The 1,153,433-nt window shown below is 45.2% G+C and overlaps 33 protein-coding genes, 8 non-coding genes, 2 pseudogenes and 3 gene segments (V, D, J or C); 23 read left to right on the forward strand and 23 right to left on the reverse strand.

The window, feature by feature from the left end:
- Positions 1-23,230: 23,230 nt before the first annotated feature.
- Positions 23,231-61,644, reverse strand: LOC144482722 (uncharacterized). Its single transcript, XM_078201562.1, has 2 exons — positions 60,478-61,644; positions 23,231-25,105 (listed from the first exon to the last, which is right to left on the reverse strand). The coding sequence occupies exons 1-2, from the start codon at positions 61,642-61,644 to the stop codon at positions 24,419-24,421; spliced, it is 1,854 nt and encodes a 617-aa protein (XP_078057688.1). The 3' UTR covers positions 23,231-24,418.
- Positions 36,234-48,835, forward strand: LOC144482768 (uncharacterized). Its single transcript, XM_078201616.1, has 2 exons — positions 36,234-36,336; positions 44,644-48,835. Exon 2 carries the CDS (start codon positions 44,917-44,919, stop codon positions 46,177-46,179), a length of 1,263 nt encoding a protein of 420 aa, XP_078057742.1. The 5' UTR covers positions 36,234-36,336; positions 44,644-44,916; the 3' UTR covers positions 46,180-48,835.
- A 10,304-nt stretch (positions 61,645-71,948) lies between the features above and the next one.
- Positions 71,949-73,144, reverse strand: LOC144482723 (uncharacterized). Its single transcript, XM_078201563.1, has 2 exons — positions 73,133-73,144; positions 71,949-72,680 (listed from the first exon to the last, which is right to left on the reverse strand). Exons 1-2 carry the CDS (start codon positions 73,142-73,144, stop codon positions 71,949-71,951), a joined length of 744 nt encoding a protein of 247 aa, XP_078057689.1.
- A 4,209-nt stretch (positions 73,145-77,353) lies between these two features.
- LOC144482790 (uncharacterized) lies at positions 77,354-82,729 on the reverse strand. 2 transcript variants are annotated; one of them, XM_078201653.1, is made up of 2 exons: positions 82,610-82,729; positions 77,354-78,520 (listed from the first exon to the last, which is right to left on the reverse strand). In XM_078201653.1, exon 2 carries the CDS (start codon positions 78,398-78,400, stop codon positions 77,591-77,593), a length of 810 nt encoding a protein of 269 aa, XP_078057779.1. In that variant the 5' UTR covers positions 78,401-78,520; positions 82,610-82,729; the 3' UTR covers positions 77,354-77,590. The 2 variants fall into 2 exon arrangements, with proteins under 2 accessions (XP_078057779.1, XP_078057778.1); XM_078201652.1 differs by having other exon boundaries at positions 82,579-82,682.
- LOC144482724 (uncharacterized) lies at positions 82,479-84,123 on the forward strand. Its single transcript, XM_078201564.1, has 2 exons — positions 82,479-82,513; positions 82,897-84,123. The coding sequence occupies exon 2, from the start codon at positions 83,305-83,307 to the stop codon at positions 84,121-84,123; it is 819 nt and encodes a 272-aa protein (XP_078057690.1). The 5' UTR covers positions 82,479-82,513; positions 82,897-83,304.
- A 2,202-nt stretch (positions 84,124-86,325) lies between these two features.
- Positions 86,326-151,871, reverse strand: LOC144482725 (uncharacterized). The gene is given in 13 exon segments (XM_078201565.1): positions 86,326-88,379; positions 88,548-88,942; positions 90,897-90,912; positions 92,894-93,590; positions 98,778-99,507; positions 120,882-120,993; positions 121,081-121,810; positions 121,892-122,267; positions 123,756-123,923; positions 139,402-140,337; positions 145,221-145,227; positions 145,569-146,252; positions 151,828-151,871. Coding segments are annotated over 12 exon segments (4,953 nt in total). The 5' UTR covers positions 146,138-146,252; positions 151,828-151,871; the 3' UTR covers positions 86,326-88,162.
- A 1,415-nt stretch (positions 151,872-153,286) lies between these two features.
- On the forward strand, positions 153,287-172,338 carry LOC144482726 (uncharacterized). Its single transcript, XM_078201566.1, has 4 exons — positions 153,287-154,377; positions 168,796-169,264; positions 171,743-172,186; positions 172,273-172,338. Exons 1-4 carry the CDS (start codon positions 153,287-153,289, stop codon positions 172,336-172,338), a joined length of 2,070 nt encoding a protein of 689 aa, XP_078057692.1.
- A 5,290-nt stretch (positions 172,339-177,628) lies between these two features.
- LOC144482727 (uncharacterized) lies at positions 177,629-199,664 on the reverse strand. Its single transcript, XM_078201567.1, has 3 exons — positions 199,398-199,664; positions 193,905-194,085; positions 177,629-178,257 (listed from the first exon to the last, which is right to left on the reverse strand). The coding sequence occupies exons 1-3, from the start codon at positions 199,662-199,664 to the stop codon at positions 177,629-177,631; spliced, it is 1,077 nt and encodes a 358-aa protein (XP_078057693.1).
- A 7,309-nt stretch (positions 199,665-206,973) lies between these two features.
- LOC144482794 (uncharacterized) lies at positions 206,974-649,893 on the reverse strand. 3 transcript variants are annotated; one of them, XM_078201657.1, is made up of 2 exons: positions 649,811-649,893; positions 206,974-209,303 (listed from the first exon to the last, which is right to left on the reverse strand). In XM_078201657.1, exon 2 carries the CDS (start codon positions 208,968-208,970, stop codon positions 208,269-208,271), a length of 702 nt encoding a protein of 233 aa, XP_078057783.1. In that variant the 5' UTR covers positions 208,971-209,303; positions 649,811-649,893; the 3' UTR covers positions 206,974-208,268. The 3 variants fall into 3 exon arrangements, with proteins under 3 accessions (XP_078057783.1, XP_078057782.1, XP_078057784.1); XM_078201656.1 differs by lacking the exon at positions 649,811-649,893 and adding an exon at positions 211,289-211,467; XM_078201658.1 differs by lacking the exon at positions 649,811-649,893 and adding an exon at positions 210,385-210,488.
- On the forward strand, positions 211,699-217,233 carry LOC144482771 (uncharacterized). Of its 5 annotated transcripts, none has more exons than XR_013495957.1 (3): positions 211,699-211,832; positions 213,424-215,379; positions 216,626-217,233. XR_013495957.1 is itself a non-coding variant. In XM_078201619.1 (2 exons), exon 2 carries the CDS (start codon positions 213,892-213,894, stop codon positions 215,038-215,040), a length of 1,149 nt encoding a protein of 382 aa, XP_078057745.1. In that variant the 5' UTR covers positions 211,699-211,832; positions 213,424-213,891; the 3' UTR covers positions 215,041-217,233. The 5 variants fall into 5 exon arrangements, 1 of the variants encoding a protein (XP_078057745.1); XR_013495955.1 differs by having other exon boundaries at positions 216,833-217,233; XR_013495956.1 differs by having other exon boundaries at positions 211,710-211,772; positions 216,833-217,233.
- LOC144482728 (uncharacterized) lies at positions 221,210-280,310 on the reverse strand. The gene is made up of 5 exons (XM_078201568.1): positions 280,266-280,310; positions 274,374-274,655; positions 235,554-236,509; positions 225,881-227,641; positions 221,210-222,260 (listed from the first exon to the last, which is right to left on the reverse strand). The coding sequence occupies exons 1-4, from the start codon at positions 280,308-280,310 to the stop codon at positions 226,696-226,698; spliced, it is 2,229 nt and encodes a 742-aa protein (XP_078057694.1). The 3' UTR covers positions 221,210-222,260; positions 225,881-226,695.
- Positions 250,375-253,628, reverse strand: LOC144482797 (uncharacterized). Of its 2 annotated transcripts, none has more exons than XM_078201663.1 (2): positions 253,410-253,628; positions 250,375-251,412 (listed from the first exon to the last, which is right to left on the reverse strand). In XM_078201663.1, exon 2 carries the CDS (start codon positions 251,309-251,311, stop codon positions 250,727-250,729), a length of 585 nt encoding a protein of 194 aa, XP_078057789.1. In that variant the 5' UTR covers positions 251,312-251,412; positions 253,410-253,628; the 3' UTR covers positions 250,375-250,726. The 2 variants fall into 2 exon arrangements, with proteins under 2 accessions (XP_078057789.1, XP_078057788.1); XM_078201662.1 differs by having other exon boundaries at positions 250,375-251,530.
- On the reverse strand, positions 287,780-356,335 carry LOC144482730 (uncharacterized). Its single transcript, XM_078201569.1, is given in 8 exon segments — positions 287,780-290,086; positions 293,515-294,186; positions 307,168-308,042; positions 308,646-308,650; positions 335,730-336,436; positions 341,925-342,260; positions 346,529-346,632; positions 355,757-356,335. Coding segments are annotated over 8 exon segments (4,209 nt in total). The 3' UTR covers positions 287,780-289,155.
- LOC144482702 (uncharacterized) lies at positions 312,100-330,734 on the forward strand. Its single transcript, XM_078201543.1, has 2 exons — positions 312,100-313,056; positions 330,068-330,734. Exons 1-2 carry the CDS (start codon positions 312,110-312,112, stop codon positions 330,732-330,734), a joined length of 1,614 nt encoding a protein of 537 aa, XP_078057669.1. The 5' UTR covers positions 312,100-312,109.
- Positions 365,497-385,351, reverse strand: LOC144482731 (uncharacterized; annotated as a pseudogene).
- Positions 367,986-375,038, forward strand: LOC144482796 (uncharacterized). Of its 2 annotated transcripts, none has more exons than XM_078201661.1 (3): positions 367,986-368,080; positions 369,519-370,334; positions 371,310-372,397. In XM_078201661.1, exon 3 carries the CDS (start codon positions 371,650-371,652, stop codon positions 372,238-372,240), a length of 591 nt encoding a protein of 196 aa, XP_078057787.1. In that variant the 5' UTR covers positions 367,986-368,080; positions 369,519-370,334; positions 371,310-371,649; the 3' UTR covers positions 372,241-372,397. The 2 variants fall into 2 exon arrangements, 1 of the variants encoding a protein (XP_078057787.1); XR_013495959.1 differs by lacking the exon at positions 371,310-372,397 and adding an exon at positions 374,809-375,038 and having other exon boundaries at positions 368,044-368,080; positions 369,519-369,598.
- LOC144482732 (uncharacterized) lies at positions 395,676-617,301 on the forward strand. The gene is made up of 8 exons (XM_078201570.1): positions 395,676-395,770; positions 396,144-396,231; positions 398,952-399,188; positions 402,284-403,066; positions 458,976-458,987; positions 467,247-467,591; positions 543,222-543,237; positions 616,876-617,301. Exons 4-8 carry the CDS (start codon positions 402,621-402,623, stop codon positions 617,299-617,301), a joined length of 1,245 nt encoding a protein of 414 aa, XP_078057696.1. The 5' UTR covers positions 395,676-395,770; positions 396,144-396,231; positions 398,952-399,188; positions 402,284-402,620.
- trnar-acg (transfer RNA arginine (anticodon ACG)) lies at positions 410,614-410,686 on the forward strand. Its single transcript has one exon. It is a non-coding gene; the product is annotated as a tRNA-Arg (tRNA).
- Positions 425,089-438,293, reverse strand: LOC144482703 (uncharacterized). The gene is made up of 3 exons (XM_078201544.1): positions 437,733-438,293; positions 433,586-433,718; positions 425,089-426,234 (listed from the first exon to the last, which is right to left on the reverse strand). The coding sequence occupies exon 3, from the start codon at positions 425,905-425,907 to the stop codon at positions 425,089-425,091; it is 819 nt and encodes a 272-aa protein (XP_078057670.1). The 5' UTR covers positions 425,908-426,234; positions 433,586-433,718; positions 437,733-438,293.
- LOC144482810 (uncharacterized) lies at positions 435,591-460,056 on the reverse strand. The gene is made up of 4 exons (XM_078201684.1): positions 460,028-460,056; positions 455,583-456,729; position 454,976; positions 435,591-436,472 (listed from the first exon to the last, which is right to left on the reverse strand). The coding sequence occupies exons 2-4, from the start codon at positions 456,381-456,383 to the stop codon at positions 435,592-435,594; spliced, it is 1,683 nt and encodes a 560-aa protein (XP_078057810.1). The 5' UTR covers positions 456,384-456,729; positions 460,028-460,056; the 3' UTR covers position 435,591.
- On the forward strand, positions 525,741-525,813 carry trnav-cac (transfer RNA valine (anticodon CAC)). The gene has a single exon. It is a non-coding gene; the product is annotated as a tRNA-Val (tRNA).
- LOC144482809 (Ig heavy chain C region, membrane-bound form-like) lies at positions 581,087-600,500 on the forward strand. The segment is given in 8 exon segments: positions 581,087-581,201; positions 581,322-581,648; positions 582,856-582,897; positions 593,545-593,844; positions 594,804-595,115; positions 596,029-596,337; positions 596,839-597,168; positions 600,364-600,500. Coding segments are annotated over 8 exon segments (1,803 nt in total).
- Positions 640,334-659,642, reverse strand: LOC144482733 (uncharacterized). The gene is made up of 3 exons (XM_078201572.1): positions 658,448-659,642; positions 648,530-648,534; positions 640,334-641,535 (listed from the first exon to the last, which is right to left on the reverse strand). The coding sequence occupies exons 1-3, from the start codon at positions 659,088-659,090 to the stop codon at positions 640,480-640,482; spliced, it is 1,704 nt and encodes a 567-aa protein (XP_078057698.1). The 5' UTR covers positions 659,091-659,642; the 3' UTR covers positions 640,334-640,479.
- On the forward strand, positions 649,653-656,432 carry LOC144482760 (uncharacterized). 2 transcript variants are annotated; one of them, XM_078201599.1, is made up of 2 exons: positions 649,653-649,744; positions 652,959-656,432. In XM_078201599.1, exon 2 carries the CDS (start codon positions 653,142-653,144, stop codon positions 655,017-655,019), a length of 1,878 nt encoding a protein of 625 aa, XP_078057725.1. In that variant the 5' UTR covers positions 649,653-649,744; positions 652,959-653,141; the 3' UTR covers positions 655,020-656,432. The 2 variants fall into 2 exon arrangements, with proteins under 2 accessions (XP_078057725.1, XP_078057726.1); XM_078201600.1 differs by lacking the exon at positions 649,653-649,744 and adding an exon at positions 652,643-652,859 and having other exon boundaries at positions 652,959-656,387.
- Positions 659,643-661,092: 1,450 nt separating the features above from the next.
- LOC144482734 (uncharacterized) lies at positions 661,093-666,883 on the forward strand. Its single transcript, XM_078201573.1, has 3 exons — positions 661,093-661,350; positions 662,577-663,109; positions 666,877-666,883. The coding sequence occupies exons 1-3, from the start codon at positions 661,093-661,095 to the stop codon at positions 666,881-666,883; spliced, it is 798 nt and encodes a 265-aa protein (XP_078057699.1).
- Positions 666,884-667,353: 470 nt separating this feature from the next.
- On the forward strand, positions 667,354-726,313 carry LOC144482735 (uncharacterized). The gene is made up of 5 exons (XM_078201574.1): positions 667,354-667,944; positions 696,980-697,794; positions 697,861-698,011; positions 707,199-707,653; positions 726,277-726,313. The coding sequence occupies exons 1-5, from the start codon at positions 667,354-667,356 to the stop codon at positions 726,311-726,313; spliced, it is 2,049 nt and encodes a 682-aa protein (XP_078057700.1).
- LOC144482773 (uncharacterized) lies at positions 681,449-687,712 on the reverse strand. Of its 2 annotated transcripts, none has more exons than XM_078201624.1 (2): positions 687,498-687,712; positions 681,449-684,026 (listed from the first exon to the last, which is right to left on the reverse strand). In XM_078201624.1, exon 2 carries the CDS (start codon positions 683,842-683,844, stop codon positions 682,726-682,728), a length of 1,119 nt encoding a protein of 372 aa, XP_078057750.1. In that variant the 5' UTR covers positions 683,845-684,026; positions 687,498-687,712; the 3' UTR covers positions 681,449-682,725. The 2 variants fall into 2 exon arrangements, with proteins under 2 accessions (XP_078057750.1, XP_078057749.1); XM_078201623.1 differs by having other exon boundaries at positions 687,449-687,547.
- Positions 726,314-733,513: 7,200 nt separating the features above from the next.
- Positions 733,514-734,384, reverse strand: LOC144482736 (uncharacterized). The gene has a single exon (XM_078201575.1). It carries the CDS (start codon positions 734,183-734,185, stop codon positions 733,514-733,516), a length of 672 nt encoding a protein of 223 aa, XP_078057701.1. The 5' UTR covers positions 734,186-734,384.
- Positions 734,385-746,009: 11,625 nt separating this feature from the next.
- Positions 746,010-759,332, reverse strand: LOC144482762 (Ig heavy chain C region-like). The segment is given in 6 exon segments: positions 746,010-746,462; positions 746,965-747,273; positions 748,194-748,505; positions 749,477-749,776; positions 758,798-759,106; positions 759,239-759,332. Coding segments are annotated over 6 exon segments (1,668 nt in total).
- A 166,647-nt stretch (positions 759,333-925,979) lies between these two features.
- trnap-agg (transfer RNA proline (anticodon AGG)) lies at positions 925,980-926,061 on the reverse strand. Its single transcript has one exon. It is a non-coding gene; the product is annotated as a tRNA-Pro (tRNA).
- A 15,166-nt stretch (positions 926,062-941,227) lies between these two features.
- On the forward strand, positions 941,228-941,299 carry trnaq-cug (transfer RNA glutamine (anticodon CUG)). The gene has a single exon. It is a non-coding gene; the product is annotated as a tRNA-Gln (tRNA).
- A 10,271-nt stretch (positions 941,300-951,570) lies between these two features.
- Positions 951,571-952,033, forward strand: LOC144482737 (T cell receptor alpha variable 38-1-like). The segment is given in 2 exon segments: positions 951,571-951,616; positions 951,717-952,033. Coding segments are annotated over 2 exon segments (363 nt in total).
- Positions 952,034-956,178: 4,145 nt separating this feature from the next.
- Positions 956,179-956,250, forward strand: trnae-uuc (transfer RNA glutamic acid (anticodon UUC)). Its single transcript has one exon. It is a non-coding gene; the product is annotated as a tRNA-Glu (tRNA).
- A 3,960-nt stretch (positions 956,251-960,210) lies between these two features.
- Positions 960,211-960,305, reverse strand: trnai-uau (transfer RNA isoleucine (anticodon UAU)). Its single transcript has 2 exons — positions 960,268-960,305; positions 960,211-960,246 (listed from the first exon to the last, which is right to left on the reverse strand). It is a non-coding gene; the product is annotated as a tRNA-Ile (tRNA).
- Positions 960,306-968,826: 8,521 nt separating this feature from the next.
- trnal-aag (transfer RNA leucine (anticodon AAG)) lies at positions 968,827-968,908 on the forward strand. Its single transcript has one exon. It is a non-coding gene; the product is annotated as a tRNA-Leu (tRNA).
- A 1,586-nt stretch (positions 968,909-970,494) lies between these two features.
- trnae-uuc (transfer RNA glutamic acid (anticodon UUC)) lies at positions 970,495-970,566 on the forward strand. The gene has a single exon. It is a non-coding gene; the product is annotated as a tRNA-Glu (tRNA).
- Positions 970,567-975,046: 4,480 nt separating this feature from the next.
- Positions 975,047-982,310, reverse strand: LOC144482738 (uncharacterized; annotated as a pseudogene).
- A 5,566-nt stretch (positions 982,311-987,876) lies between these two features.
- LOC144482739 (uncharacterized) lies at positions 987,877-1,001,581 on the forward strand. Its single transcript, XM_078201577.1, has 2 exons — positions 987,877-987,935; positions 1,000,984-1,001,581. The coding sequence occupies exons 1-2, from the start codon at positions 987,877-987,879 to the stop codon at positions 1,001,579-1,001,581; spliced, it is 657 nt and encodes a 218-aa protein (XP_078057703.1).
- Positions 1,001,582-1,012,586: 11,005 nt separating this feature from the next.
- Positions 1,012,587-1,048,698, reverse strand: LOC144482740 (uncharacterized). Its single transcript, XM_078201578.1, has 8 exons — positions 1,048,645-1,048,698; positions 1,039,595-1,040,496; positions 1,032,705-1,033,151; positions 1,027,761-1,027,908; positions 1,020,715-1,020,724; positions 1,013,637-1,013,841; positions 1,012,962-1,013,468; positions 1,012,587-1,012,664 (listed from the first exon to the last, which is right to left on the reverse strand). Exons 2-8 carry the CDS (start codon positions 1,040,171-1,040,173, stop codon positions 1,012,587-1,012,589), a joined length of 1,974 nt encoding a protein of 657 aa, XP_078057704.1. The 5' UTR covers positions 1,040,174-1,040,496; positions 1,048,645-1,048,698.
- On the forward strand, positions 1,024,663-1,026,177 carry LOC144482795 (uncharacterized). The gene has a single exon (XM_078201660.1). The coding sequence runs from the start codon at positions 1,024,785-1,024,787 to the stop codon at positions 1,025,436-1,025,438; it is 654 nt and encodes a 217-aa protein (XP_078057786.1). The 5' UTR covers positions 1,024,663-1,024,784; the 3' UTR covers positions 1,025,439-1,026,177.
- Positions 1,048,699-1,083,992: 35,294 nt separating the features above from the next.
- On the forward strand, positions 1,083,993-1,087,554 carry LOC144482748 (uncharacterized). Its single transcript, XM_078201584.1, has 2 exons — positions 1,083,993-1,084,044; positions 1,085,358-1,087,554. The coding sequence occupies exon 2, from the start codon at positions 1,085,770-1,085,772 to the stop codon at positions 1,086,694-1,086,696; it is 927 nt and encodes a 308-aa protein (XP_078057710.1). The 5' UTR covers positions 1,083,993-1,084,044; positions 1,085,358-1,085,769; the 3' UTR covers positions 1,086,697-1,087,554.
- A 3,328-nt stretch (positions 1,087,555-1,090,882) lies between these two features.
- On the reverse strand, positions 1,090,883-1,094,952 carry LOC144482747 (uncharacterized). Its single transcript, XM_078201583.1, has 2 exons — positions 1,094,826-1,094,952; positions 1,090,883-1,092,671 (listed from the first exon to the last, which is right to left on the reverse strand). The coding sequence occupies exon 2, from the start codon at positions 1,092,311-1,092,313 to the stop codon at positions 1,091,699-1,091,701; it is 615 nt and encodes a 204-aa protein (XP_078057709.1). The 5' UTR covers positions 1,092,314-1,092,671; positions 1,094,826-1,094,952; the 3' UTR covers positions 1,090,883-1,091,698.
- Positions 1,094,953-1,119,145: 24,193 nt separating this feature from the next.
- LOC144482782 (uncharacterized) lies at positions 1,119,146-1,148,719 on the reverse strand. Of its 3 annotated transcripts, none has more exons than XM_078201641.1 (2): positions 1,148,657-1,148,719; positions 1,119,146-1,121,215 (listed from the first exon to the last, which is right to left on the reverse strand). In XM_078201641.1, the coding sequence occupies exon 2, from the start codon at positions 1,120,861-1,120,863 to the stop codon at positions 1,120,021-1,120,023; it is 843 nt and encodes a 280-aa protein (XP_078057767.1). In that variant the 5' UTR covers positions 1,120,864-1,121,215; positions 1,148,657-1,148,719; the 3' UTR covers positions 1,119,146-1,120,020. The 3 variants fall into 3 exon arrangements, with proteins under 3 accessions (XP_078057767.1, XP_078057768.1, XP_078057769.1); XM_078201642.1 differs by lacking the exon at positions 1,148,657-1,148,719 and adding an exon at positions 1,121,677-1,121,799; XM_078201643.1 differs by lacking the exon at positions 1,148,657-1,148,719 and adding an exon at positions 1,121,547-1,121,585.
- Positions 1,122,062-1,153,433, forward strand: part of LOC144482743 (uncharacterized) — a 101,496-nt gene continuing 70,124 nt past the window's right edge. The window contains exon 1 of the mRNA XM_078201581.1: positions 1,122,062-1,122,146. The gene's annotated coding sequence lies outside the window, so the exon portion shown is untranslated. The remainder of the gene's footprint in view (positions 1,122,147-1,153,433) is intronic.
- LOC144482692 (uncharacterized) lies at positions 1,135,807-1,138,855 on the reverse strand. The gene is made up of 2 exons (XM_078201534.1): positions 1,138,773-1,138,855; positions 1,135,807-1,138,133 (listed from the first exon to the last, which is right to left on the reverse strand). Exon 2 carries the CDS (start codon positions 1,137,797-1,137,799, stop codon positions 1,136,705-1,136,707), a length of 1,095 nt encoding a protein of 364 aa, XP_078057660.1. The 5' UTR covers positions 1,137,800-1,138,133; positions 1,138,773-1,138,855; the 3' UTR covers positions 1,135,807-1,136,704.
- LOC144482741 (uncharacterized) lies at positions 1,139,028-1,152,673 on the forward strand. Its single transcript, XM_078201579.1, has 5 exons — positions 1,139,028-1,139,102; positions 1,140,481-1,140,573; positions 1,140,994-1,141,076; positions 1,142,483-1,142,488; positions 1,151,572-1,152,673. Exons 1-5 carry the CDS (start codon positions 1,139,028-1,139,030, stop codon positions 1,152,671-1,152,673), a joined length of 1,359 nt encoding a protein of 452 aa, XP_078057705.1.

Genomic DNA, 1,153,433 nt, shown 5'->3' on the forward strand with positions numbered 1-1,153,433 from the left:
GACACAAAAGTTGGAGGTGTTGTGGATAGTGTAGAGGGATGTCAACAGTTGCAACGAGACATAGATAAGATGCAAGACTGGGCAGAGAAATGGCAGATGGACTTCAACCCAGATAAGTGAGTGGTAGGTCATTTTGGTCGGTTGAATAGGATGGAAGAATATAATATTAAGGGTAAGACGCTTGGCAGTGTGGAAGAACAGAGGGATCTTGGGGTCCGGGTTCATAGGACGCTCAAAGCAGCGTCACAGGTAGAGGCTGTGGTTAAGAAGGCGTATGGAATACTGGCCTTCATCAATAGAGGAATTGAGTTTAGAAATCGGGAGATAATGCTGCAGCTGTATAGGATCCTGGTCAGACCCCAACTGGAGTACTGTGCCCAGTTCTGGTCGCCTCATTACAGAAAGGATGTGGAAGCCATAGAACGGGTGCAGAGGAGATTTACGAGGATGTTGCCAGGATTAAGTGGTATGCCTTTTGAGGATAGGTTGAGAGAGCTAGGTCTTTTCTCCTTGGAGAGGCGAAGGATGAGAGGTGACCTGATAGAGGTGTATAAGATGTTGAGGGGTATTGATAGAATGGATTCTCAGATGCTTTTACCCAGGGCTGAAATGGTTGTCACGAGAGGCCACAGGTTTAGGGTGCTGGGGAGTAGGTACAGAGGAGATGTTCGGGGTAAGTGTTTCACTCAGAGGGTGGCGGGTGCGTGGAATCGGCTGCTGGTAGTGGTGGTGGAAGCGGATTCAATTGAGTCTTTTAAGAAACTTTTGGATAGGTTCATGGAGGATAGTAAGAAAGAGGGTTATAGATGAGCCTAGAAGGTAAGGAAATTGTTCGGCACAACTTGTGGGCCGAAGGGCCTGTTTGTGCTGTAGCTTTTCTATGTTCTATGTTCACTTTGGATCCTTTTGAAGGGCTCTCCCTCTCCTTTGTCTTCTCCATCCTTACCTCCAACAACAAGTGTGAGGAGCGCATGGAGCTTCTTTGTCACTGTTGTAGGTAAAAAACCTCTGACACTATTAGTGGTTCAAAATGCAGTGTTTATTTTCACAATTGTGGGAGAAGTGAGGTTCCTAACAGTGGACCCCCAGCCTTCTCATCGAACACAAGTAAGAACAGAATTTATATATGTCCCGGGCCCCGCCCTCATTATATTGCAATTCTCTAAGATGTCTGTCATTGTTCATGGTGAGATTCTTGTTGTATTAGCAGTATCTTCCTCTGCGTCGTTTGTTCGATCTCCAAGGCCACGATTGTTCGTCATTTATATCCTTGAAACAACATCACAGGTTTTGCACAAACAAGTTAACTAATCTACATCCAAGTTTGTATAATACTTTATATCAGGATAAGATGAATAACGTATGATGAATATATATATGAATCTATGGTGATTCAAAGACAGACGGCATACATGTCAACTCCATCGTGTTAAACAAAGGTACATAAAAATGGAGACTGTTTTTCGAGCTGGGTTAATCGCATTTCTTAATAACAAGAATAGCTGTTCCTCTTATCTGGTACAGACATGAAAAACACCGAACTCTGACGAAAACATGAACTCTGCAGTCTTCTCAACAAAATCACAGAGTTTGGGTCTTAATCCTTAAGTGTGACAAAGTTCATTAACCCATTCCTGACTTCAATCACTAAGATTGAGGGGAGGTGATGGCCTAGTGGTATTAACACTAGACGATTAATCCAGAAACTCAGCTAATGTTCTGGGTACCAGGTTTCAATCCCACCAGGGCAGATGGTGAAATTTGAATTCAATAAAACATATCTGGAATTAAGAATTTACTGATGACCGTGAAACAATTGTCGTAAAAACCCATCTGGTTTAATGATGTCCTTTAGGGAAGGAAATCTGCCATCCTTGCCTGGTCTGGCCTACAGGGAATCCAGAGCCACAGCAATGTGGTTGACTCTAAAATGGCCGAGCAAGCCACTCAGTTGTTCAAGGAGGCAGCTCATCACCACCTTCTCAAGGGCAACTTGCAATAAATGCTGGCCATGCAACAACATCCATGCCCCACAGATGAAATAAAAAAAGCTGCCTCTGTTGCTTCCCTTCCTCCCACGAGCCCACCCTTGACCCCAGTGTCTTTGTTCCCCTCCTGCCCATCTCTCATTACAACTTCCAAAATCCCTGTCGTCTCCCAAATCTCTGCCCAAAAGTCCTGAAATTCCCTGTGTGAATCCCTCCGATTACATTTGTCTTTCGCACAGTATTAAACCAGCTCTTACCAAAGTCTCAAATTACTGTGTGAATATGACTGAGGTAAGCTATCTGTCACTGTGCTTCTCAGCCAGTCTGCAGTTATTGACACCATTGACCAAACCATCTTCCTCCAGTGCCTCTCCATTGTTGTCCAGCTGGGTGGAACTGCACACTTCGGATTAATTTCTGATCTGATTGTAGTCAGAGAATCACCGGCAGCCACTGTGATTATTACAGACAGAGAGCAAGTGAATAGAGGGAGCAAAGTAAATGGGGAAAAGAGACGGTGAGAGTGAATGGGATGGAAGTTCGTAAACTGAGACAAAGAGAAACAGATTGAGACAGAAAATGGGGTCAACATTGTTCCAAAGAGAAGAGATTAATGCTTTTCAAACCTTCCTGATCATTATAACTTATCAATTTCTGTAAAATATTTTGAGTGAATGGAACAAGGCCTGGATATGAGATTCTGAAACTCCCTCCCTAACTGTCCAGATTAAAGGTGTTTGTTCAGGTCTGTCTCTCCAAACAAGGTTTTGGCCATCCATCCTAATATTGTGCTCTGTGACACAGTAATTCTAGTTGCTGATCTATCAGTAATGGACTTGCTGCCGTCTGGAACAAAATTGTTTTCACCACTAAGGCTCCGCTGTGATGTAATAGTCTCTATGACATCATCACAGCAGGACTGGATGACATCATCAGAGACCATTGTTTCTGAATGATCCACATCAATAACAACAGGAAATACTCATCAAGCTGAGCACATTATCTAGGCTGACACTGCAGTCTGACATTGAGGGACTGCTGCACTCTGACACACACTGTCCTTCACATGGAGCTTGTGGAGGCTCTGGCCACAATCTTCCAATCCTTCTCATAGAGTTGTGGTGCCAAATGGCTGAGAGATTGGAAATGTTACATCCCTGTTCAAAAAATTACAGAACAATCATCTTAACATCAGCGGTGGAGAAAAATGAAACCAATAATCTGGGGCACAATCAACTGGTACTTGGAAAAGTGTGGATTCTTATTGTCAGCATTTTCTGTTTTAATGCTGAAAACTTCCCTGGATCTCAAGGCTGAGAAAGACATTCTGGAATGTCATCCCCCCCATTCCTCTCTCTATCCCTCCTCCCATCCCTCCCTACAACAAGAACCATTCACTCTGCACCGCAGTTTCACCCTCATTCCCCCAGTTTGTATTCCAGCCTTTACCACACCCATTCTGCTCCCAGATACTTCACACCATTAGATATTACAATTCAAACTTTATAATCTCTACAATTTAATATTTGTTCAGACAGCAGACAAATCATCAATTCCACTCCCACCCTGAGCTATGGGGATATATTTATACATTATCTCATTTCACAATAAAACTCACACACTGAATTTCAGATTTGCTTCTGTTGTTTTAATTTGCCCAGCAGATTATTTGGAGTGAGACTGACATCAACCCTTCATGGTCTCAGTCTGTCTCTGTGTTTGTGAGAGTGTCTGAGATAGTGTGTGTCTGAGCGTGTGTATGTATGAGTGTGTATCTGTGCGTGCTGTGTGTGTGTTTGTGTGAGATTATAGAAAGATAGAAACTAGAAGCAGGAGTAAGCCATTCGGCCCTTCGAGCCTGCTCCGCCATTCATTTTGATCATGGCTGATCATCGAATTCAATATTCTGATCCCCCTTCTTCCCATACCTTTAGCCCCAAGAGCTATATCTAATTTATTCTTGGAATCATATGTATGTGTCTGCATTTTTCTGAGTATTTGTGTGTCTATGAGTTTGTCTGTATTTGTTTCCGAGATTGATATCAGTTATGAGAATAGATTCGTCTGCATTAAAATATATTAAAATAAGAATAATAGGAATAAGAAAAATACAGCAGCACAGTCCTCCAACAGGATCCTTCAGTAATCTGAGAATTCAGTGATTTCCCAGGCAGAGGCCGTTTACCTCACATCGCCACAAGAGGGAGCTCCCTGGCTGTATTTGTGTGTTCACTGCAACAGGAGCGGGTTCCGTTACACAGTGAAATGTAACAGAGCAGAAATCCAGGAGAACTGGATTAATTGTTGGATTACACAGTGAAATGTAACAGAGCAGAAATCCAGGGGAACTGGATTAATTGTTGGATTACACAGTGATATGTTACAGAGCAGAAATCCAGGGAACTGGATTAATTGTTGGATTACACAGTGATATGTAACAGAGCAGAAATCCAGGGGAACTGGATTAATTGTTGGATTACACAGTGATATGTAACAGAGCAGAAATCCAGGGGAACTGGATTAATTGTTGGATTACACAGTGATATGTAACAGAGCAGAAATCCAGGGGAACTAGATTAATTGTTGGATTACACAGTGAAATGTAACAGAGCAGAAATCCAGGGGAACTGGATTAATTGTTGGATTACACAGTGATATGTAACAGAGCAGAAATCCAGGGGAACTGGATTAATTGTTGGATTACACAGTGATGTGTTACAGAGCAGAAATCCAGGGAACTGGATTAATTGTTGGATTACACAGTGATATGTAACAGAGCAGAAATCCAGGGGAACTGGATTAATTGTTGGATTACACAGTGAAATGTAACAGAGCAGAAATCCAGGGGAACTGGATTAATTGTTGGATTACACAGTGAAATGTAACAGAGCAGAAATCCAGGGGAACTGGATTAATTGTTGGATTACACAGTGATGTGTTACAGAGCAGAAATCCAGGGAACTGGATTAATTGTTGGATTACACAGTGATATGTAACAGAGCAGAAATCCAGGGGAACTGGATTAATTGTTGGATTACACAGTGAAATGTAACAGAGCAGAAATCCAGGAGAACTGGATTAATTGTTGGATTACACAGTGATATGTTACAGAGCAGAAATCCAGGGAACTGGATTAATTGTTGGATTACACAGTGATATGTAACAGAGCAGAAATCCAGGGGAACTGGATTAATTGTTGGATTACACAGTGAAATGTAACAGAGCAGAAATCCAGGGGAACTGGATTAATTGTTGGATTACACAGTGATATGTAACAGAGCAGAAATCCAGGAGAACTGGATTAATTGTGTGTGTGTGTGTGTGTGTGTGTCCCTGGGCACAGTTCCCAGAGAGTTTAAAATCTTCTTACAGCTAGCCAATTCCTGATCCAAACCGCTAAATCACCCTCAATCACATGCCTCCGTATCTTCTGCAATAGTTTACCGTGAGGTTGGAGTGTTAAAATCTGAAATAAAACAGTCAACGCCACAAAGAGTCAACAGGCCCGGCAGTTTGTGTGGAGGCAGAAACAGAGTAAAACACACAGTTAAACATCCATATGAATCAAGAGCAGCAGTAGACCTTTGGGCTGCTCTGCTCCAGATAAGATCCCGGCTGATCTGACTGTGGCCAAAACTCCACTTTCCTCTCAAGAATCCAATGAATCAACCTTAAAAATATTCAATGACTCTGTCTCCACTGCTCTCTGGGAAAGAGAATTCCACAGACCAAAGACCCTCTGAGAGAGAAAAAACATCTCATTCTCTCTCTTTCAGACGTCTTAAATCCAGCTCGCTCCCCAGAGCCACACAGGGAAAGCCAGACCCGTGAAGAAAGGAGAGAGGGAGGTGGAGAAGAACAAAATAAAAAATCTGCAAACTGATAACATGATTCACAGCCCAAGACCAAAACGAGTGTTAATGGGACAAGTAAAGACACAAAAGATGTTCTGGATGAGGTGTGAATAGCCGGTTAGCAATAGTCTGAATGTAAAGTAAAGAAAACAAGAGGGAAATGAGGTGAAAAAAGCAACAACGAAACACAGAACAAAATGGGGGCAGAGATTGTGGTGTAAAATTGTTGAGCTCAGTTTTGTTCTGAAGGCTGTAAAGTGTCTCTTTTAGTTGCGGGAAATAATATTATATTTCCCAGTTCCGATGACAGGTCACATTCAGTTTGTTTCTCTCTCCACAGAGGCTGCCTGACTTGTTGAGTATTTCCAGCGTTTCCTGCTTTATGTCACAGAGAATGTCGAAGAATTGTCACACCCGGAACAGATGTCTCTTCCTCGGGACACTCCAGCTCGGGTCAGGGTGGGGGGATCATGTTCACTGTTTTATATTTGTGTCTGGTGCGAGTAATATCTTAAATTAAATGGAGAAGTTTTTTAAACTGAAGAGAGTAACTGAAACTGACTTTAAACAACATTAACAAGCCCGGGCTGCTGGAGAAACATTTTGGGATTTGTGAGCAGTCAGTTCCGGCTGGTTTGAAGTGAAATCCTGTCGGTGCTGCGGCAAATCTGAACTCAAACCAGACAAACTGGAACCGCTGGGTTAGAGATTCCGGGTGTTGGGATGTGGAGGCTGGGGGAGGGGGAGATGGCGCTAAAACTCTGAGCCTGACTTCAGACAGGGTGAGCGGGGTAAAGGGGAGGAATGACAGAGTTAATGTGGGAGTCAGGGACAATAGCAGAAGGTGGGAAGCTCTGGAAAGGAGCAATGGGGGTAAAGGCCATCAAAGAATGCTTGTTTAAATGAAGATAAAAGCAAAAATACTGCGGATGCTGGAATCTGAAACAGGAAATGCTGGAAATCTCAGCGGATCTGACTGCATCTGTGGAGAGAGAACAGAATTAATGTTTCCAGTCTGGATGGTCATAGGTGCAGCCAGAAATGCTGAGGTTCTCCAGCATTTTCTGTTTGTGTTTAACTGAAGGTTCAGCAGGGAAACAAGCAGCGATTTCACACACACTAAACCCAGGGAGAGGGGGTGACCCAGGATAAGGGACAGGCGCAGCTCAGTGAGGCTCTGCAAAGTCCAGCAATCTGTCCACATTGAGAGCTTAGAGCGCCAAGGGGGAGGGGAAGGACAAACTATTTGGGACACAGCAGGAGGTCACCCCTCCCCCCACTCTGTGGTTCCACAAACCCTCCCACACCTGGGCAAGGTTGGCTCAAGGTGCAGGAAGCTGCAAGCTGAGAGGCTGAGCTGTGAACTGGGCCGGGTTGGGGGTTTGAGTGACAGTCCTGGGGCTATTTCAGGACAGGAACTGCCACAGATTCCCTCTTTTTCCTGGGACGTTTCACTGGAGCTGTGTTGGTGAGTGTTTGTAATCTCTGTCTCACTGTCTCGGTAATGGGGGTGGGTTGTAGATTGCTGTGAGTGTTAGACTAAAATAACCTCTCCTCATGCTGCCAGTTCCAGTCTGCAGACTCCATTTCTCAGTCCAGTTTGCTGCTCTGTCTCTGTCTCTCTGTACTTTGCTGCAGTGCTCCACATTCTGAGCAACATCCAGCCCATTGTTGTCACCCGAAATTTGCGGCAAACTACCTTCACTGTGACACTGTGGTTAGCACTGCTGCCTCACTGAGTCTGGGTTCGATTCCAGCGGTGGGTGACTGTCTGTGTGGAGGTTGCTCAGGAAGAAGTCTCATAACACCAAGTTAAAGTCCAATAAGTTTATTTGGAATCAAAGCAAATTACTGCGGATGCTGAAATTTGAAACCAAAAGAGAAATTGCTGGAAAATCTCAGCCGATATGGCAGGATCTGTAAGGAGAGAAAAGAACTGATGCTTCGAGTCCACATGACTCTTTATCAAAGCTTTGACAAAGAGTCATCTGGACTCGAAATGTCAGCTCTTTTCTGTCCTTACAGATGTTGCCAAACCTGCTGAGATTTTCCAGCATTCTCTCTTTTGGTTATTTGGAATCACGAGCTTTCAGAGCACTGCTCCTTCATCAGCGCTCTGAAAGCTTGTGGTTCCAAATAAACCTGTTGGTCTTTAACCTTGTGTTGTGAGGCTTCTTACTGTGCTCACCCCAGTTCAGCACTGGCATCTCCACCTCATGTGTGGAGTTTGCACAATCTCCCTCTGTCTGTGTGCATTTCCTCTGGGTGCTCCGGTTTTTTCTCATAGCCCAAAGATGTGCAGGTTTGGTAAATTTGTCCCTTGGTGTCCAAGATATGTAGTGTCTAATTTGATTTATTATTGTCGCATGTTCTGGGATACAGTGAAAAGTATTATTTCTTGCGTGCTATTCAGAAAAAAAATAAATTGATAGAGTACAGAGGGGGAAAGGAAAAGAGTAGGGTGCAGAATATATTGTTGCCGTTGCAGTACAGACTCGATGGATCGAATGGCCTCTTTCTGCACTGTATGGATTCGATGATTCGTGAATTCCGGCGAACAACTTTTGAATGGAGGGGTTTCTGAGGCGCCGAGCATTGTGGGAATTGTGACCACCATTAGTCAGTGACTGACTATAAATATTTAATTGCAGACTGAGGGCAGGTCAGCAACCTGAATCCTCAATTCTGTTTGTGACTCTCACAGGCTGCCTGGCCTGATGAATATCTCCAGTATTTATTTTCTTTGTCCCAGAAACAGTCTCTACAGAGTTTTGTTTCTGTGTTATTGTTTTATAGTTTCGAGCTTAGAAACACAGTTAGGAGCTGGCATGATTCAGGCTGTCTGTTGGATGCAGAACTCAGTTCCTGGCCCCCCGTGTGCGTTTTTTTATTGTTGCTTCAGTCTGAACTCTATTCATAACTTGCCTCTGTGGGTTCTCTCTCAATCCTGCTGCGTTTTATCAGCATCTTTTCTTTTAATTTTAAATGGAACCTTAATATCTGCTTAGTACACAGGCCAATTCATCACAAATTCAGAGGAATGTATTTTTAAAAATTAATTAATCTCAATTGCACAAGATAGTTTTCTATTATGTCTTTGATTGACAATGGCGCCGTTAATTCCCAGGTGCCCCTGCAGGTGTCAAAGTGTCCTGTTCATTCCACAGCAGCCTATTGCGCAGGTGCAGTGCTGTATCTGGAGCATGCGTACTGCCACTTTGCTCGGAGCCCTGCGAGGGCGGCGGACGTTTTTTTCAGCGGGTGAGAGTCAGTGTGGCGGGGGGAGGAATGGAGTCGGGGTGGGGAGGGAGCGGAGGCTTCACAAATACCCGCTCCAGGTCGCAAGGCCCGAATAAGACCATGCGGGTTCCTGGTTTGCAGCTCCCCGGTTTTCGGCCGCCATCTTGTTCCAGCGGGGAAGGAGAGCGCATGCTCTCGGGCTGGTCATAATGGGCGTGGTTTCAGGGGGCTGGTTCAGAACCACGATCTTCAGAGGGACAATATGTTGCAGGGCGCATGCGCAACTATCCAAGACCATCGGAACAAGAACAGAAGAATTCGGAACGGGAGCCAGTCATTCGGCCCATCGAGCCTGCTGCATCATTCAATAAGATCATGTCTACTTTGGAGAGGCTGGATAGACTGGGACTTTTTTTCTCTGGAGCATAGGAGACTGAGGGGTGACCTTATAGAGGTCTATAAAATACTGAGGGGCACAGATCAGCTCGATAGTAAATATATTTTCCCAAAGGTAGGTTTAAGGTGAGAGGGGAGAGATACAAAAGTGTCCAGAGGTGCAATTTGTTCACACAGAGGGTCATAGAGTCAGAGAGGTTTACAGCATGGAAACAGGCCCTTCGGCCCAACTTGTCCATGCCGCACATTTGTAAAAATCCCAATTGCCCGCATTTGGCCCATATCCCTCTCTACCCATCATACCCATGTAACTATCAAAATGCTTTTAAAAGACAAAATTGAACACGCCTCGACTCCTACCTCTGGCAGCTTGTTCCAGACACTCACCACCCTCTGTGTGAAAACATTGCCCCTCTGGACACTTTGTATCTCTCCCCTCTCAATTTAAACCTATGCCCTCTAATTTTAGACTCCCCTACCTTTGGGAAAATATATTGACTATCCAGCTGATCTATGCCCCTCATTATTTTATAGACCTCTCCAAGATCACCCCTCAGCTTCCTACGCTCCAGAGAAAAAAGTCCCAGTCTATCCAACCTCTCCTTATAACTCAATCCATCAAGTCCCAGTAGCATCCTAGTAAATCTTTGCTGCACTCGTTTTAGTTTAATAATATCCTTTCTATAATAGGGTGACCAGAATTGCACACAGTATTCCAAGTGTGGTTTTCCCAATGTTTTGTACAACTTCAACAAGACATTCCAACACCTGTATTCAATGTTCTGACCGATGAAACCAAGTATGCCGAATGCTTTCTTCACCACTCTGTCCACCTGTGGCTCCACTTTCAAGGAGCTATGAACATGTACCCCTAGATCTCTTTGTTCTGTAACTCTCCCCAACACCCTACCATTAACTAAATAAGTCCTGCCCTGGTTCAATCTACCAAAATGCATCACCTCGCATTTGTCTAAATTAAACTCCATCTGCCATTCGTCAGCCCACTGGCCCAATTGATCAAGATCCCGTTGCAATTAGATAGGGTGGTGAGTATTTGGAACAAGCTGCCAGAGGTAGTAGTAGAGGCGGGTACAATTTAGTCTTTTAAATAGCATTTAGATAGTTACATGGGTATAGAGGGATATGGACCAAATGTGGGCAATTGGGATGAGCTTAAGGGTTTAAAAAAAAAGGGCAGCATGGACAAGTTGGGCCGAAGGGTCGTTTTCCATGCTGCAAATCTCTATGAATCTATGACGTTGCTACCCCCACCCCGTCCATACCCATGACTTTCTTGTGGATCAGAATCATAGAATAGAATCCTAGAATCCCTACAGTGCAGAAGGAGGCCATTCGGCCCATCGAGTCTGCACCGACCACAATCCCACCCAGGCCCTACCCCCACATATTTTACCCGCTAATCCCTCTAACCTACGCATCCCAGGACTCTAAGGGGCAATTTTTTTAACCTGGCCAATCAACCTAACCCGCACATCTTTGGACTGTGGGAGGAAACCGGAGCACCCGGAGGAAACCCACGTAGACACGAGGAGAATGTGCAAACTCCACACAGACAGTGACCCGAGCCGGGAATCGAACCCAGGACCCTGGAGCTGTGAAGCAGCAGTGCTAACCACTGTGCTACCGTGCCGCCCAGAACCTCAGCTTTGAATATATTCAATGACCTGCCTCCAATCCTCACTGGTGAAGACAGAGTTCCAAAGATCAACAACCCGCTGAGAGAAAAGATCTCTCTTCATCTTAATCTTAAATCCTTTATTTTTACTTGATTCCCACACCAAAGGAAACATCCTCAGCATCTACATTGTCAAGCACCTTATATCATATGAATCATAGAATCCCAACAGTGCAGAAGGAGGCCATTCGGCCCATCAAGTTTGTACCAACCACAATCCCACCCAGCCCCATCCCCACAACCCCCTGCATTTACCCTGCTAACCCCCCTGACACTTGGGTCAATTTAGCATGGTTCATCCACCTAATCCATACATCTTTGGACTGTGGGAGGAAACTGGAGCACCCTGAGGAAACTCACAGACAAGGGGAAAATGTGCAAACTCCACACAGACAGTGACCCAACGCTGGAATTGAACTTGGGATCCTGGTGCTGTGAGGCAGCAGTGCGAACCATTATGCCACCCTGAAATTCCCAGATGCTTCAATAAGATTACTTCTCAGTCTTCTTAACTCCAAAGAGTACAGGCCCCAGCTGCTCAACCTGGAAGATAAAACTCCTCATTTCAGGAATCAACCAACTGGATCTTCTCTGAACTGCCTCCACTGCAATTTTGTCCCACTAAAGTAATTCTGTGCAAGCAATAGGAGAGAATGTTTTGAATTTCTGTTCTGGACAAATGCTGATGGACTTTGGAAACTCCTTTTACAGGGGATTAGAAGGGGAGGATTTACTCACAGCAAACTCCGATCAAAAGAAATGTTTGTCTGTCCTGAATTTCTAACCTTGAATTACACCGATAACTTTCCTCATTTACAGGGACAAGATTTGAAGATTGCAACATTTTCCCCAGACACCAATCTCTCTCAGATCTTTGCAGACGTAGACTCCAGCGGATTTAAAACGTTGAAAACAGTGAAATTGTTTTGGGGTGAGTGTGAGTGAGCATTAATTTAAATTTAGAGCATGCTCTGATTCCATGGATCTCAGGCTATTGTGACTCCTTTACCATGGATGGGGAGGCAATGGTGCAGTGACAGTGTCATTGGATTAGTAATACAGGGATCCAGGGCAATGCACTGTGAACCCTGGGTTTGAATCTGACAGTGGCAAATGTTGAAATTTGAATTCAACTGATTGTCCACCAAAGAGAGAGGCAAGGACACTGCACCATGGAGAAACCATGGAAATGTGGGGCCTGTGGGAAGAGATACAGATACCCATCAGAACTGGAAGTTCATTGGCGCAGTCACACTGGAGAGAGGCCATTCACCTGCTCTCAATGTGGGAAGGGATTCAGTCAGTTATCCGAGCTGCGGACACACCAGCGAGTTCACACTGGGGAGAGGCCGTTCACCTGCTCTCAGTGTGGGAAGGGATTCACTCATTCACCCAACCTGCGGGCACACCAGCGAGTTCACACTGGGGAGAGACCATTCACCTGCTCTCAGTGTGGGAAGGGATTCACTCATTCATCCAACCTGCGGGCACACCAGCGAGTTCACACTGGGGAGAGGCCGTTCACCTGCTCTCAGTGTGGGAAGGGATTCACTCAATTATCCCACCTGCGGACACACCAGCGAGTTCACACTGGGGAGAAGCCTTTAACATGCTCTCAGTGTGGGAAGGGATTCAGTCAGTTGTCCACCCTGCAGACACACCAGCGAGTTCACACTGGGGAGAGACCATTCATCTGCTCTCAGTGTGGGAAGCGATTCAGTCAGTTGTCCAACCTGCGGAAGCACCAGCGAGTTCACACTGGGGAGAGGCCGTTCCCCTGCTCTCAGTGTGGGAAGGGATTCATAGTTTCATCCCAGCTGCTGAAACACCAACAAGTTCATGAGTGATTCGAGGGGTTGGATTCTGCTGTTATTGTTTCTGCTCTCAATTACATCCAGGACTGCATTTTGTTCATTCTCACAGTTGGTCAATGGGGAGGGTCGGAGGGTTTCTTTCTGCTGGACTGGCCGGTCTCATGACTTTGTCTCCAGTGGGCTGATGCTCTTTGAGTCTTGTTGCAAATACATGGTTTCAAATTTCACAAGGATCACCGAGTGACAGGGTGTTAGGAAGTTCAGAGATAATTAGTAAGGATTTCTGTTTGGAACCCCCCCAGATGCCCATCCAATTTCCTTTGAAATTGTTTATTATCTCTACTTCCACCACCCTCGTCGGCAGCGAGTTCCAGGTCATCACCATTCGCTGCATCAAATTATTCTTCCTCACATCCCCCCCTGTATCTCTGACTCAAAACTTTAAATCTGTGTCCCCCTCATCCTTGTCCCATCAGCCAATGGGAACAGCTTTTCTTTGTCCACCTTATCTAAACCTATCAGAATCTTGTCAGGAATGTGTAGCTGGAAATCCCTCCCTAACAGCACTGTGGGTGTACTTACACCTCAGGCATTGTAGCAGTTCAGGAAGGCAGTGTTGGGGTTGATCGTGGCCGAGGCAGCTACATACAGCCACATATTCTGTTATAATTGAAGGACTGCAGATTGAATGTGAGGCATTATGGGACTGGACTATCTTAACCACATTCCTGTGACTGCTCAATTTCTGCAATCACGGACCATTAAAGCTGCTTAGCAAAACTCCGAAAGAGGACCTTGTGAGAATATTTACACAGAATGAGTGAGGATTAAACTTATTCCATAAGTTTGGGCAGCATGGTCGCACAGTGGTTAGCACTGCTGCCTCACAGCGCCAGGGACCCGGGTTCGATTCCTGGCTTGGGTCACTGTCTGTGTGGAGTTTGCACATTCTCCCCGTGTCCCCGTTTCCTCCGAGTGCCCCGGTTTCCTCCCAAAGCCCAAAGATGTGCGGGTTAGGTGGATTGGCCTCGGGAGTCAGGGGGACTAGCTAGGACAAATGCATGGGGGATAGGGCCTGTGTGTGAATGTGGTCGGTGCAGACTCGATGGGCCAAATGGCCTCCTTCTGCACAATAGGATTCTATGAATCTATGAATAACCAGCTGATATTCAGTGGCTGAGATATCCGAATCTGTAAAAAGGGGGTCTGACCAATCAACAAACGGTGGTAAGTAGATTAAGAAGCATTCTCAGGCATTGCTTAAATTATTTTATCATACATTTGTGATAAGAACTGTGAAGGTCTTGTGACCCGTAGTCGGAGAAGTGACGGTACACTCCAAGTAGCACTGGACTGAAAAGTGGATCTCTAAGAGTGGATTCTAATGGTTATAATCCAACCCAAGCATGGCCAATGAAAAATCCAGAGCTCGAGTGAGCACCAGACAGATTTCTTACCTGTCTTTTGGAAACTAAGAACAAGAAACTTATCGATAAAATGATTTGAGAATAGAGCCAACATTTTGAGTCGAGATGACACTTCATAGGAGCTCTCATGAAGGGTCGTCCAGACTCGAAACGTTGGCTCTATTCTCTCTCTACAGATGCTGTCAGATCTGCTGGGATTTTCCAGCATTTTCTGTTTTTGTTTTACTTTTATAATGAATGATTAGTCTGATTGGAATCCCCACGATCCTCCTGCAAAACAGAGAGAAAGTGGTGGCAAAAGGAGAAAAAGGATAAGGATGATAAAGTCTGGGTTCTGATTCTCCGAGCCCATGTAGAATTAACAAAATGAGTGAACCAGTTTATAAAGAATAGAAATTACCCATCCCTAACAAAAACTGATCAAATTAAAATAGGTTGAGAACATGACAAAAAAATTAATAGATGAAGTTTAAAATCAAGTTTCTTTTGTTGTTAGAGAGGGGATTTTTCACAGTAACTTCATTGCAGTGTCAATGTAAGCTTACTTGAGACGAATTATAAACTTTAAGTTTTTTAAAGTTATTTTGTTTGAGGGGTTCAGAATAGGCTATTGAAACAGGGTGGACTGACTTAGACTAACGTAGAATAAGGACCACAACATGCCTTATTTATATTATACAAAGGTACTGTCTGCATAGAGACACATATAACCCACTGGTAGAGAATTTAAACATGTATTTCAAATTTAAATATGTACTTTTTGTACTAAAATGTATACCTTGGCCAAACTGCAGACTGCCCTAAAGCATAATGGGATAAAAGCTGAGTGAGACAGGCCACATTCTGTCAGAAGAGTGAAGCCACAGAGCACAGTTTTTATCAGTATGAGTTATAAAAGTAAACGCTTCCCAGACACTAGAATGAATGGAATTATTCATTTTTTACTGATAAGGGATGGCTCAGCAGACAGTGGAAAGGAACTTTTGAACCATATAACCTATGTAATAGAAGTTGCTGAGAGTCAGTTAGAAAGCACCCTATGGACCTATGTAAGTGAAAGTTGCAAAGTAACAGTGGGCAGGAACTTTCAGATTCTACAGACCAATGAATTTCCATTCTTCCAGAAGATAGGATGTTATTGGCCAAGGTAAATATTGTACACGAACACGATTGGAGCATCCAGTTAGGATGACAGAGTGGGCGGGTGAAATGAACTTTCAAAATAGTATAACTAAAGGGCCAATGTATTGTAACTTTAGAAAGGAGTTGGACTGCCCAGCTGCCTTTCTCAATAAGTAATGCCTTTAACCAGTATACTGTCTTTTGCAAATCTTTGTATTAACTGGGTTCAGCTCAATACTTAGCCTCCGAGAAAAACCCCCATCATATGTAAAGTGAAGTAATTGTGGGCCAAGTTTTTTCTGCTCACTCCCGACCCCTTTAGGTTCTGTAGAAAAGTTAACCCTTTCAGCAGACAGTTCATTTCTTTGTAAATCACCTGGAAACTCATGTGTCTATTTTAGTTTTTGATTGAGGATTTATGGGAACCAGTTAAATGTGGAAATTTTAAGCGGAGCCTGGAGGAATTTGGAAGAACTGTGAGGATTTTATCGTGTTGTCACCTCAACCCCAGATAAAGAACAAAGATTTTGCAGCTGGCAACATGTTTGGGATTTTAAATCAACAAAGACTTGATGTTTCCTATAAAATCAGGCCTTGGAAGTTGGCTAAAAAAAAGTTTAAGTTGTAATGAAGGGGAATGAAGGATCTTGTATCTTATTTTAATCAAGGAGTTGTGAGCTTAGACCATAAGACATTGGAGCAGAAATAGGCCACTCAGCCCATCGAGTCTTCTCTGCTATTCAATCATGGCTGATATTTTTCTCATCCCCATTCTCCTGCCTTTTCCCCATAACCCCTGATCCCCTTATTAATCAAGAACCTATCTATCTCTGTCTTATAGACACTCAATGAACTGACCTTCACAGCCTTCTGCGGCAAAGAGTTCGAAAGATTCACCACTCTCTGACTGAAGAAATTCCTCCTCATCTCTGTTTTAAAGGATCATCCCTTTAGCCTCAGGTTGTGCACTCTGGTTCTAGTTTTTCCTACTAAGTTTCAATAAGATCCCAACTCATCCTTCTAAACTCCAATGAGTACAGACCCAGAGTCCTCAACCATTCTTCATACGACAAGCTCTTCATTCCAGAGATCATTCTTGTGAAGCTCCTCCAGACCCTTTCCAAGAGCAGCATATCCTTCCTTAGATGTGGGGCTCAAAACTGCTCACAACACTCCAAGTGGGGTCTGACCAGAGCCTTATACAGTCTAAGAAGTACATTGTTGCTCTTGTATTCTAACCCTCTTGACATGAATGCTAACATTGCATCTGCCTTCCGAACTGCCAACTAAACCTGCACGTTAACTTTAAGAGAATCTTGAACAATGACTCCCAAGTCCCTTTGTGCTTCTGATTGCCGAAGCATTTCCCCATTTAGAAAATAGTCTATGCCTCCATTCCGCCTCCCCAAGTGCTTAATCTCACACTTTTCCACATTGTATTCCATCTGCCACTTCTTTGCCACTTCATGTTGTTTTGTTTCTTAAAGACTTGATTAGTTGTAAGTATTCGCATTCCAACCATTATTCATGTAAATTGAGTTTGTGTCTTTATATGCTCTGTTTGTGAACAGAATTCCCACTCACCTGAAGAAGGGGCTTGCAGCTCTGAAAGCTTGTGTGGCTTTTGCTACCAAATAAACCTGTTGGACTTTAACCTGGTGTTGTTAAACTTCTTACTGTGTTAACCTATCTAACCCACACAGCTTGGGAGACAAAGAGGGAATTCAACATTGCAAATCCACTGAACCTGGGCATCTTTGGTCTGTGGGTGGAAACTGGAGCACCTGGAGGAAGCCCACGCAGACACAGGGAGAACATGCGAACTCCACACAGACATTCACCCAAGGCTGGAATTAAATGGGTCCCTGGCGCTGTGAGGCAGCAGTGCTAACCACTGTGCCACCATGTCACCCTATAGTTGAGGCCAAAACATTGTCTGATTTCAAGAAGATATGAGATATACTCTTGGGGCTAACGGGATCAAGGGATATGGGAGGCAGGCGGGTGGGGGTGGTGGGGGGGGGGGGGGGGGGGCGGGCGGCTGGAATCAGGAAATTGAATTTGATGATCAGCCATGATCAAGGTGAATGGTGGAACAGGCTCAAAGGGCCGAATGGCCTACTCCTGCTTCTAGTTTCTATGTATCTCTCCACTGGGCCAGCATTCCATCCAGTGGCACAGTGGTCAGCACTGCTGCCTCAAAAAAGCAAATACAACAATGGCTTTGGCATCTGCTACAATGTGACTGACAGTTTGACAACAGAGTCAAGGGCATCAGGAGCAAAAGATACCCTGGGAGGTGGAGAAGAATGCGACAGAGATTACAAGCGGGTCCTTGATAGGTTTTCTAAAGAGATTCAGAAAGGAAATAGTGAGTTGGAAAAAGTCCAGAATAAATTAATTTCCAGTTACATTGGAAACCTGTTGCCTCACAGCTGAGTACAAAATATAAAGAGTTGAGGGAACTGGTGGATAAGCTGCAGAATGGAGCTGATTGCTGGCAGGAGAGCACGTCTGACCTGGACAATCAGTTACATTGGGAACAGGGGGCAGATGATAGGGTGAGTGGAGCTCAGAAAAATCTACTGCTGTTCGGCCAAACCCTGGAACAAGATATTGATTTACAGTCAGAAAATATCAGATCAAGTGAAGAGTGAGAAAATGCCATGGGGACTTTGAGGAAGTTAATTCAGCCACAAAGTGACACCTCCCTGAAGCAGACCACTCCCCGTGTTTAGCTAAAATCAAACAACCTGAGACACAAATCAGTCACCAGCGAGCAGATGTAGTTGTTTTCTCCAAAAAAAAATCACTGAAAGCACTCCCCCCTCTCCTCTGCCTCTCCTGTGTGATAAGGGAATGCAGGTGTGTGAGGTTAGCCATGACCTTTGCACCGTCATGATCCACAACGCTTACTCCAAGTTGGTTTGCCCAGTTGAAGGAATACCGTACATTTGAGTCATAATTGTTGAGGCAGGGCGTTGTTTGAAAGCATCATCGATTCGAAGAATTAGTTTGGAAAGGGAATAAAAATTAATTTAATTTGAACAGCCGTGAGTTTCTGTTTGAAATAAATTCAGACTGTACTAAAATGTGAAAGGAATGTATTTGGGTTTGAAATGAACTTGTTCAAGGTTAGAATTGTGAAGGACAATTTGCTCCCAAAACACAAAGATAAGGCTGCAGTTTGGCAGCAAACCAGTTCCAACTTTCCAAAACATTTGAGTTAAAATTGTTGAGATTCAGTTAACAACACATTTCACAAAGTATTTCTTTCAACTTTGATTAAGTAGCAAATATTGAAAATTGAAATTGGTGTTCAAAAAAGGAGAGATAAAAGAGATGAAATTTGAACAAAATTGAAGAAAATAACATGAGAGAAGTTTTTTAAATTATGTAAGTTGATGGAATTGCCAAGTTTCCTCTGCCCACTCCCCGCCTCTCTCGGTTCCACAGAGAAGTTAACCCTTTCAGCAGACAGCTGATTTTTATAAATCTCCACACAGCCTTTGTTTTTTAATGTAACCTGTGATTGGACACATTAACTCACTGGGATCTTGGCCAGAGCCAGATGGATTGTTTATGGGGTTTTTTTAAACAGGTGATGACGGTTTCACTCACAAACAATCCGAGTGAAGGCAGCAGTTTTGAGAATTAAAGCAGAGAATAAAAGACTTTACTTTTCAGAAAGCCAACAAGCCTGCTTTTGAGATTGGAATTGATAAATATCTGATGTGAGTTGCTATTTCAAGCATTTAAAATGGAAATTACCTGGTGTTTAAGGGAAAGAACAAAGTTGATAATGCCTGGAATCAAACAGAAATGTTTGGTTTCTGTTAAAAGATATTATGAGAATATTTAATGATTTATTTAACTCTAAAGATTCTCGAGAACTCCTGAAAGTGTAGTTTAAAGGAATCCATACATTTGGGTGTTTATGAAGATTTGAGTGAAAGGGAAGTCGAGATGAGATGAATGAGGTGACAGTTTTCTCTTGGAGATACTTGTTTCTTTGTCTATGAATTATTTGAGAGAACTGAATTTGATAATCTGGCCACCATCTGAGACATTATTCCCAGAAATCCTCAATTTTAAACTAAAATAGACACATGAGTTTCCGGGCAGTCACAGGAATATGGTCAAGATAGTCCAGTCCCACAATGCCTCACATTCAATCTGCAGTTCTTCAATTATAACAGAATATGTGGCTGTATGTAGCTGCCTTGGCCATGGTCAACCCCAAGGGTGCCTTCTTGAACTGCTGCAATGCCTGAGGTGTACGTACACCCACAGTGCTGTTAGGGAGGGACTTCCAGTTACTGAGAGAGACAAGAGATGAAATTGCTGGGCCTCTAACAGAAATCTTTGTTTCTTCATTGGACACAGGTGAGGTCCCAGAGGATTGGAGAATAGCAAATGTGGTCCCGTTATTTAAGAAGGGTAGCAAGGATAACCCGGGTAATCATAGGCCAGTGAGCTTGACGTCCGTGGTAGGGAAATTGTTGGAGAAGATTCTTAGAGATAGGATCTGTACACATTTAGAACTGAATAATCTCATGAGCGATAGACAACATGGTTTTGTGCGAGGGAGGTCATGCCTCACAAATTTGGTTGAGTTTTTTGAGGCGGTGACAAAAATGACTGACGAGGGAAGGGCCGTGGATGTCGTCTACATGGAGTTTAGTAAAGCATTTGACAAGGTCCCTCATGGCAGGCTGGTGCAAAAGGTTAAATCTCACAGGATCAAAGGTGAGCTCGCTAGATGGGTACAGAACTGGTTTGGCCATAGAAGACAGAGGGTAGCAGCGGAGGGGTCTTTTTCTGATTGGAGGTCTGTGACTAGTGGTGTTCCGCAGGGCTCTGTATTGGGACCTCTGCTGTTTGTGATATATATAAATGATTTGGAAGAAGATGTAGCAAGTCTGATTAGTAAGTTTGCGGACGACACAATGATTGCTGGAGTTGTGGATTGTGATGAACATTGTCAGAGAATACAGCAGGACATAGATAGGCTGGAAAATTGGGCGGAGAAATGGCAGATGGAACTTAATCCAGATAAATGCGAAGTGATGCATTTTAGTAGATCTAATGCAGGGGGAGCTATACAATAAATGGCAGAACCATCAGGAGTATAGACACGCAGAGGGATCTGGATGTGCAAGTCCACAGAACCTTAAAGGTGGCAACACAGGTGGAAAGGGTGGTGAAGAAGGCATATGGCATGCTTGCTTTTATTGGACGGGGCATAGAGTATAAAAGTTGGGGTCTGATGGTGCAGATGTATAGAACGTTGGTTCGGCCGCATTTGGAATACTGCGTCCAGTTCTGGTCGCCACACTACCAGAAGGACGTGGAGGCTTTGGAGAGAGTGCAGAAAAGGTTAACCAGGATGTTGCCTGGTATGGAGGGTATTAGCTATGAGGAGAGATTGAGTAAACTAGGGTTGTTCTCCCTGGAAAAACAGAGGTGGAGGGGCGGCCTAATAGAAGTTTATAAAATTATGAAGGGCATAGATAGGGTGAACAGTTGGAAGCTTTTTCCCAGGTCAGAAACGACAAACAGAAGGGGTCACAAGTTCAAGGTAAGGGGGGGCAAGGTTCAATACAGATATGCAGGGGACGTATTTTAATGATAACCATATGAACAGACTGGGAATAGAGGGATACAAACGGATGGTCTCGTTAGGAACACATGATCGGTGCAGGCTTGGAGGGCCGAAGGGCCTGTTCCTGTGCTGTATTGTTCTTTGTTCTTTAAAATAGACACGTGTTTCCGGGCAGTCACAGGAATATGGTCAAGATAGTCCAGTCCCACAATGCCTCACATTCAATCTGCAGTCCTTCAATTATAACAGAATATGTGGCTGTATGTAGCTGCCTTGGCCATGGTCAACCCCAACCCCAAGGGTGCCTTCTTGAACTGCTGCAATGCCTGAGGTGTACGTACACCCACAGTGCTGTTAGGAAGGGAGTTCCAGCTACATATTCCAGACTTTCACTAGACTGTAGGTGGATATCAGATTGACATATTCCATTCAACCACACCCAAGGTGAGTTATTACAATTCCTTTATTGTCCAGGACAATATATTCACAATATCTTTAAAACAGAAATTAAACATTACCATTTGATTTCAGACAGTAACATATTCTGTTAGTTTGTTCTTTATTGTCAATGTCAGGCTGGTGTTGTTTTCCTTGGAGCAAAGGAGGTTGAGGGGAGATTTGATAGAGGTGGACAAGGTTCTGACAGGTTTAGATAAGGTGGACAAAGAAAAGCTGTTCCCATTAGCTGATGGGACAAGGACGAGGGGGGACACAGATTTCTTGTTTTGGGTCAGAGATGCAAGAGAGGGGGAGTGGGGGGCGGGGGGGGGGGGGGGGGCGGTGGAGATGTGAGGAAGAATATTCTGATGCAGTGAATGGTGATGACCTGGAACTCGCTGCCTACGAGGGTGGAGGAAGTAGCGACAATAAACAATTAAAAAGGAAATTGGATGGGCATTTGGGATGTTCCAAACAGAATGAAGAACAAAGAAAATTACAGCACAGGAACAAGCCCTTTGGCCCTCCAAGCCTGGAGCAACCATGCTGCCCGTCTGAACTAAAACCCCCTACCTTTCCGGGGACCATATCCCTCTGTTCCTATGCTATTCATATATTTGTCAAGACACATCTTAAAAGTCACTGCCGTATCTGCTTCCACTACCTTCCCCGGCAACGGGTTCCAGGCACCCACCACGCTCTGTGTAAAAAACCTGCCTTGTACATCTCCTTTAAGACCATAAGACCATAAGACATAGGAGCGGAAGTAAGGCCATTCGGCCCATCGAGTCCACTCCACCATTCAATCATGGTTGATTTCAACTCCATTTACCCGCTCTCTCCCCATAGCCCTTAATTCCTCGAGAAATCAAGAATTTATCAATTTCTGTCTTGAAGACGCTCAACGTCTCGGCCTCCACAGCCCTCTGTGGCAATGAATTCCACAGACCCACCACTCTCTGGCTGAAGAAATTTATCCTCATCTCTGTTCTAAAGTGACTCCCTTTTATTCTAAGGCTGTGCCCCCGCGTCCTAGTCTCCCCTGTTAATGGAAACAACTTCCCTACGTCCATCCTATCTAAGCCGTTCATTATCTTGTAAGTTTCTATCAGATCTCCCCTCAACCTCCTAAACTCCAATGAATATAATCCCACGATCCTCAGACGTTCATCGTATGTCAGGCCTACCATTCCTGGGATCATCCGTGTGAATCTCCGCTGGACCCGCTCCAGTGCCAGTATGTCCTTCCTGAGGTGTGGGGCCCAAAATTGCTCACAGTACTCCAAATGGGGCCTAACCAGTGCTTTATAAAGCCTCAGAAGTACATCCCTGCTTTTGTATTCCAAGCCTCTTGAGATAAATGACAACATTACATTTGCTTTCCTAATTACGGACTCAACCTGCAAGTTTACCTTTAGAGAATCCTGGACTAGGACTCCCAAGTCCCTTTGCACTTTAGCATTATGAATTTTGTCACCGTTTAGAAAATAGTCCATGCCTCTATTCTTTTTTCCAAAGTGTACGACCTCGCACTTGCCCACGTTGAATTTCATCAGCCACTTCTTGGACCACTCTCCTAAACTGTCTAAATCTTTCTGCAGCCTCCCCACCTCCTCAATACTACCTGCCCCTCCACCTATCTTTGTATCATCGGCAAACTTGGCCAGAATGCTCCCAGTCCCGTCATCTAGATCGTTAATATATAAAGAGAACAGCTGTGGCCCCAACACTGAACCCTGCGGGACACCACTTGTCACCGGTTGCCATTCTGAGAAAGAACCTTTTATCCCAACTCTCTGCCTTCTGTCTGAAACCTTGCCCCTCGCACCTTAAACCTATGCCTCTCGTAATTGACTCTTCCACCCTGGGAAAAAGCGTCTGATTATCCACTCTGTCCATGACCCTCATAATCTTGTAGACTTCTATCAGGTCGCCCCCCTCAACCTCCGTTGTTCCAGTGAGAACAAACCAAGTTTCTCCAACCTCTCCTCATAGCTAATGCTACCAGGCAACATCCTGGTAAATATTTTCCATACCCTCTCCAAAGCCCCCACTTCCTTCTGATAGTGTGGTGACCAGAAATGAACACTAGATTCCACGTGCGGTCTAACTAAGGTTCTATAAAGCTGCAACATGACTTACCAATTTTTAAACTCAATGCCCCGGCCGAAGAAGGCAAGCATGCCGTATGCCTTCTTGATTATCTTCTCCACCTCATTGCCACTTTCAATAACCTGTGCACCTGTACACCCAGATCCCTCTGCCTATGAATACTCTGAAGGGTTCTCCATTGACTGTATATTTCCCATCTGTATTAGACCTTCCAAAATGCATTACCTCACATTTGTCCGGATTAAACTTCATCTGCCATCTCTCTGCCCATGTCTCCAACTGATCTATATCCTGCTGTATCCTCTGCCAGTCCCCATCGCTATCCGCAATTCCACCAACCTTTGTGTCGTCCACAAACTTACCAATCAAACCAGTTACATTTTCCTCCAAATCATTTATATATATTACAAACAGCAAAAGTCCCAGCACTGATCCCTGAGGAACGTCACTTGTCACAGCCCTCCATTCAGAAATGTACCTTTGCACTGCCAACCTCTGTTTTCTTCTGACTCAATATCTCTAAACTTCCTAACACCCTGTCACTCTGTGATCCTTGTGACATTTGAAACCAGGTATTCACAAAAAGGTTCAAAGAGCATCAGCCCACTGGAGGCTGAGACCGGCCAGTCCAGCACAAAGAAACCCTCTGACCCTTCCCATTGACCAACTGCAATCCTGGATGCAACTGAGAGCAGAAACAATAACAGCAGAATCCAACCCCTGTCATCACTCGTGAACTCGCTGGTGTCTCAGCAGCCGGGATGAAACGCTGAAACCCTTCCCACACTGAGAGCAGGTGAATGGCCTCTCCCCAGTGTGAACTGGCTGATGTGTCCGCAGGGTGGATGACCGAGTGAAGCCCTTCCCACACTGAGAGCAGGTGAATGGTTTCTCCCCTGTGTGAACTCGCTGGTGTGTCCGCAGGTCGGGTAACCGAGTGAATCCCTTCCCACACTGAGAGCAGGTGAACGGCCTCTCCCCAGTGTGAACTCGCTGGTGTGTCTGCAGGCTGGATAACTGAGTGAATCCCTTCCCACACTGAGAGCAGGTGAATGGCCTCTCCCCAGTGTGAACTCGCTGGTGCGTCTGCAGGCTGGATAACTGAGTGAATCCCTTCCCACACTGAGAGCAGGTGAATGGCCTCTCCCCAGTGTGAACTCGCTGGTGTGTCCGCAGGTGGGATGACTGAATGAATCCCTTCCCACATTGAGAGCAGGTGAATGGTCTCTCCCCAGTGTGAACTCGTTGGTGTGTCCGTAAGCTGGAGAACTGATTAAATCCCTTCTCACACTGAGGGCAGATGAACAGCCTCTCCCCAGTGTGGCTGCGCCGATGAGCTTCCAGCAGACATGGGGCTCTGTATCCCTTCCCACAGTCCCCACATTTCCATGGTTTCTCCATGGTGCAGGTTTCCTTGCCTCACTCTTGGGTGGACAATCAGTTGAAACTTCGTCCACACACAGGACAAGATTACAGTCTCTACCCGCTGTGAATGGTGTGATATTTATTCAGACTGTGTAACTGGTTAAAGCTCTTTAGTCAGTGCATTGGAACACCCTCACTCAAGTGTGGCAGTGTGTTGATGCTTTTTCACTCACACTGACATTTCAAATCTTTTCAAATCGACAGACTGGACAATCATTTCTCCTTCTGGATTCAAAGTCCGATGATATTGAGGTCCCAAGGAACACGATTCTGTCACGCCGAGACATGACGTTTGAGATTTCGGCCTGTGATTCCTCTTTCAATATCCTGAAAATGAGTTTCCAAAAGTCATCAGTGTCAGTACAGGATAGAAATTCAGAACAATTTCTATGGAACATTCTTTCCTCTCTCATTCCCCAAAAGCTGTAAATCTCCATCCCACACACTCTCTCCCCATTCTCAGCAGGTCTGGCAGCACCTGGATGGAGAGAAAAGAACTGATGTTTCAGAGCTTTGACAAAGGGTCGTCTAGACAAGAAACATCAGCTCTTTTCTCTCCTTACAGATGCTGCTAGACCTGCTGAGATTTTCCAGCATTTTCTCCCTTGGCTTCAGACGCCAGCATCCGCAGTAATTTGCTTTTATAAGGCTACAGATACCTCCTCCCAAGTAACATGTGTGTGCCCAAGACATCACCACTTGTTTCCCTTATTTCTTTAGCCCCCATGGTGCTCTCCGCAGTAAACACAGAGGAGAAGTATTCATTAAAAATCTCACCCATCTCCTGTAGCTCCACACACAGATGGCCATACTGATTTTTAAGGGGATCTATTCTCTCTCTAGCCACCGTCTTACTCTTAATATAGCTATAGAACCTCTTGGAATTTTCTTTAATCTTACCTGCCAGATCCATATCATACCCTCTTTTTGTCCTCCTGATTTCCCTCCTCAGTATTTTCTTACACTTTTTATAGTCAGAGTGATTCACTTGTCCCCGATTGCCTAAACCCAATGTATGCTTCCTTCTTTTACCTGACCAGAGCCTCAATGTCCCTTGTCTGCCAGAGATCCTTAAATTTACCATTCTTTCCCTTCATCTTAACAGGAATATACTGCCCCTGGATTCTTGATATCACACTTTTAAAACCTCCCATTTGCCAGTCATTCCTTTCCCTTCAAACAAACTCACCTAATCGACATCTGCTCGATCCTGCCTAATGCCCACAAAAGTGGCCCTGCTCCAGTTTAGGGCCTTGACCTGTGGACCTGTCCTATCTTTTTCCTGAACTATTTTGAAACTATTGGTGCTCCCAATAGTGCTCCCTGACTGACACTTCAGTCACTTGCTCCACCTCATTTCTTAACTGTCTAATAGAAAGTGAGTCCAGGAATTGATAATGAAAAATAAGGAGCTGGGAGATGAATTGAACAAGTATTTTGCCTCGGTGTTCACAATAGAGGATACAGTTAAAACTCAGAAACAGCTGGAAATCAGAAAACAGAAGTGTGGGATGAACTCTGAAAAAGCACAATTCCCAGGGAAGTGGTCCTCAGCAAACTGTTGGAGCTGTGGGCTGATGAGTCCTCGGGTCCTGCTGGGCTTCATTCTCGGGTCTTAACAGAGTGAGATCGTTGATGTGTTGTTCAATTTTCTAAAATTCCCCATCGGGCATTGGATAAAGGGAAACCGGTGGATGTGCTGTACTCAGATTTCCAGAAGACATTTGATGAGGTGCCACATCAAAGGTTATTGCAGCAAATAAAAGTTCATGCTGTGGGGATAACATATTGGCGTGGATAGAAGATTGGCTAACAGCAAACAGTGGGCAGAAATGGATCATTTTCTGGTTCGAGAGAGCGAGAAACCTGGACCAACCTTTCCAGAGTCTGCACCCTCACTGGATTCACTTCCTTTCTCTTCAGTTGCTGCAAGTCCCCAATTTCCCCCAGAATGAGAAAAGAAATGGAAAGGGGGTTGAAGGGAAAGTGTTTTACTCACAGATGTTTGAGACAGGAGGAAGTTTGAGTCTGTCTGAAGATCAATCTTCATTCACACAAAGCCCACACTCTGATTGGCTGGAAGACCAGAGTCCTTCCGGTCCTCCAACTCTTCCCATTGGTCAACACCTCAGCATGAAGATCAGAGGGTGGGTTCTCCCCCGCACATGCGCAGCTTCCCCTCTCCCTCGCACATGTGTAGTCCTGGGCCGGGGGGAGGGAGAGCTCACTGAGCGGCTTCTCGCTCTTGCTGGAGCCGTCAGCCGGTTGCCTGGAAACCTTGGTTCAAGGAGGTGTAGGGGGAGGGGAACAATGGGTGGGGGCGGGGCTCCTGGGTCCGCGCGCCCGGGCCTGAGAACTGGAACCCGGAGACGTCACCGCGAAGCAGAGTGATTCCTATTGGCTGATTCAGGCAGGACACTATTGTGACGTCACAATGCGGAAGTTGTCCAATGAGCTTCAGAGTGAAACTCCCTCCTCTGTTCAACATCTGGGAGGAAATCAATGTTTCTCCCTTTCCATTTCTTTTCTCATTCTGGGGGAAGTTGGGGACTTGCAGCAACTGAAGGAAATGAAGTGAATTCGGTCTGTATATTCCACACATTTTTACTCCAGTAATGTAGACATTTATCTGTCTGGCATCCTGCATGGAAATTTTCAGCTCTCTGCATCCAGGGCAAGAAGCAGTGAGCATGGATCTGTCAATCACACATGAGGACGGCCTCAACCGGGATCTTGGGTTCATGTCACACTATCTGTAACCCCCACGACTTGCCTGGGCTTGCAAAATCTCACTAACTGTCCTGGCTGGATACAATACACATCTCTTTAACCTGTGCTTAACCCTCTCTCCACTCACATTGTCTGTACCTTTAAGACTTGATTACGTTTAAAGACTCGTATTCCAACCATTATCTTGTAAATTGAGTTTGTGTCTTTATATGCCCTGTTTGTGAACAGAACTCCCACTCACCTGATGAAGGGGCAGTGCTCTGAAAGCTTGTGGCTTGTGCTACCAAATAAACCTGTTGGATTTTAACCTGGTGTTGTGAGATTACTTACTGTGCTTACCCCAGTCCAACGCCGGCACATCTTTGGACTGTGGAAGGAAAACCGGAACATCCGGAAGAAACCCACACAGACACGGGGAGAATGTAGAAACTCTGCACAGACAGTGACCCGAGGCTGGAATTGAACCCGGGTCCCTGGCGCTGTTAGGCAGCTGCACTAACCACTGTGCCACCGGGACACATGTCAGTGCCATCGCCCGACTCCAGCCCAGTCTCAGCTCATCAGGAATCCTCACCCATTCCATTGTGACGTCACACACTCACCCATTCCATTGTGATGTCACACCCTCACCCATTCCATGGTGACGTCGGGGCTTCACTCTCCGATCACAATCCCTGCCGGCCTCCCACATGCTGCCTCAATGGCGGCAGTCAGCCCGGGTCTAACACTACAAGCTGCCGCTCCATTTGGTACAAAGGGGGGGAACCGGGAAGTTCATTTCCGGGGTTTGGGTTTGAACAACATGTTTACAAAGCCTCTCGACCCACCCGCCACATTTATCATTCCCCGCACGCCGCCCTCTACCTCGTATTGATCTCGCTTCCAAACTAAAACCGGCCGTCCGTCGCCATTACCCGCAGTGATGTGGAGATGCCGGCGTTGGACTGGGGTAAACACAGCAACAAGTCAAACAACACCAGGTTAAAGTCCAACAGGTTTATCTGGTTCACCCGCACTGCGCATGCTTCAGGTCCCGCCCCTCATTCATTCCGATTGGTTGGAGGACCAGCCGCTCCCATTCGGTCCTCCAGTCCCGCCCCTCATTCACTCCGATTGGTTGGAGGACCAGCCGCTCCCGTTCGGTCCCCCAGCCCCGCCCCCTCTTCCACTGGTCCGGAGCTGCCGTCAATCAGTCCCCGGGCATTGTGATGTGGAGCATGCGCAGTGTCATTGCTGTCCTTGGCGCTTGTTTGTCCCGGAGAAGCGGAGTCAGCGTTAGGCGGTGGCTGGGAGGATTTGGAAACACTTTGTGGATCCGCAAACCCTTCAGAATCATTGTCAGCTCCCTGGTTTGCAGCTGCGGGGCTTCTCCCTCCCTCCCTCCCGGGAACAGGCCCAGGTTAACGGCCCCATCCTGGCTCAGCCACTGGAGGATGGTTCACATCAGAGGATGGGGGAGGGGGACAATAAATAAGAGGTTACACTTTGGCCTCAAATCAATGAGGACTCTGATCTCTGGGAAGGAAGGAAACCCTGGGAGGTGGGCGGGGAGGATTCACAAACACCCGCTGGAGGCCCCAACACCCCCAGTAAGACCCATTGGTTTTATTGTCAGTCTGCAGACAGGAGCTGGAGAACTGAATCCAGATAGAGGAGAGGGAGGGAGAAAACTGGGAGTGGAGGAAAGAAATGGTGAGATGGGTTTGGATTTCAGCCCAGGGAGGAGGGAGAGTGTGTGGGACGGGGATTTACTGATTTGGGGGAACAAGAAAGGAAAAAATGTTCCAGAGAAACTAGAATTGTCTGTTCAGAGTTTGTATCGTGTTCTGACAGTGATGACTTTTCTAAACTGTTTTTACAGGATATTGGAAGTGAAAGATTGGCAGACAGAAAACTCAAACCGGACATCACATCTGACAAAGTCATTCAGTTCCTTCGGAGCTGAATATCATCGGTCTTTGAATATAGAAAGAGAAATATTTGTCTGTTCTGCCTGTGGGCAAATAAATTAAACATCAGTATGACCGGAAAAGCATCGAGACAAACACACACCCGAGTGAGAGTGTTCCAGTGAACTGAATGTGGAAAGAGCTTTAACCAGTTACACAGCCTGAAAAAACATCACAGTTCACAGCAGGGTGAAACTACGTGTATGTTGTGTGTGTGGATGTGGCTTGAACTGATCATCCAACCTGGAGAAACACAAGGGCACCATGGAGAAACCGTGGAAATGTGTGGAGTGCGGGAAAGGATTCGGTTTCCCATCACAACTGGAAGTTCATCGGCGCAGTCACACTGGGGAGAGACCGTTCACCTGCTCTGTTTGTGGGAAGGGATTCACCCATTCATACAACCTTCTGACTCACCGACGGGTTCACACTGGGGAGAGGCCGTTCACCTGCCCTGTGTGTGGGAAGGGATTCACTCGCTCATCCCACATTGTGACACACCAACTTGTTCACACAGATGAGAGAATGTTTACATGTTCTGACTGTGAGAAGAGTTTTAAATGCAAAAAAGATCTGCTGACACACCAACGTATTCACACTGGGGAGAGACCATTCACCTGCTCTGTGTGGGAAAGGATTCATTCAGTCATCCCACCTGCAGACACATCAACTTGTTCACTCTGATAACAAACTTTTTAATTGTTCCCACTGTGCGAAGAACTTTAAAAACAAAAAGGATCTGCTGACGCACCAATATACTCACACTGGGGAGAGGCCATTCACCTGCTGTGTGTGTGGGAAGGGATTCAGCCGTCCACCTGCCCTATTGAACCACCAGAGAATTCACACTGGGGAGAGGCCCTTCACCTGCTCAGACTGTGGGAAGGGATTCATTAATTCATCCAACCTTCTGATACACCAGCAGCTCCATACAGGGGATCGACCGTTCACCTGCTCTGAATGTGGGAAGAGATTCACCCGTTCATACAACCTTCTGACACACCAGCAGGTTCACAGTGAGGAGAGGCCATTCACTTGCTCCGTGTGTGGGAAGGGATTCACTCGTTCATCCAACCTATTGAATCACCAGCGAGTTCACACTGGGGAGAGGCCGTTCACCTGCTCCATGTGTGGGAAGGGATTCAGTCAGTCATCCAACCTGCTGACACATCAGAGAGTTCACAGTGGGGAGAGGCCATTTACCTGCTCTGTCTGTGGGAAGGGATTTTCTCATTTATCTTATCTTCTGAAACACCAGCGAGTTCACACTGGGGAGAGGCCATTCACCTGTAATGTCTGTGGAAAGGGATTTATTCAGTCATCCCACCTGCTAACACACCGGCGAGTTCACAAACGACTGCAAGGTTTGGATTCTACACTTATTGATGCTGTTAATCATATCCAGGTCTGAATCATGTTCTCTCTGACTTTTTTCTTCTGTTGAGGTTTGATATTCTGAATAAATGTGAAATAGACATTTGATTGAACCATTGTTGTAGATTTTTGTCTTTTCCATTTGAGTGTTTAACGTCACCAGGCTGGAGCTCAGAAAGGGCAATCTGAGGGAGGATCATACAGGAGGAACAGAACTTCATTCTTGACCCAGTCCTTCAGGGTCTCGCTGAGAGGGTCACACAGCACTTTGGTCTTTTTCGTCACTTTTCACTGACAGCAAAGTCCCCGCGTGGGTGAATCCTGAGGTGTGTAAGAAATGTGTCCCAGTCGTTCTTTTCCATGGTTCAGAGCTCCCAGACACAGAACAGAAGCTCCTTTACAACTGTGTTTAGAGTCAGGAAGAACAACGGTGAATGCGGGAAACGTGCTGTCAAAGATTGGTGTAAAACTGGGATCTATTCCTGACTGAGAGTGAAACGGCAGGTTTAGGTTTCCAGACTTAGAATGAAAAAAAGTGTAAAACATTTTAATGTGTGTGTGTCAGTCCTGGTTTATTGAACAGAAACTGGCTTCAAGTAAATTGGTTGAAGTCTGCATTAAAGGAGGAGCTGGAGAAGTTCAAAGGAGCCTGTTAACTGCTGGGACAATGAGACAACAATTTGATTCCCAGATAGAGAAGGAGCTGCAGTGTGTGTCCAAGAATTCTCAGTTTTGTTGATGTGTGCTTCCCATACACTATCCTATTAAATAAACCTCACTCCTATCAGCCTTTAACCATTATAAACAGAACAGAGAGAAGCTGAGCAGCACCAGAGCCCTGACTGACCATTTAAGAATGAGTGATGTGTTCAGCTGAAGTTTCCTGTTGGTAGTTTTCTGGGTGATCTCCTTATTTTGATCATTCTCAGTGACCCCTGGGTGTGAACCTGCTCTCCTCTCTTTCAGACATTCACTCACTCAACATCTCCTCTCTTTCAGAAACTCAATCACTTAACCTCTCTCATCTCTCTAACACTCACTGAACATCTCTCTCTCTCTCTCTCTCCAGGCATTCACTCACACGTTACCTTCCATCTCTCTTACATTCTAACCTCGCTCCTCTCTCATTCACTTAACCTCTTCCCTCTCAGATACTGTGTTCATCACTTAATGTCTCTCTATCTTTCTTTCAAACACTCACTCATTTAACCTTCCTATTTCAGATCTGCTTAAACTTATTCATTGTTTTCTCTCTCTCGTTACCTCTCTCTGAAAAGGCACAAACAAACTTCATCTCTCTTCGCTGTCTGAGAAAACATCTAATTGATGGAGATTCAATCCTCTCTGTTTCTCTCTCCCACTTCCTCTGACAGGCCCTGACTCACTTTAAATCTCCTCTTTTCTAATAACCCTCTTTGGGAAAACTCATTTGTTCTCTAATTCCTCCTCATTTCTCCCAGTGATGACCCTCAGTCCATCTCCCAATTCAGTGAATGTGTTAAAAATCCAAATAATCTCCTTTCTTTATTGTTTAAAATGGGAATGGAGGTGAATGTAATGCTGAGAGCGGCAGCAATCTGTGTGGTTGTTCTTGATGCTGTCAGAGTGAGTTCACCCTCACAGGCAGGAAGACTGTTCACGGTGATAACATCAAACTGACGCCGGCTGTTTCATTCTCAGGTAACACAACTTCCTGTTTCTCTGCTGCCGGTTCAAAAACGCACATCTCACTTCTGAGCAGAAAATAAATCCAGGGACCACAATCTGGTGAGAACATCTGTCAATGCGGCCTATATCTGTCCACAGAGTCAGGGCAGAGGCACACAGGTCACATTGTGGTGACATTTACAAATGAGCCAGTTATTTCTGTTCAGAGTTTCCATTCGCAGATATAACCAGCTGTGTCTGTGGATCAGTTACTGAGTTCCCTGTGCTCCCCACAGCTGGGAACTGATAGCCTGCTCCCTTACATACAGAGCATTCTCTCTGTATTGCTTGTTTCCTCTGTTTCTCAGCTTTTATCTTTGACCACCTCATCTTTCTGCTTTTTAAAATCTCTCAATTTTTCTTTCTGTCTCTCCCTCTGTATCTTTCTCAGGGTCTGATTGTTCCTATTTGATCAAGATGTTCAAAATCATGAAGAGTTTCTGATTGATTATGGAAGGAATGACAGGGAGAAAAGCAGAAAAACCCGGCAGGTCCAGCGGCATCTGTTCAGAGTTAACATTTTGAGTCCATATAATTCTTCAGGGCAGGAGAAACATGGGTTATCCATCTTAGGTTGGGGAATGTGCTGGGAGATTTAATAGAGGTGTTTAAAATGACAAATAATTTATGATAGTGTCAATGGAGAGAAATTATCTCCCAGGAGCACGAGGGTTTGTCGATGGAGAGAATCGATTTCCTCCGTGCAGGAAGGTCTGTAAGCAGAGGACACAGAGATTTAATTTAATTGACAACAGAACTGGAGGGGGTGATAAGGAGAATTTGTTACACAATAATTTCATATGATCTGGAATGCACTAACTGACAGGTGCTAGAAGCAAGTTTGATAGTAGCTTTCAAAGGGAATTGGATAAATACTTGCAGAGGATAAATTGGCAAAGTTATGGTGAATGGGATTAATTAGACAGTTCACTCATCCTTGTGACATTCTGAATGTTTCTCTCCTCAGGTTTTAATATTTGATCTTTTCGATTATAATGTGTCTCAAACAGAAGATTAAAATATTGGGTTTGATGAGCTGTCAGATCTCTTTCCTGTGTGTCTGTGTAACTTGAGAACTGGAGATAACCATGAGGAAGAACTGATTATTTTCAGTTCCTCTAACAGATACACCTCAGATATCAGAAATCCCTGGAGTTCCCCATGTCCTCATTATTCTCGCCTCGAGTATAACAGCTCTCAGTCAGGCCGAGTCAGTCACATGTCTCTGTCATGATGTTTCCACTTGTATTTTATCACTCACCTCCCAGTGACACTCACCACAACACAGACACCTTAAAATATCATTGTTCCCTTACACTTTGTCCTCCTATTATAATCAAATGTTTGTTGGGCCTCTTGTCTCCATTAATGTCAGATTACCTGCAGTTAAAATGACCTCAGAGACACTGAAACTGCAGTTGTAGAATACAGCAGAATTGGAATAACAGACAGGCTATTGTCTTATAATGACAGTGGCAGAGTAACACACACCGGAATCTAAATACATTATATCAATAGACCATGACTCACTCACACTATCAAATGAAACCGAAACTTTGGTTATGGTGCACGAGATACTGACTGTATTACCATTACATTGGATCCAATGCTGTGTTCGCTAACATACTGCAACGTGACTCTTATTATTTGAACAAACATTGTATTTGTTACACTCAGAGTAAGTCAGTGCTTTGCTGTGTTGTCTCTGTGCCCCATCTCCACTCTGATTGTATTGGAGCCTGTGTGTGTCATTGTTACACTGAGACTCTGTTATTGCTAATGTGGAGATGCCGGCGTTGGACTGGGGTAAACACAGTAAGAAGTTTAACAACACCAGGTTAAAGTCCAACAGGTTTATTTGGTAGAAAAAGCCACAAGCTTTCGGAGCCTTAAGCTCCTTCTTCAGGTGAGTGGGAATTCTGTTCACAAACAGGGCATATAAAGACACAAACTCAATTTACAGAATAGTGGTTGGAATGCGAATACTTACAGCTAATCAAGTCTTAAAGGTACAAACAATGCGAGTGGAGAGAGCATCAAGACAGGCTAAAGAGATGTGTATTGTCTCCAGACAGGACAGCCAGTGAGACTCTGCAAGTCCAGGCAAGCTGTGGGGAGTACAGATAGTGTGTCATGAACCCAATATCCCGGTTGAGGCCGTCCTCGTGTGCGGAACTTGGCTATCAGTTTCTGCTCAGCGACTCTGCGCTGTCATGTGTCGTGAAGGCAGCCTTGGAGAACGCTTACCCGAAGATCAGAGGCTGAATGCCCGTGACCGCTCAAGTGCTCCCCAACAGGAAGAGAACAGTCTTGCCTGGTGATTGTCGAGCGATGTTCATTCATCCGTTGTCGCAGTGTCTGCATGGTTTCCCCAATGTACCATGCCTCGGGACATACTTTCCTGCAGCGTATCAGGTAGACAACGTTGGCCGAGTTGCAAGAGTATGTACCGTGTACCTGGTGGATGGTGTTCTCACGTGAGATGATGGCATCTGTGTCGATGATCCGGCACGTGTTGCAGAGGTTGCTGTGGCAGGGTTGTGTGGTGTCTTGGTCACTGTTCTCCTGAAGGCTGGGTAGTTTGCTGCGGACAATGGTCTGTTTGAGGTTGTGTGGTTGTTTGAAGGCAAGAAGTGGGGGTGTGGGGATGGCCTTGGCGAGATGTTCGTCTTCATCAATGACATGTTGAAGGCTCCAGAGGAGATGCCGTAGCTTCTCCGCTCCGATGAAGTACTGGACGACGAAGGGTACTCTGTCCACCGTGTCCCGTGTTTGTCTTCTGAGGAGGTCGGTGCGGTTTTTCGCTGTGGCGCGTCGGAACTGTCGATCGATGAGTTGAGCGCTATATCCTGTTCTTATGAGGGCATCTTTCAGCATCTGGAGGTGTCTGTTGCGATCCTCCTCATCCGAGCAGATCCTGTGTATACGGAGGGCCTGTCCGCAGGGGATGGCTTCTTTAACGTGTTTAGAGTGGAAGCTCTCCACTCACATTGTTTGTACCTTTAAGACTTGATTAGCTGCAAGGATTCGCATTCCAACCATTATTCTGTAAATTGAGTCTGTGTCTTTATAAGCCCTGTTTGTGAACAGAATTCCCACTCACCTGAAGAAGGGGCTTGAGGCTCCGAAAGCTTGTGTGACGTTTGCTACCAAATAAACCTGTTGGACTTTAACCTGGTGTTGTTAAACTTCTTCCTGTTATTATTGGACAAGCAGCAAATCACCGTCACAATGCCCGGCTGATTGACGGCAGCGCGGACCAATGGGAAGAGGGGACAGTGCTGGAGGACCGACATGGAGCGGTCGGTCCTCCAACCAATGGGAGCGAAAGAGGGGCGGGGCCAGCTTTGACTGGAGCATGCGCAGTGTGAGTAATGGCGATGGGAAACGGCTTTTGTTCTGGGCTCGGAAATCTGTTCGAGGTGATTGGAGGTACGGAGAGAGCAATGGATCGTCCAGGTGGGTGGAAACGCTGCGTAAGCATGTTGTGTCAGCCGCAAACCGCGGAAGAGAACTTCCCGGACCCAGTTTGTACCGAGCAGGGCTGCAGCTCCTCATGTTCGTCCCGGGTTAACGTTCGCCATCTTTATTGGGGGCAATATGCAGCAGTGCGCACGTGCGCCCGCCATGTTTGTAGAGGGCAATGTTGTCAATCAGTGGGAGGGGCTTGTTCCCCAGTGTTCAGAATGGAGACAACTTGTCCATCAAACTGCATCAACCCTGAGTCCCAATGTCTTATTGATGAGGCAGAGCGGTAGCAGAGAAGGAAAAAGAAAGGAAAATAAAAACAGTAAATGCTGGAAAATCTCAGCAGATCTGACAGCATCTGTGGAGAGAGAATACAACCAACGTTTTGAGACTGGATGACCCATAGACAGAGCTTGTACACGTGTAAACAGAGCATGTAAACTTTGACACCTCCACGTACCCTTGTACACCTCTATCAATCTACTTTGCTCCAAGGAGAACAACCCCAAGTTATCCAGCCTAACTGATGCGCGTCAATGAGCACATGGAATCAAGGCTTTAGTATTGAAGGCTTTAATACAGTAACAATGAAACTACTAACACGAATACACCAGTTCAGACTGAAGGGGTCCTGCCGGAGCAGGGGGTCTTATACCCTGCCACCGGAGGCGGGACCCCACTGGAATGTGCCATGGTAACACTTATAACAGGTAAACACCCTAACCCAACAACATAGTACAACCCCCACAGTAATAACACCCTAGCCCAACAGTAACATGGTAACAAACCCCAGTGGTGAACCAACGATGGTTCACCACATTCACCCCTCCTTTAAGACAAAAGGTGGCGGGGTGGACGAAAACAGACAATAACAAAAAAAAATCACAGGATTCACAAGTCCAGACGGTCTGGAGGACCGCACCGACGCTGCGATCTCCTCAACACCGGTTGCGAAACCGGATCAGGTGCTTGTAGTGGTTCTCTCCAAGTAACGTGTGGCTGTCCCTTCAAGGACTCCCGGGCCGGCCGGCCCTGGTGAGGCGATGGTGCAGGAGATCCTGGAACGTTTGGTGGTAGTGGTGGTGGTGGTGATGATGGTGGCGCCGATCTCCGAGTCTCAGGCAAGCTGTACATGGGAGTAAAAGTGTTATGCACTGGTCCCGGTGCTGACCGCGCCACGTCTGGGGAAGTAATGAGGAGTAGTGGATTTGTGACTGGGGGAATAGGAGCGACAGGGGTTGCTACGTCCCCTGCGGGCGCCAGGTCTCTAATGGAGACAGTGTCCTCTCGCCCGTCAGGATATGCCACATAGGCATACTGAGGGTTGGCGTGGAGGAGTTGGACCGGTTCGACCAAGGGGTCGGACTTGCGAGCCCTCACATGGCGCCGCAGAAGGACGGGTCCTGGGTACGTCAACCAGGCTGGCAATGAGGTCCCCGAGGACGACTTCCGAGGGAATGAGAACATCCTCTCGTGGGGAGTAGCATTGGTTGCCGTACACAGGAGGGAGCGGATAGAATGGAGCGCATTTGGAAGGACCTCCTGCCAACGGGAGACTGGAAGGCCCCTGGATTTCAATGCCAGTAGGACAGCCTTCCAGACTGTAGCATTCTCCCTTTCCACCTGTCCGTTACCCCTAGGGTTGTAGCTCGTGGTTCTACTAGAGGCAATCCCGAATGAGAGCAGGAATTGCCTCAAGTCGTTGCTCATGAACGACGAGCCCCTGTCGCTATGAATATAGCAGGGGTACCCGAACAGGGTAAAAAGTTCACTGAAAACCTTGATGACGGTGGCAGTTGACGTGTCCGCACAGGGGAAAACAAACGGAAACCGGGAATATTCGTCTATTATATTGAGAAAATAGACATTCCGGTCCGTTGAGGGAAGGGGGCCCTTAAAATCCACACTCAGCCTCTCAAAAGGGCGAGTGGCCTTGACCAAATGTGCCCGGTCTGGTCGATAAAAGTGTGGTTTGCATTCTGCGCAAATCCGACAGCTTCTAGTTACTGACCTGACCTCCTCCACCGAGTAGGGCAGGTTGCGGGCTTTGATGAAGTGGTAGAGTCTGGTGACTCCAGGATGACACAGATCATTGTGGAGAGCCTTCAAGCGGTCCTCCTGCATGATGGCGCATGTTCCGCGCGAGAGGGCATCCGAGGGCTCATTGAGCTTCCCTGGACGATACATAATATCGTAATTATAGGTGGAGAGCTCAATTCTCCACCGCAAGATCTTATCGTTCTTGATCTTGCCCCTCTGCGTGTTATTGAACATAAACGCCACGGATCGTTGATCCGTGATCAGGGTGAACCGCTTACCTGCCAGGTAATGGCGCCAGTGTCTGACTGCCTCCACAATGGCCTGAGCCTCCTTTTCCACCGCTGAGTGCCGAATCTCTGGGCCTTGAAGGGTGCGGGAAAAAAACGCGACGGGCCTGCCTGCCTGGTTTAGTGTGGCGGCTAGGGCGAAGTCAGATGCATCACTCTCCACCTGGAAAGGGATGGATTCATCCACCGCGTGCATCGTGGCTTTCGAGATGTCGCTTTTCAAAACCTTGAAGGCCAATTGGGCCTCCGGCGTAAGTGGGAAGGTCGTGGACTTAATGAGCGGACGAGCTTTGTCCGCGTAGTTGGGGACCCACTGTGCATAATACGAAAAGAACCCGAGGCATCTCCTCAGTGCTTTCGTGCTAGCGGGCAAGGGAAGTTCAGTGAGTGGGCGCATACGGTCTGGATCAGGGCCAATGACCCCGTTTTCCACCACGTATCCGAGGATGGCTAACTTACGCGTACGGAATACGCACTTCTCCCTGTTATAGGTCAGATTCAGGCGAGATGCAGCGCGCAGAAAGTGTTGGAGATTCGTGTCGTGGTCCTGCTGGTCATGGCCGCAGATGGTGACGTTATCCAGGTACGGGAAGGTAGCCCGCAACCCATTCTGGTCCGCCATTCGGTCCATAGCACGCTGGAAGACCGAGACCCCATTGGTGACACCAAATGGAACCCTGAGGAATTGGTATAGACGACCATCCGCCTCAAAGGCCGTATATTGTCGGTCCTCTGGGCGGATGGGGAGTTGATGGTAGGCGGACTTAAGGTCTATGGTAGAAAACACTCGGTACTGCGCAATCTGATTGACCATATCAGAAATGCGCGGGAGAGGATACGCATCCAGCTGCGTGTATCTATTAATGGTCTGACTATAGTCGATGACCATCCGAGGTTTGTTCCCGCTTTTGACTACCACGACCTGCGCTCTCCACGGACTAGCACTGGCCTGTATGATCCCTTCCTTGAGGAGCCGCTGAACCTCAGATCTAATAAAGATCCGGTCCTCAGCGCTGTAACGCCTACTTTTAGTAGCGATGGGCTTGCAGCCAGGTACCAGATTTTTAAAAAGGGATGGTGTCGTGATCTTCAGGATGGATAGATTGCACGCGGGGCGCTTTGGGCAATTTGGAGGCTGCGGCTGGTTCCCTACTGCCAGTGAAGGGAGTGGCCCACCGTACTGTAGGATCACACTCTTCATGTGGACCATAAAGTTTAGTCCGAGGATAATTGGCGCGCAAAGGTGAGGTAGCACAAGGAGCCTGAATTGCTCGTAAACTGTGCCCTGTACCTCAAGAGTTACCATACATCGTCCTTGGATCGGTACAGACCGGGACTGTGATGCCATGGAAATTGTCTGTTTGGCAGGGAGAATCCGGAGTCCACACCTTTTAGCAGTTTCAGGGTGTATGAAACTTTCGGTGCTCCCACTGTCAAACAGACAATTCACAGTTCTGCCACTAACCTTTACCTCCATCATAGAATGTTCCAGTCTGTAATGCCTGGTCTGGTCCAGAGAGATCGACGCCACCGTTGGCCCCTGGGCGTCACTGCATGCTGCCGATGTGGATGCTGAGGACCCCTGCTGGTCGCTCCTAGTCGTCGTGGACCATGATGGCCGCCCCCATGAATCGCACGTGGGCGAGGGCGCCAAGCGCAGCGACTCCTGGTGGTCTTCCTCCTCCTCTGTTTGCCACGATGGCGCCGTCCTGAGATCGCACGTGGTCGGACCTCGTGGGTACTGCAACGCCGAAAGAGATGGTCTCCGTTCTGGAGGGTTACAAACTGCACTGCCGTTTTTAGGTCTGGACCTACAGACTTTGCCGTAGTGGCCTTTTTTACCGCACTGGCTGCAGATTGCCGTTCTTGCCGGACACTGTTTCCGTGGATGCTTGGCCCCACCGCAAAAATAGCATCGCTGGCCACCTGGAGCTGCCGCCGTCGTCGAATCGATCTGGGAGCGCGGGTTCGCGGGGCGAGGTGGGAGCAGAGCTTGCTCCAACCACGTTGACTGCACGTGGTCCTCGGGGTACAGCGCCAAGCTCTTCGACGCCGCCTCCAACCTCGCGGCCATCCCCATTGCCTGGGTCAAGTTGAGTTTCCCCTTTTCTAGTAATTTAAGCCTGATGTACGAGGACCCTACCCCTGCTACGAACGCGTCTCGGGCGAGGTCGTACATGTACTGCTCGGCGGAGACGTCCTTACAGTCGCAACCCCTGGCAAGCTGCAGGAGCTCATTGGCATAATCCTCTATGGTTTCGCCTGACTGCCGACGTCGTGTAGCGAGGAGGTAACGAGCATGTATCTCGTTGGGTGGCGTAATGTACCTATTCTTTAGGAGCTCGACGGCACCCTGGTAAGTGGGAGCTGCACGAATGGCTAGGTAAATCGTGTCGCTTACCCTCGCGTGGAGGACCTGGAGTCTATCACTGTCCGTAGTGATAGCTACCGAGGCTGCCAGGTAGTCCTCAAAGCACTTCCACCAATGGTCGAATGTGTTAGCTGCACCGACCGCACGTGGGTCCAGTGTCAGACGATCCGGTTTTAGAATCTGTTCCATACTCTCTGTTTACTGTATTAAATTGATGCGCGTCAATGAGCACATGGAATCAAGGCTTTAGTATTGAAGGCTTTAATACAGTAACAATGAAACTACTAACACGAATACACCAGTTCAGACTGAAGGGGTCCTGCCGGAGCAGGGGGTCTTATACCCTGCCACCGGAGGCGGGACCCCACTGGAATGTGCCATGGTAACACTTATAACAGGTAAACACCCTAACCCAACAACATAGTACAACCCCCACAGTAATAACACCCTAGCCCAACAGTAACATGGTAACAAACCCCAGTGGTGAACCAACGATGGTTCACCACACTAACATTGTAACTATAATTCCTCATCCCTGAAACCATTTTGATAAATCTCCTCTGCACCCTGTCAAGGAGCCTCACATCCTCCATAATGTGTGTGGTGATCACTGGTTTGCACAGACCCAGGTATTCTGTGTTCCTGTCTGTGATCTCATTACATACTTAAAATTGCACAGTGACATCACCCCCGCTCCCCGGGGATTTCCTCAACTGGGAGATTTTTCTCTGATGCCAATGCTTCTGATATCTTTCCAGCTGCAGGCTCCAGCAGGAGATTTTAATATTAAAATCAGTTAAATTGTTTCAGAGGTGAGTGTTTGTGACCATTCACGGGCACGAGTTCTCGTCATAAACCAGTTGCTCGCCTCCATGCTGTGGTACCGGCTGGTCCCTTTGACCCCTCCCCCTGGCTTTGTTGCCAGTACAGTAAGAAGTCTCACAACACCAGGTTAAAGTCCAACAGGTTTATTTGGTAGCATGTTGCCAATATCCAGAGAACCCTCCTGCGGTTCTTCTGGGACAATCGACTGCACTGGGTCCCTGCCGTGGTTCTGCATCTACCGCTTGAGGAGGGCGAACAAGGTCTGGTGTGCCTCCGCATTCAGATAGCGACCTTCCGCCTCCAGGCCCTGCAGAGGTACCTTTACGTTGAGCCCCCTCCACAGTGGTGTGCCATGGCGACGTATTTCTTCCGCCAGTGGCACGGCCTGAGTTATGACTTGCAGCCCCTGCATATCGAACTGGGGCGTGCTTCGACCACCCTGCAGGAGTTGCCCGTCTTTTACCAGGACCTCCTCACTGTCTGGAACAAGGTCGCCTCGCGACGCAGCTCTCCCCCGTCAGGAGTAGCGGCTCTCGTGCGAGAGCCGCTGCTCAGGAATCCGCTCCTCCAGCCGTATGACTTCAGGTGGCTGGCGGAGAGGGGGGCTGTGGACGCCGGGGTGACCAGAATCGGGGACGTGCTCGATGGCGGAGGAGCGGGCTGGATGAGTCCCCGCGTGCTGGCTGAGCGCGTTGGGACATCCGTCTGGCGCGCGGCCAAAGCCATCCTAGACCTTAGGACGGTCGTGCTCGGCCCCGAAACTGCACGCAAACTCGAGACGGCGCAGGCGTGCGGTGGGATCCCGCCCGAGCGTTCCCCTGTTCGGGCGGAATTCCACATTGGCCCAAAGCCTCAGCCCCCTCCCCTGGGTGAGGTGCCCCACAGCCTGAGCCGCCTCACGGAAATGTCCTCCGTGCCTTTTTCTACCGCGCGGAGGTGTTTCCTGTGCGGGCTGCTGCTGCACACCTTCCACTACCGCGTCCTCACCTGTCGCCCGGATACACCTTGGCGGGCCTTGTTGCCGCCGGGCGGCGGAGGTCCCTCTACGGAGGGATCTCCCCCAATTACGTCGGGGACCTGGGGTGGAGGGTGATGCATGCAGCAGTTCCGCACAACCGTAGGATTCACTGGTTCACGGGCTCCGAAGACTGCCCTTTCTGTGGCCTTGTGGAGTCCGTGGACCATGTCTTTCTTTTGTGTCTTAGGTTGCACTCCCTTTTTGTTTTCCGAAAGAACCGTTTATTAATGTTTTGCTTGCACTTCAGTCCCACTCTCCTGATCTACGGACACCCGGTGTGGAGAGGGGATGGTCGGGATGGCGACCTCCTCGTGAACCTGCTCCTGGCGAAACGCGCCATTTACCGGTCCAGGCAGCGGGCGATCGAGGGGGCCGTCCATCCTGACTGTCTTCCCCTCTACCGCGGCTACGTTCGCGGCCAGGTGTCCCTGGAGAGGGAGCATGCGGTGTCCATGGGCGCGGTTGACGCCTTCCGCGCCCGCTGGGCACCGCAGGGGTTGGGGTGCGTTATCGACCCTAATAATCACATTTTAATTTGATGTTTTTAAGTTTCCTTTGTACTTTGATTTTTGTTCGGGCTGTTCCCCCCCTCCTTTTGGGGAGCTGCCCCTTTTACTTTGTCCTGACTTAACTTGAGTTTGTTTCTTTGGTTTGACCTAAAAAGAGGCCAACATCTGTGAGTAAAAGACTTCCTTTTCTCCCCTTTCCATTTCTTTTCTCATTCTGAGGGAAATTGGGAATTTGCAGCAACTGAAGGGAAAGGAAGTGAATCCAGTCTATACATTCCACACATTGTTCGTCCTGTCACATCGACATAGATCTGTCTGGCAGCCTGAATGGAGATTTTCAGCTCTCTGTGTCCAGGACAGGAAGCAGTGAGCATGGATCTGTCAATCAGCCTCAATCAGCACCTTCAGGAGAATTGGGAGGGTGAATATTAGATACAGCAGAGTGAGAATGGAGGGAGAGTGTGTGGGATGGAGATTCACAGCTTTTGGGGAATTATGTCATACCTTGAATGATACCTTGAAAAAAATTTTTTTTTAAATCATGCCGCTTATAGCTTGAGCAATGTCATTACGGGGTGGAGCTGAGCTGTGGCAGTCAGGTGATGGGGCTTTCAGATTCGTTTGTGGCAGTCAGGTGATCGGAGTTTTTTCCTTTCGGCTTTTAGTTTCGTTTTGGAAAGCAGTTTCGCAGCAAGCTAAGAAGCAGTCTCTTTGTCTGTATTTTCTCTTTGTTTGGTTCTGCCTTAAAGAAACTGTGTTTTAGGGGAACAGATTCGACTACAATCACTTCTGAGTTTCTTCCCAAGGGATTTTCAGCATTCAACCCAGGATGCTGGATACCTGTAACAAGTGGGCATTAACCTATGCTGTAGTGTGCTTATTAGGAGTGTTTTGTGTATTGGATGTTGGCTTTGGTTAGAACACGTTAGAGATATTCCTTAAGCGTTGTACCTTATCGTGGTTGTTGTGTTTCTTGTTTGCAATTACTAAAAGTTCTCGCTAATTGTCTTGCTGTGCATGTCAACAATATTCTTAATTAAACTTTGTTTTCGATAAAAGCTCCTCAAGGGTCAGTTGAATCACACCTGGAGTAAAATGTTACAGGTCAGGCGAGCTTCATAGAACACCTCGAAGTATCCGACCTGACTTTCAACAATGAAAAAAGAATTTTCCATAGAAACTAAAATAGTCTGTTCTGAATTTCTCTCCTGCACTGACAATGATGACTTTTGTAAATTCCTTTTACAGGATATCAGAGGGTGAGGATTTACAGATAGAAATCTCAAACTTCTCCTGAAGATCACCTGAAGATCTGACAGTCACTCAATTCACTGGGACATGTATATAATCGACCTTTGAATCCAAAAGTAGAAAACTTCTCTGTTCTGTCTGCTTCAGAAGATTTTAAACATCAGTGTGACCAGAAAAGCACCGAGACACACTCACACCGGAGTGAGAGTGTTCCAGTGCACTGAGTGTGGAAAGAGCTTTAACCAGGAGAGTCACAAGGACACCCGCACCATGGAGAAACCATGGAAATGTGGGGACTGTGGGAAGGGATTCAGGTTTCCATCTGAGCTGGAAACTCATCAACGCAGTCACACTGGGGAGAAACCATTCACCTGTTCTGTGTGTGGGAAGGGATTCACTCAGTTACCCGGTCTGCTGAGTCACAATCTCACTCACACCAGTGAGAGACCCTTTAAATGCTCTGACTGTGGGAGTGACTTCAAAAGCTCACAGGATCTGATGTCCCACCAGCGCATTCACACTGAGGAGAGACCGTTCAGCTGCTCTCACTGCACAAAGAGATTTAAATGGTCATCCAGCCTGCGGAGACACCAGCGAGTTCACACTGGGGAGAAGCCGTTCACCTGCTCTGACTGTGGGAAAGGATTCACTCAGTTATCTGACCTGTGGACACATCAACGGGTTCACACTGGGGAGAGGCCGTACACTTGCTCTGACTGTGGGAAAGGATTCACTCACTCAACCATTCTGCGGAGACACCAGCGAGTTCACACCGGGGAGAAACCGTTCACCTGCTGTGTGTGTGGGAAGGGATTCACTACTTCATCCAACCTGCTGACACACAAAGTCACTCACAGCAATGAGAGACCCTTTAAATGTTCTGACTGTGGAAGTGGCTTCAAAAGTGCTGCAGATCTGATGATTCACCAGCGCATTCACACTGAGGAGAGACCCTTCAGCTGCTCTCACTGCACAAAGAGATTTAAATGGTCATCCACCCTGAGGACACACCAGCGGGTTCACACTGGGGAGAAGCCAATCACCTGCTCTGTGTGTGAGAAGAGATTCACTCAGTTATCTGACCTGCGGATACACCAGCGAGTTCACACTGGAGAGAGGCCGTACAACTGCTCTGTGTGTGGGAAGGGATTCACTCAGTTATCCAACCTGCAGAGACACCAGCGAGGTCACACTGGAGAGAGGCCATTCACTTGCTCTGACTGTGGGAAAAGATTCACTCACTCAACCATTCTGCTGACACACCAGCGAGTTCACACCAGGGAGAGACTGTTCACCTGCTCTGACTGTGGGAAAGGATTCACTCAGTTATGCAGCCTGAAGAGACACCAGCGAATTCACACTGGGGAGAGGCCGTTCATCTGCACTGTGTGTGACAAGGGATTCAGACATTCAAATGCCCTGAAGAGACACCAGCGAATTCACACTGGGGAGAGACCCTTCACCTGCCCTCAGTGTGGGAAGGGATTCAGTACATCATCCAGCCTGCGGAGACACCAGCGAGTTCACAAGTGATGACCAGGGTTGGGTTCTGCTGTTATTGCTGCTGTTAATCACATCCAGGACTGAACCATGTTCATTCTGACAGTTGGTGAAGTGGGAGGGTGTTGGGGAAAGGAAAAAAATCCAAGTGTGTTCGAGAAGATTTTAAACCATTAGGCATTTAAGACACTGACTGAACGACCAGCATTGAGTTAAATGACTCTAAATCAGACTCAGAAGCTAACAAGGGAATAGTTCACACACGTGTGAATGCAGTAAGAGATTTAAAACAAGTGATTATGATTTAAACGCATCTTTTGATATTTTAAATGTATTGACTGTATTTTTATAGAGTGATTGAGTGCTTTAGCCAAGAGCAAGTTGCCGCCGGGCCTGATGGTCTGGGGACTTTCAGACAGAGCCTCATTCTTAGGAAACAATGAAACCTCAGAATGTGCAAGTTCTTATTAACGGGAATTGTGAGCAGTCAGGTTCTCAGGGCTGCTTATGAACAGAGTTATTCTCTGTCTGGATAAGACAATGCCTTCTCAGACATGAGAACGTGCATCAGTCTGATATGGCCGGTGACATGGAGGAAAATAGTGGGAAGATTAACTTTGACCTTAACGTCTGGCGTTGCTAAGCAGTAGAGGAAGTTGAGTCACCAATAGGGGAGGAAGCATCTGGATTCCACGGACCAATGAAATCCCATCATGTCAGAGGGTAAAATGCAATTGTCTAAAGTATGTGACAGATGTTATTCATGATTTAAGTATATGGAAGATTGATTCAAAGCTGATGAAAGGCAGGAGAATTTGATATGAAAAATGTAGAATTGATCGATCCGAAACTGTATTCATTGGAGTTTATTGGAGATGTCAGGCTGCTCTACGTCTGGAGGGGCCGAGGGCTCTTCAATAATCTCTCCCTGTGACGCACTCTTCAAATAAATGTTACATCTTTAAACTTGGACACTGGCTTTCGTGAGTCCTTGTATTGGCTGAAGTTTTGGTGATATCCGGCCACCTCACAAACCCTGCTAACAGAGGGTTGGGTTTCTTTCTGTTGCATTAACCCATCACATGACTTTGCTTCCAAGGCTAATGCTCTTTGCGCCTGGGAGAGCACATTTCCAGTGAAATGATCCACAAAAGCTGATGAAGGACATTTATTTATCTTGGATAGTAAATAGTGTTTTTCTAAAATAAATAAATTTTTCTCTGTTCCATTGAGTCTACAGCACAGGGCCAGGCCAGTCGTGTAACTAAGTCTGTGCACTAGATTTTAGTGAAACCCAACCATTTTCAGGTTAATTTCAGTTACATTCACAGCAATGAAAGGTTAAAATGTCATTTTGTTCTCGCACAGAGATAAGAAGCCGTTTAATGTTCAGTATCATCACTCACATGTATTCATGAAGGGTTATTACATCAATAGGAATCAGCCAGAAACAGATGACTGACCAAATAGTGAACCTCAGTGAAGTTTCAATTGAAGGATAAGTTATTAATAATCAGCAGTTAATGAGAAGCCACTTTAGGATATTTCTGTATTTCTCCATCAACTTTGCTTATGAGGACATTAAGGTGGTGTCAGAGCTGGGAAAGAAATGGGATGAGCCTTGGACTCTCAGGTCCACTCCATCCTATCCTCATAACCCCGCATATTTACCATAGCTAATTCACCAAACCTGCTCATCTTTGGAATGTGGGAGGAAACCAGAGCACCCGGAGGAAACCCATGCAGACATGGCGATAATGTGCAAACACAACGTCCTCACCTTCAACAATCAGTTTTTCATCTAGACACACGGAACAGCCATGGGGACCAAATTCGCACCTCAATATGCCAACATCTTCATGCACAGGTTCGAACAAGACCTCTTCACCGCACAGGACCTTTAACCGATGCTATGCACTAGATACATCAATGACATTTTCTTCCTTTGGATTTCTGGCGAACTATCACTGAGACAACTATATGATGACATCAACAAGTCCCATCCCACCATCAGACTCACCACAGACTACTCTCCAGAATCAGTTGCATCCTTGGACTCTCTCCCTATCAGGAACACACACACTGTCCTTGACTGTTGAGTCTGTCTGAATGAATGGGACTCCGGTAAAGACATCAAGATAACAGGCAGAGCTGAAAGGAAGGCATTGTCCTAAGTTGAAGACCTTGTGCGTGATTAAATGGAACCAATGGAGTTGACTCTATTGACAAATTATAGACCAATTCGCCGTTTCCAAACATTTGCCTGAGGTGGACTCACAACGTCTTTTGAGTCTAAAAAGAGGGGTTTCTGGGATTCACCTTTGTGAACATGGAGTGTAGGAGAAGCGGTTTGAATCTTCAGGGATAGTCAAGCTTCCTCCTATCAACGTGAAGGTCGTTTCCAATAAAGCTCAGGGGCAGATGAGTAGTTCATCCTGGGACTGGTTCAGTGATGGATTCCCTGCCCATCGATACCCCAGGAAGGTGCCGCCTGTGCTTCTCGGAGGCAGTGACTGTTTCTCTGTCAGCCCCAGGAGTTCACGTTGTCGTCCCTTGGAATGATCACTGATTTGAAAGTGTGGAGTTGGTGGAGTTTCATTGATGAGTAAACTTTACCCTACATCCCATCTCTGTTAGTTAGGTGATCAGTTTCTAAAAGTTGCTTATAATCAATAAACTTTGATACAATTGACTGATTTGGTGTCTGAGTCTTTGCTTGATGGTTATATCTCTGCCAAATTCAAACCCTTTAAAAGAACAATTTGGGATCCAGAATTGGGCAGTGTACAGCCAAATTGGAACAGTGTAAAAGATCAAAAATAAATATTTTTTAAGCTGACAATGTCTTTGTAACAATCAGCAGCCCCAGCCTTTCCTGAGGGTTAAATGCTCTCAGTTCTGAGATTATTCTTGTGAATATTTCTTGCTCCTTCTCCAGTGCCCCTATTTTTACAGTGGTTAGCACTGCTGCCTCAGTGCCAGGGACTGGGTTTGATTCTGGCCTTGGGTCACTGTCTGTGTGAAGTTTGCACATTATCACCATGTCTGCATGGGTTTCCTCCGGGTGCTCTGGTTTCCTCCCACATTCCAAAGATGAGCAGGTTTGGTGGATTAGCTGTGGTAAATATGCGGGGTTATGAAAATAGGATGGAGTGGACCTGGCTGGGATGAACCTTCGGAGAGTCGGTGAAGACTCAACGGGCTGAATGGCCTCCTTCCGCGCTGGAGGGATTCTATGATCACAAATGTTGACAGTATTCCCAGTGTAGTATAATCACGCTTCCAATCAAGTCGAACATAACCTCCCTGCTGTTCAATTCTATCCCTCGAGAATGGAACCCTATATATGTCCCAGACCTTAGGGAAGATGTGAAGTTCTTAGAGAGGGTGCAGAGGAGATTTGCACGAATGGCATCTCACATCATTAAAAAGTACCTGGATCAGCATCTGGCAAATCAGAACATTGAAGGCTATGGGCCAGTTGCTGGTAAATGGGATTTGGTGGGAGGTCGGGTGTTTCTTGCGTGTCGGTGCAGACTCGATGTGCCGAAGGGCCTCTTCTGCACTGTACAATTCTAAGATGAGGTAATTCAGTTAGTTGGCGGCACCGTGGCACACTGGTTAGCACTGCTGACTCACAGCACCAGGAACCCAGGTTCAATTCCGGCCTCAGGTCACTGGCTGTGTGGAGTTTGCACTTTCTCTTCATGTCTGCATGGGTTTCCTCCGGGTGCTCTGGTTTCCTCCCACAGTCCAAAGATGTGCATGTTAGGTTGATTGGCCATGTTAAATTGACACTAGCGTCAGGGGGATTAACAAGCTAAATGTGTAGGGTTACGGGAATAGAGCCTGGGTGGGATCGTGATTTGTACAGACTCAATGGGCCGAATGGCCTCCTCCTATACTGCAGGGATTCTCTGAGAGACTGGAGCAGCTTAAATTTCTCTCTTCAGATCAGTCAGACAGTAGGGTCTAGAATGGGGCCATTCAGTCCACTGATTCAATGCTGGCTCTCTGTAGATCAAACCCCTGCCCTGTTCTATATATTGACAGATCAATGCTCACTGCTTCCTGTCCAGATTGCACCCTCCGTGCTCTCATCCCATGTACTCCCCGCATTGGAGATCTCTACTGCCTCCCGAAGTTACACAAGGCCAACACACCCGGCCATCCCATCGTATCAGACAATGGGACCCTGTGCGAGAACCTCTCCGGCTACGTCGAGGGCATCCTGAAACCCATTGTACAAAGAACCCCCAGCTTTTGTCGCAACACTATGGACTTCCTACAGAAACTCAGCACACATGGAGCAGTTGAACCAGGAGCGCTCCTCGTCACAATGGATGTCTTGGCACTCGACACCAGCATCCGCCACGATGATGGCATTGCTGCAACGGCCTCAGTACTCAACGCTGACAACTGCCAGTTTCCAGATGCAATTTTACAACTCATCCGCTTCATCCTGGACACAATGTCTTCACCTTCAACGACCAGTTCTTCATCCAGACACATGGAACAGCCATGGGGACCAAATTCGCACCTCAATATGCCAACATCTTCATGCACAGGTTCGAACAAGACTTCTTCACCGCACAGGACCTTCAACCAATGCTATACACTAGATACATCAATGATATTTTCTTCCTTTGGACTCGTGGTGAACAATCACTGAAACAACTATATGATGACATCAACAAGTTCCATCCCACCATCAGACTCACCATGGACTACTCTCCGGAATTGGTTGCATTCTTGGACACACGCATCTCCATTAAGGATGGTCACCTCAGCACCTCACTGTACCAAAGTCCACGGAAAACCTCACGATGCTCCACTTCTCCAGCTTCCACCCTAAACACGTTGAAGAAGCCATCCCCTACGGACAAGCCCTCCGTACACACAGGATCTGCTCGGATGAGGAGGATCGCAACAGACACCTCTAGACGCTGAAAGATGCCCTCATAAGAACAGGATATGGCGCTCGACTCATTGATTGACAGTTCCGACGCGCCACAGCGAAAAATAGCACCAACCTCCTCAGAAGACTAACACGGGACACGGTGGACAGGGTACCCTTCGTCGTCCAGTACTTCCCCGGAGTGGAGAAGATACGACATCTCCTCTGGAGCCTTCAACATGTCATTGATGAAGATGAACATCTCGCCAAGGCCATCCCCACATCTTGCCTTCAAACATCCGCACAACCTCAAACAGACCATTGTCCGCAGCAAACTACCCAGCCTTCAGGAGAACAGTGACCAATACACCACACAACCCTGCCACAGCAACCTCTGCAAGACGTTTTGGTCGTGGGCCGTGAAACATTTTGTCAGTTTGCAGATCTTTCATTTTGTTCTTCTCCACCTCCCTCGCTCAATTCTTCAGAGGTCAGTCTTTGACAAAGGGTCATCTGGACTCAAAATGTAAGCACTTTTCTCTCCTGACAAATGCCCGTGACCGCTGAAGTGCGTCATGGGCATTCAGCCTCTGATCTTTGGGTAAGCATTCTCCAAGGCGGCCTTCATGACACACAACAGCGCAGAGTCGCTGAGCAGATGTTGGATTTATGTCACATTATCAGTAACCCCCACAGCTTGCCTCCTGGACTTGCGGGCTGTCCTGTCTGGAGACAATACACATCTCTTTAACCTGTGCTTAATGCTCCCTCCACCCACATTGTCTGTATCTTTAAGATCTGGTTGGCTGGAGGGATTCGCATTCTAATCAGTATTCTGTAACTTGATTTTGTGTCTCTGTGCCCTGTTTGAGAGCACATTTCCACTCCATCTGACGAAGGAGCAGCGCTCCGAAAGCTAATGGTATTTGCTACCAAATAAACCTGTTGGACTTTAACCTGGTGTTGTTAAAACTCTGACTGGGTTTTCTCCCACAGACCGAAGGACTTGCTGGTTAGGTACATTGAGCATGCTAAATTCTCCCTCAGTTTACCCGAACAGGTGCCAGAGTGTGGTGACTGGGGGATTTTCAGAGTAACTTCATTGCAGTGTGAATGTGTGACACTTATAAATAAACTTTAAAAAACCTTGAACTTTTAAAAACTACTACCAAATTGGTTTCTTGAATCCCCTTTTTTATATTTTCAAAATGTAGAAAGCCCACCTCAGCCAATTGTTGGGAATTAGCCAATTGGTCTATAACTTGTCAATAATGAAACTGGTTTGGTTTTTAGCTAGTTGCACACATTGTCTGAATTTTAAGACAATTCTTTCTCTCAAACGATATCTCTTAGCTTGGGGTTGCCTGAGTGTTGACCAATAATTGGTTAACATCAGTCATTCAATGTTGAGACATCTTGAACAGGAACTGATTCATCCCCTCCAGTCAAGGTTAACAAAGTATTAGTTTATTTATTAGTGTCACCAATCAGCTTACGTTAACACTGCAATGAAGTTACTATGAAAATCCCTTAGTTGCCACACTCTGGCGACTGATCGGATAAACTGATTGAGAATTTAACATGGCTAATGCACCTAACCAGCACGTCTTTCGGACTGTGGGAGGAAACTGGAGCACCCGGAGGAAACCCATGCAGACACGGGGAGAACGTGCAGACTCCGCACAGTCACCCAAGCCGGGAATCGAACCCAGGTCCCTGGCACTGTGAGACAGCACTGCTAACCACTGTGGCACCGCGCCACGCTAACAAGTCTTGTTATTTTTTTTATTCTGTTGGCCTCAGAACGTAACATTTTATAATTCCCACAGCATTTTAAACATTCTTTATATCTTTATAATTCTAAACGTTATAAACTTTTGTGTTCAAATTTACATTTCCAGCCTAACAACTGTATTAATGATTCATTTATTATTTAATTGTCTCTCAATTCAGGCTGTCCATTTAACTAATCTCCTGCTTTACAATTGTGGGAACTTCAGTCACAAATAAGGTAGTCAAATGCATTGTTAAAAGCAGGATGTTCTTTATATAAATAAATAACAAAGTTTAAAAATCATTGGCAAACAAAAGGAAACAGGAGCATTGGAACCAGCCTGGACTTGCAGACTGAAACCCCGCCCAAAGCCCGCACGTGCTCAGAAGGGAGAGAGGTTGAGAAGAACACTCTGTAACACTTCTTCTCCCCTTAAATTTCAATCCCCCATCAGGACAGAAATACAACAAAGTAATGTCTTTAATAATACGGAAATCTGTCAGGAGCTTTGTGGTTGCATTGCGACCTGTACAATACCACTGGTAAATCTTGTAATGGTGTTTCTGGAATGGGAGGTGCAGAGGTAGTTTGAGAATCTGTACATGAACATTCCTCTTCCACTCCCACAGCAGAGTCAACTGGCAAAGCTGGAACCATTTCCTGGTGAACATCCACAGCAGCATGACCCTCTGCCATGTTCTCAGTAATGGTTGCTGACTCTGAAACTGTTCCTGACACGGGGTCACACCGCAAGCGAATATGGTCTTGGTGTCTGCGAACAACTCTTCCATTTTACAGTCTCACCACCCAAGATACTGGACCACTTTGGTTTAAAATTATTCCCGGTAACCACCTTTGGTTCCTCCCAAAGTTTCTGATGTAAACCTGATCACCCGGTTTGAACTGCCCCTCTTTGGTGCGGTAGTCGTGTCCCTCCTTCTTCTCTTGTCTCCTGCTCACTTTTGCTCTGAGATCTGGGTGAAGCAGATCCAGATGAGACTTCAACCTTTCCCCGAAAAATTCCGCAGGAGAGAGTCCGGTTGTGGATTGTGGTGTGATGCGAAACTGGAACAAAAATCTTGAGAGCTTGTTCTTAAAGTATCGCTTGCCATTCTCTTCAATCCCTCCTTCAGTGTTTGAACAGCTCTTTCTGCGAGACCATTTGTAGCCAGATGAAATGGTGCAGTACGCACATGGCGTAGACCATTCCTTTACAGGAATTCCTGAAACACCTCACTTGTAAACAGAGTGTCGTTATCTGAAACAAGCCAATCTGGTAACCCAGGGCTTGTGAAAATTTGACAGAGCTTCTCTATTGTCACAGGAGCTGGAATATTACTCATGGTCTGTGCTTCCAACCATTTTGAATGCACATTTACAACGACCAAACACACGTGATTCATGAAAGGCCCCCAAAGGCCACATTTAGTCTGGACCACGGCCTATCAGGCCACTCCCAAGGATGAAGTGGTAATGTACCCAGTGTGTTGTGCCTGATTCAATCGACAAACAGTTTATTGAGTTACGCCAGCGGGGAGAAGCCACAGGGCTGATCATGTGTAACTCCACCCAACAAAGAATATCATCAATTCTTATCCAGTTACTCAGCCCATCCCGGCTGGACACAATCCAATCAGAATGGTGATAGATTACACACATTATAGGTTCAATAAAATTAGTATCTGGGCATTATGGGGCTTTGTGATCATCTCATGGACAAGTTCCCCTATCATGATGCTTTCCAGACCCCCCATTGGGGGGGTCTTTCTTTGTACATAGACTCCCTTAGTTAGAAATGGGGTGGATTAAAAGTTCTCAAATGGACGTCAGCACTCTTCCTTTGTTTTAATCTAATGACCACATGGTCTGGGAACATTTCTATTTAATACTCTTTCTTTGTAAACTCTTTTCTTCAGTATCCAATTCCAGAATTTTCCTTTTCTTTGTGTTACTTGCGTCAGGAATAAATCTTTGGACCTGACAGGAAGTTTAACCCAAGATCAATCCAACACAGGATTGGTCAGAATCATTTCACATGTGTCAAATTTTAAATAACCATTACAAATTAAAACTCTCATTCTCACATGGGTGAATTGTATCCGGATTAAAGTTTCCACATGTTTAGTAAAATACCCTGGAATCCTGTCTCTGGCCAGTAAATATGGCTCCAAGTTCATAACTTCTGAACAAAAAAAGTTTTATTGATCACACTTTCTTTGTTAAAAATCTGTTTGATTTAAATCACAGACAGAAAACCTCAAAGCTTGAAGCGTTCAACCCACAAATATCATCCATACACAAACAGAGAAACTTAGCATGTGCTTTACAACAACAATAACCAAAATTAATTACTTAAGCGTTCTTGTGATCCTGTTTTTAAACTTCCAAAAATGCCTTTAATTAAAGATTCAAGATCAGGTTAATCCACCAGAAAGATAAACCGTAACAAATGTAGCCCAAAACAATGATAAAACACATCTACAAACATCCACATAAAACAAACAAAACACACAGATTCTCACAGCTCATAAATTTCAAACAATGAATCCTCAGCATTCTCTCTCGCAGCTATAGCTTCTTAAAGCGACAGAGCACTACAAGCTCACAACTTCTTGATTAAAATAAGATGCAAGATCCTTCATTATAACTTAACCTTTTTTAAGCCAACTTACAAGGACTGATTTTAGAGGCAACATCTTTTGTTGATTTAAAACCCCAAACACGTTCCACCCAAACACTGGCAAAATCTTTGTTCTTTATCTGGGGATAAAATTCTCAGTTATTCCAAATTCCTCCAGGCTATGGTTAATATTTCCGCATTTAACTTATTCCCAGAAATCCTCAATTATAAACTAAAATAGACACGTGTTTCCGGGCAGTCACAGGAATATGGTCAAGATAGTCCAGTCCCACAATGCCTCACATTCAATCTGCAGTCCTTCAATTATAACAGAATATGTGGCTGTATGTCGCTGCCTTGGCCATGGTCAACCCCAAGGGTGCCTTCTTGAACTGCTGCAATGCCTGAGGTGTACGCACATCCACAGTGCTGCGAGGAAGGGACTTCCAGTTACTGAGAGAGACAAGAGATGAAATTGCTGGGCCTCTGACAGAAATCTTTGTTTCTTCATTGGACACAGGTGAGGTCCCAGAGGATTGGAGGATAGCAAATGTGATCCCGTTATTTAAGAAGGGTAGCAAGGATAACCCGGGCAATTATAGGCCAGTGAGCTTGACGTCCGTGGTCGGGAAATTGTTGGAGAAGATTCTTAGAGATAGGATCTGTACACATTTAGAACTGAATAATCTCATTAGCGATAGACAACATGGTTTTGTACGAGGGAAATTTGGTTGAGTTTTTTGAGGAGGTGACAAAAATGATTGACGAGGGAAGGGCCATGGATGTCGTCTACATGGATTTTAGTAAAGCATTTGACAAGGTCCCTCATGGCAGGCTGGTGCAAAAGGTTAAATCTCACGGGATCAAAGGTGAACTAGCTAGATGGGTACAGAACTGGCTTCGCCACAGAAGACAGAGGGTAGCAGTGGAGGGGTCTTTTTCTGATTGGAGGGCTGTGACTAGGGTGTTCACAGTAAGAGTTTTAACAACACCAGGTTAAAGTCCAACAGGTTTATTTGGTAGCAAATGGCATTAGCTTTCGGAGCGCAGATAGTGAGGAACATTGTCAGAGGCTACAGAAGGATATAGATGGGCTGGAAATTTGGGCAAAGAAATGGCAGATGGAGTTCAATCCTGATCAATGCGAAGTGATGCATTTTGGGAGAACTAACGTAGGGGGGAGCTATACGATAAATGGCAGAACTATAAAAGGTGTAGATACGCAGAGGGACCTGGGTGTGCAAGTCCACAGATCCTTGAAGGTGATGTCACAGGTGGAGAAGGTTGAGAATAAGGCATATGGCATGCTTGCCTTAATAGGACGGGGCATAGAGTATAAAAGTTGGGGTCTGATGTTACGGTTGTATAGAACGTTGGTTCGGCCGCATTTGGAATACTGCGTCCAGTTCTGGTCGCCACACTACCGGAAGGACGTGGAGGCTTTAGAGAGAGTACAGAGGAGGTTTACCAGGATGCTGTCTGGGATGGAAGGGCTTAGTTATGAGAAGAGATTGGGTAAACTGGGGTTGTTCTCCCTGGAAAGACGGAGGATGAGGGGTGACCTAATAGAGGTGTATAAAATTATGAAAGGCAGAGATAGGGCGAACAGTGGGAAGCTTTTCCCCAGGTCGGTGGTGACATTCATGAGGGGTCATAGGTTCAAGGTGAAGAGGAGGAGGTTTAACACAGATATCAGAGGGACGTATTTTACACAGAGGGTGGTGGGGGCCTGGAATGCGCTGCCGGGCAAGGTGGTGGAGGCAGACACACTGGGAATGTTTAAGACTTATCTTGATCGCCACATGAACGGAGTGGGAATGGAGAAGTACAAAAGAATGGTCTAGTTTGGACCAGGGAGCGGCGCGGGCTTGGAGAGCTGAAGGGCCTGTTCCTGTGCTGTATTGTTCTTTGTTTGTTCGCTGCTCCTTCGTCAGATGGAGCAGGTGGTCGAAAGGAGCAGCGCTCCGAAAGCTAATGGCATTTGCTACCAAATAAACCTGTTGGACTTTAACCTGGTGTTGTTAAAACTCTTACTGTGTTTACCCCAGTCCAACGCCGGCATCTCCACCTCATGACTCAGGTGTTCTGCAGGGCTCTGTACTGGGACCTCTGCTGTTTGTGATATATATAAATGATTTGGAAGAAGATGTCGCTGGGCTGATTAGTAAGTTTGCGGACGACACAAAGATTGCTGGAGTTGCAGATAGTGATGAACATTGTCAGAGAATACAGCAGGATATAGATAGGCTGGAAAATTGGGCGGAGAAATGGCAGATGGAATTTAAGATGTGGAGATGCCGGTGTTGGACTGGGGGAAACACAGTAAGAAGTCTAACAACACCAGGTTAAAGTCCAACAGGTTTATTTGGTAGCAAAAGCCACTCGCTTTTGGAACAGGCTGTCACTTCATCAGGTAGGTGGGAGTTCCAGATAAATGCGAAGTGATGCATTTTGGTAGATCTAATGCAGGGGGAACTATACAATAAATGGCAGAACCATCAGGAGTATATACACACAGAGGGATCTGGGTGTGCAAGTCCACATATCCTTAAAGGTGGCAGCACAGGTGGAAAAGGTGGTGAAGAAGACATATGGCATGCTTGTCTTTATTGGACGGGGCATAGAGTATAAAAGTTGGCATATGATGTGGCAGTTACATAGAACGTTGGTTAGGCCACATTTGGAATACTGTGTCCAGTTCTGGTCGCCACACTACCAGAAGGATGTGGAGGCTTTGGAGAGAGTGCAGAAAAGGTTTACCAGGATGTTGCCTGGTATGGAGGGTATTAGCTATGAGGAGAGATTGAGTAAACTAGGGTTGTTCTCCCTGGAAAGACGGAGGTTGAGGGGGCGACCTTATAGAAGTTTATAAAATTATGAAGGGAATAGATAGGGTGAACAGTTGGAAGCTTTTTCCCAGGTCAGAAATGACAAACACAAGGGGTCACAAGTTCAAAGTAAGGGGGGCAAGGTTCAATACAGATATGTGGGGGACGTACTTTACACAGAGGGTGGTGGAGGCCTGGAATGCACTACCAAGCAAGGTGGTTGAGGCAGACATGCTAGGATCATTTAAGACTTATTGAGATAGCCACATGAACAGACTGGGAATAGAGGGATACAAACGGATTGTCCAGTTAGGAAGACGTGATCAGTGCAGGCTTGGAGGGCCGAAGGGCCTGTTCCTGTGCTGTATTGTTCTTTGTACATTTTTCAGACTTTCACTGGACTGTTGGTGGATATCAGATTGATATTTTCCATTCAACCACACCCAAGGTGAGTTATTCCAATTCCTTTATTGTCCAGGACAATATATCCACAATATCTTTAAAACAGAAATTAAACATTCCCATTTGATTTCAGACAGTAACATATTCTGTTAGTTTGTTCTTTATTGTCAATGTCAGGCTGGGGTTGTTCTCCTTGGAGCAAAGGAGGTTGAGGGGAGATTTGATAGAAGTGGACAAGATTCTGACAGGTTGAGATAAGGTGGACAAAGAAAAGCTGTTCCCATTAGCTGAAGGGACAAGGACGAGGGGGGACACAGATTTCTTGTTTTGGGTCAAAGATGCAAGGGGACCGGGCCGGGGGCGGGGGGGGGGGAGTGGGGGAGATGTGAGGAAGAATATTCTGATGCAGCGAATGGTAATGACCTGAAACTCGCTGCCTACGAGGGTGGAGGAAGTGGAGACAATAAACAATTAAAAAGGAAATTGGATGGATATTTGGGGTGTTCCAAACAGAATGAAGAACAAAGAAAATTACAGCACAGAAACAAGCCCTTTGGCCCTCCAAGCCTGCAGCAACCATGCTGCCCGTCTGAACTAAAATCCCCGACCTTTCCGGGAACATATCCCTCTGTTCCTATGCTATTCATATATTTGTCAAGACACATCTTAAAAGTCACTGTCGTATCTTCTTCAACTACCGTCCCCGGCAACGAGTTCCAGGCACCCACCACCCTCTGTGTAAAAAACCTGCCTTGTACATCTCCTTTAAACCTTGCCCCTCGCACCTTAAACCTATGCCCCTAGTAACTGACTCTTCCACCCTGGGAAAAAGCTTCTGACTATCCACTCTGTCCATGACCCTCAAAATCTTGTAGACTTCTATCAGGTCGCCCCCCTCAACCTCCTTCGTTCCACTGGGAACCAAGCAAGTTTCTTCAACCTCTCCTCATAGCTAATGCCCTCCATACCAGGCAACATCCTGATACATATTTTCTGTACCCTCTCCAAAGCCTCCACATCCTTCTGGTACAGTGGTGACCAGAATTGAACACGAGATTCCAAGTGCGGTTTAACTAAGGTTCTATAAAGCTGCAACATGACTTGCCAATTTTTAAACTCAGTGTCCCGGCTGATGAAGGCAAGCATGCCGTGTGCCTTCTTGACTACCTTCTCCACCTGCGTTGCCACTTTCAATGACCTGTGTACCTGTACACCCACATCCCTCTGCCTATGAATACTCTTAAGGGTTCTGCCATTTACTGGATATTTCCCATCATTATCTCACAATTGTCTGGATTCAACTTCATCTGCCATCTCTCCGCCCAAGTCTCCAACTGATCTATATCCTGCTGTATCCTCTGTCGGACCCCATCGCTATCCGCAATTCCACCAACCTTTGTGTTGTCCACAAATTTACCAATCAAACCAGTTACATTTTCCTCCAAATCATTTATATATATTACAAACAGCAAAAGTCCCAGCACTGATCCCTGAGGAATGTCACTTGTCACAGCCCTCCATTCAGAAATGTACCTTTGCACTGCCAACCTCTGTTTTCTTCTGACTAAATATCTCGAAACCTCCTAACACCCTGTCACTCTGTGATCCTTGTGACATTTGAAACCAGGTATTCGCAACAAGACTCAAAGAGCATCAGCCCACTGGAGGCTGAGACCAGCCAGTCCAGCACAAAGAAACCCTCTGACCCTCCCCATTGACCAACTGTGAGAATGAACAAAATGCAGTCCTGGATGTAACTGAGAGCAGAAACAATAACAGCAGAATCCAACCCCTGGAATCACTCGTGAACTTGTTGGTGTCTCAGCAGGTGGGATGAAACTCTGAATCCCTTCCCACATACAGAGCAGGTGAATGGTCTCTCGCCAGTGTGAACTCGCTGGTGTATCCGCAGGTCAGATGACTGAGTGAATCCCTTCCCACACTGAGGGCAGGTGAATGGCCTCTCCCCAGTGTGAACTCGCTGGTGTGTCCGCAGGTGGGTTGACCGAGTGAATCCCTTCCCACACTGAGAGCAGGTGAACGGCCTCTCCCCTGTGTGAACTCGCTGGTGTGTCAGCAGATCAGATGAGTTTGTGAATCCCTTCCCACACTGAGAGCAGATGAATGGTTTCTCCGCAGTGTGAACTTGCTGGTGTGTCTGCAGGTGGGTTGACCGAGTGAATCCCTCCCCACACTGAGAGCAGGTGAACGGCCTCTCTCCTGAGTGAACTCGCTGGTGTGTCCGCAGGTCAGATGACTGAGTGAATCCCTTCCCACACTGAGAGCAGGTGAATGGTTTCTCCCCAGTGTGAACTCGCTGGTGTATCCGCAGGTGGGATGACTGAGTGAATCCCTTCCCACACTGAGAGCAGGTGAATGGCCTCTCCCCTGTGTGACGTAGCTGGTGTCTCTGCAGGTCGGCTAACTGAGTGAATTCTTGCCCACACTGAGAGCAGGTGAACGGTCTCTCTCCAGTGTGAACTCGTTCGTGTGTCCGCAGGTTGGATGACTGAGTGAATCCCTTCCCACACTGAAAACAGGTGAATGGCCTCTCCCCAGTGTGAACTCGCTGGTGTCTCTGCAGGTGGGATGACCGAGTGAATCTCTTCCCACACTGAGAGCAGGTGAATGGCCTCTCCCCAGTGTGAACTCGCTGGTGTCTCTGCAGGTGGAATGACCGAGTGAATCCCTTCCCACACTGAGAGCAGGTGAACGGCCTCTCTCCAGTGTGAACTTGCTGGTGTGTCTGCAGGCTGGATAACTGTATGAATCCCTTCCCACACTGCGAGCAGGTGAATGGCCTCTCCTCAGTGTGAACGCGCTGGTGTGACTGCAGGTGGGATAACTGATTAAATCCCTCCCGACAGTGAGAGCAGATGAATGGTCTCTCCCCAGTGTGGCTGCGCCGATGAGTTTCCAGCTCTGATGGGGCTCTGTATCCCTTCCCACAGTCTGCACATTTCCATGGTTTCTCCATGGTGCAGGTGTCCTTACCTGTCTCTTGAGTGGACAATTAGTTGAAACTTCGTCCACACACAGAACAAGATTACAGTCTCGACCCGCTGTGAATGTTGTGATATTTATTCAGGCTGTGTAACTGGTTAAAGCTCTTTAGTCCATGCACTAGAACACTCTCACTCGAGTGTGGCAGTGTGTTGATGCTTTTTCACTCACACTGACATTTCAAATCCTTTCAAATCGACAGACTGGACAATCATTTCTCCTTCTGGATTCAAAGTCCGATGATATTGAGGTCCCAAGGAATATGACTCTGTCACGTCTCGACGTGACGTTTGAGATTTCAGCCTGTGATTCCTCTTTCAATATCCTGGAAAATGAGTTTCCAAAAGTCATCAGTGTCAGTACAGGATAGAAATTCAGAACAGACAATTTCTATGGAACATTCTTTCCTCTCTCATTCCCCAAAAGCTGTAAATCTCCATCCCACACACTCTCTCCCCATTCTCAGCAGGTCTGGCAGCATCTGCATGGAGAGAAAAGAACTGATGTTTCAGAGCTTTGACAAAGGGTCATCTAGACAAGAAACATCAGCTCTTTTCTCTCCTTACAGATGCTGCCAGACCTACTGAGATTTTCCAGCATTTTCTCTCTTGGTTTCAGATTCCAGCATCCGCAGTAATTTGCTTTTATAAGGCTGCAGATACCTCCTCCCAAGTAACATGCGTGTGCCCAAGACATCACCACTTGTTTCCCTTATTTCTTTCGCACCCATGGTGCTCTCCGCAGTAAACACAGAGGAGAAGTATTCATTAAAAATCTCACCCATCTCCTGCGGCTACCCACACAGATGGCCATACTGATTTTTAAGGGGATCTATTCTCTCTCTAGCCACCCTTTTACTCTTAATATAGCTATAGAACCTCTTGGAATTTTCTTTAATCTTACCTGCCAGATCCATATCAGACCCTCTTTTTGTCCTCCTGATTTCCCTCTTCAGTATTTTCTTACACTTTTTATAGTCAGAGTGATTCACTTGTCCCCAAAGAACAATACAGCACAGGAACAGACCCTTCGGCCCTCCAGGCCCACGCCGCTCCCTGGTCCAAACTAGACCATTCTTTTGTATCCCTCCATTCCCACTCCATTCATTTGGCTATCTAGATAAGTCTTAAACGTTCCCAGTGTGTCCGCTCCACCACCTTGCCTGGCAGCGCATTCCAGGCCCCCACCACCCTCTGTGTAAAATACGTCCTTCTGGTATCCGTGTTAAACCTCCCCCCCTCACCTTGAACCTATGAGCCCTCGTGAATGTCACCACCGACGTGGGAAAACCCTCACCCATTCCATTGTGACATCACACCCTCACCCATTCCATTGTGACATCACACCCTCACCCATTCCATTGTGATGTCACGCTCTCACCCATTCCATTGTGACGTCACACTCTCACCCATTCCATTGTGACGTCAGGGCTTCACTCTCCGATCACAATCCCTGCCGGCCTCCCACATGCAGCCTCAATGGCGGCAGTCAGCCCGGGTCTAACACTACAAGCTGCCGCTCCATTTGGTACAAAGGGGGGGACCGGGAAGTTCATTTCCGGGGTTTGGGTTTGAACAACATGTTTACAAAGTCTTTCCACCCACCCGCCACATTTATCATTCCCCGCGCGCCGCCCTCTACCTCGTATTGATCTCGCTTCCAGGTTAAAACCATCCGCCTTTCCGTCGCCATTACCCGCACTGCGCATGCTTCAGATCCCGCCCCTCATTCACTCCGATTGCTTGGAGGACCAGCCGCTCCCGCTCGGTCCTCCAGCCCCGCCCCCTCCTCCTATTGGTCCGGAGCTGCCGTCAATCAGTGCCCGGGCATTGTGATGTGGAGCATGCGCAGTGTCATTGCTGTCCTTGGCGCTTGTTTGTCCCGGAGAAGCGGAGTCAGCGTTAGGCGGTGGCTGGGAGGATTTGGAAACACTTTGTGGATCCGCAAACCCTTCAGAATCATTGTCAGCTCCCTGGTTTGCAGCTGCGGGGCTTCTCCCTCCCTCCCGGGAACAGGCCCAGGTTAACGGCCCCATCCTGGCTCAGCCACTGGAGGATGGTTCACATCAGAGGATGGGGGAGGGAGACAATAAATAAGAGGTTACACTTTGGCCTCAAATCAATGAGGACTCTGATCTCTGGGAAGGAAGGAAACCCTGGGAGGTGGGCGGGGAGGATTCACAAACACCCGCTGGAGGCCCCAACACCCCCAATAAGACCCATTGGTTTTATTGTCAGTCTGCAGACAGCAGCTGGAGAACTGAACCCAGTAAGAAGACTCACAACACCAGGTTAAAGTCCAACAGGTTTATTTGGTAGCAAAAGGCACTCGCTTTCGGATCACTGCTCCTTCATCAGGTGAGTGGGACTTGTGTTCATAAACAGGGCATATATATTGACACAAACTCAATTTACAAGATAATGGTTGGAATGCGAGTCTTTACAGGCAATCAAGTCTTAAAGGTACAGAAAATGTGAGTGGAGAGAGGGTTAAGCACAGGTTAAAGAGATGTGTATTGTCTCCAGCCAGGACAGTTAGTGAGATTTCCACATCAAGAACTGAACCCAGACAGAGGAGAGGGAGGGAGAAAACTGGGAGTGGAGGGAAGAAATGGTGGAGATGTTGAGATGGGTTTGGATTTCAGCCCAGGGAGGGGGGAGAGTGTGTGGGACGGGGATTTATCGATTTGGGGGAACAAGAGAGGAAAATATGTTCCAGAGAAATTTCAGAATTTCTATCCTGCACTGACAGTGATGGTATTTGTAAACTGTTTTTGCAGGGTATTATGAAGCAAGATTTACAGATATGAAACTCAAACCAAACTTCACATCAAGATCTGTTTCAGTGATTTGATTAATCAGAAACTGAATATAATCAGCCTTTGTCTACAGAAGGAGAAATGTTTATTCTGTCTGCGGGCAAAGATTTCAAACATCAGTGTGACTGAAAAAGCACATTGACACACACACACCTGAGAGTTTCCAATGTGCTGAATGTGGAAAGTGGTTTAACAAGTCTGAAAAACAATCACATCATTGTCAGTGAGTAGTGACCCGACGCATATTCTGTGTAAACGAGGCTTCAACTCATCATCCAACCTGGAGTCACACGAGGACACCGGCAGCTCAGAGAAACCATTGAAATGTATGGACTGTGGGAGGGGCTTCAATTACCCGTCCGAATTGGATATTCATCGTCGCATTCACACTGGAGAGAGGCCGTTCACCTGCTCTGAGTGTGGGAAAGGATTTGCTTACTCATCCAGCCTCTATACACACCGGCGTGTTCACACTGGAGAGAGGCCATTCACCTGCCTCGAATGTGGGAGGGGATGTCATGCTTTATCAAGCCTCCTGATTCACCGGCAGGTTCACTCCGATCAGAGACTGTTTCAGTGTTCTGATTGTGAGAAAAGCTTTAAAAGCACAAAGGACCTCCTGAGACACCAGCGCACTCACATGGCGGTGAGACCGTTCACCTGCTCAGTGTGTGGGAAGGGATTCACTCAGTCATCCCACCTTCTGACACACCAACTTGTTCACACTGATCAGAGACCATTTCAATGTTCTGACTGTGAGAAGAGATTTAAAAGTAAATATGATTTACAAGTCCATCAGCGCACTCACACTGGGGAGAAGCCATTCACCTGCTCCGTGTGTGAGAGGAGATTCGGACGTTTATCCCAGCTGCAAACACACCAGCGAGTTCACTCTGATAAGAGACCATTTCAGTGTTCTGACTGTGAGAAGAGCTTTAAAAGTAAACAGGATTTGGTGACACACCAGCGAGTTCACACTGGGGAGAAACCGTTCACCTGCTCGGTGTGTGGGATGGGATTCACCCATTCATCCCACTGTCTGAGACACCAGCGAGTTCACACCGGGGAGAAACCATTCATTTGCTGTGTGTGTGGGAAGGGATTCACTGATTCACCTCACCTCCTGATACACGAGCGGATTCACACTGGGGAGAAACCCTTCACTTGCTCCACATGTGGGAAACGATTCACTCAGCCACCCCAGCTCATTGCACATCAACTAGTCCACACTGATCAGAGACCTTTTAAGTGTTCTGACTGTGAGAAAAGCTTTAAAAGCTCTAAGGACCTGCTGAGACACCAGCAAATTCACACTGGAGAGAGATCATTCACCTGCTCCATGTGTGGGAAAAGGTTCACTCAGTCATCCCACCTGCTGAGACACCAGCAGGTTCACACAGGAGAGAGATCGTTCACCTGCTCCGTATGTGGGAAGAGATTTGCTTGGTCAGCCAATCTACTGAGACACCAGCAAGTTCACAAGTCACTGCAGGGGTTGGATTCTGCTGTTGCTGCTCACCCCATGCAGGACTGAATCATGTTCATTTATTTATTTATCTATCTGTTATTGAAGTAATTAATAAGTAATCCCATGCAGGACTGAATCATGTTCATTTATTTATCTATCTATTATTTAAGTAATTAGTAAATAAGTAATCCCATGCAGGACTGAATCATGTTCATTCTGTTATTAAGGAGACTGGGGTGGGACACAGATAATCTCTGTGCAATCAGGCAGAGTCAACATGGTTTTGTGCAAGGGAAATCATGTTAATTGATTTATTGGATTTCTTTGAGGAAGTAACAAGCAATGTGGATAAAGTGGAACCTGTGGATGTGGTGTATTTAGATTTCCAGAAGGCATTTGACAAGGTGCCACATCAAAGTTCACCACACTAAATAAGAATTTGTAGCATAAGGCATAACATATTAGCATCCCATCCACTTTGATTCTTTATATTAGCATGGATAGAGGATTGATGAGCTAATAGGAAACAGGAGGGAGAAATGAGTCATTTTTGGGATGGCAAAATGTAGCCTGTGGAGTGCCACAGGGACCAGTGCTGGGCCCTCAACTATTGACAAACTATTTTCATGATGTGGATGACAGGATCAAAATTTGTTGATAACACAAAGGTAGGTAGGAAAGTGAGATGTGAATGACCATAACAAGCCTGTAAAGTAATATAGATAGGGTCAGTGAGTGGGTAAAAGGTTGGCAGCTGGAACAAGATTTTTGGATAATGTGAACTTGTCCATTTGGACAGGAAGGATGGAAAAGCAGTTGATTATTTAAAGCGAGCGATTGCAGAACTTTGAGGTACAGAGGGATCTGGGTGTCCTGGTACTGTAATCAGGAAACGTTAGTGTGTGGACACAGCAAATGATTAGAAAGGTAAATGAATTGTTGTTTATTGCAGGGATGTTTTGCTATATTTGTTCAGGGTATTGGTGAGACCACATCTAGAGCATGGTGTACAGTTTTGGTCTCCTTACTTAAGAGAGGACTTGTGTGAGAAGTAGTTCAGAGAAGGTTTACTTGACTGATTCCTGGGATGAGGGAGTTATCATACGAGGAAAAGTTGGACATGTTCGGCCTGTATCTATTGGGGTTTAGAAGAATGAGAGAGGATCTGATTGAAACATAAAATTCAGAGGGGACTTGACAGAGTGGATGTTGATTGTCGAGAGAGGAGAACTAGAGGCACAGTTTAAAAATAAGGGGTCTCCCATTTAAGACTTCTCTCAGAGGGTTGTTACAGTGTGGAATTCTCTTCCACAGAGAGTGGTGGAGGCTGGCTCACTGAATATTCTGAAGTCTGAATTTAATAGATTCTTGATTGACAAGAGAGTCAAAGGGTGTGAGGGGTAAGAAGGAAAGTGGAGTTGAAGCTACAATCACATCAGCCGGGATCCTATTGAATGGTGGAGCAGGCTCGAGGGGCCGAGTGGCCTTCTCCTGCTCCTAATTCACATGTTCCCATTGTGATAGTTGGAGTTTGTTTCTGCTGATGTTAATTTCCCATAAAACTGAGCTGCAGCTTAATCTACAGAATAGAATCAAATAAATCTTGATGATAAACTAATTGACCAGCCAGGGTCTAACTGAATGACAGAGCAGACTGGAAGGGCTGAACAACCTGCTCCAGTTCCTGTGTAGTTTCTCCCCAGGATTCTCCCACTCTCTAACTCTGCTCCAGTGCTGGTTTCTGATGAAGTCTCTTCTCCCCAGGTCTCCCATCACTTTCCATTCATCAGCTGGTGTCTGAGTCCAAGTTTACCAGGAACAGGAGGAGGTCATTTATCCCCTCAAGCCTGTTCTCTCATTCACTGAGGTCATGGCTGATCTGTGACCTAACTCCATTTACCCAGATATTGTTTTAATCCTGACTTCCTCAGTCTGTTACAATGAGATTTTTAAAATAACTTTTGTTTACATCAGACCTTCAATGTAGGAGAGTGTCCCAAGGTGAATCTCAGAAACATCAATTGATAAATCAGACAACTGGCACTGAGGGGATGTTAGGAGGCTGACTGAAGACTTGGTGCAGTGTAAAGGGTTAATGTTAAATTTGTAAATATTCTACCCAGTGATGTAAGATCAGATGATAAGAGTCTGCTGAGAGATGGTTGTCTGCTGAGCCTTGTGCTGTACATATTTAGAAGAAGGTGCAATAAAAAGTTATATTAACCAATAGCCTTGCCTCCAGCAGTCTCTGTCAATCGTGGCCAATTTCTGTATCCACTTGATCTAAACCTGTCATAATAGTGTTCACCTCTATCAGATCTTCCCTTAGCCTCCTTCATTCCAGGGAGAATAACTCCAACTTCTCAAACCTGACCTTGGAGTTAAAATCCTTCATTGCTGGAACCATTCTGGTGAACCTCCGCACCTTCTCAAGGACCATCCCATCATTCCTAAAGCGTGCTGTCTGGATATGAACACAATATTCCCATTGTGGTTTAAACAGTGCTTCATAAAGCCTCAGCATAACTTCATTGGCTTTTATTACAATGGCTCTATTGGAAACCAATGTATTATGGACCTTTTTAATGTGCAGTCAGTTTGTAACTTTATTTATTTTATATTAATCAGTGTTCACGGGTTGTGGTGTAACGCTGTGTGTGGAGTCTCTCATGGTGGTAACAGGAAATATCGAGGGTGATAGAAGAACCCAGACTGAGCATATCTGAAGAACTGCACTGAACTGCATTGTGGGTTCAATGTGCAAAGCATGCTGGTCAATGTAGTCAAGTCGCAGCCTTGCTGGAATTAGCAATGTCTGCAAAATGAATTAAATTGTGCAGGAAACTGGCCTCACACTGTGAGAAAGATGTGTTTGTTTGAGCTAATGAACTAGTCTGTAGCAGCTTAGGGAATGATAACAGTGTCAGAGATAACACAGTGGAGTCAGGCTGGCTCTATTCCTTCAAGTATAACCGTGTAATAGGCCCAGGACATAAGAACAAGGGAGAAGACAATGCTGTCATTGAAAACCAATTCAATGGGCTAAAAACAGGTATTACCTTATTTTTTATTCGTTTACAGAGGTCAAAGCCCACAGCCTGCCCTGAATAATAAAAGGTGGGCCTCACTGGCTAGGTCAGCATTTATTGCCCATTTCTAAATGGCCTTGAGAAGGTGGTGTTGAGCTGCCTTCTAGAACCACAGCAATCCCTGTGGTGTAGGGACACCCACACTTGTTTGGGAGGAAGCTCCAGGATTCTGGTCCAGTGACAGCAAAGGAACAGCGATATATTTTGAAGTCAAGATGTGAGTGTTACGATCCCAGTTGATGTTATAATTGGACAGGATGATTCCAGGATGGAACACTGGCTCAAAAGACTGCAACTTTTACTTTTTGTAGAAAACATAAAGGAACAGAATCTCAGGACTGCCAATTAGCTTTTAATAAAATATTTATTAAACACGAAGAGTTTGACGATAACAAAATACTCCTTGACTCACACTTACCTTCACAAATGTATCCAGATTTCAAGGATAACATAGATTTAAAATTCCTTATGCTATAATGTTCTCAGTAAACACATGGTTCCTTTAAACCCACAGGTTAGCTGTGATCAGACAACCCCCACTCTGAAACCAAGTGGCAGATGCAACTCAATCGATCCTCTGTGGATTTCTCCTCAAATTTCCCCCCCAGATGATTGTCTCGAGTGTTTTCAAACTCCGCTCTCAGAAAGACACGTGTTAATATCTCCTTCCAAACCAAGTTTCTCTCCATTGCTTTCAACAAAGATCCACTTCCAGGTCTTCCAATTATCCTTTCAAACAAGCCTTTCTCTCCACTCTTTTAGCAAGAAGCTGCCTCTAGGTTTTTAACTCTCAGAATTCCTTTGCCTTGAATTGCAACATGCTTCCAAAATTCTGCATAAACTCAGATCATCAGTCTGTAACAGAATACAATTGCTTCAAAATCTGGATTTAAGGACATCAAACCTTCCCACTATTCAGATATGCGGCTTGTCTGTCACCAACCTCATCAGTTCTTTTCTTCCCAGGTCTGAGTTTAACTTCCATGAATAGTATCCTGTTCAAAAGACAATGCTGTTCCTTTTTTTCTTCAATATTCCTGGAGCTTCTTTTCCATTCCCGGGTTTCTCAAACTAACTGTCCTTTAGTTCCTCTGGAGCTTGCTTTCGCACACATTACTCCATTGTATGGCTTTCCTGCTTCTAGTAGAGCTGAGAGCTGCTCACTCTCTCGTTTCCTCATCCCAACTGCTATAGAACAAAGAACAAAGAAAATTACAGCACAGGAACAGGCCCTTCAGCCCTCCAAGCCTGCACCGGCCATGCTGCCCGACTGAACTAAAACCCCCTACCCTTCCAGGGACCATATCCCTCTATTCCCATCCTATTCATGTATTTGTCAAGACGCCCCTTAAAAGTCACGACCAAAGACTATAAATTCAACTAATACTACACTCAAAAACCTTCTCACCCTAAAGGTGCCCCTGGTTGCTATGCAACAATGCATTACTTCTCCAACTTCACGTTTATTTTTCACGCCATAAACTCTCTCAGCACAACAGGAATACAATTTCAATTGAAACCTATCCCCCACACATGCAAACACCTTTGTTCAACATTAATCCAACCAAAGTTCTCCTCTTCCTACACAGAAACACTAAATCAAACTTACTTAAATCTATACTTTATTTCTAATATTTAACAATAGAAACATAGATCACTTAAAACTATCTCTGTTTTCCTGACATGAGTGACTTAGAGAGGAACTTCCAGGTGGTGATATTCTCATGTATCTGCTGCTCTTGTCCTTCTAGATGGTAATGTTTCTGGGTCTGTAAGATGCTGCCTAAGGAGTCTTGGTGAGTTCCTGCAGTGCATTTTGTAGATGGTACACACTGTTGCTACTGTCCGTCGGTGGTAGAGGGAGTGAATGTTTGTGGTTAGTGTGTTGATCAAGTGGGGCTGCTTTGTCCTGGATGGTTTTGAGCTTCTTGAGTGTTGTTGGGAGCTGCACTCATTCAGGCAAGTGGAGAGTATTCCATCACATTCCTGACTTGTGTCATGTAGATGGTGGACGGGCTTTGGGTGGGGGAGTCAGAAGGTGAGTTACTCTCCTCAGGGCTGCCAGTCTCTGACCTGCTCTGGTAGCCACAGTATCTATGGGTTTCTGGTCAATGTAACCCCCCAGGATGTTGATAGTGGAAGGGGGATTCAGTGATGGTAATGCCCTTGAATCTCAAGGGGTGATGGTTAGATCTTCTCCTGTTAGAGATGGTCATTGCCTCGGACTTATGTGGCATGAATGTTACTTGCCACTTGTCAGCCCAAGCCTGGATATTGTTGTATTTGGACATGGACTGCTTCAGTATCTGAGGAATCACAAATGGTGCTGAACATTGTGTATTCATTGGCGGACATCCCCACTTCTGACCTTATGACGGAGGGAAGGTTATTGATGAAGCAGCTGAAGATGGTTGGGCCTCGGACACTACCCTGAGAGATCCCTGCATTGATGTCCTGGAGCTGAGATGACTGACCCTCCACAACCACAACCATCTTCCTAATTGCCAGGTATAAGTCCAACCAGCAGAGAGTTTGCCCCTTGATATCCATTGATTCCAGTTTTGCTCGGGGTCCATGATATGGTGGCACAGTGGTTAGACCAGTTGGCTCACAGCCCCAGGGACCCAGGTTTGATTCCGGCCTTGGGTGGCTGTGTCGAGTTGGCACATTCATCAGCTTTTTTTTTGTGGATCATTTCAGTGGAAATGTGCTCTCCCAAACTCAAAGAGCATCAGTCCACTGAAAACAAAGTTGTGAGACCGGCCAGTCCAGCAGAAAGAAACCCTCCAACCCTCCCACTTCACCAATTGTCAAAATGAACATAGTTCAGTCCCGGATGTGATTAACAGCAGCAATAACAGCAGAATCCAACCACTGTCATCACTTGTGAACTTACTGGTGTCTCAGCAGGTGGGATGACTGAGTGAATCCCTTTGTGAATCCTTGTGAACTCGCTGGTGTGTCAGCAGGTGGGATGACTGCATGAATCCCTTTCCACACTCAGAGCAGATAAACGGCCTCTCTCCGGTGTGAACTTGCTGGTGACTCTGCAGATAAGATGAAAGAGCGAATCCTTTCCCACACTCAGAGCAGGTGAATGGTCTCTCCCTGGTGTGAACACGTCGGTGTGCCTGCAGGTTAGCTGAACGAGTGAATCCCTTCCCACACTCAGAGCAGGTGAACGGCCTCTCCCCGGTGTGAACTTGCTGGTGATTCTGCAGGTCGGATAACTGAATGAATCCCCTGCCACACTCGGAACAGGTGAATGGCCTCTCCCTGGTGTGAACCTCCTGGTGTGACACTAGGTGGGATGATTGAATAAAACGCCTCCCACACTCGGAGCAGACGAATGGCCTCTCCCTGCTGTGAACTCCCTGGTGTGACATTAGGTGTGACGATTGGATAAAACGTTTCCCACATTCGGGGCAGCTGAATGGCCTCTCCCTTGTGTGGGTTCCTTGGTGTGTCACTAGGTGTGATAACTGAATAAAACGCTTCCCACACTCGGAGCAGGGGAACGGCCTCTCCCTCCTGTGGACTCCCTGGTGAGTCACTAGGTGTGATAACTGAATAAAACACTTCCTGCACTCAGAGCAGTTGAAAGGCCTCTCCTTAGTGTGGGCTCGCTGGTGTATCTGCAGGTGAGATGACTGAGTGAAACCCTTTCCACAGTCGGAGCAGGTGAATGGTCGCTTTCCGGTGTGGATTTGTTGGTGATTCAAAAGTTCAGATGAATGATTGAATTGCTTCCCACACTCAGAGCAGTTGAACGGTTTTTCCCCAGTGTGAACTTGCTGGTGTGTCAGCAGGTGGGATAACTGAGTGAATCCCTTCCCACAATCAGAGCAGGTGTACAGCCTCTCCCTACTGTGAACTGCTTGGTGATTCCACAGGTCGGCTGCCTGGAGAAAACCCTTCCCACACTCGGAGCAGATGAAGGGCCTCTCCCCAGTGTGGCTGCATTGATGAATCTTCAGGGCAGATGGGGAGCAGTCTCCTTCCCCACACTTGGAGCAGGGGAACAGTCTCTCCCCAGTGTGAATATGTTGATGAGTTTGCAGTGCAGACGGGATACGGAATTCCTTACCACAATCCTCATCTTTCCCCGGTTTCTCCATGGTGTGGATGTCCTTGTGTCTTTCCAGGTTTAACAATCAGTTAAATCCTCATCCATTCATAGAGCATGTGTACTGTCTGTCCCCGCTGTAAATGATGTGATATTTTTGCAGTCTGTGTAACTGGTCTTTTGACAGTCAGTGTACTGGACACTCTCACTCAGCTCTGTGTTCCTTGGTGCCTTTCCAGTCACACTGATGTGACAGAAAAAACAGATAAATATTTCTTCTTCTCGATTCAAAGTCTGATGATATTCAGGTTCTGATAATTTGAGTGACTCTATTAAGCCTTAACATGTTTTGAGATTGCTGGCAGCAAATCTTCCCCTTATAACTTCCTGTAAAATGAGTTTACAAAAGTCATCACTGTCAGTATCAAACAGAAATTCAGAATAGACAATTCTAGTTTCTGTGGAACATTTCTTCCTTTCTCGTTCCTCTGGATCTGTACATCTCCATCCCACACCCTATCCCTGTATCCTCACTCTGCTGTCTGTATAATACACCCTTCCAATTCTCCTGAAGGTGTTGATTCATGCTGATCAACAAATCCATGCTCAGTCCTTCTTCTCCAGCACTGAGATATCTTCATGCAGGTTGCTCGTCTAAATACCTAAATATACTTAGCGAAGTAAAATGTATGTAACATAGGGGACCAGTTTAATAATTAGAAGTACAGCAAGGCTATGAGATAGAACATTTCAACAGTGAACGTTCTTGAATATCAATTTTTTGGCTATGAGGGTGGTGCATTTTGATACATTCAATATTTCAAAATGAAATTAGATGGGCAGTCAAAATAGACTGGCAGGGGAACAGGGATACAGACGGGATGAGGAGCATATCAGCCATGATTGAATGGCGGAGTGGACTCGATGGGCCAAATAGCCTAATTATACTCCTATATCTTATGAACTTAAGGGGGAATGGGACTGACTGGATTGCTCTACAGAGAGTTAGCATGGACTTGAGTTGCTGAATCGACTCCTTGTGTGATACAATAACCCGATTACTGAAAATAAACTACTTAGTTACAGTATTAACAAAACTAAAAATAATAAAAAATGAACTTTATTACTGGACCATGCATAATATATCTAATTTGTACCATATTACAAGACTGCACACATCTCTGTCCTATATTAATTTACTGCCCCTTAAATTTCAGCTATTTCCTCGGGAAATCATCCCTTTAAATTGTGAACATTAGGAAAGAGACCATCCTCTTAACCAGACAAATAAATGTGACAAGTTGAGGAAGCAAAGGATGGCAATGTCTTTAAGAGGGAGAGAGATACCTGGGCCAACCTTTCCAGAGTCTGCAGCCTCCCTGAATTCACTTCCTTTCCCTTCAGTTGCTGCAAGTCCCCAATTTAACCCCAGAATGAGAAGAAAAAGGAGAGAAGAAAACAAAGAGTTTTACTGACAGATGTTGACGACAGGAGGAGGTTTCAGTCTGTCTGAAATCCAATCTGCATTGTCACAAAGCCCGCACTCTGATTGGCTGGAGGACCAGTGTCCTTCCGGTCCTCCAATTCCTCCCATTGGTCAATGCCCTCATGAAGACAGTGGTGCAGCGGAAGTGAGTGGGAGACACTTTGACCCCGGATCGCTCGAAGTTGTTGGCCAATGGGAAACGCTATCCTCCGCACATGCGCAGAACTTCTCTGGGTTAATCATGCGCAGTCCCACCCGGCGAAGAGAGCGATTTTCTCAGCGCGGGGGATTGTGGGAGCTGCGGCTGCCATTACTCGGCCGGAGCCCAGTCTCCAAACACCTGGGACTGCGATGGATGGGATGGGATGGGGAGGAGGCGAAGTGACTCCATCCGGATATAATGTACATCTGGGTAGTCACTGGAATTGATAGCGAAGCCGCCTTCGCAAAATTCAGGTGTAAAAATTTAGACACCTGGGTGACATATTGGGGAGTGGAATAGCTCAATGTGAAACTGAACCCCAGAGTCAGCAGCGTCCTTGGGGGAGAACTGGGGAAAAATAAGGAGGATGGTCAAAAGAATTAGGCTTACAATTGATAGGGAGGAGGCAGATGTTTAAAGTTTGAAATTTGATTAGATTTGATTTATTATTGTCACATGTATTAGTAGACAGTGAGAAGTTTTGTTTCTTGTACGTTTTACTGACAAAGAGAAGGAAAGAGGAGGGTGCAGAATGGAGTATTACAGTCATAGCTAGGATATAGAGAAAGATCAAATTAATGTGAGGTAGTTCCATTCAAAAGTTTGATGGCCTCAGGGAAGAAGCTGTTCTCGATTTGGTTATACATGTTCTCAGACCTTTATATCTTTTTCCCGATGGAAGGAGGTGGAAGAAAGAATGTCCAGGGTGCGTGGGGTCCTTGATTACGCTGGCTGCTTTTCTAAGACAGTGGGAAATGTAGACAGAGTCAATGGATAGGAGGCTGGTTTGCATGATGGATTAGGTCATTCATGACCCTTTGTAGTTTCTTGTGGTCTTGGACAGAGCAGGAGCAATATCAAGTTGTGATACAACCAGAAAGAATGCTTTCCAGAAAGGGAGGAGAATGTTACGTGACAACCAGAATATCAGTTTCAAATTTCTATCCTGTGCTTACATTCATTGCTTTGATAGATGTTTTTATTTACAAGGGATTAGAATGGAAGGATTTTCAGTCAGAAACATCTTGATTCATTTGGACACGACTATCATCAGCGATCAAATGTCAGAGGAACACTGATGCCCTGTTCAAAAAGATTTCAATCATCAGTGCGAATGGAAAAGTTGTGTGATGCACATTCCCAAGAGAGAGAGAGAGATTTCCAGGAAAAGAGACATAAGAATATATGAACAAATGAACTATGAGCAGGCCACTCAGGCCGTTTCAGTGCTCAGCGCCGACAACTGCCAGTTTCCAGATGCAATTTTACAACTCATCCGCTTCATCCTGGACCACAATGTCTTCACCTTCAACAACCAGTTCTTCATCCAGACACACGGAACAGCTATAGGGACCAAATTCGCACCTCAATATGCCAACATCTTCATGCACAGGTTCAAACAAGACATCTTCACCGCACAGGACCTTCAACCGATGCTATACACTAGATACATTGATGACATTTTCTTCCTTTGGACTCATGGTGAACAATCACTGAGACAACTATATGATGACATCAACAAGTTCCACCCCACCATCAGACTCACCATGGACTACTCTCCGGAATCAGTTGCATTCTTGGACACACACATCTCCATTAAGGATGGTCACCTCAGCACCTCACTATACCGCAAGCCCATGGATAACCTCACGATGCTCCACTTCTCCAGCTTCCACCCTAAACACGTTAAAGAAGCCACCCCCTATGGACAAGCCCTCCGTATACACAGGATCTGCTCAGATGATCGCAACAGACACCTCCACGCGCTGAAAGATGCCCTCATAAAGAACAGGATATGGCGCTCAACTCATCGATCGACAGTTCCGACGTGCCACAGCGATAAACCGCACCGACCTCCTCAGAAGACAAACACGGGACATGGTGGACAGAATACCCTTTGTCGTCCAGTACTTCCCCGGAGCGGAGAAGCTACGGCATCTCCTCTGGAGCCTTCAACATGTCATTGATGAAGACGAAGGTTTGTGACAAATCCCCACATTAACATGGTCAATTCCCCTATATTTCTGTGCTTGTGTCTCCAATTGGGCCCCCAGACTGCCATCATTTCCATCCACTAATGGAAATGTTCATATATTTGGCATGGTGTGACACCCCTATGGCTGTAAAATGGTAGATCCTCTGGCTCAGTATGAGCTGTGACTTGGTGGACGGGCTATGAATGTGATATAAATACAGCCTTACAGATGATGCATTTCGTCCAAGTCAACTTGACAGTCAAATGATGAGGGCTGAATGGACTCCCCGAACTCTCTCGTTGCATATTGTTCTTATTGAATGGGATCATACCTATCCAAGCAGTGTAAAAAAAAGGAAACAACAGGAAACAAGTAGCCAGAGTAAATCTTGGTCCAGAGAAAGCTCACTTCAAAAGCAACTAACTTGTGTTAATATTAAAAACATTTGCCACATATTGTTTGACACAAAACTGATTCAGTTTAATTTTATCCAGAACATTAACACCTATTACCGAGCTGCAGTTTATGAACACCAGCAGAATCGGACCCTAATGAATGTTGTTCAGTCCTGGGTGTGATTAACAGCAAACTCTAACTCCTGCCTTCACTTATGAATTCGCTGATGCGTCAGCAGGTTGGATTTCCGAGTGAATCCCTTCCCACACTTGGAGCAGGTGAACGGTCTCTCCCCAGTGTGAATTCGCTGGTGTTCAGTGAGATGGGATGATTGTCTGAATCCAATTGCACAGTGAGAGCATCTGAACGGTCTCTTGTCAGTGTGAACATGCTGATGGGATTTCAGTTCTCCAGAACTTTTATAGTAATTCCCAGTCTGGGCACTTGAAAGGTCTCTCTCCAGAGTGAACCCGCTGGTGCACCATGAGTTGGGATGACCGACTAAATCCCTTCCCACACTCCGTGCAGGTGAATGGCCTTTTCCCAGTGTGAATTCGCTGGTGTTCAGTGAGTTGAGATGATTGCCTGAACCCAGTCCCGCAGTGAGAGCACCTGAACGGTCTCTCCTCAGTGTGAACACGTTGGTGGTACGTCAGTTCCCAGGAGCTTTTATAGCCCTTTCCACATTCTGCACAGTAAAAAGGTCTTTCCTCAGTGTGAACTTGCTGATGGCGTGTCAGTTCCCGGGAACTTTTAAAGCACTTCCCACATGCAGGACATTTAAAAGGTCTCTTGTCAGTGTGAACTCGCTGGTGTGATAGCAGGTTGCTTGTGTGAATGAATCCCTTCCCACACAGGGAGCAGGTGAATGGCCTCTCCCCGGTGTGAACTCTCTGGTGTACCAGCAGATTGGAGGACTGAGTGAATCCCTTCCCACATTTGGAGCAGGTGAATGGTCTCTCTCCAGTGTGAACTTGCCGGTGTCTCAGCAGGTTGAACGACTGAGTGAATCCTTTCCCACACACAGAGCAGGTGAACGGCCTCTCCCCAGCATGAACTCGCTGGTGAATTTCCAGTTCAGATGGGGAATAGAATCCTTCCTCGCAGTCCCCACATTTCAACGGCTTCTCTTCAGTGTGACTGCACTTGTGGTTCGTGGGGTCAGATGATTCATACACAGAACACGTGTACAGATTCTCCCCACTGCAATCGATGCTTTTTTCTTCCATGTTCAAAATCCAATAATGATACAATGGTTACAATAAATTGGGCGACTCCATCAGATCCTGATGTGATGTTCGCTTTGTAATTCCCGACTGAAAATCCTCCTCTTCTAAAACCCTGTGAAACTGATTTAAATGGAAAAAAGGCAGTGAGAGAGAACCCACAGAAACTCAAAGGCAGGTTGTGAAATTGAGCTGAATGGATCTGGTCATTTGTGGGGCCGGCAGTAGGAAAAAGTGACCATGGAAACTGCCGGATTGTCATTGGGCGGCACGGTGGCACAGTGATCAGCACTGCTACCTCACAGTGCCAGGGACCCAGGTTCAATTCGCGGCTTGGGTCACTGTCTGTGTGGAGTTTGCACGTTCTCCCGGAGTTTGTGTGGGTTTCCTCCGGGTGTTCCGGTTTCCTCCCACAGTCTGAAAGACATGCTGGTTAGGTGCATTGACCCAAACAGGTGCTGGATTGTGGCAACTAGGGGAATTTCACAGCAACTTCATTGATGTGTTAATGTAAGCCTACTTGTGACTAATAAATTTTTAACTTTAAAAAAACTCAACTGATTCACTAATGTCCTTCAGGGAAGGAAACCTGCTCCCTGGTCAGGGGCGACACAAGACTCTGGACAATCTGGGAGAAGAGATCGAGGGGGAAGAGGCAGTGAGACAGAAGTAGGAGAGGGTGAGACAGAATTGGGCAGCACAGGAAAAAAGGAATTTCAAATATTTCAAACTCCCACAACCTCCACCACCTCGATGGAGCAATGAAGCAGGCGTATGGGAACACCATCATCTCCAAGTTCCTTTTCAACTCACACACCATCCTGACATGTCTGACATCCAGTACTGGATGAACAGAAACTTCCCCCAATTGAATATTAAGAACAAAGCCGTTGTCTTCAGTCCTCACAACAGACTCCACTCTCTCTCCGTGGCAACTGTCTGAGGCTGAACCAGACTTCTCACAACCTCAGTGTCCTGGCTCATCCCAAACTGAGCTTCCAGCCACATATCCTCATCATCACCCAGAATGCCTATTTCCACCTCAGTAACATCGCCCGAGTCTCAAATCATCTTGTTCAGAAACTCTCATCCATTCCTTTGTTACCTCTGGACTTAACTCTCCCAGAGCACTCTTTGCTGGCCTCCCACATTCAGCCTCCCTGCAATCCTGAGGTCATCCAAAACTCTGCTGTCTGTGTAATTATTCAAGACTTGTTCACCCATCACCCCTGTGCTCACTGACCTATAAAGGTTCCTGTTTAAGAACCACTAACATTTTAAAACTCCCGTTCTTGTTTCCAAATTTCTCCATGACTGCGACCACTCCTCCCTCTGTAATATCCTTCAGTCACACAATTCTCCATCATCGATGCTCTCCCCTAATTCCAGCCTCTCTTCAGTGTGAACATATTGATGGGATGTCAGTTCTTGGGAACTTTTATAGCACTTCCCACAGTCTGGGCATTTAAAAGGTCTCTCGTCAGTGTGAACTCGCTGTTGTGTCACGGATAATGATGACTGAGTGAATCGTTTCCCATATACAGAGCAGGTGAATGACCTCTCCCCGGAGTGAACCTGCTGGTGTTTCAACAGATTGTTTGACTCATTGAATCCCAACCCACACTCAGAGCCGGTTCACAGCCTCTCTGAGTCTCCAGTTTAGATGGGTAACTGAAGGCCTTCTCACAGTCCTCATGTTTCCACAGTTTTCCCCGGTGTGATAGTGTCTCGATAGGTTAGATGATTGGTTGAAGCCTCATCCACACATAGAACATATGTACGGTTTTTCCCCACTGTGAACAGTGCTTTTTCCTTCAATGTTCAAAATCCCATAATTTGGACACTCCATCAGATCCTGATGTGAATGTTTGGTTTGAGTTTCCTGACTACATATCCTCCTCTTTCAATATCCCATGAAATTAATTTAAAACAGAGAAAAGGGAGTGAGAGAGTGCCCACAAAAACACAAAGGCAGGTTATGAAATTGAGCTGAATGAATCTGGTCATCTGTGGGGCCGACCTGAGGAAAAAGTAACCATGGAAGCTCCTGGATTGTCACAAAAACCCAACTGGTTCACTAATGTCCTTCAGGGAAGGGGACTTACCACCCAGTCTGGGCCTACACAAGACTCTGGCCTCTATGGGAGGGGAGAGAGGTGAAAGATGCAGGAACAAAGGAGGTGATTTTCTACTTTGAATTCTAGAACTCTGACAAAATTCTCCAAACCTTCAACTTCCGCACCAAGGAGGACCAGGTGTATGCGAACACCATAATCTCCAAATTCCCCTCCAACTCGCACCGTCCTGCCCTGTCGGATATCCAGTACTGAATGAACAGCAATGTGCTCCATTTAACTACTGGGAAGAAGAAAACCATTGTTTCTCTTCAGTCCCCGCTACAAACTCCACTCCCAAACTACTGACTCCATCCTTCTCCCTGATAACTGTCTGAGACTGAACCGGACTGTTCCCAGCCTCAATAACAGCTTTCACTCTAAACTGAGCTCCTGACCTCATATCTGCATCATCACCAAGACTGCCAATTTCCATCTCAGTAACATCATCTGTCTCTTTCCTTGATTCTGCTCATCTGCAGCTGGAACTCTCATCCATTCCTTCAATAACTCCAGACTTAACTATCCGAATGCATTCCCGGCCTCCTACATTCAATCGCCCTGAAGTCTTAAAGTCATCCAAATCTCTGCTGGCCATGTGCTTCCTCACACCAAGTCTTGTTCACTCATCACCCCCGACCTCACTGACCTGCAAAGGCACTTAGTGTATAACACTTCTTTGAAATGCCGTGGGAAAGTCTATGACATGGAAGACATATAAATACAGATTGTTATTATTGACATGTATCAGCGTTCCTTCATCATTACTGGGTGAATAACCTGTAACTCTTACTGAACGAATTGTGGGAGCACCTTCACCACATGGACTGCAACGGTTCAAGAAGGTCAAACATCATCTTGCCCACAGGTACCTGGGGATGGGGAATGTTTGCTGCTGGTCTTGTTAGTGAAAGGACACAGTCTATTTATTTATTAGCATCATAAGTAGGCTTACATTCACATTGCAATGAAGTTACTGTGAAAACTCCATAGTCGCCACACTCCGGCACCTGTTCGGGTTTACTGAGGGAGCATTTAGCATGGCCAATGCACCTAACCAGCACGTCTTTCGGACTGTGGGAGGAAACCAGAGCACCCAGAGGAAACCCACGCAGACACGGAGAGAATGTGCAAACTCGACACAGACTCCACAAGGCTGGGAATCGAATCCGGGTCCCTGGCGCTGTGACGCAGCAGTGCTAACCACCGTGCCACCTTAATTTTCACATCAAAGCAAAAACAGTGACTTAACTATTTGGGACTTTCAAAGGTGGTGATTTTAACCAACATTCCCCACGGTGGTGAATGTTGAGTTTAAAAGTTGGCAAATTATGTTACAGTCATATAAAATATTGGTTAGGTCACATTTGGAATACTGTGTCCAATTCTGGTCGGCATTCTACCAGAAGGACGTGGTAGCTTTGGAGGGAGTACAGAAAATGTTTACCAGGATGTTGCATGGTATGGAGGGTATTAGCTATGAGGAAAGATTGAATAAACTGGAAAGATGGAGGCCATGGGGCAACCTGATAGAAGTTTATAAAATTATGAGGGGCGTAGGTAAGGTAACAGTTGGAAGCTTTCTTCCTGGCAGAAATGACAATCACAAGGGGGCACAATTCAAAGTAAGGGGGGGGGGGGAAAGTTCAGTGGAGACACGGGGGGAAGTTTTTTTACACAGTGGGTGGTGGGGCCTGGAATGCACTGCCAAGTGAGGTGGTCGAGGCAGATACATTAGCAACATTTAAAACTTATCTGGATAGAAACATGAACAGACGGTGTATAGAGGGATATAAGCGGTTGGTTTAGATAGGATAACGTGATGGGCGCAGGCTTGTGGGCCGAAGGGCCTGTTCCTGTGCTGTACTGTTCTTTGTTCTTTATCCCCTATCCACACCATAGGGGAACAGTGCGCAGGCGCAGTACCGAACATGGTAGGGAGCATGCGCGATGTCAGTGATGGCGAAGGGGAGAGAGGATCCTTTTGTCTGATCCGCAGCCGGTAAAGATGTGGAAACGCGCAGGGCCGATGGAGTCGGCGGGTGAACGGGGAGGGTTTCTAAATACCTGCTGAAAGCCTCAAACCGCGAATACGGACCTGCAGGTTCCGCGTTTGCAGCTCCGGTTTGTCCTCCCGGGGCGAAGACCCCGGTTACCAGCCGCCATCTTAGTTCAGCGGAGGGCAGAGCGCATGCGCTGGCGTCTTGGTGACGCGCATTGTGACACAACAGAGAGTGGATGGGATTCAGGATTTCTGTTTTTAACTGGGTCCTAGTGCCCGAGGCCACATAAAAGGTTCAGAGACACTGGTCAGAACTTTCTGGTTCAGTGAGGAAGGTTCCCTTTGGTTTTGTTGATGCTTGGTTGTTGATTTTTGTCTTTCAGTTCGTTTGGACCATATGATTGGAGGGAATAAGAAAGGAAAGAATGTTCCATCCAAACTAGAATTGTCTGTTTTGAATTTCTATCCTGTATTTACACTGATAACTTCTGTAAACTCCTTTTACAGGGGATTAGGATGGGAGGATTGACAGGTGGGAAACTTAAATCAAACATCACATTGAGATCTGACAGTCATTCGATTCATCAGGACCTGAATATCAATGTGGAAGGAGAAATGTTTATTTGTTCTGTCTGTGGGAAAAGATTTCAGACATCAGTGTGATTGGAAAAGCACCGAGACACACACACACCCGAGTGAAGGTGTTCCAGTGAACTGACTGTGGAAAGAGCTTGAACCAGTTACACAGCCTGAAAAAACATCACACCATTCACAGCAGGGAGGAACCGTACATGTGCAGTGTGTGTAGTCAACTGATCATCAACCTGGAGAGACACAAGGATACCGGCACCATGGAGAAACCATGGAAATGTGAGGATTGTGGGAAGGGATTCAAATGGCCATCCCAGCTGGAAATCCATCAGCGCACTCACACTGGGGAGAGGCCATTCACCTGCTCCATGTGTGGGAAGGGATTCAGAGAGTCATCCAACCTGCTGCAACACCAGCGAGTTCACACTGACCTGAGACCTTTTAAATGTCCAGACTGCGGGAAGGGCTATAAAAGTTCTGGGGACCTGATGTCCCATCAACGTGTTCACACTGACCAGAGGCCATTTAGGTGCTCTCACTGCGGGACTGGGTTCAGGAAATCATCTGAATTCACTGTACACCAGCGCACTCACACTGGGGAGAGGCCATTCACCTGCTCCATGTGTGGGAAGGGGTTCATTAATTCATCCAACCTGTCGAGACACCAGCGCACTCACTCTGATGCAAGAACTTTTAAATGTCCTGACTGTGAGGAGAGCTTTAAAAACAGTGATAATCTGCTGAGACATCGACGCACTCACACTGGAGAGAGGCCATTCGCCTGCTCTGAGTGTGGGAAGGGATTCACTCGATCAGCCGCACTGCTGACACACCGGCGAGTTCACAGCGGAGAGAGGCCGTTCACCTGCTCCGAGTGTGGGAAAAGATTTACTTGTTCATCTCATCTATTGAAACACCAGCGCACTCACACTGTGGAGAGACCATTCACCTGCTCTGAGTGTGGGAAGGGATTCACTCAATCTTCTAACCTGCTGACACACCAGCAAATTCACAAGTGAGTGCAGAGGTTGGAGTTCTCTGTTATTGCTGCTGTTGATCACATTGAGGACTAAATGTGTGGATTAAACCTGAGGTGTGTAAGGAATGTGTCCCAGCTGCTCTCTTCCATGGTTCAGAGCTCCTCGGCACGGAACAGAGGCTCCTTTACAACTGTGTTTAGAGTCAGGAAGAACAACAGTGAATGCTGGAAACATGCTGTCAAATCAGAGATTGTTGTAAAACTGGGATCTGTTCCTGAGTGAGAGTGAAACAGCAGGTTTAAGTTTCCTGTCTGGAACTGATTGTGGTAATTATGGTAATCATAGAATCCCTACAATGCAGAAGGAGGCCATTTGGCCCATCGAGTCTGTACCGACTCTCTGTCAGAGCATCTTAGAACATAGAACATAGAACATTACAGCGCAGAACAGGCCCTTCGGCCCACGATGTTGCACCGACCAGTTAAAAAAAAAACTGTGACCCTCCAACCTAAACCAATTTCTTTTCGTCCATGAACCTATCTACGGATCTCTTAAACGCCCCTTCCCCAGACACACCCCTCCCACGCTAGCCCCATTACCCCACGCATTTACCCCACTAATCCCCCTAACCATAACATCTTGGGACATCTATGGGGCAATTTAGCATTGGTCAATCTGTCTAACCTGTACATCTTTGCACTGTGGGAGGCAACCAGGGAGCATTTCCGTGGAGATGCTGCTTCTACCCAGAGTGTAATGGTAATGCTGCTGCACTTTGATACGACTGCTCAGACATCAGACTGTGTCAGCTCTTATTGATACTGAATAAAATCTAACCACTGTCACCAATAAGGGCTATTACTGGGAATCATTTCAGAGTTTGGGAAAAGAGAATAAAGGGCTAATGGACACCCCGAATCCCAATTCTATAGATTAAAAGGATGTTCACAATGCTCTGGGTCCAAATGGTTTCTCTTCAGCTCCTCTGCACCTGTTACTGTGACTCCACACTTTGGGCACATGGACTGAACCCCAGGGGTTCCGTCACCACCTGCCCCAATCGCCCAGTCTCCTGCCCCGATTGGCTGGAGGCCCATTTCCCAGTCAGTCTTCCAGCACCTTCCTGTCTCTCTATCAGTGCGACGTCCAGGGCAGTTTCCCAACTGGGGCACAGGCCCCATTATTCTCAGCTAAATTCAGCTCTTAGCTCCGTTGCCTGGCTGGCATTGACACAAGCAATAGAGACAGAAAGGTGCCCCAGGGTCAAGTGGGAACCTGAAACTTGTAGCTTTCAACAAACTCTTCAACATTTGTGCATTCAATACCTGTTTTTGTATGAGGTTGTTATTTTTCCATTGAGGCACTGGAGGCAAAGAATAACTTTCCCTTTCTAACTTTGTATTGTCTGTTGTATCAGCCACGGCGCAGTGGATCACAGTCTTCCACAAGAAACTACCAAGGGTCATGAACAAAGCCCAGTCCATCTCACAAACCAGCCTCCCATCCATTGACTCTGTCTACACTTCCCGCTGCCTTGGAAAAGCAACCAGCATAATTAAGGACCCCACACAACCTGGACATTCGCTCTTCCATCTTCTTCTGTTGGGAAAAAGATACAAAAGTCTGAGGACACGTACCAACCGACTCAAGAACAGCTTCTTCCCTGCTGCCATCAGACTTTTGAATGGACTTACCTTGCATTAAGTTAATCTTTCTCCACATCCTAGCTATGACTGTAACACTACATTCTGCACTCTCTCGTTTCCTTCTCTATAAACGGTATGCTTTGTATAGCGTGCAAGAAACAATACTTTTCACTGTATGTTAATACATGTGACGATAATAAATCAAATCTTCACTCTGAATCTGAAGATTGTTCTTTCCAATCCAAGTCCATTGACCTGAGGCCAACATTCAAAGTGCCAGCACTGAGGGAGTGCTGCATTATTAGAGCTGCTGCCTTTAGGATGAGATGTCAACCCAAGTACCCCATCTGCCCCTTTTATCCCCAAAGTGACCATTACCTGACATCAGAGTTGGGCTGATTGTGACGTGACACTTGGTCAATTTGGTGACCAGATTAATTTAACCGGATCCCCAATTACTGACACCACCTTCTCTCATTATCTTAGACAGGAATACAATTGCACAGTTTCACACTAACCCTTTATCTGATTCTATACAATCAGGTACTCAGACAATTTCAAATTCTGAGACAAATCAGAGCTTGAAGTTCTCTCTTGAAAATACATTTATCATCATTGCACATTCTTCACATACACAGCAATTCAGATTATAATTTTTACAGCAAATAAAACTCAGCTTTTACGATAAGCCGACATGTGACACTAATAGATAAATTTAAAAACAGTGACTGATTCTTGATTGATTTATTAATTGTAACTCAATTAAATCTCACGACTTCTCCAATCATCTATTGCTGATCGCCAGCTAATTAATACAGTAATCTTTAATTAATATACTTGGCTACTACAAGATAGACTAGTTCAGAAAATGTGTGCCACGGAAATGTATACAGCAACATCATGCTGAGCAGAGCATATAAAAACTGCATTCATCGTGGACCCAAATGTATGGATTTCATTTTTGATGAGACTTTGTAGAAATGGAATTGTTATTTTTAAAAGACAGTTTGTAGAAAGACAACAGCTTTCTTCCTTACTAATCCTGACCAGACTGAACCTTATTCTTCAGCTGGACTTTGGAAGAATATGATATCCTGTAGCTTATCAAAATTAGAGAATAATTTCTTCCTTTAAACAATTTCTGCTGGCTCTGCGGTTTCTGGAAACATTTCAGGTGATTCAGTGTTAATATTTTAAAATAAAGATCTAGCCTTTATGATGTAATTGTCTATTACACTGAGTCACGAACGATATCTTAATCAAGGTTCATTACTGAATCTGTTTCATGACTGGGTTTTAATATAAAATCAATTTGTAGCAAATAAAGACAACTGACAGAAGGTGAACAGACTGTTAGAAGCCACATGTTTTGAGTTTAAAATGGCTTCCTTGACCTTGTTACTTATAGCAATGAACATGGTATGAAAATGATTGAATTTTAAAACTAAATTTGATTACCCAGGCCTGCAGTTTCCTCCATTAGCACAGTCACTACAATTCACAGAACTTCATTCACTGTATAATGCTTCAGGACAAAGGCAGAGTTCGATAGATTCCAGAGAAACAAGGTGGTGAAAGGTTATCAGGGGGAGGTGGGAATGTGGAGTTGAGGTTTCAATTAGATCAGCCATGATCGTGTTGAATGGCAGAACAGGCTCCTGATTCACATGTTCATCTGACACCCGGTGGTTGTGAGAGGTGCTACAGAAATGCAATTTTTTCTTGTTCTCCACAATATTGTATATATTACACTCAGTCCCTGCATCAAAATCATTGTTAAAGGTTGAGTCTAAATTTGACACATTTTGAATGATGGGCTGCTTTTCTCTAGAAAAGAGAAGACTGAAGGGTGACCTGATGGAAGTCTTTAAGGTTATGAAGGGGTTCAATAATCCAATAGGGATTTCAGTGAGAAACCTCTTTACCAGCGAGTGGTGAGAATGTGGAACTCACTACCACAGCGAGTGGTTGAGGTGAACAGCATGAATACATTGAAGGGGAAGCTGGATGAGGGAGGGAGAAAGAAATAGAAGGATATGCTGATGGGGGGAGATGAAGAGGGGTGGGTGGAGGCTCATGTGGAGCATAAATACTGACACAGACCAATTGAGCCGACTGGCCTGGCCCTGTGCTGTAGACTCAATGGAACAGAGACTAATGTATTTATTTTAGATCTACCTGTAGTGGTAGGAAAAACACTATTTACTGTCCAGGATAAAATAAATATCCTTCATCAGTTTTTGTGGATCATTTCAGTGGAAATGTGCCCTCGCTCAAAGAGCATCAGCCCACTGGAGGTAAAGTTGTGAGACCAGCCAGTCCAGCAGAAAGAAACCCTCCGACCCTCTCACTTCACCAACTGTCAGAATGAACATGCTTCAGTCCTGGATGTGATTAATAGCAGCAATAACAGCAGAATTCAGCACCTGTCATCACTTGTGAACTCGCCGGTGTCTCAGCAGCTTTGATGACTGAGTGAATCCTTTCCCACAGTCAGAGCAGGTAAACAGTCTCTCCCCAGTGTGAACTCGCTGGTGTGCCCGCAGGTTGGATGAATTACTGAATCCTTTCTCACACTGAGAGCAGGTGAATGGTCTCTCTCCGGTGTGAACCCGCTGATGTGTCTGCAGGTGGGATGACTGAGTGAATGTTTTCCCACAATTTGGGCAGGTGAATGGTCTCTCCCCAGTGTGCAATCGTCGATGTTTCTGCAGATTTGATGCATAAGGGAAACGCTTCCCACACTCAGGGCAGATGAACGGCCTCTCCCCAGTGTGAACTCGCTGATGTATCAGCAGATAGGATGAATCAGTGAATCCCTTCCCACACTCGGAGCAGCTGAACGGTCTCTCCCTGGTGTGAATTCGCTGGTGTCTCTGCAGGTTGGATGAATTACTGAATCCTTTCCCACACTCAGAGCAGATGAATGGCCTCTCCCCGGTGTGAACTCGCTCGTGTGTCTGCAGGTGGGATAACTGAGTGAATCCCTTCCCACACTCTGAACACGTGAACCATTTCTCCCCGGTGTGACCTCGCTGGTGCATCAGCAAGTTGGATGATTCACTGAATCCCTTCCCACAATCGGAACAGGTGAATGGCTTCTCCCCGCTGTGAACTCGCTTGTGTGTCTGCAGGTGGGATGAACTTGTGAATCCTTTCCCGCACTCAGGGCAGGTGAATGGCCACTCCCCTGTGTGAACTCGTTTGTGTGTCTGCAGGGAGGATGAATGAGCAAATACCTTCCCACACTCCAAGCAAATGAACGGCCTCTCCCCAGTGTGATTACATCGATGAGTTTCCAGTTGGTGTGAGAAATTGAATCCTTTACCACAGTCTCCACATTTCCACGGCTTCTCCATGGTGCTGGTGTCCATGTGTCTCTCCCAGTTTGATAGTCAGCTGAAGCCTCATCCACAACAAAACACCCGAACGGTCTCACCCCAATGTGACTGGTGCTGTCTTTTCAAGCTGTGTTGGAGTTTTTTTCCACAGTCAGTTCACTGGAACGCTCTCACTCCGATCTATGTGCGTCCATGCTTTTCCAATCACATTTATGGTTGAAATCTCTTGAAGCAGAAGAACAGACAAATATTTCTCTTTGTAGATGCCAAAGGCGGATGTTGTCCAGGTCCCGATGAATGGAGTTAATCTGTCAGATCACCATGAGTATTTGTTTTGAGATTTCTGTCTGGAAATCCTCTTCTGATATCCTGTAACACGAATTTCCAAAATTCATCACTGTCAGTGCAACTTAGAAATTCAGAAAAGACAATTCCAATTTTTATAGAAAATTCTTTACTTTTTCCCACTATACACCCTCCCAATTCTCCTAAAGGTGCCAATTCATGTTGGTTAACCAATCTATGCTCATCACTTCCTGTTCAAATGTGTGTAATATGCAGCACTCATTACTTGGTTGGAGATATGGTGGGTGCAGCGAGTGATCATGATCTGGAACTGGGTGCCCACGGATCTGGTGGCATTGAAAGCAATTAAAGATTTCAAACTGAAATTGGAGGCACACTTGAAGGAAATAATCTTGCAGGAGAATGAGTAGATGGAGGGGCAATGGGTCTGACTGGATTGCTCTATAAGGAGTTGACATGGACTCCTTCTCTATTGGAATAACGATGCCTGGAAATATATTAACATAGTTACAATGTTCTCATAGAAACCCTACAGTGCAGAAAGAGGCCATTCGGCCCATCGAGTCTGCACCGACCACAATCCCACCCAGGCCCTACCCCCATATCCCTACATATTTTACCCACTAATCCCTCTAACCTACACATCTCAGGACACTAAGGGGCAATTTTAGCATGGCCAATCAACCTAACCCGCACACCTTTGGACTGTGGGAGGAAACCGGAGCACCCGGAGGAAACCCATGCAGACACGAGGAGAATGTGCAAACTCCACACAGACAGTGACTCGAGGCCAGAATTGAACCCAGGTCCCTGGAGCTGTGAAGCAGCAGTGCTAACCACTGTGCTACCGTGCTGCCCCATTCTATTACAAGACTAGAATTATAGAATCCCTACAGTGCAGAAGGAGGCTATGCATCTCATCCAGTCTGCACTGACCACAATCCCACCCAGACCCTATTCCCATAACCCCACTTAATGACCCTGCTATTCCCACAGACACTCGGGTCAATTTTACCACGGCCAATCAACCTAACCCGCACATCATTGGACGAACCTGTGTTGAAGATATTAAAAAGGCCATGTGTTTAACATAAAGTCAATTTATTTGACTATTATCCACAATATTAACATCTATAAATGGACTGTTGTTTATTAACAGCAATGGAAACAGACCCATTCGAACATAATAATTAGGAACAGAAGGAGGCCACTTGGCCCCTCGAGCCTGTTCCACCATTCAATAAGATCGTGGCTGATCTGATTGTAACCTCAACCCCACATTCCTGCCCACTACCCTCACCAATAATCTTCCATCTCCTTGTTAATCAGGAGACCATCTTGCTCTGTCTTCAAAATATTCCAAGATTCTGCTTCCTCTGCCTTTTGAGGAAGAGAGTTCCAAAGATCCATGATCCTCTGAGAGAAAACACTTCTCCCTATCTCTGTCTGAAACACATTTTTAAACAGTGTCTCCTTGTTCAAAATTCTCCTGCAAGAGAAAAAACATCCTTTCCACAACAACCCAGTCAATAGCCCTCAGAAACGTAAAAGGTTTCAATCAAGGCCCCTCTTGTTCTTCTAAACTCCAGTGAACAAGCCCAGATTCTCCAATCTTTCCTCATAAGACAACCTGCCAATTTCTGGTATTAGTCTGGTAGACATTCTCTGAACTGCTTCCAATGCATTTACATTTTCCTTAAATAAGGAGTTCAATACTTTAACAACACTCCAGATGTGGTCTCACCAGTGTCCTGTATGACTGAAACATAAACTCACTCCTTTTGTAACCACTTTCCTCACAATAAACAATGACATTCTATTAACTTTCCTGATTACTTGCTGTACCTGCATTCCAGCCTTTTGTGATTCATGCACTAGGACACCTCTGAATCTCAGAGCTCTGCAACCTCTCACTATTTAATGTTTTTTGAAATATTTGGCAGGAATTCCTGCCAAAATTGATAATTCCACATTTGCCCATGTTATGCTCCATTTGCCAAATATTTGCCCACTAGCTGAACTTTATCTACATCCCTTTGTAGCCTCCTTACATCCTCTTCACAACTTACTTTTCTACCTTTGTGTCCTCAGCAAATTTAGCGACCATGCTTGCATCCAAGTCATTTACATAAATTGTTAAAAGTAGAGGTCCCAGTTCTGATCGCTTTGGCACACCACTCGTCACATCCTGTCAACCAGATAAAGATCCATGTGTGCCAACTCTGTTTCCCGTTAGCTCGCCAATCGTCTTTCCATGCCATATTACCCCCACACTGTGAGATTCTATTTTCCACATTAAGCTTTGATGTGGCAGCTTATCAAATGCATTTTGGAAATCTAAGTACAGTACATTCACCTTTGCTGCCCCATTATCCAATATATAAAGGCACCATCTCCCAGATGTCCCCTTGAGAGGGAGAGCTGACTGGTGGTCACTTAACCTGAGGATCATAAATTCATAAGATATAGGAGCAGAATTAGACCTTCGGCCAATCGCGTCTGTTCCACCATTCTATCATGGCTGATAACCTCCTCATCCCCATTTTCCTGCCTTCTCCCCATAACCCTTCAACCCATTACCAATTAAAAATCTGTCCAACTCCTCTTTAAATTTACTCACTGTCCCAGCATCCACCACCCTTTGGGACAGCGAATTCCACAGATTCACAACCCTTTGGGAGAAGCAGTTTCTCCTCAACTCTGTTTTAACTTTGCTGCCCCTTATCCTAAGGCTATGACCTCTCATCCTAGAATGCCCCAGAAGAGGAAGCATCCGTTCCACGTCTGCTTTATCCATACCTTTCATCATCTTGGATCACCACACCTCACGTGAGGGGCAAGATTGAGGAGACGGCACCTTCATGAATAACCTTGGTTGGCACGAGAATTGAAACTGTGCTGTTGGTGTCGCTGTGCATCACAAACCAGCCACCCGGCCAACTGAGCGAACCGACCCCCTTTATCCAAAGTATATGTGACTCCTTCAAAGAACTCCAATAAATAGGTCGAATATGATTTCCCTTTCTCAAACCATGCTGACTCTCTCTGGTTGTCTGAATTTTTCTCATTCTCATGATATCTTTAATAAAGATATTTTCCCTACATCAGGTTTTATATTAAGTGGTCTTTAGTTTCCTTTTTGCCTCCCTCCTTTTTTTGAATAAAGGAGTTACATTTGCTACTTTGCAATCTACTGGAATCTTCCTCAAATCTCGCGACTGTTAGATAATTAAAACGGTGCTATTTCCTTCCCTGTTCAAAATTCTCTGCTGTTCAGGTTACGATACATTGTGCAATTCCATCCAATCCTGATCTGATGTTTTGTGCAAGTTTCCTGACCCCAAATCCTCCCCTTCGAAGACCAATTATATCAACACCTATAACAGAGCTGGAGTCACTTTTCAATTCAGCAGAAACAGACCCAAAGGTACATGATTCAGTCTGAACACGAAAACAGCAAAATCCAATCACAACAGTTACTTGTGAACTCGCTGGTGTCTCAGCAGATTGGATGACTGACTGAATCCCTTTCCACACTTGGAACAAGTGAACGGCTTCTCCCCGGTGTGAATTCGCTGGTGTGTCAGCAGAGTGGATGAGTGAGCAAATCCATTCCCACACTGGGAGCAGGTGAACGGTCTCTCCCCAGTGTGAGTGCGCTGGTGTACAGTGAGTTGAGATGATTGCTTGAACCCAGTCCCACAGTGAGAGCACCTGAATGGTTTCTCATCAGTGTGAACACGTTGATGGTAGTGCAGATTTACAGAATTTTTAAAGCATTTCCCACAGTCTGGACATTTAAAAGGTCTCTCATCAGTGTGAATCCGCTGGTGTGTGGAGAGGGTGGCTGACTGAGCAAATCTCTTCCCACACTGGGAGCAAGTGAATGGCCTCTCCCCAGTGTGAATTCGCTGGTGTAATGCGAGGTTGGAAGACTGAGCGAATCCCTTCCCACACTGGGAGCAGGTGAACGGCCTTTCCCCAGTGTGGATTCGCCGATGTTTCAGCAGATGGGATGAGGCAGTGAATCCTTTCCCACACTGGGAGCAGTTGAATGGTCTCTCGTCAGTGTGAGTTCTCTGGTGTATGTGTAAGCTGTTTGACTGAGTGAATCCCCTCCCACACTGGGAGCAGGTGAATGGTCTCTCCCCACTGTGACTGCGCCGATGAATCTCCAGCTGGGAAGGGTAATCGAATCCCTTCCCACAGTCCCCACATTTCCACAGCTTCTCCCTGTTGCGACTGCAATTATGTTCCGAAAGGCTGGATGATTGGTTAAAGTCTTGTCCACACACAGAACACGTGTACAGTTTCTCTTCACTGTGAACGGTGCTATTTCCTTCCATGTTCAAAACACAATGATATTCAGGTTACAATAAATTGGCTAACTCCATCAGGTTTTGATATAATATTTGGTTTCAGTTTCCCAACTGCAAATCCTCTTCTTCTAAAACCCTGTGAAATTGATTTAAAACAGAAAAAAGGAAGTGAGAGAGAACCCACAAAAACACAAAGGCAGTTTGTGAAATTGAGCTGAATGAATCTGGTCATTTGTGGGGCTGGCACTCGGAAAAAGTGATCATGAAAACTGCTGGATTGTCATAAAAACCCAGCGGGTTCACTGATATCCTTCAGGGCAGGAAATCTGCCACACGGTCTGGACACAAGACTCTGGACACTGAGAGAAGACAGAAAGAAGTAGGAGAAGTCGGGGTGAAGGAGAGGGATTTTGTACATTGACAACTCAATGAGAACTTTGACAGAAAGTTTCCCAAACCCTCAACCTCCACCCACCTAGAAGGACCAGGGTAGCAAATAGATGGGAACACCATCACCTTCAAGTTCCTCTCCAACTCACACACCATCCTGACTTATCTGACATCCAGTACTAAAAGAACAGAAATTTCTTTCATATAAACACTGGGAAGACAACCCATTGTCTTCAGTGTCAAAGTGAGGGAGCGAAAGGATGTCAATGTCTTTGAGCGAGAAAGAAAAAGAGACCTGGGCCGAGTCTTGCTCCTAATTCCGATGTTGTCTGTTTCCTTTCCAGAGTCTGCACCCTCCCTGGATTCACTTCCTTTCCCTTCAGTTGTTGCAAGTCCCCAATTTCCCCCAGAATGAGAAAAGAAACATTGATTTCCTCCCAGATGTTGTCCAGAAGAGGAAGTTTCAATCTGAACATCGTTGGCCAACTTCCGCATTGAGACGTCACAATGGAACCGAGCCTGAATTAGCCAATAGGAATAAGTCTGTACCGATGTGACGTCCTGGAGTTCCAGTGTGCAGGCCCGGGCGTGCAGACATGGGAGCCCCGCCCCCTCCCATTGATTCCCCCGCCCCCTGCCATCTCCTCGAGCCAAGGTTTCCAGGCAACCGGCTGGCGGCTCCGGCCAGAGCGAGAAGCCGCTCGGTGATCTCCCCCTCCCCCCTCTCTCTCCGGCGGCTGCTCCAAAAAGAGATCGAGAGCGACCGCTGGCGCCAGCCGCACTGCGCCTGCTCCGGACAGCTCGGCTCAGCAGCGCTCTCTGCGCCTGCTCCGGACAACTCGGCTCAGCAGCGCTCTCTGCGCCTGCTCCGGACAGCTCGGCTCAGCAGCGCTCTCTGCGCCTGCTCCGGACAGCTCGGCTCAGCAGCGCTCTCTGCGCCTGCTCCGGACAGCTCGGCTCAGCAGCGCTCTCTGCGCCTGCTCCGGACAACTCGGCTCAGCAGCGCTCTCTGCGCCTGCGTGCTGGGCTGCCAGCTGAGGGAGTGGGGGAGGGGACTTTGCAAAATCTTCCCACCATTTTCTTCCAAGTCCCGCAGTTTGATTTGAAACAGAACAGCTTCTGTTTGTAGCTTCACCACAGACTCAAACTTCACCACAGACTCAAACTTCACCACAGACTCAAACTTCACCACAGACTCAAACTTCACCACAGACTCAAACTTCACCACAGACTCAAACTTCACCACAGACTCAAACTTCACCACAGACTCAAACTTCACACACAGACTCAAACTTCACCACAGACTCAAACTTCACACACAGACTCAAACTTCACCACAGACTCAAACTTCACACACAGACTCAAACTTCACACACAGACTCAAACTTCACCACAGACTCAAACTTCACACACAGACTCAAACTTCACCACAGACTCAAACTTCACACACAGACTCAAACTTCACACAGACTCCAACTTCACCACAGACTCAAACTTCATCCTCTGGACAACATCTGTGAGGAAAACACTTTCTTTCTGCCCCTGGGAAATACAGAGACAGAGAAATTCTCTGGAACTGGAATTAGAGTCAAATATACTGAGGGAGAAATGTTTGTGATTTTGTGGAACCTGTTTTTATTGTCTGAGCTTTTTAAAGTGTAATTTATCCTGTCTATTCAAATACTGTTTCTTAATGCATGATTCAGTGATGTTAATTTTAGATTAATTTTTAAAGTAAAATTGTTTTAAAATGAAACATTGTCTTTGTTTATTCGATTGGGATTTGTGAGAATTTGTTTATTATAAGGTGACCATGAGGATCGTAACAACATTGATATGTCTGGTGTTGTTATATGGTGTGGAGATGCCGGCGTTGGACTGGGGGAAACACAGTAAGAAGTTTAACAACACCAGGTTAAAGTCCAACAGGTTTATTTGGTAGCAAAAGCCACACAAGCTTTCGGAGCTCTAAGCCCCTTCTTCAGGTGAGTGGGAATTCTGTTCACAAACAGAGCACATAAAGACACAGACTCAATTTACATGAATAATGGTTGGAATGCGAATACTTACAACTAATCAAGTCTTTAAGAAACAAAACAATGTGAGTGGAGAGAGCATCAAGACAGGCTAAAGAGATGTGTATTGTCTCCAGACAAGACAGCCAGTGAAACTCTGCAGGTCCACGCAACTGTGGGAGTTACAAATAGTGTGACATGAACCCAATATCCCGGTTGAGGCCATCGTCGTGTGTGCAGAACTTGGCTATCAGTTTCTGCTCAGCGACTCTGCGCTGTCGTGTGTCGCGAAGGCCGCCTTGGAGAACGCTTACCCGAATATCAGAGGCCGAATGCCCGTGACCGCTGAAGTGCTCCCCAACAGGAAGAGAACAGTCTCGACAATCACCAGGCAAGACTGTTCTCTTCCTGTTGGGGAACACTTCAGCGGTCACGGGCATTCGGCCTCTGATATTCGGGTAAGCGTTCTCCAAGGCGGCCTTCGCGACACACGACAGCGCAGAGTCGCTGAGCAGAAACTGATAGCCAAGTTCCGCACACACGAGGACAGCCTCAACCGGGATATTGGGTTCATGTCACACGATTTGTAACTCCCACAGTTGCGTGGACCTGCAGAGTTTCACTGGCTGTCTTGTCTGGAGACAATACACATCTTTTTAGCCTGTCTTGATGCTCTCTCCACTCACATTGTTTTGTTTCTTAAAGACTTGATTAGTTGTAAGTATTCGCATTCCAACCATTATTCATGTAAATTGAGTCTGTGTCTTTATATGCTCTGTTTGTGAACAGAATTCCCACTCACCTGAAGAAGGGGCTTAGAGCTCCGAAAGCTTGTGTGGCTTTTGCTACCAAATAAACCTGTTGGACTTTAACCTGGTGTTGTTAAACTTCTTACGTTGTTATATGGTGCACATGATGTAGAGATGCCGGTGTTGGACTGGGGTGGGCACAGTAAGAAGTCTCACAACACCTGGTTAAAGTCCAATGGGTTTATTTGGAATCACGAGCTTTCAGAGCGCTGCTCCTTCTCACCTGATGAAGGAGCAGCGCTCTGAAAGCTTGTGATTCCAAATAAACCTGTTGGACTTTAACCTGGTGTTGTGAGACTTCTTACTATGTGGTGCATAATGGGTATATTATTTATGGATTTGTATTACAGTTGATGTTGTTTAATTCCAGAATAGTATTGTAACTACTCTGTATATTTTCCAGTCAAAGAGTCATCAGAGCACAAGATAAATCAATTCAGCAGCTTGAGTCCGTGCCAAGTCTCTGTCGGGGAATCCACTCAGTGCCATTTTTCCTCGATATCCCTGTTCCCCAGTACGTTTCATTCCTTCAAGTGCCCGACCAATTTTATTTTGAAATCACTGGTCGTCTCCACTTCCACCACTCTCATCGTCAGCGAGTTCCAGAACATGATTGCTTGCTCCCTAAGTCAAGTTCTTCCGCACCCACCTGTATCTCTAATCATGTAATAGAGTTCTGAATATTGCATACATTTTTAGTTCACTAAATATGCAAATTTTTTATATGCTTAGACACGAGCCTGTGTGAAGATTTCAGGAATATGTGTCCTGTACATGAAACAGTCAGCACGGATCTGTCGATTAGGATGAATCAGCACCCTCAGGACAATGTCTCTTTCAGGTCCAGCAAAGTGAGAATGGAGGGAGAGTGTTTGGGATGGAGATTTACAAATTTTCAAGAATGAGACGAAAGAATGTTCCACAGAAACGAGAATTGTCTGTTCTGAGTTTTTATCCTGTACTGACAGCAATGATTTTTGTGAATTTCTTTCACAGTCTATTAGAAGGGGAGAATTTACAGACACAAATCTCTGACGTTAGAATCTGACAGAGTCACACAATTATTCAGGATCTGAATACCATCGGCATTTGAAACTAGAATGGGAAATGTTTGTCTGTTCCTTCAAAGTGTTTAAACATCAGTGTGACTGGAAAATCACTGAGACACATCCACTCGAGTGAGAGTATTCCAGTGAACTGACTGTGGAAAGAGCTTTAACCAGTTACACAGTCTGGAAAAGATCGAAGGATTCACAGTGAGGAGAGTGGCCATGTATGTGTTACCTGTTATTATGTTTGAGATATTAAAAAGAGTCAACACAATGTGTGAGTTTGACGCAAAGCTGATTTATTTGACTTTTAGTGAGAATATTAGCCCCTAAAGTGGCTGGGGTTTATTACCAGTGTAAACGGACCCTAATGAAGATGGTTCAATCCTGAATGTGAAGAACAGCAACATCCAATCACTGTCGTTACTTGTGAACTCACTGGAGTCTCAGCAGGTGGATGAAGTCGTACATTCCTTCCCACACTCAGAGCAGGTGAATGGTCTTTCCCCAGTGTGAATTCGTTGGTGTACAGAGAGTTGAGAAGATCACACAAGATCGCACCAGTCCCACAGTGAGAGCACCTGAATCAGTGTGAACACGTTGATGTCGCGTCAGTTCCCCAGAACGTTTATAGCACTTCTCACAGTCTGGGCATTTAAAAGGTCTCTCGTCAGTGTGAACTCGCTGGTGTGCAGTTAGTTGAGTTGATTGTCTGAACCCAGTCCCACAGTGAGAGCATCTGAAAGGTCTCTCGTCAGTGTGAACACGTTGATGGGACATCAGTTTCTCAGAGGTTTTGTAGCATTTCTCACAGTTTGGACATTTAAAAGGTTTCTTGTCTGTGTGAACTCGCTGGTGTGTCAGCAGGATCGATGAGGTAGTGAATCCCTTCCCACATTCAGAGCAGATAAATGGCCTCTCCCCAGTGTGAACTCGCTGGTGTTTCAGCAGGTCAGATGACTGAATGAATCCCTTCCCACAGTCGGAGCAGGTGAACGGCCTCTCCCCAGAGTGAACTCGCTGGTGAACAGTGAGGTCAGACGATCGTCTGAACCCAGTCCCACAGTGAGAGCACCTGAATGGCCTCTCCTCAGTGTGAACACGTTGATGGCGCATCAGTTCCCCAGAACTTTTATAGCACTTCCCACAGTCTGGACATTTGAAAGGTCTCTCGTCAGTGTGAACTCGCTGGTGACTCAGCAGGTGGGCTGAAATAGTGAATCCCTTCCCACACTCGGAGCAGGTGAATGGTCTCTCGCTGGAGTGAACTCGCTGGTGTGTGAACAGAGAGGATGACTGAGTGAATCCCTTCCCACATGTGGGGCAGGTGAATGGCCTCTCCCCAGTGTGACTGCGCCAATGCATTTCCAGCTTCGACGGGGAAATGAATCCCTTCCCACAGTCCCCACATTTCCACAGTTTCTCCTCAGTGTGACTGCGATTGTGTCTCCACAGGTCAGATGATTGTCTGAAGCCGTGTCCACACACACAACACGTGTACGGATTCTTCCCACTGTGAAATGTGCTTTTTCCTTCCATGTTCCAAATCTGATGATATCAAAGTTACGATAAATTGAGCCACTCCGTCAGCTTCCCAACGGCAAACTCTCCCCTTCTAACACCCTGTAAAACTGATTTAAAACAGGAGACACGGAGTGAGAGAGAGAGAGCCCACAGAAACACACAGGCAGCTTGTCAAACTCTCCCCTTCTAACACCCTGTAAAACTGATTTAAAACAGGAGACACGGAGTGAGAGAGAGAGAGCCCACACAAACACACAGGCAGCTTGTCAAACTCTCCCATTCTAACACCCTGTAAAACTGATTTAAAACAGGAGACACGGAGTGAGAGAGAGAGAGCCCACAGAAACACACAGGCAGCTTGTCAAACTCTCCCCTTCTAACACCCTGTAAAACTGATTGAAAACAGGAGACACAGAGTGAGAGAGAGAGAGCCCACACAAACACACAGGCAGCTTGTCAAACTCTCCCATTCTAACACCCTGTAAAACTGATTTAAAACAGGAGACACGGAGTGAGAGAGAGAGAGCCCACAGAAACACACAGGCAGCTTGTCAAACTCTCCCCTTCTAACACCCTGTAAAACTGATTTAAAACAGGAGACACGGAGTGAGAGAGAGAGAGCCCACAGAAACACACAGGCAGCTTGTCAAACTCTCCCCTTCTAACACCCTGTAAAACTGATTTAAAACAGGAGACACGGAGTGAGAGAGAGAGAGCCCACAGAAACACACAGGTAGCTTGTCAAACTCTCCCCTTCTAACACCCTGTAAAACTGATTTAAAACAGGAGACTCGGAGTGAGAGAGAGAGAGCCCACACAAACACACAGGCAGCTTGTCAAACTGATCTGAATGAATCTGGGAATTTGTGGGGCCGGCGCTGAGAAACATTGACCATGAAAACTGCCGGATTGTCACAAAAACCCAACTGGCCTCAATGGGAGGAGAGAGAAGGAGGTGAAGGAGAGGGATTTTGTATTTCTACAAGACATATTAAGAGAGTAATTAGCAAAGCAAATTTGACCCCGAGCTTCATAAAGTGTGATATTGGTCTATAAACAGGGAAGTTATTCTGAATATTTATAAAGCTCTGGTCACCGCTCTTCAGGAAGGATATAAAGATCCTTGAGAAGGTGCAGAGGAGATTTACCAGTGAAGGAGGAAATTTTCCAGAAAACCATATTTGTATCATCAAATATATTTTTATTGGACTAATTGGCACCACTCATAACGGGCCAACAATGCAGAGGGGCACCCCCGGATGGATATTCGATCGGGTCTCCCCCTGCACAGCTGAGAGACTCACGAATTTCAGAAACTACGGAAGATCCCTAATCTGCCTAGCAACAGCGCATAGCTGCATTTTAAACTGGCCAAGGAAGATCAAGATCCCTATGAAACGAGACAGAGAGTGGGTTATCAAAACCAAGCTATCACTGAAATATTACCAATTCGGCCAAGGCAGACATAAAAATCTGATAAACTAAGAGATAAGGATAAAAGGTTAAGAATGAAATACCCCAGACATCCAACAGGACAGGATGACATTAACACTCAATCTCACAAGCAGGAAACACAGACACGGAACAATAGGACCAATTTAAATAAGAGGACACATAGAGATAGTAATGGGAAACGCATTTAGACACCGGGGCAGGACCAAGTAATCCCATTAACACGAACACACACCATACAAATGCTAATCCATGAAACTTCCTAGGGACTTTTGAAACTGACAGACCACTTTATACATTGTGTAAAAAAAGGCATAATCAAATGTTCCCGCGCGAATTTTGGATCCCTATAAAGATCCAGAGCTGATGTGATTTAATTGAGATCAACGTGGCCAAGCCACTGTTTCTGAGCTGGCTACGGGGGTCTCCCTGGGATCCCAGTAATTGTACAATAAAGACACGCTTTGAACCTTGATTTGCGACTCAACTTCTATTCTGCACTGGTAAGGGATATTTCCCTACAACAAAATGGCGTAGTCACGGCAGGATTTGATATCTGACTTCTGACTGATGGCCACAGTTTGAAAGTCGGGATCAAATTTAAACGAATCTGATACAAATCCAGAGCAGTCAAAGGCGAGTGCAGGTCTCCGTTCAAAGTGAGGTACCTTTAAGGGTTAGGGTTTGTCTGTTTTAAGTATTGTTGTCTTGTAGAACTGTATAATCTTGCCTAAGTTTTTAAATTGAAACAGAAGTCCGCACTAAAGAGGTACAGGTCAGAACGACCGCGTGGAAAAAGGTAAGTAACTTTTAACTTTAATAGGAGTAAAGGACCAGAGGTAAAGATAACAGGTTTTGGGCTATTTGATAACAGGAATTAAGACTAATATAAAGATAAGTACCGCATGCAGAACTAATTGGTGTAACTAACCCAGGATTGTAAATGAAACCACTGTCTGTGCCAAGGCAATAGGACAAGGGAGTGCTTGACTCAAGGTGCCCTACCCTAAACTGGACGTTAAGAGGAGAAATCTCCCACGCTAAGGTTGGGTTTTGAAGCGGGCGCTAAGAGGCACAGGCACTCAGGGTGCAAGGCACGGACAGTGTAAATCGGGTAACAACACTGACTCTGAAGGGACGAACAACCTCAGAGTCGATACAGTTACTAACTATAACAGGGGCTTTGATAACAGAATACATGTGTGTAAGTGTTGAGGAAAAGGGGACCCGATCCATCCTGACCAAGAGACACGACGACGGAGGATCCATTAGGGACCCGGGCGGAGTTTGATAACCTTGTTCGTCTGTAGGGAACACCACAGCCCATAGCAGGATACCCGGTTTTGGGGTAACGGATCAACCCTGCTAGTGGGGGTGGTGGCCGAGCGGGAGGCGTTGTACTTAGAGGGGCTGGGAACAGGGGCGGACAAACCCACTAAACAACCAGCACACATCCCAATAAGACAACACAAAATAGTCCAAGCGTGAGGTGTCAGGAATAGTTGGGGGAGCCCAGGGGAAAGAGACCCACTGGAACCTCACTACGAGAACCTACAGCAATACAGACGGTGCTGGGGCAGTATCAGTGACAGGAGATAAGGGAGAGAGTTGAGGCACTTTTACTGTAGCAGCCAGCATACGGGGGTTGCAGGACTGCTAGACAGAAAAATGGCAGACCACGTTGTTAAGGGAGAAACTGCAGTAGCTCTCATTTTGAAGTATCTGTTAGCCAGAGAAGCGATTGTTGCAAAGATGAAACGGAATGGGTGGAACGCATCACAAACTTTAGAAGATCAAAGAAAGTGGGTAGACGGAGTTAAACGGGACAAAACAAAAGTAATGGGAGTAATATTAGTGACCCAGTTAGCTGGACTAATTGAGGAAGTAAATGCCTCTATGGAGGAGAGACACAAAGAGACAGAGCAAATTAAAGTATTACAGGAGAGAGTGAGGGAATTAGAATACAGAAACCACACTGCGGAGATAACGCAGAGATCAGAGGAAACGGACCCTCGGCGCCCATACGAGTCAGTGCAGAAACATACAGCCACTCCAGCATCAAAAGAAAACATAGACAATTATAATCTAGCGCCAGTCACGAGAGGAGGGACGTTAGCACAACCAAAGGCAACCTATAAGCCTTTTACGCCAGGGGAAAGGCAGCAGATGGATAGGAGAGATCTTAGTTTTTGTATTTCAGTGTGTTTGTGAGATCTGGTAGCTTGTCGAATGTAGGTGGTTGTTGTTGTAATTAGATTGAGAGCAGGGAGCTCTTTGTTCCTGTGGAATGTTTGCTACAGGCAGTGGGTGCAGTACATTGCACCTTGGTTTAGCCTCAGGGGGGCTGGGAGAGTGTTAAAACTGTAAAGATTCAAGTGATAGGATTTCTTGAATTTACTTCTGCTTTGAGTCAATTACAGTTTGGAAGAAAGAAGAATAAAAGCGATTGTCTTAATCAATGTTCAGTATTCTCTTTGAATGTTTTACACTCATCCCAGTCTGAAATGATAAGTTTGAATGAAAAAGGATGTACTGTGGAATGACTTTTGGAAGCTTCCATGTGTGTGTGTGTGTGTTTAAACAAAGTGGTTGCGTGGATGCTTTGTTGTTGTTTGTTTTAATGTTAAGAAAGGATTTAAACCTTGGAAGGAAGCATGTGCTCTTTCCTTTGTCTTGAAGTAGAAATTATAAGAGTTAGTTGAGGAGTTAAGAGAAGAAAATAAGTTATTTTGTGGAAAGGTAGAAAAGCAGGAACAAAAGACTGAGGTCTATGAATCAGTTTAAAGTATATCAAGTCAGTGAAATACAGTATTAATCGCAGAATATCGCGATTTGCGAACGTCAGATAGTTTAGTATTCTGAACTAGTTAAAATTATGTACTGCCGTCGGAATTTCATGAGCCATCAAGGTTCAAGGTTTGCCAAATATAAAAGCATTGCAAAGCTTAAAATCTAGCCAGTTAAGAAACCAAAATGTTCCTAATCAAATAACTGGTATGTATTGTACCTGCTTTGATTTTGATTCGGCGCCTGTTACTTTTCCTAGAGTGCGGGGGTTTCGATCTGGAGCTCAGTTTAAAAATAGAAACGGCTTGAATTAAAAGGGTTTGGATATCACGGGTACGATGTGTAAAGTGGTATGATACAACTGCCGCTTGATTATTTTTATTATACAGTATAGCACTGCCATATAGACACAAGAATAACATCAAATCCTGAAAAGCCTTAACCAACTTTGTATGATATATTCATATACTATATTGGGCATTGATAAAGACATAATTATTTTGTGAAGTACTGTGGTGTAGCGCTTGCACGCAAACAAATGATCAAATTAGAGATAGTGTAAGAGTACTCATATAAAGATCGGAACTGTATGGCATGTGATTTTAATGGGGAAAGCGATGTCTTTTGATAAGACTACATACAAATGAATGGATGTATCCGACAATACATCCGAGACCTTAGCACCCAATTGAAGGGGATGCGCCAGTCCGTAATTTCTAATCAGGCACAGGTCGACGCAGAGGGGGACTCAGAAATATTACCAGAAGTCCCAAAAGCCGGGAGCCGGGTATTAACAAAAGTGCTTCCTGCAAAACCAGGATTTGCCCCAAGATGGCACGGACCTTACGAGGTCATTGTTAGCGGAGATACCTGTGCCTGTATAGATATAAGGGGACAGGGGGTCTGGAAACACTGGACCCAATTAAAACTATATGAGGACAAATGAACTAAAAAATACCGTTTTGCTCATTCAACTTCCACAGGAACCAGGACTAGATCTACTATCAAGACGTCGGAACCAACTACTTTTAATTTAATTGCCTGTTTATTTTCTGTATATACTGTAATTGTAAAATACTGTTGAAAAAAAAAAGAGCGATATGGGAACAGGGACATATCTGATAATAACCCTGACCATTGTAAATACACTCCAACATATGGGGGTTAGGGGAGCAGAACCACCAATCATGGAAGGAAACCTATTCCTGAAAACACACATCCAGATCTATGGGAATAGGACCGCTTGTTACCCCTCAGCGCGATCAGTAAACTCCCTATTCATCGCAACACCAGGGTGGCTCCCACAAGAGTTATTCACTATTGACACATCGGGGGCACCCTGCAAAGAACATATTGGGTACTTTAAGCAAGGGATACAAGGAAGGTGTGTAGAGCTCACTGAGCCGGGAATTCTAAGGGGGACGGGACCCCAACCGGAGGAGACACATGGGAACTACCCACAATGTTTTAAGGGAGAGGGATGGGGGTGCGTGCATGCCTTTGTCCCTAAAAACGATTCGTGCGCTGAGGCACATTGTGCTCTCCAGGAGTGCCGGGTCCGGGAAGGACACTTCACTTGTGACTGCAAGCAACAAAAATGCATTGCAGTCACCGCGGGTAGGCAGCTTATGTGTGGCAAGTGCAACAGCACCCACGTAAGCTCAGCCTCAGGGACATATCCATTTGATTCTCACCAAGAGGTACAATCAAGTGGACAGTCCAGGGGGAGGGAAGGTTCCACAAGATGGGGCCATGCGGTCAAACGACCCCGGGGTAATGCATGTTATCGGGTTAAAGACGGGTACGTGTTTTTATTTAAAAATGTATATATGACGGCCACAGACAGGCCTCCAAGGTTCTTTTCCGTAGGGACAATCAGACCTCTCACGGTTCCATGCCCAAGTGAAGGGCATGTCCAGAAACGCATAGTGACCAGGGCCATCAGCGCAGAATTTTGCTCCGACTGGCAGGCCCCTGTCACACTAGGGTCTTCTTTAGGATATGGATTTCTGGGGACACTATCCCTGGGAGGCGCCGCAGGGGTGATCAGTGCCAGTAATAGGAACTTCTTCATATGTGGACTGACCATTTTAGGAAACAACACCCTACAAGCATTAGGCGCAATTGACCAAGAACTCGCAGAACTCAGACTATACACACAACAAACGAGATATGCGGTGGACTATCAGCTAGCCAGACAAGGGGGGGTATGCACCATCATCAAGGAAAAATGCATCACATACGTACACGACAAGACACTAAACATAACAGCAGCCATGTCCGGGATACAAAAGCAATTGGATAACTTTAAACAGGGGTTAACAGGGACTGATGGGTGGTTAGGATGGCTGTTTAACACAGTTTGGGGAGCATATATTATGAAGGGATTAATCCTAGTAGTAGCCATCCTGTTCACACTCTGCCTTGGCCTAACCTGTATTAAAGTGATATGTGCAAATATTACATCAAGAATGCTACCCACTGCCAGTATCCAGATGCAAGAACTTAACAACGACCCAGAAGAGGAGGAACAACGGCAAGGACAACAGCTGTACAAATCACAGTTCCTCTGAAGGTCGTCCATGGGGGGTCAGCCATGAATGGCACCCCCTGGACGAGAGGAGGGACTGAAGGAGGAAATTTTCCAGAAAACCATATTTGTATCATCAAATATATTTTTATTGGACTAATTGGCACCACTCATAACGGGCCAACAATGCAGAGGGGCACCCCCGGATGGATATTCGATCGGGTCTCCCCCTGCACAGCTGAGAGACTCACGAATTTCAGAAACTACGGAAGATCCCTAATCTGCCTAGCAACAGCGCATAGCTGCATTTTAAACTGGCCAAGGAAGATCAAGATCCCTATGAAACGAGACAGAGAGTGGGTTATCAAAACCAAGCTATCACTGAAATATTACCAATTCGGCCAAGGCAGACATAAAAATCTGATAAACTAAGAGATAAGGATAAAAGGTTAAGAATGAAATACCCCAGACATCCAACAGGACAGGATGACATTAACACTCAATCTCACAAGCAGGAAACACAGACACGGAACAATAGGACCAATTTAAATAAGAGGACACATAGAGATAGTAATGGGAAACGCATTTAGACACCGGGGCAGGACCAAGTAATCCCATTAACACGAACACACACCATACAAATGCTAATCCATGAAACTTCCTAGGGACTTTTGAAACTGACAGACCACTTTATACATTGTGTAAAAAAAGGCATAATCAAATGTTCCCGCGCGAATTTTGGATCCCTATAAAGATCCAGAGCTGATGTGATTTAATTGAGATCAACGTGGCCAAGCCACTGTTTCTGAGCTGGCTACGGGGGTCTCCCTGGGATCCCAGTAATTGTACAATAAAGACACGCTTTGAACCTTGATTTGCGACTCAACTTCTATTCTGCACTGGTAAGGGATATTTCCCTACAACACCAGAATGGTTCCAGTAAAGGAGGTTGAGGGGAGATTTGATTCAGGTACACAAGATTCTGACAGGTTTCGATCAGGTGGATAAAGAAAATCTGTTTCCATTTGCTGATCGTACAAGGGCCAGGGGGACAGATTTAAGGTTTTGGGTAAAACCTTGATTGAACATAAGAACATAAGAAATAGGAGCAGGAGTAGGCCATCTCGCCCCTCGAGCCTGCCCCGCCATTCAATAAGATCATGGCTGATCTGACGTGGATCAGTTCCACTTACCCGCCTGATCCCCATAACCCTTAATTCCCTTACCGATCAGGAATCCATCCATCCGCGCTTTAAACATATTCAGCGAGGTAGCCTCCACCACCTCAGTGGGCAGAGAATTCCAGAGATTCACCACCCTCTGGGAGAAGAAGTTCCTCCTCAACTCTGTCTTAAACCGACCCCCCTTTATTTTGAGGCTGTGTCCTCTAGTTTTAACTTCCTTACTAAGTGGAAAGAATCTCTCCGCCTCCACCCTATCCAGCCCCCGCATTATCTTATAAGTCTCCATAAGATCCCCCCTCATCCTTCTAAACTCCAACGAGTACAAACCCAATCTCCTCAGCCTCTCCTCATAATCCAAACCCCTCATCTCCGGTATCAACCTGGTGAACCTTCTCTGCACTCCCTCCAATGCCAATATATCCTTCCTCATATAAGGGGACCAATACTGCACACAGTATTCCAGCTGCGGCCTCACCAATGCCCTGTACAGGTGCATCAAGACATCCCTGCTTTTATATTCTATCGTAAGAAGTTTAACAACACCAGGTTAAAGTCCAACAGGTTTATTTGGTAGCAAAAGCCACACAAGCTTTCGAGGCTCTGAGCCCCTTCTTCAGGTGAGTGGGAATTCTGTTCACAAACAGAACTTATAAGACACAGACTCAATTTACATGAATAATGGTTGGAATTGCGTCTCATTTTGCGTTTTCCAATCAACCGGCACTACCCCAGAATGCAACGAGTTTTGATAAATAATCACTAACGCATCCACTATTACCTCTGACATTTCTTTCAATACCTTGGGATGCATTCCATCCGGACCCGGGGACTTGTCTACCCAGCACTGCCTCTCTGGTAACATTATATTCTATCCCCCTCGCAATATAGGCCAACATCCCATTTGCCTTCTTGATCACCTGTTGTACCTGCAGACTGGGCTTTTGCGTCTCATGCACAAGCACCCCCAGGTCCCTTTGCACGGTAGCATGTTTTAATTTGTATCCATTGAGATAGTAATCCCATTTGTTATTATTTCCTCCAAAGTGTATAACCTCGCATTTATCAACGTTATACTCCATTTGCCATATCCTCGCCCACTCACTCAGCCTGTCCAAATCTCTCTGCAGATCTTCTCCGTCCTCCACACGATTCACTTTTCCACTTATCTTTGTGTCGTCTGCAAACTTTGTTACCCTACACTCCGTCCCCTCCTCCAGATCATCTATATAAATGGGAAATAGTTGCGGCCCGAGTACCGATCCCTGCGGCACGCCACTAGTTACCTTCCTCCAACCGGAAAAACACCCATTTATTCCGACTCTTTGCTTCCTGTCGGATAGCCAGTCCCCAATCCACTTTAACACACTATCCCCAACTCCGTGTGCCCTAATCGTCTTCAGCAGCCTTTTATGGGGCACCCTATCAAACGCCTTTTGGAAATCCAAAAACACCGCATCCACCGGTTCTCCTCCATCAACCGCCCTAGTCACATCTTCATAAAAATCCAACATGTTCGTCAAGCACGACTTTCCCCTCATGAATCCATGCTGCGTCTGATTGATCGAACCATTTCTATCCAGATGCCCTGCTATCTCCTCTTTAATAATGGATTCCAGCATTTTCCCTACTACAGACGTTAAGCTGACCGGCCTATAGTTACCCGCCTTTTGTCTCCTTCCTTTTTTAAACAGCGGCATAACATTAGCCGTTTTCCAATCAACCGGCACTACCCCAGAATGCAACGAGTTTTGATAAATAATCACTAACGCATCCACTATTACCTCTGACATTTCTTTCAATACCTTGGGATGCATTCCATCCGGACCCGGGGACTTGTCTACCCAGCACTGCCTCTCTGGTAACATTAATTGTATTAAGTATTTCTCCTGCTGCCAACCCTCTATCGTTAATATTTGGCAAACTATTTGTGTCCTCCACCGTGAAGACCGACACAAAAAATTTATTTAAAGACTCAGCCATATCCTCATTTCCCACTATTAACTCCCCCCTCTCGTCCTCCAAGGGTCCAACATTCACTCTACCATTCACCATACAAGATCCTGAGGGGACTTGACAGGGTGGATGTGGAAAGGACATTTCCTCTTGTGGGAGAATTTTAAACTCGGCACCACAAACTAAGGGGTCACCCGTCTAAATTAGAGATGAGGATTTTTTTTCTCAAAGGATTGTGAGACTTTGGAATATTCTTCCTGCAAAGGTGGTTGAGGCAGAGTCCTGAATATCTTACAGCAGAGGTGGATAGGTTCTTGATAAGCAAGGAGGTGGAAGGTTATCGGGAGTAGGCAGGAACGTGAAGTTGAGATTAAAATGAGATCAGCCACAATCTTACTGAATGGGAGAGCGGGGCCGAGTGGCCGACTGCTGCTCCTAATTTGTATGTAAACAGTTGTTTCTGTCGTGTTATCACGTTCGCTTCACACGCGAAATGTGCCCGGTTCGAAATCGGGCCGAAACACTGTTGGATCTTTCTCATTAAACATGAGCAAAGTCTACATGATTGCTCAACATTTTGCGAATCTCAATGTTACATCAACTCAAATGCTTCTTTACAGTAAATGGCAGAACCCTTAAGGGTATTGATAGGCAGAGGGATCTGGGTGTACAGGCACACAGGTTACTGAAAGTGGCAACGCAGGTGGAGAAGGTAGTCAAGAAGGCAAATAGCGTGCTTGTCTTCATCGGCTGGGGCATTGAGATTAAAAATTGGCAAGTAATATTGCAGCTATATAGAACCTTGGTTAGGCCACACTTGGAATATAGTGTTAAATTCTGGTCGCCACACTACCAGAAGGATGTGGAGGCTTTGGAGAAGGTACAGAAAAGATTTATCAGGATGTTGCCTGGTATGGAGGGCATTAGCTATGAGGAGGGGTTGAAGAAACTTGGTTTATTCTCACTGGAACGACGGAGGTTGAGGGATGACCCGATACAAGTCTACAAGATTATGAGGGGCATGGATAGAGTGGATAATCAGAAGCTTTTTCCCAGGGTGGAAGAGTCAATTATTAGGGGTCACAGGTTTAGGTGCGAGGGGCAAGTTTTAAAGGAAATGTACGAGGCAAGTTTTTTTACACAGAGGGTGGTGGGTGCTTGGAACTCACTGCCGGGTGAGGTAGTGGAAGCAGATCTGATAGTGACTTTTAAGGGGTGTCTTGACAAATACATGAATAGGATGGGAATAGCGGGATATGGTCCCTGGAAGGGTAGGGGGTTTTAGTTCAGTCAGGCAGCAAGGTGATGCAGGCTTGGAGGGCCAAAGGGCCTGTTCCTGCACTATAATTTTCTTTGTTCTTTGTTTTGTTCTTTAGTACAGGAGATGTGAGGAAGAGTGTTTTTAGACAGTGAGTGCGAATGACCCAAAACTTGCTGCCCATGATTGGGGTGGAAATGGACATGATGAATAATTTCAAAAGGAAATTGGATAGACATTGGAGGAAAAGAAATCTGCAAAGATATGAGGATAGAGCAGGGGAATGGGACTGGATTGCTCTAGGCAGATGACATGGACTCAATGGGCCAAATGGCCTCCTCTGTGCTATAATGACTTCCTGTAATCTCACCTTGTGATTTAACCTGGGGAGTTCAAATATCACTCAGGCAAATCTGTGCTACACTCCCTCCAAAGCCATTCTGTCCTTCCTAAGGTATGTTGCTCAGAACCAAGCACAGTTCTCCAGGATTTGTGAATCTCAGGGCTTTTCCAGTCACACTGAGACCTGAAATCTTCTCTCTCAGACAGAATCGACAAACCTGTTACCTTCCACATTCAGAAGCTGCTGATATCCAGGTCCTGATTTTTTCGAGTGACTCCGTCAGATCACGATGTGATGTTTGATTTGTGTTTCGCGTCTGTCAAGTCTCCACTTCCAGCACCCTGTAAATTTACAGAAACCATCACTGTCTGTCCAGGATAGAAATTCACAACATTCTCTACTCCATAATCGCCAACTGTGATTAAATGTATTCCTGGAGGTTTTATCACATCTTTTATGTTGCCCCCATCCTCCAACCTCATTCCACACTGCCTTCCTAGGCCAATTGGAAAGCAAAAAGACTCATCACGTTACAGGACGATTGATGGTCAACCAAACAACTTTTATCTTTTGTCAATATTTTAATACCCAGTGAAGAGAAATATTCAAACGAAATTACAAAAAAGTATATTTTTTAATGTCCAGACAATTTTCCAGAGATGCAGGTTTGAATCCCACAGTTCAAAGATGTGTAGATTAGGTGGATTAGCTATGCTAAATGTACAGGGTTACAGGGATAGGGCTGGATGGTGGGCCAAATGGCTTCCTTCTGCACTGTGGGGATTCTATGATCCTATGGTACGGTGAATTTTGAATATAATTAAAATCTGGAACTAAAAGCCTACTGATAACCATGAAACCATTGTTCGTTGTTGTAAAAACCCATCTAGTTCACTAATGTCTTTGAGGGAAGGTAATCTGCTCTCCTTACCTGGTCTGGCTTATATGTGACTCCAGATCCACAGCAATGTGGTTGACTCTTAAAACGTCCTCTGAAACTTAGTTCAAGGACAAATAGGAATGGGTGATGAATGCTGGCCCAGCCAGGGACACCCACAGTGTGAATGAATTAGGAAAAATATCTGCCATCCTTACCCGGTCTGGTCTAACTATATATCAAGAGCAATGTGGTTGACTCTTAAAATGCCCTGAGATGGCCAAGCAAACCACTCAGTTCAAGGACAATTAGGGATAGACAATAAATGTTGGCCTAGTCAGCAATTTCCACATTCCCTGGACAAATAAAAAATTCCTGGAGACTTCAGTCCAATCCGGGAGAGTTGGTAACTGGTCCAGGCTCATAGCGCATGCGCCCTGCTGCACATTGTTCCTGTAAAGATGGCGGCCGCTAACCCGGGCCTGGAGTCGCTCAGCTCCGACTCTATTCGGTACCGATTGAAGCGATACCGGGAACATGTTATCTGAATTAAGGCATCCACTAGGTATTTATGAAGCCTCCCAGCCCACTCCGCTGCTTCTGTCCCTCCCCGGTCACCCAGCGGCTCCATTACTGAACCTCACTCCATTGTTTCTTTCCGGCTCCTCGCAGCTCCAGTCACAGTCCGGACTGCGCATGCTCCGGTCAGAGCCAGGTCCTGCGCTTGCGCAATAATTGCAGTAATGTGGATAGGGCACAGTCTCACCCGCAGAGAATGTTGGGTAATCACCTCACCATTCAAACCCATATTGTTCAATAGAAAATACGATTTGCGATCTGATTATGATTGGTACCATTGGGCCAAGGTTCAAATGTGTTACTTCAATTCATTTGGCAACTAAGCAGCATAGGCCTTCCAGCACATTTCTGTCCTGGGTGTGATTGACAACATAACAATCACCTGCATTTAGATGTGAACTCGCTGGGGTGAACAAGTGATTTGTGCCCTCTTGGACAGAACAGTTAAACTATCCCTCGCCAATAAGAGGGGTAGTTAAAATGCTTTGAGCTTTTAAAGTTATAGATTGTTAACCACTGAGGAAATCCCTTTGCGAACGTTAAGTGTTTGAGTGGTCTTCCTCTGGTGTAATTGTGCTGTTCTATCGGTAAATGGGATGACTGAGTCAATTTTCACATTCAGCTGGGAAATAATTTGTTGATGGTGGGATTTAATCCAAAGGTTTACAGCTTGGACGGGAATCTCAAAAATTGGGCAAAAAATGCTGGTCTTGCCAGCAATGCCCACACCCCACGAATTATTATTATTTTTAAACAGTTCCTTTTGAAGTGCTCTCCATCTCCCTGTCTCCTTCTTCCTCAAAGCATCAAACTTAAGGGAAAAGCATATAGCTACACAGAGGTGAGTGACAGGTCAGATGATTGGCTGGAATATAAAGAACAGTAGAGAATTACTAAAAGGTTAATTGGAAGAAAAATATTAGAGTATGAGAGGAAGTTAGCTGTTAAAGTAAAAATGAATAGCAAGAGTTTCTAGAGGTATTCGAAAAGGAAAAGAGGAATAAGGTGAGTGTTGGCTCTCTGGAGAATGAGAATGGGGAGTAATAATAGATAATAAATGGCCAATGAAATAAACAAATCTTTCATAGAAATCATAGAAACCCTACAGTACAGAAAGAGGCCATTCGGCCCATCGAGTCTGCACCGACCACAATCCCACCCAGGCCCTACCCCCATATCCCTGTTTCTGTCTTCACTATAGAAAATACAAAACCAGCCAGTCCTCGCTGTAAATCAGGAGGTGGAAGGGGGAGAGGAACTAGGAGAAATTACAATGACGTGGGAAGCTGTACTGAGCAAACTGATGGAGCTGCGGCTGACAAGTCTCTGGGTCACGATGGAATTCATCCTAGCATCTTAAGAAGGTGGTTAATGAGATAGTGACAGTAGATTTGTTGGTGTTAATTTTCCAAAGTTCCCTAGATTCTGGAGAGGTTCCATCAGACTGGAAAGTAGCAAATATAAGCCCTCCAATTCAAGAACGGATGGTGGCATAAGACAGGAAATCTAGGCCAGTTCGTTAGACATTTGTTGTGGGGAAGATGTTAGAATCAATCATTAAGAACCTAAGAACATAAGAAATAGGAGCAGGAGTAGGCCATCTAGCCCCTCGAGCCTGCCCCGCCATTCAATAAGATCATGGCTGATCTGAAGTGGATCAGTTCCACTTACCCCCCTGATCCCTATAACCCCTAATTCCCTTACCGATCAGGAATTCACACAGGTGAGAGGCCATTTCAATGTTCTGACTGTAAGAAGAGCTTTAAAACCAGGACAAATTTGAGAAAACACCAGCGAGTCCATTCTGGGGAGAAGCCGTTCACCTGCCCTGTGTGTGGCAAAGGATTCAATCGTCCATCCAGCCGTCTGTCACACCAGAGAGTTCACATGTGATTACCGAGGTTGGATTCTGCTGTTATTGCACCCAGGACTGAACCATGTTCATTCTGACAGTTCAGGTTTATTTCAGTTGATATTAAACTCCAGTCCAGTTAAAGAGATGAATAGAATGAATATGATTGCGTTAAATACAGTGTATGTGTCCTTGATTTTTCCATGATAAGAGGAGACTGACTGATGTCCTGTTATCGACTGTCCCATTGTTGGGTATTTTCTCCTTTGTTAATGGAAAACTTGTATTAATATAGCGCCTTTTGCAACTTCAGGGTGTCCCGAAGTGCTTTACAGCCAATGAAGTTCTTTTGAAGTGGAGTGCCTGCTGTAATGTCGGAAATGTAGCAGCCAGATTGTATACAACAGGCTCCAACAAACACAACTAAGATGCTGGAAACACTCAGCAGGTCAGGCAAACATCTGTGGGGAGAGAGAGAGAGAAATTTCAAAACAGAACTATGATTCTGACCAGATAGTCTGAGTGCTGATCACTGAGGGCTACGTATTGAGCAGTTCACCCGAAAGAACTTCCCTCTTCAAAATATCATAATGGGAACTTTTACCTCCTGCAGGAGCAGATGGGTTATAATTGAAGGTTTCCTCTGAAGGACAGCAGAGTATTCCCTCAGGAATGCACCAAAATACCAGCTGCATTTTATGATCAGGTTTTTGGAGGTGAAGTTGAATCCACATCCTCCTGACTCAGAATGGGAATGTAACACTAACACCTCATCATTAACTTCTGGATTATTTCAGCTCTCACATCTTTGGTTGGTCTCCTGAACACATTAACCCACTGGGCTCTTTGACAAAGCTAAGTGGATTCTTTGAGTTTTTATTAAGCAAATGGTGATGGTTTCCACGGTCACTTTGGTGGTGATATCACAGCAAGAGACCGAGAATTGTTTTAATGAATTCAAGAACTGACATCAAACGTCACAACATGGTGACAATTTGAATTAAAGGCTTTGCTTTTCAAAGACTGAGTCTTAACCATTCAGGCCACTTGTTGTCTTTCAAGGTAAAGTGCTTGAGATCAGGAGACATGGAAGTTACCTCCAAAATGATTGCAAACACTTCTCACTCTGATACAAAAGCACAATTTTAAAACCAACAAATCTGGGCATAATTGTGATTGAAATTGATGAAATAAAGTGAAGGGGAGGAGATAGTATCGTGGTATTATAGCTAGACTATTAATCCAGACACTCAGCTAATGCTCTGGGGACCCGGGTTCGAATCCCGCCACTGCAGGTGGTGGAATTTGAATTCAATATAAAAAAATCAGGAATTAAGAGTCTGCTGATGATTGTGAAACCATTGTCGATTGTCAGAAAAACCCATGTGGTTCACTAATGTCCTTTAGGGAAGGAAATCTGCCATCATTACCTGGTCTGGCCTACATGTGACTCCAGAGCCACAGCAACTGCTCTCGGGCAACTAGGGATGGACAATAAATGCTGGCCATCCAGCGACACCCGTGTCCCACCAATAAATAAAAACAAGTTGCTATTTCACACATCCAAAGGGAGATTTCACTGAAGTTTGGGGGATTGTCAAATTTTCAAAACACAAACTGGCAACAAACAAGCTTGGATATTGGAAAAAAAGGTTTCCATTGGGGAAATAAATTGCAGATTAAGGAAACCTGTCATAACACTGGGAGTCCAAAGATGTGCGGGTTAGGTTGATTGGCCATGCTAAAATTGCCCCTTCGTGTCCTGGAATGCGTAGATTAGAGGGATTAGCGGGTAAAATATGTAGGGATATGGGAGCAGGGCCTGGGTGGGATTGTGGTCGGTGCAGACTCGATGGGCCGAATGGCCTCTTTCTGTGCTGTAGGGTTTCTATGATTCTATGAGTTGAATTTGAGCTAATATTGAAATTTACAAAAAAAGTGGGTGACTTTTATATAAAACTATCTAAAATAACAAACAAATTGTGTTGCCACCTGGAATCAAATTGGCATGTTTGATTCCTGTTTTAAAGATATTACGAGAGTTGGACAGAAAAGTTTCTCCAGGCCACATGAATGAGATGGGATGGTAACTAATGGGATGTTCAAATGAGAGCAAGTGATTGAGGGTGAGAAATAGAGTGACGGGAAAATAACACACCACTGATTGGGAATTGAAATAACCCAATGTGGGTGCTGTTCAATGGAATATGGCAATGAGGTATTGATGTATATTTTAGTAAAGGGAAAGTCTAGATGCGACTAATAAAATGATGGCTCTCTTGGGGATGTTTATATCCTTGTGCATGAACTTTCACAGAGAATTGCATTTGATAAACTGGCCACTGCCAAAGATGTTGAAGAATGCATGGGAAGACAAGCAAAGATCCTTACAGACATCTAGTGTGACTAGGTAGTAAGTTTCAGAAGAAATTATTCATATTCAGACCAGTTACATTTTATGTTTACTTAAGTAAACTTTACTTTTGGGGTGGTACGGTGGCACAGTGGTTATCATTGCTGCCTCATAGCGCCAGGGATCCATGTTCGATTCTGGCCTTGGGTGACTGTGTAGAGTTTGCACATTCTCCCCGTGTCTGTGTGGGTTTGCGGTTTCCTCCCACAATCCAAAGATGTGCGGGTTAGGTTGATTGGCTATGCTAAATTGCCCCTTAGTGTCAGGGGGATTAGCAGAGTAAATATGTGGAGTTACAGGGATAGGGCTCAGGTGTGATTGTTGTCAGCGCAGGCTCGATGGGCCAGATGGCCTCCTTCTGCCCTGTAGGAATTCAGTGATCCTGAAAAAGACATTTAGTGTCCAGTGATTAACCATTTGTATTAATCAGTGAACTGTATTAATTAGTCACCAGTCAGAAACAAATTATCAAAAAAAAGTGAGCCTCAATTAATTATCATTGAAAACTTAATGATCTATTAATAGTTTTTCAGTTAAATGTTAGTTTCAAAATGGCTTCATTGATCTTGTTAGCTTACTTCATAGAATAGAATCATAGAAGCCCTACATGCAGGAGGCCATTCAGCCCATCGAGGTTGCACTGACAACAATCCCACCTGTGCCCTATCCCCATAGCCCTATCCCTGTAACCACAATATTAATAGTTATATTAAAAGCCTGGTATATTCTTATAATTCTGTAAGCCAGTTTTAAATTGCATACCACAATTTCTGTAAGAAGGAATGTGTGATCTGATGAGATGATTAACAACGAGTCCTTTGCGGCCTGGGTTAAACTGATTTGGAGCCGAAAGGTTACACAATGAATAGAAGGCTTGCCCAGGATCAGATAGGAGGGATGCACTGAACAGTCCCATTCTATCTCTATCTGAGACAGTTAACCAAATCATTCAAAATCACTTGAATCGATTCAATAATGAAATCAACCAACCATTGCATTCTACCCAGTTTATTCGAGTTGAGGTAAGAGCCATTGAAGGATTTAAATCTTGAGGATTCGAATTTTTAAATCCCTCGAGTTGCTGGCCAAGGACTGGAAGCCCCAAAGCACGATTCTCATCAGAATTGTTGTCAATCAAGGGGTACACAAGGAATTATGCTTTTACAGTCTGATCAACCAAGAGAAATGGTAAAAGTCTGTTCTGTATTGATAAATGTATCTTTTTCCTTCTGTATTGATAAGTATTTGCCTTTTAAATAAATTTATTTCAATTTACCATCTGAGATTCTTGTCTTACCCAGTGGTTAAGTCTTGTTCAAACTAAAACAATTGAATGAACAATTGACAAGCTCTGATGGATTGGGTTGATTGTCACTCGCCTTAAATAAATTATAAGCTGGACACCATCCAGGACAAAGCAGCCCCGCTGGCATCCCATCCACAAACATTCACCCCCTTCACCATCGATGAACAGTGGTAGCAGTGTGTACCATCCGTAAGATGCACTGCAGTAACTCATCAAGGTTCCTTAGGCAGCACCTTCCAACCCACTACCATTTAGAAGGACAAGAGCAGCAGAAACATGAGAACACCACCACCTAGAAGTTCCCCTCCAAGTCACTCACCATCCTGACTTGGAAATATATCACTATTCCTTCACTGTCGCTGGGTCAAAATCCTGCAATTCCCTCCCTAACAGCACTGTGGGGGTACCTACACCTCAGGGACTGCAGCAATTCAACAAGGTAGCTCACTATTACCTTCTAAACGGCATCTAAGGATGGACAATAAATGCTGGCCGAGCCACATCACATGAATAAAAAAAAAAGAAATTGTTAACGTGAAAAGTAATTTTTTTTAAAAATCATCAATGTGTTGACACTTACTCCACAGAGAAACTGACTTTAAAACACCCAGGACGGAACTAAAATCATTGGTTCTGGTCAACAGGAGTAAAATTGAAATAAAGGAATTGAGTTTGGACAACTGGAGACTAGGAATAAATAATCCTGAATGAGAATTATCCTCAAGATAGATACAGGTGAAGGGAGAGCTGGTGAATTTTTAAAGTCCAAGCATGATCTGTCACTTTAATGGTATGTATTTATTTGCTAATAATTTAGAATTAACGGCACTCCTGAGGATAAGGAAAATCAGAGAGTGTTGTGCGGAGTGCCAATCTCCACACAAAATGACCATCTTTGAAAAAGTTAAAAACAGGCTCCTGAGAGGGAAAAAAATACTCTGGAATTTTTTTTTAAGTGATCCACACTGCGTGGCCTCTGTCAGGCAGGAGACAACCTGGGAAGAATTTCCTAACACTTCAATTCAGAAGGAGCTGGCTCTGCCAACCATCAACAACAGAAACAATCACTCATCCTGTCGGATCAGGAAACCAGAGTAGAAATGTCAGTTACCAGGGGACATAGGTTTAAGGTAAAGGGGGGAAAGTTTAAAGGAGATGTGAGAGGCAAGTGTTTCACACAGAGGATGTAAATGCCTGGAATGCGCTACCAGAGGAGGTGGTAGACGCAGAATGTTTAATAGGCATCTTGACAGATTCATGAATAGGCAGGGAATAGAAGGGTATGGACCACATAGAGGCAAAGGGTCTTTAGTTCAGGAAGGCATCATGTGTCAGCATAGGCTAAGTGGGCCAAAGGCCTGTTCCTGTGCTGTAATGTTCTTTGCTCTCCTTTCACAGCTCGTATGTTTCTGCTGATCTATTTTGTTCATACATGATATTTAAACGGCTGCCTCTTCATAAACTACTTTAAAATTATGTCAGCGTAATCTCCCTTATCCCCCACCTCACTTTGTGGATAACCTGTGACTCCCAAAACCAAACCTTAACAGTTCCAGCTCTTGATAACTTCCAGAGTGTCTCTTTGAGCCTTGGTATTCAGGGATGGTATTAGTAACAATGGCCTTGGGAGTGTTTGATGGGGTCATATATGTATAGAAGAGGATTTATTCTGTATCTAACTCCGTGCTGTATATTTCCTGGGGATATTTGGGGAAGAGAGTGTAAGGGGAGCTTTACTCTGTATCTAACCTTGTGCTGTATCTGTCCTGGGAGTGTTTGATGGGGACAGTACAACGGGAGCTTTATTCTGCAACCCCGTGCTGTACCTATCTGGGAGTGTTTCATGGGGACAGTGTAGCGGGAGCTTTACTCTGTATCTAACCCCATGCTGTACCTGTCCTGTGAGTGTTTGATGGAAACAGTGTAGAGGGAACTTTTCTCTGTATCTTACTCCATGCTGTCCTGGGAATGTTTGATGGGGACAGTGTAAAAGGAGCTTTATTCTGTATCTAACCCCATGCTGTACGTGCCCTGGCAGTTTTGATGGAGTCAGTGTAGAAAGGGATTTAATCAGTATCTAACCCCGTGCTGTATGTTTCCTGGGATTGTTTGATGGCCCCGCAAAATGACACTGCGCATGCTTCTGATCGAATCCAGTTCTGCGCATGTTCACTGCTCTCTTGTAGCATGAATAGGGCATATTCATATCCGCACGGCATGGTGGGTAACAGCAGCGCCATTGTGACTTGAAACTGGGAATAGGAATCCCAAAAGAACAGGGAGCAGTGATTATAAAAACCAGGGAATTAACAGAAAAGTCCCAGGAAGACTGAAGTCAAAGAGACAAAAGGAACTGGAAACTGAGCAATGTACTTACTGTTCCCTGAAGTTAAAGACAAAGAGAAAGGCTCCCAGTTAAAGTCAGAGCTGACAGGTGCAGACTTGGTGAAGTTGACTCGGGAGAAGCCAGATATCTGAAGCAATCCTAAGGTTGATGATATCTTAATACAGCCTGTGAAGCAGTGATCTTCCGTTAGCATGGCTGAATGATTGTGTGGAAGCTTGATTGCACGTGGCAATCCAAGGCATGTCTTTTCGAGTGTTGAGTTTGCAAACATTTGTTTGGAAGCTGCAGTTCCAATGAAACCAGTTGGCTCACAATGTGATCATCATCTGGGGGAAATTCAATGAGAAATCCACAGAAGATGTATTTGGTGGTGTCTGCCACTTGGTATGAGAGTGTGATGTATCTGACCACAGTCAGAGCTCACAGGTGCAGACTTGGTGAAGTCTATCCAAGCTTTGTAAAAAAAGGAAACAAGTAGCCAGAGTAAATCTTGGTCCCTTAGCCAGAGGAAGCTCACTTCAAAAGCAACTAACTTGTGTGAAGAAATATTAAAAACATTTGCCACATTTTGTTTCACACAAAACGGATTTAGTTTAATTTTATCCAGAACAGTAACACCTATTTCCGAGCTGCAGTTTATGAACACCAGCAGAATGGAACCCCAATGAATGTTGTTCTGGGTGTGATTAACAGCAAACTTTAACTCCTGCCTTCACTTATGAATTCGCTGATGCGTCAGCAGGTTGGATTTCCGAGTAAATCCCTTCCCACACTTGGAGCAGGTGAATGGTTTCTCCCCAGTGTGAACTCGCTGGTGTTCAATTAGTATCGACGATCGACTGAACCCAGTCCCACATTGAGAGCACATGAATGGCCTCTCGTCAGTGTGAACACGTTGGTGGGACCTCAGATCTCCAGATCGTTTGTAGCACTTCCCACAGTCTGGGCATTTGAAAGGTCTCTCCTCAGTGTGAACCCGCTGGTGAGCCATGAGTTGGGAGGACTGAGTGAATCCCTTCCCACAATTGGAGCAGGTGAACGGTCTCTCCCCAGTGTGAATTCGCTGGTGTTCAGTGAGATGGGATGATTGCCTGAATCCAATTGCACAGTGAGAGCACCTGAACGGTCTCTTGTCAGTGTGAACATGCTGATGGGATTTCAGTTCTCCAGAACTTTTATAGTAATTCCCACAGTCTGGGCACTTGAAAGGTCTCTCTCCAGAGTGAACCCGCTGGTGCACCATGAGTTGGGATGACCGACTAAATCCCTTCCCACACTCCGTGCAGGTGAATGGCCTTTTCCCAGTGTGAATTCGCTGGTGTACAGTGAGTTGAGATGATTGCCTGAACCCAGTCCCGCAGTGAGAGCACCTGAACGGTCTCTCCTCAGTGTGAACGCGTTGGTGGTACGTCAGTTCCCAGGAGCTTTTATAGCCCTTTCCACATTCTGAACAGTAAAAAGGTCGTTCCTCAGTGTGAACTTGCTGATGGCGTGTCAGTTCCCGGGAACTTTTAAAGCACTTCCCACATGCTGGACATTTAAAAGGTCTCTTGTCAGTGTGAACTCGCTGGTGTGATAGCAGGTTGCTTGTGTGAATGAATCCCTTCCCACACTGGGAGCAGGTGAATGGCCTCTCCCCGGTGTGAACTCTCTGGTGTACCAGCAGATTGGATGACTGAGTGAATCCCTTCCCACATTTGGAGCAGGTGAATGGTCTCTCTCCAGTGTGAACTTGCCGGTGTCTCAGCAGGTTGAACGACTGAGTGAATCCTTTCCCACACACAGAGCAGGTGAACGGCCTCTCCCCAGCATGAACTCGCTGGTGAATTTCCAGTTCAGATGGGGAATAGAATCCTTCCTCGCAGTCCCCACATTTCAACGGCTTCTCTTCAGTGTGACGGCACTTGTGGTTCGTGGGGTCAGATGATTCATACACAGAACACGCGTACAGATTCTCCCCACTGCAATCGATGCTTTTTTCTTCCATGTTCAAAATCCAATCATGATACAATGGTCACAATAAATTGGGCGACTCCATCAGATCCTGATGTGATGTTCGCTTTGTGTTTCCCGACTGAAAATCCTCCTCTTCTAAAACCCTGTGAAACTGATTTAAATGGAAAAAAGGCAGTGAGCGCGAACCCACAGAAACACAAAGGCAGGTTGTGAAATTGAGCTGAATGAATCTGGTCATTTGTGGGGCCGGCACTGGGAAAAAGTTACCATGGAAACTGCCGGATTGTCATTGGGCGGCACGGGGGCACAGTGATCAGCTCTGCTGCCTCACAGCGCCAGGGACCCGTGTTTGATTCCCAGCTTGGGTCACTGTCTGTGTGGAGTTTGTACGCTCTCCCTGTGTCTGCGTGGGTTTCCTCCGGGTGCTCTGGTTTCCTCCCACAGTCCGAAAGACATGCTGCTTAGTTGCATTGACCCGAACAGGTGCTGGATTGTGGCAACTAGGGGAATTTCACAGCAACTTCATTGATGTGTTAATGTAAGCCTACTTGTGACTAATAAATTTTTAACTTTAAAAAAACCCACCTGATTCACTAATGTCCTTCAGGGAAGGAAACCTGCTCCCTGGTCAGGGGCGACACAAGACTCTGGACAATCTGGGAGAAGAGATCGAGGGGGAAGAGGCAGAGAGACAGAAGTAGGAGAGGGTGAGACAGAATTGGGCAGCACAGGAAAAAAGGAATTTCAAATATTTCAAACTCCCACAACCTCCACCACCTCGATGGAGCAATGAAGCAGGCGTATGGGAACACCATCATCTCCAAGTTCCTTTTCAACTCACACACCATCCTGACGTGTCTGACATCCAGTACTGGATGAACAGAAACTTCCTCCAATTGAATATTAAGAACAAAGCCGTTGTCTTCAGTCCTCACAACAGACTCCACTCTCTCTCCCTGGCAACTGTCTGAGGCTGAACCAGACTTCTCACAACCTCAGTGTCCTGTCTCACCCCAAACTGAGCTTCCAGCCACATATCCTCACCATCACCCAGAATGTCTATTTCCACCTCAGTAACATCGCCCGAGTCTCAAATCATCTTGTTCAGAAACTCTCATCCATTCCTTTGTTACCTCTGGACTTAACTATCCCAGAGCACTCTTTGCTGGCCTCCCACATTCAGCCTCCCTGCAATCCTGAGGTCATCCAAAACTCTGCTGTCTGTGTAATTATTCAAGACTTGTTCACCCATCACCCCTGTGCTCACTGACCTATAAAGGTTCCTGTTTAAGAACCACTAACATTTTAAAACTCCCGTTCTTGTTTCCAAATTTCTCCATGACTGCGACCACTCCTCTCTCTGTAATATCCTTCAGTCACACAATTCTCCATCATCGATGCTCTCCCCTAATTCCAGCCTCTCTTCAGTGTGAACATATTGATGGGATGTCAGTTCCTGGGAACTTTTATAGCACTTCCCACAGTCTGGGCATTTAAAAGGTCTCTCGTCAGTGTGAACTCGCTGTTGTGTCATGGGTAATGATGACTGAGTGAATTGTTTCCCACATACAGAGCAGGTGAATGGCCTCTCCCCCAGGTGAAGCTGCTGGTGTTTCAACAGGTTGTTTGACTTATTGAATCACAACCCACACTCAGAGCCAGTTCACAGCCTCTCCCTTGTGTGACTGCGTTGCTGAGTTTCCAGTTTAGACGGTAACTGAAGGCCTTCTCACAGTCCTCATGTTTCCACAGTTTTCCCCGGTGTGATAGTGTCTCGACAGGTTAGATGATTGGTTGAAGCCTCATCCACACATAGAACATATGTACGGTTTTTCCCCACTGTGAACAGTGCTTTTTCCTTCAATGTTCAAAATCCCATAATTTGGACAACTCCATCTGATGTGAATGTTTGGTTTGAGTTTCCTGACTACATATCCTCCTCTTTCAATACCTCATGAAATTAATTTAAAACAGAGAAAAGGGAGTGAGAGAGTGCCCACAAAAACACAAAGGCAGGTTATGAAATTGAGCTGAATGAATCTGGTAATCTGTGGGGTCGACACGAGGAAAAAGTGACCATGGAAGCTCCTGGATTGTCACAAAAACCCAACTGGTTCACTAATGTCCTTTAGGGAAGGGAACTTACCACCCAGTCTGGGCCTACACAAGACTCTGGCCTCTATAGGAGGGGAGAGAGGTGAAAGAGGCAGGAACAAAGGAGGTGATTTTCTACTTTGAATTCTAAAACTTTGACAAAATTCTCCAAACCTTCAACTTCCACACCAAGGAGGACCAGGTGTATGCGAACAGCATAATCTCCAAATTCCCCTCCAACTCGCACACTGTCCTGCCCTGTCCGATATCCAGTACTGAATGAACAGCAATGTGCTCCATTTAACTACTGGGAAGAAGAAAACCATTGTTTCTCTTCAGTCCCCGCTACAAACTCCACTCCCAAACTACTGACTCCATCCTTTTCCCTGACAACTGTCTGAGACTGAACCGGACTGTTCCCAGCCTCAATAACAGCTTTCACTCTAAACTGAGCTCCTGACCTCATATCTGAATAATCACCAAGACTGCCAATTTCCATCTCAGTACAAAGATCAAAGAACAAAGAACATTACAACACAGGGACAGGCCCTTCGGCCCTCCAAGCCTGCACCAACCATGCTGCCCGACTGAACTAAAACCCCCTACCCTTCTGGGGACCATATCCCTCTATTCCCATCCTATTCATGTACTTGTCAAGATGCCCCTTAAAAGTCACTACCGCTTCCACTACCTCCCCTGGCAACGAGTTCCAGGCACCCACTACTCTCTGTGTAAAAAGTCTGCCTCGTACATCTCCCTTAAACCTCGCCCCTCGCACCTTAAACCTATGCCCCCCAGTAATTGACTCTTCCATCCTGGGAAAAAGCTTCTGACTATCCACTCTGTCCATGCTTCTCATAATCTTGTGGACTTCTATCAGGTCTCCCCTCAACCTCCTTCGCTCCAGTGAGAACAAACCAAGTTTCTCCAACCTCTCCTCATAGCTAATGCCCTCCATACCAGGCAACATCCTGGTAAATCTTTTCTGTACCCTCTCCAAAGCCTCCACATCCTTCTGGTAATGTGGCGATCAGAATTGAACACTATATTCCAAGTGCGGCCTAACTAAGGTTCTATAAAGCATCAACATGAGTTGCCAATTTTTAAACTCAATGCCCCGGCCGATGAAGGCAAGCATGTCATATGCCTTCTTGACTAGTTTCTCCACCTCCATTGCCACTTTCAGTGACCTGTGTACCTGACCTGAGTAACATCACCTGACTCTGTCCTTAGACATGATGTGTAGTTGCCGGCGTTGGACTGGGGTGAACACAGTAAGAAGTCTCACAACACCAGGTTAAAGTCCAACAGGTTTATTTGGTAGCAAATACCTTTAGCTTTCGGAGCGCTGCTCCTTCGTCAGATGGAGTGGAAATGTGCTCTCAAACAGGGCACAGAGACACAAAAAACAAGTTACAGAATACTGATTAGAATGCGAATCCCTACAACCAGCCAGATCTTAAAGATACAGACAATGTGGGTGGAGGGAGCATTAAGCACAGGTTAAAGAGATGTGTATTGTCTCCAGACAGGACAGCCTGCAAGTCCAGGAGGCAAGCTGTGGGGGTTACTGATAATGTGACATAAATCCAACGTCCCGGTTTAGGCCGTCCTCATGTGTGCGGAACTTGGCTATCAGTTTCTGCTCAGCGATTCTGCGCTGTCATGGATTCATGAGGGGAAAGTCGTGCTTGACGAACATGTTGGATTTTTATGAAGATGTGACTAGGGCGGTTGATGGAGGAGAACCGGTGGATGCGGTGTTTTTGGATTTCCAAAAGGCGTTTGATAAGGTGCCCCATAAAAGGCTGCTGAAGAAGATTAGGGCACACGGAGTTGGGGGTAATGTGTTAAAGTGGATTGGGGACTGGCTATCCGACAGGAAGCAAAGAGTCGGAATAAATGGGTGTTTTTCCGGTTGGAGGAAGGTAACTAGTGGCGTGCCGCAGGGATCGGTACTCGGGCCGCAACTGTTTACCATTTATATAGATGATCTGGAGGAGGGGACGGAGTGTAGGGTAACGAAGTTTGCAGACGACACAAAGATAAGTGGAAAAGTGAATCGTGTGGAGGACGGAGAAGATCTGCAGAGAGATTTGGACAGGCTGAGTGAGTGGGCGAGGATATGGCAAATGGAGTATAACGTTGAGAAATGCGAGGTTATACACTTTGGAGGAAATAATAACAAATGGGATTACTATCTCAATGGAAACAAATTAAAACATGCTACCGTGCAAAGGGACCTGGGGGTCCTTGTGCATGAGACGCAAAAGCCCAGTCTGCAGGTACAACAGGTGATCAAGAAGGCAAATGGGATGTTGGCCTATATTGCGAAGGGGATAGAATATAAAAGCAGGGATGTCTTGATGCACCTGTACAGGGCATTGGTGAGGCCGCAGCTGGAATACTGTGTGCAGTATTGGTCCCCTTATATGAGGAAGGATATATTGGCATTGGAGGGAGTGCAGAGAAGGTTCACCAGGTTGATACCGGAGATGAGGGGTTTGGATTATGAGGAGAGGCTGAGGAGATTGGGTTTGTACTCGTTGGAGTTTAGAAGGATGAGGGGGGATCTTATGGAGACTTATAAGATAATGCGGGGGCTGGATAGGGTGGAGGCGGAGAGATTCTTTCCACTTAGTAAGGAAGTTAAAACTAGAGGACACAGCCTCAAAATAAAGGGGGGTCGGTTTAAGACAGAGTTGAGGAGGAACTTCTTCTCCCAGAGGGTGGTGAATCTCTGGAATTCTCTGTCCACTGAGGTGGTGGAGGCTACCTCGCTGAATATGTTTAAAGCGCGGATGGATGGATTCCTGATCGGTAAGGGAATTAAGGGTTATGGGGATCAGGCGGGTAAGTGGTACTGATCCACGTCAGATCAGCCATGATCTTATTGAATGGCGGGGCAGGCTCGAGGGGCTAGATGGCCTACTCCTGCTCCTATTTCTTATGTTCTTATGTCGTGTGTCGTGAAGGCCGCCTTGGAGAACGCTTACCTGAAGATCCAAGGCTGAATGCCCACGACTGCTGAAGTGCTCCCCCACAGGAAGAGAACAGTCTTGCCTGGTGATTGTCGAGCGGTGTTCATTCATCCGTTGTCGTAGCATCTGCATGGTTTCCCCAATGTACCATGCTTCGGGACATCCTTTCCTGCAGCGTATCAGGTAGACAACGTTGGCCGAGTTGCAAGAGTAGGTACCGTGTACCTAGTAGGCGGTGTTCTCACGTGAGATGATGGCATCCGCGTCGATGATCCGGCACGTCTTGCAGAGGTTGCTGTGGCAGGGTTGTGTGGTGTCGTGGTCACTGTTCTCCTGAAGGCTGGGTAGTTTGCTGCGGACAATGGTCTGTTTGAGGTTGCGCAGTTGTTTGAAGACAAGAAGTGGGTGTGTGGGGATGGCCTTGGCGAGATGTTCGTCTTCATCAATGACACCGCTCGACAATCACCAGGCAAGACTGTTCTCTTCCTGTGGGGGAGCATTTCAGCAGTCACGGGCATTCAGCCTCTGATCTTCAGGTAAGCGTTCTCCAAGACGGCCTTCACGACACACCACAACGCAGAGTCGCTGAGCAGAAACTGATAGCCAAGTTCCGCACACATGAGGATGGCCTAAACCGGGATGTTGGATTTACGTCACATTATCAGTAACCCCCACAGCTTGCCTCCTGGACTTGCAGGCCGTTCTGTCTGGAGACAATACACATCTCTTTAACCTGTGCTTAATGCTCCCTCCACCCACATTGTCTGTATCTTTAAGATCTGGCTGGCTGTCGGGATTCGCATTCTAATCAGTATTCTGTAACTTGATTTGTGTGTTTCTGTGCCCTGTTTGAGAGCACATTTCCACTCCATCTGACGAAGGAGAAGCGCTCCGAAAGCTAATGGTATTTGCTACCAAATAAACCTATTGGACTTTAACCTGGTGTTGTTAAAACTCTTACTCTGTCCTTAGAAACATAGAAATCCTACAGTGCAGAAAGAGGCCATTCGGCTCATCGAGTCTGCACCGACCACAATCCCACCCAGGCCCTATCACCATATCCCTACATATTTTACCCGCTAATCCCTCTAACCTACGCTTGATTCTGTTCGTCTGCAGCTGGAACTCTCGTCCATTCCTTCAATAACTCCAGACTTAACTATCCGAATGCATTCCCGGCCTCCTACATTCAATCTCCCTGAAGTCTTGAAGTCATCCAAATCTCTGCTGGCCATGTGCTTACTCACATCAAGTCTTGTTCATCATCACCCCCGAGCTCACTGACCTGCAAAGGCATTTAGTGTGAAAAACACTTCTTTGAAATGCCCTGGGAAAGTCTATGACATGGAAGACACATAAATACAGATTGTTATTATTGACATGTATCATTGTTCCTTCATCATCACTGGGTGAATAACCTGTAACTCTTACCTAATGCATTGTGGGAGCACCTTCACCACATGGACTGCAACGGTTCAAGAAGGTCAAACATCATCTTGCCCACAGGTACCCGAGGATGGGGAATGTTTGCTGCTGGTCTTGTTAGTGAAAGGACACAGTCTATTTATTTATTAGCATCATAAGTAGGCTTACATTCACATTGCAATGAAGTTACTGTGAAAACCCCATAGTCGCCACACTCCGGCGCCTGTTCGGGTTCACTGAGGGAGAATTCAGCATGGCCAATGTACCTAACCAGCACGTCTTTCGGACTGTGGGAGGAAACCAGAGCACCCAGAGGGAACTCACGCAGATACGAAGAGAACGTGCAAACTCCACACAGACTCCACAAGGCTGGGAATCGAATCCAGTGTCCCTGGCGCTGTGAGGCAGCAGTGCTAACCACCGTGCCACCTTAATGTTCACATCAAAGCAAAAACAGTGACTTAACTATTTGGGACTTTCAAAGGTGGTGATTTTAACCAACATCCCCCACGGTGGTGAATGTTGAGTATAAAAGTTGGCAAATTATGTTACAGTCATATCAAATATTGGTTAGGTCACATTTGGAATACTGTGTCCAATTCTGGTCGGCATTCTACCAGAAGGACGTGGTGGCTTTGGAGGGAGTACAGAAAATGTTTACCAGGATGTTGCATGGTATGGAGGGTATTAGCTATGAGGAAAGATTGAATAAACTGGAAAGATGGAGACCATGGGACAACCTGATAGAAGTTTATAAAATTATGAGGGGCGTAGGTAAGGTAACAGTTGGAAGCTTTCTTCCTGGACAGAAATGACAATCACAAGGGGGCACAATTCAAAGTAAGGGGGGGAAAAGTTCAGTGGAGACACGGGGGGGGACGTTTTTTTTACACAGTGGGTGGTGGGGCCTGGAATGCACTGCCAAGTGAGGTGGTCGAGGCAGATACATTAGCAACATTTAAAACTTATCTGGATAGAAACATGAACAGACGGTGTATAGAGGGATATAAGCGGTTGGTTTAGATAGGACAACGTGATGGGCGCAGGCTTGTGGGCTGAAGGGCCTGTTCTTGTGCTGTACTGTTCTTTGTTCTTTATCCCCTATCCACACCATAGGGGAACAGTGCGCAGGCGCAGTACCGAACATGGTCGGGAGCATGCGCGATGTCAGTGATGGCGAAGGGGAGAGAGGATCCTTTTGTCTGATCCGCAGCCGGTGAAGGTGTGGAAACGCGCAGGGCCGATGGAGTCGGCGGGTGAACGGGGAGGGTTTCTAAATACCTGCTGAAAGCCTCAAACCGCGAATACGGACCTGCAGGTTCCGCGTTTGCAGCTCCGGTTTGTCCTCCTGGGGCGAAGACCCCGGTTACCAGCCGCCATCTTAGTTCAGCGGAGGGCAGAGCGCATGCGCTGACGTCTTGGTGACGCCCATTGTCACACAACAGAGAGTGGACGGGATTCAGGATTTCTGTTTTTAACTGGGTCCTAGTGCCCGAGTCACATAAAAGGATCAGTCACACTGGTCAGAACTTTCTGGTTCAGTTCGGAAGGTTCCCTTTGGTTTTGTTGATGCTTGGTTGTTGATTTTTGTCTTTCAGTTCGTTTGGACCATATGATTGGAGGGAATAAGAAAGGAAAGAATGTTCCATCCGAACTAGAATTGTCTGTTCTGAATTTCTATCCTGTATTTACACTGATAACTTCTGTAAACTCCTTTTACAGGGGATTAGGATGGGAGGATTGACAGGTGGGAAACTTAAATCAAACATCACATTGAGATCTGACAGTCATTCGATTCATCAGGACCTGAATATCAATGTGGAAGGAGAAATGTTTGTTTGTTCTGTCTGTGGGAAAAGATTTCAAACATCAGTGTGACTGGAAAAGCAGCGAGACACACACACCCGAGTGACAGCGTTCCAGTGAACTGACTGTGAAAAGAGCTTGAACCAGTTACACAGCCTGAAAAAACATCACACCATTCACAGCAGGGAGGAACCGTACATGTGCAGTGTGTGTAGTCAACTGATCATCAACCTGGAGAGACACAAGGATACTGGCACCATGGAGAAACCATGGAAATGTGAGGAACATAGAACAGTACAGCACAGAACAGGCCCTTCGGCCCACGATGTTGTGCCGAGCTTTATCTGGAACCAAGATCAAGCTGTCCCACTCCCTATCATCCTGGTGTGCTCCATGTGCCTATCCAATAACTTCTTAAATGTTTCTAAAGTGTCTGACTCCACTATCACTGCAGGCAGTCCATTCCACACCCCAACCACTCTCTGCATGAAGAACCTACCTCTGATATCCGTCCTGTATCTCCCACCACGAACCCTATAGTTATGCCCCCTTGTAATAGCTCCATCCACCCGAGGAAATAGTCTTTGAACGTTCACTCTATCTATCCCCTTCATCATTTTATACACCTCTATTAAGTCTCCCCTCAGCCTCCTCCGCTCCAGAGAGAACAGCCCTAGCTCCCTCAACCTTTCCTCATATGACCTACCCTCCAAACCAGGCAGCATCCTGGTAAATCTCCTCTGCACTCTTTCCAGCGCTTCCACATCCTTCTTATAGTGAGGTGACCAGAACTGCACACAATATTCCAAATGTGGTCTCACCGAGGTCCTGTACAGTTGCAGCATAACCCCACGGCTCTTAAACTCCAACCCCCTGTTAATAAAAGCTAACACACTATAGGCCTTCTTCACAGCTCTATCCACTTGACTGGCCATCCCAGCTGGAAATCCATCAGCGCACTCACACTGGGGAGAGGCCATTCACCTGCTCCATGTGTGGGAAGGGATTCAGAGAGTCATCCAACCTGCTGCAACACCAGCGAGTTCACACTGACCTGAGACCTTTTAAATGCCCAGACTGCGGGAAGGGCTATAAAAGTTCTGGGGACCTGATGTCCCATCAACGTGTTCACACTGACCAGAGGCCATTCAGGTGCTTTCACTGCGGGACTGGGTTCAGGAAATCATCTGAATTCACTGTACATCAGCGCACTCACACTGGGGAGAGGCCGTTCACCTGCTCCATGTGTGGGAAGGGGTTCATTAATTCATCCAACCTGCTGAGACACCAGCGCACTCACTCTGATGCAAGAACTTTCAAATGTCCTGACTGTGAGGAGAGCTTTAAAAACAGTGATAATCTGCTGAGACATCGACGCACTCACACTGGAGAGAGGCCGTTCACCTGCTCTGAGTGTGGGAAGGGATTCACTCGATCAGCCGCACTGCTGACACACCGGCGAGTTCACAGCGGAGAGCGGCCATTCGCCTGCTCGGAGTGTGGGAAGAGATTTACTTATTCATCTCATCTATTGAAACACCAGCGCACTCACACTGTGGAGAGACCATTCACCTGCTCCATGTGTGGGAAGGGATTCACTCAATCTTCTAACCTGCTGACACACCAGCAAATTCACAAGTGAGTGCAGAGGTTGGAGTTCTCTGTATTGCTGCTGTTGATCACATTGAGGACTAAATGTGTGGATTAAACCTGAGGTGTGTAAGAAATGTGTCCCAGCTGCTCTTCCATGGTTCAGAGCTCCTCGGCACGGAACAGAGGCTCCTTTACAACTGTGTTTAGAGTCAGGAAGAACAACAGTGAATGCTGGAAACATGCCGTCAAATCAGAGATTGGTGTAAAACTGGGATCTGTTCCTGAGTGAGAGTGAAACAGCAGGTTTAAGTTTCCTGTCTGGAACTGATTGTGGTAATTATGGTAATCATAGAATCCCAACAGTGCAGAAGGAGGTCATTTGGCCCATCGAGTCTGCACCGACTCTCTGTCAGAGCATCTTCCCCAGACACACCCCTCCCACGCTAGCCCCATTACCCCACGCATTTACCCCACTAATTCCCCGAACCATAACATCTTGGGACATCTATGGGGCAATTTAGCATTGGTCAATCTGCCTAACCTGTACATCTTTGGACTGTGGCAGGCAACCAGGGAGCATTTCCATGGAGATGCTGCTTCGACCCAGAGTGTAATGGTAATGCTGCTGCACTTTGATACGACTGCTCAGACATTAGACTGTGTCAGCTCTTATTGATACTGAATAAAATCTAACCACTGTCACCAATAAGGGTTATCACTGGCAATCATTTCAGAGTTTGGGGAAAGAGAATAAAGGGCTAATGGACACCCCGAATCCCAATTCTATAGAATAAAAGGATGTTCACAATACTCTGGGCCCAAATGGTTTCTCTTCAGCTCCTCTGCACCCTGTTACTGTGACTCCACACTTTGGGCACATGGACTGAACCCCAGGGGTTCCATCACCATCTGCCCCAATCGCCCCGTCTCCTGCCCCAATTGGCTGGAGGCCCATTTCCCAGTCAGTCCTCCAGCACCTTCCTGTCTCTCTATCAGTGCAACGCCCAGGGCAGCTTCCCAATTGAGGCTCAGGCCCTGTTATTCTCAGCGAAATTCAGCTCTCAACTCCGTCACCTGGCTGTCACTAACATGAGCAACAGAGAGAGAAAGGTGCCCCAGGCTGAAATGGGAACTTGAAACTTGTGGCTCCAAACAAACTCTTCAACATTTGTGCATTCAATACCTGTTTTTGTATGAGGTTGTTATTTTGACATTGAGGCACTGGAGGCGAAGAATAACTTTCCCTTTCCAACTTTGAATTAGAACCATAGAACCATAGAAAATTACAGCTCAGAAACAGGCCTTTTGGCCCTTCTTGTCTGTGCCGAACCATTTTTTGCCTAGTCCCACTGATCTGCACTTGGACCATATCCCTCCACACCCCTCTCATCCATGAACCCGTTCCAAGTTTTTCTTAAATGTTAAAAGTGACCCTGCATTTACCACTTTATCCGGCAGCTCATTCCACACTCCCACCGCTCTCTGCGTGAAGAAGCCCCCCCTAATATTCCCTTTAAACTTTTCTCCTTTCACCCTTAACCCATGCCCTCTGGTTTTTTTCTCCCCGAGCCTCAGCGGAAAAATCCTGCTTGCCTTCACTCTATCTATACCCATCAAAATCTTATACACCTCTATCAAATCTCCCCTCAATCTTCTACGCTCCAGGGAATAAAGTCCCAACTGAATCAATCTCTCTCTGTAACTCAGTTTCTCAAGTCCCGGCAACATCCTTGTGAACCTGTCTATTGTCTATTGTATCAGCCACAGCGCAGTGGATCCACACGCTTCCACAAGAAACTGCAAAGGGTGGTGAACGTACCCAGTCCATCACACAAACCAGCCTCCCATCCATTGCCTCTGTCTACACTTCCAGCTGCTTTGGAAAAACAGCCAGCATAATCACGGACCCTACACAGCCCAGACATTCTCCCTTCCACCTTCTTCCGTTGGGAAAAAGATACAAAAGTCTGAGGACACGTACCAACTGACTTCCCTGCTGCCATCAGACTTTTGAATGGACCTACCTCGTATTAAGTTGATCTTTCTCTACATTCTAGCTGTGACTGTAGCACTACATTCTGCACTCTCTCCTTTCCTTCTCTATGAACGGCATGCTTTGTATCGCGTGCAAGAAACAATATTTTTCACTGTACACTAATACATGTGATGATAATAAATCAAATCTTCACTCCGAATCTGAAGATTGTTCTTTCCAATCCCAGTCCATTGACCTGAGGCCAACATTCAAAGTGCCAGCACTGAGGGAGTGCTGCATTATTAGAGCTGCTGCCTTTAGGATGAGATGCCAACCCAAGTACCCCATCTGCCCCTTCAAGGACATAGATGTTACCATGGATATGATTTTGAAGAAGAGCAGGGGGGGGCTATCCCCAGAGTCCTGACCAATATTTATCAATCAACATCACTACAGATCATCTGCTCGTGATCATGTTGCTGCTTTTGGGATCTTGCTGTGTACACATTAGCTGCCACATTTCCTGCATTACAACAATGACCACACTTCAAAGCTGCTTCATTGGTTGGAAAGTGCATTGGGACATCCTGTGGTCCTGAACGATGCTAAATGCAAGTTTTTAATTTCAGATTTGTGTTCCCTGATCTTGATATCTGAATTTTAATTGATTTCAGCCACCCCCCAACTTGCCATTTAACAAATTCACCTTGGATCGAAGAATATTTTAACCAATTAAGGCAACAGCAGGAATCTACGGTGGGTAAATTTTAAAAATAAGTTTATTCGACAAGAAATGTTTACTTCAAACATTGGCTTTTACAGCTTGATGTGGGTGATCAGTCTGTCGAAGGTTAACCCTCTCTGGCTCCTTCTTTGACAGGAATTCTTGTGGATTTCAACCTCAGAAGTCTGGTTCCTTCTTTGACAATAATTTACCTGGAACTCGACCCTGTGAATATTCAGTACTTGGCTGGCAGGGAAGATGTTGGGAATCTCTACTTTTATCCCCAAAGTGACCATTACCTGACATCAGAGTTGGGCTGATTGTGACGTGACACTTGGTCAATTTGGTTACCAGATTAATTTAACCGGATCCCCAATTACTGACACCACCTTCTCTCATTATCTTAGACAGGAAAACAATTGCACAGTTTCATACTAACCCTTTATCTGATTCTATACAATCAGGTATTCAGACAATTTCAAATTCTGAGACAAATCAGAGCTTGAAGGTCTCTCTTACCAGTACATTTATCATCATTGCACATTCTTCACATACACAGCAATTCAGATGATATGTTTTTACAGCAAATAAAACTCAGCCTTTTACTATAAGCCGACTTGTGACACTAATAGATAAACAAAAAAATGACATTCTTTATCGATTTATTAACTGTAACTCAATTAAATCTCACTACTTCTCCAGTTATTTGTTACTGACTGCGAGCTAATTAATACAGTAATCTTTAGTTAATAAACTTGGTTCCTACAAGATAGACTGGTTCAAAAAGACAGTTTGTCGAAAGACAACAGCTTTCTTCCTTACTAATCCTGACCAGACTGAACAATTAACCTTATTCTTCAGCTGGACTTTGGAAGAATATGATATCCTGTAGCTTATCAAAATTATAAAATAATTTCTTTCTTTAAACAACTTCTGCCGGCTCTGCAGTTTCTGGAAACATTTCAGGTTATTCAGTGTTAATATTTTAAAATAAAGATCTACCCTTTATATAATTGTCTATTACACTGAGTCACTGATGATAGCTTATTCAAGGTTCATTACTGAATAACCATATGTTACATATAAAATCAATTTGTAGCTAATAAAGCCAGTGACAGAAGGTGAACAGACTGTTAGAAGCCACATGTTCGATTTTAAAATGGTTTCCTTGACCTTGTTACTTATAGCAATGAATATGGTATGAAAGTGATTGAATTTTAAAACTAAATTTGATGACTCAGGCCTGCAATTTCCTCCATTACAACAGTCACTACAATTCACAGAACTTCATTCACTGTATAATGTTTCAGGACAATGGCAAAGATAGATAGAGAAACAAGGTGGTGAAAGGTTATCAGGGGGAGGTGGGAATGTGGAGTTGAGGTTTCAATTAGATCAGCCATGATTATGTTGAATGGCAGAACAGGCTCCTGATTCACATGTTCATCTGACACCCTGTGGTTGTGAGAGGTGCTATAGAAATGCAATTTTTTTTTGTTTCCCCACAATGTTGGATAATTACACTCAGTCCCTGCATCAAAATCATTGTTAAAGGTTGAGTCTAAATTTGACACATTTTGAATGCTGGGGTGGTTTTCTCCAAAGAGAAGACGAAGAAGTGATCTGATGGAAGTCTTTAAGATTATGAAGGGGTTCAATAATCCAACGGGGATTTAATGAGAAACCTCTTTACCCAGCGAGTGGTGAGACTGTGGAACTCACTATCACAGCGAGTGGTGAGACTGTGGAACTCACTATCACAGCGAGTAGTGAGACTGTGGAACTCACTATCACAGCGAGTGGTGAGACTGTGGAACTCACTATCACAGCGAGTGGTGAGACTGTGGAACTCACTATCACAGCGAGTGGTGAGACTGTGGAACTCACTATCACAGCGAGTGGTGAAACTGTAGAACTCATGACCACAGCGAGTGGTGAGAATGTGGAACTCACCATCACAGCGAGTGGTGAGAATGTGGAACTCACCATCACAGCGAGTGGTGAGAATGTGGAACTCACCATCACAGCGAGTGGTGAGAATGTGGAACTCACTGTCACAGCGAGTGATGAGAATGTGGAACTCACCATCACAGCGAGTGGTGAGACTGTGGAACTCACTATCACAGCGAGTGGTGAGAATGTGGAACTCACTATCACAGCGAGTGGTGAGAATGTGGAACTCACTATCACAGCGAGTGGTGAGACTGTAGAACTCATGACCACAGCGAGTGGTGAGAATGTGGAACTCACCATCACAGCGAGTGGTGAGAATGTGGAACTCACTATCACAGCGAGTGGTGAGACTGTAGAACTCATGACCACAGCGAGTGGTGAGACTGTGGAACTCACTATCACAGTGAGTGGTGAGACTGTGGAACTCACTATCACAGCGAGTGGTGAGACTGTGGAACTCACTATCACAGCGAGTGGTGAGACTGTGGAACTCACTATCACAGCGAGTAGTGAGACTGTGGAACTCACTATCACAGTGAGTGGTGAGACTGTGGAACTCACTATCACAGCGAGTGGTGAGACTGTGGAACTCACTATCACAGCGAGTGGTGAGACTGTGGAACTCACTATCACAGCGAGTGGTGAGACTGTAGAACTCATGACCACAGCGAGTGGTGAGAATGTGGAACTCACCATCACAGCGAGTGGTGGGAATGTGGAACTCACCATCACAGCGAGTGGTGAGAATGTGGAACTCACCATCACAGCGAGTGGTGAGAATGTGGAACTCACTATCACAGCGAGTGGTGAGACTGTAGAACTCATGACCACAGCGAGTGGTGAGAATGTGGAACTCACCATCACAGCGAGTGGTGAGAATGTGGAACTCACTATCACAGCGAGTGGTGAGACTGTAGAACTCATGACCACAGCGAGTGGTGAGAATGTGGAACTCACTGTCACAGCGAGTGATGAGAATGTGGAACTCACCATCACAGCGAGTGGTGAGACTGTGGAACTCACTATCACAGCGAGTGGTGAGAATGTGGAACTCACTATCACAGTGAGTGGTGAGACTGTGGAACTCACTATCACAGCGAGTGGTGAGACTGTGGAACTCATGACCACAGCGAGTGGTGAGAATGTGGAACTCACCATCACAGCGAGTGGTGAGAATGTGGAACTCACTATCACAGCGAGTGATGAGACTGTAGAACTCATGACCACAGCGAGTGGTGAGACTGTGGAACTCACTATCACAGTGAGTGGTGAGACTGTGGAACTCACTATCACAGCGAGTGGTGAGACTGTGGAACTCACTATCACAGCGAGTAGTGAGACTGTGGAACTCACTATCACAGCGAGTAGTGAGACTGTGGAACTCACTATCACAGCGAGTGGTGAGACTGTGGAACTCACTATCACAGCGAGTGGTGAGAATGTGGAACTCACTATCACAGCGAGTGGTGAGACTGTGGAACTCATGACCACAGCGAGTGGTGAGACTGTAGAACTCATGACCACAGCGAGTGGTGAGAATGTGGAACTCACTATCACAGCGAGTGGTGAGACTGTGGAACTCACTATCACAGCGAGTGGTGAGACTGTGGAACTCATGACCACAGCGAGTGGTGAGACTGTAGAACTCATGACCACAGCGAGTGGTGAGAATGTGGAACTCACCATCACAGCGAGTGGTGAGAATGTGGAACTCACCATCACAGCGAGTGGTGAGAATGTGGAACTCACCATCACAGCGAGTGGTGAGACTGTGGAACTCACCATCACAGCGAGTGGTGAGAATGTGGAACTCACCATCACAGCGAGTGGTGAGACTGTGGAACTCACCATCACAGCGAGTGGTGAGAATGTGGAACTCACCATCACAGCGAGTGGTGAGAATGTGGAACTCACCATCACAGCGAGTGGTGAGACTGTGGAACTCACTATCACAGCGAGTGGTGAGAATGTGGAACTCACTGTCACAGCGAGTGGTTGAGGTGAACAGCGTGAATACATTGAAGGGGAAGCGAGATACATACATGAGGGAGAAAGGAATAGAAGGATACGCTGATGGGGGGAGATGAAGAGGGGTGGGTGGAAACTTATGTGGAGTATAAATAGTGACACAGACTGATTGAGCCGACTGGCCTGGCCCTGTGCTGTCGACTCAATGGAACAGAGACAAATGTATTTTAGATCTACCTGGAGTGCTATTAAAAGCACTATTTACTATCCAAGATAAAATAAATGTCCTTCATCAGCTTTTGTGGGTCATTTCAGTAGAAATGTGCTCTCCCAGGCTCAAAGTGCATCAACCCACTGGAATCAACATCGAGAGACCAGCCAGTCCAACAGAAAGAAACTTCACCAAAATGATTCAGTCCTGGACATGATGAACAGCAGCAATAACAGCAGAATCCAACCCCTGTCATCATTTGTGAACTTGCTGATGTCTCAGCAGCTGTGATGACTGAGTGAATACCTTCCCGCACACAGAGCAGGTAAACTGTTTCTTCCCAGTGTGAACCCGTTGGTGTGCCCACAGGTTGGATGAATTACTGAATCCCTTCCCACACTGAGAGCAGGTGAATGGTCTCTCTCCAGTGTGAACTCGCTGGTGTGTCTGCAGGTGGGATGACTGAGTAAATGCTTTCCCACAATCAGAGCAAGTGAATGGTCTCTCCCCAGTGTGCACTCGTCGGTGTTTCTGCAGATTGGATGCATCTGGGAATCCCTTCCCACAATCGGGGCAGGTGAACGGTCTCTCCCCAGTGTGAACTCGCTGGTGTATCAACAGATGCGATGAATCAGTGAATCCCCTCCCACATTCGGGGCAGGTGAATGGCCTCTCCCCAGTGTGAATTCGCTGGTGCATCAACAGATGGGATGAGCGACTAAATCCCTTCCCACAGGTAGAGCAGGTGAATGGTTTCTCTCCAGTGTGAACTCGTTGGTGCATCAGCAGACTGAATGAATCACTGAATCTCATCCCACACATTGAGCAGGGGAATGGTCTCTCTCTGGTATGAACCCTCTGGTGCATCAGCAGGTTGGATGAATCAGTAAATCCCTTCCCACACTCGGAGCAGGCGAACGGCCTCTCCCCAGTGTGAACTCGCTGGTGCCTCAACAGGTTGGATGAATCACTGAATGCCTTCCCACACTCAGAGCAGCTGAATGGTCTCTCCCCGGTGTGAATGCGCTCGTGTGACTGGAGGTGGGATAACTGAGTGAATTCCTTCCCGCACTCCGAGCAGGTGAACCGCCTCTCCCTGGTGTGAACTCGCTGGTGCATCAACAGGTTGGATGAATCACTGAATCCCTTTCCACAATCGGAGCAGGTGAATGGCCTCTCCCCAGTGTGAACTCGCTTGTGTGTCTGCAGGTGGGATGAACTTGTGAATCCTTTCCCACACTCAGGGCAGGTGAATCGCCTCTCCCCTGTGTGAACTCGTTTGTGTGTCTGCAGGGAGGATGAATGAGCGAATCCCTTCCCACACTCCAAGCAAGTGAACGGCCTCTCCCCAGTGTGACTGCGTCGATGAGTTTCCAGCTGATATGGGAAATTGAATCCTTTACCACAGTCTCCACATTTCCATGGTTTCTCCATGGTGTAGGTGTCCATGTGTCTCTCCCAGTTTGACAGTCAGTTGAAGCCTTGTCCATACATAAAAAACCTGAATAGTGACTAGTGATGTCTTTTCAAGCTGTGTAACTGGTTGAAGCTTTATTCCACAGTCAGTGCACAGGAACACCCACTCATGTCTGTGTCTCCACGTTTTCCAATCACACTTATGGTTGAAATCTCTTGAAGCAGACAGAACAGAGAAATATTTCTCTTTATAGATTCCAAAGGCTGATGTTGTTCAGGTCCCGATTTATCAAGTTAATCTGGCAGATCACCACGAGTATTTGTTTTGAGAAGTCCAATTCTGATATTCTGTAAAATGAGTTCCAAAATTCATCACTGTCAGTGCAACTTAGAAATTCAGAAAAGACAATTCTAGTTTTTATAGAAAATTCTTTACTTTCTCCCGCCATTCTTACCCTGCATCTAATACACATCATAGAACAACACTCGACATATCCCTGTCCTGTATTAATTTACTGTCTCCTTAATATCAGCTATCTCCTGGGGATCCACCCCTTTAATTGTGACCATTACGAATATAGACCATCCTTTTAGCCAGACAAATAAATGTATTAAGCTGAGGGAGCTAAAGAATGTTAATGTCTTTAAAAGAGAAAGACTTGGGGCAACCTTTCCAGAGTCTGCAGCCTCCCTGGATTCACTTCCTTTCCCTTCAGTTGCTGCAAGTCCCCAATTTCCCCCAGAATGAGAAAAGAAATGGAAAGGGGGAGAAAAGAAAGTGTTTTACTCACAGAGGTTGGAGAGACAGAAGAACGTTTCTGTCTGCATGAAGCTCAATCTGCATTGTCACAAAGACAGCATTCTGATTGGCTGGAGGACCAGAGGGCTTCCGGTCCTCCAACTATTCTCATTGGTGAATGTCTCACGCGACATAATGGTGGGTGGGACCTCCTCCGTACATGCGCACCTTCCCTCTCCCCTGGACATGCGCATTCGGGGTCGCCTGCTTGCGTGGCGAATAGAGCGGTTTCCCCAGCGCCGTGGATTGTGGGTATGCGGCTGCCATTATTCAGCCGTCTCCAAACTCCTGGGACTGGGGTGAAAATTCGTGGGTTTGGGTTTGGTACCTGTGGGTTATAACTGGATTTGATTGTGACGCCCCTTTCGCAAAAGAGCTTGTTAAATACAGCTGTAAAGATTTGGACAGTGGCACAGTGGTTAGCACTGCTGCCTCACAGCGCCAGGGACCCAGGTTCAATTCCAGCCTTGGGTGACTGTCTGTGGGGAGTTTGTACATTCTCTCTGTATCTGTGTGAGTGGCTGGGCTTCCCCGTCTTGCCAGCGGTTGACATGAGCTGGCCATGTCAATGATGAACCTCATGCAGGAGGACACCAAGGCAGCCTCATGCAGGAGGACACCAAGGGCAGCCTCAAGGCTGGTTTGGCCCTTCTGGTTCCCCTCTCCCCCTGCTCCAATGGCACAGACATTTGGAAATATGTAACCAATGTCCAACTCCTCAGTGCCAAAAGATATTGCTGATTTTTAAAATTACTGCCTCTGAAAACTGGCATGGTTTGCAGAGATTAACAATTTAATGCACTTAACTGGACAGACTGGAAAATGCCCACATCTTTTCTCTGTCGAGTTAATCCACTCGAATGATCATCTGATGAGTCAGCTGACACTGTCCCATGCAGGGAGCCTTTTAAAGTGCTGGCCGTGACCTTGTTCTGGGTCACTGCCTGCAGTCTACAACACTAGACATCCCACTCTCCAACACTCATTGAGCAAAATGAAGGTCTACAACCCGCCCTTGCTGCTAATTGGTGACAATGAATGTATTATCAGACACGCAGTGATGGCGACCCAGAAGTCGGAATGCTGCTGAATTCCGGATGTGGAATGTGCTGTCATAGAAGCGAGAAGCAGGAGTAGGCCATTTGGCCCTTCAAACCTGCTCCACCATTCATTATAATCATGGCTAATCATCGAATTCAATGGGCTGATCATCGAATTCAATATCCTGATCCCACATGACTGCATTGTTCAGCTGTTGGAAGTTACCTCAAAACTGATTGCAAACGTTTATGTCTCTGATGTAAATCACCATTTAAAGTCAATAAGGCTGAGTGTAATTATTGAGCTCTGATGGAGGGTCATCTAGACTCAAAATGTTGGCTCTATTCTCTCTCCACAGATGCTGTCAGACCTGCTGAGATCCCAGCATTTTCTGTTTTTGTTTCAGATTCCAGCAGCCACAGTAATTTGCTTTTATCTTAAGAGATTATTCCTCAAATTGAAATTGACAAAATAAATTGATATGAATGGCTGATTTGAACATCCAAAGGGAAAGTTTAAGGGAATAATCACATTGTCAGAACAAAAAGAAACTAACAACTAACAGCCAGGTGGTTCCTCAGTGTCAAAAACGATTTCTTTTTCACAATAATATTTCTACTTGAATTTGGGTTAATTTCGGAAAAAAAGTCAGAGAAAATTTGTGTTATCTTTAGGAAATAAAAGACCATCTAAAACAAAGATCTTGATAATGCCTGAAATCAAATATGATTATAATATATGAAATATGATATGGGGAAGTTTAGGAGTGAGAGGAGGAGAAATTTCTTCATGCAGAGAGTGGTGAACTTGTGGAATTCGCCAGCACAGAAGGCTGTGGAGGCCAAAACATTAAAAATATATCTGTTTACCTTCTGAGATATATTCAGACTCTAAAAGCCTCAAGGAGTTTGGGGGGATCAGTGGAGAATGGTGTTGAGATAAGGGATCAGTCATGATCATATTGAATTGCAGAACAGGATCGAAGGGCCAAATGACCTACTCCTGCTTCTATTTTCTATGTTTCTGGAAGTCAACAAAACAAGAATCTCATCAGGACTGTTGTTAAAAATGGAAACGAGGAATTACACATCTTCAGCCTGATCAACCAACATAAATTATAAAAGTCTGTTTTCTTAAGTATATTTTTCCATTCTATATTGACAAGTATTTTTCTTTTAAATAAGCTTCCTTCAATTGATTATCTAAGATTCCTGTCATAGAATCCCTACAGTGCTGAAGGAGGCCATTCGGCCCAGGGAACCTGCACCAACAACAATCCCACCCAGGCCTAACCCCATAACCCATTTACCCTGCTAATCCCTCTGACACTAAAGGTCAATTTAGAATAGCCAATCAACCTAACCCACACATCTTTGGAGTGTGAGGAAATCAGAGCATCTGGAGGAAACCCACGCAGACATGGGGAGAATGTCTTATCCAGTGGTTAAAAGTCTTGTTTAAAGTAAAATAACTGAGGGAGTTGTTTACAGGCATCGGTGAATTGGGCTGATTGCAGACAGAATGAGCAGGACAGTGAGAGAGAGCTGTGTCTGCACTGGCGCAGAGACAGAAATCCGATTGGAGGGTTGAAACATGGAGTTACAGGATTTGGGAGGTGACAAGGACGTTACAGGGGAAAAGACGATTAGAGATTGGGGCGGGAGTTTACAAGGATATTGGGAGTTAAGGGTTGGTTTCATTGGGGGAGGGTGCTGGTGATGATGGCAGAACTGAAGGACATAGGAATACCTGAAGGGAGAGAACCATGAACGATATCAGTGAAAATAGGGAAGTTGGGTGAGGAGCAGTTTAGTGGGAATAAGGTCGAGGGAGGAGGTGGGATTGCTGGAAAGATATACTCTGAGAGGATACAAGGAGAGATAGGAGAGAATTGAAACAAAGGATCAAATTCAGGGCTACAGCAAAGGGGGGTCATTAGAAAGAGTTTGGCTCGGTGGGCTAGGGGAAGGGAGGGAAGCAGTAGAGGCAGCTGATTACATTGTCTAAATCTTAATGACAAAGAAGCTCCATGAGCTCCTCACACTGGAGGTGAAGATGGAGGAGACAGAGGAAAGAGACCTTCAAAGGATCCAAATTGTGTTTGAGATATTAAAAAAGCTCAACACTCTTCATGTCGAACACAAACTGAATTTATTTTACATAACAATGTATAACTTAACATTTATAACTATGCTTTGTTTATTAACAGCAATACTGTGATAACTTTCCACACAAATATGAACATACAAATTAGGAGCAGGAGAAGGCCACTCGGCCCCTCTAGCCTGCTCCACCACTCAATAAGACCCTGGTTGATCTGATTGTAACCTCAAATCCACATTCCTTTTACCCCCTGTTAATCAAGAATCTATCCAGCTCTGCCTTCAAAATATTCAAAGACACTGCTTCCAATGCTTTTTGAGGAAGACCCAGAGACTCGCTGCCCTCTAAGAGAAAACATTTATTTCTCATCTTTGTGTCAACTGAGCAACATTTTATTTTTCAATAATGTATTCAATAATAAGTATTAGATTCGCTCACATGAGAAATCATCCTCTTTAAATCGATCCTGTCAAAATACCTCAGGAACTGAAAAAGATTTCAATCAAATTGCCTCTTACTCTTTTAAGCTCCAGCAGATACAAGCTCAGGCTACTCAGTCTTTCCTCATAAGACAACCTCCCATTTCTGGTATAGTCTAGTAGACCTTCTCTGAACTGCTTCTAACACATTTACATTCTTCTTTAAATAAGGAGACAAATACTTTAATCATATTCCAAATCGCCAGTGTTCTGTAAAGCAGAAGCATAAGCTCTGTTTTGTATTCAATTCCCCTCACAATGAACAATAACATTATGTTAACTTTCCCAATTACTTGCTGTACCCTTCTACTAGCCTTTTGTGACTCATGAACCAGGACACTCAGAATCCTCTGACGGGGAACTGAATTTCTCCTCACAGTCTCCACATTTACACGGTTTCTCCCTAATGTGACTGTGGATGTGAATGGTGCTGTTTCCTTCCATGTTCAAAATTCTCTGCTGTTAAGGTTACGATAAATTGTGCAGCTCCATCCAATCCTGATCTGATATTCTGTGTGAGTATCCTGACCCCAAATCCTCCTTCTAAGCCAATTATATTAACACCTATAACAGAGCTGGAGTTATTTTTCAATTCAGCAGAAACAGACCCAAATGAACATGGTTCAGTCTGAATATGATTAACTGCAAAATCCAATCACAATAGTTACTTGTGAATTTGCTGGTGTTTTCGCAGCCTGGATGAAGTAATGTATCCCTTCCCACACTGGGAGCAAGTGAATGGCCTCTCCCCAGTGTGAGTTCGCTGGTGATTTAGCAGTGTGCATGAGGTAATAAATCCCTTTCCACACACAGAGCAGGTGAATGGCCTCTCCCCAGTATGAATTCGCTGGTGTTTCAGCAGCATGGCTGAGGTAGTGAATCCCTTCCCACACTGGGAGCAGGTGAATGGCCTCTCCCCAGTGTGAACTCGTTGATGATTTAGCAGCGTGGATGACTGAGTGAATCCCTTCCCACACTGAGAGCAGATGAATGGCCTTTCCTCAGTATGAATTCGCTCGTGTATCGCTAGGTTGGATGACTGATTGAATTCCTTCCTACACACAGAACATGTGAACGGTCTCTCCCCTGTGTGAATTCGCTGGTGTTTCAGCAGATGGGATGAGGTAGTGAATCCCTTCCCACATTGAGAGCAGGTGAACGGTCTCTCCCCTGTGTGAATGCGTCGATGAGTTTCCAGGTGGGATGGGTAATCAAATCCCTTCCCACAATCCTCACATTTCCAAGCCATCTCCCTGTTGCGATTGCAATTATGTTCCGAAAGGCCAGATGATTGGGTGAAGTCTTGTCCACACACACAGAACACGTGTACAGTTTCTCTCCACTGTGAATGGTGCTTTTTCCTTCTATATTCAAAATACAATGATATTCAGGTTACAATAAATTGGTCGACTCAATCAGGTCTGAGATCACATTTGATTTCTGTTTACCAACTGCAAATCCCCCTCTCCTAAAATGCTGTGAAATTGATTTAGAACAGAAAAAAACTCATTTTCTTCTCATGCAACTGGCAAACATTATTTTATCTATGGAAAGAGACATAAAGTTAAAAGGCAAAAGCGATCGAAGGATATGGGGGTTTGGGCTATTATCATAATGAATAGAAGAGCAGGCTTGAAGGGCCAAATGGCCTACTCCTGATCCTATTTTCTATGTTTCGATGGAACTCAATGTCTATGAGGATGGTGGAACAGGAGACAAATGGTTTCAAAATGAGATTGGATCGGCACACAAAGGAAATGAACATGCTGCATTAATGGAGATATAGAGGGGAATGGGGCTGAGTGATCGCTCTGCAGAAAGTTGACATGGACTCAAGTTCCTTCTGAAGTGTGGAGTCTATGACTGGAAATGTATAACATCGCTGCAGTACCAGATTACAAGAATGGAAATAATAAATACATTATTTTACTGAAATATAAATATTAGACCTAATACGTACTATAAAACAACACTGGATATATCTCTTCTTGTGGCGTCCCAAGCCAACTGATAACTCTAAAATAAACACATTTCCAGACAATTCCAAGGATAAAATGAGTGAGGTTTCACTTTTTAAAATGTTTCATTGTAAAAGTCAAAATAAAAGCAACATAAATGAATCAGGCATTGACAGACAAATAGCATTTGAATAGATGGGATACTTTTTACTTCAATAAAACCAGTCTCCACAAAATCACCAGCAATTCCTCCCTTAGAATTCATGGCACTAATTTAATTTACTACAACTCTCTGTATTTCCCAGAGAGAAAAAACACAGGAGAATGGCACTCAGTCAAAATGCTCATTTGAAGAGTCGGGTACAGATATAATGTTCTAAATGGCCCGTATATATTTATACATTTGCATATTTAATGGATAATAAATGTGTGTAATATACAGCTCTCTGTTATGTGATTGGCGAGATAGGGATCAGTGAGGAAGAACTTTGTTTAGGCCCTGGAACTTGCTGCTGATGAGAGTGGTGCAACAAGAGATGATCAGTGATTTCAAAATGAAATTTGATGAACACTTGAAGGAAATAAACTTTCAGGGAAATGGGGATATCGAGGGGGTATGGAATTGACTGACTTTTTGTACAGAGGGTTGGTATTGACTTGAGTTGCCAAATAGATTCATTTTGTGCCACAGTGACTCTGTGGCTGGAAATATAAAACAGCAACGCTGCTATATATTTCAAGACAAGAAATAATTATAATGAACTTCAGAGAATCATAAATGATTTTGTGTGTGCCATATGACCATACTATCTCTGTCCTCAGTTGATTTACTGTTCCTTTAAACGTCATCCATCTCTTGGGAAAACGTTATAATTGTGAACATTAGATAGGAGGCCATCCTATTAACCAGACAAATAAATGTGTCAAACTGAGAGCTAAAGGATGTCTTTGAGAGAAAAAGGAAAACTTCCCCCTCTGGCCAACATCTGTGAGGAAAACACTTTCTTTCTCCCCCTGGGAAATACAGAGAGTTGTGGGACTCTGTAACTGGAATTAGAGCCAAATATACTGAGGGGGAAATGTTTGTGATTTTGTGGAATCTGTTTTTATTGTTTGAGCTATTTAATGACAAAGTTATCATGCGCATTCAAATACAATTTGAATGTCATTGCATGATTCAGCAATGTTCAAAGAATCCCTAAAGTACAGGAGGTCATTTGGCCCATCGAGCCTGCACTGACATCAATCCCACCCAGGCCCTAATCCTTCAACTCCACGTACTACCCTGCTAATCCTCCTGATACTAAGGGCAATTTAGCATGGCCAATCCACCTAACCCTCAGATCTTTGGAGTGTGGGAGGAAACCAGAACACCCTGAGGAAACCCACACAGACACAGGGAGAATGTGCAAACTCTACACAAGGCCAAATTTGTACCCGGGTCCCTGGTGCTGTGAGGCAGCAGTGCTAAACACTGTGCCACTATGTTGCCCGTTTGATAATTTTAATTAGATTGTTACAGAAAAAGTTTTTAAAATGTGAAATGTTGTCCTTCGGTTTATTCCATTGAGTTTCTCTGGGAATTTATTTGCTTTAAGGTAATTGGTCTCCACAAAGATCATACCAACAGGGATACATCTAGTGTTATCCTTTGGTACATTAGTATAATATTTCTGTCATTTGTTCTTATTTCTGGTCTGGTACTTTGGAACTATAGCTATATTCTATATTTCCAGCATTAGATCCATGATGGCAGATGAGTCAATTAGTCAACTGGAATCCATGCTAACTCATTATAGGACAATCCAGTTAATCCCATTCCCACTATGTATCTCCGTAGCCCTGCAAATTTATTTCCTTCAAGTTCCATCCAATCTTGTTTTGAAATAATTAATTATCTCTGCTTCCACCACCCTCATTGGCAGCCAGTGCCAGGTCGAGATCGCTCACTGCCTGAGGAGTGGTCTTCCTCATAACCCTGTATCTGGAAATTACACTGACATTTAGTCCAATAAATATATATACATGTGAGCAGCTGGCATGAAGACGGTGTGTGTGTCCTGGACAGGAAGCAGTGAGCAGGGATCTGTTGATCAACATGAATTAGCACCTTCAGGAGAATTGGGAGGATATATATTAGAAATAGCAGAATGAGAAAGGAGAGAGTGTGTGGGATGGAGATTTACAACTTTGGGAGAAGGAGCGAGGAAAGAATATTCCATAGAAACTAGAATTGTCTGTTTTGAACTTCTATCCTGCACTGATAGTGATGCTTTTTGTCAAGCCTTTTAAAGTATATCAGAAAAGGGAGGATTTACAGAGTGAAATCCCAACAAACATCACATCCAAGATCTGATAGTCACTCAATTATTGGTGCCTCAATTTCGTCTGCATTTGAAACTTCTTCAAATAGTTTAAACATCAGTGTGACTGGAGAGAACACACGCGCGCACGCACACACACTTTCTATGTCATCCTTGATGAAGACCGACACACATTTGTTTAATAATAAATAAGAACAGGAAATGCTGGAGAAATTCAGCAGGTCTGGCAGCATGTGTGGAGAGAGGAGTACGGTTAATATTTTGAGGCCATACGAACTTCTACAGAACTGTTTCTTTTCTCAGCCATTTCCTCATTCGCCATTATCAATTCTGTGGTAACAAACACACATTTTTTCTTTCTTTTTCATGCATCATGTTTTTACAGTCAGTTTTTATGCTTTTTACCAGTTCTTTCTCATTGTTTTCTTTTTCTTTATCAGTTCCTTTGTGCCAAATTCTAAAAAGATCCAAATCCTCTGGCTTAATACTTTTCTGATCACTTTGTGAGCCTCTTCCTTTGATTAATGCAAATATTTACTTCTCTCGATAACCACAGTTGCAATCACTATTCCTGCAGGACTTTTGTCTTTAAAGGAATGCACACTTGTTATAAATCATGTATTAATTCCTGAAATGTTAGGTATTGCCTATCTTCTATCATATCTTTTAATGTAGCTTCCCATCTACCTAAGCTAACTTTCCCCTCAAATCTTTGAACTTTCCTTCTATGAGGAACACTCAGCTGAATTAAACAAAAGAACCTATTAAACACCACAGCCCATCTCCATGGCAACATGGCATGCTTTGGGGTGTTCCAAATAGAAATGCAAAGTAAATATCTTTGACCTCCCAAACATCCTTTCATTCTATGATTCAGATGAAATATCAAACTAGAATTTTGCAACAAGGCTCTAAGAGTATCAAACCATTGGAAGCAAAGTTCCGAGACCAGCCAGTCCACCAGAAAGAAACATTCTGACACTCCCACTTTGCCACCTGTCAGAATGAACATGGCTGAGTCCCAGAAGTGATTAATAGCAGGAACAATGGCAGAATCCATTCTCTGTAATCACTTGTGAACTCGCTGGTGTGTCTGCAGATGGGATAACTGAATGAATCCCTTTCCACACAAGGAGCAGATGAATGGCCTCTCCCCAGTGTGAACCCGTTGATGTGTCAGCAAGTTAGATGATTGAGTGAATCCCTTCCCACACTCAGTGCAGGTGAACGGCCTCTCCCCAGTGTGAACTCGCTGGTGCATCTGCAGGGTGAACGATTCAATGAATCCCTTCCCACATTCAGAGCAGGTGAATGGCCTCTCTCCACTGTGAACTCGCTGGTCTGCCAGCAGATGGGACAACGGAATGAATCTCCTGCCACACTCAGAGCAGTTGAATGGTCTCTCCCCAGCGTTAACACGCTGATGTGTCTGCAGGCTGCATAAGCGACTGAATCCCTTCCCACACTCAAAGCAGGCGAATGGCCTCTCTCCAGTGTGAAGTCGCTGGTGTGTCAACAGATTCCATGAGTGAGTGAATCCCTTCCCACACACAAAGCAGGTGAACAGCTTCTCTCCACTGTGAACTCGCTGGTGCATCCGCAGGTTGTTTAAATGCAAAGCAGCCAGCATAATCAAGGACCCCACACACCCTGGACCTAAGGTCATGCACCAACTGACTCAAAAACAGCTTCTTCCCTACTGCCATCTGACTCTTGAATGGACTTACCTTGCATTAAGGTCATTCTCCGCACCCTAGCTATGACTGTAACATTACATTCTGCACTCCTTTCCTACGTATGGTATGCTTTGCCTGTATAGTGCGCAAGAAACAATACTTTTCACTTTATAGTAACACACGTGACAAGAATAAATAAAAAATCAACAGTCTCCAGACTCTCCACTCTTCATCCACAGTTTCAGCCACTCTCCCCTTGTGTTCACCTGCATTTTTCCAGACTCTGCGTTTCATCATGTTTTCCAGATATCTCCCCCACCCCAGATTGTTCACCTGCAGTTTCCAGGCTCCCCAGGCATGTGCTCACTTACAGTTTCCTGCCACCCCACCCCACCCACATTCACCCAGTGTTTAGGCCCCCTTCTGAACCTGTGTTCACCCACAGTTTCCAGCTCCCCACGCCGGCTTACCCACAGTTAGCAGGCCCCACACAATGCTCAATTTGTCAGCAACAGCACCACACTATGCATGCTCAGAGCACAGGCCGATTCCATACCTGTGCACTGGGTACCTAGAATCATGCATAGGGACTTTATGGGGTGCTCTGGGTAACTAATGCAGCATTGACAGAGTGAATTTCAGATAGATCATTAATGTTTTAGCATTCCAATTGAGATCAGGAAGAGAGCAGACAGAGACTCAATATGAAAAATCATCACGATCTGTTCAGGATAGAATTCAGATGAGAGACATTTCTCTTGGTTTGAGTTTTGCAGATAGAAATTCATTCCTTTCCTCTGCTGGCAGGGAGCACTGCGCATGCGCACTGTTGCAATCTCATGCGATCAAGAGGCAGCCTTGACCCCAGGTCTGTCATCAAAAAACTCGCAGCTTCTCTTCCTGAAAACACGGAACCGATAGCTTCTTATTCGGATCGTGAATCCTCCAGAAGGTGTTAATGGAACCTCCCAGTCCACTCACCGGCTCTGTTCCTCTCCTGTCCGGGCCTCATGTCTCCCTGCGGATTCCACACCACTGTCTGCATCCGCACTGCGCATGCTCCAGTCACAGCCCCGCACAGAGCCTGCGCAGCGGGCTCCGGCAGAGGTTAGGGCCCCGCCCCTCATTCACTCCTATTGGTTGGAAGACCAGCCGCTCCAGCTCGGTCCTCCAGCCCCGCCCCTCATTCACTCCGATTGGTTGGAGGACCAGCCGCTCCAGCTCGGTCCTCCAGCCCCGCCTCTCATTCACTCCGATTGGTTGGAGGACCAGCCGCTCCTGCTCGGTCCTCCAGCCCCGCCCCCTCACATTGTTCCGGAATCTCACTCTGCCGCTTCCGCCTTCACCCCCAGCAGCAACTTCAACCAAAGACCCAACTGGGAAAAGGTGAATATTTCCGCATGTTTAAAATCAGTCATAAAATCATTAAATATGATTTGTTGTTGTGAGCTGCATTATTTGTGAGAATGAGAGTGACGGAGTGGGATTGATCCACAGCCTGAGTCACCAGTTTAAGTAAGAAGTTTAACAACACCAGGTTAAAGTCCAACAGGTTTATTTGGTAGCAAAAGCCACACAAGCTTTCGAGGCTCTGAGCCCCTTCTTCAGGTGAGTGGGAATTCTGTTCACAAACAGAACTTATAAGACACAGACTCAATTTACATGAATAATGGTTGGAATAATGGTTCCCACTCACCTGAAGAAGGGGCTCAGAGCCTCGAAAGCTTGTGTGGCTTTTGCTACCAAATAAACCTGTTGGACTTTAACCTGGTGTTGTTAAACTTCTTACTGTGTTTACCCCAGTCCAACGCCGGCATCTCCACATCATGACCACCAGTTTAAGGACAGGAGGAGAGAGAATCTGGAGAGGACAAAAGAATCAGGAGAGTGCAGTGAGCATGGATCTGTCAATCAGCCTCAATCAGCACCTTCAGGAGAATTGGGAGGGTGAATATTAGATACAGCAGAGTGAGAATGGAGGGAGAGTGTGTGGGATGGAGATTCACAGCTTTTGGGGAATGAGAGAGAAAGAATGTTCCATAGAAACGAGAATTGTCTGTTCTGAATTTCTGTCCTGTACTGACACTGATGACTTTTGTAAACTCATTTTACAGGATATTGAAAGAGGAATCACAGACCGAAATCTCAAACGTCACATCAGATCTGACAGAGTCATATTCCTTGGGAGCTGAATATCATCGGCCTTTGAATCCAGAAGGACAAATGATTGTCCGGTCTGTCGATTTGAAAGGATTTCAAATGTCAGTGTGACTGGAAAAGGACCAACTCGGGTGAGGGTGTTAAAGAGCTTTAACCAGTTACACAGCCTGAATAAAGATCACACCATTAACAGCGGGGAGAGACTGCACTCGTGTTGGGTGTGTGTTAACGAGGCTTCAACTGATTGTCCACCAAAGAGAGAGGCAAGGACACATGCACCATGGAGAAACCATGGAAATGCGGGGACTGTGGGAAGAGATACAGATCCCCATCAGAGCTGGAAGCTCATCGGCGCAGCCACACTGGAGCGAGGCCATTCACCTGTTCTCAGTGTGGGAAGGGATTCAGTGAAATATCCCACCTGCGGACACACCAGCGAGTTCACACTGGGGAGAGGCCGTTCACCTGCTCTCAGTGTGGGAAGGGATTCAGTCAGTTATCCAGCCTGCAGACACACCAGCGAGTTCACACTGGGGAGAGGCCGTTCACTTGCTCTCAGTGTGGGAAAGGATTCAGTCAATTATCCAACTTGCAGACACACCAACGAGTTCACACTGGGGAGAGACCGTTCACTTGCTCTCAGTGTGGGAAGGGATTCAGTCAGTTATCCAACCTGCGCAAACACCAGCGAGTTTGCACTGGGGAAAGGCCATTCACCTGCTCTCAGTGTGAGAAGGAATTCACTCATTTATCCAACCTGCAGACACACCAGCGAGTTCACACTGGGGAGAGGCCGTTCACCTGCCCTCAGTATGGGGAGGGATTCACTCAATCATCCAACCTGCAGACACACCAGCGAGTTCACACTGGGGAGAAACCATTCACTTGCTCTCAGTGTGGGAAGGGAGTCACTCAGTTATCGAGTCTGCGGACACACCTGCGAGTTCACACTGGGGAGAGACCATTCACCTGCTCTCAGTGTGGGAAGGGATTCAGTGATTCATCCAGCCTGCGGAGACATGAGCGAGTTCACACTGGGGAGAGGCCGTTCACCTGCTCTCAGTGTGGGAAGGAATTCACTCAGTTATCCAGTCTGCGGACCCATGAGCGAGTTCACACTGGGGAGAGGCCGTTCACCTGCTCTCAGTGTGGGAAGGGATTCAGTCAGTTATCCAATCTGCGGACACACGAGCGTATTCACACTGGGGAGAAACCGTTCACCTGCTCTCAGTGTGGGAAGGGATTCACTGACTTATCCAACCTGTGCACACACCAGCGAGTTCACACTGGGGAGAGGCCGTTCACCTGCTCTCAGTGTGGAAAGGGTTTCAGAGTTTCAGCCCAGCTGCTGAGACACCAACAAGTTCACGAGTGATTCCAGGGGTTGGATTCTGCTGTTATTGTTTCTGCTCTCAATTACATCCAGGACTGCATTTTATTCATTCTCACAGTTAGTCAATGGGGAGGGTCGGAGGGTTTCTTTCTGCTGGACTGGCCGGTCTCACGACATTGCCTCCAGTGGGCTGATGCTCTTTGAGTCTTGTTGCAAATACCTGGTTTCAAATTTCACAAGGATCACAGAGTGACAGGGTGTGAGGAAGTTCAGAGATATTTAGTCAGCATTTCTGTTTGAAACCTCCCCAAATTCCCATCCAATTTCCTTTGTAATTGTTTATTGTCTCCACTTCCTCCACCCTCGTAGGCAGCGAGTTCCAGGTCATCACCATTCGCTGCATCAAATTGTTCTTCCTCACATCCCCCCCCCGCATCTCTGACCCAAAATCATAAATCTGTGATCTCCCTCATCCTTGTCCCATCAGCTAATGGGAACGGATTTTCTTTGTCCACCTTATCTAATCCTGTCAGAATCTTGTCAGGAATGTGTCGCTGGAAAGCACTGTGGGTGTACCGACACCTCAGGCATTGTAGCAGTTCAGGAAGGCAGTGTTGGGGTTGACCATGGCCGAGGCAGCTACATACAGCCACATATTCTGTTATAATTGAAGGACTGCAGATTGAATGAGGCATTATGGGACTGGACTATCTTGACCACATTCCTGTGACTGCTCAGTTTCTGCAATCACGAACCATTAAAGCTGCTTAGCAGGGCCCCGACAGAGGACCTTGTGAGAATATTTACACAGAACGAGTTAGAATGAAACTTATTCCATAGGTTTGGGCGGCATGGTGGCACAGTGGTTAGCACTGCTGCCTCACAGCGCCAGGGACCCGGGTTCGATTCCTGGCTCGGGTCACTGTCTGTGTGGAGTCTGCACATTCTCCCCGTGTCCCTGTTTCCTCCGGGTGCCCCGGTTTCCTCCCAAAGTCCAAAGATGTGTGGGTTAGGTGGATTGGCCATGCTAAATTGCCCCTTAGTGTCAGGGGGACTAGCTAGGGTAAATGCATGGGGGATAGGGCCTGGGTGTGATTGTGATCGGTGCAGACTCGATGGGCCAAATGGCCTCCTCTGCACTGTAGGATTCTATGAATCTATGAATAACCAGCTGATATTCAGTGGCTGAGATATCCAAATCTGTAAAAAGGGGGTCTGACCAATCAACAAACGGTGGTAGGTAGTAGATTAAGAAGCGTTCTCAGGCATTAAATTATTTTATCATAAATTTGTGATAAGAACTGTGAAGGTCTTGTGACCGGTAGTCGGTGAGGTGACGGTACACTCCAAGTAGCACTGGACTGAAAAGTGGATCTCTAAGAGTGGATTCTAATGGTTATAATCTTACCCAAGCATGGCCAGTGAAAAATTCAGAGCTCGAGTGGGGACTGGACAGATTTCTTACCTGTCTTTTGGAAACTAAGAACAAGAAACTTATCGATAAAATGATTTGAGAATAGAGCCAACATTTTGAGTCGAGATGACACTTCATAGGAGCTCTGATAAAGGGTCATCCAGACTCGAAACGTTGGCTCTATTCTCTCCCTACAGATGCTGTCAGATCTGCTGGGATTTTCCAGCATTTTCTGTTTTTGTTTTACTTTTATAATAAATGATTTGGTCTGATTGGAATCCCCACGATCCTCCTGCAAAACAGAGAGAAAGTGGTGACAAAAGGAGAAAAAGGATATGGATGATAGAGTCTAGGTTCTGATTCTCCGAGCCCGTGTAGAATTAACAAAATGAGTGAACCAGTTTATAAAGAACAGAAATTACCCATCCCTAACAAAAACTGATCAAATTAAAATAGGTTGAGGAATATAACAAAAAAATTAATAGATGAAGTTTAAAATCAAGTTTCTTTTGTTGTTAGAGAGGGGATTTTTTACAGTAACTTCATTGCAGTGTTAATGTAAGCTTACTTGAGATTAATTATAAACTTTAAGTTTTTTAAAGTTATTTTGTCAGAGGGGTTCAGAATACCTTGAGATTAAAAACTAATAAAAGCTATTGAAACAGGGTGGACTGACTTAGACTAACATAGAATAAGGACCACAACGTGCCTTATTTATATTATACAAAGGTACTGTCTGCATAGAGATACATATAACCACTGGTAGAGAATTTAAATATGTACTTTTTGGACTAAAATGTACACCTTGGCCAAACTGCAGACTGCCCGAAAGCATAATGGGATAAAAGCTGAGTGAGACAGGCCACATTCTGTCAGAACAGTGAAGCCACAGAGCACAGTTTTTATCAGCATGAGTTATAAAAGTAAACGCTTCCCAGACACTAGAATGAATAGAATTATTCATTTTTTACTGATAAGGGATGGCTCAGCAGACAGTGGAAAGGAACTTTTGAACCCTCTAAGCTATGTAATAGAAGTTGCTGAGAGTCAGTTAGAAAGCAACCTTTGAACCCTATGGACCTACGTAAGTGAAAGTTTGCTAGTAACAGTGGGCAGGAACTTTCAGATTCTACAGACCAATGAATTCCCATTCTTCCAGAAGATAGGATGTTATTGGCCAAGGTAAATATTGTGCACGAACATGATTGGAGCATCCAGTTAGAATGACAGAGTGGGCGGGTGAAACGAACTTTCAAAATAGTATAACTAAAGGGCCAATGTATTGTAACTTTAGAAAGGAGTTGGACTGCCCAGCTGCCTTTCTCCCAGCGCGTGTTGGTCAATAAATAATGTCTTTAACCCGTATACTGTCTTTTGCAAATCATTGTATTAGCCGAGTTCAGCTCAATACTTCCCCTCTGAGAAAAACCCCCATCATATGTAAAGTGAAGTAATTGTGGGCCAAGTCAGAGGGTAAAATGCAATTGGCTGAAGTATATGACGTGTTGAAAATGATTGGTTTACACCTGATGAAAGGCAGGAGAATTGATATGAAGAATGTATTATTGAGCCATCCTAAGCATTGTATGTCTGTTATTGGAGAGATCAGGATGCTTCTCTTCTCGAGAGGGATTAACACCGTCCAATAATTTCTCCCTTCAATCAAATAAAAGATAAGTCTTTAAACTGGGACACTGGCTTTCATGAGTCTTTGTATTGTCTGAAGATTTTGGCAATACCTGGTCTCCAGCGGTAATGTACCCAGTGTGTTGGGGGGAATGAACTCAGAAGAATCATTCAATACTCAAGCCTGATTCAATCAACAAACAGTTTATTGAGCTGGGCCAGTGGGGAGAAGCCACAGGGGCTGACCATGTGCAACTCCACCCAACACAGAATATCATCAATTCTTATCCAGTTACTCAGCCCATCCCGGCTGGACACAATCCAATCAGAATGGTGATAGATTACATATATTATATATGTGTCCAATGAAATTAGTATCTGGGCATTCGGGGCTTTGTGATCATGCAAAACAGATTATGGATAGGTGTGGAGGTCACAGGGTAGTTGTCATGGGTGACTTTAACTTTCCAAATACTGATTGGAACTTTTTAGGTTGAATAGTTCAGATGGGGCAGTTTTTGTACAGTGTGTGCAAGAGAGTTTCCTGACACAATATGTGGATAGGCCGACAAGACGTGGGGCCACATTGGATTTGGGTCTGGGAAATGAACCGGGCCAAGTGTTTAGATTTGGTTGTGGGAGAGCACTTTGGAGATAGCGACCACAATTCGGTGTCTTTCGTTATTGCAATGGAGAGGGATAGGGCCATACGGCAGGGCAAGGTTTACAATTGGGGGAGGGGTAATTATGATGCGATTAGGGAGCATGAGATGGGAACAGAAACTGTCAGGGAAAGGCTCAAATGAAAAGTGGAGCTTGTTCAAGGAACAAATTCTGCGTGTCCTTGATAGGTATGTCCCTGCCAGGCAGAGAGGAAATGGCCGAGTGAGGGAACCATGGTTCACAAAAGAGGTTGAATGCCTTGTCAAGAGGAAGAAGGAAGTGTATGTTAGGATGAGAAAACAAGGTTCAGTTGGGTCCATTGAGGGTTACAAGTTAGCAAGGAATGAGCTGAAAAAAGGGCTTAGGAGAGTTGGAGGGTGCATGAGAAGTCCTTGGCGGGTCGGATCAAGGAAAACCCCCAAGGCTTTTTACTCTTATGTGAGGAATAAAAGGGTGAGGTTAGGGCCGGTCAAGGACAGTAGTAGGAACTTATGCATGGAGTCAGTAGAGATAGGAGAGGCGATGAATGAATACTTTTCTTCAGTGTTCATCAAGGAGAGGGGCCTTTTTGAGGATGAGAGTGTGATACAGGCTGATAGGTTGGAGGAGGCAGATGTTCTGAGGGAATATGTATTAGCAATTTTGAAAAAACCTGAAGGTTGATAAGTCCCCTGGGCTTGATGAGATATATCCTAGGATTCTTTGGGAGGCAAGGGATGAGATTGCAGAGCCTTTGGCTTTGATCTTTGGGTCCTCGCTGTCCACAGGGATAGTGCCAGAGGACTAGAGAGTGGCGAATGTTGTTCCTCTGTTCAAGAAAGGAAATAGGAATGATCTTGGTAATTATAGGCCAGTTAGTCTTACTTCGGTGGTTGATAAGTTAATGGAAAAGGTCCTGAGGGATAGGATTTACGACCATTTAGAAAGATGCAGCTCAATCCGGGATAGTCAACACGGATTTGTGAAGGGCAAGTCTTGCCTCACAAATTTGATTGAATTTTTTGAGGAGGTAACTAAGTGTGTAGATGAAGGTAGAGCAGTTGATGTCATATACATGGATTTTAGTAAGACGTTTGATAAGGTCCCCCATGGTCGGCTCATGAAGAAAGTAAGGAGATGTGGGATAGAGGGAAATTTTGCCGATTGGATAAGTAACTGGCTATCTCATAGAAGACAGAGGGTGGTGGTGGATGGAAAATTTTCAGACTGGAGACCAGTTACCAGCAGTGTACCACAAGGATCAGTGCTGGGTCTTCTACTATTTGTGATTTTTATAAATGACTTAGAGGAGGGGGCTGAAGGGTGGATCAGTAAATTTGCGGATGACACCAAGATTGGTGGAGTAGTGGATGAGTAGGAGGGCTGTTGTGGGCTGCAAAGAGACATTGATAGGATGCAGAGGTGGGCCGAAAAATGGCAGATGGAGTTTAACCCTGATAAGTGCGAGGTGATTCATTTTGGTAGGACAAATTTGAATGCGGATTACAGGGTCAAAGGTAGGGTTCTGAGGAATGTCGAGGAACAGAGAGATCTTGGGGTTCATATCCACAGATGTCTAAAGGTTGCCACTCAAGTGGATAGAGCCGTGAAGAAGGCCTATAGTGTGTTAGCGTTTATTAACAGGGGGTTTGAGTTTAAGAGCCGTGAGGTTATGCTGCAACTGTATAGGACCTTGGTGAGACCACATTTGGAATATTGTGTGCCGTTCTGGTCACCTCACTGTAAGAAGGATGTGGAAGCACTGGAAAGAGTGCAAAGGAGATTTACCAGGATGCTGCCTGGTTTGGAGGGTAGGTCTTATGAGGAAAGGTTGAGGGAGCTAGGGCTTTTCTCTTTAGAGCGGAGGAGGTTGAGAGGTGACTTAATAGGGGTTTATAAGATGATGAGGGGGATAGATAGAGTGGACGTTTAGAGACTATTTCCTCGGGTGGATGTAGCTGTTACGAGGGGGCATAACTATAAGGTTCGTGGTGGAAGATATCGGAGGGATGAACGAGGTAGGTTCTTTACTCAGAGAGTGGTTGGGGTGTGGAATGGACTGCCTGCTGTGATAGTGGAGTCAGACACTTTAGGAACTTTCAAGCGGTTATTGGATAGGCACATGGCGCACACTAGAATGATAGGGAGTGGGATAGCTTGATCTTGGTTTTGGAAAAGGTTCGGCACAACATCGTGGGCCGAAGGGCCTGTTCTGTGCTGTACTGTTCTATGTTCTATGTTCTATCTCATGAACAGATAGTTGCCCCCATCATGGTGCTTTTCAAAACTCCTTATCTACCATCCTTGGGCTTTCTTTGTACTGAGATTCCCTTCGTTTGAAAAGGGGTGGATTAAAAGTTCTCAAAATTAGTTTTTTTAAAAAGTTTATTTATTTGTCACAAGTAAGGCTTGCATTAACACTGCAATGAAGTTACTGTGAAATTCCCCCAGTCGCCACACTCCGATGCCTGTTCAGGTCAATGCACCCGAACCAGCACGTCTTTCAGACAGAGAGGAAACCAGAGCACCCGAAGGAAACCCAAGCAGACACGGGGAGAATATGCAAACTCCACACAGACAGTGACCCAAGCCGGGAATCGAACCCGGGTCCCTGGCGCTGTGAGGCAGCAGTGCTAAAAACTGTGCCACCGTGCCGTCACCGTCACTGTGCCACCATGGATGTCAGCGCCCTTTCTTGGTTTTAATCAAATGACCACATGGTCTGGGAATCATTTCTATTTCATAATCTCTCCTTTTAAACTCTTTCCTTCAGTATCCAATTCCAGAATTTTCCTTTTCATTGTGTTAATTGCGTCAGGAATAAATCTTTGGATCCGACAGGAAGTTTAACTCAAGATCAATCCAACACAGGATTGATCAGAATCATTTCACATGTGTCAAATTTTAAATAACCATTACAAATTAAAACTCTCATTCTCACATGTGAATTGTATCTGGATTGAAATTCCTGCATGTTTAGTAAAATATCCTGGAATCATATCTCTGGCCAGTAAATATGGTTCCAGGTTCATAACTTATGAAAAAAAGCTTTATTAATTACACTTACTTATTTAAAATCTGTTTGATTTAAATCACAGACAGAAAACCTGAAAGCTTGAAGCATTCAACCCACAAATATCATCCATATACAAGCAGAGAAACTTAGCATGTGCTTTACAACAACAATAACCAAAATTAGTTCCTTAAGCGTTCTTGTGGTTCTGCTTTTAAACTTCCAAAAATGCCTTTAATTAAAGACTCAAGATAAGGTTAATTCCCCAGAAAGATAAACCTTAACAAATGTAGCCCAAAACAATGATAAAACACATCTACAAACATCCACATAAAACAAATGAAACACACAGGTTCTCCCAGCTCGTAAATTTCAAACAATGAATCGTCAGCGTTCTCTCTCTCTCTCTCAGCTATAGCTTCTTAAAGTGACAGAGCACTGCAAGCTCACAACTCCTTGAATAAGATACAAGATCCTCCATTCTAACTTAACCTTTTCAAGCTAACTTCCAAGACCTGGTTTATAGGCAAAATCGCAAACAAGTTACCAGCGGAAAAATCTTTGTTCTTTACCTGGGGTTGAGGTGACAACACGATAAAATTCTCAGTTATTCCAAATTCCTCCAGGCTATGCGTAAATTTCCACATTTAACTGGATCCTATAAATCCTCAATTATAAACTAAAATAGACAGATGAGTTTCTGGGTGATTTAAAAACAAATCAAATGTCTGCTGAAAGGATTAACTTTTCAACAGAACCTAAAGGTGTGGGGAGTGAGCGGGAAAAACTTGGCACACAATTACGTCACTTTATACAAGTTTAAAAAACTTCTCTATCAACCAAACAAACTTGATTTTAAACTTCATCTATTAATTTTTTATTATTTTCCTCAACAGTGTCGTGTGTCGTGGTCACGGTCAGTCACGGGCATTCAGCCTTGGATCTTCAGGCAAGCGTTCTCCAAGGCGGCCTTCACGACACACGATAGCGCAGAGTCGCTGAGCAGAAACTGATAGCCAAGTTCCGCACACATGAGGACGGCCTAAACCGGGATGTTGGATTTATGTCACATTATCAGTAACCCCCACAGCTTGCCTCCTGATCTTGCAGAATCTTACTAGCTGTTCTGTCTGGAGACAATACACATCTCTTTAACCTGTGTTTAATGTTCCCTCCACCCACATTATCTGTACCTTTAAGACCTGGCTGGCTGTAGAGATTTGCATTCTAATTAGTATTCTGTAACTTGATGTTGTGTCTCTGTGCACTGTTGGAGAACAGGTTTTCATTCCATCTGACGAAGGGGCAGCGCTCCGAAAGCTTATGGTATTTGCTACCAAATAAACCTGTTGGACTTTAATCTGGTGTTGTGAGACCTCTTACGTTTCATAATTTTATACACCTCTATTAAGTCTCCCCTCATCCTCCGTCTTTCCAGGGAGAACAACCCCAGTTTACCCAATCTCTCCTCATAACTAAGCCCCTCCATACCAGGCAACATCCTGGTAAACCTCCACTGTACTCTCTCCAAAGCCTCCACGTCCTTCTGGTAGTGAGGCGACCAGAACTGGACGCAGTATTACAAATGCAGCCGAACCAACATTCTATACATCTGCAACATCAGACCCCAACTTTTATACTCTATGCCCCGTCCTATAAAGGCAAGCATGCCATATGCCTTCTTCACCACCTTCTCCACTTGTGACGTCACCTTCAAGGATCTGTGGACTTGCACACCCAGGTCCCTCTGCGTATCTACACCCTTTATGGTTCTGCCATTTATCATATAGCTCCTCCCTACATTATTTCTACCAAAATGCATCACTTCGCATTTATCAGGATTGAACTCCATCTGCCATTTCTTTGCCCAAATTTCCAGCCTATCTATATCCTTCTGTAGCTTCTGACAATGCTCCTCACTATCTGCAAGTCCTGCCAATTTTGTGTCGTCCGCAAACTTACTGATCACCCCAGTTACACCTTCTCCCAGATCGTTTATATAAATCACAAACAGCAGAGGTCCCAATTCAGAGCCCTGCAGAACACCACTAGTCTCAGACCTCCAGCTAGAAAAAGACCCTTCCACTACCACCCTCTGTCTTCTGTGACCAAGTCAGTTCTCCACCCATCTAGCCACCTCCCCCTTTATCCCATGAGATCCAACCTTTTTCACCAGCCTATCATGAGGGACTTTGTCACACGCTTTACTAAAGTCCATATAGACGACATCCACGGCCCTTCCCTCGTCAACCATTCTGGTCACTTCTTCAGAAAACTCCACCAGGTTAGTGAGGCATGACCTCCCTCTCACAAAACCATGCTGACTATCGTTAATGAGTTTATTCCTTTCTAAATGCGCATACATCCTATCTCTAAGTCATCAAGTTCCATTTTTGTGTGTTGATGTTCATTAAAGATACGGATCGACTTCCCCCTTATTATGAATCAATTTCAGATATTTCAGTTGAGAATTTCCATTCCCTTACTTTTTGGTGGATAATGAATGCCTTGAGTACTTAGATTACAGTATAATTTGATTCCTAATGACTGCACCACTATCCCTAATTTTCACATCGCAGCAGAAAAAGTTCACTGTTCACAAATGAGGAGGCTCGATGGCGTGCGCTTTACCCACCATTCCTCGCGGTAGTGAATGTCCCCTATCCACAGCACGGGAGAGAGCTGCGCATCCGCAGTCAGGCAGTGTGTGGCGCATGCGCAGCGTGAATGATGGCAATGGGGAGAGACATTCCTTTGTCTCATCAGCAACCGGTAAGGATGCGGAAACATGGAGGGAGGATTGGAACCGGCAGATGGACGGAGAGGATTTCTAAATATCTGCTGAAGGTCTCAAACCTCTAATAGGAATCCGCAGGTCCCGTGTTTGCAGCTTCAGGTCTTTTTCCCGGGACGAGGCGAGGTTAACAGCCGCCATCTTGATTCAGCAGGGAGCGGAGCGAATGCGCTGGTGTCTTGGTGACGCAACAGAGAGTGGGTGGGGCTTAGGCATTTTCTGCTCCCAGCCGGGTCCTAGTGACCGGAATGCTCAGCAAACTGAGCAACAGGTTTTAAACACCCACTCCCAGGCTGCAGCTAATGTTTGCAGCCTCGAGGTATCCATGGGCCATGTACATACTCCAGAAGTTGTTTATTCCTGTTTGGCGCAAGAGTGGTAAGGGAATTGTGGCCAAGCCATGGCTTACAAGGGAAATTAGAGATAGTATCAGATTCAAGGAAGAAGCATACAAATCGGCAAGAAAAAGCAATAGGCCCGAGGATTGGGAGCAGTTTAAAATTCAGCAAAGGAGGACCAAGGGATTGATTAAGAAGGGAAAAATGGAGTATGGAAGTAAGCGAGCAGGGAACACAAAAACTGACTGTAAAAGTTTCTATAGATATGTAAAGAGAAGAAGATTGACAAAGACAAATGTTAGAAATGGGAGAATTCGTAACGGGGAATAAAGAAATGGCTGAGGGATTAAATTGGTACTTTGCTTCAGTCTTCACAAAGGAAGACATGAATAATATACCAGAAGTGCTGAGAGAAACATGTTTTAGTCAGGGGCTGAAGGAAATCAGCATCAGTTGAGAAGGTTTTGGGGAAATTGATGGGATTGAAGTTGGATAAATCTCCAGGTCCAGATAAGCTTCATCCCAGAGTACTTAAGGAAGTGGTCCTGGAAATAGTAGATACATTGGTGGTTATTTTCCCAAATTCTTTGGAATCGGTAATAGTTCCTACAGATTGGAGGGTAGCTAATGTAAACCCACTATTCAAAAAGGGAGGGAGAGAGAAAACAGGGAACTATAGACCAGTGAGCCTAACATTGGTACTGGGGAAGTTGCTGGTGTCTATTATCAAGGATTTCACAACTCGGCATTTGGAAGGCAGTGGTATAATCAGACAAAGACAGCATGGATTTACAAAAGGGAAATCATGCTTGACGAATCTATTGGAATTTTGTAAGGATGTAAGTAGTAGAGTTGACCGAGGAGAACCAGTGGATGTGGTTTATTTAGACTTTCAGAAGGCTTTCGACAAGGTCTCACATAACAGACTGCTAAGTAACGTTAAAGGACATGGTATTGCAGGGAATGTCTTGAGATGGATAGAAAGCTGGTTCGCAGATAAGAAGCGAAGAGTTGGCATAAATGAGTCTTTTTTCTGATTGGCAGTGAGTGACTAGTGGGGTTTGGCAGGGATCTGTGCTAGAACCCCAACTCTTCACATTATATATTAATGATTTGGAAGAGGGAACGGAATGTATTATCTCCAAGTTTGCAGATAATACAAAGTTGGGTGGGAGAGTGAGCTGTGAGGAGGCTGCAGAGATGCTTTAGCGTGATTTGGACAGGCTGAGTGTGTGGGCGTCAGCATTGCAGATGCAGTATAATGTGGATAAATGTGAGATTATCCACTTTGGTAGCAATAATAGGAAGACAGATTATTACTTGAATAGGTGTAAATTGAGGGAGGTATATACTCAACAAGATGTTTGATTCCTCGTGCATCAGTCGCTGAAAGTAAGCATGCAGGTACAGTAGGCAGTAAAGAACGCAAATGATATGTAGGCCTTCATAGCAAGAGGATTTGAGTATAGGGATAGGGATGTTTTGCTGCAGTTCTATAGGGCGTTGGTGAGGCCACACCTGGAGTATTGTGTACAGTTTTGGTGTCCTTATCTGAGGAAGGATGTCCTTGTTATAGAGGGAGTGCAGCGAAGGTTTACCAGGCTGATTCCTGGGATGGCAAGTCAGTCATATGAGGAGAAACTAAATCGGTTAGGATTATATTCACTGGAGTTTGGAAGAGTGGGGTCTCATAGAAACTTAAAAATTCTAACAGGGTTCGACAGGGTAGATACAGGAAGAATGTTCCCAATGGTGGGGGGAGTCCAGAACCTGGGGCATAGCTTGAGGATAAGGGGTAAACCTTTTAGAACTGAGGTGAGGAGAAATTTCTTCATCTAGAGGGTGATGAATGTGTGGAATTCACTGCCACAGAATATAGATCAAGGGATATGGGGGAACGGGAGTGGAGTGGGGGGGATTAGGATATTGAATTTGATGATCAACCATGACCATAATGAATGGCGGAGCAAGCTCGAAGGGCTGAATGACCTACCCCCACTTCTAGATTCTATGTTTCAGTGAGAGAAGTTGCCTGAAGCGGTGGCAAAGAATTTGGTTACACTTCAGCCCCAGGCTCCTCATGTTTACATAGAAACATACTAGAAAGTAGAAGTGGGGAGGACGCCATTCGGCCCTTCGAGCCTGCTCCGCCGTTCATTCTGGTCGTGGCTGATCATCAATATTGTAATCCCGCCTCCCCCCCCACCCCATCCCCCGTATCCCTTGATCCCCAAGAAATGTATCTAATTCCTTATTGAAATCAGACTCTACTTCTACTTTTGAGGAAGGGGCTTCCAAAGATTCAAGACTCTGAATGAAATAAAACCTTCGCAGCTCTGTCTTCAATGGGCAACACTGCTTTTTAAACAGTGACCCCCAGATTCTCCCATAAGAGTAAACATCCTCTCCACATCCAAGACCTTTCAGAATCTTGAAGGTTTAAATTAAGTTGCCACTTACTCTTTTAAAGTCGAGCAGAAGCTAAACTTGAGCAGAGAATGTCTCTGGTGTTATTATGTGGTCATGATGTGGAGATGCCAGCGTTGGACTGGGATAAACACAGTAACAGTTTTAACAACACCAGGTTAAAGTCCAACAGGTTTATTTGGTAGCAAATACCATTAGCTTTCGGAGCGCTGCTCCTTCGTCAGATGGAGTGGAAATCAGATTTTCCAGTCATAGAGTCATTACAGCACAGAAGGAGTCCATTGGATAACTCGAGTCCATACTGACTCTCACTGTAACTTCATAGTTTTTCACAGTTTTTTTGTGATTTTCACAGTGAGTTCATGCAGTGTTAATGTCAGCATCCTTGTGACACGAACTAATAAATTATCAAAAGTAAACTATAAATCCTCTGTCGCGCAATTCTGTCAGTCTGGAGTGGGTCCCATTCTGTAACCCTGCAGCACCCATCTAATCTCATTTAGAAATTATTGATCATCTCTGCTTGACTACCCCCACGGCACAAGTTCAAGATCATAATTAATCACAACCCCCTGTATCTTAACCAACTGAAGCCATCCTATCCATTAAATATATTTTTAGTTCAATCATAGCAATTTGTATCATCGATAGTCACAGGTGAGGTGCCTGAAGATTGGAGGGTGGCAAATGTTGTGCCTTCATTTAAAAAGGGCTGCAGGGAAAAGCCTGGGAACTGCAGGCCAGTGAGCCTCACATCTGTGGTGGGTAAGTTGTTGGAAGGTATTTTGAGAGACAGGATCTACAGGCATTTAGAGACGCAAGTACTGATTAGGGATAGTCAGCATGGCTTTGTGAGTGGTGAAGAAGGCATTCAGCGTGCTTGGTTTCATTGGTCAGAACATTGAATACAGGAGTTGGGATGTCTTGTTGAAGTTGTACAAAACATTGGTAAGGCCACACTTGGAATGCTGTGTACAGTTCTGGTCACCCTATTATAGAAAGGATATTATTAAACCAGAAAGAGTGCAGAAAATAATTATTAGGATGCTACTGGGACTTGATGGTTTGAGTTATAAGGAGAGGCTGGATAGACTGGAACTTTTTTGTCTGGAGTGTCGGAGGCTTAGGGGTGATCTTATAGAGGTCTATAAAATAATGAGGGGAATAGATCAGCTAGATAGTCAATATCTTTTCCCAAAGTAGGGGAGTCTAAAACTAGAGGGCATAGGTTTAAGGTGAGAGGGGCAATTTTTTCATACAGAGAATGGTGAGTGTCTTGAACAAGCTGCCAGAGGTAGTAGTAGAGGCGGGTACAATTTTGATTTTTAAAAAGCATTTAGAGAGTTACATGGGTAAGATGGGTATAGAAGGATATGGGCCAAATGCGGGCAATTGGGACTAGCTTAGGGGTTAAAAAAAAAGGCGGCATGGACAAATTGGGCCGAAGGGCCTGTTTCCATGCTGTAAACCTCTATGACTCTCGAGACTGTCTGGCAGTCTGCATGGAGATTTTCAGCTGTGTGTGTCCAGGACAGGAAGCAGTGAGCATGGATCTGTCAATCAGCCTCAATCAGCGCCTTCAGGAGAATATGGAGGGTGAATATTAGATACAGCAGAGTGAGAATGGAGGGAGAGTGTGTGGGATGGAGATTTACAGCTTTTGGGGAACGAGAGAGGAAAGAATGTTCCATAGAAACGAGAATTGTCTGTTCTGAATTTCGATCCTGTATTGACAGTGATGACTTTTGTAAACTCCTTTTACAGGCTATCAGAAGGTGAGGATTTACAGACAGAAATCTTAAACCAAACGTCACATCAACATCTGACAGAGTCACTCAATTCAACGGGACCTGAATATCATCGGCCTTTGAATCTAGAAGGAGAAATGTTTTTCTGTTCTGTCTGCTTCAGGAGATTTTAAACATCAGTGTGACTGGAAAGCACCGAATCTGACACACACCCGGGTGAGAGTGTTCCAGTGCACTGCGTGTGGAAAACGCTTCAGTTGCACAGCCTGAAAAAACATCGCAGCATTCACAGCGGGGAGAGACTGTACCCGTGTTCTGTGTATGGATGAGGTTTCAACTGATTGTCCGACCTGGAGAGTCACAAGGACACCTGCACCATGGAGAAACGGTGGAAATGTGGGGACTGTGGGAAGGGATTTAGATACCCTTCTCACCTGGAAACTCATCGACGCAGTCACACTGGGGAGAGACCGTTCACCTGTTCTCAGTGTGGGAATGGATTCAGTCGATTATCCACCCTGCAGACACACCAGAGAGTTCACAATGAGGAAAAGCCATTCATCTGCTTTCATTGTGGGAAGAGATTCACTCAGTCATCCGCCCTGCAGACACACCAGCGAGTTCACAATGAGGAGAGACCATTCATCTGCTCTCAGTGTGGGAAGGGATTCAGTCAGTCATCCAGCCTGCAGACACACCAGCGAGTTCACACTCGGGAGAGGCCGTTTATCTGCTCTCAGTGTGGGAATGGGTTCACTCAGTTATCCCATCTGAAGACACACCAACGGTTTCACACTGGGGAGAGGCCGTTCACCTGCCCTCAGTGCGAGAAGGGATTTGCTCAGTTATCCACTCTTCAGACACACCAGCGAGTTCACACCAAGGAGAGACCGTTCACCTGCTCTCAGTGTGGGAAGGGATTCACTCAGTTATCCAACCTGCAGAGACACCAGCGAGTTCACATGTGATTCCAGGGGTTGGATTCTGCTGTTATTGTTTCTGCTCTCAATTACATCCAGGACTGCATTTTGTTCATTCTCACAGTTGGTCACTGGGGAGAATTGGAGGCTCTCTGTCTGCTGGACTGGCCGGTCTCACCACTTTGCCTCCAGTGGGCTGATAATCTTTTAACCTTGTTTTGAATATCTGGCTTTGGATTTCTCAAGGATCACAGAGTGAAAGGGTGTTCGGAAGTTCAAAGATATTTTGTTCACAATACTGTTTGGAAGGCTCGCAAAGCACGCAGAGGGAGTAGTGAGCATGAGGAACTGAAAGAGATTAGTATTCGTGAAAAAGTAGCACTGGAGAAATTAATGGGGTTGGAAGTGAATAAATCCCCAAAAAGCTGCTGATCTACATCCCAGAGGTGGAAGAGGTGGCTGTGGAGATAGTGGATACATTGGTGGTCATCTTTCCAAATTCTATAGATTGTGGAATGGTTGCTGCAGATTGGAAGGTGGTAAATGTAACCCCACTGTTTAAGGAGGGAGAGAGAAAACGGGGAACCACAGACCCATCAGCCTGACATCAGCCGGAGGGAAAATGCTACAATCTATTGTACAGGATGTGATAACAGATGAATATGCACATTCAGAACAGGGGTACGTCCCTCACACCTGCTCCACCATTCAATACATACACAGCTGATCTGATTGTAACCTCAACTTCACATTCCCGTTGACCCACCAATGAGCTTCAGTCTAAAACTCCCTCCTCTGTGTAACATCTGGGAGGAAATCAATGTTTCTCCCTTTCCATTTCTTTTCTCATTCTGGGGGAAATTGGGGCCTTGCAGCAACTGAAGGGAAAGGAAGTGAATCCAGGGAGGCTGCAGACTCAGGAAAGGTTTGCCCCAGGTCTCTCTCGACTCTGGAAAGGTTGGCCCAGGTCTCCTTCTCTACCTCTTAAAGACACTGACATAATTTCCTCTCTCAACTTGACACATTTATTTGTCTGGCTAAAAGGATGGTCTCTTTTCGAATGTTCATGGGCTGGTTTCCCCAGGAGATAGAAACCTGCTCGACCATCCATTATGATCATGGCCGATCATCAAATTCAATATTCTGATCCCTCCCGCCCTCCCAATATCCCTTCAGCGCCGAGAACTCTATCTAATTTCTTCTTGAAATCACACAATGTCTTGGCTTCAGCTACTTTCTGTGGGAGTGAATTCCACACATTCACCATTCTCTGGGTGAAGAAATTTCTCACTTCAGTCCTGAAAGGTTGACCCCTTATCCTCAACTCCCCCACCGTCAGGAACATCGAGAGATGGCTGACATTTAAGGGGACAGTAAATATAGGACAGACATCTGTCTAATGTTGTTACATGGTACATAATTGGTTCTGTAACAAAATACATTTATTATTTCTAGTTTTGTAATATAGTACTTTAGCGACATTATATATTTCCATTATACATTCACAGCACAGGTGTCCATTCAGTAACTCGAGTCCATGCCGACTTTCTGTCGGACAATACAGTCAGTCCCACTACCCCTCTATAGCCCTGTTCCCCTGCAAGTTTATTTCCTTCAGATGCCCAACCCAATTTATTTTAAATTATTCTTCTCCACTTCCACCACTGGTGTGATTTTCTGATTATACCCACTCGCTGTCTAAATAATGTTCTTCCTCACACACCCCCTACTCTATCTCAAATTAAAAGATACAGCACTCTCGATCAAACATTTTCTGGACAGTTAATTGTGCATCTGAAGAGATATATGTACATTTACTGAATTAAAATGTTTGGGTGTCTGACTCCAGGACCTTGTATCGATCGATCAACATGACTCACTGATTCAGGAGAATTGGGAGGGTGAATATTAGACACATCAGAGTGAGAATGGAGTGTGTGGGACGGAGATTTACAGCTTTTGGGATCTTTTTAATGTATTAGTGTCACAAGCCGGCTAACATTAACACTGCAATGAAGTTACTGCGAAAATCCCCAAGTCGCCACACTGTTTGGGTACACCAAGGGAGAATTTAGCATGGCCAATCCACCTAACCCGTGGATTGTGGGAGGAAACTGGAGCACCTGAAGGAAACCCATGCAGTCACGGGGAGAATGTGCAGACTCCACACATCACATCAACATCTGACAGAGTCACTCAATTCACCGGGACCTGAATATCATCAGCCTTTGAATGTAGGAGAAATGTTTGTCTATTTTGTCTGCAACAGAAAATTTTAAACTGGAAAAGCACCTGGACGCACAGAGATCCGAGTGAGAATGTTTCAGCTTTAACTAGTTACACAGTTTTTCAAAACATTACCCTTTGGAGTCGGGAAAGACGCTCTCCGTGTTCTGTGTTTGTGGACACCTCAGTTGGTTCTTGAACGTGGAGAGTCACAAGGACACCTGCACCATGGAGAAACCTTGGGAATGTGGGAAGGGATTCATTACCCCATCAAGACTGGAAAGTCACCGACGCGTTCACACTGGGGAAAGGCCATTTACTTGCTCTGATTGTGGGAAGGGAGTCACTCAGTTATCCCACCTGTGGACACACCAGCGAGTTCACACTGGGGAAAGGCCATTTACTTGCTCTCAGTGTGGGAAGGGAGTCACTCAGTTATCCCACCTGTGGACACACCAGCGAGTTCACACTGGGGAAAGGCCATTTACTTGCTCTGATTGTGGGAAGGGAGTCACTCAGTCATTCAACCTGCTCGGACACCAGCGAGTTCACACTGGAGAGAGGCCATTCACCTGCACTGAGTGTGAAAAGGGATTCAGAGATTCATCCACTCTGCAGAAACACCCGAGAGTTCACACTGGGGAAAGACCATTCACTTGCTTTGATTATGGGAAGCAATTCCAAGATTCCTCCACCCAGGTGAGACACCATCAATTTTATACGGGGAGAGGCCGCTCACCTGCTCTGACTGTGGGAAGGGATTCACTCAGTTATCTACCCTGCAGACACACCAGCGAGTTCACAATTGCTTACATGAGGTGGATTCTTCTGTTAATCACATCCAGGACTGAACCATGTTCATTCTGACAGTTGGTGACGTGGGAGGGTCGGAGGGTTTCTTTGAGCCTGGGAGAGCACATTTCCACTGAATGATCCACAAAAACTGATGAAGGACATTTATTTACTCCAGGAGAGTAAATAGTGTTTTCCCCCGACTACATGCAGTTCTACAATAAACGCAGAAAGAACTGGAAAAATGCAGCCGGTCTGGCAGCATCTGTGGAGAAGAATTTTGTAGAACAGAAGCAAAAGGCGAGGTAATGGTTGTTGTAAAGAAGTGAGTGTTCAGGACAGAATAATGAACATCTCTGTCTGAAACAAAAAAACCATGAAAACAAGTTCAGGGGGTGAAGTTGTTGAACTCAATGTTGAGTCCAGAAGGCTGTAAAGTGCCTCATCGGAAGATGAGGGGCTGTTTGTCCAGCTTGTGTTGGGCTTCTCCGGAACATTGCAGCAGGCCGAGGACAGAAATGTGAGCGTGAGAGCAAGGTGGTGAATTCTAATGGCAAGCAAGCGGAAGGTCAGGGTCATGCTTGTGGACTGAGCGGAGGTGTTCCACAAAGAGGGCAGGGAACAGGCTGCAGGTGAATTAAAGAGAAACCATTTGTGTCCAGAACATTGTGAACATCCTTTTACTCTGGTTGTCTTTGATCCTCAAGTCATTTTCTGTTTATTTTAACCATGTTCTGTTTCATTGATAAACTTTTATCAGTAAAAATATTTGATTGTTCTGGACTTTTCCTGGTGAGATTGATGCACTTTAGGGAAAGTGGGTGAGAGGGGTTGGCAGGCTCTTTAACAGAAAGTGAGTCCCTCTCAGGTAATTGGCAAAGGAGCCAGAGGGGGAGAGATTTTATTTTTTTGACAAAGCGAGTTGTTCTGATCTGCCTGAAAGCAGATTCAATAGAATCTTTCCAAAGGGCAAAGACTTGAAAGGGAAGAATTTGCAGGACTGTGGGGACAGATCAGTGTGGTAGGATGAATCAGACAGTCCTTTCAAAGAGATAGCAGGGGCACGATGGGCTGAATGGACTCCTGCATCCTGTCAATCTCAGCCTCCTGCTTCTGTGCAGGTTAAAAGGGACAGATTTCAGTGCAACCTCTTCCCTGTATATGTATTTAAAGAGACAGGTTTCTCTTTAGCTCTGAGTGACTGATATAACAATTGTTTGGAGGCCCATTTCCCACTCAGTCCTCCAGCACCTTCCTGTCTCTCTATTATTGCGACGCCCATGGCAGTTTCCCAACTGGAGTGCAGGCCCCATTATTCTCAGCTAAATTCAGCCCTCAGCTCCGTCGCCTGGCTGTCATTGACACGAGCAATAGAGAGACAGAAAGGTGTCCCAGGCTCAAATGGGAAATTGAAACGTGTGGCTTTAAATGAAATGTTAGGATCTCTGTAACGATCAACAATTTAATAAAAATGAATTCTGAACCCAGTAAACAAATTAAAGAATCACATGATAAAACTTCAAGTTTTCTGATGTTTATTCCAACAAACTGGAAGCAACAATGATTAAACACTTTTTCATCGGGAACATAGCCCTTAAACTGTAAAATTAAACTTTGTCCTTTTACTCTTAACACCATTAAATATCCACTCAATGGATATATTTTACCCTGCCTTGGAATGTTGACACTCTTTCTCCAAAAACCAGCCCAAAGTGATTCTTTACTCCCCAAAGGGTTTATTTCCATTGTTTTCCTTTTCCAGTCTGGCAACCTTTAATTCCAGAACTGTCCTTCACAGTGATGGTTCTCCTGGACATTTTCCCGCTAACACAAGCAAGGCGAATCTTCCAGCCTTGTTTCACAATCCTCAGAAATCTGTGACCAACATTCGACATCGGAGCAGAAGTCGGCCATTTGGCCCTTTGAGTCTGCTCCACCGTTTATTTAGATCACGGCTGATCTACTTGTGTAGAGTTCCACATTCCCGTTCTACACCTGATACTTTTGACGCCCTTATCCAACAAGAATTGGTATAAAGGCAAAATTCTGCTGTTGTTGGAATCTGAAACAAAAACTGAAAATGCTGGACAATCTCAGCAAGTCTGACAGCATCTGTAAAGAGAGAATAGAGACAACATTTTGAGTCAGGATTACTCTTTATCAGAGGTGAAGACAAGGAAAATCTGACAACATTTATCCTGTCAGGGTCAAGAATTGGGAAGCAATCTATTAAACCTCCTCTGAACCACTTTCAATGCATTTGTATCATTTCTTAAATAGGAAACAAAGCTGCACCGAGTGTTCAAGATGCAGTCTCAGCAACGCCCTGTATAACTGAAGTACAACATCTTTACTTCTTTGTTCAATTTCTCTCGTAATAGAACAAAGAACAAAGAAAATTACAGCACAGGAACAGACCCTTCGGCCCTCCAAGCCTGCACCGAACATGCTGCCCGACTTAGCTAAAAACCCCTCCCCTTCCGGGGACCATATCCCTCTATTCCCATCCTATTCATGTACTTGTCAAGATGCCCCTTAAAAGTCACTGCCATATCCGCTTCCACTACCTCCTCCGCCAACGAGTTCCAGGCACCCACTACTCTCTGTGTAAAAAATCTGCCTCATACATCTCCTTTAAACCTTGCACCTCGCACCTTAAACCTACGCCCCCTAGTAATTGACTCTTCCACCCTGGGAAAAAGCTTCTGAATACCCACTCTGTCCATTCCTCTCATAACCGTGTAGTCTTCTATCAGGTCTCCCCTCAATCCCCGTCGCTCCAGTGAGAACAAACCAAGTTTTTTCAACCTCTCCTCATAGCTAACGCGCTCCATACCAGGCAACATCCTGGTAAATATTTTCTGTACCCTCTCCAAAGCCTCCACATCCTTCTGGTAGTGTGATGACCAGAATTGAACACTGTATTCTAAGTGTGGCCTAACTAAGGTTCTATAAAGCTGCAACATGACTTGACAATTTTTAAACTCAATGCCCTGCAAGCATGCCATATGCCTTCTTGACTACCTTCTCCACCTGCGTTGCCACTTTCAGTGACCTGTGTACCTGTAGGTCACTATTAATACTCCTAAGGGTTCTGCCATTTACTGTATATTTCCGATCTGTATTAGACCTTCCAAAATACATTACCTCACATTTGTCCGGAATAATAAAGGATAACATTCCATTTGTCAGAACTTTGATTTATTTGAACTAAGATTTATGGGGGTTCTCTTGTTTACAACAACCTCCCCAATCGTAAATCACACCAGGTTCCAGTGACTGAACCATATGGCAAGAAAGAACACTTTAAATGGTGAATTCAGGAAGTTTATTAATCATTAAAAACGTAACAAGTCAGAAACATAATAAACAGAGTGTTGATTAACAGTTAATGGAGAAAGTTTAACATTAACAATTGAACGGACTTCTCTCCATCCCTCTCAGACCAGGACATGAAGTGACCGCTCCAAAAACATGGATAACTTGTGAAACCAACAGCTCTCAACACCTCTCTGTAAACATATCTCTCTCCACCTCTCTCCCAAATTGCCTTCTCAAGACCACTTTTTTATACTTTAAAAATGTCAAAAGACCATCTTAGCCAATTCCCATAAATCTTCAATTATGAACTAAAATAGACACGAGCTTTCAGGCGATTTAAAAATGAACTGTCTGCTGAAAGGGTTAACTTTTCTACAGAACCTAAAGGGGTGGGAAGTGAGCAGCAAAAACTTGGCACACAATTACATCACTTTACACAAGTTTAAAACAAAACAAATGATTTTAAACTTCATCTACTAATTTTTTTGTTATATTCCTCAACCTATTTAATTTGATCAGTTTTTGTTAGGGATGGGTAACTTCTGTTCTTTATAAACTGGTTCACTCATTTTGTTAATTCTACATGGGCTCAGAGAATCAGAACCCAGACTTTATCATCCTTATCCTTTTTCTCCCTTTGCCACCACTCCCTCTGTGTTGCGGGAGGGTCATGGGGATTCCAATCAGACCGAATCATTTTATCATAAAAGTAAAATACTGCGGATGCTGGAATCTGAAACAAAAACAGAAAATGCTGCAAGATCTCAACAGGTCTGGCAGCATCTGTGGAGCGAGAATAGAGCCAATATTTCGAGTCTGGATGTCCCTTTATAAGAGCTCTTACGAAGTGTCATCCAGACCCGAAAGATTGGCTCTATTCTCTAATCATTTTAATCGATAAGTTTCTTGTTCTTAGTTCCCGGGTTCCTGGCGCTGTGAGGCAGCAGTGCTAACCACTGTACCACCGTGCCGCCCCAGTTTAATTCTAACTCATTCTGAGTAAATATTCTCACCAAGTGCTCTGTTGGGGCCCTGCTAAGCAACTTTAATGGTCCGTGATTGCAGAAACTGAGCAGTCACAGGAATGTGGTCAAGATAGTCCAGTCCCATAATGCCTCACATTCAATCTGCAGTCCTTCAATTATAACAGGATATGTGGCTGTCTGTAGCTGCCTCGGCCATGGTCAACCCCAACACTGCCTTCCTGAACTGCTACAATGCCTGAGGTGTAAGTACACCCACAGTGCTGTTAGGGAAGGATTTCCAGCTACACATTCCAAAACTTTCACTGGACTGTAGGTGGATATCAGATTGATATGTTCCATTCAACCACACACCCCGCAAGGTGAGTTATTCCAATTCCTTTATTGTCCAGGACAAGATATTTACAATATCTTTAAAACAGAAATTAAACATTCCCATTTGATTTCAGGTATTAACATATTCTGTTAGTTTGTTCTTTATTGTCAATGTCAGGCTGAGGTTTTTCCTCTTGGAGGAAAGGAGGTTGAGGGGAGATTTGATAGAGGTGTACAAGACTCTGACAGATCTAGATAAGGTGGACAAAGAAAAGCTGTTCCCATTAGCTGACGGGACAAGGATGAGGGGGACACAGATTTAAAGTTTTGAATCAGAGATGCGGGGGGGGCGGGATGTGAGGAAGAATATTCTGATGCAGCGAATGGTAATGACCTGGAACTCGCTGCCGACGAGGGTGGAGGAAGTGGAGACAATAAACAATTACAAAGGAAATTGGATGGGCATCTGGGGGAGTTTTAAACAGAAATAGTGACTATTTCTTAACTTCCCAACACCCGGTCACTCTGTGATCCTTGTGAAATTTGAAACCAGGTATTCGCAACAAGACTCAAAGAGCATCAGCCCACTGGAGGCAAAGTCATGAGACCGGCCAGTCCAGCAGAAAGAAACCCCCTGACCCTCCCCATTGACCAACTGTGAGAATGAACAAAATGCAGTCCTGGATGTAACTGAGAGCAGAAACAATAACAGCAGAATCCAACCCTGGAATCACTCATGAACTCGCTGGTGTTTCTGCAGGTGGGATAACCGAGTGAATCCCTTCCCACACTGAGAGCAGGTGAATGGCCTCTCCCCAGTGTGAACTCGCTGGTGTGTCTGCAGGTGGGATGACCGAGTGAATCCCTTCCCACACTGAGAGCAGCTGAATGGCCTCTCCCCAGTGTGAACTCGCTGGTGTGTCAGCAGGCTGGATGAATCACAGAATCCCTTCTCACACTGAGAGCAGGTGAACGGTCTCTCTCCAGTGTGAACTCGCTGGTGTATCCGCAGGTGGGTCGACTGAGTGAATCCCTTCCCACACTGAGGGCAGGTGAATGGCCTCTCCCCAGTATGAATGCGCTCATGTGCCCGCAGATCGGATGACCAAGTGAATCCCTTCCCACACTGAGAGCAGGTGAATGGCCTCTCCCCAGAGTGAACTCGCTGGTGTGTCAGCAGGCGGGATGACAGAGTGAATCCCTTCCCACACTGAGAGCAGGTGAATGGCCTCTCTCCAGTGTGAACTCGCTGGTGTCTCTGCAGGCTGGATGACTGAGTGAATCCCTTCCCACACTGAGAGCAGGTGAATGGTCTCTCCCCAGTGTGACTGCGCCGATGAGCTTCCAGCTCTGATGGGACTCTGTATCTCTTCCCACAGTCCACACATTTCCATGGTTTCTCCATGGTGCAGGTGTCCTTGCCTCTCTCTTGGGTGGACAATCAATTGAAGCCTCGTCCACACACAGAACACGAGTACCGTCTCCCCCTGCTGTGAATGGTGTGATATTTATTCAGACTGTGTAACTGGTTAAAGCTCTTTAGTCCGTGCGCTGGAACACACTCACTCGAGTGTGGCAGTGTGTTGGTGCTTTTCCAGTCACACTGATGTTTGAAATCTTTTCAAATCAACAGACCGGACAATCATTTTTCCTTCTAGATTCAAAGTCCAATGATATTCAGCTCCCAAGGAATATGACTCTGTCAGATCTGACATGACGTTTGAGATTTCGGGCTGTGATTCCTCTTTCAATATCCTGTGAAATGAGTTTACACATATCATCAGTGTCAGTACAGGATAGAAATTCAGAACAGGATTCTATTTAAAAATGAAAGTGGATGGGCACTTGAAGGAAATAAACTTTCAGGAAAATGGGGATATAGAGTGGGAATGGGACTGGAATGTTATACAGAGAGTCAGCATGGACTCGAGTTACCAAATGGATTCCTTCTGTGCTGTAATGACTTTATGATTGGAAATGTATAACATTGCTACAGTATTATATTACAATGCAAGAAATAATAATAAATGTATTTTATTACAGAAACATAAATAATATATCTAATCTGGGTACCATATAATAACACTAGACATATCTCTGTTCTATATTAATTTACTGTGCCCTGAAGTGTCAGCCATCTCCTGCCCTTTAATTGTGAACATGAGGAAAGAGACCATCCTTTTAGACAGAAAGAAGATTAACGTTTCAGGGTGGGCAGAATGAATTACAGGGAATAAAAATGTATCAGATTTTGTTGGTCAATATAAGCTCAGAATGGGGGAGGTGGCTAGATGGGTGGAGAACTGCCTTGGTCACAGAAGACAGAGGGTGGTAGTGGAAGGCTCTTTTTCCGGCTGGAGGCCTGTGACTAGTGGTGTTCCGCCAGGCTCTGTATTGGGACCTCTGCTGTTTGTGATTTATATAAACGATCTGGAAGAAGGTGTAACTGGGGTGATCAGTAAGTTTGCGGACGACACAAAATTGGCAGGACTTGCAGATAGTGAGGAGCATTGTCAGAAGCTACAGAAGGATATAGATAGGCTGGAAATTTGGGCAAGGAAATGGCAGATGGAGTTCAATCCTGATAAATGCGAAGTGATGCATTTTGGTAGAAATAATGTAGGGAGGAGCTATACGATAAATGGCAGAACCATAAAGGGTGTAGATACGCAGAGGGACCTGGGTGTGCAAGTCCACAAATCCTTGAAGGTGACGTCACAGGTGGAGAAGGTGGTGAAGAAAGCATATGGCATGCTTGCCTTTATAGGATGGGGCATAGAGTACAAAAGTTGGGGTCTGATGTTGCAGATGTATAGAACATTGGTTCGGCCGCATTTGGATGAATTTGGTCGCCACACTACCAGAAGGACGTGGAAGCTTTGGAGAGAGTACAGAGGAGGTTTACCAGGATGTTGCCTGGTATGGAGGGGCTTAGTTATGAGGAGAGATTGGGTAAACTGGGGTTGTTTTCCCTGGTAAGACGGAGGATGAGGGGAGACTTAATAGGTGTATAAAATTATGAAAGGCATAGATAGGGTGAACGGTGGGAAGCTTTTCCCCAGGTCGGTGGTGACGTTCACGAGGGGTCATAGGTTCAAGGTGAAGGGGGGGGAGGTTTAACACAGATATCAGAAGGACATATTTTACACAGAGGGTGGTGGGGGCCTGGAATACGCTGCCAGGCAAGGTGGTGGAGGCGGACACACTGGAAACGTTTAAGACTTATCTAGATAGCCATATGAACGGAGTGGGAATGGAGGGATACAAAAGAATGGTCTAGTTGGGCCAGGGAGCGGCATGGGCTTGGAGGGCCGAAGGGCCTGACCCTGTGCTGTATTTTTCTTTGTTGTTAGAAGTGGAAGGGAAATGATCTCCAGTGGAAGAGAAACAATTCCTGAACATTGTAAGACTAAACTGGTAAATCAGCAGTGAATAGAGTTGTGAAGTGGTAAAGACCTCATCAAGACATAGCTTGCGGAAATAATAGTTAAAATACACCCATTATTAGAGGCAGAGGAAGGTAGACAATGGCAGAGAGCTGATCAGGGAGGGCAGAGGTCAAACAGAGAAATGGATGGCCGTTTAAAAATTCATAAAAAGCATGGTTAGCAAGTTTGCAGACAATACTAAATTAGGAGGTATCGCTGATAGTGACGAAGGTTATCAAATATTACAGGGGGATCTTGATCAGTTGATCAGTTAGGGAAGTGGGCCAATGATTGGCAAATGGATTTCAGTACAGATAATACAGAGTACAGAGGCACAACCTCAGGCTAAAGGGACGATCCTTTAAAACAGAGATAAGGAGGAATTTCTTCAGCCAGAGAGTGGTGAATTTGTGGAACTCTTTGCCGCAGAAGGCTGTGAAGGCCAGGTCATTGACTGTCTTTAAGACAGAGATAGATAGGTTCTTGATTAATAAGGGGATCAGGGGTTATGGGAAAAAGGCAGGAGAATGAGGATGAGAAAAATATCTGCCATGATTGAATGGCGGAGCAGACTCGATGGGCCGAGTGGCCTAATTCTGCTCCTATGTCTTATGGTCTTAAGTGTGAGTGTTGCATTTTGGAAAGTCAAATCAGGGTAGAACTTATACAGTGAATGGTAAGGCCCTGGGGAGTGTTGGGGAACAGAGGAACCGAGGAGTACAAGTATATAGTTTGTTGAAAGTGGCATCACAGGTAGACAAAGTGGTGAAGAAGGCATTTAGCACACTGGCCTTCATCGTCAGGGCACTGAGTATAGGAGTTGGGACATTATGTTATAGTTGTATGAGTCGTTGGTGAGGCTGCACTTGGAGTATTGTGTACAGTTTTTGTAACCCTGTTGTAGGAAAGACATTGATAAACTGGAAAGAGTGCAAAGAAGATTTATGAGGATGTTGCCGGGACTAATGGGCCTGAGTGATCGCGAGAGGTTGGACAGGCTCGGGTTTATTCCTTCGAACGTAGGAGAATGTGGGGTGACTATAATGAAGTGTATTAAATAATGAGGGGCATAGATTGGATGAACCCACATTGTCTTTTTGCCAGGGTTGGGGAATTGAAAACTCGAGGGCATAGGTTTAAGGTGAGAGGGGAAAGATTAAAAGGGACCTGAGGGGCAACGTCTTCATGCAGAGGGTGGTGCGTACATGGAATGAGCTGCCAGAGAAAGTGGTTGAGGCAGGTTCAAACAGCAGGTTTAAACATTTAAAAGGCATTTGGATAAGTACATGAATTGGAAAGGATTAGAGGGATATGAGCCAAACATGGGCAATTGGGACTAGCTGGGAGGGCACCATGGTTGGCATGGATCAGTTGGGCCCAAGGGCCTGTTTCCGTGCTGTATTGCTCTATGACTCTATGTGTTGGCTGCGTCAGCATCTATTGCCCATAACTCATTGCCCTTGAACTGAGTGGCTTGCATTGCTGGGGGATGTGGTAATTTCCTTCTTTAAAGGACATTATTAAATTGGATGAATTTTTACAACAATTGTCATCAATGGGCTTCTAATTCTAGATTTTTACTGAATTCAAATTTCAACATCTGGCCATTGTGGGATTCGAACCCAGGGTTCACAGTGTATTGCCCTGGATCCCTGTATTACTAGTCCAATGATACTATCACTGCACCATTGGCAAAGGAGCCACAATAGCCCGAGATCCATGGAATCAGAGCATGCTCTAAATTTAATTTAATGCTCAGTAACACTCACCCCAAAACAATTTCACTGTTTTCAACATTTTAAATCTGCTGGAGTCTACATCTGCAAAGATCTCAGAGAGATTGGTGTCCGGGCAAAATGTTGCAATCTTCAAATCTTCTCCCTGTAAATGAGGAAAGTTATCGGTGTAATTCAAGGTTTGTAATTCAGGACAGACAAACATTTCTTTTGGTCTGAGTTTGCTGTGAGTAAATCCTCCCCTTCTAACCCCCTGTAAAAGGAGTTTCCAAAATCCATCAGCATCTGTCCAGAACAGAAATTCAAAACATCCTCTCCTGTTACCTGCACAGAATTACTTTAGCTGGGACAAAATTGCAGTGGAGGCAGTTCAGAGAAGATCCAGTTGGTTGATTCCTTTCAGGTTGAGCAGCTGGGGCCTGTACTCTTTGGAGTTTAGAAGACTGAGAAATAATCTTAATGAAACATCTGGGAATTTAAGGGTGGCACAGGAGTTAGCACTGCTGCCTCACAGCACCAGGGTCCCAGGTTCAATTCCGGCCTTGGGTCACTGTCTTTGTGGAGTTTGCACATTTTCCCCATGTCTGTGTGAGTTTCCTCCGGGTGCTCCGGTTTCCTCCCACAGTCCAAAGATGTACGGGTTAGGTTGATTGACTGTGCTAAATTGACCCTCGTGTCAGGGGGATTAGCAGTGTAAAAGCAGGGGGTTGTGGGGATGGGGCCTGGGTGGGATTGTGGTCGATACAGACTTGATGGGCTGAATGGCCTCCTTCTGCACTGTAGGGATTCTATGATTCATATGATATAAGGTGCTTGACAACGTAGATGCTGAGAGGATGCTTCCTTTGGTGTGGGAATCAAGGAAAAATAAAGGATTTAAGGTTAAGATGGAGAGATCTTTTTTCTCAGTGGCTTGTTGATCTTTGGAACTCTGTTTTCACCAGAGAGGATTGGAGGCAGGTCATTGAATATATTCAAAGCTGAGGTTCTGAACCACAAGAAACTCATGGGTATGGATGGGGTGGGGGTAGCAAAGTCATAGAGATTTACAGCATGGAAAATGGCCCTTTGGCCCAACTTGTCCATGCCGCCTTTTTTTAAAACCCCTAAACTGGTCCCAATTGCCCGCATTTGGCCCATATCCCTCTCTACCCATCATACGCATGTAACTATCTAAATGCTTTTTAAAAGACAAAATTGTACCTACTTCTACTACTACCTCTGGCAGCTTGTTCCAGACACTCACTACCCTATCCAATTACAACGGGATCTTGATCAATTGGACCAGTGGGCTGACGAATGGCAAATGGAGTTTAATTTAGACAAATGCGAGGTGATGCATTTTGGTAGATTGAACCAGGGCAGGACTTACTCAGTTAATGATAGGGAGTTGGGTAGAGTTACAGAACAAAGAGACCTAGGGGTACATGTTCATAGCTCCTTGAAAGTGGAGTCACACGTGGACAGACTGGTGAAGGCGGCATTCAGCATGCTTGGTTTCATCGGTCAGAACATTGAATACAGGTGTTGGGACGTCTTGTTGAAGTTGTACAAGACATTGGTAAGGCCACACTTGGAATACTGTGTGCAATTCTGGTCACCCTAGTATAGAAAGGATATTATTAAACTAGAAAGAGTGCAGAAAACATTTACGAGGATGCTACCGGGACTTGATGGATTGAATTATAAGGAGAGGCTGGATAGACTGGGACTTTTCTCTGGAGCATAGGAAGCTGAGGGGTGATCTTTTAGAGGTCTATAAAATAATGAGGGACATAGATCAGCTGGTCAATATCTTTTCCCAAAGGTAGGGGAGTCTAAAACTAGAGGGCATAGGTTTAAGTTGAGAGGGGAGAGATACAAAAGTGTCCAGAGGGACATTTTTTTCACACAGAGGGTGATGAGTGTCTGGAACAAGCTGCCAGAGGTAGTAGTAGAGGTGTGTACAATTTTGTCTTTTAAAAAGCATTTAGACAGTTACTTGGGTACGATGGGTATAGAGGGATATGGGACAAATGCGGGCAATTGGGATTTTAATATAAAGACGGCATGGACAAGGAGGGCCGAAGGGCCTGTTTCTATGCTGTAGACTTCACTGACTCTATGACTCTCTGTGTGAACAAATTGCTCCTCTGGGCACTTTCGTATCGCTCCCCTCTCACCTTAAACCCTTGCCCTCTAGTTTTAGACTGCCCCACCTTTGGGAAAAGCTATTGACTATCGAGCTGATCTGTGCCCCTCATTATTTTATAGACCTCTATAAGATCACCCCTCAGCCTCCTACGCTCCAGAGAAAAGTCCCTGTCTATCCTACCTCTCCTTATAACTCAAACCATCAAATCCCGGTAGCATCCTAGTAAATCTTTTCTGCACTCTTTCTAGTTTAATAATATCCTTTCTCTAATAGGGTGACCAAAGAACAATACAGCACAGGAACAGGCCCTTCGGCCCTCCAAGCCCGTGCCACTCCCTGGTCCAAACTAGACCATTCTTTTGTATCCCTCCATTCCCACTCCGTTCATGTGGCTATCTAGATAAGTCTGAAATGTTCCCAGTGTGTCCGCCTCCACCACCTTGCCCGGCATTGCTCCTCTGGGCACTTTCGTATCGCTCCCCTCTCACCTTAAACCCTTGCCCTCTAGTTTTAGACTGCCCCACCTTTGGGAAAAGCTATTGACTATCGAGCTGATCTGTGCCCCTCATTATTTTATAGACCTCTATAAGATCACCCCTCAGCCTCCTACGCTCCAGAGAAAAGTCCCTGTCTATCCTACCTCTCCTTATAACTCAAACCATCAAATCCCGGTAGCATCCTAGTAAATCTTTTCTGCACTCTTTCTAGTTTAATAATATCCTTTCTCTAATAGGGTGACCAAAGAACAATACAGCACAGGAACAGGCCCTTCGGCCCTCCAAGCCCGTGCCACTCCCTGGTCCAAACTAGACCATTCTTTTGTATCCCTCCATTCCCACTCCGTTCATGTGGCTATCTAGATAAGTCTGAAATGTTCCCAGTGTGTCCGCCTCCACCACCTTGCCCGGCATTGCTCCTCTGGGCACTTTCGTATCGCTCCCCTCTCACCTTAAACCCTTGCCCTCTAGTTTTAGACTCCCCTACCTTTGGGAAAAGATATTGACCATCTTGCTGATCTGTGCCCCTCATTATTTTATAAACCTCTCTAAGATCACCCCTCAGCCTCCTATGCTCCAGAGAAAAAAGTCCCAGTCTATCCAGCCTCTCCAAAGTAGACATGATCTTATTGAGTGATGCAGCAGGCTCGATGGGCCGAATGACGGGCTCCTGTTTCGAATTCTTGTGTTCTTATTCCGATGTTCTTGGATAGCTGCGCATGCGCCCTGCTCCCTATTGTCCCTCTGAAGATAGAGGTTCTGAACCAGCCCCTGAAACCACGCCCATTGTGACCCCCGACGGCAGCGCATGCGCTCTCCTTCCCCGCTGAAACAAGATGGCGACCGAAAACCGGAGCCTGTTCGCGGGAAAAAACACCGGGAGCTGCAAACCCGGAACCGGCATGGTCTTATTCAGGCCTTGCAACCTGGAGCGGGCATTTGTGAAGCCTCCGCTCCCTCCCCACCCCGACTCCATTCCTCCCTCCGCCACACTGACTCTCACCCGCTGGAAAAAGCGTCCCCCGCACTCGCAGGGCTCCGAGCAAAGTGGCACTGCGCACACTCCAGATTCAGCACTGCGCCTGCGCAATAGGCTCCTGTGGAATGAAGAGGACACTTTCCCACCCGCAGGCGTACTTGGGAATTAACGGCGCCATTGTCAAAGACATAATAGAAAACTATCTGGTGCAATTGAGATGAATTAATTTTTTTAATACATTCCTCTGAATTTGTGATTAATTGGCCTGTGCACTAAGCAGATATTAATGTTCCACTTAAAATTAAAAGAGAAGGTGCAGGAAAAACGCAGCAGGATTGAGAGAGAACCCACAGAGGCAAGTTATGAATAGAGTTCAGACTGAAACAACAGTAAAAAAACCCACACGGGGGGCCATGAACTGAGTTCTGCATCCAACAGACAGCCTGATTTAAGCCAGCTCCTAACTGTGTTTCTAAACTCGAACCTATAAAACAGTAACACAGAAACAAAACTCTGTAGAGATTGTTTCTGGGACAAAGAAAATAAATACTGGAGATAGTCATCAGGCCAGACAGCCTGTGAGAGTCACAAACAGAATCGAGGGTTCAGGTTGCTGACCTGCCCTCAGTCTGCAATTAAACATTTAGAGTTAGTCACTGACTAATGGCGGTCACAATTCCCACAATGCTCGGCGCCTCAGAAACCCCTCCATTCAAAAGTTGTTCGCCAGAATTCACTAATCATAGAATCCTTACAGTGCAGAAAGAGGCCATTCGATCCATCGAGTCTGTACTGCAACGGCAACAATATATTCTGCACCCTACTCTTTTCCTTTCCCCCTATGTACTCTATCAATTTACTTTTTTTCTGTATAGCACGCAGGAAATAATACTTTTCACTGTATCCCAGAACATGCGACAATAATAAATCAAAGTAGACACTACATATCTTGGACACCAAGGGACAAATTTACCTAACCTGCACATCTTTGGGCTATGAGAAAAAACCGGAGCAGCCAGAGGAAATGCACACAGACAGAGGAAGATTGTGCAAACTCCACACATGAGGTGGAGATGCCAACGCTGAACTGGGGTAAGCACAATAAGAAGCCTCACAACACAAGGTTAAAGACCAACAGGTTTATTTGGAACCACAAGCTTTCAGAGCGCTGATGAAGGAGCAGTGCTCTGAAAGCTCGTGATTCCAAATAACCAAAAGAGAAAATGCTGGAAAATCTCAGCATGTTTGGCAACATCTGTAAGGACAGAAAAGAGCTGACATTTCGAGACCAGATGACTCTTTGTCAAAGCTTTGACAAAGGGTCATGTGGATTCGAAGCATCAGCTCTTTTCTCTCCTGACAGATCCTGCCATATCTGCTGAGATTTTCCAGCAATTTCTCTTTTGGTCTCAAATTCCAGCATCCGCAGTAATTTGCTTTGATTCCAAATAAACTTATTGGACTTTAACCTGGTGTTCTGAGGCTTCTTACCGTGCAAACTCCACAGAGACAGTCACCCACCGGTGGAATCGAACCCAGACTCAGTGAGGCAGCAGTGCTAACCACTGTGCCACAGTGAAGGTAGTTTGCCGCAAATTTCGGGTGATAACAATGGGCTGGATGTTGCTCAGAATGTGGAGCACTGCAGCAAAGTACAGACAGACAGAGCAGCAGACTGGACTGAGAAATGGAGTCTGCAGACTGGAACTGGCAGCATGAGGAGAGGTTATTTAGTCTAACACTCACAGCAATCTACAACCCACCCCCATTACCGAGACAGTGAGACAGAGATTATAAACACTCACCAACACAGCTCCACTGAAACGTCCCAGGAAAAAGAGGGAATCTGTGGCAGTTCCTGTCCTGATATAGCCCCAGGACTGTCACTCATACCCCCAACCCGGCCCAGTTCACAGCTCAGCCTCTCAGTTTGCAGCTTCCTGCACCTTGAGCCAACCCTAACCAGGTGTGGGAGGGATGTGGAACCCCAGAGTGGGGGGAGGGGTGACCTCCTGCTGTGCCCCAAATAGTTTCTCCTTCCCCTCCCCCTTGGCGCTCTAAGGTCTCAATGTGGATGTGTTGATGGACATTGCAGAGCCTCACTGAGCTGCGCCTGTCCCTTATCCTGGGTCACCCCCTCCCCCTGGGTTCAGTGTGTTCAGTTCGCTGCTTCTTTCCCTGCTGAACCTTCAGTTAATCAAAAACAGAAAGTGCTGGAAAACCTCAGCAGGCCTGATCATCCAGACTGGAAGTATTAACTCTATTCTCTCCACAGACGCTGAGATTTCCAGCATTTTCTGTTTCTGTTTCAGATTCCAGCATCCGCAGTATTTTGCTTTTATCTTAAACAAGCATTCTTTGATGGCCTTTACCCTCCGTGCTCCTTTCCAGAGCTTCCCACCTTCTGCTATTGTCCCTGACTCCCACATTAACTCTGTCATTCCTCCCCTTTACCCCGCTCACCCTGTCTAAAGTCAGGCTCAGAGTTTTACCGCCATCTCCCCCTCCCCCAGCCTCCACATCCCAACACCCGGAATCTCTAACCCAGCGGTTCCAGTTTGTCTGGTTTGAGTTCAGATTTGCCGCAGCACCGACAGGATTTCACTTCAAACCAGCCGGAACTGACTGCTCACAAATCCCTAAATGTTTCTCCAGCAGCCCGGGCTTGTTAATGTTGTTTAAAGTCAGCGCCCAAATGCAGTTACTCTCCTCAGTTTAAAAAACTTCTCCGTTTAATCTAAGGTATTATTCACACCACACACAAATATAAAATTGTGACCGTTACCCCCCCCCCCCCCCTCCCCCCGGCCACCCAGACCCGAGCTGGGGTGTCCTGAGTAAGAGACATCTGTTCCAGGTGTGACAATTCTTACACATTCTCTGGTTGACATCAAACGGAAAACGCTGGAAATATTCATGAATGAAAGCAAATTGCTGCTTTTGTCAAAGGGGTCACCTGGACTCGAAACCTCAGCTCTTTCTGTCTCCTGCCAGACCTGCTGAGATTTTCCAGCGTTTTCTCTTTTGGCTGGAAATACTCAACAAGTCAGGCAGCCTCTGTGGAGAGAGAAACAGACTGAATGTGACCTGTCATCGGAACTGGGAAATATAATATTATTTCTCGCAACTGAAAGAGACACTTTACAGCCTTCAGAACAAAACTGAGTCCAACAATTTTACACCACAATCTCTGCCCCCATTGTGTTCTGTGTTTCGTTGCTGCTTTTTTCACCTAATTTCCCTCTTGTTTACTTTACTTTACATTCAGACTATCGCTCACCGGCTATTCACACCTCATCCAGAACATCTTTTGTGTCTTTACTTGTCCCATTGCCACTCGCTTTGGTCTTGGGCCGTGAAACATTTTGTCAGTTTGCAGATCTTTCATTTTGCCTCCTCCACCTCCCTCTCTCAATTCTTCAGAGGTCAGTCTTTGACAAAGGGTCATCTGGACTCGAAACGTCAGCACTTCTCTCTCCTGACAGATGCTGCCAGACCTGCTGAGATTTTCCAGCATTTTCTCTTTTGGTTTCAGATTCCACCATTCACTGTAATTTGTTTTTATCCTGATTTTCCCTGTGTGGCTCTGGAGAGCGCTTGAGACGTTAGGGACAGAGAAAACGAGATTTTTCACTCTCTCTCAGAGGGTCTTTGGTCTGTGGAATTCTCTTCCCCAGAGAGCAGTGGAGACAGAGTCATTGAATATTTTTCAGGCTGAATAAATGGATTCCTGATTGACAAGAGAGTCAGATGGTTGGGGGGGGGGGCATTCGGGGGGGCGGGGGGGGGTGAGGGGGGAGACAGAAAAATGGAGCTCTGGCCACAATCAGATCAGTGGGGATCTTGTCAAATGCTGGAGCAGAGGGGCCCAATGGTCCACTGCTGCTCCTCATTCATATGGATGTTTGGCTGCATGTTTCACTCTGTTTCTGCCTCCATAGAAGCTGCTGGGCCTGTTGACAATTTGTGGCATTGACTGTTTTATTTCAAAATTTAAGACTCTGTAACATATCACTGTGTAATCCAACAATTAATCCAGTTCCCCTGGATTTCTGCTCTGTAACATATCACTGTGTAATCCAATAATTAATCCAGTTCCCCTGGATTTCTATTCTGTAACATATCACTGTGTAATCCATCAATTAATCCAGTTCCCCTGGATTACTGCACTGTGGCATAGTGGTTAGCACCGCTGCCTCACAGCACCAGGGACCTGGGTTCGATTCAAGTTTCGGGTCACTGTCTGTGTGGAGTTTGCACATTCTCCCCGCGTCTGTGTGGGTTCCCTCTGGATGCTCCAGTTTCCTCCCACAGATCAAAGATGGGCGGGTTAGGTGGATTGGCCGTACTAAATTGCCCCTTAGTGTCAGGGGGACTAGCTAGGTGCATGGCGTTAAGGGGATAGGGCCTGGATAGGATTGTGGTCATGCAGACTCGATGGGCCGAATGGCCACCTTCTCCACTGTTGGATTCTATGATTCTAGTTAGAAATCTCACATCACCAGGTTAAAATCCAACAGGTTTATTTGGTATCATGAGCTTTTGGAGCGCTGCTCCTTCATCAGGTGAGTCAATCGTCTATGATTCTAGATACAGACAAACTCACAGATTCATAAATACATTCACAGACACGCATATATGATTTCAAGAAGTAATTAGATATAGATCATGGGATTAAAGGGATCAAGGGATATGGGAGGAAGGGGGGAATCAGGATATTGAATTCGATGGTCAGCCATGAACAAAATGAATGGTGGGGCAGGCTCGGAGGGCCGAATGGCCTACTCCTGCTTCTTGTTTCTATCTTTCTGCACTCACGCGCACACGCACACACACACACTGAGACCACCTGCTGGGCACCAAAATAATGATGTGGAGATGCCGGCGTTGGACTGGGGTAAGCACAGTAAGAAGTCTCACAACACCAGGTTAAAGTCCAACAGGTTTATTTGGCAGCAAATACCATAAGCTTTCGGGGCAATGCTCCTTCGTCAGATGGAGTGGTCTCTGTTCTCAAACAGGGCACAGACACAGAAATCAAATTACAGAATACTGATTAGAATGCAAATCTCTACAGCCAGCCAGGTCTTAAATGCACAGACAATGTGGGTGGAGGGAGCATTCAACACAGGTTAAAGAGATGTGTATTGTCTCCAGACAGTACAGCTTGTGAAATTGTGCAAGTCCAGGAGTCAAGCTGTGGGGGTTACTGATAATGTGACATAAATCCAACATCCCGGTTTAGACCGTCCTCATGTGTGCGAAACTTGGCTATCAGTTTCTGCTCAGTGACTCTGCGCTGTCGTGTGTCGTGAAGGCCGCCTTGGAGAACGCTTACCTGAACTCCTGGACTTGCACAATTTCACAAGCTGTACTGTCTGGAGACAATACACATCTCTTTAACCTGTGTTGAATGCTCCCTCCACCCACATTGTCTGTGTATTTAAGACCTGGCTGGCTGTAGAGATTTGCATTCTAATCAGTATTCTGTAATTTGATTTCTGTGTCTGTGCCCTGTTTGAGAACAGAGACCACTCCATCTGACGAAGGAGCATTGCTCCGAAAGCTTATGGTATTTGCTACCAAATAAACCTGTTGGACTTTAACCTGGTGTTGTGAGACTTCTTACTGCACCAAAATAATAACAGACGCAAATCTGAAACTCAGTGTGTGGGTTTTATTGTGAAATGAGATAATGTATAAATATATCCCCATAGCTCCGGGTGGGAGTGGAATTGATGATTTCTTGACTGTCTGTCTGTACTGCTGCCTCACAGTGCCAGGAACTCGGTTCAATTCCTGGCTTGGGTCACTGTCTGTGTGGAGTCTGCACGTTCTCCCCGTGTCTGTGTGGGTTTCCTCCGGGTGCTCTGGTTTCCTCCCACAGTCTGAAAGATGCGCTGTTTAGGTGCATTTACCTGAACAGGTGCCGGACTGTGGCGACTCGGGGAATTTCACAGTAACTTCATTGCAGTGTTAATGTAAGCCTTACTTGCGACTAATAAATAAATTTAACTTTTAACTTTAATTTTGTGAACTCATAGAATCATAGAATCTTACAGAGCAGAAGAAGGCCATTCAGCCCATCGAGTCTGCACCAACCACAATCCCACCCAGGCCCTACCCCGGTAACTCAACATATTTAACCTGATAATCCTCCCGACACTAGGGTCAATTTTGCAAAGCCAGCCAACCTCAGCAGCACATCTTTGGACTGTGGGAGGAAACCGGAGCACCCGGAGGAAATCCACACAGAATGTGCAAACTCCACACAGTGACCCAAGCTGGGAATCAAATCCAAATCCTTGGCGCTGTGAGGCAGCAGTGCTAACCACTGTGCCACTGTACCGCCCAGTGCTCTGAGGTTGAGTTTCTTCTTCAAACCTAAGAAGATTCAGTATCACATCAGGGCGAGGAAAAAGGAGTCCATTGGCTTCAGATGGATAATGGTAAAAGTTAATATCCCAATGTATTCACTTTATTCCTTCAAGCTGAGGTTTACAAAGTGAGAATTCCGCTGTTTATAGCAGTGACTAAATAAGCAATGATACTCATCCTATATTTAAATTAGTCTGTAATTCACCTCAATTTCACACAGGTTAACATTTTTCAAGCATTTGGAACCCCAAATGTCTGCTGATGTGTCATCCAGAGCTGTTTTCCTGGCAGTTTGTGTCAGTAGTAGGCTGCCGTTACCATCCACTCTTGGGCAGGGTGAGGAGACAGCTCCGACACCGACCTCAGCTGGAATGGGGATTGAACCATACATTAGTCCGCAGGCCAGCAATGCTGCAGGAATTGCAAAGGGGCTGCACAGAGGTCCAGAATTGGAAGAGGGGGTTGTGGAGATGGAGGAAGCGTCTGCAAGACATGAGGACATTTTGGATTATCTCAAAATTACAGAATGTGGGAGACCAGTCAGGAATGTGTTGAAATTGTCAAGTCTGGCAGTAATGTGTGGATGTGGGATTCAGCAGCAGATGAAGGGCTGCACGGTGGAACAGTGGTTGGCACTGCTGCCTGACAGCAGTGGGTTTCTGTGTACGTTCTCCCTGTGTCTGAGTTTCCTCTGGGTGCTTCCGTTTCCTCCTACATTCCAAAGATGTGCAGGTTAGGTGGATTGGCCATGTCAAATTATCCGTTAGCGTCCAAAGATGTGTAGGTTAGGGGGGGTTAGCAGGGTAAATGCACAAGGGTACAGGGCCCATCGAGTCTGCACCGACTCTCCAACAGAGCATCTTACCCAGGCCCTATCCCCGTAACCCCACATATTTACCCCGCTGTTCCACTGTGTTACTTATTCATTACAATAGGGACCAGAGTCTGAGGTTATAAATGGGTGAGTTTACTCCAATAGTAATTCTTTCGACATCTGACAAGTTTACAGCTATTAACATCCTGCCTATCAAATAGCTCCAGTCTACATATGAGATTACCAACATTGAGAGCTTTCAAATCCTTATCCTGAAGTTACAAAACAGACTTTAGTCCTCGGCCTGCTGATACATCGGCACATTCACACAGGGGTGGATTGGACTGTGATCTGTTTATTGTTCATCTTTAGTTCAATACAGTTTCTGAGTGATTTAAATTTAAAACAAGGTCTGCAGGCGTGAAGATTTATTGACACATGAATGAGAGATGCTGTGGGGTATTCTACGAGTCCAACAGGGTTGATTTACATCAGAAAAACTCCAACTATCAGTATAAACATAATTCAGTCTGGGATGCAATTAACAGCAGCAATAACAGCAGAATCACACCCCTGTGATCACTGGTGAACTCGCTGGTGTCTCACCAGGTTGTATGACTGGGTGAATCTCTTTCCACACATTGAACAAGTGAACAGCTTCTCCTCACTGTGAACTTGTTGGTGTCTCAGCAGAGTGGATGACCGGGTGAATCCTTTTCCACACTCAGTGCAAGTGAACGATCTCTCCTCAGAGTGATTTCGCTGGTGTGCGAGCAGAAGTTTTCTGCTTTTAAAGCTCTTCTCACAGTCAGAACATCTGAACAGTCTCTCATTTGTGTGAACAAGTTGGTGTGAAGTGAGAGAGGATAAACAAGTGAATCCCTTCCCACACACAGGGCAGGTGAACGGCCTCTCCCCACTGTGAATGCGCTGGTGTACAGTGAGGTCGCCTGATCGCCTGAGGCCAGTCCCTCAGTGAGAGCTCGTGATTGGTCTCTCATCAGAGTGAACATGTTGATGGAGACGCAGTTCCTCAGAACTTTTATAGCCCTTCCCGCAGTCTGGACATTTAACCGGTCTCTCTTCACTGTGAACTCGTTGGTGTTTCTGCAGGTTGGATGATCGGTTAAGTTCCTTCCCACACTCAGAGCAGGTGAATGGCCTCTCTCCAGTGTGAATGCGCTCATGTGCCACAAGGTGGAATGATGTCCTGAACCCCTTCTGGCAGTGGGAGCAGTTGAACGGTGTGGAACCGGTGTGAATGTACTGGTGCTCCCGCAGTGTGCGTGGAGTTTTAAAACTCCTTCCACACTCAGTGCATTTAAACTCTCTCCTGTCTGTGTGAACTCGCTGGTGTCTCTGCAGGGCAGAGAAATCTGTGAATCCCTTCCCACGCACGGAGCAGGTGAATGGCCTCTCCCCTGTGTGAATGTGCCGATGTATCAGCAGGGCCGATGACTGAGTAAATCCTTTTCCACATTCGGAGCAGGTGAACTGCCTCTCCCTGCTGTGAATGCACTGGTGAATCAACAGGCCAGCTGTCTGAGTGAATCCCTTCCCACACACAGGGCAGCTAAAAGGTCTCTCTCCAGTGTGAGTGCGTCGGTGATTTTCCAGGTGAACTGGGTAATTGAATCCTTTCCCACAGTCTCCACATTTATACGGTCTCTCCCTGATGTGACTGCGCTTGTGTCTTGACAGGCCAGACGATCGTTTGAAGCCTTGTCCACACACAGAACATGTGTATGGTTTCTCCCCACTGTGAATGGTGCTTTTTTCTTCAATGTTTAATGGCCTATGATATTTAGATCCTGATGCAGGGTTTCCAATTCTTGGATCATTGGGACCTCTTCTGGGGCAGGTGGGACCTGTACAAGAGAGACGGGTTACACCTAAACTACAAGGGGACCAATATACTTGCAGGGAGATTTGCTAGTGTTATTGGGGAGCGTTTAAACTAGATTTGCAGGGGCGTGGGAACCAGAGTGCCAGAGCAGATAGTGGAGCAGGGGTAAAAAGACAGGTTAGTTCAAGCAAAATCACAAATGGAAGGGTAGAGTGTGGTGGAAATAATTTTTTGAGGTGTGTCTATTTCAATGCCAGGAGTATTGTAGGGAAGGCAGATGAGCTGAAGGCGTGGATAGACACGTGGAAATATGACATTATAGCCATTAATGAAACTTGGCTACAGGAGGGGCAGGACTGGCAGCTCAATGTTCCAGGGTTCCAATGTTTCAGGCGGGATAGAGGCAGAGGGATAAAAGGTGGGGGGGGTGGCATTGTTGGTCAGGGAAAATGTTACAGCGGTACTCAGGCAGGATAGATTAGGGAGCTTGTCCACAGAGGCCCTATGGGTGGAGCTGAGAAACAGGAAAGGTATGACCACATTAATGGGCTTGTATTATAGACCACCCAATAGTCAGCGAGAACTGGAGGAGCAAATCAGCGGAGAGATAGCTGACAACTGCAAGAAACACAAAGTTGTAATAGATGGGGATTTTAATTTTCCACATATAGATTGGGACTCGCATACTGTTAAAGGTTTAGACGGGGTAGAGTTTGTAAAATGTGTTCAGGAGAATTTTCTACATCAGTATATAGAGGTGCCAACTAGAGAGGATGCGATATTGGATCTCCTATTGGGAAATGAGTTAGGGCAGGTGATGGATGTGAGTGTGAGGGAACACTTTGGATCCAGTGATCATAATGCCATTAGTTTCAACCTGATCGTGGATAAGGATAGATCTGGTCCTCGGGTTGAAGTTCTGAACTGGGAAAAGGCCAAATTTGATGAAATGAGAAGGGATCTGGGAAGTGTGGATTGGCACAAGCTGTTCTCTGGTAAGGATGTAAATGGAAAGTGGGAGGCCTTCAAAGGAGAAATTTTGAGAGTGCAGAGTTTGTATGTTCCTGTCAGGATTAAAGGCAAAGTAAATAGGAATAAGGAAACTTGGTTCTCGAGGGAGATTGTCACACTGATTAAGAGGAAGAGAGAGTTGTATGAAATGTACAGGCAGCAAGGAACACATCAGATGCTCGAGGAGTATAAAAAGTGCAAGAAGCTACTTAAGAGGGAAATCAGGAGGGCTAAAAGAAGACATGAGGTTGCTTTGGCAGACAGAGTGAAGGAAAATCCAAAGAGCTTCTATAGGTATGTTAGGAGCAAAAGGATAGTGAGGGATAAAATTGGTCCTCTTGAAGACCAGAGTGGTAGACTGTGTATGGAACCAAAAGAGATGGGGGAGATACTAAGTGGTTTTTTTGCATCCGTATTTACTGAGGAAACGGGCATGGAGTCTATGGAAATAGGGCAAACTGGTAGGGAGGCCATGGAACCTTTACAGATTAAAGGGGAGGAGGTGCTCGCTGTCTTGAGGTAAATCAGAGTGGATAAATCCCCAGGACCGGACAGGGTATTCCCACGGACCTTGAGGGAAGCTCGTGTTGAACTTGCAGGGGCCCTGGCAGACATATTTAAAATGTCAGTATTCACGGGGGAGGTGCCGGATGATTGGAGGGTGGCTCATGTTGTTCCGTTGTTTAAAAAAGGTTCCAAAAGAAATCCGGGAAATTATCGGCCAGTAAGTTTGACGTCGGTGGTGGGCAAGTTATTGGAAGGTGTGATAAGGGATAGGATCTACAAATATTTGGATAGACAGGGACTTATTAGGGAGAGTCAACATGGCTTTGTGCGTGGTAGGTCATGTTTGACCAATCTATTAGAGTTTTTCGAGGAGGTTACCAGGAAAGTGGATGAAGGGAAGGCAGTGGATGTTGTCTACCTGGATTTCAGCAAGGCCTTTGACAAGGTCCCTCATGGGAGGTTAGTTAGGAAGGTTCAGTCGCTGGGTATACATGGGGAGGTAGTAAATTGGATAAGACACTGGCTCAATGGAAGAAGCCAGAGAGTGGTTGTGGAGGATTGCTTCTCTGAGTGGAGGCCTGTGACTAGTGGTGTGCCGCAGGGATCGGTGTTGGGTCCATTGTTGTTTGTCATCTATATCAATGATCTGGATGATAATGTGGTCAATTGGATCAGTAAGTTTGCTGATGATACAAAGATTGGAGGTGTAGTGGACAGTGAGGAAGGTTTTCAAAGCTTGCAGAGGGATTTGGACCAACTAGAAAAATGGGCTGAAAAATGGCAAATGGAATTTAACGCAGACAAGTGTGAGATATTGCACTTTGGAAGGACAAACCAAAGAAGAACGTACAGGGTAAATGGTAGGACTCTGAAGAATGCAGTTGAACAGAGGGATCTGGGAATACAGGTACAGAGTTCCCTAAAAGTGATGTCACAGGTGGATAGGGTCGTAAAGAGTGCCTTTGGTACATTGGCCTTTATAAATCGGAGTATCGAGTATAAAAGTTGGAGTGTTATGGTAAGGTTATATAAGGCATTGGTGAGGCCGAATTTGGAGTATTGTGTACAGTTTTGGTCACCTAGTTACAGGAAGGATGTAAATAAGATTGAAAGAGTGCAGAGAAGGTTCACAAGGATGTTGCCGGGACTTGAGAAGCTGAGTTACAGAGAGAGATTGAATAGGTTGGGACTTTATTCCCTGGAGCGTAGAAGATTGAGGGGAGATTTGATAGAGGTGTATAAGATTTTGATGGGTATAGATAGAGTGAATGCAAGCAGGCTTTTTCCGCTGAGGCTAGGGGAGAAAAAAACCAGAGGGCATGGGTTAAGGGTGAAAGGAGAAAAGTTTAAAGGGAATATTAGGGGGGGCTTCTTCACGCAGAGAGTGGTGGGAGTGTGGAATGAGCTGCCGGATAAAGTGGTAAACGCGGGGTCACTTTTAACATTTAAGAAAAACTTGGACGGGTTCATGGATGAGAGGGGTGTGGAGGGATATGGTCCAAGTGCAGGTCAGTGGGACTAGGCATAAAATGGTTCGGCACAGACAAGAAGGGCCAAAAGGCCTGTTTCTGAGCTGTAATTTTCTATGGTTCTATGAATCGAGGCACTCAGTCAGATCTTGATGTGATCCTTGATTTACAATTGTCTGTAATTCCTCACCTTCTAATCCCCTGAAAAATGAATTGAAAACAGAAAGAGGGAAACATAAGAGACAAGCCATTAAAACACAAAGGCTTTTTGTGAAATTGAGCTGAATGAATCTGGTAAATTGTGGGATTGGGAATAGGAAAAAGGATATGAAAGCTGCTGGATTGTCATAAAGCTTCAAACTGTTCACCAGTGCACTGAGGGAAAGGAACCCTTCACCCCTTCAGAGCCCACAACAAGAATCCAGCCTTTATGCGTGAAGAGGGAGAGGTCAGGGAGGAGGGTGATGGAAAGAGATTTTATACATCAGCAACTCAACCAGCATTTTGGCAGAATCTCCCAAACCCACAATCTTTCCCACCTGGAAGTACCAGAGCAGCTGGGACATGGGAAAACCACACAACTCCCTGACTTGGACAAATATCATTATCCCTTCAATGTGACTGGGTTAAAATCCTAATACTGTTGCATTGTGGGAGCACCTTTACTCTATGGACTGCAGAGGTTTAAGAAAAAGGCCAACTATCACCATCACAAAGGATAACTGGTGATTGGTAACATATCACTGTCAGTGCAGGATAGTAATTCAGGACAGTAACCTGGGCCTTGTGAGTAATGTCCACATCCTAAGAAGTTTTATTTTTTTGCAAATCTATATGAAACTTGCAATGAAACAAAACCCACGACCACTACAATCTACAAGGACAAGGACAGTGGACAGATGGGAAACCACCATTTGGAATTCCCCCTCCAAGCCACTCACCATCCTGATTTGGAAATATGTCGCTTTCCTTCACTGTCATTGGATCAAAATCTTGGAATTCCCTCCCTAACAGCACTGAGGGTGTACCTACCACATGGATTGCAGCGATTCAAGAAGGCAGCTTACCAACAACTTTTCAAGGGCAATTAGGGATGGGAAATAAGTGCTGGTCTAATCAATGACACCCACCTCCATTGAATGATTTTGAGAAATGACCTGGAATATCCATGAGAATACAATCCTACAATTATTCAGTGAAATACTTCACTCAGTCACACCATTTTCTGAGTTTACATTTGACTGGAGCTCTTGGATTCCGCTGTAATTGCTGCTGCTTGTGGAAGACTTTGGGACATTTACAATTCTGCACCTATTACCACTCCCTTTCTTTCTGATGGATAATGAAAGATCTATGCATAGATTTCAGTATAACTTGGTTCCTCTTTTAATTAATTTATCGAACGCGCCCCCGTCCCCCAATCTACACACAATAGTAAAAACATCACGAGCTACTAACAATGACTTTCAATGGCAGAGTCCTGACCCAGCATTCCCCGCGGTGCTGAATGTCCCCTATTCACACCAGAGGCAGGCACCGCACAGGCGCATTAACCCCCCATATTGGAGCGTGCGCACTGTCAGTAATGGCGATGAGGTTGGGCTGTTTTTGCCTCTTTGCAGCGGGAAAGAAAGAGAAAACTCTGATGGAGCGGGCTCTGGATAGGGAAAGTTTCTAAACAATTGGTGAGTGCCTCAAACCGCGATTAAGACTCTGCCGCTCCCGTGTTTGCAGCTCTGGGTCTTTTCCTCTCCGAGGCCCAAGCCCAGGCTGACGGCCGCCATCTTGGTTCCACGAGGAGCGCATGCGGCAGGGTATTCTTGACGCAACAGTATGGGGGCGGGGCTAAGGTTATTCTCTTCCCACCGGGTCCTCGTGTCCGATACAGCCACCAGAGTATGAGTTTGTTCAACATTTTCACCCACTCTCAAGCTGCAGCTGATGTTTTGCAGCCGCGAGGAGTCCATGAACCATGTTTATATTCAGTGTGAGAGGTTGCAGACCTTGAAGGAGCTGCCTCTCCACTTTTAATTTTAAGGGTGGCACGGTGGCACAATGGTTAGCACTGCTGCTTCACAGCTCCAGGGGCCTGGGTTCGATTCCCGGCTTGGGTCACTGTCTGTGCGGAGTTTGCACATTCTCCTCGTGTCTGTGTGGGTTTCCTCCGGGTGCTCCGGTTTCCTCCCACAGTCCAAAGATGTGCGGGTTAGGTTGATTGGCCGTGCTAAAATTGCCCCTTAGTGTCCTGAGATGCGTAGGTTAGAGGGATTAGCGGGTAAATATGTAGGGATATGGGGTGGGATTGTGGTCGGTGCAGACTCGATGGGCCAGATGGCCTCTTTCTGCACTGTAGGGTTTCTATGATTCTATGATTCTTCTTTAATTACACTTCTTTTCTGCCCCACACTCCTATTCGTTGGCTGCCCAGTGTGGAGCAGGCTAGGGAGGTCAGAGGATCTTTTCCTGGACCTGCTCTTGGGGCTAGTTAAAACAGTAATTTGTAGATCAGCAGGAGGTAACTTGGCTGTCGGCTGCTCTTCCGTGGTCTTGTCCATGCTCGAATGGTCCTGGAGAGGGAGTGTGCGGTGTCAACTGGAACACTCGATACCTTCCACAACTCAGGGTACAGAGTGTCTCATAGACACTGGAAACAAATTTCTGGTTTAGTTGAGATGGAAGTTTGATTGGACCACAAGATTGGAGAAACAAGAGAGAAAATAATGTTCTGTGGAAACTAGAAATGCTTGTTCTGAATTTCTATCCTGTACTGACAGTGATACTGACTCTGCCAATGTCTTTTACAAGGTACACAGGCGGGAAACTGAAACCAAACATCACATCAAAATCTGAAAAAGTCACTCCATTCATCACAACACGAATACCATCGACCTTTAAATGTGAAAGATTTCAAACATCAGTGTGACTGGAAAAGCACCGAACAAACGTACACCCAAGTTCCAGTGACCTGACTGTGGAAACAGCTTTAACCAGTTACACAGCCTGAAAAAACATCACACTATTCACAGCAGCGAGCCAAAGGATGGGAAGACCTAGGATCAGAGTTAGGCCATTGGGCCCATCGAGTCTGCTCCACCATTCAATGAGATCATGGTTGATCTGATATAATCCTCAACTCCACTTTCCTGCCTTATCCCCATGACCCTTGATTCCCTTACTGAGAAAGAATACACAAGTTCTTTGTGTGGACAAGGCTTGAACAGATCATTTAACCAAGAGAGACACAAGGATACTGGCACCATGGAGAAACCATGGAACAAAGAACAAAGAAAACTACAGCACAGGAACAGGCCCTTCGGCCCTCCAAGCCTGCACCAACAATGCTGCCCAACTAATCTAAAACCCCCTACCCTTCCGGGGACCATATCCCTCTATTCCCATCCTATTCATGTATTTGTCCAGATGCCCCTTAAAACTCACTATCATATCTGCTTCCACTACCTCCCCCGGCATCGAGTTCCAGGCACCCACCACCCTCTGTGTAAAAAAACTTGAAAATGTGGTGACTGTGGGAAGGGATTCAATTATCCATCTCTGCTGGAAATGCATCGCCGCGGTCACATTGGGGAGAGACCATTCACCTGCTCTGTGTGCAGGAAGGGATTCATTCAATCATCCCACCTGCTGACCCACCAGCAAGTTCACATTGAAGAGAGGTGTTGACAGTGATAACAATTCTAAAAGCTCTGAGGACCTGTGAAGCACCAGGTCATTCACATTGTGAGACAGTTCAGTTGCTCGCATTGTGGGAAGCTATTTAAACAATCACAGAACCTCACTGAACACGAACACACTCACACTGGGGAGAGGCTGTTCACCTGCTCTGTGTGAGGGAACGGATTCACATGATCATCCCACCTCGCTACACACCGACTGGTTCGCATTTATAACAGACCTTTCAAATGTACGGAATGTGAGAAGCGTTATAAAACCACAAGTGATCTGCTGATACACCAGTGAGTTCACAATGAGGAGAGGCCATTCAGATGTAAAGTGTGTGGGAAGGAATTCACTCTGTTATCCAGCCTCCAGAAACATCAGCGAGTTCACACTGGGGAGAGGTCGTTCACCTGCTCCTTGTGTGGAAAAGGATTCATTTATTTAACCAGCCTCAGATCACACCAACTCGTTCACTTGGATAAGAAACCTTTCAAATGTTCCGAATGTGAGAAGAGTTATAAAACCACAAGTGATCTGCTGATACACCAGCGAGTTCACAATGAGGAGAGGCCATTCAGATGTACAGTGTGTGGGAAGGGATTCACTCTGTTATCCAGCCTCCAGAAACACCGTGAGTTCACACTGGGCAGAGGTCATTCACCTGTTCCTTGTGTGGAAAAGGATTCATTTATTTAACCAGCCTCAGATCACACCAACTCGTTCACTTGGATAAGAAACCTTTCAAATGTTCTGAATGTGAGAAGAGCTTTAAGACCTCCAGTATTCTGCTGAGACACCAACAAGTTCAGACCAGGGAGAGACTGTTCACCTGCTCCAACTGTGCAAAGGGATTCACTCGCTCATCCAACCTGCGAACACACCAGCACATTCACACCGGGGAGAAATAGTACACTTGCTCTGAATACGGGAAGGGATTTTCTCACTCATTCCACCTGCTGAGACACCAACACACTCATAATGGAGAGAGACCGTTCACCTTCTCTGAGTATGAGATGGATTCACTCAGTCAACCCACCATCTTACCCACCAGAAAGTTGACAAGTGTCTGCAGGGATTGGATTCTGCTGTTATTGCTGCTGGTAATGACATCCAGGACTGAACCATGTTCATTCTGAACATCGCTATAACTGGGCTGGAGATTAATACTCTGGATAAATGTCAGATTAACTAATATTGTTTCAGATGCAAAGCGGGGATCTTCATTTCTTCAGGATAAGAACAGATTAATCAATGTCTTGTTACCAATTGCTGCTTTTTTGTGGCCTTTGTCTTTTCTAACTCTCAATTATTTCAAGTTCTCATACCTTCAGTTACTCTCATGGACAAGTTCCAGCTCTCATCCCTTCCAGAGTGTCTTTCCTGGTCTTGGAATCCAAGGAACATATCAATAACATATCTGTGATCACTAAAGACAAAACAGATATTTGCACTGATCCGCTTCTTTCCCCAGTCACTGAGGATGGGGATATCTGTGGAGCTTTCTCTCTCTGTGATTTGTTTAATTGTCCCTCACCATTCACGACTGGATGTGGGGGGACTGCAGCTCTGATCTGATCCGTTGTTTGTGGATTGTTTGGTCCTGCCTAGAACTTGCCGCTTCTGTTGCTTAGTGTGCTTATAGTCCCGTGTTACCAGTCACCAGATTGGAATCTCAGCTTTAGGGTGCCTGGTGCTGACACGTCCTCCTACACTCCATGTTGAACCAGAATGATCCCTTGGCTTGATGGTAATGGTAGAGTGAGGGATATACCGGGCCATGAGTTTACAGATTGTGGTTGAATATTGAGCTGCTGATGACCCACAGCACCTCATGGATGTGCAGTTTTGATCTATGTCTATTCTGAATCTATCCCGTGCCACACGAGATGATGGAGGATATCAGATCACAAGAATTAGGAGCAGGTGTCGGCCATTTGGCCCCTCAAACTTGCTCCACAATTCAATAAGAATCATGACTGATCTGACTGTGGCCTTCACTCCACTTCCTGCTGCTCCAGAGTCCTTGACTCCTTGTTGATTAATACTCTGTCTAACTCAGCCTTGAATATGTTCAATGAACCACAGCCTCCATTGCTCTCTGGGGAAGAAAATTCCACAAACTAATGACCCTCAGAAAAGAAATTTCCCCTGATATCTGCCTGAAATGGGAGAGTCCTTATCTTTAAAGTGTGACTCCTGCTTCTAGATTCCTCACAAAAACAAAACATTCTCTCAGCATCCACCCTGACAAGATCCCTCAGAATCTCATGTTTCAGTCAGGTCACCTCTCATTCTTCTAAATTCCATTGAGTATAGACCCAACTTGCTCAACTTTCCCCAGAAGACAAACTCCTTCATCCAAGCAATCAGTCTAGTGAATCTCCCCTGAACTGTCTCCGATGCACCCGTATCACTGTTCAAGCAAGGAGACCAAATCTGTACACAGTACTCTCGGTGCAGTTTCACCAATTCTTTGTATGATTGTAGCAAGACTTTATTACTTATATATTCCATCTCCCTTACAGAAAACCTTCCTAACAACTTGCTGTTCCTGCTTGTTACTTTTCTGTGATTCTTTTAGAAGTTCACCCAGATCCCTCAGTCCTGCAGCATTCTACACTATATTTAGATTATATTGTTTTTTCCTATTCTTCCTGCTAAAGTCAATATCCTTATATTTTCCCATATCATACTCCATCTGCTAAGATTTTTCCTACTCACTTACCTATTTATATACCTTTGCAGATTCTTTGTATCCTCCTCACAACATGCTTTCCTATCTATCTCCGTGTCAACCTGTTGCTTGATTGGACTGTGAGACTGTAGGAAAGGTCAGTTTGTAGTTTAGTGATGTGTAATGATCAAATAATTGAATTATATTAATCATTTAACCTGATGTGATATTCAGCTTAATTGTAATCAGTGTAAGATATGAGAATCTTGTGACTGGCTCTTTGTCTGTAGCTGCATCCTTATTTGACAAGTGAAATACATCACATACCCTTGGATAATTACAGAGCAAGTACTGTGAAACCCATCAAGTCTTGGTGAGTTAAGGTCTGGAGCCATTAGCATCCCAGCCATTGACAACTGACAGTTATATTTGAGTTAGAGGCCCTGTTACATTGAAACATACATAGAAACTAGACGCAGGAATAGACCATTCAGCCCTTCAAGCCTGCTCCGCCATTTATTATGATCATGGCTGATCATCACATTCAATATCCCGGTCCCCCCCACAAATATGCCTTTAGGCCCAAGAGCTATATCTAATTCCTTCTTCAAATCACAAAATATTTTAGCCTCAATTATTTTCTGTGGTAGTGAATTCTACAGATGCACCACCCTCTGGGTGAAGAAATTTCTCAACTCAGTCCTAAAAGGTTTACCCCTTATCCTCAAACTATGACCCCTAATTCTGGACTCACCCACCATTGGGAACATTCTTTCTGAATCTACCCTGTTTAACCCTGTTAGATTTTTATAAGTTTCTATGAGATCCCCTGTCAATAAACCATCACACCTGCAATACTTTGTTTTAAATTTATATCATTTAGAAACTCTGCTGAAATAAAGATGAACAATAAACAGATCACAGTCCAATGCTGCAGCTCTACATTGACAGGAGAAAGTCTGTTCTGTAACTCCAGGATCAGACAGTGTCAGCTCTGAATGTTGGGAATCACAGGCAGGCTTGAGCTGTTTGATAGATGAGTTGTTCATAGCTGTTAACTTGCAGATATTGAAGGAATTACTCTGAAAGTAAACTCGATAATTTATAAGCTCAGACTCTGCTCCTTGCTGTAATGAATACTCAGCATCCATTAGTGCTAATTTACAGTGAATCACTGAGTATCCTGGGATCTTTGTTACTTGTTTTGTGAAATATCTCTCCCCATTAGTGTTGAACTGCTGGATAACTCTGATTGCATTTAGACATGTCTAGAAAGAGACAATTTGCCCAGATTTAACTGCAATTTATAACCAATAAACAATGTTTATATTCTGACTTGTAGATTGGTGTCTTGGTGATTTGTGAAGAAAGATTTAATTCACTCACTCAGCAGTTTGAGGGGAACCAGACAGAGGTTTAATGTAATAAGAAATAGGAGCAGGAAGAGGCCATTCAGCCCTTTGAGTTTGTTCAGCTATTCACTGAGATCAAGGTTGATAATCTACCTCAACCCCACCTCCCCGCACTGTCCCCATATCGCTTAACTTCTCTTTATACCCAAATATTTATCAATCTTTGTCTTAATTACACCCAATGCCGAGCATCCACTGCTCCCTGGGGTAGAGAATTCCAGACATTCACAACTGAGTGAAGAATTTTCTCCTCAATTCAATCTAAATAATTGACCCCTTATTCTGAGACTGTGATCCAGTGTTCCAGGTTCCGCAGTCAGGGGAAACATTTTCACACCATCGAACCTCTCAGGCCCATGAAGAATCATATACTCTGATTAGATCACCTCTCATTTTTCTCACCACCATTAATTAGATCCTAATCTGATTTTATCGGTAAAAGCAAAATACTGCGGATGCTGGAATCTGAAACAAAAATAGAAAATGCTGGAAAATCTCAGCAGATCTGACAGCATCTGTGGGGAGTGAACAGAGCCAATATGTCGAGTCTGGATGACTGTCTGTCAGAGCTGACGAAGGGTCATCCAGACTTGAAACGTTGGCTCTATTCTCTCTCCACAGGTGCTATCAGACCTGCTGAGATTTTCCAGCATTTTCTGTTTTTGATTTTATAAGTACCCTGTTACCAAGTCCCAAACAATAAGATTTCTAATATTTCACCTACAACTGATGTTAACTGGTCTATATTCCCCATTTTCTCTCCTACTTTCTGGACTAGTTAATGTTTGCTGACTTCCGATCCTTGGGAACGGTTCGAGGGTTTAAGGAATTCTGGAAGATCAAACTAATGCATCCACTATTTCTGAAGCTCCCTCTTTTAAACCCCCAAGATGCAGGTTGTCTGGTCCGGGGAATTTGTCACCATTTAGTCCCATTAATTTCTCAAGTCTCTATTTCTATAAGACCCTCATTCTTATTGGACAAGGGACTGTGTAACCGGTCTCCAAAGCCACCACAGCTTTGGACTTGTGCAGCTCCCACCATTGATCAATCAAACCCATTTTGATGGGAATTAAATGGCTAGTTTCATTTTTTTAAACTTTTATTCACATTGCACTTGTCAGAAAGGATCATTTAATTAACAACTTTTCTGTAAAGTTCCATAAAATGAGGTTGGAACATGTCTGTCTAGTTTTTCATTATTATTGACATTTGATGAACAGCATTACAACTCAAACGATATTGTATTGGTGACTAATGTTTAAAAATGGCTCTTCCTTGTATTAAAGTTCCCGCCCCCTTGCACTAACCCCTTGGTTCCCCAATATTATAATTTTTCTTTTGTCTTCTACCATGAAGACAGATAGATACAAAGTATTTGTTGCATTTCTCTGCCATTTCCTTGTTCCCCATTATATGTTGACTTTTATCTGCCTCTCATAGAGAATGTTTACTTTCACTCGCTTCTTCCTATCCACATACCTACAGAAACATTTAAAAATCTACTTTCTAAACTCTTACTGGTCTGCACCCAAAAAGGGAATTGAGCTCAGAAGCGATTTTAAAACAGTTTATTGAGAAGCAACAGTTAAAACAAGATGTGTGAGTTAAATAGATAGGAAAAGCACCTGACCTGTGACAGGTGAGAGTGGTTTACAGATCCCAGAGGACAAGCAGACGGATGAAGCCAAGTGAATGTTGATGTCCATAACTGGTGCCTATGGAAGGTTCACTTCAATGAGCCTGATTGTGGGTGTTGGGGAGAAGACAGTCAATTTGAAATCTCCTTGCTCTTGAGGGCCTGTTTTAACCTTTACATGGAGTTAGTTACCATAAGAGCCAATGGTATCAGGATTAAAAATGTCTTGCTTCAGGGCCTGTGCGAGAGACAGGTCCTTGGCAGGGAGAAAGGCTTGTCCTGTGTTTCTCAGCCAGCAAGCTTTCTTCAGAAGACAGAGGGAAAGCTCTTTCTATAATATTCCATCAGTATCCAAAGATTTTATAAGGCTATTAGATGGTGATTTCTTACAATCTGTTACTTGGATTTGACTTTTCTCCATTCCTGTGCTGAGGGAATTTCTGTTCCAGACGGGATGGGTGACATTTGGGAACTCTCGATTCTCCACCAATTCCCATTCCCCTTCTTTCTGGGGGATACTGGAGGTGTCACTGTGTGTAGGTCAGTAAGAATTCTCAGCAAGGATTAATCAGCACTTTCTAATTGGAGATGTTCATCAGTGGAACCTCTCAGACACTGAATTGTAGAATTCCGGCCAAAGATCAATAGGACGGCACAGTGGTTCGCACTGCTGCCTCACAGCACCAGGACCCGGGTTCGATTCCTGATTTAGGTCACTATCTGTGCGGACTCTGCACGTTCTCCCCGTGTCTGCATGGGTTTCCTCCAGGTGCTCTGGTTTCCTCACAGTTCGAAAGATGTGCTGGTTAGGTGCATTGGCCATGCTGAATTCTCCCTCAGTGTACCCGAACAGGCGACTAGTGTGGCGACTGGGGGATTTTCACAGTAACTTCATTGCAGTGTTAATGTAAGCCTGCTTGTGACACTAATAAATAAACTTAACTTGAACAATTTGAGATTGAAGTAAAAGTTCCGAATCTTGTTGTAAACTAATTTCAGATGGACCGCGGTAACTGCAGCCCCAGGAACACAATCACCTCTAGATCCAGAATATTAAACTCCAGCCCAGTTACCGGCTGTATTAACATCAGCAGAAACAAACTCCAGCTGTCAGAATGAAAGGGCCCGGTTGTCATTAACAGCAGCCATAACAGCAGAATCCAATCCCTCACTTGTGAACTCGCTGGTGTTTCAGCAGCTGAGATGAATCAATGAATCCCTTCCCACACTCGGAGCAGGTGAACGGCCTCTCCCCAGTGTGAACTCGTTCATGTCTCAGCAGTTGACATGAATCAGTGAATCCCTTCCCACACTCGGAGCAGGTGAATGGCCTCTCCCCAGTGTGAGCTCGCTGGTGGACAGTGAGACTGCCTGAGTGTCTGAAGCTCTTTCCACAGTCAGTGCAGCTGAATGGCCTCTCCCCAGTGTGAACTCGCTGGTGTTTCAGCAGGGTAGATGAAAGCCTAAAGCTCATTCCACAGTCAGTGCAGCTGAATGGTTTCTCCCCCGAGTGAACTCGCTGGTGTGCCACTAGGTTAGAGGAATTAATGAATCCCTTCCCACACACGGAGCAGGTGAATGGCCTCTCCCCAGTGTGAACCCGCCGGTGTAACGCTAGATTGTATGACTGAATGAATCTTTTCCCACACAGAGGGCAGCTGAACGGCCTCTCCCCAGTGTGAACACGCTGATGTAATGCTAGGTTGGATGACTGAGTGAAATCCTTCCCACACATGGAGCAGGTGAAGGGTCTCTCCCCAGTGTGGGTGCGTCGATGAGTTTCCAGTTTGGATGGGCAAGTGAATGCTTTCCCACAGTCCCCACATATCCACGGTTTCTCTGTGGTGTCGGTGTCATCATGTCTCTCCATGTTGATGATCAGTTGAAGCTTCGTCCACACACACAACACGTGTACAGTTTCTCCTCACTGTGAATGGTGATGTTTTTTCAGGCTGTGTAACTGGTTAAAACTCTTTCCACAGTCAGTTCACTGGAACACTCTCACTCGGGTGTGCGTGTGTCTCGGTGCTTTTCCAGTCACACTGATGTTTGAAATCTTTTCCCACAGACAAAACAAACAAACATTTCTCCTTCCACTTTCCAAGTACGATGATATCCAGGTCCTATGAATCGAGTGATTCTGTCAGATCTTCATGTGATGTCTGGTTTGAGATTCCCGTCTGCAATCCTCAACTTCTAATAGCTGTAAAAACCATCAATAAAAGTCATCACTGACAGTCCAGGATAGAAGTTCTGAACAGACAATTCTAGTTTCTCTGGAACTTTTTCCTCTCGAACCCCCAAAGTTGCAGATCCCCATCCCACACACTCTCCCTCCTCCCTGAACTGAAATCCAAATAAATTGACAGATAATTATTTCAGTTTCCTCTTAAAAAATGTGTACAACTAGAGATGGTATTTTTGATGATTCACTTCATTCATAACACGAGAAAACATTAATCTGAATCACCCTGACCCGATGAGTCAGAATAGCAGATGTTAACTTTGTGTCCAGAACTGACTGTTTCGAGATTTGATGAGAAATTGTGAAGGGGGTTTCTCTAAACCGCCCTCTCTAACTAAGTTAAACCTGGTTTCAGTCTCAGGGCCCATTCTGCTTTCTGGTTCTCTTCCTGCTGACTAATTAACCTCAATTAAATATCAAGAGTACTGAAGCCACTGTTTTCGGTCCCCCTTCCAAGTCTTGTTCCTTTGCAATCCACTCACTCCCTCTTCCTGGCAAATATCTGAAATTAAGCCGGTTTGTTCATAACCTCGGTGTCCCATTTGATCCCAAGTTTCTGGGACGACCTATTTCCACCTCGGTAACATCACATGACCTCAGCTCTACCTCAGTGCATCTGCTGCTCAAACCCTCATTCAGGCCATTGTTACCGCCAACCTCAACTATTCTATTGCACTTGATGTTTTACCTGTGGAAATGTGAAGTCATCCAAAAGTCTGCTACTCCTTTCCTAATTAACAGCAAGTCCCTGATCACCCCTGTCCTCCGTGACTTGCCTTGGCTCCCAGTCATGCAATACCTTGATTGTAAAATTCTCATCTTTGTTTTCAAATCGTTCCATGGCTTCAGCCCTCCTGATCTCTGTAATCTTCCCACAAACATCTGAGATATCAGTGCTGCTCTTGTACATTCCCTACTGTAATTGCTCCATGACTGGTGGTTGTGTCTTCAGTTCTTCAGCCCCAGGATCTGAATTCCCTTCCTACACCTCTCTGTCTCTACCTCACTTTCCTCCTTTAAGCCTCTCTTTAAAACTCACCTCTTTGTCCAAGTTTTTGGTTATCTGTCCTAATATCTCCTGATGTATCTGGGAATCTCACTTTGTTTTATAATGTTCCTTAAAGTTTATTTATCAGTCACAAGTAAGACTTACATTAACACTGCAATGAAGTTACTGTGAAATTCCCCTAGTCGTCACACTCCAGCACCTGTTTGGGTCAATGCACCTAACCAGCACATCTTTCCGACTGTGGGAGGAAACCATAGTACCCGAAGGAAACCCACACACACACGGGGGAGAATGTGCAAACTCCACACAGTGACCCAAGCCGGGAATTGAATCCTGGCGCTGTGAGGCAGCAGTGTTAACCACTGTGCCGCCTGTGTGAAGTGCACTGGGATGATTTATGATATTATAAATAGAAGTTGCTGTTGGCTATAATTCTGACCTCCTGTTTTACAACAACCCACTGATTTCACAACAAACTTTATCTCTGATGTTTTGTTTGCTGAGGATTATCCATTTGGTTTTGCCCTTAATAAAGATGGCCGATGTTAACGTCTGAGGATTTTGCCTCGCAAATTGAGGGATTAAAGTTTAATTATTAGTGTCACAAGTCGGCTTACATTAACACTGCAATGAAGTTACTGTGAAAATCCCCTAGTCGCCACACTCCGGCGCCTGTTCGGGTTACACTGAGGGAGAATTTAGCATGGCCGATTCACCCTAACCAGCACATCTTTCAGACTGTGGGAGGAAACCGGAGCACCCGGAGGAAACCCACGCCGACATGGGGAGAACGTGCAGACTCCGCACAGACAGTGACCCAGGCCGGGGATTGAACCCGGGACCCTGGCGCTGTGAAGCAGCAGTGTTAACCACTGTGTCACCCTGACCCCGAGATCCGGCACCTGACCGACACCGGGTGTTTATGAAGCCTCACCGCCCGGATCCATTTATGTTTCCGGTTTTCCTTCGGGCTCTGGATCCGCGCCAGTTAAAATTCCCATTGAAAACCCGCCGGCTCGAGCTCCTTCCCGCCTGCGGATCCACAAAGTGTTTCCAAATCCTCCCAGCCACCGCCTAACGCTGACTCCGCTTCTCCGGGACAAACAAGCGCCAAGGACAGCAATGACACTGCGCATGCTCCACATCACAATGACCGGGGACTGATTGACGGCAGCTCCAGACCAATAGGAAGAGGGGGCGGGGCTGAAGGACCGAGCGGCTGGTCCTCCAACCAATCGGAGTGACTGAGGGGCGCGGCTGGAGGACCGAGCGGGAGCGGCTGGTCCTCCAACCAATCGGAGTAAATGAGGGGCGGGTCCAGGCTGGGAGTGGAGCATGCGCAAAGATGATCAGGCGCTGGGGAGCCTGGGAACGCACTGCGCAGGTGTGGTGAGCACAGTAAGAAGTCACAACACCAGGTGAAAGTCCGACAGGTTTATTTGGAATCAGGAGCTTTCGGAGCGCCGCCCCTTCATCAGGTGACTCACCCAGTCCAACACCGGCACCTCCACATCAGGTGGTGTGGGTGCACGCTCTGAGCATGCTCAGTGTCAGTCATGGTGTTGGGGAGGGTTCGGGAGGAGATTGTGAGCACAGGGTGGGAATGGAAACCACGGCTGCACTGGAAACAGCACCAACTTCTGGCCTAGGCCGCAGGCCCCGGCTTTACCATGGGAACAGGCCCGGGGAGCACTAAGCTGGCAGCTGGACATTAGGGAGGATTTGAAACACTTTGTGGATCCGCAAACCCTTCAGAATCATTGTCAGCTCCCTGGTTTGCAGCTGCGGGGCTTCTCCCTCCCTCCCTCCCGGGAACAGGCCCAGGTTAACGGCCCCATCCTGGCTCAGCCACTGGAGGATGGTTCACATCAGAGGATGGGGGAGGGGGACAATAAATAAGAGGTTACACTTTGGCCTCAAATCAATGAGGACTCTGATCTCTGGGAAGGAAGGAAACCCTGGGAGGTGGGCGGGGAGGATTCACAAACACCCGTTGGAGGCCCCAACACCCCCATTAAAACCCATTGGTTTTATTGTCAGTCTGCAGACAGCAGCTGGAGAACTGAACCCAGACAGAGGAGAGGGAGGGAGAAAATTGGGAGTGGAGGAAAGAAAATTGTCTGTTCAGCGTTTCTATTGTGGATTGACAGCTGCTTTGTAGATGCAAGATGGGGCAGCACGGTTGCACAGTGATTAACACTGCTGCCTCACAGCGCCAGGGACCTGGGTTCAATTCTGGCCTTGAGTGACTGTCTGTGTGGAGTTTCCACATTCTCCCCATGCCTGCGTGTGTTTCCTCTGGGTGCTCCGGTTTCCTCCCACAGTCCAAAGATGTGCAGGTTAGGTGGATTGGCCATGCTCAATTGCCCCTTCGTGTCAGAAGGATTAACAAGGTAAATATTACGGGAAATGGTGGGATAGTTGTCGGTGCAGACTCGATGGGCTAAATGGCCTCCTCCTGTACCTTGAGGATTCTCCGATTCTATGATAGATGTTTGAAAACTGCTTTTACACATTGTTACAAGTTGTCAATTTACACACAGAAAACTCAACCCCAAGAGGAATGTTTGTCTCTCTGTGATTTCTGTTCTGCATTGACTGCGATGATTTTTGTAAACAGAGATTACAGCTTTCAGGAAAGGTTAAATGGATTGAAGTTTTTTCCTATAGAGCAGTGACCTGATAAAAGTCTTTCAAATTATTAGTGGCTTGGACAGGGGAAACGTGGAGAGAATGTTCCACTTGTGACAGAGTCCAAAAGAAGGAATGATCAATAAACAAAGAGTCATAAATACAAGATAGTTACCAATAAATCCAAGAAGCAATAAGGACAAATTTCTTCACTCACAGGTTTAGAATGACCATAGAAATGAGTTGAGGAAAGTGCTGAGATTGTTTCAAAAGGAAATGTGCGAAACACACAAGAGAAAAAGAAATAGAAAAATCAACTGAAAGGCTGAGATGAGGTCTGTGGGACAGGAGAAGATGTGTCAAGTATAAAGAATTAAACTGAACGGCTTGTTTGTGTCTTGTGTATTCAAAGTAATTCAATGTAAACTCCTTTTCCAGAATATCTGCAGACGGGCGATTCAAACCAAACGTCTCGGGATCTGACAGTGTCACATGATTCTTCAGGATCTGAATATCAAAGGCCTAGGAATGTGGAAGGAGAAACGTTTGCCTATTTTGTCTTTGGGAAATTATTCAACATCAGTGTGACTGGAAAAGCCCCGAGACACAGACATCTCAGTTACTTTTCCACAGTCAGCTGGAACAGAGCTTTAACCAGTCACACAGCGTGAAAAGAAATAGCACATTTTCATCAGGTAGACACCGTACTCGTGTTCTTTGTGTGGACCTGGTTTCAACTGATTAAATAACCTGGAGAGACAGGAGGACACCGGCACCATGTGAACAAGGAGCAGCAATAGGCCATTCGGCCCCACAGGCCAGTTCCGCCATTTAATAACATCATGGCTGATCTGATAGTGAGCTCAAATCTGCATCCCGCCTACACCCGATAGCCTGTCAATAATCATGGAGAAACCGTGGAAATGTGCGGACTGTGGGACGGGATTCAATTACCCGTCTGAATTGGAAACCCATCGACGTATTCACACTGGGGAGAGACCATTCACCTGCTGTGTGTGTGGGAAGGGATTCACTCAGTCATCCAGCCTGTACACACACCAGCATGTCCATACTGGTGAGAGGCCATTCACCTGTCTTCAATGTGGGAAGGGATTTAATGCTTTATCAAACCTCCGGACTCACCACCAGGTTCACTCTGATCAGAGACCGTTTAAATGTTGTGAGTGTGAGAAGAGCTTTAAAAGCAGAAAGGATTTGTTGATTCACCAACGCACTCACACTGGGGAGAGGCCATTCATCTGCAACATGTGTGGTAAGGGATTCACTCAGTCATCCCACCTCCTGACACACCAAAGTGTTCACACTGATCAGAGACCATTTAAATGTTCTGATTGTGAGAAGAACTTTAAAAGTAAAAAGGATTTACTGATTCACCAACGCACTCACACTGGGGAGAGGCCGTTCATCTGCTCCGTGTGTGGGAAGGGATTCACTTGTTCATCCCAGCTCCTGAAACACCGATTTGTTCACACTGATCAGAGACCTTTCAATTGTTCTGAATGTGATAAAACATTTAAAAGCAAAAAGGATCTTCTGAAACACCAGCACACTCACACTGGGGAGAGGCCATTCACCTGCTCTCTCTGTGAGAAGGGATTCACTCGCTTAGCTAACCTTCTGAGACACCATCGAGTTCACACTGGGGAGAGGCCGTTCACCTGCCCTGTGTGTTGTCAGGAATTCATTGATACATCTGACCTTCTGATACACCGGCGAGTTCACACTGGAGAGAGACCGTACACTTGCCTCCTGTGCGGCAAGAGATTCACTCAGTCATCCCACCTGACTACACACCAACTTGTTCACACTGATCAGAGACCTTTTGAATGTTCTGATTGTGAGAAGAGATTTAAAAGTAAACAGAATCTGCTGAAACACCAGCGAGTTCACACTGGGGAAAGGCCGTTCAACTGCTCCATGTGTGGGAAGGGATTCGCTCAGTCAAGCAACCTGCTGAAACACCAGCAAGTTCACAGGCGACAGCAGGGGTTGGATTCTGCTGTTATTGCTGCTGTTAATCACACCCAGGACTGAATAGTGTCTGGTTACCAGTGAGGTTCCACAGTTTTGTGGTATATCTCAATGACTTAGACTTAAATGTAAGGCTCATGATTCAGTTTGCAGATGAAACAACAATTGTGTTTGTGTTTAACAATCCAGAAGAAAGCCGTGGACTGCAGGAAGATATCAGTGGGCTGGTCAGATGGGCAGAAAAATGGCACATGGAATTCGATCTGGAGCAGTGAGAGAGAATGAATTTGGGACATTAGACAAGACAAGGGAGTGAACAATAAAGGGATGATGCTGAGAATTATAGAGGATCAGAGAGAACCTGGAGTCAACATCCAGGCATCTGTGAAGGAGGCTGGACAGGTAGATCATAAGACCAGAAGATGTAGGAGCGGAATTAGGCCATTCAGCCCATTGAGTCTGCTCTGCCATTCAATCAAGGCTGATCAGTTTCTCAATCAGGTGGTCAAGAAGACATTTGGCCCAAGCCTAGTGTATAAGAGGAGGGAGATTTTGCTCAAACTGAAGCAGAGAGTGGGAATAAGTGGATCCTTTTCAGAGTGGGAAGCAGTGACTAGTGGGTCCGGCAGGTTCAGTGCTGCAACCCCAGCTGTTCATAATATACATTAATGATTTGGATGAAGGAATTGAATGCAATATCTCCAATTTTCAGCCGACACTAAGCTGGGTGGCAGTGTGTGCTGTGAGGAGGATCCCGAGAGGCTACAGGGGGGCTTGGACAGGCTGAGTGGGCAGATACTTGGCAAATGCAATATAATGTGGATAAATGTGAGGTTATCAACTTTGGTGGCAAAAACAGGAAGAAAGATTATTATCTGAATGGTGGCAGTTTAGGAAAAGGGGAAGTGCATCGTGACCTGGATGTCATGGTGGGACAGTTGCTGAAGGTTGGCATGCAGGTACAGCAGGCGGTGAGGAAAGCTAATGGCATGCTGGCCTTCATAGCGAGAGGATTTGAGTACAGGAGTAAAGATGTTTTTCTCAGTTGTACAGGGCCTTGGTGAAGCCACACCTTGAGTATTGTGTGCATTTTTCCTCCTAGTCTGAGGAAGGACATTCTTGCTATTGAGGGAGTCCAGCTAAGGTTCACCAGACTGATTTCTGGAATGGCAGGACTGACATATGAAGAGAGACTGGATCGACTGGGCTTTTACTCACTGGAATTTAGAATGAGAGGGGATCTCATAGAAACATTTAAAATCCTGATGGGACTGGACAGGCTCGATGCAGTCCCAACATGTTCCCAATGTTGGGGAAGTCCAGAACTAGGGGTTACAATCTTAGACTGAGATGAGGAAGAACTTCTTGTTGTGAACCTGTGGAATTCTCTACCACAGAAAGCTGTTGGGGCCAGTTTGTTAAATATGTTCAAGAGGGAGTTGGATGTGACTAAAGGGACCAAGGGCTATGGAGAGAAAGTGGGACTGTGATACTGAAAGTGCATGATCTGCCATGATCATATTGAATGGTGGTGAAGGGCCGAATAGCCGACTCCTGCACCTATTTTCTATGTTTATAAAACGCTTCATAAAACGTTCTGTCGAAGGATCATTTAGATCCAAAAGATTAACTCTGTTTCTCCCCACAGATGCTGCCAGACCTGCTGAGGTTACCCAGCATCGTCTGTTTATATTTATAAAATGCTAGTTGGAGCAAGCTGGAGTACTGAGCTCTGTTCTGGTTACCAGATTAATCAGTTATAAAAGTATATGTCAAGTCAAGCTGTGTGGCAGAAAGCTGAAGACAGTTGGTGATTTTTAAATATAATTCCAATCTGTTCAATTTTCAAATCTAGTGAATAAAGGATTGAAGAATTAGGAGGGTTCGTGGAGGAATCATTTCACCCGGAGAGTCACGGGGATCTGGAACTCACTGCCTGAAAGGACGGGAGAGGCAGAAACCCTCATCACATTAAACAGGAACTCAGATACGCAGTTGAGATTCTGTTACACACAGAGGGACAGATCAAGAGCTGGAAAGTAGGGTGAAACTGGACAGTACTTTTCCAGCCAGCACAGACCTGATGGGTTGAATGGCCTCCTGCTGTTCAGTGAATTTTCTATATTTCAGTTCTGACAGTTGGAGTTTGTTTCTGCTGATGTTAATAACTCCTCGAACTGGGCTGCAGTGTATAATTCTGGATAAATGTGAAATCAGCTTGATTAAAACACATCAGAATAGATTTTTTGTCTTTCCCACCTGTGTTATCTGATTGTATTCTGATTTTCTTATCAGTAACACAACTAACCTCAGCCGCCCCAATCTGTGAATGACTTAGTAAATTCCTTCCCTAACAGCACTGCGAGTGTCCCTCAAACCACAGGGACTGCAGCGGTTCAGGAAGGGCAGCTCACCACCACCTCAAGGGCAATTAGGAACAGGCAATAAAAATACTGGTCTGGCCAGTGACACCCACACCCCATGAAAAGAAAATGTCTGTTCAAACAAGACTTAATTAAGGCAGGACAGGATTCTTTGAATAATAAATTTTCCATTAAATTAACATTAAAATTATTATTAAAGGAAAGAGATTTGCATATCAATTCAGGAAAATTTCCAAGATGGTGCTGGAGTGAGGCGACTTCTTGCAAGCTGTGCCCAGCATACCCTCTAATTCTATCTTCTACTCGTTCGATGCTTCTAAAACTTTATTCTGACTCTTATGACTGTAACACTACATTCAGCATCCTCTCCTTCTCTATGTACGGTACTCTTTGTCTGTATAGCACCCAAGAAACAATACTTTTCACTGTATGCTAATACACGTGACAATAATAAATCAAATCAAATCAGACAATGATTTTTACAACTTTATCTAAGTGTTGATCCATCACAGTGCTCCCCTCTCAAGACTCTGTCTCAGACACAATCCCACTTGCTGAGATGGACATGTGATTCTTGCCTCGAGTGAGTGTCTTCAGTAATCAGCCAGCAACAAATCATTACAGAGCCCTGGCTTTTCACCCCTGAGTGGCCAGCGCCCTGTGTCAGAGTCAACCTTTTCCTCAGTGAATAATTACCTCAAGCTGCTGCTCGGGTTAATCCAATTAATTCTTAGGCACGGTAGCCACCCAGCCTCAGTACATCAGACAAGAATACAAGAGAGTTAAAATCTCTTGACTTTCAAGTACTTCGCTATCCACTATTTAAGGTGAGAGAGGGGAAATGCTAAAGTGTCCAGAGGGGCAATTTTTTCACACACAGGGTGGTGAGTATCTGGAACAAGCTGCCAGAGGTAGTAGTAGAGGCGGGTTCAATTTTAGCTTTTAAAAAGCGTTTAGAAAGCTACATGGGTACGATGGGTATAAAGGGATATGGGCCAAATGTGGGCAATTGGGATTAGTTTAGGGGTTTTAAAAGAAAAGGTCGGCATGGACAAGTTGGGCCGAAGGGCCTGTTTCCATGCTGTAAACCTCTATGACTCTATGACACTGGATCAAACTAAACATTATAATGTACCATTCCTCAGGACCTTTATCAGGGATCCTTCATTATTAGAACCGTTTGTCTGAAATTACTGTTTCTCACACAAACAGAGAGACATGCAATAATTCAACTTAACGAGTTTTAAATGAAAATCCAGTCTTTCCAATATGATGATTGATTCATTATTTATAACTTAATCAAGGTTCAACAATTGTACAATCATCTGTTTCATGACTGGTTACTCCCTTCAGAATTTGATTAATATATGTGGTTAATACAGAAAATACAATGAGCTCTTTCATCACATTGAGTCATAGAGTCAGAGAGGTTTACAGCATGGAAACAGGCCCTTCGGCCCAACTTGTCCATGCCACCTTTTTTTTTAAAACCCCTAAGCTAATCCCAATTGCCCACATTTGGCCCAGATCCGTCTATACCCATCGTACCCATGTAACTATCTAAATGTTTTTTAAAAGACAAAATTGTACCCGCCTCTACTACTACCTCTGGCAGCTTGTTCCAGACACTCACCACCCTCTGTGTGAAAAAATTGCCCCTCTGGACACTTTTGTATCTCTCCCCTCTCACCTTAAACCTATGCCCTCTAGTTTTAGACTCCCCTACCTTTGGGAAAAGATATTTACTATCTAGCTGATCTGTGTTCCTCATTATTTTATAGACCTCGATAAGATCACCCCTCAGCCTCCAGAGGAAAAAGTCCCAGTCTATCCAGCCTCTCCTTATAACTCAATTCATCAAGTCCCGGTAGAATCGTAGTAAATCATTTCTGCACTCTTTCTAGTTTAATAATATCCTTTCTATAATAGGGTGACCAGAACTGCACACAGTATTCCAAGTGTGGCCTCACCAATGTCTTGTACAACTTCAACAAGACGTCCCAACTCCTGTATTCAATGTTCTGATGAAACCAAGTATGCCGAATGCCTTCTTCACCACTCTATCCACCTGTGACTCCACTTGCGAGGAGCTATGAACATGTACCCCTAGATACATGTTAGTATCAAAATTACTTCCTTGACCTTGTTAGTTATTACAGCAGGTACAATATAAAAATGATCAAGTTAAATTCAGGTCTAACCAATCAGACCTACTTACAGTGAGAAACATGATTGAATGCAGCAGCAGTGAGAAAGGGTCAATTGTAAAGTTAAAACTGAGATGTGTCTGGTGCAGTTTTAACAGAATATCCAGTCTGATGTAAGCCGATGCAGAATCTAATGTAACAGTAACTAAGAGAGATGTGAAGTGTAAACATGAAGTATAAACCGAGACTTGATCTTGAGTGGTAATAAAACCAGGGCCTCCTATGGTCTAAACAGAGAGATGTTTTGTCTAATTATTAATAAGGGTAGTTAAATGTAGAATAGAGCAATTGTCTAGTGTAACATAAACTGAGACACAACCTGGTTTAACATAAATATCGGTAGCAGTGGTTAGCACTGCTGTCTCACAGCACCAGAGATTTAGGCTTGATTCCTGGCTTGGGTCACTGTCTGTGCGGAGTCTGCACATTCTCCCCATATCTGCTTAGGTTTCCTCCGGGTGCTCCGGTTTCCTCGCACACTCCAAAGATATGTGGGTTAGGTTGATTGGCCATGCTAAATTGCCCCTTAGTGTCAGGGGCATTAGCAGGGTAAATATGTGGGGTTATGGGGCTTGGGCCAGTGCGGGATCGTCGGTGCAGGCTTGATCAGCTGAATGGCTTCTTTCTGCACAGTAGGGATTCTATGCTTTGAAATATGAACATTGTCTAGAAGCAGTCTTAACAAAGGCAGGGTCTGCAGTAATCTAAATAGGGGCAGGGCTGGCACAGTAACTGAGACAGAGCTGTGAACAATGTGAACTCAGACAGGGTCTGGAGTAGTTCAAAAAGGCTCAGGTGTAATAATAATAAGATAGTCATAACTGACACAGGGCCCAGATTAAAATAGTCAGAGATGGGAACCAGGATTTTTCGGCCATTCGCGTCCAGCAGCACATTATTGTCCCGTTAAACTAAATGGAGATTTAAATGGTTGATCGCCTCTGCAGAGGACGACAGGCTGTGGTAGGGCCATAAAATGCTGGCCAGAGTTTACTTAATGTAAACAGAGACATGATCTAGTGTAAAATAAACAAAGAAATGTCGAGTTAATATAAATTTAGAAAGATCCAAGTGCATAATCAGCAGAGACCTGGCGTAGGGCTGCAATCTCTGAGATATGGCCTTGTTTAATGTAAACTGAATCCCTACAGTACAGAAAGAGGCCATTCGGCCCATCGAGTCTGCACCGACCATAATCCCACCCAGGCCCTACCCCCATATCCACCCGCTAATCCCTCGAGTCTACGCATCTCAGGACACTAAGGGGCAATCTTAGCATGGCCAATCAACCTAACCTGCACATCTTTGGACTGTGGGAGGAAACCGGAGCACCTGGAGGAAACCCACGCAGACACGAGGAGAATGTGCAAACTCCACACAGACAGTGACCCAAGCCGGGAATCAAACCCAAGTCCCTGGAGCTGTGAAGCAGCAGTGATAACCATGTGCTACCGTGCTGCCCAAATGTTTTAATGTGTGTTCGATAAAATTCATTAATTCAATCACCTGAGCTCGCAATTCATGAATGGGCTCACATTTAACGATAGGGATAGTTTCTAATGTAGCTGCTGCTGTTGATGATATGATGTGGAGATGCCAGCGTTGGGGTAAACACAGTAAGAAGTTTCACAACACCAGGTTAAAGTCCAACAGGTTTATTTGGTAGCAAAAGCCACACAAGCTTTCGGAGCCCCAAGCCCCTTCTTCAGGTGAGTGGGAATTCTGTTCACAAACAGGGCATATAAAGACACAGACTCAATTTACATGAATAATGGTTGGAATGCGAATACTTACAGCTAATCAAGTCTTTAAGATACAAACAATGTGAGTGGAAAGAGCATCAAGACAGGCTAAAACGATGTGTATTGTCTCCAGACAAGACAGCCAGTGAGACTCTGCAGGTCCAGGCAGGCTGTGGGGATTACAAATAGTGTGACATGAACCCAATATCCCGGTTGAGGCCGTCCTCATGTGTGCGGAACTTGGCTATCAGTTTCTGCTCAGCGACTCTGCGCCGTTGTGTGTCGTGAAGGCCGCCTTGGAGAACGCTTACCCGAATATCAGAGGCTGAATGCCCGTGACTGCTGAAGTGCTCCCCAACAGGAAGAGAACAGTCTTGCCTCGTGATTTTCGAGCGGTGTTCATTCATCCCTTGTCGCAGTGTCTGCATGGTTTCCCCAATGTACCATGCCTCGGGACATCCTTTCCTGCAGCGTATCAGGTAGACAACGTTGGCCGAGTTGCAAGAGTATGCACCGTGTACCTGGTGGATGGTGTTCTCACGTGAGATGATGGCATCTGTGTCGATGATCCAGCACGTCTTGCAGAGGTTGCTGTGGCAGGGTTGTGTGGTGTCGTGGTCACTGTTCTCCTGAAGGCTGGGTAGTTTGCTGAGGACAATGGTCTGTTTGAGGTTGCGCAGTTGTTTGAAGGCAAGAAGTGGGGGTGTGGGGATGGCCTTGGCGAGATGTTCGTCTTCATCAATTACATGTTGAAGGCTCCGGAGGAGATGCCGTAGCTTCTCCACTCCATTTGCTACCAAATAAACCTGTTGGACTTTAACCTGGTGTTGTGAGACTTCTTACTGGATATCATCAACAGCGTAAGAGGTTTAACAACACCAGGTTAAATTCCAACAGGCAGCAAAAGCCACACAAGCTTTCGGAGCCCCTTCTTCATGTGAGTGGGAATTCTGTTCACAAACGGGGCATATAAAGACACAGACTCAATTTACATGAATAATGGTTGGAATGCGAATACTTACAGCTAATCAAGTCTTTAAGATACAAACAATGTGAGTGGAGAGAGCATCAAGACAGGCTAAAAAGATGTGTATTGTCTCCAGACAGGATAGCCAGTGAAACTCTGCAGGTCCAGACAGGTTGTGGGGATTACAAATAGTGTGATATGAACCTTCAACCGATGCTATACACTAGATACATCGATGACATTTTCTTCCTTTGGACTCATGGTGACCAATCACTGAAACAACTATATGATGACATCAACAAGTTCCATCCCACCATCAGACTCACCATGGACTACTCTCCGGAATCAGTTGCATTCTTGGACATACGCATCTCCATTAAGGAATAGTAATAATAGTAATAATTCATCTCTCCCCTCTCACCTTAAACCTATGGCCTCTATTTTTAGACTTCCCTACCTTTGGGAAAAGATATTGGCTATCTAGCTGATCTATGCCCCTCATTATTTTATAGACTTCTATAAGATCACCCGTAAGCTTCCTACGCTCCAGAGAAAAAAGTCCCAGTCTATCCAGCCTCTCCTTATAACTCAAACCATCAAGTCCTGGGAACATCCTAATAAATCTTTCCTGCATTCTTTCTAGCTTAGTAATATCCTTTCTATAATAGGGTGACCAGAACTGTATACGGTATTACAAGTGTGGCCTTACCAATGTCTTGTGCAACTTCAACAAGACGTCCCAACTCCTGTATTCAATGTTCTGACCAATGAAACCAAGCCTTCTTCACCACCCTGTCCATCTGTGACTCCACTTTCAAGGAGCTATGAACATGTACCCCTAGATCTCTTTGTTCTATAGCTCTCCCCGATGCCCTACCATTAACTAAGTCCTGCCCTGGTTCAATCTACAAAAATGCATCACCTCGCACTTATCTAAATTAAACTCCAGCTGCCATTCGTCAGCCCACTGGCTCAATTGATCAAGAACCCATTACAATCCGAGCTAACCTTCTTCACTATCAATTACGTCACCCACCTTGGTGTCATCTGCAAACTTACTAATCATGCCTCCTAAATTCTCATCCAAATCATTAATATAAATGACAAATAACAGTGGACCCAGCACCGATTCCTGAGGCACACCGCTGGTCACAGGCTCCAGTTTGAAAAACAACCACCTACAATCACCCTGTCTTCTGTCACCAAGCAATTTTGTATCCATTTAGCTCCCTCACCCTGGATCCCGTGAGATTTAATCTTATGCAACAACCTATCATGCGGTACCTTGTCAAAGGCCTTGCTAAAGTCCATGTAGACAACATCAACTGCACTGCCCTCATCTACCTTCTTGGTTACCCCTTCAAAAAACTCAATCAAACTTCTGAGACATGATTTTCCACTCACAAAGCCATGCTGACTGTCCCTGATCAGTCCTTGCCTCTCTAAATGCCTGTACATCCTGTCTCCCAGAATACCTTCGACCAGCGTACCCACTACAGATGTGAGGCTCACCAGCCTGTAGTTCCCAGGCTTTTTCCTGCAGCCCTTTCTAAACAAAGGCACAACATTTGCCACCCTCCAATCTTCAGGCACCTCACCTGTGGATGTCAATTCAAATATCTCTGCTAGGGGACTCGCAATTTCCTCCCTAGCCTCCCACAACGTCCTGGGACACACTTCATCAGGTCCCGGGGATTTATCTACCTTGATGCGCTTTAAAACTTCGAGCACATCCTTCTCTGTTATGTGCACACTTCTCAAGACATCACTATTTATTTTCCCAAGTTCCCCAACATCCATGCCTCAACAGTAAATACTGATGAGAAATATTCATTTAGGATCTCACACACCTCTTGTGGGTCCGCACATAGATGACCTTGTTGATCCTTTAAAGACCCTACTCTCTATACTCTGCATTTGTAGAATCTCTGGATTATCCTTTGCCTTATCTGGTGGAGTGGACTCGATGGGCCGAATGGCCTTACTTCCGCTCCTATGTCTTATGGTCTTATGGTCTTATCTGCCCAAGCAATCTCATGTCTCCTTTTTGCCTTCCTGATTTCTCTCTTAACTCTACTCCTACACCGTCTATACTCTTCAAGGGATCCACTTGATCCCAGCTGCCTATGCATGTCATGTGCCTCCTCCTTCTTCTTGACCAGGGCCTCAATATCCCAAGTCATCCAGGGTTCCCTACTTCTACCAGCCTTACCCTTCACTCTAAGAGGAATGTGCTTATCCTGAACACTGGTTAACACACTTTTGAAAGAGTGCCACTTACCAGACGTCCCTTTGCCTTCCCACAGACTCCCCCAATTAACTTTTGAAAGTTCCTGCCTGATACCATCAAAATTGGCCTTGCCCCAATTTAGAATTTTAACCTTTGGGCCTGACCTACCGTTCTCTATAGCTATCTTAAAACTAATGGTCACTGGTCCCAAAGTGATCCCTCACTAACACTTCTGCCACCTGCCCTTCCTTATTTCCCAAAAGGAGGTCAGGTTTTGCCCCTCTCTAGTCAGACCATCCACATACTGAATGAGAAATTCCTCCTGAATACACTCAACAAATTTCTCTCCATCCAACCCTCTAATACAATGGCTGTCCCAGTCAATGTTGGGAAAGTTAAAAACTCCGACTATTACCATCCTATTTTTTGGAGCTATCTGTAATCTCCTTACATATTTGCTCCTCAATTTCCCACCGACTATTTGGGGGCCTATAGTACAATCCTATCAAAGTGATTTCCCCCTTCTTATTACTCAATTCTCCCCATACAGACTCAGTGGGTGAACCCTCGGATATATCCCCTCTCAATACTGCTGTGGTGTTTTCCCTCATCAAAAGTGCAGCTCCCCCTCCTCTTTCACCTCCTGATCTATCTTTCCTCTAGCATCTGTACCCTGAAACATTGAGCTGCCAGTCCTGTCCCTCCCTCAGCCATGTTTCAGTAATAGCTATAATATCCCAGTCCCATGTACCCATCCATGTCCTGAGTTCATCTGCCTTGCCTGTCAGGCCTCTTGCATTGAAATAAGTCCAGTTTAATCTGGACCTCCCTTGCTCTCTGCTCTGCTTTTGCCAGACCTGTCCAGTACTAGGATTACTGACACTGTCTTTACTATTTAATGTGCTCTCTTTAACTTCTGTCCTCAACCTTCTCTTCTGTCTTCCTATTGCTTTGGGTCCCACAGCAGCCCCCCCCCCCCCCCCCCCCCCCCCCCCCCGCCAAACTAGTTTAAACCCTCCAGAGTGGCTCTTGCAAATCTCCGCGCCAGGATGTTAGTCCCCCTCCAGGTTCAGGTGTAACCCGTCCCTCTTGAACAGGTCACCCCTTCCCCAGAAGAGATCCCAATGATCCACAAATCTAAATCCCTGCCCACCTGCACCAGCTCTCAAGCCACACATTCATCAGCCTCATCTTCCTATTCCTACTCTCACTAACACGTGGCACCGACAGTAGTCCAGAAATTACTACCTTTGAGGTCCTGCACTTTAGTCTGCTGCCTAACTCTCTAAATTCACTCTTCAGGACCTCATCCCTTTTCAAAATGTATGTGAAAACTTTCCCCACATGTTTCCCCGAACCTTATCACCTCTCACCTTGTGCCCACTTGTAGTCGACCCTTCTCCTCTGGGGAAAAGCCTCTGACAATCCACCCTACATTTGCTTCTCATAGTTTTGTGGAGGTCACTCCTCAGCATCCGTCTTTCCAGTGAAAACAATCTGAACTTGTCCAACCTCTTCTTGTACCTTAAATCCTCCAGACCAGCAACATACCCTTTGACCCTCAGGAAAGGCTAGGGCTGTTTTTCTCGAGGACAGAGAAGACTGAAGGGTGACCTGATGCAACTCTTTAAGCTTATGAAGGGGTTCAATAATCCAATAGGTATTTCAGGAGAAACCTCTTTACCCAGCGAGTGGTGAGAATGTGGAACTCACTATCACAGCGAGTGGTTGAGGTGAACAGCATGAACACATTGAAGGGGAAGCTAGACACATACATGAGGGAGAGAGGAATAGAAGGATATGCTGATGGGGGGAGATGAAGAGGGGTGGGTGGAGGCTCATGTGGAGCATAAATACTGACATAGACCAATTGAGCCGACTGGCCTGGCCCTGTGCTGTAGACTCAATGGAACAGAGACAAATGTATCTACCTGTAGTATAGAAAAAACACTATTTACTACCCAGGATAAAATAAATGTCCTTCATCAACTTTTGTGGATCGTTTCAGTGGAGATGTGCTCTCCCAGGCTCAAACAGCATCAGCCCACTGGAAGCAAAGTTGTGAGACCGGCCAGTTCAGCAGAAAGAAACCCTCCGATCCTCCCACTTCACAAACAGTCAGAGTGAACATGGTTCTGTCCTGGGTGTGATTAACAGCAGCAATAACAGTAGAATCCAACCACTGTCATCAATTATGAACTCGCTGGTGTCTCACCAGGGTAGATAACTGAGTGAATTCTTTCCCACAGTCAGAGCAGGCGAATGGTCTTTCCCCAGTGTGGACTCGCTGGTGTCTTCTCAGGTTGGACAAATCTCGGAACTGCTTCCCACAATCAGAGCAGGGAAATGGTCTCTCCCCAGTGTGAACTCGCTGGTGTTTTTGCAGAGTGGATGAATCTTTGAATTTCTTCGCACACACTGTGCAGATGAACGGCCTCTCCTCAGTGTGAATTCGGTGGTGTGTCAGCAGATGGGTTGAATTTTTGAATCCCTTCCCACAGTCAGAACAGATGAATGACCTCTCCTCGGTGTGAACCTGTCGGTGTCGTATCAGGTTGGATAACCATCTGAACCTTCTTGCGCAGTGAGAGCAGCTGAATTGTTTCTGCTCAGTATGAACTCGCTGGTGTGTCTGCAGGTTGGATGACTGAGTGAATCCCTTCCCACACTGAGAGCAGGTAAACGGCCTCTCCCCAGTGTGAGCTCGCTGGTGTGTCAGCAGATCGGAGAACTGATTGAATCTCTTCCCACACTCAGAGCAGCTGAATGGCCTCTCCCCAGTGTGAATTCGCTGGTGTGTCTGCAGGTTGGATAACTGAGTGAATCCCTTCCCACACTCAGAGCAAACAAATGGCCTCTCCCCAGAGTGAACGCGCTGATGTATCTTCAGGGTGGATGAATGTTTGAAACCTTTCCCACATGCAGTGCAGGTGAATGGCCTTTCCTTAGTGTGAATTCGCTGGTGTGTCAGCAGGTGAGATGAATTTGTGAATCCCTGCCCACAGTCAGAGCAGGTAAACGGCCGCTCCCCAGTGTGAATGCGCCGATGAGTTTCTAGTTTTGAGGGGGTTATGAATCTCTTTCCGCAGTCCTCACATTTCCATGGTTTCTCCGTGGTGCAGGTGTCCTTGTGTCTCTCCATGTTCAACAATCAAATTAGGTTTCTGCACACAGGACACCCGGCTCCAAATGGGAATGTTTTTTCAAGCTGTGTAACTGGTTAAAACTGGAACACTCAGTTCAGAGTGTGTGTGTTGATGCTTTTCTCGTCACACTGATAGTTAATAACTGCTGAAGCTGATAGAGCAGACAATTATTTCTCCATCTAGATTCAGAGGCCACTGATGTTCACTTTGCAATGAATCAACTGAATCTTTCAGATCCTGATGCGACGTTTGATTTGAGATTTCTGGCTTAAATCCCCACTTCTAACACCTGTAAAAGAAGTTGACAAAAGTAATCAGCGTTAGTACAGGATAGAAATTCAGAACAGACTATTCTAGTTTCTCTGGAGCATTTTTTCCTCTCTCATTCCCCAAAATCTGTAAATTTCATTCGCACACATTGGGAGGCAATGCCCGAGTGGTATTATTGCTAGATTATTCATCCAAAACTCAGCTAATGTTCTGGGGACCCAGGTTCGAATCCCACCACAGCAGACGGTAGAATTTGAATTCAATAAAAAAAATGTGGAATTAAGAATCTATTGATGATTGTGAAACCATTGTCGATTGTCGGAAAACCCCATCTGGTTCACTAATGCCCTTTAGGGAAGGAAATCTGCCACCCTCACCTGGCCTGGCCTACATGTGACACCAAAGCCACAGAAATGTGTTGGTTCGCAACTGCCCTCTGAAACAGCCCAGTGAACCAATCAGTTCAAGGGCAATGAAGGATGGGCAATAAATGCTGGCCAGCCAGTGATGCCCATGTCTCACGAATGAAGAAAAAAGAACTCTCCCTCCATTCTCATTCTGCTGGATCTAAGATTCACCCTCCCAGTTTTCCTGAAGAGGCTGATTGACAGACCTGGGCCAATCTTTCCAGAGTCTGCAGCCTCCCTGGATTCACTTCCTTTCCCTTCAGTTGCTGCAAGTCCCCAATTTTCCCCAGAATGAGAAAAGAAATGGAAAGGGGAAGAAAAGAAAGTATTTTACTCACAGATTTTGGCCTCTTTTAAGGAGACAGGAGGAAATTTCAGTCTGTGTGAAGTTCAACCTGCATTGTCACAAAGCCCGCGCCCTGGATTGTCTGGAGGGCCACAGTCCTTCCGGTCCTCCAACTCTTCCCATGGGTCAACAATTCAGCATGAACGTCAGAGGGTGGGCTCTCCCCCGGAACATTCGCAACTTCCCCTCTCCATTAGACATGCGCAGTCCCGGGCCGGGGGGAGGGGGAGATCACAGAGCGGCTTCTCGCTCTGGCCGGAGCCGTCAGCCGGTTGCCTGGAAACCTTGGCTCGATGTGTGTCGGGGGAGGGAACAATGGGTGGGGGCGGGGCTCCCGGGTCCGCGCGCCCGGGCCTGCGCACTGGAACCCGGAGACGTCACCGCGTAGCAGTGTGATTCTTATTGGCTATTCAGGCACGCCTCCATTGTGACGTCAGAATACGGAAATTGTCCAATGAGCTTCCGACTGAAACTCCCTCCTCTGGACAACATCTGGGAGGTAATCAATGTTTCCCCCTTTCCATTTCTTTCCTCATTCTGGGGGAAATTGGGGACTTGCAGCAACTGAAGGGAAAGGAAGTGAATCCAGGAAGGCTGCAGACTCTGGAAAGCTTACAGACGAACATCGGAATTAGGAGCAGGACTCGGCCCAGGTATCTTTTTCTTTCTCTCTCAAAGATATTGACATCCTTTAGCCCCCTCAGTTTGACACATTTATTTATGTGGCTAATAGGATGGCCTCTTACCCAATGTTCACAATTAAAGAGGGAGTTTTCCCAGGAGAAAGCTAACATTTAAATGAACAGAAAATTTATATGGTACAGAGATATGTATAATGTAGTTATATTGCATCTACTACGTTATTTATGATCCCTTATTTCTTGTCTTGAAATATATAGCAATGTGGCTACTTTATTTATTTCCAGTGATGGAGACATTACAACATAGAATGGATCAGTTTGGCAATACAGATCCATGCCAACTCTCTGTAGAGCAATTCAGTCAGTCCCATCCCCTCTCTATATTCCCATTCCCCTGAGTTTCACGTCACAATGGAATGGGGTGAGAGTGCCAGATAATCTGAGACTGGGGTGGAGTTGTGCAATGTCACTGAGGAGGAACAAAGCGGTCTTGACGATGATGTGGATATGTGGCTGGAAGCTCATCTTGGGGTGAAATATTTCACCATGGTTGTGAACAGCCTTGTTCAGCCTCAGACAGTTCCCAGGAAGAGGGAGAGAGTTTTTAAAAAAAGATTATTTATTAGTCGCAAGTAAGGCTTACATTAACATTGCAATGAAGTTCCTGTGAAATTCCCCTAGTCGCCACACTCCGACGCCTGTTCGGGTCAATGCACTTTTTTAACCAGCACATCTTTCAGTTGCTGGTGAGGGAGTGGAGTTTGTATTCAGACTGAAGACAATGGGTTCAGTTTTCCCAGTATTTATACAAAAGAAATTTCTGTTCTTTTAGTACTGGAAGTCAGATAAGTCAGGATGGTGTGTGAGTTGGAGGAACTTGGAGGTGATGGTGTTTATATCCACCTGCTACCTTGGTCCTTCTAGATGCTGGAGGTTGAGGGTTTAGGAGATTCTGTCAAAGTTCTTGTCAAGATGCAGATGTTTAAATCCCTCTTTTTCACCCCAGCCACTCCTACTTCTCTCTGTCTCCTCCCACAGTGCCACAGTGGGTCTTGTGTAGACCCAGACTGTGTGGCAGGGTCCCTTCCCTGAAGGACATCAATAAACCAGTTGTGTTTTTATGACAATTCAGCAGCTTTCATGGTTACCTTTTCCTCACGCTGACCCCACAAATTACCAGATTACCAGATTCATTCAACTCAAATTCACAACCCACCTTTGCGTTTTTGTGGGTTCTTTTTCACTCTGTTTTCTGTTTTAAATCAATTTTGCACTGTTTTAGAAGAGGGGGATTTGCAGTTGAGAAACTGAAACCAAACATGACATCAGAACCTGATGGAGTCGGCCAATTTATTGTAACCTGAATATCATTGTATTTTGAACATGGAAGAAAAAAGCGCCATTCACAGTGGAGAGAAAATGTACACGTGTTCTTTGTGTGGAGAATCATCTGGCCTTGAGGAACATAGTTGCAGTCACAACAGGAAAATAGCATGTGAGGATTGTGGGAAGGAATTCAATTACCCATCCCTGCTGGAAATTCATCGACGTAGTCACACTGGGGAGAGGCCATTCACCTGTTCCCAGTGTGGGAAGGGATTCACTCAGTTATCCAGCTTTCATATACACCAGAGGACTCATGCTGAGGAGAGGCCATTCACCTGCTCCCAATGTGGGAAAGGATTCAATTAGTCATCCAACCTCGCAACACACCAGCAAGTTCAACACTGGGGAGAAACCGTTCACCTGCTCTGAATGTGGGATGAGATTCGCTCACTCATCCACTCTGTTGATACAGTACAAACTCACACTCAGGAGAAGCCATTCACTTGCTCCCTGTGTGGGAAGGGATTTGCTGACTTAACCAATTTGTTGAAACACCAGCAAGTTCACACTGGGGAGAGGCCATTCACCTGTTCCCAGTGTGGAAAGGGATTTGTTCAGTCAGCCACTTTGTTCACACACCAGTGAATTCACACTGGGGAAAGGCCATTCACCTGCTCTGTGTGTGGGAAAGGATTCAGTCGGTTATCAACTCTCCTGACACACCAGCGAGTTCACACTGGGAGAAGTCATTCATCTGCTCTGTGTGTGGGAAAGGATTCAATCACTCATCCAACCTAGCAATACACCAGCGAATCCACACAGAGGACAGGCCATTCATCTGTTATGTGTTTAGGAAGCGATTCAATCAGTCATCTAAACTAGCAATACATCAGTGGGTTCACAGTGGGGAGAGACCATTCACCTGTTTGTAGTGTGGGAAGGGATATGCTACCTCATTGAATCTTCTGACACACCAGCGAACTCACAAGTAACTGTTGTGACTGGATTTCAAATTAGGGAGAAACCGTGAAAATGTGGAGACTGTGAGGAGAGTTTCAGTTATCCGTCAGAGCTGGAAGCTCAACGAGGATTCTTTGTTGATAGAGGTTTTCTACAAGCTACTCTGAGACTTGTCATCTCTCTGGAAGTTTCAAGGCAGTCTATACTCATTATAGCAAGTATATTTATAGTTGCTAACTATTTAAAGTGGGATTTACATTGGTAAGAGGAATGTTGCTTATTTGGAACTGAAATTGTGATAAGTTAGAAATTAAAGTTCTTTCCTTTCACTTTTAAATATTATTCAACTGTTAATAGTCAAACTGTTTCATTTGTTGGAATTATATTTGAACTTTTATTTAAAAACGTTTATTTTACCATGAAAAATCCCTAATTTGTCAGTGGAATCATTCCTGGAGTGAAGCATTCTATCCTCACACTTATGCCAAAATAGAAAAATTGTTGGGGTCTACTCTAATTTTCTAATGTAATTTAGAGGTTCTGGTCCAGGACTCTAACCGAAGGGATTCACTCAATCATCCACACTGCAAACACTCTGGTTTCACACTGGGGAGAGACCTTACAAATGCCCAGACTGCGGGAACTGCTATAAAAGTAGTGAAGAACTGATGTCTCACCAGCGTATTCACACTGATGAGAGACATTCAGATGCTTTTACTGTGAGCCTGGGTTCAGGGGATCATCTCAACTCACTGTACCCCAGTGAGTTCACACTGGGGAGAGACCGGGTCCCGATGGACTTAATCCTGGGATCTTAAGTGCGGCTATTGAGATAATAGCAAAATTTTGCAGATGCTGATAATCTGAAATAAAAACAGAAAATTGGAAAAACTCAGCAGGCCTGGCAGTTTCTGTGGAGAGAGAAACAGAGTTAATGTTCGAGTCCGAATGTCTGTTCTTTAGTTGAAGAGGGGTAGAAATGGTGAGTGAGATAGTGACACTGACATCAACTATCAGCGCAGGATACAAATTCAGAACAGACAATTCCACTTTCTCGGAACATTCTTTCCTCTCCTTCACCCAAACATGTGGTTCAATCAAACAAAAAGACCAAAATCGGCAACAAAGTACCAATAGAATCCCCCTCCCCAGGGCCACCTGGGCACAGACAAGGTCACAGAAGATCAGTCGGCAGCCAGAGTGACCCCTGCCTCCCCATTCAGCCCCTCCGATCCTGGATCTACAGATTACTGTTTTAACCAGGGTCTAGAGCAGGTCCAGGAGAAGATCCTTCCACTCACCCACCCCCTCCACACTTTACAGCCTTCTGGACTCAACATTCAGTCCAGCAGTTTCAGAGAGTGAACTCTCAGCCCGTTCTGTTTCTTTGTCTTCGATTGTTTCATTTTTCTTTCTTTCAGTCAGCAGCCCCCCTGCTCCAGGCACAGCTTCTGTTTCTTTTCTCGCTCCATCTCCATTCCCTTTGGCTCTGGGGGGATTCACTTTTCTCTCATTCGATCTCTCCTGTCTTCCACCCGCCCCTTTCTCCAAACCTGTTACATTTCTAACTTTTCCCAGTTCTGGTGAAAGGTCACAGACTTGAAATGTTAACTGTGTTTCTCTCTCTGCACAGATGCTGCCTGACCTGTTGAGTTTTTTTTCCAACATACCATTTGCCTTTTTTACTGTCTTTTACACCTGCATGCTTACCTTCAGTGATGAGTGTACGAGGACACCCAGGTCTTGTTGCATATTTCCTCCTCCTACTTCTTGGCTATTCAGATAGTAATCTGTCTTCCCGTTTTTGCTCCCAAAGTGGATGACCTCACATTTATCCAAATTATACTGCATCTGCCAATCATTTGCCCACTCACTCAACTTGTCAAATTACACTGAAGGATTGCTGCATCCTCCTCACAGCTCACCCTCCCACCTTGCTTTGTGTCATTAGCAAATATGGAGATATTGCCTTTAGTTCCCTCATTTAAATCAATAATATATATGTAGTAAATAGCTGGGGTCTCAGCTCTGATCCCTTCAGTACCCTATTAGTCACTTCCTGCCATTTGGAAAAAGACCCATTTATCCCTACTCTTTGTTTCCTGTCTGCCAACTAGTTTTCTATCCATCTCAACATACTGCCCCAATCCCATGTGCTTTAATTTTACACGTTAATCTTTTTTGACTTTGTCGGAATTCTTCTGAAAGTCGAAATAAACCACATCCACTGGCTCCCCCTCATCAACTCGACTAGTGATATCCTCAAAGAATTCTAATAGTTTTGTCAAGCACAATTTCCCTTTCTGTGCGATCCTGCCACTGTTTTTCAAGTGTTTTGCTATAAAATCCTTGAAAATTGATTCTTGAATATTCCCCACTAACAGTGTCAGGCTTACTGGTCTATAATTCCTTACTTTCTCCCTACCCTCCCTTTTTAAATAGTGGGGCTACATTAGCTATCCTCCAACCTGTAGGAACTGTTCCAGAGTTTATAGAATCTTGGAAGTTGACCACCAATTAATCCACTATTTCTCAGGCATCTTCCTCATGTACTCTGGGATGCAAATGATCAAGTCCTGAGGATTTATAGGCCTTTAATCCCATCAGTTTCCCCAACACTAATCCTCGACTAATACTGATCTCCTTCAATTCCTTCCTCTCACTAAACCCTGTGTTCCCCAACATTTTTGTGTCCTCCTTTGTGAAGACAGAACCAAAGTATGTAGTCAGTTGGTCAGCCATTTCTTTGTTCTCCATTATAAATTCTCCTGTTTCTGACTGTAAATGACATTTGTCTTCATCAATCTTTCTCTCTTCATACACCAGTAGAAATTTTTACAGTCAGTTTTTATGTTCCCTGCAAGCTTACTCTCATATTCCATTTTCCTCTTCTTAATCAATTCCTTGGTCCTCTGTTGCTGAATTCTAAACTGCTCCCAATCATCAGGTCTGTTGTTTTCCTTGGCCAAATTGTATGTCTCTATCTTGGATCTAATGCTATCTCTAATTTCTCAGAATTCTCTGTGTTGTGTCTCACTGCAAAATCCCTAATTTTCCACTTTGGGAAGTTCATCACATGATGATATTTTGAGTCAGACCTGAAGCACTTGCTAATTGTTCCCCAGTCATTCCCGGGGTTCATTTGTTTATTAATGCTGTTCCAATCTGTCTTTTGTTGTGATATCCAGATCTGCTATAGCTGCTTTCACCCCCTACAAAAGCTGTCAAAGTCTAACCATGTTTCATAACCATTCAGTAGATCATCTATCTTGTCAATCTCATCATTGAACCCAAACAGAAGATCCAAATCTTTATCAGTGTCCAAATCTTTATCAGTGTCTAACTGACGGACATCCAGCTCACAAAATACTTTGCTTCTGATTTTCCTTTTGCTGGGAAGTGACAATGCCAAGGCCAGACCTTGTTTCCCCCTTGGTAGGGATGTAACCAGTATCCACATCTCCACTTTCACATGGTTCAGACTCTGAGAGCAGCAGCGGGTAATCAGACCCTGACAATTCCCACTCACTTTCAGCCATTTCTCACAAAAGCTGTTGGGATTGCAAAACTTCTGTCTGAAAAATATTTCCCTTTAGCTTCCAATCTCCACCATTAGAAAATATTCCCTCTGACCATGTTACAATCCTGACAGCTTATGGTGAAGGAAGAAGTTGGAGCCAATCTTTATTTGGTACAGATTTATTTAGAGTGAAACTTCACAGGTATTTCTCTCTGAACTTCACACTATGTCAGTACATGTCTCTTTATTTGCATTCATAATCATCCAATCAATGCCCTCAATTTGTATGTACTTAATCTCAAATGATTTGGTTATCCCCAAGAGTCGGAGCAGATAATAAATCTAATCGGAGTGACTGCTGCGATGTCTCAGCAGAGGTTGAATCATTCAACGAATATGATTAACAGAAAAATCCCATCACAATAGTTACTTGTGAACTCGCTGGTGTGTCTGCAGAGTGGATGACTGAGTGAATCCCTTCCCACATGTGGAGCAGATGAAAGGTCTCTCCCCAGTGTGAACTCGCTGGTGTAACCGCAGGTTGGATGAGCGAGCAAAACCTTTCCCACAAACGGAGCAAATGAATGGCCTCTCCCCAGTGTGAACTCTCTGGTGTTTCAGCAGATTGGCTGAATGAGCAAATCCCTTCCCACACTGCGAGCAGGTGAATGGTCTCTCCCCGGTGTGCCCTTCCTTGTGTATTGCTAGGTTGGATGACTGATTGAATCCCTTCCCACATACAGAGCAGGTGTATGGTCTTTCCCCAGTGTGAATTCGCTGGTGCGTCCGCAGTGTGTGTGAGTGAGCAAATCCCTTCCCACACTGGGAACAGGTGAACGGCCTCTCCCCAGTGTGAACAGTCTGGTGTGTCAGCAAATTTGATGACCGACTGAATCCCTTCCCACATTGGGAGCAGGTGAACGGCTTCTCCTCAGTGTGAATTTGCTTGTGTAATGCAAGGTTGGATGACTGAGTGAATCCCTTCCCACACACAGAGCAGGTGAAAGGTCTCTCTCCAGTGTGCATTCGCTGATGTTTCAGCAGATTGGATGAGTAAGCAAATCGCTTCCCGCACTGGGAGCAGGTGAATGGTCTCTCCCCAGTGTGAATTCGCTGGTGTTTTACTAGGGTGGATGGGTGAGCAAAACCCTTCCCACACTGGGAGCAGGTGAATGGTCTCTCCCCAGTGTGACTGCGCCGATGAGTTTCCAGCAGGGATGGGTAATTGAATTCCTTCCCACAGTCTCTACATTTCCATGCCATCTCCCTGTTGTGACTGCAATTGTGTTCCGAAAGGCCAGATGATTGGTTGAAGTCTTGTCCACACAGAGAACATATGTATAGTTTCTCTCCACTGTGAACGGTGCTATTTTCTTCCACGTTCAAAATACAATGATATTCAGGTTACAATAAATCGGCCGATTCCATCAGGTTCTGATATATTGTTTGAATCCTCATCTTCTAAAACCCTGTGAAATTGATTAAAACAGAAAGAAGAGAGTAAGGGAACCCACAAAAATACAATGGTTGTGAAATTGAGCTGAATGAATCTGGGGCCAGCACTAGGGAAAAGTGACCATGAAAGCTGTTGGATTGTCATGAAAAACCCAACTGATTCACGAAGATAAAAGCAAAATACTGCGGATGCTGGAATCTGAAACAAAAACAGAAAATGCTGGAGAAACTCAGCAGGTGCATCCAGCTGCAGCTGCTAGCAAAGAATGTTAGGGAACTGGAGAAGGAGCTTGATGACCTCCATCTAATTCGGGAGAATGAGGAGTTTATAGACAGTAGCTTTAGGGAGGTAGTTACACCTAAGCAGCAGAGCACAGGAAATTGGGTTACTGTAAGGAGAGGAAATGGAAATGTGAAAGGACAGGCAGAGCAGGGTTCCCCAGTGGACATACCCCTCCACAACAGGTGTACTGAATAGGATACTGTTGTGAGAGATGCTTTACCTGGGACAAGCTGCAACAGCCGGAACTCTGATACTGAGTCTGGTTCTACAGCGCAAAAGGATGGGATGAAGAAGAGGAGAGCAGTAGTGATAGGGGACTCAATGGTCAGAGGTACAGACAGGAGGTTCTGTGGTCGGGACAGAGACTCCCGCATGGTTTGTTGCCTCCCAGGTGCAAAGGTCAGCGATGTCTCTGATCGCGTGCACAGCGTTCTAAAGTGGGAAGGTGATCAGCCAGATGTCGTGGTACATGTCGGTACCAATGACGTGGGAAGGAAGAGTGAGGAGGTCCTAAAGAGTGAGTACAAAGAGATTGGAAGGAAGTTAAAAAGCAGGACCCCGAGGGTAGTAATCTCAGGATTGCTACCTGAGCCACATGCCAGTGAGGGTAGGAGTAGGATGCTTGGGCGGATGAACACGTGGCTGAGGAACTGGTGCAGGGGGCAGGGTTTCCAATTCTTGGATCATTGGGACCTCTTCTGGGGCAGGTGGGACCTGTACAAGAGAGACGGGTTACACCTAAACTACAAGGGGACCAATATACTTGCAGGGAGATTTGCTAGTGTTATTGGGGAGCATTTAAACTAGATTTGCAGGGGGATGGGAACCAGAGTGCCAGAGCAGATAGTGGAGCAGGGGTAAAAAGACAGGTTAGTTCAAGCAAAATCACAAATGGAAGGGTAGAGTGTGGTGGAAATAATCTTTTGAGGTGTGTCTATTTCAATGCCAGGAGTATTGTGGGGCAGGCAGATGAGCTGAAGGCGTGGATAGACACATGGAAATATGACATTATAGCCATTAGTGAAACTTGGCTACAGGAGGGGCAGGACTGGCAGCTCAATGTTCCAGGGTTCCAATGTTTCAGGCGGGATAGAGGCGGAGGGATAAAAGGTGGGGGGTGGCATTGTTGGTCAGAGAAAATGTTACAGCGGTTCTCAGGCAGGATAGATTAGGGAGCTTGTCTACAGAGGCCCTACGGGTGGAGCTGAGAAACAAGAAAGATATGACCACATTAATGGGGTTGTATTATAGACCACCCAATAGTCAGCGAGAATTGGAGGAGCAAATCAGCGGAGAGATAGCTGACAACTGCAAGAAACACAAAGTTGTGATAGTAGGGGATTTTAATTTTCCACATATAGATTGGGACTCGCATACTGTTAAAGGTTTAGACGGGGTAGAGTTTGTAAAATGTGTTCAGGAGAATTTTCTACATCAGTATATAGAGATGCCAACTACAGAGGATGCGATATTGGATCTCCTATTGGAAAATGAGTTAGGGCAGGTGATGGATGGAAGTGTGAGGGAACACTTTGGATCCAGTGATCATAATGCCATTAGTTTCAACCTGATCGTGGATAAGGATAGATCTGGTCCTCGGGTTGAAGTTCTGAACTGGAAAAAGGCCAAATTTGATGAAATGAGAAGGGATCTGGGAAGTGTGGATTGGCACAGGCTGTTCTCTGGTAAGGATGTAAATGGAAAGTGGGAGGCCTTCAAAGGAGAAATTTTGAGAGTGCAGAGTTTGTATATTCCTGTCAGGATTAAAGGCAAAATAAATAGGAATAAGGAACCTTGGTTCTCGAGGGAGATTGTAACACTGATTAAGAGGAAGAGAGAGTTGTATGAAATGTACAGGCAGCAAGGAACAGGTCAGATGCTTGAGGAGTATAAAAAGTGCAAGAAGCTACTTAAGAGAGAAATCAGGAGGGCTAAAAGAAGACATGAGGTTGCTTTGGCAGACAGAGTGAAGGAAAATCCAAAGAGCTTCTATAGGTATGTTCGGAGCAAAAGGATAGTGAGGGATAAAATTGGTCCTCTTGAAGACCAGAGTGGTAGACTGTGTATGGAACCAAAAGAGATGGGGGAGATACGAAATGGTTTTTTTGCATCCGTATTTACTGAGGAAACGGGCATGGAGTCTACGGAAATAGGGCAAACTGGTAGGAAGGTCATGGAACCTTTACAGGTTAAAGGGGAGGAGGTGCTCGCTGTCTTGAGGCAAATCAGAGTGGATAAATCCCCAGGACCGGACAGGGTATTCCGACGGACCTTGAGGGAAGCTAGTGTTGAACTTGCAGGGGCCCTGGCAGACATATTTAAAATGTCAGTATTCACGGGGGAGGTGCCGGATGATTGGAGGGTGGCTCATGTTGTTCCGTTGTTTAAAAAAGGTTCCAAAAGAAATCCGGGAAATTATAGGCCAGTAAGTTTGACGTCGGTGGTGGGCAAGTTATTGGAAGGTGTGATAAGGGATAGGATCTACAAATATTTGGATAGACAGGGACTTATTAGGGAGAGTCAACATGGCTTTGTGCGTGGTAGGTCATATTTGACCAATCTATTAGAGTTTTTCGAGGAGGTTACCAGGAAAGTGGATGAAGGGAAGGCGATGGATGTTGTCTACCTGGATTTCAGCAAGGCCTTTGACAAGGTCCCTCATGGGAGGTTAGTTAGGAAGGTTCAGACGCTAGGTATACATGGGGCGGTAGTAAATTGGATTAGACACTGGCTCAATGGAAGAAGCCAGAGAGTGGTTGTGGAGAATTGCTTCTCTGAGTGGAGGCCTGTGCCGCAGGGATCGGTGTTGGGTCCATTGTTGTTTGTCATCTACATCAATGATCTGGATGATAATGTGGTAAATTGGATCAGCAAGTTTGCTGATGATACAAAGATTGGAGGTGTAGTGGACAGTGAGGAAGATTTTCAAAGCTTGCAGAGGGATTTGGACCAACTAGAAAAATGGGCTGAAAAATGGCAAATGGAATTTAACGCAGACAAGTGTGAGATATTGCACTTTGGAAGGACACAGGTTTAAGGTGCTGGGGGGTAGGTACAGAGGAGATGTCAGGGGTAAGTTTTTCACTCAGAGGGTGGTGGGTGAGTGGAATCGGCTGACGTCGGTGGTGGTGGAGGCAAACTCGTTGGGGTCTTTTAAGAGACTTCTGGATGAGTACATGGGATTTAATGGGATTGAGGGCTATAGATAGGCCTAGAGGTAGGGATATGATCAGCGCAACTTGTGGGCCGAAGGGCCTGTTTGTGCTGTGGCTTTCTATGTTCTATGTAAATGGTAGGACTCTGAAGAGTGCAGTTGAACAGAGGGATCTGGGAATACAGGTACAGAATTCCCTAAAAGTGACGTCACAGGTGGACAGGGTAGTAAAGAGTGCCTTTGGTACATTGGCCTTTATAAATCGGAGTATCGAGTATAAAAGTTGGAGTGTTATGGTAAGGTTATATAAGGCATTGGTGAGGCCGAATTTGGAGTATTGTGTACAGTTTTGGTCACCCAGTTCCAGGAAGGATGTAAATAAGGTTGAAAGAGTGCAGAGAAGGTTCACAAGGATGTTGCCGGGACTTGAGAAGCTGAGTTACAGAGAGAGATTGAATCGGTTGGGACTTTATTCCCTGGAGCGTAGAAGATTGAGGGGAGATTTGATAGAGGTGTATAAGATTTTGATGGGTATAGATAGAGTGAATGCAAGCAGGCTTTTTCCGCTGAGGCTGGGGGAGAAAAAAACCAGAGGGCATGGGCGAAGGGTGAAAGGAGAAAAGTTTAAAGGGAATATTAGGGGGGGCTTCTTCACGCAGAGAGTGGTGGGAGTGTGGAATGAGCTGCCGGATAAAGTGGTAAATGCGGGGTCACTTTTAACATTTAAGAAAAACTTGGACGGGTTCATGGATGAGAGGGGTGTGGAGGGATATGGTCCAAGTGCAGGTCAGTGGGACTAGGCAAAAAATGGTTCGGCACAGACAAGAAGGGCCACAAGGCCTGTTTCTGAGCTGTAATTTTTTTGGTTCTATGGTTCTAGGTCTGACAGCATCTGTAGAGAGAGAATGGGGCCAACGTTCTGAGTCTGGAAGACCCATTGTCGACAAGTGTCATCCAGACTCAAAACATTGGCTCTATTCTCTCTCCACAGACACTGTCAGACCTGCTGAGTTTCTCCAGCATTTTCTGTTTTTGTTCCAACTGATTCACTAATGTCCTTCACGAAAAGAAACTTGTCATCCAGGCTGGGTCTACACAAGACTCTGGGCACTGTGGGAGGAGACAGAGAGAAGTCGGAGAGGTCAGGGGTGAAGGAGAGGGATTTTATACATCAACAACTCAATGAGAACTTTGACAGAATCTCCCAAACCCTCAACCTCCATCATTAAGAAGGACTAAGATAGCAGGTAGACGTGAACACCATCACCTCCAAGTTCCCCTCCAGCTCACACACCATCCTGACTTGTCTGACGTCCAGGACTAAGAGAATTTTTTTCCATATCAATACTGGGAATTCTGAACCCATTGTCTTCAGTCCCCACTGCAAACTCCACTCCCTCACCAGCAACTCTATCCCTCTTCCTGGGAACTGTCTGAGGCTGAACCAGGCTGTTCACAATCCTGGTGAAATATTTCACCCCAAGATGAGGTTCCAGCCACATATCATATGGGCGGCACGGTAGCACAGTGGTTAGCACTGCTGCTTCACAGCTCCAGGGTCCCGGGTTCGATTCCCGGCTCGGGTCACTGTCTGTGTGGAGTTTGCACATTCTCCTCGTGTCTGCGTGGGTTTCCTCCGGGTGCTCCGGTTTCCTCCCACAGTCCAAAGATGTGCGGGTTAGGTTGATTGGCCAGGTTAAAAATTGCCCCTTAGAGTCCTGAGATGCATAGGTTAGAGGGATTAGTGGGTAAATATGTGGGGGTAGGGCCTGGGTGGGATTGTGGTCGGTGCAGACTCGATGGGCCGAATGACCTCCATCTGCACTGTAGTGATTCTATGATTCTATGATATCCACATCATCATCAAGACCGCCTCCTTCCACCTCAGTGACATCGCCCGACTCCGCCCCAGTCTCAGCTCATCTGGCACCCTTATCCATTCTGTTGTGACGTCACACTCACTCTCCATTGTAACGTCACACTCACTCTCCATTGTGACGCGAAACTGTCATGAATTCTTTTGAGACGTTCGGACTTCACTCCCTGCCGGCTTCCACACTCAGCCTCAATGGCGGCAGTCAGCCCAGGCCCAACACGACAAGTTGCGGCTCCATTTGGCACAAACGGGGGGAACCGGGAAGTTCATTTCCGGGGTTTGCCTTTGAACGTTTAGGAAGGTCTCCACCCACCCGCCATGTTCATCGCTCCCCGCGCGCCGCCCTCTACCTGGTATTGATCTTGGTTCCGACTTAAAACCGTCCGTCCATCGCCATTACCCGCACTGCGCATGCTTCAGGTCCCGCCCCTCATTCATCCTGATTGGTTGGAGGACCAGCCGCTCCCGCTCGGTCCTCCAGCCCCGCCCCCTCTTCCTATTGGTCCGGAGCTGCCGTCAATCAGTGCCCGGGCATTGTGATGTGGAGCATGCGCAGTGTCATTGCTGTCCTTGGCGCTTGTTTGTCCCGGAGAAGCGGAGTCAGCGTCAGGCGGTGGCTGCGAGGATTTGGAAACACTTTGTGGATCCGCAAACCCTTCAGAATCATTGTCAGCTCCCTGGTTTGCAGCTGCGGGGCTTCTCCCTCCCTCCCTCCCTCCCGGGAACAGGCCCAGGTTAACGGCCCCATCCTGGCTCAGCCACTGGAGGATGGTTCACATCAGAGGATGGGGGAGGGGGACAATAAATAAGAGGTTACACTTTGGCCTCAAATCAATGAGGACTCTGATCTCTGGGAAGGAAGGAAACCCTGGGAGGTGGGCGGGGAGGATTCACAAACACCCGCTGGAGGCCCCAACACCCCCAATAAGACCCATTGGTTTTATTGTCAGTCTGCAGACAGGAGCTAGAGAACTGAACCCATGATGTGGAGATGCCGGCGTTGGACTGGGGTAAACACAGTAAGAGTTTTAACAACACCAGGTTAAAGTCCAACAGGTTTATTTGGTAGCAAATGCCATTAGCTTTCGGAGCGCTGCTCCTTCATCAGATGGAGTGGATATCTGTACCCAGACAGAGGAGAGGAGGGAGAAAACTGGGAGTGTAGGAAAGAAATGGTGGAGCTGGTGAGATGGGTTTGGATTTCAGCCCAGGGAGGAGGGAGAGTGTGTGGGACGGGGATTTATAGATTTGGGGGAACAAAAGAGGAAAAAATGTTCCAGAAAAACTAGAATTATCTTTTCAGAACTTCTAATCCAGACTTAGTTATAATTTTCCTAAATTTCTTTTGCAGGGTGTTAGAAGGGGAGAATTTGCAGATAAAAAGTACAAAAGCAAACATCACATCAAGATTTAACAGAATCACCCGATTCGTCAGGATTTGAATATCATCAACCGTACACTGTGGAAGGAGGAGAATGTCTGTTCTGTCTGTGGGAAAAGATTTCAAACATCACTGTGACTGGAAAAGCACCGAGACACACACACCCGAATGAGAGTGTTCCAGTGAACTGACTGTGGAAAGAGCTTCAACCAGTTACACAGCCTGATAAAACATCACACCATCCACAGCGAGGAGAAACTGTACATGTGTTCTGTGTGTGGATGAAGCTTCAACTGATCGTGCAACCTGGAGAGACACAAGGACACCAGCACCATGGAGAAACCATGGAAATGTGGGGACTGTGGGAAGGGATTTAATTATCCATCCCGGCTGGAATATCATCGATGCACTCACACTGGAGCCAACATCACACACAGGCCACTGAAATGTGGGGACTGTGGTAAAGTGATCAGATCCCCATCAGATCTGGAAACTCATCGACGTGGTCACAGTGGGGAGAGACCATTCACCTGCTTCAAGTGTGGGAAAGGATTTGCTCGGACATCCACCCTGCTGAGACACCAGCGAGTTCACACTGGGGTGAGGCCGTTCATCTGCTCCCAATGTGGCATGGGATTCACTCAGTTATCTCACCTCACTGTACATCAGCAAGTTCACACTGGGGAGAGACCATTTAGCTGCTCTGTGTGTGGGAAGGGATTCACCAGTTTAACTAATCTCACTTCTCATCAGCTTGTTCACACTGATAAGAGACTTTTTAAATGTTCGGACTGTGGTAAGAGCTTCAAAAGTACAAGGAATCTACAGAGACACCAATACATTCACTGTAGTCAGAGCCCATTCTCCTGTTCTGTGTGCGGTAAGGGATTCACTCGGTCATTCAGTCTCCTGCGACACCAGCGAGTTCACACTGGGGCGAGGCCGTTCTCTTGCACTAAATGTGGAAAGCGATTCAGTCGGTCGTGCAGCTTGCAGAGACATCAACAAATTCACTCTGCGGAGAACCCATTCATCTGTTTCATCTGTGGTAAGGGATTCACTCAGTCAGCTCTCCTCCTGAGACACCAGCGTGTTCACTCTACAGAGAAGCCTTTCATCTGCTCTGAGTGTGAGATAGGATTCATTCAGTCATTCCAACTGCTGAGACACCAGCGAATTCACACTGGAGAGAGGCCATTCATCTGCTCCCAGTGTGGGAAGGGATTTACTCAGTCCTACCACCTACTGAGACACCAGCGAGTTCACGAGTGATTGCAGGGTTGGATTCTGCTATTATTGCTCCTGTTAATCACATCCGGGACTGGACTATGTTCATTCTGACAGGGCTCATTCTTTTCATGATGTTAATAATTCCTGTGACTGCACTGGAGTTAATATTTTCTTATAGTATTAAGTCTAACAGCGTTTTGACTGTGTGTTGGGTAAAAGTTTAAAGTTTCAAAGTTTATTTATTGTTGATTTCCCCAAGATAAGACACAAATTGATGTCCTTGTTGTGATATGAAGTTGAGGAAATATACATACGAACAAGTAACCAGGATGTGAAGCAGCATGTGACTGAAGTGTTACTGGGGAGCACTTTGGGATCAATGGCCATAATTCGATTAGTTTTAATATAGTTTTGGAAAAGGATAGGTCTGGTCCACAAGTTAAAGTTCTAAATTGGGGCTTGGCCAATTTTGATGGTATTGTACAGGAACTTTCACAAGCTGATTGGGGAAGGCTGTTCACAGGTCAAGGAACGTCTGGAATGTGGGATGCTTTCAGAAGCGAGATAGCGAGAGTTCAGGGCCAGCACCTTCCTGTTACTGTAAAGGACAAAGCTGGCAGGAGGAGGAAACACTCAATGACGAGAGATACTGAGATTCTGGTCAATAAAAAGAAGGAAGCATATGTCAGGTTCAGACAGCTGGGGCCAAGTGAATCCCTTGAGGAGTATCGGGAGTGCAGAAGTCCACTTAAAATGGAAATCAGGACGGCAAAAAGGGAACATGAGATAGCTTTGGCAGATAAGGTAAAAGAAAATCCAAAGAGATTCTACAAGTATATTAAGGGCAAAAGAGTAACTAGGGAGAGAATCGGCCCCTTAAAGATCAACAAGGTCATTTATGTGTGAAGCCACAGGAGATGGGTGAGATCCTAATGGAATATTTCTCATCAGTATTTACCCTGGAGAAAGACATGAAAACTTGGGAATTCAGGGATGTAAATAGTGATGTCTTCAATGGCGCCCACATTACAGAAGACAAGGTGCTGGAAGTTTTAAAACACATAAAGGTAGATAAATCTCAAGGACCTGATCAAGCGCATCCCAGGACATTGTGGGAAGCTCGGGAAAACATTGTGGCGCCCCCTAGTGTATATATTTGTATCATCAACAACCACGGGTGAGGTGCCAGAAGACTGGAGAGAGGCAAATGTTACAGCTATTTGAGAAAGGCAGCAGAGAAAAGCCAGGGAACTACAGACCGGTGAACCTAACATCAGTGGTGGGTAAGTTGTTGGTTGGTAGTCTGAGAGACAGGATCTACATGCATTTGGAAAGGCAAAGGCTGATTACAGATTGTCAGCATAGCTTTGTGCATGGGAAATTGTGTCTTAAAAATTTAACAGAGCTTTTTGAAAGGGTGACCAAAAAAAAATAGATGAGGACGGTGCAGTAGATGTTGTCTACATGGACTCCAGCAAGGCCTTCGACAAGGTATCTATGGTAGACTGGCCAGTTAAGGTTAGATCACAATGGATCCATGGAGAACTAGCCAGACTTATAAATGGTCCTACCTTGCACTAAGTTGATCTTTCTCGACACCCTAGCTATGACTAACGCTACATTCTGCACTCTCTCGTTTCCTTCTCTATGAATGGTATACTTTGTACAGCGTGCAAGAAACAATACTTTTCACTGTATATTAATACATGTGATAATAAATCAAATCAAAAATTGAATACAGAATTGGTTTGCTGGAAGGAGACAGAGGGTGGTGGTCGAGGGTTGCTTTTCAAACTGGAATTAGAGCAAGAGATGGATGGTCAGTTCCCCTCTGTCCGGGGCTGGGGGATTCACACTCATTTCCCCAGGGCACTCATTCTCACTGCAACTTTACAGGAGAAAGTCCCCGCTTCAATCCTGCCTGCAAACTTTGTGTTTAAAATTGTTACTGAGGAGGAATTAACAGTGAGTTTAGTTTCATGTTGAACAGGATGAGAGTTACTGTTGTCTCCTTCTTAAAACTCCTTCTTCATCTTTAAACAGATAACGGTAAGTCAGAGAAAACTATCCACAGTGACCCCAAAACTAGATACTGCAAATCCGACCTCAAAACAGTGAATATCTTCCCAAACTCAAAGCAGGTGAACAGCCCCTCCCCAATGTGAACTTGGTATACAGTGAGTTGAAATGATCCCCTGAACCCAGTCTCTCATCAGTGTGAAAACATTGATGAGACATTAGTAATCCACAATTTTGGGGTGGCACGGTGACACAATGGTTAGCACTGCTGCCACATAGTGCCAGGGATCTGGGTTCAATTCTGCCTTCGGGTCAGTGTCTGTGTGGAGTTTGCACATTCTCCCCATGTCTGCATGGGTTTCCTCCGGGTGCTCTGATTTCCTCCCACAGTCCAAAGATGTGCAGGTTTGTTTGATTAGCCATGCTAAATTGGCCCGAGTGTCAGGAGAATTAGTAGGGTAAATATGTGGGGTTTGGGGAATAGGGCCTGGGCGGGATTGTGGTCAGACTCAATGGGCCAAATGGCCTCCTTCTGAATGTAAGGATTCTATAAAACTTTTATAGCAGCTCCCACAGTCTGGGCAAATTTAAGGTCTCTCCTCAGTATGAAACTGGGGTGTTTGCAGGATGGGTGAGTGAATCCCTTCTGTTAGGGTCCTGGACCAGAACCCCTAAATTACATTCGGAAGTCAAGCTAGATCCCATCAATTTTTCTATTTTGGCATAAATGTGAGGATCGGATGCTTCTGACGAGGAGAAATTCCACTGACAAATTAGGGATCTTTCATAGTAAAGCTAACTTTATTTAATATCACAGTTTAAATATAACTCTAACAAATGAATCAGCTTAATCATTAACAGTTGAACAACATTTAAAAATGCAAAGGAACAATCTTAATTTCTAACTTATCACTATTTCAGTTCCAAATAAGCAACATTACTCTTATAGTTGTAAGTGCCACTTTAAATATAGTTAGTAACCATAAATATACTTGAGTGTAGACAGTCTTAAAGCTTTCAGAACGACAACAAGTCTCAGAGCAGCTTGTAGAAACCCTCTATCTTCAAACGATCAGAACTGCAAAAGCTTCTTTCTCCCTGCAAAGACCCACTATCACATGACCTGTCAATCAAATCTAGAAATCCCAGAGGAATGTCTTGTTTAAACAAAAGCCCATCAGCTCTATCAAAGTAACTGATTCCCAGCTTTCACAACCCTTGAGAGACACAGACACACCAGATACCTGCAGAATAAAGCTGGATTTTTAAACATTCCCCCTCAGCAGAAAAACATACACCCACTGCAACACGACCATCACGCTTCCCACACTTGAAGCAGATAAATGGCATCTCCCCAGTTTAAACCCACTGGTGTCGCTAACAAGCTGAGAAGACTGAATGACCCCTTGCCGTACTCAGAGCAGGTAAAGGGCATTTCCCCAGTGTGGTTTCCGGCTCTGACGGTTAATTGAATGTCTCTTTATAGTCTCCACATTTCCATGGTTTCTGCCAAATGTGACTGGTTATCAATGATGCTGATTTCTTCCATGTTCAAAACTTTCTACTTTTCAGGTTATGATAAATTCTGTGGCTACATCCAATCCTGATCTGATGTTTTGTGAGAGTTTCCTGGCCACAAATCCTCTAAGACCGACTATATTAACATTATCTCAGGATTACTACCAGTGCCATGTGCTATTCAGAGTCGAAACAGCAGGATATATTGGGTGAATACCTGGCTGAAAAGATGATGTGAGAGGCAGGGTTTCAGATTCCTGGGACATTGCGACTGGTTCTGGGGAAGGTGGGACCAGTACAAACTGGACAGGGCCAGGACTGATGTCCCTGGGGGGGTTGGGAGTGTACTTGTTGAGTCATTGGGAAGGTTTAAACTAAAATGGCAGGGAGATGGAAACCTATGTAAGGATTCAGAGCAGAGGGTACCAAGAACAAGAGAAAAAGACAGCAAGAAGAATAAGAAAAGTGATAGGCAGAGAATTGAGAGCCAGAATCAGATACGGACACAGTAAAAAATGGTAGGAACTGGACAACAAATGTTAAAAGGACTAGCCTGAAGGTTTTGTACATGAACGCTTGGAGCATTCAAAATAAAATGGATGAATTTGTTGCACAGTTAGATGTAAAGGGGTATAATACAGTTGGGACTACAGAGACATAGCTCCAAGGTGACCAAGGATGGGAACTAAACATTGAGGGCTATTCAGTGTTTAGGAAGGACAGACATAAACAAAAACATGGTGGAGTTGCATTGTTAATTAAGGATGATATGTGGAATATGTATGGGTCAAGTTAAGCCACACCAAGGGGCAAAAAACATTTGTGGGTGTGGTATACAGACTACCAAATTAATGGTAATGTTAGGAAAAGCATTAGACAGGAAATCAGAGATGCATGTGTTAAATAAATATCTGTGATTATAGGTGACTTTAATCTGCATACAGATTGGGTGATCAAATTAATCACATTACAATAGAGGAGGAATTTTTGGAGTGGTCTTCTGGCCCAATACTTTTGAGGAGCTAAGGGAGCATGCCATCTTGAACTGGGTATTGTGCAATGAGAAAGGATTGACAATCTAGTTGTGAGAGAACCCTTGGGGATGAGCGACCATAATATGATAGAATTCTTTGTCAAAGTGGATAATGATGTAGTTGATTCTGACACCAGAGTCCTGAATTTCAGTAAAGGTAACTATAATGGATTGAGGCATGAATTGGCTATGATGGACTGGGAAACATGACTGAAAGGAAGGACAGTGGACAGACAATGTTAAAGTTTATTAGTCACAAGTAAGGCTGACATTAACACTGCAATGAAGTTACTGTGAAATTCCCCTCGTCGCCACAGTCCGGCGCCTGTTCGGGTCAATGCATCTAACAACACGTCTTTCAGAATTTGGGAGGAAACCGGAGCACCCGGAGGAAACCCACGCGGACACGGGGAGAACATGCAAACTCCACAGAGACAGTGACCCAAGCCAGGAATCGAACCCGGCAGCATTGCGAACCACTATGCCACTGTGCCACCCACGGTAGGCATTTAAGGAACAAGTAGGTGAACTTAAAGTTGTTTACTCCTATTTGGCACAAGAGTGGAAAAGGAACTGTAGCCAAACCATTGCTTCCAAGGGAAATTAGAGAGAGCATTAGATTCCAAGAAGAAGCATAAAAATTGGCAAGAAAAAGCAAAAGACCTGAGGATTGGGAGCAGTTTAAAATACAGCAAAGGAGGACCAAGGAATTGATTCAGAAGGAGAAATGAGAATATGAAAGTAAGCTAGTGGGGAACATAAAAACTTGAGTGTAAAAGGTTCTACAGGTACGGAAAGAGAAAAAGGTTGACAAAACGAATGTAGGCCCTTTACAGTCAGAAACAGGAGAATTCATAACGGGGAATAAAGAAGTGGCTGAGGAACTAAATTCGTACTTTGCTTCTGAATTCACAAAAGAATATCCCATGATTCAAAAAGGGAGGAAGCGAGAAAATGGGGAACTATAGACTACTGAGCCTAATGTAGGTAGTAGGGAAGTTGCTAGGGTCAGCATAACCAAAGTCTTATACAGCTGCAACATGTTTTCCCAATTCTTATACTCAGCGTCTCGACCGATTTAAGGCCAGCATGCGATTCGCCCTTTTGACCACTTTGTCCACCTGAGTTGCCACGTTCAGGGTACTGTGGATCTGCACACTTAGATCCCTCTGTGCGCCAACATTTCTAAGGACTCTAGCATTTACTGTATACTTTCCTTCTGCAGTAGACCTTCCAAATTACATCACCTCACGTTTGTCTGTGTTAAATTCCATCTAGTAAGAAGTCTCACAACACCAGGTTAAAGTCCAACAGGTTTATTTGGTAGCAAAAGCCATAAGCTTTCGGAGCACTGCTCCTCAAAGGATTTCAGGAAGGAAGTAGATTTGGCTCTTGGGGCTAAAGGTATCAACGGATATGGATGAGGAGGGGTGGGGGAGAAGAGGCAGGATCAGGACATTGATTTTGATGATCAGCCATGATAATAATGAATGGTGGAGCAGGCTTGAAGGGCCGAATGGCCTATTCCTGATTCTATTTTCTATGCATGTTTCTATGTAACAGAGCTGGGGTTATTTTTCAATTCAGCAGAAATAGACTCAAATGAATGTGGTTCAGTCTGAATATTAAAAACAGCAAAATCCAATCACAATAATTACTTATGAATTCGCTGATGTGTCAGCAGAGTGGACGACTGACTGAATCCCTTCCCACACACACAGCAGATGAATGGCTTCTCCCCAGTGTGAACTCGCTGGTGTCTCAGCAGATTGGCTGAGTGAGTAAATCCCTTCCCACACTGGGAACAGACGAATGGCCTGTCCCCAGTGTGAACTCGCTGGTGTTTTGCTCGGTTGGATGACTCCTTGAATTTCTTCCCACACACAGAGCAGGTGAATGGTCTGGCCTCAGTGTGAATTCGCCGGTGTTTTGCTAGGTTGGCTGACTGACTGAATCTCTTCCCACACTGGGAGCAAGTGAACGGCCTCTCCCCAGTGTGAACTCGCTTGTGTAATGCTAGGTTGAATGACTGATTGAATCCCTTCCCGCACACACAGCAGCTGAATGGTCTCTCCTTAGTGTGAATCCTTTGGTGTATACGCAAGCTGGATGATTGAATGAATCCCCTCCCGCATCGGGAGCAGGTGAATGGCCTCTCCCCAGTGTGACTGCGTCGATGAGTTTCCAGCTGCGATGGGTATTTGAATCCCTTCCCACAGTCCTCACATTTCCATGCCATCTCCTTGTTGTGACTGTAATTATATTCCGAAAGGCTGGATGATTGGTTGAAGTCTTGTCCAGTGTACAGTTTCTCTCCACTGCGAATGGTGCTGTTTTCTTCTATATTCAAAACACAATGATATTCAGGTTACAATAACTTGGCCGACTCCATCAGGTTCCGATATCACGTTTGGTTTTCGTTTCCCCACTGCAAATCCTCCTCTAACACCCTGTCAAACTGATTTAAAACAGAAAAAAGGGAGTGAGAGAGAACCCACAAAAACACAAAGGCAAGTTGTGAAATTGAGCTGAATGAATCTGGTATTTTGTGGGACCGGAGTGAGGAAAAGATAAACATGAAAGCTGCTGAATTGTCATAAAAACCCAACTGAGTCACTAATGTCCTTCAGGGAAGGGTATGTGCCACCTGGTCTGGGTCTACACAAGAATCTGGGCACTGTGTGAGGTGACAGAGAGAAGTGGGAGAGGCAGTGGTGAAGAAGAAGGATTTCAAACATCTACAACTCGATGGGAACTTTTACAGAATCTCCCAAACTCTCAATCTCCATCACCTATAAGGACCAAGGTAGCAGGTAGATGTGAACACCATCACCTCCAAGTTCGCTTCTAACTCACACACCATTCTGGCTTGTCTGACATCCAGTACTAAAAGAACAGAAATTTCTTCCATATAAATACTGGGAAGACTGAACCCATTGAGTTCAGTTCCCACTACAAATTTCACTCTCTCACCAGCAAATCTACCCCTCTTCCTAGCAACTGTCTTGGGGTGAAATATTTCACCCCAAGATGAGCTTCCAGCCACATATCATCATCAAGACTGCCTATTTGTGACATGAAACTCAGGAGAATGAGGATATAGAGGGAGAATGGAACTGACTGAATTGCTCTACAGAGAGTTGCCATGGATTTGAGTTGCCAAATGGATTCCTTCTATGCTGTAATGTTTGCATGACTGTAACACTACATACTCTACCTCTCCTTTCCTTTTCTATGTACAGTATGCTTTGCCTGTATAGCACGCAAAAAACAATACTTTTTATTGTACACTAATCCAAGAATAGAATCCCTACAGTGCAGAAGGAGGCCATTCGGCCACCGAGTCTGTACCAACCACAATCCCACCCAGGCCCTATTTCCACAACCCCACACATTTACCCTGCTAATCCCCCGACACGATGGTCAATTTATTATGGTAAATCAACCTAACCCACACATCTTTGGAACCAAAAGAGAAAATGCTGGAAAATCTCGGCAGGTCTGGCAGCATCTGTAAGGAGAGAAAAGAGCTGACATTTCGAGTCCAGATGACCCTTTGTCAAAGCTAAAAAGCATAGAAAGTGGGAGATATTTATACGCAGGGTGAGGGAATGAAAGCTGAGTCATAGCCACAGAAACTCCTTGGCTTCCCCTTTCCTTGAATATTACCTCTCTCCCACCCATTCTTCCCCCCCCCCCCCCCCCCCGCCCCCCACATCTTCATCTGTCACAGCTTACCCTCTGATTTCAGCTTCTCTGCCATTAGGCCAGTCACACCCTTTATTCTCTCTATGGACTGCCATTAGCAGCCTTTTCTCCTGGTTTCTGTGGCTATGACTCATCTTTCAGTCCCTCACCCTGCAGCATAAATATCTCCCACTTTCTATGCCTTTTAGCTTTGACAAAGGGTCATCTGGACTCGAACCATCAGCTCTTTTCTCTCCTTACAGATGCTGCCAGACCTGCTGAGATTTTCCAGCATTTTCTCTTTTGGTTTCAGATTCCAGCATCTGCAGTAATTTGCTTTTATCCGCACATTTTTGGACAAGGGACAATAATAAATCGAATCAAATAGGTAACATTGACAAAGTGCTATATATTCCAATACAAGAAATAGGGAATCATAAATAACATAGTATATAACATATAACTACATTAAACATATCTCTGTCCCATACTAATTTACTGTTCATTTAAATATTAGCCCTCTCCTGGGAAACTCCCCCTTTAATTGTGAACATTGGGTAAGAGGCTATCCTATTATCTAGATGAATAAATCTGTCAAACTTAGGGAGTTAAAGGTTGTTTATGTCTTTGAGAGAGAAAGAAAAAGATACCTGGGCCTAGTCCTGCTCCTAATTCTGGTGTCCGTCTGTAACCTTTCCAGAGTCTGCAGCCTCCCTGGATTCACTTCCTTTCCCTTCAGTTGCTGCAAGTCCCCAATTTCCCCCAGAATGAGAAAAGAAATGGAAAGGGGGAAACATTGATTTCCTCCCAGGTGTTGGTCCAGAGGAGGAAGTTTCACTCTGAAGCTTGTTGGCCAACTTCCGTGTTGTGACGTCACAATAGAGCCCTGCCTGAAGCAGCCAATAGGAATCAATCTGCTCCATGGTGACGTCCTGATGTTCCAGTGCGCAGGCTCGGACGCTGTCGCCTCTCCCCCCCTCTCCCGGAATAGAGATCCATTGATGCCCCTCCTCCGAGTTCTGGCCAATCGGGAGCCCTGGCAGACCGGAAGGACTTTTGTACTCCAGCCAATCAGTGGGTGGGCTTTGTGACATAGGAGGTTGAGCTTCACACAGACTGAACCTTCTTCCTGTGTCCTACATCTGTGAGTAAAACAGTTTGTTTGTGTTGCAGATAAAGAACAGGCAGGGTGTGAGAGGTGTTCAGGAGGGAAGGGAAGAGTTCAGTGAACAGTGAAGCTGTGAGTGGGAGATGGGGAGGGAGTCTGAGCAGCTGGAAAAAGCAGAACAAAAAGGCTGATTGGGAGAATCTACCAGTGAGAGATCCAGAGGCTGTGACTCCTGGGGCTGCCTGTGGAAATGGGCTGTCGGGAAAGAGTCCAGTCCAACCTCCTGTAAAGGGAAAGGAGCTGAACTTATACCTGGGAAATTCAGAGAGTTGTGGGACTCTGTTACTGGAATTAGAGCCAAATATGTGGAGGGGGGAAATGTTTGATTTTATTTGATTTGATTTATTATTGTCACATGTATTAACATACAGTGAAAAGTATTGTTTCTTGCACGTTATACAGACAAAGCATACCGTTCATAGAGAAGGAAACGAGAGAGTGCAGAATGTAGTGTTACAGTTATAGCTAGGGTATAGAGAAAGATCAACTTCATGCAAGGTAGGTCCATTCAAAAGTCTGACAGCAGCAGGGACAAAGCTGTTCTTGTGTCGGTTGGTACGCGACCTCAGACTTTTGTATCTTTTTCCCTATGGAAGAAGGTGGAAGAGAGAATGTCCGGGATGCGTGGGGTCCTTAATTATGCTGGCTGCTTTGCCAAGGCAGCGAGCAGTGTAATCAGAGTCAATGGATGGGAGGCTGGTTTGTGATGCTTGTAAATATTTGTAAACATTTGTAAATCTTTGTGATTTTGTGGAACCTGTTGTTATTGTCTGAACTATTTAAAGTCAAATTTATCCTGTCTGCTCAAGTACCATTGTCTGTGAATGCATGCTTCATTTATGTTGATTTTAGTTTGATTATTGCAGTAAAAGTCTGAAATGAATGAAACCTTATTCTTTGGTTTATTCCATTGGGATTGTCTGGGAAATTGTTTATTTGAAGATTATCAGTCTCTATGGAGATCATAACAGAGGTATTTCTAGTTTTGTTATTGTACATGTTAGATGTATTATTTTTGGTGCTGCAGTAAAGTACATTTATTTTTTATTTCTATTCTTGGAATATAGTAATATAGTTGTGTTTTCTATTTCCAGTCAGTGAGACATTGCAGCACAAAAAGAGTCCATTTGGCAACTCGAGTCCATGTCAACTCTCCATAGAACAATCCAGTGGGTCCCATTCCCCCTCTGTATCACTGTCCTACAGGTTTATTTCTTTTGAATGACCAACATCATTTGAAATCATGGGTTCTCTCTGCTTCCACCATCCACATGTGGGGTGAATTCCAGTTTATGACCACTTGAAGTCCAAACAAACTTTCTACACATATTCCCGACCTCTCTCTAATAACGTAATATAGCACTTTTACACAAATTATAGTCCAGTTCTATATGAATATAAGGGATATATTGGTGAACAGCTTGCCTGAAGATTTTCAGGTCTTTGTGCCCTGGAGTGTGAACCAGCAGCTTCAGCAGAATCGGGAGGGTGAAGATTCGGTGCAGAATGTGTGGGACAGAAATTTACAACTTTTCAGGAATAAAAGAATAGAAAATAGTTTAAATGAATCGAGAATTGTCCATTCTGAATTTATTTTCTATGTGCATGGTGTTGACTTTTGAAAACTTCTTTCACAGGGATATTAGAAGGGGAGGATTTGCAGGACAGAAATATCAAAACAAAACATTACGTTCAGATCTGACAGTCACTCGATTAATCACAACGTGAATATCATTGGCCTTTGACTCGAGAAGAATTGTTTATTGTTTGGTTTTTTTTCTGTGGAAAAAGATTGAACATTAGTGTGACTGGAAAAGCACTGAGAAGTACAAACCTGAGTGTGTGTTCAGGTTACACAGCCTGAAAAGCATTGCCCCATTTACATTGAGAGGGAGTGTACATCTGTTCTCGGTGAGGACGAGGCTTCAACTGATTGTCAAACCTGGAGGGACAGAAGGCCTCCCGCATCAGGGAGAAACAGTGGAAATGTGGGGACTGTGGAAAAAGATTCAAAGCACCGTGTGAGCTGGAGATTCATCGACGCAGTCACACTGGGGAGAAGCCATTCACCTGCCCTGATTGTGGGAAAGGGTTCTCTCAGTTATCCAACCTGGTGACACATCAGAAAATTCACACTGGGGAGAGGCCATTCACCTGCTCTGAATGTGGGAAGGGTTTCACTGATTCATCCCGTCTTCTGACACACGGACGCATTCACACGGGGGAGAGGCCTTTCACCTGCATTGAGTGTGGGAAGAGGTTCGGGGATTCATCCAGCCTCCGGAGACACCAGCGAATACACACTGGGCAGAGGCCGTACACCTGCTCTGACTGTGGGAAGGGATTCACTCGGTCATCTCACCTGCTGATACATCAGCGAGTCCACACCGGGGAGAGGCCGTTCACCTGCACCGTGTGTGGGAAAGGATTCAGTGCATCATTTACCCTACAGAACCACCAGGCAGTTCACACTGGGGAGAGGTCATTCACCTGCTCCGTGTGTGGGAAGGGATTCACTCAGTTATCAACCTTGCTGCGACATCAAGCAGTTCACACTGGAGTGAGGCCATTCCCCTGCTCTGTGTGTGGGAAGGGATTTACTCGGTCCACCAGTCTGCTGACACACCAGCGAATTCACTCTGGAGAGAGACCGTTCAGTTGCACTGAGTGTGGGAAGGGATTCACTGATTCCTCCAGCCTCTGGAAACACCGGCGAGTTCACACCGGGGAGAGGCCATTCACCTGCTGTGTGTGTGGGAAAGGATTCACTGAGTCATCCAGTCTGCGGACACACCGTCGAGTTCACACTGGGGAGAAGCCTTTCACCTGCTCTGAATGTGGGAAGGGATTTGCTGATCCTTCCAGCCTGCGGAAACACAAGCAAGTTCACACGGAGGAGAGAGGCTGTTCACCTGCTCGGAGTGTAGGAAAGGATTCACTGAGTCATCCAACCTGCTGAGACATTATGGCAGTCACACCGATTAGAGACCTTTTAAATACTCTGACTGTGGGTGTTAATTGTATAATTTGGGGTTAAATATATACAAGCAGTGGACATTGATTGGATGTTTACATGAGCACATAGAGACACTTACTGACAGAGCATGGAATGTTATTAGGAGTTATATACCTGTAATGTTTCACTCTGTGAATAAATCTATACCAAGTAAAGATTGGAACCAGTTTCCTCCTCCACCATAAGGCGGTCAGGATTATAACGTGGTAACAGAGAATGCTTAAAAATACCTGACGTTTCCAATCTGAATGTTTGAGAAGGAATAATGAAAGCTTTGATAAAAATCAGAAGGGGAAAGATGCAAATTATATTAAAACTACACAGACAATTTGTTCACACTCCTTGCCAAAGATTAAAAGTCCTGCTTCAAGATGCAGGAGCAGTTGATGAAGAGTATCTGAGACTCATACAAGAGACCAGTGCAAAGTGTACAATGTATAAAAATTATTGGAGGATGCCATCATATCCCAACAGTGAACCTTCCCTTGGCACTTGGGGCTGGAGCTGTGGCACCAGCTCAGTTTCTGAATGATGAGTTTTGAGACGTGTGTGAAAACATGAACATTCTGGTCAGGAACACGGCAGCTGAAATTCGTTTCAGTGATGGACTCTGTGAAAGGAATCACTCGGTGATCGCTGAAATGCTGCAGAAAATCTTAGCTGATCAGCCAAACTGCAAGTTGGTAACTGCACTGGCCTGGACAATTCATGTAAAGAGTTCACTTCAGATGGTTTGAGAGTATAATCCCTGTTAATTGGTCTGTGGGAAAAATTCCAAATGACCCTCTGTGCTGGGGATAGTCCTCCTGATTTAGAAGGGATGACAATTAGTACAATTTTTATTCATTTATTATCTGATTGTTTCACTGGTGCTCAAGCTAAGAAATTATTGTAGATCCTCGATGAGGGGTGTCTTATAATGTAATACTTTGTACAAATAAAGACCATATTGTGTGTGTTATAATTCGGGTCGAGAACATTAACGTTCAGTGAGAAATCCAAACACCCATCACAAGATTCCAGGTTTTTAAACAAAATCAAACTTTACTGAATATAAAAGGAATATTAAAAACCAGCTCGATGAATTATATTTTGTAAAGATTTATTCTGTAAACTCAGTTCTGACTCAAAACATGAACTCTGTTTTCACTCTCTACAGATGCTGCCAGACCTGCTGAGATTTTGCAGCATTTTTCAGTTTTTTGTACTTTTTAAACCCTTACTCCTGGACAAGAATGCCCTTATACTTAATATCTTGAATGTACATTCACTTCTGTTCCTGGGACAATCCCAAAGGTATGTCAAAGCTCCCAGCATTCACTTTAATTCTCCTCAGTATTCCAGCTATTCTCCAGGCTCCAAGATTTCATGAGGATCCTTCTATTAGCTTTCGGCAAAACAACTCTCCAACTTTCCTTTGAGATTTCAAAATTGACTCAAAACATGGACTCCTCAATCCAAGCATGGGCTTCACTGCCTTCTTGCTGAGGGATTTAAACATTGGAAACACCCATGGTTCCTAATGACCTCCTCGGCTCCTGTTCCCACAGCTGGTTCACAGCTCCCGCAGCTGGTTCACAGCTCCCAGTCCCACAGCTGGTTCACAGCTCCCGGTCCCACAGCTGGTTCACAGCTCCCGGTCCCACAGCTGGTTCACAGCTCCCGGTCCCACAGCTGGTTCACAGCTCCCGGTCCCACAGCTGGTTAACAGCTCCCGCTCCCACAGCTGGTTCACAGCTCCCGGTCCCACAGCTGGTTCACAGCTCCCGGTCCCACAGCTGGTTCAGAGCTCCCGGTCCCACAGCTGGTTCACAGCCCCCGCTCCCACAGCTGGTTCACAGCTCCCGGTCCCACAGCTCCCAAGCTAACTGCAGATTGCCTGCTTTCTGTGAAAAACACCCAGAATTCCAACCAAGACCACCCTGAATCACTTATCCTTACGGTAACAGACCAGTAGGGATGTCCAAAAGATGTTTAAATTAATTAACTTTTAGTTTCAGAACCAAACCTTTTTTCTTGAGGTCTGCGTGAAAAATTCCCCTCTCTAACAAAGACAGGAAAAAAATTGTCAGACCCAATGTCTCCAGCTAAAAGAGCCCAGCTGCCGTGTTATCCTTCTCGCTTTGACTTCTCAAACCAACATGGGCCACACCTTGTGACTGCAAATTCCCTTCGGGTGTTTTTATCAGATTCTCAACCCAGGTTTTCCAGTTGTTACATTTTTTATAAAAATCCAAAATTAATATTTCTGAAACACATGACTTATTAAACTAGATCTTCACAACATATTCCCTGGAAGAAATGGAAATGTATCACTCTATAATATCCCATTTAGAATATTACAATATACAACATGCTGTATATCTTAACAACAGCCATGATCTAATCGAATTGTGGAGCAGGCTCGAAGGGCCAAATGGCCAACTCCTGTTCCTAAGTCCAATGTTTTCCTGTGTTTAACTATCTTATAACCTGCAATAGACGTAATAATCCCTCCATTGTCCACTTCACATTCACAAGTCCAGCTTGGTAACAGCACACTGCTGGGTTCCATGTCCAGGAATCTCAGTCCACTGAAGATGGAAATTACTGTTTGGAGTGTTTTCTGAAAGTTTTCTTCTTTCAATAATTATCGTACTTTTTAATAATTATAGTTTCTTCTGCAAGAGGACAGTCCTCATTGCTGTTCAGTTGTGGATTTCCAATTCTGAAAACAGTCTGTTCAGAGTTCACATTTTGAACTTCACTTTCTTCCATATTTGTAGCTCCTCCATTGTTTAAATCCAGAGAGAATATTCCAGTCAATTCCACATTGAAATGTCTTCTTCTTGCTCTGTTGTAGCTGCAGCTTCATTTTTAACTCCACTTCCCAGACTCAAACATTCTGGATTCTCTTTTGGAGAGAGCAAGTTCAAAATGGCTTCTTTTTGTGCCAACAACTCCTTCCTTCATTGGACAAAATCTTATTTAGCCATTTTAAGAATGTTGTTAAAATGCTTTTTATGTTAAGCAAAAAGGTCTGATATTCTTGTTTGGAGCATTTTGGATCTTGGGTTTCAGAAATCGGGGAATTGAGAACAAAAGCAGGGAAGTTATTCTGATAGTTTCTAAAGCTCTGGTGAGGCCACAACAGAATACTGAGCCCAGTTCTGGTCACCACACTTTAGGAAGGATGTGAGGGTCCTTGAGAGAGTCGAGAGGAGATTTACCACAATGGTTCCAGAGATGAGGAAGGTGACGCGAATGTGGAACTTGCTACCAGTGAGTGGTTGAGGTGAACAGCATGAATACATTGAAGAGGAAGATAGATACATACATGAGGGAGAAAGGAATAGAAGGATATGCTGATGGGGGGAGATGAAGAGGGGTGGGTGGAGGCTCATGTGGAGCATAAATACTGACACAGACCAATTGAGCCGACTGGCCTGGCCCTGTGCTGTAGACTCAATGGAACAGAGACAATTGTATTTATTTTAGATCTACCTCGTGTTTGTGGATCATCTCAGTAAAACGTGCACTCCCAAATTCAAAGAGCATCGACCCACTGGCAGCAAAGCCGTGAGGTCGGTCAGTCCAGCAGAAAGAAACCCTCCGACCCTCTCACTTCAGCAACTGTCAGAATGAACAAGGTTTAGTCCTGGGTGTGATTAACAGCAGCAATAACAACAGAATCCAACTCCTGTCATCACTTGTGAATTCGCTGGTGTCTCAGCAAGTGGGACGACCGTTTAAATCTATTCCCACACTCGGAGCAGCTGAACGACCTCTCCCCAGTGTGAACTCGCTGGTGTGTGAGCAGATTGGAGATCTGAGTGAATCCCTTCCCACAGTCAGAGCAAGTGAATGGCCTCTCCCCAGTGTGAACTCGCTGGTGTGCCAACAGGGTGGATGAATGACTGAAACCCTTCCCGCACACAGAGCAGGTGAAGGGTGTCTCCCCAGTGTGAACTCACTGGTGTGTTAGCAGTTGGGATGATGTTCTAAATCTCTTCACGCAGTAAGAGCAGCTGAACGGTCTGTCCTCAGTGTGAATGCGCTGGTGGCCCATCAGAGTCTGAGAGCTTTTGAAGCTACGCCCACAGTCTGAGCATTTAAACGGTCTCTCATTCGTGTGAGTGACACGGTGTGTCTGCAGGGTGGATGAATGACTGAATCTCTTCCCACACACACAGCAAGGGAATGGCCTCTCTCCAGAGTGAACTCGCTGGTGCCTCCACAGGGTGGAACGATCACTGAATCCTTTCCCACAGTCTGAGCAGGTGAAAGGTCTCTCCCCGGTGTGAACTCGCTGATGTGTCAGCAGGCTGGATAACTGAGTGAATCCTTTCCCACACACGGAGCAGGTGAACGGCCTCTCCCCAGAGTGAACTCGCTGGTGTCTCAGCAGGGTGGTTGATATACTGAATCCCTTCCCACACACAGAGCAGGTGAACGGCCTCTCCCCAGAATGAACTCGTCGATGTGTGTCCAGTGCAGATGGGCACTGGAATCCCTTCCCACAGTCCCCACACTTCCATGGTTTCTCCATGGTGCCAGTGTCCTTTTGATAATCAGCCGATTCCACATCCAAGTACAGAACACATGTACAGTTTCTCCTCGCTGTGAATGGGGTGATGTTTTTCAGGCTGTGTTACTGGTTAAAGCTCTTTCCACAGTCAGTTCACTGGAACACTCTCACTCAGGTGTGTGGGGTCTCCATTCTTGTCCAATCACACTGATGTTTGAAATCTTTTCCCACAGACAGAATAAACAAACATTTCTTCTCATACATTCAAACGGCAATTATATTCAGGTCCTGATGAATCCAGTGACTTTGTAACATCTTGTTGTGACGTTTGGTGTGAGATTTCAGTCTGTAAATTCTCTCCTTCTAATATCCTGTTTATAGAAGTTATCAGTGTAAGTATCGGACTGAAATTCAAAACAGACAATTCTAGTTTCCATGGAATATTTTTGCTTTCTCATTCCCTAAAGTTGTAAATCTCCATCCCACACACTCTCCCCCCATTGTCATACTGCTGTACCTAATACACACCCTCCCAATTCTCCTGAAGGTGCTGATTCAGGCTGATTGACAGACCCATGCTCCTGTCCAGTACAAAGAGACCTGAAAATCTTCATGCAGGCTGCTAGCCAATGTCCACAATACTAAATATATTATTTGATCAGCAACAGAAAGGAGATGTGAGGAACAATTTTATTCACGAGTGGTCACGACCTGATCTCACTGCTTCTGTGCATGGTGGAATCAGAAATAATCAATGATTTGAAAAATGAATCAGACAGGTGTGAAGGAATTAAAAAAGGAACAGAGTTATGGAGAGGAAATGGGACTGAGTGGATTGATGTACAGAGAGTCAGCATGGACTTCTTCCAACTATCACTGGAATATATACAAAATTTCAGGCAATGTAGTGGAAGACATGCCCTGTCTACATCAACAGTGATGAAGTGGAAATGGTTGAGAGCTTCAAGTTTCTAGGTGTTCAGATCACAACAACCTGTCCTGGTCCCTCGAAACTGCTGCTTTAGTTAAGAAAGCCCACCAACGCCTCTACTTTCTCAAGAGGCGAAGGAAATTCGACATGTCGACATGTCAGCTCCAACTCTCACCAATCTTTACAGGGACACCACAGAAAGCATCCCATCCAATTGTATCACAATTTGGTGTTGCTGCTGCTCTGACCAAGAGTGCAAAAAACTACAAGGGGTGTGAATGTGGCCCAGTCCATCACGCAAATCAGCCTCTTATCCATTGGCACTGTCTACATTTCCTATTGCCTCAGAAAAGCAGCCAGCATAATCAAGGACCCCACGTATCCTGGATATTCTCTTTTCTATCTTCTTCCATCGGGAAAAAGAGACAAAAGTCTGAGGTCACAAACCAACCGACTCAAGAACAGCTTCTTCCCTGCTGCTGCCATCGGACTTTGACAAACAAAGAACAAAGAAAACTACAGCACAGAAACAGGCCCTTCGACCTTTCAAGCCTGCAGCGACCATGCTGCCCGACTGAACTAAAACCCCCTACCCTTCCGGGGATCATATCCCTCCATTCCCATCCAATTCATGTATTTGTCAAGATGCCCCTTAAAAGTCACTATCGTATCTGCTTCCACTATCTCCCCCGGCAGCAAGTTCCAGGCACCCACCGCCCTCTGTGTAAAAAACTTGCCTCTCCTTTAAACCTTGCCCCTCACACCTTAAACCTGTGCCCTCCCCAGTAATTGACTCTTCCATCCTGGAAAAAAGCTTCTGACTATCCACTCTGTCCATGCCCCTCATAATCTTGTAAACTTCTGTCAGGTCTCCCCTCAACCTCCGTCGTTCCAGTGAGAACAAACCAAGTTTCTCCAACCTCTCCTCATAACTAATGCCCTCCATACCAGGCAACATCCTGGTACATCTATTCTGTACCCTCTCCAAAGCCTCCTCCTTTTGAATGGACCTACCTCATATTAAGCTGATTTTTCTCTTCACCCTTTCTATAACTGTAACACTATATTCTGCACTCTCTCCTTTCCTACTCCCCTATGTACTCTATGAACAGTATGATTTGTCTGTATACCGCGCAAGAAACAATACTTTTCACTGTATCCCAGTACATGTGACAATAAATCAAATCAAACCCATTGCTGCATTTCCTTCCTGAAGCCACATTTGTCCAGTGGGGCCAGGCCCCGGGAGAAAGCGCTGCAGCTGCCGTTGTGTTGGGTGTTGAGGCGGTGCCGCTAGTTCCTTATTGGGGGTGTTGAAGCCTCCACTGGGTGTGTGGAGCCTCCCCTCCCACCCACTGCCCCTAACGCTGCCTCCGCTTATCCGCCTCCTTCCCGCCTGAAGATCAGACAAACAAGCGCCTGTCCCTGGACATGAGCCGCACTGCGCATGCTCCCCGTCACAATGCCCGGGGACTGATTGACGGCAGCTCCGGACCAATAGGAAAAGGGGGCGGGGCTGGAGGACCGAGCGGGAGCGGCTGGTCTTCCAACCAGAGTGAATAGGGGAGGGGTCTGACGCATGCGCAGTGTGAGTAATGGCGGCGGACGGATGGTTTTAACTCGGAGCCGAGATCACGTCAAGGTAGAGAGCGGCGCGCGGAGAGAGGTGAATGTGGCGGGTGGGTGGAGAGGTTTCGTAAACATGTTGTTCAAACTCAAACCCCGGAAAATATCTTCCCGGGCGCCCTGTTGGTACCAAATTGGAGGCGCAACTTGTCGCGTTGGGCCTGGGCTGACGGCCGCCAATCTGTCGGTGGCAATGTCTATCAGTGCGCATGTGCGGCTGGCATCTTTGGAAGGCATGATGTGGAGATGCCGGCGTTGGACTGGGGTAAACACAGTAAGAAGTTTAACAACACCAGGTTAAAGTCCAACAGGTTTATTTGGTAGCAAAAGCCACACAAGCTTTCGAGGCTCTAAGCCCCTTCTTCAGGTGAGTGGGAATTCTGTTCACAAACAGAACTTATAAAGACACAGACTCAATTTACATGAATAATGGTTGGAATGCGAATACTTACAACTAATCCAGTCTTTAAGAAACAAAACGATGGGAGTGGAGAGAGCATCAAGACAGGCTAAAAAGATGTGTATTGTCTCCAGACAAGACAGCCAGTGAAACTCTGCAGGTCCACGCAACTGTGGGAGTTACAAATAGTGTGACATAAACCCAATATCCCGGTTGAGGCCGTCCTTGTGTGTGCGGAACTTGGCTATCAGTTTCTGCTCAGCGACTCTGCGCTGTCGTGTGTCACGAAGGCCGCCTTGGAGAACGCTTACCCGAATATCAGAGGCCGAATGCCCGTGACCGCTGAAGTGCTCCCCAACAGGAAGAGAACAGTCTTGCCTGGTGATTGTCGAGCGGTGTTCATTCATCCGTTGTCGCAGCGTCTGCATAGTTTCCCCAATGTACCATGCCTCGGGACATCCTTTCTTGCAGCGTACCAGGTAGACAACGTTGGCCGAGTTGCAAGAGTATGTACCGTGTACCTGGTGGATGGTGTTCTCACGTGAGATGATGGCATCTGTGTCGATGATCCGGCACGTCTTGCAGAGGTTGCTATGGCAGGGTTGTGTGGTTTGGAAGGGGCAATGTGCAGCAGCGCGATCGCCATGTTTGTTGGGGGCAGCAGGGCGCAGGAGCGGCTGCTTTTATGACGTATGGGACCTGAACCCACTGCAGTCCATGTGGTGCAGGTACATCCACCCTGCTGGTAGGGAGGGAATTCCAGCATTTTGTCCCAGCAACTGCGAAGGAACGGCGATATATTTCCAAGTCAGGATGGTGAGTGACTTGGAGGGGAGTTTGCAGCTGGTGGTGTTCCCATGCCTCTGTTGCCTTTGTCCTTTTAGATGGAAGTGGTTGTGTGTTTGGAAGGTGCTGTCTAAGGACCTTTGGTGAATTCTTGCAGTACATCTTGTAGATAATACACACGGCTGCTCCTGAGCTTCGGTGAGAGGAGCTTGTTCCCCATTGTTCAGAATGGAGACAACTTGTCCATCAAACTGCATAAACCCTGTAAGGATGAAGGATAAATATGGCAAGTTTTGGGACCCTTGGATAACGAGCGATATTGTGAGCCCAGTCAAAGAGAAAAAGGAAGCATTTGTCAAGGCTAGGAAGCTGGGAACACACGAAGCAAGTGTGGAATACAAGGAAATTAGAAAGAAACTTAAGCAAGGAGTAAGGAGGGATAAAAGGGGTCATGAAAAATCATTGGCCAGCAGGATTAAGGAAAATTCCAAGCCTTTTTATACATATATAAAGAGCAAGAGGGTCGCCAGGGAGAGGGTTGGCCCACTCAAGGACATGGGAGGGAATCTATGTGTGGAGCCAGAGGAAATGGGCGAGGTATTAAATGAGTACTTTGTGTCAGTATTCACCAAAGAGAAGGACTTGGTGGATGATGAATCCGGAAAGGGTGTGTAGATAGTTTGAGATAGCCAAGTTCCGCACACATGAGGACGGCCTAAACCAGGATGTTGGATTTATGTCACATTATCAGTAACCCCCACAGCTTGCCTCCTGGACTTGCAGAATTTCACAAGCCGTTCTGTCTGGAGACAATACACATCTCTTTAACCTGTGTTGAATGCTCCCTCCACCCACATTGTCTGTACATTTAAGACCTGGCTGGCTGTAGAGATTTGCATTCTAATCAGTATTCTGTAATTTGATTTCTGTGTCTGTGCCCTGTTTGAGAACAGATATCCACTCCATCTGACGAAGGAGCTCTGCTCCGAAAGCTTATGGTATTTGCTACCAAATAAACCTGTTGGACTTTAACCTGGTGTTGTGAGACTTCTTACTCGGTCATAGATGACAGAGGGTAGCAGTGGAAGGGTGCGTTTCTGAATGGAGGGCTGTGACAAGTGGCGTTCCTCAGGGATCAGTGCTGGGACCTTTTGCTGTTCGTAATATATATATATATATAATATGATTTCGAAGAAAATGTGACTGGTTTGATTAGTAAGTTTGCAGATGACACAAAGGTTAGTGGATTTGCGGATAGCGATGAGGACCATCAGAGGATACAGCAGGATATAGATCAGTTGGAGACTTGGGCGGACAGATGGCAGAAGGAGTTTAATCCGGACAAATGTGAGGCAATGCATTTTGGAAAGTTTAATAAAGATAGGAAATATACAGCAAATGGCAGAACCCTTAAGAGTATTGATAGGCAGAGGGATCTGGGTGTACAGGTACACAGGTCACTGAAAGTGGCAACACAGGTGGAGAAGGTAGTCAAGAAGACATGCGGCATGCGTATGTCTTCATCAGCCGGGGCATTGAGTTTAAAAATTGGCAAGTCATGTTGCAGCTTTACAGAACCTTAGTTAGGCCACACTTGGAATATAGTGTTCAATTCTGGCCACCACACTACCAGAAGGATGTGGAGGTTTTGGAGAGGGTACAGAAAAGATTTACCAGGATGTTGCCTGGTGTGGAGGGCATTAGCTATGAGGAGAGGTTGGAGAAACTTGGTTTTGTTCTCAATGGAATGACAGAGGTTGAGGAGCGACCTGATAGAAGTCTGCAAGATTGAGGGGCATGGACAGAGTGGATAGTCAGAAGCTTTTACTCAGGGTGGAAGAGTCAAATACTGGGGGGCACAGGTTTAAGGTGTGAGGGGCAAAGTTTAAAGGAGATGTACGATGCAAGGTTTTTACAGAGGGTGGTGGGTGCCTGGAACCTGCTGCCGGGGGAGGTAATGGAAGCAGATACGATAGTGAGTTTTAAGGGGCATCTGGATAAATACATGAATAGGATGGGAATAGAGGGATATGATCCCCAGAAGGATAAGGGGTTTTACTTCAGTTGGGCAGCATGGTTGGTGCAGGCTTGGAGGGCCAAAGGGCCTGTTTCTGTGCTGTAATTTTCTTTGTTCTTTGTTCTCTGAGTCCCACTGTCTTCTTGATCAGACAGAGCGGTGGCAGAGCCGGAAAGAAAAGGAAGCAAATCCTGCTCTCCGAATCCCACTCCCTCATGGAACGTCCTGGCATCATAGAATTCCCACAGAGCAGAAGGAGGCCATTTGGCCATCGAGTCTGCACCAACTACAATCCCATCAAGGACCTATCCCCATAATCCCATACATTTACCCTGGCTAGTCCCCCTGACAGTAAGGGACAATTTAGCATGGCTAATCCACCTAATCCGGACATCATTGGATTGTAGGAAGAAACCGGAGCACCCGGAGGAAACCCACACAGACACCGGGAGAATGTACAAACTCCACTCAGTGACCCAAGCTGGGAATCGAACCCGGGTCCCTGGCACTGTGAGCCAGCAGTGCTAACCAACTGTGCCACTCTCTCTCCAACAGAGCATTTTACGCCCGCTCTATCCCCGTAACCCCACCAATCCCCCTAACCTCCACATCTTTGGACGCTAAGGGGAAATTTAGAATGGCGAATCCAGTTAACCTAGACATCTTTTTGGCTAAGTATTTATAGATCTGTGGGTTTGTTCAGTCACATGAAGAGCCATGGTGAAACTCACAACCCTAAGTAGACACGATCGACATGGTGGCACAGTGGTTAGCACTTCTGCCTCACAGTGCCAGGCTTGGGTGCCTTAAGTTAATTTATTTATTAGTGTCACAAGTAAGCTTACTTTAACACTGTAATTAAGTTACTGTGAAATTCTGTGGAGTTTATATGTTCTCCTCGCATCTGCGTGGGTTTCCTCCGGGTGCTCCAGTTTCCCCCCCACAGTCCAAAGATGTGCAGGTTAGGTGGATTGACCATGATAAATTTCCCCTTAGTTTCCCAAGATGTGGAGATAAGGGGACTTGGCTAAGATAAATCTGTGAGGCTACGGGGATAGGTCATAGAGGTTTACAGCATGGAAACAGGCCCTTCGGCCCAATTTGTCCATGCCGCCCTTTTTTTTTAAACCCCTAAGCTAGTCCCAATTGCCTGCATTTATTTGGCCCATATCCCTCTATACCCATCTTACCCATGTAACTGTCTAAACGCTTTTTAAAAAACAAAATTGTACCCGCCTCTACTACTACCTCTGGCAGCTAGTTCCAGACACTCACCACCCTCAACGTGAAAAAATTGCAATTGCACCGTCCAAAGATGTGCGGGTTAGGTTGATTGGCCATGCTAAAATTGCCCCTTCGTGTCCTGAAATGCATAGGTTAGAGGGATTAGCGGGTAAATATGTAGGGATATGGGGGGTAGGGCCTGGGTGGGATTGTGGTCGGTGCAGACTCGATGGGCCAAATGGCCTCTTTCTGCAATGTAGGGTTTCTATAAGTTGGACCCTTTTGCATCTCTCCCCTCTCACCTTTAGCCTGTGCCCTCTCGTTTTAGATTCCCCTACCTTCAGGAAAAGATATTATCGATCTAGCTGATCTATGCCCCTCATTATTTTATAGACCTCTATAAGATCGCTCTTCAGCTTCCTACGGTCCAGAGAAAAAAGTCCCAGTCTACCCAGCTTCTCCTTATAACTTAAACCACCAAGTCCCGTTAGCATCCGAGTAAATCTCTTCTGCATTCTTCCTAGTTTAATAATATCCTTTCTATAATAGGATGACCAGAACTGTACACAGTATTCCAAGTGTGGGCCTTACCAATGTCTTGGGTGGGCAAGAGGGCCTGGGTAAAGTACTCTGTCAGAGAGTCAGTGTCGACTCAATGGGTCGAATGGCCTCCTCCTGCACTGTGGGGATTCTATGATGATAAATATCATCCTCAAATCGAGGGACTGTTGACAATGACGAAAATCAAGGCGCAACAGGGAGTTAGTGTGGATATCCTGGTCTTAGGAGAATCTGTTAAAATCCTGATTTATTTGTACAAATATAAAATCCCTCTCCTCTGTTCTGCTCCCAAATCCTCTCTCACTTTCCTCGCCTCAAAGAGGACAGAGTCTTGTGAAGACCCAGACCGTGTGGCAGCTTCCCTTCCCTGAAGAACATCAGTGAGTCAGTTGTGTTTTATATGACAATCCAGCAGTTTTTATGGTCACTCTTTCCCAGTGCCGGCCCCACAAATTACTGCATTCATTCAGCTCCATTTCACAACCTGTTTTTGTGGGTTCTCTCTCACTCACTCTTTTCTGTTTTAAATCAGTTTTATAGGGTCTTCAAAGGGGAAGGTTTGTATTCGGGAGACGGGAAACCAAACATCACATCAGGATCTGACAAAGTTGCCCAAGTTATTGTAACTGAATATCATCGAGTATTGAACATGGAAGGAAAAAGCACCGTTCAGAGTGGGGAGAAACCATACACCTGTTCTGTGTGTGGACGAGGCTTCAGTCGATCATCAGGCTTGTCGCAACATAAATGTCTTCACACTTGGAAGGAGTCATTTTGTTCCCCATCTGAGCTGGAAATTCATCAACGCACTAACGCTGAGAAACCTTTCACTTGCTCCGAGTGTGGGAAGGGATTCAGTGATTTATCCAGCCTGCTGAGACACCGGCGAGTTCACACTGGGGAGAGGCCATTCAGCTGTACTGTGTGTGGGAAAGGATTCAATGATTTATCCAACCAGTTGAAGCACCAGCGAGTTCACGCTTTGGAGAAACCATTCACCTGCCCCAAGTGTGGGAAAGGATTCACTGATTCATCCAACATGTTGAGACATCAGCGAGTTCACGCAGACAAGAGACCATTTAAATGTCAGGAATGTGGGAAGGGCTTTAAAGGTTCTGAGGATCTGATGTGCCATCAGCGAGTTCACTCTGACGAGAGACCTTTCCAATGTCTGGACTGTGGGAAATGTTATAAAAGACGCTGGGATCTGATTTGCCATCAGCGATGTCACTCTGACGAGAGACCGTTCAGGTGCTCCAGCTGTGGGACTGGGTTCAGGCAGTCATCTGAACTCACTGTACACCAGCGCACTCACACCAAGAAAAGACCATTCACCTGCTCCGAATGTGGAAAGGGATTCACTCGGTCATCCTACCTGCTGAGACACCAGCAACTTCATGTGTAACTACAGTGACTGGATTTTGCTGTTAATCACATCCAGGACTGAACCGTGTTCATTGGGGTCTGTTTCTGCTCCTATTTCTAAACTCCAGCCCAGTTACAGGGGCTAATATTTTTGCATTGAAAAAATAGTTTGTGTAAAGTACACTGTGCTGAATCTTTTTAATAGCTGTTACAAGTTAGTTCCTTTTAAAATTCTCACCCTCTCCCTGTCTTCTCCATCCTCACCTCCAACAACAAGTGTGAGGAGCCAAAGAGCTTTTTGTCACTAAGATTGAGGCAATCTGATCAGCTGCCTCTGCTGCTTCTCTCTCACACTCGGCCAAACTGTCCTCCACTAAGTCTGGAACTCGCATCTTTTTCCAGTTTCCCTCCCATCTCTCCCTTATGTCCTGTCAGACTCAGCTTGTCCATGACATTCCCCCTCCCCATCCCCCACTATGTTCCATTGACCTTATTCCTACGAAGCTGTTGACCATTCACCTCCTCCATATTAATCAATACTCTTTACAGTTCTCATTCTCTTCTAGTCCTCGCCTTCTCACCTTTAAATCCATTGTCACCACACACTCTGAAAAAACAATCTTTGACCTCCTCTCCAACCTCCTTTTCCTCTCCAAAGCCCCTGAACTCGCTGTCCCCCGAGGATCTACCCTTGGCCCCTCCTATTTCCCATCTCCATGCTGCCACTAGGTGACATCATCCAAAAGCACTGTGTTGGTTTTCACCTGTACACTGACACCACCCAGCTCGACCTCACCCCCATCCCCCTCCATTCCTCCACTGTTACTAAATTAACAAACTGCTTATCCCACATACACTACTGGATGAGCAGAAATTCCTTCCAGTTAAAAATTGGGAAGACCAGTCACCACTACAATTCCCTAACTACTGAGTCCATCCCTCTCCCTGGGAACTGTCTGAGGCTGAACCACATTCTTCACAATCTCCGTGCCAGATTTGATGTCAAGATGAGTTTCTGACCACATTTCCACCCCATCACTGATCCCAGATATTTCAATCTCCATAATGTCGCCTGTCTCCACCCCACCTGCTGCTGAAACCCTCATCCATACCCGTGTTACCCTTAAACTGGATGATTCCAATCCATTCCTGACCAGCCTCTCTCACTCACCCCACCCCCACATTAAACATGTCTTTTTTATTCATTTGTGGACCGTGGGCATCACTGGCTGCCCAGCAATAATTCTCCATCCCTAATTGGCCCTGGAGGGCAGTTGAGGGTCAGCCAACATTGCTGTGGGTCTGGAGTCACATGTAGGCCAGACCAGGTAAGGACAGCAGATTTCCTTTCCTAAAGGACTTTAGTGAACCAGATGGGTTTTTCCAACAATCGACAATAGTTTCATGGTCATCAGTAGATTCTTAATTCCAGATTTTTTTTATTGAATTCAATTTCCACCACCTGCAGTGGCAGGATTCGAACCCGGGTCCCCAGAACATTGACAATAGTCTAGCGACAATACCACGAGCCCATCGCCTCCCCACACTTGTGATTATCCAAAACTCTGCTGCCCGTGTGCTGTTCACCATCACATCCTGTGCTCACTGAACTACATCGGGTCCACATGAGGTAATGCATTGATTTTAACATTTGCATCCTTGTTTTCAAATCCCACCATGGCCTGTCCTTCCCAATCTCTAATCTCCAATAACACACCCTCTGAGATATCTGTGCTCTTCTCATTCTGGCCTCTTGAACATCTCTGATTTTAATTACTCCATCATTAATGTCTGTGTCCTGGTGTGAAGTTCTGAGATTCCCTCCCTAAACCTCTCTGTCCCTCCATTCCCTCCCTCCTGATTAAAGATTCTCATTAAAATCTCCCACTCCTGTCAAGCTTTGGACAGTATGTGGGGTTGTCGAGCTCTCCTGAGCTGAGACTAGAGCTGATTGAGCTGTTGGGCCTGTAGTGGACCTCGAAGAACCGCTGTCTGGAATCTTTCCTCTCAATTCACTGACTCCCAGTATGACTCAGTATTTTGTTACAAAATTCCTCTGAAGCACCTTGGGATGTTTTATTACATTAAACGTGTTCTATAAATACAAGTTGTTGTTGATCCCAGCAGTCAGTTTGCACACAGTAGGATTCCACAAACAGCAATCAGTCCAACTGATCAATCCATGGTGATGTTAGTTAAAACACGAATGTTGGTCCCACTGCATGGTGGCACAGTGGTTAGCACTGCTGCCTCGCAGCCCCAGGGACCCGGGTTCAATTCTGGCCTCGGGTCACTGTCTGTGTGGAGTTTGCACATTCTCCCCGTGTCTGTGTGGGTTTCCTCTGGGTGCTCTGGTTTCCTTCCACAGTCCATAGATGTGCGGGTTAGGTTGATTGGCCATGCTAAATTGACCCTAGTGTCAGGGGATTTGCAGAGGGTTTAATATCCTTTCTAGAATAGGGTGACCAGAATTGCACACAGTATTCCAAGTGTGGCCTCACCAATGTCTTGTACAACTTGTACACGGCGGCACGGTAGCACAGTGGTTAGCAGTGGGTGGACTCTCAGAGGCTTTTTCCCAGGGTGGAAATGGCTGCTACGAGAGGACACAGGTTTAAGGTGCTGGGGGGTAGGTACAGGGGAAATGTTAGGGGGAAGTTTTTCACACAGAGGGTGGTGGGCGAGTGGAATCGGCTGCCGTCAGTGGTGGTGGAGGCAAACTCAATAGGGTCTTTTAAGAGACTCCTGGATGAGTACATGGGACTTAATAGGATGGAGGGTTATAGGTCGGCCGAAAAGGTAGGGATATGTTCGGCACAACTTGTGGGGCCGAAGGGCCTGTTTTGTGCTGTAGTTTTTCTATGTTTCTATAAATCACAGATTACCCAAAAAGGGTGTTGAGTTCAGAAGTGATTTGAAGTATTTCATTGAGAAGCAACACTTTGAATATGATGCAGAAGCCAAATAAACAGGAAAAACCCACAAACTGGCAGATGAGAATGGTTTACCAGTCCCAGAGGACAAACAGACAGATGACACAGAGAGAGTGCTGGTCTCTGTAGCTGGTGGCTGCAGTCTCCTCTGAATGGTTTACTGGTGTGAGCCAGAGTGCGGGTGTTGGGCTGAAGTCAGTACGGATCACTACAAAATCTCTTTGCTCTCAAGAGCCTGTTTTAAACAGGCAGCTGGTTTATGTACGGGTCATGAGAGCCGATCGTATCAGGGTTAGAAATCTCTTGTTTCAGGGTCTAGAGACATTGTCCTTGGCAGAGATAACAGGCCTGTCCTGTGTTTCAAAAACAGAAAATGCTGGAAAATTTCAGCTGGTCTGACAGTATCTGTGGAGAGAAAATAGAGCCGATGTTTCGAGTCTGGATGACCCTTTATCAGAGCTGCGATGGAAGCTTTCTTCATAAGACAGAGAGTGAGCTACTTCTATAATCCAGAAATTTGTGAAAATTTTATAAAGTTATTAGATAGCAATTTCTTACAATCCGTTACTTGGATTGAACTTGTCTCCACTCCCGGGCTGAGGGGAATTCTGTACTAGATGGGAGAGGTAACATTTGGGAACTCTCGATTCTCCACCAATTTCCATTCCCCTTCTTTCTGGTGGATAATGGAGGTGTCACTGGGTGTAATGTGCAGATCAGTAAGAATTGTCAGCAAGGATTAATCAGCATTTTAATTGGAGATGTTAATCAGTGGAACCTCTCAGACACTGAATTGTAAAGTTTGTACCAAAGATCAATTTGGGATTGAAGTAAGAAGTTCAGAATCTTGTTGTAAATTAATTTCTGATGCGAGTTGCTGAATTATGGGGAAAGGTCGCAGACAGAGGTTGTTAAAGGGACACTGCAGCCCCGGGAGCACAATCAGCTCTAGATCCAGAATATTAAACTCCAGCCCAGTTACTGGGTATAAACAAACTCCAGCTGTCAGAATGAAAGGGCCTGGTTATCATTAACAGCAGCAATAACAGCAGAATCCAATCCCTGCCCTCACTTGTGAACTCGCTGGTGTTTCAGCAGCTGAGATGAATCAGTTAATCCCTTCCCACACTCGGAGCAGGTGAACGGCCTCTCCCCGGTGTGAACTCGTTCATGTCTCAGCAGTTGGCATGAATCAGTGAATCCCTTCCCACACTCGGAGCAGGTGAACGGCCTCTCCCCGGTGTGAACTCGCTGGTGTACAGTGAGACTGCCTGAGTGTCTGAAACTCGTTCCACAGTCAGTGCAGCTGAATGGCCTCTCCCCAGTGTGAACTCGCTGGTGTTTCAGCAGGTGGATGAAAGCCTAAAGCTCATTCCACAGTCAGTGCAGCTGAATGGTTTCTCCCCGGAGTGAACTCGCTGGTGTGCCACTAGGTTAGAGGAATTAATGAATCCCTTCCCACACACGGAGCAGGTGAATGGCCTCTCCCCAGTGTGAACCCGCCGGTTTAACGCTAGATTGTATGACTGAATGAACCTTTTACCACACACAGAGCAGCTGAACGGCCTCTCCCCAGTGTGAACACGCTGATGTAATGCCAGGTTGGATGACTGAGTGAAATCCTTCCCACACATGGAGCAGGTGAAGGGTCTCTCCCCAGTGTGGGTGCGTCGATGTGTTTCCAGTTTGGATGGGCAAGTGAATGCTTTCCCACAGTCCCCACATATCCACGGTTTCTCTGTGGTGTCGGTGTCACCATGTCTCTCCAGGTTGGATGATCAGTTAAATCCTCGTCCACACACACAACATGTTGTATAGTTTCTTCCCTCTGTGAATGTGATGTAGTTTCAGGCTGTGTAACTGTTTAAAGCTCTTTCCACACTCAGTGCACTGGAACACTCTCCCTCGGGTGTGTGTGTGTGTGTGGCTCGGTGCTTTCCCAGTCTCACAGATTTATGAAATCTTTTCCCACAGACAGAAGAGACAAACATTTTTCCTTCCACATTCAAAGATCAATGATATTCAGCTCCTGATGAATCGAGTGACTCTCAGATTTTGACATGATGTTTGTTCTGACTTTTCTGTCTGTAACTCCTCTCCCTCTCACCCCCTGTAAAAGGAGTTTACAGAAGTTATCAGTATAAATACAGGACAGAAATTCAGAGCAGACAATTCTAGTTTCTGTGGAAGCTTTCAAGGGAACAAAGGAATTAGGAGCAGAAGTCGGCAAATTCAGTTCTTCGAGCCTGCTCCGCCATTCAATCAGATCATGGCTGATCTCTCCCTGGTCTCAAATCCACCTCCCCACCTGTTTATACTCCAGATTCTTTACAATAAATACCAACATCCCATTTGCCTTTTTTATTACTTGCTGCACCTGCAGACCGACTTTCTGTGATTCATGAAAATAGACACCCAGATCCCTCTACCTGGACACATAGTGAAGCTGCTTTCCACTTAGATAATTTGCCTTTCCATTTTTTTCTGTCAGTGGATAACCTCACACCTGTCCACACTAAACTTCATCTGCCAAACTTTCACCCATTCTCCTAATCTATCTATATCCATCTGTGGAATCTTTACATCCTCTTCACTGACTGCTTTCCCACCTATTTTAGTGTCATCTGCAAATTTTGCTATGTTACACTCTGTCCCTGCTTGCAGATCATTTATATAGATTGTAAAGAGTTGAGGTCCGAGGACTGACCCCTGCAGCACCCCATTAGTTACATTTTGCCAGCCAGAGAAGGACCCATTTATCCCGACCCTCTGCTTTCTGTCAGTTAGCCAATCCTCAATCCAATCTAGTACAATACCCCCAATCCCCTGCGATCTCAACTTCTGGATCAGTCTTTTATGTGGCACCTTGTCAAACGACTTCTGGAAGTCTATATATACCACATCCACAGGTTCCCCACTATCCACCTTGCTGGTTCTGTCCTCAAAGAATTTAAGCAAGTTTGTTAAACATGACTTACCCTGCATAAAACCAGACTGACAATAATGGATTGAGCTTTGCCATTCCAAATGCTCATTCATCTCCTCCTTAACGATTGATTCCAGCAACTTCCTCATTACAGAGGTCAAGCGAACTGGCCTTTGCTTTCCTACTTTGTTTCCCTTTTCACCTTTTTGAATATGGGCATCACATTAGCATGTTTCCAATCCACCGAGACCTTACCAGAAACCAAGGAATTTTGAAATATCACAACTAATGCATCCACTATTTCTGCTGCCGCCTCCTTTAATACCCTAGGGTGCAGGCCATCAGGTCCCAGAGACTTATCTGCCTTTAATCCTTTTAGTTTATTCAACACTGTCTCCCTAGCGATGGTTATTGTACCAAGTTCCTCTACATTAACGATAGTTTTTGGAAATTCTTCATGATTCTCTACCATGAAGACAGAGGCAAAATATTGGTTTAGTGTCTCTGCCATCTCTGTGTTCCCCATCATCAGTATCGTCCTCTAAAGGACCAACATTTACTTTAGCTATTCTCTTCCTCTTTATATACTTATAGTTCCCCCATATATACTTCCCCCGATCTGTAACTGTGTCCCACACACTCCTGTCCCTCTCTGCTCATTGCTCCAGATTCAGTCTGACTCTCTCTCCTCCTGACCTTAAACTGGTGACTCAGGCTGTTGGTCCATTCCTTCACTCTCATCCCAACAAATTATGCAGCTCACAACAACAAATCAACTTTAATGACTTTATTACTGATTTTAAATATCCAGAAATAATCACCTTTTCCCAGTTGGGCCTTTGCTCCAGGTTATGATTCCACAACAATGAAAAGAGAGGATTCGCTGGTTGGCTGGAGAGCCGAGAGGGAGCAGCTGGAGGACCAAGTGGGAGCGGCTGGTCCTCCAACCAACTAGAGTGAATGAGGGGCGGGGCTGGAGGACCGAGAGGGAGCGGAGTGCCCCCTCCAATCCTGCTCCAGAATCTGTGGAATCTTGTGCCTTTATTCACATGTTAGACTCATAGAATCCCTAGAGGAGACCATTCGGCCCATCGAGTCTGCACCGACCACAATCCCACCCAGGCTCTATACCCATAACCCCATGCATTTACCCTAGCTAGTCCCCCTGACACTAAGGGGCAATTTAGCACAGCCAATCCACCTAACCAGCACACTTTCGGCTGTGGGAGAAAACCGGAGCACCCGGGGGAAACCCACACAGACACAGGGAGAATATGCGAACTCCACATAGACAGTCACCCACGCCGGGAATCGAACCTGGACCCCTGGTGCTGAGGCAGCAGTGCTAACCACTGTGCCACCGTGCCACTTGTCAAGTGTCTTGAATCGCAACCATTATTTCAATCAAAGTGTTTATTGTCCCTAACTGGATCTCCCCTCACATCCCAGGGTCTGGTCAAGGATCGTAACAATAAATAAGGGGGTGAAAATTTATCGGGATAGGTGGGTATATGGAGTTGAGGTTACAATCAGATCAGACATTATCTTATTGAATGGTAGGCCGGACTCAAGGGGCCAAGTGGCCGACTCCTCCTAATTCCTATATCTGCATGTATGTTCACTAATGTCCTTTAGGGAAGGAAATCTGCCGTCCTTACCTGGTCTGGCCTACATGTGACACCAAAGCCACAGCAATGTTGTTGTTTCTTAAATGCCCACCAAGGGCAACTCGGGATGGGCAATAAATGCTGGCCAGCCAACGATGACCATGTCCCACAAATGAATAAAAGAATGTTGCAATGAGAGCCATGCACTTGATATCAATGTATTTATATTGTTTTTTTTCTTGTTGGTGGAGGGGGGGGGGGTGATGTTTAAAATTTCAGATTTATTCTGTAGGCAGCCAGTGTGTCTGGAAAACATTTAGCTGCAGGGTGTAAAAGCAAGTTAGAACAAAAGGTCCAGTGGTTAGTTCAAAACTTCCTTCTCCCTCAGTCTGTTCTAACAAACTGTGTCCACCTGAGTTACATTTATACAGATACACTCACTCAGTAAGTGATCAGATCTCACTGAACTACAACAACAACTAATATTTATGCGGAGCTTTTCACTTAATAAAATGTCCTAAGCAGTTCCACAAGAACATAAGGATATATTGGGTCAGATGATCCAAAGAGATTGGTTATAAGGAGAGTGTTTAAGCAGGAAAGTGAAGTGGAAAGGTGGAGAGGCTTAGGGAGGAAATTCCAGAGCTTAGGGTCCAGGCAGCTGAAGGCACGGCCACCAATGGTGGGGTGATTTATATCAGGGGTGAAGGACATCCGGGAAAGGACATCTGGGAACGGTGCTCCATGTGTGTGGCCCCATAGCACAGGCTCACGGCTCTAATCTGAACTTTGGGACAGTGTTTGACCGTCCCTGGTCTCAGAGAAAAACAATTCCCCCAATAAACATCTTGTAAGATCTGTGTTTATTGATACCATAAAAAGTTGGGGCCAGTCCAGTCCTCCTGTGGACAGGATGGGATTGATTTTAACAGATTTAAACTCCTCTGGATTTCAGTGTTACAACTTGAATATGTTTTGGTTAAAAATGAAAATAAATAAATATTGGAAAAGTGAACAGAACAAAAATGGGGAAACAGACACAACCCCCTTCATGTTCACTGAACATTCCTTCACCCACTCATCCACCCAGTGGCTCCCAGCCGGATCGACAATCAGCACAAAGCCAGAGAGAGGGGGAGCCGGTCCTCGGGATGTAACAATGGACAAGGGCTGGAAGTTTACAGTTTATGGTCATGACCTGCTTGGAGGCAAGTCAGAGCCGTGCTTGAAGCTCCATGGAGGCAGCCACTTTCTCCATGATAGACAGTCTCTGGAACCTCCACCAGCCCCACAACCCTCCGAGCTCCCTGCCCTCCTCCAATTAGGGAAGAAGGTGACACAGTGGTAATGTCTTTGATTGGGTTTATTACTGTCATCTGTATTGGGATACTGTGAAAAGTATTGTTTCTTGCACAACATACAGACAAAAAACATACTGTTCATAGAGTACATCAGGGAGAAGGAAAGGAGATAGTGCAGAAAATAGTGTTAAAGTCATAGCTAGGGTGTAGAGAAAAGCTTAATGCAAGGTAGGTCCATTCAAGAGTCTGATAGCAGCAGAGAAGAAGGTGTTCTTGAGTCGGTTGGTCGGTGATCTCAGACTTGAGTGCTTTCTATGGTGCATCTGTAAAAGCTAATGAGAGTCGTAGCAGACATAGAACAAAGAACAATACAGCACAGGAACAGGCCCTTCGGCCCTCCAAGCCCGTGCTGCTCCCTGGTCCAAACTAGACCATTCTTTTGTATCCCTCCATTCCCACTCCGTTCATGTGGCTATCTAGATAAGTCTTAAACATTCCCAGTGTGTCCGCCTCCACCACCTTGCCTGGCAGCACATTCCAGGCCCCCACCACCCTCTGTGTAAAATACATGCCAAATTTTCTTAGCCTCCTGAGAAAGCAGAGGTGTTGGTGGCCTTTCTTAACTATAGTGTTGGCGTGGAGGGACCAGGACAGGTTGTTGGTGATCTGGACACCTCAAATCATGAAGCTCTCAACCATTTCCACTTCTGGAACAGACATTCAGAAGTCCAGCCTAATGCTCTGGGGACATGGGTTCAAATCCCCAATTCAATTAATGAATCTGGAATTCTAAAGCTAGTCTCAGTAATGATGTCCATGTTAGTTATCATCGATTGTTGTAAAACTTTACCAATGTCCTTTAGGGAAGGAAATCTGCCATCCTTATCTGGTCTGGCCTACGTGTGACTCTGGACTCACAGCAATGTGGTTGGGTCTAGGGCCGAGCAAGTCACTCAGTTCAGGGACAATAAGGGATGGGTAACAAGTTCTGGCCTTTCCAGTGATGCCCACATCCCAGGAGACAATAAAATAAAATGTTCTGACCCTCTTCAGCTCCCCCAACCGGCTTCACTCCACCTGTACTTTCACCTGCTGAGGTCCGAAAGGATGGAAATCCCTCACTAAACCTGCTCCTTACCTTTTCAACCCAGCTTCTGACCGTCTGTGAAGGGTCTCGGTACATTTTAACCTGTTACTGGGTAAATACCAATTGTTGTCACCGCTTTTCATCTGAAAACTCAGGAATGCCACAAAAACATTTGGAAACTTCAGATCAGAGACATTTTCAGACTGGAATAGTCACTTGTGGTCAGGAACAGCTCGCAGTTTTATATCAATCTGATTTCAGAGCATGCTTTGTAAACAATCACTATCTAATAATCTTCATCAAATGTAAAAAAGTTCCTTGAAAATTAACAGAACAGCACTCTCTGTCCCTCCCTCTCTCCCTCTTATGAAGAAAGCTTCCACAGCAGCTTGCTGGATGCCAAACCCAGAATGGACCTGTTTTCTCTCCCCAGATAAGGAGCTCTGATCCATGGAAGAGAGCGGTGAAAACATTTCTTTCACACCTCAGGATTAACCCACACATTCAGTCCTCAATGTGATTAACAGCAGCAAAAGCAGTTGAATCCAACCCCTGCAGACACTCATGAAGTTGCTGGTGTCTGAGCATTTGCTGTAAGTCAGTGAATACATTCCCACACTCGGAACAGGTGAACAGTCTCTCTCCAGTGTGAACTTGCTGGGGTATCATTAGATCATTGCTACTTTTAATGTTCTGTTCAGAATCAAAATATTTATAATGTTTTATATTAGAGTGAATCCGCTGATGTTTCAACAGGTTGTATGACTGAGTGAATCCCTTCCCACACACAGAGCAGGTGAACGGTCTCTCCCCAGTGTGAACTCGCTGGTGCATCACGAGACTTTTGCTGCTTTTGAAGCTCTGCTCACAGTCAAAACATTTAAAAGGTTTTACATTGATGTGAATTTGCTGGTGTTTCAGCAGGTGGTATGATTGAATGAAGTTCTTCTCACACACAGAGCAGGTGTATGGTCTCTCTCCAGTGTGAATTCGCTGGTGTACAGCGAGTTCAGATGATCGTCTGAACCCAGTCCCACAGTGAGAACATCTAAATGGTCTCTCGTCAGTGTGAACACGTTGATGACACGTCACTTCACCGGAGGTTTTGAAGCACTTCCCGCAGTCCGGACATTTAAACGGTCTCTTGTCAGTGTGAACTCGCTGGTGTTTCTGCAGGTTGGATGTAGCAGTGAATCGCTTCCCACACAAGGGGCAGGTGAACGGCTTCTCCTCACTGTGAATGTGTTGGTGCCTCAGCAGATACTTTTTGCTTTTAAATGTTTTCTCACAGTCAGAACATTTGAAAGGTGTCTGATCAGTGTGAACATACTGGTGTGTCAGCAGGCTGGATGACTGAGTGAATCCCTTCCCACAGGTGGAGCAGGTGAACGGCCTCTCCCCAGTGTGAGCGCGTCGATGCATTTCCAGTTCAGAAGGGTAACTGTAACCCTTTCCACAATCCCCACATTTCCATGGTTTCTCCAGGGTGCCGGTGTTCTTGTGTCTCTCCAGGTTGGACACTCAGTTGAATCCTCGTCCACACACAGAACATGTGAACAGTTTCTCCTTGCTGTGAATGGTGTGCTATTTTTTCAGGCTGTGTAATTGGTTAAAGCTCTTTCCATAGTCAGTTCACAGAAATACTCTCTCAGGTATTTGTGTGTGTCTCAGTGCTTTTCCAGTCACACTGATGTTTGAAATCTTTTCCCACAGACAGAACAAACCTTTCTCCTTCCACATTCAAAGGCCAATGATATTCAGACCCTGATGAATCGAGTGACTCTGTCAGATCTCAATGTGATATCTATTTCTGTCTGTAATTCCTCCTTTCCAATATTCTGTAAAACAGTTTACAAAAGTCATCAGTCAGTCCAGGATAGAAATTTTGAACAATTTTAGTTTCTCTGGAACATTCTTTCCTCTCTTGTTTGCCTTCATTGGCCGGGGCATCAAGTATAAATGTTGGCAAGATGTGTTACAGCTGTATAAAACTTTAGTTAGGCCACATTTGGAGTATTACATGCAGTTCTGGTTGCCACACTACCAGGACGTGAATGCTTTGGAGAGAGTATAAAGAAGGTTTACCAGATGTTGCCCAGTCTGGAGGGTTTAAAATATGAAAAGAGGTTGGATAAACCTGGATTGTTTTCACTGGAAAGATGGAGACTGAGGGTGACCTGATAGAAATCTACAAAATTATGAGTTGCATAGCTAGGGTGGATAGTCAGAGGCTTTTTCCCAGGGCGGAAGGGTTGACTATGAGAGGGCACAGGTTCAAGGTGAGGTGGGGAAAGTTTTTCACACAGAGGGTTGTGGGTGCCTGGAACATGCTGCCAATGGAGGTTGTGGAAGCAGGCACGTTAGCAACGTTCAAGGCATATGTTGATAGACACACAAACGGGAGACAAACAGAGGGATAGAATCCATATAGGGACAATAAGTAGTGGGTGTAAATTAGGAATCAGCGCAGGCTCGGTGGGCCAAAGGGCCTGTTGCTGTGCTGCATTGTTCTTTGTTCTCCTGAATCTGTAAATCCCCGTCCCACACACTCTCCCTCCTCCCTGGGCTGAAATCCAAACCCTTCTCCACCATTTCTTTCCTCCACTCCCAGTTTTCTCCCTCCCTCTCCTCTGTCTGGGTTCAGTTCTCCAGCTCCTGTCTGCAGACTGACAATAAAACAAATGGGTTTTATTGGGGGGTTTGGAACCTCCTGCACTCACCCGCCTGAGTCCAGATTCACAGCCACACCGCGCATGCTCCAGCTCACAATGGGCCGGGGAGTGATTGACGGGTAGTTCCAGACCAATAGGAAGAGGGTCATCCGGGTCCCGGATTGAACCAGGTCACCGGCCGCCACCTTGGGAGAGGAAGGCGTTGTCTTTTGTTCAGGGAGCGGTGCGCGGGGACGGCCATCTTGTTAAGGGAGGGGGGGAGTGGGCGGGGCTGCTCCCTGTTGCCTGGGCCCGGGTTACCCGGGCAACATGCGGGCGCCGCCATCTTGAGGTGGTGATTGTCCATCCGGGTGTTTAGTGAAGGGCTGGACAATGAGCTGGAGCTGAGTTTGGAAAGTGTTCAGAGGAAGGTGTGAAATCAGATTGACATCCAGATCTGTGTGAGAACTAGAAACTCACATTCAGTATGTTTCTCAAAGCTCACCACAATGCTGCAAACACTCAGCTCATCAACAACAAGCCTCTGGCATTGCAAATGTTAACTCTGTTTCTCTCTCTTCACAGAAGCTGCCAAAACCTGCTGAGGATTTCCACAACTTCCTGTTTTCAGTTCCCATTTCCAGAACTTTCTGTTTTTGGTTCCCATTTCCAGCTTCTCCAGTCTTTCACTGCGATTATTAAAGAATTCCTACAGTGCAGAGGAGGCCATTTGGCCCATCGAGCCTGCACCGAACAACAATCCCACCCAGGCCCTATCACTGCAACCTCACCTATTTACCCTGTTAATCCCCCTGAGGATACTAAGTAGGTCAATTTAGCATGGCCAATCCACCTAGCCTGCGCCTCTTTGGACTGTGGGAGGAAACCGGAGCATCCGGAGGAAACCCACGCAGACACGGGGAGAACGTGCAAACTCCACACAGATAGTGACCCAAGCCGGGAATCGAACCCGGGTCCCTGGAGCTGTCAGGCAGCATTGATAACCACTGTGCCTTTTTTTGTTTTTAAAGTTAAAGTTTATTTATTAATATCAAGTAAGGCTTACAGTAACACTGCAATGAAGTTACTGTGAAATTCCCCGAGTCGCCACACTCCGGCACCTGTTTGTGTCAATGCACCTAACCAGCACGTCTTTCAGACTGAGAGGGGAAACCGGAGCACACAGGAAACCCACACAGACATGGGGAGAACATGCAAACTCCACACAGACCCAAGGCTGGAATTGAACCCAGGTCCCTGGCGCTGAGGCAGCAGTGCTAACCACTGTGCCGCCATGTCGTGTTTTTTTTAAAGTTCAGAGTAAAATAATTGTCACAATTTAAATATACAAATCAGCGATATTTATTTGTTTAACTGAGACTGGGCTGTTCAGGAGCAATGTCAGGAATCACTTCACGGGAAATAGAAATCTGGAATTCTGATCAGATTCAGTCAACAGAAAATTTAAAAACAGATTGTAAGAAGGTTGTGAGATGAGAGTGTTAAGGATTATGGAATCAAGGGAGATGGATGGATTTAACAAACAGATCAGGCAAGTCATCCTCAAACCCAAGAGACTACCAATGAAATAGGAAGTCAGGGCAGATCGGGAAGGTGGGGCTCTTTTGGTGTCATGCCCAAGGTACTCAGGTGACTAGGTGCCACTTGAGGGAGGAAGCTGGCGAGTCTTGTCCAACCAACAGTGTACATGTGTGGCCGTGTTAGTGAAGGGGCATTGGGTTGGCGGGGCATCAGGGAGCAGTGACCAGGAGAGAAAATGATTGATTTTATTCTTATTCTGCAAACAGCAGCTGGAGATCTGAACACAGCCAGAGAAATGGGGGAGGGAAAACTGGGAGTGAAGGAAAGACACTTCACTGGATTCTGCGCAGGGGGATTGTGTGGGATGGGGAACAAAAATGTTCCACAGAAACTGGAATTGCCTGTTCTGAATTTCTATCCTGGATTTACCGTGATGACATTTGTAAACTTCTTTTCCAGGATATTGGAAGGAGAGGAAACTCAAACCTAACATCACGTCAAGATCTGACGGAGCTATTTGAGGCATCGGGATGTGAATGTGGAAGGAGAAAGGATTTCTGTTCTGTCTGTGGGAAAAGATTTCAAACATCAGTGTGATTGGGAAAGCACCGAGACACACACACATACACCCGAGTGAAGGTGTTCTGGCTGGAAAGAGCTTTAACCAGTTACACACCCTGAAAAAACATCACGCCATTTACATTGGGGAGAAACTGTACACGTGTTGTGTGTGTGTGGAGCCTTCAACTGATCAACAACCTGGAGAGACACATCGGCACCATGGAGAAACCGTGGAAATGTGAGGATTGTGGGAAGGGATTCAAATGGCCGTCCCAGCTGGAAATCCATCAGCGCACTCACACTAGGGAGAGGCCATTCACCTGCTCCATATGTGGGAAGGGATTCAGAGAGTCATCCAACCTGCTGCAACACCAGCGAGTTCACACTGACCTGAGACCTTTTAAATGCCCAGACTGCGGGAAGGGCTATAAAAGTTCTGGGGACCTGATGTCCCATCAACGTGTTCACACTGACCAGAGGCCATTCAGGTGCTCTCACTGCGGGACTGGGTTCAGGAAATCATCTGAATTCACTGTACACCAGCGCACTCACACTGGGGAGAGGCCGTTCACCTGCTCCATGTGTGGGAAGGGGTTCATTAATTCATCCAACCTGCTGAGACACCAGCGCACTCACTCTGATGCAAGAACTTTTAAATGTCCTGACTGTGAGGAGAGCTTTAAAAACCGTGATAATCTGCTGAGACATCGACGCACTCACACTGGAGAGAGACCATTCACCTGCTCCGAGTGTGGGAAAGGATTCACTCGATCAGCCGCACTGCTGACTCACCGGCGAGTTCACAGCGGAGAGAGGCCATTCACCTGCTCCGAGTGTGGAAAAAGATTTACTTGTTCATCTCATCTATTGAAACACCAGCGCACTCACACTGTGGAGAGACCATTCACCTGCTCCATGTGTGGGAAGGGATTCACTCAATCTTCTAACCTGCTGACACACCAGCAAATTCACAAGTGAGTGCAGAGGTTGGAGTTCTCTGTATTGCTGCTGTTGATCACATTGAGGACTAAATGTGTGGGTTAAACCTGAGGTGTGTAAGAAATGTGTCCCAGCTGCTCTTCCATGGTTCAGAGCTCCTCGGCACGGAACAGAGGCTCCTTTACAACTGTGTTTAGAGTCAGTAAGAACAACAGTGAATGCTGGAAACATGCTGTCAAATCAGAGATTGGTGTAAAACTGGGATCTGTTCCTGAGTGAGAGTGAAACAGCAGGTTTAAGTTTCCTGTCTGGAACTGATTGTGGTAATTATGGTAATCATAGAATCCCTACTATGCAAAAGGAGGCCATTTGGCCCATCGAGTCTGCACCGACTCTCTGTCAGAGCATCTTACCCAGACACACCCCTCCCCGCCCTGGCCCCATAACCCCACGCATTTACCCCACTAATCCCCCGAACCATAACATCCTGGGACATTTACGGGGCAATTTAGCATTGGTCAATCTGCCTAACCTGTACATCTTTGCACTGTGGGAGGCAACCAGGGAGCATTTACATGGAGATGCTGCTTCTACCCAGAGTGTAATGGTAATGCTGCTGCACTTTGATACGACTGCTCAGACATTAACCTGTGTCAGCTCTTATTGATACTGAATAAAATCTAACCACTGTCACCAATAAGGGTTATCACTGGGAATCATTTCAGAGTTTGGGAAAAGAGAATAAAGGGTTAATGGACTCCCCGAATCCCAATTCTATAGATTAAAAGGATGTTCACAATGCTCTGGGCCCAAATGGTTTCTCTCCAGCTCCTCTGCACCCTGTTACTGTGACTCCACACTTTGGGCACATGGACTGAACCCCAGGGGTTCCGTCACCATCTGCCCCAATCGCCCCGTCTCCTGCCCCAATTGGCTGGAGGCCCATTTCCCAGTCAGTCCTCCAGCACCTACCTGTCTCTCTATCAGTGCGACGTCCAGGGCAGTTTCCCAACTGGGGCACAGGCCCCATTATTCTCAGTTAAATTCAGCTCTTAGCTCCGTTGCCTGGCTGGCATTGACACAAGCAGTAGAGACAGAAAGGTGCCCCAGGCTCAAGTGGGAACCTGAAAATTGTAGCTTTCAATAAACTCTTTGACATTTGTGCATTCAATACCTGTTTTTGTATGAGGTTGTTATTTTTACATTGAGGCACTGGAGGTGAAGAATAACTTTCCCTTTCTAACTTTGTATTGTCTACTGTATCAGCCACGGCACAGTGGATCACACTCTTGCACAAGAAACTAACAAGGGTCATGAACAAAGCCCAGTCCATCACACAAACCAGCCTCCCATGCATTGACTCTGTCTACTTTTCCCGCTGCCTTGGAAAAGCAGCCAGCATAATTAAGGACCCCACACAACCTGGACATTTGCTCTTCCACCTTCTTCTGTTGGTAAAAAGATACAAAAGTCTGAGGTCACATACCAACTGACTCAAGAACAGCTTCTTCCCTGCTGCCATCAGACTTTTGAATGGACTTGCCCTGCATAAAGTTGATCTTTCTCCACACCCTAGCTGTGACTGTAACACTACATTCTGCACTCTCTCATTTCCTTCTCTATGAACGGTATGCTTTGTCTGTATAGCGTGCAAGAAACAAGACTTTTGATTGTATGTTCATACATGTGACGATAATAAATCAAATCTACACTCTGAATCAGAAGATTGTTCTTTCAAATCCCAGTCCATTGACCTGAGGCCAACATTCAAAGTGCCAGCACTGAGGGAGTGCTGCATTATTAGAGCTGCTGCCTTTAGGATGAGATGCCAACCCAAGTACCCCATCTGCCCCTTTTATCCCCAAAGTGACCATTACCTGACATCAGAGTTGGGCTGATTGTGACATGACACTTGGTCAATTTGGTTACCAGATTAATTTAACCGGATCCCCAATTACTGACACCACCTTCTCTCATTATCTTAGACAGGAATACAATTGCACAGTTTCATACTAACCCTTTATCTGATTCTATACAATCAGGTATTCAGACAATTTCAAATTCTGAGACAAATCAGAGCTTGAAGGTCTCTCTTACCAGTACATTTATCATCAGTGCACATTCTTCACATCCACAGCAATTCAGATTATACACTTTTACAGCAAATAAAACTCAGTTTTTACTATAAGCCGACATGTGATACTAATATATAAACTTAAAAATAGCGACTGATTCTTGATTGATTTATTAATTGTAACTCAATTAAATCTCACTACTTCTCCAATCATCTATTGCTGACTGCTAGCTAATTAATACAGTAATCTTTAAATAATAAACTTGGTTACTACAAGATAGACGAGTTCAAAAAGACAGTTTGTAGAAAGACAACAGCTTTCTTCCTTACTAATCCTGACCAGACTGAACAATGAACCTTATTCTTCAGCTGGACTTTGGAAGAATATGATTTCCTGTAGTTTATCAAAATTAGAGAATAATTTCTTCCTTTAAACAATTTCTGCCGGCTCTGCGGTTTCTGGAAACATTTCAGGTGATTCAGTGTTAATATTTTAAAATAAAGATCTAGCCTTTATGATATAGTTGTCTATTGCACTGAGTCACGAACGATATCTTAATCAAGGTTCATTACTGAATAATCATATGTTTCATGACTGGCTGTTAATATAAAATCAATTTATAGCGAATAACGCCAACTGACAGAAGGTGAATAGACTGTTAGAAGCCACATGTTTTGAGTTTAAAATGGCTTCCTTGACCTTGCTACTTATAGCAATGAATATGGTATAAAAATGATTGAATTTTAAAACTAAATTTGATTACCCAGGTCCGCAGTTTCCTCCATTTTACAACAGTCACCACAAACTGGACGCAGTATTCCAAATGTGGCCGAACCAACGTTCTATACAACTGCAACATCAGACCCCAACTGTTATACTCTATGCCCCATCCTATAAAGGCAAGCATGCCATATGCCTTCTTCACCACCTTCTCCACCTGTGACGTCACCTTCAAGGATCTGTGGACTTGCACACCCAGGTCCCTCTGCGTATCTACACCCTTTATGGTTCTGCCATTTATCGTATAGCTCCCCCCTACGTTAGTCCTACCAAAATGCATCACTTCGCATTTATCCGGATTGAACTCCATCTGCCATTTCTTTGCCCAAATTTCCAGCCTATCTATATCCTTCTGTAGCCTCTGACAATAACAGCAGAATCCAACCCCTGTCATCACTTGTGAACTCGCTGGTGTCTCAGCAGTTGCGATGACTTAGTGAATCCTTTCCCACAGTCAGAGCAGGTGAACGGTCTCTCCCCAGTGTGAACTCGCTGGTGTGTCCGCAGGTTGGATGAATTACTGAATCCTTTCTCACACTGAGAGCAGGTGAATGGTCTCTCTCCAGTGTGAACTCGCTGATGTGTCTGCAGGTGGGATGACTGAGTGAATGTTTTCCCACAATTTGGGCAGGTGAATGGTCTCTCCCCAGTGTGCAATCGTCGATGTTTCTGCAGATTTGATGCATAAGGGAAACGCTTCCCACACTCAGGGCAGATGAACGGCCTCTCCCCAGTGTGAACTCGCTGATGTATCAGCAGATAGGATGAATCAGTGAATCCCTTCCCACACTCGGAGCAGCTGAACGGTCTCTCCCTGGTGTGAATTCGCTGGTGCCTCTGCAGGTTGGATGAATTACTGAATCCTTTCCCACACTCAGGGCAGATGAATGGCCTCTCCCCGGTGTGAACTCGCTCGTGTGTCTGCAGGTGGGATAACTGAGTGAATCCCTTCCCACACTCTGAACACGTGAACCATTTCTCCCCGGTGTGACCTCGCTGGTGCATCAGCAAGTTGGATGATTCACTGAATCCCTTCCCACAATCGGAGCAGGTGAATGGCTTCTCCCCGCTGTGAACTCGCTTGTGTGTCTCCAGGTGGGATGAACTTGTGAATCCTTTCCCGCACTCGGGGCAGGTGAATGGCCACTCCCCTGTGTGAACTCGTTTGTGTGTCTGCAGGGAGGATGAATGAGCAAATCCCTTCCCACACTCCAAGCAAATGAACGGCCTCTCCCCAGTGTGATTACATCGATGAGTTTCCAGTTGGTGTGAGAAATTGAATCCTTTACCACAGTCTCCACATTTCCACGGCTTCTCCATGGTGCTGGTGTCCATGTGTCTCTCCCAGTTTGACAGTCAGCTGAAGCCTCATCCACAACAAAACACCCGAACGGTCTCACCCCAATGTGACTGGTGCTGTCTTTTCAAGATGTGTTGGAGTTTTTTTCCACAGTCAGTTCACTGGAACGCTCTCACTCCGATCTATGTGCGTCCACACTTTTCCAATCACATTTATGGTTGAAATCTCTTGAAGCAGAAGAACAGACAAATATTTCTCTTTGTAGATTCCAAAGGCTGATGTTTTCCAGGTTCCGATGAATGGAGTTAATCTGTCAGATCACCATGAGTGTTTGTTTTGAGATTTCTGTCTGGAAATCCTCTTCTGATATCCTGTAACACGAATTTCCAAAATTCATCACTGTCAGTGCAACTTAGAAATTCAGAAAAGACAATTCCAGTTTTTACAGAAAATTCTTTACTTTTCCCCACTATTCTTACCCTGCTGTATCCCACTATACACCCTCCCAATTCTCCTAAAGGTGCCAATTCATGTTGGTTAACCAATCCATGCGCATCACTTCCTGTTCAAATGTGTGTAATATGCAGCACTCATTACTTGGTTGGAGATATAGTGGGTGCAGCGAGTGATCATGATCTGGAACTGGGTGCCCACGGATCTGGTGGCATTGAAAGCAATTAAAGATTTCAAAATGAAATTGGATGCGCACTTGAAGAAAATAATCTTGCAGGAGAATGAGTAGACGGAGGGGCAATGGGTCTGACTGGATTGCTCTACAGAGAGTTGACATGGACTCCTTCTCTATTGGAATAACGATGCCTGGAAATATATTAACATAGTTACAATATTCTATTACAAGACTAGAATCATAGAATCCCTACAGTGCAGAAGGAGGCCATTCAGCCCATCCAGTCTGCACCGACCACAATCCCACCCGGGCCCTATTCCCGTAACCCCATTTAATGACCCTGCTATTACCACTGACACTAAGGTCAATTTTACCACGGCCAATCATTGGACGAACCTGTGTTACAGATATTAAAAAGGCCGTGTGTTTAAAACAAAGTCAATTTATTTGACTATTATCCACAATATTAACATCTATAAATGGACTGTTGTTTATTAACAGCAATGGAAACAGACTCATTCGAACTTAATAATTAGGAACAGAAAGAGGCCACTCGGCCCCTCGAGCCTGTTCCACCATTCAATAAGATCGTGGCTGATCTGATTGTAACCTCAACCCCACATTCCTGCCCACTACCCTCACCAATAATCTTCCATCTCCTTGTTAATCAGGAGACCATCTTGCTCTTCTTCAAAATATTCCAAGATTCTGCTTCCTCTGCCTTTTGAGGAAGAGAGTTCCAAAGATCCATGATCCTCTGAGAGACAACACTTCTCCCCACCTCTGTCTGAAACACATTTTTAAACAGTGTCTCCTTGTTCAAAATTCTCCTGCAAGAAAAAAAAACATCCTTTCCACATCAACCCAGTCAATAGCCCTCAGAAACTTAAAAGGTTTCAATCAAGGCCCCTCTTACTCTTCTAAACTCCAGTGGATACAAGCCCAGATTCTCAATCTTTCCTCATAAGACAACCTGCCAATTTCTGGTATTAGTCTGGTAGACATTCTCTGAACTGCTGCCAATACATTTACATCTTTCCTTAAATAAGGAGTTCAATACTTTAACAACACTCCAGATGTGGTCTCACCAGTGTCCTGTCTGACTGAAACATAAACTCACTCCTTTTGTAACCAATTTCCTCACAATAAACAATGACATTCTATTAACTTTCCTCATTACTTCCTGTACCTGCATTCCAGCCTTTTGTGATTCATGCACCCAGATCCCTCCGAATCTCAGAGCTCTGCAACCTCTCACGATTTAATGTGTTTTTTAAATTTGGCAGGAATTCCTGCCAAAATTGATAATTCCACATTTGCCCATGTTATACTCCATTTGCCAAATCTTTGCCCACTAGCTGAACTTATCTACATCCCTTTGTAGCCTCCTTACATCCTCTTCACAACTTACTTTTCTACCTTTGTGTCCTCAGCAAATTTAGCGACCATGCTTGCATCCAAGTCATTTATATAAATTGTTAAAAGTAGAGGTCCCAGTTCTGATCGCTTTGGCACATCACTCGTCACATCCTGTCAACCAGATAAAGATCCATGTGTGCCAACTCTGTTTCCCGTTAGCTCGCCAATCTTCTTTCCATGCCATATTACCCCCACACAGAGATTCTATTTTCCACATTAAGCTTTGATGTGGCAGATTATGAAATGCATTTTGGAAATCTAAGTACAGTACATTCACCTTTGCTGCCCCATTATCCAATAATATAAAGTCACCATCTCCCAGATGTCCCCTTGAGAGGGAGAGCTGACTGGTGGTCACTTAACCTGAGGATCATAAATTAATAAGATATAGGAGCAGAATTAGACCATTCGGCCAATCGAGTCTGTTCCACCATTCGATCATGGCTGATAACCTCCTCATCCCCATTTTCCTGCCTTCTCCCCATAACCCTTCAACCCATTACCAATTAAAAATCTGTCTAACTCCTCAAATTTACTCACTGTCCCAGCATCCACCACCCTTTGGGACAGCGAATTCCACAGATTCATAACCCTTTGGGAGAAGCAGTTTCTCCTCAACTCTGTTTTAACTTTGCTGCCCCTTATCCTAAGGCTATGACCTCTCATCCTAGAATGCCCCAGAAGAGGAAGCATCCGTTCCACGTCTGCTTTATCCACGCCTTTCATCATCTTGGATCACCACACCTCAGGTGAGGGGCAAGATTGAGGAGACGGCACCTTCATGAATAATCTTGGTTGGCACGAGAATTGAAACTGTGCTGTTGGTGTTGCTGTGCATCACAAACCAGCCACCCGGCCAACTGAGCGAACCGACCCCCTTTATCCAAAGTATATGTGACTCCTTCAAAGAACTCCAATAAATAGGTTGAATATGATTTCCCTTTCTCAAACCGTGCTGACTCTCTCTGGTTGTCTGAATTTTTCTCATGCTCATGATATCTTTAATAAAGCTTTAATATTTTCCCTACATCAGGTTTTAGATTAAGTGGTCTTTAGTGTCCGTTTTGCCTCCCTCCTTTTTTTGAATATAGGAGTTACATTTGCTACTTTGCAATCTACTGGAATCTTCCTCAAATCTCGCGACTGTTTGATAATTAAAACGGTGCTATTTCCTTCCATGTTCAAAATTCTCTGCTGTTCAGGTTACAATACATTGTGCAATTCCATCCAATCCTGATCTGATGTTTTGTGCAAGTTTCCTGACCCCAAATCCTCCCCTTCTAAGACCAATTATATCAACACCTATAACAGAGCTGGAGTCACTTTTCAATTCAGCAGAAACAGACCCAAAGGTACATGATTCAGTCTGAACACGAAAACAGCAAAATCCAATCACAATAGTTACTTGTGAACTCGCTGGTGTCTCAGCAGATTGGATGACTGACTGAATCCCTTTCCACACTTGGAACAAGTGAACGGCTTCTCCCCGGTGTGAATTCGCTGGTGTGTCAGCAAAGTGGATGAGTGAGCAAATCCATTCCCACGCTGGGAGCAGGTGAAGGGTCTCTCCCCAGTGTGAGTGCGCTGGTGTACAGTGAGTTGAGATGATTGCTTGAACCCAGTCCCACAGTGAGAGCACCTGAATGGTTTCTCATCAGTGTGAACACGTTGATGGTAGTGCAGATTTACAGAATTTTTAAAGCATTTCCCACAGTCTGGACATTTAAAAGGTCTCTCATCAGTGTGAATCCGCTGGTGTGTGAAGAGGGTGGCTGACTGAGCAAATCTCTTCCCACACTGGGAGCAAGTGAATGGCCTCTCCCCAGTGTGAATTCGCTGGTGTAATGCGAGGTTGGAAGACTGAGTGAATCCCTTCCCACACTGGGAGCAGGTGAACGGCCTTTCCCCAGTGTGGATTCGCCGATGTTTCAGCAGATGGGATGAGGCAGTGAATCCTTTCCCACACTGGGAGCAGTTGAATGGTCTCTCGTCAGTGTGAGTTCTCTGGTGTATATGTAAGCTGTTTGACTGAGTGAATCCCCTCCCACACTGGGAGCAGGTGAATGGTCTCTCCCCACTGTGACTGCGCCGATGAATCTCCAGCTGGGAATCCCTTCCCACAGTCCCCACATTTCCACAGCTTCTCCCTGTTGCGACTGCAATTATGTTCCGAAAGGCTGGATGATTGGTTAAAGTCTTGTCCACACACAGAACACGTGTACAGTTTCTCTTCACTGTGAATGGTGCTATTTCCTTCCATGTTCAAAACACAATGATATTCAGGTTACAATAAATTGGCTAACTCCATCAGGTTTTGATATAATATTTGGTTTCAGTTTCCCAACTGCAAATCCTCTTCTTCTAAAACCCTGTGAAATTGATTTAAAACAGAAAAAAGGAAGTGAGAGAGAACCCACAAAAACACAAAGGCAGTTTGTGAAATTGAGCTGAATGAATCTGGTCATTTGTGGGGCTGGCACTCGGAAAAAGTGATCATGAAAACTGCTGGATTGTCATAAAAACCCAGCGGGTTCACTGATATCCTTCAGGGCAGGAAATCTGCCACACGGTCTGGAGACAAGACTCTGGACACTGAGAGAAGACAGAGAGAAGTAGGAGAAGTCGGGGTGAAGGAGAGGGATTTTGTACATTGACAACTCAATTAGAACTTTGACAGAAAGTTTCCCAAACCTTCAACCTCCACCCACCTAGAAGGACCAGGGTAGCAAATAGATGGGAACACCATCACCTTCAAGTTCCTCTCCAACTCACACACCATCCTGGCTTATCTGACATCCAGTACTAAAAGAACAGAAATTTCTTTCATATAAACACTGGGAAGACTGAACCCATTGTCTTCAGTGTCAAAGTGAGGGAGCTAAAGGATGTCAATGTCTTTGAGCGAGAAAGAAAAAGATACCTGGGCCGAGTCTTGCTCCAAATTCCGATGTTCGTCTGTAACGTTTTCAGAGTCTGCACCCTCCCTGGATTCACTTCCTTTCCCTTCAGTTGCTGCAAGTCCCCAATTTCCCCCAGAATGAGAAAAGAAATGGAAAGGGAGAAACATTGATTTCCTCCCAGATGTTGTCCAGAGGCGGAAGTTTCACTCTGAACATCGTTGGCCAACTTCCGCATTGAGACGTCACAATGGAACCGAGCCTGAATTAGCCAATAGGAATAAGTCTGTACCGATGTGACGTCCTGGAGTTCCAGTGCGCAGGCCCGGGCGCGCAGACATGGGAGCCCCGCCCCCTCCCATTGATTCCCCCGCCCCCTGCCATCTCCTCGAGCCAAGGTTTCCAGGCAACCGGCTGGCGGTTCCGGCCAGAGCGCGAAGCCGCGCGGTGATCTCCCCCTCCCCCCTCTCTCGACGGCAGCGGCTGCTCCAAAAAGAGATCGAGTGCGACCGCTGGCGGCAGCCGCAGTGCGCCTGCTCCGGACAGCTCGGCTCAGCAGCGCTCTCTGCGCCTGCTCCGGACAACTCGGCTCAGCAGCGCTCTCTGCGCCTGCTCCGGACAGCTCGGCTCAGCAGCGTTCTCTGCGCCTGCTCCGAACAGCTCGGCTCAGCAGCGCTCTCTGCGCCTGCGTGCTGGGCTGCCAGCTGAGGGAGTGGGGGAGGGGACTTTGCAAAATCTCTTCCCATCATTTTCTTCCAAGTCCCGCAGTTTGATTTGAAACAGAACAGCTTCTGTTTGTAGCTTCACCACAGACTCAAACTTCACACACAGACTCAAACTTCACACACAGACTCAAACTTCACACACAGACTCAAACTTCACCACAGACTCAAACTTCACCACAGACTCCAAGTTCACCACAGACTCCAAGTTCACCACAGACTCAAACTTCACCACAGACTCAAACTTCACCACAGACTCAAACTTCACCACAGACTCCAACTTCACACACAGACTCAAACTTCACACACAGACTCAAACTTCACCACAGACTCAAACTTCACACACAGACTCAAACTTCACCACAGACTCAAACTTCACACACAGACTCAAACTTCATCCTCTGGACAACATCTGTGAGGAAAACACTTTCTTTCTCCCCCTGGGAAATACTGAGACAGAGAAATTCTCTGGAACTGGAATTAGAGCCAAAGATACTGAGGGGGAAATGTTTGTGATTTTGTGGAACCTGTTTTTATTGTCTGAGCTTTTTAAAGTGTAATTTATCCTGTCTATTCAAATACTGTTTCTTAATGCATGATTCAGTGATGTTAATTTTAGATTAATTTTTAAAGTAAAATTTTTAAAAAATGAAACATTGTCTTTGTTTATTCGATTGGGATTTGTGGGAATTTGTTCATTATAAGGTGACCATGAGGATCGTAACAACATTGATATGTCTGGTGTTGTTATATGGTGTGGAGATGCTGGCGTTGGACTGGGGTAAACACAGTAAGAAGTTTAACAACACCTGGTTAAAGTCCAACAGGTTTATTTGGTAGCAAAAGCCACACAAGCTTTCGGAGCTCGAAGCCCCTTCTTCAGGTGAGTGGGAATTCTGTTCACAAACAGAGCATATAAAGACACAAACTCAATTTACATGAATAATGGTTGGAATGCGAATACTTACAACTAATCAAGTCTTTAAGAAACAAAACAATGTGAGTGGAGAGAGCATCAAGACAGGCTAAAAAGATGTGTATTGTCTCCAGACAAGACAGCCAGTGAAACTCTGCAGGTCCACGCAACTGTGGGAGTTACAAATAGTGTGACATGAACCCAATATCCCGGTTGAGGCCGTCCTCGTGTGTGCAGAACTTGGCTATCAGTTTCTGCTCAGCGACTCTGCGCCGTCGTGTGTCGCGAAGGCCGCCTTGGAGAACGCTTACCCGAATATCAGAGGCCGAATGCCCGTGACCGCTGAAGTGCTCCCCAACAGGAAGAGAACAGTCTCGACAATCACCAGTCTCACAACACCTGGTTAAAGTCCAATGGGTTTATTTGGAATTACGAGCTTTCAGAGCGCTGCTCCTTCTCACCTGATGAAGGGGCAGTGCTCTGAAAGCTTGTGATTCCAAATAAACCTGTTGGACTTTAACCTGGTGTTGTCAGACTTCTTACTACATGGTGCATAATGGGTATGTTATTTATGGATTTGTATTACAGTTGATTTTGTTTAATTCCAGAATAGTATTGTAACTACACTGTATATTTTCCAGTCAAAGAGTCATCAGAGCACAAGATAAATCAATTCAGCAACTTGAGTCCGTGCCAAGTCTCTGTCGGGGAATCCACTCAGTGCCATTTTTCCTCGATATCCCTGTTCCCCAGTACGTTTCATTCCTTCAAGTGCCCGACCAATTTTATTTTGAAATCACTGGTCGTCTCCACTTCCACCACTCTCATCGTCAGTGAGTTCCAGAACATGATTGCTTGCTCCCTAAGTCACGTTCTTCCGCACCCATCTGTATCTCTAATCATGTAATAGAGTTCTGAATATTGCATACATTTTTAGTCCACTAAATATGCAAATTTTTTATATGCTTAGACACAAGCCTGTGTGAAGATTTCGGGAATATGTGTCCTGTACATGAAACAGTCAGCACGGATCTGTCGATTAGGATGAATCAGCACCCTCAGGACAATGTCTATTTCAGGTCCAGCAAAGTGAGAATGGAGGGAGAGTGTTTGGAATGGAGATTTACACATTTTCAAGAATGAGAGGAAAGAATGTTCCACATAAACTAGAATTGTCTGTTCTGAGTTTTTATCCTGTACTGACAGCACTGATTTTTGTGAATTTCTTTCACAGGCTATTAGAAGGGGAGAATTTACAGACACAAATCTCAACAAACATGACGTTAGGATCTGACAGAGTCACCCAATTATTCAGGATCTGAATACCATCGGCATTTGAAACTAGAATGGGAAATGTTTGTCTGTCCCTTCAAACTGTTTAAACATCAGTGTGACTGGAAAATCACTGAGACACATCCACTCGAGTGAGAGTATTCCAGTGAACTGACTGTGGAAAGAGCTTTAACCAGTTACACAGCCTGGAAAAGATCGAAGGATTCACAGTGAGGAGAGACCATGTCTGTGTTATCTGTGGCGTCAAACCTTCATCTGAACCTGGAGATGTACAAAGACACTCAGACCATGGAAATGTAGGGACTGTGGGAAGGGATTCAATTGTCCCTCGAAGCTGGAAACCCTTCGATGCAGCCTCACTGTGGAGACACCGTTCACCCGCTCTGAGTTTGGAAGGGGATTTCGTGATTCATCCACCCTGAGGAATCACCAGCGACTTCACATCAGGGAGAGGCCATTCACCTGCTCTGAGTGTGGGAAGAAATTCAGCGATTTGTCTGCCCTGCTGACACACCAGCGGGTTCACAATGGGGAGAGACCATTCACCTGTTGTGTGTGTGGAAAGGGATTCACTCAGTCATCTACCCTGCAGAACCACCAGCGATTTCACACGGGTGAGGGACTGTTCCCCTGCTCAGAGCGTGGGAAGGGCTTCATTCACTCATCCCTCCCGCTGACAAACCAACGCATTCACACTGGGCCGAGGCCATTCATCTGCTCCGAGTGTGGGAAGGGATTCACTCAATTATCTAGTCTGCTGAGACACAAAGGATTACACACTGGGGAAAGGCCATTCATCTGATGTGTGTGTGGGAAGTGACTCAGTCAATCATCCAGTCTGCTGGAATACTGAGGCACCTCCCCCAATAAGAAACCTGTTCAATGCTCTGACTGTGGGAGCTGCTTTAAAACCTGAGCCGACCTCAGGGTCGACCAGCGCATTCACACTGAGGAGACCCCGTTCAGGCACTCTCACTGTGCAAAGAGGTTTAGAACATCATCTGACCTCCTGAAACATCAGGGAATTCACACTGGGGAGAGACCCTGATAATTCCCACTCACTTTCAGCGATTAATCATAAAACCTACCAGATTGGAAGCTTCTGCCTGAAATTTTATTTTCCCTCAGTTTCCAAACTGAGACCATTCACCTGCTCAGTGTGTGGGAAAGGATTCACTTGTTCATCCAAGCTGCTGAAACACCAGGGCAGTCACACCCATTAGTGATCTTTTAGATGGTCTGACTGTGGCTGTTAATTATATCAATAGAGGTTAAGTTTATTCAGATGGAGGGCACTGATTAGATAGTTATAATGAGCAGGTAAAAAGTGGGACTCACTAATATAACTTGGAGTCAGAGTTGAACCTGTAATGTTTGATTCTGTGAACAAATCTATACCAAATAAAGATTGACTCCACCCCAAGGCTGTCAGGATTATAACATGGTAACAGAAAATGCTTGTCTAATGGTGAAGGTTGGAAACTAAAAGAAAGTATATTTCAGACAGAAGCTTCCAATCCCAGCAGCTTTTGTGAGAAATGACTGAAAGGCAGTGGGAATTGTCAGGGTCTGATTACCTGCTGATGCTCTCGGAGTCTGAACCATACAACCAGTGGAAGAATGAAGTGGCGATGTGGACACGGGTTACATCCCGATCAAGGAGGAAACAAGGTCTGGCCTTGGCATTGTCACTTCCTAACACAAGGAAAATCAGCAACAAAGCATTTTCTGATCAGCCAAACTGCAAGTTGATAACTGCACTGGCACGGATGATTCATGTAAAGAATTCACTTCAGGTGGTTGGAGGGTAGAATCCCTGTCAATTGGTCTATGGGAGAAATCCCTACCTAATTCCCCTCTGTGCCGGGCGATCGCCCTCCTGCTTTAAAGGGATACAATTAGTTCCATTTTTAGTCATCAATTATCTGATTGTTCCATGAAAAGAATTGCTGAAAGCAACAAATTATTGGAGAGACCAGAAGAGGGTTTCTTCATGTGTAACGTTTGGACTGAAGGAGAAAAAACATCTTTTTCTTCGATTTGTTTTGAAACACTGTTTGTGTGAATTTTTGCGATCCCGGTCAGGACTGTTAACGTTTGCAGAGAAATTCAAACACCCAGTGATTAACTGAAAGAATTACATCACAAGATTCCACATTTTTAAACAAAAACAAACTTTACTGTATGTTTAAATAAAATTTAAAAAGACACACTACAAATTGAATACTAGTCAATAAAGATTTATGATATAAACCTAGTTATATTTTTTTACCTCCCCCCAAGAGTTTCTTTATACTTAATGATATCTTGAAGGTTCATTCACTTCTGTTCCTAGGACCATCCCAAAGGTATGTCAAAGCTCTCCACAATTCACTTTAATTCTCCCCAGTACTCCAGATATTCTCCAAGCTCCAAGAGTTTATGGGAGTCCATCCATTATCTTTTCACTAAACAAGCCTCCAATTTTCCTTTAAGCTCTCAAACTGTGGACTCCTCAGTCCAAACATGGGCTTCACTGCATTCTTGCTGACGGATTTAAATGTTGGAAACACCCCTGGTTTCTAATGGTCCTCTCGGCTTCTGGTCCCACAGCTGGTTCACAGCTCCTGGTCCCACAACTGGTGGCTTCCAAGCTAACTGCAGACTGTCCGCTGGAACCAGGTCATTGATTGGAAAGGACTCAAAAGGTTCCGGGGAAAAGGCAGGAGAATGGGATTGAGATTTATCAGCCATGATCAAATGGCACAGCAGATTTGATGGGCCAAATAGCCTAATTCTGCTCCTATATCTTATGGTCTAATTCTAACCAAGGCTCCACCCTGAATCACATATCCCCATGGTAACAGAGACCAGGTGGAATATCTGACAGATATCTAGCTTCAAAACGAAACCTTTTTTCCCTGAGGTCTGCATGAAGAATTCACCTAACAAAAACAGTACAATAATTGTCAGACCCAATGTCTCCAGCTAAAAGACCCAGCTGACCTTTTACAGTTCTTACCTCTCGAGTTTTGACTTCTTAAACCAACATGGGCCATGCTTTGTGACTGCAAATTCCCTGAGGGTATTTTTGTCAGATTCTCCATCCAGGTTTTCCATTTTTTAAAAGCAATTCTTGCAACTAATTCTTATTTCTAAAACATAGGAATTATGAAATTAGATTTTTGGAACAAAAACAGGAAGAAATGAAAATGTATCACCTTCATAATATCCCATTTCGAATATTACAATATACAACATGCTGTATATCTTAACAACAGCCATGATCTTATTGAATGGTGGAGCAGGCTCGAAGGGCCAAATGGCCTCCTCCTGTTCCTAAATCCACTGTTTTCCTGTGTTGATCTATCTTATAACCTGCAACAGACACAATAATCCCTCCATTGTCCACTTCACATTCACAAGTCCAGCTTGGTAACAGCACACTGCTGGGTTCCATGTCCAGGAATTCAGTCCACTGAAGATGGAAATTACTGCTTGCAGTCTTTTCTGAAACTTTTCTTTTTACAATAATTATAGTCCAAAGTTCCTCCTGCAAAAGGAGAGTCTTCATTGCTGTTCAGTTGCGAATTTTCAAGTTCTATTTTGAAAACAGTCTGTTCAGAGTTCACATTTTGAAATTTATTTTCTTCCATGTTTGCAGTTTCTCCATTGTTTAAATCCAGAGAGAATATTCCAGTCAATTCCACCTTGAAACCGACTTCTTCTTGCTCAGTTATAGCTGATTCCTTTATTGTCCAGGACAATATATTCACAATATCTTTAAAACAGAAATTAAACATTCCCATTTGATTTCAGACAGGAACATATTATGTTAGTTTGTTCTTTATTGTCGATGTCAGGCTGGGGTTGTTCTCCTTGGAGCAAAGGAGGTTGAGGGGAGATTTGATAGGGGTGGACAAGATTCTGACAGGTTTAGATAAGGTGGACAAAGAAAAGCTGTTCCCATTAGCTGAAGGGACAAGGACGAGGGGGACACAGATTTCTTGTTTTGGGTCAGAGATGCAAGGGCGGGGGGGGGGGGGGGGGAGATGTGAGGAAGAATATTCTGATGCAGCGAATGGTAATGACCTGAAACTCGCTGCCTACGAGGGTGGAGGAAGTGGAGACAATAAACAATTACAAAGGAAATTGGATGAGCATTTGGGATGTTCCAAACAGAATGACGAACAAAGAAAATTTTGTTTTCTCAAAGAAAACAAAAAAAAAAAAACAAAGAAAATCCATCAAGACTTAATTTGACTGAGTGTGGCAGAAAGGGACCTACACAGGGTTGGAGTCAGTGGGATTTGGCGGGGGGAACTCTCCACCGGTTGGGGATATACCAGGTACAGACGAGGATGGCTGTGGTTGTTGGAGGTCAGTCATCACTGCAAGGGTCACTGCAGGGTTCATCTAAAACTCTGCTGGCCATGTTTAAACTCACATTAAGTGTTATTCCACTATCACCCTTGTGCACGATGATCCACCCAGTAAAGCAACAACTTAATATTAAAATTCTCATCCTTGGTTTCAAATCACTCCATGACCTTGCCTGTCCCAATATCTATAATCTCCGATAAGCCCCACAACCCTCAATATATTACACTGCTCTAATTCTGGTCTTTAGTTTGTCCCTGCCCTTGCTTCACCATTGCAAGCTCTACCTTTAGTTGCTTAGGCTCCAACCTCTGGAATACCATCCCTACACTCTCCAACTCTCCACCTCGCTTTTCTCCTTTAACACACCACTTAAAATCGACCACTTTGACCAAACTTTTGGTCATCTAACCTAATATCTTCTTTGTGGCTCAATATCATACTTTATTTTACAATGCTCCCTGGATGTTTTATTATTTCAAGGCGCTATATAAATATATTTTGTTGTTCCTCATGTCTCCTGGGCCTAATCATTTTCAGCGGCTTCATTAATTACCGTCTCCCCACCGTAGGGTCGGAAACGGGGATGTTCACTGATGATTGCAGTGTATATTACCATTCACAACTCTGAATACTGAAGCTGCCCGCATGCAGCGCAGGACCAGGACAACATTCAGGTTGGAGCTGATTGTCAATTCATACTGACACCACATAATTATCAGGAAATATCTATTTCCAGCAAGAAAATCTAACCATCTTCCCTTGATATTCAATGGCATTACCATCAGTGAATGTCCCACCAGCAATAACTTTGGGGTTACCATTGACCAGTCATTTAAATACTGTGGTTACAGGAGCAGATCAGAGGTTGGGAGTTTTGTGGCAGGTTACTCACTTAATGACTCCCCAAAGGCTTGCCATGATTCACAAGGTATAAATCAGGAGTAAGGTGGAATATTCCCTACCTGGATGAGTGTATCTGCAACAATTTTGTAGATCCTATCCAGGACAAAGTAGCTCGCCTGATCAGCATCTCAAATACCACCTTAAACATCCACCATTAGCCCATAATGGTGGCAGTGTATCCCACAGATTAGATGCACTGCAAGAAATCACCAAGGCTGTTTTCACAGCATGTTCCAAACCCTAACTTCTACCACTTGAAAAACAAGTGCAGCCAGCGTATGGGAATGCCACCATCTGCAAATTGTACTCCACATCACATACCATTCTGACTTGAAAATCAATCACCATTCCTTCTCTGTCACTGCATCAAATTCCTGGAACTCCCTAACAGCGTTGTGGGTATACCTACACCAGATGGATTGCAGCGATTCAAGAAAGTGGCTCACTTTCTTCACAAGGGCAATTAATGATGCGCAATGAATGTTGGCCTTGCCAGCCACATTCACATCCCCTGAAAGAATAAAACAAAATCCTCATCCCTGGTATCATTCTCAGCCATGAGGACTGCAGTTATCAATGAACAGCTCCGCTTTCGACTTTATGATGGGGGGGAGGGTCATTGGTGGAGCAACTGAGGGTGGATGGGCCTCGGACACTACCCTGGGGCTGAGATGATTGGCCTCCAACAACGGCGATCATCCTCCTCTGTGCGGGATGTGGCTCTCGCCGGTGGAGAGTTTCCCCCTGATTCCCATTGACTTCAATGTTAATCGGGTTGCTTGATGCCACGCACAGTCAAACGCTGCCTTGATGTCAATGGCAATCACTCCAACATCACCCAGTTCAACTCTTTTGTCCATGTTTGGACAAAGGCTGTAAATGAGGCAGGAGGTGAGTGGTCCTCGGTGGAACCCAAAATGAGCATCAGTGAGCAGGTTATTGCTGTATAAATGCTGCTTGATCGCACCGTTGGCAACAACATCTTCCATCATTTTGCTGATGATCGAGACGAGAGACATTGGAGGGCAGTTGGCCAGTTTGGATTTTTCCTTATCCATCGCCTTCAGCTGTTTATTGATATCCCTTGAAGTGAATCGAATTGTCTGAAGATGGGCATCTGTGATACGAGGGACCTCAGGATGGATAATCCATATGGAGAGATTAGAGAAGCTGGAATTGCACTCTATAGAGCAGGAAAGGTTAAGGAAAGATTTAATCGTGATATTCAAACTTTTGAGAGGTTTTGATAAAATGCATGTCTGTTTCCATTGGTTTAGAACCAAAAGACATCGGGTGGAATTTCATGAAAAAAATTCGAAGTGCTGAATGAGTGAGAAAAGTTTCAAACTCATTTCTTGGGCAAATTTTAAAAATCAATCTTGTGGCACTTAGTCAAAAACAGTCACAATATAATCCTCACTGCAGGAGGAAGGGGAGGAACCTAAACTTGCTGGGGAAGCCAGCTGCTGATCTGGAGGGGTGTCATTGTGCAGGCGCTCCATTCTCCCAGTTTCCATCTTCAGTGGACATCCCCCCCTCCCCACAGAAATCGCCCCGCCAATCTCCTCATCTGTAGCGTTTCCCCCAAATCACCAACCCCTCCCCCCAATCAGCATCCCTGCAGAGTTCCCCCTCTCGCCCCCCCCTGCAGAGTTTCTCCGACAACCAGCTCCCTCCCCCTTCAGGACTCCTGCAGAGCTCCCCCCACTAACCCTCTCCTCAATCACCACCCCTGCAGAGTTCCCCCTCTCGCCCCCTCCCCGATCACCACCCCTGCAGAGTTTCCCCGATCACCAGCTCTCTCCCCCATCAGGACTCCTGCAGAGCTCCACCCCCTAACCCTCTCCTCAATCACCACCCCTGCAGAGTTTCCCCGATCACCAGCTCTCTCCCCCATCAGGACTCCTGCAGAGCTCCACCCAACCCCCTCCTCAATCACCACCCCTGCAGAATTTCCCAATCACCACTCCCTCCCCCGAGTCAGCTTCACTGTCCCATGGAGTGACCCAGGGGTCCATTGGCGCCTCGAGGGAGGAGGGGGGCCTGGGGACAGTGCTGGGTCCTTCCACCCGGGGGATTCTGGCCGATGGGATGCAGGACTTTCCGACTCCCCCTTTCCTGACACCGGTGCATCTCAAGAGCAGCAGGGTGAACAGCAAGGCAAGGATACATCCAGATCACCAGGAAGACGGCTGTACCCCTCTCGGTCCCAGCTCTCCAGCAGACGCCTGCCAGGGGCATCACAGGAAAATGGGTGCGGAGTGCAGCTGGCTGCCTCCAGTTCTGATGTGCATCCTGGGGGGACGTGTTGATGTGGCGCTGGACCACGGGAGATGGAGATGTTGTGGGGTCGCCAGGAGGGCACGGGTGAAAGTCTATATGAGAAAGGTTTAGGGAATTGGGCTCTGTTGATGATCACATCCACCTGTTTTATCGCACTGTTAACTATCGCCCCTTCGTGTTATTGCATTGTTAGTTTCACCAATAAATGTCCAAAGATGTGCAGGTAAGGTTGATTGGCCATACTAAACTGATCCTAGTGTCAGGGGGATTAGCAGGGTAAATGTGTGAGGTTGCGGGAGTAGGGCCTGGGTGGGATTGTGGTCAGTACAGACTCGATGGGCTGAATGGCCTCCTTCTGTACTGTAGGGATTCTATTCTATTCTCTATAAAATTACAGCACAGAAACAAGCCCTTTGGCCCTCCAAGCCTGTAGCAACCATGCTGCCCGTCTGAACTAAAACCCCCTACCTTTCCGGGGACCATATCCCTCTATTCCTATGCTATTCATATATTTGTCAAGACACATCTTAACGTCACTATCATATCTGCTTCCACTACCTTCCCCGGCAACGAGTTCCAGGCACCCACCAACCTCTGTGTAAAGAACCTGCCTCGTACATCTCCTTTAAACCTTGCCCTTCACACCTGAAACCTATGCCCCTAGTAATTGACTCTTCCACCCTGGGAAAAAGCTTCTGACTATCCACTCTGTCCATGCCCCTCATAATCTTGTAGACTTCTATCAGGTTGCCCTCCTCAACCTCCGTTGTTCCAGTGAGAACAAACCAAGTTTCTCCAACCTCTCCTCATAGCTAATGCCCTCCACACCAGGCAACATCCTGATAAATATTTTCCGTACCCTCTCCAAAGCCTCCACATCCTTCTGGTAGTGTGGTGACCAGAATTGAACACTAGATTCCAAGTGCCGTCTAACTAAGGTTCTATAAAGCTGCAACATGACTTACCAATTTTTAAACTCAATGCCCCGGCCGATGAAGGCAAGCATGCCATATGCCTTCTTGATTAACTTCTCCACCTGCATTGCCACTTTCAATGACCTGTGTACCTGTACACCCAGATCCCTCTGCCTATGAATACTCTGAAGGGTTCTGCCGATAACTGTATATTTCCCATCTGTATTAGACCTTCCAAAATGCATTAACTCACATTTGTCTGAATTAAACTCCATCTGCCATCTCTACGCCCAAGTCTCCAACTGATCTATATCCTGCTGTATCCTCCGCCGGTCCCCATCGCTATCCGCAATTCCACCAACCTTTGTGTCATCCGCAAACTGACCAATCAAACCAGTTACATTTTCCTCCAAATCATTTATATATATATTACAAACAGCAAAAGTCCCAGCACTGATCCCTGAGGAATGTCACTTGTCACAGCCCTCCATTCAGAAATGTACCTTTGCAATGCCAACCTCTGTTTTCCTCTAAATATCTCGAAACCTCCTAACACCCTGTCACTCTGTGATCCTTGTGACATTTGAAACCAGGTATTTGCAAAAAGACTCAAAGAGCATCAGCCCACTGGAGGCTGAGACCAGCCAGTCCAGCACAAAGAAACCCTCTGACCCTTCCCATTGACCAACTGTGAGAATGAACAAAATGCAATCCTGGATGCAACTGAGAGCAGAAACAATAACAGCAGAATCCAACCCCTGGAATCACTCGTGAACTCGCTGGTGTCTCAGCAGCCGGGATGAAACTCTGAATCCCTTCCCACACTGAGAGCAGGTAAACGGCCTCTCCCCAGTGTGAACTCGCTGGTGTGCCCGCAGGCTGGATGACTGAGTGAATCCCTCCCCACACTGAGAGCAGGTGAATGGTCTCTCCCCAGTGTGAACTCGCTGGTGTGCCTGCAGGTGGAATAACCGAGTGAATCCCTTCCCACACTGAGAGCAGGTGAACGGTCTCTCCCCAGTGTGAACTTGCTGGTGTCTCTGCAGGTGGGATAACTGAGTGAATCCCTTCCCACACTGAGAGCAGGTGAACGGTCTCTCCCCAGTGTGAACTCGCTGGTGTGCCTGCAAGTTGGATAACCAAGTGAATCCCTTCCCACACTGAGAGCAGGTGAATGGTTTCTCCCCAGTGTGAACTCGCTGGTGTGTCTGCAGGTTGGATAACCGAGTGAATCCCTTCCCACACTGAGAGCAGGTGAATGGTCTCTCCCCAGTGTGAACTTGCTGGTGTGTCCGCAGGGTGGATAAACAAGTGAATCCCTTCCCACATTGAGAGCAGGTGAACGGCCTCTCCCCAGTGTGAACTCGCTGGTGTGTCCGCAGGTTGGATGAACAAGTGAATCCCTTCCCACACTGAGAGCAGGTGAATGGCCTCTCCCCAGTGTGAACTCGCTGGTGTGTCCGCAGGGTGGATAAACAAGTGAATCCCTTCCCACACTGAGAGCAGTTGAATGGCCTCTCTCCAGTGTAAACTCGCTGGTGTGTCCGCAGGTTGGATGAACAAGTGAATCCCTCCCCACACTGAGAGCAGGTGAATGGCCTCTCCCCAGTGTGAACTCGCTCGTGTGTCCGCAGGGTAGATAACTGAATGAATCCCTTCTCACACTGAGAGCAGGTGAATGGTCTCTCCCCAGTGTGGCTGCGCCGATGAGCTTCCAGCAGAGATGGGGCTCTGTATCTCTTCCCACAGTCCCCACATTTCCATGGTTTCTCCATGGTGCAGGTGTCCTTACCTCTCTCTTGGGTGAACAATTAGTTGAAACTTCGTCCACACACAGAACAAGATTACAGTCTCTACCCGCTGTGAATGGTGTGATATTTATTCAGACTGTGTAACTGGTTAAAGCTCTTTAGTCAGTGCATTGGAACACACTCACTCAAGTGTGGCAGTGTGTTGATGCTTTTTCACTCACACTGACATTTCAAATCTTTTCAAATCGACAGGCTGCACAATCATTTCTCCTTCTGGATTCAAAGTCCGATGATATTGAGGTCCCAAGGAATATGACTCTGTCAGATCGAGACGTGACGTCTGAGATTTCGGCCTGTGATTCCTCTTTCAATATCCTGTAAAATGAGTTTACAAAAGTCATCAGTGTCAGTACAGGATAGAAATTCAGAACAGACAATTTCTATGGAACATTCTTTCCTCTCTCATTCCCCAAAAGCTGTAAATCTCCATCCCACACACTCTCTCCCCATTCTCAGCAGGTCTGGCAGCATCTGCATGGAGAGAAAAGAACTGATGTTTCAGAGCTTTGACAAAGGGTCATCGAGACAAGAAACATCAGCTCTTTTCTCTCCTTACAGATGCTGCCAGACCTGCTGAAATTTTCCAGCATTTTCTCTCTTGGTTTCAGATTCCAGCATCCGCAGTAATTTGCTTTTATAAGGCTGCAGATACCTCCTCCCAAGTAACATGCGTGTGCCCACTTGTTTCCCTTATTTCTTTCGCACCCATGGTGCTCTCCGCAGTAAACACAGAGGAGAAGTATTCATTAAAAATCTCACCCATCTCCTGTGGCTCCACACACAGATGGCCATACTGATTTTTAAGGGGATCTATTCTCTCTCTAGCCACCCTTTTACTCTTAATATAGCTATAGAACCTCTTGGAATTTTCTTTAATCTTACCTGCCAGATCCATATCATACCCTCTTTCTGTCCTCCTGATTTCTCTCTTCAGTATTTTCTTACACTTTTTATCGTCAGAGTGATTCACTTGTCCCCGATTGCCGAAACCCAATGTATGCTTCCTTCTTTTACCTGACCAGAGCCTCAATGTCCCTTGTCTGCCAGAGATCCCTAAATTCACCATTCTTTCCCTGCATCTTAACAGGAATATACTGCCCCTGGATTCTTGATATCACACTTTTTTAAAACCTCCTATTTCCCAGTCATTCCTTTCCCTTCAAACAAACTCACCTAATCGACATCTGCTCGATTCTGCCTAATGCACATAAAAGTGGCCCTGCTCCAGTTTAGGGCCTTGACCTGTGGACCTGTCCTATCTTTTTCCAGAACTATTTTGAAACTATTGGTGCTCCCAATAGTGCTCCCTGACTGACACTTCAGTCACTTGCTCGACCTCATTTCTTAACTGTCTAATAGAAAGTGAGTCCAGGAATTGATGATGAAAAATAAGGAGCTGGGAGATGAATTGAACAAGTATTTTGCCTCGGTGTTCACAATAGAGGATACAGTTAAAACTCAGAAACAGCTGGAAATCAGAAAACAGAAGTGTGGGATGAACTCTGAAAAAGCACAATTCCCAGGGAAGTGGTCCTCAGCAAACTGTTGGAGCTGTGGGCTGATGAGTCCTCGGGTCCTGCTGGGCTTCATTCTCGGGTCCTGCTGGGCTTCATTCTCAGGTCCTGCTGGGCTTCATTCTCGGGTCCTGCTGGGCTTCATTCTCGGGTCCTGCTGGGCTTCATTCTCGGGTCCTGCTGGGCTGATGGGTCCTCGGGTCCTGCTGGGCTTCATTCTCGGGTCTTAACAGAGGGAGATAGTTGGTGTTGTTCAATTTTCTAAACCGTCTGTCGCCATTCCCCGCACTGCGCATGCCTCAGGTCCCGCCCCTCATTCACTCCGATTGGTTGGAGGACCAGCCGCTCCCGCTCGGTCCTCCAGCCCCGCCCCCCTCTTCCTATTGGTCCGGAGTTGCCGTCAATCAGCCCCCGGGCATTGTGATGTGGAGCATGCGCAGTGTCATTGCTGTCCTTGGCGCTTGTTTGTCCCGGAGAAGCGGAGTCAGCGTTAGGCGGTGGCTGGGAGGATTTGGAAACACTTTGTGGATCCGCAAACCCTTCAGAATCATTGTCAGCTCCCTGGTTTGCAGCTGCGGGGCTTCTCCCTCCCTCCCTCGCGGGAACAGGCCCAGGTTAACGGCCCCATCCTGGCTCAGCCACTGGAGGATGGTTCACATCAGAGGATGGGGGAGGGGGACAATAAATAAGAGGTTACACTTTGGCCTCAAATCAATGAGGACTCTGATCTCTGGGAAGGAAGGAAACCCTGGGAGGTGGGCGGGGAGGATTCACAAACACCCGCTGGAGGCTCCAACACCCCCAGTAAAAAGCTGCAGCTCCCGGGTTTGCAGCTTTTTCCCGGGAGGGAGTTGGGGAAGTTTTGTGGAGACAATTCCAGGCTGGTTCAGTTAGTTCTTCCTGGAGCTCAGAAACCCTGAGTTAGAATCCTGAACCCCACACTGGGTGGTTGTTTTATGAAATACTTTTTATTTATTAATCATTAAAATATTAATTTGTTTTGAAAAATCATTTTATAGCATTTGTGAAAATGCCCATTGAAATAGCAATTCTCCCAATGTATTTCATAGAATCCCTACAGTGCTGAAGGAGGTTATTCGGCCCATTGAGACTGCACCAACAACAATCCCACCTAAGCCCTATTCCCATAACCCCACATATGTAACCTGCTAATCCCTCGAACCTACTCATCCCAGGACACTAAGGGGCAATTTAGCATGGCCAATGCACCTAACTGGCATATCTTTGGACGATGGGAGGAAACTGGAGCATCTGGAGAAAACCCACGCAGGCATGGGGAGAACAGGCAGACTCCACACGGACAGCGACCCAAGTTGGGAATCGAACCCAGGTCCCTGGAGCTGTGAGGCAGCAGTGCTAACCACTGTGCTGCCGACATTGCTGATGAGAATTTTAATTTACTGACTTAGGAATTAATTCTTGGGAATAGTCATTCTGAAAATGACCATTAAAATGTGTTTAATTTACCCCACTTTGCCAGATTTCAGTTTGCATTTCAAAATTGAATTGAGAATGTCTGGGAGCAAATGGTAAAATGAGATTTGAGACACCAGCTGCAATTATTTTCTGTGACTGATGATACCTTTGTGCCTGTGCAGGAGGTAATTCCGCTGCTGTTGTGGCACAAATAAAATGGAGCTTTTCCAAGGAACAGGCCCATGTTAATGGCCATCGTGGTGTTTCATTGTTGAACAGAGCACGTGTGCCCATTGTGGTAACAACAGAGTCAGTGGGGCTGCACATCCCCTGACTTGGAAGGAAAATAATTGACTCCTTGATTGTACTCTCAATCTGCACATGGCCTGGAGGACTGAATCCAGCTGGAGGGAGAGGGAGCTGGGCTCAGAGTGGAGATGGGGCAATGAGTTTGATTTCAGCTCAGGGACGAGAGAGAGTGTGTGGGATGGGGATTACAGCTCAAGATAAGTGAGATAGAGAAATGTTTCGTGGAAACTGAAATTGTCTGTTAAGTAATTTTTTAAAACTCTTTTTGCAGGGAACTAGAAGAGGAGGATTCACAGACAGGAAACTCAAACTAAACTTCAGATCAAAGTCTGACAGAGCCATTCGATTCATCATGACCTGAATATGATTACTTTTGACAGTGGAGGGAGAAATCATTCCCTGTTTTGTCAGTGGGAGAAAATTTCAAAATTCAATGTGACAGAAAAAGAACTGAGACACACACACACACACCCAAGTGAGAGTGCTCCAGTGAACTGACTGTGGATAGAGTTTTAACCAGTTACACAGCCTGAAAAACACCACACCATTCACAGTGGGGAGAAACTATACACGTGGTCTGTATGTGGATGAGGCTTCAACTAATCATCCAACCTGGAGAGACAGAAGGACACCAGCACCATGGACAAACCGTGGAAATGTGAGGATTGTGGTCAAGGATTCAATTATCCATCCCGGTTGGAAACCCATCGACACGGTCACATTGGGGCTGGGAAAATGGAGAAACCATGGAAATGTGATGATTGTGGTAAAGGATTCAATTATCCATACTTGCTGGAAAACCATAGACACAGTCACACTGGAGAGAGGCCATTCATCTGTTCTGTGTGTGGGAAAGGATTCACTACCTCATCCCACCTGCTGTTACACCAGCGAACTCACACTGAGGAGAGGCCGTTCAGCTGCTCCACCTGTGGAAAGGGGTTCTCATGTTCATCCAACCTCAGTGCACATCAGCGAGTTCACACTGGGGAGAGGTCGTTCACCTGCTCCTTGTGTGGGAAGAATTTTGCTGGGCCATCCGGTCTTTGGTCACACCAGCGAATTCACACAGGAGAGAAGCCATTCACCTGTTCTGTGTGTGGTAAGAGATTCACTCTGTCATCTAACCTGCTGTCACACCAGCGGGTTCACACAGAGGAGAGACCGTTCAGCTGCACTTCCTGTGGAAAGAGGTTCAGGTCTTCATCCAACCTCAGTGCACACAAGCGAGTTCACACTGGGGAAAGGCCGTTCACCTGTTCCACGTGTGGGAGGGAATTCACCAATTCATCCGGCCTCCTGTCACATCAGCGAATTCACACGGAGGAGAAGCCATTTATTTGCACATACTGTGGAAAGAGTTTCAGGCAGTTATCAATCCTCACTGCTCATCAACGCACTCACACTGGGGAGAGACCATTCACCTGCTCTGTGTGTGGGAAGGGATTCACTCAGTCTGGCAGCCTGCATTTACACGAGCTCACCCACACTGGGGAGAGGCCATTCACCTGCTCTGTGTGTGGGAAGGGATACACTCGGTCATCCCACTTGCTGACACATCTGCAAGTTCACAATTGTCAGCAGGAGTTGGATTTTGCAGTTACTGCAGCTGTTAGTCACATCCAGGATTGATAGTCTGACAATATTTGGTTTGTTTCTGCTGACATTAACAATCGCTACAACTGGCTGAAGTTTAATATTCTGAGATGTCACTGATTTTCAGGGCCGCTGTGTCCCTTTTTAAAAGCACCATCTGTGATTGTTTTTAAATTCAGGAACTCTCAACAGGAACTTGTTTCTCATAAGTTTATGAACTTTTCCTGCAATCTTAAATTGATGTTTGGTGCAAACTGTACAATTCAGTGTCTGAAAGGTTCCACTGCTTAAGATTTCCAATTAGAAGATGCTGACAATTCTTACTGACTTGCACATTATTCACAGTGACACTTCCACGATCATATTTAATTATCAAGGAACATAAAACAATGCACAGATACTTGTTAGAACTGAACTTGAATATTGCTGAAAAGAGAGACCTGTTGCTGAATCTCTTCATCATGCACTCATCAGGACAAACAGAAGAATGCCAAATTTCAAATGATCACAATAGGTGGACTCTCATTGACTTGAAGCATCACCATGGAGAAATCAATAGAAGACTGTAGGTTTCTCAAGCTTCTGGGAAATTCAAAAAAGGTGCAAGGCTTGAAAATTCTTTTTTTGTTTGGAGGGAAAGGATCGCTGTGTATAAATGTAAGTTGCTTCTCACAACTATAACTGAGCCGTATTATGAACTCGACTGATTATCTTCAATTGATTATGAGTGTAGCTATTGGCACACTCAGGATTGTTCAGCAAGTGCTGCCCAATCTGTAATCACAGGAAACATTGTATTTTTGCTTTTGTGAGTGTGGGCTGCTGAAAAAAATCACGACCTATTCTGACAAATCAAAGAACATGTTGTTTTATTCTATCAGCCACTCACTGGGAAGTACAGCCCAGTACCCGGCACTGCACTGGCAAAGATATTCAAAGTAAGAAGTCTAACAACACCAGGTTAAAGTCCAACAGGTTTATTTGGTAGCAAAAGCCACTCGCTTTCGGAACGCTGTTCCTTCGTCAGGCTCCCACCCACCTGACGAAAGCTAGTGGCTTTTGCTTCCAAATAAACCTGTTGGACTTTAACCTGGTGTTGTTAGACTTCTTACAGTGTTTACCCCAGTCCAACGCCGGCATCTCCACATCAAAGATATTCATACCCAGCCTTGCTCATTTGTGTGGGAGGCTGAATGCCTTTTTGGTGCTGGCATCTAATTAGTGGAAAGTATCACTCGTGTAACCACGACATAGTCGCAGAATGAAACAGATTAGTGTTCCCTCTGTATTGTGCAGCCTTGTGATTGTGCTAAAGGCCATCACTTTCAGATCTGAAAAGTGCCTGGATCAAGGTCAAATTACCCCAGAAAGGGACATTTTCTCTCAAATCTGAAGCAACAGGTTAAACAAATCATTTCACACTGAAACACATCTTCAACGTTGCGGTAGTTTGTTCAGTTACACACTTGTGGTCACTTGACTCTGGTTGCTGCATTCCTGAGCCTCATTGGAGGGATTCCTCACATGAGCCGAGTTTGAGGAGAGTATCTCTGGCCTCCAGTGATGCAGCCGCTGAATCTATTCCTGGAAAAAACACATTTGGAATATTGTGATAATGCTGTCTGAATCCATCAGGACAATTTTGTATTCAAGTGTGGGGGGGAATAATGTTCACTGTTTTATATTCGGGTCTGGGGGGGGATAATGTTCATTATTTTATATTCGGGTCTGGGGGGGATAATGTTCACTGTTTTATATTCGGGTCTGGGGGATAATGTTCACTATTTTATATTCGGGTCTGGTGGGATAATGTTCACTGTTTTATATTCAGGTCTGGGGGATAATGTTCACTGTTTTATATTCGGGTCTGGGAGATAATGTTCACTGTTTTATATTCGGGTCTGGGGGGGATAATGTTCATTGTTTTATATTCGGGTCTGGTTGATAATGTTCACTGTTTTATATTCGGGTCTGGTTGATAATGTTCACTGTTTTATATTCGGGTCTGTGGGGGATAATGTTCACTGTTTTATATTTGGGACTGGGGCGGATAATGTTCACTGTTTTATATTCGGGTCTGGGGGGGATAATGTTCACTGTTTTATATTGGGGTCTGGGGGATAATGTTCACTGTTTTATATTTGGGTCTGGGGGATAATGTTCACTGTTTTATATTGGGGTCTGGGGGGATAATGTTCATTGTTTTATATTCGGGTCTGGGGGGGATAATGTTCACTTTTATATTCGGGTCTGGGGGGGATAATGTTCACTGTTTTATATTCGGGTCTCGGGGGGGATAATGTTCACTGTTTTATATTCGGGTCTCGGGGGGGATAATGTTCACTGTTTTATATTGGGGTCTGGGGGGATAATGTTCACTGTTTTATATTCGGGTCTCGGGGGGGATAATGTTCACTGTTTTATATTCGGGTCTCGGGGGGGATAATGTTCACTGTTTTATATTCGGGTCTCGGGGGGGATAATGTTCATTGTTTTATATTCGGGTCTGGGGGGGGATAATGTTCATTGTTTTATATTCGGGTCTGGGGGATAATGTTCACTGTTTTATATTTGGGTCTGGGGGGGATAATGTTCACTGTTTTATATTCGGGTCTGGGGGGATAATGTTCACTGTTTTATATTCGGGTCTGGGGGGGATAATGTTCACTATTTTATATTCGGGTCTGGGGGGGATAATGTTCACTATTTTATATTCGGGTCTGGGGGGGATAATGTTCACTGTTTTATATTCGGGTCTGGGGGATAATGTCCACCGTTTTATATTCGGGTCTGGGGGATAATGTTCACTGTTTTATATTCGGGTCTGGGGGGGATAATGTTCACTGTTTTATATTCGGGTCTGGGGGGGATAATGTTCACTGTTTTATATTCGGGTCTGGCGGATAATGTTCACTGTTTTATATTCGGGTCTGGGGGATAATGTTCACTGTTTTATATTTGGGTCTGGGGGATAATGTTCACTGTTTTATATTTGGGTCTGGGGGGGATAATGTTCACTGTTTTATATTCGAGTCTGGGGGATAATGTTCACTGTTTTATATTCGGGTCTGGGGGGGGATAATGTTCACTGTTTTATATTCAGGTCTGGGGGGGATAATGTTCACTGTTTTATATTTGGGTCTGGGGATAATGTTCATTGTTTTATATTCGGGTCTGGGGGGGATAATGTTCACTGTTTTATATTCGGGTCTGGGGGATAATGTTCACTGTTTTATATTCGGGTCTGGGGGGGATAATGTTCACTGTTTTATATTCGGGTCTGGGGGATAATGTTCACTGTTTTATATTGGGGTCTGGGGGATAATGTTCACTGTTTTATATTCGGGTCTGGGGGATAATGTTCACTGTTTTATATTCGGGTCTGGGGGGATAATGTTCACTGTTTTATATTGGGGTCTGGGGGGATAATGTTCAATGTTTTATATTCAGGTATGGGGGATAATGTTCACTGTTGTATATTCAGGTCTTGGGGATAATGTTCACTGTTTTATATTTGGGTCTGAGGGGATAATGTTCATTGTTTTATATTCGGGTCTGGGGGGGATAATGTTCACTGTTTTATATTCGGGTCTGGGGGATAATGTTCACTGTTTTATATTCGGGTCTGGGGGGGATAATGTTCACTGTTTTATATTCGGGTCTGGGGGAGAATGTTCACTGTTTTACATTCGGGTCTGGGGATAATATTCACTGTTTTATATTCAGGTCGGGGGGAATAACGTTCACTGTTTTATATTCGGGTCTGGGGGATAATGTTCACTGTTTTATATTGGGGTCTGGGGGGGATAATGTTCACTGCTTTACATTCGGATCTGGGGATAATATTCACTGTTTTATATTCAGGTCTGGGGGGGATCATGTTCACTGTTTTATATTGGGGTCTGGGGGATAATGTTCACTGTTTTATATTCGGGTCTGGGGGATAATGTTCACTGTTTTATATTCAGGTCTGGGGGGATAATGTTCACTGTTTTATATTCGGGTCTGGGGGATAATGTTCACTGTTGTATATTCGGGTCGGGGGGGATAATGTTCACTGTTTTATATTCAGGTCTGGGGGGGATAATGTTCACTGTTTTATATTCAGGTCTGGGGGATAATGTTCACTGTTTTATATTCAGGTCTGGGGGGGATAATGTTCACTGTTTTATATTCAGGTCTGGGGGATAATGTTCACTGTTTTATATTCAGGTCTCGGGGGGATAATGTTCACTGTTGTATATTCGGGTCTGGGGGACAATGTTCACTTTTGTATATTCAGGTCTGGGGGATAATGTTCACTGTTTTATATTCGGGTCTGGGGGACAATGTTCACTGTTGTATATTCAGGTCTGGGGGATAATGTTCACTGTTTTATATTCGGGTCTGGGGAATAATGTTCACTGTTTTATATTCGGGTCTGGGGGGGATAATGTTCACTGTTTTATATTCGGGTCTGGGGGGGATAATGTTCATTGTTTTATATTCGGGTCTGGGGGATAATGTTCACTGTTTTATATTCGGGTCTGGGGAATAATGTTCACTGTTTTATATTCGGGTCTGGGGGATAATGTTCACTGTTTTATATTCGGGTCTGGGGGGGATAATGTTCACTGTTTTATATTCAGGTCTGGGGGGGGGATAATGTTCACTGTTTTATATTCGGGTCTGGGGGGGGGATAATGTTCACTGTTTTATATTCAGGTCTGGGGGATAATGTTCACTGTTTTATATTCGGGTCTGGGGGGGGGATAATGTTCACTGTTTTATATTCAGGTCTGGGGGATAATGTTCACTGTTTTATATTCAGGTCTGGGGGATAATGTTCACTGTTTTATATTCGGGTCTGGGGGGGGGATAATGTTCACTGTTTTATATTTGGGTCTGGGGGGGGATAATGTTCACTGTTTTATATTCGGGTCTGGGGGATAATGTTCACTGTTTTATATTCGGGTCTGGGGGATAATGTTCACTGTTTTATATTCGGGTCTGGGGGATAATGTTCACTGTTTTATATTCGGGTCTGGGGGATAATGTTCACTGTTTTATATTCGGGTCTGGGGGGGATAATGTTCACTGTTTTATATTTCGGTCTGAGGGGGATAATGTTCACTGTTTTATATTCGGGTCTGGGTGATAATGTTCACTGTTTTATATTCGGGTCTGGGGGATAATGTTCACTGTTTTATATTCAGGTCTGGGGGATAATGTTCACTGTTTTATATTCGGGTCTGGGGGATAATGTTCACTGTTTTATATTCGGGTCTGGGGGGGATAATGTTCACTGTTTTATATTCGGGTCTGGGGGGGATAATGTTCACTGTTTTATATTCGGGTCTGGGCGATAATGTTCACTGTTTTATATTCGGTTCTCGGGGGGGACCATGTTCACTGTTTTATATTCGATTCTGGGGGATAATGTTCACTGTTTTATATTCGGGTCTGGGGGGGATAATATTCACTGTTTTATATTCGGGTCTGGGGGACAATGTTCACTGTTTTATATTCGGGTCTGGGGGGGGGATAATGTTCACTGTTTTATATTCAGGTCTGGGGGATAATGTTCACTGTTTTATATTCGGGTCTGGGGGGGGATAATGTTCACTGTTTTATATTCAGGTCTGGGGGATAATGTTCACTGTTTTATATTCAGGTCTGGGGGATAATGTTCACTGTTTTATATTCGGGTCTGGGGGGGGGATAATGTTCACTGTTTTATATTCGGGTCTGGGGGATAATGTTCACTGTTTTATATTCGGGTCTGGGGGGGGATAATGTTCACTGTTTTATATTCGGGTCTGGGCGATAATGTTCACTGTTTTATATTCGGTTCTCGGGGGGGACCATGTTCACTGTTTTATATTCGGGTCTGGGGGATAATGTTCACTGTTTTATATTCGATTCTGGGGGATAATGTTCACTGTTTTATATTCGGGTCTGGGGGGGATAATGTTCACTGTTTTATATTCGGGTCTGGGGGGGATAATGTTCACTGTTGTATATTGGGGTCTGGGGGGATAATGTTCATTGTTTTATATTCGGGTCTGGGGGGGAAATTGTTCACTGTTTTATATTCGGGTCTGGGGGATAATGTTCATTGTTTTATATTCGGGTCTGGGGGATAATGTTCATTGTTTTATATTCGGGTCTGGGGGATAATGTTCACTGTTTTATATTCGGGTCTGGGGGATAATGTTCACTGTTTTATATTCGGGTCTGGGGGATAATGTTCACTGTTTTCTATTCGGGTCTGGGGGGATAATGTTCACTGTTTTATATTCGGGTCTGGGGGATAATGTTAACTGTTTTATATTCGGGTCTCGGGGGGGACAATGTTCACTGTTTTATATTCGGGTCTGGGGGGGGATAATGTTCACTGTTTTATATTCTGGTCTGGGGGGGGATAATGTTCACTGTTTTATATTCGGGTCTGGGGGATAATGTTCACTGCTTTATATTCGGGTCTGGGGATAATATTCACTGTTTTATATTCAGGTCTGGGGGGGAATAATGTTCACTGTTTTATATTCGGGTCTGGGGGATAATGTTCACTGTTTTATATTCGGGTCTGGGGGGGATAATATTCACTGTTTTATATTCAGGTCTGGGGGGAATAATGTTCACTGTTTTATATTGGGGTCTGGGGGGGATAATGTTCACTGTTTTATATTCAGGTCTGGGGATAATATTCACTGTTTTATATTCAGGTCTGGGGGGGATAATGTTCACTGTTTTATATTCGGGTCTGGGGGGGGATAATGTTCACTGTTTTATATTCGGGTCTGGGGGGGATAATATTCACTGTTTTATATTCAGGTCTGGGGATAATATTCACTGTTTTATATTCGGGTCTGGGGGATAATGTTCACTGTTTTATATTCAGGTCTGGGGGATAATGTTCACTGTTTTATACTTGGGTCTGGGGGGGATAATGTTCACTGTTTTATATTCGGGTCTGGGGGGGGATAATGTTCACTGCTTTATATTCAGGTCTGGGGGGGATAATGTTCACTGTTTTATATTCGGGTCTGGGGGATAATGTTCACTGCTTTATATTCAGGTCTGGGGAGGATAATGTTCACTGTTTTATATTCGGGTCTGGGGGATAATGTTCACTGTTTTATATTCGGGTCTGGGGGGGATAATGTTCACTGTCTGGGGTTTGTGAGCTCGGGTTGATTCTGCCGACGGTGCATTCTCGGTTATCAGAGCTCTCATTAAAAGCCCTAATTTCCAGTCAGTGACTGAGTTGTCTCTGATGGGATGGAGAATCAGAGTGGGGGTAATGTGCTCATGGACAGTGATGGGTTGGAATGGGTATAAAATAAACCCGGACTACACCAGGTAATTGTGAGAACCATTAAAATCATCACAAAAAATCATAGCACCATGTTGGAAAACAGAATACTTTGGCTCAATCTTTGAACAATTTTGTTTGATTCAATATTTTGAGTGACTTGTTGGATTGCTGGTTATTTTCTAACGGCAGCTCAGCACCATCATTTTGACCATAAACTCGGCCCCGGTGACTGCTGCATTTTTCCACCACCTTCCGTTTTAATTTTAAGTGGAACCTTAATATCTGCTTAGTTTGCGGATGGCACAAAGGTTGGTGGATTTGCGGATAGCAATGAGGACCATCAGAGGATACAGCACGATATAGATCAGTTTGAGACTTGGGCGGAGGGATGGCAGATGGAGTTTAATCCGGACAAGTGTGAGGTAATACATTTTGGAAGGTCTAATACTGATAGGAAATATACAGTAAATGGCAGAACCCTTAGGAATATTGATAGGCAAAGGGATCTGGGTGTACAGGTACACAGGTCACTGAAAGTGGCAATGCTGGTGGAGAAGGTAGTCAAGAAGGCATATGGCATGCTTGCCTTCATTGGCCAGGGTATTGAGTTTAAAAATTGGCAAGTCATGTTGCAGCTTTATAGAACATAGAACATAGAACAGTACAGCACAGAACAGGCCCTTCGGCCCACGATGTTGTGCCGAGCTTTATCTGAAACCAAGATCAAGCTATCCCACTCCCTATCATCCTGGTGTGCTCCATGTGCCTATCCAATAACCGCTTAAATGTTTCTAAAGTGTCTGACTCCACTATCACTGCAGGCAGTCCATTCCACACCCCAACCACTCTCTGCGTAAAGAACCTACCTCTGATATCCGTCCTGTATCTCCCACCACGAACCCTATAGTTATGCCCCCTTGTAATAGCTCCATCCACCCAAGGAAATAGTCTTTGAACGTTCACTCTATCTATCCCCTTCATCATTTTATACACCTCTATTAAGTCTCCCCTCAGCCTCCTCCGCTCCAGAGAGAATAGCCCTAGCTCCCTCAACCTTTCCTCAGATGACCTACCCTCCAAACCAGGCAGCATCCTGGTAAATCTCCTCTGCACTCCTTCCAGCGCTTCCACATCCTTCCTATAGTGAGGTGACCAGAACTGCACACAATATTCCAAATGTGGTCTCACCAAGGTCCTGTACAGTTGCAGCATAACCCCACGGCTCTTAAACTCCAACCCCCTGTTAATAAAAGCTAACACACTACAGGCCTTCTTCACAGCTCTATCCACTTGAGTGGCAACCTTTAGAGATCTGTGGATATGGACCCCAAGATCTCTCTGTTCCTCCACAGTCTTCAGAACCCTACCTTTGACCCTGTAATCCACATTTAAATTTGTCCTACCAAAATGAATCACCTCACATTTATCAGGGTTAAACTCCATTTGCCATTTTTCAGCCCAGCTTTGCATCCTATCTATGTCTCTTTGCAGCCTACAACAGCCCTCCACCTCATCCACTACTCCACCAATCTTGGTGTCATCAGCAAATTTACTGATCCACCCTTCAGCCCCCTCCTCTAAGTCATTAATAAAAATCACAAAGAGCAGAGGACCAAGCACTGATCCCTGCGGCACACCGCTAGCAACCTGCCTCCAATCCGAAAATTTTCCATCGACCACCACCCTCTGTCTTCGGTCAGACAGCCAGTTGCCTATCCAATCGGCCAACTTTCCCTCTATCCCACACCTCCTCACTTTCATCATAAGCCGACCATGGGGGACCTTATCAAACGCCTTACTAAAATCCATGTATATGACATCAACTGCCCTACCTTCATCAACACACTTAGTTACCTCCTCAAAAAATTCTATCAAATTTGTGAGGCACGACTTGCCCTTCACGAATCCGTGCTGACTATCTCGGATTAATCCGCATCTTTCTAAATGGTCGTAAATCCCATCCCTAAGGACCCTTCCCATCAATTTACCAACCACCGAAGTAAGACTAACCGGTCTATAATTACCAGGGTCATTTCTATTCCCTTTCTTAAACAGAGGAACAACATTCGCCATTCTCCAGTCCTCTGGCACCATCCCCGTGGACAGCGAGGACCCAAAGATCAACGCCAAAGGCTCTGCAATCTCATCCCTTGCCTCCCAAAGAATCCTAGGATACATTTCATCAGGCCCAGGGGACTTATCGACCTTCAGTTTATTCAAAACTGCCAAGACATCCTCCCTCCGAACATCTATTTCCTCCAGCCTATTAGCCTGTAACACCTTCTCTTCCTCAAAAACATGGCCCCTCTCCTTGGTGAACACTGAAGAAAAGTATTCATTCATCACCTCGCCTATCTCTACTGACTCCATACACAAGTTCCCACTACTGTCCTTGACCGGCCCTAACCTCACCCTGGTCATTCTTTTATTCCTCACATAAGAGTAAAAAGCCTTGGGGTTTTCCTTGATCCGACCCGCCAAGGACTTCTCATGTCCCCTCCTAGCTCTCCTAAGCCCCTTTTTCAGCTCATTCCTTGCTAACTTGTAACCCTCAATCGAGCCATCTGAACCTTGTTTCCTCATCCCTACATAAGCTTCCCTCTTCCTTTTCACAAGACATTCCACCTCTTTTGTGAACGATGGTTCCCTCACTCGGCCATTTCCTCCCTGCCTGACAGGAACATACCTATCAAGGACATCCAGTATTTGTTCCTTGAAAAAATTCCACTTTTCATTAGTTCCTTTCTCTGACAGTTTCTGTTCCCAACTTATGCCCCCTAATTCTTGCCTAATCGCATCATAATTACCCCTCCCCCAATTGTAAACCTTGCCCTGCCGTACGGCCCTATCCCTCTCCATTGCAATAACAAAAGACACCGAATTGTGGTCACTATCTCCAAATTGCTCTCCCACAACCAAATCTAACACTTGGCCCGGTTCATTTCCCAGTACCAAATCCAATGTGGCCTCACCTCTAGTCGGCCCATCCACATATTGTGTCAGGAAACCCTCCCGCACACACTGCACAAAAACTGCCCCATCCAAACTATTTGACCTACAAAGGTTCCAATCAATATTTGGAAAGTTAAAGTCCCCCATGACAACTACCCTGTGACCCCCACACATATCCATAATCTGCTTAGCAATTTCTTCCTCCACATCTCTATTACTATTTGGGGGCCTATAGTAAACTCCTAGCAACGTGACCGCTCCTTTCCTATTTCTAACTTCAGCCCATATTACCTCAGTGTGCAGATCCCCCACGAAGTGCCTTTCCGCAGCCGTTAAACTATCCTTGATTAACAATGCCACTCCTCCACCTCTTTTACCAGCTTCCCTACACTTAGTGAAACATCTATACCCCGGAACGTCCAACAACCATTCCTGTCCTTGTTCTACCCACGTCTCCGTAATGGCCACAACATCGTAGTCCCAAGTACCAATCCACGCCCCAAGTTCATCTACCTTGTTCCGGATGCTCCTTGCATTGAAGTAGACACACTTCAACCCACCTTCCTGTCTACCAGTACCCACCCTTGACCCTGATACCTTCCCCAATACCTCACCACCCTCACTGACTTCTGGACTACAACTCCCTTTCCCACTCCCCTGACAAATTAGTTTAAACCCCCCTGAAGAGCCGTAACAAATTTCCCTCCGAGGATATTGGTGCCCCTCTGGTTCAGGTGCACCCCGTCCTGTTTGTACAGGTCCCACCTTCCCCAGAACGTGTTCCAATTATCCACGTATCTGAAACCCTCCCTCCTACACCATCCCTGCAACCACATATTTAACTGCACTCTCTCCCTGTTCCTCAACTCGCTATCACGTGGTACCGGCAACGTACCAGAGATGACCACATGTTTCGTCTTGGCTCTCAGCTTCCAGCCCAGCTCCAGAAATTCCTGCTTTAAATCCCCGTCCCTTCTCTTACCTATGTCATTGGTACCAATGTGCACCACGACTTGTGACTGTTTCCCCTCCCCCTTCAGAATCTGGAAAACACGGTCTGAGACATCACGGACCTTGGCATCCGGTAGGCAACATACCATCCGTTATAGAACCTTAGTTAGGCCGTACTTGGAATATAGTGTTCAATTCTGGTCGCCACACTACCAGAAGGATGTGGAGGCTTTGGAGAGGGTACAGAAAAGATTTCCCAGGATGTTGCCTGGTATGGAGGGCATTAGCTATGAGGAGAGGTTGGAGAAACTTGGTTTGTTTTCACTGGAGCGACGGAAGTTGAGGGGAGACCTGATAGAAGTCTACAAAATTATGAGAGGCATGGACAGAGTGGATAGTCAGAAGCATTTTCCCAGGGTGGAAGAGTCAATTACTGGGGAATAGGTTTAAGGTGCGAGGGGTAAGGTTTCAAAGAGATGTATGAGGCAGATTTTTTACACAGAGAGTGGTGGGTGCCTGGAACTCGTTGTCGGGGGAGGTAGTGGAAGCAGATACGGTCGTGATTTTTAAGTGGCGTCTTGACAAGTACATGAATACGATGGGAATAGAGGGATATAGTCCCCGGAAGCGTAGGGGGTTTTAGTTAAATTCGGCAGCATGGTCGGTGCAGGCTTGGAGGGCCGAAGGGCCTGTTCCTGTACTGTAATTTTCTTTGTTCTTTGTTCTTAAGGCCAATTTATCTTTCTTGGGGTGAGTGTGTCTGAGAGGTATGCAACTGGAAAACATTTTCCATTCACCTCCTGCATTGCTGCAGGATATAGATATTGTTCTCACTCTGCCAGCAGGGCTGTGGGATTAATTGGATAGATCTTAAAGACAGCCCGACTGGGCAGGATGAGCCAAATGGTTTCCATCTGTGATGGGTCATTCCATAAAACAGAATATTCTGCATCAGGAGAAAGAAAGTGAAAGAATCCAGTCTCTGTGGGATTTACCCAACCATTCTGAGCACTTTCAGGAGAGCAGAGGGGAGGAAACCAGTGGGAAAAGTTTTAAAAACTCGGGGTATTCCCACAGGAGAGCACTGGTTTCAATGGATTTTAGAAATGGAGAATGGCAGTGCACAAATTCCGAGGAATGCATGTTTAAAAATTATTTGATCTTAACTGCACAAGATAATTTTCTATTATCGTCATTGACAATGACGCCGTTAATTCCCAGGTGCCCCTGCGGGTGTGAAAGTGTCCTATTCATCCAACAGGAGCATATTGCGCAGGCGCAGTGCTATATCTGGAACGTGCTCGGAGTCTTGCGAGTGCGGGAGTTGGCACATTTTTCTGCGGGTGAGTCGGTTGAGCTGTTGGAGAAATGGAGCCGGGAGTCGGGAGGGAGCTATGGCTTCCAAACACCCGCTGTCGGCTGCAAGGCCCGAATAGGACCCTGCAGGTCCCGGGTTTGCAGCTCCGAGGCTTTTATCCCGGGAACAGGCCCCATTTGTCGGCCGCCATCTTGTTTCAGCGGAGACGGAGGGCGCAGGCGCTGCTGTCTGACGGGTCATAATGGGCGTGGTTTCAGGGGCTGGTTCAGAACCTCTATCTTCAGAGGGACAATAATAGGCTGGGCACCGCAGGGGTTGGGGTGCATTATTGACCCCAATAATCACATTTTAATTTGATGTTTTTAAGTTTCCTTTGTACTTTGATTTCTGTTCGGGCTGTTCCCCCTCCTTTTTGGGGAGCTGCCCCTTTTACTTTGTCCTGATTTAATCTGAGTTTGTTTACTTGTTTTGGTTTGACCTAAAAAGAGGGGGGATAATAGGTAACAGGGCGCATGCGCAGCTATCCAAGAACATCGGAATAAGAATTCGGAACAGGAGCCAGTCATTCGGCCCATCGAGCCTGCTGCATCATTCAATAAGATCATGTCTACTTTGCTCCCCCACCCCGTCCATACCCATGACTTTCTTGTGGATCAAAACCTCAGCTTTGAATATATTCAATGACCTGCCTCCAATCCTCACTGGTGAAGACAGAGTTCCAAAGATCAACAACTCGCTGAGAGAAAAGATCTCTCTTCATCTTAAATTTGAGATCCTTTATTTTTACTTGATTTCCACACCAGAGGAAACATCCTCTCAGCATCTACCTTGTCAAGCGCCTTATATCATATGAATCATAGAATCCCGACAGTGCAGAAGGAGGCCATTCGGCCCACCGAGACTGTACCGATCACAATCCCACCCAGGCCCCATCCCCACAACCCCATGCATTTACCCTGCTAATCCCCCTGACACTAGGGTCAATTTAGCATGGCCAATCCACCACACCTGCACATCTTTGGACTGTGGGAGGAAACCAGAGCACCCGGAGGAAACCCACGCAGACATGGGGAGAATGTGCAAACTCCATCCAGACAGTGACCCAAGGCCAGAATTGAACCTGGGACCCTGTCGCTGTGAGGCAGCAGTGCTAGCCACCGTGCCGCCCTTAAATTCCCAGATGTTTCATTAAGATTACTTCTCAGTCTTCTAAACTCCAAAGAGTACAGGCCCAAGCTGCTCAACCTGAAAGATAAAACTCCTCATTTCAGGAATCAACCAACTGGATCTTCTCTGAACTGCCTCCACTGCAATTTTGTCCCATTAAAGTAATTCTGTGCCAGGTTAAAGGAGGAGTGAATGTTTTGAATTTCTGTTCTGGACAGATGCTAATGGATTTTGGAAACTCCTTTTACAGGGGGTTAGAAGGGAAAGATTTACACACAGCAAACTCAGACCAAAAGAAATGTTTGTCTGTCTTGAATTTCTAACCTTGAATTACACCTATAACTTTCCTCATTTACAGGGAGAAGATTTGAAGATTGCAACATTTTTCCCAGACACCAATCTCTCTGAGATCTTTGCAGCTGCAGCAGATTTTAAAATATGAAAACAGTGAAATGGTTTTGGGGTGAGTGTGAGTGAGCATTAATTTAAATTCAGAGCATGCTCTGATTCCATGGATCTCGGGCTATTATGACTCCTTTACCATGGATGGGGAGGCAATGGTGCAGTGATAGTGTTATTGGATTAGTAATACAGGGATCCAGGGCAATGCACTGTGAACCCTGGGTTCGAATCTCACAATGGCAGATGTTGAAATTTGAATTCAGTAAAAATCTAGAATTAGAAGTCCATTGATGACAATTGTTGTAAAAATCCAACCGATTTAATAATGTCCTTTAATGAAGGAAATTACCACATCCCCCAGCAATGCAAGCCACTCAGTTCAAGGGCAATGAGTTATGGGCAATAGATGCTGATGCAGCCAACACATAGAGCCATAGAGCAATACAGCACGGAAACAGGCCCTTGGGCCCAACTAATCCATGCCACCCATGGTGACCTCCCAGCTAGTCCCAATTGCCCGTGTTTGGCTCATATCCCTCTAATCCTTTCCTATTCTTGTACTTATCCAAATGCTTTTTAAATGTTTAAACCTGCTGTCTGAACCTGCCTCAACCACTTTCTCTGGCAGTTCATTCCATGTACACACCACCCTCTGCATGAAGAAGTTGCCCCTCGGGTCCCTTTTAATCTTTCCCCTCTCACCTTAAACCTATGCCCTCTCGTTTTCAATTCCCCTACCCTGGCAAAAAGACAATGTGGGTTCATCCTATCTATGCCCCTCATTATTTAATACACCTCAATATGGTCACCCTACGTTCGAAGGAATACAACCCTAGCCTGTCCAACCTCACGCGATCACTCAGGCCCATTAGTCCCGGCAACATCCTCATGAATCTTCTTTACACTTTTTCCAGTTTATGAATGTCTTTCCTATAACAGGGTGACAAAAACTGTACACAATACTCCAAATGCGGCCTCACCAATGACTTATACAACTATAACATAATGTCCCAACTCCTATACCCAGTGTGCTCAATGCCTTCTTCACCATTCTGTCTACCTGTGACATCACTTTCAACAAACTATGTACTTCTCCGAGGTTCCTCTGTTCCTCAACACTCCCCAGGGCCTTACCATTCATTGTATAAGTCCTACCCTGGTTTGACTTTCCAAAATGCAACACTCACACTTAAGACCATAAGACATAGGAGCAGAATTAGGCCACTTGTCCCGTCAAGTCTGCTCCGCCATTCAATTATGGCTGATATTTTTCTCATCCCCATTCTCCTGCCTTTTTCCCATGACCCCTAATCCCCTTATTAATCAAGAACCTATCTATCTCTGTCTTACAGACAGTCAATGACCCGGCCTCCACAGCCTTCTGCAGCAAAGAGTTCCACAAATTCACCACTCTCTGGCTGAAGAAATTCCTCCTTATCTCTGTTTTAAAGGATCGTCCCTTTAGCCTGAGGTTGTGCCTCTGTGCTCTGTATTATCTGTACTGAAATCCATTTGCCAATCATCAGCGGCCCACTTCCCTAACCGATCAACTGATCAAGATCCCCCTGTAATTTTTGATAACCGTCTTCACTATCAGCGATATCTCCTAATTTAGTATCGTCTGCAAACTTGCTAACCATGCTTTTTATGGATTTTTAAACGGCCATCCATTTCTCTGTTTCACCTCTGCCCTCCCTGATCAGCTCTCTGCCATTGTCTACCTTCCTCTGCCTCTAATAATGGGTGTATTTTAACTATTATTTCCGCAAGCTATGTCTTGATGAGGTTTTTCCCACTTCACAACTCTCTTCACTGCTGATTTACCAGCTTAGTCTCACAATGTTCAGGAATTGTTTTTCTTCCACTGGAGATCATTTCCCTTCCACTTCTGAGCTTATATTGACCAACAAAATCTGAGACATTTTTATTCCCTGTAATTCATTCTGCCCACCCTGAAACATTAATCTTCTTTCTGTCTAAAAGGATGGTCTCTTTCCAAATGTTCACAATTAAAGGGCAGGAGATGGCTGACATTTAAGGGGACAGTAAATTAATAGAGGACCGAGATATGTCTAGTGTTATTATATGGTACCCAGATTAGATAAATTATTTATGTTTCTGTAATAAAATACATTTATTATTATTTCTTGCATTGTAATATAATACTGGAGCGATGTTATACATTTCCAGTCATAAAGTCATTACAGCACAGAAGGAATCCATTTGGTAACTCGAGTCCATGCTGACTCTCTGTATAACATTCCAGCCCCATTCCCACTCTATATCCCTGTTCTCCCGAAAGTTTATTTCCTTCAAGTGTCCATCCACTTTCATTTTTAAATAGAATCCATAGATCTGGATGGAGATTTACAACTTTTAGGGAATGAAATAGGAAAGAATGTTCCATAGAAACTAGAATTGTCTGCTCTGAATTTCTATCCTGCACTGACACTGATGACTTTTGTAAACTCATTTTACAGGATATTGAAAGAGGAATCACAGACCGAAATCTCATACATCACGTCAGATCTGACAGAGTCATATTCCTTGGGAGCTGAATATCATCGGCCATTGAATCCAGAAGGAGAAATTATTGTCCAGTCTGTTGATTTGAAAAGATTTCAAATGTCAGTGTGACTGGAAAAGCACCAACACACTGCCACACTCGAGTGAGAGTCTTCCAGCGCACTGACTAAAGAGCTTTAACCAGTTACACAGCCTGAATAACTATCACACCATTCACAGCAGGGAGAGACTGTACTCGTGTTCTGTGTGTGGACGAGGCTTCAACTGATTTTCCACCCAAGGACACCTGCACCATGGAGAAACCATGGAAATGTGCGGACTGTGGGAAGAGATACAGAGTCCCATCTCAGCTGGAAGCTCATCGGCACAGCCACACTGGGGAGAGACCATTCACCTGCTCTCAGTGTGGGGAGGGATTCACTCAGTCATTCAGCCTGCAGTCACACCAGCGAGTTCACACTGGGGAGAGACCGTTCACCTGCTCTCAGTGTGGGAAGGGATTCAGTCATTTATCCAGCCTGCAGACACACAAGCGAGCTCACACTGGGGAGAGGCCATTCACCTGCTCTCAGTGTGGGAAGAGATTCACTCAGTCATCCCACCTGCGGAGGCACCAGCGAGTTCACACGGTGGAGAGACCATTTACATGTCCTCAGTGTGGGAAGGGATTCACTTGTTCATCCCACCTGCAGACACACCAGCGAGTTCACACTGGGGAGAGGCCATTCAGCTGCTCTCATTGTGGGAAGGGATTCACTCAGTTATCCAGTCTGCAGAAACACCAGCGAGTTCACACTGGGGAGAAACCATTCAGCTGCTCTCAGTGTGGGGAGGGATTCACTTGTTCATCCAGCCTGCGGAGGCACCAGCGAGTTCACACTGGGGAGAGGCCATTCACCTGCTCTGATTGTGGCAAGGGATTCAGTCAATCATCCAACCTGGTAAAGCACCAGCGAATTCACACTGGGGACAGGCCATTCACCTGCTCCGTGTGTGGGAAGGGATTCACGCAGTCACCTCACCTGCTGAAACACCATCATGTTCACGAGTGACTGCAAGGACTGAATTTTGCTGTTAATCACATCGAGGTCCGAACCATTTTCATTGGTGTCTGTTTCTGCTGATGTTAATAAACCCTGGCCCAGTTGTAAGATTTGTATTGTGGATTGTCTTGTCTGAGTCCTGAACTCGTAAAACAAACAAGAAGTGCTGTAAAAACTCAGCAGGTCTGACAGCATCTCTGGAGAGAGAAACAGAGCTAATGTTTTGACACTGAAGAAGAGTCACATTCAACTGGAAACATTAACTGTTCCTGTCTTTACAGATTCTGTCAGACTTACTGAGATTTTGCAGCAACTTCTGCTTTTAGAATGACGGTGAATGCTGGATACATGAATCAGAGATTGGTGTAAAACTGGGATCTGCTCCTAAATCAAAGTGAAACAGCAGGTTAAAGTTTCCAGTCTGAAAATTACTATGGTTATTATACTGTATCTACCATTTTAAGGCTGGTTTTAACTCTTTTAAAATAAACCTATTTAAAATATATTTGTTAAAGTCAGTATTAAAATACGAGTTGGATGAGTTCACAGGAGCCTGTTTACCGCTGGGACAATTATTCAACAAACATTGGATCTCCAGATAGAGAAGAAGCTGCAGTTTGTTTGCAGGAATTCCCTGTTTTATTGATGTGTGTGTGTTAGACATCAGGATAACTAAAAATACACAAACCTGGACATCAATGGTGATATGATTGACAGTTACTCTGGGAATCACTCCCACTGTGAAACTTCAGCACTGACACTGCTGAATGTTGTCGGCTCAGGGAGTGGGACCTCCAGGAGTGGACTGTAAAAAAGCTGGGTTTCAGTATCCTGACTAATATATGGTGAGGAACCAGAAAAATCCTTACTGAGGAACTGTCTGGGGTTTTACCAGTGTAGGTTCAGGGGCGAATGATTCCTGACTCCCTGAAATGTCTGATATTGAACCCAGTTTGGAACAAGATTCATTCAGTTTCCAGGAGAATAGGGACAAATATCACCCACAACTGAGGGAGAGGATTTACTCAGTCATACTCAGTCACCCACAACATGGAGAAGGTGCTTCTACCCAGAGTGTAATGGTAATGCTGCTGCACTTTGATACGACTGCTCAGACATTAGCCTGTGTCAGCTCTTATTGATACTGAATAAAATCTAACCACTGTCACCAATAAGGGTTATCACTGGGAATCATTTCAGAGTTTGGGAAAAGAGAATAAAGGGTTAATGGACACCCCGAATCCCAATTCTATAGAATAAAAGGATGTTCACAATGCTCTGGGCCCAAATGGTTTCTCTTCAGCTCCTCTGCACTCTGTTACTGTGACTCCACACTTTGGGCACATGGACTGAACCCCAGGGGTTCCGTCACCATCTGCCCCAATCGCCCCGTCTCCTGCCCCGATTGGCTGGAGGCCCATTTCCCAGTCAGTCCTCCAGCACCTTCCTGTCTCTCTATCAGTGCGATGCCCAGGTCAGCTTCCCAACTGGGGCTCAGGCCCTGTTATTCTCAGCTAAACTTAGCTCTCAGCTCCGTCACCTGGTTGTCACTAACATGAGCAACAGAGAGAGAAAGCTGCCGCAGGCTCAAATGGGAACTCAAAACTCCAAACAAACTCTTCAACGTTTGTGCGTTCAATATTTGTTTTTGTTTCAGGTTGTTATTTTTACATTGAGGCACCGGAGGTGAAGAATAACTTTCCCTTTCTAACTTTGTATTGTCTATTGTATCAGCTATGGCGCAGTGGATCACACTCTTCCACAAGAAACTACAAAAGGTCGAGAATGAAGCCCAGTCCATCATGCAAACCAGCCTCCCATCCATTGCTTCTGTACACTTCCCATTGCCTCGGAAAAGCAGCCAGCATAATCAAGCACCCCACACAGCCCAGACATTCTCCCTTCCACCTTCTTCCGTCAGGAAAAAGATACAAAAGTCTGAGGTCACGTACCAACTGACTCAAGAACAGCTTCTTCTTTGCTGCCATCAGATCTTCAAATGGACCTACCTCGCACTAAGTTGATCTTTCTCTGCACCCTACCAGTGACTGTAGCACTACATTCTGCACTCTCTCCTTTCCTTCCCTATGTACGGTATGCTTTGTATAGCGTGCAAGAAACAATATTTTTCACTGTATACTCATACATATGATGATAATAAATCAAATCTTCACTCTGAATCTGACGATTGTTCTTTCCAATCCCAGTCCATTTACCTGAAGCCAATATTCAAAATGCCAGCACTGAGGGAGTGCTGTACTATTGGAGCTGTTGTCTTCAGTATGAGATGCGAACCCAAGCATCCCATCTGCCCCTTCAGGTGGACATAGACATTGCCATGGATATGATTTTGAAGAAGAGTAGGGGGGGCTGGCCCTGGAGTCCTGACCAATATTTATCAATCAACGTTACTAAAAACAGATCATCTGCTCATTATCATGTTGCTGCTTTTGGGATCTTGCTGTGTACACATTAGCTGCCACATTTCCTGCATTACAACAATGACCACACTTCAAAACTGCTTCATTGGTTTGAAAATGCATTGGGACACCCTGTGGTCCTGAACGATGCTAAATGCAAGTTTTTAAATTTCAGATTTGTGTTCCCTGATCTTGATATCTGAATTTTAATTGGCTTCAACCACCCCCAACTTGCCATTTAATAAATTCACTTTGGATCAAAGAATATTTTAACCAATTAAGGCAACAGCAGGAATCTCCGGTGAGTAAATTTTTAAAATAAGTTTATTTGAAAAGAAACGTTTACTTCAAACATTGGCTTTTACAGCTTGATGTGGGTGATCAGTCTGTCGAAGGTTAACCCTCTCTGGCTCCTTCTTTGACAGGAATTCTTGTGGATTTCAACCTCAGAAGTCTGGTTCCTTCTTTGACAATAATTTACCTGGAACTCGACCCTGTGAATATTCAGTACTTGGCTGGCAGGGAAGATGTTGGGAATCTCTACTTTTATCCCCAAAGTGACCATTACCTGACATCAGAGTTGGGCTGATTGTGACATGACACTTGGTCAATTTGGTTACCAGATTAATTTAACCGGATCCCCAATTACTGACACCACCTTCTCTCATTATCTTAGACAGGAATACAATTGCACAGTTTCATACTAACCCTTTATCTGATTCTATACAATCAGGTATTCAGACAATTTCAAATTCTGAGACAAATCAGAGCTTGAAGGTCTCTCTTACCAGTACATTTATCATCATTGCACATTCTTTACTTACACAGCAATTCAAATGATATGTTTTTACAGCAAATAAAACTCAGCCTTTTACTATAAGACTACTTGTGACACTAATAGATAAACAAAAAAATGACATTCTTTATTGATTTATTAACCGTAACTCAATTAAATCTCACTACTTCTCCAGTTATTTGTTACTGAATGCTTGCTAATTAATACAGTAATCTTTATTTAATAAACTTGGTTACTACAAGATAGACCGGTGCAAACCAACAGTTTGTGGAAAGTCAACAGCTTTCTTCCTTACTAATCCTGACCAGACTGAACAGTGAACCTTATTCTTCAGCTGGACTTTGGAAGAATATGATATCCTGTAGCTTATCAAAATTATAAAATAATTTCTTTCTTTAAACAATTTCTGTTGGCTCTGCAGTTTCTGGAAACATTTCAGGTTATTCAGTGTTAATATTTTAAAATAAAGATCTAGCCTTTATATAATTGTCTATTACACTGAGTCACTGACGATAGCTTATTCAAGGTTCATTCCTGAATAATCATATGTTACATGACTGGCTTTTCATATAAAATCAATTTGTAGCTAATAAAGCCAGTGACAGAAGGTGAATAGACTGTTAGAAGCCACATGTTCGATTTTAAAATGGTTTCCTTGACCTTGTTACTTATAGCAATGAATATGGTATGAAAGCGATTGATTTTTAAAACTAAATTTGGTTACCCAGGCCTGCAATTTCTTCCATTACAACAGTCACTACAATTCACAGAACTTCATTCACTGTATAATGTTTCAGGACAAAGGCAAAGATCGATAGAGAAACAAGGTGGTGAAAGGTTATCAGGGGGAGGTGGGAATGTGGAGTTGAGGTTTCAATTAGATCAGCCATGATTGTGTTGAATGGCAGAACAGGCTCCTGATTCACATGTTCATCTGACACCCTGTGGTTGTGAGAGGTGCGATAGAAATGCAATTTTTTTTTGTTTTCCCCACAATGTTGGATAATTACACTCAGTCCCTGCATCAAAATCATTGTTAAAGGTTGAGTCTAAATATGACACATTTTTAATTCTGGGGTGGTTTTCTCCAAAGAGAAGACGAAGAAGTGATCTGATGGAAGTCTTTAAGATTATGAAGGGGTTCAATAATCCAATAGGTATTTCAGTGAGAAACCTCTTTACCCAGCGAGTGGTGAGAATGTGGAACTCACTACCACAGCGAGTGGTTGAGGTGAACAGATGAATACATTGAAGGGGAAGCTAGATACATACATGAGGGAGAAAGAAATAGAAGGATATGCTGATGGGGGGAGGTGAAGAGGGGTGGGTGGAAACTTATGTTGCGTATAAATAGTGACGCAGACTGATTGGGCCGACTGGCCTGGCCCTGTGCTGCAGACACAATGGAACAGAGACAAACGTATTTTAGATCTACCTGGAGTGCTATTAAAAGCACTATTTACTATCCAAGATAAAATAAATGTCCTTCATCAGCTTTTGTGGATCATTTCAGTAGAAATGTGCTCTCCCAGGCTCAAAGTGCATCAACTGGAATCAACATTGAGAGACCAGCCAGTCCAGCAGAAAGAAACTTCACCAAAATGGTTCAGTCCTGGACATGACGAACAGCAGCAATAACAGCAGAATCCAACCCCTGTAATCATTTGTGAACTTGCTGGTGTCTCAGCAGCTGTGATGACTGAGTGAATCCCTTCCCGCACACAGAGCAGGTAAACTGTTTCGTCCCAGTGTGAACACGCTGGTGTGCCCACAGGTTGGATGAATTACTGAATCCCTTCCCACACTGAGAGCAGGTGAATGGTCTCTCTCCGGTGTGAACTCGCTGGTGTGTCTGCAGGTGGGATGACTGAGTAAATGCTTTCCCACAATCAGAGCAAGTGAATGGTCTCTCCCCAGTGTGCACTCGTCGGTGTTTCTGCAGATTGGATGCATCTGGGAATCCCTTCCCACAATCGGGGCAGGTGAACGGTCTCTCCCCAGTGTGAACTCGCTGGTGTATCAACAGATGCGATGAATCAGTGAATCCCCTCCCACATTCGGAGCAGGTGAATGGTCTCTCCCCAGTGTGAATTCGCTGGTGCATCAACAGATGAGATGAGCGACTAAATCCCTTCCCACAGGTAGAGCAGGTGAATGGTTTCTCTCCAGTGTGAACTCGTTGGTGCATCAGCAGACTGAATGAATCACTGAATCTCATCCCACACATTGAGCAGGGGAATGGTCTCTCTCTGGTATGAACCCTCTGGTGCATCAGCAGGTTGGATGAATCAGTAAATCCCATCCCACACTCGGAGCAGGCGAACGGCCTCTCCCCAGTGTGAACTCGCTGGTGCCTCAGCAGGTTGGATGAATCACTGAATGCCTTCCCACACTCGGAGCAGCTGAATGGTCTCTCCCCGGTGTGAATGCGCTTGTGTGACTGTAGGTGGGATAACTGAGTGAATTCCTTCCCGCACTCCGAGCAGGTGAACCGCCTCTCCCTGGTGTGAACTTGCTGGTGCATCAACAGGTTGGATGAATCACTGAATCCCTTTCCACAATCGGAGCAGGTGAATGGCCTCTCACCAGTGTGAACTCGCTTGTGTGTCTGCAGGTGGGATGAATGAGCGAATCCCTTCCCACACTCCAAGCAAGTGAACGGCCTCTCCCCAGTGTGACTGCGTCGATGAGTTTCCAGCTGATATGGGAAATTGAATCCTTTACCACAGTCTCCACATTTCCATGGTTTCTCCATGGTGTAGGTGTCCATGTGTCTCTACCAGTTCGACAGTCAGTTGAAGCCTTGTCCATACATAAAAAACCTGAATAGTGACTAGTGATGTCTTTTCAAGCTGTGTAACTGGTTGAAGCTTTATTCCACAGTCAGTGCACAGGAACACCCACTCATATCTGTGTCTCCACGTTTTCCAATCACACTTATGGTTGAAATCTCTTGAAGCAGACAGAACAGAGAAATATTTCTCTTTATAGATTCCAAAGGCTGATGTTGTTCAGGTCCCGATTTATCAAGTTAATCTGGCAGATCACCACGAATATTTGTTTTGAGAAGTCCAATTCTGATATTCTGTAAAAGGAGTTCCAAAATTCATCACTGTCAGTGCAACTCAAATTCAGAAAAGACAATTCTAGTTTTTATAGAAAATTCTTTACTTTCTCCCGCCATTCTTACCCTGCATCTAATACACATCATAGAACAACACCAGTCATATCCCTGTCCTATATTAATTTACTGTCTCCTTAATATCAGCTATCTCCTGGGGATCCACCCCTTTAATTGTGACCATTACGAATATAGACCATCCTTTTAGCCAGACAAATAAATGTATTAAGCTGAGGGAGCTAAAGAATGTTAATGTCTTTAAAAGAGAAAGACTTGGGGCAACCTTTCCAGAGTCTGCAGCCTCCCTGGATTCACTTCCTTTCCCTTCAGTTGCTGCAAGTCCCCAAAATCCCCCAGAATGAGAAAAGAAATGGAAAGGGGGTTGAAAAGAAAGTGTTTCACTCACAGATGTCAGAGACAGGAGAACGTTTCTGTCTGCATGAAGCTCAATCTGCATTGTCACAAAGACAGCATTCTGATTGGCTGGAGGACCAGAGAGCTTCCGGTCCTCCAAATATTCTCATTGGTGAACGTCTCACGCGACATAATGGTGGGTGAGACCTCCTCCGTCCATGCGCACCTTCCCTCTCCCCTGGACATGCGCATTCGAGGTCGCCTGCTTGCGTGGCGAATAGAGCGTATTCCCCAGCGCCATGGATTGTGGGTATGCGGCTGCCATTATTCAGCCGGTCTCCAAACTCCTGGGACTGGGGTGAAAATTCGTGGGTTTGGGTTTGGTACCTGTGGGTTATAACTGGATTTGATTGTGACGCCCCTTTCACAAAAGAGTTTGTTAAATACAGCTGTAAAGATTTGGACAGTGGCACAGTGGTTAGCACCGCTGCCTCACAGCGCCAGGGACCCAGGTTCAATTCCGGCCTTGGGTGACTGTCTGTGGGGGGTTTGTACATTCTCTCTGTATCTGTGTGAGTGGCTGGGCTTACCCGTCTTGCCAGCGGTTGACATGAGCTGGCCATGTCAATGATGAACCTCATGCAGGAGGACACCAAGGCAGCCTCATGCAGGAGGACACCAAGGGCAGCCTCAAGGCTGGTTTGGCCCTTCTGGTTCCCCTCTCCCCCTGCTCCAATGGCACAGACATTTGGAAATATGTAACCAATGTCCAACTCCTCAGTGCCAAAAGATATTGCTGATTTTTAAAATTACTGCCTCTGAAAACTGGCATGGTTTGCAGAGATTAACAATTTAATGCACTTAACTGGACAGACTGGAAAATGCCCACATCTTTTCTCTGTCTAGTTAATCCACTCGAATGATCATCTGATGAGTCAGCTGACACTGTCCCATGCAGGGAGCCTTTTAAAGTGCTGGCCGTGACCTTGTTCTGGGTCACTGCCTGCAGTCTACAACACTAGACATCCCACTCTCCAACACTCATTGAGCAAAATGAAGGTCTACAACCCGCCCTTGCTGCTAATTGGTGACAATGAATGTATTATCAGGCACGAAGTGATGGCGGCACAGAAGTCAGAATGCTGCTGAATTCCGGATGTGGAATGCGCTGTCATAGAAACGAGAAGCAGGAGTAGGCCATTTGGCCCTTCAAACCTGCTCCACCATTCATTATAATCATGGCTAATCATCAAATTCAATGGGCTGATCATCGAATTCAATATCCTGATCCCACATGACTGCATTGTTCAGCTGTTGGAAGTTACCTCAAAACTGATTGCAAACGTTTATGTCTCTGATGTAAATCACCATTTAAAGTCAATAAGGCTGAGTGTAATTATTGAGCTCTGATGGGGGGTCATCTAGACTCAAAATGTTGGCTCTATTCTCTCTCCACAGATGCTGTCAGACCTGCTGAGATCCCAGCATTTTCTGTTTTTGTTTCAGATTCCAGCAGCCGCAGTAATTTGCTTTTATCTTAAGAGATTATTCCTCAAATTGAAATTGACAAAATAAATTGACATGAGTGGCTGATTTGAACATCCAAAGGGAAAGTTTAAGGGAATAATCACATTGTCAGAACAAAAAGAAACTAACAACTAACAGCCAGGTGGTTCCCCAGTGTCAAAAACGATTTCTTTTTCACAATAATATTTCTACTTGAATTTGGGTTAATTTCGGAAAAAAAGTCAGAGAAAATTTGTGTTATTTTTAGGAAATAAAAGACCATCTAAAACAAAGATCTTGATAATGCCTGAAATCAAATATGATTATAATATATGAAATATGATATGGGGAAGTTTAGGAGTGAGAGGAGGAGAAATTTCTTCATGCAGAGAGTGGTGAACTTGTGGAATTCGCCAGCACAGAAGGCTGTGGAGGCCAAAACATTAGAAATATATCTGTTTACCTTCTGAGATATATTCAGACTCTAAAAGCCTCAAGGAGTTTGGGGAGATCAGTGGAGAATAATGTTGAGATAGGGGATCAGTCATGATCATCTTGAATTGCAGAACAGGATCGAAGGGCCAAATGACCTATCCTGCTCCTATTTTCTATGTTTCTGGAAGTCAACAAAATAAGATTCTCATCAGGACTGTTGTTAAAAATGGAAACGAGGAATTACACATCTTCAGCCTGATCAACCAACATAAATTATAAAAGTCTGTCCTGTTAAGTATATTTTTCCATTCTATATTGATAAATATTTTTCTTTTAAATAAGCTTCCTTCAATTGATTATATAAGATTCCTGAGATAGAATCCCTACAGTGCTGAAGGAGGCCATTTGGCCCATGGAACCTGCACCAACAACAATCCAACCCAGGCCTAACCCCATAACCCATTTACTCTGCTAATCCCCCTGACACTAAAGGTCAATGTAGAATAGCCAATCAACCTAACCCACACATCTTTGGAGTGTGAGGAAACCAGAGCACCTGGAGGAAACCCACACAGACATGGGGAGAACGTCTTATCCAGTGGTTAAAAGTCTTGTTTAAAGTAAAATAACTGAGGGAGTTGTTTACAGGCATCGGTGAATTGGGCTGATTGCAGACAGAATGAGCAGGACAGTGAGAGAGAGCTGTGTCTGCACTGGCGCAGAGACAGAAATCCGATTGGAGGGTTGAAACATGGAGTTACAGGATTTGGGAGGTGACAAGGACGTTCCAGGGGAAAAGACGATTAGAGATTGGGGCGGGAGTTTACAAGGATATTGGGAGTTAAGGGTTGGTTTCATTGGGGGAGGGTGCTGGTGATGATGGCAGAACTGAAGGACATAGGAATACCTGAAGGGAGAGAACCATGAACGATATCAGTGAAAATAGGGAAGTTGGGTGAGGAGCAGTTTAGTGGGAATAAGGTCGAGGGAGGAGGTGGGATTGCTGGAAAGATATACTCTGAGAGGATACAAGGAGAGATAGGAGAGAATTGAAACAAAGGATCAAATTCAGGGCTACAGCAAAGGGGGGTCATTAGAAAGAGTTTGGCTCGGTGGGCTAGGGGAAGGGAGGGAAGCAGTAGAGGCAGCTGATTACATTGTCTAAATCTTAATGACAAAGAAGCTCCATGAGCTCCTCACACTGGAGGTGAAGATGGAGGAGACAGAGGAAAGAGACCTTCAAAGGATCCAAATTGTGTTTGAGATATTAAAAAAGCTCAACACTCTTCATGTCGAACACAAACTGAATTTATTTTACATAACAATGTATAACTTAACATTTATAACTATGCTTTGTTTATTAACAGCAATACTGTGATAACTTTCCACACAAATATGAACATACAAATTAGGAGCAGGAGTAGGCCACTCGGCCCCTCTAGCCTGCTCCACCACTCAATAAGACCCTGGTTGATCTGATTGTAACCTCAAATCCACATTCCTTTTACCCCCTGTTAATCAAGAATCTATCCAGCTCTGCCTTCAAAATATTCAAAGACACTGCTTCCAATGCTTTTTGAGGAAGACCCAGAGACTCGCTGCCCTCTAAGAGAAAACATTTATTTCTCATCTTTGTGTCAACTGAGCAACATTTTATTTTTCAATAATGTATTCAATAATAAGTATTAGATTCGCTCACATGAGAAATCATCCTCTTTAAATCGATCCTGTCAAAATACCTCAGGAACTGAAAAAGATTTCAATCAAATTGCCTCTTACTCTTTTAAGCTCCAGCAGATACAAGCTCAGGCTACTCAGTCTTTCCTCATAAGACAATCTCCCATTTCTGGTATAGTCTAGTAGACCTTCTCTGAACTGCTTCTAACACATTTACATTCTTCTTTAAATAAGGAGACAAATACTTTAATCATATTCCAAATCGCCAGTGTTCTGTAAAGCAGAAGCATAAGCTCTGTTTTGTATTCAATTCCCCTCACAATGAACAATAACATTATGTTAACTTTCCCAATTACTTGCTGTACCCTTCTACTAGCTTTTTGTGACTCATGAACCAGGACACTCAGAATCCTCTGACGGGGAACTGAATTTCTCCTCACAGTCTCCACATTTACACGGTTTCTCCCTAATGTGACTGTGGATGTGAATGGTGCTGTTTCCTTCCATGTTCAAAATTCTCTGCTGTTAAGGTTACGATAAATTGTGCAGCTCCATCCAATCCTGATCTGATATTCTGTGTGAGTATCCTGACCCCAAATCCTCCTTCTAAGCCAATTATATTAACACCTATAACAGAGCTGGAGTTATTTTTCAATTCAGCAGAAACGGACCCAAATGAACATGGTTCAGTCTGAATATGATTAACTGCAAAATCCAATCACAATAGTTACTTGTGAATTTGCTGGTGTTTTCGCAGCCTGGATGAAGTAATGTATCCCTTCCCACACTGGGAGCAAGTGAATGGCCTCTCCCCAGTGTGAGTTCGCTGGTGATTTAGCAGTGTGCATGAGGTAATAAATCCCTTTCCACACACAGAGCAGGTGAATGGCCTCTCCCCAGTATGAATTCGCTGGTGTTTCAGCAGCATGGCTGAGGTAGTGAATCCCTTCCCACACTGGGAGCAGGTGAATGGCCTCTCCCCAGTGTGAACTCGTTGATGATTTAGCAGCGTGGATGACTGAGTGAATCCCTTCCCACACTGAGAGCAGATGAATGGCCTTTCCTCAGTATGAATTCGCTCGTGTATCGCTAGGTTGGATGACTGATTGAATTCCTTCCTACACACAGAACATGTGAACGGTCTCTCCCCTGTGTGAATTCGCTGGTGTTTCAGCAGATGGGATGAGGTAGTGAATCCCTTCCCACATTGAGAGCAGGTGAACGGTCTCTCCCCTGTGTGAATGCGTCGATGAGTTTCCAGGTGGGATGGGTAATCAAATCCCTTCCCACAATCCTCACATTTCCAAGCCATCTCCCTGTTGCGATTGCAATTATGTTCCGAAAGGCCAGATGATTGGGTGAAGTCTTGTCCACACACACAGAACACGTGTACAGTTTCTCTCCACTGTGAATGGTGCTTTTTCCTTCTATATTCAAAATACAATGATATTCAGGTTACAATAAATTGGTCGACTCAATCAGGTCTGAGATCACATTTGATTTCTGTTTACCAACTGCAAATCCCCCTCTCCTAAAATGCTGTGAAATTGATTTAGAACAGAAAAAAACTCATTTTCTTCTCATGCAACTGGCAAACATTATTTTATCTATGGAAAGAGACATAAAGTTAAAAGGCAAAAGCGATCGAAGGATATGGGGGTTTGGGCTATTATCATAATGAATAGAAGAGCAGGCTTGAAGGGCCAAATGGCCTACTCCTGATCCTATTTTCTATGTTTCGATGGAACTCAATGTCTATGAGGATGGTGGAACAGGAGACAAATGGTTTCAAAATGAGATTGGATCGGCACACAAAGGAAATGAACATGCTGCACTAATGGAGATATAGAGGGGAATGGGACTGAGTGGATCACTCTGCAGAAAGTTGACATGGACTCAAGTTCCTTCTGAAGTGTGGAGTCTATGACTGGAAATGTATAACATCGCTGCAGTACCAGATTACAAGAATGGAAATAATAAATACATTATTTTACTGAAATATAAATATTAGACCTAATACGTACTATAAAACAACACTGGATATATCTCTTCTTGTGGCGTCCCAAGCCAACTGATAACTCTAAAATAAACACATTTCCAGACAATTCCAAGGATAAAATGAGTGAGGTTTCACTTTTTAAAATGTTTCATTGTAAAAGTCAAAATAAAAGCAACATAAATGAATCAGGCATTGACAGACAAATAGCATTTGAATAGATGGGATACTTTTTACTTCAATAAAACCAGTCTCCACAAAATCACCAGCAATTCCTCCCTTAGAATTCATGGCACTAATTTAATTTACCACAACTCTCTGTATTTCCCAGAGAGAAAAAACACAGGAGAATGGCACTCAGTCAAAATGCTCATTTGAAGAGTCGGGTACAGATATAATGTTCTAAATGGCCCGTATATATTTATACATTTGCATATTTAATGGATAATAAATGTGTGTAATATACAGCTCTCTGTTATGTGATTGGCGAGATAGGGATCAGTGAGGAAGAACTTTGTTTAGGCCCTGGAACTTGCTGCTGATGAGAGTGGTGCAACAAGAGATGATCAGTGATTTCAAAATGAAATTTGATGAACACTTGAAGGAAATAAACTTTCAGGGAAATGGGGATATCGAGGGGGTATGGAATTGACTGACTTTCTGTACAGAGGGTTGGTATTGACTTGAGTTGCCAAATAGATTCATTTTGTGCCACAATGACTCTGTGGCTGGAAATATAAAACAGCAACGCTGCTATATATTTCAAGACAAGAAATAATTATAATGAACTTCAGAGAATCATAAATGATTTTGTGTGTGCCATATGACCACACTATCTCTGTCCTCAGTTGATTTACTATTCCTTTAAACGTCATCCATCTCTTGGGAAAACGTTATAATTGTGAACATTAGATAGGAGGCCATCCTATTAACCAGACAAATAAATGTGTCAAACTGAGAGCTAAAGGATGTCTTTGAGAGAAAAAGGAAAACTTCCCCCTCTGGCCAACATCTGTGAGTAAAACACTTTCTTTCTCCCCCTGGGAAATACAGAGAGTTGTGGGACTCTGTAACTGGAATTAGAGCCAAATATACTGAGGGGGAAATGTTTGTGATTTTGTGGAATCTGTTTTTATTGTTTGAGCTATTTAATGACAAAGTTATCATGCGCATTCAAATACAATTTGAATGTCATTGCATGATTCAGCAATGTTCAAAGAATCCCTAAAGTACAGGAGGTCATTTGGCCCATCGAGCCTGCACTGACATCAATCCCACCCAGGCCCTAATCCTTCAACTCCACGTACTACCCTGCTAATCCTCCTGATACTAAGGGCAATTTAGCATGGCCAATCCACCTAACCCTCAGATCTTTGGAGTGTGGGAGGAAACCAGAACACCCTGAGGAAACCCACACAGACACAGGGAGAATGTGCAAACTCTACACAAGGCCAAATTTGTACCCGGGTCCCTGGTGCTGTGAGGCAGCAGTGCTAAACACTGTGCCACTATGTTGCCCGTTTGATAATTTTAATTAGATTGTTACAGAAAAAGTTTTTAAAATGTGAAATGTTGTCCTTCGGTTTATTCCATTGAGTTTCTCTGGGAATTTATTTGCTTTAAGGTAATTGGTCTCCACAAAGATCATACCAACAGGGATACATCTAGTGTTATCCTTTGGTACATTAGTATAATATTTCTGTCATTTGTTCTTATTTCTGGTCTGGTACTTTGGAACTATAGCTATATTCTATATTTCCAGCATTAGATCCATGATGGCAGATGAGTCAATTAGTCAACTGGAATCCATGCTAACTCATTATAGGACAATCCAGTTAATCCCATTCCCACTATGTATCTCCGTAGCCCTGCAAATTTATTTCCTTCAAGTTCCATCCAATCTTGTTTTGAAATAATTAATTATCTCTGCTTCCACCACCCTCATTGGCAGCCAGTGCCAGGTCGAGATCGCTCACTGCCTGAGGAGTGGTCTTCCTCATAACCCTGTATCTGGAAATTACACTGACATTTAGTCCAATAAATATATATACATGTGAGCAGCTGGCATGAAGACGGTGTGTGTGTCCTGGACAGGAAGCAGTGAGCAGGGATCTGTTGATCAACATGAATTAGCACCTTCAGGAGAATTGGGAGGATATATATTAGAAATAGCAGAATGAGAAAGGAGAGAGTGTGTGGGATGGAGATTTACAACTTTGGGAGAAGGAGCGAGGAAAGAATATTCCATAGAAACTAGAACTGTCTGTTTTGAACTTCTATCCTGCACTGATAGTGATGCTTTTTGTCAAGCCTTTTAAAGTATATCAGAAAAGGGAGGATTTACAGAGTGAAATCCCAACAAACATCACATCCAAGATCTGATAGTCACTCAATTATTGGTGCCTCAATTTCGTCTGCATCTGAAACTTCTTCAAATAGTTTAAACATCAGTGTGACTGGAGAGAACACATGCGTGCACGCACACACACTTTCTATGTCATCCTTGATGAAGACCGACACACATTTGTTTAATAATAAATAAGAACAGGAAATGCTGGAGAAATTCAGCAGGTCTGGCAGCATGTGTGGAGAGAGGAGTACGGTTAATATTTTGAGGCCATACGAACTTCTACAGAACTGTTTCTTTTCTCAGCCATTTCCTCATTCGCCATTATCAATTCTGTGGTAACAAACACACATTTTTTCTTTCTTTTTCATGCATCATGTTTTTACAGTCAGTTTTTATGCTTTTTACCAGTTCTTTCTCATTGTTTTCTTTTTCTTTATCAGTTCCTTTGTGCCAAATTCTAAAAAGATCCAAATCCTCTGGCTTAATACTTTTCTGATCACTTTGTGAGCCTCTTCCTTTGATTAATGCAAATATTTACTTCTCTCGATAACCACAGTTGCAATCACTATTCCTGCAGGACTTTTGTCTTTAAAGGAATGCACACTTGTTATAAATCATGTATTAATTCCTGAAATGTTAGGTATTGCCTATCTTCTATCATATCTTTTAATGTAGCTTCCCATCTACCTAAGCTAACTTTCCCCTCAAATCTTTGAACTTTCCTTCTATGAGGAACACTCAGCTGAATTAAACAAAAGAACCTATTAAACACCACAGCCCATCTCCATGGCAACATGGCATGCTTTGGGGTGTTCCAAATAGAAATGCAAAGTAAATATCTTTGACCTCCCAAACATCCTTTCATTCTATGATTCAGATGAAATATCAAACTAGAATTTTGCAACAAGGCTCTAAGAGTATCAAACCATTGGAAGCAAAGTTCCGAGACCAGCCAGTCCACCAGAAAGAAACATTCTGACACTCCCACTTTGCCACCTGTCAGAATGAACATGGCTGAGTCCCAGAAGTGATTAATAGCAGGAACAATGGCAGAATCCATTCTCTGTAATCACTTGTGAACTCGCTGGTGTGTCTGCAGATGGGATAACTGAATGAATCCCTTTCCACACAAGGAGCAGATGAATGGCCTCTCCCCAGTGTGAACCCGTTGATGTGTCAGCAAGTTAGATGATTGAGTGAATCCCTTCCCACACTCAGTGCAGGTGAACGGCCTCTCCCCAGTGTGAACTCGCTGGTGTGTCCGCAGGGTGAACGATTCAATGAATCCCTTCCCACATTCAGAGCAGGTGAATGGCCTCTCTCCACTGTGAACTCGCTGGTCTGCCAGCAGATGGGACAACGGAATGAATCTCCTGCCACACTCAGAGCAGTTGAATGGTCTCTCCCCAGCGTTAACACGCTGATGTGTCTGCAGGCTGCATAAGCAACTGAATCCCTTCCCACACTCAGAACAGGTGAATGGCCTCTCTCCAGTGTGAAGTCGCTGGTGTGTCAACAGATTCCATGAGTGAGTGAATCCCTTCCCACACACAAAGCAGGTGAACAGCTTTTCTCCACTGTGAACTCGCTGGTGCATCCGCAGGTTGTTTAAATGCAAAGCAGCCAGCATAATCAAGGACCCCACACACCCTGGACCTAAGGTCATGCACCAACTGACTCAAAAACAGCTTCTTCCCTACTGCCATCTGACTCTTGAATGGACTTACCTTGCATTAAGGTCATTCTCCGCACCCTAGCTATGACTGTAACATTACATTCTGCACTCCTTTCCTATGTATGGTATGCTTTGCCTGTATAGTGCGCAAGAAACAATACTTTTCACTTTATAGTAACACACGTGACAAGAATAAATAAATAAATAATCAACAGCCTCCAGACTCTCCACTCTTCATCCACAGTTTCAGCCACTCTCCCTTTGTGTTGACCTGCATTTTTCCAGACTCTGCGTTTCATCATGTTTTCCAGATATCTCCCCCACCCCAGATTGTTCACCTGCAGTTTCCAGGCTCCCCAGGCATGTGCTCACTTACAGTTTCCTGCCACCCCACCCCACCCACATTCACCCAGTGTTTAGACCCCCTTCTGAACCTGTGTTCACCCACAGTTTCCAGCTCCCCACGCCGGCTTACCCACAGTTAGCAGGCCCCACACAATGCTCAATTTGTCAGCAACAGCACCAGACTATGCATGCTCAGAGCACAGGCCGATTCCATACCTGTGCACTGGGTACCTAGAATCATGCATAGGGACTTTATGGGGTGCTCTGGGTAACTAATGCAGCATTGACAGAGTGAATTTCAGACAGATCATTAATGTTTTAGCATTCTAATTGAGATCAGGAAGAGAGCAGACAGAGACTCAATATGAAAAATCATCACGATCTGTTCAGGATAGAATTCAGATGAGAGACATTTCTCTTGGTTTGAGTTTTGTCGATAGAAATTCATTACTTTCCTCTGCTGGCAGGGAGCACTGCGCACGCGCACTGTTGCAACCTCATGCGATCAAGAGGGAGCCTTGACCCCAGGTCTGTCATCAAAAAACTCGCAGCTTCTCTTCCTGAAAACACGGAACCGATAGCTTCTTATTCGGATCGTGAATCCTCCAGAATGTGTTTGTGGAACCTCCCAGTCCACTCACCGGCTCTGTTCCTCTCCTGTCCGGGGATCATGTCTCCCCCCGGATTCCGAAACACTGTCTCCATCCGCACTGCGCATGCTCCAGTCACAGCCCCCGCACTGAGCCTGCGCAGCGGGCCTCCAGCAGAGGTTAGGGCCCCGCCCCTCGTTCACTCCGATTGGTTGGAGGACCAGCCGCTCCCGCTCGGTCCTCCAGCTCCGCCCCTCATTCACTCCTATTGGTTGGAGGACCAGCTGCTCCCGCTCGGTCCTCCAGCCCCGCCCCCTCACATTGTTCCGGAATCTCACTCTGCCGCTTCCGCCTTCACCCCAGCAGCAACTTCAACCAAAGACCCAACTGGGAAAAGGTGAATATTTCCGCATGTTTAAAATCAGTCATAAAATCATTAAATATGATTTGTTGTTGTGAGCTGCATTATTTGTGAGAATGAGAGTGACGGAGTGGGATTGATCCACAGCCTGAGTCACCAGATTAAGGACAGGGGGAGAGAGAATCTGGAGAAGAGAAAAGAATCAGGAGGAGACTGGAGACTGAATCTGGAGCAATGAGCAGAGAGGGAGAGGAGAGTGTGGGACACAGAGTTATAGATCTGGGGGAAATGTCCCACAGAAACTAGAATGGTCTGTTCTGAATTTCTGTCCTGTGTTTACACTAAGTTCTGTAAAACTCTTTTTACAGGGAGTTAGAAACATAGAAACCCTACAGTACAGAAAGAGGCCATTCAGCCCATCGAGTCTGCACCGACCACAATCCCACCCAGGCCCTACCCCCATATCCCTACATATTTTACCCGCTAATCCCTCTAATCCACGCATCCCAGGACACTAAGGGGCAATTTTAGCATGGCCAATCAACCTAACCCGCACATCTTTCAACTGTGGGAGGAAACCGGAGCACCCGGAGGAAACCCACGTAGACACGAGGAGAATGTGCAAACTCCACACAGACAGTGACCCGAGCTGGGAATCGAACCCAGATCCCTGGAGCTGTGAAGCAGCAGTGCTAACCACTGTGCTACCATGCCGTTAGAGGGAGAGGAGTTCCAGATGGGAAAATCAGAACAAACATCATGTCAAAATCTGACAGAATCACTCGATTCATCAGGGACTGAATATTATCGGTCTTTGAATGTGGAAGGAGAAATGTTTGTTCTGTCTGCGGGAAAAGATTTCAAACATCAGTGTGACTGGAAAAGCATCAAGACACACACACTCACCTGAGTGAGTGTTCCAGTGACCAGACTGTGGGAAGACCAGTTACACAGCCTGAAAAAAAATCATACCTTTCACAATGCGGAGAAATGTACAGGTGTTCTGTGTGAGGCTCCAACTGAACATCCAACCTGGAGAGACAAATGAATAACTGAATTATGGAGAAAGCATGGACATATGCTGATTGTGGGATGGGATTAATATTCCCATTTGAACTGGGAAATGGTCAATGCAGTCACACTGTGGAGGGACCGTTCACCTTCTCCATGTGTGGAGATGGATTTACTCAGTTATCCAGTCTGTCAACACACCAGCCAGTTCGTTCCGGGGAGAGGCCGTTCAGATGCTCCATGTGTGGGAAGGAATTTGCTGACTCAGGTGACCTGCTGGCGCATGAGCAAGTTCACACTGAGGAGAGCGCATTCACCAGGCTTGTGTGTGGCAACGGATTCACTCAGTCATGCCAGCTCACTGAACATCAACATGTACACAGTGATCAGAGACTTTTTAAATGTTCTGACTGCGAGAAGAGCTTTAAGAGCAAAAAGTATCTGCAAATACACCAACGACTTCACACTGGGGAGAGACTGTTCATCTGCTCTGAGTGTGGGAAGAGATTTGTTCAGTCATCTGACTTGCTCACACACCAGCGAAGTCACACTGGGGTGAGGCCATTCACCTGCTCTGTGGGTGGAAAGGGATTCACTCAACCACACAACCTTCAGACACACCAGCGAGTTCACACTGGGGAGAGGCCATTCATTTGCTCTGAGTGTGGAAAGGGATTCACTCAGTCATCCCACCTTGTGACACACCAGCAAGTTCACACTGGGGAGAGGCCATTCATCTGCTTTGAGTGTGGGAAGGGATTCACTCAGTCATATCAGCTTTTGTTGCACCAGCGAGTTCACAATGGGGAGAGACCATTCACCTGCTCCGTGTGCGCTAAGGGATTCATTCAGTCATCAGACCTACTGGTGCACCAGCAAGTTCACACTGGGGAGAGGCCGTTCACCTGCTCAATGTGTGGGAAGGGATTCACTCAGTCATCACACCTTGTGACACACCAGCGAGTTCACAAATGACTGCAAGAATTAGATTCTGCTTTTATTGCTGCTGTTAATCATATTGAAGACTGAATGTGTGGGTTAATCCTGATGTGTGTAAGGGAGCCACTCTCTTCCATGTTTTAGAGCTCCTAGATATGGAACAGAAGCTCCTTTACAACTATGTTTAGAGTCAGGAAGAATGCTGGAAACATGATGTCAAATCAGAGATTGGTGTAAAACTGGGATCTGTTCCCGACTGAAAGGAAAACAGCAGGTTTAACTTTACAGTCTGAAAATAGTACGAAGATTGAAAATGTTTGTGTGACATTCCTGAATCTACCAATGTAAGGTCATGATAACATCAAGTTACATTTCTATCTGGAACCTTTAACCGTCTCTCACCTTCCATTGACTTCACTATAATGGAAACTGACTGTTGAAATGTCAACATTAGAACATATTGACAAATAATTTGAGGGTTTTTTACAGTTGGGATCTTTCTCTGTTTGCTCCACTCAAGGTATTAGATGACAGACTTTCTCCTGTGAATATCCAGCTGGAGTATTGGGCCCTGATGTGTTTCTTTGTTCATCTTATTGACTCTAAATATTGAACCTTGTGGTTTCAGCCGCTGATAATCAAATTCCCAACAACAGATTGTCTTTTACTGACTTTATTAAAAGCACTGCAATAATACAGACAGAGTAATTCCTCACATGGTTCCAGTACTCAGTGAAGTACTTTTTTTAAATTCATTCATGGGATGTGGATGTCACTGGCTTGGCCAGCATTTAGTACCCACCCTAATTACCCTTGAACTGAGGAGTTTGCTAGGCCATTGCAGAGGGCATTTAAGAGTCAACCACATTGCTGGGATCTGGAGTCAAAGATGTGCCAGACCAGGTAAGGACGGCAGATTTCCTTCCCTAAACACATTCGTGAACCAGATGTTTTTCTTTTACAACAATCGACAACAGTTTCATGGTCATTAGACTTTTAACTCCAGATTTTTATTGAATTCAGATTTCACCACCTGCCGTGGTGGGATTCGAACCCTGGTCCCTGAAGTATTACCTGGGACTCTTGATTACTAGTCCAGCGACAATATCACTACGCCACTGCCTGCCTTTTATATGAAATTTATATGCATCTCCGAGCCTGTAATGGTGTATTGGTCTGTAATTTTAACATAATCTAATTCAGTATTCCTTCTGTAATATTCTGTCTACCACTTTCCTGTTACCTGATGAATTTGTTAATTGTTATTATCACTGGATTGTCACGGTTTCCATGTGTTTAACATGATTAGTTAGTCTGTACCTGAATTTTATGATTTTTTAATGCAAGTTACACAGCAATTCAGCCTATTGGCTGTGAGCCTGTTCCTTGAATGAAATATCATTTGACTTAAAATTTACCCAGTCTGGAGAACAGAGATAATACAGTGGATTCAGAACTCTCTCCTCCCCAGCTCTGATCTAACAAGCTGCAGCTATACTGGAGATATTTATGTTTAAATTGTTCACTACAGTTGTGATCTGACCCTGTTCAAACTGTAACCAGAATGATATCTGTGCATTGTTCTGAGTGTGAGCACAAGAACGTGTCACTGTCACAAACAGATACCATTTCCTTCGTTCACATCTCCACACAAATACCAGCCCTTTACACACTCCTTTTCTACACAACCACAGCAACATGAGCAAGGATGTGAGGCTCATTACTCTTCATCCACATTTCATAACAGCAAAGGCTCCACAGTACAGGAGCACACTGACCGGAGAAGAGCCTCATCAGCCTGCAAGCTCCTGTTGGGGAGCAGCGTCACAAGGCGACCGTGTTCCAGACAGTGAATCCGCACGAGGGACGACTCGGTGGGAGGCACGAGGGAGACCCCGCCTCGCTCTGGGCAGACTCCAAAAGTGCCCTCGTGCCCACCACCGAGCCGCTGACCTCCTCAGGGCAGTCACCCCTCGACTCTGAGTCCCCCGCCGCATGACGTACGGCGGGCGGCACGGAGCCGCCAACTCGCCCCAACCCCTCCCCGATCCCACCCCCAGGATCGGCGGAGGAGGGGTTCCCCCCGGGCTCACCTTCCCCGGTTTGCAGGCCCGCGTGCAGCGCCGACTCAGTCGCCCCCTCCGCCCCAGACGCTTGGACACCCACCGGTACAACCTCCGGATTAAGGTCGGGGATGTCCAGCGTCCAAGGCTGGGACGGAGAGGACGAGTGGACCATTTCCTCGCCACCGCCACACGGGGACACGAACATTGGGGTGTTGCCCCAGTCCCCCGGCATACTGAAAAAGAACTCCGGGTTGTAATCGGCTGGGTGGAACGGATACTAAACCCTCCCTCCAGGACCTCCTCCCGGGTCAGGCAGACAAATGGGGAAATCAAAAAGGAGTAGACATGGTGGGGGGAGGGGTCCCAAAGGTCAAGCGGGATCGGTACCACCCCGGACCTGACCTCCCCCAGTGGATGGAGGTGGGGGAGGAGGAGCTCACCGGGTAGAAAGGGCGGTACGTTCGAGATGATGATCTTATGGGCGGTGGCCTCCAATGGGTCCACCGCCAGGAACGTCCCGCCCACCGTGAGCCCCCTCTCCAGGGCGAGGTGGACCGTCCGCTCGGCCTTCAAAAAGAATACGGCCCGGCCGTACATCTTTGAGGCCGCGACAATGGCTCAGGGGCTGACAACCCCAGCCATTGCCTTGACACAGGCCTCGATGGACATGTTGGGGTGGGCGTAGCACTTAACCCCGAGCTGCCGCGTGAGCAACGAAAAAGGTGGCAGGGCCTTGGGAGCGGCGGGGGCTCTGGTAGCCGCCAGAGAAGGCTCTGCCACCGGCGACGCTGGCGATGCCTCCATAGTAATCAAGGGAGTGCTACGCCCACCCCGAGACTGCCCAGATGTACGGCAGGGTGTATAAGGGGAGGGAAAAATAAGGGAGGGTAGGGTAGGTGGATGGGGGTCTAGGTGCTCTCTCCCCGGAGCGAGAGAGGAGAGAGGAGGTCGGAGGAGCAGGAGGGAGGACGAGGGACGAGGCACGGAGGGGGGCCGGTGCCCCAGTCAGGGGGAAAGAGGGGAGGGGGTGTCAGTGTTGGGGGCAGCAGCAGTGGGTGGGGGACTTTACTCCTCCAGCCCTTTCGGGCGCAAACAGTTCAAGTCCGGGGTGTCTTCACCGCCCCACCCCCCTCCCCCCCCCTCCCCCCACTGCAGATGGAAAAAACAGTCTGAATTTACTTCACCCCCCCCCTCCCTTTCAGGCACCGACCTTCTGATGATGAGGGCACCAGCCCAACCACTCAGTCCCTAGATGTTGAAACGTGTAGTCCTCCCTCCCATAGATGGAAAGAAAAAAGAAAGTCACTCCATGTCCTCTCTCCCTCTCTCCTTCCAGGGAGAGAGCACCCTCCAGTGGGCGGACGGACGGCAGGCAGGTAGGCCAGACAACAGGCAGGCAGGCAGGCCAGACGGCAGGCAGGCCGGCCAGAAAACAGGCAGGCAGGCCAGACAACAGGCAGGCAGGCCAGACGACAGGCAGGCCAGACGACAGGTAGGCAGGCCAGACGACAGCAGGCAGGCAGGCAACAGCTCACCTTCCTCCCCCTTCCCACTTTCAGATGCTGGAATGACCAAATTAACATTTCTGCCCGGTTCTGACCCGGGGACCTTTCGCGTGTCAGGCAAACGTGACAACCACTTCACTACAGAAACAACCTCTCAGATGTTGGAGACAGGAGGAAGTTTCAGTCTGTCTGAAGCTCAATCTTCATTCACGCAAAGCCCGCGCTCTGATTGGCTGGAGGACCAGAGTCCTTCCGGTCCTCCAACTCTTCCTATTAATCAACACCTCAGAAGGTCAGGGGGCAGGATCTGCCCTGCAATGCGCAGCTTCCCCCTCCCTTGGACATGCGCAGTCCCGGGCCGGGGGGAGGGGGAGATCACCGAGCAGCTTCTCGCTCTGTCCGGAGCCGCCAGCCGGTTGCCTGGAAACCTTGGCTCGATGTGGTGCAGGGGGAGGGGAACAATGGGTGGGGGCGGGGCTCCCGGGTCCGCGCGCCCGGGCCTGCGCACTGCGGAGCACAGTGATTCCTATTGGCTGATTCAGGCAGGACTCCATTGTGACATCACAAAGGGGAAGTTGGCCAATGATGATGTAATTTAAACAATGCCTGAGATCACTTCACTTCTTGGTCAGACCCCCTTTTCAGTCCAGTGCTACTTGGAGTTTACCGTCAATTCAACAACTATTGGGTTACAAGTCCCTCACAGTTCTGATCACAAATTTATGATAAAATAATTTAAACAATGGATGAGAACGCTTCTTACCGGACTACCTACCACTGGTCAGACCCCCTTTTTACAGATTCAGGAATCTCAGCCACTGAACACCAGCCGGTCCTGGAATAAGTTTAATTCTAACTCATTCTGAGTAAATATTCTCACCAGGTCCTCTGTTGGGGCCCTGCTAAGCAGCTTTAATGGTTCATGATTGCAGAAACTGAGCAGTCACAGGAATGTGGTCAAGATAGTCATGTCCCACAATGCCTCACATTCAATCTGCAGTCCGTCAATTCTAACAGAATATGTGGCTGTATGTAGCTGCCTCGGACATGGTCAACCCCAACACTGCCTTCCTGAACTGCTATCATGCCTCAGGTACACCCACAGTGCTGTTAGGGAGGGATTTCCAGCGACACATTCCACACTTCCTCTCGACTGTGGGTGGATACGAGATTGGTACATTTCATTCAACTGCACTCAAGCTGAGTTATTCAAATCCCTTTATTCTACGTGACAATATATTCATGATTTCTTTAAAACAGAAATTAAACATTCCCATTTGATTTCAGGTATTAACATATTCTGCTGGTTTGTTCTTTATTGTCAATGTCAGGCTGGGGTTGTTCCCCTTGGAGCAACGGAGGTTAAGGGGAGATTTGATAGAGGTGGACAAGATTCTGACAGGTTTAGATAAGGTGGACAAAGAAAAGCTGTTCCCATTAGCTGATGGGACAAGGACGAGGGGGACACAGATTTATGGTTTTGGGTCAGAGATGCAGGAGGGATGTGAGGAAGAATATTTTGATGCAGCGAATGGTAATGACCTGGAACTCGCTGCCTACGAGGGTGGAGGAAGTGGAGACAATAAACAATTACAAAGGAAATTGGATGGGCATTGGGAGGTTTCAAACAGAAATAGTGACTCTGAACTTCCTCACACCCTGTCACTCTGTGATCCGTGTGAAATCTGAAACCAGGTATTCGCAACAAGACTCAAAGAGCATCAGCCACTGGAGACAAAGTCGTGAGACCGGCCAGTCCAGCAGAAAGAAACCCTCTGACCCTCCCCATTGACCAACTGTGAGAATGAACAAAATGCAGTCCTGGATGTAATTGAGAGCAGAAACAATAACAGCAGAATCCAACCCCTGGAATCACTCGTGAACTTTTTGGTGTCTCAACAGATGGGATGAAAGACTGAATATCTTCTCACACGCAGAGCAGGAGAACGGTCTCTCCCCAGTGTGAACTCGCTGGTGTCTCAGCAGCCGGGATGAAACTTTGAATCCCTTCCCACACTGAGAGCAGGTGAACGGCCTCTCCCCAGTGTGAACTCGCTGGTGTATCTGCAGGTCAGATAATTGACTGAACCCCTTCCCACACTGAGAGCAGGTGAACGGCCTCTCCCCAGTGTGAACTCACTGGTGTCTACGCAGGGTGGATAAATGAGTGAATCCCTTCCCACACTGAGAGCAGGTGAAAGGCCTCTCCCCAGTGTGAACTCGCTGGTGTGCCTGCAGGCCAGATAACTGACTGAATCCCTTCTCACACTGAGAGCAGGTGAACAGTCTCTCCCCAGTGTGAACTCGCTGGTGTCTCTGCAGGTTGGATAACTGACTGAATCCCTTCTCACACTGAGAGCAGGTGAATGGCTTCTCCCCAGTGTGGCTGCGCTGATGAACTTCCAGCTCTGAAGGGGCTCCGTGTCCCTTCCCACAGTCCGCACATTTCCATGGTTTCTCCATGGTGCAGGTGTCCTTGCCTCTCTCTTGGGTGGACAATCAGCTGAAGCCTCGTCCACACACAGAACACGTGTCCAGTCTCTCCCTGCTGTGAATGGTGTGATATTTATTCAGTCTGTGTAACTGGTTAAAGCTCTTGAGTCTGTGAACTGGAACACTCTCACTCGAGTGTGGCAGTGTGTTGGTGCTTTTCCAGTCACACTGATGTTTGAAATCTTTTCAAACTGACAGACCAGACAACAATTTCTCCTTCAAGATACAAAGGCCGATGATATTCATGTCCCAAGGAACATGACTCTGTCAGATCTAGATGTGACGTTTGAGATTTCGGCCTGTGATTCCTCTTTCAGTATCCTGTAAAACAAGTTTACAGAGGTCATCAGTGTCAGTGCAGGATAGAAATTCAGAACAGACAATTCTAGTTTCTACGGAACATTCTTTCCTCTCTCCAGACTCGAAACATTGGGTCTATTCTCTCTCTATCTGGGGGATAAGCGTGGGAAATGATGCTGTGGTAGATCAGCCAATTCTCAATGAATGGTTGAGGCAGTTCGATGGGCTGAATGGCCAACTGCAGCTCCTGTTATGATTTCTGAGTCGTGGACATGAAGCAGTGAGCGTGGATCTGTCAATCAGCCTCAATCAGCACCTTCAGGAGAATTGGGAGGGTGAATATTAGATACAGCAGAGTGAGAATGGAGGGAGAGTGTGTGGGATGGAGATTTACAGCTTTTGGGAATGAGAGGGGAAAAAATGTTCATGAGAATCATAGAATTCCTACATCTTATCAACCGTCCCTGAGCTTTCACAATGAATCTCTCTTCTCAGGACACTCTTATCTCTGACTTGTCTGTGCTGCTCGCAGTCTCACAAAGCAGCTGCCTGTGTGCTGATACAAGGGGCCCTGCGAGGCAAGTTTAATGCTCCATGGCTGTGTCTTTAATGACTGAATAACTATAGGAATATGGTCAAGTCAGCTAAATCACATGATGCTTTATATTTCGGTTAGTAACTGCCCATTTTGTTAACATAGCACATTTGGATATATAAATACAGATAAAAGCAAAATATTGCGGGTGCTGGAATCTGAAACAAAAACAGAAAATGCTGGAAAATGTCAGCAGGTCTGACAGCATCTGTGGAGAGAGAATAGAGCCAATGTTTAAAGTCTGGATGACCCTTCATCAGAGTTCTGACAAAGGGTCATCCAGACTCGAAATGTTTGTCTATTCTCTCTCTATATATATATATAGGACAGCTGCCTCAGGCTTGGCCCACTCTAACACATGCACGAAGCAGGGCTGACTATGTGGAAATGCTCAGATTAAAGTTTCCTGCCTTCTCTTTACCAGCGAGTGAAAATGTTTTTCGGCTTGCAGACCTTCAAAGGAGTCAGTGTCTGCTATTTCAGCATGAACAGGCTAATCTTCACCTACGTAGGCCCCAGAACATTCTGCTTTTCGGCCTTCACCAGAGGGTGAGCAAGGCCAGATTTCTCCATAGCAAATACCAAAGGTGAGATATGGGGATATGCTATGCAAATAAAGGATTAGCAGAAGTCAATTTTTCATCGAATGCGAGAGGGTGAAAAGCTAGGATTTAATTGGCGAATATGTCCGTCAATGAAGGATTAGAAACATTCCTGGTTTCTGATTTGCTGTAATTGACTATTATTGCCAAGTTATTTTTCTGTAACATCAGAACCACTTGCGGGTGGAGTTTAATTTAGACAAATGCGAGGTGATGCATTTTGGTAGATTGAACCAGGGCAGGACTTACTCAGTTAATGGTAGGGCGTTGGGGAGAGTTACAGAACAAAGAGATCTTGGGGTACATGTTCATAGGTCCTTGAAAATGGAGTCACAGGTGGACAGAATGGTGAAGAAGGCATTCGGCATGCTTGGTTTCATCGGTCAGAACACTGAATACAGGAGTTGGAATGTCTTGTTGAAGTGGGACAAGACATTGGTAAGGCCACACTTGGAATACTGTGTGTAATTCTGGTCACCCTATTATAGAAAGGATATTATTAAACTAGAAAGAGTGCAGAAAAGATTTACTAGGATGCGACCAGGACTTGATGGATTGAGTTATAAGGAGAGACTGGATAGACTGGGACTATTTTCTCTGGAGCTTCGGAGGCTGAGGGTTGATCTTGTAGAGGTCTATAAAATAATGAGGGGCACAGATCAGCGAGATAGTCAATATATTTTCCCAAAGGTAGGGGAATCTAAAACTAGAGGGCATAGGTTTAAGGTGAGAGGGGAGAGATACAAAAGTGTCCAGAGGGGCAATTTTTTCACACAGAGGGTTGTGAGTGTCTGGAACAAGCTGCCAGACGTAGGAGTAGAGGCGGGTACAATTTTGTCTTTTAAAAAGCATTTAGATAGTTACATGGGTACAATGGGCATAGAGGGATATGGGCCAAATGCGGGCAATTGGGATTAGCTTAGAAGTTTTTTTTAAAAAGGGTGGCATGGACAAGTTGGCCAAAGGACCTGTTTCCATGCTGTAAACCTCTATGACTATGTGTAAAAAACTTGCCTCAAACATCTCCATTAAACCTCGCCCCTCACACCTTAAACCTGTGCCTCCTAGTATTGACTCTTCCATCCTGGGAAAAAGCTTCTGACTATCCACTCTGTCCATGCCCCTCATAATCTTGTAGAATTCTATCAGTTCACCCCTCAACCTCCGTTGTTCCAGTGAGAACAAACCAAGTTTCTCCAACCTCTTCTCATAACTAATGCCCTCCATACCAGGCAACATCCTGGTAAATCTCATATTAAGCTGATCTTTCTCTTCACCCTTTCTGTAACTGTAACACTATATTCTGCACTCTCTCCTTTCCTACTCCCCTATGTACTCTATGAACAGTATGCTTTGTCTGTACACCGCGCAAGAAACAATACTTTTCACTGTATCCCAGTACATGTGACAATAATAAATCAAATCAAACCCATTGCTGCATTTCCTTCCTGAAGCCACATTTGTCCAGTGGGGCCTGGCCCCGGGAGAAAGCGCTGCAGCTGCCGTTGTGTTGGGTGTTGAGGCGGTGCCGCTAGTTCCTTATTGGGGGTGTTGAAGCCTCCACTGGGTGTGTGGAGCCTCCCCTCCCACCCACTGCCCCTAACGCTGCCTCCGCTTATCCGCCTCCTTCCCGCCTGAAGATCAGACAAACAAGCGCCTGTCCCTGGGGATGAGCCGCACTGCGCATGCTCAACGTCACAATGCCCGGGAATGAATGACGGCAGCTCTGGACCAATAGGACAAGGGGGCGGGGCTGGGGGACCGAGCAGGAGCAGCTGGTCCTCCAACCAGAGTGAATAGGGGAGGGGTCTGAAGCATGCGCAGTGTGGGTAATGGCGGTGGACGGACGGTTTTAACTCGGATCCAAGATCAGTTCAAGGTAGAGAGCGATGAATGTGGCGGGTGGGTGGAGAGGCTTCGTAAGCATGTTGTTCAAATCCAAACCCCGGTAAATAACTTCCCGGGCACCCTGTTGGTACCAAATTGGAGGCGCAATTTGTCGTGTTGGGCTGGGCTGACGGCCGCCAATCTGTTGGTGGCAATGTCTATCAGTGCGCATGTGCGGCCGGCATCTTTGTAAGGGGCAATGTGCAACAGGGTGCAGGTGCGATCGCCATGTTTGTAGGGGGCGCAGGAGTGTCTAACTTTGAGATGTATGGGACCTGAACCCACTGCCGTCCATGTGGTGCGGGTACATCCACCCTGCTGGTAGGGAGGAAATTCCAGCATTTTGACCCAGCGACTGTGAAGGAATGGTGATATATTTCCAAGATGTGGAGATGCCGGTGTTGGATTGGGGTAAACACAGTAAGAAGTGTCACAACACCAGGTTAAAGTCCAACAGGTTTATTTGATAGCAAAAGCCACGAGCTTTCGGAGCCCCAAGCCCCTTCTTCAGGTGAGTGGGAGTTCTGTTCACAAACAGGGCATATAAAGATACAAACTCAATTTACAAAATAATGGTTAGAATGCGAGTCTTTACAGGTAATCAAGTCTTAAAGGTACAGACAATGTGAGTGGAGGGTTAAGCACAGGTTAAAGAGATGTGTATTGTCTCCAGCCAGGACAATTAGTGAGATTTTGCAAGTCGTTGGGGTTACAGATAGTGTGACATGAACCCAAGATCCCGGTTGAGGCCGTCCTCGTGCGCGGAAATTGGCTATCAGTCTCTGCTCAGCGACTCTGCGTTGTCGTGAAGGCCGCCTTGGAGAATGCAGAGACTGATGGCCAAGTTCCGCACACATGAGGACGGCCTCGACCAGGATCTTGGGTTCAGGTCACACCATCTGTAACCCCCTGGGCTTGCAAAATCTCACTAACTGTCCTGGCTGGAGACAATACACATCACTTTAACCTGTGCTTGGCCCTCTCTCCACTCACATTGTCTGTACCTTTAAGACTTGATTACCTGTAAAGACTCGCATTCCAACCATTATTTTGTAAATTGAGTTTGTGTCTTTATATGCCCTGTTTGTGAACTGAAATCCCACTCACCTGACGAAGAAGCAGTGCTCCGAAAGCTCGTGGCTTTTGCTACCAAATAAACCTGTTGGACTTTAACCTGGTGTTGTGAGATTTCTTGCTGTGTTTACCCCAGTCCAATGCCGGCATCTCCACATTATTCTCGGTGTGAACAGGAGGGGATGTGTTTGGAGACAGAATGTCCCAGTTTTCACCCTGACATTCCCAGTATGAACAAGATGCTTGATCGAATGGGGATGTTTTAAGACATAATTCCATTGCCTGGTAACTAACCTCCTTGAGCTCAGCTCATTCTGGGCTGGGAGTTTATGAAAACTGTGCCTACTCTCTGGCGCTGTTTGGGGACCGGATGTCCCAATTCTCCATTTTTAAAAGGTCAAAGAGAGGACCAGCTGGATTAAATGGTGTTGCTTTATGACATAATTTAATCGCCTGGTAACTAACCTTCTGGAACCCAGCTCATTTTGGGCTGGGAGTGTTTGGTGGGGCAATGCAGATGGAGTTTTTCTTATCCAAAGTGTTCCTCCTCTCTGGCACTGTTTGATGTGGCATGTAATGGGAGTTTTCCTTTGTACCTAGCTTGGGCAGTGCTTCCCCTGGGAGCTTTTCACAGGATGATTTGGAGAGAACTTTCCTCTGTACCTTAGATGGGTTGTACATACCTCAGGAGTGTTTGATGGGAAAGTGTAGAGGGAGCCTTGCACTGTCCCTCACAAGTGTTGCAATTGCCCTGCATAATTTCTACTTCACAACATGTGCATTACATTTTGATTTGATTTATTATTATCAAATGTATTGGGATACAGTGAAAAGTATTGTTTCTTGCACACTATACAGACAAAGCATGCCTTTCATGGAGTACATGGGGAGAAGGAAAGGATAGGGTGCAGGTACAGGTAGGGTGAAGAGAAAGATCAGCTTAATATATGATAGGACCATTCAAACATGACAGTCAGGAAGAAGTTGTTCTGGAGTCGTTTGGTACATGTTTTCAGACTTTTGCAAAAATTTACTGAGAAGGTGGTGGTGAGCTGCCTTCCTTCAGTCCATGTGTTGTAGGTACACCCATAGTGCTGTTAGGGAGGGAATTACAGGATTTTGATCCAGTGACAATGAAGGAACGGTGATGTATTTCCAAGTTAGGAAGGTGTGTGGCTCGGAGGGGAATTTCCAGCAGGTGGTGTTCCCATGTGTCTGCTGTCCTTGTCCTTCTAGATGATGGTGGTTGTGTGTGTGGGAAGAGATTGACTCAGTCATTTATCTGCTTTGTTTGTGGGAATAGATTTCTTGATAACGGATCCACTGCTTTTCGGTATTTTCCTAATCCACCACAATCCAGTTGCATCCTCATAACTTCACGGTTACTTCTGTTAGGATTTAAGACTCTTGTTTCAGATTGAGTAACATTGTTTTCAAACTTAGTGTAAAATTCTATTATAAATTTATTATATATTTCACTCTCAGCCAACCTGTACGGTAGCACAGTGGTTAGCACTGCTGCTTCACAGCTCCAGGGTCCCGGGTTCGATTCCCGGCTCGGGTCACTGTCTGTGTGGAGTTTGCACATTCTCCTCGTGTCTGCGTGGGTTTCCCCCGGGGCTCCGGTTTCCTCCCACAGTCCAAAGATGTGCGGGTTAGGTTGATTGGCCAGGTTAAAAAAAATTGCCCCTTAGAGTCCTGGGATGTGTAGGTTAGAGGGATTAGCGGGTAAAATATGTGGGGGTAGGGCCTGGGTGGGATTGTGGTCGGTGCAGACTCGATGGGCCGAATGGCCTCCTTCTGCACTGTAGGGTTTCTATGATTTCTTTCTATGATTTCTAACCTCACTAAAAACAGATCACCTCTGATCAGCATCACATTTCTGTCTGCGCATCGAGGGATCCTGAGGTTGTGAAAGGCACTATATAAATGAAAATTCTTCCAACTGCAGCCCAGTTGCTGTGGTTATCAGCAACAGCATCAGCACTCCCCCGTTTTATAATGAACAAGGTTCACCCCTGAATCTGATTAACAGCAGTAATAACTGCAGAATCAGAACAGTGCAGTTGCTTGTGAACCCGCTGGTGTCTCACAAGGTTGGATGATTGAGTGAATCCCTTCCCACACACTGAGCAGCTGAATGGCCTCTCCCCGGTGTGAACTTGCTGGTGTCGCAGCAGGATTGATGATTCAGCAAATCCCTTCCCACACACACAGCAGGGGAATGGTCTCTCCCCGGTGTGAACTCGCTTGTGTCTCAGCAGGGCCGATGACTCAGTGAATCTCTTTCCACACACCCAGCAGGTGAACGGTCTCTCTCCAGTGTGAACTCGCTGGTGTGTCAGCAGGTGGGATGACTGAGTGAATCCCTTTCCGCATTGGGAGCAGGTGAAGGGTTTCTCCCCGGTGTGAACCTGCTGGTGTCGCAACATGTTTGAAAATCGAGTGAATCGCTTTTCACACAAGGGGCAGGTGAATGGACTCATTCCAGTGTGACTGCATTGATGAATTTCCTGATCAGAGGGATAACAGAATCCCTTCCCGGTATCCCCACATTGTCCACATAGACTCTCCCCAGTGTGACCAAATCGATTCGTTTCCTGATCAGACGGATAATGGAATCTGTTCCCAGTATTCCCACATTGTCCACATGGACTCTCCCTGTTTCGGTTACACTTGTGCCTTCCCATATCAGTCGATTGGTTGAATCCAGATCCACACATGGAACACGTGTACAGTTTGTCTTCGCTGTGACTGCTGCTCTCCCCTTCCATGATGCCAATGATATTCAGTCCTGATGAATCGAGCGACTCGGTGAGATTGATGTGATGTCTGGTCTGAGCTTCCTGTTCATTTAACTATTTATATTAGTAATTACTGTAAAGAAAAAAGGACCATTTCAGGGTGGACAGTTTTATAACTTTACATTATTTTTATTCCCTTGAATCCCACTCTCCCTCCTCTTTGTTGAAATGAGTCTCTCTCACAATACTTTTGTCCTGTTCAAATGACAACAGCACAGAGGGACAGTGTCCCTTTAAATATGCAGATCACCTGCCAGCACCACACATGCTCAGTTGGCTCAGGCCAATGGGACCAGCACAGTGCCTCCACAGTGGGCTGCTGGGTAAGGAGCTACAGCAGATGAGCTGGGGTGGGGTCAGGTGACGTTACGGGGATTGAAATATCTGGTATTGGTGATGGTGTGGATATGTGGTCAGAAACTCATCTTGGGGTCAAATCTGACATGGAGATTGTGAAGAGTGTGATTCAGCTTCAGACAGCTCCCAGGGAGAGGGATGGACTTGGCAGTTAGGGAACAGAATTTGTAACGGTGACTGAAGACAATGACTTTGGTCTTCCCAATTTTTAATTGGAGGAAATTTCTGTTGATCCAGTACTGAATGTGGGATAAGCAGTTTGATAATTTAGTAACAGTGGAGGAATGGAGAGGGATGGGTAGAGCTGGGTGTTGTCAGTGTAGATGGGAAAACTAACACGGTGCTTTTGGATGATGTCATTCAGTGGCAGCATGTGGATGAGAAATAGGAGGGGCCAAGGATAGATCCTTGGGGCTCACCGAGTTCAGGGGGTTTGGAGAGGAAAGGGAGATTGGAGATGGGGCAATAGTTGGCAAAGACTGTGGGATTGAGTGTTTTTTTCAGGGTGGGTGATTTCAGAGGATTCAAAAGTGAGGGGGACAGTACCAGGGAAAAGAGAGAACCATTAACAATATCACCAAATGTGGGGAAGTTGGATGATCAGCAATTTAGTGAGAATAGGGTCGATGGAGCACGGGGTGGGTCTCATGGACAAGATAAACATGGAGCGGGCACGAGGGGAGATAGGAGAGAAACTGGAGAAAGATGTCTGTTCTGGGCTTGGTCAAGAGGGAACTTGAGACATGGTTTGTCCCAGTAGGCGAGTGGAAGGGAGAGATACAGCAGCGGCAGCTGATCGAATTATCTCAATCTTAGTAACAAAGAAGCTTCATGAACTCCTCACACTTGTTGGAGGTGAGAATGGAGGAGATGGGCGAGAAAGAGACCTTCAGAAGGAACTAACTAATGTTTGAGGTGTTAAAGATTCAACATAATGTGCGAACACAATGTTGACTTATTTAACTTTTATCCAGAGTATTAGCCCATGTAACTGGGTTGAAGTTTACCAACTAAGCTTTGACAAAGGGTCATCTGGACTTGAAACGTCAGCTCTTTTCTCTCTTTAAAGATGCTGCCAGACCTGCTGAGATTTTCCAGCATTTTCTCTTTTGGTTTGAAGTTTACCAACATGAACAGAAACAGACCCCAATGAACATGGATCAGTCCTGATCTTATTAACAGTAAAATCTAATCACCTTAGTTACCTATGAACTCGCTGGTGTGTCAGCAGGGGGGATGACTGAGTGAATCCCTTCCCACACTGGGAGCAGGTGAATGGTCTCTCCCCAGTGTGAACTCGCTGATGTACAGTGAGGTTCAGATGATGTCTTCAACCCAGTGTCACAGTGAGAGCACCTGAATGGTTTCTCATCGGTGTGGACACGGCGATGGCGCATCAGTTCCCTGGAACTTTTAAAACACTTCTCACAAGTCTGGGCATTTAAAAGGTCTCTCCTCAGTGTGAACTCGTTGATGGTGGAGCAGTTGCCGGGAACTTTTGTAGCACTTCCTTCAGTCTGGACATTGAAATGGTCTCTTCTCATTGTGAACACTCTGGTGATTCAGCAGAGTGGATAACTGAGTGAATCCCTTCCCACACTCAGAACAGGTGAAAGGTCTCTCCCCAGTGTGAATTCGCTGGTGTGTCCGCAGGTTAGATGACCGACTGAACCCATTCCCACACACTGAGCAGGTGAATGGCCTCTCCCCGGTGTGACTATGCTGGTGCTGTGGGTTGAGATGATTGTTTGAACCCAGTCCCACAATGAGAGCATCTGAATGGCCTCTAGTCACTGTGAGCACGTTGATGGAGTATCTGGTCCCGGGAACTTTTATAGCACTTCCCACAGTCTGGACATTTAAATGGTCTCTCATCAGTGTGAACTCGCTGGTGTGCCATCAAGTCAGAGGACCGAGCGAATCCTTTCCCACACTCTGAGCAAGTGAATGGTCTCTTCCCAGTGTGAACTCGCTGGTGTCTCAGCAGGTTGCCTGACTGAGCGAATCCCTTCCCACAGTTGGAACAATTGAAAGGTCTCTCTCCAGTGTGAACTCGCTGGTGTTGCAGCAGGCTGGATGAGCGAGAGAATCCCTTCCCACACTTGGAGCAAGTGAATGACCTCTCCCCGGTGTGTCTGGGCCAATGAGTTTCCAGTTCACATGGAGATCTGAATCCCTCCCCACATTCCCATCATTTCTCCCCACTGTGAATGACGCTTTATCCTTCTATTTTCACGATTCACAAATATTCAGGTTACGATAAATTAGGTGACTTCATTTGAATCTGATGGGATGTTTGGTTTGAGTTTTCTGACTGCAAATCCTCCCCTTCTGATACCCCGTGGAATTGATCTCAGACAGTAAAATGGGAGCGAGAGAGAACTCACAAAAACAGGTTGTGAAATTGAGGTGAATGAATTTGGTGTTATATGGGGCTGACCCGGAGGGAAAGGTGACCATGAAAGCTGTTGGATCTTTTGTGAAAAGTGATCAGGTTCAATCAGCTCCTTCAGGGAAGGGAGCCTGCCACCCGGTCTGAGTCTACACATAGATCTGCACGAACACAAGCAATAGGAGCAGGAGTAGAACATTTGGCCTGTTGAGCCGGCTCCAGCCATTCATCATGATCATGGCTGGTGTTGGTCTTCAATTCCACTTTCCCGCCAGCTCCCCATATCTTTCACCTCCACCTCCACCGCCCCCCCCTCTCCCCACCCTGCCCCGCCCAAGAAACCAAAAATCTCTCCATCCCATCCTTAAACTTAACCAACGATGGAACATCTACCACCCTGGGCTAGAGAATTCAATGTGACAAGAGAGACAGAAAGAGTAAGAATGAGAGAAGTGGGTGGGAGAGACATGGGCAATGGAGAGGCATTTTATAGACCTAGAACAGAGCCACAATTTGATAGAATCTCCGAAACCCTCAACCTCCACCACCTGGATGGACAAGGGCAGCAGGAGTATTTGGACACCATCACCTGCAAGCTCCCCTCTGAGCCACGCACCATCCAAATTCGTCTGACATTCTGAGAAGAGTGGACCCATTGCACTCAGTTCCTCACCAGCAGCTCTATCCCTGTCCCTGCCAAATGAATGAGGCTGAACCAGACTTTTTTTTTAAAGGTTATGTGCTTACTCGCATCAAATCTTGTTCGGCCATCACCGTAGAGCTTACCAGTCTACAAACACTTCCTTTTAAGAAGCACCAAATTTTTAAATTTCTCATTCCTGTTTACCTACATAGTTGCAATCATCCAAATTTATGTAATATTTCTCAGCCACACAGGCTCTTAAGCATTTCCGATTTTAATCACTCTCCCAGTAATGACCTTTTTCATTTGTCCAAGTCACAAGCTCTGGAATTTCCTCCTTAAGCCGCTCTGATTCTCTACCTCACTCTCCTTCGTTAAGACTACTCAAAACTGATGGCACAGTGGTTAGCACTGCTGTCTCATAGCACCAGGGACTCAGGTTCAATTCCAGCCTCTGTGCAGAGTTTGCACATTTCCCCGATGTCTGCATGAGTTTCCTCCGGGTGCCCCAGTTTCCTCTCTCACTCCAAAGATGTGCAGGTTGGGATGAATGGCTATGCTGCATTGCCCCTTCATGTCAGCAGGGTAAATACGTGGGGTTACAGGAATAGGGTCTGGGTGGGATTGTTGTTGATGCAGTCTCGATGGGCCCAATGGTTTGCACGACAGGGATTCTGTGATCTCGTCATTTGGCTCAGTGTCAATTGTTATTTTGTAACATTTCTCCGAATTGCCTTAAAACTTTTATTTTGTTGAAGACACAACATAAATAGAAATGATTGTCACTGCCCTGGCCATTTATCGTTGTTCTGCCTCAATAATAAGAAACTGGAAGTGGAAGCGTGAAGCAGGTTGATTTCTCGTGGAAAAAATAATCAAAATTATTGCCCCCAACAAAGATGGCGGTTGCGCATGCGCTCTACCTGGTACCCGAATAAAACTGGCGGCTGCGCATGCGCTCTATCTACTGCGAGTGCCCGGATAAGGATGGCGGCTGCTCACCCAGCTCTGTGAGAAAAGCGGCCCCCTCTCCAGGGCGGGGGAACGGTCCCCGGGAACCGGTGAGTTATTCTTTCTCATTTGCAATCTATATAACATGCTTACGAAGCGTATCCAATCACTGACCTGATCCATCGCTCCCTGCATTCCGCCATTCCCTCCTGGACCGATTGCAGATCGGAAAAAAAACTTCCCCATTGCCCTTAATCACACTGCGCATGCCTCACTCAGCCTCGCCTCTCATTCATTCCGATTGGTCCTCCAGCCCCGCCCCCTCCTCCTATTGGTCGGAGCTGCTGTCAATCAGTCCCCGGGCATTGTGAGCTGTCGGGTGAGAGGTCAGTGCCCGGGGGGATTACAATGAACATTCTCCACTCTCACTATCCACCGCTTCCGTTTTCTCCCCACAAGCCACCTCCAATAAAGAGAGCAGGGGGGACACACTGATCTAGTGACAATGTCGCTGCATTAGTAATCCAGAGAGACAGCACAATGTTCTGGGGAGAGGGCTTCAAATCCATTCAATTAATACAATCTGCAATTTAAAGTTAGATTCAGTGATGGTAATCATAGGATCCCTGCAGTACAGAAGACTATTCGGCCCATTGAATCTGCACCGACCTCAATCCCACCCAGGCCCTATTCCCGTAACCCCACACATTTACCCTGCTAATCCCCCCTGACACTAGGGTCAATTTAGCATAGCCAATCAACCTAACCTGCATACCTTTGGACTGTGAGGAAACTGGAGTATCCGGAGGAAACCCACGCAAACATGGGGAGAAAATGCAAACTCCACACAGACAGTGATCCAAGCCGGGAATTGAACCCGGGTCCCTGATGCTGTGAGGCAAACCCATTGTAAACCCCTGGTGACTGAGGCTCCTCTGAGAAAATCTCCACACACACAGTTCTGGACGCAAGGTTAGAGTCATAGAGGTTTACGGCATGGAAACAGGCCCTTCGGCCCAACTTGTCCATGCCGCCCTTTTTGTTTAAACCCCTAAACTACTCCCAATCGCTTGCATTTGGTCCATATCCCTCTATACCATGTAACTGTTAACGTCTGTTATTCTGTCTGGCCAGTCAGAGTGATTCAGATTCATGTTTGTCACAAGTAATGAATGAAATTATGCTCAATTTGTTATTTTTGTTAAAATTGTTTTTTTTTGTTAAATTTGTTAAAAGGATCTCGAAAGAATTATCCAAAACTTAATTTGGATTTCCAGGGAGGAGGGAGAGTGTGTGGGATGGGGATATACAGATTTGAATTGTCTGTTGAGAATTTATATCCTGGACTGACATTGGTTACATTTGTAAATTCCATTGACAACATATTAGAAGCTGAGGATTTGTGGAGAAGATATTCAATTTAGGATCAATTCAGGACCAAATGAATTTGGGGGAATGAAAGTGGAAAATATTCCACCAAATGAGAACTGTCTGTTCAGAATTTCTATCTTGTACTGACAGTGATGACTTTTCAAACTCCTTTATCAGGTTATTAGAAGCAGAGGATTTGGAGGTGGGAAACGCAAACCAAACATCGCATCAATATCTGATACTCAATGAATCGGAGTGTGAGTATTATTGCCCTTTGAATATGGAGGGAAGATTGTTTTAACAGTTGCATCGTGTATAAAACATTGCAATTGAAGCAGAGAGAATCCGTACACGTGTACTGTGTACGAGGCTTGAGCTGATCATCCAACCTGGAGAGAAATAAGGACACCAGCATCACGGAGAAACTGTGTAAATGTGGAGATTGCGGAAAGGGATTCAAATACCCATCCTTGCTGGAAATTCAGTCACACTGGAGAGAAGCTGTTCACTTGTTCCGTATGTGGGAAGGGATTCACTCAGTCATCTGAGCTTCTGATACATCAGAGAGTTCATACTGGACAAAAGCCATTCACCTGTTCTGTTTGTGGGAGGGGATTCATTCAGTTATCCCAGCTGCTGACACACCAGTGAGTTCACACTGGGGAGAGGCCATTCACCTGCTCTGTGTTTGAGAAGAGATACACTAATTCATCAAAAATTCTGACACACCAGCGAGTTCACACTGGTGAGAGACCATTCGTTTGTTCCATGTGTGAGAAAGGATTCAAAACTTCATCAAACCTTCTGACACACCAGCGAGTTGACACCCGGGAGAAGCCATTCACCTGTTCAGTGTGTGCAAGGGGATTCAGTCAGCTAGCCCACCTGATGACACACCAGCAAGTTCACAAGTGACTGAAGGGTTTGGATTCCACTGATGTTGCTGGCGTTCATCATACCCAGGACTGAACCATGTTCATTCTGACAATTCAGGTTTGTTTCTCTGATGTTACCAACCATAATACTGGCTGGAGTTTAAGATTCTAGTTAATTAGCTGATTATGTTCTTGGACCTGCAGTCTCCCTTTAAGAATATGTGCCTGTGATCATTCCCCTGAATTCAGAGACTGAACTTGTGGCAATGTCGCTGCATTAATAATCCAGAGAGGCAGCACAATGTTCTGGGGACAGGGCTTCAAATCCATTCCATTCATACAATCTGCAATTTAAAGTTAGTCCCAGTGGTGGTGACCAAGGCTCCTCTGAAAATATCTCCACACACCCAGCCCTGAACACAAGATTCAGATCCATGTTTTTCACAAGGCATGAATGAAATTATGTTCTGTTTGTTATTTTTGTTAAAATTGGTTATTCTTTTGTTAAATTTGTTAAAAATTTGGGAGCTTTTGGAACACTGCTCCTTCATCAGGTGAACACGCTCACCTAATGAAGGAGCAGTGCTCTGAAAGCTCGTGATACCAAATAAACCTGTTGGACTTTAACCTGGTGTTGTGAGACTTTGTACTTCTCCCTTATATACTCTATGAATGGTATGTTTTGTCTGTATCGGTTGCCAGAAACATTACTTTTCACATGTCACAATAAATCAAATCAATGTGTCATCATCCTGGGCTCGGAACCAGGAGGAGGGAATGTTGTGACTTTCTCTGAATCGTTACAGCACAGAAAGAGGCCATTTGGCCCATTGCATCTGTGCTGGCTCTCAGAATGAGCAATTCACTGAGTGGTATTCCCCTGCCTTTTCCGTCTAACCCGGTTCATTCATCCCCTTCAGATAACCAAATTCAGAGTTTGTATCCTCTGACAGTGATGGATTTTGGAAACTCCTTTTCTAAGGGGTTAAAAGGGGAGGATTAATACACAGCAAACTCAAACCAAGAGAAACGTTTGTTCTGAATGTTATCCTGTCCTTACATTGACAGCTTTTCTAAACATTTTTTTCCACAGGGAGTTACAATCGGGAAACACTTGTCAATATCTGACATTCACTCGATTCATCAGGAGCTGAATATCATCAACCTCTGAATGTGGAAGGAGAAACGTTTGCCTGTTCTGTTTGTGGGAAAAGAATTTCAAACATCAGTGTGACTAGAAAAGCACCAAGACACACACACACACCTGAGTGAGAGTGTTCCAGTGAACTGACTGTGGAAAGAGCTTGAACCAGTTACAAAGCCTGAAAAATCATCACACCATTCACAGCGAGGAGAAACTGTACACGTGTTCTGTGTGTGGATGAGGCTTCAACTGATCATCCAACCTGGAGAGACACAAGGACACTGGCACCATGGAGAAACCATGGAAATGTGGGGACTGTGGGAAGGGATTCAGTTGTCCTTCCCATCTGGAGGCTCATCGACGCAGTCACACCGGGGAACGGCCATTCACCTGCTCTGTGTGTGGGAAAGGATTTACTCGGTTATCCTGTCTTCAGACACACGATCTTGTTCATTCTGATAACAAACCTTTCACTTGCTCTGACTGTGCGAAGAGCTTTAAAAGGAAACCGGATTTGCTGACTCACCAACGCATTCACACTGGGCAGAGACCGTTCACCTGCTCTGTATGTGGGAAGGGATTCACTCAGTCATCCAACCTGCAGACACACCAGCAAGTTCACACTGGGGAGAGGCCATTCACCTGCTCCGAGTGTGGGAAGGGATTCATTCACTCATCAATTCTGCTAAAACACCAGCGAGTTCACACGCGGGAGAGACTGTTCACCTGCTTTGTGTGTGGGAAGGGATTTATTCAGTCATCCCACCTACTGAGACACAAAAGAGTTCACACAGGGGAGAGGCCATTCACCTGCTCCCAGTGTGGGAAGAGATTCACTAATTCATTCCACCTACTGAGACACCAGCGAGTTCACAAGTGACAGCAGGGATTGGATTCTGCTGTTATTGCTGCTGTTAATCACATCCTGGACTGAACCATGTTCATTCTAACTTGTGGAGTTTGTTTCTGATGATAATCCCAAGAACTGGGATGGAGTTTAATATTCTGAATACATGTGAAATAAATCAGCTCAGTGTCAAACACCCTTTTGTTAAGTATTTGTTTTCTCCAGGATAAGAGGGGGCTAATTGAAATCCTGTTCTCGACTGTTCCATTTCTGGTCTTTTCTCATTTAAAAAAAGATTTATATTTCTGTCGAGCCTTTCATGACATCAGGTTGTCCCAAAGCTTTTTCAGCCAATGAATTTCTTTTGAAGTTCAGACGATGTTGAAAATGCAGCAGCTCATGTGCACAGCAAGATCCCATGAACAATACTCCAGATAATGTCATAGAAACCCTACAGTGCAGAATGAGGCCATTTGGCCCATCGAGTGTGCACCGACAACAATCCGCCCCCCAGGCCCTATTGTCACAATCCCACATATTTACCCCGCTATTCCCTCTAACCTACACATCCCGGGACACTATGGGCAACTTAGCATAGCCAATGCACATAACCCGCACATCTTTGGACTGTGGGAGGAAACCGGAGCACCCGGAGGAAACCCACGCAGACACGGGGTGAATATGCAAACTCCACACAGACAGTGACCCAAACCAGGAATTGGACCCAGGTCGCTGGAGCTGTGAGGCAGCAGTGCTAACCACTGTGCGCTCGTGTATTTGAGTGATGTTGATTGAGGAATAAAGATTGACCAAGACTCTGGGGGGAAATCCCCAGCTCTTTGAAATAGCATCAATGGATCTCTTGCACTGTCTGTTCAGTCTCACCTCAAACACGGGACCTCTGACAGTGCGGGGCTCCCTCAGTACTGCAATGGAGTGTCAGTTCGGAATTTCTGTTCAATTGTCTGGATCTGGATTTGAACCTGCAACCTCCTGACTCAGATATGAGAAAGCAACCACTGAGCCAAGACCTCATTACTTGGATTATTTCAGTTCTTAGCCCTCTGGTTACTCTCATGAACCCACTTCCCATCCCTTCCAAAGAGTCTCTCTTAGCCTTGGTATCCCTCCGAGGTATCAGTAACACAGGCATGTACTTCCCTTCGGAGTGTTTGATGGGACAGTATGAACACAAATCCACAGGGACAGTGGGAGTCCCATTCAATGCTTAGCACTGCTGCCTCACAGCGCCAGGGACCTCGGTTCGATTCCCGGCTTAGGTCACTGTCTGTGTGGGATTTGCACGTTATTCCCGTGTCTGCATAGGTTTCCTCTGGTGCTCTGGTTTCCTCCCACAGTCAGAAAGACATGCTGGTTCGGTGCAATAAACATGCTAAATTCTCCCTCATGTTTACCTGAACAGGCGCCGGGATATGGTGACTAGGGGATTTTCACAGTAACTTTATTAGAGTGGCAATGTGAGCCTACTTGTGACACCAATAAATAAACTTTCAATTAATTGTTGCCTGCTCAATATTTCATTCCTGGCTCTGAGACTTTTGTTGATGATTTGAATTTGATGTCCTTTAGTTCCTGACTCACCGACTGGGGGAAATAGTTTTTCTTCATTTACCTGATGAAATTTTAAACCTCTTCCTCAGATATTCAATCAGATTTTGTTCCAATTAAAAGAGCCTCAGTTTCTCTAATCTTTCCTGATAACTAAAGCCTCTGTTCCCTGTGACCATCTCAGTGAATCTCTTCTGCATCCTCATGATTTTGAATACTTCTATCAAACCTCCTCTTAGCCTTCTTTTCTCCAAGTGCAAGAGTCGCAGCTTCTCCAATCTATCTTCATATCTGAAGTTTCTCACCCCTGGAATCATTCTTCTCAACCCCATTTTCCAGCATTTGTTGTTTTTTATTCCCATTTGGAAAGAATTGCTACAAGAACAGAGGACGCCGGAAAAACTCAGCAGGTCGACCAGCATCTATTCGGAGAGAAAACAGAGCTAACATTTCAGGTCCTTTTGACTTTTCGTCACAATTGAAGAATTGCTGCCTGATTTCACTCCAGACTGTCTGAGCTCAAATCTTTCACACAATGCACCCTTGTTCTTGATTCCCTCACCAGAGGAAATAGTTTCTCTCTGTCTACCTAATCGATACATCAGTTCACTTTAATCGAGATCGGCACAAATTTCCCTTTTACATTCCAGAACCAGCAGCTTTTCAGAAATGGTTTATAACAAAAAATTCACAATTTCCTGTCTATCCCATAAATTACAGCTGTTTCCTTTTCTTTAACACAGGAGGTGGATTGATTATTGTTGAATCTGTACATGTAAAGCCAGGTGAAATAATGTACCAACTGATGCAAGTACAGCTTCTTCCCTGCTGCCATCAGACCTTTGAATGGACCTACCATATATTAAGCTGATGCTTCTCCACACCCTCGCTATAACTGTAACATTACATTCTGCACCCTCTCCTTTCCTTCTCCCCCATGTACTCTATGAATGGTATGCTTTGTTTGTATAGCATGCAAGAAATAATGTTTGTCACTGTATCCCAATATATATAAATAATTTCTCAAATCAGAGAATTGTAGCAATGATTAACCAGGGAGAATTGAGGTCACAGAGGATAAGACAAACTTTGAAAGATTGAATATCATACGAGGAGAGAGATATGGGAAAGAATCATTGATGACATGAAAATACAAGCTGGACTGCAGTGAATGAACCTGAGTGAAGTGGTTCTGATCATATTGAGGGTTTGTTGGAATGTTCACTGTCTCTGTTCAAACACGATGTGGAGATGCTGGCGTTGGACTGGGGGTAAACACAGTAAGAAGTCTCACAACACCAGGTTAAAGTCCAACAGGTTAATTTGGTAGCACAAGCCACCAGCTATCGGAGCGCTGCCCCTTCATCAGGTAAGTGGGAGTTCTGTTCACAAACAGGGCATATAAAGACACAAACTCAATTTACAAAATAATGATTGGAATGCGAGTCTTTACAGGTAATCAAGTCTTAAAGGTACAGACAATGTGAGTGGAGAGAGGGTTAAGCACAGGTTAAAGAGGTGTGTATTGTCTCCAGACAGGACAGTTAGTGGGATTTTGCAAGTCCAGACAAGTCGTGGGGGTTACAGATAGTGTGACATGAACCCAAGATCCCGGTTGAAGCCGTCCTCATGTGTGCGGAACTTGGCAATCAGTCTCTGCTCAGCGACTCTGCGTTGTTGTGTCGTGAAGGCCGCCTTGGAGAACGATTACCAAGCGTTGGAGAACGCTTGGTAAGTTTTTCTCCCTGGTTAATCCAGCCCATTGTTATCACCCAAAAATTGCAGCAAACTCCCTTCACTGTGGCACAGTGGTTCGCACTGCTGCCTCACTGCGCCAGGGTTCGATTCCAGCCGTGGGTGTGTGACTGTGTGGAGTTTGCACAGTATGAACTCTCACAATATCAGGTTAAAGTCAAATAAGTTTATTTGAAATCAATGCAAATTACTGCGGATGCTGGAATCTGAAACCAAAAGAGAAAATACTGGAAAATCTCAGCAGGTCTGGCAGCACCTGTAAGGAGAGAAAAGAGCTGACATTTTGAGTCCAGATGAACCTTTTTCAAAGCTACTCCTTCATCAGTGCTCCGAAAGCTCGTGGTTCCAAATAAACCTGTTGGTCTTTAACCTTGTATTTTGAGGCTTCTTACTGTGCTTACCCCAGTTCAGTGCTGGCATCTCCACCTCATGTGTGGAGTTTGCACAATCTCCCTCTGTCTGTGTGCATTTCCTCCAGGTGCTCCGGTTTCCTCTCACTGCCCAAAGACGTGCAGGTTAGGTGGATTGACCGTGCTAAATTTGTCCCTTGGTTTCCCAAGATATGTCTGGTCTAATTTGATTTATTGTCGCATGTTCTGGGATACAGTGAAAATTGTTACTTCTTGCGTGTTATAGAGAAAACAACATAAATTGATAATGTACATGGGGAAAGGAAATGAGTCGGGTCTCTTTTCCTTTCCCCCGTGTACTTTATCAAGTTATGTTTTTTTCTGTATATATTGTTGCAGTTACAGGCAGGGTGAAGAAAAAGGTCAGCAGGGGGATTAGCAGAATGGGGTTACAGGGATAGGGGTACGCCTGAGAAAGAGGCTCTGTCACAGGGTCAGTACACACTGGGTCAAATAGCCTCCTCCTGCACTGTAAGGATTCTATGATTAGTGAATAACATAAGAATTAGGAGCAGGAATAGGCCATCTGGCCCCTCGAGCCATGATTGATCATGGCTGATCTTTTTGTGGACTCAGCTCCATTTACCCGCCCGCTCACCATAACCCTTAATTCCTTTACTGTTCAAAAATCTATCTATCCTTGCCTTAAAAACATTCAGTGAGGTAGCCTCAACTGCTTCACAGGGCAGGGAATTCCACAGATTCACAACCCTTTGTGTGAAGAAGTTCCTCCTCAACTCAGTCCTAAATCTGCTTCCCCTTATTTTGAGGCTATGCCCCCAAGTTCTAGTTTCACCCACCAGTGGAAACAACCTCCCTGCTTCTTTCTTTATTGGACAAAGCTAATTTATTTGATTTTTATTCAGAATGTTAAACCGTATAACTGGCTGGAGTTCATTAACATCAGCAAAAAACAAACACAATGAACACTTTACAATCATGGATAGGATTAACAGCAGATTCCAATCACTGTTGTTACTTGTGAATTCTCCCCTCATTCTTCTGAAATCCAATGAGTATAGCCCCAGTCTACTCAGTCTCTCCTCATAAGCCAACCTTCTCAACTCCGGAATCAACCTAGTGAATCTCCTCTGCACCCCCTCCAGTGTCAGTATATCCTTTCTCAAGTAAGGATATCCTTTCTCAAGTAAGGTGAACAACTTTTGAATAGATGGGTTTCTGGGGCACAGAGCATTGTGGGAATTGTGACCGCCATTAGTCTGTGCCTGACTCTGAATATTTCATTGTAGACTGAGGGCAAGTCGGCAACCTGAGCCCTTAATTCTGTTTGTCACTCCACAGAGGCTGAATATCTCCAGTATTATTCTCTTTGTCCCAGATGCAGTGTCTACAGAGTTTTGTTTCTGTTTTATTGCTTTATAAGTTTGAGTTTAGAAACACAGTTCAGAGCTGGTTTGAATCAGGCTACGTGTTGGACGCAGAAATCAGTCCCTGGCCTCCTGTGTGAGCTTTTGTTTTATTGTTGCTTCAGTTTGAACTCTATTTATAACCTGTCTCTGGGTTCTCTTTCAATCCCCTTTTTTCTGTTTTAAATCAGTTTCACAGGGACGAGAAGGAGACGATTTGCAGTCCAGGACTGACAGTAAATATCATACCAGGATCTGCCAAAGTTGCCCAATTTGTCATAACTGAGTATCAGTGGACTTTGAACATGGAAGGAAAAAGCACTATTCACAGTGGAGAGAAAGTGTACATGGGTTCTGGGTGTGGACAAGGCTTCAGCCGATCATCTGGTCTGGCAAAACATAAGTGTGGTCATTCCATGAAAAAACTGCAGAAATGTGTGGAATGTGGGAAGAAATTCAATTCCCCATCCCAGCTGGAAATGCATCGGCGCAGTCACACTGGGGAGAGACCGTTCACCTGCTCTGAGTGTGGGAAGGGATTCACTCAGTCATCCCACCTACTTACTCATCAGCGGGTTCACACTGGGGAGAGGCCATTCATCTGCTCTGAGTGCGGGAAGGAATTCACTCAGTCATCCAGCCTGGTGTCACACCAATGTGTTCACACTGACGAGAGACCTTTTAAATGCTCAGATTGTGGGAAATGCTTTAAAAGTTCTAATGAACTGATGTCCCATCAACGTGTTCACACTGATGAGAGACCGTTCAGATGCTCTCACTGTGGGATTGGGTTCAGGCGATCAGAAGACCTAATTCTACACCAGCGCACCCACACTGGGGAAAGGCCATTCATCTGCTCTGAATGTGGGAAGGGATTCATTCATTCACCCAACCTGCTTAGACACCAAAGAATTCACAAGTAACCACAGTGATTGGAATCTGCTGTTAATCCTATCCATGATTGTAAGGTGTTCATTGTGTTTGTTTTTTGTTGATGTTAATGAACTCCAGCCAGTTATACGGTTTAATATTCTGAATAAAAATCAAATAAATTAGCTTTGTGTTTAATACTGTGTTAGATCTTTTCAATATCATCAGCACAACTGAATTTCTTTTGAAGTGTTCTCTCTTTTTCCCTCCTCCATCTTCACCTCCCCACAAGCGCTCATGGTGGAGAAACTCATGATCTTCTTTGTCACTAAGTTTGAGACAATCCAATCAGCTGCCTCTGCTGCTTCCCTCCCTTCCCCTAACCCACTGGACCCAAACCTCCTCGAACGCTCCCCTTTGAACTCTGAACTCATCTTTCTGCAGTTTCACTCCCGCCTCCCCCCGTGTCATTTTAGAGCTCATCTTGTCCATGAGACCCACGACCTGATCCCTCAATCCTATTCCACTGATCTATTGTAAGAAGTCTCACAACACCATGTTAAAGTCCAACAGGTTTATTTGGAATCCTGAGCTTTTGGAGCACTGCTCCTTCATCAGGTGAATGGAGAGGTAGGTTCACAAACATGGCATATATTGACAGAGACACAATTGCAAGATAATGGTTGGAATGCGAGTGACCTGATGGAGTAGCGCTCCGAAAGCTTGTGATTCCAAATAAACCTGTTGGACTTTAACCTGGCGTTGTGACTTTTTACTGTGCCCAACCCAGTCCAATGCTGGCATCTCCACATCATTGAACTACTGACATAACTTCTTCATATCAGCTGATATTGTTAATATCTCCCTTTCTCCTTCAAATCCAATGTCACCATCCACTTCTCAAACTAATCCGTGACACATACCCTTTTAAACTACCATCCCATCTCCCTTTCCTCTCTAAAGTCCTTGAATGTTTTACCTTCCACATATGGTAATTTGTTTTACCTTTCTGACCTTGTATAGGAAAGTTTATTTTTATTCAGAATCTGTGGAATCTTGTGCCTTTATTCACTTGTTACGTATCTTGAATTTCCAACTTTATCTATTTTATACAAACTCACTCAGATCTAAAAGCAGTTTATTGGGGGAACAGAACAGAAGGTGGGTCTCCTGGACAAGAAGAGCTGTAAGAAGTTTAACAACACCAGGTTAAAGTCCAACAGGTTTATTTGGTAGCAAAAGCCACACAAGCTTTCGGAGCTGCAAGCCCCTTCTTCAGGTGAGTGGGAATTCTGTTCACAAACAGAGCTTATAAAGACACAAACTCAATTTACATGAATAATGGTTGGAATGCGAATACTTACAACTAATCAAGTCTTTAAGAAACAAAACAACGTTTTGATTTAAAGACTTGATTAGTTGTAAGTATTCGCATTCCAACCATTATTCATGTAAATTGAGTCTGTGTCTTTATAAGCTCTGTTTGTGAACAGAATTCCCACTCACCTGAAGAAGGGGCTTGGAGCTCCGAAAGCATGTGTGGCTTTTGCTACCAAATAAACCTGTTGGACTTTAACCTGGTGTTGTTAAACTTCTTACTGTGTTTACCCCAGTCCAACGCCGGCATCTCCACATCAAGAAGAGCTGCTCAGAGGAAATGGAGAGTGTTACAATCCCAGCTAATGTTCCTACTGGACACGACAGTCCCAAAATGAAACCCTGGCTCAATTGATTGTAACTTTTGCCGTTTTGCTTTAGAAATGTGGATGAACAGAGTCACTGGACGGACAATTAGCTTTTAACAAAAACAACTTTTAAACATGAAAAGATTGACAGTAACACAAGGTTCCTTCATTCCACACATCTCCCGCTGCAGTGAACAATGAGAAGTCTCACAACACCAGGTTAAAGTCGAACAGGTTTATTTGGTAGCAAAAGCCACTAGCTTTCGGAGCGCTGCCCCTTCGTCAGGTGAGTGGGAGTTCTGATCACAAACGGCATATAAAGACACAAACTCAATTTACAAAATAATGGTTGGAATGTGAGTCTTTACAGGTAATCAAGTCTTAAAGGTACAGACAATGTGAGTGGAGAGAGCGTTAAGCACAGGTTAAAGAGGTGTGTATTGTCTCCAGACAGGACAGTTAGTGAGATTTTGCAAGCCCAGGCAAGTCGTGGGGGTTTCAGGTAGTGTGACATGAACCCATGTAAGCGTTCTGCAAGGCGGCCTTCACGACACACGACAACGCAGAGTCGCTGAGCAGAGACTGATAGCCAAGTTCCGCACACATGAGGACGGCCTCAACTGGGATCTTGGGTTCATGTCACACTATCTGTAATCCCCACGACTTGCCTGGGCTTGCAAAATCTCACGAACTATCCTGGCTGGAGACAATACACATCTCTTTAACCTGTGCTTAACCCTCTCTCCACTCACATTGTCTGTACCTTTAAGACTTGATTACCTGTAAAGACTCGCATTCCAACCATTAATTTGTAAATTGAGTTTGTGTCTTTATATGCCCTGTTTATGAATAGAACTCCCACTCACCTGACGAAGTGCTCCGAAAGCTAGTGGCTTTTGCTCCCAGATAAACCTGTTGGACCTTAACCTGGTGTTGTGAGACTTCTTACTGTGTTTACCCCAGTGGAACGCCAGCATCTCCACATCGTGAACACACAATCACAGCGAGAGAGCTCCGTCTAGTGGCATCTAAATGGCATCTGCCTGGGAAATCACAGAATCCAATAAGAAGTCTCACAACACCAGGTTAAAGTCCAATAGGTTTATTTGGTAGCACAAGCCACAAGCTTTCGGTAGCTTTTTTGTGCTACCAAATAAACCTGTTGGACTTTAACCTGGTGTTGTGAGACTTCTTACTGTGTTTACCCCAGTCCAACGCCGGCATCTCCACATAATCACTGAATCCTCAGGCGACTGAAGGATCTTATTCAAACATAGAAACGTTGGAGGATTGTGCTGCTGTATTTTTCTTGTTCCTATTATTTTTATGCTAATACAGACAAACCTATTCAGAGAATTGAAACCAACCTCAGAACAGCAAGAGGCGAACTCGCAGACAAACACATGAGGACGGCCTCAACCGGGATATTGGGTTCATGTCACGCTATTTGTAATCCCCACAACCTGCCTGGACCTGCAGAGTCTCACTGGCTGTCCTGTCTGGAGACAATACACATCTCTTTAGCCTGTCTTGATGCTCTCTCCACTCACATTGTTTGTATCTTAAAGACTTGATTAGTTGTAAGTATTCGCATTCCAACCATTGTTCATGTAAATTGAGTCTGTGTCTTTATAAGCTCTGTTTGTGAACAGAATTCCCACTCACCTGAAGAAGGGGCTTGGGGCTCCGAAAGCTTGTGTGGCTTTTGCTACCAAATAAACCTGTTGGACTTTAACCTGGTGTTGTTAAACTTCTTACTGTATAAATATATCCCCATAGCTCCCGGTGGGAGTGGAATTGATGATTTGTCTGCTGTCTGTAAACTGCCTGAACAAATATTAAATTGTAAAGATTATAAAGTTTGAATTGTAATATCTAATGGTGTAAAGTATCTGGGAGCAGAGTGGATGTGATAAAGGCTGGAATACACACTGGGGCCATGAGGGAGAAACTACTGTGCAGAGAGAATGGTTCTGGTTGTAGGGAGGGATGGATGGGGGTGAATGTGAGAAGCTGAAGTTTATATTTGAAGAGGTTCCCAGAATCTCTGAGCAGCTGAACTGCAGAAGCCTTTGGGCAGAGACTGTGCTGCTGCCCCTCCAGTCCAGCAGGGCCCGCGGTAACCATCTCGGCTGCTGCTCCCCATGGTCTCTTGGCCGCTGTTCTTTGGTGGGACATCTGGGGCCCGTAGAGAGATGGGACCGACCACCATATTGCCATGACATTTGCACGAGCCCCAGCAGGAACAGGCGACATGTTGGCACAGTGGTTAGCACTGCTGCCTCACAGTGTCAGGGACATGGGTTTGATTCCCGGCTTGGGTCACTGTGTTGAATTTGCACTTTCTCCCCGTGTCTGCGTGGGTTTCCTCCGGGGCGCTCCGGTTTTCTCCCACAGTCCAAAGATGTGCAGGTTAGATGGATTGGCCATGATGAATTGACCCTTAGTGTCAGGGGGACTAGCGAGGGTAAATGTAAGGTGTTATGGGGATAGGGCGGGTGGGATTGTGGTCGGTGCAGACTCCATGAGCCGAACGGCCTTCTTCTGCACTGTCGGGTTCTGTGATTGCCCCCAATAAAGATGGTGGCCGGCAAGCCCGGCCCGATACCGAGAGAACAACCAAATCTATCGGTCTCCAAATGCGGGACCGTTAGATTTTTACTTGAACTTTGCGACTTGAATCTGGTGTTAATGAAACCTGCCCACGTACAGGCTCTGTTCCCCATCCACACTCGGTGTTTTATTTCACCTGTTGTGAAAGCGACAAGACCTCCTCACGCTTCCATCCGCAATGCATATGCTCCCAGAACAGCCGGACAGTGCGCCTGCACGTTCCCGCAGGAAATGCTGGGTAATTGTATGTCCCTTTGTGAACACAGATTGGAGCCACAGGGACAAGACCAGCAATTCACACACTGGTCATCTCTGCCATGTCCCTGGTTATGGGTGGCACAGTGGTTGGCACTGCTGCCTCACAGCACCAGTAACCCGGGTTCAGTTCCAGCTTCGGACTACTGTCCGTACAGAGTATGAATGTTCTCCCCATGTCTGTGTGGGTTTCCTCCAGGTGCTCTGGTTTCCTCCAACAGTCTAAAGATTTGCAAGTTAGGTGGATTGGCCATGGGAACTTGCCTCATTAGTGTCAGGAGGTAAATACATGAGGTTATGGGGATCGGGTGTCGGTGTAGGCCGGATGAACCAAATGGCCTCCTTCTGTAGTGATTCTATGAGTCAAATTTAGTGCTCTGAACGTTGCTATAATTAAAAAGCAATATATTTTGCCAACAGAAACCACTACCTTCGATTAATACTTTGGTACATTGTGAAACAACCCAACGTAACATGTAAAACACCTGGCTCAGTATGAGCCATGCCTTTGAAAACCTGCTGTTATATAACCTGAATAGTAATTGTTTGTGTATTGTTTCACACACATTTAATCCATTTCATTGTATTATGTCAGGGTGACAAACCTTTGTGGATGTAACTGGTGGTGCCAAACCTTAGGGAGGACATGAAGGCTTAGGGAAGACATGGAGAGGGAATTGATGAAATTTAGTGGAATGATTTAGGGTTGATGGATCACAGGTCTATAGATAGACTGGAGAAGCTGCTGTTGTTCTCCTTGTAACAAAGATGCCGAAGAGGAGGTTTGATCAATGGGTTGGAGAGGGCCTGACTGCGAAGATGAGCCCTCAAGGTACTTGGGGAGAGAAACTGGAGAAAGATGTGAGTTCAGGGCTCAGACGAGGAGGAAGTTTACAGGACTTGTGGCTCAATGGCTAGTGGAAAGGAGGGAATCTCGAACCATAGAAACATAGAATTCATAGGGTGCCATTCAGCCCGTCAAATATGTACCAACTCTTCAAAAGAGCATCCCACCCAGGCACTCACTTGTACCCAATCCCCATAACTCCGTGCAGTTTCCAATTGTCAATCCACCAACCTGCAAATCTTTGGGAGCAATTTTGCATGACTAATCCACATAACCTTATCGGATTGTCTCAATCTTACTGACAAATAAGCTCCATGAGCTCCTCACACTTGTTGGAGGTGAGGATGGAGGAGACAGCGGAGATGGTCCTTCAAAGGAACTAACTTGTGTTTGCGATATTAAAAAGATTCAACACACAGAGTTTGACACAAAGCTGATTTATTTTATCTCTATCCAGCATATTAACACCTCTAACTGGCCTGTAGCATATTACCACCAGCAGAAAACAGATCCCAAGGAACATGGTGTCTGGATGTGACTAACAGCAAAATCCAACTCCTGGAGTCACTTGTGAACTTGGTAGTGTCTCAGTAGGTTGGATGACTGAGTGAATTCCTTCCCACACATGATGCAAGTGGAGGGTCTCTCCCCAGTGTGAACTCGCTGGTTTGAAATGAGGTGGGATGTTCCAGAAATTTTATGGCACTTCCTGTAGTCTGTGCATTTATTTTTTTCCTCACTGTGAACTCGCTGGTGTGTCAGCAGACTGGATGACTGAGTGAACCCCTTCCCACATTCAGTGCAGATGAATGGCCTCTCCCCAGTGTGAATCCTCTGGTGTTTAGAGAGTTGAGATGATTGCTTGAACCCAGTCCCGCAGTAAGAGCACCTGAACGGTCTCTCATCAGTGTGAACACGTTGATGGAGCATCAGTTCCCCAGAACTTTTATAGCATTTCCCACAGTCTGTACATTTAAAAGGTCTCTCTTCAGTGTGAACTAGCTGGTGTCTTAGCAAGGTTGATGACTGCGTGAATCCCTTACCACATTTAATGCAAATGAACGGTCTCTCCCCAGTGTGAATCCGCTGGTGTTCAGTGAGGCCTGATGATTTCCTGAACCCAGTCCCACAGTGAGAGCACCTGAATGGTCTCTCATCAGTGTGAACACGTTGATGGTGCATCAGTTCCCCAGAACTTTTATAGCATTTCCCACAGTCTGGACATTTAAAAGGTCTCTCATCAGTGTGAACACGTTGATGGGACATCAGTTCCCCAGAACCTTTATAGCACTTCCCACAGTCCAGGCACTTAAAAGGTTTCTCCTCAGTATGGACACGTTGGTGACGCATTAGTTCCCCAGAACTTTTATAGCACTTTACACAATCTGAGCATTTAAAAGGTCTCCCGTCAGTGTGAACACGTTGATGGGACATCAGATCGCCAAAACCTTTACAGCACTTCCCACAGTTTGAGCATTTAAAAGGTCTCTCGTCAGTGTGAACTCGCTGGTGTCTCAGCAGGTGGGATGACTGGGTGAATCCTTTCCTACACACAGAGCATGTGAATGGTCTCTCTCCGGTGTGACTGCGTCGATGAGTTTCCAGGTCAGATGGGTGATTGAATCCCTTCTCACAGTCTCCACATTTCCACGGTTTCTCCCTGTCGTGACTGCATTTATGTTTTAACAGGCCGGATGATTGGCTGAAGCCTTGTCCACACACAGAACATGTGTACAGTTTCTCCCCACTGTGAACAGTGCTTTTTCTTTCCATATTCAAAATTCTATGCTAGTCAGGTTGAGATGAAGTGGGAGCGGACATCAGATCCTAATGTGATCTTTGGTTTAAGTTTCTTGACCACAATCCTCCCCTTCTAATTTTAAATTTTGAGCAATATCTACAAGGGAATGGCAGGGCTGGTACGATGGCACAGTGGTGAGCACTGCTGCCTCACAGGGCCAGGGACGCAGGTTCAATTCCAGCCTCACGTCACTGTATGTGTGGAGTTTGCACATTCTCCCCGTGTCTGCGTGGGTTTCCTGTGGGTTCTCCGATTTCCTCCCACAGTCCGAAGATGTGCGGGTTAGCTGGATTGGCCATGCTAAATTGACCCTAGTGACAGGGGATTAGCAGGGTAAATATGTGGGGGTATGGGGATAGGGTCTGGGGTGAGATTGTGGTCGGTGCAGGCTCAATGGGCTGAATGGCCTCCTTCTGCACTGTAGGATTCTATGATTCTGGGAAGAAAGTTTACACAGTGAGTGGTTATGACATAGAGCTCAATGTTCACACTCAAAGATGATAATATCAAGCGACAATGTATGATTTTTATGTGATACTTGTTTCAAATCTTCTGCAAATCTTCTTCGAAGCTCCTGTGAAAGTTTTGTAAAAGTCAACAGTATTAGTCAAGGATAGAAATGAAGAGACAAACATTTCTCTTGTTTTAGTTTGCCGAATCCATCGGCAAACTAAAGTTTGCCGAATCCATCACTGTCAGTCTAGGATAGAAAATCGTCACGTTTTCTCCTCCTGTTACTGGGTTCAGGATGGTTGCTCGTCGGAAAATGGGGATGAGGAGCATATCAGCCATGATTGAATGGCGGAGCGGACTCGATGGGCCGAATGGCCTAATTCTGCTCCTATATCTTATAAACTCATGCTCCCTACAGCACGGTGGCAGTTGTCATTGTCAGCAGCCCCACAATTCGAGGATGACGTTGACTCAGGGTTGTGAGTTTCTGCCAACTGAGCCGCAGATCTTTGGACACATGGCACAAGAAGTCCCATGAGGTAGTAGGATCTGGAAAACAGGATTTATTTCCCTTTCTTTCCTTCTCTGCCACCGCTCTGCCTCATCAATAAGACATTGGGACTCAGAGGGTTGATGCAGTTTGATGGACAAGTTGTCTCCATTCTGAACAATGGGGAACAAGCCCCTCCCACTCATTGACAACATTGCCCCCTACAAACATGGCGGCCGTGCCTCCCTGTGACTGCACATTGCCCCCAATAAAGAGGACGGCCGTTAACACAAGCCGATCACGAGGAGCTGTTCTCGCTCTCGATGTGAATGGAAACAGATTGGGTTTGTTTTGGGGTTTGGCGGTGACACAGTTTGTTTAAGAAACCTCTCCACCTCCGGCCCGATCTCTCGCTCCCTCCATTCCGCCATCATCCGTTTTACCAATTCTGCAGCCTAAAATTAATCCGCTCTCCATCGCCATTACCCTCAGTGCGCATGCTTCAGTCACAGCCCGGCCCCGCCCCTCATTCACTCCGATTGGTTGGAGGACCCGCCGCTCCCGCTCGGTCCTCCAGCCCCGCCCCTCTTTCGATTGGTCCGGAGCTGCTGTCAATCAGTGCCCGGGTATTGTGATGTGGAGCATGCGCAGTGTCATTGCTGGCCTTGGCGCTTGTTTGTCCCGGAGAAGCGGAGTCAGCGTTAGGCGGTGGCTGGGAGGATTTGGAAACACTTTGTGGATCCGCAAACCCTTCAGAATCATTGTCAGCTCCCTGGTTTGCAGCTGCGGGGCTTCTCCCTCCCTCCCTCCCGGGAACAGGCCCAGGTTAACGGCCCCATCCTGGCTCAGCCACTGGAGGATGGTTCACATCAGAGGATGGGGGAGGGGGACAATAAATAAGAGGTTACACTTTGGCCTCAAATCAATGAGGACTCTGATCTCTGGGAAGGAAGGAAACCCTGGGAGGTGGGCGGGGAGGATTCACAAACACCCGCTGGAGGCCCCAACACCCCCAATAAGACCCATTGGTTTTATTGTCAGTCTGCAGACAGGAGCTGCAGAACTGAACCCAGACAGAGGAGAGGGAGGGAGAAAACTGGGAGTGGAGGAAATAAATGGTGCAGATGGGTTTGGATTTCAGCCCAGGGAGGAGGGAGAGTGTGTGGGACAGGGATTCACAGATTTGGGGGAACGAGAGAGGAAGAAATGTTCCAGAGAAACTAGAATTGTCTGTTCAGAATTTCTATCTGGATTGACAGTGATGACTTTTGTAAATTTCTTTTACAGGTGAGGTGAGGAAACATTACATCAAAATCAGACAGAGTCTCGCTTCATTAGGACCTGAATATCCTCAAACTTTGAACGTGGAAGGAGAAATGTTTGTTTGTTCTGCCTGGAGGAGAAGATTTCAAACATCAGTGTGACTGGAAAAGCCAAGACATACACACACGCACCCAAGTGAGAGTGTTCCAGTGAACTAACTGTGGAAAGAGCTTTATCCAGTTACGAAGCCTGAAAAAACATCACACCATTCACAGCGAGGAGAAACTATACGCGTGTTCTGTGTGTGGACGAGGCATCAACTGATCATCCAACCTGGAGAGACACAAGGACACTGGCACCATGGAAATGTGGGGACTGTGGGAAAGGATTCAGTTACCCTTCCCTGCTGGAAAACCATTGGCGCAGTCACACTGGGGAGAGACCGTTCACCTGTTCTGTCTGTGGGGAGGGATTCATTCAGTCATCTGGCCTTTGGTCTCACCAGAGAATTCACACTGAGGAAAAGCCATTCATCTGCACTTCCTGTGGGAAGAGGTTCAGGCATTCTTCAGCACTCACTGTGCACCAACGCACTCACACCGGGGAGAGACCATTCATCTGCTCCGTGTGTGGGAAGGGATTCACTCAGTCATTCCACCTGCTGTCACACCAGCGAGTTCATACTGGGGAGAGGCCGTTCACCTGCTCCGACTGTGGAAAGGGATTCCATAGAACCATAGAAACCCTACAGTGCAGAAAGAGGCCATTTGGCCCATCGAGTCTGCACCGACCACAATTCCACCCAGGCCCTACCCCCATATCCCTATATATTTACCCACTAATCCCTCTAACCAACGCATCTCAGGACACTAAGGGGCAATTTTAGCATAGCCAATCAACCTAACCTGCACATCTTTGGAGTGTGGGAGGAAACCGGAGCACCTGGAGGAAACCCACGCAGACACGAGGAGAATGTGCAAATTCCACACAGACAGTGACCCAAGCTGGGAATCGAACCCAGGTCCCTGGAGCTGTGAAGCAGCAGTGCTAACCACTACCGCTACCGTGCCGCCGTGATTCACTCGGTCATCCCACTTACTGTCTTACCAGCAAGTTCACATTGAGGAGAAGCCATTCAGCTGCACTGACTGTGGACGGAGTTTCAGACAGGCATCCTCCCTCATTGCACACCAGCGAATTCACACTGGGGAGAGACCGTTTACTTGCTTTGTGTTTGGAAAGGGATTCACAGCTTTACCCACGCTGCTGAGACACCAGAAAATTCACACTGAAGAGAAGCCGTTCAGCTGCACTGACTGTGGAAAGAATTTCAGGCAGTCATCCAACCTCACTGCTCACCGACGCACTCACACTGCAGAAAGACCATTCATGTGCTCCGTGTGTGGGAAGGGATTCAATCGGTCATCCAACCTCTCTGCTCACCAGCGAGTTCACACAGGGGACAGGCCATTCGCTTGCTCCGTGTGTGGGAAGGGATTCGCAAAGTCTTTCAACCTGCTGGCTCACCAATGCACTCACACTAAGAGGCCATGCAACTGCTCTGTGTGTGGGAAGGGATTCACTCAGTCGCAATGACTATTGAGACTTCAAGTTCACAAGTGACTGCAGGGGTTGGATTTTGCTGTTTTTGCTGCTGTTCAGTATTGACAGTCTGACAATATTTTATTTCTGCTGATGTTAACAAATCACATAACTGGCTGGAATTTATTATTCTGGAGATGTCACTGATTTTCAGGGTTGCAATGTCACTTTTTAAAAGCACCATCTTAATTCCCCCTTAATTGAAGAACTTTCAACAGGAACCTGTTTGGAATAAAATTATGAACTTTTGCTTCAATTCTAAATTGATTCTTGGTTCAAAATCTACAATTCAGTATCTGAAAGATCCATCGGTAGGGTTCAAAGTATTTCTTTTCAATGCTTTTGTTGGGATTTTCTCGAGAGCTACTCTTTGATTTTAAGGGCTATTTTTTGGTTTCCAGGGGATCCTTTTCCATTCTCAGTAACTCCTTTATTTAGTGATGTAGTCACGTAGTAACATTACCTTCTGTGTGTGTGTTGAATATCTTTTGAGTTCGCTTCTTTAGGTAAGCTAGCACAAATACCAAAGACTGTGTGTATATTAAATCTTTTCAATTGTAATCTATAAATAAGATTTTTTTGTTAATTTATTTTAAAAATAAATGAGATTTTGGAAATCGACTATAGGACTATTTGACACAAGGTAACTGAATCGGGGCAGACTGTTTATTGGATCAGACCGTGGAGCAGGAAAAAAACTCACCCGATTCTCAACTTCATTGTGTGTGGATTTACATTAATAACCCATCAATAACCTCACTCCACCAGCTGAGATCAGCTCTGACCGGGGATTCTGTATGTTGTCTGTGAGCGGTAAACTGCAAATAAAAGCAGTTTACAATATGAACCTGGATGAATGTATCTCAATTTCTATGTGATGACCCAAGTGATTGGTAGGTAAGTTCAGAATACCTGATTACTCAAATTCCTGAGCTGTACACCCCACCTACTGAGATATATAAAAATAATGTTCAGCAGAATGGGGAAAGCTCTGTGTTGTCAATGGTTGGATCATTCCTTTTGAGGTTCACATTGCTATGAAACTAGTTTTATAGCAGGAAGACACAACTCCTCCACACATCACAGACGGGCTGCTGAGTCAGTGACCTTCCTTTCTCAAAATAGGTGGCAAAGCTGTTCCTCCAATTTGAGACTCCGTCTCTGCAGATGTAGCAACATCCGGAGAGACAGAATCTGCGATTGGAGGAGATGGTCCTCGCAGTTTCTGTCTCTCCCATGTACAGGGTGATTTTTCTTCCAGTAGTTCCTCCTATGACAGAATTTCCACGGCCGTTTTGAGGGTGAATTAACCCTCCACAGCCATGTATTTTGAATCCTGGTTCTGAAATATTCTCACTCTGGGCTTCAGGCTTCCAGGCGTAATACACAGATTTAGATCTTACCACCGAACACCAATTCATATCCTCATCTGAGTCCCAGATTTAAATGTGGTTGTCCAAACCAGAAAACATATATAATTTGACTCTTTTTAAACCTGATTCACCATACCTGCCACACTAACTACAAGAGATTGTTTTTGGGATCAGTTGTTCCATTGAAGTCTGGGTTGTTCTCAATGATGACAGTTTTAACCTTCTCCATAACCTGTCCTAACCCTTCTGCCCTCCAGGGGCTCTGTTTTTCTGATGGTGACATTCCCTGCTTACCCAGTCAGCCCTTGAATTGTTTGTGAATCCAGTCACATGTCGGTTAGACTGGATCAGGGCGGCAGATTTCCTTCCTTAAAGGGCATTAGAGAACCAGATGTGTTTTTACAACAATTGATTCATGTTGCATCAATATTTTTATTGAAACGTGGTGGGATTCAAACCCAGGTCCCAAAATCATTATAATAAAAACAGAAAATACTGGATAAACTCAGCAGGTCTGTTTTATTCAGAATTCCAGCATCTGCAGGACTTTGCTTTATCTCAAAATCATTACCCTGGATTATCCTCCAGCTCCAGAATCCCACAACTCTCTGTATTTCCCAGGAGGGGGGTGGGGGAAAGAAAGTGTTTTTCTCATAAATGTTGGCCAGAGGAGGAAGTTTGAGTCTGTGTGTGAAGTTTGAGTCTGTGTGTGAAGCTAAAAACAAAAGCTGTGCTGTTTCAAATCAAACTGCGGGACTTGGAGGAAAATATTGGAATCTATCATTCAGGAAGTGATAACAATACAATTAGAAAATTAGAACATGATTGGACAAAGTCAACATTGGTTTATGAAAGAATTTGACAAATCGAGTAGAATTTGTTGAGGATGTAACTAACAGGTTAGATAAAGGGGAACGAGAGAATATTGTATGATTGAATTTCTAAAAGCCATTTGATAAGGTGCCATACACAAGGTTGTTGCACAGGATAAGGGCTCAGGTCATTGGGGGTGAAATATTAGCATTGGTAAAGGAGTTGTTAAAGGACAAAGAGAAGGGATTGATGTGTCATTTTCAGGTCGGCAGGTTCTTATAATGGGGACAGCACAAGAAGCAGGACAGGAGTTTATTAACAATCCATATTCATGACTTATTTCAAGAGACCAAGTCCAATGTATTCAAGTTTCCCGATGGGAGATTGTCTCAGGGCAAACAACATCAAGGTGGTCAATACAAACGACACACGGACCCCGTAAAATATATCCTCACAAACTTCTGCACTGCGGACCACCTCTCTGGGGAAAACACTGTGGTGACCGGCACATGTGGGGGCAGCACTGAAATTTGGTTCAGTTTCAAGGACCATCATCACCAAACTCTCAACATCCGAGTTATCCAGAGGAAGATCAGAAGTGGAGCAGCAGCAGAGGAAGACCAGAGGTGGAGCGGAGCCACAGAGCTCCCCCCATCCCCCTTGAGCACTAACAACAACATCATGAACTGCCAGTTCTGTGGATGTCCATGTCGATCCCACATCGGACTCTCCCATCAGGAGAGGATCCACAGAAAACAACAAAATCACTGACAGCTTGGACACACTTGAACCATGAGGAGTCTACCCCAACGTTTTCCCTGTTCTCTGGATGGGGTCACTATACTCTGTCTGTATTATTGCAGTGCTATTAATACAGTCAGTAAAAGACAATCTGTTGTTGGGAATTTGATTATCTGATGTCTGAAACCATAAGATTCAATATTTAGAGTCAACAAGATGAACAAGGAAACACATCAGGGACCAATACTCCAGCGAGATATTCACAGGAGAAAGTCATCGAGTAGACAGAACAGAGAAAAATCCCAACTTAGTTAGGCCGCACTTGGAATATAGTGTTCAATTCTGGTCGCCACGCTACCAGAAGGATGTGGAGGCTTTGGAGAGGGTACAGAAAAGAGTCACCAGGATGTTGCCTGGTATGGAGGGCATTAGCTATGAGGAGAGGATGGAGAAACTTGGTTTGTTCTTACTAGAGTGACGGAGATTGAGGGCAGACCTGATAGAAGTCTACAAGATTATGAGATGCATGGACAGCGTGGATAGTCAGAAGCTTTTTCCCAGGGTGGAAGAGTCAATTACTCAGGGGCATAGGTTTAAGGTGTGAGGGGCAAGGTTTAAAAGAGATGTACGAGGCAGATTTTTTACACAGAGAGTGGTAGCTTCCTGGAACTCGTTGCCGGGGGAGGTAGTGGAAGCGGATACAGTAGTGACTGTTAAGGGGCATTTTGACAAGTACATGAATGAGATGGGAATAGGGGGATATGGTCCCCGGAAGGGTCGGGAGTTTTAGTTAAGTCGGGTAGCATGGTCGGTGCAGCCTTGGAGGGCCGAAGGGCCTGTTCCTGTGCTGTAATTTTCTTTGTTCTTTGTTGTTTGTAAGAAACCCTCCAATCATTTGTGAATATCTTTCAAATGCTAACAGGTTGCAACTCCCAGTTTCCATTATACTGAACCAATGGAAGGTGAGAGAGCGGTTATCCTGGAACTATTAAAAACACTAGCTAGATCACAGCTAGAGTACTCAGCACCATTCTAGTTAGGGGGTGGTTAGCCAGAGAGTGTGGCTCAGAAGATCCTAGTTCCTTAACAGAGATGTCAAGAACTAAGGGGCAGAGAGGTAAAGCAATTGGCAGAAGGATTAGAGAAGTGTGGAGATGTTTTCACCCAGAGGGTGGCAGGGAATCAAACTCACTCTCTGAAAGGGTGGTGGAGACAGAAATGTTCACATGCAAGAGGTATTCAGATATGGACTTGACATGCTGTGTCCTATAGGGTCATAACCTATACCTGGAAAGTGGGACTAAACTGGACAGCTCATTTTCATCTGGTACAGACATGATGGGCTGAATGGCAACCTGTGCAGTAAATTTCTCAGATTCTGTGATGACCATGATTTTATCCAAGCCAGGTCTCAGCCCAGTCATTTACTCCAAGTATTGATGTGATGGTTCAGTCACATTGTGCAAACGAGCTGCTGTGAAACAGTAATAACTAGAGGATTTTCGCAGTAATTTCACTGATTATTAACGTTAGCCTACTTGTGACCAATAAACTCTAACTTAACTTGTATTTATAGGAACAGAAGTAGGTAAATTTCAGCCCTTAGAGCCTGCTCCGCGATTCAATCAGATCATGGCTGATCTCTCCCTGGTCTCAAATCGACCTCCCCACTTGTTCCCCATATCTCCCATCCCTTTTTGTGTCAGAAATATATCTATCTCCTCCTTGAAACTATTCAACCATTCAGACTCCACCACGCTATGGGGCAGCAAGTTCCACAAATTTACCACTCTTGGAAAACTTCCCCCTTACATCTCGTTTAAACTTTCCCCCTCTCACTTTCAGCTGGGGATCTTTCATCGTGTGAGGTGAATGATAATCAGTACACTACAGACACACGTCACGGTCAGCATCTCAAAGGGACTGCAGACTATTCCAAACTGTGTCGTCATGCTGTAGTTCGTGACCTTGATTTGCAGAGATAGAATTCGGACTGGATATTTTGGAATGTTGGAGAGACATTGATCTAACAATAGAATCGTGAAATAACAGCTCATGAGGAGACACATCATGTCTGTGCTAGCTTATTTTCAAACAGTTATACAATTAGTCCTAATATCATTCCCTTTCATAAAAACGTGCATTATTTCTCCTTTCAAACGATTGTTCAATTCTCTTTCTGAAAAATCTGAGTTAACAAACAACAACATCGGAAGAGTTGCAGAAGCCTCTGCAGTATTCATGGACATTTTTAAAATTAACAAAGTTTCCTTGAATCAATAGAGTCAGGTGGGAATTCTCATACAGTTTTGGAAATAAAACTATTTGCAGTTATGCAGTTGATTTCGTACCTTTTCAAGGATCATAGAATCCTACAGTGCAGAAGAAGGCCATTCAGCCCAACGAGTCTGGACCAACCACAATCCCACCCACGCCCTATCTCCATAACCCCATGCATTAACCCTAGCTAGTCCCCCTGACAATTTTTAGCATGGCCAATCCACTTAACCCGCATATCTTTGAAGTGTGGGAGTAAACCAGAGCACCCAGAGGAAACCCACGCAGACACAGGGAGAATGTGCAAACTCTACACAGACAGTGACCCAAGCTGGGAATAGAACCCGGGTCCCAGGCGCTGTAAGACAGCAGTGCTAACCACTGTGCTGCCCCTCAATGTTGGTCTTGGAAATAGGGCAGTGCTGACTCAGTCAGTTCTGGAATGTAAGTGGTCAGTTATCCTATTGACAGCAGCACAGCCACACCAGAAAGAGACCATCTGGGTGGCACGGTAGCGCAGTGGTTAGCACTGCTGCTTCACAGCTCCAGGGTCCCGGGTTCGATTCCTGGCTCGGGTCACTGTCTGTGTGGAGTTTGCACATTCTCCTCGTGTCTGTGTGGGTTTCCTCCGGGTGCTCCGGTTTCCTCCCACAGTCCAAAGATGTGCGGGCTAGGTTGATTGGCCAGGTTAAAAAAAAAAAATTGCCCCTTAGAGTCCTGGGATGCGTAGGTTAGAGGGATTAGCGGGTAAAAATATGTGGGGGTAGGGCCTGGGTGGGATTGCGGTCGGTGCAGACTCGTTGGGCCGAATGGCCTCCTTCTGCACTGTAGGGTTTCTATGATTTCTATGAGATATGTTATGTGTGTAAATGGATTTATTCATTTTCCCCTTCTGTTAACATATTTAAAAGTTCAAAGGATTTGATCAACCATGAGTTCATTCTTATTGTCAAGTCCGTGTGTGTGTGTGTGTGTGTGTGTGTGTGGAGAGGGGGTGGATGGTAAATCAATCAGTTCGTTACACCAGCTGACACTCCAAGGAGTTCATCTTTAGGTGTAGACGTTTGTTCCGCTATTAAACTCAGGACAGAGCTGTTGACATTAGCTGCTGTATTAGTTATTTTCATTTTATACCTTGGTGCTTTGGCTTCAGTTGTAATTGAATCACAAAACATATTTTTTTAATGCAATAACATACTTCAATGGTGGCTATCTTACCCAGCATTCACAGTGAATCAGAATATGATCTATCCTTACAGCAAACTTTGCGCATGCGTACTGTAGATCCAAAGTGCATGCGCAGTGGATGTTGCTGCCGCAGTCGCGGGAAGGCGGTTATATCGGCTCCGGGTTTCCTGGGAAACGGCTTATTCTGGAGGGTAATGCAGGCGGCGGGGTGGATGGAGAGGCTTCATAAGCATCCAGTGGAGACAGGAGAACCTGAATAATAACTGCTCAGTGCCGCGTTCCTACCATTCGGGGCCGCGACCGCAGATGCCTGAGTTTAGAGGCCCCGAGTTGATGGAGGCCATCTTTCTCGGGGCGATGGGCAATAGTGCGCATGCGCGGTTCTCCCTGTCAGCAGGAGGAGAGAAGTTGTGAATTTCTCTCCTGGACTGGCAGGGATGGACTTTCGAAACTCCTTTTACAGGGAGTTAGAAGGGGAGGATTTACACACAGAAAACTCAACCCAAGAGAAATGTTTCTCGCTTAATTTCTATTCTTGACTGACAGTGATGATCTTTTTTACAGGAAATTTGACGACAAAATTTGAAGGGAAACTCAAACCAGACATCAGACCAAAACCTGCCAGAGTCACTCCATTCATCAGATCCTGATTGTAAGTGTGTCTGTAGAAAAAGATTCAAACATCTTTTGGGGAATAGGGATAGCCCAGGTAATTACCGACCGGTGAGTCTAACCTCAGTGGTTGGTAAGCTGATGGAGAAGATCCTGAGGGACAGGATATATGAGCATTGAGAGAGGTTTAGTATGCTCAAGAATACTCAGCATGGCTTTGTCAAGGGCAGATCGTGCCTTACGAGCCTGGTGGAGTTCTTCGAAAATGTGACTAAACACATTGACGAAGGGAAGGCGGTAGATGTGGTTTATATGGATTTTAGCAAGGCGTTCGATAAGGTCCCCCATGCAAGGCTTCTAGAAAAAGTGAGAGGGCATGGGATCCAAGGGGCTGCTGCCCGGTGGATCCAGAACTGGTTTTCCCAAAGGAGGCAGAGAGTGGGTATAGATGGGTCTTTTTCTAAATGGAGGTCGGTCACCTGTGGTGTGCCCCAGGGATCTGTTCTGGGAACCTTGCTGTTTGTCATTTTCATAAATGACCCGGATGAGGAAGCGGAGGGATGGGTTGGTAAGTTTGCCGACGACACAAAGGTTGGTGGGGTTGTGGATACTCTGGAGGGATGTCTGGAGGAAGTTACAGAGGGACATAGATAGGATGCAAGACTGGGCGGATAAGTGGCAGATGGACTTCAACCCAGATAAATGCGTCGTGGTCCATTTTGGTAGGTCAAATGGTGATGAAGGAGTACAATATAAAGGGAAAGACTCTTAGTACTGGAGAGGATCAGAAGGACCTTGGGGTCCGGGTCCATAGGACTCTGAAATCGGCCCCGCAGGTGGAGGAGGTGGTTAAGAAGGCGTATGGTGTGCTGGCCTTTATCAATCGAGGGATTGAGTTTAGGAGTCCGGGGATAATGATGCAGTTATATAAGACCCTCGTCAGACCACACTTGGAGTACTGTGCTCAGTTCTGGTCGCCTCACTATAGGAAGGATGTGGAAAAGATTGAAAGGGTGCAGAGGAGATTTACAAGGATGTTGCCTGGATTGAGTGGCATGCCTTATGAGGATAGGCTGAGGGAGCTCGGTCTTTTCTGCTTGGAGAGACGAAGGATGAGAGGAGACCTAATAGAGGTGTATAAGATGTTGAGAGGGATAGATCGGGTGGACTCTCAGAGGCTTTTTCCCAGGGTGGAAATGTCTGCTATGAGAGGACACAGGTTTAGGGTGCTGGGGGGTAGGTACAGGGGAGATGTTAGGGGTAAGTTTTTCACACAGAGGGTGGTGGGCGAGTGGAATCGGCTGCGGTCAGTGGTGGTGGAGGCAAACTCGATAGGGTCCTTTAAGAGACTCCTGGATGAGTACATGGAGCGTAATAGGATGGAGGGTTATAGGTAGGTGTAGAAGGTAGGGATGTGTTCGTCACAACTTGTGGGCTGAAGGGCCTGTTTGTGCTGTAGTTTTTCTATGTTTCTATGAGGTTGAGGGGAGATTTGACAGAAGTGGACAAGATTCGGACTGGTTTAGATAAGGTGGAAAAAGAAAAGCTGTTCCCATTAACTGATGGGACAAGGACGAAGGGGATGCAGATTTAAGGTTTTGGTTGAGAGAGGCAGGAGAGGATGCGAGGAAGAATATTTTTCCACAGCTAGTGGGAATAACCTTGAAAAGGGTAGAGGAAGCGGAGACAATAAACAATTTCAACAGGAAATTTAATGGGCACTTGGATGAATTTGATGAATTAAAGGGATGGAATTGGGCAATGGGATTTGTTGGATTCCTCTGCAGAGAGGTGACACTGAATCGATGGGCTGAATGGCCTCCTTCTCTGTACGAATCACTCCATGATCAAAACTGAACAATTCCAGTTTGTCCAATCTCTCTGAAGTCCCTCATCCCTGGTGCCATTCTCCTCAATCTGAGTGTATTTGATTGAACTCCTGCTGTTGTGTCCTGTATTGTTCCAGCTCTGACAGGCACACTCCATTCAATGGTTGGTGTTATTAACCCTTCAGGGTCACTTTGAGTTCTTAGTCCTTCCTGTTGAGAATGTTGAATTTGTGTCTCTGCAGATAGTTTTGCTGCCTCTGTTCTGTCCATCGCTGGGTGGGTACTTCAGTATTTCTACTTAAATCAGTTCTTTGTTTAACTGGATTACAAATAGGTGAGGAGGTTTTACTCACAGGGATAATCTCCGAACTGTGGCCCACTTTCCCAGGTTGTGGAAACACGATACTGCCCGCTCTGTCATTACCCAATATGAAATCTACATTACTAATGGGTAATTGGGGTTATTTTGACCTGTCAGAATTTCGTTCAGACCCCATGACTGTGAGATCCTCAGCTCCAGCCTGAGCCTCACTGCCTTCCAGCCCTGACTTTGGATAGGCCGACTGCATTTCCCCAGCCTGCTCCCGCAGCTTCACCTCAGCTCCTTCCAAGCTGACTGCTTCCTGCCACAAGGATAACTGCCTCTCACTCTGAGGTTCACTGGAGATTTCTCCCTCTGGCTTTGAGCCAGGTAAATCAACCCGCATTCTTCCCCCCTCACCAACTGCGAAAGAGAGACCGACTACACAAGACCAAATCTGTAACTGCCTTCAGTGAGAAACAGCCAGATACATTCAACAAATGAAATCTCTGATGGCCACAGCCCATCACTATGGCAACTTAGCCTGCAGATTCCACATTAAAACGTAAACTAAATGTCTTTTACCCTCTAAACAACCCTTTGATTCTGTGATCCATGTGAAATATATAGGTTTTCACAACCAACACTCAAAGACCATCAACTGGAGGCAAGTTGTGAGACCGCACAGTCCAGCAGAAAGAAACACTCCAATCCTCCCACTCCACTGTCAGAATGAACATGGTTCAGTCCTGGACGTGTTTAACTGCAGCAATAACAGCAGAATCCAACCCCTGTCATCACTTGTGAACTCGTTGGTGTCTCAGCAGCTGGGATGACTGAGTGAATCCCTTCCCACACATACAGCAGGTGAATGGTCTCTCCCCAGTGTGAACTCGTTGATGTACCCGCAGGTTGAATGACGTTCTAAATCTTTTTGTGCAGTGAGAGTAGCTGAACGGTCTCTCCTCAGTGTGAATGCGCTGGTGGACCCTAAGTACCTGAGAGCTTTTGAATCCGCTCCCACAGTCAGAACATTTAAACGGTCTCTCCGGGGTGTGAGCAAGATTGTGACTCAGCAGGTTGGGTAACTGAGTGAATCCCTTCCCACACACAGAGCAGGTGAATGGTCTCTCCCCAGTGTGACTGCGTCGATGAGTTTCCAGGTGAGATGGGAAACTGAATCCTTTCCCACAGTCCCCACATTTCCACGGTTTCTCCGTGGTGCGGGTGTCCTTGTGACTCCCCACGTTAGACCATCAATTAAGTCTGACACAGAACACAGGAATGATGTTCTCCCTGCTGAGAATGTTGAGATGCTTTTTTCAGTTGTGTCACTGGTTAAAGCTCTTTCTTCAGTCTGTGCACTGGAACACTCTCAGTCAGGTGTGTGTGTGTCTGTCCAGTCACACTGATGTTCAAAACCTTCTGAAGCAGACAGGACAGAGAAACATTTCTCCTTCTAGATTCAAAGGCCAATAGCATTCAGGTCCCAATGAATAGAGTGACGTTTAGTTTGAGATTTCTGCCTGTAAATCCTCACCTTCTCATATGCTGCAAAAAGAATTTACAAAATTCATCACTGTCAGCACAGGTTAGAAATTCAGAACAGCCAATTCCAGTTTCTATGGAACATTCTTTCCCCTCTCATTGCCCAAAAGCTGTAAATCTCCATCCCACACACTCTCCCTCCATTCTCACTCTGCTGTATCTAATATTCACCCTCCCAATTCTCCTGAAGGTGCTGATTGAGGCTGATTGACAGATCCATGCTCACTGCTTCCTGTCCTAGACACAGAGAGCTGAAAATCTCCATGCAGGCTGCCAGACAGATGTCTAAATTACTGGGCTAAAAATGTGTGGAATATACAGACTGGATTCACTTCCTTTCCCTTCAGTTGCTGCAAGTCTCCAATTTCCCCCAGAATGAGAAAAGAAATGGAAAGGGGGAAACATTGATTTCCTCCCAGATGTTGTCCAGAGGAGGGAGTTTCACTCTGAAGCTCATTGGACAACTTCCGCATTGTGATGTCACAATGGAGCTTTGCCTGAATCAACCAATAGGAATCACTGCGCTCCGCGGTGACGTCTCCGGGTTCCAGTGCGCAGGCCCGGGCGCGCGGACCCGGGAGCCCCGCCCCCACCCATTGTTCCCCTCCCCCTAAACCACATCGAGCCAAGCTTTCCAGCCAACCGGCTGACGGCTCCGGCCAGAGCGAGAAGCCGCTCGGTGATCTCCCCCTCCCACAGGCCCAGGACTGCGCATGTCCAAAGGAGAGGAGCAACTGCGCATGTGCGGGGTGCGCCTAACCTCCTGGCCTTCTTGCTGACGTGTTGACCAATGGGAAGAGTTGGAGGACCGGAAGGACCCTGGTCCTCCAGCCAATCAGAGGGCTTTATGTGAATGAAGATTGAGCTTCAGACAGACTGAAACTTCCTCCAGTATCTGTGAGTAAAACACTTTATTTTCTCATTCTTTCCATTTCTTTTCTCATTCTGGGTAAATTGGGAACTTCAAATTTTTAAAGTTTATTTATTAGTCACAAGTAAGGCTTACATTAACAGTGCAATGAAGTTATTGTGAAATTCCCCTATTTGCCACACTCTGGCGCCTGTTCGGGTCAATGACCAAACCAGCACATCTTTGGACTGTGGGAGAAATCCGGAACACCCGGAGGAAACCCATGCAAACACAGGGAGAACGTGCAGACTCCACACAGACAGTGGCCCAAGCCGCGAATCGAACCCGGGTCCCTTGCGCTGTGAGACAGCAGTGCTAACCACTGTACCACCGTGCCCACTTACAGCAAGTGAAGGGAAAGGAAGTGAATCCAGGGAGGCTGCAGACTCTGGAAAGGTTGGCCCAGGTTTCTCTCTCTGAAAGACATTGACATCCTTTGCTCCCTCAGCTTGACACGTTTATTTGTCTGGCTAAAAGGATGGTCTCTTTCCTGATGTTCACAATTAAAGGACTGGTTCAGCCAGTAGATGGCTGACATTTAAGTGGAAAGTAAATTAATATAGGACGAGATATATCTACTGTTGTTATATGGTACAGATTAGATATATTATTTGTGGTCCTGTAACAAAATACATTTATTATTTCTAGTCTTGTAATATAATGCTGTTGCTGTTATGTATTTCCAGTCATAGAGTCATTACAGCACAGAAGGAATCCATTTGGTAACTTGAGTCCATGCCGACTCTCTGTAGAACAATCCAGTCCCATTCCCCTCTATATTCCGTTCCCCTGCAAATTTATTTCCTTCAAGTACCCATCCAGGTTCATTTTTAAATAGAATCCATAGACTTGTAAGATGGAACTGTAGCTATGTTATATATTTTCGACTTCCCTCAGAGGGTTGTTATATTCCAGGTTGAATATATTCCAGGATGAGTTAGCCAGATTTGTGATTGACAATGGTGTCAAGGGTTATGGGCGACAGGTAGAAAGATGGAGAGAAAGCTAAAATGAGGAGAGATTTCTTCACTCAAGGATGTTGGGAAGCTTTGGAATTCTCAACCCCTGAGGACTGTGGAGCCTCAGTCATCAACTATTTTCAGGGGAGAGATTGATTGGTTTCTAGATATTGAAGATATCAGCGGACATGGGTTTAGTGTGGGGAGAATGATGCTGAGGTAGATGAACAAATTATCTCATTGAATAGTTTAAAAGGCTCGATGGGCCAAATGGCCGACTGCAGCTCCTATTTGTTATGGTCTCTGTGTCCAGGACAGGAAGTAGTGAGCATAGATCTGTCAATCAGCCTCAATCAGCACCTTCAGGAGAATTGGGAGGGTGAATATTAGATACAGCAGAGTGAGAATGGAGGGAGAGTGTGTGGGATGGAGATTTACCTTTGGGGGAATGAGAGAGGAAAGAATGTTTCATAGAAACTTTTAATAACTGTTCTGAATTTCTATCCTGCACTGACACTGCTGAATTTTGTAAATTCTTTTCACAGGATATTGAAAGAGGAATCACAGGCCGAAATCTCAAACGTCACGTCAGATCTGACAGAGTCATATTCCTTGGGAGCTGAATATCATCGGCCTTTGAATCTAGAAGGAGAAATGATTGTCCAGTCTGTCAATTTGAAAATATTTCAAACATCAGTGTGACTGGAAAAGCAGCAACACACTGCCACACTGGAGTGAGAGTGTTCCAGTGCACTGACTAAAGAGCTTTAACCAGTTACACAGCCTGAATAAATGTAACACCATTCCCAGCCCATAGAGACTGTACCCGTGTTCTGCTTCAACTGATTGTCCACCCAAGACAGAGGCAAGGACACCTGCACCATGGAGAAACCATGGAAATGTGGGGACTGTGGGAAGAGGTACAGATACCCATCAGAGCTGGAAGCTCATCGGCGCAGCCACACTGGGGAGAGACCGTTCACCTGCTCCCAGTGTGCGGAGGGATTCACTCAGTTATACTGCCTGCAGACACACGAACGAGTTCACACTGGGGAGAGACCGTTCACCTGCTCTCAGTGTGGGAAGGGATTCAGTCAGTCATCTCACCTGCAGTTACACCAGCGAGTTCACACTGGGGAGAGACCACACACCTGCTCTCAGTGTGGGAAGGGATTTCCTCAGTTATCTGACCTGCGTAGACACCAGCGTGTTCACACTGGGGAGAGACCACACACCTGCTCTCAGTGTGGGAAGGGATTTATTCAGTTATCTGACCTACGGAGACACCAGCGAGTTCACACTGGGGAGAGGCCGTTCACCTGCTCTCAGTGTGGGAAGGGATTCAGAGTTTCATCCCACCTGCTGAGACACCAGCAAGTTCACAAGTGATTCCAGGGGTTGGATTCTGCTGTCATTGTTTCTGCTCTCAGTTACATCCAGGACTGCATTTTGTTCATTCTCACAGTTGGTCAATGGGGAGGGTCAGAGGGTTTCTTTCTGCAGGACTGGCCGGTCTCATGACTTTGCCTCCAGTGGGCTGATGCTCTGAGTCTTGTTGCGATACCCGGTTTCAGATTTAGCAAGGATCACAGAGTGATAGAGTGTGAGGAAGTTCAGAGATATTTAGTCAGCATTTCTGTTTGAAATGCCCCAAATGCCCATCCAATTTCCTTTGTAATTGTTTATTGTCTCCACTTCCTCCACCCTCGTAGGCAGCGAGTTCCAGGTCATTACCATTCGCTGCATATTCTTCTTCCTCACATTCCCCCCACCCCCTCCGCGCCTCTGATCCAGAACCTTAAATCTGCGGCCCCCTCTTCCTTGTCCCATCAGCTAATGGGAACAGCTTTTCTTTGTCCACCTTAACTAAACCTGTCAGAATCTTGTCCACCTCTATCAAATCTCCCCTCAACCTCCTTTGCTCCAAGAGGAACAACCCCAGCCTGACATTGACAATAAAGAACAAACTAACAGAATATGTTAATACCTGAAATCAAATGGGAATGTTTAATTTCTGTTTTAAAGATATTGTGGATATATTGTCCTGGACAATAAAGGAATTGGAATAACTCACCTTGGGTGTGGTTGAATGGAATATATCAATCTGATATCCACCTACAGTCCAGTGAATGTCTGGAATGTGTTGATGGGATGAATAAGTTGATCACTTTCTCTGGGAGATATTTACAACTTTGTCCATGAACTTTGTTTTAGAAAAATCCACATTTGAAAGCCCGGCCACTACATGAAATATCAGCACCGTAACAGGGGGAGATAAGAAAGACAGACACTCACTTTGATCTTTTCATCAGCACATCTGAGAGTTAAGAATGTGTGACATGATTTTGGGATACTGGAGTGAGTGTACAGATGTGATTTGTTACATGTGAAAAATAGCAAGCCTAAATTCATGGTGAGATGGAGTGAAGAGCGGGTCCCAAACACACACAGCTACTTGAGACACAGCAGGAGATGAAATGGTTCATGTGGCCAGGGCATTGAGACAACATTGTGACATCATCAAGGCACTGACACACACTCCAGAGAGAAACTGAGTTCAAAACAATCAGGGTCCAATTAAACACACTGCACATGCTCACAAAGTGAGGAAAATTACAGTAAAATGGATAATCTATTCATCGAGAAGGAAAGAAGCTGGTGCAGAATGTAGTGTTACAGTCATAGCGAGGTTGCAGAGAAAGATCAACTGAATGCGAGGTAGGTCCATCCAAAGGTCTGATGGCAGCAGGGAGGAAGCTGCTCTTGAGTCAGTTGGTACGTGACCTCAGACTTTTGTGTCTTTTTCCCGACGGAAGAAGGTGGAAGAGAGAATGTCCGGGGTGGGCAGGGTCCTTAATTATGCTGGCTGCTTTGCCGAGGCAGAGTCAGTGGATGGGAGGAGAGAGTGCAGAATGTAGTATTACAGTCATAGCAAGGGTGCAAAGAAAGATCAACTGAATGTGAGGTAGGTCCATTCAAAGGTCTGATGGCAGCAGTGAAGAAGCTGCTCTTGAGTCCATTAATATGTGTCCTGACCCTTTGTAGTTTATTGTGGTCTTGAGCAGAGCAGAATCATAGAAATCATAGAAACCCTACAGCACAGAAAGAGGCCATTCGGCCCATCGAGTCTGCACCGACCACAATCCCACCCAGGCCCTACCCCCATACCCCTACATATTTTACCCACTAATCCCTCTAACCTACGCATCTCAGGACACTAAGGGCAATTTTAGCATAGCCAATCAACCTAACCCGCACATCTTTTGGACTGTGGGAGGAAACCGGAGCACCCGGAGGAAACCCACGCAGACACGAGGAGAATGTGCAAACTCCACACAGACAGTGACCCAAGCCGGGAATCAAACCCAGGTCGCTGGAGCTGTGAAGCCATACCAAGCTGTGATACAACCAGAGAGAATGCTTTCTATGGTGCATCTGTAAACGTTGGTGAGAGTTGTAGCTGATGTGCCAAATTTCCTTAGTCTTCTGAGAAAGTAGAGGCGTTGGTGGGCTTTCTTAACTATAGTGTCAGCATGGAGGAACCAGGACAGGTTGTTGGTGATCTGGACACCTAAAAACATGAAGTTCTCGACCATTTCTGTATCGTCCCTGTTGACGTAGACAGGGGCATGTTCTCCACTATGCTTCTTGAAATCGATGACAATCTCCTTCATTTTGTTGACATTGAGGGAGAGATTATTGTTGTCGCACCAATTCAGCAGGTTCTTTATCTCTTTCCTGCACTCCATCTTGTCATTGTCTGAGATCCGACCCACTACAGTGGTGCCATCAGCAAATTTGAAAATTGAGTTGGAGGAGAATTTGGCCACACTGTCATAGGTGTATAAGGAATATAGGAGGGGCTGAGGACACGGCCTTGTGGGGCACCGGTGTTGAGGATGATCATGGTAGGAGGTGTTGCCTATCCTTACTGACTGTGGTCTGTGGTTAGGAAGACTCGGATTCACGGTGACTTGGCCACTTGGATTCAGAATTGACTTGCCCATAGAAGTCAGAGAATAGTGATGCAAGGATGTTTTCTGGCTGGAGGTCCGTGGCCAGTCGTGTTCCACAGGGATCTGTTCTGGGACTTCTGCTATTTGTGGTATATATATCAATGACTTGGCTGAAAATGTGGGTGTGTGGGTTACTAAGTTTGCAGACGACACAAAGCTAGATGAAGTTGTAGATAGTGTAGAAGGTTGTCAAAGGATACAGTGGGATGTAGATCAGCTGCAGATATGAGCGGAGAAATGGCAGATGGATTTTAATCCGGACAAGTGTGAGGTGCTGCATTTTGGGAGATCAAATGTTCAGGGTAAGTATCCAGTTAATGGCAGACCCCTGAACAGCATTGATGTACAGTGGGATCTTGCGGTTCAAGTCCATAGCTCCCAAAGGCATGCTTACCTTTATTGAGTACAAGAGTCAGGATGTCATATTGCAGCTCTATAAAAGTTAGGTTAGGCCACACTTAGAATATTACATTCAGTTCTGTTCGCTGCATTACAGGAAGGATGTGGAGAATTTGGAGAGGATGCAGAAGAGGTTTACCAGGACGCTGCCTGAATTAGAGGGTGTGAGCTATAAGGACAGGCTGGACAAACTAGGGTTATTTACTCTGACGCGGTGGAGGCTGAGGGGAAACCTGATAGAAGTCTATAAAATGATAAGAGACATAGATTGGGTTGACAGTCAGAATCTTTTTCACAGAGTTGAAATGTCTATTACTAGGGGGCATGCACTTCAGGAGAGACGGGGAAAGTTCAAAGGAGATGTGAGGGGTAAGTTTTTTACACACAGAGTGGTAGGTGTCTGGAACACGCTGTCAGGGGCGGTGGTGGAGGCAGATGTGGTAGGGGTGTTTAATGGGCTTTTAGATAAGCACATGAATTTGTAAGGAATAGAGGAATATGGACCAAGGGCAGGCTGAAGGGATTAGTTTAATTTGGCATCATGTTCGACACAACATTGTGGGCTGAAGGGTCTGTTCCTGTGCTGTACTGTTCTATTTGTGATCTCCATTTAGAAAAAGGAGTGAGGCAGCAGTGCTAACCACTGGCACTGTGGCACGGTGGTCAGCACTGCTGCCTCACAGCGCCAGGGACCCAGGTTCAATTCCGCCCTCGGTTCTCTGTCTGCGCGGAGTCTGCACGTTCTCTCTGTGTCTGCGTGGGTTTCCTCCGGGTGCTCCGGTTTTCTCCCGCAGTCCAAAGATGTGTGAGTTAGGTTGATTGGCCATGCTAAATTAACACTAATGTTTGTGGGGATTAACAGGGTAAATATGTGGGGTTGTGGGAATAGGGCCTGGGTGGGATTGTGGTCGATGTAGACTCGATGGGCCGAATGGCCTTCTATGATTCTATGAAACAGAGGCACTGGAGAAAGGGCAAGAAAGATTCACAAGAATAATCCCAGAACTGTAATCACTTGTGAAAGCGCTGGTGTTTCACCAAGTTTGCTGACTGAGTGAATCCCTTCCCACAGTCAGAGCAGGTGAACAGCCTCTGCCCAGTGTGAACTCGCTGTGTACCTGCAGGTTGGATGACTGAGTGAATCCCTTCCCACGTACAGAGCAGCTGAATGGCCTCTCTCCAGTGTGAATGCGCTGGTGGATCATCATTTCCCGAGAGCTTTTAAAGCCGCTCCCACAGTTGGAGAATTTAAAGGCTCTCTCCAGGGTGTGAGTGATGATCTGTCTGTGCAGTCTGGATAACCGAGTAAATCCTTTCACACTCACCGAGCAGGTAAATGGTCTCTCCCCGGTGTGAACTCACTGGTGTTCCTGCAGGTTGGATGACCATTTAAATCTCTTTGTGCAGTGAGAGTGTGCTGGTGGGACACCAGTTAGCCAGAGCTTTTGAAGCCACGCCCACACACACAGCAGCTGAACTGTCTCTCCCCTGTGTAAATGCACTGGTTGATCATCAGTTCCTGAGAGGTTTTGAGTCCGGCCTCTCAGTCAGAGCATTTAAAGCGTCTCTCCTTGGTGTGAGTAACATTGTGTCTCAGCAAGCTGGATGACTGAGTGAATCCCTTCCCACACACAGAGCAGGGGAATGGTTTCTCCCCAGTGTGAACTCGCTGGTGTATCCGCAGTGTGGATAACCTTTTAAATCTCTTTGTGCAGTGAGAGCAGCTGAACGGTCTCTCCCCAGTGTGAACTCGCTGGTGAATCAACAGTTCATGAGAGCTTTCAAAACCAGTCCCACAGTCAGTGCATTGAAAGGCTCTCTCCTGGGTGTGAGTGCTTTTGTGCTTCAGCAGGCTGGACAACTGAGTGAATCCTTTCCCACACACAGAGCAGGGGAATGGTTTCTCCCTAGTGTGAACTCGCTGGTGTTTCCGCAGATTGGATGAACTTTTAAATCTCTGTGCAGTGAGAGCAGCTGGAGGGTCTCTCCTCAGTGTGAGTGCGCTGGTGAATCATCAGATCCGCAGCACTTTTGAAGCCACGCCCACAGTCAGAGCATTTAAAAGGTCTCTCATTGCTGTGAGTGACTTTGTGTGTTGTCAGACCAGATGACTGAGTGAATCCCTTCCCACACACAGAGCAAGTGAATGGCCTCTTCCCAGTGTGAACTCGCTGGTGTACCTGCAGATTGGATGAGATTTTGAACCTCTTTGTGCAGTGAGAGCAGCTGAACGGTCTCTCCTCACTGTGAATGCGCTGGTGGATATTCAGATCCGCAGCACTTTTGAAGCCGCTCCCACAGTCAGAGCATTTAAAGGGTCTCTCATTGCTGTGAGTGACTTTGTGATTCTGTAGGTGGGATGGCTGAGTGAATCCCTTTCCACACACAGAGCAGGTGAATGGTCTCTCCCCAGTATGAACTCGCTGGTGTGTCTGCAGGTGGGATGACCGATTGAATCCCTTCCCACACACAGAGCAGGTGAACAGTCCCTCTGCAGTGTGAAAGCGTTTGTGGGACATCAGTTCACCAGAGCTTTTGAAGCCTCTCCCACAGTCAGAGCATTTAAAGGGTCTCTCCTGGGTGTGAGTGACTTTGTGTTTCAGCAGGCTGGATAACTGAGTGAATCCCTTCCCACACACAGAGCAGGTGAACGGTCTCTCCCCAGTGTGAACTCGCTGGTGTTGCCGCAGGTTGGATGATGTTCTGAATGTCTTTGTGCAGTGAGAGCAGCTGAACGGTCTCTCCTCAGTGTGAATGCGCTCGTGCTCTCTCAGATCCGCAGCACGTTTGAAATCGCTTCCACAGTCAGAGCATTTAAAGGGTCTCTCATTGCTGTGAGTGACTTTGTGTCTGAGCAGGTGGGATAACTGAATGTATCCCTTCCCACACACAGAGCAGGTGAATGGCCTCTCCCCGGTGTGACTGCGTCGATGGATTTCCAGGTCACAGGGGGCTCTGTATCTCTTCCCACAGTCCCCACATTTCCACGGTTTCTCCATGGTTCGGGTGTCCTTGTGACTCTCCAGGTTAAACAGTCAGTTAAATCTCACACAGAACACGGGTACAGTCTCTCCCCGCTGTGAATGCTGCGATGTATTTTCAGGCTGTGTAACTGGTTAAAGCTCTTTCCACACTCAGTTCACTGGAACACTCTCACTCGGGTGTATCTGTGCCTTGGTGCTTTTCCAGTCACATTGATATTAAAGACCTGTTTTCGCAGACGGAACAGAGAAACATTTCTCCTTCCAGATTCAAAGGCCGATAATATTCAGGTCCGATGAATTGAGTGAGGGTGTCAGATGCTGGTGTGATGTTTGTTTCAAGATTTTGGTCTGTTAATCCTCACCTTCTCATATCCTGTAAACGAGTTTGAAAAATTCATCAATGTCAGTGCAGGATAGAAATTCAGAACAGACAATTCTAGTTTCTATGGAGCATTCTTTCCTCTCTCATTCCCCAAAAGCTGTAAATCTCCATCCCACACACTCTCCCTCCATTCTCACTCTGCTGTATCTAATATTCACCCTCCCAATTCTCCTGAAGGTGCTGATTGAGGCTGATTGACAGATCCATGCTCACTGCTTCCTGTCCTGGGTAGTTTAACAAAACCAGGTTAAAGTCCAACAGGTTTATTTGGTAGCAAAAGCCACAAGCTTTCGGAGCCTTAAGGGAATTCCCACTCACCTGAAGAAGGAGCTTAAGGCTCCGAAAGCTTGTGGCTTTTGCTACCAAATAAACCTGTTGGACTTTAACCTGGTTTTGTTAAACCTCTTACTGTGTTTACCCCAGTTCAACTCCGGCATCTCCACATCCTGTCCTGGGCACAGAGAGCTGGAAATCTCCATGCAGGCTGCCAGACAGATATATGTCTGTCTGACTGGACTAACAATGTGTGGAATGTACAGACTGGATTCACTTCCTTTCCCTTCAGTTGCTGCAAGTCCCCAATTTCCCCCAGAATGAGAAAAGAAATGGAAATGGGGAGAAAAGAAAGTGTTTTACTCACAGATGTTGGCCTCTTTTAAGGACTGTTTAACTGTGTCCATTGCAGTACTGAACCCTTTAAAATCACAGAAAGAGTTTAACAAAAGCAGTCCAACAGTTACTAACCCACAGGAGGAATGCTGAGGACAGGAGGAAGATTGAATCTGTCCACTCCCCCAAGGCCCGGGGCTGTGCATGTCCAAGGGAGAGGGGAAGCTGCGCATGTGCGGTGGAGAGCTCCGCCCCCCGCCCACATTCTGAGGTGTTGACCAATGAGAACTCTGGAGGACCGGAAGGACTCTGGTCCTCCAGCCAATCAGAGCTTCCCCATTGTCTGAATGCGGAAGTTGTACAATGAGCTTGTTCAGCTGCTCATTCCTGCCCAGCAAAGCTGCTGCTGCTTCTCTCTCTGAATGAAGATTGAGCTTCAGACAGACTCAACCTTCCTCCTGTCTCTCCAACAGCTGTGAGAGTGTGGGCCAGTGGCGCAATGGATAACGCGTCTGACTACGGATCAGAAGATTCCAGGTTCGACTCCTGGCTGGCTCGATGTCAATTTGAAAAATAGTTTGTGAGCTCCTTTTGACCTAAAAGAGGCCAACATCTGTGAGTAAAACACTTTCTTTGCTCCCCTTTTGCGTTTCTTTGGCATTCTGGGGGAAATTGAGGACTTGTTGAATTTTTAACTTCCAGGTCACCACTCGCTGTCTAAATAGAATTCCTCCTCACATTCTTCATGTATCTGTAACCAGGTAATACAGTGCATTACACACAGCATCAGTCAGCTCATTTATGTCCAAATGTAAAACTTTAACGTGGCTGTCAGCTTGAAGATTAATCATGGATCATTTGCACTTCCACAACCCTCTGAGGCAGCGGGTTCCAGGTAATGACCTTTCTGCACCAAAATAAAATTCTTCCCCACATCCTTCCCTTTCTCCCAATCCAGTTATCCAGTCCCACATATGGCACAGATTTTAGTTTCTGGTGTGTAGGCCGGCCGTTACACGTAGATTTTCAGATCTCTGTGTCCAATATAGAAAGTGGTCAGCATGGATCTGTTAATCAGTCTGAATCAGCACCTTCAATAGACTTGGGAGGTCTACCTCTGTGGAGGTAGGCGGGAGTCTCGCATGGTGGTCTGCCTCCCTGGGGCCGGGATCCAGGATGTCGCTAGTCGCGTCCCGGAAATCCTGAGGTGGGAGGGAGAGGAGCCTGAGGTAGCGGTACATATTGGTACCGCTGATGTGGGTAGGAAGGGAGAAGGGGTCATGAAAAGGGAGTACAGGGAATTAGGGAGACAGCTGAGAAAGAGGAAAGCAAAGGTAGTAATCTCAGGATTACTGCCTGTGCCACGGGAAGGTGAGGGCAGGAATGGAGTGAGGTGGAAGATGAATGTGTGGCTGAGGGACTGGTGCAGGGGGCAGGGATTCAGGTTCCTGGACCATTGGGACCTCTTTAGGGGCAGGGGTGATCTGTATACAAAAAACGGGTGGAACTTGAATCACAGGGGGACCAATATCCTGGCCGGTAGGTTGGCTAAGGCTACTGGGGAGAATTTAAACTAGATAGGTTGGGGGGAGGGGAGCTAGAAGAGTTAACTAGGATCAAGGAACTAATTGATGGGGGGGAGGATGCAGGGGTAAGGGGAATTACAAAATTAATGGTAGAGGAGAGGGTGCAAGTGAATGAAGGCGGTAATTTAGATAAGGGAGTAGAGGGAGAGGGTGTTTGCGACTCATCAAAGCGGCTCCAGATAAAAGCTGGAATAAGGACACTTTGCCTGAATGCACGAAGCATTCGGAACAAGGTAAATGAGTTGATGGTGCAAATCAGCACAAGTGGGTACGATCTAGTGGCCATTACAGAAACGTGGCTGAAAGGTGACCAGGACTGGGAGATGAATATCCAGGGGTATCAGGCGTTTAGGAAGAATAGACAGGAAGGAAAAGGTGGTGGGGTCGCGCTATTAATAAGAGATAATATCAGGGTAGTACTGAGGGATGACATAGGCTCTGAGGAACAAAACGTGGAATCATTATGGGTAGAGATGAGGAATAGTAGAGGGAGAAAGACACTAGTAGGTGTGGTATATAGGCCCCGAAATAATAATGTTGAGGTAGGGAGGGCTATAAACAAGCAGATAAGGGATGCGTGTAAAAACGGAACGGCAATAATCATGGGGGACTTCAACATGCACATTGACTGGCAGACTCAAGTCGGTAAGGGTGGAATGGAGGAAGAGTTCTTAGAATGCTGTCGGGATAGTTTCCTTGAACAGCATGTTACGGAACCGACGAGGGAACGAGCTATTTTGGATCTGGTATTGTGTAACGAGGTAGGTAGAATTAAGGATCTTATTGTGAAGGACCCTCTTAGGTCTAGTGACCACAATATGGTCGAATTTCTGATTCAGATGGAAGAGGAGAAAGTTTGGTCCCAAACCAGTGTCCTCTGTTTGAACAGAGGGAAATATGATAGGATGAGGGATGAATTGGCTAAGGTAGCCTGGGAGAGCAGGCTGGCAGGTAGGATAGCTGAGGAACAGTGGAGGATTTTTAAGGAGATCCTTTTCAGTTCTCAGCAAAAATATATTCCAGCAAAAAACAAGGATTGTAAGAAAAGGGAGAACCAGCCGTGGATAACGAAGGAAATAAAGGAGAGTATTAAAATAAAAACAGCTGCGTACAGAGTGGCCAAAAATAGTGGAGAAACAAGTGATTGGGAAAAATTTAAGAAACAACAAAGAGAGACTAAGAAAGCGATAAAGAAAGGAAGGATAGACTATGAAGCTAGGCTAGCAATTAATATAAAAAATGATAGTAAAAGTTTTTATAAATATATAAAAAGGAATAGAGTGGCTAGAGTGAATGTTGGACCCTTGGAGGACGAGAGGGGGGAGTTAATAGTGGGAAATGAGGATATGGCTGAGTCTTTAAATAAGTTTTTTGTGTCGGTCTTCACGGTGGAGGACACAAATAGTTTGCCAAATATTAACGATAGAGGGTTGGCAGCAGGAGAAATACTTAATACAATTAATGTTACCAGAGAGGCAGTGCTGGGTAGACTAATGGGACTGAAGGTGGACAAGTCCCCGGGTCCGGATGGAATGCATCCCAGGGTATTGAAAGAAATGTCAGAGGTAATAGTGGATGCGTTAGTGATTATTTATCAAAACTCGTTGCATTCTGGGGTAGTGCCGGTTGATTGGAAAACGGCTAATGTTACGCCGCTGTTTAAAAAAGGAAGGAGACAAAAGGCGGGTAACTATAGGCCGGTCAGCTTAACGTCTGTAGTAGGGAAAATGCTGGAATCCATTATTAAAGAGGAGATAGCAGGGCATCTGGATAGAAATGGTTCGATCAATCAGACGCAGCATGGATTCATGAGGGGAAAGTCGTGCTTGACGAACATGTTGGATTTTTATGAAGATGTGACTAGGGCGGTTGATGGAGGAGAACCGGTGGATGCGGTGTTTTTGGATTTCCAAAAGGCGTTTGATAAGGTGCCCCATAAAAGGCTGCTGAAGAAGATTAGGGCACACGGAGTTGGGGGTAGTGTGTTAAAGTGGATTGGGGACTGGCTATCCGACAGGAAGCAAAGAGTCGGAATAAATGGGTGTTTTTCCGGTTGGAGGAAGGTAACTAGTGGCGTGCCGCAGGGATCGGTACTCGGGCTGCAACTGTTTACCATTTCTATAGATGATCTGGAGGAGGGGACGGAGTGTAGGGTAACGAAGTTTGCAGACGACACAAAGATAAGTGGAAAAGTGAATCGTGTGGAGGACGGAGAAGATCTGCAGAGAGATTTGGACAGGCTGAGTGAGTGGGCGAGGATATGGCAAATGGAGTATAACGTTGATAAATGCGAGGTTATACACTTTGGAGGAAATAATAACAAATGGGATTACTATCTCAATGGAAACAAATTAAAACATGCTACCGTGCAAAGGGACCTGGGGGTCCTTGTGCATGAGACGCAAAAGCCCAGTCTGCAGGTACAACAGGTGATCAAGAAGGCAAATGGGATGTTGGCCTATATCGCGAGGGGGATAGAATATAAAAGCAGGGATGTCTTGATGCACCTGTACAGGGCATTGGTGAGGCCGCAGCTGGAATACTGTGTGCAGTATTGGTCCCCTTATATGAGGAAGGATATATTGGCATTGGAGGGAGTGCAGAGAAGGTTCACCAGGTTGATACCGGAGATGAGGGGTTTGGATTATGAGGAGAGGCTGAGGAGATTGGGTTTGTACTCGTTGGAGTTTAGAAGGATGAGGGGGGATCTTATGGAGACTTATAAGATAATGCGGGGGGGGGGGGGGGGGGGGGGGGCTGGATAGGGTGGAGGCGGAGAGATTCTTTCCACTTAGTAAGGAAGTTAAAACTAGAGGACACAGCCTCAAAATAAAGGGGGGTCGGTTTAAGACAGAGTTGAGGAGGAACTTCTTCTCCCAGAGGGTGGTGAATCTCTGGAATTCTCTGCCCACTGAGGTGGTGGAGGCTATCTCGCTGAATATGTTTAAAGCGCGGATGGATGGATTCCTGATCGGTAAGGGAATTAAGGGTTATGGGGATCAGGCGGGTAAGTGGTACTGATCCACGTCAGATCAGCCATGATCTTATTGAATGGCGGGGCAGGCTCGAGGGGCTAGATGGCCTACTCCTGCTCCTATTTCTTATGTTCTTATGTATACTCAGGAGAGCACAGTGAGAATTGAGGGAGAGTGTGTGGGATGGAGATTGACAGCTTTTGGAGAATGAGAGAGGAAAGAATGTTCCATAGAAACTAGAATTGTCTGTTCTGAATTTCTATCCTGTACTGACAATGATGTCTATTGTAAATTCCTTTCATAGATATCAGGAGATGAGGATTTATAGACAGAAATTTCAAACTAAACATCACATCAAGATTTGACAGAGCCATTCGATTTATTGGGACCTGAATATCATCGACCTTTGAATCTAGAAAAGCAATGTTTGTCTGATCTGTTTGCTTCAGGAGATTTTAAACATCAGTGTGACTGGAACACACCCGAGTGAGAGTGTTCCAGTCCACTGATAGTGGAAAGAGTTTTAACCAGTTACACAGGCTGAAACAACATTGCACCGTTTACAGTGAAGAGAGATCGTACACGTGTTCTGTGTGGACAAGGATTCAACTGATCATCAAACCTGGAGAGTCACAAGGACACCCGCATCATGGAGAAACTGTGGAAATGTGACGATTGTGGACAAGGATTCATGTTGCCCTGTGATTTGGAAATTCATCAACGCAGTCACACTCGGGAGAGACCCTTCACTTGCTCAGTGTGTGGGAAGGGATACATTAAGTTCTCCCACCTGCTGAGTCACAATCTCACTCACACCAATGAGAGACCCTTTAAATGCTCTGACTGTGGGAGTGGATTCAAAAGCTCTGGAGAACTGGTGTCCCACCAGCGCATTCACAGTGAGGAGAGACTGTTCAGCTGCTCTCACTGCACAATGAAATTTAAATGGTCATCCACACTGCGGAGACATCAGCGAGTTCACACCGGGGAGAGACCGTTCAGCTGCTCCATGTGTGGGAAGGGATTCTCTCGGTCCTCCGAACTGCGGGCACACCAACGAATTCACACTGGGGAGAGACCGTTCACCTGCAGTGTGTGTGGGAAGGGATTCTTTCGGTCATCCACCCTGCTGACGCACAAAGCCACTCACACCAATGAGAGACCCTTTAAATGCTCTGACTGTGAGAGTTGCTTCAAAAGTTCTCGGGATCTGATGTCCCACCAGCGCATTCACACTGAGGACAGACCGTTCAGCTGCTCTCTCAGCACAATGAGATTTAGATCATCATCAAACCTGCGGAACCACCAGCGAGTTCACTCCGGGGAGAGACCATTCACTTGCTCTGACTGTGGGAAGGGATTCACGCAGTTATCCGCCCTGCTGACACACCAGCGAGTTCACACCGGAGAGAGGCCATTCACCTGCTCTGTGTGTGGGAAGGGATTCACTAATTTACCCAACCTGCTGAGTCATAAAGTCACTCACACCAGTGAGAGGCCCTTTAAATGCTCGGACTGTGGGAGTGAATTCAAAATTTCTGGGGAACTGGTGTCCCACCAGCGCATTCACACTGAGGACAGACCGTTCAGCTGCTCTCTCTGCACAAAGAGATTTAAGAGGTCATCCACACTGCAGAGACACCAGCGAGTTCACACCAGGGAGAGACCGTTCATCTGCTCTGTGTGTGGGAAGGGATTCAGTCAATCATTCACCCTGCTGACACACCAGCGTCTTCACACCGAGGAGAGACCATTTACCTGCACCGAGTGTGGGAAGGGATTCACTCAGTCATCCACCCTGCTGACTCACCAGCAAGTTCACAGCGGGGAGAGACCGTTCACCTGCTCCGAGTGTGGGAACAGATTCACTCGGTTATCCAGCCTGCAGAGACACAAAGTCACTCACTCCCAGGAAAGACCCTTTAAATGCTCTGACTGTGGGAGTGGCTTCAAAATTTCTGAGCATCTGATAGATCACCAGCGCATTCACACTGGGGAGAGACCGTTCAGCTGCTCTCACTGCACAAAGAGGTTTGGAAGGACATGCACACTGAGGAGACACCAGCGAGTTCACACTGGGAGAGACCATTCACCTGCTCTGTGTGTGCGGAAGGATTCACTCGATACCCCAGCTGCTGACGCACAATGTCCCTCACACCCAGGAGAGACCCTTTAAATGCTCTGACTGTGGGAATGGTTTCAAAAGCTCTCAGGAACTGATGATCCACCAGTCCAATCACAGCTGCTGTGTGTGCGAAGAAATTCACCAGTTCATCCCTCCTGCTGAGACACCAGCGAGTTCACAAGTGATGACAGGGGTTGGATTCTGCTGTTATTGCTGCTGTTAATCACATCCAGGACTGAACCATGTCCATTCTGACAGTAGGTGAAGTGGAGGGTCGGAGGGTTTCTTTCTGCTGGACTGGCCGGTCTCACAATTCTGCTTCCAGTGGGCTGATGCTCTTTGAGCCTGGGAGAGCACATTTCCACTGAAATGACCCACACAAACTGACGAAGAACATTTATTTTATCCTGGACAGTAAATAATTTTTTTCCTAACGCTGCAGGTAGATCTACAGTAAGTACATTTGTCTCTGTTCCATTGAGTCTACAGCACAGGGCCAGGCCAGTCGGCCCAATTGGTCTGTGTCAGTATTTATGCTCCACATGAGCCTCCACCCACCCCCCTCTTCATCTCCCCCCATCAGCATATCCTTCTATTCCTCTCTCCCTCATGTATGTATCCAGCTTCCCCTTCAATGTATCCATGCTGTTCACCTCAACCACTCACTCGCTGGGCAAAGAGGTTTCTCACTGAAATCCCTGTTGGATTATTGAACCCCTTCATAACCTTAAAGACTTCCATCAGGTCACCCTTCAGTCTTCTCTTTTCTAGAGAAAAGCAGCCCCAGCCTTTCCTGAGGGTTAAATGCTCTCAGTTCTGGGATTATTCTTGTGAATCTTTGTTGCCGCTTCTCCAGTGCCTCTATTTCCTTTTTCTAAATGGAGATCACAAATGTTGACAGTGCTCCCAGTGTAGCCGAACCCTGGTTCTAAACAAGTTGAACTGAACCTCCCTGCTGTTCAATTCTATTCCTCGAGAATGGAACCCTGTATATGGGCCCCACACTTTAGGAAAGATGTGAAGTTCTTAGAGAGGGTGCAGAGGAGATTTACGAGAATGACTCCAGGGATGAGGGACTTCAGTGAGTTGGAGGGAGTGGAACAGCTGAAATTTCTCTCTTTAGATCAGACAGGCATTAGGATTGGGAATGGGGCCATTCAGCCCATTGAGTCCATGCTGGCTCTCTGTAGATCAAACTGTTGCCCTGTTCTCTCTCCGTGTCCCTGCGGATTTATTTCCCTGAAGTTCCCATCCAATTTCCTTTTGGAAACATTCCATTATCTCTGCTTCAGCCGCTCGTAAGAAGTGAGTCCCAGATATTTACCACTTCAAATGCAAACGAGGAGCAGAGAGCACAAAAGGAGGCCGTGTGACCCATTGTGCCCCTGCTGCCTCTTCAAACATTCTCAGCAACAAGGTCAAGGAAGACATGTTAAATTCTAACATGTGACTGGAGCTTTATTTTAAAAATTAATGTTGGATTCACCTGCATGCTTGTGGAAGATGCATTGCTGGCAGGAATTGTCTGAACTAAGAATTTCTTCTATTAATTTGATCAGTTGGAGGACATTATATTCTGTCAAATCTGGCTCAAGAGTAAGGTTGATTGCTCAGTTCAAGTAAGAAGGAAAGCTATTGGCTTGCAGCAAGTGTCTTTTCAAACCAGTTTATCTTGTATTAACCTTATTCAGTTGTGGGACATGGACGTCGCTGGCTGGCCAACATTTATTGCCCATCCCTAGATGCCCTTGTTCAGAGGGCAGTTGAGAGTCAACCACATTGTATGAACCAAATGTGTTCATTAAATATTACTGTATTTAGAACAAAGAACAAAGAAAATTACAGCACAGGAACAGGCCCTTCGGCCCTCCAAGCCTGCACCGACCATGCTGCCTGACTTAACGAAAACCCCCTACCCTTCCGGGGACCATATCCCTCTATTCCCATCCTATTCATGTATTTGTCACGATGCCCCTTAAAAGTCACTACCGTATCGCTTCCACTACCTCCCCCAGCAACGCGTTCCAGGCACCCACTACTCTGTGTAAAAAATCTGCCTTGTACATCTCCTTTAAACCTTGCGCCTCGCACCTTAAACCTGTGCCCCCCAGTAATTGACTCTTCCACCCTGGGAAAAGGCTTCTGACTATCCACTCTGTCCATGTCCCTCATAATCTTGTAGACTTCTATCAGGCCGCCCCTCAATCTCCGTCGCTCCAGTGAGAACAAACCAAGTTTCTCCAACCTCTCCTCATAGCTAATGCCCTCCATACCAGGCAACATCCTGGGGGCGGCACGGTAGCACAAGGGGCGGCACGGTAGCACAGTGGTTAGCACTGCTGCTTCACAGCTCCAGGGTCCCGGGTTCGATTCCCGGCTCGGGTCACTGTCTGTGTGGAGTTTGCACATTCTCCTCGTGTCTGCGTGGGTTTCCTCCGGGTGCTCCGGTTTCCTCCCACAGTCCAAAGATGTGCGGGTTAGGTTGATTGGCCAGGTTAAAAATTGCCCCTTAGAGTCCTGAGATGCATAGGTTAGAGGGATTAGCGGGTAAAATATGTGGGGGTAGGGCCTGGGTGGGATTGTGGTCGGTGCAGACTCAATGGGCCGAATGGCCTCCTTCTGCACTGTAGGGTTTCTATGATTTCTATGATTAAATCTTTTCTGTACCCTCTCCAAAGCCTCCACCTCTTTCTGGTAGCGTGGCGACCAGAATTGAACACTATGTTTCAAGTGCGGCCTAACTAAGGTTCTATAAAGCTGCAACATGACTTGCCAATTTTTAAACTCAGTGCACTGGCCGATAAAGGCAAGCATGCTGTATGCCTTCTTGACTACCTTCTCCACCTGCATTGCCACCTTCAGTGACCTGTGTACCTGTACACCCAGATCCCTTTGCCTATCAATACTCATAAGGGTTCTGCCATTTACTGTATATTTCCTATCTGTATGAGACCTTCCAAAATGCATTACCTCACATTTGTCTGGATTAAACTCCATCTGCCATCTCTCCGCCCAAGTCTCCAACCGATCTATATCCTGCTGTATCCTCTGCTGGTCCTCATCGCTATCCGCAAATCCTCCAACCTTTGTGTCGCCCGCAAACTTACTGATCAAACCAGTTACATTTTCCTCCAAATCATTTGTGCATATTATAAACAGCAAAGATCCCAGCACTGATCCCTGGGGAATGCCACTTGTCACAGCCCTCCATTCAGAAATGCATTCTTCCACTGATACCCTCTGTCTTCTTTGACCACGCCAGTTTTGTATCCACCTTGCCAGCTCACCTCTGATCCCATACGACTTCACCTTCTGCACCAGTCTGCCACGAGGTACCTTGTCAAAGGCCTTACTGAAGTCCATGTAGACAACATCCACTGCCCTACCCTCATCAATCATCTTCGTCACTTCCTCGAAAAACTCGACCAAGTTTGTGAGACACGACCTCCCCTTCACAAAACCATGTTGCCTCTCACTAATACGTCCACTTATTTCCAAGTGGGAATAAATCCTGTCTCGAAGAATCCTCTCCAATAATTTCCCGACCACTGATGTAAGGCTCACCGGCCGGTAATTACCTGGATTATTCTTGCTACCCTTCTTAAACAAAGGAACAACATTGGCTATTCTCCAATCCTCTGGGACCTCCCCTGTCGCCAGTAAGGATACAAATATTTCTCTCAAGGCCCCAACAATTTCCTCCCTTGCCTCCCTCAGTATTCTGGAGTATATCCCATCAGGCCCTCGGGACTTGTCTACCTTAATGTTTCTCACGAACCCCAATACCTCCTCCTTTTTGATCTCAACATGACTCAAACTATCTACACATCCTTTCCCAGACTCATCATCCACCAAGTCCTTTTCTTTGGTGAATACTGACGCAAAGTACTCATTTAATATCTCGCCCATTTCCTCTGGCTCCGCGCATAGATTCCCTCCCTTGTCCTGGAGTGGGCCAACCCTCTCCCTGGCTACCCTCTTGCTCTTTATATATGTATAAAAAGCCTTGGGATTTTCCTTAATCCTGCTGGCCAATGCTTTTTCGTGACCCCTTTTAGCCCGCCTTACTCCTTGCTTAAGTTTCTTTCTACTTTCCTTGTATTCCACACTTGCTTCATGTGTTCCCAGCCTCCTAGCTTTGACAAATGTTTCGTTTTTCTCTTTGACGAGGCTCACAATATCTCTCATTATCCAAGGTTCCCAAAACTTGCCATACTTATCCTTCACCCTTACAGGAATGTGCTGGTCCTGAATCCCTATCAACTTACACTTGAAAGCCTCCCACACGCCAGATGTTGATTTGCCCTCAAACATCTGCCCCATCTGGTAGCTATTTATTAGCTACCAGTCATGAACAGATGAGAAATTAATGAGCCTTAATTGAGTTATAGTTAATCAATGAATCAGTCGTTATAGTAAAAGATTGAGTTTAATTGCTGTGTATGTAAAGAATGTGCAATGAGGATAAATGTCCTGGCGAGAGAGACCTTCAAGCTCTGATTCGCCTCAACATTTGAAACTGTGAGAATAAGGGATTGTATAGAATCAGCTAAAGGGATAGTATGAACCAGTTCTCTTGTATTCCTGTCTAAGATAATAAGAGGTGGTGGTGTTAGTAATTGAGGATCCAGTTAAATTAATCTAGTGGTCAAATTGACCAATTGTCATGATACAACAGGCCCAACTCTGACGTGAAGTAATCGTCACTTTGTGGATAAAAGTAGAGGTTCTGAACGTCTTCCTTGTGAGCCAAATACTGAAAACTCCCGAGGCTGAGTTCCAAGGAAATTACTGTCAGAGAAGGAACCAGAGAGGGTTACTCTTCTACAGACTGATCACCCGCATGAAGCTGTAAAAGTCAATGTCTTAAAGTTTATTTATTAGTCTCTCTATTAGTGCGATGCCCATGGCAGTTTCCCAACTGGGGCGCAGGCCCTGTTATTCTCAGCTAATATTAGCCTCAACTCCATCGCCTGGCTGTCATTGACACGAGCAATAGAGACAGAAAGGTGCCCAGGCTCAAATGGGAAGTCGAAATGTGTGCCTTTAAATGAACTGTTAGGATCTCTGATGATCAACAATTTTTAAAAAAATTCTAAACCCAGTGAGTAAATTAAAGAATGACATGACAAAACTTCAAGTTTATGGCGTTTACTCCAACAAACTGGAAGCAACAATGATTAAACACTTTTTTATAGGGAACATCGCCCTTAAACTGTAAAATTAAACTTTGCCCTTTTACTCTTAACACCATTAAATATCCACTCAATGGATATATTTTACCCTGCCTTGGAATGTTGACACTCTTTCTCCAAAAACCAGCCCAAAGTGATTCTTTCCTCCTCAACAGTTTATTTCCATTGTTTTCCTTTTCCAGTCTGGCAACCTTTAATCCCAGAACTGTCCTTCACAGTGATGGTTCTCCTGGACATTTTCCCACGAACACAAGCAAGGCGAATCTTCCAGCCTTGGTTCAGAATTCTCAGGAATTTGTGACCAACATTCGACATCGGAGCAGAAGTCGGCCATTTGGCCCTTTGAGTCGGCTCCACCGTTTATTTACATCATGGCTGATCTTTTTGTGTTGCGTTCTCGTGCTATACCCGATACTTTTGATGCCCTTATCCAACAAGAATTAGTATAAAGGCAAAATTCTGCTGTTGTTGGAATCTGAAACAAAAACAGAAAATGCTGGACAATCTCAGCAAGTCTGACAGCATCTGTAGAGAGAGAATGGAGGCAACATTTTGAGTCAGGATTACTCTTTGTCAGAGGTGAAGACAAGGAAAATCGGACAAAATTGGGAAGCAATCTATTAAACCTCCTCTGAACCACTTTCAATGCATTTGTATCATTTCTTAAATAGGAGACAAAGCTGCACCGAGTGTTCAAGATGCAGTCTCAGCAACGCCCTGTATAACTGAAGCAGAACATCTTTACTTCTATGTTCACTTTCTCTCATAATAAAGGATAACATTCCATTTGTCAGAACTTTGATTTATTTGAACTAAGATTTATGGGGTTCTCTTGTTTACAATAACCTCCCTAATCGTAAATCACACCAGGTTCCAGTGTCTTAACCATGTGGTAAGAAAGAACACATTAAATGGTGAATTCAGAAAGTTTATTTATCATTAAAAATGTAACAAGTCAGAAAGATAAAAACGGAGTGTCGATTAACAGTTAATAGAGAAAGTTTAACATTAACAATTGAACAGACTTCTCTCCATCCCTCTCAGACCAGGACATGAAGTGACCGCTCCAAAAACATGGATAACTTGTAAAACCAACAGCTCTCAACACCTCTCTGTAAACATCTCTCCCTCCACCTCTCTCTACCAAATTGCCTTCTCAACACCACTTTTTTATACTTTAAAAATGCCGAAAGCCCATCTTAGCCAATTCCCATAAATCTTCAATTATAAACTAAAATAGACATGAGTTTTCAGATGATTTGAAAAGAAATGAACTGTCTGCTGAAAGGGTTAACTTTTCTACAGAACCTAAAGGGATGGGGAGTGAGCAGCAAACACTTGGCCCTCAATAATACCACTTTACACAAGTATAAAAATCAAAACAAACTCGATTGTAAACTTCATCTCTTAATTTTTTTGTTATATTCCAGAACCTAATTATTTTCATTTGATCAGTTTTTGTTAGGGATGGACAACTTCTGTTCTTTATAAACTGATTCACTCATTTTGTTTATTCTACATGGGCTCGGAGAATCAGAACCCAGACTTTATCATCCTTATCCTTTTTCTCCCTTTGCCACCACTCCCTCTGTTTTGCGGGAGGGTCGTGGGGATTCCAATCAGAACTAATCATTTTATCAGAAAAGTTAAATACTGCGGATGCTGGAATCTGAAACAACAACAGAAAATGCTGGAAAAGCTCAGCAGGTCTGGCAGCATCTGTGGAGACAGAATAGAGCCAATGTTTCAAGTATGGATGACCCTTCATAAGAGCTGTTATGAAATGTCTTCCAGACTTGAAACGTTGGCTGTATTCTCTAATAATTTTATCGATAAGTTTCTTGTTCTTAGTTTCCAAACAGCAGGTAAGAGACCTGTCCAGTCCTCACTCGAGCTCTGATTTTTCACTGGCCATGCTTGGGTCAGTTTATAACCATTAGAATCTACTCTGAGGTCTGCTTTTCAGTCCAGTGCTACTTGGAGTATACCGTCACTTCACTGACTATTGGGTCACATGTCCCTCACAGTTCTTATCACAAATTTGGGATAAAATAATTTAAACAATGCCTGAGAACGCTTTTTAACTTCTTAACCAACTACCTACCACTGTTTGTTGATTGGTCAGACCCCCTTTTTACAGATTCGGGTATCTCAGCCGCTGAACACCAGCCGGTCCTGGAATAAGTTTAATTCTAACCCATTCTGAGTAAATATTCTCACCAGGTCCTCTGTCGGGGCCCTGCTAAGCAGCTTTAATGGTCCGTGATTGCAGAAACTGAGCAGTCACAGGAATGTGGTCAAGATAGTCCAGTCCCACAATGCCTCACATTCAATCTGCAGTCCTTCAATTATAACAGAATATGTGGCTGTATGTAGCTGCCTCGGCCGTGGTCAACCCCAACACTGCCTTCCTGAACTGCTACAATGCCTGAGGTATAAGTGCACCCACAGTGCTGTTAGGGAGGGATTTCCAGCTACACATTCCATACTTCCTCTAGACTGTAGGTGGATACCAGATTGATATATTCCATTCACCCACACCCAAGGTGAGTTATTCCAATTTCTTTATTGTCCAGGACAATATATTCACAATATCTTTCAAACAGAAATTAAAGAATATTTTGATGCAGTGCATGGTACTGACCTGGAACTCGCTGCCTACGAGGGTGGAGGAAGTGGAGACAATAAACAATTACAAAGGAAATTGGATGGGCTTCTGGGGGCGTTTCAAACAGAAATGCTGACTAAATATCTCTGAACTTCCTAACACCCGGTCACTCTGTGATCCTTGTGAAATTTGAAACCAGGTATTCGCAACAAGACTCAAAGAGCATCAGCCACTGGAGGCAAAGTTGTGAGACCGGCCAGTCCAGCAGAAAGAAACCCTCCGACCCTCCCCATTGACCAACTGTGAGAATGAACAGAATGCAGTCCTGGTGTAATTGAGAGCAGAAACAATAACAGCAGAATCCAACCCCTGTGAACTTGTTGGTGCCTCAGCAGCTGTGATGAAATTCTGAACCCTTTTTATACACTGAGCAGGTGGACGGTTTCTCCCCAGTGGAACCTCGCTGATGTCTCAACAGGTGGGATAACTGAGTGAATTCCTACCCACACTGAGAGCAGGTGAATGGCCACTCCCCATGTGAACTCGCTGGTGTCTCTGCAGGTTTGATGAACGAGCGAAACCCTTCCCACACTGAGAGCAGGTAAACGGCCTCTCCCCAGTGTGAATGCGCTGATGTGTCTGCAGGACAGATGACTGAGCGAAACCCTTCCCACACTGAGAGCAGGTAAACGGCCTCTCCCCAGCGTGAATGCGCTGATGTGTCTGCAGGTGGGATAACTGAGTGAATCCCTTTCCACACTGAGAGCAGGTGAACGGCCTCTCCCCAGTGTGAATTCGCTGGTGTCTCTGCAAAGTGGATGACATGGTGAATCCCTTTCCACACTGAGAGCAGGTGTACGGCCTCTCCCCAGTATGAACGCGCTGATGTGTCTGCAGGTCGGATAACCGAGTGAATCCCTTTCCACACTGAGAGCAGGTGAATGGCCTCTCCCCAGTGTGAATTCGCTGGTGTGTCCACAGGTTGGATAACTGGTTGAACCCCTTCCCACATTGAGAGCAGGTGAATGGCCTCTCCCCAGTGTGAATTCGCTGGTGTCTCTGCAAAGTGGATGACACAGTGAATCCCTTTCCACACTGAGAGCAGGTGAACGGTCTCTCTCCAGTGTGAACTCGCTTGTGTGTCTGCAGGTGGGGGAACCGAATGAATCCCTCCCCACACTCAAAGCAGATGAATGGCCTCTCCCCAGTGTGGTTGCGCCGATGAGCATCCAGCAGAGAGGGGTATCTGTATCTCTTTCCACAGTCTGCACATTTCCATGGTTTCTCCATGGTGCAGGTGTCCTTGCCTCTCCCTTGGGTGGCCAATCAGTTGAAGCCTTGTCCACACACAGAACACGGGTACAGTCTCTCCCCGCTGTGAATGGTGTGATATTTATTCAGGCTGTGTAACTGGTTAAAGCTCTTCAGTCAGTGCACTGGAACACTCTCACTTGAATGTGGAAGTGTGTTGATGCTTTTCCAGTCACATTAATGTTTGAAATCTTTTCAAATCTTCCAGATTCAATGGCCGATGATATTCAGGTCCCAAGGAATATGACTCTGCCAGATCTAGATGTGACGTTTGAGATTTTAGCCTGTGATTCCTCTTTCAATATCCTGCAAAACAAGTTGACACAAGTCATCAGTGTCAGTACAGGATAGAAATTCAGAACAGACAATTCCAGTTTCTATGGAACATTCTTTCTCTCTCAATCCCCAAAAGCTGTGAATCTCCATCCCACACACTCTCCCTCCATTCTCACTCTGCTGTATCTAATATTTACCCTTCCAATTCTCCTGAAGGTGCTGATTGAGGCTGATTGACAGATCCATGCTCACTCCTTCCTGTCCTTAACACAGAGAGCTGAAAATCTCCACGCAGGCTGCCAAACAGGTACATGTCTATCTGACCGGCCGAACAATGTGTGGAATATACCGACTGGATTCACTTCCTTACCATTCAGTTGCTGCAAGTCCCCAATTTCCTCCAGAATGAGAAAAGAAATGGAAAGGAGGAAACATTGATTTCCTCCCAGATGTTGTACAGAGGCGGAAGTTTCAATCATTGGCCAACTTCCGCATTGTGATGGCACAATATAACCGAGCCTGAATTAGCCAATAGGAATAAGTCTGTTCCCATGTGACGTCCTGTGGTTCCAGTGCGCAGGCCCGGGCGCGCGCCCACGGGAGCCCCGCCCCCACCCATTGTTCCCCTCCCTCTGCACCTCCTCGAGCCAAGGTTTCTAGGCAACCGGCTGGCGGCTCCGGCCAGAGCGAGAAGCCGCGCGGTGATCTCCCCCTCCCCCCTCTCTCTACGGCGGCTGCTCCAAAAAGAGATCGAGAGCGACCGCTGGCGGCAGCCGCACTGCGCCTGCTCCGGACAGCTCGGCTCAGCAGCACTCTCTGCGCCTGCTCCGGACAGCTCGGCTCAGCAGCGCTCTCTGCGGCTGCTCCGGACAGCTCGGCTCAGCAGCACTCTCTGCGCCTGCTCCGGACAGCTCGGCTCAGCAGCGCTCTCTGCGCCTGCTCCGGACAGCTCGGCTCAGCAGCGCTCTCTGCGCCTGCTCCGGACAGCTCGGCTCAGCAGCGCTCTCTGCGCCTGCTCCGGACAGCTCGGCTCAGCAGCGCTCTCTGCGCCTGCGTGCTGGGCTGCCAGCTGAGGGAGTGGGGGAGGGGACTTTGCAAAATCTCTTCCCATCATTTTCTTCCAAGTCCCGCAGTTTGATTTGAAACAGAACAGCTTCTGTTTGTAGCTTCACCACAGACTCCAACTTCACACACAGACTCCAACTTCACACACAGACTCCAACTTCACACACAGACTCCAACTTCACACACAGACTCCAACTTCACACACAGACTCAAACTTCACACAGACTCAAACTTCACCACAGACTCAAACTTCACCACAGACTCAAACTTCACCACAGACTCAAACTTCACCACAGACTCAAACTTCACCACAGACTCAAACTTCACACACAGACTCAAACTTCACCACAGACTCAAACTTCACCACAGACTCAAACTTCACACACAGACTCAAACTTCACCACAGACTCAAACTTCACCACAGACTCAAACTTCACCACAGACTCCAACTTCACCACAGACTCAAACTTCACACACAGACTCAAACTTCACCACAGACTCAAACTTCACACACAGACTCAAACTTCACACACAGACTCAAACTTCACCACAGACTCAAACTTCACCACAGACTCCAACTTCACCACAGACTCAAACTTCACACACAGACTCAAACTTCACACACAGACTCCAACTTCCTCCTCTGGACAACATCTGTGAGGAAAACACTTTCTTTCTCCCCCTGGGAAATACAGAGACAGAGAAATTCTCTGGAACTGGAATTAGAGCCAAATATACTGAGGGGGAAATGTTTGTGATTTTGTGGAACCTGTTTTTATTGTCCGAGCTTTTTAAAGTGTAATTTATCCTGTCTATTCAAATACTGTTTCTTAATGCATGATTCAGTGATGTTAATTTTAGATTAATTTTTAAAGTAAAATTTTTTTTAAAATGAAACATTGTCTTTTAGTTTATTCCATTGGGATTTGTGGGAATTTGTTTATTATAAGGTGACCATGAGGATCGTAACAACATTGATATGTCTGGTGTTGTTATATGGTGCATACGATGTGGAGATGCCGGTGTTGGACTGAGGTGGGCACAGTAAGAAGTCTCACAACACCTGGTTAAAGTCCAACGGGTTTATTTGGAATCACGAGCTTTCAGAGCGCTGCTCCTTCTCACCTGATGAAGGGGCAGCGCTGTGAAAGCTTGTGATTCCAAATAAACCTGTTGGACTTTAACCTGGTGTTGTGAGACTTCTTACTATATGGTGCATATTAGGTATATTATTTATGGATTTGTATTACAGTTGATGTTGTTTAATTCCAGAATAGTATTGTAACTACTCTGTATATTTTCCAGTCAAAGAGTCAGCAGAGCACAAGATAAATCAATTCAGCAGCTTGAGTCCGTGCCCAGTCTCTGTCGGGGAATCCACTCAGTGCCATTTTTCCTCCATATCCCTGTTCCCCAGTACGTTTAATTCCTTCAAGTGCCCGACAAATTTTATTTTGAAATCACTGGTCGTCTCCACTTCCACCACTCTCATCGTCAGTGAGTTCCAGAACATGATTGCTTGCTCCCTAAGTCAAGTTCTTCCGCATCCATCTGTCATAGAATCATAGAAACCCTACAGTACAGAAAGAGGCCATTCGGCCCATCGAGTCTGCACCGACCACAATCCCACCCAGGCTCTACCCCCATATCCCTACATATTTTACCCACTAATCCCTCTAATCTATGCATCCCAGGACACTAAGGGGCAATTTTAACATGGCCAATCAACCTAACCCACACATCTTTGGACTTTAATCTCTAATCTCTAATCATGTATCTCTAATCATGTAATAGAGTTCTGAATATTGCTTACATTTTTAGTCCACTAAATATGCAAATTTTTTATATGCTTAGACACAAGCCTGTGTGAAGATTTCGGGAATATGTGTCCTGTACATGAAACAGTCAGCACGGATCTGTCGATTAGGATGAATCAGCACCCTCAGGACAATGTCTATTTCAGGTCCAGCAAAGTGAGAATGGAGGGATGAAGGTTTACAAATTTTCAAGAATGAGAGGAAAGAATGTTCCACAGAAACTAGAATTGTCTGTTCTGAGTTTTTATCCTGGACTGACAGCAATGATTTTTGTGAATTTCTTTCACAGGCTATTAGAAGGGGAGAATTTACAGACACAAATCTCAACAAACATGACGTTAGGATCTGACAGAGTCACCCAATTATTCAGGATCTGAATACCATCGGCATTTGAAACTAGAATGGGAAATGTTTGTCTGTCCCTTCAAACTGTTTAAACATCAGTGTGACTGGAAAATCACTGAGACACATTCACTCGAGTGAGAGTATTCCAGTGAACTGACTGTGGAAAGAGCTTTAACCAGTTACACAGCCTGGAAAAGATTGAAGGATTCACAGTGAGGAGAGGGACCATGTACGTGTTATCTGTGGGGTCAAACCTTCATCTGAACCTGGAGATGTACAAAGACACTCAGACCATGGAAATGTAGGGACTGTGGGAAGGGATTCAATTGTCCCTCGAAGCTGGAAACCCTTCGATGCAGCCACACTGTGGAGACACCGTTCACCTGCTCTGAGTTTGGAAGGGGATTTCGTGATTCATCCACCCTGAGGAATCACCAGCGACTTCACATCAGGGAGAGGCCATTCACCTGCTCTGAGTGTGGGAAGAAATTCAGCGATTCGTCTGCCCTGCTGACACACCAGCGGGTTCACAATGGGAAGAGACCATTCACCTGTTGTGTGTGTGGAAAGGGATTCACTCAGTCATCTACCCTGCAGAACCACCAGCGATTTCACACGGGTGAGGGACTGTTCCCCTGCTCAGAGCGTGGGAAGGGATTCACTCACTCATCGCTCCCGCTGACAAACCAACGCATTCACACTGGGCCGAGGCCATTCATCTGCTCCGAGTGTGGGAAGGGATTCACTCAATTATCTAGTCTGCTGAGACCCAAACGATTACATACTGGGGAAAGGCCATTCATCTGATGTGTGTGTGGGAAGTGACTCAGTGAATCATCCAGTCTGCTGGAATACTGAGGCTCCTCCCCCAATAAGGAACCTGTTCAATGCTCTGACTGTGGGAGCTGCTTTAAAACCTGAGCCTACCTGAGGGTCGACCAGCGCATTCACACTGAGGAGACCCCGTTCAGGCGCTCTCACTGTGCAAAGAGGTTTAGAACATCATCTGACCTACTGAAACATCAGGGAATTCACATTGAAGAGAGACCCTGATAATTCCACTCACTACCAGGTTGGAAGCTTCTGCCTGAAATTTTATTTTCCCTCAGTTTCCAAACTGAGACCATTCACCTGCTCAGTGTGTGGGAAAGGATTCACTTGTTCATCCAAGCTGCTGAGACACCATGGCAGTCACACCTATTAGTGTTCTTTCGGATGCTCTGACTGTGGCTGTTAATTATATCAATAGAGGTTAAGTTTATTCAGATGGAGGGCACTGATTAGATAGTTATAATGAGCAGGTACAAAGTGGGACTCACTAATATCAGAACATAAGAACATAAGAAATAGGAGCAGGAGTAGGCCATCTAGCCCCTCGAGCCTGCCCCGCCATTCAATAAGATCATGGCTGATCTGACGTGGATCAGTACCACTTACCCGCCTGATCCCCATAACCCTTAATTCCCTTACCGATCAGGAATCCATCCATCCGCGCTTTAAACATATTCAGCGAGGTAGCCTCCACCACCTCAGTGGGCAGAGAATTCCAGAGATTCACCACCCTCTGGGAGAAGAAGTTCCTCCTCAACTCTGTCTTAAACCGACCCCCCTTTATTTTGAGGCTGTGTCCTCTAGTTTTAACTTCCTTACTAAGTGGAAAGAATCTCTCCGCCTCCACCCTATCCAGCCCCCGCATTATCTTATAAGTCTCCATAAGATCCCCCCTCATCCTTCTAAACTCCAACGAGTACAAACCCAATCTCCTCAGCCTCTCCTCATAATCCAAACCCCTCATCTCCGGTATCAACCTGGTGAACCTTCTCTGCACTCCCTCCAATGCCAATATATCCTTCCTCATATAAGGGGACCAATACTGCACACAGTATTCCAGCTGCGGCCTCACCAATGCCCTGTACAGGTGCATCAAGACATCCCTGCTTTTATATTCTATCCCCCTCGCAATATAGGCCAACATCCCATTTGCCTTCTTGATCACCTGTTGTACCTGCAGACTGGGCTTTTGCGTCTCATGCACAAGGACCCCCAGGTCCCTTTGCACGGTAGCATGTTTTAATTTGTTTCCATTGAGATAGTAATCCCATTTGTTATTATTTCCTCCAAAGTGTATAACCTCGCATTTATCAACGTTATACTCCATTTGCCATATCCTCGCCCACTCACTCAGCCTGTCCAAATCTCTCTGCAGATCTTCTCCGTCCTCCACACGATTCACTTTTCCACTTATCTTTGTGTCGTCTGCAAACTTCGTTACCCTACACTCCGTCCCCTCCTCCAGATCATCTATATAAATGGTAAACAGTTGCGGCCCGAGTACCGATCCCTGCGGCACGCCACTAGTTACCTTCCTCCAACCGGAAAAACACCCATTTATTCCGACTCTTTGCTTCCTGTCGGATAGCCAGTCCCCAATCCACTTTAACACACTACCCCCAACTCCGTGTGCCCTAATCTTCTTCAGCAGCCTTTTATGGGGCACCTTATCAAACGATAAATATAACTTGGAGTCAGAGTTGAACCTGTAATGTTTGATTCTGTGAACAAATCTAGACCAAATAAAGATTGACTCCGCCCCAAGGCTGTCAGGATTATAACATGGTAACAGAAAATGCTTGTCTTATGGTGAAGGTTGGAAACTAAAAGAAAGTATATTTCAGACGGAAGCTGACAATCCCAGCAGCTTTTGTGAGAAATGACTGAAAGGCAGTGGGAATTGTCAGGGTCTGATTACCTGCTGATGCTCTCGGAGTCTGAACCATACAACCAGTGGAAGAATGAAGTGGCGATGTGGACACGGGTTACATCCCGATCAAGGAGGAAACAAGATCTGGCCTTGGCATTGTCACTTCCTAACACAAGGAAAATCAGCAACAAAGCATTTTCTGATCAGCCAAACTGCAAGTTGATACCTGCACTGGCACGGATGATTCATGTAAAGAATTCACTTCAGGTGGTTGGAGGGTAGAATCCCTGTCAATTGGTCTACGGGAGAAATCCCAGATTCCCCTCTGTGCCGGGCGATCGCCCTCCTGCTTTAAAGGGATACAATTAGTTCCATTTTCAGTCATCAATTATCTGATTGTTCCATGAAAAGAATTGCTCGAAGCAACAAATTATTGGAGAAACCAGAAGAGGGTTCCTTCATGTGTAACGTTTGGACTGAAGGAGAAAAAACATCTTTTTCTTCGATTTGTTTTGAAACACTGTTTGTGTGAATTTTTGCGATCCCGGTCAGGACTGTTAACGTTTGCAGAGAAATTCGAACACCCAGTGATTAACTGAAAGAATTACATCACAAGATTCCACATTTTTAAACAAAAACAAACTTTACTAAAATTTAAAAAGACAACACTACAAATTGAATACTAGTCAATAAAGATTTATGATATAAACCGAGTTCTATTTTTTTACCTCACCCCAAGAGTTTCTTTATACTTAATGATATCTTGAAGGTTCATTCACTTCTGTTCCTAGGACCATCCCAAAGGCATGTCAAAGCTCTCCACAATTCACTTTAATTCTCCCCAGTACTCCAGATATTCTCCAAGCTCCAAGAGTTAATGGGAATCCATCCATTATCTTTTCACTAAACAAGCCTCCAATTTTCCTTTAAGCTCTCAAACTGTGGACTCCTCAGTCCAAACATGGGCTTCACTGCATTCTTGCTGAGGCATTTAAATGTGAGAAGCACCCCTGGTTCCAACGGACCTCTAGGCTTCTAGTCCCACAGCTGGTTCACAGCTCCTGGTCCCACAACTGGTAGTTTCCAAGCTAACTGCAGACTGTCCATTGGAACCAGGTCATTGATTGGAAAGGACTCAAAAGGTTACGGGGAAAAGGCAGGAGAATGGGATTGAGATTTATCAGCCATGATCGAATGGCACAGCAGATTCGATGGGCCGAATAGCCTAATTCTGCTCCTATATCTTATGGTCTAATTCTAACCAAGGCTCCACCCTGAATCACATATCCCCATGGTAACAGAGACCAGGTGGAATATCTGACAGATTTAGCTTCAAAACTAAACCTTTTTTCCCGAGGTCTGCATGAAGAATTCACCGAACAAAAACAGTACAATAATTGTCAGTCCCAATGTCTCCAGCTAAAAGATCCAGCTGACCTTTTACAGTTCTTACCTCTCGAGTTTTGACTTCTTAAACCAACATGGGCCATGCTTTGTGACTGCGAATTCCCTGAGGGTGTTTTCATCAGATTCTCAATCCAGGTTTTCCATTTTTTAAAAGCAATTCTTGCAACTAATTCATATTTCTAAAACATAGGAATTATAAAATTAGATTTTTGTAACAAAAACAGGAAGAAATGAAAACGTATCACCTTCATAATATCCCATTTAGAATATTACAATATACAACATGCTGTATATCTTAACAACAGCCATGATCTTATTGAATGGTGGAGCAGGCTCGAAGGGCCAAATGGCCAACTCCTGTTCCGAAGTCCACTGTTTTCCTATGTTGATCTATCTTATAACCTGCAACAGACATAATAATCCCTCCATTGTCCACTTCACATTCACAAGTCCAGCTTGGTAACAGCACACTGCTGGGTTCCATGTCCAGGAATCTCAGTCCGCTGAAGATGGAAATTACTGTTTGCAGTCTTTTCTGAAAGTTTTCTTCTTTCAGTAATTATAGTCCAAAGTTCCTCCTGCAAAAGGAGAGTCTTCACTGCTGTTCATTTGTGAATTTTCAAGTTCTATTTTGAAAACAGTCTGTACAGAGTTCACATTTTGAAATTTATTTTCTTCCATGTTTGTAGTTCCTCCATTGTTTAAATCCAGAGAGAATATTCCACTCAATTCCACATTGAAACTGTCTTCTCCTTGCTCAGTTATAGCTGATTCCTTTATTGTCCAGGACAATATATTCACAATATCTTTAAAACAGAAATTAAACATTCCCATTTGATTTCAGACAGTAACATATTCTGTTCATTTGTTCTTTATTGTCAATGTCAGGCTGGTGTTGTTCTCCTTGGAGCAAAGGAGGTTGAGGGGAGATTTGATAGAGGTGGACAAGATTCTGACAGGTTTAGATAAGGTGGACAAAGAAAAGCTGTTCCCATTAGCTGAAGGGACAAGGACGAGGGGGACACAGATTTCTTGTTTTGGGTCAGAGATGCAAGCGGGGAGGGGAGATGTGAGGAAGAATATTCTGATGCAGCGAATGGTAATGACCTGAAACTCGCTGCCTACGAGGGTGGAGGAAGTGGAGACAATAAACAATTACAAAGGAAATTGGATGAGCATTTGGGCTAATGCCCTCCACACCAGGCAACATCCTGGTAAATATTTTCCGTACCCTCTCCAAAGCCTCCACATCCTTCTGGTAGTGTGGTGACCAGAATTGAACACTAGATTCCAAGTGCGGTTTAACTCAGGTTCTATAAAGCTGCAACATGACTTGCCAATTTTTAAACTCAATGCCCCGGCCGATGAAGGCAAGCATGCCGTATGCCTTCTTGACTATCTTCCCCACCTGCATTGCCACTTTCAATGACCTGTGTACCTGTACACCCAGATCCCTCTGCCTATCAATACTCTGAAGGGTTCTGCCATTTACTGTATATTTCCCATCTGTATTAGACCTTCCAAAATGCATTACCTCACATTTATCCAGATTAAACTTCATCTGCCATCTCTTCGCCCAAGTCTCCAACTGATCTATATCCTGCTGTATCCTCTGCCGGTCCCCATCGCTATCCGCAATTCCACCAACCTTTGTGCCGCCCACAAACTTACCAATCAAACCAGTTACATTTTCCTCCAAATCATTTATATATATTACAAACATCAAAAGTCCCAGCACTGATCCCTGAGGAACGTCACTTGTCACAGCCCTCCATTCAGAAATGTACCTTTGCACTGCCAACCTCTGTTTTCTTCTGACTAAATATCTCGAAACTTCCTAACACCTTGTCACTCTGTGATCCTTGTGACATTTGAAACCAGGTATTCACAAAAAGACTCAAAGAGCATCAGCCCACTGGAGGCTGAGACCAGCCAGTCCAGCACAAAGAAACCCTCTGACCCTTCCCATTGACCAACTGTGAGAATGAACAAAATGCAGTCCTGGATGCAACTGAGAGCAGAAACAATAACAGCAGAATCCTACCCCGGGAATCACTCGTGAACTTGTTGATGTCTCAGCAGCTGGGATGAAACTCTGAATCCCTTCCCACACTGAGAGCAGGTGAACGGCCTCTCCCCAGTGTGAACTCGCTGGTGTGTCTGTAGGTCAGATGAGTTTGTGAATCCCTTCCCACACTGAGAGCAGATGAATGGTCTCTCCCCAGTGTGGACTCGCTGGTGTATCCTCAGGTGGGATGACCGAATGAATCCCTTCCCACACTGAGAGCAGGTGAACGGTCTCTCCCCAGTGTGAACTCGCTGGTGTCTCTGCAGGTGGGATGATCGAGTGAATCCCTCCCCACATTGAGAGCAGGTAAATGGTCTCTCCCCAGTGTGAACTCGCTGGTGTGACTGCAGGTTGGATGACCAAGTGAATCCCTCCCCACACTGAGAGCAGGTGAATGGCCTCTCCCCAGTGTGAACTCGCTGGTGTGTCTGCAGGCTGGATAACTGAGTGAATCCCTTCCCACACTGAGAGCAGATGAACGGCCTCTCTCCAGTGTGAACTCGCTGGTGTCTCTGCAGGCTGGATAACTCAATGAATCCCTTCCCACACTGAGAGCAGGTGAACGGCCTCTCCCCAGTGTGAACTCGCTGGTGTGTCTGCAGACTGGATAACTGAGTGAATCCCTTCCCACACTGAGAGCAGGTGAATGGCCTCTCCCCAGTGTGAACTCGCTGGTGTGTCCGCAGGTGGGATAACCGAGTAAATCCCTTCCCACACTGAGAGCAGGTGTATGGCCTCTCCCCAGTGTGAACTCGCTGGTGTGTCCGTAAGCTGGATAACTGATTAAATCCCTTCTCACACTGAGAGCAGGTGAATGGCCTCTCCCCAGTGTGGCTGCGCCGATGAACTTCCAGCTCTGATGGGGCTCTGTATCTCTTCCCACAGTCCACACATTTCCATGGTTTCTCCATGATGCAGGTGTCCTTGCCTCTCTCTTGGGTGGACAATTAGTTGAAACTTCGTCCACACACAGAACAAGATTACAGTCTCGACCCGCTGTGAATGGTGTGATATTTATTCAGACTGTGTAACTGGTTAAAGCTCTTTAGTCAGTGCAGTGGAACACACTCACTCAAGTGTGGCAGAGTGTTGATGCTTTTTCACTCACACTGACATTTCAAATCTTTTCAAATCGACAGACTGGACAATCATTTCTCCTCCTGGATTCAAAGTTCGATGATATTGAGATCCCAAGGGATATGACTCTGTCACGTCTAGACGTGATGTTTGAGATTTCGGCCTGTGATTCCTCAAGATCCTGTAAAATGAGTTTCCAAAAGTCATCAGTGTCAGTGCAGGATAGAAATTCAGAACAGACAATTTCTATGGAACATTCTTTCCTCTCTCATTCCCCAAAAGCTGTAAATCTCCATCCCACACACTCTCTCCCCATTCTCAGCAGGTCTGGCAGCATCTGTATGGAGAGAAAAGAACTGATGTTTCAGAGCTTTGACAAAGGGTCATCTTGACAAGAAACATCAGCTCTTTTCTCTCCTTACAAATGCTGCTAGAACTGCTGAGATTTTCCAGCATTTTCTCTCTTGGTTTCAGATTCCAGCATCCGCAGTAATTTGCTTTTATAAGGCTGCAGATACCTCCTCCCAAGTAACATGCGTGTGCCCAAGACATCATCACTTGTTTCCCTTATTTCTTTAGCACCCATGGTGCTCTCCGCAGTAAACACAGAGGAGAAGTATTCATTAAAAATCTTACCCATCTCCTGTGGCTCCACACACAGATGGCCATACTGATTTTTAAGGGGATCTATTCTCTCTCTAGCCACCCTTTTACTCTTAATATAGCTATAGAACCTCTTGGAATTTTCTTTAATCTTACCTGCCAGATCCATATCATACCCTCTTTTTGTCCTCCTGATTTCCCTCCTCAGTATTTTCTTACACTTTTTATAGTCAGAGTGATTCACTTGTCCCCGATTGCCGAAACCCAATGTATGCTTCCTTCTTTTACCTGACCAGAGCCTCAATGTCCCTTGTCTGCCAGAGATCCTTAAATTTACCATTATTTCCCTTCACCTTAACAGGAATATACTGCCCCTGGACTCTTGATATCACACTTTTAAAACCTCCCATTTGCCAGTCATTCCTTTCCCTTCAAACAAACTCACCGAATCGACATCTGCTCGATCCTGCCTAATGCCCACAAAAGTGGCCCTGCTCCAGTTTAGGGCCTTGACCTGTGGACCTGTCCTATTTTTTTCCAGAACTATTTTGAAACTATTGGTGCTCCCAATAGTGCTCCCTGACTGACACTTCAGTCACTTGCTCCACCTCGTTTCTTAACTGTCTAATAGAAAGTGAGTCCAGGAATTGATGATGAAAAATAAGGAGCTGGGAGATGAATTGAACAAGTATTTTGCCTCGGTCTTCACAATAGAGGATACAGTTAAAACTCAGAAACAGCTGGAAATCAGAAAACAGAAGTGTGGGATGAACTCTGAAAAAGCACAATTCCCAGGGAAGTGGTCCTCAGCAAACTGTTGGAGCTGTGGGCTGATGAGTCCTCGGGTCCTGCTGGGCTTCATTCTCGGGTCCTGCTGGGCTTCATTCTCGGGTCCTGCTGGGCTTCATTCTCGGGTCCTGCTGGGCTTCATTCTCGGGTCTGAACAGAGGGAGATAGTTGATGTTGTTCAATTTTCTTAACCGTCCGTCGCCATTACCCTCACTGCGCATGCTTCAGGTCCCGCCCCTCATTCACTCCGATTGGTTGGAGGACCAGCCGCTCCCGCTCGGTCATCCAGCCCCGCCCCCTCTTCCTATTGGCCTGGAGCTGCCGTCAATCAGTCCCGGGGCATTGTGACGTGGAGCATGCGCAGTGTCATTGCTGTCCTTGGCGCTTGTTTGTCCCGGAGAAGCGGAGTCAGCGTTAGGCGGTGGCTGGGAGGATTTGGAAACACTTTGTGGATCCGCAAACCCTTCAGAATCATTGTCAGCTCCCTGGTTTGCAGCTGCGGGGCTTCTCCCTCCCTCCCTCCCGGGAACAGGCCCAGGTTAACGGCCCCATCCTGGCTCAGCCACTGGAGGATGGTTCACATCAGAGGATGGGGGAGGGGGACAATAAATAAGAGGTTACACTTTGGCCTCAAATCAATGAGGACTCTGATCTCTGGGAAGGAAGGAAACCCTGGGAGGTGGGCGGGGAGGATTCACAAACACCCGCTGGAGGTCCCAACACACCCAATAAGAAGCTGCAGCTCCCTGCAGTGACCGGGAAAGAAAATAATTGATTTTATTTTCACTCTGTACAAAAGAGAATTGAACCCATCCAGAATAGAGGGTGGGAGAAAAGATTTGTGAAGATATTTCACACTGGGTTTGCCAGGCTGACCAACTCTCTGAGAAAATGAAAGGACATCCTTCATGAGTCTGTCGAAGCAGGTGAGCAGTATTGTGTGCGGTGCTGCTGGAACTGTGTGGGTGGACAGGGGCTGGTTGGCAGCCAGAACAGTTGGAAGAGGGTGCTGCACAGATCCATCTTATGGGTGAAACAGCGCCCATACGCCATGCAGCCTGGCACACTGGAGTCATGGGACAATCCATTGAAATATGAGCTGGTTGGTCAGTGTGGGAGTTGGTTGCAGGACAGGGAGGAGGGAAAGTGTTCAGGATGAGGATTTACTGCTGCACAGGAACAAGTGAGGAAACGATGTTCCACAGAACATAGTTTCAAATTCCAGCATCCGCAGTAATTTGCTTTGATTCCAAATAAACTTATTGGACTTTAACCTGGTGTTCTGAGACTTCTTACTGTGCAAACTCCAGAGAGACAGTCACCCACCGCTGGAATCGAACCCAGACTCAGTGAGGCAGCAGTGCTAACCACTGTGCCACAGTGAAGGGAGTTTGCCGCAAATTTCGGGTGATAACAATGGGCTGGATGTTGCTCAGAATGTGGAGCACTGCAGCAAAGTACAGAGAGACAGAGCAGCAAACTGGACTGAGAAATGGAGTCTGCAGACTGGAACTGGCAGCATGAGGAGAGGTTATTTAGTCTAACACTCACAGCAATCTACAACCCACCCCCATTACCGAGACAGTGAGACAGAGATTACAAACACTCACCAACACAGCTCCACTGAAACGTCCCAGGAAAAAGGGGGAATCTGTGGCAGTTCCTGTCCTGAAATAGCCCCAGGACTGTCACTCAAATCCCCAACCCGGCCCAGTTCACAGCTCAGCCTCTCAGCTTGCAGCTTCCTGCACCTTGAGCCAACCCTGTCCAGGTGTGGGAGGGATGTGGAACCCCAGAGTGGGGGGAGGGGTGACCTCCTGCTGTGTCCCAAATAGTTTCTCCTTCCCCTCCCCCTTGGCGCTCGAAGGTCTCAATGTGGATGTGTTGATGGACATTGCAGAGCCTAACTGAGCTGCGCCTGTCCCTTATCCTGGGTCAACCCCTCCCCTTGGGTTCAGTGTGTTCAGTTCGCTGCTTCTTTCCCTGCTGAACCTTCAGTTAATCAAAAACAGAAAGTGCTGGAAAACCTCAGCAGGTCTGGTCGCATCTGTGATCATCCAGACTGGAAGCATGAACTCCATTCTCTCTCCACAGATGCTGTCAGACCTGCTTTGATTTTCCAGCATTTTCTGTTTAAGATTCCAGCATCCGCAGTGTTTTGCTTTTATCTTCATTTAAACAAGCTATTGTCCCTGACTCCCACATTAACTGTCATTCCTTCCCTTTATCCCGCTCACATCCCGCTCGAAACTCATACTCAGAGTTTTACCGCCATCTCCCCCTCCCCCAGCTCCCACATCCCAACACCCGGAATCTCTAACCCAGCGGTTCCAGTTTGTCTGGTTTGAGTTCAGATTTGCCGCAGCACCGACAGGATTTCACTTCAAACCAGCCGGAACTGACTGCTCACAAATCCCAAAATGTTTCTCCAGCAGCCCGGGCTTGTTAATGTTGTTTAAAGTCAGCGCCCAAATGCAGTTACTCTCCTCAGTTTAAAAAACTTCTCCGTTTAATCCAAAGTATTATTCGCACCAGACATAAACACAAAATTGTGAACGTTACCCCCCGCCCCCCCAACCAGACCCGAGCTGGGGTGTCCTGAGTAAGAGACATCTGTTTCGGGTGTGACAATTCTTACACATTCTCTGGTTGACATAAAACGGAAAACGCTGGAAATTGCCCCCATTACCGAGACAGTGAGACAGAGATTACAAACACTCTTTTTTTTATTTCAAAAATATACTTTATTCACAAAAAAAACTCTCCAATAAAACATTGCAAAATGACAGATCCAAAAGTCATAAACAGTGCAAAAAAGAATCATTTTTACAGTACAATACAGTGCTTATTGACAAAACATTACATTCATTACATTTCATTACTTAAAACTATGTACATACATCAGAGTTTACTGTGTGCCGTTATTTATCAGGTTGGCACACAGTTACGCAGGCCGAGGGTATTCTGCAGTTACCCGGCCCTCGGTCTGCCTCGGTTGAGACGCTTTACACGGTGGCCTTTCCCCATTGTGCCTTGGCGGCGGCTGCCCCAAGCTTGAGCGCGTCCCTGAGCACAGAGTCCTGGACCTTGGAATGTGCCAGTCTGCAACACTCGGTCGAGGACAATTCTTTCAGCTGGAAGATCAGCAAGTTTCGGGCGCACCAAAGCACGTCCTCCACCGAGTTGATGACCCTCCAGCAGCAGTTGATATTTGTCTCGGTGTGCGTCCCCGGAAACAGCCCGTAGAGCACAGAGTCCTGCGTCACCGAGCTGCCCGGGACGAACCGCGACAAATACCACTGCACCTCACTCCAGACCTTCTTTGCAAAGGCACATTCCACAAGGAGGTGTGCGACCGTCTCATCACCCCCGCAGCCGCTTCGAGAGCAGAGTGCGGTGAGGTTGAGACCCCGGGCGTGCATAAAGGATCTGACGGGGAGTGCCCTTCTCACCACCAGCCAAGCCAGGTCTTGGTGCTTGTTTGTGAGTTCTGGTGATGAGGCATTCTGCCAAATGACATTGACAGTCCGCTCAGGGAACCATCCGACAGGATCTGCCATCTCCTTTTCTCTCAGGGCCTCAAGGACATTACGTGCTGACCACTGCTTGATAGCCATGTGATCAAAGGTGTGTTTCCGGAAGAATTTCTCCACGAAGGACAGGTGCTGCGGTACGGTCCAACTACTTGGAGCGTTCCGCGGCAATGTGGCCAGACCCATCCTCCGCAACACTTGGGACAGGTAGAACCTCAAAAAATAGTAGCACTTGCTGTTACTGTACCGAGGATCTACACACAGCTTGATGCAGCCGCACACAAAGGTGGCCATCAGGATGAGGGCGGCGTTGGGAACGTTTTTCCCTTCATTCTCTGGAGATTTGTGCATCGCCTCCCTCCGGACACGATCCATCTTTGATCTCCAGATGAACTTAAAGATGGCCCGGGTCACTGCTGCTGCGCAGGACTTGGGGAGAGGCCACACCTGCGCCACGTACAACAACACGGACAGAACCTCGCATTGGATCACAAGGTTCTTCCCAGTGATGGAGAGGGAGCGTTGCTCCCACAATCCCAATTTTTGTCTGGCTTTGGCGATGCGCTCCTCCCAGTTTCTGGCGCATGCCCCTGCCGCTCTGAACCATATCCCCAGCACCTTGAGGTAGTCTGCCCTAATGGTGAAGGGGATAAAGGATGTGTCAGGCCAGTTCCCAAAGAACATGGCCTCACTCTTACCCTGGTTGACTTTGGCCCCCGAGGCCAGCTCGAACTGCTCACAGACTCGGAGGAGCCTGCGAACAGACGAGGGGTCCGAGCAGAAAACAGCCAAGTCATCCATGTAGAGGGAGGCTTTAACTTGCGTCCCTCCGCTGCCTGGGATTGTAACCCCTTTGATGCCTGGGTCGCTTCTGAGGGCCTCGGCAAAGGGTTCAATGCAACACACAAAAAGGACGGAGGAGAGAGGGCAGCCCTGCCTGACTCCAGACCTGATTTGAAACATATCTGATTCCCACCCATTGATTGAAACTGCGCTACTGATGTCTGTGTAGAGCAGTTGGATCCAAATGCGGATTCCCTCCCCAAAGCCCATTTTGGAGAGCACATCCATCATGTAGCTGTGCGATATTCTGTCAAACGCCTTCTCCTGGTCTAGACTGATGAGGCAGGTGTCCACCTGCCTGTCCTGCACGTTCGGCGATCGTATCCCTGAGTAGCGCGAGGCTATCAGAGATCTTCCTGCCGGGTACAGCACAGGTTTGATCAGGATGGATCACTGACCCCAGAGCAGACTTGACCCGGTTGGTGATGACCTTGGCCAGAATCTTGTAATCCACATTCAATAGTGAAATAGGTCTCCAATTTCTAATTTCTTCCCATTCCCCCTTCTGCTTGTAGATGAGGGTAATGATGCCTTTCCTCATGGATTCTGACATGCTGCCTTCCAGAAGCATACTCTCGTATACTTCCAGGAGGTCCGGGCCCGTCAAGTCCCACAACGCCGAGTAAAGCTCAGCCGGTAAGCCGTCGCTACCGGGAGTTTTACCCTTCTGAAGGGACTCGACTGCCTTTGTCAGCTCATCCAGAGCTACCGGTCTGTCCAGGCTCTCCCGCTCGCCGTCGTCCAAGACTTGCGTGATAGACGACAGGAAAGACTGGGAGGCCGTGCTGTCTGTTGGCTTCAGGTCATACAGTCCGGCATAGAAGGATTTGCAAATCCTCAGGATGTCAGACTGCGATGACCTTACAGAGCCATCTTCTTCCTTCAGGCTTGTGATCACAGAGGTTTCTCTGTGCACCTCCTGGAAGAAGAAACGCGAGCACGTTTCGTCCTGCTCCACAGAGCGGACCCTGGACCGGAAGATAACCTTGGAGGCCTCCGAGGCAAAGAGCGAGGCTTGCTGGCTCTTCACCTCCCGGAGGTCCTCCTTGACATCCACCCCCATCGACTGCAGTTGGAGTAGCTCCTGCATGCTTTTCTGGAGTCGGGACATTTCCCTCCGTCTCTCCCTGGCCTTCTGAACCCCTTTTCGGATAAAGAATCTCTTGATGTTGCCCTTGATGGTTTCCCACCAGAGCGATGGAGACTCAAAGAAGGGTTTCACGGTTCTCCAACCGTGGTAAACCCTCTTGAGTTCCTCGAGGTTCTCTGGGGTCAACAGTTCTACATTAAGCTTCCAGGACCCCCTGCCCACTTTCTGGTTTTCCTCCAGCTGACAGTCTGCCAGCAGGAGGCAGTGGTCAGAGAAGAACACCGGCTTGACGTCGGTGGACCTGACCGTGAGCGCGCGGGATGCAAACATGAAGTCGATCCTGGAGCGGACAGACCCGTCTGGCCGCGACCCCTTTGGTAGCAAATACCATAAGCTTTCGGAGCACAGCTCCTTCGTCAGATGGAGTGGAACCTGAGTAAACCTGTTGGACTTTAACCTGGTGTTGTGAGACTTCTTACTGTGCTTACCCCAGTCCAACGCCGGCATCTCCACATCAGAGCAATAACCAGGGTCAGGAACATTTTCACCCCCATGGTTCCAATCTGAGCTCCAGAATTAGGGAGGGTGATCTCTGTCTGAACGGGACCTGGAATGTGAGAAATTGAAAGAATTAGCAAGGTGTGATGCGATTGGCTGGGATTTATTTTCCTCGCCCATTTTTATATCTGCAAAAAGTCACTCTGCAGAAGGCGACTGTGATGTTTGATAAGTGATCAGAGCGCGCCCTCCCGTGGACAGTACCAGCGCATTGGAAACAGATGCAGAACGAAGAGCCCAGATATGTACAGTCTGAGAAATATAAAAACCCAGAAATATCTAGTACAGGTACAACACGGACAAGAGGAAATATCCGCTCCACATGCACACCATTAATACCCCTTCGGGTTTTAAGGCTTTAAGAAAGTTATCTCTCAATCTCCGAAACTCAGTGGATACAAATCCAGCATCAGTACCCTTCTGCTTATCCAGAAAACCCGCTCATACCTGGTAATACATTCTCTGGACGTTTGCTAACGCATTACCATCTTTCTATAGATAAGGAATCAAGTATTGTACACAATACTCCAGATGTGATTTCTCCAATGCCCTACACAACAGAAACATACTAGAATTTAGAAGAATGGGTGGAGATCAAATTGAGGAATACAAGATGACAAAAGATATGGATAAAGTAGACGTGGAGCGGATGTTCCTCTTGTGGGGCATTCTTCGAGGAGAGGGCACAGACTTTGGATAAGGGGTAGCAAATTTAAAACAGTTGAGGAGAAACTACTTCTCCCAAAGGGTTGTGAATCTGTGAATTCCCTACCCCAAAGTGCGGTGGATGCTTGAGTAAACGTAAGGAGGTGTTAGACAGATTTTTTAATTGGGAAAGGATTGAAGGGTTATGAGAGAAAGTAGGAAAATGGGGATGAGGATCTTATCAGCCATGATCGAATGGTGGAGCGGACTCGATGGGCCGAATGTCCCAATTCTGTTCCTATATCTTATGAACTTATGACCCTTCCTATTTAATGATACATTCCCCAGCAATAAATGGTAACATTTTATGACGTTTCTAATTAATTGCTGTACCTGTATATTAGCCCTTCTTGATTCACGGCCTTGGACAGCCCAACCCCTCTGTACCTCAGAATTTTGTGATCTCTCACCATTTAGATATTAAGCATATTTAATGTTCATCATGCCAAAATGGACATTTTCACATTTGCCTATATTACACTAAATTTGACGGAGGTTTGCCAATTCTTTTAACCTATTTATGTCCCTTGATCGTCTCCTTACATCCTCTTCACCACTTATTTTCCTATCTACCTTTTTGTCGTCATCAAACTTTGCATCCATATCTGCTCTATAAAATATTACTGTGTATTCTGATAATTTAATCCGTTCTCCTGGATGACTGCTCTGTGAATATCACTGTATAATCCAACAATTAATCCGGTTCTGCTGGATTCCTGCTCTGTAACATATCACTGTGTAATCCAATAATTAATCCAGTTCTCCTGGATTCCTGCTCTGTAACATATCAGTTGTAACCCAGCAATTAATCCAATTCTCCCGGATTCCTGCTCTACAATATACCGAGTAGAGGGCAACTAAATAACAATAAGGGAGGAGAAGATGAAATATGAGTGTAAGCTAGCCAGTAATATAAAAGTACATAGAAAGAATTTTTTTTTCAAGATATAAAAGGTAAGAGAGAGGCAAAGAGTAGTCATTGGACCACTGGAAAATAAGGCTGGAGAAGTAATAATAGGAAACAAAGCAATGACAGAGGAACTGAATATTTACTTTGCATCAGTCTTCACGGTGGAAGACACCAGTGGAAATAGTAGGTGTGAATGGCCAAACGGCAGAGAAGCTGAAATCAGAGGGTAAGCTGTGACAGATGAAGATAAGGGGGGAGGAGGGAGATTGGTGGGAGAGAGGTAAAATTGGTGGGAGAGAGGTGAAAACGGGGAGAAAGGGAAGCAAAGGTGGAGAAAAGATAAGGAAAGGGGAAAGAATAGGAGGCGGATAAGAAAGACAATACAGGAATAAAAGGAAGAGAACAGTTAAAAAATTAATAAAATTAACCGACTTCCTGTTCTCACTCCGCCTTACAGGTTGAAGCGATTAAATGGACAAGTTTGGGTCTCATCCCTTTCCAGGTCCCCGAGGGGGGAACAAACTCCTTAGTTTATTTCTCCCGACGCTGAGAGCCAAGGGAGCCGTGCGCTGATTGGGTCATTTGAAGACAATGGAATTCTAAGGTTGGATGTCAGTGAATGATGGTGTCAGGAATGAACCAATCAACAACGGCCCGGATGTAACTCAACTTCTCACCCGCTCTTGACAATTAAAATGTTAACTTCAACCCTCTCTGCTCACATCCCGCTCGACCTCTCTGCAAACATGTCTCCTGTGACTCTGAGCTTATTCCTCACAGCTGCAGCTCTACTAACCGGTAGGTTCACAAGTTACAAACTCTGCGTTTCACATATTTACCATTCACTGCATTCAATTGAGCAGTTCGATTAACGCACTGGTAAAAATATATATTGATTCTAATATCAATTAGAATCATCTTTGTCTCACCAAGGGAGGAGGCAAAATACCTCAGCTGAATGAGAGTGAAGAGTTAAGGTGGGATTGCAGGCCCCGCCGGAGCCGCTGAGGGACTTTGACAAACTTGATAAAATCTGGATGAAAGCGTTGACAAACCCGAGATCTATAAACCCACGGACAGTTTAGTTTCCCCATCAAATAACGTGAAACGAAGGCGAGGATCTGATCTCCTCAGGAGGTGTTCATTTAACGGAGTGTCATTTAACCGCGACAAACACGTTCCCGTTACAACCTGCGTGTTGCGGGATTTATATTCCTGTTTAGATCCTGTGATTCGTTTTTCAGATTATTGGCCAGGGTGACGGGCCGAATCCGGCCATTAAACAAAGTGAACTGACATCGTTTAATTTAGCATTACTCTTGGCTCTTACAGGACAATGTGGAGGAGATCCAGTTTCACAGATACCGGCTGCAGTCACAGTGAGTGAAGGAGATGATGTTCAGTTATTCTGTAATTATACAACTGCAAGCTTTGACAATTATTACCTATTCAGGTACCGTCAGTATCCCAGCGGATCCATGGAGTACCTGCTGAGGGGAAGCAAATATACCGGGAACAAAGAGAGATTCCCAGGGGACCGTTTATCAGCAGAGCTCAATGATACAACCCGTACCGTCCCGCTGAAAATGTGTAAAACAGAGCTGGCAGACGCCGGGGTTTATTACTGCGCACTGAGACCCACAGAGACACAGAGCTGGGCTGAACCTGTACAAAAACTCTCAAAACCTCACTCAACATGAACAGGATAAACAGGAGTCCCAAGATAAACAGGAGTTGGGACGGTGAGAATAGTGGTTCCACCGAGATTCGGACTCAGACTGCTGGATTGAAAGTCCAACGTGCTCACCGTTACATCATGAAACCAACAGGCGCCGGTATAAGGCAGGAGGTCTTTCACTCAGATCTCACACATACACATTCTTGGTCAATAAGGGCTGTTGCTGTTTGACACCAACTGCTCCTTTCTATCGACAGAGCGTTAAAGAGGAGCGAAAATGAAAAAGAGAAACACTGATGTTGCAGGCATCTGTCGACAGAGGCCCAGCAATGTGCATTGTAATAGCAGTGGAATAGGCTGGCAAATTGTCCTCTCGATTCGCACTTGGTGAAAACTTTAAGCGGAATGTCCTTCAGCAAAGCAATCATCGGCATTGACAAAGAAAGGCAAGGTCCTGCGGAGATTTGAACTCAGATCGCTGGATTCAAAGTCAAGAGTAATACCCATTACACCACAGAACCCAGAAAATCGCAAACAGATGCAAATGACTTATGAAACACAACTACTTCTGCTGATATCTCCCGGTACGGCTTGCGAAGGAAATGATTTGCTATAGATTTGGAGGGCTGTGTTGTTCACTGGATTTACTACAATAAAGTTTATAAAATGTCTATCTCTTTGATGAAGCACAGGCGACAAACTGTCAGGACTGCTCCTCTATAGGTTTTTGTACGACTCGTATTGATCTTTACAACACTGTGCCTCGACTGCACAGAAATAGGTAGCAGTGTCTGTCACCCGAGTGCCACCAACATTCAGAACGCTTCGTTTCTCTGCAACAATGTTCCGAGCCCTGATCCTGCCCTGATCGCTGGTACCGCTCACCAGGTGCTGCACGGTTCGGTCCGGGTATTGTCTGTACCATTGTAGGACCAGTCCAGCTGCAGTAGTGGAACAGTTCAACGATGCCAGGTCTATCTCAGTAACCACCACAGACTCTGGAGACTGTGATACCTCTTCACTACCAGCGGCATCTGGGAAGGATATGTAGATACGCAATAATATCATAAAATTAAAATCTCATAGTGCAATACAATGTTGCACAATGAAGTACAATTGAATGCATAATACAAGATAACACAACAAAACAGAATACTATTTAACAGAACGTAGCATTGCTAATGTGTGAAATATCGCTGTCAGAAAAAGCGACCACACTTACACTGAGGGAAGAGTAAGAAATCCAGGGAGATGATCACTGAAGCGAAGCTGAGCTTCATGTCGGAACCTATCGACACTTGTAAAACAGTTGTAGGAAGATCTCAGGACAGGAAAAGCTCCTGGGAAAGCAAAGCTATTGGACATGAATCTGAGCCCAACACCAGTTATACTCTCGCGACCAGAGCTGGATCTCTGAGACTTTTGATCAGGGAGTGAAATAGTGAGGGAGCTCCAGCATCGATAGGGTGTGGGGGAGGAGCGTGCGCAAGAGTCAGAGCATCCCGCATTGTGACATCAGAGCAACAGACATTGTGACATCAGAGTATCCGCCTCTGTGACGTCAGAATGCGGGCATGTGCGGCGTCACCATGCAGCCCTTTGACGTCAGTGGGTCTGGTCTGAGGGACAGAAACATCTCTCCCGGAGCTGATCTGAATATCCAGCCCTGAGTTTGTGGGAATTTACAACTGATCAGAAACTGGTTTAACCTGTAAACTGATTTGATGACGGATCTGCCGGTCTGATCGGAATCTGCAGTTAATTTTCTCGGTCATGACTGGAAAAAAAATGGGTGAATGTTTAGTCCGAGGTTAATGTGTTTTCCGCTGGGTGTGTGTGTTTTGATGCGGCTGAGAACAGCACTGCTCACAGTGGCTGTATCTATCCAGATTCTATCCTTTGTCTAACATCAAGTGTAATTTGCTAACCCTGCACTTGATAGAAATCAATAAGGTTACATCGAGGTTTCTTTTGAATCAATTTTTGAAAAATGCCATCTGGGCCTTTTGCTAAGATGAAGCTCAGGTCAAGCGCTGGAAGGAATATAATACCTGCTCCAATCAGCTAGGATGTTGTTAATCAAGCCCAAGACTGGAGGAATGGGCCCTGTGTTGTCGGCTTCGATCTGCAACGTCTCTCTTGCAGCGACTTTTGAGTGGACCAATTCGGTTTTTGATTGGATATAACTAAAACAAAAAGCCGGCATCTCGGTCTTTGGACTCGGATCAAGCATCAAATGGAGCCCAAGATCAGGTGCGATGCTCTTTCATGTCAGCTTGGATCTTTTGCGAGGACCATGAATTAGATTCAATTTAAATTGGTTTTGGGGGCGATTAGGAGATGGATTCTGGCTTGGCCAGTCCACTCTGCGCATTGGCTTTGCAACGTTAAGCAATTACTATTTTACAATGCGACAGACAGGAGCTCCCGAAGACAATGCAAAGTGCGGGGTTGGATTGGTTTCCATCATAAATTCCGTCAGTGAGTCCTTATTCTGATCAACTGTTCAGAGTCCAATTTCTCCAGCTGGAGATGGAGAGAGGTTTGGCTGCCTGACCGGTGCTGTTGCTGTTGTTTGTTTCACGATTGGCTGCAAACATGAGTAAGACTTCCTGCGAGCGCAGTTCAATATCATCCACATTGGATTTGGTACTGGGAAATGAACCGGACCAAGTGTTAGATTTGGTTGTGGGAGAGCACTTTGGAGATAGTGACCACAATTTGGTGTCTTTCTTTATTGCAATGGAGAGGGATAGGGCTGTACGGCAGGGCAAGGTTTATAATTGGGGGAGGGGTAATTATGATGGGATTAGGCAAGAATTAGGGAGCATAAGACGGGAACAGAAACTGTCAGGGAAAGGCACAAATGAAAAATGGAGCTTGTTCAAGGAACAAATACTGCATGTCCTTGATAGGTATGTCCCTGTCAGGCAGGGAGGAAATGGCCGAGTGAGGGAACCATGGTTCACAAAAGAGGTTGAATGTCTTGTCAAGAGGAAGAAGGAAGCGTATGTAAGGATGAGAAAGCAAGGTTCAGTTGGGTCCATTGAGGGTTACAAGTTAGCAAGGAATGAGCTGAAAAAAGGGCTCAGGAGAGCTAGGAGGGAGCATGAGATGTCCTTGTGGGTCGGATCAAGGAAAACCCCAAGGCTTTTTACTCTTATGTGAGGAATAAAAGAATGACCAGGGTGAGGTTAGGGCCGGTCAAGGACAGTAGTGGGAACTTGTGCATGGAGTCAGAAGAGATAGGAGAGGCGATGAATGAATACTTTTCTTCAGTGTTCACCAAGGAGAAGGGCCATGTTTTTGAGGATGAGAGTGTGATACAGGCTGATAGGCTGGAGGAGGCAGATGTTCTGAGGGAAGATGTATTAGCAATTTTGAAAAACCTGAAGGTCGATAAATCCCCTGGGCCAGATGAGATATTTCCTAGGATTCTTTGGGAGGCAAGGGATGAGATTGCAGAGCCTTTGGCTTTGATCTTTGGGTCCTCACTGTCCACGGGGATAGTGCCAGAGGACTGGAGAGTGGCGAATGTTCAAGAAAGGAAATAGGAATGACCCTGGTAATTATAGACCGGTTTGTCTTACTTCGGTGGTTGGTAAGTTAATGGAAAAGGTCCTGAGGGATAGGATTTACGACCATTTAGAAAGATGCAGCTTAATCCGGGATAGTCAACACGGATTCGTGAAGGGTAAGTCTTGCCTCACAAATTTGATTGAATTTTTTGAGGAGGTAACTAAGTGTGTCAATGAAGGTGGAGCAGTTGATGTCATATACATGGATTTTAGTAAGGCGTTTGATAAGGTCCCCCATGGTCAGCTCATGAAGAAAGTAAGGAGGTGTGGGATAGAGGGAAATTTGGCACTGGAAAGAGTGCAAAGGAGATTTACCAGGATGCTGCCTGGTTTGGAGGGTAGGTCTTATGAGGAAAGGTTGAGGGAGCTAGGGCTTTTCTCTTTAGAGTGGAGGAGATTGAGAGGCGACTTCATGGAGCTTTATAAGATGATGAGGGGGGAGAGATAGAGTGGATGTTCAGAGACTATTTCCTCGGGTGGATGTAGCTGTTACTAGGAGGCATAACTATAAGGTTCATGGTGGGAGATATAGGAGGGATGTATGAGGTAGGTTCTTTACTCAGAGAGTGGTTGGGGTGTGGAATGGACTGCCTGCTGTGATAGTGGAGTCAGACACTTTAGGAACATTTAAGTGGTTATTGGATAGGCACATGGAGCACACCAGGATGATAGGGAGTGGGATAGCTTGATTTTGGTTTCGGAAAAGGTTTGGCACAACATCGTGGGCTGAAGGGCCTGTTCTGTGCTGTACTGTTCTATGTTCTATCTCATGTACAGATAGTTGCCCCCATCATGATGCTTTCCAAAACTCCTTACCTACCATCCTTGGGCTTTCTTTGTACTGAGATTCCCTTCGTTTGAAAAGGGGTGGATTAAAAGTTCTCAAAATTAGTTTTTTTTAAAGTTTATTTATTTGTCACAAGTAAGGCTTGCATTAACACTGCAATGAAGCTACTGTGAAATTCCCCCAGTTGCCACACTCCGGTGCCTGTTCAGGTCAATGCACCCTAATCAGCACGTCTTTCAGACTGAGAGAGGAAACCAGAGCAGCCGAAGGAAACCCAAGCAGACACGGGGAGAATATGCAAACTCCACACAGACAGAGACCCAAGCCGGGAATCGAACCCGGGTCCCTGGCGCTGTGACGCAGCAGTGCTAAAAACTGTGCCACCATGCCGTCACTGTCACTGTGCCACCATGGATGTCAGCGCCCTTTCTTTGTTTTAATCTAATGACCACATGGTCTGGGAATCATTTCTATTTCATAATTTCTCCTTTTCAACACTTTCCTTCAGTATCCAATTCCAGAATTTTCCTTTTCATTGTGTTAATTGCATCAGGAATAAATCTTTGGATCCGACAGGAAGTTTAACTCAAGATCAATCCAACACAGGATTGGTCAGAATCATTTCACATGTCCCAAATTTTAAATAACCATTACAAATTAAAATTCTCATTCTCACGTGTGAATTGTATCTGGATTGAAATTCCTGCATGTTTAGTAAACTATCCTGGAATCCTGTCTCTGGCCAGTAAATATGGTTCCAGGTTCATAACTTATGAAAAAAAGCTTTATTAATCACACTTACTTTTTTAAAATCTGTTTGATTTAAATCACAGACAGAAAGCCTCAAAGCTTGAAGCATTGAATCCATAAATATCATCCATACACAAGCAGAGAAACTTAGCATGTGCTTTACAACAACAATAACCAGAATGAATTTCTTAAGCATTCTTGTGGTTCTGTTTCTAAACTTCCAGAAATGCCTTTAATTAAAGACTCAAGATAAGGTTAATTTCCCAGAAAGATAAACCTTAACAAATGTAGCCCAAAACAATGATAAAACGCATCTACAAACATCCATAAAACAAATGAAACATGCAGGTTCTCACAGCTTGTAAATTTCAAACAATGAATCGTCAGCATTCTCTCTCTCTCAGCTATAGCTTCTTAAAGCGACAGAGCACTACAAGCTCACAACTCCTTGAATAAGATACAAGATCCTTCATTCTAACCTTTTTTAGCCAACTTCCAAGACCTGATTCATAGGCAAAATCGCAAACAAGTTACCACCGGAAAAATCTTTGTTCTTTACCTGGGATTGAGGTGACAACACGATAAAATTCTCAGTTATTCCAAATTCCTCCAGGCTATGCGTAAATTTCCACATTTAACTGGATCCCATAAATCCTCAATTATAAACTAAAATAGACAGATTAGTTTCTGGGTGATTTAAAAACAAATCAAATGTCTGCTGAAAGGGTTAACTTTTCTACAGAACCTAAAGGGGTGGGGAGTGAGCAGGAAAAACTTGGCACACAATTACATCACTTTATACAAGTTTAAAAAACTTCTCTATCAACCAAACAAACTTGATTTTAAGATTCATCTATTAATTTTTTGTTATTTTCCTCAACCTAATTATTTTAATATGATCAGTTTTTGGTAGGGATGGGTAACTTCTGTTCTTTATAAACTGGTTCACTCATTTTGTTTATTCTACATGGGCTCGGAGAATCAGAACCCAGACTTTATCATTCTGATCATTTTAGTCCTTTTGCCACCACTCCCACTGTTTTGCAGGAGGGTTGTGGGGTTTCCAATCAGACCGAATCATTTTATCATAAAAGTTAAATACTGCAGACGCTGAAACAAAAACACAAAATGCTGGGAAATCTCAGCAGATCTGACAGCACCTGTGGAGAGAGAATAGAGCCAATGTTTCAAGACTGGATGACCCTTCATATGAGCTGTGATGAAGTATTATCCAGACTTGAAACGTTGGCTCTATTCCCTAATCACTTTATCAATAAATTTCTTGTTCTTAGTTTCCAAATGGCAGGTAAGAGACCGGTCCGCACTCAAGTTCTGATTTTTCACTGACCATGCTTGGGTAAGATTATAACCATTAGTATCTACTCTGATGTCTGCTTTTCAGTCCAGTGCTACTTGGAGGATTCCATCACTTCGCTGACTATTGGATCACAAGTTCCTCACAGTTCTCATCACAAATTTATGATAAAATAATTTAAACAATGCCTGCGAACACTTCTTAGCTTCTTAACCAACTGCTTATCACTGTTTGTAGATTTGTCAGGCCCCATTTTTACAGATTTGGGTATCTCAGCCACAGAACACCAGCTGTTGCTGGAATAAGTTTAATTCTAACTCATTCTGAGTAAATATTCTCACCAGGTCCTCTGTTGGGGCCCTGCTAAGCAGCTTTAATGGTCCGTGATTGCAGAAACTGAGCAGTCACAGGAATGTGGTCAAGATAGTCCAGTCCCACAATGCCTCACATTCAATCTGCTGTCCTTCAATTATAACAGAATATGTGGCTGTATGTAGCTGCCTCGGCCATGGTCAACCCCAACACTGCCTTCCTGAACTGCTACAATGCCTGAGGTGTAAGTACACCCACAGTGCTGTTAGGGAGGGATTTCCAGCTACACGTTCCAGTCTTTCACTAGACTGTAGGTGGATACCAGATTGATATATTCCATTCAACCACACCCAAGGTGAATTTTTCCAATTCCTTTATTGTCCAGGACAATATATTCACAATATCTTTAAAACAGAAATTAAACATTCCCATTTGATTTCAGGCAGTAACATATTCTGTTAGTTTGTTCTTTATTGTTGATGTCAGGCTGGGGTTGTTCCCCTTGGAGCAAAGGAGGTTGAGGGGAGATTTGATAGAGGTGGACAAGATTCTGACAGGTTTAGATAAGGTGGATAAAGAAAAGCTGTTCCCATTAGCTGATGGGACAAGGATGAGGGGGGTGCAGATTTAAGGTTTTGGGTCAGAGATGCAGGGGGGTCGTGAGGAAGAATATTTTGGTGCAGCGAATGGTAATGATCATAGAAATCATAGAAACCATACAGGACAGAAAGAGGCCATTCGGCCCATCGAGTCTGCACTGACCACAATCCCACCCAGGCCCTACCCCCATATCCCTACATATTTTACCCGCTAATCCCTCTAATCTACCCATCCCAGGACACTAAGGGGCAATTTTAGCATGGCCAATCAACCTAACCTGCACATCTTTGGACTGTGGGAGGAAACCGGAGCACCCAGAGGAAACCCACGCAGACACGAGGAGTATGTGCAAACTCCGCACAGACAGTGACCCAAGCCAGGAATCGAATCCAGGTCCCTGGGGCTGTGAAGCAGCAGTGCTAACCACTGTGCTAACGTGCCGCCCATTCTGGATCTGGATCTGATCTGGAACTCGCTGCCTACGAGGGTGGAGGAAGTGGAGACAATAAACAATTACAAAGGAAATTGGATGGGTATTAGGGGGGTTTCAAACAGAAATGCTGACTAAATATCTCTGAACTTCCTCACACCCGGTCACTCTGTGATCCTTGTGAAATGTGAAACCAGGTATTCGCAACAAGACTCAAAGAGCATCAGCCCACTGGAGACAAAGTCATGAGACCGGCCAGTCCAGCAGAAAGAAACCCTCCGACCCTCCCCATTCACCAACTGTGAGAACGAACAAAATGCAGTCCTGGATGTAATTGAGAGCAGAAACAATAACAGCAGAATCCAACGCCTGGAATCACTCGTGAACTTGTTGGTGTCTCAGCAGCTGGGATGAAACTGTGAATCCCGTCCCACACTGAGAGCAGGTGAATGGTCTGTCCCCAGTGTGAACTCGCTGGTGTCTCAGCAGGACGGATGACCAAGTGAACCTCTTCTCACACACAGAGCAGGTGAACGGCCTCTCCCCAGTGTGAACGCGCTTATGTGCCCGCAGGTTGGATGACCGAGTGAATCCCTTCCCACACTGAGAGCAGGTGAATGGCCTCATCCCAGTGTGAACTCGCTGGTGTGTCCGCAGATTGGATGAATGACTGAATCCCTTCTCACACTGAGAGCAGGTGAATGGCCTCTCACCAGAGTGAAGTCGCTGGTGTGTCTGAAGGTTGGATAACCGACTGAACCCCTTCCCACACTGAGAGCAGGTGAATGGTCTCTCCCCTGTGTGAACTCGCTGATGCGTCTGCAGGTGACATAACTGACTGAACCCCTTCCCACACTGAGAGCAGGTGAACGGCCTTTCACCAGAGTGAAGTCGTCGGTGTGTCTGAAGATTGGATAACCGACTGAATCCCTTCCCACACTGAGAGCAGGTGAAGGGCCTCTCCCCAGTGTGAACTCGTTGGTGTGTCTGCAGGGTGCATGACTGAGTGAATCCCTTCCCACACTGAGAGCAGGTGAAGGGCCTCTCCCCAGTGTGAACTCGCTGGTGTATCTGCAGCTGGAATAACCGAGTGAATCCCTCCCCACACTGAGAGCAGGTGAATGGTCTCTCCCCAGTGTGACTGCGCCGATGAGCTTCCAGCTCTGATGGGGATCTGTATCTCTTCCCACAGTTCCCACATTTCCATGGTTTCTCCATGGTGCAGGTGTCCTTGCCTCTGTCTTGGGTGGACAATCAGTTGAAGCCTTGCCCACACACAGAACACGGGTACCGTCTCTCCCCGCTGTGAATGTTGTGATATTTATTCAGGCTGTGTAACTGGTTAAAGCTCTTCAGTCAGTGCATTGGAACACTCTCACTCGAGTGTGGCAGTGTGTTGGTGCTTTTCCAGTCACACTGATATTTGAACTCTTTTCAACAGACTGGACAATTGTTTCTCCTTCTAGATTCAAGGGCCGATGATATTCAGCTCCCAAGGCATATGACTCTGTCAGATCCAGACGTGACGTTTGAAATTTCGGCCTGTGATTCCTCTTTCAGTATCCTGTAAAACAAGTTTACAGAGATCATCAGTGTCAGTGCAGGATAGAAATTCAGAACACACAATTCTAGTTTCTATGGAACATTCTTTCCTCTCTCCAGACTCGAAACATTGGCTCTATTCTCTCTCTATCTGGGGGATAGCGTGGGAAATGATGCTGAGGTAGATCAGCCAATTCTCAATGAATGGTTGAGGCAGTTCGATGGGCTGAATGGCCAACTGCAGCTCCTGTTTCTTATGATTTGTGTGTGGTGGACAGGAAGCAGTGAGCATGGATCTGTCAATCAGCCTCAATCAGCACCTTCAGGAGAATTGGGAGGGTGAATATTAGATACAGCAGAGTGAGAATGGAGGGAGAGTGTGTGGGATGGAGATTTACAGCTTTTGGGGAACGAGAGAGGAAAGAATGTTCATTAGAATCACAGAATTCTTACATCTTATCAACTGTTTTTGAGCCTTCACAATGAATCTCTTTTCTCAAGACACTCTTATCTCTGACTTGTCTGTGCTGCTGGCAGTCTCACAAAGCAGCTGCCTGTGTGTTGATATGAGGGGCCCTGCGCGGCAAGTTTAATGCTCCATGACTGTGTCTTTAATGACTGAATAACTATAGGAATATGGTCAAGTCAGCTAAATCCCATGATGCTTTATATTACGGTTAGCAACTGTCCATTTTGTTAACACAGCACATTTGGATCTATAAATACATATAAAGGCAAAATATTGCGGATGCTGGAATCTGAAACAAAAACAGAAAGTGCTGGAAAATGTCAGCAGGTCTGACAGCATCTGTGGAGAGAGAGTAGAGCCAACATTTAAAGTCTGGATGACCCTTCATCAGAGTTCTGACAAAGGGTCACCCAGACTCAAAATGTTAGTCTATTCTCTCTCTATAAATATATATAGGACAGCTGCCTCAGCCTTGGCCCACTCTCACACATGCACGGAGCAGTGCTGACTATGTGGAAATGCTCAGATTAAAGTTTCCTGCCTTCTCTTTAACAGCTCGTGAAAATGTTTATCGGCTTGCAGACCTTCAAAGGAGTCAGTGTCTGCTAGTTCAGCATGAACAGGCTAATCTTCACCTGCGTAGGCCCCATAACATTCTGCTTTTCGGCCTTCACCAGAGGGTGAGCAAGACCAGATTTCTCCATAACAAATACCAAAGGTGAGATATGGGGATATGCTATGCAAATAAAAGATTAGCAGAAGTCAATTTTGAATGCGAAAGGGTGAAAAGCGAGGATTTAATTGGCGAATGTGTCCATCAATGAAGGATTAGAAACATTCCTGGTTTCTGATTTGCTGTAATTGACTATTATTGCCAAGTTATTTTTCTGTAACATCAGAACCACTTGCGGGACAGCTGCACAGGGTTTCTCCTTGTGCACAAGTTATTAAAGGCCCCACATTGGATTATGCGTGGTGTCCAGTGCTGTTTGTACTCAAGTCGACTAAGAATGCCTAAAGGTACTGGTACCCAGGATCTCTGACAACTCTCCCTAACCGGATCTTGATTATCCAAAGGTTGGCCAGAATCCTCTCCAGTAACTTACCCGCCACTGTTGTCAGGCTCATCGGCCTGTAATTACCAGGCTTCTCTTTGCTGCCCTTCGTAAACAACGGAACAACATTAGCCACACTCTAGTCTTCCAGAACTTTGCCAGTGGAAAGGGATGAAGCAAATGCCTCTGCAAGGCCCTCTGCAATTTCATCCCCAAGTTCCCCAAACTCCCACAAGATCCAAGGATGCACTTGATTTGATTTATTATTGTCATATGTACTAGTATACAGTGAAAAGAATTGTTTCTTGCACACTATCAAGACAAAGCATACAGTTCATAGAGAAGGAAAGGAGAGGGTGCAGGATGTAGTGTTATAGTCATAGCTCAGGTGGACAGAAAGATCAACTTAGTGCGAGGTAGGTCCATTCAAAAGTCTGACGGCAACAGAGAAGAAGCTGTTCTTGAGTTGGTTGGTATGTGAGCTCAGACTTCTGTTTCATTTCCCCAATGGAAAAAGGTGGAAGTGTGAATGTCCGGAGTGTGCGGGTTGATTATGCTGGCTGCTTTTCCGAGGCAGCCGGATGTGTACACAGAGTCAATGGATGGGAGGCAGGTTTGCGCAATGGACTGGGCTTCATTCACAATCCTTTGAGAAATCCGTTGTTGAGAAAAGCATGGATGTTAGGGAACTTGGGGAAATGAATAGTGATGTCTTGAGGAGTGCACATGTAACCAGAGAAGGAGGTGCTGGAAGTCGTAAAGTGCATCAAGGGAGATAAATCCCTGGGACCTGATGAAGTGTATCCCAGGACATTGTGGAAGGCTAGGGTGGAAATTGTGGGTCCCCTAGCAGAGATATTTGAATCATCGATAGTCACAGGTGAGGTGCCTGAAGATTGGAGGGTGGCAAATGTTGTGCCTTTGTTTAAGAAGGGCTGCATGGAAAAGCCTGGGAACTACAGGCCAGTGGGTGAGCCTCACATCTGTAGTGGCTAAGTTGCTCGAAGGTATTTTGAGAGACAGGATCTACAGGCATTTAGAGACGCAAGGACTGATTAGGGACAGCATGGCTTTGTGAGTGGAAAATCATGTCTCACAAATTTGATTGAGTTTTTTAGAACATCGAGTTTCAGGTCATTACCATTCGCTGCATCAGAATATTAGTATTGTTTCTGAAAATTTCATGCATTCCCTCTTGACTTGACAGGACAGCCTCATCTATTCATTACCAACTTGAGTTTCGCTAAATCCCTGTCTCAGCTGAGGTTTCTAGAACTTTCATTCATTCCTTTATTTTTTTTAGACTTGACTGTCAGCGTCCCTCATTTAACCCATGAAAAACTTTGGTGTATATAAACCCCTGTCCTCTGCATCAAGTCCCACACACTCACCTATCACCATGTCCTCACCATGGGGCTGCAGTGGTTAGCATTGCTGCCTCACAGTGGGTTCAATTCATGGCTTGGGTGACTGTGTGTGTGGAGTCTGCACGTTCTCCCCATGTCTGCATGGGTTTCCTCCCACAGTCAGAAAGGCTTGCTGGTTAGGTGCATTGACCCGAACAAGTGCTGGAGTGTGACAACTAGGGGAATTTTACAGCAACTTGCAGTGTTAATATAGGCTAAGCCTACTTGTGATACTAATAAATAAACTTTAAAACACTGACCCACACAGGCTCCCGGTTAAACAACTCAATTTAAAACATTGCATCTTTTTTTGCAAATCCTTCCATGACATTATTGTTTCCTATTTCCAGTCACACAGATGTTTGAATCTTTTTCTACAGAGACACTTACAATCAGGTTCTGATGAATGGAGTGACTCTGGCAGGTTTTGGTCTGATGTCTGGTTTGAGTTTCCCTTCAAATTTTGTCGTCAAATTTCCTGTAAAAAAAGATCATCACTGTCAGTCAAGAATAGAAATTAAGCGAGAAACATTTCTCTTGGGTTGAGTTTTGTGTGTGTAAATCCTCCCCTTCTAACTCCCTGTAAAAGGAGTTTCCAAAGTCCATCCCTGTCAGTCCAGGAGAGACATTCACAACATTCTCTCCTCCTGCTGACAGGGAGCACCGCGCATGCGCACTATTGCCCATCGCCCCGAGAAAGATGGTCTCCGTCAACTCGGGGCCTCCAAATCAGGCATCTGCGGTCGCGGCCCCGAATGAGAGGAACGCGGCACTGAACAGTTATTATTCTGGTTTTCCTGTCTCCACTGGGTGCTTATGAAGCCTCTCCACCCACCCCGCCGCCTCCATTACCCTCCAGAGTAAGCCGTTTCCCTGGAAACCCGGAGCCGATAATAACCACCTTGCTGCTACTGCGGCAGCAACATCCACTGCGCATGCGCAATGTCTATTGAGCGGCTGGATCATATTCTGAATCACTGTGAATGCTGGGTAAGATAGCCACCATTGAAGTATGTTATTGCATTAAAAAAAATCATGTTTTGTGATTCAATTACGACTGAAGCCAAAGCACCAAGGTATAAAATGGTGCAGTGGTTAGCACTGCTGCTTCACAGCTTCAGGGTCCCGGGTTCGATTCCCAGCTCGGGTCACTGTCTGTGTGGAGTTTGCACATTCTCCTCGTGTCTGCGTGAGTTTCCTCCGGGTGCTCCGGTTTCCTCCCACAGTCCAAAGATGTGCAGGTTAGCTTGATTGGCCAGGTTAAAAATTGCCCCTTAGAATCCTGGGATGCGTAGGTTGGAGGGATTAGTGGGTAAATATGTGGGGGTAGGGCCTGGGTGGGATTGTGGTCAGTGCAGACTCGATGGGCCGAATGGCCTCCTTCTGCACTGTGGGGTTTCTATGATTTCTATGATGAAAATGAAAATAACTAATATAGCAGCTAGCTCCGTCCTGAGTTTAATTAATGTAAGAAGTCTCACAACACCAGGTTAAAGTCCAACAGGTTTATTTGGTAGCAAATAAACCTGTTGGACTTTAACCTGGTGTTGTGAGACTTCTTACGGTGCTTACCCCAGTCCAACGCCGGCATCTCCACATCTGAGTTTAATTGATAGCAGAACTAACATCTACACCTGAAGATGAACTCCTTGGAGTATCAGCTGGTGTAACGAACTGATGATTTACCATCCACCCCCTCTCCACACACATACACACGCACAGACTTGACAATAAGAATGAACTCACGTTTGATCAAATCCTTTGAACTTTTAAATATGTTAACAGAACGGGAAATTGAATAAATCCATTTGCACACATAACATATCTGAATGGTCTCTTTCTGGCATGGCTGTGCTGTAAATAGGATAACTGACCACTTACATTCCAGGACTGACATTCTGCCCTGTTTCCAAGACCAATATTGAGAGGTGGTACAGTGGTTAGCACTGCTGTCTCACAGCACCAGGGACCTGGGTTCTATTCCCAGCTTGGGTCACGATCTGTGTGGAGTTTGCACGTTCTCCCTGTGTCTGCGTGGGTTTCCTCTGGGTGCTCTGGTTTCCTCCCACAGTCCAAAGATATGCGGGTGAAGTGGATTGGCCATGCTAAAAATTGTCAAGGGGACTAGCTAGGGTTAATGCATGGGGATATGGGGATAGGGCATGGGTGGGATTGTGGTCGGTCCAGACTCGATGGGCTGAATGGCCTTCTTCTGCACTGTAGGATTTTATGTTCCTTGAAAAGGTACAAAATCGACTGCATAACTGCAAATAGTTTTATTTCCAAAACTGTATGAGAATTCCCACCTGACTCTTCATGTTATTGAGTCAAAGAAACTTTGTTAATTTTAAAAATGACCATGAATACTGCAGAGGCTTCTGCAACTCTTCCGATGTTGTTTTTTGTTAACTCAGATTTTTAATAAAGAGAATTGAGCAATCATTTGAAAGGAGAAATAATGCATGTTTTTATGAAGGGGAATGGCCCTTGTACAACTGTTTGAAAATAAGCTAGCACAGACATGATGTGTATTGTCTCCAGACAGGACAGCCACATCTCTTTAACCTGTGCTTAATGCTCCTTCCACCCACATTGTCTGTATGGGTGTTTGTGAATCCTCCCCGCCCACCTCCCAGGGTTTCCTTCCTTCCCAGAGATCAGAATCCTCATTGATTTGAGGCCAAAGTGTAACCTCTTATTTATTGTCCCCCTCCCCCATCCTCTGATGTGAACCATCCTCCAGTGGCTGAGCCAGGATGGGGCCGTTAACCTGGGCCTGTTCCCGGAAGGGAGGGAGGGAGAAGCCCCGCAGCTGCAAACCAGGGAGCTGACAATGATTCTGAAGGGTTTGCGGATCCACAAAGTGTTTCCAAATCCTCCCAGCCACCGCCTAACGCTGACTCCGCTTCTCCGGGACAAACAAGCGCCAAGGACAGCAATGATACTGCGCATGCTCCACATCACAATGCCCCGGGGGACTGATTGACGCCAGCTCCGGACCAATAGGAAGAGGGGGCGGTGCTGTAGGACCGAGCGTGAGCGGCTGGTCCTCCAACCAATCGGAGTGAATGAGGGGCGGGACCTGAAGCATGCGCAGTGCGGGGAATGGCAACGGACGGACGGTTTCAACTTGGAAGCGAGATCAATACGAGGTAGAGGGCGGCGTGCGGGGAATGATAAATGTGGCGGGTGGGTGGAGAGACTTTGTAAACATGTTGTTCAAACCCAAACCCTGGAAATGAACTTCCCGGTCCCCCACTTTGTACCAAATGGAGCGGCAGCTTGTCGTGTTAGACCCGGGCTGACTGCCGCCATTGAGGCTGCATGTGGGAGGCCGGCAGGGATTGTGATCGGAGTGAAGCCCTGACGTCACAATGGAATGGGTGAGGGTGTGACGTCACAATGGAATGGGTGAGAGTGTGACGTCGCAATGGAATGGGTGAGGGTGTGACGTCACAATGGAATGGGTGAGAGTGTGAGGTCACAATGGAATGGGTGAGGGTTCCAGATGAGCTGAGACTGGGCTGGAGTCGGGCGATGGCACTGACATGTGACCCGGTGGCACAGTGGTTAGTGCAGCTGCCTAACAGCGCCAGGGACCCGGGTTCAATTCCAGCCTCGGGTCGCTGTCTGTGCAGAGTTTCTACATTCTCCCCGTGTCTGTGTGGGTTTCCTCCGGGTGTTCCGGTTTCCTTCCACAGTCCAAAGATGTGCCGGTTAGACGGATTGGCCACGATAAATTGTCACTTGGTATCAGGGGGATTAACAGGTAAATATGTGGATAGGGCCTGGATGGGATTGTTGTCGGTGCAGGCTCGATGGGCTGAATGGCCACCTTCTACACTGTATTTTATTATTCATTATTGTTAATTAATTACTATTAATGCATCTATGAATGAAGGTGGTCTTGATGATGATGTGGACATGTGGCTGGAAGCTCATCTTGGGATGAACTATTTCACCCTGGTTGTGAACAGCCTGGTTCAGCCTCAGACAGTTGCCAGGAGGAGAGATAAAGTTGTTGGCGAGGGAGTGGAGTTTGTAGTGGGGACTGAACACAATGGGTTCAGTCTTTCCAGTATTTAAATGAAATAAATTTCTGTTCTTTCAGTACTGGATGTCAGACAAGTCAGGATGGTGTGAGAGTTGGAGAGGAACTTGGAGCTGATGGTGTTCACAGGGTTTGGAAATTCTGTCAAAGTTCCTGTTGAGTTGTAGATGTATAAAATCTCTCTCCTCACCTCCGGCGTCTCCTACTTCTCTCTGTTTCCACTCAGTGGGAGATGCCGGCGTTGGACTGGGGTAAGCACAGTAAGAAGTCTCACAACACCAGGTTAAAATCCAGCAGGTTTATTTGGTAGCATAAGCCACAGGCTTTCAGAGCACTGCCCCTTCATCAGGTGAGTGGGAGTTCTGTTCACAAACAGGGCATATAAAGACACAAACTCAATTTACAAGATAATGGTTGGAATGCGAGTCTTTACAGGTAATCAAGTCTTAAAGGTACAGACAATGTGAGTGGAGAGAGGGTTAAGCACAGGTTAAAGAGATGTGTATTGTCTCCAGCCAGGACAGTTAGTGAGATTTTGCAAGCCCAGGCAAGTCGTGGGGGATACAGATAGTGTGACGTGAACCCAAGGTCCCTGTTGAGGTCCGTCCTCATGTGTGATTGACAGATCCATCCTCACTGCTTCCTGTCCTGGATGCAGAGAGCTGAAAATTTCCATGCAGGCTGCCAGACAGATATATGTCGACATTTTTGGAGTAACAATGTGTGGAATATACAGACCGAATTCACTCCATTTCCTTCAGTTGCTGCAAGTCCCCAATTTCCCCCAGAATGAGAAAAGAAATGGAAAGGGGGAAACATTGATTTCCTCCCAGATGTTGCCCTCTTTTTAGGTCAAACCAAATAAACAAACTCAGATGAAGTCGGGACAAAAGAGGAGGGAGTTTCACTCTGAAGCTCATTGGACAATTTCCGCATTGTGACATCACAATGGAGTCCTGCCTGATTCAGCCAATCGGAGTCACTCCGGTCCGCGGTGACGTCTCCGGGTTCCAGTGCGCAGGCCCGGGCGGGTGGACCTGGGAGCCCCGCCCCCACCCATTGTTCCCCTCCCCCTACACCACATCGAGCCAAGCTTTCCAGGCAACCGGCTGACAGTTTCGGCCAGAGCGAGAAGCCGCTCCGTGATCTTCCCCTCCCCCCGGCATGTGCGGGGTAGAGGGGAAGCTGCGCATGTGCAGGGGAGAACCCACCCTCTGATCTTCATGCTGAGGTGTTGACCAATGGGAAGAGTTGGAGGACCGGAAGGACTCTGGTCTTCCAGCCAAGCAGAACGTGGGCTTTGTGTGAATGAAGATTAATCTTCAGACAGACTCAAACTTCCCAAAAAAAAGACCCTAGTAATCACATTCTCATTTGATGTTTTTAAGTTTCCTTTGTACTTTGATTTTTGTGCGGGCTGTTCCCCCTCCTTTTGGGGAGCTGCCCCTTTTACTTTGTCCTGACTTAACTTGAGTTTGTTTATTTGGTTTGACCTTAAAAGAGGCCAATAGTGAGTAAAACACTTTCTTTTCAACCCCCTTTCCATTTCTTTTCTCATTCTGGGGGAAATTGGGGACTTGCAGCAACTGAAGGGAAAGGAAGTGAATCCAGGGAATGTGCAGACTCAGGTTTCTCTCTCTCTCAAACCAGAAAATGATCCATTTCTGCCCACTGTTTGCTGTTAGCCAATCTTCTATCCACGCCAATATGTTATCCCCACAGCATGAATTTTTATTTGCTGCAATAACCTTTGATGTGGCACCTCATCAAATGTCTTCTGGAAATCTAAGTACAGCGCATCCACCGGTTTCCCTTTATCCAATTCCCGATGGGGAATTTTAGAAAATTGAACAACACATCAACTATCTCACTCTGTTAAGACCCGAGAATGAAGCCCAGCAGGACCCGAGGACTCATCAGCCCACAGCTCCAACAGTTTGCTGAGCACCACTTCCCTGGGAATTGTGCTTTTTCAGAGTTCATCCCACACTTCTGTTTTCTGATTTCCAGCTGTTTCTGAGTTTTAACTGTATCCTCTATTGTGAACACCGAGGCAAAATACTTGTTCAATTCATCTCCCAGCTCCTTATTTTTCATTATCAATTCCTGGACTCACTTTCTATTAGACAGTTAAGAAATGAGGTGGAGCAAGTGACTGAAGTGTCAGTCAGGGAGCACTATTGGGAGCACCAATAGTTTCAAAATAGTTCTGGAAAAAGATCGGACAGGTTCACAGGTCAAGGCCCTAAACTGGAGCAGGGCCACTTTTGTGGGCATTAGGCAGGATCTAGCAGATGTCGATTAGGTGAGTTTGTTTGAAGGGAAAGGAATGACTGGCAAATGGGAGGTTTTAAAAGTGTGATATCAAGAGTCCAGGGGCAGTATATTCCTGTTACGATGCAGGGAAAGAATGGTAAATTTAGGGATCTCTGGCAGACAAGGGACATTGAAGCTCTGGTCAGGTAAAAGAAGGAAGCAGACATTGGGTTTAGGCAATCGGGGACAAGTGAATCACTCTGACTATAAAAAGTGTAAGAAAAAACTGAAGAGGGAAATCAGGAGGACAAAAAGAGGGGACGATATGGATCTGGCAGGTAAGATTAAAGAAAATTCCAAGAGGTTCGAGAGCTATATTAAGAGTAAAAGGGTGGCTAGAGAGAGAATAGATCCCCTTAAAAATCAGTATGGCCATCTGTGTGTGGAGCCACAGGAGATGGGTGAGATTTTTAATGAATACTTCTCCTCTGTGTTTACCGCGGAGAGCACCATGGGTGTAAAAGAAATAAGGGAAACAAGTGATGTCTTGGGCACACGCATGTTACTTGGGAGGAGGTATCTGCAGCCTTATAAAAGCAAATTACTGCGGATGCAGGAATTTGAAACCAAGAGAGAAAATGCTGGAAAATCTCAGCAGGTCTGGCAGCATCTGTAAGGAGAGAAAAGAGCTGATGTTTCTTGTCTCGATGACCCTTTGTCAAAGCTCTGAAACATCAGTGCTTTTCTCTCCATCCAGATGCTGCCAGACCTGCTGAGAATGGGGAGAGTGTGTGTGGGATGGAGATTTACAGCTTTTGGGGAATGAGAGAGGAAAGAATGTTCCATAGAAATTGTCTGTTCTGAATTTCTATCCTGTACTGACACTGATGACTTTTGTAAACTCATTTTACAGGATATTGAAAGAGGAATCACAGGCCGAAATCTCAAACGTCACGTCTAGACGTGACAGAATCATATTCCTTGGGACCTCAATATCATCGGACTTTGAATCCAGAAGGAGAAATGATTGTCCAGTCTGTCAATTTGAAAAGATTTGAAATGTCAGTGTGAGTGAAAAAGCATCAACACACTGCCATACTCGAGTGAGAGTGTTCCAATGCACTGACTAAAGAGCTTTAACCAGTTACACAGCCTGAATAAATATCACACCATTCACAGCGGGTAGAGACTGTAATCTTGTCCTGTGTGTGGACGAAGTTTCAACTGATTGTCCACCCAAGAGAGAGGCAAGGTCACCTGCACCATGGAGAAACCATGGAAATGTGCGGACTGTGGGAAGAGATACAGAGCCCCATGTCTGCTGGAAGCTCATCGGCGCAGCCACACTGGGGAGAGACCATTCACCTGCTCTCAATGTGGGAAGGGATTCATTCAGTCATCCCACCTGCAGTCACACCAGCGAGTTCACACTGGAGAGAGGCCATTCACCTGCTCTCAGTGTGGGAAGGGATTCACTCAGTTATCCAGCCTGCAGACACACCAGCGAGTTCACACTGGGGAGAGGCTGTTCACCTGCTCTCAGTGTGGGAAGGGATTCACTCGGTTACCCGACCTGCGGACACACCAGCGAGTTCACACTGGGGAGAAACCATTCATCTGTTCTCAGTGTGGGAAGGGATTCACTCGGTCATCCACCCTGCTGACACATCAGCCAGTTCACACTGGGGAGACACCATTCACCTGCTGTCAGTGTGGAAAGGGTTTCAGCGTTTCATCCCGGCTGCTGAGACACCAGCGAGTTCACGAGTGATGACAGGGGTTGGATTCTGCTGTTATTGTTTCTGCTCTCAATTACATCCAGGACTGCATTTTGTTCATTCTCACAGTTGGTCAATGGGGAGGGTCAGAGGGTTTCTTTCTGCTGGACTGGCCGGTCTCAGCCTCCAGGGCGCTGATGCTCTTTGAGTCTTTTTGCGAATACCTGGTTTCAAATGTCACGAGGATCACAGAGTGACAGGGTGTTAGGAAGTTTAGAGATATTTAGTCAGAAGAAAACAGAGGTTGGCAGTGCAAAGGTACATTTCTGAATGGAGGGCTGTGACAAGTGACATTCCTCAGCGATCAGTGCTGGGACTTTTGCTGTTTGTAATATATATAAATGATTTGGAGGAAAATGTAACTGGTTTGATTGATAAGTTTGTGGACGACACAAAGGTTGGTGGAATTGCGGATAGCGATGGGGACCGGCAGAGGATACAGCAGGATATAGATCAGTTGGAGACTTGGGTGGAGAGATGGCAGATGAAGTTGAATCCGGACAAATGTGAGGTAATGCATTTTGGAAGGTCTAATACAGATGGGAAATATACAGTAAATGGCAGAACCCTTAAGAGTATTCATAGGTAGAGGGATCTGGGTGTACAGGTGCACAGGTCATTGAAAGTGGCAATGAGATGGAGAAGATAATCAAGAAGGCATACGGCATGCTTGCCTTCATCGGCCGGGGCATTGAGTTTAAAAATTGGCAAGTCATGTTGCAGCTTTATAGAACCTTTGTTAGACCGCACTTGGAATCTAGTGTTCAATTCTGGTCACCACACTACCCGGAGAATGTGGAGGCTTTGGAGAGGGTACGGAAAATATTTATCAGGATGTTGCCTGGTGTGGAGGGCATTAGCTATGAGGAGAGTTGGAGAAACTTGGTTTGTTCTCACTGGAACGACGGAGGTTGAGGAGGGCGACTTGATGGAAGTCTACAAGATTATGACAGGTTGGACAGAGTGGATACTCAGAAGCTTTTTCCCAGGGTGGAAGAGCCAGTTACTGGGGGGCATAGGTTTAAGGTGCGAGGGGCAAGGTTTAAAGGAGATGTACGAGGCAGGTTTTTTACACAGAGGTTGGTGGGTGCCTGGAACTCATTGCCGGGGAAGGTAGTGGAAGCAGATACGATAGTGACTTTAAGATGTGTCTTGACAAATATATGAATAGCATAGGAATAGAGGGATATTGTCCCCGGAAAGGTAGGGGGTTTTAGTTCAGACGGGCAGCATGGTTGCTACAGGCTTGGAGGGCCTGTTTCTGTGCTGTAATTTTATAGAGAATTGAATAGAATCCCTACAGTACAGAAGGAGGCCATTCGGCCCATCGAGTCTGTACCGACCACAATCCCACCCACGCCCTACTCCCGCAAGTTCACACATTTGCTAATCCCCCTGACACTAGGATCGGCATGGGGCGCTAAGGGGCGGCACGGTAGCACAGTGGTTAGCACTGCTGCTTCACAGCACCAGGGTCCCGGGTTCGATTCCCGGCTCAGGTCACTGTCTGTGTGGAGTTTGCACATTCTCCTCGTGTCTGCGTGGGTTTCCTCCGGGTGCTCCGGTTTCCTCCCACAGTCCAAAGATGTGCGGGTTAGGTTGATTGGCCAGGTTAAAAATTGCCCCTTAGAGTCCTGAGATGCGTAGATTAGTGGGATTAGCGGGTAAATATGTGGGGGTAGGGCCTGGGTGGGATTGTGGTCGGTGCAGACTCGATGGGCCGAATGGCCTCCTTCTGCACTGTAGGGTTTCTATGATTCTATGATCAATTTAGTATGGCCAATCAACCTAACCTGCACATCTTTGGACATTTATTGGTGAAACTAACAATGCAATAACACGAAGGGCCGATAAAACAGGTGGATGTGATCATCAACAGAGCCCAATTCCCTAAACCTTTTTCATATAGACTTTCACCCGTGCCCTCCTGGCGACCCCACAACATCTCCATCTCCCGTGGTCCAGCGCCACATCAACACGTCCCCCCAGGATGCACATCAGAACTGGAGGCAGCCAGCTGCACTCCGCACCCATTTGCCTGTGATGCCCCTGGCAGGCGTCTGCTGGAGAGCTGGGACCTAGAGGGGTCCAGCCGTCTTCCTGGTGATATGGATGTATCCTTGCCTTGCTGTTCACCCTGCTGCTCTTGAGATGCACCGGTGTCAGGAAAGGCGGAGTCGGAAAGCCCTGCATCCCATCGGCCGGAATCCCCCGGGTGGAACGCCCCAGCACCGTCCCCAGGCCCCCCTCCTCCCTCGAGGCGCCAATGGACCCCTGGGTCATTCCGTGGGACGGTGAAGCTGACCTGGGGGAGGGAGTGGTGATTGGGAAATTCTGCAGGGGTGGTGATTGAGGAGGGGGTTAGGGGGGGGAGCTCTGCAGGAGTCCTGATGGGGGAGGGAGCTGGTGATCGGGGAAACTCTGCAGGGGTGGTGATCGGGGAGGGGGCGAGAGGGGGAACTCTCCTGGACAATAAAGGAATCAGCTATAACTGAGCAAGAAGTCGGTTTAAATGTGGAATTGAGTGGAATTTTCTCTCTGGATTTAAACAATGGAGAAACTGCAAACATGGAAGAAAATACATTTCAAAATGTGAACTCTGTACAGACTGTTTTCAAAATAGAACTTGAAAATTCACAAATGAACAGCAATGAAGACTCTCCTTTTGCAGGAGGAACTTTGGACTATAATTATTGTAAAAAGAAAACCGTCAGAAAAGACTGCAAGCAGTAATTTCCATCTTCAGTGGACTGAATTCCTGGACATGGAACCCAGCAGTGTGCTGTTACCAAGCTGGACTTGTGAATGTGAAGTGGACAATGGAGGGATTATTATGTCTATTGCAAGTTATAAGATAGATCAACATAGGAAAACAGTGGATTTAGGAACAGGAGGAGGCCATTTGGCCCTTCGAGCCTGCTCCACCATTCAATAAGATCATGGCTGTTGTTAAGATATACAGCATGTTGTATATTGTAATATTCTCAATGGGATATTATGAAGGTGATACATTTCCATTTCTTCCTGTTTTTGTTACAAAAATCTAATTTTATAATTCCTATGTTTTAGAAATAAGAATTAGTTGCAAGAATTGCTTTAAAAAATGGAAAACCTGGATTGAGAATCTGACAAAAACACCCTCAGGGAATTCGCAGTCACAAAGCATGGCCCATGTTGGTTTAAGAAGTCAAAACTTGAGAGGTAAGAACTGTAAAAGGTCAGCTGGATCTTTTAGCTGGAGACATTGGGACTGACAATTATTGTACTGTTTTTGTTAGGTGAATTCTTCATGCAGAGCTCAGGAAAAAAGGTCTAATTTTGAAGCTGAATATCTGTTCGATATTCAATCGTCTCTGTTACCATGGGGATATGTGATTCAGTGTGGACCCTTGGTTAGAATTAGACCATAAGATAGAGGAGCAAAATTAGGTTATTCGGCCCATCGAATCTGCTGTGCCATTCGATCATGGCTGATAAATCTCAATCCCATTCTCTTGCCTTTTCCCCGTAACCTTTTGAGTCCTTTCCAATCAATGACCTGCTTCCAGCGGACAGTCTGCAGTTAGCTTGGAAGCCACCAGTTGTGGGACCAGGAGCTGTGAACCAGCTGTGGGACTAGAAGCCTAGAGGACCATTAGAAACCAGGGGTGTTTCCAACATTTAAATCCCTCAGCAAGAATGCAGTGAAGCCCATGTTTGGACTGAGGAGTCCACAGTTTGAGAGCTTAAAGGAAAATTGGAGGCTTGTTTAGTGAAAAGATAATGGATGGATTCCCATTAACTCTTGGAGCTTGGAGAATATCTGGAGTACTGGGGAGAATTAAAGTGAATTGTAGAGAGCTTTGACATACCTTTGGGATGGTCCTGGGAACAAAAGTGAATGAACCTTGAAGATATCATTAAGTATAAAGAAACTCTTGGGGTGAGGTAAAAAAATAGAACTAGGTTTATATCATAAATCTTTATTGAGTGTAGCATTCAATTTGTAGTGTTGTCTTTTTAAATTTTATTTAAGCATACAGTAAAGTTTGTTGTTGTTTAAAAATGCAGAATCTTGTGATGTAATTCTTTCAGTTAATCACTGGGTGTTCGAATTTCTCTGCAAACGTTAACAGTCCTGACCGGGATCGCAAAAGTTCACACAAACAGTGTTTCAAAACAAATCGAAGAAAAAGATGTTTTTTCTCCTTCAGTACAAACATTACACATGAAGAGACCCTCTTCTGGTATCTCCAATAATTTGTTGCTTCGAGCAATTCTTTTCATGGAACAATCAGATAATTGATGACTGAAAATGGAACTAATTGTATTCCTTTAAAGCAGGAGGGCGATCGCCCGGCACAGAGGGGAATCTGGGATTTCTCCCATAGACCAATTGACAGGGATTCTACCCTCCAACCACCTGAAGTGAATTCTTTACATGAATCATCCGTGCCAGTGCAGTTATCAACTTGCAGTTTGGCTGATCAGAAAATGCTTTGTTGCTGATTTTCCTTGTGTTAGGAAGTGACAATGCCAAGGCCAGATCTTGTTTCCTCCTTGATCGGGATGTAACCCGTGTCCACATCGCCACTTCATTCGTCCACTGGTTGTATGGTTTAGACTCCGAGAGCATCAGCAGGTAATCAGACCCCGACAATTCCCACTGCCTTTCAGTCATTTCTCACAAAAGCTGCTGGGATTGGAAGCTTCCGTCTGAAATATACTTTCTTTTAGTTTCCAACCTTCACCATGAGACAAGCATTTTCTGTTACCATGTTATAATCCTGACAGCCTTGGGGTGGAGTCAATCTTTATTTGGTACAGATTTGTTCACAGAATCAAACATTACAGGTTCAACTCTGACTCCAAGTTATATTAGTGAGTCCCACTTTTTACCTGCTCATTATAACTATCTAATCAGTGCCCTCCATCTGAATAAACTTAACCTCTATTGATATAATTAACAGCCACAGTCAGAGCATCCGAAAGATCACTAATAGGTGTGACTGCCATGGTGTGTCAGCAGCTTGGGTGAACAAGTGAATCCTTTCTCACACACTGAGCAGGTGAATGGTCTCAGTTTGGAAACAAAGGGAAAATAAAATTTCAGGCAGAAGCTTCCAATCTGGTAGGTTTTATGAGAAATCGCTGAAAGTGAGTGGGAATTATCAGGGTCTCTCCCCAGTGTGAATTCCCTGATGTTTCAGTAGGTCAGATGATGTTCTAAACCTCTTTGCACAGTGAGAGCGCCTGAACGGGGTCTCCTCAGTGTGAATGCGCTGGTCGACCCTCAGGTAGGCTCAGGTTTTAAAGCAGCTCCCACAGTCAGAGCATTGAACAGGTTTCTTATTGGGGGAGGTGCCTCAGTATTCCAGCAGACTGGATGATTGACTGAGTCACTTCCCACACACACATCAGATGAATGGCCTTTCCCCAGTGTGTAATCGTTTGTGTCTCAGCAGACTAGATAATTGAGTGAATCCCTTCCAACACTCGGAGCAGATGAATGGCCTCGGCCCAGTGTGAATGCGTTGGTTTGTCAGCGGGAGGGATGAGCGAGTGAATCCCTTCCCACGCTCTGAGCAGGGGAACAGTCCCTCACCCGTGTGAAATCGCTGGTGATTCTGCAGGGTAGATGACTGAGTGAATCCCTTTCCACACACACAACAGGTGAATGGTCTCTCCCCATTGTGAACCCGCTGGTGTGTCAGCAGGGCAGACGAATCGCTGAATTTCTTCCCACACTCAGAGCAGGTGAATGGCCTCTCCCTGATGTGAAGTCGCTGGTAATTCCTCAGGGTGGATGAATCACGAAATCCCCTTCCAAACTCAGATCAGGTGAACGGTGTCTCCACAGTGAGGCTGCATCGAAGGGTTTCCAGCTTCGAGGGACAATTGAATCCCTTCCCACAGTCCCTACATTTCCACGGTCTGAGTGTCTTTGTACATCTCCAGGTTCAGATGAAGGTTTGACCCCACAGATAACACATACATGGTCTCTCTCCTCACTGTGAATCCTTCAATCTTTTCCAGGCTGTGTAACTGGTTAAAGCTCTTTCCACAGTCAGTTCACTGGAATACTCTCACTCGAGTGTCTGTGTCTCAGTGATTTTCCAGTCACACTGATGTTTAAACAGTTTGAAGGAACAGACAAACATTTTCCATTCTAGTTTCAAATGCCGATGGTATTCAGATCCTGAATAATTGGGTGACTCTGTCAGATCCTAACGTCATGTTTGTTGAGATTTGTGTCCGTAAATTCTCCCCTTCTAATAGCCTGTGAAAGAAATTCACAAAAATCATTGCTGCCAGTCCAGGATAAAAACTCAGAACAGACAATTCTAGTTTCTGTGGAACATTCTTTCCTCTCATTCTTGAAAATTTGTAAATCTCCATCCCAAACACTCTCCCTCCATTCTCACTTTGCTGGACCTGAAATAGACATTGTCCTGAGGGTGCTGATTCATCCTAATCGACAGATCCGTGCTGACTGTTTCATGTACAGGACACATATTCCTGAAATCTTCACACAGGCTTGTGTCTAAGCATATCAAAAATTTGCATATTTAGTGAAGTAAAAATGTATGCAATATTCAGCACTCTATTACATGATTAGAGATACAGATGGGTGCGGAAGAACTTGACTTAGGGAGCAAGCAATCATGTTCTGGAACTCACTGACGATGGGAATGGTGGAAGTGGAGACGACCAGTGATTTCAAAATAAAATTGGTCGGGCACTTGAAGGAATTAAACATACTGGGGAACAGGGATAGCGAGGAAAAATGGCACTGAGTGGATTCCCCGACAGAGACTTGGCACGGACTCAAGCTGCTGAATTGATTTATCTTGTGCTCTGCTGACTCTTTGACTGGAAAATATACAGTGTAGTTACAATACTATTCTGGAATTAAACAACATCAACTGTAATACAAATCCATAAATAACATACCTATTATGCACCATATAGTAAGAAGTCTCACAACACCAGGTTAAAGTCCAACAGGTTTATTAGGAATCACAAGCTTTCAGAGTGCTGCCCCTTCATCAGGTGAGAAGGAGCAGCGCTTTGAAAGCTCGTGATTCCAAATAAACCCATTGGACTTTAACCAGGTGTTGTGAGACTTCTTACTGGGCCCACCCCAGTCCAATACCGGCATCTCCACATCATATGCACCATATAACAACACCAGACATATCAATGTTGTTACGATCCTCATGGTCACCTTATAATAAACAAATTCCCACAAATCCCAATGGAATAAACTGAAAGACAATGTTTCATTTTTTTTAAATTTTACTTTAAAAATTAATCTAAAATTAACATCACTGAATCATGCATTAAGAAACAGTATTTGAATAGACAAGATAAATTACACTTTAAAAGTTCAGACAATAAAAACAGGTTCCACAAAATCACAAACATTTCCCCCTCACTATATTTAGCTCTAATTCCAGTTCCAGAGAATTTCTCTGTCTCTGTATTTCCCAGAGGGAGAAAGAAAGTGTTTTCCTCACAGATGTTGGCCAGAGGAGGAAGTTTGAGTCTGTGTGTGAAGTTTGAGCCTGTGGTGAAGTTTGAGTCTGTGGTGAAGTTTGAGTCTGTGGTGAAGTTTGAGTCTGTGGTGAAGTTTGAGTCTGTGTGTGAAGTTTGAGTCTGTGGTGAAGTTTGAGTCTGTGTGTGAAGTTTGAGTCTGTGTGTGAAGTTTGAGTCTGGTGAAGTTTGAGTCTGTGGTGAAGTTTGAGTCTGTGGTGAAGTTTGAGTCTGTGGTGAAGTTTGAGTCTGTGGTGAAGTTTGAGTCTGTGGTGAAGTTTGAGTCTGTGGTGAAGTTTGAGTCTGTGGTGAAGTTTGAGTCTGTGTGTGAAGTTTGAGTCTGTGTGTGAAGTTTGAGTCTGTGTGTGAAGTTTGAGTCTGTGTGTGAAGTTTGAGTCTGTGGTGAAGTTTGAGTCTGTGGTGAAGTTTGAGTCTGTGGTGAAGTTTGAGTCTGTGGTGAAGTTTGAGTCTGTGGTGAAGTTTGAGTCTGTGGTGAAGTTTGAGTCTGTGGTGAAGCTAAAGACAGAAGCTGTTCTGTTTCAAATCAAACTGCGGGACTTGGAAGAAAATGATGGAAAGAGATTTTGCAATCCCCCCAGGCAGCGTACTCCAGACTGTCACCACCCTCTGGGTAAACAGGTTTTCCTCACATTCCCCCGAAACCTCCTGTCCCTCACCTTGAACCTATTTCGCCTTGTGACTGACCCTTCAATTAAGGGGAATAGCTGCTCTTTATCCACTCTGTCCGTGTATCTCATAATCTTGTACACCTCGATCAGGTCGCCCCTCAGTTTTCTCTGCTCCAACGAAAACAAGCCAAGCCTACCCAACCTTGCTTCATAACTTAAATGTTCTATCCCAGGTAGTATCCTGGTAAATATCTTCTGCACCCCCTGCATTGCAATCACATCCTTCCGAGAATGTGGCGACCTGAACTGCACACGGTACTCAAGCTGTGGCCTCACCAAAGTTCTGCACAGTTCCAACATGAGTTCCCTGCTTTTGCAACCTATATCATGATTGACAAAGTGAAGTGTCACGTATGCCCTTTTCACCACCCTACTAACATACCCTTCCTCTTTCAGACATCTGTGGACAAACCCGCCAAGTTCCCTTCGTTCCACAGAACACAAACTACCAAACTTGATGGTCACGTTCTTAACGAGGTCAACACGTTGATTATCAGCCTGTAAATCCTTTCAGTATTGCTGATGGCAGGTGATGGGAACGGAACCGATACCTGGTCAACAATACTGCAGAAGTCAATGACAGACCGCTGGAGTACTTTGAAATCACAGAGCGATCAAATGGACATCCATGGTCACCAATGCCCTCTTCGGGCATGGTAACTGGAAGAGGAGGAGGTGGACGACACAAGAGGCTTAGAGAGTGGACTCTATAAATCAATGTCACTCGGCAATCTGGATAACCAGGTTTGCGCAACGTTTCTCAGCAATAAACAAACCTTCTTAAAAATAACGGTGTCCAATGATCCTTATTTGTTAACCAACAAAACCACAGTCTTCCATTATAAGTTAATGTATGTACTTGAAACTTTGATTAAATTAACCCGTCAGCCCTGCTTCGATAGCACCTTCGAAATCCGGAATCTCTTTCATCTCTAAGGAGAATTGGAACAGATGCACAAGAACACCACATTCTGCGGCACCCCTTCAAGCCACACACCATCCTCATTTTGAGCCATATCGCCGTTCCTTGCGTCAAAATTCTGGAAATCGTTTTCTGCTTAGGATTACAGGCAGAGGACAACAAATTTGAAAAGTATGGAAGGAGAAATGAAAGAAAGTGAGACATTACGAGTGCGAAATACAAAGCCAACTGATGGGGGGAGGACAGAAAGGAAGAGATTCAGAAATGACACAGAATGCACTGTTCTTTCAATTCATTTATATTTCCCTAGCGTGTGTTTACATAGTTGAATTGTTTGAAAACACGTCTCTCAATAAAAGACCGCTGGAGTCTGCCCATCGACAACCTTGCACTTGCGGACAGTGTCACGTACCCTGAGTCACCGTCAGAGGGCGCAGTCGTCACATGTTTCTCCAAACTTGAAATGACACGGACAATGTCTCTGGTACCATTGGCATACCGTTGCTATTGGCAACAAAGTCCACAGTCTATTTTTTCTGCTCTGTGTCGCCCCCTCTCTCTGGCCCACCTCACGTGTCCTGCATTACTAAATGAGCGGCACGGTGGCACAGTGGTTATCATTGCTGCCTTACAGCGCAAGGAACCCAGATACAATTCCGGCCTTGGATGACTGTCTGTGCGGAGTTTGCACGTTCTCTCCGTGTCTACCTGGGTATTCTCCAGATGCTACGGTTTCCTCCCACAGTCCAAGAATTTGCAGGTTAGGTGCATTGGTCATGCTAAATTGCCCCTTAGTGTTACGGGGATTTTTTCCGAACTGTAGTCATAGACTCGGGGAGAAGGAAGCAGAACCACAACCGACCTCTCCTCATCAATTTTCTCACTTCTCACTTAGCGTTTCCTTCCCAATTGAAAGTAAAGAATATGCTGTTCTCCTGACCGCTGTAACTCAGGCATTGCCATTATTCAAATGATATGAACTCTTTTTTAAAATTATTAATTGGACGTCGGTGACAAGACAATATTTCTGTCCATCACGTTTTGTCCTCGAACCGGGCTGGGATATTTGAGAGTTCGTTATATTGTTGTTATTCTGCAATCACACACATTCCAGGCCTCGCTAGGATGGCATATTTCCTTCCACAAAGTGCATTAGTGAACTAGGTGGATTTGCAGTGAAAGCGTTCCAGCACCATCAATGCGACTAGCTTTCAATATCAATTCATCACATTTAAATTTAACCTTGACTTTTCTAAATTTAAATTTTGACCATTTTTCTCCAAAATCGAATTGAAATATAACGATTTGATATGGTGGGATTTGAACTAATTTTCTCAAAGCATTATTCTGGGCCCTTGAACTACTTGTCCAGTGACTCCCATGTTGATAATAATTAATAAGAAAAAGCGCAAGTTCTTAAAGTTGACTCTTCCCAGTACATTATATCAGAATGGGATCACAACCACACAGTGCATCGGGTTGTCTCTGAGTGGACCTTTGAAGAAACGGCAATGTCACAATTAGCTGCACCATGACAATTTCATATCCTCACCCTGCTGATTTCAGACAGTAAGAAGTCTCACAACACCAGGTTAAAGTCCAACAGGTTTATTTGGTAGCAAATACCACAAGCTTTTGGAGCACAGCTCCTTCGTCAGATGGAGTGGATATCTGTTCTCCAACAGTGCATGGCCAGCTTTCAGGACAGCACCCACAGTACAGGCTTTACATTATCTCAGGAATAATATACAGGCAACTAGACTTCATTGATTGATTTCTCTGTACCTTTAGTAAAACAAAGACGATTGCATGGTATTCACAGCCCATCCACCGATATCTCAACATTCGAACATAAAAATTAGGCTGCCTGCAAATCTGCTCTAACATTCAGTCAGATTACAGTTCATCTGATTTTCCGTTTAAATCCACTTTTCTGCCTTGATCTTCTTGAACCGTGGCATACATTTTCGTTAAAATGTTGGTTTCACTCAGTTTTAAAATTATTCAGTGGCCCACAGCCTCCACCGTTCTCTGGACTCTCACTGAGTCTCAGGCACTAATGCTTGGATGCTAAAATTAAGAGAATGTGCACAGAATATTGATTGGAAATCCACCAAATGTATCAACACTCCTTGCTCCTCCGTTCCAATAACAAAATGAAGGTTTTTTTCTTGACATCCCGTTTCCAAAGCGGAACAATTCGCCCAACAGTGACACCGAATGTAGTACAGGTCGGGGAGCTTCTATTCACTGATAGTCATCTGAGCAGTTACCAATCTCAGGGTGCCACTGGCGAGACACGGAACTGACGCATGAGCCTCTGAGAAATGTCGTCAGATTATTAAGGGTGGGGATTTAGAATGGGTGTCTTCAAATAACCAATTCCGCTTTCACAGAGCGGACAGAGACAATGAAGATACTCGTCATTTGGATTGTGTGGGGGGCATTTCTAACAGGTATTTCTGGGCATCACGTTAGTTTTCTCATTTCCAAAACTGGGGTGGAATCTTACTGTTGATTACACATCACTCTTTTCTTTATCTATTTGAACATATTTTCCAGGTCTGACCCATGGAGATTCTGTCACTCAGCCGCTGTCCTCAGATGTTAAGCCAGAAGGAGACGTGGTGACATTAAACTGCAACTATGATACTGCAGAAACCATCTATAATTTATACTGGTATCGACAGCATCCAGACTCCCAGCCCGAGTACATACTGTGGAAGCACTCGGGGGGTAATGAAGATAAAGCAGATTTTGCTAAAATCCGTTTCTCGACTGACCTCAAAATCCCGAAGAAATCCATCAGTTTGACTATCTCGGATCTGCAGTTGTCTGACGCGGCCGTGTATTACTGCGCTTTCAGACTCACAATGATGGAAAGCAGCCTGAGTCCTGTACAAAAACTGTCTCAGCAGGATAAGTCAGAGCTCCTCGCTGCTGTATAGAACTTCTGGCAGATGTAGCCACAATGAGCAGCGGCGCTGTCAGCCGCTCAAACACAAACCGACAGGAAACCATATTCACCTCGGATCAACTGTCACCCAACTATTTCCAGGAGAGGCCGAGAAAACAAACTGCAGAACCGTTTTAGGCCGACAAGTCCATCACACAATGAATGTGTCAATTAAATCGTCCCTTCTGCTACTAATCAACTCTGTATTCCTCTAAAATCAGCCCTGGGTGATAAAATCCCAAACATCCGTCAAACCTGGCCGTGAAGCGCCACACACACAGCAGACGGACAGTTCTCCATGTTTGTGTGACGTCCTCTGATCCCGAAGTCCCTATTTGTCCTTTTCTTCTTTTTCCATGCCTGCTTACCATATTGAACACCACTCGCTCCATCTCCCTTTTCAGTTTCTGGGCCTTTGAGGGTGAGCTGTTCATAGCGTTTATTTGATCACTATTGCTATATTCGAGACAGCTTGCACATCCGGAACACATTTCATAATGTTGTGACTTTGATTTCTCAAACAAATCCGAGCAGCCAGTTTCCACATCTCCCTGACTGTCTCCACCTGATACCAGGGTAGCATTAAACTTCTTATCATATCTGGCTTGTTCACCTGTTTGTCGCTGCTCCGTGATTCTGTAAATCAGATGAATATTTGAATACTGTTTGGGAAACATTGTGAAATTCAATTGAATGATCAAAGTCAATGAGTTCTGAAATCTGTTCATTTTTCATAAACTGTTTCTGACCCAACAGCACAGTCTGATCAAATAAAACCTGAGAACTGGTCTTGGGCCAAAGGCTCCAGAAATCTAAAAGGGGAGATGAGGAAGAGTTGTTTAATGTTACAGAGAGGCATGGAAACAGCTTCAAAACACTAAGTCAACGAAATAGTTCAAATAGATTTATAAAGGCGAGTTTAATTATGAACGCGAGTTAAAACCAACTAATACAATTCCGCAAGTGTCCCTCACCTCTTCTTATGGGGGGTTATATTTTGTTCTTTTCGGAAGATTCATGTGACTCTCACTGAGTTTAATTCTTGTCCCTATTTATCGGTGTGACAGCGCCATCTTCTGGCCAACAACTGGAACTCCCATTCTGGGGGGTTTCGGACTGGATCCGCTCTATCTCTGTATCAGTGTGTGCTCCATCGCACGGAAATACACGGCAGGGACCTGGGTGTGCAAGTCCACAGATCTTTGAAGGTGACGTCACAGGTGGAGAAGGTGGTGAAGAAGGCATATGGCATGCTTGCCTTTATAGGACGGGGCATAGAGTATAAGAGTTGGGGTCTGATGTTGCAGATGTATAGAACGTTGGTTCGGCCGCATTTGGAATACTGCGTCCAGTTCTGGTCGCCACACTACCAGAAAGACGTGGAGGCTTTGGAGAGAGTACAGAGGAGGTTTATCAGGATGTTGCCTGGTATGGAGGGGCTTGGTTATGAGGAGAGATTGGGGAAACTGGGGTTGTTCTCCTTGGAAAGACGGAGGATGAGGGGAGACTTAATAGAGGTGTATAAAATTATGAAAGGCATAGATAGGGTGAACGGTGGGAAGCTTTTCCCGGGTCGGTGGTGACGTTCACGAGGGGTCATAGGTTCAAGGTGAAGGGGGGGGGGGAGGTTTAACACAGATATCAGAAGGACATATTTCACACAGAGGGTCGTGGGGGCCTGGAATGTGTTGCCGGGCAAGGTGGTGGAGGCGGACACACTGGGAACGTTTAAGACTTATCTAGACAGCTATATGAACGGAGTGGGAATGGAGGGATACAAAAGAGTGGTCTAGTCTGGACCAGGGAGCGGCGCGGGCTAATTGTTCCTTGTTTCTCGTTTCAAGGCTTCATTCTATGATCATCTTGCTGGTGCCAGTACAGAGCGAGACTGCGGATAGTTGGGAACCTGTCTCGGGGGCAGGGAATTCATATCGTGTTCGTGGAAGTGGAAATGACTAGGGTTGGGAAGCATTTCCCGATCAGGGCCATTGTGATCTCCTGGACTCGTTTCGATCGCCTCAGGGGGTCGGAGAGGAATTTCCCAGATTTTTTTCCCCATATTGGCCCTGGGGTTTTTCACTCTGGGTTTTCGCCTCTCCCTGGAGATCACATGGTCTGGAATGGGGGGGTAGGGGTGAGTTAATAGGTTGTAATGAACAAAGCATCGTAGCTGTGAGGGACAGCTCGGTGGATAGGATTTTGGTATGTCGGTAGGCTGGAAAATTGGGCGGGGATCCTGGATTCAGGATTCAATCCTGGACCGGGGAGCGGCGCGGGCTTGGAGGGCCGAAGGGCCTGTTCCTGTGCTGTATTGTTCTTTGTTCTTTGTTCTTATCCGACAGAAGAGCCCCCGCGAGATATAAAGGAACTGTTTCATTTCCCTTCTGCAAATCTGCAGAAAACCTCCGTTTGGGGACCTTTCGTAACCCCCTAAGCTATATTTCTTCAGCAAATGTCTCGGAGCTTCCCCGGAATACTGCATGTACCAGGGTAGAGTTGGGGTAGTGTAAGTTATCAAGTAACGGCAGTCCAGTCCACACTGTCCTTCCCGAATTGTTAATTTGAAATGAGCCTGGAACACTGAAGTTTTGCCACTCATTCCTGTCACACAAATACAGATTGGCTCAAAAGTCAGGGTTTAAAAATAACCACTGGATGACATGGTTACCATTTAATAATGGACCCGCCGGGCAGCAAGATCATTATAATCAGTAAGGAGCATGGAGAACACATGGTTTCCGTGTATACATCTCGATGCAAAGTAACAAAATGCTCTAATTCTGCTGATGATTCCAATCTAGTGTAAAGGGTAGCCCCTGTTATAATCTGGGTTTATTTTTTGAGAAACTGAGGGGCATTTCCCTGAGACAGGATTGGCTACTCTGCCGGAACTGATGGATATTCCCCGCCAATAAATGAGAGCTGTAAAGAATCGCATTTTCTGGTTCCTTCTGTGTCTTATGCGACTTTCCTCATAACTCTGTCTCATTGCTTCCGTCTCTCTGTTATACCAACCTCTCATTTTTTGTAAACCTCCTTATCGCTATCAAATGACTGGAAATTAATTCAAATAATTCAAGCGGTGACAACAGAGTTTGACAAACTCGACAAACAAAGCTACCCGAAACCACCAGCAGGTGGCGTGACTTACCGTCGTTGCGGTGTTTTCACATTGCTACCTGAAAATCAATGTGTCCTTTCTATTTGTCTCATTTAATGAATTCGTCATTAGTAGAGACCATGAGACTGGCGGTGTAAATAAGAAGTAGAAAGCTAAAGTTGGCGACATACATTTAAGGTCACGTGTGTTCTCTGCTCTTGGATTGTTTGGAAATAGATAATGTTCACCAGATTTAAGCAGTGATCCTTCCTTGTTGATCAGCCCCACTACTCGCCATCAGCAATTGCTGAGGCGATTCATTCCGCTGCTGTCTGCACCCGGGCAAAGACGGTGAAAGCAAAAGTAGTGGACCAGACCATGGCTTCATTTCGCGTTTTATCGACAGTCATCAAACTCCACAAAGAACAAAGTGATAATCAGGTCATCGATTTTAGTGATTTTGATTGGAGGGCTGATGGAAAGTGACATCTGTCAGAAAACCTGTCATTCTGTCATCTAAGTTGCCATTTCCGCTCTTCGGTCGCACAGAAAAACATTCAAGTTCTCATTTCAGGTTTTGGCTCATTTAGTTCCACTGTTGAGGTGGAGGGTGGGTGATGCAGGCTTTATAAACCTATTACTAAGGGTCCGAAGCTGTGTTGCTGCTGTGTTCTGTATTCTGATATTATGCATCATTTTCTCTTTTTGACATCGATATTCATTCTTCTCATTCAGGCCAGTGAGGAAATGGAGGCAGTGTTTCAGGATCCACCGAGCATCAGAGTGAGTTACGGAGACAGTGTGAAGCTAAACTGCAATTGTTCGACATCACATACTTCTACTGCTTTCTTCTGGTATATTCAGCACCCAGAGAAACACCCTCAATATCTATTGGAAAAAAGGAGTACTGGAAAAAATGTGACTGCCTTTGGGAAGCGGCTGCTTTATGCTACCTTAGATAACACAGCAAGAACTGTTCCTTTAAGCATTCACTATGCGCAGTTCTCTGACAGTGCGGTGTATTACTGTGTACTGGGACACACAGCGTTACCAGGTCAGTAGAGACCCGTACAAAAAATGCTCCTTCTTTCTAATATGACGTTTTGACTCCACACAAGTTGTGATATTTTGCAACTGCCGCAGCAATGTGATGTACATTCTATTAACTACATTCAACAGTTAAATTTGTCTGTATCTGGTTCACTATCTCGTCGGTTGGGCTTTCTCCACCTGCACAGACTCTTTTCGCAAATCTCTTTATGTGGTTCCCGCATGCCTGACTGCTCGGTTTGTCACTCTCTCTCGCTCGCTCGCTCCCTCATTCTCAGTTTTCTTTTCTCACATTCCCGTTTATATCACCTCCATCAGACGCATTGCACTCGGTCTCATCTCCCGTTGATATGCAATGGTATTAATTATCTCCGAGTATTATCATCCTCTGGGTTGGCATTTGACAGAAGCTGAGCTGAATTATTGTGTGTGTGTGCGTGTGTGTGTGTGTGTGTGTGTGTGTCTGTCTGTCTGTCTGTCTATGTGTTGTGCGTGTGCGTGTGTGTGTGTGTGTGTGTCTGTCTGTCTGTCTATGTGTTGTGCGTGTGTGTCCCTCTTTCTCTTTCTATTCTTTCTGTCTATCGTTTTCTTTAGTTCTCCCTCTCGATTTTCGCTCTGTTGTTCTCTCAGCTGGACTTATGTCGTGCTCAACGGTTTGCAACTGTAACAAAATTAATTTTCTCTTAACCACACCCACTGATCCAATACATTAGTGCCTAACGGTATTAGATTGCAGTTTACTGGATCAATATTTCTCCTCAAATCGGTGACACGGTTTCTCAGCCAGTTTTTATTTTATATTGTCCCACAAATCTTTCTATTGGTAACATCAATTTCTGACACTATGATCACTATTGCTGAGATTTTCTACTTCACCCACCTCCTTCCACATGGAATACAATCACAGAATCATTACAGCACATCCAAGCTTTCGGCCCTTCCATTCCAGGCTAGCTCCTTGCAATAACAATTTACCTATATTCACGAGCCGACAGTTCCTAATAACTGTGGAATTTCATTTCATTCAGCTGTTAATGTTATTGCTCTTTGAAAACCATGTGCTCATCGGTCTTTGCCACCAATTAATTTAACTGTAGAATTAAATCTACCATCCTACCTGCGCCCCGTATCCTTTGACTCCGTTGTAGATCAGAAACATGTCCAATTCAGCATTCGATCTTTGGAAGGCCACAAAAAAAATCTGAGAGAAGAAATTCCTCCTAATCTCTGCTAAATTGGAGGCCTCTTATTTTGAAATTGTGCCACAAGTTCTCCTTTCTCCAATCTCCACATCTATGTTGTCAAACACGCTGAGAAAAAGTTATGTTTCCAAATGTTCGTCTCTCATTGATCTATATTCAAGTGTATGTCGGCACTTCTAACTAAACATATTGCCATAATTCAAACATTTGTTCCCTGGAAATAACGTAATGAATCTTCCCCGAACAGCTTCCATGCACGTATAACCCTTCTTAAATCAGGACACGAAAATTGTGTTGAGGTATGATTTCACCAAAACTCTGTATAGTCAGAACATTTTGTTTGCCTTCCTAAATATGTACCGTATCTGCAATGCTAACGTGTTGTGATTTATATACGTATGTACCTCGGTAACGTGCAGTCTGTAGTCTCTCCCAAAATAGTCTTATTTTCTATTCAAACCAGTAATCTGGACAATCTCATTTTTGCCCCATTTGCCTCAGGGACAAATGTCAATGTAACCTAATTTTTGGTGATAAACAATGGTTACTCCCCCGAAGTTCAGTGCTAGCATCACTGTTCTGCACTATATATGTTCCGTGTTCTTGTCATGTTGATTGAAATTTCTAAATATTTCGAATTGTGTCACAGATTGAGAATTGGACCTTTTCGTGCAAATGGACCGGTGCAGGCTAGCAGAATTGGTAAATGAGTGAAAGCTGGAATTTAAGGTGATGCATCTTGACAAAAGGCGTTAACGAGGGCTGATATATGTCAATGCATGGAAGGGGTTCCAATGAAGGAGGTTGCTTTGCCCTAGATCATGCCACGTTCCATCTTTGTTATTCCAAATGTCGTCCTCAGTTGACTGTGTGAATTCGTTTTCTGCTTTGTCCACTATCCAGGAGCGCAACTCCCTCTGCACTCTCATTTTGTTTTACTTTTATGCCTTTGTTCCATTCCCTAAAGGATAAATCCTTCAGATTGGCACAAGGGGTTTCAACACGAGGAGCCAGGAAACAAACCAGAACGCAACTACGATTTGTTAAGAACTGGGAAAAATTTAGATTCGGAATAAACTTATTAAAACAAAAGAAAATTGGGTAATATAAATTTTAAAAAAGAAATTTATGAGGACAGCTGGAAGAAGGGGGTACTAGTAAGTGAATTAACATGCCAGTCAGAGAAGCAAGGGTCTACATATATGATTGGGGGAATACAATCGGGCGTGGAAGAGGTAACTTCAATGTGATCGTTCAGGGAATTGGAACTTATATGCTCTAGATGCTCATACAGTTGTATAATATTGGTTGCTGTTTGGCAATAAGGGGCATGTCAGATTTCAGGAAAAGTTGGTTGTTGGGAAAAAAGGGGTTACTTCATGTTAACGTCCGTATTTATAGCCATTAATGTGGTTACGTGCACTGTATTAGTGTTTTATCGTCATGCTTGTCATGCGCTTTTCTTTTTATGTTAATAAATGTTCTTTATTAAATGATCGCAGCAAGACTTGACTGTTCCTCCCGGGTTTGCATATCGTACTTAATGGACACCAAATTGAAATATAAACCATTAAGCACCAGTGTTCCAAGTTACACCTCTAGGTTCTGGGATACCCTCGTATTTCACATTAGCAGGGTACATAACAGATGTGTATTAGAGGCAGACAATGTGTGAGAATTGCGAAGATTAAGAAGCCACTTGGTTGAAACCTTGAAGATCCTGAGGGCTGTGACCGGCTGATTTTCTTCCTGATGGCCTTAATGTGTGGAATGTTTTCTCAAAGAAAGAGTACCTGCTTTTAAACTAGTTCAATGATTCATGCAAGGACAAATCACCAAATAATGTTTCTCACTGATTTATTTTAGCACTTCACTTCTGACCTACGAGGTCACTTGATACTATCCTTTTTGTATCCGGAGGCAGGAACTGCGAGAGAGACGGGGTGAAAATTGAATGGTATGGGTATATAGTGTCTGGATTCAGACCATGAGAAGTTCTCAGTGACGTGTTTCAACTCCTGTTTGAAGTTGACAGCGTGAATAATCAGAAGCTATTTCTCCATCCAGATAGTGTGAAGGATGAGAGTTTTAGATTAACGAAGAACGACTGGGATGATGAGAAATAGCTGCGCTCAAATTGTTGATAATTTTGGATTTCACTATGTGATCGCTGTGGTTATTCAATTGTTGAACATGTTCAGGATTGATGTTGATGGATTTTGGGGCACTGAATGGCTTAAGGAATAAAGGTACCGAGCAGATTTATTGTTTCATGAAAAAGATTGGTCCCAAACATGTTAAATGACAGCACTGATTGGAGGAGCCGAGTGGCCTCTCTTCTCCCGATTCTTATTTTCTTAAGAGGAAATCTCTAAGGAAGGATGGAAACAGAATGGAAGGGACAGGTTACATTAGCCTGGTGACCAGAAAGCAGCTGCCATCTTTATATGTGATACAACTTTCTTCAATTGCCACCTCAGTGGAATAAAAGGGAAACTCGTGGTAGTTTTCTTACAGAGCTGCTGAAGACCAATTTCACCGTACAAGTCAAGGCGAAAAATTCTGTGATAAAAATATACATTTCGATTTGTAATTTAAACCAAACCTTTTGGATTTTCTACTTTACTATGCTTACAACGAGACTGCCAATATATATTGCTGCATGTTTCAATTCTTCTCGGAATTTCCTCTGCGTCACTGCATAAATACACGTGTTAGTGCAACAGCTCAGCAGCTGCAGCATGTTTCCACTTTCTTGGCGAATAAATTTTGGGTCATTGAAATTGGATCCTCCGAAATATGCTTCATTTGTAATTTTCACATAGAGGAAATCCAAAACGTATGTCATCCACAACAGAATGAAACTTCCTGAGATGGCGAAGAGTAAAACAACAGATTTCTTCCTGTTCTTCATTTCTGGATCACTCTGATTATCTGCACTGCTGTGAGCCCGGAGTCGACGGCGGGATCTACTAGCCGCCAGGATGTGTCTGACGGTCAGTGCATTAAACAACAAAATCAGAAGGAATGGCAGAATGGGATTTAATATACGTGCAAACCAATCATAGGCTGTCCATGAGAAGGAAGTGTAGAAAGCTGACTTTATATTACAAAACCATGGCACATTGTTCATTATATAGAGCGGTTCATACATAAAATACCAGGGAATGCTTTTTAAACAACTCAACAAACAGACCATTCCAATCACCACAGCTGCTGTTTTCTCGGTGCAATAGTTTGCTTGCAGTTTCTGGCAGCAAATGGCTACATAACGATCAAAGGTGAAAACGACGGTTAACCAGACAGAACTCTCCGTGGCTGCATAGATTATCACAGTACTCAGAGTACAGGCTGGAGTCAACGACAAAAAACTTACTGGAAAATAAAGGCCAATAATCCGGTTGAAGATCACAGCGGTGACAACGACAAGGAGATCCGTCACTGCCATGGAAACCAGATATCGAGTGATGCATTTGGAGAGACCACACCTTCCTCGGGAGAGGATCACAATCGCCATCAAGTTAACTGAGAGCAAAAGCAAAATTAAAGTTGTAAATTTATTCAACAAATTCCAAGCACACGCATGGGTGCTGCGGGTTTTTTTGTGACACTTTTGCTGGTTTATCTTCGTTATGGAAGACAGCTATTCTTGGCTTTTCAAGGTTAATTATATTTCAAAAAGAGCTACAAGGGCAGACTCCATTTATGTCGCAAATTTAACGCAAAGGGTGTCTCAAGTCGCTTCACAGGAAAGCAATGCAGCAAAATTTGACACCTAATAACATGAGGCGATATTAAGTTAAATGCTGAATAACTTGACAATGAGATACACTTAAGGAAACTATATAATGAGCAGAGTGAGGAAGAATGGCAATGGCAGCAATTGCAATGTTTGGGACCGAAAGGCTGTAGATCTCCGGGTTGCATGTAAAATTCGGCATTCAAGCTTTGGACCATGTAGCAGATAAGCAGAATATCCTGTAAATACGCTTGACATATTAGTTACACCTGCGTGGTTAAAATGTATAATGTGATAAGGATTTGGTTTGGCTTGTTAGGATTCCACGGGAATATATTCAGTAAGTATGATGTGTCAAATTAACACAATTTAAGGAGCATCAGATGTGTTTTAATCAGAAATCCCGCTTGCTGGGAAAATACATTTCCAATCTGTTGAGCAATGACACTAATTGTTCCGTAATGAGAAGTGAAAAAAAGGATATATATTGTCTGGAGTTTCGAAGAGTAAAGGCGATCTTGTTGAAACAAACAAACTTCTCGAAAGGCTTGACAGAGTAAATACTGGAAGGTTGTGCCCGCTGATTTTGGAATCATGCCCAAAGATTGTATTGCTGGAAATGTTTTCTCACGTTTCCCCCTGTAGCTGAATGCCCAGGAACTATAGGTTACAAAGATATGAAAAACCTTGCCTCGGTATATGCATGCTGGCAAGAACAGCCACAGAGTATTGAATGTGTCAGAGACTTAATGAGCAAGGCTTACGTTTAAGTAAAATACATATTTCAGTGATGAAAAGACGGGCTACCACTGAGCAATAATGTTTTAGAAGAAACCTGGAAACAATTATGTCATGTTCTTTATTACCATAATGAGCGCTAACTTCATAAATCAATCATAGAAATCATAGGAACATAGAAACCCTACAGTGCAGAAGGAGGCCATTCGGCCCATCGAGTCTGCACCGACCACAATCCCACCCAGGCCCTACCCCCACATATTTTACCCACTAATCCCTCTAACCTACACATCCCAGGACTCTAAGGGGCAATTTTTTAACCTGGCCAATCAACCTAACCCGCACATCTTTGGACTTTCATTAACTCATTAAATCATTAACTTGACGCATCAATGATGCGTCAAGTTAATGATTTAGTACCACGACTTACCTGGAACTCCAATGGCAGCAAGAATTGGATAGTAAATGGCATAAACTACACCAGATATTCGCCCGTGCATTCTGTATGAGAAAAGATGACAGTTAAACACAAAGATTCTCTGTTACAAAGTCACAGGCACCCACATTAATACTGTTGGAAATCTACAGGGACGCAATTAATTTCCAACATTATTTACACTTACTTGAACAAACAGATTCAGCATTCATTTTCCATGTTCATTCTGGGAGGGGTTAGAATATTGCGATATTCCAGGGAGGGGACGATCTAGTCTTTATGTCTCCTGCCGCCTGGGTAATTTTGAGTTGAATTACTTAATACTTGGGCAAAAGTAACGGATGCTTATCATGTGAAATGTTCATTATAATGATACAGCTAAAAAATATTACAGCCACGAGGCAGCAGGCAGCATAGCTCAGTGACATTAGAACAGATGAAAATCGGAATGATAGTAAGATTTAAAAAACTACTGAAGCTGGAATCTGGAACAAAAACAGAAAATGCTGGAAAATCCCAGCAGGTCTGACAGCATCTGTGGAGCGAAGCGGTCTGACAAAGGGTCATTCAGACTCGAAACGTTCGCTCTATTTTCTCTCTGCAAATGCTGTCAGACCTGCTGAGATTTTCCAGCATTTTCTGTTTTTGTATCGAAATGGGAGTGACAGTCACATGCTATCGAATGGCCTCATATAACAGAAGTTGGAGTCCCGTGCAACATATAAGTTCCTCATAAAATGTAAGTCATTCCCAGACAGTACAAATGATGCCGACAGACTCCACCGACCTTCACGTCACAATAGCATGCATTCTCACAAACACATTCACACAGCACCGGAAACATCATGAAACTGCCCAATGCACACCACGTGGGAGCTGTCAAAAAATCCGACAGAAGAACATATGGAAATTAATAGATATGTTGATAACAATCCCAGCCCTCTTGACTATTCCACTCGTTTCTTTCCATGTTTATTTTTCTCTGGACCCCATTTCTATTGTGCTAGCTAGATTCTCCTTGTTTTTTGGTGGTTTTAAAGCTCTGGTTATTTATTTAGTAGTCGTTGTGTCATTCGTGAATTCACTAGGCTCTCTATAATATTGCTTCATCCTGTTTGATTAGGATGCAGGGATAAACAAGATCGAGATTGTCTCCTCCTCCAATGGATACAAAATTGGCTTCTTGACGCAAGCCAGAGGATGGTTGGAGAGGGTTGTTTTTTCAAACTGGACGCCTGTGACCAGCAGTGTGCCTCGGGGATCAGTGCTGGGTCCACTGTTATTTGTCATTTAGATTAATGATTTGGATGAGGATATAGGAGGCATGGTTAGTAAGTTTGCAGATGACACTAAGATTGGTGGCATAGGGGAGAGTGAAGAAAGTTATCTTCAATTGCAACGGGATCTTGATTGTGCCAGTGGGCTGACGAATGGCAGATGGAGTCTAACTTAGACAATGCGAAGTGATGCGTTTTGTTAGATTGAACCAGGGCAGGACTTACTCAGTTAATGGTAGGGCGTTGGGAAGCGTTAGAGAACAAAGAGATCTAAGGGTACATGTTCATAGCTCCTTGAAAGTGGAGTCTCGGGTGGACAGAATGGTGAAAAAAGCATTCGGCATGCTTGGTTTCATCGGTCAGAACATTGAATACAGGAGTTGGGACGTCTTGTTGAAGTTGTACAGGACATTGGGAAGTCCACACTTGGAATACGGTGTGCAATTCTGGTCACCCTATCATAGAAAGGATATTATTAAACTAGAAAGAGTGCAGAAAAGATTTACTAGGATGCTACCGTGACTTGATGGATTGAGTTATAAGGAGAGGCTGGATAGACTAGTACTTTTTTCTCTGGAGCGTAGGAGGCTGAGGGGTGATCTTATGGAGGTCTTTAAAATGATGAGGCGCATCGATCAGCTAGATAGCCAATATCCATTCCCAGAGTTGCAGAGTCTAAAACTAGAGAGCATAGGTTTAAGGTGAGAGGGGAGAGATTCAAAACTGTCCAGAGGGGCATTTTTTTCACACAGAGGGCGGTGAGCGTCTCGAACAAGCTGCCAGAGGTAGTAGTAGAGGCGGGTATAATTTTGTCTTTTAAGAAGCTTTTAGATAGCTACGTGGATGCGAAGGCTATGGAGGGATATGGGCCAAATGCGGGCAATTGGGATTAGCTTAGGGGTTTAAAAAAAAGGGCGGCATGGACAAGTTGGGTCGAAGGGCCTGTTTCCATGCTGTAAACCTCCATGACTCTATGACTCTACTGGCATCGCCAGCGAAGCCCACATCCCCTGAATCAATAACAATAAATAATGTACTCGAAACCAAGTAGAGCATGCCACCCACAACTGTTGATCACCTGCTGAAATTCTGGATTCTCGCTGCCGGGAGTTTCGACTGAAAATTCACAGCTCAGTTCCCCATTTAAATACTTGAGTTTCATTTTAAACTGTGGGCGTGGCCTAATTTACCATTGATCGGGTCTGAAGTATTTCAGTGCAGCTCTGATATCCAGTCTCCCAGAGCAGTCCAGCTCTGTAGTCTCAGCTCCCTGGCATATAAACCGTCAGCAGAACGATGGGAATCCTTCTTGTTTTCACCCTGTGTGCCTGTTTACCCTGATGAGTACCGATCAAACTCACCCACATTGCGTGGATTGAATATAAAGCTGCCCCAGTCCATCTCAATTACAGACACTGTCTAGGATTTTAGCCCCTTTGTTTGGTCCATTAAACTCTGTGTTTAATTTCCAGGATCTTTCAATCAGTCAGTGACACAGAGCCTGGCAGCGTTGACCAGGAAGGAGTGTCAGTCTCTTACCATCACCTGTGTTTTCTATGGAGTTTATGATTTAGAAAATTGTCATTTTTTTCAGACAAATCCAGACCGGGACGGAGCGGGAGCGGATCTCCAGCGGAGGGAGATTTATTGTACTGGTGAATAAAGCAGAAAAGACATTTTCACTGGAAATTCGGGATGTGAGAGTTGAAGACAGTGCCACCTATTACTGTAAAGTTCAGCACTGGTACTACTCACATAGGACACTGCACTGGGAGAGAGTTCGACAAAAACCTCAGGACAATCAAAACAGTAATTCCCAGCAATTCCCATGTTCGGTAACTTGACTTGTCGGGTTGATGTTATTCCCAGTTCAATCTAGTTTAATTTCATTGTAATTTCCACCATCAGCTATAATTCTTCAAGGCTTTTCGCTGTTAATAAGAATCTTGCATCTCTGCTCCTGTTCCTGGGAAATTTTACCAGGAGCTCAGAGAGTCAGAAGGAAAAATTTTGTCCAATGATGTTTTGTTTTTAAACAACCAATGTTCATTATTGATTTAAATCCCCTGAATAACCGAGAAACACTGATTGCTGGGTAATGGCTGCTCGGCAGTTTGAGGTGTCAGTCATTCTTGTGCTGGGCTGACTGAGAGCGCTGACACTGTGGGGAGAATGAAGGTTACAGATGGGTCTGGGACGGTGGTGACTATCACAGCCGGTAAGTGACTCCTAATCCCAGTGTGTTGCAGCCTGTTTAGGTTAGTGTTCACCGTCAGTTTAAATTCGTTACCAGCATCACTTCAATTGTCTGCTTCTAAAGCAGGGTGGTTTCCTGAGGAAGATTTTCAATTGCAGATTTAGACTTAGGAGCAGAGTATGAAACGGAAGTCGAGTCCGGCTGTGAGACCAGATTGAAGCAGTGTGAGACCCCAAAGGACAGGTTTCCTCCGGGGAAGGAGTTTCAGCTGATCCTATCTGGGCTATTATTGGTTTAAGGAACAGCAAAAAGTCGCACAACACTAGATTAAAGGCCGACAGGTTTACTTCGAATCACGAGCTTTCGGACCGCTGCTCCTTTCTCAGGTGTGTGGAGAGTTGGGTTCACAAACATGGCAGCTATAGACAGAGACGCAATTGCAAGAAAATGGTTGGAATGCGAGTCTTTACAGGTAATCAAATCTTTACAGGTGCAGACAATGCGAGTGAAGAGAGGGATATTCACAGGTCAAAGAGGTGTGAATTGTCTCAAACCAGGACAGATGGCAGGACTTTGCAAGCCAGGGAAAATGGTAGAGGTTACATGTAGTGTGACATGAACCCAAGATCCCGGTCCTCAAAGACGCGCATTCCAACCATTATCTTGGAATTGCGTCTCTGTCTACATATGCCATGTTTGTGAACCCAACTCACCATTCACCTGAGGAAGTAGCAGTGCTCCGAAAGCTCGTGATTCCAAATAAAACGGTTGGACTTTAACCTGGTGTTGTGAGACTTCTTACCGTGCCCACCCCATTCCAACGCCAGCGTCTCCAATCATGGTTTAAGGAAGGCATCGGGTAATCCTCACAACATCTTGCACTCTCACTCTCCTAACTGGTTTCAGTGAGCGTACATTCGGGGAGGTGATGGCCAAATGGAATTATCGCTGGACTATTAATTCAAAAACACAGCCAAAGTTCTGGGAGTCCCGCCAGCGCAGATGGTGGAATTTCAATTTAATAATCATATCTGGAATTAAGAATCTACTGATGACCATGAAGCCATTGTCGATTGTCAGAAAAACCCATCTGATTCACTAATGCCCTTCAGGGAAGGAAACCTGCTGTCCTTGCCTGGTCTGGCCTACATGTGACAGCAGAGCCACAGCAATGTGGTTGACTCACAACTGCCTTAGGGTACCTGGGGATGGGCAGCAAGCCAGCGACGACGCCCATGTCACATCAATGAATAAAAATACATTATGGACGCTCCGAACCCTGCTCCCTGCTCTCCGCTGGGAGAGAGCGGAGCCACCGAGCACAGGATTTCTCTCTGCTCCAGGAAATGGTCTAAAAGAGGCCTGGAAATGTCAACGAGGTACCGGGAGAGGTAACCCAAAATTGCAGCAGCCGGTCCAATACCTGCAGCGGCAGGAAAACGGGAACATGACACAAATAGCTTTGAGAGCTTATTTGATACTTGTAGGTGACATTTCACGTGCAATCAGTGACTCAAAATAATTATATCCTAACTGATCTTTATTTCCTTCCTATAAACAATCATTTTGGCAGAACTGCGAAAATTGTGGACAAATCCGTTTGCTTTATGTTTTTTGTCGATTTCAAAAACATGGGATTGTGCTGATTGAAGCATAATGAATCCCTCAAGGATTGAGTTGTGTCGAGGCTGAGGGTGCTGAACCGTTCCATGGATTTTAGTTTTGAATGCTAATGGAAATAATGGATTTGGGAATAGGACGCACAGTTAGCATTAAGGTAGATGATCAGATCTAAACATTTCTGATTTGTACAGCGGGTCCCCAAGGTGGATTAGTCTACCATGTTTCTATTTCTTAAGTATCTTATTATCAGCATGAATTTCTTACACTTCTGAGAAAAAAAAATCAATAATGTGTTTGGGTATCGAAAGTTTGGAAAAGCTTTGCCTTTTGGCTTTCGAAGGCCGGTAAGACATGAAAAAGCAGCACAGAAACACTGAACATTATGTTGTAGTTTCAAGGAGCTCCATGTGCAGAAACTGTTCCTTCGGTGGGAGAGTTGTTCTTTTATCTTCTTTAATTCATTCGTGTGACATGGTGTCGCTGGTTGGCCAGCATTTATTGTGCATTCCTGGTCGCCCTTCAAATCAATGGCTGGCTGGGCCATTTTTAAGGGCAGTTGAGAGTCAATCACATTTCTGTGGCTTTTTCAAAAATCGGACATGGTTTCACGGTCAGCAGCAGATACTTAACTTCAGATTTTTAAAAATTGAAGTCAAATTCCACCAACTGCCGAGGCAGGATTCGAACCAGGGTCCCCAGAAGAAGTAGATATTTATATATGAAATATGAAATGACAATCAGAAGAGATAGAAACATTCGGGTATATTTGTGCGGAAACACATCAACTTGCAGAGGGATTTGGACCAACGAGAAAAATGGGCTGAAAAATGGCAGATGGAATTTAACGCAGACAAGTGTGAGATATTGCACTTTGGAAGGACAAACCAAAGAAGAACGTACAGGGTAAATGGTAGGACTCTGAAGAGTGCAGTTGAACAGAGGGATCTGGGAATACAGGTACAGAATTCCCTAAAAGTGACGTCACAGGTGGATAGGGTCGTAAAGAGTGCCTTTGGTACATTGGCCTTTATAAATCGGAGTATCGAGTATAAAAGTTGGAGTGTTATGGTAAGGTTATATAAGGCATTGGTGAGGCCGAATTTGGAGTATTGTGTACAGTTTTGGTCACCTAGTTACAGGAAGGATGTAAATAAGATTGAAAGAGTGCAGAGAAGGTTCACAAGGATGTTGCCGGGACTTGAGAAGCTGAGTTACAGAGAGAGATTGAATAGGTTGCGACTTTATTCCCTGGAGCGTAGAAGATTGAGGGGAGATTTGATAGAGGTGTATAAGATTTTGATGGGTATAGATAGAGTGAATGCAAGCAGGCTTTTTCCGCTGAGGCTGGGGGAGAAAAAAACCAGAGGGAATGGGTTAAGGGTGAAAAGAGAAAAGTTTAAAGGGAATATTAGGGGGGGCTTCTTCACGCAGAGAGTGGTGGGAGTGTGGAATGAGCTGCCGGATAAAGTGGTAAATGCGGGGTCACTTTTAACATTTAAGAAAAACTTGGACGGGTTCATGGATGAGAGGGGTGTGGAGGGATATGGTCCAAGTGCAGGTCAGTGGGACTAGGCATAAAATGGTTCGGCACAGACAAGAAGGGCCAAAAGTCCTGTTTCTGAGCTGTAATTTTCTATGGTTCTATGGTTCTATGTGAAGCTCGCTCTTTGGAAAAACGTCGTGATGAATTTATGGCACAGCTTGAAAAATATGGGCGGGAGAGAGGAATAAATAGACACACAGCTGAGGATGAGAGGAGAAGGGGATGTACGAGAACAAGCTTCGATCATCTGGACCAAGTGGCCTATTCGTGTTCAGTGGAAAGTGTAGAATATAAAACTCAGAGACTATTCTGTTCGGAAAGGACAGGGAACAATCAGCCAATGGACTAAAGGGATTGAAATTATCACATCCCGTAAAGGCAGTTCCCAGTGAGTAACAGTAAAACCACTGCGGAAACTGAACAGACTGAACCAACCGATAACTGAGAGAAATTAGGGCAAGTTTTCATGACGGTTAGAAACCGCCATGAACAGACAGAAAACAACTCAGATGTAGAAATAAAATGAAATCAACTTGCAAATATTTCTAATGGAAGTAAAACGGTAGAATTGATGGACGGAAAGAGACAAATAGCCCAACGGCAGACTGGATTTACCTTGTAATGTTGAACTGCGGCCAAAAGTCGATCTTTGACCCACAGATTTACATTGTCATTTCGGATTAATAGGTGTGGACGAAAATCTCTGTTCTGTGCTGAACCTTGGTATGTACTGAAATATAAGACTGCTGATTTTCCTTCGGACAATCAAATCTAGACAACAATTGATTCATTGACGGGAAGAGTGAACTTTACGATTTAGTTTTCTGGTTCGCATTTCACCAACATATTTATTAGCAGATATTTAATAAAAATAAAATCATACTCTGCAAAAAAAACACAATTCTGTCAATAATGACAGTAATTTGAAGGTGCTGCCAATATATCCATTCGTTCTTCTTTTTGTCCCCACTGGAATCTTGTCCTGTCCCAGAAGTCTTTGTCCCTCAATTGCCCCTCAAGATAATGTTCAATCTGCTTCCAGAACCACCCCTTCCGCAGTGCACTTCAGGTGACTGCAATTCTCTGTGAAAAAAAGATCTGAAGATCTGCCACGCTTGTTTATTTCCAATAATCAATGCATTTTGAAACACATTCATAGAATCCTTACAGGACAGAAGGAGGCCATTTGGCCCGTCAAGTCTGTACCGACCACATCCCACCCAGTCCCAGGCAATATTCCCATAACCCCACATATTTATCCTTCTAATCTTTCTCGGACACTAGGGTCAATTTACCTTGGCCAATCAACGTAATCTGCACATCTTTGGACTGTGGGATGAAATCGGAGCACCCGGAGTAAACCCAAACACACACGGGGAGAATGTGCAAACTCCACACAGACAATGACCCGAGGCCGGAATTGAACCTGGGTCCCTGCCGCTGTGAGGCAGCATTGGCAACCACTCTGCCACCGTGCCACCCCCTAGGGCGGCACGGTAGCACAGTGGTTAGCACTGCTGCTTCACAGCTCCAGGGACCCGGGTTCGATTCCCGGCTCGGGTCACTGTCTGTGTGGAGTTTGCACATTCTCCTCGTGTCTGCGTGGGTTTCCTCCGGGTGCTCCGGTTTCCTCCCACAGTCCAAAGATGTGTGGGTTAGGTTGATTGGCTGTGCTAAAAATTGCCCTTAGTGTCCTGAGATGTGTAGGTTAGAGGGATTAGTGGGTAAATGTGTAGGGATATGGGGGTAGGGCCTGGGTGGGATTGTGGTCGGTGCAGACTCGATGGGCCGAATGGCCTCTTTCTGTACTGTAGGGTTTCTATGATTCTATGATTCTAATTAAATTAAACAAATTGCCACAACAGACAGGTATTCATCCGATTGACAAGTTTTCCCGGGTAAACAGTGGCTCAACAAACAATTCATTTTATTTCTACACTGCAGATTCCAGCTCAGCTGTGTCACCAAGTTCCCTTCTACAAACCTCTGCTGCCGGTGACCGGTTATTTGAAGCTGCGAATATTCAGGTCTCTGTCAGTACACAGTACACGTACCCTCAGACCCCAGGACAGGCTCAGAAATACCTGCTTCAGACACACATTTCTGGAGAGGAGAATAAATCAAACAGTGTCGCGGGGAGGATTTCTGCTTCTATCGATTCTTCCGTCAAAATCAGCCGGTTAAAGATCTCCAAACTTTAACTGAGCGACTCCGCTGTTTATTACTGTGAACTGAGTTGGCGCACAGCACAGTCGCACAGAACACGGAGAGAGCTGTACAAAAACCTGAACGTGGTGAGGATTACAGACACAGTGATACAGAACACGGAGAGAGTTGTACAAAAACCTGGACATGATGAGGGTTACAGACACAGTGACACAGAACACGGAGACAGCTGTACAAAAACCTGAACGTGGTGAGGATTACAGACACAGTGATACAGAACACGGAGAGAGTTGTACAAAAACCTAGACATGATGAGGGTTACAGACACAGTGACACAGAACACGGAGACAGCTGTACAAAAACCTGAACATGCATTTCAGATTCTTGGGAGCTCACCATGTTCAGGCTTCTGTATAACTCGCCCCGTCTTCTGTATCACTTTGTCTGTAATCCTCACCATGTTCAAGTTTCTGTACGGCTCTCTCCCTGTTCTGCATCACTGTGCTGTGCGCCCACTCAGTGCACAGTAATACACAGCGGAGTCGCTCAATCGCAGCTTGGAGATCTTTAACCAGCTGATTTTTTCGACAGGGTCGACAGAAGCAGAAATTCTCTGCCCGGCAGCGTTTTCTTTGATCGCCTCGCCTGATGTGTGTCTCTTAAGCAAGTATTTTGGGGTCTCTCCTGGAGAGTGACGGTACCAGTAGAGTGTGTGTTGACAAAATCCTGGATATTCCCAGTTTAAAGTAATGGTGTCGTCAGCAGCACAGGTTTGGAGAGACGGATTCTGTGACACAGATGAACTGGATTCTGCAGAACCTATAAAATAATGCATTTCTATGATTCCATTACTTGCGTTGCATGTTAGTTTGCCCAGGGAAATATAATCGCGTCAATAGCTCGCCATTTTCCCGTAATTGTTTCATTAAAGGGTGTGCGACATTTATTCACTATAATTAATTAGGGAGACGGTGGCAAAGTGGTATTATGACTGGATTGCTTAATCCAGAGATTTAGTAATCCAAGTAATACGCTGGGGACACGGGTACGAATGGTGCCACGGAAGATGGTGAAATTTGAATTTCAATTCAATATTGAATTGATTTCAATAAAACAAGCATGTTAATTCAAAGATGACTATGAAAACATTGTCGATTGCCGTTAAAACCACATGTGTTTGACGAATGTTCTTGAGGGAAGGAAATCTGCCATCCTTATCTGGTCTGGCCTACATGTGGCTCCTGATACACAAAAATGCGGTTGACTCTTAAATGCCCTCTAAAATGGGCTTCGCAAGCCATCCTGTTCAAAGGCAATTAGGGTCACCCACATCCAGAGGATGAATTGAAAAAAAATGGCGAAAGAGCCGAGGGGCAGATACTTAGATGATTTTTTTTGTACACAGCGAATTTTGCTCATCTGGATTATTTGGAGATGTGTGTTGGAAACAAATTCAACACTCATTTTCGAACGGTAAATGGAAGAAATATACAGAATCAGATTAGAATTCCGGGGGTTTGAAGAGCAGGAAGGTAAAATAGGAAACGTTCAGTAGCACCTGCAAAGAATGGCCACTTTGTCAGAGTGATGTCCTTCTCTGGTTTCTGATTTTATATTTTATATTTAGTGTCTGCTTCTGTGTATATTGGCGATTTACAAACCTGAGGAAATTATATGAAAGTTCACTCTTCTCACTATAACAATTGCTGTCCAGAGTTGATTGACTGAGAGTAACCCTGCCGTTTTATATGCTGGGTCGCATCAAGATTCAGGCAAAGACGGTCATACTCACCCAGCGAAACTGATTAAGCGAAACTGACAATGCATATCTGTGTCAAAGATCAACCTTTGACTACAGTCCAACTCTTTGCACAGTTTCGTCCATCAATTCTACAATTTATATTATATATTAGAATGATTTACAGTTAATACCAATGTATTTCTAAATCTGAGTTGTTCTCTTTGTACTGCTTGCGATTTCTTGCCACCATGAGAACCTGTCCCAGACACGCTCCAATGTCAATTGAGATCAGCATGCTCAGTTTCCCCGATCGACTTGCTCACTGTTACTCACTGTGAAAATTGCCTTTTCAAGGTGCCTGAGATTTTCAATTCCTTCCATCCATTGGTTGATTGTTCCCCATGCTTGCTGGGCAGAATCCTCTCTGTATTTTATATGATATAGATTCCACAGAACAGAAGTAGGCCAGTCGGCTCACAGTACGCTTGTCCTTGCACTGCGCACGTACCTACTCCCCTCTCACACTCGATCCCTAACGAAACCATTGTACACTGAGCACTGTGTCCTTCTCCCTCCTCGATCTTTCACGCCGTCAGAAAAATTCCTTCCGCCATTGACTGCAACCACTCCATGTGGCAGCGCGCTCCACATTCCTCCTAATTTCTTTTTCTTTTATCTCACTGGCATCATATTAAATGTTTCTTTAATCTGAATCATTTTCTCCACACGTACATTAATGAATCTATCAATTAATGCTAAAGATTTATATCAACACCAAAACCTGAAAAATGTTGGCAAACCTCAACAGGTCTGACAGCATCTGTGGAGACAGAATAGAGTCAACGTTTCCAGTCTGGATGACCCTCCGTAAGAGCCACAGAGAGAAGCAAAGTTGACACTAGGACAGAAGTCATAGCTTCAAAATGTGGACCCGACTCCAGTTTCCTATTCTGCTCCCAAATCTAAATCTGCAATTGAAAATATTCCACAGAAACCCCCTTCCCCCACGCTGCTATTGTAGTCACAGAGGATTGAAGAGAGGCAGACTACAAGAATGAACTGACGGCGAAAACGAACCAGGACATTCTGCAATACGGGGGGATTTGGAGTCACTTACCAGCTGAGACAGTCACCACCGTCCCAGACCCATCTGTAAATCTCCACTCTCCCCACAGTGTCCGCACTCTCAGTCAGCCCAGCACAAGAATGACTGACACCTCAAACTGATGGGGAAAAAATTACCGAATAGTCAGCGTTTATCAATTATTCAGGGGTTATAGATCAATAATGAAGTATGATCGTTTTATAATTCCCATTGGAACAAACTGTTCCTTGGGACACTCTGAACTCTTGGCAAAATGGCCCAGGAACGGAGTGGAGATGGACGCTTCGTAGAAATTGAATAAAAAAGTTAAAGAAAGATAACTGAAGGGAGGAAATTACAACGAAATGAAACCATGTTGCAACGATAATAACAACAACCCGACAAGCTATGGTCCATGTCCTGGAAATTATTGCTTCGCTTGTTCAGAAATACTTAAGTATTTGTTCTCCTCTCTTCCACTGTGGTGTCGCATGTGTGTAGTACCAGTGCTGAGCTTTACAGTAATAGGTGGCGGTGTCTTCAATTCTCATGTCCCGAATTTCCAGCGAAAATGTCTTTTCTGCTTCATTCACCGACACAACAAACCTCCCTCCGCTGGAGATCCGCTCCCGCTCTGTCCCAGTTTGGGTTTGTCTGAAGAAATGGCCATTTTCTAAATCGTAAACACCATTGAAAACACAGGTGATGGTGAGAGACTGACACTCCTTCCTGGTCACCGCTGCCGGGCTTTGAGTCACTGACTGACTGAAACATCCTGGAAATTAAGCACAGAGAGTTTAATGGACCATCAGAGCCGAACCGCACAACGGGGCTAAACCCCAGACAGTGTCTGTAATTGAGATGGACTGGGGCATTATGTTCAATCCACACAATGTGGGTTAGTTTGATCGGTACTCACGGGGTAAATAGGCACACACGGTGAAAACAAGAAGGATTCCCATCGCTCTGCCGCCTGGAACTGAGGTTTATATGACGAGGAGCTGAGACTGCAGAGCTGGACTGCTCTGGGAGACTGGACCTCAGAGCTGAATTGAACTACTTCAGACCCGAACACTGGTAAGATAGGCCACGCCCATCCTTCATCTTAAATTCAAGGATTTAAATGGTGAACGCAGCTGTGAACTTTCAGTCAAAGCTACCCGGCAGCCAGAACACAGAGACTCATCCCGCGACCCACAGCAGTGAATGCCACGCTCTACTTGCTCTCGAATTGATTATTTATTGTTATTAATTCAGTGCATGTGGGCTTGGCTGGCGATGGCAGCCAACATGGTCAATCTCTAATTACCCTTGATAAGATGCTGGTGAACTGCCTTCTTGAAGAGTTGCAGTCCCTGCGGTGTATGTACACCCACAGCACGATTAGGGAGGGATTTCCAGTATATTTACCGAGACCGAGGGACAGTAAAGGAACGGAGGATATTTCCAAGTCTGAGTAGTGGTAGTGTTCGCATGGCCTTCTAAATTGTAGCTGTTTTGTGTCTGAAATGAAGCGCCTAAGGAGGCTTGGTGAGTTCCTGCAGTTCATCGTGTACATGGTACAAAAGGTTGCCACTGTGCATCGTTGGTGGAGCGAGTGAATGTTGGTGCAAGCGGCACCAGTCAAACGGGGCTGCTTTGTCCTGAATGCGACGCCTTGTAAATTGGAATCTCAGTGTGCAACTTTAGAACCACCTCCTTTGTCTGAGTAAGAAGGACAGCTTCACTGGAGGCGCATCCGACTAATTGTACTTCCTGTTTTATTCAGAACAGCTGACTCAGTTTACACTCCTTATTAGCCGGAGTCAAATAGCAGCTGATAGGATCAAATGAGATCAAACCCACAACAGAGATATTAACTGCGAAACAGCGGGATACTTAGGAAGATTCTAACAGTTCGATTGTAGCTCGACTTCAGGAACCGTTCAAAGTCTGTGGGAAATTCAATTTTGAGGGAACAGACGTGTGAAAGAATTTATGGGCTCCCGTTTTGATTCTTGTTCTGAAGCTCGGTGAGTTCTTTAGCTTTCATTAGAACGAAGTTTTGTCACATAACTATTGAAGGAGGGACGGATGTGTGAACAAGGGGTGGACTATGGGGCCTTTAAGGGGATAATAGAGGATGGATGGATGAACAGACGGACAGTAGGATGGATGGAGGAATGGACGGATGCGAGTTTTGAGTGACCATTCACTTTGATTGGAGTGAAGTTTACAATAGTTTGCTGCAGTTAAAACTTAGGTAATTGGAGGGAAAGAATATTGGATGAATGTATGGAAAATGCTGAAGGTGTTGGTTCAAATTGCACTTTAAAAACCATATAGAATTCTTGCCTCTATTGATAACGTGCAAATACAAAACAAAAGATTTATTCACAGATAATCAGGCTTCGGTTGAAGTATGACAACCACGGGAGAAAGAGAGTTAATGTTTCGAGTCCATATGATTCTTCCACAGAATCTGAACAAAAGTCATATGGACTCCAGATGTTAACTCTGCTTTTGTCTTCACAGATGCTGCCAGACCTGCTGAGTTGATGCAGCAGATTCTGTTTCTATATGCTGATTGAAATGTTAGTTAAAGTAAACTTCATCTTAACAGTTAAGAAACTGCATGAATTTTTGAAGGTAGGAGATTTTCAGTGCAATGCGGAAAGAACAGACTGCGGGATAAAATAGTAACTCCATCGTCTGCCAATGCAGGTAATATATACTGAATATTCTCGTTATTTGCTGTAATACTTAATGATTCTATGTCGAGGAGAAGGAATGAATGTTGACTGAGGTTCCCCATATTTAAACGTATATCTATTTTCTGGTTACCATTTGAAGGACTGTGTTATTCTGATACTGTAAAGCAAACTGCACCGTCAGTATCATGTTTAGAACAAGAACACATGGTGTTGCCCTGTTCATTCTCCACAGACAGCCGCCGCTATGATCTGCTCTGGCACCGACAAAATCCGGGGGAGGAGTCGGTATTTTTAATCAAAAGGAATTCGGAGGGAAATACAAAGAAAGCTGAGCGTGTGGGAGGCCGATTCTGGTCAATACTCTGAGTATCAGATCGTTTCTTCAGTTTCACCCTGGCAGATGTACAGCTGAGTGACAGTGAGGTGTATTATTGTGCGCTGATCATTCACAGTGATACAAACTGATACAAGGCCCTTACGGAAACTACCACTGGAATGCAACATCAGCCGAGTGATAGGAGTTCACTGTGTGAACTCTGAACCTTCACCTCTGGCAGCTGCAGAATCAGACCGAGACCGTTTATTGCTGTGTGAATGTAGTCGAAAATAGAGATAATCGATGTGAAAAGGCATTCTGAATGATTGAGCTCCTGACAAAATAGGGTGACAGAAAAGCAAGGAAAAATAAACAGGAAGATAGAGCGACAGCGAAAAAAGGGAGCAAAAGGCCGTGAGACACAAAGAGGTAGCGCGCTGGACGTCAAGGTGGACGCAGAGAGTTAAAGAAAGACTCTCTGAGAGTTAGGATCAGAAAAATAGAAAAGAAGAAAGTAAGAGAAGAATATAGAGAAGGGGGAGAGGGAAAAATAGGGAGATAATAAGAGAGAGAGCGAGACAGGGCCTGAGACAAAGGCAGAGAAACAAAAATACACTTTAACATCATCTTATTCTATTTCTAATGTGTGATTATATTTTATCAGTGGCCCCACTAAATATAATCACACATGAGTGAAATAAGATCAGTGGCCCCAGGAAATGAATCACATCCCCCAGTAAAGATAGAGTTAACTTGCTGGTTTGAGTGTACTCACTGAATGACTGATCCCACCAGGAAATATTTAATCCTGTCGGTGAAAGAACATCAGCTCACCCAAGATTCACAAGGCGAGGGAAGAGATTGCAGATCCTCTGGCGATGATCTTTGCGTCGTTGATAGAGACGGGAGATATGCCGGAGGATTGGAGGATTGTGGATGTGGTTCCTATTTTCAAGAAAGGGAATAGGGATAGCCCAGGAAATTACCGACCGGTGAGTCTAACCTCAGTCGTTGGTAAACTGATGGAGAAGATCCTGAGGGACAAGATTTATGAGCATTTAGAGAGGTTTAGTATGCTCAAGAATACTCAGCATGGCTCTGTCAAAGGCAGATCGTGCCTTACGAGCCTGGTGGAGTTCTTCGAAAATGTGACCGATCACATTGACGAAGGGAAAGCGGTAGATGTGGTTTGTATGCATTTTAGCAAGGTGTTCGATAAGGTCCCCCATTCAAGGCTTCTAGAAATAGTGAGAGGGCATGGGATCCAAGTGGCTGTTGCCCTGTGGATCCAGAACTGGCTTGCCCAAAGGAGGCAGAGAGTGTGTATAGATGGGTCTTTTTCTAAGTGGAGGTCGGTCACCAGTGGTGTGCCCCAGGGATCTGTTCTGGGACTCTTGCTGTTTGTCATTTTCATAAATGGCCTGGATGAGGAAGTGGAGGGATGGGTTGGTACGTTTGCCGACGACACGAAAGTTGGTGGGTTGTGGATAGTCTGGAGGGATGTCAGAAGTTACAGAGGGACATAGATAGGATGCAAGACTGGGCGGAGAAGTGGCAGATGGACTTCAACCCAGATAAATGCGGAGTGGTACATTTTGGCAGGTCAAGTGGGATGAAGGAGTACAATATAAAGGGAAAGACTCTTAGTACTGTAGAGGATCAGAAGGACCTTGGGGTCCGGGTCCCTAGGAATCTAAAATCCGCCCCGCAGGTGGAGGAGGTGGTTAAGAAGGCGTATGGTGTGCTGGCCTTTATCAATCGAGGGATTGAGTTTAGGAGTCCGGGGATAACGATGCAGCTTTATCAGACCCTCGTCAGACCCCACTTGGAGTACTGTGCTCAGTTCTGGTCGCCTCATTACAGGAAGGATGTGGAAAAGATTGAAAGGGTGCCGAGGAGATTTACGAGGATGTTGCCTGGATTGAGAGGCATGCCTCATGAGGATAGGCTGAGGGAGCTCGGTCTTTTCTCTTTGGAGAGACGTAGGATGAGAGGAGACCTAATCGAGGTATATAAGATGTTGAGAGGCATAGATCGGGTGGACTCTCAGAGGCTTTTTCCCAGGGTGGAAATGACTGCTACGAGAGGACACAGGTTTAGGGTGCTGGGGGGTAGGTACAGGGGAAATGTTCGGGGGAAGTTTTTCACACAGAGGGTGGTGGGCGAGTGGAATCGGCTGCCGTCAGTGGTGGTGGAGGCAAACTCAATAGGGTCTTTTAAGAGACTCCTGGATGAGTACATGGGACTTAATAGGATGGAGGGTTATAGGTACGCCCAAAAGGTAGGGATATGTTCGGCACAACTTGTGGGGCCGAAGGGCCTGTTTTGTGCTGTAGATTTTCTATGTTTCTATGTTTCTGTAGCTGTGATCTAACTGCCACCAGGTGGATGCAGAATGCTATGACACGAGTTTCTCGACCACAGCTGGATTTCTCCAGTCCCGCTGCAGTAAACGTAGATTTCGCTGAGCACCAATTTCTCCGCTGTCGTTCGCAGCGGAATTCCAACCAAAATCTTTCACCCAGTCTGGAAGAATGTGGCGTACAGATGTCAGGACTCCCCTGAACAAGGTGTTGGCCTGCATCTCCAATTCAGAATGGAGGCCACCCCCAACTTTCGTCCCCAGAACATTACAAGATTTATAAATATAAAGATTTAAATTCAACTTTGGATAAAATAAATTGAAGGATTGGATTTTAAAAAGTACACTGTCTGAAGGGGTTTTTGATATGCGAATTAGTGAAGCAGCAGGCAAACAAATGATTACGTGAGTCACTATGGATTGAAATGAAGAGGTGTAATTAAGATAGCACAACATCAAAAGGCATGGAAACTATAGCCATGGGAGCTGAGTACAGGAGGAGAGGAAGAGCGACTACCAAAAGCAGCAGCCAGCTGGAAAAAGCAGGCTCTGCAAAAAGGCAATGTACTGCTGTTTAAAAAGAAACTTTAACAGAGAAGAACTGCTCCGCTGGACTGAAGAAAGTTTTCCCAAATTGGAAAATAACCCGTGGGTGGTCGCTATAATCTGCATTATATAATTTCGAATGATGTTCGGGAGAGGGGCAGTTCTCAGAGGTCAGGAACCTGGACAGCTAGGAAAAGGGGTCAACCTCATGAGATACTTTGTGTGTGTAGCCATTATTGAAGTTAAGGGTCCTGCTGAAATGCCTTTCTTGCTGTGTGCCTGCCTTAAATTTAATAACTATCCATTATTAAATATTTGCAACAAGGCTGGACCATGTCTCATTCATTTCCTTTTTGATATACATTATGTCAAATTGAACATTTCCACAATTAAAAATTGGTGTTCCAATTAATCCTTCTGTACTTTGGGATACCCTCACATTTAACATCAGCGAGGTTCTTAACGAACACCACAGCAGTGGGTGCCTTTACAGGTTAAATTGAATCGAGGAGTTCCATTTCGCTGCCCCATAATGTTCCCAGAGATCCATTTTCTTTCTCAAGAGGTCATCATTCCGGCCTCAGAATTTCTATTTATCTAAAAGAACCCGATCCACCACTCTCAGGGGCGAAGTGTTCTGGATGCTTAGTACTCACTGTGGAAAAATGTTCCTCCTCCATCGCTCTCACCCCCTCCGTCCATTGCCCATAATCTTAAAAAAATGACCCCTTCCATACCCCAGCCTATCTTCCGTTAGCACCACCAGCTAATGGGAACATCTTTCCTTTATCTACCTGAGAAAACCCTGTCCTACTCTCATCCACCTCGATTACATTTCTCCTCAATCTCCTCCGCTCCATTGGAGAAGAACTACAGCATCTCGACCTTCTGGCTAATTTGTGAACGTTTCAAAACGAGACTTATTCACAGATATTTCTCCATGGGGTTAAACTAGAATTGGTCAACTTTGAAAAACTGCTATCGAACTGAATATGTCTTGTGAACTTCTTAACACTAAACATACTTGAAACAAATTCTTCCCTAGAATTTGACAAGTGTTGGTCAACTTTTTGGAAACTAGTTTCAGCATTTTCCAAAATAACTTTTCCATCCCATCATCTAGACGGCTCCAACATTTTAAAATATAGCTTAAACTTATCAAATTGTTTTCCAAACAATATAGCAAAAGTTCGTGAAAAGAAACTCGTTTAAATATGTTTAAGGCTAATCTTTCAGTAGAATTTAACTTTAAATAGTCGGTTTCTGTTGAAAAACAATTACCTAAGATAAATCTCTCGAGAGAAGCAAACTGAAGTTCGTCAGCATTTATCTGAGTGAAACTAAAGTTATTAAAGACAGTCATGGAAAGTAACATGGAACTTGTAAACTTTTTTAAAAGTTGCATCGAGCAAGCCAGAAGTCGGACCTGGAACCATTTGATACATAGGCTCCCCGAGCCGTCACTGGTTGGCCGGGGATGGGATGGGATGGGAGGGGAAGCGAAGGGGCAGCGCCGCGTTCGCCTCTCGGTTTCTGTGTTGAATTGCTTCCACTCACAGCCGCGTTATCAGGACAAGGGTGACGCTGCTGCCTCACAGCTCCAGGGACCCGGGTTCGATTCCCGGCTTGGGTCACTGTCTGTGTGGAGTTTGCACGTTCTCCCTGTGTCTGCGTGGGTTTCCTCCAGGTGCTCCGGTTTCCTCCCAAAGTCCAAAGATGTGCGGGTTCGGGTGCATTGGACATGCTAAATTGCCCCTTAGTGTCCCGGGATGTGGTTAGAGGCGTAAATATGTGGGATTACAGGGATAGGACGTAAATGGGATTGTTATTGGTACAGACTCGATGGGCCGAATGGCCTCCTTCTGCACTGTAGGATTTCTATGGAATAGTCAGACGCGTTATCCAATGCGCCACTACCCCATGTGCAAACTTGCGGCAGTTGTTCCATATTGGGTCGACGCTTCAGAATAGGGCAGAAGCTTTGTCAAAATTATTTGTTTACTTGTGACGATAGGCTCCATCATTGTGATTTTCTTTATTCATTTACAGTCATTCCTAATTGCCCTTGAATTGAGTTGCTGAGTTAATCTGCCGTGTTGCAATTAAAGAAAATAACACTGCCCAACTACTAACCACTCCCCTCACTGGACCAATTTCGAATATCACTTGAGGTGGAGATGCCGGGCGTTGGACTGGGGTGGGCAAAATCTCACATCAGATTTAAGTCCATCACGTTTATTTGGAATTTCGAACTTTCGGAGCGCTGTACCTTCATCAGGTGAGTGATTCCAAATAAATCTGTTGGACATTAAGCTGGTGTTGTGAGACCTCTTACTGAATATTACTTGATAAGAATATTTTACAAGCGTATGACATTGGCTGTTACATATGCCTCAAGATGCATTCAGAAAAAAAAAGAATAAAAGTGCTGAAAATCCACTACACACTGAGCACAAAAAGAAATGCTCATATTGTGGCTCAGCACACATTTTATCAGTTCGTGCAATGGCTACAAGAGCAGGTCAGAGGCTAGGAATCCTGCGGTGAGGAATTCACCTCCTGAGTCCCTAAATCCTGTCCACCATTTACAAGGCACAAGCCAAGAGTGTGATGAAATATTCTCCACTTGTCTGGATGACGCATGAACTCACCAAATGCATCTTTGAGAGCAACTTCCAAACCCAAGATCTCTACCATCTGGAAGTTCCCCTCCAAGCCAATCACCACACTGACTTGGAAATATATCGCTGTTCCTTCACTGTCACTGGGACAAGGTCCTGGAATAACGAACCCCCCCCCCCCCGCCCCCTCCAACCCCCACCCCCAACAGCTCTTTGGATGTGCCAAAACCAATAGACTGCAGCAGTTCAAGAAGGCAGCTCACCACCACCTTCTCAAGAACCAATTAGTGATGGGTAATATTGCTGACACAACCAGCTACACCCACATCTCGTTATTGAGTAAAAAGAAACATCCAGTTACTGACCGCGGTTGTGATTCTGCAATTCATGTGTCTTTCAGAGTCCATGTACCTCAATACAAGAAAACAGCCGTTACTTTCAACGTGATGCCTCAACTTATCTAGAATTTCAAAATTTAAAAGCGTTCATCCAGAGAACGTCTGAGGGAGCAATGATTTCTGCTGTAAATCATAGAATCATAGAATCATAGAATGTGCTCAATCATTAATACATCATTCTCCTCTTCCGTTGAATAATTTCAAACAGCTCTTTTCAGTATTTGTACTTTATTCAACATTTACTATCTATAAATTTAATTAACACTATGTCCTCATTCTGAACTGAATAACTCTGAAATATGCAACACTGAAATGCAAACATGACCGACTGACAAATGAATTCGAGTCACTGAGTAATGATGCTTATTTGAGATTGACCACAGTCAGTTTTTAAATGAAATCAAACATCTTAAAAGGGAAGGGATTTCAGAATGATCTGTTAGTTATACTCGATCGCTCTTTAATTGTGTGTGAAGCATTCTGGCTCGTTCATCTGTAGGATGTTCAGCAGGTCCGCACTGATTCTCGATTTCCTCATCTGTCTGAGTGTTTTTTCCCATTTCTTTATTATGAAGAACAATTTTAAAAGATGCTTCTGGGAAATTTGCGCCATTTCCTCCAGTTCAGTTACAGTTTCACTTGTGACTGTCTTTATGAGCACGCAATAAAATTAGACATGTTTCAGATGATCTTGATCATGTTTCAGCTTGATCTTGATCAATTGGGTCAATGGGCTGATGAATGGCAGATGAGGTTTAATTCACATATTTGCCAGCTGATGCATTTTAGTTGATCGAACCAGGGCACGACTTACTCAGTTAATGGTAGGGCGTTGGGGAGAGTTATAGCACAAATAAATCAAGGGGTACATGTTCATAGCTCCATGAAAGTGGAGTCAGAGTTGGACAGAGTGGTGAAGAAGGTATTTGGCATGCTTAGTTTCTTTGGTCAGAACATTGAATGCAGGAGTTTAGACGTCTTGTTGAAGTTGTACAAGACATTGGTAAAGCCACACTTGGAATACTGTGTACAGTTGTGGTTACCCTATTATGGAACGGATATTATTAAACTAGAAATAGTGCTGAAAAGATTTACTAGGATGCTACCGGGACTTGATGGTTTGAGTTATAAGGAGAGGCTGGATAGACTGGGATTTTTTCTCTGGAACGTAGGAGGCTGAGGGGTGATTTTATAGCAGTCTATAAAATACTGAGGGGCATAGATCAGCGAGATAGTCAATATATTTTCCGGCAAGTAGGGGAGTCTAAAACTAGAGGGCATAGGTTTCAAATGAGAGGGGAGAAATACAAAAGGGTCGAGAGGGGTATTTTCTTCACACAGAGGGTGGTGAGTGTCTGGAACAAGCTGGTAGAGATAATAGAAGAGGAGGGAACAATTTTGTCTTTCAAAAAGCACTCAGACAGTTACATGGGTAAGATGGGTATTGAGGGATATGGGCCAAACGCGGGCAATTGAGACTTGCTTTGGAGTTAAAAAAGGGGCGACATGGACAAGTTGGGCCGAGGGGCCTGTTTTCATGCTGTAAACCTCTACAGCATGAGGTAGGCTCTCTATGACTCTTTGATTCTATGGAGATTTAGATGTTAGTCTGCATCTATAAACCCATTAATTTCTGTTGTAGACTGAACGAGTTGAGAATGTGTACAAACAATACAAACAATTCTTTCCTGCCACTGCATTCTAAAATACAGCATTTCTGATTTTCCTAAAGCACTTGAGGCTGAGGTGACACCAATATAATATGGATGCCACACCACGATTCGGATCATCTTTCGCAACGAAATGAAAACATGCAGACGTTGCTCAAGCTTAGCAAAAAATTTCGAATAGTGTTTCTGCCTAGTTCAAACCGTGTGGGAGGCGAACGTAACAACCACTATACTCCAGATACTTGGCGCCTGATAATCAATAGATGTCTTTCTATTTGTCTCATTCAGTGAATTCATAATGATCAGAGTATGAGGATGCAGCAGTAAATAGGAAACGGATAAATGAAGTCAGCAGCACCCATTGAAGGTCACTTGTGCTCTCTGCTGTTGCATTGGTCGGAAATGGATATTGTTCACCTGATATAAGCAGAGATGGACTTAGCGGTATAGGATTCACAGAATAATAGGGAGTGAAATGGACAGAAACACAATGACAAGTCAGTGAGAGAGTTAGGGGAAGATACAGTGAGAGAAGCAGATAGACAAAGGGAGAAGCAATGATTAAGATGGCAGAAGAAATTCAAGGAAGGTATAAAATCAAGAATATAAAGTACAATCTGATATGGGAAAGATTGATCCTGGAATATCATTTTAATTGAACTGTGATTGTGCAGCATAAGACCACTGGTTCATTTAAGTAAATTTAAATTTGTGGCACAGATCAGGGAAGTTGACCAATTTAACAGAGTCCAAAACAAATATCGTGGTCTCCTAACAAGTAAGGCAAATTATAAGGACGAGTGCGGTTTTCTGAATTGGCGACTTATGATGAGAATAATGAGAGTCCTGATTGCCCAGTGCCAGGCGATTTATTGATTGAATCGGTGCAGTGGTCAGGATTACGGGATGAATGGGCTCCCTCTGTTGGCGGTGACTGTTAAATTGCCTTCTTTCTGGAGATTCACTGCATTCATTATATTCTCAAATTATGTGAATGCCAAATCTTTCCTGATTTGTATTATTCTTATTGTGATGTAACCTATAGATTGTAGGACTCCTGTGAAACTGAATGCGAGTTGTTTTCTGCACAGATAGCTTTGAAATTTGCTGTTGAGTGCAATGAGGTTGGGTTCAACGCCTGCAATGTTCTGCGAACGGTCCCCAATTTAAAAATAAGTCTTTAATTCCAAACTGCGGTCGCAAACAATGGGCATATTCCCATTACCATGACATTAACTGTATCGCAGCTTGATGTATTTCCATTCACTGGATTCCAGCGCACCACCGACTGGTGGAGCAAGACCACAAAAGTGGCATGATTGTCTTTTGGAAGAATGAGTCGAGTATGGTTCTGTGCTGGATCTGCCTGACAGATTGGATTCTGCAGTTTGTTTTCTCCACTGCTGCTGGAAACAGTTAGATGGTGGTTTCATCTGAGGTTAACTTGGTTTCCTCTGTGTGTGTGTGTTTGAGAAGCTGACAGCTCAGTTAACATCTTGCCATTAAGCAATCCTCAATCGTCTCGGGCTCATTCCTCCACTGTAAGCAGGTTTTTGCACGAAAGTGGTCCTTCTTTCTATCACTGTGCGTCTGAACGCGCAGTAATAAACGGCAGCATCAGTCTGGCTCAGGTCCAATATATTTAAACTCATGAATTTGTTCGAGGCCTGGAGATCCACATAGAACCGACTTTTAAAAACATCTGCGTTATCTTCATAACCATCAGGATCTTTCCGCACTATAAATACGGGCTGCGTGTCTGGAAGTTGTCGGTACCAGTACAGCCTATAGTCGCTCTCTGTGGTTTGATAGTCACAGGTCAAGGTCACGATCTCGCCTTCTCCCTTAACATCTGATGAGAGCGACTGGGTGACAGAATCTCCATGACTCAGATCTGAAAATAACAAAACAGAAAATGTTCAGACGGGCGAATCATGAAAGAGACGGTCTGGAACCAAGCTTGGGAAATGTGAGAAACGGTGCAATGTATTTTTCACATAATTACCTGTTAGGAATGGTCCCCACATTACCCACACACCGACCAGCCACATTGTCGCTGTGCGCTCTGTAGAAGGGGAGCTGGGTGTTTGATTTCATCAAGTCTAATCTTTGCCCTCAATAATCAGCTTCCTGTTTCCGGATGTTCTCAGCTCCCTCCCTTCTGTCCCCAGTGATGCTGTGTGACACCCAAGGTGGTGAGATAGCAGACAGTAAAAAAAACGCACCGTGAGCTGGATGACAATCACTATCCTTACAGAGAGAACTTGCAGATTTAACGATTGACTTGGGGAAGAATGTAGAAAAATGGGGTGTAGGAATATGGGAACAGCAGTAGGCCATTCTGCCCTTCGATTCTGTTTCGTCATTCAGTTAGATCAGGACTGATAAGCCTGAACACCACTTTCTGGCGCTATCTGCATCGCCCTTGATGAGATTTTGCTCCTTAAAGCTATTATTGAACATACTCAACAATTGACATTCCACAAAGCCCGTTAATTTTCTTATTTTCTGTGACCCGGAAGCTAAGGAAGGCTAAATAGCTCTGCCATTTTATTTTTTAAACGTCCATTATCCTTATTATAAGGACAGTTTCAATCGTGATTCCAGTGAAATGTTGTTCTGTGTGTGGGACATGGGTGCCACTAGTTGGCCAGCATTTATTGTCCATCACTAGTTGAGAATCAACCACATTGCAGTGGCTCTGGTGTCACATGTAGGCCAGACCAGGTAAGGAATGCAGTTTTTCTTCCCGAATTTACATTAGTGAACCAGATTCTTAATTGTACATAGAACATAGAACATTACAGCGCAGTACAGGCCCTTTGGTCCTCGATGTTGCGCCGACCAGTGAAACCAATCTAAAGCCCATCTAACCTACACTATTCCAATATCATCCATATGTTTATCCAATGACCATTTAAATGCCCTTAATGTTGGCGAGTCCCCTACTGCTGCAGGCAGGGCACTCCACGCCCTTACTACTCTCTGAGTGAAGAACCTACCTCTGACATCAGTCCTAAATCTATCACCCCTCAATTTAAAGCTATGTCCCCGCGTGCTAGCCAACACCATCCGAGGAAAAAGGCTCTCACTATCCACCCTATCTAATCCTCTGATCATCTTGTATGCCTCTTAACCGTCTTCTCTCTAATGAAAACAACCTCAAGTCCCTCAGCCTTTCCTCATAAGACCTTTCCACCATACCAGGCAACATCCGAGTAAATCTCCTCTGCACCCTTTCCAATGCTTCCACATCCTTCCTATAATGCGGCGACCAGAACTGCATGCAATACTCCAAGTGTGGCCGCACCAGAGTTTTATACGGCTGCAACATGACCTCCTGGCTCCGAAACTCAATCCCTCTACCAATAAAAGCTAACACTCCGTACGCCTTCTTAATAACACTATCAACCTGGGTGCCAACTTTAAGGGATCTATGCACATGGATACCGAGATCTCTCTGTTCATCCACACTACCAAGTATCTTACCATTAGCCCAGTACTCTGTAATCCTGTTACTCCTTCCAAAGTGAATCACCTCACACTTTTCCGCATTGAACTCAATTTGCCACCTCTCAGCCCAGCACTGCAGCTTATCTATGTCCCTCTGTAACCTGCAACAACTTTCCGCACTGTCCACAACTCCATCGACTTTAGTGTCATCCGCAAATTTACTAACCCATCCTTCCAAGCCTTCATCCAAGTCATTAATAAAAATGACAAACAGCAGAGGCCCCAAAACAAATCCTTGCGGTACACCACTAGTAACTGAACTCCAAGGTGAACATTTCCTATCAACCACCACCCTCTGTCTTCTTACAGCGAGCCAATTCCTGATCCTAACCGCTAAATCACCCTCAATCCCATGCCTCCGTATCTTCTGCAATAGCTTACCGTGAGGAACCTTACCAAACGCTTTACTGAAATCCATATACGCCACATCAACTGCTTTACCCGTATCCACCTCTTTGGTCACCTTCTCAAAGAACTCAATAAGGTTTGTGAGGCACGACCTACCCTTCAGAAAACCGTGTTGACTATCTCTAATCAAATTATTCCTTTCTAGATGATTATAAATCCTATCTCTTATAATCCTTTCCAAAACTTTGCCCACAACAGAAGTAAGGCTCACTGGTCTATAATTACCAAGGTTGTCTCTACTCCCCTTCTTGTACAAGCGGACAACGTTTGCTATCCTCCATTCTTCTGGCACTATTCCTGTAGACAATGACGACATAAAGATCAAAACCAAAGACTCTGCAATCTCCTCCCGAGCCTCCCAGAGAATCCTGGGATAAATCCCATCCGGCCCAGGGGACTTATCTATTTTCACACTTTCCAGAATTCCTAACACCTCCTCCTTATGAACCTCAATCCCGTCTAGTCCAATAGCCTGTATCTCAGTATTCTCCTTGACAACACTGTCTTTTTCCTGCGTGAATACTGATGAAGAATATTAAGTTAGCGCCTTTCCTATCTCTTCAGGCTCCACGCACAACTTCCTACTACTTGTCCTTGACTGGCCCTAATCTTACCCTAGTCATTCTTTTATTCCTGAAATACCTATAGAAATTGTAGATTTATTTTTACTGAATTGGGTCTTCGCACTCTAGCTGAGCTTTTGGATTAATCGTCGAGCGATAATATCACCAGGACATCGTCTCCCCTGTAGTGAATATCAGCAAAACTGAAAATGTATGGAGGCACTACAGAGTGAATAATGCTGCATTTAAAGAAGTTCAATGTTATTACCATTCTCTGCTCCGTTCACCCTGTGACTTTGAGGCAGTGTTTTGGTGCGGGGCTCCCTCTGGTTTCTGTCTCTGAGTCTGTCAGTCCGCAGTAATACACCGCGTGGCCAGACAATCGCAGCTCACGGATGGGGAAATTCCCATTGTTTTTCGACCGGTCAATAGATGCAGAAAATCAGGCTCCCATGTCCTCTGCAATGGAAATGTCTCCATAATTAGAATGTAGTTCAAGAAAATGGGAGCTTTCTCTCGGTCCTTGCGGTACAATTGAATGTAATATGCACCAACTGCTCAGCAGTTGAACTTAATGGTCACCGAGTCTCCTTCAAACGTCAAGCTGAATTGTGGATTGTGGTCGGTGCATACTCCATGGGCCGAATGGCCTCCTTTTGCACTGTATAGTTTCTATGATTCGATGAAGTTTTGGGAACCGGAGTTCGAATTCTAACACGACAGATTAACTCAATTCAAGGGCAATTAGGGATGCCTGTAAATGAGTAAAGAAAATACTATCTATGCAACTTTTCCTCACTTAAACGAATAGGTTTTGAGAAAGTTTGCACCCGATTTTGAAAGGTCGGGCCAATATGTAAACATTGCTATATCTTGCAGTGTGTGGGTCAGTGGCGCAATGAATAACACGTTTAGCTACGGATTAGAAGTGTCCAGATTCGACTCCTGGCTGACACATGGGCACTTTTCAACAATAGTTCATTAACTCCACGTTAGTTTCAATGAACAAAACGTGTTTTCAGTAACTTTAAACAAATGTTGACCAAATACAGTCAGCTTCTATGAAGAAATTTTTCCTGGGTGATTGTTTTTTTAAAGTTGACTATTTTAAGAAAAGTTCCACTCAAAAACTTTCATCAATTACTTTTAAACTAGTTTCTTTAAATGACGAATTCCCCTTAAATTGTGGTTGGTGCTGACTTGGTAGGCCGAATGGCCTCCTTCTACACTGCACGGGTTCTCTGGATTCTCTGGATTCATCGCAGTAACCGGCTTGTGGGACCACGTCTGCAGCAGTGAAATCTGCAGAAATTTAGAAATATCGAACGTTAAGTTGATATTGTAACTAATAGCGTCAGGGAACGGATCACATTGTAAACCTCGATCAGGTCACCCTTCAACCTCCTTATCTTGTCAAAGGCTTCACTGAAGTCCATGTATATAACATCCACTGCCTTTCCCTCTTCTACCATCTTAGTCAGTTCCTCGAAAATCGCAATGACGTTAGTGAGGCATGACCGCCCCTTCACAAAACCACGCTGTCTATCACTAATAAGTCCATTTGTTTCCAAATGTGATAAACCCTGTCCCTCAGAATATTTTCTAATAATTTCCTGGATTATCCCTGCTGCCCTTCTTACAAGGGCTGCTGCCATTCTGGAACTATCCTTCAGTCCTCTGGAACTTCACCTGTAGCCAGTGAGGATACAAAGATTACTGTCAAGGCCCCAGCAAATTCCGCCCTTGCCTCCCTCAGTTTTCTGCGATAGATCCCATTAAGCCCTGGGGGCTTACCTACTTTAATGTTTTTTTAAGACGCCCAACACCTCCTCCTTTTCGATATCGAGATGACCCTGAATATCTACTCAGCCAACCCTTGGCTCCTCACCTATCAAGTCCCTCTCTTTTGATGAATACTGAGGCAAGGTATTCATTTAGTATTTGGGAGAAAGAGTCGAGAGCTTCAAGTTTGTAGGTGCCCAGATCACCAACAACCTGTCCTAGTCCCCCCACGCCGACACTATGGTTAGGAAAGCCCATTAACGCCTCTACTTTCTCAGAAGACGAAGGAAATTTGGCATGTCAGCTACTACTCTCACCAACCTTTACAGTTGGGCCATAGAAAGCATTCTTTCTCGTTGGATTATAGCTTGGTATGGCTCCTGCTCTGCCCAAAGCCGCAAGGAACTAGAAAAGGTCGTGAATGTAGTCCAATCCATCACGCAAACCAGCCTCTCACCCATTGAGTCTGTCTACGCTTCCTGCTGCCTCGGCAAAGCAATCAACATAATTAAGGACCCCACACACCGCGGACATTCTCTCTTCCACCTTCTTCTTTCGGAAGAAAGATACAAAAGTCTGAGTTCACGTACCAACCGACTCAAAAACAGCTTCTTCCCTGCTGCTGTCAGACCTTTGAATGGACTTACCTTGCATTAAGTTGATCTTTCTCTACACTCTAGCTATGACTATAATCGTACATTCTGCACTCTCTCGTTTCCTTCTCTATGAATCGTATGTCTTGTCTGTATTGCGCGCAAGAAACAATACTTTCACTGTATGTTAAGACATGTGACAATCATAAATCAAATCACAACATCTGACTTGGAGACAACGAAAGGGCTCGTCCACGATTTGAACCCGGGACCCCTTGCATGCTCATCAACTGAAATTCCCTAAGCGCGAATCAGACCCCTGCACCAACGAAACTGATGAGGAGATGCCGGCGTTGGACTGGGGTAAGCACAGTAAGAAGTCTCACAACACCAGGTTAAAGTCCAACAGGTTTATTTGGTAGCAAATACCATAAGCTTTCGGAGCACAGCTCCTTCGTCAGATGGAGTGGATATCTGTTCTCAAACAGTGCACAGAAACTGCACATAAGCAAGCATTAAAATATAACTCATTTATCTTTCTCCAAAGCAGTTCTGACACCTCCAGTGAAAGACGAAATTGTTGAAAAAACTCACCGCATCAGCATTTGTGGACTTAAAGCTCCAGCGAAATATCCGCTCAATATTGTTACCTCGACTGTCTGCAGCTGGGGGCTTTTGTTTATAAAGTGCACACGTTACAGTCAATATTTTAACCCAGCAACTTCAACATGTGTCAACTCTGAGTCTGCCTTTGATATTTGATCACTTTTGAAAGGTGTGGTCTGTCACACAGTTAACTGCTCTGGAACAATTAAAGTACAGATTGATGACCTTGTTCACCTGGGAGATCTGCGGGTTTGTGTGAATGGAATCGGGGATCGATTGGACTGATCTGATAGTAATATGAGTAAAAATATGTCAAATTTCTCAACAGTGACAATCAGTAACCTCAGTGAGGGAAAACGCTCAGACGGGGCTGTATTGTCACGTTCACTATGGGTAAATTTTATCTGATTTTTAACCCCATGTGTTGTCCTGACAATGAATCATTGATTATCGACCTGTGCCAGATTTTGGATGAGGCCCGCGGGAGCCTCATTCACTGTGACTCTCAGTGCACAGTAATACACGGCGCTGTCTGTCACCTTCAAATCTTTCATGGGCAAGTGAAAAGTGCTTTGTTTCAGGTTGAGATTCCCGCTGAAGTGTTCAAAACCTGGAGCCGTATCGGTAAATTAGCGGCTCTGAGCAGTGAATGAGGAGCTCGGTGTGTATACTGGCGATACCAGAACAGGTAATGTTGTATAGCTGTACTCGGTACCGAGTAACTGCCGGGTATTTCTGAATCTTCACTCTCTGCTGCTTCAACTCCTGGTTCTGACTGGGACACTGAGTCACCGTTACTCATGTCTGAAAATAGGCAACAGACGCACAGTGGGTTAGAAGGAGTAACAACAATGGAATAATCGCCTAGAGATGGAAATGGGGAATGAATCTGGTGACTGGCGGATTTCACGCAGAAGTTCAAAATGACAGACCTGTAATCAGGACAATAACCAGAGTGAGACAGAGTTTCACCCCCATGGTTCGAGTTTGAACACCAGGAACAGAGCGACTGATCACTGTCTGCATCAGATCTGTAATTGGAGAAGTTGAAACAGTCAGGGGGATGTTATGAGATCGAAGGTGACTCCATCTCTCCGCCCATTTTTACATCTTCAAACAGACGCCTCCTTTCGAAGGGGATCGTGATCTTTCATAAGTGATCAGAGACCGCCCTCCCGTGGACAGCACAGCCGCATATTGGGAACAGGTACACACACGGCAACCTGCAAAGACTGACACATCTGGAGACCATAGAATCATAGAACCCCTACAGTACAGAAGGAGACCATTCGGCCCAGCGAATCTGTACCGACCACAATTCCACCGAGGCCCTATTCCCGTAACCGCACACACAATCTCCCTGACACTAGGGGTCAATTTAGCATGGCCAATCCACCTAATCCGCACATCTTTGGTCTGTTGGAGGAAACCACAGCACCCGAGGTATCCCAGCAGACATGGGAGAACAGATACACACACGGTCACGTGGAAAGACCAACACGAATAAGGATATATAACCATATAGATATATGCCCAGGCAGTGACATCAATTCTAACGTCCCTCTTTATAACTCCAGAATTATTCTGCAGATTTCTGACAACTATTAGTTTGCGTTGCTAACCATGATAATGCATGAATACTTCCACCTCCGTGTTCACTGGAAGCCTCGGATACTGCACAGAATCAACACAGAGACAAGTAAACGAAGGGATAGATTCCCAAACCGATTGAGTCAAACATAGAGTCATAGAGGTTTACAGCATGGAAACAGGCCCTTCGGCCAACTTGTCCATGCCGCCCTTTTTTTGAACCACTAAGATAATACCAATTGCCTGCATTTGGCCCATATCCCTCCCTACCCATCGTGCCCATGTAACTGTCTAAATGCTTTTTAAAATATAAAATTGTACCCGCCTCTACTACTCCCTCTGGCAGCTTGTTCCACTAGACACACGGACAATCACTAAGAAAGATAACCAAGCACATTAGCACAGCCATTGACACACAAAATAGAAATGAACTCATTGGCAACGTTAAAAGCGTGCTAGCTCCAGAGTAAACTTCCTGAACTGGAATTCCCTGGTGTGGTGTAAGTGCGGCAATATCGTGTTAGATATTCATTGCGATGGAACACGACATTTTAACAACAGGAGCAGCCGGAAATCTATTTCTCATCAATGGTGATCATTGATTGACGACTCGATGTGGACCCTTTTGCAGAATAAGCAATAATGGATGTATTTATTTTTACCGCCAAACATATCCTGATGTGTCCGTGTCCAAAATTTATTTACTCGTGTCACAACCATGCTTACATTAATACTGCAAGTTACTGTGAAAATCCCTTCTTCGCCAGATACCGCCGCCTGTTTGTGTACACTAAGGAGGAATTTTAATTGAACCCAGGTCCCTAGCTTTGTGAAACAGCAGTGCTAACCACTGTGCCACTGTATTGCCGTATGTGAAGTCCGTATGAGTAAGACAGATTCCCCATCCATTCTCGAGGTTCTCGGATTGGATGTTCGGGACACAGGAGGACAACACAAGAAGACTGCTTCAGGTGTAGGTGATTTATTCTCGTCGGTTATATTCCACACTCTGTGGAAGGTTGTGGTGTAAATGTTATATTAGATGTAATTCAGAAATAATGAGGAGATGCTTCATCAGATTTAAATTCGTTTTGTAAAATCGATATGAAATCAATTGCATAAATAAATATATGTTTATATTGAAAACTATATCGGGAAGCTAAATCCAATATTTACTGCCACTGGGTAAGGGAAAGGTTGTTAAAGCAAATTGTACATGGATTCTGCAGAAACTCCTTCTTCAAATGGGGATTTTGCAATGACTTAAGAGGGAGAAAAATCAGCTTCATGGAATAAGAGGAGGAAATTGAAATTGGAACAAAGAACAGTTCAGCACAGGAACAGGCCCATCGACCCACCAATCCCGCAACGTCATATCAATTGTTTAGCTCCTCATAAAATAATTCGCATAGATCTGATGGATTGATGGGCCTCTCGTCGTTCTGTGCCATTGTCAACCATTTTCAATCATTCTTAGATTAATGTGTCTACAGCATTCCCAATGAATGTTGCAACATTTCAAGACAGCGCCATTGGGCTACGGAGCAGCCAACAGTTTCCGCGGTGTAGTGCTGATTGCATTTGCCTCACGCACGCAAGGGCCCACGTTCGAAATCGAGCAGAAGCATGAATGAAATTTGTTCATTAAGGTCGAGGGAAGTCTGTATAATTTCAGATTGTAGCTGAACATTATCCAAAACTCGATGTTACAGCCATGTTATATTTGCGCTCACCTCTGCCTCAAAAGCTTTCAGCAAAATCAGAAATCTTGTATTTTCATGACGCGATGAGAGGAAATAGATGTTCCTATTTTAAAACCGTGCACATATTAGCAATATTTTCAGTCCACACCAGAATTTAATAGGTTTATAAATGCAGACTAACATAATTCATCACCAACTGAAACATGTCTAATAGTATTGTGTGCTCAAAAATACAGATATAAGTGATACTGTAACTGAACGAGAGGAAATGGAGCACATTTTCCCGAAGCATCTTTTTAAAATTGTTCTTCATAATAACGAAATAGGAAAAACCTCTCAGACAGAAGAGGAAATCGAGAATCAAAGCGGACCTTCTGGATCTCCTATAGATGAACGAGATTTAGGCGCCAGAATGTTTGTCACACAGAATAAAGAGGGATCAAGTATAACTAACAGATCATTCTTGAATCTCTTCCCTTTAAAGATATTTGATTTGGTTTAAAAGCTGATCATGGTCAAACTCAAAAAAGCACCATGGGATGTGTATTACCCGTGACTCGATTTATTTTGTTGGTCAATAATGTTTGCAATTCAATGCTGTATATTTCAGACATATTCAATCCGCAATGAAGACATCTGTGTTAAATAAATGGATTGATATTAAATGTTGATTAAGTTAATCGATCGTATATAAGAATGATGCATCAGCGATTGAGCGGAAATCATTGCTCCCTTACATATTTGTCCGATGAACGCTTTTAAATTTTGAAATTCGAGACAAGTTGAGACATCACGTTGAAAGTAACGGTTATCTTCTTGCACTAAGGTACATGGACTCCCATTCCAACCATTCGAATCTGCAGCAATAGAGCGGACTTGAACAATGCAGTCAGACCGATTGTATATTCCAGAGATATTAAATTCAGAATTTGGACATACATATTGAATAACTGTATTGATATTAAAAATTGAATGAAGATCCAAGGTGGGTTGGGTATGCTAAATTGCCCCTTGGTTAGATTGATTAGCCATGGGAAAGGAGTAGCGTTGCGGGGGAAACGAGGGAAATGGCCTGGTTATGATGTCCTGGCGTCGCTGCTGATTCGTTCGATCGAATACCTTTTCCGCACTGATTCTATGATTGTATGAAACAAATACTGTGTATAATTGGTTGAAATTATTCGCAGGAAGATAAGAATGAAGCATTAATAATTGAGCACAAATCAGTGCTTCCTTAGATATTTGCCGGATGAACTCTTTTTAATTTTGAAGAACAAGATAAGTTGAGATATCAGGTTGAAAGTCAGGGATGTGCTCTTGTATTAAGTGATATGGGCCCGCAATCATACCACTCAAACCTGCAGCAACATAGTGGAGTTAAACATTGTAGTCAGGCCCATTGAGGCCCCAATCCTATCACTTGTTTCTGCAGTGGAGTGGTTATCCCGTTCGCCTAAAACACAAAAAGTTCCTGGTCCGAAACAGGGAAGCAGCATTCGTTAAGCTTTCTCATGGAAGATGAGGGAAATCCTGTATGATTTCAGCTCGTTGCTGAACATTATCCGAATCTCGACATTACAACAATATTATCTTTGCTCTGACCTCAAACTCAAATGGTTTCTGCGAATAAGAAATGCTGATTTTTTCGACGCACTGACAGGAAAGAAACGTCTCTATTTTGACAACGTGCACATAGTATCATCTTGTTCAGTGGACAACAGAATTTAATGGGTTCATAGGTGCAAACTAAAATAGCGAATCACCATCTGAAACATGTCTAATAGGAGTGTGTGCTCAACAAGACAGACACAAGTGATACTCGAAGTGAACTAGAGGAAATGGCACACATTTCCCAGAAGAATCTTTTTTTAAAAATTGTTCTTCATAACATGGAAATCGGAAAAAACACACAGACAGATGAAGAAATGGAGACTCAGTGCGGATCAACTAGACTTTCCTATAGGTGGCCGGAATTTATACGCCTGAATGTTTCACACTTATAATAAAAAAGGCTCAAGTATACCTCACCGATAATTCTTCAATCTCTTCCATTTAATTATAGTTGACTTTGTTTAAAAGCTGATGATGGCCAATCTCAAACAAACACCATGGGATCTGTATTACCCGGTGACTCGACTCTTTTCGTTGGCCAGTTATGTTTGCAATTCAGTGATATTCAATTTCCGAGATATTCAATTCATAATGAAGTCATATGTGTTAAACAATGTATTGATATTAAATATTGAAACAAATACTGAGTACAATTGTAAAATGAGCTTTGACAAAATGTCATCTGGATTCGAAACGTCAGCTCTTTTCTCTCCTTACAGATGCTGCCAGACCTTGTGAGATTTTCCAGCATTTTCTCCTTTGGTTTCAGATTCCATCATCTGCAGTAATTTGCTTTCATTAATGAGCACAATTGGTTGAGATTATTCGAAGGAAGATGAAAATAATGCATTAATGAATGAGTGGAATTCATTGTTGCCTTAGATATTTGACAGGCGATCGCTTTAAAATTTTGAAGTTCAAGATAAGTTGAACAATCATATTGACAGTAACGGTTATCTTCCTGAAACAAGGGACATGGGCTCTCAGTCGAACCATTTGAAACTGCAGCAACACAGCACAGTTGAACATTGCAGAGAGGCGGATTTGCTATCATTGCTGTCACCTGTTTCTGTAGTGTAGTGGTTATCACATTCACCTCACACGCGAAAGGTTCCCAGTTCAAAACCGGGCAGAAACGTTCATTAAGCTTTCTAATTTAGGGTGAGGAAATCTGTATGATTTCAATATAAAGGACAAAGAAAATTACAGCACAGCAACCAGCCCTCCACGCATGCACCGACCATGCTAGGTTGACGCTTTCCGCGCCCGCTGGGCACCGCAGTGGTTGGGGTGCATTATTGACCCCAATAATCACATTTTAATTTGATGTTTTTAAGTTTCCTTTGTACTTTGATTTCTGTTCGGGCTGTTCCCCTCCTTTTTGGGGAGCTGCCCCTTTTACTTTGTCCTGATTTAATCTGAGTTTGTTTACTTGGTTTGGTTTGACCTAAAAAGAGGGCAACATCCTGGTAAATCTTTTCTTTGCCCTCTCCAAAGCCTCCACATCCTTCTGGTAGTGTGGCGACCAAATTTAAATATTATATTCCAAGTGCGGCCTAACTAAGGTTCTATAAAGTTGCAACATGACTTGCCAATTTTTAAACTCAATGCCCCGGCCGATGAAGGCAAGCATGGGTATGCCTTCTTGACTACCTTCTCCACCTGCATTGCCACTTTCAGTGACCTGTATACCTGTACACCCAGATCCCTTTGCCTATCAATATTCTTAAGGGTTCTGCCATTTACTGTATATTTCCTATCTGTATTAGATCTTCGTTGCTGAACATTATCCGCATCTTGATATTGCAGCCATATGATCTTTGCTCTGACCTCGGCCTCAAATGATTTCTGTAAAATAAGAATGTTGATAGCTTTTTGACGAACTGACAGGAAAGAAACCTTTCGATTTTGACACTGTGCGCATATTCGCATCACGTTCAGTCTACAACAGAATTTAAAGAGTTTATAGGTGCAGATTAACGTAGCTAATCACCATCTGGAACTTTTCGAATAGTAGTATGTGCTCCAGGGGACTGACACAAGTGATACGGTAAGTGAAGTGTAGGAAATGGCGCACATTTCCCAGAAGAATCTTTTTTTAAATCGTTCTTCAAAACAAAGAAATGGGAAAAAAAACACTCAGACAAATGAGGAAATCGAGACTCAGTGCGGATCTACTGAACTTTCATTTAAATGGCCGGAATTTATGCGCCTGAATGTTTCACACTCAAAAAAGAAAAGACTCAAGTGTCAATAATTCTTCAATCTCGTCTATTTAAATGTAGTTCACTTTGTTTAAATGTAGTTCGCTATGGTCAATCTCATAATTGTGATCTGTATTCCCCGGTGACTCGATTCCTTTTGGTCAGTTATATTTACAATTCTATGATATTCAATTTCAGAGATATTCAATTCATAATGAAGACATATGTGTTAAATAATGCATTGAGACTAAATATTGAAACAAATGCTGAGTACAATTGTACAATGAACGTTGTTGAAGTGTCATCTGGACTCGAAACGTCAGCTCCTTTCTCTTCTTACAGGAGCTGTCAGACGTTGTGAGATTTTCCAGCATTTTTTCGTTTGGTTTCCGATTCCAGTATCCGCAGTAATTTGCTTTTATTGCTGAGTACAATTGGTTGAGATTATTCGAAGGAAGATGAGAATAAAGAACAAAGAACAATACAGCACAGGAACTAGCCCAAGCCCGTGCTGCTCCCTGGTCCAAACTAGACCATTCTTTTGTATCCCTCCATTCCCACTCCGTTCATGTGGCTATCTAGATAAGTCTTAAACGTTCCCAGTGTGTCCGCCTCCACCACCTTGCCTGGCAGCGCATTCCAGGCCCCCACCACCCTCTGTGTAAAATATGTCCTTCTGATATCTGTGTTAAACCTCCCCCCGTTCACCTTGAACCCATGACCCCTCGTGAACGTCACCACCGACCTGGGGAAAAGCTTCCCACCGTTCATCCTATCTATGCCTTTCATAATTTTATACACCTCTATTAAGTCTCTCCTCATCCTCCGTCTTTCCAGGGAGAACAACCCCAGTTTACACAATCTCTCCTCATAACTAAGCCCCTCCATACCAGACAACATCCAGGTCAACCTCCTCTGTACTCTCTCCAAAGCCTCCACGTCCTTCTGGGAGTGTGGCGACCAGAACTGGACGCAGTATTCCAAATGCGGCCGAACCAACGTTCTATACAACTGCAACATCAGACCCCAACTTTTATACTCTATGCCCCGTCCTATAAAGGCAAGCATGCCATATGCCTTCTTCACCACCTTCTCCACCTTGACGTCACCTTCAAGGATCTGTGGACTTGCACACCCAGGTCCCTCTGCGTATCTACACCCTTTATGGTTCTGCCATTTATCGTATAGCTATGAATGATGCATTAATGATGCATTAATGAAAGGCCCTTTATGGTTCTGCCATTTATCGTATAGCAATAGAATGATGCAATAATGAAAGGCTAGAAATCATTGTTCCCTTAGATATTTGCCAGAAGAACGCTTATAAACTTTGATGTTCAAGATAAGTTGAGCAATCAGATTGAAAGCAACAGTTATCTTCCTGAATTAAGAAGCATAGGCTCTCAGTCTAACCATTGGAACCTGCAGCAGTTGAACATTGCGGACAGGCCGATTTGCTGCAGCTTGCGTCCAGATGTTTCTGTCGTGCAGTGGTTATTATGTTCGTCTGACACGCGGAAAGATCCTGGTGAAACGAAGCAGAAACATTCATTAAGCTTTCTCATGTCGAGTGAAGGAAAATTGCATGATTTCAGTTCGTTCCTCAACATTATCTGAACCTCAATATTACAGGCATATTATTGTTGCTCTGACATCGGCCTCCAATGTTTTCTGTAAAATAAGAAATGCTGATTTTTTTTGATGCACTGACAGGAAAGTAACGTTTCGATTTTGACACCGAGCACATATTCGCAACTCGTTCAGTCTACAACAGAATTTAATGGGTATATGGGTGCAGACTAACATGGTTAATCACCGTCTGAAACATATCTAATAGTAGTGTCTGCTCCAGAAGACTGACACAAGTGATATTGTAAGTGATCTATCAGAAATGGCGTTCATTTCCCAGACGATTCTTTTTTAAAATCGTTCTTCACAACAAAGAAATAGGAAAAAAACACTCAGACTGATGAAGGAATCGGGACTCAGTGCAGATCTACTGGACTTTCCTATAAATGGCCGGAATTTATGCGCCTGAATATTTCACGCCCATAATAAAAAAGGCTCAAGTGTCACGAGCAGTTAGTTCTTGACTCACTTCCATGTAAACATAGTTGACTTTGTTTAAAAGCTGGTTATGGTCAATCTCAAAATTGCGATCTGTATTACCCGGTGATTCGATTCGTTCTGTTAGTCAGTAATGTTTGCAATTCAGTGATATTCAATTCCAGAGATATTCAATTCATAATGAAGACATATGAGTTAAATAATGCATTGATACTAAATATTGAATAATAAAACAAATACTGAGTACAATTGCTCAATGAGCTTTCACAAAATGTCATCTGGACTCGAAAGCTCAGCCCTTTTCTCTCCTAACAGGAGCTGTCAGACATTGCGAGATTTTCCAGCATTTTCTCTTTTGGTTTCCGATTCCAGCATCCGCAGTAATTTACTTTTATTACTGATTACAATTTGTTGAGATTATTCGAAGGAAGATGAAAATGATGCATTAATGAATGGGCAGAATCAGTGCTCACTTAGATATTTGCCAAACGAAAGCTTTGAAATTTTGATGTTCAAGATAAGTTGAGAAATCAGGTTGAAAATACCGGTTTTCTTCTTGAATTCAGTGACATGGGCTCTCAGTCTAACCATTGGAATCTGCAGCAGCGCAGCGCAGTTGGACATTGCAGGCAGGCCAATTAACTAAAATATGCGGTCAGCTGTTCATGTAATGTCATGGTTATCACGTTCGCTTCACACGTGAAAGATTCCCGGATCAAAACCCGGCAGAAGCACTTTTGGACCATTCTTATTCAGGGAGTGCGAAGCCTGCATGGTTTAACTTCCTAGAATCATGCAGTGAAGAGGGAGGCCATTCGGCCCATCGAGACGGCACCGAACACAATCCCACCCAGGCCCTAACTCCATGACCCCATGTATTTACCTACCTCGCCCCCCTGGCACTAAGGGGCAATTTAGCATGGTCTATCCACCTCACCTGCACATCTTTGGACTGTGGGAGGAAACCAGGACCCGGGGAACACGGGGAGAACGTGCAAACTCAACACAGACAGTGACCCAAGCCGTGAATCGAACCCAGGTGTCTGTGAGGCCGCAGTGCTAACCAATGTGTCACTGTACCGTCCCACTGTGCCACCATCATTGCTCAACATTATGTGAATCTCGATGTTACATCAACTCAAATGCTTTTCGGAAAATCAGAAATGCTGTTATTTAGGATGCAATGGCAGGAAATAAATGTTTGTACTGTTTGTACATATATTCGCAACTCGTTCAGTCCGCAACAAAATTTAGTGCGTTTACCGGTGCAGACTAACAGATTTAATCACCATCTGAAACATGTCTACCAGTAATGCGGGCTCATAAAGACAGACACAAGTGAAACTGTAACTGAACTAGAGGAAATGGCACACATTGCTTCGAAGCTTATTTTTAAAATCGTTCTTCCGAATAAAGAAAAAGGAAAAAGCACTCAGACAGATGAGGAAATCGAGAATCAGTGCGGAACTGCTGGGCCTCCTGTCGATGAAAGATATTTAAGCGCCAGAATGTTTCACACACCGAATAAAGAAGGATCACGTATAACTAACAGATCATTCTTAAATCTCTTCCCTTGAAAGATATTTGCTTTTGTTTGAAAGCTGACTTTGGTCAATTTCAAAAAGTACCATGGGATGTGTATTTCCCAGTGACTCGCGCTCTTTTGTTGATTCGCCATGCTTGCAATTCAATGTTGTCTATTTCAGAGATATTCAATTCAGAATGAGGACATTTGTGTTAAATAAATGTATTGAAGTTAAAGGTTGAATCAAAAGAACCGGGAAGATACAATGTGATGGGATGGGATTTATTTTCTCCGCCCATTTGCATATCGGCAAATATTCACTTTCTGCAAAAAGATGCCATGATTTTCGGTAAGCGATCAGAGAGCGCCCTCCGTGGACAGTACAACAGCATTGGAAACAGACGGAATACCAAGAGCCCACAAATGTACACTCAGAGACATATCCAGTGCAGCTACAACATTGGACAAGAGGAATCATCCGCTCAACATCCACACTGTTGGCACCCCTTCGCGTTTTAAAGCTTTCAGTCAATTTGCCTCTTACTCTTCTGAACTCCCGTGGATACAAACCTGACGTCAACATCCTTTCCTCATCAGATCACCCGCTCAGAGCTGGTGATGGTTTCGTAAAACTCCTCTGAACTTTTTCTCATGCATTAACATATTTCTTAAGATAAGGAGACAAGTAGTGTGCACAATATTTGATATATATCCAATGCCCTCGCCAATGCCCAATTTTACGATCTATCCTTGTGTCGCCAGCAGATATAACATCCATATCTTCACTGCCTTCATCACTGCAGAAATCATCCCACTTTAATGCTTTTTGACAAATTCAGCCAGAATGTATTTGTTCAGATCAAATCGTTTTTCGTCAACTTGCTTGAGTTTAATGCTGAACAACAGAGATGGTTTGTGAGGGTATTTCTCTTAATGGGCGTCCAAAGGTCATGTGATATGGTGCTACATCACAGCTTGTGAGTAAATGTGGAGATCAGAGAATAAAATGGATAGGAGCAACACGGATAGGAAATTGGCTGAGTGCCAGGAAACAACTCCTAGCTGTTTTTCGGACTGGAACAAAGTTTGCAGTGAAGGTGCCAGGAACAGGTTATATGACTCTTGATCTTCCCGGCATAGTAATGGCCGAGAGCTTGGTATGGAGGTCAGACTTTCAAAATCTGTGTATAATGCAAAACATGGAAACATTGCCAACCATCAGAAGACCGAGCAGAACTTCAGAACGAAAAAAAAACTAATTTGTGGAATTGTCCTGCAATTGGGAGATTTAATTGATTGCATGTAAAGTTACATGATTAGTTTTGTTAAGCAGAATGCGAAGTGACAAAGGGAAATGATGAAAACGCTATGAATGTGGCGGTAAGACGCCGAGGGACCTGAGTGAATATGTGCATAGATCATTCATGGTGGAAGATAGTTTGAAAGAGCGGAAAAGAAAATAGTTAACAGTCTTTGTTGGGGAAAAGAATACAGAAGCAAGGAAGTTATGCTAAATTTGTAAAAAGCACTGGAAAATAGTCAACTGAAAAATTGCGTCAAATTCTGGGCACCAAACGTAAGGAGAAATGTAAAGCTAATAGGCTGGATGCAGAGGGAAAATACGAGATTAGTTCCAGAGATCAGAAACTTCAGTTCCGAAAATATATTGGTGAGGTTCAGACTGATTTCCTTGACAGGAAGTTGCTGATGTGATCCCATTGAGGCCTTCAAAATCCTGAGGGGTCTTGACAGAGTAGATAGAGAGTAATTGTTCAATAGCAGATGGATTTTGTAACAGAGGGCGCGGGTTGAAGTTAATTGGTGAAAGAAGCATGGAGTCATAACGAAAAACATTTTCGGACAGTGACTGATTCAGACCTGCAATCTGCTGTTTCAGAGTACGGTTCAGGGAGCGCCAATTGATGGTTTCAAAATGGGATTGGATTATTGTCTGGAATTGAAAAAAATGCTGGACTGTGGGCTATAGAGTGTTATTGGATGAATTGCTCCTTTAGAGGACCAGCACATACATGATGCTTCAAAATGGCCTGCTTCTCTCCTGTAAATAGTCTATCAGTGTGGAAAATGAAGTCAGTGGCAAAGTGGTAATATCACTGGGAGAGGATTTCTGAGGGGAGGCAGTTTGCTCAAGGTATATGTTCAAATCTAACTGCAAAAGAACGTGGGTTTTAAAATGCAATTGCAATTTTGAATTTAAACCTCGTTCCGTAATTGCAGCCAATACAAGTAATATAGCAGATCCTCTAATGCCCAGCAGAAAAGGAAACCATCCATCATTTCCCAGTTTGGCCCATAGCTGACTCAAGGCTATGAGGGAGGAACTGACAAAAATCGACTGGAAGCAGAGCCTAATGGGAAAGACAGTAGAACAGCAATGGCAGGAGTTTCTGGGAGTAATTGAGGACACAGTGCAGAGGTTCATCCCAAACAAAAGAAAGGTTATCAGAGGGGGGATTAGGCAGCCATGGCTGACAAAGGAAGTCAGGGAATGCATCAAGGCAAAAGAGAGAGCCTATAATGTGGCAAAGAGTAGTGGGAAGTCAGAAGATTGGGAAGGCTATAAAAACAAACAGAGGATAACAAAGAGAGAAATAAGGAAGGAGAGGATCAAATATGAAGGTAGGCTAGCCAGTAACATTAGGAATGATAGTAAAAGTTTCTTTAAATACATTAAAAACAAACGGGAGGCAAAAGTAGACATTGGGCCGCTCCAAAATGACGCTGGTAATCTAGTGATGGGAGACAAGGAAATAGCTGAGGAACTTAATAAGTACTTTGCGTCAGTCTTCACAGTAGAAGACATGAGTAATATCCCAACAATTCAGGAAAGTCAGGGGGCAGAGTTGAATATGGTTGCCATCACAAAGGAGAAAGTGCTAGAGAAACTAAAAGGTCTGAAAATTGATAAATCTCCGGGCCCAGATGGGCTACATCCTAGAGTTCTAAAGGAGATAGCTGAAGAAATAGTGGAGGCGTTAGTTATGATCTTTCAAAAGTCACTGGAGTCAGGGAAAGTCCCAGAGGATTGGAAAATCGCTGTTGTAACCCCACTGTTCAAGAAGGGAACAAGAAAAAAGATGGAAAATTATAGGCCAATTAGCCTAACCTCAGTTGTTGGCAAAATTCTAGAATCCATCGTTAAGGATGAGATTTCTAAATTCTTGGAAGTGCAGGGTCGGATTAAGACAAGTCAGCATGGATTTAGTAAGGGGAGGTCGTGCCTGACAAACCTGTTAGAGTTCTTTGAAGAGATAACAAATAGGTTAGACCAAGGAGAGCCAATGGATGTTATCTATCTTGACTTCCAAAAGGCCTTTGACAAGGTGCCTCACGGGAGACTGCTGAGTAAAATAAGGGCCCATGGTATTCGAGGCAAGGTACTAACATGGATTGACGATTGGCTGTCAGACAGAAGGCAGAGAGTTGGGATAAAAGGTTCTTTCTCAGAATGGCAACCGGTGACAAGTGGTGTCCCGCAGGGTTCAGTGTTGGGGCCACAGCTGTTCTCTTTATATATTAACGATCTAGATGACGGGACTGGGAGCATTCTGGCCAAGTTTGCCGATGATACAAAGATAGGTGGAGGGGCAGGTAGTATTGAGGAGGTGGGGAGGCTGCAGAAAGATTTAGACAGTTTAGGAGAGTGGTCCAAGAAGTGGCTGATGAAATTCAACGTGGGCAAGTGCGAGGTCGTACACTTTGGAAAAAAGAATAGAGGCATGGACTATTTTCTAAACGGTGACAAAATTCATAATGCTAAAGTGCAAAGGGACTTGGGAGTCCTAGTCCAGGATTCTCTAAAGGTAAACTTGCAGGTTGAGTCCGTAATTAAGAAAGCAAATGTAATGTTGTCATTTATCTCAAGAGGCTTGGAATACAAAAGCAGGGATGTACTTCTGAGGCTTTATAAAGCACTGGTTAGGCCCCATTTGGAGTACTGTGAGCAATTTTGGGCCCCACACCTCAGGAAGGACATACTGGCACTGGAGCGGGTCCAGCGGAGATTCACACGGATGATCCCAGGAATGGTAGGCCTGACATACGATGAACGTCTGAGGATCGTGGGATTATATTCATTGGAGTTTAGGAGGTTGAGGGGAGATCTGATAGAAACTTACAAGATAATGAACGGCTTAGATAGGATGGACGTAGGGAAGTTGTTTCCATTAACAGGGGAGACTAGGACGCGGGGGCACAGCCTTAGAATAAAAGGGAGTCACTTTAGAACAGAGATGAGGAGAAATTTCTTCAGCCAGAGAGTGGTGGGTCTGTGGAATTCATTGCCACAGAGGGCTGTGGAGGCCGAGACGTTGAGCGTCTTCAAGACAGAAATTGATAAATTCTTGATTTCTCGAGGAATTAAGGGCTATGGGGAGAGAGCGGGTAAATGGAGTTGAAATCAACCATGATTGAATGGTGGAGTGGACTCGATGGGCCGAATGGCCTTACTTCCGCTCCTATGTCTTATGGTCTTATGGTCTAAGGCCCACACGTGTTTGGCGTTTACATGACTTCTGTGATGATCTAGGAAACCAATGAATTCAGAGTACTCGCGATTGCCAAATTATGCTGGCCTTGCCAGCTGTGTGTACACCCCATGAAAGAATAAGAAACAGCAACGAAAATCAGCATTTCATAACATCTGCAATAGCAAAGGACGTCCAGGAGATGGCAGTGAAACCGTGCTCTTTGGCACGACGCGAAACAGAACGTCTCAGTTATTGCTGCAATCGATGTAGTCTTTATTCATCCTAAACTAGACCCAGTTTATGTGACACAAAATCATATTTCTGATTACGTGACAATAATTCTCAATTGATTCTCTACTCAGCAAAATCCCAGTTGTCACTATACCGCACCAAGCCTCATTTGATATTACATTGCTGGAATCTGCAACGTGTAAAGAAACCTCGACGATACCTCAATCACTGCTGCACCAGTCCACCTCCCTGTTTATACCGAATAATATCCTGTCTCTAATTATTGTTCTATTTCATGACTCGTTTATTGCTCTAATGTCCCTGTCAAATCTTTTATCAATCTGAAGCCTTAGTTTGAAATTATTGCATCAGCTTTGTCTCAGTTTATATCATACAATGCCCAGAATCAGATTCAACAGCATTTGAACCGATTGAACAGGTGGAGTTTTATTGCGCTAGCTGCTGTGTCCTTTATTAATGCGCCAAACCATACCACTGTTCATTTTACACATTATCCTCTCTCAATTATTGCTTTACTCTGCATTGCCACACTTTATATCATACTAGATTATATCCCTATATTCTAATAGCGTCCATGTGAGACTACATTACACTAGAACCTGTCTCAGTTTAAATGTCTCTGCTTACATTGGAATGAACCTTGACTTTGTTACAGTTGCGTAATTCATGTTTCTGTCTATTTGAGAAAACATCACGCTGGTTAGTACGACGCTATAGAAATTCCGGACAAATGTGAGGTAATGCATTTTGGAAGGTCTCGTACAGATAGGAAATTTACAGTAAATGGCAGAACCCTTAGGACTATTGATAGGCAAAGGGATCTGGGTGTACAGGTACACAGGTCACTGAAAGTGTCAATGCAGGTGGAGAAGGTCGTCAAGAAGGCATACGGCATGCTTGCCTTCATCGGCCGGTGTATTGAGTTTAAAAATTGGCAAGTCATGTTGACGCTTTATAGAATCTTAGTGAGGCCGCACTTGGAATGTACGGTCAATTCTGGTCGCCACACTACCAGAAGGATGTGGAGGCTCTGGAGAGGGTACAGAAAAGATTTACCAGGATGTTGCCTGGTATGGAGGGCATTAGCTATGAGGAGAGGTTGGAGAAACTTGGTTTGTTCTCACTGGAGCGACGGAGGTTGAGGGGAGACCTGATAGAAGTCTACAAGATTATAAGAGGCATGGACAGAGTGGATAGTCAGAAGCTTTTTCCCAGGGTGGAAGAGTCAATTACTGGGGGGCATAGGTTCATGGTGCGAGGGGCAAATTTTAAAAGAGATGTACGAGGCAGATTTTTTACACAGAGAGTGGTGGGTGCCTGGAACTCGTTGCCGGGGGAGGTAATGGAAGCCGACACGGTAGTGACTTTTAAGGGGCGTCTAGGAAAGTACATGAATGAGATGGGAATAGAGGGATATGGTCTTCGGAAGCGTAGGGGGTTTTAGTTAAGTCGGGCAGCATGGTCGGTGCAGGCTTGGATGGCCTGTGCTGTAATTTCTCTTTGTTCCATACCCGCTCTCAGTAATCATTGAACTGGACCCAGTCTGCATTCATATTAGTACAAGTGCTGTATCAATAATTGGTGCACTCGACACTGTCTCTGTATTACTGCACAAAACCCGTCCTTCGTTCATAATAGAACAGATTGTATTAGATGGATTGGCTATGCAAAATTACCCGTTATTGTCCATAGGGTATGTGGATTCGCCATGGTAAATGTGTGGGGCTAACGGGGATAGGGCAGAGGGGAGGGCCTGGGTGGGATGCAAACTCGGAGAGCCAGATGGTCTTTTTCTGAACTCCAGGGATTCTATAGTTCGATGTCTAAGAATTATCATATCATACCTTGCTTAGACATACGAGTGCTTATTTCTTTTAAATATTCTTTTTTCCGATTACCCCCTTTGGAGAAATGATTTCTTTCAGCAATTTCCCTTCAGCTTTCCAAGTGATAACCTTCAGTCCATCTCTGCCTTCCATGAGTGTATGAAAACACCAGACAGTCCTGTATTTCAACTGAAGAACATTTAATATGCAACTATTTATTGACAACCATTCTGCTGTGTGCTCTTGCACACAAAACGATTTCCATAGAACCATAGAAAATTACAGCTCAGAAACAGGCCTTTTGGCCCTTCTTGTCTGTGCCGAACCATTTTTTGCCTAGTCCCACTGACCTGCACTTGGACCATATCCCTCCACACCCCTCTCATCCATGAACACGTCCAAGTTTTTCTTAAATGTTAAAAGCATTTACCCCTTTATCCGGCAGCTCATTCCACACTCCCACCACTCTCTGCGTGAAGAAGCCCCACCTAATATTCCCTTTAAACTTTTCTCCTTTCACCCTTAACCCATGCCCTCTGGTTTTTTTCTCCCCGAGCCTCAGCGGAAAAAGCCTACTTGCATTCACTCTATCTATACCCATCAAAATCTTATACACCTCTATCAAATCTCCCCTCAATCTTCTACGCTCCAGGGAATAAAGTCCAAACCTATTCAATCTCTCTCTGTAACTCAGCTTCTCAAGTCCCGGAAACATCCTTGTGAACCTTCTTTGCACTCTTTCAACCTTATTTACATCCTTCCTGTAACTAGGTGACCAAAACTGTACACAATACTCCAAATTCGGCCTCACCATGCCTTATATAACCTTACCATAACACTCCAACTTTTATACTCGATACTCCGATTTATAAAGGCCAATGTACCAAAGGCACTCTTTACGACCCTATCCACCTGTGACGTCACTTTTAGGGAATTCTGTACCTGTATTCCCAGATCCCTCTGTTCAAATGCACTCTTCAGAGTCCTACCATTTACCCTGTACGTTATTCTTTGGTTTGTCCTTCCAAAGTGCAATATCTCACACTTGTCTGCGTTAAATTCCATTTGCCATTTTTCAGCCCATTTTTCTAGTTGGTCCAAATCCCTCTGCAGGCTTTGAAAACCTTCCTCACTGTCCACTACACCTCCAATCTTTGTATCATCAGCAAACTGCTGATCCAATTTACCACATTATCATCCAGATCATTGATATAGATGACAAACAACAATGGACCCAACACCGATCCCTGCGGCACACCACTAGTCACAGGCCTCCACTCAGAGAAGCAATCCTCCACAACCACTCTCTGGCTTCTTCCATTGAGCCAGTGTCTAATCCAATTTACTACCTCCCCATGTATACCTAGCGACTGAACCTTCCTAACTAACCTCCCATGAGGGACCTTGTCAAAAGCCTTGCTGAAATCCAGGGAGACAACATCCACCGCCTTCCCTTCATCCACTTTCCTGGTAACCTCCTCGAAAAACTCTAATAGATTGGTCAAACATGACCTACCACGCACAAAGCCATGTTGACTCTCCCTAATAAGTCCCTGTCTATCCAGATATTTGTAGATCCTATCCCTTATCACACCTTCCAATAACTTGCCCACCACCGACGTCAAACTTACTGGCCTATAATTTCCCGGATTTCTTTTGGAACCTTTTTTAAACAACAGAACAACATGAGCCACCCTCCAATCATCCGGCACCTCCCCCGTAAATACTGACATTTTAAATATGTCTGCCAGGGCCCCTGCAAGTTCAACACTAGCTTCCCTCAAGGTCCGTGGGAATACCCTGTCCGGTCCTGGGGATTTATCCACTCCGATTTGCCTCAAGACAGCGAGCACCTCCTCCCCTTTAATCTGTAAAGGTTCCATGACCTCCCTACCAGTTTGCCCTATTTCCGTAGACTCCATGCCCGTTTCCTCAGTAAATACGGATGCAAAAAAACCATTTAGTATCTCCCCCATCTCTTTTGGTTCCATACACAGTCTACCACTCTGGTCTTCAAGAGGACCAATTTCATCCCTCACTATCCTTTTGCTCCTAACATACCTATAGAAGCTCTATGGATTTGCCTTCACTCTGTCTGCCAAAGCAACCCTCATGTCTTTTTTTAGCCCTCCTGATTTCCCTCTTAAGTAGCTTCTTGCACTTTTTATACTCCTCGAGCATCTGATCTGTTCCTTGCTGCCTGTACATTTCGTACAACTCTCTCTTCCTCTTAATCAGTGTTACAATCTCCCTCGAGACCCAAGGTTCCTTATTCCTATTTACTTTGCCTTTAATCCTGGCAGGAACATACAAACTCTGCACTCTCAAAATTTCTCCTTTGAAGGCCTCCCACTTTCCATTTACATCCTTACCAGAGAACAGCCTGTGCCAATCCACACTTCCTAGATCCCTTCTCATTTCATCAAAATTGGCCTTTTTCCAGTTCAGAACTTCAACCCGAGGACCAGATCTATCCTTATCCACGATCAGGTTGAAACTAATGGCATTATGATCACTGGATCCAAAGTGTTCCTTCGCACTCACATCCATCACCTGCCCTAACTCATTTCCCAATAGGAGATCCAGTATCGCATCCTCTCTAGTTGGCACCTCTATATACTGATGTAGAAAATTCTCCTGAACACATTTTACAAACTTTACCCCGTCTAAACCTTTAACAGTATGCGAGTCCCAATCTATATGTGGAAAATTAAAATCCCCTACTATCACAGCTTTGTGTTTCTTGCTGTTTCAATCTGACTATTTTGCTGCCAACATTGACTTATCTGTCTTTAAAAATCTGTTGGAAAATGGATAAATCGCATCTCGAATGACGAGGAGATTACTGGAAATTGATCTTCTTCGTGTCTCACTAAAGTTCCTGATTTTCGACTCAATTATGTGCTGATTTGTGAAAATGATGGCGGAAGTGACCGTGGATATATAGCCGACAGGAGATAATTACATCTGTAATTCTCAGACTTCTTATTCCTATTAATGCAAAGGATTGAAACATCTGCTGTTCTCCAGAGATCTGTTTAACCGTTACATTCGCCAATTCCATGGTAACCATCCTAAGTATTTTCTACTGTGGAAAGGTTGTACAATCTCGGTAACACGACGAATCAGGATCAGGTATATTATGAGGGTGGCCAGACCTTGTGTGATACAAACAGTGATATTGCCTGGTGAACATGGACAGTAGCTGTTCAAGATGGCAGCTCATCACCACTTTGTCAGGGGCAATTAGGGAAGGGCAACAGATGCCAGTGATGCCCACATCCCATAAATGATTAAAAATTATGCAGTAACAACAGAGACAGAATCTAATCTAATATAGACAGATATGCTGGCGCAATGATAACATAAACTGGCCGGGAGAGTCATGTAAGCTAATGCATTAGATATATAGAATAAGAGAGACAGAACATGATATAACATTTAAATAAACAGTTTGTTCCGTGTGATCATTCTAGAAAAAAGTAAATTGTCCAATAATAATTGGCAGGCGTCAAACGTAGGAAAACCAGATATAGGTTCCAATTCACAACTGATTGGGTAACGGTTTCGAAAAATAATCATAGAGAATTAGAATATTATAATTTGAATGGCCGGCCCCGGTGTTTCACTAACAGAGACAGCTGGGCCCGGAGTCAGACTGGGACCTGATATAAGGAAGCATATCTTTTCGAGGGCCTTGTGCAGGTTTCCTTGTCATGACGAGTGATGCAGTGATTTGTGTGGCAAACACGGATTGGAAACCGATGACAGCCGCAAGAATGACTGACTCCACCTGACAAAGAGCTGTTATTCCCATGGGGGGGGGGGGGGGGGGTGGATCAATCATGGTGGACTCCAAAAAATTCTGTCATCTGAGGTAACAATGGTGAATCTGTTAGAGGAACAGAAAATAACATGCTCCTTCTCATTCTTACAAACAGTTCCACATTTCCAGTCAGAATTGGGACATGTGAAGACTGAAAAGACGAAGTATGAAAATATCATCGGAGGCAAAACGAATAGTGCAATAACTGTTAAGGATTATTGCACTTTTCCGAAACAAGTTCGATCCAATGCTAATTTGTTCAAAGTGATGGCTTGTAAATAGAATTGAATAATTAAATTTCGGCATCGTTCCTGGCAAATGTCCACCACCAACCCTCCCATCCCCCCCTCCCCCACCGCGCACACACACGCACGCACATACACACACACACACACACACACGTGTTGCCAAAAGATAAGATTAGCACAAGACGACAGCTGTATAAATATTGCATCTTATTCAGTCTCAATGAAGGACAGGGGGAGACTCAAAAACGATGCTAGGACAATGGTGCATAAGAACCATTAAAATGGACCTGTTCTCGAAAATCCTTCACATTTTACTCCATGAAGGATATATCTCATTTATTTTCAAAGTTACTGTGAAATCTGATTCGATCACCCTCTGAAGCTGTTCATTCCAGTCCACAACAACTTTTGTGTAAAAGTAAACAATCACATTTCTGTCTCTCTGCTCAATAAAATAAATCTGTGCCCACTGGTTGCTGACCGTCCTCCCAGTTGAAATATCCTCTCTTTAATTACCCCACTCAAAACGTCATGATTTTGAACACGAATAAAAGTGTTCAAAACACTGGCAAGGAGATAGAGAGAGAGAGACACCGGGAGAGTTAGGAGAAAGAAAAACGGGGTGCTGACAGATAAAAGCTGAAGAACAAAAAATAAATAGCAGATGGAGAGAAAATGATCGAACAATGCAAGATAACAGCTATCATTTCCTTTCTTCACGAAACCTGGGAGAGCTCAGTGACTGATCCACTGACCATCCAGTTATGTCCTGGAATGGAAACTCTGAACAGATCGCACCAGACTCATTTGTAAATGTCACCACAATGTGATCTTTATAACTCTGCCCTGGCTCTGTGGACAGATATAGGCCGCACTGACAGATGTTCTCGTCAGATTGTGGCCCCTGGATTTATTTTCTGCTCAGAAGTGAGATGTGTGGTTTGGAACTGGCAGCAAGAATCAGGAAGTTATATTACCTGAGAATGAAACAAACGGGGCCAGTTTAATGTTATCACCGTGAACAGTCTTCCTGCCTGCGAGGGTGAACTCATTCTGAAAGCTTCAAGAACAGTCACAGAATTGCTGCCGGTCGCAGCATTACATTCACTTCGATTGCCATGTTAATGAATCAAGAAAATGATCATATTTGGGGTTTAGGTAGGTTAATTGAAAGGAAGATGGATTGAAAATTATCGCTGAGAGAAAAGATGGAAAATTAAAGCAACATTTTTCCCCGCACAGGTGTTCTAAAATAGAAAGTTTAAGTGTGTTAGGTGTTGTGTGAGTGAAATCGAGGAGAGCGTATAAAAGAGTGAACTGGTCTGTTTCCGGCACTGAATTTTCCTCTGTTGAGATTGTTCTGTTTCATCTTTTCAGTCACAAGTTGCCTTAAGCATGAAAGTTAAACATTTTTGAACGAGTAGCCAGATCCGGCTCATGGGTACCTGTGTAAGTGAGCTAAAGGAGATTGAGAGAGAGAAGAGAGGTTTTCCGATTTAGGTCTTGTCTGAGACAGAGAAAGAGAGGAGAGAAGTTCAGTGAGTCATTTGAAAGATGCAATGCCTTGGCAGTGGAATGGCCAGCTGTATATCACATTCAGAGCGTCCAGAGCAGTTCATTAACTTTAGGCATTGACTGAGGCAAAGAATGTGCAAGTAAATACTGAACAAATTACCATAAAATTCTTAAAACTAATTGCAATTATTTACATAGGATTTATGACTGGTACATCACATTGTTATGGGCATAGGGTCCACTTCGGGCTTGTGTAACTGTCTGTCTGGTTTTTGCAAATTGTGTGCGTGGGTTTCCGCCAGGTTTACCGCTTTCCTCCTGCAGTCCAAAGATGTGCAGGTTAGGAGGAGTGGTCATGCTGAATTGTCCCTGAGAATCCATTTGCAGTCCAACGTGGCATACGTTTACTGTATTCCTCAATTTCTTTTGAACAAGAGGATGTTACAAGATTCATCCCATGCTTTCAACAAATTATTGCACACAATACGTGAGCAACTAGATATGATGTGCAACACCGAATATTTATTAACAAGATGAAATGCATACTTCCAACCGCTTTCATCCACACGAATACGTTTCATTTCTTAAGTTAGTATCTATTTATTTAAAGTTAATTTATTAGTCACATGTCGGCTTGCATTAGCACTGCAATGAAGCGGCTCTGAGAATACCCCAGTCGCCACACTCTGGCAGCTGTTCGGGTACACTGAGGGAGAATTTGATATTCCCAATGCACCTAACTAGCACAGCTTTGGAATGTGGAAGGAAACCGACACAGACACAGGGAGAACGTACAAACTCCACACATATAGTGACCAAGCCAGGAATCGAACTCGAGTCCCCAGCACTGTGAGGCAGCAGTGCTAACCGCTGCTAACCACTGCGCCATCCAGCTAGCTTGGTCTTCCTCTTTTTCCATCCATCAGACGCATTTTATAGAAAATTAGTAACTGAGGCAGTGCCTGCTTTTTTATTCGGACCCAATGTAATGCAACGTGAGGTACGGGTGTGCTCAGTAGTGCATGACATACAACCTACCAAAAATAATATCTGAGATGGAACCTAATGTAACATATGTGGACTATTGACTGAGCAACAACAGCTCAGAAATGATTAATTGTAGCATATATCACGGCATGTCTTCATGTAATATAAAGGAAGCGGTACGTAATGTAATGTAAACAGATACAAGGTATATTGCAATAATGATTCAAATGAATCAAATGCAGTATATAAAGAGGCATGGCCTAGTGCATTACTGTATACGACTGCACCAAATGGGTTATTGCAGCGAACATCGTCAAGTACAGTACTAACTGAGACAGGGTTAATTGTAGCCCTAATAGATCAAGGCCCAGTCCGTTAATAAATTAAACTTCAGGTTGCGTTATATAGTGCAGAAAGAAAGATAAAACGAGATATGGTGGCGTACAGACATGACTGAGACAACTCCTGTGCAATAAAAAAAAATTACATGGTTAAATGCAGTAATAACAGAAGGAGGGGCAGTGTAATAAAACTAAACTCAATATATAGTGAAATTTAAGCAGATACATCGTCGTACCATAGTAAGCAATAGAACAAAAATGGCCATTAATATGTTCCTCGGAATCATAACCTAATTCAGTAATAAAATGCTATGAATCCTGGAGGATGAACTGCAGTGTTGACTGAGGGAGGAGAGAGAGAGAGAGAGACAGATGGACAAGTGCACTAATATCACTCCATTTATGATGAATGATCTGCTGAGTGTTTCTGGCAGTTCATTTTTCAGATCCCATGCATCCGCAGTATCTTGTTTTTGAGCAAGGAGATATTTGAACAGATTACTAAAAGGACGATCAATACAGGGACAGTTTTATGCCTTGATTTAGACGAGGAAAGTGAGATAAGGAGATTTAGGGAGGGAATAACAGAGCTTCGGGCCTGGGCAGATTAACACATCCCAAACTGAAAAATAATTTTGAAGATAAGAATGGAAATTGCAGAAAATATATATATTGAAATTCTATTCAAACATAACTTGTTCTGTGGCCATTTCGTTTTATTTCTTTCTGAAACAGATGAACAATGAACCATTGGTTAGAAAATTGGCCTGTGGGAGCCCATCTGGCGATATTGCGAGTACAAAATTCTGTCTCATACCGCCAGTGTATCAGTTGAATGCTATTAATAAAATACGACAGGCGAAACAATCTTTATCGCTAAAATCTGCAGCAAATTGACATAGTGCAGCACAATCTACAACGAATAAAAGGCATCATAACAGAGATTCCTAAATATATTGCAAAGAGCACTGCACTATTGTTCATATTGACCTGTCCCTCAATGCCAGTTTATCACTGAGAAAATGTTATAACGTTCACGCTAAATATTACCCACACAATAGCAGAGTGATTAGACGTTTCTCACAGCTACTTATAAATATTAGTAAAAAATAAACCGACTGTTTCAAACAAGAATGATTGGTATCGGACAGGCACACCCACATATATCATGATTGATAATATCTCGACAGGCAACATATTCATGGTCGCATGTTGGATTAACAGAGACAGGCTCTGATGTAATGTAAAGAGACAAATCCTGTGTAATATAAAAAGAGGTGGGATCCGACGTAATATAATCAGATCTGTGGTCCACTGTAGGACTAATTGAAAGGACCTGATGTAGCATAAATAGAGAAATGGCTGAGTGTAGCATAACGAGAAAAACGACCGAATGTAGTATAAAGAGAGACAGGGTCCACTACCATATCATTAAAGACTGGGTCTGGTACAACATAAATAGAAGTATGGACTAGTGTAATGTAATCAGAGGATTGATTCAGTTAATTAATAACTAATAAAGCAGGGTCTTCTACATACTGGCCCTATTGCCAATGGATAGCGTTTTCTTCCTAATGAGCAAAACATGCTCATTCATAACTTTGAACTTCTGTACTAAATCTCCCATAAACTGCACTGTTCTAAAGGAAAGAAACTCCGCGTTCAGCTGTTCTGATAGTGTAGCTCATGCATGATGAACGTCAAGCTCCACACCACCTTCTGCCTCGCATGTTTCCCGATGTCATGTTAGGAATTGATGGAACTTTCACATGGATTCTCATTAATCAATGGCATCGTGTCAGAATAAGATTCAAGGCTAAGAAAAGACTTGCTTCTGACAATTAAATGCATCAGTGAAATATTGGACACAGATCTCAGAGTTTAGACACACTGAGCTCAATGTTATGTCAAAACACAGAACTGTGATCGGTTAACAGTCTTATCCCAGTGGAATCAACATCATTTTTGAGTCAAATGCTAATGTGCTCAATTCCCACAACAGATACCTGAGCTCATGATACAACCTGTGACAAAGTGCTGAATGTTCAGTTGTTCCATTATTGGATGTGATGATATTTCAGTCCAAGGTGTAGCATACAATATTATTATTAAGCTTGTATTCCAGAAGCTTGAAGTAATGCTCTGCGGGCAAGAACATAAGAAATAGGAGCAGGAGTAGGCCATCTAGCCCCTCGAGCCTGCCCCGCCATTCAATAAGATCATGGCTGATCTGACGTGGATCAGTACCACTTACCCGCCTGATCCCCATAACCCTTAATTCCCTTACCGATCAGGAATCCATCCATCCGCGCTTTAAACATATTTAGCGAGGTAGCCTCCACCACCTCAGTGGGCAGAGAATTCCAGAGATTCACCACCCTCTGGGAGAAGAAGTTCCTCCTCAACTCTGTCTTAAACCGACCCCCCCCCCTTTATTTTGAGGCTGTGTCCTCTAGTTTTAACTTCCTTGCTAAGTGGAAAGAATCTCTCCGCCTCCACCCTGTCCAGCCCCCGCATTATCTTATAAGTCTCCATAAGATCCCCCCTCATCCTTCTAAACTCCAACGAGTACAAACCCAATCTCCTCAGCCTCTCCTCATAATCCAAACCCCTCATCTCCGGTATCAACCTGGTGAACCTTCTCTGCACTCCCTCCAATGCCAATATATCCTTCCTCATATAAGGGGACCAATACTGCACACAGTATTCCAGCTGCGGCCTCACCAATGCCCTGTACAGGTGCATCAAGACATCCCTGCTTTTATATTCTATCCCCCTCGCAATATAGGCCAACATCCCATTTGCCTTCTTGATCACCTGTTGTACCTGCAGACTGGGCTTTTGCGTCTCATGCACAAGGACCCCCAGGTCCCTTTGCACGGTAGCATGTTTTAATTTGTTTCCATTGAGATAGTAATCCCATTTGTTATTATTTCCTCCAAAGTGTATAACCTCGCATTTATCAACGTTATACTCCATTTGCCATATCCTCGCCCACTCACTCAGCCTGTCCAAATCTCTCTGCAGATCTTCTCCGTCCTCCACACGATTCACTTTTCCACTTATCTTTGTGTCGTCTGCAAACTTCGTTACCCTACACTCCGTCCCCTCCTCCAGATCATCTATATAAATGGTAAACAGTTGCGGCCCAAGTACCGATCCCTGCGGCTCGCCACTAGTTACCTTCCTCCAACCGGAAAAACACCCATTTATTCCGACTCTTTGCTTCCTGTCGGATAGCCAGTCCCCAATCCACTTTAACACACTACCCCCAACTCCGTGTGCCCTAATCTTCTTCAGCAGCCTTTTATGGGGCACCTTATCAAACGCCTTTTGGAAATCCAAAAACACCGCATCCACCGGTTCTCCTCCATCAACCGCAAGGGTTCAAATTCCACCCCAGCAACTGGGGAATTTCAATTCAATTAATTGATTAAGCTGAATCAAACATCGTTGTCTTATTAATAACAATCATATTTCGGCAAAGTTCATCTTCTTCTCTGATGTATTTTAGGAGAGGAAATTTTACTTCTTACTTGTAAGACATATAAAATTGCCAGAAGAAGCAACAAGCCTGAGGGTTTGGAATGTTTTAAAATTCAACAAAAGAAGACACAATGTGCGAGGGGGGAAAGAGAGAATGAAAGTATAATGGCAGGAAGCAGAGAAACTAATTGTACAAGCTTCTCTGAATATCTGAAGAGACAAAGATTATTTAAGACAAATTAGGTAGCTTCCAGTCACAATCCAGGGAAATTATAATGGGGAACAAAGAAATGTTGGATGAATAGAACACAAAGTTTGACTCCATCTTCACAAAAGGGGACACAAATATCCTCCCAGAAATGTTAGGGAACCAAGAGCTAGTTGGCATTGAAGAACACCAGTGTTAGTAGCAAAATCATGCTGGGGAAATTAATGGGGTGAAATGCTGATAAATCACTAAGGCCTGAGAATCTACATCCCAGAGTATGAATGAAAATGGCCCTGAAAATATTGGGTGCATTGGTGTCATCCTCTAAAATTCTATACACTCTGGATTAGTTCCTTTAGATTGGAGGGTGACAAATGAAATCCCAATATGTACAAAGGAAGGGAGAGTAAAAATGTTGAATTACAGCCTGACATTAGCATAAGCGAAGATGTTAGAGACTGTTATCAAAGACATGATAGCAAAATATTTGGAAAGCATTAACGGAATTTGATGAAGCCAGCATGGGCTTAAGGAAGATATGTCATTCTTAACAAACCTACTTGCGTTTTCTGAGGCTGTAAGTAATAGAATAGTGAGGGGGGGCGGGGGGGGGGGGGGATGGAGGGAGGGGGGAGGGAACCAGGGTACATAGAACATAGAAACATAGAAATAAATACAGTACAAACAGGCCCTTCGGCCCACAAGTTGCGCCGGTCATGACGCTACCTACCTAGGCTTATATAAAGGCTTATCTATAACCCTCAATCCTGTTAAGTCCCATGTACTCATCCAGAAGTCTCTTAAAAGACCCTATCGAGTTTGCCTCCACCACCACTGATGGCAGCCGATTCCATTCGCCCACCACCCTCTGAGTGAAAAACCTACCCCTGACATCTCCTCTGTACCTACTCCCCAGCACCTTAAACACGTGTCCTCTCGTAGCAGCCATTTCAGCCCTGGAAAAAAGCCTCCGAGAATCCACCCGATCTATACCTCTCAACATCTTGTACACCTCTTTCAGGTCACCTCTCAGCCTTCATCTCTCCAAGGAGAAAAGACCGAGCTCCCTCAGCCTATCCTCATAAGGCATGCCAACCAATCCAGGCAACAGCCTTGTAAATCTTCTCTGCACCTTTTCAATCATTTCCACATCCCTCCTGTAATGAGGCGACTAGAACTGAGCACAGTACTCCAAGTGGGGTCTGACGAGGGTCTTATAAAGCTGCATTATTATCTCCTGACTTCTAAACTCAATCCCTCGATTGATGAAGGCCAGCACACCATACGCCTTCTTAACCACCCCCTCTACCTGCGAGGCCGATTTAAGAGTCCTATGGACCTGGGCCCCAAGGTCCTTCTGATCCTCTACACTGCTAAGAGTCGTACACTTGATATTATACTCCTTCATCCCATTCGACATGCCAAAATGGACCACTACACATTTATCCTGTTTGAAGTCCATCTGCCACTTCTCTCCCCAGTCTTGCATCCTATCAATGTCACACTACAGCTTCTGACATGCGTCCAACCTATCCACAACACCACCAACCTTCGTGTCGTCGGCAAACTTACCAACCCTTCCCTCCACTTCCTCATCCAGGTCATTTATGAAAATGACAGACAGCAAGGGTCCCAGAACAGATCCCTGGGGCACTCCACTGGTGACCGACCTCCGTTCAGAAAATTACCCGTCTACAACCACTCTCTGCCTTCTGCAGGCAAGCCACTTCTGAATCCACAAGGCAACAGCCCCTTGCATCCCATGCCCTCTCACTTTCTTGAGAAGTCTTGCATGGGGTACCTTATCGAACGCCTTGCTGAAGTCCATATAAACCACATCTACCGCTTTTCCTTCATCAATGTGTTTAGTCACATTTTCAAAGAACTCCACCAGTCTCGTAAGGCACGATTTGCCTTTGACAAGGCCGTGCTGACTACGTTTGAGCATACGAAACTCCTCTAAATGTTCATAAATCCTGTCCCCCAGGATCTTCTCCATCAACTTACCAACCACTGAGGTTAGACTCACCGGTCGGTAATTTCCTGGGCGATCCCTATTCCCTTCCTTGAATATAGGAAACACATCCGCAATCCTCCAATCCTCCAGAACCTCTCCCGTCTCCATCGACGACGCAACGATCATCACCAGAGGCTCTGCAATCTCTTCCCTCACCTCCCACAGTAACCTGGGGTACATCCCATCCGGTCCCGGCGACTTATCTATCTTGATGCTATTCAAAATTTCCAACACATCCTCTTTCTTAATGTCCACATACTCAATCTTTTCAGCCCACCTCAGTCCTGTAGTACAACCACCCAGGTCTTTTTCCACCGTGAATACCGAGGTAAAATATTCATTAAGCACCTCTGCTATTTCTTCCGGTTCTGTACAGACTATCTCACCTACACCTTTTATAATTCCTATTCCATCACATCTCATCCTTTTACTCTTCACATATTTATAGAACGCCTTCGGGTTCTCCTTAATCTTACCTGCCAAGGCCTTCTCGTGATCCCTTCTGGCTCTCCTAATTTCTTTCGTTCCGACAAGCCGTCTACTCATCTAGATCCCTATCATCGCCTAGCGCTCTGAAGCTTTTGTACGCTTTCCTTTTCTTTCTCACTAGGTTCAGCGCAGCTTTCGTGCACCATGGTTCCCGTAACCTACCAACACCTCCCTCTCTCATCGGAACGTTGTCATGCAGAACTCGAGGCAAACATTCCTTGAAAATCTGCCACCTTACTTCAGTGCTTTTCCTCGAGAATGCCTCCTTCCAATTTACACATCTAATCTCCTGCCTGATGGCTTCATATTTCCCCTTACTCCAGATAAACACTTTCCTAGCTTGCCTGATCCTATCTCTTTCCAATGCTTGCGTAAAGGAGATAGAGTAATGATCACTATCCCCAAGATGCTCTCCCACTGAGAGATCCGACATCTGGTACTGGCTCATTAGCCAGTACCAGGTCGAGTACAGCCTCTCCTCTTGTAGGCTTATCCACATGCTGTGTCAGGCAACCCTCCTGAACACACCTAACAACCCCCTCCCCATCCAAACCCCTTACTCTATGGATATTCCAATCGATGTTTGGGAAATTAAAGTCTCCCATCACGACAACCCTGTTATTCCTACATCTCTCCAGGATCTGTTTCCTATCTGCTCCTCAACATCCCTGTTACTATTGGGCGGCCTGTACAAAACACCCAGCAAAGTTATCGACCCCTTCCCGCTCCGAACTTCCACCCACAGAGACTCCGTAGACAATCCCTCCACGGCTTCCACATTCTCTGCAGCTCTGACACTATTCCTGATCAGCAGTGCCACTCCCCACCCCCCTCTTTTGCCTCCCTGTCTGTCCTTTCTGAAACATCTGAAACCCGGCACCTGAAGTATCCAGTCCTGTCCCTGTCCCCAAGTCTCCGTAATGGCCACCACATCACACTTCCAAGCATCGATCCACACTCTAAGCTCATCCACTTTATTCACTACACTCCTGGCATTAAAATAGACATATCTCAAACCTTTGGTTTGAGCTCTCCCCTTCCCCATCACCCGTCTATTCTCCCTCTTACACTGTGTACAATCCTTCTCTATTTGCGAGCTAGCCTCCTCGCTCTCAGTCACCTCATCACGATTCCCTCCCCCCAACCTTTCTAGTTTAAAGCCTCCCCAGTAGCCTTAGCCAACCTTCCTGCCAGGATATTTGTCCCCCTGGGATTCAAGTGCCACCCGTCTTTTTTGTACAGGTCACACCTTCCCCTAAAGAGGTCCCAATAATCCAGGAAACTGAATCCCTGCCCCCCGCTCCAGTCCCTCAGCCACGCATTCATCCTCCACCTCACTCCATTCCTGCTCTCACTTTCCCGTGGCACAGGCAACAATCCTGAGATTACTACCTTTGCGTTCCTCCTTCCCAACTGTCTACCTAACTCCCTATATTCTCTTTTCATTACACCTTCCGTCTTCCTACCTATGTCAGCGTGCATGTACGTGGTGCATTTGCACTTTCAGAAGACATTTGAGACGGTTCCTCGTAAAATATTAGTAGGTCAAATTAAAGCACGTGGGATAGGGAATAATGTATTGACATTTGTGTAGAATTCGTTGACAGACAAGAAACAGAGAATGGAAATACATGGGTCTTTTTCCGAGTGGCAGTCAGCGACTGGTGGGGTACTTCATGATCCCAACTTATATTATTTATTTATTAGTCACATGTCGGCTTACGGTAACACTGCAATGAAGTTACTGTGAAAAACCTCGAGTCACCACACTCCAGCGCCTGTTCGGGTACACTGAGGGAAAGTTCAGCATGGCCAATGTCCCTGAGCTGCACGTCCTTCGGATTGTTGGAGGAAACCGGGGCACCCAGAAGAAGTCCATGTAAGCACGGGGAGAACGTGCAGACTCCGTACAGAAAATGACCCAAGCCGGGAAGCGAACCCGGTCCCCGACCCCGTGCCACCGTGGGATCTGGATAAGGAAATCAAATGTAACATGTCCTAAGCGGCTGGCGATATATAACTGTGAGCAATGAGGAGGATGCAGTGACTTGTGAGCTGTGAGGAGGATGCAAGGGTGTTCAATGTGATCTGGACAAGTTGTGTGAATGGGTGAACATGTGGCAGATGCAATACAACGTGGCTAAATGTACAGTTATATGCGTGTGCAAAGAACAAAACAATATATATTTGGAAGTGTGATGTACAAATGGATCTGGGTATCCTTGTACACCAACCAATGAAATCGGAGAGGTATGTACAGCAAGCAATTTGGAAGGCCTTCGTTGCAAGAAGATTTGAGTTCGGAATTAGTGAAGTCTTACTGAAGTAATGCCGGGTCTTCAGAAGACCACATCTGGAGTAATGCGTGTAGATTTGATCTCCCGACCTAAGAAAGGGTCTCTGGCGAGTGCAGCTGATACACGCATTGGTGGGACTGTCCTATAAGGCGAACTTGCATCGACCGGACCTGTATTCACTTGACTGACGTGATGAACGAGCAGCGCTTGGAAAGCTCGTGATTCCAAATGAACCTGTTGGACTTTAACCTGGCGTTGCGAGACTTCTTACTGTGCACACCCAAGTGCAACGCGAGCATCTCCACCTCATGTATTCACTCGAGTTTAGAAGGATGAGAGGAGATCTGATTGAAATACATAAAATTGTGATTGCAACATTCAAAGCATAAAAAATGAGGGCGATGCAGTGGCACAGTGGCTGGCATGGCTGCTTTACAATGCCAGGGACCTGGGTTCGATTCCCACCTTGGGTCACTGTCTGTGCAGAGACTGCACATTATCTGCGTGGGTTTCCTTCGGGTGCTCCGTTTTCCTCCCACAGTCCGAAAGACGTGCTGATTCGGTGCATTGGCCATGCTAAATTTTCCCTCAGCGTACCTGAACAGGCGCTGGAGTGTGGCCATAGGGCCTTTTCAAAGTAACTTCATTGCAGTGTATGTCTACTTGTGCATTAATAATAAATGAAGTTATGAATAATTAAACGAATTCTAACAGGGCTGGGCAGGCAAGATGAAGGAAGGACGTTTTCGCTGGTTAGGTAGTCTCAAACCAGGGATGCAGTCTCAAGACATAGGGTAGCCAATTTAGGACAGAAATGGGGAAATATTTATTCACTTCAGAGGCTAGTGAACATATGGAGTCCTGTAGCACTGAAGGCTTTGGATGTCATGCCACTGAATAGATTCAAGAAATAAATCGATCTGTGATTAGATCTTAATGGTATCAGGGGGTGTGGGCAGAATCCAATAATGTGGCCTTGAGATAGGAAATAACCCATAATCATGAAGACTGGTGGATCAGGCTCGACTGGCCTCCTCCGGCTCCTAATTTCTATGTACCTAATGTTCAGTCAATGTTCTGAGGACCTGAGTTCAAATCCCGCCACGGCAGATGGTGGAACTTGAAATCAATTAAAACTATCTGGAATTAAGAATCTATTGATGACTATGAGACCATTGTTGATAGTTGTAAAAACCCATCTAGTTTACTCATGCCTCTTTAGGGAACGACATCTGCCGTTCTTACCTTGTTTGACCTCCATGTGACTCCAGAGTCACAGCAATGTGGTTGACTCTCAACTGCCCTCCACGGGCAACTAGAGATGGGCAACAAATGGTGGCCAGCCAGTAATGTGCAAGGCCCACGAATCAATAAAAAAAGCTATGTTTAGCCTGTCTGTCCTACATGTGACTCCAGTTCCACAGTGATGAAGCTGACCCTTACGTGCCTCTGAAATTGTCAAAACAGCCATTCAGGTGTTTCAAAGCTGCTGCAGAAAGTCAAACACAAATAAAACCGACCAGAGGGCAATAATTTCAAAACGGTAGTTCGCAACCGCCTTCTCAGGATGGGCAATAAATGCTGGCTTTGTCAGTGATGCCCATATCCAGAGAATGAATAGAACAGTGCAAACTGCTGCGAATTCCGGAAATCTAAAAGTAAAACAACAAAAAAGGCAGGTCAGCGGGCATTAGCAGTGGGTGAAACAGATTCTTATTTCAGGCCGATGACAGAACGTAAAATCTCATTGATAAAATTCAATATAACAGGACTGTCCTGCCCAGTATCCTGGCCACTCATTCCTCAACTAAAATCACAAAATGACTGTTCGTTTACCACATCTCGCTTTGTGGGAGCTTGCTGTGCACCAAATACTTGCTGTCTGTCCAATATTACAGCAGTGAATAACTTCAGCAAAATATATCAGTGAGTTTTAAATGGTTTGGGACGACCTAAGGTCAGGTAAAGCGTTATAAAAATGCAAGGCCTTTCCAAATGTTATTATAAAATGCAAGAATTGATATGTTAAAAGCTCTGCGATTAATGCGATTATCGTCACTCCTCTGCCTGATGTTTTAACATGTCTAGTTTTAGTAGATTAAATCATCAATGAAATTGACATTCAGTGGAATACCAGCCTTTTCAAACATGTTTTATTTATTCTGACATCAGAACTTTCAGAACAAATTCTTGATTAGAGGGTATTTTTTTATTTGAATTAAATAGCGTCTGGTCAAATGGGTATTCACGAAGCTTCTATTGATTTTGAACCTGCTGTCAATATACTTTAAAGAAACCGCTATTTTGAATTGAAACTAATGAATAAATGACGGTTTATCTGGTTTTGCTGCCATGAACATCTCATTGTAACCAGTGAGGTGTTTATGTTAATAAACACAGAAATAGAAATCCCAGGTTAGATTTATTGATTGACAAAAACACAACAAATATTTCCCCATCAACACAGCACAGAAATAGAGACAAACATGCAAATCAATCATTGGATTTCAGTCGTGATTGTTTTTGGACATATTTTTTCATCAGTTATATACGCAAAACAAGCTATGATTATCTATGTTCAAAATTAATAAAGATTCCCTCTAATCACAAAATATAAGGACACGGCAAATATATTTGCGGCGATTTAATGTGCTTTATCTCTCTTTGTCTTTCTCCTCTCTGATTCTGTGTCTTGTTTTGTCTCTCCATGATGGGTCATTGTTTTTACTCAACAACTTCAAGTCAAACTCCAGCTAATGTATTCTCTCAGGCCTATTTTCAGGTCTCTAACTAAATGGATTTAATACAATCTACAGAGGGAGCTTTTCTCCTGACCATTCCCTGTATCTAACCCTTTCTGTCCCAGCGTCCAATTGTTTCAATGGACAGTGTAGAGAGGTTTTTACTGTTTCTAAACAGTCTTCATTTGCTGGAAATGCTTGATTGAGATAGTGTGGATGGAGTTTCACTTTTTATCTATCCCGCGCTACACCTGCTTGGGAGTGTTTAATGTTGCACTGTGGAGGGAGCTTTACATTCGGAGCCTAACCACATGCTACACCTGACCTTGGAATGTTTGATGGGACACTAGGCCCTGTCTCTATATTGCACTCATCTGTGACCTGTCTCTGCTGATGTTAAATTAACTAATCCCTGTTTCGGTTTATATTAAAGAAGATTTTGTCTCTGTTCACATTACACTAGACGTACTTTCTGTTTATAATAAACTAGATGCTGTCTCTGTTAATATTACACGTCACCATGTCTCTGTTCATATTGAGATCGACAATGACTCTGCTTTTATTAATGTAGACCTGTCTCTGTACTAAACTGGATGCGGTCTTAGTTCTGCACTTGACCATGTTCATGTTCATGTTGACCATATTGGCCCTGGGGTTTTTCACTCTGGGTTTTCGCCTCTCCCTGGAGATCACATGGTCTGGAATGGGGGGGTGGGGGTGAGTTAATAGGTTGTAATGAACAAAGCATCGTAGCTGTGAGGGACAGCTCGGTGGATAGGATATTGGTATGTAGATAGGCTGGAAAATTGGGCGGGGATCCTGGATTCAGGATTCAATCCTGGACCGGGGAGCGGCGCGGGTTGGAGGGCTGAAGGGCCTGTTCCTGTGCTGTATTGTTCTTTGTTCTTTGTTGTTCTTTGTTCATTTTATATTGGGCACGGACTCAGTTATTACTGTACTGGATAATGCGCAATAATGTGAAAAGTGGCTATGGGAACATGATACTCTGCATCCTCCTATAGGTACAACTCTGACGGATGGAGACTAGTCTTGGGAACTGGAAAAGAAGAAGTGATATTTGAAAGCTCATTCTACTGACTGCATTGAAAATCGATATCAAATCCTGCGCAGCATACACTCTCGATCCAATACTTTCCGTTTCAATTCAGATTTTTTAGCCCAGCATATTTATGCATTATATTATCTCTCTACCTCACAGAACCGTGGAGTAATGTTAATGGAGCCATAGTTCAGACAGAGGCATACTATACTGCAGTATCAACAGTGACCTGGTCTCGCGAAATATAGACAGAGTCAGGGTCAAATGTCATATAAACAGGGATTGGGTCTAGTGCATCATAAACTAAGCTCCGGTCAAGCGGAGTATTAACAGAGACAGGATCTATTTTAATATAAACAGAGGCCTTATGCAGTGAAATAGAAATGAGGTCGTGCCGAGTGCTTTGTGGGAAGTTAAAGGCAAAATACTGGCCTTTCCAGAGACACCCACATCCCATGAAAGAAATATTTAAAAAATATGGATGACATCAACGAGTACAAGAAAAACTGAGATGGTGTCTAGTGCAATTTAACCGAATGCAGGAACTTGCGCGATATAAACTGAGACACATCGTGTCAATTACTGATACAGGCCTGAACCGATATTAACTGAGGCAGAGCTTAGCGCATTAGCAGTAATTACTGATACAGATTCTGGACTGACATAAACTGAGACAGAGGCCAGCGTGTTAATGGTCATTACTGAAGCAGTACCGAGACTGATAAAAACTGAGACAGAATTTACTGTGTTGTTAATGATTAGAGATACGATATTTAGACTGATATGAACTCAGAAAAAGGATAGTGCATTGGTAATAATTATTAATATGTGATCTAGACTGGCATACACTGAGATATGGACAATGCAGCAAATTAGAAGGATCACATGATGCAATAATAACAGAGGCAGGGCACAGTGTTGAATAAACAAATACATGCACTCGTGTAGCATTAACTAAAACAGTGTCGAGTTTATTAGATCTAATGAACCATTAGAGTAATGACAGTGACCGAAACTTGTGTAACGCAAGAAGGATGTTGCTCCAGTATAGGAGTGACAGATACAGGTTCTGATGCAGTCGGAATTGAGACACAGTCTCTTCCCAGATTGAAGATTTAAAGCTTATTTATTGGTGTCATAAGTAGGCTTACATTCACACTGCAATGAAGTTACTGTGAAGAACCCCGAGTGGTCACACTCCGGCGCCTGTTTGAGTACACCGAGGGAGAATTTATCATGGCCCAAATGCACCAAACCAGCACCTCCTTCGGACGGTGAGTGGGAACCGGAGCACCCGGAGGAAACCCACGCAGACACAAGGATAACGTGCCGACTCCACACAGACAGTCACCCAAGTTGGGAATTGAACCCGGGTCCCTGGCACTGTGCCACCGTGCCGCCCTGATTAACTGAAACATATTTCAACACAGTCATAATTCAGAAACCATCGTTAAAACAGGCCTTGGCTTCACTGATGAACAACTGATAATGAGCCGAGTAGAGAAACAACAGAGACAGGACATGCTGTAATGTGATTGGGACATGGCCTGTTGCAATACAAACAGACGTGGGGGCCAGTTGAACGTAATCAGAGATATGACATGTTCAAAATCATTTCATGAGGTTTTGGTGTCACTGGTAAAGTAGGATTTGTTGCCACTTATAATTTTTCCTTTGAGAATGTGCTAGTGAGCCCTCTTCTTAAATCATTGCATTCCATATGAGTAAGTACACATACAGTGCTGATAGGAAAGGAGTTGCAAGATTTTCATCCATTGACACTGAAAAAATAGTGATATAGATCCCAGTCAAGACGGTGTGGAGGTTTTATGGGCATTTGCAGATGATTGTGTTCTCATGCATCTGCTGCCCTTGCCATTTTAGTGTCAGAGTTAATGTGTTTGGAAGTTGCTACCAAAGGATTATGTTGCTGCTACACAAGTTGTATATGGGTCACACGACTAGAGTTGTACATCTGTGATGCAGAGAGTGAATGTTTAAAGTGGTTGGTGGGGTGTCCATCCAGCCGCCTGCTTTTTACTGGGTGGTTTCGAGCTTTTTGGGGGTTGGTTCAGGACCATACGCCAGGCAAGTGGAGAATATTCAATCACAATCCTGACTTTTGCCTTCTCTGATGGATAGGTTTGGCAAATCTGGAGGTGAGTTACTTAGCGCACAATTCCCAGCATCTGACCTGCTTTTGTAGCAATATTATTTACATGGCAGTCCCAGTTCAATTTTCCATCAATGGCAATTCCCAGAATGATGATAGTGGGGTTTCGGCTGTAGTCATTCCATTAATGGCAAGCGGAGATGATTGCAATCTCCCTTACCTGAAAGGGTCATTGCCTGTCACTTGGGTGGCGCGAATTTCACATGCCACTTCACAGCCAAAACCTGAATGTTTTCTAAGTCTTTCTGCTTACGGACACGGATAGCTTCAGTATCTGAGAAGTTGTTAATGTGCTGAACATCGTGCAATCATCAGTGAACATCCGACTTCTGATCTTGTATTGAAGCGTGAATATTAGGCCGAGGGCACTATCCTGAGGAGTTCCTTCAGCAAATGCCCTGTGACTGAGATGATTGGCTTTCAACAGCCACAACCATCTTACTCTGTGCTCGGTATGACTGAAGCCAGTGGAATGTTTTTTTCCCCGGATGCCCATTGACTGCAGCTTTGCTCGGGCTTATTGATGCCACAATCGGTCAAGTGCTGCGTTGATGTCGAGGGCCGGCACTCTCACCTCACCTCATTAAAGCAGCTATTTCCACTAGATTTGGACTAAGCTTAAGTGATTTCTGGAACTGAGTGCTCCGAGTGGGACCCAAACAGAGCATCATTCAGCAGAATTCTAGTATTTGTAGTTGTAGCAGCATTGCTATTATTATATTATTATTAGTTTTTTAGTTGATCCTTCATAGTTCCCATTACGTTGATCGAGTGAGGACGCATTGGGGGATATTTGGTCGGGTTGGGTTTGTCCTACCTTCTGAAACAGGTCATGTCTGCCAATTCTCACACTGTTGTGTATGTGACCGTGATGTAGCTGTACTTGAAGAGATTGGCTGAGGCTCAGCTAGCTCCAGAGCACAAATCGTTATTATTATTGCTGAAATATTGTCAGGATCCATAATCTTTACAGTATCCAATGCTTTCAGCACAGGGTTAGGCCACAGATCAATCATGATCATATTGCATGGCGGAGCGGGCTCCAGGGGCTGAATGGTCTACTCCTATTCCTATCCTCCATGTTATCATGTTGAATGAGTTGACCTCCTTGGAGACTGGCATCTGTGATGTTCGGGGCATCAGGGAGAGGCCGAGATGGAACATCTTCTGGCTGAAGATGGCAGCAATTGTTTCAGTCTTGTTTCTTTTACCTTTTGCAGAGCTCCCCCATCATTAAAAATGGGGCTTTCGTTTGAGGCTCCTGCTGCAGTTACTTGTTTAAATGTCCATCACCATTCAGGACTGCATGTGGCAGAACTGCAAAGTTAGGGTCCAGTGTAGTATTTATTGAGGCAGTGCCTTCTTCATGTAATGTAAACCATCAAGGTGCCAATTCCATCTGCTGGCAAAATTCTGCAATTACAGTTACTGTAAATATATCGCTGTCAGGTATGATTTATGACAGTAATATACAAATAATTCACATTCATAAATGTAATACCATATCCCCTTCTGCGGAAACTCCCCAAATTTAAGGTGCAACGAATTATAGATTAGATGTACGTTGCTGAATAATACAGGTTAAGTTGTGTCCCGCAGGAGTCTGTCTTGAGGTCTCAATTATTTACAATATTCATAACGGCTTAGATAATGACACAAAAAGTCAAATAATCCAAATAATAGATCAAGGTAGTTTTTAGAAGGCACAAAGTAAAATTTAGTGGATGCCCAGCGAGATTTGGGTGTTCAAGTGAATAGCTTCTTAAAATGCCACGAACTGATGCAGAAAATAGTCAAGCAGGTCAACGGAGTTCTGGCCTTTGTATCTAAAGGACTGGAGTATAGGGATGCAGATGTTATGCTGCAATTATGCAAAATCCTGGTTAGAGCCCACCTGGAGTACTGTGCACAGGTTTGGGCACCACACCTTTGCAAAGATTTTGGTCCTGGAGGGAGTTGAACGCAGGTTCACAAGAATTAGACCTGGCCTTCAGGGGTTAAGTTGCGAGGAGAAATTAGACAAATTGGGAATTTTTCTCTCGAATTCAGAAGGTTGAGGGGTGCTCCTACAGAAATCTACAACATTTTTACGGGTAGGATCGGGCGGATCAATAATTTTTTCCAACAGTTGCAGACTCTAGAATAAAGGACCATAATTTAAAAAAAAAACAGGGCCAAGCCGTTCAGGAGAGTTGATGGAAAGTATTTCTACACACAGAGAGTGGTGGACTTTTGGAACTCTCTTCCGCAAAGGCCAGTGGGTGCTGGTTCAATTGTTAGATTTATGTATGAGATCGATTATTTTATTGAACAGGGGTATCAAGGGATATGGGCCAAGGGCAGGTACATAGGGTTTGGCCACAGATCAGCGATGATCTTATGAATGGGGGGGGGGGGGCGAGTTCGAGAAGCTGAATGGCCTGCGTCTGCTTTTTTTATTCATGCTTGGGACATGGGCTTCGCTGGCTGGTCAACATTTATTCCCCATACCTAGTTGCCCTTGAGAAGGTTATGGTGAGTTGCCTTCTTGAATCGCTGCAGCACATGTTCTGTGGGCAGACCCACAATGCCGTTAGGGAGGAAATTTAAGGATTTTGACTCAGCGATTGTGAAGGAACGGCGACATATTTCCAAGTCAGGATGGTGAGTGACTTGGAGGGGAAATTCTGCTCCTCTGTTCCTATGATGCCAGGTCAGCATCAGAGCATAATTCCTCAATCCATGGTAATGTATATTTGTTCATTTTGGTTAGAAGGAGGAATGCTGACCAGAGCGCTGTTGGAGACAATGGGGCCTTTAATGTTCAGCTCAGCAAACATGGTGCTGGGGAAAATGTAATTGTTCTTCATTCCATCTGAAAGATAGCTGGGGTAATTGTCTCTTAAGCCCCCCAGGAAGCAAAGATGGAGTCTTAAGTTGAAGGAAAATGTGTGTGTGTGTGTGTGTGTGTGTGTATGTGTGAGTGTGTGCGTTTTCTGAAAAACGTCATATTGTTTACAAATCAATTTCACAATGATAACCGGCGTCCTTCCATTTAAAATAAAAAAATAGACGCAGAGTAAACACATCAATTTCAGAATGGTTTCTTTTCCAAATGTCACCTTTGTTGATGACTGAGAAGGACAATTTTTGAGAGGTTGGCTCTGTTACAAATGCTGCCCATGAAGCTACCAATTGTGGTTTTATGTTGTCGTTTTCTGTGTCATGAATGAGACCGAGGAGTTTTGATGGAGTGCGACTTTTTCCCAAGTATGGTAGTCCCTGCTCTGCTACCGGTGTTGAATGTCTTGATGAGATTGACGAAGGTAAAGATAAGTACATAGGGCATATAAAGCAGATATTTTCCAGAGGCAATCTTCCATTAAAAACACAACATTGTGCTTCAGGATAATCCGGATCTTCAAACAGATGAATGTTTTCAGATGTGTCACTGGCAATTATGTATATTTATCTGTAGTTGTTGCAGTGTCCTCCGGCGGCTTTTTTTCCCGGTAGTGTTGTGCTTTTGAATCATGCATCTCCTGTGGAGCGCATCCTATCTTCCATTAAGAAAGAGAAGATCATAAATGTTCACAAAATTGGTATTTATTTTCACCAATTGCCATCCATTCACAAAGTTGCATAATTTTGTTCACCAGTTATCAACCATTCATAGACATTAATATATTTACGTCTTAATTTAAGTGATGTGATCGTTGCTGGCTAGGTCAACATTTGTTGCCTATCCCTAATTGCCCTCAGTAAGCTGGTGGCGAGCTACCTTCGTGAATTGCTGCGAAGCCTGTGGTGTATGTACTCACACAGTGCAGTTACAGAGGGTATTCCAGGATTTCAATCGAGCGACAGTGAAGGAAGGGCGATATTTTTCCAAGTCAGTTATATGACTGACTTGGAGTGGAATTTACAGGTGATATTCCCAGGTAACTCTTACCCCTGTTCTTCCAAATGGTAACAGTCCTGTGGTTGGAAGGTGTTGCCTAATGAGTCTTGGTGAGTTCCTGAAGTGAAACTTGTAGATGGTGTATAATGCTGCTGTTGTTTGTCGGTGATGGAGGGAGTGAGCATTTGCAAATGCTATGCCAGTCAAGCCGCCTGCTTTGTCCTGAATGCTATAAAGCTTCTTGAATGTTGTTTGAGCTGCACTCATTCAAGCAAGTGGAGAGAACTCAATTACTCCCGAGTTGTTGTTTGTAGGTGGTGGACAGGTTTGGGGAGTCAGGAGGTTAGTTAGTCACAGCAAGCTGACCTGATATTCCAGCCGGAGCATTTATATATCTAGTTAATTCAGCGATTAGCCAATGGTAACCCCGACGATGTTCATAGTGGGTGATTCAGTATCGTAATATCATTGAATAACAAGGAGCAATGGGTAGATTCTCTCTTTTTGGAGATGGTCATTGCCTGGCGCTAATATTACTGATAATCTGCAAATCACAAAAACAAATAAATATTTCACAAATTATTTTCAGCATTTTATTGGTACAAATATAGTTGCAGTTTATTTATTGTAGTTTATTGAGATTCAAATTTATTGAGGTCACTTTGGCCTTTCTGTCACCAAAGAATCAAATCTGTCCCAGAATTCAGCGGGAAGTCGAATCAAATCAGACCGAGGATAATGAGCAGCGACCCAGCAGCCTCTGCGCTTTATTGACACGTAATCACCTCATCATCACACACAAACCCCTGATATATAACTGGAGTGTGTAACCATTTTTAAAGTGACTGTAGAACTGAAAGTACCTGTATCTAATGTCACATATAATTTATAATATCTAATATGACGTTATAGAATCTTAAGATCCAGATTAATTATTCATAGAACAAAGAATCTACAGTGCAGAATGAGACCACTGGGCCCATCGAGTCTGGAGCGACCTCAATCCTACCCAGGCCCTATTCCCGTGACCCCTCATATTAACCCCATTAATACCCCTGACACAAGGGTTAATTCAGCATGGCCAATCAACCTGAACTGCATATGTTCCGACTGCAGGAGGATACTAGAATACCCGGAGGAAAGCCACACAGACAAGGAGAGAAACTGCAAAGTCCACAAAGACAGTGACCTGAGGACGGAATTGAACCCGGGTCCCTGGCGTTGTGAGGCAGCAGGGCTAACCAATATGACACCGTGTCGCCCTTGCACACTTACACAGTACTGGAAAGTCATTTACCACTTGGATCTGTCCAGTGAGTTTCACAACATTTCAATTGCCTCATTAATTTTTTAGCCTGTTACCTTCACTAATTTAGGTGATGATATGTTGAGTGATTTGTTGCACTAGAAAGGGCCATATGTTCCAAATATTACAATCCTCCCCCTCAACCTAATCCCTCTTTCCATCTTGGATTTGAAGATTTTGAAGACATCGGTGAGGCTACACTTGGAATGCTGTGTACAGTTCTGGTCACCCTATTATAGAACGGATATTATTAAACTGGAAAGAATGCAGAAAGGTTTTACTAGAATGCTACGAGGCCTTGATGGTTTGAGTTGTAGGGAGAGGCTGGATAGACTGGGACTTTTTCTCCGGAGCGTAGGAGGATTGGGGGGATCTTATAGATGTCTATAAAATAATGAGGCGCATAGATCAGCTCGATAGTCAATATATTTTCCCAATTGTAGAGGAGTCTAAAACGAGAGGGCATAGGTTGATGATGAGAGTGGAGAGATACAAAATGGTTCAGAGGGGATATTGTTTCACACAGAGTGTGGCAAGTGTCTGGAACAGGCTGCAAGAGGTAGTGGTAGAGGCGGGTACAATTTTGTCTTTTAAAAAGGGTTTAGACAGTTACATGGGTAAGATGGGTACAGAGGGTTATGGGCCAAATGCGGGAAATTGGGACAAGCTTAGTGGCTAATAAAAAGGGCGGTATGGACAAGTTGGGCCGAAATGCTTGTGTCCATGCTCTCAACCTCTATGACTATGACTCGAGTCACCGTCAGCAGATGGAAAAAAATCAGACTGCTCTTAGTTCATTTGTTCCCGATATCTCGGGGATTGAATTCACCGAGAAAATCTGGAAGGACTAAAAGTTGCAGCACAGCATAAAGGTCAAGCACAGCATTAAAGCAAAAGTTAAAGCATACAAAGCGGCAAAGATTTGTGGGAAGCCAGAGGATTGGGACGTATTTAAAAGCGAGCAGAGGACAACTAAAAAAGCAATAAGGGGAGGAGAAGATGAAATATGAGTGTAAGCTAGCTAGTAATATAAAATAAGACAGGGAGAGTACTTTTCAATATAAAAAAAGGTAAGAAAGACGCAAGAATTGACATTGGACCACTGGAAAATTAGACTGGAGAAGCAATAATAGGAAACAAAGCAATGGCAGAGGACCTGAATAGTTACTTTATATCAGTCTTCACGGTGGAAAACACCAGTGGAATGCCAGAGCTCCAGGAGATTCTGGGGGCACAGGTGGCTGTAGTGGCCATCACTAAGGAGAAGGTTCTGGGGAAATTGAAAGGTCTGAAGGTGGATAAATCACCTGGACCGGAAGGGCTACACTGCAGGGTTCTAAAAGAGATAACTGAGGAAATTGTGGAAGCATTGGTGGTGGTCTTTCAGAAATCACTGGAGGCAGGGAATGTACCAGAGGACTGGAAAGTAGCGAATGCAACACCACTGTTTCAGATGGTTTAAGGGAGGCAGCAGACGCGAAATTATAGGTTGGTTAGCCTGGCTTCGTTCAGAGGCAAGACTTTAAATTCCATTATTAAAGATGAGACCGCAGAGTACATGGAAGTGCATGATAAAGTAGGCCTGAGTCCAGTACAGTTTTGTGAAGGGGAGGTAACATCTGACAAATCTGTTAGAGTTATTTGAGGAGGTAGCAAGGAAGTTAGGTAAAGGAGAGCCAGTGGACATGATTTATTTAGATTTCCAGAAGGCCTTTGACAAGGTGCCGAAAAAGAGACTGTTAAATAAGTTCAGTGCACATGGTGTTAAGGGTAAGGTCCTGTCATGGATAGAGGATTGGTTGATTAGCAGAAGGCAGAGAGTGGGAATAAAGGGGTCTTTCTCAGGATGGCAGCCGGTGACTAGTGGTGTGCCTCAGGAATCAGTATTGGGAACACAACTTTTCACAGTATGCATTAACGATTTGGAGGAAGGAACTGAAGGCACTGTTGCTCAGGTTGCAGATTATACAAAGATATGTAGAGGGACAGGTAGCATTGAGGAAACAGGGGGGCTGCAGAAGGGCTTGGACAGGTTAGCAGAGTCGGCAAAGATGTGGCAGCTGGAATACAATTTGGAAAAGTGTGAGGTTATGCTCTTGGAAGGAGGAATGGAGGCATAGACTATTTTCTAAATGGGAAAATGCTGAGGAAATCAAAAATACGAAGGGACTTGGGAGTCATTGTTCAAGATTCTCTTAAGGTTAAAGTGCAGGTTCAGGAAGGCAAATGCAATGTTAGCATTCATGTCGAGAGGGCGAGAATACAAGAGCAGGGATGTACTTCTGAGGCTGTACAAGGCTCTGGTCAGACCCAATTGGAGTATTGTGAGCAGTTTTGGGCCCCATATCTAAGGAAGGATGTGCTGGCCATGGAAAGGGTCCAGTGGAGTTTCACAAGAATGATTCCTGGAATGAAGAGCTTGCTGTATGAGGAACGGTTGAGTCCTCTGGATCTGTACTCGTTGGAGTTTTGAAAGATGAGGGGAGATCTTATTGAATCTTTCAGGATACTGCGAGGCCTGGATGGAGTGGGCATGGAGAGGATGTTTCCACTCGTAGGAAAAACTAGAACCAGAGGGCACAACCTCAGACTAAAGGGACGATCGTTTAAAACAGAGCTGAGGATGAATTTCTTCAGCCAGAGTGTGGTGGACCTGTGGATCTCTTGCCGTAGAAGGTTGGAGGCCAGGTCATTGGGTGTTTTTAAGACAGAGATAGATGGGTTTGTGATTAATAAGAGGATCAGTGGTTATGGGGAAAAGGCAAGAGAATATGGATGAGAAAAATATCAGCCATCATTGAATGGCGGGAGCAGACTCGATGGACCAAGTGGCCTCATTCTGCTCCTATTTCTTATGTCTTATGGACTTATGGTCTTATATACTGACACACTTGGAATAAAGGACCTGCTTCGATTTTTGAAGTAATAAATCACAAATATGCGAATGTAGAACAGCAAATTTTAGGACCAGCTATCGTCCCATCCATCCGTCCACTCTCTGATTTCTCAAGCAAAACATTCAGGCATCCAACTATTGTTCATCCCTGCATCAACGCAAGTATTCCTTTATTGCTGGGTAGATGGTGGCGTAATATTAATGCCAGTGTACCAGTAATCCAGAAGCCCAGGCCAATGATGTGGAGACACGAGATTAAATCCGACCGTGGCAGCTGGTGGAATTTGAATTCAATCAATAAATCTGGAATACATACTGACAGCGACCAGATAAACCTCTCTGATTCCCCAGTGAAGGAAATCTGCCATCCCTACCTGGTCTCATCAGGATGTGACTGCAGACGGACAGCAATATAATTAACTGGGCAATGCCTTCTGAGATGCCCTAGCTTAACACTCAGTTCAAGAGAAATTAGGCAAAGGGAATAAATGTTGGCCTTTCCAGAGATTCTCACGTCCCATGGAAGAATGAAGTGAAAGAAAACACAAGCATACATGTTTATCTAGTATAAAATATATCACCTCTTTGAATCAACTCTCATAATCTGCCGGTATTTTTTTTAATATCCATCCATCAATGTTTTGTTGTGTTGGAGAGACCATCATTGTTGCTAACAAGGTGCCGGAGAAGCTGAATACTTTCTTTTCAGAAGAAATGGGAAACATTCAAAGATGTTTGCAACTTAAAAATAATTAAATTGCCTCCAGTACTGTTGCTGGGTAGATTTGTTTATAAATGGGCCCTATTGACAATGCTGAGAGTTTGAAGTTGGCTTGCAGCCAAGTGTTCAGTACTGAGGAAACAGGTTTTTGATTTACTGAACAAACACCCTCAGATGCTTCCTGTAAATATTTTTGGGTATTTGGCAGCAGGCTGGACAGTTGCCAAATACTGCGTAGGACCGATTAACGTGAATCTGTAAGGATAACATGGGACTTCGTCAGTTATACAATAAATGTTTTATTCCCAAAAGGAAGGCACATTTTAAATGGTTTTTCTTCGAAGCAAATATTTTAAATGAATGCACTTTTCATGATGTGATTAAAAAGTATCAGAAACTAGTCAATTGACTTGATGCTATTTCATTTGCATCGCTTCCAAAGAAATGTTCTTCCAACAATTAAAGCCTCTTTATGAACAACTTATGCTGATGTCCCCAATCCCTCAGTCCCATGAGATCAGTGAAAAGGCACAAAAATGAAAATAATTAAAAGTAAAACAAAATCATATATCTGCCTTGAACAGCAGGGATTTCTGGAATATTCTCAATGTTCTGCTCCTCATTAAAAACTTATATCTGATGTATAACATGTTCTGTTGTCCAGCATAATCTGATTTCAATTTTTTAACAGTCCCTCTCATAACTGCCAATGAGTGAAGAAATGACCAGTTCATAACCTGGTTCAGTGAAAGATAAAATATTTATTCTTGTGATATTGTGCATTATGCCGCAAAGTCCTGATATCTTATGTTCCCAATACCAGCTGCTCGCCAATACAATGATCTGTCATGATTTGGATGCTGAAGGAGAACTTTCCTGATTGCCGTGTCCGTTCTAATTCATTAGCTTCTTTGTCAAAAGTCAATGTCAATTTTATGTTTCTCTGTCAACTCAATGTTTAATTGTAAGTCAAGAAGTTTTCTTTCACCGTTAATTTTCACAGGGTTAAGGAGCTGTTGGGGAAATATATGGTGTAACATTGTATCAGATAAGGAGTTTATTTTGTTAATTTATTCATGGGCGGCACGGTGGCATAGTGGTTACCATTGCTGCTTCACAGCATCAGGGACCGTGGTTCAATTCCCGGAATGGGTCACTGTCTGTGTGTAGTCTGCACATTCTCCAATTGTCTGCCTGTTTATTCCCATTGTCCAAAGATATGCCGATTAGGTTGATTGGCGATGATGAATTGTCCCATAGAATCAAGTGAATTAGCAGGGATGGGAACAGGGCCTGGCTAGGAGCGTTGTCGGTGTGGGCCCGATATGCTCCTAATGCACTGCAGGGATTCTATGGATATGGGTGCCACTGGCTGATCAATATTTATTGCCCACTCATTGTCGAGGGCAGTTGAGAGCTAAACACATTGCTGTGGCTCTGTAATCACATGTCGGCCAGATGAGGTAAGGACGGCATATTTCCTGCTTGAAAGGACATTAATGAACCAGATAGGTTTTTACACATTCGACAATGATATCATGGTCATAAGTAGATTCTTAATTCCAGACGTTTTTACTGAATTTAAATTCCACCATCTGCCGTTCGGGATTCGAAGCCGGGTCCTGAGAACATTAGTTGAGTTTGTGGATTAATTGTCTAGCGATAATAACGCGAGGCCACTGCTTCCCTTCTTCTTATATCCAGTCCCAAATTACAATAATAGCTATCGACACCTGAAACACAATCATCCCAGCATTAAGTTACATAAATCGATAATAATTCTTCTAATGAATTATATTTCGCTGTAAAGTGTTAGAGACACAGAATTATTGCAAATCAGACTGACATCTTTACCCTGATAAGGTAATGTCATCTGTGTATGTCCATTCCCTTGTGAAGGGGTGACGAAATAAAGGCACTTAATTTACAATGAAATTGTTTCTTTTCTCTAACAGATGCTCAAATGCAATTTCACTCTTGGACGAGCAGAGACATGACAATGGATTTCACTGTTACTCCCTCGGTGTTAGTCTGTCTCTGGAATGTTCCATTGCCAGCAATCAATTCACCAGGAATAATCCTTGGTGTTTTTGATATATTTCATTTGATTTCATTTGACTTATTATTATCGCACATATTAGTGCACAGTGCAAATTATTGTTTCTTGCTCACGATACAGTCAGAGCATAACGTATATAGGGAAGGAAGGGAGAGAGTGAATAATGTAATTTTGCAGTCATAGGTGGGGTGTAGCGAAAGATGAACTTAATGCGACGTAGGTCCATTCAAACGTCCGATTGCAGCAGGAGAGAAATTGTCTTTGAGTCGGTTTATACGTGTCCTCAGACTTTTGTATCTTGTTCCCGATGGAAAAAGGTGAGCGAGTATGTCCGGAGTGCGTGGCGTTTTATTTTCATAGGATTTTAGATATTTTTACAAGTGTCGAATCGGAGGTTGTGTTGACTCAGCGAGAGGCAGAAACTGGGCGTCCCTGAAACTCTTTGAGACTGACATGCAAAGCCAACGCGTTCAATGTTGGCAGTAACTGAATGGTCTGGGTCCGACAGGTCCCTGAACAGTGTTTACAGTGTCTTCCTCAGCACGATAGTCTTGGGTCAGCCTGCAATTCCTCCGCCCCAGGATTCAGAATCAATTTACTCCACCCGAAGACACTTCAAACAAAGTAAAGAGAAAATGCTGGAAAATCTCAGCAAGTCTGGCAGCACCTGTAAGGAGAGAGAAGAGCTTACTTTTCGATTAAAGATGACCCTTTGTCAAAACTTTGTCAAAAGGTCATCTGGATTCGATATGTCAGCTATTTTCTCTCCTCACAGATATTGCCAGGCCTGCTGAGATTTTCCAACATTTTCTCTTTTGGTTTCAATTCCAGAATCCGCAGTAATTTGCTTTTATACTTCAAACGAAATCGTCTCTTTGGAAATAACTGAAAACCGAAGATTCCTATCTTTACCCTGTCTGTTCTGCATAGACTCCAATTCCACTCTGATGAAAATGACTCTTAGCCACTACTGAAATTGCCGGGCAGGCCATCCAGTTGTATCAAAGCTGCTATGGAAAAACAAATAATAAAATCATCCAGAGGGCAGGTTTCAACAAGCTGGTTCACAACCGCCTTCTCAGCAGGGACAACTAAATGTTGGCTTTGTCAGTGATGCTCACATCCAGAGGATCAATAACAACAGTGTAAAGTGCTGCCGACTCTGGAAATCTAAAACTAAAGTAACACAAATGCTACTGAGCAGGTCAGTGTGCATCAGCAGAGAGAGAACCAGATTCACATTTAAAATCGATGCCAGGATGCAAAATCTCATTGATATAATTCTAAAGAGCAAGGCTGTTCTCCCCAATATCCTACCTTAATACTGATTCTTCAAACAAAATCACAAATTTACTGGCAATTTATCACATCTCGGTTTGTGGGAGTTTGTTGTACGTACATTACCTGTTGTATTTGCAACATGATAGCAGTGACTAAATTCAGCAAAGGTACATCAGTGAGTTTTAAGAACTTTGGGACTACATGAGGTCGGGTAAAGGGTTCTATAAATGTAAGCTCTACCAAAATGAAAGTTGTAATACGTTGGAAGTGCTGAGAGACTAATGCGAATATATTCATTCCTCTGCTGATCATAGCAGCATAGAATCATAGAATCCAGTGCAGTGCAGTAGGAGGCCATTCGGTCCATCAAGTCTGCAGCTGCTCTCCAGCAGAGCATCCTATCCAGGCCCAGCTTTCACCCTATCCCGACAACCTCACATATTCAGAGGCTAATGTCTCTAACCTACACATCGTTGCACACTAAGGGGCAATTTAGAATCGCCAATCCACCTTGGGCCTGGGAATGATGCCCTGCTGGACAGCTGGTTCAGACTTGATGAAGCGATGGTCTCCTTCTGCACTGTAGGGATTCTGTGATTCTACGTTGCTCATCCTTGGACACAAAGGAGCAATTTATCATACCAATCCACCTAACCCGTACATCCTTGGACTGTGGAAGGAAACCGGAGCACCGGAGGAAACTCACATGGACATGGTAGAATGTGAAAAACCACACATAGTCACCCAAGGTTGGAATCGAACCCGCTTCCCTGTCACTGTGAGGCAGCAATGCTACTTGTATCACTTAGTGATAACCACACTGGATTTTTTATTCTTCCCTCGTGTGAGTCTGATCACTAATTATGACAGGAATATTTCACACATCAGTTCTCTTTGTTTTAACTTGTCTAGTTGAAGCAATTTAGATCATCAATCAAATTAACATTCAATGGAATACCAGCCTGTTCACAGATACTTTATTTATTGTGACATCAGAATTTTCAGAACAAATTATTAAATAGAATGTATTTATTCATTTAATTAAATCGCATCTGGTGTAATGTATGTTAAAAAGGTTTCTATTCATTTTGAACCAACTGTTAATATTCTTAAAATAACCGCTATTTTGAGTTGAAACGAATGAATAAGTGACGGTTTATCTGTTTTTGCTGCCATGAACATTTCATTGTAAACAGTGACGTGCTTATGTAAATAAACACAGAAATAGAAATCCCAGATTAGATTGTTGACTGACGAAAACACAACAAATATTTCCCCACCAACACAGCACAGAAATAGAGACAAACATGCAAATTGATCAACGGATTCCAGAAATGATTGTTTTTATACATTAGTTATTCATCAATTATATGAAGAAAAAAAATCATGACAATATCTATGTTCAGAATTAGCAAAGAATCCCTTTGATCCCGAAATGTGATAACACGGCAAATGTGTTCGTGGAAATTCCCTGTGTTTCATCTCTCTCTCTCTGTCTTTCTCCTCCTGGTTCTGTGTCTTGTCTCTTCACGATAGGTCATCGTCTTCCCTCCACAATCTGAATTCAATGTTGCCCAATGTATTCTCTCAGCCGGAGTTGTAAGGAATGCAACGCAATGAATTGGAATCCATGAGGGAGATTTACTCTAAAAGATCTCTTGAGCATCTATGATTTTGGGATATTTTATACATTTTCCTCTGTATCTAACCTGTATTGTACCTCGTAACAAGGATTCGATGTGGCAGTACCAAAGAGATTTTCCCTGTATTTATCCCTGCCCTTGGACTGTTTGACTGGACAGTGTAGAGGAATATTTAACCTGCATCTAAACTCACGTACCTTCCCTTTGAATATTTGATATTACTTGTAAAGGGAGATTTAATCCGGATCTAATCTCTGCTGTACCTGACCTGGGTGTATTTTATGGGACTGTGTCGAGGGATCTTCCCCCTCTACCGAACACCAATTCAAACTTGCCTCCCGATTCTCTGAAGGAAAAATGCAGAAGTGGTTTTACCTAGAAGACAGTCCCTGGTCTCTCTGCCTTCATTGTGTTTGAGCAGACTTTGTAGAGGGAGTTTCACTCTGTTTCTAGACAGTCTCCCTTTTCCAGGGATGTTTTATTTTGATAGGGAGAGGGAGGTTCACTTTGTATCTAAATCATGCTATTCCTGACTTGGGAGTGTTAAATTTGGCAATGCATGGGGGAACTTTACTGTTAACCCCATATTACTCCTGTCCTGTGATTGTTTGATGGGGCAGTAGGCCGTCTCTCCAAATTTCATGGAGATTGAACCAGTCTCTTTATTAGACAGTCAGTTTACCCCGTGTCAGCTTCTATTATATAAGGTCATGCCTCGGTTTATGTTGCACTCGACCCTATCTCTTCACATATTAAACGAGATGCTTTCTCTGATTATACTAAATTAGACCTTGTCCCTGTTTATATTATGCATCAACATGTTTCGGTTTATATCAAACTAGACGCTGTATCGGTTTGTATTAATTTAGACCTGTCTGTTTGTATTAAACTAGATGGAGTCTTATTTCTGCACTTGACCCTATCCACGTTTATATTGCATTGGACGTGGTCTCAGTTCTTACTGCACTGGACAATGCCAGTAATGAGGAAAGTGTTTAGGGGGACACAATTCTCTGCATCCTCTTAAACAAGGAAAAGAAGCAGTGTTATCTGAAATCTACTTCTGCTGACTGCATTGAAAATGGTTACTAAGACCTGTATAGCATGCACTGTCAACACAGAACGAAGAACAAGAAAATTACTGCAGAGGAACAGGCCCTTCGGCACTGGAAGCCCGCACCGACCAAATACTGTCGATCCAATACTGCCTGTTTCAGAATCCTGCCAGAGACCACTGTTTTTCATCCAACATAATATCTCTTCTTCTCGTAGAACCGCGGAGAAATGCAGACATCATTCAAATAGAGGCAACGTTAAGTGCAGGCATAATACTAACACAATCTAGTGAAATATGTACAGGGTCAGGATCAAATATTACTGAACCAGAGAGTGTGGCTATAAACTGATTTCTAGTCTAGCAGTGTATTAACAGAGACAGACTCTAATTTAACATAAACTGGGTCCTGATCCAGCAAAATAGAAATGGGTTTCTTTCCGAGTGCCATGTGGGGATGGTCAAAGGCCAAATGCTGATCTTTTCAGTGACACCCACATCCCATGAAACAAACATTACAAATATATATGACAATGTCGAGGAAAATAAAACTGAGACAGTGTCTAGTGCAGTTTTACTGGACATAGGAGCTTATACATATAAACTGAGACAGAGCCCAGTAATTAATGATACAGGACCTAAATTTCTTTAGAGTGAGACGGAGTCAAGTGCATTAGTAATAATTACTAATAGATACAGGACAGTGACAGATGTAAACTGAGACAGAGTCCAGTGTATTAGTAATGATTACTGATACAGCACCTAGACTGGTGTAAACTGAGACAGAGCCCAGTTTATTTGTAATAATTACTGGGACAGGGCCTAGACTGATACACACAGAGATACGGACAATGCAGCAAATAGGAGGTATTGCAAAATGCAATTATAGCTGAGACGTGACATAGTCTTAAATAAATAAATGCATGGACTGGTGCAGCATTAACGCAAACAGGATCGAGTTTATCAAAATCTAATGAACTATTAGCATAATAACTGTGACAGAACCATGTGTCATGCATGAAGCAGTTGCTCCAGTTTAGTATGCAGTGGCAAATGTTCTGAGGCAGTAAGAATCGAGACACGGCCTCTTGTCAGATCAGCAGAAGCATGGCTCAGTACAGCCATAACTTAGAAATTATAATATAAACAGGGCCTGTGTCTCATATACGAACACCTGATATTGAGCCAAGCGCAGGAAATAGCTTAGACATGGCCTCCTGGAATATGATCCACGTAAGAAGTCTCACAACACCAGGTTAAAGTCCAACACGTTTATTTGGTAGCAAATACCATAAGCTTTCGGAGCACTGCTCCTTCGTCGGATGGAGTGGAAATGTGCTCTCAAACAGTGCACAGACACAGAAATCACGTTACAGAATACTAATTAGAATTTGGCTATCAGTTTCTGCGCTGTCGTGTGTCGTGAAGGCCGCCTTGGAGAACGCTTACCTGAAGATCCAAGGCTGAATGCCCGTGACTGCTGAAGTGCTCCCCCACAGGAAGAAACTGATAGCCAAATTCTGCACACACGAGGACGGCCTAAACCGGGATGTTGGATTTATGTCACACTATCAGTAACCCCCATAGCTTGCCTCCTGGGCTTGCAGAATCTCACTAGCTGTTCTGTCTGGAGACAATACACATCTCTTTAACCTGTGTTTAATGCTCCCTCCACCACATTGCCTGTACCTTTAAGACCTGGCTGGCTTTAGGGATTCGCATTCTAATTAGTATTCTGTAACTTGATTTCTGTGTCTGTGCACTGTTTGAGAGCAAATTTCCCCTCCATCTGACGAAGGAGCAGTGCTCCGAAAGCTTATGGTATTTTCTACCAAATAAACCTGTTGGACTTTAACCTGGTGTTGTGAGACTTCTTACTGTGTTCACCCCAGTCCAACGCCGGCATCTCCACATATGATCCAGGCACAGCCTACTGTAATACAGACAGAGGCAGAAGCTAGCTGAATATAGGTAGAGATATGGTATGTTTAAAATTGTTGTGATTTTGATGTCACTGGGAAAGTCAGCTTTTGTTGCCAAACCATGAATTCCTTTGAGAATGTAGTGGCAAGCTTTGGGAAGCTGGTGGGTGGGGTGTTCTTCGAGCCAGCTACTTTCTCCAGAATGACATTGAGCTTTTGAGTGGCACACGTCAGGCAAGTAGAGAATATTCAATCATCTGTGTCGGCACAGACTTGGTGGGCCGAAGGGCCTGTTCCTGTGCTTTACTGTTCTGTGATATCTGTTCATACTCCTGTCTTTTGCCTTGTAGATGATGGATAGGAGTTGGGAATTCAGGAGGTGCGTTGTTCACAGCAGAACTCCGAGCGTCTGACCTGCTCCTGTGGCCACATGATTTAAACGTCTGTCTCCGTTCAGATTTTCACGAATTATAATTCCCAGGATGTTGATAATGGGCGAATTCAGCGATGGGTAATGCCATTTAATGTCATGGGGAGTGGTTTGGAATCTCCCTCATTGGAGACTGTCATTGCCTGCCACTTGTGGTGCATTAATGTTCCTTGTCATTCATTAGCCAAAGACTAAATGTTTTCGAAGTCTTACTGCATATGGACACAGACTGTTTCAGTATCTGAGGAGCCGTGACTGGTGCTGAACTTTGTGCAATCATCAGTGAAAATCCCACTTCTGAACTTTGATAAAGGGTGAAGTTTGGGGCGAGGTCACTAACCTGAAGAATTCCTGCAGCAATGATTGGCCATCAACAATCCTTTGTGCTCAGTATGACTCAGGCAGTGGACTCTGTTCCCCCTGATTCCCATTGACTGCAGTTTCGCTCGGGCTCCTTGATGCCTCAAACGGTCAGACGCTGCGTCCATGTCAAGGGCAGGCACTCTCTATTCACCTTTTTAATTTATTTTTTTAAATCCAAATTTGGACTCTTTCCAAATCATTTCTGGAATCGAGTGCTCCTTGCGGGACCCAAATTGAGCATCTTGGTGTGTGTTGTGTGAAATACATCGTGTTTGTTACAAATTAATTCCACAATGATCACGTGCATCCTTCCATTTACACTACATGATGGACACACAATAAACACATCCAATTCAGATGGGCTTCCTTTACATATGTCACCTTTTCTGATGATTGAGGAGGCCAATTTTTGAAAAGTTAGTTCTGCCACAAGTGCTGCCCATTAAGCTACCATTCGTCATTGTGTGTTGTCGTTTTTGTATCATGATTGGATATTAGGAGCTTTGGTGTAGAACCAGTTATCACCAAAATCCTGTATTCCTTGCCCTGCTGACGGTGTTGAATGTCTTCGCGAGATTGGCCGAAGTACGTTAAAGATATGGACATATATGGAACATGGAGAAGTTGTTGGCTGGAGTAAATCTTCCAACACAATCACTACACTGCACATCAGATATACCCGGTCTGCAAGCAGATGATGTATTTCAAGAGTGACCCCAGCAAAGATCTTTCCCGTGATGTTATGACTGAGATATGTCTATCGTTGTAACAGTCTCTTCCATCGGTTTAGTTTGCAAAAAGTGTGATAAATTTGAATCATGCATGACTTATGGAATGGTGGGTGCCATGGTGGCACAGTGGTTAGCTCTGTTGCCTCACAGTGCCAGGGCCACTGGTTTGGTTCCCGGCGTGGGTCAGTGTCTGTGCGGAGTCTGTACATTCTCCCCGTTTATGCGTGGATTTCTTCTGGGTGGTCCAGTTTCCTGCACAAGTCCGAAAAGGCATGCTGGTAATGTGCGCTGGCCAGGCTAAATTCTCCCTCAGTGTACCCGAACAGACGGTATAGTGTGGCGACTCGGGGATTTTCACAGTGACTTCAAAGCACTGTTAATGTAAGCCTACTTGTGACATTAATAAATGAACTCAAACCTTAAATCTTCCAGCAAATAAGGAGAATGTCATAAATGTTCAGAAAGATAGTAATTATTTTCACTAATGACCGTCCATTCACAGTTTAATAAATGCATTCACCATTCATTCACAAAGGTTAATATATTTAAAATTACTTTATGGAAGGTGGGTGACTGTCTAAGCTATAATTTATTTCACATTGCTAAGTGCATTCGGTAAGCTGGTGGTTTGCCGCCACCTTGAACCGTTGCACAACCTGCAGTGTAGGTACACCCACAGTGCTGTTAGGAAGGGTTCTCCTGGATTCCGACCCAGCGACAGTAAAGGAGCGGTAATATATGTCCAAGTCAGGTTTATGAGCGTCTGGAGGGAAATATCCAGGCGGGGTAGTCCCAATTCACCAATTAATATCAATTAATACAGATAAACAATTATTTCACCAATTATATTCAGCATTTTAATAAATGAAAAACATTGCGGATTCTGGAAACTGAAACAAAAATAATAAATTCTGAAAATCTCAACAGGTCTGACAGCATCTGTGGTGAGAGAATAGAGTCAAAGTTTCGAATCAGGATGACCCTTTTTTTATTTGGAGAAAATTGAAGAGGGCGATGGCATTGGGAACTGATGAGGGTGGAAAGGGATTAGGAAGTTTCTTTAGGATATAGTTCGTGATTGAGACGTTGATTAGGTCAGTTAGCATGGATAAGTTGATTATGATATTTGGGATCGGTATGTAAGTTCATGCAGCTTGTGTGTGGCTCGAAATAGTGCATATAATTAAACAGTGCCTATTTGAACTATTCACATCTCACAAGAAAGTTATGCAGCTTGTCTGACACCTTGTTGGATACAATGATAATCTCTCCAACGCATTAGGAATACTCTGCTGAAGCGTCATCCAGACTCGAAACGTTGGGTCTATCCTGTCTCCACAGATGCTGTCAGATCTGCTGAGATTTTCCAGCATTTTCTGTTTGTTTTCAGTATTTCATTTTGTACAACTTTGCTTTGAATAATTTATTGATATTAACATTTTTTGACACTGTATTGACCTTTTTGTCAACAAGGATAAAAATCTGTCCCAGAATGCAGTGGGAAATTGAACGAATTCAGACTGAGGATCAGGAGTCGCTACCCAACAGTCTCTGCGCTTTAAACTCCTGATACGTAACTGGTGTGATGATTTCCAAAGTAATGATATGAATTACACTACCTTGCACCTAATATGATTTTACTGAATTTTTAAATCCCGATTCATTATTACATTGTTTTGGGAAATAATGTAACACTTGTAATTGTCCAGTGAGTTTCACAATATATCTGTTGCCACATTATTTATTTACAGCTTGTTACCTTCACTAACTTGGGTGAGGGCATGTTGAGTGATTTGCTGCACATGTTTCAAATATTACAATCCTCCCTCCTCAGCCAAACCATGTTCCCTCTTTCGATCTTGGATATGAATATCCAGCATCAGCAGAGAAATGAACCATCCTGCCGCAGCAAAATCCTCTCTTCTTTTCGTGAGGATCAGCTTGCTAACTCCCTCGAAAATCGGGTTTGATATCACCCAGGCCCTCTGGAAGTATTGAAGTTATTAGACTGACAGAAATGGAATCAAGGAACTGTTTCAATTTATGAACCAGTCAAGTAAAAATATGGGAATGTGGAACAGCATCTTTCAGTACCATTTAACAATGCATCCATCAATCCGTTCACTGATTCCTCAATCAAAATATTCAGGCATCCAACTGATATTCGTATCATTCATTCAACGGTCATTCATTCCTGCATCAACACAGTCATTCATTTATTGTTTGCGCAGATGGTGACGTAATATTAATTGAAGTGGCCCAGTGATCCAGAGGCCCAGGACAATGATGTGGGGACAGGGATTTAAATCGGAGCATTGCAGCTGGTGGAATTTGAATTCAATTAATACTATTGGCGACCATCGGACCCTCTCTGATTCCCCAATGAGTGAAATCTGCCATCGCTACCTGGTCCCACAAGGATGTGACTCCAGATGGACAGCAAAATCGCTGACTCTTTAATATGTTCAGAAGTGGCCTAGAAAACCAGTCAGTTCAAGGGAAGTTGGGACAGACAAAAAGTGCCGGTCTTTGCAACCAAACATCCCATGGAAAGATAAAGGGAAAGAAAATACAAACATACATGTTCATGTGTCGTCTCTCTGAGACATTTCACAGTTTGCCTGTAATTCTTTCTATCCATCTATCACAATATCCTGATGTGTTGGAAAAATCCTCATTGTTGCTAACAGGGTGCCAGAGAAGCTGCATAACTTTCCTTTCATTAGAGATGGGAAAAATTCATCTAGATTTACAACTTTAAATAATTAAAGTGCCTCCAGTACTGTTACTGGGTAGATTTATTTATAAATAGGCCTCATTGACAATGTGAAGGGTTTTAAGTTGGCTTGCAGCCAAGCGGTCAGTACTGAGGAAACAGATCTTTGTTCTGCTGCACAACACCCCCAGATGCTTCCTGTCAATCACTTTGAGCATTTGGCAGAAGGCTGGATTGCTGCCAAATACTGTGTGGGACAGATTAGCGTGAACCAAAACGGACAAAATGGGATTCAGCCATTTAAACAATAAATGTTTCATTCGCACAAGAAAGACACATTTTAAATCGTAATCATTCTAATCAAATATTTTCATTCAATGTCCTGTTCATTATGTGAGTAAATAGTATCGCAAAACAATAAAGTGACCAGATGCTTTTTCATTTGTATAACTTCCAAGTAAATGCCATTCCAATAATTAAAGTCAGTTTATTAACCACTTCATGAAATGCGAGAGAGAGATGTTGATGGTCCCAATTCCCCAGTCAATTGAAATCAGTGTAATGGCATAAAATGCATCGAAATAATATTAAGGGAACATCATAAAACTGACATGAACAGCGGGAATTCCTGGAATATTCTGAACGTTCTGTATCGCATTTAAACAGCAGCGTCTCTTGTACCTGATTAACACCCTATTCTATTGTACAGTATAATCTGATTCCTGTTATTGAAGAGTTCCAATCATAGCTGCCAATAAGTGGAGAAATTATCAGTTCATAACCTGATTCAATGGAAGATAAAACATTTATTCTTGTGATATTGTGCAATGTGCCGCAAAGCCCTGATATCTTGTGTTCGCAATACCAGCGAATGTTAGACAGCTGGTGGCCGATAGAGTGACCTGCAATGATTTGGCTGCTGAAGGAGAACTTTAATGATCTTCGTGTCCATTCATTAACTTATCTGTCAAAAGTCGATGTTAATTTTATGTTTCTCTCTCAACTCACTATTTAATTATCAGGAGGGCAGGATTCTTATTATTTTCAAAGGGCTGTCTTCGAGATTGGGGTAGTTTGACAAATATAAGGAGAAACATTGTATTGTGTGAGAGTTTCTTCTCATCTCCAAACCCAAATTGTACAGTGATAGCCATCCGCACTGTAAATGCAATCACTTTGTTCATACCCCCTCATTTAGTTACAGAAATCGGTAAAAATTATTCTGATAAATGATGCTTTATTATTGTAATGTGACAGAGACCCGGAATTGTTGACACCTAGACTGACGGTCTCTTTATTTTCCAAAAATGTTATTTCATCATTTTTAGATTTGTGCTCTTCTTGGGTGCGTGGTAATAAAATCACCATATTTACAATGGAATTAGTTATTTTAAATAAAGAAATGATGAACTGCAATATCAGCATCAGAAATAATGGAGACAATACAATGGACATATTCAGCCAAACAAATATCCCGACACAGATAAAATGTCCATTTTAATATTAACCTATTGTAAATCTGGAAGTCCATTCTGTTGGGGGTGTGGAAGGTGGGACCTGGATCCAGTTACCGCCTCCAGCAGGGAATCAACAGGCGGCGCCTGGAAAGCCGCCCCCTTCTGCCGGGTATTTAAATGACGCTCACTGGGACCGGAATCCAACAGTCCGGGAGGTGGTTTGTTCATTGAGTTCCTGACACAACCATTTCCCCCAAATCACCAGAAGGATGAGGTCGGCGATTTCTCTCAGTTTGTTGCTGACTTTCTTATCCGGTGAGTAGTTTTTTTTTCATTGCCTAAGTCTCCCACAGTTACTGTCTCAGTTTTAGTCCATCTCTGTAATATTCCATTACACCAGGATTAATCCTCGGGTTTTTTGATCTATTTTTACAGGTGTCCAGTCGGAGGTTGTGTTGACTCAGCCAGAGGCAGAGACCGGGCGTCCCGGAGGCTCCCTGACACTGACCTGTAAAACCAGCGGCTTCGATCTTAGCAGCTATGGCATGTACTGGATCCGACAGGTTCCAGGACAGGGGTTGGAGTGGCTGGTTTACTACTATACTTCATCCAGCAACAGCTACGCCCCAGCAATTAAGGATCGATTTAGTGCGTCGAAAGACACTTCAACCAAAATCTTCTCTTTGGAGATGACGAGGCTGAAGACCGAAGACACCGCCATCTATTACTGTGCAAGAGACCACAGCGAGAGGAACCAGGGATGGACCCGAACAAGAACAGCTCGAGAGGGAATTCAGCAACTTTCATCATAACCTAAAGGTCAGTATCTGATTTAAATATAATACTAACAGTGATCAGAAGCAAAACACAAACTGCTTCTGACAAACCCAACTTCGTGAAAATTAAACATTAAACCAAGAAAACACACAGACATAGTGGGCTGAGCTTTTCACTCTGTTTATATTTACTGTTAACAGTTTCAGCAATTACACACCTGGATATAATGCTCGTTTTAATATTTCTGATACTTGGAGGAGATGTTTCTAGATTGTGTTTTGTAAACTGTTGCATGAAGTGTAATTTACATCACAAATAATGGTCTATTTGAAGTGAATATTGAGCGGCAGTACTGAACAGAAAGTAAGTGCAGTTTTTGTGCGAGTGTCTGTCACTGTGATACAGCAGTGGGTCACAGTGCTGAGCACAGCGACATCCTCATGCAAAAACCTCATGGAAAGAGATTGCTCAAATTGGTGATCAGCACCACAGCAGGATTTTCAAAGTAAACGAGGCTTCAGTGAAATAATGTGTGGAAGTAATATTAGTTTGTGAAAAGGTATAAAAATCTTCCCGTAAAATCTATATTTACCGATCTGCTAAATCTACACAGAGAGTTTAAAAGCATTCCGATCCCCTTTATAAATACAATGACCAGGACAAGCTGAAATATCTCAGTCACTCGCTCGTGGATGAGGCAGAATCAGATTTTTGAGACAGCAGTGAAATTAAACAGTTAGCAGTCGGGCACAGTATTTGTCATGCTGTGTCTCACTGTGATAACTGGGGTGGCACAGCAGTTACTGTCAATACAAAAACCCCTCAGCATTAATTGACCGAGACTGGGGCAGTGCTCTGTTTTCCAATCCAGCATTATTTACAGTGCTGTATTATTTATGTCCCAGCACTACACAAATAGCGAGAATTAATATGGGAAATTTATGATAACTATTTGATTATCAGTTGGTGTTTTCAATAACTTGATCATGTGATCCTCTATGAAATATAAAACATTAAGGCTATTTATGTAGAGCGAACGGTATCCACCAGTACAATAATAATTTCATGAACATGCAGTGATTTGCTTTCCCTCTGGCTTGTGAATTTTTAAAATACTGATGGATTTCTGTCTATTTTGTGCAGAGATGGTTATTGTATGACCCAGCCGAGAGAACGTGACACTGTGACGCCATGGACTACTGGGGACAAGGGACCATGGTGACGGTGACTGCAGGTAAGAACCATGCATTTATTTAGTCAGTGTTTTATTTGAGTTTTTGTTTTATACTTTTTCTCGATTTTATTAATTCATTCGTTCAATGTAATGTGGTTTGGTGGATTCTGTGCTGAAAATCTTTACAATGTTTCATGTGATCCTGCTTAAAATGGGGGTTATAGAATTCTACTGTTAATTGACAAAAGGTGATACTGAGTGATTCAGTCTCTTGTTGTGATTTGGTGTGTATCTGCTGAGGACATTGTGTGGCTGGGTTACTTTAAATGCCTTCCTTTTGTTAAGCAGTTCGGCGTTTCTTCAATGTTTAATCTCGGTGACATCTAGTGGCTGCGAGTTGCACCATCCACTGCACAAGTGTTTGAAATCTAACCCAATATTAACAAAATGTGTTAAAGTTTCTACTTTAATGTTGCGAACATGTTCCGCTTAATCACAATCTGGTTTTGTTATCTCATTGTTGTGCTTATTTTAATTATTAGTTGCTTTGGTGATGGTCAGATTGGCTGGATTTTAAATTGAGATTTTCTGCCAATGTGAAATTTGTTTCTGTTGCAACTGTTTGTAGAATTGAGCTGCTTCTGCATGAGCCGGGGTTCAGTCCCTCAGTGCTGCGTGTTTCTGGTGAGGAGGTTGTCTGTCTGGGTGACTTTGAATCAGTAAAATTTGTGAAATGGTTCGGAGATTCTGCATTGTTTACACCCCGTGACACTGAGCTGTTGCACACTTTGTGATTGAATACAAACAGTCTGCGGGTTTTAAACTACTTGACGCGTGCCTGCAGACAGAAATCAGGCAGGCTTTATTGTATTTGTATTTTTTTAAATCGTAGCTGATAATTGCAGGTTAAACCAAACCACGGTTTATGCCACTCGTCCAAAACATAGTTTGCCACTGCATTCATAATTTGGGATACATGCCATGTTTAACCTCGGTGGCATCTGACGGCTGCAGCTTTTACCCACCTAATATTTTAATATGTTTGAAATCTGTTTGAAATATGACCCAATATGAATAGAATGTGGTAAAATTTCAATATTAATTTGTTGGACATATTCCACCTCCTCGCAATGCTATTGCTCTTATTCCAAATTTCTGTTTAGTTCAATCATTCATATACTTGGTGACGAGCTGGTTTGCCGGATTGAATATTGAGATTTCCTTGCAATCATATTTTTGATTTTGTTGAATGGATAATTGAGTTGCGTCCCCGTGAAACGGATTCATTCCCTCATTGATGTGTTTTGGTGTGTTTCTGTTGAGGAGGTTCTGTTGTTGGGTCACTAAGAATGTTTAAAATGTGTGAAATGTTTTGGTGTTTCTGCATTGTTTAAACTCGGTGGCACTGAGCGGTTACACGTTTTCTGGTTAAATGCAAATAATCTATGAGTTTGAAAATCCTTGTAGGGAGAAAATAAGCAGGTTGTGAAAGAAATAAAATAAAGGTATTACAGCATTTTTATAAATTTTAACTAACTCTTAGAAATTAAAATAAATCATGTCTTACAACGCTCAATCGGACACTAAGTAGTTGCTGCAAAAACAAACTTCTCATTAACAAGTTTGATAGTAAAATTAATATAAATCAAACTGTTATTAATCGGTAACATAACTACATATTCACAAAAGATTATTTTCTATTAATATCATTTCGCATTAATCGGCTTTAATAGTTCTGCTGTGCTTTGCATACAATTAACATGACCAAAAAGGTTTCTCGGCTGGAAATATTTTGTGATAATTCCAGAAACAATTTCAATGATAACATGCTGTTTCCACAGCAGCGCTCAGTTCAACAAGATACTTTGCATTAATTGTTATATCCCCGATGAAGTTCGCATTCACTTAAATATGAGTTTTGGAGAATAATTGGCAATAAAACGCTATTTGGAAATTTTTGTGCCCGATTATTACATTGTTTCTGTGCAGGCGCAGCATTCCTTCCAAGTAATTTGTAGTTGGATGCAGAGGTAATTAATCACTAATCTCATCTCAAAATTTGTGAAATGGTTTGGTGTTTCTCAATTGTTTCTGTATTGTTTCAACTCGGTGATCCTGAACGGTTGCACTTTTTCCAGCTAAATGAAAAAAACAAACTGCGTTTAAACATCCTTGTCAGGATAAAACAAACTGGTATCGGAAAAAATAAAACAAATATATATTTGAGCATTTTATTCATGTTAACTGATGCTTGCAGATTAAAGTAAATCATGAATTACAATTCTTACTGCGTCACTGTATCTCTGTTAGGGACATTACACTACACTGGATCTGTTATATCTGATGTGTTCATTTTCAGAAAAAAAAATATTTTTTGCCTAGTTTTCGAGATTTGAGATAGACAGGGAGAAATAGTTAAAAGTCGAAGGGAATTTTGAAATGAATATCAGTTTAATTTAAAAGAAGTTATTGATTTTTGTTGTTGTAGTTTGAAAATTGATCAATTAGAATCCCACAGTTTGAATAAATGTGACAGAGTGAACACAGTTTTCTGACAGGTGGAATTCGCTAACACTAAACAATTGTTCATATAATGGTGTTTGAATTGTCGTAAGGTGTCAACAGAAACTGGCTAGAGATTTACAATTTAATACTTGAAATTCAAATAATTAATTTTTTGTAATATTATAATATTTTTATATTAGTAATATTTGCTCTGCATTTAATAATAACATCCTGTCTCCCATTACTGCTGAACATAGAATAGAATTATTAGATGAATAAATGACAGAATAGAAGAATTGATTCTATTTGAGCATTATGTTTAATTAGTATTAAATATTATACTGAAGAAAAAGTCTCGACTTATTTTGTGCATCATGTTTCAGTGTTGCAGAGGATTTGAATCAATTGTCCTCATTGTGTTTTTCATTGTTTAATTCAGAACTTCTTAATTTAAACAATATGTTCAGTAATTAAATTATATGGATGGTCCAAATTATTAAATCTAGGAAGCAGCTTCATTGACCTCAAACTGCCAGGCCGTTACAGTGTATACAAATTCAGAAACATGCATTCTTAACACGTTTGCAGGTTATAATAAGGCATTTGGAGTAAAAGTGGAAATGAAAAAACATGACAATGTTATTCGATTGAAGCAAATGAATTACAGATGTCTGAATCTTTCCATTCAGTAATTTGAAGTTTATTGTTTAATATTTAATTGGAACCTAATTACTTCACAATGTTCGAGGCAGGGAAAGTTTTGAATGATTGAAAACTGATTTTATTAGGGAGTACAAATCAGCTAACAGGAAAAGTAACCGGCAATTAACAAAACAAAATATAATATTGGTGCTAATTAATTCAAAACAAAATACCTTGAATAATGCACGGGCGTGCAAAGTATCATCCGTTTCAGAGAATGTTTAATTGTATCGAAAATGAATTCAGAAACAAAACCTTTCTTTTATCAGCTCTGCTTAGCTCGATAAGGTGTTTTACCTCGAATATTTTGTTGATTACATTTAATTAAGAAATTAGATCGAATCAGGTAATAATTTTCAATGTAAATGTTTCTTGGTTTATTTAATCCTTACTGTGTCACTGTATCTCTGTCGGGGACATTGAACTGTCCTGAATCTGTTATTTTTGATTCCTAATTTTCAGCGAAATTACATTTTTACATAGTTTTCGAGAAGTGAGACAGGCAGAGAGACATAATTAAAAATCGACAGGAGTTTTGAAATGAATATCAGTTTTATTTAAAAGAGGTTATTGATTTTCTGTTGTAAATTGATCATTGATCAATTAGAATCAAACAGTTTGAATTAAATTGACAGATTGATCATACCTACCTGCTGGGAAATCGATTGTTGCACCGTTTGTGTCTGTTCTGTTTCTGCGCGCGTGGTCACTGTGTTGGGACCAGGAATCTGCCTGACTGGTTGTAAAACTTCTGGTTCCTTCTGCTGTATTTCAGGGAGTGAAATTTGATTTATTTCTTCAATAAACTTGTATCTGTGAGAAATGTGACAGTTTGACTTGATGTTTGTCTCGGCGTCTCAGAAATGAGATCCCTAAAGCATATTGTGACCATCAGAGAGAGCAGAAACGTCAGATTGTAGAGGGAGATTTGGATGATTTTTAACCAGTGATGTACCGGCCTTGGGAATGTTCGATGAGCAAATGCAAAGTGAGATTTACTATATTATGCTCCGTAGTAAAGCAGTCCATGACCTGTTTGGTATGACAGTTGAAGGGTCAAATTCATTTGCATCTTATTTTTAATCTTCTAAACCCATTTTAGAGTCATTTGCTCGGCCAGAAGTTTTAATCATCAATAATTGTTCCTTGAGAAAGTGTTGATATGAAGCATCCTTGAATAACTGCAATCCATATGCTGCAGGCATCCGCCGTGCTGTTAGGTGGAAGTTCCAGGATTTTGACCCAGAAGGAACTGAGGTATTGTTTCAAGTCAGGATGGTGTGTGTCTTGGAGGGGAGCTTGCAGGTGGTAGTCTTCATATGTGGCTGCTGCCCTTATCCTGTTAGGATATAAAGGCAACGGGTTTGGACAGTGTTTACTATGGAGCCTTGGTGAGTTGCTGCAGTGCATCTTGTATATAACACACACTGCTGTCACTGCTTGTTAGTGATGGAGAGAGAGAATAGGGTGAATGAGGGGGCGGATAATCTTGTGGGTGGCTTTGCCCTGGATTGTGTCAAATTTCTTGAGTTTTTACAGGTTTCCCTCATTGAGTAGGGTGAATTATTCAATTGCGACTGATTGCGAAAGATTTAAATGTTTTTCCAACCCTTGGCCCGCGCTCCGTATTGTGCTCACTTGTCACTCCCACTTACTGTGTGAATGGGTGAGTATGTGTGGAGTGAGTGTGTTTTCCAGACTGAATCAGCCAAATAGAGACTTATACACATCACACACTCTCACACACATAAATACTCTCATATTCTCTCACACATGCACACACACAAACATACATACTCACACTTACTTTCTCTCTCATACGGTCTCTCTTACACACCCATACACATTCTCTCTCTCACGTTACACATACACTCTCTCAATACAAATACATACATCGTCTCGCTCTCTCCATCAATCTCTCACATCCCCATACACAAAAGCGCTCACATCCCCACACACCCACCCATTCTCTCTTACACACAGACACACACTCTCACATAAGCACAGTCTCATACTCTCGCGCACGCACTCTCACATGGACTCTCTCTCTTCCACTCTCTGTCACACACGCTCAAGCTGTCTCACATTTCTCCACACGCTCTCTCACAATTCCTCTTGCACACGCATCTCTTCCTCTCTCACACACACACACACGCATATATTTCTATTTCTCTTGCGCACACTATCTCACACCTCTGCATTCTTGCTCTCACACACTGGCTCTCTCACAATCACTCTCTCACAAACATAGAACATGCACACACTCTAACACACACTCTTACACACAGACACAGTCTCTCCCATAAGCACAGTCTCGCGCACACATTCTCTCTCTCACACACACACATGCACTATCCCTCTCACATTCCCTCTTCCGTACACTCTCACTTCGTCTCACACACATTCCCATGCTCTCTCTCTCTCATACGGACACTTGCACATGTATACTCTCACACAGGCACATATTTCTCTCTCTTTCACACGCTCAGTCCCTTACACATTGTCTCACACACGCACAATCTTGCTCTCAAACACTGTCTCTCACAAACACCCTCTCTTTCACACGCACACAATCTCTCACACAGTCTCTACTTCTCTTACATACGAACACACATGTATGTACAATGTATCTCTCTTTAAACACTCCACCTATCACAGACACATGTTCTCTCAACAGTCAGTTCACTCACACACACTCACGCATCCATTCTGTCTAAGTTTCACACTTTTTCTCGCTCACACACACTCTCCCCGCCCCTCCACACACACACACACATACACTCAAACACCCCACATTGCTTCTATCTCCCACACACATTGTACACATCTTTCTCACTCACACGCCATCCCATGCACAGTTTCACACACTGATGAACATATTATTTTGCTTTCCAATAGGCACTCCCTCTCACACACACTGTCTTTCACATGAACACAACACTCTCCCACACACACACCCTCCCTCAAGCACACACACTCTCTTTCACAGACATCGTGTATCTCAAATAGACACACTCCCTTTCACATCAACATACACACACTCACACACAGAAGTACTCTTTCACACAGACTCCCCACACACACTCTCCCCGCCCCTCCACACACATACATTTTCAAGAAGAGACACACTGTCACACACAAAGAATAACTCTTCAAACACACATTCTGTCTCACACACACACATTATCTCACACATCCTTTCTCTCACGCACACTCTCTCCTCTTGCACGCACAGCCCACTGTCTCACCCACGTGCAAATGCATTCTATCATACACAGGCATCCTCACACACACATTCTCTCTCTCTCTCTCTCTATCTCTCTCTCTCCCTCTATCTCTCTCTCTCCCTATCGCTCTCTCTCTCACACACACACACACACACAGACACACACACTCTCTCTCTCTCTCTCACACACACACTTTCGATCTCACATACGTCAGAGTGTCTGTCCTTGACACCATAGAGTAGAATCATAGGATGCTACAGTGCAGAAGGAGGCCATTCAGCCCATCGAGTCTGCACCAATAGCAATCCCACCAAAGCCCTATCCGCATAACCACATGTATCTACCCTAACTAGTCCCCCTGACACTAAGGGGCAATTTAGCACGGCCAATCCACCGAACCCACACATCTTTGGACTGTGGGAGGAAACAGGAGCACCCGAAGGAAACCCAAACAGACACGGGGGGAACTTGCAAACTCCACACAGACAGTGACCCAAGTCGGGAATCCAACTCTGAGGCAGCAGCGCTAATCACTGTGTCACCGCCACCGCCCCCCCCCCGTCCCGACCCCCCCCCCCCACCCCCCCCCCCCCCCCCCCCCCCGACCCCGGTGGCATTTGAATGAGGGTGGGATCAAAGGGCCCGAGTAAAACTAGTCAATAAGAATCGGCGGGAAATTCTTCTCTGTTTGGAGTCATACTTTGCACAAAGCAACACGGTATTGGTGGTTGGAGGTCAAACATCTAGGTTCAGATTTCACTGCAGGATTTCGGCAGGGGAGTGTTCTGGGACTAACAATCTTCGACTGCTTCAACAGTGACATTCCCTCCAACATGAGGTCAGAAGTAGGAATTTCCATGTGCTACACCGGACAAAAACACCCAAAAAATAAGAAGGGAATTGGCTGAGACCAAGGCCGCCTGGCTCCCCAATACTGGTGTAAACTTGGTGTTTGATTCCTGTGCGACCCATCCTAGTTTTGCTGTCAGCTTCCCTGCAGCTCCCTCAGTCTGACTATTTGTTCACTGGTACGTGTTTCTTAAAGAAAGACACCGACATTAAAGCAGCTGCCCGGTGATTTACACATCCCTGTTACTGAAAGCTGATCAATGTGGAGAATCGGGAAAAGATCGATGGAGAGGAAGAGGTGGAGGTGGCCCACTGACTCTCTCACCCTCACCCACACTTCCTCACTCACCCTCAATCTCTCATCCTCACTCAAAGAACTTGACTCACTCACCCTCACTTACCCACCTTCCCTCGCTGACACACTCTCACTCATTCATCCCCACTCACAAATCCCAACTCACTCATCCCAACTCACTCATCCCAACTCACTCACCTTTGCTCACTCATCCACCCTCACACACTCAATTTCACACACTCAATCTCATACACTCAACTTCACACACTCAATTTCACGCACTCAACCTCAGAAACTCACTGATCCTCATTCACCCTGAGTCACTCACCCTCACACCCTCACTCACTCAAAATCACTCACACACATTCGCTCTCTCACTCTCACCCATCCTCACTCACTCACCCTCATTCACTCACATTCACACCCTCATTCACTCACCAGCACTCACTCACTCACACTCACTCGCCCTCACACACCCTCATTCACTCACTGTCACTCAGTCACCCACACTCACGCTATCACTCACTCAACCTCACTCACTAACCCTCAGTCACTCACTCAGAGCCTCAGTCACTCACCAACACTCATAGTCACCTTCGTTCACTCATCCCACTAACCCATCCTCACTCACCCAGTCTCACTCACTCTCACTCACTCAGTCCACTTATCCACCCTCACTTATCCAGTCTCACTCACTCTCACTCACCCTCACTCACCCCACTTACCCACCTTCACTCATCCAGTCTCAATCACTCTCACTCACTCGCCGCACTTACCCTCCCTCACTCATCCAGTCTCAATCACTCTCACTCACCCTCACTCACTCTCCCCACTTACCCACCCTCACTCACCCAGACGCACCCCCACACACTCAAGCTCAATTACCCTCTCCCTCTCACGTACGCCACCTGACCCATTCAAACTCACTGAGACTCACGCACCTACATTCACTCACACACCCTCACATATTCACCATCACTCACGTTCACCCACCCTAACTCACAGATCCTCAATCACTCATCCTCAGTCAAACACCTTTACTCACTCACCTTCACTCATCCACACATCTGCATTCATTCTCCCTCACACACTCTCACACACCACCCTCAATAACACACCCTGACTCACTCATTCTCTCACCCTCACTTACTAAGTCACATTCACTCCTCACCCTCATTCACTCGCTCTCACTCACCCACCTTCACTAACCTTCACGCATCCTCACTCACTCACCCTCATTCATTCTCTCTTACCGACACTCACTCACTCACCCTCAATCACTCATCCTCACTGAAAGAACTTCACTCACTCACCCTCACTTACCCACCTTCCGTCACTCACACACCATCACTCATCCACTCTCACTCCTTCAATCGCTCACCCTCACGCACTCACATTCTCTCACTCACACTCGCTAAACCTGTGTGTGGAGGTCTGCAACGAGAGAGAAGAAAGATCTCAAGCGGCAGTTAGTTTGGTGTTCAAATGTGGGAGCTGCCCTGCGAATGTGGAGAGCTGGGGGGAATCCCTGGGGGCTCAGGGCCAAGGACAATGGCAAAGAGCCGTGGAGAACAGGAGGCGTGGTAAAGGGCAGAGAGCCGGGGGGGAAGGGCAGAGAGCCTGGGGAATGGGCCCACAGCCGGGCAACAGGGCTGAGAGCCGGGAAAGGGCAGAGAGTCAGGAGAAAGCGCAGAGAGCCAGAAGAAAGGGCAGAGAGCTAATAGAAAGGGCAGGGAGCCAGGTGAAAGGGCAGAGAACCAGGAGAAAGGACAGAGAGACCAGGGAAAGAGGAGAGAGCCAGGATAAAGGGCAGGGAGGCCGGGGAAAGGACAGAGAGCCGAGGAAAAGGACAAGAGAGCCCAGAGGAAAGGGCAGAGAGTCAAGGGGAAAGGCAGAGAGTCAGGGGGAAAGGGCAGAGAGCCAGGGGAAAGGGGAAAGTGGATAGGGAGCAGGGACACCGGGCAAAGAGCCGGGGGAAAGGGTAGGGAGCTGAGGGAAAGGGCAGGGAGCCGGGGGAGAGGGGACAGAGCTGGAGGGAAGTGTAGAGAGCCAGGTGGAAGTGCGGAGAGCCGGGTGAAAGGGGAAAAGAGCCACAGGGAATAGCAGAGAGCCAGGGGAAAGCGCAGAGAGTCGGGGAAAATGGGCAGAGAGTGGGTGATCGACGGGCGGAGTGAGGATGTGCAAAATAGACCTAGCACCACAACCAGATCATCTGTAATCTCAGTGAATAATGGAGGAGACTTCAGGGCCCGAATGGCCAACTCTTGCTATTAATGTCTGACCCTTCAATTAGTCAATGTTGCAATTATTTGAATTTGTAATCACATTGAGAGTTTCCTGGTCATTCAGTAAGTATTCATTCCGAAGGTAGTTTTGAAGCAAAGTCACTAATCTTCGTTTTGTGGAGTGAGGGGCAGTGAGTTGGAGAGAGGAAGGGGCATCAGTTAGTTTGAACACAGGCAATAGCCAAAACTACAATGTGGATATGCCGACGCTAGGTTGGGGTGGGCACAGTAAGGAGTCTCACAACACCAGGTTAAAGTACAACAGGCTTATTTGGAATCGTGAGCTTTTGGAGCTCTTTCATCAGGTGAGTGGCTGATATGAATGAAGAGACAACTTCTTCATCACAAAGTGCTGTTGTTTGAGAAATAGCTCGTGCCTGAAGTAATGGAGAAACTCTTTACACTTCTCTGTTAATCTAATGAATGGTATGTCATTACAATGACATCAAAATGTTTTTGTCTTTCCAACCTGATAGAGGTCGAGACAGTGATGTGAGTTTCTACAAAGATGGCGATTCTCAAATGATAGGAGTAACAGAATCTGAAAGGTGTATGTAGGTCTTAATCGGGAAATATTAAGTTAAGTTCATAATTCGAGACAAATCGTGATGTAGAAACATAGAAAATAGAAGCAGGAGTAGGCCATTCGGCCCTTTGACCCTGCTCTACCATTCACTTTGATCACAGCTCATCAATATCCTGACCCCGTCTACTACCCATATCCATTCATCCCTTTAGCCCCAAGAGCTATCCCTAATATCGAAACTTACTTGTATAAATATGTTTGACAAATTAATAAACGCAGATAAGAGTCTAACTTGTTTAATCGACTATTCTTTCCCAGCGACACCGTCTCCGCCCACTCTCTACAGCCTGATCTCCTCCTGTCAGCAACACAACACCGGCGGCTCCGTCACCTATGGCTGTCTGGCGATGGACTACTCCCCAGAAATCACCAGTCTCACCTGGAAGAAAAATGGACAGCTGATCACCACTGGATTTAAGACTTACCCATCAGTGAGAAACACGAAGGGAACCTATACCCTGAGCAGCCAGTTAACCGTCATCCAGTCAAAGGGAAAGTGCAGCAAAATCGACTGTGAGGTTCGACACAGCGGCTCAGTCAAGAGCACTGGAATGCAATGTAAGTGTTGTGGAACCTGGGCAAGACAGGGGCGCTCTGATTGAACTGTATAAGGCCTTAGTTATAACTGATCTGTAGCATTCTGAAAAATTGAATTATGCAAAATCCAGGTAAGTGTCTCCTGACTGAAAAGTTGCTCAGAATCAAAGAACAACAGAAATGATACTGTGCAGAATGAGGTCATTTAGCCCATCATGTCTGTGCTGGCCAAAAGGGAGAACAAATAAACTAGCCAGACAAGTTAAGTCTATTTTCCAGCCCTTGCTCCGTAGCATTGCAGGTTAAAGCACTTGAGATGCAGACCCAGATACCTTTTAAATGACCATGCTCCCTGGTAATTGAGCCCTCCACTTGGGGAATGAATTATTTTTGCCTACGTCCCTTATTTTTTTGTGAACCACAATTATGTCACGCCTCAGCCTCCTCTTTTCCTAAAGAGAACAAACCCTGCCTATCCAATCTCTCCTCATGGCTGCAATTTTCAGGCCCTGGCAACATTCTTGTAAACCTCATCTCTCTCCAGAGTCATTACGTTATTCCTGCAATGTGGTGACCAGAACTGTACAGCAAACTCCAAACGTGGCCTAACTAGGTTTTATACAGCTCCATCATTGCATCACTGTTTTTGCATTCAATATCTCACATAATAGAGAAACTAATCTGATATGCTTTCTTGATCAACTTTTCCAGCTGCCCTACCATCTACAAGGACCTGTGGACGTGCACTCTAAGGTCTTGCATTTCCTCAATCCCTCTTAACATTCCAGTTTATTTCCTTGCTTTGTTTTCCCTTCCCAAATGCATTGTGTGGCACTTTTGACGGTTGAATTTCTCTGCCAATTCAACCAAACCATGGATATAATTCTCAAATCGGCAGCTATCGTGCTAAAATAAAAGAACTAATTTTAATTGATGTCAATTGAATCTTCAAGTAACATCTGAACATTTGTTTGTTGAAGGCCCAATCGTTATCACCCCAACCGTTATCCTCACCGTGAGTTCCAGTGAAGAAATCACCAGCAGAAAATTTGCAACCATCGTCTGTTCAATCATTGATTTCCAGCCAAAGTCAATGACGGTGGAGTGGCTGAAGAATGGGCAACCCATGAATTCAGGAATTGTCACCTCTCCCGCCTGTGAAGTGAATGGGAACTTCTCGGCCAGCAGTCGGTTGACAGTCTCCGCTCAGGAATGGTTCAGCAAAGCGGTCTACACCTGCCAGGTCACTCATCAAGGATTCACTCAGAGTCAGAACATCAGCGGATCTCTGGGTAAGAGACTCAAACCGAGAAAAAAATTATTCCGCTGTTAATCGAAATTAGGGATCTATTAAAGTTAATACAAAGCATAGAACAACTTCTAAGTTATTGTCATGTAGTTTGCTGCATTGGGACAGTGCCCCATTCAGAACTTCATCACAACATCAATTTTTGTTATTCCTTCATGAGATGTGCATTTGTGGCCCATCCCGGAGGCCACTTAAGTGTCAACCACGTTACTGTGGATCTGGAGTCACATGCATGCCAGGCCAGATAAAGACAACAGATTTACTTTTCTAAACGGCATTCGTGAACCAGGTGGGTTTTTACAACAACGGCTTCATGATGATCATTTGACTTTTAATGATAGATTTTTACTAAATTCAAATTTCACCATCTGCAGTGGTGAGATTCGAATCTGTGTCCCCAGAGTCGTGCCCTGGGTTACAAGACAATTGGTAACACCACCATGCCACTGCCTCCCCTTGAAATAGTGTTCCCTTCCATTTTGAAGTAACAGAGTAAGCGAGCTGGTCTTGATGTCAGCTTTTTCCTGAGACAGCTGGAAAGATTTGGAGAGACAGTCGGTGTCGGACTGTTTCACAGGTCACAGCATAGGGGTAAAATATTGGGAAGTGCATCCACCCTACTTATAAACTAACTGCCAGTACTTGGTTCCTGAGTTCAGGAATGGTATATTTGTTGGGGAATACTGCAATGTTGATTCATGAGAATGATACCGCTGCTAAAATACTTGAACAAAAAGAGAATAATTTCACAGAGCAGGCTGGTTTTCCATCCTCCATAGAGGTTGAAAGGTGATAGAGGTTGATATATCGAAGGCAACTTCGTCTCCTTCAGGCTGAAGACTGCTGTCCTGCTTTTGAAGAGGGAAATAGGGTTGATTTTCATTTTTCATTCACAGATCCTCCCCAGTGCCCTGATACCACAGTGACGATACAGCCACCACCAATAGAACAGGTCTTACTGGAGGCGACCGTGACCTTAACCTGCATCATTTCTAATGCTCCTTATGGAGTCAATGTGTCCTGGATCCGAGACAGGAAGTATTTGAAATCAGAGATTGCCGAAAAGCCAGGAGCGAATCCTGACAGCGTGGTCAGCAACTTAAACATCTCGACACAAGCCTGGCTGAGTGCGGCTGTGTTTGACTGCGTGGTGAGCCATCAGGATCTGCCGACTCCTTTAAGAAAATCCATCCACAAGGAAACAGGTGAGCTCAGAGATTGAAGCAATAAATGTGTCACTGTGTCTATTTCCAGTGTCAGTGTACTGGTCAATATTCAGTATTCAGTGCATTAATGGTGTCCCCTGAGTGGAAACTCTACTAACTAAAAACTGGGGGTTGTAGATATTTTTACGGGGAAATTTGATGTGTTGATGAATGAAAAGTGAACTGAAGGCGATGTTATTGGGTTTAGATCGAATAACGAGGGAGGAGCCTGATGTGGAGCATAAAATCCAGAAAACCAAAAATAAAGCCGATCAGTTGGGCCGAATAGCCTGATTCTGTGCTGTAAAATTTCTGAAACTTCCCAGTCCAGCCCCCTGAGTTATTTGAGAAAATAATTGTGTTCACCTCTGCTCCAAGCTGGAAGTCAAAAATGGAAACATTTAAAATCGAAACGAAGCACATTTTTCTGATATCTAGCCAGCAGTTTCATTATCCCCAGAATTCTCCAGTTTATTGACATTTATTGTACATTTTCTGCAGATCCAAATCCGCGGGAACCGTTCGTCTCTGTCCTCCTGCCCTCGGCAGAAGAAGTCTCCGCTCAGAGATTCGTCTCCCTCAGCTGCTTAGTGAGACGTTTCTCCCCTCGAGAGATCTTCGTCAAGTGGACCGTCAACGACAAGCCGGTGAATCCTGGGAACTATAAGAACACCGAGGTGGTCGCGGAGAGCGGGAATAGCTCCTTCTTCATGTACAGCCTGTTATCCATTGCTGCAGAGGAATGGTCCAGCGGCGCTTCTTACTCCTGTGTGGTGGGACATGAAGCCATCCCCTTGAAGATCATCAACAGAACAGTTGACAAATCCAGCGGTAAACCCAGTTTTGTGAACATTTCCCTTGCTCTGATGGACACCGTTAATTCATGTCAATGAGAATCATTCGCGAACATTAAAAACTTCAATAAAAATAATAAAATATTTTTCCTCTAACAACAAATGAAATAGCCAAACGCTTAATTGATTGTTTTTCAGTTTTACTTCCATTAGCTATCTTTGGTTTGACCCAGATATTTTCAGGTCTCAGGTCCAAGTCTTGTTGAACCAGTGCGCCCAGCTCAGACACACCCTGTGTTAGAGACAGAGTGGAGCGCATTCATTACAGGATTCTGCAAAATATCTTCACCGACTTTCCTCCCTGAGGAAAACTCAGACAATTTCAACATTTCTGACAAACAAACACAACATTTAGATCTCGGTGTTCCTGCTTCTCTCGTTGTCCATGCCTTTACGCATTGATGTCATATTTAAGCTGCTGCACCACACTCACTGGGAACTGGAGTGAGGGTCACACAGAAACATGGAGCAACAATCCCCCCATCAGAGAGAGGGAGAGTGAAATTGTGAACATATCGGATTCCTACTCACCCAACAAAGAGAGGGGAGGAGCAGTAGCTAACCCATGTACCACCACTTCCTCAATGAAAGCAGGAGGAATGGCATTATTTAATCCATTCACCTCCACCTCCTCAGTGGTTAGAACCATCAGGGACATTGCTTCACCAGGTAGAGAGAGGGAAATTATGAGCTCACTCTCCTCCCTCTCCCCAAGTAGCGTGTTTGGAAGGGAACGGCTCTCTACTATAAGGACTCAGTTGTCAACAGTACAAATTAGCTTCCGTTTACTTGCTGCAGATTTTGAAGTATCATTATCAAAGTGTCATTGAAGTATATAATACACATATACTTATATATATATATACTTATATATATATATATGAATGTATACTTATATACATATATACTTATGCAACATAGTTTAAAAATGTTTCAACACTCTTGTTCCTGTTAATCATGTGCTGGCATTGATTTCCCATGATACAAATTTAAACAAATAATAGAATCCTCCCCGGTTTTCACTGTTCTGTAACTGAGGTTTCTGAGATGCATCAATGAATTATTTCATTCGCTCTCCTGATATCACCGTGCCACTCACATAAAAGAAATTTCTACATCAAACACTGAAAATATGCTCCATTATTCATATTGTTTGGATCACGTTCAGTTAATGATTGCCGGTTAAACTTGCAGCAACGGTTAAAAAATACACACACTGACAATACCGCACAAAACTGTCACAATTATAAATACACACATAGGCGTACATATACACACACACACACACACACACACACAAACACGCACACACAGACACATCGACACAAATGCACAAATACACATACTCACAAAATGCACACAAATGCAGAAAGACACATGTAAATACACACACAAATGCATGCACATATACAGAAATACGAACAGGCGCATTCAAATACAGACAGAAGCACACATACACAGCACATACACATGCACAAAAACACACAGATACATGCATACACACAGATACACTTTCACACACCATAGGTACATGCAATACTTACACAAACGAACACACATGCAGAGAAACAAGAATGCGCACACAAATGCACTCATGGACAACACAGGCACAAACAAAAATACACACACAAATACACCCACACAAAAATACACCCATACATAAATACATCCGTACACAAATATACATAGGCACACACACACATTCTCTCTCTCTCTCCCCCCCCCCCCCTTCCACACACACACACACACACACACACACACACACACGGATACATAGACTCGCGCTTGTACAAACAGGCACTAAAACAACAACATATGTTGATAATCAAATATGTATTAACGTACACATATACACATAAACCACACAGGTACATACACAGACACATATGTGAGTAGGTACACAGACCCAAACACAAACACATACATGCAGAGACACAATACAGACAGATACACACGCATGCAGAGCTACATAAATACACAAGCAAATACATAGACTCAAATAAGTACATATATATATCAGCACACATTCACGCTGACAGGAATATAGATATAAAGACGCACAATGTTATACACATTAACAAACACACATGGAAATATATATAAACAAATTAGCAGACTACATATAGATGAACAGACTGCAAAACATTTACACGCAAACATGTAGACGCAAACATTAACATGCTCATACAGAACAGAACACCATAGCACACATTACTACACATCGAAACACAAACATACATCAACACACCGTTATAAAGAACTATCAACATGTATATACATATACTGACCTGCTAACAGACATGCACACAGACACACGGAGAAACAGACGCACACAGAAAGGGAAACAAACATTACTAGAGTGACAGAAATTAACACATAGCAATAGGCATAAACACATGTACACCCATTAAGAATGGCATTAATAAATATTCATAGACTTCATACAATAATAGAGTCATACATACACAATGACACAAGAATAAAATACACACACAGATGCAGACACACAACTACACAAATCAACAACCATAGGCAAATGAACACGTACATTAACACTGTTGCACACATATTAACTCAAAGCCAAAGATTAATGCACACGCACACAAACGCAAGATCTTAAATACAAACGGGAGGCAAATGATGAATGTAACATTTAAAGGTGATTTTTTAATGCACATATCCACAGATTAACTATCCAAATGTACAATGAACAGACAAACACGTTGAGAAGCTGAATTAAGCTCATGATCTATTTCCACCATAAAGAAGCACAGATCGGAAATTACATCCCAACTCTTAAACAACAACATTTACAGTTTATAGATCAGTAACCATCTGTGAAAACAATCATTGATCAGTGAACGATATCAGTCATAACATTGTTCAATAAGGGATAGTGGCAAATAGTTCAAAAATGAACTGATACTCAATTAAACATCTTCAGTGTTTTCTGACATGGACTGTCCAAGGAATGTCAATAAAGATCAGGTGTGAAAATAGTTACGGAGATCGGTTACTGAATGTCCTGAATTTAACAGTAGTTATACATTGAAAATTGAATTCGAGATTAAATGAACAGCCTAAAAAGGAGAACGGGGAACATAAAAATAACAATAAGATCACTTGGATAAATAAAGTAATCTAATTTCAGTTCCTGGTCTCCGTCCCCTAGACTCCACCGACCGCGTCTGGATTGACGACAATGAGGATGATAACAGCAACATCTGGACAACCGCTTCTACATTCATCGTGCTGTTCTTCCTGAGCATTTTCTACAGCACTGCCGTCACTCTGGTGAAGGTGAGATGATTCAATTCACTCACATTTCAAACTGGCAGAATGGATTTGAAAACATTCTCAATGTTTCGCTGATTAAAAACTCTAACATTCATGTCCCACATCATCAACATCTGCTTCATTATTGTATCTTTCTTTTACAGATCAAATGATGGGTTGAATTTTGGAAGCTGCAGATTTCCCGCAGCTGATTATCAAGATCTCTGTGTGGATCAAATACAATATCTGCTCTCGGTGACTCTATCAGTAAAATTCTCTCAGTTTATCATTCTGAATCTGTAACTGAGGCAATTATAGACGTTCATTCAGTTTTCAGTGTGAAATGTACGAGGCATTTTTTGTTATAATGTAATTGTGGTTCATAGTTTCTCCGTAGTTTAAAGATCATGTATAAATAAGAAACTTTTCTCATTCCTTATTCACAATTGATAATTCCTCTTTGTAGTAAGGTCCTGTTTTCTCTTTCTGGTGTATGCAACAGATGTACAGATACTGACGGATTCCCCGTGCATCTGTTCTGTTCTCAATGTGAAGCTCGATCGTTATGTTCACTTTTCTAACTTTAAAAAAATAATGTTGCTGTAAAATATTCTCTGAATTTTTAAAATAAATATTGAATGAAATTTTAACCATCTCTGGCTTGGCTTAATTCCGTTCTCCAAAACACATCAACTCCGCCCCATTTTCCCTATTATACGGTTTCCCCTCTTTCCCAGACAGGGATTTTCCCCAGTCATATGTGGGATGTGGTTGAACTCAATGCCCTTTAGTGAGAGTCACTGCGCCACCCAGTGACCCATCCGTGTAAATACACCTTCATCTCTGCCTTTTTATGATAAAATCCAGATACAGAATGAATGAATAATGAGGAGAACCGCGGTGATTTCACGCATAAACTGGTCTGTCACTGACGAGTTTCAGGTAATTCTAAACAGCAAAAGGCTCATTCATTCGAGGCCGATGCAGGACAGTGTGTGGCAGAAGATAGTTTCCTATACACTGTCCCTTAAAAACACTATCAGTGTAGCTGCAGCGTGGGTTAACAGAGTGTATCTCTCTATATATCGTCCGATGAAATACTTCCCAGGCAGGCAAACCACAAGCTAGATAGAGAACACATACAGAACAGATGTGCAAACCATGGGGTGAAACCAAGAGAATAAGGTGTATTTCACATAAGCACATCATCGATTGCAAATTTCCAAATTATGACTCGTGTTGTGGGATAATTTGAGATGACCAATACTGTCGTTAACTACAGACAATATAAAACTCACGAGGCAGGTATCTCTGTGTGAGGAGGTCAAAATGAACATTCCTACCGGCTCATTTCCAAAACTGGATAGACACGTGATCCTGAGTCCCAGTACGATCTATTCTATGTCTAAACATTGAATGTCCCCATTCATAAAGTTGCAAAATGCGTTCCCTCGCCAGGAACTTTTAGATATTAATTCTGCAACTACTAAGGTTCCCAGGCCATTGGCTCTCAACTCTTCGATTTATCATCATACCGTACAGTGACTTGCTTTTGGATGAAATGAACAATTCATTCAATACATAAATTACATTTAAAATATGAGCATATATGTTTTATAATCATAGTTATTTATTTAATTCTCTTATTGCATCCACATATTTGTAAAATATTTGTTTCATTCCCATATTATCCTTGTTTCAAGAATCATTTAACTCTTTGTTTGTAGTGTCTTATGTATTCTGTCAAAAACCCTCTAAATTGGTTAATAATTTTCCCCTTCAGTCGTATTTAAGATAAGCACATCATCGAATACAAATTTTCAAATTATGACTAGATTGGGATCTTTGCGATTGACCAGAGGGAAAAAAAAAACACAAAAGCTGGGGCCCATTTGATACAATTAACTACTTATTCTCCGAGGCTGGGGCCTTCTGATAGATATTTCAGCTTCACAATCAGGAAAAGTCCAGAAAAATCAAATATTTTTACTGATAAAAGTTTATTAATGAAACAGAACATGGTTAAAACAAACAGAAAATGACCTGAGGATCAAAGACAACCAGAGTAAAAGGATGTTCACAATGTTCTGGACACAAATGGTTTCTCTTCAGCCCCTCTGTCGCCTGTTCCCTGCCCTCTTTGTGGAACACCTCCGCTCAGTCCACAAGCATGACCCTGACCTTCCGCTTGCCATTAGAATTCACCACCTTGCTCTCACGCTCACATTTCTGTCCTCGGCCTGCTGCAATGTTCCGGAGAAGCCCAACACAAGCTGGACAAACAGCCCCTCATCTTCCGATGAGGCACTTTACAGCCTTCTGGACTCAACATTGAGTTCAACAACTTCACCCCCTGAACTTGTTTTCATGGTTTTTTGTTTCAGACAGCGATGTTCATTATTCTGTCCTGAACACTCACTTCTTTACGACAACCATTACCTCGCCTTTTGCTTCTGTTCTGCAAAATTCTTCTCCACAGATGCTGCCAGACCTGCTGCATTTTTCCAGTTCTTTGTGTTCATTTTAGAGCTGCATGTAGTAGGGGAAAACACTATTTACTCTCCTGGAGTAAATAAATGTCCTTCATCAGTTGTTGTGGATCATTTCAGTGGAAATGTGCTCTCCCAGGCTCAAAGGAACCCTCCGACTCTCCCACTTTACCAACTGTCAGAATGAACATGGTTCAGTCCTGGATGTGATTAACAGCAGAATCCACCTCATGTAAACAAATGTGAACTTGCTGGTGTCTCAGCAGGGAAGTTGACCGAGTGAATCCCTTCCCACACTGAGAGCAGGTGAATGGCGTCTCCCCGGTGTGAACTCGCTGGTGTGTCTGCAGGGTGGATAACTGAGTGAATCCCTTCCCACAGTCAGAGCAGGTGAACAGTCTCTCCCCGTATAAAATTGATGGTGTCTCACCTGGGTGGGGGAATCTCGGAATTGCTTCCCATAATCAAAGCAAGTGAATGGTCTTTCCCCAGTGTGAACTCTCTGGTGCTTCTGCAGAGTGGATGAATCTCTGAATCCCTTTCCACACTCAGTGCAGATGAACGGCCTCTCTCCAGTGTGAACTCGCTGGTGTCCGAGCAGGTTGAATGACTGAGTGAATCCCTTCCCACATTCAGTGCAGATAAAAGGCCTCTCCTCTGTGTGAATTCACTGGTGTGTCCACAGGTGGGATAACTGAGTGACTCCCTTCCCACAATCAGAGCAAGTAAATGGCCTTTCCACAGTGTGAATGCGTTGGTGACTTTCCAGTCTTGATGGGGAAATGAATCCCTTCCCACATTCCCAAGGTTTCTCCATGGTGCAGGTGTCCTTGTGACTCTCCACGTTCAAGAACCAACTGAGGTGTCCACAAACACAGACCACGGAGAGTGTCTTTCCCGACTCCAAAGGGTAATGTTTTGAAAAACTGTGTAACTAGTTAAAGCTGAAACACTCTCACTCGGATCTCTGTGCGTCCAGGTGCTTTTCCAGTTTAAAATTTTCTGTTGCAGACAAAATAGACAAACATTTCTCCTACATTCAAAGGCTGATGATATTCAGGTCCCGGTGAATTGAGTGACTGTCAGATATTGAGGTGATGTGTGGTTTGAGATTTCTGTCTGTAAATCCTCACCTTCTGATATCCTGTAAAAGGAATTTACAAAAGTCATCACTATCAGTACAAGATAGAAATTCAGAATAGACAATTCTAGTTTCTATGGAACATTTTTCCCCTCTCGTTTGGCAGAGTGGTTAGCATTGCTGTCTCACAGCACTAGGGATCTGGGTTTGATTCCCAGCATGGGTCACTGTCTGTGCAGAGCCTGCACATTCTCCCCGTGTCTGCATGGGTTTCCTTCGGGTGCTCCAGTTTCCTCCCACAATCCAAAAGACGTGCGGGTTAGGTGGATTGGCCATGCTAAATTCTCCCTCAGTGTACCCAGTGTACGCAAGTGTGGCGACTCGGGGATTTTCGCAGTAACTTCATTGCAGTGTTAATGTTAGCCTACTTGTGACACTAATACATTTTTTAAAATCCCAAAAGCTGTAAATCTCCGTCCCACACACTGTCCCTCCATTCTCACTCTGATGTGTCTAATATTCACCCTCCCAATTCTCCTGAATCAGTGAGTCATGTTGATCTATCGATACAAGGTCCTGGAGTCAGACACCCAAACATTTTAATTCAGTAAATGTACGTATATCTCTTCAGATGCACAATTAACTGTCCAGAAAATGTTTGATCGAGAGTGCTGTATCTTTTAATTTGAGATAGAGTAGGGGGTGTGTGAGGAAGAACTTTATTTAGACAGCGAGTGGGCATAATCAGAAAATCACACCAGTGGTGGAAGTGGAGAAGAATAATTTAAAATAAATTGGGTTGGGCATCTGAAGGAAATAAACTTGCAGGGGAACAGGGCTATAGAGGGGTAGTGGGACTGACTGTATTGTCCGACAGAAAGTCGGCATGGACTCGAGTTACTGAATGGACACCTGTGCTGTGAATGTATAATGGAAATATATAATGTCGCTAAAGTACTATATTACAAAACTAGAAATAATAAATGTATTTTGTTACAGAACCAATTATGCACCATGTAACAACATTAGACAGATGTCTGTCCTATATTTACTGTCCCCTTAAATGTCAGCCATCTCTCGATGTTCCTGACGGTGGGGGAGTTGAGGATAAGGGGTCAACCTTTCAGGACTGAAGTGGGAAATTTCTTCACCCAGAGAATGGTGAATGTGTGGAATTCACTCCCACAGAAAGTAGCTGAAGCCAAGACATTGTGTGATTTCAAGAAGAAATTAGATAGAGTTCTCGGCGCTGAAGGGATATTGGGAGGGCGGGAGGGATCAGAATATTGAATTTGATGATCGGCCATGATCATAATGGATGGTCGAGCAGGTTTCTATCTCCTGGGGAAACCAGCCCGTGAACATTAGAAAAGAGACCATCCTTTTAGCCTGACAAATACATGTGTCAAGCTGAGAGAGGAAATTATGTCAATGTCTTTAAGAGAGAGAGAGAGAGACCTGGGCCAACCTTTCCAGAGTCTGCAGCCTCCCTGGATTCACTTCCTTTCCCTTCAGTTGCTGCAAGTCCCCAATTTCCTCCAGAATGAGAAAAGAAATGGAAAGGGGGAGAAAAATAAGGTGTTTTACTCACAGGTGTTGGAGACAGGAGGAGGTTTTGGCCTGTGTGAAGATAAAAACAAAACCTGTGATGTTAAAAATTAAAATGTATTGACTTGTAAGAAAATAAACAGAATACATTTTGCAAAGTTCCATCCACCACTCCCTCATCTGGCAGCCCTGCATTCAGGTGTAGGACGAGTAGTATACTGCAAGATTAGAAATATAATAAACCTACTGTACCAGAAAATCATAAATATAGAGAATGTAAATGTAACACGAGTCATAACAGAGACATCACCTACCTGACTACATTGTCCCCTGAAATGTCAGCCATTTCCTGGTGAAACAACCCTTTAATTGTTAACATTCGGAAAGAGACCATCCTTTTAACCAGACAAATAAATGTGTCAAGCTGAGGGAGCAAAGAATGTTAATGTCTTTAAGAGAGAGAGACCTGGGCCAACCTTTCCAGAGTCTTCACCCTCCCTGGATTCACTTCCTTTCCCTTCAGTTGCTGCAAGTCCCCAATTCCCCCCAGAATGAGAAAAGAAATGGAAAGGGGGAAACATTGATTTCTTCCAGATGTTGCCCAGAGGAGGGAGTTTTAGTCTGAAGCTCATTGGGGGGTCGGTGGGAATGTGAAGTTGAGGTTACAATCAGATCAGCTGTGTATGTATTGAATGGTGGAGCAGGCTCGAGGGACGTACCCCTGTTCTGAATGTGCATATTCATCTGTTATCACATCCTGTACAATAGATTGTAGCATTTTCCCTCCGGCTGATGTCAGGCTGATGGGTCTGTGGTTCCCCATTTTCTCTCTCCCTCCTTAAACAGTGGGGTTTCATTTACCACCTTCCAATCTGCAGCAACCATTCCACAATCTATAGAATTTGGAAAGATGACCACCAATGTATCCACTATCTCCACAGCCACCTCTTCCAACACTCTGGGATGTAGATCAGCAGCTTTTTGGGGATTTATTCACTTCCAACCCCATTAATTTCTCCAGTGCTACTTTTTCACTAATACTAATCTCTTTCAGTTCCTCATGCTCACTACTCCCTCTGCATGCTTTGCGAGCCTTCCAAACATAATTGCGAACAAAATATCTTTAAACTTCCAAACAACCTTTCACTCTGTGATCCTTGAGAAATCCAAAGCCAGATATTCAAAACAAGGTTAAAAGATTATCAGCCACTGGAGGCAAAGTGGTGAGACCGGCCAGTCCAGCAGAAAGAGAGCCTCCAATTCTCCCCAGTGACCAACTGTGAGAATGAACAAAATGCAGTCCTGGATGTAATTGAGAGCAGAAACAATAACAGCAGAATCCAACCCCTGGAATCACATGTGAACTCGCTGGTGTCTCCGCAGGTTGGATAACTGAGTGAATCCCTTCCCACACTGAGAGCAGGTGAACGGTCTCTCCTTGGTGTGAACTCGCTGGTGTGTCTGAAGAGTGGATAACTGAGCAAATCCCTTCTCGCACTGAGGGCAGGTGAACGGCCTCTCCCCAGTGTGAAACCGTTGGTGTGTCTTCAGATGGGATAACTGAGTGAACCCATTCCCACACTGAGAGCAGGTAAACGGCCTCTCCCTAGTGTGAACTCGCTGGTGTGTCCGCAGGCTGGGTGACTGACTGAATCCCTTCCCACACTGAGAGCAGATGAATGGTCTCTCCTCATTGTGAACTCGCTGGTGTGTCTGCAGGCTGCATGACTGAGTGAATCTCTTCCCACAATGAAAGCAGATGAATGGCCTTTCCTCATTGTGAACTCTCTGGTGTGTCTGCAGAGTGGATAATCGACTGAATCCATTCCCACACTGAGAACAGGTGAACGGTCTCTCCCCAGTGTGGCTGCGTCGATGAGTTTCCAGGTGAGAAGGGTATCTAAATCCCTTCCCACAGTCCCCACATTTCCATCGTTTCTCCATGGTGCAGGTGTCCTTGTGACTCTCCAGGTCGGACAAATAGTTGAAACCTCATCCACACACAGAACACGGGTACAGTCTCTCCCCGCTGTGAATGCTGCGATTTCTTTTAGGCTGTGCAACTGAAGCGTTTTCCACATGCAATGCACTGGAACACTCTCACTCTGGTGTGTGTCAGATTCGGTGCTTTCCAGTCACACTGATGTTTAAAATATGAAGCAGACAGAACAGAGAAACATCTCTCCTTCGAGATTCAAAGGCTGATGACATTCAGGTCCCGATGAATTGAGTGACTCTGTCAGATGTTGATGTGACATTTGGTCTGAGATTTTTGTCTGTAAATCCTCACCTTCTAGATATCCTGTAAAAGGAGTTTACAAAAGTCATCACAGTCAATACAGGATAGAAATTCAGAACAGACAAATCTAGTTTCTATGGAACATTCTTTCCTCTCTCATTCCCCAAAAGCTGTGACTCTCCATCCCACACACTCTCCCTCCATTCTCACTCTGCTGTATCTAATATTCACCCTCCCAATTCTCCTGAAGGGGCTGATTGAGGCTGATTGACAGATCCATGCTCACTGCTTCCTGTCCTGGACACAGAGAGCTGAAAATCTCCATGCAGGCGGCCAGACAGATATATGTCTTTGTAGAGTCATAGAGGAAACAGGCTCTTTGGCCGAACTTGTCCATGCCACCTTTTTTTTTAAACCCCTAAGCTAATCCCAATTGCCCGCATTTGGCCCATATCCCTCTGTACCCATCATACCCATGTCACTGTCGAAATGCTTTTTAAAAGACAAAATTGTACCCGCCTCTACTACTACCTCTGGCAGCTTGTTCCAGACACTCACCACCCTGTGTGAAAAAGTTGCCCCTCTGGACCCTTTTGTATCTCTCCTTCCTCCCCTTAAACCTATGCCCTCTAGTTTTAGACTCCCCTACCTTTGGGAAAAGATATTTACGAGCTAGCTGATCTATGTCCCTCATTGTTTTATAGACCTTTATAAGATCACCCGTCAGCCTCCTACGCTCCAGAGAAAAAAGTTTCAGTCTATCCAGCCTCTCCTTATAATTCAAACCACCAAGTCTGGGTAGCATCCTAGTAAGTATTTTCTACACTCTTTCAAGTTTAATAATATCCTTTCTATAATAGGGTGACCAGAACTGTACACAGTATTCCAAGTGTGGCTTTACCAATATCTTGTGCAACTTCAACAAGACATCCCAACTCCCGTATTCATTGTCCTGACCAATGAAACCAAGCATGCCGAATGCCTTCTTCACTACTCTGTCCACCTGTGACTCCACTTTCAAGGAGCTATGAACCTGTACCCCGAGATCTCTTTGTTCTGTAACTCTCCCCAACGCCCTACCATTAACTGAGTAAGTCCTGCCCTGGTTCAATCTACCAAAATGCATCACCTTGCCTTTATCTATATTAAACTCCATCTGCCATTCGTCAGCCCACTGGCCCAATAAATCAAGATCCCATTGCAATCTGAGATAACCTTCTTCACTGTCCACTATGCCACCAATCTTTGTGTCATCTGCAAACTTACTAACCATGCCTCCTATATTCTCATCCAAATCATTAATATAAATGACAAATAACAGTGGACCCAGCACGGATTCCTGAGGCACACCGCTGGTCAACCCTCTACGACCACCCTCTGGCTTCTGTCAAGAAGCCAATTTTGTATCCATTTAGCTACCTCACCCTGGGTCCCGTAAGAATTAACCTTATGCAACAACCTACCAGGCAGTACCTTGTCAAAGGCCTTGCTAAAGTCCATGTAGACAACATCGACTGCACTGCCCTCATCTACCTTCTTGGTTACCCCTTCAAAAAACTCAATCAAATTTGTGAGACATGATTTTCCACTCACAAAACCATGCTGACTGTCCCTAATCAGTACTTGTGTCTCTAAATGCCTGTAGATCCTGTCTCTCAAAATACCTTCCAACAACTTACCCACCACAGATGTGAGGCTCACCCACCGGCCTATAGTTCCCAGGCTTTTCCCTGCAGCCCTTTTTAAACAAAGGCACAACATTTGCCACCCTCCAGTCTTCAGGCACCTCACCTGTGACTATCGATGATACAAATACCTCAGCTATGATTGAACTAAAAATATATTTAATGGATCGGATGGCTCCAGTTGGTGAAGATACAGGGGGTTGCGATTGATGATGATCTTGAACTTGCTGCCTGTGGGGGTAGTCAAGCAGAGATGATCAATAATTTCTAAATGAGATTGGATGGGTGCTGCAGGGTTACAGAATGGGACCCACTCCAGACGGACAGAATTGCTCGACAGACAGTTTATAGTTTATTTTTGATAATTTATTAATTAGTGTCACAAGGATGCTGACATTAACACTGCAATGAAGTCACTGTGAAAATCATGAAAAACTATGAAATTACTGTGAGAGTCGGTATGGACTCGAGTTATCCAATGGACTCCTTCTGTGCTGGAATGACTCTATGACTGGAAATATATAACGTAGCTACAGGACTATATTACAAGACTGGAAATAATAAATGCATTTATTACAGGACCAGAAGTAAATCTGTCCCATACAACAACACCAGAGACAGTCTCTGCTCAAGTTTAGCTTCTGCTCGACTTTAAAAGAGTAAGAGGCAATTTAATTTAAACCTTCAAGATTCTGAAAGGTCTTGGATGTGGAGAGGATGTTTACTCTTATGGGAGAATCTGGGGGCCACTGTTTAACAAACAGTGCTGCCCATTGAAGACAGAGATGAGAAGATTTTTTTCACTCAGAGAGTCTTGAATCTTTGGAAGTCCCTTCCTCAAAAGTAGAAGTAGAGCCTGATTTCAATAAGGAATTAGATATATTTCTTGGGGATCAAGGGATACGGGGGATGGGGGGGAGGCGGGATTACAATATTGAACTTGATGATCAGCCGTGACCAGAATGAACGGCGGAGCAGGCTCGAAGGGCCGAGTGGCCTCCTCCCCACTTCTACTTTCTCGTATGTTTCTATGTAAACATGAGGAGCCTGGGGCTGAAATGTAACCAAATATTTTGCCACCGCTTCAGGCAACTTCTCTCACTGAAACATAGAATCTAGAAGTGGGAGTAGGTCATTCAGCCCTTCGAGCTTGCTCCGCCATTCATTATAGTCATGGTTGATCATCAAATTCAATATCCTAATCCACCCCCACCCCCTCCTGTTCCCCCATATCCCTTGATCCATATTCAGTGGCAGTGAATTCCACACATTCATCACCCTCTGGGTGAAGAAATTTCTCCTCACCTCAGTTCTAAAAGGTTTACCCCTTATCCTCAAACTATGACCCCGAGTTCTGGACTCCCCCCACCATTGGGAACATTCTTTCTGTATCTACCCGATCTAACCCTGTTAGAATTTTTAAGTTTCTATGAGACCCCACTCTTCTAAACTCCAGTGAATATAATCTTAACCAATTTCATTTCTCCTCATTTGGTAGACTTGCCATCCCAGGAATCAGCCTGGTAAACCTTTGCTGTATCCCTTCTCTCGCAAGGACATCCTTCCTTAGATAAGGACACCAAAACTGTATACAATACTCCAGGTGTGGCCTCACCAACACCCTATACAACTGCAGCAAAACATCCCTATCCCTACACTCAAATCCTCTTGCTATGAAGGCCAACATACCATTTGCCTTCTTTACTGCCTGCTGTACCTGCGCACTTACTTTCAGTGAGTGATGCACGAGGAATCCAACATCTTGTTGAGTATACACCTCCCTCAATTTACACCTATTCAAGTAATAATCTGTCTTCCTATTATTGCTACCAAAGTGAATAAACTCACATTTATCATCACTATACTACAACTGCAATGCTGATGCCCACACACTCAGTCTGTCCAAATCACACTAAAGCATCTCTGCAGCCTCCTCACAGCTCACCCTCCCACCCAACTTTGTATTATCTGCAAATTTGGAGATAATACATTCAGTTCCCTCTTCCAAATCATTAATATATAATGTGAAGAGTTGGGGTCCTAGCACAGATCCCTGCCAAACCCCACTAGTCACTGACTGCCAATCAGAAAAAGACTCATTTATGCCAACGCTTCGCTTCTTATCTGCGAACCAGCTTTCTATCCATCTCAAGACATTACCTGCAATCCCATGTCCTTTAACGTTACATAGCAGTCTGTTATGTGAGACCTTGTCGAAAGCCTTCTGAAAGTCTAAATAAACCACATCCACTGGTTCTTCTCGGCCAACTCTACTCCTTACATCCTTACAAAATGCCAATAGATTCGTCAAACATGATTCCCTTTTGTAAATCCATGCTGTCTTTGTCTGATTATACCACTGCCTTCCAAATGCCGAGTTGTGAAATCCTTGATAATAGACACCAGCAACTTCCCCAGTACCAATGTTAGGCTCACTGGTCTATAGTTCCCTGTTTTCTCTATCCCACCCTTTTTGAACAGTGGGTTTACATTAGCTACCCTCCAATCTGTAGGAACTATTACCGATTCCAAAGAATTTTGAAAAATAACCACTATTTCCAGGACCACTTCCTTAAGTACTCTGGGATGAAGATTATCTGGACCTGGAGATTTATCCACCTTCAATTCCATCAATTTCCCCAAAACCATTTCTCAACTGATGCTGATTTCCTTCAGTCCCTGACTAAAACATGTTTCTTTCAGCACTTCTGGTACATTATTCACATCTTCCTTTGTGAAAACTAAAGCAAAGTACAAATTTAATCCCTCAGCCATTTCTTTATTCCCCGTTATGAATTCTCCCATTTCTAACATTCGTTTTTGTCAATCTTCTTCTCTTTACATATCTATAGAAACTTTTACAGTCAGTTTTTATGTTCCCTGCCAGCTTACTTCCATACTCCAATGTTCCCTGGGAGTGGGTGAAGCTGTTTAAAACCTGTTGATCAGCCTGCTGTGCGATCCGGTCACTAGGACCCGGTTGGGAGCATAAAACGCTGAAGCCCACACCCACTCATTGTTGCGTCATCAAGACACCAGCGCATGCGCTCCGCTCCCTGCTGAATCAAGATGGCGGCTGTTAACCTGAGCCTCGTCCCGGGAAAAAGACCCAAAGCTGCAAGCACGGGACCTGCGGATTACTATTAGAGGTTTGAGACCTTCGCCAGATATTTAGAAACCCTCTCCGTCCATCTGCCGGTTCCAATCCTCCCTCCATGTATCCGCATCCTTACCGGTTGCTGATGAGACAAAGGAATGTCTCTCCCCATTGCCATCATTCACGCTGCGCATGCGCCACACACTGCCTGACTGCGGATGCGCAGCTCTCTCCCGTGCTGTGGATAGGGGACATTCACCACCGCGACGAATGGTGGGTAAGGCGCACGTCATGGAGACGCCTCATTTGTGAACAGTGAGCTTTTTCTGCTGCGATGTGAAAATTAGGGACAGTGATGCAGTCATTAGGAATCAAATTATACTGTAATCTAAGTACTCAAGGCATTCCTTATCCACCAAAAAGTAAGGGAATGGAAATTCTCGACCGAAATATCTGAAATTGATAATAAAGGGGAAGTCATAGAGGTTTACAGCATGGAAACAGGCCCTTCGGCCCAACTTGTCCATGCCGCCCATTTTTTAAAAAACCCCTAAGCTAATCCCAATTGCCCGCATTTGGCCCATATCCCTCGATACCCATCATACCCATGTAACTATCTACATGCTTTTTAAAAGACAAAATTGTACCCGCCTCTACTACTATCTCTGGCAGCTTGTTCCAGACACCTACCACCCTCTGTGTGAAAAAATTGCCCCTCTGAAACTTTTGTATTTCTCCCTTCTCACCTTAAACCTATGCCCTCTAGTTTTAGACTCCCCTACCTTTGGGAAAAGATATTGACTATCTAGCTGATCTGTGCCCCTCATCATTTTACAGACCTCTATAAGCTCACCCCTCAGCCTCCTACGCTCCAGACAAAAAAGTCCCAGTCTATCCAGCCTCTCCTTGTAACTCAAACCATCAGGTCCCGGTAGCATTGCAGTAAATCTTTTCTGCACTCTTTCTAGTTTAATCATATCCTTTCTATAATAGGGTGACCAGAATTGCACACAGTATTCCAAGTGTGGCCTTACCAATGTCTTGTACAACTTCAACAAGACATTCCAACTCCTGTATTCAATGTTCTGACCAATGAAACCAAGCATGCCGAATGCCTTCTTCACCACTCTGTCCACCTGTGACTCCACTTTCAAGGAGCTATGAACATGTACCCCTAGATATCTTTGCTCTGTAACTCTCCCCAACGCCCTACCGTTAACTGAGTAAGTCCTGCCCTGGTTCAATCTACCAAAATGCATCACCTCACATTTGTCTAAATTCCATCTGCCATTCGTCAGCCCACTGCCGTATCTTTAATGAACATCAACACGCAAAAATGGAACTTGATGACTTTTAAACAGCTCGCCCTCTTGACATAGAAGTGTCATAATGGGAAATGTGTGTGATGGATAGAGCGGTTTCTGGGGCACAGGGGATTGTGGGATCCACGGCCCCATTAAACAGCAGCTATTGGTATGTGTTTTATTAGAGAAGCATCAGTGACTGCAAACATTAACTCTGTTTCTGTCTCCATAGATGCTGTCTAACCTGATGAGTATTTCCAACATTTTCTCTTTTCATTTCAGATTTCCAGCAGCTGCAGTGTTTTGATTTTGTTTAGTTGAAGGCGTTGCTCATGGAAACGAGTCTAGAAACAAATGGACCATTTAAAGCTGTGTTTCAAGTAAGGAAAAAGTCATTCTGTCAGGGATTTTCATTAAATTTACATTTAGAAAAATTTCAAATTTTTCAGTGTGTGGGAAGGGATTCAGTCATTCATCCACAATGCTGAGGCACCAGCAAGTTCACAACTGGAACATGTACATTACTAGAATTACCAGCAATTGGCTAAACCTCCTTTGGCCGCACCTTCCAAAACTACAAACCTCTCCTCCAACATGGATAAGGGCAGTTTGTGCATGGAGACCCCATAACCTGCATTTACTCTTCAGAATCATGCACTATTCTGACTTGGTAGTATACTGCTCTGCCTTCACAATCATTCGGCCAAAATCCTAAAACTTATTTCCGAGCAACACAGTACAGTGGCTCAGGGTGACACAGTGGTCAGCACTGTTGTCTCACAGCACCAGGGACCCGGGGTTCGATTCCAGCTTTGGGTGACTGTCTGTGTGGAATTTGCACATTCTCTCTGTGACTGCATGAGTTTCCTTCAGGTGCTCCGGTTTCCTCCCACACCCCAAAGGTGTACAGGTTAGGTGGATTAGCTATGCTAAATTGCCCCTTAAATGCAGGAGGTTACAGGTTACCTCAGGATTACAAGTTGTTTTGAGATTGAAAGCGACATTTGGAGGTGATAGTTTTCCTGCGTCCTTTGAGTTGGTGAAGGTTGCGGTTTGGCAGGTTCTGTCAGTTCTTGTCCAGTTGTAGATGTATAAAATCCTTACCGTTCATTCCCTCCCTGTTTCATCTCTATCTTTCTCCTCTCATTGAGGCTGAATTCTTGTGTAGATCTGGATGGGTGACAGGTTTCCTGCATTGAAGGACATTAACAAACCATTTGGGTTTTTAATCACAATCCAGCAGCTTCCGGAGTCACTTCTTCCTTGTGCCGGCTCCACAAATTACCAGATTCATTCAGCTCAATTTCACAACCTGCCTTTGTGTTTATCACTGTTTTTTTCTCCTCTTTTAAATTAATTTGCAGCCTCGAGAAATCCATGAGCCATGTACGTATTCAGTGTGAGAGATTGCAACCCCTGAAGGAGCTGCTTCTCCACTTTTAGTTACAATTCTGTCCTGCCCCACGCTCCTGTTCGTTGACTGCCCAGTGTGGAGGAGACTGGGGAGGTCAGAGGATCTTTTCCTGGACCTGTTCTTGGGGCTGGTTAAAACAGTAATTTGTAGTTCAGCAGAGGGTAACTTGGCTGTGGTTCTTCTGTGGTTTCACAGTAACTTCATTACAGTGTTACTGTCAGCCTTACTTGTGACTAATAAAAATAAACGTTAACTTTCTTGTCCGTGCTCGTGTGGTCCTGGAGAGGGAGCAGACAGTGTCGACTGGAACACTCGATATCTTCCACAACTCAGGGTACAGAGTGTCTCACAAACACCGGAAACAAAGTTCTGGTTTAGTTCAGATGGAAGTTCGATTGGACCACAAGATTGGAGAAACAAGATTTGAAATAATATTCCATGGAAACTAGAATTGTTTGTTCTGAATTTCTATCCTGTACTGACAGTGATACTGACTCTGTCAATGTCTTTTACAAGGTCCACAAGGGCGATGAATTGCAGATGGGAAACTGAAACCAAACATCACATCAAGATCTGACAGAGTCACTCAATTCATCAGAACCTGAATATCATCTACCTTTAAATGTGGAAGGAGAAATGTTTGTCTGTTCTGGCGGTGGGAAACAATTTCAAACATCAGTGTGACTGGAAAAGCACTGAGACACAGACCTGAGTGAGAGTGAACTGACTGGAAAGAGCTTTAACCAGTTACACAGCCTGAAAGAAACATCACACCATTCACAGCAGAGAACCATAAGATCATAAGAATTAGGATCAGGATTAGGCCATTGGACCCATCGAGTCTGCTCCTCCATTCAAGGAGATCACGGCTGATCTGATATGACAATCCAATTTTCTGCCTTGTCCCATAACCCTTAATAGCCTTACTTAGAAGCAATACACATGTTGTGTGTGGACAAGGCTTGAACAGATAAGAACACCTGCACCATGGAGAAACCATGGAAATGTGGGGACTGTGGGAAGGGATTCAGTTACCCATCGCTGCTGGAAATGCATCGGCGCAGTCACACTGGGGAGAGACCATTCACCTGCTCCATGTGCGGGAAAGGATTCATTCAGTCATCCCACCTGCTGACCCACCAGCAAGTTCACATTGAAGAGAGGCTTTTTAACCATGCTGACGGTGATCACAACTCTAAAAGCCCTGAGGACCTGGTCATGCACCAATCTATTCACACCGAGAAACAGTTCTGCTGCTCTTACTGTGGGAAGTTATTTAAGCGATCACAGAATCTCATTGAACACAAACGCACTCACACTGGGGAAAGGCCGTTCACCTGCTCTGTGTGTGGGAAGGGATTCACACGATCATCCCACCTCGCTACACACCGACTGGTTCACACTGATAACAGACCTTTCAAATGTACTGAATGTGCGAAGAGTTATAAAACCACAAGTGATCTGCTGATACACCAGCGAGTTCACAACAAGGAGAGGCCATTCAGATGTACAGTGTGTGGGAAGGGATTCACTCTGTTATCCAGCCTCCAGAAACACCAGCGAGTTCACACCGGGGAGAGGTCGTTCACCTGCTCCTTGTGTGGAAAAGGATTCATTTATTTAACCAGCCTCAGATCACACCAACTTGTTCACTCGGATAAGAAACCTTTCAAATGTTCTGAATGTGAGAAGAGCTTTAAGACCTCAAGTGTTCTGCTGAGACACCAGCAAGTTCACTCCGGGGAGAGACCGTTCACCTGCTCTGACTGTGAAAAGGGATTCACTCGCTCATCCAACCTGCAAACACACCAGCACATTCACACCGGGGAGAAACTGTTCACTTGCTCTGAGTGCGGGAAGGGATTTTCTCACTCATCCCACCTGCTGAGACACCAACACACTCACAATGGAGAGAGACCGTTCACCTTCTCTGAGTGTGAGATGGAATTCACTCAGTCAACCCATCTTCTAAATTGACAAATGTCTGGAGGGGTTGGATTCTGTTGTTATTGCGGCTGTCAATCACATCCAGGACTGAACCGTGTTCATTCTGACAGTTGGAGTTTGTTTTTGCTAATGTTAGTGATCGCTATAACTGGGCTGAAGTTTAATACTCTGGATAAATGTCAACTGAACTAATATTGTTTAAGACACAAAGCCGGCATCTTCATTTCTCCAGGATAAGAACAGATTAATCAATGTCTTGTTGCATTTTTGTGGCCTTTTCTCCTTTCTAACTCTATATTATTTCAGTTCTCATACCTTCAGTTACTCTCATGGACAAGTCCCAGCTCCCCATACCTTCCAGAGTGTCTTTCCTGGCATCGGAGCCCAGGGAAGGTATCAGTAACACATCCGCGATCACAAAAGATAAATCACAGTTGTTTGCACTGATCCCCAATCATTGAGGATGGTGATATTTGTGGAGCTTTCTCTCTCTGTGATTTGTTTAATTGTCCCCACCATTCACGACTGGATGTGGGGGGACTGCAGCTTTGATCTGATCCGTTGTTTGTGGGATCGCTTGGCCCTGCCTGGAACATGCTGCCTCTGCAGTTCAGCGTGCTTATAGTCCCATGTTACAGAGTAACCAGGTTGGAATCTCAGTTTTAGGGTGCCCAGTGCTGCTCCTGACTTGTTCTCCTACACTCCATGTTGAACTAGGGGAGGTGATGACTTGGTGGTATTATTGCTGAACTATTAATCCAGAAACTCAGCTAATGATTTGGGGACTGGGTTTCGAATCCTGCCACATCAGTTGGTGGAATTTGAATTCAATAAAAAATCTGGAATTAAGAATTTACTGATGACCATAAAACCATTGTTGATTATCGTAAAAAACCCATCTGGTTCACTAATGCCCTTTAGGGAAGGAAATCTGCTCTCCTTACCCTGTCTGGCCTACATGTGACTCCCTCTGAAATGGCCTCGCAAGTCACTCAGCTCAAGGGCAACAAGGACTAGACCATAAATGCTGGCCATCCAGCAATGCCCATTTCCCACGAATTAATAAAAAAGGATTTCAAGTTGAGGACTCCCAGGATGACTCCCTTGCACTGTCCACCTCTGTGCTGCTCCCTCTACTCAGGTCTGAACTGCTGGTAGGACAGCACATTTTGGCAGGAAGGATAAAAGGGAAGCAGATTATCTAAATGGTGAGAGATTGTAGAGCTCTGAGATGCAGAGGGATCTGAGTGTTCTAGAGATTGAATAAACTGGGATTGTTCTCCCTGGAAAGATGGAGGCTGAGGCTCGACCTGATAGACGTTTATAAAATGATGAGGGGTGTGGATAGGGTGAACATTTGGGACCTTTTTCCCAGGGCAGAAATGACAATTACAAGGCAGCACAAGTTCAAGATAAGGGGGAAAGGTTCATTGGAGATGTGCGGGGAAGTCTTTTTACACAGAGGGTGGTGGGGGCCTGGAATGCACTGCCAAGTGAGGTGGTTGAGGCAGATACGTTAGTGACATTTAACACTTATCTGGATAGACACATGAACAGATGGGGAATAGAGGGATATAAGCGGTTGGTCTCGATAGGACAATGTGATCAGTGTTGGCCGAAGGGCCTGTCCCTGTTCTTTGTTCTTTGCATGAATCACAAAAAGCTTGTCAGCAGGTAAAGCAAGTAATTAGGAAAGCTATCATTTGTGAGGGGAATTGATTACATAAATATGGAGGTTATGCTTCAGTTATCCAGAGCACCAGTGAGACCACATCTGGAGTACGGTGTACAGTATTGGTCATCTTGTTTAAGCAAGGATGTAAATACATTGGAAGCAGTCGATTGACCAGACTAATGTCAGAAATGTGTGGATTATGGGTAAAGCTTGGACAGGCTTGGTTTGTGTCTGCTGGAGTTTAGAAGAGTAAGATAAATTTGATCGAAACATAGAAGATCCTGAAGGGTCTTGACAGGTTGATGTGGAAAGGATGTTTCCTTTTGTGTGAGAATCGAGAGCGAGAGGTCCCTGTTTAAAAATAAGGGTTCGCACATTTAAAACGGAGATGAGGTGAAATATTTTCTTTCAGAGGGTCGTGAACCTCTGGAACACTCTTCTGAAAAGACGGTGGAAGCAGAGTCTTTGAATATTTTTAAGGCAGATGTAGATAGATTCTTGGCAAGCAAGTGGGCGATAGATTATTGGGGGTAGGCAGGATGCAAATTTAAGGTTACTATCAGATCAGCCCTGATCTGATTAAATGGTGGAGCAGACTCAAGGGACCAAATAGCCGAATCCTGCTCCTTGTTCCTGTGAGACATTGGCAGTAAGATATGATTCAAAGTATGTCTGTGTCAGCCTGTTGCTTGACTGAACTTTGACTGTCGGAATGGTCATATTTAATAGTTTGTAGCTTAGTTATGTGTAATGATCAAGTAATTGAAGCTTATTAATCAATTAACCTGATGTGATATTCTGCTGAATTGTAATACGTTAGTATCATGTAACTGGCTTTGTCTGTAACTGCATCCTTATTTGACAAGTGAAATACATCACATGACCCGAGGCCGGTGTAAAGCTACACTTTTATACTTTAATTACAGAGTCCTGTGGATCCCATCAACTCTGGATGAGCTGAGGTCTGGAACTGTTAACCCCTCAGTGTCTCACAGCTTGCCTCCTGGACTTGCAGAATCTCACTGGCTGTCCTGTCTGGAGACAATACACATCTCTTTAACCTGTGCTTAATGCTCCCTCCACTCACATTGTCTGTATCTTTAAGACCTGGTTGGCTGTAGAGATTCGCATTCTAATCAGTATTCTGTAACTTGATTTTGTCTCTCTGTGCACTGTTTGAGAGCACATTTCCACTCCATCTGATGAAGGAGTAGTGCTCTGAAAGCTAATGGCATTTGCTGCCAAATAAACCTGTTGGACTTTAACCTGGTGTTGTTAAACTCTTACTGCAGTCACTACAAAAACCAGCAAGTAGTTTCTTTAATCAAAATATACTGATAGTCACCTGCCCCAATGAGAACTCTAAAAGGTCGACACATCAATGAGACATTTGAAACAATGAACCCAAATGTTAACCATTGGGATTTGACACCATAAACTTGCTTATTTCAAATAAGTGACAAAGAAGATATCTTTAGGTCTCCATTATCTCAGTATAAAGCCATAAAATTTAATAAAATCACAGAAAAGGCACATGGGGCAAACTCCGGAAGTAACTGATACATTAGAGGGCCAGTCGGGAGATTGCAGGAAATGGTCAGTAGATGACCATCACCATTAAGAAACCAATCAGAAACTGATTACACACCATCTAAATCAATCAGGGACTGATCATGGTGAACCAGAGTTCAGGAACACCATTGATCGTGCACAGGGGCTGTGTCTAGAAATGGTTAATAACCATCAGCTTTCAGCTGCCCAGTTCACAGCTCAGAGAAGCTGAGCAGGAAGAAGATAGACAACAATCAACAGAACAAGAAACAGTGCCGCAGTCGGCTGGAAGTTGTGCGCCAGAGTTACAAAGTGAACTGACTGCTTCCACTGTCTTTGTAAAGTTTTGCATTTTGTACTTATGTGATTAACTTAGTAAATTCTGTAAAGCTTGGAACAATATTTGCACCCAGTATGGTCCTGTAGCTAGTTGTAAATGAAAGTCCCTTTTAGATCAGCTCTCCCAACTAAACCCAACAACTGTAATTGACTCTAAGTCTTACATTTAAGTTGAGGTGAACCCACGTCTTTCAGAAAATCTCTGCCAACTTTGGCACAAGCCCCCAGCTGTTAGCCAGGAATTCTTTGCAGGATTAACTTGGGAACAGTGTGCTTTTATCATTTCTGGAACCTAGGTCAATGCGGGGTGGTCAGTCTGGTTTTATCATTGACTCTTCTGTAGCAATTTGACACAACTGAATAGCTTGCTCAGGATAGAGAGCTCTGAATCTATTGTATTACCTCTGTTCTGCAGAACAAGTAACTATACTCTGTCTATTATTGCAGTGCTGTAATAAAGTCAGTTAAAGACAATCGGTTGTTGGGAGTTTGATTATCTGATGTATGAAACCACAAGATTCAATATTTAGAGTCAACAAGATGAACAAGGAAACACATCAGGGCCCAAAACTCCAGCTGGATATTCACAGGAGAAAGTCTGTTACCCAACATCTTGAGTGGACAGAACAGAGAAAGGTCCCAACTGTAAGAAACCCTCCAAACATTTGTAAATATATTTCAAATGTTGACAGGTCCCAACTCCCAGTTTCCATTAAATTGAAATCAATGAAAGATCTGAGACAGACAGTTGGGTTGAAAGCAGTGCGGGGCCCACATGGACTGAGAAACCAAATCCAGGGACCACTTACACCGAGACACCAAATCCAGGCAGCATTTGCGCTTTGAAGTTGATTTATCAGGTAGAAGTTGTTTGCAATAAATCCCCAATTTTAAATTAAATCTACAATATTTAACTATCTGGCCAGAATGAACATTCTAATTGGTAAATTCAGATGATTTATTAACCATTAAAAGGTAGAAAGGTAACAAGTTAGAAAGATAAAAAGCAAAGTTTGAATTAACAGTGATTGACAGGAGGAGGAGAAAGCTCATCTTTAACAATGAAACAGACTTCTCACAACTTTCCTCGGTTGATCAGGCCAAAGACGTGAAATGATCATCAGACATGATACATGTTAACAGAATGGCTACTCAAAACCTTTATTTTAACCCCTTCAACTCACATTTGCTTAACTCAAATTAGCCTCAGTGTTGAATGATAATTGATTAACTTAATTGTCTGATTGGCCCCTGACACCTACTGGCATCTCCTGATGTCTGAGTACAAAGGTCTACTGAATAAATGAGACAGCTTGGGTAAGGTCCCATTTATTCCCAACTTAATGTAACTTGTCAAAGCCATAAATGTTTTGTGAGCTCGACCTTATCTTTCTAGATTGGCTGGAAAACATAATTTGACAGTTCTCATGATTTATGACCAGTGTACGTAAAATCATATTATTTATTATAATAAAACATTACAGACTTTGTGTTACAGGTTATATTACCAGTCTGACAAGTACAACTATTAAGTGCTGATTCTTCAATTGTCTCAGAATGAAGGTTCTTCACTTCACCAATATGAGGATGTTAACCCGAGGGTCCCGTCTGCTCTCTGAGGTGAAAGATCACACAGCTTCTATTTGGAAGGAGAGCAGGGAGCTCACCCTGCTGAAACCAATATTACCCCTCACCCAATCTCACTGAAAACAGAACACTGCTCATTATCACATTGTTGATGTGGTTTACCCCACTGAAACCAATATGACCCCTCACCCAATCTCCCTAAAAACAGATCACTGCCCCTCATCACATTGCTGCTTGTGGAGGCTGACTGCGCACAGAGATGTCCTGAGGTTGTGAAAGGTGCTATATGAATGCAAATTCTGTCGACTCCAGCCCAGTTACTGTACTTTGCAGCAACATCATCAACACTTCCCCAATGTCAGAATGAACAAGGTTCAGTCCTGAATCTGATTAACAACAGCAGAATCAGAGCAGAGCCGTCATCTGTGAACTCGCTGGTGTTTCACCAGATTGGATGATTCGGTAAATCTCTTCCCGCACTCGGAGCAGGTGAACGGCCTCTCCCCAGTGTGAATGTGCTGGTGTGTCAGCAGGTGGGATGATCGTGCAAATCCCTTTCCACACTCGGAGCAGGTGAACGGCCTCACCTCAGTGTGAATTTGTTGGTGTGTCAGCAGGTTGGAGGACTGACTGAATCCCTTCCCACACTTGGAGCAGATGAACGGCTTCTCCCCAGTGTGAACTCGCTGATGTACAGTGAGATGAGATGATCGCCTGAACCCAGTCCCACAGTGAGAGCACTGGAACGGTCTCTCCTCAGTGTGAACAAGCTGATGGGACATCAGTTCACCAGAACTTTTAAAGCACTTCCCACACTCTGGACATTTAAAAGGTCTCTTGTCAGTGTGAACTCGTTGGTGTGTCTGAAGGTGGGTTGCTGTCCTGAAACTCTTCCCACACTAAGCAGCTGAACAGTGTGTACTCGGTGTGAATGCGCTGGTGCTCCCTCAGTCTGTGTGGGCTTTTAAAGCTCTTCTCACAACTGGAGCATTGAAACTCTCTCTTGTCAGTGTGAACTTGCTGGTGTTTCAGCAGGTGGGATGAGCGAGTGAATCCGTTTCCACACACCGAGCAGGTGAACGGCCTCTCCCCGGTGTGGAGTCGCTCATGCAGCTGAAGGCAGATGAACTGAGCGAATCTCTTCCCACATACGGAACAAATGAACGGCCTCTCCCCGGTGTGTCTGCGTCGATGAATTTCCAGCTCAGATGGGGATCTGAATCCCTTCCCACAATCCACACATTTCCACGGTTTCTCCCTGGTGTGAACGGTGCTTTTTGCTTCCATGTTCAAAGGCCGATGATATTCAAGTCCTGATGAATCGAGTGACTCTGTCAGATTTTGATGTGATGTTTGGTTTGACTTTCCTGATCGTGAACCTTTCAAATATTCTGTAAAATGAATTTAAGACAGAATCAAGGAAATATAAAAGAGAACCCAGAAAAACACAAAGGCAGGTTGTGAAATTGAACTAAATTAATCTTGTAATTTGTGGGGCCAGCGCTAGGAAAAAGTGACACTGAAAACTGCTGGATTCTCATAAAAACCCAACTGGTTCACTAATGTCCTTTAGGGAAGGGAACCTGCAACCCAGTCTGGGCCTACACAAGACTCTGGCTTCTATGGGAGGAGAGAAAGAGGCGAAGGAGAGGGTGAAAGAGATGAACTTCATAGATCTGCAACTGAATTTGAATTTCAAAAGAATCTCCCAAACCCATAACTCCACCCACTGGAAAGACAAGAGCAGCTGATGCCTGGAAAAACCATCACCTCCAAGACACACACCAGCGAGTTCAGACTGGGGAGAGACCAGACTCCTGCTCCACATGTGAGAAAGATACAATCGATCATCTAATCGGCTGACACACCGGCGAGTTCAGCAGTGATTACTGGGATTGGATTCTGCTGTTGTTGCTGCTGTTAATGACATCCAAGACTGAACTCTGTTCATTCTGATAGTTTGAACATAAGAACATAAGAAATAGGAGCAGGAGTAGGCCATCCAGCCCCTCGAGCCTGCCCCGCCATTCAATAAGATCATGGCTGATCTGAAGTGGATCAGTTCCACTTACCCGCCTGATACCTGTTGGGTTTGTTTCTGTTGATGTTTACAATCTCTGGATGTTTAACATTCTGGAACTTGGCTTGTTTTACCTTGTAACCCTTACTCTTCCAATAAAGTATCTTTCTTTGGTCTATAGCAAATAGTGATTTACTTGTAATTTTTTTCAACTGAATCAGAGCAGAGGAATAACCTCTCCCCAGTGTGAATCTGCTGGTGCACTGTGAGGTGAGATAATCGCCTGAACTCAGTCCCAAAGTGAGAGCACCTGAACGGTCTCTCGTCAGTGTGGACACGTTGATAGGATATCACTTCCCTGGAACTTTTACAGCTCCTCTCGTATTCTGGGCAATTAACAAAATCACTCCAGAGTGCGAACACGTTTGTGTGTCATATGGTGGGATGACTGAATGAATCCCTTTCCATCTCTGGAGCATTTGAACAATCTCCCCCCAGTGTGACTATGTCAGTGAGCCAACAGGTTGGATGATGGAGTGAAATCAGTCCAATACACAGAGCCAGTGAACGGCCTCTCCCCGGTGCCCGATGAGCTTCCAGCTCAGACGGGTAACTGAATCCCTCATCACTGTCCTCACTCTTCCATGGTTCCTCCCCAGGATGTTTATATTTGTAGCTCCCGAGGCCAGATGATCAACTGAAGCTGCGTCCACACAGAGAACAGTTTCATCTACTGTGAACAATGCTTTTTCCTTCAATGTTTAAAATCTGAATGATAATCAAGTTAGCGTTAACTGGGCAGCTCCGTCAGATCCTGATGTGATGTTTGTTCGAAGATTCCTGACTGCAAATCCTCCTCTTCTAAAACTCTGTGACACTGAATTTAAAAGAAAAAAAAGTGAGAGAGAACCCACAAAAACACAAAGGCAGGATGTGAAATTGAGCGGAATGAATCTGGTCATTTCTGGGGCCGGCACTGGGAAAAAGTGACCATGAAAATTCTGGAGTGTCATAAAAATCCAAGTGATTCACTGATGTCCTGCAGGGAAGGGATTGAATGTCACCCATTCAATAGGATCATGGCTGATCTGACATTCCTCATGTCCACTTTCTTGCCCTTTTCCCGTAACCCTTGATTTCCTTACTGTTCAAAAATATACACAAGGGCTTTGCCCCCACAGCTCTCTGCGGCAAGGAGTTGCAAAGACTCTCAACCCTCTGGGAGAAGAAATTGCTCCTGATCTCAGTCTTAAATTGGCACCTTTTATTCTGAGACTGTGCCCTCTGGTCCCAGACTCTCCCATGAGAGGAAACATCCGCTCAGCATTTACCTTGTCAAGTCCCTTAAGAATCCAATATGCTTCAATGAGATCACCTCTCATTCTTCTAAATTCCAATGAGGAGAGGCCCAACCTGTTTAACCTTTCCTCATAAAACAATCCCTCCATAACGGGGATAATCCAAGTGAATCTACTGTGAACTGCCTCCAATGAAATAATATTTTTCCTTAACTAAGGAGACCAAAACTGCTCACAGTCCTCCAGATATGGTCTCGTCAGTACCTTGTACAGTTGCAGCAAGACTTCCCTACTCATATACTCCAACCACGGTGGCACTGCAGTTAGCACTGCTGCTTCACAGAGACCCGGGTTCAATTCCTGGCTTGGGTCACTGTCTGTGTGGAGTTTGCACATTCTCCCTGTGTCTGCGTGGGTTCCCTCCGGGTGCTCCAGTTTCCTCCCACAGTCCAAAGATATGCAGGTTAGGTGAACTGATCATGCTAAATTCTCCCTCAGTGTACCTGAACAGGTGCCAGAGTGTGGCGACTAGGGGATTTTCACTGTAACTTCATTGCATTGTTAATGTAAGCCTACTTGTGACAAATGAATAAACTTTACTTTACTTGAAATAAGGGCCAACATTCTATTAGGCTTCCTGATTACCAACTGCACCTGTGTGCTAGGTTTCTGTGTTTTGTGCAGAAGTCCCCCAAGTCCTGTTGTGTTGCAGCTTTACAGAATTTTCCCCCATTTAAATAATACTCCCCTGATCTCCCTTCTAAAATGAACAGTTTCACATTTTCCCACATTATCATAGAGTCCCTACAGTGCAGAAGGAGGACATTCAACCCATGAGTCGCACCAATTCTCTCACATAGTATCTTACCCAGAGCTTCTCTCCCACCCTATCCGCATACCCTCACACATTTACCATGGCTAATCCATCTAACCTACATGTCTTGGGACACTAAGGGGAAATGGCCAACCCACTTAATTTGCACATCTCTGGACTGTGGGAGAAAACCAGAGCAACTGGAGGAAACCCACACAGAGGAAAGCTGCTGGATTATCATAAAAACCCAAGTGGTATGCTGATGTCTGTCAAGAAAGGAAATCTGGCACCTGGTCTAGAGTGGAGACAGAGAGAAGTAGAAGGGGCCGGGGTGAAGGAGAGGGATTTTATACATCTAGAACTCAATGAGAACTTTGACAGAATCTCCCAAATCCTCAACCTCCACCACCGAGAAGGACCAAGGTAGCAGGTAGATGTGAACGCCATCACCTCCGAGTTTCTCCCCCCCAACTCACACACAATCCTGACTTGTCTGAAATCCAGTACTAAAAGAACTGAAGCTTCGTTCATATAAACACTGGGAAGACTGAACCCATTGTCTCCAGTTCCCACTACAAACTCCACTCCCTCACCAGCAACTCTATCTTCCTGGTAACTGTCTGAGGCTGAACCAAACTGTTCATAACCATGGTGAAATATTTCACCCCAAGATGAGTTTCCAACCACATATCCACATCATCATCAAAACCGCCTATTCCCATCTCAGTGATATCGCCCGACTCCACCCCAGTCTCACTTCATCTGGAACTCTCATCCATTCCAATGTGACGTGGAACTCAAGGGAATGGAACTGACCAAATTGCTCCACAGAGAGTTCAGTAAGTCTCACAACACTAGGTTAAAGTCCAACAGGTTTATTTGCAATCACGAGCTTTTGGAGCACTGCTCCTTCCTCAGGTCACTCACCTGATGGACTTTAACCTGGTGTTGTGAGACTTCTTACTATGCCCAACCCAGTCCAATGCCAGCATCTCCACATCATGGCTACCACGCAGAGTTAGCATGGATTTAAGTTGCCAAATGCATTTCCTTCTATGTTGTAATCTCTGCATCACTGGAAATTGATAAAGCAGCCACACTGCTGTATATTTCAAGACAAAAAATATGGGATCATAAATAACATATCTCTCTCCCATACAAATTTACTGTTCATTTAAATGTTAGCCCTCTTCTGGGAAAACTGAATTGTGAACATTGGGTAAGAGGCTCCCCTATTAGCCAGATAAACTGAGGGAACTAAAAGATGTCAATGTCTTTGAGAGCAGTCCAAAGATGTGCAGGTTAGGTTGATTGGCCATGCTAAAATTGCCCCTTAGTGTCCTGGGATGCGTAGGTTAGAGGGATTAGTGGGTAAATATCTGGGGGTAGGGCCTGGGTGGGATTGTGGTCGGTGCAGACTCGATGGGCCGAATGGCCTCCTTCTGCATTGTAGGGTTTCTATGTTTCTATGAGAGAAACAAAAATATACCTGGGCCTAGTCCTGTTCCTGAATCCAGTCTTCATCTGTAACCTTTCCAGAGTCTGCTGCCTCCCTGGATTCACTTCCTTTCCCTTCAGTTGCTGCAAGTCCCCAATTTCCCCCAGAATGAGAAAAGAAATGGAAAGGGGGAAACATTGATTTCCTCCCAGATGTTGCCCAGAGGAGGGAGTTTGGACAACTTCCACATTGTGACATCATAATAGAGCTCTGCCTAAATCAGCCAATAGGAATCATTCTGCTCCGCGATGACGTCTCCGGCTTCCAGCGCACAGGCCCGGGCGCGCGGACCCGGGAACCCCGCTCCCACCCCCACCCATTGTTCCCCCTCCACCTCTTCCTGCCACGGTTTCCAATCAACCGGCTGACAGCTCCGGCCAGAGCGAGAAGCCGCGGAGTGATCGCCCCCTCCCTCGGCCCGGGACTGCGCATGTCCAAGGGAGAGGGGAAGATGCGCATGTGCGGGGGAAGCCAACCTTTTGACCTGCTGCTGAGGTATTGGCCAATGGAATGTTGGAGGACCGGAAGTTCTCTGGTCCTCCAGCCAATCAGAGCTCCCCCATTGTCTGAATGCGGAAGTGGACAATGAGCTTCATATAAAGCAATTTTTTTTTAAAGCGGCATCTCGGCCTTTTGGCTAAGATGCAAATGCGCCCAAGTCTGGAGGAGGATCCTCCCCCTTCTCCAATCAGCTTGGCTCATGTAGATCAGGCCCAGGACAGGGTGGTTTGGTCGCTTGCCCTGTCTTGCCAGCCTGGATCGGAAATGTCTCAACTTGTTGAGACTCTGAATTGGATTTGATTTGATTGAATTGGAAAAGTATTTTAAAAAAGCTGCTCATTCCTGCCCAGCAAAGCTGCTGCTGCTCTCTCTCTGAATGAACATTGAGCTTCAGACACAGACTCAAACTTCTCCAGTCATCAACATCTGTGAGTAAAACACTTTATTTTCTCTTCCTTTCCATTTCTTTTCTCATTCTGGGGAAATTGGGGACTTGCAGCAACTGAAGGGAAACGGAGTGAATCCAGGGGGGCTGCAGACTCTGGAAAGGTTGGCCCAGGTCTCTCTTTCTCTTAAAGACATTAACATCCTTTGCTCCCTCAGCTTGACACATTGATTTGTCTGGCTAAAAGGTCCCTTTCCTAATGTTCACAATTAAAGGGCTGGTTTCCCCAGGTGATGGCTGACATTTAAAAGGACAATAAATGAATATAGGACAGAGATATGCCTAGTGTTGTTATATTGTAGATTTGGTATATTATTTATGGTTCTGAAACAGAGTACATTTATTATTAATTCTCGTTTTGTAATGTAGCACTGAAGCTATGTTATATATTTTCACTCATTGAGTCATTACAGCGCAGAAGGAGTCCATTCAGTAACTCGAATCCATGCCGACTCTCTGTAGAACAATCCAGTCAGTCCCATTCCCTTTCTCTATCCCCTTTCCCCTGCAACTTCATTTCCTTCATGTCCCCATCTAATTTCTGAAATATATTAAAGGGGACAGTAAACTAATACAGGACAGAGACGTGTCTGATGTTTTTTATTCATCCTTGGGACACGGGCATTGCAAACTGGGCCAGCATTTATTGCCCATCCCTAATTCCCCTTGAACTGAATGGCTCGCTCGGCCATTTCAGAAGCTGGCTGAGAGTCAACCACATTGCTGTGGCTCTGGAGTCGCATGTAGGCCAGACTGGGTAAGGACGGCAGATTTCCTTCCCTAAAGCACATGAATGAACCAAATGGGTTTTTTGGTCAATCGACAATGGTTTCACGTTCATCAGTAGATTCTTAATTCTAGATTTTGTTTTTAAATTCAAATTCCACCATCTGCTGTGGCAGGATTCGAACCCGGGTCCCCAGAACATCAGCTAAATTTCTGGATTAATAATCTGGTGATTAATACCACAAGGCTATCAACTCCCCTATAAATGGTACAGATTAGATATATTATTTATAGCTCTGTAATAAAATACACTTATTATATCTGGCTGTGTAATTTTGGACTGCAGCTATATTATATATTTCCAACAATCTCTTCCCTCAGAGAATTGTTAGTATCTAGATTTCTCTTCCATAGGGACCAGTGGAGGGATTGAATATATTCAAGGATGAGTTAGACAGTGTTTGAATGACAAGGGAGTCAATAATTATTGGGAACAGGCTGGAAAATGGAGAGAAAGCTCAGATGAGGAAGGATTTCTTCACTCAAGGATGTGGTGATGTTTTGGATTCTCTACCCCAGAGGACTATAGAGCCTCAGTCATCAAAAATTTTCAAGAGAGGGATTGATAGGTTTCTAGATATTGAAGATATCGATGGATATGGGGGACAGTGTGGGGAAAATAATGCAGAGGTAGATCAACCAATAATCTCAATGAATGGTTGAGCAGACTCGATGGGCCGAATGCTGACTGCAGCTCCTATTTGTTCTGATTTCTGTGCTGGACAGGAAGCAGTGAGCATGGATCTGTCAATCAGCCTCAATCAGCACCTTCAGGAGAATTGGGAGGGTGAATATTAGATACAGCAGAGTGAGAATGGAGGGAGAGTGTGTGGGATGGAGATTCACAGCTTTTGGGGAATGAGAGAGGAAAGAATGTTCATTAGAATCATAGAATTGCTGCATCTTATCAACCGTCCCTGAGCTTTCACAATGAATCCCACTTCTGAGGACACCCTTATCTCTGACTTGTCTGTACTGCTGGCAGTCTCACAAAGCAGCTGCCTGTGTGCTGATATGGGAGGCCCTGCTGGGCAAGTTTAATGCTCCATGACTGTGTCTTTAAAGAATACTCCATAAACTAGAAATGTAGATTTGAATTTCGATCATATTCTGAATTGCAATGTTTTTTTTCTAAATTGACTTACAGGATATTAGACAAGGAGAAATCAGACAGAAATCTCCAACATCACATCGAGATCTGACAGAGTGACTCGATTTCTTGGGACCTGAATATCATCGGCCTTTGAATCTAGCAGGAGAAATGCTTGTTTGGCCTCTTGGCTTCAAAAGATTGTAAACATCACTGTTACTAGAAATGCACTGAGATACACACACCCGAGTGAGAGTGTTCCAGTGCAGTGAGTGTGGAAAGAGCTTTAACCAGTTACACAGCCTGAAAATACATCGCAGCATTCACAGCGGGGAGAGATTGTACCCGTGACCTGTCTGAGATTTAACTGATTGTTTAACCTGGAGAGTCACAAGGACACCCGCACCATGGAGAAACCGTGGAAATGTGGGAACTGTGGGAAGGGATTCATATCCCCATCTCAGCTGGAAATTCATCAACGCAGTCACACTGGGGAGAGACCATTCACCTGCTCTGTGTGTGGGAAGGGATTCACTCAGTTATCCAGCCTGCAGAAACACAATCTCACTCACACCAATGAGAGACCATTTAAATGCTGTGACTGTGGGAGTGGTTTTAAAAGCTCTCAGGATCTGGTGTCCCACCAGCGCATTCACACTGAGGAGAGACCGTTCAGCTGCTCTCACTGCACAAAGAAATTTAGAACTTCATCCAACCTGCAGATACACCAGCGAGTTCACACTGGGGAGAGACCGTTCACCTGCTCTGTGTGTGGGAAGGGATTCACTCAGTCATCCAGCCTGAAGACACACCGAGTCATTCATACCAATGAGAGACCCTTTAAATGCTGTGACTGTGGGAATGGCTTCAAAAGCTCTCAGAAACTGATCGTCCACCAGCGCATTCACACTGAGGAGAGGCCGTTCAGCTGCTCTCACTGCTCAAAGAGATTTAGAATATCTTCAGCATTGCTGAACCATCAGCGAGTTCACACCAGGGAGAGACCATTCACCTGCTCGGTGTGTGCGAAAGGATTCACTCAGTTATCCAGCCTCCGCAGACACAACATCACTCACACCCCGGAGAGACCCTTTAAATGTTCTGACTGTGGGAGTGGCTTCAAAAGCTCTCATGAACTGATTACCCACCAGCGCATTCACACTGGGGAGAGACCGTTCAGCTGCTCTGACTGTGGGAAGGGATTCGCTCAGTCATGCAACCTACGGGTACATCAGCGAGTTCACACTGGGCAGAGGCTGGTCACCTGCTCTGTGTGTGGGAAGGGATTCACTCGGTCAGCAAACTTGGTGAAACACCAGCGAGTTCACAAGTGATTACAGTTCTGGGATTATTCTTGTGAATCTTTCTTGCCCCTTCTCCAGTGCCTTTATTTCCTTTTTCTAAATGGAGATCACAAATAGAACGTAGAACAGTACAGCACAGGAACAGACCCTTCAGCCCACGATATTGGGTCGAACATGATGCCAAATTAAACTTATCCGTTCTGCCTGCCCTTGGTCCATATTCCTTGCATATTTTTGTGTTTATCTAAACGCCCCTATCGTATCTGTTCCAGACACGACCACTCTCTGTGTAAAGGAAAAACTTGCCCCTCACATCTCCTTTGAACTTTCCTCCTCTCTCCTGAAGTGCATGCCCCCTAGTATTAGAAATTTTAACTCTGGGGAAAAAGATTCTGACTGTCAACCCTATCTCTGTCTCTCATAATTTTATAGACTTCAATCAGCTCTCCCCTCAATCTCTGCAGTTTCAGAGTTTGTCCAGCCTCTCATTATAGCTCATCCCCTCCAGTCCAGGCAGCATCCTGGTAAACATCTTCTGCACACTCTCCAAATCCTCTGCATCCTTCCTGTAATGTAGCGAACAGAATTGAATGCACTATTCTAAGTGCGGTCTAACCAAGGTTTTATAAAGCTGCAACATGACATCCTGAATAAAGGATGTCAGACTCAATAAAGGCAAGCATGCCATCTGCCTTCTTTACCACCTATCTACTGGTGTGGCCAATTTCAGGGAGCTCTGGACTTGAACCCCAAGATCAATGCTGTTCAGGGGTCTGCCATTAACTGTATACTTACCCTTAACATTTGATCTCCCAAAGTGCAGCACCTCACACTTGCCCGGATTAAACTCCATCTGCCATTTCTGCGCTCATATCTGCAGCTGATCTACATCCCACTGTATCCTTTGACAACCTTCTACATTATCTACAACTCCATCTAGCTTTGTGTTGTCTGCAAACTTACTAACCCACCCATCCACGTTTTCATTCAAGTCATTTATATGTATCCCAAAGAGCAAAGGTCCCAGTACGGATCCCTGCAGAACACCACTCGTCACAGACCTCCAGTCAGAAAAACACCCTTCCACCACTATTTTCTGACTTCTATGGGCAAGTCAATTCTGAATCCAAGCGGCCAAGTCACCGTGAATCCCATGCATCTTAATCTTCTGGATGAGCCGACCATGAGGGACCTTGTTGAAAGCCTCACTAAAATCCATGTACACAACATCCACTGCTCTACCCTCAATGGTCACCCTTGTCAGCTCCTCAATAGAATCAATCAAGTTAGAAAGATGTTGACATTGCTGCCAGTGTAGTCTGGTGATGAAAATATAGACTGGTTCAGTGAAATGTAGGTAACGGGTAGAATTGATATCTAATGAGGACTTTAGCAAGGGAGGTGTTGCATAAGGTTAAATCTCATGGGATCCAGGGTGAAGTAGCTAAATGGATACAAAATTGGCTGGATGATAGAAGACAGGGGGTGGTTATAGAGGGTTGTTTTTCAAACTGGAGGCCTGTGACCAGTGGTGCACCACAGGGATCAATGCTGAGTCTACTCTTATTTGTCATTTATAATAATGATTTGGATGAGAATATAGGAGGCATGGTTAGTAAGTTTGCAGATGACACCAAGATTGGTGGCACAGTGGACAGTGAAGAAGGTTATCTCAGATTGCAACGGGATCTTGATCAATTGGGCTAGTGGCCTGATGAATGGCAAATGCAGTTTAATTTAGATAAATGCGAGGAGATGCATTTTGGTAGACTGAATCAGGGCAGGACTTACTCAGTTAATGGTAGGGTGTTGGAGAGAGCTATAAAACAAAGAGATCTAGAGGTACATGTTCATAGTTCCTTGAAAGTGGAGTCACAGGTGGACAGAGTGGTGAAGAAGGCATTCAGCATGCTTGGTTTCATCGGTCAGAACATTGAATACAGGAGTTGGGACGTCTTGTTGAAGTTGTACAAGACATTGGTAAGGCCACACTTGAAATACTGTATACAGTTCTGGTCACCCGATTATAGAAAGGATATTATTAAACTAGAAAGAGTGCAGAAAAGATTTACTAGCATGCTACCAGGCCTTGATGGTTTAAGGTATAAGGAGAGGCTGGATAGACTGGGTGTTTTTTCCCTGGAGCGTAAGAGACTTGGGGGTGATCTTATAGAGGTCTAAGTAAAGTAACGTTTATTTATTAGTCACAAGTGGGCTTACATTAACACTGCAATTAAGTTATTGTGAAAATCCCCTAATCGCTGCACCGTGGCACCTGTTCGGGTACACTGAATGAGAATTTAGCATGATCAATGCATCAAACCTGCACATCTTTGGATTGTGGGAGGAAACTGGAGAACCCGGAGGAAACCCACGCAGACACGGGGAGAATGTGCAAACTCCACACAGACAGAGGGCATAGGTTTAAAATGAGAGGGGAGAGATACAAAAGGGTCCAGAGGGGCAATTTTTTCACAGAGGGTGGTGGGTGTCGAGAACGATTGCCCTTGAATGGAGTGACTTGCTCAGCCATTTCAGAGAGGCAGTTAAGATTCACCCACATCGCTGTGTGGGTCTGGATTCACATGTAGGCCAGACCGGGTAAGGATGGCAGATTTCCTTCCCTAATAGGGAGCATAAAGAGGGTGAACTGGACAGGTTTTTACAACAATCGATGACAATTTCATGGTCACCATTACTGAGACTAACTTTATATAATTCCAGATTGATTCACTGAATTCAAATCCCACCAGCTGCCTGTCCCCAGATCCTTTGCTGCATCTCTGCATTACTCGACCAGCGACATTCCCACCACCTCCCCCTGAATGGAATATTCCACACAACCCCTTCGTTAAACGGGAAGGAGAAAAGAGAGGCTTTGACCTTTGGATGACCTCATCACCAACTACAGAAACCTTAAAGCTGACCATTCTGTAAAAGTTTAAAAACTTTATTTTTATAAAACACAGAGTAAGAAGCAGGTGAAAAGTAACGATGGACGTTGTGACTGACATCAGAAACATTGATTGACCGGATAAACACTCACTACATCACAGAGCGATCCTCAAACATTAAAGAATTGACCCACAATAAGGAATGAGAGAGCCTTATAAAAAGGGGCAGGAGTTTACACAGAGAGGTGACACCCACAGCTGCTCAGGATGATGGAATTCAGTTCAGGAAGGGGATAAAGTGAGAAGATTTTGCGATTCAAGACAGAAGTATTGAACAATCTGGAATCAGTGCTTCTCGAGTTTGCTGACTAGCCGAACACTTCAATTAATCTCATCATAAAAACTCCCAGTGTAAATAACATGGATTTGGCTGACAAATGTTGAAGTGTTGGTTTAGAGCCACAAGTTTTGACTTCCCATTTGAGCCTGGGGCACCTTTCTGTCTCTCTGTTGCTCGTGTCAATGACAGCCAGGTGACGGAGCTGAGGGCTGAATTCAGCTGCGAATAACAGGCCTGCGCCCCAGTTGGGAAACTGCCCTGGGCGTTGCACTAATAGAGAGACAGGAAGGCGCTGGAGGACTGACTGGGAAATGGGCCTCCAACCAATCGGGGCTTGGGAGGGGGGTGACCGAGGCTGATGGTGACGTGACCCTGGGTTCAGTGTCCCTGTGTCCAAAGCGGGGAGTCACAGGAACAGGGGACAGAGGAGCTGAAGAAACACGATTTGTGTCCAGAACATTGTGAACATCCTTTTACTCTGGTTGTCTTTGATCTTCAAGTCATTTTCTGTTTGTTTTAACCATGTTCTGTTTCATTAATAAACTTTCATCAGTAAAAATATTTGATTTTTCTGGTCTTTTCCTGATGAGATTGATGCACTTTAGGGAAAGTGGGTGAGAGGGGTTGGCAGGCTCTTTAACAGAAAGTGAGCCTCTCTAAGGTAATTGGCAAAGGAGCCAGAGGGGGAGATGAGATTTTATTTTTGACTCAGTGATGTTAGAAAATGGGGTTCAGGGCGTCAATTAATCCTTTCTCCCCTTTTCCCAAACTCTGAAATGATTCCCAGTGATAACCCTTATTGGTGACAGTGGTTAGATTTTATTCAGTATCAATAAGAGCCGACACAGGCTAATGTCTGAGCAGTCGTATCAAAGTGCAGCAGCATTACCATTACACTCTGGGTAGAAGCAGCATCTCCATGGAAATGCTCCCTGCTCTGCCCCAGATGCCATGGCACCAGTCAATGCAATATGTAAAACCTCGACTAATCTCTGTGCTCGGGGAATCCCTTCTTATACTTTGTTACAGCACAAAGTCTATGGAGACTGATTTTACCCAATCATTGCCCGGCTAACATTTGAACGGACCAATTACAAAACCTGTCATTGAACCATCTGTATCCGCCCATGCCATGTCAAACTCTCAAACAATTGTCTTCCCACGCTCCATCCCTGGTACAGGGAGTCAGCATTCCCATGCCAAGTAGGAAAACATGGTGGCCTTGGCACACAGGTGTCATCCAGGATTCAAGGCACTCTTGTTTTCTCTGTCCTCCGGGAGCTGTTTATCTCCCTGCTCCCACACAGCAAGTCATCTGTTCTCAGCTCTGCTAGATTTCTGCTGAAGTTTTGCCCATTTTACACCTTTCGGATCAATAAAACATTTGGTCAAAGACCCAAACCACAATTTCCCATCCTGTCACCTGTCAACCATCCTTACCCAGAGTGTAATCACAACAGGAATAAAAACAGGAGACGTGTAACAATCAAATTCAAAATCAATGCACAGCCAGTCATAGAATTTAATCTAATGTTCACTAATTAGCAAGAAAACCCGAAGGAGGGGGTCCCCCAGGATTCTTACAGTCCATACCTTGAGGGGGGAGAACTCTCTCTCTCTGACCCCTCACTCAATTTCACTCCGTTATTTTCCAGTTCTGTTCTGGCCCTGCCTGGGGTAACATCTACTCGATCTTTTCTTCTGAAGGAGCACCGTGAGTTCTAGGTTACGAGTACATAAGGACAGATGCTTCAAGCAACAGATCAAGCATGGATGCAAATGATTCTCCAGCTCTCCCTTTACCTGTATCCAACTTGTGGATAGTTCTTACTCAGTATTATTTCTCCCAAGTGGCTAATTGTCCTAATCTATAATATTATCCATTTTACTTTAATTTTCCTCATGTGCAGTGTGTTTAATTGGATCCTGATTGTTTTGAACTCAGTTTCTCTCTGGAGTGTGTGTCAGTGCCTTGATGATGTCACAATGTTGTCTCAATCCCCTGGTCACATTAACCATTTCATCTCCTGCTGTGTCTCAAGTAGCTGTGTGTGTTTGGGACCCGCTCTTCACTCCATCTCACCATGAATTTAGGCTTGCTATTTTTCACACGTAACAAATCACATCTGTACACTCACTCCGGTGTCCCAAAATCATGTCACACATTCTTAACTCTCAGAAGTGTTGATGAAAAGATCAATATGTCTGTCTTTCTTATCTCCTCCTGTTATAGTGCTGATATTTCATATCGTGGCTGGGCTTTCAAATGTGGATTTCGTTTTAACAGAGTTCATGGACAATGATGTTAAAAGTTCCAAGAGAAAATATCCACCTCTTCATCCCATCTCACGTTTTAGAGGTGTTGATGGAAAGGAGGTCATTGATATTGTTAAATATCATAAGAATAAAAAAACTACAAATTCAGACAATACTGAGATGTCAATCATTAAGCAGGTTATTGATTGTGGAGTAAAACCATTGACATATTTGCAACCGGTCTTTTCAAACTGGGCTATTTCCCTGTAAAATGAAAATAGACAAAGTTACTCCATGGTTTAAAGCTGGTGGCAAACGTGATATTACTAATTACAGGAGAGTGTCCTCACTTTTCTTGTTTTTCAGAGAAAAGGGAAGTCATTTGCTAAATGGTCTGATAATTCCATTGCTCAATGTAACTCACTGTGTAATAGTCAGACCAAGTCGGTCTATCTCATTATCACTGATGGAATTTGTGGAGAAAATGACGAATGCTGTGGACAAAAAGACAATTTACAATAGAGGTTTCTACTGATCTTACACAGATTTTGATACAATTGACCATGGAATATTACTTAAAACACTGGAAACAAGGGATTAGGGGAGTAGTGAATAAGTGGCTCAGACGTTATTTGGAAAATCTCAACAATTTGTAACAGTAGATTATGTGAATCAGATTTTGTGAATATTCTGTGTGGAGTCTCACAGGGATCTGTTTTGGGCCTTAAATTGTTTATTTTATATATTAATGACATTTGGAATGTATCAAAGTTATTACAATTAGTTTTGTTTGCAGATGATGCCAATACTTTTTATTCTGTGTGGGATCTTCAAGAGCTTATTGAAAGTGTTAGTGCTGAATTGGAGAAAATAAAAATATTGTTTGTCAAAAATGAATTGTGACTGACTCTGAGTGGAACGAAGTTTATGTTATTTGGTGAAGTAAATCCCTTGGTTAATATGATAAACAATGGCAACATTTACAAAAATAGAAGAGGGGTCAGACCCCTCTGATGAAGGGTCATCGAGACTCAAAACGTTGGCTCTATTCTCTCCCCACAGACAATGTCAACATTTATTTATTCACGGGATGTGGGTGTCACTGGGACAGCATTTATTGCCCATTCCTAATTGCCCTTGAACTGAGAGGGCAATTAAAGGCAGCCATGTTGCTGTGGATCTGGAGTAACATGTTGGTCAGACCAGATAAGGGGGTTGGCAGATTTGCTTCCCTAAAGGACATCAGTAAACCAGATGGGTTTTTATGACAATCGACAATAATTTCTAATCATCATTAGACATTTAATCCCAGATTTTCATCTAATTTATATTTCACCAGTTGCCACAATAGGATTCGAACCTGGGTCCCCGGAGCATTACCCTGAGTCTCTGGGTCACTCGTGCTGTGACACTGCCACTACACCATCGCCTCCCCAATATGGAAATATAGTTCTGGGTGTTCTCCTGGACCATACCTTTTGTTGGAAACCACACATACAATATATTAAAACAAAATAATCAAAGAGTATTGAAATTCTGAGTAAAACTAAATTTATATTGGATCCACAGTCATTGTATATTTTGTATTGTTCATTTGAGATGATTCTTCAGAGGTTTGGGGAAACGTTATAAAGCATGAATATTTGGGCAACATGGCGGCACTGTGGTTAGCAGTGCTGCCTCTCAGTGCCAGGGACCCAGGTTTGATTCCTGGCTTGGGTCACTGTGTGGAGTCTGCACATTCTCCCTGCGTCTGTGTGGATTTCCTCCGGCTGCTCCGGTTTCCTCCCACTGTCCGAAAGACGTGCTGGTTAGGTGCATTGGCCATGCTAAATTCTCCCTCAGAGTCACCAAACAGGTGCTGGGTTGTGGCAACTAAAGGATTTTCACAGTAACCTCATTGCAGTGTTAATGTAAGCCTGTTTGTGACACTAATAAATAAACATACTATTATAGTGTCATGTTCAAAATAAAGAAATCAGTTCAGTGTAACTTAGGTAAGGGGCCCATTAACTACTCCCACAAGAGACCTCATATCTTTAACATTTCTTATCTCAACCCAAACCGATCCTTCATCCTGATCTTTCAGGCTAAGGTGGTAGCTTTGTACTGAACTAATGTCATCGTTAATTAATGGGAGATCCTGTCACCTTTTCCGAACTTGCTGCCATTCCATTATGTCAAATACCCTTCAATATTTAGATCCCAGCCTCCGTAACCTTTCAACTAAGTCTCTGTAATGTCTATCAGGACACACACATTTATCTCTATCTGCGCTGACAATTCATCCTTTTTGTTACAAATGCTGTGTGCATTTTCAGAGATTCAATAATCTAATAGGGATTTAATGAGAAACCTCTTTATCAGCGAGTGGTGAGACTGTAGAACTCACTATCACAGCGAGTGGTTGAGGTGAACAGCATGAATACATTGAAGGGGAAGCTAGATACATACATGAGGGAGAGAGGAATAGAAGGGTATGCTGATGGGGGGTGAGTGGAGCTCATGTGGAGCATAAATACTGACACAGACCAATTGAGCCGACTGGCCTGGCCCTGTGCTGTAGACTCAATGGAACAGAGACAAATGTATTTATTTCAGATCTACCTGTAGCGTTAGGAAAAACACTATTTACTCTCCAGGATAAATAAATGTCCCTCATCAGCTTTTGTGGATAATTTCAGTGGAAATGTGCTCTCCCAGGCTCAAAGAGCATCAGCCCACTGGAAACAAAGTCATGAGACCGGCCAACCCAGCAGAAAGAAACCCTCCGACCCTCCCATTTCATCACCTGTCAGAATGAACATGGTTCAGTCCTGGGTGTGATTAACAGCAGAATCCAATGCTTGGAATCGCTTGTGAATTCGCTGGTGTCTCAGCAGGTGGGATGATCGTGTGAATCCCTTTCCACATTCAGTGCAGGTAAATGGTCGCTCCCCAGTGTGAAGTCGCTGGTGTGTCAGCAGGTTAGACAATCGACTGAATCCCTTCTGACACACAAAGCAGTTAAATGGCCTCTCCCCTTTGTGAACTCGCTGGTGTGAAATCAGGTTGGATGAATCACTGAATCCCTTGCTGCACATTGAGCAGGTGAATGGCCTCTCCCCGGTGTGGACTCGCTGGTGTGTCTGCAGGCTAGATGCCTGACTAAATCCCTTTCCACACAGTAAGCAGGTGAACGGCCTCTCCCCAGTGTGAGTTCGCTGGTGTGAAAACAGGTTGGACGAATCACTGAATCCTTTACCACACTCAAAGCAGGTGAAGGAAGCCTCCCCAGTGTGAAGTTGCTGGTGTCTCAGCAGGTTGGCGGAGTTAGTGAATCCCTTCCCACACACAGAGCAGGGAAATGGCCTCTCTCTGGTGTGAACTCGCTGGTGTGAATACAGGTTAGATGACTGAGCAAATCCTTTACCACACATGGAGCAGATAAACGGCCTCTCCCCAGTGTGAACTCTCTGGTGTGTCTGCAGTGTGGATGAATCGCTGAATCCCTTCTCACACATGGGGCAAGTGAATGGCCTCTCTCCATTGTGAACTCGCTGGTGTATCAGCAAGTGCGATGACTGAGTGAATCCCTTCCCACACTGAGAGCAGGTGAATGGCCTCTCCCCAGTGTGAACTCGCTGGTGTGTCCGCAAGATCGATAACCGAGTGAATCCTTTCCCACAATTGGAGCAGGTGAATGGCCTCTCCCCGGTGTGACTGCGTCGATGAATTTCCAGCACTGATGGGGAACGGAATGACTTTTCACAGTCCTCACATTTCCATGGTTTTTCCATGATCCGTGTGTCTTTGTCTCTCCTGCAGTTTTCACAATACGTGCACTGGAACACCGTCACTCGGGTTGCACGGGCCTCGATGCTTTTCTGTTCACACCAATGGTTCACCCAATTCAAACAGCTATACGTTTCTTCTTCCAGATTCAAACCGATGACATTCAGCTGCCATGAATTGAGTGACTGTTAGATCTTGACATTTCTATCAGTAAATCCTCTCCTTCTAATATCCTGTAAAAAGAATTTACAAAAGTCATCACTGTCAGAACAAGATAGAAATTCAGATCAGACAATTCTAATTCATGTGGAACTCTGCAAAGGATGTCAATATCTTTAAGAGAGAGAGAAACCTGGGCCAACCTTTCCAGAGTCTGCAACCTCCCTGGATTCACTTCCTTTCCCTTCAGTTGCTCCAAGTCCCCAACTTCCCCGAGAATGAGAAAAGAAATGGAAAGGGGGAAACATTGATTTCCTCCCAGATGTTGCCCAGAAGAGGGAGTTTCACTGAGTCTGAATCTGAATCAATCGAACTTCCGCATTGTGACGTCCACAATGGAACCTGCCTGAATGAGCCAATAAGAATCAGTCTCTTCCGCAATTACGTCATGGTGTTCCAGTGCGCAGGCCCGGGCGCGCGGACCCGGGAGCCCCGCCCCCACCCATTGTTCCCTCTCCCCCTGCACCTCTTCCAGGCAACCGGCTGGCGGCTCCGGCCACAGCGAGAAGCCGCTCGGTGATCTCCCCCTCCCCCCGGCCCGGGGATTGCGCATGTCCAAGGGAGAGGGGAAACTGCGCATGTGCGAGGTCGACCGCCTCCTGACCTTCATGCTAGGGTGTTGACCAATGGGAAGAGTTGGAGGACCGGAAGGACTCTGGTCCTCCAGCCAATCAGGTCTTTGTGGCACTCAGATTGAGCTGCACACAGACTGAAACTTCCTCCTGTCGGAAGGGAGTTATTTTGATGATATGGATTACAGCTTCATATCCCAGATGAAGCGAGGTACCTAAGTATGTTTTATTCTCCAAACAAGCGATCAGATGACATCGAACTCTGGCGGATAACTAATTTATCACTTATTTCCTTAAAAGAGGCCAACATCTAGCTCTTATTTTGTACTTTGATTTTTGTTCGGGTTGTTCCCCCTCCTTTTGGGGAGCTGCCCCTTTTACTTTGTCCTGATTTAAGTTGAGTTTGTTCATTTGTTTTGACCTAAAAGAGGCCAACATCTGTGAGTTTCTTTTCTCATTCTGGGGGAAATTGGGGACTTGCAGCAATTGAAGGGAAAGGAAGTGAATCCAGGGAAGCTGCAGACTCTGGAAAGGTTGGCCCAGGTCTCTCTCTCTCTCTTAAAGACATTGACATAGAAACATAGAAGGTAGGAGTAGGAGGAGGCCATTTGGCCCTTCGAGCCTGCTCCGCCATTCATTACGATCATGGCTGATCATCCAACTCAGTAGCCTAATCCTGCTTTTTCCCCATAACCTTTGATCCCATTCGCTCCAAGTGCTTTATCCAGCCATCTCTTGAATACATTCAATGTTTTGGCATCAATTACTTCCTGTGGTAATAAATTCCACAGGGTCACTACTCTTTGGGTGAAGAAATGTCTCCTCAAATCCATCCTAAATGGTCTACCCTGAATCCTCAGACTGTGACCCCCTGTTCTGGACTCCATCGCGAACATCCTCCCTGCATCTATCCTGTCTCGACCTGTTAGAATTTCATAAGTCTCTTTGAGATTCCCCCCTCATTCATCTGAACTCCAGCGAAAACAATCCAAACCCAGTCAGTCTCTCCTCATACATCAGTCCCGCGATTCCCTCAGTGTTCCAGTGACCCGACTGTGGAAAGAGCTTTAACCAGTTACACAGCCTGAAAAAACATCATACCATTCACAGTGCGGAGAAATGTACATGTGTTTTGTGTGAGGCTCCAACTGACCGTCCAATCTGGAGAGACAAATGAATAACTGAATCATGGAGAAAGCATGGACATATGATGATTGTGGGATGGGATTAATGTTCCCATTTGAACTGGGAAATGATCAATACAGTCACACTGCGGAGGGACCGTTCACCTTCTCCATTTGTGGAGATGGATTTACTCAGTTATCCAGTCTGTTGACACACCAGCCAGTTCATTCCGGGGAGAGGCCATTCAGATGCTCCATGTGTGGGAAGGAATTTGCTGACTCATGTGACCTGCTGGCGCATGAGCAAGTTCACACTGAGGAGAGCGCATTCACCAGGACTGTGTGTGGCAACGGCTTCACTCAGTCATCCCAGCTCACTGAACATCAACATGTACACAGTGATCAGAGACTTTTTAAATGTTCTGACTGTGAGAAGAGCTTTAAAAGCAAAAAATATCTGCAAATACACCAACGACTTCACAGTGGGGAGAGACTGCTCAGCTGCTCTGAGTGTGGGAAGAGATTCGTTCAGTCATCTCAGTTGCTAATACACCAGCGAAGTCACAGTGGGGTGAGGCCATTCACCTGCTCTGTGTGTGGAAAGGGATTCACTCAACCACACCACCTTCGGACACACCAGCGAGTTCACACTGGGGAGAGGCCATTCATCTGCTCTGAGTGTGGGAAGCGATTCACTCACTCATATCAGCTTCTGTTGCACCAGCGAGTTCACACTGGGGAGAGGCCGTTCACCTGCTCTGTGTGTGCTAAGGGATTCATTCAGTCATCAGATCTACAGGTGCACCAGCGAGTTCATACTGGAGAGAATCCATTCACCTGCTCCGTATGTGGGAAAAGATTCTCTCAGTCATCGCAACTCCTGAAACACCAGCAAGTTCTCACTGGAGAGAGGCCATTCACCTGCTCTGACTGTGGGAAGGGATTCACTCAGTCATCCCATCTGCTGAGGCACCAGCGAGTTCACACTGGGGAGAGGCCGTTCACCTGCTCAATGTGTGGGAAGGGATTCAATCAGTCATCACACCTTGTGACACACCAGCGAGTTCACAAATGACTGCAAGAATTAGATTCTGCTTTTAATCTTATTGAAGACTGAATGTGTGGGTTAATCCTGAGATGTGTAAGAAAGCCACTCTCTTCCATGGTTCAGAGCTCCTAGGTATGGAACAGAAGCTCTTTACAACTGTGTTTAGAGTCAGGAAGAACAACAGTGAATGCTGGAAACGTGCTGTCAAAGATTGGTGTAAAACTGGGATCTATTCCTGACTGAGAGTGAAACGGCAGGTTTAACTTTACAGTCTGAAAATAGTACGAAGATTGAAAATGTTTGTGTGACATTCCTGAACCTACCAATGTAAGGTAATGATAACATCAAGTTACATTTCTATCTGGAACTTTTAACCGTCTCTCACCTTCCATTGACTTCATTATAATGGAAATTGACTGTTGAAATGTCAACATTAGGAACATATTTATAAATAATTTGAGGGTTCTTTACTGTTGGGATCTTTCTCTGTTCGCTCCACTCAAGGTATTAGATACCAGACTTTCTCCTGTGAATATCCAGCTGGAGTATTGGGCGCTGATGTGTTTCCTTGTTCATCTTGTTGACTCTAAATATTGAATCTTGTGGTTTCAGACACCAGATAATCAAACTCCCAACACCAGATTGTCTTTTATTGACTTTATTAACAGCGCTGCAATAATACAGACAGAGTAATTCCTCACATGGTTCCAGTACTCAGTGAAATACTTATTTTTTATTCATTCATGGGATGTGGATGTCACTGACTTGGCCAGCATTTAGTACCCACCCTAATTACCCTTGAACTGAGTGGTTTGCTAGGCCATTGCAGAGGGCATTTAAGAGTCAACCACATTGCTGTGGATCTGGAGTCAAAGATGTGCCAGACCAAGTAAGGACGGCAGATTTCCTTCCCTAAACACATTAGTGAACGAGATGGTTTTCTTTTACAACAATCGACATGGTCATTAGACTTTTAACTGCAGATTTTTATTGGATTTAGATTTCACCACCTGCTGTGTTGGGATTCGAACCCTGGTCACCAAAATATTACCTGGGACTCTTGATTAGTAGTCCAGCGACACACAATGCCATTGCTTCCCTTTATATGAAATTTATATGTATTTCTGAGCCTGTAACTTAGGAATGGTGTATTGGTCTGTAATTTTAACAATCTAATTCAATATTCCTTCTTTAATATCCTGTCTACCACTTTCCTTTTGCCTGATCAATTTGTTAATTGTTATTATTACTGGATTGTCACAGGTTTCCATGTGCTTAACACGATTATTTAGTGTGTACCTGAATTTTATGATTTTTTGATGCAAGTTATACAGCAATTCAGCCTTTTGGCTGTGATCCTGTTTCTTGAATGAAATATCATTCGATTTAAAAAGTTACCCAGTCTGGAGAACAGAGATAATACAGTGGATTCAGAACTCTCTCCTCCCCAGCTCTGATCTAACAAGTTGCAGCTACACTAGAGATATTCATGTTTAAATTGTTCACTACAGTTGTGATCTGACCCTGTTCAAACTGTAACCAGAATGATATCTGTGCATTGTTCTGAGTGTGAGCACAAGGTTGTGTCACTGTCACAAACAGATACCATTTCCTTGGTTCATATCTCCACACAAAGACCAGCTCTTTACACATCCCCTTTCTGCACAATCACAGCAACATGAGCAAGGATATGAGGCTCATTACTTTTCACCCACATTTCATAATAGCAAAGGCTCCACAGTACAGGAGCACACTGACCGTATAAGAGTCTAATCAGCCTGCAGGTTCCTGTTAAATACAGAGCAATACAGGAACACACTGACAGTGTAACACAGTCTCATCAGCCTGCAGGCTCCTGTTAAACATGATGTGGAGATGCCGACGTTGGACTGGGGTAAACACAGTAAGAAGTCTCACAACACCAGGTTAAAGTCCAACAGCTTTATTTGGTAGAACAAGCCACTAGCTTTCGGAGCACTGCCCCTTCATCAGATGAGTGTTCACCTGACGAAGGAGCAGCGCTCCGAAAGCTAGTGGCTTGTGCTACCAAATAAACTTATTGGAATTTAACTTGTTGTTGTGAGACTTCTTACTGTCGCCCCTGTTAAACACAGAGCAGTACAGGAACAGATATTCAAGAGGTGGGCTGGATATAGCACTTGGGGCGAATGGGATCAAAGGTTACGTGGAAAAAGCAGGATTAGGCTATTGAGTTGGACGATTGTAAAGAATGGTGGAGCAGGCTCGAAGGGGCAAGTGGGCTCCTCCTGCTCCTATCTTCTATGTTTCTATTAACACACTGACTGGATAAAACTGTCTCATGAGCCTGCAGGCTCCTGTTAAATACAGAGCGGCAGAGGAACACACTGATAGTGTTACACTGTCTCATCAGGCTGCAGGCTCCTGTTAAATACAGAGCGGCAGAGGAACACACTGACAGTGTAACACAGTCTCATCAGCCTGCAGGCTCCTGTTAAATAGAGCTGTACAGGAACACACTGACAGTGTAACACAGTCTCATCAGCCTGCAGGCTCCTGTTAAATACAGAGCGGCAGAGGAACACACTGACAGTGTAACACAGTCTCATCAGTCTGCAGGCTCCTGTTAAACACAGAGCAGTGCAGGAACACACTGACAGTGTTACACTGTCTCATCAGCCTGCAGGCTCCTGTTAAATACAGAGCTGTACAGGAACACACTGACAGTGTAACACAGTCTCATCAGGCTGCAGGCCCCTGTTAAATTTGCTGAGATGATTTCAATTTAAACCAGGTTTGCAGGCATCATGTTCCATTCACACATCAAAGGAGAGAGAGATGTTTTGGGACAGGGGTGACGTCCAAGAGTCAAAAACAACAAGCAGACTTGCTTTTGGCTTTATTGATCACAGGACTGTGACCGATAACTTCCCTGGATCCCAGCGCCAGGAAAGACACTCTGGAAAATATGGGGAGCTGAGAATTGTCCATGAGAATAACCGAAGGTGAGAGAGTGAAACAATCTAGAGTTAGAAATGAGAAAAGGCCCCAAAATGAAGCACTCGGTAACAGGACATCAATTAATCTCCTCTTACATTGGAGAAATATGGAACACAGCACAGTGTATTTCCATAAAAACTGATTTAGTGACATTCATCTAGAATATTAATCACCCCGACAATGGGGCTGGAGTTTAACAAGCAGAAACACACAAGAGGACACAAACTCACTCCTGCGCATTAACTCACTGATGTCTCAACAGGTGTTGTGACTGAATAAATCCCTTCCCACAGACAGAGCAGGTGAGAATCCTCTCTCCAACATGAATGCATTGGTGTGTCTGCAACTCACTCACTCTTCTCTCATTCGTAATGTTTAAAAAGTAATTTTTCAGTGTGAACATGTTGATGCAAACTGAGAGTGTCTAACCGAGTGAATTCCTTCCCACACTTGGAGCAAGGGAACGGCCTCTCCCCAGTGTGAACTCGCTGGTGTCTCATCAGGGTGGCTGACTGAGTGAATCCCTTCCCACACACACAGCAGATGAACGGCCTCTCTCCAGTGTGAGTGTGTTGGTGTTGTTTCAAGTGCTTTTTGCTCTTAAAGCTCTTCTCACAGTTGGAACATTTTAAATGTCTCTTATTGGAATGAGAGCGTTGGTGTGACTGCAGGTGTTGTGACTGAACAAAACCTTTTCCACACACACAGCAGATGAACGGTCTCTCTCCTGTGTGACTGCGACGATGAGTTTCGAGATGGGAAGGATAATTAAATCTCTTCCCACAGTCCTCACATTTCCACGGTTTCTCCATAGTGCCAGTGTCCTTGTGTCTCTCCAGGTTGGATGATCAGTTGAAGTCTTGTCCACACACAGAACACATGTACAGTTTCTCCCAGCTGTGAATGGTGTGATGTTTCTTCAGGCTGTGTAACTGGTTTAAGCTTTTTCCACAGTCAGTTCACTGGAACACTCTCACTCGGGTGTGTGTGTGTGTGTCTCAGTGCTTTTCCAGTCACACTGATGTTTGAAATCTTCTCCTCCAGGCAGAACAGACAAACATTTCTCCTTCCACGTTCAAAGTCTCAGGATATTCAGGTCCTAATAAATCGATACTCAGTCTGATTTTATGTGATGTTTCCTCACCTCACCTGTAAAAAGAGTTAACAAAAATCGTCACGGTCAATCGAGATAGAAATTCAGTCCAAAGATGTGCGGGTTAGGTTGATTGGCCATGCTAAAACAAAATTGCCCTTAGTGTCCTGAGATGCGTAGGTTAGAGGGATTAGTGGGTAAATATGTAGGGATTTGGGGGTAGGGCCTGGGTGGGATTGTGGTCGGTGCAGACTTGATGGGCCGAATGGCCTCTTTCTGTACTGTAGGGTTTCTATGAAATTCTGAACAGACAATTCTAGTTTCTCTGGAACATTTTTTCCTCTCTTGTTCCCCCAAATCAGTAAATCCCTGTACCACACACTCTCCCTCTTCCCGGGCTGAAATCCAAACCCATCTCACCATTTCTTTCCCCCACTCCCAGTTTTCTCCCTCCCTCTCCTCTGTCTGGATTCAGTTCTGATGTGGAGATGCCGGCGTTGGACTGGGGTAAACACAGTAAGAAGTTTAACAACACCAGGTTAAACAACACCTTTAATCTGGTGTTGTTAAACTTCTTACTGGATTCAGTTCTCCAGCTCCTGTCTGCAGACTGACAATAAAACCAATGGGTCTTATTGGGGGTGTTGGGGCCTCCAGCGGGTGTTTGTGAATCCTCCCCGCCCACCTCCCAGGGTTTCCTTCCTTCCCAGAGATCAGAGTCCTCATTGATTTGAGGCCAAAGTGTAACCTCTTATTTATTGTCCCCCTCCCCCATCCTCTGATGTGAACCATCCTCCAGTGGCTGAGCCAGGATGGGGCCGTTAACCTGGGCCTGTTCCCGGGAGGGAGAAGCCCCGCAGCTGCAAACCAGGGAGCTGACAATGATTCTGAAGGGTTTGCGGATCCACAAAGTGTTTCCAAATCCTCCCAGCCACCGCCTAACGCTGACTCCGCTTCTCCGGGACAAACAAGCGCCAAGGACACTGCGCATGCTCCACATCACAATGCCCCAGGGTGTGATTGACGGCCGCTTGGGACCAATAGGAAGGGGCGGGGCTGGAGGACCCAGCAGGAGCGGCTAGTCCTCCAACCAATCGGAGTGAATGAGGGGCGGGGCTGAGGTGTCCCCATACAACGCACGGGAAGGCGTTCGCATGCGCAGTAATGTTACAGTCTGGAGCATGCGTTGTAAGCAACGGCGTTTGCAACACGCGCAATGTGGGTGATCGCAATCGGAGAGAAGTTCCTCTGTCTCATCAGCAGCCGGTAAGGATGCGGAAACATAGAGGGAGTAATGGAACCGGCGGATGGACGTAGAGGGTTTCTAAATACCTGGTGAAGGCCTCAAATCTCGAAAATGAGCCCGTCGGTCTGTGTTTGCAGCTTCCGGTCTTTTTCCCGAGACGAGGCTCAGGTTAACGGCCGCCATCTTGATTCAGCAGGGAGGAGAGCGCATGCGCGGTGTCTTGGTGACGCAACAGCGAGTGGGCGGGGCCTCACGTTTCTGCTTCCCCTCCAGGTCCTAGCTCCCGGTCCAATAGCACAATGAGCTATTAATAGGTTTCTAAACAGCTTCACCCACCCTCAGGCTGCAGCTGCTGTTTGCAGCCTCGATGAGTCCATGGGCCATGTACATATTCAGTGTGAGAGTTGCAAACCCTGTATAGTTACCTAAAGCGGTTACACAGCTTTTGGTTACACTTCAGCCCCAGGCTCCTCATGTTTACATAGAAACATGATGTGGAGATGCCGGCGTTGGACTGGGGTGAACACAGTAAGAAGTCTCACAACACCAGGTTAAAGTCCGACAGGTTTATTTTGTATTTGATACCAAGTAAACCTGGTGAGACTTCTTACATAGAAACATACATAGAAAATAGAAGCTGGGAGTCGGCCGTTCGGCCCTTCGAGCATGCTCCGCCATTCATTATTGTCATGGCTGATTATCAAATTCAATACCCTGATCCCTGTCGCCCCAAGAGATTTATCTCATTGAAATCAGGCTCGACTTCCACTTTTGAAGAACGTGAATCCAAAGATTCATGACCCTCATAGATCATAGAAACCCTACAGTGCAGAAGGAGGCCATTCGACCCATCGAGTCTGCACCGACCACAATCCCACCCAGGCCCTACCCCCACATATTTACCCGCTAATCCCTCTAACCTATGCATCCCAGGACTCTAAGGGGCAATTTTTAACCTGGCCAATCAACCTAACCCGCACATCTTTGGACTGTGGGAGGAAACCGGAGCACCCAGAGGAAACCCACGCAGACACGAGGAGAATGTGCAAACTCCACACAGACAGTGACCCAAGCCGGGAATCGAACCCGGGACCCTGGAGCTGTGAAGCAGCAGTGCTAACCACTGTGCTACCGTGCCGCCCATTAAAATAATTTTTTTTAAAAACCCTCTGAGAGAAAAACATCTCATCTCTGTTTTCAATGGGCAATGCTGTTTTTTAAAACAGCGACTCCCTAGATTCTCCCCTGAGAGTAAACATCCTCTCCAGATCCAAAACAGAAAATGCTGGAAAATCTCAGCAGGTCAGGCAGCACCTTTTCTCCCCCTTTGCTTCGCCTTTCCCCCTTTTTCTCAATTTGTCCTCCCTCCAATCCACCCCCCCCCCCCCCCCCCCGCCCCACATCTTCATCCATCACAACTTCTTCAGCTTCTCTGCTGTTTGGCCATTCACGCTTTCTATTCTCTCTATAGACTGCCATTAGCATCCTTTCCCCTGGTTCCTGTGGCTTGGACCCATCTTTCATCCCCTCACAGTTAAACATCTCCCACTTTCTATGCCTTTTTTATGCTTTGACAAAAGGTCATCTGGACTCGAAGCTTCAACTCTTTTCTCTCCTCACAGATGCTGCCAGATCTGCTGAGATTTTCCAGCATTTTCTCTTTTGGTTTCAGATTCCAGCATCCGCAGTAATTTGCTTTTACCTTTCTCTCCATATCCACCCTGTCAAGAGTTTTCAGAATCTTGAAGGTTTAAATTAAGTTGCCTCTTACTCTTTTGAAGTCGAGCAGAAGCTAAACTCAAGCAGAGACTGTCTCACTGCTCCTCATCAGACAATCCACCCATTTCCAGGTATTAGTCTACTAAACCTTCTATGAACTGCTTCTCGTAAAGCAGTTAAGGAATAATATGCACTCATATTTTTCCTGAAATAAGGAAACCAATAATGTACACACTGCTCCAGATATGTCTAACCAATGCCCTGTGCAACTGAAACATAACTTCCCTGCTTTTACTCAATTCCCCTCACAATAAATAATAGTTTTCTGAATTACTTGTACCTGAGACAATATTGCGATTTTCTATCGTGATGGATTTTGGATACTTTTTCTTAAACAGGGGGTTAGAAAGGGAGGATTTACACACAACAAGCTCAAACTAAGAGAAAAATGTTGTCTCTTCTGATATGGGCTTTCTGAATGGGATAAGTCGGAGGATGTGAATGGAATGTTTCCACTTGTTGGTGTTTCTAATACTGGGAACCATGAACAGACAACAGAGACGAATAAATCAACAGGAGGAGATATTTATTTCTTCGGACAGTTGTTAGAATATGGAACTCACTGCGACTGGAAGTGGTTGAGACAAATACTTTAGATGCTTTAAAAAGGAAACCAGATGAGAACATGAGAGAAAAAGGATTAAAAAGTTGAGCTGAAAAGCTGAGTTAAGGTGAGCAGAATGAGAGGAGATTTGTGTGGATTAGAAATTCCAGTACAGATCAGGGCAGGGGTGGGAGGGTGGTGGCGGAGGCAGTGGCACAGTGGAACTATCACTGGACTAGCAACCCAGAGACCCAGGATAATGTTCTGGGGACCTAGGTTCGAATCCCACCACAGCAGATGGTGAAATTTAAATTCAATTAAAAGTCTGATGATGACCATGAAACCATTGTTGATTGTCGTAAAAACCCATCTGGTTCACTGATGTCCTTTAAGGATGGAAATCTGCTGGCCTTAACTGGTCTGGCCTACATGTAACCACAGCAATGTGGTTGACTCTCAAATGCCCTGTGAAATGGAGGGCAGTTGGGGATGGGCAATAAATGCTGTCCCAGTCGGTGACGCCCACACCCCGTTAAAAATGAATTTAAAAAATAGACTGGCCTGTTTGTGTATTGTGTATCTCATGTATTCATAGAATCCCTACAGTGCAGAAGGAGGCCTTTCAGACCACCCCACCCAGGCTATTCCCGTAACCCCACATATTTACCCCGCTAATCTCCCGAACCTATACATCTTGGGACAGAAAGGGGCAACCACCTAACCTGAACATCTTTGGAGAGTGGGAGGGAACTGGAGCACCCGGAGGAAACCCACACAGACACAAGGAGAATGCGCAAACTCCATACAGACAGGTAACCAAGGCTACAATCGAACCCATGTCCCTGGTGCTGAGAGGCAGGAGTACTAACCACTGTGCCATCCATGTAATTCTTTGTAAACTTATTTTACAGGAAATTGAAGAGAAGGATCTGCAGTCTGGATGATCGAATCTCACGTCAGACAGAGTCAATCGGTTCATCGGGATCTGAAAATTTGTGCATCTGAAGGGATTTAATTGACCATCTCAGTTGGAAACTGGTGAGAATCTGTTTCCTTGCCCCTCCTGTGGGAAGGGATTGATACAGCTGGAAAACATGCTGACACGACAGCGAGCTCGCAATAGTGAGAGTTCATTCACCTGCTCCGTGTGTGGGAAGAAATTCATGTGTTCGTCCAACCTGCTGGCTCACCAACTCGATCACATTATTCAGAAGCCTCTTCAAAGCTCTGACTCTGGGGAAAGCATTGAAACCTCTGAGGAACAGGCCCAACACCAGCTCCTTCACACTGACGAGAGACCGTTCAGCTGCTCCCACTGCGGGAAGAGGTTCAGCCAGTCCTCCCGCCTTGCAGAGCACCAGCTCCTTCACACACACGCCAGACCGTTCAGCTGCTCCCACTGTGGGGAGTCGTTCAGCAACTCAGTGCATCTCACTGAGCATCAACCAGTTCATACCAAGGACAGGCCATTCAGCTGCTCCCAGTGTGGGAAGAGATTCACTCAGTCCTCCCACTGCACCGTTCACCAACTGGTTCATTCTCAGAAGAGACATTTTAAATGCTTTAAATGTGAGAAGACCTTCAAAAGAAGGATTAGTCTGCTGAGACACCAGGACACTCACACCGGGGAGAGGCCGTACCCCTGTTCTGTTTGTGGGAAGAGATTCGCTCATTCATCTCATCTTCTGACACACAAGCGAGTTCACACTGGGGAGAGGCCTTTCCTCTGCTCCCTGTGTGGGAAGAGATTCACTCGATTTTCACACCTTTTGACACACAAGAGTGTTCACACTGGAGGGAAACCATTCACCTCCTCAATGTGTAGAAAGGAAGAAGTTCAATCAACTGACCAGCTGACACACCAGCGAGTTCACACTGGGGAGAAGCTGTTCACCTGCTCGGTGTGTGGGAAGGAATTCACTCGGTCTTACTATCTTCTGAGGCACCGGCGAGTTCACACTGGGGAGAGGCCATTCCTCTGCTCCGTGTGTGGGAAGATGTTTCCTCATTCATCCCAGCTTGTGATACACGAGCGTGTTCACACAGGGGAGAGGCCTTACGTTTGCCCTGTGTGTGGGAAAGCATTTGCTTCTTTACAACACCTGCTGAAACATCGGCCTGTTCACACAGGGGAGAAGCCATTCTCTTGCTCCATTTGTGGCAAGAGATTCACTCAGTCGTCTGACCTGCTGAGACACCAATACATTCACACAGGGGAGAGGCCGTTCACCTGCTCTGTGTGTGGGAAGGGATTCATTGGTTCATCCTGCCTGCAGACACACCAGCGAGTTCACACCGGGGAGAAGCCGTTCACCTGCTCTGTGTGTGGGAAGGGATACACTCAGGTATCCAGCCTGCAGAGACACCAGCGAGTTCACACTGCGACAGAACCGTTCACCTGCTCCCTGTGTGGGAAGGGATTCACTGATCCATCCCACCTGCAGAGACACCAGCGAGTTCACACTGGAGAGAGGCCGTTCCTGTGCTCTGTGTGTGGGAAGGGATTCGCTCAGTCGTCTAGCCTGCTGAGACACCAACGCATTCACACCGGGGAGAAGCCGTTCATCTGCTCTGTGTGTGGGAAGGGATACACTCAGGTATCCAGCCTGCAGAGACACCAGCGAGTTCACACTGCGACAGAACCGTTCACCTGCTCCCTGTGTGGGAAGGGATTCACTGATCCATCCCGCCTGCAGAGACACCAGCGAGTTCACACTGGGGCAAAACCTTTCAACTGCTCCATGTGTGGGAAGGGATTCACTGATCCATCCCGCCTGCAGAGACACCAGCGAGCTCACACTGGGACAGAACCGTTCACCTGCTCCCTGTGTGGGAAGGGATTCACTGATCCATCCCGCCTGCAGAGACACCAGCGAGTTCACACTGGGGCAAAACCTTTCAACTGCTCCATGTGTGGGAAGGGATTTAATCAGTATTACAGCCTGCTGAAACATAGACGACTTCATGTGTGACCGGCAAAGTTGGATTCTGTTGTTTCTGCGCCCTGAGATAAACAATAACAATTGGATGAATAGGGGAGGCAGTGGCACAGTGGAATTATCACTGGACTCAGGGTAAGGCTCTGGGGACCCAGGTTCGAATCCCACCACAGGCAATGGTGAAATTTGAATTCAATTAAAATCTCGAATTAAAAGTCTAATGACAAACCTTAACCATTGTTGATCGTCGTCAAAACCACTCTGGTTCAGTAATGTCCTTTAAGAAAGGAAACCTGCTGTCCTTACCTGGTCTGACCTACATGTGACTCCAGACCCACAGCAATGTGGTTGACTCTCAAATGCCTTCTGAAATGGAGGCAGTTAGAGATGTGCAAGAAATGCTGGCCCAGCCAGTGACGCCTATATCCAGTAAAAATGAATTTTAAAAAGTTCCTCAGTATCTCAGTAACCTCCTCCAGCCCCACAACACTCTGTGTAAATACAAGTTGTTGCTGATTATGCCCTGAGATAGAAAATGTGAACCCGATTCCCCTCGTCCACCAACACAGCAACTTCTTCACAAAAATTGAAGCACATGGGATTGGGGCGAATGTATTGAGATTGAAAACTTGTTGGCAGACAGGAAATAGAGTAAGATTAAACAGGTCTTTTTCCAACTGGCAGGCAGTGATTATTGGGGTAATGCAGGATCAGTGCTGAGACCCCAGCTAGTCACCTGCCATGGGTCTTCTGTTTTTCTTTCCCTGTTTACAATGCATCATTTTTAAATTGTTGCTTCTTAATATTCTGATTTAAAACCATGGATAAGCTCAAACCACTTTTGGATAACCTGTGACTCCCTGATCAAGAATCTTACCGACCACTGCATGCCATTCTGGTCACCGTATTATAAAAAAGATATCTCTGCACTGGAGAAGGGTACAGAGATGATTTTTAATGATGATACCAGAAATGTAGAAAACAGCTCACCACCACCTTCTCAAGGTCAATCTGAGGTTAGCAATAAATGCTGGCCAAGCCAGCGATGTCCACATCCCATAAATGATTTTTAAACTGTGTGTTTGGTTCTCTATCAGGAAAGGATTGACATGCTCACGCTTTCTTGAAAAATTAAGGCTGAGGGGGAACCTAATAGAGGGCTTCAAAATTATAAAAGGTTTTGAAATAATGTTTCTTCTTTTGGAGAAAGGCAAAACTGGAGACCATCAATACAAGACAGTCGCCAAGAAACCCAATAGGAAATCCAAGATAAATTTCTCCACCCAAAGAGTGGTGAGAATATGGAAATCATGACCACAGGGAGTGAAATGAACAGTATCGATGTCTTTCAGGGGAAGCTCAACAAGTATTTGTGTGTGATTTTATAATTCATTCAGGATTTATTTCAAAAAAACTAAGAATAAAGTAACAGGAGATATTTTGAGGCATCTGAGAGTCTGTGTGTGTGTGAGGGTGTCTGTGAGTGTGTGTGTAAGGGTGTCTGTGAGTGTGTGTGTTACTTCTCATTGGTTTCACACCAACCTTCCTCTTTCTGAGCAGACATTCTGGCCCCTGATAAACCCATTGAGTGATTTGAATGGTACAATTCAGAGATTCTTCATCCAGGGTGAAACCACAGGCTGACTGTGTGCTGTGTAAAACCTGACATCTACACAACCTAATCCCACTTCTCCTGGAACAACGTGAAGTGACTACAATTTTCCAGATTCATTTCTTTGCTCTCAATATTCTTTCAGATAGTTCATAAATTCCATGAGTACGTTATCCTTTAACACACCTGTGGTGTCCAGTTTAAATACTTTCCTCAGTCTGACCAACATATAGCAATGGGATTGTTGCTATTACAGGAATCCATTCTGTAAATCTGATTCCAAGGCACTCTGGAGTAATGCAGTGATCCAGACCTTCTCACTCAACACCAATCTATAGTTCCATCTGAGTTCCAGATTTTAACATGATTTTTCAAAACACAGGCAGCAGGGTGGCACAGTGATCAGCAGCGCCAGGGACCTGAGTTCAATCCTGGGCTCAGGTAGTACGAGTAAGCTTACATTAACACTGCAATGAAGTTACTATGAAAATCCCCTAGTCGCCACACTCGACGCCTGTTTGGGTGTACTGAAGGAGAATTTAGCACGGCCAATGCACCGAACCAGCATGTCTTTCAGACTGTGGGAGGAAACCTGAGCACCCGGAGGAAACCCATGCAGATACGGAGAGAACGTGCAAACTCCACACAGTCACCCAAGACTGGAATTGAACCGGATCCCTGGCACTCTGAGGTAGCAGTGCTAACCACCGTGCCACAGCTCTCTGTGTGGAGTTTGCACGTTCTCCCTGTGTCTGCATAGGTTTGCTCAGAGTGCTCCACTTTTTGGAAGGAGTAATTTGACAAGGAAAAATTCAATGAACGGCATGACACTAGTAAGCTCTGTGGAACAAAGGGACCTGGGTGTGATTGTCTATAGATCTCTGAGGACAGAAGTGTATGTTAGTAGGCTGGTGAAAAAGGCATGTAGGACACTTGCCTTTATCAATTGAGGTATAGATTACAAAAGCAAGGAAGTCATGTTGGAGTTGCATAGAACTGTGGTGAGGTCACTGCTGGAATACTGTGTGCAGTTCTGGTCGCCACATTATAAGAAGGATGTGATTGCATTGGAGGGGGTGCAGAGGAGATTTACCAGTGAAGGTGAGTTACAGATGAGAGGGACAGTGTCAAAAGAGAGAACCATTGACAATATTAGATAATGTGGGGAAGTTGGGTTATCAGTGGTTTAGAGGGTAAAGGGAGATGAAGGGAGGTCTCATGGACAAGATGAGCAGTGAGAGGGTTTGATGGGAGATAGCAGAAGAATTGGAGAAAGATGTGAGTTCAGTACTTGGAAAAAGGGAAATTTCAGAGAGAGTTTTGTCTGGTGGTCCAGTGGAAGGGAGGGAGGCAGCTGATCAGATTGTCTCAATCTTAGAGACAAAGAAGCTCCACGAGCTCCTCACACTTGTTGTTGAAGATGAGGATGGAGGAGACGGGAGAGAGGCCCTTCAAAAGGAGAACCATTCACACATTTTTAAAAAGACAACAGAGAATACATTAACACAAAGACGGTGTATTTGAATTTTGTCCAGAATATTCGCCTCTATAACTGGCCTGAAGTTTATTAACATCAGCAGGTGCAGACCACAGTGTGATTGACAACAACATCCAATCTCCAGTTATTTATGAACTTGCTGGTGTCTCAGCAATGCGGATGACTGAGTGAATCTCTTCCCACACTTGGAGCAGGTGAATGGTCTCTCCCCGGTGTGAACCCGCTGATGGACAGTGAGATGAGATGTTCGCCTGAACCCAGTCCCACAGTGAGAGCATCTGAATGGTTTCTCGTCAGTGTGAACTTGTTGATGGGACACCAGTTCCTGCGAGGTTTTAAAACATTTCTCACACTTCAGACACTTAAACGGTCTCTCATCAGTGTGGCCTCTTTGGTGTGTAATTAGGATGGATGAATTAACAAATCCCTTCCCACACTGGGAGCAGGTGAATGGTCTCTGCCTCGTGTGAACTTGCTTGTGTGTCAGCAGGGTGGATTTGTGAGTGAATCCCTTTCCACACTCAGAGCAGGTGAATCGCTTCTCCCCGGTGTGAACTCGCTGGTGTGTCAGCAGCGTGGATGACTGAGTGAATCCCATCCCACACACAGAGCAGGTGAATGGTCTCTCCCCAGTGTGAATTAGTTTGTGTTTAATCAGGGTGGATGACTGAGTGAATCCCTTCCCACACAAAGAGCAGGTGAATGGCCTCTGCCCAGTGTGTGTGCGCTGGTGATTCTGCAGGGTGGATAACTTAGTGAATCCCTTCCCGCAGTCCGAGCAGGTGAACGGCCTCTCCCCGGTGTGACCACGCCGATGGGTTTCCAGCTGGGATGGGTAATTGAATCCCTTCCCACAGACCCCACATTTCCACGGCTTCTCCTCATCATGACTGCATTTATGTTTGAACAGGCCAGATGATTGGTTGAAGTCTTGTCCACAAACGGAACACGAGTCAGGTTTCTCCCCACTGTGAACGGTGCTTTTTCCTTCCATGTTCAAAATCCGATGATATTCCGGTCACAAAGAATTAGGCGACTCTGTGAGATCCTGATGTGGAGTTTGGCTTCAGTTTCCCAACTGCAAATCCTAATCTTCTAAGACACGATGAAATTGATTTAAAACAGAAAAAAAGGGAGTGAGAGAGAACACGCAAAAACAGGCTGTGAAATTGAGCTGAATGAATGGGGTCATTTGTGGGGCCGGCATTAAGAAAAAGTGGCCATGAAAGCTGCTGGATTGTCATAAAAACCCAACTGATTCACTCATGTGCTTCAGGGAAGGAAACCTGCCACCTGGTCTGGACTGACACATGAACCAATATCTATCGAAGGGGTGAGAGAGAGGTGGAAGAAGCAGAGGGTGAAGGAGAGGGTTTCTCTACATCTACATCCTGACCAGAACTCTGACAGAATCTCCTAATCTCTCAACCTCCACCATTTAGCTGGACCAGGGTAGTACGTGCATGTGAAGATCATTACCTCCTAGTTCCCCTCCAACTCATACAACATCCTGACTTGTCTGACATCAATTACTGCATGAGCAGAAGTTTCCAGCATTTAAATATCAGGAAGACTGGAATCATTGTCTTCAGTCCCCACTACAAACTTCACCACCCTCACAACTGACTCCGCCCTCTCCATGTTAAATATCTGAAGCTGAACTAATTTGTTCACAACCATGGTGTCTTACTTGAGAAGAGTTTTAGACCACATATCCACATCATCACCAAAATCATCTGTTTCCACCTCAGTAACATCCCCCAACTCTGTCTTAGCCTCAGTTAATCATAGAATCTCTACGGTGCAGAAGGAGGCCATTCGGCCCATAAAGTCCACACCGACAACAATCCCACCTCAGCCCTATCCCCATCGCCCCATGTATTTACCCTGCTAAACCCTGACACTAAGGGGCAACTTAGCATAGCCAATCAACCTAATCCACACATCTCTGGAGTATGGGAGGAAACTGGAGCACCTGGAGGAAACCCACGCAGACACAGGAAGAATGTGAAAACTCCACACAGACAGTGACCCAAGCTGGGAATCGAACCTGGGTCCCTGGCACTGTGAGGCAGCAGTGCTAACCACTGTGCCATCATGTCGCTGCAGAATCCATCATCCATTCCTTTCTTACCTCTCGACTGAACAATTCCAATACAGTTCCAACCGGCCTCCAACATTAAGCAACCCCCTCCAAACTATCCTAAACTGCCCATGTGCTTACTCACACCAAATCATGTTCACCCATCGCCCCTATGCTTGCTGATCTACAAATGCTTCCTTTTAAGAAGCATCAGAATTTTAAAATTCTCATCTTTGTTTTCCTCCATGGTTACAATCATTCCTGTGTCTGTAATCTTCTCCGGCCACACACTCCTCTGCGATCTCAACGATAATCTAATTCCTCTTGAGCATTCTCAGTTTTAATCATTATACCATTACAAATCATCCTTTCAGTTGCACACAGGCCACAAGCTCTGCAATCTCTTCTTTAAATCTCTCTGCCTGTCCATCACCTCTGCTTTCTTGAAAACCCACCTCTTTGACCAAACCTTTGGTCACCTGTCCTAATATAGCTCAGTATCAAATGTCACTGTCTAATATTTGTGAGAAAATGTCTGGGGCTGTTTTATTATGTTAAAGACACAATATGAATATAAATGATTGCAACTGCCCTGATATCGTTGTTCTCATCAGCAAGAGATTGGAAGTGAAAGGGTGAAGCAGTTAGATGGTCAAGTTATTCACATTCTGTCAGTGGTAATTCCAAAACATTGCCCCAAACAAAGATGGCGACTGCGCATGCGCCGTGTTGCTGGTGCGCCGACTGAAGACGGCGACTGCGCACGCGCCGTGTTGCTCGTGCCCCGATGACGATGGCCCTGATTAACCCGGGTCTGTAACTGGGAGAATGCTGAGGCCCTGCTCTGCGCTGAGGGCCGGGACCATCCTCTGATATCGCCAGGTTCTTTTTAAGAGTTCGCAGTTTACGTAACATGTTTACGACGCCTCTCCAAACCCCCGCCTGGTCTATCGCGTCCTCCGCCCCGCCATTCCCACCTTTACTGATTGTGGATCCGAGAAAGAATGTCTCCACTGCCATTAATCACACTGCGCATGCTTCACTCAGCCCCGCCCCTCATTCGCTCCGATTGGTCGGAGGACCAGCTGCTCCCTCGCGATCGTCCAGCTTCCTCTCCTTCTATTGGCCCGGAGCTGCCGTCAATCAGTCCCCGGGCATTGTGAGGTGTCGGGTGAGAGGTCAGTGCCGGGGGGCGGGGTTTACAATGAACATCCTCCACTCTCCCTGTCCACCGCTTCCGGCTTCTCCCCACAAACCATCTCCAACAAAGAGAGAATGGGACACACTGACCGAGTGACAATGTCACTGCATTAGTAATCCAGAGAGACAGCACAATGTTCTGGGGACAGGGCTTCAAATCCATTCAATTAATACAATCTGCAATTTAAAGTTAGTCTCAGTGAGGGTGACTGAGGCTTCTCTGAGAAAATCTGCACACATTCCATTCTGGGCACAAGATTCAGATTCCTGTTTTGTCACAAGGTATGAATGAAATTATGTTCAGTTTGTTATTTTTGTTAAAATTGGATTTTTTTGTTAAATTTGACAAATGGTACACTGGTTAGCACTGCTGCTTTTCAGCGCCAGGGACCTGGGTTCGTTTCCCGGATTGGGTCTGTGTGGAGTTTGCATGTCCTCCCCGTGTCTGCGTGGGTTTCCTCTGGGTGCTCCGGTTTCCTCCCACAATCTGAAAAATGTGCTGGTTAGGTGCATTGGCCATGCTAAATTCTCTCTCAGTATACCCGAACAGGCGCTGGAGTGTGGCGACTGGGGGATTTTCATGGTAACTTCATTGCGGTGTTAATGTAAGCCTACTTGTGACTAATAAATGGACTTTACTTTAAAAGGATCTGGAAAAAATTATCTAAAACTTAATTTGGATATCCAAAGAGTGTGTGGGACGGGAATTTACAGATTTGGGGGAACAAGAGAGGATAAAATGTTCCAGAGAAACTAGAATTGTTTGTTCAGAGTTTCTGTCCTGGACTGACATTTGGTTACATTTGTAAACCCCATTGACAGCATATTAGAAGCTGAGGATTTGTGGAGAAAATATTCAATTAAGGATCAATTCCGGGTCAAAGTCATTTGGGGAATGAAAGTGAAAAATATTCCACCAAATGAGAACTGTCTGTTCTGAATTTCTATCTTGTACTGACATTTTAAACTCCTTTATCAGATTATTAGAAGCAGAGGATTTGGAGATAGGAAATGCAAACCAAACATCTCATCAACATCTGATACTCAATGAATCAGAGTGTGAGTATCATTGGCCTTTGAATGTGGAGGGAAGATTGTTTTAACAAGTTGCATAGCCTTTAAGACATTTCAACATTTGAAGCAGATAGAATCCACGTGTACTGTGTACGAGGCTTGAACTGATCAACCAACCTGGAGAGAAACAAGGATACCAGCACCACAGAGAAACCGTGTAAATGTGGGGATTGTGGAAAGGAATTCAAGTATCCATCCCTGCTGGAAATTCATCGACGCAGTCACACTGGAGAGAAACCATTCACCTGCTCTGTATGTGGGAAGGGATTTACTCAGTCAACCATTCTGCTGAGACACCAGCGATTTCACACAGGGGAGAGACCGTTCCCCTGTTGTGGGTGTGGGAAGGGATTCACTCAGTCATCTGAGCTTCTGATACACTGGAGAGTTCACACTGGGGAGAAGCCATTCACTTGCTCTGTTTGTGGGAGGGGATTCACTCAGTTATCCCAGCTGCTGACACACCAGCGAGTTCACACTGGGGAGAGGCCATTCACCTGCTCTGTGTGTGAGAAGCGATTCACTAATTCATCAAACCTGCTTACACACCAGCGAGTTCACACTGGCAAGAGACCATTCATTTGTTCCATGTGTGAGAAAGGATTCACAACTTCATCCAACCTTTTGACACACCAGCGAATTCACACCTGGGAGAGGCCATTCACCTGTTCAGTGTGTGAGAGGGGATTCAGTCAGCTAGCCCACCTGCTGACACACCAGCAAGTTCACAAGTGACTAAAGGGTTTGGATTCCACTGATGTTGCTGGCGTTCACTATACCCAGGACTGAACCATGTTCATTCTGACAATTCAGGTTTGTCTCTCTGATGTTACCAACAATAGTTCTGGCTGGAGTTTAAGATTCTAGTTAGTTAGCTGATTGCGTTCTTGGGCGTGCAGCCTCCCTTTAAGAATATGTGTCTGTGATCATTCCCCTGAATTCAGAGAATTCCACCAGCAATCAGTTTGCCACAAATATTGAACTTTTACTTCAATCCTAAATTGATCTTTGGTACAAACTCGACAATTCAGTGTCTGAGAGGTTCCACTGATGAACATCTCCAATTAGAAAGTGCTAATTAATCCTTGCTGACAATTCTTACTGACCTGCACATTACACACAGTGACACCTCCATTATCCCCCAGAAAGAAGGGGAATGGGAATTGGTGGAGAATCAAGCGTTCCCAAATGTTACCCCTCCCGTCTGGTACAGAAATCCCCTCGGCTCGGGAATGAAGACAGGTCCAATTGAAATAACAAACTTGTGTATATCTTTCATGAAAAAGGGGCTACAAAATCATCAGATAGGAGAGATTGGGACCAATCTTATTGAGTAAACAAGTAAACTAAATCAAATTAACTGAGGGGAGGGGATTGGTGTCAGTGTGGGGTTTACATCAGTCAGCAGGAGATTGGTGTCAGTGTGCTTAGAACCCAAGGGAATAGGGGAATAGGGGAGATCCTAAATGAATACTTTGCATCGGTATTCACGAAGGAGAGGGGTGTGTTAACCGGGAGTGTCTCGGAGGGAGGTGTTGACCCGTTAGAGAAAATCTCCATTACAAGAGAGGAAGTGTTAGGTTTTTTAGGGAACATTAAAACTGACAAAGCCCCAGGGCCTGATGGCATCTATCCTCGACTGCTCAGGGAGACGAGAGGTGAAATTGCTGGGCCTCTGACGGAAATCTTTGTTGCTTCTTTGGACACGGGTGAGGTCCCTGAGGATTGGAGGATAGCGAATGTGGTCCCGTTGTTTAAGAAGGGTAGCAGGGATAACCCAGGAAATTATAGGCCGGTGAGCTTGACGTACTGCGTCCAGTTCTGGTCGCCGCACTACCAGAAGGACGTGGAGGCATTGGAGAGAGTGCAGAGAAGGTTTACCAGGATGTTGCCTGGTATGGAGGGTCTTAGCTATGAGGAGAGATTGGGTAGACTGGGGTTGTTCTCCTTGGAAAGACGGAGAATGAGGGGAGATCTAATAGAGGTATACAAGATTATGAAGGGTATAGATAGGGTGAACAGTGGGAAGCTTTTTCCCAGGTCGGAGGTGACGATCACGAGGGGTCACGGGCTCAAGCTGAGAGGGGCGAAGTATAACTCAGACATCAGAGGGACGTTTTTTACACACAGGGTGGTGGGGGCCTGGAATGCACTGCCAAGTAGGGTGTGGAGGCAGGCACGCTGACATCGTTTAAGACTTACCTGGATAGTCACATGAGCAGCCTGGGAATGGAGGGATACAAACGATTGGTCTAGTTGGACCAAGGAGCGGCACAGGCTTGGAGGGCCGAAGGGCCTGTTTCCTATGCTGTACTGTTCTTTGTTCTTTTGTGGGGGTTTATATCAGACAGGAGGAGATTGGTGTCAGTGACTGTGTGTGTGTGTGTGTGTGTTTGTGGAGGGGGGGGGGGGGGGGGGGGCGATGCCGGGGGGCCGGGCCGGGCTGGCGGCCTTGGCGAGATGTTCGTCTTCATCAATGACATGTTGAAGGCTCTGGAGGAGATGCCGTAGCTTCTCCGCATCTCCTCCAGAGCCTTCAACATGTCATTGATGAAGACGAACATCTCGCCAAGGCCATCCCCACACCCCCACTTCTTGCCTTCAAACAACCGCACAACCTCAAACAGATCATTGTCCGCAGCAAACTACCCAGCCTTCAGGAGAACAGTGACCACGACAACACACAACCCTGGTACAGCAACCTCTGCAAGACGTGCCGGATCATTGACACAGATGCCATCATCTCACGTGAGAACACCAGGTACATGGTACATACTCTTGCAACTCGGCCAACGTTGTCTACCTGATACGCTGCAGGAAAGGATGTCCCGAGGCATGGTACATTGGGAAAACCATGACGCTACGCTACGACAATGGATGAATGAACACCGCTCGACAATCACCAGGCAAGACTGTTCTCTTCCTGTTGGGGAGCACTTCAGTGGTCACGGGCATTCAGCCTCTGATATTCGGGTAAGCGTTCTCCGAGGCGGCCTTCACGACACATGACGGCGCAGAGTCGCTGAGCAGAAACTGATAGCCAAGTTCCGCACACATGAGGACGGCCTCAACCGGGATATTGGGTTCATGTCACACGATCTGTAATCCCCACAGCTTGCCTGGACTTGCGGAATTTCACTGGCTGTCCTGTCTGGAGACAATAGACATCTCTTTGACCTGTCTTGGTGCTCTCTCCACTCACATTGTTTGTACCTTTAAGACTTGATTAGCTGTAAGTATTCGCATTCCAACCATTATTCTGTAAATTGAGTTTGTGTCTTTATATGCCCTGTTTGTGAACAGAATTCCCACTCACCTGAAGAAGGGGCTTGGAGCTCCGAAAGCTTGTGTGGCTTTTGCTACCAAATAAACCTGTTGGACTTTAACCTGGTGTTGTTAAACTTCTTAACAACCCTACAACTGGCTGAAGTTTAATAATCTGGAGATGTCCCTTTTTAAAGGCACTATCTGTGATCTTTCAGCTGAATTAAAGAACTGTCAACAGAAACTTGGTTGCAATAAAATTATGAACTTTTTACTTCAATCCTAAATTGATCTTTGATGCAAAATCTACAATTCATTGTCTCCCAAAGGTGATGGGTTCCCATCAAGTAGAGGTGACTTTTCCAGCTCAGGTACATTCACAGGATGGAGGAAGGTCACTCCAGTGGCTCGGCAACAAGAGCCAACACTGAAAACAACAACCCACAACCAGACCTGAGAACCACTTCACTTGTGGCAAGACCTGCCCCTCACGGATTGGTCCCTTCAGCCATCAGTAACAGTGAAGCAGAGGGTGCGTGGGCCTTCAGGGTCTCAGTGACCAGGAGAGACAACAATTCTGCACAGAGGGGCCTGAGAGCTGAACCCAGACAGAGTGGAGGGAGGGAGAAAACTGAGTGGAGAAAAGAATTGGTGGAGAGGGTGAGATGGGGCGGCACGGTAGCGCAGTGGTTAGCACTGCTGCTTCACAGCTCCAGGGTCCCGGGTTCGATTCCCAGCTCGGGTCACTGTCTGTGTGGAGTTTGCACATTCTCCTCGTGTCTGCGTGCTCTGGTTTCCTCCCACAGTCCAAAGATGTGCGGGTTAGGTTGATTGGCCAGGTTAAAAAAATTGCCCCTTAGAATCCTAAGATGCGTAGGTTAGAGGGATTAGCGGGTAAAATATGTGGGGGTAGGGCCTGGGTGGGATTGTGGTCGGTGCAGACTCGATGGGCCGAATGGCCTCCTTCTGCGCTGTAGGGATTCTATGATTTCTATGGGTTTGGATTTCAGCCCAGGGACGGGGGAGAGTGTGTGAGATGGGGATTTACAGATTTGGAGGAAACGAAAGGAAAAAATGTTCCAAAAACAAAACTAGAATTGTCTGTTCAGAATTTCTATCCTGGACTGACCGTGATTAATTTTGTAAACTCTTTTTCCAGGTATTAACAAGGGAAAGATTTGTAGATGCAAAACTCAAAACAAACATTTTGGTTTGAGTCAATCGATCATTCATCAATCTGTGAATGTGGAAGGAGAAATGTTTATCTCTTGAAGATTTTAAACATCAGTGCAACTGGAAAAACACCGAGACACACACACACACCCGAGTGAGAGTGTTCCAGTGAACTGACTGTGGAAAGAGCTTTAACCAGTGACACAGCCTGAGAAAACATCACACCATTCACAGCAGGGAGAAACTGTACACGTGTTATCTGCAAGGACGAGGTTTCAACTGATCATCTAACCTGGAGAGACACAAGGACACTGGCACCATGGAGAAACCTTGGAAATGTGGGGACTGTGGTAAAGGATTCAAGTCTTTATTCCGACTGGAAATCCATCAACGCAGTCACACTGGGGAGAAGCCATTCGTCTGTTCTGTGTGTGGAAAGGGATTTACCAAGACAACATACCTGATGTTACACCAGAGAATTCACACTGAGGAGAGGCCCTTCAGCTGCACTCACTGTGAGAAGAGGTTCAACAGCACATCCAGTCTCGCTACACACCAGCGGATTCACACTGGGGTGAAGCCGTTCACCTGCTCTGTGTGCGGTGAGAAATTCACTCGGTCATCCGGCCTTTGGACACATCAGCGAATTCACACTGAGGAGAAACCGTTCAGCTGCACTTCTTGTGGAAAGAGTTTCGGGCAGTCATCCACCCTGACTGCTCACCAACGCACTCACACCGGGGAGAGACCGTTCACCTGCTCCGTGTGTGGGAAGAAATTCTCCCAGTCATTTGATCTGGTGAGACACCAGCGACTTCACACCGGGGAGAGACCATTCACCTGCTCGGTGTGTGGGAAGGGATTCACTCGGTTATTCACCCTCCAGTCCCACCACCGCACTCACACTCAGGAGAATCCATTCAGCTGCAGTACCTGTGGAAAGAGTTTCAAGCAGTCATCCAACCTCCTGACTCACCGACGCACTCACTCTGGGGAGAGGCCTTTCACCTGCTCCTTGTGTGGAAAGGCATTCACAAGGTCCTCCAGCCTGCTGAGACACCAGCAAATTCACAATAGACTGCAAGGATTGGATTCTGCTTTTAATCACAGCTTGGATTGATAGTCTGACAATATTGGTTCGATTTTGCTGATATTAACATCCCTATAAGTAGCTGGAGTTTAATATTCTGGAGATGTCACTGATTTTCGGAGCTGCAATGTCCCTTTTTAAAAACACCTTCTGTGATCTTTCCCCTAAATTCAAGAATCCTTAACAAGAACCTGTTCAACATAAAATGATGAACTTTACTTCAATCCTAAATTAATCTTTGATGCAAATCAGTGTGTGAGAGATTCCACTGATTAACATCTCCAATTAGAAAGTCCTGATTAATCCTTGCTGACAATTCTGACTGACGTCTTCACAGTGACACGTCCATTATGAAATTAAATATGAAGGAACATAAACAAAATAGTGAAATATTATACAGGCACAGTTAAATCTCACATAAAATCCTTAACAATCAATATTGAAGTTGATGAAACTTGGAGGTCTCTGAGTTCACCCATTTCTGACACAGCAGCAGCAACATTTGGTAAAGGTGGCTCCTACAACAGACTGGTTTGAGACCCACTCAGCAGAGATGACACCGGTCATTGAAGCAAAAAGCAAAGCCTACCTGATGCTCATCATAAACCCAACAGCTGGAACATTGCATCAGAAATTCTGAAAACAGTGAGATACTCTGTTAATAAACACCAGACAATCCTACACCAATAATTCCAAACTGCCTGTGATAATGAACATCTCTGTGCGATGTATGATGGGATGAATATGATGCTTTCTCCTACAATCACCAAATTGTTCCCCTGAAATCGGCAGATGGTGAAGTTCTCACCGACAGAAGTAAACCGATGTCCCACTGGGTTGAACACGACTGTGAGCTGTACTCCCGTGAGATGGATACCTCCCAGTCTCTGTTTGATTCTACTGCAGCTTCCTGTCACGGTTGAGTTGGACGAGGAATCCTCATCACTTGAGCTGGAAAAGGCCATTGATTGTGGAACAAGCAGAAAGGCTCCCAGCAAGGATGAGTTCCAGCTGAACTGTTCAGACACGGAAAGTCCCATCGCTGCCACATCTTCATAACCTCCTGCTTCTCTGTTGGGAGGTAGGGCCTGTTCCACAGGAGATACGTGACACAAAAATCTTCACAATATACAAAACATGCAGTGACAGAGGAGATTGCAACAACTACAGGAACATCTCACTCCTTCGCATCACTGGGAAGGCCTTCACTAGGGTCATGTTTAAACGACTCCAGCTATTTGCAGACTGAGTGTATCCAGAAGCACAGTGCGGTTTCTGTCCTGACAGAGCTCCAGTGAACATGATCTTCTCCACACACCAGCTACAAGAGGAGTGAACAATTAGTATTGAATCTAAAATGTTGCCAGCTCCTGTGCTGAGAAAAGTGAAATGTTGTAATTACTGAGTGAAAGTGAACCTTTCGGTGTGAATTACAATTTACTTGTACAATTGGAAAAGGCACCAAAATGTTTGATTCTTAACTTAAGCTTTGAAGTTGTACTTCGGAGCTCACAGGCTGAGGGAAGCTCCACCCTCTTTAACTCTTTCTGACATAGAAAAACTACAGCACAAACAGGCCCTTCGGCCCACAAGTTGTGCCGAACACATCCCTACCTTCTAGACCTACCTATAACCCTCCATCCTATTAAGTCCGATGTACTCATCCAGGAGTCTCTTAACAGACCCTATTGAGTTCGCCTCCACCACCACTGACGGCAGCCGATTCCACTCGCCCACCACCCTCTGTGTGAAAACCTTACCCCTAACATCTCCCCTGTACCTACCCCCCAGCACCTTAAACCTGAGTCCTCTCGTAGCAGACATTTCCACCCTGGGAAAAAGCCTCTGAGAGTCCACCCGATCTATGCCTCTCAACATCTTATACACCTCTATTAGGTCTCCTCTCATCCTTCGTCTCTCCAAGGAGAAAAGACTGAGCTCCCTCAGCCTATCCTCATAAGGCATGCCACTCAATCCAGGCAACATCCTTGTAAATCTCCTCTGCACCCTTTCAATCTTTTCCACATCCTTCCTATAGTGAGGCGACCAGAACTGAGCACAGTACTCCAAGTGGGGTCTGACGAGGGTCTTATATAGCTGCATCATTATCCCCGGACTCCTAAACTCAGCCCCTCGATTGATAAAGGCCAGCACACCATACGCCTTCTTAACCACCTCCTCCACCTGCGGGCCGATTTCAGAGTCCTATTGACCCGGACCCCAAGGTCCTTCTGATCCTCTACAGTACTAAGAGTCTTTCCCTTTATATTGTACTCCTTCATCCCATTTGACCTACCAAAATGGACCACGATGCATTTATCTGGGTTGAAGTCCATCTGCCACTTGTCCGCCCAGTCTTGCATCCTATCTATGTCCCTCTGTAACTTCTGACATCCCTCCAGGCTATCCACAACCCCACCTTAGAAGGTTGACATTTACCTGTGAAAACGCACTTTTGTGGTTTAATTTTCCTTGCGTTATAATATATTTATTTGGAAAGACACTTGAAGAATGAAGAAAAAAACATTTTGGAAAAACTGAGAAAAAATGCCAAAATAATTGGAAACACAAAGATCAAAATGGTGTTTGGTTCACCTTTGATCTGGAAATAAAGTTGACATAATTGGAATATTTGCTTCACCCTTTTACAATCAGGCAGCACGGTGACAACTTAAACCAAAGATTCTGCTTTTTGAAGATTTGACTTCATCCCATTTGTTATCATTTAAATCAAAGCTCCTGAGAATGGGAGATATGAGCATTACCCCAAACTGATACAACTACCTGTACTTCTGCCTCTGATCTCAAAATACACTATTGTGTGAGTGTTCAATTGGACAGAAAGGTTTCCGCATTCTCCTGAAAGCGGGAGAAAGGGAAGCCCCATTTGGAATCAAACATCGAAAAAATTCACACCAGCAAATGGGAATTGAAGTAATTCACTCTGAGTCTAGTTCAATGGAATAGACAAACAGGATATCCACGTACGTTCTTGTAGAAGTCAGGAAAGTGGAGATGAGTCAAGTAATAGTTTTCTCTTGGAGATGTTTGTATCCTTGCTTGTGAACTTTAAAACAAACTGAATCAGATAACCTGGCCTCTGCCTGAAGACATTGGAACCATACAGAGAGAGAGATAAGCAAACATTTTCATATAGACACTTCCTTGCGATTACTTGAAAATCTAGGAATGGGTGTCTCAGATGGTACATGGAGCATCCTTTGGGATACCAGTGTGAGTGTGCCCCTGCACTGAGGAACAGACGTGTTCAGCTATTCGACAACAGAACAACATTGAGTGCTTAACATTGTCAGTAGAATGGGAAGATATTTTAATTTGTCAAGATATTGGCATATTTTGCAGAGAAACTGACTTTAAAACAATCAGGATCGAATGAAACACACTGGTATCTATCAGAGGGAGTAAACTTAAGCTGAAGAGTGATCTAAATCTGGCTTTTGAAAATATCCACAAGGTGGATGCAGGTGAGCAGAGAGCTGGAGAACCTTTGAAGTTTGTGCTTGAATATTTGAACCAGATGTATTTACAACTCGTCAATAAACAGAAATTGATAAATTCTTGATTTCTCGAGGAATTAAGGGCTATGGGGAGAGAGCGGGTAAATGGAGTTGAAATCAACCATGATTGAATGGTGGAGTGGACTCGATGGGCCGAATGGCCTTACTTCCGCTCCTATGTCTTATGGTCTTATGGTCTTATAATTTAGAATTGTGTGAGATAATCTGCAGAGGGGGAGGATGAATCAAAGTCGATGATTGTCACATTTACTGGTGTGATGTTACTGTGCATTTAAGAACTGTATTTTTAAATCATGTTTTCTGCAGTTTGGGAGCAGGCCTTTGTTTTTCATTGTGGCGTTGGCTGAATGTTTGTGTGTCCTTTTATTGCTGCTTAAATGGTTTGAATGGGTTTATCTTTAATCTGGGTTTAAGGCACTTTGTGAGTTTGAAGTGTTGTGGGAAGAATGATTGACAGGTCAGGTTGGACAGTTTTGTTTCTCTCTCCCAAGAGTTCTTACTTTCAGTTTTGGTTGCTGGTTAGTTAGAAGGCGTTTGGACTCCAGACTGAAAGGCAGTATTTCTGTTCTCTCTCCTTGATATTAGAAATTCTGCTCTATTGGAAGCAGTTTTTCTTGCCATCCTGGAGTGAAAGATTCTGATGTTGGTGATTTGCTAGGTAATGCCAGCTGTGGCTTTATCTCTACCTCAAGGTGCTGGGAGTTTCCGGAATGGTGAAGTCAGAATTTCAATTCTCCAACCAAAGGACTAATTTCCAGAATCACATGAGCATTCTTATTTTCTGTGCTAAACCTGTGACAGGTGTATGTTTGTAGGGAGGTTTGTCGTATTGGAACAGTGCATTTAGTTGTTAAGGTTTCTACAATATCATGGTTGTTTTCTTGTTTGTAATTAGCAAAAGCGATTGCTAATTTTCTTTCTATGTGTTAACTGTATTCTTAAATAAACTTTGTTTGATAAAATCTCCCCAGTGAGTCATTTGAATCATACAATGTTTCACTGCAGGTATGTTTACCCCAGCCAAATTCAAACTGCAAAACCTGTGGTCCAAGCTGACTTCATAAATACTTTGGAGTTTCTGACCTCAATTATAACACGGCAAAGTATTTACTTTTATTTCTGGTGACAACTCAAAGGTTTGTGTTGCTGATTCTGATCATTCTAGTACCTTTAGTTTTCTTGTCTATGGAATGTAATCAAGAAATTAGGAAAACAAGCTTGTAACTTAGAATCGCTGGGTTATTCAGAAATCAGTTTTTGAGTAGACAGTGAAGCTAATCCTTTCTCAAGATGGGAGATTTGTAAGAAATCACAGTCTAATAACCTAATGAAAACTTCAGAAATGTATTACATATTATAGGAATCGTTCTGTGTGTATCTACAAAGAAAGAACAAAGAAAATTACAGCACAGGAACAGGCCCTTTGGCCCTCCAAGCCTGCACCGACCATGCTGCCCATCTGAACTAAAGCTCCCTACCCTTCTGGGGACCGTATCCCTCTATTCCCATCCTATTCATGTATTTGTCAAGACACCCCTTAAAAGTCACAATCGTATCTGCTGCCACTACCTCCTCCAGCAGCGAGTTCCAGGCACCCACCACCCTCTGTGTAAAAAGAAAACTTGCCTCGTACATCTCCTTTAAAGTTTGCCCCTCGCACCTTAAACCTTTGCCCCTTAGTAATTGACTCTTTCACCCTGGGAAAAAGCTTCTGACGATCCACTCTGTCCAAGCCCCTCATAATCTTGTAGACTTCTATCAGGTCGCCCTTTAACCTCCATCGCTCCAGTGAGAACAAACCAAGTTTCTCCAATCTCTCCTCATAGCTAATGCTCTCCATGCCAGCAACATCCTGGTAAATCTTTTATGTACCCTCTCCAAAGCCTTCACATCCTTCTGGTAGTGTGGCGACCAGAATTGAACACTATATTCCAAATGCGGCCTAACTAAGATTATATAAAGCTGCAACATGACTTGCCAATTTTTAAACTCAATGCCCCGGCCGATGAAGGCAAGCATGCCGTATGCCTTCTTGACTACCTTCTCCACCTGCGTTGCCACTTTCAGTGACCTGTGTACCTGTACACCCAGATCCCTCTGTCTATCAATACTCTAAAGAGTTCAGCCATTTACTGTATATTTCTATCTGTATTAGATCTTCCAAAATGCATTATCTCACATTTGTCCAGATTAAACTCCATTTGCCATCTCTTCACCCAAGTCTCCAACCAATCTATATCCTGCTGTATCCTCTGATGGTCCTCACCGCTATCCGCAAATCCACCAACCTTTGTGTCGTCTGCAAACTTACTAATCAATTCAGTTACATTTCCTTCCAAATCATTTATATTTAAATATATTACAAACAGCAAAGGTCCCAGCACTGATTCCTGAGGAATGCCACTTGTCACAGCCCTCCATTCAGAAACGCACCCTTCCACTGCTACCATCTGTCTTCTATGACCGAGCCAGTTCTGTATCCACCTTGCCAGCTCACCTCTGATCCAATGCGACTTCACCTTCTGCACCAGTCTGCCATGAGGGACCTTGTCAAAGGCCTTACTGAAGTGCATGTAGACAACATCCACTGCCCTACCCTCATCAATCATCTTCGTCACTTCCTCCAAAAACTCGATCAAGTTAGTGAGACACGACCTCCCCTTCACAAAACCATGTTGCCTCTCATTAATATGTCCACTTATCTCTTTCTCGCTTGGGAATAAAGACTCCTGGCTTGACGAACACACGGAAATGTATCTCAATATTACCCCATAGGGATGGACTTGGTAGTTAGGGAACGGAATTTGTAGTGGTGACTTAAGATAATGACATTGGTCTTTCCAATAGCATTACTTCATCTCCCATTGAACTGTTAATATAATGGATGGGATGGAACAAAGAAGATCATCAAGGGTAGGTTAGAGAGTGGAAGAAATTAAATAATAAAGAATCTTCGTGTATTTGTTAATTTGTCTTCATTTGGTAACACTGATTTTATCCCTGGTACGTCAATTCAATGCCCGTGCTATTACCCACCATTCCCTGCGGCCCTACAAGTGCTCTATTCACTCCACAGGAGTCCAGTGCGCAGGCGCCTTGCTGTATCCGGAGCATGCGCAGTGTCACTTTGCTCAGAGTTCTGCGAGTGCGGGAGCTACTTTTTCCAGCGGGTGAGAGTCGGTCGGGCGGAGGGAGGAATGGAGACGGGCTGGGGGGCTGGGGGGGGGGGGGGGGGCGGAGCAGAGGCTTCACAAACACCCGCGGAGGCCGCAAGCCCAGAATGAGAGTCGAGATTGCAGCTCCGGGGATTCACTCCTGGGCACTGGCCCAGGTGGCACAGTGGTCAGCACTGCTGCCTCACAGCACAAGGGACCCGGGTTCAATTCCCGGCTTGGGTCACTGTCTGTGTGGGTTTACTCCGGGTGCTCCGGTTTCCTCCCACAGTCCAAAGATGTGTGGATTAGGTAGATTGGCCATGAGAAATTGCCCCTTAGTGTCAGGGGGACTAGCTCGGGTAAATGCATGGGGTTATATGGGGATAGGGCCTGCAGACTCAATGGGCTGAATGGCCTCCTTCTGCACTGTCGGATTCTATGATTCTAGGTTAGCGGCCACCATCTTGGGCAACAGAGTGCATGCATGGTCATGTCTGTGTCCCTGAAATATTCGTCACTCTGGTTGTTATATAGCACACAGTTAAAGACTATAGTTATATAGTCTTTATTTATCACACTTAGATATAGTCTTGCAGCTCATGGCTGCGTAATTTATTACTTTAAAGTGTCATTATGGCATAGAAAGATTCCATTCGACAACTCGAATCCACGTTGACTCGAGCAATCCACTTCTCCCTCTACTTCACTGTTCCGCTGCAAGTTTATTTCTTTCAATTGTCCATCCAATTTCATTTTGAAATCACTGATCATCTCCACATATACTTTCTGTGTAGGCAGTGAGTTCCAAGTCATAGCCCTCACTGCTTAGATAATGTTCTTGTTCATAAACTTTCTTCATTTCTAATTATGTAATACTGTAATACAGTCTATATGCATTTTTACACCACAAAATGTTGAGATTTACTTTATATATATATATATATATATATGAGAGAGAGTGTCCAGCAGCATCAATGAAAATTTTGGGTCTCTTTGCCCGAACAGGAGACCTTTTCTTCAGTCAGCATGAATTAGCACCACCAGGAGAATTAGGAAGGTGAATATTTGGAAGAGCAGAGTGAGGATGGGAGCAGAGTGAGGATGGGGGGGAAAGTGTATCCGATGGGGATGTCGTGGTTTTTGGAAATAGGAAAGAATTTTCAACAGAAATTAGAATTGTTTATTCTGAATTTCTATCCTGTACTTGCGGTGATAACTTTTGCAAACTCCTTTTCCAGGATATTTAAAGGGAAGGGTTTTCAGACAAAAATCTCAAACAAAACAGGTCAAGATTTGACAGAAGCGTTTGATTCATCAGAACCTGAAAATCGTTTGATTTGAACCCAGAAATCTTGTCTGTTCTGTCACCTTCTGAAGTTTTCAAACATCAGTGTGACAGAAAAACACAGAGACACAGACATCCAGGTGAGTGTGTCCCAGTGAACTGACTGGAAAGACCTTTGACCAATTACACAGCCTGAAAAAAACATCACACCGTTCACAGCGAGGAAAAACTGTCCACGTGTTGTGTGTGTGGACGAGGCTTTGACTGATTGTCCAACCTGGAGAGACATGGCAAAACCATGGAAATGTGGGGAATGTGAAAAGGGATTCCGTGTCCCATCTGCACTCGAAGTTAGACACATACATGAGGGAGAAAGGAATAGAAGGATATGCTGATGGGGGGAGATGAAGAGGGGTGGGTGGAGGCTCATGTGGAGCATAAATACTGACATAGACCAATTCAGCCGACTGGCCTGGCCCTGTGCTGTAGACTCAGTGGAACAGAGACAAATATATTTATTTTAGTTCCAGAGCAGTAGTAAATGCAGAATCTATCAAATTCAGGTCAGAATTAAGGATCATGGTGTTGTGATCTCAGTGAAAACAGTGTGGAGCACCCACAGCAACTCGGTTACAATGAACATTCATCTTCTGAAAGCCCTTGTGTGGCCGGTGACAATGTGTGTCTGAAAGCTGGACCATTGGGAAGAGTGATGAGCCGCCAATAAAAGTGTTTGAAATGAAAGGACTCGGACGGATATTCCGTGTGTCACGGACGGCAAAGTGGATGAATGAGTGGGTGCTGGAGAAAGCTGGTGTTCACCGGAACCTGTTTGAGGCTCTGACATCCAGGAAGCTCACCTATTTTGGTCATGTGTTGTGAATAGAGAGGGAGTGTTTGGAAAAAGAGGCAATGTGAGACAAAACACCTGGAAGTTGTGTGCAAGGAAGATCCAAGAAGTCACAGGTGAATAATATCAGAATGTGGACTGGCCTCTCAATGGGACAGACAGTGAACGCAGCAGATAAATCAGTGGAGAAAGATTGTTCAGAGTGTGACCAACCCTCAGAACGAGGATGGATGAAAGACAAGGCACTTGTAGTGATAGGAAAAATACTATTTACTATCCAGAATAAAATTAATGGACTACATCTGCTTTTGTGGATAATTTCAGTGGAAACGTGCCCTCACTTAAAGGGAATCAGCCACTGGAATAAAAATTGAGAGACCGGTCAGTCCAACAGCAAGAAACCCTTTGACCCTCCCACTTCACCAACTGTCAGAATGAAGATGCTTCAGTCCTGGATGTGATTAACAGCAGCAACAACAGCAAAATCCAACCCCTAAAATCATTTGTGAACCCGCTGGTGTCCCAGCAGGCTGAATGACTGAGTGAATCCTTTCCCACAGTCAGACCAGATGAATGACCTCGCCCCAGTGTGAACTCGCTGGTGTTTCAGCAGGTGGGATGATCAAGTGAATCCTGTCCCACACACAGAACAGGTGAATAGCTGCTCCCCAGTGTGAACTCGCTGGTGTCTCAGGAGGCTTGATGAATTAATAAATCCCTTCCCACAGTCAGAGCAGGTGAATGGACTCTCCCCGGTGTGAACTCGCTGGTGTGCCAGGAGGGTGGATGAATTTCTGCGTCCTTTCCCACACATGGAGCAGGTGAAGGGACTCTCCCCAGAGTGAACTCGCTGGTGTGTCAGCAAGTTTGATGAATTAACAAATCCCTTCCTACACTGGAAGCAAGTGAACTGTCTCTCCCCGGTGTGACTGCACCTGTGAATTTCCAGATGAGATGGGGAAGTGAATCCCTTCCCACAATCCGCACATTTCCATGGTTTCCCCATGGTGTGGCTGTCTGTGTCTCAGTGCTTTTGCAGTCACACTGATGGCAAAATGGGTGATGGTTTTCTGCGTCCAAATGAATCGAGTGACTCTGTCAGGTCTTGATGTGAAGTTTAGTTTTAGATTTCTGATGGCAAATCCTCTCCTTTTAGTATCCTGTAAAAGGAGTTTACAAATGTCATCACTGTCTGTACAGCTCAGAAACTCAGAACAAACAATTCTAGTTGCTGTGAAACATTCTGTCCGCTCTCGTTCCCCAAACCTGTAAGTTACTACCTCTTGCTCCATCCCCCCCAACTCCCCACTCCCTCCATTCTCACTCTGCTGTATTCACCCTCCCAATTCTCTTCAAGGTGCTAATTCATGCTGATGGGCACTTTTGACACTCTTGTTCTCGACCAAGTGACAATAGGATCCTATGAAATAGGAGCAGGAGTAGGCCATTCGGCTCACCAACTCTGCTGTTCTATTTCATAAGATCATGGCTGATCTGATTGTGATTCTGACTTCATTTTCTTCCTGTCACCCATAACCCTTGACCCTATATTTAATGATGCAGCCTCCACTGCTCTCTGGGCAAGAGAACTGCAAAGATTAACAACCCATTAATTGACAGACCAGATGATCGACTGAAGCCTCGTCCACACACAGAAACGTGTATGGTTTCTCCCCACTGTGAACAGTGCTTTTTCCTCCTATGTTCAAAACTCGATCACATTCAGGGCAGGATAAATTGGGCGATGTTTGATTTTAGTTTCCTGACTTCAAATCCTTTTCTTCTAAAAACCTATGAAATTGATTTAAACACAAAAAGAGGAGTGAGAGAGAACCCACAAAAACACAAAGGCAGGTTGTGAAATTGAGCTGAATGAATCTGGTAATTTGTGGGGCCGGCACGAGGACCAAGTGACGATGAAACAGCTGGATTGTCATAAAACACCAACTGACTCACCAATGTCCTTCAGGGAAGGGAACCTACCGCCCGGTCTGGATCTGTGCAAGACTCTAGTCTCCATAGCAGGAGAGAGAGAGACAGAAGGGGGAAGAGGCAAGGGGTGAAGGAGAGGAATGTTATATATTTACAACTCAGCTGGAACTTACACAGAACCTCCTAAACCCTCAACCACCACCATTTAGCAAGGATAGCAGCTGTATGTGAACATCATCATCTCCAAGTTCCCCTCCATTTCATACATTGTCCTGACTTGACATCCAGTGCTGAAAAATTGAAAATTCCTTCACTGAAATGTTGTGAATTGAAAGCCTTTGTTTTTGGAACGTAGGGTTCGGAGCAGAAGTCAGCAAATTTAGCCCTTCAAGCCTGCTCCGCCATTCAATCAGATCATGGCTGATGTCTCCCTAGTCTCAAATCCACCTCCCCTCCTGTTCCCCATATCCCATTAAGCCTTTTTTCCCATCAGAAATACATCTATCTCCTTTAGTTCCTGTTACAAACTCCACTCCCTTGCCACTGACTCCATTCTCCCCCCTGCAAACTGGCTGAGACTGATCCAGATTATTCAGAACAATGGTGAAATATTTCATCCCAAACTGACCTTTCAATCACATATCCACATTATCACCACCACTGTATGTTTCCACCTCAGTAACATCACCCACCTCTGACCAAGTCTCAGCTCATCTGCCTTTGAGACCCTCATCCATTCCTTTGTTACCTCTTGGCTTAACTTTCCTAATGCACTTCCAGCAGCCTCGCACATTCAACCTCCCCGTCATCTTAAGGTCATCCAAGTCACTGCTGTCCGTGTGCCCATTCACACCAAGTGTTTACACATCAGCTCTGTGTTCGCTGACCAAAAAAAGCTCCTGACTTTTTAATACAAAATACATACAAATTGTTATTTCTCCACAACTAACTGAGGATGGACAATACTTGAGACACAGATTTAAGATTTTGAGCAAGATCAATAGTGGCGAAATGAAGAAGAGATTTTACACAGTGAGTGATAATGACCTGGAACTCAATGCTTACCCGCAAAGATCAATGATGTTCAGGTCCTGATGGGTTGAGTCATGCTGTCAGAATTTGATGAGGTTTGGTTTGAGATTTCTCTCTGCAAATCCTCTTCTAATATCCGGTAAAAGAAGTATACAAAAACATCATGATCATTCCATAGAGTCACAGGGATTTACAGTATGGAAACAGGCCACGAACATTGGTGTCATCTGCAAACTAACTAACCATGCCTCCTAAATTCTCATCCAAATCATTAATATAACGAATAAAAAACAGTGAACCCAGCACCGATCCCTGAGGCACACCACTGGTCACAGGCCTCCAGTTTGAAGAACAACCCTCTACAACCACCCTCTGTCATGAAGTCAATTTTGTATCCATTTGGCTACCTTACCCTGGATCCCATGAGATTTAACCTTGTGCAACAACCTACCATGCGGTACCTCATCAAAGGCCTTGCGAAAGTCCATGTAGGCAACGTTAACTACAGTGCCCTCATCCAACTTCTTGGTTATCCCTTCAAAAAAAAACTCAATCAAATTTGTGAGACATGATTTTCCACTCACAAAGCCATGCTGACTGTCCCTAATCAGTCCTTGCCTCTCTAAATGCTTGTAGATCCTGTCTCTCAGAATATCTTCTCACAACTTACCCACGACAGACATTAGGTTCACCGGACTGTAGTTCCCAGGCTTTTCCCTGCAGCCCTTCTTAAACAAAGCCACAACATCTGCCACCCTCCAATCTTCAGGCACTTCACCTGCTATCGATGACTCAAATATCTTTGCTCAGGGAGCCGCAATTTCCTCCCTACCCTCCCACAATGTCCTGGGATACACTTCATCAGGTCCCGGGGATTTATCTACCTTGATGCACTTTATGACTTCCAGCACGAGTCCAGAAATTATATTCTGAAGAATGATGGAGTTTTCCAGCCCAAAGAGGCCACTCGGCCCATCATGTCTCCACCAGCCACCCTGCATCTATTCTAATCCCACTTTCTAGCACTTCATCCATAGCCTTGTCCGCTATGGCGTTTCAAATGCTCATCCAAATGCTTCTTAAATGTTGTAAACGTTTCCGCCTCTACCACCCTTTCTGGCAGTGAGATAGATCCATGATGCAAACGGGGTAAAATCTTTTTGAGAGGTTGCGGTTTGCACAACATATTTGCGAAACCTCCCTGCTCACCAGCCTGATCCATCGCTCCCTCGGCACAGCCCATTCCCTCACCGAACCTGGGTCCCAGAAAAAATACTATCCGCCAGGCATTACCCGGACTGCGCATGCTCCACTCCCAGCCCCGCCCCTCATTCACTCCCATTGGTTGGAGGACCAGCCGCTCCCGCTCGGTCCTCCAGTCCCGCCCCCTCTCCTCCTATTGGTCCGCAGCTGCCGTCAATCAGCCGGGCATTGTGACGGTTTCAGATGGTGGGAGGGGCCACAGACTCAGGCTGACTTGCTGATTATCGGCAGCATGTTCTGTTTGGGAATTAGAGCTGGAGATGGATGGTCAGTTCCCCTCTGTCCGGGGCTGGGGGATTCACACTCATTTCCCCAGGACACTCATTATCACCGCAACTTTACAGGAGAAAGTCCCCGCTTCAATCCCTACTGCAAACTTTATGTTTAAAATTATTACTGATGATTGTCTTTTGATTTATCACATGTATTAGTATACATTGAAAAGTATTGTTTGTTGAGCGCTACACAGACAAAGCATACCGTTCATAGAGAAGGAGAGGGTGCAGAATGTAGTGTTACAGTCATAGCCAGGGTGTAAAGAAAGATCAACTTAATGCAAGGTAAGTCCATTCAAAAGTCTGACAGCAACAGGGAAGAAGCTGTTCTTGAGTCAGTTGGTACGTGTCCTCAGACTTTTGTATCTTTTTCCAAGTGGAAGGAGGCAGAAGAGACAATGTCTGCGGTGCGTGGGGTCCTTGTGGTAAATCCTATCAATGGCCGAATGAAAATCCTGATAAATTACATCAACTTCATTGCCAACTCTCTCTATTACCTCCTCAAAACATTCGATAAGATTGTTCAGGGAAATGTTCCCTTTTGAAATCCATACTGATTTCTCGATTTTCGTATGTTCTGTCCTTTACTTGGGATTCTATTTATCGACATGAGGCTGACTAGTCTATCTGTCCTCTTTCTGAAATGTCGGAATCAGATTAGCTCTCTGCCAGTCCTCTGGCACTACACATTGTGAATTAATTATGAGTAGTACTGCCTCTGCTATCTCTTCCCGACATTCTTTTAAAATGTGAATTTAATCCATCCCCTTTAAGTTATATTAGTTTATCCAACACATCCTTTCTTGATTTTAAATGAACTTCTCATTACTCATCTGATCACTCAATTTTTTATTTATCTATTCTCTCTCCCAGAGTACAATGAAGCAAAAGAATGTTTGAAGATTTCGGTAATCTGTAGATCATTAGCTGTGGTATTGTGCTGTCTGTCCCTTCATAGTCCAATTCACATCACAGGTTTCCTCTTTTATTGATGTATAAAATATTTCACCATTCTGTTTAATGTTCCATGATAATTTCATAATGCAGGTGTCACTGTGTAATGTGCAAGCCAGTAAGAATTATCAGCAAAGATTACTCAGCACTTTCTAGTTGGAGATGTTAATCAGTGGAACTTCTCAGACACTGAATTGTCAATGTTGCGCCACAGATCAATTTAGGATTGAAGTAATAGTTCAGAATTTTGTAATTAGGTACCTGTCATGAGTTCTTGGATGAAGGAGAGATCAGAGGGTGCTTTCAAAACCCAAAACTGCACTCCTGAGAATCAGTAACATCTCCAGAATATTAAACTCCAGCCAGTTATTCTCTAATCGGCAGAAACAAACCAGATATATTCAGATGATCAATCCTTGACAAAATTAACAGCAGCAATAACAGAATTCAACAACTGTTGTCACTTGTGAACTTGCTGATGTGTCAACAGGTGCTGTGACTGAGTGAAGCCCTTTCCACACACACAGCAGGTGAACGGCCTCTCCCCAGTGTGAATTCTCTGGTGTGTCTGCAGGTGAGAGCACTGAGAGAATCCCTTCCCACACTCGGAGCAGGTGAATGGCCTATCCCCAGTGTGGGTGCGTCGGTGTGCAGTGAGGGCGGAAGAATGTCTGAACCTCTTTTCACAGGAAGTGCAGCTGAATGGCTTCTCCTCGGTGTGAATTCGCTGGTGTGACCAAAGGCCACTTGAGTGAGTAAATCTCTTCCCACACACAGAGCAGGTGAATGGTCGCTCCCCAGTATGAGTGCGTTGGTGTGCAGTGAGGTCGGAAGATTGCCTGAACCTCTTTCCACAGTGCTTGCAGCTGAATGGCCTCTCCTCTGTGTGAATTCGCTGGTGTAACGTGAGGCTGGCTGACTGAGTGAATCCCTTACCACACATACAGCAGGTGAATGGTCTCTCCCCAGTGTGAACCCGCTGGTGTGCAGTGAGGTTGGATAACTGTCCGAAACTCTTTTCACAGTAAGTGCAGCTGAAGGGCTTCTCCTCAGTGTGATTTCGCTGGTGTCTCAGTAAGTTGGTTGACTTAGTAAATCCCTTCCCACACACAGAACAGGAGAATGGCTTCTCCCCAGTGTGGCTGCGTCGATGGATTTCCAGCAGGCATGGGAAATTGAATCCTTTGCCACAATCCTCACATTTCCATGGTTTCTCCATGGCCCCTGCCCCAGTGTGACTGCGTCGATGGTATTCCAGCAGGGACGGATAATTGAATCCTTTCCCACATTCTTCACATTTGCAAATCCGCTCCCCAGTGTGACTGCGTCGATGGTTTTCCAACAAGGATGGATAATTGAATCCTTTCCCACATTCCTCACATTTCCATGGTCTCTCTCCAGTGTGACTGCGTCGGTGAATCTCCAACAGGGATGGATAATTGAATCCCTTTCCACATTCCACACATTTCCACGGTTTTTCCATCGTGCCAGCCCCACTGTGAACGCGTCGATGGATTTCCAGCCGGGATGGAAAATTGAATCGTTTCCCACAGTCCCCACACTTCCACTGTTTCTTCATGGTGTCAGTGTCCCTGTCTCTCTCCAGGTTGGATGACACACACACGTCCACACACAGAACACATGTATAGTTTCTTCCTGCTATGAACGGTGTTATATTTTTTCAGGCTGTATAACTAGAGAAACCACTTTCCACATTCAGTTCACTGGACACTTTTGTTTGGGTGTGCGTGCTTCCAGATCCTTTTATAAAAGAATAGAAAGAGACAAAGGTCACAGCACAGAAGGAGGCGGTCACATTGAAATTAGAAATCCTTTGTTTTCTGAGACAAAGGTATTTTACAAAAGTCATCGCCGTCAGTACAGGACAGAAATTCAGAAAGGACAATTCTAGTTTCTATGGAACATTTCTTCCTTCCTCATTGCACCAAAGCTGTAAATCCCCATCCTTCACATTTTTGCTCCTTCCTGGCCTGAAATCATAGTCACAGAGTTTTACAGCACAAAAAGAGGCCCATTGTGTCAGTGCCGGCCATCAAACATATCTATTCTAATCCCATTTCTTGTACTTGGTCCAGAGCCTTCTATGCTATTGCATTTCAAACACTCATCTAAATGGTTCTTAAATGTTGTGAGTTCTCACCTTTACCACCCTTTGAGGTCGTGAGTTCCAGATTCCCACCACCCTCTGGGTGAAAAAGTATTTTCTCAAATCCCCTCTAAATCTCCTGCCCCTTAACTCAAATCTATGGCAGCTGGTTTTTGACCCCTCTAAGGGGAAAAGTAACTTCCTGTCTATCCTAAACAAAAAGAGAACATGCTGGAAAATCTCAGCGGGTCTGGCAGCATCTGTAAGGACAGAAAAGTGCTGACATTGAGTCCAGATGACCCTTTGTCAAAGCTAAAAGGCATAATGTGGAGATGACGGCGTTAGACTGGGGTGGGCACAGTAAGATGTCTCACAACACCAGGTTAAAGTCCAATAGGTTATTTGGTACCATGAGCTTTCGGAGTGCTGCTCCTTCATTACATGAATGGACTCAAATAAAATCCAAATAAACCTATTGGACTTTAACCTGGTGTTGAGATACTTCCTACAGTGCCTAAAAGACATAGAAAGTGGGAGATATTTATACTGTAGGGTGAGAGAATGAAAGATGAGTCACAGCCACAAAAACAAGGGGAAAAGGCTGCTAATGGCAGTCCATAGAGAGAATAAAAGGTATGAATGGCCAAATGGCAAAGAAGCTGAAATCAGAGAGTAAGCTGTGACAGATGAAGATGCTTTTATCCCAAGTTTGCAGATGACACCAAGGTTGGTGGCATAGTGGACAGTGAAGGTTATCTAGGATTGCAACGGGATCTTGATCAATTGGGCCAGTGGGCTGATGAATAGCAGATGGAGTTTAAATTAGATAAATGCGAGGTGTTACATTTTGGTAGATCGAACCAGGGCAGGACTTACTTAGTTAATGGTAGGGCGTTGGGGAGAGTTACAGAACAAAGAGATCTAGGGGTACAGGTTCATAACTCCTTGAAAGTGGAGTTACAGGTGGACAGAGTGGTGGAGAAGCCATTTGGCATGCTTGCTTTCATTGGTCAGAACATTGAATACAGGAGTTGGGACGTCTTGTTGAAGTTGTACACAATACGTTGGTAAGGCCACACTTGGAATACTGTGGACAGTTCTGGTCACCCTACCATAGAAAGGATATTATTAAACTAGAAAGAGTGCAGAACAGATTTACTAGGATGCTCCCAGGACTTGGTGGTTTGAGTTATAAGAAGAGGCTGGATAGACTGGGACATTTTTCTCTGGAGCGTAGGAGGCTTAGGGGTGACTTTATAGGGGTCTATAAAATAATGAGAGGCACAGATCAGCCTAGATAGTCAATATATTTTACCAAAGGTAAGGATGTATAAAATTAGAGAGCACAGGTTTAAGGTGAGAGATACAAAAGGGTCCAGAGGGGCAATTTGTTTCACACAGAGGGTGGTGAGTGTCTGGAACAAGCTGCTAGAGGCAGTAGTAGAGGCAGGTACAATTTTGTCTTTTAAAAAAGTGTTTAGACAGTTACATGGACAAGATGGGTAGAGGGGTATGGGCCAAATGCAGGCAATTGGGACTAGCCCCGGGGTTAAAAAAGGGGCAGCATGGGCAAGTTGGGCCGAAGGACCTGTTTTTTCTTTCCTTCATGTACCAAATTTTCGTTTATTACAAACACGTTAATACAAAACAATTACAAATACACAAAGAACAAATGTGAAAAATACATTACCAATGGCTAAAGTCATCCATTTATCAGTTACTACCTTCTATTTAGGAAGGGTTCACTAACAGTCATAATTATCCAGGGCATTGCACTCTAAATACGCCTCCATTTACAAATCATAACCTACAAAGTGACAAACATTAGTACAACACAACAAGAATAAACATTGCAGCATCTCCGCCACCCTCCAGGGCACCGCCTCCCGGGGTTGTCCCCTGCCGGGGGATGCAACCCTCCAGGAAGTACTCAGGTCTGGGGATTCCACCTGACGGATGTTCGGCCGGAGGGGGGGAAATGGGGAAAACCACCCCAAACCTACTCTATCCGGAATCCCTTCCGGAATTTCAGCCGGGGCAGTGGGAAAGACTCTCCGGGATACTCAGTTCGGGTTGCCTTCCCAATTTTTCTCCCGGAGAATAACATCCCTCCGGTGTTACTACGACCGGGGCTTCACCACCCAGAACTTTCCCCAACTGGATGCCACACCCCCCGGGGGTTACTCTATCCAGGGGGGGATGCCCCCCAGGCCACAAATAACACAAAGAATTTCCATTGGTTAACACAAATACGATATTACAAAACAATTACAAATGTACAAAGAACAAATATGAAAAATACATTACCGATGGCTAACACCATCCCGAAGGACCTGTTTCCATGCTACAAACCTCTATGACTATCCTAACTATATCCCTCATAATTTTAAAGACTTCAATCATGTCCCTATCAGCCTTCTCTGTTCTAAGAACAACAATCCCAGCCTAGCCAGCTTCTCTCCATAGTTGAAATGCTCCAACACAGGCAACATCCTGGTGAATCTCCTCTGCATCCTCTCTAGTACAATCACATCCTTCCTGTAGCGTGGTGACCAGAACTGCACACAGCACACTAGCTGTGGCCAACCGAGCATTTTATACAGTTCCATCATAACTTCCCTGCTCTTCTGTTCTATGCCTTGGCTGATAAAGGTAACTATCTCATATGCCTTGTAACCACCTTACCAACCTGTCCTGCTTCCTTCAAGGATCTTTGCATATGCACCCTTAGGTCTCTCTGCTCTACTTCCTAGAATCCTCCCATTCATTGAGTATTCACACCCACTGCAGCATCTCCACCCTCCACTTCCAGCTTCCTCCTTCGCTCCTGTGAACGGATTGAGAATAAAATTCTTGAGTCAAACATTTTCTCTCCTGGTCACGGGGACCTTGAGAACCCGCCCGCCCTTTGTGACGTCACAGATAGCCGCGCCTGCGCCCTGCAGCCCGCTAGAACAAGATGGCGGCCGTTACCTCGGGCCTGTTGCCGGGAAAAGCCTCGGTGCAAACGCGAGAGCTGCAGGATTTTATTGGGGATTTGCGGCCTACACCGGGTGTTAATGAACTCTCTCCTCACCCTCCGCCTCCTACCGGCCGCCGTTTCTTCTCGCGCCGCCGCCTCTTACCGTCCGCCGTTCGACAAACCAGCTTCTCATCCACTGTCCAGCCTGCGCATGTTCAGTACAACGAGGAACTGCGCATGCGTTCAGGTCTCCTGCTCTGATCGGGGACATTCTCTCCCGCGGGGCAGGTTGGGTAACATCCCCGCCATTGATCCAGTGAGTTTAGAATTATTTATCCGCTGTTGCTGAGACTCAGTAAGAAGTCTCACAACCAGGTTAAAGTCCAACAGGTTTATTTGGAATCACGAGCATTCGGAGCACCGCCCCTTCATCAGGTGAGTCTCCACATCTACAAGCATCTTCACATCATTGTCAAGACTGCGCTCGTCCCCTCAGCCTCCTGCAGCCACACCGCACATGCTCCGCTCAGGGAGGTGGGCACTGGGTGCAGAGCTTAACAGGTACGTGCGTGTTGCCCTTCTGAAGGAGATTGGCCTGATTAACCTGGCATTTATTTCATCAATGGAATGAAATATCGAGTGTCACAGTCATTGAAAAATAAAATGTTAGAAAGCAGTGAACATTATAAATAAACATAAAAACTAGGAGCAGGAGTAGGCCATCTGGCCCCTCGAGCCTCCTCTGCCATTCAAAAAGATCATGGCTGATCTTTTTGTGGCCTCAGCTCCACTTACCCGCCCATTCACCATAACCCTTAATTCCTTTACTGTTCAAAAGTTTATCTATCCTTGTCTTAAGAACATTCAATGAGGTAGCCTCAACTGCTTCATTGGGCAGGGAATTCCACAGATTCACAACCCTTTGTGTGAAGAAGTTCCTCCTCAACTCAGTCCTAAATCCACTTCCCCTTATTTTGAGCCTATGCCTCCTAGTTCTAGTTTCACCCACCAGTGGAAACAACTTCCCTGCTTCTATCTTATTTATTCCCTTCATAATCTTATATGTTTCTATAAGATCTCCCCTCATTCTTCTGAATTCCAATGAGTATAGCCCCAGTCTACTCAGTCTCTCCTCATCAGCCAACCCTCTCAACTCCGGAATCAACCTAGTGAATCTCCTCTGCACCCCCTCCAATGCCAGTTTATCCTTTCTCAAGTAAGGAGACCAAAACTGTACACAGTACTCCAGGTGTGGCCTCACCAGCACCTTATACAGCTACAACATAATCTCACTGTTTTTAAACTCCATCCCTCCAGCCAGGAAGGACAAAATTCCATTTGCCTTCTTAATTACCTGCTGCACCTGCAAACCAACTCCTTGAGATTCCTGCACAAGGACACACTTGTGCTAGCTACTCTTACTCATTAGCTATCCGGTGCAAAATTAATATCTTAAAAGTAATAATTCATTTCATCATTTATTAATTGTCTACTTTAAAAAAAATTAATCATGCTAATCTGATTTAATTTCCCAACTCTGATTCATGGCCTCATTTTGTTCCTTTCTCCAAGCCCCTTAACTTTATCTGACAGTGTAATGTTGTCCTGGAAGCCAACAGGAAGAGGTCTCAGAGGATCAAGGGATTTGATTTGATTTATTCTTGTCACAGGTATTGGGATGTAGTGAAATGTAATGTTTCTTGTGCGCTGTACAATCAAAATATACTATTCATAGAGTACATAGGGGAGAAGGAAAGGAGAGGGTGCAGAATATAGTGTTGCAGTCACACACAGGCTGTAGAGAAAGATCAGCTTAATATATTGTAGGTCCATTCGAAAGTCTGTTGGCAGCAGGGAAGAAGCTGTTCTTGTTGATTGCGATATATTAGCAGACCTTTGCATCTTTTTTCTAATGGAAGAAGGTGGAAGAGAGTATTTCCAGGGTGTTTTGCGTCCTTGATTATGCTGGCTACTTTCCTGAGTGAACGGCAAAATTATGAGAGACATAGACAGGATGGATAGTCTGAGGCTTTTTCTGAGGGTGGCACAGGCTCAAGGTGAGAGGGGGAAAGTTTTCAACGCAGAGAGTGGTGGGTGCTTGGAACGTGCTGCCAGAGGTGGTGGTGGAAGCAGGCACATTAGCAACATTTAAGTGGCATCTGGATGGTACATGAATAGGAAGGGAATGAAGGATACCGACTGAGTATGGGCAGAAATTTATTTTTTAGTTGAGTTAGGGCATCATTATTGGTACAGGCTTGGAGGGCCAAAGGGCCTGTTCCTGAGCTGTACTTTTCTTTGTTCTTTGAAGTTTAGATGGAGTGAATGGATGGGAGGCTGATTTGCATCATGGACTGGATTACATTCCCAACTCTTTGTAGTTTTTTGCGATCTTAGTCAGAGCAGAAGAAGCAGGGAGTTCTGTAATAAGTCAACCTGTGCTGACCAGTCAAGTGTGTAATTGTGAAATGAAACCAGGAAATGTTGGAAAAACTCAGCAAGTTTGGCAGTAACTGTGGACAAAGAACCAGAGTTACGGACTCAAGCCAGTCTGACTCTCCTTCAGATTCTTCTTCTAAGTCATTGAGAAACCCTGGTTACCAAGTTATCTTTTAAACTTAAACATAGCATTTCACTTTCAGTCAGGAACAGATCCCAGTTTTACACCAATCTCTGATTTGACAGCACATTTACAGCATCCATCATTGTTCTTCCTGACTCTAAACCTAGTTGTAAAGGAGTTTCTGTTCCGTGTCTAGGAGCCCTGAGCCATGGAAGAGAGCAGCTGGGACACATTTCTTCCACACTTCAGGATTCAACCACATGGGGATTTTGCTGTCAGTGAAGAGCGATGTGAAAGAGCCAAGTGCTCTTTGTCCCTCTCAGTGTGACCCTGAAGGATTGTATCCAGGCTGAAGTTCTGTTCCTACTGTGTGATCCTTCTGCAGATTATCCTTTCTGAGTTCCAGCCTGGTGATGTTAAACATGGAGGTGGGAAAGACAAAAATCTACAATGTGTTTAAAACAAGTTTAAAATTTATCCTGAACATTAAACACCACCCAAGTTATAGGGCTTTGAACATCAGCAAAACAAACTCCAATTATCCAAATCAACATGCTTCTGTCTGGATGTGATTAACAACAGTCATAACAAGCCCCTGCTCTCACTTGTGAACTTGCTGGTGTCTCAGCAGGTTGAATGAATGAGTGAATCCCTTCCCACATACAGAGCAGATGAATGGCCTCTTCCCCAGTGTGAACTCTTTGATGTTCCACCAGAGTGGAGGATTGAGTGAATCTCTTCCTACCTATGGAGCAGCTGAACGGTCTTTCAACAGTGTGAGCTCTCCGGTGTTTCCGCAGGCTGGATGACTGACTGACAACCCTTTCCCGCACATGGAGCAGGTGAATGGTCTCTCTCCAGTGTGACTGCGCTGGTGTATCAGTACCTCACTTCCGCAAAACACTTCTCACATGCAGGACAGTTGAAAGGTTTCTTATCAGAATGAACACGCCGATGTGTCAGCAGGCTGGATAACTGAACAAATTCCTTCCCACACACCAGGCAGGGGAATGACTTCTCGCTGGTGTGAACCCGCATGTGGATAGGGAGCTTGGATAACTGTGCAAATCCCTTCCCACACACAGAGCAGGTGAACGGTCTCTCCCCAGTGTGTCTGTGTCGATGAATTTCCAGCTGGCATGGGTAATTGAATCCTTTCCCACAGTCTCCACATTTCCACAGTTTCTCCATGGTGCCAGTGGCCTTGTGTCGTTCCAGGTTGGATGATCAGTTAAAGTCTTGTCCACACACAAAACACTTGTAAAGTTTCTTTCTGTTTAAACTTAAACAGCATTTCACTTTCAGTCAGGAACAGATCCCAGTTTTACACCAATCTCTGATTTGACAGCACATTTACAGCATCCACCATTGTTCTTCCTGACTCTAAACCCAGTTGTAAAGGAGTTTCTGTTCCGTGTCTAGGAGCACTGAACAATGGAAGAGACCCCCCCCTGTCCCCCTGCCAGAGAGCTATCGGGCTCCCCCTCCCCCCCACCAGAAATACATGTTACCCGCCTCCCTCCCCACCCCCCAGAGAATGATCTGGCCTCACTCCCCCCCCCCCCCCCCCCCCCCGCCCGCCACCAGAGGACGATGCCCACCCCCCACACCCCCCAGAGATACATCTTACCCACCTCCCTCCTCCCCTCCCCCCTCCAAGAGAATGATCTGGCCTCCCCCCCCCCCCTGGCCAGGGAACGATTTGGCCTAATCCTCCCCCACCCCCCAAGAGAATGATCTTGCTTTACTCCCCCCTCCCCCGAGGTACATCTGACCCGCCTCCTCCTCCCTGCCCCCCCCCCCCCCCCCCCCCCGTCGATCTGAGTCAGAGAGCCGTTGGAAGCACTGAACGCGCCTCTTCAGCAGCTGGAGTGCCCGAATCAGACTTTTATTCAGCAGGTCCATTTCGGTGCGATTCCGGATCGGTGAACACGGTGGTAAAGGGAGAAATGCTGATAAAGTTGGGCGGGCAATTCATTAATTCAATTTAAATGCATGCAAATGCATTTAAATCGCCGTTGCGCCCGTTTCGGGCGTGAATCAGATCATGGCCATTCCCGGGTCTCAGTAAAGTGGCCATCTGCGCGGGCGCGGAGCGTGTTAATGGTCTCGCACCCAACTTTACTATGTTTTCACACCTGCAATGGTTAAATCGGGCCCTATAGCTCAGCCTTCAACACCATGATTCAATGAAACTCATCTCCAAACTCCATGGCCTGGGTCTCGGCTCTTCCCTCTGTGACTGGATCCTGAACTTCCTAGCCCACAGACCGCAATCAGTAAGGATAAGCAACAACACCTCCTCCACAGTCACCCTCAACACCTCCTCCACGATCATCCTCAACACCGGTGCCCCACAAGGCTGTGTCCTCAGCCCCCTTCTATACTCCTTATCCACTTATGACTGTGTGGCCAAATTCCCCTCCAACTCGATTTTCAAGTTTGCTGATGACACCACTGTGGTGGGTTGCATCTCAAACAATGACGAGACAGAGAATCTGGTGAACTGGTGCAGCAACAACAATCTCTCCCTCAATGTCAACAAAATAATCATCGACTTCAGAAAGCGTAGAGGAGAACATGCCCCTGTCTACATCAATGGGGACAAAGTAGAAATGGTCAGAAGCTTCAAGTTGTTAGGTGTCCAGATCACCAACAACCTATCTTGGTACCCCCATGCCAACACTATAGTCAAGAAAGCCCACCAACGCCTCTACTTTCCTAAAGACTGAGGAAATTTGGCATATTATCTACCACTCTCACCAACTTTGACAGATGCACCATAGAAAGCATTCTTTCTGGTTGTATCACAGCTTGGTATGGCTTCTGCTCTGCCCAAGACAGCAAGAAACTACAAAAGGTCGAGAAGCCCAGTCCATCACGCAAATCAGACTCTGTCTACACTTCCCACTGCCTCAGCAAAGCAGCCAGCATAATTAAGGGCCCCACGCACCCCGGACATTTTCTCTTCCACCTTCTTCCAACGGGATAAAGATACAAAAGTCTGAGGTCAGTACCAACCGACCCAAGAATAGCTTCTTGCCTGCTGCCATCAGACTTTTGAATGGACTAACCTCTCACTAAGTTCATCTTTCTCTACACCCTAGCTTTGCCTGTAACACTACATTTTGCACTGTCTCCTTTCCTTCTCTGTGAATGGTATGCTTTGTCTAGACAGCATGCAAGAAAAAATACTTTTCACTTTATACTAATACGTGACAATAAATCAAATCAAATCTGTTTTGGATTCTCCTGCAAATGGAAACATTTGTGCCACATCTACAAGGTCAACAAATAAAGATCCAAGAGCAAGCTACGTTTTGGATACAAAATTGTTTCAGTTGCACAAGACAATGAATGACAGTTGATGTGTGTTTTTTTGTGACTGGAAGATGCTGATGCAGTGGTCATGTAATTGGACGAGTAATCCAGAGGCCCAAGCTAATGGACTGGGGACATGCATTCAAATCCCAACATGGCAGCTGGTGGAAATTGAATTAATAAATCTGGAATTGAAAACGAATCCCTGGGAGAACATGAAGTCATTGGCAATTGTAAAAACCCATCCTGTTCACCAGTACCCTTAACTGATCTGGTCTCCATGTGAATCCAGACCCACAGCATTGTGGTTGCCTTCCAGAACTTCCAGCGTTTCCTCCGGGTGCTCCAGTTTCCTCCCACAGTCCAAAGATGCGCAGGTTAGGTTGATTGGCCGTGCTAAAATTGCTCCTTAGTGTCCTAAGATGCGTAGGTTAGAAGGATTAGCGGGTAAATATATAGGGATATGGGGTTAGGGCCTGGGTGGGATTATGGTTGGCGCAGACTCGATGGGCCAAATGGCCTCTTTCTGCACTGTAGGGTTTCTATGATTCTTCTATGATTCTATGAACTGCGCTCTGAAAAAGCACAGCAAGCCACTCAGCTTGAGAGCAACTAGGATTGAGCAACAATGCTGGTCTTGCCAGTGACACCCACATCCAGTAAAGAATCAAAAGGCTGTGTCCAGAGGGGGTTTCATCGGGCTCAATACTGGGTCCTTCATCCTTGGTTTATATCATTGATTTGAAATTAAATCATAGAAATCATAGAAACCCTACAGTGCAGAAGGAGGCCATTCAGCCCATCGAGTCTGCACCGACCACAATCCCACCCAGGCCCGACACTCACATATTTACCCGCTAATCCCTCTAACCTACGCATCTCAGGATTCTAAGGGGCAATTTTTAACCTGGCCAATCAACCTAACCCGCACATCTTTGGACTGTGGGAGGAAACCGGAGCACCCGGAGGAAACCCACGCAGACACGAGGAGAATGTGCAAACTCCACACAGTGACCCAAGCCGGGAATCGAACCCAGGTCCCTGGAGCTGTGAAACAGCAGTGCTAACCACTGTGCTACCATGCCGCCGTGTAGGGACATGACTAAGAACTTTGCCGATTATACTAAAAATGGTTGTGCACTTGATAGTGAGGCAGAAAGCTGGAGGGAAAACAAGACAAAGGATTACTGATAAGTGGCAGAACTATAGAATTGTAGAAGAACAGAGGGATGTTGGAGTGTAGAAGGTCACGGGTATAGCTTGAGAGGCAGTAGATTTAAAACTGAGATGAGGAGGAACGACTTCTCGAAGATGGTGGTTAATTTGTGAAACTCGCTGCCCCATAGCACAATGCAGTCTGAATCGTTCAATGGTTTCGAGGAGATAGATATATTTCTAATTTATAAAAATGGATAAGGGAATATGGGGAACATGTGGGGAGGTGGATTTGAGACCAGGGAGAGATCAGCCATGATTTGATTGAATGGCAGAGCAGGCTCAAACGGCTGAATTTGCCTACTTCTGTTCCGAATTCATATGTTCCCACAGCCACAGATCCATGAATGTAGCCGAAGAACAATGCAGCACAGGAAAGGGCCCTTTGGCTCACCAAGCCTGCGTCGATACGCGGTTTCTATCACTCTGTTCGCCTCCAGTTCATGCATCTATCAAGGAGATAATTTCATTCATGACTTGTGAAAAACATCAACCTGAGTCACCCTGGCTGATCAGACAGAATCACAGACGTTAACCTTGTGTCCAGAACTGAGTGTGTGGAGATTTTCGCAGAGGAGCCTCAGTCACCATCATTGAGACTAACTTTAAATTGCAGATCGTATTAATTGAATGGATTTGAAGCCCTGTCCCCAGGACATTGTGTTGACTCTCTGAATTACTCATGCAGTGACATTGCCAGGAGGTCAGTGTGTCTCCCCTGCTCTCTTTGTTGGTGGGGAGAAGCCAGAAGCGGCGGATAGTGAGAGTGGAGAATGTTCATTGTGAACCCCGCCCCGCCGGTACTGACCTCTCACCCGACACCTCACAATGCCCGAGTGATTGATGGCAGCTCCGGGCCAATAGGAGGAGGGGGCGGGGCTGGAGGACCAAGCGGAACGGACTGCTCCTCCAACCAATCGGAGTGAATGAAGAGGCGGGGCTGGACTGAGTGAAGCATGCGCAGTGAGATTAATGGCGATGGAGAAATTCTTGTTCGGGTCCAAAATCAGAAAAAGGTGAGAATTTGCTTGTCGGAGGGAGCAGTGGATCAGGCGGGGGATCAGAGAGGCTTTGTAATCACGATCAGCTTCTGCAAAAAAAACCTACCGATATCCGGGGCTGATCCCAGCCCTTTGCACAGAGCAGTTTTCTTCCAGTTACGGATCCGGATTAACCGCCACCATTTTTATCTGGGCACACCCAATGGGGAGCATGCGCGGCCGCCATCTTTATTCGGGGCACTCGCAGCAGGGCGCATGCGTAGCTGCCATGTTTGTTGGGGGCAATGTTTTGACATCTTCCCAGAGACAGAATGTGAACAACTTGTCCATCACACATCAAAAGGATATTAATAAGGTTGAAAGAGTGCAGAGAAGGTTTACAAGGATGTTGCCGGGACTTGAGAAACTGAGTTACAGAGAAAGTTTGAATCGGTTGGGACTTTATCCCCTGGAGCGTAGAAGAATGAGGGGAGATTTGATAGAGGTGTATAAAATTATGATGGGTATAGATGGAATGAGTGCAAGCAGGCTTTTCCACTGAGGAAATAACAAGAGGACATGGGTTAAGGGTGAAGGGGGAAAAGTTTAAAGGGAATATTGGGGGGGGCTTCTTCACACAGAGAGTGGTGGGAGTGTGGAATGAGTTGCCAGATGAAGTGGTGAATGCGGGCTCACTTTTAACATTTAAGAAAAACTTGGACAGGTACATGGATGAGAGGGGTGTGGAGGAATATGGTCCAGGTGCAGGTCAGCGGGACTCGGCAGAAAAATAGTTCGGCACAGACAAGAAGGGCCAAAAGGCCTGTTTCTGTGCTGTAAGGTTCTATGGTTCTAAACCGCTGTCATTCTTTCACTTCCAATTTCTTACTGATGAGGCAGAACAACAATATCAGGGCAGTGAAGATCATTTGTATTCTTATGTGTCTTTAACAAAATAAAATAGCCTCAGAAATTTCACAAAATTGTTACAGTTCTTTGAAAAGGGTTCGCACTGCTGCCTCACAGCTCCAAGGACCCGGGTTCAATACAGCCTCGAGTGACTCTGCCTCCTCTTGTCTGTGTGGGGTTTCATCCGGGTGCTCTGGTTTCCTCTCACAGTCCAATGATGTGCAGGTTAGCTGGATTGGCTATGCTAAATTGCCCCTTAGTGCCCCAAGATGTGTAGATTGGGGAGGTAATGACATAAATATGTGGAGTTACGGGGATAAGACCTGGGTGGGATGCTTTGTCAGAGATTCAGTACAGAGTCCAGACCAGTTGGCAAGTTTCCTTCCCTGAAGGACATGAGTGAATCAATTGAATCCAGCACGTTTCATGGTCACTTTTTCCTAGTGCAGGCCCCACATATTACCAGATTCATTCAGCTCAATTTCACAGCCTGGCTTTGTGTTTTTGTGGGTTCTTTCTCAGTCCCTTTTTTCTGTTCTAAATTAATTTCACAGGGTTTTAGAAGGGGACGATTTGCAATTGGGAAACTGAAACCAAACATCACATCAGGGACTGATACAGTCGACCAACTTATCGTAACCTGAATATTGTCATATTTTGAACATGGAAGGAAAAAGATCCATTCATAGCGGAGAGAAACCATACTCGTGTTCTGTGTGTAGACGAGGATTCAACCAATCATCTGACCTGTCAAAACATGAATGCAGTCATGATGGGGAGAAGCCGTGGAAATGTGGGGTCTGTGGGAAGGGATTCAATTATCCATCCCAGCTGGAAACTCATCGGCGTGGTCACACCGGGGAGAGGCCGTTCACCTGCTCGGACTGCGGGAAAGGATTCACTAAGTCATCCACCCTGCTGACACACCAGCGCACACACACTGGGCAGAGGCCATTCACTTGCTCTGTGTGTAGGATCGGATTCACTCAATCATCCACACTGTTGACACACCAGCGAATTCATACTGGGGAGAGGCCATTCACCTGCTCTGACTGTGGACAGGGATTCACTCACCAATCCACCCTGCTGACACACCAGCGAGTTCACACTAGGCAGAGACCGTTCACCTGCTCTGAGTGTGGGAAAGGATTCATTAATTTATCCAACCTGACGACACACCAAAGAAGTCACACTGACGAGAGACCGTTTAAATGTCTGGACTGTGGGAAGTGTTATAAAACCTCTCAGGAACTGATGTCCCATCAACAAGTTCACACTGACGAGAGACCGTTCAGGTGCTCTCACTGCAGAACTGGGTTCAGGCGATCATCTCATCTCACAGTTCACCAGCGCACTCACACAGGAGATAGACCGTTCACATGCTCTGTATGTGGGAAGGGATTCACTCAGTCATACACTCTGCTGAGACACCAGCGAGTTCACACCGGAGAGAGACCGTTCACCTGCTCGAGGTGTGGGAAGAGATTCACTCAATCATCAGCACTGCTCAGACACCAGCGAGTTCACACTGGGGAGAGACTGTTCATCTGCAATGATTGTGGGAAGAGATTCACTCAGTCATCCAACCTGCTGACACACCAGCGAGTTCACACTGGAAAGAGACCATTCACATGTTCTGAGTGTGGGATAGGATTTACTCAGTCATCCAACCTGCTGAGACACCAGCGAGTTCACAATTAACTCCAGAGATTGGATTGTGTTGTCAATCAGATTGAGAACTGAGCTATTTCTATTGGGGTCTGTTTCTGCTGATGTTAATAAACTTCAGGTCAGTTATAGAGACTAATATTCTGGACAAAAATCAAATATGTTGTCTTTGATTTAAACATGCTGTGTCGAGCCTTTCTAATATCTCTAACACAAGTTAGTTCCTTTTTAAGGACTCTCCCTTTCTCTTGTCTCCTCCATCCTCACCTCCAACAACAAAGTGTGAGGAGCTGATGGAGTTTCTTTGTCACTAAGATTGAGACAATCTGTTCAGTTGCCTCTGCTGCTTCCTTCCCTTCCACTCGCCCACTGGACCAGACTGTCTGTAAAGCTCCTCTGTGTCCAAGCTCTGAACTCACATCTTTCTCCAGTCTCTCTCCTATGTCCCATCAAACTTTCTGATTGTTCATCGTGTCCATGAGTCCTGCTTTCAACTCCCTTTACCCTTTTCCCACTAAAGCACCAATAACCCAACTTCCCCATGTTATCTGATATTGTTAATGGATCTGTCTCTTCTGGGACTGTCCCCCTCACCTCTAATTCACCCTCATCATCCATCCTAAGAAAAAAACCCTTGACCCCACTATCGTTACAAACTACCGTCCCAACTCCAACCTCCCTGTAATCTCCAAAGTCCTTGGAACTTTTGTGTCCCCTAAGGATCTTACCTTGGCCCCTCCTATTTCCCATCTACATGCTGCCACTGGGTGACATCATCCATTGGTTTGGAAGAAGATTGTAAAGTGTATCTTTTTGAGAGTGGAGTTTGGAAACACTCGTGTCACAATTTCAAGGGAAATTTGAGGCGAAATCCACAGAGGATCGATTGAGTTGCATCTAACACTTAGCTTCAGAGTGGGGGTTGTCTGATCACAGTCAATCTGTGGGTTTAAAGGGACTGTGTGTTTACTGAGAACATTATAGCATAAGAAATTTTGTAATCTGTGTTATCCTTGAAATCTGTGTACATTTGTGAAGGTAAGTGTTAGTGAAGGAGTATTTTATTATAGTCAAATGCTTCGTGTTTAATAAATATTTTGTTGTTAAAAGCTAATTGGCAATCCTGTGACTCAGTTCCTCTTTTATTTTAAATGTAAAAGTTACAGTGTTTTGAACCAGGGTTCCATCCTGGGATCTTCCCGTCCAGTTATATCAACTGGGATTGTAACACTCACCATATTGACTTGGAAATATATCGCTGTTCCTTCGCTGTCACTGGGTCAAAATCCTGAAACTCCCTCCCTAACAGCACTGTGGGTGTCCCTACACCACAGGGGATGTTGTGGTTCTAGAAGGCAGCTCAACACCACCTTCTCAAGGCCATTTAGGGATGGGCAATGAATGCTGGCCGAGCCGGTGACGCCCACGTTTTATTATTCAGGGCAGACTGTAGGCTTTGACCTCTATAAACGAATAAAAAATAAGGTAATACCTGTTTTTAGTCCATTGAATTGGTTTTCAATGACAGCATTGCCTTCTGACTTGTCCTTATGTCCTGGGCCTATTACACGGTTATACTTGAAGGAATAGAACCAGCCTGACTCCGTTGTGTTATCTCTGACACTGTTTCAATCCCCAAGCTGCTGCAGACATCTTTATTACTTCAAACAAACACATCTTTCTAATTTTGCAGACATTGCTAATTCCAGCAGGACTGTGACTTGACTACATTGACCAGCATGCTTTGCACATTGAACCCACAATGCAGTTCAGTGCAGTTCTTCAGGCATCCTCGGTCTGGGTTCTTCTACCACCCTCGATGTTCCATGTTACCACCATGAGAGACTCCACACACGGGGTTACACCACAACCCATCTACACTGATTAATATCAAAGAAATAAACAGTTCCAAACTAATTGCACAATTAAAAAAGGTAGATAATATGTTGGTTTCCAATAGAGCCATTGTTTTAAAAGCAGGTTAAGTTATGCTGAGGCTTTATAAAGCACTATTTAAATCACAATAGGAATACTGTGTTCATATCCAGTCAACACACTTTAGGAAGGATGGGATGGTCCTTAAGAAGGTGCGGAGGAGATTTACCAGAATGGTTCCAGCAAAGAGAGATTTTAGCTCCAAGGTCAGGTTCGGGAACCTGCAGTTGTTCTCCTTGGAACGAAACAGGCTGAGGGGAGATCTGAGAGAGGGGATCATTCTGACAGGTTTAGATCAAGTGGATAAGGAAATTGGTCAGGTTCTACAGCGACCTCTGGAGGCAAGGCTGTTGGTAAACGTAACCTTTTATTGTACATTCTTCTAACAATGTACAATTCAAGGCTCAGCATGAGGCTTCACATAGAACCATCTCTCAGCATACTCTTATCATCTAATCTTACATCACTGTGTACAATATTTACAAATTTAATTTTAACCTTTTACACTGCACTAAGTCTTCAGTCAACTTTCCTAACATTTCTTTCTTTGACTCAGTGTCAGTTGTCTGACTTGTCAGTTGATGTTTCTGAGATTCACCTTGGGACACTCTCCTACATTAACGGTCTGATGGAAATGAAAGTTATTTTGATTTGATTTATTATTGTCACATGTATTAACATACAGTGAAAAGTATTGTTTCTTGCGCACTATACAAAGCACACCGTTCATAGAGAAGGAAATGAGAGAGTGCAGAATGTAGTGTTACAGTCATAGCTAGGGTGTAGAGAAAGATCAACTTAATGCAAAGTAGGTCTATTCAAAAGACTGACAACAGTAGGGAAGAAGCTGTTCTTGAGTTGATTGGTACCTGACCTCAGACTTTTGTATCTTTTTCCTGATGGAAGAAGGTGAAAGAGAATATCTGGGATGCCTGGGGTCCTTAGTAACAGACTGGGGAAGTCAGGATTAAAACAATATCTGGGCAAATGGAGTTAGGTCACAGATCAGCCATGACCTCGGTGAATGAGAAAACAGGTTTCAGGGTGATAAATGAGCTCCTCCTGTTCCTGATAAATTTAGGCTCAAACACCAGCTGATGAATGGAAAGTGATGGGAGACCTGGGGAGAAGAGACTTCATCAGAAACCAGCACTGGAGCAGAGTTAGAGAGTGGGAGAATCCTGGGGAGAAACTACACAGGAACTGGAGTAGGTTGTTCAGCCCTTCCAGTCTGCTCTGTCATTCAGTTAGACTCTGGCTGATCAGTTTATCATCAAGATTTATTTGATTCTATTCTGTAGATTAAGCTGCAGCTCAGTTTTATGGGAAATTAACATCAGCAGAAACAAACTCCAACTATCACAATGGGAACATGTGAATTAGGAGCAGGAGAAGGCCACTCGGCCCCTCGAGCCTGCTCCACTATTCAATAGGATCCTGGCTGATGTGATTGTAGCTTCAACTCCACTTTCCTTCTTACCCCTCACACCCTTTGACTCTCTTGTCAATCAAGAATCTATTAAATTCAGACTTCAGAATATTCAGTGAGCCAGCCTCCACCACTCTCTGTGGAAGAGAATTCCACACTGTAACAACCCTCTGAGAGAAAAGGTTTCTCCTCATCCCAGTCTTAAATGGGAGACCCCTTATTTTTAAACTGCCTCTTGTTCTCCTCTCTACAATCAACATCCACTCTGTCAAGTCCCCTCTCAATTTTATATGTTTCAATCAGACCCTCTCTCATTCTTCTAAACCCCAATAGATACAGGCCGAACATGTCCAACATTTCCTCGTATGATATTTCCCTCATCCCACGAATCAGTCAAGTAAACCTTCTCCGAGCTACTTCTCACACAAGTCCTCTCTCAAGTAAGGAGACCAAAACTGTACACCGTGCTCTAGATGTGGTCTCACCAATACCCTGAACAAATGCAGCAAAACATCCCCGCAATAAACAACAATTCATTTACCTTTCTAATCATTTGCTGTGTCCACACACTAACTTTTCCTGATTACAGTACCAGGACACCCAGATCCCTCTGTACCTCAAAGTTCTGCAATCTCTCTCTCTGTATAAATAATCAACTGCTTTTCCATCCTTCCTGCCAAAGTGGACAAGTTCACATTATCCAAAAATCTTGTTCCAGCTGCCAACTTTTTACCCACTCACTGACCCTTTCCATGTCGCTTTACAGGCTTGTTATGGTCATTCACATCTCACTTTCCAACCTACCCTTTGTGTTATCAACAAATTTTGATCCTGTCATCCACATCATGAAAATAGTTTGTCAATAGTTGAGGGCCCAGCACTGGTCCCTGTGGCACTCCACAGGCTACACTTTGCCATCCCAAAAATGACTTGTTTCTCCCTCCTCTCTGTTTCCGATTAGCTCATCAATCCTCTATCCATGCTAATATAAAGAATCAACGTGGATGGGATGCTAATATGTCATGCCTTATGCTACAAATTCTTATTGAGTGTGGTAAACTTTGACGTGGCACCGTGTCAAATGCCTTCTGGAAATCTAAATACACCACATCCACAGGTTCCACTTTATCCACATTGCTTGTCACTTCCTCAAAGAAATCCAATACATCAATTAACATGATTTCCCTTGCACAAGACTCTGCCTGATTGCACAGAGATTATCTGTGTCCCACCCCAGTCTCCTTAATAACAGAATGAACATGATTCAGTCCTGCATGGGATTATTTATTTACTAATTACTTAAATAATAGATAGATAAATAAATGAACATGATTCAGTCCTGCATGGGATTACCAGCAACGGCAGAATCCAATCCCTGCAGTGACTTGTGAACTTGCTGGTGTCTCAGCAGATTGGCTGACCGAGCAAATCTCTTCCCACATACGGAGCAGGTGAACGATCTCTCTCCTGTGTGAATCTGCTGGTGTCTCAGCAGGTGGGATGACTGAGTGAACCTTTTCCCACACATGGAGCAGGTGAATGATCTCTCTCCAGTGTGAATTTGCTGGTGTCTCAGCAGGTCCTTAGTGCTTTTAAAACTCTTCTCACAGTCAGAACACTTAAACGGTCTCTGATCAGTGTGGACCAGTTGATGTGCAATGAGCTGGGGTGGCTGAGTGAATCGTTTCCCACATGTGGAGCAAGCGAAGGGTTTCTCCCCAGTGTGAATTCGCTCGTGTATCAGGAGGTGAGGTGAATCAGTGAATCCCTTCCCACACACACAGCAAATGAATGGTTTCTCCCCGGTGTGAACTCGCTGGTGTCTCAGACGGTGGGATGAATGGGTGAATCCCATCCCACACACCGAGCAGGTGAACGGTTTCTCCCCAGTGTGAACTCGCTGGTGTGTCACCAAATCCTGTTTACTTTTAAAGCTCTTCTCACAGTCAGAACACTGAAACGGTCTCTTATCAGAGTGAACTCGCTGGTGTGTTTGCAGCTGGGATAAACGTCCGAATCTCCTCTCACACACGGAGCAGGTGAATGGCTTCTCCCCAGTGTGAGTGCGCTGATGGACTTGTAAATCATTTTTACTTTTAAATCTCTTCTCACAGTCAGAACATTGAAATGGTCTCCGATCAGTGTGAACAAGTTAGTGTGTCAGAAGGTGGGATGACTGAGTGAATCCCTTCCCACACACTGAGCAGGTGAATGGCCTCACCGCCATGTGAGTGCGCTGGTGTCTCAGGAGGTCCTTTGTGCTTTTAAAGCTTTTCTCACAATCAGAACACTGAAACAGTCTCTGATCGGAGTGAACCTGCCGGTGAATCAGGAGGCTTGATAAAGCATGACATCCCCTCCCACATTCGAGGCAGGTGAATGGCCTCTCACCAGTGTGAACACGCCGGTGTGTATAGAGGCTGGATGAGTAAGCAAATCCTTTCCCACACTCAGAGCAGGTGAACGGCCTCTCTCCAGTGTGAATGCGACGATGAATATCCAATTGGGACGGGTAATTGAATCCCCTCCCACAGTCCCCACATTTCAATGGTTTCTCTGTGGAGCGGGTGTCCTCGTGTGACTCCAGGTTGGATGATGAGTTGATGCCTTGTTTACACAGAATGTGTGTTGGGTCACTAATCACTGAGAATTGTGTGGGTTTTTTCCAGCCTGTTTAACGCTCTTTCCACATTCATCACAATGGAAACTCTCAGGTGTGTGTGTGTCTTGGCACTTTTTCAGTCACACTGATGTTTGAAATCTTCACCCACAAACAGAACAAACATTTCTTCTTCTGGAGACAAAGGCTGACGATATTCAGTTTCCGATGAATTAAATCACTGAAACAGAGCTTGATTTGAAGTTTGTTTTGAGTTTCACATCTGTAAATCCAGCTTCAGAATACTCTGTAAAAAGAGTTTACAAAAGTCATCACTTTCAGTCCAGGATAGAAATTCTGAACAGACAATTCATAGTTTCTCTGGAACATATTTTCCTCTCTTGTTCCCCCAAATCTGTAAATCCCCGTCCCACACACTCTCCCTCCTCCCCTGGGCTGAAATCCAAACCCATCTCAACATCGCCACCATTTCTTCCCTCCACTCGCAGTTTTCTCCCTCCCTCTCCTCTGTCTGGGTTCAGTTCTTGATGTGGAAATCTCACCAACTGTCCTGGCTGGAGACAATACACATCTCTTTAACCTGTGCTTAACCCTCTCTCCACTCACATTGTCTGTACCTTTAAGACTTGATTACCTTGATAGGGGCGGCACGGTAGCACAGTGGTTAGCACTGCTGCTTCACAGCTCCAGGGTCCTGGGTTCGATGCTCGGGTCACTGTCTGTGTGGAGTTTGCACATTCTCCTCGTGTCTGCGTGGGTTTCCTCCGGGTGCTCCGGTTTCCTCCCACAGTCCAAAGATGTGCGGGTTAGGTTGATTGGCCAGGTTAAAAATTGTCCCTTAGAGTCCTGGGATGCATAGGTTAGAGGGATTAGCGGGTAAAATATGTGGGGGGAGGGCCTGGGTGGGATTGTGGTCGGTGCAGACTCGATGGGCCGAATGGCCTCCTTCTGCACTGTAGGGTTTCTAATCTTCTAAAAAAAAAACCTGCAAAGACTCGCATTCCAACCATTATCTTGTAAATTGAGTTTGTGTCAATATATATGCCCCGTTTATGAACACAAGTCCTACTCACCTGACGAAGGAGCAGCGCTCCGAAAGCGAGTGGCTTTTGCGACCAAATAAACCTGCTGGACTTTAACCTGGTGTTGTTAAAACTCTTACTGGGTTCAGTTCTCCAGCTGCTGTCTGCAGACTGACAATAAAACCAATGGCTCTTATTGGGGGTGTTGGGGCCTCTAGCGGGTGTTTGTGAATCCTCCCCGCCCACCTCCCAGGGTTTCCTTCCTTCCCAGAGATCAGAGTCCTCATTGATTTGAGGCCAAAGTGTAACCTCTTATTTATTGTCCCCCTCCCCCATCCTCTGATGTGAACCATCCTCCAGTGGCTGAGCCAGGATGGGGCCGTTAACCTGGGTCTGTTCCTGGGTGGGAGGGAGGGAGAAGCCCCGCAGCTGCAAACCAGGGAGCTGACAATGATTCTGAAGGGTTTGCGGATCCACAAAGTGTTTCCAAATCCTCCCAGCCACCGCCTAACGCTGACTCCGCTTCTCCGGGACAAACAAGCGCCAAGGACAGCAATGACACTGCGCATGCTCCACATCACAATGCCCGGGCGCTGATTGACGGCAGCTCCGGACCAATAGGAAGAGGGGGCGGGGCTGGAGGACCGAGCGGGAGTGGCTGGTCCTCCAACCAATCGGAGTGAATGAGGGGCGGGACCTGAAGCATGCGCAGTGCGGATGAACCAGATAAACCTGTTGGACTTTAACCTGGTGTTGTTTGACTTGTTGCTGTGTTTACCCCAGTCCAACGCCGGCATCTCCACATCAGTGCGGGTAATGGCAGACGGCCGGTTTTAGTTTGGAAGCGAGATCAATGAAGGGAAAGGAATGACTGGCAAATGGGAGGTTTTAAAAGTGTGATATCAAGAGTCCAGGGGCAGTATATTCCTGTTAAGATGCAGGGAAAGAATGGTAAATTTAGGGATCTCTGGCTGACAAGGGACATTGAGGCTCTGGTCAGGTAAAAGAAGGAAGCAGACATTGGGTTCAGGCAATCGGGGACAAGTGAATCACTCTGACTATAAAAAGTGTAAGAAAATACTGAAGATGGAAATCAGGAGGACAAAAAGAGGGTATGATATGGATCTGGCAGGTAAGATTAAAGAAAATTCCAAGAGGTTCTATAGCTATATTAAGAGTAAAAGGGTGGCTAGAGAGAGAATAGATCCCCTTAAAAATCAGTATGGCCATCTGTGTGTGGAGCTACAGGAGATGGGTGAGATTTTTAATGAATACTTCTCCTCTGTGTTTACTGCGGAGAGCACCATGGGTGCGAAAGAAATAAGGGAAACAAGTGGTGATATCTTGGGCACACGCATGTTACTTGGGAGGAGGTATCTGCAGCCTTATAAAAGCAAATTACTGCGGATGCTGGAATCTGAAACCAAGAGAGAAAATGCTGGAAAATCTCAGCAGGTCTGGCAGCATCTGTAAGGAGAGAAAAGAGCTGATGTTTTTTGTCTCGATTACCCTTTGTCAAAGCTCTGAAACATCAGTTCTTTTCTCTCCATACAGATGCTGCCAGACCTGCTGAGAATGGGGAGAGAGTGTGTGGAATGGAGATTTACAGCTTCTGGGAAATGAGAGAGGAAAGAATGTTCCATAGAAATTGTCTGTTCTGAATTTCTATCCTGTACTGACACTGATGACTTTTGGAAACTCATTTTACAGGATATTGAAAGAGGAATCACAGGCTGAAATCTCAAACATCACGTCTCGATCTGACAGAGTCTTATTCCTTGGGACCTCAATATCATCGGACTTTGAATCCAGAAGGAGAAATGATTGTCCAGTCTGTCAATTTGAAAAGATTTGAAATGTCAGTGTGAGTGAAAAAGCATCAACACACTGCCACACTCGAGTGAGAGTGTTCCAATGCACTGACTAAAGAGCTTTAACCAGTTACACAGTCTGAATAAATATCACACCATTCACAGCGGGGAGAGACTGTAATCTTGTTCTGTGTGTGGACGAAGTTTCAACTAATTGTCCACCCAAGAGAGAGGTAAGGACACCCGCACTATGGAGAAACTGTGGAAATGTGCGGACTGTGGGAAAAGATACAGAGCCCCATCTCTGCTGGCAGCTCATCGGCGCAGCCACACTGGGGCGAGACCATTCACCTGCTCTCAGTGTGAGAAGGGATTCATTCAGTTATCCAGTCTGCGGACACACCAGCGAGTTCACACTGGGGAGAGGCCATTCACCTGCTCTGAATGTGGGAAGGGATTCACGCAGTCATCCCACCTGCAGACACACCAGCGAGTTCACACTGGGGAGAGGCCCTTCACTTGCTCTCAGTGTGGAAAGGGATTCATTCAGTTATCCAGCCTGCAGAGACACCAGCGAGTTCACACTGGAGAGAGGCCGTTCACCTGCTCTCAGTGTGGGAAGGGATTCACTCAGTTATCCAGCCTGCGGACACACCAGCGAGTTCACACTGGGGAGAGGCTGTTCACCTGCTCTCATTGTGGGGAGGGATTCACTTGTTCATCTAACCTGCGGACACACCAGCGGGTTCACACTGGGGAGAGGCCATTCACCTGTTCTCAGTGTGGGAAGGGATTCACTCAGTTATCCAGCCTGCAGAGACACCAGCGAGTTCACACTGGCGAGAGGCCGTTTACCTGCCCTCAGTGTGGGAAGGGTTTCAGCGTTTCATCCCGGCTGCTGAGACACCAGCAAGTTCACGAGTAATGACAGGGGTTGGATTCTGCTGTTATTGTTTCTGCTCTCAGTGGCATCCAGGACTGCATTTTGTTCATTCTCACAGTTGGTCAAAGGGAAGGGTCAGAGGGTTTCTTTGTGCTGGACTGGCCGGTCTCAGCCTCCAGTGGGCTGATGCTCTTTGAGTCTTTTTGTGAATACCTGGTTTTAAATGTCACAAGGATCACAGAGTGACAGGGTGTTAGGACGTTTAGAGATATTTAGTCAGAAGAAAACAGAGGTTGGCAGTGCAAAGGTACATTTCTGAATGGAGGGCTGTGACAAGTGACATTCCTCAGCGATCAGTGCTGGGACTTTTGCTGTTTGTAATATATATAAATGATTTGGAGGATAATGTAACTGGTTTGATTGGTAAGTTTGTGGACGACACAAAGGTTGGTGGAATTGTGGATAGTGATGGGGACCGGCAGAGGATACAGCAGGATATAGATCAGTTGGAGACTTGGGCGGAGAGATGGCAGATGAAGTTTAATCCGGACAAATGTGAGGTAATGCATTTTGGAAGGTCTAATACAGTTGGAAATATACAGTTATTGGCAGAACCCTTAAGAGTATTGCTAGGCAGAAGGATCTGGGTGTACAGGTACACAGGTCATTGAAAGTGGCAATGCAGGTGGAGAAGGTCGTCAAGAAGGCATACGGCATGCTTGCCTTCATCGGCCGGGGCATTGAGTTTAAAAATTGGTAAGTCATGTTGCAGCTTTATAGAACCTTAGTTAGACCGCACTTGGAATCTAGTGTTCAATTCTGGTCACCACAGTACCAGAAGGATGTGGAGGCTTTGGAGAGGGTACGGAAAATATTTATCAGGATGTTGTCTGGTGTGGAGGGCATTAGCTATGAGGAGAGGTTGGAGAAACTTGGTTTGTTCTCACTGGAACGACGGAGGTTGAGGGGGGGCGACCTGATAGAAGTCTACAAGATTATGAGGGACATGGACAGAGTGGATAATCTGAAGCTTTTTCCCAGGTTGGAAGAGTCAATTACTAGGGGGCATCGGTTTAAGGTGCAAGGGGCAAGGTTTAAAGGAGATGTACCAGGCAGGTTTTTTACACAGAGGGTGGTGGGTGCCTGGAACTCGTTGCCGGGGAAGGTAGTGGAAGCAGATACGATAGTGACTTTTAAGATGTGTCTTGACAAATATATGAAACGCATAGGAATAGAGGGATATGGTCCCTGTAAAGGGAGGGGGTTTTAGTTCAGACGGGCAGCATGGTTGCTGCAGGCTTGGAAGGCCAAAGGGCTTGTTTCTGTGCTGTAATTTTCTTTGTTCTTCGTTCTGTTTGGAACATTCCAAATGCCCATCCAATTTCCTTTTTAATTGTTTATTGTCTCCACTTCCTCCACCCTCATAGACAGCGAGTTTCAGGTCATTACCATTCGCTGCATCAGAATATTCTTCCTCACATCTCCCCCCCACCCCCCCCTCCCCCCTCCCCTTCCCCGCCACTACCCGCCCCCCCCCCCCCCACTCCTCCCCCACTCCTCCCCTTGCATCTCTGACCCAAAACCATAAATCTGTGTGCCCCCCTCGTCCTTGTCCCATCAGCTAATGGGAACAGCTTTTCTTTGTCCACCTTATCTAAACCTGTCAGAATCTTGTCCACCTTTATCAAATCTCCCCTCAACCTCCTTTTCTCCAAGAGGAACAAGCCCAGCCTGACATCGACAATAAAGAACAAACTAACAGAATATGTTAATACCTGAAATCAAATGGGAATGTTTAATTTCTGTTTTAAAGATATTGTGAATATATTGTCCTGGACAATAAAGGAATTGGAATAACTCAGCTTGGGTGTGGTTGAATGGAATATATCAATCTGATATCCACCTACAGTCTAGTGAAAGTCTGGAATATGTAGCTGGAAGTCCCTTCCTAACAGCACTGTGGGTGTACATACACCTCAGGCATTGCAGCAGTTCAAGAAGGCACCCTTGGGGTTGGGGTTGACCATGGCCAAGGCAGCTACATACAGCCACATATTCTGTTATAATTGAAGGACTGCAGATTGAATGTGAGGCATTGTGGGACTGGACTATCTTGACCACATTCCTGTGACTGCCCGGAAACTCATGTGTCTATTTTAAAGAACAAAGAACAATACAGCACAGGAACAGGCACTTCGGCCCTCCAAGCCTGCGCTGATCATGTGTTCCTAACTAGACCATCCGTTTGTATCCCTCTATTCCCAGTCTGTTCATGTGGCTATCTAGATAAGTTTTAAATGATCCTAGCGTGTCTGCCTCAACCACCTTGCTTGGTAGTGCACTCCAGGCCCCCACCACCCTCTGTGTAAAATACATCCCCTGCATATCTGTATTGAACCTTGCCCCCCTTACCTTGAACTTGTGACCCCTTGTGTTTATCATTTCTGACCTGGGAATAAGCTTCCAACTGTTCACCCTATCTATGCCCTTCATAATTTTGTAAACTTCTATTAGGTTGCCCTCAACCTCCGTCTTTCCAGGGAGAACAACCCTAGTTTACTCAATCTCTCCTCATAGCGAATACCCTCCATACCAGGCAACATCCTGGTAAATCTTTTCTGTACTCTCTCCAAAGCCTCCACGTCGTCCTTCTGGTAGTGTGATGACCAGAACTGGACGCAGTATTCCAAATGTGGCCTAACCAACGTTCTATATAACTGCAACATCATATGCCAACTTTTATACTCTATGCCCCAATAAAGGCAAGCATGCCATATGCCTTCTTCACCCCCCTTTCCACCTGTGCTGCCACCCTTAAGGATCGTGGACTTGCGCACCCAGATCCCTCTTGTGTGTCTATACTCCTGATGGTTCTGCCATTTATTGTATAGCTCCCCCCTGCATTAGATCTACCAAAATGCATCACTTCGCATTTATCTGGATTAAGTTCCCTCGACAATCATTTTTGTCACCTCCTCAAAAAACGCAACCAAATTTGTGAGGCATGACCTCCCTTGTACAAAACCATGTTGTCTATCGCTAATGAGATGATTCAGTTCTAAATGTGTATAGATCCTATCTCTAAGAATCTTCTCCAACAATTTCCCTACCACGGACGTCAAGTTCACTGGCCTATAATTACCCGGGTTATCCTTGCTACCCTTCTTAAATAACGGGACCACATTTGCTATCCTCAAATCCTCTGGGACCTCACCTGTGTCCAATGAAGAAACAAAGATTTTTGTGAGAGGCCCAGAAATTTCATCTCTTGTCTCTCTCAGTAACTGGAAACTTGATAAGGTGCCCCATGCAAGGCTTATTGAGAAAGTGAGGGGGCATGGGATCCAAGGGGACATTGCTTTGTGGATCCAGAACTGGCTTGCCCACAGAAGGCAAAGAGTGGTTATAGACGGGTCATATTCTGCAGGGAGGTCGGTCACCAGTGGAGTGCCCAAGGGATCTGTTCTGGGAACCTTACTCTTCGTGATTTTTATAAATGACCTGGATGAGGAAGTGGAGGGATGGGTTGGTAAGTTTGCTGATGACACAAAGTTTGGAGGTGTTGTGGATGGTGTGGAGGGATGTCAGAAGTTGCAGCGAGACATTGATAGGATGCAAGACTGGGTGGAGAAGTGGCAGATGGAGTTCAACCCAGATAAGTGTGAGGTAGTTCATATTGGCAGGTCAAATACGATGGCAGAATATAATATTAATGGTAGGACTCTTGGCAGAGTGGAAGATCAGAAGAATCTTGGGGTCCGAGTTCATAGGACGCTCAAAGCAGCTGTGCAGGTTGAGGCTGTGGTTAAGAAGGCGTATGGTGTACTGGCCTTCATCAATCGAGGAATTGAGCTTAGGAGTCGTGAGATAATGTTGCAGCTGTATAAGACCCTGGTCAGACCACACTTGGAGTACTGTGCTCAGTTCTGGTCACCTCATTACAGAAGGATGTGGAAATCATAGAAAGGGTGCAGAGGAGATTTACAAGGATGTTGCCTGGGTTGGGGAGCATGCCTTATGAGGATAGGTTGAGTGAGCTCAGTCTTTTCTCCTTGGAGAGACGAAGGATGAGGGGTGACCTGATAGAGGTGTATAAGATGTTGAGAGGTATTGATCGAGTGGATAGTCAGAGGCTTTTTCCCAGGGCTGAAATGGTTGCCACAAGACCACACAGGTTTAAGGTGCTGGGGAGTAGGTACAGAGGAGATGTCAGGGGTAAGTTTTTCACTCAGAGGGTGGTGGGTGGTAGAGGCGGATTCGAGAGGGTCTTTTAAGAGACTTTTAGATAAGTGCATGGAACTTAGTAAGATAGAGGGTTATAGGTAAGCCTAGTAATCGCTAAGGTAGGGACATGTTCGGCACGACTTTGTGGGCTGAAGGGCAGGTATTGTGCTGTAGTTTTTCTATGTTTCTATGGAACTCCCTTCCTAACAGCACTGTGGGTGTACGTACACCTCAGGCATTGCAGCAGTTCAAGAAGGCACCCTTGGGGTTGGGGTTGACCATGGCCAAGGCAGCTACATACAGCCACATATTCTGTTATAATTGAAGGACTGCAGATTGAATGTGAGGCATTGTGGGACTGGACTATCTTGACCACATTCCTGTGACTGCCCGGAAACTCGTGTCTATTTTAGTTTATAATTGAGGATTTCTGGGAATAAGTTAAATGGGGAAATATTAAGCACAGCCTGGAGGAATTTGGAATAACTGAGAATTTTATCCCCAGATAAAGAACAAAGATTTTGCCTGTGTTTGGGTGTAACGTGTTTGGGATTTTAAATCAACAAAGATGTTGCCTCTAAAATCAGTCCTTGGAAGTTGGCTTAAAAAAGGTTAAGTTATAATGAAGGATCTTGGATCTTATTTCAATCAAGGAGTTGTGAGTTTGTAGTGCTCTGTCGCTTTAAGAAGCTATCGCTGCGAGAGAGAATGCTGAGGATTCATTGTTTGAAATTTACGAGCTGTGAGAATCTGTGTGTTTTGTTTGTTTTATGTGGATGTTTGTAGATGTGTTTTATCATTGTTTTGGGCTACATTTGTTAAGGTTTATCTTTCTGGAGAATTAACCTTACCTTGAGTCTTTAATTAAAGGCATTTTTGGAAGTTTAAAAACAGGATCACAAGAACGCTTAAGTAATTCATCCTGCTTATTGTTGTTGTAAAGCACATGCTGTGTTTCTCTGTTTGTGTGTGGATGATATTTGTGGGTTGAACACTTCAAGTTTTGAGGTTTTCTGTCTGTGATTTAAATCAAACAGATTTTTAAAAAAGGAAGTGTGATGAATAAAACTTTTTTGTTTAGAAGTTATGAACCTGGAGCCATATTTACTGGCCAGAGACAGGATTCCAGGATATTTTATTAAACATGTGGGAATTTTAATCCGGATACAATTCACCCATGTGAGAATGAGAGTTTTAATTTGTAATGGTTATTTAAAATTTGACACATGTGAAATGATTCTGACCAATCCTGTGTTGGATTGATCTTGGGTTAAACTTCCTGTCAGGTCCAAAGATTTATTCCTGACGCAAGTAACACAAAGAAAAGGAAAATTCTGGAATTGGATCCTGAAGAAGAGTTTAAAAAGAGAGAGTATTAAAGAGAAATGTTCCCAGACCATGTGGTCATTAGATTAAAACAAAGGAAGAGTGCTGACGGCCATTTGAGAACTTGTAATCCACCCCATTTCTAACTAAGGGAGTCTATGTACAAAGAAAGCCCAAGAAAGACCCCCCCCCCCAAGGGGGGGTCTGGAAAGCATCATGATGGGGGCACCTGTCCATGAGATGATCACAAAGCCCCATGATGCCCAGTTACTACTTTGATTGAACCTATAATGTATGTAATCTATCACCATTCTGATTGGATTATGTCCAGCCGGGATGGGCTGAGTAACTGGATAAGAATTGATGATATTCTTTGTTGGGTGGAGTTGCACATGGTCAGCCCCTGTGGCTTCTCCCCGCTGGCGTAACTCAATAAACTGTTTGTCGATTGAATCAGTCACAACACACTGGGTACATTCCCACTTCATCCTTGGGAGTGGCCTGATAGGCCGTGGTCCAGACTAAATGTGGCCTTTGGGGGGGCCTTTCATGAATCACATGTGTTTGGTCATTGTAAATGTGCATTCAAAATGGTTGGAAGCACAGATCATGAGTAATATTCCAGCTCCTGTGACAATAGAGAAGCTCTGTCAAATTTTCACAAGCCCTGGGTTACCAGATTGGCTTGTTTCAGATAACGACACTCTGTTTACAAGTGAGGTGTTTCAGGAATTCCTGTAAAGGAATGGTCTACGCCATGTGCGTACTGCACCGTTTCATCTGGCTACAAATGGTCTCGCAGAAAGAGCTGTTCAAACTCTGAAGGAGGGATTGAAGAGAATGGCAGGCGATACTTTAAGAACAAGCTCTCAAGATTTTTGTTCCAGTTTCGCATCACACCACAATCCACAACCGGACTCTCTCCTGTGGAATTTTTAGGTAGAAGGTTGAAGTCACATCTGGATCTGCTTCATCCAGATCTCAGAGCAAAAGTGAGCAGGAGACAAGAGAAGCAGAAGGAGGGACATGACTGCCACGCCAAAGAGAGGCAGTTCAAACCGGGTGATCAGGTTTACATCAGAAAGTTTGGGAGTGACCAAAGGTGGTTACCGGGAATAATTTTAAACCAAAGTGGTCCAGTATCTTGGGTGGTGAGACTGTAAAATGGAAGAGTTGTTCACAGACACCAAGACCATATTCGTTTGCGGTGTGACCCCGAGTCAGGAACAGTTTCAGAGTCAGCAACCATTACTGAGAACATGGCAGAGGGTCATGCTGCTGTGGATGTTCACCAGGAAATGGCTCCAGCTTTGCCAGTTGACTCTGCTGTGGGAGTGGAAGAGGAATGTTCATGTACAGATTCTCAAACTACCTCTTCACCTCCCATTCCAGAAACACCATTACAAGATTTACCAGTGGTATTGTACAGGTCGCAATGCAACCACAAAGCTCCTGACAGACTTCCGTATTGTTAAAGACATTACTTTGTTGTATTTCTGTCCTGATGGGGGATTGAAATTTAAGGAGAGGAGAAGTGTTACAGAGTGTTCTTCTCAGCCTCTCTCCCTTCTGAGCACGTGCGGGCTTTGGGCGGGCTTTCAGTCTGCAAGTCCAGGCTGGTTCCAATGCTCCTGTTTCCTTTTGTTTGCCAATGATTTTTAAACTTTCTTATTTATATAAAGAAGATCCTGCTTTTCACAATGCATTTGACTACCTTATTTGTGGACTGAAGTTCCCACAATTGTAAAGCAGGAGATGAGTTAAATGGACAACCTGAATTGAGAGACAATTAAAGAATAAATGATTCATTAATACAGATGTTAGGATGGAAATGTAAATTTGAACACAAAAGTTTACAACGTTTAGAATTATAAAGATATAAAGAATGTTTAAAATGCTGTGGGAATTATAAAATGTTACCTTCTGGCACCAACCGAATAGAAAGAAACAGATCACAAGGGCCACACGGTAGCACAGTGGTTAGCACTGCTGCTTCACAGCTCCAGGGACCCGGGTTCGATTCCCGGCTTGGGTCACTGTCTGTGTGGAGTTTGCACATTCTCCTCGTGTCTGCGTGGGTTTCCTCCGGGTGCTCCGGTTTCCTCCCACAGTCCAAAGATGTGCGGGTTAGGTTGATTGGCCAGGTTAAAAAAATTGCCCCTTAGAGTCCTGGGATGCGTTGGTTAGAGGAATTAGTGGGTAAAATATGTGGGGGTGGGGCCTGGGTGGGATTGTGGTCGGTGCAGACTCGATGGGCCGAATGGCCTCCTTCTGCACTGTAGGGTTTCTATGATTTCTACGAAGACTTGGTGGCGTGGCGCGGTGCCACAGTGGTTAGCACTGCTGCCTCACAGTGCCAGGGACCTGGGCTCAATTCCCGGCTTGGGTGACTATGAGGAGTCTGCACGTCTCCCCCGTGTCTGCGTGGGTTTCCTCCGGGTGCTCCAGTTTCCTCCCACAGTCCAAAAGACGTGCTGGTTAGGTGCATTAGTCATGTTAAATTCTCAATCAGTGTAACCGATCAGACGCCAGAGTGCGGAAACTAAGGGATTTTCACAGTAACTTCATTGCAGTGTTAACGTAAGCCTACTGGTGACACTAATAAATAAACTTTAATACTTTCTTAACCTTGACTAGAGAGAATGAATCAGTTCCTGTTCAAGATGTCTCAACATTGAATGACTGATGTTAACCAATTATTGGTCAACACTCAGGCTACCCCAAGTTAAGAGATATCGTTTGAGAGAAAGAATTGTCTTAAAATTCAGACAATGTGTGCAACTTGCTAAAAACCAAACCAGTTTCATTATTGACAAGTTATAGACCAATTGGCTGATTCCCAACAATTGGCTGAGCTGGGCTTTCTACATTTTGAAAGGATAAAAAAGGGGATTCAAGAAACCAATTTGGTAGATGTTTTTAAAAGTTTAAGGTTTTTTAAAGTTTATTTATTAGTGTCACACATTCACACTGCAATGAAGTTACTCTGAAAATTCCCCAGTCACCACGCTCTGGCGCCTGTTCCGGTAAACCGAGGGAGAATTTAGCATGCTCAATGTACCTAACCAGCATGTCCTTCGGTTTGTGGGAGAAATCCACACAGACTGGGGCAGAATATGCCGACTCTGCACAGACAGTGACCCAAGCCGGGTCCCTGGCGCTGTGAGGCAGCAGTGCTAACTACTGTGCCCTACAGAGAGGTGTTGAAAGCTGTTGATTTTACAAGTTATCCATGTTTTCAGAGTGGTCACTTTTTGTCCTGGTCTGAGAAGGATGGAGAAAAGTCTGTTCAGTTGTTCAAGTTAAGCTTTCTCCTTTTACTGTTAATAGATGCTTTGCTTTTTTTATCCTTCTCTCTTACATTTTTAATCGTTAATAAACTTTCCGAATTCACCATTTAAAGCGTTATTTCTTGCCATTTGGTTAAGTCACTGGAACCTGGTGTGATTTACGATTAGGGAGGTTATTGGAAACAAGTGAACCCTATAAATCTTCATTTAAATAAATCAAAGTTTTTACAAATGGAATGCTATCCTTTATTACGAGGGAAATTGAACATCGGAAAGAGGATGTTATGCTTCAGTTATGATGTGGAGATGCTGACGTTGGACTGGGGTAAACACAGTAAGAAGTCTCACAACACCAGGTTAAAGTCCAACAAGTTTACTTGGCAGCAAAAGCCACTAGCTTTTGGAGTGCTGCTCCTTCATCAGGTGAGTGGGAGTTCTGTTCACAAACAGGGCATATAAAGACACAAACTCAATTTACAAAATAATGGTTGGAATGCGAGTCTTTACAGGTAATCAAGTCTTAAAGGTACAGACAATGTGAATGGAGAGAGGGCCAAGCACAGGTTAAAGAGGTGTGTATTGTCTCCAGCCAGGACAGTTAGTGAGATTTTGCAAGCCCAGGCAAGTCGTGGGGGTTACAGATAGTGTGACATAAACCCAAGATCCCGGTTGAGGCCATCCTCATGTGTGCGGAACTTGGCTATCAGTTTCTGCTCAGCGATTCTGCGTTGTCGTGTGTTGTGAAGGCCGCCTTGGAGAACGCTTACCCGAAGATCAGAGGCTGAATGCCCCTGACTGCTGAAGTGTTCCTCAAGTTAAGGGAACACTCCTGCCTGGTGATTGTCGAGCGGTGTTCATTCATTCGTTGTCGTAGCGTCTGCATGGTCTCCCTAATGTACCATGCCTTGGGACAGGAGCGGTGCCAGAGGACTGGAGGACAGCTGATATGGTACCACTCGTCAAGAAGGGAAGTAGGGAAAAAAACAACAAATTCCTGGCCAGTGAGTCTAACTTCAGCAATAGGGAAACGATTGGAAAAAGTTCTGGGGGACAGAATTAATTTCCACTTGGGGAGGTGAGGATTAATCAAGGATGGGCAGCATGGTTTTGGCAAAGAGAGATCATGCCTTACAAATCTGGTTGAATTTTTGAGGAGGTGACTCGGTGTGTAGATGAGGGGAGTTAAGTTGATGTCGTCAACATGGACTTCATTAAGGCTTTTGACAAGGTCCCACATGGGAGGCTGACGGAGAAGGTAAAAGCCCATGGGATCCAGGGCAATTTGCCAAACTGGACCCAAAATTGTGTTTGTGACTGGATGCCTGTGTTTAGTGATGTTCTGCAGGGATTGGTGCTGCGTTGCTTGTTGCTTGTAGTGTACGTTAATGACCTGGATATGAATATAGGAGGTATGATAAGTAAGTTTGCAGATGACACAAAAATTGATGATGTGCTAAAAACCGAGGAGCAAAACCTTAGATTACAGGACGATATCGACAGGGCGGCACAGAGGCACTGCTGCCTCACAGTGCCAGGGACCCAAGTTTGATTCCCGGCTTGCGTCACCCTCTGCGTGGAGTCTGCACGTTCTCCCCATGTCTGCGTGGGTTTCCTCCGGGTGCTCCGGTTTCCTCCCACAGTCCAAAAGATGTGTTGATTAGGTGCATTGGTCATGCTAAATTCTCCCTCAGTGTACCTAAACAGGCGCTGGAGTGTGGCGACTCAGGGATTTTCACAGTAACTTCACTGCAGTGTTAATGTAAGCCTACTTGTGACACTAGTAAATAAACCTTAAAACTTTAGTTAGATGGGCAGAACAGTGGCAAGTGGAATTCAACCCTGAAAAGATTAGGTAATTTTTGGAGGACGAGCAATGTAATGGAATGCGCAATGAATGGTCAGATCCTAGGAAGTACAGAGGATCAGAGGAACCTTGGTGTGCATGTCCATAGATCTCTGAAGACAGTAGGACAGTTACATAAGGTGGTTCAGAAGGCACATGGGATACTTGCCTTTATTAACCAAGGCATTGAATATATGGCTGTAGAGTTTCACATTCTAATCAGTATTCTGTCACTTGATTTTGTGCCTCTGTATGCCCTGTTTCCACTCCATCTGACGAAGGAGCAGCGCTCCGAAAGCTTATGGTATTTGCTACCAAATAAACCTGTTGGACTTTAACCTGGTGTTGTGAGACTTCTTACTGTGTTCACCCCAGTCCAACACCGGCATCTTCACATCATGGCCCTGTTTGAGAGCAGATATCCACTCCATCTGACGAAGGAGCAGCACTCTGAAAGCTAATGGCATTTGCTACCAAATAAACCTGTTGGACTTTAACCTGGTGTTGTTAAAACTCTTACTGTGTTTACCCCAGTCCAAGGCCAGCATCTCCACATCATTGAATATAAGGGCAGGGAGGTTATGATGGAGCTGTCTAAAACACTGGATAGGCCACAGCTGGAGTACTGTGTGCAGTTCTGGTCGCCACACTATAGGAAGGATGTAATTGCACTGGAGAAGGTGCAGAGGAAATTCCCCAGGGTGTTGGCTGGGCTGGAGTGTTTCAGCTATGAGGAGAGGCTGGAGAGGCTGGCATTGTTTTTCTTGGAGCAGAGAAGGGTGAGGGGGACCTGATTGAGGTGTATAAAATTCTGAGGGGCACAGATAGGGGGCATAGGAAGGAACTTTTCTCTTTAGTCGAGAGGTCAATAACCAAGGGCATGGATTTAATTTCAGGAGCAGGAGGTTTATAGGAGAAATTAGGAGAAATCTTTTGACCCAGAGGGTCATGAATCTGGAACTCAGTGCCTGAAAGAGTGGTAGAGGTGGGAACCTTCACAACATTTAAGAAGAATTTAGTTAAGCTTTTGAAATGCCTTAGCATACAAGGTTACGCACAAAGAGTGGAAAATGGGGTTGGAATAGAACGGTCCTTGATGGCCGGCACAAACACGATGGGCCGAAGGGCCTCTTTCCATGCTGTAAAACTCTATGACCACCCACGTTGGCAGCAAGTTCAATATCATCATCAGTCACAACCCCCCTGTATCTTCACTAACTGAATCAATCCATTTAAAACATTCTTAGTTGAGGTATGTAGCCATATTTCTGTTTGGCCGGCATCCTGCATGGAGATTTCCAGCTCTCTGTGTCCAGGACAGGAAGCAGTGAGCACGGATCTGTCAATCAGCCTCAATCAGCACCTTCAGGAGAATTGGGAGGGTGAATATTTGATACAGCAGAGTGAGAATGGAGGGAGAGTGTGTGGGATGGAGATTTACAGCTTTTGGAGAATAAGAGAGGAAAGAATGTTCCAGAGAAACTACAATTGTTCTGAATTTCTATCTTGTAATGACACTGATCACTTTTGTAAACTCCTTTTACAGGATATTGGAAGGGGAGGATTTACAGACAGAAATCTCAAACCTAATGTCACATCAACATCTGACATCCTCACTCAATTCATCGGGGTCTGAATCTATCGATCTTTGATTCTCGAAGGAGAAATGTTTCCCTGTTCTGTCTGCTTCAAAAACTTCAATCATTTGTGTGACTGGAAAAGCACCAAGGCACTGATACACCCGAGTGAGAGTGTTCCAGTGCACTGAGTGTGGAAAGAGCTTTAACCAGTTACATTGCCTGAAAATACATCGCAGCATTCACAGCGGGGAGAGACTGTACCCGTGTTCTGTGTGAGATTTAACTGATTGTTTAACCTGGAGAGTCACAAGGACACCCACACCATGGAGAAACCGTGGAAATGTGGGGACTGCGGGAAGGGATTCATATCCCCATCTCAGCTGGAAGCTCATCAACGCAGTCACACTGGAGAGAGACCATTCACTTGCTGTGTCTGTGGCAAGGGATTCAGTCAGTTATCAAATCTGCGGACACACCAGCGAGTTCACACTGGGGAGAGACCGTCCACCTGCTCTGTGTGTGGGAAGGGATTGACTGACTTATCCAGCCTGCGAGGACACCAGCGAGTTCACACTGGGGAGAGACCATTCACCTGCTCTCAGTGTGGGGAGGGATTCACTCAGTCATCCACCTTGCGGAGACACCAGTGAGTTCACACTGGGGAGAGACCATTCACCTGCTCTCAGTATCTAAAGGGATTCACTCAATTATCCCACCGACAGACACACCAGCGAGTTCACACTGGGGAGAGGCCATTCACCTGCTCTCAGTGTGGAAAGGGATTCACTCAGTCATCCACCCTGCGGAGACACCAGCGAGTTCACACTGGGGAGAGACCATTCACCTGCTCTCAGTGTGGGAAGAGTTTCAGAGCTTCATCCGCCCTGCTGAGACACCAACCAATTCACGAGTGATTCCAGGGGTTGGATTCTGCTGTTATTGTTTCTGCTCTCAATTACATCCAGGACTGCATTTTGTTCATTCTCACAGTTGGTCAATGGGGAGGGTCGGAGGGTTTCTTTCTGCTGGACTGGCTGGTCTCATGACTTTGCCTCCAGTGGCTGAGTCTTGTTGCGAATCCCTGGTTTCAGATTTCACACGGATCACAGAGTGACAGGGCGATTGGAAGTTCAGACATGTTCAGTCAGCATTTCTATTTGAAACTCCCCCAGATGCCAATCGAATTTCCTTTGCAATAGTTTGTTGTCTCCAATTCCTCCACGCTCGTAGGCAGCGGGTTCCAGAACATTACCATTCACTGCATCAAAATATTCTTCCTCACATCCCCCCCCTGCATCTCTGACCCAAAACCATAAATCTGTGTCCCTCTCGTCCTTGTCCCGTAAGCGAATGGGAACAGCTTTTCTTTGTCCACCTTATCTCAACCTGTCAGAATCTTGTCCACCTCTATCAAATCTCCCCTCAACCTCCTTTGCTCCAAGGAGAACAACCCCAGCCTGACATTGACAATAAAGAACAAACGAATAGAATATGTTAATACCTGAGATCAAATGGGAATGTTTAATTTCTGATTTAAAGATGTTGTGAATATATTGTCCTGGACAATCAAGGAATTTGAACAACTCACCTTGGGTGTGGTTGAATGGAATATATCAATCTGGTATCCACCTTCATTCTGGTGAAAGTCTGGAATGTGTAGCTGGAAATCCCTCCCTAACCACACTGTGGGTGTACTTACACCTCAGGCATTGTAGCAGTTCAGGAAGGCAGTGTTGGCGCTGATCGTGGCCGAGGCAGCTACATACAGCCACATATTCTGTTATAATTGAAGGACTGCCGATTGAATGTGAGGCATTATGGGACTGGACTATCTTGACCACATTCCTGTGACTGCTCAGTTTCTGCAATCACGGACCATTAAAACTGCTTAGCAGGGCCCTGATAGAGGACCTGGTGAGAATATTTACTCAGAATGAGTTAGAATTAAACTTATTCCAGGACCGGCTGGTGTTCAGCAGCTGATACACCCGAATTTGTAAAAGGAGGGTCTGACCAATCATCAAACAGTGGTAGGTAGTTGGTTAAGAAGTGAAGAAGCGTTCTCAGGCATTGTTTAAATTATTTTATCATAAATTTGTGATAAGAACTGTGAGGGACTTGTGACCCGATAGTCGGTGAAGTGACGGTATACTCCAAGTAGCACTGGACTGAAAAGCAGAGCTCTGAGAGTGGATTCTAATGGTTATAATCCTACCCAAGCATGGCCAGTGAAAAATCAGAGCTCAACTGGGGACCGGACAGGTCTCTTACCTGCCATTTGGAAACTAAGAACAAGAAACATATCGATAAAATAATTAGAGAATAGAGCCAATGTTTCAAGCCTGAATGACACTTCGTAAGAGCTCTTATGAAGGGACATCTAGACTCGAAATATTGGCTCTATTCTCTCTCCACAGATGCTATCAGACCCGCTGAGATTTTCCAGCATTTTCTGTTTTCTTTTCAGATTCCAACACCCACAGTATTTCACTTTTATGATTAAATGATTCGGTCTGATTGGAATCCCCACGACCCTCCCGCATTGTTCTGACTCTACCAGCTGGGCTGTGGAATTAATTGGATAGATCTTCCAATAACAGAAAGGAAAGATAGATTATGAAACTAAACTAGCTCTAAACATAAAAAGTAATAGTAAAAGTTTTTACAAATATATAGAAAGGAATAGAGTGGCTAGAGTGAATGTTGGACCCTTGGAGGACGAGAGGGGGGATTTAATACTGGAATACGAGGAAATGGCTGAGACTTTAAATAGGTTTTTTGTGTCGGTCTTCACGGTGGAAGACACAAATAGTTTACCAAATATTCACGATTGAGTGTTGGTAGGAGGAGAGATACTCAATACAATTATTGTTACTAGAGAGGCAGTGCTTGGTAGACTAACGGGACTGAAGGTGGACAAGTCCCCGGGCCCGGATGGAATGCATCCCAGGGAACTGAAAGAAATGTCAGATGTAATAGCAGATGCGTTAGTGGTTATTTATAAAAATTCACTGGACTCTGGGGTAGTGCCAGCTGATTGGAAAACGGCTACTGTTACGCCGCTGTTTAAAAAAGGAAGTAGACAAAAGGCGGGTAACTACAGGCTGGTTAGCTTAACGTCTGTAGTTGGGAAAATGCTGGAATCCATCATTAAAGAAGAAATAGCAGGCCATCTGGATAAGAATGGTTCGATCAAGCAGACGCAGCATGGATTCATGAGAGGAAAGTCGTGTTTGACGAACTTACTGGATTTTTATGAAGATGTGCCTAGTGCGGTTGACAGAGGGGAACCAGTAGATGTGGTGTTTTTGGATTTCCAAAAGGCATTTGATAAGGTGCCTCACAAAAGTTTGCTGCAGAAGATTGGGGCACACGGAGTTGGGGGTGTGGTGTTAGCGTGGATTGGGGATTGGCTATCCAACAGGAAGCAGAGAGTTGGAATAAATGGGTGCTTTTCTGGTTGGCAGATGGTGACTAGTGGCGTGCCACAGGGATCGGTACTGGGGACTCAACTGTTTACTATTTACATAGATGATCTGAAGGAGGGGACTGAGTGTAGGGTAAGAAAGTTTGCTGATGACACGAAGATAAGTGGGAAATTGAATTGCGTGGAGGAAGCAGAAGGTCTGCAGAGAGATTTGAATAGGCTGAGTGAGTGGGCGAGGATCTGGCAGATGGCGTATAAAGTTGGCAAATGCGAGGTTATTCACTTTGGAAGAAATAATAGCAAATTGGATTATTATTTAAATGGAAAAAAATTACAACATGCTACTGTGCAAAGGGACCTGGGGTTCCTTGTGCATGAGTCGCAAAAACTCAGTCTGCAAGTACAACAGGTGATCAAGAAGTCAAATGGGATGTTGGAATTTATCGCGAGGGGGAGAGAATATAAAAGCAGAGAAGTCTTGCTGCATTTGTACGAGGCATTGATGAGGCCGCAGCTGGAATACTGTGTGCAGTTTTGGTCCCCTTACTTGCGAAAGGATATATTGGCCTTGGAGGGAGTGCAGAGAAGATTCAGCAGGTTGATATCGGAGATGAGGGGTGTAGATTATGAGGAGAGATTGAGCAGATTAGGTTTGTACTCGTTGGAGTTTAGAAGGGTGATCTTATCGAGACCTATAAGATAATGAAGGGGCTGGATGGGGTTGAAGTGGAGAGATTCTTTCCACTTTGAAAGGAAACCAGAACTAGAGGGCACAGCCTCAAAATAAAGGGGAGTCAGTTTAGGACAGAGTTGAGGAGGAACTTCTTCTCTCAGAGGGTGGTGAATCTCTGGAATTCTCTGCCCACTGAAGGAGGCTACCTCATGAATATGTTTAAATCACAGATAGATGGATTTCTGATCGGCAGGGGAATTAAGGGTTATGGGGAGCAGGCAGGTAAGTGGAACTGATTCACTTCAGATCAGCCATGATCTTATTGAATGGCGGGGCAGGCTCGAGGGGCTAGATGGCCTACTCCTACTCCTATTTCTGATGTTCTTATGTTCCAGAGAGCCAGCAGAGACATAATGGACCAAATGATTTCTATTTATGCTGTATCATTCTCTAAAAGAGTGAACATTCAGTATCAGGGACAGAGAGAAGAACCAGTGACTGTGCGATTGAACCCAGCCAGAATCAGCACCATAAAGGGAGGAGTGAGAGGGACACGGTGTAAAAGCTTTGAAACCATTGCATGGTCCTGCAGCAGAACTTTGAGAAATGGAGCACAGCAGATCACCAATTCTCAATATTTCATTAATTTACCTCAAATGCTAACAATGTTATTTTGAATTTACTGTGTGAGGTTTCAATGGCAGTTATTACCCAGCATTCGCTGCGGGTGTGAAAGTGCCCTATTCATCCACAGGAGCCCAGTACGCAGGCGCAGCGCTGTATCTGGTTCATGCGCAGTGTTACTTTGCTCGGAGGCCTACGAGTGCGGGAGACACTTATTTCAAGGGGTGAGAATCGGTGGGGCGGCGGGAGGAATGGAGCCGGGATTCGGGGTGGGGAGGGAACAGAGGCTTCACAAACATCTGCTGTAGGCCGCAAGGCCTGAATAAGAGCCTTCCGGTCCCGGGTTTGCGGCTCCGGGGATTTTATCCGGGATCAGGCCTAGTGCCGTGGCCGCCATCTTTGTTCAGCGGGGAGCAGAGCGCATGCGCAGCAAGTGGGCGGAGCTTCAGGATTTGGGTGACCAGGAGAGACAATGTTTGAGTCATTGACTGACAGGCCGGGTTCATGGATGCTGCCTTTCCCGGGGGAAGGTGCTGCAGGGGGAATAACAGAATAAAAACATGATCAAAATTAGGAGCAGGAGGGGGCATCTAGACCCATCGAGGCTGCTCCGCCATTCAGTAAACACATGGCTTAACTCAATTTTCCTCCAGCCCCAACCTCTCTAACTCATCACCTCCTGGAAGGTAAAATTGTAAATAACACAGCTTTGAATATACTCAATGAGCCGGCCTCTATTGTTCAATGAGGGAGAGAATTTCACAGCTTACTTAACTTCTGAGAGAAGCAATTTCTCCTCATCTCTGTCTTAGATCATTATTTTTAAATTGTTCTCGCAGTTCCAGATTCCGTGTTGAGGGGTAAACCCTTTCAGCATTCACTCTGTCAAGCACCTTCAGAATCTCATATGTTTCAGTAAGATCACGTCTCATTAATCTAAAATCCAATGAGCATAGATGCACCCTGCCGAACCTTTCCTCATAAAACAGACCCCTTCATGCCCAAAATCAGCTCATGAACCTTGTCTGAATTGCTTCCAATGTAAGTATATTCCATCTTAAGTAATCTTATGCTAGAAAACAGGAGGGGAGAATGTTATGGATTTATATTCAGGTCTGACAAATGACTGTTGGGGGTGACACAGTGGTTAGCACTTCTGTCTCATAGCGCCAGAGACCCGGTTCAATTCCAGCCTCGGGTGATTGTCTGTATGGAGTTTGCACATTCTCCCTCTGTCCATGTGGGTTTCCTCTGGGTGCTCTGGTTTCCTCCCACACTCCAAAGATGTGCAGATTAGGTTGATTGACAGTGCTAAATTGTCCCTTTGTGTCCCAAGATGAGGGGGAAGGAAAGGGGAGGATTAGTGATGTACGTACATCAGGTTACAGGGATAGGGTCTGAGTAAAGGTGCTCTGTTAGAAACTTGATGCAGACTCAATGGCCCAAAAGGCCTCCTTCTGCACTGCAGAAATTCTGTGATTTTGGAATCTCCTTGGTTAGAAGAAGAGGATTTTCAAGCAATCTCAAACCCCCAAAAAATGTGTATCTCTTAATTTCAAGCCACAATTAACACATGACTCTTGTAATCTCCTTTTGCAGGGAGTTAGAATATTTGAAGATTGCAATTCTTCTCTGATTCCAGTGCTTCTGACTTTCCAGCCGCAGGTTTCAAATTAGAAAACAGTGAAATTGTTTCAGAGGTGAGTATTGTTGAACATTTACCTATAATTTTGAATTTTCGTGCTGTGCTCTGTTATCTGTACTCTGGTTCCACGTCTCTGGGGCTGGTGTGACTCCGTTACTGTGGATCTGAATCCATGTCCATCCATTGCTTTGTTTCACCCCTGCCCTCCCTGATCACCTCTCTGTCATTGTCAGTTCAGAGAAGGATCTGCAGGTTGATACGTGGGATGAAGGCGTTGTTTTGTGAGGAAAGTTTGGGCCTGTACTGACTGGAGTTTAGAGGTGACCATAGTATTGACATCACATTGTGAGGTAGTGATTAGTATAGATGAAGAGAGGATGTTTCCAATGTTGGGGATTCCAGAATTAGTCGGCAGATTGTCAAAATAAAGAGTCCCCCATTTCTGATGGCGAGGAGGAGAAATGTCTTCCCTCAGAGGGCTGTTAGTCTTTGCAAGTCTCTTCCCCAGAGAACAGTGGAGGCTGCATCATTAAATATACTCAAAATACAGAGATTTTTGATCGAAAAGGGAGTCAAGGGTGACAGGAAGAAAAGTGGAGTTCAGATCACAATCAGATCAGCCATGATCTTGATGGGGAGACGATGGCCTTGTGGTATTATTGCTAGACTATTAATTCAGAAACTCAGCTAATGTTTTGGGGACCCGGGTTTGAATCCTGCCATAGAATCATAGAAATCCTACAGTACAGAAGGAGGCCATTCAGCCCATCGAGTCTGCACCGACCACAATCCCACCCGATAGCAGCTGGTGGAATTTGAATTCAATTAAAAATATCTGGAATTAAGAAATGACTGATGACCATGAATCCATTGTCGATTGTCGGAAAAACCTATCTGGTTCACTAATGTGCTTCACTAATGTGCTTCAGGGAATGAAATCTGCCATCCTTAACTGGTCTGGCCTACATGTGACTCCAAAGACACAACAATGTGGTTGACTCTCAACTGCCCTTCAAGAGCAACTCGGGATGGGTAATAAATGCTGGCCAGCCAGCAACATCCATGTCCCATGAATGAATAAAAAAAATTCACTTGAGCAGCTTGGTGGGCTGAATTTCGAACTATTTCTTACGATCTGTCAGGAACATGAAATGGTGAGTGTCGATCAGCATTAATTAGCACCTTCAGGAGAATTGGGTCGTGTATATTAAAGTTTAAAGTTTATTTATTAGTCACAAGTAAGGTTTATATTAACACTGCAATGAAGTTACTGTGAAATTCCCCTAGTTGTCACACTCCGGCACCTGTTCGGGTCAATGCACCGAACCAGCACGTCTTTCAGAATGAGGGAGGAAACTCATGCAGACACGGGGAGAACGTGCAAACTCCACACGGACAATGACCCAAGCCGGAAATCGAACCCGGGTCCCTGGCACTGTGAGGCAGCAGTGCTAACCACTGTGCTACCGTGCTGCAGAATGCTAAATGGAATGAGAGAGAGAGTGTATGTGTGAGGGGCGTGGGTGGAGATTTAAAGAATGTTCCATGGAAACTACAATTGTCTGTTTTGAATTTCTATCATGTGCTGACAGTGATGATTTTATTGGAAGGAGAGGTTTGGAAAATGGAAATCTCAAAAGAGTCACTTGATTCATAAGGACGTGAAAATCATCAGCCTTTTTAACATCAGTGTGAGTGGAAAAGCACTGAGATTCTCACACCCGTATCAGAGTGTTCCAGTTCACTGATTGTGGAGAGACACAAGGACTCCGACACCATGGAGAAACCATGGAAATGTGGAGACTGTGGGAAGGGATTCAGAGCCCCATCTGAGGTGGAATCTCATCGACGCAGTCACACCGGGGAGAGACCGTTCATATGCTGCACTTGTGGGAAGGGATTCAATCATTCATCGAATCTGCTGAGACACCAGCGAATTCACACTGAGGAGAGGCTAGTCACCTGCTCACAGTGTGGGAAGGGATTTAGAGATTCATCCACGCTGCTGACACACCAAAAGGTTCACACTGGGGAGAAGCCATTCACCTGTTGTGTGTGTGGAAAAGGATTCAGAGATTCATACACTTTGCTGACACACCACCTAGTTCACACTGGGGAGAAGCCATTCACCTGCCCTGAGTGTGGAAAGGGATTTACTCAGTCATCTAACCTGCTGACACACCAGAGAGTTCACACCGGGGAGAGGCCATTCAATTGCTCAGTGTGTGGAAAAAGATTCACTCAGTCATCCGCTCTCCTGACACACCAGCGAATTCACACTGGAGAGAGGCCGTTCACCTGCTCTGTTTGTGGAAAGAGATTCACTCTGTCAGCCACCCTGATAGCACATCAGCGCATTCACACTGGGGAGAGGCCTTTCACCTGCTCCGTGTGTGGGAAGGGATTCACTCAATCATCAAATCTGCTGAAACACCAGCAAATTCACTTGGGCACGAGCCTTTCACCTGCTCTGAGTTTGGGAAGTGATTCAGTGATTCATCCAAGTTGCTGAGACACCAGAGAGTTTACAAGTGATAACAGGGGTCGAACTCTGTTGTACTGGCCGGTATAATATTGTAAAAGGTGGATCTTCATTTTAAAAATTCAAATTGTATAACCTGAAATGTGAGAAACTGCAGAGCTGGCAGAAATTGTTTAAACAAACAACTAATTTTAAAAAGCTACTGGACATCATAATCTGCCAAACTCCAGCTCAAGAATAAGGCTCATTATATAATCTGATCAAGATCAGCAAGAGAGAAAGCTGTTGTCTTCCACAATCTGTCTTTTTGAACCAGCCTATCTTGTATTAATGAAATGAATTAAAGATTACTGTACTAATTAGCAACAAATGATTGGTTCAGTCATGAGCTTTAATTGAGTTACAATTCATGAATCAGTCATTATAGCAAAAGACTGAGTTTTATTTACTGTAAAAATGAAAAACCTTAATAGCTATGCAAAGAATGTGCAATGAAGATAACTGGAGTGGCAGGAGAGATCTTCAAGCTTTGATTTGTCTCAAAATTTGAATTGTCCGATTGTATAGAATTGGATAAAGAGATGGTATGAAATACCTCTAAGAAAATGAGAGACAATGAAGTAATTAATTGGTGATCCAATTAATCTAGTCAGCAAATTGACCAAATGTCCTGTTACAACAGGTTCAACTCTAACGCGAGGTCACAGTCACTTTGGGGATAAAAGTAGAAATTCCAAAGGTTTTTTTTCCAGCCAACAGCTGAAGATTCCTGAGACAGAGTTCCAGGGAAATTATTGTCAAAGAAGAACACAGACTCCCAAGGCTGAATTCCACAAGAATTACTGTTAAAGAAGGAGCCAGACTTCTATGGACTTATCACCCAGACAGAGTTGTAAACATCATTGTCTTAAAGTAAATCTTTTTATTGCAATAAACTTCTTTTTGTATTTACCATCTGGAAAATTTTAATTTTGCCTTAATTTGGTTTTAACTGGTTAAAATTCTGTTCCAAACAAAGTGAATTAATGAAGTGGGAAGTTGGGGGTGAGTGGCTGTTATCAATTAAGTTGCAGATAACAAGATTAGGTGATATAAATCCTGAATTTAAAGTCTGAACTTATAAAACAGGAGCAGAAACAGACCATTCAGCCCCTCTAGCTCGCTCCTGATGTTCAATTAAGATCATGGCTGATCCATTTGTGTTTCGAATTCCACATTCCCAACTCCCACCTTTGATTCTCTTGCTGAACAAGAATCTGCCATCTCTGTCTTAAAAATATTCCATAAAAAAACATTTCCATTCACCCGAATAACCTTTTATTCCTTTTCCTAACAAAAATCTATCTACCTCTGCCTTAAATATTCAATGACATCGCCTGCATCACCTTCTGAGTTCCAAAATTGTGCAACCCTCGGATAAAAATTCTCATCTCTGTCCTAAAAAGGTGACCCATAATTTTAAAACAGTGCCCTCTAGTTCTGGGTCACCCACAGACGGAAACATCCTTTCTACATCCACCTTGTTAAGACCATTCATGATCTCACCTACTTCTATCAAGTCACCCCTCACTCTTCTAAACTCCAGTGGAAACACACCCAGTCTGTCTAGCCTTTCCTCATAAAGCAATCTGCTCATGCCAGGTATCAATCTAGTAAACATGCCCTCAACCACCTCCAAGCCAATTACATTCTTCCTTACATAGGGAGACCAAAACTGCATGCAATATTTGAAATGTGGTGTCATCAATGTCGTGTATAACTGAAGCATAACATCCTTACTTTAATGTTCAACAAAATAAAGAATAGCATTACCTTATCCTTTTTGATTACATTCTGTACCTCCATACTTATTGTAGCTCATACACAAGAACACCAAAATTCCTATGCACCTCAGAATTGTGCAACCATTTCCAGTTTGAGTAACACGGTGTTATTTTAATTCTTCCTGTCGAGATGAAGAACTTCACATTTTCCCACATTATATACTCCATCTGTCAGATATTTGCCCATTCACTCAACCTATTGATATCCTTTTGCAAACCCCTTATGTCTCCTTCATAACATAATTTCCTACCAATCTTTGTCCCACCTGCAAATTTAGCTACCATGCCTTTTCTCCCCTCATCCAAGTCATTGGGAGGATCTTCTCGTGGACCTGCTCTCGACCCTGGTTAAAGCAGTAATCTGTAGATCCAGGATGGGTGGGGCTGAAGGGGGAGGCGGGGGTCACTCTGGCTGCCGGCTGATCTTCTGTGGTCTGGTCTGTGCCCAGGTGGTCCTGGAGAGGGAGATTCTGTTGGGACTTTGTTGCTGATTTTGGTCTTTTAGTTTTATTGAATCACATGTTTGAGGAAACAGGTGGAAAGAATGTTCCAGAGAAACTGGAATTGTCTGTTCTGAATTTCTATCCTGCACTGATAGTGACACTGACACCGTCAACTCCTTTTACAAGGGATTTGAAGATGAGGATTTACTGATAGAAAGTACAAATCAAACATCACATCAAAATCTGATAGAGTCACTCAATTCATCAGGACCTGAATTTCACAGAAGCTTGGTACAGAAGGAGGCCATTTGGCCCACCATGTCTGCACCAGCTCTCCCAATGAGCATTATGGCTTTGTGCCATTCTCCTGCCTTTTCCCCATGCCCCATGTTAGTAAACTTCATCAGCTATCCAGCTCTTCACTCCCCCGAGAAATCAGATGAAGATTTTTGGAGTCTACAATTGGCCTTTATTCAAGTTATAACAGGGCAAACTGGTTTCCACACATGTGGCTACAGACTCCTAGAACAAAGGAATACAATAGAATACAATTATACCTTTAGGATCAACTACAGGTAATTAACATACACAGATTGAAATTTTACTCCAAACTAATAGTTCTGATTACTTCATTTGTTTCCCATAGTAGTGTTTAACCAATTACACCAACTCCACTTTTCCCTAATTACAATATCCAATCATCAACAGGGCACGTACACATAGCTGCTTTATCAATAAACATGTGTCTATGGTCCTTGATTGTCTGGCAACCTGAGTAGTGTGTTTTGATAGAAGTGTTATGACTTCTGTCAAAACACACTGCAGTCCTGGGCTGTTATTTGAAGTACAGCAGGTTTATTTGGTAGCAAATACCATTAGCTTTCGGAGCGCTGTTCCTTCGTCAGATGGAGTGGAAATCTGCTCTCAAACAGGGCACAGAGACACAAAATCAAGTTACAGAATACTGATTAGAATGCAAATCTCTACAGCCAACCAGGTCTTAAAGATACAGACAATGTGAGTGGAGGGAGCATTAAGCACAGGTTAAAGAGATGTGTATTGTCTCCAGACAGGACAGCCAGCAAGTCCAGGAGGCAAGCTGTGGGGATTACTGATAGTGTGACACTATGTCACACTATCAGTATGTCACACTATGTCACATTATGTCACAGAAGAATTAGAGTATGAGAGAGAGACAGCTAGAAATATACAGATGTATATATAGTAAGAGTTTATGTGGATATCTAAATTTAAAAAAAAGTTAAAAGTGAATGTTGATCTTATAGAAAGTGAGTCTGGGAATTATTAATGGAAAGTAAGGAGCTGGCAGATGAATTCAACGGGTACTTTGCATCAGTCTTCATTATAGTCGAGTACTCTACCCAATAGAAGATAGACGTAATATGCTATCAGGATGTGGAAGGGAGGGAGGAACTCAGGAAACTTACCGTTACTTATGAAATGGTACTGAGCAAATTGTTGAAGCTGTGGGCTGACAAATCCCTGGGTCCCGATGGACTTCATCATTTGTCATTTTTTGCTGTTCTTTATATTCTGTCCAGTTTTCTGACCTGCCACCTGTCTTTGTGCAATTGTTTACCTTTTTCTTTCAGTTTGATCCTGTCTTTAACTTTTTAGTGAACCATGGATGGTGGGTCCTCCCCTTGGAATTTGTCGTTCTCATTGGAATGCATCTGTCCTGGGTTTTCTGAAATATTCCTATCAATGTCTGCCACTGCATCTCTATTGACCTGTCCCTTAACCTCATTTGCCAGTTCACTTACGTTGAACACAGTTCGGTCCTGGATGTGATTAACAGAAAAATCCAAGCATTGTAGTTAGTTGTAAACTCGCTGGTGGCTCAGCATTGTGGATGATCGGCTGAATCTCTTCCTCGGAAGAGAATCTCAAACTCGGAGCAGTTGAATGGTCTCTCCCTAGTGTGAACCCACGGGTGTACAGTGAGTTGAGATGGTCCCCTGAACCCAGTCCCACAGTAAAAGCATCTAAATTATCTCAGTGTGAACTCACTGGTGTGTAATCAGCTGGGAAGACTGTGTGAATCCTTTCTCACACTCAGAGCAGGTGAAGAGCCTCTCCCCAGTATGAGTGCGGCAAACTCTGTTTCAAACACTGACGGGTAACTGAATCTCTCCCCACAGTCTCCATGTTCCATGGTTTCTCCCTAATGTGACTGTGGTTGTGCTGTTTTCTTCTGTGTTCAAAATTCTCTGCTTTTCACGTTATGATAAATTGTGTGGCTCCATCCAATCCTGACCTGATGTTTTGTGCGAGTTTCCTGGCCCCAAATCCTCCCCTTTTCAGACCAACTATATTAACTCCTGTAACAGAGCTGGAGTTATTTTTCAATTCAGTAGAAACAGATCCAAATGAACATGGTTCAGTCTGAATATGGTTAACAGCAAAATTCCAATGACAATAGTTACTTGTGGACTCGCTGGTGTCTCAGCAGTCTGGATGAGGTAATGAATCCCTTCCCACACTGGGAACAAGTGAACGGCCTCTCTCCAGTATGAACCCGTTCGTGATTTATCAGCGTGGATGACTGCCTGAATCCCTTCCCACACACAGAGCAGGTGAACGGCCTCTCCCCAGTGTGAATTCGCTGGTGTTTCCGAAGGTGAGATGAGTGAGTAAATCCATTCCCACACTGAGAGCAGGTGAACGGCCTCTCCCCAGTGTGAACTCGCTGGTGTTTCAGCAGATTGGCTGAGTGAGTGAATCCCTTCCCACACTGAGAGCAGGTGAACGGCTTCTCCCCAGTGTGAATTCGCTCGTGTAATGCTAGTTTGGATGATTGATTGAATCCCTTCCCACACACAGAGCAGGTGAATGGCCTCTCCTCAGTGTGAACTCGCTGGTGTATTGCTAGGTTGGATGACTGATTGAATCCCTTCCCACACACAGAGCAGGTGAACGGCCTCTCTCCAGTGTGAATTCGTTGGTGTTTCAGCAGCTGGGATGAGGTAGCGAATCCCTTCCCACACCGGGAGCAGGTGAATGGCTTCTCCCCAGTGTGGCTGCGTCGATGAGTTTCCAGCTGTGATGGAAAATCAAATCTCTTCCCACAGTCCCCACATTTCCATGCCATCATCCGTTTGTGACTGCAATAACAGTCCAAAAGGCCCGATGAGTGATTGAAGTCTTGTCGACACACAGAACATGCGTACAGTGTCTCTCAACTGTGAACAGTGCAATTTTCTTCCATGTTCAAAATACTATGACATTCAGGTTCTCATAAATTGGTGCCGGCTCCATCAGATTCTGATGTGATATTAGGTTTCAGTTTCCCAGCTGCAAATCCTCCTCTTCTGAAAACCTGTGAACTTGATTTAAAACAGGAAAAAGGGAATGAGAGAGAACCCACAAAAAACAAATCCATCAGTGTGAGTGCAGGATAGAAATTCCCCCCATTCTCTCCTCCTGCTCCAGGGTCAGTAAAGTGAGTTAAAGATGATTCTCATTCACAAACCCATTGCTGCATTTCCTTCCTGAAGCCACATTTGTCCACTGGGGCCTGGCCCCGGGAGAAAGCGCTGCAGCTGCCGTTGTGTTGGGTGTTGAGGCGGTGCCGCTAGTTCCTTATTGGGGGTGTTGAAGCCTCCACTGGGTGTGTGGAGCCTCCCCTCCCACCCACTGCCCCTAACGCTGCCTCCGCTTATCCGCCTCCTTCCCGCCTGAAGATCAGACAAACAAGCGCCTGTCCCTGGACATGAGCCGCACTGCGCATGCCCAACGTCACAATGCCCAGGGACTGATTGACGGCAGCTCTGGACCAATAGTAAAAGGGGGCGGGGCTGGAGGACCGAGCGGGAGCGGCTGGTCGTCCAACTAATCAGAGTGAATGAGGAGGCGGGATCTGAAGCATGCGCAATGCGGGTAATGGCGGCGGACGGACGGTTTTAACTCGGATCCGAGATTAATACGAGGTCGAGAGCGGCGCGCAAAGAGCGATCAATCAGGTGGGTGAGTCGAGAGGCTTCGTAAACATGCTGTTCAAACCCAAACCCCGGAAAAGAAATTCCCCGTTCCCCCATTTGTACCAAAATGACCCGCAACTCGTTGTATTCGGCCTGGGTTAACTGTTCATTGATTTAAAACGTGCATTGGTGTGCATGTGGCGGCGCCATCTTTGTAAGGGGCAATGTGTAGCAGGGCGCAGGCGCAGCTGCCATGTTTGTAGGGGCAGCAGAGCGCAGGCGCGGCTATCTTTGACGTCTGGGACAGGTGCGTGGCTGGCTGTCTGTCCATCCTTCGTTGCCCTGCAGGTGGTGGTGGTGGTGGTGAGCTGCCTTCCTGAACCCACTGCAGTCCATGTGGTGTCGGTACATCCACACTGCTGTTAGCGAGGAAATTCCAGCATTTTGACTCAGTGACCGTGAAAAAATGGTGATATATTTCCAAGTCAGGATGGTTAATGACTTGGAGGGGAGCTTGCAGCTGGTGGTGTTTCCATGTATCTGCTGTCCTGGTCCTAGATGGAAGTGGTCATGGGTTTGGAAGGTGCTGTCTAAGGATCTTTGGTGAATTGCTGTCGTTCATCTTGTGGATGGTATACACTGCTGCTACTGAGCATCGGTGATGGATGGAGTGGGTGTTTGTGGATGTGGTGCCAATCAAACAGGCTGATTGGCAGGCTGCTTTGTCCTGGATGGTGTCAAGCCTCATGAGTTTTGGAACTGCACCTATCCAGGCAAATGGAGACTATTCCATCACACTTCTGACTTGTGCCTTGTAGATGGTGGAAAGGCTTTGGGGAATCAGGAGGTGAGTTACTCATTGCAGTGTTCCTAGCCTCTGACCTGCTCTTGTCGCCACTGTTGGCAGTGGGTGATTCAGTGACGGTAACAACATTGATTGTCAAGGGGCAGTGGTTAGATTATATCTTACTGCTGATGATCATTGCCTGGCATTTGTGTGGCGTGAATGTGAGTTGTCAGCCCAAGCCTGGATATTGTCCAGATCTTGTTGTATTTGAACATGGACTGACTCAGTATCTGAGGAGTCGCGAATGTTGCCTCTCCTCATTCATCCCTTTCTCCCAATACCGAGTTCCAGGCTGCAGTCTCCAGCTGCTCAATATGTGTGTCCTGTTTGGATGGGGGATATTTGTCAGTCTCAGAACTGGTTGTTGGATTGGAGAGAGGCAGCCAGGGAGAGATTTAAAAACAATGATCAGCATTTTAAAATTGAGGTGCTGCTGAACCAGGAGTCAGAGTGGGTCAGAGGGCAGAGGGGACGATAGGTGGGTCGGGCTTGGTGAGAGAGAGGACAGAAGCAGCAGAGTTTTAGATTATTTTATGAAGGGTAGAACTTGTAAAGCCAGCCTGGAGTGTGTTAAAATAATCAAATTTATATATAGTTTCAGAAGTAGATGAGCCAAGGCATGGATAAAGTCAGGCGATGTTACTGAGGTGGAAATAGTGATGGTGCAGATTAGTGATGATGCAGATATAAAGTCAGAAGAAACTCATCTTCTGGCTTCAGGCTTTCCAATATTTAAGTGGAGGAAATTTCTGATCACCGAATACTGGATTTCAGACAAATCAGAATGTTGTACGAGCTGGAGAGGAACTTGGGGGTAATGGGTTTCATCAACTGCTACCCTGTCCTTCTCATTGGTGGTGGGTGAGGGCTTTGAGAGACTCTGGGCCCGATTTTACCATTTTCATTCTAAGTGCTGAATCTGGGCGCAATTCAGATCCGACTTGGCAACCTGTTCTCAGAGGCCCCCTTACACACTCAGCCTGAAAAAAACCCGCGAGTCTGAATCGCACTGTGGGCAGGGCTTATCGCGCCAGATTCGCTGCAGCTCCAATCGGAGCTTTGAACTGCGCATGCGCAGTGAGAAAAAAAAATTGAAAAACACGTCTCTGTCACATCCCTCCTGGGCTGCAAAAAGCGGATAAAGCAGCCTGGAAGCGATGGCCTCCACAGACATCGCCCCACTCCCACAACATAACTGTCCCCCTTATCCACCCAGCCCCCCCCACTACCCAGACTGATCGTGACCCTCTGCCTCCCTTCCACCCCCACCGATCGCCTGCAGAGTGACAGCGGTCCCCCCCCCCCCCCCACCCCACCAGAGAGTGATTGGGCCTCCCTCCACCCCAGAGAATGATCGGGCCTCCCTCCTCCCTCCACCCCCCCCCTCCCCCCCCATATCCCTCAAGACAACGATCGGGCCTCCCTCTCCACACCCCCCTTCCCCACCAGACAACAATCTGACCTCCTTTCCTCCCCCCCGCCCCCCCCCCACCCCTCCCCCTCCCCTCCACCACCACCACCACTACCAGAGAATGATCTGGCCTCCCTTCCCCCCACCCACCTTCACCCCCACCTCCCCCCGCCCCCCCTCCAGACAACGATCTGTCCCTCCCCACCAGAGAATGATCTGGCCTCCCTCTCGTCCCCCCCCCCAACCCCCTTCCCAGAGAATGATCTGGCCCGCCTTCCTTCCCCCACCCCGCCATCGATCTGAGTCAGAGAGCCATTGGAAGCTCTGAATTTACCTCTTCAGAAGCTGGAGCGCCCGAAACAGACCTTTGCTGAGCACGTCTGTTTCGCGCCAAATCTGGACATGCAAACGTGACGGTAAAGGGGGAAATGCTGGTAAAGTTGGGGCGCAGCACATTAATTCAATTTAAATGCATGCAAATGCATTTAAATCGCCGTTGTGCCCGTTTTGGGCGCAATTCAGATCGCAGCCATTTTTGGGCCTTGGTAAAGTGGGCATCTGCGTGGACGCGAGCGCGGATCATGTTAATAGCCTCACGTCCGACTTTATCAAGTTTCCGTGCCCGTTTTCGGGCACGACGAAATGGTAAAATCAGTCTTGTAAATATCTAAAATCTGCCTCCTTCACCCAACTTCTCCCACTTCTCTGTCCTTGTCCTATAGAAGCCAGTTTCTTGTATTGACACAGATCAGGTTCCCTTCTTTGAAAGACATTAGTGAACCAGTCAGATTTTTAAGACAATCCAGTTTTCGTGGTCACTTTTTCCTTTACCCCACGCACTCTCTCTCCCTCAGCTCTCATAGAAGCCAGAGACATGTGTAGACCCAGACTGGATGGGCAGATTCCTTCCCTGAAGGACATTAGTGAACCAGTTGGGTTTTTATGACAATCGATCAGTTTTCTTGGCCTCTTTTCCCCAGTGCCGGCCCCACAAATTACCAGATTCATTCAGCTCAATTTCACAACCTGCCTTTGTGTTTGTGTGGGTTCTCTCTCACTCCCTTTTGCCTGTTTCAAATCAATTTCACAGGGACTGGAGTGGGACAATTTGCAGTCCGGGAACTGAAAACAAACATCATATCAGGAGCTGACGGAGTCACCCAATTTATCATAACCTGAATATCAGTGGATTTTGATCATGGAAGGAAAAAGCACCGTTCACAGTGGAGAGACACCATACACGTGTTCTGTGTGTGGACGAGGTTTCAGCCGATCAACTGGCCTGTCAAAACATAAGTGCAGTCACTCCATAGAGAAACTGTGGAAATGTGTGGACTGTGGGAAGGAATTTAATTACCCATCCCAGCTGGAAACTCATCAGCGCAGTCACACTGGGGAGAGGCCGTTCACCTGCTCTGAGTGTGGGAAGGGATTCACTCTGTCATCCCACCTACTTACTCATCAACGACTTCACACCGGGGAGAGACCTTTTAAATGCTCAGACTGTGGGAAATGTCATAAAAGTTCCTGGGAATTGATGTCCCATCAACATGTTCACACTGACGAGAGACCATACAGATGCTGTCACTGTGGGACTGGGTTCAGGCAATCGTATAGCCGTACTGCACATCAGCGAATTCACACCGGGGAGAGGCCGTTCACCTGCTCTGAGTGTGGGAAGGGATTCACTCGGTCATCCCACCTGCTGAGACATCAACGTACTCACACTGGGGAGAGGCCATTCAACTGCTCCAAATGTGGGAAGGGATTCAGACAGTCATCTGAACTGTTGACACACGAACGCATTCACACGGGGGAGAGGCCACGTAAGTGGATTCATTCAATCATCCCATTTGCTGATACATCAGCGAGTTCACAGTGATAAAAAACCTTTTAAATGCTCAGACTGTGGGAAATGCTTCAAAATGTCCCATCCATGTGTTCATAGTGAGGCTGAGGGGTGACCTTATAGAGGTCAAAAAAATAATGAGGGGCATATACAAGGTAGATAGTCAATATCTTTTCCCACAGGTAGGGGAGTCTAAAACTCAAGGGCATAGGTTTAAGGTGGGAGGGGAGAGATACAAAAGTGTCCAGAGGAGCAATTATTTCGCACAGAGGGTGGTGAGTGACTGGAACAAGCTGCCAGAGGTAGTAGTAGAGGCGGGTACAATTTTATCTTTTAAAAAGCATTTAAATAGTTATATGGGTACGATGGGTATAGAGGGATATGGGCCAAATGCAGGCAATTGGGATTAGCTTAGGAGTTTAAAAAAAAATAAGGGCGGCATGGACAAGTTGGGCCGAAGGGCCTGTTTCCATGCTGTAAACCTCTATGACTCTATCTCCCTTTCCTCTCTAAAGTCCTTGAACGTTTTACCTTCCACATATTGTAAATTGTTTTACCTTTCTGACCTTGTATAGGAAAGTTTATTTTTATTCAGTATCTGTGGAATCTTGTGCCTTATTCACTTGTTACATATCTTGAATCTCCACCTTTATCTATTTTATACAAACTCACTCAAATCTAAAAGCAGTTTAGTGGGAATTGGGAAAACAGAAGGTGGGTTTCCTGGACAGGATGAGCTGCTAAGAGGAGATGGAGAGCGTCACAATCCCAGCTGGTGTTACTACTGGACAGGAAGGTTCCAGAATAAGACGCTGGCTCAATTGACCATAACATTTACCTTTTTGTTTTAGAAATGTGGATGAACAGAGTCACAGGATGGCCCATTAGCTTTTAACAAAAACATCTTTTAAACATGAAAAGATTGACAGTAACACAAGATTCCTTCATTCCGCCCACCTCCTGCTGCAGTGAACACACAGACACAGTGAGGGAGCTCCCTCTAGTGGCGATGGGTGGTAAATGGCCTCTGCCTGGGAGATCACTGAATCCTCAGACTACTGAAGGATCTTATTCAAACTTAGAAACGTTGGAGGATTGTGCTGCTGTATTTTTATTGTTCCTATTATTTTTATATTAACGCAGTCGAACCTATTTAGAGAATTGAAACCAATCTCAGAAACAGCTATAGGCGAACTCACAGATACACAAACACATTCACAGATATACACTCTCAGAGAGACACAGACAAACTCACACACACAGACATGTGGACAAAAAAACACTCTGACTTACACAAATATACACACACACTATCACACCCACTCTCACAAACACAGAGACAGATTGAGACCACGAAAGGTTGATGTCAATTTCAGTCCAAATAATTTGCTGGGCACTAAAATAATAACAGAAGCAAATCTGAGGCTCGGTGTGTGGGTTTTAATGTGAAATTAGAAAATGTATAAATTTATCCCATAGCTCCGTGTGGGAGTGGAATTGATGATTTGTCTGCTGTCTATCTCCCTGAATATTAAATTGGAGAGATTATAAAATTTGAATTGTAATATCTAATGGTATAAAGTGTCTGAAAGCAGGGTGGATGTGATAAAGGCTGGAATAATGACTGGGGGAATGAGGCTGAAAGTGCTGTGCAGAGTGAATGGTTCTTATTGTCGGGAGGGATGGATAGAGGGAGGGATGAATGAATGGCGGTGAATGCGAGAAGCTGAAGACCGCAAGAAACTACAAAAGTTTGTGAATGTAGCCCAATCCATCACTCAAACCATTGACTCTGTCTACACTTCCCGCTGCCTTGGCAAAGCAGCCAGCATAATTAAGGACTCCACGCACCCCAGACATTCTCTCTTCCACCTTCTTCCGTCGGGAAAAGGATACAAAAGTCTGAGGTCACATACCAACTGACTCAAAAACAGCTTCTTCTCTGCTGCTGTCAGACTTTTGAATGAACTTACCTTGCATTAAGTTGATCTTTGTCTACACCCTAGCTATGACTAACCCTACATTCTACACTCTCTCATTTCCTTCTCTATGAATGACATGCTTTGTCTGTATAGCGTGCAAGAAACAATACTTTTCATTGTATACTAATACATGTGACAATAATAAATCAAATCAAAAACATTTATATTTGAAGAGGTTCCCAGTCTGTGCAGCAGAACTGGGGAAGCCTTTGGGCAGAGACTGTGCTGCTGTTTACCCTTCTGATCGATGGTAGTCATGATGTGGAGATGCCGGCGTTGGACTGGGGTAAACACAGTAAGAAGTTTAACAACACCAGGTTAAAGTCTGTTGTTCTGTTTTTTGTTTTAAATAAATGTTCCGTCCTTACACAGAGATATCTGCCACGTGAGTTTTATATTGTCTGTAATTAAATTATATTGTTTTATATTGTCTGTAGTCAAATGATCCCATAGCACTCGCCTTAATTTGGAAATTTGTAATCTATTATGTGCTTATGTGAAATGCACCTCAGTCTCTTGGTTTCACCTCATGGTTTGCACCTCTGCTCTGTATGTGTTCTCTATCTAGCTTGTGGCATGTCTGCCTTGTAAGTATTTCATCGGACGAAATATAGAGAGATTCACACGCTGCAGCGACACTGATAGTTTTTTTAAGGGGCAGTGTAAAGGAAACTATCTTCTGCCACACACTGTCCTGCATCGGCCTCTGATGAAACAGAGCCTTTGCTTTTTAGAATTAACTGAAACTCGGTCAGTGACAGACCAGTTTATGAGTGAAATCACCGAGGTTCTCCTCATTCTTCACTCGTTCTGTCTCTGGATTTTATCATAAAAAGGCAGAGATGAAGGTGTCTTTATACGGATGGGCCACTGGGTGGCGCAGTGACTCTTTCACTGAACGGCCTTGAGTTCAAACACATCCCACACAGGACTGGGGAACAGACATGTCTGGGAAAGAGGGGAAACCGTATAATATGGAATATGGGGCGGAGTTGATGGGCTTTGGAAAACGGAATTAAGCCAAGCCAGAGATGGTTAAATTTTCATTCAATATTTATTTTAAAAAGTCAGAATATTTTACAGCGACATTATTTTTTAAAGTTAGAAAAGTGAATTTAACGATCGAGCTTCACATTGAGAACACAACACATGCACAGGGAATCCGTCAATATTTGTACATCTGTTACATACACCAGAAAGAGAAAACAGGACCTTAATAGAAAGAGGAATTAACAAATATGGATAAGGAATGAGAAAAGTTTCTTATTTATACATGATATTTAAACTATGGGGAAATTGTTAACCACAATTACATTATAACAAAAAATGCCTCGTACTTTTCACTCTGAAAAAAATACCGTCTATGATTGTCTCAGTTACAGATTCAGAATGATAAACTGAGAGAATTTTACTGATAGAGTCACCAAGGGCAGATATTGTATTTGTGTCATACGGAGATCATAATAATCAGCTGAGGGAAATCTGCAGCATCCAAAATTCAACCCATCACTTGATCTGTAAAAGAAAGATACAATAATGAAGCAGATGTTTATGATGCAGGACATTAAAGTTAGAGTTTTTAATGGAACATTGAGAGATTTTTCAAATCCATTCTGTCAGTTTGATATGTGAGTGCATTCAATCATCTCACCTTCACCAGAGTGACCGCAGTGCTGTAGAAAATGCTCAGGAAGAACAGGACAATGAATGTGGAAGCCGTTGTCCAGATGTTACTGTTATCATCCTCATTGTCTTCAATCCAGATGCGGTCGGTTGAGTCTAGGGGATGGAGACCAGGATATGAAATTAGATTACTTTATTTATCCAGCTAATGTTATTGTTATTTTTCTTTTCCCAGTTCTCCTTTTTAAACTGATCATTTATTCTTGAACTTAATTTTCAATGTATACCTCCTCTTAAGCTCAGGACACTCAGTAACCGATCTCCGTAACTATTTTCACACCTGATCTTTATTGACATTCCTTGGACAGTCCATGTCAGAAAGCACTGAAGATGTTTAATTGAAAATCAGTTGATTTTTTGACAATTCGGAACTATCCCTTATTGAAGAATATTATCACTGATATCGAGGAACGTTCACTAATCAATGATTATTTTCACAGATGGTTACTGATCTGTAAACTGTGAATGTTGTTGTTTAAGAGTTGGGATGTAATTTCCGATCTGTGCTTCTTTATGGTGGAAATGTTTAGTAGATCGTGAGCTTAATTCAGTTTCTCAACGTGTTTATCTGTTCATTGGACATTGGGATAATAAATCTGTGGATATCTCCATTAAAAAGTCACGTTTAAATTTTACTTTCATCATTTGCCTACCGTTTGTATTGAAGATTTTGCATTTGTGTGCGTGTGCATGAGCATCTCGTGCTCTGCATTAATCTTTGGCTCTGAGTTAATATGTGATTATGAGTGTTAATGTGCGCCTACATTTGCCAGTGATTGTTGATTGTGTAGTTGTGTGTCTGCATCTGTGCGCATATTTTATTCTTTTGTCATTGTGTATATATGACTATTATTGTGTGAAGTCTATGAATATATATTAATGCCACTATTAATGCGTGCACATGTGTTTATGCCTATTGCTATGTGTTAATTTCTGTCACTTTAATAATGTTTGTTTCCCTTTCTGTGGAGTTGCCGGCGTTGGACTGGGGTCGGCACAGTAAGTACTCTCACAGCACCAGGTTAAAGTCCAACAGATTTATTTGGTTGCACGAGCTTTCGGAGCATTGCCCCTTCATCAGGTGACTACTTACTGTTTCCCTTTCTGTGTGCGTCTGTTTCTCCATGTGTCTGTGTGCACGCCTGTTGACATGTCAGTGTATGTATACACGTGTTGAAATTCTTTATAACGGTGCGTTGATGTATATTTGTGTTTCGATGTGTAGTCATGTGTGCTATGGTGTTTTGTTCTGTGAGCATGTTAATGTTTGCGTCTACATGTTTGTGTGTAAATGTTTTGCTGTCCGTTCTTCTGTATGCAGTCTGGTGATTTGTTTATATGTATTTCCATATATGTTTGTGAATGTGTATAACATTGTGTGTCTTTATATCTATATTCCTATCAGCGTGAACGTGTGCTAATATATGTATTTATTTGAGTCTAAGTATGTGCTTGTGTATTTATGTGGGTCTGCATGCGTGTGTATCTGTCTATTGTGTCTATGCATGTATGTGTTTGTGTTTGGGTCTGTACCTACTCACGTATGTGTATGTACTTGTGTGTTTCATGTGTACATGTGTGCGTTTGTACATATTTGATTATGTGTGTGTGTGTTGTTGTTTTAGTGTCTGTTTGTACAAGAGCGCGTGTCTATGTGTTCGTATGTGTGTGTGTGTGTATGTGTGCGTGTGTATGTGTGTGTGAGAGAGAGAGAGAGAGAGAGAGAATGGGTGTGTCCCTATGTATATTTGTGTACGGATGTGTTTGTGTATGGGTGTATTTTTGTGTGGGTGTATTTGTGTAAGTGTGTATTTCTGTTTGTGCATGTGTTGCCCATGAATGCATTTGTGTGTGCATTCTTGTTTCTCTGCATGTGTGTTCGTCTGTGCAAGTATTGAGTGTACCTATGGTGTGTGAAAGTGTATCTGTTGTGTATTTGTGTGTTTCTGTGTCTGTATTTGAATGTGCCTATCCCTATTTCTGTATATGGATGTGTGTGGGGGTATGTGCATGCGTTTGTGTGTGTATATTTACATGTGTCTTTCTGTATTTGTGTGCATATGTGTGAGTATGTGCATTTGTGTGTGCAGTTGTGCATTTGTGTCGATGTGTGTGTATGTGTGTGAGTGTGAGTGTGTGTGTGTGCGCTTATGTGTGTATTTATAATTGTGACAGTTTTGTGGAGTATTGTCAGTGTGTGTATTTTTTAGCTGTTGCTCCAAGTTTCACCGCAATCATTAACTAAAAATGATCCAAACAATACGAATAATGGAGCATATTTTCAATATTTTGCTGTATGAATGTAGTTTATGTGAGTGGCACGGTGATATCAGGAGAAAGAATGAAATCATTCATTGATGCATCTCAGAAACATCAGGGACAGAACAGTAAAAACCGGGGAAGATTCAATCATTTGTTTCAATTTGCATTATGGGAAATCAATGCCAGGACATGATTAACAGGAATAAGAGTACAGAAACATTTTAAAATTATGTTGCATAAGTATATATGCATCACATTGATTAAGATAATGATACTTCAAACTCTGCAGCAAATAAACCAGAAGCTAATTTATACTGTTGGCAACTGGGTTCTTTGAGTAGAGAGCTGGTCCCTTCCAAACACGTTACTTGCGAAGAGGGAGGGAGTGAGCTCATAATTTCCCTCACTCTACCCGGTGCCTGATGGTTCTAACCGCTGACGAGGTGGAGGTGAGTGGATTAAATAATGACATTCCTCCTCTTTTCATTAAGGAAGTGGTGGTACATGGGTTAGCTACTGCTCTCCCCTCTCTTTGTTGGGTGAGTAGGAATCCGGTATGTTAACAATTTCACTCTCCCCTCTCTCTGATGGGGGGATTGTTGCTCCATGTTTCTGTGTGACCCTCACTTCAGTTCCCAGTGGGTGTGGTGCAGCAGCTTAAAGCTGACATCAATGGTAAAGGCATGGACAACGAGAGAAGCAGGAACACCGAGATCTAAATTGTGTTTGTCAGAAATGTTGAAATTGTCGGAGTTTTCCTCAGGGAGGAAAGTCGGTGAAGATATTTTGCAGAATCCTGTAATGAATGTGCTCTACTCTGTCTCTAACACAGGGTGTATCTGAGCTGGGTGCACTGGTTCAACAAGGCTTGGGCCCGAGACATGAAAATACCTGACTCAAATCAAAGATACATAGTGGAAGTAAAATTGAAAACCAATCAATTAAGCGTTTGGATATTTCATTTGTCGTTAGAGGAAAATGATTTTATTATTTTTATTGAAGTTTTTAATGTAACCGAGTGATTCTCATTGACATGAATTAACGGTGTCCATCAGTGCAAGGGAAATGTTCACAAAACTGGGTTTACCGCTGGATTTGTCAACTGTTCTGTTGATGATCTTCAAGGGGATGGCTTCATGTCCCACCACACAGGAGTAAGAAGCACCGCTGGACCATTCCTCTGCTGCAATGGATAACAGGCTGTACATGAAGAAGGAGCTATTCCCGCTCTCCGCGACCACCTCGGTGTTCTTATAGTTCCCAGGATTCACCGGCTTGTCGTTGACGGTCCACTTGACGAAGATCTCTCGAGGGGAGAAACGTCTCACTAAGCAGCTGAGGGAGACGAATCTCTGAGCGGAGACTTCTTCTGCCGAGGGCAGGAGGACAGAGACGAACGGTTCCCGCGGATTTGGATCTGCAGAAAATGTACAATAAATGTCAATAAACTGGAGAATTCCGGAGAGAATGTAACCACTGGCGAGATATCAGAAAAATGTGCTTCGCTTTCGATTTTAAATGTTTCCATTTTTGACTTCCAGTTTGGAGCAGAGGTGAACACAATTATTTTCTCAAATAACTCAGGGGGCTGGACTGGGAAGTTTCAGAAATTTTACAGCACTGAATCAGGCTATTCGGCCCAACTGATCGGCTTTAATTTTGGTTTTCTGGTTTTTATGCTCCACATCAGGCTCCTCCCTCGTTATTCAATCTAAACCCAATAACATCGCCTTCAGTTCACTTTTCATTCATCAACACATCAAATTTCCCTGTTAAAATATCTACAACCCCCAGTTTTTAGTTAGTGGAGTTTCCACTCAGGGGAGACCATTAATGCACTGAATACTGAATATTGACCAGTACACTGACACTGGAAATAGACACAGTGACGCATTTATTGCTTCAATCTCTCAGCTCACCTGTTTCCTTGTGGATGGATTTTCTTAAAGGAGTCGGCAGATCCTGATGGCTCACCACGCAGTCAAACACAGCCGCACTCAGCCAGGCTTGTGTCGAGATGTTTAAGTTGCTGACCACGCTGTCAGGATCCGCTCCAGGCTTTTCGGCAATCTCTGATTTCAAATACTTCCTGTCTCGGATCCAGGACACGTTGACTCCATAAGGAGCATTAGAAATGATGCAGGTTAAGGTCACGGTCGCCTCCAGTAAGACCTGTTCTATTGGTGGTGGCTGTATCGTCACTGTGGTATCAGGGCACTGGGGAGGATCTGTGAATGAAAAATGAAAATCAACCCTAGTTCCCTCTTCAGAAGCAGGACAGCAGTGTTCAGCCTGAAGGAGACGAAGTTGCCTTCGATATATCAACCTCTAACTATCACCTTTCAACCTCTATGGAGGATGGAAAACCAGCCTGCTCTGTGAAATTATTCTCTTTTTGTTCAAGTATTTTAGCAGCGGTATCATTCTCATGAATCAACATTGCAGTATTCCCCAACAAATATACCATTCCTGAACTCAGGAACCAAGTACTGGCAGTTAGTTTATAAGTCGGGTGGATGCACTTCCCAATATTTTACCCCTATGCTGTGACCTGTGAAACAGTCCGACACCGACTGTCTCTCCAAATCTTACCAGCTGTCTCAGGAAAAAGCTGACATCAAGACCACCTCGCTTACTATATTACTTCAAAATGGAAGGGAACACTATTTCAAGGGGAGGCAGTGGCATGGTGGTGTTGCCAATGGTCTTGTAACCCAGGGCACGACTCTGGGGACACAGATTCGAATCTCACCACTGCAGATGGTGAAATTTGAATTTAGTAAAAATCTATCATTAAAAGTCAAATGATCATCATGAAGCCATTGTTGTAAAAACCCACCTGGTTCACGAATGCCCTTTAGAAAAGTAAATCTGCTGTCTTTATCTGGCCTGGCATGCATGTGACTCCAGATCCACAGCAATGTGGTTGACACTTAAGTGCCCTCATGGATGGGAAATAAATGCACATCTCATGAAGGAATAACAAAAATTGCTGTTGTGATGAAATTCTGAATGGGGCACTGTCCCAATGCAGCAAACCACATGACAGTAAATTAGAAGTTGTTCTATCTTTGTACTAACTTTAATAGATCCCTAATTTCGATTAACATCGAAATTATATATTTTATCGTCGGTTTGAGTCTCTTACCCAGAGATCCGCTGATGTTCTGACTCTGGGTGAATCCTTGATGAGTGACCTGGCAGGTATAGACCGCTTTGCTGATCCATTCCTGAGCGGAGACTGTCAGCCGACTGCTGGCCGAGAAGTTCCCGTTCACTTCACAGGCGGGAGAGGTGACAATTCCTGAATCCATGGGTTGTCCATTCTTCAGCCACTTCACCGTCATTGACTTTGGCTGGAAATCGATGATTGAACAGACGATGGTTGCAAATTTTCTGCTGGTGATTTCTTCACTGGAACTCACGGTGAGGATAACGGTTGCCGGGAGAACGGGTGAGCCTTCAACAAACAAATGTTCAGACGTTACTTGAAGATTCAATTGACACCAATTAAAATTAGTTCTTTTATTTGAGCACCATAGCTGCCGATTTGAGAATTATATCCATGGTTTGGTTGAATTGGCAGGGAAATAGCGAATGGAATTCAACCGTCAAAAGTGCCATACAATGCATTTGGGGAGGGAAAACAAAGCAAGGCAATAAACTGGAATGTTCAGAGGGATTGAGGAAATGCAAAACCTTAGAGTGCATGTCCACAGGTCCTGGTAGATGGTAGGGCAGCTGGAAAAGTTGATCAAGAAAGCATATCGGATTAGTTCCTCTATTATGTGAGATATTGAATACAAAAACAGTGATGCAATGATGGAGCTGCTTAAAACCGAGTTAGGCCACGTTTGGAGTTTGCTGTACAGTTCTGGTCACCACGTTGCAGGAATAACGTAATGACTCTGGAGAGAGATGAGGTTTACAAGAATGTTGCCAGGGACTGAAAATTCCCGCCATGAGGCGAGATTGGATAGGCAGGGTTTGTTCTCTTTAGGAAAAGAGGAGGCTGAGGCGTGACATAATTGTGGTTCACAAAATAATAAGGGACGTAGGCAGAAATAATTCATTCCCCAAGTGGAGGGCTCAATTACCAGGGAGCATGGTCATTTAAAAGGCATCTGGGTCTGCATCTCAAGTGCTTTAAGCTGCAATGCTACGGAGCAAGGGCTGGAAAATAGGCTTACTTTGTCAGGCTAGTTTATTTGTTCTCCCTTTTGGCCAGCACAGACATGATGGGCTAAATGGCCTCATTCTGCACAGTAACATTTCTGTTGTTCTTTGGTTCTGAGCAACTTTTCAGTCAGGAGGCACTTACCTGGATTTTGCATAATTCAATTTTTCAGAGTGCTACATATCAGTTATAACTAAAGCCTTATACAGTTCAATCAGAGCGTTCCTGTCTTGCCCAAGTTCCACAACACTTACATTGCATTCCAATGCTCTTGACTGAGTCGCGGTGTCGAACCTCACACTTGATTTTGCTGCACTCTCCCTCTGACTGGGTGATGGTTAACTGGCTGCTCAAGGTGTAAGTTCCCTTTGCGTTTCTCACTGATGGATAATTCTTAAATCCAGTGTCGATCAGCTGCCCATTTTTCTTCCAAGTCAGTTTGGAGACATCTGGAGAGTAGTCCATCGCCAAACAGCCGTAGGTGATGGAGCCAGCGGAGTTGTGTTGCTGACAGGAAGAGACGAGGCTGTAGAGAGTGGGCGGAGACGGTGTCGCTGGGAAAGAATAGTCGATTCAACAAGTTAGACTATTACCTGCGTTTATTAATTAATCAAACATATTTATACAAGTATGTTTCTATATTAGGTATAGCTCTTGGGGCTAAAGGGATCAGTGGATATGGGTAGTAGGCGGGGTCAGGATATTATTGAGCCATGATCAAAGTGAATGGTGGAGCAGGGTCAAGGGGCCGAATGGCCTCCTCCTGCTTCTATTTTCTATGTTTCAACGTCACGATTTGACTAGAATTATGAACTTAAGTGAATATTTCCCGATTAAAACCTACGCACACCTTTGAGCTGCTGTTACTCCTATCAGTTGGGAATCGCCATTTTTGTAGAAACTCACATCACTGTCACCACCTCTATCAGATTGGAAAGACAAAAACATTTTGATGTCATCGTAATGACATACCATTCATTGGATTAACAGAGAAGAGTAAAGACTTTCTCCATTATTTCAGGCACTACCTATTTCTCAAACAACAGCACGTTGTGATGACGTAGGTTCTTTACCCAGAGGGTGGTGAGGGATTGGAATGCCCTGCCAGCATCAGTTGTAAATGCGCCTAGTTTGGGGGCGTTTAAGAGATCCGTAGATAGGTTCATGGACGAAAAGAAATTGGTTTAGGTTGGAGGGTCACAGTTTTTTTTTTAACTGGTCGGTGCAACATCGTGGGCCGAAGGGCCTGTTCTGCGCTGTAATGTTCTATGTTCTATGTTCTATGTTCTATGAAGAAGTTGTCTCTTCATTCATATCAGCCACTCACCTGATGAAAGAGCTCCAAAAGTTCGCAATTCCAAATAAGCGTGTTGGACTTTAACCTGGTGTTGTGAGACTCCTTACTGTGCCCACCCCAACCTAACGCCGGCATCTCCACATTGTAATTTTTGGATATTGCCTGTGTTCAAACTGACTGATGCCCCTTCCTCTCTCCAACTCACTGCCTCTCACTCCACAAAACGAAGATTAGTGACTTTCCTTCAGAAATACCTTCGGAATGAATACTTACTGAATGACCAGGAAACTGGAAATGTGATTACAAATTCAAAAAATTGCAACATTGACTAATTTAAGGGTCGTACATTAATAGCAAGAGTTGACCATTCGGACCCTGAAGTCTCCTCCATAGTTCACTGAGATTACAGATGATCTGATTGTGGTGATAGCTCTATTTTGCACCTCCTCACTCCGCCCGTCGATCACCCACTCTCTGCCCATTTTCCCTGGCTCTCTGCCCTTTCCCCTGGCTCTCTGCCATTCCCTGTGGCTCCTTTCCCCTTTCACCCGGCTCTCTGCACTTCCACCTGGCTCTCGACACTTCCCTCCAGCTCTGTGCCCTCTCCCCCGGCTCTCTGCCCTTTCCCTCAGCACCCTACCCTTTCCCCCGGCTCTCTGTCCTCTGTCCCTGCTCACTATTCTCTTTCCCCTTTCCCATGGCTCTCTGTCCTTTCCCCCGGCTCTCTGCCCTTCCCCCCTGACTCTCTGTCTTTCCCCCTGACTCTCTGCCCTTTCCCCAGGGCTCTTTTGCACTTTTCGTCGGCTCTCTGTCCTTTCCCCGCCCTCCTTGCCCTTTATCCTGGCTCTCTCCTCTTTCCCTGATCTCTCTGCCATTTCCTCCATCTCGCTGCCTTTTCTCCTGTTTCTCTGCCCTTTCACCTGGCTCCCTGCCCTTTCCATTGGCGCTCTTTCCCATTTCTCCTGGCTCTCTGCCCTTTCTCCTGGCTCTCTGCCCTTTCCCCCTGCTCTCGGCCCTTTCCCCAGACTCTGTGCCCTCCCCCCCCCCCCCCGCCCCCAGCTCTCCGCCCTTTACCACGCCTCCTGTTCTCCCCGGCTCTTTGCCATTGTCCTTGGCCCTGAGCCCCCAGGGATTCCCTCCAGCTCTCCACATTCCCAGGGCAGCTCCCACATTTGAAGACCAAACTGCTGCTTGAGATCTTTCTTCTCTCTCATCGCAGACCTCCACACACAGGTTTAGCGAGTGTGAGTGAGAGAATGTGAGTGCGTGAGGGTGAGTGATTGAAGGAGTGAAAGTGGATGAGTGATGGTGTGTGAGTGATGGAAGGTGGGTAAGTGAGGGTGAGTGATTGAGTGTGAGTGAGTAAGTCTGGGTGAGGGTGAGAGAACGTGAGTAAATGAGGGTGTGTGAGAGAGGGTGGGTGAGTGAAGGTGGCTGAATGTGTGAGTGAAGGTGGGTGAGTGAGTGTCGGTAAGAGAGAATGAATGAATGAGGGTGAGCGAGTGAGGATGCGTGAAGGTTACTGAAGGTGGGTGAGTGAGAGCGAGTGAATGAGGGTGAGGAGTGAATGTGACTTAGTAAGTGAGGGTGAGAGAGTGAGTGAGTCAGGGTGTGTTATTGAGGGTGGTGTGAGAGTGTGTGAGGGAGAATAAATGCGGATGGGTGGATGAGTGAGGGTGAGTGAGTGAAGGTGTTTGAGTGAGGATGAGTGATTGAGGATCTGTGAGTTAGGGTGGGTGACCTTGAGTGATGGTGAATATGTGAGGGTGTGTGAGTGAATGTAGGTGCGTGAGTCTCAGTGAGTTTGAATGGGTCAGGTGGCGTACGTGAGAGAGAGAGGGTGATTGAGCTTGAGTGTGTGGGGGTGCGTCTGGGTGAGTGAGGGTCGGTAAGTGGGGAGAGTGAGTGAGGGTGAGTGAGAGTGATTGAGACTGGATAAGTGAGGGAGGGTAAATGCGGTGAGTGAGTGAGAGTGATTGAGACTGGATGAGTGAAGGTGCGTAACTGGGGTGAGTGAGGGTGAGTGAGAGTGAGTGAGACTGGATAAGTGAGGGTGGGTAAGTAGGGTGAGTGAGTGAGAGTGAGTGAGACTGGGTGAGTGAGGGTGGGTTAGTGGGATGAGTGAATGAAGGTGACTATGAGTGTTGGTGAGTGACTGAGGCTCTGAGTGAGTGACTGAGGGTTAGTGAGTGAGGTTGAGTGAGTGATAGCACGTGATTGTGGGTGGCTGAGTGACAGTGAGTGAATGGGGATGAGTAAGTGAGGATGTGTGAGGGTGAGAGAGTGTGAGTGAGTGCTGGTGAGTGAATGAGGGTGTGAGTGTGAGTGAATGAGGGTGAGTGAGTGAATGCGAGTGAGTAAGTGGGGGGGGCGGGGGGATGGTGGCACGGTGGCACAGTGATTAGCGCTGCTGCCTCAGAGTTGGATTCCCGACTTGGGTCACTGTCTGTGTGGAGTTTGCAAGTTCCCCCCATGTCTATTTGGGTTTCATTCGGGTGCTCCTGTTTCCTCCCACAGTCCAAAGATGTGCGGGTTCGGTGGATTAGCCGTGCTAAATTGCGCCTTAGTGTCAGGGTGACTAGTTAGGGTAAATACATGTGGTTATGGGGATCGGGATTGCTGTTGGTGCAGACTCGATGGGCTGAATGGCCTCCTTCTGCACTGTCGGATCCTATGATTCTATTCTATGATGTCAAGGACAGACACTCTGACGTATGTGAGATGGAAAGTGTGTGAAAGGGTGTTTGGGTGTGTGTGTGTGAGAGAGAGAGAGAGAGTGAATGTGTGGGAGGGTGCCTGTGTGTGATTGACTACGTTTGCACGTGTGTAAGACAGTGGGCTGTGCGTGCAAGAGGGGAGAGTGTGTGTGCGAGAAAGGGTGTGTGAGATAATGTGTGTGTGTGAGAGAGCATGTGTTTGAAGAGTTATTCTTTGTGTGTGATAGTGTGTCTCACCTTGAAAGTGTGTGTGTGGAGGGGCGGGGAGAATGTATGAGAGAGTACTTCTGTGTGTGATTGAGTGTGTGTTTATGTGAAAAGAAGTGTGTCTATATGAGATACAGGGTGTCTGTGAAAGAGAGTGCGTGTGCTTGAGAAGGAGGGTCTGTGTGTGGGAGAGAGTGTTGTGTTCATGTGAAAGACAGTGTGTGCGAGAGGGAGTGCCTATTTGAAAGCAAAATAGTAGGTTCATGAGTGTGTGAAAGTGTGCATGGGATTGCGTGTGAGTGAGAAAGATGTGTACAATGTGTGTGGGTGATAGAAGCAATATTTTTGAGTGTGTGTGTGTGTGTGTGAGCGTGTGTGTCTGTGACAGAGAGAAAGAGTTTTTGTGTGTGAGAGAGAGGCGTTGTGTGTGGTTTATGTGGGTGAGAGTGTGTCAGACGCATGAGTGCTTTTGCACGTGTGTGAGACAGTGGTCTGTGTGTGCAAGAGGAGAGAGTGTGCGTGAGAGAAAGGATATGTGATATCGCGAATGTGTGTGTGTGTGAGAGAGAGTGTGTGTTTGAAGAGATATTCTTTATGTGTGTGAGAGTGTCTCTGTTCTTCAAAGTGTGTGTGTGCGTGTGTGGAGGGGCGGGGAGAGTGTGAGCGAGAAAAAGTGTGAAAATTAGACAGAGTGGATGTGTGAGTGTGTGTGAGTGAAATAACGATTGAGAGAAAACGTGTCTGTGATAGGTGGAGTGTTTCAGAGAGATACATTGTGTATACATGTGTGTTCGTGTGTGAGAGACGGAGAGAACTGTGGGCGTGTGAGAGAGAGTCTTTGTGAGAGACAGTGTTTGAGAGCAAGATTGTGCGTATGTGAGATAATGTGTAAGGGAGTAAGCGTGTGAAAGAGAGAGAAATATGTGCCTGCGTGAGAGAATGCGTGTGGAAGTGTTCGTATGAGAGAGGGAGCATGTGAATGAGTGTGAGACGAAGTGAGAGTACGGGAATGTGGGAGGGATAGTGCATGTGTGTGTGTGCGTGTGTGTGTGTGTTTCCTGGCCCCAACACAGTGACCACGCGCACAGAAACAGAACAGACATAAACGGTGCAACAATCGAGTGCCCAGCAGATAGATCTGTTCAATCTGTCAATTTCATTCAAACTGTTGGATTCTAATTGATCAATGGCCAACTTACAACAACAGAAAATTAATAACCTATTTTAAATTAAACTGATATTCATTTCAAAACTCCTTTCGACTGTTAATTATTCCTCTGTCTCACTTCTCGAAAGCTATGTAAAAATGTAATTTCGCCGAAAATGAGCAATCAAAAATAACAGATTCAGGACAGTTCAATGTCCCTAACAGAGATGCGGTGACACAGCAAGAAGTAACCAAATCAAGAAACATTTAGATTGAAAATCATTACCTGATTAGATCTAATTTCTTAATTAAATGTACTCAACAAATTAATCAAAGCAAAGCACTTTATCGAGTGAGCACAGCTGAGTAAAGTAATGTTTTGTTTCTGAATACATTTCCGATACAATTGAATATTCTCTAAAACGGATTGTATTTTGCACGCCTGTACAATATTCAAGGTAGTTTGTTTTGAATTAATCAGCAGCATTATTATATTTTAAGTTATTGTTAATTACTAGTTAGTTCTCCTGTCAGCTCATTTGTACTCTGTAATAAAATGGGTTTTCAATCATTCAAAATGTGCTTCTGCCTCCAACATTGTTAAATAATTAGGTTACAATTAAATCTTAGACAATGTTAAATATAATTTCAAATTACTGAACAGAAACATTCAGACATCTGTCATTCATTTACTTAAATCTAATCACATTGTAATATTTTACTTTTTCACTTTTACTACAAGTGTCTTATTATAACCTGCAAAAGTGTTAAAATTGCATACTGCTGAATATGTATAGACTGTAACGGCCTGGCAGTTTGAAGTCAATAATACTGCTTCCAAGATTTAGTAATTTAGAACATCCATATAACTTAATTACTGAACACATTGTTTAATTAAAGAAGATCTGAATTAAACAGTGCAAACACAAAGAGGACAATTGATTCAAATCCTCTGTAACACTAAAACATGATGCAGAATGTAAGTCCAGACTTTTTCTTCATTATAATATTTAATATGAATTAAACATAAGGTTCAGATAGAATCAATTCTTCTATTCTGTCATTTATTCTTCCCATAATTCTATCCTGTGTTCAGCAGTAATGGGAGACATGATGTTATTATCAAGTGCAGAGATAAGATTATTTTTATAGTATTTATAATAGTATAATATTTTTATTTAAATTAATCTTTTTGAATTTCAAGCATTAACTTGTCCATCTCTAGCCAGTTTCTGTTGACACTTTACTACAATTCAAACACAATTATGTGAACAATTGCATGAGTGTCAGCGAATTCCACCTGTCAGAAAACTCTGTTCGCTCTGTCAAATTTATTCAAACTGTTTGATTCTAATTGATCTAAGGTCAAATTACAACTGCAAAAAAGTCAATAAAAAATTTAAATTAACCTGATGTTCATTTCAAAACTCCCTTCGCCTTTTAACTATCTCTCCCTGTCTGTCTCAAATCATGAAAACTGGGCAAAAATGTATTTTTTCTGAAAATGAGCACCTCAAATATAACAGATTCAGGGTAGTGTAATCTCCCTAACAGAGATACAGTGTCTCTGTAAGAATTGTAATTCATGATTTATTTTAATATGTAAGCATCAGTTAACTTGAATAAAAGTCCAAACATCTAATTATTTTATTTTTCCGAAACCTTTTTCCTTTATCCCTGCAAGAATTTTCAAACGCAGTTTTATTTTCATTTAGCCAGAAAACGTGTAACCGCTCAGTTTCACAGAGTTGAAACAATACAGAAACAATTGAGAAACACCAAACCATTTCACAAATTTTGAGATGAGATTAGTAATTAATTATCTCGGTATCCAATTACAAATTACTTGGAAGGAATAATCTGATTGCGACTGCACAGAAAGAAAATGTAATAATCGGATACATAAATTGCCAAAAAGCAACGTCTTATTCTGCAAAACTCGTATTCCAGTGAATGCGAACTTAATCTGGGATATAACGACTAATGCAAAGTATCTTGTTGAATTGAGCGCTGCTATGGAAACAGCACGTTATCATTGAAATAGTTTCTGGAATTATCACAAAATATTTCCAGCCCAGAAACTTTTCTGGTCATTTTAATTGAACAGAACTATTAGAGGTGATTAATGAATAATGATATTAACATAAAAAAATCTTTGGTGAATATGGAGTTATATTGCCGATCAATAATTGTTTGATTTATCTTAATTTCATGATCAAATTGGTTAATGAGAAGTTTGTGATTGCAGCAATGACTTAGTGTCCAAGTGAACTTTGTAAGTCATGATTTATTTTAATATTTAAACATTAGTTAAAATTTATAAAAATGTTGTGATATCTTGATTTCATTTTTTTCCAAAACCTGCCTGTTTTCTACTACAAGGACTTTCAAACTCAGAGATTCTTTGCATTCAACCAGAAAACGTGTAACCGCTCAGTGCCGCCGAGTTTAAACAATGCAGAAACAATGCGGAAACACCAAATCACTTCGCAAATTTTAAACTATCATAGAATCTCCTGAACATAAACACTCCAAAGCACATCACTGAGGGAATTATTCCGCTTCATGAAGAAGCAGCTCAATTATTCATTCAACATAATAAAATGTAACATTGCAAGAAAATCTCAATATCGAATCCAGCAAAACAGCTCTTCACCAAATGTATGAATTATTAAACAAAACAGAAATCTGGAATAATAGCAATAGCATTGTGAAGAGATAGAATATATCCAACACATTAATATGGAAACTTTACCACATTTTATTCATATTGGATCATATTTCAAACATATTTAAACATTTGGATGGTAAAAGCTGCAGCAATCACTGAGATTTAACATTGCAGGTTAACCAAATAGTGAATGCAGTGGCAAACTATATTCTGAACAAACTGCGTAAACTGTGATTTAGTTTAACCTGCAATTATCAATTATGATTTTCAAAAATGCCAATGGAATAAAGCCTGCCTGATTTCAACATATAATCATGCGTCAAGCAGTTTCAGACGCGAAGACTGTTTGTATTCAATCACAAAGTGTGTAACAGCTGTGTCACCGAGATTAAATAATGCAGAATCGCCAAACCATTTCAAAAATTTTACTTATTCAAAGTCACCCAGACCCACAATCTCCTCAACAGAAAAAATATATATCACTGAACCCCGCATAATGCAGAAGCAGCTCAATTCTACAAACGCTTTCAATAGAATCAAATGTAACATTGACAGCAAATCTCAAATTTAAATCCAGCCAATCCGCTCATCACCAAACTAATCAATTATTAAATTAACAGAAATATGTCAGAACCACACCGGCATTGCGAGTAAGCGGAATATGATCACTCAATTAATACAGAATCTTTAACACATTTTTAAAATATTGGGTTAGATTTCAAATGCGTGTGCAGCAGATGGCACAACCCGCAGCCACTAGATGTCACCGAGTTTATACACTGCAGAAACATCGAACTGTTTAACAGAAGTTAGACAGTAACTTTTAAAGTAACCCAGCCACACAATGTCCTCAGCAGATAAACACCAAAATACAACAACCAAGGATTGAATCCCTCAGCATCGCCTTGTCAATTAACAGTATAATTTTATAACCCCCATTTTCAGCAGAATCACATGAAACATTGTTCAGATTTTTAGTACAGAATCCGCCAAACCACATTTCAGTGAACGAATGAATTAATAAAATCGATAAAAAATATAAAACAAAAGCTCAAGTAAAACAGTTACTAAATAATTGCATGGTTCTTACCTGCAGTCACCGTCACCATGGTCCCTTGTCCCCAAGTAGTCAAAGTAGTCACAGTGTCACATTCGCTTGGCTGGATCATACAATAACTGGCTCTGCAAAAAATAGACAGAAAAGCCGCCATTATTTTAAATATTCACAAACCTGAGGAAAAGCAAAGTCAATTAATATTCATGAGATTATTATTGTATTTGTGGATACCGTTCGCTCTACATAAATAACCCTTATGTTTTGTATTTCACCGGGTATAACATGAACATGTTATTGAAAACACCAAATGATAATTGAATAGTTATCATAAATTTTCCATTTGATTCTCGCTGTTTGTACAGAGCTGGGCATAAATAATACAGCACTGCAAATAATTTTGGATTGCAAAACAGAGCACTGACCCAGTCTCGGTCAATTAGTGCTGAGGGTTTTTGTATTGACAGTAACTGATGTGCCACCCCAGACTCTTGCACAGTAATAGATGGCGGTGTCTTCGGTCTTCAGCCTTGTCATCTCCAAAGAGAAGATATTGGTTGAAGTGTCTTTAGACGCAGTAAATCGATCCTTAATTGCTGGGGCGTAGCTGTTGCTGGATGAAGTACGGTAGTAAACCAGCCACTCCAGCCCCTGCCCGGGAACCTGTCGGATCCAGTACATGTAAGCGCTGCTAAGACTGAAGCCGCTGGTTTTACAGGTCAGTGTCAGGGAGCCTCCGGGACGCCCTGTCTCTGCCTCTGGCTGAGTCAACACAACCTGCGTCTGGACACCTGTAAAAATAGATCAAAAAACCCGAGGATTAATCCTGGTGTAATGATTTTTGACTCTGGAATATTACACAGATGGACTAAAACTGAGACAGGAACTGTGGGAGACTTAGACAATGAAAAATAACTACTCACCGGATAAGAAAGTCAGCAACAAACTGAGAGAAATCGCCGACCTCATCCTTCTGGTAAGTTGGGGGAAATGGTTGTGTCAGGAACTCAATGAACAAACCAACTCCCGGACTGTTGGATTCCGGTCCCAGTGAGCGGCATTTAAATACCCGGCAGAAGGGGGCGGCTTTCCAGGCACCGTCGGTTGATTCCCTGCTGGAGGCGGCGACTGGATCCAGGTCCCACCTTCCACACCCCCAACAGAATGGACTTCCAGATTTACAATAGGTTAATATTAAAATGGACATTTTGTCTGTGTCGGGATATTTGTTTGGCTGAATATGTCCATTGTATTGTCTCCATTATTTCTGATGGTGATATTGCAGTTCATCATTTCTTTATTTAAAATAACGAATTCCATTGTAAATATGGTGATTTTATTACCACGCCCCCAAGAAGAACACAAATCTAAAAGTGATGAAATTACATTTTTGGAAAATAAAGAGACCGTCAGTCTATTTTGCAACAATTCCGGGTCTCTGTCATATTACAATAATAAAGCATCATTTATCAGAATAACTTTTACCGATTTCTGTAACTAAATGAGGGGGTATGAACAAAGTGATTGCATTTACAGTGTGGATGGCTATCACTGTACAATTTGGGTTTGGAGATGAGAAGAAACTCTCACACAATACAATGTTTCTCCTTATATTTGTCAAACTGCCCCAATCTCGAAGACAGCTATTTGAAAATAATAAGAATCCTGCCCTCCTGATAATTAAATAGTGAGTTGACAGAGAAACATAAAGTTCTCCTTCAGCATCCAGATCATTGCAGGTCACTCTATCGGCCACCGGCTGTCTAACATTCGCTGGTATTGCGAACACAAGATATCAGGGCTTTGCGGCAGATTGCACAATATCACAAGAATAAATGTTTTATCTTCCATTGAATCAGGTTATGAACTGATCATTTCTCCACTTATTGGCAGCTATGATTGGAACTCTTCAAGAACAGGAATCAGATTATACTGTATAGTAGAATAGGGTGTTAATCAGGTACAAGAGACGCTGCTGTTTAAATGCGATACAGAACGTTCAGAATATTCCAGGAATTCCCGCTGTTCGTGTCAGTTTTATGATGTTCCCTTAATATGATTTCGATGCATTTTATGCCATTGCACTGATTTCAATTGACTGGGGAATTGGGACCATCAACATCTCTCTCTCGCATTTCATGAAGTGGTTAATAAACTGACTTTAATTTGTGGAATGGCATTTACTTGGAAGTTATACAAATGAAAAAGCATCTGGTCACTTTATTGTTTTGCGATACTATTTACTCACATAATGAAGAGGCCATTGAATGAAAATATTTGATTAGAATGATTACGATTTAAAATGTGTCTTTCTTGTGGGAATGAAACATTTATTGTTTAAATGGCTGAATCCCATTTTGTCCATTCAGGTTCACGCTAATCTGTCCCACACAGTATTTGGCAGCAATCCAGCCTTCTGCCAAATGCTCAAAGTTATTGACAGGAAGCATCTGGGGGTGTTGCGCAGCAGAACAAAGATCTGTTTCCTCAGTACTGACCGCTTGGCTGCAAGCCAACTTAAAACCCTTCACATTGTCAATGAGGCCTATTTATAAACAAATCTACCCAGCAACAGTACTGGAGGCACTTTAATTTTTAAAAGTTGTAAATCTAGATGTATTTTTCCCATCTCTAATGAAAGGAAAGTTATGCAGCTTCTCTGGCACCCTGTTAGCAACAATGATGATTTTTCCAACACATCAGGATATTGTGATAGATGGATAGAAAGAATTACAGGCAAACTGAGAAATGTCTCAGAGAGACGATACATGAACATGTTTGTTTGTATTTTCTTTCCCTTTATCTTTCCATGGGATGTTTGGTTGCAAAGACCGGCACTTTTTGTCTGTCCCAAATTCCCTTGAACTGACTGGTTTTCTAGGCCACTTCTGAAGATATTAAAGAGTCAGCTATTTTGCTGTCCATCTGGAGTCACATCCTTGTGAGACCAGGTAGCGATGGCAGATTTCACTCATTGGGGAATCAGAGAGGGTCCGATGGTCGCCATTAGCATCTGTTCCATATTTATTAATTGAATTCATATTCCACCAGCTGCAATGCTCCGATTTAAATCCCTGTCCCCACATCATTGTCCTGGGTCTCTGGATCACTGGGCCACTTCAATTAATATTACGTCACCATCTGTGCAAACAATAAATGAATGACTGTGTTGATGAAGGAATGAATGACCGTTGAATGAATGATATGAATATCAGTTGGATGGCTGAATATTTTGATTGAGGAATCAGTGAACGGATTGATGGATGCATTGTTAAATGGTACTGAAAGATGCTGTTCCACATTCCCATATTTGTACTTGACTGGTTCATAAATTGAAACAGTTCCTTGTTTCCATTTCTGTCAGTCTAATAACTTCAATACTTCCAGAAGGTCTGGGTGAAATCAAACCCGATTTTCGAGGGAGTTAGCAAGCTGATCCTCACGAAAAGAAGAGGGGATTTTCCTGCCGCACGGATGGTTCATTTCTCTGCTGATGCTGAATATTCATATCCAAGATCGAAAGAGGGAACATGATTTGGCTGAGGAGGGAGGATTGTAATATTTGAAACATGTGCAGCAAATCACTCACCATGCCCTCACCCAAATTAGTGAAGGTAACAAGCTGTAAAATAAATAATGTGGCAACAGATATATAGTGAAACTCACTGGAACTACAAGTGTTACATTATTTCTCAAAACTGTGTAATAATGAATCGGGATTTAAAGATTCAGTAAAATCATATTTGGTGCAGGTGGTTTAATTAGTATGATTACTTTGGAAATCATCACACCAGTTATGATTCAGGAGTTTAAAGCGCAGAGTCTGCTGGGTCGCTACTCATGATCCTCGGTCTGTATTCATTCAATTTCCAACTGAATTCTGGGACAGATTTTATCCTTGGTGACAAAAAGGTGTCAATAAATGTTAATATCAATAAATTATTCAAAGCAAAGTTGTATAGAAGGAAATACTGGAAACAAACAGAAAATGCTGGAAGATCTCAGCAGGTCTGACAGCATCTGTGGACACAGTAAGAAGTTTAACAACACCAGGTTAAAGTCCAACAGGTTTATTTGGTAGCAAAAGCCACACAAGCTTTCGGAGCTCTTAGCCCCTTCTTCAGGTGAGTGGGAATTCTGTTCACAAACAGAGCTTATAAAGACACAGACTCAATTTACATGAATAATGGTTGGAATGCGAATACTTACAACTAATCAAGTCTTTAAGAAACGAAACAATGTGAGTGGAGAGAGCATCAAGACAGCCTAAAAAGATGTGTATTGTCTCCAGACAAGACAGCCAGTGAAAATCTGTTTGTGAACAGAATTCCCACTCACCTGAAGAAGGGGCTAAGAGCTCCGAAAGCTTGTGTGGCTTTTGCTACCAAATAAACCTGTTGGACTTTAACCTGGTGTTGTTAAACTTCTTACTGTGTTTACCCCAGTCCAACGCCGGCATCTCCACATCATGACTAGCATCTGTGGAGACAGAATAGAGCCAACGTTTCGAGTCTGGATGACGCTTCGGCAGAGAATTCCTGATGCGTTGGAGAGATCATCATTGTTTGAGAATTGGTGAATGCATTTATTAAATTGCGAATGGATGGTCATTGGTGAAAATAATTACTATCTTTCTGAACATTTATGACATTCTCCTTATTTGCTGGAAGATTTAAGGTTTGTAGTTCATTTATTAATGTCACAAGTAGGCTTACATTAACACTGCAATGAAGTCACTGTAAAATCCCTGAGTCGCCACACTGTAGCTTCTGTTCGGGTCCACTGAGGGAGAATTTAGCCTGGCCAGTACACATTACCAGCATGCCTTTTCGGACTGTGCAGGAAACTGGACCACCCAGAAGAAATCCACGCCTAAACGGGGAGAAAGTACAGACTCCGCACAGACACTGACCCAAGCCGGAACCAAACCAGTGGCCCCGGCACTGTGAGGCAACAGAGCTAACCACTGTGCCACCATGGCACCCATCATTCCATAAGACAGGCATGATTCAAATTTATCACACTTTTTGCAAAGTAAACCGATGGAAGAGACTATTACAACTACCAACATATCTCAGTCATAACATCACGGGTAAGATCTTTGCTGGGGTCACACTTGAAATACATCATCTACTTGCAGACCGGGTGTTCCTGATGTGCAGTGTAGTGACTGTGTTGGAACATTTACTCCAGCCAACAACTTCTCCATGTTCCATATGTGTCCATATCTTTAACGTACTTCGGCCAATCTCGCGAAGTCATTCAACACCGTCAGCAGGGCAAGGAATACAGGATTTTGGTGATAACTGGCTCTACACCAAAGCTCCTAATATCCATTCATGATACAAAAACGATAACACACAATGACGAATGGTAGCTTAATGGTAGCTTAATGGGCAGCACTTGTGGCAGAACTAACTTTTCAAAAATTGGCCTCCTCAATCATTAGAAAAGGTGACATATGTAAAGGAAGCCAATCTGAATTGGATGTGTTTATTGTGTGTCCATCATGTAGTGGAAATGGAAGGATGCAAGTGATCATTGTGGAATTAATTTGTATAAAACACGATGTATTTCACACAACACACGCACACCAAGATGGTCAATTTGGGAGCAATCAAGGAGCACTCGATTCCAGAAATGATTTGGAAAGAGTCCAAATTTGGATTAAAAAAAATAAATTAAAAAGGTGAATAGAGAGTGCCTGCCCTTGACACCGACGCAGCGTCTGACCGTTTGAGGCATCAAGGAGCCCGAGCGAAACTGCAGTCAATGGGAATCAGGGGGAACAGAGTCCACTGCCTGAGTCATACTGAGCACAAAGGATTGTTGATGGCCAATCATTGCAGCAGGAATTCTTCAGGTTGGTGACCAAGCCCCAAACTTCACCCTTTATCAAAGTTCAGAAGTGGGATTTTCACTGATGATTGCACAAAGTTCAGCACCAGTCACGGCTCCTCAGATACTGAAACAGTCTGTGTCCATATGCAGTAAGACTTCGAAAACATTTAGTCTTTGGCTAATGAATGACAAGGAACATTAATGCACCACAAGTGGCAGGCAATGACAGTCTCCAATGAGGGAGATTCCAAACCACTCCCCATGACATTAAATGGCATTACCCATCGCTGAATTCGCCCACTATCAACATCCTGGGAATTACAATTCGTGAAAATCTGAACGGAGACAGACGTTTAAATCATGTGGCCACAGGAGCAGGTCAGGCGCTCGGAGTTCTGCTGTGAACAACGCACCTCCTGAATTCCCAACTCCTATCCATCATCTACTAGGCAAAAGACAGGAGTATGAACAAATATCACAGAACAGTCAAGCACGGGAACAGGCCCTTCGGCCCACCAAGTCTGTGCCGACACAGATGATTGACTATTCTCTACTTGCCTGACTTGTGCCACTCAAAAGCTCAATGTCATTCTGGAGAAAGTAGCTGGCTCGAAAACCACCCCACCCACCAGCTTCCCAAAGCTTGCCACCACATTCTCAAAAGAATTCATGATTTGGCAACAAAAGCTGACTTTCCCAGTGACATCAAAATCACAACAATTTTAAACATACCATATCTTTGCCTATATTCAACTAGCTTCTGCCTCTGTCTATTCCAGTAGGCTGTGCCTGGGTCATATTCGAGGAGGTCATGTCTAAGCTATTTTCTGCACTTGGCTCAATAACAGGTGTTCGGAAATGAGAGACAGGCCCTGTTTTTATTATAATTTCTAAGTTATGGCGGTACTGAGCCATGCTTCTGCTGTCTTGTCTGGAGACAATACACATCTTTTTAGCCTGTCTTAATGCTCTCTCCACTCACATTGTTTTGTTTCTTAAAGACTTGATTAGTTGTAAGCATTCGCATTCCAACCATTATTCATGTAAATTGAGTCTGTGTCTTTATAAGCTCTGTTTGTGAACAGAATTCCCACTCACCTGAAGAAGGGGCTTAGAGCTCCGAAAGCTTGTGTGGCTTTTGCTACCAAATAAACCTGTTGGACTTTAACCTGGTGTTGTTAAACTTCTTACTGTGTTCACCCCAGTCCAACGCCGGCATCTCCACATCAGTTTATATGCACAAGCTCCTATGTCCAGTAAAACCGCACTAGACACTGTCTCAGTTTTATTTTCCTCGACATTGTCATATATCTTTGAAATGTTTGTTTCATGGGATGTGGGTGTCACTGAAAAGATCAGCATTTGGCCTTTGAACATCCCCACATGGCACTCGGAGCGAACCCATTTCTATTTTGCTGGATCAGGACCCCGTTTATGTTAAATTAGAGTCTGTCTCTGTTAATACACTGCTTGACTAGAAATCAGTTTATATTGCACGAGCCACACTCTCTGGTTCAGTAATATTTGATCCTGACCCTGTACATATTTCACGAGACTGTGTCAGTGTCATGCCTGCACTTAACTTTGCCTCGATTTGAATTATGTCTGCATTCCTCCGCGGTTCTACGAGAAGAAGAGATATTATGTTGGATGAAAAACAGTGGTCTCTGGCAGGATTCTGAAACAGGCAGTATTGGATCGACAGTATTTGGACGGTGTGGGCTTCCAGTGCTGAAGGACCTGTTCCTCTGCAGTAACTTTTCTTGTTCTTTGTTCTGTGTTGACAGTGCATGCGATACAGGTCTTAGTATCCATTTTCAATGCAGTCAGCAGAAGTAGATTTCAGATAACACTGCTTCTTTTCCAGTGCTCAAGACCTCATAACATTCCATGTTCAGGAGGATGCCGAGAATTGTGTCCCCCTAAACACTTTCCTCATTACTGGCATTGTCCAGTGCAATAAAAACTGAGACCATGTCCAATGCAATATAAACGTGGATAAGGTCAAGTGCAGGAATAAGACTCCATCTATTTTAATACAAACAGACAGGTCTAAATTCATACAAACTGACACAGCGTCTAGTTTGAAATAAACTGAAACATGGTGATGCATAATATAAACAAGGACAAGGTCTAATTTAGTATAGTCAGAGAAAGCATCTCGTTTAATATGTGTAGAGATCGGGTCTAGTGCAACATTAACCGAGGCATGACCTTATATAATAGAAGCTGACGCAGGGTAAATTTACTGTCTAATAAAGAGACTGGTTCAACCCCCATGAAATTTGGAGAGACGGCCTACTGCCCCATCAAAAATTCACAGGACAGGAGTAACATGGGGTTAGCTGTAAAGTTCCCCCATGCATTGCCAAATTTAACACTCCCAAGGCAGGAATAGCATGATTTAGATACAAAGTGAACCTCCCTCTCACTATCAAAATCAAACATTCCTGGAAAAGGTAGATTGTCTAGAAACAGAGTGAAACTCCCTCTACAAAGTCTGCTCAAACACAATGAAGGCATACAGACCAGGGACTCTCTTCTCGGTAAAACCACTTCTGCATTTTTCCATCAGAGAATCGGGAGGCAAGTTTGAATTGGTGTTCGGTAGAGGGGGAAGATGCCTCGGCACAGTCCCATAAAATACACTCAGGTCAGGTACAGCAGAGATTAGATACGGATTAAATATCCCTCTACAAGTAATATCAAACATTCAAAGGGCAGGTACGTGAGTTTAGATGCAGACTAAATATTCCTCTACACTGTCCAGTCAAACAGTCCAAGGGCAGGGATAAATACAGGGAAAATTTCTTTGGTACTGCCACATCGAATCCTTGTTGCGAGGTACAACACAGGTTAGATACAGAGGGAAATGTATAAAATATCCCAAGATCATAGAATGCTCAAGAGATCTTTTAGAGTAAATCTCCCTCATGGATTCCAATTCATTGCGTTGCATTCCTTACTACTCTGTCTGAGAGAATACATTGGGCAACATTGAATTCAGATTGTGGAGGGAAGACGATGAACTATCGTGAAGAGACAAGACTTAGAACCAGAAGGAGAAAGACAGAGAGAGAGAGATGAAACACAGGGAATTTCCATGAACACATTTGCCGTGTTATCACATTTCGGGATCAGAGGGATTCTTTGCTAATTCTTAACATAGATATTGTCATGATATTTTTTCTTCATATAATTGATGAATAACTAATGTATAAAACAATCATTTCTGGAATCCGTTGATCAATTTGCATGTTTGTCTCTATTTCTGTGCTGTGTTGGTGGGGAAATATTTGTTGTCTCTTTGTCAGTCAACAATCTAATCTGGGATTTCTATTTCTGTGTTTATTTACATAAATACCTCACTGTTTACAATGAAATGTTCATGGCAGCAAAAACAGATAAACCGTCACTTATTCATTCGTTTCAACTCAAAATAGCGGTTATTTTAAGAATATTAACAGTTGGTTCAAAATGAATAGAAACCTTTTTAACATACATTACAGCAGATGCTATTTAATTAAATGAATAAATACATTCTATATAAGAATTTGTTCTGAAAATTCTGATGTCACAATAAATAAAGTATCTGTGAACAGGCTGGTATTCCATTGAATGTTAATTTGATTGATGATCTAAATTGCTTCAACTAGACAAGCTAAAACAAATAGAACTGATGTGTGAAATATTCCTGTCATAATTAGTGATCAGACTCACACGAGGGAAGAATAAAAAATCCAGTGTGGTTATCACTAAGTGATACAAGTAGCATTGCAGCCTCACAGTGACAGGGAAGCGGGTTCGATTCCAACCTTGGGTGACTGTGTGTGGTTTTTCACATTCTACCATGTCCATGTGAGTTTCCTCCGGTGCTCCGGTTTCCTTCCACAGTCCAAGCATGTACAGGTTAGGTGGATTGGTACGATAAATTGCTCCTTTGAGTCCAAGGATGAGCAACGTAGAATCACAAAATCCCTACAGTGCAGAAGGAGACCATCGCTTTATCAAGTCCGAACCAGCTGTCCAGCAGGGCATCATTCCCAGGCCCAAGGTGGATTGGCGATTCTAAATTGCCCCTTAGTGTGCAACGATGTGTAGGTTAGAGACATTAGCCTCTGAATATGTGAGGTTGTCGGGATAGGGTGAAGGCTGGGCCTGGATAGGATGCTCTGCTGGAGAGCAGCTGCAGACTTGATGGACCGAATGGCCTCCTGCTGCACTGCACTGGATTCTATGATTCTATGCTGCTATGATCAGCAGAGGAATGAATATATTCGCATTAATCTCTCAGCACTTCCAACGTATTACAACTTTCATTTTGGTAGAGCTTACATTTATAGAACCCTTTACCCGACTTCATGTAGTCCCTAAGTTCTTAAAAGTCACTGATGTACCTTTGCTGAATTTAGTCACTGCTATCACGTTGCAAATACAACAGGTAATGTACGTACAACAAACTCCCACAAACCGAGATGTGATAAATTGCCAGTAAATTTGTGATTTTGTTTGAAGAATCAGTATTAAGGTAGAATATTGGGGAGAACAGCCTTGCTCTTTAGAATTAAATCAATGAGATTTTGCATCCTGGCATCGATTTTAAATGTGAATCTGGTTCTCTATCTGCTGATGTACACTGACCTGCTGAGTAGCATTTGTGTTACTTTAGTTTTAGATTTCCAGAATCGGCAGCACTTTACACTGTTGTTATTGATCCTCTGGATGTGAGCATCACTGACAAAGCCAACATTTAGTTGTCCCTGCTGAGAAGGCTGTTGTGAACCACCTTGTTGAAACCTGCCCTCTGGATGATTTTATTATTTGTTTTTCCATAGCAGCTTTGATACAACTGGATGGCCTGCCCGGCAATTTCAGTAGTGGCTAAGAGTCATTTTCATCATAGTGGAATTGGAGTCTAGGCAGAACAGACAGGGTAAAGATAGGAATCTTCGGTTTTCAGTTATTTCCAAAGAGACGATGTCGTTTGAAGTATAAAAGCAAATTACTACGGATTCTGGAATTGAAACCAAAAGAGAAAATGCTGGAAAATCTCAGCAGGCCTGGCAATATCTGTGAGGAGAGAAAATAGCTGACATTTCGAATCCAGATGACCTTTTGACAAAGCTTTGACAAAAGGGTCATCTGGAATCGAAAAGTCAGCTCTTCTCTCTCCTTACAGATGCTGCCAGACTTGCTGAGATTTTCCAGCATTTTCTCTTGACGTTGTTTGAAGTGTCTTTGGGCGGAGTAAATTGATCCTGAATCCTGGGGCGGAGGAATTGTAGGTTGACCCAAGACTATCGTACTGAAGAAGACACTGTAAACACTGTTCAGGGACCTGTCGGACCCAGACCATCCAGTTTCTGCCAACATTGAATGCGTTGGCTTTGCAGGTCAGTCTCAAAGAGTTTCAGGGGCGCCCACTTTCTGCCTCTCGCTGGCTCAACACAACCTCCGATTCCACACTTGTAAAAATATCTAAGATCCTATGAAAATAAAACTCCACGCACTCCAGACATACTCTTTCACCTTATTACATCGGGAACAAGATACAAAAGTCTGAGGACACGTATAAACCGACTGAAAAACAATTTATTTCCTGCTGCTATCAGACATTTGAATGGACCTACGTCGCATTAAGTTCATTTTTCTCTACACAACAGCTATGACTGCAAAATTACATATTCACTCTCTCCCTTCCTTCCCTATATCCGTTATGCTCTGACTGTATAGTGCGCAAGAAACTATAATTTGCACTGTGTACTAATATATGCGATAATAATAAGTCAAATGAAATCAAATAAAATATATCAAAAACACCAAGGACTATTCCCGGTGAATTGATTGCTGACACTGGAACATTCCAGAGACAGACTGACACCGAGGGAGTAACAGTGAAATCCATTGTCATGTCTCTGCTAGTCCAAGAGTGAAATTGCATTTGAGCATCTGTTAGAGAAAAGAAACAATTTCATTGTAAATTAAGTGCCTTTATTTCGTCACCCCTTCACAAGGGAATGGACATACACAGATGACATTACCTTATCAGGGTAAAGATGTCAGTCTGATTTGCAATAATTCTGTGTCTCTAACACTTTACAGCGAAATATAATTCATTAGAAGAATTATTATCGATTTATGTAACTTAATGCTGGGATGATTGTGTTTCAGGTGTGGATAGCTATCATTGTAATTTGGGACTGGATATAAGAAGAAGGGAAGCAGTGGCCTCGCGTTTTTATCGCTGGACAATTAATCCACAAACTCAACTAATGTTCTCAGGACCCGGCTTCGAATCCCGGAACGGCAGATGGTGGAATTTAAATTCAGTAAAAACGTCTGGCATTAAGAATCTACTTATGACCATGATATCATTGTCGATTGTGTAAAAACCTATCTGGTTCACTAATGTCCTTTCAAGCAGGAAATATGCCGTCCTTACCTCATCTGGCCGACATGTGATTACAGAGCCACAGCAATGTGTTTAGCTCTCAACTGCCCTCGACAATGAGTGGGCAATAAATATTGATCAGCCAGCGGCACCCATATCCATAGAATCCCTGCAGTGCATTAGGAGCATATCGGGCCCACACCGACAACGCTCCCACCCAGGCCCTATTCCCATCCCTGCGAATTCACTTGATTCTATGGGACAATTCATCATCGCCAATCAACCTAATCGGCATATCTTTGGACAATGGGAATAAACAGGCAGACAATTGGAGAATGTGCAGACTACACACAGACAGTGACCCATTCCGGGAATTGAACCACGGTCCCTGATGCTGTGAAGCAGCAATGGTAACCACTATGCCACCGTGCCGCCCACTAATAAATTAACAAAATAAACTCCGTATCTGATACAATGTTACACCATATATTTCCCCAACAGCTCCTAAACCCTGTGAAAATTAACGGTGAAAGAAAACTTCTTGACTTACAATTAAGCATTGAGTTGACAGAGAAACATAAAATTGACATTGACTTTTGACAAAGAAGCTAATGAATTAGAACGGACACGGCAATCAGGAAAGTTCTCCTTCAGCATCCAAATCATGACAGATCATTGTATTGGCGAGCAGCTGGTATTGGGAACACAGGATATCAGGACTTTGCGGCATAATGCACAATATCACAAGAATAAATATTTTATCTTTCACTGAAGCAGGTTATGAACTGGTCATTTCTTCACTCATTGGCAGTTATGAGAGGGACTGTTAAATAATTGAAATCAGATTATGCTGGACAAAAGAACACGTTATACATCAGGTATAAGTTTTTAATGAGGTGCAGAACATTGAGAATATTCCAGAAATCCCTGCTGTTCAAGGTAGATATATGATTTTCTTTTACTTTTAATTATTTTCATTTTTGTGCCTTTACACTGATCTCATGGGACTGAGGGATTGGGGACATCAGCATACGTTGTTCATAAAGAGGCTTTAATTGTTAGAAGGACATTTCATTGGAAGCTATACAAATGAAATAGCATCAAGTCAATTGACTAGTTTCCGATACTTTTTAATCACATAATGAAAAGTGCATTCATTTAAAATATTTGCTTCGAAGAAAAAACATTTAAAATGTGCCTTTCTTTTGGGAATAAGACATTTATTGTATAACTGACGAAGTCCCATGTTATCCTTACAGATTCACGTTAATCTGTCCTACGCAGTATTTGGCAACTGTCCAGCCTGCTGCCAAATACCCAAAAATATTTACAGGAAGCATCTGAGGGTGTTTGTTCAGTAAATCAAAAACCTGTTTCCTCAGTACTGAACACTTGGCTGCAAGCCAACGTCAAACTCTCAGCATTGTCAATGGGGCCTATTTATAAACAAATCTACCCAGCAACAGTACTGGAGGCAATTTAATTATTTTTAAGTTGCAAACATCTATGAATGTTTCCCATTTCTTCTGAAAAGAAAGTATTCAGCTTCTCCGGCACCTTGTTAGCAACAATAATGATCTCTCCAACACAACAAAACATTGATGGATGGATATTAAGAAAAATACAGGCAGATTATGAGAGTTGATTCAGAGAGGTGATATATTTTATACTAGATAAACATGTATGCTTGTGTTTTCTTTCACTTCATTCTTCCATGGGACGTGAGAATCTCTGGAAAGGCCAACATTTATTCCCTTTGCCTAATTTCTTTTGAACTGAGTGGTATGCTAGGGCATCTCAGAAGGCATTGCCCAGTTAGTTATATTGCTGTCCATCTGCAGTCACATCCTGATGAGACCAGGTAGGGATGGCAGATTTCCTTCATTGGGGAATCAGAGAGGTTTATCTGGTCGCTGTCAGTATGTATTCCAGATTTATTGATTGAATTCAAATTCCACCAGCTGCCAGGGTGGGATTTAATCTCGTGTCTCCACATCATTGGCCTGGGCTTCTGGATTACTGGTACACTGGCATTAATATTACGCCACCATCGACCCAAAAATAAAGGAATGCTTGAGTTGATGCAGGGATGAACGATAGTTGGATGCCTGAATGTTTTGATTGAGAAATCAGTGAGTGGACGGATGGATGTGATGATAGCTGGTCCTAAAATTTGCTGTTCGACAGTCGCATATTTGTGATTTATTACTTCAAAAATCGAAGCAGGTCCTTTATTCCAAGTGTGTCAGTATATAAGACCATAAGTCCATAAGACATAAGAAAGAGGAGCAGAATGAGGCCACTCGGTCCATCGAGTCTGCTCCCGCCATTCAATGATGGCTGACATTTTTCTCATCTATATTCTCTTGCCTTTTCCCCAGAACCACTGATCCTCTTATTAATCACAAACCCATCTATCTCTGTCTTAAAAACACCCAATGACCTGGCCTCCAGCCTTCTGCGGCAAGAGATCCACAGATCCACCACACTCTGGCTGAAGAAATTCCTCCTCATCTCTGTTTCAAAGTATCGTCCCTTTAGTCTGAGGTTGTGCCCTCTGGTTCTAGCTTTTCCTACAAGTGGAAACATCCTCTCCACGCCCACTCTATCCAGGCCTCGCAGTATCCTGAAAGTTTCAATAAGATCTCCCCTCATCTTTCAAAACTCCAACGAATACAGATCCAGAGGACTCAACCGTTCCTCATACAGCAAGTCTTCATTCCAGGAATCATTCTTGTGAAACTCCACTGGACCTTTTCCATGGCCAGCACATCCTTCCTTAGATATGGGGCCCAAAACTGCTGACAATACTCCAATTGGGTCTGACCAGAGCCTTGTACAGCCTCAGAGGTACATCCCTGCTCTTGTATTCTAGCCCTCTCGACATGAATGCTAACATTGCATTTGCCTTCCTGAACCTACACTTTAAACTTAAGAGAATCTTGAACAATGACTCCCAAGTCCCTTCGTATTTTTGATTTCCTCAGCATTTTCCCATTTAGAAAATAGTCTATGCCTCCATTCCTCCTTCCAAGCGCGTAACCTCACACTTTCCCAAATTGTATTCTAGCTGCCACATCTTTGCCGACTCTGCTAACCTGTCCAAGCCCTTCTGCAGCCCCCTGCATCCTCAATATTACCTGTCCCTCTACATATCTTTGTATCATCTGCAAACTTAGCAACAGTACCTTCAGTTCTTTCCTCCAAATCGCTAATGCATACTGTGAAAAGTTGTGGTCCCAGCACTGACCCCTGAGGCACACCACTAGTCACCGGCTGCCATCCTGAGAAAGACCCCTTTTTTCCCACTCTCTGCCTTCTGCCAATCAACCAATCCTCTATCCATGCCAGGATCTTACCCTTAACACCATGGGCATTTAACTTATTTAACAGTCCCCTTTTCGGCACCTTGTCAAAGGCCTTCTGGAAATCTAAATAAATCATGTCCACTGGCTCTCATTTATCTAACTTCCTTGTTACCTCCTCCAAGAACTCTAACAGATTTGTCAGATATTACCTCCCCTTCACAAAACTGTGCTGACTCATTCCTACTTTATCATGCCCTTCCATGTACTCTGCGGTCTCATCTTTGATAATGGAATTTAAAGTCTTGCCAATGACCGAAGTCAGGCTAACCGGCCTATAGTTTCTCGTCTGCTGCCTCCCTCCCTTCTTAAACAGTGGTGTTGCATTCGCTACTTTCCAGTCCTCTGGTACATTCCCTGCCTCCAGTGATTTCTGAAAGACCACCACCAATGCCTCCACAATTTCCTCAGTTATCTCTTTTAGAACCCTGCGGTGTAGTCCTTCCGGTCCAGGTGATTTATCCATCTTCAGACCTTTCAATTTACCCAGAATCTTCTCCTTAGTGATGGCCACTACAGTCACCTGTGCCCCTGGACTCTCCTGGAGCTCTGGCATTCCACTGGTGTCTTCCACCGTGAAGACTGATGCAAAGTAACTATTCAGTTCCTCTGCCATTGCTTTGTTTCCTGTTATTACTTCTCCAGTCTAATTTTCCAGTGGTCCAATGTCAATTTTTGCGTCTTTCTTACCTTTTATTATATTGAAAAGAACTCTCCATGTCTTATTTTATATTACTAGCTGGCTGACACTCATATTTCATCTTCTCCCCCCTTATTGCTTTTTTACTTGTCCTCTCCTCGCTTTTAAATGCGTCCCAATCCTCTGGCTTCCCACTAATCTTTGCCGCTTTGTATGCTTTAGCTTTTGCTTTAATGCTGTGCTTGACCTTTATGCTGTGCGACAACCTTTAGTCCTTCCAGATTTTCTCGGTGAATCCAATCCCCGAGATATCGGGAACAAATGAACTAAGAGCAGTCTGATTTTTTTTCCATCTGCTGATGGTGACTCGAGTCATAGAGTCATAGAGGTTGAGAGCATGGACACAAGCATTTCGGCCCTACTTGTCCATACCGCCCTTTTTATTAACCGTTAAGCTTGTCCCAATTTCCCGCGTTTGGCCCATAACCCTCTGTACCCATCCTACCCATGTAACTGTCTAAACCCTTTTTAAAAGACAAAATTGTACCCGCCTCTACCACTACCTCTGCAGCCTGTTCCAGAAACTTGCCACACTCTGTGTGAAACAATATCCCCTCTGAACCATTTTGTATCTCTCCACTCTCATCTTAAACCTATGCCCTCTCGTTTTAGACTCCTCTACCATTGGGAAAATATATTGACTATCGAGCTGATCTATGCACCTCATTATTTTATAGACTTCTATAAGATCCGCTCAAGCCTCCTATGCTCCGGAGAAAAAGTCCCAGTCTATCCAGCCTCTCCCTACAATTCAAACCACCAAGGTCTCGTAGCATTCTAGTAAAACTTTTCTGCATTCTTTCTCGTTTAATAATATCCGTTCGATAATAGGGTGACCAGAACTGTACACAGCATTCCAAGTGTAGCCTCGCCGATGTCTTCAAAATCTTCAAATCCAAGATGGAAAGAGGGATTAGGTTGAGGGGGGAGGATTGTAATATTTGGAACATATGGCCCTTTCTAGTGCAACAAATCACTCAACATATCATCACCTAAGTTAGCGAAGGTAACAGGCTAAAAAAATAATGAGGCAATTGAAATGTTGTGAAACTCACTGGACAGATCCAAGTGGTAAATGACTTTCCAGTACTGTGTCAGTGTGCAAGGGCGGCACGTTGTCATATTGGTTAGCCCTGCTGCCTCACAACGCCAGGGACCCGGGTTCAATTCCGTCCTCAGGTCACTGTCTTTGTGGAGTTTGCAGTTTCTCTCCTTGTCTGTGTGGATTTCCTCCGGGTACTCTCGTATCCTCCTGCAGTCTGAACATATGCAGTTCAGGTTGATTGGCCATGCTGATTTAACCCTTGTGTCAGGGGTATTAGTGGGGTTAATATGAGGGGTCACTGGAATAGGGCCTGGGTAGGATTGAGGTCGCTCCAGACTCGATGGGCCCAATGGTCTCATTCTGCACTGTAGATTCTTTGTTCTATGAATAATTAATCTGGATCTTAAGATTCTATACCGTCACATTAGATATTATAAATTATATATAACATTAGATACACGTCCTTTCAGTTACACAGTCACTTTCAAAATGGTTACACACTCCAGTTATATATCAGGGGTTCATGTGTGATAATGAGGTGATTACGTGTCAATAAAGCACAGAGGCTGCTGGGTAGCTGCTTATTATCCTCGGTCGGATTTAATTCAACTTCCCAGTGAATTCTGGGACAGATTTGATTCTTTGGTGACAGAAAGGCCAAAATGACCTCAATAAATTTGAATCTCAATAAACTACAATAAATAAACTGCAATTATATTTGTACCAAACAAAATGCTGAAAATAATTTGTGAAATATTTATTTATTTTTGTGATTTGCAGATTATTAGTAATATGAGCGCCAGGAAATGACCATCTCCAAAAAGAGAGAATCTACCCATTGCTCCTTGTCATTCAATTATATTACGATACTGAATCACCCACTATGAACATCGTCGGGGTTACCATTGGCTAATCGCTGAATTAACTGGATGTTTAAATGCTCCGGCTGGAATATCAGGTCAGCTTGCTGTGAGTAACTCACCTTCAGACTCCCCAAACCTGTCCACCACCTACAAAACAACAACTCAGGAGTGTAATAGAGTTATTTCCACTTGCTTGAATGAGTGCAGCTCAAACAACATTCAAGAAGCTTTATAGCATTCAGGACAACGCAGGCGGCTTGACTGGCATAGCATTTGCAAATGCTCACTCCCTCCACCACCGACAAACAACAGCAGCATTATACACCATCTACAAGTTTCACTTCAGGAACTCACCAAGACTCCTTAGGCAACACCTTCCAACCACAGGACTGTTACCATTTGGAAGAACAGGGGTAAGAGTTACCTGGGAATATCACCTGTAAATTCCACTCCAAGTCAGTCATATAACTGACTTGGAAAAATATCGCCTTTCCTTCACTGTTGCTCGATTGAAATCCTGGAACACCCTCTGTAACAGCACTGTGTGAGTACATACACCACAGGCTTCGCAGCAATTCACCAAGTTAGCTCACCACCAGCTTACTAAGGGCAATTAGGGATAGGCAACAAATGTTGACCGAGCCAGCAACGATCACATCCCTTAAATTAAAACGTAAATATATTAATGTTTATGAATGGTTGATAACTGGTGAACAAATTTATGCAACTTTGTGAATGGATGGCAATTGGTGAAAATAAATACCAACTATGAACATTTATTACCTTCTCTTTCTTAATGGAAGATAGGATGCGCTCCACCGGAGATGCATGATTCAAAAGCACAACACTACCGGGAAACAAAAGCCGGCAGAGGACACTGCAACAACTACAGATATATATACATCATTGCCAGTGACACATCTGAAAACATTCATCTGTTTGAAGATCCGGATTATCATGAAGCACAATGTTGTGTTTTTAATGGAAGATTGACTCTGGAAAATATCTGCTTTATATGCCCTATGTACTTAGCTTTACCCTCGTCAACCTCATCAAGACATTTAACACCGGTAGCAGAGCAGGGACTACCATACTTGGGAAAAAGTCGCACTCCATCAAAACTCCTCGGTCTCATTCATGACACAGAAAACGACAACATTAAACCACAATTGGTAGCTTCATGGGCAGCACTTGTAACAGAGCCAACCTCTCAAAAATTGTCCTTCTCAGTCATCAACAAAGGTGACATTTGAAAAAGAAACCATTCTGAAATTGATGTGTTTACTCTGCGTCTATTTTTTATTTTAAATGGAAGGACGTCGGTTATCATTGTGAAATTGATTTGTAAACAATATGACGTTTTTCAGACAACGCACGCACACACACACAGACACACACATTTTCCTTCAACTTAAGACTCCACCTTTGCTTCCTGGGGGGTTTAGGAGACAATTACCCCAACTATCTTTCAGATGGAATGAAGAACAAATACATTTTCCCCAGCACCATGTTTGCTGAGCTGAACATTAAAGGCCCCATTGTCTCCAACAGCGCCCTGGTCAGCATTCCTCCTTCTAACCAAAATGAACAAATATACATTACCATGGATTGAGGCATTATGCTCTGATGCTGACCTGGCAACATAGGAACAGAGGAGCAGAATTTCCCCTCCAAGCCACTCATCATCCTGACTTGGAAATATGTCGCCGTTCCTTCACAATCTCTGAGTCAAAATCCTTAAATTTCCTCCCTAACGGCATTGTGGATCTACCCACAGAACATGTACTGCATCGATTCAAGAAGGCAGCTCACCATCACCTTCTCAAGGGCAACTTGCTCTGGGGAATAAATGCTGACCAGTCAGCGACGCCCATGTCCCAAGAATGAATACAAAAAGCAGATGCAAGTCATTCACCTTCTCGAACTCGCCCCCCATTCATAAGTTCATCGCTGATCTGTCGCCAAACTCTATGTACCTGCCCTTGTCCCATATCCCTTGGTATCCCTGTTCAATATAAAAATCGATCTCAGACATAAATTTAAGAATTGAACCAGCACCCACTGGCCTTTGCGGAAGAGAGTTCCTCAAGTCCACCACTCTCTGGGTGTAGAAATACTTTCTATCAACTCTCCTGAACGACTTGGCCCTGTTTTTTTTAAAATTATGGCCCTTTATTCTAGAGCCTTCAACTGGTGGAAAAAAAATTATCCGCCCTATCCTACCCCGTAAATATTTTGTAGATTTTTGTCAGAACACCCCTCAACCTTCTGAATTCGAGAAAAAAAGTCCCAATTTGTCTAATTTCTCCTCGCAACGTAACCCCTGAAGGCCAGATATAATTCTTCTGAACCTGCGTTCAACTCCTTCCAAAGCCAAAATCTTTCCAAAGGTGTGGTGCCCAAATCTGTGCACAGTACTCCAGGTGGACTCTAACCAGGATTTTGCATAATTGCAGCATAACATCTGCATCCCTATACTCCAGTCCTGTAGATACAAAGGCCAGAATTCCGTTGACCTGCTTGACTATTTTCTGCATCAGTTCGTGGCATTTTAAGAAGCTATTCACTTGAACACCCAAATCTCGCTGGGCATCCACTAAATTTTACTTTCTGCCTTCTAAAAACTACCTTGATCTACCATTTGGATTATTTGACTTTTTATGGCATTATCTAAGCCGTTATGATTATTGTAAATAATTGAGACCTCAAGACAGATTCCTGCGGGACACAACTTAACCTGTATTATTCAGCAACGTACATCTAATCTATAATTCGTTGCACCTTAAATTTGGGCACTTTCCGCAGAAGGGGATGTGGTCTTACATTTATGAATGTGAATTCTTTGTATATTACTCGCATAAATCATACCTGACAGCGATATATTTACAGTAACTGTAATTGCAGAATTTTGCCAGCAGATGGAATTGGCACCTTGATGGTTTACATTACATGAAGAAGGCACTGCCTCAATAAATACTACACTGGACCCTAACTTTGCAGTTCTGCCACATGCAGTCCTGAATGGTGATGGACATTTAAACAAGTAACTGCAGCAGGAGTCTCAAATGAAAGCCCCATTCTTAATGATGGGGGAGCTCTGCAAAAGGGAAAAGAAACAAGACTGAAACAATTGCTGCCATCTTCAGCCAGAAGATGTTCCATCTCGGCCTCTCCCGGTGCCCCGAACATCACAGATGCCAGTCTCCAAGGAGGTCAACTCATTCAGCATGATAACATGGAGGATAGGAATAGGAGTAGACCATTCAGCTCCTGGAGCCCGCTCCGCCATGCAATATGATCATGATTGATCTGTGGCCTAACCCTGTGCTGAAAGCATTGGATACTGCAAAGATTATGGATCCTGACAATATTTCAGCAATAATAATAGCGATTTGTGCTCTGGAGCTAGCTGAGCCTTAGCCAATCTATTCAAGTATAGCTACATCACGGTCACATACACAACAGTGTGAGAATTGGCAGACATGACCTGTTCCAGAAGGTAGGACAAACCCAACCCGACCAACTACCGCCCAATGCGTCCTCACTCGATCAACGTAATGGGAACTATGAAGGATCATCTAAAAAAGTAAGAATAATATAATAATAACAATGCTGCTACAACTACAAATTCTGCTCAATGAGGCTCTGTTTGGGTCCCACTCGGAGCACTCAGTTCCAGAACTCACTGAAGCTTAGCCCAAATATAGTGGAAATAGCTGCTTTAATGAGGTGAGGTGAGAGTGCCGGCCCTCGGCATCAACGCAGCACTTGACCGATTGTGGCATCAAGAAGCCCGAGCAAAGCTGCAGTCAATGGGGATCCGGGGAAAAAAAACATTCCACTGGCTTCAGTCATACCGAGCACAGAGTAAGATGGTTGTGGCAGTTGAAAGCCAATCATCTCAGTCACAGGGCATTTGCTGAAGGAACTCCTCAGGATAGTGCCCTCGGCCTAATATTCACGCTTCAATACAAGCTCAGAAGTGGGACGTTCACTGATGATTGCACGATGTTCAGCACATTTACAACTTCTCAGATACTGAAGCTATCCGTGTCCGTGAGCAGAAAGACTTAGAGAACATTCAGGTTTTGGCTGTGAAGTGGCATGTGACATTCGCGCCACCCAAGTGACAGGCAATGACCCTTTCAGGTAAGGGAGATTGCAATCATCTCCGCTTGCCATTAATTGAATGACTACAGCCGAAACCCCGCTATCATCATTCTGGGAATTGCCATTGATGGAAAGTTGAACTGGGACAGTCATGTAAATAATATTGCTACAAAAGCAGGTCAGATGCTGGGAATTGTGCGCTAAGTAACTCACCTCCAGACTTCCCAAACCTATCCATCATATAAAGGCAAAAGTCAGGATTGTGATTGAATATTCTCCACTTGCCTGGCGTATGGTCCTGAACCAACACCCAAAAAGCTCGAAACCACCCAGTAAAAAGCAGGCGGCTGGATGAACACCCCACCAACCACTTTAAACATTCACTCTCTGCATCACAGATGTACAACTCTAGCCGTGTGAACCATATACAACTTGTATAGGAGCAAAATAATCCTTTGGTAGCAACTTCCAAACACATTAACTCTGACACTTAAAATGACAAGGGCAGCAGATGCATGAGAACACAATTATCTGCAAATGCCCATAAAACCCCCACACCGTCTTGACTGGGATCTATATCACTATTTTTTCAGTGTCAATGGATGAAAATCTTGCAACTCCCTTCCCATCAGCACTGTAGGTGTACTTACTCATATGGAATGCAATGATTTAAGAAGAGGGCTCACAAGCACATTCTCAAAGGAAAAAATAGAAGTGGCAACAAATCCTACTTTACCAGTGACAACAAAAGCTCATTAAATGATTTTGAACATGTCATATCTCTGCTTACGTTCAACTAGCCCCCACGTCTGTTTGTACTGCAACAGGCCATGTCCCAATCACATTACAGCATGTCCTGTCTCTGTTATTTCTCTACTCGGCTCATTATCAGTTGTTCATAAGTGAAGCCAAGGCCTGTTTTAACGATGGTTTCTGAATTATGACTGTGCTGAAATATGTTTCAGTTAATCAGGGCGGCACGGTGGCACAGTGCCAGGGACCCGGGTTCAATTCCCAACATGGGTGACTGTCTGTGTGGAGTCGGCACGTTATCCTTGTGTCTGCGTGGGTTTCCTCCGGGTGCTCCGATTCCCACTCACCGTCCGAAAGAGTTGCTGGTTTGGTGCATTTTGCCATGCTAAATTCTCCCTCAGTGTACTCAGACAGGCGCCGGAGTGTGACCACTCGGGGTTCTTCACAGTAACTTCATTGCAGTGTGAATGAAAGCCGACTTATGACACCAATAAATAAGCTTTAAATCTTTAATGTGGGAAGAGACTGTGTCTCAATTCCTACTGCAACAGAACCTTTATCTGTGACTCCTATACTGGAGCAACATCCTTCTTGCGTTACAAAAGTTTCGGTCACTGTCATTACTCTAACGGTTCGTTAGATCTAGTAAACTCGACACTGTTTTAGTTAATGCTGCACAAGTGCATGTATTTGTTTATTCAACACTGTGCCCTGCCTCTGGTATTATTGCATCATGTGATCCCTCTAATTTGCTGCATTGTCCATGTCTCAGTGTATTCCAGTCTAGATCACATATTAATAATTATTACCAATGCACTATCCTTTTTCTGAGTTCATATCAGTCTAAATATCGTATCTCTAATCATTAACAATACACTAAGTTCTGTCTCAGTTTTTATCAGTCGAGGTACTGCATCAGTAATGACCATTAACACACTGGACTCTGTCTCAGTTTATGTCAGTCCAGAATCTGTATCAGTAATTACTGCTAATGCGCTAAGCTCTGCCTCAGTTAATATCGGTTCAGGCCTGTATCAGTAATTGACACTATATGTCTGTTTATATCGCGCAAGTTCCTGCATTCGGTTAAATTGCACTAGACACCATCTCAGTTTTTCTTGTACTCGTTGATGTCATCCATATTTTTAAAATATTTATTTCATGGGATGTGGGTGTCTCTGGTAAGGCCAGTATTTTGCCTTTAACTTCCCACAAAGCACTCGGCACGACCTCATTTCTATTTCACTGCATCAGGCCTCTGTTTATATTAAAATAGATCCTGTCTCTGTTAATACTCCGCTTGACCAGAGCTCAGTTTATGATGCACTCGACCCAATCCCTGTTTATATGACATTTGACCCTGACTCTGTCTATATTTCGTGAGACCAGGTCACTGTTAATACTGCAGTATAGTATGCCTCTGTCTGAACTATGGCTCCATTAACATTACTCCACGGTTCTGTGAGGTAGAGAGATAATATAATGCATAAATATGCTGGGCTAAAAAAATCTGAATTGAAACGGAAAGTATTGGATCGAGAGTGTATGCTGCGCAGGATTTGATATCGATTTTCAATGCAGTCAGTAGAATGAGCTTTCAAATATCACTTCTTCTTTTCCAGTTCCCAAGACTAGTCTCCATCCGTCAGAGTTGTACCTTCAGGAGGATGCAGAGAATCATGTTCCCATAGCCACTTTTCACATTATTGCGCATTGTCCAGTGCAGTAATAACTGAGTCCGTGCCCAATATAAAATGAACATGAACATGGTCAAGTGCAGAACTAAGACCGCATCCAGTTTAGTACAGAGACAGGTCTATATTAATTAAAGCAGAGTCATTGTCGATCTCCATATGAACAGAGACATGGTGACGTGTAATATTAACAGAGACAGCATCTAGATTATTATAAACAGAAAGTACGTCTAGTGTAATGTGAACGGAGACAAAATCTTCTTTAATATAAACCGAAACAGGGATTAGTTAATTTAACATCAGCAGAGACAGGTCACAGATGAGTGCAATATAGAAACAGGGCCTAGTGTCCCATCAAACATTCCAAGGTCAGGTGTAGCATGTGGTTAGGCTCCGAATGTAAAGCTCCCTCCACAGTGCAACATTAAACACTCCCAAGCAGGTGTAGCACGGGATAGATAAAAAGTGAAACTCCATCCACACTATCTCAATCAAGCATTTCCAGCAAATGAAGACTGTTTAGAAGCAGTAAAAACCTCTCTACACTGTCCATTGAAACAATTGGACGCTGGGACAGAAAGGGTTAGATACAGGGAATGATCGAGATACATATCAGAGAAAAGCTCCCTCTATAGATTGAATTAAATCCATTTAGTTAGAGGCCTGAAAATAGGCCTGAGAGAATATATTAGCTGGAGTTTGACTTGAAGTTGTTGAGTAAAGACAATGACCCATCGTGGAGAGACAAAACAAGATACAGAATCAGAGAGGAGAAAGACAAAGAGAGATAAAGCACAATAAATCGCCGCAAATACATTTGCCGTGTCCTTATATTTTGTGATTAGAGGGAATCTTTCCTAATTTTGAACATTGATAATCATAGCTTGTTTTGCGCATATAACTGATGAAAAAATATGTCCAAAAAAAATCACGACTGGAATCCAATGATTGATTTGCATGTTTGTCTCTATTTCTGTGCTGTGTTGATGGGGAAATATTTGTTGTGTTTTTGTCAATCAATAAATCTAATCTGGGATTTCTATTTCTGTGTTTATTTACATAAACACCTCACTGGTTACAATGAGATGTTCATGGCAGCAAAACCAGATAAACCGTCATTTATTCATTAGTTTCAATTCAAATTAGCGGTTTCTTTTAAGTATATTGACAGCAGGTTCAAAATCAATAGAAGCTTCGTGAATACCCATTTGACCAGACGCTATTTAATTCACATAAAAAAATACCCTCTAATCAAGAATTTGTTCTGAAAGTTCTGATGTCAGAATAAATAAAACATGTTTGAAAAGGCTGGTATTCCACTGAATGTCAATGTGATTGATGATTTAATCTACTAAAACTAGACATGTTAAAACATCAGGCAGAGGAGTGACGATAATCGCATTAATCACAGAGCTTTTAACATATCAATTCTTGCATTTTATAATAACATTTGGAAAGGCCTTGCATTTTTATAACGGTTTACCTGACCTTAGGTCGTCCCAAACCATTTAAAACTCACTGATATATTTTGCTGAAGTTACTCACTGCTGTAATGTTGGACAGACAGCAAGTATTTGGTGCACAGCAAGCTCCCATAAAGCGAGATGTGATAAACGAACAGTCATTTTGTGATTTTAGTTGAATGAGTGGCCAGGACACAGGGCAGAACAGTCCTGTTATATTGAATTTTATCAATGAGATTTTACATTCTGTCATCGGCCTGAAATGAGAATCTGTTTCACCCACTGCTAATGCCCGCTGACCTGCCTTTTTTGTTGTTTTACTTTTAGATTTCCGGAATTCGCAGTAGTTTGCACTGTTCGATTCATTCTCTGGATATGGGCATCACTGACAAAGTCAGCATTTATTGCCCATCCTGAGAAGGGGGTTGTGAACTACCTTTTTGAAATTATTGCCCTTGGTCGGTTTTATTTGTGTTTGACTTTCTGCAGCAGCTTTGAAACACCTGAATGGCTGTTTTGTCAATTTCAGAGGCACGTAAGGGTCAGCTTCATCACTGTGGAACTGGAGTCACATGTAGGACAGACAGGCTAAACATAGCTTTTTTTATTGATTCGTGGGACTTGCACATTACTGGCTGGCCAGCATTTGTTGCCCATCTCTAGTTGCCCGTGGAGAGCAGTTGAGAGTCAACCACATTGCTGTGACTCTGGAGTCACATGTAGGTCAAACAAGGTAAGAACGGCAGATTTCGTTCCCTAAAGAGACATGAGTAAACGAGATGGGTTTTTACAACTATCAACAATGATCTCATAGTCATCAATAGATTCTTAATTCCAGATAGTTTTTATTGATTTCAAGTTCCACCATCTGCCGTGGCGGGATTTGAACTCAGTTCCTCAGAACATTGACTGAACATTAGGTACATAGAAATTAGGAGCCGGAGGAGGCCAGTCGAGCCTGATCCACCAGTCTTCATGATTATGGATTATTTCCTATCTCAAGGCCACATTATTGGATCCTGCCCACACCCTCTGATACCATTAAAATCTCATCACAAATCGATTTATTTCTTGAATCTATTCAGTGGCATGACATCCAAAGCCTTCAGTGCTAGAGCACTCCGTATGTTCACTAGCCTCTGAAGTGAATGAATATTTCCTCATTTCTGTCCTAAATTGGCTACCCTATGTCTTGTGACTGCATCCCTGGTTTTTTTAGCCTGTCTTGATGCTCTCTCCACTCCCATTGTTTTGTTTCTTAAAGACTGGATTAGTTGTAAGTATTCGCATTCCAACCATTATTCATGTAAATTGAGTCTGTGTCTTTATAAGTTCTGTTTGTGAACAGAATTCCCACTCACCTGAAGAAGGGGCTCAGAGCCTCGAAAGCTTGTGTGGCTTTTGCTACCAAATAAACCTGTTGGACTTTAACCTGGTGTTGTTAAACTTCTTACTGTGTTTACCCCAGTCCAACGCCGGCATCTCCACAACATTGAGACTACCTAACCAGCGAAAACGTCCTTCCTTCATCTTGCCTGCCCAGCCCTGTTAGAATTCGTTTAATTATTCATAACTTCATTTATTATTAATGCACAAGTAGACATACACTGCAATGAAGTTACTTTGAAAAGGCCCTATGGCCACACTCCAGCGCCTGTTCAGGTACGCTGAGGGGAAATTTAGCATGGCCAATGCACCGAATCAGCACGTCTTTCTGACTGTGGGAGGAAAATGGAGCACCCGAAGGAAACCCACGCAGATAGGGGGAGAATGTGCAGTCTCTGCACAGACAGTGACCCAAGGTGGGAATCGAACCCAGGTCCCTGGCATTGAGAGGCAGCCGTGCTAGTCACTGTGCCACTGTACCGCCCTCGTTTTTTATGTTTTGAATGTTTCAATCACAATTTTATGTATTTCAATCAGATATCTTCTCATCCTTCTAAACTCGAGTGAATACATGAGGTGGAGATGCCAGCGTTGCACTAGGGTGGGTACAGTAAGAAGTCTCGCAACGCCAGGTTAAAGTCCAACATGTTTATTTGGAATCACGAGCTTTCCGAGCGCTGCTCCTTCATCAGGTCAGTCAAGTGAATACAGGCCCGGTCGAATCAATTTCGCCTTATAGGACAGTCCCACCAATCCGCTATCAGCTGCACACGCCAGAGACCCTTTCTTAGAGAGAGAGATCAAATCTACACGCATTACCCCAGATGTGGTCTTATGAAGACCGGCATTGCTGCAGTAAGACTTCCCTAATTCCGAACTCAAATCTTCTTGCAACGAAGGCCTTCCTAATTGCTTGCTGTACATACCTCTCCGATTTCATTGGTTGGTGTACAAGGATAGCCAGAGCCATTTGTACATCACACTTCCAAATATATATTGTTTTGTGCATTACACACGTATATAACTGTACATTGAACCACGTTGTACTGCAGCTGCCACATGGTCACCCATTCACACAACTTGTCCAGATCACATTGAAGCCCCCCTGCATCCTCCTCACAGCTCACAAGTCACTGCACCCTCCTCATAGCTCACAGTTATCTATCGCCAGCCGCTTAGGACATGTCACATTTGATTTCCTTATCCAGATCCCACGGTGGCACAGCGTCGGGGACCGGGTTCGGTTCCCGGCTTGGGTCATTTTCTGTACGGAGTCTGCACGTTCTCCCCGTGCTAACGTGGATTTCTTCTGGGTGCCCCGGTTTCCTCCAACAATCCGAAGGACGTGCAGCTTAGGGACATTGGCCATGCTAAACTCTCCCTCAGTGTACCCGAACAGGCGCTGGAGTGTGGTGACTCGGGGTTTTTCACAGTAACTTCATTGCAGTGTTAACGTAAACCTACATGTGACTAATAAATAAATAAAATAAGTCGGGATCCTGAAGTACCCCATCACTCGCTGACTACCACTCGGAAAAAGACCCATGTATTTCCATTCTCTGTTTCTTATCTGTCACCGAATTCTACACCAATGTCAATACATTATTCCCGATCCCACGTGCTTTAATTTGACCTACTAATATTGTACGAGGAACCGTCTCAAACGTCTTCTGAAAGTACAAATGCACCACATACCCTGGTTCCCTTCCCCCTCCCTATTCTATTATTTACAGCCTCAGAAAACGCAAGTATGTTTGTTACGAATTACATATCTTCCTTAAGCCCATGCTGGCTTCATCAAATTCCGTTAATGCTTTCCAAATATTTTGCTATCATGTCTTTGATAACAGCCTCCAACATCTTCACTGATGCTAAAGTCAGGCTGTAATTCAACATTTTTACTCTCCCTTCCTTTGTACATGTTGGGATTTCATTTGTCACCCTCCAATCTATAGGAACTGATCCAGAGTGTATAGAATTTTAGAGGATGACACCAATGCACCCAATATTTTCAGGGCCATTTCCATTCATACTCTGGGATGTAGATTCTCAGGTCTTAGTGATTTATCAGCATTTCACCCCATTAATTCCCCCAGCATGATTTTGCTACTAACACTGGTGTTCTTCAATGCCAACTAGCTCTTGGTTCCCTAACATTTCTGGGAGGATATTTGTGTCCCCTTTTGTGAAGATGGAGTCAAGCTTTGTGTTCTATTCATCCAACATTTCTTTGTTCCCCATTATAATTTCCCTGGATTCTGACTGTAAGCTACCTAATTTGTCTTAACTAATCTTTGTCTCTTCAGATATTCAGAGAAGTTTTTACAATTAGTTTCTCTGCTCCCTGCCATTTTCCTTTCATACTCTATTTCCCCCCTCGCACATTGTGTCTTCTTTTGTTGAATTTTAAAACGTTCCAAACCCTCAGGCTTGTTCCTTCTTCTGGCAATTTTATATGTCTTACAAGTAAGAAGTAAAATTTCCTCTCCTAAAATACATCAGAGAAGAAGATGAGCTTTGGCGAAATATGATTGTTATTAATTAGACAACGTTGTTTGATTCAGCTTAATCAATTAATCGAATTGAAATTCCCCAGTTTCTGGGGTGGAATTTGAACCCTTGCCCGCAGAGCATTACTTCAAGCTTCTGGAATACAAGCTTAACAATAATATTGCTATGCTACACCTTAGACTGAAATATCATCACATCCAATAATGGAACAACTGAACATTCAGCACTTGGTCTCAGGTTGTATCATGAGCTCAGGTATCTGTTGTGGGAATTGAACACATTGCCATTTGACTCCAACATGATGTTAATTCCACTGAGATAAGACTGTTAACCGATTACAGTTTGTGTTTTGACATGACATTGAGCTCAGTGTGTCTAAACTCTGAGATCTGTGTCCAATATTGCACTGATGCATTTAATTGTCAGAAGCAAGTCTTTCCTTAGCCTTGAATCTTATTCTGACACGATGCCATTGATTAATGAGAATCCATGTGAAAGTTTCATCAATTCCGAAAATGACATCGGGAAACATGCGAGGCAGAAGGTGGTGTGGAACTTGACGTTCATCATGCATGAGCTGCACTATCAGAACAGCTGAACGCTGCGTTTGTTTCCTTTAGAACTGAGCAGTTTATGGGAGATTTAGTACAGAAGTTAAAAGTTATGAATGAGAATCTTTTGCTCATTAGGAAGAAAATGTTATCCATTGGCAATAGGGCCAGTGTATAGAAGACACTGCTTTATTGGTTATTAATTAACTGACTCAACCCTCTGATTACATTACACCGGTCCATACTTCTATTTATGTTGTACCAGACCCAGTCTTTAATGATACGGCAGCGGACCCTGTCTCTCTTTATCCTGCATTCGGTCGTTTTTCTTGTTATACTGCACTCAGCCATCTCTCTGTTATGCTACATTAGGTCCTCTTAAATAGTCCTAGAGTGGACCACGGATGTGATTATAGTAAGTCGGATCCCATCTCTTTTATATTACACAGGATTTGTCTCTTTACAATACATCAGAACCTGTCTCTGTTAATCCAGCATGGGAGCATGAATATGTTGCCTGTCGAGCTATTATCAATTACGATACATGTGGGCGTGCCCGTCCGATGCCAATCATTCTTGTTTGGAAGAGTAGGTTCATTTTTTGCTAATATCTATAAGTAGCTGTGAGAAACGTCTAATCACTCTGCTATTGTGTGTGTAATATTTCGCGTGAACGTTATAACAATTTCTCAATGATTAACTGGCATTGAGGGACAGGTCAATATGAACAATGGTGCAGTGCTCTTTGCAATATCTTCAGGCAACCTCTGTTCTGATCCATTTTATTAGTTGAATATTGTGTTGCACTATGCCAATTTGACACAGATTTGAGCGATAATGATTGTGTCGCCTGTCTTATTTTATTAATAGCATTCAACTGACACACTGACGGTACGAGACAGAATTGTGCACTCGCAATATCGCCGGATGGGCTCCCACAGGCTAATTTTCTAACTAATGATTAATTGCTCATCTGTTTCAGAGAGAAATAAAACGAAATGGCCACAGAACAAGTTATGTTTGAATAGAATTTAAAAATATAAATTTTCTGCATTTTCCATTCTTAACTTCAAAATTATTTTTCAGTTTGGGATGTGTTAATCTGCTTGGGCACTAAACTCTGTTATTCCCACCCTAAATGTCCTTATCTCCCTTTCCCCGTCTAAATCAATCCATAAAACCGCCCCTTTTTTGACCATCCTTTTAGTAATCAGTTCAAATATCTCGTTGCTCAAAAACAAGCTACTGCGGATGCATGGGATATGAAAAAGGAAATGCCAGAAACACTCAGCAGATCATTAAGCATAAATGGAGTGGTATTAGTGTACTTGTCCATCTCTCTCTCTCTCTCTCTCTGTCTTTCCTCAATCAACACTGCAGTTCATCATCTCGGATTCATAATATTAGATCATATACCGTTATTACTGAATTAGGTTATGATTCTGTGGAATATACGAATGACCATTTTTAAAATTTCTTACTATAGTCCGACCATGTATATGCCTATATTTCACTATACATTGAGTTTAGTTTTATTACACTGCCCCTCCTTCCGCTATTACTGCATTTAACCATGTATTTTTTTTATTGCACAGGAGTGGTCTCAGTTATGACTGTACTACACCATATCTCGTTTTATCTTTCTTTCAGCACTGTATCTGTGTTTGTAAAGCAACCTGAAGTTTAATTTATTAATGCACAGGGCTTTGCTTCTGTATGTGCTACAATTAACCTTGTCTCAGTAACTTGACACTGTTCACTGCAATAACACATTTAGTGCAGGCATGTACAGTAATGCACTGGGTCATGTCTCTTTATATACCGCATTTGTCTCATTTGAATCATTATTGCAATAGACCTTGTATCTGTTTACATTACATTACGTGCCGCTTCATTTATATTACACAAAGACATGCCGTGATATATGCTACAACAATAATCATTTCTGAGCTGTTGTTGCTTAATCAAGAGTCCACATATGTTACATTAGGCTCCATCTCAGATATTATTGTTCTAGGCTGTACGTCATGCATTACTGAGCACACCCGTACCTCACGTTGCATTACATTGGGTCCTAATAATAAAGCAGGCACGGTCTCAGTTATTAATTTTCTATAAAATGCGTCTGATGGATGAGAAAAAAGCAAGAGCAAGCTAGCAGGATGGCGCAGTGATTAGCACTGCTGCCTCACAGTGCTAGGGTCCCGAGTTCGATTTCTGGCTTGGTCACTATATGTGTGGAGTTTGCACGTTTTCCCTGTGTCTGTGTCGGTTTCCTTCCACAGTCCAAACTTGTGATAGTTAGGGGCATTGGAGATGTCAAATTCTCCCTCAGTGTACCCGAACAGGTGCCAGAGTGTGGCGACTGGGGGATTCTCACAGTAACTTCATTGCAGTGTTAATGCAAGCCTACATGTGATTAATAAATGAACTTTAAATAAATAGATAGATACTATCTTAGGAAACGAAATGTATTCGTGTGGATGAAAGGGGTTGGAAGAATGCGTTACATCTTGTTAATAACTATTAGTTATTGCGCATCATATCTACTTGCTCTCGTATTATGTGCAATAATTGGTTGAAAGCTTGGGATGAATCTTGTAACATCCTCTTGTTCAAAAAAGATTGAAGAACTCAATTAACGTATACCACGTTGCACTGCAAATGGACACTCAGGGGCAATTCAGCATGACCACTCCTCCTAGCCCGCATATTTTTGGACTGCAGAAGGAAAGCCGTAAACTTGTCAGAAACCCACGCACATACGGGGCGAATGTGCAAACACAACACAGACAGTTACACAAGGCCGAAATGGAACCTGTGCCCGTAACAATGTGAGGTGCCAGTCCTAACCGCTATGTAAATAATTGCAATTACTTTTAAGCATGTTATGGTAATTTATTCAGTATTTAATTGCACATTCTATGCCTCAGTCAATACCTAAAGTTAATGAACTGCTCTGAACGCTCTTGAATGTGATATACAGCAGGCCATTCCGCTGCCAAGGCAATGCATCTTTCAAATGACTCACTGAACTTCTCTCCTCTCTTTCTCTGTCTCAGATTGTACCTAAATCAGATAACCTCTCTTCTCTCTCTCAGTCTCCTTTAGCTCACTTACACAGGTACCCATGAGCCGGATCTGGCGACTAGTTCAAAAAAATGTTCAATTTTTATGCTTATGGCAACTTGTGACTGTAAAGATGAAGCACAACAATCTCAACAGAGGAAAATACAGTGCCGGAAACAGACCAGTTCACTCACTTAAACTCTCTCCTCGATTTCTCTCACACAACACCTAACACACTTAAAGTTTATATTTTAGAACACCTCTACGGGAAAAAATGTTGCTTTAATTATTCCTCTTTTCTCTCAGTGATAATCTTTAGTCCATCTTCCTTTCAATTAACCTTTTTAAACCCCAAATATGATCATTTTCTTGATTCATCAAAATGGCAATGGAAGTGAATGTAATGCTGAGACCGGCAGCAATTCTGTGACTGTTCTTGATGCTTTCAGAGTGAGTTCACCCTCGCAGGCAGGAAGACTGTTCACGGTGATAACATCAAACTAGCCCCGTTTGTTTCATTCTCAGGTAATACAACTTCCCGATTCTTGCTGCCAGTTCCAAACCACACATCTCACTTCTGAGCAGAAAATAAATCCAGGGGCCACAATCTGCTGAGAACATCTGTCAGTGCGGCCTACATCTGTCCACAGTGTCGGGGCAGAGACACACAGATCACATTGCAGCGACATTTACAAATGAGTCTGTTGTGATCTGTTCAGAGTTTCCATTCCCGGACATAACTGGATGGTCAGTAGACCAGTCACTGAGCTCCCTCGGGTTCCGTGAAGGAAGGGAATGATGACTGTTATCTTTCATTGTTTGCCATTTTCTCTCCATCTGCTATTGATTTTTTGTTCCTCAGCTTTTATCTGTCAGCATCCCGTTTTTCTTTCTCCTAACTCTCCCGGTGTCTCTCTCTCTCTATCTCCTTGTGAGTCTTTTGAACACATTTATTAGTGTTCAAAATCATGAAGTTGTGAGTGGGGTAATTAAAGAGAGAATATTTCAACTCGAAGGACGGTCGGTAACCACTGGGCAAAGATTTATTTTATTGTGCAGGGCGACAGAAATTTAATTGATTACTTTTACACAAGAGTTGTTATGAACTGGAATAAAGAGCTTGAAAGGACGATGGAACCAGATTTCACAGTAACTTTGGAAAATAAATTAGCATATCCTTCATGGTGTTAAAATTTGAAGGATTTTCGAGAATAGGTCCATTTTAATGGATGTTATATATCATTGTTCGAGCATCGTTTCTGTGTCTCCCGCTGTCCTTCATTGAGACTGAATCAAATGCAATATTTATACAGCTGTCGTCTTGTGCATATCTTATCTTTTGACAACACTTGTGTATATGTGTGTGTGTGTGTGTGTGTGCTGGGGTGCGGGGGTGGGGGGTGGTGGCGGATGGTGGGCGGTTAGGGGGGCGGTGGAGGTGGGGGGGGGGGGGGGTGGACATTTGCCAGGAACCAATCCGAAATTCAATTATTCAATTCTGTTTACAAGCCATCACTTTGAACAAATTAGCGTTGGATCGAACTTGTTTAGGAAAAGCACAATAATCCTTAACATTTATTGCACTGTTCTTTTTTGCTTCCGATGATGTTTTCATACTTCGTCTTTTCACTCTTCACATGTCCTAATTCTGTCTGTAAATGTGGAACTGTTTGTAAGAATGAGAAGGAACCTGTTATTTTCTGTTCCTCTGACAGATTCACCATTGTTACCTCAGACAATAGAAATATTTGGAGTCCACCATGATTGACCCCCATTGGGAATAACAGCCCTTAGTCAGTTGGAGTCAGTCACTCTTGCGGCTGTCATCGGTTTCCAATCCATGTTTGCCAAACAAATCCCTGCATCAGTCGTAATGATGAAGAAACCTGCGCAAGGCCCTAGAAGTGATTCCTTCCCAGTCTGACTCCGGGCCCAGCTGTCTCTGTTCGTGATACACCGGGGAAGGGCATTCAAATTATAATGTCCTCATTCTCTATGATTATTTTTGGAAACCGTAACCTAATCAGTTGTGAATTGGAACCTATATCTGGCTTTGTTACGTTTGACACCTGCCAGTTGTTATTGGACAAATTACTTTTTTCCAGAATGATCACACGCAAAAAAACGTTTATTTAAATGTTATAACATGTTCTGTCTTTCTTATTCTATATATCCCATACATTGGTTTGCATGACTCTCCCGGCCAGTTTATGTTATCATTGCGCCAGCATATCTGTCTATATATAAAATTGGTTTCTGTCTCTGTTGTTACCGCATAATTTTAAATCATTTATGGGATGTGGGCATCACTGGCATCTGTTGCCCTTCTCTAATTGCCCCTGACAAAGTGATGATGAGCTGCCATCTTGAACAGCTACTGTCCATGTTCACCAGGCAATATTACTGTTTATATCACACAAGGTCTGGCCAACCTTATGATACACCTGATCCTGATTCATCGTATTACCGAGATTGTACAACCTATACACAGTAGAAAATATTTAGGGTGGAATTGGTGAATGTAACGGTCAAACGGAAATATTGCTCCTTCTCCGGAGAGCAGCAGATGTTTCAATCCTTTGCATCAATAGGAATAAGAAGTCTGGGAATTACAGGTGTAATTTCCTCCTGTCGGCTATATGTCCAGGGTCATTTTCGCCATCATTTTCACAAATCAGCACATAATCAGCACAATATATCAGGAATTTCAGTGAGACACTGAGAAGATCAATTTCCAGTAATCTCCTCGTCATTCGAGATGTGACTTATCCATTTTCCAACAGGTCTCTAAAGACAGATAAGGAAACGCTGGGAACCAAGTAGTCAGACTGAAATCAGTTTGTGTGCAAGAGCACACAACAGAATGGTTGTCGATAAATAGCTACATATTAAACGTTCTGCAGTTGAAATATATGAATTGTTTGGTGTTTTCCTACACTCATGGAATGCAGAGATGGACTGAAGGCTATCACTGGGAAAACTGAAGGGAAATTGCTAAAAGATATCATTTCTCCAAAGGGGGTAATTGGAAAAAAGACTACTTAAAATAAATAAGCACTCAACTGTCTAAGCACTGATATGATATTTCTGAGACATAGAACCATAGAATCCCTACAGTTCAGAAAAAGACCATCTGGCCCACCGAGTCTGCATCCGACCCAAGCCCTCCCCTCTGCCCTATCCCTGTTAGCCCCACACATTTACCATGGCTAATCCATATACCCTAAGGACAATAACTGGCAATTTTGCATGGCCAATCCATCTAATACGATCTGTTGTAATATAAACGAGGGACGGGTTTTGTGCAGTAATACAGAGGCAGAGCCGAGTGCACCAATTATTCATACAGCACCTGCACTAATATGAATGCAGACTGGGTCCAGTTCAGTGTTTACTGAGAGCGGGTAGAGCGTAGTGCTAACCAGCGTGGTGTTTTCTCACATAGACAGAGACATGAAGTACGCAGCTGGAACAAAGTCAAGGTTTATTCCAATGTAAGCAGAGACAATGTGTACTATAATTTAAACTGGGATAGGTTCTAGTGCAATGTAAACTCACATCGACAGTATCAGAATATAGGGATATGATTTAGTGTGATATAAACAGAGATGTGGTCCAGTGGAATAAAAAGCGAGGCAATGCCGAGTAAAGCAATAATTGAGAAGGGATAATGTGTAAAATGAACAGTGGTATGGTTTGGTGCAGTGATAAAGGAGAGAGCATCTAGCGCAATAAAACGGCCACCGGGCCTAGTGTAATTTTGCCTGATTCTGGGCATTGTATCATATAAAGTGAGACAAAGCTGATGCAATAATTTCAAACTAAGGCTTCAGATTGATATAAGCTTTGACAGGGGCATTGGAGCAATAAACGAGTCATGAAATAGAACAATAATTAGAGACAGCATATTATTCGGTATAAACAGGGAGGTGGACTGGTGCAGCAGTGATTGAGATATTGTCGATGTTCCTTTATACGTTGCAGGTTCCAGCAATGTAATATCAAATGAGGCTTGGTGCAGTATAGTAAGAACTAGGATTTTGCTGAGTACAGAATCAACTGAGAATTATTGTCATATAATCAGAAATATGATTTTGTGTCATATAAACTAGGTCTAGTTTAGGATGGACAAAGACTGAATCTATTGCAGCAATAACTGAGACGATCTGTTTCGCATCGTGCCAAAGAGCACGATTTCACTGCCATCTCCTGGACGTCCTTTGCTATTGCAGATGTTGTGAAATGCTGATTTTAGTTGTTGTTCCATATTCTTTCATGGGCTGTATACGCAGCTGGCAAGGCCAGCATAATTTGGCAATCGCTAGTACTCTGAATCCATTGGTTTCCTAGATCATCACGGAAGGCATGCAAGCGCCAAACACGTGTGGGCCTGGAGTCAGCTTTGGGCCAAACTGGGAAATGATGGATGGTTCCCTTTTCTGCTGGGCATTAGAGAATCTGTTATATTACTTGTATTGGCCGCAATTACGGAAACGAGGTTTAAATTCAAAATTGCAATTGCATTGTAAAACCCACTTTCTGTTGCAGTTGGATTTGAACATATATCTTGAGAAAATTGCTTCCCCTCAGAATTACTCTCCCAGTGATGTTGCCACTGTCCCCCCTTTCCACGTTGATAGAGTATTTACAGCAGAGAAGAAGGCCATTTTGAAGCGTCATGTATGTGCTGGTCCATTATAGGAGGAATTCATCCAATCACATTCTATACCCCACAGTCCAGCATTTTGTTCATTTTCAGACAACAATCCAATCCCATTTTGAAACCATCAATTAGCGCTGCTAGCACCAGACTCTCAAACAGCACATTCTAGATCTGAATCACTCACCGTCTGAAAATGTTTTTCGTTATGTCTCCATGCTCCTTTCACCAATTAACTTCAGCCCACACCCTCTGTTACAGAATCGATCTACGATTGAACAATTCCTCTCTATGGACTCTGTCAAGACCCCTCAGGATTTTGAAAGCCTCAATAGGATTACAGTAGTAACTTACTGTCAAGAAAATCAGTCCGAAGCTCTCCAATATATTTTCGTCACTGAAGTTTCTGATCTCTGGAATTATTCTCGTGTTTTCCCCTGCATCCAGCCTGTTGGATTTACATTCTGTCTTACGTTGCGTGCACAGAATTGAACCCAATTGTTCAGTTGACTGTTTTCCAGTGCTTTCTACAAATATAGCACAACGTCCTTGCTTCTGTCTTCTTTTCCCCAACAGACAAAGACTATTAACTATTTTATTTACGGCTGTCTCAACTTGTCTTCCACCATGCATGATTTATGCACACATTCACTCAGGTCCCTCGGCGTCGACACTCACTTTCATAGCGTTTTCCTCATTTCCATTTGTCTCTTCACACTCTGCTTAACAAAACTAATCATGTAACTTCACTCCGCAATAAGTTAAATCTCCCAATTTCGCGCCCATCCACCAATTAGTTTTTTTTTTCGTTTTGAAGTTCTGCATGATCTACTGATGGTTGGTAATGTTTCCAAGGTTTGTATCATTCACAGATTTTGAAAGTCTGACCTCCATACCAAGCTCTCGGTCATTACTGTGTCAGGAAGATCAAGAGTCATATAACCTATTCCTGGCAACTTCACTACAAGCTTTGTTCCAGTCCGAAAAACAGCTACGAGTTGTTTCCTGGCAATCAGCCAATTTCCTTTCCATTGTGCTCCTGTTCATTTTATTCTGTGAGCTCCATATTTACTCACAAGGCTGTGGTGCAGCACCGTATCACATGACTTTTGGACGCCCATTAAGAGAAATACTCTCAGAAACCATCTCTGTTCCTCAGCATAAAACTCAAGCAAGTTAATTAAACACGTTTTGACCTGAACAAATGCATTCTGGCCGAATTTCTCAAGAAACATTTGAGTGGGATGATTTCTGCAGTGACGAAGGGAGTGAAGATATGGATGCTAAATCTGCTGACGACACACAGATAGATCGGAAAATTGGGCATTGGCGAGTGCATTGGGCATATCTCGAATATTGTGTACATTACTTGTCTCCTTATCTTAAGAAACATGTTAATGCGTTAGAAAATGTTCAGAGGAGTTTTACTAAACTATTCCCAGCTATGAGCGGGTTATCGTACAAGGAAAGGATGGTGACGTCAGGTTTGTACCCACGCGAGTTTCGAAGAGTAAGAAGCAACTTGACTAAAACCTTTAAACCCTACGGGGTGCTAACAGTGTGGACGTTGAGCGGATATTTCCTCTTGTGCAGTATTGTAGTGTACTGGATATGTCTCAGAGTGTATATATCTGGGCTCTTGGTTCTGCGCCTGTTTCCAATGCTGTTGTACTGTCCACGGGAGGCCGCTCTCTGATAACTTACCGAACAACGTGGCCTCCTTTTGCAGAAAGTGACTATTTGCCAATATGAAAATGGGCGGAGAATGGGCGGGATAGGGCCTGGGCGGGATTGTGGTCGGTGCAAACCCGATGGGCCGAATCCAAAAGAGAAAACGCTGGAAAATCTCAACTTTGACAAAGGGTCATCTGGACTTGAAACGTGAGCGCTTTTCTCAGATGCCGCCAGACCTGCTGAGATTTTCCAGAATTTTCTCTTTTGGTTTCAGATTCCAATGTCCGCAGTAATTTGCTTTTATCAATGGGCCGAATGGCCACCTTCTTCGCTGTAGGATTCTATGATTCCACGAAGTTAAATCATGAAGACTTCGCACGCCCTGAATGAGAAATGTCCAACAGTGTTTTTGCCCGGTTTCGATATGGGGATCTTTTGCATGTGATGCGAACGTGATAACATAGAACATAGAACATAGAACATTACAGCGCAGTACAGGCCCTTCGGCCCTCGATGTTGCGCCGACCAGTGGGACCAATCTAAAGCCCCTCTAATCTACACTATTCCAATATCATCCATATGTTTATCCAATAACCACTTGAACGCTCTCAACGTTGACGAGTCCACCACTGCTGCAGGCAGGGCATTCCACGCCCTTACTACTCTCTGAGTAAAGAACCTACCTCTAACATCTGTCCTATATCTCTCACCCCTCAATTTAAAGCTATGTCCCCTCGTGCTAGCCAACACCATCCGAGGAAAAAGGCTCTCACTATCCACCCTATCTAATCGTCTGATCATCTTGTGTGCCTCTATTAAGTCACCTCTTAACCTTCTTCTCTCGAACGAAAACAACCTCAAGCCCCTCAGCCTTTCCTCATACGATATTCCCACCATACCAGGCAACATCCTGGTAAATCTTCTCTGCACCTCCACATCTTTCCTATAATACGGCGACCAGAACTGTACGCAATACTCCAAATGCGGCCGCACCAGAGTTTTGTACAGTTGCAGCATGACCTCTTGGCTCCGAAACTCAATCCCTCTACCAATAAAAGCTAACACACCGGACACCTTCTTAACAACCCTATCAACCTGGGTGCCAACTTTCAGGGATCTATGCACGTGGACACCCAGATCCCTCTGTTCATCCACACTACCAAGTATCTTACCATTAGCCCAGTACTCTGTATTCATGTTACTCCTTCCAAAGTGAATCACCTCACACTTTTCCGCATTAAACTCCATTTGCCATCTCTCAGCCCAGCTCTGCAGCTTATCTATGTCCCTCTGTAACCTGCCACTTCCCTCCGCACTGTCTACAACTCCACCGACTTTAGTGTCATCCGCAAATTTACTAAACCATCCTTCCACGCCCTCATCCAAGTCATTAATAAAAATGACCAGCAGCAGTGGCCCCAAAACAGATCCTTGCGGTACACCACTAGTAACAGAACTCCAGGATGAATATTTCCCATCAACCACCACCCTTTGCTTTCTTACAGCTAGCCAATTCCTGATCCAAACCACAAATCACCCTCAATCCCATGTGTCCGTATTTTCTGCACAAACTTACCATGGGGAACCTTATCAAACGCTTTGCTGAGATCCATATACACCAAATCAACCGCTTTACCCTCATCCACCTCTTTGGTCACCTTCTCAAAGAACTCAATAAGGTTTGTGAGGCACGACCTACCCTTCACAAAACCGTGCTGACTATCCCTAATCAAATTATTCCTTTCTAGGTGATTATAAATCCTATCTCTTAGAATCCTTTCCAATACTTTGCCCACAACAGAAGTAAGGCTCACCAGTCTATAATTACCAGGGTTGTCCCTACTCCCCTTCTTGAACAAGGGGACAACATTTGCTATCCTCCAGTCTTCTGGCACTGTTCCTGTAGACAATGACGACACAAAGATCAAAGCCAAAGGCTCTGCAATCTCCTCTCGAGCCTCCCAGAGAATCCTAGGATAAATCCCATCCGGCCCAGTGGACTTATCTATTTTTACCGTGACATTACATGCAGAGCTGACAGCAGACAGCAGGTAATCGGCCTCTCTGCAATGTTCAACTGCGCTGCGCTGCTTCAGATGCCAATGGAGAGGCTGAGGGCCCATGTCACTTAATTCAAGAAGAAAACCGGTACTTTCAACCTGCTTTCTCAACTTACCTTGAACATCAAAATTTAAAAGCGTTTGTCTGGCAAATATCTAAGTGACCAATGATTTCTGCTCATTCATTAATGCATCATTCTCAACTTTCTTCGAATAATCTCGAACAATTATACTCAGTATTTGTTTCGTTAGTCAATATGTAATATCAATATATTATTTAACACATGTCCTCATTATCTTTCAAAGGAAGACATTGAAGTATCTTTTAATTATACTTGTGCCTTTTTTATTATGGGTGTGAAATATTCAGGCGCATAACTTCCGTCCATCTATTGGAAAGTCCAGTAGATCCGCAGTGAATCTCGATTTCCTCATCTGTCTGAGATTTGTTTTCGATTTCTACGTTATGAAGAAGTATTTTATAAAATAGATTCTTCTGGGAAATGTGCGCCACTCCCTCTACTTCACTTACAGTATCACTTTTGTCTGTCCTTTTGAGCCGAAACTACTGTTGGACATGTTTCAGGTGACTATGTTAATCTGCACCTATAAACCCTTTTATTCTGTTGTAACTTGAACGAGATGCTAATGTGTGCACGTTGTCAAAATGGAAAAGTTTCTTTCTTGTCAGTGCGTCAAAAATATTCTGCATTTCTTATTTTACAGACAGCATTTGAGGGCGAAATCTGAGCAAAGATAATATGGCTGCAACATCAAGATACGGATAATGTTCAGCAACAAACTGAAATCATACAAATTTCCCTCACCCGACAGAAAAAATCTCAAAGGATGTGTCCGCTCGTTTTCGAACCGGGTACAGATGACGTGCTCAGCGAACACATTAACCACTACATTACCGAAACAAGTGACAGCATAGCACCGCCAACTGGCCTGATTACAACGTTCAACTCCACTGTGTTGCTGCAAGTTCCAATGGTTAGATTGAGAGACCATCTCAACTTATCCTGTACTTCATAATTAAAAACAGTTCGTCCAGCAAATGTCTAAGGGAGCAATGATTTCTGCTCAATCATCAATGCACCATTCTCCTCTTCGGTCGAATAATTTCAACCTGTTATCTCCAGTATTCGTTCGTTATTCAACATTTAATATCAATACATTTATTTAACACAGGTGTCCCCATTCTGGATTGAACATCTCTGAAATATACAACGTTGAATTGCAAACACTGACTGACCAATATAAGAAATCAAGTCACTGGGTAATACAAATGCCATGATGCTTATATGAGATTGGCCACAATCATCTTTTAAATGAAATCAAATATCTTTACAGGGAAGAGATTTAAGAATGATCTGTTAGTTATACTTGAAGCCTCTTTATTATGTGTGTGAAACATCCTGGCCCCTAAATCTCGTTCATCTATTGGAAGTTCAGCAGGTCCGTACTGATTCGCGATGTCCTCATCTGCCTGAGTGGTTTTTCCTATTTATTTGTTATGGCGAACTATTGTTTTTCAAGATTCTTCTGAGAAATGTGCGCCATTTCCTCTAGTTCAGTTCCCGTGTCACTTGTGTCTGTCTTGTTGCGCACACACTACTATTAGGCACATTTCAGATGGTGATTAGCTATTTTAGTCTACACCTTTCAACTCATTAAATTCTGTTGTACACTGAACGAGATGCTAATTTGTGAACGTTGTCAAAACAAAAACGTTTCGTTCCCGTCAGTACCTGAGAAAATACTGCATTTCTTATTTTACAGAAAGCATTTGAGGTGGAGTTCAGAGCACAGATTAAAAAGGCTGTAACACTGAGATTCGTATAATGTCGTATAACAGAATTCACTCACCCTACATGGGAAAGATTAACGAATGCTTTCTGCCCGGTGTCAAACCAGGAACCTTTCGCGTGTGAGGCGAACGTGATAACTACTACACTACAGAAACAACTGACACCGCTGTCTCGCCAATTGGCCTAACTACAATGTTCAACTCCACTGTTTTGCAGCAGGTTCCAATGGTTAGACTGAGAGCCCATGTCACTAAAGGAAAGAACACATCCGTGACTGTCAACCTGATATCCCAACATATCTTGTACTTCATAATTAAAACAAGTTCATCCGGCAAATGTTTAAGGGAGCAATGATTTCTGCTTTATCATCAATGCATCATGCTCATCTTCGGTCGAATAATTTCAACCAGTTGTAGCCAGTATTTGTTTGTTATTCAACATTTAATATCAATACGTTTATTAAACACATATGTCCACATTCTCAGTTGAATATCTCTGAAATATACAACATTCAATTGTAAACATGACTGACCAACAAAAGAAATCGAGTCACTGGGTAATACACATGCCATGGTGCTTCTTTGAGAAAGACTACAATCGTCTTTTCGACGAAATCAAGTATCTTTCAAGGCAAGAGATTTGAGGACGATCTGTTGGTTATACTTGATCCTCTTTATTCTGTGTCTGAAATATTCTGGCGCCTAAATCTCGTTCATCTAAGAACATAAGAACTATGTTAGAAGAACTAGGAGCAGGAGAAGGCCATTTGGCCCCTCGAGCCTGCTCCGCCATTCAATAAGATCATGGCTGATCTTTTCATGGACTCAACTCCACCTACCGCTCCGCTGACCATAACCCTTAATTCGTTTGCTGTTCAAAAATATATCTATCCTTGCCTTAAAAACATTCAATAAGGTAGCCTCAACTGATTCACTGGGCAGGGAATTCCACAGATTCACAACCCTTTGTGTGAAGAAGTTCCTCCTCATTCCTAAATCTGTTTCCCCTTATTTTGAGGCTATGCCCCCTAGTTCTAGTTTCAACTGCCAGTGGAAACAACTTCACTTCCCTGCTTCTATTTTATTTATTTCCTTCATAATCTTACGTGTTTCCATAAGATTTCCCCTCATTCTTCTGAACTCCAATGAGTATAGCCCCAGTCTACTCTGTCTCTCCTCATAAGCCAACCCTCTCAACTCCGGAATCAACCTAGTGAATCTCCTCTGCACCCCCTCCAGTGCCAGTATATCCTTTCTCAAGTAAGGAGACCAAAACTGTACACAGTACTCTAGGTGTGGCCTCACCAGCACCTTATACAGGTGCAACATAACTTCGCTGTTTTTAAACTCCAACCTCTAGCAATGAAGGACAAAATTCCATTTGCCTTCTTAATTACCTGCTGCACCTGCAAACCAACTCTTTGAGATTCTTGCACAAGGATATCCAAATCCCTCTGCACAGCAGTATGCTGCAATCTGTTGGAAGTCCAGAAGGTCCGCACTGATTCTCGATTTCCTCATTTGCCTGAGTAGTTTTTCCTCCTTCTTCATCCTGTGGAAAAAAATCAAAAAGATGCTTGAGGGAAATGTGTGCCATTTCCTCTAGTTCAGTTCCAGTGTCAATTATGTCTGTTTTTGCGCACACTATATTATTAGGGATGTTTCAGATGGTGATTAACTATGTTAGTCTGCACCTCTCGACCCATTAACTTCTGCAGTGCACTGAACGAGATGCTAATGGAAAAGTTCCTTTCCTGTCAGTGCGTCAAAACATTCAGCATTTCTTATTTTGCAGAAAACAATTGAGGTCGAGTTCAGAGCAAAGATAATATGGCTGTAATATCGAGATTCGGATAATGTTGAGCAACCAGTTAAAATCATGCATATTTCCCTCACCCTGCATGAGAAAGTTTAACGAATGTTTTGCTCAGTTCCGGAGCGGGGACATTTCGTGTGTTAGGCGAACGTGATGATCATGACACTACAGAAACACGTGATAGCGTATCGTGCCCAGTTTGCCTGACGACAATGTTCAACTCCACTGTGATGCTGCAGTTTCTAATGGTTAGATTGAGAGCCCAGATCACTTAATCCAAGAACACATCCACTAATTTCAACCTGAGTTTTCAATTTATCTTGAACTTCAAAATTAAAAAGCGTTGTCTAAGGGAGCAATTACTTTTTCGCATTCATTAAATCATCATTGTCATCTTTGTTCGAATAATCGCAACAAAGTGTGCTCGGTATTTGTTTCGTTGTTCAATATTAAATATCAACACATTATTTATGTCCTCATTATGAATTGAATATCTCTTAAATTGAATATCACTGAATTGCAATCATAACTGACTAACAAAAAGGATTCGAAACACCGGGTAATACAGATCGCGTGGTGCTTACTTGAGATTGACCAAAGACAGCTTTTAACCAATTCAACTCTTATTAAAAGGAAGAGATTGAAGAATTATCTGTTAGTGATATTTGAGCCTTTTCTTATTATGGGTGTCAAACATTCAGGCGAATAAATTCTGGCCACCGATAGGAAAGTCCAGTAGATCCGCACTGAGTCTCGATTTCCTCGTCTATCTAGGTGGTTTTTCATTTTTATTTGATATGAGGAACGAGTTTTTAAAAAGATTCTTCTGGAAAATGTGCGCCATTTTCTCTAGTTCCGATACAGCATCACTCGTGTCTGCATTTTTGGGTACACACTACCATTGGAGATGTTTCAGGTAGAGATCAACGATGTTAATCTGCACCGACAACCCCATTAAATTCTGTTGTCGACGGAACGAGGTGCCGATATGTGCACGTTGTCAAAATAGGAGCGCTTCTTGCCTGTCAGTGCGTCAAAAAGAAACCAGCAGTTCTGATTTTGCAGGCCGAGGCCGAGGTCAGAGAAAAGATAAAATGGTTGTAACATCGAGATTCGGATCACGTTCAGCAACAAGCTGAAATCACTCAGATTTCCCTCACCCTGCATGAGGAAGATTAAAAAAATGTTTCTGCCTGGTTTTGAAGCGGAGACATTTTGCCCTCTTTTTAGGTCAAACCAAATAAACAAACTCAGATTAAGTCGGGACAAAGTAAAAGGGGCAGCTCCCCAAAAGGAGGGGGAACAGCCCGAACAGAAATCAAAGTACAAAGGAAACTTAAAAACATCAAATTAAAATGTGATTATTAGGGTCGATAACGCACCCCAAACCCTGCGGTGCCCAACGGGCGCGGAAGGCGTCAACCGCGCCCGTGGACACTGCATGCTCCCTCTCCAGGGACACCCGGCCGCGCGGAGACATTTTGCGTGTTAGGCGACCTCACGACAGGAACAAGTGACAGTGTTGCGTCGCCAATTGACCTGACTAAAATGTTCACATGTACTGTATTGCTGCCAGTTCCAATGGTTAGATTGAGAGCCCATGACAATAAAGACAAGAACACATCCGTCACTTTCAACCTGATATCTCAACTTATCTTGCACTTCATTATTAAGAAGAGTTAGTCCGGCAAATGTCTCAGGGAGAAATAATTTCTCCTCAATTATTAATGCAGCATTCTCATCTTCCATCGAATAATTTCAACCAGTTATATCCAGTATTAGTTCGTTATTCAACATTTAACATCAGTACATTTATTTTTACACAGATGTCCTCATTCTGAATTGAGTATCTCTGAAATATAAAACATTGAATTGCAAACATGACTGACTAACAAAAGAAATCGAGTCACTGGGTAATACACATCGCATGGTGCTTATTTGAGATTGACGACAATCATCTTTTAAACGAAATCAAACATCTTTCAAGGGATCAGATTTAAGAATGATCTGTTAGTTATACTTGATCCGTCTTTATTCTGTGTGTGAAATATTCTGGCACCTAAATCTCGTTCATTATTTGAAGTCCAGCAGCTCCGCACTGATTCGCAATTTCATAATCTGCCTGAGTGGTTTTTGCTCTTCCTTTATCATGAGGAACAATTTTAAAAAGATGCTTCTGGGAAATGTGCGCCATTTCCTCTAGTTCTGTCACAGTGTCACTTGCGTCTGTCTTTTTGCGCAAACAATACCATTCGGCACGTTTCAGATGCTGATTAACTATGTTCGCCCGCACCTTTCAACCCATTGAATTCTGTTGTCCACTGAAAGGAATGCTAATTTTTGCACATTGTCAAAATAGAAACGTTTCTTTCCTGTCGGTGCGTCAAAACATTCTGCATTCCTTATTTTAGAGAAAGCATTTGAGGTCGAGTTCAGAGCAAAGATAATATGGCTGCAACATCGAGATTCGTATAATGCTGTGCAACCAACTGAAACCATACACATTTCCCTCACTCCACATGAGAAAGTTGAATGAACGTTTCTGCGTGGTTTTGATCTCAGAATCTTTTGCGCGTTCGGCGCACTTGATAACCACTACACTACAGAAACAAGTGACAGCCCTACACCCCCAATTTGCCCGACTACAATCTTCATCTTCACTGTGCTGCTGTTGGCTCTCATGGTTAGATTGAAAGCCCATGTCATTTAATCCAAGAACACGGCCGGTACTTTCAACCTGATTTCTCTAATTATCTTGAACTTCAAAATTAAAACACGTTCTTCCGGCAAATTCTAAAGGAGCAAAGATTTCTCCTCATTCATTAAATCATCATTGTCATCTTCCTTCGAATAATCTCAACCAATTGTGCTCAGTACTTGTGTCGTTATTCAATATTAAATATCAATCCAATTTTAACACATGTCCTCATTATGAATTGATTATCTCTGAAATTGCATATCGCTGAATTACAAACTTAACTGACCAACAAAAGGAATCGAGTCATCGGGTAATACAGATCCCATGGTACTGATTTGAGATTGACCACAGACAGCTTTTAAACGAAGTCAAATATTTTTAAAAGGAAAGATTGAAGAATTAACTGTTAGTGTTACTTGTGCCTTTTTTATCATGGGGTGTGAAACATTCAGGCGCATAAATTCCGGCCATCTATAGGAAAGTCCACCAGATCCGCACTGAATCTCGATTCCCTCATCTGTCAGTGTGGCTTTTCCTTTTTTTGATATGAGGAACGATTTTTAAAAAGATTATGTTGGGAAATGTGCACCATTTCCTCCAGTTCAGTTATTTTGATTCCATACCATTAGATATGTTTCAGATGGAGATTAACGATGTTAGTTTGCACGTATAACCTCATTAAATTCTGTTGCAGACTGAACGATGTGCCAGTATGTGCACGTTGTCAAAATAGAAACGCTTCCTTCCTGTCAGTGCGTCAAAAAGAAACCAGAATTTCTGATTTTGCAGAAAGCCTTTGAGGCCGAGGCCAGAGGAAAGTTAAAATGCTGTAACATCGAGGTGCAGATAATGTTCACAACAAGCTGAAATCATACAGATTTCCCTCACCCTACATGACGAAGAATAAAAAATGTTTTAGCTTGGTTTTGAACCGGGGCCTGTCGCGTCTTAGGCGAATGTGATAACGACTACACTACAGAAACAAATAACATAATCGCATCAATTGACCTGACTACAATGTTCAACTCCACTGTGTTGCTGTCAGTTCCAATGGTTAAATTGAGAGCCCATGACACTAAACAGAATAACACATCCGTCACTTTCAACCTGGTATCTCAACTTATCTTGCATTTCATAATTAAAAAGAGTTCATCCGACAAATGTCAAAGACAACAATGATTTCTGCTCAATCATTCATGCATCATTCTCAGCTTCCTTCGAATAAGTTCAACCAGTTATATCCAATATGTGTTCGTTATTCAACTTTTAACATCGGTACATTTATTGAACACAGATGTCCTCATTCGGAATTGAATATCTCTTAAATATACAACATTGAATTGCAAACATGACTGACCAACAAAAGAAATGGAGTCACTGGGTAATACACATGCTTATACGAGATTGACCACAAACATCTTGTAAACGAAATCAAATATCTTTCAAGGGAAGAGATTGAAGACTAATCTGTTAGTTATACTTGATCCCTCTTTATTTTGTGTCCGAAACATTTTGGCGCCTAAATCTCGTTCCTCTATTGGAAGTCGAGCAGGTCCGCACTGATTCATGATTTCCTCATCTGTCTGAATGGTGTTTGCTCTTTCTTTATCATGAGGAACAATTTTTTAAAAGATGCTTCTGGGAAATGTGCGCCATTTCCTCTAGTTCTGTTACAGTGTCACTTACGCCTGTATTTTTGTGCAAACAATACCATTCGGCATGTTTCAGATGTTGATTAACTATGTTCGTCCGCAACTTTCAACACACTCAATTCTGTTGTATACTGAAAGAAATGCTAATTTTGGCACATTGTCAAAATAGAAACGTTTCTTTCCTGCCGGTGCGTCAAAACATTCCGCATTCCTTATTTTAGAGAAAGCATTTGAGGTCGAGGTCAGAGCAAAGATGATATGGATGTAACGTCGAAATTCATATAATGTTCAGCAACCGACTGAAACAATCTAAGAACACATCCGTACTTTCAAGCTGATTTCTCAATTTATCTTGAACTTCAACATAATATAGCGTCGTCCGGCAAATGTCTCAAGCAGTGATGATTTTTCCTCATTTATTAAATCATCATTGTCATCTTGCTTCGAATAATTTCAACCAATTGTGCTCAGTGTTTGTTTCCTTATTCAATAGCTAATATCAATACATTATTTAACACATATGTCCTCATTATGAATTTAGTATCTCTGAAATTGAATATCACTGAATTGCAAACGTAACTGATCAACAAAAGCAGTCGAGTCACCGGGTAATACAGATCCCATGAATGCTTATTTGGGATTGACAATAGTCAGCCTTCAAACAACGTCAACTATAATTAAATGGAAGAGATTTTACAATTATCTGTTAGTTTTGCTTGAGCCTTTTTCATTATGGGTGTGAAACCGTCAGGCGCATAAATTCCGGCCATCTATTGGAAAGTCCAGTAGTTCCGCAGTGAGGCTCGATTTCCTCATCTGTCTGAGTGTTTTTTTCCCTCTTTCTTTGTTGTGAAGAACGATTTTTAAAAAAGATTCTTCTGGGAGATGTGCGCAATTTCCAATAGTTCACTTACAGTATCACCTGTATCTGTCTTTTTTGACATACAATATCAGGCATGTTTCAGATGGTAATTAACTATGTTAGTCTGCACGTCTCAACCCATTAAATTATTTTCTGGACGGAACGAGTTGCGAATATGTGGACAAACAACAGAGAGGTTTCTTTCCTGTGGCCGAAAACACTGCATTTCTGATTTTCCGAAACGCATTTGACGCCGAGGTCAAAGTTAACATAACATGAACGTAACATCGGATTCTCATGATGTTGAACAATGAACTTAGATCATGCAGACTTCGCTCAGGCTTGATGAGAAAGATCCAACAGTGTTTCTGCCCGGTTTCGGACCAGGCAGCTTCCGCGTGTGAGGCGAACGTGGTAACCACTACATTACAGAAACAACTCACAGCCGACCACAGCAACTCAGCCTGTCTGCAATGTTCAACTGCGCTTTGTTGCTGCAGGTTCCAATGGTTGGACTGAGAGCCCTTGTCGCTTAATTCAGGAAGATAACCATTAGTTTCAATCTGATTATTCAACTTATCCTGAACTTCAAACTTTAAAAGCGTTCGTCTGGCAAATATCTAAGGGAACAATGATTTCTGCTTATTCATTATTGCATCATTCTCATCTTCCTTCCAATAATCTCAACCAATTGTAGTCAGTAAGAGAAACAAATTACTGCGGATGATGGAATCGGATACCAAAAGAGAAAATGCAAGAAAGCCTCATAAGTTTTGGCACCATCTGTGAGGAGAGAAAAGGGCTGACGTTTCGAGTCCAGATGACAGTTTGTCAAAGCGCATTGTACAATTGTACTCAGTATTTGTTTGAATAATTAATATCAATGCATTATTGAACAGTTGATGTCATATACATGGATTTTAGTAAGGCCTTTGATAAGGTCCCCCATGGTCGGCGTATGATGAAAGTGAGGAGGTGTGGGATAGAGGGAAAGTTGGCCGATTGGATAGGTAACTGGCTGTCTGATCGAAGACAGAGGGTGGTGGTGGATGGAAAATTTTCGGATTGGAGGCAGGTTGCTAGCGGAGTGCCACAGGGATCAGTGCTTGGTCCTCTGCTCTTTGTGATTTTTATTAATGACTTAGAGGAGGGGGCTGAAGGGTGGATCAGTAAATTTGCTGATGACACCAAGATTGGTGGAGTAGTGGATGAGGTGGAGGGCTGTTGTAGGCTGCAAAGAGACATAGATAGGAGGCAAAGCTGGGCTGAAAAATGGCAAATGGAGTTTAACCCTGATAAATATGAGGTGATTCATTTTGGTAGGACTAATTTAAATGTGGATTACAGGGTCAAAGGTAGGGTTCTGAAGACTGTGGAGGAACAGAGAGATATCGGGGTTCATATCCACAGATCTCTAAAGGTTGCCACTCAAGTGGATAGAGCTGTGAAGAAGGCCTATAATGTGTTAGCTTTTATTAACAGGGGGTTGGAGTTTAAGAGCCGTGGGGTTATGCTGCAACTGTACAGGACCTTGGTGAGACCACATTTGGAATATTGTGTGCAGTTCTGGTCACCTCACTATAAGAAGGATGTGGAAGCGCTGGGAAGAGTGCAGAGGAGATTTACCAGGATGCTGCCTGGTTTGGAGGGTAGGTCTTATGAGGAAAGGTTGAGGGAGCTAGGGCTGTTCTGTCTGGAGCGGATGAGGCTGAGGGGAGACCTAATAGAGGTTTATAAAATGATGAAGGGGATAGATAGAGTGAACGTTCAAAGACTATTTCCTCGGGTGGATGGAGCTAATACAAGGGGGCATAACTATAGGGTTCGTGGTGGGAGATACAGGAAGGATATCAGAGGTAGGTTCTTTACACAGAGAGTGGTTGGGGTGTGGAATGGACTGCCTGCAGTGATAGTGGAGTCAGACACTTTAGGAACATTTAAGCGGTTATTGGATAAGCGCATGGAGCACACCAGGATGATAGGGAGTGGAATAGCTTGATCTTGGTTTCACATAAAGCTCGGCACAACATCGTGGGCCGAAGGGCCTGTTCTGTGCTGTACCGTTCTATGTTCTATATGTCTTCATTACGAATTGAATATATCTGAAATTGAATATCATAGAATTGGAAACATAACTGACCAACAGAAGGAATCGAGTCAGTGTGTAATGCAGATCGCAATTTTGAGATTGAATATAGTCATATTTTAAACAAAGCCAACTACATTTAAATGGATGAGATTCAAGAATTATCTGTTCGTGACACCTGAGCCTATTTAACAGCCTAGCTGTTACTAGGGGGCTGTAGCTGTTACTAGGGGGCATAACTATAAGGTTCATGGTAGGAGATATAGGAAGGATATCCGAGGTAGACTCTTTACACAGAGAGTGGTTGGGGTGTGGAATGGACTGCCTGCTGTGATAGCGGAGTCGGACACTTCAGGAACTTTCAAGCGGTTATTGGGTAGGCACATGGAGCACACCAGAATGATAGGGAGTGGGATAGCTTGATCTTGATTTCGGACAAAGCTCGGCACAGCATCGAGGGCCGAAGGGCCTGTACTGTTCTATGTTCTCTGTTCTATTTTATTATGGGCGTGAAACATTCAGACACATAAATCCCGGCCATCTATAGGAAAGTCCAGTAGATCCGCACAGAGTCTTGATTTCCTCATTTAGCTGAATGGTTTTTCATATTTCGTTGTTACGAATAATGATTTTTTCAAAATATTTTTTTCTGGGAACCCTGTTCCATTTCCTCTAGTTCGCTTACAGAATCACTTGTGCCTGCCTTTTTGAGCATACAATACTATTAGACATGTTTCAGATGGTGATTAACTATGTTAGTCGTGTTGCTGGGTGAGTCAGTGTGTCCCAGACTGATAATAATAGTCATGTTGCTGGGCGAGTCTGTGTGTTCCGGATTGATAATAATCGTCATGTCGCTGGGGAGTCTCTGAGGCTGTTATTCTACATCCCATTTTTAAGTACGAGAGATCCATTCTGTAATTCATTACAGGAACGAGTGCCGTGGAGTCAGGATCCTTGGACTCGTCTGAGATAAAAGTCTGGAAGAACAGCCTTTAATTTTCTGCTATGTTACCTCCACTTCTGAGTACATCCTTCAGCTGGGTGTTAAATGTTCCGCGTTAAATTTTACCATATAAACCGCAGAATTTGTTTAGTCCCGAGATTTTCTAAACTCCTTCTTTGTGAATCTCAACAAGAACAGAAAAAAACTGTTAAATGGACCTCACTAACTTTTTAAACCCGGGATCAAGCCATGCTCGCAGAAGGAAATTTAGTACATAAGAACATAGAGCTGTAAATACTCGCTGAGCTTTTTGAACGGGGTTTTAGCTGTAATGTAACGCTGTGCCTCACTGCACAGTAATAGACCGCCCCGTCCTCCACAATGAGGGCGCTGATGTTGAGGTAACCATTCTGGTTAGACGTGTCAGAAGCCGCCAGATATCGTCCTGAAACTTTATTTTCTTTCAGTACTAATGTTTTGTTAATAATCCATCTTGGTGCCTGTGCCGAATTTTGCTGATACCATTGCATGTAGTCCATACTCTTCTCTGTATATTTACAATCTAACTGCACCGAATCCCCTTCTGACGCGGCCATTGTCACCGGTGACTGCGTTACTGGATCTGCACACAGTCCGCCTGTGAAGGTCAGAAAGATCAGAAATATGTCTGACTGAATATCTTTCAGTGAATGAGAATGGACGGAGTCAGAGATTGTGAAAGAGAGAGTGAACCCAAGCTCTGCTCCGTTGATTGCAGCGTGTGAGTGAGTGCGTGTCAGTTTGTCTGTGTGGGTGTGATTGTGGGGAGGGGAAGGGGCAGTCTATTGTGACCTCACCACTCTACCATCCATACAGGCTCGAGTGATAATGTCACATGAGATTATGACACCTCACCACTTCCACCCTACCCCCACCCCTACCCCCGCGTCCTCCACCTCCCCTCCGCATACCCAAAACCGGGCTTGAATCTGCCTCCCTCTTGTGACAAATGTTGGTGTTGCAAGTTCACATTTGGCTGTTGAGTCGATTCAGGGTTCACTCCAATATATGACAAGACGGAAATGCTGCCCATGAATTCTGAATTGGTGCTCTGTAAACACTATCTTTGTTACGTTTCCTATTTATATCGTAAAATGATGCTAAACGTGCGGACATCATTGCCAGAATTCTCTGTTCAAATCCTGGGTATGACCAAGTCGAGAGTACACCAAGACTTTGGAAACAGTGCGGAGTTGGAGAAGCCGATTCTGTGAGCAGGAGAGACTAGGATCCGAGAGCACAGCCTCAAAGTAAATGGACGACACTTTAGAACAGAGATTAGGAAGAATTTCTGCTACCAGTAGGTGGTGAATCGTTGTAAATCATTACCACAGAAGACTGTGGAGGTCAGGTGACTGATTAGATAGGTTCGAGTTTTAAGGGGATCAGAGGATACGGAAAAAAGGCAAGAAAATGAGGTTGAGAAACGTAGCAGCCAGGACTCATAACCTGCGTTACTGTCCTTTTAGTGTGGCTTTTGTTTGTTGTGTTCAGTAATTTTAGGTATAGCTTATACCATCAGGTAACATATATGTGCTGTACTGAATGATGCATCAACATCAAGATAAACTCACATGAAGAAAACATTTTCCATCTCAACTTACCAGAGAACTGCTCCTATTGTTTCCCCATCATCATGTCTAACTTTCTTAAATGATTGCAGTTGCCTGGTTTCAATCCCAGCCATTGGGAATGCACCTATGGTAAAACACTTTATGCACCTCTCGATGACCCTGCACTACTTGAACCTACAATTAAAATTCTATCAAGTAGAAAAATTTAAATGATCACATTCCTCGCACATTACAGTCCCTGTTGTTTCCTTAGATTTGCATCTGCGTGCAATGTACAAATTACTTACAATGTACTCTATTGTAACTTACAATGGACTCGATTGTTACATACAATGGACTCTATGGTAACTTACAATAGAGTCCACTGTGAGTTACAATGGAGTCCATTGTCAGTTACCATAGAGTACATTGTAAGTTACCATAGAGTACATGGTAAGTTACAACAGAGTCCATAGTAAGTTACCAAATAGTCCATTATAAGTTACAATAGAGTCCATTGTGGATACTCGCAATGCATTCTCGCTGGTTGTTATTGAGCTTTGTTGTTTGTGCTATTGTGTTAAAAATGACATGTTTATTATTGATACTCTGTTATATTGTGTGTTTTCTCTATAATTTATTAATGTGGTTTGATATTGTATTCTGGCTTGTAATTTGAAAGTGTAATGTATATTGTCTTTGTAAGCTCTTTGATAAATAAAAATATTGACTCTCACTGATGGCTTTTGGAAATACGTTTTACATGGGATTAGAAGGGGAGCATTTAGACGCACAGAACTCACACCAAGAGATATGTATCTTCTCAATTTATATCCTGCTCTGACGATGTTGACTTCTTTTGTTTTTACAGGCTATTAGAAGATCAACATTAAAAACCAAACCAAACATCAGATTGGAACCTGACGGATTCACTCAATTCATCAGAACCCGAATGTAAGTGTGTCATGAAGGGATGCGAAATTAAGAATGCAAATTTTAAGTTGATTTGCTCTTTACCCAGAACCTGTGTAGGTCAGTGAGTAGAGGAATTTAGATAGCTACAAATTTACCATGGGTTGAATGTGGGAGGCTGGTCAGTCAAGTCTCAAGGAAATAAAGGAACAAATGAAAGTTTCAGGAACAGGAGCTGAGGCAGCGTCATGTTGAGTGATGTTACTAGGATTCGTTCGGAACAGGAATGGAGTTAATTAAAACCACATTGATTTTTCCTCTCGCCAGCTCTCCGTGAACTGAAATAAGTTTTTTGGTTTCACTACTCCTGTATAAGTGGGGGCATATTTCCCAACCCCTTGAGGCAGGGTGAACTCAAATGGTTTGTTTATTTACATTCATTTAATGAAAATGCAACAAGAGGGTCTCAGCATTGACCTTTTGTATTCATACAGAAATGTTGGTCAGAGAAAGGAAAGACTTACAGAGCAGAGATCACAGAAAACAATTGTGTTGCACATGGTTCCACAATCCAGAATTACAACGCCTCTTCAGGGATGATGAAGTGTGTGTTTCCATGCTCCAACCAGATATTTCCCTTTGTTCAGAAATCACAGACAGACATAATTTCAGGATTTTAAAAAGGTCTGTATCCAGTTTTGAAGGTGTTACCAATATCCGTTACCAATATCAATTGTATTTTATGGTGTGAGGTCTCAGTCCCGTCACCAGTGGAAATCCATTCTTGGAGATGGCACAGATGTGTGGTTGGAAGGGCATCTTGGGGTGAGACTCAGGACAATGCTCTGAAAACGCAGGTTCAAATCCCGCCACGGCTTGTGGTGGAATTTGAAGTTAATATCAGTCTGAAATTTAAAGTCTAATGATGAGAAAGATTAAATATTGATATTATTGATAAAAACCCATCTGGTTGACTAATGCGGCTGAGGAAAAAAATATCTGCTGTCCTCACCTGGTCTGGCCGACATGCATCACCAGATCTGCAGCAATCTAGTTGAAGCTGAAACCACCTCTGATGTTTCAAACTGCTGCAAAGTTACTAACAAGGTAGTAAGAACAAAGCATCATAAGAACTAGGAGCAGGAGTAGGTCATCTGGCCTCTCGAGCCTGTATACCCTCCAAAGTCAGATTTAGAAAAAAATATTTCACCATTAGTGTGAACATTCTGATTCAGCCTCAGACAGTTGCCAGGGAGTGAGCTGATGTTGGTGGAGTTTGGAGCGCAAACTGAAGACAATGGCTTCATGTTTCTCACTGTTTAAATGCAGGAAGTTTATCTTAATCCAGGACTAGATATCAGTCCAGTTAGAATAGTTTCTGACTTGGAGGTGATGATGTTCACATACACATGCACACCTGGTCGTTCTACGTGGGGGCTGTTGAGGGTTTCAGACATTCTATCTGGTTGTACGTACATAAAACTCCTCTCTGTCATCTCTTCTCCTCCCACCTCTCTTCACCCACCCACTTGCTCCATCCTCCCATCGAAGTCCCGGTCGTGTGTAGGTTCAGACCGGGTGACAGGTTTCCTTCTCTGAAGGACATTAGTGACCCATGTGTGCTTGTACAACAATCCAGCAGCTTTCATGCCAATTGTTTCCTCGTGCCGGCCCAAAAATAACCAGATTCATTCTGCTCAATTCCACAACCCGCCTTTTTGTTTTTGTGGGTTCTCTCTCACATCTTTTTCTTCTGTTTCCAATCAATTTCACAGGGTATCAGGAGGGGAGGACTTGCAGTCGGGAAACTGAAACCCAGCATCACATCAGGATCTGACAGAGCCACTCACTTTATCATAACCTGAATATCATTGGATTTTGAACATGGAAGGTAAGCACCGTTCACAGTGGGGAGAAACCGTACACGTTTTGTGTGTGTGGAGGAAGATTCAGCCAATTATCTGACCATTCAGAACATAAACACAACCACAACTTGTCGAAACCATGGAATCGTGAGGATTGTGGGAAGGGATTCAATGTCTATTGGTGCTAGGAATTCATCGACAGTGCCACACTGGAGAGAGACGATGCACCGAGTCCCAGTGTGGGAAGGAATTCACTGAGTCAGTCCACACACTGACAAACTAGTGAGTTCACACCGGGGAGAGGCCATATACCTGTTCCAAAGGTGGGAAGGGATTCAGTCAGTTATCCAACTTCGTGATACAACACAAGTCACTCTGGAGAGAAACCATTCACCTGCTCTAAGTGTGGGAAGGGATACATTCAGTAATCTGACTTACTGAGACACCAGCAAGTTCACACTGGAGAGAGGCCGTTCTCCTGCTCGGTGTTTGGGATGAGTTTCAGTGATTCCTCCACCCTGCTGACACACCAGAACGTTCACGAGGATTTCCCCGTTCATCACATCCAGGACTGAACCTTGTTCATTGGGATCTGATTCTGCTGATCCTGACTGGTGACCTGCCACAAATATCCTGCCTCAAAATCAAATAAGTCAGCTTCATGTTGAGTCTGGATGTTATCTCTAACACAATTAGTTCATTTTGAAGGGCTCTGCGGCTCCCCGGTCTCCCCCATCCTCTCCTCCAGCAACAAGTGTGAGGAGCTGATCGAGATTCTTTATCACTAAGATCTAGACAATCCCATCAGCTGTCACAACTGCTTCCTTCCCTTCCACAAGCCCAAAGGGATAGTATGTCTGGAAATATCCCATTTATCTGAAGCCACATCTACCTCCAGTTCCTCTCCTATCTCCCCTCCCCCCTCTCAGTTCACCTTGTCCATGAGACACTTCACTTGCTCCATTGACTCTATTGTCTTTAATCTGTTGAACACCCAACCTCCCCATGTCCACTGATATTGTTGACAGTTCTCTCTCCTGAATTACTGTCCCTCTCATACACAAATCTACATTCATCATCCCATCCCCAAAACTAAAATTGTTACCCCATCATCCTTGCAAACTACTGGCCTATCTCCACCATCAGTGTCATGTGCACACTGTTCAAGATGCAGTACCCACGCAAAGAATGACAGTCTCAGAGAGGGGGCGAGGCTGGAGGACCGAGCGGGAGCGGGTGGGATGTGTCTGGGGACAGGATGTCCCAATTCCCCACCCTGGGATTCTCAGTGTGGACAGGGTGGGATGTGTTTGGGGACAGGATGTCCCAGTTCCCCACCCTGGGATTCTCAGTGTGAACACAGTAAGAAGTCTCACAACACCAGGTTAAAGTCCAACAGGTTTATTTGTTTAATAAACCTGTTGGACTTTAACCTGGTGTTGTGAGACTTCTGACTGTGTTCACCCCAGTCCAACGCCGGCATCTCCACGTCATTCTCAGTGTGAACAGGGTGGGATGTGTTTGGAGACAGGAAGTCCCAGTTCCCCACCCTGGGATTCTCAGTGTGAACAGGGTGGGATGTGTTTGGAGACAGGAAGTCCCAGTTCCCCACCCTGGGATTCACAGTGTGGACAGGGTGGGATATGTTTGGGGACAGGATGTCCCAGTTCCCCAACATGGGATTCTCAGTATGAAATGTCTGGGATGTGTTTGGGACAGGATGTCCCAGTTTCCGCCCCCCCCCCACCCTCCCCCCACCCCCAGGATTCTCAGTGTGAACTGGGTGGGAAGTGTTTGGGGGCAGGATGTCCCAGTTCCCCACCCTGGGATCTCTTTAACCTGTGCTTAACGCTCTCTCCACTCACATTGTCTGTACATTTAAGACTTGATTACGTATAAAGACTCGCATTCCAACCATTATTTTAGAAATTGAATTTGTGCCTTTATATGCCCTGTTTGTGAACAGAACTCCCACTGACCTGACGAAGGAGCAGCGCTTCGAAAGCTAGTGGCTTTTGCTACCTGTTGGAATTTAACCTGGTGTTGTGAGACTTCTTACTGTGTTTACGCCCGTCCAGCGCCGGCATCTCCACATCATTCTCAGTGTGAACATTGTGGGATGTGTTTTGGGACACGAAGTCCCAGTTCCCCAGCCTGGGTTTCTCAGTGTGAACAGGGTGGGATGTGTTTGGGGACAGGATGTTCCAGTTCTCCACCTTTAAATGGACAGGTAGAGGAGCACTGGGCTGAATGACACTGCTTACTGACAACACTGCCGTGCCTGGTAACCATCCTCTCTGCTCAGTTTGTATTTCTGAATCAGGTTTTAAAGGTGCCGAGACTGGAATCTTGAACCTGCTATTTAATAAAAGGTGTTCACCAGAATCTTCCATCTCTTTGTTATTTTGCAACTTAAAAGCCTTCACTATTTAGCCTTTATTTAAACACTTTTGATTGATAAAATTCATGATCTGAAACATTTCTGTAACAAATGTTATCTGATATTTTCCTGCAGCATTACATGTGTAAATGTTTCCAGTTTGTATAATGTTTAAACACAAGGTTTGCAGTGCGTATTGAAGCAGGGACTTTCTCCTGTAAAGTTGCAGTGATAATGAGTGTCCTGGGGAAATGAGTGTGCATCCCCCAGCCCCGGACACAGGGGAACTGACCATCCAGCTCCAGCTCTGATTCCCCAACACTACATGCTGCCAATAATCAGCAATTTGGAGATGCCGGCGTTGGACTGGGGTAAACATAGTCCGAAATTTAACAACACCAGGTGAAAGTCCAACAGGTTTATTTGGTAGCAAATGCCACTAGCTTTCGGAGCACTGCCCCTTTATCAGGTGGAATGGAGATCTGCTCACAAACAGGGCATACAGAGACAAAAACTCAATTTACAGAATAATGATTGCAATGGAGTCTTTATTGATAATCAAGTCTTAAAGATACAAACAATGCGAGTGGAGAGAGCATTAAGCACAGGGGAAAGAGATATTTATTGTCTCCAGACAGGGCAGCCAGTGAGATTCTGCAAATCCAGGCAAGCTGTGGGGGTTACAGATAGTGTGACATGAAGCCAAGATTCCGGTAGACGCCACCCTCATGTGTGCGGAACTGAGCTATCAGTTTCTGCTCAGCGACTCTGCACTATCGTGTGTCGTGAAGGCCGTGGTCACGGGCATTCGGTCTCTCATCTTCGCATAAGCGTTCTCCAAGGCGGCCTTGAAGACACACGACAGCTCAGAAACTGATAGCCAAGTTCGGCACACATGAGGACGGCCGCAACCAGGATCTTGGGTTATGGCACACTATCTGTAACTCCCACAGCTTGCCTGGACTTGCAGAATCTAACTGGCTGTCCTGTCTGGAGACAATACACATCTCTTTAAGCTGTGCTTCACGCTCTCTCCACTCACATTGTCTGTACCTGTGAGACTTGATTATCTGTCAAGACTCACATTCCAACCATTATTCTGTAAATTGAGTTTGTGTCTCTGTAAGCCCTGTTTGTGAGCAGATCTCCACTCCGCCTGACGAAGGGGCAGCGCTGCCTGACGAAGGGGCAGCGCTCCGAAAGCGATTGGCATTTGCTACCAAATAAACCTGTTGGAATTTAACCTGGTGTTGTTAAACTTCATACAATAATTAGCGAATCAGCCTGTGGCTCTGGCCACGCCCACCATCTGACACCATCACAATGCCCGGCTGATTGACGGCAGCTCCGGACCAATAGGAGCTGGAGGACCGAGCGGGAGCGACTGGTCCTCCAAACAATCGGAGTGAATGAGGGGTGGGAGTTGACCATGCGCAGTGTGAGGAATGGCGATGAGGTGACGGTGATCTGATTTCCAATCGATGAGTGAATTGAATGGCGGCTCCGGGGCAGCGATGGATCCGGCGGGTGGGCGGAGAGGATTCATAACGCGGTGATGTAAAGCGGAAATTCAGAAAATGAAATCCCCAGTTCCCCGTTTGTACTCAGCGGAGCCCAGTATTGTTCACCGTTTCTGCCCCGAGGTCACGGCCGCCATGTTTCCAGTGGAGCTTTGCGCCTGCGCCGCCGCCATCTTTCTGAGGGGCAATGTGAGGAGAGCGCATGGCCAGTGCCATCTTTGTCTAGGTTTGACCAAAGGGCCGAGGTTAAAGATGAGGAGTGTTTCAGAGGGGATGTGAGCAAAGAATGTTGAGCAGACTATATTAAAAATCTGGACGTCGCTGCCTGAATGGGTGCTGGAGGCAGGGACTCTCTCATTTAAGAAGCATTTGGACAAACACGTCAATACACAAGGTATATTTGATTTCATTTATTAATGTTACATGTATTAACATACAGTGAAAAGTACTGCGTGTTATACAGACAAAACATACCGTTCATAGGGAAGGAAACAGGAATGTAGTGTTACAGTCAAGTTAGGGTGTCGAGAAAAATAAACTTCATGCAAGACAAGTCCATTCAAGAGACTGACAGCAGCAGCGAAGAAGCTGTTCTTGAGTTGGTTCGTACGTGACCTCAGACTTTTGTATTATTTTTCCAAAGGAACAAGTTGGAAGAGAGAATGTCCGGGGTGCGTGGGGGCCTTTAATTATGCTGGCTGCCTTGCCCAGGCAATGGCAAGTGCAGATAGAGTCAATGGATCGGAGGCTGGTTTGCGTGATGGATTGGGCTACGTTCACCACCTTTTGTGTTCTTTGGGTCTTGGGCAGAGCAGGAGCCAGACCAATCTGTGAGACAATCAGAAAGAATGTTTTCTATGGTGCATCTGTAAAAGTTGGTGAGAGTCGTAGCTGACAGGAGAAATTTCCTTCGTTTTCTGAGAAAGTAGAGGCGTTGGTGGGCTTTCTAAACTATAGTGTCGGCATGATGGGGGGTCAGGACAGGGTGTTGGTGATCTGGACACCTAAGCTATTGACGCTCTAGACCGTTTCATAGTCGAAATGCAAGTAAATTGATTGGAGACATTTGGTATTGCGGGAGAGGGGCCGGGGGGGGGGGGGGGGTGAGTGGTTGCGGGGGGCTGAGGGGTTGCAGGGGGGTGTGCGGTGTTGCAGGGGGTGTGAGGGGTTGCGGAGGGTGAGGAGTTGTGGGGGGGCAAAGGGCAAGGTGTTGCGGGAGGCAGGGGCGTGGTGTTGCTGGTGGCTGGAGGGGCGAGGGGTAGCAGGTGTCCACGGGTTGCAGGGGGTTCTTGGGCAAGGGGTTTCGGGGTGGGCAGGGGCGAGCAATTGAAGGATTGCGGGAGAGGAGTTGTGGGGTGGGGGAGGTGAGGAGTTGCAGACAGAACGGGTGAGGGAAGGGGCGAATTTTGCGTGGGGAATATGCGAAGAGTTGAGGGGGTGAGGGGTTGCGAGGGGAGCGGGCGTGCTGCTGAGGGGGTAAGGAGGGGAGAGGTTGCGGGGTGGGAGGGGGCGAGGGGTTGCAGGTGGAGGAGTTGAGAAGTTGAGGGGGTGAGTGGTTGCGGGGTGTAGGGCACGAGGGGTTGGAGTTGTGAGCGGTTGCTGTGGGCGAGGGATTGCATGTGCCAAGGGGTTTGGGTGTCGGGGGCCAGGTATTGTAGGGTGAGGCGGTCAGCACTTGCGGGAAGGAGGGGTCGGGGGTTGTGGTGGGAGGGGATGAGGAGTTGCGGGGTGAGGTGCGGTGTGAGGGGTCATTAGGAGACGAGGGGGGGGGGAGGGGGGGGACAGGGCGAGGTCCCACATTGATGGGTTCTGGAAACTCCCTTTACAAGGGCTTAGAAGGAGGCATCCGCACACTCAAATCTCAAAACAAGAATGACGTTTTTCTTTTAAATTAGGCACAGGAACTGGTCTGCATCGAACGTACTGTCTGTCTCCATCTGAACTAAACCCCTCTCGCTTCCGGGGACCATATCCCTCTATTCCCATCCTATTCATGTATTTGTCAAGACATCCCTTAAAACTCACTATCGTATCTGCTTCCACTACCTCTCTGTATACAAAAAACGGGTGGAACTTGAATCACAGGGGGACCAATATCCTGGCCGGTAGGTTGGCTAAGGCTACTGGGGAGAATTTAAACTAGATAGGTTGGGGGGAGGGGAGCTAGACGAGTTGACTAGGATCAAGGAACTAATTGATGGGGGGGAGGATGCAGGGGTAAGGGGAATTACAAAATTAATGGTAGAGGAGAGGGTGCAAGTGAATGAAGGCGGTAATTTAGATAAGGGAGTAGAGGGAGAGGGTGTTCGCGACTCATCAAAGCGGGTCCAGATAAAAGCTGGAATAAGGACACTTTGCCTGAATGCACGAAGCATTCGGAACAAGGTAAATGAGTTGATGGTGCTAATCAGCACAAGTGGGTACGATCTAGTGGCCATTACAGAAACGTGTCTGAAAGGTGACCAGGACTGGGAGATGAATATCCAGGGGTATCAGGCGTTTAGGAAGAATAGACAGGAAGGAAAAGATGGTGGGGTCGCGCTATTAATAAGAGATAATATCAGGGTAGTACTGAGGGATGACATAGGCTCTGAGGAACAAAACGTGGAATCATTATGGGTAGAGATGAGGAATAGTAGAGGGAGAAAGACACTAGTAGGTGTGGTATAAACGCCCCCAAATAATAATGTTGAGGTAGGGAGGGCTATAAACAAGCAGATAAGGGATGTGTGTAAAAACGGAACGGCAATAATCATGGGGGACTTCAACATGCACATTGACTGGCAGACTCAAGTCGGTAAGGGTGGAATGGAGGAAGAGTTCTTAGAATGCTGTCGGGATAGTTTCCTTGAACAGCATGTTACGGAACCGACGAGGGAACGAGCTATTTTGGATCTGGTATTGTGTAACGAGGTAGGTAGAATTAAGGATCTTATTGTGAAGGACTCTCTTGGGTCTAGTGACCACAATATGGTCGAATTTCTGATTCAGATGGAAGAGGAGAAAGTTTGGTCCCAAACCAGTGTTCTCTGTTTGAACAGAGGGAAATATGATAGGATGAGGGATGAATTGGCTAAGGTAGACTGGGAGAGCAGGCTGGCAGGTAGGATAGCTGAGGAACAGTGGAGGATTTTTAAGGAGATCCTTTTCAGTTCTCAGCAAAAATATATTCCAGCAAAAAACAAGGATTGTAAGAAAAGGGAGAACCAGCCGTGGATAACGAAGGAAATAAAGGAGAGTATTAAAATAAAAACAGCTGCGTACAGAGTGGCCAAAAATAGTGGAGAAACAAGTGATTGGGAAAAATTTAAGAAACAACAAAGAGAGACTAAGAAAGCGATAAAGAAAGGAAGGATAGACTATGAAGCTAGGCTAGCAATTAATATAAAAAATGATAGTAAAAGTTTTTATAAATATATAAAAAGGAATAGAGTGGCCAGAGTGAATGTTGGACCCTTGGAGGACGAGAGGGGGGAGTCACTAGTGGGAAATGAGGATATGGCTGAGTCTTTAAATAAGTTTTTTGTGTCGGTCTTCACGGTGGAGGACACAAATAGTTTGCCAAATATTAACGATAGAGGGTTGGCAGCAGGAGAAATACTTAATACAATTAATGTTACCAGAGAGGCAGTGCTGGGTAGACTAATGGGACTGAAGGTGGACAAGTCCCCGGGTCCGGATGGAATGCATCCCAGGGTATTGAAAGAAGTGTCAGAGGTAATAGTGGATGTGTTAGTGATTATTTATCAAAACTCGTTGCATTCTGGGGTAGTGCCGGTTGATTGGAAAACGGCTAATGTTACGCCGCTGTTTAAAAAAGGAAGGAGATAAAAGGCGGGTAACTATAGGCCGGTCAGCTTAACGTCTGTAGTAGGGAAAATGCTGGAATCCATTATTAAAGAGGAGATAGCAGGGCATCTGGATAGAAATGGTTCGATCAATCAGACGCAGCATGGATTCATGAGGGGAAAGTCGTGCTTGACGAACATGTTGGATTTTTATGAAGATGTGACTAGGGCGGTTGATGGAGGAGAACCAGTGGATGCGGTGTTTTTGGATTTCCAAAAGGCATTTGATAAGGTGCCCCATAAAAGGCTGCTGAAGAAGATTAGGGCACACGGAGTTGGGGGTAGTGTGTTAAAGTGGATTGGGGACTGGCTATCCGACAGGAAGCAAAGAGTCGGAATAAATGGGTGTTTTTCCGGTTGGAGGAAGGTAACTAGTGGCGTGCCGCAGGGATCGGTACTCGGGCCGCAACTGTTTACCATTTATATAGATGATCTGGAGGAGGGGACGGAGTGTAGGGTAACGAAGTTTGCAGACGACACAAAGATAAGTGGAAAAGTGAATCGTGTGGAGGACGGAGAAGATCTGCAGAGAGATTTGGACAGGCTGAGTGAGTGGGCGAGGATATGGCAAATGGAGTATAACGTTGATAAATGCGAGGTTATACACTTTGGAGGAAATAATAACAAATGGGATTACTATCTCAATGGAAACAAATTAAATCATGCTACCGTGCAAAGGGACCTGGGGGTCCTTGTGCATGAGACGCAAAAGCCCAGCCTGCAGGAACAACAGGTGATCAAGAAGGCAAATGGGATGTTGGCCTATATCGCGAGGGGGATAGAATATAAAAGCAGGGATGTCTTCATGCACCTGTACAGGGCATTGGTGAGGCCGCAGCTGGAATACTGTGTGCAGTATTGGTCCCCTTATATGAGGAAGGATATATTGGCATTGGAGGGAGTGCAGAGAAGGTTCACCAGGTTGATACCGGAGATGAGGGGTTTGGATTATGAGGAGAGGCTGAGGAGATTGGGTTTGTACTCGTTGGAGTTTAGAAGGATGAGGGGGGATCTTATGGAGACTTATAAGATAATGCGGGGGCTGGATAGGGTGGAGGCAGAGAGATTCTTTCCACTTAGTAAGGAAGTTAAAACTAGAGGACACAGCCTCAAAATAAAGGGGGGTCGGTTTAAGACAGAGTTGAGGAGGAACTTCTTCTCCCAGAGGGTGGTGAATCTCTGGAATTCTCTGCCCACTGAGGTGGTGGAGGCTACCTCGCTGAATATGTTTAAAGCGCGGATGGATGGATTCCTGATCGGTAAGGGAATTAAGGGTTATGGGGATCAGGCGGGTAAGTGGTACTGATCCACGTCAGATCAGCCATGATCTTATTGAATGGCGGGGCAGGCTCGAGGGGCTAGATGGCCTACTCTTGCTCCTATTTCTTATGTTCTTATGTTCTTATGTTCTTATGTTCTCTCCCAGCAGCAAGTTTCAGGCACCCACCACCCTCTATGTAAAATACTTGCTGTGGAAATGCCGGCGTTGGACTGGGGTAAACACAGTATGGAGTCTGACAACACCAGGTTAAAGTCCAACAGGTTTATTTGGTAGCAAACGCCACTAGCTTTCGGAGCGCTGCTCCTTCGTCAGATGGAGTGAAAATCTGCTCTCAAACAGGGCACAGAGACACAAAATCAAGTTACAGAATACTGATTAGAATGCGAATTTCTACAGCCAACCAGGTCTTAAAGATACAGACAATGTGAGTGGAGGGAGCATTAAACACAGGTTAATGAGATGTGTATTGTCTCCAGACAGGACTACTGTCTCCTGTCTCCTGTCTGGAGACAATTCACATCTCCTTAACCTGTGCTTAATGCTCCCTCCACTCACATTGCCTGTATCTTTCAGACCTGGTTGGCTGTAGAAATTCGCATTCTAATCAGTATTCTGTAACTTGATTTTGTGTCTCTGTGCCCTGTTTGAGAGCAGAATTCCACTCCATCTGACGAAGGAGCAGTGGCTCCGAAAGCTAGTGGCGTTTGCTACCACATAAACCTGTTGGACTTTAACCTGGTGTTAGACCCCTTACGGTAAAATACTTGCCTCATACTTCTGCTTTCCCGGTGTGCTGGGAATTTATTTTTCAGGTACGGCTTGGAGCTTCATGGCTTGTAGATGATTGAAGCATTCCCATAGGATGGTATCTCCCAAGCAGACGTGATAGGAAACTGGCTCTGTTCCAGACTCGAACGGGCCTCATAACCACGCGGATCCATTGCCATGATTTTTTACTCATAACCTATCACCTGCCTTTAAGTGCCTCTCCCGGCTGGTGGGATCGGCACTGGGTGTCTTGATACCTTGCCAACCTCCCGCCCTCGGGAAGATCAGACTCAACCTTGGGTGGAGTCATCTTCCCATGAGCATCTCTGCTGGGCCTGTTCCGGTCGTTGAAGGGAATGACGGGGGGGCGGGGGGGGGCGGGGGAGGTGTCATCTTGTAATTGAAGAGGAATCTGGATGGTTTGGTGTCCAAGGAGGCTGTGGCCTCGTTTTTTGAACATGTTTTTACTGTTTGGACTGCACTTTCTGCCAGGCCATTGGATGATGGGTAATATGGCACTGTCCGAACGTGTCAAATTTTGTTCAACGTCATCTAATGCACAAATTCCTTGCTGATGAAGTGTGGTCCATTTTCATAAACAAACACCTGCCGGATCCCGGATGTCAAGAAAGAGGCGTGAAGTTTCTCCAATCATGTCCTTGTGTTTGATTAACTCACCCTGTTTACGGCCATCCATTTTGAATCAGCGTCTACTATTATGAGGAACATCGACCCCATGAGCAAACCGGCACTGTCCATGTGCAGCCACATCTGTGGACATCCTGGCCATTCCCAAGTGTGAAGAGTAGTAACTGGTGATTGTTCTGCCCTTGATGATATTGCCAACACTGACCTACGAGCAAGTATCTGTGTCCATGCCTGGCCACCAGACATGGCAACTTGGAGGATCTTCAGGTGGCCACTCCTGGGTGGCCATGGTAAAGTTCAGCCAGGATGTCATGGTGAACCTGGCTCAGGATAACACTCTTGAACCCCATAGGAGTGTGCCATCTCCCACAGTCAGCTGTTCTCTGCCACTCCAATATGGGTGCAATTCAGGCTTCAACGGCCTTTTAGATTCCCTCATCAGCAGTAGCTGCTTCAATTCATTCAGGAATGGGTAATCTTGCCTCCACCGCCGAATATTATCGGCAGCCAATGAGGGAGGTTTGAAAACGTTCGTGATTACCGTCTCTTCCATTGTGAGTACGACAAGTGTCTGTTCATCGTAGCCAACTCAAGGCATCTGCCTTAACGACTCAGCCTCCTTGAGGGTGCTCCAATCGATAATGGTAGGCAGACAGTTATAAAGCACACAGCTGGATATGGGCCGATGTTATGGGCTACACCGCTGTAAGTTTTAGGGCAAATCCTCCATGATTATAAAACCCAGGGATAAGGAAAATGGCCGACTGGCTGTCAGGAACCTTTACAGCCACATGAATATGCAAGAGGCTGGGAATAACGAGAAGGTCGAGACAGGGATAATCTAATCAACAGGAAACAAAGGAGAAACCATGACCAGAAGACAAGGAGTAAATAGCCCAGCAGCAAGACAATGAGAACAGAGATCATTCCATCCACAGACAACATCAATGACTCAGCTCGCTGATGGGATTCCAATCAGGATGACTCAGAGAACATTTAAAATACATTAAAATGTCAATTAAGGGCGGTCCCGACAGTTCCGGCCCTTTTGTCCCAGTCAATCGAAACTATCAATGATCAGAAACTGTTTTTGTGTGAGAGAATCACTGGTTCAGGTTTTAAAAAGGGACAAGCAAGCTCTGGCCTCCCTCCTCTCTCCACTCCTCTCTCTTCTCCTGTTCCTGGCTGCCTCTCGTTCATCTCCAGCACGCAGCCTGAAGCCCACTGAGCAATTTAAACTCGAATTGTGAGTACCCTCCGTTAATTCGCGAAGTTCCCGAGATCATCATAGTGGATGAGGCTTTGGGGAAAGGAGGGGGGGGGGGGCTTTTTGCATGCACTTTTCATAGTTTAAGACACTGGTATACTTGTGTAAAGTAAGCATTCTCATTGTGTCCGTTTTAGTATTCCTTCCATAGCTATCGTCTTATAGAGCATAAGGCATTGTGTGTTGTTTTCCTGGTGTTTGGTGATCTTGACCTTGATGTTTTAATAAATATATATATATATATATATATATATATATATATATATATATCTTTGACTTCCACTGGAGTCCGTTTTGATCTTTTCAATTTCTCACCAATGATCTCTGACCAAGTCACAATATTAAATATCCCTGACCATAATTCCGGAGTCTAGAACTGATGGTACTCTGGGCGCTTCGAAACCGCTCACTCAGGAAAGGCTGCCAGGTAGTGGATAGGCAGCAGTTTCCTTTTCTCTCTCTTGGGAGCGCTACTCTAGTGAAGTAGGCGCAAGGTGGCCGTTGTTCCATCGGCGAGAGAGAGAATCACTTGGGCATTGGTGAGGTTTGGGTAACGGAGAACCAAACCTGAGATAAGCCTACGAGTGGAGTGAAAAAGAGGGATCCCGCTACACCGCCATGCAGGTACTTCTGGAATTTCTTTGCCCGAAATGTTACCATTGACGAGGTGTCACAGTGACGCACTGCTGTCTCATAACGCCAGACACCTGGGTTCAATTCCTGATTTGGCTCATTGTCTGTGCGGAGTCTGCACATTCTCACCGTATCTGCATGGCTTTCCTCTGGTTTCTCTGGTTTCCTCCCACAATCTGAAAGACATGCTGGTTCGGTGCGTTGGCCATGCTAAATTCTCCCTCACTGTACCCGGGCAGGCACCAGTGTGTGGTGACTCGCCGATTTTCACTGGAACTTCATTGCAATGTTAATATAACCCTCCATTTGACACTTTATAAATGTTAAACTCCCTCTGAGTATGAATTGTTGAATATCGCTGGGAATCCTGATCTAGCTTTTCGTGTATGTGCACGTGAATAAGTTCATCATCCGAAACAAGAATCCGCCTGCCAGCTTTGAGTTTCGGTCCTCCATCCAAGGGATTGGGTCTTTATCCAGCTGCGAGAAACAGTTTACCGTTTGTTTAAAATTTCCCAGTACGAAATATTTTTATTCACTCTTGGGACTTGGGTGTCGCTGGCTGGCCAGCATTTATTGCCCATTCTTAGTTGCCCTTGTTCAGATGGCAATTAAGTGTCAATCACATTGCTGTGACCCAGGAGTCACGTTTAGTCCTGACCACGTAAGAACGACAGGTTTCCTTCCCTGGGACATGAGTGAACCAGATGGGTTTTTCAGAAAATCGACAATGGTTTTATGGTCACCAGCAGATTCTGAATTCCAAATATATTTATTCAAATTCCACCATCTCCCGTGACGGGATTGGAACCCGGGTGCCAGAACATTAGCTCAGTTTCCTAATTAATAGTCCAGTGATAAAACCACCAGTCCATCAAATCCACACCCTGAGTGTACACACCCTGAGTTCCAGTCACCTAGACACACCATATTGTATACGTCTGCAGGGCTCCCGGATTGGACAGAATTAACTGCCTCAATCAGGGAGCTCATATTCCAATACCTCCACTTGATGGTTATTGTTAAAGTCATGAAGTATGTCTCTTCCTGTCTCTTGGTCTTTCTGTGCATCCCTCTCTCTGTATCCCTCTCTCTCTCTGTCTCTCTCTCGGCCTGTTTCTTTTTTCTCTTACTGTCTCTCTGCATCTCCCTCAGTCACCTTCTCTCTGCACTCTTCCTCTGTGTCTCCTCCCCCCTCTCAGTCTCACTCTCCTTCTCCCTCTCCTTCTCTGTCCCCCTTTTCTTATTTCTCTGCCTTTCTATCTCTCTCTACCTCGCTCTGACTTTTGCTCTTGCGGTGTCCATTCTACTCATTCAGTCTCACTGTTTCAAATTCACTGACGCTCTCTGTCTCTGTATCTGTTTCTCTCTGCCTCCCGTTCTGTCTCCCTTTCCGTCTTGTCTCCCTCTCTCATTACATTCTTCCATCTGTACCCCTCTGTCTCCCTTCCTCATTCCCTGTCCATTTCCCTCCCCATTTTCCCCAGTCTCTATCCCTGTTTTTTTCGCTCTGTGAGAGTCCCAATCTGTCTCTGTCCTCTCTCTCTGTCTCACTCTCGCTCTCGCACTCTCTGTTTCTTTCCCTGTATCTGTTAGGAACTCTTTCAAAATCTGTCACACTCCTTGTATTTCTGCCATTCCCTCTCTCTGTCAATCCCTGTCTCCATCACTCTCACTGTTGCTCTCACTATCTCTTTCTATCTGTCACCCTTTCTGTCTCTGTGAGTCCCTTTTGTTATTTACAGTTTGAATGTCGAGTGGGAAGAGTCAGGGGTCTTGTGGTTGCTGGTTCCTCTCAGGGTTTAATGAGTTGAAGAATTGCAGTCAGGGGATATTTCAGCAAATTTTTCAGCTGCTGTCTGAAGTGACTCTGTGTCACAGCATAAATTGCAGTGTTTGTACAGCAACTTGTGAGTTGCAGCATGAAGCCCAATTCCAGAACGAAATAATCTAACTTTACCGATTGATAGCCCGAATTATACAGCCGATTCAATATAGAATAAAACATTAATGTCGACCATAAGAGGATGAAATTGGCTGAGATAACAAACAGTAAAATGATGGATTTCCTGCGACTCTCCATCTCTGGGTCTCTGGGATCCTCCCCACTGCTGTGAGGCCGGAGTCTCCTGCGGGCTCTGCTGCTCACTAAAATGTGTCTGACGGTGAAAGCATTGAGCAGCAGAATAAGGACGAATGGGACACACGGGGTTAGGATGTGGTGGAGGAACTCGATTGTTACCCAGACCAGAGATTCCACAACATCCCCTGTGACATCACAAAACCAGGGGGCGTTCACCAGCCGATATCCATTTAAAAACGTAAAATACCAGAAAATGTTTTTTAAACAGCTTAGCAGCGTCACTGTTGCCAGAACCACAGCCGCCGATTTCTCACTGCAATATTTACTTTTCAGCTTGGGGCAGCAAATGGCCACAAATCGATCAAAGGTGAAAGTGACGGTGAACCAGACAGAACAGTCAGTGGCTGCATAAAGCAGGATGGCGTGGATGTTACACACGGGGACCGACATCAGGAAATAAAACTGTTCCCAATAAACAATGGGAATGTGTCTCAATATCAGGTCGAGGATAACGACCAGCAGATCCCCCACAGACATGGCCACCAGGTAACGTGTGACACATTGGGACAGACCACAATTTCTGCTCGTCAGAGTCACAACTGTGATTATGTTCACTGTCAGGAAGGAAATAAAGAATAAAATTAGATATGATTCAGGGGAAGAGGTTACCATTTTGAATGCGGATGGAATAAAAAAAAATTTGCACACACACCGAATCGCTTAAATCTCTTTTTATGATACTTTTGGATTGTGAGAGGAAAGAGGAGCATCAGAAGGAAACCCACAGAGACACGGGGAGAAGGTCCAAACTCAACACAGACAGTGACCCAAGCCTGAAATTGAACGCAGGTCCCTGATGCTGTGAGTCAGCAGTGTTAACCACTATGCCACCATGCTGCTCCATGGTAGCGACACAATGGTATACATTTGGGAGAGAGCTTTCCGGAGAGTCCACAACATTGACCCTCACTCAGCTACAGGTAAATAGCCCCTCTATCTTGTGGGGGATTTGGAGAGTATGAAGGATGAGGGAGTAAAACCTGACAGAAAACCCGGAGTGCAGTCCTGTAGGTGATAATCCGTCGTCTTCCAAAAAGCTTACTGACATCCCTTGCAGCAGAGCTGGTACCAAACAGTGCTGGTTTCACCCTTTCCTCTGGCCAATACTAACAGTTGGCAGAGTAAGATCCTGATGCCTCAAAAGTTCCGACTCTATTATACTTACACAGAACTGTACCCTGGAGAGGAGACCACAACATTGTGGACACCACTTGCACAACACAGGAAGAAACAGTAATCTCACACTCGATTGGCACAGAGCTCAAGTAGCAGCGTTTGCTTTCAACAGTGGGAGAAAGCTTCAGGTTTCAGTGAATAGCTACCGTCCTTAAAGCCCAGTGCATTTGCTGTTATCCCACTCTGGCCTACTGGACCACTGAAGCTTAGTGAGTCCTCTCTCAGGAGGAAAGTCGCTAATCTATGCACCAGGTAAGAAAAACTCAAACCAAGGCAGGTGCCAAAGAAAAGCCAAGCAGGCTGCCTTAATGACTATCGTCTGGTGACTCTGACATTCAATATTATGAAATGCATTCAAAGGTTAGTAATGGCATGAATCAATTCCAGCCTCCCAGATTGCCTGGATCCACTGCAGTTCACCTACCTCCACAACAGGCCCACAGACGCCATCTTCCTGGCCCTCGAGACTACCCTGTAACACAGACTCGTGTTTATCGACGACAGCTCAGCCTTTAACACCATTATTCCAACGAAACTCGTGTACAAATTCTGTGACCTGGGGCTAGGCTCCTGCCTCTGCAATTTGACCCTGACAGACAGCAATAAATAAGGAGTGTCAAAACACCTCCTCCACAATCATCCTCAACGGCGGTGCCAAACAACAGTGTCCTCAGCCCCTTACTATATTCCTTATACACCGATGACTGTGTGGCCAAATTCCCCTCCAACTTGATTTCCAAGTTGGCTGATGACACCACTGCAGTGGGTCGGATCTCAAGCAAAAATGAGATCGAAAACAGGGAAGAGATAGAGAATCTGGTGAACTGGTGCGCCCACAATGATCTCCTCCTCAATCTCAACAAAGCAAAGGACATAGTAATCGACTTCAGGAAGCAGAGTGGGGTACATGTCCCTGTCTACAGCAATGGCATGAAGTTGAAATGGCTGAGAGCATCAAGTTTGTGATGGGTCCAGATCACCAATAACCTGTCCTGGTCTCTCCATGACGATCCTCTCATTAAGGAAGCCTACCAACCCCTCTACTTTCTGAGAGATCTCAGGGCAATTGGCATGTCAGCTAAGATTCTCTCCAACTTTTAGAGATGCACCATAGAAAATATTCTTTCCGGTTGTATCACAGCTTGGTATGGCTCCTGCTCTGTCCAAGACCGCAAGAAATTTCAAAGCTTCATGAATGGAGCCCAGTCCATCACTCAAACCACCAATTGACACTGTCGACACTTCCCGCTGCCTCGGAAAAGCAGCCAGCCTAATTAAGGACCCTGCGCACCACGGAGATAACCTCTTCCAACTAGTTCCGTCGGAAACTGAGATGGAAAAGTCTGAGGACATTTACCAACTGACTCAGAATCATAGAGACATTACACTGCAGAAGAAGGCCATTAGGCCCATTGAGTCTGCACCGACAACTATCCCACCTATGTCCTATCTCCTATGTCCCATCTGTACCCTGGTAATGTCTCTAACATACATATCCCGGGACCCTAATGGACAATTTAGCAGCGCCCATCAACATAACCTGCATATCTTTGGACTGTGGGTGGAAACCAGAGCATCCGGAGGAAACCCACGCAGACCTATGAAGAATGTACAAATTCCACAGAGTGATCCAAGCTGGGAATCGAACTCAGGTTCCTATGAGACAGCAATGCTAATCATTGTGTCATCATGCTGCTAACTCAAGAACAGCTTCTTCGCTGTTGCCATCAGACGTTTGAATGGACCTACACCGCATTAAGATGATCTTTTTCTGCACCCTAGCTGTGACTGCAACATTCCATTCTGCACTCTCTCCTTCTCTATGTACGGTATGCTTTGTCTGTATAGCACTCAAGGAACAATATGTTTCACTATATACTAATACATGTGACAGTAATAAATCAAATCAATTCATATCAAATCAAATCAGTCTTTCATATCTCAAGCTGGAACATCAGCACGATGTGCCCTGGTCTTACCAATGGCCGTATGCAGGTTGATGATGTATACGGGACTGCTGTGATCGAGAGTAAAGTTACAAGGCTCAATGTGGACATTGGGGAGCTGCGAGAAACTGGACTTGCTCAATGAGGATACTTTCCAAAAAACACGATACTCTCGTGTAACAAGCGAAATCCCATCAGGCAATACATGAGAATGGAGTTGGTTTCAAAAAAATTTTTTAAAGCTTCACTCGTGATGATGGAATCCCGGGGATTGAACCGGGGTCTCTGATGGTGTGAGGCAGCAGTGCTGACCACTGTGACATAGTGCCATCCTACAAGGTGCCCTGGAGACATCCAAGATCACGCCCAGGACATTATCATCACCATATCCTCGGTAGGGAAATGATTGGAAAACAATCTGAGGGACAGAATTCATCTCCATTTCAAGAGGTAAGGATTTATGAACAATAGTCAGCATGACTTTGTCAGGGGGAGATCATGTCCAACAATTTGCTGGAATATCTTGAGGAGGTGACTGGATGAGGAGATGAGCGAAGTGCAGTCGATGTCGCCTACGTGGACTTCAGAAAAGCTTTTGACTAATTCCATATGGGAGACTGAACAAGAAACTAATAGCCGATGGGATCCAGGGCAATTTGGTAAATTACATTCAAAATTGGCTGAGTGGCAGGAGGCAGAGGGTGATGGTGGAAGGCTGCTTTTGTGACTGCAAGCCTGTGTCAAATGGGGTTCCACAGTTTGTAGTGTACATTGATGGTCGAGACATGAATGTGTGAGGTATGATCAGTACGTTCGGAGATGATTCAACAATTGGTGATGTGGTAAATATTGAGGAGGAAAGCCTTAGATTACAGGAATCATATAATCCAACAGTCCTGAAGGAAACTATTCGGCCCATCGAGTTTGAACCGCCCACAATCCCATCCAGGCCCTATCCCCATAACGGCATGCATTCACCCTAGTGAGTCTCTCTGCCACGAAGTGCTATTGAGCCTGGCCAATCTACCCAACCCACACGTCTTTGGATTGGATCCAAGGGGCTGCTGCCCTGTGGATCCAGAACTGGCTTGCCCAAAGGAGGCAGCGAGTGGGTATAGATGGGTCTTTTCCTAAATGGAGGTCGGTCACCAGTGGTGTGCCCCAGAGATCTGTTCTGGGATCCTTGCTGTTTGTCATTTTCATAAATGACCAGGATGAGGAAGTGGTAGGATGGGTTGGTAAGTTTGCAGATGACACGAATGTTGGTGGGGTTGTGGATAGTCTGGAGGGATGTCAGAAGTTACAGAGGGACATAGATAGGATGCAAGACTGGGCGGAGAAGTGGCAGATAGACTTCAACCCAGATAAATGCGTAGAGGTCCATTTAGGCAGCTCAAATGTGATGAAGGAGTATAATATAAAGGGAAAGACTCTTGGTACGGTAGAGAATCAGAAGGACCTTGGGGTCGGGGTCCATGGGACTCTAAAATCGGCCGCGCAGGTGGAGGAGGTGGTTAAGAAGGCGCACGGTGTGCTGGCCTTTATCAATCGAGGGATTGCGTTTAGGAGTCCGGGGATAATGATGCCGCTATATAAGATCCTCGTCAGACCCCACATGGAGTACTGTGCTCAGTTCTGGTCGCCTCATTACAGGAAGGATGTGGAAAAGATTGAAAGGGTGCAGAGGAAATTTACAAGGACGCTGCCTGGATTGAGTGGCATGCCTTATGAGGATAGGCTGAGGGAGCTCGGTCTTTTGTCCTTGGAGAGACATAGGATGAGAGGAGACCTAATAGAGGCATATGAGATGTTGAGAGGCATAGATGGGCTGGACTCTCAGAGGCTTTTTCCCAGGGTGGAAATGGCTGCAACGAGAGGACACAAGTTTAAGGTGCTGGGGAGGGTAGGTACAGGGGAAATGTTAGGGGGAAGGTTTTCACACAGAGGGTGGTGGGCGAGTGGAATCGGCTGCCGTCAGTAGTGGTGGAGGCAAACTCAATAGGGTCTTTTAAGATACTCCTGGATGAGTACATGGGACGTAATAGGATGGAGGGTTATAGGTAGGCCTAAAATGTAGGGATATGTTCGGCACAACTTGTGGGGCCGAAGGGCCTGTTTTGTGCTGTAGTTTTTCTATGTTTCTACGAAACCGGAACAGCTGGAGGAAACCACGCAGACACGGGGAAAAGTGCAAACTCCACACAGACAGTGACCCAAGCCAGGAATCGAACACGCGTCCCTGGCGCTGTGTGGCAGCAGTGCTCACCACTGTGCCACCGTGCCGAGGAAACGGAAAGACTGGTCAGATGGGTAAATGAAATTTAAAACTGAAAAATGTGAGGCGATGCATTTTGGAATGACTAAGAGGGCAAGGAAATGCACAATGAACAGTAGAGTGTGAGGAAATGCAGAGGACTACAACGAATTTGGACTGCATATATGAGGATCCCTGAAGGCAGCAAGACTGGTAGATGAGGTGCTTAAGACAACATGGAGGACACTTGCATTTAGTAGCCGCAGCATAGAGTGTAAGAGCTGGGAGGTTGTGATGGAAGTGAGTAAAATGCTGGTTAGACCAGAGCAAGAGGACTGTGTACAGCTCTGGTCATCACACTGCAGGAAGGATGTAATTGCTCTTTAGACGGTGGAGTGGAGATTCACCAGGATGCTGCCTGGGCTGGAGACTTTCAGCTACGAAGAGAGGCTGGTTAGGCTCGGTATGTTACCGCTGTGCATGCAGAGAGGCAGCGAGGCCCAGCTCCCTAACCCACTGTGCATGCAGAGAGGCAGCGAGGCCCACCTCCCTAACCCACTATGCATGCAGAGAAGCAGCGAGCACACCCTCACTACCCCATCGTGCATGCAGAGAGGCGGCGATACCCCCTCCCTAAACCACTGTGCATGCAGTGAGGAAGCGAGGCTCCCTCCCTACCCCAAAGTGCATGCAGAGTGGCAGCAAGGACCCCCTCCCTACCCCACTGTGCACGCAGAGAGGCAGCGAGAACCGCGCCCGATCCCACTGTGCATGCAGAGAGGCAGCGAGACCCTCACCCTACCCCACTGTCCATGCAGAGACGCAGCGAGGCCCCCCTCGCTACCCCACTCTGCATGCAGAGAGGCAGTGAGACCCCCTCCCTAACCCAATGTGCATGCAGAGAGGCATCAAGACTCCCTCCCTAATCCACTCTGCATGCAGAAGGACAGCGAGACCCCCTTTCCCAACCCACTGTTCATGCAAAGAGGCCGTGAGAACCACTCCCTCCCACACTGTGCATGCAGAGAAGCAGCGAGACCCCCTCCGTAACTAAATGTGCATGCAGAGAGGCATCATGACCCCCCTCCCTAATCCACTCTGCATGCAGAGAGGCAGCGAGGCCCCCTCCCTATACCACTGTCCATGCAGAGAGGCAGCAAGACCCCCTGCCCCACTATGCATGAAGAAAGGCAGCGAAACCCCGTCCCTACCCCAGTGTGCATGTAGAGAGGCGGCGAGGCCCCCCTCCCTAACCCAGTGTGCATGCAGAGGAGCAGCGACACCCCTCCCTACCCCACTGTGCATGTAGAGAGGCAGCGAGACACCCCTCCCTAACACACTGTTCATGCAGAGCGGCAGCGTGAACCGCTCCCTCCCCCACTGTGCATGCAGAAAGGCAGCGAGACCCCCTCACTACCCCACTGTGCATGCAGAGAGGCAGTGAGTCCCGCCTCCCCAACGCACTGTGCATGCACAGTGGCTGCGAGACCGCCCTTCCCTACCCCACTGTGCATGCAAAGAGGCAGCTAAACCCCTCTCCCTACGCCAGTGGGCATGCAGAGAGGCAGCGATACACCCCTCCCTACCACACTGTCCATGCAGAGAGGCAGCAAGACTCCCTCCCTACCCCACTGTGAATGCAGAGAGGCAGCGAGGCCCCCTCCCTACCCCACATTGCATGCAGAGAGGCAGCGATAACCCCTCCCTACCCCACTCTCCATGCAGAGAGGCAGCGAGGCCCCCTCCCTACCCCACATTGCATGCAGAGAGGCACTGAATCCCCCCTTCCCTACCCACCGTGCATGCACAGATGCAGCGAGGCGCCCGCCCTAACCCACTGTCCATGTAGAGAGCCATCGAGGCCCCCTCCCTACACCACTGTGCATCCAGTGAGGCAGTGAGACCCCTCTCTTCCCCACGGTGCATGCACAGAGGCAGCGACGCCCCCTCCCTATACCACTGTGCATGCAGAGAGGAAGCGAGATCCCACTCCCTAACTCACTGTGCATGCAGAAAGGCAGCGAGACCCCCTCCCTACCCCAGTGTGCATGCAGAGAGGCAGCGAGGCCCCCCTCCCTACGCCACTCTGCACGCAGAGAGGCAGCGATACCCCCTCCCTAACCCACTGTGCATGCGGAGATGCAGCGAGGCCCCCTCCCCACCCCAATCTGCATCCAGAGAGGCATCGAGACTCCCTCCCTAACCCAATGTGCATGCAAAGAGGCATGGAGACCCCTTCCCTACCACACTGTGCATGCACAAAGGCAGCGAGACCTCCCTCCCTAACCCACTGTTCATGCAAAGAGGCCGTGAGATCCCCTCCCTATAAGAACATAAGAAATAGGAGCAGGAGTAGGCCATCTGGCCCTTCGAGCCTGCTCCGCCATTCAACAAGATCATGGCTGATCTGAAGCGAATCAGTTCCACTTACCCGCCTGCTCCCCATAACCACTAATTCCCTTATCGATCAGAAAACTATCTACCCGTGATTTAAACATATTCAACGAGGAAGCCTCCACCACTTCAATGGGCAGAGAATTCCAGAGATTCACTACCCTCTGAGAGAAGTTCCCCCTCAACTCTGTTCTGAACCGGCCCCCCCTTATTTTGAGGCTGTGCCCTCTAGTTCTGATTTCCCTTCTAAGTGGAAAGAATCTCTCCACCTCTACCCTAACCAGCCCCTTTATTATCTTATATGTCTCTATAAGATCACCCCTCATCCTTCTAAACTCCAACGAGTACAGACCCAATCTGTTTAATCTCTTCTCATAAGCCACACCCCTCATCTCCGGTATCAACCTGGTGAACCTTCTCTGCACTCCCTCCAAGGCCAATATATCCTTTCGCAAATAAGGGGACCAAAACTGCACACAGTACTCCAGTTGCGCCTCACCAGTGCCTTGTACAGTTGCAGCAAGACCTCCCTGCTTTTATATTCTATCCCCCTCGCGATAAAGACCAACATTCCATTCGCCTTCTTGATCACCTGCTGCACCTGCAGACTGAGTTTTTGCGATTCGTGCACAAGGACCCCCAGGTCCCTCTGCACAGTCGCACGATGTAATTTTTATCCATTTAAATAATATTCCAATTTACTATTATTTCTTTCAAAGTGGATAACCTCACATTTGCTAACGTTATATTCCATCTGACAGATCCTCGCCCACCCGCTCAGCCTATCCAAATCTCTCTGCAGACTTTGCGTGTCCTCCACGCAATTCGCTTTCCCACTCACCTTCGTGTCATCAGCAAACTTGAATACCCTACATTCAGTCCCCTCCTCCAGATCATCTATGTAAATGGTAAACAATTGAGGTCCCAGCACCGATCCCTGTGGCACGCCACTGGGGTCACCAACTGCCAACCAGAAAAGCACCCATTTATCCCAACTCTCTGCTTCCTGTTAGATAGCCAATCCCCAATCCACGCCAACACCTTACCCCGAACTCCGTGTACCCCACTCTTCTGCAGCAACCTTTTGTGAAGCACCTTATCGAACGCCTTCTGGAAATCTAAAAACACCACATCCCAGGTTCCCCTCTGTCAACCGCACGAGTGACATCTTCATAAAAGTCCAGTAGATTCGTCAAACACGACTTTCCCTTCATGAATCCATGCTGCGTCTGCTTGATCGAACCATTCTTATTCAGGTGTTCTGTTATTTCCTCTTTAATAATGGACTCTAGCATCTTCCCAACTACGGACGTTAAGCTAACCGGCCTGTAGTTACCCGCCTTTTGTCTACTTCCTTTTTTAAACAGCGGCGTAACAGTAGCTGTTTTCCAGTCAGCCGGCACTACCCCAGAGTCCAGCGAATTTTGATAAATTACTACTAACGCATCTGCTATTACCTCAGCCATTTCTTTCAGTACCCTGGGATGCATTCGATCCGGGCCCGGGGACTTGTCTACCTTCAGTCCTATTAGTCTACCAAGCACCACCTCCACAGAACAGTAATTGTATTAAGGACCTCCCCTCCCACCAACTCTCGATTTCTAATATTCGGCAAACTATTTGTGTCTTCCACCGTGAAGACCGACACAAAGAACTTATTTAAAGTCTCAGCCATTTCCTCGTTTTCCACTATTAAATCCCCACTCTCATCTTCCAAGGGTCCAACATTCACTCTAGCCACTCTATTCCTTTTTATATACTTGTAAAAACTTTTACTATCATTTTTTATATTTTGAGCTAGTTTAGTTTCATAATCTATCTTTCCTTTCTGAATCGCTTTCTTAGTCGTTCTTTGTTTTTCTTTAAAGCTTTCCCAATCCACTAATTCTCCACTATTTTTGGCCACTCTGTACGCATCTGATTTTATTTTAATACTCTCCTTTATTTCCTTCGTTATCCACGTCCGGTTATCCTTTTTCTTACAGTCCTTCTTTATCACCGGAATATATTTTTGCTGAGTACTTAAAAAAATATCCTTAAAAATCCTCCACTGTTCCTCAGCTGTCCTACCTACCAGTCTGCTCGCCCAGTCTAAATTAGCCAATTCCACCCTCATCCTATCGTACTCCCCTCTGTTCAAGCAACTCCCTATCCCACTGTGCATGCAGAGAGGCAGCGAGGACCGCCTCCCTGAACCACTGTGCATACAGATTGGCAGCGAGGCCCCCCTTTCTAACCCACTGTGCATGCAAAGTGGCAGTGAGACATCCTCCTTAACCCACTGTGCATGCAGAGAGGAAATAAAGCCCCCTCCGTACCCTACTGTGCATGCAGAGAGGCAACGAGGACCCCTCCCTATCCCACTGTGCATGCAGAGAGGAAGCAAGGCCCCCTTCCCTACCCCACTGTGCATGTAGAGAGACAGTGAGACGCCCTCCCGAACCCACTGTGCATGCAGAGAGGCAGCGAAGGCCCCTCCTTACTCCACACAGCGTGCAGAGAGGCAGCGAGACACCCTCCCTCACCCACTGTGCATGCTTAGAGGCAGCGAGACACACACCCTGACCCACTGTGCATGCAGAGACGCAGCGACGCGCTCTCCCTACACCACTGTGCATGTAGCGAGGCAGCGAGACCCGCTTCCCTAACCCACTGTTCATGCAGAGAGGCAGCGAGAACCGCTCCCTCTCTCACTGTGCATGCACAGAGGCAGCGAGGCCCCTTCCCTACCCCACTGTGCATGCAGAGAGGCAGCGAGGCCGCCTCACTACCCCACTGTGGATGCAGAGAGGCACCGAAACCCCCCTTCCCTACTCCACTGTGCATGCACAGATGCAGCGAGATGCCCTCCCGAACCCACTGTGCCTGCAGAGAGGCAGCGAGACCCCACCGTACCCCACTTGCCTGCAGAGTGGCAGCGAGACCCCCTTCCGAACCTAATTTGCATGCAGAGAGGCAGTGCGCCCCCATCCCTGCCCCACCATGCATGAAGAGAGGCAGCGAGGACACCTCCCTAACCCACTGTGCATGCAGCGAGGCAGCGAGACACCCTCCCTATCCCACTGTGCATGCAGAGAGGCAGTGAGACCCGCCTCCCTAACCCACTGTGCATGCACAGTGGCTGCGAGACCACCCTTCCCTACCCCACTGTACATGCAGAGAGGCAGCTAAACCCATCTCCCTGCTCCACTGGTCATGCAGAGAGGCAGTGATACACCCCTCCCTACCCCACTGTGCATGCAGAGAGCCATCGAGGCCCCCTCCCTACACCACTGTGCATCCAGAGAGGCAGTGCGACTCATCTCGTCCCCGCTGTACATGCACAGAGGCAGCGTGGCCCCTTCCCTATACCACTGTGCATGCAGAGAGGAAGCGAGATCCCGCTCCCTAACCCACTGTGCATGCATATAGGCAGCAACACCCCCCTGTCCCACTGTGCAGCAAAAGGCAGCGAGACCCCCTCCCTACCCCAGTGTGCATGCAGAGAGGCAGCGAGGCCCCCCTCCCTACGCCACTCTGCGTGCCGAGATGCAGCGAGGCCCCCTCCCTACCCCAATCTGCATGCAGAGAGGCATGAAGACCCCCTCCCTAACCCAATGTGCATGCAAAGAGGCATCGAGACCCCTTCCCTACCACACTGTGCATGCAGAAAGGCAGCGAGACCTCCCTCCGTAACCCACTGTTCATGCAAAGAGGCCGCGAGATTCCCTCCCTATCCCACTGTGCATACAGATTGGCAGCGAGGCCCCCCTTCCTAACCCACTGTGCATGCATTTTGGCGGCGAGACCCCCTCCCGAACCCACTGTGCATGCAGAGAGGTAACGGAGCCCCCTCTATGCCCTATTGTGCATGCAGAGAGGCAACGAGGACCCCTCCCTATCCCACTGTGAATGCAGAGAGGAAGCAAGGCCCCCTTCCCTAACCCACTGTGCATGTAGAGAGGCAGCGAGACGCCCTCCCGAACCCACTGTGCATGCAGAGAGGCAGCGAAGCCCCCTCCTTATTCCACACAGCGTGCAGAGAGGCAGCGAGACACCCTTTTTAACCCACGGTGCGTGCTTAAAGGCAGCGAGACACACTCCCTGACCCAATGTGCATGCAGAGACGCAGTGATGCCCCTTCCCTACACCACTGTGCATGTAGCCAGGAAGCGAGACCCCCCTCCCTAACCAACTGTTCATGCAGAGAGGCAGCGAGAACCGCTCCCTCTCTCACTGTGCATGCACAGAGGCAGCGAGGCCCCCTCCCTACCCCACTGTGCATGCAGAGAGGCACCGAGACCCCCCTTCCCTACCCCACTGTGCATGCACAAATGCAGCGAGGCGCCCTCCCGAACCCACTGTGCATGCACAGAGGCAGCGAGGCCCCACTCCCGACCCCACTGTGCATGCAGAGAGGCAGCGAGACACCACCGTACCCCACTTGCCTGTAGAGTGGCAGCGAGACCCCCTCCCGACCCCAATTTGCATGCAGAGAGACAGTGCGGCCCCGTCCCTGCCCCAGCTTGCAAGCAGAGAGGCAGCGAGGCCCTATCCCTACCCCACTGTACATGCAAAGAGGCAGCGAGACTCCCTCCCTAACTCACTGTGCATGTAGAGAGGCAGCGAGCCTCCCTCCCTAACCCACTGCGCTGCAGATAGGCAGCGAGAACCGCTCCCTAACCCACTGTGCATGCAGAGAGGGAACGAAGCCCCCTCCGTACCCTACTGTGCATGCAGAGAGGCAGCGAGGACCCCTCCCTATCCCACTGTGCATGCAGGGAGGAAGCAAGGCCCCCTTCCCTACCCCACTGTGCAAGTAGAGGCAGCGAGACGCCCTCCCGAACCCACTGTGCATACAGAGAGGCAGAGAAGCCCCCTCCTTACTCCAGACAGCGTGCAGAGAGGCAGCGAGACCCCCTCCCTCACCCACCGTGTATGCACAGAGGCAGCGAGACACCCTCCTTGACCTACAGTGCATGCAGAGACGCTGCAACGCCCCATCCCAACACCACTGTGCATGTAGCGAGGCAGCGAGACGCCCCTCCCTAACCCACTGTTCATGCAGAGAGGCAGCGAGAACCGCTCCCTCCCCCACCGTGCATGCACAGAGGCAGTGAGGCCCCCTCCCTACCCCACTGTGCATGCAGAGAGGCAGCGATACCCCCTCACTACCGCACTGTGAATGCAGAGTGGCACCGAGGCCCCCCTTCCCTACTGCAATGTACATGCGCAGATGCAGCGAGGCGCCCTCCCGCACCCACTGTGCATGCAGAGAGGCAGCGAGGCCCCCCTCCCTACCCCACTGTGCATGCAGAGAGGCAGCGAGACCCCGCCGTACCTCACTTGCCTGCAGAGTGGCAGCGAGACCCCCTCCCTCCCCCAATTTGCATGCAGAGAGGCAGTGCGGCCCCATCCCTACCCATTGTGCATGCAGAGAGGCAGCGAGGCCCCATCCCTACCCCACTGTGCACGCAAAGAGGCAGCGAGGCTCCCTCCCTAACCCACTGTACATGCAGAGAGGAAGCGAGCCTCCCTCCCTAACCCACTGCGCATGCAGAGAGGCAGCGAGACTCCCTCCCTAACCCACTGTGCATGTAGAGAGGTAGCGAAGCCCCCTCCATACCCTACTGTCAATGCAGAGCGGCAGCAAGGACCCCTCCCTATCCCACTGTGCATGCAGAGAGGAAGCAAGGCCCCATTCCCTACCACACGGTGCATGTAGAGAGGCAGCGATACGCCCTACCGAACCCACTGTGCATGCAGAGAGGCAGCGAAGCCCCCTCCTCACTCTAAACAGCGTGCAGAGAGGCAGCGAGACGCCCTCCCGAACCCACTGTGCATGCACAGAGGCAGCGAGACAATCTCCCTACCCCACTGTGCATGCAGAGAAGCAGCGACGCCTCCTCCCTCCCCCACTGTTCATGCAGAGACCCCCTCCTATCCCACTGTGAATGCACAGAGGCAGCGAGACCCTTTCCATAACCCACTGTGCGTACAGAGAGGCAGCGAGGCCCCCTTCCTGCCCCACTGTGCATGCAGAGAGGCAGCTAGGTCCCCTCCCTAACCCAATTTCCAAGCGGCGAGGCAGCGAGACACCCTCCCTCCCCCACTGTGCACGCAGAGAGGCAACGGGACCCCCTCCCTAACCCACTGTGGATGCAGAGAGGCCGCGAGACCTACTCCCCACCCCACTGTGCATGAAGAGAGGCAGCGAGACCCCTTCCCTACCCCACTGTGCATAGAACATGGAACATAGAACATAGAACATTGCAGCGCAGTACACGCTCTTCAGCGCTCGATGTTGCACCGAACAGTGAAAACAATCTAAAGCCCATTTAACATACACTATTCCAATATCATCCATATGTTTATGCAATGACCATTTAAATGCCATTAATGTTGGCGAGTCCACTACTGCTGCAGGCAGGCCATTCCACTCCCTTACTCCTCTCTGAGGGAAGAACCTACCTCTGACATCTGTCCTATATCTATCACCCCTCAATTTAAAGTGATGTCCCCTCGTGCTAGCTATCACCATCCGAGGAAAAGGCTCTCACTAAGCACCCGATCTAATCCTCTGATCATCTTGTATGCCTCTATTAAGTTACCTCTCAACCTTCCACTCTCTGACGAAAACAACCTCAAGTCCTTCAGCCTTTCCTCATAAGACCTTCCCACCATACCAGGCACAATGCTGGCAAATCTCCTCTGCACCCTTTCCAATGCTTCCACATCCTTCCCATAATGCGGCGACCAGAACTGGACGCAATACTCCAAGTGCGGCCGCACCAGAGTTTTGTACAGCTGAAACATTACGTCATGGCTCTGGAACTCAATTCTTCTACCAATAAAATCTAACACTCCGTGTGCCTTCTTAACAACCCGATCAACCTGGGTGCCAACTTTCAGGGATCTATGCACACGGGCACCGAGATCTCTCTGTTCATCCACACTAGAACATAAGAACATAACAAATAGGAGCAGGAATAGGCCATCTCGCCCCTCAAGCCTGCTCCGCCATTCAATAAGATCATGGCTGATCTGATAATGGGTTCAGTTCCACTTACCGCCCGCTCCCCATAACCCTTAATTCATTTAATGGTTAAAAATCTATCTATCTGTGACTTAAACACATTTAACGAGGTAGCCTCTACTGCTTCATTGGGCAGAGAATTCCAAAGATTCAGTACCCTCTGGGAGAAGAGGTTCCTCCTCAACCCTGTTCGAAATTGACTCCCCCGTATTTTGAGGCTATGCTCCCGAGTTTTTTTCTATTGTAAGTGGAAATATCCTCACTGCTTCTAGCCTGTCTAGCCCCTTCATTATCTTACATGTCTCTATGAGATCTCCCCACAACCTTCTAAACTCCAATGAGTACAGGCCCAGTCTACTCAATCTCTCCCCATTAGCTAACCCCCTCATCTCCGGAATCAACCTGGCGAACGTGCTCTGTACCCCCTCGAAAGCTAATATATCCTTTCCCAAATAAGGTGTCCAAAATTGTACACAGTACACGAGGTGCGGCCTCACTAGTACCCTGTACAATTGCAGCATGACATCGCTGCTTTTATACTCCATCCCTCTCACGATAACGGCCAACATTCCATTTGCCTTCTTGATTACCTGCTGCACCTGCAAACTGAGTTTTTATGATTCATGCACAAGGATCCCCAGGTCCCTCTGCACAGTAGCATGTTGTAATTTTTCACCGTTTAAATAATAGCCAATTTTATATTATTCCTTCCAAAGTAGATAACCTCACAGTTACCAACGTTCTACTCCATCTGCCAGATCCTTGCCCACTCACTTAGCCTATCCAAATCTCTCTGAAGACTCTCTGTGTCCTCCACGCAATTTGCTTTCCCACTCATCGTTCTGTCATCCGCAATCGTTGTTACCCTACACTCGGTCCCCTCCTTCAGACCGTCTATGTATATGGTAAATATTTGAGGCCCCAGCACCGATCCCTGCGGCACGCCGCTAGTCACTGATTGCCAACCGGAAAAGCACCCATTTATTCCGACGCTCTGCTTTCTGTTAGAGAGCCAATCCTCAATCCACGATAACACTTTACCCCCAACTCCGTGTACCTTTATCTTATGCAGGAAACTGTTGTGAGGCACCTTATCGAATGCCTTCTGAAAATCTAAATACACCACATCCACCGGTTCCCCTCTGTCAACCGCACTCGTTATATCCTCAACAAATTCCAGTAAATTAGTCAAACATGAATCCATGCTACGTCTGCTTGATTGAACCATTCTTTTTCAGGTGTCCTGCTATTTCTTCCTTAATGATAGATTCCAGCATTTTCCCAACTATGCATGTTAACCTAACCGGCCTGCAGTTACCTGCCTTTTGTCTACCTCCTTTTTTAAACAGTGGCGTTTCATTCGCTGTTTTCCAATCAGCTGGCACCTCCCCAGAGTCCAGTGAATTTTGACAAATTACAACTAATGCATTTGCTATTACATCTGCCGTTTCTTTTAGTACCCTGGGATGCATTCCATCCGGACCACGGGGTTTAACTAACTTTAGTCCAATTAGCGTACCCAACACTACCTCTTCCGTAATAGTGATCGTTTTAAGGTCCTCACCCCCTACAGTCCCATGACCGTCAATTATTGGTATGCTATTTGTGTCCTCCAATGTGAAGACCGACACAAAAACTTGTTTAAGGCCTCGGCCATTTCCTCATTTCCTATTTTTAAGTCCGCCTTCTCATCTTCAAAGGGACCAACATTTACTTGAGCCACTCTTTTCCGTTTTATATATTTGTAAAAACTTTTACGATCAGTTTTTATATTTTGTCCTCGTTTACTTTCACAATCTATCTTTCCTTTCTTTATTGCTTTCTTAGTAGTTCTTTGTTGTTTTTTAAAGCCTTCCCAATCTTCTAGTTTCCCACTAATTTTGTCCACTCTGTATTCATTGCTTTTTAATTTGATATTCTCCTTTATTTCCTTAGTTTTCTATGGCTGGTTATCCCTTTTCTTACATTCCTTCTTTTTCACTGGAGGATATTTTTGCTGAGTACTGAGAAATATCTCCTTAAAATCCTCCACTGTTCCTCAACTGTCCGCCAATTAGTCTGTGTTCCCAGTCTACATTAGCCTACTCCGCCCTCATCCTATTGTTGAAGCAGAGGACACTGGTTTGGGACCCTACTTTCTCACCCTCCATCTGTATTAGAAATTCAACCATATTGTGATCACTCATTCCAAGAGGATTCCTCACAAGGAGATCATTAATTTTACCTCTCTCATTACACAGGACGAGATCCAAGATAGCTTGCTCCCTCATAGGATCTGTAACATACTGTAGGAGGAAACTATCGCAACAGCATTCTAAGAACTCTTCCTCAAGTCCACCACGCCCGACTTGAGTTGACCAATCAATATGGAGGTTAAAATCCCCCATGATTATTGTTGTTCCATTTTTACATGCATCTGTTATTTGTTTTTTTATTGCCCGCTCCACCATGAAGTTATTATTTTGGGGCCTATAGACTACGCCCACCAAGTATAGAACATAGAACATAGAAAAAATACAGCACAAACAGGCCCTTCGGCCCACAAGTTGCGCCGGTCATGTCCCTACCTAACTAGGCTCATATATAGGCTTACCTATAGCCCTCAATCCTATTAAATCCCATGTATTCATCCAGAAGTCTCTTAAACTGACTCTATTGAGTTTGCCTCCACCACCACTGACGGCAGCCGATTCCACTCGCCAACCACCCTCTGAGTGCAAAATATACCCCTGACAACTCCTCTGTACCTACTGCCCAGCACCCTAAACCTGTGTCCTCCCGCAGCAACCATTTCGGCCCTGGGAAAAAGCCTCCGAGAATCCACCTGATCTGTACCTCTCAACATATTGTACATCTCTATCAGGTCAACTCTCATCCTTCATCTCTCCAAGCAGAAAAGACCGAGCTCCCTCAGCCTATCCTCATTAGGCATGCCTACCAATCCAGGCAACATCCTTGTAAATCTTCGCTGCACCATTTCAATCATTTCCACATCCCTCCTGGAATGAGGCGACCAGAACTGAGCACAGTACTCCAAGTGGTGTCTGACGAGGGTCTTATAAGGCTGTGTCATTATCTCCCGACTCGAAAACTCAATCCCTCGATTGATGAAGGCCAGCACACCATACGCCTTTTTAACCACCTCCTCTACCTGCGAGGCTGATTTAAGAGTCCTATGGACCCGGACCCCAAGTTCCTTCTGATTCTCGACACTGCCAAGAGTCTCAGCCTTGATATAATACTCCTTCACCCCATTTGACCTGCCAAAATGGACCACTACACATTTATTCGGGTTGAAGTCCATCTGCCACTTCTCAGTCTTGCATCCTATCTATGTCACGCTGCAGCTTCTGACATCCCTCCAACAAATCCACAACACCACCAACCTTCGTGTCGTCGGCAAACTTACCAACCCATCCCTCCACTTCCTCATCCAGGTCATTTATGAAAATGACAAAGAGCAAGTGTCCCAGAACAGATCCCTGGGGCACTCCACTGGTGACCGACCTCCATTCAGAAGAAGACCCTTCTTCAACCACTCGCTGCCTTCTGCAGGCAAGCCAGTTCTGAATCCACAAGACAACAGCCCCTTGGATCCCATGCCCTCTCACTTTCTCGAGAAGTCTTGCATGGGAGACCTTATCGCACGCCTTGCTGAAGTCCGATAGACCACATCAACCGCTTTTCCTTCGTCAATGTGTTTCGTCACATTTTCAAACAACTCCACCAGGCTCGGAAGGCACGATTTGCTTTTGACAAAGACGTGCTGACTACGTTTGAGCATACTCAACTTCTCTAAATGTTCATAAGTCCTGTCCCTCAGGATCTTCTCCATCAACTTACCAACCACTGAGGTTAGACTCACCGGTCGGTAATTTCCTGGGCTATCCCTATTCTCTTTCTTGAATATAGGAACCACATCCGCAATCCTCTAATCCTCCAGAACCTCTCCTGTCTCCATCGACGACGCAAAGATCATCGCCAGAGGCTCTGCAATCTCTTCCCTCGCCTCCGACAGTAACCTGGGGTACATCCCATCCGATCCCGGCGATTTATCTAGCTTGATGCTATTCAAAATTTCTAACACATCCTCTTTCTTAATGTCCACATATTCAATCTTTTCAGTCCGCCTCAATCCCTTCGTACAAACACCCAGATCTTTTTCCACCGTGAATACCGAGGTAAAATATTCATTAAGCACCTCTCCTATTTCTTCCGGTTCTGTACTGACTTTCTCACCTTCACCTTTTATAGGTCCTGTTCCTTCACATCTCATGCTTTTACTCTTCACATATTTATAGAACGCCTTTGGGTTCTCCTTAATCCTACCTGCCAAGGCCTTCTCGTGACCCCTTCTGGCTCTCCTAATTTCTTTCTTAAGTCCCTTCCTACAAGCCGTATACTCATCTGGATCCCTGTCATTGCTTAGCTCTCTGAACCTTTTGTACGCTTTCCTTTTCTTTCACGCTCGGTTCAGCACAGCTTTCGTGTACCACGGTTCCCGAAACCTACCAACACCTACCAGTCTCATCGGAACGTTGTCAAGCATAACTCCAGAGAAATATTCCTTGAAAATCTGCCACCTTACTTCAGTACTTTTCCTCGAGAATGCCTCCTTCCAATTTACGCTTCTAATCTCCTGCCTGATGGCTTCATATTTCCCCTTACTCGAGATAAACACTTTCCTAGCTTGCCTGATCCTATCTTGTTCCAATGCTAGCGTAAAGGAGATAGAGTTATGATCACTATCCCCAAGATGCTCCCCCACTGAGAGATCTGCAACCTGTGCAGGTTCATCAGCCAGTATCAGATCGAGTACAGCCTCTCCTCTTGTAGGGTTATCCACATGTTGTGTCAGGAAACCCTGCTGAACACACCTAACAAACTCCTCCTCATCCAAACCCCATACCCTGGGGATATTATAATCGATGTTTGGGAAATTAAAGTCTCCCATCACGGCAACCCTGTTATTCCTACATCTCTCCAGGATCTGTCTCCCTATCTGCTCCTCGACATCCCAGTTACCATCGGGCGGTCTGTAGAAAACACCCAGCAAAGTTATCGACCCCTCCCCGCTCCGACCTTCCACCCACAGAGACTCCGTATACAATCCTTCCACGGCTTCCACCTTCTCTACAGCTGTGACACTATCCCTGATCAGCAGTGCCACTCCCCCCCCCCACTTTTGCCTCCCTCTCTGCCCTTTCTGAAACACGTATCTTACCATTAGCCCAGTATTCTGTCATGCTGTTACTCCTTCCAAAGTGAGTCACCTCACACTTGTCCGCATTGAACTCCATTTGCACCTCTCAGCCCAGCACTGCAGCTTATCTATGCCCCTCTGTAACCTGCAACAACCTTCTGCACGGTCTGCAATTCCACCAACTTTAGTATCAACTGCAAATTTACTAACCCATCCTTCTACTCCCTCATCCAGGTCATTTATAAAACTGACAAACAGCAGTGACCCCAAAACAGATCCTTGCGGTACACCACGAGTAACTGAACTCCAGGATGAACATTTCCCATCATCCACCACCCTCATCCAAACCGCTAAATCACCCTCAATCCCATGCCTCCGTTTCTTCTGCAATAGCTTACTGTGGGGAACCTTATCAAGCGCTTTACTGAAATCCATATACACCACGTCAACTGTTTTACCCTCATCCACCTCTTTGGTCACCTTCTCAAAGAACTCAATCAGTTTTGTGAGGCACGACCTACCCTTCACAAAGCCATGTTGACTATCCCGAACCAAATTATTCCTTTCTCGATGATTATAAGTCCTATCCCTTATAATCCGTTCCAAAACTTTGCCCACAACAGAAGTAAGGCTCACTGGTCTATAATTACCAGAGTTGTCTCTACTCCCCTTCTTGAACATGGCGACAACATTTGCTATCCTCCAGTCTTCTGGCACTATTCCTGTAGACAATGACGACGTAAAGTTCAAAGCCCAAGGCTCTGAAATCTCCTCCTTAGCCTCCCAGAGAATCCTGGGATAAATCCCATCCGGCCCAGGGGACTTATCTATTTTCACACTTTCCAGAATTGCTAACACCTCTTCCTTATTCCCCTCAATCCCGTGTAGTCCAATAGCCTGTATCTCAGTATTCTCCTCAACAACATTGCATTTTTCCTGCGTGAATACTGATGAAAAATATGCATTTAGCCCCTCTCCTATCTCTTCAGGCTCCACGCACAACTTCCCGCTACTGTCCTGGACCGCCCCTCAACTTACCCTAGTCATTCTTTTATTCCTGACATACCTATAGAAGGCTTTAGTATTTTCCTTGATCCTACCTGCCAAAGAATTCTGATGTCCCCTCCTGGCTCTTCTTAACTCACTCTTTAGGTCTTTCCTGGCTAACGTGTAACTCTCAAGTGCCCTAACTGAGCCTTCACGTCTCATCTTTACATAAGTCTCCTTCTTCCTCTTCACAAGAGATCCAACTTCTTTAGTAAACCACGGTTCCCTCACTCGACCACTTCCTGCCTGCCTGACGGGTACGTACTTATCAAGGACACCCAGTAGCTGTTCCTTGAAAAAGCTCCACATTTCAATTGTGCCCATCCCCTGCAGTTTCCTTCTCCAACCTATGCATCCTAAATCTCGTCTAATCGCATCATAATTTCCTCCCCGCTCCCCCCCCCCCCCAAAAAAAAAAAACTCTTGCCCTTCAGGTATATACCTATTCCCTTCCATCGCTAAAGTAAACGTAGCCGAATTGTGGTCACTATCACCAAACTGCTCCCCTAACTCTGACAACTGGTCTGGTTCATTACCGAGTACCAAATTCAATGTGGCCTCGCCTCTTGTTGGCCTATCTACATACTGTGCCAGGAAACCATCCTGCACACATTGGACAAAAACTGACCCAGCTAATTTACTTGAACTGTAGATTTTCCAGTCAATATCTGCAAAGTTACCCACTCCCTACCCTACTGTGCACACAGAGGGGCAGCGGGATCCCCTCCCTACCCCACTGTCCATGCAGAGAGGCAGAGAGACCCCCTCCAAACCCCACTGTGCATGCAGAGAGACAGCGAGGCCCCCTCTCTAACCCACTCTGCATACAGAGAGGCAGCGAGGCCCCCCTCCCTACCCCACTGTGCATGCAGAGAGGCAGCGAGGCGCCCCTCCCTGCGCCACTGTGCATGCAGAGAGCCAGCGAGAACCCCCTCCCTACCGCACAGTGCATGCAGAGATGCAGCGAGACCCCTTCCCTACCCCACTGTCATTGCAGTGAGGCATCGAGACTCCCTCCCTAAGCCACTGTGCATGCAGACAGGCAGCGAGACCCCCTCCCTACCCCACTGCGGATGCAGAGAGACAGCGAGGACCCCTCCCTAACCTACTGTGCATACAGTGAGGCGGCGACACCACCTCCCTACCCCACCGTGCATGCAGAGAGGCAGCAAGGCACCCCTCCCTACCCTACTGTGCATGACCCTCTACCCTTCACCAACTACGTTGAGAGTGTCAGCACGACCAATCTACCTCAACAAGCTCGTGCTAAGTGGCAGGTGGGCCGCGCTCCCTACTCCACCAATCAGATGCAGATTGGTATTGGGCCACCCTTCCTACCGGATCGGCCCGCTCCCCAAGGGCCAAGCTGCCTTCAGGCCCCGCCCCTTCAGGTCCCGCCACTGCAGGCCCGGCCCCGACACGCTGCACGCCCTGGTACTGCCCGGTGTGCACTGCCCAAGCGGCACCGACCTTTGCCCTCGACCTTGCCCGGTTTCCTCAATGGCCTTCGCTTCTATCAGCGAGGTCATCACAACTCGTCTGCGTACATGTGGACCATTTGCTTTCCTCACTGGACACCACCTCTCCAGGTGAGGCTGCAAAGGCACGTGTGCTGCATAATTCCATCCCAGGCTCGCTAATTTGATTTAAATTTGTTTTCAAATAAATTTACATAATTTATTCATCCTCTTGCCAGAAATGGGCAGGATACTGAATCCGCTGCATATCCGTTGCCTCCAAAGTTTGCAGGAGGCGGGAAATCGGGCGTGGACCTATGTTCTAGGCTGTCACGCGGTTTTACTGCTCACCGCGCCATCAATGGACAGGGAGTAACTGTAAACCCGCCACCTCCCCTGTGTGTGTATGTGTGTGTGTGTTTGTTTGTGTGCGTGTGTGTGTGTGTGTGTGAGAGAGAGAGAGAGAGAGCGCGCAAGAGAGCACTGTACGAGTGTTCCTAAGTGTGCGGCGTTCTGGAGTGTTACAGCAACTTTGATTATTCTTGGATTTGTGTGTGTGTGTGTGTGTGAATCTGATTGCATTTATCCGTAAATGTCTGTATTTATGTATGTGCGTATAGGTGTGTCTGTGTGGTTGTGTTTCTGTGAATGTGGGAGAGTTTGTGATCGCACAAGTGACAGCATTGTTGCCTCACAGCACCAGAGGGCCTGGATCAATTCCAGGCTTGGCTACTGTCTGTGCAGAGTTTGCACGTTCTCCCTGTGTCTGCGTGGTTCTCCTCTGCGTGCTCCGATTTCCCCCCAAAATCTGAAAGTTACTCTGTTTAGGTGCATTGGCCAAGATAATTTCTCCCTCAGCATACCTGAACAGGGGCTGAAAAGTTGACAGTAACTTCAGGGGATTTTTACAGTAACTTCACTGCAATGCTAATGTTCCCATGCTTGTGACGCTGATGAGTAAACATCAAAACTGAGAAAACATGTTTTCTCTCTGTCAGATCTTGCTCTGCCCATATGACCAATAAAATGGATTCTGTGGTCTGATGACTGGGTGGGTGATTCGCAGTGAACTGGTGTTATATGTCGAGGGTAAAAATGATTCTGTCTCAATATTTTACTCACGAAGGAATAGCGTTTGAGCTCACATCTCGATGGAAAGTCACAGCACACAGAAGACATCCTAACCATAGGGACTGAGACAATTGTCAGTGGCTGAAAGAATTAAGAACTGGAGACAGATATTCAGCAGAAACAACAAAAGCAGCAAACCCAGTACAGTAAATGACAAAAAAATCAATTCAATTAAACAGCCTTTCTAGAATTACAAACTGGAAACAGGGGACGGGACTTTACAGCCTCAGTCTTCCCGAACCTGCAAAATCCTGCCCGTGTTCAACACACGTTCCCATGCTCCACCACTCGCCTGCTCCGATTCCCGTGGCGGTCGGGCCGGTACAATTCCAGCCAGGGACTTACCCGGAACACCAACAATAGCCAGGAGGGGATAGTAAAAGTATTGAATCAGGTGCAGTAGGTATAGAATCCGATCAGCTGATGTCATCCACCAATAATCTGCGTTAAAGAGAGAAATCCAATCAAATAAACTCCTGCCCTTGGTTGGAACATTCCAATCCATTGTTCCCAGATTCTGATCCATTGTTCGAACAGTCTGGTTCATTGCACTCAGATTCTGATCCCTTGTTGGAACATTCCAAGCCATTGCTCCCAGATTCTGATCTCCCCTCTCCCTCCCTCTCTCTCCACAGCCGCTGATCTCTGTCCGTGTCGGAGTTGTCTCTCCCCCTCAATGGGACAATAGATTGAATGGAATCCCTTATTGATACAAGAGGGAATCCCTCCAGGCACACTAATCGGATCCATGGAGACTCACATCAATTACAGTCACTAAACAAACAGCTTCACTTAACCCCATTCAATCCGACACTTTTTCGACCCAAAGTAGAACATTTACAGCCGAGATGGCGTGTTGAGGGTCAGGGAGGTATGGAAAGTTGGTAATAATGGAGGAACAGACTGTAAATCTTTCAATATTCATTCGATATAACAGAGGTCCCTCTGCCAGCGTTCATTTCCAGAGGGCTAGAGAACAAAAGCAGGGGTGTACTGCTGAGGTTTTATAAGACTCTGGTCACTCCACATCCAGAATATTGTCAGCAATTTTGGGCCCCGTATCTAAGGAAGATGTGCTGGCCTTGGTGAGGGTCCAGAGGAGGATCACAAAAATGAACCGGGGCATGAAGAGCGTCTGAGGAATCTGTATCTGTATTCTATCGAGTTTGGAAGGATGAGGAAGGGGACATCATTGAAACTTACAGAATAATGAAAGGCCTGGATAGAGTGTACTTGGGGAAGATGTTTCCAATAGTAGGAGAGACTAGGAGCCGAGGGCACACCCTCAGAGGAAAGGGACGGCCCTTTGGAACTGTAATGTGGAGATGCCGGTGTTGGACTGGGTGGGCACAGTACGAAATCTCACAACACCAGTTCTCCACTCACCTATGAAGGAGCAGCGTTCCGAAAGCTCATGATTCCAAATAAACTTGTGGGAATTTAACCTGCTGTTGTGAGAATTCTTACTTTAGAAATGTGATGAGTTGGAATTTGTTCAGCCGGCGGGGGGAGGAGTGAATCTGTGGAATTCATTGCCACACATGGCTGCGGAGGCCAGACCATTGAGTGTATTTACGAAAGTGATAGATAGGTTCTTGACTGGTAAAAGGATCAAAGGTTACCGGGAAAAAGCGGGAGAATGGGTCTGAGAAACTTATCAGCCGGGATTGGCTGGGAGATTTCCAGAGCTTGGCAGAAATCTTCAATGTTTCCTAGATTCACTCTAAAGTTCCAGGTAGATATCTGTCCCCTGCTCACTGAATCTACGCAATGGAGCTCAATGAAAATAATTCACCTTCCATAGCCTTTTTCTCGGTTGAACCTGTTGTGAATCCTTGGCTACAGATTTTGGTTCTGCTTCTCCCAACAGCACTGATTGGCTCCTCTGCCTCTGGTACCAAGCCAGCACCAATGGATGATGATCAATGTTAGCTGGCGCCACTGATTATCTCGAGTATTCTGCCCGACAGTGCTGCAAATCCTAAAAACCACAAACACTAATTCAAAGGATATAGAATCAATTTTAAACATTGTTTACCCAGCAGGAGGACATGTAAAAGGTAATCAATTCCAACACCATTGCTCTACCTGCCATGTCCACTGGGCTGTATCCATATGAACAGTTTTTATTTGAGCTCATACGAACATATGAATTAGGAGTAGAAGTGGGCCATTCGAGTCCTCGAGCCTGTTTAAGCCGCCACTCAGTAAGATCACGGCTGATCTGAATTTGCCTCATCTCTGCCTCCCTCTGAGAACCATTGACTCCCTTATTAGTCAGGAATCTATCTACAGGCCAGTGATCCTCACATCTGTGGTGGGTAAGTTGTTGGAAGGTATTTTGAGAGACAGTATCTACAGGCATTTCGAGATGCACGGAATAATTAGGGACAGTCAGCGTGGCTTTGTGAGTGGAAAATCATGCCTCACAAATTTGATTGACTTTTTTGAAGGGGTAAACAAGAAGGTAGATGAGGGCAGTGCAGTTGATGTTGGCTACATGGACTTAGCAAGGCCTTTTACAAGGTACTGTATGGTAGGTTGTGGCATAAGGATATATCTCACGGGATCCCAGGGTGAGGTACCTCAATGGATACAAAATTAGCTTCTTGACAGAAGTCAGAAGGTGGTTGTAGAGGGTTGTTTTTCAAACTGGAGGACTGTGACCACAGGTGTGCCTCAGGGATACGTGCTGGGTCCACTGTTATTTGTCATTTAAGTTAATAGTTTGGATGAGAATATAGGAGGGGCATGGTTCGTAAGTTTGCACATGAGACGAAGATTGGTGGCCGAATGGACAGTGAAGAAAATTATTTCCGTTTGCAACGGGATCTTGATCAATTGGGCCAGTGGGATGACGAATGGCAGATGGAGTTTAATTTAGACAAATGAGAGGTGATGCATTTTGTTAGATTGAATCAGGGCAGGACTAACATAGACATAGAACAGTACAGCACAGTACAGGCCCTTCGGCCCCCGATTTTGGGCCGAGCTTTGTCCGAAACCAAGATCAAGCTCTCCCACTCAGATATCACTCTGGTGTGCTCCATGTGCCTATCCAGTAACCGCTTGAAAGTTCCAAAAGTGTCCAACTCCACTATCACAGCAGGCAGTCCATTCCACACCCCAACCACTCTCTGAATAAAGAACCTACCTCGGACGTCCGTCCTATACCTCCCACCATGAACCTTATAGTTATGCCCCCGGGTAACAGCTACATCCATCCGAGGAAATAGTCTCTGAACGTCCATTCTATCTATCCCCCTCATCATCTTATAAACCTCCATAAAGTCACCTTTCATTTTTCTCCGCTCAAAAGAGAAAAGCGCCAGCTCCTTCAACCTTTGCTCATAAGACCTATCATCCAAACCAGGCAGTATCCTGGTAAATCTCCTCTGCACTCTCTCCAATGCTTCCACATCCTTCTTATAGTGAGGTGACCAGAACAGCACACAATATTCCAAATGTGGCCTCACCAAGGTCCTGTACAGTTGCAGCATAACTCCATGGCTCTTAAACTCAAGCCCCCCTGTTAATAAACGCGAACACACTATAGGCCTTATTCACGGCTCTATCCATTGGAGTAGCAACCTTCAGAGATCTGTGGATATGAACCCCAACAACTCTCTGTTCCTCCACATTCCTCAGAACCCTGCCGTTGACCCATTAATCTGCATTTCAATTTGTCCTACCAACATGGATCAACTCGCACTTATCAGGGTTCAACTCCATCTGCCATTTTGCGGCCCAGCTCTGCATCCTATCAATGTCTCTTTGCAGCCTCCAGCAGCCCTCCACTTCATCCACTATTACACCAATCTTGGTGTCATCAGCAAACTTTCTGACCCACCCCTCAGCCCCCTCCTCCAAGTCATTGATAAATATCACAAATAGCAGAGGAACCAGCACTGATCCCTTTGGCACACCGCTGGTAACTGGTCGCCAGTCTGAAAACTTTCCATCCACCACCACCCTCTGTCTTCTATGAGATAGCCAATTACTTATCCAATCAGCCAAATTTCCCCCTGTCCCACACCTCTTTACATTATTCATGAGCCGACCATGGGGAACCTTATCAAACGCCTTACTAAAATCCATGTATACGCCATCAACTGCTCTACCTTCATCTACACACTTAGTTACCTCCTCAAAGAATTCAATCAAATTTGTGAGGCAAGACTTACCCTTCACGAATCCGTGTTGACTATCCCGGATTAAGCTGCATCTTTCCAAATGGTCATAAATCCTATCCTTCAGGACCTTTTCCATTAAGTTACTGACCACCGAAGTAAGAATAACCGTCCTATAATTGCCAGGGTCATTCCTATTTCCTTCCTTGAACAGAGGAACAACATTCGCCACTCTCCAGTCCTCTGGCACTATCCACGTGGACAGTGAGGACCCTAAGACCAAAGCCAAATACTCTGCAATTTCATCCCTTGCCTCTCAAAGAATCCAACATGTATCCCATCTGGCCCAGGGGACTTATCGACCCTCAGGTTTTTCAAAATTGCTAATACATCTTCCCTCAGAACATCGACCTCCTCCAGTCTGTTAGCCTGTATCACAGTCTCATTCTCAAAAACATGGCCCCTCTTCTTGGTGATCACTGAAGAAAAATATTCATTCATCGCCTCTCCTCTCTCTTCTGATTCCATGCACAAGTTCCCACCACTATCCTTCAACCAGGCCTAACCTCACCCTGGTCATTCTTTTATTCCTCAAATAAGAGTAAAAAGACTTCGGGTTTTCGTTGATCCGACCCTCCAAGGACTTCTCATGCCCCGTCCTAGCTCTCCTAAGCCATTTTCTCAGCGCATTCCTTGCTACCTTATGACCCTCAAGCGACCCACTGAACCTTGTTTTCTCATCCTTACATACGCTTCCTGTTTCCCCTTGACAAGATATTCAACCTCTTTTGTGAACCATGGTTCCTTCACTCGGCCATTTCCTCCCTGCCTGACAGGGACATGCCTATCAAGTACACGCAGTACTTGATCCTTGAACAAGCTCCACTTTTCATTTGTGCCTTTCCCTCACCGTTTCTGTTCCCATCTTATGCTCCCTGATTCTTGCCTCATCGCATCATGATTACCCCTCCCCCAATTATAAACCTTGCCTTGCCATATGGCCCTATTCCTCTCCATTGCAAAAATGAAAGACACCGAATTGTGGTCACTATCTCCAAAGTGCTCTCCCACAAACAAATCTAACACTTGGCCCGGTTTATTACCCAGTACCAAGTCCAATGTGCCCCCACGTCTTGTCGGCCTTTCCACGTATTGTGTCAGGAAACCGTCCTGCACACAGTCCAAAACTGCCCTACCCGAACGGTTCGACCTATAAAGTTACCAATCAATATTTGGAAAGTTAAAGCCACCCATGATAACTACCCTGTGACCTCCACACCTATCCATAATCTGCTTTGCAATTTCTTCCTCCACATTTCTATTACTATTTGGGGGCCTATAGAAAACTCCGAACAACGTGACGGCTCCTTTCCTATTTCTAACTTCAGCCCATATTACCTCTGGAGGCAGATCCCCCTCGAGCTGCCTTCTGCAGCCGTTAAACTGCCCTTGATTGACGACGCTACTCCTCCACCTCTTTTACCACCTTCCCTAATCTTACAGAAACATCTATACCCCGGAACGTCCAACAACCATTCCTGTCCCTGTTCTAACCATGTCTCCGGAATGGCCACAACATCGTAGTCCCAAGTACCAATCCACGCTCCAAGTTCAACTACCTTATTCCGGATGCTCCTTGAATTGAAGTAGACACACTTTAACCCACCTTGCTGTCTGCTGGTACACTCCTGGGACCGTGATACCCTCCTCAGTATCTCACAACACTCAACACTGGCTTCCGGACTCGAACTCCATTTCCCACCCCGCTGAAAAATTATTTTAAACCAACCCCCCCCCCACGAAGACCCGCGGAAAATTTCCCTCCCAGGATATTGGTGTCCCTCTGGTTCAGCTGCAAGCCGTCCTGTTTGTACAGGTCCCACCTTCCTCAGAATGTACTCCAATTATCCATGAAACAGAAACCCTCCCTCCCACACCATCCCTGCATCCACTCAGTTTGATAACTGAGCCATAGATTACTCAGTTAGTGGTAGGGCGTTGGGGGAGAGCACAGAACAAAGAGATCTTGGGGTCCAGGTTCATAGCTCCTGGAAATTGGAGTCACAGGTGGACAGGGTGGTGAAGAAGGCATTTCACATGCTTGGTTTCAACGGTCAGAACATTGAATACAGGAGTTGGGACGTGTTGCTGAAGTTGTCCAAGACATTGGTGAGGCCACACTTGGAATACCGTATGCAATTCTTGTCACCCTATTGTAGAAAGGATATTATTAAACTCGGAAGAGTGCAGAAAAGATTTACCAGAATGCTGCAGGGTCTTGATGGTTTGAGTTATTGGGGCCTCCAGGCGAATACATGAATATGATGTGGATGAAAAGATCAGTTTTAGTTTATGCAGGCATCATGATCGGCGCAGGCTTGGAGTGCCAAACGGCCTGTTCCTGTGTCGTCCTGCTCTTTTCTCTTTGATTTGTTCTTTGAGCTGTCCGCGGTTGATTGGGAGAGAAGCCGAGCAGGAAAAATGGTGGAGTAGCAAAGACAGGAGTTTCTGGGCGTAATTCGGGAGACACAGCAAAATTTCATGCCAAGAAGAAGCACACTCAGGGAAGGACGAGGCATCCATGGCTGAGGAGGGAAGTCAAGGACAGCATAAAAGCAACAGAAAAAACATATCATGTCGCAAAGACTAGTGGGAAGCCAGCGGAGTGGAAATCCTTTAAAGACCAACAGAGGAAAACGAAACGAAACAAGGAGGGAGAAGATACAGTCTGAGTGTGTGCGAGCCCGTAATATAAAATAAGTTTGATAGATTTTCTTCAGATACAGAAAGGGAAATGGAGAGACAAGTGTGGACATTGGACCACTGGAAATGACGCTGGAGAAGCAGTAATGGGGGACAAAAAAATAGCGGAGGAATCGATTAGGTTAACTTGCAAGTTAATTTGGTATTTAGAAAGACAAATGCAACATTGGTATTCATTTCGAGAGGACCAGAGTACAAAAGCAGGGGTGTACTGCCAAGGCTTTATAAGACTATGGTCAGACCACATTTGGAATATGTGAGCAATTATGTACCCCGTTTCGAAGGAAGGATGTGCTGGTCTTGGAGATGGTCCAGAGGATGTTCACGAGAAATATCCCAGTATTGAAAGGCCCGACGTTTGAGGAGAATTTGAGGGCTCTGCATCTGTATTTGATGGAGCTTCGAAGGATGGCGGGTGGGGAGTGGTTTCGAATTGAAACTTACTGAATACTGAAAAGCCTTTATTAGAGAGTAAGTGCGAAAGATAATTATATCTGTAGGAGAGACTAGGAACCGAGGGCAGAAACTCAGAGTGAAGGGATGAACCTTCAGAACGGAGATAAGGAAGAATTTATTCAGCCAGACGGTGGTGAGTCTGTGGAATGAATTGCTACAGAAGGCTGTGGAGGCCAGGTCATTGAGTGCATTAAAGACAGAGAAAGCAATGTTTTTGCATGGTAAAGGCATTAACGTTTACTGGAAAGGGAGGGAGAACGGGATTGAGAAATGTATCAGCTATGATTGCATCGCAGGACAGACTCGATGGGCTGAATGGCCAAATTCTGCTCTTAGATCTTTTAGTCTTATGGTCGTTCCAGTATCAGGTACCTTTTAGCACGACATGGAGTGAACCGAGTTAGCTGAAGACTAACATCTGTGATGCGGGGGATATCCCGAGGAGGTCGAGTTAGATCATAGACTCGGCAATTCTGGCTGAAGATTGTTGTGAATGCCTTATCTTTTGCACTGATGAGCTGGGTTCACTCACCATCGAGGATGGGGATATTTGTGGAGCCTCGTCATCCAGTGGCTTGATTAATTGTCCACCACCATCCACGGCTGGATGTGGCAGAACTGCAGAACTTGGATCTGGTTGGAGGAATGTCATATATCTAATTCTGCTGTTCAGTGTGATTTTCCTGCCTTCTACCTTCCATTCCAATCCAGTTTGATATTTGTTTGTATCAAGTGTCGGCATCAAGCCGACACTCCTCATTTTAGCTTTTCCTGGGGCTGGCCTTGCCACTCGGAGTTGATTCCCCTGCACCAGGATTGATTCTCCCGAAAGGTGCGAATATTACTGGGTAATATAATGTGGGTTTATGCAACTGTGCTGCTGCTGAGGGCCCACACGAACTGATCAATGCCCTGTTTCGAGATTACAGATCTTGTTGGGGAATTAATCATCCGTGGGACATGGGTGTCGTTTGGTGGACTCCATTTATTGCCCATTCGTCGATGCCCGAGGGCAGTTGAGAGTCACTCACATCTGGAGTCACATGTGACCAGACTAGGTAAGGACGGCACATTTCCTTCCATAAAGGACATTTGTGAACCAGATGGGCTTTTCCGACAAGACTTTCATAGTCATCAGTAAGTTCTTAATTCCAGACTTTTTTTATTGAGTTCAAATTCCACCACCGGCCGTGACGGGATTCGAACCTGTTTCTTTATGTTTTTTTGTTGTTTTTCTGGATTAATAGTCTGGCGACAATAACACCATACGCCTGCTCATGTTTGGAACTTTTCATTTTACGAGATGTGAGCTCGCTGGCTGTACCATGGATATTAATCTCCCGTCCCTAACTGCACTCCATTTCAGAGCGTATTTGAGTGTCTCCTCTGGGCCAGACCAGGTAATGACATCGAATTTAGTGAACCAGATGGGTTTTTAGAACAAACGATAATGATTCCGGTGGTATGGTGGCATAATGGTTAGCACCACTGCCGCACAGCGCCAGGGACATGGGTTCGATTCCTGGATTGGATCAGTGTCTGTATGGAGTCTGCACGTTCTCCCTGTGTCTGCGTGGGTTTCATTCGGGTGCTCCAGTTTCCACTCACACTCCAAAAATGTGCAGCTTCGGTGGATTGGCCGTGTTGAATTGACTCTAATTGTCTGGGGCATTACCGGGGTTAATATGTGGGGTTCGAGGGAGAGAGCCTGGGTGGGCTTGTTGTTGGGTGCAGTCTCGATTGGCTTACTAGTTTGAATCTGTACTGTAGGGATTCTAGGATTTCAGGGTCATCATTCGACTGTTCATTCCAATCATTTTACTGAATTGAAATTTCACCATCTGACACGGTGGGATTCGAACCCGGGACCCAGAGGAATATCCTGGGTTTCTGGATTAATAGTCCAGTGACAACAAACAACCAGTGTCTGTATGGAGTTTGCACATTCTGCCCATGTCTGATTGCATTTCCTCTGGGTGCTCCGGTATCCTCCCAATGTCCAAAGGCGTGTGGGTTTGGTTGATTTGCCGTGCCAAATCGAACCTAGTGTCCAAAGATGAGTAGTCTAATAATGTGCGTTTACGGGAGTGGGCCCTGGGTGGGATTGTGGTCCTGGCAGACTCAATGGATCGAATGGCCTACTTCTCCCTGTAGTGATTCTACCATTCCATGACAGTACCACAAGCCACGGCCTCCCAAGCAGCTTTGTGTTTGAAATCTATCCCATTCAGCACGGTGCTAGTGCCACAGAACCCGATGGAGTTTTCCCAGAGAGTGAGTCCCACGACAGAGCAGGAAAGGCATTATTGACTCTGCGTTCTGTGTTACCCCGGCTGACTGAGCTCACAGACACACAGAGACCATGAGGGGGTCGGGTGTACTATGTATAGTACTCATGTTGCACCTGGCTGTGAGTGCATCACTGAACAGCGCAGAGATATTTGCACAGTGCTCCAACGACCCGAACCAATGAGCTATATGACAGAAATGTCGGCGAATCCGATTGTTGGACATTAATTTCGTTTTCTGGCTCGCGATGGGTTCTGGGTTCCACGGGCAATTCCGGCAGTGGCCAGTGCTGAGTGATGCTGTTGATGTATTGGAGCCTTCACATCCAGGCCCCATCATGATCTCAGAGCCTATCGACTGAAAACCTCCCTGTCCCAGCTGATGTCGAAGTCTGTGCCGGTCTCTTCACAAACAGTACAGCACAGAACAGGCCCTTCGGCCCACGATGTTGTGTCGAGCTTTATCTGAAACCAAGATCAAGCTATCCCACTCCCTATCATCCTGGTGTGCTCCATGTGTCTATCCAATAACCGCTTAAATGTTCCTAAAGTCTCTGACTCCACTATCACTGCAGGCAGTTCATTCCACACCCCAACCACAGTCTGCGTAAAGAACCTACCTCTGATATCCTTCCTATATCTCCCACCATGAACCCTATAGTTATGCCCCCTTGTAATAGCTCCATCCACCCGAGGAAATATTCTTTGAACGTTCACTCTATCTATCCCCTTCATCATTTTATAAACCTCTATTAAGTCTCCCCTCATCCTCCTCCGCTCCAGAGAGAACAGCCCTAGCTCCCTCAACCTTTCCTCATAAGACCTACCCTCCAAACCAGGCAGCATCCTGATAAATCTCCTCTGCACTCTTTCCAGCGCTTCCATATCCTTCTTATAGTGAGGTGACCAGAACTGCACACAATATTCCAAATGTGGTCTCACCAAGGTCCTGTACAGTTGCAGCATAACCCCACGACTCGTGAACTCCAACCCCCTGTTAATAAAAGCTAACACACTAGAGGCCTTCTTCACAGCTCTATCCACTTGAGTGGCAACCTTTACAGATCAGTGGATATGGACCCCAAGATCTCTCTGTTCCTCCACAGTCTTCAGAACCCTACCTTTGACCCTGTAATCCACAGTTAAATTTCTCCTACCAAAATGAATCACCTCACATTTATCAGGGTTAAACTCCATTTGCCATTTTTCAGCCCAGCTTTGCATCCTATCTATGTCTCTTTGCAGCCGACAACGGCCCTCCACCTCATCCACTACTCCACCAATCTTGGTGTCATCAGCAAATTTACTGATCCACCCTTCAGCCCCTCCTCTAAGTCATTAATAAAAATCACAAAGAGCAGAGGACCAAGCACTGATCCCTGTGGCACTCCGCTAGTAACCTGCCTCCAATCCGAAAATTTTCCATCCACCACCATCCTCTGTCTTAGCATTCTTCTGTACCAGACTTCAGTTTCCCATCAGCAAGACAACGTTCTTCCACCCCAATTACATCTCCCATCTTTGTTAGTTACAGGCTTGACTATTCCAATACCCTTCTGCATTGGTTGGCATGGTGCCACAGTGTTTAGAACTGCTGCCTCACTGCACCCGGGACCTGGGTTCGGTTCCTGGCTTGGATCACTGTTTGTGCGAATTCTGCACGTTCTGCCCGTGTCTGCATGGGTTTCCTCCGGGTGCTCCGCTTTCCTCCCAAAGTTAGAAAGACATGCTGGTTAGGTGCTTTGGCCATGTGAAATTCTCTCTCAGTGTTACCCGAACACGAGCCAGAGTGTGGCGACTAAGGGATTTTCACAGTAACTTCATTGCAGTGTTAATGTAAGTCCACTTGTGACACTCAAAAAGAAACATAAAATTAAATCGCATCGTAAATCCTCCATATGCCTCAGCTCATCCACAACTCTGCTGCCGTAACCGAACCCACACCGTGTCCCGGTTACCCATCACCACTGTGCTCATTGATCGACATTGGTTCCCACTCTGGCAGCTGCTCAATATCAACATTCTCCTTCTGTGATTGGAATTCTCCACGGCAACATTCATCCCCAGTCCCCTCTCCATTCCCAATATTCCTGAAAACTTTCCCCGCACATCTCCCTTAAACATTCTCCCTCTCACCTTGAACCCGTGCCTCCTTGTATTTGACACTTCGACCCTGGGGAAAACGCTAGAAGGTCATGTCTCACCAATTTGAATTTGAAGAGGTGACCAAGTTAATTGATGAGGGAAGGGCTGTGGATGTAGTTTATATGGACTTTAGTGAGATGTTTGACAAGGTCCCACATGGCAGACTGGTACAAAAACAAAAATCACATGCGATCTGGGGTGGGCTAGTTAGATGGACACAGAACTGGCATAGTTATAGAAGACAGAGATCAGATGGTGAGACATGACCTTTTCCTCCAGATTTGTAGGACGCTCATATCCACCCTGTCTATGCCTCTCATAATTGTGTAGACCTATCACAGGTCTCCCCTCAGCCTTCGCCTTTCCAGTGAAAACAAGCATAGTTCATTCAACATCTCCTTGTGGCCAATGTAACATCCTTGTGAACCTCCCTTGCATTCTCTCAAAAGCTTCCACGGCCTTCTGGTTGTATGGTGACAAGAATGCGGTGCCACCAAGGTTTCGTAGATCTGTAACATGACTTGGCAACTCCTGTATTCAGTGGCCTGTCCGATGAAGGCAAACATGCCATATGCCTTCTTAATCACCTTGGCCACCTTTGTTGCCACTTCTGTTGAAATGTGGACATGCACGCCCAGATCCCTATGTTATTTTTCCTAAGGATTCTGCCATTTACAGTATAATTCTCACCTAGATGTGTTCCTCGAAAATGCATCACCACGCATTTGTCAGATTAAACTCCATCTGCCATTTTTGTGCCCAATCATTTTATATCTTGTTGTGTCGTCTGACAATCCCCGGCCCTGTCAGCAACTCCGCCAATTTTCATGTCATCCATGCTTATTAATCAGACTCCCCCATATTTTCCTCCAGATTTGTAGGACAAACAACAGAGGTCCCAGTACTGATCGCTGAGGAACACGACTAGCTGCAAATATCCATTCTGAAAAACAAGCTATCAAACTGATCTCTGTCTTCTATAACTATGCCAGTTCTGTTTCCATCTAACTGGACCACCCCAGATCGCATGTGATTTTAGTTTTTGTACCAGTCTGCCATGTGGGACCTTGTCAAACATCTTACTAACGTCCATATAAACTACATCCACATCCCTTCCCTCATCAATTAACTTGGTCACCTCTTCAAATTCAAATTGGTGAGACATGACCTTTCCGTACAGAGTTATGGTGCCTGTCAGTTACTGGTACATTTTATTTCTCATGTTCATATGTGTCCCTCAGTATATTCTCCAAAACCTGCCACACCTCACGCAGAGTGGCTTATATTTTCCTCTAAGAAGCCCCACAACACCAGGTTAAAATCCAACAGGTTTATTTGGTATCACGAGCGTTCGGAGCGCTGCTACGTCATCAGATGAGTGGAGTGGAGTCCAATCAGCGGATGAAAGAGCAGCACTCCGAAAACTCGTGGTACAAAATAAAACTTTTAGACTTTAACCTTATGTTGTGGAACTTCTTACTGTGCCTACCTCAGTTCAACGCCGGTATCTCCACATCGTATTTTGTTCCTGGATTACTCTTGCTTCATTTCTTGAACAAGGGAACAACATGCTTGGCTTCGTCGGTCGGGGCATTGAGTATAAAAATTGACAGGCCATGCTGCACCTGTACAGAATCTTACTTAGGCCTGATTTGGAAGACCGTGTACTATTCTGGTTGCTGCACTACAAGAAGGATGAGGATGCTTTGGCGAGGGTACAGAAGGTGTTTCCCAGAATGTTGCCTGCTCTGGAGCCTATTAACTATGGGGAATGATTGGTTAAACACGGTTAGTTCTCACTGGAATGACAAATGTTGAGGGGCGACCTGATAGAGGTTTACAACATTATGAGTGGCATGGACAGAGTAGATAGTCAGATCCTGCTTCCGAGGTTAGAAAAGTCAAGTACGAGTGGACATCAGTTTAAGGTGCATGGGGAAAAGTTTAGAGGAGATGTGCGAGGCAAGTCTTTTTTATACAGAGTGTAGTGAATGTGAGGAACGCGCTGCCAGGGGAGGCAGTGGGAGCAGGAATGATAGTGACATTTAAGTGGCAACACTGCGAATACATGAATAGGATGGGGAAGAAAGGAAATAGACTATGTAAGTGCATACAGTTTTACTTTAGACAGACATCATGATTTCCGCAGGCTTGGAGGGCCAAAGGGCATGTTCCTGCATTGTACTCTTCTCCTTTTCACTTTTGAATGGTGGAACAGGCTCGAAGGGCTGAATGGCCTCCTCTGGCTCCTATTTTCTATTGTTCCATGGGAAGATTAGGCTTCTTACTTGGTCAACTCTCACAGGACAACAATGTCTCAATCATCAATGACAACTGCTGGTACTTACAGTGCAAAGATCATAATTCTCCCCCCAGGAGGACGCGTAAGCCTGGGCTCATGCCCTGGTGCATACTTTCAAACCTCACAGGAGCTGTTTGAATTTAAATTCAATTGAGAAAAAATACTATTGAAAGTTAGTCTCACTAATGATGACCACAAAACCATTGTCGATTGATGTAAGAAACCATCCAGTTTCCTCATGTCCTTTTGTTATGGTTCAGGTTAAAAACTCCAAAATACTTTATGGCGACTGCCTGAACCATAAGTTTTGGATCTTGAGTTTGGCTAGGATGAACACGATAATTTTCACTTCCGGTATGAATCACGAATCGATCAGAGAGATTTTATCAAACTAAGTTTCTTAAGAATAAAATTAACCTGTGTGGCCAGAAAATTAGCAATACCTTTCCTCAATTATAAACAAAAACAACAGAAAGAAAACACCGATAATAATGAAATAACTCTTAATTGAATATCAAACCTGATCCAACAACTCAACACGTTAGGAACAAAAGGGTTGTCAGGGGAAAAAATTGACCTCTCAGGTACAAAGGTGGGGAGATATGTTTAGAGCCCAAAGAAGTAGGGGAGATCCTAAATGAACACTTTGCATCGGTATTCACAAAGGAGAGGGATGTGTTGACTGGGAGTGTCTCGAAGGGGAGTATTGACCTGTTTGAGAAAATCTCCATTCCACGGGAAGAAGTGATAGGTTTTTTAGGGAATATAAAGACTGATAAATCCCCAGGGCCTGATGGAATCTATCCAAGGCTGCTCAGGGAGACGAGAGATGTAATCGCTGGGCCTCTGACGCAACTCTTTGTCGCGTCACTGGACACAGGTTAGGTCCCAGAAGATTGGAGGTTAGCTAATGTGGTCCCGTTATTTAAGAAGGGTAGGAAGGATAACCCGATAAATTATACGCCGGTGAGCTTTACGTCCGTGGTAGGGAAGTTGTTGGAGAGGATTCTTAGAGATAGGATGTATGCGCATTTAGAAAGGAGTAAACTCATTAACGATAGTTAGCATGGTTTTTTGAGAGGGAGGTCATGCCTCACTAACCTGGTGGAGTTTTTTCAAGAAGTGACTAGAATGGTTGACGAGAGAAGGGCCGTGGATGTCGTCGATATGGACTTTGGTAAAGCGTTTGACAAAGTCCCTCATGGTAGGTTTGGTGCAAAAAGTTGGATCTCATGGGATAAAGGGGGAGGTGGCTGGATGGTTGGAGAACTGGCTTGGTCCAGAAGAGAGAGGATGGTAGTGGAAGGGTCTTTTTCCAGCTGGATGCCTGTGACTAGTGGTGTTCCGGAGGGCTCTGTATTGGGACCTCTGCTGTTTGTGATTTATGTAAACGATCTGGAAGAAGGTGTAACTCGGGTGATCAGTAAGTTTGCGGACCACACGAAAATGGTTGGACTTGCAGATAGTGTGGAACATTGTCAGAGGCTACAGAAGGATGTGGATAGGCTGGAAATTTGGGCAAAGAAATGGCAGATGGACTTCAATCCAGATCAACGCGAACTGATGCATTTTGGTAGAACTAACGTAGGGGGGAGCTATACGATAAATGGCAGAACCATAAAGGGTGTAGATACGCAGAGGGACCTGGGTGTGCAAGTCCACAGATCCTTGAAGGTGACGTCACAGGTGGAGAAGGTAGTGAATAAGGCATATGGCATGCCTGCCTTTATAGGACGGGGTATAGAATATAAAAGTTGGGGTCTGATGTTGCAGTTGTATAGAACGTTGGTTCGGCCGCATTTGGAATACTGTGTCCAGTCCTGGTCTCCACACTACCAGAGGACGTCGAGGCTTTAGAGAGACTGCAGAGGAGGTTTACCAGGATGTTGCCTGGTATGGAGCGGCTTAGTTATGAGGAGAGATTGGGTGAACTGTGGTTGTTCTCACTGGAAAGACGGAGGATGAGGGGTGACATAATAGAGGTTTTTAAAATTATGAAAGGCATAGATAGGGTGAACGTTGGGAAGCTTTTTCCCAGGTCGGTGGTTACGTTCACGGGGGGGTCATAGGTTCAAGGTGAGGGGGCGGGGGGGGGGGGGTTAACACGGATATCAGAAGGACGTATTTTGCACTGATCGTGGTGGGGGCCTGGAATGCGCTGCCGGACAAGGTGGTGGAGGCGGACACACTGGGAACGTTTAAGACTTATCTGGATAGCCACATGAACGGAGTGGGAATGGAGGGATACAAAAGAATGGTCTAGTTTGGATCAGGGAACGGAGCGGGCCTGGAGGGCCGACGGGCCTGTTCCTATGCTGTATAGTCAAATCCCTTTTCACAGGCTTCACACAGAATAAATTAAAATCTCACTTGAATGCAATGCATTGTTTCGATGCCTGCACTTTCCTTCCAGAAGGCGAAATGTTGCCCTGAGATAACCATGATGTGGAGATTCCGGCGATGGACTCGAGTGAGCACCGTTAGATATCTCACAATACCAGGTTGAAGAACAACAGGTTCATTTGGAATCACGAGCTTTTGGAGCGTTGCTCCTTCCTCAGTCATCTGATGAAATAGTAGCTCTGAGGACGCTCGTGATTCCAAATAAACCTGTTCGACTTTAGCCTGGTGATGTGCGACTTTTTAATTGAGATAACCACCAGATTTTCCATATAGAGCTGGGAGACAGAGAGCTCAGCTTCTTTTTTGCTTGATGCCCCTGCGAAAACTAAAAGGTAAGCTGCTGGCTCAGAACTGTTAAAAATTAAACCTCAAACTCATTGGAAAAAACCTGTCCAAAAACAAGTGACCTTTTCTCCTAACAATGCAGGGTCGTCAAACTAACCCCAGAGTAAACACAAACAACCCAATGTGCCACTTAAGTAGTCATGACAGTGGAAACATTATGTTTGCGCTTCTCCGGATTACCCCAAGTCTGGAAAATCCCGCCTGAGGTCAACGGGCCTTTGCATGGTCTGTGTCCCGTCTCCTACGATACCTGTTATGGGCAGGACGGGAAAATTCCCCCCATGTCACTATATAATTTATTTCAACCATTTATAATATTCGACACCTCGATCAACTCTCCTACTATTCTTCTCTGCTCTATGCAGAACAAGAGCAGCTTCTCTAGTCTAACCAGGTCACTGTATATTCCGTCCTCCCTGAACCAATCTCCAAAGTCTCTCCATCCTTTCTAAAGTGTGGAGCTCAGTATTGGGCATAGTATTTCATGTGGAATCAAAGTACAATTTTATTGTTTTTTACCATAACTTATTTTTGAACATATTTATTATTGTCACATGAAGAACATAGAACAGTACAGCACAGAACAGGCCCTTCGGCCCACGACGTTGTGCCGAGCTTTATCTGAAACCTGTGTATTAGCACACAGTGAAAAGTATTGTTGTTTTGCGCTTTACAAGCGAAGCATGCCGTTCATTGAGAAGGAAAGGCTGGGGTGCAGAATTCAGAGGTATCTGCACGGAGAGAAAAGAGCTGACGTTTCGACTTCAGATGATCCTTTGTCTGAGCTGATTGGTTTCAAATTACAAAATCCACAGTAATTTGCTTTGATATGGGGGGTGCAGAATGTAGTGTTGTACTCATAGCTAGGATATAGAGAAAGATCAACATAATATATGGTCGGTCCATGATGTTGTTGGGTCAGTTGGTGCGTGGCCCCAGACATATGAATCTTTTCTTCCCGATGGAAGAAGGTGGAAGAGAGTATGTCCAATGTGCTTGGGGCCTTTGACTATGCTGGCTGCTTTTTTAAGGCAGCAGGAACTGTAGACAGAATCAATGGATAGGAGGTTGGATTGTGTGATGGCTTTTGCAGTTGCTTGCGGTCTTGGACAGCGCAGGAGCCGTACCAAGTTGTGATAAAACCAGGATGGATCTTTTTTATTTTGCATCTCTAAACGTTGGTGAGAAGGTAGCGGACATGCCAAATTGCCTTAGCCTCCTGAGAAGGTAGAGGCACTGGTGGGCTTTCTTAATAATAATGTCGGCGTGGAGGGTCCAGGGCAGGTTGTTGGTGATCTGGACAACTAGAAAACTGAGGCTCTCTTGTAGTGTGTGCACACATACATCTTACAAACAGGAGTAGGCCATTCAGCCCTTCAAGCTTGCTCTGCTATTCGAAACATTCAAGGTCTGATTGTAAAGTCAATCCCACATTCATCTCAACCCCGATAATATTCACACCGCCTTCTTAACAATATTCAAAGACTCTGCTCCCACCGATTTAACGAGTAACCAACCAAGTAGATGAGGGCAGTGAAGCTGACGTTGGACTTTAGCAAGGCCTTTGAAAAGGTACCGCGTGATAGGTTGTTGCATAAGGTTAAATCACACGGGATCCAGGGTGAGGTAGCTAATCGGATACCAAATTAGCTTGATGACAGAAGAGAGCGGGTGCTTGTACTGGGTTGTTTTTCAGTCTGGTGGTCTGTAACTAGTGGTGTGCCTCAAGGATCAGTGCTGGTTCCACTGTAATTTAACATTGGTATGAACGATTTGAATGGAAATTTAAGAGCCATGGCCGGGAGTTTGCAGATGACACCAAGATTGGTGGCACAGTGGATACTGAAGAGGGCGATCTGGGATTGCAACGGGATCTTGGTCTATTGGGCCAGTGCGCTGATGAATGGCAGATGGAGTTTAATTTGGATCAACGTGATGTGATGGATTTGGTTGGTCGAATCGGGACAGTTAATGTAGGGCGTTGGGGAGAGTTATAGAACAAAGAGATATGAGGTTATGAGGACGAGTTGTGAGGACCACGTCGACAGAAATGAAATCCATTGAGGACACCAGGCAAGGTCGAGGACAAAGGTACGTGCCCCTTGGGCAGTATCCACTGGGCAGTACCAAGGGGTGGGGCCTGATGTGGTGGGGTCTACAGGAGGGGTCCTGAAGGTAGTGGGACCCAGAGGCTTTGGCCTGCAGGGTCGGGACCAGAAGGGGCGGGAAAAGATCGGACGGGGCCTGATGGCAGCTGGGAACTTGGGGAGTTGGCTGATCCCGTAGGGAGGGTGGCCCAATGTCACGCTGCGCGTAATTCGTGGTGGGGGAGAGGGGACAGTGCCACTCTATATGCGATCGGTGGCATAGAGAGCGCGGCCCCGCGCCACTCTGCACGTGATTGTTGGGGTCATAGGAGGTCCTGCTTCCACCCTGCACGCGGTTGGTGAGGTAAGTTGTTCCCCGCACCACCCTCCCGTGGTTGTTGGGGGAGAGGGTCCCGCTGTCACTCTGCACGCTATCTGTGGGGTGGGCTGGTCCCCGCTGCCACACTGCTCGCTGGGGTGGTGGGTCCTACAGCCACTCTGCACGCAATCAGTGCTGTAGGGAGTGAGCCTCGCTGCCTCTCTGCATGCACCTTGGTTAAGGGAGGGGGCATCGCTGGCTCTCTGCATGCACAGTGGGTTAGGGAGGGGGCCTCGCTGCCTCTCTGCATGCACCATGGGTTAGGGAGGGGGCCTCGCTGCCTTTCTGCATGCACAGCGTGTTAAGGAGGGGGCATCGCTGCCTCTCTCCATGGACAGTGGGGTAGGGAGGGGGTCCCGCTGCCTTTCTGTATGCACAATGGTGGAGGGAGCTGTCCTCGCTGCCTCTCTGCATGCACAGTGGGTAGGGAGGAGGCCTTGCTGCCTATCTGCATGGACAGAGGGGAAGGGAGTGTGTCCCACTGCCCCTCTGTATGCACATTGGGTTAAGGCGGGAGGCGTCGCTGCTTCTCTGCATGCACTTTGGGTTCAGGAGGGGGGCCTCGCTGCCTCTCTGCATGCACAGTGGGGTAGGGAGGGGGCCTTTCTGCCTCTCTGCATGCACGGTGGGTAGGGAGGAGGCCTTGCTGCATATCTGCATGGACAGAGGGGAAGGGAGTGTGTCCCACTGCCTCTCTGTATGCACATTGGTTTAAGGAGGGAGGCGTCGCTGCTTCTCTGCATGCACTTTGGGTTCAGGAAGGGGGCCTCGCTGCCTCTCTGCATGGACAGTGGGGAAGGGAGTGGGTCCCGCTGCCTCTCTGTAAGCACATTGGGGTCGGGAGGGGGCCTCGCTGCCTCTCTGCTTGCACAGTGGGGTAGGGAGGGGGCCTTTCTGCCTCTCTGCATGCACGGTGGGTAGGGAGGAGGCCTTGCTGCATATCTGCATGGACAGAGGGGAAGGGAGTGTGTCCCACTGCCTCTCTGTATGCACATTGGTTTAAGGAGGGAGGCGTCGCTACCTCTCTGCATGCACTTTGGCTTCAGGAAGGGGGCCTCGCTGCCTCTCTGCATGGACAGTGGGGAAGGGAGTGGGTCCCGCTGCGTCTCTGTAAGCACATTGGGATCGGGAAGGGGCCTTACTGCCTCTCTGCATGCACGGGGGGGGGTAGGGAGGGGGTGTCGCTGCCTCGCTGCATGGACAGTGGGATAGGGACGGGGGTCTCACTGTCTCTCTGCATGGAGAGTGGTGTATGGAGGGGGTCTCGCTGTCTCTCTGCATGGGCAGTTGGACAGGGATGGAGGTCTCGCTGTCTCTCTGCATAGACAGTGGTTCGGGAGGGGCCCTCGCCTCTCTGCATATAATTGGTGTGGAGGAAGTGGGGGGGAGGTGATAGGTCCAGGTGGTGGGCGTTTGGGTTGCTGTCGAAGAGCTGCTGCCCCTGGACTATCTGGGAGCAGCTGCTGTCTTGTAGCGAGCTGCAGCAGCAGCAGCGAGCTGGCAGATGTCTCTCTCAGGCCAGGCATCGCACTGCTGGCTGCAACTGCACATTTGCAACCACATAGGTTTGGCACGTGGTCAGTATCCAGCCAGCGCTGTGAGAGCTGCATGTGATGGGGCCACTGCTGAGGGTGGTCTCACAGTCATCGAGTTTTAACAGCACAAAATGAGGCTCTTCGGCCCATTCTGTCTGAACTGGTCATCAAACACCAATCGAATTGAATCACATTTTCCAGCACTCGAGCCACTGCCTTCAATGCTCTGGCATCTGAATTCCTTTTCTAAAGGCCTCTTGTGATTGTTCCCGCTTCTACCATCCTTTCAGGTCGTGAGCTGCAGATCCCAGCACCCTGTGGATGGAAACATCGTTCCACAGATCCACCCAAGAATCTGCCCTTTACCTTAAATCCACGCCCCTCTGGTTATTGACAACTCTGCTAAAGGGAAAATATTTCTTCCTATCCAGGTGCCACATAATTTTCTACGTATCACTCAGGACCCCCGACCTGAAGGCGCTCCCCATCACCACCCACTACACCCGCTCGCCCTCCAGCCATCTCTGCTCTAAGGTAAAAGAAAACCCAGCCTAACCAGCCGCTCCTCATAGCTGAAACTCTCCAGCCCAGGCAGCATCCTGGTGAATCTCCTCTCCACTGTCTCCAGTGCAATTACACCCTTCCTGCAGTGTGATGACCAGAGCTGTACACAATACTCTTGCTCTGGTCTAATCAGCACTTTATACACTTCATGTGACGTAAGCCTTTCCTCCTCAATATTTACCACACCACCATTTTTTCGTTTCATCAGCGAACTTATTGATCATACCTCACACATTCATGTCTCGATCTTCAATGTGCACTTCAAACAGCAACGGACCCAGCATCGATCCCTGTGGAACCCCACTGGACTCAGGATTGCAATCACAAAAGCAACCTTCGATCATTAAAGTCTGCCTCCTGCCACTCATCCAATTTTGAATGTAATTTACCAAATTGCCCTGGATCCCATCGGCTGTCACTTTCTTGTTCACTCTCCACTTTGGAAGTAGTCAAAAGCTTCTCTGAAGTCCATGCAGGCGACACCGACTGCACTTCACTCATCCACTCAACCTGTCACGTCCTCAATACATTGCAGCAAATTGTTAGACGTGCTCTCCCCCTGACAAAGTCATGCTGACTATTGTTCATAAATCCTTACCTCTCGAAGTGGAGATTAATTCTGTCCCTCAGATAGTTTTCCGATCATTTCCCGACCACGGATATGGTGATGATGGTGTCTTGGGTGTGATCTTGGATGTCTCCAGGACACCTTGTAGGGTGGCAGTATGGCACAGTGGTTAGCATCGCTGCCTCACAGAATCAGGAACCCTGGTTCAATCCCGGGGATTCCATCATCACGTGCAATGTTTATTTTTATTTTTAAACCAGCTCCATTCTCACATATTGCCTGTTGGGATTGCTCCTGTTACAAGAACGTGTGGTGTTTCTCTGGAAAGGATCCATTTTGAGTAAGTCCAGTTTCTCGCAGCTCCCCAGTGTCCATATTGAGCCTTGTAAATTCATTCTTAATCACAGCAGTCCCGTGTACATCATCAACCAATAACGTAATTGGTAAGGCCAGGGCATATCGTGCTGATGTTCCAGCTTGCGATCTGAAAGACTGATTTGATTTGATTTGATTTATTATGTTCACATGCATTACCATACGGTGAAAAATATTGTTCCTTGAGTGCTACACCGACAAAGCATACCGTGCTTGGAGATGGAGAGAGTGCAGAATGTCATGTCGCAATCATAGCTAGGGTGTAGAAAAAGATCATCTTGATGCGATGTCGGTCCATTCAAACTTCTGATGACAGCAGAGAGAAACTGTTCTTGGGTTGGCAGCATGGTGGCACAATGGTTAGCACTGCTGTCTCACAGGGAGTTGAGTTCGATACCCGGCTTGGATCACTGTCTGTGCGGAATTTGTACATTCTTCATAGGTCTGCGTGGGTTTCCTCTGGATGATCTGGTTTCCACCAATCGTCCAAATATGTGCAGGTTAGGTTGATGGGCCATGCTAAATTGCCCATTAGGGTCCCGGGATATGTATGTTAGAGGAATTAGCAGGGTACATATGTGGGACGTAGGAGATAGGAAATGGGTGTTAAAGTTGTTGGTGTAGAGCCAATGGGCCGAATGGCCTTCTTCTGCCCTGTAATGTTTCTATGATTCTGTGAGTCAGTTGGTACATGTCCTCAGACATGTTCATATTATTTTCCGACGGAACAAGTTGGAAGAGTTTATCTCCGTGGTGCACGGGGTCCTTAATTAGTCTGGCTGCTTTTCCGAGGCTGTGGGCACTGTGAAGAGTTGGTGGTTTGAGTGATGGACTGGGTTCCATTCATGAAGCTTTGAAGAATCTTGCGGTCTTGAACAGAGCAGGAGTCATACCAAGCTGTGGTACAATCAGAAAAAATGTTTTCTATGGTGCATCTCTAAACGTTGGTCAGAATCACAGCTGACATGCCAATTGACCTTCGACCTCGAAGAAAGTGGAGGCGTTGGTCGGCTTTCTTAATTATATGATCGTCGTGGAGGGACCAGGACAGGTTGCTGGTGATCTGGACCCATAAAAACGTGATGCTCTCGACCATTTCAACTTCATCCCATTGATGTAGACAGGGGCATGTACTCCATTCTGCTTCCTGAACTCGATGACTATCTCATTTGCTTTGTTGACATTGGGGAAGAGATTATTGTGGTCGCAGCAGTTCACCAGATTCTCTATCTCTTCCCTGTTCTCGGTCTCATTGTTGTTTGAGATCGGACCGACTGCAGTGGCATCATCAGAAAACTTGGAAATCGAGTTGGAGGGGAATTTGGCCACACAGTCATCGGCTTATAAGGAACATAGTAAGGAGCTGAGGACACAGCCTTGTGGGGCACCGCTGTTGAGGATGATTGTGGAGGATGTGTCGTTGACTGTCCTTATTTATTGCTGTCTGCTCGTCAGGAAGTTCAGGATCAAATTGCATGGGTAGGAGCCGAACCCCAGGACACCGATTTTGGAAATGAGTTTTGGAGGAATAATGGTGTTAAAGGCTGAGCTGTAGTCGATAAACAGAAGTCGGTGTTAAAGGGTTGACTGTAGGTCCAGGGAGATGGTGTCCATGGACTTGTTGTGGAGGTAGGAGAACTGCAGTGGATCCAGGCATTCTGGGAGGCTGGAATTGATTCATGACATGATTAACCTTTTGATGCATTTCATAATATTGAATGTCAGAGTCACCGGACGATAGTTATTAAGGCAGGCTGGTTGGCCTTTCTTCGGTACCGGCCTCGGGTTCAGTTTTTCTTACCTCGTGGATAGATTAGCAACTTTCCTACTGAGAGAGGACGCACTAATTTTCAGTGGTCCTGTAGGCCATAGTGGGAGAGCAGCAAACGCACTGGCACTATGGACGGCAGCTGTTCACTGAACCCTGAAGCTTTCTCCCACTGTTTAAAGCAAACCCTGGGACGTGTGTTCTCTGCCAATCGAGTGTGAGATTACTGATTCTTCCTGTCTTTTGCGAATGGTGGCCACAATGCTATGATCTCTTCTCCAGGGTACTGTCCTTTGTAAGTATAATAGAGTCGGTACTGTGGAGGCATCAGGATCTCCCTCTGCCAACTGTTAGTATTGTCCAGATGAAAGGGTGAAACCAGAAGTGTTTGGTACCAACTCTGCTGCAGGGGTTGTCGTCAAGCTGTCTGAAAGGCGACAGATTACCACCTACAGGACTCAACTCCGGATTTTCTGACAGCGTTTACTCCCTCAGCCTTTTTAACCTCCAAATCCTCCACAAGGTAGAGGGGCTATTCACCTGTAGCTGAGTGAGGGTCAATGTTGTGGACTCACCGGAAAACAATGACTGAACTGTATACGATTGTGTCGCTACCATGGAGCAGCATGGTCATTCAGGGGCGAGCACTGTTGACTCTCAGCATCAGGGACCTCGGTTCTGTTCCAGGCTTGTGTCACTGTCTGCGTGGAGTTTGGATCTTCTCCCCGTGTCTACATGGGTTTCTTCTGGATGCTCCACTTTCCTCTCACACTGCAAAAGACGTGCTGGATTTAAAAACAATAGATTGAATTCTTCTGTGTATGTGTACATTTTTAAAATTTTAACCCGTCCTCAGTCTAAATGGCAATTTCTTCCCCTGAGACATATCTAACTTTATTCTTTATTTCCCTTCCTGACAGTGAACATAATCACAATTGTGACACTGACGAGCAGAAACTGTGGCCTATCCAAATGTGTCACTCGTTATCTGGTGGCCATGTCAGTGGGGGATCTGCTGGTCGTTATCCTCGACCTGATATTGAGACAAATTCCCCTTATTTATCGGGAACAGTTTGATTTCGTGCGCACGGTCCCCGTGTGTAACATCCACGCCGTCCTGCTTTATGCAGCCACTGACTGTTCTGTCTGGTTCACCGTCACTTTCACCTTTGATCGATTTGTGGCCATTTGCTGCCCCAAGCTGAAAAGTAAATATTGCAATGAGAATTCAGCGGCTGTGGTTCTGGGAACAGTGACGGTGCTGAGCTGTTTAAAGAACATTTTCTGGTATTTTATGTTCTTAAATGGATATTGGCTGAGGAACAACGCCTGGTTTTGTGCTGTCACAATGGATATTGTGGAATCTCCGGTCTGGGGAACAATCGAGTTCCTCCACTACATTCTAACCCCGTGTGTCCCATTCGTCCTGATTCTGCTGCTCAATGCTTTCACCGTCAGACACATTTTATTGAGCAGCAGAGCCCGCAGGAGACTCCGGGCTCACAGCAGTGGGGAAAATCCCAGCGACCCAGAGATGGAGAGTCGAAGGAAGTCCCTCATTTTACTATTTGTTATCTCAGCCAATTTCATCCTCTTATGGTCGACATTCATGGTTTATTCAATATGGGGTCGGATGTATGATTTGGGCTATCGGTCAGTAACATTAGGTCTTTTTGTTATGGAATTGGGCTTCATGCTGCAACTCACAAGTTGCTGCACAAACACTGCCATTTATGCTGTGACACAGACTCACTTCAGGCAGCAGCTTAAAAATCTACTGAAATATCCGCTTATTTCAATTCTTACACTCAATAAACTCTGAGAGGAAACGACAACCACAAGAGCCCTGACTCTACCTATTGGACATTCAAACTACACATAACAATCAGCGTCACAGAGACATAAAAGAGTGAAAGATAGCGAGAGAGAGAGAGAGAGAGAGAGAAAGAGAGCCGTGTTAGCAACAGTGAAAGTAATAGAAAGACAGAGATTGGCAGAGAGAGGGAAAGGCACAAAGAGATGGAGAGGAACAGAGTTGAAAGAGTTTCGAACAGGCACAGGGAAAATACAGAGAGACAGAAAGAAAGACAGAGAAAGACTTTCACAGAGCGAGAGAGACAGGGATAGAGAGTGGGGGAAATGGCGAGGGAGATATACAGGGAATGAGAAAGGGAGACAGAGAAAGACAGATTGGAGGTTGTAATAAGAGAGGGAGAGGGAGACAAAGGGGAAACCGGAGACAAAAAGTGAGGCAGAGGGAAATAGCCAGAGAGAAACAGAGATATACAGACAGAGAGCGCGAACGAATGGGAAAGTGTGAGACTGAAAGAGTACAATGGACACAGCAAGAGCAAAAGACAGATCAAGGCAGAGAGAGAGAGAGAGAGAGAGAGATAAGTGAAAGGGGGACAGGGACAGAGCGGCAGAAGGAGAGTGAGACTGAGAGGGGGCAGGAGCGACAGAGGAAGAGGGAAGAGAGAGGGAGACTGGGGGAGAGGCGGAGAGACAGAAAGAAACAGAGACATCGAGAGAGACAGAGGCACAGAGAGACACAGAGAAAGAGTGACAGAGAGAGAGAGACACAGAAACACAGAAAGAGATAGAGATATATTTAATAACCTTGATGATAACAATCAGGTGGAGTTATTGGAATATGAGCTCCCTGATTGAGGCAGCTAATGCGTCCAGTCCGGGAGCCCTGCAAACGTATATAATATGGTGCGTCTCGGTTACCAGAACTCAGGGTGTGCACACTCAGGGTGTGGATGTGATGGACAGGTGGTTTTATCATTAGACTATTAGTACAGAAACTCAGCTAATGTTCTGGGCACCAGGGTTCCAATCCCGTCACGGCAAAAGGTGGATTTTGAATAAATATATCTGGCGTTTAGAATCCGCTGGTGACCATCAAAACATTGTCGATTTTCGGAAAACCCTATCTCGCTCACCAATGTCCCAGGGAACGAAATCTGTCGTCCTCGCGTGGTCAGGTTTAAAGGTGACTCCAGGGCCACAGCAATGTGGTTGACACTTAATTGCACTCTGAACATGGGCAACGAGGAGGCCAAGCCGCGAAGGCAGATGCCTTGAGCTGGCTACAATTAACAGACACTTGTCGTATCCCCAATGGAAGAGACGGTAATCATGAACTTTTTCAAAACACTCCCAGTGGCAGCCAATAATATTCGGCTGTGGACGCGAAATTGCCCAGTCCTGAATAAACTGAAGCAGCTAGTGCTGATGGGGGAAACCAAAAGTCCGTTCCCGCCTGAATTGCACCCATATTGGAGTGGCAGAGAGCAGCTGACTGTGGAAGATGACACACGCCTATGGGGTTCAAGAGTGTCCCCCTGAGCCAGGTTCACCACCCTGAAGGCCGATGTGTCACGCCATTTAACCCCAACCTCCGGTGCGGGTTGATGACGTAGCTCGGGTTGGCATTCAGCCAAAGTTGTGACGTAGCCTGGTAACCGGATGTGACGATTCACCGGAATCGGATATGACGCATCCTGGCTGAACTTTATCATGGCCACCCAGGAGTGAAAAACTGAAGATCCTCCAAATTGCGATGTTTGGTGGCCAGGTATGGATACAGACATTTGCTCTTGGGTCTGTGTTGGCAATATCAACAAGGACAGAACTATCACCAGTCATTAGTCTTCACAAATGGGAATGGCTGGGACGGTCGTAGACGTGGCTGCATATGGTCAGTGCCGGACCGTTCATGGGGTCTATGTTCATGATAATGGTAGATGCTGATTCAAAATGGATGGCCGTACACAGGGTGAGTTAATCAAACACAAGGACAGGAGTGGAGAATATTCACGCCTCTTCCTTGACACCCGGGATCCCGCAAGTGTTGGTTTCTGAAAATGGACCAGCCTTCATCAGTCAGGAATTTGTGCATTGCATGAAATTGAACAGAATTTGACACGTTAGGACAGTGCCTATATTACCCATCATCCAACGGATCCAATAGCGGCCCAAACAGTAAAACAGTTTCAAAAAACTATCCCACAGCCTCCTTTGACACCAGCCGTCCAGATTCATCTTCAATTACAGGGCAACACGCCCCCAACCACGCCCCCCACCCCCCTTCAACAACTGCAATAACCCAAGCAGAGTTGCTCATGGGAAGTTCACAACGCCCAAAGTTAAATCTGATTTTCCGAGGGCGGGAGTTGACATCCACTGCCGTTCCCACTAACCGGGAGAGGGTCCTAAAGGCAGTTGTTAGGTTATTAGTAAAGAATTATGGCAGTGGATCCGCGTGGTTAGAAGGCACGTTCAAATCCGGAATAGGACCAGTTTCCTATCAAGTCCGCTTGGGAGACACCATTCGATGGGAATACTTCAATCATCGACAAGCAATTAAACCCCAAGCCATGCAGGAAAAATCAATTCCCAGCACACTTGGAACTTTGCAAAGAATTTCAGGCACTCCGGCTACTGCACTCCACCTCCGCCAATGGGAACCTCGGAGTCTGAAATGGACACAGCAGGCTTAGCCTCTCGACCACATTGTCACCCGATAAAGGGAACTCGGGCCACACGCTCATGACGGAAGAGGCGAGCTCCGGCCTGCTGAACCCCACTCACTTCCGAGGCTGAGCAGGAGGAACTGGACCCAGCATTGAAACTCCAAAAAAGTCTTCCAAGGCGGTCAGCCCTCGGCGGTTCCTCAGACCTGGAGGGGGAGGGGTGCAATGACTTCAAACAGGCTCATAGTTGGACATACGCAAATATAAACTACCGAACTGAGGCCTGTGAAGTCTGCCCACTCAGGGAGCTCCACAGGGAGCTCCAAGCTGCAAAGAGTGAAGCACTGAGAGTTGAGCTAAGTGTGGGAGTTTAGGGAAGTGGATGGAGTGGTGTTGCTGTGTCTTGTGTCGTTTACTACCCGGTCCCTTACGACCAGGTCCAGTGCGGGCAGGTGTCACCCAGACATTACAGATCAGAAAGTGATTTGAGGAGATGGGTTTATTGAGACTTTGAGAAAGCTTTCGACAAGGTCTCACATAACTGACTACCATGTAACATGAAAACGCATGGGATTGCAGGCAATGTTTTGAGATAGATAGAAAGCTAGTACGCAGATAGAAAGCAAAGAGTTGGCAATAAATGGGCCTTTTTCTGATGAGAAACACAGAAAAACATAGAAAAACGACAGCACAAAACAGGCCCTTCGGCCCCACAAGTTGTGCCGAACATATCCCTACCTTCTAGGCCTACCATCCTATTAAGTCCCATGTACTCATCCAGGAGTCTCTTAAAAGACCCGATTGAGTTTGCCTCCACCACCACTGGCGACAGCCGATTCCACTCGCCCACCACCCTCTGTGTGAAAAACATCCCTCGAACATTTCCCCTGTACCTACCCCCCAGCACCTTAAACCTGTGTCCTCTCGTAGCAGCCATTTGCACCCTGAGAAAAAGCCTCAGAGTGTTCAACCGATCTATGCCTCTCAACAACTTATATACCTCTATTAGGTCTCCTCTCATCCTACGTCGCTCAAGGAGAAAAGACCGAGCTCCCTCAGCCTATCCTCATAAGGCATGCCACTCAATCCAGGCAACATCCTCGTGAATTTCCTCTTCCCCCTTTCAATCTTTTCGACATCCTTCCTGTAATGAGGCGACCAGAACTGAGCACAGTACTCCAAGTGGGGTCTGACGAGGGTCTTATATAGTTGCATCATTATCCATAGAACATAGAACATAGAACATTACAGCGCAGAACAGGCCCTTCGGCCCACGATGTTGCACCGACCAGTTAAAAAAAAAAACTGTGACCCTCCAACCTAAACCAATTTCTTTTCGTCCATGAACCTATCTACGGATCTCTTAAACGCCCCCAAACTAGGCGCATTTACTATTGATGCTGGCAGGGCATTCCAATCCCTCACCACCCTCTGGGTAAAGAACCTACCCCTGACATCGGTTCTATAACTACCCCCCCTCAATTTAAAGCCATGCCCCCTCGTGCTGGATTTCTCCATCAGAGGAAAAAGGCTATCACTATCCACCCTATCTAAACCTCTAATCATCTTATATGTTTCAATAAGATCCCCTCTTAGCCGCCGCCTTTCCAGCGAAAACAATCCCAAATCCCTCAGCCTCTCCTCATAGGATCTCCCCTCCATACCAGGCAACATCCTGGTAAACCTCCTCTGCACCCTCTCCAAAGCCTCCACATCCTTCCTGTAATGTGGGGACCAGAACTGCACACAGTACTCCAAGTGCGGCCGCACCAGAGTTGTGTACAGTTGCAACATAACGCTACGACTCCTAAATTCAATCCCCCTACCAATAAACGCCAAGACACCATATGCCTTCTTAACAACCTTATCTACTTGATTCCCAACTTTCAGGGATCTATGCACACATACACCTAGATCCCTCTGCTCCTCCACACTATTCAAAGTCCTCCCGTTAGCCCTATACTCAACACATCTGTTATTCCTACCAAAGTGAATTACCTCACACTTCTCCGCATTAAACTCCATCCGCCACCTCTCGGCCCAACTTTGCAACCTGTCTAAGTCTTCCTGCAAACTACGACACCCTTCCTCACTGTCTACCACACCACCGACTTTGGTGTCATCAGCAAATTTGCTAATCCACCCAACTATACCCTCATCCAGATCATTAATAAATATTACAAACAGCAGTGGCCCCAAAACAGATCCCTGAGGTACACCACTTGTAACCGCACTCCATGATGAATATTTACTATCAACCACCACCCTCTGTTTCCTATCCGCTAGCCAATTCCTGATCCAATTTCCTAGATCACCCCCAATCCCATACATCTGCATTTTCTGCAGAAGCCTACCATGGTGAACCTTATCAAACGCCTTACTAAAATCCATATATACCACGTCCACTGCCTTGCCCCCATCCACCTCCTTGGTCACTTTCTCAAAAAACTCAATAAGGTTAGTAAGGCACGACCTACCTGCCACAAAACCATGCTGACTATCACCTATCAATTCATTACTCTCCAAATAACTATAAATCCTATCCCTTATAATTTTTTCCAACATCTTGCCGACAACAGAAGTGAGACTCACCGGTCTATAATTCCCGGGGAAGTCTCTGTTCCCCTGCTTAAACAATGGGACAACATTCGCTAACCTCCAATCTTCTGGTACTATACCAGAGGCCAACGACGACCTGAAGATCAGAGCCAGAGGCTCTGCAATCACTTCTCTTGCCTCCCAGAGAATCCTTGGATAAATCCCATCCGGACCAGGGGATTTATCTATTTTCAGACCCTCCAGAATATCCTGCACATCCTCCTTATCAACTGTAATACTGTCTATTCTACTCCCTTGCAACCCAGTGTCCTCCTCAGCTATATTCATGTCCCCTTGCGTGAACACCGAAGAGAAATATTGGTTCAATGCTTCACCAATCTCCTCCGGTTCCACACATAACTTCCCTCTGCCATCTATAACTGGCCCTAAACTTGCCCTAACCAACCTTCTGTTCTTGACATACCTATAGAACGCCTTAGGATTCTCTTTAACCCTATCCGCCAAAGTCTTCTCATGTCCCCTTTTAGCCCTTCTAAGCTCGCTCTTCAACTCCCTCTTAGCCAATCTAAAGCTTTCTAGTGCACTACCCGAGTGCTCACGTCTCATCCGAACATAAGCCTCCTTTTTCTTTTTAACCAACAAAGAAACTTTTTTGGTGCACCACGGTTCCCTAGCCCTACCAATTCCTCCTTGCCTGACAGGGACATACCTATCACAGACTCGCAGTAGCTGCTCCTTGAAAAAACTCCACATGTCGGACGTTCCCAGTCCCTGTAATCTCCTAGTCCAACCTATGTTTCCTAATTCTCTCCTAATAGCCTCATAATTACCCTTCCCCCAGCTAAAACCACTGGCCCGAGGTTCATGCCTATCCCTTTCCATCACTAAGGTGAACGTAACCGAATTGTGGTCACTATCACCAAAATGCACACCAACTTCCAAGTCTAGCACCTGGTCTGGCTCATTTCCCAGCACCAGATCCAATATAGCCTCACCTCTAGTTGGCCTGTCTACATACTGAGTCAAAAAACCTTCCTGCACGCTTTGAACAAAAACTGACCCCTCTAACGAGCTAGAGCTATAACAATTCCAGTCAATATTAGTCAAGTTAAAATCCCCCATAACAATTGCCCTATTACTTTCACTCCTAAGCAGGATTGACTCCGCAATCCTTTCCTCAACCTCTCTAGAACTTTTAGGAGGTCTATAAAAGACTCCCAACAGGGTGACCTCTCCTCTCCTATTTCTAATCTCCGCCCATACTACCTCAACAGATAAGTCCTCATCAAACCTCCTCTCTGACACTGTGATACAATCTCTGACCAATAATGCTACCCCTCCCCCTCTTCTACCTCCTTCCCTACTTCGACTAAAACATTTGAACCCCGGGACCTGCAGCATCCATTCCTGCCCCTGCTCTATCCATGTCTCTGAAATAGCCACAACATCGAAGTCCCAGGTACTGATCCACGCTGCAAGTTCACCCACTTTATTGCGAATACTCCTGGCATTGAAGTATACACATTTCAAACCCTGCTCCACCCCACCTCTGCAATGCCGTGCATTGCAGTCCCCATCCATGCATCCCTCACTTTCAGCCCCACTACTCAGGATCCCTCCCCCCACCCCCCGAATCAGTTTAAACCTCCCTGCATGGCCTTAGCAAATTTACCCCCCAGGATATTGGTCCCCTTCTGATTAAGGTGTAGACCATCCTTCTCATAGAGGTCACACCTTCCCCAGTACGAGTCCCAATTGCTTAAGTACCTGAACCCCTCCCTCCTGCACCATCCCCTCAGCCATGAATTCAAACCTTCCCTCTCCCTATTCCTCTCTAAACTATCCCGTGGTACAGGCAAGAGTCCAGAGATAACCACTCTGTCAGTCTTGGCCTTTAGTTTCCACCCCAACTCCATAAATCCCTGCCTAATATCCCCTTCCCCTATCCTCCCTATGTCGTGTGTCCCCACATGTACAATAACTTGTGGTTTATCTCCCTCCCCCCTAAGAGTCCTGAATACCCTGTCAGATCCCCGGACTCCGAAACTCAATCGCTCGATTGATAAATTCCAGCACACCATCCGCCTTCCTAACCACCTCCTACGCCTGCGGGGGCCGATTTTAGAGTCCTATGGACCCGGACCCCAAGATCCTTGTGATCCTCTACAGTACTAAGAGTCTTTCCCTTTATATTGTACTCCTTCGTCCCATTTAACCTGCCAAAATGGGCCACTACGCATTTATCTGGGTTGAAGTCCATCTGCCACTTCTCCGCCCAGTCTTGCATCCTATCTATGTCCCTCTGTAACTTCTGACATCCCTCCAGACTATCCACAACTCCACCAACCTTGGTGTCGTCGGCAAACGTACCAACCCATCCCTCCACTTCCTCATCCAAGTCATTTATGAAAATGACAAACAGCAAGGGTCCCAGAACAGATCCCTGGGGCACACCACTGGTGACCGACCTCCAACTTCAAAAAGACCCATCTATACCCTCTCTCTGCCTCCTTTGGCAAGCCAGTTCTGGATCCACAGGGCAGCAGCCCCTTGGATCCCATGCTCTCTCACTTTTTCTGGAAGCCTTGCATGGGGGACCTTATCGAACGCCTTGCTAAAATCCATATAAACCACTTCTACCGCTTTCGCTTCGTCAATGTGTTCCGTCACATTTTCGAAGAACTCCACCAGGCTCGTAAGGCACGATCTGCCTTTGACAAAGCCATGCTGAGTATTCTTGAGCATACTAAACCTCTCTAAATGCTCACAAATCTTGTCCCTCAGGACCTTCTCCATCAGCTTACCAACCACTGAGGTTAGAATCACCGGTCGGTAATTTCCTGGGCAATCCCTATTCCCCTTCTTGAATATAGGAACCACATCCGCAATCCTCCAATCCTCCGGCCCCTCTCCCATCTCGATCGACGACGCAAAGATCATCGCCAGATGCTCTGCAATCTCTTCCTCCACCTCCCACAGTAACCTGGGGTACATCCCATCCCTACCCGGCGACTTAGCTAACTTGATGCCATTCACAGATTCCAGCACAACCTCTCTTTTAAAGTCCACATACTCAATCTTTTCAGTCAGTGTCTAGTGGGGTGCTGCAGGAATCTGTGCATGGACCCCAACTGTTTACATTGTATGTTAATTGTTCTGAAAATGGGACTAAATGTATTATCTCCAAATTTCCAGATGATAAAAGGTGGGTGAGGGTGAGCTGTGAGAAACATGCAGGCATGGTGCAGTGTGATTTCAACAGGCTCAATGTGTGGGCATTTGCAAAGTAGTTGCAGTATAATGTGGGTAAATGTGAGGTTATCTACTTTGGCAGCAATAACAGGAAGACAGTTTGTTATTTGAATGGGTGTAAATTGAGAGAGGTGGACACTCGAGACCTTGGTGTCCGCCAGCATCAGTAACTGAAAGTAAGCGCGCATGTACAACAGGCAGTAAAAAAAGATCAATGGTATGCTGGCCTTCAGAGGGAGAAGATTTGAGTACAGGAATAGAGAGGTGTTACTGCAGTTGCTGGATGGAATTTTACCAAATACATCTGTTGGACTTAAACCTGGTGTTGTTAAAACTCTTACTGTGTTTACCCCAGTCCAACGCCGGCATCTCCACATCATTACTGCAGTTGTACAGGAAATTGCTGAGTCCACACTTCGAGTAGTGCAGTTTTGGTGTCCTTATCTGAGGAAGGATGTCCTTGCTATAGAGAGAGTACAGCGAATGTTTACCAGGCTGATTCCTGGGATGGCAATCTGTGATTATGAAGAGAGACTAAGTCGTTTAGGGCTTTATTCATTGGGGTTTATTCGGGTGTAACATATAATATTGGAACAGGTTTAGACAGCGGAGATTCAGAAAGAATGTTCCCGATGCTCAGGAAGTTGAGGACAAGGGCTCATGGTTTGGGGATAAGCATCAAACTTTTAGAACAGAGATGAGGAGAAATTTCTCCACCCAGATAATCTTTGGACTTCACTACCACAGAAGGTTGTTGAGGCCAAAACCTTTCGTGATTTAAGGAAGAAATTATAGATTGCTCTTGGGGTTAAAGTGATCATGGAATATGGGAGGAAGGGGTGATCAGGACATTGAAGTTGATGATCAGCTATGATCAAACTGAATGGCGGAGCAGGCTCGAAGGGCAGAATGGCCTACTCCTGCTTTTACCATATTTCAATGTTTCTGTAATTGTGAAGCGAGGTGAGTCTGTACATGGTCTGAGTCCGAGCCTTCTGTAACTCTGAGCCTCTTCTGAGTCCGAACGATCCGTGAATCCGAACCGCTACTCTGTCTGAACCTGAGTGGGTCTGAACCCGGTGCGGGCCTGAGCCTGGTGCGAGCCTGACCCCGGTATGGACCCTTTCGACACGAATGCCAGCATTTCATTTGCCTTTCTAACTGCCGACTGAAACTTCAGGTTAACCTTCAGATAATTTTGAACAAGGACTCCCAAATTCCTTCGTGCATCTGATTTTTTTAAGTTATTCAACATTTCGAAAATAGTCTCTGCCTCCATTCCTCCTTGCAAAGTCGAATAGTCCCACACTTTTCCTCATTGTATTCCATCTGCCACTTCTTTCCCCACTCTCTAACCTGTCCAATTCCTTCTGCAGCCCCCCCCCCCCCCGCCCGACTTCCTCAATATTCCCTGTCCGTCGATGTATATTTGTATCATGTGCAAACGAAGCAACAATGCCTTCATTTCGTTCTTCCAAATCGGTAATGTATATTGTGAAAAGTTGTGTTCCTAGCACCGACCCCTGAGGCACACGAGTCACTGGCTGCCATCCTGAAAATAGACCCCTTCATTCCCACGCTCTGCCTCCTGCCAGTCAGCCAATCCTCTATCCAGGCCAGGATCTTGCCCTCAACACCATTGGCACTTAACTTATTTCACAGTCTCCTATGCAGCGCCTTATCAATGGCCTTCTGGAAATCGAAATAAATCAGGTCCACTGGTTCTCCCTATCTAACCTCATTGTTACATCCTCAAAGAACTCTAACAGGTTCGTCAGACATGAGCTCCACTTGACAAAGCCGTCCTGACTCAGTCCTATTTTATCATGCACTTCTGCGATCTCATCTTTAATAATGAACTCTAAAATCTTGCCCATGACAGAAGTCAGGCTAACTGGCCTATAATTTCCCATCTGCTGCCTCCCTCCCTTCTTAAACAGCAGTGTTATATTAGCTACGTTCCGGTCCTCTGGTACCGTCTCTACCTCCAGTGATTCCTGAAAGATCAACACCAATGCCTCCACAATTTCCTCAACTACCTCTTTTCGAACCCTGGGGTGTAGTCCATTTGGCCCATGTGATTTATCCACCTTCAGGCCTTTCAGTTTCCCCAGAACCTTCTCCTTAGTGATGGCCACTTCACTGACCTGTGCCCCCCGACTCTGCTGGAGCTCTGGCATCCCACTGGTGTCTTCAACCGTGAAGATTGATGCAAAGTAGCTATTCAGGTCCTCTGCCATTTCTTTGTTTCCTATTATTCCTTCTCCAGCTTCATTATCCAGTGGTCCAATGGCTATTTTTGCCTCTCTCTTACGTTTTTATATATTGAAAAAAAACTCTACCCATCTTCTTTCATATTACAAGCTAGCTTATACTCATATTTCATCTTCTCCCCCCTTATTGTTTTTTTAGTTGTCCTCTGCTCGCTTTTAAAGGTTTCCCAATCCTCTGGCTTCCCACTAATCCTTGCCACTTTGTATGCTTTTTCTTTTATTTTTATGCTGTCCTTGACTTCCTCGTCAGCCATGGATACATCATCTTCCCTCTGGCATGTTTCCTCCTCACTGGGATGAATTTCTGTTGTGCCTGCCGAATAACTCTCAAAAACTCCTGCCATTGCTGTTCCACGGTCTTCCCTGCTGGGCTCCCTTTCCAATCAACTCTGGCCAGCTCCTCCCTCATGTCCTTGTAGTTACCTTTATTTAATTCGAATACCTTTACATCTGATTCCGGCTTCTTCCTCTCAAACTGCAGGGTAAATTCCATAATTTGTGGTCACTGCTCCTTCACCTTAAACTCCCCAATCAATTCTGCCTCATTACACATCACCAAATCCAGAATTGGCTGTTCCCGAAGTCGGCTCTGTCACAAGCTGCTTCAAAAATTCATCTCTTAGACATTCCACAAATTCCTTTTCTTGGGATCCACTGCCGACCTGATTTTCCCTGTCCACCTGCATATTGATATCCCACATGATTATTGTAACATTGCCTTTTGTATTGGTCTTTTCTGTCTCCTGATTTATTTTCTGTCCCTCATTCTCTCACAATCTTCATCACTACCCTCAAACTGTACTTTGCCCTTTACCTCCGCCAATCGCTCCCGACGTTTACGTTTGAAGGCCAGTTTCCGATGTTGATAATCTCTCTATCTTTACTTCTGCCTTTCCCTTGCCTCCTTTCTTCCTTTTGCCTGTAATTCAGATCGTTTTAATTATTTTGCTTGCTGTTCCTCCCTTTCCTTTTGCCTGTAATTCAAAGAGTTTTAATTATGTTTCATATTTCAGTCAGTTTCATTTGTAAATGAATTCCCGCCATTTCGAATGATTCTGATTGTGGTTCTGACAATTCCAAATGCTATCGCCACAATTATCTCTCCTTTCTGTACTCTGTCAGGCAGTGTCAACTGCAATGTGTTTCCCAATTCCAAAATCTTTGCCTTACTCACTTTCTGTATGGTAACTCCTCCCCGCAGAAATTTCTGAGCCTCTGAAAAAGCCATTAATCCAAACCACACTCACTCTTTAAACTTGAATACAACACCTGAAAAGAAAACACAAATTTGCGCACCACTCACTGTCTTTGAGTTCACTAATCCCAAATCAATCAAGAAATACAGATTTCAATTTCGGAGCCCCCAATTGTTTTCAGTCAGGTTGGAGGCTTCCAGGTGTTCCATGAAGCTCGACTGACCTGCAACGCTTTACCTTGGATTTGGCTGGAAGGAGCACGAGAGGTTTCACTTCAGGTGTGAGTCACCTGACCCACGAGAAAATCTTCCACAAAACAAAGTTTAATTAAGATTATTGTTGACATGTACAGTAAGACCTTTTGTTGAGGTGTCTGTTGAGGACTGGTTGCGTTGGTAGGCTAACTGTAATGGATCCAGGCAATCTGGGAGGCAAGAAGTGATTTGTGCAATGAATAACCTTTCAAAGCACTTCATAATGATTTTGAATTGACTTGATTTGATTTGTTACTGTCACATGAATTCGCATACAGTAAAAGCAAGAACTTTTAACAGTTACAAACAGGAAACACAACAACCACGATAATGTATAACTCTGAAGGAAATATCTCTCGTGTGTTCTAACCAAAGCCAACATCAAATCCACAAAACCCTCCAAATCACCACAATACAGCGGAGGTTAATGCCTACTTCTAACACGTGACCAGCCTCCTGGGTTGAATGCTCATAATCCGTTGAGAAGAGACTCTGAAAAAGTTGTAGTCGAATCTGTTTGGCAAAACACAGCTTTTTAAAAAGAGAAGGACAGGGAGAGGGAGAGAGAGATTGCTTCTTGGCTTGCTGCTAAACTGGTTCCCAAAACAAAACTAAAAGACCAAAATGAAAACAAAAACTATCACCTGATTGCCACAGCTTGACTCCACCTCCATATAAGCGTCATGATGTAAAATAATTCTTAAAGGTACACTCACATGACAACATTAACACTCACACTTTCAACTCAGCACTCCCAATTACCGCAACACTATCCTGTCACTTCAGCACACACCCTCATCACAACACACACCCGCTCACCTCAATACTCCCCTTCTCTCTAACAATCTCTATCACACAGACATGACACCCTTTCTCCTCAACACTGTCTGTCTCGCCTCAACACTATCCGTCTCACATCGAAATTCTCCCCCTCACATCCGAATTCACCGCCTGCGATCCACACCTCCCTTATCTCAAAAGCCATTCCTTCTGATCTCAGCGACGACTCTTACACCCCATCTCAGCTCAACACTCCCCCACTCAACACAATCCAACCCCTCCCACCTTAACATATTCCCACCTCACATCAATCCTCCCTGCTCACCTCTACATTACCCATGGACCACAACACTACCCATCTAATCTCTGCACTCTCCATCCAGCTTTGCGCTCTCACCTCAAGATCCCCAAGAGCTAAATCTCCCGTCCCACACCACATGGGATTTGGAGCGGACGGGCACAGACCATGTAAAGATCCCATTAATTCTGGCAGGATTATCTGATTTTGGGGTGAGAGCGGAGGCCAAATCCCGCCCTGTCTCAACTCAACATTCTCCCTCCTCATGTCAGCTCTCTCTTCTCATGTCAGCACTCTGCCTCACCTCAGCTCCCACCATCACACCTCAACTTTCCCTCTCTCAATTCAATAATCCACTCTCATCTCATCACTCTGCCTCTCACTTTCACACGCCCCTTTCACCTCAACAATCTCTCTCCCTCACATCAACAGTTTCCTCTCATCTTAACATTCCCCCGTCTGGTCAACGGTCTCACTCTCAAATCCACACTCCCCTTCGAAGCTCAATAATCTCCGTCTCGCATCAACACTCCCATAATCACCTCAACACTGTCTGTCTCTGATCCACTCTCCTCCTTAACATCTCAAAAATCTCGCCTCTGATCTCAACTGTCTCCTCACATCTGAACACTGACCCACTTCTCAATATTTTCCACCCTCACTTCATCATTCCCACTCCAGTCAAGATATGCCCCTACTGATAATGCTCCCCACCTCACAGCAATATTCTCCCTCCAACCTCAACACACTCCCTGGCCTCAACATCCCCCTTTCCCTCTCACCTCAACATCCCCTTTTCACTCTCAACTCAACATCCACCTTTCCCTCTCACATCAACATCCCTCTTTACCTCTCACCTCAACATCTCCCTTTCCATCTCACCTCAACATCCCCCTTTCCCTCTCACCTCAACACACCCATTTCCCTCTCACCTCAACATCTCCCTTTCCCTCTCACCTCAACATCCCCCTTTCCCTCTCACCTCAGCATCCCCTTTCCCTCTCACCTCAACATCCCCCTTTCCCTCTCACCTCAATATCTCCCTTTCCCTCTCACCTCAACATCCCCCTTTCCCTCTCACCTCAGCATCCCCCTTTCCCTCTCACATCAACATCCTCCTTTCCATCTCACCTCAACACCCTCATTTCCCTCACCTCAACATCCCCCTTTCCCTCGCACCTCAACATCCCCCTTTCCCTCGCACCTCAACGTCCCCTTTCCCTCTCACCTCAACATCCCCCTTTCCGTCTCACCTCAACATCCCCCTTTCCATCTCCCTCAGCATCTCTCTTTCCCTCTCACATCAACATCCTTCTTTCCCTCTCACATAACGACTGCACCTCGAGACACCCCTCTCACACTCACACTCCAACCCCTACACAGCTCCCCCTCTAGCAAAGGATGCAGAGTGAAGGTACATGGGGACAATGGAAACATTTGTAAAGTAGTGGATAGCTAGTATCTGAAATGCAGTGTCTGATCATGAGCCGTGAGCACATTCAATCAAGAATTTCAAGAAGAAATGGGAAGCTGAAGGGTAAATATGTTCAGGGTTTAAAGATGAGAGACACATCAAATGAACCATGATCTTATCAACTGGATGACCAGTCTCTAGGGGCTTAATGTTCTCCTATAGGGACGTAGGCTTGTCCTCCACTCCCCGCCTCCACCCACCCCCACGACTGTACTTCCAAGTGAATGCTTGTTGGATGAGTGCAGGGGCAGAGTCTTGTGGCTAGTTGGTGCTGTACCTGACCTGAGAGAGATGTATAAACACAGTGTAGAGTGAGGTGTAATCTGTATGCAATCGCTCATTCCACACAACCTCTCACCAGCTCCCAAACCTCAACACCACTCTTCTTATCAATACCTACACAATTACATCACTAAATTCCTTCTATTATCAATATATATCCAGGAGGATGCCTGACCTCAGTCCTACTGCCATTACCCTCCAGATACATCACCGACTTCATTCTTAATATCCACAGACAAGCAAATGCAGCACTCACCTCATTCTCACTGCTTAGTCCTTGTAACCTCCACATTACAACATCGATTAAGGACAACACAGCAAAAGTGTTACACAAACTGTCCCAAACACGTTAAGATTTCGTTCAATGTTTCTGATCCTCGGCTAATATGGACAACATAAAGATTGAATTCAGGACTAAGTCTCTTCCTCCCGAATACACTTGGATTAACTAATTGCTGAATAGAGCATCTATTTCAGGTCAGGCAAAGGTGGCAGTGTGGGAGCAAGGTGCTAAATATCAGAATTATTTGTATCAATATCTGATTTCTCCATAACGCTTGCTACGTTGTTTGTGGCCAATTATTAGCAGTGGGTCGAAACTGAGATAGCTGATTCCAGCTCCGGAAAGAGGACAGACATTCTGTGCAGTGAAAGGAGAACGTTGGATCTTTTAAATAAATAGAAATGGTGTAATATCCCCCGTTAACAGTGAATCTGCATGTCAGCGTTAAACAAGAGTGATTACATTCCCAGAGGTGTTCAAAACGCTTACATCACTCAGTGACTGAAAGCATCATTCAGTTGCTGGGGATTGGTTTGCTGAATTTAGCGGTGTATACATCTGTGGAAATCATAAAGCTGCATTTTGTGACCTTATGCAACTTAATCGAAAAAACATTTCTGAAGCTGTTTCTTCTCCTCACTGGAAGGAAAAGAAGAGACACAATTACTGAGATCTCAAGGTGAATAACATTCGTTCCAGTCACTGAACGGCAGCATTAACCCTTTTATAATCCAAATCTTTTTATACATGTTGACACACATCTAATATCTTTATTTTAAATCCGGTCGGGTACTTGTCATCATATGACAAAGGTTTAAGGTGTGTGGGCAAAAGTTTAGAGGAGATGTGCGATGCAAGTTTTTTACACAGAGGGTCCTGAATGTCTGGAACGCGCTGCCTGGGGAGGTGGTGGGAGCAGGTACGATAGCAGCATTTAAGGGGCAACTCGACAAGTACATGAATGGGATGGGAATGGAAGGATGCGGACTCCGTAAGTACATCCGGTTCTAGTTTCGGCAGTCATCATGATTGGCGCAGACTTGGAGGGCCGAAGGGCCAGTTCCTGTGCTGTACTGCTCTTTGTTTTTTGAAGGCTGAGCTGTAGTCAATAAATAGGAGTCTGACACAGGTGTATTTATTATCAGGGTGTTCCAGGGTTGAGCGCAGGGCCAGGAAGATGGTGTCTGTTGAGGACTGGTTGCGTTGGTAGGCTAACTGTAATGGATCCAGGCAATCTGGGAGGCTACAAGTGATTTGTACAATGAATAACCTTTCAAAGCACTTCATAATGATTTTGAATTGACTTGATTTGATTTGTTATTGTCACATTAATTAGCATACAGTGAAAAGTATTGTTTCTTGCACGCAATACAGACAAAGCATACCGGTCATCGAGAAGGAAACGAAAGAGTGCAGAAAGTAGTGTGACAGTCATAGCTGGCGTGCAGAGAACATAAGAACATAAGAACATAAGAAATAGGAGCAGGAGTAGGCCATCTAGCCCCTCGAGCCTGCCCCGCCATTCAATAAGATCATGGCTGATCTGAAGTGGATCAATTCCACTTAGCCGCCTGATCCCAATAACCCCTAATTCCCTTACCGATCAGGAATCCATCTATCCGTGATTTAAACATATTCAACGAGGTAGCCTCCACCACTTCAATGGGCAGAGATTCACCACCCTCTGAGAGCAGAAGTTCCTCCTCAACTCTGCCCTAAACTGACCCCCCTTTATTTTGAGGCTTTGTCCTCTAGTTCCAGTTTCCTTTCTAAGTGGAAATAATCTCTCCATCTCTACCCGATCCAGCCCCTTCATTACCTTATAGGTCTCTATAAGATCCCCCCTCAGCCTTCTAAATTCCAACGAATACAAACCCAATCTGCTCAGTCTCTCCTCATAGTCAACACCCCTCATCTCTGGTATCAACCTAGTGAACCTTCTCGGCACTCCCTCCAAGGCCAATATATCCTTCCGCAAATAAGGGGACCAATACTGCACACAGCATTCCAGCTGCGGCCTCACCAATGCCCTGTACAGATGCAGCAAGACATCTCTGCTTTTATATTCTAACCCCCTTGCGATGTAGGCCAACATCCTATTTGCCTTCTTGATCACCTGTTGCCCCTGCAGACTGGGTTTTTGCGTCTCATGCACAAGGACCCCCAGGTCCCTCTGCATAGCAGCATGTTGTAATTTCTTTCAATTTAGATAATAATCCAATTTGCTATTATTTCTTCCAAAGTGAATAACCTCGCATTTGTTAACGTTGTACTCCATCTGCCAGATCTTCGCCCACTTACTCAGCCTGTCCAAATCTCTCTGCAGACCTTCGACGTCCTCCACACGATTCACTTTTCCACTTATCTTTGTGTCGTCTGCAAACGTTGTTACCCTACATTCAGTCCCCTCCACAAGATCGTCTACATAAATGGTAAATAGTTGAGGCCCCAGTACCGATCCCTGCGGCACGCCACTAGTTACCATCTGCCAACCAGAAAAGCACCCATTTATTCCGACTCTCTGCTTCCTGTCGGATAGCCTTTCCCCAATCCACGCTCACACCCTACCCCCAACTCCGTGTGACCCAGCCTTCTTCAGCAACCTTTTGTGAGGCACCTTATCAAACGCCTTTTGGAAATACAAAAACACCGCATCCACCGGTTCCCCTCCATCAACCGCACTAGTCACATCTTCATAAAAATCCAACAAGTTCGTCAAGCACGACTTTCCCCTCATGAATCCATGCTGCGTCTGCTTAATTGAACCATTCGTATCCAGATGGCCTGCTATTTCTTCTTTACTGATGGATTCCAGCATTTTCCCAACTACAGACGTTAAGCTAACCTGCCTGTAGTTACCCGCCTTTTGTCTATTTCCTTTTTTAAACAGTGACGTAACATTAGCCATTTTCCAATCCGCCAGCACTACCCCAGAATCCAACAAATTTTGATAAATAACCACTATCGCATCCGCTATTACCTCTGACATTTCTTTCAGTACCCTGTGATGCATTCCATCCGGGCCCGGGGACTTGTCCACCTTCAGTCCCGTTAGTCCACCAAGCACTGCCTCCCTGGTAACATTAATTGTATTGAGTACCTTTCCTCCTACCAACCCTTTATTGTTAATATTCGGTGAACTATTTGTGTCTTCCACCATGAAGACCGACACAAAAAACGTATTTAAAGTTTCAGCCATTTCCTCATTTCCCACTATTAAATCCCCCCTCTCGTCCTCCAAGGGTCCAACATTCACTCTTGACACTCTGTTGCCTTTTATATATTTGTAAAAGCTTTTACTATCATTTTTGATATTTAGAGCTAGCCTAGCTTCATATCCGATCTTTCCTTTCTTTATCGCTTTCTTAGTCGTTCTTTGTTGTTTCTTAAAGTTTTCCCAATCTTCCGATTCTCCACTATTTTTGGCCATTCTGTATGCATCGGTCTTTAATTTAATACTCTCCTTAATTTCCTTCGTTATCCACAGCTGGTTATCCCTTTTCTTACAGCCCTTCTTTATCTCCGGAATATATTGTTGCTGAGTACTGAAAAGGATCTCCTTAAAAATCCTCCACTGTTCCTCAGCTGTCCTACCTACCAGTCTGCTCTCCCAGTACAGCTTAGCCAATTCAGCCCTCATCCTATCGTACTTCCCTCTGTTCAAACAAAGGACAGTGGAATGAACATAGAACATAGAACAGTAAAGCACAGAACAGGCCCTTCGGCCCACGATGTTGTGCCGAGCATTGTCTGAAACCCAGATCAAGCTATTTCCTCCCTATCATCTCGAAGTTCTCCATGTGCCTATCCAATAGCTTCTTAAATGTTCCTAAAGTTTCTGACTCCACTATCCCTGCAGGCAGTCCATTCCACACCCCAACCACTCTCTGAGTAAAAAACCTACCTCGGACATCCTTCCTATATCTCCCACCATGAACCCTATAGTCATGCCCCCTAGTTACCGCTCCATTCACCCGAGGAAATAGTCTTTGAACGTTCACTCTATCTATCCCCCTCATCATCTTGTAAAGCTCTATCAAGTCTCCTCTCAACCTCCTCCGCTCCAAAGAGAAAAGCCCAAGTTCCATCAGCCTTTCCTCATAAGACCTACCCTCCAAAGCAGGCTGCATCCTGGTAAATCTCCTTTGCACTCTTTCCAGTGTCCCCACATCCTTCTTGTAGTGAGGTGACCAGAACTGCACACAATATTCCAAATGTGGTCTCACCAAGGTCCTGTACAGTTGTAGCATAACCCCACGGCTCTTAAACTCAAACCCCCTGTGAATGAACACCAACACACTACAGGCCTTCTTCACGGCTCTATCGACTTGAGTGGCAACCTTCCGAGATCTATCGATATGAACCCCAAGATCTCTCTGTTCCTCCACATTCTTCAGAATCCTACCTTTGACCCTGTAATCCACATTTAAATTTGTCCTACCAAAATGAAGCACCTCGCATTTGTCAGGGTTCAACTCCATTTGCCAGTTTTCAGCCCAGCTCTGCATTCTATCTATATCTCTTTGCAGCCTACAACAGCCCTCCACCTCATCCACTACTCCACCAATCTTGGTGTCATCAGCAAATTTACTGATCCACCCTTCAGCCCCCTTCTCCAAGTCATTTATAAAAATTACAAATAACAGAGGACCAAGCACTGATCCCTGTGGCACTCCGCTGGTAACCGGTTTCCAGTCCGATAGCCAGTTACCTATCCAATCGGCCAAACTTCCCGCTATCCCACACATCCTTACTTTCTTCATAAGGTGACCGTGGGGGACTTTATCAAACGCCTTACTAAAATCCATGTATATGACATCAACTGCACTACCTTCATCTACACACTTAGTTACATCCTCAAAAAATTCAATTTTTTGAGGAGGAGAGGGTGTCACAGGCTGATAGGCTGGAGGAAGTAGATGTTCGGAGAGAAGATGTAGTAGCAATTTTGAATAAACTGAAAGTTGATAAGTCCTCTGGGCCTGATGAAATATATCCTAGGATTCTTTGGGAGGCAAGGGATTAGATAGCAGAGCCTTTGGCTTTGATCTTTGCGTCCTCACTGTCCACGGGGGTGGTGCCAGAGGACTGGAGAGTGGCGAATGTTGTTCCTCTGTTTATGAAAGGGAATAGAAATGACCCTGGTAATTATAGGCCAGTTAGTCTTACTTCGGTGGTCGGTAAGTTGATGGAAAAGGTCCATAGGGATAGGATGTACGACCATTTAGGAAGATGCAGCTTAATCCAGGATAGTCAGCACGGATTTGTGAAGGGCAAGTCTTGCCTCACAAATTTGACAGAATATTTTGAGGAGGTAACTAAGTGTGTAGATGAAGGTAGTGCAGTTGATGTCATATACATGGTATGGGACCCTACTTTCTCCTCTTCCATTTGTACCAGAAATTCGACCATATTGTGATCACTTGACCCAAGAGGGTCGTTCACAAGAACATCCTTAATTCTACCTACCTCGTTCCACATTACCAGATGTAAGATAACTCATTCCCTCGTCGGTTCAGTAACATACTGTTCAAGGTAACTATCCTGACAGCATTCTAAGAACTCTTCCTCCATCCCACCCCTTCCAACTTGAGTCAGCCAATCAATATGCAGGTTGAAGTCCCCCATGATTATTGCCGTTCCGTTTTTGCACGCATCCATTATTTGCTTGTTTATAGCCCTCCCCACCTCAACATTATTATTTGGGGGCCTATAGACCATGCCTACTAATGTCTTTCTAGTTGATTAAGATCAACTTAATGCAAGTTAAGTCCATTCAAAAGTCTGGTGGCAGCAGGGAAGAAGCTGTTCTTCAGTCGGTTGGGACGTGAGCTCAGACTTTTGTATCTTTTTCCTGATGGAAGAAGGTGGAAGAGAGCATGTCCGGGGTGCGTGGGGTCCTTAATTATGCTGGCTGCTTTGCCGAGGCAGCGGGAAGTGTAGAAAGAGTTAATGGATGGAAGGTTGGTTTGAGTGACGGATTGGGCTACATTCGCGACCTTTTGTAGTTCCTTGCCGTCTTGGGCTGAGCAGGAGCCATACCAAGCTGTGATACAACCAGAAAGAATGCTTTCTATGGTGCATCTGTGAACGTTGGTAAGAGTCGTAGCTAACATGCCACATTTCCTTCGCCTTCTGAGAAGGTAGAGGCGTTGGTGGGGCTTTCTTAACTATAGTGTCCGCAATGGGAGACCATTTCAGGTTGTTCGTGATCTGGACACCTAAAAACCTGAAGCTCTCGACCCTTGCTACTTCGATGGATGTCAGAGCCACCGGACGATCGGCATTAATGCACGCTGCTTGTTTTATCTTTGCTATTGGGATAATGGTCGTCTTCTTGAAGCAGATTGGGACCTCGGATTGTTGTAAAGAGAGTTTGAAGATGATTGCAAATACCCCTGCCAGCTGATCTGCGCAGGGTGTGAGTGCTTGTCCGGGTACCCCATCCGGGCCAGTCACTTTTCATGGGTTGACTTTCGAGTAGGTTGTTCTGACATCTGCAATGGTGACCTCAGACACAGCTTCATCCGAGGCTTCCGGGGTGGAGGACATGCTGCCGCTGACCTCATGCTAAACACGGGCATAGAACGCATTGAGCTTATTAGAAATGGGTGCGTTGAAGCCAGCGATTTTACTTGCCTTCATCTTGTAGCCTGCTATGTCTTGCAGACCTTGGCATAGTCGGTGGGGGTCCGTGTGGCTACCATGGGGCACTAGCTTGGTCCGGTACTGGCTTTTGGCATCTTTGTTGGATCTGTGCAGATCATATCTGGCTTTCTTGTATAGGTCAGGGTCGCCTGACTTGAACGCCTCAGACCTGGACTTAAGTAAACAGTGGATATCCCTGTTCATCCGTGGTTTCTCATTGGGAAACTCACGCAATATCTTCTTGGGCACACAGTCTTCTCCATAATTCCAAATGATGTCAGTTACTGTAGTGGCGTTCTCGTTCAGGCTGCTCGCAGAGTTTTTAAATACTGACCAGTCCACGGACTCTAAGAAGTCACGTAGGAGATCTTTCGATTCCTCAGACCAACATTGCATGACTTTATTTGATGGATCATCCCGCTTTAGCATTTGCGTGTAAGCCTTTAGCGGGAGCAGAGTCTTGTGGTCTGATTTGTCTAACTCTCTCTTACCCCAGTTGTGTCTTTCCTGATGCAGACGCTCAAAGAACAAAGGACAAAGAAATGGACAGCACAGGAATAGGCCCTTCGACCCTCTCCAAACCTGTGCCGATCATGATGCCCTATTTTAAAATAAAACCTTCTGCGCTTACTCGGTCAGTATCCCTCTGACCTCCAATAATGTATCAATCCAGACGCCACTTAAATGTTGCTAATGTGACTGCTTCCACCAATTCCTCTGGCAGCGCATTCCAGGCACCCACCTCTCTTTGTGTGGAAAACATCCCCCGCACATCTCCTTCAATATTTCCTCCTTGCCATGTTGAACCTGTGCCTCCTTGTAACTGAACCTTCCAGCCTTGGAGAAAAGCCTCTGACTATCCACCCTGTCTGTGCCTCCCACAATTTTGTAGACCTCTGTCAGGTCTCCCCTCAGCCTCCGTCTTTCCAGTGAAAACAATCCTGGCTTATTCAACCTCTCCTCATAGCCAGCGGAGCTGACTTCTCTATAAGCTAAGTTACTGTTATAAACACCATTCCTCTCACAATCACTGCTTCCCCCATCATCACGCCCTCACTCACGCCCCATCTATCCTTCTCTCTTCCTCTTTTTCACTTTCACTCGCTCAGAGTCTTCCTCTCTCACTCTTATAAATTCATTTTCCCAGCCTCGCACCCTTTCTAGATTCAGCCCATCCCACAAGTCGTCCCTCTCTCGTGCTCATCTCTCTCCTTCCACATCTGAGCACGTTTCTGAACACTGTATCAGATGTGGGTCCAGTGTCATTTGGAGCCTGAGCATTGCTTGTCACAGTTAAATCAGTTATTTTACTGCTCTAAGAGGTGATGTGTTTGTATCGGCTGCAGGGACTGAATTTTCTGGGATGTCCCATTGTTTCTGAATATTTTCTCAGTTTGAGGAGCTGCATTTCATTTCGGGATAAAAAACACATTTATTTGCAAACTAAATAGTTCCAAATTATTGATCAACAGAATTTTGCAATTTATGCTCAACTCTATCCCATTTAAATCACATCGCAGAATGTCCACAGTTAAATACCAGGCAGAGAGACACGGTAACAATTGAAACTCAATTACTGAATGGTCACAGTCCAGTGACAGATATCACTGAAACAATGTGAGATCTAGAGGTGGGACTGATGGTGCTTGAGTGGACAGCATCTTCCCTCTTATTATTAGTTGATAAATGTGATCAACAGAATCCAGTGTTGGAAAAGAAGTAAGTCAATCCTAAAAATAAATATTTTCCATCACTGAACTCAATGTCGTAATCTGTTTGTTCAAATATTTACAAAAAAATCCTTCAAACCAGGTTGCTGCCACAATGTCCCAAAGGTGACTTTACAGTGGATAAATTAAAGGCCTTGGGAACATATAACGTCAGATGTTAAACTCAGAGAGACTGCCAGCAGCTCGAAGGGACACCTCACTTCACACTGAAAATGCTGTATCCAGTTGAGATAGCTGAGAAAATATTCTACCCAATCATCGCCATTATTGGTGTTCCTGGTGAGTGACTCTAACCGTTGAAGTTGTGTAAATCTGTGTGTGAACGGCTCTCTTCTTTTAAACTGTGACTGAAAATGCTGATCTCGTGGTCACTGTTACAAAGACACCAGGTCAACGATGTAATTTACTTAAATCAAATGGCTTGAAATATCTCTGTGGTTTTAATCCTTTTCATCAACTGACAATGAGCCTCTGTATGTTACTCACGGGCACACTACTCAGTGAAGTTAATTTATTGAGTGGTGAACTACTCAATCTTATCTATTGTAAGGTTGGACCGCAGTGAAGGTGATCTCTCTGAAATAATGTTTAGTGGGAGTAAGAATATAATCGAAAGTTGAGTGTGGGTCACTAACGAGAGTGGAATACCTGACACCAGTGAACAAGTATTGCAGGTTATATTTGTCAGTGTAAAATTGCACTGATTGTGGTTCTTCACCTGAGTGGAATATCTGATCGAAGTCTCCATTAATATCTGGCACTATCTGTCCATGAAGAATTGTATTGAGTTTCGGAAAAGAATTGCAATGAAATAAGTTGGTTCAATTTTAAATATATACTATTTTAATTTGGTGAGTGAGATGTCCATTCTGTGGAGCTGCCTCAGTCTTTTATCTTTGGAATATGTTGAAAACAGGAAGAGTTTGGCTTTGTTTGGTGGTCAGTGAATGATGTGAAATTTCTCCATACCTCGGCTTTGTATTGAAAAGGAAGAGGTTTCAGCTACTTCCTGATATTTAAACAAACCAATTACAAACCGTGCAGTATTCAGTGATTGTCAAACATTTTGTGATTTGTTCACATTTCCATTAATCTATAAATTAACTCCAATGATTTTTTTTCTGGGTTGTTGTGGTTCTGTCTAAACTGTGTTGCTTCTCAAAGCGATTTGTGAATCTGATCACCTGAAGCCCTAAACTCCTCGAAAGCTTTCAGATTCTTGAATTCTATAGAATGATTGGGAAACATATTGTTCTGCTCAGAATGCAAAACCTGACTCTGAGCTGTGGTGAAATTAATTTCCAATTCGAATACCCAATTTACAAGTTTATAATTTATTATTAATGTGTTATTGCGTTGAGTTGTATTCTTCCACTCTGCTCATTCTCGTTCTCAGTTTGGATTGGTTAGTACATTTTGGAATTGTAATTTTTCTTCCCTATTCCATATTGTTGATATAAATAGTGAAGGGTAGTGATCCCAGCGCAGATCCTTGTGGAAAACCACTTCCCACCATCCAGCAACCAGAGAAAATCCCTTTAACTCCCAGTCCCTGTGTTGTGTCTTTGTAACCAGCTTCTAGTCATTCTGCTGCTGTTCCTCTAACTCCACTTGCACTGAGATTACTCATGAGTCTGTTGAGTGTTAACTTACTGATGGCATCTGGAAACGCCATGTGATGGACATTGACCATATCATTCCTGATAATTGCTAAAATTATTCAATGAAATCTGTCAAGAATGATCTTAATTTTGGAATATGTGCTGAATGCTCTTTATCACAGCCTGCGTTACTTCACGTAGTTTTTTTACTCATTAGTTCATTTATTTTCTTCTGTTGAGGTTGTGACTGGACATCTGTTCTTTGGATTTTTTAAAATAAAATTTCTGTTTAAACTCAAGAAAAAACAGAAACCTTCTATTGTTTTCCATTCCAGTGAGTAACTTCTGATGATCAGCTGCTTAAGAACGCAGACATGACAATGTTCTTTATTAACTGACGTGTAGAAGGTAGAAGCAGGGAAGTCATGATGAAGATGTATGAAACGCTCATTTGTCTTCAGTGAGAGTACTCTGAGGATTACTCTGGCCTCACTGGGAGGGTGTGATTGTTCCAGAAGGAATGCAAAGGAGATTCACCAGGATGTTAGCTGGGCCGCAGTTTTCTGCAGTGAAGACAGTCTGGTTAGTCTCGGGTTGCTTTCCTTAACACCGTGAACACCGAGCGTGGTCGCAATTGACGTGTATAAAAGTTATAGAAACTTAGATAGGATAGTTAAGAAGAAACTTTATCCCCTTAGCAGAGGGGTCAATGTCCAAGGTGTGTAGTTTAAGGTCAGCAGCGGGAGGGTTAGACGGGCTCTAAGGAAAAGAAAATGTTCCTGTGTCATTTCAGAAATCCTGCTGGTCATCCTGCACAGCAAGATCCCACAATCACACTGCAATGTGGGAGCAGCCAGATTTAAAACACAATTGTAGGTGTGAATTGGTGAAAAGCTAAAACACATCACAGACTCACCCTCAGTAACACAATCGCTGTTTAACATCCAGCCTCTTGGGAGGAGCAAGGGGTTGACTAAGGAAAGAAAAATAGAGTATGAAAGTAATCTACCGTGGAACATAACAGCTGACTTTTAAAAAATGTCTATCGGTATGTAAAGAGAAACAGATTGACAAACTTGGACCTTCGCAGTCAGAATTGGGAGATCCCATAACGGGGAACAAAGTAACAGCTGAGGAATTAAATTGGATATTGCTTCGATCTTCAGAAAGGAAGACATGAATAACGTGCTAAAAGTTCTGAGAGGAACAAGTTTTAGAGAGAAGCTGAAGGAAATTTGAATTTGTAGAGAAATGCTTTTGGGGAAATTGATGAGATTGAAGGTGGACAAATCTCCAGGTCCTGATAATCTTCATCCTAGAGTACTTAAGGAAGTCTTCCTGGGAATAGCAGATACAATGGTGGTTGTTTTCCAATTTTATTGGACTCTAGGCTGGTTCCTACAGATTGGAGGGTAGCTAATGCAAGCCCGGTATTCAGACAGGACTGGAGAGAGAAAACAGTGAACTATAGACCAGTGAGCCTAACGTCGGTGCTGGGGAAGTTGCAAGAGTCAAATTTCAAGGATTTCATAACTCGGCATTTGGAAGGCAATGGCATAATCAGGCAAAGGCAGCATGGATTTACGAAAGGGAAATCATGATTGGAATATCTTGGAATTGTTTGAGGGTGGAACGAGTAGAGTTGACCGAGGGGAACCAGTGGATGTGGTTTATTTCGTCTTCCAGAAGGGCTACTCAATACATCATCTCCAAATTTGCAGATGGTACAAAGCTGGGTGGGAGGGTGAGCTGTGAGGAGGATGCAGAGAATATTCAGCATGATTTGGACAGGCTGACGGTGTGGTCATACGCGTGGCAGATGCAGTTTAATGTGGATCACTGTGAGGATATCGACTCTGGTCGGAATATTAAGAAGACAAGTTATTATTGAATGGGTGTAAATTGAGAGAGGTGGATTCTCATCAAAACCTTGGTCTCCTCGTGCATCATTCACTGCAAGGAACCAGGCAGGTACAGCAGGCAGTAACGCATCTAAATGGTCTCTCTCTCTCTTACACCTTCCTCTTTTTCTCTCTCTCCCTCACTGACAACACAATCCAACAAGAACTTTGGGTGAGAGTTGGAAAACCGACAATTGCATCCTGAGTGAAATGAATTGACGTGGCAGCTACAGTTTTATTTAACGATTGATCTCATAAAATTAAACACAGTAACAATGGAATGAAGCGAATGCAAAAGGCGTCCTGAAACTCCTGAGATTCGGCCTTGAATTGAGGCCTAGTCACAGAGGATGCAATAAACCTTACGGATAAAGAACAGTATTTTCCCCACCTCAGTGAAATAAATCTGTCCTTTCCAGCCGCAAAACATCCCACACACGGATGGAAGGGGCAAGAGGGAAAATATAACCACTGTTCCCCACCATCTGTCCCATCCACACACCCCTCATGCACCCCACAACAATAAAACAAAACGCAAGGGGACTTTATTTTACATTAATGACAGAATACAACATTGAAGCAAATGGTTGGAGAGAGAGAGAGAGGAAAAGTTGTGGTGACAGAGGCCGAGATATTGAACTCCCTTCCCTACCCACTCCCCTCAAAAAATAATAAGTCCTCCAACTAGCACCACTCTGTCTAAAAACGCAAACTGGACACAGGGATTGAGAACAAGCCTTTACCAAGACCAGGGCTTTGATTTTTATCCTTTCCTCCTTCCCATGTGCGTTATCGTCACTGAGCTAATTTGCCTTTTCAGTTGTGTGATTACCATTTGCAGTTCTGTATATGCTGCAGGTCTTTGATGCACAGCAAGATCCCATGGGCAGCAATGTTTCCACACCGCCCAACCGAGTCGGCAAGTAGCTAAAACCTCAATCGGGAAGATGCTGTTCATTTCCTCAGGATACATTTCAAAACAGGCTGTCTCAGGGTTGGAGTGTTTGAACATCACACTTTCTGGAAAGACGTGACAGGGACATCAGTGACTGCACCCAGGAAAACCTCTACCCCCATAACCTGTGCCATGTTCCCTCCACCCCAATTCCTCAATGTTCAGCTCTCTCTCCCCCTGTTTTACCTGATCCTCCCTTTTCTATCTCACTCCGTAACATCAGCCCTTCCTCAGCCTGTCTCCCCACTCTCTCACTCCCTCTCTCAAAAGCCACACAATGGAGATACAGAGACTCAGATATAGACACAGTGTCATGAGACAGAGTTTGATGCCCTTTTAACAAGCCAAGCCAAATTCCCGAAGAGGAACACTTTGCTTTGTAATCTGTGAAAGGTGTGTGGGAAGGTGTGAACTGTTCTTCATTAACATTTCGTGGCTAACTAACAGAAATATCTCACATTCACTTTAAGTGAACAATTAACAATTTAATTATTTAACCAACAGGGAACTTTAGTTAAAGAAGTAACATTGTGATTAAAGTAACATTCTACTGGAATGCTGTTGAAATAAATACAAGGACATTCATTAACAGAAAAAAATAACATAATTTAGACGCTCGCAAAAATGTATACAACTAGATTTTGTGTCTTTGGCGTTTGTCTTTCTATTCCGCTGACTGCAAGTTATTTCTGATTCAGATCGATAGAAGGAGAGGTCTATTAAGTGATATTCGAAGCTGGAGAGAGCTGCTCTTTCCCTCTCTATGCTTTGAAAGGTCCCATCCCTTCAGCTGAACTGCAGGCAGGCAGTTGATCTCCTGTTTTTATAACTATGATGACCTATGAGTTTTCCTGCACCAGGATTGATCTGATCTTGTCCACAACAATAAATTAACATTTGATAATTCCCTGATAGCTGAGTGCCTTCTTTGAACTGATAGGCTGAACTCAAAATTCAAAAGCCTGCAAAGCCTGTTACTAAGGCAAGCTTGATGCTTGGTCTTTGCTACATATCTTGCAGTCTTTGTACTCTTTCTATACCTGCAATCTCAGCCTCCAAGCATTGACACAAGTCCAACTTTAAAGGGACACAAAACCAGCTTTAAAAGGGACCACACTTCACAAACTCAGCTTCGCAACACCAGGTATTGAGCACCAACAACCACCACCACAGCAAACTCTATTCAAATAGAACCCTGTGCATTTCATTTCACCCTCACATTTATCTCTCTGCCTCAGACACATTTTGTATTCCACAATTGTACCCGCCTCAAGTTAAAGAATTTTCATTCCAGGCCATCAATAATTATTTACAGCGATTGCATTAATATTTAATCTTACCTCACTGCTGTTAATTTAGAGATTTCTGATGTAACTTATGCACAGGAAGATCCAAAGCACAGAGGCAGTTTCAAAATTCAGTTCAAAGTTTATGATTGTTTTCTGTGTGTGCGTGTGTGTGTGTTTTAATATAGAAACTGAGGTTGGAATATTGGTCACACAGTAAGATCCCAAGGCAGCAATGTTATCTTCGCTGAATGTCCCCTCAGTCATCTGCAGAAAGTGTTCATGAACTCCCTCAGTCCCATTTTTCAAGTTTAAGCTTCTTTATATTCAAGGCCTTGGAAAATTCTTTGTAGTCAGTGAACTATTTTCAAAGAGGATGATCATTGCTCCAAGACAGGCAAAGGGCCCAGGACAGTGTGTGCACGGCAAGATCTCACAGCTGCTGCACTGTGAAGCTAATGAAATGAGACACAGACCTTCCCCTGCCCACATCTTCACACCTGCTGTGAGCCCCTTCCCTCACTGGACCCAACAAAAAGCCCCACACGGACCACTGTGTGTGTGTGTGTGTGTGTGTGCATTGTCCCAAGTCTGGAGAATTCCCTTCACTTCCGTGGAAAGTTGAAACTATCTCTTAACACTGAGACAACCTTTTAAAATAAGTTCTGCAGCAAGATCGCACAAGGTGCAGTTAGCAGTGTGGAGTGTGTTTTACACTGTTTAATGGAATGTAACCCTGAAAACTGAGAGCTGATACACTTTGTAAGGAGTAATTTGACAAGGAAGTACTCGATGAATTTTCGGACACCAGCAAGATCTATGGCAGAATGTGACCTTGGCGCATTTGACCACAGATCTTTGAAAGCAGAAGGGCATGTTAGTAAGGTGGTGAAAATGGCATATGAGACACTTGCCTTTATCAATCGAGGCATAGATTACAAAAGCAGGGACGTAATGTTGGAGTTGTACAGAACTTTGGAGAGGCCCCAGCTGGAGTACTGTGTGCAGTTCTGGTCGCCACATTATAGGAAGTATGCGATTGCACTGGATGGAGCGCAGTGGAGATTCACCAAGATGCTGCCTTGGATGGAAGATCTACGTTATGAAAAGTGGTTTTGTGGGCTTGGGTTATTAACGTTTTAGCAGAAAAGACTGAGCGGCGACCTGAACGAAGTGTACAAGATTATGAGGGACATGGACAGAGTGGATAAGGAGCAACGGTTCCCCGTACCTGAAGGGTCAGTCATGAAGGGACATAGGTTCACGGGGAGGGCAAGGAGCTTCACGGGGGATGTGAGAAAATACTTTTTTTTTTACCCAGAGGGTGGTGATGGTCTGGAATGCGCTGCCTGGGAGGGTGGCAGAGGCGGGTTGCTCACGTCCTTTAAAAAGTATCTGGTTGAGCACTTACCACATCATTACATTCAGGGCGATGGGCCACGTACTGGCAGATGGGGTTAGGTGGGACTTCAAGTAATGCTAATGTGTCAGTGCGGACTCGATGGACCAAAGTGACTCTTCTGCACTGTATGATTCTATTATTCTATAACCTCTCACTCTTGGTTCTCCTCATTCTCTCTCACTCTTTCCTCCCCTCCATTTCTTCCAATCAGACAGAAACATTGAAATGGGGTAAGAGAGAGAGAGAGATCCACAGAGAGAATCTTCTCAACCTGAATTCAAATGCCAGCCCCCCTGTCCCCTCTCAGTCTCTAGAAGCTGCTCAACTCCCTCTTTCAGTTTGGGAAGTGGCTGTTGATTCCTTCAGGACACTTTTTAAATCCTCCCAGACTATCTGACAGGGTTTGAGTGGAGCTGCAGCCAGTGAGTACACACTGGAGACTCTCAGATTCTGTCTCTGTTTCTCAAATGCTGTCCCTCCATCACCACCTCTGCTTTGACCTTCCACTCCCCTGGGCCCTCCCTCTGTCTCTGTTCCACCCCCCCCCCCCCCCCTTCTCTGTTCTCCACCTGCCGCTAACGCTCTCTCTCATTGTAAAGATGGATGTTCTTATCTAGGGCCAGGTCTTTGCAACCACACCCACCACTTCTTACTCCATCCCTTCTTCCACCTTCCTATTTCTGTCCATATCTCTGCTTCTTTCCCTCTCTTTCTTGTGCATTGTGTTGAAAGGAACAATGCAATATTTCTGAGCCACATTGCCAATAACCACAAATCATATTACTGTGAGGGGGTGGGAAGAACCACCTTATCTGGGGGTCTCCAGTTAGGATTCAGTGCCCAGCTCCCTGTCTCTGGAGAATAGCCTAAGTCAGAGGCCTGTGATTCCTTATTTATTGAAATCAATCAATAGATCAATAAATCAATTAATGTATTAATTAATAACTACTGGGAGGCTCATTTTAAAACGTCTACCATAGGAATGGACACAGCTTGTTCCCAGTTTAAAGAGGGGAGTTGATCTCTTTCTGTCACTGAGGGGATATGTATCCAAACTCAGAATTCACATGGCGCTGGGTGGAGGATTACACCAAGCGTGAGGCTGGGGGTATGAAATGTCTCCCACCCCCACTTTGTCCTCTCTGGACATGGTCACAGAGCTGCCCATGGGATCATGCTGTGCTTAAAGGCCCCACAAAGAAAGATGGAAAGGGAGAGGGAGAGATTCTGGAGGGAGGTGAACAGAAATGGGGAGAAAGCGAGACAGAGAGGGCAATGCTGGGGTGAGGTAGAGAGGTATGGGGAGAAACATGAGCAGAGAGAGAACAATTGGAGAGCGATAGGGAGATATGGGGTAAAGCTATAATGTGAATGAAGAATGGAAATGCACTGAATGGGAGAGAAATCCAAATACAGGGGAATAAAGCTGTTTGGAGAGAAGAAGAGTTTAGCAAGATATAGATAGGGAAGCAAAGGAGAAGGCATGGATAGAGCGAGAGAAGAAAGGAAAAGAGAGACAGACAGAGGATATAATCTGGAAATTAGAAGCAGAAAAGCTGCGGGGGAGAGTCAGAATGGGGAAGAAATTTGGAGAGGGGAAGTTAAGTAGAAAAATCCTGCATTGACTTCTAACTCCATCAGCTGTCCAGTCCAGAAACGTGTTAAATCCGGGGTGGGCTCTGATAATTGGGTGCAGGAAGGGATTGCAGATTCTATCTCTGTCCACTTTGGGTCTAATTGGGAAACCCGTCCAGTCTGAATTAATCCTGTAAAACTCATCAGATGAGAAATGGAATCTCTCTGAAATATTTGAAGGATCAGAATTTGCCGATTTGCTCCATCAAAGTGAGAGATGTGTAATTCACAGATTCCTGTCCCCCAGTCCCTACCTAACCAGCGGTGTTACATTGGCCACTTTCCAATCTGCAATGTTAATCTCTAACACAGCTCTTCCAACAACACCACCACCCCGGGAACCCCTGTCCATTGGATTGATGCTGAATCCTCTAATTACTGTCGCTTCACACATAGAGAATGTTTACTCACTAATTTCCCGGCTCTTATCCCTTTTTCTCTGACAGTTAATTTGCTGGGAATTGTGATCCTGAGTCGGGGAAAGTGTGGCCTCTCCACCTGCACCACTCGCTACCTGGTGGCCATGGCAGCGGCGGATCTACTGTTCATCATCTTTAACCCCATTCTCAACTACATAAATCATTATTATTTCCCCATGAATTTCCTGTTCCTCACCTCTGTGTGTCGCGTTCACACTGTCCTGCTGTGTGCAGCCAGAGACTGTTCTGTCTGGTTCACCATCACTTTCTCCTTTGATCGATTTGTGGCCATTCGCTGTCAGAAATTGAAAACTAAATATTGCACCGGGAAAACAGCGGCTATAGTTCTGGCAACAACCGGCATCCTGCTCGCTGTGAAAAACATACCCACGTACTTAAAAAAGGAAACTTGGAGGATAATCGACAATGTTCAGTGGGGCTGTAAGACAAAGACAAGTGTTTTAACCGATCCTGGCTGGATTGGATTTTCCTGGTTTGAACAGGTTTTAACCCCAATGCTCCCATTCGGTTTAATCCTGTTGATTAACGCTCTGACAGTCAGACACATCTTGGTGATCAGTCGAGTCCGGAAGGGACTGAGGGATCAGAGTCAGGGAGAGAATAGCAGAGACCCCGAGATGGAGAGCAGAAGGAAGTCAATGATTTTACTCTTCAGCATATCCGGAGCTTTCATTCTTCTCTGGGCGGTGTATGTCATATATTTTATCTATTCGACAGTGAAAAGATTAATGTACGTCCCTCTTCCTGAATTCACATTTCAAGCAGTCGGATTGCTGCTGTGTAATTTAAATTGCTGCACAAACACATTTATTTACGCAGTGACTCAATCCAAATTCAGGGAGCAGATCAGAATCGCGTTGAAATATCCAGTTACATCAATTATTCAATTAATGAAGAAACAAAACTGACTGACAGCCAATCACAGAGCGTGATCACTAAATCAGCGCCTCAGCCAATCAGAGACTGGATTGCTAACTGACCGCCTCAGCCAATCAGAGTCTGGATTACTAACTGATCACCTCGGTCAATCAGAGACTGGATTACTAACTGACCGCCTCTGCCAATCAAAGGCTGGATTGCTAACTGACAGCCTCAGGCAATCAGAAACTGGATTGCTAACTGACCCTCCACCTCAGCCAATCAGGGACTGGATTGCTAACTGACCACCTCAGCCAATCAGAGACTGATTTGCTCACTGACCACCTCAGCCAATCAGAAACTGGTTTGTGAACTGACCCTCTCACCTCAGCCAATCAGGGACTGGATTGCTAACTGACCACCTCAGCCAATCAGAGGCCAGACCGACGATTGCATGAATCAGCCAATCAGAATTGCCACTCGCTTCCTGACAGTTAAGTCGGGAATGGGTTAATAAACTTCAAAACTCAAAGTGTCAGAGTGACCTCTGTGATATTTAGAGCTTGTATGAGAAGTGCTGTAGAATTCATTGTTTTGGTTCGAATTCATTATTTTGGTTAGAATTCATTGTTTCTTACATTCGGACCAGATAAGGGAAAACCGTTATCTCCTGAACGTATAACAGATTAACTTGTTTGTGCAAAACCTGTGATATTCTTTCAAGGCAATGACGAACGATCGCGACCTTGGAGATTGCTCATACAGCAGGAATCTGACCATGAATTATAGACAGTAAAAATTGATAATAAGAGGCGGGACCGAGAGGTCTAAAACTCTGTTCTTAACTCATATTTGATGAGACGTTTGAGGGTCCAATGTTAGGAATCTCACGTCTCCCACAATTGTGAAAATAAACCTGCATTTTGATCCACTAATAGTGTCAGAGGTTTCTTACCTACAACAATTCGGGCTCGTCTGGGATAATCTGTTTACGGTCCGGTCGAATGGCCACGAACGGGACACCGGAATAGATTACCGAAACTTAAATAGAGTGGGTCAAAATGCAGTAGGTAATCATCTGTGATAAGAGTGTGTGATGTTCAGACGTGAGTGAGATAGAGACTGTCTGAGTGCTCGCCAGAGTTAGAAGGAAAAGCCTTCTGAGGAAAAGTCGGCTTAAACAAATATATAGTATAAGCGGTGGTATGGAGGGATCTGATCAACCCTTTTAGAGGTATCACCGGACTCCGATAAGAGCGACCTAGGAAATGGTGAGTATAAACTTATCAGCGTTATGGCGGGACAAAGACAGTGGGGACCCCCTGGGTCCCTAATAAATGAATTTATGATTAAGAGGGACAAACTCATAAAACAGATGATAAAAGGGGGATGGGATTTAGACCACCCAGTGGACCAACAACGAAAATGTTTGGAAAAGGAAAAGAAAAACAAAACTAAGAAAATTGGGAGTACTGTTAGTTCATCAATTGGCCCGATTAATTGAACAGGTTTCAGTCTCGGGTAAGAAATGGGCTGATGACGAAGAAACAATTTAAATATTGGAAGCACGCAGTAGAGAATTGGAAAATAGAAACCAACGTTTAGAGGACCCCGGCTGGGGATCCTTGCCTCCCTATGGGCTGGCTGTACAATCCCCGGCACCAGTGGGAGACTCCAGTGAGGAAGAGGTCCATGATCTCGCTCCCATAACTCAGACCGAGATAATGCAGAATCCCACTGCACGATACCAAACTTTTACCCCAGGAGAAAGACAGCAAGTTCTGACATCCCTGGGAAAGCTCCAGCCCCGGAGCAACAATAGCAAATTTTGGGCAGAACTGGACACCTTTGGGTTGGACACCAGTTGCATTTGCGAGATATACACCAGTTGGTACGGTCTGCTTGCCCCCAGGATAAGTGGAGACTAATGGGTGACGGTGCAGGTCAAGCTGACGCCGAACGACCTCAGTTCAATTACCGAGGCGGGAGGTGGACGTACGCGACAGCGACAAACGCCGAGGTCGAGGAAATGATTGAACCATTTAATCAGTTTAAGGCGGAAGTCCAACGGGTCTTGGGCAACGCACCAACGAATTGGTCTAGAATTACCAATATTCAACAACAAAGGAGTGAGGGAGCCTCCGAATTTGGGGAGCGACTCTTTAGAGCATACCAAGAATGTTCGGAAATACCCGAAGCTGGTCGAACAGATAGAGCATTTTTACAAGCATTTAAAGATGGGTTGACATCAGTTCACCAAAAAATCCTTAAAATGGCAGTTCTCAATAACCAGACTTATGATGAATTCGTAGAATGGACATCTGGAATTAGAAATGGACCAGATGAGCAACCATACCCACGAATAAAACAGGAAAATGTTAGTGCAAACAGTAGAAAAGATAAACAAAGGGGTGCGTGTCATAATTGTGGGAAACTGGGTCACTTCATCAAAAACTGCAGAGCTCCAAAGAGGGGTTGTAGGAAGGCCCCTACCTGTCTGTTTTGCAATAGGGTTGGCCACAGTGAGGCCACCTGCTGGAGCAAGCACGGCAGACCGAGCCAACTTCCCCTTCCCTCTCCCCCCGTGGAGGAAGGGAACTGACGGGAGGCAAGCCAAGCCTGGGTAGAAAGGAGGGTAGAATCTACGTGCCTGCAGTAGTCGGGGGCAGATCATGCGAAATGCTGGTGGACACGGGAGCCTCCATATCTATCACTGATCTACCCTTGCCCACCGCGAAAAAAATGATTTATATAAGGGGTGTTAACGGACAGAAGACCCCTGCCTACTTAAGTGAAGATGTGGAGATGCCGGCGTTGGACTGGGTTAAGCACAGTAAGCAGTCTCACAACACCAGGTTAAAGTCCAACAGGTTTATTTGGTAGCAAATACCATAAGCTTTCGGAGCACAGCTCCTTCGTCAGGTGGGGTGGATATCTGTTCTCAAACAGTGCAAACAGACACAGAAATCAAGTTACGGAATACTAATTAGAATGCAAATCTCTACAGCCAGCCAGGTCTTAAAGGTACAGATAATATGGGTGGAGGGAGCATTCAACACAGGTTAAAGAGATGTGTATTGTCTCCAGACAGAACAGCTAGTGAGATTCTACAAGCCCAGGAGGCAAGCTGTGGGGGTTACTGATAAAGTGACATAAATCCAACATCCCGGTTTAGGCCGATTTGTGGGATTTATCCTCCAGCAACCAGCACTTACTGCAGACATGGTCCCTGGGGTCCACCTTGGGGTCCACTTGCTCCCCCATCATGCAGAAACAGCACATTACATATCCCTTCATACGAATTTACCTTGTATGAGTTGGTGTAATTTAAAAGTGTAACCCTACCCTGCCTCTGCCTGTCCTTGCCGAAGCCCTGTTGAAGAAGATTCTTAGAGATAGGATGTATGCGCATTTAGAAAGGAATAAACTCATTGACGATCGTCAGCATGGTTTTGTGAGAGGGAGGTCATGCTTCACTAACCTGGTGGAATTTTTTGAAGAAGTGACCAGAATGGTTGACGAGGGAAGGGCCGTGGATGTCGTCTATATGGACTTTAGTAAAGCGTTTGACAAAGTCCCTCATGGTAGGCTGGTGAAAAAGGTTGGATCTCATGGGATAAAGGGGGAGGTGGCTAGATGGGTGGAGAACTGGCTTGGTCACAGAAGACAGAGGGTGGGAGTGGAAGGGTCTTTTTCCGGCTGGGGGCCTGTGACTAGTGGTGTTCCACAGGGCTCTGTATTGGGACCTCTGCTGTTTGTGATTTATATAAACGATCTGGAAGAAGGTGTAACTCGGGTGATCAGTAAGTTTGCGGACGACACAAAATTGGCAGGACTTGCAGATAGTGAGGAGCATTGTCAGATGCTACAGAAGGATATAGATAGGCTGGAAATTTGGGCAAAGAAATGGCAGATGGAGTTCAATCCTGATAAATGTGAAGTGATGCATTTTGGTAGAAATAATGTAGGGAGGAGCTATACGATAAATGGCAGAACCATAAAGGGTGTAGATACGCAGAGGAACCTGGGTGTGCAAGTCCACAGATCCTTGAAGGTGACGTCACAGGTGGAGAAGGTGGTGAAGAAGGCATATGGCATGCTTGCCTTTATAGGACGGGGCATAGAGTATAAAAGTTGGGGTCTGATGTTGCAGTTGTATAGAACGTTGGTTCGGCCGCATTTGGAATACTGCGTTCAGTTCTGATCGCCACACTCCCAGAAGGACGTGGAGGCTTTGGAGAGTGTACAGCGGAGGTTTACCAGGATGTTGCCTGGTATGGAACGGCTTAGTTATGAGGAGAGATTGGGTCAACTGGGGTTGTTCTCCCTGGAAAGACGGAGGATGAGGGGAGACTTAATAGAGGTGAATAAAATTATGAAAGGCATAGATAGGGTGAACGGTGGGAAGCTTTTCCCCAGGTTGGTGGTGACGTTCACGAGGTGTCATAGGTTCAAGGTGAAGGGGGGGAGGTTTAACACAGATATCAGAAGGACATATTTTACACAGAGGGTGGTGGGGGCCTGGAATGCGCTGCCAGGCAAGGTGGTGGAGGCGGACACACTGGGAACGTTTAAGACTTATCTGGACAGCCATATGAACGGAGTGGGAATGGAGGGATACAAAAGAATGGTCTCGTTTGGACCAGGGAGCGGCACGGGCTTGGAGGGCCGAAGGGCCTGTTTCTGTGCTGTATTGTTCTTTGTTCTTTGTTCTGTGAGCCAAAGCCAGTTCACACTCGACTCCCCACTCACTCCGCTGCCCACTCCCGACGCTGCCCGCTGTATAGAGTGACTTTTATACTAAAAAAATACAATCTCCCAGACACCCCTGCGGCCTACTCCCACTTCCCTGAGTTGAAACCCTTGAAAAAAGTCCGCGAAAAAACGGCTTAAATAAATAAATAATTCACAGCACTTTACTCACCCTCAGCACTGCTGCTGAGAATCTCTCCCTCTGTCCTGCTCCAGTCGGACAAATGAGCCAGCGAGCTCCCATCGGAAGCCGCGGTATTGAAGGTAAAGGCACATCAAAGGGAACCAGACAAACAAAATCCTGAGTGGCATATCTTTAAGGGAAACCAGGCAGCCGACAAAGCGGCACAATCCGCCTTGAAAACGGGGAGGTGCAGGTCTTGCCGGCCGCCTCGGCGAAAACCGAACCCCCGATAGACATCTCACAGCTACATGCTGATACCCCTGAAAAAGAACGTGTGAGGTGGAAAACTCAAGGAGCTACACCTGATGGAGGTGGGGGGGGGGGGCGGCGGGGGGGGGGGAGGGGTATGGAGATTAAATGATAAAGTTCTAGCCCCAGAATGTATCCAGCATACTTTGATGCAGTTACATAATGGGCTGTCGCATGTGAGAAGGGATGCCATGATGACCAGGATAGGGAAGGCATGGTGGTGGAAAGGAATGGGACGGGACATTGCCCGATATTGTCACCGTTGCATAACCTGTGCACATTATAACCCTGGAAGACCCGTAAAAATCAAGATGGGGCACCCGCCTCGCCCGAAGGGTCCCTGGGAACCCCTGCAAATTGACTTTACAGGACCTCTTCCGCAGTCACACGGGAGAACCTACTGCTTGGTAATGATTGATCAATTCACCAGATGGGGAGAAGCATTCCCGACGAAAAATTGTTCTGCCACGACAGTGGCTAGAATACTTGCTGAGGAAGTTATCCCAAGATGGGGCGTGCCTTTGCAAATAGACTCCGATCAAGGCACACACTTTACGGGGAAAGTAGTAAAGGCCATATGTCAACTGATGGGGATAAAACAGAAATTTCACATACCCTACCACCCTCAAAGCTCAGGAATGCTGGAACGTATCATTAGGACACTTAAGACCTCCGTTTCAAAGGCCATGCAGGAATCAGGGAAGAGATGGACAGAAGTATTACCCGCCATATTAATGAAATTCAGGACCACTACAAATCGGACCACTGGGCTCACACCATATGAGATAATGACCGGAAGGGCTATGCAACTGCCAGAGTCCATCATTACCGGAGGGGCAGATGTAGGGCCATTATGGGACAGGATTAGACGATATGTATTAGAGTTAAGCTCCCAATTAAAAGATATAGAATCATAGAAACCCTACAGTGCAGAAAGAGGCCATTTGTCCCATCGAGTCTGCACTGACCACAATCCCACCCAGGCCCTACCCCCATATCCCGACATATTCTACCCGCTAATCCCTCTAACCTACGCATCTCAGGACACTGAGGGGCAATTTCAGCATGGCCAATCAACCTAACCCGCACATCTTTCGACTGTGGGAGGAAACCAGAGCACCCAGAGGTAACCCACGCAGACACGTGGAGAATGCGCAAACTCCACACAGACAGCAACCCAAGCCGGGAATCGAACCCAGGTCGCTGGAGCTGTGAAGCATCAGTGCTAATAACTGTGCTACCGTGCCGCCCAAAGTGGAAGGTTGCAGTTAACCCATTCCTAACATAACCGGCACATCTTTCGGTCTTTGGGAGGAAACTGGAGCACCCAGACGAAACCCACGTGCAAACTGCACACAGACAGTGACCCAAGCCAGGAATTGAACCCAGGCCCCTGGCGTTGGGAGGCTGCCGTGCTAACCACTGTGCCACCGTGTTGCCCCATGCGAAAAACGGTACGGGACAAATAGTGATAGATGAGCACAACAAACTAGAACAGACCTCGGAGGTAACCCGGAGGGCAGCAAGGTTATGGTAAAAACACTACCAGGAAAACCTGGATTTGCCCCCGAATGGAAAGGCCCCGATGAGGTCATTATCAGTGGAGACACCTGTGCCTGCATAGATATGCAAGGTAGGGGTGTCTGGAAGCATTGGACTCAGTTAAAGGAATACACCAATTACTGCAACAAAATAGTTAAAAGGGGAGTAAAGGGTTAAAAGAAAACAAGCAGGCTGTAAGTTTTTCTCTCACTCGAGCGAGAGAGAAAGATGTAATTGCGATCGAGAGCCTCATGTGGTGGAATGGGGTATAGCAGATCAATGCGAGTTTAATAAATTACGTTCCCCGTAAATTTTACGATAATGCATCGAACAGAGATTTGGGGAATGTGGGAATAATAGCATTAGATTACATCTGAAGCGTCGTTAGGAGAGTTAACCATTTAAGCACACAGTAGATTCGATTTTGCATCTGCCTGTGTACAAATAATTAATTAATTTAGTAGGGATATTTAAAAATGATAAAATAAATGGATTATTTGGATTAGGTTTTTGTTAAATTTGAAAATGTATTCTTGATAGAACTGAAGTTGAAACGATAAATAGAAATAATTATTCCTGCCTATTCGAAATGATGATTAATCACTTGTTTATGTTCCTCTGAGTTATAAGACTTGCAGTAATTTTAAGATATAGTCAAAAGTTAACAGAGAAGGGAGTTACATAAGGTAGAATGGGAGTGCGTGTGTCTTACTGGGAATTATTATACTGCCATAATGCATTCTAATTAAAATGTGTTACATGGATCAACCAGGAAACTGTATTAAATGACAGACGGGCTAAAAGGGATTGCCCGCCTATGATACCAAATTGACAAATCAATATAATTAGAGATGAGGAAAATAATTCAGTGGAATAAGTGAGATACGAAATGCTGGGGAAGTATTTGTTACAAACGGTTAAAGCTTAAAGTGATAAGATTTTTTGAATTTACTTCTGTTTTGAGCTAAATTACAGTTTGGAAGGCAGCAGAATAAAAGCGACTGTTAGTCAACGGTCTGTATTCTTAAATGTTTTACTTCCATTCTAGTTTAAGATGTTAAGTCTGAATAAATGTTGGAAGCTTCCATGTGTATCCGTGTGTTTTACAACGTGATTGCGTGAATGTTTTGTTGTTGTTCGTTTTAATGTTGAGAAAGGAGTTAAACCTTGGAAGGACCATGCGCTCTTTCTTTGTCTTGAAGTTGAAATTATAAGAGTGTAGTTGAGAAGTTAAAAAATAAGAAGTAATTTTGTAAAAAATAGAAAAGCAGGAACAAATGAATAAGGTGAATATACTGTCTCTGAGTCAGTTTAAAGTCTTATCAAATCAATGAATCGTAGTTCTGATTATCCCAAGTTACAGCAGGAGATTAATCAATTAAAACCTCCGTTGTTAATACAAATAAAGATGTTGTCCTTGAGTATTTTTAATTTGCATTTGATGCCAACCATTGAACACCATGAATTATTGGAACTTGTGTTGCCAGTTAGTTACCGATATGAAATTCAAGACTTGTGTGATGTTCTGATAACATGCAACAAATTACATCATTTAAATCATCTAACATTGATGATAGTTCTGATCGTGCAACGAGGTAAAACTATATACTGCGGTTGGAATTGTGCCATCTATTGTTCAAGGTTTTCCAAATCTAAGAACACTGCAAAGCTTAAAAACTAGCCAGCGAGGAAGCAAAACCAAAACATTTCTAATCAAGTAACTCTTGTTATTGGTATATGCATAGTGCTTGTTATTGTTCTAAAAGTGCAAGGAATTCTGATCTGGAGCTCAGTTTAAAAATGGAAACAGATTAATTTAAAAATTAAATTAAGAGGGTTTCGAGATACCCGAGAAAAATCAAATCCTGAAGAGCCGTAACCAATTTATAATATATATTGTGTAGTAATAAAAACACAATGCTGTGGGAAAAAAGGCTAGTTATTCCAAACATGTAACCATTATTTGCCGTAATTTGTAATAACTTGCAAAATTACTATTAACATGACAGGAAGTGAAACCGGATTTCTTAAGAGATGCAGAGAGAGCTTGAAATGCTCCCTGACAGTCCCAACATGGGATGTCCTAGTAAAAATATTACCTAACAAATCAGGGCTTGTACAAAAATGAAATGAGCCGCATGAAGTTATAATTAATGGAAATACCTGTGCCTGTATAGACTCAGTTGAATATGCTGAAATTGATTGGAAAGTATGTGCCAAAGACTACTTTCCCGGAGTCTATTTTCACTTCTTTATTTCCTAGTTTATAGGCAGTAACCAGTTTCTCATCCTCCAATGCCATGCCGAAGTAATCCTTGGAAGTATCCTTGTTGCCCAGGTACAAAACAAACAGATGCAATTGCAAACATTGACCTACAAGCAAGCTGAACGGGTTCGCAGTGTCGCGCGCGGACGATATAGCCTCTGGACCATTGTGTAACGATCGCGCGGGATATTAGTAAGTGATAAGATGCTTCTCATGCTGATTCTCACGACGCTGGTCCTGTTAGCCATAGCAGGAAAGGATAACTGCAATTATGAGGATTTAGGGAGGAAGCACAGTGATCATCTCTGGAACGAAGACTCTGTCTACTGTATGAACACCTTCGTGTATATGTCTTATCTGTATGCATCAGAATCGAATCTGACCAAGTGCTGGGTGTGTTCACACATTCCCATGCACGGAGGAAAGGGAGGAATTCCCTTATTTACTATCCCTTTTTCAGCTCCAGAAGTAATTGAATGGGTTTTTAATCAGAGTGGAACCCAGAAAGGGTCAAGGAAACTGACATTTAAAACCCCATCGGGTACCACTATGCAGGTTATCAGCAACAGTGATGTTGTTTCAAGGCTACGGGGTGGAGGGTGCACTTTATCGACCTTTAAGAAACATTACCAACACAACTGTGACAGCTCAGATTCCCCACCCTACTTCATTGTGAAAAATCAACAAAGGGGAGTTATCTGCCAGACAAGAAATGGAACCATACCTGTTGGCCGTAGCTACTGTTTACAGCAGATTGATATCACTGATGACGCTGAGAGCATGATACAGGTCACAATCCAGTGCCCCATAGCCACCATCCCGGTTAGCCTCTCCTCCGCTTATGTAAGCGCGATGACTGCATATAATGGTACCTATTTTGTCTGTGGAAACAATGCCTATCCGTGGCTTCCCTGGAATTGGGCAGGATCGTGTTATTTGGCATATGTGGTGCCTTATATTCACTATTACACTGACTTACGGGACCACCCCGAGATACACCTGCTTAGGGCTAAGCGAGCCATTAGTGAGACAGAACGATTCTTCATGATAGCCTACCCATTTTTTGGGACGGCAAAGGCAGCACAGGAACTTTTCCAGATGGCCTTAACCCTAGAGAAAATTGCAAATGAGACTAAAAATGGGTTCGAGGAGGTGAGCACAGCCGTCTCTGAAATATCAGCAGAGGTCGTAGCTATTCGGACTGTGGCGTTACAGAATCGATTAGCACTCGATTACGTGCTAGCCTCCCAAGTAGGAACATGTGCCATAGTTGGCTCCGAATGTTGTACGTATATTCCCGAAGCTTCGGAGAATATAATTCGCTTAGCAGATCATATTAAACAAGTAGCAAAAGCAATACAGGAAGAAGGGAACCAATATCATGATTATAACCCTCTGGGCTGGCAGGGGCAATGGTTTGGGTCGTGGGGTTCATACCTGATGCATGGATTGATTGTATTAATTGTAATTGTAATTACTTGCTGTGTTTCTATGGCCTTATTGAACCCCGGTTGCAAAACAGTAACAGCGTGGATTATGACGGTCGCAAGTGTACAGGCAGAGGGGACAGATCTCCCAGAAAAGGAAGAGCTGGGCCCATATGCTGGTAACATTTGGTTCTGAGTTGGTCATAGGGGCCATCTGTAGACCACCTGGCACCCGACCAAAAAGGGGGGAGTGAAGTCGGGAATGGGTTAATAAACTTCAAAACTCAAAGTGTCAAAGTGACCTCTGTGATATTTAGAGCTTGTATGAGAAGTGCTGGATAATTCATTGTTTTGGTTAGAATTCATTGTTTCTTACATTCGGACAAGATAAGGGAAACCCGTTGTCTCCTGAATGTATATCAGATTAACTTGCTTGTGGAAAACCTGTGATATTGTTTCAATGCAATGACAAACGATCGCGGCCTTGGAGATTGCTCATAAAGCGGGAATCTGACCATGAATTAAAGACAGTAAAAATTTATAATAAGGGGCGGGACCGAGAGGTATAAAACTCTGTTCTGAACTCATATTTGATGAGACGTTTGGGGGTCCAATGTTAGGAACCTCACGTCTCCCACAATTGTGAACATAAACCTGCATTTTGATCCACTAATAGTGTCAGGGATTTCTTGCCTACAACAGTGCTCATTGTTTCATTTCAAATAACTTTCACCAAAGACATGGTCACAATGAGGAATGATGGGAAGCGTAAATGACAGAATTTGAACTTCAGTTAGGATAATCTCAGTCCACCCGCTGGGCCGGGAATACAGTCTCAATGTTTGCAATGCCGTGTTGGAGAGTCAGCCATTCAACCTGCGTTGCCGTGTGTGTTCTCTTTTGGAGGACTCCTTCCACGCAAGCTCCTTTACCCCAATAACTGATTCCAGTGGTCCTGTCTCTCCGCGTCGCTCCTGCCAAAAAGGCCCCGCACGCACACCTGCATTCAACCTGGGCTGTGACAGTTCAGCTGCAAGGACCAAAACAAAAATCAATTTTGGCAGCGGTGGGATTCGAACCCACGCCTCCGCAGAGACTGGAACCCTAAGGCAGCGCCTTGGACCGCTCGGCCACGCTACCACGGCCCAACCAATCGCAATCATGTTATTTACTAATAATGTTACTGACATTCATGAGAACCACTGGAGCTTGGAAAGGCCATCAAGAGCTCCTTCACTGAATCAGGTAATCCTGAACTTTCTAACAAACAGGAATCATCTCACGTCAGAAAACTAATGAGCTGCAGTGAAGGGTCGCATCATTTAAACTTTCCTTCAGCTCGTCGTTTCCCAATCTCGTGCCAGAAATGACAAGAAAACCTCCTGTTGAATTTGCTCAGAGTCTTCACTTCAGGACACGAGGCGAGATTATGTTTTATATGTTCAACCAGGCATAACTGAGATTTGTTTTCACGGCTTGGATGAGAGAAATAAATCTTCATTTCCAGACCTGTAATCTAAACAACAGCGAAAGAGTCAAACTCTAACCACCAGACCAACATCTTACAGCGTATTTTAGAATTTACTTTATCCACGCTGGTTTTGTTACTTTAATTTTCACGCCAGACCACTTTCACCACAAACAGCTTTCTCCTGCCAAATGGCACCTTCTGGTTCAACACCAGTGATAGAACATAGAACATAGAACAGTACAGGACAGAACAGGCCCTTCGGCCCACGATGTTGTGCCGAGCTTTATCTGAAACCAAGATCAAGCTATCCCACTCCCTATCATCCTGGTGTGCTCCATGTGCCTATCCAATAACCGCTTAAATGTTCCTAAAGTGTCTGACTCCACTATCACTGCAGGTAGTCCATTCCACACCCCAACCACTCTCTACGTAAAGAACCTACCTCTGATATCCTTCCTGTATCTCCCACCACGAACCCTATAGTTATGCCCCCTTGTAATAGCTCCATCCACCCGAGGAAATAGTCTTTCAACGTTCACTCTATCTATCCCCTTCATCATTTTATAAACCTCTATTAAGTCACCTCACAGCCTCCTCCGCTCCAGAGAGAACAGCCCTCGCTCCCTCAACCTTTCCTCAGAAGACCTACCCTCCAAACCAGGCAGCATCCTGGTAAATCTCCTCTGCACTCTTTCCAGCGCTTCCACATCCTTCTTATAGTGAGGTGACCAGAACTGCACACAATATTCCAAATGTGGCCTCACCAAGGTCCTGCACAGTTGCAGCATAACCCCATGGCTCTGAAACTCCAACCCCCTGTTTAAAAAAGCTAATACACTATAGGCCTTCTTCACAGCTCTACCCACTTGAATGGCAACCTTTAGAGATCTGTGGATATGAACCCCAAGATCTCTCTGTTCCTCCACAGTCTTCAGAACCCTACCGTTGACCCTGTAATCCACATTTAAATTAGTCCTACCAAAATGAATCACCTCACGTTTATCAGGGTTAAACTCCATTTGCCATTTTTCAGCCCAGCTTTGCATCCTATCTATGACTCTTTGCAGCCTACAACAGCCCTCCACCTCATCCACTACTCCACCAATCTTGGTGTCATCAGCAAATTTACTGATCCACCCTCCAGCCCCCTCCTCTAAGTCATTAATAAAAATCACAAAGAGCAGAGGACCAAGCACTGATCCCTGCGGCACTCGGCTAGCAACCTGCCTCCAATCCGAAAATTTTCCATCGACCACCACTCTCTGTCTTCGATCAGACAGCCAGTTACCTATCCAATCGGCCAACTTTCCCTCTATCCCATACCTCCTCAGTTTCATCATAAGTCGACCATGGGGGACCTTATCAAACGCCTTACTAAAATCCATGTATCTGACATCAACTGCCCTACCTTCATCAACACACTTAGTTACCTCCTCAAAAAATTCAATCAAATTTGTGAGGCACGACTTGCCCTTCACGAATCCGTGCTGATTATCCCGGATTAATCCGCATCTTTCTAAATGGTCGTAAATCCCATCTCTAAGGACCTTTTCCATCAATTTACCAACCACCGAAGTAAGTCTATAATTCCCAGGTTCATTTCTATTCCCTTTCTTAAACAGAGGAACAACATTCGCCATTCTCCAATCCTCTGGCACCATCCCCGTGGACAGCGAGGACCCAAAGATCAAAGCCAAAGGCTCTGCAATCTCATCCCTTGCCTCCCAAAGAATCCTAGGATACATTTCATCAGGCCCAGGGGACTTATCGACCTTCAGTTTATTCAAAACTGCCAGGACATCCTCCCTCCGAACATCTATTTCCTCCAGCCTATTAGCCTGTAACACCTTCTCTTCCTCAAAAACATGGCCCCTCTCCTTGGTGAACACTGAAGAAAAGTATTCATTCATCACCTCGCCTATCTCTGCTGACTCCATACACAAGTTCCCACTACTGTCCTTGACCGGCCCTAACCTCACCCTGGTCATTCTTTTATTCCTCACATAAGAGTAAAAAGCCTTGGGGTTTTCCTTGATCCGACCCGCCAAGGACTTCTCGTGTCCCCTCCTAGCTCTCCTAAGCCCCTTTTTCAGCTCATTCCTTGCTAACTTGTAACCCTCAATCGAGCCATCTGAACTTTGTTTCCTCATCCCTACATAAGCTTCCCTCTTCCTTTTCACAAGACATTCCACCTCTTTCGTGAACCATGGCTCTCTCACTCGGCCATTTCCTCCTTGCCTGACAGGGACATACCTATCAAGGACATCCAGTACTTGTTCCTTGAAAAAGTTCCACTTTTCATTAGTTCCTTTCTCTGACAGTTTCTGTTCGCAACATATGCCCCCTAATTCTTGCCTAATCGCATCGTAATTACCTCTCCCCCAATTTTAAATCTTGCCCTGCCGTACGGCCCTATCCCTCTCCATTGCAATAACAAAAAACACCGAATTGTGGTCACTATCTTCAAAGTGCTCTCCCACAACCAAATCTAACACTTGGCCCGGTTCATTTCCCAGTACCAAATCCAATGTGGCCTCACCTCTTGTCGGCCTATCCACATATTGTGTCAGGAAACCCTCCTGCACACACTGCACAAAAACTGCCCCATCCGAACTATTTGACCTACAAAGGCTCCAATCATTGTTTGGAAAGTTAAAGTCCCCCATGACCACCACCCTGCGACCCCCACACATATCCATAATCTGCTTAGAAACCCCCTCCTCCACATCCCTATCACTATTTGGGGGCCTATAGTAAACTCCTAACAACGTGACCGCTCCTTTCCTATTTCTAACCTCAGCCCATATTACCTCAGTGTGCAGATCCCCCTCGAAGTGCCTTTCCGCAGCCGTTAAACTATCCTTGATTAACAATGCCACTCCTCCACCTCTTTTACCAGCTTCCCTACACTTAGTGAAACATCTATACCACGGAACGTCCAACAACCATTCCTGTCCTTGTTCTACCCACGTCTCCGTAATGGCCACAACATCGTAGTCCCAAGTACCAATCCATGCCCCAAGTTCATCTACCTTGTTCCGGATATTCCTTGCATTGAAGGAGACACACTTCAACCCACCTTCCTGTCTACCGGTACCCACCCTTGACCCTGATACCTTCCCCAATACCTCACCACCCTCACTGACGTCTGGACTACAACTCCTTTTCCCACTCACCTGACAAATTAGTTTAAACCCCCCTGAAGAGCCGTAACAAATTTCCCTCCCAGGATATTGGTGCCCCTCTGGTTCAGGTGCACCCCGTCCTGTTTGTACAGGTCCCACCTTCCCCAGAATGTGTTCCAATTATCCACGTATCTGAAACCCTCCCTCCTACACCATCCCTGCAACCACATGTTTAACTGCACTCTCTCCCTGTTCCTCAACTCGCTGTCACGTGGCACCGGCAACGTACCAGAGATGACCACATGTTTTGTCTTGGCTCTCAGCTTCCAGCCCAGCTCCAGAAATTCCTGCTTTAAATCCCCGTCCCTTCGCTTACCTATGTCATTGGTATCAATGTGTACCACGACTTGTGACTGTTTCCCCTCCCCCTTCAGAATCCGGAAAACACGGTCTGAGACCTCACGGACCTTGGCATCCGATAGGCAACATACCATCCGTGAGTCTCTTTTGCTGCCACAGAACCACCTATCTACCCTCTAACTAGCGAGTCCCCAATAACTATTGCCCTCCCGCTCTGCCCCTTACCCTCCCGAGCCACAGAGACGGACACAGTGCTGGAGATCCTCTCACTGCGGCTCGCCACTGGTATGTCATCCCCCTCAACCATATCCAAAGCGGAATACTTGTTGCTAAGGGGAACGACCACCGGGGATCCCTGCACGGACTGCTTCCTCGCAGCCCCTCTCACCGTCACCCATCTGTTTTCATTCCTCGGAGTAACTGTATTCCTAAAGCTTCTGTCTATGGCCACCTCTGCGTCCCTAATGATCCTAAGTTCATCCAACTCCAGCTCCAGTTCCCTAACACGGTTTTGGAGGAGCTGCAGATGGGTGCACTTCCCACAGGTGTAATCAGCAGGGACACTGTCGTCGTCCCTCACCTCAAACATAGTGCAAGAGGAACATAGCACTGCCTGCACACCCATCCCCTCTAGATACCTTGCGAGTACCAGGTGGAAAGTGCAGAAATGAATTTAAACTCACCTCTGCTCGCCCTTACTGCCTGAGCCCTGTGAGCCAAAGCCTTATAGCTCACACTCTGCTTCCCACTCACTCCACAGCCCGCTCCCGACGCTGCCCGCTGTATACTGCAGCCTCCCTTTTATACTTCACGCGCTTAAATAACCCTTCCCAGACTCCTTAGCAGCCCTCTTCCAGTTTTCACTTCAAACTTAAAATTCTACTGCAAAAGTAAAGGCCAAAAAAACACACACACCAGCTGACTAATTAAATAAATAAACAATTCAATTAATCTCTCACCAGCACTGCTGCCTCCAATCACTCCCTCTCAGCTTGGTCCAGTGGAACAATGAGGATCTGTTCAGCCAATGAGAACATACAATAAGCACTCCAGCGCAATTACCACTTTTGCTTCCGAAGGTTCGAAACTGGACAGAAATGTTTCCTTTTTTTTCATTGCAGCGTGAGAGAGAAATTTCATAATTCAGCATCAATGTTAACGGTAATATTTGACTCATCACCAGTCAGATTTCATCTTTCAACAACATCTCAATTGTCAGTACTTTGAAGCCTATCACTGTGCTTCTCTTTTTGTGTTTGTTCCTCAACTGTTGCACAAGTGAAATTTCCAGCTCTGATATAAAGTTGCAGTCCTCACTCGGCTGATTCTAGCAGATCTGCTTTCGACCAGAGAATAAATCGGGTTATTTTTAATCGTTTGCTGGGAGCAATGAATCTTCTCTTCCTAAGCGGAAATTAAAACTGGGGGAGTATTGAACACAAAGCATTGGACTCTCAGTGTAACCAGTGAACCGAGATTTCCAAACTGACTCACCCAATGTCCCCTTGCTTGTTGTTTTCATCTCAGATCTTTTTCACCCGAGACAAGTTTCTACTTCAAAATGTTCTGTTTGGATGGAACATAATTGCCTCCTTCAGCCAAAGACAACATTGATTAAGTTCGCTGTGCCACAGGATTGACAGTGAGGTGCAATAGTTCCACAAGATGCTGACGTTTCGAAGGATGAGAGGGGATCTGATCGAGGTATATAAAATTCGAAATGGATTGAAAGGTTTAACGAAGACCAAAACTTTCTTCTTATGGGCAATCCAGAACAAGAGGTCACATGTATAGTTTGAGTGGCGGTAGATTTAAAACTGAGATGAGGGGAAACTACCTCTCGCAGTGGTGAATTGGTGGAACTCACTGTCACATAGCGCTGTGGAGTCTGATTCGTTGAATGGTTTCAATAAGGGATAGATATATTTCTGACAAAAAAAACGCATGAAAGGAGCACAGATGGGGAGGTGGATTTCAGACAAGGGAGAGATCGAATGGCGGAGCAGGATCAAAGGGCTGAATTTGCCTACATTTGCTCCCAATTCCTAAATTCCTATGTTTCAAACTAAAACTTTCAATTTTCAAAGCCACCAACCTCATCGCTGTGGTTCTGTTTTAATCTATCCTTTTGGTTCCCCTTCACCGACAACACATGTGAGTCCTGTAAATAACTTTGTAATCGCCTCATTCTGTGGTGTAATCATTCTGTTATTCTATGTTTCCCCCATTTATTTTCTCCTGACTTCCACCCTACCAGATGTTGTTAAGTTTCCTCCCTGCTGGATTTCACTTGTTTTAAACTTGCCATTTTTCTAACCATTCCTAGTGCTAATGAAAGGTCAGGGAGGTGAAAGTTGATTTCTGTTTCCCTACGCACACAAGCTGTCTGACGTCCTGAGGTTTTCCAACATTACCTTTTATTGCCAATGTCTAATCCGCTTTGGATGGCAAAGCTGACGTACATCCCTACAGATGGTTTGTTGGTCTCGGGGCATAATTCTCGCTTTCGGTGTTAACATCGAGTCATAGAGTCATAGAGGTTTACAGCATGGAAACAGGCCCTTCGGCCCAACTTGTCCATGCCGTCTTCTTTTTTCAACCCCTAAACTAATCCCAGTTGCCCGCATTTGGCCCATATCCTTCTATACCCATCGTACCCATGTAACTATCTAAATGTTTTTTAAAACATAAAATTGTACCAGCCTCTACTACTACCTCTGGCAGCCTGTTCCAGACACTCACCTCCCTCTGTGTGAAAAAGTTGCCGGTCTGGACACTTTTGTATATCTCCCCTCTCACCTTAAACCTATGCCCTCTAGTTTTAGACTCCCCTACCTTTGGGAAAAGATATTGACTATCTACCTTTTCTATGCCCCTCATTAACTTAAAGACTTCTATAAGGTCATCCCTTAACCTCCTACGCTCCAGAGAAAAAAGTCCCAGTCTATTCAGTATCTCCTTATAACTCAATCCATCAAGTCCTGGTAGCATCCTCGTAAATCGTTTCTGCACTCTTTCTAGTTTAATAATATCCTTTCTATAATAGGGTGACCAGAATTGCACACAGTATTCCAAGTGTGGCCTTACCAGCTTCGACAAGACGTCCCAACTCCTGTATTCAATGTTCTGACCAATGAAACCAAACATGCTGAATGCCTTCTTCACCACTCTGTCCACCTGTGACGCCACTTTCGAGGAGCGATGAGCATGTACCCCTAGATCTCTTTGTTCTGTAACTCTCTCCAACATCTGCAACGTTGTGAGAGGTTCCTGGACAAGCCCTCATGTAGCTACTGTTTCGTATTGGGCAAGTCATGGATTTCGTTGTCCTATTTCCTGTGCAAATGGCGGTATTGGCTTAAATGGGGTCTGATTTGAGAAACTGAGCACACACTGCAAGCTTCTGTCAGCACAATACACTCACATAGAATCAAAACATTTTCAAATGTTGACTTTGTTTATGGACATTCACCTAATCCTTATTCACCACTTCAGTGGATTCCATGCTTGTGGGTTCAGACAGCGGTTGTGTGTATATTGGGGTGTGGGTCTCAATCCCTCTCTAATTCGTTTTTTGTCGCTGTGTACGTATCTCAGACTCTTTCACTCAGTCAGTCTCTCGGTCTATGAATCGATTACTGTTCCCTCATTTGCTCTTTGCTCCCTCTATTCTCTCGCTGTCTATGTTTAACCGAGGTTCACTGCATTGATTCTTGTGATGTGGCTGTTGGCCTGGGAAGAGAGATTCGGTGGGATGAGCCTGTCTTCTTTGTTGATGAGCAAAATGAGAGGTGATCAGATTGAGAATTCTGAAAATGGGGAGACAATTTGACTTCGGACCTACAGACACGCTGTTTCCCCAACTGGTTTGAGTATTTAGATCAAAAATATTAAGGTGAAAGGTGTAAGAGGAGCTTGCAATGTTTGCAAGGAAATGCAGTTAAGAAGTGGAAGATGTGAATGAAGTTATTGATGATTGAGAGGAATGCATTCTAACATCAGGGATTCTGCAGGTTGATGAAGTGTAAACATTTGTAATCAAAACAAGCTGAGACACCAGATGGAAACGCCATGTTTTTCTCCACGCACGTTCGGATATTGAGTGCCGTCTCCTATGTGTCTTGCTAGCTCAGTCGCCAGAACATGCGACTCTTACTCCTTGAGCCGCACATTGGGCACTGTTGTTTTTAAACTTTACCCCTTTCCTGAGTGAACTCCAGCTCTCCATTTCTCCGGCAGTGTCGCCGCTCAAACTGCGTCTTTCTCCATTCCGCGTGGTTAATCCCACAGCTACTTGTTTTTGAGTTAAACCGATCTCTGCTTCCACGGAAGGCGAAGAGTTTAGTGCTTATTCAGCGAGAAGCTTTCTTCTAATTTTGCGCGAAATTTGAACCCATTTCGGGGAGATTGTTTCAGTGGAGTAATAATTTCCCCCACTGTCATTTCATCACTCCAGCCTGACGTCCTATCACAAGCCTTTCTCCTTTGGCCCTCTATTTTCCATGACTCTGTATTTGCTCGTAACCCATTTAATCTCTAATTTCTTCCAGTATGGATAAAAGGTCAGCGATCCGAAACTTTCACTCTGTTTCCATCTCCATAGAAGCTGGTTGACCTGCGGAGTGTTTTCAACGTTTTCTGTTCTGAGGAACGGTTTGCAGCAACTGCAGTATATGTTTTTTTCTGGTTCAATGCGGATCAGTTTTCTTTGACTGAGCCTTACCTGTTGAAATAGTTAAAGGGTTGAGTTTTTAAATAATAAGACACAAGGATATGTCACTCTGTTTGACATGAAATGAAACAAAATGAGGATTGATCATTTTAGAAGATGTAACTAATATTTTGCAGGGGGTCCACTTACGGCTGCCATTCACTCTCATCTGTCCCAATTTAATGAAGAAGTGGGACGGCGCGACTCCAGACTGCTCAGAGTTACACCATGGAACCGACAACACTCTAACCTAAGACCTCTAGCCTTTCTCCCAAAGCACATAGGCCTTCCTCCTAAAACACGCGCACACATACACACTTGCTCAATAATTGCCAGTCTCCAGTCGAATAGTTGTTGTTGTGTGACACCGACTGAACTTTTCTTTCAAAAGAGTTGAAGAGTAGCGAAAGATGGAAAAAAAAACATTGATGTTTCAGACATCTGACGCCAGAGGTTCAACAACGTGCAATGTTGAACAGGCTGACAAACTGTCCTCCAGATTCCTACTTCATAAGAAATTAAAACAAAAGGTCGTTCAACAAATCAATTCTCAGCAATCGGAAAGAAGAGCAAGGATCCAACTAAACTCAAACCCGGTTCGCTGGATCCAGAATGATCACCATTAGACCAAAAAGCCAAAAACATAGCAGTCGGCTGCTAATGGTCACTCAAAGCATTTGGCTCACTAGTTGCTGCTGTCACATTGAATGGAAAAAGTCACATGCTTTGAGTGAGTATTTGCATCTGGCGGCTCTGTTCCTGGTTCTGTGGTGTGATGGTGAGCACTCTGGACTCTGAACCTAGTAATACGAGTTCAGATCTCGGTGAAACGTGCCTTCTATTTGCTAAAGCCGGTGACTGGTTTGCTGAAGGACATTTTCTTTGAAATTCTCAGGAAGTGAATTTTTGACTCTGAGGAAATTTCAGCAAATTCCAGTGCAATCACATTGCAGACGATGCAGCGAATGATTCTCCTGGTTTCATTGTTTCAGCCCCAGAGGACGATTGCTCATAGATTGCAAAGAACTCGGATCATAAAATCCCTCCAATTCAGAAGGAAGCCATTCGGCCCATCGAAACTGCACAGACAACAATCACCCCCCACCTGCCCCCACCCCCCCACTTCCCACCCCGCACCCCCTACCCCTACCCCCCCACCCCCTACCCCGCCACGCCCCCACCCCCCTCCCCCTCACTCCCCTACCCACCCCCAACCCCCACACCCCCACCCGCCCCCAACCCCCCTCACCCCCCCACTCCCCCACCCGCCCCCAACCCCCCTCACCCCCCCACTCCCCCACCCGCCCCCAACCCCCCCAACCCCCTCACCCCCCCACTCCCCCACCCGCCCCCAACCCCCACAACCCCCACCCTCCTCACCCCCCACCCCATCCCACCCCCCCTCCCCACCCCCCCCCCTCCCCCCAGCTCCAGATCGCTGGATTCAGAGTGCAGAGTGCCCACAATTTCACCACAGAACAAAATGTGTTTGGTGACGATTTGCAGGTAGCTCCCATGTTCCCGATTGTGTGGTATAATTGTAAGCATTCTGGCCTCTGAATTCAGATCTCGGTGGAGCCTTGTTTTTCTTTATTGAAGCCGATGATTGGTTTGCTGAAGGGTATTTTATTTCAAATTGTCAGAAAGTGGAATTTTAAACTCTGAAGAAATTTCAGCATATTCCACCGCAATCACACTGCAGTCGATGCAGAAAATGATTTCCCAGCATAACCGCTGCATCCCCAGGGGACGATTGCTCAAGAATATAAAGAGCTCGGAGGCAGAATCATAGAACCATTATAGTGCAGAAGGAAGCCATTCGGCCCATCTAGCCGGCACCAGCAGCAATCGCACCCAGGCTCCATCCCTGTAATCCCACATATTTACCCTGTTAATCCCCTGACTCTAAGGGTAACGTAACATGACCAATCAACCTAATCCGCACATTTTTGGCTGATGCGACATGTGTTCGGTTTTCTTCCGTACCCGCAGCCACGGGGACAATGTGCAAACTGCACACAGTCACCCGAAGACAGAACTGAACACGGGCCCTGGTACTGGGAGGCAGCAGTGCTAACCACAGTTATCCTACTGATATCATTCGCTGAGTCATCTGCCCCAAGTTAAGCAAGAGTTCGGGCGTTGAGAATACTGGTTCCATCGAGATTCGAGCTCGGATTGCTGGATTCAAAATCCAGAGTGCTCACCGTTACACCATGGAACCAACTGGTCGCTGTTTTATTGCGGGAGACCTTTCACCCAATTCTCACACATACACACTCTTGCTCAATTATTGCCAGGCTCCAGTCGGGTTTTTGTTTGACACCAACTGCTCCTTTGATTCGACGGAACGTCAAAGAGTAGCGAAAGATGATAAAAGAAAAACACTGATGCTGCAAGCATCTGGCGCCAGAGTCTCAGCAATGTGCATTGACAAATTGTCCTCTTGATTCGTACTTGGTGAAAAATGTAAAGGAAATGTCCTTGAGAAAATCAACTATCAGCATTGGTAAAGGACAGCAAGGCTCCAGGGATATCTGAACTCAGAACGCTGGATTCAAAGTCCAGAGAGCTTACCATTACACCACGGAACACAACGAATATCAAGTAGCTGCAAATGACCTGCGAAACATGAATATTTCTGGAGATATCTCCCGATAGGTCTTGCGATGAAATGATTTGAGATTTGGTGCACTCTGTCTTCTGAGCTGTTCTGATATCAACGGTGGCCGATAACGATACATTGTTATCACACTTGCTGTTGCTGGGTCACATCGAATGAAAGAGATCAAATTCTTCGAGTGATCATTTGCCGGCGATGGGCGCGTTCTGGTGAGCGCTCTGGAATCTGAGTCCAACAATCCGAGTACGTATCGTGGCGGAGCCTTGCATTTTTTTGCTAAAGGCTATGATGGGTTTGCAGAAGGGCATTTTATTTTAAATTGTCAGAAAGTGGAAATCTAAGCACTGACGAAATCTCAGCAAATTCTACGGCAATCAAATTGCAGACGCTGAAGCGAATCACTCTCCTGGTGTCATTGCATCAGCCCCAGAGGATGATAGCTCAGGAATACAATGCGCTGAGAGGCAGGGAAGCCACTGTAGACAGGGGGGTCCATCTTCATGTGCCGTGTCATTCACTCACTCATCTGTCCCAATTTAAAGAGTTCGGAAGCGAGAGGCCAGAGGGCGATCCGTTACACCATGGAATCGACAGCACCGTGTCCGAAGACACTAGACTTGTCTCCCAAAACACACACACGCACCGACACTCGCTCTCTCTCTCACGCGCATGCGCGCGCGCGCGCGCACACACACACACACACACTTGCTCAATAATTGCTGGACTCCATTCGATTGGCTGTTGCTGTGCGGCACCAGCTGCTCCTTTCTTTCAACAGAGGAGTTAAAGAGAAAATATGAAAAGACATTGACGCGGCAGGCATCTGGCGCCAGAGGCTCAGCAATGCGCATTGTAATAGCAGTTGAACTGGCTGACAAATTGCCCTCTCGATTCGTACTTTGTGAAAAAAATTGAACGAAACGCCCTTCGGTCAATCAACCATCAGCATTGACGAATTAAAGCAAGGCACCGCCGAGATTTGAACTCGGATCGCAAGATTCAAAGTCCAGAGTGCTCACCGTTACACCACGGAACCCAACACGCAATAACGCCTGCAAATAATCATGCAATACCTGTGCCAGTTTGAACAGCAGTAAGAAAAATCATTCCCATTCCACAATTCCGTCAATTACCCACAGCAATTCATATTTACATTGCTCTTGCTGTTTCCTCCTAAAATAATGAGTACGATACCTTCAACTGCATTGAATTTCACCACATTCAAAGAGCAATGTCACCATCGACCTGTTATAAACTTTATTGTGGTAAATCTACTGAACAGCATCAGCTGTTCAACCCTCTATTTTCGTCGCATTGGAAGCCAGTGTGAAAATGTGAACAATTTCTAACCTTAACAGACAGGAAGGAGAGTGTGACTGTGGATAATTGGCACTGTGCACATTGCTGTAATCAGTATCTGGGAGAATCGGGCAGGCGGGATCCTGGTCATCGAGTGGTGAGGGGTCGGCGCTTTCAGGGTCCCAGACTGGCTTCGATGTACTAAGATTTAATGTTTTTGATTTTGTTAAAAACTTGAAGTACTTCCTGATCGAAAGCAGCTCTGTCAGAATCAGTGGAGTGAGATTTGTAGTTTTGCTTGCGAGCTGGAAATGTCACATGTGGAACTGGTCAAGAACAAACACAGAGAGTGAAGGACAGTGATAGGTTGTAAGGTTCTGCCGATAGAGATCGTGATACAAGGTAACGTCTGGGTGCTAATGGGCCAGATTTAACCGTTTACACTGACACAAATATCACGCATTTCTGGATAAAAATTCCCAGGCGAAGAAGAAAACTTCTCACCGAATGAACATGAGTTTTCATTCAGACACTGAGATCAACAAAGCGGGATGGAAAAAGATTCAGTTTGAATGGTGACGCTGCCGGAGGGATGGAGAGCTGGAAAGCAGGAAAGGTTAAACACGATGGAGCCTAACGTGGGGCTGCAATCAAGGATTCTGAAATTACATCTGATATGGTCCGACTAAGCTAACCGTCCTCCTGCTGCAGCGATGCTTGCACCCTTTCTGAACATACGTGAAGCCAAATGCTCTGAATAACTTTCTATAATTCTTCATTGAATGCAAACACACCTCACAGCATCTGTGAAGGGTGAAGCAAGATTAATCTTCCAGCTGGATGAACTTGCACTCGAGTTGGAAAAGTCAGAGATGTAACATCAGCAATAAGCTCTGACGAAGAATCACACGGCAAACACACGGCGCACAGTGATCACTGAAAATAACTGACACATTTCAAATTCTGCCGCTTTCCATTAACATCTTTGAACTTCGTATTGTCCATCTCAGACATTTCCTATGAATCAAATATTACCCACAAAATCTTCGCTCCGATGCTCGTTCCACTGATTACAGTGGAGTAACTGTTAAAATGGACATGCGGTTGGCTTCATAGCTCAGAGCTCCAGTCATTGTGGCTGGCTGGTTAACGTGATGGAGTTTGAATCCATTGGGATTTCCCGCTTTCCTGGTTTTAACTCTCTGTCCACAGAGCGAATTGAATCAAATCCACCCAGACACTCGGGCGGTTGCACATTTCGGTTCATTCACAAAAGCATCACGGAACTTGCAGTCAGAAATGGAACAGAGTCGGAGCCAGGCTGTGTTTTCAGTGTGTTGTCTCTCCTTCGGCCTCTGTCACCCTGGGTGCGTGTATGTGTCTGAGTTTCTCTGTGTGCGTCAATGTGCTTTAACTCCCCCTTGGAAATGAACAGCTTTTTACCGTCACAAAATTATCAACATGAGTTCAAAAGTTTAGTCATGAAATGTTTAAGAGAAAAGGTCAGAGTGAAAGATGTAAGAGGAGTTTGTAATGTTTGGAAGGAGGTGCAGCAAATAAATAGAAGATGGGAATGATGTTACTGCTGACTGAGAGGAATGCATTGTAACGGTGGGGACTTTGTTGATCGGTTAATTGTAAACTTTGGATTCAGAACAAGCTGAGACACCAGATGGAAACAGCGTTTGGCTTCACGTATGTTCAGAAAGGGTGCAAGCATCGCCGCCGCAGTAGGACGATTAGCTTAGTCGCAGCATATCAGATGTAATTTCAGAATCCTTGATTGCAGCCCCACGTTAGGCTCCATCGTGTTTAACCTTTGCTGCTTTCCTGGGTGAACTCCAGCTCTCCATCCCTCCGGCAGCGTCACCAATCAAACTGAATCTTTTTCCATCCCGCTTTGTTGATCTCAGTGTCTGAATGAAAACTAATGTTCATTCGGTGAGAAGTTTTCTTCTTAGCCTGGGAATTTTTATCCAGAAATGCGTGATATTTTTGTCAGTGTAAACGGTTAAATCCGGCCCATTAGCACCCAGACGTTACCTTGTATCACGATCTCTATCGGCAGAACCTTACAACCTATCACTGTCCTTCACTCGCTGTGTTTGTTCTTGACCAGTTCCACCTGTGACATTTCCAGCTCGCAAGCAAAACTACAAATTTCACTCCACTGATTCTGACAGAGCTGCTTTCGACAGGAAGTACTTCAAGTTTTTAACAAAATCAAAAACATTAAGTCTGAGTACAGCGAAGCCAGTCTGCGACCCTGAAAGCGCCGACCCCTCAGCACTAGATGATCAGGCTCCCGCCTGCCCGATTCTCCCAGATAATGATTACAGCAATGTGCACAGTGCCAATTATCCACAGTCACACTCTCCTTCCTGTCTGGTAAGGTTAGAAATTGTTCACATTTTCACACTGGCTTCCAATATGACGAAAATAGAGGGTGAACAGCTGATGCTGTTCAGTAGATTTACCACAATAAAGTGTATAACAGGTCGATGCTGACATTGCTCTTTGAATGTGGTGAGCTGCCGTGAAATTCAATGCAGTTGAAGGTAGAGTACTCATTATTTTAGGAGGAAACAGCAAGGGCAATGTCAATATGAATTGCTGTGCGTAATTGACGGGAGAGTGGAATGGGAATGATTTTTCTCACTGCTGTTCAAACTGGCACAGGTATTGCATGATGAGTTGCAAGCCGCTACTGCGTGTTGGGTTCCGTGGTGTAATGGTGAGCACTCTGGACTCTGAATCCAGCGATCCGAGTTCAAATCTCGGCGGAACCTTGCTTTAATTAGTCAATGCTGTTGGTTGATTTGCCGAAGGGCGTTTCGTTTAATTTATTCACAAAGTCCGAATCGAGAGGGTAATTTGTCAGCCAGTTCAACTGCTATTACGATGCGCATTGCTGAGCCTCTGGCGCCAGATGCCTGCCGCATCAATGTCTTTTCATATTTTATCTTCTCTTTAACTCCTCTGTCGAAAGAAAGGAGCAGCTGGTGCCGGAGCAACAGCCATTCGAATGGAGTCCAGCAATTATTGTGCAAGTGTGTGTGTGTGTGTGCGCGCGCGCGCGCGTGCGCATGTGAGAGAGAGAGAGAGCGAGTGTTGGTCCGTGTGTGTGTTTTGGGAGACAAGTCTAGTGTCTTCTTTGCATCTGCTTCAATGCGAGGAGTGTAACGGGCAAAACAGACGAACTTAGGGCCTTAATGCTTGTGCGGAATTTGGATGTGGTTGCGGTGACGGAAACCTGGTTAAAAGAAGGACAGGACTGGCAGCTGAATATTCCGGGGTATCAGTGTTTTAGGCGAGACAGAGGAGGGGCTAAAAAAGGTGGGGGAGTAGCGATATTAGTTAAGGAGCATATTACCGCGGTGCAGAGGGTAGACAACTTAGAGGGGTCATGTACTGAGTCGCTGTGGGTGGAACTCAGAAACAGGAAGGGTGCAGTCACTATGCTGGGGGTGTACTACAGACCACCCAACAGCCCACGGGAAGTGGAGGAAAGGATATGTCAGGAGATTCTGGATAGGTGCAGAAAACATAGGGTTGTTGTAGTGGGGGACTTTAATTTCCCTGGCACAGACTGGAAAGTGCTTAGAGCTGGGGGACCGGACGGGGAGGAATTTGTAAAATGCGTACTGGAAGGTTCTTTGGAACAGTATGTAGATAGCCCGACTAGAGAGGGGGCTATACTGGACCTAGTTCTGGGAAATGAGCCCGGTCAGGTCGTCAAAGTTTCGGTAGGGGAACATGTGGCAAATAGTGACCACAACTCTGTTAACTTTAGGATAGTAATGGACAAGGATGAGTGCTGTCCTACGGGCAGGGTGCTAAATTGGGGGAAGGCTGACTATAGCCGGATTAGGCAGGAATTGGTGGATGTTGATTGGGAGAGGATGTTCGAGGGTAAGTCCGCGTCTGGCATGTGGGAGTCTTTTAAGGAACTATTGATAAGGCTGCAGGATAGGCATGTGCCTGTAAAAAGGAAAGATAGGAAAGGTAGGATTCGAGAGCCGTGGATAACCAGGGAAATTGAGGATCTGATTAAAATGAAAAGGGAGGCGTACGTTAAGTCCAGGCAACTGAAAACAGATGGAGCTCTGGAGGAATACAGAGAGAGTAGGAAAGATCTCAAACGGGGAGTTAGAAGGGCAGAAAGAGGGCACGAGATGTTCTTGGCAGGCAGGATTAAGGAGAATCCTAAGGCATTCTATTCATACGTTAGGAACAAAAGAGTTGTCAGGGAGAAAATCGGACCTCTCAGGGACAAAGGAGGGGAATTATGCTTAGAACCCAAGGGAATAGGGGAGATCCTAAATGAATACTTTGCATCGGTATTCACGAAGGAGAGGGGCGTGTTAACCGGGAGTGTCTCGGAGGGAGGTGTTGACCCGTTAGAGAAAATCTCCATTACGAGAGAGGAAGTGTTAGGTTTTTTAGGGAACATTAAAACTGACAAAGCCCCAGGGCCTGATGGCATCTATCCTCGACTGCTCAGGGAGACGAGAGAGGAAATTGCTGGGCCTCTGACGGAAATCTTTGTCGCTTCTTTGGACACGGGTGAGGTCCCTGAGGATTGGAGGATAGCGAATGTGGTCCCGTTGTTTAAGAAGGGTAGCAGGGATAACCCAGGATATTATAGGCCGGTGAGCTTGACGTCCGTGCTAGGGAAGTTGTTGGAGAGGATTCTTAGAGACAGGATGTATGTGCATTTAGAACGGAACAATCTCATTAGTGACAGACAGCATGGTTTTGTAAGAGGGAGGTCGTGCCTTACAAATTTGGTGGAGTTTTTTGAGGAAGTGACAAAAACGGTTGATGAAGGAAGGGCCGTGGATGTCGTCTATATGGATTTCAGTAAGGCATTTGACAAAGTCCCACATGGCAGGTTGGTTAAGAAGGTTAAGGCTCATGGGATACAAGGAGAAGTGGCTCGATGGGTGGAGAACTGGCTTGGCCATAGGAGACAGAGGGTAGTGGTCGAAGGGTCTTTTTCCGGCTGGAGGTCTGTGACCAGTGGTGTTCCGCAGGGCTCTGTACTGGGACCTCTGCTATTTGTGATATATATAAATGATTTGGAAGAAGGTGTAACTGGTGTAATCAGCAAGTTTGCGGATGACACAAAGATGGCTGGAATTGCGGATAGCGAAGAGCATTGTCGGGCAATACAGCAGGATATAGATAGGCTGGAAAATTGGGCGGAGAGGTGGCAGATGGAATTTAATCCAGATGAATGCGAAGTGATGCATTTTGGAAGAAATAATGTAGGGAGGAGTTATGCAATAAATGGCAGAGTCATCAGGAGTATAGAAACACAGAGGGACCTAGGTGTGCAAGTCCACAAATCCTTGAAGGTGGCAACACAGGTGGAGATGGTGGTGAAGAAGGCATATGGTATGCTTGCCTTTATAGGACGGGGTATAGAGTATAAAAGCTGGAGTCTGATGATGCAGCTGTATAGAACGCTGGTTAGGCCGCATTTGGAGTACTGCGTCCAGTTCTGGTCGCCGCACTACCAGAAGGACGTGGAGGCATTGGAGAGAGTGCAGAGAAGGTTTACCAGGATGTTGCCTGGTATGGAGGGTCTTAGCTATGAGGAGAGATTGGGTAGACTGGGGTTGTTCTCCTTGGAAAGACGGAGAATGAGGGGAGATCTAATAGAGGTATACAAGATTATGAAGGGTATAGATAGGGTGAACAGTGGGAAGCTTTTTCCCAGGTCGGAGGTGACGATCACGAGGGGTCACGGGCTCAAGCTGAGAGGGGCGAAGTATAACTCAGACATCAGAGGGACGTTTTTTACACAGAGGGTGGTGGGGGCCTGGAATGCGCTGCCAAGTAGGGTGGTGGAGGCAGGCATGCTGACATCGTTTAAGACTTACCTGGATAGTCACATGAGCAGCCTGGGAATGGAGGGATACAAACGATTGGTCTAGTTGGACCAAGGAGCGGCACAGGCTTGGAGGGCCGAAGGCCTGTTTCCTGTGCTGTACTGTTCTTTGTTCTTTGAAGGGGGGGAGGTTTAACACAGATATCAGAAGGACATATTTCACACAGAGGGTCGTGGGGGCCTGGAATGTGTTGCCGGGCAAGGTGGTGGAGGCGGACACACTGGGAACGTTTAAGACTTATCTAGACAGCTATATGACCGGAGTGGGAATGGAGGGATACAAAAGAGTGGTCTAGTTTGGACCAGGGAGCGGCGCGGGCTAATTGTTCCTTGTTTCTCGTTTCAAGGCTTCATTCTATGATCATCTTGCTGGTGCCAGTACAGAGCGAGACTGCGGATAGTTGGGAACCTGTCTCGGGGGCAGGGAATTCATATGGTGTTCATGGAAGTGGAAATGACTAGGGTTGGGAAGCATTTTCCGATCAGGGCCATTGTGATCTCCTGGACTCGTTTCGATCGCCTCAGGGGGTCGGAGAGGAATTTCCCAGATTTTTTTTTTCCCCATATTGGCCCTGGGGTTTTTCACTCTGGGTTTTCGCCTCTCCCTGGGGATCACATGGTCTGGAATAGGGGGGTGGGGGTGAGTTAATAGGTTGTAATGAACAAAGCATCGTAGCTGTGAGGGACAGCTCGGTGGATAGGATATTGGTATGTAGATAGGCTGGAAAATTGTGCGGGGATCCTGGATTCAGGATTTAATCCTGGACCGGGGAGCGGCGCGGGCTTGGAGGGCCGAAGGGCCTGTTCCTGTGCTGTATTGTTCTTTGTTCTTTTGTTCTTTGTTCTTTGTTCTTTAATTCGAAGCAGCAATCCACGCTCTAAGCTCATCCACTTTATTCACTACACTCCTGGCATTAAAATAGACACATCTCAGACCTTCAGCCTGAGCACTTCCCTTCTCCATCACTCGTCTAACCTCCCTCTTACCCTGTCTACATTCCTTATCTATTTGCGAGCTAACCTCCTCGCTCTCAGTCCCCTCATTTCGATTCCCTCCCCCCAACCTTTCTAGTTTAAAGTCTCTCCAGTAGCCTTAGCCAACCTTCCCGCCAGGATATTGGTCCCCCTGGGATTCAATGCAAATGTTATCTGTCTGCAGATATTTCTTGATCTCATCAGTTATCTCATCTCGTTTCAAGGCTTCATTTCTCGTTTCAAGGCTTCATTCTCGTTTCAAGGCTTCATTCTATGATCATCTTGCTGGTGCCAGTACAGAGCGAGACTGCGGATAGTTGGGAACCTGTCTCGGGGGCAGGGAATTCATATGGTGTTCGTGGAAGTGGAAATGACTAGGGTTGGGAAGCATTTCCCGATCAGGGCCATTGTGATCTCCTGGACTCGTTTCGATCGCCTCAGGGGGTCGGAGAGGAATTTCCCAGATTTTTTTTCCCCATATTGGCCCTGGGGTTTTTCACTCTGGGTTTTCGCCTCTCCCTGGAGATCACATGGTCTGGAATGGGGGGGTGGGGGTGAGTTAATAGGTTGTGATGAACAAAGCATCGTAGCTGTGAGGGACAGCTCGGTGGATAGGATATTGGTATGTAGATAGGCTGGAAAATTGGGCGGGGATCCTGGATTCAGGATTCAATCCTGGACCGGGGAGCGGCGCGGGCTTGGAGGGCCGAAGGGCCTGTTCCTGTGCTGTATTGTTCTTTGTTCTTTGTTCTTTGTTACAGTGCTGTCGATTCCATGGTGTAACGGATCGCCCTCTGGCCTCTCGCTTCCGAACTCTTTAAATTGGGACAGATGAGTGAGTGAATGACACGACACATGAAGATGGACCCCCCCCCCCCCCCCGTCGACAGTGGCTTCCCTGCCTCTCAGCGCATTGTATTCCTGAGCAATCATCCTCTGGGGCTGATGCAATGACGCCAGGAGAGGCATTCGCTTCAGCGTCTGCAATGTGATTGCCGTGGAATTTGCTGAGATTTCGTCAGTGTTTAGATTTACACTTTCTGACAATTTAAAGTAAAATGCTCTTCTACAAACCCATCATCGGCTTTAGCAAAAAAAAAATCAAGGCTTTGCCACGATACGAACTCGGATTGTTGGATTCAGATTCCAGAGCGCTCACCGGTACACCACAGATCTCAGAACGCGCCCACCGCTGTCAAATGGTCACTCGAACAATTTGATCTCTTTCATTCGATGTGACAGCAACAGCAAGTACGATAACAATGTGTCGTTATAGGCCACCGTTGATAGCAGAAACGCTCAGAAGGCAGAGTGCCCCAAATCTAAAGTAAATAATTTCATCGCAAGACTTATCGGGAGATATCTCCAGAAATACTTATGTTTTGCAGGTTATTTGCAATTCCTTGATGTGCTCTGTGTTCCGTGATGCAATCGTGAGCTCTCTGGACTTTGAATCCAGCGATCTAAGTTCAAATCTCCGTGGAACCTTGCTGTCCTTTGCCAATGCTGATAATTGCTTTTCTCCAGGACATTTCGTTTTACATTTTTCGCCAAGTACGAATCGAAAGGACAATTTGTCTATACATATTGCTGAGACTCTGGAGCCAGATGCTTGCAGCATCAGTGTTTTTATGTTTTCATCTTTCGCTACTCTTTGACGTTCTGTCGAATCAAAGGAGCAGTTGGTGTCAAACAGCAACCCGACTGGAGCCTGGCAATAATTGGGCAAGTGTGTGTATGTGTGAGATCTGTGTGAAAGATCTCCTGCATTAAAACAGCGCCCAGTTAGTTCCATGGTGTAACGGTGAGCACTCTGGATTTTGAATCCAGCAATCCGAGCACGAATCTCGATGGGGCAGATGACTCAGCGAATGATATCGGTAGGATAACTGTGGTGAGCACTGCTGCCCCCCCAGTACCAGGGCCCGTGTTCAGTTCTGACTTCGGGTGACTGTGTGCAGTTTGCACATTCTCCCCGTGTCTGCGTGTGCGGGAGAAAACCGAGCACACGTCGTATAAGCCAAAAATGTGCGGATTAGGTTGATTGGTCATGTTACGTTACCCTTAGAGTCAGGGGATTAACAGGGGCGGCACGGTAGCACAGTGGTTAGCACTGCTGCTTCACAGCTCCAGGGACCTGGGTTCGATTTCCGGCTTGGGTCACTGGGTGTGGAGTTTGCACATTCTCCTCGTGTCTGCGTGGGTTTCCTCCGGGTGCTCCGATTTCCTCCCACAGTCCAAAGATGTGCGGGTTAGGTTGATTGGCCATGCTAAAATTGCCCCTTAGTGTCCTGGAATGCGTATATTAGAGGGATTTGCGGGTAAAATATGTAGGGGTATGGGGGTAGGGCCTGGGTAGGATTGTTGTCGGTGCAGACTCGATGGGCCGAATCGCCTCTTTCTGCACTGTTGGGGTTTCTAAGATTTCTATGATGTGTGGGATTACAGGGATGGAGACTGTGCGCGATTGCTGCTGGTGCAGGCGAGATGGGCCGAATGGCTTCCTTCTGCACTATAAGGGTTCTATGATTCTGCCTCCTAACTCTTCATATTCTTCAGCAATCGTCCTCTGTGGCTGAAGCTATGAAGCTAGGAAATCATTTCCTGCATCGTCTGCAATGTGAATGCGGTGGAATTTGCTGAAATTTCTTCAGAGTTTAAAATTTCACTTTCTGCCAATTTTAAATAAAATACCCTTCAGCAAACCAACCATCGGCTTGAGCAAAGAAAAGCAAGGCTCCACCGAGATCTGATTTCAGATTACTGGATTCAGAGTTCAGAATGCTCACCGTTACACCACACAACCGGGAACACGGGCGCTACTTGTAACTCGTCACCAAATGCATTTGGCTCTGTGGTGAAATTGTGGGCACTCTAGAGTCTGAATCCAGCGATCTGAGTTAGAATCTCCTTGGAACGTTGTTTTTCTTTGCCAATTCTGATGATTGATTTGCTAGATGATATTTGATTTGATTTTGATTTGATTTATTATTGTCACGTATTAGTATACAGTGAAAAGTATTGTTTCTTGCGCGCTATACAGGCAAAGCATAACGTTCATAAGGAAGGAAATGAGAGAGTGCAGAATGTAATGTTACAGTCATAGCGAGGATGTAGAGAAAGGTCAACATAACAGAAGGTAGGTACATTCAAAAGTCTGATGGCAGCAGGGCACAAACTGTTCTTGAGTCAGTTGGTACGTGACCTCAGACTTTTGTATCTTTTTTCCCAACGGAAGTAGGTTAAAGAGAGAATGTCCGGGGTGCGTGGGGTGCTTAATTATGTTGGCTGCTTTGCCGAGGCAACCGAGGTTTAACTTTCTCACAAAGTATGAATCGAGAGGACAATTTGAAAGCCAGTTCAACTTCAAAGACAATGCACATTGCAGAGAAAGTGTGTGTGTGTGTGTGTGTGAGACTAAGAGAATGATCTGGGAAAATGGCCTGCTGCCTCAAACCAGCGGCCTGTCGATTCTATGGTGAAGTGGTTAGCTTTCTGGATTGTGAATCAGGCAAACTGAGTTCGCATTTCAGTAGAGCCACTATTCTTTTCGTTCTAAGTCTTGTTTAAATTGAGAGAGATGACTAAGTAAATGATACCGGTTGGAGAACCCCTGCCCTCTGTGGCATTTCTGGCACGGTGGCACAATGGCACAGTGTTAGGCACCGGGTTTCAATTCTGGCTTCGGGTGACATTCTGCAGTTTGTACATTCTCCCCGTGTCTGCGTGTGTGGAAGGAAGCTGAGCACCCGGCGCAGAATCCAAAGGTGTGTGGGTAGGTTGATTGGCCATGCTACATTGCCCGTAGTGTCAGGGGGACTAAGAGGGTAAGTGTATGGGGATAGGGCCAGGGTGGGATTGTTATCGGCGCAGGCTCGATGGGCCGAATGGCTTCCTTCTGCACTGTAGGGATTTTATGATTCTGCCTCCGAGCTCTTTGCTTTCTTGAACAATCGTCCTCGAGGGCTGAAGCAATAACACCAGGAGAATCATTCGCTGCATCGTCTGCAATGTGATTGCGTTGGAATTTGCTGAAATTTCCTCAGAGTCTAAAATTCACTTTCTGAGAATTTCAAATAAAATGTCCTTCAGCAAACCAATCACCGGCTTTAGCAAATAGAAGGAACGTTTAACCGAGATCTGAACTCGTATTACTGAATTCAGAGTCCAGAGTGCTCACCATCACACCACTTAACCAGGAACAGAGCCGCCAGATGCAAATAGTCACTCAAAGTATGTGACCTCCTTCATTCAATGTGGGAGGAACAACAAGTGGGTCAATTGCTTTGAGCGACCATTTGAAGCCGACTGCTATGTTGTCAGTTTTCTGGTCTAACTGTGAGCACTCTGGATCCAGCGAACCAGGTTTAAGTTTAGTTGGATTCTTGCTCTTCTTTCCCATTGCCGAGGATTGATTTGTGAAACGACCTTTCATTTCAATTTCCCATGAAGTGGGAATCTGGAGGACAGTTTGTCAGCCAGTTCGACTTCTCTTACATTGCACATTGCTGAGCCTCTGGCGACAGATGCTTGCAACATCAATGTTTTGTTTTCATCTTTTCGCGACATACACAATTATTTCCTTTTTTTTATGTTGAGCTCCTGTTTTCCGATTTTGGTGTCTGTTACAGCTGTAGATATATTGGGCAGCTCAGAGCACACGTGCTCTGTTCTCAATATGAAAATCAATTGTTATGTTCCCTTCTGTGAACTTTAAAAAAACGTTTCTGTAAAATGTTCTCTGAATTTTTAAAATAAATCTTGAATAAAAAATGAACAAATTATCACTTTGCCAAACTCCTTTCCCCATCAGGCAAAATGGATATCGATCCTTGTGTCCAATCTGCGCTTCAAACCAAATCTCTCAGAGTAAAATATAATTCTCTTCCCCACTGCACGAGGCACGCTGTCCAAGTATCAGGATCTCCCACACCGCAACACAGTCCTGTGCAATCTCTCAGGGAGAAGTGGAACGTTGAGGCACATAATTCGAATCAATGCCACCAGAGGGCGTTTCAGCTTTACTCGAGTTTCAGCATTGGGATATTGACTCGCTCTCAGTGAATATATGCCAGATACTTACTTTCATACCTAACATAAATGGACATTAATGATTGCAACCCAGTTCAAATCAACCAAAATTAGCTACTTGAATAGGCATCTACGGAACTATGACCAAAAGTTCCTCAGCAACAGCACTGGTCGGCAGCTCAGTCTCGATATTGACATTCTCAATAAAACATTCGCCTTTAAAACATTTTCAACATTGAGAGCAGAACGGTAGAATAAACTGGAGTGTTTTACCTATAGTGACGTGTGATGCGACAATGACCATGCTCCAATGTCGGCTGCAGGTTCCTACAGTCAATGCTTTTCCATTTTTTCAAATCTTCTTGCCTGAATATCATAGAAACATTGGATCCCTACAGTGCAGAAGGAGGCAATTTGGCCCATTGAACCTACACCGACTCCCCGACAACAATCCCACTCAGGCCCTATCCCCGGAAGCCCACATATTCAGCCCGCTAATCCCCCTAACCTACACACACATCTTGCGACACTAAGGGGCAAGTGAGCTTGGCCAATCCACCTAACCTGCACATCTTTGGAGTTTGGGATGAAACAGCAGCACCGGGAGGAACTTTCTATTACTGGAAAAGCTAGATGTGCTACGCATCCTCTTTCACCATATTAATAGTCCCGAGAGACCACAGCAGTTTAAGAACCTGCACACCCCCTCTCCTTCTCAAGGGTAATTAGGAATGGAGTTGAAATCTAGACTTCCCAGTAACGCTGACATTACTTCATGTATTAATAATAATTAAAGCCCGTGAGGGGAATTTCACTGCAGTCATGGTTATCACTACGCTGATAGTGGAGCAAAATCCATGAAAACAAAGTGACAAACTCATTCAAAAATTATTTACTTTCTTTAGTACAACTAACGTGAAGGTGTTCCTTCCCCAACTCTGGTGGATAATTCGGGAAGCATTTTCTCTGCAAGAATAGTGACTGTAATGCAGCTCGGGGTGATTCTCTTTGCTATCTGCCGGCCTCACAGCACCAATGGAAAAGCAAGGAAGTGAGGTGAGTACAGCCTGAGACACGGCAGCAGATTATTGAGGGCGGGGTTTAGAACGGTTGGCTAAATATCCAACCCCCTCCCCTTTCACAGAGCGGACAGAGACAATGCGGCTGCTCAGCATCTGGGTTGTGTGGGGAATATTTCTGGCAGGTAAATGTGGATGCGTTCTTTCATTCCCCAAGCTTGATTGGAATCAAATTCCAACCAGCCACCGGTCTATACTTTTCCTGATTAATTTATTATATTCCAGATCTGACTCATGGAGATTCTGTCACTCAGCCGCTGCCCTCAGATGTTAAGGCAGAAGGAGCAGCGCTCATATTCACCTGTAACTATGAAACTACACAGAGAAACTATGCATTACACTGGTACCGGCAACTCCCAGGAAACCATCCCGAGTTTATTATGTGGAGAAGTACATACAACAGTGAAGATAAAGCAGATTTTGCCAAAAGCCGTTTCTCTATCGAGCTTCATACATCGACTAAATTCACCAGTTTAACTGTTTCGGATCTGCAGCTGACTGATGTCGCCGTGTATTACTGCGCTTTCGAGCTATCACAGTGATGGAAAGCAGTCTCACCCCTGCACAAAAACTGCCTTTGGATTGTTGGTGCGAGCTCTGTTCTGTTGAGCGTTAAGTAGGACTGCGGTTGTTGCAGTGCAGCGGCGCTCACAGGCGCTCAGATACACACCCGAGAGGAAACCAAATTAACCCCGGATCAAACTGTCACCCAACAGTTAGCAGGAGAGACTGAGAAAATGAAATGCAGAACTGCAGTGGAACAGAGAAACATCACATAATTATAACTGAAGCCACCCGTTATAATCCCCGCCCTCAATGATCCGACGTCCTGTGTGAGCTGGATGTGAGTGAAAGGAAACACCTCGATCTGTGCTGCAGCCAATGTCCTGGTGGGAGACAGCGTTCTGCTGTGTGGGTTGGTTTGTTAATGATCATCAGAAAAACAATAGTTAAAGGAAAAGGGGAAACAAGATTAGCCTCAGGAGACACCCTGAAGCACAGGCAGCTCATTCTCAATTCTCAGTTACTACTTTGTGGAACATGTTGGTTGCAGATACGCTGTTTCTGATGCAGTAACCCACAGTGATTAAATATAGCTCTGAACAGACCAGTTGTAAGCTGCTGGAGAGTGAGGGAGGAGATGATAAATGGTTGTTTCATAGGCGGGCAGGCGGGGAACGGGTAGTAAAGTCCCTCATGGTAGGCTAGTGAAAAAGGTTGGATCTCATGGGACAAAGGGGGAGGTGGCTAGATGGGTGGAGAACTGGCTTGGTCATAGAAGACAGAGGGTGGTAGTGGAAGGGTCTTTTTCCGGCTGGAGGCCTGTGACTAGTGGTGTTCCGCAGGGCTCTGTATTGGGACCTCTGCTGTTTGTGATTTATATAAATGATCTGGAAGAAGGAGTAACTGGGGTGATCAGTAAGTTTGCGGACGACACAAAACTGGCAGGACTTGCAGATAGTGAGGAACATTGTCAGAGGCTACAGAAGGATATAGATAGGCTGGAAATTTGGGCAAGGAAATGGCAGATGGAGTTCAATCCTGATAAATGCGAAGTGATGCATTTTGGTGGGAATAATGTAGGGAGGAGCTACACGATAAATGGAAGAACCATAAAGGGTGTAGAGACGCAGAGGGACCTGGGTGTGCAAGTCCACAGATCTTTGAAGGTGACGTCACAGGTGGAGAAGGTGGTGAAGAAGGCATATGGCATGCTTGCCTTTATAGGACGGGGCATAGAGTATAAGAGTTGGGGTCTGATGTTGCAGATGTATAGAACGTTGGTTCGGCCGCATTTGGAATACTGCGTCCAGTTCTGGTCGCCACACTACCAGAAGGACGTGGAGGCTTTGGAGAGAGTACAGAGGAGGTTTACCAGGATGTTGCCTGGTATGGAGGGGCTTGGTTATGAGGAGAGATTGGGGAAACTGGGGTTGTTCTCCTTGGAAAGACGGAGGATGAGGGGAGACTTAATAGAGGTGTATAAAATTATGAAAGGCATAGATAGGGTGAACGGTGGGAAGCTTTTCCCCGGGTCGGTGGTGACGTTCACGAGGGGTCATAGGTTCAAGGTGAAGGGGGGGAGGTTTAACACAGATATCAGAATGACATATTTTACACAGAGGGTCGTGGGGGCCTGGAATGTGTTGCCGGGCAAGGTGGTGGAGGCGGACACACTGGGAACGTTTAAGACTTATCTAGACAGCTATATGAACGGAGTGGGAATGGAGGGATAGAAAAGGGTGGTCTAGTTTGGACCAGGGAGCGGCGCGGGCTAATTGTTCCTGGTTTCTCGTTTCAAGGCTTCATTCTATGATCATCTTGCTGGTGCCAGTACAGAGTGAGACTGCGGATAGTTGGGAACCTGTCTCGGGGGCAGGGAATTCATATGGTGTTCGTGGAAGTGGAAATGACTAGGGTTGGGAAGCATTTTCCGATCAGGGCCAGTGTGATCTCCTGGACTCGTTTCGATCGCCTCAGGGGGTCGGAGAGGAATTTCCCAGATTTTTTTTCCCCATATTGGCCCTGGGGTTTTCACTCTGGGTTTTCGTCTCTCCCTGGAGATCACATGGTCTGGAATGGGGGGGTGGGGGTGAGTTAATAGGTTGTGATGAACAAAGCATCGTAGCTGTGAGGGACAGCTCGGTGGATAGGATATTGGTATGTAGATAGGCTGGAAAATTGGGCGGGGATCCTGGATTCAGGATTCAATCCTGGACCGGGGAGCGGCGCGGGCTTGGAGGGCCGAAGGGCCTGTTCCTGTGCTGTATTGTTCTTTGTTCTTGTTCTTTGTTCTTTGTTCTAAAGGAGACAAAAAGCACATTAAAATATCATGAGCGCATTTATGACGTTTAACTTCTGTATAAAGGCGACTTGTAATCAACTAATGCAATAAGTCCACTTGTGGCCATGTGAACATACAAATTCGGAGCTGGAGTAGGCAACTGTGCCACCTCGAGACTGCCCGACATTTGATAAGATCCTGGCGGATTGAATTGTGACATCTGTATTTCCATGTCTCCCCTGTGCACTCTGACTCCCTGGGTATTCAATAATCGACCTCACCCCGTCCTAATTGTTTTCAATGAACTTGCCACCACTGATTTCTGGGGAAGGGGATATCACAGACCAAATAACATCATGGTGACAAAAAGGCATAATCTCATCATTTCTGAGGGGACCTTGAGGAGTTTATTAACATTATCTCCCAAGTTTTTGTCCCTGTCACAAAGGAAACATCCTTTTAGTTTGGAATTAACCTCTGCACATTCTATACTGACCCAGCGATGATAACGGAAAAACCGTATAATTCCAGGAATGAATGATACGGATTTTTTCTGTTTTATTCAAATAGGTTATGTATTTTTAAAATATCTTTAACACTATGCTATATTACTCTGCACACATCTGGCCTTGACAGGCCGGAAGGAGATTTATTGGAATGGTATTTGTGATCAGGGAGCTCTCCAAATTTGGTCAGCTCAAACAGTCTAAAACTGATAGCAATTCCGCACCACTCGAGGTCACTGGGGGACGAGACACCAAAACTATCTCCAAAACAAACCATTTTAAAATTAATTTGACCGAGTGCGGGATTCGTTGCTGAGTCCAGAATTTATTGTATTCCCTAATTGCTTTTCAAATGGTGGTGATGATGTTGGGGCTGCCCTCTTCCAGGCCAGCTGATATCAAGAAAACCAAACTCAGCTGTGAGTTCAAATTGCAGTTTCACTATCTTGCGATTAAACTAATACAATATCACCATCTGGTGGGGACTTGCACTTACGGCAGGCGCTGGCCTCTGTGAGTCTCGGGGAAGGTGAGTCACTGGATGGCTGGAACTGGCATCCGGTTGATGAAGTGCCAATATGGAATAACATTGTTCATTCCCTGTTGCAAACTTTTATTCCTAAATTGGAATGGAAGTTTGCAACATGTGCTCGGGTGGTGCATTCGCCTATTTGTCACCAGGCACTGTATAAGAATTTTGTGACCCATTCCCCATGGGAGATATTGTCTGGAGTTGCAGTTCGGGATTATTGTGTACATTAATATTTAAAATAAATATTATTGAAGATATATGGCACGGGAGATACGTTTCAAGATCTACCGGACAGATGTTCTTGCTGTTTTGCGCAAAGGAAATAAAACTGTTCTTTTTAATGTTGCCGGGATGCTTCTCTCTGACACCGCCGTGTATCACTGTGCCACGGAGCCCACACTGCTGCAGAGATAGAGCGGATCCCAGACAATAAGCCCACACATGGGAGTTCCAGTTAGGTACCACTAGAGGGCGGTCTTACGCTGATAAACATAATCAATAATTTATTTTGTCTATCACAACTTTGTCAACTCTTACGCACGGCTCCCACCCTCACCCCCCGTATCTCCCACACTTAAAGTGTAAATCTCGTCCTCCTTTACTGTCTTCATCTTTGATGACTGACCATACAGATTTGAAATGTTGGCTCTATTCTCTCTCCAGAGATGTCGTCATGCCTGTTGAGATTTTACAGCATTTTAAGTTTTTCTTTTAAGTTCCAGTATCTGCAGTAATTTGCTGTTGGCTGAAGGAATCATTGGTGTTCTATCTAAACATGAGGGTTTTTTTTATCCGACAATCCTTTCTTGAGTATTTGAAAAACGCTACAATGTACCAGTCAGATGAAAGCATTTGCTCCCATCTTCCCTGGTGGTCTAGTGGTTAGGATTTGGCGCTTTCACCACCGCGGCCCGGGTTCGATTCCCGGTCAGGGAATGCTGATTTTATAGCTGCCGACCAGCACATGATTTAGGAGGGGCTGAAATTACTTCCTGATCGATAACAGGAGTGATCATTGTGCCAGTTTGAGCTCCCTGGAGAAACAAAATAAACCCATTTGCACAATCCCGGCAATTTATGTTTACATCCTCCCTTGCTTTATATCACAGAACATCCGTTTTGTTCTTTTCACAGGTTGATTCATGGCGTTACCATCAGAAAATGTTGGAAATACTCGGCAGGTCAGTTAATGTTTCGTGGCAAATGCGTGATTATTTCTGAAAGCTGAATTACTCTGAAATTGAAAACATTTGGAAATGTTTCTGTAAAGGTGAAATACTGCTTATGCTGGAACCTGAAACACAAAAAAAAGTACTTGAAAATCTCAGCAGGTCTGGCAGCATCTGTGAAGAGAGAACAGAGCCAATGTGTCGAATCAGGAAATCTGATGAAGGGTCATCCAGATTTGAAACGTTTGTTTCCTCACAGAGGTTGTCAATCCTGCTGAGATTTTCCACCATTTTCTATTCCTGTTTAATAAGTTTCTGCTCAGGATTGAACCAGGAAATTTGCATGTGTACGGCGACCGTGATAAGTACCACACTACAGAAACGCTGCGATGCAATGATGTAAGGAAAGGTGGCTCCACAAACACGTCAATTACCGACAGCAATTTATATTTGCATTGTGTCTGCTGGTACCTCCTGTTAACATGTTTAACGATACAATCTACTGCGTAGAATTCGTGTGATAACATGCACGACCTACCTTGCATTAAATTGATCTTTCTCTACACCCAACCTATGACTGTAACAGTACGTTCTGCACTCTCTCGTTTCCTTCTCGATGAATGATATGCTTTGGCTGTGTAGCGCGCAAGAAAAATACTTTCCGCTAATGCATGTGACAATAATAAATCAAATCAAATTTACTCCATGAAGTTAATTAATTGAACGTTTTGCAGTGATGGGCTTCGATCACGCGCTTTAACTAACGCGACTGCCTTGAATTCAGGACCTGAGACTTGAATGCTGTCAGGAGAATCCATTGGTACCGGAACTGATATTGACAGTGAACAGAATCAATGAAAGAAAACTGGACTACATGTCCCATTGAGCCTCCTCCACGACAGAAACAAGGCAGATCCGTAACCTCAACCTCAATTTCCCAGCTTATCCCAATAGGTCTTCATTCCCTTAGATTCCAAAATCACTCCAACTCAACCTTCAATATCCTCAGCGACTGATGATCCACGTACCTCTGGGCAGCTGCAGAATTCTAAAGATACACAAGCGTTTGGGAGAAGAAATGTCTCCTTACCTCAGTCATAAATGGCTGGCACCTGACCCAGAGAATGTAGGTCCAGAGTGCCTGACCGAGACACTTGTCGCCATTCTAACCCACTTATCCTCACACATTTACCATGGCTCATCCATCTGACCGACATCAACTGGACCGTGAGTGAGAGAGTGAAAGCAGAAATATGACTGTGGCGATTTTACTGAGCGCATTTTCTTTCCAATAATTGGAAAAAAAATATTTTGTTGGATCCATATTCAGTTCATATTCAACAACGAAATACAATCTGGGAACTTTCAAGCAGTAAATTTCGATCATGTTCGACCCTGTTTCGAATCGGACAGTCTATCCTATATGATAAGCCTCACACTATAGAAACTCTGCTCATGACCAATGTGACCGGCCTAGGATATCAAACCGTGCAGTCTGATTGCAATTTAGAACCTTGCGTTGGTTCTTAATTATACTGGCTGCTTTGCCGAGGCAGCGGGAAGAGCCAATGGATGGGAGGCAAGTTTGCGTGATGATCTGAGCGACGTTCACGACCCTTTGTAGTTCCTTGCGGTCCAGGGCAGAGGAGGAGCCATACCAAAATGTGATACAACCAGAAAGAATGCTTTCTATGGTGCATCTGCAAACGTAGGTGAGAGTCGTAGCTGACATGACAAATTTCCTTAGTCTTCTGAGAAAGTAGAGGCGTTGGTTGGCATTCTTAACTATAGTGTCAGCATGGGGCGACCAGGACAGGTTGTTGGTGATCTGGAGACCTAAAAACTTGAAGCTCTCGACCCTTTCTACTTCGTCTCCGTTGATGTAGACAGGGGCAATTTCTCCTCTACGCTTCCTGAGGTCGAGGACAATCTCATTCGTTTTGTTGACATTGAGGGAGAAATTATTGTCGCCGGGCCAATTTCACCAGCTTCTCTATCTCATTCTTGTACTCTGTCTCCTCATTATCTGAGATCAGACCCACTACGGTGGTGTCGCCAGCAAACTTGAAAATCGAATTGGAGGGGAATTTGGCCACACAGTCATGGATATATCAGGACTGTAGGAGGGGGCTGAGAACACAACCTTGTGGGGCACCAGTGTTGAGGATGACCGTGGAGGAGGTGCTGTTGTCTATCCTTACTGATAGTGTCCTGTGGGTTAGGAAGTTCAGGATCCAGTCGCAGAGGGAGGAGCCGAGGTCCAGGCCATGGAGTTTGGAGATGCGTTTCGTCGGAATAAGGCTGAGCTGTAGTCAATAAATAGGAGTCTGACATAGGCGTTTTTGTTATCTCGGTGTGCCAGGGTTGAGTGCAGGGCCAGGGAGATGGTGTCTGCTGTGGACCTGTTGCGGCGGTAGACGAACTGTAGTGGACCCAGGCAGCCCTGGAGGCTGGAATTGATTCGTGCTATGACTAGCCTTCGAAGCACTTCATAATGATGGATGTCAGAGCCACCAGACAGTATTCATTCAGGCACGCTGCTTGGATTTTCTTTGGTAGTGGGATGATGGTTGTCTTCTTGAAGCAGAAGTAAAGAGAGGTTGAAGATGTCTGCGAATACCCCCGCCAGCTGATCCACGCAGGATCTGCGTTCACATCCGGGTACCCCATCCGGGCCAGTCGCTTTCAGTGGGTTGAACTTCGAGAAAGCTGCTCCGATATCTGCAATGATGACCTCTGGTACAGTTTCATCCAAGGCTCCCAGGGTGGAGGGAACGCATCGTTTCTGTCATGTCCTGATTACACATTCACCGAACCAAAGATTCCCTGTTGGAAAGCGGGCGGAAGTATACTTTTAACCTCAGAGTGAGGAAATGAGCAATAATTCACGTTTATTGCTGAATATTAACTGAATACTGTATTTTATACTGTGTTACACTTCCCCTTCCCCTTCACAGTTCCGTATTCAAACCCGACAGAACATTTTTCGCAGACTCTCCTTTCCAACTCTGAATGGTCAGAAAGCTTCCCTCAAACCTGCACAGTCCGGCTGATTGCTTTTGATTTGTTTGTGATTATTAAAGGCGAAGCCACGTTTCAGATGGGGAAACAAACCCAACAATGATTCTCTCTTCTCCGGCTCCACATTGGAGACAGGGACAAGCAGCAGGATTTTAACCCGCAGTCTCCAATCACCCGCTGACAGCAGAAAGGCGCGAATGCAGATGCACCTGTACGTTGGTTTAAACTCAGAGTGAGAATTTATTGTTGAAAATTAACTCAACAGAGTATTTTACACTGCATGTTACATTTCCCCATCCATCTGTGCACACACAAACGCAATACTTTTCACTGACTCCCGTTTCCAGCTCTGACGGTTCAGAAAGCTTCTCTCAAACCTGCACATTCCGGATCTTCCTTTCGTTCGTTGAACAGAAGCACCGCTGATCAGCATTTATTGCCCATCCCCAGTTGAGGGGCAACCACTTTGCTGTGGCTCTGGAGTCATGTGTCGGCCAGACCATCGAACAACTGCAGATTTCCTTCCACGACGGACATGAGTGAATCATGATTTTTAGCAACAATGGATGTTGTTTGATGGCCATCAGTGGATTTTTATTCCAATCTTATTTATTGTATTCAAACTCCACCAGCTGTCCTGGCCGTCCCAAGAATATTAGCTGGTCGAGGGATCACACCACTGGACGATCGTCTCACCTAAAACAACTGCTCCAGGTGAGGCTCGAACTCACAACCTCGGCATAGCCCGCTGCCTGCACTGCTGTATAAGTACCGCGCGCTAACCGATTGCGCCACTGGAGCAGTGCGTTTGAATCGTTTGTGTCAGATTATTAAAGGTTACCGCAGCGTTACCTCCGTGAATAACAGTTATTCGAGGCCACATTTCAGACAGGGAAACAAATCCATCGCTGATTTTTTTTCCCGGCTCCACAGTGAGTGAGACAGGGAGAAGCAGCAGGATTTTATCCCGCAGTCTCCAATCGCCAGCAGAAAGCGGCAATTGCAGCTTCAATCAGCGGGTTACTGCCCATCCCTGGGACACAAGGTCTATTTCCGTTCAAACCTCCCCATAAACCGAACACAAGCTCAGCAAAACGCAGATATATCATGTCCGGCTCACTAAACCTTCGAGAAGCATTTACACAACACACGAGTGATTCGCAAACAAAATTCACACGAACTTTCCAAAACTTTTCAGTGATAAATTCCTCCATTTGGTTGAAAAACTGAGTGTTGTGAATCGGGAAATGAGCACCATGGGATTTGTGTTACGCAGTGACTTGTTTCCCATGGTTCGCCCTCAGGTTTGCAATTCCATTTGTGTTGTATATTGACGTGAATCTTATATCAAAATTAGGAGAAACCAAGGGCAATATTAACTCTTGGAACAAATCGTGAGGGAAATGGATCAAAATATTTGGAAGGAGGTGCAGCTGAGAATGGTGTTATTGATGATTGAGTGGAAAGCATTGGTTCGCTGGGGGTCTGGTTTTCAGTTCCATTCCCTCCTGTTGAATTCCTCCCTGTGATAAGAGACATGGATTCATTTTACCTGCACGTTCATAGGAGAAAGGGAATAACCAACACACTACTGCAGTGCTGCGGGATCAACGGAACTAAAGAGACTTGTATAGAATTGTAAACAGTGCGGTCATGCTGCAGTTCTGGAACAGGTTTTGCAGAAATAGAATTGTGGTCATTGACACACTAGTTTAGAATACATGTAACAGCTGCTGCTGCAGTCTCTGTGGCGCAATTGGTCAGCGCGTTCGACTGTTAACCGTAGAGGTTGGTGGTTCGATACCACCCAGAAGCGGAATGTTGCTATTTTCTCACCATCAGCATTCACAGGCAAACAGTTGCGTGTTGGCAATGAGTTTGTGGGCGTCAATAAAAATAGTTCTCAATTGTGACCGGCTGTACTGTTATCTGGTGTTACCAACATTATTCAATGACGATTGACTTTACACATATTACATACAACATTATATACATGCTTCCATTATTCCATTAAACTTAAAAATTACAATCGAAACATGGACTTTTGGCTGAGCATTTGTTCCAATTCCATATCCCTGCTTCCATTCATTCTTGGATAGATCATAAATCTGTCTAACCCAGAGTGAAATATGTTCAAGGATGGAGCATCAGAACCCTCTGGCTCGAGAATTCCGAAGATTCACGAGGCTTTGAGTGAAGCCAATTCTCCTCATCGCACTCCTAAATCATCAGCGCCTTATCCTGAGATTGTGCTCCCGTGTTTTAGATTCCTGGATCAGGAAAAAATAATGCCTCAGCTTTTCAATGGTACCTATTCTTTCTCGTGAAAGCTGTTGAGATTTTCCAGCATTTTCAGTTTTTGATTCAGATTCCAGCATCATCAGATTTTGCTTTTATTCTGTCTAAAATGCGGGGATCCAAACTGCGCACACTATTCCAAATGTGGCCTCAACAAAACCCTGAATTACTGTAGCAAGATACAAACACTTCAAAACTGAACTCCGTGCTCAAGGCTGGAAGGAGAGAGTGACAGTGGATAATTCGCACTGTGTACATTCCTGCAATCAGTAACTGTAATGTAATCAGTAACTGGATCAGGAAGATGAGATATCTGTGTCTCTTTGTACAGTCATCTCTAAACTCCATCTCCTCTTAATGCCGTGTGGCATACATTCGCTTTCCCTGCTTTCCAGTTAAAGCTCGGGTTCACCAACTGTCTGTGTCTTTATCAAGCAGCTAATTGACCCTGGGAGCTGGATAGCCAGAGGGAGCTGGATGTGGGGCAGCGACAGAAACAGGAAGAGACGCGACATGACAGTGATCTTTCTGTCGATAGATCTGCCTCAGTCCTTCCCTCTCTCAGTCTAACTATCCATTTCCCTCTTCTGTTTTTGTTCCTCCTATTCTCTCCCTGTCTGGGTGGAATCAAGTTTAATTGAATTGATTCTGAAATGAGGCCGTTGTTGAACTCGGGTTGATTGTAATGGCGGAGGAGACTCAATGGGACATGTGATCTAATCCAACTCCAATGATTCTGTTCACTGCCAATACTAGTTCCGACAGCAATGACTTCTGTTGGTGTCGTTGATAGGAAGTTTAAGGCACTAAATTTAGGATAGCGACATTTGTGGAGGCGTGTGATCAAATTCTCCCAATGTCAGATTTTCACTTAAATTACTTGAAACGTTACGAACTTTGATCAAACATGTGATTATTAAAATTGAATGCAGCAGAATGTGTCATCATTCATTTTGATTAGAGAAACCGGCAGAGAGAATGTAAAGTGAGCAACTGACGGGCTTGTGGAACGAGTTTAGTTGCTCCACAAGTAAACCGGGTCTGCTTCAAGTCATCCATCGCAAAGTTTCTGTAGTGCAGTCGTTACCATGTTTGCCTCACATGCGCACAGGTCCCCGGGTCAAGACCGAGCAAAAACATTCCGAAATGGGTTAATTTCAAATGATTCAGATTTATTCTTGCTTTTCACGTAACATTGATTGAACGGTTGAGGTCTTGTGGCATTTAAAATGGGAATCACTCAGTAAAGAGATTAAAAGGGGAGGTCTGTGATAGAGAGCATAACACGATGGGTTAACTGACACAAGGAATGATGGACAAGGGCAACATTGGGTGGTTCCCAATATTTTATACTTTGCTGCTTTTATGGGTGAACTCCAGCTCTCCATTCCTCCGGCAATTTCACCGCTCAAACTGAGACTTTCTCCATCCCGCTTTGTTAATCCCACAGTTACTTCTTTCTGAATGAAAACTGCTTGCAATCAGTCGAAGTCAAATAGTTTTGTGCTTCATTCAGCGAGAAGTTTTCTTATCATTTAGCCCGATATTTTTATCCAGAAATGAGTGACATTTGTGCCAATGCAAACGGTTAATTCTGACCCATTATCAACCAGATTTTACCTAGTGTCACCATCTCCATCGTCAGCGCTTTCCATCCTATCTCTGTCCTTCACTATCTGTGTTTCTTTTTGACCTTTTGTCCATGTGACATTTCCAACTCGGAAGCAAAACTACAAACCTCACTCCACCGTTTCTGGCAGAGCGGCTTTGGACCAGGAAGTATTCCAGTTTGTTTATCAAAAACATTAAGTCTTAGTGCATCGAAGCCAGCCTGTGACCCCGAAAGCACCGAACACTAGCCACGAGACCAGCAGGATGTAATTTTCCTGATTCTCGCAGTCACGGATTACAGGAATGTGCATAGTGCCAATTAAACACAGTCACCCACTCCTTCCAGTCTGTTAAGATATGGAATTGTTCATATTTTCACACTAGCTTCCAGTGTGACCAAAGCAGAGCTGTGACAAGCTGATGTTGTTCAGAATTTTTACCACACTCAGGTTTATAACACTTCGATGCCAACATTCCTCGAACGTGGTGAGCTACAGTGAAATTTAATGCAGTTGAAGATAGCTTATTGAAGATAGCTTACTCATTTTTTTCAGGAGGAACCCGCAAGGGTAAAGTAAATATGAATTGCTGTGGGTTTTTGATGGGATTGTGCATTGGGGCTGATATTTCACTCTGCTGTTCAAATTGGCAGAGGTATTGAACGACCATTTTCAGCCTGTAGCCGTGTGTTGCGGTCCGTGGTGTAATGGTGAGCACTCTGGACCCTGAATCCAGCCATCCGAGTTCAAAACTCGGCTTTAATTTGCAAATGCTGATGGTTGATTTGCTGAAGGGCATTTTGTTTAAATTTCTCACGAAGTACGAATCGAGAGGACAATTTGTCAGCACGTTCCACTGCTATTACAATGCACATTGCTGAGCTTCTGGTGCCAGGTGCCTGCAACATCAGTGTTTTTCATCTTTTCGCTGCTCTTTCACTCCTCTGTTGAAAAAAAGAAGCAGTTGGTGTCACACAATAACAATTCGACTGGAGTCTGGCAATTATTGAGCAAGTGTGTACGTGCGTGTGTGTGTGTCTGTGTGCCTGTGTGTCTTTGTCTATGTGTGTGTGTGAGAGAGAGAAAGAGGGCGTTGGTGTGTGTGTGTGTGTGTGTTTTGGGATAAAAGTCTTCCATCAGAGTGCTGTTGATTCAATGGGTGACGGTTCACACTCTGGCCTCTCGCCTCCTAACTTTTGTTTAAATTGGGACAGGTAACAGAGTGAATTACACCTCTAGGTGGACACAAAGCCCACTGTCGCTTCCCCGACTCTCAGCGCTTTGTATTCTTGAGCAATCGTTCTCTGGGGCTGATGCAATGACGCCAAGAGAGTCATTCGCTGCAACAACTGCAACTTGTACATTGCTGAGTCTCTGGCGAAAGATGCCTGCATCAGCAATGTTTCTTTTCATCTTTCGCTGCTCTTTAAATCATCTGTTGAAAGAAATGAGCAGTTGGTATCACACAACAACAACAATTCGACTGGAGATTGGCAATTATTGAGCAAGTGTGTGTGTGTGTGTGTTTTGGGAGAAAGGCCGAGTGTCATAGGTCAGAGTGCTATCATTTCCATGGCGTAACGCTTCGCAGTTTGGACTCTCGCCGTCCCACCTCTTGTTTAAATTGGGACAGATGAGTGAGTGAATGGTACAAGTAGGTGGATCCCCAACAAAATATATACTGAATTCGTAACATCTTTTGAAATGATTAATCCTCTTTATGTTTCATTTCATGTCAAACAGGGTGACAGATCCTTGTATCTTATTATTTAAAACCTCAGCCCTTTGACGATGCAAACAGGTCAAGTTCAGTCAAAGAAAACTACTCCACATTGAACGAGAAAAAAAGACACTAAAGGTACTGCAAACCCCACCTCAAAACAGAAAATATTGGAAACAGCAGGTCAAACAGCGTCTGTGGTGAGGGAAACAGAATGAATGGTTCGGGTCGCTGACGTTTTATCCAAACTGGAAGAAGTTAGAGGTTTAATAGTTTACGAGCAAATAGAGAGTGAGGGAGAATAGAGGGCGAGAACCCTATTTATGATCTTGTGATAGGATGTAAGGCTGGAGTGATTGAATGACAATGAGGATGATTATTGTTCCCACTGACACAATCTTCCAGATCTTGCTTTACATCTTGCGCAAAATGAGAAGAAATTTGCTCTCTGAATTAAGGACTAAACTCTTCGACTGCCCGGGAAGCAGAGATAGCTTTAATTCAGAAAGCAGTGACGGTGAGATTAGTGGGGCGGCACGGTGGGACGGTGGTTTGCACTGCTGCCTCACAGGGACCCGAGTTAGATTCCTGTTTGGGTTACTATCTGTGTGAAGTATGCACGTTCTTCCCGTGGCTGCATGGGTTTTCTCCCACAGTCGGAAAGATGTGCTGGTTAGGTGCACTGACCCGAGTGGGCGCTGGAGTGTGGCGGGTCGGTGAATTTCATCATAAATTGCAAAGTTAGCCTTACTTGTGACTAACAAAGCAAAGCGGGATAGAGAAAGACTCCGTTTGAACGGTGACACTGCCAAGACTTCACCAACGAAAGCAGCAAACACAGCGTGGGGCTCGAACCCACGACCCTGAGATTAAGAGTCTCATACTCCACCAACTGACCGCGAGGGACACATATCAGAACTGGCACTTAATATTCTAAAATGCGTGGAGGCAAATATGGCTTTGCCATCTGGTGTCTCAGCTTGTTCTGATTACAATGTTTACAATTAATCAACCGACAGAATGCTTGACGTTAGAAGGCATTCCTCTCTATCATCAAAAACTTCATTTACATCTTCCACTTCTTAGCTTCACCTCCTTCCAAACATTGCAAACTCCTCCTACATCTTTCACCTGAACATTTTTGATCTAAATACTCAAAACAGGTGGGGGAAACAGCGTCACAGTATGTCCGAAGTCAAACTGTCACCCCATTTTCAGACGTTTCAATCTGGTTAAGTGAATGTCCGCAAGGATTGTCACCTTTTGAAAATGCCTGGATTCTCTGTGAGTGTGTCGTGCTCACAGCAGCATTGCAGTGTGTGCTCAGGTTCTCAAATCATATCCCATGTGAGCCAATTCCGCCATGTCACGGGAATGAAACTAACAAAATCCACGTCTTACCCATTACAAAACAAGGGCTTGTTCAGGATTTGAACCCGGGACCTCCTGCAAGCTTGGGGATTTTAACACCCAAAGTGAGAACACCCCTCGACCAACAAGCTATCGGTACAAAAGTGCATCAACTAAATATATATTCTATTGCCATCTAAAAGCGGATCAGACATCTGCACTGAAATGTGGCAACGTTGGAAAAACTCAGGAAGTCAGACAGCGTCTGTGCATAGGGAAACAAAGATAAATATTCACCTCCATGACCTTTCATTAACATTGGGAATGTTTAGAGATGTTGGGAGTTCAAAACAAATGAAATCCAGCAGGGAGGAAACATAACAACATCTGGTAGGGTGGAAGCCTGGAGAAAATGAATGAGGGAAACAGAGAATCACAGAATGATTACACCACAGGATGAGACGATTACAACGTTACTTGCACGACTCACATGCAATGTGGGTGAAGGGGAACCAGAGGATGTACTGTGCATATATTTCAACAGAACCACAGTGATGAGGTTGGTGGGCTTGAAAATTGATCGTTACGCAAAGAAACATAGGAACTTAGGAATTGGGAGCCGATGCAGGCAAATTCAGCCCTTTGGTCCTGTTCCGCCATTCAATCAGATCATTGTTGATCTCTCTTTGATCTGAAATCTACCTCCCCACCTGTTCTCTATACCCCTTTGATGCGTTTTTCTATATCAGAAACATTTCTATCCCTTCTTGAAATCATTCAATGATTCAGGCTCCACCGTGCTATGGGGCAGCGAGTTCCACCAATTCACCGCCCTTTGCGAGAAGTAGTTCTTCCCCATCTCAGTTTTAAATCAACGGGCTCTCAAACTATACACGTGACCTCTTGTTCTTGATTGCCCCATAAGAAGAAGCTTTTGGTCTACCTTTTCTTTATCAATCCATTTAGAATTTTATATATCTCTATCTGATCCCCTCTTCATCCTTCTAAACTTTAGCATTTTGTGGGACCATTTCACCTCACTGTCAATCCCATGACCCAGAGAACTGAATCCGTGTTGTCATTGGCTGAAGGAGGCAATAATGTTCCATCCAAACATGACATTTTGAAGAGGAAACGTGTCACAAGTGAAAAAAGATCTGAGAGGAAAATAATGAGCAAAGGGACATGTGTGAAGTCAGTTTGAAAAAGACAGTTCACCGGTTTCCGTGGTAGTCCAGTGGCTTGTGTTCAGCACTCTCCTTGTGATGTCTGGTTTCAATTCCCGATTTGGAAAAGAGGACTATTTGCTCTCAGCAAACCATTCATAATGATCTGATTTACTCTCTGATCGAAAGCAGGTCTATTAGAATCAGCCGAGTGAGGTTTGCAAGTTTATATCAGAGCTGGAAATTTCACATGTGCCACAGTTCAAGAACAAACACAGAAAGAGGAGGACAGTGATAGGGTGCAAACATGAACAGACTGGGACCAGAGGGACACAAACGAATGGTCTAGTTGGGCACATGAGCGGCGCAGGCTTGGAGGGCCGAAGGGCCTGTTCCTGTGCTGTATTGTTCTTTGTTCTTTGTACTAACGATTGCGATGTTGTTGCAAGGTAAAATCTGTCTGGTCGTGAGCCAGATTTTACCGTTTATATTGACACTGAATTATGAAACGTTTTCCTCTGCATTGAAAAGCATTTGGAAATATTTCTGTCCGGTTTCGAACCGTCGGAAGCGAAAGTGATAATTGCACTGGAGTGTTTGTTATATGTTGTCATTGGCTGAACACATCACTGGTGTTGAAACAGAAGGCGCCATTTTGCAGGAGAAAGCTGTTTGTGGCGGAAGTGGCGTGAAAATTAAAGTAACAAAAGCAGCGTGGATAAATTAAATTCTAAAACACGCTGTAAGCTGCTGGCCTGGTGGTTAGAGTTTGACTCTTTCCCTGCTGTTTAGATTACTGGTCTGGAATTGAAGATTTATTGCTCTCATCCAAACTGTGAAAACTGTGAGTTATTTCCTGGATGAGGATATGGAATGTAATCTCGCCTCGTGCCCTGAAGTGCAGACCCTGAGCAAATTCACCAGGAGGTTCTCTTGTCATTTCTGGCAGGAAATTGGGAAGAGACGAGCTGAAGGTCAGTTTAAATGATGCCGGCCCTTCACTGCAGCTCATTGTGTTTCTGACGTGAGATGATTTCTGTTTGTTGCGCAGTTCAGGCTTACCTGATTCAGGGAAGGAGCAGGCTCAATCTTCCTGATGGCCTTTCCCACCTCCATTGCTTGTAATGAATTTCAGTAACATTATCATTAAATAGCATGATTGCGATGCCTTAAAATGTGGTAGTGTGGCCGAGCGGTCTAAGGCGCTGGATTAAGGCTCCAGTCTCTATGGGGGCGTGGGTTCGAATCCCACCGCTGCCAAAATGGATTTGAGTTTTGGTCCTTGCAGCTGCAGTCCAACAGCTCAGATCAAATCCCATGAGTGCGTCTGGTGTCGTTTTCGTCATGAACAACGAGCAGAGACATTACCAACTTTAAAAAGTTGCTGGGGTAACGCAGCGTGTGTGCAAGTGACTCCTTTCGAGAGTACACACAAGCTGAATTTCTGACTGCCGAGTTAAACAACCTGATGAAGGAGCAGCGCTCCGAAAGCTCGTAGTTCCAAATAAGCCTGTTTGACTTTAACCTGGTGTTGTGAGAATTCTTGCTGTACCCACCCAGTCCAAAGCCGGCATCTCCACATCATGATATAAACAACATGATTACAAACAGTGAGACTTTATTCCCGGCCCAGGAATTAAGGTGATGGACTTGAATTTTATAACTGAAGTTCAAATCCTGTCATGTATGCTTCCCATCATTCTGACCAGATATTTACAGAATTAACCTGGCTCCTGTGATAATCACCGTACTGTATAAACACGGAGATGGCCTCCGGGCAAGCAGATCCGGTTTACTGGAGAACAACAAGACTGGCTCCAGAGGCCCATCGTTTGCCCACAGCAATTGATATTACATTGCCTCTGCGTGTTCCTCCTGTCAAAATGAATAATGATACTTCCCACTGTATTAAAGTTTCGTAATAACATGTTCGAGAAAAAGTATTCATGACGTTTAAAGCAAATCAACTGAACACCTGAAATTTGTGGCATTTGGCCACTTTCCCCCACAAATGCTATTGCCCCGAATTCAATGCCTCAGAACACTCACCAACGCTTTTAGCGGAAGTGATCGCTGTCAGATATGGTGCTGCAGGGACCAGAATTAATGGAGTGGGATAGGCTCACATGTCCCATGGAGTCTCCTCCACAATTTAAGGAGATTATGACGAATCCCAGGACTCAACACCAATTTCTAACCCTATCATGATGGCCCTTCATTCCCTTAGGTTCCAAAAATATCTCTATCTGAAACTTCAATATCCTCATTTACTGAGGATCCACAGACCTCTGGCGAAGCGTCATCCAGATTCGAAACTTTGGCTCTTTTCTCTCTCCATAGATGCTACCAGACCTACTGAGATGTTCCAGCATTGTCTGTTTTTGTGTCAGATTCCAGCATCCGCAGTATTTTGCTTTTGCCGCCACAATTTACATTCCGTTTGTTTTGTTTTTCTATCACAACTTTGTCAACTCTTACCCACGGCTCCCACTCTCACACCCCCCCCCCCCACCCCCCCACCCCCCCACCCCCCACGCCCCACCCCCGCATCTCCCACACTTAAAGTATCAATCTCGTCCTCTTTTACTGTCTTCAGCTTTGATGACTGACCATACAGACTTGAAATGTTGGGTCTATTCTCTCTCCAGAGATTCCGTCATGCCTGTTGAGATTTTCCAGCATTTTAAGTTTTTCTTTTAAGTTCCGGAATCTGCAGTAATTTGCTGTTGGCTGAAGGAGTCATTCGTGTTCCATCAAAACATGAGGTTTTTTTTCCCCCAAACCTTTCTCGAGTATTGAAAAAACGCAGCAATGTATTGGTCAGATTAAAATGTTTGCTTGTATCTTCCCTGGTGGTCTAGTGGTTAGGATTTGGCGCTTTCACCGCCGCGGCCCGGGTTCGATTCCCGGTCAGGGAATGTAGATTTTATAGCTGCCGACCAGCACATGATTGCACGCAATCATCCAAATGGGGTTTGACAAGAGCCTGATGCAGCCTCAGAAATACATCCCTGCTATTGTATTCTCGCCCTCTCGACATGAATGCTAAGCATTGCATTTGCCTTCCTAACTGCCGACTGAATCTGCATGTTAATCTTCAGTACGAGCACTCCCAAGCCCCTTTGTGTTTCTGATTTTCCCCAGTTAGAAAATAGTCTGTGCCTCCATTTCTCCTTCCAAAGTGCATAACCTCACACTTTTCCACATTGTACTCCATCTGCCACTTATTTGCCCACTCTCCTAACCTATTCAGGTCCTTCTGCAGCCCCCCTGCTTCCTCAATACTACCTGTCCCTCTGCATATCTTTGTATCATCTGCAAACTTAGCAACAGTGCCTTCAGTTCCTTCTTCCGAAACATTAATGTATATTGTGAAAAGTTGTGGTCCCAGCACCGACCCTGAAGCACACCGCTAGTCACCGGCTGCCATCCTGAAAAGGACCCCTTTATCCCCACACTCTGCCTCCTGCCAATCAGCCAATGCTCTATCCATGCCAGGATATTAAGCTTAACACCATGTTCTCTTAACAGATTGAACAGTCTCCTATGCGGCACATTGCCAAAGGCCTTCTGGGAATCGAAATACATCACGTCCACTGGTTCTCCTTTATCTAACTTCCTTGTCATCTCCTCAAAGAATGCTAAGAGATTTGTCAGACATGACCACCCCTTGACCAAGCCATGTTGACTCAGTCCTATTTTATCATGCACTTCCAAGTATTCTGCAACCTCATCTTTCATAATTGACTCTATAATCTTGCCAATGACCGAAGTCAGGCTCACTGGCCTCTAATTTCACATTTCCTGCCTCCCTCCCTTCTTAAACAGCGGTGTTACATTCGCTACTTTCCAGTCCTCTGTGATTCCTGAAAGATCACTGCCAATGCCTCCACAATTTCCTCAGTTATCGTTTTTAGAATCCTGGCGTGTAGTCCATCCAGTCCAGGTGATTTATCCACCTTTAGATCTTTCAGTTTCCCCAGAACCTCCCCCTTGTGATGGCCACTGCAGTCACCTGTTCCCCTTGATTCTCCTGGAGCTCTGGCATCCCCCTGGTGTCTCCCACCGTGAGGACTGATGCAATGTTACGATTCTGTCCATCTGCCATTTCTTTGTTTCCTATTGTTACTTCTCCCGCCTCATTTTGTCGTGATCCAATGTCTATTTTTGCCTCTCTCTTATCTTTTATATATTGAAAAAAACTCTTCCTGTCTTCTTTTATATTACTGCCTACCTTGCACTCATATTTCATCTTTCCCCCCTTATTGCTTTTATAGTTGTCCTCTGCTCGCATTTTAAAAAATCCCAATCCTCCAGCTTCCCACTAATCCTCGCCACTTTGTATTCTTTTTCTTTTGCTTTTATCTTGTCCTTGACTTCCCTCGTCAGCCGTGGAGGCCTCGTCCTCCGCTTGGCATGTTTCCTCCTCCTTGGGATAGACTCGGTAGAGGGGACATTGAACAATGAAGGTCGGTGAATTGCCAAAGTGGGTTAGCGATCAACGCTGAAATTGAAATTACAATGAACATTTTGCTGTCTTTCTCTCTCTCTCCCTTTCTTTCTCACCCACTCTCTCATTTACGGCATGAGATTAAGTCATAAGCGTCTAGACTTTCGACATTGACAGTGGAGAAATTGTCAGGAGGGAATGAATAAAGGAGAAGGAGATATGAGAGCCGAGAGGCAGCTTGAATGCTTGGTGAATGTGCTGGAAAGTATGTGCGCGATATGAGATGTGAGGAAGAGGTGAATAGGTTCGCGCTCTCTTGTGGCCGTGGCTGAAATGATCGTGCAAGTTGAAGATTTTAAAAGTGTAGTTTCTGCCGTGAGCAGCAGGGAGCGGTAAATGTGAGGTGGATATTGAGGAGGCAGAGAATGGGCAGTGAGTGAGGAAAGTGGGAATTGGAGAATGGTGCTTGTGAGCGTGCAGGGCTGGTGGAGAGTTGGTTGGTCAAAAGTGTGTGTACATGTTTTGGTTTAATTGCGTAGATTGATGTGGTGATGGCATTGGATTTGAGAGTGAATGAAAGGGGCAGCAGAGGGAGTGAGTGTGGAGGCAGGCAGAGAGGCATCGGGTTTGTCTGGGAATGGCAAAGTAGTTTGTTGGCTGCGATTGAAGGTGTGGAGAAAAGGATGCGTCTCGCTGTATTGGTCAGGCGGCACTGCTGTTTCTATTCACAGGTGCTATCCCACTACTGAAGAGCACAGGAGATTTGACCTGCTCCGTTCCCGACCTGGGCCGGTTCACCCCTCCTTAGCACACCTGGTGCTCCCAGAGTCCTCTTGGAACACCATGCTGATACTGATCTTAGTGCGGACACCCGATCGGCATAGAGAACAACAGCCCAGAACTCCCGACCTCAAGCAATCCAGCAGCCTCAGCCTCCCAGCAGCGGGATTACAGGTGCGCGCCACAGCACCCAGCAAACGCCATCCTTGATTCAGCCGCCTTCAGTTCAAACAGCAGCAAGAGCTCGAATGCAGACATCACTGCAAATATAATAGGCTGCTTCACTGACTCAACTGACCAGAATTTGAGGAAGCTTCAACTTTGTGTGCTCAAGTTAGTCTAATTGACATCTTAAAATTCATTTGTGCGAATTTTTGTTTGTATTTATGGAACCTGTGTGAATATGTTCACTGAGTCCAGTCCTCAGCCCAGGTATCAGTGCCGTTGAAAATAAGGAGCCGTTTTCTCTGTTGGAATGGCACGCAGCAGCTCGGCTGTCTGCCCCTGAAATACACACGTTTACTGCGCGCATCACAGCAGTGGAACAGAGACCTTTCCTTTTCCAGATCTCTGAATGTGACGCAATTCTTTGCCAAGTGGAAGCTATGATACCAGAAGACCATGAGACATAGAACATAGCAAAACTACAGCACAAACAGGCCCTTCAGCCCTCAAGTTGCGCCGGTCATTTCCCGACCTACCTAGGCTTATATATAGGCTTACCTATAAACCTTAATCCTATTAAGTCCCATGTACTCATCCAGAAGTCTCTTAAAAGACCCTATCGAGTTTGCCTCCACCACGATTGACGGCAGCCGATTCCACTCACCCACCACCCTCCGAGTGAAAAACTTACCCCTGACATCTCCTCTGTACCTACTCCCCAGCACCTTAAACCTGTGTCCTCTCGTAGCAGCCATTTCAGCCCTGGGAAAAAGCCTCTGAGAATCCACCCGATCTGTACCTCTCAACATCTTGTACAGCTCTATCACGTCACCTCCCATCCTTCGTCTCTCCAAGGAGAAAAGACCAAGCTCCCTCAACCTATCTTCATAAGGCATAAGGCATGCCACCCAATCCAGGCAACATCCTGTTAATCTTCTCTGCACCTTTTCAATAATTTCTACATCCTTTCTGTAATGAGGCGACCAGAACTCAGCACAGACCTCTCAGTGGGGTCTGACGAGGGTCTTATAAAGCTGCATCATTATCTCCCGACTCCTGAACTCAATCCCTCGATTGATGAAGGCCAGCACACCATACACCTTCTTAACCACCTCCTCTACCTGCGAGGCCGATTTAAGAGTCCTAGGGACCCGGACCCCAAGGTATTTCTGATCCTCTACACTGCTAAGAGTCTTACCCTTGATATTATACTCCTTCGTCCCATTTGACCTGCCGAAATGTACCACTACACATTTATCCCGGTTGTACCACTACACATTTATCCGGGTTATCTGTGTTGTTTAAGTTTTTATGTAAACTTTTATCGTGCCTGTATAATATTTCACTCCTTTGTTTAGGTTCCTTCACAATTGAATTTCATAATGGACACATCACTGTGAAGAGGTCAGTCAGAATTATCAGCAAGGATTAATCAGCACTTTCTAATTGGAGATGTTAATCAGTGGAACCCCTCACACACAGATTTGCAGAAAAGATTAATTAATTTAGGACTGAAGTAAAGTTCGTAATTTTATTGTTAACTTTATGAACAGGTTCTTGATGAGGATTCTTGAATTAAGGAGAAAGATCACAGAAGGTGCTTTTAAAAAGGAACGTTGCAGCTCCAAAAATCAGTGACATCTCCAGAATATTAAACTCCAGCCAGGGGCGGCACGGTGGCACAGTGGTTAGCACTGCTACCTCTTATTACCAGCGACCCAGGTTCGATTCCCGGCTTGGGTCATTGTGTGGAGTTTGCATGTTCTCCCCGTGCTTTGTGGATTTCCTCCAGGTGCTCCTGTTTCCTCCCACAGTCTGAAAGATGTGCTGGTTAGGTGCATTGACCCGAACAGGCACCGGAGTTTGGTGATTAGGGGCATTTCTCAGTAACTTCATTGCAGTGTTAATCTAAGCCTTACTTGTGACTAATAATTTTTTTTTTTAAACTTTAAAGTTGTAGGGATGTTAACATCAGCAGAAACAAACCAGATATTGTCAGACTATCAATCCAGGCTGTGATTAAAAGCAGAATCCAATCCTTGCAGTCTATTATGAATTTGCTGGTGTCTCAGCAGGCTGGAGGACCTTGTGAATGCCTTTCCACACAAGGAGCAGGTGAAAGGCCTCTACCCAGAGTGAGTGCGTTGGTGAGTCAGAAGGTTGGATGACTGCTTGAAACTCTTTCCACAGGTACTGCAGCTGAATGGATTCTCCTGAGTGTGAGTGCGGTGGTGGGACTGGAGGGTGAATAACCGAGCGAATCCCTTCCCACACACCGAACAGGTGAATGGTCTCTCCCCGGTGTGAAGTCGCTGGTGTCTCACCAGATCAAATGACTGGGAGAATTTCTTCCCACACATGGAGCAGGTGAATGGTCTCTCCCCGGTGTGAGTGCGTTGGTGAGCAGTCAGGGTGGATGACTGTCCAAAACGCTTTCCACAGGATGTGCAGCTGAACGGTTTCTCCTCGGTGTAAATTCGCTGATGTGTCCAAAGGCCGGATGACCGAGTGAATCTCTCACCGCACACAGAGCAGGTGAACGGCTTCACCCCAGTGTGAATCCGCTGGTGTGTAGCGAGGCTGGATGTGCTGTTGAACCTCTTCCCACAGTGAGTGCAGCTGAAGGGCCTCTCCTCAGTGTGAATTCTCTGGTGTAACATCAGGTAGGTTGTCTTGGTAAATCCCTTCCCACACACAGAACAGAGGAATGGCTTCTCCCCGGTGTGACTGCGTTGATGGATATCCAGCCGGAAAGAAGACTTGAATCCCTTCCCACAGTCCCCACATTTCCAAGGTTTCTCCATGGTCTGGGTCTCTTCCTGTCTCTCCAGCCTAGAGATCAGTTGAAGCCTCGTCCACATACAGAACACGTGTTTGCTCCCCACTGTGAATGGTGTGATGTTTTTTCAGGATGTAACTGGTTAAAGCTCTTTCCACAATGAGTTCACTGGAACACTCTCACTCGGGTGTGTGTGTGTGTCTCGGTGTTTCTCTAGTTGCACTGATGTTTAAAATATTTTCCACAGATAAATATTTCTCCTTCCACATTGAAAGGTTGATGAATAATTGAGTTAAACCAAAATGTTCGTTTTGAGTTTTGCATCTACAAATCTTTCCCTTGTAAGATCTGTAAAAAGAGTTGACAAAATTAATCACGGGTCAGTCCAGGATAGAAATTCATATCAGACAATTCTAATTTCTCTAGAACATTCTTTCCTCTCTTGTTCTCCCAAATCTGTAAATCCCCGTCTCACACACTCTCCCTCCTCCCTGGGCTGAAATCCAAACCCATCTCACCATCTCCACCATTCCTGTTCTCCACTCCCTGTTTCCTCCCTCCCTCCAGTCTGTCTGGCTTCAGTTCTCTTGCCCCTCTGTGCAAAATCAAGAACATTGTTTTCTCTCCTGGTCACTGGGACCCTCAAGGCCCACCCACTCTCTGGTTCACTGTTACTGTTGGCTGCAGAGACCAATCTGTGAGAGGTGGTTCTGCTTCAAGTGCCACATATGAAGTGGTTCTCAGGTCTGGTTGTGGGTTGTTGTTTTCGACGTTGGCTCTTGTTGCTGAGCCGCTGGAGTGATCACCCTCCATCCTGTGAATGGACCCAAGCTGGCAAAGGCACCTCCACTTGATGAGAACTCACATTCTTGGGAGACAATGGATTGTAGATTTTGCATCAAAGATCAATTTAGGATTGAAGTTAAAAGTTCAGTCTTATTGCAACTAAATTTCTGTTGAGAGTTCTTGAATTCAGCTGAAAGATCACAGATGGTGCCTTTAAAAGGGACACTGTAGCCTTGAAGGTCAGTGACATCTACAGAATATTAAACTTCAGCCAGTTATAGGTTTGTTAATATCAACAGAAACAAACTTAAAATTGTCCAACTATCAATCCTGGATGTAATGAACATTAGCAGAAACAGCTGAATCCCATCTCTCAGTCACATGTGGATTTGCTCATGTGTCACGAGGTTGCGGGACCGAGTGAATCCCTTCCCACACACAGATCAGGTGAATGGTCTCTCCCCAGTGTGAACTCGCTGGTGTACAAAGAGAGCAGATGAAGTCCTGAAACTCTTCCCACAGTCAGAGCAGCTGAATGGCTTGACCTCAGTGTGAATTTGCTGGTATGCCTTGAGGCTGGATGACACAGTGAATCCCTTCCCACACACCGAGCAGGTGAATGGTATCTCCCCAGTGCGAACTCACTGGTGTTCAATGAGGGCATATGCCTGCTTGAAACTCTTCCCACAGGAGGTGCAGCTGAATGGCCTCTCCCCAGTGTGAACTCGCTGATGACTCACTAGACTGGATGACTGAGTGAATCCCTGTCCACAGACTGAACAGGTGAAAGGCTTCTCCCCAGTGTGAATTCGAGGCTGTGTGAATAGCTGAACCTCTTTCCACAGGAAGTGCAGCTGAACGGCTTCTCCTCAGAGTGAATTCGCTGGTGTGTCACCAGGTTGGAGGACTTTGCGAATCCCTTCCCACACATGGAGCAGGTGAATGGTTTCTCCCCAGTGTGAACGTGATGATGTTGACTGAGGTCTGATGAAGACCTGAACCTTTTTCCACAGTGAGTGCAGCTGAACAGCCTCTCCTCAGTGTGAATGCGCTGGTGTAACATGAGGCCGGTTGGCTGAGTAAATCCCTTTCCACACACAGAACAGGTGAATGGCCGCTCCCCAGTGTGAGTGTGCCGGTGGTTGTCCAACAGGGATGGGTAATTGAATCCTTTCCCACAATCCTCACATTTCTACGGTTTCTCCAAGGCATCGGCCCCACTGTGACTGTGTCTATGGTATTCCAGCTGGGATCTATAACTGAATTCTTTCCCACAGTCCTCACAGTTCCATGGTGCCGGTGTCCTTGTGTCTCTCCAGGTTGGATGATTAGTTGAAGGCTCGTCCACACTGTGAATGGTGTGATGTTTTATCAGGCTGTGGAACTGGTTAAAGCTCTTTCTGCAATCAGTTCACTGGAACATTCTCACTCAGCTGTGCGTGTGTCTCTTGGTGCTTTTCCAGTAACACTGATGTTTAAAATATTTTCCCTCAGACAGAACAAACGAACAATTATCCTTTCAACCTCAAAGGTGATGATATTCAGGTCATGATGAACCAACTGACTGTCAAACTTAAGTTTGGTTTGAGTTTCCCATCTGCAATCATCGTTTCTAAGATCCCGTAAAAAGAGTTTACAAAAGTCATCACCGTCAGTCCAGGATAGAAATTCTGAACAGACAATTCTAGTTTCTCTGGAACATTTTTTCCTCTCTTGTTCCCCCAAATCTGTAAATCCCCATCCCACACACTCTCCCTCCTCCCTGGGCTGAAATCCAAACCCATCTCCACCATTTCTTTCCTCCACCCCCCGTTTTCTCCCTCCCTCTCCTCTGCCTGTGTTCAGTTCTGATGTGGAGATGCCGGCGTTGGACTGGGGTGAACACTGCTCCTTCGTCAGACTCCATCTGACGAAGGAGCAGCGCTCTGAAAGCTTATGGCATTTGCTACCAAATAAACCTGTTGGTCTTTAACCTGGTGTTGAGACTTCTTATTGTGAACAGTTCTCCAGCTCCTGTCTGCAGACTGACAATAAAACCAATGGGTCTTATTGGGGGTGTTGGGGCCTCCAGCGGGTGTTTGTGAATCCTTCCCGCCCACATCACAATGCCCCGGGGTGATTGACAGCAGGTCCGGACCAATAGGAAGAGGCGGCGAGGCTGGAGGACCGAGCGGGAGCGGCTGGTCCTCCAACCAATCGGAGTGAATGAGGGGAGGAGCCTCGCTCGAGGCTTCCTCAGTGCGCATGCGTCGAGCCGGAGAGGCTCCCGATAAAGACGGCGGCAGGGATTTTGGGCCTGTTCCGGGGAAAAGCGGGAGCTGATTACCCCGCTTCACAACCCGCACCCGAGCTTTGTATTCGGTGCTTGGGGCCGACACGGGGTGTTTATGAAGCCTCGAACCCACCCCCCGGCTCCATCCCCCCCTCATTACCCACCCGCCGGCTCCATCCCCCCCTCATTCCCCACCCGGCGGTGTCGGATCAGCTGAAAATTCCCACCGCCGCAATCCTGAGCTCCCAGCGGCACTGCGCATGCTCCACATCACAATGACCGGACAGTGATTGACAGCGGTTCCGGACCAAGGAAAAGGGGGCGGGGCTGGAGGACCGAGCGGGAGCGGCTGGTCCTCCAACCAATCAGAGTGAATGGGGGCGGGGCTGAGTCCGGATCTCCCTCATTGTCTGAAACTCTGCATCATTGTGAAAGTTGCTCTGTGTCAAACTCCAGGGGAAAACTGGACCTTTCTGTTTGTGGCTTCAAACAGATGGAGCCCTGTGGGTGCGGAGCAAACAGATGGAGCCCTGTGGGTGCGGAGCAAACAGATGGAGCCCTGTGGGTGCGGAGCAAACAGATGGAGCCCTGTGGGTGCGGAGCAAACAGATGGAGCCCTGTGGGTGCGGAGCAAACAGATGGAGCCCTGTGGGTGCGGAGCAAACAGATGGAGCCCTGTGGGTGCGGAGCAAACAGATGGAGCCCTGTGGGTGCGGAGTAAACAGATGGAGCCCTGTGGGTGCGGAGCAAACAGATGGAGCCCTGTGGGTGCGGAGCAAACAGATGGAGCCCTGTGGGTGCAGAGCAAACACATCAACATTTATCACTGAGATAAAGACAGTAAATGTTGGAAAATCTCAGCAGGGCTGACAGCATCTGTGGAGAGAGAATAGAGTAAGAAATCTCACACCACCAGATTAAAGTCCAACAGGTTTATTTGGTAGCAAAAGCCACTAGCTTTCGGAGCGCTGCTCCTTCATCAGGTGACTATAAAGGAATATCAGTTAAATATCAGTGACTACAAAGGAACAACTTGGTGGGAAGTTAAAAAGCAGGACCCCGAGGGTAGTCATCTCAGGATTGCTACCTGTGCCACGTGCCAGTGAGGGTAAGAGTAGGATGCTCAGGCGGATGAACACATGGCTGAGGAACTGGTGTAGGGGGCAGGGTTTCAGATTTCTAGATCATTGGAAACTCTTCTGGGGCAGGTGGGACCTGTACAAGAGAGATGGGTTACACCTGAACTACAAGGGGACCAATATACTTGCAGGAAGATTTGCTAGTGTTATTGGGAAGGGTTTAAACTAGATTTGCAGGGGGATGGGAACCAGAGTGCCAGAGCAGATAGTGGAGCGGGGGTGAAAATAAATGATGTTAATAGTTCATGCAAAATCACAAATAGAAGGACTGTGTGTGGAGTTGGAATGTTATGGTGAGGTTGTATAAGACATTGGTGAGGCCGAATTTAGAGTATTTTGTGCAGTTTTGGCCACCTAATTACAGGAGGGATATTAATAAGGTTGAAAGAGTGCAGAGAAGGTTTACAAGGATGTTGCCGGGACTTGAGAAACTGAGTTACAGAGAAAGGTTAGGACTTTATTCCCTGGAGCGTAGAAGAATGAGGGGAGATTTGATAGAGGTGTATAAAATTATGATGGGTATAGATAGAATGAATGCAAGCAGGCTTTTTCCACTGAGGCTAGGGGAGAAAATAACTAGAGGACATGGGTTAAGGGTGAGGGGGGAAAAGTTTAAAGGGAATATTTGCGGGGGGCTTCTTCACACAGAGAGTGATGGGAGTTTGGAATGAGCTGCCAGATGAGGTGATGAATGCAGGCTCACTTTTAACATTTCAGAAAAACTTGGACAGGTACATGGATGAGAGGGGTGTGGAGGGATATGGTCCAGGTGCAGGTCAGTGGGACTAGACAGAAAAATGGCTCAGCACAGCCAAGAAGGGCCAAATGGCCTGTTTCTGTGCTGTAATGTCCTATGGTTCTGTGGTTCTAACTGATCTTAAAGCCAATCTTTTTCATTTTGTGGGGAGGGGGCGCGCTGAATCAGTTTTAATGGGGTTTTATATTTGTTTATACAATGTGGGCATTGCTGGCTCGACCAGCATCAATTGCCCACCCCAAATTATTCTTGAGTAGGTGATTGGGGCTGCCTTCTTGAACTGCAGATTTGAAGTTACTGTCAGATCAGCCGTGATCTAATTAAATGGGTCAAGGGGCAGAATGATCTACTCCTCTCCTATATTTATAAGTTTGCCGCAGTCGAAGATGCTGTTACGAAGGGATTTCCAGGATTTTTGATCAGCAACAGTGAAAGGACAGCAACATGATTCCAAGTCAGGATTGTTTATGTCTTGGGTGCCATTGTTTTTCGGTAAAGGGTCTGTTCCTCTGCTGTACTGTTCTTCGTTCTTTGATAACGTCAGTTGTCCATGTTGCCAATTATCTGCTGCCCTTGTCTCTCGGTGGTAGAGTTTGTAGGATTGGAAGGTAAAGGTCGCAGTGTTGGAAGGTGCTGTTGAAAGTTAAATTATATTAATTTCTTCAGACTAAAAAGTGGAACTCAGGTGAAGATTTGGTGGGGAGATCTAGATCAGAGAGGCAGTATTTCAGAGTTTATCACTGTGATAGCAGCAATCCCATTGCTATCTGTTGGCAAGACTGATGGAAATATTTAAAATGGAGACCATTGGAGGATGAGGTACAATGGAATTTGTGAACTATCTGAGGATAATGGTGAGGGGAAAGGAAGGGATCAGGAAAGCAGCTGACACTTCATATTGTTCCAGGAGAAGTGGGGTCAGGTTGTGTAGATGTCAGGTTTTACGCAGCACACAGTCAGTCTGGATGGAAAATCTCTGAATCACTCAAATCACTCAGTTGGAAACTCAGAGACCTATCATTGCTCGGAGGAAGGCTGTGTTGCAACTGATGAGAAGCAGCTTCACTCAGATACCAACATCCTCATGCACAAAAACTAACACACGCAGCCATCCTCCCACCCACCCACCCACGTGATGTACCAACTGACTCAAGAGCAGCTTCTTCCCTGCTATCCGACTTTTGAATGGACCAACGTATATTAAATTGATCTTATTCTACACCCTCGCTATGACTGTAACACTATATTCTACACCCTCTTTTTTCCTTTCCCCCGATGTACTTTATGAATGTATGTTTTGTCTGTATAGTGCGCAAGAAACAATACCTTTCACTGTATCCCAATACATGTGATAATAGTAAATCAAATCAAATCAAAAACTCTCACATGAAACAGAGCCTGTCCCATTGGGTGGACAACACCAGCTAACATGACTAAAACTGAGGATAAAGTATTGGTGTCTGTAAGGGCTGAAACAATACCCTTGACTCTTGTTGATCTGTGGCACCAAGTTCCAGACTCCTTCATGAATCATCCTCTTGGCCTCTAGCCTGTCAACCCCCCATGAGAATCTTATATGTTTCAGAAAGTTCACTGCTCATTCTTCCAAACCTAATGATTAGAGGTGCAACCTTTCCCCAAAAGACAATGAGTTGGATTCTCCGGCCGCGCTCACCCCAAAACTGGACAATCCTGCCCGAGGTCAATGGGCCTTTGTGGTCCTGCCCCTCTGCCCGCGACGATACCTGTGGTGGGCAGGATGGGAGAATTCTCACCTACACCTTCACAACCTTTCCTCAAAAGACAACACCTTCATCTGAGGAATCGACCTCTGAACTCATTCCAATGAAAACATGTCATTCCATCCGTAGGGAGACCAAAACGGTACACAGTATTCCACCTGCTATCTCAGCAATGTCCTGTGTAGGTGCAGCAAGTTCCCTTTCTCAAACTCCACCCCCTTGCAGTAAAGTCCAACACTCCATTTGCCTTCTTCTTTACTTGCTGTACCTTCATCCTATTTTTTCACGATTCATGTACAAGGACACCCAGATTCCTCTCTACGGCAGTATTCTTCAGTTTCTGTACATTTATAAATTGTTTGCTTCTCTATTCTTCCTGCCAAAGTGGAAAAGCTCCCACTTTCCCGCACTATACTCCATCTGCCATTTTTCTGTCCATTCAGGTAACTTATCTGTGTCCCTTACAGATTTTTTGTAATAACCTCACAACTTGCTTTTCTACCTATCTTTGTATCATCAATTCTGGCTTCATCCAAGTCATTGATCAAGGTGGCTGTTTTTCTCTCTCTCAGTTGTGGGTGATATTTGTCTCTATTCTCCTGGAAACTGAATGAATCTTGTTCCAAACTGGGTTCAATATCAGACATTTCAGGGAGTCAGGAATCATTCGCCCCTGAACCTACACTGGTAAAACCCCAGGCAGTTCCTCAGTAAGGATTTTTCTGGTTCCTCACCGTATATTAGTCAGGATACTGAAACCCAGCTTTTTTACAGTCCACTCCTGGAGGCCCCACTCCCTGAGCCGACAACATTCAGCAGTGTCAGTGCTGAAGTTTCACAGTGGGAGTGATTCCCAGAGTAACTGTCAATCAGATCACCATTGATGTCCAGGTTTGTGTAGTTTTAGTTATCCTGATGTTTAACACACACACATCAATAAAACAGGGAATTCCTGCAAACAAACTGCAGCTTCTTCTCTATCTGGAGATCCAATGTTTGTTGAATAATTGTCCCAGTGGTTAACAGGCTCCTGTGAACTCATCCAACTCGTATTTTAATACTGACTTTAACAAATATATTTTAAATAGGTTTATTTTAAATGAGTTAAAACCAGCCTTAAAATGGTAGATATAGTATAACAACCATGGTACTTTTCAGACTGGAAACTTTAACCTGCTGTTTCACTTTCATTTAGGAGCAGATCCCAGTTTTACACCAATCTCTGATTCATGTATCCAGCATTCACCGTCATTCTAAAAGCAGAAGTTGCTGCAAAATCTCAATAAGTCTGACAGAATCTGTAAACACAGGAACAGTTAATGTTTCCAGTTGAATGTGACTCTTCTTCAGTGTCAAAACATTAGCTCTGTTTCTCTCTCCAGAGATGCTGTCAGACCTGCTGAGTTTTTACAGCACTTCTTGTTTTTATTTACGAGTTCAGGACTCAGACAAGACAATCCACAATACAAATCTTACAACTGGGCCAGAGTTTATTAACATCAGCAGAAACAGACACCAATGAAAATGGTTGGGACCTCGATGAGATTAACAGCAAAATTCAGTCCTTGCAGTCACTCGTGAACATGATGGTGTTTCAGCAGGTGAGGTGACTGAGTGAATCCCTTCCCACACACGGAGCAGGTGAATGGCCTGTCCCCAGTGTGAATTCGCTGGTGCTTTATCAGGTTGGATGATTGACTGAATCCCTTGCCACAATCAGAGGAGGTGAATGGTCTCTCCCTGGTGTGAACTCGCTGGTGCCTCCGCAGGCTGGATGAATCAATAAATCCCTTCCCACAACTGGAGCAAGTGAATGGCCTCTCTCCAGTGTGACATGGCTGGTGTTTTAGCAGGTTGAATGACTGAGTAAATCCCTTCCCACACTCGGAGCAGATAAATGGCCTCTCCCTATTATGAATTCTCTGGTGTTTCAGCAGGTCGGATGAATCAGTGAATCCCTTCCCACAATCAGAGCATCCTCCCCATTGACCAACTGTGAGAATGAACAAAATGCAGTCCTGGATGTAACTGAGAGCAGAAATAATAACAGCAGAATCCAACCCCTGGAATCACTCGTGAACTCGTTGGTGTCTCAGCAGGTGGGATGACCGAGTGAATCTCTTCCCACACTGAGAGCAGGTGAATGGCCTCTCCCCAGTGTGAACTCGCTGGTGTATCCGCAGGCTGGATAATCGAGTGAATCTCTTCTCACATTGAGAGCAGGTGAACAGCCTCACCCCAGTGTGAACTCGCTGGTGGCTCAGCAGGCTCGATGACTGAGTGAATCCCTTCCCACACTGAGAGCAGGTGTACGGCCTCTCCCCAGTGTGAACTCGCTGGTGTCTCAGCAGGCTGGATGAATCACAGAATCCCTTCCCACACTGAGAGCACATGAACAGCCTCTCCCCAGTGTGAACTCGGTGGTGTGACTGCAGATGGGATGACCGAGTGAATCCCTTCCCACACTGAGAACACGTGAACGGTCTCTCTCCAGTGTGAACTCGCTGGTGTGACCGCAGGTGGGATAACTGAGTGAATCCCTCTCCACACTGAGAGCAGGTGAACGGCCTCTCCCCAGTGTGGCTGCGCCGATGAGCTTCCAGCTGTGATGGGGCTCTGTATCCCTTCCCACAGTCCCCACATTTCCATGGTTTCTCCATGGTGCAGGTGTCCTTGCCTCTCTCTTGGGTGGACAATCAGTTGAAGCCTCGTCCACACACAGAACACGGGTACCGTCTCTCCCCACTGTGAATGATGTTATAGTTATTCAGGCTGTGTAACTGGTTAAAGCTCTTTAGTCAGTGCACTGGAAGACTCTCACTCGAGTGTGGCAGTGTGTTGGTGCTTTTCCAGTCACACTGATGTTTGAAATCTTTTCAAATCAACAGACTGGACAACCTTTTCTCCTTCTAGATTCAAAGGCCGATGATATTCAGGTCCCAAGGAATATGACTGTCAGATCTGACGTGACGTTTGAGATTTCGGCCTGTGATTCCTCTTTCAATATCCTGTAAAACAAGTTTACAAAAGTCATCAGTATCAGTACAGGATAGAAATTCAGAACAGACAATTCTAGTTTCTATGGAACATTCTTTCCTATTTCAGTCCCAAAAAGCTGTGAATCTCCATCCCACACACTCTCCCTCCATTCTCACTCTGCTGTATCTAATATTCACCCTCCCAATTCTCCTGAAGGTGCTGATTGAGGCTGATTGACAGATCCAGGCTCACTGCTTCCTGTCCTGGACACAGGGACCATAACAAATAGGAGCTGCAGTCGGCCATTTGGCCCATCGAGTCTTTTAAACTATTCAATGAGATAATTTGTTCATCTACCTCAGCATCATTCTCCCCACACTAAACCCATATCCCTTGATATCTTCAATATCTAGAAACCAATCAATCTCTCTCTTGAAAATAGTTGATGACTGAGGTTTCACTGTCCTCAGGGGTTGAGAATTCCAAAGCTTTACCACATCCTTGAGTGAAGAAATCCCCCCACATCTTAGCTTTTGCTCCATCTTCTTGTCTGTTCCCCATAACCCTTGACACCCTTGTCAGTCAAAGATCTGTCTAACTGGAATATATTCAATGATCCTCAGCCTCCACTGGTCCCTGTGGAAGAGAAATCCAAAAGACTAACAACCCTCTGAGGGAAGAGATTTCTGGAAATATATAACGTAGCTACAGTTCCACATTACAAGATATTCAGATCCCAAGGAATATGACTCTGTCCAGACGTGATGGTTGAGATTTTTGCCTGTGATTCCTCGTTCAAAATCCTGTGAAATGAGTTTGCAAAAGTCATCACAGTCAGTATAGGATAGAAATTCAGAGCAGACAATTCTAGTTTCTATGGAACACTGTTTCCTATTTCATTCCCAAAAAGTTGTAAATCTCCATCCATATCTATGGATTCTATTTAAAAATGAAAGTGGATGGGCACTTGAAGGAAATACTTTCAGGAGAATGGGGATATAGAGTGGGAATGGGACTGGAATGTTATACAGAGAGTCAGCATGGACTCGAGTTACCAAATGGATTCCTTCTGTGCTGTAATGACTTTATGACTGGAAATGTATAACATCGCTACAGTATTATATTACAATGCAAGAAATAATAAATATATTTTATTACAGAAACATAAATAATATATCTAATCTGGGTTCCATATAATAACACGAGACATATCTCTGTCCTATATTAATTTACTGTCCCCTTAAATGTCAGCCATCTCCTGCCCTTTAATTGTGAACATTAGGAAAGAGACCATCCTTTTAGACAGAAAGAAGATTAATGTTTCAGGGTGGGCAGAATGAATTACAGGGAATAAAAATGTATCAGATTTTGTTGGTCAATATAAGCTCAGAAGTGGAAGGGAAATGATCTCCAGTGGAAGAGGAACAATTCCTGAACATTGTAAGACTAAGCTGGTAACTCAGCAGTGAATAGAGTTGTGAAGTGGTAAAAACCTCATGAAGACAGAGCTTGCAGAAATAATAGTTAAAATACACCCATTATTAGAGGTAGAGGAAGGTAGACAATGGCAAAGAGTTGATCAGGGAGGGCAGAGGTGAAACAGAGAAATGGATGGCCGTTTAAAAATTCATAAAAAACATGGTTAGCAAGTTTGCAGACGATACTAAATTAGGAGGTATCGCTGATAACAAAGAGGGTTATGAAAAATTACAGGGGGATCTTGATCAGTTAGGGAAGTGGGTCGATGATTGGCAAATGGATTTCAGTACAGATAATACAGAGTACAGAGGCACAACCTCAGGCTAAAGGGACAATCCTTTAAAACAGAGATAAGGATGCTGCACATTTAGACAGAGTAGCATAAGTTTCAGAGTCCAACATTTTATACTTCATTGCTTCTTTTACTGTGCAATTGTAATGCCACCCTCTTGGAAAACAAAGCCTGACAGGTGTGTCTGAATGCTGGCTGTGTGCCTCAGAAAGTTGTATATTTTAAAGTTCAGCGGGGACCCCCCCAGCAGATGATCGGTCACACCCCCTCTCCTCCCCTCCCCAGGGGATGAGACGTCACACCCCCTCTCCCCGCCCCCCCCCCCAGGGGATGAGACGTCACACCCCCTCTCCTCCCCTCCCCCCAGGGGATGAGACGTCACACTCCCTCTCCTCCCCTCCCCCCAGGGGATGAGACGTCACACCCCCTCTCCTCCCCTCCCCCCAGGGGATGAGACGTCACACCCCCTCTCCTCCCCTCCCCCCAGGGGATGAGACGTCACACTCCCACTCCTCCTCCCACCCCCCTCCCGCCCCGACCAGAGGATGACCTGGGTCAGAGAGCCGTTGCAGTCTCTGACCCCTGCTCTTTGGAGGCTGCTGCGGCGAATGCAGACTTTTATTTTGCAGGTAGGTAAAAGCGTGGACGCGGGTCGGGCCAGAAGAAGGTAAAGTGGGATTTGACGGTAGAGTTGGGCGCGTGGTTCATTAAGTCGATTTAAATGCATGCAAATGCATTTAAATCGGTGGGCTGCCCGATTCAGGCGTGGGCCCTGGTGTTGGTAAAGCCGCGATCTGCTCGGAATCGGGCGCAGATCGTGGTATAGGCCCGATGCCCAACTTTACCGCGATTTCGCACTTGAAAACAGGCACGAAGGTTTGGTAAAATCCGGCCCATAGTCTTTTTCCCAGGGTTGGGGAATTGAAAACTGGAGGGCATAGGTTTAAGGTGAGAGGGAAAAGATTAAAAGGGACCTGAGGGGCAACTTCTTCATGCAGAGGGTGGTGTGTACATAGAATGAGCTGCCAGAGAAAGTGGTTGAGGCAGGTTCAATAGCAACATTTAAAAAGCATTTGGATAAGTCCATGGATTGGAAAAGATTAGAGGGATATGAGCCAAACATGGGCAATTGGGACTAGCTGGGAGGGCACCATGGTTGGCATGGATCAGTTGGGCCCAAGGGCCTGTTTCCGTGCTGTAGTGCTCTATGACTCTATGTGCTGGCTGCGTCAGCATCTATCGCCCAGAACTCATTGCCCTTGAACTGAGTGGCTTGCATTGCTGGGGGATGTGGTAATTTCCTTCTTTAAAGGACATTATTAAATCAGATGGATTTTCATGACAATTGTCATCAATGGACTTCTAATTCTAGATTTTTACTGAATACAAATTTCAACATCTGCAGTTGTGGGATTCGATCCCAGGGTTCTCAGTGCATTGCCCTGGATCCCTGTATTACTAATCCAATGACATTATCACTGCACCATTGCCTCCCCATCCATGGCAAAGGAGTCAGCCTGAGATCCATGGAATCAGAGAATGCACTAAATTTAAATTAATGCCCAGTAACACTCACCCCAAAGTAATTTCATTGTTTTCAAATTTTAAATCTCCTGCTGGAGTCTGCAGCTGCAAAGATCTGAGAGATTGATGTCCAGGAAAAATGTTGCAGTCTTCAAATCTTCTCCCTGTAAAGAAGAAGGCCTATAGTGTGTTAGCTTTTATTTACAGGGGGTTGGAGTTTAAGAGCCGTGGGGTTATGCTGCAACTGTATAGGACCTTGGTGAGACCACATTTGGAATATTGTGTGCAGTTCTGGTCACCTCACTATAAGAAGGATGTGGAAGCGCTGGAAAGTGTGCATAGGAGATTTACCAGGATGCTGCCTGGTTTGGAGGGTAGGTCTTATGAGGAAAGGTTGAGGGAGCTAGGGCTGTTCTCTCTGGAGTGGAGGAGGCTGAGCGGAGACTTAATAGAGGTTTATAAAATGATGAAGGGGATAGATAGAGTGAACGTTCAAAGACTATTTCCTCGGGTGGATGGAGCTATTACAAGGGGGCATAACTATAGGGTTCGTGGTGGGAGATATAGAAAGGATATCAGAGGTAGGTTCTTTACGCAGCGAGTGGTTGGGGTGTGGAATGGACTGCCTGCAGTGATAGTGGAGTCAGACACTTTAGGAACATTTAAGCGGTTATTGGAAAGGCACATGGAGCACACCAGGATGATAGGGAGTGGGATAGCTTGATCTTGGTTTCAGATAAAGCTCGGCACAACATCGTGGGCCGAAGGGCCTGTTCTGTGCTGTACTGTTCTATGTTCTAAATGACAAAAGTTATAGGTGTAATTCAAGGTTAGAAATTCAGGACAGAATTTATTTTGGTCTGAGTTTGCTGTGTGTAAATCTTTCCCTTCTAACCCCCTGTAAAAGGAGTTTCCAAAATCCATCAGCATCTGTCCAGGACAGAAATTCAAAACATTCTCTCCTCTTATCTGGCACAGAATTACTTTAGCTGGGACAAAACTGCAGTGGAGGCATTTCGAGGAAGATCCAGTTGGTTGATTCCTGAAATGAGGAGTTTTGTCTTTGAGGATGAGCAGCTTGGGCCTGTACTCTTTGGAGTTTAGAAGAAACATAGAAACCCTACAGTGCAGAAGCAGGCCATTCGGCCCATCGAGTCTGCACCGACCACAATCCCACCCAGCCCCTACCCCCACATATTTACCCGCTAATCCCTCTAACCTACGCATCTCAGAATTCTAAGGGGCAATTTTTAACCTGGCCAATCAACCTAACCCGCACATCTTTGGACTGAGAAGTTATTGCTACATCTGGGAATTTAAGGGCGGCACGGTGGTTAGCACTGCTGCCTCACAGTACCAGGGTCCCAGGTTCAATTCCAGCCTTGGGTCACTGTCTGTGTGGAGTTTGCACATTTTCTCTCCATGTCTGTGTGGGTTTCGTCCAGGTGCTCCCGTTTCCTCCCACAGTCCAAAGATGTGTGGGTCAGGTGGATTGGCCATGATAAATTGACCCTAGTGTCAAATGCGTGGGGATGGGGCCTGGGTGGGATTGTGGTCAGTATGCTCAATGGGCCAAATGGACTCCTTCTGCACTGCAGGGATTCTATGATTCATATGATATAAGGTGCTTGACAAGGTAGATGCTGAGAGGATGTTTCCTCAGGTGTGGAAATCAAGTAAAAATAAAGGATCTCAAATTTAAGATGAAGAGAGATCTTTTCTCTCAGCGGGTTGTTGATCTTTGGAACTCTGACTCCACCAGAGAAGATTGGAGGCAGGTCATTGAATATATTCAAAGCTGAGGTTCTGATCCACAAGAAAGTCAAGGGTATGGACGGGGTGGGGGAGCAAAGTAGACATGATCTTATTGAATGATGCAGCAATCTCGATGGGCCGAATGACGGGCTCCTGTTCCGAATTCTTATTCTGATGTTGTTGGATAGCTGCGCATGCGCCCTGCTACCTATTGTCCCCCTGAAGATCGAGGTTCTGAACCAGCCCCTGAAACCACGCCCATTGTGACCCGCCACCGACAGCAGCGCATGCGCTCTCCTTCCTCGCTGAAACAAGATGGCGGCAGATAACCGGGACCTGTTCCCGGGATAAACGCTTGGGAGCTGGAAGCCCGGGACCTGCAGGGTCTTATTAGGGCCGTGCGGCCTACAGCGGATGTTTGTGAAACCATAGCTCCCTCCCTCCCCCGACTCCCGGCTCCATTTCTCCCGCAGCCCCACAGACTCACCTGGGGATAAAAGCATCTCCCGCACTCGCATGGATGCGGTCAAAGTGACACTGCGCACGCGCGTGACATAGGACTGCACCTGCGCAATAGGCTCCTGTGAAATGAATAGGACACTTTCACACCCGCAAGGGCACCTGGGAACTAATGCCGTCATTGTCAAAGACAATAATAAGAAATTATCTTGTTCAATGAAGATCAATTAATTTTTAAAAATGCATTCCTCGGAATTTGTGCGCTGCCATTCTCTACTTCTAAAATTGATTTAAACCAGTGCTCTCCTGTGGGAATACCCCGAGTTTTTAAAACTTTTCCCACTGGTTTCCCTCTCTCTCTCTTCTCTCCTGAAGGTGCTCATACTGGTTGGGTAAATCCCACAGAGATTGGTTTCTTTCACTTTCTTTCTCCTGATGCTAAATATTCTGTTTTATGGAATGATACATCACAGATGGAAACCATTTGGCTCATCCTGCCCAGTCGGGCTGTCTTTAAGATCTATCCAATTAATCCCACAGCCCTGCTGGCAGAGTGAGAACAATGTATATATACTGCAGCAATGCAGGAGGTGAATGGAAAATGTTTTCTAGTTGCATACCTCTCAGACACACTCACCCCTAGAAAGATAAATTGGCCTGTGTACTAAGCAGATATTAAGGTTCCACTTAAAATTAAAACAGAAGGTGCTGGAAAAATGCAGCAGTCACCGGGGCCGAGTTTATGGTCAAAATGATGATGCTGAGCTGCCGTTAGAAAATAACCAGCAATCCAACAAGCCACTCAAAATATTGAATCAAACAAAATTGATCAAAGATTGAGCCAAAGTATTCTGTTTTCCAACATGGTGCTATGATTTTTTATGATTGTGAGAACATTAAAACAATTACCTGGTGTAGTCCGGGTTTATTTTATACTCACTCCCACCCATTGCTGTCAACCAGAGGGTTGGTTGTAGGGATTCGCATTCTAATCAGGATTGTGTAACTTGATTTTGTGTCTGTGCCCTGTTTGAGAGCACATTTCCACTCCATCTGACGAAGGAGCAGCACTCCGAAAGCTAATGGTATTTGCTACCAAATAAACCTGTTGGACTTTAACCTGGTGTTGTTAAAACTCTTACTGTGTTCACCCCAGTCCAACGCCGGCATCTCCACATTATGAATATCTTTGCCAGTGCAGTGCCGGGTACTGGGCTGTACATCCCAGTAAGTGGCTGATAGAATAAAACAACATGTTCTTTGATTTGTCAGAATAGGTAGTGATTTGTTTCAGCAGCCCACACTCACAAAACCAAAAATACAATGTTTACTGTGATTACAGATTGGGCAGCACTTGAAATCATAGAAACCCTACAGTGCAGAAACAGGCCATTCGGCCCATCAAGTCTGCACCGCCCACAATCCCACCCAGGCCCTACTTCCATATCCCTACACATATTACCCGCTAATCCCTCTAACCTAACGCATCTCCGGACACTAAGGGGCAATTTTAGCATGGCCAATCAACCTAACCCGCACATCTTTGGACTGTGGGAGGAAACCGGAGCACCCGGAGGAAACCCACGCAGACACGAGGAGAATGTGCAAACTCCACACAGACAGTGACCCAAGCCGGGAATCGAACCCAGGACCCTGGAGCTGTGAAGCAGCAGTGCTAACCACTGTGCTACTTGCTGAACAATCCTGAGTGTGCCAATAGCTACATTCAGAATCAATTGAAGATAATCAGTCGAGTTCATAATATGGCTCAGTTGTAGTTGCGAGAAGCAACTTACATTTATACACAGCGATCCTTTCCTGCAAACAAAAGGAGAATTTTCAAGCCTTGTACCTGTTTTGAATTTCCCAGAAGCTTGAAAAACCTACAGTAATGCTTCAAGTCAATGAGAGTCCACCAATTGTGATCATTTGACATTTGGCATTCTTCTGTTTGTCCTGATGAGTGCATGATGAAGAGATTCAGCAACAGGTCTCTCTTTTCTGCAATATTCAAGTTCAGTACTAACAAGTATCTGTGCATTGTTTTATGTTCCTTCATAATTAAATGTGATCGTGGAAGTGTCACTGTGAATAATGAGCAAGTCAGTAAGAATTGTCAGTATTTCTAATTGAAAATATTAAGCAGTGGAACCTTTCAGACATTGAATTGTACAGGTTGCACCAAACAGCAATTTAAGATTGCAGGAAAAGTTCATAAACTTATTATAAACAAGCCTGTTGAGAGTTCCTGTATTTTAAAAAAAATCACAGATGGTGCTTTTAAAAAGGGACACAGCAGCCCTGAAAATCAGTGACATTTCAGAGTATTAAACTTCAGCCAGTTGTAGCGATTGTTAATGTCAGCAGAAACCAACCAATTATTGTCAGACTATCAATCCTGGATGTGATTAACAGCTGCAGTAATAGCAAAATCCAACTCCTGCAGGCAATTGTGAACTTGCAGATGTGTCAGCAAGTGGGATGACCGACTGTATCCCTTCCCACACACAGAGCAGGTGAATGGCCTCTCCCCAGAGTGGGTGAGCTCGTGTAAATGCAGGCTGCCAGACTGAGTGAATCCCTTCCCACACATGGAGGAAGTGAATGGTCTCTCCCCAGTGTGAGTGCGTTGATGTGCAGTGAGGATTGATAACTGCCTGAAACTCTTTCCACAGTATGTGCAAATAAATGACTTCTCCTCGGTGTGAATTCGCTGATGTGACAGGAGGCCGGATGAATTGGTGAATTCCCTCCCACATGTGGAACAGGTGAACGATCTCTCCCCAGTGTGAACTCGCTGATGTGCACTGAGGTTGGATGAACACGAGAACCCCTTTCCACAGGTGGAGCAGCTGAACGGCCTCTCCTCAGTGTGAGTTCGCTGGTGTAACAGCAGGTGGGATGAGGTAGTGAATCCTTTCCCACACACAGAACAGATGAATGGCCTCTCTCCAGTGTGACTGTGTCTATGGTTTTCCAGCAAGTATGGATAATTGAATCCTTTATCACAATCATCACATTTCCATGGTTTCTCCATTTTCCCAGCCCCAATGTGACCGTGTCGATGGGTTTCCAACCGGGATGGAGAATTGAATCCTTTACCACAATCCTCACATTTCCACGGTTTGTCCATGGTGCTGGTATCCTTCTGTCTCTCCAGGTTGGATGATTAGTTGAAGCCTCATCCACATACAGACCACGTGTATGGTTTCTCCCCACTGTGAATGGTGTGATGTTTTTCAGGCAGTGTAACTGGTTAAAGCTCTATCCACAGTCAGTTCACTGGAGCACTCTCACTTGGCTGTGTGTGTGTGTCTCAGTTCTTTTTCTGTCACATTGAATTTTGAAATTTTCTTCCACTGACAAAACAGGGAATGATTTCTCCCTCCACTGTCAAAAGCAATCATATTTAGGTCTTGATGAATCGAATGGCTCTGTCAGACTTTGATCTGAAGTTTAGTTTGAGTTTCCTGTCTGTGAATCCTCCTCTTGTAGTTCCCTGCAAAAAGAGTTTTTAAAAACTACTTCAGAGCTGACAATTTCAGTTTCCACAAAACATTTCTCTATCTCATTTATCTTGAGCTGTAATCCCCATCCCACACACTCTCTCTTGTCCCTGAGCTGAAATCAAACTCATTGCCCCATCTCCACTCTGAGCCCAGCTCCCTCTCCCTCCAGCTGGATTCAGTCCTCCAGACCATGTACAGATTGAGAGTACAATCAAGGAGTCAACTATTTTCCTTCCAAGTCAGGGGACGTGCAGCCCCACTGACTCTGTTGTTACCACAATAGGCACACGTGCTCTGCTCACCAATGAAACACCACGGTGACCATTAACATGGGCCTGTTCCGAGGAAAGGCTCCATTTTATTTGTGCCACAACAGCAGCGGAATTACCTCCTGCACAGGCACAAAGGTATCATCAGTCACAGGAAATAATTGCAGCTGGTGTCTCAAACCTCATTTTACCATTTGCTCCCAGACATTCTCAATTCAATTTTGAAATGGAACCTGAAATCTGCAATTATGGGGTAAATTAAAACACATTTTAATGGTCATTTTCAGAATGACTATTCCCGAGTATTAATTCCCAAGTCAGTAAATTAAAATTCTCATGAGCAATGATGGCGGCACAGTGGTTAGCACTGCTGCCTCACAGCTCCAGGGACCTGGGTTCGATTCCCAACCTGGGTCGCTGTCCGTGTGGAGTCTGCCCATTCTCCCCATGTCTGCGTGGGTTTTCTCCAGATGCTCCGGTTTCCTCCCATCGTCCAAAGATATGCCAGTTAGGTGCATTGGCTATGCTAAATTGCCCCTTAGTGTCCTGGGATGAGTAGGTTAGAGGGATTAGCGGGTTACATATGTGGGGTTCTGGGAATACGGCCGAGGTGGGATTGTTGTCAGTGCAGACGCGACGGGCCGTATAACCTCCTTCAGCACTGTAGGGATCCTATGAAATACATTGGGAGAATTGCTGTTTTAATGGGTATTTTCACAAGTGCTATAAAATGATTTTTCAAAACAAATTAATATTTTCTTCAACAGATCATTAATAAATAAAAAGTATTTAATAAAACAACCACCCAGTGTGGGGTTCAGGATTCTAACTCAGGGTTTCTGAGCTCCAGGAATCACGAACTGAACCAGCCGGGAATTGTCTCCACAAAACTTCCCCAACTCCCTCCCGGGAAAAAGCTGCAAACCCGGGAGCTGCAGCTTTTTACTGGGGGTGTTGGGGCCTCCAGCGGGTGTTTGTGAATCCTCCCCGCCCACCTCCCAGGGTTTCCTTCCTTCCCAGGGATCAGAGTCCTCATTGATTTGAGGCCAAAGTGTAACCTCTTATTTATTGTCCCCCTCCCCCATCCTCTGATGTGAACCATCCTCCAGTGGCTGAGCCAGGATGGGGCCGTTAACCTGGGCCTGTTCCCGGGAGGGAGGGAGGGAGAAGCCCCGCAGCTGCAAACCAGGGAGCTGACAATGATTCTGAAGGGTTTGCGGATCCACAAAGTGTTTCCAAATCCTCCCAGCCACCGCCTAACGCTGACTCCGCTTCTCCGGGACAAACAAGCGCCAAGGCCAGCAATGACACTGCGCATGCTCCACATCACAATGCCCGGGGACTGATTGACGGCAGCTCCGGACCAATAGGAAGAGGGGGCGGGGCTGGAGGACCGAGCGGGAGCGGCTGGTCCTCCAACCAATCGGAGTGAATGAGCGGCGGGACCTGAAGCATGCGCAGTGAGGGTAATGGCGACGGACGGCCGGTTTTAGTTTGGAAGCGAGATCAATACGGCGTGCGGGGAATGATAAATGTGGCGGGTGGGTGGAGAGACTTTGTAAACATGTTGTTCAAACCCAAACTGTTGAAATGAACTTCCCGGTCCCCCCCTTTGTACCCAATGGAGCGGCAGCTTGTAGTGTTAGACCCGGGCTGACTGCCGCCATTGAGGCTGCATGTGGGAGGCCGGCAGGGATTGTGATCGGAGAGTGAAGCTCTGATGTCACAATGGAATGGGTGAGAGTGTGACATCACAATGGAATGGGTGAGAGTGTGACTTCACAATGGAATGGGTGAGAGTGTGACATAACAATGGAATGGGTGAGGGTGTGATGTCACAATGGAATGGGTGAGGGTGTGACGTCACAATGGAATGGGTGAGAGTGTGACGTCACAATGGAATGGGTGAGAGTTCCAGATGAGCTGAGACTGGGCTGGAGTCGGGCGATGGCACTGACATGTGGCCCGGTGGCACAGTGGTTAGTGCAGCTGCCTAACAGCGCCAGGAACCCGGGTTCAATTCCAGCCTCGGGTCGCTGTCTGTGCAGAGTTTCCACATTCTCCCCATGTCTGTGTGGGTTTTCTCCGGGTGTTCCGGTTTCCTTCCACAGTCCAAAGATGTGCCGGTTAGACGGATTGGCCATTATAAATTGCCACTTGGTATCAGGGGGAATTAACAGGTAAATATGTGGATAGGGCCTGGATGGGATTGTTGTCGGTGCAGGCTCGATGGGCTGAATGGCCTCCTCCTACACTGTATTTTATTATTCATTATTATTAATTAATAACTATTCTGATTTCCAGCTGTTTCTGAGTTTTAACTGTATCCTCTATTGTGAACACCGAGGCAAAATACTTGTTCAATTCATCTCCCAGCTCCTTATTTTTCATTATCAATTCCTGGACTCACTTTCTATTAGACAGTTAAGAAATGAGGTGGAGCAAGTGACTGAAGTGTCAGTCAGGGAGCACTATTGGGAGCACCAATAGTTTCAAAATAGTTCTGGAAAAAGATAGGACAGGTCCACAGGTCAGGGCCCTAAACTGGAGCAGGGCCACTTTTGTGGACATTAGGCAGGATCTAGCAGATGTCGATTAGGTGAATTTGTTTGAAGGGAAAGGAATGACTGGCAAATGGGAGGTTTTAAAAGTGTGATATCAAGAGTCCAGGGGCAGTATATTCCTGTTAAGATGCAGGGAAAGAATGGTAAATTTAGGGATCTCTGGCAGACAAGGGACATTGAGGCTCTGGTCAGGTAAAAGAAGGAAGCATACATTGGGTTTAGGCAATCGGGGACAAGTGAATCACTCTGACTATAAAAAGTGTAAGAAAATACTGAAGAGGGAAATCAGGAGGACAAAAAGAGGGTCTGATATGGATCTGGCAGGTAAGATTAAAGAAAATTCCAAGAGGTTCTATAGCTATATTAAGAGTAAAAGCGTGGCTAGAGAGAGAATAGATCCCCTTAAAAATCAGTCTGGCCATCTGTGTGTGGAGCCACAGGAGATGGGTGAGATTTTTAATGAATACTTCTCCTCTGTGTTTACTGCGGAGAGCACCATGGGTGCTAAAGAAATAAGGGAAACAAGTGGTGATGTCTTGGGCACACGCATGTTACTTGGGAGGAGGTATCTGCAGCCTTATAAAAGCAAATTACTGCGGATGCTGGAATCTGAAACCAAGAGAGAAAATGCTGGAAAATCTCAGCAGGTCTGGCAGCATCTGTAAGGAGAGAAAAGAGCTGATGTTTCTTGTCTCGATGACCCTTTGTCAAAGCTCTGGAACATCAGTTCTTTTCTCTCCATACAGATGCTGCCAGACCTGCTGAGAATGGGGAGAGAGTGTGTGGGATGGAGATTTACAGCTTTTGGGGAATGAGAGAGGAAAGAATGTTCCATGGAAATTGTCTGTTCTGAATTTCTATCCTGTACTGACACTGATGACTTTTGGAAACTCATTTTACAGGATATTGAAAGAGGAACCACAGGCCGAAATCTCAAACGTCACGTCTCGATCAGACAGAGTCATATTCCTTGGGACCTCAATATCATTGGACTTTGAATCCAGAAGGAGAAGTGATTGTCCAGTCTGTCAATTTGAAAAGATTTGAAATGTCAGTGTGAGTGAAAAAGCATCGACACACTGCCACACTCGAGTGAGTGTGTTCCAGTGCACTGACTAAAGAGCTTTAACCAGTTACACAGTCTGAATAAATATCACACCATTCACAGCGGGGAGAGACTGTAATCTTGTTCTGTGTGTGGACGAAGTTTCAACTAATTGTCCACCCAAGAGAGAGGTAAGGACACCTGCACCATGGAGAAACCATGGAAATGTGTGGACTGTAGGAAGAGATACAGATACCCGGTTGTGAACGTGCCCTAGTCATTCTACAGGAGCCTATTGTGCAGGCGCAGTGCTGTATCTGGAGCATGCGCAGTGTCACTTTGCTCGGAGTCCTGTGAATGGGGGAGACGCTTTTTTCAGCGGGTGAGTTGGTGGGGCTGCGGGAGAAATGTAGCCGGGAGTCGGGGTAGGGAGGGAGCTCTGGCTTCACAAACACCCGCTGTCGGCCGCACGGCCCGAATAGACCCTGCAGGTCCAGACATCTCTTCTCTCAGAGGATTTCTCTTCCACAGGGACCAGTGGAAGCTGAGGATCATTGAATATATTCCAGTTCAACAGATCTTTGACTGACAAGGGTGTCAAGGATTATGGGGAACAGACAAGAAGATGGAGCAAAAGCTAAGATGTGGGGGGATTTCTTCACTCAAGGATGTGGTAAAGCTTTGGAATTCTCAATCCCTGAGGACAGTGAAGCCTCAGTCATCAACTATTTTCAAGAGAGAGATTGATTGGTTTCTAGATATTGAAGATATCAAGGGATATGGGTTTAGTGTGGGGAGAATGATGCTGAGGTAGATGAACGAATTATCTAATTGAATAGTTTAAAAGACTCGATGGGCCAAATGGCCGACTGCAGCTCCTATTTGTTATGGTCCCTGTGTCCAGGACAGGAAGCAGTGAGCATGGATCTGTCAATCAGCCTCAATCAGCACCTTCAGGAGAATTGGGAGGGTGAATATTAGATACAACAGAGTGAGAATGGAGGGAGAGTGTGTGGGATGGAGATTTACAGCTTTTGGGGACTGAAATAGGAAAGAATGTTCCATAGAAACTAGAACCATAGAACCATAGAAAATTACAGCTCAGAAACAGGCCTTTTAGCCCTTCTTGTCTGTGCCGAACCATTTTATGCCTAGTCCCACTGATCTGCACTTGGACCATATCCCTCCACACCCCTCTCATCCATGAACCCGTCCAAGTTTTTCTTAAATGTTAAAAGCATTTAACTATTTTATTTGGCAGCTCATTCCACACTCCCACCACTCTCTGCGTGAAGAAGCCCCCCCTAATATTCCCTTTAAACTTTTCTCCTTTCACCCTTAACCCATGCCCTCTGGTTTTTTTCTCCCCGAGCCTCAGCGGAAAAAGCCTGCTTGCATTCACTCTATCTATACCCATCAAAATCTTATACACCTCTATCAAATCTCCCCTCAATCTTCTACGCTCCAGGGAATAAAGTCGCAACCTATTCAATCTCTCTCTGTAACTCAGCTTCTCAAGTCCCAGCAACATCCTTGTGAACCTTCTCTGCACTCTTTCAACCTTATTAACATCCTTCCTGTAACTAGGTGAGCAAAACTGTACACAATACTCCAGATTCGGCCTCACCAATGCCTTATATAACCTTACCATAACGCTCCAACTTTTATACTCGATACTCCGATTTATGAAGGCCAATGTACCAAAGACACTCTTTACGACCCTATCCACCTGTGACATCACTTTTAGGGAATTCTGTACCTGTATTCCCAGATCCCTCTGTTCAACTGCACTCTTCAGAGTCCTACCATTTACCCTGTACGTTCTTCTTTGGTTTGTCCTTCCAAAGTGCAATATCTCACACTTGTCTGCATTAAATTCCATTTGCCATTTTTCAGCCCATTTTTCAAGTTGGTCCAAATCCCTCTGCAAGCTTTGAAAACCTTCCTCACTGTCCACTACACCTCCAATCTTTGTATCATCAGCAAACTTGCTGATCCAATTGACCACATTATCATCCAGATCATTGATATAGATGACAAACAACAATGGACCCAACACCGATCCCTGCGGCACACCACTAGTCACAGGCCTCCACTCAGAGAAGCAATCCTAGAACTGTCTGTTCTGAATTTCTATCCTGTACTGACACTGATGACTTTTGTAAACCCATTTTACAGGATATTGAAAGAGGAATCACAGGCCGAAATCTCAAACGTCACGTCTAGATCTGACAGAGTCATATTCCTTGGGAGCTGAATATCATCGGACTTTGAATCCAGAAGCAGAAATGATTTGAAAAGATTTCAAACATCAGTATGACTGGAAAAGTACCAACACTCTGCCACACTCGAGTGAGAGTCTACCAGTGCACGGACTAAAGAGTTTCAACCAGTTCCACAGCCTGAATAAATATCACATCATTCACAGCAGGGAGAGACTGTACTTGTGTTGTGAGCGTGGACGAGGCTTCAACTGATTGTCCACCCAAGAAAGAGGCAAGGACACCTGCACCATGGAGAAACCATGGAAATGTGGGGACTGTGGGAAGAGATACAGTTACCCATCAGAGCTGGAAGCTCATCGGCGCAGCCACACTGGGGAGAGGCCATTCACCTGCTCGCAGTGTGAGAAGGGATTCATTCAGTCATCCAGCCTGCAGAGACACCAGCAAATTCACACTGGAGAGAGACTGTTCATCTGCTCTCAGTGTGGAAAGGGATTCACTCGGTCATCCCACCTGCAGACACACCAGCGAGTTCACACTGGGGAGAGACCGTTCACCTGCTCTCAGTGTGGGAAGGGATTCACTCAGTTATCCAGCCTGCAGACACACCAGCGAGTTCACACTGGGGAGAAGCCATTCACCTGCTCTCAGTGTGGGGAGGGATTCACTTGTTCATCTAACCTGCAGGTGCACCAGCGAGTTCACACTGGGGAGAGGCCATTCACCTGCTCTCAGTGTGAGAAGGGATTCATTTGTTTATCCCGCCTGCGGAGGCACCAGCGAGTTCACACTGGGGAGAAACCATTCACCTGCTCTCAGTGTGGGAAGGGATTCACTGACTCATCCAGCCTGCGGATACACCAGCGAGTTCACACTGGGGAGAGGCCATTCACCTGCTCTCAGTGTGGGAAGGGATTCAGAGTTTCATCCCAGCTGCTGAGACACCAACAATTTCACGAGTGATTCCAGAGGTTGGATTCTGCTGTTATTGTTTCTGCTCTCAATTACATCCAGGACTGCATTTTGTTCATTCTCACAGTTGGTCAATGGGGAGGGTCGGGGGGTTTCTTTCTGCTGGACTGGCCGGTCTCACGACTTTGCCTCCAGTGGGCTGATTCTCTTTGAGTCTTGTTGCGAATACCTGGTTTCAGATTTCACAAGGATCACAGAGTGACAGGATGTTAGGAGGTTATAGAGGTTTAGAACATGGAAACAGGCCCTTCGGCCCAACTTGTCCATGCTGCTCAGGTTTTACCACTAAGCTAGTCCCAAAAGGGGTGGCACAGTTGTTAGCACTGTTCCTTCACAGCTCCAGGGACCTGGGTTCAATTCCCGGCTTGGGTCACTGTCTGTGTGGAGTTTGCACATTCTCCTCGTGTCTGCGTGGGTTTCCTCCGGGTGCTCCGGTTTCCTCCCACAGTCCAAAGGTGTGCGGGTTCGGTTGATTGGCCATGCTAAAAATTGCCCTTAGTGTCCTGAGATGCGTAGGTTAGAAGGATTAGTGGGTAAATATGTAGGGATATGGGGGTAGGGCCTGGGTGGGATTGTGGTCGGTGCAGACTCGATGGGCCGAATGGCCTCTTTCTGTACTGTCGGGTTTCTATGTTTCTAGGTTAATTGCCCGTATTTTGCCCATATCCCTCTGTACCCATCTTACCCATGTAACTGTCTAAATGTTTTTGAAAAGACAGTATTGTACCCGCCTCTACTACTGCCTCTGGCAACTCGTTCCAGAAACTCACCACGACCTGAGTGAAAAACTGCCCCTCTGGACCCTTTTGTATCTCTCCCCTCTCACTTTAAACCTAAAACTAAGAACAAGGAATGTATCGATAAAATGATTAGAGAACAGAGCCAACGTTTCGAGTCTGGATGACACTTCATATGAGCTGTTATGAAGGGTCATCCAGTATCAAAACATGAGCTATATTCTCTCTCCACAGATGCTGCCAGACCCGCTGAGATTTTCCAGCATTTTCTGTTTTTGTTTCAGATTCCAGCATCCGCAGTATTTTACTCTTCTGATAAAATGATTAGTTCTGATTGGAATCCCCACGACCCTCCCGCAAAACAGGGGGAGTGATGGCAAAGGGAGAAAAAGGATAAGGATGATAAAGTCTGGGTTCTGATTCTCGGTGCCCATGTAGTTTTAACAAAACGAGTGAACCAGTTTATAAAGAACAGAAGTTACCCATCGCTAACAAAAACTGATCAAATTAAAATAATTAGGTTGAGGAAGAGAACAAAAGAATTAATAGATGAAGTTTAAAATCAACTTTGTTTTGCTGTTAGAGAAGTTTTTTAAAATTATGTAAAGTGATGTAACTGTGTACCAAGTGTTTTCTGTTCACTCCCCGCTTTAGGTCCTGTAGAAAAGTTAACCCTTTCAGCAGACAGTTGATTTCGTCATAGAGTCATAGAGGTTTACAGCATGGAAACAGGCCCTTTGGCCCAACTTGTCCATGCCGCCCCTTTTTTAACCCCTAAGTTAGTCCCAATTGCCCGCGTTTGGCCCATATCCCTCTATACCCATCTTACCCATGTAATGGTCCAAACACTTTTTAAGATTGAACCCACCTCTACTATTATTGCTAGCACAAGGGGACATAGCTTTAAATTGAGGGGTGAGAGTTCTTTACTAGAGAGTAGTAAGGGCGTGGAATGCCCTGCCTGCAGCAGTCGTGGACTCGTCAACATTAAGAGCATTCAAATGGTTATTGGATAAACATATGGATGATATTGGAATAGTGTAGATTAGAGGGGCTTTAGATTGGTTCCACTGGTCGGCACAACATCGAGGGCCAAAGGGCCTGTACTGCGCTGTAATGTTTTATGTTCTATTACCTCTGGCAGCTTTTTCCAGACACTCATCACCCTCTGTTAGAAAGAAATGCCCCTCTGGACCCTTTTGTATCTCTCCCCTCTCTTAAACCTATGCTCTCTAGTTTTAGACTCCCCTACCTTTGGGAAAAGATGTTGACTATGTAGCTGATCTATGCTTCTCATTATTTTATAAACCTCTATAAGGTCATCCCTAAGCCTCCTACACTCCAGGGAAAAATGTCTCAGTCTATCCAGCCTCTCCTTATAACTCAAACCATCAAGTCCTGGTAGCATCCTTGTAAATCATTTCTGCACTCTTTCTAGTTTAATAATATCCTTTCTATAATAGGGTGACCAGAACTGTACACAGTATTCCACATGTGGTCTTCCCAATGTCTTGTACAACTTCAACAAGACATTCCAACTCCTGTATTCAATGTTCTGACCGATGAAACCAAGCATGCCGAATGCCTTCTTCACCACTCTGTCCACCTGTGACTCCACTTTCAAGGAGTTATGAACCTGTACCCCTCGATCTCTTTGTTCTTTAACTCTCCCCAACGCCCAACCATTAACCTGCCCAGGTTCGATCGACCAAAATGCATCACCTCGCATTTATCTAAATTAAACTCCATCTGCCATTCGTCAGCCCATTGGCCCAATTGATCAAGATCCTGTTGCAATCCTAGATAACCTTCTTCACTGTCCACTATGCCACCAATCTTGGTGCCATCTGAAAAGTTACGATCCATGCCTCCTACATTGTCATCCAAATCATTCTTATAAATGTCAAATAACAGTGGACCCAGCAGCGATCCCTGAGGCACCCCGCTGGTCACAGGCCTCCAGTTTGAAAAAAACCTTCGACAACCACCCTCTGTCTTCTGTCATCAAGACAATTTTGTATCCATTTGGCTACCTCACCTGGATCCCATGAGATTTAACCTTATGCAACAACCTACCATGTGGTACCTTGTCAAAGGTCTTGCTAAAGTCCATGTAGACAACATCAACTGCACTGCCCTCATCTACCTTCTTGGTTACCCCTTCAAAAAACTCAACCAAATTTGTGAGACATGATTTTCCACTCACAAAGCCATGCTGACCGTCCCTAATCAGTCCTTGTGTCTCTAAATGCCTGTAGATCCTGTCTCTCAAAGTACCTTCTGACAACTTACCCACTACAGATGTGAGGCTCACCGGCCTGTAGTTCCCAGGCTTTTCCCTGCAGCCCTTTTTAAACAAAGGCACAACATTTGCCACCATCCAATCTTCAGGCACCTCACCTGTGACTATCGATGATTCAAATATCTCTGCTAGGGGACTCGCAATTTCCCCCCCTAGCCTCCCACAGTGTCCTGGGATACACTTCATCAGGTCCCAGGGATTTATCTACCTTGATGTGCTTTAAGACTTCCAGCACCTCCTTCTCTGTGATAAGTACATTCCTCAAGACATCACTATTTTTTTCCCCAAGTTCCTTAACATCCATCCCTTTCTGACCAGTGAATACTGATGAGAAATATTCATTTAGGATCTCACCCATCTCTTGTGGATCCGCACATAGATGACCTTGTTGATCCTTAAGAGGTCCTACTCTCTCCCTAGTTACTCTTTTGCCCTTTATGTATTTGTAGAACCTCTTTGGATTCTCCTTTGCCTTATCTGCCAAAACAATCTCGTGTCTTCTTTTTGCCCTCCTGATTTCTCTCTTAACTCTACTCCTACACCCCCTAAACTCTTCAAGGGATACACTTGATCCCAGCTGCCTATGCATGTCATGTGCCTCCTTCTTCTTCTTGACCAGAGCCTCAATATCCCAAGTCATTCAAGGTTCCCTACTTCTCCCAGCCTTGCCCTTCACTCTAAGAGGAATGTGCTTACCCTGAACCCTGGTTAAAACACTTTTGAAAGCCTCCCACTTACCAGACGTCCCTTTGCCTTCCCACAGTTAACTGTCGAAAGTTCCTGCCTGATACCATCAACATTGGCCTTGCCCTAATTTAGAATTTTTACTTTTGGGCCAGACCAATCATTTTCCATAGCTATCTTAAAACTAATGGAATTATGGTCACTGGTCCCAAAGTGATCCCTCACTAACACTTCTATCACCTGCCCTTCCTTATTTCCCAAGAGGAGATCAAGTTTTGCCCCTCTCTAGTTGGGCCATCCACATACTGAATGAGAAATTCCTACTGAATACACTCAACAAATTTCTCTCCATCCAACCCTCTCATACTATGGCTGTCCCAGTCAATGTTGGAAAGTTAAAATCTCCGACTATTACCACCCAATTTTTCTTGGAACTATCTGTATTCTCCTTACATATTTGCTCCTCAATTTCCCGCCGACTATTTGGGGGCCTATAGTACAACCCTATCAAAGTGATTTCCCCCTTCTTATATCGACTCAGTGGGCGAACCCTTGGATATATCCCCTCTCAGTACTGCCGTGATGTTTTCCTGAATCAAAAGTGCAACTCCCCCTCTTTTCTTTTCTCCTGTTCTGTCTTTCCTCTGGCATCTTGTTTTTAAATTGTTTTTAAATCGCCCGGAAACTCGTGTCTATTTTAGTTTCTAATTGTGGATTTATTGGAGCCAATTAAATGTGGAAATTTTAAGCGTAGCCTGGAAGAATTTGGAATAACTGAGAATTTTATTGTGTTGTCACCTCAACCCAAGATAAAGAACAAAGAGTTTGCAAATGGTAACGTTTGGGATTTTAAATCAACAAAGACTAGATGTTGCCTGTAAAGTCAGGCTTTGGAAGTTGGCTTAAAAAAGGTTAAGTTATAATGAAGGATCTTGTATCTTATTTTAATCAAGGAGTTGTGAGCTTGTAGTGCTCTGTCACTTTAAGAAGCTATAGCTGCGAGAGAGAATGCTGAGGATTCATTGTTTGAAATTTACGAGCTGTGAGAATCTGTGTTTTGTTTGTTTTATGTGGATGTTTGTCGATGTGTTTTATCATTGTTTTGGGCTACATTTGTTAAGGTTTATCTTTCTGGGGAATTAACCTTACCATGAGTCTTTAATTAAAGGCATTTTTGGAAGTTTAAAAACAGAATTACAAGAATGCTTAAGTAATTAATTTTGGTTATTGTTGTTGTAAAGCACATGCTAAGTTTCTCTGTTTGTGTGTGGATGATATTTGTGGATTGAACGCTTCAGGCTTTGAGTTTTTCTGTCTGTGATTTAAATCAAACATTTAAAAAAGGAAGTGTAATTCATAAAATGTTTTTTTTCAAAAGTTATGAACTTGGAGCCATATTTACTGGACAGAGACATCTTTCCAGGATATTTCTCTAAACATGCAGGAATTTTAATCCGGATAAAACTCACATGTGAGAATGAGAGTTTTAATTTATAATGGTTATTTAAAATTTGGTACATATGAAACGACTCTGACCAATCCTGTGTTGGATTGATCTTGGGTTAAACTTCCTGTCAGGTCCAAAGATTTATTCCTGACACAATTAACACAATGAAAAGGAAAATTCTGGAATTGGATACCGAAGAACAGAGTTTAAAAGGAGAGATTATTAAATAGAAATGATTCCCAGACCGTGTGGTCATTAGATTAAAACAAAGGAAGGTTGCTGACATCCATTTGAGAACTTTTAATCCACCCCTTTTCAAACTGAGTCTATGTACAAAGAAAACGCCAAGGATGGTAGATAAGGGGGTCTGGAAAACATCATGATGGGGGCACCTATCTGTCCATGAGATGATCACAAAGCCCCATGATGCCCAGATACTAATTTAATTGCACCTATATGTAATGTATGTAATCTATAACCATTCTGATTGGATTGTGTCCAGCCGGGATGGGCTGAGTAACTGGATAAGAATTGATGATTTTTTTTGTTGGGTGGAGTTGCACATGGTCAGTCCCTGTGGCTTCTCCCTGCTGGCCTAGCTCAATAAACTGTTTGTCGATTGAATCAGGTTTGAGTGTTGAATGATTCTTCTGAGTTCATTCCCCCCCAACACACTGGGTACATTACCACTTCATCCTCGGGAGTGGCCTGATAGGCCGTGGTCCAGACTACATGTGGACCTTGGGGGGCCTTTCATGAATCACATGTGTTTGCTTGTTGTAGATGCACATTCAAAATGCTTGGAAGCACAGATCATGAGTAATATTACAGGGCAATTAGGACTAGCTTAGTGGTAAAAACTGTGCGACATGGACAAGTTGGGCCGAAGGGCCTGTTTCCATGCTGTAAACCTCTATGACTCTAACTACCTTTTTTGTGGCCTGAAGTTCCCACAATTGGAAAGCAGCCAGATTAGTTAAATAGACAGCCTTAATTGTGAGACAATTAAATAATAAATGATTCATTGATACACGGCACGGTAGCACAGTGGTTAGCACTGCTGCTTCACAGCTCCAGGGTCCCGAGTTCGATTCCCGGCTCGGGTCACTGTCTGTGTGGAGTTTGCACATTCTCCTTGTGTCTGCGTGGGTTTCCTCCGGGTGCTCCGGTTTCCTCCCACAGTCCAAAGATGTGCGGGTTAGGTTGATTGGCCAGGTTAAAAATTGCCCCTTAGAGTCCTGGGATGCGTAGGTTAGAGGGATTAGCGGGTAAATATGTGGGGTGGGATTGTGGTCGGTGCAGACTCGATGGGCCGAATGGCCTCCTTCTGCACTGTAGGGTTTCTATGATTTCTATGATATGTTATAAAGGCTGGAAATATAAATTTGAACACAAGTTTATAACTTTTAGAATTATAAACACATTAAGAATGGTTAAAATGCTGTGGGAATTATCAGATGTTCCCTTCTCATGCTGACAGAATAAAAAAAGATGAAAGGGCTTGTTAACCTTGACTGGAGGGAATGAATCGGCTCCTGTTCAAGATGTCTCAACATTGAATGACTGATGTGAACCAATTATCGGTCGACACTCGGGCTACCCCAAGCTAAGAGATATCGTTTGAGAGAAAGAATTGTCTTAAAATTAAGACAATGTGTGCAATTAGCTAAAAACCAAATCAATTTCATTATTGACAAGTTATAGACCAATTGGCTAATTCCTAACAATTGGCTGAGCTGGGCTTTCTACATTTTTAAAGTATAAAAAAGGGATTTGAGAAACCAATTTGGTAAAAGTTTTTAAAAGTTAACTTTTTTTATAGTTTGTTTATTAGTGTCACACATAGACTTACATTAACATTGCAATGAAGTTACTCTGAAAATCCCCCAGTCGCCACACTCTGGCGCCTGTTTGGGTAAACTGAGGGAGAATTTAGCATAGCCAATGTACCCAACCAGCACGTCTTTCGGACTGTGGGAGGAAACCGGAGCACCCGGAGGAAACCTGCACAGACACGGGGAGAATGGGCGAACTCCGCACAGCCAGTGACCCAAGCCGGGACTCGAACCCTCTGCTGTGAGGCAGCAGTGCCTCACACTGTGCCCTACAGAGAGACGTTGGGAGCTGTTAGTTTTACAAGTTATCCACGTTTTCAGAGCCATCACTTCATGTCCTGGTTTGAGAAGGATGGAGAAGTTAAAGTTCAGCTTTCCTCCTTTTGCTGTAGATCGATATTTTGCTTTTTTATCTTTCTGACTTGTTACATTTTTAATGGTTCATAAACTTTCTGAATTCACCGTTTAAAATATCCTTTCTTGCCATATGGTTAAGTCACAAACCTGGTGTGATTTACGATGAGGGAAGTTATTGTAAACAAGAGAACCCCCATAAATCTTAGTTCAAACAAATCAAAGTTCTTATAAATGGAATGTTATCCTTTATTCTGAGAGAAATTGAACATAGAAGTAAAGATGTTGTGCTCCAGTTGTGCAGGGCGTTGCTGAGATTGCACCTTGAACACAGGGTACAACTTTGTCTCCTATTAAACAAAGGATATAAATGCATTGGAAGCAGTTCAGAGGAGGTTCACAAGATTGATTCCCAATCCAGTAGTGTGAAACATTAACACTGTTTCTCTCTCCACAGATGCTGCAAGACGTGTTGTGTTTTTCCAGCTCTTTCTGTATTTATTTTAGATCTACCTGTAGTGGTAGGAAAAACACTATTTACTATCCAGGATAAAATAAATGTCCTTTCAGTGGAAATGTGCTCTCCCAGGCTCAAAGAGCATCAGAGAACGAGAAGCAAAGTCGTGAGACCAGCCAGTCCAACAGGAGGAAACCCTCCGACCCTCCCACTTCACCAACTGTCAGAATGAACATGGTTCAGTCCTGGATGTGATTAACAGCAGCAAGAACAGCAGAATCCAACCCCTGTCATCATTCGTGAACTCGCTGGTGTCTCCGCAGGCTGGATGACTGAGTGAATCCTTTCCCACACACACAGCAGGTGAACGGTCTCTCCCCAGTGTGAACTCACTGGTGTTCCCGCAGGCTGGATGACGTTCTAAATCTCTTTGTGCAGTGAGAGCAGCTGAACGGTCTCTCCTCAGTGTAAATGCACTGGTGGATCATCACATCCCGAGAACTTTTGAAACCACTTCCACAATCCGAGCATTTAAAGGGGGTCTCATTGGTGTGAGTGAGATTGTGGCTCAGCAGGCTGGATGAATGAGTGAATTCCTTCCCACACACAGAGCAGGGGAACGGTCTCTCCCTGGTGTGAACTCACGGTGTGATCACACGGGTTGGATCCTGCTGTTATTGTTTCTGCTCTCAATTACATCCAGGACTGCATTTTGTTCATTCTCACAGTTGGTCAATGGGGAGGGTCGGAGGGTTTCTTTCTGCTGGACTGGCCGGTCTCATGACTTTGCCTCCAGTGGGCTGATGCTCTTTGAGTCTTGTTGTGAATACCTGGTTTCAGATTTCACACGGATCACAGAGTGACCGGGAGTGAGGAAGTTCAGAGATATTTAGTCAGCATTTCTGTCTAAAACCCCTCAAATGCCCGTCCAATTCCCTTTGTAATTGTTTATTGTCTCCACTTCCTCCACCCTCGTAGGCAGCGAGTTCCAGGTCATAACCATTCGCTGCATCAAAATATTCTTCCTCACATCTCCCCCCTACATCTCTGACCCAAAACCTTAAATCTGTGTCCCCCTTGTCCTTGTCCCATCAGCTAATGGGAACAGCTTTTCTTTGTCCACCTTATCTAAACCTGTCAGAATTTTGTCCACCTCTATCAAATCTCCCCTCAACCTCCTTTGCTCCAAGGGGAACAACCCCAGCCTGACATCGACAATAAAGAACAAACTAACAGAATATGTTAATACCTGAAATCAAATGGGAATGTTTAATTTCTGTTTTAAAGATATTGTGAATATATTGTCCTGGACAATAAAGGAATTGGAATAACTCACCTTGGATGTGGTTGAATGGAATATATCAATCTGGTATCCACCTACAGTCTAGGGAAAGTCTGGAATGTGTAGCTGGGATGAATAAGTTGATCACTTTCTCTGGGAGATATTTACAACTTTGTCCATGAACTTTGTTTTTTAAAAATCCACATTTGAAAGCCCGGCCACTACATGAAATATCAGCACCAGAACAGCAGGAGATAAGAAAGACAGACACTCACTTTGATCTTTTCATCCGCGCATCTGAGAGTTAAGAATGTGTGACATGATTTTGGGATACCGGAGTGAGTGTGCAGATGTGATTTGTTACATGTGAAAAATAGCAAGCCTAAATTCATGGTGAGATGGAGTGAAGAGCGGGTCCCAAACACACACAGCTACTTGAGACACAGCAGGAGATGACATGGTTAATGTGGCCAGGGGATTGAGACAACATTGTGACATCATCAAGGCATTGACACTCCAGAGAGAAACTGAGTTCAAAACAATCAGGATCCAATTAAACACACTGCACATGCTCACAAAGTGAGGGAAATTACAGTAAAATGGATAATCTATTCATCGAGAAGGAAAGAAGCTGGTGCAGAATGTAGTGTTACAGTCATAGCAAGGGTGCAGAAAAAGATCAACTGAGTGCGAGGTAGGTCCATTCAAAAGTCTGATGGCAGCAGGGAGGAAGCTGCTCTTGAGTCAGTTGGTACATGTCCTGACTTTTGTGTCTTTTTCCTGACAGAAGGTGGTGGAAGAAAGAATGTCTGGGGTGGGTGGGGTCCTTAATTATGCTGGCTGCTTTGTCGAGGCAGCAGGAAGTGCAGACAGAGTCAATGGATGGGAGATTGGTTTGCGTGATGGATTGGGTTTTGTTCACGACCTTTGTAGTTTATTGCAGTCTTGGACAGAGCAGGAGCCATATCAAGCTGTGATACAATCAGAAAGAATGCTTTCTCTGGTGCATCTGTCGAGGTTGGTGAGAGTCTGATGCACTATCAATCAAGCAAAGACTAGTTTGTATGCAAGAACAAATAGGCTTTTATTCGCAAAAGACTTGGAGCACACCCATGCTGATGAACTGGTCCGGCGACTGAGGCAGGGGGTTTGGGAGCAGTCACCTTTATACCTGGACCAGGCAGGGCCGGCAGGGGCATGCCCAGGCATGTCACACACATACACAGGCAATAAGCTTAACAGTGGTTTACCACAGAGTCATAGCTGATGTGCCAAATTTCCTTAGTCTTCTGAGAAAGTAGAGGCGTTGGTGGGGTTTTCTTAACTATAGTGTTGGCATGAGGGGGACCAGGACAGGTTGTTGGTGATTGGGACACCTAAAAACATGAAGCTCTCGAACATTTCTGTATCGTCCCTATTGAAGTAGACAGTGGCATGTTCTCCTTTACGCTTCCTGAAACCGATGTCAGTCTCCTTCATTTAGTTGGTATTGAGGGAGAGATTATTGCCGCCGCACCAGTTCACCAGATTCTCTATCTCATTCCTGTCTCCGTCTCATCAGTTCCCAAGAGCTTTTGAAGCCGCACCCACATTCGGAGAATTTAAAGGATCTCTGCAGAGTGTGAGTGATGTTCTGTCTGTGCAGTCTGGATAACCGAGTAAATCCTTTCACACTCACTGAGCAGGTAAATGGTCTCTCCCCGGTGTGAACGCACTGGTGTTCCTGCAGGTTGGATGACCATTTAAATCTCTTTGTGCAGTGAGAGTGTGCTGGTGGGACACCAATTAGCCAGAGCTTTTGAAGCCACGCCCACACACACAGAGCAGCTGAACTGTCTCTCCCCTGTGTAAATGCACTGGTTGATCATCAGTTCCTGAGAGGTTTTGAGTCCGGCCTCTCAGTCAGAGCATTTAAAGGGTCTCTCCTTGGTGTGAGTAACATTGTGTCTCAGCAAGCTGGATGACTGAGTGAATCCCTTTCCACACACAGAGCAGGGGAATGGTTTCTCCCCGGTGTGAACTCGCTGGTGTATCCACAGTGTGGATGACCTTTTAAATCTCTTTGTGCAGTGAGAGCAGCTGAACGGCCTCTCCTCAGTGTGAACTCGCTGGTGAATCAACAGTTCTTGAGAGCTTTCAAAACCAGTCCCACAGTCAGTGCATTGAAAGGGTCTCTCCTGGGTGTGAGTGCTTTTGTGCTTCAGCAGGCTGGACAACTGAGTGAATCCTTTCCCACACACAGAGCAGGGGAATGGTTTCTCCCCAGTGTGAACTCGCTGGTGTTTCCACAGATTGGATGAACTTTTAAATCTCTTTGTGCAGTGAGAGCAGCTGAAGGGTCTCTCCTCAGAGTGAATGCGCTGGTGAATCATCAGATCCGCAGCACTTTTGAAGCCACGCCCACAGTCAGAGCATTTAAAAGGTCTCTCATTGCTGTGAGTGACTTTGTGTGTTGTCAGACCAGATGACTGAGTGAATCCCTTCCCACACACAGAGCAAGTGAATGGCCTCTTCCCAGTGTGAACCCGCTGGTGTACCCGCAGATTGGATGAGGTTTTGAACCTCTTTGTGCAGTGAGAGCAGCTGAACGGTCTCTCCTCAGTGTGAATGCGCTGGTGAATCATCAGATCCGCAGCACTTTTGAAGCCGCGCCCACAGTCAGAGCATTTAAAGGGTCTCTCATTGCTGTGAGTGACTTTGTGATTCTGTAAGTGGGATGACTGAGTGAATCCCTTTCCACACGCAGAGCAGGTGAATGGTCTCTCCCCAGTGTGAACTCGCTGGTGTGTCTGCAGGTGGGATGACCGATTGAATCCCTTCCCACACACAGAGCAGGTGAACAGTCCCTCTGCAGTGTGAAAGCGTTTGTGGGACATCAGTTCACCTGAGCTTTTGAAGCCTCTCCCACAGTCAGGGCATTTAAAGGGTCTCTCCTGGGTGTGAGTGACTTTGTGTTTCAGCAGGCTGGATAACTGAGTGAATCCCTTCCCACACACAGAGCAGGTGAACGGTCTCTCCCCAGTGTGAACTCGCTGGTGTTGCCGCAGGTTGGATGATGTTCTGAATGTCTTTGTGCAGTGAGAGCAGCTGAACGGTCTCTCCTCAGTGTGAATGCGCTCGTGCTCTCTCAGATCCGCAGCACGTTTGAAGCCGCTTCCACAGTCAGAGCATTTAAAGGGTCTCTCATTGCTGCGAGTGACTTTGTGTCTGAGCAGGTGGGATAACTGAATGTATCCCTTCCCACACACAGAGCAGGTGAATGGCCTCTCCCCGGTGTGACTGCGTCGATGGATTTCCAGGTCACAGGGGGCTCTGTATCTCTTCCCACAGTCCCCACATTTCCACGGTTTCTCCATGGTGCGGGTGTCCTTGTGACTCTCCAGGTTAAACAATCAGTTAAATCTCACACAGAACACGGGTACAGTCTCTCCCCGCTGTGAATGCTGCGATGTATTTTCAGGCTGTGTAACTGGTTAAAGCTCTTTCCACACTCAGTTCACTGGAACACTGTCCCTCGGGTGTATCTGTATCTTGCTGCTTTTCCAGTCACATTGATATTAAAGACCTGTTTTCGCAGACAGAACAGAGAAACATTTCTCCTTCCAGATTCAAAGTCTGATAATATTCAGGTCCGATGAATTGAGTGAGGGTGTCAGATGCTGATGTGATGTTTGTTTCAAGATTTTGGTCTGTTAATCCTCACCTTCTCATATCCTGTAAATGAGTTTGAAAAATTCATCAATGTCAGCACAGGATAGAAATTCAGAACAGACAATTCTAGTTTCTATAGAACATTCTTTCCTCTCTCATTCCCCAAAAGCTGTAAATCTCCATCCCACACACTCTCCCTCCATTCTCACTCTGCTGTATCTAATATTCATCCTCCCAGTTCTCCTGAAGGTGCTGATTGAGGCTGATTGACAGATCCATGCTCACTGCTTCCTGTCCTGGATAGTCATGATAGACAATACACATCTTTTTAGCCTGTCTTGATGCTCTCTCCACTCACATTGTTTCGTTTCTTAAAGACTTGATTAGTTGTAAGTATTCGCATTCCTACCATTATTCATGTAAATTGAGTCTGTGTCTTTATAAGCTCTGTTTGTGAACAGAATTCCCACTCACCTGAAGAAGGGGCTAAGAGCTCCGAAAGCTTGTGTGGCTTTTGCTACCAAATAAACCTGTTGGACTTTAACCTGGTGTTGTTAAACTTATCCTGTCCTGGACACAGAGAGCTGGAAATCTCCATGCAGGCGGCCAGACAGATATATGTCTATCTGACTGGACTAACAATGTATAGATTATACAGACTGGATTCACTTCCTTTCTCTTCAGTTGCTGCAAGTCCCCAATTTCCCCCAGAATGAGAAAAGAAATGGAAAGGGGGAGAAAGGAAAGTGTTTTACTCACAGAGATTGGCGACAGGAGGAAGTTTCCACTCCCCCAAGGTCAGGGGGTGGGATCTCCGCCGCGCGGACCCGGGAGCCCCGCCCCCACCCCGTCTCCGCCCGCCTGGGTCGCTGGACAGGACTGCTCCGAGTGCTGTCCTACGGGGCGCGAGCTCGCGTCATAAACCAGCTGGTCGCCTCCATGCTGTGGTACCGGCTGGTCCCTTTGACCCCTCCCCCTGGCTTTGTCACCGATATCCAGAGAACCCTCGTGCGGTTCTTCTGGGACAATCGACTGCACTGGGTCCCTGCTGCGGTCCTGTATCTCCCGCTTGAGGAGGGCGGACAAGGTCTGGTGTGCCTCCGCACTCAGATAGCGACCTTCCGCCTCCAGGCCCTGCAGAGGTACCTTTACGTTGAGCCCCCTCCACAGTGGTGTGCCATGGCGACGTATTTCTTCCGCCAGTGGCACGGCCTCAATTATGACGTGCAGCTCCTGCATATCGAACTGGGGCGTGCTTCGACCGCCCTGCAGGAGTTGCCCGTCTTTTACCAGGACCTCCTCACTGTCTGGAACAAGGTCGCCTCGCGACGCAGCTCTCCCCCGTCAGGAGTAGCGGCTCTTGTGCGAGAGCCGCTGCTCAGGAATCCGCTCCTCCAGCCGTATAACTTCAGGTGGCTGGCGGAGAGGGGGGCTGTGGACGCCGGGGTGACCAGAATCGGGGACGTGCTCGATGGCGGAGGAGCGGGCTGGATGAGTCCCCGCGTGCTGGCTGAGCGCGCGGGGACGTCCGTCCGGCGCGCGGCCAAAGCCATCCTAGACCTTAGGACGGTCGTGCTCGGCCCCGAAACTGCACGCAAACTTGAGACGGCGCAGGCGTGCGGTGGGATCCCGCCCGAGCATTCCCCTGTTCGGGCGGAATTCCACATTGGCCCAAAGCCTCAGCCCCCTCCCCTGGGTGAGGTGCCCCACAGCCTGAGCCGCCTCGCGGAAATGCCCTCCGTGCCTTTTTCTACCGCGCGGAGGCGTTTCCTGTGCGGGCTGCTGCTGCACACCCTCCACTACCGCCTCCTCGCCTGTCGCCCGGATACACCTTGGCGGGCCTTGTTGCCGCCGGGCGGCGGAGGTCCCCGCTGGAGGTCCATCCTGACTGTCTTCCCCTCTACCGCGGCTACGTTCGCGGCCAGGTGTCCCTGGAGAGGGAGCATGCGGTGTCCACGGGCGAGGTTGACGCTTTCCGCGCCCGCTGGGCACCGCAGGGGTTGGGGTGCACTCATATGAAGGGTCATCCAGTCTTGAAACATTGGCTCTATTCTCTCTCCACAGGTGCTGTCAGATCTGCTGAGATTTCCCAGCATTTTGTGCCTTTGGTACATTGGCCTTTATAAATTGGAGTATCGAGTATAAAAGTTGGAGTGTTATGGTAAGGTTATATAAGGCATTGGTGAGGCCGAATTTGGAGTATTGTGTACAGTTTTGGTCACCTAGTTACAGGAAGGATGTAAATAAGATTGAAAGAGTGCAGAGAAGGTTCACAAGGATGTTGCCGGGACTTGAGAAGCTGAGTTACAGAGAGAGATTGAATAGGTTGGGACTTTATTCCCTGGAGCGTAGAAGATTGAGGGGAGATTTGATAGAGGTGTATAAGATTTTGATGGGTATAGATAGAGTGAATGCAAGCAGGCTTTTTCCGCTGAGGCTAGGGGAGAAAAAAACCAGAGGGCATGGGTTAAGGGTGAAAGGAGAAAAGTTTAAAGGGAATATTAGGGGGGGCTTCTTCACGCAGAGAGTGGTGGGAGTGTGGAATGAGCTGCCGGATAAAGTGGTAAATGCGGGGTCACTTTTAACATTTAAGAAAAACTTGGACGGGTTCATCGATGAGAGGGGTGTGGCGGGATATGGTCCAAGTGCAGGTCAGTGGGACTAGGCATAAAATGGTTCGGCACAGACAAGAAGGGCCAAAAGGCCTGTTTCTGAGCTGTAATTTTCTATGGTTCTATGGCCTCCCTGACCTTGTTGCTGAGAATGTTTGAAGAGGCAGCAGGGGCACAAAGGGTCACACGGCCTCCTTTTGTGCTCTCTGCTCCTCGTTTGCATTTGAAGTGGTAAATATCTGGAACTCACTCCCTACGAGCGGCTGAAGCAGAGATAATGGAATGTTTCCAAAAGGAAATTGGATGGGAACTTCAGGGAAATAAATCCGCAGGGACACGGAGAGAGAACAGGGCAACAGTTTGATCTAAAGAGAGCCAGCATGGACTCAATGGGCTGAATGGCCCCATTCCCAATCCTAATGCCTGTCTGATCTAAAGAGAGAAATTTCAGCTGTTCAAGTCTCTCGAACTCACTGAAGTCCCTCATCCCCAGAGCCATTCTTGTAAATCTCCTCTGCACCCTCTCTAAGGACTTCACATCTTTCCTAAAGTGTGGGGCCCATATACAGGGTTCCATTCCAGAGAGATAGAATTGAACAGGTTCTGTTCAACTTGTTTAGAATCAGGGTTCGGCTACACTGGGAGCACTGTCAACATTTGTGATCTCCATTTAGAAAAAGGAAATAGAGGCACTGGAGAAGCGGCAACAAAGATTCACAAGAATAATCCCAGAACTGAGAGCATTTCATAGAAATCATAGAAACCCTACAGTGCAGAAAGAGGCCATTTGGCCCATCGAGTCTACACCGACCACAATCCCACCCAGGCCCTACCCCCATATTCCTACATATTTACCCACTAATCCCTCTAATCTACCCATCTCAAGACACTAAGGGGCAATTTTTAGCATGGCCAATCAACCTAACCCGCACATCTTTGGACTGTGGGAGGAAACCGGAGCACCCGGAGGAAACCCATGCAGACACGAGGAGAATGTGCAAACTCCACACAGACAGTGACCCGAGCTGGGAATCGAACCCAGGTCCCTGGAGCTGTGAAGCAGCAGTGCTAACCACTGTGCTACCATTTAACCTTCAGGAAAGGCTGGCACTGCTTTTCTCTAGAAAAGAGAAGACTGAAGGGTGACCTGATGGAAGAATTTAAGGCTATGAAGGGGTTCAATAATCCAACAGGGATTTCAGTGAGAAACCTCTTTACCCAGCGAGTGGTGAGAATGTGGAACTCACTACCACAGCGAGTGGTGAGAATGTGGAACTCACTATCACAGCGAGTGGTTGAGGTGAACAGCATGAATACATTGAAGGGGAAGCTCGATACATACATGAGGGAGAGAGGAATAGAAGGATATGCTGATGGGGGGAGATGAAGAGGGGTGGGTGGAGGCTCATGTGGAGCATAAATACTGACACAGACCAATTGGGCCGACTGGCCCGGCCCTGTGCTGTAGACTCACTGGAACAGAGACAAATGTATTTATTTTAGATTTACCTGCAGTGGTAAGAAAAACATTATTTACTGTCCAGGATAAAATAAATGTTTTTCATCAGTTTGTGTGGGTCATTTCAGTGGAAATGTGCTCTCCCAGGCTCAAAGAGCATCAGCCCACTGGAAGCAAAATTGTGAGACCAGCCAGTCCAGCAGAAAGAAACCCTCCGACCCTCCCGCTTCACCAACTGTCAGAATGAACATGGTTCAGTCCTGGATGTGATTAACAGCAGCAATAACAGCAGAATCCAACCCCTGTAATCACTTGTGAACTCGCTGGTGTCTCTGCAGGAGGGATGAACGGGTGAATTTCTTCCCACACACAGCAGCTGTGAATGGACTGGTGGATCATCAGTTCCTGAGAGCTTTTGAAACCATTCCCACAGTCAGAGCATTTAAAGGGTCTCTCCTGGGTGTGAGGGACATTGTGCATCAGCAGCTGGGGTATCGAGTGAATCCTTCCGCACACACAGAGCAGATGAATGGTCTCTCCCAGTGTGAACTCGCTGGTGTCTCCTCAGTGTGCATGCCCTTCCAAACCTCTTTGTGCAGTGAGAGCAGCTGAACGGTCTCTCCCCAGTGTGAATGCGCTGGTGATCTATCAGATGCTCAGAAATTTTGAAGCCACTCCCACAGTCAGAGCATTTAAAGGGTCTTTCCTGGGAATGAGTGACTTTGTGTCTCTGCAGGCTGGATAACCGAGTGAATCTGTTCCCACACTCGGAGCAGGTGAACGGTCTCTCCCCGCTGTGAACTTGCTGGTGAGTCAGCAGGGTGGATGACAGAGTGAATCCCTTCCCACACTCGGTGCAGGTAAATGGTCTCTCCTCGGTGTGAAGACGCTGGTGTGTCAGCAGGATGAATGACTGACTGAATCCCTTCCCACACACAGAGCAGATGAACGGTCTCTCCCTGGTGTGAACTCGCTGGTGTCTCTGCAGTGTGGATGACCTCTTAAATCTCTTTGTGCAGAGAGAGCAGCTGAACGGTCTGTCCTCAGTGTGAATGCGCTGGTGGGACACCAGTTCTCCAGAAATTTTGAATTCACTCCCACAGTCCGAGCATTTAAAGGGCCTCTCACTGGTGTGAGTGACTTTATGACTCAGAAGGTTGGGTAAATTAGTGAATCCCTTCCCACACACAGAGCAGGTGAATGGCCTCTCTCCGGTGTGAACTCGCTGGTGTGTCAGCAGGGTGGATAACTGCGTGAATCCCTTCCCACAGTCAGAGCAAGTGAATGGTCTCTCCCCGGAGTGAACTCGCTGGTGGTTCCGCAGGTTTGATGATGATCTAAATCTCATTGTGCAGTGAGAGCAGCTGAACGGTCTGTCCTCAGTGTGAATGCGCTGGTGGGACATCAGATCCCGAGAACTTTTGAAGCAACTCTCACAGTCAGAGCATTTAAAGGGTCTCTCATTGGTGTGAGTGACTTTGTGCGTCAGCAGGGCGGATGACCGAAAGAATCCCTTCCCACACACATTGCAGGTGAACGGTCTCTCCCCAGTGTGAATTCGTTGGTGTGCCCGCAGTTCGGAGGACCGAGAGAATCCCTTCCCACACATGGAGCAGCTGAACGGTCTCTCCCCGGTGTGAACCCGCTGATGTCTCCGCAGTGTGGATGACCATTTAAATTTCATTGTGCAGTGAGAGCAGCTGAACAGTCTCTCCTCACTGTGAATGCGCTGGTGGGACACCAGTTCTCCAGAGCTTTTAAATCCGCTCCCACAGTCAGAGCATTTAAAGGGTCTCTCATTGGTGTGAGTGAGATTGTGACTCAGCAGGTGGGAGAACTTAGTGTATCCCTTCCCACACACTGAGCAAGTGAAGGGTCTCTCCCGAGTGTGACTGCGTTGATGAATTTCCAAATCACAGGGCAACATGAATCCTTGTCCACAATCGTCACACTTCCACAGTTTCTCCATGATGCGGGTGTCCTTGTGGCTCTCCAGGTTTGATGATCAGTTGAATCCTTGTCCACACAGAACACGTGTACGGTCTCTCTTCACTGTAAACGGTGCAATGTTGTTTCAGCCTGTGTAACTGGTTAAAGCTCTTTCCACTATCAGTGGACTGGAACACTCTCATTCGGGTGTGTTCCAGTCACACTGATGTTTAAAATCTCCTTAAGCAAACAGATCAGACAAACATTGCTTTCCTAGATTCAAAAGTCGATGATATTTAGGTCCCAATAAATCGAATGACTCTGTCAAATCTTGATGTGATGTTTAGTTTGAAATTCCTGTCTCTAAATCCTCACCTCCTGATATCTATGAAAGGAATTTACAACAGACATCACTGTCAGTACAGGATAGAAATTCAGAACAGACAATTCTAGTTTCTATGGAACATTCTTTCCTCTCTCATTCTCCAAAAGCTGTCAATCTCCATCCCACACACTCTCCCTCCATTCTCACTCTGCTCTCCTGAGTATACAACCTCCCAAGTCTATTGAAGGTGCTGATTCAGGCTGATTAACAGATCCATGCTGACCACTTTCTGTATTGGACACAGAGATCTGAAAATGTACGTGTTACGACCAGCCTACACGCTAGAAATTAAAATCTGAGCCATATGTGGGACCGGATAACTGGATTGGGAGAAAGAGAAGGATGTGGGGAAGAATTTTATTTTGGTGCAGAAAGGTCATTACCTGGAACCCGCTGCCTCAGAGGGTTGTGGAAGTGCAAATGATCCATGATTAATTTTCAAGCTGACAGCCACGTTAAAGTTTTACATTTGGCCATAAATGAGCAGACTGATGATGTGTGTAATACACTGTATTACCTGGTTACAGATACATGAAGAATGTGAGGAGAATTTTTATTTCGGCAGCGAATGGTGACCTGGAAGTTAAAAATTCAACAAGTCCCCAATTTCCCCCAGAATGAGAAAAGAAACGCAAAAGGGGCGAAAAGAAAGTGTTTTACTCACAGATGTCGGAGAGACGGGAGGAAGTTTGAGTCTGTCTGAAGCTCAATTCTCACTCAGAGAGAGAGAAGCAGCAGCAGCTTTGCTGGGCAGGAATGAGCAGCTGAACAAGCTCATTGTCCAACTTCCGCATTCAGACAATGGGGAGCTCTGATTGGCTGGAGGACCAGAGTACGTCCGGTCCTCCATAGTTTCCATTGGTCAACACCTCAGAATTAATGGGGGGGGGGGGGGAGCGGGCTCTCCACTGCACATGCGCAGCCCCAGGCCATGGGGAAGTGGACAGATTCCAACTTCTTCCTGTCGGCACCACCTGTGAGAGTGTGGGACAGTGGCTCAATGGATAACACGTCTGATTACGGATCAGAAGATGCCAAGTTCAACTCCTGGCCGGCATGATGTCAATTTGAAAAATAGTTCATGAACTCCTTTACCTAAAAGAGGCCAACATCTGTGAGTAAAACACTTTCTTTTCTTCCCCTTTCCATTTCTTCTCTTATTCTGGAATTGAATTTTTAACTTCCAGGTCACCACTCGCTGCCGAAATAAAGATCCTCACATTCTTGATGTATCTGTAACCAGGTAATACAGTGTATTCACACATTAGTGTACTCATTTATGTCCAAATGTAACACTTTCTGGGGAAATTGTTGTCTTGCAAGAACTGATGACAAGAAATAGAAGCAGGAGTGGCCACCAGGCCCATCAAGCCTGCCCCTCCATTCAGTCCAATCATGGCTGATCTATTCTGGCCTCAGCTTCTTTTCTGTGCCATTTCCCCATTGCCCTCCAATTGTCGATCTATCAAATATTTATCCACCTCACTTTAAATACTTCTAATGATCCAGCCTCCACCACCCTTTGGGGCAGAGAATTCCAGAGATTCACCATCCTTTGCGAGAAAAATAATTCTCCGCAACTCAAGTTTAAATGACCGACCCTTTATCTTGTAGCTTGTTTGTGACTCTCCCACTCGTGAAAATATCTCACCATCTACCCTGTCAAGCCCCCTGAGGATCTTATATGCTTCAATAAAGTCACCCCTTTGTCTTCAAAACTTCAAGGAACACAGACCTCGACAATTTATTCTCTCTTGATAGGACCACCCTCTAATCCCAGGAATAGCCTGATGAATCTCCTTTGGACTACCTCCAATGTTACTATATCCTTGTTTCGGTAAGGGGATCAAAAATGTACACAGTATTCCAGGTGAGGCCTCACCAACACCCTGTACAACTGCAACAAAACATCCCTGTTTTTAAACTCCAACCCCTTTGCAATAAAGCCCAAAATGCCATTTTCCTTCTTAACTATTGTGGGACCTGTCTGCGAGCCTTTTGTGATTCATGTGCAAGAACACCTAGATCCCTCTGTACTTCATTCAACTGCAGCCTCTCTCCATGTAGATAATCTCCCTTTTGATTCCTCCTCCTGAAATACATGACCCTACACTTTCCCACGTTAAACTCCATTTGCCAGGTTTTCACCCAGTCACTCAATCTATCTATATCCCGTTGCAGAATCATAAGATCCTCATCAGAACATGTCTGTCCACCTATCTTCAAATCATTTGGAAACCTTACATTCTGTTCCTTCCTTCAGGTCATTAATTGAATAATGAACAATTGCAGGCGAAGAACTGATCCCTGCGGTACTCCACTAGTTACATCTTTCCACTCTGAAAATGACCCAAATATTTCAATTTTCTGTTTTCTATGTGACGGCCAGTTTTCAATCCATGCTTACACACTTCCTACAATTCCATGGGCTTTTACTTTATGCACCAGCCTCTTATGCGGTACCTTGTCAAATGCCTTTTGGAAATCATAGGATCCCGAGAGTGCAGAAGGAGGCCATTTGGCCCGTCTAATCTGCACTGACTCTTGAACAGAGCATCTTTCCCAAGCCCTAACCCCATAACTCCACATTTTTACCATACTAATCCCCCTAATCTACATCTATTAGGACACAAAGAGCCAATTTAGCATGGCCAGTCAACCTAACCCGCACATCTTTGGACTGTGGGAAGAAACTGGAGCACCCGGAGGAAATGCACACAGACATGGGGAGAACATGGAGACTCCACACAGACTGTCACACAAGGCCGGAATTGAACCCGGGTTCCTGGCGCTGTGCTGCTTTATCTAAATAAACTACATTTGCAGATTGTGTTCGATCTATTCTTCCTCTTACATCCTCAAAGAATTCAAGCAAATTTATCAATCATGATTTATCTTTCATAAAACCATGTTGACGAGGTTTGATTATATTCAGCTTTCCTGAATGATTCGCTATTTCCTCTTTGACTCCAGCGTCTTGCCAATAATAGATGTTAAACTCACTGGCCTATAGTTCCCTGTCTTCTGCCTTTCTCCCTTTTTGAACTCGGGAGTCACATTGGCTGTTTTCCAATCTTCTGATACCCTCCTGGAATTTAGCGAGTTATGAAAAATTCCAACTAAAGTGTCCACTATCTCTTCAGCAACATCCATAGAAAGCATTGCGTGCAGTTCATTGGGTCCTGGTGCTGTGTCCGCCCTTAGCCACTGAAGGGAAAGCGAGTGAATCCAGTCTGTACATTCCACACATTGTTAGTCCAGTCAGATAGACATATATCTGTCTGGCAGCCTGCATGGAGATTTCCAGCTCTCTGTGTCCAGGACAAGAAGCAGTGAGCATGGATCTGTCAATCAGCCTCAATCAGCACCTTCAGGAGAATTGGGAGGGTGAATATTAGATACAGCAGAGTGAGAATGGAGGGAGAGTGTGTGGGATGGAGATTTACAGCTTTTGGGGAATGAGAGAGGAAAGAAGTTTCCAGAGAAACTAGAATTCTGAAAGAATTCTGAAAGACGTGCTGGTTCGATGCATTGATCCCAACAGGCGCCTGACTGCTGCAACTCGCGGAATTTCACAGTGACTTCATTGCAGTGTTAATGTAAGCCTTACTTGTGACTAATGAATAAACTTTAAAAAAGGAAATGTCTGTTCTGAATTTCTATCCTGTACTGACAGTGATGACTTTTGTAATCTGCTTTTGCAGGATAACAGAAGGTGAGGATTTACAGACAGAAATCTCAAACCAAACGTCACATCAAAATCTGACAGTCATTTGATTGATCGGGATCTGAATATCATTGGCCTTTGAATCTAGAAGGAGAAATCTTTTTCTGTTCTGTCTGCTTCAGAATTTTTTAACATAAATGTGACTGAAAAAGCACCAAGACACAGACACACCCGAGTGAGAGTGTTCCAGTGCACTGAGTGTGGAAAGAGCTTTAACCAGTTACACAGCCTGAAAATACATCGCAGCATTCACAGCGGGGAGAGACTGTACCCGTGTTCTGTGTGAGATTTAACTGATTATTTAACCTGGAGAGTCACAAGGTCACCCGCACCATGGAGAAACCGTGGAAATGTGGGGACTGTGGGAAAGGATTCAGTTTCCCATCTCAGCTGGAGATTCATCGGCGCAGTCACACTGGGGAGAGGCCGTTCACCTGCTCTGTGTGTGGGAAGGGATACACTCAGATAATTGATTTACAGAGACACCAGCGAATTCACACTGGGGAGAAATCGTTTACTTGCTCTGAGTGTGGGAAAGGATTCACTCAGTTATCCACCCTGCGGAGACACCAGCGAGTTCACACTGGGGAGAGACCATTCATCTGCTCTGTGTGTGGGAAGGGATTCACTCAATTATTTCATTTGCAGAACCACCAGCGAGTTCACACTGGGGAGAGACCATTCACTTGCTCTGTGTGTGGGAAAGGATTCAGTGTATCATCAAGCCTGTGGCGACACCAGCAAGTTCACACTGGGGAGAGGCCGTTCTCCTGCTCTGTGTGTGGGAAAGGATTCAGTGTGCCATCAGGCCTGCGGACACACCAGCGGGTTCACACTGGGGAGAGACCGTTCACCTGCACCGTGTGTGGGAAGGGATTCACTCATTCATCCCGACTGCAGAAACACCAGCAAGTCCACAAGTCAGAGTCATACAGTACAGAAGAGGCCTTTCAGCCCATCGAGTCTGCACTGACAAAACTATACTAAATTTACACTCATCCATTTTCCAGCACTTGGCCGATGGAGTTTGAACTGTCAAAACATTCAAGTGCTCATCCATGTGCTTTTTAAAGGTTGTGAGGTTTCCCGCCTCCACTGCCCTCCCAGACAGTGAATTCCAGACTCCCACCACCCTCTGGATAATAACATTTTTCCTCAAATCCCCCAAAACCTCCTGCCCCTCACCTTAAAATGATGCCCCCTCGTTATTGACCCTTCAACTAAGGGGAACAGCTGCTTCCTATCCACCCTGTCCATACCCCTCACAATCTTATACACCTCAATCATGTCCCCCCTCAGCCTTCTCTGCTCTCAAGAAAACAATCCAAGCCTATCTAATCTCTCTTTATAGCTCGGCTGCTCCATCCCAGGCAACATCCTGGTGAATCTCCTCTGCACCCCCTCCAGTGCAATCACATCCTTTCTACAGTGAGACGACCAGTACGAGTGCAAACTGGGGTCAAGCAGGGCTGCGTCATCGCACCAACATTCATCCCCACCTTTCCTGCAGCAACACTCCACCCCAGCACCGTGAAGCTCCCCGCTGGAGTCCAGCTGGCCTACTGGACCAGTGGGAAACTTTCAATGTCCGACCCCTCCAGGCCAGAACCAAGACCAGCCCAACCTCAGTCATGGGGCTGCAGTACACCGACCCTAGGGGTGGGGGGAGGTGATGGCCTGGTGGTATTATCGCTGGACTATTAATCCAGAAATCAGCTAATGTGCTGGGGACCTCGATTCGAATCTGGCCACGGCAGATGGTGGAATTTGAATTCAATAAAAGGAATCTGGAATTAAGAATCTACTGGTGACCATGAAACCATTGTCATTGTTTATGGGCGGCACGGTAGCACAGTGGTTAGCACTGCTGCTTCACAGCTCCAGGGACCTGGGTTCGATTCCCGGCTCGGGTCACTGTCTGTGTGGAGTTTGCACATTCTCCTCGTGTCTGCGTGGGTTTCCTCCGGGTGCTCCGGTTTCCTCCCACAGTCCAAAGATGTGCGGGTTAGGTTGATTGGCCAGGTTAAAAATTGCCCCTTAGAGTCCTGAGATGTGTAGGTTAGAGGGATTAGCGGGTAAATATGTGGGGGTAGGGCCTGGGTGGGATTGTGGTCGGTGCAGACTCGATGGGCTGAATGGCCTCCTTCTGCACTGTAGGGTTTCTATGATTTCTATGAATTGCTGGAAAATCCCACCTGGTTCACTCATGTCCTTTCGGGAAGGAAATGTGCCATCCTTACCTGGTCTGGCCTACATGTGACTCCAGAGCCACTGCAATGTGGTTAACTCTCAAATATCCTCAGGCAACTAGGGATGGACAATGAATGCTGGCCAGTCAGCGACACCCATGTCCCACAAATGAATAAAAAAAATACCTATTTGATTTAATTTATAATTGTCACATGTATTGGTATACAGTGAAAAGTATTGTTTCATGCGCGCTATACAGACAGAGCATAGCATACATAGGGAAGGAAATGAGAGAGTGCAGAATGTTACAGTCATAGCTGGGGTGTAGAGAAAGATCAACTTAATGCGAAGTAGGTCTGTTCAAAAATCTGATGGCCGCAGGGACGAAGCTGTTCTTGAGTCGGTTGGTACGTGACCTCAGACTTTTGCATCTTTTTCCCAAAGGAAGAAGATGGAAGAGATTATGTCCAGGATGTGAGAAGTCCTTCATAATGCTGGCTGCTTTTCCAAGGCAGTGGGAAGTGTCGACAGTGTCAATGGATAGGAGGCTGGTTTGCGTGATGGATTGGGCTTCATTCACAACCTGAGTGTGTCTGTGCGCACACTCAGAGGTTGATCTAGGGCATTTTCACAGTAACTTCATTGCAGCGTTAATGTAAGCCCACTTGTGACACCAATAAATAAGCTTAAGCTTATCTACAAACTATTGTTGACACATTCACTGAGACATATGAGAGAATGGGACTCAGATTAAACATCCGGGAAACAAAGGTTCTCTCCCATCCCACTCCTGCTCCCCCTCCCGACCATCAAGATCCACAGTGAGCCCCTGGATAACGTGGATCATTCCTCACACCTCGGGAGCCCCCTGTCAGCACGGGCAGGCATTGACAATGAAATCCAGCATCAACTCCAATGGGCCAGTGCAGGAACAGAGTTCAAAGCCCGAGACCTCAAATCCAGCACCAAGCTCATGGTCTACAGAGCAGCCGTGGTCCCTGCCCTCCTGTATCCATCAGAAACATGGACAATGTACAGCACACACCTCAAATCCCTGGAGAGATGTCACCAATGTTGCCTCCACAAAATCCTGCAAATCCACTGGCAGGATAGGCTTACCACCGTGAGTGTCCTCTCCCAGGCCAATATCCCCAGTATCGAGGCACTGGTCACACTCGACCAGCTGCGATGGGCGGGCCACATTGTACACAAGCCCCACACAAGACTCCTGAAACAAGTGCTGTACTCCGAGCTCCACAATGACAAACTGTTGGAGAAAATTCCTAATAGATTTGAGAAATTTTAAACCATGAGGCATTTCAGACACTAACAGAACTACCAGCATTGAGTTAAATGACTAAATCAGACTGAGAAGCTAACGAGGAACAGTCTACACACATGTGAACACAGTAAGAGATTTAAACAAGTAATTCTGATTTAAACATGAATTTTCTGATTTTAAAATGTATGTTAGCTGTATTTTTAAAAGCAATTGTAAACTTTAGCCAAAGGCAGGCTGCTGCAAGGCATGATGGTACAGGGACACTTACAGACAGGCTACATTCTTCGGAACAATGAAGCCACAGAATGCGCCAACCTTTTCAAGAAAGTTTTTAACAAAGTTTCTAAAGGCAGCTTCATGAATATGATTGATTCACACTGGCCAGACAAGACAGTGTCTTCTCAGACGTGAGAACGTGCATTTGTCTGGTTTGGCCAGTAACGGAATAAGAGCCGATTGGAACATTAACTCTGACCTTTGTAGCTAAGCTTCTGGGGTTGCTCAGCAACAAGGGGAAGCAGAGTCAGCAATAGGGGGAGGAAGTGTCCGGATTCTACGGACCAATGAAAGCCCATTATGTCAGAGGGTAAAATGCAATTGGTTAAAGTATATGACGTGTAATTAATGATTGATTTGTATTGAAAATGATTGGTTTACACCTGATGAAAGGCAGGAGAATTGATATGAAGAATGTATTATTGATCCATCCTAATGATTGTCTGTCAGAGTTATTAGATCAGGATGCTTCTCTTCCAGAGCAGGATTAACACTGTCCAATAATTTCTCCCTTCAATCGTTGGTCAAATAAAAGATAAGTCTTTAAACTGGGATACTGGCTTTCATGAGTGTTTGTATTGTCTGAAGGTTTTGGCAATACCTGGTCTCCAACGGTAATGTACCCAGTGTGTTTTGGGAATGAACTCAGAAGAATCATTCAACACTCAAGCCTGATTCAATTGACAAACAGTTTATTGAGTTACGCCAGTGGGGAGAAGTATGCCTGTCTGGAGACAATACACATCTCTTTAACCTGTGCTTAATACTCCCTCCACTCACATTGTCTGTATCTTTAAGACCTGGTTGGCTGTAGAGATTCCCATTCTAATCAGTATTCTGTAACTTGATTTTGTGTCTCTGTGCTCTGTTTGAGAGCAGATTTCCACTCCATCTGACGAAGGAGCAGCGCTCTGAAAGCTAATGGCATTTGCGACCAAATAAACCTGTTGGACTTTAACCTGGTGTTGTTAAAACTCTTATAGTGGGGAGAAGCCACAGGGGCTGACCATGTACAACTCCACCCCACAAGGAAAATCATCAATTCTTATACAGTTACTCAGCCCATCCCAGCTGGACACAATCCAATCAGAATGGTTATAGATTACACACATTACAGAAAGGTCCAATCAATGAGTATCTGGGCATCATGGGGCTTTGCGATGATCTCATGAACAGATCGGTGCCCCCATCATGATGTTTTCCAGACCCCCTTATCTACCATCCCTGGGCTTTCTTTGTACATCGACTCTCTTAGTTTGAAAAGCGTGGATTAAAAGTTCTCAAATGGATATCAGTGCCCTTCCTTTGTTTTAATCTAACAACCACACGGTCTGGGAATCATTTCTATTTATAATCTCTCCTTTTAAACTCTTTCCTTCAGTATCCAATTTCCTTTTCATTGTGTTAATTGCATCAGGAATAAATCTTTGGACCTGACAGGAGGTTTAACCCAAGATCAATCCAACACAGGATTGGTCAGAATCATTTCATATGTCCCAAATTTTAAATAACTATTACAAATTAAAACTCTCATTCTCACATGTGTGAATTTATCCGGATTAACATTCCCACATGTTCAGTAAAATGTCCTGGAAACATATCCCTGGCCAGTAAATATGGGTCCAGGTTCATAACTTTTGAAAAAAAAGTTTTATTAATCACACTTCCATTTTAAAGTCCATTTGATTTAAATCACAGACACAAAACCTCAAAGCTTGAAGCGTTCAACACACAAATATCATACATACACAAGCAGAGAATCTTAGCATGTGCTTTACAACAACAATAACCAAAATTAATTCCTTAAGCGTTCTTGTGGTTCTGTTTTTAAACTTTCAGGAATGCCTTTAATTAAATACTCAAGGTAAGGTTAATTCCCCAGAAAGATAAACCTTAGCAAATGTAGCCCAAAACAATGATAAAACACATTTACAAACATCCACATAAAACAAGAGATGGGTGAGATCCTAAATGAATATTTCTCATCAGTATTTACTGTTGAGAAAAGCATGGATGTTTCGGGAACTCGGGGAAATAAATAGTGATGTCCTGAGGAGTGTACATATCACAGAGAAGGAGGTGCTGGAAATTTTAAAGTGCATCAAGGTAGATAAATCCCTGGGATCTGATGAAGTGTATCCCAGGACACTTTGGGAGACGAGGGAGAAAATTGTGGGTCCCCGAGCAGAGATATTTCAATCATCGATAATCACAGGTGAGGTGCCTGGAGATTGGAGGGTGGAAAATGTTGTGCCTTTGTTTAAAAAGGGCTGCAGAGAAAAGCCTGGGAACTACAGGCCAGTGAGCCTCACATCTGGGTAAGTTGTTTGAAGGTATTTTGAGAGGATCTAATCAAGTCTTAAAGATACAGACACTGTGAGTGGAGAGAGGGCTAAACACAGGTTAAAGAGATGTGTATTGTCTCCAGACAGGACAGTTAGTGAGATTTTGCAAGCCCAGGCAAGTCGTAGGGGTTACAGATCGTGTGACATGAACCCAAGATCCCGGTTGAGGACGTCCTCATGTGTGCGGAACTTGGCTATCAGTCTCAGGGGAGGTCCCAGAGGATTGGAGAGTAGCCAATTTTGTTCCTTTGTTTAAGAAGGGTAGCAAGAATAATCCAGGTAATTACAGGCCGGTGAGCCTTACATCAGTGGTCGGGAAATTACTGGAGAGGATTCTTCAAGACAGCATTTATTCCCACTTGGAAATAAGTGGACGTATTAGTGAGAGTCAACATGGTTTTGTGAAGGGGAGGTCGTGTCTCACTAACTTGATCGAGTTTTTCGAGGAAGTGACGAAGATGATTGATGAGGATAGGGCAGTGGATGTTGTCTGCATGGACTTCAGTAAAGCCTTTGACAAGGTCCCTCATGGCAGACTGGTGCAGAAGGTAAAGTTGCATGGGATCAGAGGTGAGCTGGCTACGTGGATACAAAACTGCTCGGTCAAAGACAGAGGGTAGCAGTGGAAGGGTGCATTTCTGAATGGAGGACTGTGACAAGTGGCGTCCCTCAGGGATCAGTGCTGGGACCTTTGCTGTTTGTTATATATATGTATATAAATGATTTGGAGGAAAATGTAACTGGATTGATTAGTAAGTTTGCAGATGACACAAAGGTTAGTGGATTTCCAGATAGCGATGAGGACCATCAGAGGATACAGCAGGATATAGATCAGTTGGAGACTTGGGCGGAGAGGTGGCAGATGGAGTTTAATCCGGACAAATGTGAGATAATGGATTTTGGAAGGTCTAATCCAAAAAGGAAATGTACAGTAAATGGCAGAACCCTTAAAATAGGTCAAGGGACCTGGGTGTACAGGTACACAGGTCACTGAAAGTGGCAATGCAGGTGGAGAAGGTAGTCAAGAAGGCATACGGCATGCTTGCCTTCATCGGCCGGGGCATTGAGTTTAAAAATTGGCAAGTCATGTTGCAGCTTTATAGAAGCTTAGTTAGGCTGCACTTGGAATATAGTGTTCAATTCTGGTCACCACACTACCAGAAGGATATGGAGGCTTTGGAGAGGGTACAGAAAAGATTTACCAGGATGTTGCCTGGTATGGAGGGCATTAGCTATGAGGAGAGGTTGGAGAAACGTGGGTTGTTCTCACTGGAACAGCGGAGTTGAGGGGTGACCTGATAGAAGTTTACAAGATTATGAGAGGCATGGACAGAGTTCATGCTGCACTATATAATTATGCCGCACTATATTCCAAGTGTGGCCTAATTAAGGTTTTATAAAGCTGCAACATGATTTGCCAATTTTTACATTCAATGCCCCAGCCGATGAAGGCAAGCATGCCATATGCCTTCTTCACTACCTTCTCCAACTGTGTTGCCACTTTCAGTAACCTGTGTACCTGTACACCCAGTTCCCTCTGCCTATCAATACCCTGCAGGGTTCTGCCATTTACTGTATATTTCCTATCTGTATTAGACCTTCCAACATGCATTACCTCACATTTATCCGGATTAAACTCCATCTGCCATCTCTCCGCCCAACTGATGTATATCCTGCTGTATCCTCTGATGGTCCTCATCGCTATCTGCAAATCCAACAACCTTTGTGTCGTCCACATTTTCCTCCAAATCATTTATATATATTACAAACAGCAAAGGTCCCAGCACTGATCCCTGCGGGATGCCACTAGTCACAGCCCTCCATTCAGAAACGCATTGTTTCACTGCTACCCTCTGTCTTCTGCTGACTAAATATTTCTGAACTTCTTAACACCCTGTCACTCTGTCACCCTGTCACTCTGAGATCCTTGTGACATTTGACTCAAAGAGCATCAGCCCACTGGAGGCAAAGTCATGTGACCAGCCAGTCCAGCAGAAAGAAACCCTCTGACCCAATCCATGGATCAACTGTGAGAATGGACAAAATGCAATCCTGGATGCAACTGAGAGCAGAAACAATAACAGCAGAATCCAAACCCTGGAATCACTCGTGAACTTGCTGGTGTCTCAGCAGCCGGGATGAAACTGTGAATCCCTTCCCACACTGAGAGCAGGTGAATGGTTTCTCCCCAGTGTGAACTCGCTGGTGTGTCCGCAGGTCGGCTGACTGAGTGAATCCGTTTCCACACTGAGAGCAGGTGAACGGCCTCTCTCCAGTGTGAACTCGCTGGTGTCTCTGCAGGTCGGCTGACTGAGTGAATCCCTTCCCACACTGGGAGCAGGTGAATGGCCTCTCCCCAGTGTGAACTCGCTGGTGTGTCTGCAGGTGGGATGACTGAGTAAATCCCTCCCCACACTGAGAGCAGGTGAATGGTTTCTCCCCACTGTGAACTCGCTGGTGTGTCCGCAGGTTGGATAACTGAGTGAATCCCTTCCCACACTGAGAGCAGGTGAATGGCCTCTCCCCAGTGTGAACTCGCTGGTGCATCTGTAGGCTGGATAAATGATTAAATCCCTTCTTACACTGAGAGCAGATGAATGGCTTCTCCCCAGTATGGCTGCGCCGATGAATTTCCAGCTTAGATGGTGCTCCATATCCCTTCCCACAGTCCACACATTTCCATGGTTTCTCCATGGTGCAGGTGTCCTTGCCTCAGTTGCAGCCTTGTCCACACACAGAACACAAGTACAGTCTCTCCCAGCTGCGAATGGTGTGATATTTATTCAGGCTGTGTAACTGGTTAAAGCTCTTTAGTCAGTGCACTGGAACACTGTTGGTGTGTTGGTGCTTTTCCAGTCACAGTGATGTTTGAAATCTTTTCAAATCGACAGACTGTACAATCATTTCTCCTTCTAGATTCAAAGGCCGATGATATTTAGCTCCCAAGGAATATGACTGTCATGTCTCGATGTGACTTTTGAGATTTCTGCCCGTGATTCCTCTTTCAATATCCTGTAAAACAAGTTTTAAAGAGTAATCAGTGTCAGAACAGAATAGAAATTCAGAACAGAAAATTCTAGTTTCTATGGAACATTCTTTCCTCTCTCATTCCCCATACCTGCTGGGGGGTCGGTACAGGGGAAATGTTAGGGGGAAGTTTTTCACACAGAGGGTGGTGGGCGAGTGGAATCGGCTGCTGTCAGTGGTGGTGGAGGCAAAATCAATAGGGATTTTTAAGAGACTCCTGGATGAGTACATGGGACTTAATAGGATGGAGGGTTACAGGTAGGCCTAAAAGGTAGGGATATGTTCGGCACAACTTGTGGGGCCGAAGGGCCTATTTTGTGCTGTAGTTTTTCCATGTTTCTATGTTCTAAAAGCTGTGAATCTCCATCCCACACACTCTCCCTCCATTCTCACTCTGCTGTATCTAATATTCACCCCTTCCAATTCTCCTCAAGGTGCTGATTGAAGCTGATTGACAGATCCATGCTCACTGCTTCCACTCCAGCACATAGAAATCATAAGAAATAGAAGCAACAGTTGGCCATTCAGCCCAATGGCCAACCATTGCCTCAACCATTCATTGGGAATTGGCTGATCTACCTCAGCGCCATTTCCCACATTATCTCCCAGATCACCCAATGTCTTCAATATCTCAAAATTTATCAATCTCCAGCTTGAAAATTCTTGATGACTGAGGCTCCACAGTCCTCTGGGGTGCAGAATTCCAAAACGTCACCACATCCTTGAGTGAGGAAATCCCTCCTCATCTTAACTTTCTCTCCATTTTCCACCTGTTCCCCAAAGCGCTTGACTCCTTTATCAATCAAAAATCAGTCTAACTCACCCTGGAATATATTCAATGACCCTCAGCCTCCACTGATCCCTGTGGAGAAGAAATCCAAAGACTCGAATAGGCAAGAGATGAATGACTGGAAATATATAATGTAGCGACAGTACAATATTAGTCTGTTTTAAGCTCAATCTTCATCCAGAGAGAGAGGAGCAACAATGGAGGAAGCTCCATACGGCCATGCACACAAGTCCCGGACTCTGATTGGCTGGAGGACCAGCGCCCATCCGGTCCTCCACACGTTCCCATTGGTCAATCTGCCGCATGTAGACAATAAGGGGGCGGAACCGGGGCCCACGTGGGGGTGGGCGGGGCTTTGACCGCCTGCTGCGCTGAGCTGGTGTCCAATCCGCAGTGTGCTGCTTCTGTAACCAGTGACATTGCTGCCAATGGGACACTGTGTGCTGGGAACGCCCCTCTGAGTCATTGTGACGGCACAATAGAGCCCTGCCTGAATCAGCCAATAGCAATCACTCTGCTCCGCGGTGACGTCTCCGGGTTCAGGCGCGCGGACCCGGGAGCCCCGCCCCCACCCATTGTTCCCCAGTCTGTACATTCCACACATTGTTAGTCCAGTCAGATAGACATATGTCTGTCTGGGAGCCTGCATGGAGATTTCCAGCTCTCTGTTTCCAGGACAGGATAAACACAGTAAGAAGTTTAACAACACCAGGTTGAAGTCCAACAAGTTTATTTGGTAGCAAATACCACTAGCTTTCAGAGCGCTGCCACTTCGTCAGGTGGAGTGGAGAAATGCTCACAAACAGGGCATACAGAGACACAAACTCAATTTACAGAATAATGATTGGAATGCAGTCTTTACAGATAATCAAGTCTTAAAGGTACAAACAATGTGAATGGAGGGAGCATTAAGCACAGGTTAAAGACAGGACAGCCAGTGAGATTCTGCAAGTCCAGACAAGCTGTGGGGGTTACAGATAGTGTGACAGGAATCCAAGATCCCGGTTGAGGCCGTCCTCATGTGTGCGGAACTTGGCTATCAGTTTCTGCTCATCCAGGACAGGAAGCATGAGCATGGATATGTCCATAGAACGGGTAAGGGTTTGCTCTGCAGAGAGCCAGCATTGAATCAGTGGCCCGAATGGCCCCATTCCAAGCCCTGATGTCTGACTGATCTAAAGAGAGAAATTTCAGCTGCTCCAGTCTCTCCAACTAACTGAATTGCCTCATCATAGAATCGTACAGTGCAGAAAAGGCCCTTCAGCCCATCGAGTCTGCACCGACATGCAAGAAACGCCTGACTTCCCACCTAATCCTATTTACCAGCACCTGGCCCATCATCTTAAATGTTCTGACTTGCCAAGTGCTGGTCCAGGTACTTTTTAAGGATGTGAGGTGCCATTCTCGCAAATCTCCTCTGCATCCTCTCTAAGAACTTCACATCTTCCCTCAAGTCTGAGGCCCACATATAGAGTTCCATTCTCGAGGGATAGAATCGAACAGCAGGGAGGTTATGTTCGACTTGATTAGAAGCGTGATTATACGACACTGGGAATACTGTCAACAGTTGTGATCTCCATTTAGAATCATAGAATCCCTCCAGTGCGGAAGGAGGCCATTCAGCCCAATTGAGTCTGTACTGACTCTCCAAAAGTTCATCCCAGCCAGGTCTATTCCACCCGAGCCTCGAACCCCGCATATTTGCCATAGCTAATCTATCTAACCTGCACATCGTTGGACTGTGGGTGGAAACCGGAGCACCTGCAGGGAAAATGTGCAAACTTCACACAAACAGTCACCCAAGGCCAGAATCAAACACGTCTCCCTGGATTTGTGAGGCAGCAGTGCTAACCACTGTAGAAATAAAGGCACTGGAGAAGGGGCAAAAAAAGTCACAAGAATAATCCCAGAACTGAGAGCATTTAACCCTCAGGAAAGGCTGGGGCTGCTGATTGTTACAAAGACATTATCAGTTTAAAAAATGTTTATTTTTGATCTGTTACATTGTTCCAATTTGGCTGTACACTGCCCAATTCTGGAACCCAAATTGTCCTTTTAAAGGGTTTGAATTTGGCAGAGATATAACCATCAAGCAAAGACTCAGACACCAAATCAGTCAATTGTATCAAAGTTTATTGATTACATGCAACTTTTAGAAACTGATCGGGTCAAGTTTACTCATCAATGAAACTCTACCAACTCCACACTTTCAAGTCAGTGATCGATCCAAGAGAAGTGGACGACAATGTGAAATCCTGGGGCTGACAGAGAAACAGTCACTGCCTCTGAGAAGCACGGACGGCACCTTCCTGGGGTTTCGAATAGCAGGGAACCCTTCACTGAACCATTCCCAGGACTAACTACTCATCTTTTTTTTATTCATTCGTGGGACATGAGCGTCACTGGCTGGCCGGCATTTATTGCCCATCCCTAGTTGCCCTTGAGAAGGTGGTGGTGAGCTGCCTCTTGAATCGCTGCAGTCCATGTGCTGTGGGTTGACCCACAATGCCGCTAGGGAGGGAATACCAGGATTTTGACCCAGTGACGGCGAAGGAACAGCGATATATTTCCAAGTCAGGATGGTGAATGGCTTGGAGGGGAACTTGCAGGTGGTGGTGTTCCCATGTATCTGCTGCCTTGTCCTTCTAGATGGAAGTGGTCATGGGTTTGGAAGGTGCTGTCTGAGGATCTTTGGTGAATTGCTGCAGTGCAGATAGTACACACTGCTGCTACTGAGTGCGGTGGTGGAGGGAGTGGATGTTTGTAGATGTGGTGTCAATCTATGGGCTGCACGATGGTGCAGTGGTTCACACCGCTGCCTCACAGCGCCAGGGCCTGGGTTCGATTCCCGGCTTGGGTCACTGTCTGTATGGAGTTTGCACATTCTCCCCGTGTCTGCGTGGGTTTCCTCCGGGTGCTCCAGTTTCCTCCCACATTCTGAAAAACGTGCTGGTTAGGTGCATTGACCCAAACAGGCGCCGGACTGTGGCAATTAGGGGAATTTCACAGTAACTTCGTTGCAGTGTTAATGTAAGCCTTACTTGTGACGAATAAATAAACTTTAAAACTTTAAAAGTGGGGAATATTCCATCACACTCCTGACTTGTGCCTTGTAGATGGTGGATAGGCTCTGCGGAGTCAGGAGGTGAGTTACTCTCCACAGTATTCCTCGCCTCTGATCTGCTCTTGCAGCCACTGTGTTAATGTGGTGAGTCCAGTTGAGTTTCTGGTCAATGGTAACCCCAAGGATGTTGACAGTGGGAGATTCAGTGATGGTTACACCATTGAATGTCAAGGAGCGGTGGTTAGATTGGCTCTTGTTGGTGATGGTCATTGCCTGCCATTAAATGTTACTTGCCCCTTGTCAGCCCAAGCCTGAATGTTGTCCAGATCATGTTGAATTTGAACATGGACAGCTTCGGTGTCTGAGGGGTCATGAATAGTGAACATTGTGCAACCATCGGCGAACATCCCCACTTCTAACCTTATGATGGATGAAAGGTCATTGATGATGCAGCTGAAATGGTTGGGCCAAGGACACGACCCTGAGGGACTCATGCAGAGATGTCCTGGAGCTGAGATGACTGACACTCCAAAACCACAACCATCTTCCTATGTACCAGGTATGATTCCACCCAGCGGAATTTGCCTCCTGATACCCATTGATTCCAGTTTGGCTCAGGTTCCTTGATGCTGCACTCGGTCAAATGTGGCCTTGATGTCAAGGGCTTTCACTCTCACCTCACCTCTGGGATTCAGCTCTTTTGTCCATGTTTGAACCAAGGCTGTAATGAGGTCGGGAGCTGACCCTGGTGAAACCCAAACTGGGCGTCACTGAGCAGGTTATTGCTGAGCAGGTGCTGCTTGATAGCGCTGTTGATGACCCCTTCCATCACTTTACTGATGATCAAGAGTCGACTGATTGGGCGGTATTTGGCTGGGTTGGATTTGTCCTGCTTTTTGTGTTCAGGGCAATTTTCCACATTGCCGGGTAGATGCCAGTGTTGCAATTGTACTGGAAGAGCTTGGCTATGGAACCGGCAAGTTGTGGAGCACAAGTCTGGAATGTTATCAGGGCCCATTGCCTTAGCAATATCCAGTGCCTCCAACTGTTTCTTGATATCATGTGGAGTGAATCGACTTGGCTGGAGACTGGCATCTGAGATGTTGGGGACCACTGGGACCCGCTCTTCGCTCCAATGCACCATGAATTTAGGCTTGCTATTTTTCACATGTAACTATTCATATCTGCACACTCTCACCCGTATCCCAAAATCATGTCACACATTCTTGACTCTCAGATGTGCTGATGAAAAGATCAGAGTGTCTGTCTTTCTTATCTCCTGCTGTTCTGGTGCTGATATTTCATGTAGTGGCCGGACTTTTAAATGTGGATTTCTTTAAAACAAAGTTCATGGACAAGGATGTAAGTATTTCCAAGAGAAAGTGATCAACTTATTCATCCCATCTACACAACCCAGACTTTCTCAAGAATGTAGGTGGATACCAGATTGATATATTCCATTCAACCACACCCAAGGTGAGTTATTCCAATTTCTTTATTGTCCAGGACAATATATGCACAATATCTTTAAAACAGAAATTAAACATTCCCATTTGATTTCAGGGATTAACATATTCTGTTTGTTCTTTATTGTCAATGTCAGGTTGGGGTTGTTCCCCTTGGAGCAAAGGAGGTTGAGGGGAGATTTGATAGAGGTGGACAAAATTCTGACAGGTTAAATAAGGTGGACAAAGAAAAGCTGTTCTCATTAGCTGATGGGACAAGGATGAGGGGGACAGAGATTTAAGTTTTGGGTCAGAGATGCGGGGGGTGGGGGATGTGAGGAAGAATATTTTGATGCAGCGAATGGGAATGACCTGGAACTCGCTGCCTACGAGGGTGGAGGAAGTGGAGACAATAAACAATTACAAAGGAAATTGGATGGGCATTTGGGAGGTTTCAAACAGAAATGCTGACTAAATATCTCTGAACTTCCTCACACCCTGTCACTCTGTGATCCTTGTGAAATCTGAAACCAGGTATTCACAACAAGACTCAAAGAGCATCAGCCCACTGGAGGCAAAGTCATGAGACCGGCCAGTCCAGCAGAAAGAAACCCTCCGACCCTCCCCATTGACCAACTGTGAGAATGAACAAAATGCAGTCCTGGATGTAATTGAGAGCAGAAACAATAACAGCAGAATCCAACCCGTGTGATCACTTGTGAACTCGCTGGTGTGTCTCCAGGTTAGATAACTGAGTGAATCCCTTCCCACACTGAGAGCAGGCGAACGGTCTCTCCCCAGTGTGAACTCGCTGGTGTCTCCGCAGGTGGAATGAAAGACTGAATCTCTTCTCACACACAGAGCAGGTGAATGGCCTCTCCCCTGTGTGAACTCGCTGGTGTGACTGCAGGGTGGATGACTGAGTGAATCCCTTCCCACACTGAGAGCAGGTGAACGGTCTCTCCCCTGTGTGAACTCGCTGGTGTGTCTGCAGGTTGGATAAATCTCTGAATCCCTTCCCACAGTGAGAGCAGGTGAATGGTCTCTCCCCAGTGTGACCTCGCTGGTGTGTCTGCAGACTGGATGAATGACTGAATCCCTTCCCGCACTCAGAACAGATGAAGGGTCTCTCCCCAGTGTGAACACGCTGGTGTGACTGCAGGATGGATAACCGAGTGAATCCTTTCCCACACCAAGAGCAGGTGAATGGCCTTTCTCCCGTATGAATGCGTCGATGAGCTTGCAGCTCTGATGGGGCTCTGTATCCCTTCCCGCAGTCCACACATATCCACGGTTTTTCCATGTTTTGAGTCTCCTTGTATCCCTGCAGTTCAGACAACCCGTTGAAGCCGTGAAAACAGGTGTGCGGTTTCTCCCCAGTGTGAATGGATGTCAGGCTGTGTAACTGGTGAAAGCTCTTTCCACAGTCAGTGCACTGGAACACTCTCACTCGGGTGTGTGTGTGTCTCGCTGCTTGTCCATCCACACTAATGTTTAAAATCTTTTGAAGTTGACAGACCGGTCAAACATTTCTCTGATATTCACGTCCCAAGGAATCGAGTGATTTTGTCCAAAATGCACATCACGTCTGAGATTTCTGTCAGTGATTTCTCCTCTTCCAATATCCTGTAAAAACAATTTAGAAAATATCTCACTGTCAGTACAGGATAGAAATTCAAAACAGACAATTCAAGTTTCTATGGAATGTGCTTTCCTCTCTCATTCCCCAAGAGCTGTAAATTCAGGCTGATTGACAGACCCATGCTCACTGCTTCCTGCCCTGGACACAGATCTGAAGAAATAGTTGCTGCTGTTGACTATTCGGCCCATCGAGCCTGCTGAACCATTCAATGAGCTCACTGACCGATTTACCTCTGCCAGATTATCCCCCATATCTCTAGATATCTTCAATGTCTAGAAATATATCAATCCCCTGCTTGAGCATACTTTATGACTAGGTTTCTGGGGTAGAGAATGCCAAAACTTCACCACATCCTCAAGTGAAGAAATCCCTCCTCATCTTAACTTTCTCTCCATTTTCCCCATAACTCTTGACTCCCTTGTCCCCTCAATGATATATTCAATGATCTTCAGCCTTCACTGGTCCCTGAGGAAGAGAAACCCAGATAATACAACACTCTGACGGAAGAGATGACTGGAAATATAGCTAAGGTACTACATTACACAGCAAGAAAAGACATTAACTATATTTTATTACAAGACAATAAATAATATATGGGCGGCACGGTAGCACAGTGGTTAGCACTGCTGCTTCACAGCTCCAGGGACCTGGGTTCGATTCCCGGCTTGGGTCACTGTCTGTGTGGAGTTTGCACATTCTCCTCGTGTCTGCGTGGGTTTCCTCCGGGTGCTCCGGTTTCCTCCCACAGTCCAAAGATGTGCGGGTGAGGTTGATTGGCCATGCTAAAATTGCCCCTTAGTGTCCTGACATGCATAGGTTAGAGGGATTAGTGGGTAAATGTGTCGGGATATGGGGGTAGGGCCTGGGTGGGATTATGGTTGGTGCAGACTCGATGGGCCAAATGGCCTCTTTCTGTACTGTAGGGTTTCTATGATTTCTATGATCTGATATGGACCATTTAATAACAGTAGACATATCTCTGTCCTATATTAATTTACTGTCTCCTTAAATGTCAGCCATCGCCTGGGGAAACCAGCCCTTTAATTGTGAACATTAGAAAAGAGACCATCCTTTTAGACAAACAAATAAATGTGTCAAGCTGAGGAAGCAAAGGATGTCACTGTCTTTAAGAGAGAGAGAGAGAGACCTGGGCCAACCTTTCCAGAGTCTGCACCCTCCCTGGATTCACTTCCTTTCCCTTCAGTTGCTGCAAGTCCCCAATTTCCCCCAGAATGAGAAAAGAAATGGAAAGGGGGAGAAAAGAAAGTGTTTTACTCACAGATGTTGGTTTCTTTTTGTTTATTACAAATACGTTAATACAAAACAATTAAAATACACAAAGCACAAATGTGAAAAATATATTACCAATGGCTAACGCCATCCATTTATCAGTCACTACCTTCTATTTAGGAAGGGTTCATCGTCAATTACAGTTTTCCAGGGCATTGCCCTCAAAATACACCTCCATTTACAAATCATAATCTACAAAGTAACAAACATTAGTCCAACACAACAAAAATAAACACTGAAGCATAACCACTATCCTCCAGGGCACCGCCCCCTGGGTTTGTCCCCTACCGGGGGATGCAACCCTCCAGAGGTACTAATGTCCGGGGTTACACATTACGGATGTTCGACCGGAGGGGGGAAAAGGGGATACCACCCTGGACCTACTCCGTCCGGCATCCCTTCCGGAGTTTCAGCTGGGGCGGAGGGGAAAGGCTCTCCGGGGTACTCATTTTGCAGGGGGGGGGGGCGGGGGGTGTGGGGGGCACTCCCCGACTTTCTCCCGGACTTTCTCCTGGAGAATGGGGTCCCTCTGGTGTTACTGTGTCCGGGGCTTCACCACCCAGAACGTTCCCAACCGGATGCTACACCCCCCGGGGGTTACTCTATCCAGGGGGGCGGGGGGAGATGCCCCCCAGGCCACAAATAATGCAAGGAAATAGACGGGGGTGGGGAGGGCGGAATAAACCACCAACTAATATAACAGGAGAACCACATATTACGAGAACAAACAATCCATTAACAACAATACAATTGTGAAACATTCCAGAGGCATCGCCTTCCAGAGCTTCGCCCATCAACATCACACCGTCCGAAGTCGACAACGCTCAACTACAGTCTTCCAAAGTCCACCACTCCGGGCCAGATCTTCCAAAATCACACCCACTGGGGCTGCACCGTCTGGGGTCACACCTTCCGCGGCTGAACCTTCCAAAACCATAGTTCCCAAATGGCTCCTCCCTGGCTTGGGTCTTCCGAGATTGCATCCACCTGGGCCACGCCATTCAAGGCACAGGAATCCCAGCGAGAGCAACATTCAACAAGCCCCAGCCGAAACAAAAAGTTCTTGCACAAGTCACGAACCCAAGCACTTGAAACAGAAACTTCACGCCGACCAAGGCGTTCCTCCCAGCGGCCACATTTCCAAAAGCTCACCGCAAGGCGCGCATTAAGCCCGCCTTGAACTCCTTATCCTCTGCCCGCCCCCTGCCTGGAGCACACTATACTGGCCAACACGCAAACCGAACGGCCAATGTGGTGGACTGGCTGGACAATCCAATCTTTCCCACTCACAGATGTTGGTTCCTTTTTGTTTATTACAAATACGTTAATACAAAACAATTACAAATACACAAAGAACAAATGTGAAAAAATACATTACCAATGGCTAACGCCATCCATTTATCAGTTACTACCTTCCATTTCGGAAGGGTTCATCGTCAATTACAGTTTTCCAGGGCATTGCCCTCAAAATACACCTCCATTTACAAATCATAATCTACAAATCTACAAACATTAACACAACACTACAACTATACACAACAAAAAATAAACACTGAAGCATAAGGGCACCGTCCCCTGGGTTTGTCCACCTGCCGGGGGATGCAACCCTCCAGTGGTACTCATATCCGGGGGTTACACCTTACGGATGTTCAGCCGGAGGGGGGAAATGGGGAAACCACCCCGCCTACTCAATCCGGAATCCCTTCCGGAAATTCAGCCGGGGCGGTGGGAGAGTCTCTCCAGGGTACTCAGTTCGGGCCTGCCTTCCCAATTTTTCTCCCGGAGAATAAAAATCCCTCTGGTGTTACTATGTCCGGGGCTTCACCACCCAGAACTTTCCCCAAGTGGATGTCACACCCCCCGGGGGTGACTTTATCCAGGGGGGGATGCCCCCCAGGCCACAAATAACGCAAGAAAATAGACGGGGGCCGGAACAAACCATCAACTACCATAACATGAAAACCACATATTACAATAACAAACAATCCATGAACAACCATACAATTGTGAAACATTTCGGAGGCATCGCCTTCCAGAGCTTCGCCCATCAACATTCCACCGTCCGAAGTCGACAACGCTCAACTACAGTCCTCCAAAGTCCACCACTCCGGGCCAGATCTTCCAAAATCACACCCACTGGGGCTGCACCGTCTGGGGTCACACCTTCCGCGGCTGAACCTTCCGAAACCATAGTTCCCAAATGGCTCCTCCCTGGCTTGGGTCTTCCGAGATTGCATCTACCTGGGCCACGCCTTTCAAGGCACAGGAATCCCAGCGAGAGCAGCATTCAACAAGCCCCAGCCGAAACAAAAAGTTCTTGCACAAGTCACGAACCCAAGCACTTGAAACAGAAACTTCACGCCGACCAAGGCGTTCCTCCCAGCGGCCACATTTCCAAAAGCTCACCGCAAGGCACGCATTAAGCCCGCCTTGAACTCCTTATCCTCTGCCCGCCCCCTGCCTGGAGCACACTATACTGGCCAACACGCAAAGCGAACGGCCAATATGGTGGACTGGCTGGACAATCCAATCTTTCCCACTCACAGATGTTGGTTTCTTTTTATTTATCACAAATACGTTAATACAAAGCAATTACAAATACACAAAAAATACATTACCAATGGCTAACGCCATCCATTTATCAGTTACTATCTTCTATTTCGGAAGGGTTCACTAACGGTCACAGTTTTCCAGGGCATTGCCCTCTCAATACACCTCCAATTACAAATCATAATCTACAAAGTGACAAACATTAGTACAACACAACAAGAATAAACATTGCAGCATATCCGCCGCCCTCCAGGGCACCGCCTCCCGGGTTTTTCCCCTGCCGGGGGATGCAACCCTCCAGAGGTACTCAGGTCCGGGGGTTCCACCTGACGGATGTTCGGCTGGAGGCGGGGGGACAGGAAAACCACCCCGAACCTACTCAATCCGGACTGCCTTCCGGATTTTCGGCTGGGGCGGTGGGAAAAGCTCTCCGGGATACTCAATTCGGCCTGCCTTCCCAATTTTTCTCCCGGAGAACAAAACCCCCCCGGTGTTACCCCTCTGGGTGCCCCGGACACTTTCCCCAACTGGATGTCACACCCCCCGGGGGTCACTCTATCCAGGGGGGGGGGGGAGGGGGATACCCCCCAGGCCACAAACAATGCAAAGATTTTCCGTTGGTTAGTACAAACACGATATTACAAAACAATTACAAATGAACAAAGAACAAATCTGAAAAATACATTACCAATGGCTAACACCATCCATTTATCAATTACTACCTTCCATTTCGGAAGGGTTCATCATCAATTACAGTTTTCCAGGGCATTGCCCTCAAAATACACCTCCATTTACAAATCATAATCTACAAATCGACAAACATTAACACAACACTACAACTGTACACAACAAAAAATAAACACTGAAGCATAAGGGCACCGTCCCCTGGGTTTGTCCACCTGCCGGGGGATGCAACCCTCCAGTGGTACTCATATCCGGGGGTTACACCTTACGGATGTTCAGCCGGAGGGGGGAAATGGGGGAAACCACCCCGCCTACTCAATCCGGAATCCCTTCCGGAATTTCAGCCGGGGCGGTGGGAGAGTCTCTCCAGGGTACTCAGTTCGGGCCTGCCTTCCCAATTTTTCTCCCGGAGAATAAAAATCCCTCTGGTGTTACTATGTCCGGGGCTTCACCACCCAGAACTTTTCCCAAGTGGATGTCACACCCCCCGGGGGTGACTTTATCCAGGGGGGGATGCCCCCCAGGCCACAAATAACGCAAGAAAATAGACGGGGGCCGGAACAAACCACCAACTATCATAACAGGAAAACCACATATTACAATAACAAACAATCCATGAACAACCACACAATTGTGAAACATTTCGGAGGCATCGCCGTCCAGAGCTTCGCCCATCAACATTCCACCGTCCGAAGTCGACAACGCTCAACTACAGTCCTCCAAAGTCCACCACTCCGGGCCAGAACTTCCAAAATCACACCCACTGGGGCTGCACCGTCTGGGGTCACACCTTCCGCGGCTGAACCTTCCGAAACCATAGTTCCCAAATGGCTCCTCCCTGGCTTGGGTCCTCCGAGATTGCATCTACCTGGGCCACGCCCTTCAAGGCACAGGAATCCCAGCGAGAGCAGCATTCAACAAGCCCCAGCCGAAACAAAAAGTTCTTGCACAAGTCACGAACCCAAGCACTTGAAACAGAAACTTCACGCCGACCAAGGCGTTCCTCCCAGCGGCCACATTTCCAAAAGCTCACCGCAAGGCGCGCATTAAGCCCGCCTTGAACTCCTTATCCTCTGCCCGCCCCCTGCCTGGAGCACACTATACTGGCCAACACGCAAAGCGAACGGCCAATATGGTGGACTGGCTGGACAATCCAATCTTTCCCACTCACAGATGTTGGCCACAGGAGGGAGTTTCAGTCTATCTGAAGATCAATCTTCATTCACACAAAGCCCGCGCTCTGATTGGGTGGAAGACCAGAGTCCTTCCGGTCCTCCAACTCTTCCCATTGGTCAACACCTCAGCATGAAGATCAGAGGGTGGGTTCTCCCCCGCACATGCGCAGCTTCCCCTCTCCCTCGCACATTTGCAGTCACGGGCCGGGGAGAGGGGGAGATCCCCGAGCGGCTTCTCTGACGGAGCCGTCAGCCGGTGCCTGGAAACCTTGGTTCGATGTGGTGGAGGGGGAGGGGAACAATGGGTGGGGGCGGGGCTCCTGGGTCCGCGCGCCCGGGCCTGCGCACTGGAACCCGGAGACGTCACTGCGGAGCAGAGAGATTCCTATTGGCTGATTCAGACGCTCTATCGTGGCGTCACAATGCGGACGTTGGCCAATAAGCTTCAGAGTGAAACTTCCGCCTCTGGGCAACATCTTTTCTTTTCTTTTTCTTTTCTCCCCCTTTCCATTTCTTTCCTCATTCTGGGGGAAATTGGGGACTTGCAGCAACTGAAGGGAATGAAGTGAATCTGTATATTCCACACATTTTTACTCCAGTAATGTAGACATTTATCTGTCTGGCAGCCTGCATGGAAAGTTTCAGCACTCTGCGTCCAGGGCAGGAAGCAGTGAGCATGGATCTGTCAATCACACATGAGGACGGCCTCAACCGGGATCTTGGGTTCATGTCACACTATCTGTAACCCCCACGACTTGCCTGGACTTGCAAAATCTCACTAACTGTCCTGGCTAGAGACAATACACATCTCTTTAACCTGTGCTTAACCCTCTCTCCACTCACATTGTCTGTACCTTTAAGACTTGAATACCTGTAAAGACTCGCATTCCAACCATTATTTTGAAAATTGAGTTTGTGTCTCTGTGCCCTGTTTGTGAACAGAACTCCCACTCACCTGATGAAGGGGCAGCGCTCCAAAAGCCTGTGGCTTATGCTACCAAATAAACCTGTTGGACTTTAACCTGGTGTTGTGAGACTTCTTTCCGTGCTTACCCCAGTCCAACGCCGGCATCTCCACACTCTGAGTGGAAACAGAGAGAAGTAGGAGAGGCTGGAGGTGAGGAGAGAGATTTTATACATCTACAAATCAACAGGAACTTTGACAGAATTCAAAGATGTGCGGGTTAGGTTGATTGGCCATGCTAAAAATTGCCCCTTAGAGTCCTGAGATGCGTAGGTTAGAGGGATTAGTGGGTAAAATATGTAGGGATATGGGGGAAGGGCCTGGGTGGGATTGTGGTCGGTGCAGACTCGATGGGCCGAATGGCCTCCTTCTGCACTGTAGGGTTTCTATGATTTCTATGAATTTCCAAACCCTGTGAACATCATCAGCTCCAAGTTCCTCTCCAACTCACACACCATCCTGACTTGTCTGACATCCAGTACTGAAAGAACAGAAATTTATTTCATATAAATACTGGGAAGACTGAACCCATTGTGTTCAGTCCCCACTACAACTCCACTCCCTCACCAACAACTTTATCTCTCCTCCTGGCAACTGTCTGAGGCTGAACCAGGCTGTTCACAACCAGGGTGAAATAGTTCATCCCAAGATGAGCTTCCAGCCACATGTCCACATCATCATCAAGACCACCTTCATTCATAGATGCATTAATAGTAATTAATTAACAATAATGAATAATAAAATACAGTGTGGAAGGAGGCCATTCAGCCCATCGAGCCTGCACTGACAACAATCCCATCCAGGCCCTATCCACATATTTACCTGTTAATCCCCCTGATACCAAGTGGCAATTTATCATGGCCAATCCGTCGAACCGGCACATCTTTGGACTGTGGAAGGAAACCGGAACACCCGGAGGAAACCCACACAGACACGGGGAGAATGTAGAAACTCTGCACAGACAATGACCCGAGGCTGGAATTGAACCCGGGTCCCTGGCGCTGTTAGGCAGCTGCACTAACCACTGTGCCACCGGGCCACATGTCAGTGCCATCGCCCGACTCCAGCCCAGTCTCAGCTCATCTGGAACCCTCACCCATTCCATTGTGACGTCACACTATCACCCATTCCATTGTGACATCACACTCGCACCCATTCCATTGTGATGTCACACTCTCACCCATTCCATTGTGATGTCACACTCTCACCCATTCCATTGTGACGTCACACTCTCACCCATTCCATTGTGACGTCAGGGCTTCACTCTCCGATCACAATCCCTGCCGGCCTCCCACATGCAGCCTCAATGGCGGCAGTAAGCCCGGGTCTAACACTACAAGCTGCCGCTCCATTTGGTACAAAGGGGGGGACCGGGAAGTTCATTTCCGGGGTTTGGGTTTGAACAACATGTTCACAAAGTCTCTCCACCCACCCGCCACATTTATCATTCCCCGCACGCCGCCCTCTACCTCGTATTGATCTCGCTTCCGAGTGAAAACCATCCGTCTGTCCGTCGCCATTACCCGCACTGCGCATGCTTCAGGTCCCGCCCCTCGTTCACTCCGATTGGTTGGAGGACCAGCCGCTCCCTTCTCGGTCCCCCAGTCCTGCCCCCTCTTCCTATTGGTCCGGCGCTGCCGTCAATCAGTCCCCGGGCATTGTGATGTGGAGCATGCGCAGTGTCATTGCTGTCCTTGGCGCTTGTTTGTCCCGGAGAAGCGGAGTCAGCGTTAGGCGGTGGCTGGGAGGATTTGGAAACACTTTGTGGATCCGCAAACCCTTCAGAATCATTGTCAGCTCCCTGGTTTGCAGCTGCGGGGCTTCTCCCTCCCTCCCTCCCTCCCTCCCGGGAACAGGCCCAGGTTAACGGCCCCATCCTGGCTCAGCCACTGGAGGATGGTTCACATCAGAGGATGGGGGAGGGGGACAATAAATAAGAGGTTACACTTTGGCCTCAAATCAATGAGGACTCTGATCTCTGGGAAGGAAGGAAACCCTGGGAGGTGGGCGGGGAGGATTCACAAACACCCGCTGGAGGCCCCAACACCCCCAGTAAAAAGCTGCAGCTCCCGAGTTTGCAGCTTTTTCCCGGGAGGGAGTTGGGGAAGTTTTGTGGAGACAATTCCTGGCTGGTTCAGTTAGTGGTTCCTGGAGCTCAGAAACCCCGAGTTAGAATCCTGAACCCCACAGTGAGTGGTTGTTTTATTAAATACGTTTTATTTATTCATCATCTGTTGAAGAAAATATTAATTTGTTTTGAAAAATAATTTTATAGCATTTGTGAAAATACCCATTAAAATAGCAATTCTCCCAAAGTATTTCATAGAATCCCTACAGTGCTGAAGGAGGTTATTCGGCCCATCGAGTCTGCACCAACAACAATCCCACCTCGGCCCTGTTCCCGTAACCCCACATATGTAACCTGCTAATCCCTCTAACCTACTCATCCCAGGACACGAAGAGGCAATTTAGCATAGCCAATGCACCTAACTGGCATCTCTTTGGACGATGGGAGGAAACCGGAGCATCTAGAGAAAACGCACGCCGACATGGGGAGAACGGGGAGACTACACAAGGACAGTGACCCAAGTTGGGAATCGAACCCAGGTCCCTGGAGCTGTGAGGCAGCAGTGCTAACCACTGTGCCGCCTACATTGCTGATGAGAATTTTAATTTACTGACTTGGGAATTAGTTCTTGGGAATAGTCATTCTGAAAATGACCATTAAAATGTGTTTAATTTACCCCACAATGCCAGATTTCAGTTTGCATTTCAAAATTGAATTGAGAATGCCGGGGAGCAAATGGTAAAATGAGGTTTGAGACACCAGCTGCAATTATTTTCTGTGACTGATGATACCTTTGTGCCTGTGCAGGAGGTAATTCCGCTGCTGTTGTGGCACAAATAAAATGGAGCCTTTCCTCGGAACAGGCCCATGTTAATGGTCACTGTGGTGTTTCATTGGTGAGCAGAGCACATGTGCCCATTGTGGTAACAACAGAGTCAGTGGGGCTGCACGTCCCCTGATTTGGAAGGAAAATAATTGACTCCTTGATTGTCCTCTCAATCTGTACATGGTCTGGAGGACTGAATCCAGCTGGAGGGAGAGGGAGCTGGGCTCAGAGTGGAGATGGGGCAATGAGTTTGATTTCAGCTCAGGGACAAGAGAGAGTGTGTGGGATGGGGATTACAGCTCAAGATAAATAAGATGGAGAAATGTTTCGTGGAAACTGAAATTGTCAGTTCTGAAGTAGTTTTTTAAAACTCTTTTTGCAGGGAACTAGAAGAGGAGGATTCACAGACATTCGATTCATCATGACCTGCTTTTGACAGTGATTGCTTATGATTGCTTTTGACAGTGGAGGGAGAAATAGTTCCCTGTTTTGTCAGTGGAAGAAATTTTCAAAATTCAATGTGACAGAAAAAGAACTGAGACACACACACACACACCCAAGTGAGAGCGCTCCAGTGAACTGACTGTGGATAGAGCTTTAACCAGTTACACAGCCTGAAAAACACCACACCATTCACAGTGGGGAGAAACCATACATGTGGTCTGTATGTGGATGAGGCTTCAACTAATCAACCAACCTGGAGAGACAGAAGGACACCAACACCATGGACAAACCGTGGAAATGTTAGGATTGTGGTAAAGGGTTCAATTATCCATCCCGGTTGGAAATCCATCGATACGGTCACATTGGGGCTGGGAAAATGGAGAAACCATGGAAATGTGATGATTGTGGGAAAGGATTCAATTATCCGTACTTGCTGGAAAACCATAGACACAGTCACACTGGAGAGAGGCCATTCATCTGTTCTGTGTGTGGGAAAGGATTCACTACCTCATCCCACCTGCTGTTACACCAGCGAATTCACACTGAGGAGAGGCCGTTCAGCTGCTCCACCTGTGGAAAGGGGTTCTCATGTTCATCCAACCTCAGTGCACATCAGCGAGTTCACACTGGGGAGAGATCGTTCACCTGCTCCTTGTGTGGGAAGGATTTTGCTGGGCCATCCGGTCTTTGGTCACACCAGCGAATTCACACAGGAGAGAAGCCATTCACCTGTTCTGTGTGTGGTAAGAGATTCACTCTGTCATCTAACCTGCTGTCACACCAGCGAGTTCACACAGAGGAGAGACCGTTCAGCTGCACTTCCTGCGGAAAGAGGTTCAGGTCTTCATCCAACCTCAGTGCACACAAGCGAGTTCACACTGGGGAAAGGCCGTTCACCTGTTCCACGTGTGGGAGGGAATTCACCAATTCATCCGGCCTCCTGTCACATCAGCGAATTCACACTGAGGAGAAGCCATTTATTTGCACAGACTGTGGAAAGAGTTTCAGGCAGTTATCAATCCTCACTGCTCATCAACGGACTCACACTGGGGAGAGACCATTCACTTGCTCCATGTGTGGGAAGGGATTCACTCAGTCTGGCAGCCTGCATTTACATGAGCTCAGCCACACTGGGGAGAGGCCATTCACCTGCTCTGTGTGTGGGAAGGGATACACTCGGTCATCCCACTTGCTGACACATCTGCAAGTTCACAATTGTCAGCAGGAGTTGGATTTTGCTATTACTGCAGCTGTTAATCACATCCAAGATTGATAGTCTGACGATATTTGGTTTGTTTTTGCTGACATTAACAATCGCTACAACTGGCTGAAGTTTAATATTCTGAAATGTCACTGATTTTCAGGGCTGCTGTGTCCTTTTTTGACAGCACCATATGTGATTTTTTTAATTCAGGAACTCTCAACAGGACCCGGCACTGCACTGGCAAAGATATTCATAGTAAGAGATTGAACAACACCAGGTTAAAGTCCAACAGGTTTATTTGGTAGCAAATACCGTTAGCTTTCGGAGCGCTGCTCCTTCGTCAGATGGAGTGGAAATCTGCTCTCAAGCAGGGCACAAAGACACGGAAATCAAGTTACAGAATACTGAGTAGAATGCGAATCTCTACAGCCAACCAGGTCTTAAAGATACAGACAATGTGAGTGGAGGGAGCATTAAGCACAGGTTAAAGAGATGGAGGGAGCATTAAGCACAGGTTAAAGAGATGTGTATTGTCTCCAGACAGGACAGCCAGTGAGATTTTGCAAGTCCAGGCAAGCTGTGGGGGTTACTGATAGTGTGAGATAAACCCAAGTTCCTGGTTTAGGCTGTCCTCATGTGCGGAACTTGGCTATCAGTTTCTGCTCAGCGACTCTGCGTTGTCGTGTGTCGTGAAGGCCGCCTTGGAGAACGCTTACCCGAAGATCAGAGGCTGAATGCCCGTGACCGCTGAAGTGCTCCCCCACAGGAAGAGAACAGTCTTGCCTGGTGATTGTCGAGCGGTGTTCATTCATCCGTTGTCATTGCGTCTGCATGGTGCTGGCAGCTAATTAGTGGAAAGTATCACTCGTGTAACCACGACATAGTCGCAGAATGAAACAGATTAGTGTTCCCTCTGTATTGTGCAGCCTTGTGATTGTGCTAAAGGCCATCACTTTCAGATCTGAAAAGTGCCTGGGTCAAGGTCAAATTACCCCAGAAAGGGACATTTTCTCTCTAATCTGAAGCAACAGGTGAAGCAAATCATTTCACACTGAAACACATCTTCAATGTTGCGGTAGTTTGTTCCGTTACATACTTGGTGGTCACGTGACTCTGGTTGCAGCATTCCTGAGCCTCATTGGAGGGATTCCTCACATGAGCCGAGTTTGAGGAGAGTATCTCTGGCCTCCAGTGATGCAGCCGCTGAATCTATTCCTGGAAAAAACACATTTGGAATATTGTGATAATGCTGTCTGAATCCATCAGGACAATTTTGTATTCAAGTGTGGGGGGGATAATGTTCACTGTTTTATATTCGGGTCTGGGGGGGATAATGTTCACTGTTTTATATTCGGGTCTGCGGGGGGGTAATGTTCACTGTTTTATATTCGGGTCTGGGGGATAATATTCACTGATTTATATTCGGATCTGGGCGATAATGTTCACAGTTTTATATTCGGGTCTGGGGGGGATAATGTTCATTGTTTTATATTCGGGTCTGGGGGGGATAATGTTCTCAGTTTTACATTCAGGTCTGGGGATAATGTTCACTGTTTTACATTCAGGTCTGGGGGATAATGTTCACTGTTTTATATTCGGGTCTGGGGGATAATGTTCATTGTTATATATTGGGGTCTGGGGGGGATAATGTTCACTGTTTTATATTCGGGTCTGGGGGATAATGTTCACTGTTATATATTGGGGTCTGGGGGGATAATGTTCATTGTTGTATATTTGGGTCTGGGGGGATAATGTTCACTGTTTTATATTCGGGTCTGGGGGATAATGTTCACTGTTTTATATTCGGGTCTGGGGGGGATAATGTTCACTGTTTTATATTCGGGTCTGGGGGGGATAATGTTCACTGTTTTATATTCGGGTCTGGGGGATAATGTTCACTGTTTTATATTCGGGTCTGGGGGGGGATATTGTTCACTGTTTTATATTCGGGTCTGGGGGAGATAATGTTCACTGTTTTATATTCGGGTCTGGGGGGATAATGTTCACTGTTTTATATTCGGGTCTGGGGGGGAATAATGTTCACTGTTTTATATTCGGGTCTGGGGGAGATAATGTTCACTGTTTTATATTCGGGTCTGGGGGATAATGTTCACTGTTTTATATTCGGGTCTGGGGGGATAATGTTCACTGTTTTATATTCAGGTCTGGGGGGGATAATGTTCACTGTTTTATATTCGGGTCTGGGGGGGATAATGTTCACTGTTTTATATTCGGGTCTGGGGGGGATAATGTTCACTGTTTTATATTCGGGTCTGGGGGATAATGTTCACTGTTTTATATTCGGGTCTGGGGGGGATAATGTTCACTGTTTTATATTCGGGTCTGGGGGGGATAATGTTCACTGTTTTATATTCGGGTCGGGGGGGGGTAATGTTCACTGTTTTACATTCGGGACTGGGGGGATAATGTTCATTGTTTTATATTTGGGTCTGGGGGGGATAATGTTCACTGTTTTATATTCGGGTCTGGGGGGGATAATGTTCACTGTTTTATATTCGGGTCTGGGGGATAATGTTCACTGTTTTATATTTGGGTCTGGGGGATAATGTTCACTGTTTTACATTCGGGTCTGGGGGATAATGTTCACTGTTTTATATTCTGGTCTGGGGGAGATAATGTTCACTGTTTTATATTCGGGTCTGGGGGGGATAATGTTCACTGTTTTATATTCGGGTCGAGGGGATAATGTTCATTGTTTTATATTCGGGTCTGGGGGCGGGGGAGATAATGTTCACTGTTTTATATTTGGGTCTGGGGGGGGATAATGTTCACTGTTTTATATTCAGGTCTGGGGGAGATAATGTTCACTGTTTTATATTTGGGTCTGGGGGGGGATAATGTTCACTGTTTTATATTCAGGTCCGGGGGGGATAATGTTCACTGTTTTATATTCGGGTCTGGGGGAGATAATGTTCACTGTTTTATATTTGGGTCTGGGGGATAATGTTCACTGTTTTATATTTTGGTCTGGGGGATAATGTTCACTGGTTTATATTCGGGTCTGGGAAATAATGTTCACTGTTTTATATTCGGGTTTGGGGGGGATAATGTTCACTGTTTTATATTCGGGTCTGGGGGGATAATGTTCACTGTTTTATATTCGGGTCTGGGAGATAATGTTCACTGTTTTATATTCGGGTCTGGGGGATAATGTTCACTGTTTTATATTCGGGTCTGGGGGATAATGTTCACTGTTTTATATTCGGGTCTGTGGGGATAATGTTCACTGTTTTATATTCGGGTCTGGGGGGGATAATGTTCATTGTTTTGAAGGAGGAAATTTTCCAGAAAACCATATTTGTATCATCAAACATATTTTTATTGGACTAATTGGCACCACTCATAACGGGCCAACAATGCAGAGGGGCACCCCCGGATGGATATTCGATCGGGTCTCCCCCTGCACAGCTGAGAGACTCACGAATTTCAGAAACTACGGAAGATCCCTAATCTGCCTAGCAACAGCGCATAGCTGCATTTTAAACTGGCCAAGGAAGATCAAGATCCCTATGAAACGAGACAGAGAGTGGGTTATCAAAACCAAGCTATCACTGAAATATTACCAATTCGGCCAAGGCAGACATAAAAATCTGATAAACTAAGAGATAAGGATAAAAGGTTAAGAATGAAATACCCCGGACACCCAACAGGACAGGATGACATTAACACTCAATCTCACAAGCAGGAAACACAGACACGGAACAATAGGACCAATTTAAATAAGAGGACACATAGAGATAGTAATGGGAAATGCATTTAGACACCGGGGCAGGACCAAGTAATCCCATTAACACGAACACACACCATACAAATGCTAATCCATGAAACTTCCTAGGGACTTTTGAAACTGACAGACCACTTTATACATTGTGTAAAAAAAGGCATAATCAAATGTTCCCGCGCGAATTTTGGATCCCTATAAAGATCCAGAGCTGATGTGATTTAATTGAGATCAACGTGGCCAAGCCACTGTTTCTGAGCTGGCTACGGGGGTCTCCCTGGGATCCCAGTAATTGTACAATAAAGACACGCTTTGAACCTTGATTTGCGACTCAACTTCTATTCTGCACTGGTAAGGGATATTTCCCTACAACAAAATGGCGTAGTCACGGCAGGATTTGATATCTGACTTCTGACTGATGGCCACAGTTTGAAAGTCGGGATCAAATTTAAACGAATCTGATACAAATCCAGAGCAGTCAAAGGCGAGTGCAGGTCTCCGTTCAAAGTGAGGTACCTTTAAGGGTTAGGGTTTGTCTGTTTTAAGTATTGTTGTCTTGTAGAACTGTATAATCTTGCCTAAGTTTTTAAATTGAAACAGAAGTCCGCACTAAAGAGGTACAGGTCAGAACGACCGCGTGGAAAAAGGTAAGTAACTTTTAACTTTAATAGGAGTAAAGGACCAGAGGTAAAGATAACAGGTTTTGGGCTATTTGATAACAGGAATTAAGACTAATATAAAGATAAGTACCGCATGCAGAACTAATTGGTGTAACTAACCCAGGATTGTAAATGAAACCGCTGTCTGTGCCAAGGCAATAGGACAAGGGAGTGCTTGACTCAAGGTGCCCTACCCTAAACTGGACGTTAAGAGGAGAAATCTCCCACGCTAAGGTTGGGTTTTGAAGCGGGCGCTAAGAGGCACAGGCACTCAGGGTGCAAGGCACGGACAGTGTAAATCGGGTAACAACACTGACTCTGAAGGGACGAACAACCTCAGAGTCGATACAGTTACTAACTATAACAGGGGCTTTGATAACAGAATACATGTGTGTAAGTGTTGAGGAAAAGGGGACCCGATCCATCCTGACCAAGAGACACGACGACGGAGGATCCATTAGGGACCCGGGCGGAGTTTGATAACCTTGTTCGTCTGTAGGGAACACCACAGCCCATAGCAGGATACCCGGTTTTGGGGTAACGGATCAACCCTGCTAGTGGGGGTGGTGGCCGAGCGGGAGGCGTTGTACTTAGAGGGGCTGGGAACAGGGGCGGACAAACCCACTAAACAACCAGCACACATCCCAATAAGACAACACAAAATAGTCCAAGCGTGAGGTGTCAGGAATAGTTGGGGGAGCCCAGGGGAAAGAGACCCACTGGAACCTCACTACGAGAACCTACAGCAATACAGACGGTGCTGGGGCAGTATCAGTGACAGGAGATAAGGGAGAGAGTTGAGGCACTTTTACTGTAGCAGCCAGCATACGGGGGTTGCAGGACTGCTAGACAGAAAAATGGCAGACCACGTTGTTAAGGGAGAAACTGCAGTAGCTCTCATTTTGAAGTATCTGTTAGCCAGAGAAGCGATTGTTGCAAAGATGAAACGGAATGGGTGGAACGCATCACAAACTTTAGAAGATCAAAGAAAGTGGGTAGACGGAGTTAAACGGGACAAAACAAAAGTAATGGGAGTAATATTAGTGACCCAGTTAGCTGGACTAATTGAGGAAGTAAATGCCTCTATGGAGGAGAGACACAAAGAGACAGAGCAAATTAAAGTATTACAGGAGAGAGTGAGGGAATTAGAATACAGAAACCACACTGCGGAGATAACGCAGAGATCAGAGGAAACGGACCCTCGGCGCCCATACGAGTCAGTGCAGAAACATACAGCCACTCCAGCATCAAAAGAAAACATAGACAATTATAATCTAGCGCCAGTCACGAGAGGAGGGACGTTAGCACAACCAAAGGCAACCTATAAGCCTTTTACGCCAGGGGAAAGGCAGCAGATGGATAGGAGAGATCTTAGTTTTTGTATTTCAGTGTGTTTGTGAGATCTGGTAGCTTGTCGAATGTAGGTGGTTGTTGTTGTAATTAGATTGAGAGCAGGGAGCTCTTTGTTCCTGTGGAATGTTTGCTACAGGCAGTGGGTGCAGTACATTGCACCTTGGTTTAGCCTCAGGGGGCTGGGAGAGTGTTAAAACTGTTAAAGATTAAAGTGATAGGATTTCTTGAATTTACTTCTGCTTTGAGTTAATTACAGTTTGGAAGAAAGAAGAATAAAAGCGATTGTCTTAATCAATGTTCTGTATTCTCTTTGAATGTTTTACACTCATCCCAGTCTGAAATGATAAGTTTGAATGAAAAAGGATGTACTGTGGAATGACTTTTGGAAGCTTCCATGTGTGTGTGTGTGTGTTTAAACAAAGTGGTTGCGTGAATGCTTTGTTGTTGTTTGTTTTAATGTTAAGAAAGGATTTAAACCTTGGAAGGAAGCATGTGCTCTTTCCTTTGTCTTGAAGTAGAAATTATAAGAGTTAGTTGAGGAGTTAAGAGAAGAAAATAAGTTATTTTGTGGAAAGGTAGAAAAGCAGGAACAAAAGACTGAGGTCTATGAATTAGTTTAAAGTGTATCAAGTCAGTGAAATACAGTATTAATCGCAGAATATCGCGATTTGCGAACGTCAGATAGTTTAGTATTCTGAACTAGTTAAAATTATGTACTGCCGTCGGAATTTCATGAGCCATCAAGGTTCAAGGTTTGCCAAATATAAAAGCACTGCAAAGCTTAAAACCTAGCCAGTTAAGAAACCAAAATGTTCCTAATCAAATAACTGGTATGTATTGTACCTGCTTTGATTTTGATTCGGCGCCTGTTACTTTTCCTAGAGTGCGGGGGTTTCGATCTGGAGCTCAGTTTAAAAAAAAGAAACGGCTTAAATTAAAAGGGTTTGGATATCACGGGTACGATGTGTAAAGTGGTATGATACAACTGCCGCTTGATTATTTTTATTATACAGTATAGCACTGCCATATAGACACAAGAATAACATCAAATCCTGAAAAGCCTTAACCAACTTTGTATGATATATTCATATACTATATTGGGCATTGATAAAGACATAATTATTTTGTGAAGTACTGTGGTGTAGCGCTTGCACGCAAACAAATGATCAAATTAGAGATAGTGTAAGAGTACTCATATAAAGATCGGAACTGTATGGCATGTGATTTTAATGGGGAAAGCGATGTCTTTTGATAAGACTACATACAAATGAATGGATGTATCCGACAATACATCCGAGACCTTAGCACCCAATTGAAGGGGATGCGCCGGTCCGTAATTTCTAATCAGGCACAGGTCGACGCAGAGGGGGACTCAGAAATATTACCAGAAGTCCCAAAAGCCGGGAGCCGGGTATTAACAAAAGTGCTTCCTGCAAAACCAGGATTTGCCCCAAGATGGCACGGACCTTACGAGGTCATTATTAGCGGAGATACCTGTGCCTGTATAGATATAAGGGGACAGGGGGTCTGGAAACACTGGACCCAATTAAAACTATATGAGGACAAATGAACTAAAAAATACCGTTTTGCTCATTCAACTTCCACAGGAACCAGGACCAGATCTACTATCAAGACGTCGGAACCAACTACTTTTAATTTAATTGCCTGTTTATTTTCTGTATATACTGTAATTGTAAAATACTGTTGAAAAAAAAAAGAGCGATATGGGAACAGGGACATATCTGATAATAACCCTGACCATTGTAAATACACTCCAACATATGGGGGTTAGGGGAGCAGAACCACCAATCATGGAAGGAAACCTATTCCTGAAAACACACATCCAGATTTATGGGAATAGGACCGCTTGTTACCCCTCAGCGCGATCAGTAAACTCCCTATTCATCGCAACACCAGGGTGGCTCCCACAAGAGTTATTCACTATTGACACATCGGGGGCACCCTGCAAAGAACATAGTGGGTACTTTAAGCAAGGGATACAAGGAAGGTGTGTAGAGCTCACTGAGCCGGGAATTCTAAGGGGGACGGGACCCCAACCGGAGGAGACACATGGGAACTACCCACAATGTTTTAAGGGAGAGGGATGGGGGTGCGTGCATGCCTTTGTCCCTAAAAATGATTCATGCGCTGAGGCACATTGTGCTCTCCAGGAGTGCCGGGTCCGGGAAGGACACTTCACTTGTGACTGCAAGCAACAAAAATGCATTGCAGTCACCGCGGGTAGGCAGCTTATGTGTGGCAAGTGCAACAGCACCCACGTAAGCTCAGCCTCAGGGACATATCCATTTGATTCTCACCAAGAGGTACAATCAAGTGGACAGTCCAGGGGGAGGGAAGGTTCCACAAGATGGGGCCATGCGGTCAAACGACCCCGGGGTAATGCATGTTATCGGGTTAAAGACGGGTACGTGTTTTTATTTAAAAATGTATATATGACGGCCACAGACAGGCCTCCAAGGTTCTTTTCCGTAGGGACAATCAGACCTCTCACGGTTCCATGCCCAAGTGAAGGGCATGTCCAGAAACGCATAGTGACCAGGGCCATCAGCGCAGAATTTTGCTCCGACTGGCAGGCCCCTGTCACACTAGGGTCTTCTTTAGGATATGGATTTCTGGGGACACTATCCCTGGGAGGCGCCGCAGGGGTGATCAGTGCCAGTAATAGGAACTTCTTCATATGTGGACTGACCATTTTAGGAAACAACACCCTACAAGCATTAGGCGCAATTGACCAAGAACTCGCAGAACTCAGACTATACACACAACAAACGAGATATGCGGTGGACTATCAGCTAGCCAGACAAGGGGGGGTATGCACCATCATCAAGGAAAAATGCATCACATACGTACACGACGAGACACTAAACATAACAGCAGCCATGTCCGGGATACAAAAGCAATTGGATAACTTTAAACAGGGGTTAACAGGGACTGATGGGTGGTTAGGATGGCTGTTTAACACAGTTTGGGGAGCATATATTATGAAGGGATTGATCCTAGTAGTAGCCATCCTGTTCACACTCTGCCTTGGCCTAACCTGTATTAAAGTGATATGTGCAAATATTACATCAAGAATGCTACCCACTGCCAGTATCCAGATGCAAGAACTTAACAACGACCCAGAAGAGGAGGAACAACGGCAAGGACAACAGCTGTACAAATCACTGTTCCTCTGAAGGTCGTCCATGGGGGGTCAGCCATGAATGGCACCCCCTGGACGAGAGGAGGGACTGAAGGAGGAAATTTTCCAGAAAACCATATTTGTATCATCAAACATATTTTTATTGGACTAATTGGCACCACTCATAACGGGCCAACAATGCAGAGGGGCACCCCCGGATGGATATTCGATCGGGTCTCCCCCTGCACAGCTGAGAGACTCACGAATTTCAGAAACTACGGAAGATCCCTAATCTGCCTAGCAACAGCGCATAGCTGCATTTTAAACTGGCCAAGGAAGATCAAGATCCCTATGAAACGAGACAGAGAGTGGGTTATCAAAACCAAGCTATCACTGAAATATTACCAATTCGGCCAAGGCAGACATAAAAATCTGATAAACTAAGAGATAAGGATAAAAGGTTAAGAATGAAATACCCCAGACACCCAACAGGACAGGATGACATTAACACTCAATCTCACAAGCAGGAAACACAGACACGGAACAATAGGACCAATTTAAATAAGAGGACACATAGAGATAGTAATGGGAAATGCATTTAGACACCGGGGCAGGACCAAGTAATCCCATTAACACGAACACACACCATACAAATGCTAATCCATGAAACTTCCTAGGGACTTTTGAAACTGACAGACCACTTTATACATTGTGTAAAAAAAGGCATAATCAAATGTTCCCGCGCGAATTTTGGATCCCTATAAAGATCCAGAGCTGATGTGATTTAATTGAGATCAACGTGGCCAAGCCACTGTTTCTGAGCTGGCTACGGGGGTCTCCCTGGGATCCCAGTAATTGTACAATAAAGACACGCTTTGAACCTTGATTTGCGACTCAACTTCTATTCTGCACTGGTAAGGGATATTTCCCTACAACAGTTTTATATTCGGGTCTGGGGGGGATAATGTTCACTGTTTTATATTCGGGTCTGGGGGGGATAATGTTCACTGTTTTATATTTGGGTCTGGGAGATAATGTTCACTGTTTTATATTCGGGTCTGGGGGGGATAATGTTCACTGTTTTATATTCGGGTCTGGGGGGGATAATGTTCACTGTTTTATATTTGGGTCTGGGGGGGATAATGTTCACTGTTTTATATTCGGGTCTGGGGGATAATGTTCATTGTCTGGGGTTTGTTCGCTCGGGTTGATTCTGCCGACGGTGCATTCTCAGTTGTCAGAGCTCTCATTAAAAGCCCTAATTTCCAGTCAGTGACTGAGTTGTCTCTGATGGGATGGAGAATCAGAGTGGGGGTAATGTGCTTCATGGACAGCGATGGGTTGGAATGAGTATAAAATAAACTCGCACTACACCAGGTAATTGTGAGAACATTAAAACCATCACAAAAATCATAGCATCATGTTGGAAAACAGAATACTTCGGCTCAATGTTTGATCAATTTTGTTTGATTCAATATTTTGAGTGGCTTGTTGAATTGCTGGTTATTTGTAACGGCAACTCAGCACCATCATTTTGACCATAAACTCGGCCCCGGTGACTGCTGCATTTTTCCAGCACCTTCTGTTTTAATTTTAAGTGGAACCTTAATATCTGCTTAGTACACAGGCCAATTTATCTTTCCAGGGGTGAGTGTGTCTGAGAGGTATGCAATTGGAAAACATTTTCTATTCATCTCCTATATTGCTGCAGTATATATACACTGTTCTCGCTCTGCCAGCAGGGCTGTGGGATTAATTGGATAGATCTTAAGACAGCCCGACTGGGCAGGATGAGCCAAATGGTTTCCATCTGTGATGTATCATTCCATAAAACAGAATATTCAGCATCAGGAGAAAGAAAGTGAAAGAAACCAGTCTCTGTGGGATTTACCCAACCAGTGTGAGCACCTTCAGGAGAGCAAAGAGAGAGGAGGAAACCAGTGGGAAAAGGTTTTTAAAACTCGGGGTATTCCCACAGGAGAACACTGGTTTAAATCAATTTTAGAAATAGAGAATGGCAGCGCACAACTTCCGAGGAATGCATTTTTAAAAATTATTTGATCTTAATTGCACAAGATAATTTTCTATTATTGTCTTTGACAATGACGCCGTTAATTCCCAGGTGCCCCTGCGGGTATGAAAGTGTCCTATTCATTCCACAGGAGCCCATTGCGCAGGCGCAGTGCTATATCTGGAGCGTGCGCAGTGTCACTTTGCTCGGAGCCCTGTGAGTGCGGGAGACGCTCTTTTCAGTGGGTGAGTCGGTGGGGCTGCGGGAGAAATGGAGTCGGGGTCGGGGTAGGGGGGGAGCTATGGCTTCACAAACATCCGCTGTAGGCCGCACGGCCCGAATAAGACACTGCAGGCCCGTGGTTTACAGCTCCCAGGCTTTTATCCCGGGAACAGGCCCCGGTGAACGGCCACCATCTTGTTTTAGCGGAGACGGAGCGCATGCGCTGCTGTCGGTGACGGGTCACAATGGGCGTGGTTTCAGGGGCTGGTTCAGAACCTCTATCTTCAGAGGGACAATAGGGAGCAGGGCGCATGCGCAGCTATCCAAGTACATCGGAATAAGAACATAAGAATTCGGAACAGGAGCCAGTCATTCGGCCCATCGAGCCTGCTGCATCATTCAATAAGATCATGTCTACTTTGCTCCTCCACCCCGTCCATGCCCTTGACTTTCTTGTGGATCAAAACCTCAGCTTTGAATATATTCAATGACCTGCCTCCAATCCTCACTGGTGAAGACAGAGTTCCAAAGATCAACAACCCGCTGAGAGAAAAGATCTCTCTTCATCTTAAATTTGAGATCCTTTATTTTTACTTGATTTCCACACCAGAGGAAACATCCTCTCAGCATCTACCTTGTCAAGCACCTTATATCATATGAATCATAGAATCCCTACAGTGCAGAAGGAGGCCATTCGGCCCATCGAGTCTGTACAAACCACAATCCCACACAGGCCCCATCCCCGCAACCCCATGCATTTGACACTAGGGTCAATTTAGCACAGCCAATCCAGTCTTTGGACTGTGGGAGGAAACCGGAACACCTGGAGGAAACCCACGCAGACATGGGGAGAATGTGCAAACTCCATCCAGACAGTGACGCAAGGCCGGAATTGAACCGGGGACCCTGGCGCTGTGAGGCAGTAGTGCTAGCCACCGTGCCGCCCTTAAATTCCCAGATGTTTCATTAAGATTACTTCTCAGTCTTCTAAACTCCAAAGAGTACAGGCCCAAACTGCTCAACCTGAAAGGTAAAATTCCTCATTTCAGGAATCAACCAACTGGATCTTCTCTGAACTGCCTCCACTGCAATTTTGTCCCAGCTGAAGTAATTCTGTGCCGGGCAAGAGGAGGAGAGAATGTTTTGAATTTCTGTTCTGGACAGATGCTGATGGATTTGGAAACTCCTTTTACAGGGGGTTAGAAGGGAAAGATTTACACACAGCAAACTCAGACCAAAAGAAATGTTTGTCTGTCTTGAATTTCTAACCTTGAATTACACCGATAACTTTCCTCATTTACAGGGAGAAGATTTGAAGATTGCAACATTTTTCCTGGACACCAATCTCTCTGAGATCTTTTCAGCTGCAGCAGATTTAAAATGTGAAAACAGTGAAATTGTTTTGGGGTGAGTGTTAGTGAGCATTAATCTAAATTCAGAGCATGCTCTGATTCCATGGATCTCGGGCTATTATGACTCCTTTACCATGGATGGGGAGGCAATGGTGCAGTGATAGTGTTATTGGATTAGTAATACAGGGATCCAGGGCAATGCACTGTGAACCCTGGGTTCGAATCTCACAATGGCAAATGAAGAAATTTGAATTCAGTAAAAATCGAGAATTAGAAGTCCGTTGATGACAATTGTTGTAAAAATCCATCTGATTTAATAATGTCTTTTAAAGAAGGAAATTACCACATCCCCCAGCAATGCAAGCCACTCAGTTCAAGGGCAATGAGTTATGGGCAGTAGATGCTGACGCAGCCAACACATAGAGTCATAGAGCAATACAGCACGGGAACAGGCCCTTGGGCCCAACTGATCCATGCCAACCATGGTGCCCTCCCAGCTAGTCCCAATTGCCCATGTTTGGCTCATATCCCTCTAATCCTTTCCAATTCATGTACTTATCCAAATGAGTTTTAAATGTTTAAACCTCCTGTTTGAACCTGGCTCAACCACTTTCTCTGGCAGCTCAGTCCATGTACACACCACCCTCTGCATGAAGAAGTTGCCCCTCAGGTCCCTTTTAATCTTTCCCCTCTCACCTTAAACCCATGCCCTCGAGTTTTCAATTCCCCTCACCTGGGAAAAAGACAATGTGGGTTCATCCTATCTATGCCCCTCATTATTTAATACACCTCAATATGGTCACCCCCATATTCTCCTACGTTCGAAGGAATAAAGCCCTCGCCTGTCCAACCTCTCATGATCCCTCAGGCCCATTAGTCCCGGCAGCATCCTCATAAATCTTCTTTGCACTCTTTTCAGTTTATCAATGTCTTTCCTATCACAGGGTTACAAAAACTGTCCACAATACTCCAAGTGCAGCCTCACCAATGACTCATACAACTATAACATAATGTCCCAACTCCTATACTCAGTGCCCTGACTGATGAAGGCCAGTGTGCTAAATGCCTTCTTCACCATTCTGTCTACCTGTGACGCCACTTTCAATGAACTATGTACTTGTACTCCTGGGTTCCTCTGTTCCTCAACACTCCCCAGGGCCTTACCATTCACTGTACAAGTCCTACCCTGGTTTGACTTTCCAAAATGCAACACTCCCACTCAAGACCATAAGACATAGGAGCAGAATTAGGCCACTCGGCCCATCGAGTCTGCTCCGCCATTCAATCATGGCTGATAATTTTCTCACCCCCGTTTCCTGCCTTTTTCCCATAATCCCTGATCCCCTTATTAATCAAGAACCTATCTATCTCTGTCTTAAAGACAGTCAGTGACTCGGCCTCCACAGCCTTCTGTGGCAAAGAGTTCCACAAATTCACCACTCTCTGGCTGAAGAAATTCCTCCTTATCTCTGTTTTAAAGGATTGTCCCTTTAGCCTGAGGTTGTGCCCCTGTACTCTGTATTATCTGTACTGAAATCCATTTGCCAATCATCAGCCCACTTCGCTAACTGATCAACTGATCAAGATCCCCCTGTAATTTTTGATAACCTTCTTCACTATCAGCGATACCTCCTAATTTAGTATCGTCTGCAAACTTGCTAACCATGCTTTGTATGAATTTTTAAATGGCCATCCATTTCTCTGTTTCACCTCTGCCCTCCCTGATCAGCTCTCTGCCATTGTCTACCTTCCCCTGCCTCTAATAATGGGTGTATTTTAACTATTATTTCCGCAAGCTATGTCTTGATGAGGTTTTTCCCACTTCACAACTCTATTCACTGCTGAGTTACCAGCTTAGTCTTACAATGTTCAGGAATTGTTTCTCTTCCACTGGAGATCATTTCCCTTCCACTTCTGAGCTTATATTGACCAACAAAATCTGATATATTTTTATTCCCTGTAATTCATTCTGCCCACCCTGAAACGTTAATCTTCTTTCTGTCTAAAAGGATGGTCTCTTTCCAAATGTTCACAATTAAAGGGCAGGCGATGGCTGACATTTAAGGGCAGTAAGAAGTCTAACAACACCAGGTTAAAGTCCAACGGGTTTATTTGGTAGCAAACGCCACTAGCTTTCGGAGCGCTGCCCCTTCATCAGGTGAGTGGGAATTCTGTTCACAAACAGGGCATACAGAGACACAAACTCAATTTACAAAATAATGATTGGAATGTGAGTCTTTACAGGTAATCAAGTCTTAAAGGTACAGACAATGTGAGTGCAGGGAGCATGAAGCACAGGTTAAAGAGATGTATATTGTCTCCAGCCAGGACAGTTAGTGAGATTTTGCAAGTCCAGGCAAGTCATGGGGGTTACAAATAGTGTGACATGAACCCAAGATCCCGGTTGAGGCCATTCTCATGTGTGCAGAACTTGGCTATTAGTCTCTGCTCAGCAACTCTGCGCTGTCGTGTGTCGTGAAGGCCACCAGCTTCCACCCTAAACACGTTAAAGAAGCCATCCCCTATTGACAAGCCCTCCGTATACACAGGATCTGCTCGGATGAGAAGGATCGCAACAGACACCTCCAGATGCTGAAAGATGCCCTCATAAGAACAGGATATGGCGCTCAACTCATCGATCGACAGTTCCGACCCGCCACAGCGAAAAACCGCACCGACCTCCTCAGAGGATGGACACGGTGGACAGAGTACCCTTCGTCGTCCAGTACTTCATCGGAGCGGAGAAGCTACGACATCTCCTCCGGAGCCTTCAACATGTCACAGATGAAGACGAACATCTCGCCAAGGCCATCCCTACACCCCCACTTCTTGCCTTCAAACAACCGCACAACCTCAAACAGACCGCAGCAAACTACCCAGCCTTAAGGAGAACAGTGACCACGACACCACACAACCCTGCCACAGCAACCGCTGCAAGACATGCCGGATCATCGACACAGATGCCATCATCTCACGTGAGAACACCATCCACCAGGTACACGGTACATACTCTTGCAACTCGGCCAAAATTGTCTACCTGATACGCTGCAGGAAAGGATGTCCCGAGGCATGGTACATTGGGGAGGCCATGCAGACCAGGCAGGGTTGTATGGTGTCGTGGTATATGTCCTGTCTGGAGACAATACACATCTCTTTAACGTGCGCTTAACGCTCTCTCCACTCACATTGTCTGCAACTTTTAAGACATGATCACCTGTAAAGACTCGCATTCCAATCATTATTTTGTAAATTGAGTTTGTGTCTTTATATGCCCTGTTTGTGAACAGAATTCCCACTCACCTGACAAAGGAGCAGCGCTCCGAAAGAGAGTGGCGTTTGCTACCAAATAAACCTGTTGGACTTTAACCTGGTGTTGTTAAACTTCTTACTGTGTTTACCCCAGTCCAATGCCGGCATCTCCACATCATGACATTTAAGGGGACAGTAAATTAATAGAGGACAGAGATATGTCTAGTGTTATTATATGATACCCAGATTAGATATATTATTTATGTTGCTGTAATAAAATACATTTATTATTATTTCTTGCATTGTAATATAATGCTGCAGCGATGTTATACATTTCCAGTCATAAAGTCATTACAGCACAGAAGGAATCCATTTGGTAACTTGAGTCCATGCTGACTCTCTGTATAACATTCCAGTCCCATTCCCACTCGATATCCCCATTCTCCTGAAAGTATTTCCTTCAAGTGCCCATCCACTTTCATTTTTAAATAGAATCCATAGATACGGATGGAGATTTACAACTTTTTGGGAATGAAATAGGAACGAATGTTCCAGAGAAACTAGAATTGTCTGCTCTGAATTTCTATCCTATACTGATTGTGATGACTTTTGCAAACTCATTTCATCGGATTTTGAACAAGGAATCACAGGCAAAAATCTCAACCGTCACATCTAGACAGAGTCATATTCCTTGGGACCTGAATATCTTGTAATATGGAACTGTAGCTACGTTATATATTTCCAGACATCTCTTCCCTCAGAGGGTTGTTAGTCTTTTGGATTTCTCTTCCACAGGGACCAGTGGAGGCTGAGGATCATTGAATATATTCCAGTTAGACAGATCTTTGACTGACAAGGGTGTCGAGGGTTATGGGGAACAGACAAGAAGATGGAGCAAAAGCGAATATGTGGGGGGATTTCTTCAGTCAAGGATGTGGTAAAGATTTGGAATTCTCAACCCCTGAGGACAGTGAAGCCTCAGTCATCAACTATTTTCAAGAGAGAGATTGATTGGTTTTTAGATATTGAGGAGATCAAGGGATATGGGTTTAATGTGGGGAGAATGATGCTGAGGTAGATGAACAAATTATCTCATTGAATAGTTTAAAAGGCTCGATGGGCCAAATGGCCGACTGCAGCTCCTATTTGTTATGGTCTCTGTGTCCAGGACAGGAAGCAGTGAGCATGGATCTGTCAATCAGCCTCAATCAGCACCTTCAGGAGAATTGGGAGGGTGAATATTAGATACAGCAGAGTGAGAATGGAGGGAGAGTGTGTGGGATGGAGATTCACAGCTTTTTGGGACTGAAATAGGAAAGAATGTTCCATAGAAACTAGAATTGTCTGTTCTGAATTTCCATCCTGTACTGACACTGATGACTTTTGTAAACTCGGATTTTACAGGATATTGAAAGAGGAATCACAGACCGAAATCTCAAACGTCATGTCTAGATCTGACAGAGTCATATTCCATGGGAGCTGAATATCATCGGCCTTTGAATCGAGAAGGAGAAATGATTGTCCAGTCTGTCGATTTAAAAAGATTTCAAACATCAGTGTGACTGGAAAAGCACCAACACACTGCCACACTCGAGTGAGAGTGTTCCAGTGCACTGACTAAAGAGCTTTAACCAGTTTAACCATTCACAGCGGGGAGAGACTGGATTGGGTTCTGTGTGTGGACAAGCCTTGAACTGATTGTCCACCCAAGAGAGAGGCAAGGACACCTGCACCATGGAGAAACCATGGAAATGTGCGGACTGTGAGAAGAGATACAGATACCCATCTTAGCTAGAAGCTCATCGGCGCAACCACACTGGGGAGAGACCATTCACCTGCTCTCAGTGTGAGAAGGGATTCATTCAATTATCCAACCTGCAGAGACACCAGCGAGTTCACACTGGGGAGAGGCCGTTCACCTGCTCTCAGTGTGGGAAGAGATTCACTCTGTCATCTGACCTGCGGACACATCAGCGAGTTCACACTGGGGAGAGGCCATTCACCTGCTCTCAGTGTGGGAAGGGATTCACTCACTTATCCAGCCTGCGGACACACGAGCGAGTTCACACTGGGGAGAGGCCATTTACTTGTTCTCAGTGTGGGAAGGGATTCACTCACTTATCCAGCCTACGGAGACATGAGCGAATTCACACTGGGAAGAGGCCATTCATCTGCTCTCAGTGTGGGAAGGGATTCACTCAGTCATCCCACCTGCGGACACATGAGCGAATTCACACTGGGGAGAAACCGTTCACCTGCTCTCAGTGTGGGAAGGGATTCAGAGTTTTATCTACCCTGCGAACACACCAGCAAGTTCACGAGTGATTACAGGGGCTGGATTCTCCTGTTACTGTTTCTGCTCTCAATTACATCCAGGACTGCATTCTGTTCATTCTCACAGTTGGTCAATGGGGAGGGTCAGAGGGTTTCTTTCTGCTGGACTGGCCGGTCTCATGACTTTGCCTCCAGTGGGCTGATGCTCTTTGAGTCTTGTTGCGAATACCTGGTTTCAGATTTCACAAGGATCACAGAGTGACCGGGTGTGAGGAAGTTCAGAGATATTTAGTCAGCATTTTTGTTTGAAACCTCCCAAATGCCCATCCAATTTCCTTTGTAATTGTTTATTGTCTCCACTTCCTCCACCCTCGTAGGCAGCGAGTTCCAGGTCATTACCATTCACTGCATCAAAATATTCTTCCTCACATCCCCCCTGTATCTCTGACCCAAAACCATAAATCTGCGCCCCCTCGTCCTTGTCCCATCAGCTAATGGGAACAGCTTTTCTTTGTCCACCTTATCTAAATCTGTCAGAATCTTGTCCACCTCTATCAAATCTCCCCTCAACCTCCTTTGCTCCAAGGGGAACAACCCCAGCCTGACATTGACAATAAAGAACAAAGTAACAGAATATGTTAATACCTGAAATCAAATGAGAATGTTTAATTTCTGTTTTAAAGAATGTATTGTGAATGTATTGTCCTGGACAATAAAGGAATTGGAATAACTCACCTTGGGTGTGGTTGAATGGAATATATCAATCTGGTGTCCACCTACATTCTCCCTCCCTAATGGCACTATGGGAGTACAGAATCAGGAAGGCAGTGTTGGGGTTGACCATGGCCGAGGCAGCTACATACAGCCACATATTCTGTTATAATTGAAGGACTGCAGATTGAATGTGAGGCATTATGGGACTGGACTATCTTGACCACATTCCTGTGACTGCTCAGTTTCTGCAATCACGGACCATTAAAGCTGCTTAGCAGGGCCCCAACAGAGGACCTGGTGAGAATATTTACTCAGAATAAGTTAGAATTAAACTTATTCCACGATCGGCTGGTGTTCAGCGGCTAAGATACCCGAATCTGCAAAAAGGGGGTCTGACCAATCAACAAATGGTGTTCGGTAGTTGGTTAAGAAGTTAAGAAGCATTCTGAGGCATTGCTTAACTTATCACCAATTTGTGATGAGAACTGTGAGGGACTTGTGACCCGTGAGTCAACGACGTGACGGTATAATCCAAGTAGCACTGGACTGAAAAGCAGACCTCTGAGAGTAGATTCTAATGGTTATAATCTTACCCAAGCATGGCCAGTGAAAAATCAGAGCTCGAGTGGATACCAGAAGGTTTCTTACCTGCCATTTGGAAACTAAGAACAAGAAGCTTAGCGATAAAATGATTAGAGAATAGAGCCAACGTTTTGATTCTGAATGACACTTCACAAGAGCTCTTATAAAGGGTCATCCAGACTCGAAACGTTGGCTCTATTCTCTCTCCACAGATACTGTCAGACCTGCTGAGATCTTGCAGCATTTTCTGTTTTTCTTTCAGATTCCAGCATCCGCAGTATTTTACTTTTATGATAAAATGATTTGGTCTGATTGGAATCCCCACGACCCTCCTGCAAAACAGAGGGAGTGGTGGCAAAAGGAGAAAAAAGATAAGGATGATAAAGTCTGGGTTCTGATTCTCCGAGCCCAGGTAGAATTGACAAAACGAGTGAACCAGTTTATAAAGAACAGAAATTCCCATCCCAAACAAGAACTGATCAAATTAAAATAATAAGGTTGAGGAATATAAAAAAAAACAAGAGATGAAGTTTAAAATGAAGTTTGTTTCGTTGTTGCGTAAGTTTTTTAAAATTATGTGAATGACGTAATTGTGTGCCAAGTTTTTTCTGCTCACTCCCCACCACTTTAGACTGTAGAGAAGTTAACCCTTTCAGCAGAGTTAATTTGTTTTTAAATCACCTGGGTGTGTCTATTTTATTTTATATTTGAGGATTTATGGGAACCAGTTAAATGAGGAAATTTTAAGCCTGGAGGAATTTGGAATAATTGTGAGAATTTTGTGTTGTCACCTCAACCCCAGATAAAGAACAAAGATTTTGCAGGTGGTAATGTGTTTGGAATGTGTTTGAAAAGACTCGATGTTGCTTATAAAATCAGGCCTTGGAAATTGGCTTAAAAAGGTTAAGTTATAATGAAGGATCTTGTATCTTATTTTAATCAAGGAGTTGTGAGCTTGTAGTGCTCTGTTGCTTTAAGAAGCTATAGCTGCGAGAGAGAATGCTGAGGATTCATTGTTTGAAATGAAATTGAGAACTTGTGTGTTTTGTTTGTTTTATGTGGATTTTGTAGATGTGTTTTATCATTGTTTTGGGCTACATTTGTTAAGGTTTATCTTTCTAGGGAACTAACCTTATCTTGAGTCTTTAATTAAAGGCATTTCTGGAAGTTTAAAAACAGAACCACAAGAACACTTAAGGAATTCATTCTGGTTATTGTTGTTGTAAAGCACATGCTAAGTTTCTCTGTTTGTGTGTGGATGATATTTGTGGGTTGAATGCTTCAAGTTTTGAGGTTTTCCATCTGTGATTTAAATCAAACAGATTTAAATAAAGGACGTGTAATTACTAAAGCTTTTTTTTCACAAAAGTTGTGAACCTGGAGCCAGATTTACTGACTGGAGATATGATTCCAGGAGACTTTGCTAAACCTGTAAGAGTTTTAATCTGGATTCAAACTCACACATGTGAACATGAGAGAGTTTTAATTGTGATGGCTATTTAAAATTTGGGACATGTGAAGTGATTCTGACCACTTCTGTGTTCATAGAATCCCTCCAGTGCAGAAGGGGCCATCGGACCATCCAGTCTGCACCGACTCTCAACAGTGCATCTTACCCAGGCCCTCTCCCCTGCCTATCCTGTAATCTCAGTCAGTTTTAACAACACCAGGTTAAAGTCCAACAGGTTTATTTGGTAGCAAATCCTGTAATCTCACACATTTACCATGGCTAACCTATCTATCCTATACATCTTGGGACATTAAGAGGGAATTTAGCATTGCAAATCCACCTAACCTGCACATCTTTGGTTTGTGGGTGGAAACTGGAGCACCCGGAGGAAGCTCACACAGACACGGGGAGAATGTGAAAACTCCACACAGACACTCACCCAAGGCTGGAATTAAATCCAGGTCCCTAGCGCTGTGAGGCAGCAGTGATAACCACTGTGCCAACGTGCTACCTGATGCCACGTTAGCAGCACTGCTGCCTCACAAAAACAAAGATAACAATGGCTTTGGAATATGCCAGAATGAGACTGACAGAGAGTTTGACAGTGGAGACAGGAATCCCAGGACCAAATGATGTCCTGGGAGCTGTCGAAGAATGTGACGGAGATTACGAGCAGATCCTTGAAAGGTTTTCTAATGGTTCAGAAAGGAAACAGAGAGTTGGAAAAGTCCAGAATAAGTTGAACTGCAGTGCATATCTGTGTGCCTGATAGTTGAGAAAAAATACAAAGAGTTCAGGTAGATAAGCTGCAGAATGGAACTGATTGTCCAGGACAGACGTGCTCTCCTGCCAGCAATTAGTTACATTGGGAACAGGGGGCAGATGATAGGGTGAGTGGAGCTCAGAACAATCTACTGCTGTTCGGCCAAACTCTGGAACAAGATATTGATTTACAGTCAGAAAATATCAGATCAAGTGAAGAGTTCGAAGATGCCGTGGGGACTTTGAGGAAGTTAATTCAGCCACAAAGAGACACCTCCCTGAAGCAGACCTCTCCGTGTTCAGCTAAAATCAAACAACCTGAGACACAAATCAGTCACCAACGAGCAGATGTTGTTGTTTTCTCCAAAACCAGGACCACTGAAAGCACTCCTCCCTCTCCTCTGCCTCTCCTGTGTGATAAGGGAATGCCGGTGTGTGAGGGTAGCCATGACTTTTGCACCACTTACTCCAAGTTTGTTTGCCCAGTTGAAGGAATACTGTACATTTGAGTCATAATTGTTGAAGCAGGGCGTTGTTTGAAAGCATCATCGATTCGAAGAATTAGTTTGGAAAGGAAATAAAAATTGATTTAATTTGAACTGCCGTGTGTTTCTGTTTGAAATAAATTCAGACTGTACCACAATGTGAAAGGAATGTATTTGGGTTTGAAATTAAGTTGTTCAAGGTTAGAATTGTGAAGGCCAATTTGCTCCCAAAACACAAAGATCAGGCTGCAGTTTGGCAGCAAACCAGTTCCAACTTTCCAAAACACCTGAGTTAAAATTGTTGAGATTCGGTTAACAACATATTTCACAAAGTATTTCTTTCAACTTTGATTAAGTAGCAAATATTGAAAATTGAAATTGGTGTTCAAAAAACGATAGAGAAAAGAGATGAAATTTGAGCAAAATAGAAGAAAATAACCCGAGAGAAGATTTTTAAAATTATGTAAATTGACACAATTGCCAAGTTTCCTCTCCCCACTCCCCGCCTCTCCAGGTTCGACAGAAACGTAGACAGTTGATTTTTATAAATCTCCACACAGCCTTTGTTTTTTAATGTAACCTATGATTGGACACATTAACTCACTGGGATCCTGCCAGAGCCAGATGGATTGTTTGTGTTTTTTTAAACAGGTGATGATGGTTTCCAGCTCTGAGTGAAGTCAGCAGTTTTGAGAATGAAAGCAGAGAATAAAAGACTTTACAGGAAACCACCAAGCCTGCTTTTGATTATTGCAGTTGATAAATATCTGACATGAGTTGCTATTTCAAGCATTTGAACTGAAATTTACCTGATGTTTAAGGGAAAGAACAAAATTTATAATGCCTGGAATCAAACAGAAATGTTTGGTTTCAGTTTAAAGACATTATGAGAATATTTCATGATTTATTTGACTCTAAACATTCTCCAGAACTCCTGAAAGTGTAGTTTAAAGGAATCCATACATTTGGGTGTTTATGAACATTTGAGTGAAAGGGAATACCAGATGAGATGAATGAGGTGACAGTTTTCTCTTAGAGATATTTGTTTCTTTGTCCATGAACTATTTGAGAGAACTGAATTTGATAATCTAGTCACCATCTGAGGCATTATGATTGTACAGGAGGAAATAAGACACTGAGATGAAGAAGCCCTTCAACGCTGACTTTAGACTTTCTTCTGAAGATTCTGATAGATTTATTGAACGGTGCATCCTTTGTAAGACAGTGAAATCCAGGATGACGAAACTGAACAAAGAACAAAGAAAAGTACAGCACAGGAACAGGCCCTTCGGCCCCTCCAAGACTGCACCGACCATGCTACCCGACTTAACTAAAACCCTGTACCCTTCCCGGAACCATATCCCTCTATTCCCATCCTGTGCATGTATTTGTCAAGACGCCCCTTAAAAGTCACTATCGTAGCTGCTTCCACTACCTCCCCCGGCAACGAGTTCCAGGCACCCACCATCCTCTGTAAAAAAATCTGCCTCATACATCTCCTTTAAACCTTGCCCCTCGCACCTTAAACCTGTGCCCCCTAGTAATTGACTCTTCCACCCTGGGAAAAAGCTTCTGACGATCCACTCTGCCCATGCCCCTCATAATCTTGTAGACTTCTATCAGGTCGCCCCTCAACCTCCGTCGTTCCAGTGAGAACAAACCAAGTTTCTCCAACCTCTCCTCATATCTGATGCCCTCCATACCAGGCAACATCCTGGTAAATCTTTTATTTACCCTCTCCAAAGCCTCCACATCCTTCTGGTAGTGTGGCGACCAGAATTGAACACTATATTCCAAGTGCGGCCTAACTAAGGTTCTATAAAGCTGCAACATGACTTGCCAATTTTTAAACTCAATGCCCCGGTCGATGAAGGCAAGCATGCCGTATGTCTTCTTGACTACCTTCTCCACCTGCATTGCCACTTTCAGTGACCTGTGAACGTGTACACCCAGATCCCTCTGCCTATCAATACTCTGAAGGGTTCTGCCATTTACTGTATATTTCCTATCTGTATTAGACCTTCCAAAAGGCATTACCTCACATTTGTCCGGATTAAACTCCATTTGCCACCTCTCCACCCAAGTCTCCAACCGATCTATATCCTGCTGTATCCTCTGAAACTGATTGGTAAAATACACAGCACATTCCAAAAAGACCTGATAAATGTTCCACAAATGCAATACAACGATTTGTGGGAGAGGGCAGAGAGATGCCAACAAGCAGGATAAAAGAACACTCTCTCGTTTAAAATAAAATGAGAGACAAGATTTAACAGGTGGAAAAATATATGAAGATGGCTTATAAAGGTGAGACTCCAACAGAGGATTAAATAAGAAATTGGAACACCCATGTGAGATTGCAGAAGTGGTTTGTAAATTGTGAATGAATTAACATCTGAGAGTACATGGTGCAGCTGCACTGAAGAATGAAGGGCGGCACGGTGGCACAGTGGTGAGCACTGCTGCCTCACAGTGCCAAGGACCCGGGTTCAATTCCGGCCTCGGGTGACTGTCTGTGTGGAGTTTGCACATTCTCCCCATGTCTGCGTCAGTTTCCTCTGAGTGCTCCGGTTTCCTCCCTCAGTCCAAAGATGTGTGTGTTTGGTTGATTGGCCAGAGTAAATTGCCCCATAGTGTCAGGGGGACGAGCAGGTTAAATAAGTGGGTGTATGGGGATAGGGCCTGGATGGGATTGTGGTCGGTGCAGACTCGATGGGCCAAATGGCCTCCTTCTGCACTGTAATGATTCTATGATTCAAATGGGACTTTCTCAGCTGCTTGACTAACAGCGTGACATGAAATGGTTAATATGGCCTGAAGAGTAAGAAATCATTTTGAAATGATCAAGGCACTGACACAGACTCCAGAGAAACTGACTGGAAGAACAAATTAAGTGGAATTTTGGATTGGGACAAATGAAGGCGAGGGAGAAATAATAAATAAGAATAAATTACAAGATGGATACAGGTGAAGGGAGAGCTTGAGAATTTTTAATTCGATACAATTTATACAGCAATTATATGTTATCACTGCTTTTATATCCAATTATACCGCTTCAATTATATCTAAAAACGAGTTGTGAGAAGGAGATTGTAAAGGGAATGGAAGTTGGCTAACTTGGACTCGGCCAATGAGCAAAGAGAGAATGAATAGATTGAGTAAAAGGGGTGATGGATGTAACACTCCTGCATTAGCGTAAAATCACATGTTAGTCAAATGCTCCACATCAAGGTTCTAATATCAGCAAGGTTGTTTACTTGTTTGAGGAACAAACAGTTTCCAGATGACAGACAAGTCTTTGGGTGAAGTTTTAATAATAAACCTACATAGGCAAGATAGGAATTTTAGTTTCTATCTATCTTGCCTCGGTTAATGAAGAATGTTCTCTCCAAGGGGAGTGGGGTAGGACTGTGTATGGGTGGAAAGGGATGGGGAAGGTGGGGGTGGAAGGTGAGAGGAGGGTGGGGATGGAATGGGGAGGAGGGGGGGAAGGCTGGTGGGGGAGGAGTGGGGAAGGCTGGTGGGGGAGGAGTGGGGAAGGCTGGTGGGGGAGGGGTGGTCTGGGGAAGGGGTGATCGTGGGAAAGGGGGACAGGGTAAAGACAGGAGGGAGATGGTGGGAGGGATGGACGGGGAAGGGACGGGGAAATCGGGAAGTGAGACGGGGTGAGGGGGACATCGGGAAGTGAGAGGGGGTGAAGGGGACAGGGAGGTGGGAAGATGGAGAGGGGGGGAAGTGATATGGGGTGAGGTGAACAGGGAGGTGGGAAGGTGGAGAGGGGGGGTGAGGAAAGGGCATGTTGGGATGGGCATATGTCCATTTCAGGAATAAGTCCCAGGAGTTTGGAGACTAAATCTTTCCACCTGAAGGGAGCAAACTGTTTTGCGAAGAGGACCTCTCAATCCAATGCAGTGATTCCCCACATGTACTTTGTGTCAGGGTGGGGTCACGGCGCCCCCTCCCTCCCTCCCGTCACCCTACTCTCCTCCTCCCTCCCTCCCCCTCCCCTCCTCCCCGCTCCTCCTCCCCCCTCCCCTCCCCCACCTCCCTTCCCCCACCTCCCCTCCCCCACCTCCCCTCCAATCCCCAACCCCCTTCCCTCCCCACCCCCCTCTCCCGGTTTCCTCCCCTCCCCACCTCCCCTCCGGCATCCCCTCCCCTCCCCTCCCCCTCCCCTTCCCTCCCTCCCCTCCGACATCCCCTCCCCCTCCTCCCCTCTCCCCCCATCTCTACTACTACCTCTGGCAGCTTGTTCCAGAGACTCACCACCCTCTGTGTGAAAAAATTGCCCCTCTGACCCCTTTTGTATCTCTCCCCTCTCTCCTTAAACCTATGCCCTCTAGTTTTAGACTCCCCTACCTTTGGAAAAGATGTTGACTATCTAGCTGATCCATGCCCCTCATTATTTTTATAGACCTCTATAAGATCACCCCTCAGTCTCCTGCGCTCCAGGGAAAAAAAGTCCCAGTCTATCCAGCCTCTCCTTATAACTCAAACCATCAAGTTCTGGTAGCATCCTAAGTAAATCTTTTCTGCACTTTTTCTAGTTTAATAATATCCTTTCTATAATAGGATGACCAGAACTGTACACAGTATTCCAAGCATGGCCTTATCAATGCTTTTTACAACTTCAGTAAGACGTCCCAACTCCTGTATTCAATGTTCTGACCCATGGTGCTCTCCGCAGTAAACACAGAGGAGAAGTATTCATTAAAAATCTCACCCATCTCCTGTGGCTCCACACACAGATGGCCATACTGATTTTTAAGGGGATCTATTCTCTTTCTCGCCACCCTTTTACTCTTAATATAGCTACAGAACCTCTTGGAATTTTCTTTAATCTTCCCTGCCAGATCCATATCATATCCTCTTTTTGTCCTCCTGATTTCCCTCTTCAGTATTTTCTGACACTTTTTATAGTCAGAGTGATTCACTTGTCCCCGATTGCCTAAACCCAATGTATGCTTCCTTCTTTTACCCGACCAGAGCCTCAATGTCCCTTGTCTGCCAGAGATCCCTAAATTTACCATTCTTTCCCTTCATCTTAACAGGAATATACTGCCCCTGGACTCTTGATATCACACTTTTAAAACCTCCTATTTGCCAGTCATTCCTTTGCCTTCAAACAAACTCACCTAATCAACATCTGCTCGATCCTGCCTAATGTCCACAAAAGTGGCCCTGCTCCAGTTTAGAGCCTTGACCTGTGGACCTGTCCTATCTTTTTCCAGAACTATTTTGAAACTATTGGTGCTTCCAATAGTGCTCCCTGACTGACACTTCAGTCACTTGCTCGACCTCATTTCTTTACTGTCTAATAGAAAGTGAGTCCAGGAATTGATAATGAAAAATAAGGAGCTGGGAGATGAATGGAACAAGTATTTTGCCTCGGTGTTCACAATAGAGGATACAGTTAAAACTCAGAAACAGCTGTAAATCAGAATAGTAATTAATTAATAATAATGAATAATAAAGTACAGCGTAGGAGGAGGCCATTCAGCCCATCGAGCCTGCACCGTCAACAATCCCATCCAGGCCCAATCCACATATTTACCTGTTAAGCCCCCTGATACCAAGTGGCAATTTATCATGGCCAATCCGTCTAACCAGCACATCTTTGGACTGTGGAAGGAAACCGGAACACCCGGAGGAAACCCACACAGACACGGGGAGAATGTAGAAACTCTGCACAGACAGCGACCCGAGGCTGGAATTGAACCCGGGTCCCTGGCGCTGTTAGGCAGCTGCACTAACCACTGTGCCACCGGGCCACATGTCAGTGCCATCGCCCGACTCCAGCCCAGTCTCAGCTCATCTGGAACCCTCACCCATTCCATTGTGACATCACACTCATCCTATCCATTGTGACGTCACACCCTCACCCATTCCATTGTGACGTCAGGGCTTCACTCTCCGATCACAATCCCTGCCGGCCTCCCACATGCAGCCTCAATGGCGGCAGTCAGCCCGGGTCTAACACTACAAGCTGCCGCTCCATTTGGTACAAAGGGAGGGACCGGGAAGTTCACTTCCGGGGTTTGGGTTTGAACAACATGTTTACAAAGTCTCTCCACCCACCCGCCACATTTATCATTCCCCGCGCGCCGCCCTCTACCTCGTATTGATCTCGCTTCCGAGTTAAAACCGTCCGTCGCCATTACCCGCACTGCGCATGCTTCAGGTCCCGCTCGTCATTCACTCCGATTGGTTGGAGGACCAGTCGCTCCCGCTCGGTCCTCCAGACCCGCCCTTCATCCACTCAGAGTGGTTGGAGGACCAGCCACTCCCGCTCGGTCCTCCAGCCCCGCCCCCTATTCCTATTGGTCCGGAGCTGCCGTCAATCAGTCCCCGGGCATTGTGATGTGGAGCATGCGCAGTGTCATTGCTGTCCTTGGCGCTTGTTTGTCCCGGAGAAGCGGAGTCAGCGTTCGGCGGTGGCTGGGAGGATTTGGAAACACTTTGTGGATCCGCAAACCCTTCAGAATCATTGTCAGCTCCCTGGTTTGCAGCTGCGGGGCTTCTCCCTCCCTCCCGGGAACAGGCCCAGGTTAACGGCCCCATCCTGGCTCAGCCACTGGAGGATGGTTCACATCAGAGGATGGGGGAGGGGGACAATAAATAACAGGTTACACTTTGGCCTCAAATCAATGAGGACTCTGATCTCTGGGAAGGAAGGAAACCCTGGGAGGTGGGCGGGGAGGATTCACAAACACTCGCTGGAGGCCCAAACACCCCCAGTAAAAAGCTGCAGCTCCCGGGTTTGCAGCTTTTTCCTTGGGAGGGAGTTGGGAAAGTTTTGTGGAGACAATTCCCGGCTGGTTCAGTTCGTGGTTCCTGGAGCTCAGAAACCCTGAGTTAGAATCCTGAACCCCACACTGGGTGGTTGTTTTATTAAATACTTTTTATTTATTAATCATTAAAATATTAATTTGATTTGAAAAATCATTTTATAGCATTTGTGAAAATGCCCATTGAAATAGCAATTCTCCCAAAGTATTTCATAGAATCCCTAGAGTGCTGAAGGAGGTATTCGGCCCATCGAGTCTGCACCGACAACAATCCCACCTAAGCCCTTTTCCCAAAACCCCACATATGTAACCTGCGAATCCCTCGAACCTACTCATCCCAGGACACTAAGGGGCAATTTAGCATAGCCAATGCACCTAACTGGCATATCTTTGGACGATGGGAGGAAACCGGAGCATCTGGAGACAACCCACGCAGACATGGGGAGAACGGGCAGACTCCACACGGACAGTGACCCAAGTTGGGAATCGAACCCAGGTCCCTGGAGCTGTGAGGCAGCAGTGCTAACCACTGTGCTGTCTACATTGCTGATGAGAATTTTAATTTACTGACTTAGGAATTAATTCTTGGGAATAGTCATTCTGAAAATGACCATTAAAATGTGTTTAATTTACCCCACTTTGCCAGATTTCAGTTTGCATTTCAAAATTGAATTGAGAATGTCTGAGAGCAAATGGTAAAATGAGGTTTGAGACACCAGCTGCAATTATTTTCTGTGACTGATGATACCTTTGTGCCTGTGCAGGAGGTAATTCCCCTGCTGTTGTGGCACAAATAAAATGGAGCTTTTCCAAGGAACAGGCCCATGTGAATGGTCATCGTGGTGTTTCATTGGTGAGCAGAGCACGTGTGCCCATTGTGGTAACAACAGAGTCAGTGGGGCTGCACGTCCCCTGACTTGGAAGGAAAATAATTGACTCCTTGATTGTACTCTCAATCTGCACATGGTCTGGAGGATTGAATCTAGCTGGAGGGAGAGGGAGCTGGGCTCAGAGTGGAGTTGGGGCAATGAGTTTGATTTCAGCTCAGGGACAAGAGAGAGTGTGTGGGATGGGGATTACAGCTCAAGATAAATGAGACAGAGAAATGTTTCGTGGAAACTGAAATTGTCTGTTCTGAAGCAGTTTTTTAAAACACTGTGCAGGGAACTAGAAGAGGAAGAGTCACAGACAGGAAACTCAAACTAAACTTCACATCAAAGTCTGACAGAGCCATTCGATTCATCATGACCTGAATATGATTGCTTTTGACAGTGGAGGGATAAATCGTTCCCTGTGTTGTCAGTGGAAGAAAATTTCAAAATTCAATGTGACAGAAAAAGAACTGAGACACACACATACACCCAAGTGAGAGTGCTCCAGTGAACTGACTGCGGATAGAGCTTTAACCAGTTACATAGCCTGAAAAACATCACACCATGGTCTGTATGTGGATGAGGCTTCAACTAATCATCCAACCTGGAGAGACAGAAGGACACCAACACCATGGACAAACCGTGGAAATGTGAGGATTGTGGTAAAGGATTCAATTATCCATCCCGGTTGGAAACCCATCGACACGGTCACATTGGGGCTGGGAAAATGGAGAAACCATGGAAATGTGATGATTGTGATAAAGGATTCAATTATCTGTACTTGCTGGAAAACCATAGACACAGTCACACTGGAGAGAGGCCATCTGTTCTGTGTTTGGGAAAGGATTCACTATCTCATCCCACCTGCTGTTACACCAGCAAATTCACACTGAGGAGAGGCCGTTCAGCTGCTCCACCTGTGGAAAGGGGTTCTCATGTTCATCCAACCTCAGTGCACATCAGCGAGTTCACACTGGGGAGAGATTGTTCACCTGCTCCTTGTGTGGGAAGGATTTTTCTGGGCCATCCAGTCTTTGGACACAACAGCGAATTCACACAGGATATATATAATATATATAAATGATTTGGAGGAAAATGTAACTGGATTGATAGGTAAGTTTGCGGACGACACAATGGTTGGTGGATTTGCGGATAGCGATGAGGACCATCAGAGGATACAGCAGGATATAGACCAGTTGGAGACTTGGGTGGAGAGATGGAGTTTAATCCCGGACAAATGTGAGGTAATGCAGTTTGGAAGGTCTAATACAGATAGGAAATATACAGTAAATGGCAGAACCTTTAACAATATTGATAGGCAAAGGGACCTGGGTGTACAGGAGCACAGATTACTGAAAGTGGCAATGCAGGTGGAGAAGGTCGTCAAGAAGGTATATGGCATGCTTACCTTCATCGGCTGGGGCATTGAGTTTAAAAATTGGCAAGTCATGTTGCAGCTTTATAGAACCTTAGTTAGGCCGCACGTGGAATATCGTGTTCAATTCTGGTCGCCACACTACCAGAAGGATGTGGAGGCTTTGGAGAGGGTCCAGAAAAGATTTACCAGGATGTTGCCTGGTATGGGGGGCATTAGCTATGAGGAGAGGTTGGGAAACTTGGTTTGTTCTCACTTGAGCGATGGAGGTTGAGGGGAGACCTGATAGAAGTCGACAAGATATGAGAGGCATGGAAAGAGTGGATAGTCAGAAACTTTTTCCCAAGGTGGAAGAGTCAATTACTGGGGGGAATAGGTTTAAGGTGCGAGGGGTAAAGTTTAAAAGAGATGTATGAGGCAGATGTTTTACACAGAGAGTGGTGGGTGCCTGGTATTCATTGCCGGGGGAGGTAGTGGAAGCAGATACGGTCTTGACTTTTAAGCGGCGTCTTGACAAGTACATGAATGAGATGAGAATAGAGGGATATGGTCCCTGGAAGGGTAGTGGGTTTTAGTTAAGTCGGGCAGTATGGTCGGTGCAGGCTTGGAGTGCCGAAGGGCCTGTTCCTGTGCTGCAATTTTCTTTGTTCTTAGTACACCAGGCCAATTTATCTTTCTAGGGGTGTGTGTCTGAAAGGTATGCAACTGGAAAACATTTTCCATTCACCTTCTGCATTGCTGCAGTATAAATAGATGTTGTTCTCACTCTGCCAGCAGGGCTGTGGGATTAATTGGACAGATCTTAAAGACAGCCCGACTGGGCAGGATGTGCCAAGTGGTTTCCATCTGTGATGTATCGTTCCATAAAACAGAATATTCAGCATCAGGAGAAAGAAAGTGAAAGAAACCAGTCTCTGTGGGACTTACCCAACCAGCATGAGCACCTTCAGGAGAGCAGAGAGAGAAGAGGAATCCAGTGGGAAAAGTTTTAAAAACTCGGGGTATTCCCACAGGAGAGCACTGGTTTAAATCAATTTTAGAAATAGAGAATGGCAGCGCACAAATTCCGAGGAATGCATTTTTAAAAATTAATTGATCTTAATTGCACAAGATAATTTTCTATTATTGTCTTTGATTGACAATGACGCCTTTAATTCCCAGGTGCCCCTGCGGGTGTGAAAGTGTCCTATTCATTCCACAGGAGCCTATTGCGCAGGCGCAGTGCTATATCTGGAGCGTGCGCAGTGTCACTTTGCCCGGAGCCCTATGAATGCGGGAGCGGCTTTTTTCAGAGGGTGAGTCAGTGGGGCTGCGGGAGAAATGGAGCCGGGAGTCGGGGTAGGGAGGGAGCTATGGCTTCACAAACATCCGCTGTAGGCCGCACGGCCCGAATAAGACCCTGCAGGTCCCGGGTTTGCAGCTCCCAGGCTTTTATCCCGGGAACAGGCCCCGGTTATCGGCCGCCATCTTGTTTCAGCGGAGACGGAGCGCATGCGCTGCTGTCGGTGGCGGGTCACAATGGGCGTGGTTTCAGGGGCTGGTTCAGAACCTCTGTCTTCAGAGGGACAATAGAATCATAGAAACCCTACAGCACAGAAAGGCCATTCGGCCCATCGAGTCTGCACCGACCACAATCCCACCCAGGCCCTACCCCCATATCTCTACATATTTTACCCGTTAATCCCTCTAATCTATGCATCCCAGGACACTAAAGGGCAATTTTTTTTAGCATAGCCAATCAACCTAACCCGCACATCTTTGGACTGTGGGAGGAAACTGGAGCACCCGGAGGAAACCCTCGCAGAGAGGGGTGGGTCGGGATGGCGACCTCCTTGTGAACCTGCTCCTGGGCCTGGCAAAGCGCGCCATTTATCGGTCCAGGCAGCAGGCGATCGAGGGGGCCGTCCACCCTGACTGTCTGCCCCTCTACTGCGGCTATGTTCGCGGCCAGGTGTCCCTGGAGAGGGAACATGCGATGTCCATGGGTGCGCTTGACGCCTTCCGCCCCCGTTGGGCACTGCAGGGGTTGGGGTGTGTTATCGACCCTAATAATCACATTATGATTTGATGTTTTTAAGTTTCCTTTGTACTTTGATTTTTGTTCGGGCTGTTCCCCCTCCTTTTGGGGAGCTGCCCCTTTTACTTTGTCCTGATTTAACTTGAGTTTGTTTATTTGGTTTGACCTTAAAAAAGGCCAACATCTGTGAGTAAAACACTTTTTCTTTTCTCCCCCATTCCATTTCTTTTCTCATTCTGGGGGAAATTGGGGACTTGCAGCAACTGAAGGGAATGAAGTGAATCCAGTCGGTATGTTCCACACATTGTTAGTCCAGTCAGATAGACATATATCTGTCTCGCAGCCTGCATGGAGATTTCCAGCTCTCTCTGTCCAGGACAGGAAGCAGTGAGCATGGACCTATCAATCAGCCTCAATCAGAGGGTGAATATTAGATACAGCAGAGTGAGAATGGAGGGAGAGTGTGTGGGATGGAGATTTACAGCTCTTAGGGAATGAGAGAGGAAATAATGTTCCATAGAAACTAGAATTGTCTGTTCTGAATTTCTATCCTGTACTGACAGTGATAACCTTTGTAAACTCCTTTTACAGGACATCAGAAGTTGAGGATTTTACAGACAGAAATCTCAAACCAAACATCACATCAACATCTGACAGAGTCACTCAATTCATCGGGACCTGAATATCTTCAGTCTTTGAATCCAGAAGGAGAAATGTTTCTCTGTTCTATTGGCTTCAGCAGTCTTTAAACATCAGTGTGACTGGAACAGGACTCACACACACACACACACACACACACACACACACACACACACACACACACACACACACACACACACACACAAAATCAACTGAGATTTTCCCATGCAGTGACTGTGGAAAGAGCCTCCCAGTTACACAGCCTGAAAAAATATTGCCCCATCACAGCAGGGCACTATAATCTTGTTCTGTGTGAGACTTCAACTGATGGTCAAACCTCGAGCAACACAAGGACACCTGCAACATGGAGAAACTGTGGAAATGTGGGGACTGTGGGAAAGGTTGCAAAACCCCCTCTGAGCTGCAAATTCATCGACGTATTCACACTGGAGAGAAGCCGTACACCTGTTCTGTGTGTGGGAAGGGATTCACTCGGTTATATCATCTGCAGCGACATCGACTGGTTCACACTGGAGAAAGAGCGTTCATCTGCTTTGAGTGTGGGAACGGATTCGCTCATTTACCCGATCTGCAGAGACACCAGCGTGTTCACACTGGAGAGAGACCATTCATCTGCTTGGTGTGTGGGAAAGGATTTATGCAGTTATCCAATCTGTCAAAGCACAAAGTCACTCACAGCAATGAGAGACCCTTTAAATGCTCTGACTGTGGAAATGGTTTCAAAAGCTCTCGGGAACTGACGATCCACCAGCGGATTCACACTGGGGAGAGACCGTTCAGCTGCTCTCACTGCACAAAGACATTTAGAACGTTATCTCACCTGCGGGAGCACCAGCGGGTTCACACCAGGGAGAGACCGTTCACCTGCTCTGTGTGTGGGAAGGGATTCACTCATTCATCCAGCCTGCTGAGTCACAATCTCACTCACACCCAGGAGAGACCCTTTAAATGCTCTGACTGTGGCAGTGGTTTCAAAAGTTCTCGGGATCTGGTTATCCACCAGCGCATTCACACTGAGGAGAGACCGTTCAGCTGCTCTCACTGCACAAAGAAATTTAGAACGTCATCCAGCCTGCGGGAGCACCAGCGAGTTCACACTGGGGAGAGACCGTTCACCTGCTGTTTGTGTGGGAAGGGATTCACTCAGTCATCCAGCCTGCGGAGACACCAGCGAGTTCACACTGGGGAGAGACCATTCACCTGCTGTTTGTGTGGGAAGGGATTCACTCAGTCATCCAGCCTGCGGAGACACCAGCGAGTTCACGAATGATGACAGGGGTTGGATGCTGCTATTAATCACATCCAGGACTGAACCATGTTCATTCTGACAGTTGGTGAAGTGGGAGGGTCGGAGGGTTTCTTTCTGCTGGACTGGCCGGTCTCACAATTTTGCTTCCAGTGGGCTGATGCTCTTTGAGCCTGGGAGAGCACATTGCCACTGAAATGATCCACAAAAGCTGATGAAGGACATTTATTTATCCTGGATAGTAAATAGTGTTTTTCCTACCACTACAGGTAGATCTGAAATAAATACAGAAAGGACTGGAAAAATGCATTAGGTCTGGCAACATTTATGGAGAGAGAAACAGTGTTAATATTTCACACTACTGGATTGGGAATCAATCTAGTAAATCTCCTCTGAACTGCTTCCATGGTATTTATAAAATGGGACAGCACGGCAGCACAGTAGTTAGCACTGCTGCCTCACAACGCCAGGGACCCAGGTTCAATTCCAGCCTGGGTCACTGTCTGTGTGGAGTTTGGACATTCTCCCCGTGTCTGTGTGGGTTTCCTCCGGGTGCTCCGGTTTCCTCCCACAGTCCAAAGATGTGTGGGTTAGGTTGATTTGGCCGTGTTAAATTGACCCTTAGTGTCAGGCGGACTGGCTGGAGTAAATGCATGTGGTTATGGGAATAGGGCCTGCATGGGATGGTGTTTGGTACAGACTCGATGGACAGAACGGCCTCTGTCTGTACTGTAGGGATTCTACAATCCTTTGTTTAATAGGAGACAAAAACTGCAGCCCCTATTCAAGATGCAGTTCCAGCAACGCCCTGTATAACTGAAGCAGAACATCTTTACTTCTCTGTTTAATTTCTCTCGTAATAAAGGATTGCATTCCATATGTAAGAATTTTGATTTGTTTGAACTAAGATTTATGGGGTTCACTTGTTTACAACAACCTCCCTAATCATAAATCACCCAGGTTCCAGTGACTCAACCATATGGCAAGAAAGAACACTTTAAATGGTGAATTCAGAAAGTTTATTCACCATTAAAAATGTAACAAGTCAGAAAGATAAAAAAGTAAAGGAGAAAGCTTAACTTTAACTTCTCTCCATCCCTCTCAGACCAGGACATGAAGTGGTGGCTCTGAAAACACGGATAACTTGTAAAATCAACAGCTCCCAACACATTTCTGTAGGACACAGTGGTTCGCACTGCTGCCTCACAGCGCCAGAGACCCGGGTTTGAGTTCCACCTTGGGTCACTGTCTGTGCAGAGTCTGCATATTCTCCCCTGTCTGTGGGGGTTTTTTCCCCAAAGTCCAAAGGACTTGCTGGTTAGGTACATTGAGCATGTTAAATTCTCCCTCAGTTTCCCCGAACAGGCACCAGTGTGGTGTCTAAAGGATTTTCAGCGTAACTTCATTGCAGTGTGAATGTGTGACACGAATAAATAAGCTTAAAAACACCTTGAACTTTTAAAAACTTTTGCCAAATTGGTTTCTTGAATCCCCTTTTTTATACTTTCAACATGTAGAAAGCCCTGCTCAGCCAATTGTTGGGAATTAGCCAATTGGTCTATAACTTGTCAATAATGAAACTGGTTTGGTTTTTAGCTAATTGCGCACATTGTCTGAATTTTAAGACAATTCTTTCTCTCAAATGATATCTCTTAGCTTGGGGAAGCCTGAGTGTCGACCAATAATTGGTTAACATCAGTCATTCAATGTTGAGACATCTTGAACAGGAGACGATTCATTCCCTCCAGTCAAGGTTAACAATGTTTTAAAGTTTATTAATTAGTGTCACAAGTATGCTGACATTAACACTGCAATGAAGTTACTGGGAAAATCCCCCTAGTCGCAACACTCCGACATCTGTTCGGGTACACTGAGGGAGAATTTAGCATGGCCAATCCACCTAACCCACACGTCCTTTGGACTTCGGGAACAAACTGGATCACCCAGAGGAAACCCACGCAGACACGGGGAGAACGTGCAGACTCTGCACAGTCACCCAAGCCGGGAATCGAACCCAGGTCCCTGGCGCTGTGAGGCAGCAGTGCGAACCTGTGGCACCGCGCCACGCTAACAAGTCTTGTTATCTGTTTTTTTTCTATTCTGTTGGCCTCAGAAGGGAACATCGTATAATCCCCACAGCATTTTAAACATTCTTTATATCTTTATAATTCTAAACGTTATAAACTTTTGTGTTCAAATTTACATTTCCAGCCTAACATCTGTATTAATGAATCATTTATTCTTTAATTGTCTCTCAATTCAGGCTGTCCATTTAACTAATCTCCTGCTTTACAATTGTGGGAACGTCAGTCCACAAATAAGGTAGTCAAATGCATTGTTAAAAGCAGAATGTTCTTTATATAAATAACAACGTTTAAAACTCATTGGCAAACAAAAGGAAACAGGAGCATTGGAACCAGCCTGGACTTGCAGACTGAAACCCCGCCCAAAGCCCGCACGTGCTCAGAAGGGAGAGAGGCTGAGAAGAACACTCTGTAACACTTCTCCTCCCCTTAAATTTCAATCCCCCATTAGGACAGAAATACAACAAAGTAATGTCTTTAATGATACGGAAGTCTGTCAGGAGCTTTGTGGTTGCATTGCGACCATTCCAGATCCACCATTACAAGACTGGTAAATCTTGTAATGGTGGATCTGGAATGGGAGGTGAAGAGGCAGTTTGAGAATCTGTACATGAACATTCCTCTTCCACTCCCACAGCAGAGTCAACTGGCAAAGCTGGAAACACAGGAACCATTTCCTGGTGAACATCCACAGCAGCATGATCCTCTGCCATGTTCTCAGTAACAGGTTGTTGACTCTGAAACTGTTCCTGACTCAGGGTCACACCGCAAGTGAATATGGTCTTAGTGGCTATGCTTAAAATTTCCACATTTAACTGGTTCCCATAAATCCTCAATTATAAAGCAAAATAGACATACGTTTCCGGGCGATTTAAAAACAAATGAACTGTCTGCTGAAAGGGTTAACTTTTCTACAGAACCTAAAGGGGTGGGGAGTGAGCAGCAAAAACTTGGCACACAATTACATCACTTTACATAATTTAAAAAATCTCTAACAACAAAACAATCTTAATTTTAAACTTCATCTATTATTCTTTTTGTTTTCTTCCTCAACCGAATAATTTTAATTTGATCAGTTTTTGTTAGGGATGGGTAACTTCTGTTCTTTATAAACTGATTCACTCATTTTGTTAGTTCTACATGAGAATCAGAACCCAGACTTTATCATCCTTATCCTTTTTTCCCCTTGCCACCACTCCCTCTATTTGGCGGGAGAGTCGTGGGGATTCCAATCAGAACTAATCATTTTATCATAAAAGTAAAATACTGCGGAATCTGGAATCTGAAACAAAAACAGAAAATGCTGGAAAATCTCAGCAGGTCTGACAGTATCTGTGGAGAGAGAATAGAGCCAATGTTTCAAGTCTGGATGACCTTTCATAAGAGCTCTTCTGAAGTGTAATCCAGACTCAAAACGTTGGCTCTATTCTCTTAACATTGTATCAATAAGTTTCTTGTTCTTAGTTTCCAAATGGCAGGTAAGAGACCTGTCCGGTACCCACTCGAGCTCTGGTTTTTCACTGGCCATGCTTGGGTAAGATTATAACCATTAGAATCTACTCTCAGAGGTCTGCTTTTCAGTCCAGTGCTACTTGGAGTATCTGTCACTTCAACTATCAGGTCACAAATATATGATAAAATAATTTAAATAATGCCTGAGAACGCTTTGAACCAACTACCTATCATCGTTTGTTGATTGGTCAGACCCCCTTTTTACAGATTCAAGTATCTCAGCCACTGAACACCAGCCAGTCCTGGAATAAGTTTAATTCTAACTCATTCTGAGTAAATATTCTCACCAGGTCCTCTGTCGGGGCCCTGCTGAGCAGCTTTAATGGTCCGTGATTGCAGAAACTGAGCAGTCACAGGAATGTGGTCAAGATAGTCCAGTCCCACAATGCCTCACATTCAATCTGCTGTCCTTCAATTATAACAGAATATGTGGCTGTATGTAGCTGCCTCGGCCATGGTCAACCCCACACTGCCTTCTTGAACTGCTACAATGCCTGAGGTGTAGGTACACCCACAGTGCTGTTAGGGAGGGATTTCCAGCTACACATTCCAGACATTCACTGGACTGTAGGTGGATACCAGATTGATATATTCCATTCAACCACACCCAAGGTGAGTTATTGCAATTTCTTTATTGGCCAGGACAATATATTCACAATATCTTTAAAACAGAAATTAAACATTCCCATTTAATTTCAGGTAGTAACATATTATGTTAGTTTGTTCTTTATTGTCAATGTCAGGCTGGGGTTGTTCTCCTTGGAGCAAAGGAGGTTGAAGGGAGATTTGATAGAGGTGGACAAGATTCTGACAGGTTTAGATAAGGTGGACAAAGAAAAGCTGTTCTCATTAACTGATGGGACAAGGACGAGGGGGACACAGATTTAAGGTTTTGGAACAGAGATGCGAGGGGGGGGGGGGATGTGAAGAAGAATATTCTGATGCAGCGAATGGTAATGACCTGGAACTCGCTGCCTCCGAGGGTGGAGGAAGTGGAGACAATAAACAATTACAAAGGAAATTGGATGAGCATTTGGGAAGTTTCAAACAGAAATACTGACTCTTAACTTCCTAACACCCTGTCACTCTGTGATCCTTGTGAAATTTGAAACCAGGTATTCGCAACAAGACTCAAAGAGCATCAGCCCACTGGAGGCAAAGTGGTGAGACCGGCCAGTCCAGCAGAAAGAAACCCTCCGACCCTCCCCATTGACCAACTGTGAGAATGAACAAAATGCAGTCCTGGATGTAATTGAGAGCAGAAACAATAACAGCAGAATCCAACCCCTGGAATCACTCGTGAACTTGTTGGTGTCGCAGCAGCTGGGATGAAACTCTGAATCCCTTCCCACACAGAGCAGGTGAACGGCCTCTCCCCAGTGTGAACTCGCTGGTGTGTCCGCAGGCTGGATGAGTTAGTGAATCCCTTCTCACACTTCGGGCAGGTGAACGGCCTCTCTCCGGTGTGAACTTGCTGGTGTGTCTGCAAACTGGATGAGGCAGTAAATCCCTTCCCACACTGAGAGCAGGTGAATGGTCTCTCTCCAGTGTGAATGCGCTGTCTGCAGGCTGGAAGAGTTGGAGAATCCTTTCTCACACTGAGGGCAGGTGAAAGGCCTCTCCCCAGTGTGAACTCGCTGGTGTTTCTGCAGGGTGGATAACTGACGGAATCCCTTCCCACACACAGGGCAGGTGAATGGTCTCTCCCCATTATGAACTCGCTGGTGTCTCTGCTGGTTGGATAACTGACTGAATATCTTCCCACACACGCAGCAGGTGAATGGCTTCTTCCCAGTGTGAACTCGCTGGTGTGCCTGCAGGCTGGATGACTGAGTGAATCCCTTCCCACACACAGAGCAGGTGAATGGCCTCTCCCCAGTGTGAACTAGTTGGTGTGTCCGCAGTTCGGATGACTGAGTGAATCCCTTCCCAGACACACAGCAGCTGAAGGACCTCTCGCCAGTGTGACTGCGTCGATGGATTTCCAGCCGAGATGGGCACATGTATCCCTTCCCACAGTCCCCACATTTCCACGGTTTCCCCATGGTGCGGGTGTCCTTGTGACTCTCCAGGTTAAACAATCAGTTAAATCTCACACAGAACAGGGTACAATCTCTCCCCGCTGTGAATGCTGCGATGTATTTTCAGGCTGTGTAACTGGTTAAAGCTCTTTCCACACTCAGTGCACTGGAGCACTCTGACTCAGGTGTGTGTGTGTCTTGGTGCTTTTCCAGTCACACAGATACTTAAAATCTTCAGAAGCTGACAGAACAGAGAAACCTTTCCCCTTCTAGATTGAAAGGTCAGTGATATTCAGGTCCCGATGAATTGAGTGATTCTGTCAGATGTTGATGTGATGTTTGGTTTGAGATTTCTGTCTGTAAATTCTCACCTTCTGATATCCTGTAAAAGGAATTTACAAAAGTCATCAGTGTCAGTACAGGATAGAAATTCAGAACAGACAATTCTAGTTTCTATGAAACATTCCTTTCTCTCTCATTCCCCAAAAGCTGTCAATCTCCATCCCACACACTCTCCCTCCATTCTCACTCTGCTGTATCTAATATTCACCCTCCCAATTCTCCTGAAGGTGCTGATTGAGGCTGATTGACAGATCCATGCTCACTGCTTCCTGTCCTGGACACAGAGAGCTGGAAATCTCCATGCAGGCTGCCAGACACAGATATGTCTATATGACTGGACGAAAAATGTATGGATTATATAGACTGGACTCACTTCCTTTCCCTTCAGTGACTAAGGGCGGACAAGTCACCAGGACCCAATGAACTGCACGCTAGCTTTTTAATGGAGGTTGCTGAAGAGATAGTGGAGAATTTTGTTTAAATTTTTCGTAACTTGCTAGATTCCGGGAGAGTATCAGAAGATTGGCAATCAGCCAATGTGATTCCCTTGGTCAAAAAGGGAGAAAGGCAGAAGGCAGAGAACTATAGGTCAGTTAATTTAATATCTATTATTGGCAAGACGCTGGAGTCAATAATCAAAGAGCAAATAGCTAATCATTTAGGATAGTTTATTTAGATATGGCGCCATGGCAGCACAGTGGTTAGCACTGCTGCCTCACAGTGCCAGGGACCCAGGTTCAATCCCGGTGACAGTCTGTGTGGAGTATGCGCATTCTCTCCATGTCTGTGTGGATTTCTGAGTTCTCCAGGTTCTTCCCACAGTCCAAAGATGTGCGGGTTAAATTGATTGGCCATGCTAAATTGCCCCTTTGTGTCCCAATAGATGTAGATTAGGTGGATTAGTGGGGTAAAAATGTAGGGCTACAGGGATAGGGCCTGGGAAAGATGAGTCGGGCATTGGGGAAGATGCAATAAAGTCACCCCTCTCTTCAAAACCTGGCAAATGGAGTTTAAAGTGGGGAAGTGTGAGGTCATGTATTTCAGTTGGAGGAATCAACAGGGAGATTATCTAAATGGAGAGCGGCTGCCGGTGAGTGAAGTACAGAGGGATCTTGGTGTTCTTGTGCATGAATCACAAAAAGCTAGCAGGCAGGTTCACACAATAGGTAAAAAGGAAAATGGCATTTTGGCTTTTAGTGCAAAGGGGTTGGAGTTTAAAAACAGGGAGGTTTTGTTGCATCTGTACAGTGTGTTGGTGATGCCTCACCCGGGATAATGCATACAGTTTTGATCCCCTTATCTAAACAAGGATATAGTAATATTGGACATAGTCCAAAGGAAATTCACCAGGCTAATTCCTGGGATAGGAGGGTTGTCTTATCACGAGGGAGTAAATTGTCAAGGTCTGTGTTCCTTGAAATTTTGAAGACAAAGGAGTTATTGAAACATTTCAGATCCTGAGGGGGCTTGACAGGGTAGATGGTGAGATATTTTCAAACAAAATAAAGGGTCAGTCATTTAAAACTGAGGTGTGCAGGAATTTCTTCTCACAGAGGATGATGAAGCTCTGGAATTCCCCGCCCCAAAGGGTGGTGGAGGCTGGATCGTTAGAAGTATTTAAAGTGGAGGTGGATACATATTTGATAGATCGGGGAATAGAGGGCTATGGGGAAATGGCACAGTATCATAGAAATCATAGAAACCCTACAGTGCAGAAGGAGGCCATTCGGCCCATCGAGTCTGCACCGACCACAATCCCACCCAGGCCCTACCCCCACATATTTACCCACTAATCCCTCTAACCTACGCATCTCAGGACTCTAAGGGGCAATTTTTAACCTGGCCAATCAACCTAACTCGCACATCTTTGGACTGTGGGAGGAAACCGGAGCACCCGGAGGAAACCCACGCAGACACGAGGAGAATGTGCAAACTCCACACAGACAGTGACCCGAGCCGGGAATCGAACCCGGGACCCTGGAGCTGTGAAGCAGCAGTGCTAACCACTGTGCTACCGTGCTGGAGTTGAAACCAGCATCAGTCAGCTATGATCTGATTGAATGGCGGGACAGGCTTCAAGGGCCTGGTGGCCGCTCCTGCTTCTATTTCTCGTGATCAGTTGCTGCAAGTCAACAATTTCCCCCAGAATGAGAAAATAAATGGAAAGGGGGAAAAAAGAAAGTGTTTTACTCACAGATGTTGAAGACAGAAGGAAGTTTGAGCCTGTCTGAAGCTCAATCTTCATTCAGAAAGAGAGCAGCAGCAGCTTCGCTGGGCAGGAATGAGCAGCTGAACAAGCTCATTGTGCAACTTCCGCATTCAGACAATAGGGGAGCTCTGATTGGCTGGAGGACCCGAGTACTGCCGGTCCTCCAGAGTTCCCATTGGTCAATCCCACGCAGACAGACAATGAGGGGCGGAGCCCCACGTGGGGGTGGGCGGGACTTTGCCCTCCAGCCGCGCTTGAGCTGTTGTCCAATGGGAAAGGCTGGAAGACCCGGACAGACAATGGTCAGTGCGCCAGCTGTGGCCCGGGCCCCGCCCCACACCCGCACATGCGCATTCCCCCAAAACCCGCACATGCGCACTTCTGATTCACTTCCGCTCACCAGCTCTGGCCAATGGGAAGACTTGGAGGACCGGAAAGACCGTGGTCCTCCAGCCAATCAGAGCGCGGGCTTTGTGTGAATGAAGATTGAGCTTCAGACAGACTCAAACTTCCTTCAGTCTCAACCTAAAAGAGGCCAACATCTGTGAGTAAAACACCTTCTTTTCTCATTCTGGGGGTAATTGGAGAATTGCAACAACTGAAGGAAAAGGAAGTGAATCCAGGGAGAGTGCAGACTCAGGAAAGGTTGGCCCAGGTCTCTCTCTCTCTCTTAAAGAAATTTAAGAGAAACATAGAAGATAGGAGCAGGATAAGCCATTTGGCCCTTCGAGCCTGCTCTGCCATTCATTAAGATCATGGATGATCAAGCAACTCAATAGTCTAATCCTGCTTTCTCCCCATAACCTTTGATCCCATTTGCTCCAAGTGCTATATCGAGCCGCTTTTGAATACATTCAATGTTTTGGCATCAATTACTTCCTGTGGTCATGAATTCCACAGGCTCACCACTCTTTGGGTGAAGAAATGTCTCCTTACCTCCGTCCTAAATGGTCTACCCTGAATCCTCAGACTGTGACCCTTGGTTCTGGACTCCCCCACCATCAGAAACATCCTCCCTGCAGCTATCCTGTCTCGACCTGTTAGAATTTTATAAGTCTCTATGAGATCCTCCCTCATTCATCTGAACTCCAACGAAAACCATCCTAACCTCGTCAGTCTCTCCTCATACATCAGTCCCGCCATTCCCTGAATCAGCCTGGTAAATATCCTTTGCTCTCTCAGCTTGACACATTTATTTGTCTGTCAAAAAGGATGGTCTTTTTCCTCATGTTCACATTAAAGGGCAGCTTTCCCCAGGAGATGGCTGACATTTAAGGGGACAGTACGTTAATATAGGACAGAGATATGTCTAGTGTTATTATATGTTAGCCAGATTAGATATATTATTTATGTTTCTGTAATAAAATACTTTTATTATTATTTCTTGCATTGTAATATAATGCTGTAGCGATGTTATACATTTCCAGTCATAAAGTCATTACAGCACAGAAGGAATCCATTCGGTAACTCGAGTCCATGCTGACTCTCTGTATAACATTCTAGTCCCATTCCCACTCTATATCCCCATTCTCCTGAAAGTTTATTTCCTTCAAGTGCCCATCCACTTTCATTTTTAAATAGAATCCATAGATATGGATGGAGATTTACAACTTTTTGGGAATGAAATAGGAAAGAATGTTCCATAGAAACTAGAATTGTCTGCTCTGAATTTCTATCCTATACTGACTGTGATGACTTTTGTAAACTCATTTCACAGGATTTTGAATGAAGAATCACAGGCAAAAATCTCAACGGTCACATCTAGACAGAGTCATATTCCTTGGGATCTGAATATCTTGTAATATGGAACTGTAGCTACGTTATATCTTTCCAGACGTCTCTTCCCTCAGAGGGTTGTTAGTCTTTTGGATTTCTCTTCCACAGGGACCAGTGGAGGCTGAGGATCATTGAATATATTCCAGTTAGACAGATCTTTGACTGACAATGGTGTCAAGGGTTATAGGGAACAGACAAGAAGATGGAGCAAAAGCTAAGATGTGGGGGGATTTCTTCACTCAAGGATGTGGTAAAGCTTTGGAATTCTCAACCCCTGAGGACAGTGAAGCCTCAGTCATCAACTATTTTCAAGAGAGAGATTGATTGGTTTCTAGATATTGAAGATATCAAGGGATATGGGTTTAGTGTGGGGAGAATGATGCTGAGGTAGATGAACAAATTATCTCATTGAATAGTTTAAAAGTCTCGATGGGCCAAATGGCCGACTGCAGCTCCTATTTGTTATGGTCTCTGTGTCCAGGACAGGAAGCAGTGAGCATGGATCTGTCAATCAGCCTCAATCAGCACCTTCAGGAGAATTGGGAGGGTGAATATTAGATACAGCAGAGTGAGAATGGAGGGAGAGTGTGTGGAACGGAGATTTACAGCTTTTTGGGACTGAAATAGGAAAGAATGTTCCATAGAAACTAGAATTGTCTGTTCTGAATTTCTATCCTGTACTGACACTGATGACTTTTGGAAACTCATTTTACAGGATGTTGAAAGAGGAATCACAGGCCGAAATCTCAAACGTCACGTCAGATCTGACAGAGTCATATTCCTTGGGAGCTGAATATCATCGGCCTTTGAATCCAGAAGGAGAAATAATTGTCCAGTCTGTTGATTTGAAAAGATTTCAAAGGTCAATGTGACTGGAAAAGCACCAACACACTGCCACACTCGAGTGAGAGTGTTCCAGTGCACGGACTAAAGAGCTTTAACCAGTTACACAGCCTGAATAAATATCACACCATTCACAGCAGGGAGAGACTGTACCCGTGTTCTGTGTGTGGACGAGGCTTCAACTGATTGTCCACCCAAGAGAGAGGCAAGGACACCTGCACCATGGAGAAACCATGGAAATGTGGGGACTGTGGGAAGGGATACAGATACCCATCAGAGCTGGAAGTTCATCGGCGCAACCACACTGGGGAGAGACCATTCATGTGCTCTCAGTGTGGGGAGGGATTCACTCAGTCATCCAGCCTGCAGTCACACCAGCGAGTCCACACTGAGGAGAGACTGTTCACGTGTTCTCAGTGTGGGAAGGGATTCACTCGGTCATCCGACCGGTGGGCACACGAGCGCGTTCATACTGGGGAGAGGCCATTCAGCTGCTCTCAGTGTGGGAAGGGATTCTGTGATTCATCCAGCCTGCTGAGACACCAGCGAGTTCACACTGGGGAGAGGCCGTTCACCTGCTCTCAGTGTGGGAAGGGATTCTGTGATTCATCCAACCTGCTGAGACACCAGCGAGTTCACACTGGGGAGAGGCCGTTCACCTGCTCTCAGTGTGAGAAGGGATTCACTCGATTATCCAACCTGCAGAGACACCAGCGAGTTCACACTGGGGAGAGACCGTTCACCTGCTCTGTGTGAGAAGAGATTCAGTCTTTCATCCCAGCTCCTGAGACACCAGCGAGTTCACACTGGGGAGAGGCCATTCACCTGCTCTCAGTGTGGGAAGGGATTCACTTGGTCAAAACAGCTGCAGAGACACCAGCGAGTTCACACTGGGGAGAGGCCATTCACCTGCTCTCAGTGTGGGAAGGAATTCACTCGGTCATCCCAGCTGCAGAGACACCATGAAGTTCACACTGGGGAGAGGCCATTCACCTGCTCTCAGTGTGGGGAGGGATTCACTCAGTCATCCCGCCTGCTGAGACACCAGCAAGTTCACACTGGGGAGAGGCCGTTCACCTGCTCTCAGTGTGGGAAGGGATTCACTCGATTATCCAGCCTGCGGATACACCAGCGAATTCACACTGGGGAGAGGCCGTTCACCTGCTCTGTGTGAGAAGAGATTCAGTCTTTCATCCCAGCTGCTGAGACACCAGCGAGTTCACACTGGGGAGAGGCCATTCACCTGCTCTCAGTGTGGGAAGGGATTCACTTGGTCAAAACAGCTGCAGAGACACCAGCGAGTTCACACTGGGGAGAGGCCATTCACCTGCTCTCAGTGTGGGAAGGAATTCACTTGGTCATCCCAGCTGCAGAGACACCATGAAGTTCACACTGGGGAGAGGCCATTCACCTGCTCTCAGTGTGGGGAGGGATTCACTCAGTCATCCCGCCTGCTGAGACACCAGCAAGTTCACACTGGGGAGAGGCCGTTCACCTGCTCTCAGTGTGAGAAGGGATTCACTCGATTATCCAGCCTGCGGATACACCAGCGAGTTCACACTGGGGAGAGGCCGTTCACCTGCTCTCAGTGTGGGAAGGGATTCAGTCTTTCATCCCAGCTGCTGAGACACCAGCGAGTTCACGAGTGATTCCAGGGGTTGGATTCTGCTGTTATTGTTTCTGCTCTCAATTCCATCCAGGACTGCATTTTGTTCATTCTCACAGTTGGTCAATGGGGAGGATGCTCTGATTGTGGGAAGGGATTCACTGATTCATCCGACCTGCTGAAACACCAGAGAATTCACACTGGGGAGAGGCCATTTATCTGCTCCGAGTGTGGGAAGGGATTTACTCAGTCATTCAACCTGCTAAAACACCAGCCAAGTCACACTGGAGAGAGGCCATTCACTTGCTCCAGTTGTGGGAAGGGATTTATTGATTCATCCAGCCTGCGGAGGCACCAGCGAGTTCACACCGGGGAGAGACCATTCACCTCCTCTGATTGTGGCAAGGGTTTCAGTCAATCATCCAACCTGGTAAAGCACCAGCGAATTCACACTGGGGACAGGCCATTCACCTGCTCCGTGTGTGGGAAGGGATTCACTCAGTCACCTCACCTGCTGAAACACCATCATGTTCACGAGTGACTGCAAGGACTGAATTTTGCTGTTAATCTCATCGAGGTCCCAACCATTTTCATTGGTGTCTGTTTCTGCTGATGTTAATAAACCCTGGCCCAGTTGTAAGATTTGTATTGTGGATTGTCTTGTCTGAGTCCTGAACTCGTAAATAAAAACAAGAAGTGCTGTAAAAACTCAGCAGGTCTGACAGCATCTCTGGAGAGAGAAACAGAGCTAATGTTTTGACACTGAAGAAGAGTCACATTCAACTGGAAACATTAACTGTTCCTGTCTTTACAGATTCTGTCAGACGTACTGAGATTTTGCAGCAACTTCTGCTTTTAGAATGATGGTGAATGCTGGATACGTGAATCAGAGATTGGTGTAAAACTGGGATCTGCTCCTAAATGAAAGTGAAACAGCAGGTTAAAGTTTCCAGCCTGAAAATTACTCTGGTTATTATTCTATATCTACCATTTTAAGGCTGGTTTTAACTCATTTAAAATAAACCTATTTAAAATATATTTGTTAAAGTCAGTATTAAAATACGAGTTGGATGAGTTCACAGGAGCCTGTTAACCGCTGGGACAATTATTCAACAAACATTGGATCTCCAGATAGAGAAGAAGCTGCAGTTTGTTTGCAGGAATTCCCTGTTTTATTGATGTGTGTGTGTTAGACATCCGGACAACTAAAAATACACAAACCTGGACATCAATGGTGATCTGATTGACAGTTACTCTGGGAATCACTCCCACTGTGAAACTTCAGCACTGACACTGCTGAATGTTGTCGGCTCAGGGAGTGGGGCCTCCAGGAGTGGACTGTAAAAATGCTGGGTTTCAGTATCCTGACTAATATATGGTGAGGAACCAGAAAAACCCTTACTGAGGAACTGCCTGGGGTTTTACCAGTGTAGGTTCAGGGGCGAATGATTCCTGACTCCCTGAAATGTCTGATATTGAACCCAGTTTGGAACAAGATTCATTCAGTTTCCAGGAGAATAGAGACAAATATCACCCACAACTGAGAGAGAGAAAAACAGCCACCTTGATCAATGACTTGGATGAAGCCAGAATTGATGATACAAACATAGGTAGAAAAGCAAGTTGTGAGGTTATTACAAAAAATCTGTAAGGGACACAGATAAGTTACCTGAATGGACAGAAAAATGGCAGATGGAGTATAGTGTGGGAAAGTGGGAGCTTTTCCACTTTGGCAGGAAGAGTGGAGAAGCAAAAAATTGTTTAAATATACAGAAACTGAAGAATACTGCCGTAGAGAGGAATCTGGGTGTCCTTGTACATGAATCGTGAACAAATAGGATGAAGGTACAGCAAGTAAAGAAGAAGGCAAATGGAGTGTTGGACTTTACTGCAAGGGGGTGGAGTTTGAGAAAGGGAACTTGCTGCACCTACACAGGACATTGCTGAGATAGCAGCTGGAATACTGTGTGCGGTTCTGGTCTCCCTACTTATGGAATGACATGTTTTCATTGGAATGAGTTCAGAGAAAGTTCTAAGATGAAGGTGTTGTCTTTTGAGGAAAGGGTTGTGAAGGTGGAGGGGAGAACTCTCCCATCCCACCCACCACAGGAATCGTAGCAGGCCGGGGGGTGGACCACACAAAGGTCCTTTGACCTTGGTGGGGGGGGGGGGGGATTCTCCAGTTTTGGGGAAGTGAGGCCAAAGAATCCAACTCGTTGTCTTTTGGGGAAGGGTTGCACCTATACTCATTGGGTTTGGAAGAATGAGCAGTCAACATTCTGAAACATGTAAGATTCTCATGGACAGTTGACAGGCGAGAGGCCAAGAGGATGATTCATGAAGGAGTCTTGAACTTGATGCCACAGATCTACAAGGAAGCCAAGGGTATTATTTTAGCCCTTACAGACACCAATACTTTATCCTCAGTTTTAGTCAGGTTAGTCAGAGGTTTAGTCAGGTGTGGTGAAAGCTTCAACCAATCATCTGGCCTTTTGGAACATAATTTGCAGTCACAGGGAGATGCCATGGAAATGTGGGGATTGTGGGAAGAACATAAGAACTAGGAGCAGGAGTAGGCCATCTGGCCCCTCGAGCCTCATGGCTGATCTTTTTGTGGACTCAGCTCCACTTACACGCCCGCTCACCATAGCCCTTAATTCCTTTACTGTTCAATAATTTATCTATTCTTGCCTTAAAAACATTCAATGAGGTAGCCCCAACTGCTTCACTGGGCAGGGAATTCCACAGATTCACAACCCTTTGTTTGAAGAAGTTCCTCCTCAACTCAGTCCTAAATCTGCTTCCCCTTATTTTGAGGCTATGCCCCCAAGTTCTAGTTTCACCTGCCAGTGGAAACAACTTCCCTGCTTCTAATCTATTCCCTTCATAATCTTATATGTTTCTATAAGATCTCCCCTCATTCTTCTGAATTCCAATGAGCATAGCCCCAATTTACTCAGTCTCTCCTCATAAGCCAACCCTCTCAACTCCAGAATCAACCTCGTGAATCTCCTCTGCACCCCCTCCAGTGCCAGTATATCCTTTCTCAAGTAAGGAGACCAAAACTGTACACAGTACTCCAGGTGTGGCCTCACCAGCACCTTATACAGCTGCAACATAATCTCGCTGTTTTTAAACTCCATCCCTCTCGCAATGAAGGACAAAATTCCATTTGCCTTCTTAATTACCTGTTGCACCTGCAAACCAACTCTTTGAGATTCCTGCACAAGGACACCCCTGTCCCTCTGCACAGCGTAAGAAGTCTCACAACACCAGGTTAAAGTCCAACAGGTTTATTTGGTAGCAAATACCATAAGCTTTCGGAGCACTGCTCCTTCGTCAGATGGAGTGGAAATGTGCTCTCAAACAGTGCAAACAGACAAAATCAAGTTGCAGAATACTGATTAGAATGCGAATCCTCCAGCCAGCCAGGTCTTAAAGGTACAGACAATGTGGGTGGAGGGAAAATTAAACACAGGTTAAAGAAATGTGTATTGTCTCCAGACAGAACAGCTAGTGAGATTCTACAAGCCCAGGAGGCAAGCTGTGGGGGTTACTGATAATGTGACATGAATCCAACATCCCGGTTTAGGCCGTCCTCATGTGTGCGGAACTTGGCTATCAGTTTCTGCTCAGCGACTGCGCTGTCGTGTGTCGTGAAGGCTGCCTTGGAGAACGCTTACCTGAAGATCCAAGGCTGAATGCCCGTGACTGCTGAAGTGCTCCCCCAGAGGAAGAGAACAGTCTTGCCTGGTGATTGTCGAGCGGTGTTCATTCATTCGTTGTCGTAGCGTCTGTATGGTTTCCCCAATGTACCATGCCTCGGGACATCCTTTCCTGCAGCGTATCAGGTAGACAATGTTGGCCGAGTTGCAAGAGTAGGTACCGTGTACTTGGTAGATGGTGTTCTCACGTGAGATGATGGCATCCGTGTCAATGATCCGGCACGTCTTGCAGAGGTTTGTTTGAGGTCATTAGGTTACATTGAAGCTTCATATGTTTCATATGAAGCAATTTTTTAAAGCAGTATCTCGGCCTTTTGGCTAAGATGCAAATGAGATCAAGTCTTGGAGGAGGAATTGCTTTCCCTCCTCCAATCAGCTTGGCCTCTGCACAGTAGCACGCTGCAATTTTTTCCCATTTAAATAATAGTCAATTTTGCTGTTATTCCTACCAAAATGGATGACCTCACATTTACCAACATTGTACCCCATTTGCCAGACCCTCGCCCACTCACTTAGATTATCTATATCCCTTTGCAGACTTTCAGCGTCCTCTGCACACTTTGCTTAGTGTCATCTGCGAATTTTGACACACTACACTTGGTCCCCAACTCCAAATCATCTATGTAAATCGTAAACAATTGCGGTCCCAACACTGATCCCTGAGGCACACCACTAGTCACTGATCGCCAACCAGAAAAACACCCATTTACCCCCACTCTTTGCTTTCTGTTAGTTAACCAATCCTCTATCCATGCTAATACATTACCCGTAACACTGTGCACCTTTATCTTATGTAGCAGTCTTTGGTGCGGCACCTTGTCAAATGCCTTCTGGAAATCCAGATACACCACATCCACAGGTTCCCCATTGTCCACTGCACATGTAATGTTCTCAAAGAATTCCACCAAATTACTCAAACATGACCTGCCCTTCATGAACCCATGCTGCGTCTTACCAATGAGACAATTTATATCCAGATGTCTCGCTATTTCTTCCCTGATGATAGATTCAAGCATTTTCTCTCCTACAGAAGTTAAGCTAACCAGCCTATAGTTACCTGCCTTTTGACTACCTCCTTTTTTAAATGTTTGTGATTTTGTGAAACCTGTTTTTGTTGTCTGAGCTGACTGGAATTAGAGCCAGAGCAGGAGTAATCCAGGAGAATGATTTGGAGGTAAAGCAAAATCCAGCAGATGCTGGAGTTCTGAAAAGAACCGACCTGCTGAGTTTATCCAGCATTTTCTCTATTTATTATAATGAGTTTGGGACCTGGGTTTGAATCCCACCACGTTTCAATAAAAATATTGATGAGCATGAATTAATTGTTGTAAAAACACATCTGGTTCTCTAATGCCCTTTAAGGAAGGAAATCTGCCGCCCTGATCCAGTCTAACCGACATGTGACTGGATTCACAAACAATTCAAGGGCTGACTGGGTAAACAGGGAATGTCACCATCAGAAAAACAGAGCCCCCTGGAGGGCAGAAGGGTTAGGACAGGTTACGGAGAGGTTAAAACTGTCATCATTGAGAACAACACATTAGTGGAACAACTGGTCCCAAACACAATCTCTTGTAATTAGTGTGGCAGGGTGTGGTGAATCAGGTTTAAAAAGAGTCAAATTATATATGTTTTCTAGTTTGGACAACCACATTTAAATCTGGGACTCGGATGAGGATATGAATTGGTGTTTGGTGGTAAGATCTAAATCTGTGTATTACGCCGTGAAGCCTTAAACCCAGAGTGAGAATATTTCAAACCAGGGTTCAAAATAAATGGCTGTGGATGGTGAATTCACTCTCAAAAGAAAACAAAGAAAATTACAGCACAGGAACATTCCTTCGACCCTCCAAGCCTGCACCAACCACGCTGCCCGACTGAACTGAAATCCCCTCCCCTTCTGGGGACCATATCCCTCCATTCCCATCCTATTCATGTATTTGTCAAGACGCCTCTTAAAACTCACTATTGTATCTACTTCCACTACCTCCCCCGGCAGCGAGTTCGAGGCACCCACCACCCTCTGGGTAAAAAACCTGCCTCGTACATCTCCTTTAAACCTTGCCCCTCGCACCTTAAACCTGTGCCCCCGAGTAATTGACTCTTCTACCCTGGGAAAAAGCTTCTATCCACTTTGCCCAAGCCCCTCACAATCTTGTAGACTTTGTCAGATCGCCCTCAACCTGCGTCGTTCCAGTGAGAACAAACCAAGTTTCTCCAACCTCTCCTCATAGCTAATGCCCTCCATGCCAGGCAACATTCTGGTAGATCTTTTCTGTACCCTCTCCACTCTCCAAAGCCTCCACATCCTTCTGGTAGTGTGGCGACCAGAATTGAACACTATATTCCAAGTGCGGCCTAACTGAGGTTCTATAAAGCTGCAACATGACTTGCCAAAAGGCCCGCAGAAATTCTGTCTTGGGAGGAGCAACTGGAAGAAAATAAATCATCCTGTACATGGGAGAGACAGAAACTGTGAGGACCATCTCCTCCAATCACAGATTCTGTCTCTCCCGATGTTGCTACATCTGCAGAGACAGAGTCTCAAATTGGAGGAACAGCTTTGCCACCTATTTTGAGAAAAGAAGTTCACTGACTCAGCAGCCTATCGGTGATGTGTGGAGGAGTTGTGTCTTCCTGCTACAGAACTAGTTTCATAGCAGTGTGAGCCTCAAAAGGAATGATCCAACCATCGGCAGAGCTTTCCCCATTCTGCTGAACAAGTCTCAATTATTTTTATATATCTCAGGAGGTGGGGTTTACAGCTCAGGAATTGGAGTAACCAGATATTGTGAACATACTTACCAATCACTTGGGTCGTCACATTAGAAATTGAGATCCATTCATCCAGGTTCATATTCTAAACTGCTTTTATTTGCAGTTTAATGTTCACAGACAACATACAGAATCCCCGGTCAGAGCTGATCTCAGCTGGTGTAGTGAGGTTATTGATGGGTTATCAATGTAAATCCACACACAATGAAGATCAGAATCGGGAGAGATTTTTCCTGCTCCACCGTCTGAACCAATGAACATCTGATTCAGTTACCTTGTGTCCAATAGTTAGAATTCTCATTTTGGAAAGAGTATGGGAGTATTTTTAAAGTAAATTAACAAAACATATCATTCATAGATTCCAATTTAAAAGATTTAATATATACACAGTCTTCAGTATTTGTGCTATCTTATTCAAAGAAGTAAACTAACAGAAACACAAAAGGTAATGTTACTACGTGACTACATCACTAATAAAGGAGTTACTGAGAATGGAAACCGATGCCCTGGAAACCAAAAAATAGCCCTTAAAAATCAAAGAGTAGCTTTCCAGAAAATCTCAATACAAGCATTGAAAATAAATACTTTGTGCCCTGCAGATGGATCTTTCAGAGACTGAATTGTAGATTTTGCCCAAAGATCAAATTAGAATTGAAGCAAAAGTTCTTAACTTTATTCTAAACAGGTTCCTGTTGAGAGTTCTTCAGTTAAGAGGGAAGATCACTGGTGGTGCTTTTAAAAAGTGACATTGCAGCCCGGAAAATCAGTGACACTTCCAGAATATTAAATTCCAGCTAGTTATAGGGTTTGTTCACATCAGCAGAAATAAAATATTGTCAGACTGTCAATACTGAACAGCAGCAAAAACAGCAGAATCCAACCCCTGCAGTCACTTGTGAACTTGTTGATGTCTCAGGAGCCATTGTGACTGAGTGAATCCCTTCCCACACACAGAGTAGTTGAATGGCCTCTTAGTGTGAGTGCGTTGGTGAGCCAGCAGGTTGAAAGACTGCGAATCCTTTCCCACACACGGAGCAAGTGAATGGCCTCTCCCCTGTGTCAACTCGCTGGTGAGCAGAGAGGTTGGATGGCCGATTGAATCCCTTCCCACACACTGAGCATGTGAATGGTCTTTCTGCAGTGTGAGTGCGTCGGTGAGCAGTGAGGTTGGATGACTGCCTGAAATTCTTTCCACAGTCAGTGCAGCTGAATGGCTTCTCTTCAGTGTGAATTTTCTGGTGTCTCAGCAGGGTGGGTAAAACTGTGAATCCCTTTCCACACACAAAGCAAGTAAACGGTCTCTCCCCAGTGTGAATTCGCTGGTGTGCAATGAGGGAGGATGCCTGTCTGAAACTCCGTCCACAGTCAGTGCAGCTGAATGGCTTCTCCTCAATGTGAACTCGCTGATGTGACAGTAAGTGGGATGACCCAGTGAATCCCTTCCCACAGTCGGAGCAGGTGAACGGCCTCTCCCCAGAATGAACTCACTGGTGTGACAGCAGGTGGAATGACTGACTGAATCCCTTCCCACACACGGAGCAGATGAATGGTCTCTCCCCGGTGTGAGTGCGTTGGTGCACAGTGAGTGCTGAAGAATGCCTGAACCTCTTCCCACAGGAGGTGCAGGTGAATGGCTTTTCCTCAGTGTGAATTCTCTGGTGAGACCAAAGGCCAGATGACTGAATGAATCCCTCCCCACAGACAGAACAGGTGAACGGTCTCTCACCAGTGTGACTGTGCCGATGGTTTTCCAGCAGGGAAGGGTAACTGAATCCTTTCCCACAGTCCCCACATTTCCACGGTTTCTCCATGATACTGGTGTCCTTATGTTTCTCCAGGTTAAACGATCAGTTGAAGCCTCGTCCACACACAGAACACGTGTACAGTTTCTCCTTGCTGTGAATGGTGTGATGTTTTTTCAGGCTGTGTAACTGGATAAAGCTCTTTCCACAGTCAACTCACTGAAACACTCTCACTCGGGTGTGCGTGTATCTTGGTGCTTTTTCAGTCACACAGATGTTTGAAATCTTCTCCTCCAGACAGAAGACAAACATTTCTCCTTCCACGTTCAAAGTCTGAGGATATTTAAGTCCAAGTGAATCGAGACTCTGTCTGATTTTGATGTGATGTTTCTTCACCTCACCTGTAAAAGGAGTTTACAAAATTAATCACTGTCAGTCCAGGATAGAAATTTTGAACAGGCAATTCTAATTCTCTGGAACATTTCTTCCTCTCTTGTTCCCCAAATCAATAAATTCCTGTCCCACACACTCTCCCTCCTCCCTGGTTTGAAATCCAAACCCATCTCACCATTTCTTTCCTCCACTCCCAGTTTGCTCCCTCCCTCTCCTCTGTCTGGGTTCAGTTCTGATGTGGAGATGCCGGTGTTGGACTGGGGTGAACACAGTAAGAGTTTTAACACCAGGTTAAAGTCCAACAGGTTTATTTGGTAGCAAACACCTAATGGTAGCGAATGGCGTTTGCTACCAAATAAACCTGTTGGACTTTAACCTGGTGTTGTTAAAACTCTTACTGGGTTCAGTTCTCCAGCTGTTGTCTGCAGACTGACAATAAAACCAATGGGTCTTATTGGGGGTGTTGGGGCCTCCAGCGGGTGTTTGTGAATCCTCCCCGCCCACCTCCCAGGGTTTCCTTCCTTCCCAGAGATCAGAGTCCTCATTGATTTGAGGCCAAAGTGTAACCTCTTATTTATTGTCCCCCTCCCCCATCCTCTGATGTGAACCATCCTCCAGTGGCTGAGCCAGGATGGGGCCGTTAACCTGGGCCTGTTCCCGGGAGGGAGGGAGGGAGAAGCCCCGCAGCTGCAAACCAGGGAGCTGACAATGATTCTGAAGGGTTTGCGGATCCACAAAGTGTTTCCAAATCCTCCCAGCCACCGCCTAACGCTGACTCCGCTTCTCCGGGACAAACAAGCGCCAAGGACAGCAATGACACTGCGCATGCTCCACATCACAATGCCCGGGGACTGATTGACGGCAGCTCCGGACCAATAGGAAGAAGAGGCGGGGCTGGAGGACCGAGCGGGAGCGGCTGGTCCTCCAACCAATCGGAGTGAATGAGGGGCGGGACCTCAAGCATGCGCAGTGCGGGTGAACCAGATAAACCTGTTGGACTTTAACCTGGTGTTGTTTGACTTGTTGCTGTGTTTACCCCAGTCCAACGCCGGCATCTCCACATCAGTGCGGGTAATGGCAGACGGCCGGTTTTAGTTTGGAAGCGAGATCAATGAAGGGAAAGGAATGACTGGCAAATGGGAGGTTTTAAAAGTGTGATATCAAGAGTCCAGAGGCAGTATATTCCTGTTAAGATGAAGGGAAAGAATGGTAAATTTAGGGTTCTCTGGCAGACAAGGGACATTGAGGCTCTGGTCAGGTAAAAAGAAGGAAGCATACATTGGGTTCAGGCAATCGGGGACAAGTGAATCACTCTGACTATAAAAAGTGTAAGAAAATACTGAAGAGGGAAATCAGGAGGACAAAAAGAGGGTATGATATGGATCTGGCAGGTAAGATTAAAGAAAATTCCAAGAGGTTCTGTAGCTATATTAAGAGTAAAAGGGTGGCTAGAGAGAGAATAGATCCCCTTAAAAATCAGTATGGCCATCTGTGTGTGGAGCCACAGGAGATGGGTGAGCTTTTTAATGAATACTTCTCCTCTGTGTTTACTGCGGAGAGCACCATGGGTGCTAAAGAAATAAGGGAAACAAGTGGTGATGTCTTGGGCATACGCATGTTACTTGGGAGGAGGTATCTGCAGCCTTATAAAAGCAAATTACTGCGGATGCTGGAATCTGAAACCAAGAGAGAAAATGCTGGAAAATGTCAGCAGGTCTGGCAGCATCTGTAAGGAGAGAAAAGAGCTGATGTTTCTTGTCTCGATGACCCTTTGTCAAAGCTCTGAAACATCAGTTCTTTTCTCTCCATACAGATGCTGCCAGACCTGCTGAGAATGGGGAGAGAGTGTGTGGGATGGAGATTTACAGCTTCTGGGGAATGAGAGAGGAAAGAATGTTCCATAGAAATTGTCTGTTCTGAATTTCTATCCTGTACTGACACTGATGACTTTTGGAAACTCATTTTACAGGATATTGAAAGAGGAATCACAGGCCGAAATCTCAAACGTCACGTCTCGATCTGACAGAGTCTTATTCCTTGGGACCTCAATATCATCGGATTTTGAATCCAGGAGGAGAAATGATTGTCCAGTCTGTCAATTTGAAAAGATTTGAAATGTCAGTGTGAGTGAAAAAGCATCAACACACTGCCACACTTGAGAGAGAGTGTTCCAATGCACTGACTAAAGAGCTTTAACCAGTTACACAGTCTGAATAAATATCACACCATTCACAGCGGGGAGAGACTGTAATCTTGTTCTGTGTGTGGACGAAGTTTCAACTAATTGTCCACCCAAGAGAGAGGTAAGGACACCCGCACTATGGAGAAACCGTGGAAATGTGCGGACTGTGGGAAAAGATACAGAGCCCCATCTCTGCTGGCAGCTCATCGGCGCAGCCACACTGGGGCGAGACCATTCACCTGCTCTCAGTGTGAGAAGGGATTCATTCAGTTATCCAGTCTGCGGACACACCAGCGAGTTCACACTGGGGAGAGGCCATTCACCTGCTCTGAATGTGGGAAGGGATTCACGCAGTCATCCCACCTGCAGACACACCAGCGAGTTCACACTGGGGAGAGGCCCTTCACTTGCTCTCAGTGTGGAAAGGGATTCATTCAGTTATCCAGCCTGCAGAGACACCAGCGAGTTCACACTGGAGAGAGGCCGTTCACCTGCTCTCAGTGTGGGAAGGGATTCACTCAGTTATCCAGCCTGCGGACACACCAGCGAGTTCACACTGGGGAGAGGCTGTTCACCTGCTCTCATTGTGGGGAGGGATTCACTTGTTCATCTACCCTGCGGACACACCAGCGGGTTCACACTGGGGAGAGGCCATTCACCTGTTCTCAGTGTGGGAAGGGATTCACTCAGTTATCCAGCCTGCAGAGACACCAGCGAGTTCACACTGGCGAGAGGCCGTTTACCTGCCCTCAGTGTGGGAAGGGTTTCAGCGTTTCATCCCGGCTGCTGAGACACCAGCAAGTTCACGAGTGATTCCAGAGGTTGGATTCTGCTGTTATTGTTTCTGCTCTCAGTGGCATCCAGGACTGTATTTTGTTCATTCTCACAGTTGGTCAAAGGGAAGGGTCAGAGGGTTTCTTTGTGCTGGACTGGCCGGTCTCAGTCTCCAGTGGGCTGATGTTCTTTGAGTCTTTTTGCGAATACCTGGTTTCAAATGTCACAAGGATCACAGAGTGACAGGGTGTTAGGAAGTTTAGAGATATTTAGTCAGAAGAAAACAGAGGTTGGCAGTGCAAAGGTACATTTCTGAATGGAGGGCTGTGACAAGTGACATTCCTCAGCGATCAGTGCTGGGACTTTTGCTGTTTGTAATATATATAAATGATTTGGAGGATAATGTAACTGGTTTGATTGGTAAGTTTGTGGACGACACAAAGGTTGGTGGAATTGCGGATAGCGATGGGGACCGGCAGAGGATACAGCAGGATATAGATCAGTTGGAGACTTGGGCGGAGAGATGGCAGATGAAGTTTAATCCGGACAAATGTGAGGTAATGCATTTTGGAAGGTCTAATACAGTTGGAAATATACAGTTATTGGCAGAACCCTTAAGAGTATTGCTAGGCAGAAGGATCTGGGTGTACAGGTACACAGGTCATTGAAAGTGGCAATGCAGGTGGAGAAGGTCGTCAAGAAGGCATACGGCATGCTTGCCTTCATCGGCCGGGGCATTGAGTTTAAAAATTGGTAAGTCATGTTGCAGCTTTATAGAACCTTAGTTAGACCGCACTTGGAATCTAGTGTTCAATTCTGGTCACCATAGTACCAGAAGGATGTGGAGGCTTTGGAGAGGGTACGGAAAATATTTATCAGGATGTTGTCTGGTGTGGAGGGCATTAGCTATGAGGAGAGGTTGGAGAAACTTGGTTTGTTCTCACTGGAACGACGGAGGTTGAGGGGGGGCGACCTGATAGAAGTCTACAAGATTATGAGGGACATGGACAGAGTGGATAATCTGAAGCTTTTTCCCAGGTTGGAAGAGTCAATTACTAGGGGGCATAGGTTTAAGGTGCAAGGGGCAAGGTTTAAAGGAGATGTACCAGGCAGGTTTTTTACACAGAGGGTGGTGGGTGCCTGGAACTCGTTGCCGGGGAAGGTAGTGGAAGCAGATATGATAGTGACTTTTAAGATGTGTCTTGACAAATATATGAAACGCATAGGAATAGAGGGATATGGTCCCTGTAAAGGGAGGGGGTTTTAGTTCAGACGGGCAGCATGGTTGCTGCAGGCTTGGAGGGCCAAAGGGCTTGTTTCTGTGCTGTAATTTTCTTTGTTCTTCGTTCTGTTTGGAACATCCCAAATGGCCATCCAATTTCCTTTTTAATTGTTTATTGTCTCCACTTCCTCCACCCTCTTAGGCAGCGAGTTTCAGGTCATTACCATTCGCTGCATCAGAATATTCTTCCTCACATCTCCCCCCCACCCCCCCCTCCCCCCTCCCCCTCCCCGCCACTACCCCCCCCCCCCACTCCTCCCCCACTCCTCCCCTTGCATCTCTGACCCAAAACCATAAATCTGTGTGCCCCCCTCGTCCTTGTCCCATCAGCTAAGGGAACAGCTTTTCTTTGTCCACCTTATCTAAACCTGTCAGAATCTTGTCCACCTCGATCAAATCTCCCCTCAACCTCCTTTTCTCCAAGAGGAACAAGCCCAGCCTGACATCGACAATAAAGCACAAAGTAACAGAATATGTTAATACCTGAAATCAAATGGGAATGTTTAATTTCTGTTTTAAAGATATTGTGAATATATTGTCCTGGACAATAAAGGAATTGGAATAACTCACCTTGGGTGTGGTTGAATGGAATATATCAATCTGATATCCACCTGCAGTCCAGTGAAAGTCTGGAATATGTAGCTGGAAGTCCCTTCCTAATAGCACTGTGGGTGGATGTACACCTCAGGCATTGCAGCAGTTCAAGAAGGCACCCTTGGGGTTGAGGTTGACCATGGCCGAGGCAGCTCCATACAGCCACATATTCTGTTATAATTGAAGGACTGCAGATTGAATGTGAGGCATTATGGGACTGGACTATCTTGACCACATTCCTGTGACTGCCCGGAAACTCATGTGTCTATTTTAAAGAACAAAGAACAATACAGCACAGGAACAGGCACTTCGGCCCTCCAAGCCTGCGCTGATCATGTCTTCCTAACTAGACCATCCGTTTGTATCCCTCTATTCCCAGTCTGTTCATGTGGTTATCTAGATAAGTCTTAAATGATCCTCCCGTGTCTGCCTCAACCACCTTGCTTGGTAGTGCATTCCAGGCCCCCACCACCCTCTGTGTAAAATACGTCCCCTGCATATCTGTATTGAACCTTGCCCCCCTTACCTTGAACTTGTGACCCCTTGTGTTTGTCATTTCTGACCTGGGAATAAGCTTCCAACTGTTCACCCTATCTATGCCCTTCAGAATTTTGTAAACTTCTATTAGGTCGCCCTCAACCTCCGTCTTTCCAGGGAGAACAAACCTAGTTTACTCAATCTCTCCTCATAGCGAATACCCTCCATACCAGGCAACATCCTGGTAAATCTTTTCTGTACTCTCTCCAAAGCCTCCACGTCATCCTTCTGGTAGTGTGACGACCAGAACTGGACGCAGTATTCCAAATGTGGCCTAACCAACGTTCTATATAACTGCAACATCATATGCCAACTTTTATACTCTATGCCCCAATAAAGGCAAGCATGCCATATGCCTTCTTCACCCCCCTTTCCACCTGTGCTGCCACCCTTAAGGATCGTGGACTTGCGCACCCAAATCCCTCTTGTGTGTCTATACTCCTGATGGTTCTGCCATTTATTGTATAGCTCCCCCCTGCATTAGATCTACCAAAATGCATCACTTCGCATTTATCTGGATTAAGTTCCCTCGACAATCATTTTTGTCACCTCCTCAAAAAACGCAACCAAATTTGTGAGGCATGACCTCCCTTGTACAAAACCATGTTGTCTATCGCTAATGAGATTATTCAGTTCTAAATGTGTATAGATCCTATCTCTAAGAATCTTCTCCAACAATTTCCCTACCACGGACGTCAAGTTCACTGGCCTATAATTACCCGGGTTATCCTTGCTACCCTTCTTAAATAACGGGACCACATTTGCTATCCTCAAATCCTCTGGGACCTCACCTGTGTCCAATGAAGAAACAAAGATTTTTGTGAGAGGCCCAGAAATTTCATCTCTTGTCTCTCTCAGTAACTGGAAACTTGATAAGGTGCCCCATGCAAGGCTTATTGAGAAAGTGAGGGGGCATGGGATCCAAGGGGACATTGCTTTGTGGATCCAGAACTGGCTTGCCCACAGAAGGCAAAGAGTGGTTATAGACGGGTCATATTCTGCAGGGAGGTCGGTCACCAGTGGAGTGCCCCAGGGATCTGTTCTGGGAACCTTACTCTTCGTGATTTTTATAAATGACCTGGATGAGGAAGTGGAGGGATGGGTTGGTAAGTTTGCTGATGACACAAAGTTTGGAGGTGTTGTGGATGGTGTGGAGGGATGTCAGAAGTTGCAGCGAGACATTGATAGGATGCAAGACTGGGTGGAGAAGTGGCAGATGGAGTTCAACCCAGATAAGTGTGAGGTAGTTCATATTGGCAGGTCAAATAGGATGGCGGAATATAATATTAATGGTAGGACTCTTGGCAGAGTGGAAGATCAGAAGGATCTTGGGGTCCGAGTTCATAGGACGCTCAAAGCAGCTGTGCAGGTTGAGGCTGTGGTTAAGAAGGCGGATGGTGTACTGGCCTTCATCAATCGAGGAATTGAGCTTAGGAGTCGTGAGATAATGTTGCAGCTGTATAAGACCCTGGTCAGACCACACTTGGAGTACTGTGCTCAGTTCTGGTCGCCTCATTACAGAAGGATGTGGAAGCCATAGAAAGGGTGCAGAGGAGATTTACAAGGATGTTGCCTGGGTTGGGGAGCATGCCTTATGAGGATAGGTTGAGTGAGCTCAGTCTTTTCTCCTTGGAGAGACAAAGGATGAGGGGTGACCTGATAGAGGTGTATAAGATGTTGAGAGGTATTGATCGAGTGGATAGTCAGAGACTTTTTCCCAGGGCTGAAATGGTTGCCACAAGACCACACAGGTTTAAGGTGCTGGGGAGTAGGTACAGAGGAGATGTCAGGGGTAAGTTTTTCACTCAGAGGGTGGTGGGTGGTGGAGGCGGATTCGATAGGGTCTTTTAAGAGCCTTTTAGATAAGTACATGGAACTTAGTAAGATAGAGGGTTATAGGTAAGCCTCGTAATCGCTAAGGTAGGGACATGTTCGGCACGACTTTGTGGGCTGAAGGGCAGGTATTGTGCTGTAGTTTTTCTATGTTTCTATGGAACTTCCTTCCTAACAGCACTGTGGGTGTACGTACACCTCAGGCATTGCAGCAGTTCAAGAAGGCACCCTTGGGGTTGGGGTTGACCATGGCCAAGGCAGCTACATACAGCCACATATTCTGTTATAATTGAAGGACTGCAGATTGAATGTGAGGCATTGTGGGACTGGACTATCTTGACCATATTCCTGTGACTGCCCGGAAACTCGTGTCTATTTTAGTTTATAATTGAGGATTTCTGGGAATAAGTTAAATGGGGAAATATTAAGCACAGCCTGGAGGAATTTGGAATAACTGAGAATTTTATCCCCAGATAAAGAACAAAGATTTTGCCTGTGTTTGGGTGTAACGTGTTTGGGATTTTAAATCAACAAAGATGTTGCCTCTAAAATCAGTCCTTGGAAGTTGGCTTAAAAAAGGTTAAGTTATAATGAAGGATCTTGGATCTTATTTCAATCAAGGAGTTGTGAGTTTGTAGTGCTCTGTCCCTTTAAGAAGCTAAAGCTGCGAGAGAGAATGCTGAGGATTCATTGTTTGAAATTTACGAGCTGTGAGAATCTGTGTGTTTTGTTTGTTTTATGTGGATGTTTGTAGATGTGTTTTATCATTGTTTTGGGCTACATTTGTTAAGGTTTATCTTTCTGGAGAATTAACCTTACCATGAGTCTTTAATTAAAGGCATTTTTGGAAGTTTAAAAACAGGATCACAAGAACGCTTCAGGAATTAATTTTGGTTATTGTTGTTGTAAAGCACATGCTATGTTTCTCTGTTTGTGTGTGGATGATATTTGTGGGTTGAACGCTTCAAGCTTTCAGGTTTTCTGTCTGTGATTTAAATCAAACAGATTTTTAAAAAAGGAAGTGTGATCAATAAAACTTTTTTTGTTCAGAAGTTATGAACCTGGAGCCATATTTACTGGCCAGAGACAGGATTCCAGGATATTTTACTAAACATGTGGGAATTTTAATCCGAATACAATTCACCCATGTGAGAATGAGAGTTTTAATTTGTAATGGTTATTTAAAATTTGACACATGTGAAATGATTCTGACCAATCCTGTGTTGGATTGATCTTGGGTTAAACTTCCTGTCAGGTCCAAAGATTTATTCCTGACGCAAGTAACACAAAGAAAAGGAAAATTCTGGAATTGGATACTGAAGAAAAGAGTTTAAAAAGAGAGATTATTAAATAGAAATGTTCCCAGACCATGTGGTCATTAGATTAAAACAAAGGAAGGGTGCTGACGTCCATGAGAACTTTTAATCCATCCCATTTCTAACTAAGGGAGTCTATGTACAAAGAAAGCCCAAGAAAGACCCCCCCAAGGGGGGTCGGGAAAGCATCATGATGGGGGCACCTGTCCATGAGATGATCACATAGCCCCATAATGCCCAGATACTAATTTTAATGAACCTATAATGTATGTAATCTATCACCATTCTGATTGGATTGTGTCCAGCCGGGATGGGCTGAGTAACTGGATAAGAATTGATGATATTCTTTGTTGGGTGGAGTTGCACATGGTCAGCCCCTGTGGCTTCTCCCCGCTGGCGTAACTCAATAAACTGTTTGTCGATTGAATCAGGCACAACACACTGGGTACATTCCCACTTCATCCTTGGGAGTGGCCTGATAGGCCGTGGTCCAGACTAAATGTGGCCTTTGAGGGGCCTTTCATGAATCACATGTGTTTGCTCGTTGTAAATGTGCATTCAAAATGGTTGGAAGCACAGATCATGAGTAATATTCCAGCTCCTGTGACAATAGAGAAGCTCTGTCAAATTTTCACAAGCCCTGGGTTACCAGATTGGCTTGTTTCAGATAACGACACTCTGTTTACAAGTGAGGTGTTTCAGGAATTCCTGTAAAGGAATGGTCTACGCCATGTGCGTACTGCACCGTTTCATCTGGCTACAAATGGTCTCTCAGAAAGAGCTGTTCAAACTCTGAAGGAGGGATTGAAGAGAATGGCAAGCGATACTTTAAGAACAAGCTCTCAAGATTTTTGTTCCAGTTTCGCATCACACCACAATCCACAACCAGACTCTCTCCTGTGGAATTTTTAGGTAGAAGGTCGAAGTCTCATCTGGATCTGCTTCACCCAGATCTCAGAGCAAAAGTGAGCAGGAGACAAGAGAAGCAGAAGGAGGGACACGACTACCGCGCCAAAGAGAGGCAGTTCAAACCGGGTGATCAGGTTTATATCAGAAACTTTGGGAGTAACCAAAGGTGGTTACCGGGAATAATTTTAAACCAAAGTGGTCCAGTATCTTGGGTGGTGAGACTGTAAAACGGAAGAGTTGTTCGCAGACACCAAGACCATATTCGCTTGCGGTGTGACCCCGAGTCAGGAACAGTTTCAGAGTCAGCAACCATTACTGAGAACATGGCAGAGGGTCATGCTGCTGTGGATGTTCACCAGGAAATGGTTCCAGCTTTGCCAGTTGACTCTGCTGTGGGAGTGGAAGAGGAATGTTCATGTACAGATTCTCAAACTACCTCTTCACCTCCCATTCCAGAAACACCATTACAAGATTTACCAGTGGTATTGTACAGGTCGCAATGAAACCACAAAGCTCCTGACAGACTTCCGTATTGTTAAAGACATTACTTTGTTGTATTTCTGTCCTGATGGGGGATTGAAATTTAAGGAGAGGAGAAGTGTTACAGAGTGTTCTTCTCAACCTCTCTCCCTTCTGAGCACGTGCGGGCTTTGGGTGGGGTTTCAGTCTGCAAGTCCTGGCTGGTTCCAATGCTCCTGTTTCCTTTAGTTTGCCAATGATTTTTAACCTTTGTTATTTATTTATATAAAGAACATCCTGCTTTTAACAACACATTTGACTACCTTATTTGTGGACTGAAGTTTCCACAATTGTAAATCAGGAGATTAGTTAAATAGATAGCCTGAATTGAGAGACAATTAAAGAATACATGATTCATTAATACAGATGTTCGGCTGGAAATGTAAATTTGAATACAAAAGTTTATAACGTTTAGAATTATAAACATAATAAGAATGGTTAAAATGTGTGGGAATTATAAGATATTGCCTTCTGATGCCAACAGAATAGAAAAAACATAACAAGACTTGTTAGGGTGGCCCGGTGGCACACTGGTTAGCACTGCTGCCTCACAGTGCCAGGGACCTGGGTTTGATTCCCGGCTTGGGTGACTCTGTGGACTTTGCACGTTGTTCCCGTGTCTGCCGGGTTTTCTTCCGGGAGCTCTGGTTTCCTCCCACAGTCCGAAAGATGTGCTGGTTAGGTGCATTGACCATGCTAAATTCTCCCTCAGTGTAACCCAAACAGATGCCAGAGTTCGGTGACTCGGGGATTTTCCCAGGAACTTCATTTATTAGTGTCACAAGTCGGCTTACATTAACATTGCAATGAAGTTACTCTGAAAATCCCCGAGTCGCCACACTCAGGCGCCTGTTTGGGTACACTGAGGGAGAATTTAGCACGGCCAGTGCACCTAACTAGCAGGTCTTTCGGGCTGTGGGAGGAAACCGGAGCACCCGGAGGAAACCCACACAGACACGGGGAGAATGTGCAGACTGTGACCCAAGCTGGGAGTCAAACCCAGGCCCTGGCGCTGTGAGGCAGCAGCGCAAACCACTGTGCCCTACAGAGAGGTGTTGGGAGCTGTTGATTTTACAAGTTATCCATGTTTTCAGAGCCATCACTTCATGTCCTGGTCTGACAAGGATGGAGAGAAGTCTGTTCATAAGATATAGGAGCAGAATGAGGCCATTCGGCCCATCGAGTCTGCTCCGTCATTCGTTCATGGCTGATATGCTTCTCATCTCCATGTTCCTGCTTCTCCCCATAACCTTTCAGAAGTTCATATGTTCAATTGTTAAAGCTAAACTTTCTCCTTTTACTGTTAATTGATACTTTGCTTTTTTATCTTTCTGACTTGTGACATTTCTAATGGTTAATAAACTTCCTGAATTCACCGTTTAAAGTATTCTTTCCAGCCACATGGTTAAGTCACTGGAACCTGGTGTGATTTACAGTTATGGAGTTATTGTAAACAAGAGAACCTCATAAATCTTAGTTCAAATAAATCAAAGTTCTCACAAATGGAATGCTGTCCTTTATTCTGAGAGAAATTGAACACAGAAGTAAAGATGTTCTGCTTCAGTTATACAGGGCATTGCTGAAACTGCATCTTGAACACTGGGTGCAGTTTTGTCTCCAATTAAACAAAGGATCGTAGAATCCCTGCAGCACAGACGGAGGCCGTTCTGCCCATTGAGTCTGTACCAAACACCATCCCACCCAGGCCCTATTCCCATAACCCCACACATTTACCCTGCTAATCCCCCTCACACAAGGGTCAATTTTAGCATGGCCAATCAACCTAACCCGCACATCTTTGGACCGTGGGAGGAAACCGGAGCACCCGCAGGAAACCCACGCAGACACGGGGAGAATGTCCAAACTCCACACAGATAGTGAATCGGACCAGGGACCCAGGAATTGAACCTGGGTCCGTGGCGCTGTGAGGCAGCAGTGCTAACCACTGTGCCACCGTGCTGCCCCATTTTATAAATACCATGGAAGCAGTTCAGAGGAGGTTTACTAGATTGACTCCCATCCAGTAGTGTGAAATGTTAACTCTGTTTCTCTCTCCACAGATGCTGCCAGAGCTGCTGCGTTTTTCCAGTTCTTTCTGTCTTTATTTCAGATCTCACTGTAGTGGGGGGAAAAACACTATTTACTATCCAGGATTAAATAAATGTCCTTCATCAGCTTTTGTGGATCATTTCAGTGGAAATGTGCTCTCCCAGGCTCAAAGAGCATCAGCCCACTGGAAGAAAAGTTGTGAGACCGGCCAATCCAGCAAAAAGAAATCCTTCGACCCTCCCACTTCACCAACTGTCAGAATGAACATGGTTCAGTCCTGGATGTGATTAACAGCAGCAATAACAGCAGAATCCAACCCCTGTCATCACTTGTGAACTCGCTGGTGTCTCCGCAGGCTGGATGACTGAGTGAATCCCTTCCCACACACACAGCAGGTGAACGGTCTCTCCCCAGTGTGAACTCGCTGGTGTTCCTGCAGGTTGGATGACGTTCTAAATTTCTTTGTGCAGTGAGAGCAGCTGAATGGTCTCTCCTCAGTGTGAATGCGCTGGTGGATCATCAGATCCCCAGAACGTTTGAAACTACTTCCACAGTCAGAGCATTTAAAGGGTCTCTCCTGGGTATGAGTGAGTTTGTGACTCAGCAGGCTGGATGAATGAGTGAATGCCTTCCCACACACAGAGCAGGTGAACGGTCTCTCCCTGGTGTGAATTCGCTGGTGCTCCCGCAGGTGGGATGATGTTCTAAATGTCTTTGTGCAGTGAGAGCAGCTGAACGGTCTCTCCCCAGTGTGAATGCGCTGGTGGATCATCAGTTCCCGAGAGCTTTTGAAACCACTTCCACAGTCAGAGCATTTAAAGGGTCTCTCATTGCTGTGAGTGACTTTGTGTTTCGACAGGTTGGATAACTGCATAAATCCTTTCCCACATACCAAGCAGATGAATGGTCTCTCTCCAGTGTGAACGCGCTGGTGTCTCTGCAGATCGGGTAAATGAGCGAATCCGTTCCCACACTCAAAGCAGATGAATGCTCTTTCTCCAGTGTGAACCAGTCGATGTCGCTGCAGATGATATAACCGAGTGAATCCCTTCCCACACACAGAACAGGTGTACGGCTTCTCTCCAGTGTGAATACGTCGATGGGTTTGCAGCTCAGAGGGGGTTTTGCAACCCTTCCCACAGTCCCCACATTTCCACGGTTTCTCCATGGTGCAGGTATCCTTGTGTTGCTCCAGGTTTGACCATCAGTTGAAGTCTCACACGGAACGATATTATGGTGCCCTGCTGTGATGGTACAATATTGTTTACAGCTGTGTAACTGTGAAGCTCTTTCCACAGTCAATGCACGGGAAAATCTTAGTTGATTGTATGTGTGTCAGTCCTGTTCCAGTCACACTGATGTTTAAAGACTGCTACACCAGGCAGAACAGAGAAACATTTCTTCTTCTGGGTTCAAAGGCCGATAGCATTCAGGTCCTGATGAATTGAGTGAGTTTGTCAGATGTTGACGTGATGTTTGATTCGAGATTTCTGTCTATAAAATCCTCACCTTCTGATATCCTGTAAAAGGAGTTAACAAAATTCATCATTTCAATACAGGATAGAAATTCAGAACAGACAATTCTAGTTTCTATGGAATATTCTTTCCTCTCTCATTCTTCAAAAGCTGTAAGTCTCCATCCCACACACTCCCTCCATTCTCACTCTGCTGTATCTAATATTCACCCTCTCAATTCTCCTGTCGGTGCTGATTGAGGCTGATTGACAGATCCATGCTCACTGCTTCCTGTCCTGGACGCAGAGAGCTGAAAATCTTCAAGCTGACAGTCACATTAAAGTTTTACATTTGGACATAAAGCAGGCTGATGATGTGTGTAATACACTGTATTACCTGGATACAGATACATGAAGAATGTGAGGAAGATCTGCATTTAGGCAGCGAGTGGTGACCTGGAAGTTAAAAATTACTCCAGAATGAGAAAAGAAATGGAAAGGGAGAGAAAAGAAAGTGTTTTACTCACAGATGTTGGAGAGACAGGAGGAAGTTTGAGTCTGTCTGAAGCTCAATCTTCATTCAGAGAGAGCAGCAGCTTCGCCGGGCAAGAATGAGCAGCTGAACAAGCTCATTGTCCACTTCCGCATTCAGACAATGGGGGAGCTCTGATTGGCTGGAGGACCAGAGTCCTTCAGGTCCTCCAACTCCCCCATTGGTCAACACCTCAGCAGACAGGTCAGGGGGTGGGCACTCCACCGCACATGCGCAGCTTCCCCTCTCCCTTGGACATGCGCAGTCAGGGGCCGGGGGGAAGGGGAGATCACCGAGCGGCTCTCGCTCTGTCCGGAGCCGCCAGCCGGTTGCCTGGAAACCTTGGCTCGAGGAGGTGCAGGGGGAGGGGAACTATGGGTGGGGGCGGGGCTCCCGGGTCCGCGCGGCGGAGATCCCACCCCCTGACCTTGGGGGAGTGGAAACTTCCTCCTGTCGCCAACCTCTGTGAGTAAAACACTTTCTTTTCTCCCCCTTTCCATTTCTTTTCTCATTCTGGGGGAAATTGGGGACTTGCAGCAACTGAAGGGAAAGGAAGTGAGTCCAGTCTGTCCATTCCACACATTGTTAGTCCAGTCAGATAGACATATATCTGTCTGGCAGCCTGCATGGAGATTTCCAGCTCTCTGTGTCCAGGGCAGGATAAGTTTAACAACACCAGGTTAAAGTCCAACAGGTTTATTTGGTAGCAAAAGCCACACAAGCTTTCGGAGCTCTTAGCCCCTTCTTCAGGTGAGTGGGAATTCTGTTCACAAACAGAGCTTATAAAGACACAGACTCAATTTACATGAATAATGGTAGGAATGCGAATACTTACAACTAATCAAGTCTTTAAGAAACGAAACAATGTGAGTGGAGAGAGCATCAAGACAGGCTAAAAAGATGTGTATTGTCTATCATGACTATCCAGGACAGGAAGCAGTGAGCATGGATCTGTCAATCAGCCTCAATCAGCACCTTCAGGAGAACTGGGAGGATGAATATTAGATACAGCAGAGTGAGAATGGAGGGAGAGTGTGTGGGATGGAGATTTACAGCTTTTGGGGAATGAGAGAGGAAAGAATGTTCCATAGAAACTAGAATTGTCTGTTCTGAATTTCTATCCTGTGCTGACATTGATGAATTTTTCAAACTCATTTACAGGATATGAGAAGGTGAGGATTAACAGACCAAAATCTTGAAACAAACATCACATCAGCATCTGACACCCTCACTCAATTCATCGGACCTGAATATTATCAGACTTTGAATCTGGAAGGAGAAATGTTTCTCTGTTCTGTCTGCGAAAACAGGTCTTTAATATCAATGTGACTGGAAAAGCAGCAAGATACAGATACTCCCGAGGGACAGTGTTCCAGTGCACTGAGTGTGGAAAGAGCTTTAACCAGTTACACAGCCTGAAAATACATCGCAGCATTCACAACGGGGAGAGACTGTACCCACGTTCTGTGTGAGATTTAACTGATTGTTTAACCTGGAGAGTCACAAGGACACCTGCACCATGGAGAAACCGTGGAAATGTGGGGACTGTGGGAAGAGATACAGAGCCCCCTGTGACCTGGAAATCCATCGACGCAGTCACACCGGAGAGAGGCCATTCACCTGCTCTGAGTGTGGGAAGGGATACATTCAGTTATCCCACCTGCTCAGACACAAAGTCACTCACAGCAATGAGAGACCCTTTAAATGCTCTGACTGTGGAAGCGGCTTCAAACGTGCTGCGGATCTGAGAGAGCACGAGCGCATTCACACTGAGGAGAGACCGTTCAGCTGCTCTCACTGCACAAAGACATTCAGAACATCATCCAACCTGCGGCAACACCAGCGAGTTCACACCGGGGAGAGACCGTTCACCTGCTGTGTGTGTGGGAAGGGATTCACTCAATTATCCAGCCTGCTGAAACACAAAGTCACCCACACCCAGGAGAGACCCTTTAAATGCTCTGACTGTGGGAGAGGCTTCAAAAGCTCTGGTGAACTGATGTCCCACAAACGCTTTCACACTGCAGAGGGACTGTTCACCTGCTCTGTGTGTGGGAAGGGATTCAATCGGTCATCCCACCTGCAGACACACCAGCGAGTTCATACTGGGGAGAGGCCATTCACCTGCTCTGTGTGTGGGAAGGGATTCACTCAGTCATCCCACTTACAGAATCACAAAGTCACTCACAGCAATGAGAGACCCTTTAAATGCTCTGACTGTGGGAGTGGCTTCAAAAGTGCTGCGGATCTGAATATCCACCAGCGCATTCACACCGAGGAGAGACCGTTCAGCTGCTCTCACTGCACAAAGAGGTTCAAAACCTCATCCAATCTGCGGGTACACCAGCGAGTTCACACTGGGAAGAGGCCATTCACTTGCTCTGTGTGTGGGAAGGGATTCACTCAGTCATCTGGTCTGACAACACACAAAGTCACTCACAGCAATGAGAGACCTTTTAAATGCTCTGACTGTGGGCGTGGCTTCAAAAGTGCTGCGGATCTGATGATTCACCAGCGCATTCACACTGAGGAGAGACCGTTCAGCTGCTCTCACTGCACAAAGAGATTTAAAAGTTCATCCAATCTGCGGAAACACCAGCGAGTTCACACTGGGGAGAGACCATTCCCCTGCTGTGTGTGTGGGAAAGGATTCACTCAGGTGTCCAGCCTGCTGAAGCACAAAAGCTCTCACACCCAGGAGAGACCCTTTCAATGCACTGACTGTGGGACTGGTTTTGAAAGCTCTCATGAACTGTTGATTCACCAGCGAGTTCACACTGAGGAGAGACCGTTCAGCTGTTCTCACTGCACAAAGAGATTTAAAAGGTCATCCACACTGTGGATACACCAGCGAGTTCACACTGGGGAGAAACCATTCCCCTGCTCTGTGTGTGGAAAGGGATTCACTCAGTCATCCAGCTTGCTGAGACACAATGTTACTCACACCAAGGAGAGACCCTTTAAATGCTCTGACTGAGAGGCCGGACTCAAAACCTCTCAGGAACTGATGATCAACCAGTGCATTTACACAGGGGAGAGACAGTTCAGCTGCTCTGTGTGTGGGCGTGGCTTCAAAAGCTCTGGCTAATTGGTGTCCCACCAGCACACTCTCACTGCACAAAGAGATTTAAATGGTCATCCAACCTGCAGGAACACCAGTGAGTTCACACCGGGGAGAGACCATTTACCTGCTCGGTGAGTGTGAAAGGATTTACTCGGTTATCCAGACTGCACAGACAGAACATCACTCACACTCTGCAGAGATCCTTTAAATTCTCCGAATGTGGGAGCGGCTTCAAAAGCTCTCAGGAACTGATGAGACGGAGACAGGAATGAGATAGAGAATCTGGTGAACTGGTGCGGCGGCAATAATCTCTCCCTCAATACCAACTAAATGAAGGAGACTGACATCGGTTTCAGGAAGCGTAAAGGAGAACATGCCACTGTCTACTTCAATGGGGACGATACAGAAATGGTCGAGAGCTTCATGTTTTTAGGTGTCCCAATCACCAACAACCTGTCCTGGTTCCCCCCCCATGCCGACACTATAGTTAAGCCCACCAATGCCTCTACTTTCTCAGAAGACTAAGGAAATTTAGCACATCAGCTATGACTCTCACCAACTTCTACAGATTCACCATAGAAAGCATTCTCTCCGGTTATATCACAGCTTGGTATGGCTCCTGCTCTGTCCAAGACCGCAATAAACTACAAAGGTCGTGAACAAAACCCAATCCATCACGCAAACCAGCCTCCCATCCATTGACTATGTCTACACTTCCCGCTGCCTCCACAAAGCAGCCAGCATAATTAAGGACACCACCCACCCCAGACATTCTCTCTTCCACTTTCTGTCAGGAAAAAGACACAAAAATCAGGACATGTACCAACTGACTCAAGAGCAGCTTCCTCCCTGCTGCCATCAGACTTTTGAATGGACCTATCTCACACTCAGTTGATCTTTTTCTGCACCAGCTCCTTTCCTTCTCGATGAATAGATTATCCATTTTACTGTAATTTCACTCACTTTGTGAGCATGTGCAGTGTGTTTAATTGGATCCTGATTGTTTTGAACTCAGTTTCTCTCTGGAGTGTGTGTCAATGCCTTGATGATGTCACAATGTTGTCTCAATCCCCTGGCCACATTAACCATGTCATCTCCTGCTGTGTCTCAAGTAGCTGTGTGTGTTTGGGACCCGCTCTTCACTCCATCTCACCATGAATTTAGGCTTGTTATTTTTCACATGTAACAAATCACATCTGTACACTCACTCCGGTGTCCCAAAATCATGTCACACATTCTTAACTCTCAGATGCGCGGATGAAAAGATCAAAGTGAGTGTCTGTCTTTCTTATCTCCCCCTGTTATGGTGCTGATATTTCATGTAGTGGCCGGGCTTTCAAATGTGGATTTTTTAATGTGGACAAAGATGTAAATATCTCCCAGAGAAACTGATCAACTTATTCATCCCATCGTTAGTTAGAGGGATAGATAGGAGGTTCTGTGGCAGCAAAAGAGACTCACGGATGGTATGTTGCCTACCGGATGCCAAGGTCCGTGATGTCTCAGACCGTGTTTTCCAGATTCTGAAGGGGGAGGGGAAACAGTCACAAGTCGTGGTGCACATTGGTACCAATGACATAGGTAAGAGAAGGGACGGGGATTTAAAGCAGGAATTTCTGGAGCTGGGCTGGAAGCTGAGAGCCAAGACGAAACATGTGGTCATCTCTGGTACGTTGCCGGTACCACGTGATAGCGAGTTGAGGAACAGGGAGAGAGTGCAGTTAAATATGTGGTTGCAGGGATGGTGTAGGAGGGAGGGTTTCAGATACGTGGATAATTGGAACATGTTCTGGGGAAGGTGGGACCTATACAAACAGGACGGGGTGCACCTGAACCAGAGGGGCACCAATATCCTCGGAGGGAAATTTGTTACGGCTCTTCAGGGGGGTTTAAACTAATTTGTCAGGGGAGTGGGAAAGGGAGTTGTAGTCCAGAAGTCAGTGAGGGTGGTGAGGTATTGGGGAAGGTATCAGGGTCAAGGGTGGGTACTGGTAGACAGGAAGGTGGGTTGAAGTGTGTCTACTTCAATGCAAGGAGCATCCGGAACAAGGTAGATGAACTTGGGGCGTGGATTGGTACTTGGGACTACGATGTTGTGGCCATTACGGAGACGTGGGTAGAACAAGGACAGGAATGGTTGTTGGACGTTCCGGGGTATAGATGTTTCACTAAGTGTAGGGAAGCTGGTAAAAGAGGTGGAGGAGTGGCATTGTTAATCAAGGATAGTTTAACGGCTGCGGAAAGGCACTTCGTGGGGGATCTGCACACTGAGGTAATATGGGCTGAAGTTAGAAATAGGAAAGGAGCGGTCACGTTGCTAGGAGTTTACTATAGGCCCCCAAATAGTAATAGAAATGTGGAGGAAGAAATTGCTAAGCAGATTATGGATATGTGTGGGGGTCACAGGGTAGTTGTCATGGGGGACTTTAACTTTCCAAATATTGATTGGAACCTTTGTAGGTCAAATAGTTTGGATGGGGCAGTTTTTGTGCAGTGTGTGCGGGAGGGTTTCCTGACACAATATGTGGATGGGCCGACTAGAGGTGAGGCCACATTGGATTTGGTACTGGGAAATGAACCGGGCCAAGTGTTAGATTTGGTTGTGGGAGAGCAATTTGGAGATAGTGACCACAATTCGGTGTCTTTTGTTATGGCAATGGAGAGGGATAGGGCCGTACGGCAGGGCAAGGTTTACAATTGGGGGAGGGGTAATTATGATGCGATTAGGCAAGAATTAGGGGGCATAAGTTGGGAACAGAAACTGTCAGAGAAAGGAACTAATGAAAAGTGGAATTTTTTCAAGGAACAAATACTGGATGTCCTTGATAGGTATGTTCCTGTCAGGCAGGGAGGAAATGGCCGAGTGAGGGAACCATGGTTCACAAAAGAGGTGGAATCTCTTGTGAAAAGGAAGAGGGAAGCTTATGTAGGGATGAGGAAACAAGGCTCAGATGGCTCGATTGAGGGTTACAAGTTGGCAAGGAATGAGCTGAAAAAGGGGCTTAGGAGAGCTAGGAGGGGACATGAGAAGTCCTTGGCGGGTCGGATCAAGGAAAACCCCAAGGCTTTTTACTCTTATGTGAGGAATAAAAGAATGACCAGGGTGAGGTTAGGGCCGGTCAAGGACAGTAGTGGGAACTTGTGTATGGAGTCAGTAGAGATAGGCGAGGTGATGAATGAATACTTTTCTTCAGTGTTCACCAAGGAGAGGGGCCATGTTTTTGAGGAAGAGAAGGTGTTACAGGCTAATAGGCTGGAGGAAATAGATGTTCGGAGGGAGGATGTCTTGGCAGTTTTGAATAAACTGAAGGTCGATAAGTCCCCTGGGCCTGATGAAATGTATCCTAGGATTCTTTGGGAGGCAAGGGATGAGATTGCAGAGCCTTTGGCGTTGATCTTTGGGTCCTCGCTGTCCATGGGGATGGTGCCAGAGGACTGGAGAATGGCGAATGTTGTTCCTCTGTTTAAGAAAGGGAATAGAAATGACCCTGGTAATTATAGACCGGTTAGTCTTACTTCGGTGGTTGGTAAATTGATGGAAAGGGTCCTTAGGGATGGGATTTACGACCATTTAGAAAGATGCGGATTAATCCGAGATAGTCAGCACGGATTCGTGAAGGGCAAGTCGTGCCTCACAAATTTGATAGAATTTTTTGAGGAGGTAACTAAGTGTGTTGATGAAGGTAGGGCAGTTGATGTCATATACATGGATTTTAGTAAGGCGTTTGATAAGGTCCCCCATGGTCGGCTTATGATGAAAGTGAGGAGGTGTGGGATAGAGGGAAAGTTGGCCGATTGGATAGGCAACTGGCTGTCTGACCGAAGACAGAGGGTGGTGGTCGATGGAAAATTTTCGGATTGGAGGCAGGTTGCTAGCGGTGTGCCGCAGGGATCAGTGCTTGGTCCTCTGCTCTTTGTGATTTTTATTAATGACTTAGAGGAGGGGGCTGAAGGGTGGATCAGTAAATTTGCTGATGACACCAAGATTGGTGGAGTAGTGGATGAGGTGGAGGGCTGTTGTAGGCTGCAAAGAGACATAGATAGGATGCAAAGCTGGGCTGAAAAATGGCAAATGGAGTTTAACCCTGATAAATGTGAGGTGATTCATTTTGGTAGGACAAATTTAAATGTGGATTACAGGGTCAAAGGTAGGGTTCTGAAGACTGTGGAGGAACAGAGAGATCTTGGGGTCCATATCCACAGATCTCGAAAGGTTGCCACTCAAGTGGATAGAGCTGTGAAGAAGGCCTGTAGTGTGTTAGCTTTTATTAACAGGGGGTTGGAGTTTAAGAGCCGTGGGGTTATGCTGCAACTGTACAGGACCTTGGTGAGACCACATTTGGAATATTGTGTGCAGTTCTGGTCACCTCACTATAGGAAGGATGTGGAAGCGCTGGAAGGAGTGCAGAGGAGATTTACCAGGATGCTGCCTGGTTTGGAGGGTAGGTCATATGAGGAAAGGTTGAGGGAGCTAGAGCTATTCTCTCTGGAGCGGAGGAGGCTGAGGGGAGACTTAATAGAGGTGTATAAAATGATGAAGGGGATAGATAGAGTGAACGTTCAAAGACTATTTCCTCGGGTGGATGGAGCTATTACAAGGGGGCATAACTATAGGGTTCGTGGTGGGAGATACAGGACGGATATCAGAGGTAGGTTCTTTACGCAGAGAGTGGTTGGGGTGTGGAATGGACTGCCTGCAGTGATAGTGGAGTCAGACACTTTAGAAACATTTAAGCGGTTATTGGATAGGCACATGGAGCACACCAGGATGATAGGGAGTGGGATAGCTTGATCTTGGTTTCAGATAAAGCTCGGCACAACATCGTGGGCCGAAGGGCCTGTTCTGTGCTGTACTGTTCTATGTTCTATGTCTATGTTCTAGCTGCACAATCCAGACTTTCACTGGACTGTAGGTGGATACCAGATTGATATATTCCATTCAACCACTCTCAAGGTGAATTATTCCAATTTCTTTATTGTCCAGGACAATATATTCACAATATCTTTAAAACAGAAATTAAACATTCCCATTTGATTTCAGGTATTAACATATTGTGTTAGTTTGTTCTTTATTGTCGATGTCAGGCTGGGGTTGTTCCCCTTGGAGAAAAGGAGGTTGAGGGGAGATTCGATTGAGGTGGACAAGATTCTGACAGGTTTAGATAAGGTGGGCAAAGAAAAGCTGTTCCCATTAGCTGATGGGACAAGGACAAGGGGTCATTGATGTAAGGGATGCAGTGGGGGGAGATGGGAGGAAGAATATTTTAATGCAGCGAATGGTAATGACCTGGAACTCGCTGCCTATGAGGGTGGAGGAAGTGGAGACAACAAAAAATTACAAAGGAAATTGGATTCATTCCCTCCAGTCAAGGTTAACAAGTCCTTTCATCTTTCTTTATTCTGTCAGCATGGGAAGGGAACATCTGATAATTCCCACAGCATTTTAACCATTCTTAATGTGTTTATAATTCTAAGTTATAAACTTGTGTTCAAATTTATATTTCCAGCCTTTATAACATATGTATTAAGTAATCATTTATTATTTAATTGTCTCACAATTAAGGCTGTCTATTGAACTAATCTGGCTGCTTTCCAATTGTGGGAACTTCAGGGCACAAAAAAGGTAGTTAGAGTCATAGAGGTTTACAGCATGGAAACAGGCCTTTCGGCCCAACTTGTCCATGCCGCCCAGTTTTTACCACTAAACTAGTCCTAATTGCCCTGTAATATTACTCATGATCTGTGCTTCCAAGCATTTTGAATGTGCATCTACAATAAGCAAACACATGTGATTCATGAAAGGCCCCCCAAGGGCCACATGTAGTCTGGACCACGGCCTATCAGGCCACTCCCGAGGATGAAGTGGTAATGTACCCAGTGTGTTGGGGGGAATGAACTCAGAAGAATCATTCAACACTTAAACCTGATTCAATCGACAAACAGTTTATTGAGTTACGCCAGCGGGGAGAAGCCACAGGGGCTGATCACGTGTAACTCCACCCAACAAAGAAAATCATCAATTCTTATCCAGTTACTCAGCCCATCCCAGCTGGACACAATCCAATCAGAATGGTTATAGATTACACACATTACAGAAAGGTCCAATGAAATTAGTATTTGGACATCATGGGGCTTTGTGAGCCTCTCATGAACAGATAGGTGCCCCCATCATGATGTTTTCCAGACCCCCTTATCTACCATCCTTGGGGTTTTCTTTGTACAGAGACTCCCTTCGTTTGAAATGGGGTGGATTAAAAGTTCTCAAATGGATGTCAGCACCCTTCCTTTGTTTTAATCTAATGACCACATGGTCTGGGAATCATTTCTATTTAATAATCTCTCCTTTTAAACTCTTTTCTTCAGTATCCAATTCCAGAATTTTCCTTTTCATTGTGTTAATTGTGTCAGGAATAAATCTTTGGACCTGACAGGAAGTTGAACCCAAGATCAATCCAACACAGGATTGGTCAGAATCGTTTCATATGTACCAAATTTTAAATAACCATTACAAATTAAAACTTTCATTCTCATGAGTGAGTTTTATCTGGATTAAAATTCCCACATGTTTAGTGAAATATCCTGGAATCCTGTCTCTGGTCAGTAAATATGGCTCCAAGTTCATAACGTTTGAAAAATAAAAGTTTTATTAATCACACTTCCTTTTTAAAAATCTGTTTGATTTAAATCACAGACAAAAAACCTCAAAGCTTAAAGCTTTCAACCCACAAATATCGTCCGTACACAAACAGAGCAACTTAGCATGTGCTTTACAACAACAATAACCAAAATTAATTACTTAAGCATTCTTCTGATGCTGTTTTTAAACTCCCAAAAATGCCTTCAATTAAAGACTCAAGGTAAGGTTAATTCTCCAGAAAGATAAACCTAAACAAATGTAGCCCAAAACAATGATAAAACACATCTACAAACATCCACATAAAACAAACAAAACACACAGGTTCTCACAACTCGTAAATTTCAATCAATGAATCCTCAGCATTCTCTCTCGCAGCTGTAGCTTCTTAAAGCGACAGAGCACTACAAGCTCACAACTCCTTGATTAAAATAAGATGCAAGATCCTTCATTGTAACGGAACCTTTTTGAAGCCAACTTCCAAGGCCTGATTTTATCGGCAACATCTAATCTTTGTTGATTTAAAATCCCAAACACGTTACCAGCTGCAATCTCTTTGTTCTTTACCTGGGGTTGAGGTGATAACAATATAAAATTCTCATAGTTATTCCAAATTCCTCCAGGCTACGCTTAAAATTTCCACATTAAACTGGCTCCAATAAATCCACAATTATACTAAAATAGACACGAGTTTCTGGGCGATTTAAAAACAAGTTAAAAACAAGATGCCATAGGAAAGATAGAACAGGAGGAAAGAAAGGGGGGGGGAGTTGCACTTTTGATTCAGGAAAACATCATGGCAGTACTGAGAGGGGATATATCCGAGGGTTCGCCCACTGAGTCAAAAGGGGTGAACTGAGAAATAAGAAGGGGGAAATCACTTTGATAGGGTTGTACTATAGGCCCCCAAATAGTCGGTGGGAAATTGAGGAGCAAACATGTAAGGAGATTACAGATAGTTCCAAGAAAAATAGGGTGGTAATAGTCGGGGACTTTAACTTTCCCAGCATTGACTGGGACAGACATAGTATTCGAGGCTTGGATGGAGAGAAATTTGTTGAGTGTATTCAGGAGGAATTTCTCATTCAGTATGTGGATGGCCCGACTAGAGAGGGGCAAAACTTGACCTCCTCTTGGGAAATAAGGAAGGGCAGGTGACAGAAGTGTTCGTGAGGGATCACTTTGGGACCAGTGACCATAATTCCATTAGTTTTAAGATACCTATGGAAAATGATTGGTCAGGTCCAGAAGTTAAAATTCTAAATTAGGGCAAGGCCAATGTTGATGGTATCAGGCAGGAACTTTCAACAGTTAACTGGGGGAGTCTGTGGGAAGGCAAAGGGACGTCTGGTAAGTGGGAGGCTTTCAAAAGTGTTTTAACCAGGGTTCAGGGTAAGCACATTGCTCTTAGAGTGATGGGCAAGGCTGGTAGAAGTCGGGAACCCTGGATGACTCAAGTTATTGAGGCCCTGGTCAAGAAGAAGAAGGAGGCACATGACATGCATAGGCAGCTGGGATCAAGTGGATCCCTTGAAGAGTATAGAGGGTGTCGGAGTAGAGTTAAGAGAGAAATCAGGAGGGCAAAAAGGGGACACGAGATTGTTTTGGCAGATAAGGCAAAGGAGAATCCAAAGAGGTTCTACAAATACATAAAGGGCAAAAGAGCAACTAGGGAGAGAGTAGGACCTCTTAAGGATCAACAAGGTCATCTATGTGTGGGTCCACAAGAGATGGGCGAGATCCTAAGTGAATATTTCTCATCAGTATTCACTGTTCAGAAAGGCATGGATGTTAAGGAACTTGGGGAAATAAATAGTGATGTCTTGAGAAATGTACTTACAACAGAGAAGGAGGTGCTGGAAGTCTTAAAGTGCATCAAGGTAGATAAATCCCCGGGACCTGATGAAGTGTATCCCAGGATACTGTGGGAGGCTCGGGAGGAAATTGCAAGTCCCCGAGCAGAGATATTTGAATCATCAATAGTCACAGGTGAGGTGCCTGAAGATTGGCAAGTGGCAAATGTTGTGCCTTTGTTTAAGGAAGGCTGTCAGGGGTAAGTTTTTCACTCAGAGGGTGGTAGGTGAGTGGGATCGGCAGCCGTCAGTGGTGGTGGAGGCAAACTCGATCGGGTCTTTTAAGAGACTTCTGGATGAGCACATGAGATTTAATAGGATTGAGGGTTATAGGTAAGCCTATATATAAGCCTAGGTAGGTAGGGACATGACCGGCGCAACTTGTGGGCCGAAGGGCCTGTTTGTGCTGTATTTTTTCTGTGTTCTATGAAAAGCCTGGGAACTACAGGCCGGTGAGCCTCACATCTATAGTGGGTAAGTTGTTAGAAGGTATTTTGAGACACAGGATCTACAGGCATTTAGAGACACAAGGATTGATTAGGGACAGTCAGCATGGCTTTGTGAGTGGAAAATCATGTCTCACAAATTTGGTTGAGTTTTTTGAAGGGGTAACCAAGAAGGTCGATAAGGGAAGTGCAGGTGATGCTGTCTACATGGACTTTAGCAAGACCTTTGACAAGGTACCATATGGTAGGTTGTTGCATAAGGTTAAATCTCATGGGATCCAGGGTGAGGTAGCCAAATGGATACAAAATTGGCTTGATGACAGAATGTGGAGATGCCGGCGTTGGACTGGGGTAAGCACAGTAAGAAGTCTCACAACACCAGGTTAAAGTCCAACAGGTTTATTTGGTAGCAAATACCATAAGCTTTCGGAGCGATGCCCCTTCGTCAGATGGAGTGGATATCTGTTCTCCAACAGTGCACAGAGACACAGAAATCAAGTTACAGAATAGTAATTAGAATGTAAATCTCTACAGCCAGCCAGGTCTTCAAGGTACAGATAATGTGGGTGGAGGGAACATTAAACACAGGTTAAAGAGATGTGTATTGTCTCCAGACAGAACAGCTAGTAAGATTCTGCAAGATCAGGGGGAAAGCTGTGGGGGTTACTGATAATGTGACATAAATCCAACATCCCGGTTGAGGCCGTCCTCATGTGTGCGGAACTTGGCTATCAGTTTCTGCTCAGCGACTCTGCGCTGTCGTGTGTCGTGAAGGCCGCCTTGGAGAACGCTTACCTGAAGATCCAAGGCTGAATGCCCGTGACTGCTGAAGTGCTCATGTAGGTTGTAGAAAGTTTTTTTCAAACTGGAGGCCTGTGACCAGTGGTATGTCTCAGGGATCACTGCTGGGTCCACTGTTATTTATATATTATATGATTTGGATATATATATATTATTGGATATTGGATATGTATTATATGACATGAATATATTAATGATTTGGATTGTAGGAGGCATGGTTAGTAAGTTTTCAGATGACACCAAGATTGGTGGCATAGTGGACAGTGAAGAAGGTTATCTCCAATTGCAACAGGATCTTGATCAGTTGGGCCAGTGGCCTGACGAATGGCAGATGGAGTTTAATTTAGCTAAATGCGAGGTGATGCATTTTGGTTGATCGAACTAGGGCAGGACTTACTCAGTTAATGGTTGGGCGTTGGGGAGAGTTAAAGATCAAAGAGATCGAGGGGTACAGGTCCATAGCTCCTTGAAAGTGGAGTCACAGGTGGACAGAGTGGTGAAGGAGGCATTCGGCATGCTTGGTTTCATTGGTCAGAACATTGAATACAGGAGTTGGGACGTCTTGTTGAAGTTGTACAAGACATTGGTAAGGCCACACTTGGAATACTGTGTACAGTTCTGGTCACTCTATTATAGAAAGGATATTATTAAACTAGAAGGAGTGCAGAAAAGATTTACTAGGATGCTACCGGGACTTGATGGTTTGAGTTATAAGGCTGGATAGACTGGGACATTTTTCCCTGGAGCGTAAGAGGCTTAGGGATGACCTTCTAGAGGTCGATAAAATAATGAGGGGCACAGGTCAGCTAGATAGTCAATATCTTTTCCCAAAGGTAGGGGGGTCTAAAACTAGAGAGCATAGCTTTAAAGTGAGAGGGGAGAGATACAAAAGGGTCCAGAGGGACATTTCTTTCAAACAGAGGGTGGTGAGTGTCTGGAAGAAGCTGCCAGAGGTAATAGTAGAGGTGGGTACAATTTTAAAAAGTATTTGGACAGTTACATGGGTAAGATGGGTGTAGAGGGATATGGGAAATTGGGACTAGCTTAGGGGTTAAAAAAGGGGCGGCATGGACAAGTTGGGCCAAAGGGCCTGTTTCCATGCTGTAAACCTCTATGACTAAATCAACTGTCTGCTGAAAGGGTTAACTTTTCTACAGAACCTAAAGGGGTGGGGAGTGAGCAGAAAACACTTGGCACACAGTTACGTCACTTTACGTAATTTTAAAAAACTTCTCTAACAACAAAACAAAGTTGATTTTAAACTTCATCTATTAATTCTTTTGTTCTCTTCCTCAACCTAATTATTTTTATTTGATCAGTTTTTGTTAGGGATGGGTAACTTCTGTTCTTTATAAACTGGTTCACTCATTTTGTTAATTCTACATGGGCTCGGAGAATCAGAACCCAGACTTTATCATCCTTATCCTTTTTCTCCTTTTGCCACCACTCCCTCTGTTTTGCGGGAGGATCGTGGGGATTCCAATCAGAACTAATCATTTCATCATAAAAGTAAAATACTGCGGATGCTGGAATCTGAAACAAAAACAGAAAATGCTGGAAGATCTCAGCAGGTCTGACAGTATCTGTGGAGAGAGAATAGAGTCAATGTTTCGAGTCCAGATGTCCCTTCATAACAGCTCTTATGAAGTATCATCCAGACTCAAACCGTTGGCTCTATTCTCTAATCATTTTATCGATACGTTTCTTGTTCTTCGTTTGAGGTTTAAAGTGAGAGCGGAGAGATACAAAAGAGTCCAGAGGGGCAGTTTTTCACTCAGATGGTGGTGAGTGTCTGGAACGAGTTGCCAGAGGCAGTGGTAGAGGCGGGTACGATTCTGTCTTTTAAAAAGCATTTAGACAGTTACATGGTAAGATGGGTACAGAGGGATATGGGCCAAATACGGGCAATTGGGACTAGCTTAGTGGTAAAAACTGAGCGGCATGGACAAGTTGGGCCGAAGGACCTGTTTCCATGTTGTAAACCTCTATACCTCGATAACTTCCTAACACCCTGTCACTCTGTGATCCTTGTGAAATCTGAAACCAGGTATTCGTAACAAGACTCAAAGAGCATCAGCCCACTGGAGGCAAAGTCATGAGACCGGCCAGTCCAGCAGAAAGAAACCCTCCGACCCTCCCCATTGACCAACTGTGAGAATGAACAAAATGCAGTCCTGGGTGTAATTGAGAGCAGAAACAATAACAGCAGAATCCAACTCCTGGAATCACTCGTGAACTTGTTGGTGCCTCAGCAGGTGGGATGAAACTCTGAATCCCTTCCCACACTGAGAGCAGGTGAACGGCCTCTCCCCACTGTGAACTTGCTGGTGTGCCTTTAGGTTGGATAACCGACTGAATCTCTTCTCACACTGAGAGCAGGTGAATGGCCTCTCCCCAGTGTGAACTCGCTGGTGTGTCTGCTGGTGGGATAACTGAGTGAATCCCTTCCCACACTGAGAGCAGATGAATGGCCTCTCCCCAGTGTGAGCTCGCTGGTGTGTCCGCAGGGCAGATGACTGATTAAACCTCTTCCCACACTGAGTGCAGGTGAATGGTTTCTCCCCAGTGTGAACTCGCTGGTGTGTTCGCAAGCTGGATAAGTCAGTGAATCCCTTCTCACACACAGAGCAGATGAATGGCCTCTCTCCAGAGTGAACTCGCTGGTGCGTCTGCAGGCTGGACGAATGACTGAATCCCTTCCCACACTGAGAGCAGGTGAACGGTTTCTCCCCAGTGTGAATTCGCTGGTGTGTCCGCAGGCTGGACGAATGACTGAATCCCTCCCCACACTGAGAGCAGGTGAATGGCCTCTCCCCAGTGTGAACTCGCTGGTGTGTCTGCAGGTTGGATGAATTACTGAATCCCTTCCCACACTGAGAGCAGGTGAATGGCCTCTCCCCAGTGTGAACTCGTTGGTGTGTCTGCAGGCTGGATAACTGAGTGAATCCCTTCCCACACTGAGAGCAGGTGAACGGCCTCTCACCAGTGTGAATGCACTGGTGTATCCGCAGGTGGGATGACTGAGTGAATCCCTTCCCACACTGAGGGCAGATGAAGGGTCTCTCTCCAGTGTGAACTCGCTCATGTGCCCGCAGGCCGGATAACTGACTGAATCCCTCCCCACACTGAGGACACATCAATGGTCTCTCCCCAGTGTGAACTCGCTGGTGTGTCTGCAGGTGGGATGACAGAGTGAATCCATTTCCACACTGAGAGCAGATGAACGGCCTCTCCCCAGTGTGGCTACGCCGATGAGCTTCCAGCAGAGAGGGGGCTCTGTATCCCTTCCCACAGTCCACACATTTCCATGGTTTCTCCATGGTGCAGGTGTCCTTGCCTCTCTCTTGGGTGGACAATCAGTTGAAGCCTCGTCGACACACAGAACACGAGTACAGTCTCTACCCGCTGTGAATGGTGTGGTATTTATTCAGGCTGCGTTACTGGTTAAAGCTCAGTGCACTCACTCGCGTGTGGCAGTGTGTTGGTGCTTTTTCAGTCACACTGATGTTTGAACTCTATTCAAATTGATAGACCGGACAATAATTTCTCCTTCTGGATTCAAAGTCTGATGATATTGAGGTCCCATGGAATATGACTCTGTCAGATCCAGACGTGACGTTTGAGATTTCAGCCTGTGATTCCTCTTTTGATAACCTGTAAAACGAGTTTACAAAATTCACCACTGTCAGTACAGAATAGAAATTCAGAACAATTCTAGTTTAGAACCATAGAAAATTACAGCTCAGAAACAGGCCTTTTGGCCCTTGTCTGTGCCGAACCATTTTTTGCCTAGTCCCACTGACCTGCACTTGGACCATATCCCTCCAGACCCCTCTCATCCATGAACCCATCCAAGTTTTTCTTAAATGTTAAAAGTGACCCCGCATTTACCACTTTAGCCGGCAGCGCATTCCACACTCCCACCACTCTCTGCGTGAAGAAGCCCCCCCTAATATTCCCTTTAAACTTTTCTCCTTTCACCCTTAACCCATGCCCTCTGGTTTTTTTCTCCCCTCGCCTCAGCGGAAAAAGCCTGCTTGCATTCACTCTATCTATACCCATCAAAATCTTATACACCTCTATCAAATCTCCCCTCAATCTTCACAGCTCCAGGGAATAAAGTCCCAACCTATTCAATCTCTCTCTGTAACTCAGCTTCTCAAGTCCCGGCAACATCCTTGTGAACCTCCTCTGCACTCTTTCAACCTTATTTACATCCTTCCTGTAACTCGGTGACCAAGACTGTACACAATACTCTGAATTCGGCCTCACCAATGCCTTATATAACCTTACCATAACACTCCAACTTTTCTACTCAACTTTTCTACTTTCTCTGGAACATTCTTTCCCCTCTCATTCCTCAAAAGCTGTGAAACTCCATCCCACACACTCTCCCTCCATTCTCATTCAGAAACAGGGGCCAGTTGGAGGACCAGAGTCCTTCCGGTCCTCCAACTCTTCCCATTGGTCAACACCTCAGTATAATGGCCCGGGGGGGGGGGGGATGGGAGTTCCACCGCACATGAGCAGCGTCCCTCACCCTTGGACATGCGCAGTCCCGGGCCGCCCTGGGAAGGGGAACATTCTGAGGTGTTGACCAATGGGAACTCTGGAGGACAGGAAGTACTCTGCTCCTCCAGCCAATCAGAGCTCCCCATTGTCTGAATGCGGAAGTTGGACAATGAGCTTGTTCAGCTGCTCATTCCTGCCCAGCAAAGCTGCTGCTGCTTCTCTCTGAATGAATGAAGAATGAGCTTCTGACAGACTCAACCTTCCCCGTCTCCAACATCTGTGAGTAAAACACTTTCTTTTCTTCCCCTTTCCATTCCTTTTCTCATTCTGGGGGGAATTGGGGACTTGCAGCAACTGAAGGGAAAGGAAGTGAATCCAGTCTGTATGTTCCACAGATTTTTAGTCCACTCATATAGATATATATCTGTCTGACTACCTGCATAGAGATTTTCAGCTCTCTGTGTCCACGACAGGACAGTAAGAACTCTCACAACACCAGGTTAAAGTCCAACAGGTTTATTTGGCTGCACTAGCTTTCGGAGCCCCAAGCCCCTTCTTCAGGTCTCACCTGCTTGGGGCTCCAAAAGCTAGTGCTGCCAAATAAACCTGTTGGACTTTAACCTGGTGTTGTGAGACTTCATACTGTGCTTACCCCAGTCCAACGCCGGCATCTCCACATCCAGGACAGGAAGCAGTGAGCATGGATCTGTCAATCAGCACCGACAGGAGAATTGGGAGGGTGAATATTAGACACAGCAGAGTGAGAATGGAGGGAGAGTGTGTGGGATGGAGATTTACAGCTCTTGGGGAATGAGAGAGGAAAGAATGTTCCATAGAAACTAGAATTGTCTGTTCTGAATTTCTATCCTGTACTGGCTGTGATAACCTTTGTAAACTCCTTTTACAGGATATCAGAAGGTGAGGATTTTACAGACAGAAATCTCAAACCAAACATCACATCAACATCTAACAGAGTCACTCAATTCATCGGGACCTGAATGCGATCGGCCTTTGAATCCAGAAGGAGAAATGCTTCTCTGTTCTGTCAGCTTTAGCAGTCTTTAAACATCAGTGTGACTGGAACAGGACTGACACGCACACAAAATCAACTGAGATTTTCCCATGCATTGACTGGAAAGAGCTTCCCAGTTACACAGCCTGAAAAAATATTGCATCATCACAGCAGAGGACTATAATCTTGTTCTGTGTGAGACTTCAACTGTTGTCAAACCTGGAGGAACACAAGGATACCCGCACCATGGAGAAACCGTGGAAATGTGGGGACTGTGGGAAGGGTTGTAAAACCCCCTCTGAGCTGCAAACTCATCGATGTATTCACACTGGAGAGAAGCCGTACACCTGTTGTGTGTGTGGGAAGGGATTCACTCGGTTATATCATCTGCAGCGACATCGACTGGTTCACACTGGAGAAAGAGCGTTCATCTGCTTTGAATGTGGGAACGGATTCGCTCATTTACCCGATCTGCAGAGACACCAGCGTGTTCACACTGGAGAGAGACCATTCACCTGCTTGGTGTGTGGGAAAGGATTTATGCAGTTATCCAACCTGTCGAAACACAAAGTCACTCACAGCAATGAGAAACCCTTTAAATGCTCTGATTGTGGAAGTGGTTTCAAAAGCTCTCGGGAACTGATGATCCACCAGCGCATTCACACTGGGGAGAGACCGTTCAGCTGCTCTCACTGCGCAAAGAAATTTAGAACATCATCCCACCAGCGGGAGCACCAACGAATTCACACCAGGGAGAGACCGTTCACCTGCTCTGTGTGTGGGAAGGGATTCACTCATTCATCCACCCTGCTGAGTCACAATCTCACTCATACCCAGGAGAGACCCTTTAAATGCTCTGACTGTGGAAATGGTTTCAAAAGTTCTCGGGATCTGATGTCCCACCAGCGCATTCACACTGAGGAGAGACCATTCAGCTGTTCTCTCTGCACAAATAAATTTAGAACGTCATCCAACCTGACGGAACACCAGCGAGTTCACACTGGGGAGAGACCGTTCACCTGCTGTGTGTGTGGGAAGGGATTCACTCAGTCATCCAGCCTGCTGAGACACCAGCGAGTTCACAAGTGATGACAGGGGTTAGATTCTGCTGTTCTTGCTGCTGTTAATCACATCCAGGACTGAACCGTGTTCATTCTGACAGTAGGTAAAGTGGGAGGGTCGGACGGTTTCTTTCTGCTGGACTGGCCGGTCTCACAACTTTGCTTCCAGTGGGCTGATGCTCTTTGAGCCTGGGAGAGCACATTTCCACTGAAATGATCCACAAAAGCTGATGAAGGACATTTATTTAATCCTGGATAGTAAATAGTGTTTTTTCCTACCACTGCAGTTAGATCTGAAATAAACACAGAAAGGACTGCAAAAATGCATTAGGTCTGGCAACATTTATGGAGAGAGAAACAGTGTTAATATTTCACACTACTGGACTGGGAATCAATCTGGTAAATCTCCTCTGAACTGCTTCCATGGTATTTATAAAATGGGACAGCACGGCAGCACAGTGGTTAGCACTGCTGCCTCACAACGCCAGGGACCCAGGTTCAATTCCAGCCTGGGTCACTGTCTGTGTGGAGTTTGCACATTCTCCCCGGGTCTGTGGGGGTTTCCTCCGGGTGCTCCGGTTTCCTCCCACAGTCCAAAGATGTGTGGGTTAGGTTGATTGGCCGTGCTAAATTGACCTTTAGTGTCAGGCGGACTAGCTGGAGTAAATGCATGTGGTTATGGGAATAGGGCCTGGGTGGGATGGTGTTTGGTACAGACTCGATGGACAGAACGGCCTCTGTCTGTACTAAAGAACAAAGAACAAAGAACAGTACAGCACAGGAAACAGGCCCTTCGGCCCTCCAAGCCTGTGCCGCTCCTTGGTCCAACTAGACCAATCGTTTGTATCCCTCCATTCCCAGGCTGCTCATGTGACTATCCAGGTAAGTCTTAAACGATGTCAGCGATGTACTGTAGGGATTCTCCAATCCTTTGTTTAATAGGAGACAAAAACTGCAGCCCCTATTCAAGATGCAGTTCCAGCAACGCCCTGTATAACTGAAGCATAACGTCTTTACTTCAATGTTTAATTTCTCTCGTAATAAAGGATTGCATTCCATATGTAAGAATTTTGATTTGTTTGAACTAAGATTTATGGGGTTCACTTGTTTACAACAACCTCCCTAATCATAACTCACCCAGGTTCCAGTGACTTAACCATGTGGCAAGAAAGAACACTTTAAATGGTGAATTCAGAAAGTTTATTCACCATTAAAAATGTAACAAGTCAGAAAGATTTAAAAAAGCAAAGTATCGATCAACGGTAAAGGAGAAAGCTTAACTTTAAATTCTCTCCATTCCTCTCAGACCAGGACATGGAGTGGTGGCACTGAAAACACAGATAACTTGTAAAATCAACAGCTCCCAACACCTCTCTGTAGGACACAGTGGTTCGCACTGCTGCCTCACAGCGCCAGAGACCCGTGTTTGAGTCCCGGCTTGGGTCACTGTCTGTGCAGAGTCTGCATATTCTCCCTGTCTGTGTGGGTTTTCTCCCACAGACCGAAGGACTTGCTGGTTAGGTACATTGAGCATGCTAAATTCTCCCTCAGTTTACCCGAACAGGTGCCAGAGTGGCAACTGGGGGATTTTCAGAGTAACTTCATTGCAGTGTGAATGTGTGACACTAATAAATAAACTTTAAAAAACCTTGAACTTTTAAAACCTTTTGCCAAATTGGTTTCTTGAATCCCCTTTTTTATACTTTCAAAATGTAGAAAGCCCAGCTCAGCCAATTGTTGGGAATTAGCCAATTGGTCTATAACTTGTCAATAATGAAACTGGTTTGGTTTTTAGCTAGTTGCACACATTGTCTGAAATTTAAGACTATTCTTTCTCTCAACTGATATCTCTTTGCTTGGGGTAGCCTGAGTGTTGACCAATAATTGGTTAACATCAGCCATTCAATGTTGAGACATCTTGATCAGGAGCTGATTCATTCCCTCCAGTCAATGTTAACAATGTTTTAAAGTTTATTTATTAATGTCACAAGTAGGCTGACATTAACACTGCAATGAAGTTACTGGGAAAATCCCCCTAGTCGCAACACTCCGGCATCTGTTCAGGTTCACAGAGAATTTAGCATAGTCAATCCACCTAACTCGCACGTCTTTTGGACTGTGGGAACAAACAGGAGCACCCGGAGGAAACCCACGCAGACACGGGGAGAATGTGCAGACTCCACAGTGTCACCCAAGCCGGGAATCGAACCCAGGTTCCTGGCGCTGTGAGGCAGCAGTGCTAACCACTGTGGCACCGTGCCACGCTAACAAGTCTTATCTGTTTTTTTCTATTCTGTTGGCCTCAGAAGGGAACATTTTATAATTCCCACAGCATTTTAAACATTCTTTATAATTCTAAACGTTATAAACTTTTGTGTTCAAATTTACGTTTCCATCCTAACATCTGTATTGATGAATCATTTATTCTTTAATTGTCTCTCAATTCAGGCTGTCTATTTAACTAATCTCCTGCTTTACAATTGTGGGAACTTCAGTCCACAGATAAGGTCGTCAAATGCATTGTTAAAAGCAGGATGTTCTTTATATAAATAAATAACAACGTTTAAAAATCATTGGCAAACTAAAGGAAACAGGAGCATTGGAACCAGCCTGGACTTGCAGACTGAAACCCCGCCCAAAGCCCGCACGTGCTCAGAAGGGAGAGAGGCTGAGAAGAACACTCTGTAACACTTCTCCTCCCCTTAAATTTCAATCCCCCATCAGGACACAAATACAACAAAGTAATGTCTTTAACAATACGGAAGTCTGTCAGGAGCTTTGTGGTTTAATTGCGACCTGTACAATACCACTGGTAAATCATGTAATGGTGTTTCTGGAATGGGAGGTGAAGAGGTAGTTTGAGAATCTGTACATGAACATTCCTCTTCCACTCCCACAGCAGAGTCAACTGGCAAAGCTGGAACCATTTCCTGGTGAACATCCACAGCAGCATGACCCTCTGCCATGTTCTCAGTAATGGTTGTTGACTCTGAAACTGTTCCTGACTCGGGTTCACACCACAAGTGAATATGGTCTTGGTGGCTATGCTTAAAATTTCCACATTTAACTGGTTCCCATAAATCCTCAATTATAAAGCAAAATAGACATAAGTTTCCGGGCGATTTAAAAACAAATGAATTGTCTGCTGAAAGGGTGAACTTTTCTACAGAACCTAAAGGGGTGGGGAGTGAGCAGAAAACACTTGGCACACAATTACGTCACTTTACATAATTTAAAAAATCTTCTCTAACAACAAAACAATCTTAATTTTAAACTTCATCTATTATTCTTTTTGTTTTCTTCCTCAACCGAATAATTTTAATTTGATCAGTTTTTGTTAGGGAGGGGTAACTTCTGTTCTTTATAAACTGATTCACTTGTTTTGTTAGTTCTACATGAGAATCAGAACCCAGACTTTATCATCCTTATCCTTTTTCTCCTTTTACCACCACTCCCTCTGTTTTGTGGGAGGGTCGTGGGGATTCCAATCAGAACTAATCATTTTATCATAAAAGTAAAATTCTGCGGACGCTGGAATCTGAAACAAAAACAGAAAATGCTGGAAAGTCTCAGCAGGTCTGACAGTATCTGTGGAGAGAGAATAGAGCCAATGTTTCCAGTCTGGATGTCCTTTCATCAGAGCTCTTCTGAAGTGTAATCCAGACTCAAAACATTGGCTCTATTCTCTTATCATTGTATTGATAAGATTCTCACTTTTAGTTTCCAAATGGCAGGTAAGAGACCTGTCCGGTCCCCACTCGAGCTCTGATTTTTCACTGGCCATGCTTGGGTAGGATTATAACCATTAGAATCTACTCTCAGAGGTCTGCTTTTCAGTCCAGTGCTACTTGGAGTATACCGTCACTTCACCGACTATCAGGTCACAAATATATGATAAAATAATTTAAATAATGCCTGAGAACGCATTGAACTAACTACCTATCATCGTTTGTTGATTGGTCAGACCCCCTTTTTACAGATTCAAGTATCTCAGCCGCTGAACACCAGCCGGTCCTGGAATAAGTTTAATTCTAACTCATTCTGAGTAAATATTCTCACCAGGTCCTCTGTTGGGGCCCTGCTGAGCAGCTTTAATGGTCCGTGATTGCAGAAACTGAGCAGTCACAGGAATGTGGTCAAGATAGTCCAGTCCCATAATGCCTCACATTCAATCTGCAGTCCTTCAATTATAACAGAATATGTGGCTGTATGTAGCTGCCTCGGCCATGGTCAACCCCAACACTGCCTTCCTGAACTGCTACAATGTCTGAGGTGTAAGTACACCCACAGTGCTGTTAGGGAGGGATTTCCAGCGACACATTCCAGACTTTCACTAACTGTTGGTGGATACCAGATTGATATATTCCATTCAACCACACCCAAGGTGAGTTATTCCAATTCCTTTATTGTCCAGGACAATATATTCACAATATCTTTAAAACAGAAATTAAACATTCCCATTTAATTTCAGGTATTAACATATTCTGTTAGTTTGTTCTTTATTGTCAATGTCAGGCTGGGGTTGTTCCTCTTGGAGCAAAGGAGGTTGAGGGGAGATTTGATGGAGGTGGACAAGATTCTGACAGGTTTAGATAAGGTGGACAAAGAAAAGCTGTTCCCATTCGCTGATGGGACAAGGACGAGGGGGGTGCAGATTTTGGTTCAGAGATGTGGGATGGGGGGAGTGGGGGGGGCGATGTGAGGAAGAATATTTTGATGCAGTGAATGGTAATGACCTGGAACTCGCTGCCTACGAGGGTGGAGGAAGTGGAGACAATAAACAATTACAAAGGAAATTGGATGAGCATTTGGGGGGTTTCAAACAGAAATGCTGACTAAATATCTCTTAACCTCCGAGCACCAGCCACTGGAGGCAAAATCATGAGACCGGCCAGTCCAGCAGAAAGAAACCCTCCGACCCTCCCCATTGACCAACTGTGAGAATGAACAAAATGCAGTCCTGGATGTAATTGAGAGCAGAAACAATAACAGCAGAATCCAACCCCTGGAATCACTCGTGAACTTGTTGGTGTCTCAGCAGCTGGGATGAAACTCTGAATCCCTTCCCACACTGAGAGCAGGTGTACGGCCTCTCCCCAGTGTGAACTCGCTGGTGTGTCCGCAGGCTGGATGAGTTAGTGAATCCCTTCTCACACTTCGGGCAGGTGAACGGCCTCTCTCCGGTGTGAACTCGCTGGTGTGTCTGCAGGCTGGATAACTGAGTGAATCCCTTCCCACACACAGAGCAGGTGAATGGCCTCTCCCCAGTGTGAATTAGTTGGTGTGTCCGCAGTTCAGATGACTGAGTGAATCCCTTTCCACACACAGAGCAGCTGAACGGCCTCTCCCCAGTGTGACTGCGTCGATGAATTTCCAGCCGAGATGGGCACATGTATCCCTTCCCACAGTCCACACATTTCCATGCTTTCTCCATGGTTCGGGTCCTTGTGACTCTCCAGTTTAAATAATCAGTTAAATCTCACACAGACCACTTCAGAAGCTGACAGAACAGAGAAACATTTCCCCTTCTAGATTCAAAGGTCAGTGATATTCGGGTCCTGATGAATTGAGTGATTCTGTCAGATGTTGATGTGATGTTTGGTTTGGGATTTCTGTCTGTAAATTCTCACCTTCTGATATTCTGTAAAAGGAATTTACAAAAGTCATCAGTGTCAGTACAGGATAGGAATTCAGAACAGACAGTTCTAGTTTCTATGAAACATTCCTTTCTCTCTCATTCCCCAAAAGCTGTAAATCTCCATCCCACACACTCTCCCTCCATTCTCACTCTGCTGTATCTAATATTCACCCTCCCAATTCTCCTGAAGGTGCTGATTGAGGCTGATTGACAGATCCATGCTCACTGCTTCCTGTCCTGGACACAGAGAGCTGGAAATCTCCATGCAGGCTGCCAGACAGGTACATGTCTATATGACGGGACCAAAAATGTATGGATTATATAGACTGGACTCACTTCCTTTCCCTTCAGTGGCTAAGGGCTGACAAGTCACCAGGACCCAATGAACTGCACGCTAGCTTTTTAATGGAAGTTGCTGAAGAGATTGTGGAGAATTTTGTTGAAATTTTTCGTAACTTGCTAGATTCCTGGAGAGTATCAGAAGATTGGCAATCAGCCAATGTGACTCCCTTGGTCAAAAAGGGAGAAAGGCAGAAGGCAGGGAACTATAGGCCAGTTAATTTAATATCTATTATTGGCAAGACGCTGGAGTCAATAATCAAAGAGCAAATAGCTAATCATTTAGGAAAGCTGAATATAATCAAACCTCATCAACATGGTTCTATGAAAGATAAATTATGTTTGACAAATTTGTTTGAATTGTTTGAGGATATAAGAAGGAAGATAGATCGAGATAAATCTGTAGTTTCTTTAGATATGGCGCCACGGCAGCACAGTGGTTAGCACTGCTGCCTCACAGTGCCAGGGACCTGCGTTCAATCCCGGCCTTGGGTGACAGTCTGTGTGGAGTATGCGCATTCTCTCCATGTTGGTGTTGATTTCTGAGTTCTCCAGGTTCTTCCCACAGTCCAAAGATGTGCAGGTTAGATTGAATGACCATGCTAAATTGACCCTTCGTGTCCCAATAGATGTGGATTAGTGGGGTAAAAATGTAGGGCTACAGGGATAGGGCCTGGGAAAGATGACTCGAGCGTTGGGGGAAGATGCAATAAAGTCACCCCTCTGTCTTCAAAACCTGACAAATGGAGTTTAAAGTGGGGAGGTGTGAGGTCATGTATTTCAGTAGAAGGAATCAACAGGAAGATTATCTAAATGGGGAGAGGCTGCCGGTGAGTGAAGTACAGCGGGATCTTGGTGTTCTTGTGCATGAATCACAAAAAGCTAGCAGACAGGTCCCACACAAGGTGAGGAGGAAAATGGCATTTTGGCTTTTATTGCAAAGGGGTTGGAGTTTAAAAACAGGGAGGTTTTGTTGCAACTGTACAGTGTGTTGGTGATGCCTCACCTGGGATAATGCATACAGTTTTGATCCCCTTACCTAAACAAGGATATAGTAATATTGGACATAATCCAAAGGAAATTCACCAGGCTAATTCCTGGGATAGGAGGGTTGTCCTATCAAGAGGGAGTAAATTGTCAAGGTCTGTGTTCCTTGAAGTTTTGAAGACAAAGGAGTTATTGAAAAATATAAGATCCTGAGGGGGCTTGACAGGGTAGATGGTGAGATATTTTCATGAGTGGGAGAGTCTCAAACAAAATAAAGGGTCAGTCATTTAAAACTGAGGTGTGCAGAAATTTCTTCTCACAGAGGATGATGAAGCTCTGGAATTCCCCGCCCCAAAGGGTGGTGGAGACTGGATCGTTAGAAGTATTTAAAGTGGAGGTGGATAAATATTTGATAGATCGGGGAATACAGGGCCATGGGGAAATGGCACAGTAAAGGAGTTGAAACCAGCATCAGTCAGCCATGATCAGATTGAATGGCGGGACAGGCTTCAAGGGCCTGGTGGCCACTCCTGCTTCAATTTCTCGTGATCAGTTGCTGCAAGTCAACAATTTCTCCCAGAATGAGAAAATAAATGGAAAGGGTGAGAAAAGAAAGTGTTTTACTCACAGATGTTGATGATTGGAGAAGTTTGAGCCTGTCTGAAGCTCAATCTTCATTCAGAGAGAGAGCTTTGCTGGGCAGGAATGAGCAGCTGAACAAGCTCATTGTCCACTTCCGCATTCAGACAATGGGGAAGCTCTGATTGGATGGAGGACCCGAGTACTTCCGGTCCTCCAGAGTTCCCATTGGTCAATCCCCCGCAGACAGACAATGAAGGGCGGAGCCTCACGTGGGGGTGGGCTGGACTTTGTCCTCCAGCCGCGCTGAGCTGTTGTCCAATGGGAAAGGCTGGAAGACCCGGACAGACAATGGTCAGTGGGCCGGCTTTGGCCCGGGCCCCGCCCCACACCCGCACATGCGCATTCCCCCAAAACCCGCACATGCGCACCTCTGATTCACTGCCGCTCACTAGCTCCGGCCAATGGGAAGACTTGGAGGACCGGAAGGATCCTGGTCCTCCAGCCAATCAGAGCGCGGGCTTTGTGTGAATGAAGATTGAGCTTCAGACAGACTCCAACTTCCTCCTGTTTCAACCTAAAAGAGGCCAACATCTGTGAGTAAAACACTTTCTTTTCTCATTCTGGGGGTAATTGGAGAATTGCAACAACTGAAGGGAAAGGAAGTGAATCCAGGGAGAGTGCAGACTCAGGAAAGGTTGGCCCAGGTCTCTCTCTCTCTCTTAAAGAAATTTAAGAGAAACATAGAAGATAGGAGCAGGAGGAAGCCATTTGGCCCTTCGAGCCTGCTCTGCCATTCATTAAGATCATAGATGATCAAGCAACTCAATAGTCTAATCCTGCTTTCTCCCCATAACCTTTGATCCCATTCGCTCCAAGTGCTATATCTAGCCGCTTTTGAATACATTCAATGTTTTGGCATCAATTACTTCCTGTGGTCATGAATTCCAGAGGCTCACCACTCTTTGGGTGAAGCAATGTCTCCTCACCTCTGTCCTAAATGGTCTACCCTGAATCCTCAGACTGTGACCCCCGGTTCGGGACTCCTCCACCATCAGAAACATCCTCCCTGCATCTATCCTGTCGAGACCTGTTAGAATTTTATAAGTCTCTATGAGATCCCCCCTCATTCATCTGAACTCCAACGAAAACCATCCTAACCTAGTCAGTCTCTCTTCATACATCAGTCCCGCCATTCCCTGAATCAGCCTAGTAAATATCCTTTGATCCCTCAGCTTGACACATTTATTTGTCTGTCTAAAAGGATGGTCTTTTTTCTAATGTTCACAATTAAAGGGCAGCTTTCCCCAGGAGATGGCTGACATTTACGTTAATATAGGACAGAAATATGTCTAGTGTTGTTATATGGTACCCAGATTAGATATATTATTTATGTTTCTGTAATAAAATACTTTTATTATTATTTCTTGCATTGTAATATAATGCTGAAGCGATGTTATACATTTCCAGTCATAAAGCCCATTACAGCACAGAAGGAATCCATTCGGTAACTCGAGTCCATGCCCACTCTCTGTATAACATTCCAGTCCCATTCCCCCTCTATATCCCCATTCTCCTGAAAGTTTATTTCCTTCAAGTGCCCATCCACTTTCATTTTTAACTAGAATCCATAGATATGGATGGAGATTTACAACTTTTTGGGAATGAAATAGGAAAGAATGTTCCAGAGAAACGAGAATTGTCTGCTCTGAATTTCTATCCTATACTGACTGTGATGACTTTTGTAAACTCATTTCACAGGATTTTGAATGAGGAATCACAGGCAGAAATCTCAACCGTCACATCTAGAAAGAGTCATATTCCTTGGGATCTGAATATCTTGTAATATGGAACTGTAGCTACGTTATATATTTCCAGACATCTCGTCCCTCAGAGGGTTGTTAGTCTTTTGGATTTCTCTTCCACAGGAACCAGTTGAGGATGAGGATCATTGAATATATTCCAGTTAGACAGACTTTTGACTGACAAGGGTGTCAAGGGTTATGGGGAACAGACAAGAGGATGGAGCAAAAGCTAATATGTGGGGGAATTTCTTCACTCAAGGATGTGGTAAAGCATTGGAATTCTCAACCCCTGAGGACAGTGAAACCTCAGTCATCAACTATTTTCAAGAGTTTGATTGATTGGTTTCTGGATATTATAGAGATCAAGGGATATGGGTTTAGTGTGGGGAGAATGATGCTGAGGTAGATGAACAAATTATCTCATTGAATAGTTTAAAAGGCTCGATGGGCCAAATGACCGACTGCAGCTCCTATTTGTTATGGTCTCTGTGTCCAGGACAGGAAGCAGTGAGCATGGATCTGTCAATCAGCCTCAATCAGCACCTTCAGGAGAATTGGGAGGGTGAATATTAGATGCAGAAGAGTGAGAATGGAGGGAGAGTGTGTGGGATGGAGATTCACAGCTTTTTGGGGAATGAGAGAGGAAAGAAGGTTCTATAGAAACTAGAATTGTCTGTTCTGAATTTCTATCCTGTACTGACACTGATGACTTTTGTGAACTCGTTTTACAGGATATTGAAAGAGGAATCACAGGCCAAAATCTCAAACGTCACGTCTCGATCTGACAGAGAAATATTCCATGGGAGCTGAATATCATCGGCCTTTGAATCTAGAAGGAGAAATTATTGTCCAGTCTGTTGAGTTGAAAAGATTTCAAACATCAGTGTGATTCGAAAAGCACCAACACACTGCCACACTCGAGTGAGAGTGTTCCAGTGCACTGACTAAAGAGCTTTGACCAGTTACACAGCCTGAATAACTATCACACCATTCACAGCGGGGCGAGACGGTACCCGTGTTCTGTGTGTGGACGAGGCTTCAACTGATTGTCCACCCAAGAGAGAGGCAAGAACACCTGCACCATGGAGAAACCATGGAAATGTGCAGACTGTGGGAAGAGGTACAGAGCCCCATCTCTGCTGGAAGCTCATCGGCGCAGCCACACTGGGGAGAGACCATTCACCTGCTCTCAGTGTGGTGAGGGATTCACTCAGTCATCCAGCCTGCAGTCACACCAGCGAGTTCACACTGGGGAGAGACCGTTCACCTGCTCTCAGTGTGGGAAGGGATTCACTCGGTCATCCAGCTTGCAGTCACACCAGCGAGTTCACACTGGGGAGAGGCCATTCACCTGCTCTCAGTGTTGGAAGGGATTCACTCAGTCATCCCACCTTCAGAGACACCAGCGAGTTCACACTGGGGAGAGGCCATTCACCTGCTCTCAGTGTAGGAAGGGATTCATTGAGTTATCCAGCCTGCAGAAACACCAGCAAGTTCACACTGGGGAGAGGCCGTTCACCTGCTCTCAGTGTGGGAAGGGATTCACTCAGTTATCCAGCCTGCAGACACACCAGCGAGTTCACACTGGGAAGAGGCCACTAATCTGCTCGCAGTGTGGGAAGGGATTCACGCAGTCATCCCACTTGCAGACACACCAGCGAATTCACACTGGGGAGAGGCCCTTCACCTGCTCTCAATGTGGGAAGGGATTCATTGAGTTATCCAGCCTGCAGAAACACCAGCGAGTTCATACGGGGGAGAGGCCATTCACCTGCTCTCAGTGTGGGAAGGGATTCACTCAGTCATCCAGCCTGCGGACACACCAGCGAGTTCACACTGGGGAGAGACCGTTCACCTGCTCTCAGTGTGGGAAGGGATTCACTCAGTTATCCAGCCTGCGGACACACCAGCGAGTTCACATTGGGGAGAGGCCATTCACCTGCTCTCAGTGTGGGGAGGGATTCACGCAGTCATCCCACCTGCAGAAGCACCAGCGAGTTCACACTGGGGAGAGGCCATTCACCTGCTCTCAGTGTGGGAAGGGATTCACTCAGTCATCCAGCCTGCGGACACACCAGCGAGTTCACACTGGGGAGAGGCCGTTCACCTGCTCTCAGTGTGGGAAGGGATTCACTCAGTTATCCAGCCTGCGGACACACCAGCGAGTTCACACTGGGGAGAGGCCCTTCACCTGCTCTCAGTGTGGGAAGGGATTCACAGTTTCATCCCAGCTGCTGAGACATCAACAAGTTCACGAGTGATTCCCAGGGGTTGGATTCTGCTGTTATTGTTTCTGCTCTCAATTACATCCAGGACTGCATTTTGTTCATTCTCACAGTTGGTCAATGGGAAGGGGCAGAGGGTTTCTTTGTGCTGGACTGGCTGGTCTCTGCCTCCAGTGGGCTGATGTTCTTTGAGTCTTTTTGTGAATACCTGGTTTCAAATGTCACAAGGATCACAGAGTGACAGGGTGTTAGGAGGTTTCGAGATATTTAGTCAGAAGAAAACAGAGGTTGGCAGTGCAAAGGTACCTTTCTGAATGGAGGGCTCTGACAAGTGACGTTCCTCAGGGATCAGTGCTGTGACTTTTGCTGTTTGTAATATATGTAAATGATTTGGAGGAAAATGTAACTGGTTTTATTGGTAAGTTTGTGGACGACACAAAGGTTAGTGGAATTGCGGATAACGATGGGGACCGGCAGAGGATACAGCAGGACATAGATCAGTTGGAGACTTGGGCGAAGAGATGGCAGATGAAGTTTAATCTGGACAAATGTGAGGTAATGCATTTTGGAAGGTCTAATACAGATGGGATATGTACAGTAAATGGCAGAACCCTTAAGAGTATTGATAGGCAGAGGGATCTGGGTGTACAGGTACACAGGTCATTGAAAGTGGCAATGCAGGTGGGGAAGATAGTCAAGAAGGCATACGACATGCTTGCCTTCATCGGCCGGGGCATTGAGTTTAAAAATTGGCAAGTCATGTTGCAGCTTTATAGAACCTTAGTTAAACCGCACT

The sequence above is a fragment of the Mustelus asterias genome, unplaced genomic scaffold (assembly GCF_964213995.1).
Source record: "Mustelus asterias unplaced genomic scaffold, sMusAst1.hap1.1 HAP1_SCAFFOLD_42, whole genome shotgun sequence".
Classification (NCBI taxonomy): domain Eukaryota; kingdom Metazoa; phylum Chordata; class Chondrichthyes; order Carcharhiniformes; family Triakidae; genus Mustelus; species Mustelus asterias.

Excerpts from the sequence above, each read along its gene's own strand:
- LOC144482727 (XM_078201567.1), bottom strand. The coding sequence starts at position 199,664 with ATGGACTCCTCGCGGCTGCAAAACATCAGCTGCAGCTTGAGAGTGGGT. Across the intron at positions 194,086-199,397 it reads GCGGCAGAGTCTTAATCGCG|AAGGGGTTCAGGACATCATT; the intron begins GTTTGAGGCACT and ends TCCCACTGCCAG. Across the intron at positions 178,258-193,904 it reads CTGCGGGAAGGGCTATAAAA|TCCCATCAGAGCTGGAAGCT; the intron begins GTTCTGAGGAAC and ends AGAGATACAGAG.
- LOC144482735 (XM_078201574.1), top strand. The coding sequence starts at position 667,354 with ATGTTACACCAGAGAATTCACACTGAGGAGAGGCCCTTCAGCTGCACT. Across the intron at positions 697,795-697,860 it reads AGACCGTTCACCTGCTCGAG|ACTGTTCATCTGCAATGATT; the intron begins GTGTGGGAAGAG and ends CACTGGGGAGAG. Across the intron at positions 707,654-726,276 it reads CGAGTTCACACTGGCGAGAG|GGAGTTAGAATATTTGAAGA; the intron begins GCCGTTTACCTG and ends CTCCTTTTGCAG.
- LOC144482795 (XM_078201660.1), top strand. The coding sequence starts at position 1,024,785 with ATGGAGAAACCGTGGAAATGTGGGGACTGTGGGAAAGGATTCAGTTTC.
- LOC144482732 (XM_078201570.1), top strand. The coding sequence starts at position 402,621 with ATGGAGAAACCATGGAAATGTGGGGACTGTGGGAAGAGGTACAGATAC.
- LOC144482748 (XM_078201584.1), top strand. The coding sequence starts at position 1,085,770 with ATGGAGAAACTGTGGAAATGTGGGGACTGTGGGAAAGGTTGCAAAACC.
- LOC144482724 (XM_078201564.1), top strand. The coding sequence starts at position 83,305 with ATGTGCAGTGTGTGTAGTCAACTGATCATCAACCTGGAGAGACACAAG.
- LOC144482810 (XM_078201684.1), bottom strand. The coding sequence starts at position 456,383 with ATGGAGAAACCATGGAAATGTGGGAACTGTGGGAAGAGATACAGATCC.
- LOC144482796 (XM_078201661.1), top strand. The coding sequence starts at position 371,650 with ATGGAGAAACCATGGAAATGTGGGGACTGTGGGAAGGGATTCAGTTGT.
- LOC144482722 (XM_078201562.1), bottom strand. The coding sequence starts at position 61,644 with ATGGAGAAACCATGGAAATGTGCAGACTGTGGGAAGGGATACAGAGCC. Across the intron at positions 25,106-60,477 it reads ACCTGCTGAGACACCAACAA|GAAACCTGCACCATGGAGAA; the intron begins GTTCACGAGTGA and ends GAGTGAGGCAAG.
- LOC144482797 (XM_078201663.1), bottom strand. The coding sequence starts at position 251,311 with ATGGCATGGAAATGTGAGGACTGTGGGAAGGGATTCAAATACCCATCG.
- LOC144482740 (XM_078201578.1), bottom strand. The coding sequence starts at position 1,040,173 with ATGGAAAAACCGTGGATATGTGTGGACTGCGGGAAGGGATACAGAGCC. Across the intron at positions 1,033,152-1,039,594 it reads ACCTGGAGACACACCAGCGA|GAGAAGCCATTCATCTGCTC; the intron begins GTTCACAAGTGA and ends AGCCATACTGGG. Across the intron at positions 1,012,665-1,012,961 it reads ATCTGTGGAAACACCAGCGA|GGATTCACTCAGTCATCCAG; the intron begins GTTCACACTGGG and ends GTGTGTGGAAAG.
- LOC144482790 (XM_078201653.1), bottom strand. The coding sequence starts at position 78,400 with ATGGAAGAAAAAAGCATCGATTGCAGTGGGGAGAATCTGTACACGTGT.
- LOC144482771 (XM_078201619.1), top strand. The coding sequence starts at position 213,892 with ATGGAGAAACCGTGGAAATGTGCGGACTGTGGGACGGGATTCAATTAC.
- LOC144482773 (XM_078201624.1), bottom strand. The coding sequence starts at position 683,844 with ATGAAGAAACAGTGGAAGTGTGGGGACTGTGGGAAACGATTCAATTTT.
- LOC144482726 (XM_078201566.1), top strand. The coding sequence starts at position 153,287 with ATGGAGAAACCATGGAAATGCGGGGACTGTGGGAAGAGATACAGATCC. Across the intron at positions 154,378-168,795 it reads AGACACCAACAAGTTCACGA|TCACACTGGGGAGAGACCGT; the intron begins GTGATTCCAGGG and ends TCATCGACGCAG. Across the intron at positions 172,187-172,272 it reads TCCAAGATTCCTCCACCCAG|ACACACCAGCGAGTTCACAA; the intron begins GTGAGACACCAT and ends TCTACCCTGCAG.
- LOC144482736 (XM_078201575.1), bottom strand. The coding sequence starts at position 734,185 with ATGATGGCATGGAAATGTGGGGACTGTGGGAAGAGATTTGATTTTCCA.
- LOC144482733 (XM_078201572.1), bottom strand. The coding sequence starts at position 659,090 with ATGGAAGGAAAAAGCACCGTTCACAGTGGGGAGAAACCTGACTCGTGT.
- LOC144482747 (XM_078201583.1), bottom strand. The coding sequence starts at position 1,092,313 with ATGGGGAAACCGTGGAAATGTGGGGACTGTGGGAAGGGATACATGTGC.
- LOC144482768 (XM_078201616.1), top strand. The coding sequence starts at position 44,917 with ATGGAGAAACCATGGAAATGTGGGGACTGTGGGAAGGGATTCAGGTTT.
- LOC144482702 (XM_078201543.1), top strand. The coding sequence starts at position 312,110 with ATGGACAAACCGTGGAAATGTGAGGATTGTGGTCAAGGATTCAATTAT. Across the intron at positions 313,057-330,067 it reads GTTCACAATTGTCAGCAGGA|ACCATTCACCTGCTCTCAGT; the intron begins GTTGGATTTTGC and ends CACTGGGGAGAG.
- LOC144482760 (XM_078201599.1), top strand. The coding sequence starts at position 653,142 with ATGCTGACACGACAGCGAGCTCGCAATAGTGAGAGTTCATTCACCTGC.
- LOC144482741 (XM_078201579.1), top strand. The coding sequence starts at position 1,139,028 with ATGCGCAGTCCCGGGCCGCCCTGGGAAGGGGAACATTCTGAGGTGTTG. Across the intron at positions 1,139,103-1,140,480 it reads GGAACTCTGGAGGACAGGAA|AGACACCAGCGTGTTCACAC; the intron begins GTACTCTGCTCC and ends CCCGATCTGCAG. Across the intron at positions 1,140,574-1,140,993 it reads CCAACCTGTCGAAACACAAA|CGAGTTCACACTGGGGAGAG; the intron begins GTCACTCACAGC and ends ACGGAACACCAG.
- LOC144482734 (XM_078201573.1), top strand. The coding sequence starts at position 661,093 with ATGTTTACGACGCCTCTCCAAACCCCCGCCTGGTCTATCGCGTCCTCC. Across the intron at positions 661,351-662,576 it reads CGGGCATTGTGAGGTGTCGG|AGAAACAAGGATACCAGCAC; the intron begins GTGAGAGGTCAG and ends ACCAACCTGGAG.
- LOC144482794 (XM_078201657.1), bottom strand. The coding sequence starts at position 208,970 with ATGGAGAGACATGATGACACCGACACCACAGAGAAACCGTGGATATGT.
- LOC144482728 (XM_078201568.1), bottom strand. The coding sequence starts at position 280,310 with ATGTACCGAGACCCTTCACAGACGGTCAGAAGCTGGGTTGAAAAG. Across the intron at positions 274,656-280,265 it reads TCAGAAGCTGGGTTGAAAAG|GCTTTCATCCACCTGCTGAA; the intron begins GTAAGGAGCAGG and ends AATGAGCTTTAG. Across the intron at positions 236,510-274,373 it reads AGCTGCTGAAACACCAGCGA|TTGAACGTGGAAGAAAATAG; the intron begins GTTCACAAGTGA and ends TATCATTGTATT.
- LOC144482703 (XM_078201544.1), bottom strand. The coding sequence starts at position 425,907 with ATGGAGAAACCATGGAAATGTGCAGACTGTGGAAAGAGATACAGATAC.
- LOC144482692 (XM_078201534.1), bottom strand. The coding sequence starts at position 1,137,799 with ATGGAGAAACCATGGAAATGTGTGGACTGTGGGAAGGGATACAGAGCC.
- LOC144482782 (XM_078201641.1), bottom strand. The coding sequence starts at position 1,120,863 with ATGGAGAAACCGTGGAAATGTGGGGACTGTGGGAAGGGTTGCAAAACC.
- LOC144482739 (XM_078201577.1), top strand. The coding sequence starts at position 987,877 with ATGCAGACTTTTATTTTGCAGGTAGGTAAAAGCGTGGACGCGGGTCGG. Across the intron at positions 987,936-1,000,983 it reads GCGGGTCGGGCCAGAAGAAG|CCACACTGGGGAGAGGCCAT; the intron begins GTAAAGTGGGAT and ends TCATCGGCGCAG.